General features: G+C 43.8%; 3 protein-coding genes and 1 pseudogene across 11 annotated transcripts; 2 read left to right on the top strand and 2 right to left on the bottom strand.

The window, feature by feature from the left end:
• Positions 1-88604: 88604 nt before the first annotated feature.
• DCTD (dCMP deaminase) lies at positions 88605-115999 on the top strand. Of its 2 annotated transcripts, none has more exons than XM_066236771.1 (6): positions 88605-88687; positions 90262-90376; positions 91287-91422; positions 111474-111590; positions 112924-113020; positions 114713-115999. In XM_066236771.1, the coding sequence occupies exons 2-6, from the start codon at positions 90269-90271 to the stop codon at positions 114789-114791; spliced, it is 537 nt and encodes a 178-aa protein (XP_066092868.1). In that variant the 5' UTR covers positions 88605-88687; positions 90262-90268; the 3' UTR covers positions 114792-115999. The 2 variants fall into 2 exon arrangements, with proteins under 2 accessions (XP_066092868.1, XP_066092867.1); XM_066236770.1 differs by lacking the exon at positions 88605-88687 and adding an exon at positions 88754-88882.
• An 81579-nt stretch (positions 116000-197578) lies between these two features.
• Positions 197579-819213, bottom strand: TENM3 (teneurin transmembrane protein 3). 8 transcript variants are annotated; one of them, XM_066237373.1, is made up of 31 exons: positions 819099-819213; positions 646566-646876; positions 623235-623513; positions 389005-389242; positions 367010-367248; positions 329986-330108; positions 316114-316328; positions 310329-310539; positions 309794-309895; positions 309451-309645; positions 308014-308214; positions 302064-302249; positions 279026-279052; positions 277405-277425; positions 276315-276461; positions 264393-264609; positions 262885-263004; positions 262076-262337; positions 256484-256751; positions 254615-254758; positions 249847-250096; positions 249182-249202; positions 240213-240445; positions 238941-239095; positions 237299-238173; positions 217797-217972; positions 216228-216463; positions 207611-207907; positions 203704-205315; positions 201625-201755; positions 197579-199166 (listed from the first exon to the last, which is right to left on the bottom strand). In XM_066237373.1, exons 2-31 carry the CDS (start codon positions 646795-646797, stop codon positions 198411-198413), a joined length of 8169 nt encoding a protein of 2722 aa, XP_066093470.1. In that variant the 5' UTR covers positions 646798-646876; positions 819099-819213; the 3' UTR covers positions 197579-198410. The 8 variants fall into 8 exon arrangements, with proteins under 8 accessions (XP_066093470.1, XP_066093471.1, XP_066093473.1 ...); XM_066237374.1 differs by having other exon boundaries at positions 277405-277422; XM_066237376.1 differs by lacking the exon at positions 249182-249202.
• A 30-nt stretch (positions 819214-819243) lies between these two features.
• On the top strand, positions 819244-824416 carry LOC136309256 (uncharacterized). Its single transcript, XM_066237493.1, has 2 exons — positions 819244-819872; positions 824259-824416. Exons 1-2 carry the CDS (start codon positions 819368-819370, stop codon positions 824414-824416), a joined length of 663 nt encoding a protein of 220 aa, XP_066093590.1. The 5' UTR covers positions 819244-819367.
• Positions 824417-892243: 67827 nt separating this feature from the next.
• LOC136309689 (small nucleolar RNA U3) lies at positions 892244-892380 on the bottom strand (annotated as a pseudogene).
• Between the last annotated feature and the right edge of the window lie 201193 nt (positions 892381-1093573).

Below are 1093573 nucleotides of genomic sequence, written 5' to 3'. Positions count from 1 at the left end.
AGGAAAAGGCCCAGCCGGCACCGAGGGCACAAAGGCTCCCCGGCGCCGCGCCCGGAGCCCCTGCGGACCCCAGGGCGGTCCCGGGCGGGGGCAAAGTGGGAAAAGCAGCGCGAGCGTGTCCGTGGCGCGTCCGGGCGGCGTGGCCCCCGGGCCTGTACGGGGCGCCCGGCCCCCGGGGACCTCAGCGCAGAGGCCGCGGGCCTCGCGGCGGAAAGCGAAGGCGGGCTTTCCCAAGAGCGCCGCGACACGCCTGCCCCGGTGGCCTGCGGGGGAGAAACTCTAACGTGACCCCAAAGAGCGACTGGGCCCCACCTCCCATCTCCCGTGGCTGCCGCCACCCGAGCCTCCCCGCCGGGCCCGGCCGGCCACCAGGGCCCCCCCTGCAGGGGTTTGGGACGGCTGGATGCGGACACGTACGGTATCCAGTCCCTTCCGTCCAGCCCGCGTCCAGGGAAGCCCCACGCCCCGGGAAATTCCCCACCCCGAGCCCCGCCAAGGCCAAGAAGGTGTGGGCAACACGCTGGAGCAAGCCCACGGCGGCCCGGGAGCCAGGCTCTCCTAGGCCTTGGATGCGGCTGAGGTGAAACTGGGGTCTTCTCTCGTGCCACCAACTTTGATTTATTCATCAGCTACTAAGTGCTGGTCGACGCTGCGGAGGGGCCGGGCGCTGGGCTCCGAGGAAGACAGTGTCAGGAGCCGCAGGACTGGCAGGGCTTGGACACAAAGCCTTTGCTTCCCCCATCCCCGTGGTCTGGAAGGGACCCGGCCCCCAAACTCCTCTCCAGCCAGGTCAACACATTCTCCCCACACTCCTGTTCTGAGGTCAGCCATTCCCCTCTTGGTGAATTTGCTTAATCCTGCCAGCTAATAAGTGATGACCGCCCACCTTGTGTAGGTACAGTGCTGGGCAGGGGCTTTCAGAGGGTTTGGAACATCTTCCCTCCCGAATTCACAGACCTTCCGGGAGTCAAGTGACTTGCGATTCACTACAGAGCCTGGTGGACGGAGGCAGAGTCCCCAGGGTGTCAGGGCATCGTGGTCAACCTTAAGGTGCAGGAAGGTCAGCCTGGAGAATAAGGAGGAAGGGCCAGGCTGGGAGCAGCTTCACATGGGGACTGAACCTGCCTTCTTTGGAGAGAATCCTAGAAGGGGCTGTTGCCCTTGGAGCTGTCCCAGCAGGGCAGACACTTGAAACCAGCAGAAACTCCCAGAGCTGGGAGCACCAGGAGGGGAGCACATTGAAGGAGCAGAAAGTGGGGAAGAGTTACCCAGGACCCATTAGCTAGCTTTATCTCTTTGGCCCTACACTTTTACACCTGGGAAGCTATGCTTGGCCCTCAGGAAAGAGGAAGAGAAGCATCCAATTGCGGGGCCAGGGTTCTGCCCACTGCGTTCATCAGGAGGTGGTCACACAAGGCAAGCTTCTCTAGACCCTGGTGAGATGCAACACCCCGGTAAGTAATCTTAAGGTTGGACTTCTGAATGCTGTGAAAAAAATTGAGAACTGTCTAAACCAAATCTCTCTTACTGCTGAAGGAATGTGGTGTATTGTGGACTCCTCTTAACTAGCCCACTTGCGTTGTCAAATGTACATTACAGTTTATGAGTAACACCATTAGCTACCCAGACAAACCATTCTGGTGTATTCTGTGCTTCCAGGCTTTCCCCATCCTCTAACAATTAGAAATCATGCATTCTACTAAAACATCCACATAATACTTTTTTTTTTTTTTTTTTTTTTTAAGTAACATACTTTGCTGTTGCCACAATTTACTTTGTTTCACTGGGATGAATCATAGCGCAATGCTTCCTGGTGTCATTTCCAATTTGATCAGCTTTCAGCTGAATATTTTTACCCAACTTCTGAGACCGATGAGGAGTCCAAAATAGCACACAGCAGTAAATGGCATTTATTGTTCCATAAATCTTAAGACTTCAAAAAGGGACACTAAATAGACAAACAAAACTCTGAAGCAATTAAGAGACAAACTCACGTCTTCTCTCCCTCTGGTTGGCACAGGAAACATTTGGTCACACAAAAACAGTTAAGATGACAGAAAGGAAAGCCACTGTTGTGTGAGTGTCTTTGTCTTGACCAAGTGTGAACTCTGCTGTTCTGACTTCACACAATTTATATTTGTCCCTTCTGGTAATTCCTCATGAATTACCAGACAATAGTAATTAAGACAATGAAGTTTCATTTCACTCATATGCATATCTGTAAAAATATAATGATAAAGATCCTCCCTCTTTGATAGTTGGATGCATTTAGATTTGATTTGGGCTTTAACTGATCACTGGCAAAGAAAGGTGATGCAGTCCGTTGTCCTGGCTGCCAGATGACCCCAGTCCACAGAACCATCCGTTAGCCATGGAAAGTCTGTTTCCTGGCCTCCCATCCCCCTTTCCCCTGGCCTCCCGTTTGGTCCACTAATACTCTGTGTGAATGAATTTCCATTAAACAAAGCTCCCCTGTTTGTCAATGTCCAAATCCTGGGCAGCAGGAAAATTAGGGATATCAAAAATGGGAGTGGACACTGAACATTGTTGCAAAAGTTAATTTAGTTATGTCTAGCCAAACTTAAGATATACCTATATCATTTTAATCCCATGGTTACAATCTTACCTGTGGCTGTTAAAGTGTCTCAGGGGAGCCGATGATGTTCACTGTAGCCTGTTTGATAATAATAAAATGGCAGAAACTACCGCCCATTAGTAAGGGACTGATTAAATGGGTTAAGGTACATCTGTTCTCAGCAGGCATTTTAAAAAAGCATTAGATAAACATATATGTGCTGATAAGGAAAGATGCCCAGGATATATTAAGTGAAAAACGCAAGGCACAAAATGACATTTGCTCATTTCACTGCAGGTAAGGCCAACCATTAAGGGTGCTGCATGATTCCAGGTGTCAAATGAAGAATTCAGATAGTGGAATAATGGAGTTATTATAGCGAATGAGGGCTGTCAGGGCAGTCCTATCAAAGAAGTATACATATGGAAGTGGTCATTAAAGGAAAGGGGCGGGCCCTGGCTGGGTGGCTGCTCCATTGGTTAGAACAGCATCCTGAAGAGCAGAGATTGCCAGTTCAATGCCAGGTCAGGGCACATACAGGACCAGATCTATGTTCCTGACTCTCTCTCTTCCTTACTCTCTCGCTAAAATCAAAAGAAAAGAAAAGGGATGGGATAGAGGTGAGCACAGACATGGTACCAAAGCAGACAGGCGTGGCAGGGCGGGCTTGTGGAAGGACTCGGCTGCACAGAACTCAGAAATGAATCTGTGGTGGGAAAGAGCCCGAGACTGGCTAGAGCCATCTGGTTAGGAGGCTCGCGTATGCTACTGTAGGTATGAGGTAGATAAAGGTCTGGATTAGCGATGAGGTAAGACAGGTGTGTGTGTGTGTGGGGTGGGGTGTGAAAGAATGATCTGGGAAGAATTTGCTACTGATTAGATTAAAAAGGGAGAGGTGAATAGACCAGAAGGAGGAATCTGGCATCATTCCAAGATTATAGGCGGTCAAGAGAGACTCAAAAAGCTGAAGTAAATGAGGAAGTCCAAAGGGGGATCTGATATGGGCTTTGCTTTTAGAAATTAGAGATACCCAGCAAAAAGTTAAAGGTCAGGACTCAAGCTCAAACGAAAGGTCAGGACTGCAAATATGTGATTGGATATCACCCAGCCAAAAGTCTATAGAAGGCTGAGGATTCAGGACTGAATCTTGGAAAGGAAACATCAGTGCAAGTCAAGTAGATTTAGTAACCTATCTATAATTCTATTTTTGGCCTGTACCTCTTCAGAATTTGATATAAATTAGTTTATTTCTTTGTAAAATGTGGTCTCCATTTTCAGTGATGTGTGTAAGAATTCGTTACTAGTGTGTAAACCATCTCTGAATGAATTATTGTTATAAACTTTTTAGTTAGGCTAGTGAATCAACTCAAGATGAACCGATTTTTAATATTTTAATATCCCTGTTCCTCAAAGAGATTGGGGATTATATAAACTTGGAAGTTCTATATAAAGAGGATGTTCCCTTTTCTTCTGAACCAAACTAGTGACAGTTTTGTTTTTGTTTTTATTCTTCTGCAACCAAACTGGTTAAAATAAATAACATTTTTAATTATTGTAAACAGGTAACCCTCGTCCACAAATCCTGACTTTTATTATCTAGAGCAGGGGTCCCCAAACTTTTTACACAGGGGGCCAGTTCACTGTCCCTCAGACCATGGGAGGGCTGGACTATAAAAAAAACTATTAACAAATCCCTATGCACACTGCACACATCTTATTTTAAAGTAAAAAAACAAAACGAGAACAAATACAATGTTTAAAATAAAGAACAAGTAAATTTAAATCGACAAACTGACCAGTATTTCAATGGGAACTATGAGCCTGCTTTTAGTTAATGAGATGGTCAATGTGCTCCTCTCACTGACCACCAGTGAAAGAGGTGCCCCTTCTGGAAGTGTGGCAGGGGGCCGGATAAATGGCCTCCGGGGGCCGCATGCGGCCCGCGGGCCGTAGTTTGGGGACCCCTGATCTAGAGAGTCCTTAAGAAGACAGGCATGTGAACTTGAAGAATTCCCAGTTCTGGGCCAAACCAGAAACCTCGATTACCATAACCACTTCCCCTCCAGTTAATTATTATACCGACACCTTAAGCAACAACAATGATTTCAATTTAATAATAAACAGGATAGAACAGATTTGTTTTACCTTATTCGGTGTAGGGAGGAGATCCACACTGAGCGAATTCTGCGGTTGCTCGTACGGCACTGAACATTTCGTTCTGTCTTATTAGAAAAAAGGAGGTGCAGCTCACACGACATGTTTACACGTGTGAGGCTCTCACCGGGCACCATTGTGTACTCTGTGGGATAGACCCTTAGAGTGAATATTCGTTTACATCCTTTCTTCTGTAATGAAATAATAGTTTACCATTTTTAATTTGCGTTATTTCCATTCCAGTTTATAGTCTATGGCAAACTCATCCATGCCTTTTAAAACAATTGTTACATCTCCTTTCCTATCCTCTGGATTTTCCATTAAAATGTTTACTTCTAATCATTATTTATCAGCTCTTCCCAACTTCATCCTTTCTCTTCTCCTCAGTTCTCGATACCCTGATGTTGGCTCAATATTGTGAAGTTGGCTTTACAAAACTGAGCTGATTCAAACTCTCCAAATTTTATCTGGTTTGAGGCTATTCAAATGGAATGGGAGTGTGTGTGTCAAGGGCTATGTAACAAAACCAGCCCAAAGAAGCATATTTTGTTGATAAATATATGGAAAGATACTGAATATCATTATTAACCAAGGAAATGAAAACTAAAATCACAAGATACTCATGCAAACACTACATTGGCCAAAATTTTAACCTTTAATAATATCAAGTGTCGGCAAGGATGTGGAACAATGGGAATTCTCATCAGTGACAGGTCGGAATACAAACTGCTACAGTCACAGTTTAGCCTTATTTAGGAAAATTGAGGCTATCCACATCATTTTATTTAGTGATTCCACTCCTAGGTATATCCCTGGAGAAACCCACTTGTATGTGCATCAGTTCCACAGGTAAGAATGTTTATAGCAGTATTATCTATAGTAGCTCCAAACTTAAGCATGCAAATGTTCAATGAGTGTCCTGGATAGATACATTGTAGTATAGTTACACAATTGAGCACAATATAGCAATGATAAAAGAATGACTACAGTGACACAAAACCCTGGGGTGACTCTTTACAAACATAATGTTGGGCAAAAGAGTCAAGAAACAAGAGTTTTTGCCCTGGCCGGTTGGCTCAGCGGTAGAGTGTCGGCCTAGCGTGCGGAGGACCGGGGTTCGATTCCCAGCCAGGGCACACAGGAGAGGCGCCCATTTGCCTCTCCACCCCTCCGCTGCGCTTTCCTCTCTGTCTCTCTCTTCCCCTCCCGCAGCCAAGGCTCCATTGGAGCAAAGATGGCCCGGGCACTGGGGATGGCTCTGTGGCCTCTGCCTCAGGCGCTGGAGTGGCTCTGGTCGCAACATGGCGACGCCCAGGATGGGCAGAGCGTTGCCCCCTGGTGGGCAGAGCGCCGCCCCTGGTGGGCGTGCCGGGTGGATCCCGGTCGGGCGCATGCGGGAGTCTGTCTGACTGTCTCTCCCTGTTTCCAGCTTCAGAAAAATGAAAAAAAAAAAAAGAAACAAGAGTTTTTATAGTATGCTTTCATTCATACAAAGTTCACGAAAACAGGTAAAACCAAACCATATTGGTTAGGATGCACACACACAAAGTAAAAGTATAAAGATAAACAAGGAAATAATTATCACAAAGATCAAGATGCTGTTTATTTGTAAGGAGGAAGATGATGTTGAACCTGAGGAACAGGCCATGGGGTAGAGAATCTGATAATGTTCTATTTTAATTTTTACCTGTTTGCTTTGTATTTATTTGTTTAAATATATGTGCCTATTTCATACACTTCTTTATGTTATATTTTTCTATTCTCCCTCTCTCTCTTTCTCTCTCTCACACACACACACACACACACAAATACTATAGTTTTATCTTGAAGTGTGAGGAATACCCAACACCCATCCTAATGCCTGGGAAACCTGCTTTGCTGCATAGATGAAAAACTTATATACAGTTAGCGTGTTTACTGTGTGAATGCAAGTGCCTGACTAAAGGTTATTCTCTTTAAAGTAGACCGAGTTGTCTTTTATTTATAGTCAGACTTTGCCACAAATATACAAATAAAATCTAGTTACAATAATTCTGTGAAACAAAGCATATAGTTCTGTACCAGAACTTTAAGACACCGTAGTCAATTATGCACAACAATATTTCTATACATCAAATGCTGGATCTATTTGGTTACTAAGCACTTAAAACAGCCTGAAAACTGTCCCACTGACACCCTATGGTGGTGTGTGTGTGGGGGGGGGTGGCAGGTAGGCCAATGAGGGGCCGGCTTTCCTGCACTGCACCGTGCAGACCAGCGTTTGTAGCTCTTACCCTTTAGCTCAAGTCCTTATGCGTAAAACATCTAAGTCACCTCCTCCAGGAGTTCACCTCAGCCATCAAGTCACAAAATGAAACAAACTCCTGACTCATCCATTCGACATGTGAGCGCTGATTATGAACAGGGTTCTGGAGTCTGAAAGGCGAGTAAGAGTCCTGCCAGGTTGCAGTCCTCATTCCAAGGGTTGGCACATTACCACAGATTGGGCTATTCTTGTTTTTAAATATCTGTAATTTTGTTATTGTCATATTGTTATTTTAATATTTTTAAAATAAGAAAGCTGAAACATTGACCTCTTGAGACAAACCCAAGAGAGACTCTACTTTTTTATTTTGAAAAACTATAAGAATTACAGAAAATAATTGAAAGAATAATAAAAAGGAGTACCTATGTAACTGTTTTTGATTTATCAAGGAATAGTAACATTTTGGCCCATTGTTTTTATTGTCTATAGAGATAAAAATGTTCTTACTCAACCATTTGATAAATTGCAGACATCATGACATTTAACTCCTAAATATTTCAAAATGAATATCAAACTATTCTGTAAAGACATAGTAACCAAAACAGCATGCTATTAGCACAAGAACAGCCATGTAGCTCAATGAAACAGAATAAAGAGCATGGAATTAACCCCACGCCTTATGGTCTATAAATATTTGACAAAGTAGGCAAGAGCATACAATGGGATAAAGAGAGTCTCTTCCATAAATGGTGTTTGGAAAATTGGACAGATACATAAAAAATAAAACTAGACCCCCAACTTACAATATAAGATTACAAGAATAAACTCAAAATGGATGAAATACTTAATGTAAGTCATAAAATCATAAAAATCTTAGAAGAAAATATAGGCAGTAAGATTTTAAACATTTCTTATAGCAATATTTTTTACAGTATATTTCCTTGGGCAAGGGAGACAAAGGAAATAATACACAAATGGGGCTATATCAAATTTAAAAGCTTTTGCCTAGCAAAAGAAACCATCAACAAAAGGAAAAGACAGCCCACTGAATGGGAGAACATATTTGCCACTGATAGATCTGTAAAGGGGTTAATTTCCAAAATATATAAAGAACTTCTATAATTCAACACCAGGAAGACAAACAACACAATTAAAAAATGGACAAAGCCTGCCCAGTGTTGGCGCAGTAGATAAAGCATCGACCTGGAATGCTGAGGTCGCCGGTTCGAAACCATGCACTTGTCTGGTCAAGGCACATAAGGCAGTTGAGCTTCCTGCTCCTCCCCCCTTTCTCTCTCTCTCACTCCCTCTCTACTCTAAAATGAATAAATAATATAAAAATAAATAAAAAATGGACAAAGGACCTGTATAGACCTACTTTTCCAAAAAGGACATACAGATGGCCAATAACATATGAAAAAAGGTTCAACATCAGTAATCATCAGTGATATGCAAATTAAGTCCACAATGAGATATCACCTCACACATGCCAGAATGGCGCTCATCAGTAAAACAAACAAGTGCTGGTGAGGATGTGGAGAAAAGGGAACCCTCCTGCACTGCTGGTGGAAATGCAGACTGGTGCAGCCACTGTGGAAAACAGTATGGAGTTTCCTAAAAAAATAAATAAATAAAAAATGGAGCTGCCTTTTGACCCAATGATCTCACTTCTGGGAATATATCTGAAGAAATCCGAAATACTATTTGAAGAATATACACACCCCTCTATTTATTGCAGTGTTATTTACAATAGCCGAGATCTGGAAACAGGCCAAGTGCCCATCAGTAGATGAGTGGATAAAAAAAAGCGGTGGTACATTTACACAATGGAATACTACACAGCCATAAAAAAAGAAGGAAATCTTCTCTTTTGTGACAGCATGGATGGACCTGGAGATTATTATGCTAAGTGATATAAGCCAGTCAGAAGAAGACAACCGTATGATCTCACTTCTCTGTGGGATCTAATGAACAAAATAAGCGGACAAATGAAATAGAAACAGAGGCATGAATACAGGCAACTGACTGACACTCTCAGAGGGGAGGTGGTTAGGAAGCTGGATGAAAGAAGATGAAGGGAGTTAAGCGAAAAGAATTATATATATATCTATAACACAGACACGACAACAGTGGGGTGATAGCCAGAAAGAAAGGGCTGGGGTAGGTGGAGTTGGGCAAAGGGGGACAGGGGACGGAAGGGGACTTTTCTCGGGGTGATGGGCACATGATGCAGTGTGCGGTGGATGTTTTGTTGAGTTGCACACTTGAACCCTGTATGGTTTTGTGAAATACAATAAAAAAAATAAAGTAAAATAAATAATGTTGTCGGTGAAGAAGGATTTGACCACTTATAGCTTTAAGTGGTCAATTCACACACTTTCTAGGTTACTAATACATGGGTAACGGTGGGCTTTGTTCTTGTTAAGATATGTAGGCTTCTCAATGGTCCTAAAATGACAGTTTAACATTCCCCACACAACCTGCCACCAACTCCTGTTTCATCTTAGTTTTCTGTGTGTGCAAATTCCTACACAAACTGTCTTGTGTTTTTCTTCTTATTAAACAGTATTCTGAAATCCAAAAAAGAAGATACTCTAATATGTGCCTCCTAAAAATAAGGAAGGTCTCACACATACCAACCACAGCATTATTATCAAACCAAACAAATTTAAATTGATATATATTATCTAATGTACAGTTCACGTTCCAATTTCCCCAGTTACCCTAAGACATCCTCTATAGCCATTTCTTGTTTGTTTGTTTGTTTGTTTGTCTGTTTGTTTAAAAGAGGCTATAGTCCAGGACAACATAGTGTACTTAATTATCCTATGTCTTTAGTTTCCTTTCATCTTGAACATCCCCTCTGGTTTTCAAAAAAGATTTCATGACAGTGACAGAGTCAAGCCAGCAGTCTTGCAGTATCTCCCACACTCTGGTTCTAGATGACTTCCTCAGGCTCAGGTAGATTCATATTGAAATTCTTGTCCGGAACACTCCAGGGTCGGGGTGTGTACTTCCCTCTGCGTCTCATCCGGGGAGCGGGGGCACATGATGTCAGCTCTGTCCCATCCCTGAGATGCTCGACTGATCCCTCAGTGAGAGTGACATGTGGTACCGTGCTCAAGTTACTCTGAGCCTCCATGAATATCCTTTTCCTCAACAAACCTCTCACCCCCTGGATTTGGCATTTATTAAAGATCCATGCTTACATAGATCAGTTTTTATATTGAAGTTTCAAATGGTGGGCTTTCTCCTCCATGTATCAGCCAGAACTTTTATGTGAAGTTCTTTCTCTCTTTTACCATTATTATTACTATTTTTTTAATCAATGGGGACTCATGAATTATTTTATTTTATTTTTATTTTTATTTTTTGTATTTTTCTGAAGCTGGAAACGGGGAGAGACAGACAGACTCCCGCATGCGCCCGACTGGGATCCACCCGGCACGCCCACCAGGGGCACTGCTCTGCCCACCAGGGGGCGATGCTCTGCCCCTCCGGGGTGTCGCTCTGCCGCGACCAGAGCCACTCCAGCGCCTGGGGCAGAGGCCAAGGAGCCATCCCCAGCGCCTGGGCCATCTTTGCTCCAATGGAGCCTCGGCTGCGGGAGGGGAAGAGAGAGACAGAGAGGAAGGAGGGGTTGGGGGTGGAGAAGCAAATGGGCGCTTCTCCTATGTGCCCTGGCCAGGAATCGAACCCGGGTCCCCCGCACGCCAGGCCGACGCTCTACCGCTGAGCCAACCGGCCAGGGCCATGAATTATTTTTTATTTGTAAACAAATACCATCATGTTTTATTGTGGTAAAATATACATTATCTAAAATTTACCACTTCACCTAATTTAAATGCACAGTTTTGTGGCGTTGAGTCCATTTGCACAGCTGTCAGCCGTCCCCAAGATGCAGCCCAGGATCTTTGCTGTCTTCCCCAGATGAACTCTGTACCCATTAAACACTAACCCCCTTGCTCCCCTCTCCCCTAATTCCTGGCAACTGCAGAATCTGTTGTTGTTTTTTTAATGTTCAGATTGTCTCGGATTTGGCCCCCGGGAGCTCCCTCAGTCTGTGTCCTGGGCTTTCTGACCTGTCCCCATCACTCTGGGAGCACTTCCTTGTCTCCTGGCACACGAAGACATTCCAACTCTCACGCTTTCCCGGGCCCAGAGGTGGACTCAGCCGCTTCTGCAAGGACCCATGTCCTTCAGTGGGACTTGGTATTGAGGAAGTATCTGAGGATCTACGTGGACTTGGTGCTGCTGGAGGGCAGGTGGGCTCTCCAGGGGGCACCTGTACGTGCCCATCTACTGGTCTAGTACAGCCAGGCCGTGAGCTCACACGGATTCCTTCCGTTCAAACCCAGTGTTCATTCTAGCGTTGCTTCCTTTCCATGTTTGTAAACTTCTTTCTCAAACGGAGAAATCGGCTCTCTTTATCCTTAATGTAGTTACCTCTTTATTCAATGCCCTGAATGTAACCCACCTCCCCAGAGGTGGATTTAATGGTGGGCGCACCGGGCGCTTGCCCTGGGCCCCGACTTCTGAAGGGCCTTGCAAAACCCCAACTTTATACTTTTTTCTAATGTCACCAAGTGTGGTTTCCTATGGGCAATTTTAACATTAATAGTACGTAATATTTTTTATTTATTTAAAAATATAGTTAACATGTATTTTGATTTTCCTTATCTCTCTCTCTCTCTCTCTCTTTTTTTTTTTTTTTGTATTTTTCTGAAGTTGGAAATGGGGAGGCAGTCAGCCAAACTCCTGCATGTACCCGACCGGGATCCACCCAGCACGCCCACCAGGGGGCGACGCTCTGCCCACCAGGGGGTGATGCTCTGCCCATCTGGGGCGTCGCTCTGCCACAATCAGAGCCATCCTCAGCGCCCGGGCAAAATCTGCTCCAATGGAGCCTTGGCTGCGGGAGGGGAAGAGAGAGACAGAGAGGAAGGAGAGGGGGAGGGGTGGAGAAGCAGATGGGCGCTTCTCCTGTGTGCCCTGGCCGGGAATCGAACCCGGGACTCCCGCACGCCAGGCTGACGCTCTACCACTGAGCAAACCCGCCAGGGCCTATCTCTCTCTTTTTTTTTTAAGGGGCCCAATATTTTCTTCTGCACCCGGGGCCTCAACAGACCCTACTCCGCCTCTGCCCCTCCCCGAGGCAGATGCCCTCCCAGCCCGGCAGGCTGCCCACCTCACGCCTGGCCCGCTTGCTCCCGGAAGCCTCCGGTGCCCTCCCTCGATGGGCTCCAGGCCCAGAGCTGGCCCTCGGGGCTGTGCAGAAGCCCTCTTGGCCAGCTCGAGCTCCCCACCTCGTACCAGGGTGCCCGGCCCCCTCGAGGAGAATCCTGCCAGGCTCTGGCACCCCGTTCTGAGCAGCTCCTGCATGGGGACACTTGCACCGGGCTTGTCTTATCCTCCACTTTCTTACCCATCTTGGGCTCCGATATCCTACACCAGGCTGCCCTGTTTGTGGATGTGTCCTTACCTGACCAGGGCTCGGACTCTCTGTGCTTGTTTCTGTTTTCTTTCTCTCTTTCTTTCTCTCTCTCTCTCTCTTGCGCATGCACACGAAAGAGAGAGGGAGAGAGAGAGAGTCAAGAAGCATCAACTCATAGTTGCAGCACTTCAGTTGTTCACTGATTGCTTCTCATACGTGCCTTGCCCGGGAGGCTCCAGCTGAGCCAGGCAGCCCTGGGCTTAAGCCAGCGACCCTGGCTCAAGTTGGTGAGCTCACATCAAGCCGGCAACCTCTGGGTTTTGAACCCGGGACCTTGTTAATGCTCTCTCCACTGAGCCTCCACCAGTCAGGCAGGCCAGCATTTCTTAAACTTCAGCGAACGTAAGAATTTCTTGATCACCCTGTGGGAAAGGCAGACTCCAGGTCTCACACCCGGAGGTTCTGACCGCTGAGCAGTTGACTCGCGATGTTGAATTTCTACATCCTCAACAAGAACTCCAGCTTGCTTCTGATGCAAGTGGTCTAAGTGACAATTTTAGAAATAATGTTTTCATCTGGAATTGCTAGATCAAAGGATAAGCACATTTACTACTTTGACATGAAGGGCAACACTGTCTGCTTACAAAGTTGTATCTGTTTGCCGTTCCGGCAGTAAGGCTTAGCGACGTTCCGACGTTCCGTCTCAGGCCTGTCTGTAACACGCACACCCAGTGTACTTGCACGGGCTGTGTGGTGGTGCTCAGGGGATGTTGGCTTGTTCCTCTTCCCCGGGCCTCAGTTTTCATATGTTATATACATATGTAATCAGGATCTTGGATTTGATCAGTGTTTCCAAACTTGCCAGATGGTGCACATCGCTTGGAACACCTGTGGTGGTGGTGGTGGGGGGGGGAGGAGGGCGTGGGCAGATAAATTGTGATGGATGCAGACTTGACTTGGGGTGAACACTCAACACCGTGTACAGACAACACATCGCAGAACTGTGCACCTGAAACCTGTATAATTCTATTAACCGGTGTCACCCCAGTAAATTCAATTAAAAGAGAAAATAAAAACCCAGATTTGCTGGCTCAGGTCTGTGGGACCAGACGTTCCAGAAGGGAGGGACCCGGTGTGTTGACAATGACCCTGTGCTTCTCTTGAATGAGTCCTTTTGATTGGGTTTTATAAATACTGTCCAGACGGACGCTGAGCGTTCTCTCCGGTTCTGTAACATTTTGCTTTTGCCAAACTATATACAACCTCATTAAATTACACGCCAAGGACGATGAACTTCAAAGGAAAGCGTGTGGGGTGTGCACAGAGCAGCTATGCTGGTCGAGGAGATGCCTGCGAATGGTATATTAGGAACATGTCTTTTATATCTTTGCTGAGGTTAAATATTTTAGCTAGTTTTATTTGTTTTGTTTGTTTTAAAGATACTGCCACTGCAAAGATTTAAAATATTCCTAAACTATCAAGGTGGCATGCCGACACTCCTGTGCACCTTTCCCAGTGGGAATATTGACGTGAAAAACTACTATAACATAAAAGAAAAACTTCGGGCCCAAAGGATGCTCAGACTTCAAGGAAAGCATTTGTAAGATTCTCAGCAGAAAGGAAGTAAGTCCAGGGGAAAACAATAGAAATGACAAAAGGATTGGAAGTACGGTAGATCCTATGACCACGCGCTCAGGGAATGAAGTGTAATCTGGAGAAGTTAACGGTTTGGGGGGTTTGCCGCAGAGGGAAGCAGTGATTCATATAGAGCAAGAATTAAATAGCTAAAGATTTTGCATACGGATATGATTTTTCTTTACGCGGTCTATTGATTTAGGAATCATATTTACCAACGTTCAAAGTTGAAAGTCATCAGGTTCTTGTTGGCTATTAGATCCTCGGGTCAAATAAACCTTCTGGTGTCGACATCTTTTTCAGAGTTCATTATTGAGCCCTTACCATGAGCCAGGTGGTGTTCTGATTGTTTCATTTACTTCCAATCAACGCTACGGGCGTATGTACTATCCTGACTCCTTCTTGAGGAGGTGGGGTGGAGGCACAGGTCATTTACCTTGTTGACCCACGGTCACCCAACTATTAAGTGAGATACCTGGGGCTCAAACCCAGGGAAACTGACCCTGGCGCCCGTGTTCTCGGCCATGTCACGGCAGAGTAGCGGTTCGCGTGGACAGTTATTATGAGCGGCACGCTGGCTCTTTACTTTCTGTCTTCATTCAGAATCGAGTCATTGTAATTAGTCAAGGTCTGGGTAGACCTAAGCCAGGTTTCTCACTGTAAAAAAGGAAAGAAAAAGTTACAAGTAAGCAAAGGGAAAGTCTAGTACGAACCTCGGGACTCGATTAGTGTAGGAGACCTCAGTGTGAACTTCTGTCTAGTTTAATATAGGCAAATAGATCATTACAAATATGAGTGTACCCATGAGTCTGTGTACACGCGTGTATTTCTTAGTTTGCCTTCCTAGAGGGCCTAGCCATAATGGCACCTCAGTAGCAAGGACTCTGCCCAGATTTTGGTTTCTGATACTATTTTCCAATAAGAGGAGACAGAGATCCAGGGAGAAATGGCTGATTCCGGGGCTAGAGCAGGAACATCCAAGGTGAGCTTGGAGCACCTGCTAGTGCTGGGAAGTAAAGATGTGCTCACAGAACAAAACGACGGGAGATGCCGGAGGGACACTGGAGCCCACTGCTCTGTGTGTTCTCGGGATCTGTGTTTGGCTGTGTGGCAGCCAGGAATCAGAGGAACAGACTCACTGCCGAAGTTGTTTGCATCTTCCTGTGACCCCACTTTTGTGGGTGTGTGAAAATCGTATTACAAACCCTCCAACCAATCCCAAATCCATATTCCACCCCGTTCTTTATTTAACTCTCACACGACAAACCCATGTTTCCCCGGCCCCAATTCCCCTACCCCAGTGGTTCTCAACCTGTGGGTCACGACCCTGGCGGGAGTCGAACGACCAAAACACAGGGGTCGCCTAAAGCCATCGGAAATACATATTTTAGGCGACCCCTGTGTTTTGGTCGTTCGACCCCCGCCGGGGTCGCGACCCACAGGTTGAGAACCGCTGCCCTACCCAGTGTCACTACCAGACAGCTAGGAACAGCCTCTGTGCCCCAGGGCTCACACTAGAATTATTCAGACTGGCCAGGTCCACGCTGCTGTCCCCGCTCTGCCTTGCCTTGCCCGTGGAAACAGCAGTACAGGCTGTGTGCAGTGTGTGACTTCCTCTCACTCCTGCGTCCACCTCCTGACCAAACCTGGTGCTTCCCCACCTGGCTCTGCGTGGCACGAGCCCTTCCCTCAGACACAGTAACAGAGTCTTCTTTTTGTGTGTGTGTGTATTTTTCTGAAGTGAGAAGTGGGGGTGGGGGTGGGGGGGGAATCAGACAGACAGACTCCTGCATGTGCCCAACTGGGATCCACCCGACCTGCCCACCAGGGGGCAATGCTTTGCCCATCTGGGGCATTGCTCCGCTGCAACCAGAGCCATTCTAGCGCCTAAGGCAGAGGCCATGGAGCCATCCTCAGTGCCCGGGCCAACTTTGCTCCCATGGAGCCTTGGCTTCAGGAGAGGAAGAGAGAGAGAGAGAGAGAGAGAGAGAGAGAGAGGAAGGAGAGTGGAGGGGTGGAGAAGCAGATGGGCGCCTCTCCTGTGTGCCCTGGCCGGGTATCGAACCCGGGACTCCTGCACGCCAGGCCGACGCTCTACCACTGAGCCAACTGGCCAGGGCCAGTGACTCAGTTTTAACAAGACAGTAGGCAAAAGCAGTGGAGAAATCTGGCAACACTAAGTCATCAAGGTGAACATTACTAGTGATGTCGGGCTGACAGCACACACTCCTGATATGATGTGAGAAGGCCGTTCCGCCTTTGGGCTGTGTTTCCACAACACCCGTAAGCCCAGTCTAATTATGAGAAAGACATCAGACAGGCCCAGATGGAGGGGCATTCTACAAAAACAAGCCATGAAAGTCGAGGAAAGAGTGAGAGACTGTCACAGACCAGAGCGGACTAAGGAGACAGGCGGACTACATGCTACCTGGTTGGATCCTGGAATGGGAAGTACGCTGATGTAATCCGAATAGAGTCAGGAATGTAGCGACCAGGGATGCACCAAGGTGAATTTCTTGGTTTGGCAACTGTCCCATGGTGTTCTGAGGTGTTCACATGAAGGTGAATGGGGCGGTCTAGACCACTGGGTTTGTATATATTGAAAATGATGCCTCAGGCCAATTCACTAAAAGAAAAACAGCTTTGGGAGACCCAAGAGGCCTTCTTTTTGTAAGATCGAATGTCGGGCTGGGACAGGAAGTCAGCTTGTGAAGCCTCACGTTACTGAGGCATCTTTCAAGGAGCAAAGACAGTCCTCACCTTCTGCTGCAGCCGGGTTGGGCCATGGCCAGGGCAGGAGGCCACTTTATTTTTTGTCTTGAGATGTCTTCCAGATCTATGATCCCAACTTGAGAAGAATTTGATTTAATTCAATTGATGAGTTAATTCATAACATTGGCTATTAATGTACGAATTCCAAGAAATATGTCATATAGACCCTTTTGAAATATTTACTGTATTTTGTATTTAACAATTGTATTATATAATAAAACCTTGTAGCCTGACCAGGCGGTGGCGCAGTGGATAGAGCGTCGGACTGGGATGCGGAGGATTCAGGTTCGAGACCCCGAGGTCACCAGCTTGAGCGCGGGCTTATCTGGTTTGAGCAAAGCTCACCAGCTTGGACTCAGGGTCACTGGCTCGAGCAAGGGGTTACTCAGTCTGCTGTAGCCCCACGGTCAAGGCACATATGAGAAAGCAATCAATGAACAACTAAAGTGTCGCAATGAAAAACTGATGATTGATGCTTCTCATCTCTCTCCGTCCCTGTCTGTCTGTCCCTATCTATCCCTCTCTCTGACTCTCTCTGTCTCTGTAAAACAACAACAACAACAACAAAATACCCTTGTAAATTAACATTTTTTTCATGCAAACAAGAAAAATTATAATTTTTATAAGCACACAGCTAGGCCCTGATCAGGTTAGAGCATTGTCCTGACATGCTGAGGTTGCAGGTTCCATCCCTGGTCAGAGCACATACAAGAATCAACCAATGATTGAATGAATAAGGTTGTTTTTGTTTACTTTGTTTTGTTTTTGTGAGAGAGACGGACAGGAAGGGAAAGAGATGAGAAACATCAGCTCATAGTTGCATCACTTCAGTTAACTGTTCATTGATTGCTTTCTCATATGTGCCTTGACCAGGGGACTCCAGCTGAGTTAGTGACCCCTTACTCAAGCCAGTGACCTTGGGCTCAAGACAGCGACCGTAGGATCATGTCAATGATCTCATGCTCAAACCAGAGACTCTGTGCTCAAGCCGGATGAGCCCGCACTTAAGCCAGTAACCTTGAAGGTTGGAGTCTGGGAGCTCAGCGTCCCAGGTCAACAGTTTATCTACTGCGCCACCACTGATGAGGCGGGGCATGAATAAGGGCAACAATGCAACAATGTTTCTCTCTCTCTATCTCTTTCTCTCCCTTCCTCTCTCTCTCTCTCTCTTTAAAAAAACAAATCAACAACAGCAATATTACTAATAGAACAGAGGCAAAATCTTTAAACTACTAATTCTAAATAATTTTGCTTGCTTTCTAGTTTATGTGGACTAATAATGCCTTTAAAAATCCAATATTCTTGAAGTATGTAATGCAACACATCTATGCACAATCCTTAGATAAAGTTTTTGTTTGTTTTTAAAAGTTCAGTATAATGTAGAGGAAATAAAGTTCAACCGTGTAGACAGTCAAATAGCAGATGAAACAGACGGACTCTGAACTGTCATCAAGGCCAGACAACTGACTGTTTGGCTCTTACTTTGGAACTGGCATGAAAAGCCCATCCTTCTGCCATTGTGGTTGTGACCTGCATAGCCTCATGCTTTCTCATTCTTTTATATTAACCCGTCAAACTTTATTTCATAGATAATAGAATAATGATTTATAAAGCATTCACTTAAAAATAAATACGGGTGATTGAGCACCATAAAACTAATTTGGGCTCAGTGCCCGGAGAAATTACATATGGAGATGTCCTTGACTTAAATATATTCACTAGAGCTACATAATAGCTAAACCTCTGGGCTTGTTTAACTCCATGAAGGCAGAAACAAGTATGATAAGACCAGTAGTGATTTACATTGAAGGGGAAAAAGGTCCGTAATGTAGTGATTTTACATGCAAATATACATAGGCACTATACATGTGTGCTTGCAAACACACAGAAGTCACCATCACCTGTTCACTGACGGCTTTTAAACAATCTGGCTGGTCTTTGATTGGTTTTTGAGTGAAATGGCTACAAAGTTCACTCCTATGTTTTGCTCCAGTTTCTCAATGCAAAAAAAAAAAAAGAAAGTATTTTGACAAATGATAACAAAAGGTATGTTGACAACAGGGGCTTTTCTGTTTGCAGAGAGCACTCTTGGCTCTTGCACTCTTGGCCCTTGCACTCCTGGCCTCTTGAAAAGTCCAAGGTGAAAGTTGGAAGACTCTCCCTACAATGGGGTGAAGCCATCTCTTAGCTGTGGGCCAAGCCTGGCTGTCGGTTCCATTCTGGAGTTCCTGGAGGGTGACTGCCTTTGCTGCCCTAACTTCACCGAGAGTCAGTCACTCCCCAGGCAGGAAGTCTCTGCACGTGTCCAGGGCCAGGACTGTACAGCCGCAGGTGCAAAGAGCTGCTGAAGAACTGGGAAGAACAGACCAGTCATGAGAAGGAGTGACTCGGACTCCCACCACCCCGATACATCAGGCGCTGCAGCTGCACAGCTGGACTATTGTCTCAGAAGCTGCCAGGCTTCTCCCCTCTCTATTTTCCTCTTTCCTTGTGTATAGAGATAAGAGACACACGCACAGATACGGAGACACCTGTGTGTATTCCTTTCTCTCTTTTCCTTGTTGTATTTCTTTTTATGAACATGCGTGCGGCAACTTGTCTTAGGAGCTCTAGATGAAGCCACAGGAACCCAGGGGAGATGCTTGGACTTTGGGGCTCAGAAAGATCGTGGCTGGATTCCTGACTGCACCACAGACTAGCTGGGCGACCAGGACTTATTTATCTTATACCTGGAAGTGTGTTCTTCTGACCGCCTACCTCCAAGTCCCCGTTCCCCGAACCTCGCCTCTGATAACCACAAGTCTGATCTTTTTTTTAATTTTTTATTATTAGTTTGGGTTTTTGATTTTTTGTTTTGTTTTGTTTTAGATTCTACATATGAGTGAGATCATACAATATTTGTCTTTTTCTGTTGATTTATTTCACTTAACATGATGACCCTAACAAATGGCATGATTTCTTTCTTTCTCTCTCTCTCTCTCTCTCTCTCTCTCTCTTTCTTGGCACCTTATGTGGATTTCTTTGTTTTATAAGGCTAAATATTATTCTGTGATAGAGCACAATTTCTTTATTCACTCATCTGTCGGTGGATATGTAGGTTGTTCCCACGTCTTGACTGCTGTAAATAATGCTGCAGTGAACGTGGAGGTACAGATATCTTTTTGAGATCATGATTTTTTTTTCCTTCAGATCTATTCCCAGAAGTGGAGTTGCTGGATCACATGGTAGTTCTGTGTTTAACTGTTTGAGGAATCTCCATATTGTTTCCACAGTGGCTGCCACCAAGTCGTGCTCCCACCAGCTGGGCCCCAGGGTTCCCTTTTCTCCAGATCCTCACCAACACTGGTTACCTCTTGTCTTTTTGACAGTTGCCATTCTCGCAGGCATGCGGTGATACGTCAGTGTGGTTCCGACCTCATCACATTATATCCACAGGAATCCATAGAGCTGAGGATAATAATTTGGGTACATGCACATCTCATTCATTTTCAGCCTATTTACAAACCTTGTAGAATTCATGGTCCTGCGCCCGCGATTTCAAATGGTCAGTGCCTGGGACTGCTCTTTGGAAAGTGTCAGGAGAGCAGGAGACTCAGGGTCATTTGCTATCAAATGCACTTCCAGGGAGGCTATGACTTTTGCATAAATATTAGCATTCTTGCAAAAAGGCTCGCATGGTAATGAACAGGAAATAGACACTCACTTCTGGTTCTTGGGGGGCCCCAGAGCCACCGTTTCGCTATGGCAGGCGCTCAGCAGATGGAGAGCTCAGTCTCGGACGAGGAGAGGAGGTCTGTGTGCAGAATGCGACTTTGGAGTTTTCCACCGCAGGAGATAAAGAGAAGTGTGCTGACGGATGCACCCTTAGCCGAGGGGTGCAGGGAGTGGGGAGGGCCAGCACCTTCAGTGCACACACGGACAAGGGGGAATTCACAGTGACCCCCAAATCACGCACATTTCCCAGATTGGGAAGAGTGACCCCAATCTGGCAATTGGCACATAGACAAATGAGAGATTAAGAGAGAAAGCCGTATCTTTGTTATGTTTTCTGCCTTCTTAAGGGTTTATCCAAAACTTGGTCAGCACATTCTATGAACCTTTGTGTTATTTCTACTTGACTTGCTTTAAACTTTCAAACTCTTTTGGTATCGTTCTCTAGCGTGAACAGAGAGGAGGTTTTGTAAAAAAAAAAAAAAAAAGGGTTTCTTTGGGGACCATTAAATATAGTTTTTAATCTGTTTCACCTGATTTTTATTTTAGTAACACCCAAGGGACTATTCATGTATGAATCAGCCCGAAATAATGAGGCTTGGAATAATTGTATTTTGGGGAAATAGGTCAGTTCCCAGCTACCATTAACAAGGGTAACATCTTGTAGCAATAGCTCTTTGTGAATGTTGGTTATCAAGACTATTGCAATGCTACCCACTTCATGTGTTTTTAATTTTATATGAATGTTCAAAAATGTAGAAATGTAGAGGTTTTTTGGAGGGGGGCAATTTTTAAAGAAAAATGACTTCAGGTTAAAATATGTAGGGAGTTTGGGGCCAAAATTCCATCGATAAGATTACTTCGGCTTTATTTCACTGGATTTGAGAAAGCCCACAAAGATTCTTCCTAAATTATGAATACCTGGTAATGAATATTCATGCACAAAAATCTATTTGAACACTGGCTCCTTCTGAACCCTGGATATTACCTAGGACACCGAGGGGTGTGGGGGAGGGTGTCTTAAGATGGTGCTGCCACCTGGTGGTCAAAGGGACTAACTAACATCTACCCCCAAACAATTTTTTTCTGGCCGTCCTACATCCAGTTCAGTTCAGTCCTGTTCTGTTCAATAAACATGGTATTGAGCATGCATGAGGGCCAGGCATTGTGATAATTACACAGCGACAGACCTGTCTCAGCCTACTTTTCCTTTGCTTTTTTGCTATTTACAGTTCAGTTTATTTAATGTCATGCAATTGTTTTCTAGGGAACAGACCCATTCTTTTTCACCTCCCCTACCCTCCTTTCTTTTCTCAATTCTTGTTCGGTTTCCTTAGAAATGGCTATTTCCCTTCCCTTTCTTTCTTAGGTTCCATTTTTGCACCAACAATGGCACTAATCACGACTTACAGGGAAAATGTTATGTTGTTAGACATTGTTCCAAGGAAAAGGAAATCATAATTTTCTTTTTTGTTTTTCTATGAGTGTCTAAGGGCCTCAGAAGGGCCCAGTCTCACAAAAGGCTCTTTGTGTCTTCTTATTTAATTGTGTCTGCACCACTCTACCTTCTTTTCCTGATGCACCAGCATTCAAGAAAAAGATTTACAATTCTTTTCATCCATTTTTTTTAAATTTTAGAGTAATAGTAAATGTTGTTTTTTACCAGCTTTCATCATAAGTATTGCTGTTTAATCTCATTATGGGTTAAATCTTGAGATTATTGGTAAATATAATCATCACTAATAAAACTGTGTTTAGGGAAATTTTATTTTGAATTCCAAAATGTAGCTGAGAGCTTCTGAAATGCAGTCTACTTCAAAGTGAGAATTTCCTGCACTTAAAAAACATAAATTAGCCTGACCAGGTGGTTGCGCAGTGGATACAGCGTCGGACTGGGATGTGGAGGACCCAGGTTTGAGACCTCGAGGTCACCAGCTTGGACCCAAGGTCGCTGGCTCGAGCAAGGGGTTACTCGGTCTGCTGAATGCCCACGGTCAAGGCACTTATGAGAAAGCAATCAATGAATAACTAAGGTGTCACAACGAAAAACTAATGATTGATGCTTCTCATCTCTCTCCGTTCCTGTCTGTCTGTCCCTATCTATCCTTCTCTCTGACTCTGTCTCTGTAAAAAAAAAAAACAACCCATAAATTAGGGGCTATTTTATTTATAACATAAAGAGATTTTTTTACTTCATAGATAAATTTATCATGGAATCTTTAAATAACATGACCTCTTGAATGTATTTAAATTGTGACTCAATTGTAAAACATTTAGAAATAGAAGTAGTTATAAATCCAGTGAGGATAAACAGAGATGAAGCTGGTAAGTATCAAAGAATTTGGTAAGAATTACACAATTTCAGATTTCTGTTAGTTTCACTAGGTGCACACATATCTGAAATATCCTCAATTCCAGTAAAAATACTGTGAAGACTATTTAGTATAAAAAATATGTAACCTTGAAATAAATTCCTAGAATTCCTGGTGGAATTGTTAAATCAAAGGATATTTTGATGGATATTGCCAAATTTTGATGGATATTGCCAAATTTCTCTCTACAGAACTTGTATCACTTACCTCTCTAACATTTTTTAATCCTGAAAAACATCACATTATTGGTTTATACAGTATTATTTAATAGATTTATCCACACACTTCAGGTTTCCTTTGCTGTTTGTTCCTTCCTCATCTCTGGCCCCCCAGACGGGGCCATGTTCTCTTTCAAAAGAGTATCTTTATGTGGCCTGTGGTGGAGCAGTGGATAAAGTATGAACGTGGAATGCTGAGGTCGCGAGTTCGAAACCCTGGGCGCTTTGCCCGGTCAGGGCACATATGAGAAGCAACTGCTGTGAGTTGATGCGTCCTGCTCCTCTCTCCACCTTTCTCTCTGTCTAGCCTGTCTCTAAAATCAATAAATAAAATCTTTTTAAAAAAGTTTTAAAGGAACATCCTTTAGAATTTCCCTAGTGAGTTTTTGCTGGTGGTAAATTCTCTGTTTTGTTTGTCTGAAAATGTCTTTATTTGCCTTCCTTCCTGACATAATTCTAGGCTGACAATGATTTTTTTTTTCTGTCACATTAAAAATCTCGTCCTTTGGCCTCTTGTGCTGCTGTCACTGTGTCGGGCCTCAGTCTGACGGTGACTCCTTCTTGGCAATTTGTGCTTCTCTGTCAGTTGCTTTAAATGTTTTCTCTTTGGATTAAAAAACTGATAATTGTTATTGTTTTAAGGTTTTTAAAAAACATGTTGGGCCCTGGCTGGTGGTTCAGTGGATAGAGCATCGGCCGGGCGTATGGACTTCCAGGGTTCAATTCCAGTCAAGGCACACAGAAGTGATCATCTGCTTCTCCACTCTCCCTCTCCTCCCTCTTCCCCTCTTCCCTTCCCACAGCCAGTGGCTCAATTGGTTCGAGTGTGGCCGGGGGCGCCGAGGCTAGCTCTGTTGGGGTGCATCAGCCCCAGATGCTAAAAATAACTCAGGATTTGAGTGTTGGCACCTGAAGGGGTTGCTGGGTGGATCCTGTTCAGGTGGCACGTGGGAGTCCGCTGCACTGTCTCGCCTCTCAACTAAAAACAAACAAACAAAAAACGTTGTGTTTCGTTTTAGCTTCACTTGATGTGTCTAGATGATGTGGAATTTTTTTTTCCCTCCTGCTAAGGTTTTGATGAGCTTCTTAAATTGGTGGATTTGTCTTTTTTTATCAGTTACTATAATTTCTAATATGGTCTTTCACTTATTCCTTTTATCCTCTGTTTCTAGATTCTCATTAAATGTATATATTAGACCTTCTTTTTCTATCTTCTAGGACGGGTCGGGAACCTATGGCTCGCGAGCCAGATGTGGCTCTTTTGATGGCTGCATCTGGCTCGCAGACAAATCTTTAATAAAAATAATAATAACGTTAAAAATATAAAACATTCTCATGTAAAAGGTGACTGGAATTCAGATAGCTTTGCTGCTGCTTTAGCAATTGTGAGAAACGGAAAGCCATTCACAGATGGGGAGTATGCCAAAACATTCATGCTTGATGTTGACAATGAACTTTTTGACGACTTTTCATATGAAGACAAGATAATCAAACAAATAAAAGACATGCCTCTGTTGGCAAGAACTGTTCACGATCATACCATCATGATGGCAAATCAAATTGAGGCAACACAAGTGAAGGACATAAATGCAGCACCATTCTTTTCTCTTGCTTTGGATGAGTCAATAGACGTAAGCCATTTATCCCAATTCAGCATAATTGCAAGGTACGCTGTTGGTGACACACTATGTGAGGAAAGTCTTGCTGTTTTGCCTATGAAAGAGAGAAGAGGGGAGGATTTATTCAAGTCTTTCACTGAGTTTGCTAAAGAAAAAGTCTACCAATGGATAAACTTATTTCAGTGTGTACTGATGGTGCTCCGTGCATGGTGGGGAAAAACAGAGGATTCGTATCGCTTCTTCGTGAACATGAAAAGAGACCCATCCTAAGTTTTCACTGCATCCACTTTGTGCTCAGATGTGTGGTGAGCAGCTTGGTGAGGTGATGTCGCTGGTCATTTGGGTGGTCAACTTTATTGTTGCCTGAGCTTTAAATGATCGCCAGTTTAAAACACTGCTGGATGAAGTTGGGAATAATTATCCTGGTCTGCTTCTGCAGAGCAATATGTGTTGGTTGTCAAGAGGGAAGGTGCTCAGCCATTTTGCGGCTTGTCTGAGTGAAATCCGACTTTTCTTTTCTTTTCTTTTTTTTTTTACACAGAGACAGAGAGAGAGTCAGATAGGGACAGACAGACAGGAACGGAGAGAGATGAGAAGCATCAAGCATCAGTTTTTTGTTGCGACACCTTTGTTGTCCATTGATTGCTTTCTCATATGTGCCTTGACCGTGGGCCTTCAGCAGACCAAATAACCCCCTGATCGAGCCAGCGACCTTGGGTTCAAGGTGGTGAGCTTTGCTCAAACCAGATGAGCCCACGCTCAAGCTGGCAACCTCAGGGTCTCGAACCTGGGTCCTCTGCATCCCAGTCTGATGCTCTATCCACTGCACCACCGCCTGGTCAGGCTGGACTTTTCTTGAAATGAAAAATGTCGAGCATCCTGAGTTAGCTAACACTGAGTGGCTCCTGAAGTTCTACTATCTCGTGGACATGACTGAACATGTGAACCAGCTCAATGTGAAAATGCAAGGCGTTGGAAATACAGTCTAATCCCTTCAACAAGCAGTGTTTGCATTTGAAAACAAGCTGGAACTCTTCATCACTGACATGGAAACAGGTCGTTTACTACACTTTGAAAAACTGGGAGAGTTTAAAGATGCATGCACAGCAAGTGACCCTGCTCAACATCTTGATCTCCAGCAGGTAGCGGGCTTCACATCTAATTTCCTGCAGTCATTCACAGCACGCTTTGGAGAATTTCATGAGTGCACTCATCTTTTTAAGTTCATCACCCATCCACATGAGTGTGCAGTGGACAGCACTGACCTGAGTTACATCCCAGGTGTCTCCGTCTGAGATTTTGAGCTACAAGCTATTGACCTGAAGGCCTGAGACATGTGGGTGAATAAGTTCAAGTCACTGAATGAAGATTTGGAAAGACTTACACGACAGCAAGCAGAGTTGGCGAGCAAACACAAGTGGGGGAAAATGAAAAAACTTCAACCTGTGGACCAGCTGATTGTCAAAACTTGGAACGCACTTCCTGTCACATACCACACACTGCAGCATGTGTATATTGCTGTACTGACAATGTGTGGCTCTCCGTATACATGTGAGCAGTCTTTCTCACATCTAAAGAATGTTAAGACCAACCTACAATCACATTTAACGGATGGAAGTCTCAACGCCTGCATGAAGCTTAACCTCACCATGTATCAACCAGACTACAAAGCCATCAGCAAACCCATGCAGCACCAAAAGTTGCATTAATGGTAAGAAGTACTTTATTCATCATTGGTTAGCAACAGCATAACAACGTTATTAAAAAGAATTCAGAGACTTATTGTACTTCAAAAGTGTTGGTCTTACATAAAATGCACACATTTACTTGTATAGTGTTAAACATATTGTATGGCTCTCATGGAATTACATTTTAAAATATGTGGCGTTCATGGCTCTCTCAGCCAAAAAGGTTCCCGACCCCTGTTCTAGGATGTTATTCTCTGCCTTCTGTGATGCGTCCTAGATCATTTCCTCTGGCCAACATCCACCTGGATAATTTTCTCTGTAGCTCTGTCTAGCCTGCGGTTAAAGTACATTTGAGTAATTAATTTCAGCTGTTGAGTTCTCTAATTTTTAGAAGTTCTATTTGTTTCTTCATTAAGGCAACACTTATAGTTTCTGGATCCCTGGATGTATTTTCAAGTTAACGTTTTTATGTCTTGATACAAAAAAGTCGTTGTTTCATGGCGTGCGTGGGAGAATTCCAGTCTGAGTTGTCTGTGTGGAGCGGGGACAATGTACCTGTCACTCCCGCAGACCAAGGGGTTGGTGCGCCCGCTGCTACGCACTGAGACCTGTTACCACATTCACACGGGGAACGCGTGGCCTTCCAGCCAAACCCTAGGCATAGCACGGACCCTGCCAGACACGGGGCTCCTCTGACTTTGCGGGCAGGACTCCCCACAGGCCTTGCTGAACTCTCTCAGAGCTGCATTGAAGTTCAGACTCGCCCGCCTCCTTGGCTCCCCTCGCTCCTTCACTGGGGCCCGGTGACAAGTGTGGGTCTGAGGGTGCTCCCCGCACTGCCAAGTGGGGCTAGAGGATGTTATCCCGCACTGCCAAGGAGGCACGAAAGATCCCTGGCACAAGGTGGAGGCTTCCTTGCTGAAGAGTTGACGGGTATTGATCTGAAAAATGTCCCGGTGGTGACGCAGGCTCTCAAGCCCCGTGGAGGGCGCCAGGCCCCCAACACAGCCAGGCGGATGGTTACTGCTAAATCGTGGGAATCCTCTGTGGAAGGATAAGGAGAAACCGCAGTCTGCTGACAAGCAGCTGGGGGCCCGGCCTGAGAGGCTCAGTGCTAACTGGCAAAGAGGCCCCTGCCCCGCAGCCCCCGAGCAGACAGCGGAGCACAGCAGGCGGCCCCGGTCTGCGCACTGAGCCCAGGTGGGCCTGCCTCGCTATGTCGGAGAACACCGGAACCTGGAAAGGGGCATCTGAATGAGCGCCCGGTGGGTGTTGGCCCTGCGGTGGCCCATCCTCCGCACTAACAACGGTGGCCCACCCTTCCCTAGGAAGTCAGCTCTGCTGCTCAATAGGAGGACACTGCAGAGACAGACTGCCCCCGCGGGCCTCCTCTGTCTCCCTGGGGGAGGGCTCCGCTTCCTTTCTTGGCTGCCAGGATGGTCACCGGGGTGAAATCTCAGAACAGCCCAGCTGAAGACATGGATCTAAGGGAGGAAAGAGACCAAACACCAAGAGAAGGACCCGAACCAGCCCGTGGGCTGGCAGGAACCGGGAAGTAGCCCTGGACTTGAAGTCTAAGCGATGTTTGATCAAGACTAGTGGAATGTGAGACTGGTTAAGCAATTTCTGGGGAGATAGCATGTAACATCGTGGCGGGAGCCCCAGGAGATGGGCAGACTTCTTGCGGGGGTGGCTTTTGAGGGCCCGGAGAAAGGGAGGACCACAGGGCAGCTAAGGAGCAATGCCTGATTGGTGACATACGTCGTCCCTGGGGCATACCAGGCGGGCAGACTACAGGGTCCTGCTTGATAGCTATAACCCCAAACTAAGGCAAGACTAGAGGGGCATGGGGTTAAGGGCACTCATCCCAGTAAAAAGTCCCAATCCCTGGCTCAGTTCCCAGACCTGAGCCACACTGCAGACCCAGGACCTGTGACTAAGAAGACTCTGGGAGGCAGGCCCTGCGACACCGTGTCAGGCACGAATGTATGTTCTGCAATTATTCAATATTTCCCAGTCTTTCCCCGAATGGACCGACGGCATGATTCATATACTTATTCTATTGTCCTTCTTCCACATTTTGTGACAACAACCTCTTCCGAGTCCCGATATTTACGCCTGTGCTCTCCAAGCCCCGCAGCGCGGGGCAGGGGCGGCCAGCTCTCTGAAGGCCTCGGGCACATGGAGTGTTCCCCTCGTCTTTCTTTCACACTCAGGAGAATCTGAAGTTACTTAGACTTCGCTTGAGCTTCTTGGAATACAGACTTGCTCGGTACCTAACCCATCACATGTTCAGAGTCATTTTCCTCCCCCACCCCCCAGCTCTGGCAGCAGATAAGGTACAGGGCGCGTGGCCAGCAGGTCCCCGTGGGCGATGATGTGGCCGTACCCAGTCAATCACGGAACCACTTCGCAGCGGGGTTTTCAGCGAGCTATTTCCAAGCCTGTCTGTCTTCTCCACACTGATCTGAATGATGAAGGTTAGAAACGTTCACCCCATGCTTTCTAACAACTGAAAAGTTGTGAATGTCGCCACCCCGGGAAGAGGTCTGGAATAAATGCCGAGCCCCAGAGCAGTCGGGGACCGGTCTGTGGGCAGTCCCTGCAGCTCCTCCCACTGCTGGACAGCGACCAAGGGCGGACCACCAGGGAGAACGCGAAGGAGAAACCCTAGAGCCCCTGGGAGGCTGTTAGGTTTCCAGCAAACCATTAGCTGCTTTTTCTGCAGTGTTGTCTGATTGAATAATCGATAGCAGTAAAGTGCTCTCAGCTTTCCCTTTTCAGCTGTGAAATACATCCAGTATAAAGAACGCCTAGAATACACGTGCAGTGTAAGAGAGCCATAGGACGAACGTGCGCAGAACAGCCTGAACCAAAAAGAGGACGCAGCCAGCATCCTCAGAGTCTCTTCCTCGTCCCTTCCTGTCCCCAGTAGAAACAATAACCATTTCTTTTGACTTGTCTAAGATTTATTTCTTTGCCTTTTTGTTGTTGTTGCAATTTTACCATCTATTGAAAGCACAGTTTTGCCTGTCTTTGAATTTTGTTTATGTAGAATTTCATTGTGTTATTTTGTGATCTACTTTTAAAAAATAAGTTGTGGTAAAAATACACACCATAAAATTGACCATTTTAAAGAGTACAGTTCAGTAGCAATGAGTACAGTCACAAGATGCTATCATGACCACTATCCATCCACATAACTCTTTTCTGTCTTTTTGTCCTCACTCCCTCTGGCCCCAGGTCCCTGGCGCCCAGGGACCTACTTCTGTCTCTGTGAATCTGACTACTCCAGGTGCCTGAAATAAGTGCAATCATCCAGCGTTTGTCTTTTAGTGACTGGCTTATTGCACTCAGCACAATGTCCTCCGGGCTCATTCATGTTGTAGCAGGTGTCAGCATCCATTACTTTTTAAGGCTGAATAGTAATATTTCACTGTATGGATAGACCATATCTTGTTTACCCATGGATCCATTGTTGGAAACTGGGTGGCTTCCACCCTATGGGGATTGTGAATAATGCTGCTGTGAACATGGATGTAACAAATAGCTCTTCGAGTTCCTGCTTTCAATTCTTTGGGGTATATACCTACGAGTGGAACTGCTGGGTCAGGTGGTGGTTCTAGTTTTAAGTATTTGAGGCATTGTTATACTGTTTTCCACAGCAGCTGCCTTATTTCACACTCCCTCCACCAGTGTACAAGGCTTTCAACTGTTCCACGTCCTTACCAACACTTTTTATTATTCTTTTTTAAAAAAATTTTATAGTAGCCATCCTGACGGGCATGAGTATCTCACTGTGATTTTGATATGCATTTCCCTAGTGATTAGTGATGTGGAGCACCTTTTCATGTGCTTATTGACCACTTGTACCTCTTCTTTGGAAAAGTGTCAATTTGAGTCTTTGCTCATATATAAATTGGGTTGTGATTTTGTTGTGCTGTAGGGGTTCTTTATATATTCTGTATATAACTCCTTATCAGATATGTGATTTGCAAATACTTCGCCCATTCTGTAGGCTTTTTTTTTCTGTTAATTGTGTTCTTTGAAGGACAGAATCTTTCAATTTTGATGTAGTCTAGCTTAGCCAATTTTTTTGGTCTGTTTTTGGTCTGCTTTTGATATTATACCCAAAAAATCATCGCTAAATACAATGTCAAGAAGCTTTCCCCCTGTTTTCTTTGAAGAGTTTTTTACAGTTTTAGGTCTTTGATCAATTTTGAGTTAATTTTAGTAGATGGTGTAGGGTAAGGGTCCATCTTCATAGTTCTGCATGTGAATATACAGTTTTCCCATCACTTGGATAACCAAGCTTTCTTTTTGCATTGAATCGTCATGGCACCCTTGTGAAAATCACTTGGCTATATATGTGTGGGTATAGTTTTTAGGTTTTCTGATCTGTCCTGTTAGTCTGTATATCTGTCTTTTGATAGCAGTACACTGTTTTGATTACTATAGCTTTTACTAAGATTTGAAAACATCAAGACGTGAGAGACCTCTGACTTTGCTCTTCTTTTTCATATTGTTTTGGCTATTATTTTGGGTCCCTTGAGATTCCAAGTGAATTTTAGGATGTGACCTGCTACTTTTGCTCAAACTTACGCTTGTGAGTTTCTCCCCAGGTGCTTACGGTGATAGTTCATTTGTTTTTATGGCCACGTTTATTCAGTCTTTCCCAGTGGGGTTACCAAGAACAGTGTTGCTATATATTGATACATTTTTACACGTGTCTCCTGGCACAGATGTGCAACAATTTCTCTAGGATATGTATGCCCAGGCATGGAATTAGTGTTATATGGTATATGCATTTTGGACTTTATAGTGCAGTGGTAAACTATTTTCCAAAGGGTTTAAACTTATTTATGTTCCTACTAACAGTATATAAGAAATCCCATTGTTCCACATCTTTATATATGACCAAATTTTGTTTATTAAAGTAAACAATATAGAAACAACCTAATATCCCTATCAGTGGGCAGTTGATTAAATAAATAATGATATGACCATACAGTGCGATATTTTACAACCATTAAAAAGGACAAGGATGTCCAACTACAACAATGCCAGGCATTGTTCTAAGTGTCTTATCTGAATCATCTAACTTGATCTTTACAATAGCTTGAGAGGCACATATTATTGTTCTACCCATGTTACAGGTCAAGAAACTGAGGCACAAAGATATTTAATTGACTTGCCCATTTTCACATTGCTGATGAATAAAGGAGGTAAGATTCCATCTGACTCAATTCAGGCAAACTGACTCTCTAGCTATTATTAAATGGTCCAAATTCAAATTTAAAAAGGAAATAAAAGTAATCAAGAAAACCAGAAATAGCCTGACCAGCCGGTGGCACAGTGGATAGAGTGTCAGACTGGGATGCAGAGGACACAGGTTTGAAATCCCGAGGTTGCCAGCTTGAGTACAGACTCATTCAGCACTAGCGTGGGCTCACTAGCTTGACCCCATGGTCACTAGCTTGAGTCCAAAGGTTGATGGTTTAAAGCTCAAAGGCACTGGCTTGAGCCCAAGGTCGCTGGCTTGTGCAGGGGGTCACTCGCTCTGTCGTAGCCCCCCACCATCAAGGCACATATGAGAAAGCAATCAATGAGCAACTAAGGTGCCTCAACAAAGAATTGATGCTTCTCATCTCTCTCCCTTCCTGTCTGTCTCTCTCTCTCTAAAAAAAAGTTACTAAAAGTTAAAATAATTTCAGAAATATCTTTATTTCTTATGTATAACACAGAGCCATTGAAAATTCTTTTTGTTTGCAGAGTTCTCAAAATGTAATACATTAATGCTTTTCAATCAATTCCAGCATTTAAGTAGTTTTCAGAAATTGAAAGCATCAACCCCTGTTTTCAAACATCTTTCTCTAGCAACACCTGTTTCCTCTCACCCCCACCGCCTCCTCCTCTGGGCTGGTAGCCTCCTGCCCGGCTTCATTAAGAGAGGCAATAACCCCCACGTGGGGACCACCCCAACTTCTTGTCACCTAAGGGCTGCTCTCTCTCCTTTCCACAGAGAGAACGTCTCTCCTCGTAGCAAGGGTCAGACCTCCCGCACCCTCCACGCCAGCGCCGCTTGCTTTCTATGGCCGCTCCGCGCACCACGCCCCCTTTCTGCTGCACTTCTCCTCGACTGGGCCTTCCCCGGAAGCGTCTAGTCCTGCCCCGGTAACGTGCACCTTCGCAAACAAATGAATGAGCGAACAAGCGAGCAAACACACGATCAGCGAGTTGTGCTGTGATGCACGCCTCTACTCGAAACTTCTCGAAACATACAGTACAGCCAGTCCCCGCGGTACGAAAGAGAGAGGTCCTGTGAATTTGTTCTTAAGTTGAATTTGTGTGGAAGTTGGAACAGGTTCATTTGCCTATTCAATGCGTGGGAGGGGCTAAGCACGGTTACATGCTGACCCGCCCGGGCTTGGGAGAGGAGGTGGGGACAACCTGCTCTCGTGCTTGGGTGAGGCATGTCTTTTTTTTTTTTTTTTTTTTTTTATAATTTTATTTTTTTTAATGGGGTGACATCAATAAATCAGGATACATATATTCAAAGATAACAAGTCCAGGTTATCTTGTCGTTCAATTATGTTGCATACCCACCACCCAAAGTCAGATTGTCCTCCGTCACCCTCTATCTTGTTCTCTCTGTGCCCCTCCCCCTCCCCCTTTCCCTCCCCCATTCCCCCCTCCCCCCGTAACCACCACACTCTTATCAATGTCTCTTAGTTTCACTATTATGTCCCACCTACGTATGGAATAATACAGTTCCTGTTTTTTTCTGATTTACTTATTTCGCTTCGTATCATGTTATCAAGATCCCACCATTTTGCTGTAAATGTTCCGATGTCATCATTTCTTATGGCTGAGTAGTATTCCATAGTGTATATGTGCCACATCTTCTTTATCCAGTCATCTATTGATGGGCTTTTTGGTTGTTTCCATGTCCTGGCCACTGTGAACAATGCTGCAATAAACATGGGGCTGCATGTGTCTTTACGTATCAATGTTTCCGAGTTTTGGGGATATATACCCAGTAGAGGAATTGCTGGGTCATAAGGTAGTTCTATTTTCAGTTTTTTGAGGAACCACCATACTTTCTTCCATAATGGTTGTACTACTTTACATTCCCACCAACAGTGGATGAGGGTTCCTTTTTCTCCACAGCCTCTCCAACATTTGCTATTACCTGACTTGCTAATAACAGCTAATTGAACAGGTGAGAGGTGGTATCTCATTGCCGTTTTGATTTGCATTTCTCTAATAGCTAAAGAAGATGAGCATCTTTTCATATATCTGTTGGCCATTTGTATTTCTTCCTGGGAGAAGTGTCTATTCATATCCTCTTCCCATTTTTTTATTGGATTGTTTGTTTGTTTGTTGTTGAGTTTTATGAGTTCTTTGTATATTTTGGATATTAAGCCCTTATCTGAGCTGTTGTTTGAAAATATCATTTCCCATTTAGTTGGCTTTCTGTTTATTTTGTTATCAGTTTCTCTTGCTGAGCAAAAACTTCTTAGTCTGATATAGTCCCATTCATTAATTTTTGCCTTCACTTCTCTTGCCATTGGAGTCAAATTCATAAAATGCTCTTTAAAACCCAGGTCTATGAGTTGAGTACCTATGTCTTCTTCTATGAACTTAATTGTTTCAGGTCTTATGTTTAGATCTTTGATCCATTTTGAGTTAACTTTTGTACAGGGGGAGAGACTGTAGTCCAGTTTCATTCTTTTGCATGTGGCTTTCCAGTTTTCCCAGCACCATTTATTGAAGAGGCTTTCTTTTCTCCATTGTGTGTTGTTGGCCCCTTTATCAAAAATTATTTGACTATATATATGTGGTTTTATTTCTGGACTTTCTATTCTGTTCCATTGGTCTGAGTGTCTATTTTTCTGCCAATACCATGCTGTTTTGATTGCCGTGGCCCTATAATAGAGTTTGAAGTCAGGTATTGTTATGCCCCCAGCTTCATTCTTTTTCTTTAGGATTGCTTTGGCTATTCGGGGTTTTTTATAGTTCCATATAAATCTGATGATTTTTTGCTCTATTTCTTTAAAAAATGTCATTGGAAGTTTGATGGGAATTGCATTAAATTTGTATATTGCTTTGGGTAATAGAGCCATCTTGATTATATTTATTCTTCCTAGCCAAGAACAAGGTATATTCTTCCATCTCATTATATCTTTTTCAATTTCCCTTGACAATGGTTTATAGTTTTCATTATATAAGTCCTTTACATTCTTTGTTATGTTTATTCCTAAGTATTTTATTGTTTTTGTTGCAATCGTGAAGGGGATTATTCTTTTGAGTTCCTTCTCAGTTGTTTCATTGTTGGCATATAGAAAGGCTATTGACTTCTGTATGTTAATTTTGTATCCTGCGACCTTACTGTATTGGCTTATTGTTTCTAGTAGTCTTTTTGTGGATTCTTTGGGGTTTTCGATGTATAGGATCATATCATCTGCAAAAAGTGATACCTTTACTTCTTCTTTTCCGATATGGATGCCTTTTATTTCTTTGTCTTGTCTGATTGCTGTGGCGAGAACCTCTAGTACCACATTAAATAAGAGTGGAGAGAGTGGACAACCCTGTCTTGTTCTTGATTTAAGGGGGAAAGCCTTCAGTTTAGTGCCATTTAATATGATGTTAGCTGATGGTTTATCATATATGGCCTTTATCATGTTGAGATATTTTCCTTCTATACCCATTTTGTTGAGAGTCTTAAACATAAAATTGTGTTGTATTTTATCGAAAGCCTTTTCTGCATCTATTGATAAGATCATGTGGTTTTTGTTCTTTGTTTTGTTGATATGGTGTATTACATTAACCGTTTTACGTATGTTGAACCATCCTTGAGATTCTGGGATGAATCCCACTTGATCATGATGTATTATTTTTTTAATATGTTGTTGTATTCGATTTGCTAGTATTTTGTTTAGTATTTTAGCATCTGTATTCATTAGAGATATTGGTCTGTAGTTTTCTTTTTTTGTGCCATCCTTGCCTGGTTTTGGTATGAGGGTTATGTTGGCCTCATAAAATGTGTTTGGAAGTATTGCTTCTTCTTCAATTTTTTGGAAGACTTTGAGTAGAATAGGAACCAAGTCTTCTTTGAATGTTTGATAAAATTTGCTGGTATAGCCGTCAGGGCCTGGACTTTTATTTTTGGGGAGGTTTTTAATGGTTTTTTCTATTTCTTCTCTACTGATAGGTCTGTTTAGGCTTTCTGCTTCTTCTTGACTCAGTCTAGGAAGGTTGTATTTTTCTAGGAATTTATCCATTTCTTCTAGGTTGTTGAATTTAGTGGCATAAAGTTTTTCATAGTATTCTACAATAATTCTTTGTATATCTACGGTGTCCGTGGTGATTTCTCCTCTTTCATTTTGGATTTTGTTTATATGAGTTCTTTCTCTTTTTTCCTTGGTAAGTCTTCCAAGGGTTTGTCAATTTTGTTGATCTTTTCAAAGAACCAGCTCCTTGTTCTATTAATTTTTTCTATAGTTTTTCTGTTCTCTAATTCATTTATTTCTGCTCTGATTTTTATTATCTCCTTTCTTCGGCTGGTTTTGGGTTGTCTTTGTTCTTCTTTTTCTAGTTCCTTAAGGTGAGAAGTTAAGTGGTTCACTTGGGCTTTCTCTTGTTTGTTCATATATGCCTGAAGCGATATGAACTTCCCTCTTATCACTGCTTTTCCTGCATCCCATAGATTCTGATATGTCCTATTGTCATTTTCATTAGTCTGTATATATCTTTTGATCTCTGCACTTATTTCTTCTTTGACCCATTCATTTTTTAAAAGTATGTTGTTTAGTTTCCACATTTTTGTGGGATTTTTTTCCTCTTTTTTGCAGTTGAATTCTAGTTTCAAGGCTTTATGATCAGAAAATATGCTTGGTGCAACTTCAATTTTTCTGAATTTGCTGATGTTGTTTTTGTGGCCCAACATATGGTCAATTCTTGAGAATGATCCATGTACACTGGAGAAAAATGTATACTCAGTCACTTTGGGATGAAATGTCCTGTAGATGTCTATCATATCCAGGTGCTCTAGTGTTTTGTTTAAGGCCACTATGTCTTTGTTGATTCTCTGTTTGGATGACCGATCTAGAGCCGTCAGCGGTGTATTGAGGTCTCCAAGTATGATTGTATTTTTGTCAGTTTTTGTTTTAAGATCAATAAGTAGCTGTCTTATATATTTTGGTGCTCCTTGGTTTGGTGCATATATATTAAGAATTGTTATGTCTTCTTGATTCAGTGTCCCCTTAGCCATTATGAAATGGCCATTTTTGTCTCTGAGTACTTTTCCTGTCTTGTAATCAGCATTATCCGATATGAGTATTGCTACACCTGCTTTTTTTTGGATGTTATTTGCTTGGAGTATTGTTTTCCAGCCTTTCACTTTGAATTTGTTTTTATCCTTGTTACTTAGATGAGTTTCCTGTAGGCAGCATACAGTTGGATTTTCTTTTTTAATCCATTCTGCTACTCTGTGCCTTTTTATTGGTGAGTTTAATCCGTTTACATTTAGTGTAATTATTGATACTTGTGAGTTCCCTATTGCCATTTTATATCTTGCTTTCTGTTAGTTTTGTGTCTTGTTTGATCCTTCTCTTTCGTTTTTCTATCTTTTGTTTTTATTTGGTTGTATTCCATACATCTTTCCTCTGTTGCTATCTTTTTTATCTCATGTGCTTCTGTGGTGGTTTTTTCAATGGTGGTTACCTTTGAGTAATGAAAAGGGTCCCTACCCTGTTCATTGTAGCGAACTATTTTGTGAGTACTTTTGCACTCCATCGTCCTTTGCTACTGTTAATCTCCATCTTCTCCCCCTCTTTCTTTTTGTTGTTGTCACAGTTTAAATTTGGTTTTATTGTGTTCTTCTTGGAGCTTTTACTTGTGGCTCTGTTTTTTTTTGTTCTTTGTATCTGATTGGAGAACCCCCTTTAGTAATTCCTGGAGTGGGGGTTTTCTGATGATAAATTCCCTCATCTTTTCTGTATCTGTGAATGTTTTTATTTCTCCTTCGTATTTGAAGGATAGCTTTGATGGGTATAGTATTCGTGGCTGAAAGTTCCTCTCTTTCAGGACTTTAAATATTGGGGTCCACTCTCTTCTAGCTTGTAGAGTTTCTGCTGAGAAATCTGATGATAATCTAATGGGCCTTCCTTTATATGTTGTATTCTTCTTTTCCCTGGCTGCCTTGAGAATTTTTTCTTTGCTGTTGGTTTGTGTCAATTTCATTATGATATGCCTTGGAGTAGGTTTGTTGGGGTTAAGAAAACTTGGAGTTCTGTTTACTTCTTGAACTTGAGGCTTTAGTTCTTTCCACAGGCTTGGGAAGTTCTCATCTATTATTTGTTTGAGTATGTTCTCCATTCCATTTTCTCTCTCTTCTCCCTCTGATATACCTATTATTCTTATGTTATTCTTTTTGATGGAGTCAGATAATTCTTGTAGGGCTATCTCATTTTTTTTAATTTTTGAGTCTCTTTCTTCTTCTCTCTGTTGTGCCTCAAGTTGCTTGTCTTCTATTTCACTAATCCTCTCTTCTATCTGACCTGTTCTATTAGCTAAGCTTGTTATTTCGTTTTTCAGCTCGTGAATTGAGTTTTTCATCTCTCTTTGATTTGTTTTTATAGTTTCAATTTCCTTGGACATATATTCTTTGTGTTCATTGAGTTGTTTTCTGAGCTCCCTAAATTGCGTTTCTGTGTTTTCTTGTATATCTCGGAGGATTTTTAGTATTTCTATCTTGAATTCTCTGTCATTTAGCTCCAAGGTTTCCAATATATTAAATTTTTTCTCCATAGATTTTTCCTCATCTAGCTGTGTTACCTCTCTTTCTTTTGTATCCATGATATTCGATTTTCTCTTCCTTAATGGCATCTGAGGGTGGTTTTGTTGATAGTATTAATGAGATTTAAATAAAGAATAAAAAGTTAAAAAAAATAAAAAAAATAAAAAATCGAAAAGAGTTGTTTTTTTTTTTAAAAAATTAATAATGAAATAAAGAAAAATAAAATAAAAATTAAAAAAAGGAAATTATTCCCCCCCTCCTTTTTTCCTCTCCTCTCCTCTCCCCTCTTTTTTGAGAAAATCTTGTGGTGGACTGTGAATTATAACAAACAATGCCTGTGATGGAGGGCCTGAATTGGGGAAAAGTAATAAAGGGGCAAAAAAAAAAAAAAAAAAAAAAAGAAAAAAAAAAAAGGAAAGAAAAAAGAAAAAAAAAGAGCGTATGGACCCACAAAAAGCAAATAAGGAAAAAATTTGGGTCAAGAATGAAATGATTTGCTTTTAGGTGTTGGTTGTCTAAGAGTTATGATGAGAGGAATAAGAGGAAAACGGAAAAATGGGGGGACAAATTAAAAAATTATTATTGTATTTAGTGGAACAAGAACTAGATAATATGGAGAGCCAGGGATGAGAGCACTGCTAGTGAGTTAAAAAGGTGAAGTAAAAACCCCCCAAAATGCCACAAACATAGGTTTGAGTCCTAGATAAGATAATTTGTTTGTTATTGAGGTTTGAATGAGAGGAGATGTAAAGGAGAAAGGAAGAAACTAATATAGAGGGAGAAAAGAAAGAGAGAGAAAAAAAGAGGTAACCACTAAAAGAAGAAAAAAGAAAGGAGAGAGAGAGACAGAGAGTTAAGGGTTTTGGAGTGCAACCCTCATAGAGAGAAAGGAAGAGAAGAGAAAAGATAATGGGAGATGTAACACTTATGGGTGGTGTAGTTCAAGGAGAGGAGAGAGTAAGACCGGTAGAGAGTTAATCGGCCAAATTGGAGGAGGAAAAAAAAGTATCAAGAATGAAGATAAGAGAAACAAACGAACAAATATAATAAAATGGGATAGGTTATAAAGTCTGCAGATTATTCTTGATTTTGAGAGGTTATCTTCTTGCTTTTTCTTTTCTCTCCCTCTTCCTGGTCGGTGACTCTGTACCCCGGGTTCTGCCCCTTTGGCACGCTCAGGTAGAGGTTTGCAGTTGATAAGTCTCTATGGCAATGTCATGTATTGTGCTTTAGTCTCGTTGGCAGTCGAAGCTCAATAGCATTTATAGGCTCCGACAGTGAGAGGGTCCGTGTTCCTGGAGCCTTTCTCCTAGTCTTTCCTTCCTTAATTAGTAGCCTGATAATCCAGCTATGGGGTTGCTGCTGCCTCTGCCTGGATAGTAAGAGGCTCAAAGAGCTGGCAACTCCCCACTCTATTTCCACTCAGCACAGGGCTCTGGGTAAGGCTCAGTCAGTCAGAGCTGCTAGCATAATCAGGCGGGCTTTCTGCCCACTCAAAGACCTCTGGCTCTGCCACTCTGTCCGGTAACACAAGCGGGCGCCCACTTCCGGGGCGCTTGGAGGAAACTCTAACTCACTGTCTGTGACCAGGATATCCAGCCAGCAGTCTCACGCTCTGAGTGAAACCCCCAACCGCAGGGAAAAGTTGTAGCGTTGGAATTGAGTCTCACTCCGTCCCCGTGCGCGGCTTTTGCAAGGCGCTGGGGCGGCTCGAGATTCCACTTTGGCCCACACAAAGGCCCCTGACTCTGCCCCTCTGTGCGATAACACGGGCGCGCACTGCCGAGGCACTCGGAGGAATCGCTCACTCCTTATCTGCGTGCGCAAACCAGGATATGAGGCCGGCCGCGGTTCCCTCTGAGTGAAACACCCTCCAGCTCGGAAAATCTCCACCGTTGGAATTGAGTCTCGCTCCGTCCCCGTGCGCGGCTTTTGCAAGACGCTGGGGCGGCTCGAGATTCCGCTTTGGCCCACACAAAGGCCCCTGACTCTGCCCCTCTGTGCGATAACACGGGCGCGCACTGCCGAGGCACTCGGAGGAATCGCTCACTCCTTATCTGCGTGCGCAAACCAGGATATGAGGCCGGCCGCGGTTCCCTCTGAGTGAAACACCCTCCAGCACGGAAAATCTCCACCGTTGGAATTAGTTCTCACTCCCTCCCGTGCGTGGCTTTCCCAGGAAGAAATTCTCGCCCACTAACTGCGCACCGACCAGGAGACCGGGTAAAATGGCCGCTCTGCTTTTCTTTCTTTGTTTGGGTTTGGCGCGAGTGTTAGCTTGTATTGCCCGGGTTGCCACAGGATCAGATTTTCCTCGGCTTGGATCTCTGTGCCACAGCCTGGTTCAGCCGTTTGTGCTGCGGCGGCCTGGATCTATTCACCCCCTTTGCCCGCCTCAGTTTCTATATTCACAGTTACCAGAGAAAGCCACCCTGTTTAGGTTAGTGAGGAAGGAGGAGCATTTCTTACTCCCTATTTCCTTCGGGGTTTGGTTATATATTTAGCCAATTTTTCACTCAATCATACCTTTGGGTGTATTGCGAAGCATCTGGAAGCTCCAAGTATAGGTTTTTCTGTTTCTGGTTGAAGATCTTGTTGAGTTTTGGGGGAGATTTATCGGTATCGCTTCCTACCCCGCCATTACTCTGACGTCATGAGGCATGTCTTTTATTGGCTGTATTCTGATGCCTTTGACCTCAGGGGCCTGGCTTCCTGGTTCGTAGACAGCCGTCTCCTCCCTGTCTCCTCACATGGTGGAAGGAGGTAGCGACCTTTCTGAGGTCTCTCTCTTTTTTTTTTTTTTTTTTTTTTTTTGTATTTTTCCGAAGCTGGAAAGGGGGAGAGACAGTCAGACAGACTCCCGCATGCGCCCGACCGGGATCCACCCGGCACGCCCACCAGGGGGCGATGCTCTGCCCCTCCTGCCCCTCCGGGGCGTCGCTCTGTTGCGACCAGAGCCACTCTAGCGCCTGGGGCAGAGGCCAAGGAGCCATCCCCAGCGCCGGGGCCATCTTTGCTCCAATGGAGCCTTGGCTGCGGGAGGGGAAGAGAGAGACAGAGAGGAAGGAGAGGGGGAGGGGTGGAGAAGCAGATGGGTGCTTCTCCTGTGTGCCCTGGCCGGGATTTGAACCCGGGACCCTTTGCACGCCAGGCCGATGCTCTACCACTGAGCCAACCGGCCAGGGCCTCTGAGGTCTCTTTTTAAGGACACTAATCCCATCTCCCAAAGGCCCCACCGCCTTGTACTATTACTTTGGGCATTGGATTACAACGTATGAATTTGGAGGACCTAAACATTCAGTTCCTGGCCCATGGTTAGACTGTAAATATATAAAGAACTCAAAGAATTAGGAAATAGAAGCCATGAAAACTTACAAGAAATAGAAAAAGGAGAAATAGTGAGGACAAAACAAGGTACTCTACATGAAAAGCAGAATGAAACAAAATGGTGTTTTGAATCTAGTAAAATAGATTTATGAGGACAAGAAGTATTAATTTTAAAAAGTATAAGAGGGGAAAAACCCCATCAACCAAAACACTCCCTTCGTGGGCTGAGTGTTTTTCCCTTGTGGAGTCGGGGCTGTCAGCCAGGTGACATCCCTAATTGGGGGGGGGGTAGAGGCAGCCAACAGCTGGTTGTAAGCTAGGGGCAAAAGAGCAGAGGTACTGTGCCCAAAATATCATACACATCACATAGCATTGGAAATTAATGTTGGCTAAAAATACTGTACATGACAGTGCATTATAGATTTCAGCATGCTATATAAGTGTCATTACAATTATCCAAAGTAAGGTAAGGTAAGGATGAGACAAGCATTAGTTTTGTGATCACACCTTAACAGGCTTTAGAGTATAATAGCCTGTTACTTTCTTTGTTCTAATCTTTCCTTAGTGCTCTATAGAGATAAATGACACACAGGTTCTGCCTCATGGGGCTGCCGTGTTTTAGGGAGTACTGGGTACTTGTGCCCAGATGAAGAGCAATAATGACATCCTGTGGGGGTAGCGCTCAGCCAGCTGTGGGCATCCAGGAGGGCTCTGAGGAGGAGGTGGCATCCTCCCAGACCCTGAAGGACAGGGCACACTTGAATATGTAAGGGTGAGAGAGGGCGCAGGCAGATGTAGTTTTCTTTCCTTTCACATAGCGTTTGGATGATTTTGTCAGTAGTCCACCCCTGCTTTGAGGGAGGTGGACGTAGGTCAGGCACATTTGGATTAGGAAAGAGGAGGTAAAAGTCTGGATTGGAGACCTCCTCAGGGATCTCTGGGCACTTAGGACATAAAAGAGTATCCAGGTATCCAGCTAAGTGGCTCGACTTGGCCAGGGGCACTCTTGAATTCTGAGTCTCAGATCCCTACAGCTCTGTCTTCTCTTCCGGCCCCTGGCGTGTGTCAGCAGCGATGTGAGTGCGGCCCCTGCAGCCGCTGCCCTCCTGGCACAGGGAGAGCTGGGGGTGGGCACCGATCACACAAAACCTTCCCCATAGCCAAAAGCAAGTTCACTTATTTATGAATTATTTCAAAAGGCAAGTAGAAATCTTTTGCTGGACTACATTAGACCATTTCAGGATACAGACACTGCTTTATTTAAATCACCGGAACGCTTGTATCCTTCAGTTTTCACAGTTACGGTTCTTAGCGAGCCGGATGCCCAGGTCTCCCAGGCAGTGCTCAGTGGTCAGTGCCGGGAGGGGCGCCCCTCTGGGCTCAGAGAAATTTCCGTGGGGAAGTCGGCCCTGCCGTACACGTGCCTCTACAAGAATCAGTGCTGAAAGACTGATCATAAGCTGTGTATGCATGTTAGGGATGCTTAAGTGACTTTACAAGCCAAAGTGTTTACAAATGGGTTGAGAAGTATGAAACCCATTAAAGGTCTTGGTGGCGGATGGCGCAGATCTTGTTACTCAAAGTCCTTGGACTAGCAGCTTAGCATCCCTCGTAGAAACACAAACTCAGGCCCTGACCCGGAGACCGAGGTGAATTACATGCTCGTTGAAGTTTGAGACGCTTAGACAACCTTGAGAGGGAGCCATTAATCACCCTGCCCACACCCCCAGGAAGGTTGTCTAGGAGCAGGAAAGACAAACATCACTCTTTTGTTTACTCTAATATTAGTGTTGATATCACACCGGTCAAATAATATCCTAATTATTTCCCATTAATATACATGGTCCACTAGTTCTCTCTTTTTTTTTAGCCCTCAAAAAAAAATATAGAGAAAATTTAGTATATTTAAATTCAAATGAAGTTCCAATCTGCAGTAGTCACACTAAGGAAGGCTATTAAAAAAATACTTCTGAAATACAAATGGCCAACAGATATATGAAAAGATGCTCATCTTCTTTAGCTATTAGAGAAATGCAAATCAAAACGGCAATGAGATACCACCTCACACCTGTTCGATTAGCTGTTATTAGCAAGTCAGGTAATAGCAAATGTTGGAGAGGCTGTGGAGAAAAAGGAACCCTCATCCACTGTTGGTGGGAATGTAAAGTAGTACAACCATTATGGAAGAAAGTATGGTGGTTCCTCAAAAAACTGAAAATAGAACTACCTTATGACCCAGCAATCCCTCTACTGGGTATATATCCCCAAAACTCAGAAACATTGATACGTAAAGACACATGCAGCCCCATGTTTATTGCAGCATAAGAGACATTGATAAAAGTGTGGTGGTTACGGGGGGGAGGGGGTAATGGGAGAGGGAAAGGGGGAGGGGCACAGAGAGAACAAGATAGAGGGTGACGGAGGACAATCTGACTTTGGGTGGTGGGTATGCAACATGATTGAACGACAAGATAACCTGGACTTGTTATCTTTGAATATATGTATCCTGATTTATTGATGTCACCCCATTAAAAAAATAAAATTATAAAAAACACACACACAAAAAAAAATGAATAAAGAAAAAAAGAAAGAAAAAAAAATACTTCTGGTTTTTGTGATTATTAGAAGTAAAAGACTACCCTGAAAACCCTAGCCTGCCATAGCTTATTTTTCTCCTACCAGATCTTATTCATTAAATGAATGAATGTTTGTGATTAAATATCACTCCTTTCTTTAAGATTCAAAGACAGATAATTAGTGAACTATACTGATTACAGAATTTAATATTTATAGACATCTTTCACTTTACATTTTAAGATAGTGTTAACATATGTGCATTGCGGTAATTAAAGTTCATGAACATATACTGCAAAAATGTTGCTACAACATGACCACATTGGTTATCAGGAGGCTTTGTTATGGTAAGCTTATCTTTTTTTTTTTTTTTTTTTTTTGGTGGCAGAGAGAGAGTCAGAGAGAGGGACAGATAGGGATAGACAGACCGGAAGGGAGAGAGTTGAGAAAAATTAATTCTTCATTGCGGCTCCTTAGTTGTTCATTGACTACTTTCTCATATGTGCCTTGACCGGGGGCTACAGCAGACCAAGTGACCCCTTGCTTGAGCCAGCAACCTTGGGCTCAAGCTGGTGAGCCTTGCTCAAACCAGATAAGCCCGCGCTCAAGCTGGTGACCTCGGGGTCTTGAACCTGGGTTCTCCACATCCCAGTCCGATGCTCTATCCACTGCGCCACCTCCTAGTCAGGCGGTAAGCTGTCTATTTTTAAGATTACAAAGATTCAGTGTTTTCTAGAATCTCATTCCTCTTTGGTTAAAAAAAATATTTTTGTATACTTTTCAAGTCTCTTAAAATTCAGCCTAAAAACAACCCCCACAGCCCTGGGGATGCGGCTGTCCGGGGCAATGCCTGTACGTGGTGTCGTTATGTAATGTGTTGGTGTCTGATGCAGCTCTGGAGACACATTGCCCTTCCAGGTGGAGAAATGCCCTTCCCACCCTGGTCACTGGTTATTGGTGGTTGACGTGGGTAGAGTTGTTTCTCTCTTTTTGATGTTGACTGAAGTATCACTCCTCATTTGGGTTTCAGTCTACAAATCCAGACTGGGTTTGAATCCACCCGGAAGCATTAAAAATAGTAGCCTTATTTTGTATTGAAGTTTTAGCAACAAGGACACCAACTTCTCGCTACCAGCGTTGATGCTATACCGTGTCCGTTCTCCCAAAGGAAACTCTGGCCACCTCTGCGGGTGCCACACACCGGGAACGAAGAAATCCTCCCGGGACTCTTGGAGACAACGCTGGCGTCGACATGGCTACTGGAGCCAAATGTTCTTGTGACCTCTCTGCTAGAGCAAGGGCGTGTGGTTGTAAGGAAATACAGTCCTTGATAAAGTCTGTGTCACGTTGGGCCCACGTGTCCTGCCCACTCCCTCACCTCCACTCCCCTCATCCCCCTCAGTGGTCGTTTCCCTGGTGCCGGGATATAGGATCACACTGATCACACGTGGCAGTGGGTAGAATCCTCCTACTGGTTCCCTGACTGCAGAGTAAGACTGCCTTAGTAGGAAAGGCCAAGTAGAAGCTCTTAAAACTACCCTCCTGACTGTGACAGCAAATACTCATTTCAGCGGGAGAGAGGAGGCTAGCACCACCCTCAGAGACTTAAACAACTCCAAGTTGGACCAAATAATTCAAAATGGCGGCCCTCATTAGAGCTGCAGTCATCACCGGTCTGATCCCTGCAGAATCGGGATGGGTCACTGCAGGTCATAGAGGATTAGCACGCCCTTAATAAGTACTGGCCCAGTTTTAGCTGCTGTTCTGGACGTGGCATCTTTACTGGAGTAGAGTGACCCACACTGGGTCTGCGGTATGCAGCTATCAAGCTGGAAAACAGGTTCTTCCAATGCCCCCCCGGGCGAGGGCCAGCTCCCCTTCCTGGGAACTGCAGCATGCTGTCGCGGTCTGGCCCAGAACACCCTTAGTCTCCGACCCCGGTTTATTTCTGTTCGACCTCAGGGTTTCCGGAGGCAGCAAGTATCTAATGGCGTGTCAAACCAGTTCTGTGTATTACGCTGGAACAGAAACCTAGAAAATGAGGCAAGTTTTTTAGGTAACTCTATGCTCACTCCTCTGTGGGTGCTAATCCAATGGGCCTGTCAGAGCCCAAACTGTCATTCTGACTCAGGAGAAGGTAGTGAATATATTCTAGCAGTGAGTCGGGGGACATCCTAAAACAGTGTTGTGGCTATCACAGAGGTGATGAAAATCATCTAAAGGCTTTGAAATCTGCGTAGTCATCTTGCCCTTGCACTTGATCTTGGCCAAAAGGCTGAGATGCGCCGATCACCTTCCCTTCACATTCCCCGCCGAGCTCAGTGGAGGAAGACAGGCCGCGCTATTGTCACTTTCTGCACACAGCACATTTAGTGGTGGCAATTCGATGGTATTGATATTTACGTAGTTTACTATTTCCTTCAACATTTATGCTCAAAAGGCCTTTTTTTTTTTTGGTCCACCAACAGTTCTCCATGAATAAGCAGTGGACAAATTGGCTACATTGTCATTTAATTGGTTAAATTGTTATTAACTGAACAAGGACATACGCAGTGAGGTAGTGTGGATTTTCAGAGAGAAACGGAACCAGAAGCCGCAGAGCGTGTCCTCCCCGTGGACGTTCTGAACACACGCTGGGAGCAGAGCCACGCTCTGATCCTCAGGGCTCCCGGCCAGCAGGACAGAGAGACACCTGCCAGGGAGGAGGACATGGTGGCAATTACGCTTTCACTTGGTCTGCCATCCATCTGGTGAAATGTCCACCAGAGGCCTCTGAGAGAGGCCTCTTGCCAAGAATTGTTCCGCTCTCTTTAAGCACGGGACTGGCCGTTAACTTCAGGGCTGGTTTTACGTCCCCTAATGGACATTTCTCGGCGGTTTGTGTCACTGACACCCATCACCGTCCCTGCCTCCTCTTTGACTTTTGGGGTGAAACTTGGAAAGCAAGATTTCTCTTTCAGTCCGGGACATCCCAGGTGGATGCTAGAGAAGTCACAGACTTGTTTGAAAACCATGCGGAAGTTTTGATAGCTTTGTTTCGTTAGGCCCCTAACGGACAAAGTTTAAATATAGACAAGGGTAAGTGGGTTGCTTGTCAAACAAAATCCAGTTTTCAGATATTCGTCATCTTGTGTCCTGATGACACACTTTTCTCATCCACCGCTTGCGTGAAGCCATCGTCTTCTCGGGTTCACTAGTCCCAGGGTGCTCAAATTCACATCCTGTGCGGTGTTGTGCTGAGCTGTAGTGTGTATGTTATTATTTTCTTATCGTTTCATACCATTTCCATCCACCGCTTTGAGCCACGAATCCAGTTGTGTGAAGTGGAGCTAAAATGCAGCACGTGAGCCAAGCTCAGAAGGCCTGTGTGGGTGGGTCAGCAGCGCCCGAGAGTCGTCAGGAGCCCGTCAGCCAGCAGGGGGCAGCAGGGGGCAGAGCCCGTGGACCGGATGCTGTTCCCTCCAAAATGCTCAGTGCAATTTGTGGCTTCTGTGCCACCTCTAAACCCGTCATAGTTGTGCTTCGATGGCATTTCTTGGAAAATCATAGTTTACCTTACGTTTAAAATAGAGGACATGCACACGCACAAAACTGTTTATAGCTTTTCCTCTGCAGACAGTGGCAGACTGCCTGACAGACTAGGCAGGGCCTGTGGCCTGCGGCTCCCCCCCCCCGCCCCCCCCCCCCCCCGCCAGTATGCAAGTATTTGCCTGCATTTTTTAAGTTTTTTTTCTATAGTTTTATATTTTAGATTTAATTCTTTTATTCATTCTCTGGATGTTATTTTAGCATATGAGAAGACACGAGGCTCTCCCCAATCTCCCCCACCCCAAAGTTAACTGATTTGTTATTTATTTATTTATTATTATAGGATGATTTATTGACTACCTCTTATTTTCTCCTTTATTTCCAGTGCCGTGTTTGTCACATGTGAGCACTCTCTTCGATGTCTCATGCGGTTTCAAGGTTTGTTTCGTGTCAGTCTGCACGTGGCTCCTCCCTCCCTTTCTCTTCCACTCGCTGGTCTGTCCCCCCCTCCCCCCCCCCCGTTCTGTCCCTGCATCTGCACTGTGTGACTTTACGTGATCTTAACGGGTTTCCCTATTTGGTAGTGTAAGGTCCACTTCATTTCTTCTCCATTTAAAACAATTTAATGGCAGATTTTATTCTTTCCCAAGGGCCGTGTGCATCACTTAGTGTTTTGGGTTTTGGGGGGGGGTTTGGTTTTTATTCTCAGGGCTTTGAAATAAGTGAGAAGGAGACAGTCTACAAATATGAGATATTTTTCTTCTGGTAGTCTTATTATTACTGTTAACAGACAATTTAAACAAAAATGAAAAGTATTGCCTCATTTTTGACATCTCAGGTTCTGACAGTGCTGGGAATGGGAACCCCTTCCTACTGTGACTCAAGGCTGTCCTCGTCTGGGGCGCTGGGAATAATGAGCCAGTGTGGATGCCACAGTGAGTACGTCAGGCCAGATTGTTTCTCCAGTGGACTGGAAATGCTGCTACCGCACACAGATGAAAAAACAGTTATGATTCAGACTACATTTCTGGGATGCCAAAATTGCCAATTGAAAAGCAAAAAATTTGGTCAGCCAATCAGTGTCTTTGTCTCTGTGATGCTAAGCAATCAATTTCTTACATCCTCTCCTCTCCCTGACTGAATTAAGTAACTCAGCAAGTTCAGTTTGGGCCCAGGGAGACACAATTTTAAAGTGGCACCTTATTAAACACACATGCACACACACACACACACACGCACATGTGCACGCAGAAACCTGTGGGTCTTACAAAGTATCTGCATACTCTAGAGCAGTGGTTCTCAAACTTCTTGAAGTTGGGACACACTTAAAATCCTACAAATAATTGTAGGTGCACTATATACAAATTTTTGAGAAATATGTTATAATAATTAAGTCAAATATTAAAGAAAAAAATATAAAGTCCAAGCGTGCTTTTATGGTAATTAAACAAAATAAATATGACAAAATTAAATTTATTCTGACATTAAAAACCATTTTTATGTTACATTTTTTGAGTTACGCTTTTAAGAATTCGTAAAACGAGGAGTTAAAAAGAAAAAAATGACAAAAAAGTTATCTTTTTACATATATAGATACATTCTTAGAAAGATTTAGTAAATTCGGCAGGTCCTGGTATGAATGTGTTAAGTTTTTTCATTCTTGTGTTTATGAGAAACATGAGCCTAATATGTCCTAGCGATTTCTTTCAATGTTTGGACATATATTTGAAAGGCAAACTCTCATTTCCTCATCAATACATTGAAGAATTTCTCTCTTTTTACTCTTAATTGTGTTGACTGCAGAAAACCCCCACCATATATATCATCTTAACTTTATACCAAACAAAGGATAGAAGAAACTTGCCTCTAGTCTTTCCGGGGAACATGGGGGGGGGTAGGGTAAACAATCTAGCACCACAGCTTAACAGCCTTTTGCAACCTAATCAGGCAAGTGGGGGGGGGCAGACTGTCAGCTTTATTGGTCCCCAACAGGCACATATTTCTCTGGAATACCATAGGGCACACCTGGAAATCTTCTAGGGAGCACATTTTGAGAACCACTCTTCTAGAGTGTCACAGCAAACATCTTAGAGAGCCAGATGGTTCACGAGGCGTCCTGTGATGCAGGGATCTGACATGAAGGGCCCGTTGGTGGCCTTGCATCGTTAGTAGTTAAAGATGATTTGGTTTCTGTAATCAGAATTCATAAAATGAGAACAGTGGATACTACAGTTTCTACTTGTTGTGCCAAGTCGAGTTTCTCTGTGGACTTCAAGAGATTTTTTGTTGGTGTTGTTTTATTATATTTGTAATTAGCCCCTGTGAAGAGAGGCTCTATTCGGTTCTGTACTGACTGCAGCTTTCATTACAACACATACCCATGACCCCAGGTGCCTCACGGTAAACAGTGATGGTTACTAGCCTCATTAGGAGACCAGCAGATGGCTTATGAAGTCCTCACTGGAGTTTAAATCCATGAGTGGCTTGCATTGCACAAATGTTTATCTTTAAACAGTGTAGAATATGTCAGAATGGTCTGCGTTCTGTCTTCATTAGTATTAATGCATTCTGATCCTAGCAAGAAAAATTTCTCTGATTCCACTTTGTTTGTTTGCTTGCTTGCTTGCTTGCTTACTCTACATAAAGTGATTCTCAAAAAAAAATTTTTTTCTGGCTTCTTACCTTATAGGAGAACAAAGTTGTTGTTTTTTTTTTATCAACTTCTTACTTTTATATTTTACTCATTCTACAAACATTTGCTGAGCTCCTACAGTGAGCCAGGCTAGAATAGGAGAAATGTAATGATGAATACAACATAGTAGGTACTCAGTAAATACTTGCTGAAAGAATTAAACTCAAGCTAATGGACTGTTTTATTTTATATAATGTTTTATTTTATTTTATATAATAATATATTTTATATATTATTTTATTCTCCAGCTAAATAGTACTTGAACACTATTTCTTAGATGTAGAATTATTTTATTTTTGCCTATAAACATTTCCTTTAAACTACAAAATGTTAGAAATTATAGAGAAAGTGCTTTGTGTTAAGGAGTTCTTAGTCCAACCCATAAAATTTTCAACAGTAAGGGTCACTCCTATAAAATAATAGTGAACATTTATTAAGTACTTACTATAATCAGCACTTACCTATGATAAAGCCTTTGTATTTATTCCCTTACTTAATTCTGTAATGTGTCACCAATTCACAGAGCAGTTACTATTTTCCCATTTCACGGATCAGGGTGAAACTTAAATATATTCATCAAGGTGCCCAAGTTGTCCCAGTGGCAGAGCCCAACCTCCTGCAGAGGCGGTCTGACCTCAGACCATACACCACGTTTAACCACCACCCACTCACTGCAGCAGCGTTCGCAGCTGGACACCTGTATGCCCACAGCAGCCCATTCGGACTCTGGAGTCAGACCGCCTGGTTCAGGTCTTGGCTCCGCCGTTTAAAGCAGTGTGACTTTGAGTAAGTTACTTGGCCTCACTGTTTTCCTCATTCAGAGATTGAAGGTAATTAATTATACAACCCACCTCACAGGGTTGACATGAGGATTGATGTCAACTGATGCAAAGCCGTTAAGAGAGAGTGTGGTGAACAGTATATACTATTATTCAACAATGAGCTATTATGAACGTTATTATCACCACTGTTATTAAGGACTCAGTGACTACTATTTGAGCTCCTTGTGGCTGTACAGGAATGCATGCCCAGTGCTGTGACATCTTCTGATTTTTAAAGAGAAGATGGAATTCTAGATTTTTAAAAAGATGACGTCTCTCAATTTTTAAATGTAAGCCCCCTAATGCAAATTTTCAAAATTGTTGAGTGAGATGAAGAATTTGTGTCCTTGGGCCACATTCAGCCAACCATAGCCGGTTTGCGACCTTCGGTGGAAGAACAGTGGGGAAGACCCACAGAATAAGGACCAGAGAATGCAGACAGGCGGGTGGGAGGGTCTGAGCCCCCTGTAATAGCCCAGTGTCTACGCAGGTCTTTGAGAGGCTCTGTCACTCAGCGTACAATTTCTAGGCTTAACCTGGTCTGATTGGATTGGTCCACTCCGCCATTTTTTAAGATGGTAAGCCTTATTCTTCATGGATGCTTCTTCTCTTAATCAATTTGAGTCAATTTCTTAAAACAAATAAAAAAAGAATTGAATGATTAAAAAAAGTTATAAGATTTCTATTTCCAAAAACTAGGATCCTCGAATTACCCACAGAGAAAGTGTTGCTTAGCATAAATAAACCAGAGCTATAAGTTACCTTGGAAATCGAAATGATCATATTTATTTCCACTCCTATGACAGTTATACCAGAGTGTCTGAGCTCTGTCATAATATCCTGTGGGCCACAGATAGATAGCATTTAGCCGTTTTAAAAAGATTACCTAAATTGAAAGGATTTTATCGGCCAGGTGTCGCAGCACCTGAGTCCTTCGCTGCCCGTTGTCAGCAGCCACCGAGGCCACGGCTCTGTCCCGGGCCCCTGGCGTCAGCGCTACCCTCTCCCTCATTCCCAGCGGTTCTAGCTGCTGCCCAGGGATGCACTCGGCTGGTTCAAATATCTAAGCCAGGTACCTGGTTAGAAAAACTCGGTGATGGCTAATGAGTACTCATGTTAACTTCCAGAAGAAACGCATAACAGGATTGGTAGGATGAAGTGGAGAACCCTCTGTGGTCAGAGAGGGCAAAGGAAGTAGACTGCTCTGCGCGGGTTGACCACACCTGTCCTCCGCGGTGCCCCGGGTGGGGGCGGACACGCGCACCACACAGTCGGAAAAGCCGCGCACCGGACGCGCCAGCCCCTCTTCTCTGCCGAGAAACACCGTGCTCAGCATAGTGTTTTTGTGAGAAACAACTCATTCTATCCATGCATTTAATCACTGATTTATCAAATATGTATTGATTGCCTACCATGTCCCAGGCATCATGGGTTGGGGGGGGGCACTGAGGACATACAGCATTCCCTCCCCCAATAGAATTAAGTAACTCGGCAAGTTCAGTTTGGGCCCAGGGAGACACAACTTTAAAGTAGCGACTTATTAAACACACACGCATGCGCACGCACATGCACACAAACCTGTGGGTCTTACAAAGTATCTGCATAGTCTGGCGTGTCACAGCAAACGCCCTAGAGAGCCAGACGGCTCACGAAGCGTCCTGTGATGCGAAGGACCCGTCGGTGACCCGTTCCTCGCCTTTTCCATCCGTCTAAATGTCTCCACGTTGATCTCACTGTTGTCTCTTGTTCTTGACTCTCTCTCTCTCTCTCTCTCTCTCTCCCTTTGCTTTTCTCTCCATCTCTCAGTCACTTCCCTCCTAGGATAGGGCATTTCCTTTTATCTCAGGACCTGGGGCCTCAGGCCTGGTGGGCCCCAGTCTGCTGCAGCTGCGCTTAGCAGCCCGGACCCTGCATCCTCCGGACAGGGACGGCCCTCCAAAGGGAGTTTGCTAACGGTTCTTGCTGTGTCTGGGAAACTGAGCGCCACGACTAGGTGAGCGGCCCACGTGGGAGAGGAAAGTATTTTCTCGTAGTCATTCGTCCCAGCCTGGCTCTGCTCTGGGCGTGGAGCTGGTGGGTCAGAAATACAAGCGTGTCTAGACAGCCCAAATGTCAAGCAATTACACTGTTCCAAAGGGGAAAGGCTACCCGTGCACGTCACACTCAAAGCACAATTGTGCTGACCGCGCTTGGAGGTGTGAGTGGTTATTTTAGGCTAAGCCGCTTCTTAAAATAGGAATGCTCCCTTGCCAGGAGCTGGAGGAAGACCGCGGATTCACCTCTAGGCGCAGCCCCGTGGCTTGCCAGCAAAAGGCTCTGAGCGGGCAAGGGTGGGGGAGGGAACTGACGACTTGGGTTGGAGTGAAAACAGGAATAAAAAAAGACTGTGTATTCAATTTCCACTCCCTCGAAATGCATCACCCTGTGGGGGCCATGCATAATTACTGACATCGCCATGCAGGATGTAGGACTCCAGAGAGCCCAACTCATATTGGTGAATCCTTCTTCATTTTTATTGCACTTTTCAAGTATGCCAAAAGACATTAAAAGTTCATAGAAAGAAAATAACTTGGCTTAATCGTGACTGATCTCGTACCTGAAAGTGAGTTCATGGCACCACGAGCTCACCAGCCGTCTGCGCTGGTTGGGACCATCCCATTTTCCACTGTCTGCCATCCCCGATGTCAGGGTGGGCCAGATCAACTCATGGGTTGGGGGTATCGGCTTTTACCAGGAGCAACATGGTCTTGGGGCACTAAAGCCCACTTGATTCCAGAAATACTTTGTGGAAGGAAGTGGATATTGATAAAGAAGATGTTGAATAAGCATTTATTATATCAAGCAATATTGGTTGATCTCTCCAGCTTAAATTTTAGCCCTCAAATTGTGGCTTACGTAGCGCGGACTACACCACAGCTGCACCCTTGCCAGCTCAAAGCTCCTATTGGTCTAGTCTAGCCAGCTGTGCTGACGGTTTTTTTGCTCAAAAACAGGCTGGGTGCAGACTCCTGTATATTACACATTTGGGGGGAAACAGGCTTCCTGTCCTTTAATAAATAACTCTGGTTAGTCTCCTTCCTCCCCTAACACACACACAAAATCAATAGAAAGCACAATGAGGAGGAAGCCATCCCCTGGGAAAGGTGAGAAGTAGATTTGACCAAGTTCTCCGGCATGTGACAGGGACATTGTTGCTCATCCCACATTCTGCCCACGGGGACTTGGTGTGAGACAGACCTGCATCTTAGGAAACCGTAAATCACTGAGATTCCAGAATCTATTTCTTACCTGAGCCTATCAACGCCTACACACATTAGCAGACAGACGGTCTTTTCCTAAGGCAAAAACACAACCGTAAATCAGTCAGTGTTTGTTGCGCCCCTCTGATGAGTAAGGGACCTAGTGGTAAACTTCTCCCCTGGGACACTTCGTCCTCGGGAGATGCTGATACACCAGTCGCTGTTCCCACGGGTGCCTGAGGACACCCCAAACCCTGCAGGCTGGTGACAGTCCGATTCAGGGGTGTCCGTCACCCAGCACCCACTCCTGTGGAGGAAGCGTGGGCTCTGAGGCCAGAAACTCGAACTGGCTTTTGATGTTTAACCTCATTTACTCTCATCGATCGACGATTTGAAAAAACTGCGGCTTTCTTAGTTTTGAGTGCATGTTAAGGTACATTTGGCCCTCGCTGGCAGACGGGCAGCTCTTGCAACACATCATCTGAAGTCATTTCAGATGCCTCCTTTTCAAACCAGGTTGCCGTCAAACCCTCCTGCTCCCATCACAAAGCTTCCGGAAGCACCCTCTCCTTGCTCCCTCACCCCCTAGGGCTCGGTTTCAGACCTAACGCTGACTTTGGGGTGTAGGGTAAGGGGTGGGGGTGGGCAGAGCAGAGAAGAGAAAGCCCATCATCTCTGAAGGTTTCTTGAGAACTTGTGAAATTCTTCTGTGTGTTGTACCCGACGGAGCGTTAGGTACCCTCGCTCAGAAGGCGGGGCGTCTTAGTCCTGGGCTGGCGTCCTCACCACGGAACCGTAAGCAAAGGGAAGTGAAACCTGGTTGGGGAAGGAGAGAAGGAAGGAGAGAGTGATTAATATACTCAGTTTCTCAAGTGCAAAGAAATTGCAGCAAGCTGCGAAGTTTGAGTGTGTGTGTAACTTTTTTATTTTGCCTTGATGTACGATTAGGCTCTCGCGCCCTGGAACTCCCCATTCACACACCAGCTGGAGCCGCCACACATGGCACGTTCATTTGCAAATCAGTTTTCAATCTAATCTATCTCCAGAAAAGGGCATGAAATTGTACTAAATAACAGAAAACAGCTCTCGTAAACTAGAAGATGATAATTTTTTTTTTTTTTTTGCATTTTTCTGAAGTTGGAAACAGGGAGAGACAGTCAGACAGACTCCCGCATGCGCCCGACCGGGATCCACCCGGCAAGCCCACCACGGGGCGATGCTCTGCCCACCAGGGGGTGATGCTCTGCCCATCCTGGGCGTCGCCATGTTGCGACCAGAGCCACTCTAGCGCCTGGGGCAGAGGCCACAGAGCCATCCCCAGCGCCCGGGCCATCTTTGCTCCAATGGAGCCTCGGCTGCGGGAGGGGAAGAGAGAGACAGAGAGGAAGGCGCGGCGGAGGGGTAGAGAAGCAAATGGGCGCTTCTCCTGTGTGTCCTGGCCGGGAATCGAACCCGGGTCCTCCACATGCTGGGCCGACGCTCTACCGCTGAGCCAACCGGCCAGGGCGAAGATGATAATTTTTTTTGACAGAAACTTGAGGGAAGAGGGAGAGATGAGAACTCAAAGGTGTGCTGAGTGTGCCACGTGACAGGCGCTCGCTGCGGTAACACGCATGTCATCGTTTAATTCACACAACAGCCCTGAAGGCGGACCTTAATCCCGTCTCAGGCCGGAGGGCACTGAGCGTGGAGAGTACGGGAGTTTCCCACGTTCTGCCAGCGGGTCCTGCTCGGGAAGGGTGGAGCTTGCGTGGGGACCCTGGTGTCTCCTTTGGAGTTAGTGTGTCTGCCATTCTTCTAGGCTGGCCATGGGAGATGCCACACCACAGCTCTGTCCTCAGGTCCCCAGCTCTCCGAAGTAGCGGGGACATGTATTTCCAACGGGGGTGATATTGCCCACAAAGGAAGCAGACGTTGGCTCCAGGGAAGGTGCGGGTGTCTCCCGTAAAGCGCAGATACACACACACAGGACAGGAACGGAGCTCTCCAGCACACCCGAACGGTGGAGATTCCGTGGAGGGGGCGATTAGAACAAAAGAGTCGGAAAAGGTTCCTCACCAAGGCGATAATGAGACAAAGGTTGAGAACACCGGGCAAGGGGAAGAAGAGCGGAGGCCCCAGAGACACGGGTGGTTGTTCAGAGAGTTATTGGGCCTGCCATTGCTGGCCCTGGTGGTCTGGCGTCATCACGGGGGCGACCTGGAACCCAGGACTCCTCCCGCTAGTTCTCAACCTTTCTGAGCCTGGAAGGCCACAAGAGGCATAGGCCCCAGCCGGTAACTAGAGTCTGGCCTCAACCCAGCCTTCCGCTCTCCCTCTCCATGGGAACGTCACTGGTGGGTGGGTCTCCCCCACGGGGCAGTGACAAACAGCCTTCGAGGAAAGTGAACAGCAGCTCCCTTCCTTAAGTGGCTTGGGGACACCTGAAGTGGGAACGCTCTCAAGGATGAAGATCCAAAGACCTGGCATCTTGTATCCAATTCACAGAGCCCCCCGGGTACAGCCTCCACCAGGGCCACATGCACGGCTCTCTGGTGGCTCTGCTGTCACTGGCCCCAAGGGTGAGCTCAGTGGAACGCTTTTTAGAAACTGAAACTAATCTTTCGGTCTACCTCAAGATTCCTCCAGCAAAGTGGGGTTTGGGCTTTACTCCTGTGAGCTCAGACGCCTGTGTTCTCCTTCCCACAGGGGGCTGTGAAAGTGGCTACAGTGACCGATTCTTTCGTGTGACTTCCTTGCCCTCGACAGAACGGAACTTAAGGCAAGCATCCTTTGGTTCTGCTCAGTTGTCAGTTAAAAAGTACATTGGGGCCCTTGCTGGTGGCTCAGCAGATAGGGCATCGGCCTGGCTTATAGACATCTGGGTTGATTTCTGGCCAGGGCACACAAGAGAAGCAACCATCTGCTTCTCTCCCCTTCTTTTTCCCCTTTCTCTCCTTCTTCCCCTCCCACAGCCAGTGTTCAGTTGGTTTCAGTGTGGCCCTGGGTGCTGAGGATGGCTCGGTTGGTCCAAGTGGGACAGCCTCAGGCACTAAAAATAGCTCAGTACTGGAGCATTGGCCCAAAATGGGGTTGTCAGGTGGATCCTGGTGGGGGTGCATGTGGGAGGCTGCCTCACTATCTCCCCTCCTCTCACCTGAAAAACAAAAACAAAAAACAAATTACATTGGCTCTATCCTTAGAGATAATTAAAAAAAAGTAATAGCAAAAAATGAAAACTGAAGAACCGGGTTCCAGGGTCTGCACCTTCTCTGCCTGGTGACAGGGCACAGCATCTTCTCCACTAACTTGTCTTTATCTTGAGGAAGGAAAAAGACTATTAAAGATTTTTAAATGGGAGATAAAAGGAAAAGGCTGTTAATGGTGGGAGGAAAACTATACATTTAGGTCACTCACCAACACACTTAAAAGAAAACGTCTCCAGTGACCATAAATAATTGGATTTCTAACAGGGGGCCACAACGCTTCAGATAACTCCTTCCCCCTTTACATCTGGGTTTTCAATACCTGGTGGGAGGGGGTGGGATAGAGACACTTCACTGCGGATGGAGGTGGATGACAGGGAAGGATCTGACAGCTGGCCTTATTCCGGTGCCCTGTCATTTGCCTCAGCCATGGGTCACTAACGCGCCAGGTCACCCCCGAGGTCTAGGGCGAGCCGGGGAGTTTACACAGCCACGCGGGGCGGCTTGCTGGCTGGGGGCGCACATCAAAGTGTGACAACACACTTGAGAAGAAGATTTGTTCAGGTACAGAGATCAAGATAACAGTGCCTCCCTGCCCGTGCTCGGCCACCTGGGCAGGAGGGATGCTTTCCATTCAGCGGCAGTTCTTCCCAAGCTTCTGCGAAGGGAGCGAACACTATTAAGTAGGTGTCGTGAAACATCCTTGGAAGAGAGCTCTCCCTCAGAGTGCTTGGTTTCACTAATGTCTTCCTCTGTACCAGCTCCGCATGTGAAATAGAAATCTTCCCTTTTATTATCGTACTGTATAATACAACACAAAGTTCATAATTTTAACCATTTTTCAGTGCACGGTTTGGTGGCATTAAGTATATTCGCACTGCTGTCTGTGTGACTGTCGCTGCCATCCGTCTCCAGAACGCTGTTGTCATCCTCACCTGAAACTCTGTCCCCGTTAAACACTAACTCGCCTTCTTCCCACAACCCACGACCTTCCAGCTGCTCCTAACCACTATTCTGCTGTCTGGCTCCATAAATTTGACACTAGGTATCTCGCGTAAGTGGAATGGTACAATGTTTGTCCTTTGGTGTCTGGATTCTTTCCCTTAGCAGAATGTCATTAAAGGTTTGTTCACATTGTAGCGTGCATCGGAATTCCATTCCTTTTCAGTTGTCTCTCTCTCACTAACCTTATTTGTCAGAGACCTAACTTTTTGGCTTTGTTGATTCTCTTTTGCAACTATGTTTTTTATTTCACTCATTTCTGCTTTTATGTTTATTTTATGCCTTCTACTTTGTGGTACTTATTCAGCTGGGTTTTTTGTGGGGTTTTTTTTTATTTCATAGGTTAGATGCTTATCAAATTGAGACTTTATTCTAGTATTAGTATTTGAGGGGCTATAAGTTTCTTTTCATACCACACTATCTCATATATTTTAACATATATTAGTTGATTATTGTTCTGTTCTAAATATTTTATAAGTTCCATGATGGTCTCTTCTTTGAAATTGTTTAGAGGTGTGTTTTGTATCTCCAAATGAATGAAGATTTTCTACGTTTTTGTTATTGATTTCCAATGTAATTGCCTACTGGTGGAAGAATATGTTTTTAATATCAATAGTACCAACCCACTGGGATTTATAAAGGTTTCTGTTAAGCCTAGCATGTGGTCAGTTATTCGAGTGGGTAAATATATATTTGGTAAGAATATGTGTTCAGAGAGAGAGAGTGGGGTAGAGAACTACTGCTTGTTTATTGTGCTGTTCAAAGTTTTTCACATTATTACTGATTCCACTGGAGTTTAATCTGTTGAGTTATACATTCTGGCCTCTGACTCTTATCTTTCGTATTTTCCAACTCTTGGTCTGTTTGTTCTGTAGCCTGGGCTTTTTCTTTGGACCTGTCTTCTGGATATGTAGACATCTGGGCATGTTTTATCTTCTGTTTAACTTTCCATTGGGTTTGTAGTTTCAATGATTAACTTTTATCTCTGAAAGTTCTAGAGTTCTTATGCAAAATCACTGCTTCTATCGCTTAATATTCCTACCAGCCACGTTCAGTACTCCACCTTCTCATCAGCATTTGGTGTGGTCACACTTTTATTGTTCGCTATTCTAGTGCATGTGTAGTGGTCTCTCACTGAGGTTTTCTTTTGCATTTCTCTGAACACTAATGGTATCAAGTACCTTTTCAGGTACTTTTTGGCCATTTTTATATCTTATCTTGTGAGTGTGAAACACTTTCACCTATTTTAAAATCTTATTTGACATTATTATTGGTTTGTAAGAGTTCTTTATATATTCTGTATACAATTTCTTTGTCATATATGTGTGTCAAAATATTTTCTCCCAGTCTGTAGTTGTCTTTTAATTTTTTGCTTTGATTTGAAAATACCTTTAATATTACAATAGTTATATTCATTATAGAAAGTTGAAACAATTCAGAAAAGTATAAAGGAGAAAGTAGTATTTTAAAGTATATCCTTCTAAATATCTCACTGCATATATATATGCACATATATGTATACTGAGAAATATATGTATAAAAATTTGACCAAAAAAAGGAAGTTTATTATTTGATATTTTTGTTCACTCTAGTTCTTGAAGGTTTTGTGAAGGTCAGTATATTCTATTCATAGGGAGTAATAATCATCTTAAACTAATGTAGATATTTCTCTTATTTGGTTTTTATTTTATTTATTTATGTTTTAAGGATTTCTTTTTCCTTCTTTTTTGGCCAAAGACTTTTGGAAAAAAAATTTTATTAAATTTATCGGGGCAATATTGGTTAATAAAATTATATAGGTTTCAGGTGATTCGAGAACTAGCTTTTATACTTGGTTGTTTCACGTGGAGTTTTGATGAAACCGCGAATCATTTCACCTATCAAAGGTGGCAAAATGACACTAATGGAGAGAATAAGTCAATATAGTTTAGAACTGTCTCCTCTCTTCTCTTCTCTTTGGGGACTCCCTGGACTGCGGTGGCCGCCTCGGCAGCAGCAGCCCTCCATTCTGTCGCAGTCCCTGGGCCGCGCGCGCTGACTTCGGGTGGGCGAAGGGCCGGGGCGTCTTCACGTCAGATTGACTTCACCTTGTAATTTTCTTAACTGTGCCTTTTGAAGTATAGAAAATTTTAATGTTGTGAAGTCTAATTTGTCGACTTTTCTTCTGTGTTTAGTGCATTTGTGTCTTGTCTATGAAAGCTTTGCCTACATCAAGGTTATATTTTTCCTGTGTTTTCTTCTGACAAATTTATACTTTAATTTTTACAATAAGATTCATGATTCATTTAGAGCTCATTCTCACATGTGATGTGAGGTAAGGATCAAGTTTTATTTTGTTTTCTATATATATAACTAGTTGTCGTAGCACCATTTGTTGAAAAGACTAGTCTTTCTCTTATTGAATTTACCTTGCCATCTTTGTCAAAAACTAGTTGACTATATTTACATGTGGCTCTGTTTTTGGACTCCATATCTGTAACATAGATTAAATGTCTAGCCTTATAGTAAAACCACAGTCTCAAGTAGCTATATAGTAAACCTTGTGAGCAAGTAAGGTAAGTCCTCTTTGTTTTTGTTTTTTTTTTTCAAAATAGTTTTTCCCATCTACATCTTTTCATTCTCATATGTATTTTAACATCAGTCTTTCAGATTCCACAAAAGAAGGGATTATCATTGGTATTATGTTTAATCTAAAGATCAATTTGGGGAAATTATCACCTTAACAGGATCCAATCTATGAACAAGATACATATCTCTCCATTTATTAAGGTCTCTATTTTTTCCAATAACGTTTTATAGATTTATAATATGTGTAAGATAAAGATATATTTTTTATATATCTTGTTAAACTCATCCCTCAGTCTTACATGCTTTGTGCTGTTGTAAATAATATTTTAAATTTCATTTCCACTTCTTTCTTATGTTACAGAAATATAATTGCTTTGATGTATTGACATTTCCTATAACCTTAATATAAGGTCTACCAGAAAGTTCTGTCCGTTTTTGGAATAAAACAAAATACAAATTTTTCTTGCCATCAATAAACTTTATTAAATAATATAATTGCCATTATTATTAATGATTTCTTGCCAGCGTTAGGGCAATTTGTATATCCCATTTTTGAAAAATGTTTTATTTTTTGATGCAAAAAATTGAACCAGTGCTTGTTTGATATCTTCTTAATTTTTGAATTTTTTGCCCTTCAAAAAATTTTGTAAGGACAAAAACCAGTGATAGTTGGAGGATGCTAAGTCCGGGGAATATGGTGGATGCAACAGACATGCTTCTGTAGCATTTCTTCCTTGTTGAAATTCGTAAAAATTACAGTGGTGTAAATGAACTTTATCAGTAGCCATGGGTACACTGTCGCTTCACACATAAGACTAACGTGACTCAACTTTGTTTTAGTTAATTTGCTACGTCAGTATGTATACATTAAGAGATAAAAATAGAGAGGCACACATGCGCCAAATAAACATGGGCTTACGTGTCGAAACTTGTTGTGATAAAAACGGACAGAACTTTCTGGTAGACCTTATACATTAACTACTCAGGTGCCGTAGCTTTTTAATAAATTTCTTAGAATACGATTATGTTACTTGCAAATGAAAAGTTTTAATTTCCACTTCCTATTTCGACACGTAAGCACGTTTATTTGGCGCATGTGTGCCTCTCTATTTTTATCACTTAATGTATACATACTGACGTAGCAAATTAACTAAAACAAACTTGATTCACATTAGTCTTATGTGTGAAGCGACAGTGTACCCATGGCTACTGATAAAGTTCATTTACGCCACTGTAATTTTTACGAATTTCAACAAGGAAGAAACGCTACAGAAGCACGTCTGTCGCATCCACCATATTCCCCGGATTTAGCACCCTCCGACTATTACTGGTTTTTGTTCTTACAAAATATATGTTTCTTTTTTAATTCTTGCCTTATTGCACTGGTTAGAACAGTCAAAAGAATGTTAAATAGAAATGGTAAGAAAGGACACCTGAGAGAGGGTGTCTTTTTCTTGTTCCTGACAAGGGGAAAGCCTTCAGCCTTCCACCGTGAAGTATATTAGCAGCAATGTTTTTGTAGATGTGAGGCCAAATGAACAGAAAACTCATCCCAGGAATTCAGTATGGCTGACCTAGCAGCTGATAAGAGGGCTTTACTGAACCTTCTTCTTCTTTTTTTTTTTTTTTCAGGGACAGAGAGAGAGAGAGTCAGAGAGAGGGATAGACAGGGACAGACAGACAGAAATGGAGAGAGATGAGAAACATCAATCATCAGTTTTTCGTTGCGAGACCTTAGTTGTTCATTGATTGCTTTCTCATATGTGCCTTGACCGTGGGCCTTCAGCAGACCGAGTAACCCCTTGCTTGAGCCAGTGACCTTGGGTCCAAGCTGGTGAGCTTTTGCTCAAACCAGATGAGCCTGCGCTCAAGCTGGCGACCTCGGGGTCTCGAACCTGGGTCTTCTGCATCCCAGTTCGACACTCTATCCACTGCGCCACTGCCTGGTCAGGAGAGCTTTCTTTATAGTTGTACATAGTGATGCTCAAATTAATAGAAGATGCATGACTTTTCCAATTATTCTTCGTTTATTGTGGAAGTTAGATTGAGTTTGGTCTTAAGCCGGAATATATATAAAATATGCCCAGGGAATGCGATATCATTTACCTTTATTGTCTTTATACATCTTGGTTAGAGAAAATAACTGGATGTACTGAGTGTTACACAAAGGAGAAAATTATTAAATTATTGCTTGGCAGGGTTCTTCCTTCACCCCCTTTTCTGGAGGAAAATTGTCAGCTCAGAATTTCTCTTGTGGGTCTCAGAGGCTAGTAAATTACTGAACACAGAAAATGTCGTGTTTTAAACTTATATGCATGTGAAAAATCACCTCTTAAAAAAGTCTCTAGTGTGATATAATGGACTGCGTAGGCAATGGCTGTAGGTAGATTTCACTGTATTTATAGAGATACACCGATATATGTTCTTGGACTTCTCCATATGTCTTCAAGAATTTTTCTTCTGGGGCCTATTCTCAAGGCCTTTTGTTTAGATGAAAAGAAAGATGAGTATTTGGCCTTCACTGACAGTCCTCATTATTTATGAATTTTGGCCTAAAATTTAGTCTGAAAAAGCAAAGTGTGCCTTCTCACCTGCGCACTAAGAAAGGCTCCGAGGCCTGACTGTTTCTCCATGCTGGAACTTGAGGATCCGTGCTTGCAGACTGTGGCCTCTAACAGATACACTAAGAATCTGGTTTTACTTCCAGAATGTTGACGTATGTGGCACTACACACATTTGATAGAAGTCTGCTGTCTGTGATAATGAAGTCATGATTCAAGGTGACTGTTTGTTCAGGGCACACAGGAAGAGGAGGCAAGATCCATCTCTGCTGTGTGTTTGATTTGCAGCCGTAAAGCTCTGCGGTGAAACCGTGCGATCGGCATTCATTTATGTAAAAACGTGCATCTAGCGGGAGCTAATCCCTCTCTGATGTCACCCTTTCACAGAATATTAATGTCAGGGAATAGTTACATGCGGCTTTATATTGGATTCTGACTCTCTAAGCCTTTTAGTCCATAAACAAGTAAAAAGGATTTGAGGACTGTAATGGAATTTTAGTATTCCTGGAAACGTCCTAGTAACAAGAATACATATTCAAAAGCACACACCCTGCTCATCTCTGCTCAGATATTTTAAAAAATAGTCTTTCCTGAAAATCTTAGATGATTACAAAATGCCTCTGGGCAGATGGAAGGTGCTAGTGGGAAAACAGGAGCGGCCTTCCCTTCCTATTTCTGGTAGAAAAGGGAACATTCAGACTTCTCGTCAAGGGGAGCCTGCCACGGGCCCAGAAGCCAGGACTGGGCACAGGCAGCCTCGTGCACAGAGCCCCCTGCCAGGGACACACCAAGTTAAACAAAACCGTGGAAGAACTCCTGAGGACCAGAATCAATATTTACTTAACAAAGTAGATTTATTTGGGAAAAAATTCACTTTAGCTTTGTTGTCACAGCAAGAGTGACAGTGTCTAGCTCTTGGTTCTGTGGGAGAGCAAGTCACGGAGTTGCAAATATGAGGAGGGAAGTCTTGCTGGCTGGGTGTGACTGAGGCGGGTGGAGGGTGGAGATTATCCGGAGCATGGCAGCAGGCTGGCCAGCCAGATCCTCATTCTTGTCGGGGAGTCGCTTCAGATCCTCCTGGCTTCCGAGGGGAATTTCCTTGCTCACTGATGGCTATTGGGAGCCATAGCTTCAGGTGAGGGGTTTATGTCCTTGAACTACACAAGAAGGCAGAAGAGCAGCTTCCATTCCTTTGTGATTCTAAAACTCCTCTATTGGTTAGGGTACTACATAGTACCTGCTGTAGCAAAGGACACGGAACCCTTGGTGACTCAAACAAGATCACAGTTTTTCATTGAAGTCGCAGTTCAGGGCATGTGTAATGGGCTGGCGAGTGAGTCTCCTCTCCCTGTTTGTCATTCAGGAATTCAGGCTGACAGGGGCTTTATCGTCTTAAATATACGACTTGGAAGGTCAGTACAGACCCCGTCTTAGCTGAAGGAAGGGTGGAAGGACACCTCTAAGGTTAGAGATCCTCTCAGGCAAGTGAGAGAAAATTGTACTCATTACTTCTGATCTCGTTTCGTTAGCAAGAGCTAAGTGGCTTGGGCACACTAAATCGAGAAAGGCTAAAATAAAAAGTAATCCTTAGCTTGCACAGTCTTTTGAGAGAGTCTCTACATGACATTGTAGATCTGTGTGTGGAAGGTTTCTCTAGAATTTTGACTCTGAGACTGTGTAGGGTCTGAGATGTTACCTTACTCACACACACACCTGTGCCCCCCCCCCCACTAGATCTCTGGATCAGAGGGAAAACTGTTTATTTATTCACAGAACAATCCAATTCGTAGGAGCTGTATTCTAAAATATGTAAGGGTAAAAATGTCATGCTGTCTGCAGTAATTATTCTGGTGTCAGCTTTGTGAGATCTAACTCATCCATTTCAAAGACAATTTGATGTGTTTTTTGCTATATTTACCAAGGCATGCACCCATCGAGACAATCCATTTTAGGGCGTTTTTATCACCCCCAAAGAAAGCCTCTACCTTTGCTATCCTACCCCAAGCCTGGGCACCCCCTAATCTACTTTATATACGTCTCTTAGAGACTCCCCTCTCTGGGCACCTCGTGTGAATGGGATCAAACAGCATAAGGCCTTTTTGTGCCTTTCTTCTTTAACTTAGGATAATGTTTTTAAGGTTCATCATGTAGTATGTAGCAATACGTCATTCCTTTTTATTGCCAAGTAATATTCCACTGTATGAATACATCACATCTTGTCTCTCCATTTATCCATCGATGGGGCATTTTGAATTGTTTTCATCTTTTGACTATTCTACACAATGCCGTAATGAACATACTAATACAAACTTATGGGTGGACACGTTTTTATTTCTCCTAAGAGCAAAATTATACTTGAGTGTTTTTATCATGAAAGGGTGCTGGATTTTGTTGAAAGCTTTTTTTTTTTTTTTTTTTTTTTTTTTTGCATCTACTTGATTATGTGGTATTTTTTCTTTATTCTACTGATAAGATGTATTACATTAATTGATTTTCAGATGTTAAAACAATCTTGACCTCCTGGATTAAAACTCACTTAATCATGATTTAAAACCCTTTTTTAATGTTGCTGAATTCATTTGTCAGTATTTTGTTGATGATTTTCATATCTATATTCATAAGGGATATCGGTCTGTAGTTATCTTGTGATATTTTGTCTTGATTTTAGTATTAGGGCATTTGGGGTCTTATTGAATGAATTGTACAGTTCTATTTTGGGGAAATGTTTTAAAAGACATTCACAATAATGTTCCTACAACATCAGTCAGCCCAAACTAGAATAACCAGAATGCCCATGCACAATGGCATGGATAGATAAATCGAGGTTTACTGATACGACGGAATGCCAGTCATACCAGTGATGAGAATGAACAAACTATTGTTCTCCAGAACAGCCTAATCTCACAGACGTGGCTCAGTGAAAGAAACCAAACACAAAAGGATGTAAGTCTACTTATGAGTCCATTACATGAGAATATCTATGAGTCCATGAATATAAAGTTCAAACATCGCCAAAAAAAAATCGACGGCGTTAGAAGCCAGCACAGCTGGCAACGTTGGGCAGAGGGGAGGAGTGGTGATTGGGTGGGGACGAGATAAGGGGTTCGGGGAACTGGTAATCTTTTAGTGGACCTGGTGGAAGTTACACGGGTGTGTTCACTTGGTTAACGTAGATCAAGACAAACACGATCTGTGCCTCTCCCCATATAACACACACTGTATATACTTCATGGGTGCCTCGTGTGCTATAAACCAACAAGAAAGTGTTTTTTTAAACCGGGACTGAGGAACTGAGCCGAGTTTAAGCTGCAAAATGCAAATCACTGTCACTTTCAGTGACCAAAACCTCTACTGCTTTCACTTTACAGCAATTTAATTCGAGGATATTTTTAGGAGTGAGTAAACTTCTGAAGGTTGACTCTGCATACCTAAAGCTATGACATGACAACTAGCGTCGTAGGTCTTTCCCTCAGGGGCTGACATCTACACACAGGGATAACCGAGAAACATTTCAGATGAAGTTGGTTTATTTTTATCATTCTCACTCATTTTTCTGAACTCTGGGTTACTTTTCAAATTTCCAGATTGCTGCTAGGCACATACTAGCATGAAGTGCATTAACATTCCTCAGAACAAATGTCAGAATGAACACAAAACCTGTCCTCTTACCTAGAACATATGGTTTTGACAACAACAGTGCTAATTTTTTATGTATGAGAGATGAACAGTTTGGTTTGTGCCTTTTTTATGAATTCAATCTGTTCCTGGTCCCCAGCCTGTAGCGTGCCTCGTTCTTTCTGAATGGCTCTCAAAAACGAGCTGACAATCTGTAGATCTTTCCCTTTACCGCCGAGGGTACTAATCTGTCGGAAGACAGGGGGACAGACGAGTGTTTGGCTCTGGGAATGGAAATTACAGATGGATAGAATCGCAGTGCAGTGGGCATCACTGGCTTTTTCTAGAGAGCAATTAACCCCTGTTTGAGTGGAAGGGTTCCCCACCATGTCTTGAAGGAAATAGGCAACATGGACTTTTATTTCTTCCAGAAAAACAAATATTTTGCTTTTCCAGCTTCTCTCCATTTCAGATAGATGGGTTCTTTTGCCAAAGGATGCTTGTGTGGTGTCTGAGAGTGTGTGTGCCTGTGCCATGTATCCCTTACCTTGTGGCGAGAGTATAAATGTGGCTATAAATAAAAAGTGTGTTGGGGATACTGATTTTTTTCATTAATTCGTTTTACAAAACATTTAAAAATCTAATTAATTTATTCTAAGTTTTAATATAGCAGAAGCTACATTCCATAAAGTTGCATGACAAAGTGCTGTAAATAATAACTCACTTAAGGCAAGATTTTGTATCACAGGCACAATAAAAATTGCCATGTGTCTCTTATTTTGGTAAATGCTGTCACTCGTCAAAAGTAAACACACGGAAGTAAAAATACCAACAAAGACTTATTTGTTTTATAAAATTGATCAGAATATTGACTGCATACCTCTTTTTTTGTGGGTGTTCTGAGACCTTTTAGAATAAAGGTATTGTGTACTTCTACTAGTTTTTCTTAGTCTTTAAAAAGCTGTGTGCTTCTACTCAGACATGCAAAGGACACACGGTTTATTTATATAATAGTCCAGGTGTGCAGTAACCTGGTGGGAGGGGGAAGAAGGACTTGCCAATTAAAGCTTTCTCCTTCAGTTTAAAGAACTCTCTTCCAGGTCAATGCTCAGGTGCCCAGAGTGTTTTTCTCTTTGGCTTTTTCTTCCCAGGATGGTGTTTGGGTACAGAGGGAAGCTTCAGTGACCCCAGGTCCTCAAGTTCAGCTCTGCGGGCTGTCCGCTGACCCTTTGCTGGCCTCAGTGTCAACGTCCCCACAGCCTGCTCCCTGTGCATGGCCGACGGTCACTGCTGGCTCCTGTGGTCTCTTCTCGTGGCCTGGCTCCATGCCACAGCAGTCTCACTGGAGCTCTTGCTGTCATCACTGATGGCTGTGACTTTCAGTGGCTTCCTACTGTAGCTCCTGCTTCCTCCCTCCTTTCCTTTCTCTCTCCCTCCCATCTATCTTCTCCTCTCCTCGCATTTATTGAGGATGTGCCACATGCAAGGCATCATAATAGGCACATGGGACCCATGAGTAACGCCGAGATCCCTGCCTCCTGGGAGCGTACCTTTTACAGAGGGGAGTCAGTCAATAGCCAAGAAGCAGAAGGAAGAAAACTTTGTAGTATATTCAAAGGTGATGACTGCTGTGGGGGAAAGATGGGGAAGATTAGAGCAGAGTGAATGAGATCAGGAGCGCCCAGAGGAGGAAGAGCAGGTGTGGTTGAGGGAGGGCAGGGCAGTCAGGTTCTGTGAGACCCAAACCTTTTACAAGTTGGGAAGACATCTTCCTTAAGAAGCAGATACAAAATTATGAATAAAAATGTAGGCCCCAGAGTGAGTGTTTATGTGGAATGAGAGGAGATAAAAAGAAATTGCTGTCACCTTGGAGGTGTAAGTCTCTAGCTTCTGTTGGAGCTATTTACCAGAAGCGTTTCCACAGACATGCTTCATAACTGTGAACAGTGTCCCTACTCTGCACACTGCAGCCACAGCAACCTCCAGCATGTGCAGGGGCTGTGTGAGTCACGTTTTCTGCAATTTACGCTTCAAACCTAAATCTGCCCCTGCCAGTGTCTCGCTAAGAAGGGGCGATTCGTCCAGGACTTGATGGAGGGGAGTTATTCAGGGACATAGATCTCTGGAAAAGAGTGTTCCAAGCAGAGGAAATAGCTAGAGCAAATTCTACAATGGTCCTCTGTAGTGCCACATGTCCGTTCTGTGCATGATGAGCACTTTCACAAGCACTGGAGTGGCACAGATAGAAGCTGGCTAACATCAGCCTATGATCTGTACCATCTGCTCGTCCTCTAATTCCTCCTTTGAGGAAGAAGCTCTTCGATAGGTATCGTACGCAATGGAAAGTCTCCACATTTTGTGTCCACTTCTACCAGTTCATCCTTCTGTCTTCTTTGTCCCCTTCCGAACATTTTCATTCCATGTCCTGAACAAACCATCCCAGACCAGTCCCCACTGCCCAAGGAACCGAGTCTACACTCACCTGGAACCTCTTCTGTCCGGTACGAAGGGGTTGTTAGGAAGAGCGCCCACTGCCCTGCACAGTGGGAGGATTTCTCCCTCAACAGCCTCTTTTCAGGTGCTCTGTGGAGCAGCGGCAGTCCATTTTTAGCTCCCTTTGACATACCCCGTTGACTCATGTTCGAATGAGACCCCTTTTACTCCTCAGCCAATGGGCAATAGGTGTAAGATGAGGGAGAGGTGAGGGTACATGTAGTTTTCTAGGCGTGCTTTCCAAAACATTGCAAACCGAGTGGCTTAAAATAACAGAAGCTGTGCACTGTCCAAGCAAGGGTGTATGGCCAATGTGAGAATGGAGACTGAATGAGACTAATGGGGGGGGGGGTTGCATCTGCACAAGAAGAGGACTTTTCTTATTTCATAAAGGCCAACAGAAGTTCTGGGGAGAAGTGTAAGGTGTATGGCCATCATGTTTTCCCTGTTTTATCATGGGTAGAACCAAGGTTAAGGTGATTTGATGGTTTCTCAGAGATTTTATATCTTAAATGTCCAAATCGCTTTATATCTTTAGAGTCACGGGAAACAGAAAGTAACATAACCAAGTTAAAAATCAGAAATATATTGGGAAGAAAAGATGCAATGGCAACAAAAACTTTTTTTATTATGCATGTACTAACAAAAAATACAAACACATCTCAAAACATACCTTGAAAACAGTAGAGAAAGAACCTGAGAAATTCCCCACGTGTTAGGGCTGGCAAATGCAGATCACCTTATAGTTATTATTCTTACCAATGACATACATGTGTACTTGTCCTTGATATTTCCTTAATTGATTGCTGTTTCCTATCTAATATTTATTACCTATTTTGTGGGTATATATCTACATAAAAGGGAATCAATTCTTATTGGTTTATTTTTCTGAGGACAAAAGTTTACAAGGATTTCACAAGTTTGGGTGCAATTCTTGCTCCACAATCTTGTTCTCTCTCTCTCTCTCTCTCTCTCTCTCTCTCTCTCTTATGTGTGTATAAGGTTTTAAGTTATTCAACTATGTATTTCCTACTGTGGGGATTTTGGAGATCCTAACGGTCATGCTAAGAAGATAATACTATAGATTCTATATTGTTTGTGGGCCTTTTTGTTGTCAGTTGCAGGGTAGCTTGAGTCCCATAACTGATTGCCCTTGCTTTTCTCCCAGCCAGCCGAGCTGAATTCTTTGCCACATATTCTTTGCTGCTAATATTTAAGATCCTTCTTTGACATCTCTTGCAACCAAGGCTTTCTGTTTACCCAATGTCACCAGCCTGGTAGATATTAAGATTCTTGCAATAGCCTTCTACCTAGTATTCTACACTTCGACACCTGCTCTTTGCAGTCTAACCTCTATATTGCTCTTAGATTGTTTTCCCTAGAATTCCCTTCACCTCGTGTCGTTACCTGGGCCAACATTTTAAGTGGTGCCCATTATCTCTACTAGCAACCTCAGAAGCTATCTGATTGTGTACATATTAGTAAAAGTATTGTAAGCATACACCCTTAATATATATGTATTTATTTATAAGTATGCATGTGTACTTCTGTCTATGAATATCTTTAATATCAATTAGACTTCACTTTTTAATTTCTCAGATAAAAAGAATTATAAATGGAATTTTTAGTATTTTTCTTTCGGCATCCCAAAGGATCATTTACTACAATTGATTTTGGATACTGGTATGTAGGAAGAATATTAAAAGAAAAAATCAGAGATGGAGCAGTGGAGAGCTGTCCCACCATCTGTGGTGCTGAACTACCATTGCACCCTACCACATAATTGGGTTTCCTGACCTTTGGAAAACGGAGACGCCTGTCTAACTTTCCCCATATTTATGAAACAAAAGGAAATGTTATCAACTATAATCTCAGTAGGATTCTAGTTCCTAAAATGAAATTCCAGAGAAGTAAAACAAGGATCTCCTGCCCTCCATGCTGAAGAAACAGAGTATCTCTTCCTCTTGGGAAGAAGCAGACTGATAATAAAAGAAAGGCATTTGAATAAGTCTCCATACGAACTGAATAATTTCACTTTTCTGTTGAAAGACACAGTCTAGGAAATTGTTAGAAGAAGGTTCTACCCCTCATAGTTTCACAATTGTATGGCTTCATAACCAAGAATGATTGAAAACAGGAGAATGAATTGCTATAAAAAATGGTATAGTATAAGAAGTTGTAAAGTGAGGTTCAAGAATATGAATGTTAGCAGGTACATGAATACTTCTGTGGCTGTTGGCTATTAGAAACAAGATTGTAAATTTCTGCCTTGAGGAAGATTCTGATGATCTATAAAATGTCAACTGATGTTGTTACAAATCAGTGGTTCATATGAATCTCATAAAGATTATAAAACCTGCAGCACTTGTTATATAAAGATGAAAGAGTATTTTCTCTCCAAATCTCCAGTTAGCTACAGATCAACTGAATGCAAATCAGAAAGTGAGACCTAGAGTGTTGAAAAATAGGTTTCTCGTATAAGTAAAAACGTACTGAGAACTTGAAAGAACAGAACAATATCTGTTATTAATGGCTCCACCATAATGTCGTTAAAGAATTTATAACCATTATAGCAGCGTTCTGTACCATTTAAAACATACTTTTCCTTTCCATTGCCACAAATCTCTTGTCACTTGATTGATGCTGAGGAGAAAATTGATGTTTGATTGTGGGAATCATCATGAATCTTCAGCTTTCATATTAACTACACTCTTTGAATGACCCAATGCAGTGAAACTCCTTTTGCAAGTTTTTTTTAACATAGGCTTCCATTAATAAATGTTTGTTTGCAAATGTTACATGTTGGGTCATGTGTATATAAAGACAAAAAGGCAGAATCCATCTGACACTTAGGAATTTCACAATCCAGTGAAGGACACAGATCAGAAGATAAACCAGTTTCATTATATTCTGTCACATGATGGATTTATAAACAGAACAGTGTGTCAGCACACAGCGAGGTCCTGAACCAGTCTGAGATGGTCTTCCCTGAGGAGGTGGTGCTTCTGCTCACTCTTCCAAGGACAGTAGGAGACAGCTAGGCAAGCAAATGGAAGAAAGTCACTCCAGAGAAAGCAGGCAGTGTGTGCAAAGAGGTGTGAGGCAATAAAGCAAGATTTGGAAATTAGATGCAGTTCACTATCATGGCACAATGGGCGTGACCGGGCAAAGGGCAAGATAGAAAGAGCCGTGTAGAGTCTTTTAAGAAGTTTGGACCTTTCCCGAGATAAAGGGGAGGTATTAAAGGGTACTGAGCAGTGAAGGGGCATGACATTATTTGTATGTTAAAAATCCTTCTGACAATAATATAAGGAGTAGATTCACCAATAGTCTCTATAAAAAACAATATTACAGAAATATTGAGTCATCAAGTCGTTGAAAGTGAAGACGGAGAATAGGGGAAAGATTTAAAAGGTATTTAATGTAGCATCACCATGTTATACATCTGCAACTAATATAACATTGTAATGTCAACTATAATGAAGAATACATTAAAAAAACAAAAGACATTTAGGCTACAGCTTCAATGGGATATATTGGACAACTAGGTTTGGAGCAAAGAAGAGAGAAAAGTCTAGATAACCTCACCAGTTCATGTTGGGAAAAGGATACAACTGCCGAGGAAGGGGACGCGGAAGGGGGACATATTTGAGGGACGTGGGAAAGGCAATGTGGGTTTCGGACATTAGTGTTTGGGGTGCCACAGGTCACAGAAGTAGAGATGTGCAGCAGGAAGATACATGCTATTATACATTGTGAAGATCTAGAAAGTCTTGGCTCAAAGAAGGTATGTGGAAGTCGCCAGGTAAAGTCTCCAGGGAGAGGTAATATTTCAGCAGTGCCTGGAAGAAGAGGCACCATCAAAGGAGAGTGAACTCGTGTAGACAGAGAGGTCAGAAGGAAACAAGAGAATGCGTATACCTGTCTCATGGAGGCCAGGGGAGGAGGAGTTCTCAAGAGGAGCAATAATCACAATGAATGGGAAGACTGAAGACATCTGTACCTTACTTACCTTCATGGTCATTTTTTTGACCAGTTAAAATTTCCATTTATATTCTAATTGTATTAGCTACTAGATATAAAAAATATATGTTTAAATAAATTAAAGTACACACAGTTATATTTTAGGGATATTACAGCTAACAATTATGACTGTATCAGATGACAGCTTCCCCTTGTATTTTTATGGTAGTGCCAGAGGCATTCTTTTCTACTGAACTCGAAGCAAAGCTTGGAACCACATAAAGGAAGTATTCCTGAGGTTCCCTAGTGTAAAGATAAAAGTTTATGTTATCGAAATGAACTCTAATATATGACTGGATGGATCCTTCTGAGAGATGCTTTATAATGCCATAATGTAACTACTTTGTACTCACAAGTTCAGCCATTCAGATTTTTATATTTCTCATAATGTCAGAAATTACCCTGAGGTGTCCAGAGCACAGAAATACTTTGAATAGGATGGAAACGTATTCAGAGTTCTCAATGCTGTCACATAAACATTGAACCTAAATAATTGAATAAAAAAAATACATTTGAAAGGGTTTATTTCCTGAGTTAAGGTCACAGCATTTTATAATAGCCTCAAGAAGAATGTTGAATCTAATTCTGAGATCCTGGTTTCTCAGGGCTAGATGACAAGTTAGTTGAAGCGCAAAAAATTCCTTGTTAGCAGTGGTGTCCACATGCGTGTGCATGTGTGTGTGTATGCATGTGTGTTGGTTTTGTGGGAGTCTGCCAGTGACACATCTGGAGTCCAGGTTGCTGAGAGGCGGGATGGAATATATGAGCAGTAATTGGTGCACGCTTCCCCAAAATATCTAAATTGTAGGTGACTGGTCTGCTTCCTTCTGGATTCTCAAAGGGGATGTATTCCACCTACTTAAACGAGATGCGGATTGAACAAGTCAACCAGTCTGTTCAAGACTAGTTAATTTATTAGAAATGTAGGCTTCAAGTCTGTGGAAAAGAGCTAGTAGCCATAAACCACCAACCACAAGAAATGTAAGGGTTCCTCTAGCTCATTATTTTGGGGAACTTAAAAACTACAGAAAAGTTGAAAGTGTGATACATACACCTTTCATCTAGATGACCAGGTGGTAACTTTTGACCACATTTGCTTGATCAATCTGTATGTGGGTACATGTGTGTATGTACCGTTTTCTTTGAAGCATTTGAAAATAAGTCATAGACATCATGACACATCACTCTTAAACACTCCGTACTCCTAAGAATGTGAAAATCTATGTAACCGTAGCAGCATTCACAGACTCGAGAAGCTTAACGCTGGTATAATAATATTATCTATCCTTATTCAAATTTCTCCAATTGTCCCTTTAATGTCTAGAAGCGAATCAAGAGTCACACATTGCAGTTAGTTATTATGTCTCTCTAGTCTCCTTCTATCGGGAATAACTCCCCCACCCCCGTTTCTTGTGCTGTTGTTCATGATGCTGATGTTTTAAAGAATTAGCCTAGTGTAGAATATCCCACAGTTGGGATTTGTGTAATCAGTTTCTTAAGGCTGCTGTGGCAAAGTACCATGAATGGGGGGGGGGGCTTAAAACCACAGAAATTTGTTGAGCTACAGTTCTGGAGGCTAGAAATCTAAAATCAAGTAGTTGGCAGCATCACACTCCCTCTGAAGGCTGTTGGGGAGAACATGTTCTCACCTCTTCCAGCTGCTGGTGCCTCTAGCACTCCTTGGTTTGTGGCAGCATCGTTCCAATCTGTGACTTTGTCTTTCCGTGGCCATCACCCCCTGTCTTCTTCTAAGAACGCCCTTCATTGGATTTAGGGTTTATTCTACCAGTATGACCTCATCTTAACTAATTACATCTGCACAGACCTTGTTATCAAATAAGGTTACATTCTGAGGTACTGTGGGTTAAGCCTTTAATATATGAATTGGGGGGGGCAGACACAATTGAACCCATACCAGTGTGATTGTTTCCTTATGGCTGGCACACAGTTAAGTACTCTAGGGAATTGTTCCTTTTCTTTAAGTTATAATGAGACTTTTTTGTACATACTAATAAATATCCTTCAATTACAGGATTCTTTCTGGTTACTTAGTCTTCCATTATATTTATGTGCTCTATGTCCATCCCTTTTTGATGACAACATAATGTAGAAACCAGGGCAGCATAGCACAGTGGAATGCTCCTGAGTCAAGGTACTTGACTCGTGTCTTCACCATTTACTATCTGTGTGACTCTGGGTGAGATACTTCACATCTATAATCTCAACTTTCTCATCTGTGAAATGGGTATATTTGTATTTCTCCTGAGTTTTGATAATTAATTGATATAATACATGTGAAATGCTCAGTAAATCTTAGCGATGATGATGATACTGATGGTGTTTTCAAACATTCCATTTATTTCCCATGTATGCCAATTGCATTTCTGGTTTTATAATTTTTAGAAAGTGAGGTTAACTGAAAGTGCAGTGCTTACCAGAAGAGGGAGAGCTCTGGTTGACCAACTGGCAAAATACTGGATTCAAGATTCTGGAAGTTTTAAGTAAAATAAAACTTGTGTAGTAACAACTAATATGTTGTTTCCTTTTTTTTTTTTTTTTTAAATAAGACTGTTGAACAAAAAAATAAGGCCAACCACTTCGAGAGGACATGTCATTTTATTATAATGTAGTGACACAGACTCCACAACAATCAATCTTATTATTTTTAGATCACACCTAGAATGCTTACTCTCTTCTGGAAATAAGATGTTTGGGTGAGCCTAATGGTTATGCCAATGGCTGTCAATTTATAATGAATAAAAGTACACACATCTATTAACATTCTCTTTGGCTTCAAGCCTTGATTCTAAAACTATGATCTGGCTTATGTCATACTGGTTTTCATGCTATCTCTAAACTTTTTTCCCAGATATAATCTTCTATTTAATGACTTAAGTACTAATGAATTTAATATAATATATGTTATTGTCAGAGAAAAGTCCTGGTAGATTCTTTTGTGTGTGTGTGTGTGACAGTGACAGAGTCAGAGAGAGAGAGACAGACAGGGACAGAAAGCAGGAAGGGAGAGAGATGAGAAGCATCATTTGTTGCGGCACTTTAGTTGTTCATTGCTTTCCCATATGTGCCTTGACTGGGGTCTACAGTAGAGTGAGTGACCCCCTTGCTCAAGCCAGTGACCTTGGGCTTAAGCTAGTGAGCCTTGCTCAAATCAGATGAGCCAGCGCTCAAGCTGGTGACCTCGGGGTTTCGAACCTGGGTCCTCCGCATCCCAGTCCTACACTCTATCCACTGCACCACCGCCTAGTCAGGTTCCTGGTAGATTCTTAAGTGATTATCTCAGTTGATAACATAGGCCTGAATTTAAAAGATGTAATTCAAATTATTTTGAAGCCATATGAGATTTGTTTGCTTCACCTTCTCCGTGCACGAAGCAGTTAACTTTGGTTATATTAGCAGAACCCTTCCCCACACTAAAAGTAATATTATTCCAACTTTTACAGCATTAAAACCATAGAACTAGAAGTACATAAAACAGTGGAAGGTAGAGCCTGGCCAAAAGCAACACAACAGAGATACTTAAAAATTGCTGCCTGCCCGCTGATGGTTCATGCAAAATCAGGGGTGGGGGCGGGTTCTGCTCCTCTCTCTGCCCTCCTGTGGTGGGTCTTCCGGTGGAAACACTGATGGGAAGCGTTTGTGCCTAATGGTAAAGGCTGCGTCTACCTGAGGCCAGGAGTCGGGTCGGACTCCACGGTTTCACAGTCTAGTCTAGAGTAGTGAAAACATCATTCATTGTGACAGATTGCAAAGTGACCCTACAATAGCTAAATTGAGCCCAATTACATGAACTGGAATAAGGGCACATTTCCAGATGGCAGGAGAAACCGCTGAGAAAAGAGCATGACTCTTAGAAGAGCAGCTGTCGACCACAGGACGGAGCCTGTGGGGTCCAGGCCGAGTCCTCAGCCCCTGCTGGGGCTGCCGTACCTTCTCCACAGAGTTTCAGTGCTCAGGATGGAGCCTGTGGGGTCCGGGCCGAGTCCTCACCCCCTGCTGGGGCTGCCACACCTTCTCCACAGAGGTTCAGTGCTCAGGATGGAGCCTGTGGGGTCCGGGCCGAGTCCTCACCCCCTGCTGGGGCTGCCACATCCTCTCCATGGAGCCCTCTGAGAGTCAGTGTTCAGGACGGAGCCTGTGGGGTCCAGGCCCCTGCGGGGGCTGCCACATCCTCTCCATGGAGCCCTCTGAGAGTCAGTGCTCAGGATGGAGCCTGTGGGGTCCAGGCAGAGTCCTCACCCCCTGCTGGGGCTGCCGCATCTTCTCCACGGAGCCCTCTGAGGGTCAGTGCTCAGGACGGAGCCTGTGGGGTCCAGGCCCCTGCTGGGGCTGCCGCATCCTCTCCACGGAGCCCTCTGAGAGTCAGTGCTCAGGATGGAGCCTGTGGGGTCCAGGCCCCTGCTGGGGCTGCCGCATCCTCTCCACGGAGCCCTCTGAGGGTCCAGTGCTCAGGACGGAGCCTGTGGGGTCCAGGACTCAGCCCCCTGCTGGGGCTGCCGCATCCTCTCCACGGAGCCCTCAGAGAGGTTCAGTGCTCAGGACGGAGCCTGTGGGGTCCAGGCCGAGTCCTCACCCCCTGCTGGGGCTGCCGCATCCTCTCCACGGAGCCCTCTGAGAGTCAGTGCTCAGGATGGAGCCTGTGGGGTCCAGGCCCCTGCTGGGGCTGCCGCATCTTCTCCACGGAGCCCTCTGAGGGGTCCAGTGCTCAGGATGGAGCCTGTGGGGTCCAGGCCCCTGCTGGGGCTGCCCCATCTTCTCCACGGAGCCCTCTGAGGGTTTCAGTGCTCAGGACGGAGCCTGTGGGGTCCAGGCCCCTGCGGGGGCTGCCGCATCCTCTCCACGGAGCCCTCTGAGAGTCAGTGCTCAGGACGGAGCCTGTGGGGTCCAGGCCGAGTCCTCACCCCCTGCTGGGGCTGCCGCATCCTCTCCACGGAGCCCTCTGAGGGGTCCAGTGCTCAGGATGGAGCCTGTGGGGTCCAGGCCCCTGCTGGGGCTGCCGCATCCTCTCCACGGAGCCCTCTGAGGGGTCCAGGCCCCTGCTGGGGCTGCCGCATCCTCTCCACGGAGCCCTCTGAGGGGTCCAGTGCTCAGGATGGAGCCTGTGGGGTCCAGGCCCCTGCTGGGGCTGCCGCATCTTCTCCACGGAGCCCTCTGAGAGGTTCAGTGCCCTCGTGGCAGCGTTGACTGTGAAAGCCTGTTTTGTCGGCCTCTCTGGTCTATGATTTTTATCTGTGAATTTTTCCTTTTTCTCCCTTTTTACTCAGGTCTCAATTGTTCCAGATTTCTTCTTTTCATTCTTTTCACTTATTTCTTCTATTGTCACAACTCAAGGCAGGCTTTCCTCCCCTGGTCTGCGGACTGTAGACAATGCACTGTATTTGTATATATAACCGGTAACCCACGTCAGGCCTGCACCTGGCCATTCTGTGAGTGTTCAGTTAGCACACCTGGTGCCTGATGCTTTCCAACGCGCAGCGCCTCAGCCTTGTCCCACTCCTTTAAGCAGTGGCTTTTGCTTCCAAGGTGGTTGCATTGACATAGCCAGAGAGATGGACAAGCGACTGTACTCTGTCTTTGACTTAGAAATGCCTTCCACTAATAAACCTCCTGGAGGTGCCGGAGGATCCATTTAAACCCAAACGCTTCCCCATTGGATAACACACAGTACAGAATTACACAGTTGAGTGCAATCGTTCCTGAGTGCTTTATGGGTAGAACGCAATGGCTGGAAAGGCATGTTCACTCCTAAAATCCTACCCCAGACCCAAGAGGTGGCGAGCGCAATGGCAACGCCCCCGATGTTGCCTTGCCAGGACCCCCCTCCCCCAGCTCTGAGCCCGGCCCGCAGCGCCGCGCCTCCGCGCACCGAAGACGCGTACGTTGGTCCGGCCACTAGAGAGCACTTGGAGACTAACGAACCTCCGCGTGGGGCCCGGGCCTCCGTTCGAACCCCGGTCTCCCGTGACGCAGGGGCTGCGGCTCAGTTGCTGCGACTTCTAGCTACCGGCGGCGGCTTACAAGTGGCCATCAGGGCTGATGGATGCGCTTGGTGAAGCTTAGTGACCTGTGGTAGTGATAATGAAGTATTCTGAAGCCCAGAGAACATTTTATTCTGTCACTCTGGTTCTCTGCCTCTGGCGACATCACCTAATTTGGTCTGCTTTTACCGTGTGCTTCTAAAGGCAGGCGGTGGCGCCGGGTCCCAGCTCCCTCATTGCCCCTTCTCTCTTCTGTCAGATTGAATTTCTCTCCGGGAGAAAACATTGCTTGATATTGATTCCAGCGCGCGAGATAATTTCAGGTTCTCGCTCTTGCAGTTCATCCAAAAGCCCTATTTAAAAGCTTGAAGAGGTTTTCTGAGGCTAAGAGGCCCAGTTCAAAAAGAACAGTTCTTAAATGCGTTTAAAGGACCCTGGGCTGCGACTGCTGATGTTTCATCCGCAGTTCGCACGCGGCTACGCTTTCCATTGTTGTGACAACCGAGCCGTATCACAGGGAACTGCGCCAGCAAGACCATCCAGTTTTCTAAAAAGCTATCAAGTTTTGATGTTTTCTAGCCCATTTCTTACTGTGCTCTTAAAAATGTTTAGCTTCTGCTGAGCCAAAAGCGTACCTCTAAAGGCCTGTGCGCTGAAAAACTCTTCAAGCATCTCGCTTACTGCTGCCGTGCGGGTATGTGCAGCAGGGGCACGAGGTTCTGTTTAGATGAAGCCGTAACTGGGGGGGGGGCACCCTTTAGAGGCGGGCCTTGGGAGCGGATAATTCTGACCTTCAGCTGGGCCTTGGCCCGCCGAGGCTGGGGTCTGGCTGTGGATAGAGAAGACGAATCTGTTGCCCACTTTTCTGAGCATTTCTCGAGCCCCGAGCCCTTCCACGCTGGTATAGATTTTTGCATCAGAGAGAAATCAAAGTCATCCGTCATGGCCCTGATTCCTATGCTGAGGGAGGCGTTTGTCAGGCTGGTTTGCAGGGGGGGGGGGGGTGTCTTTGAGGTTATAAGAAAGCCTAAATAATTTCTCCCTCTTTTGAACGACGCTTGACTTTCAAGTAAACAATATTTCTGCATGCGAAATGTCATGCCTGGTCTAATAATAACCTGCTTAATGTGCCACTGAAATCGCTGAAAGAATTCGCCACCATTTGTATCAAACGACGAAGTCCTTTTCTCCCACCAGGTGCCTGGCTGGTGGCGGACTCTGGTTAGAACAGTGGCAGACGGCAGGCGGCAAACAGATTGCTTCTTAATGAAATGACCCTCTCAAACGTAAACTCCCTATCTCACCTTTTGCCAACACACAGCGTTTGTGATGTGACACCAGAATAGCACGGCAATGAATAGGCTTATTAACAAAGACTTTCAGGAAACCAACTCCTCCGGGTGTCGCAGGGACTCATGAATATGAAAACACGAAGGCGTGGGAGGCGGAGATAAGGAGTTTACACGGAGGAATAGGCATTACTGTGGAGATACTGTCGCTTTCCGGCAGCCAACCTCCGTGTCTCGCTATCAGTCTCCTCGCCAGACCCAGACGCTGTCCTCTCCCGTCCTATCCTGGAGGGGTACTCCCGGCGCGCCCTTGTTTATTTCCAGGGATGCTGTCTGTGTGGGTGGAAAGATACTGGAATTCTATCAACACGGTCATGTTATCCCTGGGATTTCAACAAGGACCGAGTTAAATAGTACAAGGCAGAAAGATACACCTGGTGTGTACGTTTAGGTGGTTATTTGCCGGAGACCGCATGCTTCTCAGAGGTGATGGTTACGTGAGGGACACCCTGTCATTTGATTGTTAGTGAATGCAAGGAGGTGGCACTCACGTTTCCATGTATGGCCTGAAGCACAGCGCTCAAGACGAGTGATTTCCTGAGATGCAATCTTCTCCCTAGCCTGTGCACGACGCCGGCTTGGGCAGCTCCTTGTAATCAAGGCTGAGATGCCGATGATTCTGTATGTCCGTGCAGGCTTTTACTTTTTTGCATCTGGTACATCTTGCAAAAAAAAAAAAAAAAAAAAAAAAAAGAAGAAGGTTACAAACAGAATGGTACACTAGATAATGTAATAATAGATAAAGTAATAATGAAGGGGTCGGTTTACCTCTGTGTCCATAAACTACTTCCTGGGGGAAGGGGCAGAAAGGGATTTTTTCTTTTTATGTAGGAAGATACAACAAATCATGTCCCACTTTGGGACAGCTCTTTCACTGTTGTCTTGCATTGCTACTTAACCACTGAGTGGTTAACCGGTTGTACGGTTTTAACTTCTCTTTGGCAAATAATCAGAGAAAGCTGATTGGGCTCTCCTTAGGCCTCCTGAAGGCTTTAGTCGCGTACTTCCGGAGGCTTCCCATAGACAGCTGTCGTCTGACTCACAGACACGAAGACCGGGATGAGCGGTGCGGTGTAGAGGAAACCTCACCAGGTCCGCCGTGTGGCCGGGAGCAAGCTGAGTGATCATTCCAGGCTGCTGGTTTCTCATCTGTCAAAGAAAAGGGCTGTACTCAGCGATTGCTAAGGTCACCTCCAGCTCTGTAAATTCTTTGCTTTTAAAAACTACTCGCATCCTGAAAGAAGAAACTCTTCTTGTGTTTCCAGACAAAAATGCCCAGGCTGAATTTGGGCTTGACCTCCTACCACATCCTGACTTTCTACTCTAATGAGTCCAGGTTCATTCTTCAGTGAAATGGCTCAGCTCTGGGAGCCCTTGGTGTGATTCTAACACTGGGCAGATATTGATTTTTCTTGCAGGATAGTGGTTACTGTAACCACCAAACTATTAAATCTCTCCCGTTCTCATAAGGATGATTTCACGAGTGTCGTTCCGGTTCCTTTGATATTTAACTCAATCCAGGCTCGTCTGGAGACGGCATTACTCTCAGAGTATCTCAGGATGCTTCGTGGCTGACAGTGCTCCCCATTTCATCATCTCTGGGTGGTCTATCAAACCCGCAGACAGGCTGGTCAAAACGAGATGGTTGGACGACCCTGACGTTGTTACCGCCACGTTGTTCTCCATCACTTCCTGCATTAAAACTTAGAATTTCGTTTTTCTTTCCCTTCCCTTCCCTTCCCTTCCCTTCCCTTCCCTTCCCTTCCCTTCCCTTCCCTTCCCTTCCCTTCCCTTCCCTCTTTCAGTGAGAGAGAGACAGACAGACAAGAAAGGAGAGAGATGAGAAGCATCAATTCATACTTGTGGCACCTTAGTTGTTCATTGATTGCTTTCTCTTATGTACCTTGACCAGGGGGCTATAGTAGAGCGAGTAACCTCTTGCTCAAGCCAGCGGCCCTGGGCTCAAGCCAGCAACCTTGTGCTTCAAGCCAGTGACCTTTGGGCTCAAGCCAGTGACCATGGGGTCATGTCTATGATCCCATGCTCAAGCTCACAGCCCCATGCTCAAACTAGTGAGCCCGTGCTCAAGCAGGCAACCCTGCACTCAAGCCGGATGAGACCACACTCAAGCTGGCGACCTCAGGGTTTCAACCTGGGTCCTCAGCATCCCAGGCTGACGCTCTATGCACTGTATAAGCGCCTGGTCAGACAAAGCTTAGAATTTCTTACTCTGAACCATGTCAACAGTTATTCAACTGGGCTAGACATCCTTCCTCACTCTGTGTCTGTAGAAGACAACTTTTCACCCCGGGGCACTGATCGTTGTTGTCAGGGCAGGACCGCAGATGCTACCCTCAGTGTACAGCCACAGAGTGAGCTGCAGTACTGAAATGTTAGCTCCATTCTCGCTTTCTCATTTAAGAAGTTCGCCCACCGGTGAGCTCTCCAGTTAGCAGATGGAAGGCAGGACATGTCAATCAGGTATGATAGCCGTTAACTTCTAAGTCCAGTTTAACATGGGCTTTCATTACGGTGATTCTTGGACACCAGCCTTGTTACATCGGTTAAAATACACACTACAAAACAAGTGGGGACTTTGATGTCAGTAAAGAATTCTATAGCCAGAACCATAACACCTTGTTGATTACCTTTCAGGGAATTCCATGGTGACCCCAGAGTAGAAGGGATAATTTAATGAGATTGTTACTATTTCTGTAAAACCAGCAATCTGATAAATGCTTTCGGGAGGCACTTTTGCAGAGCCAGAGTAAGTCACGGTTCCACGCGAGGCATTATCTTCTCTTGTGCAACACTGAACGCTTACATGCTGCTCGACAAATTTAAATTTTAAAGAGTAGGAATGATTGGCACTTGGTAACTTACACAGAAATATAAAGTGGTACAAGAAAATTGCCCGTTTTTTTTTAAATTTACATTTTATATGTGTTTTTTTCTTTAAAGGAGTGATAAGACATGTAATTTCCATCAACCTCAACGAGTTATGTATGAAAGAGGCTACGAGTTCAGATTTTGTAGAGCAGGAATTGTCAACCCTTTTCACCTCGCGGCACATAGAAACTAACTACTGAAACGCAGCGGCACACTAAAAAATATATTTTTTGCCAATCTGACAATAAAAATAGGTATAACTTTGATTTATTCACGCCAGATGGCTGTTAATTCTGTTGGCTGTTGTCATTTTTTTTTAGTTGACAATTGAAGGGAAGAGCGGTCAGGGCCCTGACTAAACTAGTCAGGTATTGCCGGTTTTCGAAACCCTAGCGGCACACCGGTGGAAAATCACTGTTACAGAGAGAAAGCAAGTGGTGGGGAGAACCCGCACAGCACGGAGCAGCACCAGGCCTCCCCAGTGCCTTCCGTTCCGGTACCAGCGATGCTTCTTTTCAGGCCAAGCCTGAGATCCTAAAACCAAGGTACCGCACCTCTCGAGAACCACTTCTGCTTGTTCTTGGTTCCTGACCCACCAACCCGCAATGTCTCACCTATTAAATGCCTTTCCGGTTACATTAAACGCAAAGAGAAAAAGGAAGCAGATAGAGAGGTATAATTACAGGGTATGGATAGAGACCTGGCATAAAGCAATTATTGTCTAGTAATTCCTTTATTTAGTTAACAAGTATTCATTTATTTTTTAAAGATTTTAAAAATTCATTTGAGAGAGAGAGAGAGAGAGAGAGAAGGTGGGAGGAGCAGGAAGCATCAACTCCCACATGTGTCCTGATCAGGCAAGCCTGGGGTTTCCAATCGGCGACCTCAGCATTTGTAGGTCAGTGCTTTATCCACTGTGCCACCACAGGTCAGGCACAAGTATTTATAGATAAATAAGAGCAAAGCACCCAGCTTTATGCCTATGCCCAGTTAACATTTCCTCATTGCTCTTCATTATAATTTTTAATATGTGTAATAATAAAGCTCATTGGGGCCCTCGACTCCTAACACAAATTTTATTTAGGAATCTTGAATTTTTTTCATAGGAATGTTTTGTCATATCAATTTGTAGTATGTCTTTCATTCAACAAAAACAACTGTCCTCATTCCCTAACACAGATATAAAAATGTATTGACAGGACCATAGACTTATTTTTTTTCTTAGAATTTTCATTGACTTCTTTTCTGGTTTAGCAGATCTCCCAGTTATTCCTTTACTTACAATTAAACAGTTCTGTTTAGTTGAAATGGAAAATTATTTCCACTATTTACGCTGCATGGCAACATGAACAGTTATTCCTCTGAAAAGCGGTCAGAGCAGGACTGTGCCTTTAAGCGCAGGGGTCGGGCTATGAAAAGAAGACTTCAGTCCGGACAACCACTGGGCTAAGGACAAAGCTGATACCAAGAGGAGAGTTACCTTATAATAACACTTACTGTGCAACTGAGCCAACCATGAGGTTCATTTATTCAGCATTTATTTGAGGTGAGGGGTTGGCACGCATGCTCTGAGGGGGCAAGAACTGGTTTATTTTGTTTCTTGTTGGTATTCACAGGACCTAGTACACAAATTAATAAAAAACGATTGAATGAATGAATGTTGCTAATTTACAGATGAGGAAACAAAGACTTCAACAATGTCAGTAACTTCTGAAGGTCCCTCGGGTGGTAAGAAGAGGAATTAGAGCTCCAAGTCTGGTTAGACTCCCAGGCCTGTGCCCTTCCTCTCATGATATACTTGATACATAGGCAACTCCTTGCCTCTGTTCCTGGTTGCAAGTCCCAGCCTCTCGCGGGCGAGCAGAGGTGGTGGGAGAAGCATAGTGGTATCTTAGTAGAGCGAGTGTCCCTGAATGCCATCAAAGTCACATCTGAGGAAGCCACAGAGGACTCTTACCTGGACTTCTGTCTTTGTATTCTGCATCCCCCAATTTTTTTTGTGTGTGTATTTTTCCGAAGTGAGAAGCAGGGAGGCAGTCAGACAGACTCCCGCGTGTGCCCGACCGGGATCCACCTGGCATGCCCACCAGGGGCTGATGCTCTGCCCATCTGGGGTGTTGCTCTGTTGCGGCAGGAACCATTCTAGCACCTGAGGTGGAGGCTGTGGAGCCAACCTCAGTGCCCAGGCTAACTGCTCCAATGGAGCCTTGGCTGCAGGAGGGGAAGAGAGAGATAGAGAGGAAGGAGAGGGGGAAGGGTGGAGAAGCAGATGGGTGCTTCTCTTGTGTGCCCTGGCCGGGAATCGAACCCAGGACTTCCACACGCCAGGCCAACGCTCTACTGCTAAGCCAACCGGCCAGGGCCTGCATCCCCAATTTCAAGGTACCGAGGTCTATTCCAGGTTATACCATGGGTCTCAGGTGGATTACCTGCTAGCCTGTAAAAAGGGGAGCCACACCAACACCTGAGACAACAGTCCTTACAAGCATCTGACTGTATTCACCGCTAAGTGAAGCCTCCTCCTTGCTCTTGATCTGCCTGCAAAGGCACCGAACTGAGCCTCCCTGTGTCTGTGGTTGGGGGAGAAAGATCCTCAATTATAAACCAAAATACAAGGTATTAACAGAAGAGACTTAACACCTACAGTCACACTCAGAGTTACAAGGTGTTAACGAGCAAGATAAACCAAAAATGCATTTTTCCCCCTCCTCGGCTGCCTGGGTGTGCTTTTGGTGTAAAAGAATTGGAACTTGAAGTTGTGGGACTATGAATCAGGAGGGTTTCCTGTGCTAAGAATGATATCATCTTATAAGACGGGAGACTTTCAGTGAAATGCAGGAATATTCAGGGTAATGTGTTTGCAGCAAGCAGGACCCTGAATTTATTGCAGACGGGAGTGTGTGAGTTGACCAAAATGGAGACTGATGAGAAGTGACTAAATTATGTATGACAGTCCTTACAGAGCTGAGGGAGGAAGAAAGCTTAATGATGTTGTGGTTGAAGGACCAGCAGCAACTGGTGATGTATGGATTGGAGGTTGGTAAGAAGAGAAATGGATCTATGAAGACTCAAACATTGTAGATGACTGTGACAAAGGCCAAGCAGTGGATTTGGGAGGGGGAGGGGAAACAGGAGTTCAGCAAAGAATAAATTTCAGTGGCAACAAGACAGCCAAGTAACGTTAACTTGACATTAAAAATCATCATCTTAATCTATGTAGCTCTTTCAAGCCTGAGTCTTATCAAGGAAAAAGAAACCTATAGTTAACGATGAAATATTTCCCCCTTTGCTTTTCTGGCATCCACCAAATGCAGTACATAATTTAATTATTGAATCTACAGGCTGGACCATGGAGATGAAGAATGATATGTCTGCTGTAGTGAGAAATTACAACTAACTGTTTATTCTCATCATTCTTCCTCTGTTAGGCTAAATTAATATAGCTAACACGCTTTTGTTTGGATTAGTGGCTGAGATCTGGGATGTGCCGATCAGAACTCGTGATTATTACAGTAGCTATTATTTATGGAGCGCTGGCGGGCTCCTTGAGCGCCGTGTGCAAAACAAGACGCTGCTCTTTTGTCAGGCTCTGTGCAGGAACCCCTGTTCCCCCGGACTGGGGAGCTATATGGCTCAATAGAATAACAAAGTCCGTGAAAAGCAGATTTTGTTTCTTGGGGCATATGACTTCAGAAATATAACTGAAGTTCTTTCTTTTTGCTTGTGCCACGTTTTCCTGGTCTTTTGTAACACAATAAGCAGGATTGTATGGCTGGCAAACGTTGTCAGGAGAATACCAGGAGGGGTGTGTGCTGTCCGGTGTGTGGAGTGGTCGGGGCTGTGCTTAGCACACATCTCAGGCCGTTCCAGAGTTTGAGCAGAAACAGTAAACTGGTCAGGCAAAGCACAGATGCAAATGTCATTTCGAGGGATTTGTGCCTGGAGGCAGAACCTCCCTCACCCAGAACAAGCCCCCCCCCCCCCCAATAAAACTGTGAAGCCCACGAGGACAGAGCAACACAGCAGGCCCATTGCAGCGCCTCAAACCAGCTCTCCTCTCTCCCCGCCCCTTCAGTTTCATTGCACTGGACACTTTCATGTCTTCTTTCAGTCGCGTATTATATATATAATTATAGCGGGAGCTTTAAGTAGTTGACGGTAGGTTCAGGTGTGTGTGTAGAGGGCGGGGAAAACCTGATAGCAACAACAGAAACTATCTAACGCTGATTTAGAGATCTAAAAATATGTAACGGTTATGAAGTCAGGTCCCTGGAGCGGCCGCGAGCAGTCCCTCCCTGGACCTCCCCGGGGTCCACGAACGCGGCGGAGGCGCCGGGGCGACCCCACGGGGCCCAGCCCAGAGGCCCTGCCGCCTCCAGTGCGAAGTCGAGGGTAAAACCTATAGGGCTCCGGGGGCCGAGCGTGCTAACTGCGCGACAGGGACCAGGAAGGGCGGGCGACCCCGCCGGCTGCGCACCGGCCCAGCTCCTCCCCAGAGCGCGCGGGCGCCCCGGCCGCCGCTACCTTCCGGCCACGCGGCGGCCCCGCCTCCCATCGCGACTTCCTTTCCCCGGCGCGGCGGGGACGACCGCGGGCTTGCAGGTCGCCGAGCGGAGCAGGAGGGTGGGCCGGGCCGGCCGGGCCACGCGCCACGTGGGGAGGCCGGAGCGCGGGGCGCCGGGAGCGCTGGGGTGGGGAGCCCGCAAACTGCCCAGGAAGGGTTAAGCCTTCACGGCTACCTGCGCGGCGGGCAGCGTGGCCTCCGGGAGGCTTTCCCGCTCCGGGGGCCGAGAGAAGGTAGATGCGGGCCTCTGAGAGTGACCTTGACTTATTGCGCCCGCGGCTGCGGTGGGAACGGGTGGTTTCGCCCCGGGAGCGTAATGGAGGGGGTGGGAGGAGCTTGGGCTCCGTCCCGGCCGGTAACTAGGTGTATCTCCCCAGACTAGTGGCCCCCTCCTCTGTTTGTGCAGCTGGGTGTGGGGCACCGTGAGCGTTAAACCGGAGCCGGGGAAAGCGCCTGGTGCGGGATAAGTTATTTTCCTGTTTTTCCCTCCCCTCCTCTGTCCTCCCCTCCCTTCCCTCCTTTGTTGGGGTTGTAAGCACTTCCCTGGCACTGCAGAGATTATGGTGCCAACCCTTTAGCTGTGTAGTAAACCAGTCCAATCCCGCGTGGCTTCGTGTTAAGAGGGTTTACAAGCTTCTTAGAACTTTGGCTACTAAATCATTGTATAATTCTGGTTCCTTGGACCGACCTGTTCACTAAATTAATGTCTTAGGCTCTAGGGAAATTCTCACCTTACTTTAGCCTGGATGTTTAGGCTTTCTCCAGACTTCTCAGTGACACCTAAACAGTTCTTATGCTGACTTCCTTCCTTGTCCTTGTAAGGGCCCCTTTCCCTACACTATTTAAGTTTTCAGTCCCCTTCTGAAGTTCTCCCTGTTGTAGAAAACGCTTGTACCTTCCTGGAGGAAAGCCCACGTTACTAAAACCTTGCCTTAGTGATTAGCACCTGAGCCTTTTCATCCTCATTTGGATTCAGTACTCAGAGCTGATAACTCTGTCCCATTTGGGGTACCAAAGAGGAAAGGGAAGAGACAAACGAGCTAGTTAAGGTCAGAGTTGGGACAGTGCCAGAGGAGATTCAATTGGAGTGGATAATCGGTGTGATTTAGGGCGAGTTACATAAATTCTCCTAGTTTGTAAGGTGGGATGTTACTGTCTACCTTAGGAAGGAGGCTTGAGTGAGGTGATGTGTGTAACCTTTAACACTGTATGGGATATATCAGATGATCAATAAATGTTGTCTTCCCCCCCCCCCCCCCCCCCCGCTCTGTTCTAGAAGAGAATAGTTAAGGATGAGAACAATTTGGACAGTGGACATTTGCATTAGCTTTCTGCAACAAATTCTATAGCAAAGCAGTAAACAGATGTAACTTTTGCGAATGTGAAGCTCTATGTGCTATATTCAAGCTTCCAAAATAGTAACTTTATTTCTTAATTTTTTCTTAAGACCAGAGACTGCCTGGGGTCCAGGTTCTGTGATATCTGATTGGTAAATGTGACTGGAGTCGTCCGAGTTTGGCGATGCAGGGTCTGAACGTGACTGCATTGAACCAGAAAGCAGATTTGCCCAAATGCTTTTCTCCACCGATGTTTTGTCGTGTTCTCCTTCTAGACCCAGCATGAGTGAGGTTCCCTGCAAAAAACGCGAGGACTATTTGGAATGGCCCGAATATTTCATGGCAGTGGCCTTCTTATCAGCACAGAGAAGCAAAGATCCAAATTCCCAGGTAAGTGAGTTTTATGGAAGAACTGACCTTCACTGACGCAGAGATACTCGTAAGTAAGCTAATTAAAATACAAAAGGCAATTTACAAAGGCAGGGTATCCTGACCTGTGGTGGCGCAGTGGATAAAGCATGGACCTGGAATGCTGAGGTCATTGGTTTGAAGCCCTAGGCTTGCCTGGTCATGGCACATATGGGAGTTGATGTTTCCTGCTCCTCCCCCCTTCTCTTTCTTTCTCTCTCTCTCCTCTCTAAAATGAATAAATAAAATCTTAAGCAAAAAACAAAGGCGGAGTAAAGCTGCTGTCCTGATGCCGTATTCCTCCTTGACTACAGCTTCCTGTGACATTGTAATTGTTATGTGCTCTTACTCTGGCTTGTGGGAACTGCCACAGAAAACAAACAAGGAGACGGAACTCTTAGCATCTCCAGTGGGCCCTTTTGTCCCCCTTTCTTTTCCAAGTGAGAGGAGGGGAGATAGGCAGACTCCCTCATGCACCCAACCAGGATCCATCTGGCAACCCCCATTGAAGGCTGATGCTTTGCCCATCTGGGACCGTGCTTGCAATGGACCTATTTTTAGTGCCTGAGGTGGAGGCTCCCTGGAGCCATCCTCAGTGCCAGTGGCCAGTGCACTTGAACCAGTCTAGCCATGGCTGCGGGAGAGGAAGAGAGACAGAGTGAAAGAGAGAAGCGGGAGGGGGAGGGTGGAGAAGCAGATGGTTGCTTCTCCTGTGTGCCCTGACTGGGAATTGAACCCAGAACATCTACACACCAGGCTGATACTCTACCACTGAGCCAGCTAACTGGGGCCTGCCTCCCTTTTTGGAACTCTTCAGGCCTTTGGGTATCACCTCCCCAGGGGCAGATCAGCCACTAGAAGTCACCACACCTTTGGGTGTGTTTCCCGATAGGTTGGAGCCTGCATCGTGAATGCAGAAAACAAGATCGTGGGGATCGGGTACAATGGAATGCCAAATGGGTGCAGCGATGACCTCTTGCCTTGGAGGAGGACAGCGGAGAGGAAGCTGGACACCAAATACCCTTACGGTAGGGCGTACTCTGTTCCCCATACTGCTTCGTGCCATAGCCCTGGTCAGTGCTTAAATATGATGGTCGGTTAGAAAGTGACTCCTCTTTCCAGTCATCAACAGCTGGGGGAAAAATCCTATTGAACTACCGCAACTTCCTGTCACATCCCTTTAAGTTCCACAGAGAGCGAGTGAATGGAAGCATGGTGGCAGTCACCCAGCCTGGCCCTTAGGTCCAGTGTGGTGTTGCCTGTGGTGGCCTTGGTGCGTTTCACTGGTGACCTGCCAGGCTGTACACCACGAGGGCACTGGTGGCGGGCGTGTGTGCAGAGGGCCACCGGCCCTGGCGGAGGACCCTGCGTGGTGGCTCTGCAGGTTGTTTCTTTGCTCCTGGGAAACCGAGCCAGCTAACTGAGTACTGGCCAAGGCTTAGTTCTGATGAGAAGCGAGGCTCGTTCAGCCCCTCTCCCTTCCCAGGAGATCTGGCTGGAGCTCATCCCTGGGAAGCAGGAACCCAGCGGTGAGCTGGGCCTCGGGAGGTGGATGATGCTGTATCCTCCTTCTGTCCCGGGCTCTGCAGTCCCGGAGTGGGCCGTGGTCAGACTATAAGCCCAATGGGTGTGGCTGGACACCTCTGGCCTGGCCGTCTGTTTTTCATCTTCAAATTAGGGAAGGGAGTCTCTTAAAATGTATTGCTTCTTTGAGCCCCATGGAGAATCACTTTAGAGCAGGGGTCTCAAACTCAACTCAGCATGTGGGCCGCAGAGCAAGATCACAGCCGTTCGGCGGGCCGTACTAGGTCTACAAAAGGCAACTGTTACGCAACACTTTTTTCACTGCAGTTGAAAACAAAAAAAAAAATCAGTACAACAAGCACAATCGTACATGCAGTTTACTCAGTGTCATAAAACGACCAGAAACTGTGGTTCGCATCACAACTGCTGTTAACTAAGCTAATGTCTAGCTAGGATGCTAGAGAAATGAAAAATACAAGTAGGCCCCTAGGCTTACTTAATTTTATCCAAAATATTTTGAACTTTGTGGATTAGTCTGCGGGCCGCGAGTTTGAGACCCCTGCTTTAGAGAGTATTTGGGAGGGACAAGCCACAGGTTCACTGTGCCTTTAATTCCCTGGAGATTTTGTAAGTAAAAACAAGAGGCAAATCGGGCTGCGGGTGCTGGTTGCTGATCTTTCATAGTGTTAGGACCTGTGTTTCTGTCTGGAAACGAACAGGCTGGCTCTGGCAGAAGTCAGTCAGATTCCGGCCATCGGAAGGGAAAGAGTGTGCCTTCAGGAAACAGGGCTCCCGGCGCGATGGGCTCCCGGCGCGATGGGCCACCTTGCGCTGGGTTGACTCTTCCCTCCTGGGCTCTCCTCTGCGCTTTCTCCTGAAGAATGCCAAGTCTGTATTTAGCCTAACACATAGTTTTACTAATGTTCTTGGACCTAAATCATGTTAAATAAACCCCATGAATTTCTTTGTAAACTGTTTTGGGCAGAAAAAAAAAAAAAAAAAGGATGCCCAGAGGTGGAGAAGGAATTGAGGAATGAGGGTGGGGAGAAGGACAAAGCGTTTGGGGTTTTCAGGGGACAAAACATAGTTTAGTGATTGAGGGGGTTCTTAGTCAGATGAGCCCCTGGCAGGAGCAGGAAGAGGGGGACCCCAGTGGGGAGGATGGAGACGGCTGCTCAGCTTCCGCTTTCCGGCTGAGTGGAGCGTGTGGTCTGGAAAGGGTGCTCACGTATTTGAGGCCCTTTCTGTCCATCCTGATTCGGTTGTAAACTGTTGCTGGTAAGAAAGAAGGGAAGCAGTTAGTTATTAGTAGGTACGCGCAAAGGTAATTTTTTGCAGTACAGTCCAGGGTCCCATATAAAATTTAGAGGTGAAAGGGTCCACACGTTCAGGATCGACCCTGCAATGTGTGACTGTCACCGTCGTTACTCCACAGAAGGCAGGCAGTGACACATCGGCCCTCGTGCTGGAATCCCGTGAGGAGGAATTTCTTAGGGTGTCCGTCTGTGGCACTGAGGCTGTTTGCAAAAGTCGTCAGTGGGTGGACCAGCATAGAGGTGTCCCCATTGGTTACTGAGCGGCTCACCCAGGGGACCTGTGTGGTCTTTAGTCACTGTGAGCCCTGGGCAGGGTGGGGCAGTGGCCAAGAAGCCAGAGGCTTGGGAGCACCCTGTGCAGCAGGCCCCCGACTTTCCAGTGCTCCGGAACCTCTCAAGGAACTGGTTTTGTTTGTTCTGACACCCTGTTTTGTCCAAGTTGGAGAGAGTACCTTTCAGTGCTCCATTTCAGAAGGAATTAAAAAAACAACAAACCCACACAGGCATTGGTCCAACTTCATTGACTGTTGCCCCCCCCCCGAAGTGAAAAGTGGGGGGGGGCACAACTGACAACAGACAGACTCCTGCAGGTGTCCGACTGGGATTGGCATGCCCACTAGGGGGCAATGCTCTGCCCATCTGGGCCCTTGCTCCATTGCAATGGGAGACATTCTAGTGCCTGAGGCAGAGGCCATGGAGCCATCCTCAGTGCCCAGGCCAACTTTGCTCCAGTGGAGCCTTGGCTGAGGGAGGGGAAGAGAGAGACAGAGAGGAAGGAGAGGGGGAGGGGTGGAGAAGCAGATGGGCACTTCTCCTGTGTGCTCTGGCCGGGAATCGAACCCGGGACTTCCACATGCTGGGCCGACGCTCTACTGCTGAGCTAACCAGCCAGGACCTTCATGTATTGTTTTTTATTGAATAGTAACTGAGTTTCTGGGCACTTGCTGTCTGTCTGCATTATTTCCTACTACCTGTATGATATCTCGGTTTTCAAAGCTCTTTGCCCTCACTTATCAATTATTCATTTTCCATGTAGCTGTGTTAGAATGCGGACAGTTTTCTTTCATGAGAGTCAGCTTGTAATCTGATGTACCATAAAAGTCATAGAAGGTATTTCAGTATTTTTAAGAGGCATTTAGTGTTACTGCCATTATCACACGCACGAGGGTGGGCCTTCCGTCCGAATCATGGTGCTGGGCTGTGAGCTGTGCACTGTCTCGTCTTTCTGAGGGATTTCAGCTCGCGGAGTACCCAATGTTTAGGCAGCCTCAGATGTAAGAGAAATGTTTGGTGATGATGGACCGGAATACAAATTTTTTTTACTTCTGTTTTAAGACTTCAGACATTAATTAAAGAAAAAAAGTGCTAGTGTCTGAAATTGGGTAGGCTTAACCCTTTCTCTCCCTGCTAGTACTGGGATTGGGTAGCTTAACCCCTTCTCTCCTCACTAGTAACTGAAATTGGGTAGGCTTAACCCTTTCTCTCCTCGCTAGTACTGAGATTGGGTAGCTTAACCCCTTCTCTCCTCGCTAGTACTGAGATTGGGTAGCTTAACCCCTTCTCTTCTCGCTAGTACTGAGATTGGGTAGCTTAACCCTTTCTCTCCTCGCTAGTACTGAGATTGGGTAGCTTAACCCTTTCTCTCCTTGCTAGTAACTGAAATTGGGTAGGCTTAACCCTTTCTCTCCTTGCTAGTGACTGAGATTGGGTAGCTTAACCCTTTCTCTCCTCGCTAGTACTGAGATTGGGTAGGTTGACCCTTTCTCTCTCCGCTGACACAGTGGTGGCTGAGTTGCTCTACCAGGAGGATAGATTATGCATAAATCCCTGCAAGGCAGCTTTAGAGATGATCGGAGCTCTAGACCAATGGCTCCTAATCCTTTTGAGTATACGGGGGCCCTCTCAAAAACCCTCCGGGACCCCTACCTAAGTAAGGCTAGTTTAACTTAGCATCTTTTGAGTAGGAAACTCTGAGGACAAAAGGCTACTTGATAGCACTGAGGCTCTGCATCAGGCTGGGCTAGTTTGGGAAAAGTGTATTCTGTGCCAGACTTGATGTTCACCCAGCCAGGAGCCCTGGATCCCGTGCGGAGCCTCAGTGGGACCATGGGATTCTGGGCTTACACTGCCCAGATCTACCCATTTCTTTCTTGTCCTCCCAAATGTAAAGTCACTTCTGTAATGCCACACAGGTGGCATCTCCTAATTCTGAGCTCAGTGCTCCTTGCTGCCCCACTCTGTCTCCTCTCCTGGGGGCGCTTTCCTGAAATGCCGCCAGACCCTAGCACGGTGGACCATGGCTTCTCGCTGTGCATGCGGGAGAATGGAGGCTTAGATGACATGATTCCAGACACCAAGAGCTGGCAGAGGTGGCCCGCACCTGGCATCGGGCAGAAAGCCGTGTACGCACAGCTGGCTTTGACATTTCTCATTTCTCCAAAGGGGCCTCCAAATGAGACGTGGTAAGTTTGAGTTTACCATGGCGTGCACTACCTAATTCTCTTTATTAACTCTGTACGTCTGGAAGTCCTTCGTCTTGATTGACACTTTGTGGAAACGAGGGGGACTGATACTGTACTTGTAACATAACAGGAGAGGGGGCTTCTCGTGGCTGTGTCTCCAGAGAGGCATTCGTAACGGGTGTTTCTGTTCTTCCAGGGGCAGGATCAAAACTTTTCATGAAACAATCTGATAATAATGTAGCTTTAATACAGATAATGAGAATTCCCCCTGCCACTGAAACTGCTTTTCATCTCTTCCCTTTCCTGAAAAATCCCAAAGACAGTACGTGATGTCAGTTAAATGGCAGGAAGAAGTCAGCGTTATCACAGTGATACCTTTTCACACGAATGACAGTTAAACCGGGAAGCATCAGATTTATCTAATTTATGATTAAAAAAAAAAGAGAAAAACTTTGGAAGATTTTTATTTTTATGAGGGGTAGTTGTTAAACCCGGGATGAAGCATTCAGCTGACATTTCCAGTTCCTTTCTCTCAGTGAAATTCGTTCATGTGAAGCGCATTTAATCAAAATACCAGTTTTATAAAAGGGAGGTGAAAGACTGCCGGTAATTCAGACATCACGCTCCCCTTGGGCTTCCGTGACCAATCCTCATGCTACCATTCTCAGACAGGGGCAGTCAGGGTAGCATTAGCGTACACGTTTTCAACGGTGCTCACCACACTCGTCAGGCAGATGTGCGTTTTCACACTACGCTGTGTGCCCGTGGGGGGGGGGGGGTCTGTGGGTGGACACGCCTCTGCCTGGCCTTCCCCTCACCCAGCATCCGCCAAGCCAGGGTTGCCTTGCCTGTGGCATCACGCTTCTTCCTGGTGGAAGGCACCTGCGTCTTCACCTCCCACGGGTGGGCGGGAGCCACACTGCAGAGGCCTCGGGCAGAGGTGGAGACCTGGGGCTCTGGCAGGCATCAGTTCCTATTTCTGCAGGGGTGCTTTCTAAAGGCCATCACGCTGGGAAGGAAATTGCTAGAATTAATTAAGTCGAGAATTCGGCATGGCACCTTTAAACAGTTCTGCCAGTGTGTGGCAGTGCGCCTTTAAATTTTATACTTAAATTTCATCTTTCTCTCTCAGATTTTAGCATATTGTTAAGCATGCATAGATGTCACTTTAGTGATTACTTAGCTGTGTACCTTACCCCCTCGAACACTGACATTTTCCTGACTGCCATGCGTGTGATATATTTCCTTGGCATCCAAAAGGTTAGTCTTGAGAAACTAATTTATCAAGAAGTGAGGAGACTGATCCTTCCTAAGCTGTGACTTCCTCACAACTTGTAAGAGCTTCTTAGTAATTAAGATCAAAGTTGTTCCTTCAGCCGGTTGGCCCTGAATGCCCTCCGGTTTTGTCAGGCAGATCCGTGGATCTGATGACTTGCTGTTTCTTTTCCCGAAGAATTCCAGTTCCACTGAGAGCTTCCCGCTGGCCCTCCGCTGCCTTGCCAGCCAGGCCTGGCCTGACACTGGGGCTCGTAAGGGGTTCTGTACAGAGTAACTCGTATAATCAATGGGAAACCTTGCGGCAAGTTTACAAGAAGTAAATAAAGTAGATGATTTTTATGACTCAAGAAGCAAACTCTGGTGTCGTACGATGTTGCAGATAAACAGGGGAACACAGTGGCTTATGTGTGAGGCTCCCCTTTCCCCCCAAAACATGAGCCAGTTTGACACGAGCATATGTCCCTTTCAGGTCTTCAGAAAAGATCTTCAGAAAAGATGATTTTTTTTATTTGGTTAATTTATTTGATTTTTATCTCTGTAGTTTAATCTGGAGACTCAGGGCTCATTATTTGGGAAAGAGAAGGAGCCTCCTGTTTTCCTCTGGGCGCCTGCCAGGAGCGTACAGTAACAACGGCCTGTTCTGCAGAGCAGATGCCGGGAAGCTGAGACGCTCAGCGGTGGGATCACACCTGCCCGTGGAAAGACACGTGCTCGTCTCTGTTTTGTAAGGAGTCAGTTTACCTCGTGGAAGTAATAAGACTTAAAAAACCATTCAGGGTTACTGATTCCTAGGTTGATGATCGCAAGTGGCCGAAGTCATCGTTGTCCTCTCAAAGGAAAAGGTTTGTTGAGAAAGTTATCGCTTAAAAAAATTTCAGGGCCACTTCAACCTACTTTATTTTATTTTATTTATTTTATTTTTTACAGAGACAGAGAGAGAGTCAGAGAGGGATAGATAGGGACAGACAGACAGAAATGGAGAGAGATGAGAAGCATCAATCATCAGTTTTTTGCTGTGACACCTTAGTTCATTGATTGCTTTCTCATATGTGCCTTGACCATGGGCCTTCAGCAGACCGAGTAACCCCTTGCTCGAGCCAGTGACCTTGGGTCCAAGCTGGTGAGCTTTCCTCAAACCAGATGAGCCCGTGCTCAAGCTGGTGACCTCGGGGTCTCGAACCTGGGTCCTCTGCATCCCAGTCCGACACTCTATCCACTGCGCCACCGCTTGGTTAGGCTCACATTCAATCTATTTTAGACTGTATTAGTTTTGAGCACAGTGATTACCTGAATGCACAGGGCTCTCTCTAATGATAAATATAGCTTCTTTAATTTTTTAAGCCCTGTAGTCCTTAGACACTGTGTGTGTGTGGGGGGGGTCACTGTGCCGCATGGTGTAGGGAACCCCCAATGGCGTGGAACCTCACGGTCTTTATTCTATGGAGTAGTCTGTGGCTGTTAACACTGATTTCGACTGATCCTGTCTGAGATTGGCCTGAATTACTAGCTTTATTTTACTTTGAGGTTTTTTGTTTTTTTTTTAAGAATCTTTCTTCAGTCTGACCTGTGGTGGCGCAGTGGATAAAGCGTCAACCTGGAATGCTGAGGTCGCCGGTTCAAGACCCTGGGCTTGCCTGGTCAAGGCATATATGGGAGTTGATGCTTCCTGCTCCTCCCCCCTTCTCTCTGTCTCTCTCTCCTCTCTCTCCTCCCTCCCTCCCTCTCTCTCTCTCTCTCTCCTCTCTAAAAATGAATAAATAAAAAAATTTAAAAAATTTTAAAAAAAGGAAAAAATAGTTAAAAAAATTAAAAAAAAAAAAGAATCTTCCCTCATAAGTTTTGTTAATACTGGCATTAAATTAGAATATGTAATATTGTTTCTCCCTAAAATATGCACTAAAACTCAGCTCCTCAAGATTTTTGCAGATGTTTCTACTGATTTTCACTTCTACCTCTTAGGACTTTTGTTTTCTGTTTGGATGGGTGTATACATGTCTTTAATATGCATATCAGCTAAGAAAACAGCAGCTTAAAATAGCAATTATCAGGGTCAAGGGAGAGAGCTCTGTGCTGGCCGTTGGGACCCTGGGTCCAGGTGTGGCGTGTTTATGCCGAGGGGTCGTGGGGGTGTTCGGGTCATGACTTGACATTTATTTCTCAATATCTTTATGAAATAAGTGATCACTGAAGACTCTTCCACATCTAGAATCCTAAGGAAAAATTAAACAATATCGCTTGATTGCCTTAGACTAGGGTGCTGCTTCTCTGCCTGCAGGATTTTAAGGGAGTTCTTGGTGAAGGTTCAGAGCTAGGACAAGCCCTGGGTGGCCGTGGCACAGAGAACATATGTGTAACACGCATCTGTGCATGTGGACAAGCTCATAGAAACGGGCTTTCTTCCCTCCCTCCTCAGGGGTTCAAATCTCCAGATCCAAGACGAATGGGAACCAGACAGAGGCAGATGCTCCAGCAGGAGGGGGCTGAGGGGTCAAAATGACCCCACGGACATGGAGATTAGAGGACGCTGGATGAAAAGAGTTTGGAAGATGGCAGTGGAGAAAAAGTCCCGTTTCTAAGTTGTTGGGCAGATATGCTCACTTTGTTAAAGATGGCGCTGCCCACATGGAAGCTGTCGCCCAGGTGATATTAATGTGTGTTGGGGGTGGGCTGTGGGCAGGCAAGGTGCTTGTAGCCTGGGGCTTGGTTTTAGGACTAAGTCTTTCCCACCCTTTTTGATGTGGGTGGTGCAATCCCATCATGCCCCAGAGAAGTGACTTTGTATTAGAGACTTCCCTATTTTGTATATTGGATTAAAAGTTTGGATTTCTACACTATAAAATGGGGGCAGAATGGGAGCTTGCTCTCTTAGTTCCTGAGATTAACATTAGAGGAGAGCGCAGAGGCCACGTGGAGGAGGCCAGGAGAAGCAGCCAAGATGGCGGAGTGCTGAGTGAGAAGCCAGTTTGTGCAGAGTTTGTGCAGGGAGAAGGAAGGAGATGGGGAACAGAGGTGAATAAGTCTGGTGAGCTAGAAACCTTTGATTCTGGGAAACTCGGATAAGTCAGTAGCTTTGTGAGCACTGAATGTGAGTGGGTTTTGGAGCCCAGTGTGTGTTTTTACTTGCCCGCCGGGTGCAAGCTAGAATTAAAGATAATGGCCCACCAGCTTTTGGCTCTGTTGTTTCTTTGCCGACTGTCCGAATCCAATGCGAACCTGCATGGGTCAGGCGGCTGTGATGGTGGCCGTGGATACTGGCTTCACATAAGTACAAGAGAAGAATGTGTGACTCGAAGAGGAACACTTAGAGCTCTTTAGAGACCAGAGGCTATTCTAGCACCAGAGAGAAAGAAAGGCGTTTTGAACCCTTTTGTGAACCAGTCTCGGTGACAGTGTGTGGGAATAACCGGAGGACGGGAATAAAGGGGGAGAAATAAAGCGTTGGGCGCTGAGCAGAGAACGTCGGAGCAGGCAGGGGTTTGGACTGTGAGGTGCCCGCTCTTCTGCCCGGCAGTCGGGAGGTAGGGACCCGCCAGTGAGCGGGGGTGCACATTTATCTCTGTGCCTCTTCCAAATGATAGATGCCAGAGTGAGTTTAAAATATTGAATATGATAACTGAGCATGAATTTTTAAATTCTGCAATTAAAAGCCTTTGTTCAGAATGCCATTAATTTTGAGTTTAGGTGAAAAAAGAGAAGCAGGATTCCTCATCGTCTTTCTTCCCCCTCCCCCACAGTGAGTGCGAGTTATAACTTTTTAGGAATTGAAATATGTAAATAAATAGTCATGAGGCAGCTTGTCTGCTTTTCTGGCATGAGTCATCTGTTGGTGATGGTGGAGCTCTCGAGCCATCCTGCCTCCTTCTGGAAGACTAGAGCTGATTGGATAACGCATCGCGTTTCCCAGAGGGCACTCACCTGTCGTCAGGTTTGCTCACTCACAGGGCATCTGTTAGATGTGTCTGTGCCTGCTGTTCTGCAGGGGTGAAGACAATGTCCCCTGCCCCGGTTTTCTAGGAGTGTGTAGACTGAGAGTGGAGGAGGTAGACGTTAGTGAGACAAACAGATATTATCGGACGTTCCTTTCTGAGGAAGTGACTTGAAAACCGAGATCTGATGGATTGGGTGGGTCCGCTCGGGTAAGCGGCGGGGTAGGTGATGTTTGGGGATTGGAAGCACGGGGGAAGGGCATTCCTTGCAGAGAGGTGCTTGGGTGAAGGCCCTCAGGCAGGAAGGCACGAGGTGCACGGTGTGGAGGGAGAGAGTTTGGCTCAGCGTGGTGCATGAAGCTGGAGTGGAAGGTGAAGGTGAGGGCGACGACAAGGTGAGGAGTTTGGATTAAAAGATGATGCTGGTGGTTCACGGGGAATGGACTGTTGGAGGCAAGAGTGGAAATGGAGACCAGCTGAGGGGTGTTGGCTACAGACAGGGTCATGGGGCTTTGGAGGCATGGGCATGCTGGAGATGGGGAGGAAGGGTGGACACGGGGTATTTTGGAGACGGCATCAAGAGGGCTGGGCAACATGGGGTGGAGGAGGAGGATGGACTCTCCCAGCCAGTTTCTGCCTGTGCACCTAGGTTTGGGGGAAGATCCAAGAAGATTTGGGCCCCTGAAGTTGGGTAGCAGTGAGAGTTCCCAGAGAGGGCCTCAGGTGGTTGTGCTGGGTATAGGAGTACAGGGTGCAGTGTAGATTGGAGATGTCAGCACCTGCATGCTTGGCGTTTGGGTGACATCAGTGCTGTGGAAAAGGGGAAGGCGACTTAGGGAGAGGGTACACCTTAAGGAGAGAGGGGAGAGGTGTGAGCAGGCAGGGATGCTGGAGGGATGTTCTGGGAATGGAGGGCCATGTGGAGTTGCAGTGGGCCCCTGGCCTCGTCCCAGGGACTGGAGCACTGAGAGGTTGGGCGGAGGCGAAGAGGCCTGCAGGGGAAGATTGGGACACCGTGGAGTACCGGGCAGCATTGTAGGAAGGAGGTAGCAGTTGGCTGTGTCATAGGCTGCTGAGGGGTCAGCAGAGACTGAAACTTGTCCCTGGGGTTAGCAACCTGGACAATGTTAGCAAACACGGTTGCGGTTTCAGAGAGCAGCTCCCATGGAGTGGCAGGGTGGGAGCCAGTGGAAGGAGGTGCAGAAGGAGGTGAGACAGTGCGTATAGATATGGTTTGAGATGTGTGTCACGAGAGCAAGATCGGTAGGGCGGTGGCTAGAATGGGAGATGGGGCCAAGGGAAAGGCTCGCGTTGACCGTGTGAGGGGAGCATCGGGTGTTTGCTGGCTTGTTTTCGCAGCAGACATTTGTTTGCTGACCGGAATAAGCCAGTAGAAAGAGAGATGGATGAACGTAAAGAGGAAAACAGGCAAGGTCTTGGAGGACGTGAGTGAAGCTGGCACATTGATTAGTAATAGGACAGTAAGTGGGGGCGAGGACAGCTGGCACATGGGTGTGTGGAGTTGCAGGTGGAGACATGATCAGTTACAGCATCGCAGGGAAAGCTGAGGCAAGGTGGTCAGCTGAAAGGTGGGGGGAGGGGCGTGAGCAGGCTCAGGCACCCGGGGGAAGAAAGATTGTCGGTGCGGTGCTGTGGGGCAGGGATGCTGGAGGGATGTTCTGGGAATGTAGGGCCCTGTCAGGAGCTGGCCTCATCCGGGAATCCCGAGTGAGGTCAGTTGAGCCCCGTTCTCTGCCGGCTGGAACCGGATCACTGAGGTGCCCCCGGGGTCCCTGGGAGAGCCGGAAAGAATGAGAACGCACATCCTGACTCCTGTTCCAGTGCTCACTGCTCAGTTCCAGTCTACCCTTTAAAAGCCATTAACACAGAGGAAGCCTGAACCATTCTAGCGTAGATTTGCATTACAAAGCAGTCAAGCCGGGATTAGCGGGCTGTTTCTATTAGTGTTTCTTGAGTACATTTTAGGCATCAAAGGTGTTTCACAGGAGCAATAGGAAGGGAGCTGGGCATGGCTCACCCATGGAAGAAGTGCGGGGTTTCCACGTCCTCCTCCTTCTGACCTGATTGTGTGCCCTTAGCACATAGGGGAGCTGTGTAATTAGAGTTCTGGGGGCTTTATTATCAATAATGGAAACACCACAGTCAGAAATCTCTCTAGCCCTAAGCACTACCATTGGGGTTAAGTGGCTCCCCTGGGTGCTGGAGCTGCTGCCAGCAGCCTTAGCAAGAGGCCGGGAGGAGGGGGCAGGGGGTAGGGACCGGAGTGGGCGAGAGGGGAAAATGTCTGCTCCCCCATCGCAGTGCACGGCAGTCCTAGGCTGCCTGGTGCCAGGGGCCCGGGCGGCGGCGGGCAGGAGCGGGTAGGGAGCGCACCCTTTGGCAGTCCCCACTCTGCGCTCTGCTCTTCACAGACGCTGGTCTTCATCACAGTTCTCGTTCTCGGGGACAGGTCTTGTTCTCTCCTCCGTTTCCCAGGCCAGGAGGCTGAGGCTTCACAACACGGCAGGTCGCAGAACTAGCAGGGACACGTGGGGAAGAAACGCAGCGGGCAGCAGAGCCGCGGATGGCTCCCAGAACGTGGCGTGTTCCGGAAGGAGAGCCGGAACGGTGCCTGCCGGGTCTGCGGGCCGGGCCATCGGCAGGCAGGCGAGCGCCCTCCACCGGGGCTGCCCCGGAGGAGCCCAGAAGTCCTGGCTGCCTTGTCGGGGAGCAGCTCTTCGCCTTGCTGGGACCCCAGATCCACCAGCCTTCCTCTCGGCATCATTTTCTTCTAACAGAGCCTTCTCCTCCTCTCTGGGCCCTGGGTGGTAACGGTGCCGACTCCGGACGCTTTCCAGGTGCGAGGCTGGGTCCTCCGCCTTCTCACCGTTACCTGTTTTAGTTTCATACGCAGCCTGGCGTTGTAACATGAACGTCCCTCCACCGGAATTGCGTGCCCCTTGGTGCCAGACCAGAGTGGGCTCCTTGATCTTCTGAATAGAAGGGCCTCGCACTGCATGGGCTGTGGCAGCAGCCGCGGTGTCTGGTTCCAAGCACGTGGAGCACAGTGGTCGGGTGTGCTCAGGTTGGGCAGAAGTGCTGTCACCTGTCACCGCAGCTCAGGAAGACCTTGCCCCTGACTCCTGACTCTCCAGCTCCTCAGCCCAGGGAGGACCCGCTGGGGCCGAGACTGTTCTTTTGTAGAAAACAAGCCCTGGCCTGACTGTTGGTAACAGTGCCTTCATTTCAGAGTTCTTTCTAGTGCGCGAAGCTTTTTCTTACTGTTTTCCTCATCTGCTCTTCACTGTAACCGCAGGACGTAGGAAGGGAGGGTGTTACTATTCCTATTTGTGGTTGAGTGAGGCTGGGATGTAAGCCCTTGTGTAGGCAGATGTTTAGACACCCTTTGTTCTGAAGTACAATCCAAATACGTTTCTCTGCAGAAACAGTATTATCTGCAGATTCAGTTCTCCATCTGCCACAAAGGGTGCATCTTCCCCTCTCCCGGGGACTCCCTCCTGTGGTGCCTGTAGCCTGTGCTCCCTGCTCTGGTTGTTCCTGACCGTGGATGTCTGTCACCTCCCTGCCCCTGCAGCCGCGGCTCAGTGAGCCCTGTGCTGGGGTCGGGTGATGTCACAACCAGGTCTGATCACTACTCTTTTCTCTCCATGCTTCAGCCTAGTACAAAGGGTGCTTCTCTGGCCGGGTGTGGGCGGAGCTCTGTCTGAGAAGCCATTAGAATGAGGTAGGCGTTGGTGCATGCCAAGAAGTTGTCAGGAGGGGAGACTGTGGAGGGGGTCTCTGGGGCCAGGGGTGGGGAGCAGAGACTGAGAGGAGCCGGACATGGCTCCTGGGGTTGCCCTAGAGGCATGCTGTGTTAGTTTCTCAGGCGCTTCTCCCTGTCCCCCACCCCACCTGTGTGTCAGATCCTTTGAAAACCCTGATGATGAATCGCATTGCTACTTTACAGATAGGGACCCTTCCGGGAAGGGAGTAAGGGAAAGGAGTGATATTGTTTAGGGCCAAACTCTAGAAAGGTTTGCTTTGGGTTTTGGGGTAGCCATAATAATGAACATTTTATAACCTTTTTTGGGGGGGTGCTAGAGGTGGTGGTAGTTTGGAGGGACTTAAATTTAGAGGCTACTCTATTGTTAAATTACTGACTTGAAGGAAAGGTACTTTGGAGGTTGGCAGTGATATATGAGGCCCTGTCAGGATATCTTTTGATAATTAAGAAATAAATACTTGAAATTCCATTTTAGCTTCAGAAGCAGTGAAAGTTCCCTAAATGGATCTGAGGGGGCGAGTGCACGTGCCCCCCCCCCTTGTGTACCCGTTGGGCGTCTGTGAGGTGAGGGCAGGGGAGGGTGCCGTGCTCCAGGAGAGATGTGTCCGCGGTTAGCAACTCTGATACCTCTAGGACCCCAGAAGTGGAAACACTGAGGCCCGTATTTCAAGAGGTAATGACAAGAAGCTTTGTCATTGGAACAGAAGCGGAATATCTTATAAAAATTAAAACGAGATATTTTTGAAAATGTGCAGGTCAGCCTTGACCTTGGGTACCCCTTTATTGTCAGTTATGAATTGCAGACTGAAACTTCCCCCCTTTTTTATTTCCGAGCGCCCTGAGCAGACGCTCCTGGGCTCTCAAGTCTTGACCTCTGTCTCGCCAGGGAGCCGAACTGTCTACTCAGAGTGTGAGTGGACGCAGAGCCCGGGGCCCTCCGGGTCACCTGTGGGGGCAGAGGCTGTCTGTGCCGGCTGGAGCGTGTCGTCAGGAGGGGCACAGGAATGGGCTAAGTGGTAGCAGGTGCTCCTCATCGGGCGCTCTGACCCGACCCTCACAAAGCTGCCGCACCCCACCTTCCAGCTTGGCCTTGGCGGACTACCCCTCAGGTCTGAGGAAGTCATTTTCTTAAAGGTCTATGCCCCTAAAAATTAGGAATTTGAAACAGTCTGGAGAGTGTTTTTACCTGGAATAGAAACTTAGTTTTCCTGACTCCAGATTGTCTCAGGCCTCCGTGTTTCCCATCATGCACTGGGAGCATCTGGGAATCAGTCAGAGGGCATAGACACACTATTTCTGCTAAATTATTTGTGCAACAATTAGCATTTTTCAGATTTTTTTTAAAACCAGTTAAAGTAACCTTAACAATACTACCATCTAAAATAGATATTATATTAGTCTTATATCAAATTAGATGAAAGTCAAATTTATAAAATGTTGAATCTCTTAAATCTAAATCTAACCGTGGATGGCATATATCCTGTTAATTTGTCAAACTTGTAGAGAACCGCCTACATGAGACAGTAAGGATTAATCAAGCCCTGGTAAGAGGGAATTTGAAAAATACAGTTTTCTAATTATACAATCTCTTCTCCATGGTCCAAGGTTAATGCAGTTCTGAGTTCTGACAGTTAGTAATAGAAAAGGAAAAAAAAAAAGACCAAAGCATGTGAATTATCTTATAATTACCTGAAACAGAGGTGCTCCTTCTGGCAATGAAGAACTTTATAAGTGTTAAACTGATATTTTCAGGACTTGATTCTTTTCCTTTTAAACAGTGTTGAGAATAATTGAAGGGCTTTTACATTGTTCTTGGTGCTTATCAAATATACTGTAGTACTCCGAGAGTTCTTTTGCTTATGACTTAGCCATCGACAAGTAGTTCTAGTAAACAGTTGGAAAATATGTCTTTTGTGTGTGTGTGACAATTGAGCTGTCTTATGAATTACTTCTTAGACAATCTGTCTTTGGAGCACTGGGTCCTTGTTCCTACTGTGAATATAAAAGCTATGCTCATCCCAAGGTCATTGTAAGAACCATTCTCCTTGGTTGGTTTTTGCACTTAAAGATCTGTAACTCTTGCCGCATTTATTCCAAGGCAACACAATCAAAATGCCAGCCATAGGTAAAGATAAATTTATTCTTGAACTTCTTGCTGTCAGATCTCTCTGTGGAATGTGTGTCTTGGTGAGAAACCTTACAGAGAAGACTCAGGCCACCTCACAGAAATGCCCGAGGGGAAGACGGGACACTGGGGTTAGAAATGTAGACTTCAGGGTTTTATGACTAGGTCAGCCATCTGAGAATTTAGGAATGGATGAATTGAGGAGTAGGGCCGAGTCTTGGGACATGCCCAGCGAGGCAAGAGAAAGAGAAGGACTGTAGAAAGTATAGACTCCACAGGCTCTGATCCTGCTGGGAGGGTTTAGAGGAGAGAGCAGTAACTAACCAAGGGCCAGGGGAGCCGGTGAATCCGATTGTAGCCAGAAGAGACTTCGGGTTTAGGCCAAGATAAGGCCATCCAGTGGTGTGCCAGAAATAACTCTCCAGGGCACATGTGTGCATCTCTTCCCAATTCTGTGTCATGTTGGGAGCTTGAAATCGGCTGTGTGGAAGAATTTACACCACAGAAATGGGCAGATGCTACAAATTAGGGCCATCTAAAAAAATAGTTGGTTGTAAATGTTACTAGCATATTACAGAGGTCAATAGTTCTCCACAGAGTAGTGTTTCTGAAACTTTTTACATGGCAACTCAGCAAATACAGTTTTCCTTGTGTGTGCGTGCGTGGGTGCATTCTGATCACACCCCTTTTTGTTTTTCATTAAAAAAAAGAAAATGCTATTTATAACTGACTAAACTGATTTTATGACCTGCAATTTGAAAAGTATTATTTTAGAGACAAGGAGAGAGGCTTTATATGCATTACAATGTCAGGAGACGTGCCCTTAGCCATGGGAGAAGAGAGTCAGGTTTTGTGGTGGGGAGCCTATCTTGGAAAAGATCAACTTGTTCTAGAGACAGAGGAAGGAAACATTAGGGAAGAACTAAAAATTGGATTACTCAGTGTTTCCTAATTGCTTTTATTTAGTTAGTGGTAATGTAATGCACTTTCTGAGAGCCGGAGTTATTCCTGCGGATGGAAAGAGCGCTCAGGCTTTACACCGCTTTCAGCGGCCAGACTGGGCCTTGAACCCCTGGGGTGGCCTCCTGTTTCTGGTGGAGAATGCAGGGGGGTGGGGGGAGGGGGATGCTTGGCCTGTGGTCACAGGCCAGGTGTGTTCCCTGCCAGGTACTCTTTGTGGCCCGCAGCCAATCCGGCAGTCACCTGTCACCGAATCAGCTTAGATGCCAGTCCAGGTACAAGAGTTCCCAAACTCCAGTCTGACTGACCTACGTTAACAAATGGAGTGGACAGTCATCAGATTGTTCTGTCCGGTGTCCTCTGTGAGGATGGTCTGGGGACCTGGGGCCTGAGGAATGCCACCTGACAGATCAGTCCTGAAGAGAAACACAGGGCCATTTCGGAAGAGAACCCAAGGGTCAGAGCCACAGAGGCAGAGCAGTCGTGGACCTGGGAGGCCAGAAATGTGTGGCCTTTCAGACTTCGGGATCTGGACAGACAGTAGTGGGGAGCTACGAGGTGGGCGGGGCCAGGCCGAGGTGTCCTGTGGAGCTACGAGGTGGGCGGGGCCAGGCCGAGGTGTCCCGGGCAGCCCTGAGCTGCGGTTTCTCCCCTCCACTCATAGATGCAGGCTGCGGAAGCCCGTGCTAATCGGACAAGGTTTGGTGGGCCAAGGGTGCTCCAGGCGGACGCGGGTGTTGGTCACGTCTGACGTTCAGGAGGTGCAGGGATGAGCCAGAGAAATCAGGTGTGCACGGAGCAGTCGAGTTTGGTTGTTTGCACTGTGGGGTTGTGGATTGTGAGCCGTTCTTTGGAAGAACCTCACTGGTGCCTGACACTGAGCCTTTCCTGTTGCCCAGCGGACCTCATGTTTTCCTCCAGGCTTCACATGTTTCATCTCGTGATTTCGCAGGTAAGGGAGGGAGTCTGTTGATGGTTCTGTGTTTCATTTCTGTAAACCACCTTTCATCCAGAGATGTTGGATGCTGCCCTGGAGAGAATCCATTTTATATGGTAATTTTCTTAATGAAGCCAGACACACAGTGTTACATTTTGCCCCTGAATGCCTGGGATGAATCGGAGGAAGAGATTTTAGAGACAGTGTCCTAGGTTTCCTGACAGATTCAGAAACTCTGTACTTCTGAACATTAACACCAGCACTCTCAAAAAGTATTTATTGGATGGGAAAGGATGCTTTTGAGATTCGAATTGAAGAGTGCCTTTCGTATTTCCCCAACATCACCATCAATAATTGGAATCTGCATTTCCTCCTTTATTCGTTCAATAAATATTTAACGCCCATTATATCCGTGGCGTCACATTAGACTCAGGGGAAGTTACAAAGAACCTAGAAGACCGGTCTCTGCCCTCAAGGGGGAAATAGAAGGAATAATTACATCTAATTGTTTGTAACACAGCGCAGTGTTAATCCCAGCTTAGGAACATCTTGGTCACCAGGGGAGGAGATGGCTTTAAGGAGACTTCTGTGAGGCCAGCACCCTCATGACCACTGAGCACAGAGCCTTTCCCTCTGTTTGCCTGTCCTCGAGCCCCCTCAGTTTACAGACCAGCGCAGCGCAGGGAGCTGGCTCAGGCCCCCGGCCCGCCAGGATTGTTCTCTGATGGGCTGTGATCTCACTGAGTGCGGTTTTTTTGTTGTTATTGTTTTTTTTTTAGATTGTCTTACGATGCCAGAGACTGTTCATTTCCAGACACGACTAAGACCGCCTAAGTCGTGGTCTTCATAGACTAAAATGAGCACTCCCAACATTCCCTGGGAGGGGAGGCCCTGGGTCAGCTTTCTGCCTGCAGCACTGCAGAGTGCTGGACACGGGCGCACATTGCCAGTGGCCGTCCTGCCTGAGAGTGCAGGAGGCCTGGGAGGAAGGTGGACTGGCGTCTTGGTGCTGTCTGAGCCAGGGTAGGCGCTCGATAAAGGCTCATTGCCTGAGTGAGGACGTCATGGCCGAAATGTGTGAGAGCCAAGATATTGGGCCTCAGCATTCCTGGAGGAAGGTGTGACGTGTTAGAGGGCTGGTTGACGGGTGGGAGAGGGTGAGGGAGACCCTTGAAGGTGATGTAGTTATAATTCAGGGAGATTTGTATGATTGGACAATGGCCAGGTAGCCATTAATTCATTCAACGAACATTTATTTTAGCACTTGTGTGCATAGCGCGTGTTAAGTCACCTTGGGGATGGCAGAGGAGTCTGTAAGGTAGCGTTTCCTAAACACACCTGCATGTTGGAAGCACATAGGGGAACCTCTTACAGACTGCAAAGCCCTGGCCACGCCCCAGACCACGTCAGGCCTCAGGTGTGGGACACAGACGGGGGTGTTTTGGAAGCTGTCTGAGGATTCCAGTGTGCAGACAGTTTGTGAATCACTGCCACAGGAGAGGGTAATGCACCCAGAAAAGGAAAGTGCGATTAAGACAGCATACAGCGACCTCATGAAGCGGATGGGAGACTGCACAGTGAGCAGAGTGGGGTGAGCACACTCTTCCTGTGGATTAGGAGGAAGAACCCCCAGGCAGACAGGCTGGGAAGACGAGTGGGCTTGGACAGATGCCAGAGAGGAGAGGAGGGTGCTCCCTTCACCTCGGGGTCAGGCAGTTCTAGCAGACCTTGGATCACCGTTTCAGGATCTTAGGTAGAACGAGCCAGCCTAGCAAGAACTTGACTTCTCGTTGCCATCGGCTGGATGAAAGTTTGTCTTACGAAAGACCAGCTTTGGGTCCCCTCTGGCTCCTTCTTGTGTGTTTGTGGCTGAGAAACCTGAGGTGAAGCAGGTCCCTCGTAACATACATGCTCAGCTTCAGTTCTCAATTCTCTTGCTCTGGGAATCGGTTTCTGCCCTCTCACCAGCCACAGCGAGCATCCCTGCATGTGCACGTCAACAAATAGCCGTTTTCCGTGGGCAGTTCCATACCCAGGGTCTTGTGGAGCGGAGAGCTTGTTGCCCCACTCAGGGTAGGTGGGTGAGGATACTTGACCTTGGCCCGTCCTGGCTGCCATGGTGACCCATCATGCAGCCTGTCAGACCACATGGCCTTCGTTAGGTATTCTCAGTACTTTGGTTTTCTAATCAATTTTTGTTTCTTTGTTTTTATATATAATTTTTTTTTTTTTGTATTTTTCTGAAGCTGGAAACGGGGAGAGACAGTCAGACAGACTCCCGCATGTGCCCGACCGGGATCCACCCGGCACGCCCACCAGGGGCGATGCTCTGCCCACCAGGGGGCATGCTCTGCCCCTCCCAGGTGTCGCTCTGCCGCGACCAGAGCCACTCTAGCACCTGGGGCAGAGGCCAAGGAGCCATCCCCAGAGCCCGGGCCATCTTTGCTCCAATGGAGCCTTGGCTGCGGGAGGGGAAGAGAGAGACAGAGAGGAAGGAGGGGGTGGGGGTGGAGAAGCAAATGGGCGCTTCTCCTATGAGCCCTGGCCGGGAATCGAACCTGGGTCCCCCACATGCCAGGCCGACGCTCTACCGCTGAGCCAACCGGCCAGGGCCTGTTTGTTTGTTTGTTTGTTTTTATTGAGTCTATTATATGTCATCTCAGAGGGTGGAATGGAATGCTTCCACATTCTTAGTAAATTCTCCTGAGCCACCATCTAAGTGTTCCCTTTATCTTTTTCTTTTTTCTCTCGTCCGCACCCGCAGTGTGCCACGCCGAGCTGAACGCCATCATGAACAAAAACTCGGCAGACGTGAAGGGCTGCACTATCTACGTGGCCTTGTTCCCGTGTAATGAATGTGCTAAGCTCATCATCCAGGCAGGTAGGAGCCGGCTGGCCTGCGTGTCACGTGGGCGGCTTCACGTGGGCGGTGCTGCCTGCTCAGCGCCGCTCGCTGCCGATGTGTTTGATCTTGAATTGCTATTGTTTAGATCTAAATTAATTGCACTATCAACTTAGCAAGATGCTCCCCGTGTTTTGTTTTTGAACGGTGCCAGGTACTCTGCGACTAATTGCATCCTCTGTGATTCTTTGCATGTTTTTAATTTAGTTTGCAACTTTTTAAACTGCAAGCTGCCAAAAACCAACACAGGCTTTGCATGTAATTACTGTCAATTTACTCTTCTCTGACATATTGTGCATAGATTAAGGGTGGGGGGCAGAGAGAAATGAAGTTCCGTTAGAAACAAGGTCAGCTGGGAGTCTGTATATGAAATTTTAATTTGTATCTAATGTATGGGAGATATTTGAGGACCTGAACATATCTTTGCATACAGATGTCACGATGCCAATGGTATTATTGTACGACTTGAAGTTTTTCTTACCATAAATTGAATTGTATTCTGAATATTTCACCTTTTTCAAGTTGTCAGATCTAAGGTTCAGCCTCACTTTATCTCCATTAAACGCTCGGTGTGAGATTTAGAGACTTACCACGTTAGCCAAATGTGCGGGTTAAGGGGGCTGTTTGTCACGGGCCCGTGGACCTCTGAGCACGGTGCTCTGCCGGCGTCAGAACCCGAGTCTCCGTTGCGGAATAGCGTGGGAACTGGGCCGCTGGTGCGGGGTCCTCTGGGACCTAACCGAGGCAGCGTGTGTCCTCCCAGGCCCGTTTCCCGCTGCCCGCCCCCCCCCCCCCCAGGCTGGTTGTGAGCAGTGCCCTCCGAGCCCTGGCCCTCCAGTCAGTGCTGCCGGCTGGCCAGGAAAAGCAGACAGTCTGCTGTCCGCGGTGCTGGCCGGAGCCTTCGCTGAGCCGCTCAGGGAGGTCGCCGATCCTCTCAGATCCGGACAGCTCGCCCTGCTCCCCTGCAGGAGCCTCTGGAGTTCAAGAGTCGCTGCCTCACGGAGGAAGAGTATTTGATTGCCCGCGGTAAAGAAAATTTGTTAATCGGATCAAGGCTTGACTCCTTGACATGTTTTCACTTTGCATTTGTTAAAAATAAAATCCATGAAGACTGGAGGGCAGATTAACCCTAATCCGTTCGTCCACCGCTGTCTGCGAGAGCGGCAGCCTAGTGTCAGTCACCGGACGTTGTGTGTGAGCGCTCCCGGAGATGATGGTCCGTCCTAGGCACCGCCCGGCTCCCAGCCTCTGCCTGTCCCTGGCCGTGTCTCTGCTGGCACTAATGGGGCTTCCTGTTCTTTTGCTTGTTAAGGTATCAAAGAAGTTATATTCATGTCTGATAAATACCATGATAGCGAGGAGACCACCGCTGCGAGGCTCCTGTTTGACATGGCCGGGGTTGCCTTCAGGTAAGTGGGAAGAACTGAGGGAAGGTGGTGTGAGAGCCCGATGGAGAAGCCGGTGTGACCTGGTCTGAAGTTCCCTTCCCACCTGGAACACCTGACTTCTGTCCATGCTCGGAAGCCTCTCTCAGTGCGATGGGCTGAAAAGCAAATCTAAGGGTTATTTTAGGGGTAGATTTTTTTTTTTTTTAATTCTTATTTATTTATTTATTTATTTATTTTACAGAGAGAGAGTGAGTCAGAGAGAGGGATAGACAGGGACAGACAGACAGGAACGGAGAGAGATGAGAAGCATCAATCATTAGTTTTCCATTGCGTTTTGCAACACCTTAGTTGTTCATTGATTGCTTTCTCGTATGTGCCTTGACCACGGGCCTTCAGCAGACTGAGTAACCCCTTGTTGGACCCAGTGACCTTTGGTTCAAGCTGGTAGGCTTTTGCTCAAACCAGATGAGCTCGCACTGAAGCTGGCGACCTTGGGGTCTCGAACCTGGGTCCTCTGCATCCCAGTCTGACGCTCTATCCACTGCGCCACCGCCTGGTCAGGCTTAGGGGTAGATTTTTAAGAGCAGCGACTGAGGTATTTGAAGACAGTCTAATGATTGCACTTTAACATTAGTAGCATTCCCAGGCTTGGGCTAAATTATTCCAGTAGCGAGAAGTTTTTTAAAATTTACAAGTTTTATAATATTCACATTCAGCCTTTGTAAATTTTATAAGCGTGACAACTCTGGCATAGAAAACTTTAGGATGAAAGCAACCTTGCCAGGTTTGAAACACCGGGGATTCTTTTGACAGCAATGTGTTTAAAGTGAGATTTGAGGTCATTTAGATTTTTATGATTATCTGCTAGGCCAAGATGGGGAGGTATGTTTGATTGGCAGGTGGGCTCAAACACCTTTGCTTCAAGCTGGAAACTTCTGTGGAGACTGAAAGCTTTCAAAGCAGTTCCCTTACAGTGGTCAGTGGTGGGGTTCTTACTACGATCGACAGTGTACCTGGAGCCTGTGCATTCACCATTAGAGGTATAAGTTAGAGGCCACGGACCTGTCGTGGCGTGTGAGACCCTAAATCCAAATTACTTACATAAAAATAATTAGATGTTTCCTCTTTACTGATGTCTTTAAAAAAACCACGTTTATTCCCCAGTTTTTTCTTTTTAACTGTTACAGGAGGTACATTAGTGAATAAAAAAAAAGTCTAGGGGGTTTATTTTACTTCTATATTTTTTTAGAACATGATTTTAAAAATGAATCCTCACTAAAGCTAGTTGGGCATTTTATTTTCTCTGTGTGCAAGAGGCAGAAGAAAATTGTCGCCTTTTTGCTTTAAAGAGATTTCACACCAGGCCATAGGAATTGCCTGGAAAAGGAGATCGGCCTGGTGGGAAGAGCAGCAGTCGGGCGTCACGTCGGGCGGCTGACTCGTTAGACATGCTCTGACCCCGAGAGTTGATGCACTCAGCTGGCTGAAGAGTCTACGAGCCAGGCCGCCCAGCCTCTGCTCCGGTCTCGGCCATCCGGGGACCCTGCTTCCCAGTGTGCTGGTGCATGCTGCCTGGCTCCCACGGATACAGCCAGTCCCAGGAAGAGGCCTCCTCCCCACAGAAAATGTAATGCGAAGCCAAAGTAAACAATCTGCGTTGTAACTGCTTGCTGGATAATAATATCATTATGTATTTTGTTTCTTACTGTTTAGGAAATTCACACCCAAGTGCAGCAAGATTGTCATTGACTTTGATTCAATTAACAGCAGGCCCAGTCAGAAGCTTCACTGAGTTACGTCTCATTAAACCACTGGAAGATTGGGATTATCCTCTTCTAAGGAGCTGCTAATGCCTTTCATCTTGAAGTTACACATAACTTTTTAATAGCCACTACAGCAGAAGTAGACATCTAAAGAATATAAAGCCTCAAATCTCCCCAACTCTCTCTCCTGTCTCATGGAATCTGCACCTGTTTAAGCTACTGATGGAGAGTTTAAGATAGAGCAGTCTGTCAATGGCCTGACGTAGGGGCTGGAGTGGGGTACCTTCCCCCTTGTGTGCCGGTTTGCCGGGGGGTGGGAGTGGCTGGGAGCTCTGCCTTCCACTGTGTCATAGCTGCTCCACACGGCTCCTTGTGCTGGAAGGACAAATAAATAATTGTTGTGTTCCTAGCTGGGTGAGCCAACACACTGATTTGAACATCTGGCCCAAATGAAGCATAACATGTTGTGCCCTTGGAAAAAAAAAAAAAAGGAGCCACACAGCAATAACACTAAAGTATTTGTTTTAGAGAGCTGAAGGAAGCACCCACCCAGAAAACCTGGAGGAGGTGGCATACCCGTCCTGAACTGAGCTCTGGATACTTTCTCTGGTTCTGCTGTCCTGCTACCCACAGGGTGGTGGCATAGCGCCCTTCTGGGGGTGGGGACCCTTGGTTTTCAGGTCTTATTGTTGGGTTGTTGGTCACACGTTAACATTGGTGGTTCCCAGAGGAGCAGAGGAGACAGCTTGTCTCGTCACCCTGAGACGATGTCCCGCCGTGTGGATGGGCAGGCCACCACAGACCATTTCCAGGGCCGTTCCACAGCCGCGGGCACATCAGTTCCTCTCCTGTAAGTGAGATGTGAGGAAGTTCAGCCCGCTTCCAGGCGGCTGATCCCAGATCTGGTGACGGGACCTCTGGTCCTCCGGGCGCCGTGCCTTCCTGCAGGCACGCAAACCGCCCCTTCCCGTCACTGTGACCCGGGGGGCGTGTGGCGTACCCCTGTCTTCAATGTCTCTTAATTTTTTTATTAAGCATGCTCAGTACTTTTGCTGAGAAAATGGTTTCTTTATCCTAAAGATGATTACTGTTTTAAAGTGCTCTTGTATTTTTTGATGAGTTTTTTTATTTTTGTCTCTGAGGTTTTTTGTACTCTCTATTCTGGGGCATTTTGTAACTTGGCTCCTTATCAATATTATTAAAATTTATTAAAACCCACCCGGCTGAGGTGTGCTCATTTTTGGCTTGACTGTCCCTTTCTGTCCTTTCTGCGTGGTCCGGGGTGCACAAGGCAGGTGTTTTGTTGCGCAGAGAGCAGCTCGAGACAGGGACGCTGTGTGCTTCCCCCAGGGCTGACGGTGGCTGTGCCAGGGACCACACTGAAGGTGTCCCGAGAGGTTCTCCCGCTCCTCCCTCCTGTGTGCCTGCTCCTTGTCGCGGGTGCGCCATCCCATAGGCCCTCTGGGCCACCTGATAGGTCCCCTGCCGCCTCCCTCCCATAATGCTTCAGTCTCCTTTGCCGGCTCTCCTGCCGCTCTCTCCCTTTATTTACTCCCCAAATCTCTCTTCTCTCCTCCGTTTTCTTCTCTCTTACCTCCTGCAAACCCCCGGCCCTCTCTTTGCTCCACAACATGTAAAACAAAAACGTACGTAGAAGAAAGAGATCAATAAAGACACTTAACAGTCGAAAATACATTAGATTGCTTATGCAGCTGCAAATTCTGAGTTTTGTGAGGTGTTCGAGAGGAGGCTTGTGGGTGCTGTTATGTCCCATTCGTAAATGTGTCCAGGGGCTAATGAGCCAGCAGAGTATCTAACTTATTTCATGTTGATCCTCTCTTGTACAGTGTGTCTCTAAAGTCGTGGTGCACTTTTGACCGGTCACGGGAAAGCAACAAAAGACAATAGAAATGTGAAATCTGCACCAAATAAAAGGAAAACCCTCTCAGTTTCTGTAGGATGATGTGGCAGCATGTGCGCATGTGCAGATGATGATGTAACACCGTGTATACAGCGGAGCAGCCCACGGCCATGCCAGTCGAGATGTGGACGGTACAGAGGAAAGTTCAGTGTGTTCTGTGGCTCGCTAAATTCGAATCTGTGACCAAAGTGCAACATGAATATCGGTGCGTTTATAACGAAGCGCCACCACATCGGAATCACATTACTTGGTGGGATAAGCAGTTGAAGGAAGCCGGCAGTTTGGTGGAGAAACCCCGTTCTGGTAGGCCCTCAGTCAGTGACGAGTCTGTAGAGGCTATACGGGATAGCTACCTAAGGAGCCCTAAACAATCTGTGCGTGAGCCCACATCGAACTGCACTGAATAGGTATGAATCTGGGAGGGTTTTTCTTTTATTTGGTGCAGATTTCACATTTCTATCGTCTTTTGTTGCTTTCCTGTGACCAGTCAAAAGTGCACCATGACTTTACGGATACACTGTATTTTGTCTCATTTTTGTTAAATTGTTTTAGTGGAAAAAAAATTATTTTTTCCTTCTGGAAGGAGGTTGGCAGGAAGGGACTTCGCTGAGAAGGAAGTCTGTCTGCTGATAGTCCGTGGCTGCAGCGGTGCTCTGATTGCGGGACTGGGAGGCTCCTGCACTCAGACCGTTTGTGCAGAACTTGATTCTTGGTGGCTGGAGTGTAATTCTGGTGTCACTGTAGGAGTAGCGGAGTCTCTTTTTCAGGGAATTCTGCAGGTGTCAGGGTTCCAGTCACTAGAGGTTTGCTTTCAACTGTTGCCCTTTGGGACCTGCTGCCAGTGAACCGTGGTGACGTGCTGACAAGTTACCGATCACACCTGCGGAGGCAGGCAAAATAACCCCGGCCCAGGGCTTTAGGGGTCCGGGATCGCATTGAGAGGAAAAGGCTTATCACGTTTAGACTAAATGAGGGTGCTCAGGAATTCTGAAAAGACCTGGAAGTAGCCCGATTTTCCTGTCAGAACCGTCGGAGGGGTCTAAAACCACTACCAGAGTGTATGAATCTCCAATTAGTTCCTGAGTGCCTGCAGTGGCCCCTGTGGGTTCTCCAGTGGTCCTACTTCAGAGTTAGAGCAGATGTACTGGATTAGATAATAGCATTGTTAGAGGACGCCTGTGATATTGTGATTTGAAATACGTCTTTGTTGACACTTCTGGCACGGAGCTAAAATCCTTGAAATATCCTAAGTGAAGAAAGCAATAAAGGTGGCTCTTGTTAGGTCAGTGAGGTGTCTTTGGAATCTCACCTAAGGATAGGGACTGGTTGCCAGGATGACAAATCATGTGATTAGAGGGTTGGAACTTTCAGTCCCACTCCACCCCACTCTGGGGACAAGAGAGGGACTGGAGGATGAATCCATAGCCAGTGGCCAGCGATTTGATCTATCAGCTCTCTGTATTGAAGCCATTCCATAGAAACCCAAAGGGACGGGGTCTAGAGCAGTGTTTTTCCACCACCTGTCCACGGACAGGTCCACCAGAAATTTCCAGCTAGTCCGCAATAGAGTTAACCACCTGATGAATGAAGATTATGGACCCAGTGATCTTAGTCAAATTCACTTATGCTCAGGGTGATTTCTGCCCTTGTGGTCTCTGAAATAATTCTCCTATTTTCATCGGTCCCCAAGTGTAAAAAGGTTGAAAGCTACTGGTCTAAAGAACGTTGGGTTGGTCAACACAGAGATTCGGGAGACAATGGCAATCCTGGAGAGGGCGTGGAAGCTCTGAGCCATTCCCGGACCTTGATGTGTGCATCTCGTCCATCCGGCTGTTCCTGAGTTAAATCCGTTTATATAATAATAAATCGGTAATCTAGTAAGTAAAATCCTTCTCTCAGGTCTGTGAGCTGCTCTAGCCAGTTGGTCAGCAGTCGAGGTAACAACCTGAACTTTAAACTGGTGTCTGGGCCCTGGCCGGTTGGCTCAGTGGTAGAACATCGGCCTGGTGTGCAGAAGTCCCGGGTTTGATTCCCGGCCAGGGCACACAGGAGAAGCGCCCATCTGCTTCTCCACCCCTCCCCCTCTCCTTCCTCTCTGTCTCCCTCTTCCCCTCCTGCAGCAAGGCTCCATTGGAGCAAAGATGGCCCGGGCGCTGGGGATGGCTCCTTGGCCTCTGCCTCAGGTGCTAGAGTGGCTCTGGTCGCAACAGAGCGACGCCCCGGAGGGGCAGAGCATCACCCCCTGGTGGGCAGAGCGTTGCCCCCTGGTGGGCGAGCCGGGTGGATCCCGGTCGGGCGCATGCGGTAGTCTGACTGTCTCTCCCCGTTTCCAGCTTCAGAAAAATAAACTGGTGTCTGAATGTCTGAGAAGGGGGTCAAGAGATCTCTGACTTGGAGCTGGCTAGTTGGAAGCCTAGGTGACAACCTGTACTTCCAACTGCCCTCTGAGGTGGGGTGGAGGCAGTCTTACAGGGCTGAGCCCTTTGCCTGTGCAATCTGACGCTGTCTGTGGGTAGGTAGTGTCAGAATTGAGCTGACCTGTAGCGTTCCCAGCAGTGGCCTGAGAATTGCTTGGCGTTGTGGGGTAAAGTCACCCCCTATCCTCAACATTTAAATTGGGTCCAGGAACCCAAAATAAAGCCTGACTTTGCCAGCTTCTTTACTGCACCAACAGTCTCCACCTGCCTGTGCCACACAGACCCGACCTGCACTTTATATTTTCTGGATTGAGTAGTCTATTTTTAGTGTCCACATCTAAGTAAGGCCGGGGTGGAGGGCGGTGGGGAGCGCAGGGGCAGAAGTGAGTGTCTACAGGTGACCAGCTGTTGTTCATTTCCAAGGTCAGAGAATTTTAAAAGATTTTAATTATTTATTTATTTTATTTTTCTTCTTTTTCTAAGTGAGAGGAAGGGTGATAGACTCCTGCATGTGCCCAACCAAGATCCACCCAGCATGCCCACCAGGGGGCAATGCTCTGCCCATCTGGGGCCTTGCTCCATTGCAACCGGAGCCATTCTAGCACCTGAGGCAGAGGCCATGGAGCCATCCTCAGCACTCCGGCCAACTTTGCTCCAATAGAGCCTTGGCTGCAGGAGGGGAAGAGAGAGATAGAGAGGAAAGAGAGGGGGAGGGGTGGAGAAGCAGATGGGTGCTTCTCCTGTGTGTCCTGGCTGGGAATTGAACCTGGACTTATACATGCTGGACCGATGCTCTACCGCTGAGCTAGCCAGCCAGGGCCCATTGTAATCATTTTTAATTGCACTGTTCAGTGGCATTAGGTCCATTCACATGGCTACCGTCCATCTCCAGAACTCTGTTCATCTTATAGAACTGAGACGTGTGCCCATGAAACACTAGTTTCCCATTCCCCTCTCCCTTCACTCCCTGGTCACCCCCATTCTGCATCGGTCTCTGCGAATTTGATGACTAGATACCTCATCTAAGTGGAACCACACAGAAATTTCTCTTTGTGACTGGCTTATTGCACCTGGCATAATGTCTCTGAGGCTTATCCATATTGTGGAATTTATCCAGACTGTCAGAATCTCCTCCCCTTTGAAGGCTGAACAATATTCCCCTGTAGACCACCTTTAATCTGTGCGTCTGTTGATGGACTCTTGGATTACCTCCACCTTTGGGCTGCCAGTTTCTTTAACATCCCATGCTCCTCTACAACCAGCATCATACTCCCTACACCAGCCACCCAGACATCTCAGGGGATTTCTCACCTTAAGAAAAACCCCCACACAAAAATAGCCCTTCTAAGAGGCTGTCAAAGTGCTTCCTTTGCCCACCCACAGCTTTCGACGCATCTTTCAAAACTGAGCTGGGATCCTGCTTGATCTAAAGTCCGTCCCCACCCCCGGGGCCGTCCTCCGTTGGAGATGATCTTTTCCTTCTGAACTCCCTCGGCAGTTTCTGTCCACAATAGTCTTTTTGGCAATAAATCATACACTGTTTGATGACATCTCTTCTGTCTAGAACCATTATTGAGAGATGATGAACTCTGCCTGAGCCTGTGTGTGTCCTGAGTACCTTTGTACCCACCTGCCCGCATCCCACCCACGTGTTTGTACCATATCGCACCCAGATGTATTCAACCCACAAGTTTCATATTCTCATTTAAAACTTACAGACCTTATTGCACTTTAATTCAGTGAAGTGGCTGATCAGGAGCCAACATCCTGAATTATTTTTTTCTGTGTGGATTTCCTCATGAATGGATGGGGAAAAAAATGTTCAAATAGAATGTACAAGAAGGAAATCTTCCTATGAGCATCACGGTTAATGGGCACATTTATCTTTGATAGAGAAGGTAGATTGCTATTTAAATGTCTTACTTTAACTTCCGTGTTTCAGTTAAAGCATTCTTATAGATGGTTTTGAATTAAGAATTTGGCAATAATGCACACTCCTGGCAGGACACGCAGAGATGTTTCCGTTTAAACCCATCTGATTAGAGGGTGTCTTGACCTTTGCAGGTCTGAAATCACTGTAGAATGCTTACTGTTGCAGGGGTTCTCTATTTTAACTTTTGTTAATGGAAATTGTTACATCTTCGGTATTGTTAAATATGCCAGTCAGTCCAGGTTTGAAGTGGGCATTTTGTTAGGGAGTTGCTTTTTTTGCACGGTGTGCACGGCAGGCATGCAGCCTTTTGTATGTATTCTCCTGCCTTTCCCCAGGAGTCCCAAATAAGCAGGCATCATAATCCACGCAGCTGCAACAGGCACCTGACTCTCTGTGACTTAAACAAATATAATAGTATAGATTTTTTTCCATAAGAAGTACAGAGGTAAGCATTTGCTGAAGTAGGTTCAGCTGCTCAGTGGTGTCAGCAATGATACAGGTTTTTACCTTTATTTTCACTTGGCTATCCTTAGCATTATATCTTTAGGCTTATTCTGTCGAGTTCTAGCTGTCCTTGTTAAATGTGAGAAGAGGGTGATGGGAGGTGGGGTAGACGCGAGCCTTCTGCCCTCCTGCCTGTCCTCTTATCAGGAAGCTTCCAGCAAATATTCTTTTATGACTCATTGGCCACAGGTGGATCACACGGCCACCCTTGGCTGCAAGAGAGGCTGTCAGGGTGCTGGGCATTTAAGTTCTGTATTGGAGGCTGCACAGGAGAAGGGGGTTAGTAACAACTGTTACTATAGTTGTGCACTCTGCATAACGATGTTTTGGTCGATGACAGACTGCATATACAACAGTGGTTTATCACACAGCTTAGGTGTGGCTGTACCACGTAGGTCTGTGTGAGTGCACTCTGTGATGTTCATGCAACGACAAAGTTGCCTGCTGATGCATTTCTCAGAACGAGTCCCTGTTGTTCAGTGGCGCACGACTGTAATGATATTGGCCACAGTATGCACTTTGCTTAGGAAATCATGTAACAGTCTGATTTTGAAATTTCTACTCAGCTGCTTTTCACATCTTAGGTATTGAGTTGAAAAGATATTTGCATTAACTTTCAAAATCTTTTGTAGAAAGGCCTAGTTTCTTGGGCAGAACTATAAAAGAGAAATACAGATACACACATACACACACATATCATTTCAAGGCAAATGACATCATGGCCTTTGGCCCCTAAATACTTTGTGTGTTTCCCAAGAATAGAGATATTTTCATATATAAAACCACAGTGTTTATTGACTTCAGTAAAATTAACAATACTTTACCATTCGTATTCCAATTTTGTTGGTTGACCCAATACTTTTTTGGTAGCATTTTCAGTACAGGGCCCAGCTAGCGTCTGGTTTTACATTTAGCCATCAGGTTTCTCTGCTGTGGAACACTTCCACAGGGTCTCAGCTTCGGATAGGTCCTCCTACTGCCTTCCGCGAAGTTTCCTTGGAAGCAGCCATTTTCAGACTTTTTGGTCTCAGGGTCCCTCTATACTCTTAAAAATTATTGTGGACCCCTAAAGTACTTTTGTGTCTGTGGGTTACCACTATTGATGTTTACCTCATTAGAAATATCAACAGAACATTTAAAAATATTTTAATTCATTTAAAACAACAAATTTTCAACTGTTGTGCCACAAAAACTTTTAAAACATGCACTACCCAACTGTTTAGTCAGGGGCACTGACCTCTTTTCCCTTAGATTGTCAAATAAGAAAACAACATCAGTCAACATAACAATAGCCTCTGGTGTGAATACCCTATCTTGAACCGTAAATATATAGGTCATATACTAGAGTTGCATCTTATTGGTCACATTGCATAATAAGTTTGCATCTGATTGGTTAATTCTTGGTACCAGAAATCCTATATACAAGTATACACACCTGATTTTTAAAAAAGTATCTTTGGAGCAGAAAGGGTAGGTAATTACTATTTTCATGGTGTTTTTTCTTTCTTTCTTTCTTTTTTTTAAATCAATCAAAATTATACCTATTTTTTTTGATGGATCAACAAAATATATATTTTTTGATGTGGTGTAGAATTTTAGTAATTAGTAATTTTCGTTTGTGCCTTGAGATGAAAATGGTTGAAAAGTGCTGATTTAAAATAATAACTCCTTTATGTGCTAACATAAATAACATATTTTTATGAAAATAACTGTTTTCCAGAAAAGCAAAAAATATTTAGAGAAAGAGTAACGCTGTCTTACATTTTTTGCAACTCCTTTTAATATCTGGCTTCATAGAAAACCATTAGGTTCTCCTGTCTGTGAGTGCTTTCTATCTGTTGTGATGTTATTTTGAAGTATATGAGGATAATCCAACTACACACTGGTATTTAGTTAGAATAAAAAGGCGTGTTTTAATAGCCTTTTCAGAAAATTGTCAATATTCTCTTTTGATACCACACCACAAGTTGATGAGTTGTAGTTTCTTAAAGATCAGTTGCCACGTGAAATCTGAAACCATATTAATGACTATTTCCTGTTCTCTTACCTTCAGATCCATGGGTCTGTCTTGTACTTTGAATTGATGTTTTACTCATGCATGGTAGGATATCATTTGGAGAATAATGCTTCACTGAGATCTGTCATTCTTCCACATGTTGACACATTCCATTATACAATATCCAAATATCACTTTTGTCAACAGCACAACCGGTCTCATTAGAACATTCTTCTAAGCATTGAGAAGCTGTCAAGCTCACAGTGTCAGATAACAAGTTTTCCCAAACTCTAACTTTATCTTGGAAGCTTGAGTTGATTACCCTGGAAGTGATAGGTTTACTTTGTTCTTTTTTTTTTAAGGAAAAGATTGTCATAGACCCAGATCTGCGTAACTGTAGTGTGCCAGTCTTTCTCTCTAGTAAAAACGGGGTTCTGAAAAACGGGAAGCTGGTTCCGCTCGCGGCTGCTGCGACGGAGCATGCGCTTTTCCTGTGGCTGGAGTCCGACTTGGTGTGCAGACCAGTGCTGTCTGCAGACTTTTCCAGCTCCTCCCGGTGTGACCACGACGCAAGGGTAGAGACTTAGTTTAAGTCACCCTTTTTCTGGTCTTCGTAAGGACACTCTTAAGTGAAACTGGCCTTTTTGCTTTTTCTTCCTTCCTTCCTCCCTTTCTTCCCCGAGAGTGTGGTGGTGACGAGTACTCATGGCCTCGATTCCTTCGCCAGCGCGGTACCCACCACCGCCTTTGTCACATCAGCACAAATGTCAAGGCCGTGCCACGGGCAAACAGCACCTCGTTCGTATAATGAAAGCAGTTTCCACAGCGTGGACCCCTGAAAGAGCTTGTTTTGAGAACTGCTGCCTGGGACTAGCGGTTTTCAACCGTTTTCATCTTACGGCACACATAAACTAACTAATGCGCCTCACCAGAAAAATATATTTTTTGCCAATCTGACAAAAGAAATAGGTATACGTTTGATTCATTCTCTCCAGATGGTTATTGTATTGGCTGTTGTCATTTTTTTTTTTTGACAACATAAGGGAAAAGAGGTCAGTGCCCCTGACTACATGATCAATGTATTTATTACATGTTTTGAACATTCTTGGCCCTGGCCGGTTGGCTCAGTGGTAGAGTGTCGGCCTGGCGTGCAAGGGGTCCCGGGTTCGATTCCTGGCCAGGGCACACAGGAGAAGCGCCTATCTGCTTCTCCACCCCTCCCCCTCTCCTTCCTCTCTGTCTCTCTCTTCCCCTCCCGCAGCTGAGGCTCCATTGGAGCAAAGATGGCCCGGGCACTGGGGATGGCTCCTTGGCCTCTGCCCCAGGCGCTGGAGCGGCTCTGGTCACAACAGAGCGACGCCCCGAAGGGGCAGAGCATCGCCCTCTGGTGGGCAGAGCATCGCCCCTGGTGGGTGTGCCGGGTGGATCCCGGTTGGGCGCATGCGGGAGTCTGTCTGACTGTCTCTCCCCGTTTCCAGCTTCAGAAAAATACAAAAAAAAAGAAATAAAGAAAATTCTTGTGGCACACACCAGTTGAAAATCGCTGCCTTAGATGACAGTGTGACACTAGCATGACCAGCCCTTGAAACCACTGTCACTTTGCTCCTGTTCATGTATTTCTTGGCCTGGGCGACATTGCCTGAGGTTTGTGTTTGTTTGTTTGTTTGTTTTTGTAAGAGTTGATCATTTCCCTTTCACTTGTAATCCCGTGATAGTAGTGAGTGTGCACGCCGTGATTAACATCATTGCTCTAAGAGGAGAGGGAACAGAGGAAGGAGCTCTTGACACACAGCGAGCCCTCCTGGGGTGCTGCCCTGAACACCTGGGAGAGTCTGATCCGGTTCTTGCAAATCAGAGGACCACTGACTCTCTTCTTCTTTAATGCCTCCCGGGTTGAGATGTCAGAAGGGGACAGTGAATTGAGTCAGTTCACACAGCCTATTTCCAGAGGAGGAAAGTCCAGCCCTCATCTACCTGCAAGCCAGGAGAGCTGCCGGAAAGGAGAGCTCTGAGTTGCAATGAAAACTCTGCCCCTATCCTGCGGCCTTCTTCTTTCCTGCCTCCCTTTCACGGAGTGGGGACGGTTGTTTTTCTTGCTAATTCCAGATGAGGCCGATCGGGCCATCTTCGTGGTCGAGTCAGAGCTTTTAATCATCCGTGGCAGCCCTAGAAGGGGCGAGAAGCAACAGAGCCATCAACACTTGAAAAACACATGTCGGCACTGATTAGCGCGGCTGGTGAGAGTGAGGACTAATGAGGCCGAGGTCACAGACTTGGCCTGGCGGCCCAGGTAGCCGGGCCACCCTCCAGACCGCCGCCCGCCCGGTCAGCTGCCTCGCAGATGCTTGCTGCCTTCTGGAAGGGGGCCAGGGACGCGGGAACCAGCAGTCAGCACCCGCTCCTTTTGTTTAAGACCAAACAAAATAAAAACAGGTTCTCCGCTTTACCGCCCACTGTGATCCCTCTCTAGGAATATCAGACTTAATTGTTTAAATTTGATTTGTTGGGCATGCAGTGGTGAATTTTTTAAACACCTAATGATTTCTTAGCATTTAAAAAAATAATAATAAGCAATATTCAGTATCTATTAATGAGAGTTCAAATGGATCAGCTATTTAATTTCTTAATAAAATGAATCAGGAAAGTATTACTTAGAAGGAACTCCATACTGTGAGCGTGGTTCTGCGTGCCTTGTGACCTGGATTCTTTCCTGCTCGTAGAGGATTCAGAACTGGAGGGGAGAAGGGAGCTGATTTGCCCTAATCAGAGACGCTCGGGGCTGCGGAAGGGGTTTCTGGTTAGCCCACAAATATCACAGACTAAGGACAGACAACAAAGTGGGCGGTGTCCCCTCCTTCCCTTTTCCACTAAACACCCCAGGCACGATGCTGGCCCAGAATGGGAGAAACGGTCTAAAGAAAGAGGCCAGACAAATGCACAGGTAAGTAAACCCGGCCCTTGACAGATGAAACAGCTGCTCATATCTTTTAAAGGCGGGGGGGGGGGGGGTACAGGGAGTCGGGTTCTGCAAGGAAGCTGATGAAATTCAGAGGAAAGAGGTGCTGAGCAGCACCCTGACATAGGCCTCCGCGGCCCCCAAACGGCGGCTCCGTACCAGACAGCAGCAGCGCTGGATTGAACAGGAGCATGATGCCTGACCTGTGGGGGCGCGGTGGATAAAGTGTCGACCTCAAATGGGAAGGTCCCGGGTTCAAATCCCTGGGCTTGCCTGCTCAAGGCACGTACTAGAAGCAACTACTACTAGGAAATGGTTCCCGCTTCTCCCCTCTCTTCCTCTCTCTCTCTCCCTCTCCCAAAATAAAAAATCTAAAGAAAAAACAAAAACAAAACGGAGCGTGGTAAGGCCGAATGAAGTGTGGGGCACAGGGCATTCATCGTGGAGGAGACTGCTTCTGCCACAGAACCCTCTGGTTCAAGCTCTTGGGTTGCAGGTGGGAGGAGCAGAGGCAGAGAAGCGCATTGGGGGCAGGGCCTGAGCGCCGGCCCTGGGTTCGCAGCCCGGGAGGCGGGAGGCGGGTGTCAGGCCCCGGACCCTCCTGGAGGGGCGGGGCAGCCTGCCGCCCTGGAAAGCCGGTGTAATTGAGTCAAGGACTAGCTCTTTCGGCCGCGGGCGGTGGCGTCCGTGAACTCGGCGCTACAGACCACGGAGGAGCTTTGGCCCAGTTTGGGAGTCAGCTGCAGCCTGGGGCGCTGGCAGCCACCGCGCCTGCTGTCTGATATTTTGCCATCTTGCTTCAGTGCAATCACTCGGCTGGACTGGGATGATGTTTCAATTTAGACTCCGGCTCAGTCAAGACTCGTAAGAGCCTCATTGTTTGGGAGTGGGCGTCCTGCCTGTTAGCGCGCTCTCCTCCTGCCTGTCCTCTCTTGGACACGACCGTGACACTGCTCACCCGCCAAGTGAGTTGTTAGCGTCCCTGGGCTGCTGTTGGCAGGTTTCCACTCCCAGGAGCAGCGGCAGGTTCGCAGGGGGAGTTCCGAGGCTCTTGAAATGCAAGCCTGGCGCCTGGACGCGCGGAGCCCCGGCGATCTGGGCGAGTCTGCATCCTCCCAGTTGTGCTGGAGAATCTCGGGGGTCCCGGTCATTGGGTCTCGCGGTCTCCCTTTGTAGACAAGCAGGTGCAGGTGAAGGACTTATCCAGGCTTCCGCAGCATCAGAGGTAGAACCGGGGTGGGAACACAGGCTTTCCAACCTGTAGGCCTGGACTAAGTCACCGGGGCAAAGGGCAGGTCGGGACGCTGGGTCGGGAGGGCAGGCAGAGGACAACTTTCCCCCACGGCAGGATTTCCAGCCTTCCCTCTAATCTACCCTCTATTTTTGATGATGGGGCCTTGCCCGCCCGTTTCGTTTCTTCCCAGGTCAAGGCTGCAGCACTTGCTGTTTCTCCTTCCTGGGTGGGTAGGCTGTTCCCCCCACCCTAGCTCCTCCCATCACTGCTGTCCCCTCAAGCCTTACTCCTCAGAGAAGCCTTCCCCAGCTCCCTGCCCTCCTGTGACACCCACCCCAGCTTCTAGTAGATCACCCCATTTCTTTCCTTCTGTTGGTATGTTGTGTTTGCTTTTTGTTTTCTGCTCTCTCCCCAAGACAGAGTCTCTCTCATTCCCTGTTGACTCCCTCCTGCCTAGAACAGTGCCCAGCCGGGGGAAGGGTTCTGATAAAAAAAGGACGAAGTGGCTACTCAAATAAGGAGATGAACTTGATGTGTGGAAGTCTTGGTCAGAAAAGTTCTCTGCAATAGTCAGACTCCCTTCCCAATTTTTAGGGGCCGAGGTGAAATGTCACTGATCGCAGGGTGGTGTAAGATTCTGCCTGCCGTCCACAATGAGCCTCCTAGACAAGGTATTTGTGACCCCATCCATGGTGGCAGCTTAATGGCTGTCGGCAGGGGTCACCTGTGCAGCTCCCAGGAGCCCCATCCTAGGAGCTTCTCTGAGAACAATGCTCCTACATTTGTGCCATGAGTGGCCCTCGGAGGCTTTCTTATCTTAGAGGAAGATGGTGGTCAGGCCAGTTGACGCAGAAGTACATTGTGAAGGTCTACGGGACTCAGATCCTCTCCTGGGTTGGGACAGGTGCTTGGGGGACAGATCAGCCACAGCATTGGAGACGGAGTCAGCCCCAGAATCAGAATCAGGTATTGAGGGTGAGCTCACGGTCTCACAGGGACTGGGGCTAGTGATGATGGAAGGGAGGGGGCGTGTTGGGCAAATGAGTTTGTAAAATCTGTATTTTTTGAGTTTGCTCACTTTTACTATTAAAAGATGGCGCTGGGCAGCCACGTGTGTGCTTGCCCTCAGAGTGGAGCAGTTGATTGCAAATTGCAGATTGCATTTCTGCTGGGGAGGGGCCATTGTTTTGCTAACGTTTGCTGGAGGAGGGGTCTTTGTGGGCCCAGCCAGTTTTGCAGGGAGAGCGGACAGAATGCAGAATGCAGAGTGCTGAAGGAGAAGCCATGTTTTGCAGAGAGAGAGAAGGGGTGCAGATGGGGAACCAGAGCTGAGGGGCTTTGCGAGCTCCTCTGAGACTGGTGGGACCTTTGATTCTAGGAGGAACCGGAAAAGATTCTCCTGGTTGTGGAACTGGAGAATGCATCAGGGCTTTGGGAGCCCTGAATGAAAGGGAAGTGTTTTCCCAGCCTGTTTGTTTGCTCATTGGCTGGTGCGAGACTTTAAAAAAGGAATGGCCCACCATTTTTTGGCTCCACTGTTTTTTTTACCATCTGCCTGAATCCAATGGGAACCTGCATGTGCATGGCCACAACAGCAGTGGTCCCTGGCCATACAGGCGCCACTGGTTTTCCAAGAGACAGTGAGCAAGGGAGGGGACAACCCAGAGTGAGGTGACTGGAGGCTCAGAGGAGCGCGTGAGGCACCCCAGGAGTGGGAGATGTACGTGGGCAGCAGGGAAAGGGGCAAGGTCTGTCAGCAGGTAACAGGGCCCAGCCACCAGGGCAGGACCTGGAGGGGGGGGGCTGCCAGCATGGGGGGCTGGATCATCAGGCAGGTGACCTCACTGCTGGAATGGGGAACAGGCAGGGTCGAAATCCAGCCACCGGAGCTAGTTAGGGGCCCAGAGCTCTTCAACCACCCTAGAAAGGGACAGTCCTAAGAGAGCAGGGGGCGACCTGACAGTGTGTCCTGTGACTTCTGCTCAGGGGAGGGAAGCCAGGAGGGCTGGACTCGGGCCCCGGTCCCACAGAGGCCCAGGGAGAGCTGACTGGTCACAACTGAGAACTGTATGGAGGGAAAAAATCTGATCGTCTGATATATTAAATACAATCGCTGTTCACGTAATGAACATTCATTTTCATCGCATCCTTTTGGAATGGTGTGTCAGAAGAATGCATACCTCTCTCATGCCTTTTTTTTTTTTTTTTTTTTGGCAATTCATTTTTTTCCCCCCACAATGACACAAAAGAAAGGATTTGCAATTCAGCTGCCGCCCCGATCTCCTGGTGTGAGGCCTGTCAGAGAGAAACCTGGGCAGGAAAGCCAGAGTTCACAACGGCCTGCAAACACCCCTCCCTCCTGTCGGAGTTAAGCAAGGACATGGAAGGCCAAACATTCCTGAGACTTTCAGTAGAACATCTCATGAAAACTGGTCCAAAGTGTGACTTTAAATATGGCGGTTGCCGGGGGTCAGAGGGGAGGGATGGATGGGTAGGTAGAGAGCGAGGACTTTTAGGGCAGTGGGACTCTTTCACGTGACATTTCTCAAAAGCCAGAGAGTGCACGCAGCAAGAATGAAAGCCGTGGGCTTTAGTTCTTAAAGCCCGTACATTTATCAACATCGGACCATCAGTTGTCACAAATGTGCCACAGTCATGCAAGATGTTAATAACAGGTGAATTTGTGTATGTATGTGTATGTGCTGGGGGGACAGAACTGAGGGAATAATACGGATTTTTTCTGCCCTTAACTCTCAATTTTTCTGAAATCTAAAACCGCTCTGAAAAACATTAAAGTCTATTAATTTTTTTTTAATCTGAAGAAAAAAGTGCCGTGGGGCCACTGTCAACCATCCTAGGAGCCACTCAGAATAGCGCGACGGGGTCGGAGAGAAAGACCACATGCACTCCGTTTTCTCTGCTACTTTTTATCGCCGGAGACAACGCACTGTTGGATGGACTTGGCTCAGTGGGAAACCCCTCACGGTTCTGCTCCATGGCAACAGTCATGAGTCCTGAGTTTCCCCAGAAGGACAGGCATGCGGATGGCTGAGCCAAGGGACACAAATCACCAAAATGAGTATCAGGATCACCTGCACCCTCGACGACCTTTTGTCTGTTGGGGTCACTTTACCCCTGGGTGTGAAATAGAGAAAGACGAGACCAGCCCAACTTTCCGGGAAGTTTAAAAGAGAATCTCTGAGTCGAAGGCATTGGAAGAGGGAAGGGTAGCGCTAGCTGAAATCCAGAAGGAAGGAAGGCTGCAGCGTGGAATGAGCTACTGTGGTGAGTGGTTTTTAGGTGGAGGAAGTCGTGGAGCAAAGGTAGTTGTTCTGGGAGGCCTGAAACAGGCAAATATCAGAGACCTGTCACGGGACAGGAGCCTCGAGAAGAAAGAAGGCAAGGACAGCGCCGATCCGGAGGCAGTGAACTTGGTGCCGAGGGCAGGAAAGTGTAGGAGAAAAAAGTGTGCTCAGCCTTTTCAGGGGGAGCTGAAGGGGTTGCGGGGAGACGGGCAGATCTGAGTGCTGCTGTGAGACGCATGCCCTTCGTAAAACAGCCGCCCCCACCCATGCGCACTGGACACATCAGCGAAGTGGAAGCAACCCACGTGTCCACTGACGAATGAATGGATCAACAAAAATGTGTTATAGAGATACAGTGGCATATTATTCAGTCATGAAAAGGAAGAAAATCCTGACGTATACAACAACATGGATAAACCATGAACACATTATGCTGAGAGAGGCAGGCTAGTCACAAAAGAACAACTTCTGTGTGATGGCACGTATACAAGGTGTCTCAAGTACATAAAATGCATAGAGACAGAAAGCAGACCGGTGGTTCTCTGGACCTGGGGGTTGGGGTGGGGAAATGGGGCATCGTTTAATGCATATAGCTTCAGTTTTACCAGATGAAAAAGCTCTGGAGATTGATTGCACACCAAAGTGAATAAACTTAACACTACCGAACTGCACACTTAGAAATGGCGAAGGTGGTAAATTTTATGCCATGTGTTCTTACCACAATAAAAACAAACAAACAAACAAACAACCCCCCCCCCAGAAATCCAGATATTTTGCTCCTGAGTGGTCACTAGGGGCCACGCAGAGGGTGAATTTTCTCTTTGGTTTGGGGGAAGTTGTGAACTGCTCCACCTGACGTCACCAAGTCAGAGGCATCCAGATTCGTGGCTCTGTTCCTCCTCATGCCACTTCTTTGCCCGGGCACCTGGGACTAGCCTGGGAGCACCTTTCCTGTCCCACCAGCTCGCCTCCGACCCTGCAGGGGATGCCAGCTGTGACCACCTCCTGGGCTTTCCTCCCACGTCTTGGCCAGCAGCTGTCTGGCTCTCCCGACATAAGTATGATTGTAATATGGCCGCGCTCAGGACCCCGGCCGCCCGGGCCCCCCGTGCGCTAGAGAATCCCAGGCGGAGCGGCATCTCCATTATCACGGCGTAATTGGAGTTTTGCAGGCTTGGGAGTACTGCTAATGGAAAGCAAATGGGCTAAGAATCAAGAAATAAGCATTTGAACAGCCAGCAGCACTAAGTAAAGCCAAGAGGCTATTATGCCACTTTACGTGGCTAGAGATCATCATTTGTAGAAAGATTTGCAAAAGCTTCTGCGTCCCTAGAAACGATGCTCCCACCCCCACGCTTCCTCCCGGCCCTGCCCTCCCCGCCTGCCCGGAGCGCTAATCGCTGTCCAGGCTGGAACGGGCAGTGTGGACACCTGCCCCAGGCCCCAGCCTTCCTCCTGGGGTGGAGGGAGGGGGATTACTTTTTCTTTTTTCTCCAACAATTTCCTGCCCTCAGAGATGAATTCTGTCTCCGCTTTCCCTCTGCTACCCACATTTCAGAGACGCTCTCAGAACCCGGAGCATCTCTAGCTGCTCCTCAGACTTCCTGGGCCTTGTCACTAACCACGGCCCCCAACGCAGGCAGTGACAGGCCTGCGACAGGGCTGCGGTGGACGAGGAGCCCAGCACGGTGGCTCTTGACTCCAGGAGAGAGAAGCGGCTGCACGCAGTGACGTTTCCCGGGGTTTGCTGACCCCCAGGCTCGCGGTAAATCTCGCCCTTTCTCCTCCACGGGGCAGTGTCACAGTCATACATTTACATGAGGGGCCTTTCTCCCCTGATCACGCCACCCGCTTCCCGGTTGCTAAAAGGCAATTTAATATGCAAAGCTCCGTTAGAACAGCATTAGGTTATGACATGAGGAAATAGGACAAAAAAAAAAAAAGCTAAGCCCAAACCCTGCCCTTGAGTCGTCCTGAGAGAGTGCTGGCACTGGCCAAGGACAGAGCCGGCGTCCTGTGGCTCCGGGGCTCACACACAGGAGGGAAACTGAGGCCCGCCAGCTTCTGGCAATGGGCTGTCAGGACTCTAGTGAGTTCTCCCGTTCACGCAGGTGGAAGGGCCGGAGGAGCTCGGCCTCCTACCCGCGAGCTGGCGGCCGCGGGGACATTTCCAGACAGCCTCTGGTTGGTGGGGGAAGCACGCTAACTTTGTCAGGGAGCCTATAGGAAAGGTGCCTCTGCTCACCGGTGACTGCCTCGCTTAGACATTAAATGTCACTGCAGCCTGTTCATACGGAGGAGAGAATCTACATACATCTAGCGGTGAAAAAAAAAAAAGGTGATGAAATGAAAGTTGTGAAATGACATTTTTTTCCAGCAGGTTTGTCATCTCGCCCGCATGGAAGAAAATTGCTTTCTGTAAATCTTGGTCCAACAGAACAAAACACCTATTTCTTTCCAGTTGGGGAGACAGCCATCCTCATAGACATAATGAAGGTATTGTAAGCTGTGACTTTTACAAAGTCGGAAGGAAACCCATCTGCAATCTTGACAGATATGATCTTTCCAGGATGCACCGTGCGTTTACGGCCGCGAGAGACCTCAATTAATTTATGAGCGAGGACAGCAGGATGTGACCCCGTGTGCGCCGTCGAGGCGGAGCTGTCCCTTGTCTGAATTTACGTTCTGGTAATTTAAAAAGATTTATATTAAGCTTTTCTTTCATTTCGAGAGTAGATTAAAATTCTAATGGAAACCATTTGTATGCATTTGTTGAACTGAAGAGTATTTATGGCCGTGTTAAAAAAAATGCTGCAAAATTTTGCCGATAATAAAGTCAGTGGAGCAAGAATAAGTGTGAAAACAGGAAGGACTCAATAGAAACCATACTGTATTATACAAGCATAATGAGAGAGCGAAGCAGAGCAGAACGGGCCGGGGATTAGGCCCCTGGACCGGATAGTTTTCCTTATTTATGTAAGGTTTTTATAGTCCTTTTATGACTTACAACCAAATTTAAATTTCGAAATAGGCCAGACCGGTCCTGGCCAACCCCATGGCCATGACACCCTTCCCCGTCATTCCTGAGCTCTGACCAGTCTCCAGGGTGCAGTGGCGGGAAAGAAAACCTAAGCAGCGTCTCAGAGAAAGGATGCCGATCCCAGGGACAGATGACACATTGCGCAGGGGGAGGCCACAGCTTAGCCTGCAGGGCACAGATCTGAGCTCGGGAACGTCAGGCAGGTGGAGGCGAGATAGATCCGGCGCCTTCTGGGCGAGACCAGGGACGTCTGCTGCTTAGATCTGTGTGTGTGCCCCTGGTAACCGGGTCTGTTACCGTGGCTGCCTGACCGGTGCCTGGACCGGAACCATCAGGGGTCACCTCCACGGTGAAGGGGAGGCTCGAACCGCAGCCCTGTTGGTGGCCTCGCTAGCCACCTGAGAGCTCAGCACCAGAGTGAAGGGAGTCAGGGAAGGCTGGCTGCCACCTCTCCCCAGGGGGAGAAGCAGGAGGCAGCCAGTGCCCCTTCCCTTGTTGGAAGGGCAGAGGAATTTAGTGTTCTGTCAATGTCCGTCTCAGAGCCGAGAGCAGGAGTTTCACCGGGAGACAGGATCTCAGAAACGGCAGCTGCGATAGCATCCTGGAGCCGGGGAACCCCAAGCTTGACGGTTAACCGTGCCGAGTGAGGAGAACATGGACATTTCCTGAGAGCCGGCACTGCTCTGACCCTGGCTTGCTTGTCCCACTGCAGAAAGAACGGCAATCACGTTCTCCAAGACGGCTGCACGGATGTCATAAAATGCCGAGTTGTGCATTAGCAAATGGCACAGATGCAAAGCAGTACGACTGTCAGGAGCAGCTTGCATGGAAGAACTTAAGAAAGTACTGTCTTCTCACAAATTACACCAGTGCCAGAAATGCAAGAGTTCTGGCCTAGGTGTTTTCTGGGCAGATAACGTGCTCACACTTCCCAAAGCACAGCCCCCTTCCAGCCCCATGCATCTCATGGGCCTCAGAGACCCGTCACTTTTACTCTATTTAGTTTACGTTCTGTCTGTGAGGCCAGAAAAGGGGTCTGCCTGCTCAACTCTGTACCTCTGGCATCTAGCACAGTTCCCAGCACCGACCAGGAGCTCAATACCTACCTGTCATGCTAAACAAATACGTTCTCGACCTCACGGAGTCTGCAGAAGGAACCGGTTCTGCTGACATCTGGGTTTTAGTCCTCTAAGACAGGGGTCCCCAAACTTTTTACACAGGGGGCCAGTTCACTGTCCCTTAGCCTGTTGGAGGGCCGGACTACAAAAAAAAACTATGAACAAATCCCTATGCACACTGCACATATCTTATTTTAAAGTAAAAAAACAAAACAGGAACAAATACAATATTTAAAATAAAGAACAAGTAAATTTAAATCAACAAACTGACCAGTATTGCAATGGGAAATGAAATATGTTCCTCTCACTGACCACCAATGAAAGAGGTTCCCCTTCCGGAAGTGCGGGGGGGGGAGGCGGATAAATGGCCTCAGGGGGCCGCATGCAGCCCGCAGGCCGTAGTTTGGGGACCCCTGCTCTAAGACTTCTGACCTCCAGAACTGTACGAGTTGTTTTAAGCCACTAAATTTGTGGTCCTTTGTTACAGTAGCAGTGAGGAAATGAACTTAATATCACCTCTCTTCTCAAGTGTGTGTTCATTACCTGTCTTCCTCCACGGGCCTATGGACCCCACGGGCCTAGAGACTTTGTCCCTTGTCTTGACTGTTGTATCCTTGATGCCTAGAGCAACAAACGTCTTTGTTACACCAACAAAGACAGAGGTCATATGGGAAGAGGGACTGCTGTCTGGGCCTGGGTCCTGCAGTAGGTCCAATCATGGTGTTCTCGGGATGCCAGGTGGGCGTGGCTTCTCTCCCAGCTGATGTGGTGGGAGGTGATGGACAGATGGGCGTGGCTTCTCCCCAGCCTACGGGGGAGGTGACAAGTAGGTGGGCGTGGCTTCACCCTCAGTTTTGAAGTCAGGGGGGTGACAGGGTTGGAGACACTGGAGGGGTCTGGCGTATTTCCTCTACAAGGGAGGAAGGACTGATGATGGGTTTTACATAGAATGGAGGCAGGATCATTTTTGCTTATTGTTTTTAAACTAGATGTAACTCTTAATTTTTTCCTGTTTAATGTTAAAAAATTAGAAATATATAGAAACATGCACAAGAAAAGAAATAAAAATCACTCATAATCTTACTTCCTAGAGATAACCCCTGTTAATATTTTGACGGGTGTGTGTATATGTGTGTGCATTTCTCCCTTCAAAGTTGATATTATACTTTATAAAGTATACTTAGAAGCTGTCTTTGTCCCTTTCATGTGATTTTTTCCATGTCATTAACTATTCTTCTAAAAACATGCTATTTAATGACTACATAGTATTCTGTTATACAACCATAACTAAATTTATTTTACCAATTCCAGTTGGACAGTTCTTTTATTCCCCCAGTATTTTGTTATTATAAGTAATAATGGTAGTGCCTAGCCTATAATAGGCGTTCAGTATGTGTTGAATAAATGAATGAGTGATTCAGAGAATGTTCTCATAATAGATCTTTCTGTGTATTTCTGTTTCTTTAGGAAATATGTTCTCACAAAGTAAAAGTGTTGGGTCAAAGATTGTATTTTTAATGGCTCTCAATACCTATGGCCAAATTCCCTTTCAAAAAGGTTATAGAAATTATAACCCTGCCAGTAACATATGCATGCATAATTTTACTAGATCAATGGTGGGATTGTAATTTCTAAAGCCCTTATTTGCATTTTAAAAAGTTTCCAGGCAGGCAGTAGTGAAGGGGTCTTGTGAAGATCAGGCAAACAATGGTGAGAACCTGAACTCCAGCGTGGAGGTAAGGCCAGCATGGAGACAGATCTGAGAGCCACGAGCCACGCAGAACTTGGAATCAACAGGACTTGAATGCAAAAGGTTGAAAGAGATGTTAGAAGGAATGATCCTCGAGTTTCTTCCTTACCTAGAATGTGGGCTAGGATTCTCTGTGTTTCAGGTCGCTACTTTATCCACTACACCACCACAGGTCAGGCAAGGGCTAGGATTCTCTGTTGCAAGTGACAAGAAAAACTCCAACTTGGTATAAGCAGGGTTTTGGAGTAAGAATCAGATCAAACCAGAGTCAGAGCTAAGGCACCCGATTTCCAGGAATGTTGGTGTAAGGTATTTTTCCCCGCCGAGAAGGAAGGAAGGGGCCGGAGCCACAAAGTGTGTAAGTAATAGTGAAAGTCTTTATTGAGTACAGAGCGCATCCCACCCGGCGAGGTTCCCTGGCCCCGAGGAAAGATGGAGGCCAGGGAAGTCGCAAGTGGTGACCCGCGTGGGAGATATTTAAAGGGTCCCTAGGGTGGTGAAATCTCACTGGCTGGCAGACGGTTGCTGTTTTCCAAAGGCTTCCTGGGAAATTTCTTTTGGCGCGCTTGGTTGTGGGCGGTCCTAGGCAAAGTTCGCGGGTCTGACCTTTCCCATTATCCACCAACCTTACAGCTGGGATCTCAGCACCACTTGGGGACCCAAGGGGCAGAAAGGAACAGTGAGTTCCTTCTGAGGATTTCACCCTCAGAGTATGTTCATTTTTTGTGCCAATCAAAAGGTTTAAATTCCGTGGAGAAGGGTTAGTCTGGCCTACTTTGGATCAACTGTGTCCATCCTGTGGCCAGAGGCAGGGTGCTTCTTCATAGATAGTCCTACCAAGAAGAGAGAGGGGTCTATATGTAATGCTACCAGCAAAAGACTGTTTAAATGAATGCCAGGCATGCAGGACTCCACAGCTGACCTCTCCATGGAGGAGGGGGTGCATTTGAAGTGGAATATTTAGGATAGTGAGGTGTCCAGAGCTAACCAGACCACTGCTTCCTAAATTTACAGGCCCTACTTCCAATTCATTCTCTCCATGAACACATAGTAACATCTTCCCAAATAAAGTTTCTAAATAAAGTGCGAATATGAAGATCAAAGGCCAATCCCAAAAGGGCTTCCAAGAGACCATAGACCTTTGCTGGCGAAAGTATTAAAAATAAAGCATCAAAACCAAAGGCAGTTCACAAACTGAAAACCATTATGAGGACTGACCCGAGCCCATCGGTGCGGACAGGACTGAGAGCTGTGTCTGCTCAGGAAACCAGGTTAGCACAGAGGCTCTGAAGGCAAAAGCCGTTCTGGAAAGCCTAACGAGCTGTCTGATGTGAGGGCTTATTGGGGTGTATGAAAATTATTTTCATTTCAATAGAAAGAGAAAAATAAATAGTAGCCATAGTATCTTCCAAATATGCTACCATGAATGTGTACAGTACTTTGAAAGGAAAATTAAGAAATTTAAATTAGTAACTGGTTAAAAACCTATCATTGTTTTTGCCAACGGAGACGGAAAGTTGGCAAGGTTGAGATGCCTAAAGGTGGGGGGAGCTTTGCTTGCCCCCAGTCCACAAAGGTCACTGGGGCTCTTAGCTCCTCCACAGTGCAGGGCATTTGAAGCCCTGAATGCCCGCAGACTCTGCTTTAAGACGAGGTTTTGTTGAATAGCTATTCTGCTTTTGTGGCGTTAGCAAGTCTTTAGGTCCCGCCGTGATGTGGCAGCTGCTAGAAAGGCAACCTGGAGTATTTCTGGCGAAATAGAGGGGCTGGCAGCATTGAGGAGGGATTTCAAGTTCGAGGACAGAAAGAGAAGGAGAAAGACTGGCTTTGCTCCTAACAAGCATGTGATTTTGTTTGTTTTGTAGTCTTTTCTCTTGAGCAGACACCTCTTGCTGCCTTTCTTGGGGCAGAATTCCTCTCTTTTATCACACAGGAAGGCACAGGGACAAGGCTAGTGGGCTTTTCCAACCTCTTGTCATCCGAGCAGATCAGCATTATTTTATAGATGAGGAGACCGGGATGCGGAAATGTTTGCTATCTATCCCTGGAGCCAAGATCAGACCCAGCTCTGACCTCCAATTTCGTTGTCGTCCTCTCGCTCCCCGTGGCCTCCCGAGAAAACTGGCTTCCCCTTGTCCTCCTCGTCTGAGAAAAATGAGTTTCCCTTGTTTCCTTTGGACGGGGAAACGGTGGAAATAAAATGACTGTGTGCTCATAGGAAATTCATGCTGCTGGCTGCACTGAACTGTTCGGATAGGTCCGAGCCGTCCAACTTCCAGAAGCTTTTATAATATTTATGGCTTGTTTGCTGGTGCAAGTTAACAGTCAAGCTGGTGTCTGTGCCCTGATCATCTCAGACGCTGAACTCGCAGAAACCGAAGGGAGCTGGTGAAACGGGATCCCACCTCCCTTTTCCGCCTTAGGTCCTTGCTGGAGTAGAACACGATGTGGTAGTTGAGATTTCTGTAAGAAACCGGGGGTTACTTTTGGGATTACTTTTCTCCAGTGGTGTTTCCCGGACTAGAGTCCCCGTGTTCGAGGGATGGAGGGTGCTGTGTGCTTAGCCGCCAGGTGTGAACTGGGCCATTTGCCAGCGACAGGCAAGGCTGCTCCTTCACCCAGACCCAGAGTGTGCCCGGCAAGTCTCCCGGTGTTTCCGGTCCTGGCTCCCCTCCTGCAGTTTCTCTGGTGCAGCTGCCAGGGGCTTTCCCTTCCTTAGCCCCTGCCGCCTGCTGTCACCATAAACGCATACAAAGTGATCTTTCGAGTGTGGTTTTAAAGTAGGGATTCTTAAACTTCTTTTCTTTTTTTGCTCCAGGGACCCCTTGGCAGTCTATGGAACCCTTTTCAGAATACTACTTTTAAGTGCATAAATAGAACACATAACATTACAGTGGAAGCCAGTTATAGTGATATATAGTTGTCAAAATACTTTTTAAAAGTCATTTGTGATCAAGTAAATGCATGCTTTTTTTTTAATTGAATGAAATAACAAGACTGAGCCCAGGTTTAATAACCACCAGCACTTAGAAGTGGTGATCAGGGTCAATAATCTTTTATTTTTTTATTTTTATTTTTATTTTTTTTTCATTTTTCTGAAGCTGGAAACAGGGAGAGACAGTCAGACAGACTCCCGCATGTGCCCGACCGGGATCCACCCGGCACGCCCACCATGGGCGACGCTCTGCCCACCAGGGGGCGATGCTCTGCCCATCCTGGGCGTCGCCATGTTGCGACCAGAGCCACTCTAGCGCCTGGGGCAGAGGCCACAGAGCCATCCCCAGCGCCCGGGCCATCTTTGCTCCAATGGAGCTTTGGCTGCGGGAGGGGACGAGAGAGACAGAGAGGAAAGCGCGGCGGAGGGGTGGAGAAGCAAATGGGCGCTTCTCCTGTGTGCCCTGGCCGGGAATCGAACCCGGGTCCTCCGCACGCTAGGCCGACGCTCTACCGCTGAGCCAACCGGCCAGGACAGGGTCAATAATCTTTTGAGATATTTCCTTGCAATGGGTAATAGGATATGAAAAGATCTGTGATTTCTACTGGGAACAAACCACAGGAACTGCCACAAGTCCTGTGGTTCTGCGCCCACATCTCTAGTAAAAGGGAATGCTAACTTTCAGCTAGGGGTTCGTGAAAATAAAGATGGAATTATTTTCCTATCCAAGTTGACAGTATTCACAGACCCCTTGAATTCTGGTAAAGGGTGAAGGGGCTCAGAGTAGGCCTCCCCCAAAATATTCTGCTTTGGCGTGTGAATTATTTTGAGCTGAAGACAATGGAGACCTTCGGGGGCAAAATAAACTTTTTCCCTTCCCCCCTTTAACCACAGGGAAGAATTTAAATTAGGGGTTTTGCCCATAGTAAGAGTTATCAGAGATAAGCTTGGTGACCTTTCCATAGAACAGGGCAGACATTACTGAACATCTACTCTTCTTTTCCTGCAAATTACCTTCCTCCCTGCCGAGGGCTCCAGGCTCTTACCCTCTCCTTAGCTCAGGATGCCACATGTACCTCATTTTACCTTTCTGTCTCTGAGCCCTCAGCACACGGGGGTTCTCTGACTCCACTCAGGTGTGTGGAGGTCTAGTACGTACGAAGGAAATAATTAAATTTGGTTATTTTCTCTTGTTAATCTATGTTTATTTAATTATTAGACCAGCAGAAAGAATCTAGAAGAGTAGAGAAAATTTTCTTCCTTCCTTGCAAGAAAAAAGCACAGCTTTCTCCCCTGAGATATTTTAGAGGAAAAAAAAAAAAAACCTTATTATTGCTGTTCTTGTTTTCTTGCTTTTTAAAATTTGTTCAATTTCCTCATCAATTTTGATTTCTTTTGTTCATCCTCTCTGCCATCTCAGAATCCTTTCCTCAGTGTTTTGAACACTTTTTCTTTTTTTTTTTTTTAAAAACTTTGACCTCTCTCGGTTTTGTAAACACAACAAAAAATGTAAAGAAACACTTTGAAAATGCCCGGTAGAAGGAGTCCGGGAGGGGGAGGGGCTTGAGCAAGGCAGTCGTCTCTCTGTCGTCTCTCTGTCGTCTCTCTGTCGTCTCTCTGTCGTCTCTCTGTCACGTGGCGCCATGTTGTAGCTAGGTGTCCTCTCTCTGTCACGTGGCGCCATGTTGTAGCTAGGTGTCCTGTCGTCCGTGTCTGGGCGCCTGTCACTGATCCATCCTCCTGGCCTCTTCAGCTCTGCGCAGTTCTTTGTCATTGCAGTTGCTGGGTCTGGGGTCATCCCACCTATGGGGGGAATCTGCTGCCTCTGAAAGTGGGGTCTTCCTGCCCTCTTGTACCTTTTGTATGTGAAATCAGGCGATGGCCCCAACCAGTTTCCTATATGGCCCCTAACCGAATTTTTGAAATCCTGTGTATCTGTATGGCCAGTAGCCACGGCCACCATCACAGCCGCCTGGCTCATGCAGGTTCGCATTTGATTTGAACAGACGGTAATGAAACAACGGAGCCAAGAACTGGTGGGTCATTACATTTAATCCTAGTTCTCACCCGGCAGGCGAGAAATACACACAGTGGGAAAATACTTCCCTTTCCATTCAGGGCTCCCAAAGCCACTGACTTATCTGAGTTTCCTAGAATCAAAGGTTTCTACCTCACCAGCCTTATTCACCTCTGTCCCCATCTCCTTTGCTCTGCACAAACTGGCTTCTCCTTCAGCACTTTGCCATCTTGGTTGCTTCTCCTCTCCTCCACGTGGCCTTTTCCTGCTCTCCTCTGCATGGGCTCCTCTGCCCCATTTTATAGTGTAGAAATCAAAACCTTTAATCCAATATACAAACAAGGAAGTCTCTGATACAAAGTCACTTATCTGAGGCATAATGGGATTCCTCATGAGAGTGCATCACCCCACATCATGCAACAGTCAAGGGTGTGGGGAAATAGTCTTAAAACTAAGCCTTAGGCTATAATGACCCTTCCTGCTTATAGCCTGTCCCCCACACCCAATGCAAACTATAAGTGAGCAAACATATATATCATATTTACAAACTTATTTAACCAACAGTATCTCTTTAAAAATTTTTTTGGTTAAGAGCTCAAATTTTTCATTATAAGTTAAAATCATTTAAAAAATTTATTTTTCTGAATATTCTATATCGCCTACATAGTTTATTACAACCTTGGAGCTGTAGGTTTTATCTCATCCAGTTTACGTAACCAAAGTGACAAAGCCAGTCCTTGCCGTCACAACAATCGCCTGAATCAGACTTGCTGTTTGGCAGAAGAATTCTGAGTCTCCATGCTGATCATCTCCGTCCTGAATTTGAATCTTGACGTGGCCAGGACATGGCCTCGGGTGGGGAGATGGCCTCAGCAATGCTGAGAGGGAGTGGACGTAGGTGGAGAGATGAATGGCAGGTGGGAAGGGTGGCCATGCCTGGGCTCCCTGCGGGCCAGACTGCTCCCCCAAAGATTCCTTCTAAAACTCTCCTTGCTCTCGGGATGCCCTCGGGAGCAATGCATCCTGGGATTGTCCCTTAGTGGTGTCCTAGAGGTGTTTACATCCCAGGATGATTCAGGATGGGTGAGAGGAAGGCCTTAGTTGTTGTTGTTGTTGTTCACTGAGAAGAGACTCGTGCAAAGGGATGAGTGGGCCGGGGGTGGGGGCAACTCGACATAATTCTGTCACATTCCTGAACTGATCAGTTGTAGAAGTTGAGAACCTGGAAATGGATTCCCGTAAACCCGCCCCTATCCACTAAAGAGCCTTTGTGGGCCTTGTTTTTTTTTTGTTTTTTTTTTAATTTTTTTAATTTTTATTTTTATTTATTCATTTTAGAGAGGAGAGGGAGAGACAGAGAGAGAGAGAGAGAGGAGAGAGATAGAGAGAGAGAGAAGGGGGAGGAGCTGGAAGCATCAACTCCCATATGTGCCTTGACCAGGCAAGCCCAGGGTTTCGAACCGGCGACCTCAGCATTTCCAGGTTGACGCTTTATCCACTGCGCCACCACAGGTCAGGCTGTGGGCCTTGTTTTCATGGAAGACCCATGAAAGGAAGGAAGGGGCTCAGTTCCTTCTTGAGTCACTCTCTGTATCAACCATGATGCAAGCACTTGGCCCGTCTTCGGTCACCAGATAGTCCTTGTGTGCCAGCACGGCGCGCACCCGCCCTGTGGGGGAAACCCGGCCACTGTGTGGGCCCCGTCTGCAGAGCCGGGGAAGGGACGCGGAGCTCGGAAGAGAGGAGCGCAGCCCAGGCTGGCGGCCCGAGTGTGGACGGCGACACGGAAGCCACCTGGGCACAGGGTGTCCTCTCTGAGGCCTGAAGGGCTGGTACGAGCAAACCGGAGGGAGGGGGAGGGGCGGCGGTGAGAGTGGGAGGGGCCTGCGGGCCCAGGGACCAGCGTGGGCACAGGCTCGGCGGCTGGAGAGTGAAATTTGTGTCCACACACCGTGCCCACAATGTACCCGCACCAGTGCATCCAGACGGAGCCGAAGTCACAAGGCAGAGTTCGTCCACTGCCTGCATCACAGAGAGACTGAGGGACCGAGGCCACACACTAAAATTAGTGGCTAGTCTCAAATTACAAATCAGACATCCTATCTGGAAGGCCGGAGCCACGATCTGTCAGTCCAAAAGGTGTTATGTATCTTAGCATTTTAAAATATTTTTATTTCAAGGCATTGAATCCCTGTCGATTAAAGATGGATGAGTGCAGGTAGAATTCTCTCCAGTTCAGCGAGGGGAAGTCAGGGTCCAACTGGACAACACGATCCGTCTCAGGTTGGCTTCAGTGTGGGACGTCGGGGGGCCTGGGGTTTCTGTCTCTTGGTGGGTGACGATAGCTGCATCTCTCATCACTCCCTACTCAGGTCCCGCCTAGCGGAGTCACCAGGTGCAGCTGCCATGCGAGGAGGTGGCCCGGCCGTGGGCAGCCCTGCCACCACCGAGAGCAGGCCACCAGCCACCAGCCCACCCGCCCAGGCGGCCTCAGCCAGGCGCTTTTATTCCCGCGCTTGCTTTTCTTTTCTGGACTTGGCCCGGCAAAGCCAGTCCCGGAGTCCCAGGAGGAGAAAGCTTTCCCAAGGGGAGGTTAAGCTTTTTGGCTCTAGTTTTAAATATGACTGGCTTTCCTTTATTTATTTATTTATTTATTTTCCATTTCACAGAGATTAGTGAACATCTCACAGGTGGATTAGCTCTTGCCAAAAGGACAGGCATGCCTAGGCCTTGCAAAATGGCAGGAGAGAGATGGCCAAGTGGTCAGCCATAGCCTGAGCCACGGGTGAAGGGCATATAGACCCGGGGGTGGGGGGACACGGCAGGGGGGACACCTGGGAAGTTGTGCGCCTGGATGGAGGGAGGGTCTCCAGGGCGCGAGCAGCCGCGGTGGTGGTTGCCGTGTTGTTTTTCAAAGGCTGTCAGCTGGCGCGCCGGGTAATCCATTCGGATTTCTGGTTCGCCTTCCGCTTGACGGCGAGGCTGCGGACTGCCCACCCCCTCCTGGTGGCTGTGTTCGCACGCGTGTGGCGGGCGGAGCCACGCTGTGCCGGGACTCGGCGTTGGCACGAGGGCCTGGTGAGGAGGCATCCTTTTTGCTGGAGAGAGGCCTTTTCTTCTCCATTTGGCTTCCGAGTTGGGAGAGAGCAGGCTGCCTCCTCGGTATCAGCCCGGCTGAGGTAGGCCGCCTGCCGGGACTGAATGTGGCTGCAGCGACAGGCCTGCTGCTGGTGTGAGCCAGGGGTGGGCGAGGGACTTGCCGGCCCTGGACTAGTCGCTGCGATGTGCTTGCCAATGGCCCTTCACCCGGTGTGCTCCCCGCAGGAGAGACAGGAGGGCCCTGGGACAAGAGGTCGTGTCCAGCTCGCCTAGGCGCCCCGCTCTTCGCTGCCTCTCAAGGCTCTGACAAAGCGTCTCACAGCACAGCATGCAGGGTAGGTGCCCAATAATTCCTCGAATGGGTCACCACATGCAAACAAGTGGCATCATAGCATTGCATGCTGGCCTTGGACGTGGCGTCCCAGAAAATAAGGGTTGTGGCTTTTAACGTGCTTGGTGAGCTCCTGGCGCATTGAAATAAGAGGTTTCTGATGTTTTCAATGATGATGATGATGAATACTGCAGTACTAATCTAAAAAAATATAGTGGAAGAGAGGAGCTTGAAAAGTAAGACTTAGGTTCACTCCTAAGGGAAATTGGGATGAAAAGTGTGAAATCAGAGCAACCTGGGAAACACACTAGCCTGACACGGTAGACCCCTCAACCTAGACGGTCCTCAGAGGACACACGGGAGTGCTTTCTTGGACCCAACTTATCCCTTTATAAAAAGAAATTGAGTGGAAATACATATTTGTCTCCTAGGCTGTCATGACAAGATAGCACAGACTGGGTGGCTCAAACAACAGAAGTCACGGCCTCCCAGGTGTCGCAGGTTTGGTGTCCTCTGGGGTCTGGGAGGAAGACATTGGCCTCTGTCTCTCCTGGGACATCCGGGGATCCTGCAGGCCATCTCGGTGTTCCTTGGCTTGCGGACGCATCACCCGGACCTCCGACTTCATCTTCACATGGCGTTCTCCCCGTGTGTCTGTTTGTGTCCAAAGTCCCCTCTGTTGTAAGGACACTTGTCATGTTGGATTAGGGCCACCCTCTTCCAGGAGGCACTTATCTCAGCTTAATTCCTTCTACATGTAGTGACCCTGTTTCCAAATACAGTCGCATTCTCAGGTGATGGGGTTAGGACATCAACATATGCATTTGGAGGAGACACAACTCAACCACAACGCAACCTTTCCCTTGCACAGCTTTGGGAAAGGAAGAGTGGGAGGGACGTGTCATGGGCAACTGCCTATGAGGGTGACTTGGGAACAGAGGGCAATGGGGAGTGAGGAAGAGAGCACGGGGGGCGGGCAGCCGTGGTGGCAGGAAGGAGAGCAGAGGTCGCTGCACCAGAGAAGGGGTTCATCCGTCCGTCCATCCACCCATCCATCCACCATTCCTGAGCCTCTGCTGTTTGCCCGGCATTATACTAGGTAGGGAGCCTGAGGTCCATCTCCTCGATGAGCTTCCTATTAACTCATTTATGTGGCTATTAAAATGAACTGAAATGAAATAAAATGAAAGCAATTCACTTCCTCGGTGTGTCATTAGCCACATCGCCCGGGCGCCTGGTGAGGGCCATTTTGGACCACACAGACACAGAACACTTCCGGCATCCCAGCAAGTTCTACAGAGTGGGGCCCATCCAGAGACCCGGCCATGGGAAACCGTGGGGCGGGAGGGGCAGGCCTGGGAGAGGTCGCTGTCCACCACTCCAGTGAGGAAGAACTGTGACTGCACCGGAGATGACAGGGCCGGCAGGCGGAGGACGGGTGTTGTGGGCAGGGAACCAGCTGGCCTCAAGCTCCAGCCGCAGGAGTGAGCTGGCATGGGTCAGAGACCAGGGAGGAAGCCTGAGTGGCCGGAGAGCTGGAGGTGGGGCATGACTGACAGGCTGGGTAACGGGTCAGAGAAACCTCTGGACTTGTCCTTTGTCTCACAGCCCCACTTCCAGAAGCATTTGCTCTGTTATCATAGTTGGAGACACTCTAGAAGTGCCCCCAGATCCTCCCGTTTGGGAGACACCAGCCCAGAGCAGAGCAGGGTGCTGGGCCCTGGCTGGCCGCTTGCACCTGCTGCCCTGAGGTTTGGACACCTGCAGTCTGGGGCCCCCAGTCAGGCTGGAGGAGGTGGGGACGTCTTTTCCTCAATAATCCTTGCAAATGCCTCTAAACTGGGCTGGCTCCAAGGGCAGAAGCAGAAGTCAACACAGCCTTGTCAAGGTAGACAGATGTCTGATGAATGACAAGGCATCGTTCAGTAATAACACGGGGTACACGCGTGTCAGGACTGGAGGCAAGCTATTTTATGCACGTCCAGGTGGGAGACAGTGCCACAGACGAAACCTCGGGGACTGCCGGGTCTCAGAAGCAGGATGTGACAGCCAGTGCCGCACGGCGTTGACAGAGGGAGCCTGTGTGTGTGGCCGGGAGGAACGGGGTGACACGGGATCACCAGGGAGCACGCCGCGGGCTGTGCAGAGACCCAGCGGAGGTCAGGCATGGCGACGGGACTTCACACTGCGCTCTGCTCTCTGAATTTTAAGAGCAAACAAGTAAAACTGCCACAAATCGCAAGCAGAAAGGAGCGAAGGTTACAGAGGAGTTGAAGTTATTAAACTCGTTAAAAGAGAAGTGTAAGTTGCACAGTAGAGTCTTGCTGGCCTGTGTGTGTGTGTGTGAGCAGCTAGGACAAGGACACTGGGGGGTGGAGGGTTTGAGACGAGCTCCAGCTTTTGCTTGGGAAGCTGCTCGGGCGGAAGAACCCCGAAGCCGGCTAATGTGTCCGTCAGTAACCCCCCCTCGGGAGGTCGGAGCGTGGGGTCCCCAGGGCAGTGTCTGGCAGGAAATATTTTTGAGTCCATAGGTCCTTAGATGTTCTCTTGAGATGCTCTCCAATTTCATGACTGACACCTGGCACTGCACCACCTCTGTCACTGGGGCTGGGCAGGACACCTCTCCTGATGACAGGGGGTTGCTGTCCACACCGAGGGAGCTGCTGGCCTCTGCCCACCCGGACTCCCTGGGCAGAGCTAATATGGGGGCGCGGGCTGGGCATGCCCAGCTTAGCTTTCTCCTTCTTCCTCTCCCTGCGGAGGCCCCAGTGCCTGGCTTCCCAGCACCACCAGAGTAAAGCCAAACTTCCACCGTCCCCCCAGGGGACGCAGGCCACGCCCCCTGGCACTCGGGCCTCCTGCTGTATGAACGAGCTTGGCACGGCTGGCCGTAGGGACTTGGCAGCCGCGTTCCTTGCCCACCATCTGGAATGTTCTTTTTTCTCGAGGTAAACCCTCTGTTTACCTCGGCAGAGAACCTGCCCTCACCCCTTGCTCTCAGCAGGTCCCGCCTGCACTCCGCCCCAGGGGCCTTTCGTTCTCCTGCGAGCTCACGTCACAGGTGACATTACAGCGTGTCCTGTCCCGTAGCTTTCTCCCCTACCATGTGTCTCCCTCACGATGAGGGGGAGCCTTCCCGTGAGACGGGGACCCGGCCCCACCGCGTCGCCTGACCATTTGCAGTGCCCAGCACGTGGTCACCAACGAAGGAGGGCCGTGCGGAGGAGGGGCAGAGCGACCTGGGGAGGAGAGCAGTGGGGCTCCAGACCCTGCCCCCCACGGATAATGGTGTGCCTCCGCTTGTCACCTTCCTCTGCTTCTTCCCTTCCTTCCTCTCTGATACGGGGGACTTTCACTCTGCCTTTCCGCGAGTCTGGGGAGGCCCATAGGTTCTTTCTGAGTAGGGCCCTGCTTCCCAGGAAACACGTGTCTTCCCGGCCGTGGGGCTGGGCTGTCTGTCCCTGCCTGCTCCTGTAGCTGTCTGTCCCTGCGTGCTCCTGTAGCTGTCTGTCCCTGCGTGTTCCTGTAGCTGTCTGTCCCTGCCTGCTCCTGTAGCTGTCTGTCCCTGCCTGCTCCTGTAGCTAGCTGTCTGTCCCTGCCTGCTCCTGTAGCTGTCTGTCCCTGCCTGCTCCTGTAGCTGTCTGTCCCCTGCCTGCTCCTGTAGCTAGCTGTCTGTCCCCTGCGTGCTCCTGTAGCTGTCTGTCCCTGCGTGCTCCTGTAGCTGTCTGTCCCTGCCTGCTCCTGTAGCTAGCTGTCTGTCCCTGCGTGCTCCTGTAGCTAGCTGTCTGTCCCTGCGTGCTCCTGTAGCTGTCTGTCCCTGCGTGCTCCTGTAGCTGTCTGTCCCCTGCCTGCTCCTGTAGCTGTCTGTCCCCTGCCTGCTCCTGTAGCTGTCTGTCCCCTGCATGCTCCTGTAGCTGTCTGTCCCTGCGTGCTCCTGTAGCTGTCTGTCCCCTGCCTGCTCCTGTAGCTGTCTGTCCCCTGCCTGCTCCTGTAGCTGTCTGTCCCTGCGTGCTCCTGTAGCTGTCTGTCCCCTGCCTGCTCCTGTAGCTGTCTGTCCCTGCGTGCTCCTGTAGCTGTCTGTCCCCTGCCTGCTCCTGTAGCCAGCTGTCTGTCCCCTGCCTGCTCCTGTAGCTGTCTGTCCCTGCGTGCTCCTGTAGCTGTCTGTCCCTGCCTGCTCCTGTAGCTAGCTGTCTGTCCCCTGCCTGCTCCTGTAGCTGTCTGTCCCTGCGTGCTCCTGTAGCTGTCTGTCCCTGCGTGCTCTTGTAGCTGTCTGTCCCTGCCTGCTCCTGTAGCTGTCTGTCCCTGCCTGCTCCTGTAGCTGTCTGTCCCTGCGTGCTCCTGTAGCTGTCTGTCCCTGCCTGCTCCTGTAGCTGTCTGTCCCTGCCTGCTCCTGTAGCTGTCTGTCCCTGCATGCTCCTGTAGCTAGCTGTCTGTCCCTGCCTGCTCCTGTAGCTAGCTGTCTGTCCCCTGCCTGCTCCTGTAGCTGTCTGTCCCTGAGTGCTCCTGTAGCTGTCTGTCCCTGCCTGCTCCTGTAGCTGTCTGTCCCTGCGTGCTCCTGTAGCTGTCTGTCCCTGCCTGCTCCTGTAGCTGTCTGTCCCTGCCTGCTCCTGTAGCTGTCTGTCCCTGTGTGCTCCTGTAGCTGTCTGTCCCTGCCTGCTCCTGTAGCTGTCTGTCCCTACGTGCTCCTGTAGCTGTCTGTCCCTGCCTGCTCCTGTAGCTAGCTGTCCGTCCCTGCCTGCTCCTGTAGCTGTCTGTCCCTGCCTGCTCCTGTAGCTAGCTGTCTGTCCCCTGCCTGCTCCTGTAGCTGTCTGTCCCTGCCTGCTCCTGTAGCTGTCTGTCCCTGCCTGCTCCTGTAGCTGTCTGTCCCTGCCTGCTCCTGTAGCTGTCTGTCCCTGCGTGCTCCTGTAGCTAGCTGTCTGTCCCTGCCTGCTCCTGTAGCTAGCTGTCTGTCCCTGCCTGCTCCTGTAGCTGTCTGTCCCTGCCTGCTCCTGTAGCTGTCTGTCCCTGCCTGCTTCTGTAGCTGTCTGTCCCTGCATGCTCCTGTAGCTAGCTGTCTGTCCCTGCATGCTCCTGTAGCTAGCTGTCTGTCCCTGCCTGCTCCTGTAGCTAGCTGTCTGTCCCCTGCCTGCTCCTATAGCTAGCTGTCTGTCCCCTGCCTGCTCCTGTAGCTGTCTGTCCCTGCCTGCTCCTGTAGCTGTCTGTCCCTGCCTGCTCCTGTAGCTGTCTGTCCCCTGCCTGCTCCTGTAGCTGTCTGTCCCCTGCCTGCTCCTGTAGCTGTCTGTCCCTGCGTGCTCCTGTAGCTGTCTGTCCCCTGCCTGCTCCTGTAGCTGTCTGTCCCCTGCCTGCTCCTGTAGCTGTCTGTCCCCTGCCTGCTCCTGTAGCTGTCTGTCCCTGCCTGCTCCTGTAGCTGTCTGTCCCCTGCCTGCTCCTGTAGCTGTCTGTCCCTGCCTGCTCCTGTAGCTGTCTGTCCCTGCCTGCTCCTGTAGCTGTCTGTCCCTGCGTGCTCCTGTAGCTAGCTGTCTGTCCCTGCGTGCTCCTGTAGCTAGATGTCTGTCCCTGCCTGCTCCTGTAGCTGTCTGTCCCTGCCTGCTCCTGTAGCTGTCTGTCCCTGCGTGCTCCTGTAGCTGTCTGTCCCTGCCTGCTCCTGTAGCTAGCTGTCTGTCCCTGCCTGCTCCTGTAGCTGTCTGTCCCTGCGTGCTCCTGTAGCTGTCTGTCCCTGCGTGCTCCTGTAGCTGTCTGTCCCTGCCTGCTCCTGTAGCTAGCTGTCTGTCCCTGCCTGCTCCTGTAGCTAGCTGTCTGTCCCTGCATGCTCCTGTAGCTGTCTGTCCCTGCATGCTCCTGTAGCTAGCTGTCTGTCCCTGCCTGCTCCTGTAGCTGTCTGTCCCTGCCTGCTCCTGTAGCTGTCTGTCCCTGCCTGCTCCTGTAGCTGTCTGTCCCTGCATGCTCCTGTAGCTAGCTGTCTGTCCCTGCCTGCTCCTGTAGCTGTCTGTCCCCTGCCTGCTCCTGTAGCTGTCTGTCCCCTGCCTGCTCCTGTAGCTGTCTGTCCCCTGCCTGCTCCTGTAGCTGTCTGTCCCTGCCTGCTCCTGTAGCTGTCTGTCCCTGCCTGCTCCTGTAGCTGTCTGTCCCCTGCCTGCTCCTGTAGCTGTCTGTCCCTGCCTGCTCCTGTAGCTAGCTGTCTGTCCCTGCATGCTCCTGTAGCTGTCTGTCCCTGCATGCTCCTGTAGCTAGCTGTCTGTCCCTGCCTGCTCCTGTAGCTGTCTGTCCCTGCCTGCTCCTGTAGCTGTCTGTCCCTGCATGCTCCTGTAGCTAGCTGTCTGTCCCTGCCTGCTCCTGTAGCTGTCTGTCCCCTGCCTGCTCCTGTAGCTGTCTGTCCCTGCCTGCTCCTGTAGCTGTCTGTCCCCTGCCTGCTCCTGTAGCTGTCTGTCCCCTGCCTGCTCCTGTAGCTGTCTGTCCCTGCGTGCTCCTGTAGCTGTCTGTCCCCTGCCTGCTCCTGTAGCTGTCTGTCCCCTGCCTGCTCCTGTAGCTGTCTGTCCCCTGCCTGCTCCTGTAGCTGTCTGTCCCTGCCTGCTCCTGTAGCTGTCTGTCCCCTGCCTGCTCCTGTAGCTGTCTGTCCCTGCCTGCTCCTGTAGCTGTCTGTCCCTGCCTGCTCCTGTAGCTGTCTGTCCCTGCGTGCTCCTGTAGCTAGCTGTCTGTCCCTGCGTGCTCCTGTAGCTAGATGTCTGTCCCTGCCTGCTCCTGTAGCTGTCTGTCCCTGCCTGCTCCTGTAGCTGTCTGTCCCTGCCTGCTCCTGTAGCTGTCTGTCCCTGCCTGCTCCTGTAGCTGTCTGTCCCCTGCCTGCTCCTGTAGCTGTCTGTCCCTGCCTGCTCCTGTAGCTAGCTGTCTGTCCCTGCATGCTCCTGTAGCTGTCTGTCCCTGCATGCTCCTGTAGCTAGCTGTCTGTCCCTGCCTGCTCCTGTAGCTGTCTGTCCCTGCCTGCTCCTGTAGCTGTCTGTCCCTGCATGCTCCTGTAGCTAGCTGTCTGTCCCTGCCTGCTTCTGTAGCTGTCTGTCCCTGCCTGCTCCTGTAGCTGTCTGTCCCTGCATGCTCCTGTAGCTAGCTGTCTGTCCCTGCCTGCTTCTGTAGCTGTCTGTCCCTGCCTGCTTCTGTAGCTGTCTGTCCCCTGCCTGCTCCTGTAGCTGTCTGTCCCCTGCCTGCTCCTGTAGCTGTCTGTCCCTGCCTGCTCCTGTAGCTGTCTGTCCCTGCCTGCTCCTGTAGCTGTCTGTCCCTGCCTGCTCCTGTAGCTGTCTGTCCCTGCCTGCTCCTGTAGCTGTCTGTCCCCTGCCTGCTCCTGTAGCTGTCTGTCCCTGCCTGCTCCTGTAGCTGTCTGTCCCTGCCTGCTCCTGTAGCTGTCTGTCCCCTGCCTGCTCCTGTAGCTGTCTGTCCCTGCCTGCTCCTGTAGCTGTCTGTCCCTGCCTGCTCCTGTAGCTGTCTGTCCCCTGCCTGCTCCTGTAGCTGTCTGTCCCTGCCTACTTCTGTAGCTGTCTGTCCCCTGCCTGCTCCTGTAGCTGTCTGTCCCTGCCTGCTCCTGTAGCTGTCTGTCCCTGCCTGCTCCTGTAGCTAGCTGTCTGTCCCTGCCTGCTCCTGTAGCTGTCTGTCCCCTGCCTGCTCCTGTAGCTGTCTGTCCCTGCCTGCTCCTGTAGCTGTCTGTCCCTGCCTGCTCCTGTAGCTGTCTGTCCCTGCCTGCTCCCGCTCACGGCCAGTGTGGCGGCCAAGCTGTTTAACCGAGTGATGAGTGACGGGCAAACGAGCCAACAACGGACAGCGTGTGGCACCTTTCTTCCCATTGCTGGGGACTCTGGAGCTTCCTGTTCCTCGGGCGTCATGAGAAGGACAAAAGAGGTCACACACACTGATCACAGCCCCAGCCCTGTGGGTGCTCAGGGCGACTTTAAAGATTAGAGCCGCAGCCCATGCAGCTGGAGCAAAACCAAGGGCACTCCCCTGGCAACGCCAGATGCCCGTTGTCACCCTCGGAGGGCCAGTCACTTCAATGATAAACACAGTCGCAAACCGGTACCGTCACGTTCAGGTGTGTCTCCCTCTCTTGTCGGTGACAGCCCCCCCCCCATTATCAAGGTTCTTCTGTCTGTGAGGGTCTTCACAGCCTCTGCCCACGCGGGGGCTGCCTTTATCTCCTCGGGTACCTTCCCTTGAACCATGGAATAAAGTCTCCTTTTGAAAATACAACGCATTTGCCCAACCTTATTTTTCTGGGGCTTTTATGACTCAGAATCGACAAAGGACGCACTAATGGAAATGCAAATTTCCTACCTGTCAGAGACTGAGAACGCATTCTGAAGACAGGCTGGTGGGGCTCAAGGTACATTAGCATCTGCCTGTCGGCAAGAGAAGCTGCTTCCCCGTGAATTGTTTGATAACAATGTGTTTTCTGAAGCTGGGATCTGCAGACAGTACCGGTGGGGAGATCTCCCAGGCAGACAGGATGATTCCTTGGGAATTTCAGACTTCTGTTATCCCTGTGGTTTCGGTAACTATGCTCTCCAGCTCCAAGTAACCCGATACTGCTTCCATAAAGGCTGTGACCAGGGTCCAGGCAGGTGGGGTGTCCAGGATCTCACCTGCTGCTCTGCTGAGTAAAACTCAGCCCACCTCCCCCTGATGTCTGCTACCATCTTCCCATTACTCACCACTGCCCTTTCTCTTCATCTTTCAATATTCTTGTTATTGTTGTTGTCGTTGTTATTTAACTTAGTGTGTCAGTGAAAAACAGCAGGTGAAATGTGATCTTTGCCTGGGATGTCGGAGGAGAGCTGGCGCTGGTGGTAGGGGGTTGGGGGGGTCCCTGAGGAGCCGCGGTGGCTGCCTGTCTATTCAGTGTGCTGGGCTCTGACATAGGACCACATCTGGGCGGCTGAGACAACAGAAACATCCGTTCTCAGTTCTGGAAGTTGGAAGTGAAAAAAGTCAAGATGTCCCTAGCGTTCATTCCTTCTGAGGGGCGGGGTGGGGGTGGGGGGGGCGGAGAGTCTCCGTGCTGGGCCTCCCTCCTTGTCCTGTGTAGAGGACCATTTTCTGTGTGTGGATCGTCACATCATCTTCCCTCTATGCCGGTTGCTCTCTGTCAACATTTTTTTGTCCTATAGGGACACCAGTCACCTCTGTAAAGACACATGTTGGGCAAATGAGTTTGTAAAATTTGTGTTATTTGAGTTTGCTCACTTTTATTGTTAAAAATGGTGCTGGGCAGCACCAGGTATGTGATCTGTGAAATTGCTAATTACCTTCCTGCTTGGGAATGGCCATTGTTTTTGCTAATGAGTGCTGAAGAGAAGCCAGTTTGTGAAAGAAAGGAGAGAAAGGAGGAGAAGCAGAGAGAAGCCAAGATGGCAGGGAAAGAGAAAGCAGACAGTTTTGCAGAGTAAGAAGCCATGTTGGCAGATAGAGAACCAGAGGTGAGGGGCTTTGGGACTGGTAGGGCCTTTGCTTCTAGGAGAAACTGGAGAAGATTCTCCTGGTATGGAACCGGATAATGTGTTAGTAGTTTTGTGAGCTCTGAATGAATGAGGAGGGAAGTGTTTTGATGTGTTTTCTCTGTGTGTTTGCTTGTTGGCTGGTACGAGACTTGAATAAAGGAATAGCCCACCATTTTTTGGCTCCATGTTTCGTTACCATCTTCCCAAATCCAATGAGAACTTGCACCTGCATGGCCATGACGGTGGTTACTACTGGCCATACAACACCCATCTCCAAATAAGGTCACATGAGGTGCTGGGGGCTGGAGTTTGAACACAGGGATCAGGGGCCATAGGGGACACAGTTTTACCCAGTAACATCTGGAAATGTGCATGGGGCTCTGATGAGGTGGGTTCTCTGATGAGGCGGGTTCTCCTTCCAGGAACTAACCCCAGCCCTACCTTCTAACCCTTCTCCTACCCCTGCCCCTACCCCTAATCTGTGGCCCCCTGCTCCCTGTCATTGCAGCCTGTCATGGAAGTGACCAAAGCTTTCCAAGGACCCAATTATGGGCTTCCCAGTGGCCTGGAAGAAGTCCGAATGTTCACCAACACATTTTAATTACTTTTTAAATGCTCACTAATCACAAAAGCACTGCAGCAGAGAGCCTAACCAAAGTGACTTTCTCTGCCGAGAGCCGTCCCCACGACAGAGGCAGGCTCTTGGGGCAGGAAGCAGGGCAGGACTCGGGCATGTGAAGGGGACTGAGGGCGGGCAGTCTTCACACCCTCAGTGAGCAGTAGCACAGTTTGGATTTCTTCTCCATGTCCCAGTAGAGCCCGCATTCTACGTTGATCAGGCGTCCCTGATTCGACTTCCTGTGCAGTGGGACACTCCTGCTCTCCTGCTTATCAGCAGGGCTGGCAGCCTCGTGCAGACTCCTCTTGAGGCGGCTGTGAGGATGCTACTTATCAGTGCCAAGACCAACTGCCACCAGAGGAAAGACAGAACTGACACAGAAGTTAGTTGCAAAAATCACACAGGCAGTTTGTTACTCACAAATCCTTTCGGTGTGCCTGGGTACAGCTTAAGGGGGCCCCATTGGCGTGCTCCTCTCAGCTGTCTTTGGTCAGAGCTCAGAGCAGCGGGGAGATAGTCCACGTTCACGTTGGAGTCTGGGTGACTACTGCAGCAAGGGGCCCCTCAGCTTTAGTACCTTTTCTGGCCAACAACCTTCTAACAGGTGTCAATCTACAGGATTATCACCTCAAAACACCTTTTTGGGAGTTCCTTGCAGGGAGCCCTTTTTATGTTAATCTACTGAAATGTTACATCAAGCCGCTTTTAAAGTGTTCCTAGGGAAGCTTCTTGTTTATGTTAACTTACAGTTTTGACATCAAGCCACTTCTTATCTATGTATAACTTCACACACACACTGACTGGGTCCTGTGAGAAAGGCAGAGTCTGTTTATCACATCTACACCCACTATATTAATTCCTATCCAGACAGCATAACTTCATTTAATTTCCTTAATTAATTTTAATATTATATCTTAATTACTTTTATATATCTTCCACAATTTTTTATATTTCTCTCTATATATTTAATTACTATAACATTATATTACTACAACATTCCAGGCTTAAAGGGTGGCAGGGGTATGGGACACATCTAATGTCATATTGCAAGCGAACAGGCCGGCTGGGGCGTGCTCCTGGGACAGAGGGCGGGCCAGGGTGTCCGACCCAAGCTTCTGTGGCACCCTGAGGCTGAGTGACTCCTCAAAACTTAGAGCAATGGAGTGACCCGATGGAAATGGTGAACTGTTCCTCATTGCCTTGCCTGTGTTCTCATAAATGAGAAAGAGAGGTCACCCTCTTTTTAGTCCTGGTGTTTCCTTGGGAAGAGTGAGAGGAGATTATTATTATTATTTTTTTAATAATTTTATTTTTTTAATGGGGTGACATCAATAAATCAAGATACATATATTCAAAGATAACAAGTCCAGGTTATCTTGTCATTCAATTATGTTGCATACCCACCACCCAAAGTCAGATTGTCCTCTGTCACCTTCTATCTTGTTTTCTTTGTGCCCCTCCCCACCCCCTATCCCTCTCCCATTCCCCCCTCCCCCCCGTAACCACCACACTCTTATCAATGTCTCTTAGTTTCACTATTATGTCCCACCTACGTATGGAATAATACAGTTCCTGTTTTTTTCTGATTTACTTATTTCGCTTCGTATCATGTTATCAAGATCCCACCATTTTGCTGTAAATGTTCCGATGTCATCATTTCTTATGGCTGAGTAGTATTCCATAGTGTATATGTGCCACATCTTCTTTATCCAGTCATCTATTGATGGGCTTTTTGGTTGTTTCCATGTCCTGGCCACTGTGAACAATGCTGCAATAAACATGGGGCTGCATGTGTCTTTACGTATCAGTGTTTCTGAGTTTTGGGGATATATACCCAGTAGAGGGATTGCTGGGTCATAAGGTAGTTCTATTTTCAGTTTTTTGAGGAACCACCATACTTTCTTCCATAATGGTTGTACTACTTTACATTCCCACCAACAGTGTATGAGGGTTCCTTTTTCTCCACAGCCTCTCCAACATTTGCTATTACCTGACTTGCTAATAACAGCTAATCGAACAGGTGTGAGGTGGTATCTCATTGCCGTTTTGATTTGCATTTCTCTAATAGCTAAAGAAGATGAGCATCTTTTCATATATCTGTTGGCCATTTGTATTTCTTCCTGGGAGAAGTGTCTATTCATATCCTCTTCCCATTTTTTTATTGGATTGTTTGTTTGTTGTTGAGTTTTATGAGTTCTTTGTATATTTTGGATATTAGGCCCTTATCTGAGCTGTTGTTTGAAAATATCATTTCCCATTTAGTTGGCTTTCTGTTTATTTTGTTATCAGTTTCTCTTGCTGAGCAAAAACTTCTTAGTCTGATGTAGTCCCATTCATTAATTTTTGCCTTCACTTCTCTTGCCTGTGGAGTCAAATTCATAAAATGCTCTTTAAAACCCAGGTCCATGAGTTGAGTACCTATGTCTTCTTCTATGTACTTAATTGTTTCAGGTCTTATGTTTAGATCTTTGATCCATTTTGAGTTAATTTTTGTACAGGGGGAGAGACTGTAGTCCAGTTTCATTCTTTTGCATGTGGCTTTCCAGTTTTCCCAGCACCATTTATTGAAGAGGCTTTCTTTTCTCCATTGTGTGTTGTTGGCCCCTTTATCAAAAATTATTTGACTATATATATGTGGTTTTATTTCTGGACTTTCTATTCTGTTCCATTGGTCTGAGTGTCTATTTTTCTGCCAATACCATGCTGTTTTGATTGTCGTGGCCCTATAATAGAGTTTGAAGTCAGGTATTGTTATGCCCCCAGCTTCATTCTTTTTCTTTAGGATTGCTTTGGCTATTCGGGGTTTTTTATAGTTCCATATAAATCTGATGATTTTTTGCTCTATTTCTTTAAAAAATGTCATTGGAAGTTTGATGGGAATTGCATTAAATTTGTATATTGCTTTGGGTAATATAGCCATCTTGATTATATTTATTCTTCCTAGCCAAGAACAAGGTATATTCTTCCATCTCATTATATCTTTTTCGATTTCCCTTAACAATGGTTTATAGTTTTCATTATATAAGTCCTTTACATTCTTTGTTATGTTTATTCCTAAGTATTTTATTGTTTTTGTTGCAATCGTGAAGGGGATTATTCTTTTGAGTTCGTTCTCAGTTGTTTCATTGTTGGCATATAGAAAGGCTATTGACTTCTGTATGTTAATTTTGTATCCTGCGACCTTACTGTATTGGCTTATTGTTTCTAGTAGTCTTTTTGTGGATTCTTTGGGGTTTTCGATGTATAGGATCATATCATCTGCAAAAAGTGATACCTTTACTTCTTCTTTTCCGATATGGATGCCTTTTATTTCTTTGTCTTGTCTGATTGCTCTGGCTAGAACCTCTAGTACCGCATTAAATAAGAGTGGAGAGAGTGGACAACCCTGTCTTGTTCCTGATTTAAGGGGGAAAGCCTTCAGTTTAGTGCCATTTAATATGATGTTAGCTGATGATTTATCATATATGGCCTTTATCATGTTGAGATATTTTCCTTCTATACCCATTTTGTTGAGAGTCTTAAACATAAAATTGTGTTGTATTTTATCGAAAGCCTTTTCTGCGTCTATTGATAAGATCATGTGGTTTTTGTTCTTTGTTTTGTTGATATGGTGTATTACATTAACCGTTTTACGTATGTTGAACCATCCTTGAGATTCTGGGATGAATCCCACTTGATCATGATGTATTATTTTTTTAATATGTTGTTGTATTCGATTTGCTAGTATTTTGTTTAGTATTTTAGCATCTGTATTCATTAGAGATATTGGTCTGTAGTTTTCTTTTTTTGTGCCATCCTTGCCTGGTTTTGGTATGAGGGTTATGTTAGCCTCATAAAATGTGTTTGGAAGTATTGCTTCTTCTTCAATTTTTTGGAAGACTTTGAGTAGAATAGGAACCAAGTCTTCTTTGAATGTTTGATAAAATTCGCTGTTATAGCTGTCAGGGCCTGGACTTTTATGTTTGGGGAGGTTTTTAATGGTTTTTTCTATTTCTTCTCTACTGATAGGTCTGTTTAGGCTTTCTGCTTCTTCTTGACTCAGTCTAGGAAGGTTGTATTTTTCTAGGAATTTATCCATTTCTTCTAGGTTGTTGAATTTAGTGGCATAAAGTTTTTCATAGTATTCTACAATAATTCTTTGTATATCTACGGTGTCCGTGGTGATTTCTCCTCTTTCATTTTGGATTTTGTTTATATGAGTTCTTTCTCTTTTTTCCTTGGTAAGTCTTGCCAAGGGTTTGTCAATTTTGTTGATCTTTTCAAAGAACCAGCTCCTTGTTCTATTAATTTTTTCTATAGTTTTTCTGTTCTCTAATTCATTTATTTCTGCTCTGATTTTTATTATCTCCTTTCTTCGGCTGGTTTTGGGTTGTCTTTGTTCTTCTTTTTCTAGTTCCTTAAGGTGGGAAGTTAAGTGGTTCACTTGGGCTCTCTCTTGTTTGTTCATATATGCCTGAAGCGATATGAACTTCCCTCTTATCACTGCTTTTGCTGCATCCCATAGATTCTGATATGTCGTATTGTCATTTTCATTAGTCTGTATATATCTTTTGATCTCTGCACTTATTTCTTCTTTGACCCATTCATTTTTTAAAAGTATGTTGTTTAGTTTCCACATTTTTGTGGGATTTTTTTCCTCTTTTTTGCAGTTGAATTCTAGTTTCAAGGCTTTATGATCAGAAAATATGCTTGGTACAACTTCAATTTTTCTGAATTTGCTGATGTTGTTTTTGTGGCCCAACATATGGTCAATTCTTGAGAATGATCCATGTACACTGGAGAAAAATGTATATTCAGTCACTTTGGGATGAAATGTCCTGTAGATGTCTATCATATCCAGGTGCTCTAGTGTTTTGTTTAAGGCCACTATGTCTTTGTTGATTCTCTGTTTGGATGACCGATCTAGAGCCGTCAGCGGTGTATTGAGGTCTCCAAGTATGATTGTATTTTTGTCAGTTTTTGTTTTAAGGTCAATAAGTAGCTGTCTTATATATTTTGGTGCTCCTTGGTTTGGTGCATATATATTAAGAATTGTTATGTCTTCTTGATTCAGTGTCCCCTTAGCCATTATGAAATGGCCATTTTTGTCTCTGAGTACTTTTCCTGTCTTGTAGTCAGCATTATCCGATATGAGTATTGCTACACCTGCTTTTTTTTGGATGTTATTTGCTTGGAGTATTGTTTTCCAGCCTTTCACTTTAAATTTGTTTTTATCCTTGTTACTTAGATGAGTTTCCTGTAGGCAGCATACAGTTGGATTTTCTTTTTTAATCCATTCTACTACTCTGTGCCTTTTTATTGGTGAGTTTAATCCGTTTACATTTAGTGTAATTATTGATACTTGTGAGTTCCCTATTGCCATTTTATATCTTGCTTTCTGTTAGTTTTGTGTCTTGTTTGATCCTTCTCTTTCGTTTTTCTATCTTTTGTTTTTATTTGGTTGTATTCCATACATCTTTCCTCTGTTGCTATCTTTTTTATCTCATGTGCTTCTGTGGTGGTTTTTTCAATGGTGGTTACCTTTGAGTAATGAAGAGGGTCCCTACCCTGTTCATTGTAGTGAACTATTTTGTGAGTACTTTTGCACTCCATCATCCTTTGCTACTGTTAATCTCCATCTTCTCCCCCTCTTTCTTTTTGTTGTTGTCACAGTTTAAATTTGGTTTTATTGTGTTCTTCTTGGAGCTTTTACTTGTGGCTCTGTTTTTTTTTGTTCTTTGTATCTGATTGGAGAACCCCCTTTAGTAATTCCTGGAGTGGGGGTTTTCTGATGATAAATTCCCTCATCTTTTCTGTATCTGTGAATGTTTTTATTTCTCCTTCATATTTGAAGGATAGCTTTGATGGGTATAGTATTCGTGGCTGAAAGTTCCTCTCTTTCAGGACTTTAAATATTGGGGTCCACTCTCTTCTAGCTTGTAGAGTTTCTGCTGAGAAATCTGATGATAATCTAATGGGCCTTCCTTTATATGTTGTATTCTTCTTTTCCCTGGCTGCCTTGAGAATTTTTTCTTTGCCGTTGGTTTGTGTCAATTTCATTATGATATGCCTTGGAGTAGGTTTGTTGGGGTTAAGAAAACTCGGAGTTCTGTTTGCTTCTTGAACTTGAGGCTTTAGTTCTTTCCACAGGCTTGGGAAGTTCTCATCTATTATTTGTTTGAGTATGTTCTCCATTCCATTTTCTCTCTCTTCTCCCTCTGATATACCTATTATTCTTATGTTATTCTTTTTGATGGAGTCAGATAATTCTTGTAGGGCTATCTCATTTTTTTTAATTTTTGAGTCTCTTTCTTCTTCTCTCTGTTGTGCCTCAAGTTGCTTGTCTTCTATTTCACTAATCCTCTCTTCTATCTGACCTGTTCTATTAGCTAAGCTTGTTACTTCGTTTTTCAGCTCGTGAATTGAGTTTTTCATCTCTGTTTGATTTGTTTTTATAGTTTCAATTTCCTTGGACATATATTCTTTGTGTTCATTGAGTTGTTTTCTGAGCTCCCTAAATTGCCTTTCTGTGTTTTCTTGTATATCTTGGAGGATTTTTAGGATTTCTATCTTGAATTCTCTGTCATTTAGCTCCAAGGTTTCCAATATATTAAATTTTTTCTCCATAGATTTTTCCTCATCTAGCTGTGTTACCTCTCTTTCTTTTGTATCCATGATATTCGATTTTCTCTTCCTTAATGGCATCTGAGGGTGGTTTTGTTGATAGTATTAATGAGATTTAATAAAGAATAAAAAGTTAAAAAAAATAAAAAAATAAAAAATTGAAGTTGTTTTTTTTTAAAAAAATTAATAATGAAATACAGAAAAATAAAATAAAATAAAAATTTTAAAAAAAAGGAAATTATTCCCCCCCTCCTTTTTTCCTCTCCTCTCCTCTCCCCTCTTTCTTGAGAAAATCTTGTGATGGACTGTGAATTATAACAAACAATGCCTGTGATGGAGGCCCTGAATTGGGGAAAAGTAATAAAGGGGCAAAAAAAAAAAAGGAAAAAGAAAAAAAAAGAGCGTATGGACCCACAAAAAGCAAATAAGGAAAAAATTTGGGTCAAGAATAAAATGATTTGCTTTTAGGTGCTGGTTGTCTAAGAGTTATGATGAGAGGAATAAGAGGAAAACGGAAAAATGGGGGGACAAATTAAAAAATTACTATTGTATTTAGTGGAACAAGAATTAGATAATATGGAGAGCCAGGAATGGGAGCACTGCTAGTGAGTTAAAAAGGTGAAGTAAAAACCCCCCAAAATGCCACAAACATAGGTTTGAGTCCCAGATAAGATAATTTGTTTGTTATTGAGGTTTGAATGAGAGGAGATGTAAAGGAGAAAGGAAGAAACTAATATAGAGGGAGAAAAGAAAGAGAGAGAGAGAAAAAAAGAGGGAACCACTAAAAGAAGAAAAAAGAAAGGAGAGAGAGAGAGAGAGAGAGTTAAGGGTTTTGGAGTGCAACCCTCATAGAGAGAAAGGAAGAGAAGAGAGAAGATAATGGGAGATGTAACACTTATGGGTAGTGTAGTTCAAGGAGAGGAGAGAGTAAGACCGGTAGAGAGTTAATCGGCCAAATTGGAGGAGGAAAAAAAAGTATCAAGAATGAAGATAAGAGAAACAAACGAACAAATATAATAAAATGGGATAGGTTATAAAGTCTACAGATTATTCTTGATTTTGAGAGGTTATCTTCTTGCTTTTTCTTTTCTCTCCCTCTTCCTGGTCGGTGACTCTGTACCCCGGGTTCTGCCCCTTTGGCATGCTCAGGTAGAGGTTTGCAGTTGATAAGTCTCTATGGCAATGTTATGTATTGTGCTTTAGTCTCGTTGGCAGTTGAAGCTCATTGGCATTTATAGGCTCCGACAGTGAGAGAGTCTGTGTTCCTGGAGCCTTTCTCCTAGTCTTTCCTTCCTCAATTAGTAGCCTGATAATCCAGCTATGGGGTTGCTGCTGCCTCTGCCTGGATAGTAAGAGGCTCAAAGAGCTGGCAACTCCCCACTCTATTTCCACTCAGCACAGGGCTCTGGGTAAGGCTCAGTCAGTCAGAGCTGCTAGCATAATCAGGCGGGCTTTCCGCCCACTCAAAGACCTCTGGCTCTGCCACTCTGTCCGGTAACACAAGCGGGCACCCACTTCCGGGGCGCTTGGAGGAAACTCTCACTCACTGTCTGCGACCAGGATATCCGGCCAGCAGTCTCACGCTCTGAGTGAAACCCCCAACCGCAGGGAAAAGTTGCAGCGTTGGAATTGAGTCTCGCTCCGTCCCCGTGTGCGGCTTTTGCAAGGCGCTGGGGCGGCTCGAGATTCCGCTTTGGCCCACACAAAGGCCCCTGACTCTGCCCCTCTGTGCGATAACACGGGCGCGCACTGCCGAGGCACTTGGAGGAATCGCTCACTCCTTATCTGCGCGCGCAAACCAGGATATGAGGCCGGCCGCGGTTCCCTCTGAGTGAAACACCCTCCAGCATGGAAAATCTCCACCGTTGGAATTAGTTCTCACTCCCTCCCGTGCGTGGCTTTCCTAGGGCGCTGGGGCTGCCCAGAGACTCTGCCCTCGGCCCACAGAAAGGCCTCTGACCCTGCCTCTCCGTGGGGCAACACGGGCACCCACTCTTGGGGCCTAGGAAGAAATTCTCGCCCACTAACTGCGCACCGACCAGGAGACCGGGTAAAATGGCCGCTCCGCTTGTCTTTCTTTGTTTGGGTTTGGCGCGAGTGTTAGCTTGTATTGCCCGGGTTGCCACAGGATCAGATTTTCCTCGGCTTGGATCTCTGAGCCACAGCCTGGTTCTGCCGTTTGTGCCGTGGCGGCCTGGATCTATTCACCCCCTTTGCCCGCCTCAGTTTCTATATTCACAGTTACCAGAGAAAGCCGCCCTGTTTAGGTTAGTGAGGAAGGCGGAGCATTTCTTACTCTCTATTTCCTTCGGGGTTTGGTTATATATTTAGCCAATTTTTCACTCAATCATACCTTTGGGTGTATTGCGAAGCATCTGGAAGCTCCAAGTATAGGTTTTTCTGTTTCTGGTTGAAGATCTTGTTGAGTTTTGGTGGAGATTTATCGGTATCGCTTCCTACCCCGCCATTACTCTGACATCATCTCATTATTATTATTATTATTATCTTTAAACAACAGAAATTTACTTTCAAAACATCAAAGTCTGAAGTCACTGTGTTCACAGGGCCACGCTGCCCTGAAGCCCGTCAGGGTCCTTCCCAGCCTCTTCAGGCTTCTGGGGGTTCGCCAGCACGCCTCGCCGCTCCTGCCTGTGGATGCGTCGCCCTGTTCTCCAGCTTTACTTGGAGTTCCTCCTGTGTCTCTGTCTTCACCTGGATGTCTTCTGACAAGGACCAGGGCATTAAAAAAAGATGTCTGAGGCCAGAAGCAAGATGAGAAGGACTGCCTTTATGTTTAATGGAGGGAATGCCATGCCTTTCGATGGGCTGACTCTGCTCCAGTTTACCACAGTCACCACCGCTCCCTATAGCTGCCCTGTTAGTTTCTATCTGGTCCTAGATTTTGAGATTCTGGGGGTGGGAACGAGGGGTTGGAGAGAGGTTAATTTATACTGGGGTTGGAGAGAGGTTAATTTATACTGGGAGGACAGTGAGGGACAAGTTATGACAATGGTAGGGATCTGTGTCCTGCTCTTGCTCAAAGCCTGCAGGCAGGAGGACTGCCTAGAGGAGGGGACAGAGATCCTGGGATGCTGAGTGCCATGAACAGCTTTGGCAGCCTCTGGGGAGATCTGGTGGGTGGTGTGGTTATGGCGTGAGGACACCGGAACAGAGGAGCCATGGGCTTTGGGCTTGTCAGTGAGTCTCCACAAACCCCAAGGGGCTAAAGACCAGAAGCCTTTCCCACAGTGCCTCGAGTGCATGAGTCCCATAGGAGGCTCCTTGGTCCCAGAAAATGACCTAGATAGGAAGAATGGGTGGGAGCTTAGATAGATCTATTTATGTTTTTTTTCTTTTACCTTATAATGTCTGCTTTGTAATATAGATGTTATTATGTACAGTGTATTTATATAACGTAGAATATGCTTATTATTACATATTCCTATAGTTAGAATATAATAATGCATTATGCATCTATAGCTAAGCAGTACATTTATTTTGGGTTTATAACCGCGTCCCCACAGTGTTTTTACTGTGGGGGACTTGGAGCAAGCACAGAGTAGACGGGACGGATGCGGGTGCATTCTCAGCACAGCGTGGGGCAGCGGCTCCTTCCTGCGCACTCTGGGTCCGTGGCAGCACCCGGGCCTTCCAGCCTTCCACGTTCATGGCCATGTTAGCTGATGAGTGCTGGAGTCTCCCCTCCTGCTTGGGAAGAGGCAGAGGCAGACCCCCTTTCCTGAGCTCTCCTTCCTGGGGAGCACAATGCTGACCTCTCTGCAGGAGTCCCAGGAGTGGGGAGAGGCCGTCACTGAGTCCCCAACGGCCCAGACAGCTATGAGGGGTGCAAATGCTAAATGGCCACACAGTTCCTGGCGTGGGCGGTCTTTGGATATCCAGTGAGATCTCCAAACAAAAAGCTAGAGCTTTGGCAAAAAAAAAAAGTACGCATTTTAGTTGAGTAATTATCTCCCCTCTGCCTTGATTCTCAGGTGTGAGATCAGGAACCTTTCTTCGTCGCTCTGTGTTGAGCAGCTAGGGAAGGGCCGAAACCAGTTCGTGCACACCCTGGAAAATCCCACCAGGCTCTCACCACCGCAGAGCGTCACAAGCCTGCCCTCCTGGGCTCTCTACGGGGTGGCGTGTTATAACGGAAGCGAGTCTCTAGCTGACTGATGACAGTTGTTTGCAGGTCCCCGAGCACGCCCCCTGTATCTGCGGGCTGGACAGAACCGTGCTCACCACAGGCCCTGAGCACGCCCCCTGTATTTGCGGAGGAGTGTGCTCACCGCAGGCCCCTGAGCACGCCCCCTGTATCTGCGGAGGAGTGTGCTCACCGCAGGCCCCCCTGAGCACGCCCCCTGTATCTGCGATCTGGGCAGAACCGCGCTCACCACAGGCCCTGAGCACGCCCCCTGTATCTGCGGAGGAGTGTGCTCACCGCAGGCCCTGAGCACGCCCCCTGTATCTGCGGAGGAGTGTGCTCACCGCAGGCCCCCGAGCACGCCCCCTGTATCTGCGGAGGAGTGTGCTCACCGCAGGCCCCCGAGCACGCCCCCTGTATCTGCGGAGGAGTGTGCTCACCGCAGGCCCCCGAGCACGCCCCCTGTATCTGCGGAGGAGTGTGCTCACCGCAGGCCCTGAGCACGCCCCCTGTATCTGCGGGCTGGGCAGGACCGCGCTCACCGCAGGCCCCGAGCACGCCCCCTGTATCTGCGGGCTGGGCAGGACCCGCTCACCGCAGGCCCCGAGCACACCCCCTGTATCTGCGGGCTGGGCAGGACCGCGCTCACCGCAGGCCCCGAGCACGCCCCCTGTATCTGCGGGCTGGGCAGGACCGCGCTCACCGCAGGCCCCGAGCACGCCCCCTGTATCTGCGGGCTGGGTAGGAGCATGCTCACCGCAGGCCCCCGAGCACGCCCCCTGTATCTGCGGGCTGGGCAGGACCGCGCTCACCGCAGGCCCCCGAGCACGCCCCCTGTATCTGCGGGCTGGGTAGGAGCATGCTCACCGCAGGCCCCCCGAGCACGCCCCCTGTATCTGCGGGCTGGGCAGGACCGCGCTCACCGCAGGCCCCGAGCACGCCCCCTGTATCTGCGGGCTGGGTAGGAGCATGCTCACCGCAGGCCCCCCGAGCACACCCCCTGTATCTGCGGGCTGGGCAGGACCGCGCTCACCGCAGGCCCCGAGCACGCCCCCTGTATCTGCGGGCTGGGTAGGAGCATGCTCACCGCAGGCCCCCGAGCACGCCCCCTGTATCTGCGGGCTGGGCAGGACCGCGCTCACCGCAGGCCCCCGAGCACGCCCCCTGTATCTGCGGGCTGGGTAGGAGCATGCTCACCGCAGGCCCCCCGAGCACGCCCCCTGTATCTGCGGGCTGGGCAGGACCGCGCTCACCGCAGGCCCCGAGCACGCCCCCTGTATCTGCGGGCTGGGTAGGAGCATGCTCACCGCAGGCCCCCCGAGCACCCCCCCTGTATCTGCGGGCTGGGCAGGACCGCGCTCACCGCAGGCCCCGAGCACGCCCCCTGTATCTGCGGGCTGGGCAGGAGCACGCTCACCGCAGGCCCCCCGAGCACGCCCCCTGTATCTGCGAGCTGGGCAGGAGCACGCTCACCGCAGGCCCCCCGAGCACGCCCCCTGTATCTGCGGGCTGGGCAGGAGCACGCTCACCGCAGGCCCCCCGAGCACGCCCCCTGTATCTGCGGGCTGGGCAGGAGCACGCTCACCGCAGGCCCCGAGCACGCCCCCTGTATCTGCGGGCTGGGCAGGAGCACGCTCACCGCAGGCCCCCCGAGCACGCCCCCTGTATCTGCGGGCTGGGCAGGAGCACGCTCACCGCAGGCCCCCCGAGCACGCCCCCTGTATCTGCGGGCTGGGCAGGAGCACGCTCACCGCAGGCCCCCCGAGCACGCCCCCTGTATCTGCGGGCTGGGTAGGAGCACGCTCACCGCAGGCCCCGAGCACGCCCCCTGTATCTGCGGGCTGGGCAGGACCCGCTCACCGCAGGCCCCGAGCACGCCCCCTGTATCTGCGGGCTGGGCAGGACCGTGCTCACCGCAGGCCCCCGAGCACGCCCCCTGTATCTGCGGGCTGGGCAGGAGCACGCTCACCGCAGGCCCCGAGCACGCCCCCTGTATCTGCGGGCTGGGTAGGACCGCGCTCACCGCAGGCCCCGAGCACGCCCCCTGTATCTGCGGGCTGGGCAGGACCGCGCTCACCGCAGGCCCCGAGCACGCCCCCTGTATCTGCGGGCTGGGCAGGAGCATGCTCACCGCAGGCCCCCGAGCACGCCCCCTGTATCTGCGGGCTGGGCAGGACCGCGCTCACCGCAGGCCCCCGAGCACGCCCCCTGTATCTGCGGGCTGGGCAGGAGCATGCTCACCGCAGGCCCCCCGAGCACGCCCCCTGTATCTGCGGGCTGGGCAGGACCGTGCTCACCGCAGGCCCCGAGCACGCCCCCTGTATCTGCGGGCTGGGTAGGAGCATGCTCACCGCAGGCCCCCCGAGCACACCCCCTGTATCTGCGGGCTGGGCAGGACCGCGCTCACCGCAGGCCCCGAGCACGCCCCCTGTATCTGCGGGCTGGGCAGGAGCACGCTCACCGCAGGCCCCCCGAGCACGCCCCCTGTATCTGCGGGCGGGGCAGGAGCACGCTCACCGCAGGCCCCCCGAGCACGCCCCCTGTATCTGCGGGCTGGGCAGGAGCACGCACACCGCAGGCCCCCCGAGCACGCCCCCTGTATCTGCGGGCTGGGCAGGAGCACGCTCACCGCAGGCCCCGAGCACGCCCCCTGTATCTGCGGGCTGGGCAGGAGCACGCTCACCGCAGGCCCCCCGAGCACGCCCCCTGTATCTGCGGGCTGGGCAGGAGCACGCTCACCGCAGGCCCCCCGAGCACGCCCCCTGTATCTGCGGGCTGGGCAGGAGCACGCTCACCGCAGGCCCCCCGAGCACGCCCCCTGTATCTGCGGGCTGGGTAGGAGCACGCTCACCGCAGGCCCTGAGCACGCCCCCTGTATCTGCGGGCTGGGCAGGACCCGCTCACCGCAGGCCCCGAGCACGCCCCCTGTATCTGCGGGCTGGGCAGGACCGTGCTCACCGCAGGCCCCGAGCACGCCCCCTGTATCTGCGGGCTGGGCAGGAGCACGCTCACCGCAGGCCCCGAGCACGCCCCCTGTATCTGCGGGCTGGGTAGGAGCACGCTCACCGCAGGCCCCGAGCACGCCCCCTGTATCTGCGGGCTGGGCAGGACCGTGCTCACCGCAGGCCCCGAGCACACCCCCTGTATCTGCGGGCTGGGCAGGAGCACGCCCCCTGTATCTGCGGGCTGGGCAGGACCCGCTCACCGCAGGCCCCGAGCACGCCCCCTGTATCTGCGGGCTGGGTAGGACCGCGCTCACCGCAGGCCCCGAGCACGCCCCCTGTATCTGCGGGCTGGGCAGGACCGCGCTCACCGCAGGCCCCGAGCACGCCCCCTGTATCTGCGGGCTGGGTAGGAGCATGCTCACCGCAGGCCCCCGAGCACGCCCCCTGTATCTGCGGGCTGGGCAGGACCGCGCTCACCGCAGGCCCCCGAGCACGCCCCCTGTATCTGCGGGCTGGGTAGGAGCATGCTCACCGCAGGCCCCCCGAGCACGCCCCCTGTATCTGCGGGCTGGGCAGGACCGCGCTCACCGCAGGCCCCGAGCACGCCCCCTGTATCTGCGGGCTGGGTAGGAGCATGCTCACCGCAGGCCCCCCGAGCACACCCCCTGTATCTGCGGGCTGGGCAGGACCGCGCTCACCGCAGGCCCCGAGCACGCCCCCTGTATCTGCGGGCTGGGCAGGAGCACGCTCACCGCAGGCCCCCCGAGCACGCCCCCTGTATCTGCGGGCTGGGCAGGAGCACGCTCACCGCAGGCCCCCCGAGCACGCCCCCTGTATCTGCGGGCTGGGCAGGAGCACGCTCACCGCAGGCCCCCCGAGCACGCCCCCTTTATCTGCGGGGTGGGCAGGAGCTCGCTCACCGCAGGCCCCGAGCACGCCCCCTGTATCTGCGGGCTGGGCAGGAGCACGCTCACCGCAGGCCCCCCGAGCACGCCCCCTGTATCTGCGGGCTGGGCAGGAGCACGCTCACCGCAGGCCCCCCGAGCACGCCCCCTGTATCTGCGGGCTGGGCAGGAGCACGCTCACCGCAGGCCCCCCGAGCACGCCCCCTGTATCTGCGGGCTGGGTAGGAGCACGCTCACCGCAGGCCCCGAGCACGCCCCCTGTATCTGCGGGCTGGGCAGGACCCGCTCACCGCAGGCCCCGAGCACGCCCCCTGTATCTGCGGGCTGGGCAGGACCGTGCTCACCGCAGGCCCCGAGCACGCCCCCTGTATCTGCGGGCTGGGCAGGAGCACGCTCACCGCAGGCCCCGAGCACGCCCCCTGTATCTGCGGGCTGGGTAGGAGCACGCTCACCGCAGGCCCCGAGCACGCCCCCTGTATCTGCGGGCTGGGCAGGACCGTGCTCACCGCAGGCCCCGAGCACACCCCCTGTATCTGCGGGCTGGGCAGGAGCACGCCCCCTGTATCTGCGGGCTGGGCAGGACCCGCTCACCGCAGGCCCCGAGCACGCCCCCTGTATCTGCGGGCTGGGCAGGACTGCGCTCACTGCAGGCCCCCGAGCACGCCCCCTGTATCTGCGGGCTGGGTAGGAGCATGCTCACCGCAGGCCCCCCGAGCATGCCCCCTGTATCTGCGGGCTGGGCAGGAGCACGCTCACCGCAGGCCCCGAGCACGCCCCCTGTATCTGCGGGCTGGGCAGGACCCGCTCACCGCAGGCCCCGAGCACGCCCCCTGTATCTGCGGGCTGGGCAGGACCGCGCTCACCGCAGGCCCCGAGCACGCCCCCTGTATCTGCGGGCTGGGCAGGAGCACGCTCACCGCAGGCCCCGAGCACGCCCCCTGTATCTGTGGGCTGGGCAGGAGCACGCTCACCGCAGGCCCCCGAGCACGCCCCCTGTATCTGCAGGCTAGGCAGGACCCTGCTCACTGCCCTTTAAGAACAGTTCACTCCAAGACACACGTAAGAATACTCTGACGGTAGCATCGATAACTTCCTGGACGACTCTAGTAACACGTGCAGGTCCTGTCACCTGCTGTTTTCACGGACAAAGCTGGGGGTTGAGAACATAAGAAGTTGATGGGCTAGGGAGAGTCCTGGCAGCTGGAGCGAGCAGAGGGAGGGAGAAGGTGCTGAGAGGAGGTGGAGAGGGAGGGTGGCGTGGGGGGACCCGTGGGCCCATGGGGAGGACCTGTCATGGGTGGAGTTGTGTCCCCTATAAAAGGGTATGTCGAAGTCCTCTCTCCCAGTCCCTCAGAATGTGACTTTATATGGAAATAGGGTCATTGCCGATGTAGTCAAAGTAAGATGAGGTTTTATGGGTGGGCCCTCATCCCATGTGACTGATGTCCTGATAAAAAGGGGACATTTGACCACAGATACACATGGAGGGAGGACTCTGTAGACTGCAGGGGTCCCCAAACTTTTTACACAGGGGGCCAGTTCACTGTCCCTCAGACCATTGGAGGGCTCCCACATACAGTGCTCCTCTCACTGACCACCAATGAGAGAGTTGCCCCTTCTGGAAGTGCTGCAGGAACTGGATAAATGGCCTTAGGGGGCCAAATTGCGGCCCGCGGGCCATAGTTTGGGGATGCCTGCTGTAGAGGGACACGGGCTGTGATTAGATCTCCAGGACTCCTCATCAGCTGAGTGCAGGTCTGTACCCTTAAACAACCTCTCCCTAGTTCCCCCGGTGACCACCATTCTCTTCTCTGTTTTTACAAGTTCTGCTTTGCTCAGGTGCCACATACGAGAGATACCACGCAGTCTTTATCTTTCTCTGTTCGACTTACCGGTATCTCACTGAGCATAATGCACGCAAGGCCCACCATGTGGTTGCAAACCGCAGGCTGTCCTTTCCCGTGATTGAGTGCTATTCCACTGTAGGCACAGGCGACATCTTGATCCATTCAACCCCTTTGATTCTCATTTCCTCAGGCAAGAAGGGCATTCCTTTACTTCACCAAGAAGCGAAGTTCCTATTGTCACTTCCATTTTACCTGTTTCTGATCTTCTCCCCACTTTCTGTCCTCCTCTCCTCATTTCTCAGTCCGCACCAGGTGGGGCGGACCACCGACCCCTGGTCAGGTACAGCCTTTCACGAGAGGGTGGTGGGAGAGGAGATGGGGAAGGCCCAGGTCGTTGGTGTGACAGGTGGGCCGGTGTCCCGGCGGGAGCTGGGTGACCCGACTGGCCTTGGTAGCTCCAATGTCGTGAGTTGTGTGGATATTGATTTTAGTTAGTAACTGTCCCTTATGACGAATGGGGCTCTGGTGATGAACACGTTTTGGAAAGGAAACAAACAGTGGACAATTGACTTGTTACAGAAAATTAATTAAAACTAGATTTCCACGGGAGAGAAGAGGAGAAAGATGTCAGAGTCATTTAGAAGCATGGTGAGGGTAAGTCACAGAACAGTCGCTGGAACAGCATGTTCAAGCACCGTCTCAAAGGACGAACCACCACGCCCTTGCGGGTGATCTCCGCTCAGAGCTGACTTGGGCTTCCAGGGCTTGGCGAGACCAGAACCTCCTGGGTTTCTGAGACCCCCGCGAAAGGATCAGCCACAGCAGAGCTCCCTGCTTCCCCAGGGAGTACGGCTTCCTTCGCTTTTCCAAATTAAAAACAAGCAAACAAATAAACAAAGTAAGAGCATCACTGGCATCATCAGTCCGTGGTTACTCAGCCACCCCCTGCACTGGGACACTAACACGGACAGGCGTGGCCCACCTTCCCAATCTGTTAGAAAAGGCCTCTCTAGGAAGAGCAGAGCCGCGAAGTCACGTGAAACAAGATAAACATTTCTAATTTAGACTTGTCCTCTTAAGGTGATCCTTCTGGAGGCAGCGGGGCCCTTGATAAATTAGTTCTCCTGCTCTAATTCCAGGAGTGATCAGAAGGGAGATAGAGGAGCCCTACTGAAACAAGAAGACTTTGGGGAAACGTTTGTGTCAGGGCCAAGGTCAGCGGCCCTTCTGTGTGAGGTGCGCGCATGCGCACCTTGGCCTCCGTGGGGGCGTTCTGGCTGGCATTTGCGGGCACTGCCCTTCCTTGGAAGACATGGGGTTTCTTAGGTCACATGGCCCTGGGTTTAATTTTCATTTTACCTGCTTCCTTCCGTGACATCTGCCCTCTGGCAGCTGACTTCCTCTCTGAAATTGAGTAACTTCATTATAAAACAGGGATAGTCACAGCATCTACTTCACATCCATATAAAGCGTTCAATTCAACCCTGGCCGGATAGCTCAGTTGGTTAGAGCATCTTCCCCAAGCACAGAGGTTGCTGGTTAGATCCGGTACAGGAGCAGGCTGATGTTCCTGTCTCTCTTTTTCTCTCCCTCTCTCCTTTCCTTTCTCTCTGTAAAATCAATATAATAAACATTAAAAAAAAAAAAAGTGTTCAGAGCAATACTCACCTTGTAACAAGTGCTAAATTAAAGCGATTTCCCTTAACGCCCCAGACTGTCGGAATAGAGCTTCACCTCTGTGCTTTGGAAAGCAGGATGATGCCTTTTCTATAGTCTCTTTCTTAGGGGAAAGTTTGGAGCCTCCACTCTGCGCCAGACGCTCATTTAGGTGTTGGGGCGGAGCAGGGAACAAAGGGGTGCGGCCCTTCCATCAGAACGCATGCGCGGCAGCTGCGGAGCGGGCAGTGCTAGGCGAATGCACGCATTAACCCACTGGCTCACGCGGGGATGGTAGTAGTAACAAATCACCACAACCTGGGTGATCTAAAACAGCTGGGATTCATTGTCTCCCAGTTCTGGAGGCAGAAAGTCTGAAGTCCAGGCGCTGCGCCCTCTGCCGTCTCCAGGACAGTCAGTCCCTCGTCCGGAGCCTCAGTCCCTAGTGGCCGGCCATCCTCAGTGCGTGGGTGCATGACTCCAACCTCTGCTTCATCGTCACTTGGTGGCCTTCCCTGTGTGTCTCTGTGTCCGAGTCTCTGTCTCCCTATAAAGTAGGGGTCTCAAACTCAACTCAGCATGTGGGCCGCAGAGCAAGATCACAGCCGTTCGTCGGGCCGCACTAGGTCTACAAAAGGCAATTGTTACGCAACACTTTTCTCACTGCAGTTGAAAACAAAAAAAAAATCAGTACAACAAGCACAATCGTACATGCAGTTTACTCAGTGTCACAAAATGACCAGAAACTGTAGTTCGCATCACAACTGCTGTTAACTAAGCTAATATCTAGCTAGGATGCTAGAGAAATGAAAAATACAAGTAGGCCCCTAGGCTTACTTAATTTTATCCAAAATATTTTGAACTTCGTGGATTAGTCTGCGGGCCGCGAGTTTGAGACCCCTGCTATAAAGGATACTAGTCCTGAATGAGGGCCCACAGTATGACGTCACCTGAACTGATCACACCTGCGGGTGAGAGCCTGGCCTCCTCCAGGCACCTGATTTCTGAGCTCAGTGTTTACACCAAGCGTTTCGGACACCTTGGCAACTGCTTAATTCATGGAGCCTCAGTTTCCACCTGTGAAAGGAAATAACAGTGCCCGATACACAGCGTGCCATAACATGAACATTCCAGAACAAAGAGAAAACACGTTCCACGGAGCCCGCTGAGGGTCAGCTCTTCGTAAATGGCGGCCGGCCTGTTCCCCAGCGGCACCCGTGACTCCCCTCCGCTCTTGCCTAAGCCCTGGAAGCTGCAGAATCTATCGCAGTGGGGCTGTAGGCGGCCAGCAGCTAGCTGGTGCACTTCAGCCTAGTTTGCCGGGCCTCCAGGTTTCAGATAATGTTAGCGATGGCTTTTCTGACCTTGCCAACATCAGTGAAGCCCCCAGGTGCCCATGACTGTAAGTCGGCTGAGGCTGGAGCCTCCAGGGCGCATCTTCCTTCTTCTGCTGCTGGAGCTTGAGTCTGGCTTTGATTTCCGGCTATGGTAGGGGCGTCGCCCAGCCAGGGGTGCCTGTCTGCAGTGGAGCCCCTGGCGGGTACAGTTTGGCCCTGGTAAGCAGGTCAGCCAACCCCTTCAGCACATTGAAGCCTGATGGGATGAGTCCCACCAAGGGGTGCTTCCCTGGGCTATCCTGAGCCGGGCTTGCTTGACTCGGGCTACCTGCCTGCTGGTTCCCAGTAATGCTAATAAAGCCGAGCTGTCTTTTCCCACAGCAGGCCGCATCCGTCTTCATTGAAGCATGTGCTCCGTAATTTCATTGTGGGACTTTTCCATTAAAAAGTTTGATTAATTCCATAAATATTAAAATAAGACAGATAATTAGAATCCAGGTACTCGCGGTTACACAAAAGCAGTAACGTCTGCACTAACTTATTATTATTAATAATAAGCACTCATCGAGCACTGGTAATAAGTGCGTAGGAAAAAAAAGGCCCATAATCACTGTTATTAATATCGTCCCCCAAGACAGCCTGGAGCAGTGGCTATGGAGGGAAACTGTCCCAGCGAGGGGAGGGGAGTTGCTGGGCCATCAGGCGCTCGGGTGGGTGGCGGTGAGGGGACCCTGGCTCTGTCTGAGCCCCCACTCGCCTCCCTCTGGCGCCTGCAGACTCTCTCCCTTCTCCCCTGACCCGTCTCCTCCGCGCCCTGACTCACAGGACAGTGGCAGTGATGGGGAAAGAGGCCCTGACTTGATCCCAGGGTGGGTGGGTGGGGAGTTTGCTCACGAGCCAAAGCTATACAGTAGGTGTCTGGAGCCTCTCTATAAATCACACAGACAGGCTCAACCCACGAATCACTCAGGAGGAGGGAGGGGACGCGGAATCAATACCCAGTCAAGTAAGGGGAAACTGCGCACTTAGGCGCAAGCGCTTAATTTTGTGTTCCGTCACAGTCGTAATCGTCTCACGAGTCACTTGATGGTGGCTACCCAAAGTGACCACCTCAGAGAAGGAAAAAAACAAAACAACAGACCTGTTCTTATTTTTAATCAGAGGAACAAGACAATGATCTGGAACATTTCTTTCCTTTTCTTTTTTTTCCAAGCACAGTTTTGTTTTTTGTTTTTTTTTTTTAAAAAGCCTCTCATCAGCTACGTGAGGACGTGGCCTGACCTTCCCACGTCCCGGCTGGGCCATCCAAGTCTCAGGTGTGCCTGTTCCCCTCGCAGCCGGGCACGGACACAGCGTCCCGCACGCACAGTTCAGCTCTGGCGCAGGGCCACCCGGGGGGGAGAGGGGGACCGACTCCGTCTGTGCTGACAGCTGCTGTGCCTCTCGCTGCGCAGAAGCAGAGGCCCTGGCTGATCTGTCCCTTCTGAGAAAGAACCAGAACAGTCTAAAGGGCCTCCACACCTCTTCTGACCCGTACCGAGGGAAATGGACGTGACGGAGGACTTGAGGGGTCCCCTGGCTCCGCGAGCCCGGGCGTTCTTGCTTGAGAAACACAGATTCCAAAGACGGGAAGGGTTGGTGCCCGGGCCCTGAGAGGGAGGCCGGGTGCCTAGCCGTGTGAACGGATGTCAGGCCACTGGAGCGGACACTTAGCAACAGCGAAGGTCATGTTATATGCATTTTGCCACGATTTAGATAAAAGGTCCTGCCGGGTCACATTGAAGCCTGAGGCAAAAGAAAAAAATCTCATCTTCATTTAAAAATGTTGATATTTTGTTCATCAAGGACTTTTTTTATTAATGTGGACTTAAAATTTTTTGCATTTAAATCAGATATATCTGGATTACTGAGTTGTTTTTTGTTTTTTGCTTTTTTTGGGTAGCCCTTAAGTTTACACCCTAAATCTGTGATAGAAGGTTGGGGGGTTCTCAAAGGTAGAGCCTGGGGGTCCTGAGGCACCCTGGGCGGAGGACGGAATGGGAGGGTGCCTATGGAAACCAGGACGTTGCACAGGACACTCCCTGGGCCGCCCAGGCGTACCGAGGACGTGTCCTAACGCAGGAAGGTGCGCGTGTCTTCGACGGCTGAGCGATGACGGGGTGTGCAGGGAGCCTGTCGAAAGACGAGGGAGTTGCGCTGGTCCAAGGACATTAACGGAAGACCACATCAAGGGCGTGAGAAGTTGAGCGAGACGGGGAGCGTGTCAAGAGCACATCCATCCTTTCGGAGTACGGCTGTGTGTCCACATCTGTTGTCTGTCTAGGCGAAGAATCTTCAGGTGAAAAGGCGGGAGACGATGTGAGAAGAAGACCCTGAGCTTCCACACAGGAGAGGGGCGTGAGAAAATTCCTGGTTGCCCTGAACTTGCTCCTCCCTCCGGGGAGGCTGGAGGTGGCGTGGGACCACATCCTGAGCCCTGAGAAGAACATCTGGCTGCTGCCCATCTGGGAGGGACAATGGGGACAGAGACCAGCTCTCTCCAGTTGTAAGAAGGAGAGGGAAGGGAGACCACCATGAGTATCGCGTTGGGTCCAGTCAACTACATACTCACCACTCCTGGTCTGTGATCAGGAAGAGAGGATGGGAGGAAGGTCAGCGTGAGGTTGCCAAGGACACACAGGGTTGGAGAACCCTGCATATTTCTAGGGCTTGTAGCCTGCAGGCTGACAGGCATGTGACAGGCACCGCACACCTGAACCAGCACCGGGACTCCCTAACCTATTTTCTTTTCCACACCTGCCCCTTTCTGCATCCTGGTCGCTCAGCTTTCTTTAAGCCGCTGTCTGAAATGGCCTCATTAAATTATTTACTTCTTTGTTGACTGCTCCCTCCCCTCCCCTCCCCCATTCATTTAAATTTAAATTTAAGTGAGTGGATTAAAGGGATTTGTAATGGAGCTGTCTGGTTAGGTCTGCAGTAACGGTTTTATTTATTTATTTTTAAAAAAATTATTTTTACTTATTTATTCATTTTAGAGAAGAGAGACAGAGAGAGAGAGAGAGAGAGAGAGAGAGAGAGAGAAGGGGGAAGCAGGAAATATCATCAACTCCCATATGTGCCTTGGCCGGGCAAGCCCAGGGTTTTGAACCAGTGACCTCAGCATTCCAGGTCAATGCTTGATCCACAGTTTTAAATACTGTCACATAGGAAGCCAGATCTGGGTGCTTGGGGCTCAGAGCCCAGGGCCAGGCTGAGCTTACCCTGGTGTCACTTCTTTGCAGACGGGCGCTGAAGGACTCAGCTGGAATGACAGCCAGTGGTTCTGAAGTCATTGGCTGGGGCAGGACACAGCCATTTGCTTATTATTTTGCCACATCAGAAGATCTTTTAAGATTTAATATATCTATCTTTAAAATGGGAATAAAAGCACCTCCTTTATAAGGCCATTGTGAGGATTCAATGAGGTAAAGAAAATAAAAAGTGTAGTACAAAGCCTGACCAAATGAAATGTTGAAGGAATGGTAACTGAGCATTTCTGTAGAAGGAGATTTGAGGAGTTTCCTCGACTGCCACTAGGGGGAGCGCTGGCCCAGTGTCTGCCTCAGGGTCTTGGGGAGAAAGTGCATGGTGTGCCCCCAAAATGAATGAGTAGAAGAAAGAGAAGGTAGTGATGATGCCAGGAATAAATATAGATGCGATGCCCTGAGGACCCAGGGCATTTGCAGAACCAGCTGACAGAGACCGAGGGATTTGCGGTGCAGGCATCTCTGGGCATTGCCAGCAGCCTGCAGAGGAAGGGTCTTGGAGCCCAGCAAGGTCCCTGCCCTCCAGGCCTCGGCCACACCGTTCCTCACACCTGAGCCAGTAGGGCACTCACAGAGGACAGCAGAGCACAGCATTCTGTAATGACTCAGGCTATAGGTTTTGGCTTGAGACACATATTTCCTGTGAGGTATCTTTTGTGAGCTTCCGGCAGAAGGGAGCTCCCTGGTAGCTGGTGCCAAACTCTTAGGATCAGGGGCTGTTGCCAACACAGTGGATGCTCCGGGCACTTGCTCCCCCGCCACCCAGCAAATTTTCTGTTCTTAGTTCTGTGCTGCACAGCTGCGGCCGGGTCTGTGCAGATGCATTCCTCCTCTGCAGGTTAACTCCTGTTAGTTCAGCCCGGAGGGCCCACTGGGAGCCAGAATGGGGACTTCCTGGGTCTTGTTTGTGACCTTTTTCTGCCAGTGATGCTCCAGCAGCAGCACCTCGTCCTGTCCTGGTAGCAGCAGCAATTTGTTCCTGTGGCCAGCTTCTGTCGCCGCGGCAGGGAGCTCTGGTCCCAGTTCTGTGGGGCTCCTCCCCATCGTCCCCCTAGCACTACAGGTAGTACCTGCTTCTCCTTATCTTTTTGAACTTTGATGTCCTTCACCTTTCTTTTTTTCCTTTCAGCCCTTCCTTACCTACATGACCAATTCCCTCTGTTCGGTTCCCTCTGTTCGAATACCCACTTCCGGACTGGACCCTGCTGGGATTCTGACACTTGCAGATGGAGGCCGTGATGCCCAAGGTTGCCTGTGGGGTCAGGAGGCACTCTTGGGCGTCTAGAGGTGAGGGGCCAGGTTCAGGGGGGGCACAGAGGGCACACGGACACATTCTGTTAAATCTTGTGATTTTTGTCCAGAGATAAAGTGGCTCAAATCTATTTCCCCAAAGGATTCATGTCTGTCACATGAAGAAAAAGATGAAAGTAAGAACAAAAGAGAACAAGAGGAAGAAATGAAGATGATATACCCTTACAAAACCTTCCTTTCTTTCTCTCTTTTCAGTGAATGTAGAAAAGTAAACTGATTGGGAGATTTCCTAGTTCAGGATCAACTATAGGAGAAAGAGGTTTGAGAAAGAGAGAGAAAGAAAAAGTAATTCGGGATCACAGGGCTCTGTGGGGGAGGCATGGGCCAGGTGGGGGCCAGGTGGAGGCCAGGGAGGGGCATCTATGCAGGTGGGGGCCGGGCTGGGGGTGCGAACAGGTGGGGGGAGGGGTCCGAGCAGGTGGGGGCCGGGGCGGGGGTGTGTAGGCAGGTGGGGGCCGGGGCGGGGTCTGGGCAGAGGGCTGCAGAGAAGCTTTGGGTTCTGGGAGGCAGGAGAACGGGGACACCAGAGATGGTGGAGATCAGAATGTTGGGGAGGAAGGATCCAAGAACGCACTTTACTTTGACATTTTGATGTGGCCTTGGAACTTCTCTTTCTGGACATAATAGGTAAAAAAGGATAATTGATTTTTTTTAAGGCCAGATATAAAATGCTTTCTTCCGCTATTGTCTGTGGCCTCCCATCCAGAATTCCTCAGTGTGTGCCCTAACACATAGTGTTCCCGAGGAAGGCTGGGGTGGTGCCTGTCCGCCTTCCTGGGCTCAGCGTTGGTGCTCGGCGAGCTCTCTGACTCCACGGAGTCACTGACGGCAGTGGAGCTTTGGACTGGCACACAGGTGGCCCTCCCCTACACGGGGTTTTCTTTCTTAGTTACTGTTCAGAGACAGGTCGAACAGCAGCAGAGAGAGGAGAGTTGATAGCTTCTAGTTCTCGTTTTGGGGGGACCCTCTATCCAAGAGCGGGGAGCTCTGGGCCTTGCGGGTCCTGATAACAGTGGCAATGAGGCTGGACGGGGTTCCTCCCAGAGGACCCAGAGATGCTCCGGGTGTCGGGGAAGAGGCACACTAATTGTGGTCATTTAGGCAAATTGATTACCATTTAGGCCTAAGTGCCAACAGCACAGTAATGATTCTGCCTATCATTACATGTGTGTCAGATGAAGTTGACTGTAAGCTTTATTTGATCGCAACAATAAATTCTTTTGTCTGGCTTCTGTACCCTCAGGCTCCAGCGACATGTTGCTCACGTGGGTGGCTTGTCAGGGACGCTCAGGAAAGCCCAGGTCGGAAGAGTGACGCCCCTGGGGGCTTCCCTGCTGTTCCTCCCTTCTGCCCCTCCCCTCCATAGTCGGCTGTGACAAAGCTGTTTCTGGGCCCCTGTTATTTGGGGCTCTCCCTGTTATCAGGGAGCCTCCCCTGTTGCCCGGTGCTTTCTGACCTGAGGACAGGGAATCCATTGTTTTCTTCCCCGCAGTTCCCCTAAGTTGCTTCTCTCCAGTGCAAGGGTGTCTCAGTGCCTGGCCCTCCCTCCGGGGAGGCTGAGTTCTCACTTCCCATCAGAGGAAGACAGCCTGCCACCGAGCAGAGTACCCTGACTGACGACGGGCCCCAGAGGAAGTGTGCGGGCTCTCAGATGACTCAGATACCAGCGGCTCCTCTTTATATATGAAAATACGCCGTTAATTATGTCGGGACCTTGCACGTTCACAATACGGCCCTCTACAAAAGATACACAACCCGTAGCACAGTAGGCTCTGGAGACCAGAAGGCACGCCAGGCCCTGGCATGCTCCGCAGAGCCCGGGACGATCAGAGCGTCTCAGGGCTTCAGAGGCCGGCCCCTTTGAACGTCTCCACGGGAGGCCCGCCCCTTGCGGCCTCCACACCGTGCAGGACTCGGGCCTTTGAATCCCTGCCTCTCTGAGGGTTACCACAGGTATGGGGGGGGGGGCTGCCTCAGGCTGGGAAGGAGGGAGGAAGGATGTCCTGAGCCTTTACCCCAATAGAAAGAAGCCGCCACCGGCCCAGATAAATCAAGTGTTCCCTGGCAGGCCCAGCGGACACAGAAAGAGGCCCACATGCCCACCCTGAGAGAGGTGGCCAGGGGTCCGGGGCAAGAAGAAGGCCTTCTCCTGCTTCTCCATAAAGTGTCACCCAGCTGCCGCGTCACACTACCCGTGTGCCACGAGGGAGCCACGCCAAGGGGAGGGAGGCAGACGGACCCTGAGCAAGAGCGGTCACTGTGTGAGTGTGGTGGTGTGAAGGCCATAGGTCACAGAGCGCTCTCCACTGGGTCACTATTTATTCCGGCCAGCCGGACCACAGGCTCTGTTCATTAATTACGGAGACTGTGTGTCTAAAGTGAGTACTTCTCCACCCAGGAAAGCTCCAGACAGTAAGTGAAGCCCCACCCCTGTCCCCAGCCACATTTGCCAGCTCTGAAGCCCGGTGATTGTCACAGCACTGGGAGCTTCCCGGGGGAGCAGCAGCTCCTAACCAACCTGCCCCTCTGAGGGGACAGCCTAGCAGGTGTCTGACCCCCTCCTTTCACGAGCGTCCCGCACCCCACTGGCCAGCACCCCCTGGCCCCGGGTCCGAGCGGAGTCGGGCTGAGCCAGGGGCACAGTGCGGGGCCACCCAGCCTGCGAGCAGGTCACACGCAGTCTCTGCCTTCTCCGGCAGGACCTCGGCCTGGCAGCCCACCAGAACCTCCGCGGCGGCGCGCCCAGGGGCCTGGGTGCATGGACACCGGCTGTGTCCGGCGTTTCCTTGGGGCAATGTGGATGCCAGTTTCTAGGGCCCTATGGGGCTGCCCTTCCTGAGGGAGGAGGACACCTCCTCACTGAGGCTGAGGTGTCCTGAGGGGTCAGCTCCTGCTGCTCTGGAGTCGTGCTGGTTTGGCTTCGCGGACTCTGTGAGCAGATACTGGACGTTCTCCATCAGATTTTACGGTCATCCAATGTAAACGTTTTCAGCGAGGCAGATGGGAGTGAGCGCAGAGTGAATTCTCTGCTGGGTTGAAGACTGTCCCCCCAGATTCCTGTCGAGCAGGAAGCTCAGCATGTGGCCATGTGTGGCTGTTGGGTCTCTGCGGGTACGATCAAGTTAAGATGAGGCCACACCGGATGAGTCTAGGGGGAGCGCAGAGCGCACTCCTAGCAGCTGTGGCTGATGCGATGCTGTGAGAACACTCCAGCTCCTGAAACCCTCCTGGGCACACCCAGGAGGGAGCTTGCCCGCTGTAAGGAAGTGACTCAGCACTAACCAGGCAGCTCCCTGACCTTGTCAGCCATTGGCTGTGAAGGACATGCTGTAACACCCTATAGGCTAGACCTGTGTATATATATATAAGCTAGCTTACTTCCTGAATAAATAGGATCTGTGTCACTGAACCTGGTCCCCGGAGTTGGGTCTTTGTGTCTCCATCGTCCTCACCCCCAGTGGGCCTGGTCCACATCCTGGTGCCTCAAACAGGAACCTAACCGGCATCCAAGGGACTGGTGAGTGACCCTCTGCAATGGGAAACCTTCTCCCTCACTCTTGAGCCCCGCAGGCTCGAGCCCTGCACGCCCTATTGCAGAGTAGACGGGTTAAAGTCAGTGAAAAGGATCTTTGTACCTACTGGGAAGTCCTCTCAGGTTTCAACCCTTGGCTCCGGGACGCACCTCTTTGGGACCCTGATACTTGGGCCCAAGCTTTCCGGAGCGTCCATTTGGCCAAAGTACATGGGGGACAAACCTTCCCTCTTGGCCTCATTCTTGCCCTGCTAGCGATACATGCCTGCCTGACCAGTGCTCCTCCTGGGGACCCTCCGCCAGTGCCAAAAATATTACAGGCTGCCTCTCTCTCTGGGGAGCCCCTACCTTCCTATTCGCCCCCCTCCACCGAGGAGGAAAGTAGTTTAGCCTCCGAGTTTGACAAAATCGTGGCTGAGCACTCAGAAACGAAACCAACCGAATCGCTAACTGCGCCATCAGCTCTGCCGCTGGAAGAAGAAGTCACTATTTCCGCATTCCCTCCCGGGGCTCAGTGCCCCACCCCAGCCTCTCAGACGTGCGCTCTCTCTCTGAAATGACGCTGGAAGGACCCAGCCACGGCACAGTGGTGGGGATCACACCCTCTTCTAACACAAGGGAGAGGTTATGCTTGTGTTTTTCATCCAGTTTGGATCCCAGGAACCCCCAACCTGCTTGACAGGGTTTCTTGGGCACCTGCTAAGTGGTTCAGTCTTCACCCATCCAAAGCCACAGCCCTGGCCTCCTCCACACCAACTACGCCTGAGGGGAGGAGGTCCTCAACCCGCATGTACCTCGCAGCCCGCATGCGCGCCCCATCACCTGGGGGGATGTGGAGGCTTTGGCGGGACGGGCCCAGAGAATGGCCCCTGATGAGCAGCCAGGCCCTGGTGCTTTGTTCTTGCTTGTATGTGCTATAGTGACCGCTGACTCCCAGACACGGGCGGACCCCCACGTCTGGGCTGCTGTTCCCCACCCTGGCACAATTATGCCTGTTGAAGTTAATAGCCCACAGTTTCCAGCAGTATATTCCAGTAACTGCTCTCTTAGTCTCCCTTGTGACAGTAGTGGCCAGGAATCTCAACAGTGGAACGGCACTATATGGGGTAACCTCAGTGACCCAATGCTACTTAAGTTTACTCTGAATAATAACACCGTCCCCTCAGAGGGGTGGGTCCTCCTTCGAAATCATACTATGGGGGACGTTGCTGAAAACGGTACTACCAACCGAGGCTCAGTACTGGGCCTACAAGCCCTCCTCCCCCTAGCTACCAACAGCTGGGCCCGCCTCGCTAACCTTGACTTCCCAGGGTCACCTGTTTTGCCCATTCCTGTATGACAAACATCTAAGAACACTCCTGAGAGAAAGAATTCCCTGGAGAGACTGCCGGCTTGCATCTAGCCTGGATGCACAGACCCCTAACCTTGGGGTTTGGCATTGGAGGCTAAGAGACGGGATGCAACCATATGCAGTACGCAGCCCATGGCAAGCTATCCATTCTGTGTTTGGATGCTGGGGTCTTTGTAGGAAGGGGGCATGCATGGACCTACGTCCGTTTTTCATGATCAAAATGGGACTGTATTTAATGGTAGTTGGGGCATCTCTACAGGACAGTGGGAGGGAAATATCTCTGTACACATCAATGTATCCCATCCCCTGGGAGGACAAACATAGAAAAGCTTGCCTCCCTATTTAACCCTTCCAATCTGCTAGCATATGGTGTTATAGGTGTTATCGGTAGAACAACAGCAAGCATCAAGTCCAACTGGCCCTAGTGAAAAGAGAAGGGGGAAATGTAGGTAGAGCTCAGAGCGCACTCCTAGCAGCTGTGGCTGATGCAATGCTGTGAGAACACTCCAGCACCTGAAACCCTCCTAGGCACACCCAGGAGGGAGCTCGCCCGCTGTAAGGAAGTGACTCAGCGCTAACCAGGCAGCTCCCTGACCTTGTCAGCCATTGGCTGTGAAGGACACACTGTAACACCCTGTAGGCTGAACCTGTGTATGTATATATATAAGTTAGCTTACTTCCTGAATAAATTGGATCTGTGTAATTGAACCTGGTCCCCGGAGTTGGGTCTTTGTGTCTCCGTTGTCCTCACCTCCGGCAGGCCTTGTCCACAGATTAGGGTACAAGCAGGGAAAACAGACCCAGGGAGGACACCATGTGATAAAGGACACAGAGACAGCAATGATGCTGCCACCAGCCAGAGGACCCGAGGATTGCTGGCAGCCACCAGATGCCAGCAGAGGCTGCAGTGTCTTCCCTCAGAGCCGCAGTGAGAGGACGGCTCTCCGCACCCCGGTTGCCTGGACCTCGGACTTGCCGCTTCCGGAACTGAGCTGATACAGTGCTGTTGTCTGAGCCCTGTTCAAGGTACTTTGTTCAACAACCAGCGAACGATCACACCCTTCCACCACATCTCTTCCCTCCAGTCCAGTGCGCCATGGGCCTGAGCCACAGACCGCGTGTCCATGGGTCCCAACTCAGGTTGCCAGATTTTGCGTGCGCGCGCACACACACACGCACGCGCATGAGCGCACACACACCTCCATGCACATATACACACACAAAACAGGATACTCAGTTAAGTCTGAATTTCAGATCAACAAGACATCCATTATTTAAGTATAAGCACATCCCAAATATTGCATGGGACATATTTATATTGGCCAATTAATTATTTGTGGTTGACCTGAAATTCAGTTTTAACTGGGCATCCTGCATTTTCCCCACCACTCTGAGCCCCGCCCTCACTGCCTAGTCCCCATTTCCTGCAGGGCCTGCTCTCAGCTGCACCCGTGGATGGTCCAGGAGCCTCAGCGGCCGGCCGTGAGCCCACAGGGCTGCTTCTAAACCCATTTGTGCCCCCCGCTCTGGGCTCCCTGAGCCCTGCCAGCCGCCTGCAGTCTGAACATCATCTCTACCAGCTGGATGCAAGTCTGGCAGGATGGGAACAGACGGGAGGAGGCAGGCGGGGGACCGCCTGCGGGGGGGGGAGGGCTTTCAGTGGGGGGGGGAGCTGGCCTCCCGGTGATTCCTGCTGAGCACACTTGGCACCAGCCTCTGCTCTTTGATTTGTTCTATTTTAAACTGTCTTCAGTTTCCCTCCTGGGGAAGGGAGAAGGGGGGCCGAGGTGGGGTTTGGAGAGGATTGGGGACTCGGTTGGGAAACCAGCAGGCAGCTGCGGAGTGGTGTAGAATTCAAGGAACAGAGCTTGTTAGGCACGGGCAGGAAGAGCAGGCTTTGCAGGGAAGAAAGCTGCCACTGTGGCTGGGGCACAGGGCTCCTGATGGGGCCGGCGAGGGGACACGGAGGCGACACAGAGAGTCCCGGGCCTAGCGCCCGCCCAGCCTTTTGGAAGGAGTCTGTAGGACATGGTGACTGATTTGGTTATGGCGACAAGGTGGCGCTGAGCACCTGAGAACACAAGCCTGCATGACAAGCAGGACGGTGGGGCCATTTCCCCAAAAACAGATGCCCAGAGAAGGAGGAGGGACAGTTTGAGGCGGAGGCTCCATTCTGGCCCCGGCAGAGCTGCGAGCTGTTAAGCACACTGTGCGCAGGTGCGCAGGTGCTTGGGCTGAGAGCGCGAGGGCCCGGGCCTGTGGGAGGGGCGTGCACCTGCCTCAGGTGCGCAGGTGCGCAGGTGCTCGGGCTGAGAGCGCGAGGGCCCGGGCCTGTGGGGGGGGGGGGGCGTGCACCTGCCTCGGGGCTGGGGGAGCCCTGCCTGCGGCCGCTCAGGGCTCATCAGCGGGTGTACGCAGGCTCAGGTCTGCGGGGCTGGGGGACAGCAGAGCCACCCCCTCCTTCTGGGAGCGTGACAATCTCCATCAAGGACAGCGCTCATGAGAAGGGACTCCGATATTGGTGAGTGTGGAATGGTGGGTCTGCAGGCATCAAACTTGGGTCCAAGGACATTCAAGACAGGGCCCTGAAGGGACAGCAGGTGTGGAGGCCACACCACGGGGTGAGGGTGCCTGGTGCTAATCTGAGGTGGACCCTGCGCGGAGGGGCTGTGGGCTAGGTGGCTGGTACCTCACTTTCATTAAAACAGGGAGCAGGTTTTTTATCTTTCAAGGGTTCCAACCCCAGATGGAAGATTAAACCAAAGCGCCCCCCCCCCCAAGTAGTTTAGTTTGTCTTCTGCACATTGGTTGCACCTTTGTGTCCAGAGCCCCAGTCTGGATGGTTCCATGGAGGGGTCTCTGTGCCCCCATCCCCCCCGGTGCCTGGTCCCTGCGGATGAATTGGTGAAGACCCACAGCTAAGAGCCATTGACTGCGAACTGGGGGGTGGGACGAGGTTCTCAAATGTCCTCAGGCTCTGACCCTCTGCAGGTTCCCCTCTGGCTTCCTGGGGTGAGGTGCCCAGGGATGGAGATGGGGTGACCCCAGAACCTCCTTATCTCCGTGGAAGACAGGGCTGCAGGGAGACAGGAGGGGGCAGCGGAGAGTGGGGATTCCAGCCCAGGGTCCAAGCAGGGCCCTGAGGGAGCCCACTGGGGGGTGGCGGGTGGGGGGGGCGGTTTGAGTCTCAGGCCCCGAAAGGTTTCTAGCAGAAAGCACTATGCATGCTGTTGCCCACTTTTAGAGAAATACGTATACAATTTTTTTTTTTTTGTATTTTTCTGAAGCTGGAAACGGGGAGAGACAGACAGACTCCCGCATGCGCCCGACCGGGATCCACCCGGCACGCCCACCAGGGGCGATGCTCTGCCCCTCTGGGGCATCGCTCTGCCACGACCAGAGCCACTCTAGCGCCTGGGGCAGAGGCCAAGGAGCCATCCCCAGCGCTCGGGCCATCTTTGCTCCAATGGAGCCTCCGCTGCGGGAGGGGAAGAGAGAGACAGAGAGGAAGGAGGGGGAGGAGAAGCAAATGGGTGCTTCTCCTATGTGCCCTGGCCGGGAATCGAACCCGGGTCCCCCGCACGCAGGCCGACGCTCTACCGCTGAGCCAACCGGCCAGGGCCCGTATACAATTTTTACTTACAAACTTTAAAAAGATAATAAAAGGATAAGGTACTGCAATTTCCGTGGAAACAACAAAGTCAGCTTTCGCTCCCTTCCTAATAGGGCCAGTCCAGGGAGAGAGGAGATGAGGAGGCCGGGAGGGTCCATAAGCCCACACCCGCCAATCGGGGCAGGTGGGAGCTTCCAGTTCCTGTGGACCTGGGGCCCTCAGTCCAGTGTCTCAGCCAGTGGGCACCATTGGGACCCATGGCCTGCTGCCACTTGACTTTGAGCTGTTAATTAGCTCTTCAATAGTTTACACCATTTCTTTCTATACTAGAGATAGTCAACATTTAAAAACATTTAAAGTGTATTTTTGCAAGAAGGGTAAAATTTTGGGGGGACATCCTGGATGTTTCACAGATCAACAGCTTCTTAGGATTTCACAGTGTGATCAGACCTCAGACGTGATGGGGCTTTTTCAACCACAGGCAACCTTGGGGCCAGCGTTACCTAACCGCCTTGTGGGGGTCAAGGAGCCGGACCTGCTCACTGCTGGGGTAGGCTGGACTTGCTGTGGGGCCACCAAGCAGGTGCCAGTCCAGTGGGAGCTCTGTGCATGGGGCAGTGGCACAGCACGTGCAAAGGCCCAGAGATGTGAGGGATGGGTGTCTCGGAAAGTGGGAGGAAGTTCCCTTGGATTGCAGGCAGTGTCCAGCACGCCTTGGCCTGGAGTGGGCAGGGTGCAAACAGACTGGGATCTACAGTGTCTTGGGGCCGGGGCCCCCAAGTTGGAGCTTGGTTGTGGGTACAGCAAGGTGAGTGGCAGTGCACGGGTTTTGAAGTCGACCGCCCTTAGCCCCCGCCGCACTAGTCATGGGCCTCGACCAGCCCCTCAAAGCCTCGCAGGAAGCCCAGGTGCCATCTGGGCGGCCCTGCCGTCCTCCCCACCCCCACCCCCGACCCGGAGACTAGTGCCCATGCCCCTTCCCACCCCCTGTAACCTGGGCTTCTGGCCTGCGCGGCCCTGCCCAGGGAGGCCGGGTGCTAGTGTGCAAGGGGTCCTGCCTCTCCGAGGCCTGGCTCTGGGAGGCACGGCCACATGGTGACCGGGACTCTCTGCCAGGGCTGGACACTCAGCAAGCGCCGAACCTTGATGCTGCTCATCCACTGTCTCTCACAATAGCCCCTATGGAACCATATCCTTGATTTACAAAAAAAGGGAAACAGAGCCATGGAGTAAATCCTTCGAGTGGCAGAGCCGGAAGACCCCTGCAGTCTGGCTGTGGAGCCTGTACTTTAACCTCCGCCACCATTCTGCTCTGCAAGGCCTCCCCCTGGCTGCCTCTGACAACCTCGCAGCCCCAGCTCAGCCCCACCTCCTTCAGGAAGCCCTCCTGACTTCCTTGGAGGACTGGGATTTCTTGTTGGTTCACAGCAATGGCTGCTCTATATAGAAAGAACCTGTGAAACCCTAGAGGACCGGAGTCTTTCTGTTCTGGGACTTTCCACAGTGCCTCTCCCATGAACGGAGGCCCCAGCCACACCCCCACTTCAATCCCAGCAGCTGGGCCTTCTCTGTTTTGGTTTCACGTTGAGATCTAATCAGCAAGAAAAACCCCGCAACTGAAAACTGTGAACCGTGGGACAAGGGTTCTCAGGAAATTCCTGGGCTTTGGCCCTCTGCAGGGTCCCCTTTGGCTTCCTGTGAAGCCTGTCAGGAAAACTTTGGGTCACCCAGGGTGTCCCTGGCCATGGGCCTTCTGCTGTCTACCCCTTGAGACCATCACAGAGGGGTGTCCTGGCTGGGCAGACCCCCTCAGGGCCACCCCTGTCAGGAGGGCGCTAAAGAAAGGGGTTGTCCTCCACCAGGCTAAGGAGGTCCCCAGGCCAGCACGTGTCACCCTATTTCTACCCCTGGGCACTGTACCCCATAGGGCTAATTCTGTTCCCTCTCCAGGGGCCCTCCTAGCACAGCTTAGTTCAGTGATAACAGCGTGAAAAAGGAGTCTGGGTGATAAACTTGAAGTTAGCATGAGCTTTTCCCCCTGTTTTTTCCTCCTCTCTTCTCTGTGACACACACACACATGCGTACACACACACACACACACACACACATGCACGCACGCGCGCACACACACACACACACACACCCTTCTAGACCTGGGAGGACAGGAAGGACGGCTCAGAGGCAGAGGTTTGGGCCCATGTTGAAGATGGAGAAAATGGAGGTGCAGAGACACAGGTGGTCGCCTCCCTCGGGTCAGGCCGCGTGGGGACTAGCTAGTGGCTTTCCGGCTCCCTCGGGCTTCTCCCGGGAACTGCTGAGCTTGATTAACTGCCGCACTAATTGGCAGGGCTGCAGAAAGAGCCCCGAGTTGTGGCAAGGCTAGTCCTGTTTCCCTTTGATTTACAAGAAAGAGGCAAGTCTGTGGCCCCGTCCTAACAAGTGGCAGAGTAACTGGGGCGTAATTGGCTCCAGGAGCCAGGTCCTCAGCTCTGGAGAATCTGGTTCTCTGGGAGCTGGGCTGGAGGCATGTTAATGAAATGGGTCTCTTTGTCTGGAGGGCTGGACTCCGCTTATAGGGTAAGAACTTGTGCATCAGGGCTGGTTTCCCAGGCGGCCACCAAGCCCAGCCACTGGTGTCAGAGCCGGGAGGGGCTGGGCAGAGGCCCGGAGAGATGAGGCTACCTGGCTGAAGCCACAACTTCCTGTTGGCAGCATAGGTAAACCCAAGGGTCCTGAGATCTGGGACGGTATTCTTGGTCTTGCTGTCTTCCTGGTAGCTTTTAGGGTTTGTGTGTGCACACGTGTGAGCGTGTGAGTGTGAGTGTGTGTGTGTGCGTGTGTGAGAGAGAGAGAGAGAGAGAGATATCACATGCCTGGTCTCCCCCTTCCCAGCGCTGCAGGCCCCAGGGGCAGGAGAGGCGCTAACCCCCACTGGGGGATCGGGAAGGATGGATAGGGCCCCTCCGCGTGCAGAGACTGGGCCACCAGGAGAGGCTGGCCTGGGGCCAGGACTGCCACTGCAGAGCGGGACATCTGTCTACCCAATTCCACCATCCGGTTAGTAGGTGATTTCACTTTCTTTGTGAAGATACATTCTCCAACTTGGTCTTTATCTAGGATGGTGTTTTGGCTTTAATGTGACAACTCTGGTTTTCTTATTCCCGTGGGAGAAAAGGGGGCTGTTTATTGGGTTCCCACAAGGCTCCCCAAGTGACAGTGAGCTCCAGCCATGGATTCAGGCCACCCATTCAGGCTGCCACTGCAAAGCAGCGTCCATTGCCTTCTCTGGGTGACAGCTCGGGATCACGAGGTTGCATCCCTGATTCCCTCCTCCGGTGGCCGCTGCATGGCTGGCAGCTGGGGCAGGGGTGGGGGCATCCTGCTCAGACTTCAGCTGTCCCGAGAATCAGGGGAGTTCGCTTTTTCAGGCGGTTACTCCGGTGCTTACCCTGAGAGACGGGTGCCCTCAGAAATAAAACGCCGCTCTGAATTTAAATGATCTGTCCTTCTGGGGAATTCTTCCGGGTGACAGGACTGTTCAAACATGAAAAGTGAAAGGGAAGCAATGTGCTAGTTCAGAAATCGCTGTTTTCAGGGCTGCACAACTCCAATCGCCGGTGGACAATTCCTGGGAGAAAGGGCCTTATTTTGATCTGCCAAGCGGGAGGAACATTGTTTGACAAAGTTTCTGCTTGACATGATGGGAAATCTTATAGGGGCGGGTTTTGCAAGGCCCAGGCCTGAGGTGGCGCAGGAAGCGGAAGGAATCGTTTTATGTGTAAAATCTGCGGGCAGAGCGAAGATGGGAATGGAGAGGCCAATTGGAGCTGGCCCAGCCAGGGAGAGGGGCAGAGGGAGGTGGGAGCAGGTGGCGTCTTTGGCTTCCTGTCTGGGATGCTGGTGCTTCTGCAACGAGGCTCATCAGCAGGGGGCGCTGGAGCCCTTCCCGAAAGTGCCTGGGACCTGCAGGGGCCTGGAGGGATGCGGGAGCTGGGACCCCTGGCTCAAAGTCCTCCCTGTCCTGGACCCTCCTTGGAATTTCAGGAGGAAGGAGTGTCCTCAAGACCCTGTCCACTGTGTCACCTGATGTCAGGATGTCTTTTCAATCTAGCAGTAGCCAGACCCCTGGAGACAGAAGGGGAAGGCTAAAGGGTAGCCCTGCACTGGCGGGTGGGGCTGGGAACGGTGCTGCGCCCAGTGATACCTACCTCCCGGGCCGCCTTGCCTCCTCCACGGGGCTGCCCTGGCTCACGCTCCTCTGCACCACCGGGCGTCTCCTCCACCTTCTCCAGGGGCGCTTGTGCCCACGTGGACAGAGCCTACAGCACCAACCCGGGGCTCCCCTTTTTTTGAGCTACAGAGTAGGACCTGGAAATAATATCACAGCTGGAGGTTTAAAAATCTACTTGTTTTTATATAATCTTTTGTCAATAAGTTAAGGTTAAAAGACTCTTGTTTCCTATGATATTCTGGGCAAATACTTGTAGTTCATCTGGTCTACCAAAGGACACCTGAGCAGTTGTTGTAGCCAGGACAGGACAGCTTCCCCCAGGGTGAATCAAGAGAGAGAGAGAGAGAGAGAGAGAGAGAGAGAGAGAGAGATGGGGGAGAGGCGGGAGTCTTGTGGGAGAGTCTCCCGATAATTAACTACGGAGGGAAATTTGGGATAGGGCAGTTTCTTCCCTGGGGTGGTCGCTCGCTCTGTTCTGGGACAGGGCACCCAGGAGGAAGGGAGTCTCCACCCAGCGGTAGAGAACTGTCAGGTGAACTCCTTGGGCGTCTGCGCTCTCCTCCCACCCCATGGACGAAGTTAACTTGTGAGCTGTTTAAAGACTTCGTTGTGACCCAGCGGGCCGCTTGTAATCCTGTCAGGCCTGTGCCGCGGGTTACACTGTGCAGACACGGCCGTCGCGGGTGGAATTCGGGAAGTCTCGGCGCGCGTGTAAAGGGGGCCGTTCCCTCCCTAAATGCGCTGTGGGCCGGTGGCCAGGGCCCAGCTCACAACTCACCCTCTAAGCAGAAAGGCCGGACTGTCACTGAGCCACTGTCGGTCTTGCCCTAGAAGTCACAATTTATGCTTCTAATTTTAATTTTCCTCAGCTGAAGTCCCAGAAGGATTTATTAAATTTGCTTTGTGGAACCCATTAACTCTAAACTGAATAATGATGTTACTCTAGGCTTAGAGTCAGTTTATAGTAAATTCTCTATGCACAGGACTCTGGGAATCCTGTATTCCTCCATGACAGGCTTTTAAGTTGGTTCATAAATGAAAAGGTTTACTCAATTTACCTAAAAGTTGCTGGTAATGAACTGACGTCAGGAGACCCGTGCTTGCAGAGGTGCCGGAGAAGAAATGAGCGCTCCGGGCCGGAGAGGATATTTGTTATGCGGCGTTGATTAGAAGGCAGAAAGCCCGAACGGCCTATCATGACCTCTGTGGTACTCTGGCTTAGCTCTGTGGTGAAAATGGGTAATAATTACTTAGACAGGGAATCCTCGGGTCACGACTGTCTTGACATACGACATTTCAAGTTTACGATGCTCACTCCCATAAAAAAGACTTTAAAAAATTGAGACATGAGTGTTTCAGCTTATGCTGTTAGCGTCGTACTTTTTTTTACACTCATCTTTTGTCACATTTTTCTGTTACTACAGTACAGTGTGCAGTACATTTACGTCATTTTCCTTTTCTTGTGGTCTCGTGTTTTTATGTTCTATTATACATTATGATTTTACAACTGTGTGAGGATAGGTAAATGACTTAGGCTAAGATGTGTTTGACTTACACCAAAATTCGGGGTTACGTCACTGTCATAGGAACGGAACTGTATTGTAACCCAAGGACCCCCTGTAATTTTTATTTTGTCATTGGTTTGGTAGGATGACCAAAGCCAGGTGAGACATGTATATGGAGAAATTTGGGATAAGGCGGTTGTTATAGCCATAGAGCCCAGCACATATAGGCAAATCATTGCAGAGCAGACTGTCTCACCCAAGATGAGTGGGGCTGAGGAGCTAGAGGCACCAGCCGGCAGAGGGGGACTCAAGACACATGCCCTGTGAATAGGTCCGGGACAGCTATGCGTGTGGAAAATGCACGTTGTGTCTCTCAATGACGGCAGCTTTGGAAAGACCAAGTGTTCCAAGGAAATGAGGGTGGTCAGGAGCATCCTCAGGGCCTTCCTAGGCTGTGTGACACACCTGCTGATAGGAAACCTCTGCTCACCTTGGCTGTCGCGGTTTCTGCGAACTTGGACAACTCACTCAAACTTCTCTAAGTCCTTTCTGGCCTCAACTGCTAGAATTTGATGTATTTCACGGAGCGGGTGCTGGAATCAGCTAACCCCTCTGAAGGAAAGCAGGGAAGACCTGGTATGTGCAGAAGGGGAAGGAGCTATGGTACCCTTCAGGGCTTCCCAGGGGTGGGCTCACTCTGCTCTGCAGAAGCCCAACTGGCACCCGAGGCCGGTGGCCGTTCTTGGCCACAGGGGACCTCCTTCTCCTCTGTGAGCTGCTGCGAGCGCTGCCCACAGACAGACACGATGTGGACCAGGGCCTTCCGGGCTTCCTCTGGTGGAGTCGTCCATTTCAAAAGCATGTCAGCTGATCTGAGAGAGAGAGCTTCATCTGGGAGCAGGCCAGGATAAAAGGAGACAGGAAAGATGGCGAACAGAGAGAGCAGAGGGCCCGGTGCACCAGGGCATCGGAGGCAGAATTCTGTCCTCATCTTTGGAAGTGCTTGGGCCTGGGGTCGGTCTGCAGGGTTGATAGTCAGGTGGCGGACTCGCGTTCGGGTCTGGCACCTTCCACAGCCCTCTCGGGTCACGTGTGCCTACCGTCATTGGCTGAACACAGCTTTCACGGGACGGGGCAGCAGGGTAGTCTAGAAAATTCCATTTCCACCTACAGTGTTTTTCCTTGCGTTTGTTCAGACATTACTTTTTAAAGGGAAGCAGTGTAGAAAATAAAAGGCATTTTTCTAAATTTCCCTGGTTTGAGCGTGTTCAATTCTAATTCGAAGAGAAACGAGAACCCCCCCCCCCAACTCGGACCAGTTTGCCAAGTGGAGTGCCCTGATTCCTGCTGGATCAACATGTTATCAAGTTGAGGTTGTCACTACAAAGCAAGTGTGATGAAGCCTGCCTTTCCAGACTAACATCAAAGCCTCAGCCAGGCAGCCTGGGCTGCTGAACCAAGCACCCCTCATTGCTGGCCTCCATGTCGATTTAGACATCTCCGGGAGGCTGGGAGCCTATCAGGCCTGAACGGATTATTCTAATCAAGTGTTTTAATTAAGCATTTATTGCCTGGATCACAGGCACGAGGCCTACTCTTGAGCAGTGTTTTTTTTTTTTTTCTTTTTAATTCTTTACTGTGATAATGTTGGGCTTTGCGTGGTAGGGGGTGAAGTAGGCCACAGGAGAGTCCCCTGTGGTGCACACGCCGCTGAGATGGCAGTCTGTCCGGTGGACACAGACACAAAAAACCGAAAGATATTAGCTACTGGGTTGCAGATGATTCATTGCCCCAACAACTGTATGCCTCTGCACCCTCCACTCAGACACACAAAAGAAATACTGGCTAGCCCAAGATTTATTATTATTTTTTTTAAAAAAATATAAGCACACACACATCGGGTTGGCTTTTATTGGAATGCCTAGATGCAATCTATAGTCATCAAGTTATGGAAAATTCAGGTCACATATAAAGTTAAGAAGGCAAATGAAAAGAACAATACAAATCAGACAAAATTTACATCTCAAAATATCATGAAAGCATCTTGACCGGCTTTGCCTAAAATACTTTGAATATCAATTTTTTTTGTAAGCTAATTCTTTTCATTATACAGTCCCCCCACACCCCCAACTCTTAGAAAACAAGGTCTTTTGTTTACATATTCCCCAAGGTCACTATTTCTTGTAAAAGCATGTCCAGATCACAAGTCTTTTTAGAAAGAAATAGGCTCATTACACCTACTGACAAGACACTAATTGGGTTGATTTGACTTCATCTAAAGTAAGCACCAGGAGAGAACTGGAAATCGGTCGGTTATGGGGCCAGTGTACAGGACCGGTCCACGCCGAGAAGAGGGTAGGATTATGATTTGACTTCTGTCATGTGATACAAGCTTTTCATGGTCAGCACAGCAGGAACATTTCTGAGAACTTAGAGCCTATTTCAACCAAAAGTACTTACAGCATGCTAAAGAACAGTCCTGCAGAAATGCCACCCAACACAACTGCAAACTCCTAGGGTAACAAAATGGAACGTAAAACAGAGCCATGTTTATGTGGTTTGAAATCTCATAGTTTTCTAAATGTGGGCTTCATAATACTTGCCAAAGGATTTCCAGGATAAAAAATATTAATGCTAATCTGTGCTTTCATTCTAATAAAATATCAGCATTCATTAGAAGATTAATTACTTCGGTATGCTCTACCAAATACACAAAGACAGTAATAGCACTGAGACTGTAAATTCAGTAGCTATTTTGAAACTTTCCCAGCCAATCTGTTTAATAAACACGCCTACTGTGCAATTTAGAGTATGTGATACATACAAAGCAGTTAGAAAATTATTTTCAATACATCACTTGAACCTTTATATTTACGACATGTTCACTTGCTATATTTTATCACCATTATACATAAGAGGAAAACAGTGTGTACTATAGCTCAATGAACTGAGAAATATTTTCTAAAAATACTTTTGTGGCTGAATTTAGTGCTCATGAAAGAGACTTGCGAGAGCAGCCGAGCCGGCACGGAAGTGCAGACACGGCGGCTGGGCTGGGGACCCGCGCGCATGCGTGCGGGAGGCATGGCTGGGCTGTCAGTCACGTCCAGCTGGATGTGCCCCCCCCATGCCCCCGCTCCCCCCCAGAGCAGAGGCTGCCATTCAAACCAGTTCCCGAGGTGGTTGGGGCGTGTGGGGTTACAGGAGCTTCTGTCTCCCTTTTTTATTTTTTGTTCCTTTTGGTGACCCCAGGGTCCAAACCCAAGACTAGCAGAGTGACCCTGCCCTACTCCATCTGGCTTTCTCACCGCTGCTGGGTCTCTGCTGTCTTTCCTAGACCTTCAGACACATGTTCATGGTTACATCTACATCAGACTCTTTCCTTCTCAGTTACCCCGAGCATCTGATGTGGTGTCTCGCCTCCATCCCGAAATGGAGCAGCTTCAAGGAACCGTAAAAACCCTGTGGTTGAATTATATCAACTCCTCATTGACTGTTAGGGTCGAGAGAGGGCAGCGGGAATACCTCCTGTCTCGTTTTTGTTTTTCTTCTTTTTTTTCCCCATAGCTTCCATTACATTTCACCAGCCTTAGTTTTCTACTGTGCCTCTTAGTTGCTATTGGTGAGGACACTGGCCCGTGGAGGAGGAGAAGGAAGAGAAAAGGAGCTGTTCTCTGGTTAGCCACCCACTCAGGATTGCACTGTCCTATCCATCTAGTGATAGAAAGCTGCACATTTTTCAACCTAATACAAAAATATGAACACTTCTGGACATTATAGGCATAAGTTGTTATATCTCTACAATATAATAATTTATACTGTACAGCTATAACAGATTAACAAAAGGTGCAATCCTTTTTTAAAAAAGCACACAGTTCACATGTTTTTATCATTTTATTTTTAAGTATAAACTTTTTAAACACTTTACATAAATTAACTCCTCTGAGACTAATATTTGATGTACAGTAAATTGTAATTCATATAAAAATCCATAAACAACTTGTCTCACGTAATTTACAAAAAAGGTCAGGGTTTCCTTTGCTTCTCAGTGACAAGGATTGTATTTGCCAGTTTGGTTTTTTTTTTTACCCCCAAGGCAAGCCACGACAGCATTGTAAAATGCATAATGAAATCCCCGTGGAGCCGAAGTCACTTGTGCCAATGTCCTTTTACAAAGCAGCACAGGGAAAGTAGCTGGGTTGTCTAGAAACTGTCATTTCGCCCCACATTTAAAAATGAACAAGAGATCTAAATCACATCCTATGCACAGACTACTTCTTTGTAAGCAAAGGTCGACAATTCGGTAATATTTGGAAACACGGTAGGCATTTTTACCCTTGTTAAAGACAGTGCCTCTAAAGGAACAACAGGTGGCCCCGGGGCAAAATGTTTAGGCCTTTTTTTTTTTTTCTTTTCCTTTCTTTTATTATCTGTTCCTTTTAGTAATACCTTCAGTCCAACTGAGTGCAGTGATATGCATATGTAAACATATTCTTTAAAGCCGATCACCTTTAAGGTCATTCAGAAAAGGGGTTTTCTTTTTGTTCTGTAGATGGTTTTTTTTTTTTTTTTTTAATAGCGGGATCATTCTCGCAGAAGGCTCTTCTGTGTCGGAGAGTACCAGTCGGATTGTGCTACAGACACATCTGAGCAAAAGGGGGGCTCAGCGAGCGCCCGCCCGCCCGCCCGCCGTCCCGGTCCCCGCGGGGGCGGGGTTACCTCTTGCCAATCTCGCTCTGCCGCAGAAACTGGATATTGTTGGCGCTGTCAGCCAGCTCGGGGTACTGCTCCACCGACAGCACGTAGTAGCCGTCGTAGCCCTGCACCTTGCCGGCGCTCAGCAGCTGCCGCTTCTCGCCCTCTGTCCAGAGGCGCGCGCCCTCCTCGCCGTCGCGCACGCGCTGCTGCTCGCGCGCCCAGGCGCGCGCTAGGGCGCGCTGCCGCGCCTGCTCCAGGATGCGCGCCTTCTCCTCGTCCAGCGTCATGCCGTAGCGCACGTGCAGCGCCAGCGCGCCGAACTGCATCTCCACGTCGGCGAACCTGCGCGTCCTGCCGTTGACCACGGTGGTGGACTGCGACACCGTCACGTTGATGCCGTTCTCCAGGGCCTTGCGGCCGCTGGTCAGGCGCAGCGTGCCCAGGTCGCTCTCGGGCGTGCTGGTCTTGATGAAGTAGTGCGTGTCCTTGCCCTCGATGGTGAAGTGCAGGTTCTCCAGGTAGAAGGCGTTGTTGAGCACGGCCGCCACCTTGATGCAGTCCTCGTTGGCGATGTTGAGCACGTTGGTCTGCACGCGGCCCTGGCTGACGGCCAGCATGACGCCCTTGCCGATCAGCGACTTGACCGTGGCGAACCACAGCCACGACGGCGCGCCACCGCCCTTGCGCCGGCTCACGTGGACCTCTGCCATCTTGCCCAGGGACAGGAAGGCCTTGGCCTGCCTGGCCACTTGTTGCTGGACTCCGAAAATGGGCTGCAAAGGGAAACAGAACACAGGGCGGCTTAGGGGAACAGCTGTAGTTCGGGGCTGCCGGGAACCCCGGCTTCCTGGTGATGCTCCCACTCCTGACCAAAGTGGGGGGCAGGGATTTGGTGGAGAGTTCCAAGGCATTTTATTAAAACCTCCAGGGGTTTAGAGATGAAAAGGCTTTAAAAAACCCTGGGTGAAGGAATGCACTCAGAATGCCACCCCTCAAGCTGATCCAAATGTGTTCTGAACCTAAAAAATGAACCTAAAAAGAGGTAACTTCATCATGTGTTCGTTCAGAACTTTTTAGTTTCTAACGCGGGCAAAACATTCATGTTTTTAGCTATTGTCTTTCAGTTTAGAGCCGCCCTTGTCCTGAGTCTGTCATATTTGGGGAACCCAGCTTATCGGGTCCTTCATCCCAGCAACTTTTCACTGTGGGAGGCCGAGAAGAAAGCAACAGGATTTGAAAGGCGGTGGGGGAGCGCTCAGGGCCAGATCACGGTGACCCTCATCATGTGCTTTTAAGTGCCCCAGTGCTTTTTAGTTTAGGTAGATTCCCTACCCTCTCCTTGTGAACGCAACTGCAACTGAATATCGCCAGTAAAATCGCTCGCAGAACTGAAATATACACGAACGACTGCAAAGTGGACATCTGGAGATGAGTAGTTATTACTTTGGGAAAACATTTAGTTTTTTTTGGAGTCTTAGGACAGTGCACCATATACCCTGGCAAACGATTTAAATTGGGGGCACCTTCACATAGCCATTTCTTATACTACCAGATGTTTGTCTGGCCAGTGTTTCCCAAATGGAAACATCTGTTTCATTTGCAGCAGGGAAAGAAGCATTTGTTTCTCCGCAACTGGGGGCGGCCTCAGTGTCTTTGCTCCGTGATTCCCTGAGCTGCCCTTATGGTGCGTGTTTCTTGACTGAGAACCAGAGCTGTATTTAAAAAATTTCCCAGGAAAATGTTGGCAATTCCATTTGTACAGTAGGGCTTAAATGTTTTTAGACGTGTTGGAAAATCATACACAATTAGGACGTGTTTTTTCATATGCATCAGGAAACTTCAGGGTATCTTCCTGGTACATTATCGGTGTAGATATACTTGCAATTAGAAATTTTAAAATGGTTCCCAGACCCCTGGAAACGGATTGGTTTGGCTTTTTAAATGTAAAGATGACATCTGAAAAAGGAACTGCTTTTATGTTATGAAACATGTACCAGAAAATAGAGGTATTGACAATGTATGTATACACACACACACACACACACGCGCGCGCGCACTGTGTATATGTGTGTGTGTTTGCCATGGAAGCCTTGTCTCTTTGTATTCATTGAAATGGTAGGAAATGGCTTAAGGGGAGGGGAGGGGAATGAAATTTTCCCAAGAAACTCTGCACTCTTATTATGGTGGGGTAACCCAATTTCTTGATCTTTATTCTTGCTTTGAGCCAGAAATTCTGGTGTCTGTGTATTCCTTTCTGATCTTTGAATGGTGGGAATTAAAAGTTCCATTTTTATGCCTAACCAAGTGGCGGCACAGTGGATAGAGCATCAGACTAGGTTGCAGGGAACCCACATTCGAAACCCTGAGGTTGCCGGCTTGAGCGTGGGCTCATCTGGCTTGAGCGTGGGATCACAGACATAACCCCATGGTCGCTGGCTTGAAGCCTAAGGTCACTGGCTTGAACAAGGGGTCACTTGCTCTGCTGGAGCCCCCTAGTCAAGGCACATATGAGAAAGCAATCAATAAACAACTAAGGTGCAGCAACGAAGAATTGATGCTTTTCATCTCTCTCCCTTCTTGTCTGTCTGTCCCTATCTGTCCCTCTCTATCTCTGTCACAAAAATAAATACATAAATAAAAGTACCATTTTTCTGAAATGTCAGCTTTGACTTTGCAATTTTCCATTCATTTTTTCTTTTCTTTTTTCTCAAAACAGTTACAGGCCTCCTGATCTGTTATTTTCAGGAAAATTCCATAAACACCTAGTTGTACGGGGAGCCTAACATTTTTATTTTTGATCCTTTCCTATGAAACGCTGTTAATATTTTTAAAAAGGCGAGCTTCATGGCATTGTGGGCTGCTGATTTGTAATACAGCTGCCCTGCCCTCCTGCTTATAGTATCTTTGCCTTAGGGTCCCAGGGTCATAAAAAGGCTTTCAGGAGGATCTCTCTCGAAACTTTGCACTAAAAATATAACCTTCCTCATTTTATTACCTTTTGATAATGCCTTTCTATATTTTTATTAGCATCACTAGAAAGAGTTAAGCCTGTTTCATTGGCCCCTATTAGCTAAATGCAGAAAGTGTTGGTTTTTTTCCTCTCCAAAAGAGTAAAAAATTAAAAACTGTCTCTGGGACAATCCTCACAAGGGCCGTTTGGTTAAATATGGGTACACAGGACTGAAGTTAGCCATCTATCACCATTTTGTAGTTTTGCTTTTTGTTTCTTACCGGTATATCATCCCACTGCTGACTCCTCACGAGTTCATACGAAGGCTCTGTTAAATCAAATTTGGGAACAGGGAATCCAGGAATAGCATTGTGCAGATGGAAGCCAAATGTCACGAGCCAGCTGTTAACATCTAGGAAAAGAATGTTCCAAATGAGAGGTGTCAGAGTTTATCCTGTGCCTTCATAAATTTAAATTCCTACTTTAAAGAAAACCCCAAATTCACAACCAGAAAAAGAGCACACTGGCCTGTATCCTACAATTCAAAAATCTCCTCTCCATTTTTAGACATGCAGACAATTAACTCAATAGCAGAACTACAGCAAGGGCTACAGCAGAGGCCGAGTAACAGATACTCAGGAGGTCTGAATACAGTGCCGTGCACGCCAGGTTGCATCCTGGGTCAGGAGCGGTGACAAAGAAAGGCAACAGCAATGCACGACGGCGGGAAAGAACCACAGTTGTAGAAAGCAAAGAAATCTGTGTTGTAGTTAGTCTTGCCTACAGGTTGTGTATTGCTGTCTTTCAAAGGCGACTGCCCAAGGACAGAGTTCCACACCCCATTTTCTATGAATAAAAACCCTAAGTTGAGAGTATTAAAAGCAACGGTAGATGCTTAATCACGATGAATGCTGAAAGCTGGCAAAACTGGCAAAGCGCACCAAGTTTCTGATAACCGTCAGTTACGACTCCAAAGGCTCACTGTGCACAGGTGGAAACAAACTTCTTAGGAAGAGAACCTGGAAACCTTTAAAATGATATTTTAAAATATTGCCACGTGACTCCAAAAACCATTAAGCTCAGAAGAAGGCTTTTATTCTATTCTGGAGGTTATAATGTTACAGAACTACTCAGCGGGCTTGCAGCTTTATGAGTGCAGCTGGGTGTAGATTATTTTATATATTAAGCACATTGCTGGAAAATCTGAAATTGCATTTCACCTAATATACTTTGTGCTGTTCCATCTCTCTTTTGATGTTTTTCAGAAAACGCTGCTGCGGCATTCCCTGCAGTCCACGTTGCTAGGAGAGGGTGAATGCAGGAGCTGGGCGCCTGCCGCCTTTCCGCCAGCCCTGTCAACACCTCTTAAATAACCAGTGGTTAACTGCTTGTCAGGATGATGGAGAGCCGCTTGTCTCCGCTTCCTTCTCTGGGGCACACACTCTCACCTCTCTGCCGGGCCGGCAGGTCCTTTGTCTGGGCAGCATGTGGCTCTAAAATTGGTGGTATTCTCCCTCTTTTAAATGGTGGTAGTGGTGGTGGGGAGCAATGAACCCCAAGTTCATCATGTATAATAGAAAGTGATATCTATCTATATATCTATCTATATATATCTATCATCTATCTGTGTTTGGAGAAAATTCTCATGATTGGTGGAATTCTATCTATCTATCTATCTATCTATCTATCTATCTATCTATCTATCTATCTTGTGTTTGGAGAAAATTCTTTCTCATGATTGGTGGAATACTGGAGGCAAGGTTCCCTGCTATGGACAATGTCTGTTGAAGAGTGGAAAGCTTGGGGTGTTAAGTGTTGAAGAGCACTGCCACAGTGACGGGACTTGAATGCAGGTGTGCTCTCAGAAACCCTGAAGGAGAATGCCTGGAGGGTGTTGCTGAGCCAGGCTGTTGAGGAACGAGACTGTCAGCTGGCCCACATGGAGGAGAACTGGGAAAAGCTTCAGGAAGTCCGGAAAAGCAAGAGGCAGACGTGCAGTGAACATGGGGCAGCATTTTGAGAGCCGCACAGAGAACTGAGAAAACGGGTATCTCATTACACCTCCAGTTTGGGGGCTCCAGTGTTGGCATGTTTTTCTGCACCTTCTATGTCACCTTCCTTCAGAGACTGGATTCCATATTGTTTTAGACAATTGTGGCTTTGGGCATAGGTAGGCAGAACAGGCAGGTAGAAGCTATGTCTCAGTTTCCCTTTTTGGTTTCTCTATGGTTTCATAGAGAAATAACATTTAAGGGGTTAGGCATTCAATTTTGCATGAGGAAAGTGTAACACTAAGGCAGCTCCACTAAGCTAAGGATGAAAGTAATCAGTACTTGGAAGGGACAGAAAATTGTGCTTACCTGTGATGTAGTCTTTCACATCATGGATTTTGCTTGCAGGGTTGTTATTCCTGAACATATACAGGTTAAAGGGAGCTGGGTCCTTCCCTATTCTCCTCCAGATTTCTATGTCAGGTGTTGTCCATCGTCCTGCCAAAATGTCATAATCTCTTTCTCCAAAGTGAATTAATTTTGTGAGTGGGTCGTATAAGCCTCCATGAAATCCAATTACTAGCTGAAAGTCAATATTGGAGTCAAAATAGATTTCACCATATGCGGTGTACTGAATCTGTTTTAGCATAAGGCCATTGCTACTGAAAACAGCCAGGGGTGTCCCCGTGTTGTCCGATGCGATATAGAACTCATCCCCGCTGCTGATTTCCATGGCAAAAAGATGTCCCTGGAGATCGTAATAGAGGGAAGTAATTTCTGAACTGGAATGGTTGTAGACATGGGTAATCCTCGTGGGGTAAGTTAGGTCAGCATAAAAAAACTGCAGGTGCTGTCCAAGGCTGGTTTTGGTGGACACTCGCCTTCCCAGGCCATCGTAACGGTAGATCACTGTCCAGCCGCTGCCTTTGCTATAGACCCGAGCTAGGAGCCCCTTGGAACTGTACTCAAAGATCTCCGTGCCCCTCTGACGCAGGAAACCATCTTCGTCCATCCGGTACTGCACGTCGCCCAGCCGAGTGATCCTGTCCCGCAGGTCGTAGCGGAGCGGAGTCAGCCGCGCACTGTTGCTGGGGTTCAGTAGGTGGAGGTTTCCGTTCAGGTCATAGTTGTAACGCCACATGATCTTCTCGTTTAGGTAAACCGTCTGGAGCTGCCCGTCCACATCGTACTCATATGCGTATTTGGTAGTGTTGGCAAAGGGCCCTATTTTGATCTCTCTCTTGGTTACGCGGCCCATGTTGTCATACTGAATTGTAATCCAGTACATGAGTGACCTGAAGATCTCGTACTGAATTTCCTTGATGCGGCCATGCGCATCAAAGTGCTTCGTATACGTCATCACCGCGGTGGAAATGATCTGGTTGATGTCATAATATATCACTCCGAATTTCCCAAACTGCTCGACTTTGCCAGAAATGTCATCAAACTGATAGAGGTCAATGGGCAGTGGCGTTTCGTTGATGACCCCCTGCATGCTGGTCACTCGAAAGCTGTTGTCGTAGCTGTAGTCAAACCTTGCGTTGACCATCCCGTCCTCACTAAAGCGGAAGATCTGCCTGTCGATCAGGGGGCCGATCTGCCTGTACCTGATGGTGCAGATGAACCCGTCGCTCTGCAAGTTGACCGTCTTGAGGACGCCGGCTGTCTCGTCGTAGGTGAAGCTGACCCTTGTGCTGTCATACAGGATTTCTGAGAGCCTGGTCTGCCTTCTGTACTTGAACAAGACCCTGCGGCTTGTGCCCAAGAAGGCTGTTTGCAGAAGCAGCCCCTCCTCGTTGTAGTCCGTGATGACGGAGGCATTGCTTTCTGGGGGGTTGTAGATGTTGCGGTAGTAGCCGATGGACCGGATGGTCTGCATGGTGTGCCGCGCCACGCTGGGCATGGTGATGGCCGACAGCCGGTCCCACATGTCGTACTCGAAGATGTACTGCCTCTGGCTGTGCAGCAGAAGAACCATGGACTGCAACGAGAGAGCACACTGTTACCCCACGCTGGTGGCGGAGGGAGAGCCAAAGCCGATTTAGTGACCATGAGGACGCGGAAATGTTCCGCTCGAGACAACGGTTTTCATTTTAGCTGAGTTATTCCTGACCTTACATGTGGTTAACGATTCCCTGCCTGATTTGCCTGGATGCTTAACTGTGAGGTGTTCTGCAATGAGTGACCCAAGATTCACAACGTGCTGTGTATCAGGACTGACCCCTTCCTTTCCAGATGCTCATAGCCAAGCGGCAGGTGGTCAGTGGTGCTGGAGAAGTCGCGATGCTGGCGCAGGTAAAGCCGCTTCGAAGGCGCCATTTCAAGGAGAGAGCAGCGCATGGGAAATGCAGTGCTCTCCATAACTGGCAATCATTTACTAAGGTGGCTTCCCCCCCCTCATTTGATTGAAGAGCCACTCAAATCATGTATTAATTTAGCCTGACCTGTGGTGGTGCAGTGGATAAAGCGTCGACCTGGAAATGCTGAGGTCGCCGGTTCAAAACCCTGGGCTTGCCTGGTCAAGGCACATATGGGAGTTGATGCTTCCTGCTCCTCCCCCTTCTCTCTCTCTGTTTCTCTCTCTCTCCCTCTCTCTCTCTCCTTTCTAAAATGAATAAATAAAATAAAAATAAATATTTAAAAAAAATCATGTATTAATTTGTGGTGGATTTGGGGGAGGCGCAAAGCATTCAAAATATTATTTTATGAAGAAGAGACATTAAAATTAGCCCAAAATGGATAATGTGTACATAAAGCATCAAAGTCAGCAGACATTGCTAAATTAATCATGTGAGTGAGCACTATAAATGCCCTTAATAGAAATATATGTATCTAGATACATTGCTTTTTGTTTGCAAATTCTTGTGTAGCATCTGTACTGACAATAAAATGTACATTTTGAAAATTCCCTTTTGTGAGTACTAAATCTGTTTTGTACCTCAGGTGCTGTAAAAAGAGTTTCTAGGTTATACTTGGCTTTGGTGCTAATTATGAGGTGAATAACTATGTCAATAAAAATAAGCTTGGTTTATTTTGCAAGTCACTGCAGGAAGAGAGAAGGCATGAATTTATTGGGTCAACATGAATGGGCTGGGTAAGGGAAGCTTGATGGTCACACTGAGCACGGGCAGCTCCTGCCTCCAGCAAGCCTCTCTGGACGCTGTCAGCCCGGACGGAAAGACTGCAGGGCCAGAGGCTGCTTCGGACAGGAGCCCTCCTGGGACTTCTGCACTGCTTGTGACAGAGAAGTAAGCCCTTGTCCAAGGCTCATGCTTTTCCCCAGGATTGTCCACCACCTTCTGAAGCGGTTTGCAGAAGCCTCTCTGTGGGCATATCTAGGGGGGCTTGTGTATGCAGGCTGTGTCAGTGTCTGGAGGGTGGCCCCTATAGTGTGCATTCTCCCAAGGGGAACAGGACTACGGCTGCATTCACAGGAGTCAGCCTGTAGTTTTACAGTCATTTAAAATCACAGCTGATGGTGGGTAGCAAAGGAAGCATCCCATGGAATGTGCTCTTTGGTGGGTCATAAGTCTTAAGAAATGAATCACAGGGAGATAATCCTTTCTCTCTCCTTCCTTTTACCTTCACTCCCTCCTGGCCCCAGTCAATACCCCACACCACGCATCACATGGCTGAGCACTTGACACACGTGCAACCTGAAGTCTGTTTTGGTATTGCTCGCAGTCTCTAAGAACGGGAAAAGCCTAAGCTAGCCTGCTTGCCTTTTCCATGCGGGAGAAGGAAGAGATGCCACAGTGTACCCGAAATGTGACTTCCTAAAAATAAAGTAGGCTCTTTTGTTAGGAACGCATAATAAATAGGATCCACGTGCTTTCTATGGTTCTGTCGAATTCTGCTGGCTACCATAAGGACCTGACCATGGTCCCTGTGCCGACGTAAAGCTCCTTCCTAAACGAAAGAGCTGGCATTGAGATTATTTACACATGACTTCCACGCCCAAGGTCTAATTTGTGAACGTTGCTGACTATGACCTATCGGCTTGGCAGGTGGGCAGCGTTATTGCTTGTTTGTTTACAGCGTAAATCACTTAACAGGGTCTCAGATAGCAGGACTTAACTAAGGAGAAAATGCTTTGCTAATGCAGAAATTCATCACCGCTGTGCGGATGTGACTTACATACTGATGCTTGGAAAATAAATGGAACTCTGTCACATGTCAGTCCCCCCCCCCACCCTCTGCTACAGTGTTCTTGAAGATTGCTGAAAAAAATGCTAGTCACTGACTCCCTGTTTTCACCGTGAGCGTGCAGACATACCTTTTCCAAGTACGTGTAACTCCATGTTTTCCCATCAGCAAAGACCCGTGACACAATCCTCCCCTGTCCATCATAATCGACTTTCTCGCTGGTGGTTCCTCGCTGGATGCTGGCGATTTGACCTGTGGACGCATAGGTGACGTTGACGGCCATCAGCTTGCTGCTGGGCAGCCAGAGGGTCGGGTGTCCCGACGTGTCGCAGGCAATCCTCAGTAGAAATTTACGGTGGTCGTCATAGATCTTCTCTGTCTTTGTTGTTCGATCAAAGTCAACTGAAAGGAGATTCCTGCCATTAACCTGTTAGAACACAAACAGGAGGATTAAATAAATCATGCTAATCCACTACCAGTCCCTTATTACCCTTCAGTGGCCCCACCATTGTTTAAACACCATTTTATGGTGATTGATTCTCTTTGTCAGTAAATTAATTTAGCAACTTCTTGGGCACAAGTGCAAGGCGGTAGATTAACTGCTCTTTTAAAAGGTTTCATTAAGCAGAAGGACAGCCTGGCGTTTGTTCAAAACCTTTTCAATTAAATTTTGTAAACTTGAGCAACTGATAAGAAAAATATCAAAACATATTTGCTTTAAAGTTTGTTAAGATGCGAAGGTGGGAAACGTGACATCCCTGTCAACTGCTCAAAGCCCCTCCCGCCACGAGCACTGGAAAATAATTGCTCGGTAGATTAATCACGGCTATATTAAATAAAACAGTGGTAAGTGTGACTGTAGCCCTTTGTAGAGCAGTTAAGTATGAGTTGGAACCCACATTACCGTAAATTATTAATGAGTTGAAATAGCAGGAGGTTACAAACACGATCATTACTTTTGGCCAAATGTGGAAATGTCACAACTTTTTCTAGTGCCTTTTCCTTGGAGAACATCTGGTTAACCGGCGGGACTTCAGACCCTCTACCCACACGTCTACACGGTCTGATTCTTGTGATTTGTTTATAAATCTGGCACCATGTGGCTGCGACAGGGTCTTTGCGTGGCTCTGTGCCACATCCAGAATCTTCGACCACATTCTGGCTGTTACCGTCTGTGACCCAAGGCACATGCAAACCAGCTGCAAACCAGCCGGCGTCACTGCACTGGGGAGGGGGCCCTGGTTAAACTGTACAGTAGCCTGCAGTGTCCACGGACTGGGGACCCCCTCAGAATGAGGGCCACGCCACCACTCTCCGGTCTGCTAGAGCACCCGAGTGGCAGCGGTGGCTGGTATGTTAACTATTTGGATTGTGAAAAATGAAATGGGAGCATCTTAATTTCATATGACCGTGTCCTGGCTAGAACCTTCAAAATGGACAGTGTCAGCTGACTAGTGATATACAGACACACACCCATCTACACCTACCTGCACACACACAGACACACACACACACACACACACACACGGTGGACAAAAGTAGATCTGCAGTTGTGAGTATGCAAAACACATGGGTTTATTCTTGTATTACTATTTATCAATTATTGTATTATTTCCCATACAAACTGTAAGCCCACTTTTGGACCCTGCATATTTGTAAATATATGTGTAGGTACTTATATCATATATGTATATGTACATTAAATGTGGGATAAAACTAATCTGTGCATTCTATCATTGGCATTACACAAGCCCCATGAAAAAATATTCCTTAAAAACCTTTTCAATTAGCTGTCCAAGGGGAGTGCTGTGAAGTGTGTGTGAAGGTAAAGATAAAAGCTAATGAGGAATTCATGTCTTACAGACAAAGTGATGGGGGAGGGGGAGAAAAAGCACCCAGAGAAGAATCACAGAAAACAAGAGGGAAGCGCCCTGGATGGATGTTAGGAGAGCTTCATTTTTTCCCTTCTATTAGATCCACCTGCAGTGGAAGGAAGCACAGAACTGCTGTAGCAGAAACTGGTGTGTATTGGCGTGGGGTGTATGCGTGTGGTGTCTGCACGCACGTGGGGGGTGTATGTGTGTGCAGGTGTGACTGTGCGCGCACGTGCGGGGTGTACGTGTGTGTGTGTGTGTGTGTGTGTGGTGTGTCTGCGCATCTGTGGGCTGTACACGTGTGGGTGTGTGCACGCACATGAGGGGTGTACATGTGTGTGTGTGTGTGTGGTGTGTCTGCGCATCTGTGCATGTGTGGGGTGTACACGTGTGAGTGTGTGCACGCATGTGAGGGGTGTACATGTGTGTGTGTGTGGTGTGTCTACACATCTGCGCATGTGTGGGGTGTACACGTGTGGGTGTGTGCACGCACGTGAGGGGTGTACACGTGTGGGTGTGTGCACGCATGTGAGGGGTGTACATGTGTGTGTGTGTGGTGTGTCTACACATCTGCGCATGTGTGGGGTGTACACGTGTGGGTGTGTGCACGCACGTGAGGGGTGTACACGTGTGGGTGTGTGCATGCACGTGAGGGGTGTACATGTGCGGATGTGTCTGCGCACATGCGCGGTGTACTGTGCGCGGGGAGTCTGTGCTCATGTGCGGGCTGTACGTGTGTGCGGTGCGTCTGTGTGCATGTGCATGCTGGGAAAAGGAACCCCGGAGCCTGATGTCTGATAGGGCCTGACTTTGGGTGTTAACCCTATGAATCTGTTTTTTCCTCTTTTTCCTTCTGTAAACAAACAGACTACATCAGAGCCTTCAGGTCTGTCTTGCAGGGATTGCGATGTGATCCAGACTAACCAGCTGAAGGCCTCTGGGCTTCCCTTTTCTCCCGTGGAAGCGTGGAAGCGTCTGCATCCTGGTTGCTCCCTGCCCTCTGTGAATTCTCTGAAACTTTCATGAGCTCAGGTTTGCAGAACGCTTTGTGTACCCTGGGAACTAGCCACTCGCTAAGGCGACCACTACATATTTGAGAGTCTGAAGGAAGACTTGATTTGATTTCAAATTAACTGAAGACTCAGTTGGCAGAATGCGGCTCCTCACTTTATATTTGTGCAGCATTTGAGATGTCTTCAGAAGAGGTTTTGCACCGTTCAGCTGGTTAAATGGTTTCCTACAGCTCTTGTGTTTCTCAGATTTATGATCGAAAAGAAGGCAAAAAACCTTCTCCAAACCCCGAATGTTTCGGTTTCCCCGTTTTCCTTCCCTCGAGGATCCCAGGCTGCAAAACAGCCCTGCGAGGCTGACAGTGTCGCCCCCTGGGCTGTGCTGCCCACGGTCCTGCCCCATCTGTTCGCATTTTACTTTGTATTCATTTTAACTTGTATCTTCTCCACTCTTTACTGACTTCCTCGGCCTTCCCTTTATCTTGGCAACATTCCCTGCGGTTGGAGCACAAGAAATCTGGACTGCAGATCTGACATGATGGTTCCGGAGCAGAGGAGAGCGAAGAGACAGCCCCGGGCCCGCCCCTCGCCGCTCAGCACTGCCCGCGGGCCCTGGATGTGCGTTCTTTGCTTTGTGAGTTCTGGCCGTACGTCCTCATCAGCGCATCCAAGCGAAAATCTCCTTACTGCTGCCATTGTGTGAGCCGCCGTGCCGGACACGGCACCACATGGAAACGTGGGAGACCAAACATCTGGAGAGAAGTTTAATTTTTCTTTTATCCAGACAAATACTGTATGCGGCGCCCCGCCTTGTCTCCTCAGACCGAGGTAATGAGGTAAGCCTGAGAATGGGGCTGTGTTTCCCCTGCGTTCCCAAGCCAAGGTTTTCACCGTTCTTACTTTTCCAGACACCAGTCGCTGTGATTCAATATGTAAAATTTCAAAAGATATTAAAAAAAAAATGTTTCCCCCCCAATCCCTCCCAAACACGTCCAGTCTTTCTCCTCTGGGTTGTAAACGCAGTGCTGAAGTCAGGGGGCTCCGCACCTCGTCCCGCTGAACTACACCTTTATGGAATCAGGGCGACGCAGCAACTTTTTTTTTTTTTTTTTACAATCATAAAGCATCAGCATTGTTCCATGCCCCAGTGGCTTTTAAATAAATATTTTTAATATAAAAATATCAAGTTAAATAGTTCACCAAAGATGAAAAAAAAAAAAAAGAATTTGACATCATCATTATTACACCTCCCGTAACGTAAAAATGAATCCAAGTGTTGGGTCTGGATAAGAGAGCACCGTGGACTCCTCTGTGACGGCAGCACTTCCTTGGAGGAGGCATGGAAAAGCCCCGTTTTGATCACGTGGACTTCTCTGTGACGGACAGCACTTCCTCGGAGGAAGCATGGAAAAGTCCCGTTTGCAGAGATCACGTCCAGCACAACTGTAATTAATCACAGTGTGCTTTGACATGGGAAAGGGGGGGCAGTTATTTGTCCTGTGGAATGCTTGAAAAACTAAGGCATAAAGACGTTTAAATGTGTCTTTCTGCTTAAAGACATACAGTACAATCGGATTATATTCGCGTATCTGGAATGTTATGAAGGAAAGTGAGGAAAGGCTGGCTCATTACCCAGCACACTCGGTGACAGTATCTTGACTTCCCCGGGTCCCCGTTGGAACATCAATGGGCTGCAGACTGTTTTGTGTCTCTCCGCACGTCAGCAAGTGCTAACTGCTTTGTAGGGCCCTACTCTAGGCTCTGCCACTCAGATTCAAGTGAGAAACAGCCTGTCACACACACGTGACCAGCATAATAAGGTTTAAATATGCAATCATATTCATGTATGCCTTTAAACACACTTTGGCTTGCAAATATTGAGAATTTCTTTTTAAAAATAATTCACTAATTTTTTTTTTCCCTTATAAGCAACTGAATTCTGGGCGCATTTAGAAGATGAATTGTATTATTAGAGAGCCATACATTCAAAGGCTGGTTCCGAAATCTACCCCGGACAAAAATTAGGAATATTTACTAAACATTGTAAGTCAAAGACCAGCAACTATTATGCATGTGTCTTTTAAAAACAAGTTTAGCTATAAATAAGGAAGCTAAGGAACAGTCTAATCACCGTTCCTCTATGTTTCCCACGGCTCCTCCTGATTTCACTGGTGGTAATTTCCCTGTATCCACCACCCGTGTTCTCCTAAGTGCATTATTTTACAGAAAATGCTTTCATGTTGCTAGTGTCTTATATAACGTTTCCTTCCCTAATCCTTGCCTTTTTTTTAACACTTAAAACTACTGTATCTTGTATTCTATCTATTGTATCTATGCAACTTTGTATCTAGTGTTAGATTTGTTTAGAGAGGTCAAACGTTTGCAAGGTTGTGCTGTGCACATGGCCCCCTTCTCAGTGAGAGCTAGATACAACGAAATAAATAGCCCCTCTCATAAGCTGACTTCTCCTCACTCACTCATTGATTGAATACATGTTTGAGCGCCCACCCTGTGTCAGGCACACAGCTAAACTGAGGTCAATAACTTAAACATGAAAAGAACTTCCTGCTAGGATGTGAGAGAAGATGAGAGAGGAGACGTTCTTTGTTTGTGGAGAGGGTGGAAGGCTGATGGGGTGGCTTTACGGCTGACTCCCGGACTGTGGCGGACTCCAGGTCTTATCCTGAGACCAGGTTTTCCTACCCTCCCTTTCTCCTTAGAGTTTCTCTCTCAGAATCCACTGAGGAATGCAACGCGCAGTTGGAGCTGGCATATCCAATCTAATCTTGGAAGTAAGAAACCCTTCCTTGATGTGATGCTGGCATTGTCTCTAGGAGAACAATCACACCTATCAGCTGGAAATCTCCCTGTAGTGTAGCGCGAGGCACGGATCATTTTAAACAGCGTATTTTCCGAACCGCCTTGCTGCGGCATTGTGGCTTTGCTGTTTGGAAGGCGACTAACACCACGCCTGTGTGCGTTGGTCTCTTCCTCCCCAAAGTGGGGAGTTTCTTCATTTAGACTCAGGGAACCAGCAACGTAGGGTTGGATTTCCCCCCTTTTCCTCTGCCTAATTTCTATTTATGTCTAAAAAGGCAGTGTTACTGAAAGAAAAAGGGATATATTTAGAGTCATAGCTTGTCACAGAGAACAGCGGGCAGCAGATTCCAGGGTGTGTTTCTAGGCAGAGCATGGCCCGACTCTTCCCTCTTCTGGCATTTTCCTGACAGCCACCAGAATAGCTCCTTCCTGTCCCCCTGCTGTGTGGGCATCAATGCCTGAGGTCTGTGTAGGGCGGAGAGCCTCCCGTTAGGGTTAGGAGCCCACGATCGGGCCTTTTGTGTTTGAAGCACGCTCACATTGTCCCACGTGATTCTGTAACAGGGGTGGGAAACGGGCAGAACAGGGTCAATTTTATAAACCCACAATATAGCTCTCTCTGATCATGTCCGTATCACGAGCTCGTATCTAGATTGTATATTATTTAGACCACGATACAGATGTCATTAGATAGATAAGGAAGGTGAGGTTTCCAGATGATGTCCTTTTCCCAGAAGGTTCATTACTAGTGAAGAAGTGCAGCCCAATTCTAGAAGCTGTCGTTTTTGAATTCCAGTTCAGGACCGTGTTTCAGGGGAGCAGAACGTGGGGCACACACGTGAGCAGGGTCGTTGAGCCCTCGGATGAAGTCAGTCCTGTGACGGAGCCTGCGTGGGTGTGTACAGCACGTGTGCGTCAGGGGCGGCTAAGTGAAGATACAGCCTTGAACTGGCTCCCATTCATAGCATCCCCACGTTGGGCAAATGAGTTTGTAAAATTTGTATTTTTTGAGTTTGCTCACTTTTAGTGTTAAAAAATGGCACTGGGCAGCGCCAGGTATGTGATCTGTGAAATTGCAAATTACCTTCCTGCTTGGGAAGGGCCCTTGTTTGCTGAAGGAGAGGTTTTTCGTGTCAGAAAGTTTTGGAATAGGAGAGGAGGCAGAGAAAAAAGAAGCCATGTTTGCAGAGTGAGAGTAGAGAGAAAGTAGAGTGTTGAAGGAGAAGCCATGTTTGCAGAGTGAGAGTGGAGAGAATGCAGGGTGCTGAAGGAGAAGCCATGTTGACAGAGAAGGGGAAGGGGTGCAGATGGGGAACCAGAGCTGAGGGGCTTTGCGAGCTCCGCTGAGACTGCTGGGGCCTTTGATTCTAGGAGGAACCGGAGAAGACTCTCTTGGTTGTGGAACTGGAGGGAAGTGTTTTCCCTGTGTGTTGGCGCATTGGCTGGTGTGAGACTTGAATAAAGGAACGGCGCCCCATTCTTTGGCTCCACTGTTTCTTCACCGTCTGCCTGAATCCAATGAGAACCTGCATACGAATGGCCACGATGGGGGTGACCCTGCGCCTTACACCCCAGGAAGCAGCGTCCCGGGGAGACGCAGAGAGGGCGGAAGCAGAGCGGCATTGCCAGCAGCAGCCGAGCCCGAGGCTCAGCCAGGGCAGAGCAGCAGCAGGAGTGGACGGTGGCCACAGCCCCAGACCCCGGCAAAGTGACCTGGCACAAGTCTGAGCCTGCTGTCTTGCCCATCGCTTTGCTCTCAACCCCAGTCCTGTTCCTCCTTGTAGCGTTCTATTGCTTCTCCCCCCCCCAGCTGACCTCCCTCCAGCCTCCCCAGCTCCTGCCTGCCAGGACTCCCGGCCCAGGGGGGCTGGGACTCGGGCATCCTGGCTCACACAGCCTGGGGTATAGTTAGGATGGCAGCAGATGGCATTGGTTCCAGAAGACCCTATATTTAGAGTCCTAAACATCTGCCTTGCAATTAGAGTCAGATTATAACCCAGAAGTTGCATACAGTATGCACTTACCTTGAAGGTGTGTCAAGGTAATAATGCTGGACTGTTTATAATAACAATTTTCATGCGGAACAGAAGGACATTAATTATATACTCCCTAGATCTTGTTCTCTTGCCTTGATTTTAGGTACTTTTGTTTCACAGCAAAAAAAAAAGTACTTTTAAGGAGTAGTTATCTATAGTTATCTGATAAACTAAAATCTGTTTACTGATAGAATGAACTGGGTTCAGTTTACAGCAGCCTGAAGGTGGATTCCTGGTAACCTGTGTTTTAATACTTAATCTATGTTGTCTTAGATTACGTACTAAATAGGTGTCATAAATCACCGCTCGCTTCTGAGATATATTTGGCCCACAATGTGAAATGGAGGGAAAAAAACCCAAATAGTTAAACCAGGGAATCAGAGAACATTGTGCCAAGATCAAGTACAGTAGCATAATCAGAAGTACCATTACATTTCTCCTCAAAATAACAGAAACCCATAGCAAGGGGCAGCAGTGAGGTTCTGATGCTAACGCTCTTCTGTGTGCCCAAGCTTTGCTTTAAAAATATTGAGAATGCAAAGAAATAATCCACCTCTCATTGGCCGCCACCTCTTTCAATGTACATCTTCATGATTTGGGAAAGTGAATATTTAAGCCAATTCCTAATTACCTCCATCCCCACCTTAGGAAGCCGTCAGCCTGACCGGGTAAAGGAAAAGCATAAGATTTTACAGTTCACGTTAGTAAAATAAGAATTGACATCCAGGCCATGTGAGACTGTGCCACATGCCAATTTCCTGATTTCCCAGAGAAGAATTCTTTTTAATCACAGGTATGTTGAGAAAACCCTCTTCTCAAATAGAGCATTTATTATGGATGCTCTAGAGGCTGGTGGGTGGCAATATGTCGTGCTGTAAGGAAGGCACTACCCTGAGAGCAGCGCCCACAGAGGAGGGCAAGTAGGGATGAGCCCGCGGTCTGCCCGTGGACTGTCCACTTGGCTCAAGGGACTGGCGGCCATCGCCTGTTCTCTGACACTTACTTACCCTGAGCTTGCGGCCGAAGACGTTGACCTTCCCTTGGGCTTGCTCTTTCCGGAATCTCCATTCCACCAGATTTTGGCCGTTTTCACCAGGAAGGGTCATGTTCCTCTTGGCGACGGTGGGATTGGCAGTGCCGGCCAGAACGTGCGGCTCCGTCTGGTAGTGGGAGTCGAGGCCGCTGGCATAGATGATTCTCAGGGAGCCGTCGTAACCCACCTGGTAGCTGTTCCTTAGCTGATCTGCAGAACGAGACGCAGAGACCGTGAGCCGCAGGGAAGGACCCCACGCTCTGGCGGGTGTGGTTAGGAGGGACACGCGTTTCTAAAATGTCCACCGGACCCCGTTCGTAAGGACATAAAAAGTGTTTAATGATGTCCTCTTCGAAAGTGATAAAACAGCTCTGATTTCTGGCATTTTGTGCTGTCACGAGTTTGGCTATTAAAGGAAAACTTTAGGGGCATTTAAAGTCCTTTTCCATTTTAATAGATTTCTTTTTCTCATTTGCCTGCCGCAATAAACGAGGGCTCCACCTCCATGCAGAAGGCTGTAAACATTTTGCAAAGAGCCAAGTCTGGAGCTGGTGTGCCACCTCCAGCGTCCACAAGAGGCACCCCCTCTCCCGTCCCTGTATCTTCTGTCAGAGAACTTTTGAAAAGATTCAATATCTATACTTAGTATACCAAAAATATAAGGTAATATTCCCCCCTGAAACTAACTTTAAAAAGAGAGAGTCATCTTATATTTGGCACAAAAAACCCACTTTCATATGGTAGGCTACGTGCTTCAATTTAAAATGTTGGCACGGTATGGGACCAGCTGGGGAGTAAATGAATTCAAGCAAGGCTGATTTTAGATGATTGTGGAGATTACCTGAGAAAATTTGTAAAATACATAAATAAATAAAAATAAAATAAAATAAAGGAATCAAAGAAGTTTAAATCAGATTGAGCCATTAATCTTAGGGTCACGACCTCACAATTTCAACTGTCACTGGAAAACGGGCTTTCTCAGGGTTCCCTCCCAAAGGAGAAGGGCAGGAGGCTCCACCACAGAGATGTCAGACACGTGTGTGCCTCTCGCGTGAAGAGACTTAGAGCTCAGTTATTACAGGAATGGGTATTTGGGATCGGAATAACATTTCCAGGGACCACATCCCAGGGGCATTCTGACACCGTGTCACACCGATTCAGAAAGGGCTGTCTGCGCCTCCAGCCACGGTATTTCCACGGCAGCGACCACGACACGCTCGGGAAAACTGGAAGTTGACTCAGAAAGGGCCCGATGATGTTCGTGAAGAGCGGAGTTAAGTTGTTTTATTAAGTGGGTATGGAAAAAGGCGCCATTTCCAGGTTAACGTATGGTCGTATACAGTCTGTAACTTGACAGTATGTACGGGTAGCTCAATAAGCATTACCTGTAGACATGAGACTGTTTCATCAACATCTCTAGAGGGTTATATTGGCACCCTCCCTGTTCCGGTTCATCTTAGAAAATGGGGTTGCCACATTCTGTGTCGGGGCTAGTAAGCCCTACTTCAAAACGATCGGTTTCAGATTACGCTTTCGTGTTTACCTTGGACCATGGTGTAGAAAGAGTCAATGGAGGACAAATTGGAAGTGATGCTGACATCTTCTTCCCGGCTGGACGACTCGAGGTCCACTGTGATCGCCTTGTCCATGTCGCCGTGCAGGTTTGTGACCACGCCGGTTGGAAACGTCACATTCGTCAGACGACCTTCGCTGTCGTAGCTGAATGCAAAGGCATCGACTCCGTGTTAAAAGAAGAAGAAAGTGTAGGTTCTCCTTATAAACATAATGCACAGCAACGTTAGCTGCACAAATTTGGAAGAATATTTGTCTTTGTGCAAGAGCTCTGTGGGCCGAGGACTTCAAACATGCTTTGAAGTAATCAAAGCCTGTTTAACAGAGAGAAACCTTGCCGGTGAGAGCGAGAGTAAACAGAACGGCTCTCCACCTTGCACACTGCTCTTTGAAGTGGGACCCAAACCCTCCTGCACGTCTAATTTGCTCTTTCAAAGGGAACATGTTTGCTGATATCAAATTCCTTAGTATTCGTCTATATTTCCCGCAAAGTAGACTTAATTTGCTGTTGTGTCAGTTTTTAAAGTTTTACTAACTTCGGCTCGTATGGTAGTCCTATATGAATAGATACAGTATAGACAACTATATTACGTCTACCTACCTGTATGGTTGTATCGGCATATTTAAACATGCTCTTTTAGTATATCGAGGACATCTTTAACAAATTAATACAGTCTTTTAAAGACTTTATTTCTCAGTGACTGACATATCATATAATGGTAAATTGGGACTTAGATGTTGGTTGGGATAGAGATAATAATCTATCTCATCTGTCCTGACACTGTAGGGATGGGTGGTATTTTGAATGATTATGTTTACTGAAATGAGATGTAGTATTTACTGTCAATGATTACTTGCTTTTTTATTATACACTTACTCCTTTACCATATAGTACATGAGACTCTTATAATTTAAATGTTAAGATATATTTCAAAAAGTCTGTGCCACTAAATACGCATTATAGATACATTTAACTAAAGAACTGGCTTCTCCATTTGTGGTAGCATCAGAGAACATTTCAAAAAGAAAGAAAAAGAAAGCAAATTGCTGATGAAAAACTGGGGGTTTCCCTGGGACAACAATGTATAAGGCTGGATTACAGATTGAGACGAAAGAGCGTCATTAATAACTTGGAGACTCAAACCAAGTCCTACCTGATGTATAAGCCCAGATGCAGAAGGAGAGAAATCATCTCACTAGTGGAGAACAGACATCACCGGGGGAGGGAAACAGTGGACATCTCTAACTCGTAGGGATCAAGAAAAGTAGTTAAAGGACATTTTGTTATAAAAGGACAGAAGGCTGTTAGTAAAAAATTAGCTTTGAAACATGCAGCTAATCAGGGGTCTCAAACTCAACTCAGCATGTGGGCCGCAGAGCAAGATCACAGCCGTTCAGCGGGCAGCACTAGGTCTACAAAAGGCAACTGTTACGCAACACTTTTCTCACTGCAGTTGAAAACAAAAAAAAATCAGTACAAAATTGTTCGGTGGGACGCATGCGGCCCACGGGCCGCGAGTTTGAGACCCTAGGTGATCAAAGCAGAGAAGATTCAGGAAGGGCGATGTCACCGTGGAGAGCAGGCAGGAGGGAAGACCCAGGAAAGCGGAGCACGGATGACCGCTCAGGACCCGTGAGCGGTAGACCCCGTTACTTCTGTGGGGACCGTCTCAGTCAGGTCACGGGTCTGACTGACTTGTTCTGACAGTCTGCCGGGCTGCTTAGCCAGAGGCGGGAACGGGCACCCAGAACGGAGCGCGGAGAAGCGCAGAAGAAGAGAGAGCGCCATTAAGGGTAGTCCCTGTTTGGACCCATAAAAGGCAGAGCTGAAATAAAGAAGCACACACGCTCCTCCCTCCCCCCCACCAGCTCAAACGCCCCGAGCAGATGAAGGCTTCAACAGGAGACATCCAGCCTGGTTTATTGCTGTCATTGCTTTTTTTTTTTGAAGAAATTACTGCTCTTAAAGAAACATACCTGCATAGGTATTTATACAGCATTTCTGACAAAACCAGCCTACCGTTCAGTCTTAACCTGCACAAAACTCTCGCATCACAGTATGTTTCTCATAGTCTAATGTGAAGACTACGTTACTGTGTTTTGAAAAAAACGAAGGCCCGTTGGCACGCTCCCATGTGAAAGATAGCTTGGCACCGCTGCACTCCCCTCGCCCTGCCTTCCACAGATGGAGAAGAGAAACTGCGGCGTGGTTAGGTCACTTGGCCAGGGTTTGACCACATCTCATGATGGGGCCATGGCCGGACCTTCCACGCGCGGGACCCCAGGTCAGGAGCCCGCGTAAATCACAGGGCGTGGTTGACCCTGGACACCTCCTGCTCTCTGTAGATAATGCCACCTGCCAGCGCTCTGCTGACTTCACGCTTGCTGTTGCCACTCACCTGCCCCTTTCAACCTTTCTGCTGGTTTATGGTTCCTAGCTCCCTTCGGTGTCAAGTGGGAACGTCCCCTTTCTCTCACAGAAAGCGTTCCTGCACCCTGTGCCTCTGCTCCCTGCCGGCTCGCCACACACCCCATGCGCTGCTGGGCAGGACGCCGGGCACGTGGCACAGGCCACGGGAGGCCGAGCATTCAGACGCGAACCTATTCGCCTTGGGTTCCTGGGTAAGTAGAAGTACAGCCTGACCAGGCGGTGGCACAGGTGGACTGGGATGTGGAAGGACCCAGGTTCGAGACCCCGAGGTCACCAGCTTGAGTGCGGGCTCATCTGGCTTGAGCAAAAAAAAGCTCACCAGCTTGGACCCAAGGTCGCCGGCTCCAGCAAGGGGTTACTTGGTCTGCTGAAGGCCCATGGTCAAGGCACATATGAGAAAGCAATCAATGAACAACTAAAGGGTCACAACGAAAAACTGATGATTGATGCTTCTCATCTTTCTCCGTTCCTGTCTGTCTGTCCCTATCTATCCCTCTCTCTGACTCTCTCTCTGTTCCTGTAAAAAAAAAAAAAAAAAAAAAAGAAGTACAAGCAGCCTCTGCCAGTGGAAGGGCGTCAGGGATCCTCGTGGCCCAGCTTCGCAGTGGAGCCCTGGAAGCTCTGAACTGGCCTTCCAAGGGGCGGCTGAATGTGAGCTACGGCACCAGCGGGGCTCAAGCGCCCACAGAGGCGGCCAGGCGGCTGCGCGGCGTGAGGTTCTCCGAGCTCCGCCGGACCAGTCCCTCACCCAGGAGCTCCCTGCCAGGGTCCCGGGGCGAGGGCCCTGTGCATTCAGAGAGCACGTAGACTCGGATGGGGAAAGGAGGCGCAAGAATGAAACCCCGCCTACTGAAAACGAGTGCCCTGTGGGCCGGAGCGCACACAGAGAGGTCACCGGGCTGGAGCAGCGAGGGACGAGGGACGGGTCACCGCAAGCCCAAGCGCGGGACCCAAGCTGAGCTTTGACATACAAGTGGATTTAAGGGGCTGCAGCACGTGGCGGATTCCAGCCGGGATAACAGCAAGGTGAGGGTGTGGCAGGGCGGTGAGGTTGCCGGGCGGCCGGGCCCAGCTGAAGCGGAGGGTCCTCGTAGGGCCCTCCACACGGCAGCTGGAGGCCCTGGGCGGGTTTTATCACCGGGGACTGTGGGAGCTGAAGAACGTTGTAAAGGAAAAAGCAAGGATCTGATCAGGCTGATGTGATGGGAACAGGGAAGGGGTCCAGGGGCGAGGTGACAGGTCAAGAGGGGAGTGCCTCTCAGGCTTAACAATTTTACACACCAGGAAAAAACAAACAAACATGTCAGGGACCAACGTATAGGGTTTTAAAATAAAAAACCAGCACTGGTGACCGCCATCACTTCATAAGGAAAGGCCATGTGCACAGATCAAAGGCAGAAAGGTCCCAGCTTCAGGGTCAGAGGCAGTTCTTTCAAAGGAATAAGTAAACTTTTATGGAAAAGATCCTCTACATCGTCATTAATGTTATTTCACTGCAGCGTGGATCAGGGTAAACTTCTTCACAGATTGGCACCCACAACCAGAGACATGAAAGAGAAGGTGGGGGAGCACATTACAGTGACCAGTGGGACCCGAGTAAAGAAGAGAGCGAAGATAAGGGGTCAAGAGCAACTTTTCGGGGGCTTCTAGAAGTGCCAGGTGACCCCTTCTGTACCCGGACGAAATCAGAAGCTCTGCGCACCAGCCCGTGTCCACCTGCTCTCTGAAACACGGGGCCTGGAGGCGAACGAGGCCTCCCCAGCAAACACAGGCCTCCAGACACGTTCTCTGCCCAGGCGCGGAGATGTGGCCCGACTGCATGTGGCCCTTGGCGGTGAACGAGCCCTGCCCAGCTTTTACATTTGAGAGCAGCTTTCTTTCATTAGCTCTGTGACCTGACAACGCAGAGGGCCCCGGGGGATCTGAAAAGAACTTCCACTGCACGCTCTCCACTCCTCTCCTCCTGTGGTCAGCCGTAGCCTCCCGGCTTCAAATGCATAACAAACGTTTTCTTCACAAAGGACTCTGGCTGGAAAAGACGCACCCCCTCAGGGCTCCTAATGGCCTTCTGCTCCCGCACTGATGGGATGCCCTTATTAGATGTTTATCTATTTGCTGTCTTGAAGTTTCACTGGGCTCCCCTCCCCCACCCCCACTTGCTGTTTTAGCCTTTATGGTATATTTTAGGATCTCTTTTCAAGTTTCCTGAGCAGTGGGATTGTGGACCAATGAATGCTCCAGAGACTGGAGCTTCAGCTCTTCTCTGTTGGAAATTCTGGGTTCACCCTGACGGGAAACTCTCTCTCTCCCCCTCACAGAGACGAAGGTCCCTCCTCGTCACTGTTTTCTTCATGAGGTTGTTCAGATATTTATCTTCCCATCCCCACAGCTTTCCGAGATATAAAGCTGGTCTTTTTGCCTCTCCCCAGTCACTGACACCAGCTTAATCCCCTGACATTCCACTGTGACAATACCCCTCTGCTTAAACATCTGCAGAGGCTCCTCAGCTGAAAGAAAATTGACCGACTTAGCCTGCCACCAACACCTGTCAATAGACTATTGACGTTGCAAATTCACTCAAGTGGCAGCCATTGGCAGGTCTCAAGAACTTTCTTTAACACCCAACAACAGGATTATCTGTCTTCAGTGCTTCCCTATATAATGGCTTCTTGGATCAAATGTTATTTATTTTTTTTTAAATCACCTGTCTTTGAGAAAAATCTGTGTAAATCAGAGCAGAGCTTTGGAGAAACAAGTGAACCAGAGACAACACATACAGACAGATAATGACCCTGGAGGCGGAGGTGGGGTGGGGTAGGAAGGGAGGGGCCATGCGGTTTACCCCCCTGCTGACTGTTGGCTTCCCCGGCAGCCTGACACTGAACATGTCCGTCTGAGGGACAACCCAGATCCAAGTATTTACTCAGACATCTCAGCAGTGCCCCACCTCTCCCAGACCTTTCTTCTCTTCACCTGAGGAAGAGCAATGGAGGCCCAGCCGGAGGTGTGTGTTATCCCCGACGGGTCCCCCAGTCCTCCAGCCTGTCCCGGGAAGGGGAGACAGCAGCAGGTGTTGGTGTGGATACATGCTGGAGGCCTCAGGCTGGGATCAGTTCCTCCTGTGTCTTTCCTACCCCAGAATAAGCCTACGCCGAGAGCTGCCGATCGAGGGACGGATGCTCGCAGACTTGACCCGAGGGAGGGGCTCCCCGAGGGACTTCCCCAGCCGGTCCTTCCTGCCACTGTCCCCTTACACAGAACCATAAGCCTTCCTTCCGCCTATCGGAGTTCCTTAGGTTCACGCTTCCTTCAGTTTAACAGCCAGCAAAATCCAAAAACATCCCCTCCACCTTGCTATCAATTTGGCCACACTGGTTTTCACAGTGCCCGTGGGTCGCCAACTCTGCTCTGTCACCGTGGCGGAGCAGAGCCCACTCATGAAGCCACCACAGAAACGCGTGCATCCGTCACGCCTCGCTCCTCGCTCCTGATGATGACACACACCAATGGCAAAATCGGAACGGAACCGGAGTTCGGTGTGGCGAGCTGGTTTGGAACCCTCAGGGCAATAATGGGATGTGCAACACCAATACCAGAAGAGTTTACACTTAAGCATCCTGGGCATGAATCTGAGGTTTATGTATTTTAACCGTTATCTCATGGACGCATCCTGATTTCTCTGAATTCTGCAGCAATGTTGTCAGTAGAAAGCCCTCAAAGGTAAGGTTCTGGATAGAATATGCAAAAGGCTTCCAACACGCAGCTAAACAACCTCATGGGGTCGTCTGGTACTCAGCTGACTGCTACCTAGACGTTATCCAAGATGACAGGGGAAAATGCAAAATAAGGACGTATTATTTTATGTGATTTTCATCTCCGGTGCTAAGAGGATCTTGATGAGAAAGGGTCAGAACTGCACTGGATGGGGGAGTGTGATGAATGCCCGTTTATATTCTGTGCGGCTGCTGCATTTCTTTCTGAGGACTTGCCAGTGGGTCAAGTTCTGACCGGCTTGGCTCCACAGAACCAGAAAGGGCAGTATTCAGCAGTTTGAGCCACCACTCTCTTTTTCAAACACCCCAGATAACATGCATTCAGAACCACAGACAAGGACAGATTCTTCCTCCGTCACCTCTGATAGATAATAACAGACAGGACCTATTTTCTTCAAGATCGAATAAAAAAAAAAAAAAGAAAGAAAAGAAACCCAGTGTCTCCTCCTTCCACAGTCATTGCCACACCAGGGAGAAGTGACAAAGTGACGATGCCCAGAAAGAGACATCCACATCAGGACATTCCAGAATTAGTTCCCTTTGGGCTTTGAAGGATTCTGGGCTAGCCATCATTAAGATGAAGGGCCATGTATAAGTCACTGAAGACATTTTTGGTTTATTGAGCGAGGAAGGTGGCCATGAGCAGGGCATATCTTATTTGTTTAGATAGAAAGTCTTGGGCAGGTCTTGAAATGCAGACTTGCTAGGCAGCTGACATGGAGGGAAATGTTTGTCCCAAAGAATCTGTCAAACGACTGTGCGTGCCCTCACCCTCCCGGACCTACTCCAAGGGGCCCTGACGTGCTCCGAGGACGAACCCATCCTTCTCTTTGGCCTTCCTCGTTGGATTCTGGTCCTTGTTCTGTCGTACACACACAGAGCCCACCTGGGGCACGGCTGAGCTGTCAGTGAGAACAGGGAGGAACTAGGGAGACTTATGGTTGGTTGGCAAGGCTTAAATAAAAAAAAAAAGTAGGAAGCCTGTCTGGGAAGAGAAATCTAATTTATTATAATAATTCGCTATTACCAGCACTGGCATAACATGAAGAGTATTTGGTTTGACAGAAATGTAACATGCCTACCTATTTTAGCAAAAGGACACTTGGTAGTTTGTTAAATGATGTTACTTTTGTAATCAGCCTTGACAGGGGCCAGTGAAAAGTTGGGGAGAAACGTCAGAACCACAGGTGTTTTTAGAACAGGAAGAGGTTTTCAATGATTTAAAAAGTCTTTCATTTCACAGGTGAGGGCACAACATTCTGGAGAGGTGCTGTGACCTGCCTGAAGTCACATAGCAAGGAATAAATGACAAAATCAGGGCGGGAACCCTGGTTTTCAGTCTCCAGTGTGTCCCGGTCAGCCAATGCTGCCTCTCGGAGAAGAGCCAAATAGAGATGGGAGAGAAGGTGGTCTCTAGGGCAACTGAGGGTCAGTGGTGGGGAGCAGCGAGCTGACGGTGACAGGACTGGAGGGAAGCTGCCGTCGTGGACGCATTCGGAGTCTAAGAAGGAACAGGGCTTTGAATAAGAAAATGAATATGGACCCTGGCCGGTTGGCTCAGTGGTAGAGCATTGGCCCAGCATGTGGAAGTCCTGGGTTAGATTCCTAGCCAGGGCACACAGGAGAAGTGCCATCTTCTTCTCCATCCCTCCCTCTTGCTTTTCTTTCTCTCTCTCTCTCTCTCTCCCCACGCCCCCTTCCTGCAGCCATGGCTCAATAGGAGCAAATTGGCCCCAGGCACTGAGGATGGCTCCATGGCCTCTGCCTCAAGCACTAAGAAGAGCTCAGTTGCTGAGCAAGGGAGCAATGCCCCAGATAAGCAGAGCATCATCCCACAGTGGGCTTGCCCGGTAGCTCTGGGTTGGGGCATATGCAGGAGTTTGTCTCTGCCTCCCCACCTCTCACTGAATTTAAAAAAAAAAAAAAAAAAAAAAAAAAAAAGGAAAAAAAATGAATAGGGTGCCAAGGGTGAGGAGTAAGGGAAAACAGTTTAGGAGCAAATGGGAGTCAAGAAAGGGGGAAAATACAGAGAACCATGTAATGTACAAGAGCAAGCACAGATCTAAAGGTTTCAAAACACCAGGGGTACGGGTTCCTGGAGCAGACGGAAGGCCCTAAAGTGTCCACACAGCCACCATCTCCAGGGCTAAACTGCAGAGAATTCCTATTTGCACAGTTCCCCTCTTGTAACTAGACCTTCTGCACTCCTTTCCCTTTCCGTGTGATTCCGTTCAGCTCATGGCTCCGCCCCTTCCACCGCTCCTGCGTCCACATTTCTAGACCCCGCTTCTACCGAGTTCTCTGCGGCCGTTTAGACCGCACGCTGGACTCTATACACTGTGAACCCGCAAATCCACGCTGGGTGAGCTGAACCCGTCTTCCGTCTGCCACCCTGCTCTTGCCTGTCTGTCCCTACCCGCCCAGTCGCCTAGGACAGGACGGCCTCTTCCGCTCGTTCTCATTCATCCCTTCCCAAGTTGTTACTTCATTTCTTAACGAGGAATCGACTTCCTTGCCTTTCATTTCAGGAACCGTCCTCGGCTCAGGCCTCCGTTTCTTAACTGGATTGACTGTCTCCTCCTCCCCACCCCCCCTTAAGCCCTGTGCTTTTCGCCATTAAATCCGTCCTGGTCCTCCTATGTCAGGAGACCAACCCTGCCGCTCCCTTGGAACACCGTGTGTTAGAACCCTGTCTGCCCAGGGTGGAAGACCCAGCCCGCACGGCAGTGCGGCCCGGCGGGTCGGAACCAGGTTATGCGGCCCTATGGGTCAGAACCATGCTCTTCCTCCCCGTGCCCCCCTCAACCCCCCCCCCCCACACACACGCAGCCTGTGCCCCAAGCTGCGTGCTCTCTCCAAAACCAGCCGTGCTCTGCTGCCCACGGAAGTGCTCTCTTCTAGAACACTCCACCTCTGCTTGCCAACCTTGCTTCATACCTTTTAAGACTAAGCTTAACATTTTACCACCACCCCCAGGTTTCTCGCCTCCTACCTGCACCCCCCACCCCCAAGCCGATCTTGATGACCCTCCTCCGACCCTCACAGCACAGTTAACCACCCTGCCCCACAGTTCCCTTTCTGCTCCTTCCTTCCCCTCGGAGGACCCCCAAGCTTCCCCAGGGAGACTCGCCCTGCAGCTCCCTGCGCTGGCTGGTGCCCGGCCCCGGCACCTGGCGGATCACAGATGCCCATGGAAGGAGGCAGTGTCTGAGTGGATAAGTGGACGCCAGGAAATCAGTGGATAAATGGGAAATGCTTGATGTCCAAAGGACACAATGCGATTCCCGGCTTACCAATGCCCACGAGGCTGGACATAAATTACTACTGCGCCAGTCAGGGTGCCTTGGCCACGTCCCACAAAGACTGTCACTTTCTTTAAAGACCTCCATTATTATTATTTTTTTTTTTCAGGCAACAAAACTTCTTTTGGAAAATGTCCCTCCCTGGGGGCTGCTGTTTGCCTGGACTAGTCCCCAAGGGGGCTAACCACGCCTGTGGGTATACCTCTGTGTTAAGGAGAGTGCAGTACCCTTTAAAAATTAAGTTTAAGAAACCTCCAGAAATTTTTATTAAATGTGGAAGGCATGGAAGAACTACTCTTGCCTTGACCGTGTATGTGCAGATGTGGACATGAGATGCAGAGTACGGCTGTCTCGCTGGCCCTGGATAATGAATAATCACGGAATAACCTTGTGCCTTCGGGTCTGAAAGGTGTAAGATGTCGTCATCCTGACTTCCTGACTCTTTCTTGGTTTCTGTCGGAGCTGTCGATGCACTCCGACACTCAGTCCTCCAGACTACGACGTTTTCGTAATCTTCCTTCAGCCACTGTATCCGCCAGAACGTCATCAGTGAGCAAGAAACTTTCTTCTCATTTCAGGGAAGGCTTCTGCGTGCCTTTCTTAGAATCTGGTTCCTTCCCTTCTACAGTTGAAACAGAACAAGTGTTCCTGCTAGCTCATGCCTGACATATATAATATTCATTAAACACGTACATTAATTAACTATTCCTTTAGATAAACTACAAGTTTTATCAGCCTTCTTTTTTTTTCTCTTAAAACTGATTTTCATTATGAGGCCCGGAGATTAAAAAAGAATCTTAGATAACATTTAAAATTTTAAAATAGATTTAAAGGAAACAAAGCCTAGTTTTTAGCCAGAGTTACAACATTGTGTTTCTTCACATCATTATTTGTCAGAAGTTGTTTTTTTTTGGGGGGGGGGGAATCTTACGTCAAGAACTAGAGATTTACCAAACTTTGGGAGAAGTGAGGTCCGGGAAGTGTGTGTGAAGTGTGTGAGGGTGTGGTTAGGAGGCGTGGGAGCGGAGAGACCAGGAGGCACAGTGAGGTGAGGAAGGGGGCGATGTGAACAGCGGGGATGGTGCCCCAGTCATCTTGTCTCCTTCACAGATAGCCTCCCCCAACCCAGGGGACAGCTCAGAGAAGAACAGTCCACATTAGGTCCGTGTGCAGCCTCCAGGCCTCCGCAACCATTCCAGGGCCCTGGAGTATAGGCAAAGGACTAAGGCAGGCGTGGCCAACAGTTTTTGCCCCTGGGCCAAATTAGAAAGAAAACTTTTTTCACGGGCCGAATGAAATATTAAAATTAAAAAATGTTAAATACAAAAATGATTCATTTAAGTAATCAAAATTTTATTATGTAATTTGTTTATGAATAAATGTGAGTGAAAAAAATTTTAATATACATTATTTTAATAAAAATACAATTACATACCGTATAAATATCCAAACTGTATCGCAATCAATCGATACAATATTTAATTAATAGAATGAGCTTGAAGGGGTTATATCGCAAATAAAACAATTACAGTGGTACCTTGAGATACGAATTTAATTCGTTCTGCAACCAGGCTCATAAGTCAGTCAACTCGTATATCAAACTGCCGATAGTGGACCCGTGTGCCAATGTGCCAACTAGCGGCAGCTTCCCGAATCACGATTTGTATCTTGGAATTTCACTCGGATCTCGAACAAAAATATGGACTGAGTTGCAGCTCGTATCTTAAAAAATTCGTATGTTGGTCTGTTCATATCTCAAGGTATCACTGTATTTCGTTTTACAAACAGCCCGGACACGTTTTCAGTTATCAACTGCAGCTATTGTCTATGCTATAATGCCACTTGACCACAAAAATAACGAATTATTTGACCTTGGGTGCACACTGGCAAACTCCGCCTAAAAGTATGTGGGTTTCATATTGCTGCTAAATGTCAAACAGTTCATATCGAATACAGATGAGTACAAAAGTTGTAAATCTTTATAATGGAATTTTTTTTAAAAAATAAAGAAGTATCACGAATCCATTCAACCAATTATTGGAAGTTAACCCTAGATTAGTCACACGTGGAATTCTTTTCCGCGTATCACTATCTTTTTAAATATCTCAATTTCCAATAATCAAAGATGCTTCCACTTCTGAGTAGCTGAGATTTTAAAGTAGCGGAGAATATTAAAAATTTAATCGTGGGCCGCATAAACTCATAATGTGGGCCGGATCCGGCCCGCAGGCCATATGTTGGCTGTGCCTGGGCTAAGGAGTTAGGGGAGCCAGGTGTGAGGGCTGAAGTTGCTTTTCTTTTCTTTTTTGTATTTTTCCAAAGTTAGAAGCAGGGAGGCGGACAGACTTCCGCATGCCCCCGACCAGGATCTACCCAGGATATCCACTAGGGGATGATGCTCTGCCCATCTGGGACATTGCTCCATTGCGACCGGAGCCATTCTAGCACCTGAGGCATAGGCCATGGAGCAGAGCCGTCTTCAGTGCCCGGGCCAACTTTGCTCCAATGGAGCCTTGGTTATGGGAGGGAAAGAGAGAGACAGAGAGAAAAGAGAGGGGGAAGGGGGTAGAAGTAGGTGGGCGCTTCTTTCTGAAGCTATGTGCCCTGACCAGGACTCGAACCTGGGACCTTCACACACCTGGCTGACACTCCACTGCTGAGCCAACCAGCCAGGGTCTGAAGTTGCTTTTCTTTAGATATTACAGAAACGACCAGCCAGAGATGCTGACCATCTCTGGAAAACACCCACTGCCCATCTTTGATTCTGTGATTGTTAAGGAAGAAATAAATAGTCCCTTTTCACTGGTTGTCAATGTGCAAATTTCTTGCCCTGTTATCAAACAATCTTTTACAATGGCTGGCGCGTGTCACTCAGTCTTAGGTTGGATCACCAGATAGCGTGGAAGGGAAGTTGCTGGGATACCGAGACATGAGGCTACCCAATCACCCGTCTAACTCAGATAGCAACATCATTAGAGAAGGAGTTCAACACTTCTGGAAACGGCGTTTAGTCACTCTCGAACCATTATGGAGCAATTTCTCACACCTAGAACGTCAGCGTGCTGAACGATGCACAGAGGAAGAGTTCATGTAGTCCTGCAACTATTGATACCCTGCAAATTATACAAAGACTGTTGAAGAAATTTTGTATCTTCTTATGTACTGAGAAAATCTGATGAATCTGTTCTTATTTATTCTGGATTTTTTTTCTGAATAATCTGAATAACATACAATATTCCCTTTTCCCTTTCTGCTTCAACACCTGGACAGAACTAAATATTTCTTAAAACAGGACTGTGGCAGACAATTGGCTTAAGGCAAGTATTAATAAAAGTACTGCCTTAGCCATTCACAGACTTATACCTGAAATGTACCACCAGCCACTGTAATCAACTGCGTACACATCACCTTTCAACTGCTGTGCCTGGGAATACACATTCTGTTTAAAAATTTAAGGCCAAATTATTAAACAGTTACATGAAATAGCAAAAAATGTAAATCAAGCATAGCATTTCGCAAGATTTTAAGGGATTTGCTCTTAAGGACCCCCCCTTTTTTTTGTATTTTTCTAAAGTTGGAAACGAGGAGGCAGTCAGACAGACTCCTGCATGCGCCTGACTGGGATCCACCCGGCATGCCCACCAGGGGGTAATGCTCTGCCCATCTGGAGCGTTGCTCTGTTGCAACCAGAGCCATTCTAGCGCCTGAGGCAGAGGCCATGGAGCCATCCTCAGTGCCCGGGCCAAGTTTGCTCCAATGGAGCCTTGGCTGCAGGAGGGGAAGAGAGAGACAGAGAGGAAAGAGAGGGGGAGGGGTGGAGAAGCAGATGGGCGCCTCTCCTGTGTGCCCTGGCCGGGAATCAAACCCGGGACTCCTGCATGCCAGGCCGACGCTCTACCACTGAGCCAACTGGCCAGGGCTCTTAAGGACCCTTCTTAAAAAAAAAAAAAAAAGAAAAAAAAAGGACCCTTCTTAATATCCTAAATGTTTTCTTCCACAAAGACAGCAAGGGAAAGGAAAGGGAAAGTAACAGAGGGGACTGAGCAGCGTCTCTAGATGAGTAGGAATAAATGGGTCGTTCTGAAGGTCCGGGCAGCAAGAACAGTGACACGTGGTTTCAGTGTTTGAGGCTGGAGGGTGGGAGGTTCTGCCCTCAGTTCTGTCCTGTGGAAGATGCCTCTACACACTTCTGCTAACATCAGATGCCACCACACTAACACACACGCAACGCAGCACCAATGTCAGGCTATCTGGACACGATGCAGTGTCAGGGGGAACGGACACATCTGTCTAATCTGGAGTAACTGTCATTGAGTTTCCCAAATTATCTGCGCGTCTGTACACCGTCTGAATAGCGGAGCTCCTCCTCCCTGTGCTGTGCTCTCCCCCTCGGAGAGCCCGTCTCTGATTGTCGGTGGGAGTCATGGGCTTGCCCCGGGCCTGGAGTGAACTGATGACAAAGAAATGTCTCAGAAGCTCACTCTGAAATTGCTGAGCTTGACGGAGGGACAATAAAGCACCCAAATGAGAAGTTAGAGACCTCCCCTAAATGTATAAAAGCTGAAACTCAAATTTGACTCTAGCTCACACAAGATCCCAGGATCAGCACCACAAATATAAAAGCTCCACATATTCCAGGCCCCAGGATAGAAGAGCTGCCACCTACCGCGAGGTGCGCGCACACGTATCAGCCCGAATGCGTGGCTTTTCTCCACGCTGCCGTCTTTAACCAGACAGGAGAGCCTCTAATACGCCTACACAGTCTGTATTTCCAGGGGGCAAGCAGGCAGAGAACTGTGAAACGGCATTTACTATTAAATAATTTATTCTGTTGCCCAATTCAAGACACTGGACTTGCTTTTGTGTGTGTTCAAGTGGAAGAGCTGTGGTTTCACTTTGGGTATGAACTTTGTAAATAATAAATTTTTAGCAGATGAGGTCTTTTGGGTTTCCCTGGGATTGCTCTAGCTGAGGAATTTTAACGTGTGATAATCACTTTTAAGCGGTAATGAAGAGCAGTGTGAACCAGTCCCTAATACTAAGTGAAGGAGGAACCAGGCTCGTCCCAGTTGTCGCCACACAAGGGGCCCCGTCAGCTAGCTGAATGTCCTGTCTACTGACCAGCAAGTCAATGGAAGAGGAAGTCTTAGACAAGGAGGCTTATCCCATCAGTGATGAATAATTATGCAGTTACTGAAACCTATTCGTCAAACTCAGAGATTTCAAAGCTGAGTCATAAACCAGCTGCTACCTCCTGAGCACAATACCTACTGCATTACATCATCCGCTGCCTACTGTAGTCGCCCCGGCAAACCATCCAGCCGCATGTCCAAGCACACCGGCCGCTGCTCTAACTAGTCACAACAGGGACATAATCATTACAAGGACACACAGAGGAACTGCTGCCTAGAAGAAAATGAAATGTAGGCTCCTGGGCTTTCCAACGCGTGGTCCCTGAATAGTCACACACCTGCCCCTTTTATTGGTGACTGACGAGATTCTCAGGTTAGGAATCAGGTTTTCTCTTCCTAGAACAACCCTCTCTGATGAGAGGCACAATGATGTACTTCAACTACATTTGCACCAAAGATGTTTTCTCCTTAACACCAACATTTCAGAAGAAAGTCTTAAGAATATAAATTCATATTTTTGCTAATACTTTTAATAATAAAACCAACTGAGGAAGTCCTTATTTTATAAAGTCAAAGAGAGTAAGCAGGTAATATCAGGTGAATCTCTTTAAAGATCAACAACAGAAGTGGAGGAGTTAATGTGTTCAGCGTTAGTTAACTCCTGGTACGGAGAGTCGGAACTATTTCAGAAGGCAAACAAGTGTTTTTGTGGTACTCTTTCCATAGAACCTTGGCAAGAACCAGCTACAGGTTTTATCAGACTCTTCTCTATATAAAAAAAAATTTACCTGTCTACAACTTTGGTTTATTCCTCTTCTCCTGCATTCAACAGAGCTATTGTGAGAGTTCTATACACAATACAACATTCCAAAAGTTTTGGGAGCCAGAAAGATAATGAAATAGTTTGCATTTCATAAAACACTTTCAAATTTCATTCTGCACGGTGACATGCCGACAGTAAGTCAAGTTTGCACTCAGAAAACTAAAATCTGTGAGGCGAGTAATTGGAGCTAGTTCTCTTTTCTAATTTCTTCGGTAGGAACTATAGCGACTATCATCAGCGGGCAAATCTGTTGATTCTGTGGCTTCTTCCATCTGTTTCTAACCCTGTCAAGCTGTAATCTCAAGGCTTTTTAGGCACCAGGCTAGCTAGGAAGCTGGACACGTACAAATGGGAATTCGGGCTGAGAAGTTTAATTTCTCTTTACAAGGCATTTGTGCAGAAAGGTGAGTACAGAGCAGGTGGGTATCAGCTCTAGGGACTGGTGTCATGAAAAGGCATAGAAAACAGGTGTTTTCAATTGGGAATGGTGTTTCTTTTCACAGTCTTCTTGTGGTTTTGGTAAAAACTCTGTGACCACAGTCAAAACCCTCAAATCTCTTCTTTATGAAATTATCAGGTGCCCTTACAGTCCAAATGGGACGTGTAATGCTACAGAAGAGCTCGGAGGGAACTATTACAGGTGAAGTACGAGCCCTCGGGGAGCCTGTAAATACTGAGGGAGTCCGACAGGGATTTCGAGTCCCCATGGCCTCTGCTGGACCTCAGATCCACTCCCACGTCCCCGTGAGCACATAAGAAGCACAAAGTCTCGTCGTCAAGGTTCTGGAAGGTAGAGACAGGGGCTGAGTCCACCCATCAACTACCTCAGGCTCAGGAGAAAAATGTGCCGCTGTCAGAACAGATAGACGGCGGAGCAGCACTGCCTGATGACGTCACGCCCCTCCCTTCTTTTGTGCGCTCTGGAATGTTTCAGGAGCTGTCGCTCCGAGCAGAGGTGGCCCCTGCTCGCTCAGAGCCCCAAGTACAAGCGCGTACACAAGGAAGACAAGCGATCATCCGTCATTCTGGCGAGATGATTCTGAATTTGATTAAGTGCTCTATTTTGTTTTTCTGTCTCGTTGCCATACACAGTTTTGTGAGATGCATAAATGTTTCTTAGCTATTCTTTAGTCATTTCTGTAAAAAAAACCAAAACAACACTGCTTTTAAAAAGCAATATTTCTGTTCATTTTATTGGAAAAGCTATTCTTGAAGTGCTGGTTTGTTAAAACACGGTATTGTAAACACATATGTATAATTATGAGGTTCAGATTTGCTCAACTATTTTAAAATGCTTTTCTTGAAATAGTTGCCTATCCTGTAACTTTTCCTATAGGTAAAAACCTAATAGATATACTTTATGATGTGTCATTCATCTGTATTAGTGGAACTAGGATTGTGACTTAATTAGAAACTTCCATTCTTTAGCACAATGCTTGCTCACTATGTTCATAAGACTGGCAGGCTCGTCAGCTCAGCCTCTGCCTGAGCCTCTGTGCTGATTCCCGACCGAGCCCCAAGTTCTGGGGGACGGCTTGTCTCTAGAGAAACGGGTCTTTGTGTGCTATCAGTAAGAAAAGGCAGGACGTAAGTGAGCTGCTGTATGTGCTGTAGGAAGTTCTTGCATCAGATGTAATCCACACGATAAATTTCTGTGAGTGTCAAGTTTGGGGAACAAACAAGGACACATTCAAAAATGGCCCCCAGAGCAGCGCTGGGGCCCTAGACGGTGCCCCCAACTTATTTCTCTACGTTCCCTCTACTCTCCCCTAAAGTGAAACCCTCCCCATGACGCCATCTTTGCCTGAAGATCTTATGATCAGAGATGCCCTCCTGCCCAGTCTCATCTGATGGCCACACTTTTTCTGCACTCTTTTTTTTTTTTTTTTCCTTTTTGGCAATATAGCCTACGATCACTTTGAAAATGGGGCAAAGAAGTGCTTTCCATTAACTTCCAATTTATTCCTTTCCTATTGCGATCCTAAAATTTTAATGCAATTCAGTTGAAAGGTTTGTCCCTCTGACAAAATCATGCTGCTGGGTAACATTCATTTTCTTAAAAGGGAATATGTCAAAAAAGAAAAGTGATTCAAGCTACAGGAAGACGATGCTTTATGTGTAAGATCCACTCCGGAAAAGTGGTACGAGAAATATTTGTATACTGGGTCATTTTTTTCCTACCGACTTTTACTGTAATTTTAGAGGTGTGCTCCTACGGAAAACAGTATTGCTTTGGCATATCATTATAAAAATCACACTGAGGAACTCAGTATTTATGTCGAGGACTACTCTGCATTTGTCAACATGCCATCTCCGTAGATCTAATTTCCCCCTTGCGCTTTGTGTAGTGAACACAAGTAATCGAGATGATTTAACACATGCATTCACTCCAAGTACTTAGGCCTATACACGTACAATGGCTGCCTTTCGTTTCAAAATATGACTGTTCAAATAGCCCAATGCCTGGACCACTATCCTGCACCGTTAGTGGAATCCCCTGACTGGACGATCATGCTTTCTCATACATTTTCAGAGCGACCAGCTATTGCTGATTTGCATTTGGTGGTGAGGTTCTTTTAAGTGTAGTTTAGATTCTCCAGTAACTGATTCTAAAAAGTCAAGCTCTTCTGTTTGATAAGAAGAATAACATGTGTGGGCAAAGGACCTGAGTAGAGTAGACACATCTCCCAAGAGAGCATACAGATGACCAGCAGAGACAGGAAAAGATGCTCACCACCACTCATTATCAGGCAGATGCAAGTTAAAACTCACACCTGTCAGAATGGCTATCGTCAATAAGTCACTCATCAACGAGTGCTGGCAAGGATGTGGAGCGCGCTGCTGGTGGGATTGTAAATTGGTGCAGCCAGTATGCAAAACGCTAGAGAAGTTCCCCAAGAAAATAAAACAAGAACCACCATATGATCCAGCAATTACACTTCTGGGTATTTATCCAAAAATATGTATATATAAATATATTCAAAACACTAATTTGGAAAGGAACATGCAATCCTAGGTTCACGGCAGCATTATTTACAATAGACAGGATACGGAAGCCACCGAAGTGTCCTTCGACAGACACACGGATCAAGATGTGGCACATATATACAATGCAGTCTTACTCAGCCATAAAAAGAACAAAGTCCTGCCATTTGCAACAACAAATGGACCTAGAGGGTACCATGCTAAGTAAATAAGTCTGGCAGAGAAAGACAAATACTGTATGGTTTCACTTATATATGTGGAATCTAAAACACAAAGCAGAAACAAACTTACAGATACACAAAGCAAACTGACGGTGCCTGACTGGAAGGGGATTGGAGGGCTGAGTGAAAAACGGAAAGGGAGTAAGGAGGACTGACTGGACGTTATAAAAATAAGCACATGGCTGTAAAGTACAGCACAGCGGATAGAGTCAATAATATAATAACCATGTACGGCGTCAGATGGGAACTAGAATTCTCAGGATGACCACTTCCTAAGTGATATAAATGTCTAATTACTGTGTTGTACCAGTGAAATGAATATAATATTGCATGTCAACTTTGAGAAAATAAAAGAAAAAGAGTAATATTTAGAGCATTGATGTAATGATCAGGTAAGTTCACTGAAAAATGTTTTTAAACTTAGTGACTGGTTTCAAAATAGTTGGCCTTATCACAAGGGCAACTGTATCCCCAGAGGGTTTATGCCTGAAACGGAAGCTGCAGCCTGTTCTCGAAAGGGACGCTGCTAACACAGGAGGGCTGCGTGAAGGAGTCCGCTCCGCCTCCGGCAGAGGCAGCTGCACCACGGCGCTGACACACTCGGGCATCAGGGCTTCTCACTTTCATGGGTTCCTCCCCGGGCCCTGAGTCTCATTATGTTCATTTTTTTTTCCCCCAGAAAAAAGGAGACAGAATTACAGATGCTCTAGGCCTCCTCAAACCTGGATCCCTTTACGATTCGATTATTATCGTTTGAGCTTAGATCACAGTATTCCACCATCAGCGTGGAACTCTGAGGTACTTACTCAAAGAACGTGGTCCATCCGGTCTCATCGCTCTTGGTGGCCAGCAGGCCACTGTTGCCGTGGTAGGTAAACAGGACCAGTTCCAGTCCTTGAGCGGTCATGCTTTTCAAACAGCCGTTTGTTCCGATGGTCAACCATATCACTTGGTTATCTGGAGACACCACCCGAACCGGCATCCGATTTGGGTCCCGTCTAATTCTCAGGGTGTTGCCGTTGCTGTCCGTCACCGCGGTAATGTCATTGTCGTTGCTGTAGCTAAAGTTGTACAGGTAGTCACCAGTCACCAGACTTACGGTGTACTGGTGAGTGCCATTGATGTCAAAGATGTAGAGCTCTTGATCCGTTGGAGAGGCAACCTCGTAGAAGTTCATCGAGTTCAGTAAAGGCTTATTCTTGGACACGGCCCGAATGCGAATGTTGCCTAGGTCTGCAATATACAGGGTGCCATCCGGAGAAGCCGCGAGGGACGACGGGGCGCTAAGCTTGGCATCTTTGGCATAGCCATCGCCGCTCTGATAACAGTCGCAGTTGGCATCGTTTTTGCAGTCACACTCGGAAGGTATTCCAGCAACCAAGGAGATCTCCCCATCTGTTGTGACCTGCCTGATTCGGTTAATTTTCTTTTCGTCAGTTTCCGTAATGTACAGGACCCCGCTGTAGGATACCGCGATGGCCGTGGCAGACTCCAGGGTGGTCTGCACCGCGTGCTTCCCCACGGAGTACTCCACCCCTGGCACCTGGCAGTGCATGGGCCGGCCGGCAGCGATGCGCACTTGACGGTTCTCGGTGATCTGCAGAACGACGTTGTTATCCAGCACATAGATGGAGTTGTCCATAGGGTTAATGGCTAGGTCAGTGGGCCATTCCAGGCGCACCTTGATAAAAAAGAAACGGTCGGGTTAGTCAGTTACTGCACTGCAGTTAATGCCAGGAGAGTAAATTAGACCATTTGGGGAAATTACCCTTAATTTGATAAACTGTTTTAAAATTGTTTCTTGAATAGGTGCAGTAAAATAAACCGGAACATTTTTGAGTGAAAACAAATGCAGGGGACAGCCTTTTATTCAAAAGTGAAGCTTATTAAAAGATTTGCAAGTTCCAGCCAAATAGCTAATGAACTTCTAGTGAGTTAATAGATATCAGTGAGATATGAATACTTTGTCCCTTTGAGCAGTAATAACCACCAAATGTCACGGCTTTCTATGTTACAAATACATTCACGTTCTATTGTGTTTTCAATGAGGCCAACAGTAAAGTTCCTAATTCTAAATATAAGTTTCTTGGCATTAATCACAGTGGGTTCTTGCTACAACCCAAGGAGCTCATGCAATCAAAAGATTAGAGATTTAAGTGGTTTTGTTCTTTTTGGAATATCTGCCTGCTGCTACTTTCCTGGTATTTCATTACAAATGCTCAGCATTTCTTAGTGATAACTGTTCTGAATCTCACTGAATTAGTCAAGTGTAGAACTACAGAAGAAAATAATATCTTATTAGTTGCTGAGATACATTTAAATGGAACATCTTTGTCACAACCACTGCCACACGATATATGTGGTTTAATATGGTGCCATCACCGTCTACTGACACAGTAAATCAGGTCACTTAAGAAGAAAAACAAATACGTGAGCTTAATAGTTTACCTGGCTGATATGCATGCTCGTGTCACAGGTTAAAGGTCTGGCTGAAGTCAGATCATTAGAGCCCAGGAGAGTCGAGATGATCCCGTTTTGATCAACTTTTCTAATCATGGTTCCATCAACAAAGTAGATTAATCCATTCTTATCAATTGCCATTCCTTGATCCAAGAGAAATGTTACAAGTTTCAAAAAATGATTACTTTGATTAAACTTTTAGGCCCATCACTAAACTCACTCTTTGACCCCAGGTATAACATGGACGATAGGTAGCAGGTAGCACTGTAGGTTGCAAACATATTAGAAAAAAAATGCCAACACAGGCATTTACAATATAAATAAACGTAAAATGTAATAAAGGAATAACCCACGTTGTAAGAAGTCCCATTTTGTTTGTGATTCACATAGGAAGGGACTTGCGTATTAAATATAAAATTATAATGTTCATAGAATGTTGTCTATAAATTATAGAAATAGGTCAAATTCTGTTACACTGAACTTAAGAGTAACTAGTCTATCCCAACAAAAAGAGACCCAAGCCAAGGTTAGTGTTTTGTTGACCTTGTTTCAATGAAATTTGCTATTATGAATAATTCAGTACAATAAATACTTTTCTTTCCAGCCCTGTTCACATAATAGTTGCTGGCGATAATGAAAATAAAGAAAGAAAGCCCTCAACCAAAAAACAGTATAGGGAATGGCATAATACATGAGCAAGGAGTCAGTCCCAACTGGTTTAAAAGCTAGAAACCTTTATCACATAGAATTTTAGCCCGTTACCTTCAGAATTTCCTCACAGCAAGCACCCCCCCCCCCATGGCATAAAAACAAAAGTTTAATAGCTGCAAACGGGGTAAGGGCTAATAAGGTTGCTTAGTGACGGTTTTTAAAGAGGCCCAGGACTCATTCCTGACAAAGGAATTCCAGGACAATGAAAGAATTTGGGCACTTCCTTGACATGTAACAGGATGTGACCTGAATAACATAAAAGTAGCTGCTTTAGTCTTCGAAAAAGCTGGAGAAAAAAAAAAAAGGGTGCGACAATAAAAAAAAAATGCCAAGAACCTAATATTTACTGTAAAATCAACTCAGGATTCTAGCACTTTCACGCCCAACGTCTTTTAAAAACACTTGATGTGAAACAGCTTTTCAGAACACAGCGGAGGGTAAAAACGTGCGACTCAGCATTAAACACAATCAGGCGCTAACGGGATTTTCTCTCCCCCCCCCCTCCCCTTTTAATAAAAAGAGATCCCCTGACTGGTAAAATGTCAGTACCTTTGGGACTCATGAGTGTCGCTTCCACGGCCTTGCCTCCGTCCCCACATCTGGCTTCGTCGAACGGCAGGCACTGCTCCCCTGTCCCCGCAACCACGTCGGCATTTTTCGTCAAGTCCTTTGCCCCCGTGAGTGACTTGGGGCGATAGATCCTGCGGGTGTTCGTGTCCGAAACGTACAGATCCCCCGTGACCGGGTCGGTGGCCAGGTAGTACCGGTGAGCAGGGTTGCTGCTGTAAGAAGGGACCGCGCGTGAGCACCGCGGGAGAGCGCCCCCTAGCGCACACAGCCGACGCAACACCCACCCCACCGTGAGAACCCGCCTGTCCGTGGCAGGACGCCGCCGGAGACTGGACGGTGAACAGCGCGTCATCCGACATTGACCTGAAAGAGAGGCTTACAGGAACTGGCAGCCATCTCTATGCCCTGTGGCTGAGGGTTTAAATATTTATTAACACGGTCATCCTAAAAATAATGAAGGTGATATGCTTCTAACCTGAAACACAGAAGCATGTTCTCTCTCTCTCTCTCTCTCTCTCTCTCTCTCTTTGGTTCAATGCAAAGCCATTTAAGTGCCCTTGAGTGACAGACACAAAGTTGACTCCAGCGGTAGGGTCACTAGCAAACTCTCTGCTAAAGTCCAATATACTTTTGATTTCATTTGCCCCTCTCCACAAGGGTGTCTCGTTTTTCTCCCTACAAAACCCAGTCACACCAAACACCTGCCCCTGAAACGACGTAGCATAATCCAGCAAAGCCACCTGACGCTGTCTTAATGTCTATCCTGAGCTGTGGGGTGAAATGCGAAACTGCGGTCATTCAAGTACAGCAGGCAGGCCCAGCCGGTGGCTTCACGCAGTGCGTCCGAGTGGCGGGCCCATCAGCTTTATTTTTAAAATTTTGTGCATTAGGCTGCTCTAAAACCTTCTTATGAATATGGTGCAGTACAGATCTTTGTTCCTAAAATACAGTGCCTCAGTTTTATAACTATAAAGTAGAGAAAATATATCATATTTTGTGTCCCATTACCTGTAACAAATGAGCAAACCAACATTATGAACAAATGGACACATTATGACAGCTCCCTACAAACACTCAGCGCCACATTCTTAGAATTAATGCAGTTTTGTACCACGTGCAAATAAAGACTGCCTTCTGCAAAATTATTCTAAAAAGAGTTTATAGTGACTTGGTGCCCCCACGAAGATGTCAACAGGCAAGAATCCAACCAGATTCCACAAATCTCCTGCTGGCAACCTTGGTTTTACTGATTCTCACTCTCTCTCCCTACATACATACACACACACACACACACACACACACAAAGAGTTTTATGCTTGTTTCCATTTATTTTATGTGTGACTAAAACAGGGGTCCCCAAACTTTTTACACAGGGGGCCAGTTCACTGTCCTTCAGACTGTTGGAGGGCCAGACTATAAAAAAAAACTATGAACAAATCCCTATGCACACTGCACATATCTTATTTTAAAGTAAAAAAACAAAATGAGAATACAATATTTAAAATAAAAAACAAATAAATTTAAATCAACAAACTGACCAGTATTTCAATGGGAACTATGCTCCTCTCACTGACCACCAATGAAAGAGGTGCCCCTTCCGGAAGTGCGGCGGGGGCCGGATAAATGGCCTCAGGGGGCCGCATGTGGCCCGCGGGCCATGGTTTGGGGACCCCTGATCTAAAATATGTGGTATAAATCTAACTATATGAAAATGTTTACCCTAAATAATGGTGCAGTAATTTTCTCATTACTAGCTAGGTTCTCCCTGCTCTGCCTTTGAAGTGGTGAATACACATATTTTATCACTCCTGTCAGATTCCACTGTTGGCCCTGGCCGGGTGGTTCAGTGGACAGAGCATCCTCTCAGTATGCCGAGGTCTCAGGTTTGACCCCCTGGTCAGGGCACATACAAGAAGGGCATGACTAAATGGAACTAAGCGAACAATGAGTTAATGCCTCTCTCTCTCTCTCTCTGTCTCAGATCAATGTAAAAAAAAAAGATTCCATTATTAAAATAACAGGGCCTTCTTTTCCCCAGCGGTTCTCACTTTGTGGAGGGCACTGCGGACCACACACGAGTCTGCAGAGGCCTGCGGGGCCCCAGAGCTGTGATGCCGGTACACAGAGAAATCCTGGGAGCTTGAAGGCCTGGACACCTTCTGTGTTGAGCCCCTCTTTCCTGCCTTCAACAACTTTTAAGGACCAGAGACCGATGAGAGCAAGAGGCCTTGCGTGTGTCAACAAGTGTGGGAGGGCGAAAGCATGAAACAGGAAAGGAGGAACTCATAGACAGATGCGAGTCATCTGAAACACAGACATTTCAGAACTTCTGGGCTGCATTGCAGGATCAACTTGCCATGCTCTGTGTTATCGGATCATTCTTCTAAGTTGACGCCTGAATTTTAAATGCAGCAAGACATACTGTGCTCCTTAATGTGGTAGCTTATTACCCCACAATGAAGTGAAAAGCCACATAGCAATATAAACATTCAAAACAACTTTAAAGAGGATTTTTTCTTCCCTTCGCTGTAGAAACAGTCTGATATTGACAGACTTGTTCTTTCTGGTACCTGCAGCTGGTGGCAGAGCTGCAGCTCAATCAAGCTGCGTCTGTGCTCAAAGGCATGACATTGGAGAGATCCGCCAGCCTTCCCCAGCATCCTGACTGCTCACGAATTATGAATCATTGCATAGTTTGTTGTGAATGCCACACACACACACGCGCGCGCACACACATTTATTTTCTCATCAGTTGTATATTTATGAGCATGACTTCTAGATCAGACTGCTTGGGTTGGAATCCTCATTTCGTCACTAACTGTGTGACCTTGGCCCAGTTATCTAGTGTCAGCTCCCTTGTAGGCAAAGGTGATGGTAGTCCCTATTCCACAGGCTGCTCAGAGGGTTACGCGGACTCATACATGTGAAATCCTTAGAACAGGCCCAGCACATAATTCAGAAAGCGTTAGCTATTCTTGTATTTGTTTCTGTCCCAGCTCCTTGTACATTGCACTGCAGCTTTTGCTTTGTAATACTATTCAGTGTAGCAGTGCAATACTCACTGTTAACAGGATAAAAGATAGTTTGCCTTTGGAAAATATTTTTTTTAATTTTAATTTTTCCTTAAGTGAGAAGTGGAGAGGCAGAGAGACAGACTTCCACATGTGGCCCAACCAAGATCCACCTGGCAAGCCCCCCATGGTGCAATGCTCTGTCCATCTGGGGCCGTTGCTCTGTTGCTCAGCAACTGAGCTATTTTAGTGCCTGGGGCAGAGGCCATGGAGCCATCCTCTGTGACCAGGGCCAACTTGCTCCAACTGAGCTGTTGGCTGTGGGAGGGGAAGAGAGAGATAGAAGGGAGAAAGGGAAGGGTGGAGAAGCAGATGATGCTTCTCCTGTGTGCCCTGACTGGGAATCAAACCCAGGACTTCCACATATTGGGCCGACACTCTACCACTGAGCCAACCAGCCAGGACCTGCCTCCTAAAATCTTAATGAGGAAAAAATAATGGTGTAAACTTGGGTAGCTCAAATTAGCATCCTTAGTCCTGCTGTTAAAAGAACAGAAAGTGCTGAGACAACTCAGAGCCTTTCTAAAACGTCTACCACTTTGCTTGGTCTGATGATGCAAAGTAGTGATGATAAGGATAAATGCATAAACGCATACTTTTTTAGGATGTCTCTCATTTTGAGAAAAAAAAACACACAGTGGATTTTCAGCTGCCTGCTTGAATGGCAGTAGCACACTCTTTAGCTACGGGGACAGGAGCTTTCCTGGTGCAAAAGCCACGGACACACATCCAAGTCACCAGCTGCGCCTTTCCTGCCATGAGCTTTATTCTAGTGGGTCAGGAATAAGAGCAAGTCCAATGTGGGGCTGCTGCTTGCTCTCTCCCAGCTAGAAGCATCTCCTTCTTTGAAGACAGACATTTCTAAATCAAGCGACCAACATCAATGGTTTTAAAAATGTCTGCCAATGGAAACTCTAACTTTGCACAGCTCTGCTTGTCCAGGAGAACAAGCATAAAGGGGCACATGACCCCGGAGCAGAGAAGCAGCCCCCACAGGACTAATTCCCCTGCTGGGCGGCCACCGCACACCGCCAAAGCGCTACTTCTTGACGTCGGGCTCCCCAGAAAGAGAGAGGGATGGTTGTGAAGTCCCGAGAGGGAAACCGTGGGCTTGGACATGTCCTGCCGACAGACTGGGGGCAGAGCGGCTCTGAGCTTATCTGCGAGGGGCCTGGGACTCAGGGACACTGCCGTGCAGCACGGGGCGTGCTGACAGGGCGAGTAGTTCCCGCCCTCCACTCCCGGGAAAGCCAAAGCCTGGACAGGTCGGGTGCGCATACAGAGGGGCGCTGGGCTCCAGAGCGCTCACCGGACAGGCCGGCGTCTCTCTGACTAGCAGGGGGAGTAGCGCGACCTGCCTGGGTGGCTGACAGATTCTCATTTCAGAAAGGTTGAAAACAACATTAAGATTTTTGACTAAGAGAAGCAAAGTCAAGGACACTGAGGTCCAGCAAAGACCCTTTGCTGTCCTGCACCCTGATTCTTAACTCGTTCCGAATTGCCTAGGTCATCCCCATCAGCTAGTGACACGGTTGCATTCTATCAGCCCCAGGTCCAGTGGTAAACACCTACTAGAGATGCTCATTTATTTTGTCATGATCAACCTTTTTAGACTAGAGAAATATTAGCAAAAAACAAGCTATACAATAGACAGCTCTTTTACCTTTTTAGTTGGGAATTGTGGATAGCCTTTAGAACAGAGAACATTTGAAGAAGCATAAATTATGTTTCTATAGAGAGGTAAACGATTTTCTGCCTGCCCAAAGACTTGAGATTATTGAAAGCAGGGCTTTGAGGTGTGATAGTTCCGTGCCTGCTTGATTTTTTTTTTTTAAACATTAAGTCAATAAAAAGTGCTGAATCAAGTTTTCATAATTTGTATCTAAACTTTAATTGATTCAGATTCACAGTTCTGTGACTGCCACTTCCTTTGATCTTTTAATTGGTAATATAAAATCCACAAAGTTGATTTTTAGTCCAACATGTTTAAAATGCCCCTTGGCAAATATTAATTAATTTAAGTTCCTTTATTTTGGAATTTTTAAGAATTGGAATAGGGACGAGCAAAGATTTACTATCTACAATAACGGTGGGTTAGCAAACGAATACTGTAACCATCACAGGGAGAAATTCTAGCATCTCGAGGAGAAACTTATTTTTTAAGCATTTCAGAAGCTTCCGCTTATATGAAAAACTTAACATCTTGATTGAGTAGAATTTATAACTATCCATTAAAGTATAGCTAGGGACTTTTATTTGATATAATACCCTGGCAGCGCTTACCAACTTTGGTATGACAGAATATTCTGAATTAAAAAAAAAATAAGACTGTGTTTTTATATTTAACATTTTTATTAATTAGTTCCTCCATTAGTCCAATTAATGAGACTGTTGATAACATGTGAAACATTGTAAGAGGACCAGAAGCGTGTATTTTTATATTTCATTTCATCATTAACAACTGACTATACCATTCATTTTTATGAATATTGACACATTTTCCAAGTTCTCTTTCTTCCTATCCTATCCCTTACTCATAAGCCTTTCATGACTTATGTGCTGGCCAGGAAAGTGGAGGTCAAAGCAAGCCAGGAAGGATCCTGTCAGCTAGAAAAAAAAAAAAAAACCCAAAAAGATCTAGGTAGGCCAATGGGAAGAAGCATCTGAAAATAATTTTAATTTTTAAAGCTTAATTAAGAAGCTCCCATGAGCTCAAATATCTTGGTTTTGATTAATCAATTAAGCAAATGGAATCTCTCTTTTTGTCCAGTCATCTGATGACTTAGGCTCAAAAACCTTGGCTATTTTCTTTTTTATTTATTTTTTTTTTTTTTTTTTTTTTTTTTTACAGAGACAGAGAGAGAGAGTCAGAGAGAGGGATAGATAGGGTCAGACAGACAGGAACAAAGAGAGATGAGAAGCATCAATTATCAGTTTTTTGTTGCAACACCTTAGTTGATCATTGATTGCTTTCTCATATGTGCCTTGACCATGGGGCTACAGCAGACCGAGTAACCCCTTGCTCGAGCCAGTGACCTTGGGTCCAAGCTAGTGAGCTTCGCTCAAACCAGATGAGCCTGCGCTCAAGCTGGCGACCTTGGGGTCTCGAACCTGGATCCTCCGCATCCCAATCTGACTCTCTATCCACTGCGCCACCACCTGGTCAGGCAACCTTGGCTATTTTCTATGTCTCCCTATTCCTTGTCACCTGCCACAGAGTGTCTGTTCACTGGCTTTCTTTCTCTGGTTGATTTTCTTCGTTGACAGACAGCCATACTGTTTTAGGCTCCTAGCCTCTTCTAACCCATCATCAAGCCATCCTGAACTCTGATACCAGATTAATTTTCCTAAAAGGCTACTCTGCGAACGCCGCCATCTTGCTCAAGATGAGGAAATGATTCCCCACTGTGTCTGTTAGCCTATGAGAGAAGAGCAGCTCCTTAGAGCACTCAGGGACCTCAGCACGATGGCCCTTACCTGCCTCTCTACCTGAATCCTTTGTCATCACCAACGTGAGTCCCCTGCTCAAATTCAGGTGGGCCCAAGCCCTCTCAGAACATGCCTTGCTCCTCTCTTCCCCAGACCCCAGGACATTTACTTGCTCTTTATTCTTGCTTCCTGACCCCCACCCCCTTTCCTTTTGGTTTTTCCACTGAGGCAGACTTTTTTTTTTTTTTTTTTACCTACCTCAAATATCAACCCTTTGAGGAAGCTCTTCCTCACCACACTTCCATCTCCCAGTTAACCTCTTCCTATCCCTGCCCCTTGAATTACTTTCCGAGCATAACCTTTGGATGTGATTAAGTGCCAAAGAATGATAATGACGATGTTTATTCTGTGACGTAAATATCTTGTCCTCCCTAGGAGACTGTGTTCTGAGAGACCTCGTCCTCTACTACCATTTCTCCAAGTGCCTAGTTAGCAACCAGTTAACATTCATGTCATGGAGATGAACACCAATATCGAACCCAAAGGGTGCATTTTACATGCATGCCACATAAAGGAAATGCAGGAGCACAAATACAGCCAGATAATGTACAGAGGAGAAAGTCTAGGAGGATCATGAGAGAAGGACTCCAGTGTGTATCACTGCCAAAAGCCACGAGCTAGTGCGTAATGAGCTCATTTCATAAAGCATTGTTAATAATAATGTAGCTCTAACCACAACATAGATTTCTTTTTTTTCCCAAAAAAGAGATTAAAGTGCTAATTAACTTGTCAAGTGATTATGAAATGAATCTAGTATTTTAAATAACCAGGGAACCATCCCATAGAAACCTAGCTATTTGGACACATAACAACCAGCTATGGCACCGTGGAAGAAATACCCACTCATTGGGGTTCAAGTCTCTGCACCCCATTTTCTCAGTTCTGTATCTTGGGGAAGACAGGCAACCTTCCCGAGCCTCAGTTGCCCCTCGGGTCACCGCGAGGACTGTGGTGTGGTCCACGGTAGCGGGCGGGAAGTGTCCGGCACCGTGCCTGGCACACAGCGGGCCAGCGGGTTCAAAGGCGCTGCTCTGCCAGGTTTTCGGCGGTGCCTCCAGCCTTTTCACATCTAGTTGGTGCACACGGCTGTTTGTCTTTCCTCTTTCCTCCACAGTTACCAAAAAAAGCAAGGCCGGAAAAAATCTGATATTCTGCTGCGGTTTCTAACAGAACTCTGCCCGCTCAGTGGTCTGTTGACATTTCCTGTTAATCTCCGTCTGTGACTGAGCCATGAGCCGACAGTCCCAGATCAACAAAAGGTCTCCAGGAAACGTCCTGGGGCCACGCCCACTCACACCGCTATGCAACAGCTACATGGGTCCCGCGGAACTCCGGCTTGTATTTCCTCGTGGTCGACCTCTGCACAGATGTTTTGAGCGGCTGTGCTGACTCCTCCTCTCAGGGCTCTCCCATCAACAACTGCAAATTTTTCCATCCAATATCATTTCATTAGATTATCTGGATCGCCAAACTGGATCTAGCCGTCCACTACGACTTGCCTTTTGCTAGCTTTATTTTACAACATACGGTCTCTCTGCCCCTTGCCCGCTGTCTGGAGGGAAGCTTCTCAGTCAGAAGCACTCCTGTCCAAGCTGTGCTGGCGTCTTCTCCAGCTCCGTGGGCACAGCACACGGAACCCGAGTGGCTCCTGAGCCTCTGTGTTTGCCTCAGCTCTATCCGTCCTGGGGCTCCCAGGCCAGCCTTTTCCTCCATAGGATGTCTGTGAAAACATTACTTCTTCAAATTCAAATCTAGCAACTCTCTCCACTTAGGAAAACACCAACTGCAGCAGCGGGAAGTTGCCCGGGACGTTAATAAAACAAGCGTTAGCTTTAGGGCCCCTCTCCGGTATGAGTTCCTTCCAAGCCCAGGGAGGGCTCTGGCAGCAGGTTCACACGATCTCATGTTTTTAAAAACTTGCCAAAGGAAAATATTTTGAGATTCTTTTTTTTTTTCTTGAATAGAGTCCCCTCCATTGAAGACGCTTAGGGCCCAATAAACCAGATCTTTCCTGGCTGTGTGTCAAACTAAACTCTCCTATGCTTCAACTTTTCTTCTATGTGTTATGGCTTAGAGTGCGGGAGTCTGTAACTGAAGTTTAGACATATTTTTGTTTTTGTTATACAATGATGTCCATCATAATAAATTTTGGTCACAAATTGATTTAGTTAATCAACTTGACAATACTTTTCAGATTATATTACATAATATACTTTGCCAATTGGCATAATTATGTTAGCTTATTAAGCGGTTTAAATTCCTGAGACGTTCTGTGACACCGAGTTTCCTCTCTCATGATGAAATGTTCTTAGACAACAATGTCAGAGAATCACACAGAAATAAGCAGGACACTGGATATAGATGATAATCTTTAAGCAAGATGCTTACCTATGTCTAAAATCTTTATTTCTTGGTGGAAGCAGATAAAAAAAGGTGAAAAAAAGCACAGTTAGAAAGGGTTTCTAAAATATAACGAGTTGAATGCTGAGATTTTAATTATTTGTATGAAAAACTGCCAACGTTAGCAGAGAACAGTGGAAACAAAAGGTCAAGGCTTATCAAATAATTTACAGAATAGAATGATTTTGATAAGTACACTTAAGTGAACAAAGCAAAGACAATTTATTACTTAACTATTGCCATTATGGCTAATAATGTTGAAAAGTTGTAGAAAAATGTTTTATGCCTTGATTTCAACCACTACGAAATAAAAGTAATGTCTATATCACAAGGTAAAGACAACTAAAGAGATTTAAAAAGTATAGTTTTATCCTACTGGAGAATAGAAAAGTCACTAGAATTAGTGAGATATTTTATATGTTAGGTGACTTTATACTTGTTTATATATTTACAGCAAAATATACACATGTTGTATTTTTCCTAACTTGAACCAAGAATCTAACTTTTTTTTCCTAGGGAGAATTTAAAACATTGGGAAGCCATGTTTAAATAAATAAATAAGGACATTAGATTTAACACCTCCCCCCCCCCCCCCCGCCCCACAATGGCATGTTTTAGCCTTTGTTAAAATCTCAGATGAAGGAAAGACCTACCTTAGTTCTAAGACGCTGGTCACGTTCCCGGAGGGGAATATCCTGCGAACGTAGTTGAAATCCCCCACGTAAAGGCTGCCGTCGATCCCACAAGCCAGCGCCACCGGGGCCAGGAGTTTGTTCCCATCCGCTTGCCCATTGCAGCTCGGGCAGGAGATGCTGCGTCTCCGCCCGTTGCCCATGATGCTGCTGACGACGGGAGGCTGCTGGGAGATGAACTGGTTCTCCCCATTTCCCTTGTAGAGGATTCCTGGAGGAGACGAAACACGTTTTCTCACAGCCAGACGGGGCGAGGGGAGGAAAGCAAACGGGTTCACGACAGCGCTAAGTACAACCCAGTGCCATTTTTGGAAAAACCTGCATAACGTTCTGCTGGAAAGAACTCCTTCCAATTAATTAGCTAGTGTGAAATATCACACGACAAAACGCATCAGGTGTATACAAAAGATGCTGTCTGTTAGCATCTGAAGAATGTCTGGTGAAAGAAACAAAGGACTAACAAGAAAAGCTAAAAACCTGAATTCTCAACATCAGTGATTCTCAAACTCGGCTTACACATCGGTCCTGACTGGAGAGCTGTCACTGCCAAGAGAGTCTGATTTCACTGGTGTGGGGCACAGCCTTGGTGTTGAGAGTTTAGAAACCTCTCCAGATGATCCTATGTGCAACCACATTGGAGACCCAGGCTCTCCATAATGTTTTTTAAGGAATAACAAATTTACTTAATTGTTAAATGATGTTGAAAATACTATACATTCATCCAATTAATAATAATGTACACCATAACATGAATTTCTTTCTTATGAGTCTATTATTATTTCTTTAAATGAAAAATATTTTAAGGAAAACAAAGGAAATAATATAGCAAACCTCCAACATTCTACTATGCTATCAAAGAATATTCTTTTTGCTTATACCCTTGTCTGATATAAGAAGGCATATACCTACAGTTATTCAAAATTTCAAGTGATTTCTCCTTTACGGCATGAAAGTGTGTGCCAATAATTTTAAGGAGACAGAATGCTAACTTGCTCCTTTATGGTCTTCAATGAAAAGCTGTGTAAAAATATACCAAATAAATATTAAATATCTATTTTCATAGTTAGAAAGTAGATTTGAGTTGAGAGTCTAATTTTATGCATATGTCATTATCATATGTAGGTCAGCGGTCCATCCTGGTCTGCTGGACACTGCCTGGTCAGCTGTCCTTTTTCCACACTATTCACGACCCTTCCCGGTGTGTTATCTGTGTAAACCCCCGGCTGCTTCAAGTTCAGAGCTGTACATATTGTGTTTATTGAATGTTCTACATTTCAAGCAGTTCTCCAAGCCAACGCTTAAATATTTAGCAGCTAAACTGTTAAAAAATAATTAGTCCCATGGAAGTATAAACAGGTAACTTAAGAAAGTACTTTTTCCTCCCACTTTGGGATAATTTTACAGTGAAGGGGAGATCAAAATAATTATGTTCCCCTTACAGCTCAGCACATTTTAGCTGAGTTCTAGGATTACTTTTTTTTTTTTTAATGCTTTAATGCTCTGCTGTTTGGGTGATATAACAATCATAGCAAATTTACATAGGAAATTAGGAAAGATAAAACAGGTTTATTCCTATTTAACCAAAAAATCAGCTAAATAAGGCTAGATCATAACATCAGGTAGATGCATTTTGCCTTGAATATTCAAAGAGTACATGAATGATACTTAAGAGCCTTCTTTCTGTGATTTATGTTATTTGACAATTACGGAACTCTAATTTCCTATCAGGGCCAGTTCTGTAATTTTCATCAGAAGAATCCTACGAGCCAGCCTATGTCTGACTGCGATTGACTTATTCAGTCATTACTTTGAATGATTGGTCTTTCACGATTCTCCTCTATTTTGACAGACTAGAAAGATGAACGTTAGAATATTTATTTCCATGTTCCAGTGTGCCCGCACAAACACCTGTCACTGTCTGCGTTTCTGCCTTCCCTTCTTCCTTAATATATTTTCATAGCTCATCCACCCTGTCATGGTTACAAATCACTTTGTTTATTCAATTAGACACATGTCACTTTGAAAAGCCACTACTTGTCAAACTGTTCTTGGATAAAATTTGAAATCACATTCAGTTCACTCCACAAATAGGTTATCTCGCATTCCAAAGTAACATATATTTGATAATTTATAACATTTTTTTGGAGGACAGAAATTTTTTGGGCAGCCCAGTTTTTACGTTTGAGCTGATATTTTAATAAAAGCTAACTATGTATTATTCTGATTCTGGTAGTGTGTGTGTGTGTGTGTATGTGTATTTTTATCATATATATGCAGAATATCTATGGGTTTCTTAACCCATCGGAATACTATTCTGAGTGTTGGGTATCATAACAGCATTGAATTACAGAGGTATGAGCTTTCCTGGAGCTCTGTGCTCATAGTTTCCCTATAGTTGTATACTTGCTTGGGTGAAATCCTAGGCCTAGCTGACTATTGGCTTTACCCTATATTCTCATAATAACTAAAATGCTGGCCTTGGCTGGTTGGCTAAGCGAAAGAGCGTTCACCCAGCGTGTGGAAGTCCCAGGTTTGATTCCTGGTCAAGGGCATACAGGAGAAGCACCTATCTGTTTCTCCACCCCTCCCCCAATCCTCTCTCTTCCCCTCTTGCAGCCATGGCTCAAATAGGTGCTGAGGATGGTTCCATGGCTTTGCCCTCAGGCCCTAAAATAGCTTGGTTGCCCAGCAACAACGCAGTAACTTAGGCAGAGCATTGCCTGGTAGGTGATTGCTGGGTGGATCCTGGTCAGGGCGCATACGGGAGTCTGTCTCTGCCTCCCTACCTCTCATTTAATAAAAATAAATGACTAAAATGCGTCTAGAGAGGTTTTCCCCAGTGTTGTTTGTATAGAACTTCTGAAGGTGTGGTGCATTATGTCAGACAGGGTGAAATATAATTTAAATGATTTAATCAAGAGCAGCAACCAGTATGGTTGACACATGGCTTTATGATGAGGCCTTGTGTCACTAACACCCCACAGGAGGCTACCCCTGCTCAGACACCGTGACGATGAGGCAGAACACAGGCAGCATCCTCCTTCGTTGGGCGCCTCCTTTTTCCAAAGTGTGTGCTGCACGGGGCACTAGTTATTGGCTCTGCTCCCAAACTTCGGGTAGCAAACTGAACTACAACCTGATGCCCAAGGCACAGTTAGAAAGGGCGCAGAGCTTAGTACTCATAAAATAGGAACCGTCGGAAGGATATTTCGGGTTTCTTCCCCCTTACTACTGATTTGCTCAGTACTATTTCCTTCCGGTGGTAAGTTTCAAGCACTGGCTTGGAAACTGCTTTAGGTTTAGTATATTTGGAGGTTTAAAATGTATTCTCTCAAAATTGAATACATTTTCAAAAATAAGAATGAACATCATACCAACACTAATCTGAAAAAGTGACCCTTAATCATAGTCCAATATTTACTAAGTGCTAAATTCAACATTCTGAACTGACCAAGAACCTCTGCAAGGTCAAAGACAGATTATTTCATCAATATTTGTACATGGCTATTTGTAAAAGGACAGTGGAATTTCTAGCGTGGCAGGCTTTCAGATAGGAGTCTAGAATAAGCTACTGTAAGAGTAGGCTTTTCTAGCAAAGCACTTATAAATGATCTGAAGAGTAGCAGCATGTGGACAAAATGTAAAGATAACAACTTTTTTAGTATAAATAATATTAGTTATGAGATTAAGCTAGTCATATTTTTGTCACAAATTTATTTCTTTTAGTTTATGCTAAAATGTGTTTGTTCTTTCACCTGTATTATAAAGTATACTATAAGTTTTATTCTGGATTCTTGCGATTGTTCATTGATTTTTCCCCCTAATATTTGAAAAGTCAAATAACAGTATATATATATATCCCAATTGGTATATAACTACATATTTTTTTTCAAATACACTGTAAGTTTTCTAAGAATAACTGAAAAAACATCTAGATACTCAGAATAGACTAATGACCTAAGGATTAACATCTATTAGAAAAATATTTTGGTAAAGTAACATGGATTTTTATTTTTTCTTTACTTAAACAGAATCCCCCCATTTTGGGTGAACCTTTCGAAAGCACTTCAGATCAACTCATCGGCTTCCCACAGAATTAGACACCCCGGCTCAGTCTGTGCTGAAGACACCTTTCAGCGCAGCACCAAAGTCAGCCACTTGCATTCTAATGGGGAAACTATTTTAGTGGTGAGCATTTAAAAATTTGTTAGAAGAGTATTATGTAGTTCCCACTTAAAGCTTTTACAGACTTCAAAAGTTGACCCTTGAACATGGGTTTAAACTGCCTGGGTCCACTTATACATAGATTATTTTCTAATAAATACGTATAGTAATGTAAATGTATTTTCCCTCTCTTACGGTTTTCTTAATAAGATTTTCTTTACTTTAGTTGACTTTATTGTAAGAATACAATTATATAATACATATATAATTATATAATATACATAATTGCAGGCAACATATATGTTAATTGACTGTTTATGTTATCAGTAAGGCTTCTGGTCAACAGCCTATTAGTAATTGAGTTTTTTGGGAGTCAAAAGTTTTATACAGACTTTTCACTGTGCAGGGGATTGGTGCCCCTATCCCCCATGTTCTTCAAGGGTCAATTGTATAACCTTATTTTTTCCCACTAATTCTAATCCTATGACATACATAGAATAAAATGTTGCAATCTACAATCAACTGGAAAGTGAGCAATGTTAACTACCCGTGAACCAGATCTTACCATTCTGAACATCCAGCACATGATGCTTATCCAGTGTCCAACCACCCATGTTGGAAGCATCTAGTTCATAGCCTTGCAAAATGGCGGTCCTCTTTTCCCACAGAGTCAGGTCCAGACACGACTCGTACTCATATCCAACTGACACTGGAATCAAGACAAATCATAGTTTATCTTGTCAATGCCAGTGGAAATACAATTTGTTTTATTATTTTTGTAGAACTGATTTTTTTTCTCACAATTGTGTCCTGAGACCATATTTCTATTTATTTATAGTAGTTAATTTTTCCATATGAGAAGATTGGATCAAGTAAAAGATGTTTTTGTAAAAAAAAAAAAATAGATCTTCAAATATTATTTTTGTACTGCTTTAATAGAAAACTAGTATTTTTTTTTTTAACACACTACTCTTTGGGGGTTTACAGCACAAAATGAAGTTCCAGTTGGGCAATGGGTTAAATAATTAGATCGAGTAATTAGATCTGGTAAATCAGCCTCAAATGGTGATCAGATGATAACTAAAAATCATATTTGCTACTTGAATTATTAGAGCTATTTAGTTTCCAAGAGTATTAAGTTATGGAAAATATTTGCAATAAGTAAGATTCAATACAGCAATGAAGACAGCCATATTGTGCTATTATATTCACATTATCAGGAATGAACAATAAAATTAACAGCAAATTAATGCAAACAAATCACAAAAGAAATATCTCAGATTGAGAACGAGACATGGATTTTAAAATTTAGAGCACAGTGAAGAGAGATGTGACAATTATCTGATTGATATGTTAATTTAATATATTAACTTTAGAATACAATGTTTCTTATAGTAAAAACTCATAGAAGGCCCTGGCCGGTTGGCTCAGTGGTAGAGCATTGGCCTGGCGTGTAGGAGTCCCGGGTTCGATTCCGGCCAGGGCACACAGGAGAAATGCCCATCTGCTTCTCCACCCCTCCCCCTCTCCTTCCTCTCTGTCTCTCTCTTCCCCTCCCGCAGCCAAGGCTCCATTGGAGCAAAGTTTGTCCGGGCGCTGAGGATGGCTCTGTGGCCTCTGTCTCAGGCACTAGAACAGCTCTGGTTGCGGCAGAGCGACGCCCCAAGATGGGCAGAGCATCGCCCCTTGGTGGGCGTGCCAGGTGGATCCCGGTCAGGCGCATGCGGGAGTCGGTCTGACTGCCTCCCCGTTTCCAACTTCAGAAAAATACAAAAAAACAAAAAACAAAAAAACCTCACAGAAGGAAGCACATGCTAACCTTAGTTTCTGATGTTCTGAGCTTGAGTTTGACGCTACACTACATACGTAAATCTCAACATGTCAAACTTTGATTACACTGTCCAGTCACCCAGTGAAACAACCAATATTACTGATATTTTACGAATATCCTTTCCTTGGACTGACTGGTCCTTCTAGTAAAAAAGAGCTAAAATAATCTCTAGGCATTTAAATGTTGTCTGATACCCTGCTAAACATCACTACGAACTGAAACCACACTAGTTGTTAGATACAGAAAAACATTTAAAAAGGTAAAAAAAAAGCTAAGGAGATAAAATTTTAAAGAAAAGAAGAAAATAAAAAGAGGAAGGGCCACAATAAAAGAAAAAGTATGAAAACTATGACAACCTGAAATCTCATCCAGAACATTATTCTAAGTATAATTTCCGCCAGAAATAATGACACTTCCTCCTCTGATGGCATACATTCCTTTTTCCCATGGTCCGTCTAACCCACCAGCGTGTGACTTCCTGTGACAAGCCTTCTGCCTCTCTGTCCATCCACTGGTTTCCACGAGTTACAATTGTTTTTAGATTAGCTTTGAATCAAGACAATTTTATTTTTTTGATGCAGAATATGTTTATATGGAACTTACCAACAGCTTCAGACAGACCGTAGACCTTCTGGTTGTATGCATCTGTTTTATCCCATATGAAGGTATAGGCCAAGTTTGGTGAGGCAGGAAACCACTTTTGAAAGAGCCTCCCTACTACCGCGACCATAAGGTGGACCTTCATCAGGTTGAATGGTATTACAGACTGGGTCATGGTGATCTTGAGAACTGACTTGTAGCCGGCCGCTCTGGAGCTCAAGTACGAAAGCTTCAGATCTGTCCCTGGAATGGTGGTTTCTTCGTGGAGCACCTAGGTGTGAATAGAGAGAAAGCCCCACGCTGTGGTCATGCACAACGACGAGAGAAAAGGTACCGTATTCTCCCATGTATAAGACATACCTTTTTCCAAAAAATTTGGGGTCTCAAAACTGGGTGCGTCTTATACCTTGGTTGTAGATTTTTTTTACTTGTATTTCCTGCTTTTTTCACATGGATGAGGAGTTGTATGAATTTTATGATGCCTAAAACTTGAGTTCAATAACTTTATATAATACTTTTTTCCCTCCACATTTTGGGCCCCAAAATTAAGATGCATCTTATATGTAGGAGCATCTTATACATGGAGAAATACGGTATTTAAAAGAACCGATTAGAGCAGTGGCCGGCAAACTCATTAGTCAACAGAGCCAAATATCAACAGTACAACGACTGAAATTTCTTTTCAGAGCCAAATTTTTTTTTTTTTCAAAGTTTATTTATTTTTTTATTTATTCATTTTAGAGAGGAGAGGGAGAGACAGAGAGAGAGAGAGAGAGAGAGAGAGGAGAGACAGAGAGAGAGAAGGGGGGAGAAGCTGGAAGCATCAACTCCCATATGTGCCTTGACCAGGCAAGCCCAGGGTTTCGAACCGGTGACCTCAGCATTTCCAGGTCAACGCTTTATCCACTGCGCCACCACAGGTCAGGCCAGAGCCAAATTTTTTTTAACTTAAACTATATAGGTAGGTACATTCCTTATCGAGGTAGTGCCTGCATGTGGTATTTTGTGGAAGAGCCACACTCAAGGGACCAAAGAGCCGCATGTGGCTCGCGAGCCGCAGTTTGCCAACCAGGGGATTAGAGCAACTTGAGCCACGAGGGTCACTGTACATAACATACCCATCTGAGCTGTTGGCGTAGTCAACAGTTAGAAACAGCTCTGCTGCCAACCCCAAGTCCTCCTCCTAAAAACTCTTTGCCATTTATCCTGAGTTAGTCACACCTCAGGTGCTACCCCTCGTACAGGTGACACTGCGACTGCCCATCAGGCTTGTCACGCAGACCTGCCCGTCTAGAGCCGCAGTGGGTTCTCACTAACCCAGCTTCCACCCCATCACCCTGGAACGGGAGCAGACATTCGTAAGATGGCTGCTCAGAACAGGGATGTGGTCTCGGCCAAAGTCCGGCCCCTGCCAGCTGGCTCAACCAGGGGTCAAACCTCTGCTGTGGCCTCATCAGCTGACTGGTCACAGATTACCAAGACATGAATGATAACAAAAACGACCCAATTCATGTGGCTTACACTGTAGCAAATTCCACAGCCAGGTTGAAAGTAACATGATAATAGCGCATTTGTATCATTAAACTCTGAGCCAGGACTCACCCCTGATTTTTGATATGGAGGTAAATGAATTAATAGTTTAAAGCTGTGCAAAATTTCCCTCCATGAACAACTAATGTTATTGAATGCATAAAATGGACACTCAATATATACTTTTTGAACTGAAACCGAACTGTAAAAATTTAATATAATTACCTGTGAAAGCATTTTCTACTTGATACACTAAAAAAAAAAAATCATATTCTTAACCCTACAATTTACCCATCAATGTGAGTAGCTCAATGAATTGCCAACAAATTTATGCTGATGTATGCAAAATACATTACACCAAAACATTACTTAGGTATTTTGAAAAATATATTATATGCAGTATATATAAGTCTTCCTAAACAACTCAGATTCTCTTTACTAACGCTCCTATGAGTTTAGCTAGTAGTGATAGCTCTTCATGGGCTCACGACGCGGACGGCACAGAGCAGGGCTGTCGACATCCCAGAACCCGTCCCAGACATCACTTCTTTCTCTACTGAAAATCACAGTGTTTTCAGAGGTTTCCTCACACTGCCCTCCCATGATTTGTTATACAGACTATAAAGGATTGCTTTTTCATGTCAGAAAATAGCATAGTGACTCAGAGCTCGGAAGTGTCTTTCCCTGACTACTCACACACAGATCATGGGAATGATACATGTTTGCCATCTCCCAATTTTCACAACCCAGGTAAGAACCCTTGTTGCCTAGGGTACAGCTGTCAGTTCCAACGGAGAAGAACAGCAGGAAGGAGCACAGAAGAACAAACTAGGACTTCCCTTCTGGTGTGTGATCAGTGTCAGCACGGAGAGGTACGTGATGACGCACATGAACAGATGAAGAAGGCATGGGTCTACTTTAATAGACAGACAAACTTATTACAGTCGGGGTTTCTTTACCAAACGTATCGGCTGAGTTCAGCCACAGACTGTCTTGAGCAAAATAGTTTTTGAACATATAGAAACTTTTCAGAGCTCTATTAGACTGAGGGAGACCACTGCATTTAAGATGGACAGTAACTGCTGTTGGACTGAAGGGTATAAGGTGAACAAACGAAACAGAATCCATTCTTCTCCCATCACTGCGGTGAGGTCTCAATGTTTTTAGTTAGAAAAACAGAGTTTGTGACTCCTGCGTGGTCCTGGAAATACGAGTAACTGAAACCCGAAGCATAAACTTCATTTCCTCTTATTTTCAAAATGATTTCTCATAAATTTGATAGGTTTCTTATATGGAAGGCAATCTTACATTATTAACATACTTCCTGTGACCTTCTAGGAATTGCTTCTCTATTTCAAAATATCATGTGGTATCCTAATTTTAAGAACTGATTATTGTCTTTACCCTCGGTGACCTCCTTTCGTAGAACAAATATCTGTGACTTATTTCATGAAAACGTGTGTTCCTCCTATGTAATTTGACTTGACCATGTTCTTTTGCGTTAGTGGGTCAAGTCGATCCAGCCAGAGGGGAAAACGAAGCACTCAGCCGACTTCTGGCAGCTGCACAGCCTCTAAGTCTCATTCTGGACCCCGTTAAACATTCAGTGAGAAGCTGCTTCCTGCCAATTTTACCTTCCAAATGTCTGTCTAATTCATTCCCTCTTCTCCATTTCCACCACCGCTGTGATTGTTGGGCCCTCTCCATCTGTGCGCTGGATGCGAATGGAAACACGGTGAACGCTGGCCTGGTCACTGATCCCTCCATCTCTTGGTGTCCATTATGCATTTGGTCACTTGAGTTAGCTCTAGAGACCTGCTGCACAGACTTCCGTGGTCCCCTGGTTCCTTATTGCCTAAAGAATTCAAGGTCCCCGCTGTTCGGTGTTTGAGGGTCATTCATAATCTGGCCCCGATCTTTCCCCTTGCGGGCCCTGCATTTAATCTGTTCATCAGTGTTCATACAACAGTGTTTATTTTTACCACCACAGGGTTGCTCACACATTTCCTTCAATCTGGAATATTCTTTCCTCCCACTTCAGGCTAACTTCCTCAGTGATGCTTTCTCTGGCTTCTGTTGGAACTGGCCTCTCTTTTGAACATTTGCGTTTCTCCCATCAAACCTTTATCATATTGAGCCTAGCAGGGTGCATATCTTCCTATTCTTTTTATGCTAGCAGAGGACCTTGTACATAATAGGCTCTCAGTAAATCTGGCTAAATATCTACTGTTTATATGATGGAATGGAAAAGAAAAACACAAAAACCCTTCTTGTATTCCTGGAATTGTTGACTGTTTGAAACCTATTTCAGTGACCTGGTTGGCTAGAAATCCGCCGCCCGTACACAGACACAAGCCTCTAGGTTAAGTCTATTTTAGGAATGGCCCAGGAGTTCAGTCACTGCAAGGTGGACCCTGGGGAGGACGTAGTAAGTTGAACAGGTTACAGCAAAGGTATTAAAGCTTCAGCTCCAAGTCTGCTGGAAGTTATGCAGTAAATGAATGAAGCGTCTTTCCTGCATCCTATCTGCCTGTCAGCAATTGTCCATGTGTTGTTATCCTAGAACTTCTTGGCTCTCCCCCTCTAATCTCTCTCTGCACATCCTCACCCTATGCCTTAAGTAGAACTATGAGATGCTGATGACTCCCCAAATTTACATCTTGACTTCCTACCTCTCCCCTGGACTCCGCTCTTACACGGCCACGCCTTACCACCTCAACCCCAAGCACCTATGTCCAGGCCACCATCGGTTCTTCTGTGGACTGCTGAGATTGCCTCCTGACCGGCCTCCTTGTCTCAACCTCCAGTGGCTTCCAATTACTCAAAGACAGAAGTTCTCACCCTTGCCATGGTCTCCAGTGATTTGTGATCTGTGTACCGTGACCTTCCCTACTCCAGCCACACCTGCTGGCCACTCTGCCATTCCTCGAACAGGCAAAGCAAGCTCTTCCTTCTGAGCACTTGAACTTGCTCTTTGCTCTGCCAGGAATGCTTCTATTTTAGGGTTTATTCGTTCACTTAATAGTTTCTGCTGAATTACTACGGTATCAAAGAGAGCTTCCCAAACCACGCTTTTATAAAAGTGCCCTCCATCTGCTTTACCCTGCTTTATTTTTTTAAAAAAATAAATCTTATTCACATCCTGACATCTATTTACACGTCTGCTGATAAAGCCTGTGAGGGCAGTGGCCTCATCCGACTCACCTACTGACCCGCGCCCTCCCCACAGTGCCCGGTGCCGGACAGGACGCAAGAACTCTCTGAGGAGTGCCTGGGACAAAGGTGCTCTGAGTGGCGGTATTCTAAAGACCACGTATTTTTACTAAGCTACCTATGAATACAGTCCATTATTACTAAACCAAATGTCTGGCCTTTAAGACCTGAAACGATTTCTAATTGAAAACATACAGGAAAGAAAACAGTGCCCAGATATTTCAATAGATAAACATGAATCGTGAAAATATGGCTATTTTAAAGAAAATTCTAAGTTTTTATTTCAACTTGTAGAGACTAGGGCTCTATGAATTACAAATTACACAGCTGAAGACAGATCAGGTTTTAAAAATAATTATCTTGGAAAAATTAATGAACCCTTTCTGTCAAAAATAATCTTTTCTAACACATTTTTTTTTTTTTTTTACTTACAGTAATATTAAATGGTAAGTTATTGATTGAAATGACCATGTGCAATAGTGCTTGTACAAACTCAGTCAGGAGGTCTGGCACTGATAGGCACTAAAACTTTTTCCAATGAATGAATAAATGAGCAAAGATGTTATTGGCTATTGAGTTGAAGTGGTTTTCCCATCTGTCTACAACAAATAAATACATACAGGTATAGCCTGAAGAAAAAGTGTTTTGAATATATCTTTAAGAAACAGACAGCCTACGATAACAATACCTATTTAGTGCTCATGTGCACCCCCCCCCCCCCCATTCTGCAGTTCAGTCTACAGAACGATTTGGGAGAGCACTAGAGCTCTGCAGTCCTTTTGAAATATTCGTTTGGAAACCACACGATCTGGAAAGGGTTAATTTAAAAGCACTGTCTGCTAGAACACCTACCTGTGTCTCAGGAATAATGGGACTGTCCTCAGGGGACGATCTGAAAAAAGTGGACAGGGGTGACGACACAATGATGGGGTTTGGCCGCACAAACCCACTCAGATCACAGCTGGGGATGTCGTTCTCCTCTTTCTTCATGACGAGGGTGTCCATCACATAGAAGACGTTCCAGGGAATCCACACGGTGTGGTACTGAGTGAGGAACGGGGACCGCTCAAACACCAGGGTCAGAGACGCCCCGCCGTTTGCCACCAAGTCAAACCTGAGGAAAACAAGACATACTTAGTGACTCATCTGGGTCTCAGACCATGGCTCCCGAATTAATTTAATTCAACCTCCTTACATTAATAAAAGTGCTCTCCAAATCAAATCAACTTTGTCTCCCAACTTTTATACTAGTGTTTCAAATCTATAGGGATATTAAAGAAATTATCCAATGAACACTCACATACCCTTTACTCAGATCTATCAATTTATTAACACTTTTCTAAATTAACTTTATTGTCCACCTATCTACTCCTTTTCCAGAATCATCCGAGCTTAAGTTGTACACAGTATACAACATCACTCCTAAATAGCTCGACCAGAACCCTCAAGGACAAAGAACATTCTCCTACCAAACCACAACACAATGTGAATGTGTGACTCTGAGTTTCTGCGGCATATACTGTCACAGATTTCTGGAGTCTGAGAGTTACTGCGTTTCTATATTACAAGGGAAAACACAACACGGTGAGTGACATAAGAATGTCTAGTTCTTAAATATTGAGAATGCTTCAAACAGAGCCAGTGCATTGGGACTAACTCACATTCCATCCTGCCGGGTAATAGTATATCCATATTCTGGGTAATGGAAAAACGAGACGTTGACTCCAATAAGCGGAGTTCCATCAGCAGTTAGTACTTGGCCTCGGATGACGGATGCAAGGCTATGAGAAATGCAGAAGAGTCAGAGTGAACGTTGGTCTTCTCGGGCCAACATTGTCGTGATGTCGAGATAATTCAAGCTCAGGATAAAATAACAGCATCACACACAGCCATTCCTCACAAAAACCAGACCCGAAACACTCCCGAGACAATGTCCCTTTGAATTCAATGTAGTTCATGATCTCTCGATGCCGAGAGTTCTACCCTAGGGTTTTAATCTGTGGCGATCTGGTTTTGCAGTTATCTGAACCAAATATGTAATAGAGATGAATTTTTATAAGTATAAAACTGGCTCTTTTTTTTTTTTTTCATAAGTCATATGTCTGGTGCTTACATGAGGGTAGGTATACTTTCTAATTAATTCTGAGGTGATCCGTAAATCTGCAGGGACCACAAAGCACAAGCTTTAAGGGGGGGGCCATAAAGAACACGTGGGCAACAACTTTCAATCAGCGGCTGGGTCTTACCGCATTAGTGCCGTGAAACGCCTGCAGACCCAGGAGTTCGACCGTAAATCATCTGCTCGGCTCAGTGAGACGCGAGACACCTGCTTCCACTTACTGGTTTAGTCTCAGGTCATTACTGCGCCGTAAGGCACCGCTCACACAGCTTATGGGCTCTTACTGCCTGGCCGTTAACAGTTCCATTCCATTCATTCATAATTTACATTATTTAGTGAGCGCAGCTAAAAAAAAAAAAAAGGCACCTCGCTTTTGCCTTTTGGGGTCTTTTCATTGCTTCTCTGGATACATTTCCAACAGTGCTAACTAGTTCGGTGAAGATTTATTGACTCCTAAATGGGATGTCCTGTTATGTCACAGGCACTGAAGTTGACAAATTACGTGGACTGTGTCAAAAAAAGCTTGAAATGCAAAGTTTAGTGGAGAATTTGCCGAAAGAGAAGGAACTATGTCTAAAAAAAAAGCACTTTTGGCCCTGGCTGGTTGGCTGAGTGGACAGAGCATTGGCCCTGTGTGCAGATGTCCCAGGCTTGGTTCCCAGTCAGGGCACACAGGAGAAGCAACCAACTGCTTCTCTTCATCTCCCTCCCTTTCCCCATTCTGTCCCTCTTCCCCTCCTACAGCCAGCAGCTCAATTGGTTTAAGCGTGGCCCTGGGTGCTAAGGATAGCTCTGTTGGTCCAAGTGTATTGGCCTCAGGCACTCAAAATAGCTCAACTGATTCAAGCATTGGCCCCAGATGGGGGTTGCTGGGTGGATCCCAGTTGAGGTGCATGTGGGAGTCTGTCTCACTATCTCCTTGCCTTTCACTTAAAAAATAAATAAATAAAAATAAAAAGAAATAAAGCCCTTTCCTCATATTCACAGTCATCAGCATTCAGGTAACTATTGATATTGCTCTGAATCTATATAAGGAAAAGATGCATTAACCTCTTGTTGAAAGGACTCTGTCCAGGTATAACATGGGTGCTATCCGATCCTATAAGAAAACTGATTCGATCATAGAAGGATTTGGCAGCTTGCTGAGACGGCGACTGTAAGCTTTGGCTAATGATATCCTGAGGATCAGGCAACCCACGGCAGTAGGGCTGATTTTGGCAGGAGCTCTGTAAACAGCAGTCAGGATCCATACAGTCAATGAGCCCATCTGCGGAGAGAAATGCAAACCAGTAAGAGAGTTCCCCTTCCTAAGCCGTGATGTGGAGGACGTTTTGTGTGTTGGCCAATTTTTTTTCACATGGAACGATTTGTCCCCCATACTCCACCCGCCATCTGAGAATAACTCCTATGAGGTATATACTTTTTGGGAACAGATGAAATATAAACACAATTGTTGCAGCTGCTTTTGTATAAAGTACATGTTTAGATTGGAGATGGCTGAAAAGAATCATATGTTGATTCTGAGTAAAAAATTAAAAAATCACTAATTAGAACAGTCTATCAGTAGTGTGAAGTAAGAGGGATTACTGTTAAGTATAATTACTCAAGCCTTCTACATTTTAGAGAAAATGCACCAGGCATTAACATAGTAAGTGTGTATGGCGAATGGCGAGGCATCTCCTTAGGGTGAAGTTCTAATTTGGAAAAGGGACAGAAAATAACAGTCTGTGAAGTGAGGCCAATACCAGTCAACACACGATAGATGAGGTCTGTCAATCGCCCATCAAGAAATTGCTCTCCCAAGGAAGATAGAAATGTGTTTCAAATAAAATCAAGGCATTTATCAAGTTTAAACAGGAGCCTGAGCCCGAGGCGGATTTAACGGCGGGCACACTGGGCACACGCCCCGGGCCCCGACTTCTGAAGGGCCACGCAAAACCCCAACTTGACACTTTTTTCTAATGTAAGGGGCCCAATATTTTCTTCTATGTCCGGGGCTTCAACCAACCTTAATCTGGCTCTGCCTGAGCGCTTGGTATGCCTCCCTAAAACAGAGGTGATCATTTAAAATGGGGCAAATGTAAATAAACCATAATACTGGAAATTATGAGAAACTAGGACAAACTGTTGGTGATATAGAGTCATAGATAGAAAGACTTTGCCAGTACCTTCTGCAAGAATATCAGAAGGAAACCACATTCAACGGTCCATACGAGTTATTTTGTTTGAAACATGTAAACCAATCCATAGGTGGGTAAGTGTCAGGTTATGATGGGTTGATACGATCATTTAAGCTCATTTTTCACAGTTGATACACAAATTTTTTCATCTGCTTGCCAACTGCATTTCTCAGTATAGATGAATAAAAACACTGGTTTTTGAAGACTTGAATCGAACTTGGGGGAACTGACAAAATAGTTTTAAAATCTTCAAACCTAAGTGTCAGGGTCACGGTGAGACTCCACTATGGCAAACTCAGTTGAAAATATCTAGTTGACCTATATATTTTATTTACACAAGTGCTTTTAAATAACCCTTGTCTGTTTGTTTTTTTAAACCACACTAGCCATTTTCCTTTTTGCTCTAGGCTACTCTTACTAACAGAATATAAGCTTGTCTCTCCATTGTCTGACAGTGAGCGGAGACAAAAGTGAGCAAACTGAACTGAATCGTACTGCTCAGTCTAGAAGTAGGTCAACGACGACCCCGGTGAGGTAAGAAACAGAGGTCACGGGTCCTGGCTCAGTGTCCTTACGGTGTTTGGTCCACCTGAAGAAGAATGTAGTGAACGCTTGTGATTTCTCCCAAGGCCCATTTCCCCTTCTTTGGGCAACAGCTCTACGTTCCCATTTGGGTCTCCACCCTCCCCGACTCTCAGTCCGGTGCCTATTTCCCTTGTGTTTGGATCAGAAATGTGCGTATGACCTCACTTGTCTAACCAGGGTGAATTTCAGGAGCTAGCTGAGAATGACCCCCTCCCCCAACCCCCACCAGCTTGGAGCTACTGTTAGGTTGGAACCCCCCTGGGACCTGGGAATGGAGCCCCGCCCCCCAAAGGAGCAGAGCTCAGAGCTGAGGAGAATAAACAACATTTTGGGGGGTTTTTGCCATAAGCTGCACCTGACCTCCTGGGCTTTTCAGTTCTAGAAGCAAAGAAATTCCCTTTTTCCTACACTTGTTTGGGTTGGATTTTTCTGTCATTTGAAACCGAAAGGACTTAAGTTTATCTAGAGACAGTGACTAAAAATCTTATTATTTTACTTGTAGTTCAAAGGAAAAGGTTAATAGAGGAATACTTAAATTTATGGTGTTAGATTCTTTTCACATTAATATTTTAACTTTTTTGTTACCACAATTCCTATACACATGAAAATGTATGGAATTTCCAATAGGCAGATCTTATTACATATTGTTTCCTTATGATAGATTTTCATGCAGATGTCTGTTACAGTTCTAAACATGTGTAGTTAATTGTTTGAAACTGCACATTATTCCTTTGAAAAAATTTAAAACCATGTTTTAATAAAATCAAATGAAACTGAGCTTTGAAATTTAATATGAATTTATCAAAATATTACTTTCTTAGCCAAAGGCCATGAGGATGAAAAATGTTCAAATATTTCTCAGTATTTCTAGTGGAAGAAAGATGAAACTATACTATAGCCTTATTTTTCATGAGAATATCTTATAATAATGGAATACTGTGTGGTTTTCCTCCAACTCTTTCAAAGGAGGAGAAGCACAGTTATTAAGACAGATTTTTAAAAGTAGTAGTCTATTGAACTATTTCCCCAATATCATTACTGACTTAAAAAAAAAAACTAAAAAAATAAAACTCTATGGCTTGAGAATGCATTCGCTTGGGAGAGCAGTTTAACACATTTGATAGTCTTGCAGGTTCTTCCCTGATATTCATTCTTTAACATGAATAGAAACTACTCAGTAGAGAAAGTACTTGCAAGTACTGTATTACATTGTATCTCCATTAATCAGGTAAATTAAGGGTTAAAAGCTCCCCACTCTCCTCTTCTCCTCCAACAACACTCCCAGCATGTCTTCCCTCAGGCAATCTATGGCACAGTGGCCAAAGAGGAACGCTCCAATTTAGTCATTCATCTCTGTTAGTTTATAAAAAGCAAATGTACATCTGGCATGTAGTCTGCAGGTCATAAAACTGCATGAGATTGACACCTTCTGAACTAATCAGTTGGAAATGCATTTTTACAAGCCTCTCTGCTAACATCAATCAGAGAAAGAATATCACGTTCAACAGCCAAGATGCAGGGACACACTGTTTGTTATTTTTTTGCAGAGTTCATCAGTAACTTGCCCGAGCAAGTGACGGATGGTTATGAATCTGGCTTCCTGCAACTTGAGAAAACATTTTTCATTCCTTGTCTGTACTTACATGGCCAGGGCTACCTAGTTCCCCTAAGATGATTACCCACTTGCCCAGATGGATATTGTGGCAAAGTTATCTTCATGGACTTTTTCTTTGCAAAACCATCAAGATTCTATTTTAATCTCAAGACTATCAGGTTGGTTTAAATTTACGCTGGTGTAGAAGCCAACAGAATTAATCATTAAAAACCTCAAGAAAACCAGAAGTTCAAACACACAAATGACAACAACATCATATCAATTAGAGCCTTTCTTGTAAAGTAGATAATGTAGTTTATGTCTTCATTCAATCCTTAATAGGATTGCTTTAGTTCTCATTTTTAAACATGTTCTTGACTTTCCTTAGGCTTTCATTGAACTTTAACAGTGGTTGGCAAACTTATTTTATAAAGACAATAAATATTTTAGGCTTTATGAGCCATACAGAGCCAGTTGCAACTCTTCAACTGCTTTTATAGCCAGGAGTAAAGTAGCCCCGCTATAGATAATATGTAAATGAATGGGTGTGATGTGTTCCAATAAAACTTTATTTACAAAATGAGGTTTGAGCCCAGGGATCACACAGATAATTCTGGTCTTGCTTTCAAGTTTCTTCCCTGCTCTGTTTCCTCGTATTTTTCAAATCATTCTTGATATTCTTTTTTTTCTTTGGCAAATTTAAATAAGATACATTTGCCCAATTATTAAAACTTCTGACTCCAAGTATTTTCCTAGGTCACCCTCTATGATGGCTTTAATCTGCTTGTTAAAACTCTTACTTTTGGCCCTGAATGGTTGGCTCGTGGATAGAGTGTCGTCCTGGTAGGTCAAAGTCATGGGTTTGATCTGTGGTCAGGGCACACGCAAGAAGCCACCAAGGAGTTCACAACTAAATGGAATAACTAAGTGGAACAATGAGTTGATGCTTCTCTCTCTCTCTCAAATCAATGAAAAAATGAAAGAAGAAGCTCTTACTTTCTTCTTTCAAGTTTGTTTTTCTTTATTTTATTTCTTTCTTTTTCTGTGTGTGAGAGAGACAGACAGACATGAAAGGAGAGAAGCATCAACTCATAGTTGTAGCACTTTAGTTGTTCATTGATTGCTTCTCATATGTGCCCTGACTGGGGGGGGGAGGGCCTCCAGCTGAGCCAGTGACCCCTTGCTCAAGTCAGCTACCTTGGGCTTCAAACCAGCGACCTTTGCGCTCAAGCCAGTGGACCATGGGTCATGTCTATGATCCCATGCTCAAGCCCGCAACCCCGCGCTCAAGCAGAATGAGCACGTGTTCAGGCCGGTGACTTGGAGTTTTGTACCTGGGACCTCAGCTTCCCAGGTAGATGCTCTATCCACTATGCCACCACCTGATCAGGCTTTAATTTGTTTTTCAAAACCTTGACTTACTGACTAAATAAAAAGTCATAAATCTTTTTTCAATGAACTTATTTTTTTATTCAAACGATAATGCCCAGCCTCCACAGTATTCAGAAGACCCTCTCTCCATTCCAAGCTAGAGGGAGAGGTAGAAATTCTGATGCAGTATTTCATCTGTGGACTTCAGCACTATTAAGGGTATAGGTATATTTTTTACTACTCCTTTATGTCACTATTCTGTAACATGCTTGAAATTCATTTATTACTGAATTGGGATCATGTTCGCTTTTCTGCATCTTCTTGGTTGGTCTGTAACAGCTGTCTCAATGACTTTAGTTACTATGTCCACATCATTTCAGTGCTAATGACTCTAGGCTGGTCATTCTTCTGAACTCCATATTCACACACTGCTTCTTAGATATTTCTACTCGGATATCACACAGGCATCAAACCCCTAACACGTCTAGAACACATCCTACACAACCCTGGACCACGCCGCTTTCTCCTCTCTCTGTGCTGCCTACATCAGTGAGTGGCCACACCCTCTGACCACCCAGCTTCTCCAGGTAGACACCTGTCATCCCTGACTCCTCTCCTCCCTTCCTTTTTCTCTGCACATAACCAGTTCCCAGGTTCCTTCTTCTCTTCACCTGAAATGTCTTTTGAATCAGTCTATTTCTCTCCTTTTCACTGAAACTACCTGCCAGTCCACCGTGGTCACCTGTTGACATGATCTCAACTGTAGCTGGGTGTCCCAGGCTCTAGTCTTGTCCCAGCTAGTCATTCTCTACACGGTAGTCAGAGTGATCAAATCAAACTGGATTATTTTGTGTTTTTTTTTTTTTTTTTAGCTAGAATACATACTTCCTTAACTTGGTGCCTGGTGCCTTTTGAGTAGTTAGAACTCCTTTCAGAAACAGCTAATAAGACCTTTCAGGATCATTACTCGCCCTGCCTGGAGACCTCTAACCTGCTCTAACTCCCTTCCACAACCAGCTCAGACAATGGTCTCGTAAAGCTGAGGAATGCTCTAGTTCACTGTTGCGTCCTCAGCATCTAATACGGTTCTTGTCCCAAGTTGGCATACCATACACCTCTGAGTAAAGAAAAGAATCAATTCAGTTCCTAGGGACTGTGATATCTGAATAAGTTAGAACAACGTCTTAAAAACACACTAGCGACACCCACTCATTCTCTGTCACCTCTCCCCTACCCTTAGACATGATGCCATTCCTTGGATTCCTGTTTTGTTTTACTTCAACAGGTATTTTAAAATGTTCTTGATTGAGTGGACATTAAGTAGTCCTTACAATTATAAAAAGCATTAGAGGAGCCTGGCCTGTGGTGGCGCAGTGGATAAAGCATCAACCTGGAATACTGAGGTCGCCAGTTCAGAACCCTGGGCTTGCCTGGTCAAGGCACATATGGGAGTTGATGCTTCCTGCTCCTCCCCCTTCTGTCTCTCTCTCTCCTCTCTAAAATGAATAAATAAAATCTTTAAAAAAATTTATAAAAAAAAGCATTAGAGGAAATTATATGAAATCCCATGTGTAATCTTACAAAGGGAAAGTCCTTATTTATGAAGACTTCCAACTCAGAATTCATGAATGAAAAGAAAAATGTTATAAAAATGTACCTCCTATCAATGAACACTTCCGCATGACATGAGACACCGTAAACAAAGTTAAGACATAAGCCAAAACCTGGGGTTAAATATCCAGGATGCACTGAACAAAGAGCTAATAAGCTGAATGAGCAAAAAGTCTTAAAAATTAAAAAGGAAAAGTCAAGCAACTCTACAGAAAAAAATGAGCTAGAGAAACATACAATCAGCAAAAGAACAAATACAAATGGTCAAGAAACATACAAAAGTCATCGCTCTACCTAGTAATTAGGGAAATGCAAATTAAAACAATAAAAATGGAGTCATTTTCAGCTGTCAGACAAAATTCACATTTGTCATTTGGTTGGACAATTTTATGTACAATGATTATGCACAGACTGTGAGCAGGGGACAGAAATGCTCCCATGCTGCTGTGCGTCTGAAACCTCTTAATGAGCCAATCTCAGGGTTTTAATTTTAACCGTCAAAATTAAAGGTTAAAATACCCCTTGACCTAGGATTTTTACTTCCAAAAATCTGTCCAAAAGAAATATTTGTACATTTACACAAAGATTTGTATGCGGATCTACACACACACACACACACACACACAACACACACAGATTCACCACAGATCTGTCTTTATACTAACAGCAAAACATAAGAAACAACTGAATGATTATTAATGTATTAGTAGTAACGTTAATTATCTAGTTCAGCTGTATTTCTATTAAAAAGAATGAGATACGCCTACAGGTACTGGCATGTAGAAAACCCTCACTCTTTGGCAAAATCAGCTAGAATGGTACCTATCCCATTTAAGTTTAAAAACAAGTGTGCGTAAAAGTTCCCTGAAGGAGGAGTAGAAACACGCACACCGCCTTGTGACCTGGTCTACTCTTTGACAATGAGAATGCAGCCTCTGCGCACAGCACGGGACTCCTACTCACAACCCCTCCTCCCCCCAGCAAGCGCAGAGGCGCCCACCACGCAAATGGGTAACAAGGAGACCCGCCTCCAAAGGGCTGCTCTGCACGCCCACTCCTGCCCTCTGAGCGCCAGGGGGCGCTAACGGCTGGGGGTGTAAACAGGGCGACTTCAGTTCCAGCCTGTGGGCTCCGACTTCCCTCTCCTAAAGCTCATTTGAAAGTGCGAAAACCCCGTCCCTGTTCCTTGTAAACCACTGGAAAGGTAACCAGGTTCTTGGGTCTCCAGGAGCACAAGACGGACTTCTCTTTCATCAAATGGGGTTGACCGTGCTCCCGATTCTGTGGACAGTAAATGGCTTCTGACGAACCCGACTCTCCCTCAGAGGACGATCTTGTCAAGTCTTTCAAACTCGTAGCAACCTAGTGACACCCAGCTTCCCACCACCACCACCACCACGTCATCTCTACCAGGAGAATGTATCTTAATGCTCTGAGACTGTGCCTGCCCCTCCATGATCCAATATCTGGATGCATTTTGGGATGTGCTTCAATTCCTGGGAATTTTCTTCCTCTCTCTACCAATTTTCCCTCTCTCTTCGCCCTTCCGGTACTCTCATTTTATGGAACTTATTTTTCAGCGTGTTTTTTGGAGAGCACAAATAGTCTTATCTTCCTGTTAGACCTTTTATAAAAATATATATATATATATATATATATATATATATATATTTCAAATATTTCCTTCTTTTCACTTGGTAATCTCTAAATTTAAATCAACTCTGCCCACGAGTCATACTCATTCTGTGTACGTTACATTTTCATTCATTTTTTGCTCTTATTTGGTCCTAGGCATACTCCTACTTTTGGTTGCCATTTAAACCTTTCAGTTGTATTCTTTTCTCCCCTCTCCCCTTGTTACTGTTTCTATCTTGCTAATTTCTGCACAACCTCAATCCAGTTGTGCTTTCTTCCGTACAATCATCCACCTCCAAACACTGTTTCTAAAGCCTACTTCAGGTACATCTTCCTGACATACCCACACAGGGGGATGGTTCTGAAGAACAAAACTATCTCCTTACAAAGAAGAAGATGTGCGACTCCTGGCAGGACCTCTACCTTGGCATTCTGCCCTTCTCCCACAATGCTCAGTAGGAGGCTTTCAGCCAGTCCTGTGCCCTCAGCCATCTACTATGCAGAAGAGGGCTCGGGTGTCATGCCCCCGGTACCCACAGGGAGGCGGTCCACTGGAGGACCAGACAGGGAGGCAGGACGTCACAGGGAGCTTTGACTAGCCCTGCCCAGTGACAGGAAAGATGGGAGCATGGCACCAACTGTCAGAGATACTGTATTCTGGGGAAGTCCACTTGTTATTAAGTATGTCAAGTTTCTATCAAGATAAAATTGTCTCTGGCAAGCTGCTGGGTTTTAAGGCTTGCATAGTGGGAGCATATGGGACCACCATACAGGGAGCTATTTCAAGTCATGAAACCCCCCTACTGAATGAGGTTCTTAGTGGTTGTGAAGAAGGAGGGAAGAAGAAATACTAATCGGCCACATCTGGGCATGTACTGTTGACCATTTGCTCTGAATGCTTTCTCAGCAATGACAGGATATCCTGCAGCTCTACCCAAAGTGTCTGCGTGCCCAGAACTATCTGGTCCAGTGAGTTTCTGGCCTCCATTGTGGGACTTAAATATCTACTACCCCACTGCCTGCCTTTGTTCAGACAATCAGCTCCAACATGCTCTGTTGGACACGCGGAGCTGGGTTTGACGAGCGGACGGGAAGGCACCTTGTGGACCGCACACAGCGTGGGGGTCCTTGTCAGGGCCTTCACTGTGGGCACGAGCTGGCCCGTGGTTCTGAAAAGCTAGAGTAACCCTCTGTACACGACAGCTGTTTACGTGAGCTTAAAAAAACCAAGGTCCCAGGGCAGAGAAGTTTTGCTTTCTAACCAGGACTGTGGAGGTGTTGAGAGAGTAGCTACAGGGAGGTCCTCCGGTCTACTGTCCCTCCTATTCCTTGGAAAACATCCCCTCCGAAGACGGCTTTTCCTTATGCATTTCAGGGACGTTATGGGAGGCGGAACTCTATAGACAAAGAGGGACATCTAGTCAGTGAGATCCAGACTTTGAGGACCTGTAGGCTTAGACAGTGGGCATAGGAGAACCGAATTTGGTAAAGGAAAGTATGTTTTGTAGGGGAAGGAAGATACTGGGTTTAAGAATAAAAGATATTTAACTATTTCCCCATATGTAGTTATTCTTTCAAAAAAATATATATTTTTTTACTATATCTTATTCAGTCCTGGGAATAGTAATCAACTTTCTTTGTTTTGTTTTTTTTTAAACAAAGATTGTGTTCCACAGAGTTGTGCAGACTGGACTAATAGCTATTTATATGGTGTGTTTAATTTCTGACGAGGGCTAAAATCAACTTCTCCATCTTCTCTTCTGCTTAGTTACTTAATGCATTAAATTATATACTTCGCTCCTTTCTGGCTCATTCACCATCCTGACACCAAACTTAATTCAGACAGTGGATCTATAAATGGCACTGTTTACCAGATGTCACAGGATTGCAGGTGTTGTCCTCACTTTAAAACACTCCGGCCTGTTGTCCTGACATAAAAATAACGAGGTCCTTCACTGCTGGACTGTGCATCCCGAATGAAGGTTTGACATGAGGAACCAGTCCCTGCACCCACAGCCCTCAGCTTCCTTCAGAGAAACCCTCTGGCTCAGGTTAAAGGGCACCCAGTCTGCAATCTCAAAGGCAACACTGCAGTTGGTTCCTTCTTTGAAGATCAACACATTTCTGGTTTGGGACGGGAAGACCAATGATAAAGAGAGAGGCAGAGAACGCATGGGTCTCCCACCGCTCAGATGCGCCCCTGGAGGGGAGGCCCGGGAACAGCGGGCTTCCATATGCTAATGAGATGAAGAGAGGAGGAAGGAGTCCGATTCACAGTTGATACATTTTGAGAAAAGGGAGAAACTGCCTCAGCTGCTAACGATACTAAAGAGTTGATTAGCCCCTGAATTTCTCCTCCATGTCCCTGCAGACTGGGTGCTGCAGTCTGCTTCCCATGGAGAGTGACCGTGACCTACTCAATGCCATCCCCTGTGGGAAGACACACTCCGGAGTACCTGCTCGGGGTAGTAAGGTAGTACTAGGCAGGCAGTGCTGCGGAGGGTTGAGGGTGTTGAGGACCGCCTCCATCCATCAGGAGCAGAAAGGAATGGAGGCCTCAGCTCAGGATTTGTGGCTCAGGTTTTTGGGTCGTCCGGGTGGAAAGAAAGTTGGTTCCAGAGTGAACAGTCAGCTCGAAACTAAAGGGGAGAACTGTAGCTTCCTGTCAGGAAGATGAGATGCCAATAATGTTTGGTTTGAGAATGACTGTGGGCCCAGACTAGCATGTGTGCATGCATGTGTGTATGTATGTGTGATGTTTGAGTGTGCATGCATATGTGTGTATGTGTGACGTTTGCATGTGCATGCATGTGTGTGTGATGTTTGCATGTGCATGCATGTGTGTGTTGAGGGTAATGGGACAGGGTGAGGGTGGCTTTTGCTCCCTCTGCTTCCTAGAGAGCAGGAGTTGGGTCTATTGTATGTAGAAAGGAAAAGGCTGTTCAATTTCCTCTGACAACCTCAGAGAACTGCCACTAGTCACATGAGTACTTCGGAAAGTGAAAGACTGAAAACCGGACAGTCGCTATAGACAACAAACTGTGTGCCTGGCGATAGGCTAAATTCTTGACATACACTCCTCCCTCACTGATCCTTTCAAAACCTCTTTTATCCTATCTTACAGGGGAGGCAGCCGACATGGGGAGAGAACAGAATCTCGGGTAAGGTCGCACACGTACTCTGAGCTAGCTGGAGTGAAGATCTGACTCCAAACCTGCACTCTGCCTGGACACCCCCTGCCCGTGTGGACAGTCCCACAGAGCACGTGGAATGGTGGCCGGGCGGGGAAACGCACCGTGACCCACAGGGCGAGAGACCCCAGGGGCCCAGCTGGGACCGAAAGGCTTTCTAAACACTCAGCCCTACGGGCAGGCCACAGTGGACAGCGCTGGGCAACGCCTCCATCACCAGGGAGGTCACCCCGAATCACCGGGCTCTCGCTCTCCAGTCTCGAAACGGAAATGCAGCAGCACGGAGGATGTGCTGGGCCGGGAAGGGTCGCTTCCTTAGCCCAGGGCTGCCACTGGGTGGAGCAGCAGAGTCTTAGTCACAGGGCCTCGAGTTAAGGATGAAAAGACAATGGAAGTGCAGCTTTAAGGGGACCGTTCTCTGATGCTGGTTCATTCTGTCATCTACGCCTTTCCACAGCAGAGCTTGGAAAATGAACTCGCACCTTTTGGCTTGTTTAGTTATTAACATACGACTCTGTGTGTCTCCCAAATCACAGGGGCCCTAAATACAGTGGTGAGGACAGTCGTCACCAGGAGATTAGGAAAAGGAACGGAGAACAATGTACATTACACAGCAGCTTGTACATCTCAGGAAAAACAGGGAACAAAACCACTCAATCAGCACGCATACATTTTTCAATCAATCTAATCTATGGGGATCTGACTATATTTTTTTGGGGGGGGGACAACAGATAAGTATCCTCGCTGCACCTGAGGGACCTGTGCTCTGGTCTGCGCCCCGGTCCTCACGCCCCGCGTCCCCTACCTCCTTCGTTGTCCTTGCTGTCCGCGCAGAGCGTCTCCATGGCCACGTCGCATCCGGCGCCTCTCCATCCTGGCTGGCAAACGCAGTGCCAGCCGTTCTGGTCCAGCGTGCACCTGCCGTTGCTGTTGCACAAACCGGGACAGCCCTCTGTCCAGAAAGACAAAGAAGGGAAACACAAGGGACTTGAGGACTGCGAGTTTTCGCCCCCGAAGTAAACAGATATGGGACACTGAGTGGGAACAGGCCTTTGTCAACAGCACAAATACTGTAATTGCACATGGATAGAAACAGCAACATTATCTAAGGAATCTAATTCTTATCCAAGTGGCATCTTTGATTGGCCTGACCCTTGAGACACCACTTACCTGGGCAGGACAGAAATATATGTAACGACTCACTAAATAGCTGCAGGCCAGACAAAATTAACTTCAAAAAATTTTTTCCCCCTTTAAGCAAAGCAACAAGGTCGATTGGTTGATTGTATGGTGTAAAAAAAAAAAAAAAGCATCTCAACATGATAATTTGAGAATCCCAGGTATAGGTGTTTCATCTGTGGTAAAGATTACTGGCCACTCATGAGGACACGCCTTCTGAAAGCACCTTGTTGCTTTAAAAATCTCCCCTCTAAATTCCGAAGCATGAAAGTGGGTATGAGGCTATGAATGAGGTCGAGAAGAGAACATTAATTTTATCTGGCCCCAGAGTTGCCGTGTATTCATGTGAAATTACAGTGCGTTCCGCCGTAACCGCACAAAGTATAGGCCGGCATTTAATGACTATACTTCATGCCAAGAGTACATTCCTTGTCACAGAAGAAGCGAAGCCCAGGGGACCGTGAAGCAGCTCAGCATCTATTCTAACAGACATCAGGGTTCAGGCTGCATACGGATGGGACAGGACCAACAGGAGTTCCAACTAAATGTAAGAGCTGTGCATATCTGAGTACTTAAGACGGACAAAATGAAATACCAGAAGGACCACAAGAAAACATTGGTAGACTGAACGAAAAACACAGTAGTGACGTGCTTCAAGACAGAGAGCGGAGAGTGATAGTTTGTGACAATCTCCCTAGGGCTTTTGTGCTTGTTACCTTTATATCCTATCTTGTCTGCTTTTATGGGCAAGGAGGGAAAATTTGGGAAACAATTAAAATAATTTAATATATCCAAAATGTATACTTGTTTCAGTCTAACATGACATAAAAAAAAAAAAAAAAGAAAAAGAAAAAGAAAAGAACGATTTCTGCCACTTCCTAATGATGATGTCTGGCATGCAGCCAACATGATCCGTTCATGAGGATGACGCCCTGGTAGATTCCGGTGTTCTCATCTATGAGTCTGACACGACGCTGACAGAAACAAGGGTAGGAATGCTCTAGAATTGTGTGAGAATCATTGGTTCTAAATCACTAAATCAGATCTCTTTCGGACCGAACTAGTTAGAATTTGGTATAAAACATATAGTCATGAAAAGGACCTGCTAGAGAAGCAGGGCTTCATGATACAGCTTCCGATTAGAATGCTCCTCTTGTGTTGGGGACGAAATTGAAGGGGCCAATCTGTTAAAAGGTGTCTGTTTTAAGGCTGTTATTAAAGGAATTATTCATATATGTATTGGCTTCCCCTCCTCCACTGTAAAACCTGAAAGTCTGTCCCGAAGAGACATTCAGTCTCTTACGATCAGAGTTAACAGGCAGAAGACGGTTCTGACAGCCTCTCGTGGCCGAGTTATAATAAAATGACGCTGTGGATGCCATTGGGTCACGATGATACTAATTGTGCTGCTACTTCCTCTTCCAGACAATCACTGTCTGCATTTCTAGATTATTCCGTACATAAAAGGTGAATTTTCTTTATGGATTTTTTTTTTTTTTGATCAGAAAGGAAGACTGAATCGTCCCTCTGACACAGAGGTGGAGGTGTGAGCTGCGTGTCCACAGGAGTGATTATATGAAAGCCTGGGTATTGCCATGAATATTTCCACATTCTCATGAAAAGCACGAACAAAGAGTAGAAGGTAGGTAATCGGGGGAGAAAGGGAAAAGGGAATTTCCTTCTCTGGAAAAAATATTTCCCCTCTAGTTCTATGGTAACTGAAGACAGGAGAATCTGCTGTTTTTTGCAAGTGTTTTCTGTTTATTTTACAGAATGCATGATGTTTCGTGGGGTTTTTTTTTTTAGAAAATAGCAATATAAATTGTGATATCAAATATATTTTGAAACATTTAGAAAAAGCCAAAGAAGTTTTCGTCTGAAGATAAATGAGATTGCGCTCAACATACATACATATTAACCAAAATCTCCTTTAGATTGGCAATTTCTTACTGTGATAAGCGAGTGAGCAATTGTGATTCTTTAGAGTTTAAAGCTCATCAGCTCATCAGCTGAATTGCCAATGATAAAGATATTCTAAAATAAGAAACAAAAAACAGCAAATGTACTGTTATCTTCAGTTTTTAGGTGCGGTGAAGCCCTTTTACATGGGAATGAAATCTGTGATAACCCAAAATTATAAAAATGGGACACAGACATGGAAGTCTCAATACTTTAAACCCAATGTATTGCACATAATGTAAGCCTGATTTATAATTTACAAAAAATATGCATGGAAAACAGTCTATTTTCATACCTATTGCAATCCAATACACGGTTATATAGAGATATATATATATATATATGTAGATATGTCAACAAAGAGCAAGTATACAGTACCTTTAACTATCTTATCCAAATAGTGAGCTTGAGAAATTAAAAAGGAAAAAAAAGAACAGACAGACATTTCAGAAGTGTCACATGGGACAAGGAAATTTTCAGAATTTACATGCAAATCGAGTCGCTGCGGCTGACACAGACTCACATCACACGACAGAGCTTCTAAAAATGCAATATATTCATGTTTTAGCAAATGCAGTCACGACTCCAGGAAACACTCGGCATTTTCAAGAAACGGATGCAGGTCGACTAACACGACCTTACACAGATTGCTCAGAACGCGCCTATCAGAGAATTGATACAAGCGGAATCCCTTCTTGATCGCTAAAGAAGTTTGGAAATTCACAACTATGCAAGAGATCTACAAATAATCAGACTTTTATTTTTTTAGGGAGGGGGTGAGAAAATAATTCGGTGTGTTAAAAGTTTGCTTATAACAGAGTATATTTCATACAGGTTACATAGGGGAAGGGAAAAAGAAAAAAAAAAAGAGCCCAGGCCCTGGAGAAAGCATTTCCGGAGGTTCTGATGCTGTCTCTCTTTAACCTGGGAGGCAGGTTCACAGAAACCCGGCTCCGAGCCGCTTCTTTCCTGAGTTACTTGCATATTTACAACTTGTCAAACAATCGTGGTTAATAAAGAATAAAAAAGCAAAAAGAAAAATAATAAAATTGAGGATACTTGAGCAAATTTAATATATTATAGAAAAGGTAAGTTCTGTAGAAAGGGATTCCTCGGTAGCCTGTAATCCCAGGGCAGATGGACAGTCATGTGTCACGTGGGCAGCTCATTAGGAAGCACGGGCAGCTCTGGGGCCCTGTGTCGTTTCAGGATTCACGCGGGGAGGGAACGGGCTCCGCTTCTCGCAATGGCCTTGCAGGGAACAGTCAGGATAATGACTGAGCCTTTTCCTGTCCCTGTCCCTTTAATCTTTCATGAGGTTCCAACGGGGCTGGCTACCTCTTCCCTCCTCTCACACAGAGGCATCAATACCTCTCTCCCTTCGGTGCCAAGCGCTAACGTGTTCTTAATAAGCCTCAAGTCTTCTTGCTTTGTCAAAATTCATACATCTTTAATGATCTAAAATTGCTTTTCAGAGATGCTTATGTTGATTATTTTTCATTACCGACACATGCAAGTGGGAGCGCGGTATTTCTAGCAGAAATGATTTAAACTAGAACTTTCAGGTGAGCCGCTCGGGTCTGGCGGCTGTCGCGTGTGTAAACGAGGCCATAAACGGTCCTGACACGTCTGTACCGTGCGTATAAAAGGACTCTTCACTTTGCCACAGGATTCCATTAGAGGCTCTTGAACTGCATTTAACACTAAGCGTGTTTATAGCTAATTGACAATATACTGCAGGGGAGATCCAGGTGAAGAAGGAACGGTGTTAGGCATTACTTTGAAATTATAATGTAATAAAAATAATTCCACTTTCAAGCATTGAAATAAATATGTACTATTGAATAACACCATCCACAGAATTCCTTAATAATTCATTCTAAACATCATAAAATCTAGTAGAGCCCCTTAATAGCTCCTAAAAATTCTGATTTAGACAGGGTAGCATTTCTGAGGGAATTTTTAGTTTTGAAAAATTAATAACACTGATCGTAGTCGGAGAGCAAGCTTTTTGCTCCCACACCAGGCCCACTTCAGTTAACACAAACAATAAGGGAGGTAGTTAATACTGATGTGGATTAGGAGTGGTAAAGTAGGAGTACTGTAAATCATCGCTAACCTAGTTAATCCCGTTATTTTAGCAAACACAATCAGTTGTGCAAAAACAGTGGACTGAAAAACAACGGTAAAGGTGAGTTTGTCATTTAAGTCAACAGAACATCGAAAGTGAAGCTGAAATTAGAAAATACATTTAAACTATACGGACGGTTAAATGTACATAAGTCCATGTGACACATTAAAATATTAAAAATAATCAATGCAAGTTTTATAAAAAGGTCAAAACTGATTGTAAGGAACATATAGGTACTGAAAAAAGATACCAAGGTTTGTCATTTGCATTTTATATCACAAGAAACAATTATGAGGCTGAGAGTTAAAACTAAAATAAAAATAGGGGAAAAATAGCCACCTCAATCTTAGCCCCTATGAGTCAAATTTCGGACAATACCACAAAAGCCTGGTACTCAGCAATAAAGAAGTCAAAGGGAGTTGTCGCTATATGAGCGTCAAACAGTGATCATACATAATAATTGCAATAATAAATACATCAGTTTTTTTAAGCCACTACAGGAAATAATCAGAAAAACAAAGGCATGTTGTGAGACGCCATTAGGAACAACAATCATAAAGATACTACAGTATATTTAAAAATTAATATGCCTAACAAATACTTAAATGCACATTTAAATGCAAAAAAAAATTACTGACACTAATAGTCATTCCTATTAGATCTACAAAGAAATTTTAAGTTTGTTTTACAGGAGAAAACTCATAAAAATGAGTGCTAGACATATAAAACACAGCCTTTTAAGAAACTATTCTCTGGTACAATGTATTCACAAAGTATCTTCCCTGGAGTTCAAATTATTTATCTTTTAAGGAGATCCACGTGGAATATAGAGGGTGAGTATTCCTGTATTTCCTGTAGGATAGTGATTCTTCACCTCTTTTCCGGGTCTCGAATCTGAAAAAAGTGGAGACATGTATCGACTCCCCCCAACCCCGCCCCAGAAAACAGTGCACACATACTCCCAACACAAAATGCTGCTGATGGTTTCAGCTTCCCCATGAGCTGCACATTATGAACACCTGGCTGAGAGATAAATGATTCCCACGTACCAGCTCTGGCCCAGGTCTCTGTCTCAGGCCAGGCTCAGAATCATCCCGGAGCCACACCTGAAGGGCTCTGACCCCAGCCTTGCTCCCTGGAGCTAACAACGCTGGCTTCCTTTGTGCTGGGACTGCCCTAAGTGTTGTATATTACCCTCTTCACCACGACCTGGTGATGTAAACGCAGCTGGAGAAACAGAGAAGAGGGGAGACAGGCGGTCTGCGCATGGTCACAGGCCGTTGGCCTCCAGAGTGTGCTCTGCACCATGCTATCATAATGCTTCTTCTTAAGAGATTTAGAAACAATTTTTTTTCCCTAGAAGAAACTGGTGAACGGGTCGAGAATTACTGCACAATCGTTCCTGCCCTACATGAATCTAAGCCGCTACTTCTCTCTGCACAGTCACAGGTAGACCGCGATCTTTCAGACGGCCTACATGGCTTCCTCGGGGCGGGGCCAGGTAGGTCGCCCTTAAACGGGGTAACGCAGGTCAGCGATTTCTAAGCGCCCGGGCTTAATTGTCTCTCTTTCCAAATACATTCAAATACACAGTCATCCTGGAATATAAATGTCCAGCTCAGGCGTTGGGGGGTCCTCGGTCTACTTACTGTACAGGTAGACAAAGACTCAGCGGAATTTCAGATGTGGGAGAAAGGGGGGCCCATCAAACATATTTGTTCTTACAGGATTAACCCGCGAATCTCCAAACTCACCAAAGCAAACAACGACTACTGTATCCTTTCCACACACTCTCCTGAGGTGCTTCTTTTCTGAAAGAATTCTCTCGTTTCTCAAGGCCCCTGTTGCCCCACGCCTCCCTCTGTGGTCCGGGCAAGGTGGGCGCAGGTGGACACAACGTGGCTGTCTCTCGCCTGTACCCTTTACTGAGGGTCGTGGATTCTGAGGTCCCTTAGGAGGGACTCTGCTCAAACATATTCTCTTGTTGTGCTGTTTTTTAAACTGTGACATGTAGATTAGGGAGGAATAGCATCTTTTGGGGGGAGATTCTACTGACACCTTGTTGCCTCATCTGCACACCTCTCAAATTAAAGGGAACCTACCTCCCTCCATTTCTCTAGTTTTCTGACATACCCCCTTTCCCTGAAACACTTCTCATGGATGAAGTCTAGGAGTTTGAACACCAGGGTAAGTGCAAAAAAAAAAAAAAAAAGAAAAAAGAGTCAAGAACTAGTTGTGGTCATTTCATTTAAGAGTTTCCATGAAAGCACAACTCTTATCGTGGGACCTTATGGGCAAGTCTTCTCCATCAGAAATGAAGACTTCCGGGCCATGCTAATCACTATAATGTCACTGCCTGGCTCACAAGGGATTCTCAGTATCTGCTGAGTAAAATGATTCTATGTACTTACTACGGTGGCCCTAGTACCGTGATGGCGAACCTTTTAATAAAAACCACCCATTTTTGCAGAGCTGGTAACCTGGTCCCTCCGGCCCACTAGTGGGTGGTAATGGAGCAATCAAATGGTGCCACGATTGGCTCACCGTGAAAGCTGGACCGCCCACTAGTGGGTGGGAGGGACCAGGTTGACCAGCACTGCAAAAGTGGGCGGTTTTTATAAAAAGGTGCACCATCACGGCCCTAGTATGTCTTATGTATGTTGGCAGCTTTTGAAGAAATTCTATGACTAATACAGAGGCTGCCGTTTAAGAAAGAAGCAAATGTGATCAATTCCTCGTTTATACATCCTTCCTCTCTCCTAGGTCCATCTGCTCCTCTTCCCTCGCCAATCCATCTATCTCAATGACACATAGTACTATCAACTGTGACCGCCATTCATCGACTGTTACTATGCGCTGACAACTATGTAAGCGTTAACATGGGTTAGCTGATTCAACGTTCACCACCCTCTGGGGTAACAGGTACTATTATTATCTTCCCTGCTTCCCGGATGAAGAAGTTGAAGCACAGGAAATTAACAATTAACTTTTTCAAGGTCAAAATGATACCAAGTGACAAAGCCAAAATTCTAAGCAGGTCGTCTGAGGCCAGAGCCCATATACGTGATCAATAAGCTATACTTACAACTGAGGAGGAGGAGGAGGAGGACCTGTATAAGGGGGACTACAAGCATCATCTGTTTTTAGACTGGTCAGTAAATTTACTTGATTGAAAAAAAGACAAAAAAAAAATGTGGAAAGCCTTAATTCAACATTGACACATAAAGGAAAAGTGCAGGTAATAAAAATTAAGATCCCAATTAATTAGAAATATTAATCGGTGGACACAGCCTCATGTAGCCCTAAGATAGCTTTAGAAGCACGGTTGTGACCTGTTCTAAAAGCCTGAAAGCTCACAGGAGAGGGCTATTGGTAAGATGTTAAAACTGAGTGAGATAAAACAGGTGGAATAAAAACAAATGAGTCTGAAAAATAAAAAAACAGAAGCAGCGCAGTTGATATATAAATGTTTAAGAAATGACTGCTGAACATCATCTCAAAGAAGGCTGCTCTTTTAAGATGAGATCAAAGGAATCCATGTGTCTGCTTTGGGGTGGGACTGGAATATTTGGAGATGTATATGGGGTAGAATTAAGGCCAAGTTTGGTTTCCTTTTACTGTCAAACTAATGCTGAAAAGCAGAGAGGAAACAAAGGCAAACCAAGTTGGTCATATATCCATTAGGCAACTCACAAGGGAAAAATACCAATTGTTTGTGTATACATAGTTGCTGATGTGTACGGTTTGAACTGTCTACATTGTTTCTGCTGTCGACAGTGTACTTGATTGGAGCATATTAAATAGTAGAGTATTTTCACTGGGCTACTGAACTGACTCCTGGGGATAGCCTAGACACAGGCAAATAACACAGCATCCAGGATGCTGAAAATATTTCTCAGTTTAATTACAACAATAAAATCTTAGAGGGCCATCTTCAAAAGAGGATAATTCAATCATAGGAGTGCATAATAAAATATACACATATTCTTCACTATGGTGATTATGGAATGTCCTCGGAGTCGAGGACAAATATTTATTTAGCATTGTGTGTCTCATAATCCTTTATAACACAGACTTTTAAAAAATGGTTCACATTAGTATCTCATTAAAGCCGTAAGTAGGTGTTGTTCTCAGATTACCCATATGCCAATTCCTGTAAATTGACAGAGAAGCTGTCTGAAAATAAGTATATTAAATCTATTTATTCCAACCAGAAACTGCCTAAAGCAGCACGCAAGCTGCGTACCCATTGATTTGATATCCCTTAATTGGTACGCACCGCACTGTTTTATTAGCAATTAACTTGCCATAAAGGATTATGACACTGACATCATTCTAAATACCATAAAACAATTTACTCAGACTCCTTAAAATGTTCTTTCTCACCACAGAATTCCCACTGTAAGATTAGGATAAAACATTGCAAATATTTTATCCTATTTAGGAGAGTCAATTAATTTGAATTTTAACAACTAGTGAGACTGGTAAAGAAAAAACAGTTTGTGTGTGGGTTCCTCCAAAATTGGCAACACTTTTTTGAAAACCTGCTTCAAATACATTGTTTTCGAACGTTTGCACATTTCTTCTCTTTTGTAGTTTGGAAATTTGATGTAAACATTATCTGTACAAAAACACCACTACTTACATGCACCCAAGCAAATACCATACTTCAGTCTGGAACATTCTTTATATACCAAGACATCTCAAAACAACAGAATAATATTTCTCCTGATTTAAGTCAGCCCAGAGATGTCTGTTTTCTATAGAAAAGGTGCTTTGTGATAAGCCAAATTTTATAAAGTCAGCAGCACTGCAGGCTGTAAAAGTGCCATTATAAGCTAAAGAGCTTTGAATCAACAACTGGTGGAGGAATATTTGGTATTTCCCCTTGCTGTCACCTACATCTGCATAACGGAGGCAGCAATGGAACCCACGGGGCGGACAGCTCGCTGGGACGTGGGCACGGGCAGGGTGTCGGAAGATATGACAATTATTTGACAAGTGAGATATGAGTTGGGGGGCAGTCTTTGCACAGGGCAGGATTTACTGGAATGCACCCATAAACATGTTAGTAACTCGTGTCTCTTAGATTTTTACTCCTTGTTTTGGTTCACTGAATGACATAAGCAAAAATCACATTGTCTCAGGATTTCCTAGATTAAAAAAAAAAGGGCCCTGGCTGGTTGGCTCAGTGGTAGAGCGTCGGCCTGGCATGCAGGAGTCCCGGGTTCAATTCCCGGCCAGGGCACACAGGAGAAGCGCCCATCTGCTTCTCCACCCTTCCCCCTCCCCTTCCTCTCTGTCTCTCTCTTCCCCTTCCACAGCCAAGGCTCCATTGGACCAAAAAGTTGGCCCAGGTGCAGAGGATGGCTCCATGGCCTCTGCCTCAGGTGCTAGAATGGCTCTGGTTGCAACAGAGCAACGCCCCGGATGGGCAGAGCATCACCCCCTGGTGGGCATGCTGGGTAGATCCCGATCGGGCGCACGTGGGAGTCTGTCTGACTGCCTCCCTGTTTCCAACTTCAGAAAAAAAAAAAAAAAGGCAGGTATATTCTAGCACTCTGATTTGGGAATTAAACTATCCAGAGATTGCTCTGACTATTCATAAGTAAAAACTATAACAAATATTTTTTACACTAAGTGAATATTTGGGTCTTTGACATTTTGATACAACGAACTTGGTTGTAACGATGACTGAACTGGTGTCTATGTAGTACTACCAAGTCCAACGGCAAGAAACCATAAAAGCGATCTCCTTATTTGGTCAGTATCAATGAGTATAACTTGTTTATTTGTAAAATTTGATATTTAACAAAAAATGTATAGAATAAGGCTTATAAATATGTAAAATATACTGAGGTCTTTCTCTTGTTAATTTTCTTGGGGCTACAAGGGGAAATAATGAACAAAACTGAACAATCTTTTTAACTCATCTAAGATAAACTGTAATTGATTTTGGAAAAACCTTACATGGCCCTTTTCAAAGGTGATTTACAGAGATAGTAATTTTTCTTCATCTACGGGTGAGAGTATACACAGATGGTTAGCAGTTGTATTCTGGGTGCTAAACTTTTCTGAGCCTTTTCTCATGAGCTGACACTGGTTGTACAAGTCATCAGTCCACTTTCGGTGTTTCTGTGGTGGATGTCCCTACACAATATTCAGCCTTCTAATTTCAGCTAACAAAAACAGTGAAATCAACTTTAATTTTTGGAAGGTGCTATGTAGAGTTTTCAATAAGTGGTTTACAATTGTCTTAAATCCTTCACAGTATAAATTGATTTTTCTCAAACTCTTTTTTTGTTGTTGTAATTGTTATCTTTATTTTGGCCAACTATGGGTACTGTTATTAGCTATCATTCAAATTTTCCTGAATAAAAAAATGTGACATGTTATTAATGAGACATCACGGACATCATTATTCATGCACCCATTTCTGTGATAATTTAATCTTTTGTGACAGGGATATAAATATTCATTTCTCTTTATTACAGGGAAAAATTAAATTCCACCTATTCCACTAGACATATACATACAGAACAATTTAAAAGTAATTTAGGACTGACCAGTGGTGGCACAGGGGATAAAGTGTCCACCTGGAACACTGAGGTTACTGGTTCGAAACCCTGAGCTTGCCTGGTCAAGGCATATATGGGAGTTGATGCTTCCTGCTCCTCCCCCCGCCTCTCCTCTGTAAAGTGAATAATAATAAAAAAATTTTAAAAAGTAATTTAGGATGCAATATCGTCTGGTGCGTAAGAGTGCGGGCTAGGAATGGCTCACGTGGGGTTGAGCTCTGTCACTCACGTGGGGTTGGCCTCTGTCACTCACTAGGTGTGTATCCACAGAGTACAAGTCCTCTCTGAGCCTGAGCTCCTTCAACAGAGACTTTAATAGCTTCTACCTGATAAGGTGGTTGGGAGGATTAAATAAGATAATGTAAGCAGAGAACTTGGCTTTGTGCCCATAAATATTAGGTATTATTAATTTATCTTACTAATAAAGATAGTTAGAAAAAGAACAAACTCGTCAAGTAACCTTTACGAGACTATGAAGTAAAGAAGAGACTGGACTTTGAGCGAAGGAGCTTGGGATGGCCAAGGATTTCTTTTCCTAAGCCATGAGGTCCAATCATGCCAGGAGAAGCCCCCTTTGTTCCGCCTCCTCACCATACATTCCCTTTAATGGGAACACTCTGGAGATGGACAGGCTAGTTCCCAGAGGGGGGACTCGTCCACTTTTGTGCGAGGAGGTTTTGTCATTCATTGTCTCACATAAACCCCCTGCTGGAGCACACTTGCTACTTCCAAAGGAAGCGTGATCCAGCTTCTAGGAAGAACCCATCACATGGTGAGGGGACTGAGGACGGATTGGTAGCTACAGAGCAGTCATGGGATGTCAAGCACAGCATGGGGAACCAGTCGATACACTGTAACAGCGTGTGTGGTACCAGGTGGGTGCCGGAACTTAGTTACAGAGCACTCATGGGATGTCAAGCAGAGCATGGGGAACCAGTCGATACACTGTAACAGCTGTGTGTGGTACCAGGTGGGTACCGGAACTTAGTTACAGAGCACTCATGGGATGTCAAGCACGGCATGGGGAACCAGTCGATACACTGTAACAGCGTGTGTGGTGCCAGCTGGGTGCTGGAACTATGGGGGGGGGGAACACTCTGTAAAGTGCATGACTGTCTAACCACTATGCTGTAACCGGGAACAATTACAAAATAATACTGAATATAAATTGTAATGGAAAATAGTAAAAAAAAAAAAATAAGAACACATTACAATTTTTTTCTTGTATGGTTTGTGCTCCCTCCTTAGTAAGTTTATTTGAGCAAGGTAAATTACTAGTTTCTAAAGGTGTGTAAGCAGCTGTGCAAATATTCGCATAATCAGCTCGCAAACTCAGAAATACAGGTCACTTTCACAGTAACGCCTTGGAAACTGAGACATGCATACATACATATTTATATCCTTATATTGATTTTGCTGGAAAATTTCTGTTCTGAAGTGTACTAAGCAGAAGTGATGAGATACATACTGCTAACTTCTGTAGCTGGATGACATAAGTGTGTGTGCCAACGGTCCCCAACTGGGAGGGGCGCTCTTGGCTGGGGAAAGCGGTCCCAGTACCTAGCTTAGCAGTGACTGTGGGGGCCCTGGTGGGCTGGTCCCCACAGTCAGAGCTGCACGTCCAGGTGTCTGAGAGGTACCCATACTGGTCACTGTTCGGGGATGGTTCCTCTGAGCCAGGAAAGAGTGGGGGTAAGTGCAATCATCGCATAGTGGTTTCCCATTTGCTTTTTATGGCAAGTTACACGGCGATTTTCCCCTTGCACACGCCAATGTATTTGGAGTGGATCGCTCGCATGCATAATAATCACCACAGGGACTCGGCTTAAAAGCCAAGAGTTGGAGTGTATGTGAAAAGCGTTATTTTACACTTCATTGTTCACGTGGGGACTAATTAATGAATACCTAATGCCATTAATTCACAATTAGATCACTTATGTTTAACCACATGCTTTCTATGCATACATATATAAATATTAATTTTGGACGGAATGGTAATCATTCAGCACCGTAACAATTAAACAGCTGTAACCTGTCTCCCGCGTTAAGCGACGGGCTGCCCGCGTGCTCCACCAGCAGATGGTCTTACCCACCCATGCTTAATGTTCAAGACTTTTCTTTTTTTCTTTTTTTTTTTATAAAAGAGGTGTTGACAAATCAAGAGAAACAGGCATAGTTTTAATGCAAATCGGCCAATTTGCAATGTAGATTATCCTGAAAACTAATTTGGTATATAGTAAAAAATTAGGCTCTGTTGTTAAAGGAAGACACTGTATTAAAATGGGATGTGGTAGCTTCCCCACCAGCATAATTATTTCCTAATTTCATTCAACCAACAGAGTTTAATGGAAAAGCAGCTGGCAAAGTATTCATATTTATGGACCTCCTCTGACTGCGCCTTGAATGTATCCGAGGCACACGTCTGTTAAACCCCAGAAATAATCGCCGTGTTTCAAGGCAGCTGTGCTCCAGCGTCACTAACGAGGCGCTCCAAGAGGAGAGGGTCACGGCCCCCATCGTGAGGAGGAGCAAGAGAAGGGGACCGGCTCCATTCACCCCGTCACCTGTAACGACCTACGTTAAATATGAAAAGGGGAAGAAGCCGTGGCCTCTGTATGGAATTCACACTCGACCCAAACGTGTATTTTTGAAAAGGCAGGTGGAAAAGGTCCTGTCTGAAGATGCAAAGAGGCTATTTTCAACTTGTCATATTGAAGAAACAACAGCTATAGCGTCCCATGGAGATGGTGACTAGTGTGCCCTCCTGGGAAGGAATGACCACAGTCCTTGAAATTGTGGGCTTAACTCTTCCATCCTTTCACTGAACTGAATGGAAAGTTCCGACCTTCCCTTTGCTCCATTAGGGCAACCAGGATTTCCGCATATAATGACAAGTACTGAGAAGTTCACATTAACACTTCACTGGATGGCTGGTGCTCTCCAGTTACCAGGCCTGACCTTTAGGAAGAATATGAATTATATATATACATATATATATATATATTCCATATATATACACACATATAGGCTGGCACTAGTATACGCCCTTTCTCTTCCCGGCTCATATTCTAAAATAGCTGACAACGTATTATTTCGCACCTGGTCTCACTCCCAAATGCCTTGAACCCAAACTCCTCAATAAAAGGACCCCTGATGAGTCTGGCAAGAACTGAAAGGAGTGATTGTTTTCATCTTTAGTTCTGGTTAAATTGTGTGTCCAGTCCACTGAGCTTTAACAACTGCTATAGACTAGTCTTTGGTGGAAATTAAAGTCTTAGATGGTTTGTAAAAGATGCAAATCAACGAAATGTCCAAAGTTTAAAAAGATACTCTATAGTATATTTGTAAAGGAACACAATGGCAGTCTTTTAATAAAACAATACAAATTTGACATATAGTGTAACTGGCTTTTACCTAACTATCATGTCTCTACCTAAGTTTTTCTTTTAAATTTAAATTAGCTTAAGATGAGAAATGAGGTTTAAGGAGGCAAAAGGGAAAGACATAGGTATAATCATATTTTAAAGATGTCATGGCATATAACATTTTAATTCAGATGAACAGATTCAAAGACTTCCTTGGGATAATAATTATAGTTTATAAATTGTTTCCTTAAGAGACAGAGCACCCACATAGTAAATTATTTTTAGACACTTAGGCTAGCTAGAAAATGACTAAGTTCACATGTTTAGTAAAAAAGCTAATAAACACAAGATGGTAGAAGGGCAGGAGGCAGGTTTAACAACCCTAAAGAAATCAGGTATCTTCCCATGACACCTAAGTGATCATAAAGTAACACAAACAAGCAGCATTTCCTTAAATACTTCTCCTGTCTGATAAAAATGATAGTGACTTTTACCCTCCATTTTTTTTTCTGAACACCACTGCCTTTAAAGCCAGTGGGCCTGACAATGAGCTGAGTAGGAATAAACTTAATTTACAGTAATTATGGGGCCCCCTGTTACGCCATAGGAGGAGGCTGGAGAAAAAAATCTATGCACAGATAACCGTTACAGTATAGAATTCATTATCACATGATTCTGAAATATGGAAAGCATATTTGTTCTGAAGAATGCAAAACTCTAGTCTTCCTAGACCATGTGTCAATCATCTACATGGAAAGATAAAGTTTTTCTTTTTTAGGTAAGAGGAGGGGAGATAGTGAGGCAGACTCCCACATGTGCCCTGACCAGGATCAACCCAGCAACCATCATCTTGGCTTGATGCTCAAATCAACAGAGCTATTTTTAGTGCCTAAAGCTGATGCTCTTGGACCATCCAAGCTATCCTCAAGGCCCAGGGCCATGCTCAAATGAATTGAGCCATGTCCCTGGGAGAGGAAATGGAATAGAAGGAAGAGAAGGAGGGGGGAGGAATTGAACCCAGGGTGTTCATACTCTAGGTCAATGCTCTATCCACTGAGCGACCAGCCAGGGCATAAGATACATGTTAAACCCAGATCTATTCACCTACAAAATAACTTGCCTACATTCTAAATTGAGTTTCAGAAGTCCTAGAAAAGATGCCCCTTTTCTAAAGCATAGAACAACAAACACATTGACCATTTCCCAGAAACAACACAACTGTCGCTGAAATTTACCTTGGCAGCACAGCGTCCGATTTCAAACTCTGTCACTCAGTTTTAGGCCACTGCCTCTCCTGTAACCGATGCCAGCAGGGAAGGCTATATTTCTGTCTATACCTCCTCCCATAGTCAAGGCTCAAGGAATGATGCCAGGGAAAGAAGTCCTCCCCCAGGACAAGAGCACATTTATCAAGATGGCCCCGGGAACTCTCAGTTACTGAAGGTCACAGGGCAAATCGGGTGCAAAAGTGACAGGCCGATTGCCCAGGTTTTGTCTAATTTGAGCACGTCATTCTCACGGGGCTCGAGACACGCTGTGCTTTTTGCAGGCAGGATCATAAGACCCGGGAAGCGGAGGATTCGAGTTGCAAGGGGCTCCATCCACATCTAGGGTCGGAGAAGAGCCCACACTCTTTTAACAACTCTGCGTCTTTAGAGGATCTGGCGTGTCAAAGTTAGTAGAAATCAAAAGCGATTTGAAAACTCTGACATATCGTGTTTAAGAGTACAAGACGGAAGAAACAGAGTCACACGTCCTCAAGTTTCAAATTGAGACCACGGCCTTGACTTCGGCCAGCTGACGGCTCTTTCCCTCGCCAGACCACTGGAGCCTGAGGGAAAGGCTAATTCTGCTTCCCGTGCGGGCCTGCCCTCACTGGCCGGGCTGGCTGCCACTAAACTGGACCCGGGAGGGACTTCTTGTCCCTTTCTGCTGACCTTGGTCTATGGAGAGAAAACCCAATGAATACAAAAGAACAATGGACTCAGTGAAGAGAAAAACTACTCGAAGGATAAAGAAATTAAAACAGCAAGAGAACCAGCTAGCTACCATCTCCATAAACAATCTACCAGCCGTCACCAGCTGTTACCCAAGCACTTCCTCACAAAAGTGCAACCAACTGAAATCGTCTTAAATTGGCTCACAAAAGAGGCATTATCTTTGGGATAGTTTAGAAAAATATTGGAACCGAGCGGAGAGAGAGCACTGACCGCCTAACAGAATGGAGGCCTCCCCCATCCACAAAGGTCAGAGAGAAACTCGTTTTGCATTTTTAGAGAAGGGAACACTGCGTGACTTCATTCAAAAAATAAAAAAATTAAAAAATCCCAATTCTGCAGGGATGACAGAGGAAGCAGTACCGTACGTAAAACCACTAACTGAACACATCAGACGAAAATGAAAACAAAAAGAATACTGAGAGGCCCCGATGGCTACTGCTGCTATTGCAGAGGAAGAGAGAAACAACTCCCACCCAGCCTGGTTGCGCGGTGATACGTCCTGCCCTGCCCTCGGAGGGGGGCTGTCACTGGTTCTCTCAGGGACCGCCACCCTGTCTGTCACATCAAATTATTTAAGAGTCATTGGGGCTGCAGAGCAAGGGCATCCGATAGAGGTTTTGTAGCCACCTCTGGATTTTCACTGTCAAACAGGTCATTTTAGGAGGATTTCCCTCCACTCAGCACCGTGCCTCCTGACGACCCCCCTCCCCCTCCATGTGCAGGACAGACCCCCGAGGCACCACGTCCCCGCTGGGAGTGCGTCAGGAGGTGGAGAGGGAGAGCAGTTCCTGTATCTAGCATGCACTCCTCTTTCCCTGCTGGCTGATCCCTCTGCTTAATGACAGGACTCGGTAGGTTAGGAACCAGTCACTGTCACAGTCAACTTTTCATTCATTCCGGTCGAAATACTGCGGCAACAACCGCCACAGTGACAGTTAACACCCAGATGGTGTTTACTTTGCGCCAGATGCCGTTCTTAGGTGCTCTGCCACACGTGTGAAGTCACTGAATTCTTAACAGGTAGATACTATTTCATTCCCACTTTACAGCTAAGGGAACGGGGGCACAGGCCGCTTAAGTAATTCCCCCAAGGTCACACAGCTCCCAGTCACAGCGCCGGGCACGGAGGTGGCTCGGGTCTGTGGGCTCTGAAGTGATCTAACTTGGGGCTCTCTTTAAGAAAAGGGCACCAAATAATGAATATGAACTTAGGGACCAAAGCCAGTAACTATACAGGAGGAAGAAAAATCACAATATGGCATAACTTTTAAGCTGATAAATATCACCAATATTAGAAAAACAGCATAAACCTTTTTTTCCTATATTTTGGGGGGGCTATGCTTACTCTTTTTATAAGATAATGATTTTATAGTCTTTTTCTATGGAGAGAGTAGAAAAACAATTCAGGCTTTAATCGATGTGACTGATCTGGTTTTCATTATGGATAGTTTAGAAAAGTATCATTTGCCTTCCAAATTAGTTATCAGTTTGGCTTCCAAATTAGTCATCGGTAATATGTAAGTTTTTGGTATTACCGTCAAAGTTGGGAAGACTTTTTCATTGTATAATAAACTAATCTTAAACACTCTTTGAATTGATGACACGCCTTGTGATGTCCTCGGGTAGAACATTGTGAGTTTAGGTTATCTTTGTCAATATCCATACTTTGTGAATAAGCACAAATTCTTTCCGGCCATGTGTGTGACTCAGTGACCCCCGGGAGGCCTGACCGTGAGGCTTCACACCCTGGGGAGAGCTCAGTGTTGTAGCCTCCACAGGCGTGTGCCTCCAAAATACGTGCATGCCAATAAACTACAATATCCAGCAGAAAGAGAAAATTATGGCCAGTTTATAACTGTGTCCATCCCATAATCAAGTGTCTTTGTGGCAGGAGAAAACTTCTGCTTCCGTCAGGCATTTTACAATGTATCTGATGACAAGAACAGCTTCCTACAAATTTACTTATTTCCACACATTTCAAACACTCTCTCTTCTCAACCGGGCTCCACAGGACAAGTTCATGTCTTCACATAATCTCTGGCCTTGGGCTTCCGTGTCATTAGGTGAGTCAGCATGTGGTGTGGACATTCCCGGGTGGCTCGCAGCAACAACCAAGGACAGCAATCATTTCACACCTCATAAATACATCCAATTAAATCAACACTCAATGCACCCTCAGCTCGAATTCGCCTTACCTGAATGCTCAGCGTGCCAGTCGCTCCAGAGCCGTCCTACCCCCGTGTGGGGCGCGGCCCCCCGCATTGCACCCAGGAAAGTGTGACGGAGAGACACTTGGAGCGAAAGAGACGAAGGCCTTTCAAGTTTTATATCAACATGCGGCCATATAAACCCAAGGTCCCCGTGCAGAGCTAAGAAGGGTTTCACCAGTTTCACAGTAAAAACATCAGAAGCTAAAATGCCGGTGACCAAGGAGGCCGGGCAGGTCCGCCCTGGATCCGGGCGATGGGGGAGGTACCGTGGAACTGGAGAGCCTTGGGCCACACCTGTTTGTCGGAGCCTTGCAGAGACGGGCTGACGAATAAACAGAGGAAAACTGATTTTCACAGGGGAGGGCCCTCCACGGTAGCAGCTGAGGGGATGGGAAGCCGCACCTCGCAGGGGCGGGAGAGCGATCTGGGAGAATCAGCCCCCGGGGGCGGGGGAAGGGGGGCACCCGTAGCTGCTCAGAGATGCACACGTGGCTTTCTGCCGCGTGCTCATGCACCAATCGTTCAGAGTGCTTGCAGCTGGGAAGCTAGCAAGCAAACCTAACGCAGCTGTTTTCCCCACACCAGCCCTGCCAGGAACCCAGGCAGGTGGCACTGGAGCCCCCTTTCTTAACTAGGAAGCCACATGAACAGATGGGATGCCACCTGCTTCCCTGGGCAATCCGTGGGAGGGGCCACGTATGTGCTCCCCTACATCCACTTGGTTAAGGGAGATAAAAAGAGTGAATGAAAATGTAAAAAGATAGATTTAGAATTTCCATATTCTATATTATTATGGATATGATTACCAATTTGGGAACATTACAAAATTTACCAAAAATATTGATTTTGTAACTGAAGCATATATCAGAGTGTCTTCCTTTTTTTTGCCCCCAAATTGTCATCCATTTCTTTACTTAGCAACTCAAATGCTTTCCTTTCATCATTTTCCTGAGAAAAAGAACAACAGCCCAGAGCTTGCCCACCCTGGTGTAGCTTTGATCTTTCTTCTACCACCATACTGTTTAGTAGAAAACTCTCCAACTGTGTGTATATTTCATTTTCCATTTCTGATCTCCAAGCCTCCCAAAGCCCAGAGCAACCACGGTATGGAACAGAGGTCTGCTGAGTGCCATGCGTGTAAGTTTTGTCTGTACAAACAAAGCGTGTCTTTGTGATCATTAATGATCTGGTTTCCCAATGTACTAAAGAATTAGAATAAAAACAAATAGCTAGGTCTTTTGTAGCTTAAAGGAATTAGGATTTCCCCTAGGCCAAATTTCCATTTGAATTGCCCGAAAGTACATGAAAATCAATGTAGTTCAATAAACAACTCTTGTGTTGAAGATAATACTAGAAGAAAAACACCACAATGGACTCCACCTCTCTCTCCTCACCACAGATTTTCAACAGCGGCACCTCTCTAACCCCAACCTGGCCATACAGGGTGGGGCAAAAGTAGGCTCACCATTGTGAGTATGTGAAACCGTTTATTTTTGTGTCATTTACTATGCTATTTTCCATATAAGCAACTGTAAACCTACTTTTGCCAACCCCCCTGGTATTAAATTCTTGTTAAGTCGAATGCATTCTGAAACTAGCTTACAGTTTTGAACAGTGAAATGGAATTTCATTAGCTCTTTTAAAACAAACGGGTCGAACAGAAATTTTGTTTTTATATCTATTTAAACTTGGGCACCCCAACTGTCGCCTGGGTTGCCACTTAAGAACAAGTTAGAAACTCTAATTTATTGAGCACTATTTGCTAGGCACTTCAACAAGTCATTTACATTCTGACATTTCATTTCCTTTTCCCGACTCTATGAGATACATAATAATCATATGTGAGGAAACACAGGCAGATAAGTTAAATGTTACCAAGGACATGCACTATGTAAATGGTTCGGCACAGATTCAAACACTGAGAGTTCTTAAACAATAGAATATTCTGCTTCAAAACTTTTATGATAGGTATTATTACAGCCATTTTACACTTAGAAAAGAACCAACCGAGGTTAAGCACAAGTTATAGTGAATAAATCACAGGACTAATTTGAAAACATCTTTTTTTTTTTTTTTAATTTCAAAGCCCATGCCCTTCTCCCCATTATGTTACACTGACTTTCACAAGAAGCAGGATTTAAACATCACAGAGGCGATGATCAATAATTGCTTCACGGATAAAGAAACAAAAAATTTACCAAATGAAAAGTAACGGAGGCATGCAAATGCTGCAGGGAAAATAAAAAGTTGAAGGAAACTGAGAACAACCAAGGAACTTCATGCTTAAATCTAGTCATTTCCCAAATAAAGCAGGAATTGTCAATAAATTCTGAATCAAGAGGCCTCTAGGGGGTCCTTCAGACAGGGACACTACTCAAGAGAATTAAGGGATGGGAAGAATTTAAAAACACTCCCTGTCCTAAAAACACTCCACAAACTGACAAAACAAATAAACAGAACTCCCAACGTCTCACATCTAAATAATGATGATATTACTAAAGCTTATTGGAGGACACACAACGATTTCTTTGGGATCTTGATCCGGGGATTTAAATGTTTCCCAACCTAAGTTTCTTCATTATATCTAACCAACATTTAAAACAATTATGCCCATTTTCTCCATTTCTGTCTGTGGGAAAATGGAAAATGCCCATCAGCCCCCGGAAGACCATTCTCACGTCCCTCTACAGAGACGTGAGCATCTTTACCTGCCTAGCAACCCTCTCCAACAGATGGGTAACAGTCATCCATGGGTTTTCACCTCCGCCCCTCCACCCCTGCGGCTCCAAGCTCACCTCCAATGCTCCCAGAAACAAAGGGGTGTCTGTGGGGGCCACTTTCTTCAGGAACTGCTAGAAAGAATAGTTCTTGGGAAAGCTACAGGTTAGTAATCCTCGAAAAAAAAATCCACTGAGGTTTTAATCATTGCCCAGGATATTCAGTGAGCATCTCATTACAGGTTACAGATTCTGCCAGCAAACACCTGTTCCACGGAGGCTAGCCTGACACTGCTCTGCCCACTCTATGGCCAAGCAATTCCAGCCACAGGCCAACCGCTCTTTTCTGAAGCAAGGGGAAAAAAAAAGAGAGAGAGCTCAATCGTGTTGCTTTTATACAAGTATAGATTCTGGTTCTAGTTCAATACAGTAATAGTGAACTTACGGAGTTCAGCAGAGACAAGGATCACCCAGCTCACATAGTTGATCCTGATCCACCTAAACTCTCATCATACAGAACCATTTAAGCTTTTTAAGTATTGACACAGCCAGATGATATTCCAATTGCATCAACTCTTATTTATAAACCACTTGATTACAGTTAATATTTTTTAAACTTGCTTCTGGAGCCTGTAAATATTCCTACATCTTTCCAATTCATGAAAAATAAAGGTAGGAACGTGCACATGATGCTTAACCACTTTATGGAGCAGTCACATACAAAAGACGACATTAATTGCTTGTTGAGCAAGGATAACAGTGCTAATATGATATTATTACACTATGTCGGTAATACTAGTAATACTGGCTGGTGCTTATTTGATGTGCTTTCATGAGGTGAATGCCTCTTCATTTCTGAAAGTGTCTAACCATCAGAAATGCTTTTCGGGGAGGAAGGAAGAAGTGTTTATTTTAATTGTACTATTGCCAGAAGTAGTGTGTCATTGTCCATCTGTAGACATCACTAGGCCAAGTCCAACCCAGGAAAGAGGAACTTGGGACGTCGAACCTGAGGGTGAATGCACCTCACTTCCTGAACACATGATTCATAACGAGACGAAAACATGAACACCAATAAAAACACCAGGACGGAATCGTTTCAGGGAGATAGTGTGTTCAGACAGATACTCTAAATTCATGACCCCTTTCGCCATCCAAATGCCTACGGTTTAATGAAAGCACCAAGTTATGAGGACAGTAAGAGGACTAGTGAGGAATATTCACTGCTTTCTGTTGGGAACTCCTGTTTGTTTCTAACTGTATAGCTTCTCCTTCCTCTCCCTCTCAATTAACCTCCCTGTTTGTATTCAGTGAGATGGTGCAGAATATGGAAAAAGAAAAAGGATTCTTGCTGATTTATGACTATTCCTTCGTAAAGTGGCAGCTCCTTCTAGCCAGATGTTGGAGTGTTGAGACTGAGAGGGAACGTACAATACAATCACGACCCGGAATGAGGAAACAAGCTGCCGTTTTCCGGGCTGTTTAATCAGCCCCTCACAAAGGCCACTTTTAAAACTGCCCCTTAGGCGTCCTTGTGGACTGATGCACAGGTAGTAAGTAGATGGGGAAAACCAATGGGACCTTAGTATGCCAAAATCCAGAGCAACAGTTCTGATAGGATAAAATAGTGAACAATGACCAAAAGGTGTCTCTGCATCTTTTAAAAGGTTCACTTCTGGCATTTATTTTTAGACAAAGCAGGTGCTTTATTTCTGCATTGTTATTTAAACAGACTGCAAAAGTAACAAATAAAACGAAACACCAGAGATGGAATGGTTAGCGACCACCCAGCAAGATGTGTTGAAAGCTAATGAAAATGCCCTTTGTGCCCAGGCAACGCAACTGAAAAGTTGTTCAAGAACAGCTTCGCCGTGAGACACTGTAATACCGCCAAGGTCAGTGAGAACAACTGCTGACCGGTAACTATTACTTGGCAAGTTAAATCTGCCTATTAACTTTATAGAACACTTCCTGGTTTTCAAAGCTAGATAACCCTTGTGTTTGCAGTACTTCCTAGGATACATAGTCAAATATGTAACGTTGTCTCCCCATCACCCCAGCTAGAATCAATTCACTTCTGACGGGATTATGGAGGTGGGTCATAAAGCATGAGGGAGTATGACCAGGGCCTTTGTTTCCCACGCTCCTATGGTATGTGGGCATTTTGGGATCTGGGCATGGGGCTGTTTGCTATTGCACTGTCCTCTGTAGGTCCGCAGAGAGATACACAAACTGTGGTTGTCAGCTTTTCTCTGCCTTAGGTAGTTCCCATGAACTGCAGGGGGCCGCTGACCCACCAAGCCTCTCTGAGAGAGTAGAGGAGGGGAAAGCCGTACAAAATCCTGGGGATGGGCACCCCCACGTGCTGTGAATGTGCGCATTTGCCGCTGACCTCATTAGAACCATACGTTTCCCGGGTTTAGGCAATCAGCTCACATTCAACAGCAAGCCCCCAAGGATGTTTCACAGGTAAGAAAGAGTTACACAACAAGCCTGATCTTCCGAAGGCTGCGGGGCTGGCCTTTGGCTGGCCTCTGGAAAGTTGTCTGTCTCTTACACGGATAAGGTTCATTTGCCCACCTGAAGCCCTGAACACCTGCTTCTCTTCGGAGAGTCTGGAATTTTGGTGGTTTGGTCGTGGCTGACAGAAGCTACCCCTTTGAGCAGCACCAATTAAAAAACAAACACAAAACATCTTATATTCTGAATCCTCAAGGGACTTCCCTGGGCAGAAATGCGGCACAGGTGTTGATGCATGTCACTGCTGGAGAAAGGCACACTGCGTGTGACCTCTCCTGGGGGGTCAGGAAGAACACAGGAAGCCTGTGCATGGACTTCTCCCGACACTTCCTGATGGCTTTTGTCCCTTTCTGGTAACTATAGCCACGAGCAGAACCACCTTGTGTCCTGTGAGCCCGTCTAGTGGGTCACCAACATGTGAGGGTTATGGTAGACTCCCTGAAGCAAGTGTCAGGGACATCAGTAAGGTCAGAAAGAACATGATCACATTTTATAAAGGTATTTTATAAAATTGTGACAATTTACACAATGCATGTGATTTCAATATTCCCATGAAAAAATTCCTGGCTAACCAATTTCTATAAGCAAAAGAAAAGTAGAGTATGTAATACTTATAGATGCATTAGCAGAAGAAAACTTTTAAGATGCCAAGACCCTGCCCCCACCACCAAGCTTTACCAAATTTTATCCTACAGACATAAAACCATGTGGAGAAGTGCTATACCTCAAATCATGACATTTATGCAGAACTGTGCCTGTTATAATTCATTTAGTATACTTTCACCAATGTGAGGTAGAAATTTATTACCACTGACCCTTGAACAACGCATGGCTTGGGGTACCGATCCTGCACAATTGGAAATCTGCATATAGGTCTTGACTCCCTAAAAAACCTCAGCTGTCCCTCAGTTTCTATGGAGGTTTGGTTCCAGAACCCTCCACAGACACCAAACTCGTCAGATGCTCAAGTCCTCTTATAAAATGGTGCAGATCAATGCATAGATTTAGCCCTCTGCATCCACGGACTCCCAGCTGTGAATCGAACACAGTGTAGGTATTTATTGAAAAAAAAAATCTATATATCAGTTACCTGCACAGCTCAAACCCATGTTGTTCCAGGGTCAACTGGACTTATTTTTATTTTAAATTAAATGTTTTAATTTCAGTGACTCAAATGGTAAAAGAAAAAAAAAAAAGAGCACTGACTACCTTGAAGATGTGGTCGTAGGTATACTGACAAGTGCAAAGATGTATGATTCTGGAATCTACAGGAGCCAAAAAGGCCTTATTTTTAGACTTTAAAAACAATAATTTTGTTTTTCATGCAATGGCAATATGGAACACCAAAAAGTAATACTCAACGAATGCTTATTTACAAGAAAGAAATGAAATCATTGTGACGTGCGTCGATTTTTGTGGCCATTACAAAAAACGAATAAAAAAATTCTTCAACTTCGTATTCATGACAGTTGTTCTAAAAAGAACTGCCATTGTAAAATAAGAATCTTACTTTAAAAACAATTCCTGTTTAATAAAGAGAAGGAAAAATGAACTAGAAATGACCTCTTCTTTTTTTTTGTAATATTTAAAAAAATTATTAAATGACATTGGTCAATAAAATTATAAAGCTTTCCAGTGTACAATTCCATAACACATCATTCTGTATATCGCATTGTGTGTTCCCCTCCCAAAATCAATCTTCTGTCACCATAGAGATATTTGAGTTCCCTCCCCCTTTATTCTCTCCCCCTCCCCCACACCCCTAACCCCCTCGCTGCTGTCCGTGTCTATGCGTGTGCATGTCTGTCTGGTCTGTTGCTTTCCACAGTAGAAAAGCAGCGAGCAGCGAGCAGCGAGCCCTTTCCTGGCACCCGGCGGGCCCCGCGCTGGCCTACCGATGGTGCAGTGCTCTCCGTTCCAGCCCTGGCTGCACTCGCACTTCCCGTCCTTGCAGGTCCCGTGCTCCGCGCAGCGAGGGTGGCAGGCTCTCTGATTGCAGGCCGGGCCGGTCCAGCCTTCTTCGCAGCGACACGTCCCCCCCATGCAAACCCCGTGGGAGCCGCAGTCCACGGAGCAGATCTCTAGATGGGAAAAGAGAAAGCGGGGAGGGGAGGAGAGCAGTAGGGGTGAGAGGGCGCAGTAACAAGTCGTGCTACATCTGACGCTCAACTCTGCGAAGGTGGAAACCACAGTCGCTGGAAATAAATCGCTAGCATTTACAAACTAAATTTTAGCATCGGCTACTAAGAATGTAAATGGTAGAAGTTCACTTCTTTCGTTGTTCATCATTCAATTTTATATGCTGCCATAATTGTGCATAAAATACACATAACAATTTTGTTATAAATACTCTCCTATATTACATATATATGTACACATATGCACATGCACACAGGCTAACAAGACAGAGGAAAATATGCACGCACACACACGTACCAAACTACCTCAAGAACACATGCAAACGTCTGTTACTAAGTCAAATTAATATTGTTAATGAACTATTTCAGTGTTTAAGCAGGTATCTAACAGCAGTTGTTGGGTTTCACCCCTATAGCAAGAATTGAAAGGTGTTATTTATAATCCTACAGTTCAAAAAATTTAAAATATTCAGAAAGGCTCATTAAAAAGAACCTAGTGTAGTCTGTACATCAGCTTGCTTCTGAATCACAAGCATGCTGGTTAAGTAGAAGAATTGTGTCTTTTCTAGTCAGTAAATCTGTATTGTTCACAGATACAACTGCTTAGCAAAACCATAGTGGAAAACCAGGTTAATCACCTAACTACGAAATGTGTCATTTGAAAAACAAGGTTTTTGATGACTAGAATCACTGAAAGGAGCACTGGTGACCAAAGCACTTCAAGAACTACAGCAGGAGGCTAGGTCTTGACATAGAATTAAGGTGTCAGAGGTAATTTTTTTTCTTAAAAAACTTTCTTTTATTAGATCCAACTGAGGGAACATCAGAGAGAGACAACTTGGAAGGGTATTTTATTTTTTACTCTCTACATATAATGTTCAATAAAATTATCACTTTAGTTTTGGTTTTCTTACAATAAAAATGCTAAGCACTGAAACCCTGAACTCATTTTTTTTTTACACAAATCTTTTTTTTTTAATTTTTTATTTATTCATTTTAGAGAGGAGAGGGAGAGACCGAGAGAGAGAGAGAGAGAGAGAGAGAGGAGAGAGAGAGAGAGAGAGAAGGGGGGAGGAGCTGGAAGCATCAACTCCCATATGTGCCTTGACCAGGCAAACCCAGGGTTTCGAACCAGCGACCTCAGTACTTCCAGGTCGACGCTTTATCCCACTGCGCCACCACAGGTCAGGCCCCTGAACTCATTTTAAGCAAACAGAAAATGGACTACTGCCTTATTTTTAAACTTAAAAAATAAAAAAGAACTTTATGTAGTCACATGTTCCTTTTTTTCCCATTTGTTGCCCAAAGAACATTTCTCAGACACCCTCATTCTGTCTCAAAGTGCTGCAGGACTTGAAACATCGTCAAGGCACTATGAGAGTTGTAACGTTTCTTATAAACAACAGCCAGGACTGTTAACTGGAGGAGTGGGACATGTGTTTTCATGCCCCATGTTCTATCTCGTTCGAATTAAATTTTTGATTAAGAGATCTAAGATGGTTTGATTAACTTCAGAGGATCAGAACGTCCGCCAAGCTCCAGAAGAGAGGTTTCTTTCTGAGGTTCCCTTTCTATTCAATCTAATCAATTTTCCATTAGGGTGAAGGTGTTTATCAGCGTTTAGCACACTAGCTTTGAGCAAGGTGCGTCGATCTTTGTAATGAACTTATTAATTAGAGTTAATTTAATTGAAGTGGAATTGAAGGGCTAATTAATGGGCCAACGGCTGATAAAGATAGAGAAAAGTTCTGTTGCTTTCAAACCCATAAACTTTCTGAGGGGAATAATTCATTTCTTTTCTTGTAGCAGCTTAACCAAATGTTTCTTTGGGTGTAAAATCTACTCTCTGATTGAATTCAGACATCTGAAGGTCATTTCCATGACGACAGAGGAGGCAGCTAAAAATGTGTTTTTGCTTTAGGATTCAGTTAGAAATTCAGAATTAGACTGTGAGTAAGTTTTTTGTTTTTTTTTTCGTTTTTTTTTTTTTTTTTACAGAGACAGAGAGAGAGTCAGAGATAGGGATAGATAGGGACAGACAGACAGGAATGAAGAATGATGAGAAGCATCAATCATTAGTTGTTCGTTGTGACACCTTAGTTGTTCATTGAGTGCTTTCTCATATGTGCCTTCACCAGGGGGCTACAGCAGAGCAAGTAATCCCTTGCTCGAGCCAGCGACCTTGGGTCCAAGCTGGTGAGCTTTGCTCGAACCAGATGAGCCCGTGCTCAAGCTGGCAAGCTCGGGGTCTCGAACCTGGGTCCTTGGTATCCCAGTCCGACACTTTATCCGCTGCACCACCACCTGGTCAGGCTGCGAGTAAGCTTTAAGTCACAAATGTGAGTTAGCAATGCTTCTGTAAACTTTAAATGAGAACTGGACAACACGGACATAAAGGAGAGGCACAGGATGTGTTATGTGCATAGTTGAGATCTTTGCTCATAATTGTAAGTTTCCTGCCTTTTTATTGGCAGCCAAAAGCCAAGTTTACTCAGCACTCATTTTCCTCATAAGCAGAGTACTATACTCGTTATTCAGCTCTCTATACTGAGACTTTCAAACATGATCAGCTTCTGCTTTGTGCAGAGGATGTAAAGACAGAACAGGGGGCCGTCATTTTGCGTTCAAGTAAAATTCAATTTTCCAAGAGCAGACTAATTACAGCAGCATAAAACAGTAGTCCAAATATTCAAAATAATGATCTGCAATTGTGGCAGCCAATTTAATATTTTGATTAACACATATATATTTTTCCTAGTCATAGCAATATCCTTTGATGCATAAGACAGAATTACCTTCTGAGTTATTTGGTATAAATTACAAACTATCCTTTTTATAAAGTAATTCAGGCAATGTTAAGTGACTTTATATGCAACCAAAAGGGACTGGTTTGCTATTCCCTCCAAACTTGTTATTATTGTGGGGAAACAAATTAGAATGATAATATACTGTTCACAAAAATTAGGGGATATTTCAAAATGAATATAAAACGATAAAATATAGAAGCATTTGATGCTTTTTATTAAACAAGAACATCAGGAAAGCAAATGACAAGTCAAAGAAAGTTGTTTGATTATGGAAATGAGATGCAAAACCAACTTTTATTTCATTGGTGAAAGTGCACTGTACAAAAGGCTGAAAGTACTGGAATGTCTGCACGTTCCCCGACCCCCTCGTTTCTGTGAGCAGTTAGAACAAGTATGACTTTATAACTAGGATTTTTATGACGATTTCACGGATAGAGGCATACAGGACTTGGACCGAGAACTTGACTATAGAAGGGATCATAGCTATATAAACTGTAAGTGACTGTCTTGGTGGGATGCGGTTTTCTTTTTTTGGTATAAAAGCTAGAAATGTAAATAAAAACTCAACAGAAATAACTAAAGGCTTACTTTGATTCTTGTAATTACAAAATATACTTAAGGGCAGAGGACCAAACCAGCTAGTGTGTTATTTGAAATAATGCCAGGCACCCCCGCTGGATGCACGCTGGCCCGAGATGATTTCCTAAAACACCTGCCTCCGTGCGACCTGCAAGGCTTCCGGTAGCCCAAGCCCCACCCACGTGTTCTCTCTTAGTCACCCCGTGTGGTCCGTGCTCTGGTGGTCAAATCCTTCTAACCCAACTTTCTCTCTTCTTCCAGTGTCTCCCCTCCTCCTCCACTTTTCCTTTCCTTCCTTCTCATTCTTCCTCTTCTTCCTTCTTTGTATTATTTACTTTTGCTCGGAGAGTCTGGACGTGCAAGCAGAGCTCGTCACCACTGTTCCTCGCCCATCCCCGGCGTGACACCCTCCCTGCCCCACGAGCCACGCCCCTCTCCGACTCCCCTGCTTTGTTCAGAGACGGCCACCTTAACGTCAGCCTCCCTTGTTTCAGACTTCCTGCTCTTCTCACCGGGATCTATGTTCTGTTTTCTTAGCCCGTCCTGTCTACGTTTCCTTTAAAATGTCCCCCAGATGCACCCTGGTCATTTACTATCTCCAGACTCCTCCACGCTCTCCCTGCCTCACTCTTCGGGGCAAGCTCCCCGACGTGTCCTTCCGCCGTCTGTCTCCTGGGGCACCCCCTGACACGTATGTGCGATCCACACGACGGTCTGAAAGTGCCATTCTCGTCCTACAGGTCGGTGCACACCTGCCCTGTGAGTAAATTCACTATCCAAACCGTCATGTCTAAACCGCATCCCCCATCTCTGGGCCCACCCCAATTTTTACCTGCAAATACACCGTGTCTTCACTGTCTCGTGTCTACAGATAGTCTCACGACTTGACCTTCGCTAACAGCAGTGGCGGTGCTGCTGGTGGCTATATTTAGACTCGGTTACCAGTTAAGCACCGCACTAAGTACTTTATATGCAGGAACTCAAGTCCTTTGCGCAGCATCTCTGTGAAGAACATCTTAGGGTGAGAGCCGTTTCACAGGAGGTCCGGTAAGCGGACACACACAGGCACTCGCCTCAGGCCGCAAAGCTAAGCAGCAGAGGCTGGACAGAGACCCAGCCATCTGATGTCAGACTCCGTGCTCTCAAGTGGGTTCTAGTATTTTCCCCGAGTCAACCAGTGTTCCTCTGCACCCCACACTAACTACGATCTTTAAAATAAAAGGCAAGGGGTGTTAATAAAAGTTTCCTTGAGAACTTTCAACACGCACCAAGGCGGGATCATGCCTCTGGATGGTGACGGAATTTAGTGTGTTGTTCCCGGGCGAAACTCCATGAAATACTAAACTGGAATGTACTGGCTTCTAAGGGTTTCACCTGTTCATCTTATCTCCCCAGCAATGCAGTAACTTTCTGGGCTGTAACAGCATCTTTTCACACCGTGTGACTTGTGAGCAGGCCAGGAACCTACCTCATGGGTGGCAACCAGAATTTACAAAAATAGCATAGACTTGTAATAAAGTATCAGTGTCTACCACTTTGGAAAGCTTCTGTTTCAGGTATGTGAGCACACACATGATTATGTACACTCAGTCACAAGTAAAAATGTATTAAAGCTGTATTCTAGAAGGCCCATCACAATGCCATGCACATCGCTGGTGCTCAATAACAACCTGACTGATTGAATGAAATCACTACCTGCCATTTCTATTATAATCACATTATAAGCACACTCATTTTGCTGTGCTTCACAGATGCCACATTTCTTAACAAACTGAAGGCAAGGTCTTCCACCAGCAGAAAAGATTACAACTCGATTTAGGGCATTACTCTCTTTACCGCAAGGGTCTGGCACTGAGCCTGCAGTATCTCTGAGACATGCTTGCATCATAATTAAAACACTGCGTGTTGAACCATCATACACAACGTAAAACCTATATGTGTTTAGTCTTTACTATGATCACAGTTAGCCTGATCTTGTCAAATAATTTTTAATGGAGGCTTCTCTGTTATGAGACAGTGTGCTCACGTCCCCAAGCTACACACACACACACAGTCCTGGAGAGTCAAGCAGAAAACAGAGTGCTTCACAGAAATGAAAGATTCCTCTTTACAATAATATCGAAGAAGAAACTTTTACGACAAATTGGCTAAGCCTGTTCCTTTCCTTTTTATGAGACAACAAATTTCATTACCTGTAATAATTATTTCTATAAACAATCACTTTAATGAAATCTATGTTAAATTTAGTAAGTGTGCTTTAAAAATTACAATCTCTTCATCTTTAGCTAGACAATACTAAGCACTGCATTGATGAACCTCACCATTAGAGCAGTCTGGGCCAGTCCAGTTAGGGTCACAGGTACAGGAGCCACTTTCTTGAAGATACGTCCCATGACCAGAGCACTGGTCTGGGCACATGGTCTTCAGTATTTCACAATTGCTACCGCCCCATCCTGGATTGCAGTGACATTCCCCATGGATACACACACCATGATTAGAACAGCCAGGGTCTAGACAGTCAGCTAGTACAAAGAGAAGAGAACAATTTTATGATTAAGTCCAGAAGATATCAGCATAGTCCAGGAAGAATAAAGAATTCAATACCAACCTGATTTAGATAAATATTTTGGATACTCAAATGTATACCTACCGTTTTCAAGGCCTTGTTTCTGAAAATGCAAAGCATCAGGCACTAAATTATTAGAATTCACGCCTTTTGGATAACCAAGATGCTCATGAAGATCTGTAATTTTCATGAATCACACACCTAGGCTCCCGAGATTTCAGACCATTGCTCTCTGTTCTGCCTAATCAGGGAGTAACAAGTATTGGCTTCTCTATAACAAAACTGAATCAGCTGATCTAACCCACGACCACGGAGTGTCGACAGCTGTGGGGACCCTCAAACTGAGAAATAAATGAGTTGCATTCTCTCTATCTTTCTTAATTCACTTTAATGTGCTTTAGATGGCGAGATTTAATTTAGCAATTTGACTCAATAAAACTTTACACTTGCAGGGTCAATGGCCTGAAAATTTAATTCCAGGGACTTAATTATATTACTCTGTGTGTGCAGATCAATAAAATCAATTTGATTGAAGAACAGAAATGGTGTTTTTTCTGCTTCTGGAAAAAAACAATTCAACGGCACTCCACAGTGTAGTATGCAGACTGTCATCATTATGTAGAATGTGGAAACAAACCCATGCTGTACTTTTCTCACTAATTCTGTCCAATAGTCTGTCTTTCTAGAGATGCCAAAATGCCCGATTTAAAAGCTGATAAAGAGGAGAGTAAGAGATGCAAGATATTAAAAGAACAGGGAGCAAATTCAAAAATATTTTATACTTGTGATTGTTCAACAATGCATGCTAATAAAAAAAAGTAGTACATAAAAAGAAAGAGCTGATAGCAATATGAAAACCCACTTAAAAAACTCATAAAACAGTTTACTGTTGGTTTCGAGACACAAATGTCTGCTTACTTTCTCTGAGTAAAAAAAAAAAAAAAAGAAAGAAAGAAAGAAAGAAAAGAATTATTCACACTCTTGAGAAAGAGCAAAGGGGTCCTGGGTGTTTGTTCTCCCTCTCAGTTCACATGCTAATGAAACAAGGCATCCCTAAGTACGGAAATCAAAATGACTTTCATAAGAAGGGCGAACACAGAGGCCCGTCTGCCACGCGGAAGATTACGCAGTTAATCTGTTTTCTTCTTCCGCGCAGATAACAACAGGCTTCTGTCAATATGGTCATGTTTACCTTCTTCACAGTTTTCTCCTTTGTACCCGGAGTTGCAAGCACAAGAGCCCATGATGCAAATCCCACGACCCCCGCACTGCGGGTCGATGCACTGCGTGGTGGGCACGTCACACTCCGTGCCCTTCCAGCCGCTGAAGCACAGGCAGCGGCCCTTGGAGTACTGCCCGTTGCCGCTGCACAACACGGGACAGGCCGCTGTGAAATGAAACACGACACCGGGTCAGCGGCCGCCAGCTCGGCCGGGACGCAGCCCTTTCTCCCCCGCCCTGGCGGAGTCCCGAGTCGCTCCGGTTGCTAGGGCTGATGGACCGTGGCTTTGGGAAGGGCAGCTCCCCGCGCATACCTCTTGAACAATCCGGGCCCAGAAAGCCTGGGAAACAATGGCAAGTTCCAGAAACACACTCTCCGTTTCCATGGCAGTTTCGGGGGCACTCCACCACGGACTCTGCAGGGAAAGAGAAAGGAGGGACGCGTGTCGTGGAGCCTGCCTCTCTCCCGGGGGACCCGGGGGAACTTGGATCGCTTGAGCTGCGTGTTGAAGGAAGGGGTGGCTGGCGTGCGCCATCACCAGACCGGGTCTGCGACACCAGATTATTCCAACAGCAGAGCGAGGTGCTGTCCTCCCACGGGCACCTGTCATCAGGTGCCTTCTCGATGCCCTGTGCTCCTTCAAGCTGCTTCCCAAGAACGTTTTCCTCGGGGAAGCGTGCTGTCACATCGTCATCCACGAGCAAGGAAAAGCACTCCTCGTCTTCCACCTCGGGGCTTGACCGCCCCTGGAACCCCTCAGCCTTGGGGGAAGCCCATCCCTTCCCCACCCCACCGTGCTCGGGCTCTAGCCTGGCAGAGGCCGCCCCCTGCCCTGGCACCCTTCTTACCAATGACGATGGTGTTGAATGACACGTGCTCCGCGTTCTTCCCGTCGTTGTAGAAAGCCAGATGCCAGATGCCGGAGTCCAGGTACTGGATGAAGCCGGCCTCGTGCAGGCTGACGGACCGCGCCTGCCGCCCGGCTCTCTCGGGCTCCAGGAGGGTCCGCTGCTCTCTGGCGATCAGCCTGCTGCCGTCTAGGAGCTCCACGAAGTCGTACTGGGGGGGGGGGGGGGGGGGAGACAGACACACATAAACGCGTCAGTGGCCGGAAACACGACGGCCATAGCCACGTCCCTCTCTTTTCTCCAAACTCTTCTCCTTTGCTCTAATAAGTACACCACCAGAAAGAAGTTCTGGTTGACAGGTCTGGGCTTAGCATTTACAGGGACGAGGAAAACGACCTACCGGACACGTTTAAACCTTCACAGGTGGTGTCTTTCCTAACGGGGCCACATGGTTTCCACATTTATTTAATTCTGCTGACTAATGAACAGCTTGATGAGTGTTGGCAGTCTGGGCGTACAAACCTAAATCGGTAACATTTGAACCCAGCGGCCTTCTTTTCCTTAGACTACTGGAGAATCTCTTAAGGTGCTCTAGGTAAATGTAGTAACTACGCCTCTGGAATGCTCACTCTGCACCGGGATTATTTATGATCCCCCAGGCACCCTTTCTGGGAAGGCATGCACGTGGACACCTCACGGGGGATGGAAACAGACCTAAAGGGCTTCCACAGGTCTGCATAGCTGGTAAGTGGCGGAGCTGGGACTTGAACTCAAGGGCACTTCGCTCAACGCTCAGACTGTGCTATCCCTAGCAGTGTATCTGCTCTGCGTGACCCGACATAACCAAGCACCACAGAGAAGCCCTGGGGTTTTTACGTAGTTACAATTAGATTAAAAACACATAACAAGATGCATTTTTTCGATCAGAAGTAAAAAAAAAAAAAAAAGAGCTTCTAAAGAGACAGTAGTCATGTAAGCATGTCCAATTATTATGTCAATCATCATTAAATTTAAGTTTTGCTTTAGTAAGATAAATCATGAACATTGTTGAGTAGCTAGAATGTAACGGGAGGATTTAAAGATTATTAAAAATATGGAATGAGACTGGTAATAGTGGGGGTAAAATTTTGTAACCATATCACGCAGTACATTGGGAAGACATTGCAAAGACTTTCCAATAGAGCTTTAATAAACTTGCTAGATACATTTCTTAAAAGTAGAGCGATTCAGTTTCTGTAGACTTTTACCTAGTTTCATTTTATTCCTGAGGCCGTGAGCCCCTGGTGTAAGTTTACTACAGTACTACATATATTAATCGTTAACGTTACAGGACTATGCATGTGAACTATCAATATTCTACTTTCTGAAATCCTCCTTAAATGGAATTTCATCAGAGTTCTATTTTTTAAAAAGGTTATATTAATCCCTTTTCATACAATCGAACTGGAGTAAAATGAGTAGCTGGGGTTCTGAAATTCACGGTGAAATATAGTGCCACGACCATGATCACAGACCCCCCCCCCCCCCGCTATTATTGAACAGAATTCAGAGTATCCGATTCAGTGTCTGACTTGTAAAAAAGCTACCACTCAATTAGCATTCAATCTGAATTTATATCTTAACAAGGATGAAAATAATGACCAGTGTGGCTGACCTGCACAAATTTCACTGGAAATGTATTCCAAAATTATCAGAGGAAGATTAATTCAGCGCCTTTGAAAGATGATTTTTATCACAAGCCATTCATTTCCTCATCACATTGAAATATTTGTGTGAGCATGGAGGAGACAGAAAAAGAGTTTCTTCTCATGGCCCCACTGCATATAAACACTTCTGTCTTCTAACACTAAACACAATAAATGAAAAACTGAAAGGGAGGCCCCTGGACAGGTGGCTTAGGTGGCTGAAGCATCATCCCAATATGCCAAGGTTATGGGTTCGATCCTTGGTTAGGGCATGTACAAGAATAAGTGGAACAAATCTCTCTCCTCTCTCTAAAAATCAATAAACTAAAAAAAAGAAAATTGAAAGGGAGAAAAATGTGAGTTTTAACTGGTCTTTCAAACCTTACTCATAATTCAATATCACAGGCAACACCATTGACATCACACCGTGAACAATAACATAAGGCTGGAGCAGTGGGTGTGGTGGTGGTGGTGGTGGTGGGGGTAGTTGACAGTCGTTGAGCCTCCACCCAGTTCTAGGCTCTTTTGCAGGGGCATTTCACACATGACTTCAGGCGAGTTATTTGACTCCCTAAAGATAAATTCCCTACTCAATGCTACAGTTATCTTGATATAAAGTAAAAACATTACATGTGGTAGAAATATTTAATAACCTTTGTTCTTAGGTGTATAGTACACTTATGGGTAAATTTCATTGATGCGAGGTTTGCTTTGTAGCATCTATTCAGAACATGGAGACATGGATTTTTTATGCAGATGAGTCTGAAGACCTTGGGCTATTTTCAGGACAAAATTCAGTTTTCCCACTTTGGGGAGCCATAAGGAAGGCAGGACTTCTACCTGACAAAGGTATGCTGGTGGGTTATCTCCGAACAGGCTGTTCATGGCTTAACTCAACTCAGCTATTCAAATGAAGAGAAGTCAGAATCTATGAAAACTTAACTGTGTTCTTTTTCTTTTTTTTTTTTTTTGGTGACAGAGAGAGAGAGACCAAGATACAGACAGATAGGGACAGACGGACAGGAAGGAGAGAGATGAGAAGCATCAATTTTTCGTTGCAGCTCCTTACTTGTTCATTGATTGCTTTCTCATATGTGCCTTGACCGGGGGGCTACAACAGACCGAGTGACCCCTTGCTCAAGCCAGCGATCTTGGGCTTCAACCCAGTGACCTTCGGGCTCAAGGCAGCACCCATGGGGTCATGTCTATGATCCCACGCTCAAGTCAGCAACCCCATGCTCAAGCCGGATGAGCCCATGCTCAAGCCAAGCTGGGGACCTTGGAGTTTTGAACCTGGGTCCTCTGTGTCCCAGTCCAGTGCTCCATCTACTGTACCACTGCCTGGTCAGGCCTAACTGTTCTTAAATCAACTTTTCTTTTTGGTGGTGGCACAGTCCACTGTAAGTCACTGGGACATAGAGCTGGGAGAGATTTTACAGACCACTCTATCTAATTCTCTCACTAAGGCACAGAGAGGCTGAGTGATTTGTTCAAGGTCACAGGCCAAAAAGTGGGTAGAAGTGTGTGCTTAGAACCCAGCTTTCCAATTCCCATCCTAAAATAGCCTGCATGTAACCGCGCCTAAATGAAACGGTGCAGTAGTCCCTAGCAGGGTGGTAAGTCACCTCCTCCTTGGGCTTCTAACCATCCAGGAGAGTGAGCTGAACACTGAGGGGGGGGGGGGAGAGGCACTGACTCCTTGGCGACAAACGAATGGTTTTATAAAGGGTCACAAGTACTTTCAAAACTCAAGTCACTATTCTGAATGGCTGGCCAATGTTAATTATTTCAGGCTGGTTTTTTGTAACGTTCCCCAGATACAGAGAAATGTCCCATCTGGGCTGCTTGACAGCATATTTCATGATTTTTTTTTTGTGTGTGTGTGTGACAGAGATAGAGTCAGAGAGAGGGACAGATAGGGACAGACAGACAGGAAGGGAGAGAGATGAGAACCATCAGTTCTTCATTGCGGCACCTTAGTTGTTCATTGATTGCTTTCTCATATGTGCCTTGACTGGGGGGCTATAGCAGACTGAGTGACCTTGGGCGCAAGCTGGTGAGCTTTGCTCAATCCAGATGAGCCCACGCTCAAGCTGGCAACCTTGGGGTCTCGAACCTGGGTCTTCTGCATCTCATTCCGATGCTCTATCCACTGCACCACCGCCTGGTCAGGCAGCATATTTCATGATTAAACACTGAATTCAGAAACAGTTGTTTGCTCTGCTGATCTTGAATAAATCAAGGAACAGAACTCTAATAACTCTGCAGCTTAAGAAAATGTGTAACTTACTTAAACATATATATTGTGGTAGAAAAGAACAATGGACATCATGTATATTGTGTTTAAATACCAGAAGAATTATCAGAAAACCTGAAATTGCACCTTTTATTTCTCTAATTTTATATGGCATATATAACTAGCAAAAAGCCAACCCTAAATCTTTGAATACACCTATGAAGTGCACAACACATTAAAATTTTATTTTCTGGAACTAGTTTTGAATTTATTTTATAGTTACGCTCTCACTGCTGTGCTGTTAGTTTACAGGTATGTATCTTGATTTATATAAAAATAACTTAATTATGTATGTGGTTCCCATGAATAATTTTTTTTCTATTTCACTGGAATATTACTATAAATTCAATCTATCTGTTACACAATTGAAATTATAGAGGCCTACTTCCATTTAAGAAAATCTGGTTATTATATCCTTGTTAGTGTCAACTATTAACATAAAGTAGAATCATATGTAATTATTTAACACTAGTACACAATAAAAAGTATTTGATGTTTAAGGATTAAAGATATTTACTTTAATAATCTCTATTTGAGAAATGTTAGATTAGAAAAAGTAATACACCTAAGCATAATATTAAAAAAATATACAACTATAAAATTTACATATGTGTATGACATTTTCCCTGATCTACAATGACATTAGGAAAAGCATGTTCAAATTTTCTTGCTCATTTAAAAAAATATATAATTTTTATTAGTATAGGATAAATTTTTCTTTATAATTTCCTATATTAAATTTGTTATAGCATAAGCATTTTGCACAAAATTACCTAATATAAAGCATATATGAAAATCTTCCAGTCTTTATTTTATAAATCAAATTAAAGTCACCATGTAATTCCATGGGTAACAAAACTGGTTTATCATGTATAACTTTAAGTTCATTCAATTGTCAATTTAAATTAACTATCTATTACATTTTTGGAATTTCTGTCTTTACTAACATATAATGGGTTGATCTTGGGGGAAAATCTGAGCTCTAATTTTATGGGAGGTAATTTAAATAATTTCTCTTAGCCATAATGGGACCTCCTTTAATCCACAATTTCCAATATATACACTGAGACCCAATATTAGGTCCTGTGGAATCATTGTCCCTTTCTCTGTGACTGTTATGGTGAAGCGATCTTCATGCAAGCCAACTGACTCTAAAGTTCTTTGAGTTTATGATACAAGAACGTGTAAATGGTTTTGAGTACCACACTACTGTGATCATCCTTGGTTATCCATAAAGCTTTTTGCCTCTTTCTTTCATTGTTCATTATTTGTAGATGAGAAATCATGGCTTGAGTTGATGACGTTCACATCATCATATTGATGTTTATGTCCCAATAATTTCTTTACTCAGAGCAAATCTGGCATAAAGTAAAAAATAAATAATACATTTTCAACGGAATGAATACGTGTTTGAGATGAAAATGTTATGCACCTATTACATGAAAGGAGTAAGATCATCTGAAATCACCATAGAACCTTTATAAAACACTTGAAAAATCCATAGTGTTTTACTGGGTGCTCAGATGATGTTCAGTAATCATTTAAGTTACTCACAAATTTTAGTACATTTTAATCAATCAATAATGGCTGAAGCAAGCTGAAGGGAAAAAAATGCTGTTCTTCTAACTAATTCAAAAACTTTAAGATAAGTGTAACCCTACATTCAAAATTCTTCTCACTGTAAAAAAAAAAGATCAATACAAAAGTAGTCAAACAGTTAAACAGCTGAACTTATAAAACAGAATAACTTTAAAAATGCAAACTAGCCAGTTTTCATTTTATTGACAACAAAGCCTATTTTTACCTGAGTATGGGAAGGTGGTAAGCCTTTTCGGCCATATACTCCAATCAATGCATCCTTCTGAAGAGAGATATTGAATTTAAGAAATTGTGGCTGATCAATAAAGAGCTGTGATCTCCAGAAGACCCCCGGAGGAACCTCTTGAATTGCTCTTCGGCCAATATCAAGTTCTCCAGAGTCTATGGTGTTATTTTCTTGTGTAAATCCACCTAATTTCCCTGAATGGAAGAGATGCATATGAGAACAAAACGTTACAACAAAATAAAACAAAACAAAAACCAAAACAGCCTTGCTTTCAAAGAGTTTCTTTGTGCTAGATGTTCCGACATTTCCTCCTCCTCTGATAAATGAAATACTCTCATATAATTTCCACTATAAAAGCTTTTTTTTTTTGGTTAATTATTAGTTCAACGAACATATTCTTTAAGATATTTATGTCAAAAATCCTTTGACTTCCCCAAAGTATGCCTATTACTGAAACTGTTTTCACACCTACAGTTTTTTCTTGATGACTTAAAACATAATTATCTTGCAAATTATATGTCTTGTTATTTTGGGGGAGAGATTAAGTCTGGTAGTGATCAGTCATTCTAAACATACTGAAGTATAAATTAAGGCGGAATGGGATTATAGGGATTTTCAAATCAATCCTTAAACAAGCAACAGAAGCAATCAATGGCACTGATTCAAGTACTGTAGTTCCCTCTCAACTATTTATTAGAATGGATGAACAACCAGATGCTGGAAGGGAAATGGACAAGGGGTGGTGGGTGGACCAGAGGGGAGGCAGGGTGAGTTTAAACTCTGAGGAAAGTTTAGTTGTGAGGCTGCGACAACTTTTCCTCTTTCTTTTGACCCTCACCTCAAATTCACCTGCAGCCTCAGCAGGCAGACTTGAATTATCCCTGTCAATGACCTTCAACCTGTAGGGACAAAGAGTGTCTCTGTGACCCTGCAGAGACCATCTCCAAGGCCTGGTTTTAGGAAACAAATCCAAGAGTCCTGTTTTGTTTTGTTTTTGGTATGACGTTCCCCCCTTTCGTCTTTGCTAAGGGTCTTTCTCGGTTATTCTGAGGGGGCTGGGGACCAAGGAGGCTTTGTAATTTATCTTAAATGGAAATAAAGCCACATCATCTCTCATTCGGAAAGGGTCCACGAATGCTCAGGGACAGAATGAAACTGGGCAAATTATCCTCTATTGCAGCGGTTCTCAACCTGTGGGTCGCGACCCCGGCAATGGCTTTAGGCGACCCCTGTGTTTTGGTCATTCGACCCCCGCCGGGGTCGCAACCCACAGGTTGAGAACTGCTGCTCTATTGAGTCAGTCTTTTCAAAGTCACAAAACTGACTTACTATTAAGCTGGTCTTTTTGTAAAACATCAACCTGATTATTTATTTCAGATATTATCTTTTACAATATCTCTTGCATAACAGCCTTTCGAGAAATTATTAATTCAAAATTTGGAGGACTTTATTTCATGTATCAGAGAGTTGTGAACGATTCTAATTTATTGACACCAGAGAGCCTCCTGACTGCTTATGAGGAGTCATGACTTCACCACTGAGTGCCTTTCTCAGTGTCTATGGGGATGCAAAACGGTAGGTGATGGGAGGAAATACACTCCGAAGAGGAGAACCTTAGAGGTGGTCTACTGTGGCTCCCACGGCTTCTGCCACTGAGCAACTCGTTACCTGGTTGGGAAGACAACACCTACTAGGTGATAAATTAAATGAAAGTCTAGAGTGACATGTGAAAAAGGGCCAGAGGCAGGTGACAGCACTGTAGGCTGGACGTTGAGAGATTTCACAGCTGAGTTCAGTTCTGAAGTAAACACTGAAAGATGCGTAGGACAAGGGTTCTGAGTCGGGTGAACACCACGCTGTCAGGATGCCCCTCCGAGCACAGACCCCTCTGGCTAGAAAAGAAATTAAGAAAACTGGTTTTGGAGTCGGAAAAACTTGGGTTTGAATCCTTGCTGTCTCACTAACTAGCTGTGGCTCCTGAAGGAAGACACTAAATCTCCTCAGTAGAGTGGGGACACGAATGATGCAATCACAGGACTATTGTGAGGAACAGATTATACAAGGCACTTGGCTCTCAGATTCTGAATGAGGGGAAGATGTTAATGGGCTTGTCATGGGAGGAATGGGGAATAAGGTTGGAAAGGGAGAGTGACGTCACTTTGTGGAGGGCCTTGAATGCCGTGTTAAAGAATTTGGTCTGTATACTTCATGTTAGTGACTTTTTTGTATTTTCTATTTTACCAAAGAGTGTTATTTTACCCTCTTTCCTGAAGATGCATGTATTAGTAAATATATCTTACTATGCATACAATGTATGGCGTGTTTTAAAAAGATATACTTAGGCCCTGGCCAGTTAGCTCAGCTGTAGAGCATCGGCCAAGCCTGTGGACGTCCTGGGTTCAATTCTCAGTCAGGGCACACAGGAGAATCAAGCATCTGACTCTCCACTTCTTCCCCTCCCCCTTCTTCCTCTCCCTCTCCCCCTCCTGCAGCTATGGCTCGAATGGTTTGAACAATACGGCTCGGGTGCTGAGGATGGCTCCATGGCCTCGCCTCAGGAGCTAAAATAGCTCCGTTGCCCGAGCAACAGAGCAGTGCCCCCAGATGCACAGAGCACCCACCACCACCCTCCATAGGGGTATGCCTGGTGGATCCTGGTCAGGGCACATGTGGGAGTCTGTCTGTTTGCCTCCCTGCCTCTCACTTAATTTATAAAGAAAAAGAAAAGAAAAAAGAATATACTTAAAGTAGACTTAATACGAGTAAAATGTATTTCAATGCTAGAAAGGCACTTGTTTCTGTAGTGTGTGTGTGTGTGTGTGTGTGTGTGTGGAGAGAGAGAGAGAGAGAGAGAGAGAGAGAGAGAGAGATCAGGAGAAGCAGAATTCGAGATTACTCAGGAGCGTGCCTGGCGATCACAGGCGAGCACGGTGGATATCCAGTGTACGGCCGTTAGGGTCCTGACTCCCAACAAACCCACACAGATAGATGACTGTGAAGTTTGGGGGAGAGCACATCCCTAGTCAGTGCTGGCGTGGTTCTCTGCCCGGACTACTGTATCCTGTACCATCTGTTGCAAAGGAGAGCCACGGAGAAATGGAGACTCGCTCGCGGGTGTGATCAGGCTAGAGGGGAAGTGACTGAAAGTGTAGCCGTGTGGGAAGCCGGGACGTGGAGGGAGGAGCTCGGGCGCAGCTGTAGATAATGCGGGCAGAGGCAGGAGGGGGCTGTCCGAGAAAGTTTAATAAAATCCATTATTTACAGCCTCACTTCCTCTCCTTTCTCCTGGATGTCCCTAACCATGGCAGTTCACAACTCTCTGGCTATCAGGTCTATTTATCTTGAACTAATTTAGTAATAAAAAATGCTCTAGGGAATCAAAGTAAAAATTGGGTTATAGTAATGATAATTTTTCATGTATCAACTCAAAGGTTATAAATAATGCATCATTCATTAAAATTTTAAACATTTCTTTTACAAAAGTTATACATATTCATTTTAGCACAATTAGAACATATAATTAAATAAAAAGATAAAGAATATAGACTATCGCTTCTTGTCTAACCAGACATCTTTTTTAGTCACAGGGAGTTGGAAATACCTGAGGCTAGTTTCTACTTTCCATTTCATGCGCGCCTGCCCTGACATTTGCCATAAGTTAGCGTTTATTGGAAAGATTGAGGGGGAGGGGAGAGAAATGAAACTAACCTTTCCTGGGAACCTACAATATACCACAGGGTTTCACCTATACTATCTATTTTAAATTTCAAAAAACTATGAGGTTGATCTTAGTTTGAAATGAAGAAATTAAGACACAGAGAAGTAAATTATGGCCAAAGTGAGGGATATAGAGTCAAGGGTCAAGTCAAGACCTGCATAATTCCCAAACCATGTTTTATATCATCATAATTATAATCTTTGCTTTTTATTAAAACAAAAATATTATTGTAAATTACTCAGTTTTAAATTTGTCTATTTCATATAAAATCACACATATTAACCCACGGAACCATACCAGAAAAATCTGCTTAACTCATTTTTAGAACATAAAATTAAACTTATTTTTATTGGGAGGAAATGACCAGTTCTTGTGAAATAAAAATGACCCTGGATACTAGAACATCATATTCTTCGTGCAATAATTTTTAAGAGGTTCCTAGCAAGTGTTGTCTTTTGGTTGACTCCTGCATAAAACTATTTTAAAAATACTGCATAGACTCAGTATCCTTTTTCCCAGTAAGATCACTGCTTTCTCTCTGCTTCAACCCGCTGAACTGGATCAGTCGACGTTCTGGCTCCCGCCTCCAGTTGGAATGTCAGGGGACTTGAGCCCTCAGATCAGGCACTGCTACTTTCCCAGCCACGGCCCCTCTCTCAGGCGGCCAAGTCAAGTGTGGTCATTCCTGTTAGCATTTTTAAGTGCTCTCTATTGATTGTAAACACACCTGGAAGCCAGCGAGCCGTGGACACAGCCTGAGCAACTTGTAAATACTTGCACAGCCTTTTCCTCTGAAGCTCATCAGCCCTCTAAGATAAAAGCCTGGACACAGCCATCTTTCATCACGCCCTGAATTCCAGAAAACTTGGGCTTCAGAGGAAATAAAAGGAGGGCTGGTGCCAACACGCTCTGTCCTCCCTCACAGAGATCACGCCGTCCTCCAGCCCGAGTTTGAACCTGGGTATGATCATAGGCAACACCAAGGCTGTCTGTAGGTTTCACCAGGAGAGAAAGGAGGAATGATGGAGGAAAAAAATAGACAGGGCCACCGAGTGCCCTGTCGTTATTCTAAACTCAAAGCTTAGAGGCTGGGAATCAAACCAATTAAAGCCCTCACAGCAAGAGTGAGATATAGCACGTCTTCAAACACAATAGAGCATCATCTTGAAGATTTTTTTTTTCAACGTGTCCTGTTGAGTCCGAATGTGGGAGCCACCAGCAGCCTTTCCGCCTACTAACTGTGATTTTTCTTTCATTAGTAAGCATGTGGCAGAACAGTCTTAATGTCTTAAAAGACCGTTGTCAGAGTGTGCAAACATGGAGAGACCACATACACAAAGCTATTGTTATTCCTCTCTTTGTTTATGCGATGCCCTGTTTATGCGAAAACACATCTCTAAAGTGGCACTTTTCAGACCACGCTTTAAAAAAAGCGCTTTGTTTTCTGAGATATTTTATAGATGATAGTTTACCTAATGCTAGATGTCACAAGGACAAAACAGTATTTAAAATCATCCTGGCAATTAGAAGGTTTGGTGACTGAACATTATCTTGTGACAACAGAAAACAATGGAGAATTAAAGAAAATACTAAATATATCTGCCCTAATATACCCTGAATTTGCTGCCTGCGTGACATGAGTAAATAATCCTAGCATGATTACAATAGGAAGGCAGAGAAGAAATCCAACTACAAAAGTCTGACTCAACGGTTGAAGGGGCTAAAGGACAGTATCATCCTAAGTCCCACGGAGGCACTAATAATTATGATGGCAGAGAGCAAGTTGAGACGTGTATAGGCAATCAACAAATAGTTCACCCTGCAATCCCGTGACCTAGTCTCGGATGCGTACCTTGACTTTGATGCTTTATCCAATGCGCCACCACAGGTCAGGCATACCTTAACTTTGAGATCTCTGAGAGAGCATGCATCTTTTGATGAACCATCCCACCCGTAACTCAACATGGTGGACACAGAGTGTTACATCACAAGCTAAGGGAAATAGAACATAACTATCTTGCAAACATAGTTTAATAGACAAAACCAATATGGCACCTAATTAAGAAACTTATCCACGGCAGCGACGCAAGGAATCCCTAAACGATACTGAGTGAAGCTCAATGCGCCTGCAGTCCTGCTAGGCCATGGCTTCAATTCCCGGGCAATCTTGAACTTGCTAACTCTGATACACTGCAATTGTCTAGTGTTTGAGAAAACTGATACATAATGAACAATAATGAAAATTTAAAAGCAATTTGAATGACTTTCTTTACATACATAGTATTAATCATACACATATGTGTATATACACACTCATATATATGTAGTTGTTCAATTTGTACTCATACCAAGGAGTTTGGAGAAGTCATTTGCCGAAGTTACACTAACTAAAATTTATAGCCTTTAATTTTGTCTTATATTGTTCCAAATTATCCTATGCTAAATATTGGCATTTGACTTATTGCTCTTTTCCAATAGGGCCAGGGTTGAAATGCCCTGCTGTGGTACTCTCTACTGTTCCCTATTGTGCATTTTCTAATTATGTGTAATTGCTGGCTTGATTTCTGTCTTGCCTAGAAATTCAGACACTCTGGGAACAAAAGTGACTCTCTGTTTTCACTGCTATATCCTCAGAACCTTGCTCTGGACATGGCACCTAATATGTGCTCAATAAATGAATGTAGAGTGAATGAGTCTCTTGTCTTTGAAGCAAGATTAAGGATAAGATTACTTTCATAAAATCCAAATAAATAAAATATAAGTAACTAATGATAAGAATTTCTAGGATTGCTTCAGAAGATATTATTGATGCTGATTTAAGGATCTTTTTTTAAAATTTTATTAATTTTTTTTACAGAGACAGAGAGAGAGTCAGAGAGAGGGATAGACAGGAACAGAGAGAGATGAGAAGCATCAATCATTAGTTTTTCATTGTGACACCTTAGTTGTTCATTGATTGCTTTCTCATATGTGCCTTGATCGTGGGCCTTCAGCAGACTGAGTAACCCCTTGCTCGAGCCAGTGACCTTGGGTCCAAGCTGGTGAGCTTTTTGCTCAAAACACGTGAGCCCGCGTTCAAGCTGGCGACCTCAGGGTCTTGAACCTCAGTCCTTGGCATCCCAGTCTAACACTCTATCCAGTGTGCCACTGCCAGGTCAGGCTTAAGGATCTTCTTAAGAGTTTGCTGCAAAAATACAAGCCTATAATCTTGAACGGCAGAAAAAAAAGAGTGAAATAATAATTACTGGCATGATCAAATACTCATTATGTTCCAATCACTGCTTTAAGCCTACATGCGTTCTCTGACTTAAATCTCACTACTGCCTATGAAGAAACAGGAGGTTAGAGAATGTAATTTGCTTAAAGCCATCTAGTGAGTGGCAGAGCCTCAGTTCTTAAATATAGACTATCCTGTATCAACATTTGCTTTGTGTATACTTTATAGAAGGCTCTGTGTTGGATCCTTAATATACTTTATATCACTTGGCCATACTATTTTCGCTTACTCATTCAGTAAATACTTGTCGAGCACCAATTACATGTCAATAACTATGCTAAAAGCTTAGGACAGAGCGGTGGGAAAATAGTAATCTTTGCCTTATTCTCTAGCAAAGAAGGCTATGAATAGTCACCAGCATTGTCTAAACATTTATTATGTACTATAATCACTGTATTTAAAATGAATTCTTAAGACTCCTTTAATTAATAAGAAAACAGGCGCAGAGAAGCTATGTAACTTGTCCCAGTAACCATGGCATTAAAGATCAGAACAAGGACATCAAACCAGATAGTTTGGTTCAAGAGCCTCTTCTCCATCTCTCTGCTATATTGTCTCCGTATGATCGCACGGGGCGGTGAACAGTCACATTGCGGAGAGCTTTGTAAGTCCCTGAAAGGCATCTGGTCTGAATCTAGGTCACTGAAGGGTGTCGAGCAGGGTAGTAATATTTCAAATTTGTGTTTGAAGAATAGATAGGTGAGACTAGAGACACACATCCCAGGTAGAAGGTGGCTTCTGTAATCCAGGTGACAGACAATGGGATCCAAGAGATACTATGAAGTTAGAATTGACAGGTCGTGGTGACTGAACGTGGGAGGAGAAAGAGTAGGAAGAGTCCGGCCTGATGCCTGAGCTTTTGGCCTTGGTCACTGGGTAAATGACAATGCCATCTGCTGATACAGAAAGCCCGAAAAGGGAGGCAAATGTGGATAGAAAGATGATACGCCAATTGTGTTTTCCAAAGATGGCCATGACTTCTTCCATCTCTCATGCCTTTACGACACGTGGCCCTGTCACTACCCCAGTCAAGAGAGGAAGTTTACTTTTCCTTCTCATAAAGCTGGGCTGATCTTACTGACTTTTCTGCCAAACAGGATGTGATGGCTGTGACACCTTGGAATGTCCAATATCTCAGAAACCTTGCCTCTTTGAATGCTCCCTCTTGGGACACTCTTCTCAGAATCACCTGCTGTGCTCCGAGAAGCACAAGCCATGGCGAAGAGTACGTGTAGATGCCCCCGTGGACAGCCACCTTTGAGCTCCGGCCAACAGGCAGCATCAACTGCCAGCCGTGGGGATGACATCTTAGACCTCCAGCTCAGCGGAGCTTTCAGATAGACCCAGCTGGCATCTTAAAGCAATGGCACAAGAGACCCAAGCAAAAAACAGAAGAATTGCCTAGTCAACCCACAGAACCATGAGAGATGATAACAAATTGTTCTTCTAAGCCACTGAGTTTCAGCGTGGCTTGTTGTGCAGTAACAGAAAACCAGAGGAGTGGATGGGTTCAGTTTGAGACACCGAGATGCTTGGAAGACAGCCAGGTGGACCTGTTTCAAAGCTACTTGGATAGATTTCACGTAGTTGATGTCTGGAGTTTGAGGAGACCGCTCGGGGCTGCACTTATTGATTTGGGAGCACACAGAACACACACACACACACACACCCTGCAACCAAAGCCAGAGGAGTGAATGAGAGAACCGGGCGTGATTACCTTTTGAAAAGAGCCTAGTCCTGAGAAACAGCGACATTTAGAGATCGGGTAGAGGAAGAAGAGTCAACTGAACAAACTGAAATGTCACTCCCCAAAAAGCCAGGAGGACAGTGAAGACACAGATGGTATCACAGAAGCTAAGGGAAAAGCACGTGTCAACGAGGAGGGATAGATGAACTAACTGTTCAGTGATCTGAAGATAGAAGTGATCATCGACGCTAGGGACACAGCGATCGGTAACCGGAAGACATCAGTGGCGGGCGTGGTGGCGGCGGCGGAGGAGGCGCCCGGCCGGAAGAGGAGGACGTGGGAGGTAAGGAAAGGGGAAGCGTGACTGTGCGTCCTGGGCTCGAGAAGGCTGGCTGTCAGGGGGGAAGAGAGACTGGTGGGGCTGGAACAGGAGGCAGACGCACGGATTCCCTGACGTGCTTTTCAAAGACATCGAGGGACCCCAGACTGCTGAGACGTTGACAGGCAGAGTCCGCAGAGTGTGGAGGTTTTGAGGGGACAGGACGGGATCCAGAGTACTCAGCAAAGACGAGCCTTGAATGTGGTGAGAAAAGGGTGAAAGAAGAAATCCAGATACACACGGGAATGGAGATCTGTTAAAGAGAACCCCCTCTGAAGGTTTCTGTTTGTTGTTGCTGTTGATGTCGAATGGACTGCAAGGTCTCAGCTGAGGAAGCTGGAGGAGTGGAGTTCTGAGGACAGGAGGCATGTGGTGGACAGTCAGACAGACTGGGCAGAGCCAGGACGATGGGTCAGGCACCACCAGGACGATGGGTCAGGCACCACCAGGGCGGGTGCCTAGCAATGGGCAGAGCTGGAAAAACAAGGACCTTGGCCCCCAGGGTGACCGTCCCCCTCTTAGTGGGTCATGTGGTGTAGACCCTCTGATTTCCTATCGCTGGTCACGGGATTCGGACCCTCTCCTGACCTTTCCACCCTTGGCATATTGCCAGTCCTGTGGTTTCAGACCCCCTTAGAGGAAGAACAAACAAGGGGCTGGAGAATGGCCATAAAGCGTTAACCCCTATGGATAACATCTGCGCCTCAGCTGTGTTTCAGCCCCAGGTTCAGAACAGCAGCAAAACCAGACTAAGGGAAGCCACGGCTGACCTCAGGACCTACTGCCCTGACCTTGACCCCGTCGTGACACTGACCTTCCAGTGAAGACCATGACCCTAATGGAACACACCTGGAGAGCTGATGATATTCTGCTGAGATCCTCCTCTGGGACCTTCCCCTACAATTCCGTCCCCCCAGAACCCCTCAGGACTGAGGTCCCGTGTGCTCCTCCTTCCCGGAGCACGCCAGCGCCTTCCTCCTCCTCCTGCCCGCCCTCTTCTCACCCGGGAGCAGTCCCCTTGCCCCTCTCTTTCTCCTAAGCTCTAAGGGACACCATGAGACGTGCCACCAGGGGCACAGTGGGCAGCGGCCGCTTGTCCCGGGCTCACCCCTCGAACCTGTCTCCCGGGCCCTCTTTTCTCTTCCTGCACAGCCAATAAATTCTTTTTTTTTTTTTTTTTGCTTGCTGTATTTTGTCTCAAATGCATTCTTTCTCACGAGAAGGCAAGAGCTGAGGTCTCATCATTCCCCCTGTAACAGGAACATTCAAAATAATTGTTGAGAACCGTGGAAGACTTTGCAAGGGAAATACAGCAGGGCTGCCAGGCTGTGGAAGTTGGTGAGTCGAGAGACAAGTATTCTTATTCCCTCCGTCCCTGCGAGGAAACGGAGGCTCAGAGAGGTTAAGTAACTTGCTCAAGGTTACAGAGTAAACAAACGGAGGAGCTACGACTGGAACAGAGGCCTGTGTGGTTCTTTCCAGTCCATTAGGCTAGATGGGTTCCTGGGTCCAGGGGAATCATCGTAGTTTCTGGACAGAGACTGGTGCTTGAGCTCAAACTCCATTCTCACCTCTTTATTCATGTTGTCCGCATTCCTCAGTGCTGCCCGAGAGAGACCCCCCAAGCTTCTGACATCTCACCTCTACAGTCGGTCGTCAAAGGGGGTCTCGGGACTAATCAGGGAGAGGACCACGGAATAGGACAGACATTTATCTTTTAAATACTAAGTACCCTTTAGAAGCCTCAGTTCAGTGTTCGCTGAAACGCAAGCAGGGAGTTCCCTGGACCCTCAGAACCACGACTGTCCCTTAGAAACACAGGTATACAGTCAGCATGCGACTGGGCGGCGTGACAAGCGTGCTGCATGCGGAAGCTGGGAAGGAACATGCTCGCTGTGCTCCGCACACTGAGTTCTCCCAGGGAGCCCGGTACAGAACGCTATGGCCTTCTTCAGGGTGTCTCCTAGAATTTCTAAAGAGACGATGTGATCAGCTTCTCCGGAAGTTCATCAGGCTGCAGCTGCGGGTGACGGACCCTGCAGGTCTGTCCCGGGGGCTGAGAGCGGTGCGTCCGAGCTGCCCTCGTTCTGGCAAACAGGGCCTCCTCCTGCCCCTGCAGCCGGGTCTACCCGTATCCAGGAGACACACACTAAGAATCTCTACTTCGAAAACAGAAATAAGAGTTCCTTTCATTCCTTTCAGTTTAGGATTTTTTTTTTTTTTTTTGGCTATTCCAGAAATAATGAAAAAGGAATATGTGACCATTATCTGGATAAGGTCTGAGCTCAGAGAAATTCCTACAAGTCCCCTACTCTGGACGGCAGGTGGGGGAATCTGTTCCCTGGTGTCCTGAGTCGTCCCGGGGCATCTGCTCTCCACCCCTGATGCGGGAGGCCAGGCAGGGGCACTGGACTCCCAGGTACACGCAGCTGCTCTGCAGCTGCACGCCAGCTGTGCAGTCACTCTGTGGTCACGTGGGCAGCTGCCGTCCTCCTGGAGAAGGGGAGCTCCATAATGCGTGCGTGCGTGTGTGTGTGTGTGTGTGTGAGTGAGAGAGAGAGAGAGAGAGAGAGAGAGAGGCAGTGAAGCACAGTTCTTTGTAAATTTTGAAGTCATCTCACTGAGTTCCAGCTAGCACTTGCAGGGATGGGAAAGACCATACAACAGATTAGAAAATCCAGGCTACGTTTCCCCAGCTGTGACATGTGCTACTTCAGGAAACACTTCAGATGTCTGCGTGAAAGCACGTGTGAGTTTCGACATAACTCACACATTGCTTACAGCGGTCGTGGTGGTGAATAGTTTAAAAGTTTATCAGCTCCATAAAGATTTCTGAAGCCATATTTATATGGTGTTCTTCCAAACATCTGGGGCCGGGAGTACTCTACACAGTCTACCCTTGGTTGTCCTGACATTTTTCTTGCAGCTCTGAACTACTAAGCTTGACCAAGGGGCACAAAGGCCATAGGTGAAGAAGCCAGGATTTGAATACAGGTGCCTGTGAACCGAGGAATGCCGGTCCCAGCAGAAGTAGTCCCTGGAAATGACCAGGACCCTGCACCGAGGGGGGAAGTATCTCAACCCACACCTCCCTCAGTCATGCTTTCCAAGTACTGTGAAAACTTCAGTTTAATCCCAATAAATCAGGAAGTTTTAACATTAATAAAACATTTGCAATACATAGTCTCTTCACTATACTGTCTTTGGTCAATAAAAACATTCCCTGCATGTGTAGTTAATCGGTGGTTAATAAGTGCTCATGGACCATTTTCACAGGCACCATCCACTTTAAGGGACAGGCTAAATTTCAATCTGTATAAACCAAAAACACTGTTCATTTCTGTGTAGTTACTTGATCTGGTCATATATGTATTATCACTGTATAAAAATTGTTTAAGGTAATGATATTTCATTTAACCGTAATTTTCCACCTATCGTTGTAATTAGAAAATATTTTTTCACTCTCCGTTAACCCACAGTGCAGTGACTGCCATTACTTTTGGGGTGTGGTGACATATCAGTCACCAGCTTATAATTTTGGGGGACCATGTAGAACTTGGTATCAAAAGGCCCCTTACAAGGGTGGGGTACTTATGATTACTATAAAAAATCTTATAAAGCTTCTCTGCCTCCCTAAAAAGGACGTGTCAGAAAGTATGATGGTTAAAGTAAAACAGAAGAGTGGAAAACAAAGAACAAAATTATAGTACAAGCCTTAGTCATGGTCAGTGGGTCCATGATGTAACACAGCAGCATATATATAAATATAAGTAAGTATATTGCATGTAGATATAGACTAACTTCTGTCTAATCTTGCAAGGGAACTGGCCACACGAGGATGAACGTCACTGATGCCAAAGCAGAACACAAACACAGCAGAGAGAGAGAGGAAGGGGTGAAGGGGAAGGAATGCGAGGGAAACGCTTGAAGGCAAACGATATATTTATCGTGGGGCCAAAGAAAGCTGTCTGGAGCTGGCTGCTTCAGATATAAAGTATCAGGACATGTTGCAAAAGTCAGAGGGTGCCGGATGCCAACACTCGTATCCGTGCACAGAAACGTACATACAAACAGTCGACGGGAATACACAATCTAACTACACACACACACACACACACACGAATACATTTTCCTGGGTGTTCCTGTTGGACATGAAGTACAGCGTTCCAGGTGTTTACGGTGGAAAGATGCAATACCACCGCTCAATGGCCATTTTCAATTCGGAGTCAATTGATTTGAAAGTCCGTCAGTTCAAAGTGCACACTTTTGAAGGTTTAGAGAAAAAGCACGCAGAGAAAAGGTCAAGAAATTATAATCCTCTAATGGGTTTTGTATTTAAAAGCTTTTATAACCAAATTAATACAGTATTTCAATTCCTCCTAGTAGCTGAGTGAAGAAAGTTTCACACGCCTCAGGTAATATAAGAGATGATGCTCTGAATTACAGTCTATGTACAGACTAAACACCCAAACACATACACGCGCGTGTGCACACACCCCCCCGCCCACACATTTGTGTATGCGCGCACACACACACTCACAGGCAGGAAAGGCAGAGAGACCTACCTAGCCATCAGTCAGAAGGCAGAAAGCAGTATTATTCCTATAACAAAAATGTAAATGTCCCAGTTTTACAACTAAGTGAATAAAAACTACTCATTAAAATCTGACATCGATAATTTCAAAACCTTTTCTCTCTCCTTCATAAAACTGGCTGTAATAAGGGTCAAGATAAGTTTACGGAAAGAGCGATTCAAAGAAACGCACAGGACGCGCACTCCTTTCCCTTACCGTTGTCGCCGGAAGGCAATGACACGGTGTTTGTCGGCATGGTGTCAGAATTCACTTTTCCATTTTCAAATGTGTCGTTCTCAGTCTGCTGCAGCTGCCAGTTGAGGCCGAACAGATGCATCGCTGGGGGTGAAGAACACAAGTCACTTAAGGGGCTGCTGCTTTTTTAAAATTTTTATTAATTTTAATGGGGTGACATCCATAAATCAGGGTACATATATTCAAAGAAAACATGTTCAGGTTATCTTGTCATTCAATTATGTTGCATACCCATCACCCAAAGTCAGATTGTCCTCTTTCATCGTCTATCTAGTTTTCTTTGTGCCCCTCCTCCTACCCCTCTTCCTTCTTCCCTCCCCCCCCCCCCCCGTTACCACCACATTCTTGTCCGTGTCTCTTGGTCTCATTTTTATGCTGCTTTTATCCGCAGAGCAGAAATTGTCAACATGCTCATAATAAGTCACATGTAAAGTCAGAACGTCCCTGTTCGGAAATGCCCCGGATAACTGCACAGTAAACACCGGAACACCAGTGCAGCTGAGGCGGCACTGCAGTGAGGACCTGATGCTACTCGGAAATGCCCCGGATAACTGCACAGTAAACACCGGAACACCAGTGCAGCTGAGGCGGCACTGCAGTGAGGACCTGATGCTACTCGGAAATGCCCCGGATAACTGCACAGTAAACACCGGAACACCAGTGCAGCTGAGGCGGCACTGCAGTGAGGACCTGATGCTACTCGGAAATGCCCCGGATAACTGCACAGTAAACACCGGAACACCAGTGCAGCTGAGGCGGCACTGCAGTGAGGACCTGATGCTACTCGGAAATGTCCAGGATAACTGCACAGTAAACACCAGAACACCAGTGCAGCTGAGACGGCACTGCAGTGAGGACCTGATGCTACTCGGAAATGCCCAGGATAACTGCACAGTAAACACCGGAACACCAGTGCAGCTGAGGCGGCACTGCAGTGAGGACCTGATGCTACTCGGAAATGCCCCGGATAACTGCACAGTAAACACCGGAACACCAGTGCAGCTGAGGCGGCACTGCAGTGCGGACCTGATGCTACTCGGAAATGCCCAGGATAACTGCACAGTAAACACCGGAACACCAGTGCAGCTGAGACGGCACTGCAGTGAGGACCTGATGCTACTCTGGTCACTGCTACCCGGACACTCCCAGGAATGAACGGTCGCCCGCTCTGCCCTGCCCCAGGTCCACTCTTCACCATCCCTGAACGACGTGGCGGGGTGCTCTCCAGCAGCACCTGCCAAAGGTGCTTGACCACAGGCCACAGAGTGTGTCATACTTTGTGGCAACAGCTATAGGTTTGATACAGACGGGATGCTGCTCATTGGGTTGAGGCGAGAACTAAAATGGGTCCTGCGGATGGATTTGTAGGCACATGAAATGACAGAACGGATCGAGATGCACAGTATAATAGTGGACTATTCTAAATTTAAGAAGAATTAATTTAGCATTTATAATATAATTCAGCAATGACACATCAAGCAACATGGATATGTATCAGGGAATTTCATATAGAATTTCTTGATATGGGTATAATAATCTTACAAATTTATAAAAATTTATTTACTAATTTTCTTTAAAATATTTAGAAAAGGTAACTAGAAGACTACATAGTTATAAACTGACAAATCTAATATAATTAAAAAAATTTTTTAAGTGAGAGGAGGGGAGATAGAGAGTTAGAGTCCCCCGCATGTGCCCCAACAAGGATCCACCACGCAACCCCTGTCTGGGGCCAATTCCTGAATCAACGGAGCTATCCTCAGTGCCTGAGGCCATGCTTGGACCAACTGAGCCACTGGCTGCAAGAGGAGAAGAGAGAGAGAGAGAGAGAGAGAAAGACAGAGAGAGAGAGTGCCTGAGGCCATGCTTGGACCAACTGAGCCACTGGCTGCAAGAGGAGAAGAGAGAGAGAAAGAAAGAGAGAGAGAAGGGGGAAGGGGAGGGGAAGAGAAGCAGATGGTAGCTTCTCCTGTGTGCCCTGACTGGGGATCAAATCTGGGGTGTCTGCTTGCCAGGCTGGTGCTCTATCCCCTGAGCAAACCGGCCAGGGCCATTAAAATTTTTGGATATTATTTTTCTCAATTTATTAAGAATATTCAGAATAATAATCACTGTTATATTAACTATTAAGATGTACTAAACATTTGTGTTCCAAAGGTGAACTTTAGGAATTAATTCTTAAGGAAGGCTAAACAGGGAAATGCATTGATGGTCCTTTTACCATCTCATAAAAGAATATTTTTTTCATTAATTGACATTATTTATTCAGTATACATATTGTAATTTAGCACATGACAAAAGACAAATGTGTTTAAAAAGCAATGTTGGAGGTAGTGTGATAACTACCAGTGTCAAAAAGCCCTTATTGAGATGACGTCAGAGTAATGGCGGAGTAGGAAGCGATACCGATAAATCTCCCCCAAAACTCAACAAGATCTTCAACCAGAAACAGAAAAACCTATACTTGGAGCCTCCAGATGCTTCACAATACACCCGAAGGTAGGGTCGAGTGAAAAATTGGCTAAATTTATAACCAAATCCTGAAGGAAATAGGGAGTAAGAAATGCTCCGCCTTCCTCACTAACCTAAACAGGGCGGCTTTCTCTGGTAACTGTGAATATAGAAACTGAGGCGGGCAAAGGGGGTGAATACATCCAGGCCGCGCACAAAAGGCCGAACCAGGCTGTGGCACGGAGATCCTAGCGGAGGAAAAACTGTTCCTGTGGCAAGCCGGGCAATACAAGCTAACACTCGCGCCAAACCCAAACAAAGAAAGACAAGCGGGGCAGCCATTTTACCCGTTCTCCTGGTTGGTGCGCAGTTAGTGGGCGAGAGATCTCTTCCTAAGCCCCAGAAGTGGGTGTCCGTGTTGCCCCACAGAGAGGCAGGGTCAGAGGCCTTTCTGTGGGCCGAAAGCAGAATCTCTGGGCAGCCCCAGTGCCCTGGGAAAGCCGCGCACGGGAGGGAGCGAGAACTAATTCCAACGGTGGAAATTTTCCGTGCTGGTGAGGGTTTCACTCAGGGAAACGCGGCTGGCCTCATATCCTGGTATGCGCGCGCAGATAGGTAGTGAGCGATTCCTCCGAGTGCCTCGGCAGGGCGCGCCCGTGTTATCGCACAGAGGGGCAGAGTCAGGGGCCTTTGTGTGGGCAAAAGCGGAATCTCGGGCCGCCCCAGCGCCTTGCAAAAGCCGCGCACGGGGACAGAGCGAGAGCGAATTCCAGCGCTGCAAATTTCCATGCAGTTGGGGGTTTCACTCAGAGCGTGAGACTACTGGCCGGATATCCTGGTCTGCACGCGCAGATAGTGAATGAGAGTTTCCTCCAAGCACCCCGGAAGTGGGTGCCCACCTGTGTTACCGGACAGAGTGGCAGAGCCAGAGGTCTTTGAGTGGGCGGAAAGCCCGCCTGATTATGCTAGCAGCTCTGACTGACTGAGCCTTACCCAGAGCCCTGTGCTGAGTGGAAATAGAGTGGGGAGTTGCCAGCTCTTTGAACCTCTTACTATCCAGGCAGAGGCAGCAACAACCCCATAGCTGGATTATCAGGCTACTAATTGAGGAAGGAAAGACTAGGAGAAAGGCTCCAGGAACACAGACTCTCTCACTGTTGGAGCCTATGAAAGCTAATGAGCCTTGACTCCCAACGAGACTAAAGCACAATACATGACATTGCCATAGAGACTTATCAACTGCAAACCTCTACCTGAGCGTGCCAAAGGGGCAGAACCTGGGGTACAGAGTCACCGACCAGGAAGAGGGAGAGAAAAGAAAAAACAAGAAGATAACCTCTCAAAATCAAGAATAATCTGCAGACTTTATAACCTATCACATTTTATTATATTTGTTCGTTTCTCTTATCTTCATTCTTGATACTTTTTTACCTCCTCCAATTTGGCCGATTAACTCTCTGCCGGTCTTACTCTCTCCTCTCCTTGAACTACACTACCCATAAGTGTTACATCTCCCATTATCTTTTTTCTCCTCTTCCTTTCTCTCTATGAGGGTTGCACTCCAAAACCCTTAACTCTCTCTCTCTCCTTTCTTTTTTCTTCTTTTACTAGTTCCCTCTTTTTTTCTCTCTCTCTCTTTCTTTTCTCCCTCTATATTAGTTTCTTCCTTTCTCCTTTACATCTCCTCTCATTCAAACCTCAATAACAAACAAATTATCTTATCTGGGACTCAAACTTCTGCTTGTGGCATTTTGGGTTTTTTTTACTTCACCTTTTTAACTCACTAGCAGTGCTCCCATCCCTGGCTCTCTATTTTATCTAGTTCTTGTTCCACTAAATACAATAGTATTTTTTTTAATTTGTCCCCCCATTTTTCTGTTCTCTTATTCCTCTCATCATAACTCTTAGACAACACCAACACCTAAAAGCAAATCATTTTATTCTTGACCCAAATTTTTTCCTTATTTGCTTTTTGTGGGTCCATACCGCCCCCCCCCTTTTTTTTTCCTTTTTTTTTTTTTGCCCCTTTATTACTTTTCCCCAATTCAGGACCTCCATCACAGGCATTGTTTGTTATAATTCACAGTTCACCACAAGATTTTCTCAAGAAAAAGGGGAGAGGAGAGGAAAAAAGGAGGGGGGGGAAATTTCCTTTTTTTAAAAATTATTATTTTATTTTTCTTTATTTCATTATTAATTTTTTTTTTAAAAAAACAACTTTTTGATTTTTTATTTTTTTTAACTTTTTATTCTTTATTAAATCTCATTAATACTATCAACAAAACCACCCTCAGATGCCATTAAGGAAGAGAAAATCGAATATCATGGATACAAAAGAAAGAGAGGTAACACAGCTAGATGAGGAAAAATCTATGGAGAAAAAATTTAATATATTGGAAACCTTGGAGCTAAATGACAGAGAATTCAAGATAGAAATCCTAAAAATCCTCCGAGATATACAAGAAAACACAGAAAGGCAATTTAGGGAGCTCAGAAAACAACTCAATGAACACAAAGAATATATGTCCAAAGAAATTGAAACTATAAAAACAAATCAAACAGAGATGAAAAACTCAATTCACGAGCTGAAAAATGAAGTAACAAGCTTAGCTAATAGAACAGGTCAGATAGAAGAGAGGATTAGTGAAATAGAAGACAAGCAACTTGAGGCACAACAGAGAGAAGAAGAAAGAGACTCAAAAATTAAAAAAAATGAGATAGCCCTACAAGAATTATCTGACTCCATCAAAAAGAATAACATAAGAATAATAGGTATATCAGAGGGAGAAGAGAGAGAAAATGGAATGGAGAACATAAACAAATAATAGATGAGAACTTCCCAAGCCTGTGGAAAGAACTAAAGCCTCAAATTCAAGAAGCAAACAGAACACCGAGTTTTCTTAACCCCAACAAACCTACTCCAAGGCATATCATAATGAAATTGACACAAACCAACAGCAAAGAAAAAATTCTCAAGGCAGCCAGGGAAAAGAAGAATACAACATATAAAGGAAGGCCCATTAGATTATCATCAGATTTCCAGCAGAAACTCTACAAGCTAGAAGAGAGTGGACCCCAATATTTAAAGTCCTGAAAGAAACTTTCAGCCACGAATACTATACCCATCAAAGCTATCCTTCAAATATGAAGGAGAAATAAAAACATTCACAGATACAGAAAAGATGAGGGAATTTATCATCAGAAAACCCCCACTCCAGGAATTACTAAAGGGGGTTCTCCAATCAGATACAAAGAACAAAAAAAAAAAACAGAGCCACAAGTAAAAGCTCCAAGAAGAACACAATAAAACCAAATTTAAACTGTGACAACAACAAAAAGAAAGAAGGGGAGAAGATGGAGATTAACAGTAGCAAAGGACGATGGAGTGCAAAAGTACTCACAAAATAGTTCGCTACAATGAACAGGGTAGGGACCCTTTTCATTACTCAAAGGTAACCACCATTGAAAAAACCACCACAGAAGCACATGAGATAAAAAAGATAGCAACAGAGGAAAGATGTATGGAATACAACCAAATAAAAACAAAAGATAGAAAAACGAAAGAGAAGGATCAAACAAGACACAAAACTAACAGAAAGCAAGATATAAAATGGCAATAGGGAACTCACAAGTATCAATAATTACACTAAATGTAAACGGATTAAACTCACCAATAAAAAGGCGCAGAGTAGCAGAATGGATTAAAAAAGAAAATCCAACTATATGCTGCCTACAGGAAACTCATCTAAGTAACAAGGATAAAAACAAATTCAAAGTGAAAGGCTGGAAAACAATACTCCAAGCAAATAACATCCAAAAAAAAGCAGGTGTAGCAATACTCATATCGGATAATGCTGACTACAAGACAGGAAAAGTACTCAGAGATAAAAATGGCCATTTCATAATGGCTAAGGGGACACTGAATCAAGAAGACATAACAATTCTTAATATATATGCACCAGACCAAGGAGCACCAAAACATATAAGACAGCTACTTATTGACCTTAAAACAAAAACTGACAAAAATACAATCATACTTGGAGACCTCAATACACCGCTGACGGCTCTAGATCGGTCATCCAAACAGAGAATCAACAAAGACATAGTGGCCTTAAACAAAACACTAGAGCACCTGGATATGATAGACATCTACAGGACATTTCATCCCAAAGTGACTGAGTATACATTTTTCTCCAGTGTACATGGATCATTCTCAAGAATTGACCATATGTTGGGCCACAAAAACAACATCAGCAAATTCAGAAAAATTGAAGTTGTACCAAGCATATTTTCTGATCATAAAGCCTTGAAACTAGAATTCAACTGCAAAAAAGAGGAAAAAAATCCCACAAAAATGTGGAAACTAAACAACATACTTTTAAAAAATGAATGGGTCAAAGAAGAAATAAGTGCAGAGATCAAAAGATTTATACAGACTAATGAAAATGACAATACGACATATCAGAATCTATGGGATGCAGCAAAAGCAGTGATAAGAGGGAAGTTCATATCGCTTCAGGCATATATGAACAAACAAGAGAGAGCCCAAGTGAACCACTTAACTTCACACCTTAAGGAACTAGAAAAAGAAGAACAAAGACAACCCAAAAGCAGCCGAAGAAAGGAGATAATAAAAATCAGAGCAGAAATAAATGAATTAGAGAACAGAAAAACTATAGAAAAAATTAATAGAACAAGGAGCTGGTTCTTTGAAAAGATCAATAAAATTGACAAACCCTTGGCAAGACTTACCAAGGAAAAAAGAGAAAGAACTCATATAAACAAAATCCAAAATGAAAGAGGAGAAATCACCACAGACACCGTAGATATACAAAGAATTATTGTAGAATACTATGAAAAACTTTATGCCACTAAATTCAACAACCTAGAAGAAATGGATAAATTCCTAGAACAATACAACCTTCCTAGACTGAGTCAAGAAGAAGCAGAAAGCCTAAACAGACCTATCAGTAGAGAAGAAATAGAAAAAACCATTAAAAACCTCCCCAAAAATAAAAGTCCAGGCCCTGACGGCTATACCAGCGAATTTTATCAAACATTCAAAGAAGACTTGGTTCCTATTCTACTCAAAGTCTTCCAAAAAATTGAAGAAGAAGCAATACTTCCAAACACATTTTATGAGGCCAACATAACCCTCATACCAAAACCAGGCAAGGATGGCACAAAAAAAGAAAACTACAGACCAATATCTCTAATGAATACAGATGCTAAAATACTAAACAAAATACTGGCAAACCGAATACAACAACATATTAAAAAAATAATACATCATGATCAAGTGGGATTCATCCCAGAATCTCAAGGATGGTTCAACATACGTAAAACGGTTAACGTAATACACCATATCAACAAAACAAAGAACAAAAACCACATGATCTTATCAATAGACGCAGAAAAGGCTTTCGATAAAATACAACACAATTTTATGTTTAAGACTCTCAACAAAATGGGTATAGAAGGAAAATATCTCAACATGATAAAGGCCATGTATGATAAACCATCAGCTAACATCATATTAAATGGCACTAAACTGAAGGCTTTCCCCCTTAAATCAGGAACAAGACAGGGTTGTCCACTCTCTCCACTCTTATTTAATGTGGTACTAGAGGTTCTCGCCACAGCAATCAGACAAGACAAAGAAATAAAAGGCATCCATATCGGAAAAGAAGAAGTAAAGGTATCACTTTTTGCAGATGATATGATCCTATACATCGAAAACCCCAAAGAATCCACAAAAAGACTACTAGAAACAATAAGCCAATACAGTAAGGTCGCAGGATACAAAATTAACATTCAGAAGTCAATAGCCTTTCTATATGCCAACAATGAAACAACTGAGAAGGAACTCAAAAGAATAATCCCCTTCACGATTGCAACAAAAAAAATAAAATACTTAGGAATAAACATAACAAAGAATGTAAAGGACTTATATAATGAAAACTATAAACCATTGTTAAGGGAAATTGAAAAAGATATAATGAGATGGAAGAATATACCTTGTTCTTGGCTAGGAAGAATAAATATAATCAAGATGGCTATATTACCCAAAGCAATATACAAATTCAATGCAATTCCCATCAAACTTCCAATGACGTTTTTTAAAGAAATAGAGCAAAAAATCATCAGATTTATATGGAACTATAAAAAACCCCGAATAGCCAAAGCAATCCTAAAGAAAAAGAATGAAGCTGGGGGCATTACAATACCTGACTTCAAACTCTATTATAGGGCCACGACAATCAAAACAGCATGGTATTGGCAGAAAAATAGACACTCAGACCAATGGAACAGAATAGAAAATCCAGAAATAAAACCACATATATATAGTCAAATAATTTTTGATAAAGGGGCCAACAACACACAATGGAGAAAAGAAAGCCTCTTCAATAAATGGTGCTGGGAAAACTGGAAAGCCACATGCAAAAGAATGAAACTGGACTACAGTTTGTCCCCCTGTACTAAAATTAACTCAAAATGGATCAAAGATCTAAACATAAGACCTGAAACAATTAAGTACATAGAAGAAGACATAGGTACTCAACTCATGGACCTGGGTTTTAAAGAGCATTTTATGAATTTGACTCCAATGGCACGAGAAGTGAAGGCAAAAATTAATGAATGGGACTACATCAGACTAAGAAGTTTTTGCTCAGCAAGAGAAACTGATAACAAAATAAACAGAAAGCCAACTAAATGGGAAATGATATTTTCAAACAACAGCTCAGATAAGGGCCTAATATCCAAAATATACAAAGAACTCATAAAACTCAACAACAAACAAACAAACAATCCCATAAAAAAATGGGAAGAGGATATGAACAGACACTTCTCCCAGGAAGAAATACAAATGGCCAACAGATATATGAAAAGATGCTCATCTTCTTTAGCTATTAGAGAAATGCAAATCAAAACAGCAATGAGATACCACCTCACACCTGTTCGATTAGCTATTATTAGCAAGACAGGTAATAGCAAATGTTGGAGAGGCTGTGGAGAAAAAGGAACCCTCATACACTGTTGGTGGGAATGTAAAGTAGTACAACCATTATGGAAGAAAGTATGGTGGTTCCTCAAAAAACTGAAAATAGAACTACCTTGTGACCCAGCAATCCCTCTACTGGGTATATACCCCAAAAACTCAGAAACATTGATACGTAAAGACACATGCAGCCCCATGTTTATTGCAGCATTGTTCACAGTGGCCAGGACATGGAAACAACCAAAAAGCCCGTCAATAGATGACTGGATAAAGAAGATGTGGCACATATACACTATGGAATACTACTCAGCCATAAGAAATGATGACATCGGAACATTTACAGCAAAATGGTGGGATCTAGATAACATGATACGAAGCAAAATAAGTAAATCAGAAAAAACCAGGAACTGCATTATTCCATACGTAGGTGGGACATAAAAGTGAAACTAAGAGACATTGATAAGAGTGTGGTGGTTACGGGGGGGAGGGGGGAATGGGAGAGGGAAAGGGGGAGGGGGAGGGGCACAAAGAAAACAAGATAGAAGGTGACAGAGGACAATCTGACTTTGGGTGACGGGTATGCATCATAATTGAACGACAAGATACCCTGGTCTTGTTATCTTTGAATATATGTATCCTGATTTATTGATGTCACCCCATTAAAAAAATAAAATTATTTAAAAAAAAAAAAAGCCCTTATTAAAAAAGCAAATACATGTAGTAACACAATTACTGTACGTTGACACAGTGTGAAATTTTTAGCTCTGCCCTCAGTCTAGGATTTAACCCTAGACAAATGATGTAACATTGTTCAACATTAGGTTTACTTAAAAACTGAGGCTGGTTAAATCTACCTTATTTAATTCATATGAACTTACTAGGAAGTATATATGGTGGCTAGCTGGACAGTTCTTAGTACATAGATATTTCATTTACTTATTCTTTACTCTAGATTACTGAATTATTTCAAGTAAACAGACCAGTGGTAACTCTCAAAACATTGTCCCTCTTGCTTGAATTACAGTCTCCCAGTAACTACTCTAAAATTCTTAATTTTTAAGGGTTAAGGTATAGGTTATATCAATAGAATTCTTGAATTTACAAATCATCAAAGTGTAAAGACGTCATACGTCATTTTTGCATTAAATTATGTAGTGTTTGAGTGGCAAAATGTCAAGAGCTATCTAAACATTTACCACTGCATACATTTTTCAAGCTTCAGATACTTCATCAATTTTTGAATAAAATAGTGGGAGCTCCTTGTGCATAAAGGTTTGAGAGACATACTTTGACAAAACAACGATAAATATTTCAACAGGGTCAAAGTTCCTATTGTGTGCTTTTAGGTAACATTAAAAATTCTCCTTAGAGATTTGCTCATTTTATTGGTTTTAATAGACTTTGAAGAGGAGAGATGACCCAGAGGCTCATACACCTATGTCAAGTTTTAAAAAGTAACGCTGTTTGTGTTTGTAAAGCTCTTTCTTTTTTTGCCAGGTAGGCAACATCATATTATATATATATATTTTTTTATTATGGAAAAGCTCAATAAAATGAATATCAGTTCTACTTTTAAAATACTGTATAATGAGAACCATACCCACTAAATATTATACCTTGTTTAACAATGCACCGAACAGAGAACCCATTAATATTATACCTTGTTTAACAATGCACTGAACAGAGACTAACATATTGTTTGCTCTTAGAATATTCAGTATATTGAAAAGATTGCTGTCTGGTATTTAGTGAACCTTCTTGATACTCATGATGCATAATTTAAGATATTTATAAAAATACAGGGTATGAGTGAGATTCATTCCAAAGTTAGTGAGGGAGAGAAAGAAAGGTGGAGGGAGGAGAGAGAGACAGAGAGGGATAGACAGCAAACTCATACAAGTCAAAATGCTATAGAAATTATGAAGCACTGGTGACTACAATGACATACGATATCCTGGTGGACAAGCAAAGAGAAAATTAGTGAACTACAACACATCTGTGAAGAGAAGGATGAGACAATTCTAGAGTGGCCCAAACATGGAAGCACAGGTGAAGCCACAGGTAGGCACATGTGCATGCTGTCCATGATGCCTCAGTGGATCCCTGGCTGAAGCATGGCTGACCCAAGAGTGTGGGAGCACCAGAGAGGGTGGGAGGACCGAAGAGTGTGGGAGGACCTGAGAGTGTGGGAGGACCGAGAGTGTGGGAAGACCCAAGAGTGCGGGAAGACAGGAGAGTGTGGGAGGACCGGAGAGTGTAAGAGGACCGGAAAGTGTGGGAGGACCGAGAGTATGGGAAGACCCGAGAGTGTGGGAAGACAGGAGAGTGTGGGAAGACCGGAGAGTGTGGGAAGACCGGAGAGTGTGGGAGGACCCGAGAGTGTGGGAAGACAGGAGAGTGTGGGAAGACCGGAGAGTGTGGGAGGATCCGAGAGTGTGGGAAGAATGGAGAGTGTGGGAAGACTGGAGAGTGTGGGAAGACCAGAGAGTGTGGGAAGACCCGAGAGAGTGGGAAGAATGGAGAGTGTGGGAGGACCCAGGAGTGTGGGAGGACCAGAGAGTGTGGGAAGAATGGAGAGTGTGGGAAGAATGGAGAGTGTGGGAAGACCAGAGAGTGTGGGAAGACCCGAGAGAGTGGGAAGAACGGAGAGTGTGGGAGGACCCAGGAGTGTGGGAGGACCAGAGTGTGGGAAGAATGGAGAGTGTGGGAAGAATGGAGAGTGTGGGAAGACCAGAGAGTGTGGGAAGACCCGAGAGAGTGGGAAGAACGGAGAGTATGGGAAGAAAGGAGAGTGTGGGAAGAATGGAGAATGTGGGAAGAGTGGAAAGTGTGGGAAGAATGGAAAGTGTGGGAAGAATGGAAAGTGTGGGAAGAATGGAGAGTGTGGGAAGAATGGAGAGTGTGGGAGGACCCGAGAGTGTAGGAAGAATAGAGAGGGTGGGAAGAATGGAGAGTGTGGGAAGAATGGAGAATGTGGGAGGACCCGAGAGTGTGGGAAGAACGAAGAGTGTGGGAAGAATGGAGAGTGTGGGAGGACCCGAGAATGTGGGAAGAATGGAGAGTGTGGGAAGAATGGAGAGTGTGGGAAGACCCGAGAGTGTGGGAAGAATGGAGAGTGTGGGAAGAACGGAGAGCGTGGGAGGACCCGAGAGTGTGGGAAGACCCAAAAGTGTGGGAAGAACGGAGAGTGTGGGAAGAACGGAGAGCGTGGGAGGACCCGAGAGTGTGGGAAGACCCAAAAGTGTGGGAAGAACGGAGAGTGTGGAAAGAACGGAGAGTGTGGGAGGACACGAGAGTGTGGGAAGACCCAACAGTGTGGGAAGAATGGAGAGTGTGGGAAGAATGGAGAGTGTGGGAGGACCGAGAGTGTGGAAACAATGGAGAGTGTGGGAAGAACGGAGAGTGTGGGAGGACCGAGAGTGTGGGAAGAATGGAGAGTGTGGGAAGAACAAAGAGTGTGGGAAGAATGGAGAGTGGGGGAGGACCCAAGAGTGTGGGAAGAATGGAGAGTGTGGGAAGAATGGAGAGTGTGGGAAGAATGGAGAGTGTGGGAAGAATGGAGAGTGTGGGAGGACCCGAGAGTGTGGGAAGAATGGAGAGTGTGGGAAGAATGGAGAGTGTGGGAAGAATGGAGAATGTGGGAAGAATGGAGAGTGTGGGAAGAATGGAGAGTGTGGGAGGACCCGAGAGTGTGGGAAGAATGGAGAGTGTGGGAAGAATGGAGAGTGTGGGAAGAACGGAGAGTGTGGGAAGAACGGAGAGTGTGGGAAGAATGGAGAGAGTGGGAAGAATGGAGAGTGTGGGAAGAATGGAGAATGTGGGAAGAATGGAGAGTGTGGGAAGAATGGAGAGTGTGGGAGGACCCGAGAGTGTGGGAAGAACGGAGAGTGTGGGAAGAATGGAAAGTGTGGGAGGACCCGAGAGTGTGGGAAGAACGGAGAGTGTGGGAAGAATGGAGAGTGTGGGAAGAACAGAGAGTGTGGGAGGACCCGAGAGTGTGAGAAGACCCAACAGTGTGGGAAGAATGGAGAGTGTGGGAAGAATGGAGAGTGTGGGCGGACCGAGAGTGTGGGAAGAATGGAGAGTGTGGGAAGAACGGAGAGTGGAGAGTGTGGGAGGACCCGAGAGTGTGGGAAGAATGGAGAGTGTGGGAAGAACGAAGAGTGTGGGAGGACCTGAGAGTGTGGGAAGAATGGAGAGTGTGGAAAGACCCGAGAGTGTGGGAAGAATGGAGAGTGTGGGAGGACCCAAGAGTGTGGGAAGAATGGAGAGTGTGGGAAGAACAGAGAGTGTGGGAAGAACAGAGAGTGTGGGAAGAATAGAGAGTGTGGCAGGACCCGAGAGTGTGGGAAGAATGGAGAGTGTGGAAAGAATGGAGAATGTGGGAAGAATGGAGAGTGTGGGAAGAATGGAGAGTGTGGGAAGAATGGAGAGTGTGGGAGGACCCGAGAGTGTGAAAAGAATGGAGAGTGTGGGAGGACCTGAGAGTGTGGAAAGACAAAAGAGTGTGGGAGGACCCGAGAGTGTGGGAAGAAAGGAGAGTGTGGGAAGAATGGAGAGTGTGGGAAGAACGGAGAGTGTGGGAAGAATGGAGAGAGTGGGAAGAATGGAGAGTGTGGGAAGAACGGAGAGTGTGGGAAGAATGGAGAGAGTGGGAAGAATGGAGAGTGTGGGAAGAATGGAGAATGTGGGAAGAATGGAGAGTGTGGGAAGAATGGAGAGTGTGGGAGGACCCGAGAGTGTGGGAAGAACGGAGAGTGTGGGAAGAGGAAAGTGTGGGAGGACCCGAGAGTGTGGGAAGAACGGAGAGTGTGGGAAGAATGGAGAGTGTGGGAAGAACAGAGAGTGTGGGAGGACCCGAGAGTGTGAGAAGACCCAACAGTGTGGGAAGAATGGAGAGTGTGGGAAGAATGGAGAGTGTGGGCGGACCGAGAGTGTGGGAAGAATGGAGAGTGTGGGAAGAATGGAGAGTGGAGAGTGTGGGAGGACCCGAGAGTGTGGGAAGAATGGAGAGTGTGGGAGGACCCAAGAGTGTGGGAAGAATGGAGAGTGTGGGAAGAACAGAGAGTGTGGGAAGAACAGAGAGTGTGGGAAGAATAGAGAGTGTGGCAGGACCCGAGAGTGTGGGAAGAATGGAGAGTGTGGAAAGAATGGAGAATGTGGGAAGAATGGAGAGTGTGGGAAGAATGGAGAGTGTGGGAAGAATGGAGAGTGTGGGAGGACCCGAGAGTGTGAAAAGAATGGAGAGTGTGGGAGGACCTGAGAGTGTGGAAAGACAAAAAAGAGTGTGGGAGGACCCGAGAGTGTGGGAAGAAAGGAGAGTGTGGGAAGAATGGAGAGTGTGGGAAGAATGGAGAGTGTGGGAGGACCCAAGAGTGTGGGAAGAATGGAGAGTGTGGGAAGAATGGAGAGTGTGGGAGGACCCGGAAGTGTGGGAGGACCCAAGAGTGTGGGAAGAATGGAGATTGTGGGAGGACCCGAGAGTGTGGGAGGACCTGAGAGTGTGGGAAGAACGGAGAGTGTGGGAGGACCTGAGAGTGTGGGAAGAATGGAGAGTGTGGAAAGACCCGAGAGTGTGGGAAGAATGGAGAGTGTGGGAGGACCCAAGAGTGTGGGAAGAATGGAGAGTGTGGGAAGAACAGAGAGTGTGGGAAGAACAGAGAGTGTGGGAAGAATAGAGAGTGTGGCAGGACCCGAGAGTGTGGGAAGAATGGAGAGTGTGGAAAGAATGGAGAATGTGGGAAGAATGGAGAGTGTGGGAAGAATGGAGAGTGTGGGAGGACCCGAGAGTGTGAAAAGAATGGAGAGTGTGGGAGGACCTGAGAGTGTGGAAAGACAAAAGAGTGTGGGAGGACCCGAGAGTGTGGGAAGAAAGGAGAGTGTGGGAAGAATGGAGAGTGTGGGAAGAATGGAGAGTGTGGGAGGACCCAAGAGTGTGGGAAGAATGGAGAGTGTGGGAAGAATGGAGAGTGTGGGAGGACCCGGAAGTGTGGGAGGACCCAAGAGTGTGGGAAGAATGGAGATTGTGGGAGGACCCGAGAGTGTGGGAGGACCTGAGAGTGTGGGAAGAACGGAGAGTGTGGGAGGACCCCAATGTGTGGGAAGACCCCAGAGTGTGGGAAGAATGGAGAGTGTGGGAAGAAAGGAGAGTGTGGGAAGAAGGGAGAGTGTGGGAGGACCTGAGAGTGTGGGAAGAATGGAGAGTGTGGGAAGAATGGAGAATGTGGGAAGAATGGAGAATGTGGGAAGAATGGAGAGTGTGGGAAGAGTGGTGAGTGTGGGAAAAATGGAGAGTGTGGGAAGAATGGAGAGTGTGGGAGGACCCGAGAGTGTGGGAAGAATGGAGTGTATGGGAAGAATGGAGAGTGTGTGAAGAATGGAGAGTGTGGGAAGAATGGAGAGTGTGGGAGGACCTGAGAGTGTGGGAATAATGGAGAGAGTGGGAAGAATGGATAGTGTGGGAGGACCCGGGAGTGTGGGAGGACATAAGAGTGTGGGAAGAATGGAGAGTGTGGGAGGACCCGAGAGTGTGGGAGGACCTGAGAGTGTGGGAAGACCCGAGAGTGTGGGAAGAATGGAGAGTGTGGGAGGACCGAGAGTGTGGGAGGATCTGAGAGTGTGGGAAGAACGGAGAGTGTGGGAGGACCCCAGAGTGTGGGAAGACCGCAGAGTGTGGGAAGACTGTAGAGTGTGGGAGGACCCCAGAGTGTAGGAAGACTGGAGAGTGTGGGAAGAGCGTCAAGAAACAGTTGGAAGTCATGTTCAAAATATTATCTCAATCTATGAGCGGGCCATTCTGGCAGGAGCTCAGCCCACTGAAGAGAGGTGACATGCAACTGGAGATAGTTAAACTAGGAAGAGTCAAGAAAAATTGAATTTGGAGAGAATTTTGAGGCTTATGCAACCACGGAACCCATCCAAGAAGTCAACACTGAAGACACTGGTGTTAATCTAGGGCAGGCGTTCCCAAACTACGGCCCATGGGCCACGTGCGATCCCTGAGGCCATTTATCCGTCCCTTGCTGCACTTCCAGAAGGGGCACCTCTTTCACTGGTGGTCAGTGAGAAGAGCACTGTATGTGGCAGCCCTCCAATGGTCTGAGGAACAGTGAACTGGCCTCCTGTGTAAAAAGTTTGGGGATCCCTGATCTAGGGTCAGGAACACCAGAAACGGAAAATCCAAATCTTAGAAATGTGGCCCAAGATTGGGAGAAAGCAAGATGACAAGACAAGATCCAACCAGTGGCAGTTGAGACCCTGCACAGGAGCCAGGGAGGGCTGTTAATTAAACGTAACGTGTATTAAACAATCCTTGCAAAGTGTAAAAGATGCAGTTTGACAAAATAAATTCTCCATTTAAAGAGGTAAAGTTTCAAAAGCACCAGTTAGACATTCTTGACGTCTTCCAGACAAAACTTCCAAATTGCCAGATACGTTCAAAGACCACTGTCCCTGTGTGCCTTTGCCGGAACAGGGAACAGAGGCTGGGAGATGAAAGAGAGGCTGTTACATGCCGCCCCAATCAGCACTCTGCCGGCTGCATCTGGAGACTGAAACAACAGAAGACAAAGAAAGCCACAATGACACGGGAAAACCCAGAAAGCAGGGGCTGGGAGCTCTGGGCTCTTCTGCGCCCCTCACCCCCTGGGCAGACGGCTTAGGTGGCGGGGTCCAGGCTGGCGGCGACCCAGGCGTTCTCTAAGCCACACGCAGCCTTCTCTGCGCAGGCATCAAAACACTGACAGAATGTTTTTTAAAAATGAAACAGTCACTGAACGCTAGCTCTGTGTCAAGGATTGGGCTAATATGTCACCTGCGTTATCTTATTTAATCTTTACAAAGACTCCACTGAACAGTGACTATTACTTTTTTTTTTCATTTTGAATCTCAGAAAACTGAGGTTTAAGGTTCTAAGCAAGTGAGCAGCGAACCTTGACCTTGAACCCAGACCTGGTAACAAGGTCATACATACCATGACACTCCTCTCTGTTCTACCGCAGGGCTTCGGAGTGTGGAAATCCACAAGAGAGAAAGGGCAATATGACTGTTGTGAGGGCCACCGGCTACGGACACTGCTTCTGCACCAGATCTGGGAAACTGAGGCACAGGCAGGTTGGGGCTGGCGTGTGGGCAAAGATGCTAACTGGCAACATTGTGTGTTACGTGCACCATTCTTCCATACGAGAACTTTCCCACGATACTTAGCCTGTCCTAAAAGAAATTTTTACAGTAACATGATGACGATGATGACGACGCAGGTTATTTTGGTTAACTCCAAGTCTTAAAAACAACAATTTAAAAACTGCATAAATTGCATAAGTAAACGTTATACTTGGGTATTTTAAAATTATAGAAATAGTATTCATGTATATTTCATCTTTAAAACTTTTGTTTATGATACCACATCTTGTAGTTTTATATTGTTATTCCCACATATTTCTAGGTGATTTTAATGGGAGGGGGGAGGATGCTGGATTCACATCCAAAACGTTATCCAATGAAGAGTGGACTCTGTGGATGCTAGCAACAATGTTATTGTCTACTTAGTGGGTTTCCTCATATTTAAAAATAACAATGTTACCTTCCAATAATGCAGTGACAAGGATCACTGTCCCTGCAGAGAGAGGATGAAACAAAGGCAGAGACAGAGTGAGTTCCCAGTGTCTTTTAAAAAGTTACCGTATAAGAGGACTCCTAACCCTATTTCAAGATTACTTGACCTACACTGTGCTGTTTTTCCTACTTATCTGAATTGTATTGAACTAAAATTGAGTATCCACATTAAAATTTTTTTTCTATTTTTATTTATATGTTTATTTTTAATTTTTATCTAACATAGAGGGGTGATATTAATAAAATTATAGAGGTTTCAGGTGTACAGTTCTATAACACATCACCTGTATATCATATTGTGTGCCCACCACCCCAAGTCAAGCTTCCCTTCCGTCACCATGAATCTCTCCTTGACCCTTCCTTACCTCCCCACCCCCTTCCCCTCCTGTCATCCCCACACTGCTGTCTGTGTCTATGACATTTTTAAAATTTGTTTCATCCCTTCACCTTTTTCACCCAGCCCCCCAACTAAAAAAAATTTAACACAAATTGTTAATTTATCTCTCTTTTGGCAATAGCAAATATAATCAGAAGTTGTCCATTTGCTAAAACTGGCTTCGAAATATGAGATAGATACTAACAATACATGGGTGGTGTTTTGCAAGATTATTTGTAAGTTGCTTGTTTCGAACTGAAATGTATTTTCTCTATATTAAAACATCGTTGGTAAATGGTGGTTAAGTCCCTAGTTGATCTACAAGAGTATGTCTATATATCCAGTAGAAATATGTACACACCAACACCTAAAGGCAAAGAATAACAATGTTTACAGAAGCACTATCTGTAACAGCCCCGAACTGGAAACAGCCCTGATGTAGAGTGGATACACAAATCATGGTACAATCATCCAATGGACTTCTATACAGCAATGCAAAGGAATGAACAACTGCCAGAAGCAACAGTATGAATAGATTTCACAAACATAATACTGAACAAGAGAACCCACTCACAAAAAAACATGGATACTGTGTATAAAGTTTAAGAGCAGGTGATACCACCTGGTAGGAACAAAAGCCACCAGAGTGACTGATTAGCCACAGGGAGGAGGGAGCAGTTAATGACGGGAAGGGCTTCTATAGTGCTCAGCGCTATTCCAGTTTTCTATCTGGGAAGTGGTCCCATCGGTTGTGCTCAGTTATGAGCTGTATATATTTTCTTCTTCTTTTCCAAGTGAGAGGAAGAGAGATAGTAAGACACACTCACACATGTGCCCTGACCAGGATCCACCCAGCAACCCCCATCTAGGGCTGATGCTCTGCCCATCTAGGGCCAAGCCATGCTTGCAACTGAGCTATTTTTAGCACCTGAGGCAGAGGCTCCAGGGAGCCATTCTCAGCACCTGGGGCTAATGTGCTTGAACCAACTGAGCCATGGCTGTGCACACATGAGAGAGAGAGAGAGAGAGAGAGAGAGAGAGAGAGAGAGAGAGAGAGAGAGAGAAGGGGGAAGAGAGGGGAGGAGAGGGGGAGAGGAAGAGAAGCAGGTGGTGGCTCCTTCTGTGTACCCTGACTGGAAATCAAACCCAGGATATTCACACACCAGGCTGATGCTCTACCACTTGAGCCAACAAGCCAGGGCTGTATAGTTTTCTAAATGTATATTACACAATAACATTAAAAATTTTGTTTAAAAGTAGTCCATCTAACACAGAGTACAGCTGGAGTGTGTGTTTTTCCCTTTCCTAAACCCTTTTTGCCTTTCTCAGCAAGGCTCCCAGGCGTTCCTTCCCGTGAGGCTGCAGGCGAGGCGGTTATGACAGCCCATGTCACAACCCCCGAGATAACTAGGATGGACACAGGTGCAGAGTAAGGACACAGCACAGAGGGGCAAATGCTGCCATTAGGTAGGAGGAAAAGGGAAGGAGGAGGAAAGGCTTCCTTCGGTGCAATTCTCAGGCGTGAAAAAGAAAGCAGTATGAGCAGACAAGTTCATGGGCTGGGTTCATGGCTGCCCGTCCATGGCTTTCTCAGACGGAGCCTACAGTAAGTGTATAAACATTGTGACTGTGTCGGTGAGGATGTGGAGAAGGGCACTGATGATGAGACGGCACAATGGTGCAACTGCTGTGGAAAACAAGATGGCAGCTCCTACGGAGTTAACACTAGCCCTACCCTATGACCCCAAATCCCACTTCTGGGTACAGACTCAAAAGAACTGAAAGCAGGGTCTCAAAGAGCTGTTTGCACACCCGTGTTCATAGCAGCACTGCTCACAAGAGTCAAGATATAGGTGCACCCTAAATGACCCCTGATGGAAGAATGGATTAAACATCGCGGTATATACAGACAATGGAGTGTCACATTAGTACCCCCTCTTCTAAGGGGGACACTCTCCAACACCTCCAGTGGATGCCTGAGACCTCGGATGGTATTGAACCCTATATATATAAAATACTATGTTTTTCCTATACATCCATCCATAACCTATGATAAAGTTTAATTGATAAATGAGGCACAGTGAGAGATTAGTATCAATAACCAATAATAAAAGAGAACAATTATAACAATACACTGCAATAAAAGTTATGTGCGTGTGGTTTCTCTCGCTCCTCCTCAAAATATCTTATTATACTGTACTCGCCCTTCTTCACAATTTCCTGGATGGATTATGCGTTATTACCATAGATCTTAGTAACCAGAGGATATGATTTTGTTGTTTTTTTTCCTTATGAAGTCGAGAACTATCACCTTTTCAATGAAAGGAAGTCCTTTATGGCTTTTCTCTGGCACATCCGAATGAATGGCCCAAAGTGGCCCTTGCACTTTGGGGCTGGTATTAGGTAAAACGAGGGTGACGGGAGCACACACATACTGAGAGAGTGGATCCGATCACGGAGACGGCTGCTCCGTGACTAACGGGCGGGGAGCGTCCACAGTGTGGAGACAAGCGACGAAGGGAGGAGCCACGTCCCGGGCGGAGCCAAGCAGGACGCACGACGTTTCATCATGCTATGCAGAACAACGCACAACTGAAAACTTAGGAATTGCTTATTTCTGGAATTTTCCATTTAGTATTTGCGGACCGTGGATGGCCTTGGGTGACTGAAACCTCAGACAGTGAAACTGTGGATAAGTGGGGGCACTGAGGAATCCTTCCCCTTTCCTCAGGGCAGGAGACCATCCGTTTCCAGATAATTCCCCGTCAGAACTCTTTTAAGGTAGTTGTCACATCTGCCATCTCCCATCCCCCAAATTAATAAGCGTGCTTTTTATACTATCACCCATTTCAATGAAAAAAGTATTATAACGATATCAACTGTAGGAGTGACTGACACGGAGGGACGCTAAGCCATCATCACCGTTGCAACCTCTGTTGCTAATAGCCAAATACTCGACCCTGGGGGACATCTTCTTCGGTGGCTTGTGATATCTTAAGAGTTGTAACCAATGACAATGTGTTTAAAATGAACCCATTTCCTACATAACTCAAAAGCATTCATTCTATAACCTCTTAATCTTTTTTTTTTTTCCTTCAGGCTTTCCCAGTACATGTTAAAGAAAACATCTTATTGATTGAAATAATATTGAGACAGTATGCTAGCGACGACCTATCAGTACACTGCTGTGGAGAGAAGGCGGGAAGGCCGTGCAGGTGGGAGTGGTTACAGCACGCCCCTCCCCCTGCTCCGGGCTGATGGGGAAGCAAGGCGCTCACAGTACCAGAGGGAGGTCACTCCGCCCGGGGCAGAAAGGGCACGCCATTGTTTCGAACCAATATATGTTGGTTTGATACTTTAAAAAGCCAGCATGTGGAACACTTGAAATAAAAAATGTGTAATTTAAGTAGATTATAGAGCACCACGGAGCAAAGTCAGTGCCATTTTTAGCTCCATGCGGAGAGAAAAGGTGCCAAAGTTTCATCTTGTCTCTGGGGACCATGCCATTGAAGTCATTATCACAGCTACTATTATTTCCACCGGCATGCCCGTGTTCTCGGGTACTGCCAAATGCAGGTGGGAACGAGGGTGGTGACAGCTGGGGATGAGGTCCAGGCACCTGCCAGAGCCTTGGGGCAAATTACAGGGGCCAGTGGGAGGCGAACCCAGAAGCAAGGACCCTGGCCAATGGAGAGCCGAGTGTAGCTCTTGCCACCGGAACCCTCGGGAGTGTACCCGCAGGCTTTGGCAACTTAGGGTTCAGTTCTTAACATGACTGCCATTATGTGCTACATGCTGTTAAATATTACAAGATCAAGCATTCCCACAAAGACAAAAACATATACATATGAGCTAATACGAGAACCAGAATCTGGTAAGAAAAACTGACTTAAAAAATGCCATCCTGAAAATGCCTGCCGTTCTGTTTTGGTCAGCCTTCCAAAACCTTGGACGTTCACATAATTAATTTTAGGTCTAAGATTTCCCTTTCTCGTGATTCACCTCCTGTCCACTGTGGTCCATTTTCCCCGGGATAATCCTTCTGAGAAAGACTTACTACGCACATGTTGTCAGAAGTTGCAAGAAAAGAAAATCTGCCATCTGATGTTTTATAGCGAAGAGCACAGTTTTTTCAGAGATCGTCAGGGCAGCTTGTGGAGCCTGTGGTTTATGTCCGTCGAGTCCTGGGTCCCAGGCTCCATTCTGGGTCTCCCTCGGTGTGGAACCTTGGCCAGGGGCTGGGCCTTTCCCGGCTTAGGTCTCTCGTTTATCAATACATAAAAATCTGCAGAGTCTGCGGAAGATGCCTCTAAGGCCTCTTCCAGATTTATATCCTACGGTATGGCAATCTATTTTAAAATACAAATATTTAGGCTAAAGCATTCAGCACAGGGAAAAAACACCTGGCATCAATAAGATACCAACCTATCGGAACACCAGTGTTCCTGTGTTTTTATCTTAATATGAAATGCAATTACATGAAGTCAAACTATCATTGTATGTCCACAATACCTCAGGTAGCTTGGGTTTTAAAAGCAAAATGTCCCTTTTTTTTTTGTTTTACTTCCATGAATAGATAAATATACATAATGCACATGTGCAATGATTCGATTGTACAAAGATATGTAAAAATACTTTGAATATAGGGCAATGATTAGCTCTGAGACACGCTTCCAGAATGCAGCCAACTTTTCAATGTAAAATAAAAGCACCACAGGTAAAGACTGCAGATCGTAGCGTGGACCCCTACTGGTCTAAACTGTCATTAGAAATACATAGTTTTCCATAAATTAGCTTTTGTTTTGGATTTCCTGCCGTGTTCACACACATGTTGACAGAATGTGTTATGCAACATCTTGGCATTCTAATCCATTATTATTGGTTATTAACTTGAAGACTAACATAATATCAACAGTCCCAATCTTGCTGACCCAAATATGGGTTATTTTAAAACAATATACTATCTTTTTAAAGCTTTCGTACTCATATGTACTCTAAGTATCATTAAGCAAAAGGGAATAGCCCTGACCAGATAGCTTGGTTGGCCAGCGTTCTGATGCGCAAAGGTAGCTGGTTTGATCCTCAGTCAGGGCACATACAGGAGCAGACTGATATTCCTGTCTCTCTCGTTCTCTCTAAAATTAACACATAAATATTTTTAAAAAGGGAATTATCTCAAATAGAAGGTATTTTTGATATTCAAAGGAACTAATACCTGATGTAGCAAGTTCCTCTAAGTATTATGAGATAACATTACAACCCTAAGTCGTCTTGTGAGCCAATGTTTTTTGGGGGAGTGGGTGTAGGGGGAAGGAGGTAGAAAACGGTTGCTAACACTTTCTACTTCTATGCTGTGCATTTCCCCTTTTCTATCCTTTTTGGCATCTTGTAATTCATAGGGACGTAGAATCACAATGACGATCAACATGTCTTGATGAGACTGAATACTGATTTAGCTCCGTAGGTTTATTTGAGCCAGAATATTTGACTTATATTCTTTTATCAATAATAATATTCAAAGGTATACTTTAAAATTGAATTGCGTGTTTTCTTCCTTGACTATGTGGATTCAGTGTAACATGTTTAAGGGTTGCTGCTTAGGAAACAGCAGCTCCAGCTGCCTACCGCCAACGGCCAATGCTTCCGCTTCACAGACGCGGACGCTCATCACACTGTCGTCTGTCTCCAAGGGAGGGAAGTTGGGAGTTCTCAAACAGACTGTTTGCATCATGTTTTTGTTAGTTTTCTCGTTACCAAGTTCTGTTCCCGGAATGAGGGAAGCATTCCTTCTCTGCTCAGATGGGAAGAACAAAGTGCTCCCCCTCCTGATTAGCTACCCAGAGGGGCCAATCATGATCAATACACTACAGCACCTTTATGGTAACAGTTGTCAACGTTAAAGAATACGGCAAGAGAGCGCATTTTAAAAAATATTCTGAATATAAAATGGAGTAATTTATACGATTTATAGACTATACTCTGCTTGCCCAAACACTGAGTTTGCTGTTACAGTGAAATGTATGTAACAGAGGATTCATTAGTGACTGTTTTTAGCAGCTTTGCCATTGAAATTCCTTGGATCTACTCATTATTCAAAGGCTTGCTATCCTGACTCAGTTTTCACCTGGATTCCTTTCCTCCTCACAGCTTTAAGATCCAAATCATACTTTTATGTAACAAATGTGTATGTAAATGTCTATGTATGTTAATGACCTACTTAAGCATAAATTTTTTTTTTTTGCCTTTTTTTGCCTTTGCATAAAAGTAGACTAGACCTGAAGACTAGGATTCTTTGAAAATTTAAGACACTTTAACCACCATTATAAAAAAAACCCACCTCTCAGGGATATGGAGATGATTAAGAGGAAGGTTGTTATATTAAGATATAGCAAAATCCAGAAAAACATCCCCTTTATATCAGTCCACTCCTCCTCCAAAAGGTTCCATTCGAGAAAGAGAACATGACGTGTGACTGGGCGTGTTCTGGACGTGTGACTGGGCGTGCATTTGTCTGGTCGTCAAGTGGCAGCTTTAAACGAAGTCAGTGACCTTTCAGGAATCGAGACCCAGCTCATTCACGTGGTTTGCTGTTCACCATTCACTCATCAGCACAGACTTGGTCTGTGTCCACCTTATCGGGTTCTGTTTCACAAGGGAAGCAGTGTGAGGTGGCGTGTGTGTCCCCAGCTCTGTTCCTAGTTGGGGATGGTAATGGCTAGACCACCCCAGTCTCCCTGGACCATCTCAACTCCCCGGGGCAGGGGAGGAAGAGACCTTAGGAGCCCGGTGGTCTGCGTCCCCCCCATTCACCTGGGCTCCCACGGACAAGGGTTTTCCTTAGTAACAAGTTTATCTTCATCATTCATGGATACCTATGGGACATTGGTGGAGACTTATTTCAGAGCAAAATAGAAAGGAAGGTGTGGTCTCTGGTTCCCAGGAGACTTGCTCACACTGTCAACCTGCTTCTGTGCTTGGTGGTTTCCGTCCCCTTTTCTAAAAATAAACGGCCACCTTTCCCACTTGAAACACGCATCGCTTCTCGGGGTGCGATTCTTTTCGAAGGTCACAAAGAAGAATTTCTTTGAAGAAGTAAAAAGCCCCTAAAAATATCTTTACTCTAAAAATAGAAAATGATGGTGAAATGTGTGACTATTTGAAGTGACTGAATAATATGGCTAGTTTTTATGTACAGATTCTATGTAATTCACATAGGCTCACTAACGACACCAGGCAGTTAGCATGGTAACACTAATAATGTAGCTCATGAAAGGATGAACAATTTAGAGTGAAATTAAAAGACCCAATGGCAGAGATTATAGCATTTTCAGTCCCCTCCGCAGTGATTTCTATACTTTTTAAATGTAATCACCACTTTTATGATATAATTGTGAACACTCTATGCTGTTATTATACTATACATATATATATATGTAATTTACTTTTTCCTCGAGATAACCAACTTAAAATATTTAAATACATTTATTTTAAAAGCGAATTTTATAGCATTACGTTAAAGGAAAAAAATAACTATCTTCTGTTTTAATATAGAGGGCAACAATAAGAGTAAATGGAATAAATTATAAACAATAGCATTTAAATCTGCATAGAAACTACCAGCAAAATTGTTCTTTATCTGTGAAAGAAGTGTTAAGGGCAACTGAGACCTTCTTCATGACATAATTACATACAACAGAATAAGAATTCAAAAGGAAATACATTTCTCCTTTTCTCATTCAATCTTATTTATTCTCTTGCCTGTGGACCACCTGTAAATTCTTTAAGCTTATGAGGAACAGTGCTCTATGGTAGAATGGGGAGAAGTTCTAGAATCAACATAAAGACACCCGGATGCCGGACCCTGTTCTAACACTTCTTGGCTTGACCACCAACCAAGTACTCGCTCTCTGGGCCTGAGATTTTTCTTTCTAAAACCCACGGGTAATAATATTTGATTCACTAGGTTGTTATAAGGAATAATAGTCGCTAAAATCAAATTGAATGCTAACATTCTATCAAGCATATTAATAATTTTGTTAAATACACCCAAGAGCTGGATGCATTACGATTGTTTCCATTAATGAAGAGACTCCGCTTTCCGGAGGTTAAGCACCCTGCTCAGGATGACATCGGTGGTCAGGGACAGAGGAGGAAGGCAAACGTACACCTTACTGCTTTGAGGGCCTGTACTTAAGAACAGGATTCGGACCATAGACTGCAGTGTAACATGAAAATTTAACCCATTTCCCGTGTATGATTGGGAGATCATTGTAGGAAAGACTGTGTCTTATGTCAGTGAATTCGGTGTTAGGAAGGCATTTCAGTAATGGCTAAGAAATGGCTATGAAATTGACTGCGATATTGGAGATGATGAAAAGGAAATGCCCACGAAAAACAAAGGAAAACCCGTAAGATGCAGAAGTCCTCTTACCATTCTTTTTGTCTCGGAACAAAAGGCCCCATAGTCTGGCTCTGAGGCCGTCATCTAGGTAGCCTTGGCTAGCCTCCTGTCATCCTGGGAAACGCGGGCTCACGTGTGGCAGGCTTTCGTCTCCTACAAGGCACAGGTGACCTACCGAGAGTGACTGAGGGGAAAAGAGCTGACCAGTGGGGGAGGGGACGGAAAGGTTCAGTCTGTGGCTGGCGGATCAGGAAGAAAAGACGGCCCCAGAGTCAGCCTACGGCGTGCCCGGGTCACTGATGCAGAAAGCCGCCGGGAGACGAGAGGGGTTCCCTCCCCGGAAACCTGGGGAAGCCACCCGTAATGAACTCTAACAGCTACAGAAAAGACTGGAAGCTCTTATCTTTATAAACACTGAATGTTATTTTCCGACACTATCTTACCACACTGTCCAGAAATGGGCCTAGCCGGCAAATGAACTGTTCTCTGGTTCCCTGGTTCATGTGTGCTTGAAATGCACAATGGATGAGTCATAAGGCAACGTTCTTCCTACTCTGAGGCCAAACCCAGGCAGGCAGTCGGACATGCTGTCCTCTCTGCTTGTCAAACGTAGAGTGAAATAAGCATTTAAAAAATTTCTTCAAAATAGATTGATAGAGTATGGTAAATGTTTGGGGAAAACCTAGAAATATCATTTCTTTGAACAGTTTTAAAACTATTTTCTGGGTGTACTTTATAAATAAAATTCTTAAAGTATGTTGTATGTTATATACTGCTCATAAACATTAGGGGATATTCCAAAGTGAATATGAAGTGGTAAAAAAAAAAGCGTTAATTCTTTTTTATTAAATAAGAACAGCAGAAAAGCAAACAACGAGTCAAAGAAAGTTGTTTGATTATGCAAATGAGATGCAAAGCCAACTTTTATTTCATTGGGGAAAATGCGCTCTACAAGAGGCTGACAGTCCTGGAGCGTCGGCACGGTCCCTGGTCCCCTCATTTTTGTGAGCCGGGTATGACATTAAGGGGAAGGCACATGCAGGAGCAGACGACAAACTCCTGGTAGTTTTCAATCTAGTTCGCCCAAATCTCCAAAGTAACATTTCTTACCACTTCTAGATGTTCACTTCAAAAAGGGTCGTAGCTGGACTAACTCAACAAAGAAAACCAATGACTATCATAACTTTTTTCCTCAGACGCATCTAGATTTTGTTTTTATTCTATCACAGCACATTGGTTTTCATATACTGAGAATTGATTTTTCAGGCCGTATTTAGGATTATATAGTAACACTTAAAATTTGCCCTTATTACAGCATTTGTCGAAACACACAATCCTAGTTTTACTGTCCTGGTTCCCACAGGGAAGCCTTTCTCACATTCTCAAAGTCACTAAGTTCTGTCTTCTATGCACTCTCCTAGCCTTCCAGAGTTCTCCTTTATAAATAGTTATTATGATTGCAGATAAGTGCTCACTATTTCTATTCTCTCAAATATGATCCCCAAGAGGGCAAGGACTGTGTGATCTGAGTATTATCGCAGTGTCTCAATAACTAAATGTTGTCACTCATTAAACACATTTTGAATCAATGGTGGATGGGTGGAGGAACGGTCACTTCCTTTTCTGCTGTTACATTTCTAAATCACTAAAGCAGAAACCGTGGAATCTCATTTTCAAGGAAGGACAAGGTGTGCAGACATTCTAAGTCTGGAGGCATTCTAAGATTACACAGGAACAATAAGCAAAATAAAAGAGTGTATGCATTTGAGTTTTACTTTATCTCATATTCTAGGATAAGACCTTTGTTTGAATGCAGATTCAGTGGAACTGAAAGGTTTTATGCTGAATTCACTCCCACAATTCCTGGCAATTCTTCAGTTTGCTTTTTTAACCTTGTCTATGCCAGTTACCTTTTCCTTCATGCCTCTTTATGTAGATAATTCTCTCAAACCCGCAGCGCTCAGTACCACTCATGTAAAAGCAAATGACATACGCAACACCACTTAAATATTTATGCAATGTAACACCGAAATGGTAAGTATTGTATTATGCTTTCCACTTGTCATTAGTCAGGAAATGTGGCTACATTCTGCAAAAACGATGGCCTAAAACAGAGAAAACCGCCCCGTACTCCCCATGTGAGACAGTCACGTCTGGTGCAACCTGAAGTCGCCTGATGTTAAAGGCATTTCTTATTGCGACTGTCCTCAAACGCTTTTCAAGTCAGGGAGACCCTTAGATGTGAATGCTAAATCAGCCTGTTTCTGTATAGAATTTCTCATACATTATTTATTTAGCTGACCTCATATTGCACTAACAGTACAATCAATTATTTGGGGGCAAGAGGAGAGAGGAGCACACGCCCAACATTTGTATCATCTCTTGCATTAGGGAGTGATTTCTTTTGTTATTGAGGTAATAAACAAATAGTAGGACAAACCCACAGCCACACATTCTTGTGTTGTCCTAATAAAAACCAACAAAAGTTTACAATGTAAAAAAAAATAGTGTGCAATATATATATATATATATATATATATATATATATATATATATATATATATATGGCTTTTTCCTACTTTAGTTTCAATTCAGAAGTCACTGATACGATTATCCAGAGGCTGGCTAGAGAATGAACTGAATTTTGAACGACCTCACAATCTTCCCTAGGTTTCTGTATGATGCGCCAGACAGAGAAAACTCATCTTCTCTGCAAATGAATAGAGCTCACGTTGAAAGTTATAGGACAGAGTGCAAACATGGTAAGACAGCCAAAACTTCTGTGGGTGCTTGAGGGAAGTGTGCATGTTTATATACATATAAATATACATGCACAATTTCATCCATACAAAGTGCCTCTTTAATAGAAAAAAACACCACCACCCAGAATGGGTTTTAGATTGTCTCCTTTGTGAACGGGCAGAATCAGAGCACTGCCGTGGTATATGCTTTATCACATCCCCATCTCCCTCCTCTCCTAGATGTAAATTGTTTTATTCGGAGTCTTCATTCACCATCGAATCAGGTTCAAGTATGTCTTTAATTTCATGTATCCGAGGATAAAATAAAAAACTGATTTAAAATTTTTAGTTTACAATTTACAATCCTCTAAAATATAGGCAGCAGATACGTTTCTACCGTGTGATGCAATCACATTAGTATTAAAATGCTACCGTTCCATCTCAGACAAAATGCATTCTCTGAATGTAATGCAACTAGGAGTTAAGGGAAGAAGCTGCCCTGAGAAATGGTATGTAATTCATTGCTCAGTTGTGTTCTCTAACCTAATAAAACAGCACTTTTACTACACAGACATGTCCAAAAAGGAAGAAGAATGTCACAACACATTTTACTTGGCCATATATATTTAAATGGCTGATTTTTCACCAAGCAGAAAGGGCTGGCGTGTTTTTCTTTCTGACCGAGTTGCATATATATAGCTAGTACCGTAATCAATTTCAAGGTACACCGAGAGGTAAAAATGTTCATAAAATGCAAATAGGCAAGGAAGTAGGACAGATAATTGCTACCAAATCATAACAGCAATGAACCCGGACCCGACAGGTTACGTTTTGCAAGATCTTGGGAACGCTCATGTTGTTAAACAGCCTTTCTTAGCAGATGTATGACAACATCTATTTTAGAAGTCAGCTGGCAGCAGCTGTTCAAAGGAAATAAATAACTACGTCGGTATTTTTTCAATGAAACAGAATATTGGAAATGCAAGTATTTCTTTGGTTAGTAGCATATGTCAAGAGTTCATAAGAAAAACAGTGCTGAGTTAGTTCATGTCATTGAGAAAGGAGTGAACGTACCAGTCCCTTCAAAGTTCAGACTGTGTGTGTGTGTGTGTGTGTGTGTGTGTGTGTGTGGCCTCTGGCAGGTGTAGAGGGAACTGGGAAATGACAGTGGAAGAATACAGGGCTTCTGTTTTGCAGGTGATGGAAATGTTCTAAAATTGATTGTAACATTGTGAATTATGAAACACCATTGAATTGTACACTTTAAGTGGGTGAACTGGAAGCATGAGAATTACATCCCAAGAAAGGCATTATAAAAATTGTCAAGCGCCCTGGCCGGTTGGCTCACCGGTAGAGCGTCGGCCTAGCGTGCGGAGGACCCGGGTTCGATTCCCGGCCAGGGCACACAGGAGAAGCGCCCATTTGCTTCTCCACCCCTCCGCCGCGCTTTCCTCTCTGTCTCTCTCTTCCCCTCCCGCAGCCAAGGTTCCATTGGAGCAAAGATGGCCCGGGCGCTGGGGATGGCTCTGTGGCCTCTGCCTCAGGTGCTAGAGTGGCTCTGGTCACAACATGGCGACGCCCAGGATGGGCAGAGCATCGCCCCCTGGTGGGCAGAGCATGCCGGGTGGATCCCGGTCGGGCGCATGCGGGAGTCTGTCTGACTGTCTCTCCCTGTTTCCAGCTTCAGAAAAATGAAAAAAAAAATTGTCAAGTGAATTACTGGTTGGGATAAATTAAGCCAAAAATTGAGAAAATAAGCTAGCATGTTATGATTTGATAAGGTATTGGTTTTCTCTGGTTTTCCTTAAATTTAAAGATCACATGGAAAATACTTCTGGCGCTCCTCCACGTGGGAAATTATCTGAAGTTTCAGGCTCCGCCCGGCAGTATCTGGACTAGTCCTATTTGAAAGTCTGACTTGACTTTGTTGCAGTTCTGAACTTGTATTAACCTAATAACTCAAACACTTATTGGGAATCTGTACTTAATGTTTCTTTCTTTCTTTCTTTTTTTTTTTTTTTTTTTTTTTTTTTTTTTTCCAAAGATAGAAGCAGAGGAGGCAGTCTAACAGACTCCTGCATGTGCCCGACCGGGATCTACCCAGCATGCCCACTAGGGGGCGATGCTCTGCCCCTTTGGGGCATTGCTCCACTGCAATAGGAACCATTCTAGCACCTGAGGCGGAGGCCATGGAGCCGTCCTCAGTGCCCGGGCCAGCTTTGCTCCCATGGAGTCTTGGCTGCTGGAGGGGAAGAGAGAGATAGAGAGAAAGGAGAGGGGGAGGGGTGGAGAAGCAGATGGGCGCTTCTCCTGTGTGTCCAGGCCAGGAATTGAACCTGGGACTTCCACATGCTGGGCCAATGCTCTACCACTGAGCCAACCGGCCAGGGCCTGTACTTAATGTTTCAATAATGCTCATGCTTTACGATAAGAGTTCTGGGCATTTTTTTCTATGTGTACAATCTCAGTTCCAGTGCTCTCCCAGCCTTTGTGAATAAAGAACCCTAATCTGGACTCTTCCTCACTCCAGAACCCTCAGCAGAAGGAGCAGCTAAAGATATGAGCAGGCTGTCTCTTTTTAATCCATTCTTTGGAAAACCACTGCTGTCTACTGTCCATCTTTACAATCTTCTAATCGTTAGGACAGATCAAAGGAGAAGAAGGAATGAGTTGGAGCCCTGAAAAAGTAGGGACAGGAATTGTTTTTGATAGGTCTGTAGCACTAACTGTTTTCAACAAACTTAACATATGTCTTTAGAAGTGAGTCTGTTTTCACTGTGTACAGACACACCAACTTAAAGATTACTGCATTAGAGAAGGATTTTAACTGGGAGCTCAGCAGTCGAAAGGAAACCATTCTATGACTTGATTGAAAAGGGGCTTGTCTTAGGTGCAAGTGTGGACATTTGAGTTTTAAGAATTGGGAGATGATATCTCATGGAGCATCTGTCCTACCATGTGTCAGCTAGAGTTCCTCATTTCTGCTCATTCCTCCATCCCAACAGGGCCTTGTGCTCTCCCACTCAGAGGAGTTTCCTAACAGGCTGTCTATATTTGTCCCACCCATCTCCCACTAACCCTTTGACATTAAATCTACTGAACTGAACTCCTCTTCACCTCTTAAAAATCACCTGCTGAGCCCTGGCTGGTTGGCTGAGTGGTAGAGCATCAGCTCGGTGTGTGGATATCCTGGGTTCGATCCTGGTCAGGGCACAGAGAAGAAGCAACCATTTGCTTCTCCACCTTCCCCCCCCCCCACCTTCCCCTTTTCTGCAGCTATGGCTTGATTGGTTTAAGTGCATCGGTCCTGGATGCTGAGGCTGGCTCCCTGGAGCCTCCACCTCAGGTGCTAAAGATAGCTTGGTTGTGAGCATGGCTCCAGATGGGCAGAGCATCAGCCCCAGATGGGGGCTGCCAGGTGGATCCCAGCTAGAGCATATGCAGGAGTCTGTCTCAGTATCTCTCCTACTCTCACTTGGGAAAGAAAAACTAAATAAATAAGAACCACTTGCTAGATCAAGTCTTTCCTCAACACCTTCAGCCTGAGATAGGTCATTTTCTTTGGCTTTCTATTTTTTGCTCATCTGGACAATGCTGCCATGAAAGCACACACGGTCAGGAGTCCACTGTGTTCATGTCTTCATCACTCGGCTGTGAGTATCTAGAATGGGGAACTCGTCTGAACCTCCTACCTGCACTAGAGTGTCCAGAAAAATGTTGACTGAACAATGGTTATTAAAAACCACAGACATCCCAGAAGAAAATTTAATTGAATTTTAAAAAATAATACCAACAGGCAATAAGGACTTTATAGGTAGAACATAATATCAGAAGTTATAAAGGAAAATCGATAAATGCGATTAATTAAAAAATTCTGCATACTATATGGCATAAAATCATGAACCAAGTTAATAATAAATTGGAAAACTGCAAAACACATATGATCAATGATTCATATCCTTAATACACATTTACAAGTCACAAACAAAAGACTATCCCCAACAGAAAAATAGAGAATACCAGATTATTCACACAAGCAAAAAGAAATATAAATGGTCAATAAATATATGATAGATATTTAGCACTACCAGTAATAATGAAAACAATAATAAAATGTTTTAGCATAAGAGACTGGCAAGGGTTAAACATACTGATACAAGTAGCATCAGTAATTGTGTAAACTGGAAGTAACTGTCCATGGTTCACAAAATTTAAAATACACCTATCTTTTAGTACTGTGAATTTCTTTTTTATTTATTTATTTATTTATTTATTTTAGCTGAGACTAAATAAATAACTAAAGGCAGACTCCCACATGAGTTCTGACCAGAACCTACCTGGCAACCCCATCTGGGGTCAATGCTTGACTAACGAGCTATTTTTAGCACTGACGGAGCTATTCTATTCTCAGCGCCTGGAGTCATGCTTAAACCAATCAAGCCCCTGGCTGTGGGAGAGGAAGAGAGAGAGAAGGAGAAGGGGGAAGGGGGAAGGGGGGAGAAGCAGATAGTGCTTCTCCTGTGTGTTCTGACCAGGGATCGAAGCTGAGATGTCCATATGCCAGGCTGATGCTCTATCCACTGAACCACCGGTCAGGGCTGCAAATTTCTTTCGAAGAACTTTTTCTGGTAAAAAGATTGATCAACAGAACCCACATGCTCACACTGACACACATTCCAAGGAAATGAACAACGTTCCTGGAGAGAAGGGCTCTATTCTTTTTTTTTTTTTTGTATTTTTTGTATTTTTCTGAAGCTGGAAACGGGGAGGCAGTCAGACTCCCGCATGCGCCCGACCGGGATCCACCCGGCATGCCCACCAGGGGGCGATGCTCTGCCCATCTGGGGCATTGCTCTGTTGTGACCAGAGGCATTCTAGCACCTGAGGCAGAGGCCATGAGAGGCCATGGAGCCATCCTCAGTGCCTGGGCCAACCCTGCTCCAATGGAGCCTTGGCTGTGGGAGGAGAAGAGAGAGACACAGAGGAAGGAGAGGGGGAGGGGTGGAGAAGCAGATGGGTGCTTCTCCTGTGTGCCCTGGCCGGGAATCGAACCCGGGACTCCTGCACGCCAGGCCGACGCTCTACCACTGAGCCAACTGGCCAGGGCTATTATTCTTTTTTTTGAGGGTCAAAGTGGTATCTTCAGTCTGAAAAGGCTTATGATGCTAACTGATGAACAAAATAAATTCTTTCCGTGATTTAAGCAAAAAGAAATCACTGCGTTCCTGTGTTAGTCATTTAAGCATAGAAAGTTCAGTAAAAATTCTAAGTCTATCTGAGCTTAACTAAAGCAACAAAAAGTATAAAAACTCTTTGATGATAAAAGTAATTTTTGCCCCGTAACCCTTGGATAATATCACTTTAATTTCTAGCATGGTAACTAGATCATAAGAAATGTTTAACAAATATCTGTACATGAGTCGATCAATTATATGATTTGTATGTTTTCATGCGGGGAATGATAAATTAAAGGGAAAAGTTTTTGAGACTAGTACTAAAGAGGAAAAGGATGAAGCTAACTACTAAACAGTAAAAACGGGCAATTTGAAGAACGGAGAAAGATTTGAGCTTTTACTTAGAACTCTAATACTCAATTATATTCACTAAAGGATCCTTGAAGAGAGTACACAGCTCACAAATAGCAATGATCTAACCTTACATTAAAATGCTATTTTTTTTCCCTGCTAGTCACATAATGCAAATAAAATTAAATGGTGTCAGGGTGGATACTCAAAATACATAACAACAGGTATGACCCAGGCACTTACAATCAAAAAGGAAGTCTGAAAACACGTCAACAACACAGACACTGAATTCTAGCCCTGCACAGTATTTCTCTGGCACATACTTGAGTTAAAAACCTCCCTACGAAAACATAAGCTTAATTTATTCCATCCCATTTATGACCAATGTACCTCAGGACCCTTTAAATTCTTCAGCAGCACAATGCTGCCAACTAGCAGAGACCCTGCCATCGCTGGATATTTTCTAGCTGAATATTAGAACTCCGCCTCTGAATACTGATTTGCATTGCTGTGATTGTCCTCGGGGACCCTGATTGAGTGTTATGGCATAGCATAGCACTATTTCATCCGTGTGTGATGTCGGCCAAATGACAACCCTTTTTGATACTAGGTTTGAACTTTTTTTTTTTTTTTTTTTTACAAGGAGAGAGGTAACTTCCATTGAACACGGACAAAAGAGGTGTCATCTGGCTTTCATCCCCGATGGACAGTGGCTCTACGAGGTGCTGTGTGGAGCACCGGGATGAGGCTAATGAGGCTGTTCCCCGGGTCAGTGGGAAAGAGCGCCCGAGTCCTGAGTGATGTCGGCCACGGTCAAAGAACCGGAAGGCACAGGCCCTGACTCAATGATCTCTAAAGTGCCTCGCGCTCTAAAACCCTAGTCTCCTCTTAAATGTGGCTCAAAATGGTTATTTCAGTTTCCAAAGTACGTCATTTATAACTAAGGAGTGCTGTAGCTACTGCGAGAGGCTGGTCCGCTGCACAGGCATCGTACTGTCTATATGCAGCTCTGTGATACTCTTACTCAGTTACAGAAGTCCATGGCGCATCACAAATTGCTCTGTAAACTTGAGAATGCATCAGTGACTGTTGTTCATGTTGGACAAGCCACACATCATTAGCATTTCGATGTAGTAGGTCTTTCCCTACACATCAAAGGCAGTCAAAGTCTGATGTGGTCATTTCTGATATTAAAAAAAGCAATTTCCAATGGCTGAAGTGCTCAGATATGTTATGAAACAGTTATCAAAAAAACATTTATTATGTTTGTGAGCACGTTCCATCATTTGGGCACTATGAAGTGAAAACCACTATCAATGCTATATTGAAAGAGGTGAAAAATTCCTGTAGATGAACAAGTAGAGAATCCTTTCAGTGTCTTATGGACGCACAGCTCTCAGGAGAGTATCCGAGGGCAGACAGTGGTCCCAAGGGATGCGATTTACATGTAGATACCAGAGGGAGCCGAAGACACGGTCATATCACAAGGAGCAGAGCTCCCTACCGACGGGGCATTGCCGGACGTTTCTGCATAGTGTTCATTCCTGCAGTTGCATGAATTATTTTTTATACAAGCAATGACACAAAGTTACCCACGTTTTTCACAAGGGGTAAGTCAACCATAGCTGTACATGACGTTTGTTTCCAAGCATGTAACTCGTTCTTTAGGCAAATGCAGCTTTTCTACTTCTCTAAATTGGTTCAAAGTTCCTTAAACTACCCTGTGATTGAAAGGTATTATTATTACCAACCCTTCCCCCCCAACCCCCCCCCAGAAGCTCAGAACAGACTTCTTGACCAAATAAATAGATAAAACCAACAAAACAACAAGACGATGCCCCGTCGTACAGACAAAATAACTCTAAACGCCGTTCTTACCTATGAAATAGGACAGCAGCACTGCCAGGAGCACGGAGACCCCTACAGCGCACAGGGCAGTGCACTTCCAGCTACAGTACTTGGACGACTTCTTGAATTTAAAAGCGCTTCTCGATAGGGTGTTTCTGGGTAGCGGCCGAGTAGGTGGCGAGTAGACCGAGCCAGAAGCCATTGTGTATCCCGGGGTTGCCGTGCTGAACAGTGGCGTCGTCCCTGTTCCTGTTTTGAATAGGAAATGCCTGTGGAACAGGAGAATATCATTACACAATATCAAGATCCAGATCAAGATCCAAATACGCTAACATGTGAAGACAGGGGCAGCTGGGCATTAGCTCTCCTCTCCGTCTTCTCATCATTTACTCCAGATAATTTTTTTAAAGACCTAGAAATTAAGAAAATATTTTAACAACAACAACAACAACAAAAAAGAACAGCCCCCAACTCATAAACATGAGTCTGATGTAAGGAGACTGATCTGTAACGTAGACAGCACGATTCCTGCACAGCAGGTGCTTACTGTCCTGTGTCAAGTAGGTATCTTGAGAGCCTTGCCAGTTATTCTGATCATACCATTCCCTGCACAGAACCACTGTGGGACTTCCCTTGATGCGCTGCCTTAAGAACATCTCCACATTTCCCTCAGCACCTCCGCTCATCCTATTTCTTGATCGCTACGTGTATATTTACCGCTATATGGGAATGTGCACTCATATAAACACAAGTTTGAATGGCCACGCGGCTGCTCTGCAGACTAGCTTGCCCTCCGGATGCCCGCGGAGACACCCGAATCCCGGCCCGCTCTCCCACTACCGAGGATGACCCAGCTTGGCCACGGCAGCTGGTCAGTACCCGAGGGAGGCGGACCAGTTTCATTTTTAGCTCACGTCAAACAAATCCGTTTGGGGATGAGGAGGGGGAGAGAAAGGAAGAAATCACAGGACGCTTTCTAAACCGAACCTGAGCAGGTCTTAGATCAAATGCAGAAAGCTTCACCCCTGAGCCATCCACAAGGGGTGAGCTACCCCTTGAAAGGTGCGTGCTCCCTTCCCTGGAAAACGGTCAAGCAGAAATGGAACGATCAGACGACAGGGGTGCTGCAGAAGAATTCTTTGGAAAAGAGGACTAATTTTAAGATTCCTATGAATCGAAGTTCCCATGTTTTTTTAGCGTTTACATCTCATACTATGTTGGTGATTCATAATGTACTTAGTTTGTGCCTGAACAGAGATCCTTATGTTCCCTAATAGCATGTTCAATACAGTCAGCAACCTGTGCTCTTTCCGTCTGTCACATTCAGGAGGTGATAGGAGTCCTGGGACAGTACAGTCTTCACTCAGATCATTTTAGAAGGTACTCAGCTGAATCTTTCACATTCTAATACTCAAGGACTTACTGAAATGAGCATTAGAAAACAGATTGACTATATCAACCAAATTAAGGGGCTAAAAGGACAGAACTTGGAAGTTAGACTTCTGAGGTTCAAATCCTGCTTTATTCTTACTAGGTATGTGTCCTTGGGCAAGTTACCTAACCTCTCTCTGTGTTTGGTTTCTTCATCTGTAAAATGAGGGCAGCAATACTGTCTACCTGTCAGGGGTTGTTCTGAGGCTTACCTAAATGAGTTAACATTTACTGTAAGGTGCTTGGAATACATGAGGGACAACGTAAGTGTTTGATAAATTAAAGAGGAATCAGACTCACTATTTTATGAATATTATTGCTTAGAAAAGGCTAAGCAGGCATTTCAGTTACAAAGAGTTTACTTCCAAAACAAATTACTAAGTGAATAATAGTATAGCTGGTGGGGAGACATTACAGAACTCAGGAAAGCTTGTCTAACAAAGGTGTCAGGGAAAGAATTCAGGATCAGCACTCGGAAGACCTGGGCTTAAGGTCTTGGTCTACATTTCCTAGTTAAGTGATTCTAGGAAGACTCAAGGTAGATGTTTTCCCCCATCCGTAAAATGGAGCTAATAACTTATGTCAGCACGGCTTATAAGAAGCAGAATTGTCTTTACGGCTTCAGGAGTGGAACAGAAATGGCAGAGTGTGCCACCAGAGCTGAAGAGGCCACATGGATAGGAATGCAGGCGACCTCGGTCGCAACATGGAGATGGATGATGAAGGAACACAGGACATGGGAGCTCAGGGGCCTCCTGGAGAAGACTCAAGCACCAGATACTCCCTGCTGGGCTCCCAGCAGTACGATGGGAGGGGGAGACCCAGATTGTTGGCATCAATGGTCTAGGAATGAGCGCTTCAAATAAAACATACACAGGAATTTAAAAAAAAAGTTAGCATACCAAGTGGATGGATAAGAACACTACAGCCACTGCACGAATCTACTGTCTGTCCTCTCCCATTAGAATGGAAACTCTGTGACTTGTTCTTCTCCCGAAGGATTTTCAGGACTCAGAAAGTTCCTGGAATACAGCAGTTGCTCAATAAATATTGTAAAGGAGATAAAATGGCGACCATTGTGCCGATGCAGAAAGTCAGTCCCCGGGAAGTTAAGTACCTTGGACTAGGACCCACAACTAACAACAAGCAAATAAAATAATAAAATAAAAATAGATAAATAAAGGTTGGTGATTATAGGGAGCAAAATGAAAAGCATTCCCGGAAACTGTGTTATTGCTTTATTCAAAGAGGTTTGGGGTCATTTTTTTTGCGGGAAATTAGATTTGAACCTGAGCTGATGGGATGCTACATTGTCTCAGCCTTGACCCTAAAACATGACCTACTGTGTGTCAGATAATGAGCCTGGCACCTGCTAAGCTCACACTAGACATCTGTTTCAATTTCCAAAGTGTGTGCTATCAACCCATGATGTCTCTCTGCTTTGATGTGTCCTGGCAAAGCATTCTGTCAAGAACCAGGCTTAAATCACTATGAAGTTATTTTTCTTGGAGTAAAATGCAACTTTGACGTATTGTTGAGAACAAAGATGGAATATCTAAAATTACACTATTCATCAACATTAGTGGAACTGAAGACCACTTTATCTGAAAAGAGTTTCTAACTTGTTTAATAAATAAAAGTACTTGTGTTGTTGCAAGAAAAATTTCTTGGCCACTGATCTTAAATCTCAGAAGTACACTCCCTCTTCCTCTGTCTAAATGACCTTTCATATCAGGGGTCATTGAATCAGGGCCTTGGAGTTTTACATATATAATAAATACAGAAAGATTATAAAACACAGAAAGATAAGCCAAATTACTCATGTATTGTCTCATAAAATCACTGGTCTTCAATATTTTCAGATGGATTTCTGGTATGTGAATATAGAAAGAATTTGTAAAGATTGTCTAACCTGATGTATTTTGAAACCAGTTCTAAACCAATGGTGTCATTCATGTGAGAATAATTCCTTTAGGTAAAATTAGCCCTCAAAATAGAGGCGTTAAAATACACATGTGAGGAAGACCTCTTAGAGATAAACTAGAACAGGTGAAGAGGTCTGTGTCCACACATTTCTTAGAGAAGAGAACACTTACTCCCATATTTGGTGGGAACCATGTTATTTCTTAGGTTCAGACAGGATGTCCTCTTTCCAAAGTCAACAATGTTATGTTCTTTCTTTCCACTGCAATCCAGAGGATACGTAACAGGGTGACGAATGTAAGTCTTTAAGCCCAGGATTTCTTTTTAATTGTCTCAAGGTCCATCTCAACACTCAACTTACATCTAGAACTCCCCAAATATTCAATGAATGAACAGATCAGTGAGCACTGTAATTCGGCTATGTGAAAATGGTACAATGAGTTCATGAGAAAACCAGTTGGTCACCTAATTCTCTGTAAGGTACCTGTCTGTCATTACTGCCTGTCCCCATGTTGTGACTCTTTGTCATATCCCTCCAGCCTTGGGTATATGCTTCTCACATATGAAAAATTCTGAAAAAGAAAATCACTATCAAAACCATATGGTTTTGACCTGGCATCCACATGAGGTGGGTAGAATAAAGACAGAAATTTTCTGCCCTTCTCAGACCGTATTTGGAACGAAAAACGTGAATCTTGGAAGAATATTCCCCATTGTACCCGGCAATAAAGCAGCTGTGGCAGCAGGCGGCTTCCTTTGACCGCGCGTGCGTGCTCGGGAGCAGGCTGATTGCGTTCTGATGTTCCTAATGACGCCCGGCGTGACGCCTGCCTCCCGGTCCCAGCTCTCCACGCCACCGTTTCCGCGCCGGTGATGAACTAGAGAGGCACACTCGAAGGCAGACTATCAGACGCTGAGATGAGGAAAATCAATTTCAAAGCCCTGAGGACAGGCAGGTGCAGGAGGTCACTGAACACGAACAGTTGCTTTGCGGCTTTGGAAGCTTGAGGGGGACCCCTCTTTAACAACAACCAGACGGGGCTGTGGAACTGCGCGGCCTCATTAATTGCGATGCCCCGCTGCAACGGAAACATAAATGGGAAGGCTGGCTCCATGTTAAGCACAATTAATAGTTGCTTGTTTCTCTTCTGAAGTTGAAAGGTCTGATTTTTTTTTGGATCAGCCTTCAGGCGAACCTCTTCATTTCAGCTCTCACCTTCTGTTATACTTCTAACCGATACTCTGATGTCTCTTACCATGGGGCATGTCACACATTTAAAATGAGGAGGAACAAAGACAGAAGCTTGTGGTCCTTGTTCTTGTTGTCCCCACTCCCGCCTCGGAGTCACTGTTATTAACTCTATCCCTGACCACGGACACCGGGGTGATTTTCACCACCTGCTGTCCAGGATCCAACCTGCCAGAGAATCCTGAGGTATTTCCTTTATAGCTTTTCTTTCCTTTTTTTCTTCATCTTTTTTCCCCCCTTTTTGGCTGGGAAAGTTCTTCTGAGTTCTTCTACCTCAACTTCCTCTTATTAATCTATGTAGCAGAGGCAGAGAATAGGCACAAGTAACATTTTCTTTCTTTTTTGTGTGTGACAGAGACAGAGAGAGACAGAAAGAGGGACAGATAGGAAGGGAGAGAGATGAGAAGCATCAATTCTTTGTTGCGGCACCTTAGTTGTTCATTGATTGCTTTCTCATATGTGCCTTGACCGGGGGGCTACAGCAGAGCCAGTGACCCCTTGATCAAACCAGTGACCTTGGGCTCAAGCTGGTGAACCTTGCTCAAACCAGATGAGCCCGCGCTCAAACTGGTGACCTCAGGGTTTTGAACCTGGGTCATCTGTGTCCCAGTCCAACATTCCATCCACTGCGCCACTGCCTGGTCAGGTACAAATAACATTTCATTTCAAATTTTCCTCTCCCCTCAAATGAAATGTCACATTTTATATATGGGATGTGCCCAGGACACTGAATGACTTCTCCACGTCTGGCATAATATCTATCCACTCGTATGGGGCCCCTGACATCATTTCTTGCAATCTGTTTAGTTTTTCTCACTTTCTCTCTCTCAGCAGATAGGCTTTGTTCCTTAGTAACTCTTCACTTCTGATCGGCTTTGTCTCTCAAATAGCTACAAAACTTACTACCATAAAATATTTAGTAAAAAAGTAATCAGATTTTTTTATTTTGGCAGTAAATTTAAATGTGCCTTCCCCATATGGAAGCATGTTTATAACATCAACGTATCAACGCTCATTTCAAAAGTTACAAAATTAAATATATTCCAATAAACAATTACGTGGTAAGCTTAAAAGAGTCACCAGGAAACAGACGGTTGAAGAGTAGTCTTGTCATCTTTTGTTCAGGAGGTTAATATAAATATAACTGTGGTCTTCCTCTAATATTAGGAACATGGTTTAATAAATTGGAAATACTACGGAGCACGATGAAAAGCATCCCCAGAAAAAGTGCTGCCGCAGGATTCAAGGTGGTCTGAGCCACTTCTCCCGCAGGACACTGGGACAGAAAATAAGAGGCGAAAGGAAAGCACGTGACACGGAATGACATCTCCATTAGGGTTAAAGCTCCTCACCGGCTCTCTGCAGAGAAAAGAGGTGTGTTTCTTCAACATGTCACACGGCGTTGAAAACCTCCTTCAGGATGCACACAGCAAACGGTTAGAATAAAAAGGGTGTAACAGTTATCGTGTTTGGTTCCTGCCCCTAAGGCATATTTGTTACCTTTGTTAGTGGCAATATAGACCCCTGGAAAGGTATTTCTCTTCTAAGTGACCTGTTCCATCTCCGAGGGGAAAGGCTCCCCTGCACTGGAAGTATTGATGCTTCCTCCCTCCCTCCTATAGTCTTGGTTGAACAGAGAGAGTAATTTACATCAACCTGCATGTAAAATGTTTCAATAAAAATCTCTGGATGTCCTGCCTTCTATGTGTGTTTCTAGGCAAGTCAATAAAAAAAAAAATTATCTAGCGTATAGATTGCTCACTTCAATTAGATGCTCTGGTTTCAAAGACAGTGTGTCAAGGGGAAGAAAGACTAGCTGTATTCAGTCAAACCTACAGGCTCTTCGGAATCCAAAGTTCTTCCTTAAGAGCTACAAAGAAAAAAAAATTGTAAGGTCTGGGTTCCTTTTCCTTCAGGCAAAATATAACTTCCTGGATTTAAGCGGCTTATTAAAGGTCTCACAAGATTTCCTCAACATCAAACGACTCTCCCAAAATGACACTTTCAGATCTAAAGCAAATGAATCTTACTCTGGTGGATTAAATTCACCAGGAAATAGATGAAGGCTAAATGTAACTACCGAGTTCAGAATAGCTCCAGTCACCTGATAATGCCAAAACAATAGACGCGTTGCCTAGAATTCAGTTCAAGCCCAAAATCCTTTTTTAGAATTGTCAAAAGACACACACAAAAATTAATTATTGTGTGTTATCTTCCTTCAATATTGCCCATTGCCGCTCATTCAATGACTTGGTCTGTAACTGAGAGTACATTTATGAAATACTATGAGAGTTAAAACAGTCCAAAATATTTGTCAGTATATATTTGGAAAAAAAAAAGAGGTATATCTGAATGATGATACTAACTATTGTCCGCGCATTTTGACATGTGTCCTACGTGAACGCCGTCTTTAGAATTTTCACTTCCAAGTCTGAATATCAAATTCCACAGCCAGTTGGATTATCTGCTAAATGTATATTTAACAACGTGTTTTGTAAATTAATTAAACAGCTGAAAAAGCAGTTTATCGAAACGATGTGCTTTAGATAAGGATGCAAGCAAATACAACATTTCTGGCAGCTGAGGAACAGAAAACTAAAACCCAGTGGCCGCTGAGGTTGCTGGGCCAGGGTCCACACCTGGAGAACCACTGAGATCAAGTGCTGGCCTATTCCTTTCTTAGCTTTCTTTTAGACTCCCAGACTCGCCCTGAGATTGTATAACAAATCAGAAAATCAATTCAAAAGAACCTGCTTCGAAAGTCTTGCTGGCAGCTCACCTGGAGTAGTCAAGTGAGAGCAAATGAAAATTTCTACAACACAGAAGCGCAGGCCATCAGACCTCAGAATCAAACGGCTTAAACATTTTTCATTGTTTTATGCCCCCTCACTCTTAATTTTTACTTCCATATCCCATGTATTGTTCCGCCTTTTGAACTCCACCCTTCTGCTAAGAAATCAGTTTCCTCACTCTTTCTAATCCTATCGCTACTTTTAAATAGCCGCCACAGAGCTTTTCAAGCGGTGCGCCGCAAGAATGTTTAAAACATGCAGTACCTGACTATTGAGTCAGGGGCCCCGAGCTCTTTCCCCTTAGACTGTGAAATAAAAAAGTGACAACAGCCAACACAACAACCTCCATAGGGTATGAATGAATCAAAATGACAGCTATTTCTTTTGTCAGATCAGCAAAAACTGACTATGTTTTGGGTGTGCTATTTCAGAACTTAGTTTATGTGTTCCATGAGATGAAAAAGGTTGAACATCACCGACATCCTATATTTATTGGCCTTCAACTCTAAAAGAGACACCAATACTTGCTTTCTTTTGGTTCTTCTTTGTTTCCTGTATTTGGGTCTATATTTCCACATTGCTTACAAAAACATCTGAAAGCATACTATCTTATTCTACAAGTCCCCTCTTTAGGGGGACCTCTTTTGTTCCTCTTTGAACTTAATCCGTGGCTGTGAGCCACGTGGCAGTCTAGCTGGTAGTGCACCTTGGATAGTTACAACTTCCCCAAAGGTTTCATGACTTTCTTCATGCAGATCACGCTATTTCTCTTTCCTTATCCTACTGGGCTGGAGTAGCTTTTATATACTGCTCACAAAAATTAGGGGATATTTCAAAATGAATCTGAAGTGATAAAAAAGGAAGCATTTGATTTTTTTATTAAACAAGAACATCAGAAAAGCAAACAACAAGTCAAAGAAAGTTGTTTGATTATGCAAATGATATGCAAAACCAACTTTTATTTCATTGGTGAAAATGCACTCTACAAAAGGCTGAAAGTACTGGAGTATCTGCAAGGACCCTGATCCCCTAATTGTTGTGAGCAGGTATGTTCTTATTTCCTCTCAAAACTTTGCTTCAGTTTACTGCCTGTATTAAAATCTATACAATAAACAGCTACCTCTACTCACATCTGTTACCTATTAGCAGAGACTTTTGGAAAACTCAATTCTAAATACTTTAAAAGCACGCATGCACACACACACACACAAACACACACACAATGTCCTTACCCTTTTACACATCTGCTATTTTGAGGGAAAGGAAAAGAAAGTATTTTTCTGTGTAACGTCCCTTTCCCTTAACTACCCTCCTTCTTTAAGCTGTGGAGAACGGAGTAGTGATGATGGAGGTGACATTCCCTGCCCTGCCAATGCACCACTGTGCCTGACAAGCAGGCAGAGAGGTGGCGGCTTCTGATCTACCCAACAACATAAGGAAAGAAAATCCTCTTATCGAGGTTTAGAGGGGAAAGAAATCCAGTATAATTGAAAAAAAAAATCCCACATTGAATCCTTATTACTATAGGAAACGAGAAAGTTTTTTCTTTGTCCTTCAGATATTCTTTTTTTTTTTTTTAATTCAGTGAGAGGAGGGAGGCAGAGAGACTCCCACATGTACCCTGACCAGGATTCACTCTGCCCATCTGGGGTGTTGCTCCATTGCTCAGCAACCAAGCTCTTCTTAGCACCTGAGGCAAGGCCATGGAGCCATCCTGAGCACCCGGGACCTACTTGCTCCAATTGAGCCATGGCTACAGGAGGGAAAGAGAGAGAGAGAGAAAGAGAGAGATTGAGAGAGGAGAGGGAGGGGGAGGGGTGGAAAAGCAGATGGGCACTGCTTCTGTGTGCCTGGACTGGGAATTGAACCCAGGATATCTACATACTGAACAGATGCCCTACCACTGAGCCAACTGGCCAGAGCCTAGATATTCTTTTAAAACATGCTTTCATGGTGGGCACAGATGTGTTCAAATCTAACGAGCAGAGTGAAAGCACTACAAGGGCCCATCGATAATTAAGTTCTTTACTGATCGTTGTGGCGGCAGTGATGGACAAGAGCTGTAACTAAGAATAAAAGTTAGCAAATGGACTCTAAAAATGAAAAAGGCCTGTCTCAAAAACTGCTAATGTGGTAAAACAGTTAAGAAACAACACAATTTCCCTGAACTTCAGTATTTTTCTCCTTGCACATTCCAATAATTTAATCTATGCTATTTTTTATTTAGGACTAGTCTAGAAAAGGTATGTGAGCACAGGTGTGTGCACGTGTATACGTTTTCTGAGAACTGGTGGGGGCTTGTTCAGATGGGTGAATTATTTTGCTTCTAATATGAAGGAATAAATTTATTAGAATGAATTTGACTGAAGATGTCGTATAGAAAGTAATAAACTATGCATCCCTGAATTGTAAAAAAGAAAATATTTTGGACTCCTACTAATAAAAATGACTATTCTTGTGTTACTTTTAAAGTAAATATGGTATGCACTTAAGAAAGATGTTTTAAGTAGAAAATGAAAACATCCCCCAATTGAGTAATCAACATTAGGATGTAGATTATATATTTTGATGGGAAAACAAAAGAACAAACATGTAATGATCCCAGCTGTGTCACAGTGAGTTAGGGAGCCTGATAAACTGCTTCTCCATGCTGCTAGCACGTTGCGATCGCAAATCTATTACACTTTTGAATTGATGTGCTATTATCTTTGGACAACTTTCACGCTAGGAGGTGATCCCAGCGAGAAAAAGGTCTTAAATGAAAAGCTTATAAACATGACACATTGCACTGCGGTTACCTGAATTAATAGGAGCTATTAGTGATTGAACAAACCGTGGCTTGAGACAAAAAATGTTTCTACTATTTTACCAAGACACCTGTAATATACATGGATGAACAATTATACGTTTTAGCAATTGCCTCAGTATCAATTTGTAATTACATTAAATGTACAGACACATTCATGGGAAGTATAGCAGTATGTGTTAATTGAGCGCTGAAAACTGGGAGGCAGGATTCTAGAGACTAAGAAGGTGATTTGTGGGAAATATATTTTTGTGAATTCTTTACAACCTTTCACATTTACACTTCAGTCTTAAGTGAGAGACAATGTCAGCCTAAGCACAGCGGTACAAGATATACAGGGCTACAAAAGACAGCAAAATCCTTTATTATGACTTATGTTACCTTGGAGGTGTCTAGAATCAAGCACCAAATCATGTTACAGAGTTTGTTTAGGAGCATTAACTGAAGAACAACTGAACAATAATTCTGAAAATAGCAGAATTATTTTTTTACTGTTATCAAGAGGGCTACAGTAGCGTACTAGTCTTCGCTTCCCATTTTAGTAGCGTAGCCGTGGCATCAATGCACGAGTCTGTAGTGGATATATTCCTACACGTGGTAAATATCAATGACACCAATGGATACTAGTTATTGCATATTAAATATATCATAATTGAAATGGAAATGAAAAAGAATATCCCTAAAATTTCTATGTGCTATTTGAACAAGATTTAATCTATTTAATTATTAATTTGTTTAATTATCGGTGGCCACGACCTATGCTTAAAATGGTTCAGTGAAGTTCGTTCTGTAACTTTAAGATGGAACTGTGATCTAGATAAAGAGAAGAATTTTGGGTATAGATGGATATTTATGGAGAACAGAAGTTCAGGCTGTAAGAGACGCTGAAGCTATCCCAGTCAATCAGATGAGGGATCGTGAATGAAAGTACTTAACAAATTAAAACAGGAAACAACCAGTCCACAGAGCGGATAGTGGTTTGAAGAAAGTGTATTACGCACCTATTTACTGTATGCAAATAAACTCGTAACCAATTTAAACTTTGCAAAGTCCTCACCGTATGTGGTGTGTGTGTGTGTGTGTGTGTGTGTGTACAATGTACTTGTTAAAGATGAGGAATCTGAGTCTTACTATGTCAGAGTTGATACAGGGACAAAGCTAGGTCTGCTTTCTCTAAAATTCATATTCTTAACCAGTTACATAACTTAGTAGTAGTTTCTATATGAGGAATGCACCTCATCTCATGTGTGGGACACACTTCTGTTAGTATTTACTGCTTCTCTGAAACATAAGAAAGACAGTAAGCTTTCCTGACGTGCAGCACGCTGGTGAATGCGGAGCCCGCACTCAGTGCCTGGCTACAGAGTCACCCACGGCGAGGTGTGTCCTGAGGGTCTCCAGGCAGAGGGGCTAACAGGGGTGCTCTCACCATTATTATTATTATTATTATTATTATTTCATTCAGTGAGAGGAGAGGAGGTAGAGACAGACTTCCATACACGCCTCAACTGGGATCTACCTAGCAAGCCCATTAGGGGGCAATGCTCTGCGCATCTGAGGAATTGCTCAATTGTTCAACAACCAAGCTCTTCTTAGAGCCTGAAGTGGAGGTCATGGAGCCATCCTTAGCACCTGGAGCCTACTTGCTCCAACTGAGCCATGGCTGCAGGAGGGAGAGAGGGAGAGAGGGAGAGAGAGAAGTGAGAAGGGGGAAGGGTGGAGAAGTAGATGGGTGCTTCTCCTATGTGCCCTGACTGGGAATTGAGCCCAGGATATCCACACGCCAGGCCAACACTCTATCACTGAGCCAACTGGCCAGGGCCTGACCTCATCTTTTAGATTTTGCAGCTTATGTGTGATTAAGCACAAGCGTTTTCACCATACTTAGGGACAAGTTTTCCAGTGATCTTGAAAATCTTTTTTATCCACATAAATGTTAGCCAGTTAGCTCATGGCTGAGTACCCAAAAGGGTTATAAACCTTAAAGATGAGTTAAATATATAAAAAGGCGACATCCCACATTTGCTGACCTTTACTGTGATGACAAGTGTCTGTAAGTAGTAGGCTACTAAGAATATATTTTTAAAGAAATTATTATCATTAATCTTCTCCTTCCCTTCAAGGTAAAGGCAGTATTCAAGGGTGAGAGAGAAAGTACTGCTTCTCTAAAAACTCTTAATATAGACAGAATATTTCTGAAACTGACATTTGGAAACAGTCCCATCAATATATGACTTTGCTGCCAAGAAAAATGATTATCATCTATAACAGTGTTCCCTTTTCTGAACTGCTCAAAAACGTGGTATTTTAGTAGGTTTTGTTCTTGTTTATTTGAAAACAGGAAAATACAGCAACGGCTTACAATTAGTTTGCCAGAGCATCAGAGAAATTAGCCAGTTCAACAGATACTGTATAATCTCAGAAATGTGCGGCATCCAAAAATGTCACTTACAGAACCAGAGAGTTCTAAATCTTAATGGGTCTTAAAAAAGATAAAAAAAGATTAGATGATCTCTAAAGATTATTTCAATTGAAGTCTGTTTTGGAATAGAGTCCATCTACCTCAAACGCCATCGCAACTTCCCCAGGTCCTCGAAGGCAAACTTGAATTTTTCATAGCAGTACACTCTAGGACCCCTCCCTCCCTTCCTCCCTCCCTCCCTCCCTCCCTCCCTCCCTCCCTCCCTCCCTCCCTCCTTTCTTTCACTTTATTCATTTTAGGAGAGAGAGAGAGAGCAAGAAAGAAGGGAGGAGGAGCAGGAAGCATCAATTCCCATATGTGCCTTGATCAGGCACACCCAGGGTTTCAAACTGGTGACCTCAGCGTTCCAGGTCGACACTTGATCCTCTGCACCAGCACAAGTCAGGCAAGACTTTCATAAATATCCATTAAAGGAGAAGATGCGCTCAGGCTTTGTGTTATGACATACCACGACCTCAGATAATTTCCTGTCACCTTTTTCTAAAACAAATCCTGTCTTTGGAAAATTTACCACATATTTTATCTCCTCTAGGCTGTCACCCCAATTAAGTTGATATTAAATGATTAGTCCCACAATACAAAAAACACCTAACACCACAGCTGAAAAGGCTATTATTGTTCACAAAAATTAGTCAGCATGCAAGTTCTTGGTAGTTGTCATCTACCTTTATAAATACTAAATTAATTTTCACACTTTCACATGTGTAGCATGAGAAAGGAATAAAGGACAGAAACTGAATTGCCGGGGATTCTACCTATGACATGTCAATAAATCTTTATAAAATCTTTGTGAAGTATTAGCAAGCCCATTTTATGGAAAGAAGAAAAGATGAAAATGTATGAGTATCTTCCCAAAGTGACACAGTGAACAGGATGATGAGATTTTAACCCAGATCGGTCTGTCCCCAAACTGATGATCTTCCTAGTACTCCACGACCAGAAGAAAGCAGTATTACATGAGCGCTGGATCTCATTGGAACAAGATGGCTTCCGGTAGTGTTTTAAGTGGTTCCTAACATGAGGTGCGATGCTAAGAAATCGTAGAGGGTCAGAGCAGGATCAGAGGGGTTATCAAATAGAATTTATTAAGCTCAGTTGGTTAATTGCACGTCCAGGAATTTAATCTTACGGGCTAAGAAGAAAGGGTTCTGAGAATGGTGTGGAAAACAGGCTTGAAATTCAAGGAGAAAGAAATAAAATAGGCAGAAGTATGTCAAGGCAAAATAAAAAAAAAAACACATGAAAAGATAAGCAGTTATCTTTGACAAAGTACATATTCATTGGTGATGAAACCTGAGGATGAAATTTTAGAGGAAAAAAACAAACCACTGTGTTAAAACTGGACAAAGATGAGTTCTAGGGGAAGAGAAAATCGTGTTGTAATAATGATGTTCGGTAGAGATAAAACATACGCACCAAGGGAAGAGGACTAAAACATTTTCACAGAGAATATTAGTAAAGAGTAAAAGAATTAAAATAAAAAAACCCTCACAGAACAGTTGCTGACGAAGAGAAGTGTCAGAAATTAATAGATCATACTCAGGAAAAGATTATGATTAAATAGCTCTGACTGAAGTTCTCAGGAACTGCACAGATGACTGTCGACTTCGATCATATTCAGAGAAGCGACTAGGAATGTGTTAGAAGTAATTAAAAATTCATTTCCCTTGGTACTATGGAAATGAAGGTTATTGTATGCGAATATTTTACACAGATATTGGATTATCCAAAACCAAACATTATCAGAGTATACGGTATTTGCGGTCTCTTTTAAAAAAATCATTTTAGGCCTATAAGCAAATGATGAAAGCGTACTTTCGTGGTATCTTAATTGCTATTAAAAACAAACTGTTTCACTTAAACAAAATAACACCCGTACTGTACTGTACAGCTTTGAATACCGCACCTGACGGGTCAAACTGCTACTGACTGATGTGGAGACAAAGCGCCTATCACGGATTCACTCCAAACATTTACTACTTCCGCTAATTAAATGTTTCAAGGGTATGAATAGTTGCCTTTCATTATAATTTGAAGATTTTTTTTCCCCCTCAAGAATGAAAGGAGCAGACTTGGGGTTCTTTCCTACAAAAATTCACTTACTTTTTGCTGAGCGACAGGAATAGTGAAAAACAAAAACACAAAAAACAGGACGTTTTATTCTGGTAAGACGACAGTTTACATTGGGCCCGCCTGACACACAAAGGAGAATTACATAAATTATATAAATATTCCAGGGACTTTCCTTGTCTGTTAGGAAGAAGAGGGCCACTGGATGATCAAGGATATTTATTCGACTGTTAACCAATTAGGTTACTTGATTCTATACAATGGTTGTTATGATGATGATGATGATGATTTGGTCACATTTTAAAAAATTTATGGAGTATCTATCATGTGCCAGATGGTTTACTCACATTATTTAATTTAATACTCGCCACACTGGTTTGAGCAGGCATTGTGACTGCATTGAAATTGACCTCGGATTTCAATGATTTGCATGCAGATGACTACACAGAGGTTTAAATGACGGATCGAGGATTAAAAAGCAGATCTAACTGCGTAGCACACGTGCTTCTCATGATGCTCCTCTGTTTGTATTCCTTGTAGATCTACTAAGATCTACCCAGGAAAATATACAGCCATATTGACTCCTGGGAAGGACTCATTTTAATTATTGGCATGGTGCCTGCTCAACACCCAAGGTGAGGTGGTGGCGTTACAATTGGTTAATAACCTGACACTTAATAATCACGCCTCTGCAGTCATTCTCCTCAATAGCCATCTTTGAAATCTTGACCGCACAGTTTGTAGAATTAATTCTCTAGTTCCGTGGATGGTTTTGGGACCCAAATTGCAATGTTGCGGGAGGACGTGGATGTCCATTCTTTGAACAGGTTTGGGACCCAATTTTATCTCTGTTTTGCATTTTTGTGAATACACCATTTACCTTTAAGTTTAACATTTTCCATTTAAAAAATGAAATTCAGTACGATGAATTCGATATAGGCTCCCTCTTGTTCTCTTAATGGTGTGAAAAGAACAGAGAGGCAGATGTCGTATGCACTACTTCAGGAGTTTCCTGGTTTGGCAGTCCGCAGAGACTTTTCTGTGAAGGGGATGACCAAGGGTTGAATATTTGCTAGGAGTTGGCAATAGACACTAGGAAAGTTCACACTGGGAGTGCCGCGCGCATCCAGCTAATGGCTGCTCCGCCACGGCCCCTCTCCTCTCTGTCTTGTCCCCTTAGATATAGGATAGCACGGGCTTCACAGCAACTTTAGCCTTGGGACTAGATCAGTGGTCCCCAACCCCTGGGCCACAGACCGGTACCGGTCTGTGGGCCATTTGGTACCTGTCCGCAGAGAAAGAATAAATAACTTACATTATTTCCGTTATATTTATATTTAAGTCTGAACTATGTTTTATTTTTTTAAAATGACCAGATTCCCTCTGTTACATCCGTCTAAGACTCACTCTTGACGCTTGTCTCGGTCACGTGATACATTTATCCGTCCCACCCTAAAGGCCAAGTCCGTGAAAATGTTTTCTGACATTAAACCGGTCCGTGGCCCAAAAAAGGTTGGGGACCACTGGACTAGATGACGGCACGTCCCTCCTGGCCCAGAATGCCTGTGGCTCCAGGAGAACAGCTCCCGCTTCAGCCTCAGTTGTCCTGGTTCGATGACAGATTGTAATGGGCACCACAGCGCACAGTCACTGAATTAGGACTACAACAGCTTCTTCCTCTCACCGACTCCAAGTTTTAAGCCACAAACTGAAATGAGCCTTAAGTATGCACACTTCCTAGCAAATCACGACACACCTGGGCGCAGTCCCTCATCCCCTGTCTTCCCTGCACTCTCGCCGGTGCGCACACGTGTCCCGGAAAGTCCTCTCAGGAAATACCGTAAATCCTGAAAGAGGAACTATTTCATCAGACTGGGATCCAATGAATTTTTACTATTTTTTAGCATGTAATTTTAGATGAGTTTACAGAGGTTTTGTTTGTTTCTTTTTAACAAAGGGACATGGTGAGATTCTCCAAGACGAATTCAGAACTTCTACGCCTAAGCCCAGGTCCACCTGTGAAGGTTGTGTTCAGTAAACCGAGTTTCTTCATTGTCGCACCCCCTTTCCATCTCTGTGACACGCTCTTTCCCTCCAGGGACGCTGGGGCCTCCTCAAACTTGAACAAAAGGCTATGGCATCAATCGGTAAACTTAAATCAGTGGGTTACCGTCCTAGGGATATTTTACTTCACACCTTCAGTCATGGAGACTCGCGCTACTTAGGACCTCGCTACAGGTAGCTGGTGAGCAGCAGCTGGTGGAGGTGCAGTTTTGCAGTCGGGAAAGCGTTCCCTGGAGACTACGCGGCCACAACGTGCAGGCTGCTGCCTCGACTTCCGACTGGCTTCCATCTGACGCTCCTACGATTGTCTCGTCTCTCCCGAGAACCATTTACACTTGGTCCTAGCCAAAGGCTGGGGAGTGATCCTCTAGAACCATATTTTAGAGTAACGATTAAAGTGGGGGACGGGGAGGAAATAATCAGTTTAGTAAATTATACTCCTGGTTAGGTATTTTATTATTATTATTATATATTATTATTTTAAGATGTAGCCATGGATTTCACATTAAAGCAGTTCAGGACATCTCGATATTTCAATTAAACACTCAATAATAAAAAGGTAATTTAGTATGCAATTTCATACATTAATAATTAGCAAAGCATTACCGAACGGCAAGGTAAAAGGCTATAGGAACATAACTAATGAACTATCAATGCCAAAGTAGACTTCACAATAAAACAAGGCTTTAATAAATGTTTTATTAAATGGCTGCAAACGAACCGTTTTGTTAACATCTAACAGGGGAGCTACCAGGCTACTGAGTTCACATGCCGAAACGAGGGCCTCGCAGGCCAGGAGCTGACAACAGCCAGAGGCCCGGGCTTCTCCAGGGGGTCACTGGACTCACCCCTAAGTGCTGCGCCACCTGGGCCCAGTCTCCGTTTCCCTCCGCTGCCCTTGAGTCTGGACGCTGCTATCACTGCGCACGGAGGCAGCGGAAGTGTGAGAGGAGGAGGAGGGACAGGCTCACAGATGGCCCGACAGTAGGTTACGGGAAGTCTAAGAGATAGTGAGCTCAACGAAGAGGAGTTTTAAGAAAAATTCTCAGCGAAGTGTTGGGTATTGTTTCTACACACTGATCGTTCTTGATAAGTAATGATGAGATAAATAAGGATCTGCAAATGCTTGTTTCGATTGTACTGTGACCCTAGGAGACTTGAAACTCACCGGAGGTTAGTGACAGAGCAGAGCGACTCTGTTTTCGGAGCAGAAATGCACAGTATACGTTAATATATATTTTTATTTTTTTATTTTTCTGAAGCTGGAAATGGGGAGGCAGTCAGACAGACTCCCGCATGCGCCCGACCGGGATCCACCCGGCACGCCCACCAGGGGGTGATGCTCTGCCCATCTGGGGCGTCGCTCTGTTGCGACCAGAGCCACTTTAGTGCCTGAGGCAGAGGCCATGGAGCCATCCCCAGCGCCCGGGCCACCTTTGCTCCAATGGAGCCTCAGCTGCGGGAGGGGAAGAGAGAGACAGAGAGGAAGGAGAGGGGGAGGGGTGGAGAAGCAGATGGGCGCTTCTCCTGTGTGCCCTGGCCGGGAATCGAACCCGGGACTTCTGCACGCCAGGCCGACGTTCTACCACTGAGCCAACCGGCCAGGGCCGTATACGTTAATATTTATTGTGTCCAACAGCAGTAGCACATGTTAAATTCGTTAGAGAGAGTAAATAAACATTTTTAACGAAGCAAGAGACTGCTGGTGAAAAGACTGCTTTTTTAATATATCAAAATAAAAGCCACTTTCAAACAGACAGGATAAGGTAGGAAGTCATCGATGTCTTCTCTATCAATTTACGTAAAGCGAAAGTTCAACACATTTCTAAGATCCTCCTGGATCATGCCACGCCCATTCGTAACCAACTTCTGTCAAATATATGCTGATAGGAGAAAAGGGGAGGAGACAAAGGCAGAAAAATAATAAGAGAGATTCTTAGCTGCACAGAATTTCATACTTTGCAGCTTTCACCTTTGCAAGGGCCGTTTCAGGAAAGTGAGAACCAGTTAAAGGAGAGCATGCAGGCGGCGTCAGCAGCACAGCCACTGGAGCTGTGCCGATACTAAGAGGATCAGCACGGCCCCGCACAAGGAGGACACACGGACTCCTGAAACGCTCCACGTTGTTTTCCAAATGAGTACGTAAAAACAGAAATAATTGCCAAAGATGAAATTACACAGTAGATTAAAACATCGTTCAAGGCAGACCCAAGTCTAGATAAAGTCGTGCATCTACCAGAAACTGAGCCTGAGAATCGTACTCAACAGGAAACCTTAACTAAAAAAGGAAAAATCAATGATAAATAAGACCGTTTCCTCCTTCCGAGGGTTCCAACCCAGGGAGACGATTAGAGAAACCTCAGTGGAACTGTGTCAGTGCAGCGTGAGATTTTTCATGTCGCTGCTGAGGGGGTGGCCAGTCCGAGCCGGCGAGTTCGAATGCCATGTCTTCCTGTTAGCCATACAATATGACGTGAACATTGAACACGAGAAAAATAAAACCATGCTACAAATGAACACTTCTTAGCATGATATATACAATGTTCAAGTTTATTATTCATACCTATAGAATTTGAGATAATATCACTTGATAGATTTTCTACCAATGCCAACTCGTAAAGCTATAGAATGTCATTCCATTGAGGGTCCAGTATCATTGCTACTTTGAAATGGAATTTCAAGTGGTACTGCTTTGCTATTAGCCTGAGAGTGATGTCCGAATACAGAGGAATCAGCTACACTGACACAGACAGCTACAATGGGGTTGTACTCTACACAACTACGTTCCTTCCTGACTTTTCACCAACCAAAATTCATTAGCACAGTACGAGCAGGGGTGGGATTCAAATAATTTAACCACTGGTTCTTTACCCTAATGACCGTTTTAAATATAAAAAAAGATATTCCAAAGGGTAGTTTACTATATGTTTTATGCATTGAATACTTAAATAAGAATAAAAGAGGTACACAAAACTAGATTATGTTATAAGAAAGAGTTTTAAAATAGTAATGAAAAAATATTAAGCAATACTGGACAAAAAAAATAAAATTCTTATTTAAGATATTTCCATATTGCTTCTTGATTGGCGTCCTCACTTGCAATTTTTTTTCACCTATGGACGGAATGAACATGACTACAGGTGCTTAGAATATGCTGTTGCACAGATGAAGGTTAAAAGAGAGTAAGGAATGTAAATTTGTGATTTCCACATGGGGCAGCTGCCCAGGCACCCACCTTAGAGAGAACCCTGATGACAATGCCATTTTAACAACCATTTTGCTGAACTCAACAAAAATTAGATATCAGTTCTGCCAAACCAGCATGAGCTGGCTGAATCCCACCACTGAATATGAGGAATAACAAGAACATATCTTTCCCCAAATTATTCCAAACCTCGCCACTATAAGACATGGCTTCAGGGAACAGCAACTCCTGTTGACACTGAGAGTTTTTGAGGCTTTTGTGCTATACAGAACATTCCTATAATTAAACATACTTCTGATGACTTAACTTGACATATTTCATAAATACGTGTCAAAACAATTATTGTCAACTACAATGCAATTATCCATATTCAATTTGATGACTCAACTGTAAAATTACTTTTTTCCTAATAAAATTTCTCCAAATGACAACAGTGAATCAGCGTTGATGAGTTGTTCAGTGTGTGCTAATTAATTACACCGGCTAAATTTAGCTCTGCACTAACAACCTTGGCGGGGGGGTCTGTACACATGACTCCACCTGAAGTGAAGAAATTTGTGGTTTGCCTACTTATCCTGTACTTCTAATTCCGCCCAGAAGCGTGCTCAATAATACATACTGAACAACAAAACTCAACTACTCTTGGCCATCCCTACAGATAAAAGACAAGGGTACTTGACAACCTGTGTTCTTAGGTCAAGAGCAAAAGAATAGGTAGCAAGATTTTTATTGTCGACAACTAATTATAAAGGCCTCCTGCCAACTCATCCTCAGGGCAAAATTGGTTTAGATCATGCATTTAATGGCAAAACAAACAAACAAAACAACAAAACAAACCTAAAAAAACCCTTGGCAATTCATATACTGTGAGACCATGTCTGCATCCAGAACCTGATTTAAATGCTGACATCAGCAGGGGTCAGGGGTACACTCTACAGAGCAGGGATTTTCAGAGACCATTCTACCAGGACGTCCAGAGTTCTCTATTTGTGACTTATATGTGGTGATGATTCTTTCCCTCTGCGTCTAACAGAAACAGAGTAGAAATAAACACTAACGGGAATTTTAGGGGGAATTTGCTACAAAGCTGCCGATAAGAAAGCAATAGGGTAGCAATGAGGTGCACACTCCTCCTGGCTTGTGTACCACGTGACTTAAGGGAGACATGGCTCTTAAGGCTCTGTCCAATGACAGAAGGTGAATCTTTCTGTATCTGGAGGGAGATATTTAATATTGAAGTGGGATCAGCTCAAAACAGCTCTGATGGATGTGTACTTTTGTATGAACAGGTTGGCCCACAGGCCAACTAGAAGCCCTCGTTTAAGAAGTTCACGGGACACCAGTATGTGTACACAGAGCACACGCTGGCAAAGCCCGCGGGAGAGAAGCCTGAGACAAGATATCCCGTAGACACGGGGTTGGGGAGGCACTGTATGGTCATAGACACAAGCGGCAGGGAAACTTCCCTAATGGAACTACGACTGGAGGAGAATAGTTGGGAGAAGGAGGATGGAGCGGGGAGGACTGTGGAGGGCAGGTCCCACCCCCTCGGACTGCAGAAAACTAAATATCACCCGACCTGTGCTAAACTATCACACTTGGGAGTCCACCATGAATTTATAACGTAATGGGCACCATCCAGGCTGGGAAAGCAGGGATGTCTAGCCCCAAGTAGATGCTCAATGTGTTCACTGAGCTGTGGGACTGAGAATCCCAGTTTCCATCTCTATCCTTATCTAAACACGGGAGACCATTTGAACACAAGAAGAAAGACGGTAGTAAGGGAAAGTTCATTGGCCCAACAATCTAAAAAAAAAAAATTACCCATCACCTGGAACTGTTTGTAGAAAAGACAACACAGAGCACAGCAGCTCGGTCAGCTCCTCTTAGTAAGAAGAGGGCTGGGCGTGTTGACCCAAGAGCTCAGGGACTGACGCAGAACGCGCATGCTCCGCGCGGCCCCAGCGCCCCAGCGACCCTACGGCCCCGCCCGGAGGAGTTACCTGCTCTCCAGTGGTACATTACTGCCAAGGACCCAGCTGTCCTGCAGCTGGACGGACTCGGGTGTGGTTTGCAGCTCGGCGGGCAAGGCAGCCGGCGGGGCCGGACTCTGGTTCCTCCTGCTCGTCAGGGAGTTTCTGTTGAGAGAGGTGATGGACGGGTGGTGCTGGGCGGAGTGCTGCTTGTGGGGCGGCGGCAGCGGCTGCAGGGCGGACTGGCCTTGGCTGTTCGCAGGTTGCTCTGAAAACGGAAAGAAAACACATTATATATATACAATACATATATGTATCTGTGCATGTGCACACCCAGACCTACCCACACGACCAATTTCTGGAGGAGCCAGGGCACACAAATTAGCATTAAAAACTTCCTAGAAATCCATAACCTAATGAATTTGCATATTATTCTATTAAGCGGGTGTTCGGTGACATTCTCTAAGAGCAAGTTTACCCTTGATACACAAAGTTCTAATTAATATACAACAGATGGTAAAACTGCTTTTGGTTTTAATTTGCTTCAGTTTTTTTTTTCATCTGGTTTTATTAACACCTACAGAAAACAGCATCTGACAGCTCCCCTAATGTGCCTTTAGATTTCAGCTTTTCTTCTTTTTTTTTTAACAAACCAACCCTGAAATTAAATGGGTAATTTCAGTAGAACACAAAGGTTTTCAAAATGCATATAATCCCTATAATTATTTAATGGAGTTCTTTTTTAAGCTTTATTTAACTGCAATAAATTATTACAAGCTAGCTGCTCGTCGACTACTCGAGCTTAGTGCGTTCCAAATCCGGCAGCGCTGCTCTGCGCTCCACTAAGAGATGCTAAGTATTCTTCGGCAGAAGGTCACTCTGTGAAGCAGATGTTGTTTCATGGATATTTAACAAACTGAATCACATCTGATTACAACGTCAGAAGACTCATAGACTTAATGACCATTACATCCATTAGAACACACACAGAACAGAGTTTCCAATTTCACAGTATGCAGTATAACTACATTTTGGAATAAGTCATAGGTGACCAGAGTGACTCATGCCTGCTGCTACGTCAGGGGTACAAAAGTTTTGTTCTAAACCAGAATCATAAAGGATTCAGTGACTTTATAACATAAACACAATGCTTGACTGTAGCCAGGAAAGAATTCCTTAAAGCTAAGAAGTCGTAAGTTTAAGTTTGCAAATCCTTAGATGAGACCTACGTTTCAATCTCATTGCCCAACTTTGGAAATGCTAGAATTTGCAAATACTACCTTCCAGCAAACAGACAGATGACCCTTTCCTTCGTTTACTGTTAAATTTATTATGGTTCCACAAGCAAAAGATGTCAATTTTTTACTAAATGCAGTTCAAAGGGCAATATAATTTTAAAGTGATGCATTAAATCATGCTATTAATATAAATACACATACTAAACGAAAATAGGAAACATAGGGACTATTATCTTTCATCTACAATATGAACTCAAGCAGTGATTAAGCCAAATAATATAGTCTGACATTGCCAGAAATGAATACATAATATATAATAGTTTGAATATATATTATCAAACCTCTTTACAGGTATAACAATTAAGATAACTCTTCCCGTAGCATATAATACCGGTAATTACTGTATGTTTCTAGTGGTCTCTAATAATCTTATCATATCATTTAACTACTAATAATTTCTTCCTCTTGAAATGAGGGACAGAGATATGACCTAAATATATGAAAAAAAGAAGCTGCTTCCTTCCCAGTCTCTATTTTTGAAGATCCCCATACTAGAAAATAGAGAAATCTTCCTCAGTCCACTGCTTTGGTACTCATGAAAAATTACACGTCTAAATGTCAGTTACATTGAATTAGCCTTTGAGGGAATGGCAGGGTGAAAATAGCATGCAGTTTTAATGGTGTTAGAGAAAAATAAAACTAACAGTTTAAAATTTATAGAAGAGTTATTGTTCAGGTACATGCAGTAATTAATTTCCTTTGCCTTCCCGAGCACCAACGCATAGGATTTGAATCTCTACGGATGTCTTTAAGGAACATTTCTAGAAGCTGATTATTGGATGGTATAAGCTATAAATACCAGGGCCTAGACTACGTTGGTGTCAATGGAATGGAGACAGAGAAATATCTCAAAGGGAAGAGTACTAAGGTTGTGCCTAAAAAGAAGAGGGTTGGGCCAGCTGACTCTATGTTTTTAAGCACGGTCCTATGAGAGTGGTATAACATAATATATAATTTAGTCTATATGTCATATAGACTATATGATAATTTAGTCTATATAATATAGAATATATAACTTATTCTATATAGCATATAGAATATATAACTGATTCCATGTAATTTATATAATTTTATAGTCTATTCTATATATTGTATAGAGTATACTATAGACTAACTTATTCTATATAATTTATTTTATAATTTTATATAATCTATTCTACATATTGTATAGACTATATAATTATTCTATATAATTTACTCAGTATAATTCTATACATATTCTATATATATGATACACAGAATAAACTAGACTTTAAACTATGTAGAGGAAAGAGCAGTGTAGTAGAAGTCACAATACAACATTTGATTTCTAACTCTGTCGGGCATCATGACATGGAGCCTCAGTTTTCTCATCTGAAATATGGAAGTAATACTGCCCCATCTAGCTATTAGCAAGCTAAAGATTCAATGACGGGCACTCATTCATTCATTTGGATATTTGTCCATGCACTTAGCCCACAGACACTTATCAAGCCTTTCTTTATGTTTTAAGGATATACTATCAATAACAAGTGAAAGCACTGTGTAAAATGGTAAGCATTATGGATGTTAAAGATCATTACTGAAAATTAAATGATCTTAAGAGAAATTATCATCACCTATTTTGATATGTTTAACTTAAGATTCATAATCTTAAAGCAAGTAAAAATATAAACAGTGGGGACAAAGCTTCCATTTAAGGTTCCAAAAATAATGAATGCTGCTGTGGCTTTCTTTAGATTCACTCATTAATTCAGCAAGTATTTATTGAGAAGGTACAATGCACAAGGCATTGTGCAAAGATCCATGCTCTCTCCAGTGGCCTGTCCAGGTGATTTTATCACAAAGTGTTCTATCTTCTAGGACCTCATAGGATTTCACTACATGATCTGGACACCTACCAATAAAACAAATCCAAAAGAGAAAAGCTAGGGTCAATCTAAAATGTGATGGAACAGAGTAAGTGCACAGCATGAGTAGATGAGTTGAGTGGCCAGAAATTTAAGTTCTGCAGCAAGTCACAAACAGAAGCAAAGCCCACGGATTCTGCTGGAGGTCAATGCTAGATCTAGAGACTCACTTACAGGACGTAAAAGTTGGAATATGTGTTTATCTATGCCAACTTATTCAAGATAGAGGAAGCTCATGAAGGATAACAAGATAAAATTAAATTAAAAATAGCCAAAAAATGATAAATAGAAAACAAAGTGGAAAGATAAAGCTAGATATGAGGTTAGTGGACAAAATGCCTGCTGTATTATATATTTTTAAAGTAGGATACAAAAAATATGGTTCTAAATTATCTAGGTGCAAAAAAGAAAAAAAGAAAAAGAAAAACATGACCAGTTACATAATGTGCAGTGTTTCAAGATCAAAAAGTTTGCTTAGAAAAGTATAACTATTACTGGTACTGAGAATAGAGAGAAAATTCTCTTTTAAGTCTTCATAGGAAGAACAATGAAATATCCATGCAAAGTTTTATGACCAAGGTTCAAAACTGACGGTGAGACACAGAAAGCAGGGTCTAGACTTGGAGACCAGCCCTTAGAATCTAACGCAGGTGGGAAGATTCACACTGGACCCACCAAAATGTCAACTGTAGCCTTTGCTTTCATTAATCCATTGATACAGGCTTTGCATTGACGTGAGAAAAAATTTTAGACGTAATGACTCTGAGTTCTAGATGGAGCAAGGAGATCTCACAGAATCACCAGTTTTAGTGTCCCTGAACGTAGCTCTCAACATGTCATTTTACTCCTAAAAAACTCCCAATGGTTTCCTAGCACCTATAAAGAACACAGCGAACTCTAAAGGAGAATGTTACACTTGCTCAAAGACAGCCCCAGAATCGTTTTGCAAAGATTTCCCCAGGAACCCTCTTCACATGTCTCTGTTTTAGCTGAGCCCACTGTTCCCACTAATCCCCTCACCCACCCGCCTTGGCTGAGGTGCTGCTAACCAGAAAGACATCTCCCATCATCTTTCCATACCCAAATCCTATGCATTTGAAGCTCCAAGGAAGATGACGCCCCTTCTGTTCACTTCAGGAAGAAGTCAGCTATTTCCTCCTGCGGGTTCTTTTTCTCATGGCTCTCTTCCCTTTCCCCATCTGTACAACAACTAATCTTAGAGATCTCAGGTCCTGTTAGATTCTTCATGGGCCAGGCTCACATCTAATTCACCTTTGAGCCCCCTACGGGATCGCACAAGAATAGAGACTCAATAAATGTTTGTTGAATGAAAGACAAGTTGTGAGGAAGTCAATGGGGAGAGGTTGAAGTGGTAAAACTTGGAATCTTTCTATACTGCCTTTAATTGTAAGGTAATTGCGAACACATCTTATTCCCCCAACTAGACTCTTAGATCCTGAAAGGCGGAGATTCTAACTCAGTTTTCTTTGGATTTTTCAGTACTGTCACTAAACCTTGTACTTTAAAGACAGCTAGAAATATACTGAATGATTGGTGACATGGAGGCAATAACAGTACTTTGCAGTGGGGGTGTCACCTTATCTAGGCAAGGTAGCATGTCATCCACTCCAGCCAGTGGTTTTCAGGATTATTTCTTTGGAAACGTGACAGATGTTATAATACTTAAAATTTACTTTTAAAAATGTGCAAATAATGGAAGGATTATATAAAATATATAGTGTTTTAAATATAATTATATAAGATAGGAAATTTAAAAATATATATATAATATAAATTATCAGCTACTAAATAAAGTTATGTTTCCCTTATACTTTAAAGCTTATAATTAGAAATGCTCCAAATTCAACATTTTAGAAAATGTATACATTTTTTATTTGAAAATATTCTTCCCTTCCTTTTCGTAAAAATTAAAAATGTTGGCACCATACTTATTAGAAAGTATGTGTCACAGCCAATCAGGGCCTCATCACTTCTCTCCTAGCTTCTTTCTTTCTGCAAGTTCTTGCTGCTCAGGTAACTTTCATGACAGCCCAACAGTTACTCGTTTTTATTTGTTAAATTGCACAAACGTTATAGCAGATGATTTTAAAAACTCACATAATCTTACTAATAAGTATCAGATAGAAAAGATATTGGTTATTTTGCTCAGCCCTTTACCACTCAAGAGTGTCACTAAAGACTGTCCTATCAAACTTGGTAGCTTGGGGTACTCACTTGGGCCATGACACACACTGAGTAAGCTGTGTTGACTATCAGACCATCAAAGTGCTCTTAAATAATGAGGTAGATTCCAGTTTAAGCAACATATAAAACCCCAATTCCTAGCAAATGCAGGATATATTAACTGACATAGCAGGGGGAAGAAAAAAAAAACTTTTGATACTTTTCCTAACAATTCTGTTATGAATCAGGGAAGTGAATTATTTATTATTCATTATCACAGAAATTAAAAACACACAACTGAGACCATTATCACAGGAAGTGAGAACACACAACCAAGATGATTATTACAGGAAATGAGAACACACAATTAAGACCATTATCACAGAATTTAAGAACACACAATATGTCTGAATAGAAAATGTTTTTCCTTAAACAGGTAAGAAAACAATAGAGACATAGAGACAAATGACAATAAATATGGGACATGTAATTTTCATGGGATATTTATTTTTTGCGGAATATTTTCTTAAATAAGTTATCTATCTTCCCGAGCTTCATTTATTCCATAGTGCCTATTTAAAGGAGGTAAGAGATACAGTGCTTGACACATGGTAAGTGCTAAATGATACCTAAGTCATGGTGGGGAAGGAACAACTCCCTTCAGGGAAGAACATCAGGAGGTAAAAACAAAGTCACCAAAGAGCCTGCTCAGCAACTAAGACCATTATCACAGGAAGTGAGAACACACAACTAAGACCATTATCACAGGAAGTGAACACCCACAACCAAGACCATTATCACGGGAAGTGAATACCGACAACCAAGACCATTATCACTGGAAGTGAACACACACAGCCAAGAACATTATCACGGGAAGTGAACACACACAATCAAGACCATTATCACAGGAAGTGAACACCCACAACCAAGACCATTATCACTGCAAGTGAGAACACACAACCAAGACCATTATCACAGGAAGTGAACACACACAACCAAGACCATTATCACTGGAAGTGAGAACACACAACCAAGACCATTATCACAGGAAGTGAACACACACAACCAAGACCATTATCACAGGAAGTGAACACCCACAACCAAGACCATTATCACGGGAAGTGAACACACACAACCAAGACCATTATCACGGGAAGTGAACACACACAACCAAGACCATTATCACTGGAAGTGAACACCCACAACCAAGACCATTATCACTGGAAGTGAACACACACAATCAAGACCATTATCACAGGAAGTGAACACCCACAACCAAGACCATTATCACGGGAAGTGAACACACACAATCAAGACTATTATCACAGGAAGTGAACACCCACAACCAAGGCCATTATCACTGGAAGTGAGAACACACAACCAAGACCATTATCACAGGAAGTGAACACTCACAACCAAGGCCATTATCACTGGAAGTGAGAACACACAACCAAGACCATTATCACAGGAAGTGAACACTCACAACCAAGACCATTATCACGGGAAGTGAACACACACAATCAAGACCATTATCACGGGAAGTGAACACACACAACCAAGACCATTATCACGGGAAGTGAACTCACACAATCAAGACCATTATCACAGGAAGTGAACACACACAACCAAGACCATTATCACAGGAAGTGAACACACACAGCCAAGACCATTATCACAGGAATTAAAAACATACAACTAAAACCATAATCACAGGAAGTGAGAACACACAACTAAGACGATTATTACAGGAAATGAGAACACACAATTAAGACCATTATTACAGGATTTAAGAACACACAATATGTCTGAAGAGAAAATGTTTTTCCTTTAACAGGTAAGAAAACAAGAATCAGAAGTGTCACGGGAATATAAAATAAACCGAATCCTTGCCAATTCCCACACAAGAGGGAATTTGATCTCACAGTCCGCAGGCTGGTTTGTCTCTTTTTCCCATCTGGTATGACCGCAGAATCATGTCAAGAAATTAAAAAAAAAAAGGGGGGAGAGAAAAGAACACCTGGTGTTTGAACATATATGGGCATATTTTCTGGTCTGAATTTTTTAAATTAAAAAGCACTGCTGGCAACTCCCAGACTGCTAGGTGCAATCCAGCGCCGGCTTGTGCGGATTTACAGCCTTGGGCTGTGGTCTTTGGGGAGCAGAGTGGAAATGGACTTTCAACAGGAAGGCTGGGAGAGAAAATAATGCCTGCTGGGAGATCAAAATATCTTTTTGTGAGCGTCGCTCTGCGTCTGTGCGCGTGTGCCTCTGTTCACGCGGGGGTCGGAGGGGTGAGTGTGAGATGAGAAGGGAGGAGGAGAAGGGGGCTGGCACTGGCTTTGAGCTACTGCAACTCTGTCCCACCCACTGCCTTCACTCTGCTGTCCCGGGTCTCAGCTGTGCGCCAGCTGCCTGTGTCCCCAGGGAAGAACTACTCTAATTTGGAAGGGAGAGAGAAGCTAGGGTCTGGTACCTATGCTACTTTAAAATAACTGGTTGTAGTTTGAGTCAAGTCTGCTAACAAGAAAATGGGGGGTGGGGGATGGAGAAAGGGAGTTGGAGGGAGGGCAGGAGGGGGAGACGACAGGGGAGGTAAGGAGAGTAACAAAAAAGGACAACAAATGTTTACAACTTGAGTGAATTGAGAAGCATATTCATCTGCCTATTGCTGGTGTACTCTTGATACTAATAGCAGCATGTTGGATAAATGAATAATGCACTTCCAGAAGTAGACAGCCATTTAGAAAGAGCCAAGTTCCTATACTGGTGATTAGCAAAAAGGGATGGTGGGTTAAAGCCTTTGTCTCTGTATCATAAAATGGATTCATTCTCACTTCACTTCATGGCTATATCTTTACCTCGCATGAAATTTAAGTTTCCTTTTTTTAAAAAAAACTCATCCTTGGCCCGGGCGCTGGGGATGGCTCTGTGGCCTCTGCCCCAGGCGCTAGAGTGGCTCTGGTCGCAACATGGCGACGCCCAGGATGGGCAGAGCATCGCCCCCTGGTGGGCAGAGCTTCGCCCCTGGTGGGCATGCCGGGTGGATCCCGGTCGGGCGCATGCGGGAGTCTGTCTGACTGTCTCTCCCTATTTCCAGCTTCAGAAAAATGAAAAGAAAAAAAAAAAAAAACTCATCCTTTTCTTAAAATAGGCCACCAAAACAAAACATAAAACTCTTTGTATTATGTATCTTATTACCGAATTAGTTTTGTGAACCCTGAGAAAGAAGACACCTATTAAGAAGAGTTCTCATGTGCATGAGGACAGACCAATCAGGGATCAGGGGTGGTGACTTCTGTCCATAAAAGCCAGTCCATTCTCGCTCTGGAAATATACTTTCCCTTTCCACCAAAGCCTGAAGACTGCGTTTCCCTGGATGAGCTGGAACACTAGTCAGGTCTCACAGGGGCGGAGTGGAGCAGACCGGTGGAGGCCAGAGCAGCCGGGCACACAGTGGGGAAGACCATAGCAGAGTGGAACAGACCAGCAAAGCGCACGTCACACCAGCGAGGGGCAGAGCAGACTGGGGAGCAGCGGAGGGACCTGGCTCTGGGGCCACCTCACAGCTGTGCTGAATCATAATTGAGCTGTTCTGCACTGAATAAAGTTTCCTCCTTCACCAGAACCCAAATTGGGGGTTCCTGTTGGCACTGAGTTGGCACCAATGACAGTTTGACGGTTTTAACTTGAGTGACCAGAGCTTGTAGTGGGTGTTCTCAGTGTACCAAGCCATAGTTAGCTTTCGGTTCAGAAAATCCCAACCTAAATTTTGGATTTAGCTTAATCTTTTATTCCATTATCAACTAACTCAGTGGCCTAGCCGAGGAAGTGGCTTCCCCTTGATTTTCTAATGGCAAATGGAGGTGACACCACCTCCTTCCTCTGGTTACCTCTTAGGATCTCTCTGGAGGGATGTATTTTAAATTCAAAAAACTTTATAACACTGAAAATAGTAAATTACATGTAAAAACGTCTCCTCTTTGCCCAGAAATGATCATATGTACTGCAGACATTTACTTGTCATTACTTCCCAATGAAGGGAAAAATTAAGTCACAAGCATTTTCCTTACAAATGGAGAGAATCTAAGGTAAGGAATTATGTGATTTAATAAGGCTGCAACTCAGTAGAGTTCCGATTTGAGCCAAAAATGTAGATCTTCAGGTTGCTTTCTTCTCTTTTCCTCCCAGATACCGTATCAATAAGCTAAACACCGGAAATGGTACAGGGGAAACAGGAAAGAAAGACCTCACCTCGCTCAGAAAACGACTTTCACATCAACTTACTCCTCTGGTTCATTATTTTATCTAGTGATTCTCAAACAAGCCAAGTGTTTGTGAATAGTCTATTTACATACCTCTGCAGGTCTCTGGTTAAAAGTTTCCGACACAAATTATCAGTCACAGACATTTCAGATAGTTGTATGCAAATCAAATACAAAAATTTTAATGTGCTTTAAAAACCATATAATCTTGTATAAGTACACAATATTATTCTTATAACCATCATCAGATGATTGTAAGGCTATTTGTACAAAGACATTTGGTATGAAAACCCTTAGCGATAAAATAAGATGTATCTAAAAGGAAGACTCACACTGACCAAAGGATGTTATTTAAGTGAGCACAGACGAACTGAGTTACTGTACTTACTGAGTCGGTGAGGATTGGTTTTAGTATCTTTAGGGTCCTTGTTTGAAATGAAGATTAGAAGAAATCATCAAAAGTATGTATCTTTAAATCTTCACGTTCGTTTTTTGAGAGTCCACTGTACTTCCTATTTCAAACACTGTGGCAATCTAGATTATCTGTCTACTCATTGCTGTAAAATATCCAGAATTTCTGGATAAAATATAATAAGTACCTTTAAAATAATTTCACTGAGTATATCTATTGAGCGTCACCCTGAGAGATCCTGAAATGTAACCAGAGGAAGGAGGTGGTGTCACCGCCATTTGCCATTAGAAAATCAAGGGGAAGCCACTTCCTCTACTAGTTGTTAGTTGATAACAGAACAAAAGATTAAGCTAAGTCCAAACTTCAGGTGGAGATTTTCAAAACCATAAGCTAACTACGGTTTGGTCCTTGTATACCGAGAACACCCACTACAAGCTCTGGTCACTCGAGTTAAAACCGTTACGCAAGTGTTACTGGCACCATCTCAGGGCCAACAGGAACCCCCAATTTGGGTTCTGGTGAAGAAGGAAACTTTATTCAGTGCAAAACAGCTCAATTACGCTATAGCACAGCTCTGTGTCTAGGCACTGAGGATACAGCAGTGAACAGCCAACACTCCCAGGTCAACAGTACTGAGCCTCCACTTTAGATTAATACAACCGAATTGGGGAGAAAGGATTGGCCACAAACAGGTGGGAAAGAAGAAATGTTGAGAGCACAGGGGCTGACACTGGAGTTCTCCTGAGGAGATCTACCAGCCTCTAACTATTTTAATGGACAGGATGAAATTAGAGATAATGCCTCAATTCTAACTGGTACCCCTACATAAATTCTGGCCTCTTCAAGTACTATTACCCTCCGTTTAAGAGCAGACTTAAAAACTCTTCTAGTTGCAAATGGAACCATTAGGAATCTTGCTGCGTTACCTTAAGCTCTGGATGGGGAACAAAACAACTGAACATTTTAATGACTGGCCTGGGCTTCCCAGGGAAGTATGAGGTTGGAACTGATACTAATCAATGGAGTTCTGGAACTGCAAGCCAAGAAATTAATATAGAAAGTGGCCCTGGGTCAGCAATGCTCCTTCCGGGGCACCTGGCAGAAGCAGACATAAAACTTCCTTAAAAGATCTGCGCAGGAACCAAGTCACAGAGGGTTTCCAGAGTCTGTAAAACTCTGCTTTCACGGACTCTCCAATCTAAAATTACAGAGCTGGAGAGGACCCAATCCACACTGCGCCAAAAGTGACAGACAAAATAAACAGCAGGAGTTTTTCTCGCTTCCCCAAACTTCAGAAAATATAACCATCAGATAAAACTTTATGTTTAGACTAATAAAGGACTTAAAGAGTTAAAAAATATATAAAAATAAGACATTAAGGAAAAGAGAAAGCAATTAAAAAAGAGTAAAAAATGTGTACAAATATGAAAAATGCAGCCACTGGAATCAGACACTCATTGAGTGGTTTAAACAGTACAGCAGAGCCGACTGTAGACAGGAAACTGGGAAACAGAACTAGGAAACTCACTCAGGTGGCATCAGAGAGATCAAGCATGCTTATATATGTAATAGAGAGGATCAACGACAAAAGGTATAGAACAAGAAAGCTCAATATAGAGGCAGTAAGAGCTCCAGAAACATCTTGCTTCAAGGATCCTAATACTATGTTATGGATGTGAGATTATATAGAACATGAACTCATCTCTTTCTCATTTTATGTGAACTACCTCTGCTATTCTTTCTTTGTTATTGGATAACAGTTTTGTCTTGGTTCCTTTGCTTCTTTTATTTTAAAAGGGGATGGCTCTTGAATGGCAGTAGTTCTCCTGGAGGATAGCCTGGGTTCCATGGCTGCTAGGAAGTGTACAGTTAACCTAAAATGTCAAGCACCCTACTCTGTTTCAGCGGGTGGAGATCAATGAAAATGGCTATCTTTACTTGCTAAAATAGTTCGTCTTTTTTTTTTTTCCCCCTGAAGCTGGAAATGGGGAGAGACAGTCAGACAGACTCCCGCATGCGCCCGACCGGGATCCACCCGGCACGCCCACCAGGGGCGACGCTCTGCCCACCAGGGGGCGATGCTCTGCCCCTCCGGGGCGTCGCTCTGTCGTGACCAGAGCCACTCTAGCACCTAGGGCAGAGGCCAAGGAGCCATCCCCAGCGCCCGGGCCATCTTTGCTCCAATGGAGCCTTGGCTGCAGGAGGGGAAGAGAGAGACAGAGAGGAAGGAGAGGGAGGGGGTGGAGAACCAAATGGGCGCTTCTCCTGTGTGCCCTGGCCGGGAATCGAACCCGGGTCCCCCGCATGCCAGGCCGACGCTCTACCGCTGAGCCAACCGGCCAGGGCCAAAATAGTTCATCTTTTAATGTGCTTAACACAATGTCACAACCATTTCATCCTGTATTAAAATTCTTAGTTTCACACAATTATTTCTTACAGAAACATATGTAAAAGTTACTTATTATACATGCATAAGAACAATAAAAATGCCTTTATAATGTTTCAGTGTAAGTTTTAGGATAGTCTTCCACCCATTTAGAATATTTTACCTGAGAGAGTCAACAAGAAAAGGAAGGGGCTGTCCCAGTCTGCACAATGAAAAGTTGCTGACATAGAGTCAATAAACACTCTTCTCTCCTCTCATCGCCTAACGAGCACTTGATTTCTGTGCGATTACGTTTTATGGACCTCAAATGGAATATATGGTATGACGTAAATGAAGCACATATTTGAATACGGATAAGGACAGACTAAAATACACCTAAAAGCCAAGAAAAGCAAATAGAATACTACAAATCATGCAGAATTCGCAAACTTTTCAGATCACGTATGCTTTATCACAAAGTAACTGTCTGGCACTGAAGAAAAAAGTACTAGAAAAGGAAACAAGAGAGACAGGGTTGAGCACTTGCCATTACTAACCAAACGTATAAAGCAATTAACATCATAGCCTTAGTTTTACTATGTAAAAAAAAATGGTCATGGGGGAAAGTACCAGGGCAGTTAGTCAGTAAATTCTAAAGTTCTTTAGCTTTAAAATTCTCTTGAGTCTCTCCAGGCAGTGGTGCAGTGGATAGAGCGTCTGACTGGGACATGGAGGACCCAGGTTCGAAACCCCGAGGTCACCAGCTTGAGCACGGGCTGATCTGGTTTGAGCAAGGCTTACCAGCTTGAGCCCAAGATCGCTGGCTTGAACAAGGGGTCACTCACTCTGCTGTAGCCCCCTGGTCAAGGCATATATGAGAAAGCAATCAATGAACAACTAAGGTGCCGCAATGAAGAATTGATACTTCTCATCTCTCTCCCTTCCTGTCTGTCTATCCACATCTGTCTCTGTCTCTGTCACACACACAAAAAAAAATTCTTGATTTTACATAATACATACTATTTCCTTCAAACATATTCTCTTGTGTGATAAATATTAAAAATTAATGTAATTTTAAAAAATCTAATATCTTAATTTATACATATAAAATATTTAAGGGCAAAGAGTAAATCATTACTACAAATATAAATAATGACAAAAATACCCCATGTTAACTCATCTCCTACCATATTATCTTCTGTTAACAATATTAGAAATAAACCACTCTGTATTACCTTTTATTATAACCTATAACATCTTAAGGTACATATAATAAAAATAACTTTATATCAAATTTAAATTTACTTCAGATTTTAATATAAAAATTGCTTGGGAAATCAAGTATACAAAAAGTAAGGATGCAACTCTCAAACGTAAATTAAAGCTGACCTGTTTTTTAAGTGTTCTGATGACAACGATAATACATTTTTCAAATGTCAGTCAATCAGTTTTGGGAAAAAGAAATTGCATCGACTTTATTTTAACCTTTTCTAAATTTTATTTTTTAAATATTTCAGCAATAGGAAAAATAATTCATCCAAGAACACCCAGAAAATACAAACCATACTGATCTTCTTCCCCTCAAACTGATGTGTACCCCAGCATGCTATGCGACATCACATCTGTTACCTGCAGTTTATGAAGTCCACGTTGTCGGTAAATGCCTCACATTAAAATATAGGCCCTGGCCGGTTGGTTCAGTGATAGAGCGTCGGCCTGGCCTGCAGGAGTCCCGGGTTCAATTCCCGGCCAGGGCACACAGGAGAAGCACCCATCTGCTTCTCCACCCCTCCCCTTCTCCTTCCTCTCTGTCTCTCTCTTCCCCTCCCGCAGCCAAGTCTCCATTGGAGCAAAGTTGGCCCTGGGCGCTGAGGATGGCTCTGTGGCCTCTGCCTCAGGCGCTAGGATGGCTCTGGATGCAACAGAGCAACGCCCCAGATGGGCAGAGCATCGCCCCCTGGTGGGCATGCCGGGTGGATCCTGGTCGGGCGCATGCAGGAGTCTGTTTGACTGCCTCCCGTTTCCAGCTTTGGAAAAATGCAAAAAAATAAAAAATAAAAAAATATATAATCACACTTTAGGTCACCTGTGGCCCCCAGACAGAGCAGTGTGTTGTCACAAACACGAAATATTATGTGGATGCAACAGATTTCCATGGACCCTGCGCGTCCTTCGCATCCTTGCCTCGTGCTGCGTGGGCAGCGTGGAAACCATGTAAGGACGCTTTCTGATTAAAATGGAAAGAGAGGCATTCCTGCATACTTGGCTGAATTCCCTTCTCTGTCGTTCATAATTTGGGGGTAATTTCCTGTGCATGGATAACCCTAACAGCCTATTCCAAATGTGTATCTTTCTGCTGCTTTAATGACTGAGCACCAGCAGAAAGCGGGACAGGACAGGGGAAAGGATCCGAAGTGTGGGGGGCGTTATGCCGAGGGAGAAGAAATCATGTCTGCGAAGGCGCTCTGGAACCTGCAAAGTGTGAGGTGCTGTTCCTGTCTGGGAGAGTAACGATGCGTGTTTGCTGAGGCTTTCGCTGTGCTTTCTAAAACAGCACGGCTTGTGGGGGCTGCAACGTGCCACAGTGCGCTCACTGCCCCTGGAAACCTGCCTCTCTAAACAGAGGCTTAAGCAGAAGCCAGTGACTAAGATGCTCTTTCACAGGTCTTCTGATCTTTCATTTTATGGCTCTCCAAATATTGTAGCGCCAGTTTATTAAATGTTTCTGTAAAATTGGTAAATGAGGCCCTGGCCGGTTGGCTCAGCAGTAGAATGTCGGCCTGGCGTGTTGAAGTCCCAGGTTCAATTCCCGGCCAGGGCACACAGGAGAAGTGCCCATCTGCTTCTCCACCCTTTCCCCCTCTCCTTCTTCTCTCTCTCTTCCCCTCCCGTAGCCAAGGCTCCATTGGAGCAGAGTTGGCCCTGGGTGCTGAGGATGGTTCTATGGCCTTTGCCTCAGGCTCTAGAATGGCTGTGGCTGCAACGGAGCAAAGCCCCAGATGGGCAGAGCATTGCCCCCTCGTGGGGATGCCGGGTGGATGCCAGTAAGGCGAGCGCGGGAGTCTGTCTGTCTGCTGCCCCCCCTCTCACTTAGGAAAAATACAAAAAAATAAAATAAATTAAATTAAAAGGAGTAAATGAGCACTAGGTTTACAGTGGTCTAGAAGATGAAAGGTGACCCGGTGAATTACAGACTAGGTGACGTAGGCAACAGAAATTCTGTTCTCCCAGTTCCTGCAGCCAGAAGTCCCAGGTCAAGGTCCCAGGGAGTCGGTGACCGGTGAGTGCTCTTGATCTGACGAGTGGACTGGTGCCTTCTCCCTGTGTCCTCACATGGAGGTGAGAGAGCAAGCTCTCTGGTGTCTTTTCTTTTTTCTAAGAAAAATAATTCTGTCAAACAAGACCTTACCATTATGATCTCTTTTAATCTTAATCTTAATTATGTCTTTAGAGGTTCTATCTCTATATATCCAGATATAGTCGAGGTGGGGGGTGTGAGAGCTTCAACCAATGAATTTTGGGGGAAACATTCAGTTCCTAACACCCCAGTTAAAGCTCCCTTTCTGAAATTTATTATTTTTTTGTGTATTTTTTTTTTCTGAAGTTGGAAACAGGAAGGCAGTCAGACTCCCACATGCGCCCGACCAGGCTCCACCGGGCATGCCCACCAGGGGACAATGCTATGCCCATCTTGAGGCATCGCTCTGCCACAATCAGAGCCATTCTAGCGCCCGAGGCAGAGGCCATAGAGCCATCTTCAGTGCCCGGGCCAACTTTGCTCCAATGGAGCCTTGGCTGCGGGAGGGGAAGAGAGAGACAGAGAGGAAGGAGAGGGGGAGGGGTGGAGGAGCAGATGGGCGCGTCTCCTATGTGGCCTGGCTGGGAATCGAACCAGGGACTCCTGCATGCCAGGCCGATGCTCTACCACTGAGCCAACCGGCCAGGGCCCCTTTCTGAAATTTAATAACTGTCTAACTTTGAGCGAATCAATTTGATATTCTAAATTCTCCAATTTCTCATCTGTAAAATGAGGATAATAATTACTCTGATACATGTGTATTGTGAGGATTAAAGGAAATAACGTATATTCAAGTATTTTACTATATGACTACTTTAATGTAAGGACTTATTTTCCAGACTTCTCCCAATTTATTCACATAAAGCTTTAATATTTTTGACCACATATATTTTTTGGTCAAAGATGTTTATATGTCAATATGCCCATAAGATAATTTCTTTCTATGGGAGGTCTTTAAAAATATTATTTTTTTAAATTTCTGAATGTATAAAGGCAAATATACACCTAATTAATTTTCAGAACCCTCTCAATATCATTTAGAGTGTTTACGCAGGCTAATGCATCATGGGTATAAAGTTGGAAAGAATGTACCCCATTATAGAAATAATTTCCTATTTCTGTAGAGCGCCTGGTTCAAACGTTGAACTCACATGTTTAAAGCACTGAATTGGTATTCTGTGCATTTAATGGAACACACTAGAAAATGAGGCTCCCACCGAAACACGTGAAAATGTAAAGATGAATGAAACAACTTTATGTTTTATGGCATTTACTTTGAAAATCTGATTAAGATAGATGTCTTTAGCTCATAATTCTTCAATGTCACGTTGTCATAGTTCCCATCAGCAAGATGTTTTAAAGGCTTTCGATTAATATTGCATGCCGGAACTGAAATTACATCCTTTGTCGTTTAGTTCTTAATGGTGCAAGTGATATCTATCAAGTAGTGTTTTATGAAGCGTGTGTGATTTTTATTGCAGGCTGTTTTCACAAATCTTTTGCAGGTTTCAGAGAGACCGTTTAGGGATTACAATAAATATGCCTTTCTCTTGAAAATCATAACGATCCTTAAAATTAAGGTGAAACATATTATTAGAATTTACTGATCAATAAAAAAAAATCTTCTACTGGAATTGGTTGCATACTTATTTGCACAGTCTTGAATACACTTGCTTATACCCAAATGTTTTGGTAAATCACCTCAGTATAACAGAATCAGAATATGTGCCAAATACACACAGCTCACAAAGTCACCCTCAGGTGGCAGGCACGGTCCCTGCCCAGTAAGAAAAATACGCTGTATTGAATGCTGACTGGCTGACTGGGTTTGTGCTGTAAAAGTATGTTTTTTGTTTTTTTTTTTAAATCTCAGATGATCAATTATTCTTTTTTTTCCAATTTTTTATTTATTCATTTTAGAGAGGTGGGGGAGGGAGAGAGAGAAAAAAAGAGAGAGAGAAAGATGGAGGAGCAAGAAGCATCAACCTCCATATGTGCCTTGACCAGGCTAGCCCGGGGTTTTGAACTGGCGACCTCAGAATTCCAGGTCGACGCTTTATCCACTGCGCCACCACTGATCAGACAAGTATGTATGTTTTATTTTAAAAAATCCAAAAACTAATTTATTTTTAAGAGGAAGCTACTGTCCTGACATGAAGCTCAAACTTTCTGAAACTCACACACACCAAATATAAAGTTATTTTCACTTACTAAGACCTAGAGTCATAATATAAACTTATTTATACATAAATTAGGAGGATACAAATTAAAAAAAAAAAAGGACAATTCTTACAACTGATTTTTTTTTCTTAGCTTTGAACCTAAGCCAACAAAATTAGGTCCTGATTCTACCGTTTAACATATTTTATTCTCGCAGACTTGAGTCCCTTTATCTATACAATTCAGGGGTAGATTATGATTTCTATGGGCCTTTTTCCAGGTTAAAGGAAAAAATCCACAATTCTATAGTATTTTAAATATGTGTGTGTATACATACGCACACAGGTTAAAGCATTGGTTGCAAATTTTAAGTCTCAAGTGCTGTGATACTTTATCATGTTGCTTTTACAAAATACAGATCTACCTGAGATAAAAAAAAAATTGATAAAAAAAATAAAGAACAATAGCATCAGCGGCTTATCCTGGGATGTGTCTCCCTTGGGCCATACCTCCATAGCTGATGGAAGGTAAAGCCGGCTACCTCTCTCCCGAGTTAGCTGTAATCTTTCCGGAGCTCACAGACAAGTGGCTTTTGCCAACTATATGTCTATTAGAAGCAGAATAAAAATATTAACATTAAGATCGACATTCTTATCCAGCGTTGCCCGGCACATTCATCTTGTTTGGATAATTGCACATTTAAAATTAGAGCCTACTTATCTGGTTCTACACACTAGGGAATAATGCACAAGGAGAAGGTCTTTCAAATTCTAATTCCCCTTGGCAGCTTGCTGCTACTCTCATTAACTCCATAAGGAAGAGCCTGCCTCCCCTTCAGTGTTTACTTGAGTTTTTTTTCTGCTGCATGTGGTTCACTGAAGAAATGGCAACAGTTCACTTTAAAAACATTCTCTCCATTAGCTAGAATCGATTTTTTAAAGCATTCCAACACGTCCATATCCAGCCTCTCACAATTCCTTTAACCCCTGATACTCAAGAGTACTGTGCTTAAAAGATAATGCTCTTCTCTTAAGAAAGAAAGAAAGAAAGAAAGAAAGAAAGAAAGAAAGAAAGAAAGAAAAACTACTGTATACATTTATCCTTTATTTATATTTGTTTTTGCTAGCTATAATTAAACAATTTACCCAGGAACTGCAGAAAAGAGTTACTAAAAACCTAAAAAAAAATTGCTGAAAATCCAAGCTCAATATAACTTCACAGATCCAAAATGCAAAGGGGGGGGGGTGCCCAAGGGCGATAGGAACCCACAGAGAAAATTCACACTTATTCAAGCTTATTAAACTCTCAATGCTCAGTGCTCAATATCCATTATTTTATTTAATCTCACAGCCACTGAAGGTGTCAGTATTTATTCCTATGTCACACCTGGGGAAAAACAATGCAGAGACACTGAGAACTCAGGGAAATGGTCACAGGATAGGACTCCAAAGCTTTCCATACTAATTTGTACAGGAATAGTTATATTTTTGTTGTTTTTGATTCAGGCATGTTGTCAAGGAGAAAATGAAGAGAAAATGTTAGCTTTAAGACAGTACAGTAGAAACTCAACCTGAAATGGAAGAAGCGCTTGCTTTATTTTGAGGCTGGGGTCAGAGGCCCCCTAGGAAAGGCCAGAGTGGGGGCGGCGACCCAGCAGCCGCTGCGGAAGCCTTCTCTCAGTACAGGGAGGCTGGGCTCCACTTCAGACGGGAACCCAGATGAAAAATCATTTGGATGCTATTTTCTGGTATTATGAAGAGTTTAACATCATTTAGGACGCATGCGAGCAGTGTTTCGTCTCATTTTTTAAAGTTTTCCGAGGCTAGCCCATCTCTTTCTCACGCGGAGAAACAAAAAGGCATCAGGTTTAAAAAAAAAATCTCTAAAATTAGTAATTAAAATAATACAAGATATTTAGATAATATTTCTTTCCTTCTTGTCCTTAGAATTCATATTGGGGTTGGGAGGTTATTTTACAAAACCCACTATACAGGTTCATGTAAACATACAATACTTTCCCTAACATTCTGAAGGGATTAGCAGAGTTATCAAATCAAACACTCCTCCAAGCACAGTCCCGAAGGCCCACCGCTGATTAGCACCACAATACAGACAAATATTTGAGACAGCATTATTAAAAGTTAATGGCCTTCTGGTTTATAAAGTACCGTTAACTCTTGAACTTCTTACTTTGATCATAGCCCTGCCATGATTACATTTTGTGAGGGCCTCAAGAGAGGTTAAATTCATATACGAATTATATTCGAAACACAATAACATCTGTTTCTCTTTCTAATGTCTCACATGTTACTTATTTATGTGAAAACACAGGGTACTTTTAATTTTTTAATGTTATAAAAAACAGTATTTGAAAAGAATTAAAGTAAAATTCGTATTAACATGTTTAGTGATTGTCTTTTTGCATGACGACGGAACGAGAGGCAACACCCTTTGGATACATAATTTGACTTAAAAAAAAATCACCAAAATCAAATTACAAAGACAGACGCAATTAAATGATGACTCAAGCCAAGGGAAGATTTTCTAACAAAGGATACTAATTACCTTTCAAACAAAGAAGGTCCTGAAACCCAACTTGTCCATGACACATTCCCGCACACACGAAATTGAAAAGTGACATCAGAAACACTCTTTGGAGTCAAAAATATGTCACCCAGAATTAGCTGTCAGAGCCGAATCATCAGGTTGCGCAGTAAACATTTGGCCCCGGTCTGAGCTACAGCAGGTAAGATCCTCAGAGAAGCAGTGATCTCTGCCAGGCCCTGGTTCATGCCTGTTACTCACAAAGCCCAGCATGACGAAAACACTTTCTGATTTTTTCAAAGCAGGTCAGAAACATGGCAGATTTATGACGGGGCTGATCTAATGGAGCCGTCAAAAAGGGGAAGTTCCACTCACAATGACACGGTCACATCATGATCTAATTCTAATTCTCATCCTAATTGAAAAAAGAAAAAATCTTTGTGAAGCACCCTACAAACGTTGCTGCTAAAAGAGACTCACAATAAAAGAGAAAGGGAGAGATTAAAAAAAAAAAAAGTAGAGCTTGGAGGGATCTTTCCTTCAAAGAATTGCCGCTGAGGTCCGAGATCACGCAGCACGGAGAGACAGTGAACCGGCATGCGGCAGCTTCCTTGAAACGTCTCGTTCCCCTTCCCTTCGGCACGTGCAAGAGTCAGAACAAGACAAAAGACGGCAGAAGAGCCCAACTTTCAAAATAGCATTGCACCACGTTATTAATAGTATCACACGAAGAGCAATGACAGCTCTCAAAAGAGTACTTTTGTCTCTACTTACTTTAATTAAACTCCCTAGGCTTTAAAGTGAATTTGAACCTTTTTTTTTTTTTTCGTAACAGAAGAAACATCAAGACTGATTAAGATTTGGTATCTGTCCTCTTATGGACCTCAGCATAGTTATAGCCTATTTAAAGCAATATACACATCAGCAGCAAAAAACAAACCTCAATACCATGCAGTTTTCTCAGAAGAACCAAGAATGCCTCTGCCTTCTCACTCATCAGTTAGCTCCCAGCATGTCCCTGCCTTTGCAGCAGGAACTGACTCATTCCATTTGAAATGAGAATTACAACAAATTATATTTCTATGAAAGTTTCAATTAATGCTATACCGGAGTATCATAACAACCTTACTTTGAAAGAAAGTAATGTGATTTTAAAAGAACAGTGTCCAAGTATGATCCCTGAAAATTAATCGAGATAGCACATCTATATTGGGGGAAAAAAGAGAAGTTTTCAAATCCGGGGCTACCCATTTTCAGCAAAGGTAATGTCATTATTCTCATTCTAACACATCTCAAAGGAAAACATTTTTCTTGACTTCTCTATGTGCACCGTTAAGCTGCCCAAATGAAGTTCATCCTCCTGTTTACACACTCACCCCCATCCAAGTCCTTTTTCTTGTACTTTCAACTTTTCCAACGAAAGCACCATTTTCTAATCAAAACTTGGGCAACATTTTTTTTACTTTTTTTTTTCTGAAGCTGGAAACGGGGAGAGACAGACAGACTCCCGCATGCGCCCGACCGGGATCCACCCGGCACGCCCACCAGGGGCGATGCTCTGCCCACCAGGGGGCGATGCTCTGCCCCTCCGGGGCGTCGCTCTGCCACGACCGGAGCCACTCTAGCGCCTGGGGTAGAGGCCAAGGAGCCATCCCCAGCGCCCGGGCCATCTTTGCTCCAATGGAGCCTTGGCTGCAGGAGGGGAAGAGAGAGACAGAGAGGAAGGAGGGGATGGGGTGGAGAAGCAAATGGGAGCTTCTCCTATGTGCCCTGGCCGGGAATCGAACCCGGGTCCCCCGCACGCCAGGCCAACACTCTACCGCTGAGCCAACCGGCCAGGGCCTGGGCAACATTTTTGATTCTTACTTTTTATATTTAATCCTCAAGTTTGTTGTGAACTTATTCAATATGATTCCTCGGTTGTGTACCCTACCCTGGATTTCCACTGCACCACCCTGTCTCGATCCTCACCATCCCTTCCTCTCTACATCTCCTACATTAAATAAAAACCTTGTCTGTGGACTAGAAAGAGCTCCTGAAAAACAAAACAAAACAAAACAAAATGCTGATATCTTGGCCTTCTGATGCTCTCCACTCTAAGCTACCCAGCACACAACGGGCAACTTCGGGTTCATAAATGTCTTCTCCTTCTTGAATATCAGTGGTTTGCTGCTGCCAAGGCAGAAGTCCAAGTTTTATTGACCCTCTAAGGAGATTCGGAAGGAAAAGACACGATTATTGGCCTAAAGGAGCACCTGCTCTTTCTGGTGCTAGGGCTTTACACCTAAAGCACTAGACACAGATCCCAGGCAAGTGCAAAAACAAAACAAAACAAAACAAAAAAACCCAAATCAAACCTTATAAGGAAAGTGAGTAAGGGAACATTTGCTTTGTGCTGGGGTTGATCAGAAGGCTTAAAGTATAGGCTAGCCTTTGGCTAAACTTTGAAGGGAGAGGCAAAAATTTTACAAGTCAAATAGCAATCATAAGGAACCCTGTTGACGTGAATAGTGACATTGGGTCGGAAAGCAAGTTGGGAGAGTCCCGAATAGACCAAGTAGGGCCATCGATGACTTTCAACTTCAGGTACGAGAATCTGTCCTCACATTGGCAGGCCTTGTGGGTTCTTTAGGTGGGATGTTATAAGAAGAGAAGTCGGAGGAAGATCAAGCTGGGTGCTCTTTCTGGGTACATGGATCTTGGGGCAGCAATTTGGCTTTGAAGTCATGGCCATCTTTTTAAGTGTGTGAGCTGAGTAGACTCATTTATACTTCATTCATTCATTCCACTGATATTTATTGAGGACCTGCCATGGCATGAGGGATATATTAGTTTAAAGAATAATAAATTAGGTTTTAGCTAGGTCGATAATTGGTTTAGAAATGTTTACACATTAGGAGATTTTGGTAAGATATCTTATAGGTTGCTGAATATTTGGTGAATTGTAAAGATAGTTGAAAATGGGAAAAAAGAAGTGGTATTATTTATGTGCATGCTAACCACAGCTATTGATGTTAAAAAATATAGTCTCAAAAGTATTTTCTTCCAGATTCATTAAATTTTCTATGTTGCTAATACAGTGGATCCACTTGGTTATTAATGACTCCATTGCTATTTCTGCAATCAACCATTAAAATTAAAAAACCTATATTGAATGGTTAGAAATTCCCTTTAGATAGTCATTCCTTCATTATAGCGATACAATAGAAGGGAGATTGTCATTTAAACCCTCAGTATCTTTATTTGTTTTTTCTTTTTAAATCGTAGTGAGAGAGGAAGAGAGAGAGAGAGAGAGACAGGAACACTGATTTGCTCCTGTATGTGTCCTGACTGGGGATCGAACTGGCAACCTCTGTGATTTGGGTTGATACTCTAACCAACTGAGCTATCCAGGCAGGGCAAAGTGTCAGTATCTTTAGAAATACCTCCTAGGCTGATATCCTATTCAATTCCAAAAAGTAAGATACAATTATCTCGTTCATTGATTCATTCATTGCTTCATTCACCCGATACTGAACTCCTACAGTATTTCAGGAGCTCACCAGGTACTGGTAATTCAATAATGAGTTAAATACTTTTCCTGCCCCGTTGGAGTTCCACCATGTCTGACTCCAAAGCTCTTTTTCTATTGTACCCTATTGCTCTCCCACTCTTGGGTTTACAAACATCCAAAGAGTCAACCATGACCTGGTAAAGCATCGAAGAGATGAAATATGCTTAGCTCTGAACGGTTCCCACAAGGCTCTTCCAATAACACCTGTTGTCTTGAGGAATGCGTAGGTCAGGAAGGAAGCTTTCAGGAGAACTGGGAGAGGCAGGGGCATTCAGGTGAGGTGAATCGCAATGGAGCAGAGTTCAGAGAGGCTGGAGCAGAAAGGGTGTGGGCGGGTAAGGGTGTGGGCGGATGTCGGGACAGGGCAGGAGAAAGGCCAATGAGACAGGAAATGAAGTGGAAACGATAGGGAGGAAAGATTTCGATGCACCTGCATGTGTGTGGACTACAGAATACACAATAGAGCAGACATTATTATATAGAAATACAGTATTATTGTATAGAAACAGGGAGCTGCTGGATGGTTTTAAGCAAATGAATTTGGACAAGGTCACAGATGCATTTCATGAAGATTCCTCTGGCAGTAGCATGGAGGATGGATGGATGGATGGATGGATGGATGGATGGATGAATAGATGGATGAATAGATGGATGGATCAGTGTGTGTGTATGTGTGTGTGTGTGTTGTGTTGGGGTGAATGGTGAGTGAAGGAAGTTAGTAGCTGTCTGCAGTATTGTAATGAGCACAAAATCGAAAGCCCTGGCAATGGGGATAAAGACGTATGTATAGTCAGATTCAAGAGATAATTAAGAGGCAGAATAAATTGATTACCTTTAGAAACAGATTAAATGAAGGGTAGAGTAAAAGAGAAGGGACGTGCGCAGAATCTTCAAAATATTTTTCAGAAATGTCTTTGATGTTTTAAAATTCATTAAAAATCATGAGATCTCATCAGATTAACCATCTTTGGCTCTAACCACTCTAATCATTATGGAAATCTATACAGGATTGATTTAAATTTCTATTAAAATGTGGTTATTGAAAAATTTATTTTTTTTTATCTCACCAGTGCATTGTAGTGTTTGTATTGCCTTTTAAAGCATAAAGTCTATCTTTACTGGTAACACTGCACAGCACTGAGAACTTAATACATATGTCTCTGTAAAGCAAAGTCTTTTATTTTTTATTCTACATCCAAGGAGCTTTTTCATACAAGCTCCTCCTATTAAAAACAGATGAAGAAGTAGAAGGAAAAAGAAACATTCTGCAAGAAAGAAATTTGGTACTGATGGGGAACTGACTTCTTAAAACTATGCTTATGATGTGGCAGAGGAGAGAACACGAAAGTTAACCCCAAAGTCCCCTGAATAAATATCGTGTAGATTTTCTTAACACTGTCTGAAACATAAGCCTCAGTGCACTCCTATTTAAAGTTGAATTCTTGTTTGTTCATTTCTTGCTTTCGGTTTTATATCCCATGTAAAGGAAATCATTGGGTTCTTGACTTTTCCGCCAGGCTTATTTCACTTAGCATGATGTTCTCAAGATCCATCCATGTTGTCACAAATGACAGCATCACATCATTTTGTTTTATTTTGTTCATTAAACTCCACATATAAGCGAGATCATACAGTATTTGTCTTTCTCTGACTGGCTTATTTCACTCAGCATAACAATCTCCTGCTCTATTCCATGCTGTCGCAAAAGTTAAAAGAGTTCCTTCTTTTTTATAGCTGAGTAGTATTCCATTGAATAAGTGAACCACAGCCCTTTTATCCACTTATCTAGTTATAGACACTTGGGCTGTTTCCAGATCTTAGTTATTGTAAATAACACTGCAATAAACGTGGGCACGCATGTATTCTCTCAAATCAGTGTTTCGGGTTTCCTCGGAAATATTCCAAAGGTGGGATCGCTGGGTCAAAAGGCAGTTCCATTTTTAAATTTTTGAGGAAGTTTCCACAGTGGCTGTACAGTCTGCATTTCTACCAGCAGGTTAAAATTTAATAAAAATTTAAAGATGAATCCTGCTCGTGGTGATAGCCATCACACCCTGAAAACGAGAGTCACTGAGCACAGCCTAGTGGCTCCCAGAGGATGCTCAGCTCTCAGACATTATGGATACAAAAGAAAGGAAAGCACAGAACTGTCTTTTTTTCAACATAGAACCTTACTCTTTAACTGATTACTATTCATGTTTAGAGATGGGAATTTTGGGATAGAAATTCCACGTATTTCTTCCTTTAGTACAGTGCTCTTTCTAAAAAAGGACTTATCTTTCAAAAATAAATATCTTTAACTTATTTCGATTTCCCAAAATAGAGAAACAAGATACCCAAGCAGTGCTTTGCAGAATATTTGAAATGAAAACATATATGTACACTTTCATACACACTTATGCAAATTAAGAAAATTTTGAAGATGGAGATAAGCTGCAAATTAAAACATTATAAATACATAACTAGGTTTTAGCATTTCTTTTCCAGAAGGGAGTAGGACATAGACTTTTGAAAGCTCATGTCTCTTTTTAAACCAGACATCTGCAAACTACAAGTTCACTACTACCTGTTTTTTGTAAATAAAGTTTCAAATGAACGATCCGCACCCATTTGTTTGTTTGGTGACTTCTGCACTCCCGTAGATCTGCGTGACTGCCAACTGTGTGCCCTCTCCCCAGCCAAAGCCTAAAATATTTACCTCCCGGCCCTTTAAGAGAAAGTTTGCCAACCAGGTCTTTTAATTACTGAAAAATTTGAGGGAATTGTAGATTCACATGCAGTTGTAAGAAATAATAATAGAAAGGCCTATGTAGCCCTTACTCAGTTCCCCCAAAGGCAACACCTTGTAAAAGACCAACACCAGGATGTTAACACCGATATAATCCACTACTTTTTTCCCCCCAGATTTCCCCAGTTTTACTTGCATTCCTGGTGCGCGTGTTTTTCTCGTATACAATTTTACTACCCAGCTGTGCTGATCAGTTTTCAACATAAGCTTTTCATTGCTTCCTCAACGATGCCTTCTTCTTATCCTTTGTTGAGAAGGTAAAAATCATATAAAACCAAAAATGGTCAAGTACACGTTAGCTTTAAGTTGAGCAGAAGTTAGGGAGATCACCTGAGCAGAAACAGCCAGATGTGAGGCCTGGCTATAGAAACATTTTTTAAAAAGGGGTCATATGCTGTATGTCAGTGGGCCGACTACACTGTTCTCCCATCTGAAAGTGCGTTGTGAAGGCCTGGCGGGAGGGAGGGTTCCAGAGCAGGAGCAGGGAAGGGGGGCATGTGTCACCAAGTGCAGGTGTGTTACCAGCTGATCTGTCACCTAAAATTAAAGCTCTAACTACAAGTACCATTCGAAATTATTATCAGAAAGGCAAAAAAGACTATCTTTCACTAGGTGCTCAATTTGAGTTAAAATAGGTAAGGAATAGCACCTAATAATGGCTCAATAAAATGTTTTTACATTTTAGATAGTTCTTTATATAGTGGTTCAGGAGAATTCATTTGCTTAAAGATGTTTTCTTCATTTCTAAAGCGAGAATTTAATAAAGCAGACACTTTAAACCAAACACAGTTTAGGAGAGACGGCAACAAATAATTGCCTAAAGAAATGCACATCAAATCAAAACAGTCCCTAAGTAAATGTTTCTTCTAGTGTCCTTTCTGGAATAAAGTGGAGAATAAATGAATGAATAAATAAACAATAAATAATAAAGCTCTGGTAAACTGTAATTCTGATCGGAGTAGAAATCTACATGTTATGGGAATCAAGTTGACATGACTAGACATTTTAAAAGACTGAAAAAAGGCATTTAAAAGAATATTAATTTCTACTCTCCCATAACCAACCTGATTTGCCAAGTTTGTTGTAATAACACGTTATTGGACTTCGGGTAAATTGTGAGAAATCATTTTGAATCACAAATGGAGAAAGGAGTATGCTGAAGAACTAAGTCTTTTAAAAGAATTAAAATGCTTTTCTATGCTTGAAATGAAATAGGAGATACTTTGAATTAAAAGTCTTCAAGAAGAATTCATTTTAGTTGTTGCTATTTTATTATAGTTAATCTACTTATTTTTATTCCTGGACAACAAAATATATGTTTTCAGTCTAAAAAAATAAGTAGTAATAAATAATGAGGAATGTGCAAAGAATTTCTGCTTAAGTAAAATAATTTCAACAATGTGTGAAATATGAGTCTTCATATTTTCCCTTATTAATAAATAAAACATTGTAACATGGGACCATCTTGACATAAACTATAAATAAACTTTCTTTTAAATATTAAATCACACACAAAATTCAATTCTGATCTTACATCTGATTTTCTAGTACTCCCCTCAAATCCTTGGGAAAACCTTAGAAGTTGTGATGGATACATTGCCTTGAAGTCATAAATACTTGCACTATTCATTCCCTGTGGGAAACTAGGCTAAAGCACAAATACACCAGGTTTTCAATATTTCTTTACTTTTATTAGTATCAGTGTTTCTTTTGTAATTAGTTGTTTCTGTTGGCATCACAGAGAATTTCGTCATTGTTTTACTGTGATAGTCTCATAAAATAGGACTGAGAACAAAAGTGCCAAACAAGATTAAAAGCAACTTCTACAAGTAGAAAGACTGGGATCGAGAGACTCGATTCCCATGTCCAAATGTTCACTTCGATGTTTACTCAGAGGAACATACTTAAAAACTTGTTAAGACATTCTGTAGATACTTCTTCAAAATTAATATTTTAAATTGACTTCCTACACTTATGTTGTCACGATCAGAAATAAGTTTAGTTCATTTGAGGACACACACACTGGTGGCTATGTCCCCCAAAGTCTCATTATTCAGGTGTCACATTACTCAAATCTCAACGAGACTGAAATATAAAAACTAAGCAGTATTTTCATTGTATGTTCAACATGAAACTTCCGAGTCTCAGTTTTCTGATGTAGAAAATATAAATTAACAGCAACTATCTCAGGAGGTCCAAGGAGAATGAAATCCAATGAAATAATATCTAGTACAATTTGTAACTGATAGCAGATGATCAATAAATGATAGTTGTTGTTTTTTTTTAAATTACTGTCTGACCTAAGTGGAAATGCAAAGCCATGCACTAGCGCAGAGCTGAACTGAACAAAGCCCTCATTCTTTCCCATGCGTGACCTGCTTCTCACCCTGGGTCTGTGACCACAGCAGGTATTATTAATATATATGGTGCTCTTGGCCCACCAAAAGGTCCGAAATAATTCTCAAAACCCTGCCTCAGGTAGCTACCAACAATAGATTTGAATTATGATGTTCTTTTAAGCCTCTTTATCAAACCTACGAGCAACTTATTTCTTCTGTCTTTTAAAGCCATTCCAAGAAGTTTCTTTAACCTGCATACTTCTAGAATATTTTTTTCCTACCTAGCTCTAAATAGAAGCAACTGAGATATCAGTTTGGTAAAATTGAGGAAGAATCTTAGGTCACTGAAAATAGGCACATCCAGTTGCAAATAAGTAGTTTTCTCTACACTGTGTCATTACAGTCAACTCCATTGTTGGAATTACTCAAGGGTATTGTGATTCTGAAGGTACTGCTAATTGAAGGAAGACCTGTGTGGGGAGATTACCACAATGGGTGCTATAATAAGAGGTTCAATTGTACTGCTCTGTTGGGCATTTAAATATATGTTCCTTCAGATTGGCAGCTGCTCGTGCGTGGCTGAAAAGACAGATATGAAAGATAAGCAACCGTCTTTACCTCAGTCTTCTCATTTTAAGATGCATCTTTGGTTTGCGGTAGTTTACAATACATGCCATTGCTCGCAGAATGGCCACTCGCTCCGGAGTCTGTCCCGAGTCCCTGTTTTAATATGAGTCATATCGTTCCTAATTGCTGTGTGCCGGAATGGTCTTCGGTGTTAGTTTCATAGCAATTTATAATTATGTCGCACTGTTTGAAATTTTGCAGCCTTGTATATTGATTATATACACTGGGAAAAAATACGCCTTCGCCTTCTTACAATGCTCATACCGGTAGTAATCAGAATTCTCAGTTTACTGGGATTTTTTCTATCCTCTACATTTTAAAAGAGAAGGAAAGGCAAAAAAAAATGTATAGCATCATGAATTATAAATATTAAAAAGAGCACGACCAGGTCCTGTCCTGTGAGAATATTCACCATCACAGCCTGTGTCCTTGCGCCTCTAAGCCAGTAGTAAGCACAATAGTTGTTATTGATTGTGGAACACAGGCACTGTCCTATACATGTATTTGTCTGTGCTATTTGTATAAAATAGTACAGATTTTGTCATCTTGCACTGAGTTAAGAATCACCATCACCCCCATGAATCTTGCCATTTCTGATTATTGTATTCCTGGTTTATCTGTCAGTTCTTGCTCTATGGTACATGGTGTTCTCGCAATGTGACTCAGGATGAGTCACATTGCCCCTACTTATAGAACCCAAGCTATCATTTTGTTCATTGACCCTTCTCAAATTTCTGAGTCATTTAGAAATACCACTGGTGTAGGATTGAATCCTAGATCTCCCACTTTCTGGCTGACTGATCTACGACAAAGTTAATAACCTTTCTGGGTCTTAATTTCTTACATTTGCAGACAGACATTACAGTGATTTAATGCATAACAAGTGAACAAGTGCTCAGAACTCAATATGTGGAATTATTCTCTTTCTTTCTAAATCACTTATAAATCTGCTTCTCCTTTCCTGCGTGTTCTCTAATATGGTTTGTGGATATTCCATCCCAACCAATATTATTTAAATTAGAGATGCTTAAGCCATCTTCAACTTGTCCTAGTCCATAAGCCTTGACCCACCAAATGGGATCACGAGGCTAGGCCAGTCAATTCTGCCCTAAGAAACATCTGAATCTCACTGCTCCTCCATCTCCCTACTGCCATGGGCCTAGTCCAGGCATCCATCATCTTTTGATGAATGGCAATTAACTAATTCATCCTCATGCCCAAGACCAGCACTACCCAAAGAAATATACTTTCAGCTATATGGATAATTTAACTTTTTCTAGTAGTCAAATTAGAGAAAGCAAAAACAAGTTAATTTGAATGACACAGTTGGTTACTACCTACACTTTCTCTACCTAGTAGAATTCAACTTACTCTTCAAGGCCAAGTTCCATTCTTCCCTCTCCAGAGAAGACTTCCCGAGAGACACAAAGGCCCTAGGTTCCAATCGTCTCCTGACTTCCTAATGAGCAATTATCACATTTTTTTGGGTCCTTAATCACAAAATCACACCGACTGGCGCCACCGAGGCGCGGCCATACCGGCTGCCTCAGCCCTTCCGCGGGCCCGCCCTTATGCTCATTCATACTTCTGTCTTGTGGACTTCCTGTCACATCCCCTCCAGTAGCTGGTCTAAGCCTTCTCTACTCTTCCAATCTAATCACTCATGCATCAAGCCCAGGAAATGACTGTGGCGGCTGACTTTTCTAAGATGTGAGTTCTCTCATTTTCCTTCCTGTTGATCCCAGAATCTCACTATCTATGCTCATACATTGTTATGATCTGTATTTTTGTTGTGGTGTAATCTGAATAAAAAGCACATGTCTTAAGTGTTGAGTTTGATGAGTCTGGCAAGTGTGTATCTAACTACCACCCAAAACAAGACAGTCAACATGACCTTCACCAAGAAAGTTCCCTACGCCCCTTTCCAGATAATTCTCTCCGTCCTTCTCACTCCAGGCAAACACGCCCTGAGGTCTGTCATCAAACATGAATTTCATGCATGGCACTGGGTTTTATATATTCATGTAACTGGTACCAGATACTACGTACTCTTTCATGTCCGCCCTCTTTTGCTGACCACAGTGTTTCTGAGATGCACTTACAGTGCTGTGACTAGCAGTGATTTGCTCTTTCTCGTTGCTTAGTAGTATTCCATTGTATGAATATACCATAATCAACATCTGAGCTGTTTCTGATTTTAGGTTATTATAAATGAGGTTGCTATCAGCAGTTTTGTACAGCCTTTTCTGTAAATGTGTTTTCCTGTCTTTTTTTTGTAAATTCCTAAGGGTGCAATGCCTGGATCATAGATGTTTAACGTCATGAACATCTGTCCAGCGGTTAGTTCTCCAAGGCGTCTGATCCACACTAAACCCGCACCAGCAGTGACGAAAGGGAGGAGAGCTCCAGTCACTCCGCATCCTTTCTGAAGTTTGATGCTGTCTGCCTCTTTGGTTCATTGAGGGTAATATTACTCAGACATGCTTGGTCTCCTTGAGCCATAACAGTTCCAAAGGGAGGGCTGCCCTGCTCTTTTTCTTCTTTTATTCTTGATCTAAGCTTCTCCGGGACCTGTGCCTTAGTGATTCCCGCTCTTCTGCGGCTCTACTGTTCCTCTTCCCTGGCTCCTTGCTAGCTAATGGGGCCGAGCCTTAAACACGCTGTGGGGGTCTCACCCGTGGGGTTTCACGCCCAATCCGTGGAATTGGGTGTAAGTCGCTTCTGGACTAATCCGGGTGGGAACCGCAGTGGCTTGTACGAGCCTGACGCCGGCGGGGGTGGCGGGCGGTGCTCCGCTTGGCATGCCGTTGGGAGAGAGCTGACAGGTCCTGCTGGTGAACTGGATACGTGTGACTCCCACGACCACACCTCTTTCCAAAGCTCTGCTGCTGACTTTCAGAACTTAACAGGACGATATGGAATGTCTACCTTTTCCTCTTAAAACCAACTCCTCAACTTTCCTAAGCTGTTGTGATTCAATTCATGCTCTCAAAGAAGTATTCTGAAATGCTTACTAGGTATCTGCCAGAAACCTTTTTAGGCATTTGGGATACTTCTGGGAACAAAACAGAGGAAATCACTGTCTTTTTGAGGCTTATATATTTGGAGGGAAGACAGTAAATAATAAATAGAATTATGAAGTAAATCATGGGATAACTTAGTAGGCAGTATGTGCTTTAGATAAAAAAGAGTGTGGAGGGGAGGGCCATGACCGGAACCAGGGACATCAGGGTAAGTGACTCTGAGCAGAGACTGAATGAGGAACCGGGGAGAATCACACAGGAGGAAACTGGTGTAAGGGTGTTTCAGGCGAGGGACCGGGACAGAACCGATACCCAGGCCCAGGCAGGGTCACACGTGGTGTATTCTGGGCACAGGAAGGCAGTCAGCATGCCTAGGGTGGCACAACCATGGGGGTGGGGGCTTCAGAGGTGCCAGGGGCCACTATAAGCCACTATAAAGGACACCTTCTATTCTAAGTGAAATGGGAGTTAGGAGTTCTGAGGGGATAAACCATATAATCTGACTCATATATATATTTTTTAATTTTATTTATTCATTTTTAGAGAGGAGACAGAGAGGGAGAGAGAAACAGAGAGAGAGAAGGGGGAGGAGCTAGAAGCATCAACTCCCATATGTGCCTTGACCAGGCAAGCCCAGGGTTTTGAACCAGCGACCTCAGCATTTCCAGGTTGACGCTTTATCCACTGCGCCACCACAGGTCAGGCCTAATCTGACTCATATTTTAAAAGAACCTCTCTGGCCGTGGTGTTGCGAGGAGACGGGGAGGGGGTGACGAGGGTGAAGGGAGAAAGAGTCAGTGGGAAGCTTCTGCTCTCCTGGGGGGAGATCGTGGCGCAGGGCAGCGCCTTCGCAGCAGAGGCGATAAGAGATTCGTCGGATTCTGAACACATTTTGGCAAGAGTGCTAACTAAGCTACTCAAAATTGTCCTGTACAACTCATTCCATCGGACAAAAAAGGTAAACAAGTTTTTAAGTCTTCAACTATGTCACGATATCTACTAATAAATATCATCTGGAAAGTAGGGAAATACTGTAAAAAAGAACTGAGTCCAGGTAATCAGTGTATTATGCATCTGCTATAAAGAGAGTTCAAATAAATTTGTATATTTACTACTATTTGAGAAAATAACTTTCGATCTAAGTTTAATTGTGCAGATATGAGCGCACATTCCAGGAGATGATATCTTTGTACATTCGTACTAATATTCGGAAGTCTAACTTCAAGGGAGAGCTCCCGTTTTGCAAGTGCAAGGGCTCTCGAGCTCCCTACATACTTGCCAGTTGGCACAGTACATTATGCTCTGGGAGAAAGAAACAATAAACAACACCAGCATGACAATTCAGTATTGTGATCTATTTGGAAGTAGATAAAATTTGAGTTTCCCATTCAGTCATTTATACAGTGCTTCCCAACGAAGGGCCACAGTTCAATGCCTTGGTTTTCTGTTGTTCATTCCGAGCCACGTGTTAAGACTGCCAGGTTAAGACTGTCGGAACCCTACCAAATCATGTCACGAACAGAAAATCTGCTCCCTTTTCTCAATTTGTTTTCTATGGACACCAAATATCATATTGACATTGAAATCCTCAACTCAGCCATCTAAGTGACAAGAGCAAACATCCAGTAAGGCCCAGGAGAAGAAGCCTGGGGTAGCTTAGCACCCATCCAAGCACGACACAGCTGGTAGCAGAGATTAATCTCAGAGGCATACTGAAATCAGACACCTTCGGTGACCTTTTCGAGAACACTTCAGAAGCAAAATAATCAAATAAGGAATGCTTTCAAAAACAATGGTGTACAAAGTACATGCAGTCCTTTGATCGGAGCAGTGGAACTAGGTAACTGAATCCTCTACAAGCTACTGAAATATGCAATAATTAAGGAGCCCTTCACATTTACGTTAACAGCTGGTCTTAAATTGAAAAAGAAGATCGCAATTCAATCCTACATGCTAATAATTATTTAACAGATGTGAAAATCCCACTCCCCTCTCTCCCTTCCTTCTTAAAGAATGCCAAGAAGAATTTTCTTCAGAGCAGGATACTCTAGACGTCTAATCCATTTATGTATGCAAGCAGGAAATGTGCTCTCCAAGTGTTTTATTTAATAGAGTAATCTGTATGCTTAAAAAGGGCACTATAAAATTAGACACTGTGATTTAAGAAGGAAAGTTTGAACACATATTGGTAACTGGCATGAGGATATTGATTTCAAAGAGGCATGATCATTTAAAATTATTTCTTGAGATATTTGGCTTAATATTTTTTTTTAAAAAAAAACTCTGTTGTTGAATAACCAATATAGCTGCAACACTACACTCTTAAAAGAGCTGGTCCTGAATGATAATTATAAGAAATTCAACGACAGAAAATTTTGATATTTGTGATAACTGGATGTAGGTATGATTAAAAGTCACATATAATTGAGTTTGTAGCTTCAGACTTAGTAGCCAATACACTTATCAGAAAATAATTAGTTGATTTATTGCTTTCTCTGCTTTTTTTGTTTTGTTTTATTACCTTAGAGGTTAAAAAAAATGTCTCAGCAGTCGGAAAAATAAGCAAAGGCTGGTAGTAATCAAGATTAAAATTTCACCAGGACTATCTCTTACAATTTAGTCCCATTATAGTAGGATGTGTACATTACAAACTTTACAATATAGTATTCTTACTAATAAGACATTAGCATTATTTTACTAATGATATGTTAAGATATATGTGACTAATGAACGTGTTTAACAAAGCCTTACGGCTTCGTTCTAGTGATGGCCTAATGATAGAGGACTACTAATGAAAACGGAAACTTTGCGCTCACCGTGGGTAAAAACACAACCCAAACGGGAAACGTTTGAAATAGAGGAGGAGATAGAAGATCGCAGAGATTCATCGGAGACATTTCTCCTGTAATGTGGGAGTACACTGTCCAAAAGCAACAGACAGAAAAGCCAAGAGAAGGAAGAAACTTCGAGATGTAAAAGTGACCCTGGCATGGAAATATCTGACATTTCCACGAAGCTCAAAAGAAGAGAGAAGCAGATGTTCTCTCCCTGCAGGACCTGCGCCGCATCACCTCCCAGATGGAGGGAAGGAACAGCTGCTCTCCTTCGAGGATCCCCCATCTGCCACCGAAGCAGCACGGGGGGGGGGGGCAGGGCCGCTGGACCAGGGCAGTCACTCCCTCGCCAAACAGTTCGAGACTGCGCGCTCGTTCCCGTTGGAGAGATGGTCACTGAAAAGGAAGACGTGGACTCGTCTGGTGGGGAAGTTAAAGGGAAACGCTCAGTGGAACCAGGAGAAGGAGCTCTGGAACGCTGACTGGGGCTAAAACGAGGACACACAGCTTCAGGGAGTAGCTGAGCCCGAGCCACCTGCTCCAGACAAGGTTGGGAAATCGCGTGCTGGGAGCCTCTAGGACAGAGGGGAACTGAGATCTTCCCATTCTCGGCTCTTGGGATGATACGCTCCAACCGACGTTCTGGGAGAAGCCCTAGAGTGAGGAACGTGTGGGAGCGGAAGGGACGGGAGCAAGAGAGGGTGTGGCTGCAGGGGACACACGAAGCCGAGGAAGGAGACACCACAGGGAGTGGAAGGATAGGCACGAGCAATTTCCACGGAAACATCCCTCTGAGCACGTGACTTTGGAATGCTTTTGAAATCAATAAGGGCTTCCAGGAACACTGAGTGTCTCCCCAGCTGCGACCCAGCCCACACCTCAGCCAGGGAAGCCACGTGTCCATTTGCCTCCTGCTATGTGTCTCCCTTGTCCAAGATCGAGCATTATTGTCATTCGTGTGAATGACCTCATTTCTCCACCAGTTAAGATGCAGACAATTATAACAGCCCTAGCTACATTGCAGTATTGTAGTAAGGATTCATTGGTATGAAACTAATGGAAGTGCTTAATTTTTCAATTAAAAAGGCTATTATTTTTTAAATATTATGGACTTAAATAAAATACAAAGTGAAAATCCTCCCTTCCCTCTCTAATTCTAAATTCTCAAGTTTTTCCAGAGTAATAATTTGAATTTTTTTTTTTTTTTTTTTGTATTTTTCCGAAGCTGGAAATGGGGAGAGACAGATTCCCGCATGCGCCCGACCGGCACGCCCACCAGGGGGCTACACTCTGCCCACCAGAGGGCAATGCTCTGCCCCTCTGGAGCGTCGCTCTGCTGTGACCAGAGCCACTCTAGCGCCTGGGGCAGAGGCCAAGGAGCCATCCCCAGCGCCCGGGCCATCTTTGCTCCAATGGAGCCTTGGCTGTGGGAGGGGAAGAGAGAGACAGAGAGGAAGGAGGGGGGGTGGAGAAGCAGATGGGCGCTTCTCCTATGTGCCCTGGCCGGGAATCGAACCCGGGTCCCCCGCACGCCAGGCCGATGCTCTACCGCTGAGCTAACCGGCCAGGGCCTAATTTGAAATATTTTGAATGTTGTGCCTGACCAGTGGTGGCACAGTGGATAAAGCGTCAATCCAGAACGCTGAGGTCGCTGGCTCTGAGTGCAGGCTCATCGGCACCGGGTCACTGGCCGGAGCAGGGAATTGTCCATGTGATCCTGAAGCTCGCCAGCTTGAGCCCAAGGGTGGCTGGGATGAAAAACCCAAGGACTCTGGCTTGAGCATGGGGACACTGATATGACCCCAGTCTAGGCAAGTACAAGAAGCTCGAAGTACAACTAACGTGAAAGCAACTATGAGTTGATGCTTCTCACGCTCTCCCACCTCTCTCCCTTACCGTATCGCTCTCACTCAAAAAACAAACAACAGAAAAGAGAAATATTAATGCTGTTTCCCTACTATCTCCACCCCTGCCTCTCCCCCTTGTATCTTCCTCCACATTCTGAGACCACACCGCACCTTAGGAAAAAGCTGTTCAAGTAGAAGCAGAGGATAAATTAATGAATTCTGGACATAATCCAGCCTATAGCATCCTGCTCCCGGCCCCCCAAAATTCATATCCTTCTCACATGCAGAATACATTCATGACATCCTGACAGCCTCAGATACCTTAACTTCCCCAGCATCACCCCTAAAGCCTACAGTTCAAAGTTTTATCTCAATGTCACCCAAGTCAGGTAGGGGTGAGACACGCAGCGGGATACATCCTGAGACAGAATTCCGGCCTTGAATCTGTGAATCCAGATAAGCCGCGTACTTTCAAAATATAGATAGTGACGGACAGGCACGGGGTGGAATGCGCATTCTGAAAAGGAGACAGGAGAGAAGAAAGGGGTGGTGGGCCCCGAGCAGGTCCAGAACCTGGCGAGACCGATGCCACTAGAGTTGAAGGCTCAGGGGCTGTCCTCTCCGCTTGGTGCTCTGTTGGGTGGGGGTTGCACTCCCTGCTCTGGGAGGCTGTGCCTCTGATGCTTCACCCGTGGCCATCTGGCCCGTTGAAACCTAGGTTGTGGCCCTGAGAACGTCTGAATTGCTTCCAGGGTCCCTCTTCCCTCTTCTTGAAGGGCAGCCCTAGCTCTGCATCTCTGTCCTGCAGAATCCAACGTCCGCCGGCCTTCCTCGACTTCCGTTCCAGTGAGTTCCGTCTGTAGGGATCGCGCTGGTTAGAAACCCACCTGTGTGTCTGGCCTTGGTGACAGACACAGCTGACTAAAGACACGAGGTTGCACCCACGATTCCTTTACTACATGGATGACCAGCCGCAGCCTTAGTATTCTCTTCAGAACTAGCATTCTCACTCTTTGCAACATGGACGAGATAAGCCTTTTTCCAAATCTCCAAGTTTGAGTTGCTTTTTGCTTTGTGTGTGATTTTATTAACCAATGTCGCCACCATAAATTAAATAAAAATTAAAAAAAATAAACGTGATAAACTTTAGTATATCAACACTCCGAGGCTATGGAGAAGCGATCTCTAAAACCCAACCTTCTCTGACTGGTTCACTGTGTCTCTGCCTGTGCGCCTTTCCCCTGTAATGCTGTGTCCACCTGGTGTGGTGGACATGTCTCTCCCCAGCCTCTTCCCCGGGGCAGGACACCTTCATTGACGAAGGGCCCCTACCCCCCACCCAGCCCACCAAGCCTTGTTTTCCACGTGGTCCCATCAGAGCCTCCACTACCTCAGTGGTGCTGGCACGAAACAGATGTGACCCCTGTCAGTTTCCCTCCTTCTGCTCCTGGGAAGGAAGTCCTTTGTTCAAGAGCAGGGCAGGCATGACCACCCACTGACAGTGGGAACCAGTGGGGGATGAACCCGGGGAGAACGTCTGCTGGCTTCCGGAGGAAGTCACCGCTGGCGCTGGCCTCCGGGGATGGGGAGGAGCCGGGTTTGGAAATATTAAATGGTTGAATCACCTTCCAAGGGAATCCATTCTCTACTTAACGTTAAAGGAGAAATTTCAGCAAAACAAAAAACAAAACAAAACCCAAAACCCAAAAACCTGTGAAATGTGTATGATGAGGCCACCTGTTCTTCCTCTTTTTCAGCACCTGAGCTTTTCATTTTTAACAAACAGAAGTATGTGCGAAGGTGTATGTTTACATCAAAATACTTCTGGATTTTAAGTTTAAACGGTGAGGTCCCCGCACTGAGTGTTTTTCAGGATTAAGCTCTCCCGGCCAGCGGGCATTGTATTACATTGTATTACATTGTACTGCGTTATAATAGGGGATAATTACTCCTGCTCAATGGTGGGAGGACTCCCAGTTCTCCGGTTCCTAAATTGAATTTCAATAAAAGCATGGGCTTTAAACGAATTCAGAATGAACTAAAGCTTAAAGTGACCAGTGGAGTGAGAACGCTTTATGAATAGAACAGGGCGAAGCTTGGGCGTGAAGGAAATCAATAGAAAACTCTGAAAAGTCGACTGCAGGGCACTTGCCGAAGGTGGTTTTTCTCCTCAATCCCGGCTAGCCTGTTGCCCTTTTCCGGCTCTGCTGTTAGAAAGCAATCCCAGAAAGGCAGGTAAAACCATGCTCAGGAGAACAAAACTTTGAATTTTAAAGAGAACAAAGGGTCTTTTGATTAGTGGTTACTTCTTTATTGTAATTAAACAAAAGTAGCGTGATTTGAGTAAGGGCCAAAGAACAAGAAACTTCTCATTTCTATGGCAACTAGGGAAATTGCTCCTTTCAGAGGTTTTAGGAAACTCTTTGCATTATGCCACTTTTGACAATTTTAATTTCACTAATTCCATCCTGCACAGTCTATTATTTTCACCAGTAATTCACACATACCTACATGCACACACACACACACACACACACACAAACTGCTTTTAAGACATACGTTAATATAAGAACCACAAAAATCCTTCCCCTGGATTGGCACAAGGACAGTTGATTTTCAAAAAATAACAACAACAAAAAAAACAAAAACCAACAAAAACCAAAAACCTCTAAGATACAAAAGGAAAAACAAGAGAAAGAAATGAAAGGAAGAGAACAAAACAGAAAATGCAGAGTGATGTTAGATAAAGGAGAATCTAATGTGATTGGAGCCCCAGTGGTCACGGCCGAGCCCGGAGGGTCACAGTGCCCAGGGACGGGCTTCTAGCCTCTCCGATGACGCCGTACACAGTACACAACCACCAGGCTGGGCGGCGTGGACCCTGGATTATGCGTGCACGTTATAATTTGGGACATGATACTTTTCTGTAGCAAGACTATCGAATTCACCCTCTTTAGAATGATAACTCTCAAATTAGAAAAACACTTTAGTCAGGTCACTAAAGACTCTGGAAGAAGCACAGACACGGATTGATTTGTGATGTCAAGTTAGAACAGGGGTCTGAGGGCTGACGGTCCGGAATGAATGTTTACGTCAAGACAAATACTCCAAGGCGTGCCACTTTGTATCGCAGGACAATAAGATTAAAACTGTTATCTTTTGTGTTTGTTTTGTTGCACGGGCGACATTCCTATCAAGAGTCTTGACTGAAGAACGAAACGGCTTTTGATGCACCCCCCTCCACGTCCTCTTACTCCACGGCTGCGGGGCATCTTTTAGAGTCCACGTCATCCGGCTTTGCCACCGTCATCCCCCTCACCCAGAGTGTCCGCTGGCGGGGGGGTCAGCAGCACATCAGGCGCGGGTGAGGGGCAGGAGGCCACACAAGTGCAACTTCCGTGAGGTACCCACACCCTGTCCACCTTCGGTCACTGAAACACGACAAGGTCTTGGCTTCAGCCCTCCTGCGCCCGGCCCTCCCCGGGTGGAGCCTCCCCTCCCACCGGCAAACACGGCCCCTGTCCAGCATACACCCGGACAGACCTGCTCTGTGGGCTCAGAGAGCCCGAGGCGCAGTCCACCAGGAGGGTGCCCTGGCTTTCTGACGCGCTCTCACCGCGGGCATGCGGGCGCGTCCACGTCCGGATGGTGCAGGGCCCCTCCCGGGCTCTCCTCTTCTTCCCCCCGCCCCCGCCAGGAGGGTACACTGCCGGAAAGTGACCCGGAAATCCAGCTCGCCTCTGATGCCCTGTACGCCCTTCCTGATGACACCTGGGGAAACCGGGCTGTGGCTCCGGTGCGGAGCACAGCAAGGCAGAAGGGAGAAGCCTGCCGAGCCTAGTCTACCAGCGCGCTCTCTCTACTTCTCTGAAGAAAACGGGACCTGTCCCTTCAAACCAGAGGCAGCCCAGGAAGGCAGCTCAGCAGTGGGCCGGTGACTCCAGAGAAAATTCTCAGGTGTCAATCACTACACGTGGAGCCGACACGGAGGGAAACGTGCTTCTGATGCCCACGAAGCCTTCTGATGCCCGGGCGTAGTTGAAGAACACCATCCATTCAGAAGTGACCGTGATTCTCAGCGGGGGCAGTGACCATGTGGCAGCTGGAGGGTGGTGGGGAGCAGAGTGGGTGCAGGGGTGCGTACGCACCTGCCTGCCCTGGGGTGTGACTGGCCTCTGTAGGGTGAGGAGAGAGAGACTCCACCTTCCCTCACTCTGTGCCCTGTGGCCTGAGTGTCACTGGATGGAGAACATATGCAGGTTAAACCGATCAGGGCACAAATTCATCGATCAGGAAACTATGAACACATGGATTAACACGGTCTTGCTCAGGGTTCTTGGCACACAATGGCTCATTTGGTAGCTTACAGAAGACGTTAATGCTTTATTAAAAGAAACATGTGTTTGAAAATATTAAGAGCTGAGCCCTAACTTATTTAACAAACTCTGAAAAATAAACATAAATGCATAAATTCAAATATATTATACTTTCCTCATAAACAGTAACATAAACAGAGCTATGTTGAGTGGAAATGAGAAAGGTCATTGCATTTTACATTTGATGTGAGATATTAACATTTTGTTTCAGTGTTCACCTCCCTAAAAAGTACCCACAAAAAAACCAGATATAGAACTTAAAAATCCCATAAAAATAATAAATGCCTGGTAACCATATTTAGCAACTCGTTCTTAGCACACAATAAATGTCTGCTAAAATGTGGCTGCAGGAACAAGTGGAATCACTGGTCCGATTAGTGCATTTGTGCTCCCTACTCCCCTGCCTTCCTGGCCCAGCGTCTAGAGTCTCTGGTGAAGTGAAGGAACACAATGTCGGAGCAATTTTACCTACTCAGCAGGAGGCAGGACGTTAAAATAGTTTGCTATGTCTATCAGTTATGCCTTTTTCTGTCTATTCTTTATACAATAAATAACATGGGGGTGCTATGGTCAACCATTTATCCAGTAGGAGAGGGTCACCCTCATTTCAATGTTTGCCTTGCAATCTAACATGCAAGCTTATAACTGTCCCCAAATTAATTCAACCAAAGTGAGCTGCAGGGCAGTAGGAAGGGGCAGGAGACTTCTCTAAACAGAGGGCCTTAAACGTCAATACTCGCCATAAAGGAAGCCCTTTTCAGTGATATGTTGTCTTTCTCTAAACATAAACCTTTTAGTAATTATTCAGAAAAGAAAATGTACTTTTTTAAATAGGGCAGCTCATTCTTATGAATTCTAATGACCAGATGATTTCACTAATTACCTTGTTCCATTCGATTTGTTACACTTTGCATAGTGGAGTTTGTAAGGCAGTAAACTATGCCTGAATGGTCTGTTTACTCCACAGCAAGTTACAAGGAAAACTCTTTTTTCCTTGAAGGACCTGTCTCTTTGAAATGCACAAAGTGGCAGAAAGCCAAGGGAGGCTGGTGCTTAAGTAACCAGCACTGAGCAGCGCCCGGGCACAGTTCAATCTCAGCCAACCGGAGGAAATGTTATTGGAGCCTTTGTTCTCTAAAATTGCTGCTTTCATGCCCACTGCGTCCAACAACTGGAATCCTTGGTCTACTAGGAACCGGGGCCTTCTAGCCTGATTTCTGCACTGCTGAGAAAAGGGCGGAGAGGTGGGGTCAAACTTCTGCTGTTCTTAATGGGCTCAGGACAGTGAGACTCAAGTCAGTGGTGCATATGGACAGAGCAAGGGACTAACCAGAAATTTCGTACTGCTGTTAACTTTCCGCATCAAGCCCTGGGCTCTGGAAAGTTATTCTTTCCCCAAAACTTACAAGTGTCTGTAAAACCAAAAAAGAAAATAATAATAATAATAATAATAATAATAATTTGGGAGAGTACTGAGGTAATGAATTATTTTTAAATTTGATTTTCAAAAATATATTTAAATATTTATATTATACTTTATAAGTCATAAAAGCAAGATAACTACATTATTGAATTTTGAAAGGTAACAGTTTAAAGTTCATGTAATGCATTTAATTTAATATCTGCATTTGTTTGTTAGAGGTATTCAATTTCCTTGACATGTTCTTTACTTGTATGGCGTTTTAGCTTATGTTAATATTTTATTAATTAGAATATTCATTTTTTGTTCATTTATTGAGCACCTGATATGACTCAGGCACAAAACTTCATTTATAATGTCCCAGTTTGGGTGACGGAGGACAATCTGACTTTGGGCGAGGGGTGTGCAACATAATTTGATGACAAAATAACCTAGACATGTTTTCTTTGAATATATGTACCCTGATTTATTAATGTCATCCCATTACCATTAATAAAAATTTATTTAAAAAAAAAAATGTCCCAGTTTTAAATGCATTTTAAGCCTTAAATCTATGTTTAAATTCTAAACCATACAGGAAATTCTTTTCCCTTAAAAATAATGAAAATAATAATTTAAAAAACCCCGCATCCATTGTTACTAGCAGGTGACTAATTTTTTTCTAATTTCTAATTATACTAACATAATGTCTACCACATAAGCATGATGTTTTAAATACAAATTAAACAGCATTACAGTTAATGGAGATCAAGAGCCAAATGGTTTTTATTGATTAGAAAAACAACTTTATGATAGGTTGTCAGTGGTTACAAGACACTGTTAAATTCATACCTGATATCAAAAAAGAACTGTATCGAACAATCCAGAATAACCTGGAATCGCTTGCTTCACTGAGCCATACACTAATTCTAACAGAATGGTGTGCTAAGTTAATTATGCCCTTATTTTGCATTACCATACCTACTCAGCATGGCCCTGAATGTGAGCTAAGTAACCACATCCACTGCTGTTTTTGGAAGACCAGGGGTATTATGACATTGTACGCTTGAGACATAAAAAATAAAGAGACCACAATAGTTCTGCCTTCCTTTTCTCTTTTCCTTAACCTTTTCTGCTGTTCACTGCTCTGGCTTGAGAAAGGGTGAAGAAGAAGAAGAACGGAAATCTCTCTCTCTCTCTCTCTCTCTCTCTCTCTCTCTCTCTCTCACACACACACACACACACACACACACACACACACACACATGGAAGCTTAAAAGGAGAAGGGGAGAAGTGGAAACAGAATGAGAGCTGGAGCAAAGCAACTCAGACTGGTTCCTTGTCTCCCAACTAATCAGAGTACGGGAAAATGGGCTTTGTTTCAGAATTCTTTGGATTATTTTTTGCTCCACAGAGTGTAGGTAGATTTCTGCTTTTTTTTTTTTTTTTTTTGCATTTTTCTAAAGCTGGAAACAGGGAGAGACAGTCAGACAGACTCCCGCATGCGCCCGACCAGGATCCACCCGGCACGCCCACCAGGGGCGACGCTCTGCCCACCAGGGGGCGATGCTCTGCCCATCCTGGGCGTCGCCATGTTGCAACCAGAGCCACTCTAGCGCCTGAGGCAGAGGCCACAGAGCCATCCCCAGCGCCCGGGCCATCTTTGCTCCAATGGAGTCTTGGCTGTGGGAGGGGAAGAGAGAGACAGAGAGGAAGGCGTGGCGGAGGGGTGGAGAAGCAAATGGGCGCTTCTCCTGTGTGCCCTGGCCGGGAATCGAACCCGGGTCCTCCGCACGCTAGGCCAACGCTCTACCGCTGAGCCAACCGGCCAGGGCAGATTTCTGCATTTTAACTGCCACTTCATAATCCTACGACTAGGAGCAAGTTATTTAAACTCCACGCCACAGATCCGTCGTCTGTTAAACAGGGTTAATGATCCCCGCTCCTAAGGGCTAACAACTTTAAACTGAATCACTCACACGCACCCACTGCCTGGCATACTGGCTTGCTCGTAGGAGGCACCCATAAATCATTATCTATCTATCTATAACTATATAAGTCGTATGTATATATATATAACAAGTCTTACTTTCTCAAATTAATGTTTTTCAAGTAACCCTTATTTGAAAGAGTAAAGAAACATTGAAATTAATCATCATTTTGAAAGTGTTTAAATGTTAAATTAAGGATTAAGGTGTCCTTCTTAATTAGCCTTCTAATTATGGAGGTTTCTGATTTTGTACTTTCCTGCATATAATTTTTTTACCTGCACATTTCCGAGGAGCTCAAACAGCACCTGAACGGTCAGGAAGAACTGCACAGAGAGATAGGTGCTTTCAGCTTCCATTATGGGAGTCGAGTTATTTGGGGCAGAGTTTTCGTTGGTCTTTGGAGATAATTTTGCCCCTTAGTTTGGCATAGCTTTTTAAATTTGAGTAGGTAGAAGTCACTTTTGTTAAAGAATCACTTATGACCTTCCCAGAATCTTTTGGACCTCACATTTTCTTTTCATTACATGTCCATGGGACTACATCTTTGGATGTTTTCATGTCTCTAGTATGTTACACTTCCGGCAGGTTAGGCCACCTGGTGACAGTCATTTTGTGGAAGGAATCACTCGTCATTTCAAACCTTTTGATGGGGAGATGGGTTACAGTCGTCCTTAGAGAAGAACACACAGGTGTGTCAGGTGTACAGAGGACACCTTTACCTGAAAGCAGAGAAGCCCACATTATATCTCGGAGGAGATATAATTGGTCTTGTCTCTGTCACTAAGGAAAAAAAAAGGTAGAAACATATTATTTGTCTAAAATATGAATTACAAGATTCAATTAATTATTCAACCACATTATAAAATTTTGTGTTAAGTAAATGGTCAGATGTGATGAGGACAGTAATTACTTATTGGCAAAACTTGGGCTACTTAATTAAACTGAGTATATTTTTTTCATATGTTAGAAGAACAAGAAAAATCGTCTTGGCTTCGAAACCAAGGAATAAAAACACAAAAGAAAAAAAATTAATCAAACCAGAGATTAGAAAGTGATTTTTTCCTAAATTAGCCAATCATCAGAAAAACCTTTGTTACATATAAAATGTTGCTCTGCTCTTCCAGATCATGTGAAGAAAAATGTATAGCTTTGAACCTAAGGGATATTTACTCTCCTGGGGTGGTTTATTTGTCAGGGACCACAGAGGTACACGCATCAGTGCACAGGACTAGCCACATGTGAAGTGACACAGAAGGTGTTCATGAGGAAAACTGAGACCCTTCCGAAGCATGTCACTGAACGTCGGGTCTCAGTGGCTGTGTGGTGAGGAGAAGGCACTCATGTCTTCATTCAGTAAAGAGGAAAAACGGAATTAATGGGTCCTGAGCTTGGAGGAAATTTGGCACCCAAAGTAAAAGGGTTTAAACATCAGAGTCTTTGAAATAAGTTAAATCACAAAGCAGGCGACCTCTCACTCTTCTTTTTCTTTGAGGGTTGAGATCCGAACCCAACTCGTTAAGATGCTATAATCTGAAAAAGTGCTAGAAAAGTCCATAGCAAGAATGCCTTTCACTTCCAAAGGACAGAGATGAGCTCTTTAGTAAAAATCTCCCTAGCAACATGCAACTGAGCAAAGGAATGAGAAACTGTTGAAAACAAACGACCATCATTAAAAGGATCAAAATCATGCCCTTATGTTTATCCACAGTAAATGATTTCAATTTTCTAAATGATTTGTTAAGAATATAAAGGTGAATTTGGACGCATTTCTTATAACAGGGCTGCCCTTTCTGTGACCGCTTTTGTTTTTTATTGATTGAATGTCCTGCATGTCCCAGAACCCAGGGTTGGCTTTAGCCCCATTGAAACTCCGTCATTTTTTGAAGGGCTACACAGAACTTCCTCTATAGCTGATCCCTAAATTCAGTCAACAGTCAACTTTGGAAACAAAAGACATTGTATATAATTTAAAAATATCCTTTAAAAATGTCTGGAGTGCGTTCATTAGTAAGACTCAGATCAAAATAGTTTACTGTACTTGGTCTTAAATCTTCAAATCTAACCTAACATATTTCATTCTATAGTTCAATCTACACTTTCTTTTTCCCATCTTTGGCCAAAACTAGGACCAGATGGTACCCATCCATTATATCTTCAAAATAATTAATACATCGTTAGCTTTCTCTCCTATTACATAATTCAGTTCTTGTTGTTGTTTTTATTGTTTGTTTGTTTTGTTTTTCACAAGAGTCTCACTTTCTCTCTAATTAACTTGGTGGATCTCAGAACACTCTTGAAGTTTCAGAAAGGTGCAGCACAACTGAATTCTGATGCTGGCTCAGCCAATACAACACAAAATAGTTGAAACATCACCCAGCTAGACTGCGACAGCCTTGAAAGTGGTAACCAAATTTTGTTCATGTTTGCAGTATCGGAAACACAGCAGGCACTCACAATAAGAGGTTAACTAATGGGGTTAGCAATCACTGGAACTCAAAACATGACCCAGTCCTGGAAAGCAGATCCAGACGATGTGTTGTGATTGTTCTTGTTCTCAAGTGATAGTGGAAGAGAGAGAAAAAAAATGCTCACGTGGAATGAAAGCGGATGAAAGCCCTGTCACTCCCAACTGTCACATGTCGTTTCATGGTAAAACACGCAACCTTAGACTACTTCGGCATGATTATCAAATTTTACTAGTCTGCATAATGAACAGGGAGTGACATCAGTCAGGTTAGGGTAGTAATTATTCTTTGAGTGAGTCTCATTAAATTATATTTGCATTATTAATGTTATCCTTATATTAGGAATATTATTACTCCTCCGCTTTTGTACACTGTATATTCAATGCACTTTATCAGCCCCGTTTCTCATTGTCAGAGTTTGAAAAGTTACTTCTTTAGGCAAATACACCTAGCTGAGCCCGTGTCTGTACAGTGGACACAGCTGTCCTGCAACCTGTGCTCCCGTATGTTTATAAAAGCGGTTATGAGCATGAACAGAATATTGTCCGAGTCAGAAAGGTCAGGAGTGCTCAGTTTAAAAAAGAAGAAGGGGTAGCCTTACCATCTTTGTCTCATTGAAGGGGGACAGAGGTAAAATTACATATACAAATTTTTCTTTAACAGAAACTGCTTAAACCAATTCCCAGCTGGCTTACTCCCTGAAACACCGTTGAGCCTCTGCAGCAGAAGTGAGCGAACATCTGTCTTTCCCATCCCAGCACCTCAGGACACGTTTTCATTCAACAAACACTCAGGATCTATACTAGGTTAATCCCTGTGTTAGGTATTGGGGTTACAAGAATAGACACCTGTTATTTTAACCTCAAACAGTTCACATCATGAGAGAGCAGATTTATAGGAACAGAAGATCCTCTATATAACCCCAGAGCGAGAGGTATTAACAGCCTGTCTCCAATAAGGAAAACCCAGGAAATCTGAAGTAAACATTTTAAGCAAGCTTCAGAGGCTAACAATTACAGCCGGAATACGGTTTCATGGAGTAAATACAAGAACAAGTCTACCAGCTGTTGAAATTATTAACATCTGCAAAAGACATTACTACCTGAGAGAAAAGACACAGACTTACTTAGAACAGGAAAGAGAACTGGTACTAGGAATTATTTTAGAAACTATGACCCCAGTGTTTAGTTTTAGTAAATAGAGAGAAGCTATATTTTAACCATATATGATATTATCCTGTGGACTAGCCCTTAGCAAATAGGACGTTAAGTACAGCCATTGTTCATGTTTTTGTGAATCAAAATACAGTCACATTCCCAAGTTCAGTTATTAAATTATCAACTCATTTGCATACAAACATACACACAACCATACAAGCTATTCCATGAATTGCTACTTTCTGTTCTGAATCTCGTAGTAACAGTTTATGTTGACTTTTTTAACCTAAAATTTCTGAAAAATTTTTATAGTCATTGTGGATAATTTTTAAAGTTACTCTTTGTAAAATAACAGGTATTGGGTTTGAGTAGAATTTTTATAAGACCTTTACTTATCTCTGTATACCAGTAAGGATCCAATACATGACTGTAATCCCAAAAGAAGGACTTCCGCTTTGATTTCTACATATAAGGAAATTGCAAACTCTCAAAGAAACCAAAATTTCCCATTTTCTTTGCCTAGATAAATTTCTCTATAGTCGAACCGAATTAAAAGGAGGGGAAAAGAGCACATTTATAATTAGACCATTCAGAGCCTTCTTCCAGAACCCTCCTTCTAACTGTCCCCAAGGCCCCGAGGTTTTTAGCCATACCTGACAGATTAGAGGAATCCCATGTTTCTTTATACTAACTGAAAGACCAATTCTTCTGAAGAAGAATGCACCATATTTTAAAAAGAAAGTACTTGTGAAAGGATCGCAAAGGTGAAGAAAATTAAGCAAAGGGAACACTTCAAAAGCAGCAGGCTCATCACGAAAGTGCTGAGCCCAGAAGCGTGACTCCAACAATGGGGGCCGGCGCTGAGCCTCGCCGAGGCTGACAGGCCGAACGCTGGCCTCCGGATCCTCTCCGAGAGCTCGGCTCACACATAGTCCTAATCCGAACGACGCTGGAGGCTAAGCACTTCAAGAGTTGGGAAATCCCACAAGCTGAGCTGGAAAAGTCAAACTACGCACCCCTCCTTATCCACCATAGGGATCTGATGCTGTTACCGACTTCACTGGAGGCCGGCCACGACTCCGCCCCCCCCCCATCTTTGGCTGCGAAGGAGCTAAAAGAAAATAGATGTTTTGTGTGTTTTTAAAACACGGGTTTCCAAATCATGACCTTGCCTTTGACCAGAATTAATTCTTTCAAGTGAACGTTTTTGGTCTGTGTACCTACGCTGACATTTTACTTGACGGTAACTGCCACCTAGGCACACACACACACACACACACACCACAATAATACCTAGTTCTGGAAGAATGACAATGTTCTGCAGTGTCACGGGAAACACTGGACTCACATGGGAGGCCGAGTTTCTAAACTTCTATCTCACCTTACCCACTCCCCTGCTTATCTAGGTCAGCTATTGCCGGGTTGCCAAGGAGAGGGGGGGGGGAATTACATCACCCCTGTTGTTTTATTTTGTAAAAGCAAATGACAGGTGGTTTAGAAAGGATCATAAAGTAAACCTGAAAATAAGAGTCTAGTTGCCATGGGGGGCAGCGGGACGCGGGAGGGGAGGCAGACGCATCGGAGCAGAGTCAGGACCCTTGGAAGGGTTCCAGGGCGGGCTGAGGACCCACGGTAGGCAGTCGATGGCGGCTGCTGTGAGAGGGAAGATTCCAAGGCCGCCTAGAAAAGACCGCCATGACCCATCCCGGTATCCGCCACGAGCACCAGGGGTGGGAGCGATCACCTACATGCCGCACACCTGCCTACTCTGGAGCTGGACGTCCCTATCAGGTGACAACCCAAGAGGGCCGCCAGGAACATGCCCACCGCCTCGGGCCGCGGAAGTGCCCTTTCCCCAGCAGGAGGCAGAGGCCCAAAGGTCCGCACACCCCTTGCTCCTGTGTCAGAGTCGTGAGAGCCTGTGTTCTAAACACAGCCTTTCTCCTTGTTCCTAAGACTCCCGTGTTAACTCCAAACATGGTGAATCTGAAGACATGCCCTCTGTCTGAAACAAGAGGAAACTCCGGGATTGGACTGGAGGGATTCTGAAGGGGAGTCACGCGGCTCTCTCTTCTATTTTAATCAGTTATGAGAAGCATTTTTTTTTCTTTTTGGAGGGAGATGCTAATGCAGCTACTAGAAAGCATAGAAAGCATTTATTTCTCCTCTGTGCTATAACAGTTGTAATTACAGAACATCCTTAGAATGTTTTATACAGACATCAAGTAACACATTTAAAATAAAATTTTGTGGGTTTTTTTTTTTTTTTTTTTGCATGGTGTGAAATACAGAAAATTTAGTCAAACTATGAACAAGCTGTCATCTTCTTGCAATGGGCTGGAACTCCAACGGGAACATCCCAATCCACATGGAGAGGGGCCCGTAGCGGACTCAGCAGTGGCATCTAATGGCCTGGATGAAACCAGCACTTAGCAACCACCTCTGGTTGTCATGGAGACTGGATAATGGAGAAGGGGAAAGTGTATGTTCAATAACTGATGGACCAGAAAAAAAAAAAAAGATGATATAGAAGGAAGTAGGGAAAGAAACCAAAAAGCTAAAATATGGGTTAGGCTATTCTACGAAGGAAAGAGCGCAGGGCGCAGGTTCACTAATTTATTTTGAAGGAGCGTTATTGATTAACATTTAATAAAAATGAATTCACATTCATGGTAAACTATAAATAATTTATCAAAGAGTTAAGAAGCACAATGAAAAAACGTTCAGAAATATGGTTCAGAAATAAATCTATTAAAACATTGTACTCCACTTTCAATAACCAGAAAACCCAAGAAAGGCTAAAATTAAGAGCCCTCAGCATGCTTTGAACAGAGAGAGGAGGTACCAATCCTCCACTTTCCCACAGTTCTCTGCTCCACGAGGCAAACAGGCAGATGTTAGCAGGTACAGGTCAAGGTCCCTGCTTGCTCATGAGAATTAATCACATGGGGAAGATCAAGAAATGAAAGAGGAGATATTTACTTTATAAAAGTATGCATATTCAGTACTGGGAAAACTAAGAAGTAGGATTCAGTCAGCAGGGGTCATACAGATTAGGTATTAGAAATATAAACATGTTGCAAATCTGCAGTTAAGGTCTTCTAAGTCCTATGTGTGTGGCTTCCCATATGCACCCCTTTGAAATGACCTAGCTAGCAGAAGAGGCATGGAGAGAACCACTTCAAAAGCAGGTATTTCTTGGTCATTCTTTAGACTGTCCCTGTGTAACTCATCCATCGCCTGAATAAGCGGTGGACAAATTATTAATAAATCTCCGGTAGGCTTCCCTATATTTTTGTCCATTTTCAGACTCTATGTCAGTTGCCTGGACAGTGTTGGTTTTCAGAGAAAAAAGAAAAGCTTATGTTAATAAACTTAAGCAAAACACAACAAAGAGTTGACTGGCACCCACTGTGTTCCTGGCACGGTGAGCGGCGCCCCCTGTGAAGTAGTGAGCAAAGCTGAGAAGGCCCCTGTTATCAGGAGCTTTCAGGTTTCTAGGAAGAAAAACAAATAAAAAGAAAACAAATAACAAATTAATTTAACTGCTATAAAAAGAAACCAACAGAACAAAGAAACGGAGCAAAAATGGTGGGCCCACTCAGATAGGGCGGTGGGGGAAGGTCTCTCTGTGGGGCTGCCGTTCCCCTGAGCTCTCAACAAAGAGAAAAAGAAGTGTCCTACCAAGGGGGGGGTCTTCCAGGAAGAGAAAAGTAACTGTGCGGAAGTGCTGGGGAGGGAGAACTACAATTTAAAAACCAAAGGAGGTCAGAAGGCAGGTGTCGGTGCCCAGGAGAACGAAGACTGGAAAGGCAGGCAAGGACCAGGTTGTGCACAGCTGTGTCGGCGGTGGGAAGCTGGGAGCAAACTAAGGAGTGGCTCTTGATAGAAAAGATGTTCCACCTGCTAGAAACCAAGCCAGGAGGCCATTTTCGTGGTCTGGGCAGGAGATGGTGATGACTGGCTCAGACCTGGGTGGCTGTCGTGGGGCTGAAGGCGCCCAGGTAGAGCTGGGGCATATTATGAAGATGCTAGCAAGTTTCCTGATATCACGTATCCAAAAAAATTCATATAGGAACAAATTCTTACAAACCAAAGAAAGGTATTTCGATGCAAATCAGAGGCACATCAGATAAAGGAACTGGTTTTTTGTTGGTGGTGGTGCATTAACATTTTCTTTCTTAATTTTATTTTCATCGTGGGGTAGAATCGCAGCTCTGTGACTGGATAAAAACCGGATGGCATCTCAGAAGCCATCTTGGCTAAACGCCACCCATTGTTTACACAGAGCAACAACTTTCCATTACGCAATTACGCTTTATTTTCTCACAGATGTAGAGTAAAAAAAAAAAAAAAGCAAAATCCCTGAGGGGAACTGGGCCCAAAGAGGTCTGGCGCGCATGTTATTTGGTCTCTTGTACAGATGACTCTGAGGTGCTGGGCGGAGCTCCTGAGCTATCCCGACTCGTGGTCAGGTAAGGAAGTTGATGCCAAGAGGCGTTTAGAGATTTGCTGACATCTACCCAGCTGAGAACTAATCACACATTCAGTGCACGCAATCTCGTCTAACCTCCGGCTCCGATTCTCATCCATATAAGGCTCACTTCAAATTTGGTATCTACAGCCTTGACATCCCCCTTGAGTGACTCAGGTGTCCGTCTAACTGCTCATTTGATATCTCCAGTTGGATGCTGCAAAATGCTTCATACTCAATATGTTTAAAACAATACTACTCATGACCCTGACCCCCAAACTTTGTCATCTGATATACTTCACAGCAGAAAATGGCATCACTGTCTGTTCCATCGAGCAAACCATAAATGTAGGTGTCACTTTGGAGATCCCCGTTCGCCTTATTCCTATTTCAGTCTATATTGACACTTTCCATAAATATCTTCTAAAATCCACCTACAGGCCCTGGCCGGTTGGCTCAGTGGTAGAGTGTTGGCCCAGTATGTAGAAGTCCTGGGTTTGATTCCCAGTCATGGCACACAGGAGAAGCATTCATCTGCTTCTCCACCCTTTCCCCTCTTCTTCCTCTCTATTTCTCTCTTCCCCTCCCACAGCCAAGGCTCCACTGGAGCAAAGTTGGCCCAGGCGCTGAGAACAGCTCCATGGCCTCTGCCTCAAGCGCTAGAATGGCTCCGGCTGCAACAGAGCAACACCCCAGATGGGCAGAGCATCGCCCCCTGGTGGGCACACCAGGTGGATCCCAGTCGGCACATGCGGGAGTCTGTCTCTGCCTTCCTTCCTCTCACTGAATTAAAAAAAATAAAAATAAATAAAATAAAAGCCACCTACTTATTTTCACCTCCACTCCCACCTCTTTGCAGTTTCCAACTGGTTCTCCTCTATTATAGTCAAAATAATACTGTAATTCAAAACACGCATCTGGTCACATTCTTTCAAACCCCAGCACTCTTTTTTGCTTTTGACTGAAGATCCAAATCCTTATACACAGCTCACCATGTATTAGGTTTCCTCTGCACCAATTCCTCAGAGGAGTCTTAACTTCCTCTGACCGCCTTTACATAATGCTTTGCTCCTGACCTGTCATTTCCTCCTCCTCCTGCATCCCTGACTGTCCCACACAGCCTTCAAATCTCAGCGCAGGTAACAGTTCCTGGAGTGAGCCTTACTGCAATGGTAACTTTACACATATTGGTGTGATATTTCATTGATGTGTCTTGTTAGATTATAAATGCCTTAAGATTATGGGGCCCTTGTCTGGATTGGCTTAGTTCTGTATTCTCCGCGCTTAGCAAAACACCTTGTGCTTCTGGGCACTCCAGAAATACTTGTAAGTAAAAGTCTTTCTTGTAACACTTGTAAGTAAAACGCCTCCTGTGTAGACCTTGGGAAAAATTGCTAATTTGCCAAATAAGAGATATAACCTACCTGCCTGACACGTGAGTTTTAAAAAATACACTTGAAAAGTTTATACAGGACCAATTACTTTCAATATTTTCACATCCAAATGTCAGGCAATACTAGCATTTTAACTCCTATTCAGGAAGAACGGTAGAAAATAAAGCAAATGGAAACTGCTCAAGCAGCTGCACGTGCTGAAGACCAGGGCAGCCGCTGGGAAGACTCAGAAACGACGCACCAATGACGCACAACCTACAACAGCGGTCGGTCGGCAGCAAGACGAGTCCGCGTGCATATACGGACGCTCAGAGCACACCCCTGGGCCCCGGGAAAAGCCAGAAGACATTGCAGCATACAACATGAACTGAGACAGGTAGCGAAACAGATCCACGCACAACCAATGCTAAATCCACACGCAGTCACTAGTCGCTGTTACCTAATTAAACACAGATGGAAGATTCAGAATTACGAGAGGCCAGGTGATGACGCAGGGGCAGGATCACAGAAGAGTTGTGACTAAAGGCAGACAAGCACTCTCACGCTGAGGAGAAAGGAAGGGTTCTGCACGGTGGTGGGCGGAAAGAGTTCGCAGGTGCAGAGGTCTGGACACAGGAGCAAGCAAGGTGTCTGAGGAGGGGATGGTAAATAACCAGCTTGGTGACTGCAGTGGAGAGTCTGGCTGAGGGAGCGACGAGAGCGGAAAGCTAACGTAGCTGGCGGTGCACGCGGCTGGTAAAGGCTTCAGAGTGCACAATGACAGGATCACCCAAGACAACAGAGAGACCGTACCCGGAACAGAAGGAGGCCAGGGGGATTTATAATGGTGAGAACTTATATCCCGCAGTTACAGATCTGGGCTCACGGTGAACTGTGTGAGACAGGGCAGCCCTTCTGAGAACCGACTTAAGAGACCAGCACCGACACTCCAATTTACGGGAGGGCGTCACAGGGGGTAGGCAGACTGGAGGGAGAGAGGGAGAGACTGGGAAGGAAGGTCCTGAAGGGAAACTAGGAATTCTCAGAGTGAAGAAACGGCAGCCGTGTGGCGGAGCTCTGGGGCACTCTGTCCGCACCGCCCTGCCTGCGCATCCTTACCACTTTCCCACCGCAACACAGAACGCGCTGTCTCGGTGCCTTCCTGGTCCCAAGCTTATCTACATCCTGCCAACGATCAGGCTTCGAGTGAGCAATCACTGCGCACACACAAAGTAAACAAGCAGAGAAAGAAAGAGAAAACTAAGATTCCCTGCTGGGCAGGGACAGGGTTAAGAGAATCCACCTAACAGACAAGCAAAACACCTAATGACCGAGTCAAACCTCAATTTCCAGAGACCAGGAAAAGGCAAGAGCTGAAACTGTCACGCATATGGAATCATCAGCCACCATTCCACGGAGATTTTCCCAAGGGCGAGCCCACGGGCCCCATGCTCAGGAATGGAGCCTGAGATGACACAAAATGTGTCTGAGTGATGAGGGTTCTGAGTCATCAGAGTGGGGAAGACGGCGGGGACCTCACTGCAGATGAGCACCAGTCACTTATGCTCATACGATCAGCAAGTTGGGAGGTTTTGTTTCCCTCCTTGGCAAAAGGAAATGAAAAAAAAAAAAAAAGAAGAGAAAATGCACAGTCTCTGGGAGCCAGGGTTTGATCCTCTGACCCACTTGGGACTGTCACCAGTCACCACGAGACCTCACAGGATTTCGACCTGAAGTTCCACAGACGCTAAAAAGCGTGGCGTGTGTATTGGCAGCTTTTCTGCGCAGACGGCCCAGCCGACACGTTAGCTGTAACATTCCCATTCAAGAGCCGTGCAGCCCGACTGGTAGAACACAGCGCAGGGTAGAAGAAAGAAGCGAGGAGCTATTTGGATGTTAATTTTGTAAGAATGGCTTATAAACCTCAACCAACATTTCCCTGGACAGTGCCACTTGACACTGGCTGCCCTGACATCATTCCAAGTGACAAGCTCCATCCAGCCAGAAGAAAAGCATGTGGCAAAGAGAACATAAAAGCCACAGTAACAATAATAACAGAAACAATGGTCCACGGTGCAAATCGTATGTCCACAAAATCACGCCGTATTTGTGTGCGGCAGTTACTTCTCTACATATCAGACAGAATTCTTTGTTGCTGGGAAGTCCACATGCTCTTTAGAAAAACTGGCAACAAATACTTGTATATGGGTTCTTGGGGAGCAGTCACTGTACCACGTTTCACATATTTTAACACATTTTATCTCACTTCATTCTCACGCTAGTTCTGAGAGGTAGGTACAATTACTATCAACATATTATAATCTAAAACAATTAATTCATTATGGATCAAATGCCATGACAAAAAATCCTTTATGAAGAAGACATAAAGATTTATAACCATATATGTTTTGCCTCCATAGCTAAAGAAATATATGCTAACACCAAATAAACCACCACCAACCACCAAAGAACAGTCACCTGAGAGACTGTTGAAATAACACGAGACTCTCTCTTCCGCCCAGATCTTGGCTTGCCTTACGAGGTATTTTGTCTGCTGTTGAGTCCCCTAGCACAATACACTAATCATAACAGTTCTTTTAAAAAATGTATAAACACCAGTAGGAATTTCAGGCCAAATATTAATAATTACCCAGATACGTCCTGGAGGATGGTTAGTAGATAAGAAGCACCTAGTCCCACTGAGAATTTATTTTCCATAGGAAAAGTGAAAGCTTTTCTGTCTGAAATTCTCTCCCTGTGACGTCATGACGAATCATCTCCCCAACCAAACTCCAAGTTCTTTGATGCTTTTTGCTTATCTTTGAGTCCGCTGCATGCACCTGGGTCAGTAACTATGTACTGAATAAATGGCCGAGGCAGCCAGTCCTATGAACTCTTGTATCACTCAAGGCACTTAACATAATGTTACACACACACGCTGAAGACTGGGGAAATACCTATTGGCTCATAGGTTACCAGACATAGCAATGAAAAGACAACGTTTTATATGAAAAAAATAAACAAAACAAAACAAAAAAACTAGTACTTCAGGAGTCAAGTATTCTTTCCAAATGAATAGGAAGGCTTTTCCCAGGCTACCTGGAGAAATATCTAAGAGACGTAAATCTGAAGAACTGACTGCGGGCCCCTATTCATGAGAACATAAGGGTCATTTCTGAATAATTAAAAGCGGTGTTACGATTAGTACTAAAAACACATCCACGGGGGGACGGATCGTGTACACATCATGAAAAGGCAAGGTTCTGGCCACACAAGAGCTTACCTGCTACACACAACACCACGGACGAAATTCTCTGCGGTGCCCACTTAGGCAAGGCACGCTAACACACTGTCCCGGCCCCTGGATCACAATCACGAGATCAATTGTGCTCTCAGAAAATAATGCCTCAACGTCGGCTCCTTACAGATGCATTTCTTATCCCCGTCAAGATTTACTTCCTGTATGACACGGTCCACACCAGGACCTTACACTCTCTTAGGAGGTTTGTGAGTGAACGCACCCTATTTTTTATTGAGTGTACAAGGTCTATTAAGAATAAATATCTCTATCCAATCTTTCATTTTTAAAGAAAATGACAATTATAGGAGGAGAAACATTTAATACAACGAGTCTGATCTGAGAGAAAGAAGGTCGTAAACTGCTCAGTCTGTGGGTGTGTTATTAACTCTTCCTGGCCACACGGGTGACATTGCAAGCACTGTCCTAAAAGAGATAATTTACTAAATGGCACCCTCATGGCCAGAAAGAGTTAATGTGGTAATCAAAAACGAGCAATTTACTTCTCATCAACTAATCAAGCTCAGGGAAATTTTTATTAACATGCTTCTGATCCTGTTCAACGGAAGTTTTAATTGAAAAACTGAAAGCCATGGAGCTGAAAATACGGGAAGGTGGATATTGAGAGCCGTTAATCCGAGAAAAGCACGGCACGTCCCGCCAAAGACGGACGATAACAACATCACGATTACGGACATGCCGTACACCAACACCAATGCCGCCACTATCCCCAAATACCTAGGGTGCGCCGGTCACGATTCCAGATGTCGTCTCTGTCTCACGGAATCTCAAAAACGGGGAGGCTCTCTTCCCAGCAGTGGAGGCGAAGAGAGGGGACCAGCAGCAGCCGCGCCTACGAGCCAGGTCTGTTGGGTACCGCGGGCCACGGTGTTTCATCACGTCCTAGACTGCTTCCAGAACACAGAGACAGCACTTCCAGCCTACCAGCTGTCCGAATGACCAAGAATATGTTGGAAGTTTAATGAACCAAATGTCCATTCCAGAAAATTGATTACTTTTAGTGCTCACTTAATGCTTATATTTTTCCTGGGTTTTGGAGGAGAGCATGACCACAGCGGACCTGAGACGGTTGCCCTCGGAGAGGCCTGTGCAGACGCTGGCCCCCCGCTGGACTCTGGGAACTGAGATCCTGGGAGAGCTCCCGGCCTTCCCAGGCAGGCAGGAGCGGCTCACAGAGCCTAGCCTGTTTCAGGACTGGTGCGGTGTATGTGGAGTACCCGCTGTCAGGCCCTCCACAGCTACCTGGCCTGTAAACACCCTGGGCACGGAGTCTCTCGTGAGCGTCCCTCGGGCCACCCTTTACATGGCCTGCCCTCCTCATCACTGCAGGAACTATGGTGTGTCTGGGGTGACTCCACTAGCAGAGGACCCGCGGTCGCTCATGTTCAGTTCCCTCTGGGCTTCACCCCACGTGCTTTCTCCTTTGCTGACTTTGCTCCAGATCCGTTCACGGTAAGAAATCTCAAGTATGGCCCTGGCTGGTAGGCTCAACGGTAGAGCATCGGCCCGGCGTGTGGAAGTCCCTGGTTCGATTCCCAGCCAGGGCACACAGAAGAAGCTTCTCCACCCCTCCCCCTCTCCTTCCTCTCTGTCTCTCTCTTCTCCTCCCACAGCCGAGGCTCCATTGGAGCAAAGTTGGCCTGGGTGCTGAGGATGGGTCCATGGCCTCCGCCTCAGGTGCTAGAATGGCTCTGGTTGCAACAGAACAACACCCCAGATGGGCAGAGCATATCGCCCCCTGGTGGGCATACAGGTAGACCCCAGTTGGGCGCATATGGGAGTCTGTCTCTCTGCCTCCCCTGGTTTCTCACTTCAGAAAAATACAAAGAAAAAAAAAATCCAAAAAAACAATTCAGGTGTGATTACCTCTATACACCAGACCCTGTGAGTCCACCTAGGTCACCATCCAACCTGGGCTGGTCTCCTGGACCCCCACCAGGGTCTGTTTTTACTTTATGGTCACTGTGAACGTAGACTAATGACCCGTTCCTTGTATAAAGCCTTCAGAAAGTATAGAGCCAAGATCTGTAGCATGCCCAGAGCCACTGGGTCAGTCTTTATGATTTGTAAATTTTAACATTTTTATTTCATTTTATGGCCCATTTATGTTTCAATTATTGTCTTTTATTTTCTTTTGGACCTGTTTTAACACCTAAAAGTAATTTTGCTTCTTTATAGTAATAAAATAATAGCTAACGTCGTGTTGAATGGCTCAGACGCCTGGAACACGGGCAAACAGTCCTCCCTTGCGGAACTCCCTCCCGGGGCTTCCCTGCAGCAAGGTCTCCTGGTTTCGCCCCACCTGTCTCCCCCACGGGGCATGTCGTTGCTTCTCCAGCCACTCTCAGAGCTTGGTTCCAAGATCGCCGGTTTCCTTCTGCTCCATCCATACCCTCTCTGCAGGTGTTCTCATCTAGGCCCGATTGTCAGACAATTCTCCCCCAAGCTTCAAACTGAAAATCCATCTGACATTTCTTTTGGATTTTTAACACACCTCTTAAACTTGGTATGACCAAATCAACCAAAACTTATTGATTGTATACAACCACCAAGGTACAGAAGCAACGGAGGTATCCATCGACAGACGGATATATAAAGAAGGGGTGCATATGTACAACAGAACAGTACTTGGCCATCACACAGAATGAAGTCTAACCACATATGACAACACGGGCCGACCTAGAAGGTATTAGGCTAAGTGAAATAAGTCAGACAGAGTAAGGGAAATATTATGTTATTTCATTTATATATGGAATCTAAAGAATAAAACAAACAAACCAACATGATAGAAACAAACTCTTAGATACAGATAACAAATGGATCCTGGCCAGATTAAAGGGGGTTGGAGGGGACAGACAAAGGAGGTGAGAGGGATTAAGAAGCATACATGGCCAGTTATAAAAGCTGTCACTGGGATGCCAAGTACAGCACAGGGAATATGGTGAATAATATGTAATAATTACGTATGGGGTCCGATGGCTGGTAGTAGACTTATTGGGGTGATCATTTCAGAAGGTATATAACTGCCTATCCTAAAGTATATAATTGTTCAATAACTATGTTGAACATCTCAAGCTAATATTGTATACCAACTGTAACTGAAAAATAAATTTAAAAATTAAGACAAAACTTCATCATTTCCAACTGTCCCATCTCTGTAACATCTTGTACTTCCTATTCATCTAGGTCTAGGAAATGGCACCAAGACCCACTTATTTCTGACTCTTTTTCCTCATCCTCCCCAGGGAATCCATAAAGAAGTCTTGCCAATTATCCCTCCAGAACCGATACACTTCTGCCGTCTAATTTCCAGACCAGCAGTTCTCAACAGTGGGCAGTTCTGCTCGCCAGGAGACATCTGACAATGTCTGGAGACATTTTTGGCTGTCATGACTAAGAAGGTGCTCCTGGCCTATAGGAGGTCGAGGTCAGAGATGCTGCTAAACACCCCGCAATGGACGGGGCGGCCCCACGATAAGCCCCTGAGCGGCCCGATGTGTCAGGGATGCTAAGATTGTGGAACCCTGCTTGAGACCAGGCACCACAGAGCATGGCACGTTTTAACTGCCTCTGCTCTGAGTTTACACATTCTGGGTCTATTTTACAATACCAAACTAGCGCCAGTCCTGTCTGGAACAACACAGAGTAGAAGTGGAATTGACATTATAAACAGGGAAAGGAAAGTTCAACTGAAATGGATAGTGTTTCCAAAAGCAATACATGGGACAGGTGTGTTCATATATATATATATATATATATATATATATATATATATATATATATGGTCTACCGGAAAGTTCTGTCCATTTCTATCACAAGTTTCGACACGTAAGCACATGTTTATTTGGCTCATGTGTGCCTCTCTATTTTTTATCACTTAATGTATACATACTGATGTAGCAAATTAACTAAAACAAAACTGATTCACATTAGTCTTATGTGTGAAGCCATAGTGTACCCATGGCTACTGATAAAGTTCATTTACGCCACCGTAATTTTTACGAATTTCAACAAGGAAGAAATGCTACAGAAGCATGTCTGTCGCATCCACCATATTCCCAGAACTTAGCACCCTCCAACTATCACTTGTTTTTGTCCTTACAAAATTTTTTGAAGGGCAAAAAATTCAAAAATGAAGAAGATATCAAACAAGCACTGGTTCAATTTTTCGCATCAAAAGATAAAACATTTTTCAAAAACGGGATATTCAAATTGCCCTCACGCTGGCAAGAAGTCATTAATAATAATGGCAATTATATTATTTAATAAAGTTTATTGACGGTAAGAAAAATTTGTATTTTGTTTTATTCCAAAAACAGAACTTTCTGGTAGACCATATATATATATATTCTGTTGAAAAAGTGTGACATGTATAAAATTTAGAGATAGTTTCAATGACAGAAAGAAAATATGAGCCTGCTAGCCTAGTTCCTTTGGGTAGTATGATTTTCTTTACCACATGGACAAAAAAAAAAAAAAGAGGAGAAGAAGAAAAACAAAAAAGTCACTAAATCTGACATGATACATTTGCAAACACGTTGAGATGCAAACCACATCTGTAATGTAACTTTAACACAGAGGAAATGTCTCGCTGACCAGTCTGAAATTCCTAGTAATCTTAAAAAAGTAAGTTTTCTTTGCTCATCGGCCTCGGGATATCTTGCTCACATATATAACCAAATAAACACCCAGAAACCTACTGGGACATGGGGCAGGTCACGAGCACCTGGATCTTGTGCACTTGCCGCACTGCAGGGCAGTTGTTGGCTTACGTTCCTCTCCGACTGGGCTCTAAGCCAGGGGTGTGAGGCCAGTGGTTCATTTCAATTTACCCATAAGTTTGTGCTGAACAAATATTTGTTAATGAATAAATGAATGAATGAATGAACAAATGAAGAGATGAGCAGTAAAAAGGCTGCTCACTGGTAACGCAGGGGAGGGTTCTAGGCAGCCTTCAGCTCTATCCAGGCTCCTACAACAAATCCAATGGAGTGGGAAGAATTTACATGACTCCAGCAGAGAGGGAGGGTGACATGGGACCTAGAACTTGTCCTGGCTCCCAGCTCTAGATAAGCATCACAAGTTAGTGGAACACAGCAGAGAGAAGAGGCTCCCTCTTTTCAAAAATGATTGTCTCTAGTATGTCTTCCCAAGCTCCTAAGGGATCAGAAATTTAAATATTGAGTGACAATAGAAAAACAGCTATGTTGGGCAATCTTTATATATAGGGAAGTGTAACACCATTTATCCCTAAAACACAAAATCAGCCACAAAGATCATCATGTTAAGACCAGGTAGGCCCTGGCTGGTTGGCTCAGTGGTAGAGCATCAGCCTGGCGTGTGGATGTCCTAGGTTGGATTCCCGGCCAGGACACACAAGAGAAGCAACCATCTGCTTCTCCTCCCTTCCCTCTCCTCTCTTTCTCCCTCTTCCCCTCGCGTAGTCATGGCTCAATTGATTCAAGCATGTTGGCCCTGGGTGCTGAGGACGGCTCCACGGAGCCTCCACCTCAGGTATAAAAATAGCTCAGTTGCAAGAAAGGGCCCCAGATGGGCAAAGCATCAGCCCTAGACAGGGGTCGCTGGGTGGATCCCAGTCAGGGAGCATGAGGGAGTCTGTTTCTCTCTCCTCTTCTCACTTAAATAAGAATAATAAAAAAAGATGAAGTAATATTTAATTTTTGGTTTATTTTAGGGTTCTACTCTAGAACACCAACCTTCCTAGTGTTCATTTCCTCCCTCTCAACTCTTTCCAAGTTTCTTTATGGCACTGACCCCAAGATGTCATGTGCATCGCTCCTCCCACGTGAAAATGCCGGAAACTACGAGCTGCCCTGAAATCACTTCCCAATGACAGGACTAGAAATTGGCACGCGTCAGGTGCTGAGGCGAGTTTCCGTTGCAATCACAGCAGTCACCAAACCCTGTCACTGAAGCTAAAGACCGATGAGGTTAAACAGAGCACAGTGCATGCTAAGGACTAGGTACAGAGTAATTATGAGCATGGAACTACTGTCACCGAAGCAGAAGCCTTCAAGGTAAGCTGAAGTCACAGCCTGAGTCAGGGGTCGGGAGCCTATGGCTTGCGAGCCAGATGTGGCTCTTTTGAAGGCTGCATCTGGCTCGCAGACACATCTTTAATAAGAATAATAATAATGTTAAAAATATAAAACATTCTCAGGTATTACAATCCATTCATTTCCTACCGCTCATGTTCGTGGTTGCGGGTGACTGGAGCCAATCACAGCTGTCCTCCAGGACACCAAATTTTTATTGGATAATACTGAACATACATGGGTCGTTGTATGGCTCTCATGGAATTACATTTTAAAATATGTGGTATTTATGGCTCTCTCAGCCAAAAAGTTTCCCGACCCCTGGTCTGAGTGATGTGCGTTGCTACACAATTGGCTTGTTTTAGAACTAAACCCTCACTTCCCACAATAAACCAGTGTGGTAATAAAAAAAAAAAAACATTTTGGTGTGAATAAATGGGACCCTGATTTGTCCTTACCTTCCAGGGTAAGGCTTATGTTGATAAACAGTCTTTTTTCCCCCAAATATGTAAGTAGATCAGAGAAAACGTCTATTTCTTTTTTCAGACTTTTATGGTTTCATTCAAAGATACGTTAATTCTATAACTTCCTTTATTGAAACAGTTTTTGGAGCAGACGCTGAAAAACCCTTGTGGGAAACAGACACTGTGATATTAGATGGTGACTAGAAGTTTTTAAATCTTGCTAAGTTTTGAAGAATTGTTTTAAACATAAGAACAGAGGAATATTAGGATTTGAAGGGATCTTGAAATATCCTTGGCCTAACTCCTTATGATATAGATAAACAAAACCTAAGGTTAAATTACTTACCCAAACTCACACTACTACTATATAGTTCCTTTGTGGGTAACATCATGTATTATAGCATCAATTACTCATTTAATGAGATCTTGAATGGGATAAAGTGCTACAATGTACACAGTGGGTTATTTTTTAAATATCAACAGGTAACAGTTATCATTAATCCATATAATTAAACACCATTTTTGCTTTGGTAACATAATCACATGCCTTCTCCTCATGTGAAGTCAAATAATTCTTCCAAATCACTTTTGATCATCTGTAAGTATGCATGACACCATGGTGACAACTGTGTCACTATTTACTCCTCTACCTGGCAACAAGGCAAGTTTCTGTTTTTAAACGTCAATTAAAAAATACATCCCAATTTCAGAAAGTTAACTACTTTGGACTCCCTAAATTGAAATATCTGCTTTCAAACTTCATACTGCAGACACACATCCTATCTCTAAAGAAAAACAATATAATTATCCAAATTTCACTTGTCAGAATGTGTTATACACACTAGCAGATTTCACCTAGGATGAGGAGTTCAGAACAAGTCAAAGAACTGAGGAAGGAGACAAAAGGGCTCATCTCAAGAAGATAAAAGACGAGTAGCTACTTCAACATCACACATAACATAGCAGTGACAATAAGTCAGGACAATCATTAAGTGGGCTCACAGCCCAACAACGGTGAATCAAAATGCAGTTTAGTAAGTCCGCACAGGAAGTGCAACTCCCTGTGCATTATATAAATAAAGATGTGCTGCCATGTTGAAATTGCTCCAGAGTAAAAGAGAAATGAGCAGCTATTGTGGTTTGGTGGTAAACTAGTTCAATTCATCCATCCATCCATCCATCCATCCACCCACTCACTCATTCAAATGTGCTGATAGTCATTTTAGACCTGTAACCCTTTTGCAGGATGGTGAGAAGGACACACTGAATGATAAGCATGAGGGTGGAGGAGCCTGGCACAGTGAGTCTGTGGGTAAGAGAAACTCCTCACTAGGACTAAGGCAAGTCAGGTGTTAGCGGGAGGGGTGGACATATCCAGTTCCCGACTACTTGACAGCAGCGTCTCATTCATGTTCCGATAGATATTCTCTGCTTCAGGAGAAACTGATTTTGTGAAAAGTCTCAGGTACCAAGGAAAGAAAGCGGAAGGTAACGGAAAGGGGTGGGCCTTTGAAGTCCAACAGGATAAGCATTCTAAGTTTTGGCAGCCCTTGTTGTATGACTTTGGGCTAATCACCTAAGGAGCTTCTCTAGCCTCGATATTCTAACCTGTGAAACTGCTTATAACGCATACCCAAGAGGATGGCTGTAACCATTAACTTTATGTCTGGGACCAGCAGCTACTATGCTTTCTGTTTTTAATCTTAAAATTACATCTTTAACATGCTAGGGGAGTATGAGTAAGCTTTGTAAAGTAACCCTGTGGTCGATTCTTTTCCTAAATTTTATGACCAACCTATTTGTTCCTTACGGAGGTCAAAGGCACAGTCAAGCTGGGAAAGCAGAGCTAGGATCAATCACTGATCACTGGATCTCGGTCGGGAAGGAGGAATTGTTTTTTTATATTGTTTACATCCAATTTGATTGATTTCCTCTTGTTTTAAAAAGCTACGGCTCTAAGTCTGGATTTATAATTACTGGCTTGGTGTTAAAAAGAGATTCCTCAGTATGCAGTTATTGCACGAATGAACTGAAAGGTATTCCGGTTCTCGATGATAACATCTTGAAGCATTCGGCAAAATAATAAGTAACAATAAATTGCATAATTTGACTTTTGCTTTCCTGTTGTGAGCGTGTTCTTCCTCTTGTCCAAATAAACCTCAGTGACTATTACCTCTTAACCAACTGGAACTGTAAATGTAAAAACAATGATGACTCCGTGCAAGTTACAGGAAAACGATGGATAACAGTAGGATGACAGGAAATGAAAGGGACAGCAGGAAGTTAGAATTCTAGCTTTTCCAGCTCCTTCTCATTTTTATGGCAAATTCTTCCGTCTAAACGGGTTATCTCCCCTTGTAGTATTTTATGATACAAACGAGGAAAGTAAACACCCTATTTACATGATATTATAAGAGAAAGTAAAAAAGTAAAATGTCTCGTTTCTATTCCCTCCAATTATCCAATTTGTCTCTCACTACAAGAATTTTTAAATAAGAAAGTAAGGAGCGTTGACTCAAATATGACCCCTTTCAAGTTAGGTGTGATACAGACATAGAAAGCTTCAACCAAAACGTAAGCCAATCATAAAAGACATCAGAAGACAGACTGTTACTAACACAACCATTTTCAGAGTGTCCAATACTTTCTCTTGGGGCATAAACTTTGCCATGATTCTTTTTTTTTTTTTTTTTTTTTTGTATTTTTCTGAAGCTGGAAATGGGGAGAGACAGTCAGACAGACTCCCGCATGCACCTGACCAGGATCCACCCGGCAGGCCCATAAGGGGGCGATGCTCTGCCCCTCCGGGGCGTCACTCTGCCGCTACCAGAGCCACTCTAGCTTCTGGGACAGAGGCCAAGGAGCCATCCCCAGCGCCCGGGCCATCTTTGCTCCAGTGGAGCCTTGGCTGCGGGAGGGGAAGAGAGAGACAGAGAGAAAGGAGGGGGGGTGGAGAAGCAAATGGGTGCTTCTCCTATGTGCCCTGGCCAGGAATCGAACCCGGGTTCCCTGCACGCCAGGCTGACGCTCTACCGCTGAGCCAATCAACCAGGGCCTGCCATGATTCTTTAATACTTCAATCAAGAAACGACAGATTGATTGTGTTATGGTAAATTTAAGTTGGCATGGCGAAGCACAGCGATTATTTTCTCCTCTTAGTCCGGACTCCTTTACGACTCGAATCAGGAATGGGAAGTCGTCCTGCCGCTCTACTGTGCATAAAGAAGCCTCCTCACCTGGCCCAGGTGGCATTTGGTTAAAAGAACCGAAGACAAAGCAGAAGCAATGACTTGGTTGATGGGGCAGAAGCAGGAAGGGGGAGGAACAGCGAGCCCAGGAGCACCAGGCTCGAAGGGAGAGCACTGGTCCTCTGATCTACGTGTTAGTGTCCTCTGAATTGAGACCGGAAATCTCAATGAAGTCTTATTCAACATGCACCTAAAGATGGGATAATAGGCTCAATGAATAAATAATAAAGAATTATTTAAACTTCATTTTCCCTCCTTATGTATAAAATATTCCTAGCCACTAGTGCTTGATAGCTAATCTGAGAACTTCTAATGAGTCTCTTTTCTGAGTAATTTTTCTAGAAAGTAAATTAAGACTATCTTCTCTTTGATCTAAATCACTTTGTATGAAAAGTTCTTTTGTGAACATGGAAGGGTAATCCTGACTCTAATGAATCAGAGAAAAATGAGAAACAGATTAAATGTACTTGGATCATAACTTCCGTGGGTTAGATTTATTATCCAGTTTAGAAAAAAAAAACCGTGCTAAAATTAAAAAAAAAAAAATTACACAGGGGCTGCAATAGTTAGAATACTCCCTTAAAAAGGCATTAAAAGGAACAGCTAATCCTTTAAAAATAAGTGAGTACATTTACATATTTTTGTATTCTTCATTAATTTCTAAAGAAGTGACTATTATGCTCTTAATTATAAGAGTATTTTATGTTAGCGGACCCCCATTTGCTACCCAACCTGTAGGACTTGGCACTGACATCTCTCTCTCTGCTGGAGACTGTAGCCTTCTGCAGCCAACCTGTGGTGACAGTTATCTCTTAATTAAAACTCTCCATGCAAATATAGCGGCATTAAAAAGTGCCGTTGCGAAAGCGCACACAACACACGACCATTTATAACTGAACCATCCTTTTTCATCTACTGTTTTAACACTGACAACTACGGGAGCCGGTGGGAAACTTGCCCTGAGTAAATATCTGCATAGCCAGTTAGTTCTTTCTGCATAAATTAAAGCCTCAGACAGTAGAGATCTTTCTACGGCCAGTGTCACCGCTCTGACGTGAGTCGTGTGGCCCTGCAAGAAGAGATAACGCTTTGAGATAATGTGAAACATTCTACAGAGTATAGGCTCTACTGCCTCCCATAACTGAGGATGAGCCCATGTCACCTTAAACTGTGAAATGTGTTTTCTAAGTTTGAGATCTCAAGGGCTAACGAACTGTCATGACCTATCTGATGCAAATCGGAACTAAAAAACGAAAGCCCCCTTGAACGGGTTTCTGTTCAGTTAATATTTATGTTCAGGAGAACTACATCACTTGGACATATATTTGAACTTAGAGATTTCCTATTATTCCCACGGAAGCTAAGTGCAAAAAAAAAAATTCTATAAAGCTGCAACAGCATGGGAAATCACCTGGTTATCAATTACCATTAGATAAAATAATTAGAACTATGGCCCAAGAGAGAAGGAAAGAGCTGATGTATGAATTTCATGGTACTATAATTATTTTTCTTTTAAGCCATTTTGTTATAAAAATAATAAACCACATACTCTCTACAAGACACAAGCCTATAGTAACTTGTCCCAAACTGATTCATAAAGAAGGAAATTCAATTCTGGGCAAAAAGTTTGTGCTTATTTTGAAATGCCACCATCTGTTGTGCAATAAAAAGCAGGAGGGAAGTGTCACACGGGTGCATACATTTAGCAGGAATAATTAATGCATAACTTTTATGTGTTTGCTTTTTGGAAAAGTTTGTAGGTGAAACAAGCTACCCTCAGCAAAATTCAGAAATATTCCAACTTAGTAATATATATTCTGAAATCAAAACAATAGGAAATGTTTCACCTTGACAATAAAACACCCTCACTACACATGTAAGGTGTTGTGTGTACCCCAGAGGGTTTTATCTGCGGGCAGTGGACACACTCCTGCCGGTGCCAGACTGGACTTCCTACCAGGAAGCATTGTTTCCAGGTGGTCTGTAGCTGGAATAGTGAAATATCATTGATTTTCATATATTGGTTTTGTGTCTTTCCTCCAGCTAAATTCTTATTAGCTCTAGAAAGTTTTTTTGAAAAAGATTTAAGATTTTCTGCTACATAAGGTCAGTCTGCAAGTAAAGTTGTAGTTCTTCCGCTCCTAGCTGAATTGCTGCAATTTCTTCTTCCAAACCGCCTTTTAACAGAATTCTCTCTAAAGCAGTGATTTAATCAATTCTATACACACCTAGTAATTGTCAGCATTAGCACACAAAGTTGACTATAGTCAGCACCCTTGCCCACTGATACTTCTTGAATATAATGTAGAAATAAAAAAGTTTACAATAAACATTTACAATAAATATTGCCATTAGTGGCAATATTCCAGAAATATTGTTTTAATTTTTTTTCCCAAAGAAAATATTCATAAAACTGTGACACTTCACGCCCTGTTATCTTTCTGCATTTAACACTTCCTATACTGTAATACGGCAAGTCCCCTTTTAATTTTCCTTGTGACACTTTTTCTGGACAGGCGCAGTGGTACAGTCCAGACGACACAGATTCTGGAGACAAATGGATTTGGAGTCAGAAAGACAAAAGATTGGGTGTCAGCTCCATCCCTTCACAAACGCAGTATCTCAGGCAAACATTTTAAGCTCTCCTGGGGTTTCTTCCTCTTGCCCTAAAAATGTTTCTTGATATACTAGAACAAGAGGCAGAGGGAAAGAAAAATGGTACTTTAAAAATAACGCAGGAAAAGTACATAAAAAAATATTAACTGTGGTTATTTCTGTGTGGTGGAATGGGAGTTTTGTTTTTTTCTTGTTTTCAAATTCTCCTCCAATGAAAATATATGTGAGCCACACATATAATTTTAACTTTTTAGTATTCACATTTTAAAAATAAGTAAAAAGGAACAGGTAAAATTAATTTTGATAAAATAGGTAATTTAGTCTAATTTATCAAAAAAATCATTTCGGTGTGGAATCAATATACTATAAAAATGATTGATCTATCTTACTCTTTAGGGCACTAGAACGTGAAAATCCAGTGTTTATGTCACACCAAGAGCTCATCCCATTTCAGCCTAGCTCATTCCATGTGCTCCATCGTGAGATACCGGCCTGTGGACCTCACAAGAGAGTTCGATGCACGATTGCCAAGGAAGTCCGGCAAGTTCCAAACCTTTACTGCGTCGCAGTTTTCTCATAAAACCTGTACTGAGGAGAGAAGACTTCCTGTGTAATGTCCGGTACATAGCGGGAACTAAATAAATACAAGGGACTATTCGTTTGTTCTTCTGAATCGCTTTGCAATACACATGGCGTCTCTGATTTTATTCTCTGTGTTAACTCTATTTAGTTTTTTATTGCCGAGTAATAACTGGCCATTTCATCTTCGCTGCAGAAAACAACACATCACTTATCTCCCAGTTTCTGTGGAGCAGGGTGGTCCAGGCATGGGGAACTGGGGTCTCTACTCAGGATCTCACCAGGTTGAAGCCACGGGGTCCGCCAACCTGGGGTTCTGACGTGGAGCTCAGGGTCCCTTCCACGCTCATCTAAGCTGTCGCCAGAATTCAGTCCCTTGCAGCTACAGGACAGGAGCCCGCAGGCCCGGGAGGTCCCCTCTCTGGCGGACAGTTCAAAGCTGCCTGCTTTTTCTCTGCAGGCTTCCCGGACAGCGCCTGCTGCATTTCTGAATTAGGTGCAGCCCACCCAAGAGACTCTCCCCTTGGATGAACGACCAATTTACTGATTAGGGACCATAATTCCATCTGCAAAATCCCTTCGCTTGATAACCTAAGACCATCCATCCCGTTGGCAGACCCCCCTCTCGCACTCGTGGGGAGGGAGGAGCTGACACCAAACGGGAGCACTGCGGATTGAGGCTCCGCCGGCTCGCTCGCCCTCTAGCGAGCTGCCCCGTGTTCTCCGATCATCTCCGCCTGCCCAGCGGATCTCATTCCAACAGGACTTCCACACACTTCCACTGCTAATGGGCACCAGAAACACAGTCCGCGCTCTCTGTCCACCCTCCTTTCTGGACCTACGTCTGTGTGTATGAACTGGAGACTTCCAAGGATTCAGGAACGAAAACGACAAGAAATGGGAGAGAAAGAGGACCCAGGAAAAGGGAGGTTCGGGGCGTTTCCACCGAGCAGAGGCATGCACGGGGCAGCCCGCAGAGGCAGGTGTCTGGTCTGGGCACGCAGGGAGCCCCTGCATTAATATCCACGCAGGTGAACATGTAGTTAGTTGCTCTCAGGAGTTATATACACTTACATTCGTCCTGCGTGCATTTGCAAGATTCCAAATATTCAGGGTTGTGGGGCAGCTGTGTTAGGCTTGCTGGCGGGTTGACCGGCTGCAAGCCCGTGGCCTGATGAGTGTGAGCACGTGGCCGAGTGTGCTCAGCCTGTATAAGGCCGTGGGGGCTTCCCCTGGGCATCGATTCTCCCAGATCGCTCTCCCACCACCGTGAGGTGCGGTTTTCCCTGCTTCCTTGCCCTGACCACGAATAGCAGATTTTCCTTTGTTTATTAGCTCTTTCCCTTTTGTTGTTTGTTTGCTGCCTGTCTTCGTGAGCCTCCAGTAAAAGGGGATGGCCCAATGTTTTGCGGCTCCGCAGTTGCTCTACTGCTCGGCCGGAATCCCATGTGGACCTGCTTGGCCTCGGCCACCGGCGTTACAAGGGTGTGACAGATGTTCGTAGCATATACATAAACTTTGAAAGGACTGAGGTCAGTGTTAATTTCCGGTAAAACAGAGTGTGAAGATTGGCCTGTGAACCTCTTCCCCTAGCTCTGCATTACACTTACTCTCAGTGTAGCACAGAGCCATGTACTCTTCTTCTTCTTCTTTGGTTAAACTGTAACAAACTACAGAAAAGAGGAAAAAGGCTCCATTGGAACTCAATGTTGCTGTGAAGCACTGAGGTTTCCAACAATTTCCAACAACTCTGGAAGCCTTTCCCCTACGTTTAAATTGTGGTTGGAGAGAGAGAAAAAAAATATGGTTTGGGCGGCCTCCAGAAGTTTGTCCAAATTATATTTTTTATACTTTTCTTGGCTGGGTTTGGACATATCTTTGCTTCTGGCTGCGTGTTCAAGTGATGAAAGAAGTTCTTTTAAATATGTATTTTTTTTAATTCCCTCCTCTCTTTTCTTTTAAAAACCTAAGAATCCTTTTACCTGCCTCATATTTTGAAATCCAGTAGGAATTCTGTGTCTTGAAAATCTTTCTCTGATATAAAATGTACTCACTCTTCTAACTCCGTGAGGACGGACTCAGAACAAACTTAGGGAAAACGTGAACCAGGCACATCCAGGTTTCTCCCTGGGATACACATCCACCATACATAGGATTTGTCATCGGCTTACATACCACAGACTCTATGGAGTAATGTCCCAAGAGCCCTGCTAAACTTTTCCATCACTAATACATAATAGGGAAGACGCAGCTACCTCTGCAGGAGTTCAGGATGATTTTGAAAAATGAACCCTAGTGAAAGGTCTCTGGGGTGACCCAGGATGTAGACCAGGGGTCCCCAAACTTTTTACACAGGGGGCCAGTTCACTGTCCCTCAGACCGTTGGAGGGCTGGAGTATAAAAAAAACTATGAACAAATCCCTATGCACACTGCACATATCTTATTTTTAAGTAAAAAAACAAAATGGGAACATATACAATATTTAAAATAAAGAACAAGTAAATTTAAATCAACAAACCGACCGGTATTTCAATGGGAACTATGCTCCTCTCACTGACCAGCAATGAAAGAGGTGCCCCTTCCGGAAGTGTGGCAGGGGCCAGATAAATGGCCTCAGGGGGCCGCATGTGGCCCGCGGGCCGTAGTTTGGGGACCCCTGATGTAGACAGAGGAGTAGGAAAGCACCCTGGAGCTTGCTTGTTTTAAGCAAACCTATCTGTAGTCTTTGGGTAAATCGGATCATGATCGGCATAATACCACCGCCCTTGAATTTATTAATTAACTTATTATTTCTTTAGTTGTTCAATCTGTTTGTATATTTCCACAGTCGTTAACTTATTGAGAAACAATCATAATCCTAGAAGATGGGAGTGTACAGTTATTTCCAGCCCCATTTGACGATGACATCGACTGGTTCATGAGGGGGTACAGGGTAGTGGTCCCTGACTCTGAATCAAAGGTCGCTTCCTGCAAAAACCACGCGACTTCACCATGCCTCCCTGCCCACCAGATCGGGGCTGGGGGGGAGGGGGACGTTTAGCCAACATTCTGTCCAGGATTGCAGCTGACCAAAGGGACATTTAAGTTTGTGGTGAACAGACAGTCATGCTGGACTTCTGCATCAACGCATTTTTCTCCATGAGTCAACAACGAACGTTCTGCTCCAGCTGTGTGTGAAATCATCAGCATTTTTTGTTTGAAACGTGAAGAGTTTATATAGTATGTCCTAGTTAAACAGTTTAACCAGTATTAGAGTAGACATTTACTGTGACACAGACAAGATCCCAAACTTAGAGAACTGTAAATAACTTGACAGTAGTAATTTACCGTTCCGACTTGATATCTGATTCTAAATCATCCAAAGCCTGTATTAAAATATGTATTTCAGAAAGCCTACTCAATCACCATTAAACTTCACTCCTGTGCTTAACAAACCTTACATTCATTAAGTCTCTACAAACCAATTTACTAAGGAATTATATAATAGTTAATAAAATACACACACATATTCAATTTATATGAACTTAACGAGATTCTTTTTTCATCTTAATCTATTGCCCTTCCTATTATATGATTCTTGCTATTAGTTTCTAGGTTGCCCATTTCTAAGCTAAATAATTCAATGATTATAAAATTGTTGTTTTCTACCTATTGGTCATTCTCATCTATTTCCTCTAAAACTCTCTGAATTCCCCTTTCAAGAAAATTCAACACTTATTCAGCCCTTAACATGTATCCTTGGCAAACAAACCAGTCTGTTTCAAGAATTACACTTAAATCTTTCCTCTCCTAGTTATCATCCATATAATATAATTAACATACCATACCATAACCTAACATGACATATAACATAAAATAAATCCTTTTAAGACCAAACTCTCTGAATGAGAAGTCTAACTTTGCCTCCTCTTCTTTGCCTCCCATTCATTCTTTTCCCCTACTACAACCTACTTCCCCAGAACACTCCATGGAAACTGCTCTCAGGAACCCCCAGAGATGTCTTTGGTTACAAATCGTCCTATGATTCTTCATGTTATTTGGTATCCTCAGCACTTGCTTCTCCTATTCGTTCCCTCCTCGAAGGGCTCTCCTCTCTTACTCTCAGCATTCCTGACTGATCCCAGGGCTTACTACTCTTTCCCATTTTCTTTTGCTGCCTCCTCTTCCTGTCAGCTGGAACATTTTTAAATGTTGGTATTTTATACAGCCATAGTCCGGGAAACTCTTCTTGCTCCCCAAATTGGTCCTTAGAAAACATCCCACAGCTGGCACTAACATCTGCGTACGTATGACTTCCAAACCTCTTCGTGTCTAAGTTTCTTTTACGCTCCAGACGACTGTTTTCCAAAGAACAGGTTGTGACCGTGTAGTAGTTCATGACTTTAGTGGCTTATAGCCACCTTTAAAAGTGACACAAAATGGATGGGACAGACAGAAACGATCAGAGTATCATGCAAAGACCGGTGTACTGTTTTGTGGGATTGTATGTTTGTATAGGGTCAGATGCAAAACACATCAGATACTGTGCGTCATGCTCATGAAAGATTCAAAACCACTGCGAAGGAGAAGGATTTATCGCTGCATGCTGGGTATTTATCATGGATGTCTTCTGGTCGCCTAAACTCTACAAGTTCCAAACCAAATTCATTCTTTGTCCTGCAAAGCCCCTTCTCCTACTTGATCACTTCTCAAGGTTAATACCCTCCAGCCAGAAATCTGTCGGTAATCACCAGCCCTGTGTCCTTATTCCTCAATCCTGCCACCATCAAAACCTGTAGTTCCGACTCCTGCACGCCTCCCTACCGTCCTCTCTATCCTCACGTTCCCTGCTTCCATTTAGGCCTACACATCTTGTTCTAAAACACAGGAATTCTAACCGGAAATTTAGGTGTGAGGTATAGCAAGAATGACAGAGCAGCAATGGATTATAATTGGAAGGACAGTTTGTTCATCATGGTTCCCAAGAGGCTGGGGGCGGGGGGAGGCTGCCACACCCCGCAGGGCCACGTGGGAAGCACCAGGGTCAGCCAGCAGGCAGAGGGACCTGGGGACCCCGGGAGAGAGTCTCCGGAAAGGAATGAAGGAGGTGGGTAAGTGGGCTTAGGGTTGTCCGGTGTCCATGATCTCTGCAGGCTCTGGGGCACGGGGCTGCCCTCCATTCTCAGGTGTTTGGCCTGAGGTGATTGCAGGCCCTTGGATAATAGCCTCGAGTGTGAGAGCCTGCTGAAAAAGGCCCTGGGGGTCAGGGTTCTGAACTGGGTGGTTTGCATCTGACGAACAGGAGCCTGGGCCGTACTGATATACCTCTAGGAACTGGCCAACCCTGGGAGGGGCAGGACCTCTCAGGGAAGCAAGAATACGGAAGATAAGAGACACAGCTGATTGACATTTGCCACCATCACCTGTGTTACTGCAATGCTGACCTCCCTATTACCACACTGACTTACTACAAACTATCTTCAAAGGCCAGAGCCAGTCACAGGTATGTGTATAAACCTTACTTGATCCCTGGCCCCTGTACCTAAGGAATGAAATCCAAAGTCTTTTTCCCAATCCAAGATCCTTTAATCTAGTCCCTAAATTCTTTTCTAGCCTCTTCTCCCATTTTGCCCTAACACACACACACACACACACACACACACACACACACACAAACACACACAAAACCCCCCCCCACAAAAACAGTAAAAAGAAAAAGTAAATTCTATAATTCTATCACGAACGTATCAGACTGTTTTCAATATCCTATGTATGTTCCCTTCTCCATCTTTCTTAAGTGTAAATTTAATTTTTCCTTATGTTTAATAAAGACATACCTACAATTTTGTGTTTCAGTTAGTTATTCACAGTCCTAATATAGTTTGTGTTGTTTAACCTTATTTTTTAATTTATTTAGTATGTGTTGTGTTATAATGGATATAACATTATATTAGTTTCAGGTGTACAATGTAATGCCTCAGAACTTGCAAACTGAGCACACAGTAAGTCCAGTTAACATCCATTCTCTCACGTAGTTGTAATTATTTTTCCCTCGGGATGAGAACTCTCCAGGTCTACTCTTCTAGCTACTTTCAAATATTTAGTAAAGCTTTATTCACTATAGTCACCACGAATTATTTACCTTTTAATAGCAGGAAAACTTTGCAGCCAGTGGGTCTACCATACTTGACTGAATTGCTCAGTTAGATAACGTAGAGACTGTTTTTGTAATCCTATCCTCATCTGTCACTTCTTCTTTAGCTTGGATTACTCATAAATAATGCTAAATGTTAAGCCAGGGCCAAATGGAATAGCTATAAGTAGAGCTTTCGATGCAAAACACTTTCTAAAAGGATATCACCTTCTGTTCCATCAGAAATTCATTCACTAGGCACGGACACATCCTACGTGCTGAAACCGTGCTAGCTCAGACGCATGGGGCTAGCTACTTACTATGACGGGATTCCTCTGTGAGCCACAAGAAGTAGTGCATTTCCACAGTTAGTCCAACAATGTCCAGCTCTCGTCAAGGGCGGGGTTATTTCACTTTACAGATTTGGAACAGACACTCGCAGACATGAAATCACGTGCTCAACTAAACAGAGTCAGGTCATGGGCGAGGTGACAACTCTCTTGAGGCCACCCCCCAATATGCTCATATTTTCCGAGTTTTATTTTTCTTTTTATAAGGTAATAACCGTGTATGTGCTCTTTCCCATATGCAAGGAAATAACCTGATTTTTTTTTTAGAAGTCTCAAAAATAACGAAGGCTACTACGACCTCATCGGACATTCAAATATCCTCTGGCGCTCCAGATGGTGATACCTGATCACTTCCGTTTGTGTTAGCGAGTAACGTGCGCTGGCTGGAACAGAGAAACTCCGAATCTCTGTGGGATAATGTAGCAAAGGTTTTCCTTTCTCATTCTAATATCAGCCTGAGGTTGGTGTTGAGTGGGGTGGCCGTCCCCGTGATGCCCCTAGAGACCTGGGCCCCTTCCATCCTGTGACTATTCTCTTCCCTTCCTCTCTGAGGTCTTGTGCTTTTAGAGAGTCAATACAAAAATGGACCTCAGGCAAGTCAAACTCTTGCTCCGGAACATCACCTCTGCCCACGCTCCATGTAGGGAACCAGCCACATGTCCAGACACAATGGGGTAGAGGAATGCTGGGAAATGTAGTCTTGCCCAGGAGGACCTCGCCCCTCAAGGTCTCTTGCTGTCAGCACAGCCCTGGGCGACAGTCCGGATTAAGGGCTACGTTTTCGGCCTACCCAGCGAGAACGCGCAGGGCCAGTGTGGGCCCACGGAAACTGTCTCTCCTCACCAGGATCTGAGGCGGCTCACAAGAAGACAGACTAGGTAAGGGAACGTCAAACTCAGAAGTTGTTGCAAAAGAGAATCATTATCACGAAGAAGACGGTGCCGTAGGGAAAGGTGATGAGCTGAAACGAGCATGGAAGGCTCTCGGCAATTACTCAAGATTGACCTATAACTCAGCCCTTTTAAGAGCAAACAGAAAATCGTCGTGACTTTTCAGACTCACATTAACCATGAGTTAAATATGATTAAATGCTAAATTGATGCTACACACAGTATATGCCAGAGGATTCAAGAGCAGAGGATTATCAAGGAGAACTAGAATAATCAGAAAATTAACCAAATCCTTGAGGCTGATCCTTAAAGGATAATGAGCATTTCAGAATTGAAGGTTAGAGTGTGATAGGTGTTTTCGGCAAGAGAGACATGACATAATCATATTGGGCAAGGGTCGAGCGGAAGCAAAAGGGGTCATCTTCAGAGTAAAGGAAGTAAGTTTGGAGAGGGAGAGTGGCAATAGATCAAGCAAGGCTTGGACCAAGGGAAATATTTAGTATCGACAAAAAAGAAAAAAAGGCACTTTGGTAATGTTCTCATCAAGACAGTGATTGATAAAGTGATATTTAAGGTAGATTAATATGACCTCTTTGAGGAAAAAACACACAAAAATAAACATACTAGATGGATTGGAGTATGGTGGTGGCAATAAGCTAGAAATTAAAAGATGGCCAGGAGTGATAATTTGAGGAAAGTTTTATAGGATTAGGAAAAAACACCAGTAAGATCTTAACCGGCACATTTGTATTTTTGTGTCAGATACTTTTCTGTCTGCTGGTTCTGAAATGATCTTAGATCTGATGTACAATCTATGTTTCTTTATCTCCCTAAGTTAGTAGGCATTTTATTTCCCATTCCCTCATTAAGTTAAATTTTATTCTTTGTTTTTTAGATATGGCATTTCTTCCAGAGAGTTTACTCAATTCTCTGACAACAGTTCCTAAAATGAATTATACATGCGGAAAAAAAAAATTGCATGTAGTATTTTTCTCAAGGTATCTTAGAAAACAGGAATAATTATTTACAAGTGTGGTTTGCACATTATTATAACAGGAGCATCTCACAAATGTACAAGATCGTGAAGAACGATCAGTGCTCATCAGATAATTATATTCAGTTACTCTTGCTAAAGAAGGCAAAGCAGCTTACAACAGGCCTTGGACCTCACACAAGAACCTGTAACCAGAGATGACAAACTAAAAAGGTAGAACCATCAGCACAGAGTAAAACACCTGTGAGAAGTCCGTGACTGTTCCCTGATCCTTGTGTCTGGCCCACTGTCAGCAAAAGGCAATTTCCAGAAAATTCAGTGAGAGATGACATTTGTCCTGAGCTGCAGGGTGGGGAGCTCCATGCTTCACTAAAACAGAAAGAATCCCTGCTAGATTGGCACTGTCGTTTTCATCCATGTGCACCAGAGTGAATATGGTAAATAACTGATAATTCTGTCCAATTTAGTCACATCACAATTTACATGTGCAGCAGAAGCCAACATTAGGGAATTAACAATAAATAATTATTGACTCTTACTTCACACTGCCACACTTTTACAAGCAAAAGAAAATTTACTAGACGTTGATGTCTCATTATAGCTGGCATGTAATTTATTTCTCTGTTGGAGTGGAGTTTATCAACTGTTTCTGTCCATGCAGAGAAAATGTTCCCACCTAAGAAACCAATACAAAAACACAGGTAGGAAGCTGGAAAGCTTAATTGAAAGTCTAAGTTGGGTTGTCAGTTTGATGCAAAGAAAAGAAAAAAAAAGAATGTTGTTTTACCATTTCTTATTCACCTGCACAAAATCTGACACTTACTTGTATACCGATAGGCAAACAGTACATCAATATCAAGGATATCAGAACAGACTAATATACAATGTGTTAGGTGAAAAGGATCACATTATATTATTTATGATTCAGCTGGGTGATATCTGAAAGTAAACTATACTGATTAGCTATAAAAACAAAGAATTCATGAACTTCAAATAATAACAATGATCATTTTTACCAAATAGTTGTTCAGTAGTTGTAGACAGCAGGTCCGAGTTCAGGTTGCTCAGCTTAATCTAGGAATATCATATTATTGGTGCCAACCCACCAAATTTCATTTATACCACCAAACACACAATGGAGCCAACCCTTGGAGGAAACATTATTTTAATGAAAGATGCATACTACTTTGAAAATCACAAATGAAAGAAGTCATCCTGGCCTGACCTGTGGTGGCTCAGTGGATAAAGCGTCGACCTGGAAATGCTGAGGTCGCCGGTTCGAAACCCTGGGCTTGCCTGGTCAAGGCACATATGGGAGTTGATGCTTCCAGCTCCTCCCCCTTCTCTCTCTCTGTCTCTCCTCTCTCTCTCTCTCTGTCTCTCCCTCTCCTCTCTAAAATGAATAAATAAAAAAAAAAATTTAAAAAAAAAAAATTAAAAAAAAAAAAATTAAAAAAAAAAAAAAAAAAGAAGTCATCCCTTGGGAATATCTGGAACCAAAGTCCATGGAACACACTCTACAAAATATTCCTAACTAAGAAAACACAAGCTAGCGTTCTTCGAAGTCCAGCAACAACGATGACGGACTACTGCACATTTACTGTGAGCCACTGTCGCGATCACGCGAGTTCTCACCCTCACCATCACTCAGTGAGGTAAGCGGTATTGATCCTCATTTTACACAGAGCAAACTGAGGCTTCGTGAGGTTCAACAACTGCTTCAGAGCATCCAGGGATGTCGCGACAGAACCAGGATTCCAACACGAAACTCTGGTCTGGAGCCTGCGGTATTAACCACTCGGTGGACAGGCTCCGTCTGCACCAGGACCCATGAGCGCCCAAGTCTGTAAGACCAAACTGGGATTGGAGACACAAATCACACTCACTACTTAAGTATGTGAAGTCCCCCGTGGACAACATGTAAAAGTTAACACGAAGACATCACTGTTAAAGCATTCTGCTTCCGAGAGATACTTCCCACATTTCTATTTGCCATAATCTGTGATAGGGAAAGACAATACCGATGGAGATGACATTTAAAGAAGTGGGTTTCGAAGCACTCTTATTTCAAAAGTGTCAACTTCCCAGCTGCTTAATTAAATGTTTTGCAGCGTCTCCTTCCCAAAATCGAAAGCTTATAATAAAACCTGTGCTTCTAAAACTTCACCCATCTGAAGTAACCATACTGGTAATACACTGTGTTCTCCTGTCTACGGAGAAAAATTCTTTTTTCACATCATGCTTTAACAGCTCTCTGGGCAAGACTGAATTAAGAAAACCCAATGCTGACACACCGATTTACAGAAAAAATCTGATTAAATAGCCTATGAAAGAATGACCCCTAAAAAAAAAAATGAAACCAAAGAGTTGATTCCATCTAAAATATTTAAGTCCCAGAAACTGATTTTTGAAAACATATGACAACAAGTTTCTAGAATACAAAAGAGGCACAAGGGCACAAGAACTTGGATGAGAAAAAATAAAACAGAAGATAGCAAAGCCAACCGGTTCTCCGAGATCTCGAGACTCAATGTCACATACACTAACTTCAATTTTTAGACAGAATGACAGAAAAAAGACAAAAGAAAAAATTCACAGTCTTTATATTCTGAATAAGTCAGTCTTTATTAATCTAATTTTAGTGTGCTTTTTTCTTTTTTTTTTTTTTTCTTAGAGATAACCTAAAAACTTAACACAGATGGAGATTAGCTTTTCAATTTCAGATGTTGATGCCACGGCGTCTCTTAGGACCGTGACCTACTTCGGAGCTCTACTTTCTGCAACATGCCACCTGACTTCAAAGGACGTTTCACGGATCGTGAGTATGACAGATAAAGATGTCCCCTAGTATTTGCCTCTGAAGATTAAACACAGATAACCTAACAGCCCATATTCACTACTAGCAGAATAATAACCGCCAGCCACCAGGAAGGCAGGAAGAACCACAGAACTGATTACTGTCGAGCAGGTGAGGAAACTGAGCCCGGTGACTGGGAGCTCGTCCTTGGATGGTCTGGTACCAGCTCCGAGCGCACTGCCTCCATCCCCCTTAAACTGGGACCCTTCTTTGACGTTAATCTTTGATGTACAAAGCTATTAGTTCATGGAAGAAAACCTACTTTGTAAATTCACTTGGAGGACATGTACTTATGTTATGTTTCAACCAGAATTTAAAATGTTTGAGGCCAGGCAGTCAGCTTTCGATTATTCTTCATTTTAGCACAGTGTGTAAGGCAGAGATGTATACATACACACACATATGTAGAGACACACATAAAATAAATAAAAATATAGAAATACAGAAACATAAAAATAAAAAAATGACAGAGATGTATAAATACACACACACACACACACGCACCAGACACACCTTGTTAAATACTAAGGAAGGCAGACAGAAACAGCCTAACACTTTTAAAGCACCCACCGTGTGCCAGGCCATTGCTTAAAACTCTTGACTCTTAAAAACGTCTTGGTTCCACTAATTAATATTTAATTAACTCCGTTATTTAGATGTTATCGCACGCATTTTGCAGATGGGGAAAATCTAGCTCAAGATGAAGACGCGATTAAACCTCAGGTTTTCTGATTCCCAAACATGCATTCCTCCGACCGTATCATATTATCTCTAAATACTGAAAACATTTCAAAGGTAGCAGGCGTCTGTAAACAAAAACAGAACAACCGAGGGGCCCTAAACGCTTATCAACCTCAATTCAGGGCCAGTCACGCTGGAGCGGAGCTCACGCTCACTGTGAGACAACGTCCCGCTAATGCTCCACCGGGCTTTCTCCTTGACTCTGTCTTCCGAGGTCCTAGGGGTGAATCTCTGTCCCTCCCAGACCAGCGCTACTGCATTTACCTCCAGTGGCAGTCATCACAGGTCCCCCTCCATTTATAAAATTCTGGGGGTTTTACTATGCGAGGCACCGTCGTTTGCGTTCATGTCATAGTCAGTGCCTGCTTCTCCTGAGAGAAACGTAATGCTTTCGTTTTCACAGGAAGAAACCTGAGCCCTGTCTCCTTCCACCTCGCTCTGCCAGGCGTGTTTCAGGGCACGCGGGTGACAAGGCCAACAAAGGAATGATTTATGTAGAGCCAGCGATAATGTCACAGGGAAACGGAAGTGAGATTTGGTGTAGAAAAATGAGAGCAGAAGACGTTATAAGAAGAGCAGCAATAAAGAGATTAAAAAAAAAGCTAACGTAATGATGTAGACATTTAAATAAGTGTTTTCCTTTCAAAGTGAGCTCTTTGGAATGCTATCGGGCAGCCTGGAGATTTATATCACACAATTTTATGTCTGAGCTGGATTTTCATCTTTGCAGAATGGGTTTTATCTTTTTCGAAATAAACACACAGTACCGGAGTAAAGAAAATGCTAGAGACTGTCGATGCTCGTACTGTGTTAACACTGCTTAACTGGTGCTCGGAGGCTGGTACGTAAGAACAAGACTTTAAACATGTGGCCTGTAAGCTCACTGTATAAGTTATTCCACGGGAGGAGTTTCAAAATATGTTGGTCAATACTGAAGACACTGATAAAAGTTTATGGCTCCCCTGACATCAACAAATAAGTGGCATGATGTTATATATCATATAAAAACAAAACAAAACTGAAAACAAGTTTCATCAATCCCACCTATGAACAAGAGCAGCAAGATCACCGTGCTGATTTGGAAAAGAATCCGTGAGAGCGTGACACCCAGTTATCTGCTGTCCGGTGAGCAGGCTCGGGACATTCCAGGCCGTGCGGACAGAAAACCGGGCAAGCCTGGTTCCCTGAAACACAAGCTGGGGCACAATGGCTCCCTGGCGGGCCTGGGCTGCAGCGGCCAGGCGGGCCAGCCCACAGCCAGGAGCGGTGAAGGTGCTTTCTGCATTTGGATAGTTAAAAGTCAAGCCAAAAACGCAAACAGTCCTTTGAATACAAGTTTAAAATGTTACATGTATTCAGAATAAACATTCTTAATAGCACCTAAGCCTCTTCATTCACTCCCGCACAGGAATTAATTCACTTGCAAGTGGGGCGACTATACTGTCACTAAGGACATCCAAGGATCAGCCATTCTCAGGGGATGGCATCGCCAACCAAAACATATCTTGTCACAGTTACTACATTAAGCGATTTATTTACTCTAGCATTTAGAGAGGATCTGACTCTGTATCCTTTACTTTGGGGGGGAAAAAAAATCCCAACCAAATCTGTAGCGGGCAGTTTGTACAAAAGCCAGCAATTTCATCAAGAGCCTTTTCTTTATTTAATAAATATTTATGTAGTCTGATTTCTCATGGCCTATTTGATAAAAATGTATTTATCTTCTCTCACACTGCAGAACTTTTAAAATAACAGTGAAGGTATTAATCACAGAGGCAGAGAAAATGGAAGCAGATACCCACAGTGGGTGAGTGGATTGCAGCAAACAGCTGCACAAGAATCAACCTGAGATGTGGAGAGGCTGAGAATGATGGGGGTGTGGTCCCAGGGGGACAAGGAAGAGGACCAGGAGGGGACCAGGAAGGGGGCCAGGAGGGGACCAGGAAGGGGACTGGGGAGGGGAAGTGGGGATCATAAGATACTCCCAATAATTGCAAGCACTTCCTGCAGGCCAGGTGCTGTTTCCTGCACTGAGTCAAGTAGGGTAAGCAAAACATGAAACTTCTGCCTTCATGGAGCTTAGAGACGCTCTAGCCGGGAGAGGCAGTCAGGTGAAAAAATACACAGCTAAATTATATAACACGGTGGGTGACAGGAAGCTCTACAGTGAAAAGTAAACCAGGGAAGCAAAAGAGGAAGTAAGCAAGTAATAAGGCTTCAGGCCTGACCAGGCGGTGGCACAGTGGATAGAGCATCAGCCTAGGACACTGAGGATCCAGGTTCGAAACCCCAAGGTCTCCGGGTTGAGCATGGGGTCACCTGGTTTGAGCAAGGCTCACCAGCTTGGACCCAAGGTCGCTGGCTTGAGCAAGGGGTCACTGGCTCTGTGGTAGCCCCCCTGGTCAAGGCACATATGAGAAAGCAATCACTGAACACCTAAGGTGCCCCAACGAAGAACTGATGCTTCTCACCTCTCTCCCTTCCTGTCTTTCTGTCCCTATTTGTCCCTCTCTCTGTTTCTGTCACAAAATAATAATAATAATAATAATAATAATAATAATATGGCAGGACGGCGGAGCTGGAGAAGACATCACAGAGAGGGTATCTGCACAAAGGCGTGCACGAAGCCAGACAGCGAGTCCTGAGGTAAGAGGAGCGCAGCAGGTTGAATTCCTTGTTCACCATTATTCTTTCCCTGGCTTGCCTCAGCACATTCCCCTGGTGTGTTGATTTTGGGTCTGGCTGGGTGACTTGCTTTGACCTATGGAATAGGGGCTCAGGGGAAGTGTGTCACATCCAAGTCGATGCTTTAAATGCACTCCCGAAGCTTGGCTCTGCCTGCCCATTCCGTTTTTTGTCCTCCATCGCAAACCATGACCCAACACACATCAGCCGGATCTTAATAAATGGAGATGGGCGGGGCTGAGCCCAGCCAATCCCGGGAGAGCCTCGCCAACCCAGACCTTCAAGAAATATACACATCCATGCGATTCTGGGATTGTTAGTTGGGGCAGATGTAACAACAGGCAATGCCAAGGGCCTGGGGCAGGAGTATGCCTAACCTCTGTAAGACAGCTACACGCTTGAAGAGGAAAATGGGAGCAGCAGGGCCTGACCCGGAATCCACTGAGGCCATGAGAAAAAGTTACTTCCGTCCTTGTCACCCCGGAGGAGCTAAAGACTGGGAGGTCCCAGGTAAGGCAAATGCCAGAGGGAAGGCTTGGAACGGAACTCTGGGAAACAGGCTGCATGGAAAGAACCCCCACGGCCGTTCTCCACAGCTCCACCCTAAGTCGGCAGCTGCAGGCCCATTCTCCGCACAAGGAGCACGGGGCCACGTCGTGGAGGCAGAGGGCAAATGGAGTTAAAACGCAGATGGACTGCAGCTCTAAAGACTTGATGGGTCTCTGCACAGCAACACGGACAGCCCGGTTGCTCCGACGAGAGAGCAGAAGATTCTTTTAAGGAGAAATACACCAGCTTTAGTTAAAAGAGGTTCACATGGACATATGCAAAAATGGGGGTAGGAGAAGGTGACTCCCACCCCATCATAAAACAGACAAGCCCCCCAGTTCCACCCTCCAACCCCGCTGCCCCAGTCCGTTTGCACTGCTGTGTCAAACACGCCGCAGACTGGGCGGCTTGAACAACAGAAACTGGTTTCTCAGTCCTGGGAGATGGAAATCCAAGGTCGAGGTGCTGGCGGTCCGTGTTTGCTGGGAGTGCACTTCTGGGCCGGTGCTCCCCCACGGAGAAGAGCAGAGCGAGATCCCACTGCTCCTCTCATTATAAGGGCACTAACCCCACCCGGGAGGCCCCAGCCACAAGGCCAAATCTAATCCTAATTCCCTCCGAGACGCCCCACCTCCAAATATCAGCAGATTGGGGGTTAAGATGTCAACAAATGAGTTTTGAGGGGACACAAATATTTAGTCCATAACACTATGTCCACAGAGCTTCCAATGAGCCTTTAGTATAAAACACGTATAAATAACCAAGGGTCAGCTTTAAAACTCCTAGTGTGAACAGAAGAGACTAACATAGACGAACAATGTAGGGAACAGAAGAATTAAAATGAACCAGCAAAATTTTAACCCTTTGAGTAGTGAGTTTTTTTCATGCTCGCTGACCTCTGGGAGTGAGGTTTTTTTTTCTTTTTCAAAAAATAAAATTAGTTCCAGTTATAGTTTTATTAACTTAAAATCATGTTTGTTTGATAATCAATTTATGGAAACAAGAAGAACATACATTTGCCTTTTTTTTAATGTTGCCTTGCACATTTTTAAAATAAGTTGATCGTACTCTGGATGGTCAGGAGGCACGAGGATGTACACGAATGTTCGTACTACTCACAGGGTTATTAAACATTCAGAGAGGTAAGAAGAAACTATGCCCAAATATAAAAAATCAGCATGTTCATGGTAAGTCATAAAAAACAACAAAACAACAAAAGAGCCCCTTGGAAATCAAAGCAATTATGTCAAAATAAAAGAAATGTCAATAGAAGAATAGAAGGAAAGCTGAGAAATTTCTGAGACAGTAGAACAATGACAACAACAACAACAAAACCTGACAGAGAGAAAATGTGAAGAAGAAGAAAACTTCAGCAAGAACAAAGGGGGTTCAGCAGCCAGCGTACAGGAGGTCTAAGAAGAAAAAACTGTGAAAAGGAAAGTAGGACACGATCAAATTCCCTAAGTCGAAATTCTACCATAACAGAGAACATGAGTCTCCACCGAAAGGAAACAAGAAATAACCAGCATAACGAACAAAGCACACAGGTACACAAACTGGCACACAGAAGTACACCCACACCCACACACCAGGGCCAATCATCACGAAATGTCGTAACTCCCAGAACAAAGTGACCATCCTGGAAGCTTGCACGGGATACAGGGCGGGGTGTAAGTTGCATGCGACCAGAGATGGGTACCAGGGGCAGGGGAAGTATCGGCAGCCATAGCCAAGAGAGGAGCAGAAGGCATGGAGCAGTGCCTGCGCAATCCTGACGGCGTGTGATTGTCAACGGAGAAGTCTGTACAAACAGCAGACAACACGAAGGCAGAGGACAGGACATGGTCAGGTACCCAGGCGCTGAGCACATCAGCTTCCCTGTCCAGAGTCATGTGACCTTAAGAATAGGAGGAAACACCAAAGAGCCACCCAGCAGAATAGTCAGCCTAGAGTCCATGCTTCTGAAGTTAACAGTATCTGTATTTAATGACTAAATTCAAAATAGTCATATAACTACTTAGGAAGAATAGACAAAAGGGTAAGTAGACAAACTGTAAGCAAGATGCACCTTAATGTCATAAGATGGCAATAGATAATATTTTAAATTGACAAATTAAGAAATAGTGGAATATCACCTGGTAACCTGGATTTAACCATCAAATAAATAGCTAAAAGTAGGAAAGAAGAGCTGTTTCTGGCTGTGGAAATGGGGTGAGGTGGTGGATTGCCATTCCTCATGATGGGTCTGTATTACTGAATTGTTTAACTCTGTACCTAAATTATTTTAATTAAACTTAATTTATAAAAGAACAAATACTCTAAAATATGACCCAATTCACTCTTCACTAAAGCCCCACTAATAATATCACCTAGTAGATATTTATAAAATCTGGGCAAATCACCCTGTTAATGTACTAAACTGCCATGTAATAATTGCGAAGGTTAATTATATGTGATATAGTGTTCAACAAATATCGTTTAAATTTAGATATAACTTTAATTTTTTTTTTTTTTTTTTTTTTAATATCTGAAGCTGGAAACGGGGAGAGACAGTCAGACAGACTCCCGCATGCGCCCGACCGGGATCCACCCGGCACGCCCACCAGGGGGCGACGCTCCGCCCCTCCGGGGCATCGCTCTGCCGCGACCAGAGCCACTCCAGTGCCTGGGGCAGAGGCCAAGGAGCCATCCCCAGTGCCCGGGCCATCTTCGCTCCAATGGAGCCCCGGCTGCGGGAGGGGAAGAGAGAGACAGAGAGGAAGGAGGGGAGGAGGTGGAGAAGCAAATGGGCACCTCTCCTATGTGCCCTGGCCGGGAATCGAACCCGGGTCCCCCACACGCCAGGCCGACGCTCCACCGCTGAGCCAACCGGCCAGGGCCAACTTTAATTTTTTAACATCAATAGTTTTCAGACTAAATTTTTCTCTTGATTTTTTTTTCAATTCCTATTTATTGATCAGTATGGCTGTGCTAGGTAATTTGCTAAACATGCGAGGTCCCACTTTTGAGCTAAAGAAATCTTTGGGTCTTACTATCCACGCAAGACAAATATTTGCTTGGCATAACTTTTTGGAGGCGATAAGAATGGGTCAAATCATCTGATGCCAGAACTGAATGTCTTTCTCTTCACTTTTTACTCATAAAAAGAGTACATGCTGCTTATTCTAAAAACCTTAGAAAAATCAAAGAAAGCAAGAGGAAAATAAATAAAATCTCCCCACTTCTGCACCCAGAAATATATGTGATTATCACTCAGGACGCACTCATTCAGACTTCTCCTGTTCAAACATACGCAGGACATGCATTAAATAGAACCATGCTATGTGTGCTCATTTATAAGCTATTTGTCTATTTAATACATAACTAAATCATAAATTCTTTCAATAATCATTAGAGATCCTATAGCTTTAAATCACTTTCAGACATTATGTGATATTAAATTTTGTACTTTGTAAAGACCAATCCCTCGTTGTTGGCCATTTGGGTTTTTTGGAATTACAAACAGAGCTGCTACCTGCTCTTGTTACATACACAAACACAAACACAGACATGCAAACATTTCCCCAAATTACTTAGCTAGAATTGCAAATAGAATTCTAAACAATTTTTAATTCTTTACTTACAATTTCATCCTAAACTAAATGATCTAGACTTAAAAAAATTTTAAACACATACTGCTAAATTGTGTTCCTTAAACTGTCTGCCAGGAAACACTCTCACCAAAATTGTATGAGAGTGACATTTGTAAGCTTTTAAAGTATTTGCCAATGTGAGAAACAAAATATATCTCACCACTGCTTTACTTAAATTTCATTGATCATTAATAATGCTAAGCATTTTTTCATGGTTCTTAGTTACACATGTCACCTTTGATAAATTTCCCATTTTTCTTTTTTCATTGATTTGTAAGTGCTCTTTATATATTGAGAATATCAACCCTCTGTCATATTTGTAAATATATTTAGCTCATTTATTTGCATTTTTCTAAAGCTTTTTGTTTTCACCCTTAGTCACTGCATGAAGAGCTTATGATGAAAATTTAATGCTTTCTTCTCAGTACACAAAGCTATTTGGAATACTGTGAAGTTAAACCACTGACTTGTGCCTTTGATTATCAACTAGTGAAACCTATGACTAAGGTTGCCATATTAACTTAGGTCTACTGATGTATCTATTTAAGATAGCAGGAAGAAAGATTGGTCAATCACAACAATTCCTCTACTATTTGATTTTCTTTTCTTTTTCCTAGTCAATAAACCTACTTGGCACAAGATCTTCAGCCATAAACTGTAATTCTGGGACCAGAAAAGGAAAACAAGTATGTTAACTCCAAAACTAGCTTTAGGAGTAAAATAAAAAATAATTGCTAGGACTGGCATAAAGAATTATTTAAGGTTGTACTAGCTTACTCCTTGGCCTTCAGATAGAAAAAAAGAGAAGGATTCAGTTAGGGGTCAGAAGAAGAGATGGTTATGGGAAAGGATATGATGTGTGCCAAATTTACAATATAAATAAGATGAAAGTAAGCTATAATCATGTAAAAATCTCCTTGACTTTTAATACAATAGGCGATATACATTTTAAAGATGGTCTCTGGAATATGATACCTTCTTAGTATGCACAATAATTCCATAATTCATTGATATACTCCAGATATTCACTAGGGATCATTTTATTATATCTCAGCTACTTGAATATTCACTTCCTGGATCTAAGCTTCTTGTAGCAGCTGCAGACACAGACCAGAACTCCTTCTGACACTCAGGAACAATATTTTGATGGTTATGTAAACCAGAAGTCATATTAAGTGTCTTCTTTAAAAAAAACAACAAAAAGTGTTTTACTCTTTTTGGATTCTGGCCCTCTTGCTATTTTAAGAGGTACATTCTGGAAAAAGCTTTTCTAAGTTCCCTTTAAAAAAATACATAAATACTTTATGATGACATTTGTTACCCAAGGTCTATGTATCCAACATTATTATAGTCTGTAAAAGTTTAAAAGAAGAAAATAGTATATCTTGGGAGAGGGGTTGTAGGGGTTTTAGTGGTTGGGAATCTGGCCTATCGTTGGGTTTATACAATTTTCAAGTAGTCGGTAAACACTATTAAACTATATATCCTGTTATCAATTGTCTATTTCCTTTAGTTCCTCGGCGCTGTGAGCAATGAGGTCTAGAACCGGCTAATAGCAGAGGTGCAAGGAGTGGTCTTGATGCATTTGCACTGCAAGCCCGCTTTTGACTGGGACTTCATTATTTGCAATGACGCAGGGGCAAGAAATGAGGATTCTGGGAGAAGAATATGACGAGAGGAATTTACCCAGAGGGAGTGGGAGGGGGGGAAGGTTTCCTTTTCTTAGTATTTCTTTGTGTTTCCACTGAGAGTCCAATCCGTGAGCCACAAAGTGTGGTAGGCAGCTTTTCATGGAAAGATTTTGGAGTAAGACAGACCAGGGTTCGAATACCAGCCAGTCTCCCTATCTGTCCTGGGATGCTGGGGAAATCGTGTAACTGCTGTGAGACCCACCTGTGCCCTCTGACAAGTGGGACCCACCCCTCACAGTTACCCAGAGGGTAACTGTGAAAATGAATGTCGAAGGGTATTTTTCAACAGAGGCGTTCATTTATGTTCGTCTTTGTTACCCTACACAGTAAGACTGAATTCTTCACCCTCCAACGATCAGGGGTAGTCTTTAGATCATCCTGGCTGGAACAACCTCAAGCTTCCAGAAACTTCTTCATGAGATGAATGGTTTCACTACCAAGTCAAGTCCTGTCCCAGTCCTGCCACTGCTGATGCACAGTGCATGACCAGACAGTGCAAAGTAAACACTCTACCCGTCCATGTCAAGCTTCTACAAGAATTATACTACAATACAAAGCACCCACAAGCTCCAGTAAGGACCCAACAGCGCTTAAGGCAAAACTGCTGAGTTCTTTTAGGAAACTGGCCTAGGGCAAAGTTTACCCAGATGACTGCTCTATAATCCATTGGGTGCTTCACACTGAAATCTAGATTTTTTAAATGTTATTTAATAAAGACCTGAGAAAATAATTTTCATAGAATTTCAGGGTGAGCAGGAAGCCACTGGTAATTGACACATTAGCAAGATTGTGCCCGTTTGATGCCATCTCAGTGAAACATAAATTAAGAGTGATCAGAAAGGACCATGACCCTGTTATGAGCATGCAGAACAGTGTACATACGTACTCCACAATGCACAAAAACTGCTCAAGAAATGATGATAAAGGAGGAGTTTTCCTAACAGTCCTTAATTTCTGAGTTAAACTCAATGAGTGTCAAGGATCAGCATCAACATTCAAAGCCCGTGCCGTCCTGGTGCTGCGCTGGGTATTCCAGAATGTGACCACGCGAGCCAGCCCCTGACTCCTTAGAAGTCAATGTCCTACATATATTGTGGTCTACAAACTCTGGATTAGGAACCTCAACTTTTATGACTGTAATATGTCATGTACTGACAGTGAGTACACACACACACACACACACACACACACACACACAGCCCTGCATTTAATTTTGAATAGAAAAAGCATTTTATTATTGATGCCTAAATCAGCTTCAAACCATTCTTTATTTTTCATGATCTTGAGTTTTCATTGCTCAACTATTGATATATGTGTACACATACACATACACATACACACACACACACTACTGATAGTATCTTTATAAGATTCCTTTTCTGAAAGAGTTATACAGGCTGGGGCAAAAGTAGGTTTGCAGTTGTAAGTGCATGAAACACAGTTTATTCTTGTAATACTGTGTAATTTTCCACACAAATAACTCTAAATCTACTTTTGCCATCACCTGTATATGAAGGACTCTGAAATCCCTTCCACAGCTATCCACATCTATGTTTAAATGTCTATCCCTGATTGCTTTCTATGAAGAAGAGTACAACTTGACTGCTAAGGACTGATACAGCTGGTAAGTGTGCCTAATTGTATCATATCATTAAATTCCTGCCTGGTTTTTAAAGTTTGTTTGTCCACAGAGAGTCCTCTAATATTAAAAACGTAATTCCAGAGTTCTGTGGCTGTTTGAACTGATTAAGAAAATTGCCACTTGTATAAACATACAATTTCACATCTTAAACCACTAAACTGTTATGTGAGACTCCATTTTTTTTAAATCTAGTTTTAGAAAGGTATTAAAACATACTCAAATCCGAAGAATTTTCACTTTTTTACTATCCCATCAAAAGTAAACTTCTAGAAATTTGGTTGAGAATATTTTGAAATAGCTATAAAGACACCACTCCCAGTAGACTTCAGTGTAAAATACAACTGCTTCTCGAAAACTCAGAGTTCAAAAACACCTCATTAATTCTTTAATGTTACCAAGTCAACATTTTTTTTTCTCTTATGTTGTTGTATTCTACAACATACCTCATTAGACAATCAGGAAAACATTCAGGATGGGTTTTGATCCAACTCTCAGAATTGGCCATCACCTACTAATGAGTCTAGCTACTTGTTTGTAATAATAAAAATCTCTTCTAGTTGGCCCAGGAACCGAGCAGGGGAGCCTCCCACCTCTGGCAGGGACCTGTCCTATCTGAGAGCTTGGATGGGAGGCCATCAAGTATCCCCAGCAGGCGCTGTCCTGTGAAAATAAGTAGTTGTGCTCGCCTGTTTATGAGTTTTAGCTGTATTAGACAGATTTTTCATGAAGCTACAATAGAGAAAGAAAACAAGTAAATAAAAGCAAGTAGCTATGCACGCACCAAAATTCACAGATCTCTCATCGGAACAATCTCTGTTTTCTTACAAAGCACCAAATCACTTGAGCTCAACAGACAACAAACACTAACCCAAGAAATATGGATCAACTGATTAAAGGCTCATTTTCGACCAGAAAAATAAGGTTCCCGTTTCTAGGTATCTAAAGGCATTTTTTTTCCCCTCTGAGAAAAATGGACTCCTTCTGTGGCTTGAATACATTCCTGTATGTCATTTGTGTTCAAAGGAGGAAAGGAAAAGCAAGCAAAATAGTATTCCTAGTCCCTAAATAAATTAGCTCTGTTTAAAAGGGCAAGACGAATTCACTACTTTTATGGTGGCTTCCATTAAGCTGGGACTGTAATATTAGACCACTTCAAAATCTCAGCAGAATATGAGTAAAGCAAGAACAGTGTGGCCCCTTTAACAAAAAGGGGGGGGGGGCTTTGGACATACACACAAACTTTAGTTCCATCGTACAATAAGAAAATGCTGAATAAATTAACTCTTTCAAAGAGCCATTATACCTTTGTTCCTCATTACAGATCTCATTACAGACTGTCTTTATAATGCTCACCTGACAATATCATATAAAATGCTTAGCTTCTAAGGTCAGTCTAAATAAGAGAACAATTCTACTATTTATAGCAAAGGATGAACTTTTCTCATTTAGATGTTTAAGCAGCTAACCCCTGAGTTTAATGTAATTAGGAAAGGGATATTCAATTTACAGTATCCACAAGTAATGATAATTAAATTGATCCAAAAAAAGCTGTTGGTAAGCATAAGATACCTTTGTAATTACATCCCGTTTTCGAAATGACTTTAGTACTGTGAACTTGAAGCATTCCAGCAAATGAAGGCCAATACACATAAAACGAAAACTACAGTAGCTTAAAAGCTGGGCTGTTTAACATAATGAGCCACACCACCAGAGGGAAATCTCAAACCCATTCTATAACTCACCACAACAGCCTGTGCTCTGGCCTCTCTTCTCACAAACATCCATGAAAAATATGCAAGACCGTCTTCATTTTCCACCCAGTTCTTCATTCACAATCATTTTCCTTCCCTCGTCCTCACTTTCAAAGGAAACCGAAGAACCAGCTCTCCTTAGTTCTTCTCTATTATGGACATGGCTGGTCGCAAGCTTCAGTGTTGTGTTTGTTTGGAAGGACAGACCAGAGCTCTGAATATGAAACCATTCCCCCCCACCCCCTCCGAGAGCCCTGAAGATTAGCTAGGTCAGCATTCCACCAGGACCAAGGTGAAAAATAAACAAATCACCCCATTCCCAGCAGCTGCAGCGATCAGTCTCTGGAAAATTATTCAGGCATCATGAGGGAGACAGTATTAAACGCTGCCACTTGCAGCTTCACGGCTCTCTGAATATGCACATCAGAAAAGAGACTAGCACTTAAGGGGTACCATCCGAGAGCCTGCCCATCTGAGCATCTTCCATTAAGTTTTTGTCTTCGAGGAGGAAGGCGGGAACCTCAGGCTGACAGGCAAAAGGCTTGTCATACTTCATTAACATCACGGCTTCGCTCAGGTTTCCGTCAATGAGCCCGGCAAGAGGACCAGGAGAAAGCGCTGAGCACACAACTTCTCTAAAGATGCTGCTGTGAGAAACTTGGTACCACTTGGTCCTACTGCCCTAGCGGCTCAAGTGCTTCTCTGCTAAGGAACTTCCTAGGAGAAAGGTGATCTGATCAACATCCCCTCGCTGGTGCATAAACCAGTCATTTCTCTATCACATTCCAAAAGGACAGGCAAGAGAAATAATTAAAACGCTGCCCAGATAGAAAAATTCAAAAGTTCTTAGTACTTTTAAAGTATGCCTTTGAGTAAAACACAATTATGACGTATTAAGGGGAAAATGACCGGTCTTTAAAAAAAAAAAAAAGACAGGAATTATTAAGAACAGAATTCAATATCGTGCCATTTCTCGACAAATAAAATTATTTGAAGGAGACGTCAAGAAATGTCAATTCTACGTCATCTCAACTAAATGACCAGTGAGTGTAACATAAAATAAATTCTGTAACAAAACCATGTAGCACTACCCATCTGTCTCCAAAAGAGAGTGCTGTGTACTGGTGTCTTCATTTGCCTCCCCCATTTTCTTGCTTAAGGTAACAAAGAACCAGGCATCTGGTTAAGTATTTCCTCATTGTTTTCAACGACAGAAAGAAGGAAATTAGAAGGTGGACCAGTAATAGACTCATCTGCAAATCAGCAGAGGAGTCCAACTACATAGTTATAAAAAGGCAGCATTTGGAGAGGAATATCATAAAGACCGACATTAGTTTTGATAAATGTGTCTACCTATTTATACTGTGTGGCAAACAGGACACTGAAGATGAGTCGTCATACATTTCAAACATCAGTATCATTTGTTAATTCTAGCAAACAATCTTGGTTAGTAAACCAATCACCGAATTTCATTTTCCTAATTGTCATTATGTGGGTTTCATTTTAAACACTTAAGTTTAAATATGGTATCGATTATTTGAAGTGCATGAAATCAAGACTTAGCATTAATGTATACAATGATCACAAAATGAAGGTAGAATCGGACTGACTGAACAGAAATCAATAATGGTATTTAATGACTTCACGGGGAAATAAATGACCCTCGCACCCATAATGGATTCATGTCCGTTATGAGCAACACAACATCACAGAATGCTGACACAGTCCCACTCAGAGACGTATCACTTTTCCTAGGAGTGCCTTACAGCCTTATCAAAGGAAATTGTGTTTTAATGCTATTTCGGATGTCATTTTTGAGAGGATTTTCACAATCCCATTTCCTAAAGCATAAAGCATGCTCCGAATTGTTACAAGGGGCTTTTGTCATTGGCACATGTTCTAGGTCATCCTCTGAAAGCCTTCCAACAAAATGAAATCCTCCATCTATAAAAAGGACAACAACCTAGAATATAATTCAAACAACTAGCTGTAGCTTGCTTCATTTGAATACATCTTCCCCTCTAGTTATTCCAGAATTCCCCCCCCCCCCCCGCCAGATAAGGAAATCGGCCTACACTACAAATATATGCCTTGTGGCTGAGCCACAACATAAACCACATGTGTGTCACATACACTTATACACTGGGTGGTGATCAAAGCACACACAGAAAGAAGCCCTCACCAATAACTTGATATACAGTATTAATTTGTAGAGTCCTTAAATTTTCTAGGAAGTTCATACAAGAATAATTTTTTTTCTTTTTTCCTAATAACTGATTGCTCTGACTGCTCATAAGGAGGAAGAAGATCCTGTCTTCTTCCTACAACATGGCCACCATAGGAAAACACAGCCCACTCCTCTCCACTCTGTAAGATGCTAAAGTGCCTTCCTTGTCTTACAGTATCACTTGCAGATGCTCTGGCTTTTATCTGTTTAAACAAAAGGAAGACCCAACATGCAAAAAAAAAAAAAAAAGATTTAATAAATACTGTATGCTGTATTTTCATTTTTAATTTCGATTGAGTATTTGAAACCAATACCAATGGGAATAACAATGATACTTTGAGGCTGTAACTCTGGTTACCATTATTTTCTCCAGCATAATTTAAAATTCATCTCTGACGGATTGAGCAGTCATCAAGCGCAACTTCCAGGAACCTCTCTGAAGATTTGGCACAGATAAGAAGTTCAGAATAGAAACAAATGCACAGCGATGCACAGTTATTTCTAAAAATAGCAGGGTTTCAGGCATTCAGTGGCTTAGGGTTCTCACAGATTGAAACTGAAAAATTCTTAAGATAGAACCAGGAAACTGTAGCTAAAGATTCCTGACTGACATGAATATTACTTCCTTTATCCCAAAGGATATAATAACTTCTCAAGGAAATGTAGCATCATAATTAGTTATAATTGACTTTGCCTTTTAATTTTTAAGGCAATCCATAAATTATGGATTGTTGTGTCAACTGGAAGACAGTTTTTGACACCAGACCGTATAGCTCATTATTGCAATCAAAACCAGGTTTCTTATCAGAGAGGATAACTTCACAGTCTGCTAGATTTAAAAGTCGTTTCAAGGAAATGCTAGTGTTCTATTACTAAAACCACATTGCACTGTTTGAACATGTGCTGTCATAATTCTAATGTCACTTCAAACTCTACCGCATGGTAGTATTAGGACTTAACTGGAGAATTATTAGACAGGCAAGCTTTATAAGGAGATATCCTACCCCACTGTCCCTTGTTTTGAGGACCACACTATCTGGGCTACTTCCTTCCTGCTCCGTACTCGGCCCCCAATCCATCTTCTTTCTTCAGCTCCTTCCACCTGCTGGGTGGATGCAGTCCGCTGACAGTCCTCTGGAATTAATGGGGATGCCAGCGTGGACCTATTCTCAGTCACTCAGCAGGCGCACTCTACCTGGAACATTGGGAATCAGTGAAGCAACTGAAAGGGAAGGATTTATTTCTCTCTTTCCAATTACCGTTCTGCCTCCAGACCCCTTCCCTCTCACTTGACACCAATGTCCACGGCGGCACCTGCTGACAGTGTAATGCAACACCATGGCGGCGTGCCCCACGTCAGGAGTGGATTGTGTCAGTGTCCCACATTGAAATCTATGGCACACAACTGAAGCTACTAAGAACCACTCCCCCGAGACTTTGTATAACCAACTGAATATCATTCACCTTTTAAAGAAAAAATGGGGGGGGGAGTAACAATTTTCACTGACATGTTTCACAAATTTCTGTGGAATCTTTGAACAATTTGAAAATACAACCTACTCTTTTAATACTTAATAAAACATACTGCCCTGGCCGGTTGGCTCAGCGGTAGAGCGTCGGCCTGGCGTGCAGGGGACCCGGGTTTGATTCCCGGCCAGGGCACATAGGAGAAGCGCCCATTTGCTTCTCCACCCCCCCCTCCCCTCTCTGTCTCTCTCTTCCCCTCCCGCAGCCAAGGCTCCATTGGAGCAAAAGATGGCCCGGGCGCTGGAGATGGCTCCTTGGCCTCTGCCCCAGGCGCTAGAATGGCTCTGGTCACGGCAGAGCATCGCCCCAGAGGGGCAGAGCATCGCCCCAGGTGGGCAGAGCGTAGCCCCTGGTGGGCGTGCCGGGTGGATCCCGGTCGGGCACATGCGGGAGTCTGTCTGACTGTCTCTCCTCGTTTCCAGCTTCAGAAAAATACAAAAAAAAAAATAAATAAATAAAATTAAAAAATAAAATAAAACATACTGATGGAAATATAAATATGAATACTCTACATACCAGAAATTGAATAGCACATGATATGAATTAATTTTTAAAAATCAGAGCTTGAGATTGGAATAGAGGCATGCATCATGATAAAATATAATCAAAATCACACAGAAGACTATCAGGTCATCAAAATCTTTATGGCTAGTATGTCTGATTATAAGTTGTTAACTTTTCATATATGTGGTGTACAGTTTTCCTTTCTATACATTTCCCTGTAAGTTTGTAATGTAATAAAATTAAGCAGATGGAGTGTTGTTTAACAATATCCAATACGTACATGTAGTGAAATCCGTCCATTCATCTGACAAACATCCTCTGTGTCACAAACTGAACTATGAAAATAACTACCAGCCCTGGCCACCTGGCTGAGCGGTAGAGCATCGGCCTGGTGTGTGGAAGTCCCGGGTTCGAGTCCCAGTCAGGGGCACACAGGAGAAGCGCCCATCTGCTTCTCCACCCCTCTTCCCTCCCCCTCCCCTCTTCCCCTCTTGCAGCCATGGCTCGAATGAACAAGTTGTACCCAGGCACTGAGGATGGCTCCATGGCCTTGCCTCAGGCACTAAAATAGCTCAGTTGCTGAGCAATGGAGCAGCAGCCCCAGATGGACAGAACATCAGTTCCAGATGGGTGTCTCCGGGTGGATCCTAGTCGGGGCTCATGCGAGAATCTGTCTCTTTGCCTCCCTGCCTCTCACTTGATAAAAAAATAAAAAGAAAATAACTAACCCCCAAAATTTACATAAAAATATCGGTCCTTTCATCATTTTTGAGGGTGGTTTTACTTCAAAGTTTCTTTTGTTAATTCAGAAAAGTACTGACCATACTGCATTCAAAGAAAACCATCACTACAAATCTTTCTTTGAAAACCAGTGTTCAAAAATCAAGAGCCGGCTTAACAGCCTCTCAACGTGGTCAGCAACGTGAATTTCTTGTGGATTCCCTAGAGTGTTCTGAAGTAGCAGATGCAAAGGGCTCTATAATACATCAGCATACATGTGGAATTTCTTCTCCCATCCCCCAAATTGTTCCTGGATCTCTCAGGTGCCCTCTATTGGAAAGTCAAGAGGAAAGATGAGAAAAACCCAATTAGGCAAAACACTGGGACTCTGGAACTGTAGTGGGTGGAAAAGGTTCACAGCCCAGCATCGAGTCTGAGTGCGAGTGCTCCCAGGCCCACAGCCGGCAAGCTCACGCCACGTGTGACGTCCAAGGTGGCCAGCAGAGTCCCCGAGTTCTCCCGTTTTGTACGAAATGTGCCTAGGAACAGGCTCAGACACACCACCATCCGCAACACCACTTTAAATGTACTATTTTTGCACAGTTCTTTCATAATAACTAAAAGAAATAGTGGAGATACTGAACCTCACACAACCCGTCCCATTTACCTTTTTACGAAGACAGAAAGTGTAACCTTCCAGAGCACACCATCTTGTCCCCTGTAATCTGCCATCTTTGCACACCAACTACAACATGACTTATACTGTCTGCTGAGCTCCTGGCTCACAAGGCCCAGTACAGGCGGGTACTGGGGACGCAGGTACCCAGTCCGTCCCTCCTCAACGCAAAGCAGGACAGCATTTCAAAGATAATGCGAACCCCCCCCAAAGGACGACAGATGCAGAAATCAGTCTCAGAGCAACCTAAGGAACGCCGACTGATAGCAGATCGCTGTCATGGGGATCTAATCAAGTGAAAATGAATCTGTATCTTCCTTGTTCATAAATATTCACGTATTCATGAAATACTTGAACATTTACAGTTCTTTGAAACACCAAATATTTTCGATAACAATATAATAATTATAAAGATACTGTCTCCCAGATGTGAACAATCTGTAATACTTCTTTGTTGGTCCGGTGGTCAGAAATTTCTCCTGAAATAGAGTGAGAATTCAAGGTTTCAACTTGTATTAATTAGATGGTGGCTTTTGGCCGCTCATCATCAGTTATCGGTCTGTTGTATAAAAATGAAAAATGAAAGTGGGTGGATACTTTACCAATTTCTAAATGGGAGAGAGGTCCGTGGTGAGTGGCCTCCATACAGCAGTGTGAGGACCAAACCATCAAAGAATGTTATGCTCTGACACAGGTGCTTGGGTGAACGAACATCTTACCTTCCCCCTCTCTTAGATACTATCCACTGACAAAAATGGTATTCTAGAGAAAAAGCATTGTGTTCAATATTATATAGTTAGCAGTGGCAAAAAATACATTTGGAACCTTTGCCAAGCAAGCACTATAGAGTTGCTGTTTGGGACGTGGATCAACAGATAAGGACAAAACCAGGGGGCAGAGCTACACAGACTCTCTACAATGACCGCCTCCAGTAAGGGTGTCTGCAGACTTCCTACAGAAACGAACTTGTTAAGATGGTGAATGAATTTAAATGGCTTGTACTTTAGAAATATCTATGGGGTGTGTTACACTGAAAATCAGTGTTTTCAAAATAACAGGGACCGCAGAGAGCACCTAGTTTAACCCCCTCATTTCACAGACAATAAAAATAAAACAAGCTTAGCCCGAGGCACACAGCTACTTAGTAGCGAAGTTAAGCTGAAAGCCTTCCCAGTATATTTTACACAGATTTCAAGTTAATGTTCGGGATACATGGCTACAATTAAGTTCAATGGCAGCCCACAGCTGGATAGTTCAACATCTTAACCCTAGGTCCAACGTCCTCCATGATCTGGTCCAAAACTTCCTCTCTGCCAAGTTCAAACCAAACTGAACTACTTCACCAGATCCCTGAGCCTAATGGTGGGTGCTGTATCTCAGTTTCGGAATGCTCTCTCCTTTTTCTAGGTGTCTACATCATTCACATCTTTCAAACACGTCTCCACTTACCACTAACGTCCATCTTTCTTGATATTCCCAGCTAAGCCTTATACTCAAACAGAATTTGGCCTTCCCTTCTCTTCTACGATCTATCATTTTCTACTTGGTGTTATAAGACATGCATGTGTTGAGCTTCCCTGTTACACTGTAACTTCTATAAAGGCAACATCCACTCCAACTCTCCCCTTCAGTCTGAGGGATCTTTCAAAAACGTGTATCAGACCGCATCCCTGGTTTAAACCCAAGCGCCCTCACCAAAGCCTACATAGTTTATCTGTGCCCTACTCCCACCCACCTGCAGACCCCCCTCTGCCTTGCTCACTATTCTGCAGCCAAACTGGCCTCGCTCACGATGTCTGTACCAAGCCCTGTGCTCGTGCCAGGCTTGTCCATATGCTACTTCCTCCTGCCACCCTTCCCAGATCTCTGCTTGGCGGGCCCATGCTCATCTTTCAGGCCCAGTGTCACATGCACACAGATGCATTCCCCGGCCACCTATCTGTTGCATCATTTGTTCAGTTCTTTGATTGCCGCGTGTCCCTCCATTACCATTGTTTATTCTACTATAATTGCTTCTTTATTGTCTGGTCACAGAACTGGAATGCGAGTTCCATTACGGCAGGAACGTACCCCGTGTGGTCCAATGACAAATTACCAATAACTAGCAAAGCACTCAGAGACCGGGCTGAATTAATGAATTCTCCTCACCACCTCTCACCACTCCTGGCATTGTATTTCACAGGTAGCAGGGCTGAAAATAAATAGTGGCACAAGACAGGAGGAAAGGAAGAGAGAGAAAGGAAATCACTCGAGCTTCCTACCTTCCATTACAGTGCATTTTCTAGTATGCATTGTTCCTTTTCCATGACATATTTCATGACTAAACACACTCACCAAATTACACTCTTTTATGAGATTTTTATAAAAACAACAACATAAAATAAAAATTTAACTCCGACGTCAGAAAAAAGAAGGGAGGGGAAGGAGGGAGGGAGGGAACAGACAACTGTTATCTTCATTACAAAAGGATTTGGGGTAATTTGTAAGTGGTAAGCAATGGGCACGCGAAATTACGTTAGCCCGTTCCACATGAGGAGAAAACCATCGATCATTCTAACAGCGTGGTGTTCTCACTCACACTTAACTCAATGAAGGCTGGGTTTTCTTTCTATTAAAGTCTAAATACGTTATGCATGCCCACTATGTGACCTGGCATGTTCCCCCCACCACCACCACACACACCCTGAATGCTTAATTTACTACTAAAATAACAAAAGGTTATTTCACAGGTCATAAAGAGACACGGTGTGGGTTGAAATTTCTATGGTACACCACCTTCAGTTATAGGCATCTTGATCTTACAAAATAATTCTGAAAACCTAACACTGGAAATCATGTAAACACGAAAAATGGGCGAATAAATTACATGAATTTTGCAAGCATACTTGTTCCCTTTGTTTATTCGAGCACATTATAAAATGTAGTATCTTTCGTAAGGTCTGCTCTTACGAAATAAAAACTGTGGCTCCAAAAGTTCCTTACCAACTCGGGAGTCTCCCATGACCTTAAAGATGAAGCAAAAAGTGTCAGGAATTCCAAACATATTCCGTCCATAAAGGCCTGTCTGCTTTCTGGAGCCTTAAAACCGCTTTCCAAAAAGTAATACATTCATTTAAAATAAAGAATTGAAAATGACCGTTTAACTGTTGAGTGACATTTAAGCAGTTAGAGTCACTGAAAGAGAAAGTGAAGAGAACCATCCTTTCGGGGTGTTGTGGGGTGCTGTCAGCTGGTCCCTTCCAATCCTCACCTGCACTCCCCTCCCCCAAGGCACCGCCTGGAGACTGGCTTCCGGCCCCAGCCTGCTTCCAGAACTTCTCAGTTAGTATTACTTTCTTCTTCCACCTACACAGAACTACAGTAAACACGGCGTACCTTTTTCTACCTTCTGGGTCCCTCAGTGACAGTGAAAACCTTCCTCTTGAAACCCTTTCTCCTAGCAGTCTAGACCACTGGACGGCTGGGGCTGCCCATTCTCCTGGGACTTCTTTCCCTTTGTTTCTTTTGTGTGTGTGTGTGTGACAGAGACAGGGAGAGACAGAGAGAGGGACAGATAGGGGCGGGCAGACAGGAAGGGAGAGAGATGAGAAGCATCAATTCTTCGTTGCGGTTCCTTAGTTCTTCATTGATTGCTTTCTCATATGTGCCTTGACCAGGGGGCTAAAAGCAGAGCGAGTGACCCCTTGCTCAAGCCAGCGACCTTGGGCTCCAGCTGGCAAGCCTTGCTCAAACCAGATGAGCTCATGCTCAAGCCAGTGACCCCAGGGCTTCAAACCTGGTCCTCCATATCCTAGTCTGAGGCTCTATCTACTGCGCCACCGCCTGGTCAGGCCCCGTTGTTCCTTAACAGCCAATTTCTCGCTTCCCCTCGGAGAGATTTCTTCCTTTATTTGTTCTCTTGGTTTGATGTCTCATATAACTTCCTACATACGACATAAGTATAAGCATAATACACAACTGACCCCCAGACTTGGCCATACTCTCTTGCATTAAATCTAGTATCTCCATTTGCAGACAGAATACATTTGTTTAGACAACTTGCCAACTCCTAAAATTGAGGCTACAATGAGTCACTCCATCCTCCTCAGTGACACTATCTGAAAAAGCACTCCCCCGCATCACGGCAATGAGACGCATCACTAATGCACCCTGCCTTTGCTCTCGGTGGTGTTTTATAGACCTCTCTTTCGGTCGGGACCACCACTACTCCAACGACCTCGGGCCTGGACTCCTCCTTTGTCTACTGAGGCCCGGCCTCCCAAAGCACACTCTTTCCACCATGACCCCCATGAAGTCATAAACCCCATTTTCTTTGTACTTGTCAACATCTTCTCCCCCATCACTTTCCGTATTCCATATGTGTGCTCCAGATGTTCGCCGTCACCTGGAAGCAATTCATCATCGCTGCTCTCCTGTCTCTGCCGTTGCGGTCTTATCCAAAACGCACTCGCTTCCTAATCATCTGCCCAGATCGGTCCCTCCTCTCCCTCTGTGGCCTCCGTTCGCACTCAGGAACGCTGTGGGTCATTCCAACTTCCACCTACTAGACTCTAGAATTCCTGTTATATGTTGCCCAACCATTTATAGGCTTTGTGTGAACTAATGATACATTCTATCACTAGCATTTAATTAAAACTTATGGAACACCTTACTACATCCATCTAGTAGAACAGAGAAAAGTGTTTGAATAAATCCCTTGAGTCTCATTTACGTCTCCTTTTAGAACTGTCTCGAGCCTTTGCTTTGCACGGTGCCTATATGAACTCGTGAGAGCAGAGAAGAATCTTTTTCACATTTTATGAAACATGCCTGTCCAGCCAGCATGCTTGGCATAATTGGGCACTGATTAAACTGCATGGGTTCACTGAATTTTTTTTCCAGTGGTATAGTTAGTGGGTATACTGATAGTCCAAATAATAAAACCAGAATCTAATGTGCATGATTTTGCAGTAAGAAAATAAAATTGCATATTATTTGTCTTCAAAAACTGCTGTTTTTAAACTGTGCAACCTGCACACGTGATCGTTAAATATCGTTAATTCTATCTATGGTCCTTCAAAGTAAAAAGATAAAAACATAAATACACTGAATAACAATCATCAGCACCACATACAACGGAGAGGTGCCTCACACGTCGTCAGGGGTTTTCAGCACAGGAATTCTGGCATCCGGTGAGCGGAACACAGAGTGCTATCATGACACTGGGTGGCAAGAACCGCAAGGCTGGCTCTCTGCGGCCGCTTCTTCTCCTCCGCCTCGTATCTCACACGCCGCCGAGTCTTCCGGTTCGAGAAACCAGGAGCAGGAACTAGGAAGCTCATCTCCACGGTGAACTTCTTTTCACACTGCTAACTTTCAGAACCCAGTGACGATACCGGCCGAGATGTCACGCCCGATACGTCCCAGAGGACGCCGGCGAGAGGCGGGGGGCGCGCCTGCGCACGGCACACGCGGTTTCTGTTCTGTTCTGTTCTCCCCGGAACGGCTCGTCTCCTTGGGTTAGTGAACCCACACCATCTGGAGACTGCAGGGAAACAGACTTGTCAGGAAACCATTCCGGGAATTCCAGTTCTCCCGAGGACGAGGAGGTGTGCACCGAGGGCCACCAGCGGGAAGGTTAGCCCTCGGGACTGACGCCGGCCCGGAGCTCCACCGGACCACCCGACGCCGGCCCGCAGCTCCACCGGACCACCTGACGCCCTTGGCTGAGAAGGGTGGACCGGCCGGCTGGCTCTCCTGGAATACAAGGGAAGCAGATGCGAGCTCTTCTATCCTCACATCTTTTTTTTTTTTCCCCCAGTGGCTTTTGTGATCCTGGACCCTACCTAAAAGCTTTATTACCAAGATTTTTGTAGATTTCCTTTGGTCAGCCTGATTCTTTCTGAGAGGAGCTGCCATGGTCCGAGACCGCGTTAACTGTTTTAGGTCACATGCATCAAGAGACCGTAGCCGCGAACCAAAAATCGTGCTCCCCGTTCCTGGAAGGCAGGTGTCGCAGGGAAGCAGCCCTCTTCTCGCCAGTTAATCTAGTTCCTGGCTCCCCCATAATTAAAGTAATTCTTAAGCGTGTAATGCCACAGGGTAAAACATGGTTCTTTCGTTCTTAAATGTTTTTCCAAAGTCTATTACTTCAAAGATTTAAAAAGCCTTCCCTGGCTGTTCAGAAACCCTCCGCGGCTTTCCATCTGCATCTGGATAAAATCACCTCTCAGCTCGGCTCTCAAGGGCCTCCTGGAGTGACCTTGCTCTCCGTCCAGCCTCACGTCTGCCATGCTCTCTCATGCCCCGTGCCCGAGCCACGTGTGCTCTCCGCGCCCTTCGCCATGCCCTCTCCAGACTCCAGCCTGGCACGTGGCATTTCTGCTGGGCAACCAACACCACACATGCGTCCCCACCCCTGCCTAAATTCTCTTCATCACTTAGGTCTTAGCTTAAATAGGACTTCAGGCCCTGGTAAGTTGGTTCATTGGATTGAGCATCGGCCTGGCGTGTGGATGTCCTGGGTTTGACCCCCAGTCAGGACACACCCCCAGGAGAAGCCACCATCTGCTTCTCTCCTCCTCCCTCTCCCCCTCTTCCCTCTCCTGCAGCCAGTGGTTCAGTGGTTCTGAGCATCAGCCTCAGGCACTGACAATAGCTTGGCTGATTCGAGCATCGGACCCAGATGGGGGTTGCCGGGTAGATCCTGGTCGGGGTGCCAGCAGGAGTCTATCTCCCCTCCTTTCACTAAGAGAAGAAATGTGATTTCCTCTAGCAAGTCTCCATGCCCACTTTCTGTATAACGCTGTCATTGACACATGTCTCTAAGTTTTTTTGTTTCTTGACCATCTTTAGTGCACTGAGGTAAGACCTTGAGTGAAGAGATTCTGTCTTCCTAGGCCATCCATCCTCCCCAGTGGCTCACATGGTACCGAACACCAGAAGCTACTCAATAATTACTCAATACCCTCAAACAGTGTTAGATATACTTTCAGAAAACCGAAAAGGTAAGTCACATCAAAGAATGTTTCTCCTTTCGGCCTCTTTCTTCACTGTTTACCTCTGGAGCCCATTGTCGAATACTGAAAACCTCAGTGAGATTCTAGCAAAACAGTTATTTATGGTTAAGATGATTAAACTCATCGATTGCTTGGTCAGGACTGATTGCTTGAAATGGGTGTGAATGCGTATATTACTAAATGTGTAGACTGTCTTCATTTACACAATATATACTTATGTTGGGGTATATAACTTGTGAAATCATCTGAAATGTTCATTTTCATAAAGTTGTCATTAGGCAAAGGGTCCTCTATTATATTACTCTCATTTTTTAAATTAACCAATTAATGCCACTGAGGATACAAATGAAGCATTAAGAAATACCTCATACAAGTCTCATAGCACCAGTTTTCGTGATGCATTTATAATTAATGAAAAAAATGTGATATATACTTATGTTGCTTCTAAAATATATTGATGTGTTGAGAAAGCCATTTGCATATCCATTACCAGAAAAAATGCTGGTTTGCACACTGTACCAAATTTTGTCTCAGTCTGAAAGGAACATAATTAGACCTTTATAGCACATGTAAAATAAAATGCATCCTTGAAAGCATCTGAATTATATAGAAAACTGTGAAAAATCAGAGTATTTAAGATAAAGGCTTTACTTATCTTTCTAAGTTAAAATGAAACACTAAATTTCTAATATGGCTTAAAACATGGGATATACGTGCCAGTTAGTCAATACACGTGAAGTGATAACTGCCTTATCATCAACTGTACTGAATGAAAAGTTACCCTTGTCTTTAATTTTAAAATAAATAATTCAAAGATAATATGAACTTGAGTAGCTTTTGACATCATTAATGGTAAACCACAAATTACTTATAACTCTAATAAGGAGCAATGCAAAAAATTTTAAGGTATTTTAAAATAGCTGCCAAATTTAAAAATAGTACATGAAAAATATTAATTTATCATCATTGTTTCCTTTAAAAATAAGTATTTCCAAATATTGATTCTATTTTATTTAGGTTGAAATATTAGGTTTAAAATCACTTTTTTTATCTTTCAGTTATAGCTGACATACAATATTATATTAGTTTCAGGTGTAAACCCCAGTGACCAGACATTATATAACTTACTAAGTGATCATCCCAGTAAATCTTGTACCCATCTGACACCAGACATAGTTATTAGACTATTATTGACTATATTCTGTATGCTGTACTTCATACCCCCTAATTTTCAGGGCTTATAGAATGATTTTTTTATTTCAGTGAGAGGAGGGGAGGCAGAAAGACTCCCATATGCACCTAGACAAGGATCTACCCAGCAAGCCCACTAGGGGGCAATGGTCTGCCCACTGGGGGCTGTTGCTCCATTGCTCAGCAACCGAGCAATTTTTTTTTTAACACATGAGGTGGATGCCAGGTAGCCATCCTCAGCGACCAGGGCCAACTTGCTTCAATTTAGCCATGGATGCAGGAGGGAGGGAGGGAGGGGAGAGAGAGGGAGGGAGGGAGGGGGAGGGGGAGGGGGGAGAGAGAGAGAGAAAAGCGAGAGGGGGAAGGGTGGAGAAGCAGGTGGTCGCTTCTCTTGTGTGCCCTGACCAGGAATCGAACCCAGGACTTCCACAAGCAGGGCTGATGCTTTACCACTAAGCAAACTGGCCAGGGCCTATACAATTTTAACAAACATTTCAAACAGTTAAAATGAATCCTATTCAAAGCGGAATTTATAGCAAGTAAATTTTAAAACTTTACTTCATATTCACTATGAATGAACAATAAACATGTAGAAAGATATAGGTAAAATGGAACCACTACTTTCTCAGCTGTGAAAGGGAAAGCAAGTAAACAAAGTCTTTGAACTGCTATGGAAACGGCTCACCCCATCATCAGTAAGAGACACAGGAGGGCACAGATTCCGGCAGCACAACTGCCTCTGTGACCAGAAGTCAGTCACTTAACTCCCTTGGACCTCAGCTTCCAGTCCAATGGGTGATGAAAATAGAACCTGTTTTATAGGGCTGATATAAGGAGTAAATACATTTGCCTATTCAGAGCACTTAGCAATGCCTGGCACATAATACATTTCTTGTTCTCATCACTTATACATCACTATATGTCAGGCCCTGTGCTAAATGCTAGGGATAGATTGCCAGCAATACAAGGGTGGTCCCTACAATCATGAAGCTCTTCCTAGGCATACTGATGGAAACACTGACAATCTCCTGATGCGGCTATGTGTTCTAGACGGGATGTTACTGACCAGGGCACGCGACACACTGATCCTTCTGTTACTGGCAGAGTTCCTTCTCTAATTCCTAAAAACAATGGTCAGATAACCTCCCTGAGAATTAAGGTCTCAATGGCCCTACTAGCAAAGAAACTAAGTTGCTTGAGCACTGAGGCTTGTCACCTTTATATTTTTGGGTATAAATAGCATCAAGTAGGAGGTCTGCAACTGCCCTTCTATGGCGTCAAGTGCTTTGTTCAATAAAGACCTTGGAAAACTATACTATAACACACACTCTCTCTACCCCCAGTTTACAACCACTATTTCTTCCTATTATCTACAGTTTATACTGCACAGACACATTAGAAAGGGCTGCGCGGCGAAAAGCCCGCTAGTACTCCACTTCAAAGTGGCATCGCTAGACAAAGCAAGTACACAGCTGTGCATTTGGGGGAACACATAGATAACATGCATTCATGAGTCCTGTTGTAGAGCTGGAATACAAAACTGCGGTGATGTACTCACTTATAAAGAAATTATGTGAGGAACAAACAAGTACCTTCTATTTGTATGCATTCCTAATTTGTATAGCATTCTTAGTTTGAGTGAAAACATACAGAAAGCAAAAATAAATCCAAAAATGCTGACCTCAGAGATGAATCTGAAACTGTAATATAACTCATACATTGAAGACCTGCAATTGTATCAGCGTCCTTGGATCCTTTGTATTTCAATATAAAATCTTTTAGGTACATCACATAATATGTTACAAAGAAGGCATCCTATGGGAGAAGCCCATCACAATAAATCACATTCCTGGGTAATGTCTACTTGTGGTTTCTGAGAGGAGCTGACATAAATGTACACTTCTCAGATAATGCGTCTCTCTCCCAGGTGATGTCGTGTCCACCACAATGACCGGCACGTAGAGATTTTCACAGGGTACCAACGGAAATCACACTAAAACTGCGAAACACCTTATTTCTCTTATTCTAATATAAAATGCAATGAAGCTTCTGCTTTGCGATGCCAAAAATTAATCACAATATTTCGGTGATATTTGCAGAATCTGACTTACTGTGATTTTTTTATTTTATTTTATCATATCACCGTTAGGGATAACATCAGATTATATTTTGTCCATGTTATTGGGGGAAAAAAATAAAAACAATCTGCATTGTGTTCATAAGAGTATGTAATAATATCTACAATATGGATTTAAGCATGTTAATAGCTGAGTTCCTGTTATCATTATTTTCTTCAAAAGGAGATATGAACTCAAAAGCACTGTTGTAACAAAAAAAGTAGTATATATTTGTAGTGAAATGATAATTATCCTCCCAAACTTATTTTTCAATGAGTGCTTCTAGTTCAGTATGTTCAAATAAAAACTATACTATTTTTGATGTTATAGATATATTCTATAAATATATTCCTGCTAGTTCAAGTGTAATATTTAACAAAATCCAGTTTATAATTGGTGGCTTTTGCTTTTAGGTTAATAGAAAAATACTAAACTATAAATTTAATTCGCATTACATTTTAAAATTGTCTCATTAAGATACAGTAAGTGCAGGTACTGGAATGTGGTGCGCTCTGCAGGAAGGATTCGCTTCCTCACATGGGTACTTCCCTCTCCTTAACCGCGGGGGCGGGAGGCGGGTGGGAAATGAACAGCGAAACAAGTATTGCCTCTTAACTTTTGATAGAAAGTAAAAAGTCACTGAATTATTTTGGGAAGTAAGTTGTAATGGCATTTTAAATAGAAAGAAACTAGCATTTAAAAAATACACGGCCCTGGCTGGTTGGCTCAGCGGTGAAGCATCGGCCTGGCGTGCGGGGGACCCAGGTTCGATTCCCGGCCAGGGCACATAGGGGAGGCGCCCATTTGCTTCTCCACCCCCCCCCCCCTCTCTGTCTCTCTCTCCTCCCCTCCCGCAGCCAAGGCTCCGTTGGAGTGGGGATTGCCTGGGCGCTGGGGATGGCTCCTTGGCCGCTGCCCCAGGCGCTGGAGTGGCTCTGGTCAGGGCAGAGCGGAGCCCCGGAGGGGTGGAGCATCGCCCCCTGGTGGGAAGAGCGTGGCCCCTGGTGGGCATGCCGGGTGGATCCCGGTCGGGTGCATGCGGGAGTCTGTCTGGCTGTCTCTCCCCGTTTCCAGCTTCAGAAAAAAATAAAAAATAAAAAAATTAAAAAATTAAAAATACACAACATACATTATACCTGGTGGTATAATGAAACTTTACTACAAAAATTTGTTAACCACCACAAAAAACAAACCCGAAGAATAGTTAGTTATAAGAACTTCAGAAAAGTCAAAGTAAATGAAGAGAAAGTTTTAAGTGTCTTTTTTTATGATTAAAAACACATAAGATAAAGAAAAGCTACTTAAATTTTAAGTTTATATCAGGATTATTTTTTGTGTCTGTTTATTGTTGCCATTAAAATTTTGATTCAGAAAATCTTAGCCTCCCTCTGAAAATATTTTTTCAGTCTACTTTAAAATTACATTTAAATCTTGATTTAGAAAATATATTAGCCTCTCTTTTAATTCTTTTTAGTTTGTATTATAAATATTCAATGATTCACTTTGACAAAATGAAATTTCTTAACTCAAGGCCTCAGGAAACAGATTAATTCTTAAAGGTGATTATACTAAAAAAAAATACACTACTCTCTTAAAGAACTAGCATATAATAGAAAAAACATAAAGTACTGTGTCTTTCAAAACCAACAAAATGACTCAGTACACTACTCAATTCTCCTTTCTCTGAAATAATTACCTAAAAACGGCAGTTGTGATTTGACATATTAAAACCATAGGTTAGTCATTGATCAAAAATTATTGCATCTGAAAATCCACCACACAAATCCCAAATTACAATAAGAAGCCTAACAACATTTCACAAACTATTTGTTTCATTTTTCAAAAAGAAAAAAAAAAAATGACACAATTGCCCACTAAATAGGTCACCAGGGTTTTCAAAGAGACAAATTCCTAATACAATTAAAATCCCAATTTTAACTTTTCATTATTACACAGTCTTTTGAATGAAAAAATAAAATTCTAATGCAGGTTTGTAACTATATTAGTTATTTAATGCCTGCACGTAAGCTCAAAAACTGTATTTTAAAAATGCTTCTTTCACACTTTGGCAAAAAAAAAAAAATTGTAATTTTGAAAACTGCTATTAGGAAACTGAACTGCTTTATTTCTAAGATAATTAGCAAATAATTAACTGGCCAACGGCTTCCTTATTACTTCCCTTGTGAAAAGCTTTACCTTGAGATCCTGGGAGAGAGAGTGACATTCAGGATGTTTTGTCAAATTCCTATACAAACTCTGAATTTCACCTAAGATTTTATTTGTCAAATTAAATTTTATTGGGTTTTCTATGTTTTTCGTACCAATTTCACGAAATGATGCTTAGCATGAAGTCAACCTTCAACACGGCTTGGAGAGAATAAAACTATTATGACGTCTTGAAAATCAGTTAACAAATTCTACAGTAATACAGAGCATAGTTTCTCAAAACAGGATAACCATTGATACAACTTCTCAAAATATATGGAAGTAGGGATATCCCATAGTTATCAATCATACCCCCCAAAAAAGAGTGTGATAAAAAAAAATCACCACTTCTTGCTTTTATCTCATCTCATTATATATGTTTTCTAAACATGCAGGCAAAACTTCAGGAGAAAAGAATCTTTATAATTCTATCCAGTTATCTGTCTTTAAAAAATTAGCATCAAAAAGCGGTTTCTCAGGTATTGGAAATCTAAAGTCTTTATAGTGGTATTTCCATCAGAAGAAAGTGCTACCCCGTTTAGAGATCAACGATGTTCATTTCTAATTTTGAAGCGATGTAGAATTCTCCACAGAGTAAAAAAACGACAGAAAGCAATTTATCAGTAGACAAAGTAAACCCACTTCTAGAAAGCATGGACTCCTGTGCTTATTTATAAAGAATGAGCATACTGTAAAAATAATATTTTTCAACACTATGTATGAGGATTATTACCTCAATTTTAAAGAAATGCCTCCCTCAATACTTTCTTCCAACATTCAAATCCCAGCTTAATAAAAACAAATGGCATTCCTCATTTCTTCAAAATTGCACATTCAATATCAGAAGCTTTGCTTTTTTAACAAGACTCGAACACTTTCACGTTTAGTAATTAAGTATTCATAAGCTTGAGTTTAGGCAGTAGTGTTTTGGGGAAGGATAGACCAACTATGATGAATATATTTATAGCTTGGAAACTAATGAACCTAAATACATAAAAATAAAAAAAAACAAGAAGGTAAGATAAAATGATATAACTGTATAGGCTAACTAATCCCTAAATGTGGTCCCTGGTATTTCATCGCCGGCCTAAATAAGTATAAGTGTGTGTAGTACAATTGGAGATTTTTAGCATTTCTATCGCTCAGTAATTCTATCTGCTTCTGAATTCAAAAGTAGTAATATTCAAAATTTTCCATGCATTTTCATGTCTAACAAGAAACAAAACTGAACAATCAGTATATTAAGTGAATGAGAAATCTGGACAAGTATTGGGCTTCAAATTATTTTATTTACTGAACTTTTAACTTTCTAACTCAATTTCCAATAAAATTGGAAAACATTTTATGACAAATATATCCTTCAAGTAAACTATGCTAGCAAATACAATATGCCAAATAAGAATCTATCCAAAACAACGTAGTCAACAGCCATCGACCATAAAGGCTTTCAATTCCTAAAGTAAACCCCAACATTAATAAAGCAAAGAGAGTATTTTAAATCATGTATTTCTGGAAATGACACATGATTAAGTAACATTTGTCTAGGATCATAATTAACTTAATACTATTTTAAAAGAGTTTAATGTACAATCTATAAAAATATATGGATAAATTTTACTCAGGTTTGTGTATTTCATTTCCAACTGAAAGCAGATATCTAGATTAGTTTTTCAGGGCTGATAATCTAGGACAATGGTACAAAAGCTTTAAAAAAAATGCTACAAATATGTTTATTAACATCAATTTTTTTACTGCCCTCTAGTGGCAAAGAGTACAGTCACTGTTTGAAAAGGAAAGTGTGTGATTTGGAAGGCATAGGATAAGGGCTATAAAAAGATCTTGAAAAACAGAACAGTAAAATTTTATACCATATGTCCAACTGTTTTTCAGGAGATTGATTAAAAAAACAAAAACTCTCTATATATAAGTTCTAAGTTTATTTGATTAAAAAAATTAAAGGGACTACAAGAGAGGCGTGAATAGCAGCACAACGGGCCTCATCAGCTGCTAACGAAAGCCAGTGTTTACATGGCCCCCAAACAGCTAGTTAAAAAAGGAAAATCCAGCGAATTCTGTCTACCTGACATAAGAGAATATCTTACTAGTTCTTCAATTTTACTGGACTGGTTACTTTTAGGCCATCAAGGCAAGCTTATAAAAGTTGTTTTTCATGTTCTCTAAAATTCTAAATTCTAAACAAATGAAAGTGTATAGGTATTTAAATTCCACAGAACCAAGTAAACTAAATTTATATTCAGGTCTGTTCACAAAAGACATTTTATAAAGTAAATTTTTTGGAAACAGTTATCACTGTGTATAAAATTTACAGTATATATGATTTCAAACTAAATTAACTTTTGTTCTGCGTTTTTCCAACTCGGCATTCTCCAAGCATTTCCCAGAGCATCTGCATGGTTTTATTATTTTAATACTCATTTTTCCATAATCAGAAATAATCACTTAAGGACATAAAATACTTGATTTATGATTATTAAAAATAGGTGTTAAAAACAAAGAAATAAATTGTGATCTTTTGTATCCCAGATATAAAATTTATTAACTAGCTTTGCTGTATAAAAAAAGTGTAATCTTATAAATGTACGTTCTTTATTCCCATAACGCATCTTTGAGGAAAATCACAGAAAGCAACAGAGAAATGACCCAAAAAGCAGGGGTGGGAGTGGGGCTGTAAACCTTGACAGAAGCTTCTAGAAGAGGGACCAAGAGGCAGGTACGAAATACCCCATGTAGCCCTTCTTTTTCCAGGTTCTAATGTTTAGGAACTCCCTGACCAGAGGCAATAAACTGTGGGCTCAGCTATTTTATTTTTTTTTCACACGGTGCCTGCACAGCATGGTGACCCGATCGTCTTCCTCAGGAGCTTAACAAATGTGGAAGGCTGGTCGTGGCAAAGATGAAAGGGAAGTCGTCTTCGCGCTGCCTTTGGGGCCAGACTCGTACAACCATCACCTAGGACGGTCCGCGGCCCTGTCCGCACACAGGCTGCACATCCTGCACAGTGATGTCGCCATCAGGTTCAACAGGGGACAGTGCTTAAAAGTTTTGATCAAATGGAAAATTTGAGTGAAAAAGAACATTTTAGAAGCACTGTCTTTAACAATTGCACCCATTCATACAGCAGATGAAGACACTACTAACATTTTGTTAAAGAGTATCAAATAAGGCACAATCCTCCAAAATAATATTTGAAGGAGAAAGATCTCAAAGAAAGACTCTGTCTCATCCCCATTTTGCCATCGACGGCCGCCATCCTTTGATACAAAGGATGTCGGAAGAGGTGAACGTGAGACTCATTCTAATTGAGTTCAGATATATGTTCAGGAATGGAACAGGGCTGTTTACCAACAACAGATTATTTCCTGATTGCAAATTTCCTAAAACGTTTGACAGAATTAAGAAAGTAAGACAAACAGCCAATAACACTAGCTTATTTACAATCAGTCTTTGAGGGTGAAAAAGAAAGCACATTAGCTATCAGCTGTCAGTGAAATCCAGGCAGCAAAGAGAGACTAACGAAGGAAGTGAGACTAAGGTGAGCAGCTGAAAGAGCAAAGACACGTAACGACAAGTCTGAGCTCTCTCCACACACCTTTCGGCAAACTAATTTAGTTTCAACCCTAACTTCACTTTCTGAGATGCGGTATTTGTGAAATGTAAAATGAATTTAAGAGTAAGAAAGAAAAGACAGCACCAACTATCAGGTGCATGATTTTACTGACCCAAGATTGTGCATTTCATAATCAGAAACAGTAAAAATAAAAAATAAAAAATGGAACTATATATAACAAATTTTGCTAATACATGTCCCCTAATTAAACACAGGAACTCACACATGTGAGCTAGGAAGCAGTGTGGTTTTAGAAAGAGTGTCTATCAGAAGCAGCTTAAACTTTAAGAAGCGGACATTTGTAACCTTTCTGAAGATTCAGTGACGTGTCAGAGCCAATGTCAGTAATGACCTACTGCGAGACACAGGAGAGCTGGCAGGCTTCAGCTCTGCTGTCTGGCCACCTTCTGGTAGCATTTAGAACGTCTGATCTTCAAGACCCTGTCCTCCACCCTGTGCAGTGCCGATCAGCTTCCCTGTCAGACCCAAAAGCTCCCTTCCGCAGTGGGGACAGAGGGACTTCGGAAGAGCAGGAGTGAATCCAGAACATCAGATGGGCACCACAGAAATTTAAGGAATAAAATATACGTAGAGGTAGACACACGTGCGCACACACACGTGTGTGTGTGTGTGTGTGTGTGTGTGTGTGTGGTTTATAAATTTTCAAAGAATACAATGAGCTGCTGAGATTTTACACTCTTAATACAATGCCTCACTTGAAACATCTCCATTTATCTAACTCGTAAAAAAATTCACACAAAGAACATATCTCCTTCTGGCATGAAGGAAATCAGCAGGTTTCCTCACCAGATTTTTCCCCTCCCCAAGACCAAATAACCCCAAAGCCATATACAGGAACCCCGGCACGTGGTGTCTTTGTGCTTACTGACAGGACACTGAAGAGAGAAATAAAGCTGTGTGCCTAATGGGGGGCGGGGATAAAGGTTTGGTCAAGACTAAGCTGACTTTAGATAACAGCGTTCGTGTGCAACCCCTACTGACAATCTTTGAGGAGTGTCCGCTATGAGACGAGACTTCACTTCATCAAGGGTAGGTCACTTTGGGATGAGTCGAGGAAAACCAGCAGGGACTTATTTGAAATGGTCAATGCCATTTTTTTTAGAAGGCAAAGAAGTTACACTCAGGGCTTCGTCACAAAATCTATGGTTCCAAGTAACTTACTCCAAGCAGCACCACCAAACATGAGATGTCTGGAAAGGTCCCAGGGAGACAGAAGCACAGTGTGCCAATGTTGAATAGGACCGTTCCGGCAATCCTTGAATTCTCTTTTTGAACTCCCTTGAGAGATACTGAATTCTCACTTATCCAGTAGAGATGGCAACGGGCACATCTGAGTGACTGTTTAACAGAGACAGAGACAGACCACTGGAGAGTCCAGAAATGGGGACCGTCTGGTGAATCAGTCAGGGAAGGGGGAAGTCCCCGAGGGTGAGCCTGCTTCCACTTGTGACTTACACAAGTTACATTTATGAACAGAACAAAGAAATACGTCTATGTATGCAGAGACGCTAGGGCTTTCAATGAGAGACGCTACTCGAGTATCAATCTTCTAAGAACTGGAAAATACATCCTCAATATCCTCTGGTACTATAACACGCCAGCCTAATGCCAAACATATAAAAACATAGCCCCTGTTGGAAATACGATTTGTTCTATAAAACATCCATCAGGTAATTTTATGGAAAATTTAAAAATTCATAAAACCAGAACAAACAAAGCCAGTTTTAGATAAATAATATAAACAGTAGATAAACCCCACTGATGTATTTCTTAAAGGACAGAATTATTTAAATACTGTATCTCCCCATGTATAAGACACACCTTTTTTTCAAAAAATTTGGGGTCTAAAAACTGGGTGCGCCTTCTACAGTGGTTGTAGATTTTTTTTCTTGCATTTTACATTTTTCACACTTGTTTTTGCGTTCCTTGTAGATAAATAAAATGAGTTCATAACTTTATGTATTAATAATACATTAAAAAAATTTTCAGGCCCCCAATTACAGTGTGTCTTATACATGGGAGCATCTCATACATGGGGAATATGGTAACTAACTTTCCAATAAAACGGTAACAGTGAGCATAGGCATCTAACAGTCTGTTGTCCCTCCTCTTCCTCTCCTAGTCACAAAGGAAACGACTAGAGGCTATAAACCAGAGCAGGCCTAGCGCTAAAGGGGCCCCAGCACATGGCAGAAACAGCGTGAGAATTTCAGCTGGATCTACAATCCACTGACCTCCTAGAAGGAAACTTCTTTCAATGAATTTGACTGCCCGTCCTGAGTCACCTCTGCGAAGTCAGGGGGCTTAGACAGGGGCGCCCCTGATGAAACAGGCTGTGAAGAGGCGATGAGTAGGTGCAGGCGTAGGAGAAATGAGATGTGACTTATACCCCATCTGCCCATGCAGACCAACAGTACTAGGAAGCAGGTCCAATGGAATGGTCACAGGTAAAGCTACGGGCACAGGTCAACCATGAAAGTTCAGTGAGATAGAGGGGATGCAGTAAGAACATCAGAAAAGGTAGTATTTATTATATTAAAAATATCTTAAACTGGGTAAAAACGACCTATTAAGGTTGCAACTTAGAATGCAACTATATAGTAGGCATGAACTCTATGTATCAAATAATGCCAAATGGTAAGAAATTCATTAAAAAAATAAACTGAAACAGAACAATAGCGGAAAACTTTACAATTTTAACGGGTCTTTCAAGTATATGAAGAAGCCAACAGGCTTGAGAAGAACGTTGAGGCTTTCAATGAATGATTTTTCAATCAGGGACAGTCCTACCTGTCTGAGAATGTTTGAGGTTGGGGGGGTGAAGAGAGGGGAGGGGTGTTTGGGTTGCCATTACGTTTGTTTAGTGTCTAAGAACAAGAGTCGGGAACACTAGGTATCCTAAAACACACGGGGCAGTTCATCAAAAAGAGGAATTGCTCCACCCACAATGCTCAATAGTGCCCCATCTGAGTTATACTCAGTCGTCTGATACTGAATAAATCTGAATTTGGCTTAATAGATGCAGAACAAATGCTGATACCTACAAATAAAAAATATGCTTTTAAAGAGGTGTACAAAATATATCCTCACAAAATCCTTCATAAAAATGTATCATATATTAGACAAGGGGTCCTCAAGTTGTGGTTTCTGTAATCCCTCCGGGGGAAAGAAAACCTCTCTAAGCCTGAATAGTTGCAAAGGAGTCAATTTCAGGCCTTGATATTGATTTGCCTGCAGAAGAGACTTGCCTGTCTTACCTTCACTCTAACAAAGGGGGGAGAGACACTGTCCAGAAACTGAACACGAGGCAACACCCCAACATAAACACTCTAGGGCAGCAATGCAAAGAACAATAAATAAACACTTCCCCAATCAAACCAGACATTACAAAACCAACTTATTTCATTGAGATGCATTTCAAATAGGTTTTTTTTGGGGGGAGGGGGAGGTCAATAATTTTTTTTCTATGAAAACGTGTATATTTGTTTTTGTATCTGATTTTTAATAATTACATAGAAAACTCGAGAAACAAATTTTGCTTCTATCTCTTAAAACCTTGGGGCCATAGAAAAAATTTTAAATTAATATTTTAATTTATATTGATATGTCTGTTACAGAAGAGTACAATAGGCTGAACAATAAAGGACCTTTTCTACAGTCAAGGTAAATTGCACTAAAATAAAATACTCTATGGAAAGTAGAAAGATAATACAAGTTTCAAGGAGAACATGAAATAATGTAAAATACCCTATTATCAGAGAGTTTAATTTATTTATAAATAAATATGGTGAGCATAAAATTCCTAGGACACTGATTATTAATTATTCAATAATAATTTTACATAGATTACACAGATGTTAAAAATAATGAGGTGACAGCTTTATTTAAAAATATCAACATTTGCCATACATTGAAAATGAATCTTTTGCAACAATTTTTAGTTGTGATGAAAAACATCAGATTTTCCCTAAAAAAAAAAAATATGAGGGGAGATTTAGTTCATCAAAATTCTTTCAGTGAGAATGTAAGCAAAACGTTTGAAGACCACTGTAAAAAATGCAAAAAAAATCTCAAATCCTTAAAAAACTAACATTCAAGTCATATTAACTGATTTCAGTGAGTTAAACCTAGAAAAATAAATCTGCAGTCACAACGGTATACAAATTAATGATTTAAAAAAAGAATACCCATGTATGGAGTGGGTACAATGCAGTATTCAGCAGCACATTCGGAGCCAATATTATGTTCAATGAAAACAAGCAAAGGAGAACTAATTAGATTAGTACAGCAATTACTAATTAGAAATAGAGAAAAAAGAAAATGATAATAAATTAAGGACATAATGTTTGAAAAAAAAATGTGTCCTACAGAGACCTATCGCTAATCTAATCCAGAAAAGAATAGAAAACAGAAATACAGTAACTTCAGGATAAGAAAAAGGCAGTTACATTTAGGCAGAATAATATAAAAAGTTGAAGGTACTAGAAAGAATGGAAAATTAGGTTATAACCTCTCCTTTAATTTACTCACAAAGCAAAAATCTCTTGAAATTTCTGAAATTAAGAAGTCCACTCAAGAAATCCAACCCCCCTCCCACACACACACACTTGCATGTCTTTAGTATTAAAATGAACCACTCTTTTAACTTTTAGAGGAAGTTTAATTGGAAATAGTGATAGGGAGAGTCCAGAGAAATGTATTTCATTAAAATGAAAATGAAATGTGACTATCTTCATCATGGCTGCTTATAATAATGATTTAATGAGGCTTTAAAATAAAAATGAACTTCTGAGTATATTTTTAAGAAAATGAGCAAACAAGATAGGATGTACTGTGATTTCATAAGGAATGATCTATTCATCTATGATGACCTTAATTACATTTTAACTAATTAGAAAGTACTTATTTTTAGCAGTTATCTGATTTAAGAAAATAGACATATAAATAAAACAACTTTTATATATTTGAAAAAATCATCATCTAGCTATAATATATAGTGGCATATTTATTCTTCTAACAGTGGAAGGGAACTTTGAAACACTCTGAGATCATCTGAATGCTCCTGCACTGTCCCCTCTGCAGTGAAGTTCTTTTTATATGGAGGATAATTAAGCATGTGGTAGGTTATCTTTCCTTTCCTCACCCTGGCTGTCCAGCACTGGGTCATTTCACTGCTCATTAAAATTTCCTCAAGAAATGGTCAGAGAAACAAATGCATATAAAATTTAAGGCAAGGATAATTTTATTCTTATTGATAGATATGGTAAATTCTGTCACTGGAGGATTTGTGTACATAAAAATAATACTGCTTCTTTGTTTAAATCACTTAAAATATTGGTCCAAAGCCAATTTCCTTAAAACTTCTGTAACCGTCTTCCTGAAATGGAAAAGGTTCAGTGCTGAGCGACTCAGTGTATTGCAATTTCCCCAGGGAAACATGAGGAGTTTGGCTGCCAGCCTTTTCTCTAATGACTTGCCATCTTCCAAAAGGCTCTGAACTGACCCATTCCAGCAATCAGGGGTTTTGAGAACCTCCTGAGTAGGGAGACAAACACACTAGGGCAAAGCTCTCAGGGCAAACTCCAGCGTGGTGTTTGCAGAAGCCCCTAACACGGGAGCCCTTACCAACGGCCAGCATTACCCAAGGAGCCTTTCTAGTTCCTATGACGCTTGTTTCCCATCCTAGCTGCCACTGAAGCTTGCGTTCCCTTCTTCACTTTGCAATTCTATACTTTGTACCCCATGGTCTAGGAAGTAGTGGTTGGAGTCTGGTATCTAACCAAAGGAGCTGTGTTTCCGGCGTTGAGAACTGAGGAAAGGAATGTCACGGTACTATCATTCTTCCGTCATGCGGTGGGTTAGAAGGGTGTGGCGACTTCCCTGGAAAACTAAGGGACTATGAGGATACACTGTTTGAGCCCCAAGCAAACATTTAAAATACAGATTTACAGAAATTAGAGATTGCCTTTATTCATTAGCTTTTAATAGTGCTTGATCATCAAATTTACAACACGGCATTGACATATTCTTCTCATTATTTAATAAACAATCACTTAGGAGGTCAGTACAGCCAGAGAAATGACATTAGAGTTACAAAAGTAGTTCTTATCGTATATAAAATAAACGTCCATGCTTTTTAATAATGACCTTACCCAGGGGACAAGTCAGTACTCATGGTCCCTGGAGATTCTCTCTCCAACTTCTACAATTCTATCACTTATTTCTAAAAATGGCCCAGTCTCAGCCAGGTATTTTATTAATTAAAAAATTCAAATGTATAGGAACTCTTCCAAATGTCCCGGGATATTAGACACAACAGAAGAAAAGACATGTTTAAAAATCACTCCTTTATATTTATGTTACAGAGCAGGATTTTTACATAGATTACACAGACTGGAGAGCCACTTTATTTTCTCTACAGCAGATGACATGATTTGAACAAAAGCTGGTAGACCAGAGACCACTGGCGAAGAATTCAGAGTGGCTTCTAGTTCCCTTTCTGCCAATACCCACCCATGTCCGCAGTTTAATTTCTTAAACTCACTGGGTGTTTGGTGACTGCCTTGTGATCTTAGTTAAGTCCTTCCATGAGAATTATGTAATACTTTTGAACTTTCACCATGAAATATAAATTAGGTGAATTGAGAATGTGGCAATTAATGCTTTACTTGTATTTTATTACTGCAAAATTATGAAACTGGGGCCTATGGCAGCAGAGCTTAATACTGAACAGACATGTGAAAATTCAGCTTGTTTTTTTTATTCTGGTCTTAAGAATTCATTTGTGTCGAAACTCAGATGCTGATCAATGATATTCAAGAATAAAAATTACTCATTAGGAACAGGGTTTCCAATGGAGATTTACATAAATAAACATATACGTTAAAAAATCAGTTGCTTGAGCCTGACCTGTGGTGGCACAGTGGATAAAGTGTCGACCTGGAAATGCTGAGGTCGCCAGTTCGAAACCCTGGGCTTGCCTAGTCAAGGCACATATGGGAGCTGATGCTTCCAGCTCCTCCCCTGTCTCGGTCTCTCTCTCTCTGTCTCTCTCTCTCTCTCTCCCCCTCTCTCTCTCCTCTCTAAAATGAATAAATAAAATTTAAAAAAAATTAATTAAAAAAAAATCAGTTGCTAACCCTTTCAGTTACATATAAAAAAAACTAAGATCATATCCTCATCATTGATTTACTGATCTTTGTTTTAAATCACTTATTTTTGACATCTGTATTGAGATTAGTTTTTTTAACCTCAAACTAATTGGGCAATAGTTTAAAACATAAATAAATAGTGACTATTATTACTGAAAGCAGGGAGATAAAATGTTAATAGGCTAAAGCACAGGAGCGCAAGCACACACACGCACACACAAGCACACACACGCACACATGCACACACAGAGGGTCTTTTTGTTTGTTTTCAATTAACTTAAAGCTCCTGGGAAATAATTCAAGAACTCGTGGGCACAAAGCCTATAGAGTGCTATAGGGAGGGGGGCTATTACAATTAATATGTCAGCTGGGTTATTTATTCCTAAACAAATCAACATAACTGAAAAAGTAGTTCTTTAAAAAAAGGGGGGGGGGTTATTTTCACCGTCAGGGCATGTTGGTGTGGACAAAGAACAGAGTTCTTATCAGTCATAACGTACATTTGCAAAGAGGGATGTTACATCTCAGTGTAAATAAAAGTACAGTGGAAGAATTTCAGAGCTGAAAAAAAAATCTCTGAGATCTTCTATCCCAAACCATCCTTTGTAAAGGTCTTTTCGGTCATTATTCAGGATCTCGGTATCCAACTCAAGCTTGCCCTGTTGCGGCAGAGCACAGATTAGTAGCTACAGCTCTGACATCACGTCCTTACACAACACGGCCCCAAGGACAGCCGAAATCTGACCGCTGTCCGATGCCCTGGGGTCCCAACTCTGTCAGACAAGTTCACAAGGTCACTTTTCCTTTTAAAAGAAGTGTGAGGAACCAAGTATCTAATGAAATAAATGGCATATTTTATGCCCTGTATTTGTTGCTTCTGAGCTTAAAACATGGTTAAACTGGCAAATGTTTCCTTCTTATAAATTTAATGACTATTAATACCATTAGGAATTTAAGTATCATAGTTCAGATTACCACCCCCTTCCTCTTCTTCCTGTGCAACCTGAAGAATCTGAAATCAGACGTGGGTCCCCCTGTGTTCCTTAGAGAGCCTGTACTTCAAGTCTACTGTGAGTGAAAACGACCTTGACTCCCACAGCAGAGGGTACAAAACTGAGGGCGGGGCTCCCGATCCGAGTTCACCCAGACCAGTCCTTTTTGAAACATTCTGCATAGGAAAATATCCTCTAGTCAGCTTTAAATAAATCCCTTTGTATAGTAATAAAACATTTATTTTAGAGATCTGTCAAAAATTTGTTTAAAACTCATATTATTTAATTAAAATCAATTCTAATTGTAAATGACACACGCACAAGAGAGGAAGAAAAGCATCTGTAATTTAAAATATATCCCAAGCCAGTTCCTGGATCAACACTGTCCCCCCAGAGCGGTGGGGGCTGAGATGTGCCCTTTCTCCAGGCAGTAAAAACGCCCCACCAGGGGGAGAGGAAGATGACCATCCAAGAACCTAAGTGCACCGTCTCTCACGTTGGAATGAGACATCTCATTTATCAACACCGCACAGGGTCTGACTGGTAGAATGTCCCTGACCCTGAACTCCTTCCTCTTCTCCACTCTCCGCGCCCCCCAGAAAGCAGCCCACGCTGACCGTCTACCAGACTGGGTATTTACAGGGTGCACGCTCCCACAGAGAGGTTAAACTAGACTGCGTGTTCGCGCATTTCCCAGTTGGACTGTTCGGACCCGGCAGGGCTGACCCGAAGCAGAACCGGCAGCCCAGTCCAGTGTGTGCACTGGGGCAGTTCCCTCGTCTGCGGCCTCCTGGGTTCTGCTCTCCGGAAAGGGCCCTTTCCCGCATCTAATTAGCCAATGGAGGCTCTCAGCACAGGTCTCATCCATCACTCCCTGGGAACAGCGCTTTAGGATTCGGCGGATCGTTTATTGTCTTGAAAGATGATGACAAACCTCTTGAAATTCCTGACCTAGAAACCCAGTCATTCTTACAGAGGACTAGAGTTCATGTGTTTATTAAAGTACAGCTGGCGTTCAGAAACTAGTTTCTAGTTTCTAATGGATATTTCGGTTTTGCGACTTAAACTGAAAGCCGAGGGTAATTGTGTGAATCGATTACCAACAAGATTTGTTGATGATCGTAAAATTTATTTCTCATACCACTTACTTTTTTCATTAAAAAAAAGAGTTTGTACATTTAGCACTTACAGGGAAACTGAAAGATAACAGGCCAGACCCAGAAGAAGTTTAACGGAACCACTGAAGACAACACTGTGGCATTCATAACCTGTGGTCTGGCAGGCTCCATAGTTTTTTGTTTCATCTCGTTTTTCAAACTCTAAAAATAAAAACACGGATTAAAAACTAAATTTTCATTTTCCCTATGACTGAACAGCGAACACTCAAAACTCTAGAGCTCTCTCACTGGGATTTCCCATCATGTGAGACTCGGAAGAAAAGAATCATACTTCGGTTTGGCAGATAAAATGTCTTTCAAAGAACAGAAGTTACAAGCACTCAATTCTAACTTATCTGAACTCCATAAGGAATAGGAAAAAAAAGAAAGACAGCAAGGAAAACCATTTTTAGGCTACTACTTTCTTTTCCTCTGTAGAGGGTTGCGTAGTCCCTCTCTGAAATTCACCGCCACCCAGAGCCTCAGGCTCTAACCTTGTTTGGAAATTGGGCCTTTGCAGATATAACTATCTGCACTGAGTTAAGATGAGGTCAGAATGGGTTAAGGTGGACCCTAAATCCAACGACTGGCGTCCATATAAGATGATAAAATGACAAGATGAGGAAAAGACACACAGAGACAGGGAAGACGGTCACGCGGAGACAAAGGCAGAGAGTTGTGCCGCGATGCGGGTACAAGCCGAGGAATACACGCCTGGCCCACCGCAACCTGGAAGAGGCGAAGGGCTTTTTCCTCCAGACTTCAGAGGGACCACGTCCCTGCTGACGCCTTGACTTTGGACTTGGAGCCTCCGAAATTGTGGGAAGACACATTTCTGCTGTTTTAAGCCACCTAGGCAGCAGTCATTTGTTGTGCAGCCTCAGGGAACTAACTCCACAGGAGCAAGCGCCTGCGAAACCAGCCCCCCAAGGGTGGCGCCTTTCCTGGGCCAGTACCGGGCTTTGCTTTGTTAAGATTCCATCTATTCTTTGTTGATTTTCACTAAAATTTGAACTAACAGCCTAATATTGACACTCAAAATGGTACTGCATGCTGGTTTTCAACCTTCGATAATGATTTGTCTATGTTTAATATAGAAATAAGACCTGGGTCTACCTTTGGCCCCTAATACTGTATAAGAAAAAGAATAAAATATTCTTAATGAAAATTTAAAAATAAAAAGAAACATTTTATTTCTACAAGGAACTGGTTAGTTTTATTTAAGCATTTAAAGCACTATAGTATGATAAGAATTATTTACTTTCTTCCTACACTGTACACTTAATAGTGAACTTATATCTTATATTATTAGTAAAGCACTGATGTCACACACATAGTAGGTACTCAATAAGTCTTTACAAAATTAACTATTCTAGCAGTGTCCTATTGTTCCAAATAGCTGGAGAGATGATTTCTAAATACCTAGAATTTTGGCAAAAACATTTATTGGCCCCAAAAATCATTTTAGTGTTTTACTTTAGTACCATATTTTTTGTTCCATAAGACTCACTTTTTTCCCCCCAAAAGTAGAGGGGAAAATGCCCGTGCATATTATGGAGCGAAAAATACGGTATTTTATTAAATATTTTCACACACCATTTGGTTTAGAATATTTTTTTTCTTATTTTCCTCCTTAAAACCCTAGGTGTGTCTTATGCTCAGGTGTGTCTTATGGGGCCATAAACACGGTAATTTGTATGAAACCACTGCAAAAATTATTTTACTATCAATGCTCTAGCTCTTTCCTTTAAGAAAGACTTAACTATAACAAAATAACTTGAATTGTTTATGTAGATATTTTACTCAATTCTCTTAAGAGTTACTAACCAATGCATGTCCATCCCTCCTGTAACCTCCTTCCCCCCAAAAAACAAACTTAATGAGATTATCACAGAAATTGTCTCTAAAATATGCCAAAGGACATTCAAAGACTAAAACCTAGTAAATTCAGGGAAAGAGCATGAACAGAACAAATGCAGGCAGGTCATACTGAGCACTCGGTGGAGGAGGAACATGTCCCAAAAGCTTCTAACTCAACGAACAGAAACTACAACCATATATAACCTTGCGTATATATAAGCAACGGCCTCGAATGGTTAGGAGGTGGTGCGGTTTCACGGCAAAACCGCGTCCCATACAGGCTACGATGCTTTCTCACACTCCGCCTGCGGGCACACATTTCTCTGAAGTCCCCTTTCTGTAAGGTAGTACGAAAGCCTTACCAGGTTTTGTTGCATAATTTTAGAACTTTGAAAGCCCTGAACCAATACCTTACAGAACTATGTATTACAGCCTTGTTCAGCAGAGGCCTGCTTCCGATTTTAATACTTTCAATTCATTCTGACATTAAGTGACTGGTAAAATTGTCTTTAAAAAGTTTTAAGTCCCGAAAGTTCCAGTTTTAGCTGGACTACTTTGAAGCACAGATGAATATTTCACGTTCGAGAGGAACTCATGGTTTCATTAGTACAGGATTTCAAGCTTTGGTCCCTTCGACTGGGAGCAAGACATCTGTAAATCTAAGAGTTAATGCTTCATTGTAAGTATAAATGTGTGGCAATTTCTTGGTCTATTTAATAGTATTTATTCCTTAATATTTTACTAATCATAGTTAAGAGTCTTTGTTACACTTAATGAATAACACTTTTTTTTTTCCAGGAAAAAAAAAAACTGTAACAAAATAGCTACACAAATAAAAGACACCTGGACTAAAGTACTCTACCAATTGCATTAGTCTACTAAAATAAAGCATTATATTGACAACAGATGCAATGGCTAAATTTCCACTGAGTAAAATGCAGACAATATAGTGGGTTCTCTAGCATTTTTGCAATGGTTTCAAACAATTCTCCTTGTGTGGCATTGCATTTCGAGGTGCTTCCACAGAATCAGACAGAATAACATGTTGAATTGTTTTACTACTGCTTTTAAAATTGCAAAAATGGTACACTAGCTAAATTCAGAAAACTATTGCTTTCACTGGAGAACTAGAAAACCCTTAAACATTTCATTGCACTGTTTGTTTCAACTATGACAAAAATATCCAGTACATTTTTAGTGATCCCTTTCCAACAAAATTAATTGTAACTGTATGCCTGTAACTTTTCAGGAACTTAGACTAAAAGAGAGACTTGCAGGTTGGGTAGGCAGAGAGTTTGCCCGTTCAGACAAAGGCGTCTGGAGCACCGGAGCCCTGGGAAAGGAGGCTGCTGAGAAGCAAAACACGCCAACAAACACAGCACAGCACAGAAAACAGTCTCTGACCTCGGTTCGCCCTCCAAAAAATGTAACAGGATCAAAAAGCTAACCAGTTCCGTGTGGATGTGAACAAGCCGATCAAGAGCGCAGAGGAGGCTGTCATGGTATGCACGGTAGTCTGCAGTCATCTGCCGGTCAGAAGAAAGGACTGCAAGAGCTGACCAGCAGGAAAGAAGATGCCGTAGCAACAGAAACGACCTGCACGATGACATCTCAGCGTGTCACTGGCAAAACACCACCCGACAGGGAGTCAGCGGCAGTTTTTAGTCTCGGGTCTGTCGCTAGTAGCTGTGTAAACTAAATAACAACAACAAAAAAGTCACTTCATTTTTTTTGGATCTTGGGTGTCCTCCTCCAACAAGTATTCACTGAACCTCGGAGGCAGGCAGAGTTCGAAGCTCTGAGGATCGTGCACAGAAGCTCCCGTTTTGGGGAAACTTACGCTGAGAAACTGTAAAATTTAAGAAATTCAGAAAGAAGTCATGAGTCGAAAATAATACTAGGAAAAGCCCACTGTTGGTGTCTCTACTTTTCCCATCCCCCTTGAATAATTCACGCACCAGAGAGATCTTCCTCCAAGGACCTCCTGAGTTCCTGTGTTCCAAGCCAAGTTCCCAGGGGACCCCAAACAAACATCGCAACCCTTTCATCCGAGACTCAAGGTCCTCCGTGTCCTGACTTCAACTAACTTTTTTCGCCGCTGCCTTCCAAAAGTCCCTTTTGTGAAACTCATGTTCCACGTCGGTTATTTGATATTCTCTCAAATATACTTCTCACACACCAATTATTAAAACATTGCTCACATGCCTCCCCCAGCAAGGAGAGACTTATCTCGGTCACTCGTCCATACTCCTACCCCTTCTTTTATCTGGCTCAAAACTTCCTTGATTCGATTTTCTGAGCAGGAGAGAGATAAAGATCAATCTGATCCCCAAGAAAGAAAATTTGCCTTTTTGGATTGAAGAGGAAAGTTGAAGACAGGGAAGCTAGTGAGGAGGACAATAGAAAATATATATACTGATTATACTTATAATAGGCAGATCTGAAAACGTCTGGTTTAAAGAATCAGCATTTAATGATTCTGATTGAGTATATATACACAAATGGAAAGAAGTTAGTTTAGATGGCTCAAAATTATGTGATTATAAATAGGGTGCGCAAAAGCATTCCATATCATAGAATTATACACTTGAAACCTACATAATTTTGTCAACCAATCTCACCCCAATAAATTCAATTTCAAAAATAAAGAAGAAAAAGAGCATTCCAGGTGACAAAAGTAATTTTGTGAGTAAATTTACTGTTTTAACTGAGTAGTACAAACGTTCATGTACGTCCTCGTGCCTCCTGACCATCCAGAGTATGATCGATTTATTTTAAAAATGTGTAAGGCAACATTTAAAAAAAGGCAAATGTATGTTCTTCTTGTTTCCTTAAATTGGTTATCAAACAAACATTATTTTAAGTTAATAAAACTGTAACTAGAACTAATTTCATTTTTTGGGAAAAAAACCCTCACTCCCAGGGCTCAGCAAGCATGAAAAAAAACCTCATTACTCAAAGGGTTAAATTTATAAAATGATTTCCCTGAAGAAATTAGTAAATTCCAGCCTTGGCCAGTTGGCTCAGTGGTAGAGCATCGGCCTGGCATGTTGATGTCCCAGGCTGTGGTCAGGGCACACAGGAGAAGAATCCATCCGCTTCTCCACCCCATCCATCTCACTTCTCTTGCTCTCTTCCCCTCCTGCAGCCATGGCTCTTTTGGAGCCAGTTGGCCATAGGTGCTAAGGATGGTTCCATGGCCTCCGCCTCAGGTGCTAAGAAGAGCTCAGTTGCTGAGCAATGGAGCTTTGCCCCAAATGGGCAGAGCACCGCACCCTAGTGGGCATGCAGGGTGGATCCTGGTTAGGGTGTCTGTGGAAGTCTATCTCTGCCTCCTCTTCTCTCACTGGATTAAAAAAACACAAATCAGTAAGTTTCTAAATTATGCTATAGTTAAATATTATATATTGAGTTTAATATTATAGACAAAGATTAAAAAAAACTTCCCTAGAGTAATTATGATTATGTAAAACTTAAACTCATTGATTACTGGGTTAAAAAATATCACCTTAAAAAGAACTGGTGTTCAAACCCTGGACTTGCTCGGTCAAGGCACATATGAGAGTTGATGCTTCTGCTCCTCCCCGCCTTTCCCTCTCTCTCTCTCCCCACTTTCTCTAAAATGAATAAATAAAATCTTAAAAAAAAAAGTGTTCAACACTAATTAACAATTTCATGGAAATATATAAAATGTCTGTCATATTTAAGGGAAGTGGGGGGTTGTGAGATAAATAGCATGCATAGAATATTATAAATGGTCATTTTAGATCTCTCGGTTGAAGAGAAATAAAAATGCTATCTTATTTGAAAGAGCAAAGTGCCACTCCGCCCCTGTCATCTTTCTCCTTCTCCCTCCTCCCTCCCTTCACAGACAACCACTGATGTGGACTTGCTGTGTACCCGCCCCAGGCTCAGAACTTCAGTATTTCAGTGTGTACTTCCGCTTACCATCTAAATGTTTTAGCCGACAGTAAGAGCAGGCTGGTGTATCTTGTGGCAATGTGAATTGGGCTCTCACACACTGACATTTCATTGGATTATGATTAATACTTAAAAAAAATGTATAACAGAAGAATTCTCCTAAATAGAAAAGTCTAAAATATATATATATATAAAACTTTTTATATATATATAAAACTTTCTTCTTGGTGAACTTAAGCAATAGAGAAATAACTCGATATCCTGTCTCCAGTATGCCACATCCAATTGTAAGGTCCTCCCCTCCCAGGGTCAGGATAGCAACTTCCTGTTTTACCGGAGTTTACAACTAGTTACCACTGTTTCCAAGTGTTTCCCTGTCCACACTGCAGAGATGAATGAAAACTTCTAGCGGTCTCTTTCCAATGAGGCATCTCATGAGAGTTTAAAACAGTGGTAGTCAACCTGGTCCCTACCGCCCACTAGTGGGCGTTCCAGCTTTCATGGAGGGTGGTAGTGGAGCAACCAAAGTATAAATAAAAAGAGAGATTTAACTATAGTAAGTTGTTTTATAAATATTTATTCTGCCAAACTTAGCGAAAATCTGACATAAAGTACTTGGTAAGTAATTATTATTATATGCTTTTACTTGCTGTAACTCTGCTTTATAAATTTTATAAAGTAAAGTTACTTCCCTACTTTATAAATCACCATTACTGTGGAACCGGTAGGCGGTTAGAAAATTTTACTACTAACAGGGATACAAAAGTGGGCGGTAGGTATGAAAAGGTTGACTCCCCCTGGTTTAAAAGACAACTGAAGCATTTAGAGGTAAATAGCTTGTTACTGCTAATTGATTTATCCCTGGAAATAGGGGCTAAAGAAAAATTTTATGAAACACATACAGGGAGATTTTTTTTTAGATGAGAAGATGCTAGCAACTTTCTCCATAAATACACTTTTAAAATCATTAGTACTTCATTCTATCCATGTTTTGCCTCATTTAAGGTAGAAAGGTATTGTAAGTTTATAATGTTCATGCTTAGCTCCTGAGAAACTGAGGCACTGCTGAAATAAATAAATATTATTAATAAGCACTTTAACAAACCAGGACTGATATCTGAGCATGGAAGTAAACAATTTGTTTCACTTTATGAAAAGCCTGGCACCTTGAATCCATATTTCTAACCAGAAGCATAAACATAAAGATCAAGCTTAGCTTTCTATAGGAAATGCTATATGCATGAAATTTAAATATACTTGAAAGAAATCAAACATATTATCATACACTCACAGATCTTAGCAGTTTAAAAAAGGCTAAGAATCATTTGTAACAAACAACTGCCCATTGAAAACAACTTTAAAGTTTTAGCTTCTAAATGTCTAAATCTCATTGTTTTGCCCATTGAGGATACTGTCTGGGTTCAGTCCTTAAGCTTGATTTGTGAGAGAGGCTGTGTTATAATACAAGTTTAAAAAAAGAAGACTAGAATTCACCCAGGTGTATGTCACTGGCTTCAGAGTGGCCACCGCAAGCGGTCCTTGCCTCTTACAGGTGATGCAATCATTTCTCAGTTATATCATGGAAATTTCTCCTTTGAAAAGGCCTCCCAGAACACATTTAACTGTGGTCAATACGCTTTTTCTGTCTCAGTCTAATTCACCGAAATAGCCAAACATTGGTTAGGCAAGTCAGTGAGGGAAGGTAAACAATTAAACTAGCTAAATTGGTCTTTGATCAAGATGAGGTATGCCTATGTAACAAGAGCTATTTTTATCTGTGTCTTGCAAATAAACGTCTTCAAAAGAAAGGTTTCAAAAAAAGTTCTAGTTAAGGTATAAGACGAACATGGGAATAGTAATAATCGATTCACGATGAGGACCATCACCTTCATTGTCATGATCTCTATTACATCCAAATGTAGCGGGTAAACACAGTCCACAGCAGTGCAACCATTTCCCCGGAAGCTGGCGGGCAATGGACCCCCTTCCTCCTTCGCCAGGGATGGGGCTTTCCCTGCTCACTCCTTAGGAAAATGGAATTAACCCAGAGCCCCAACTTCTTGAACCAATGACACCTTCGTTGGCAAACATGCACAGAAGCAGCAGGATATGTACATAAAAATAAGGATAGCCCAATAGCACAAAAATGTAAAAATGTATTATATATTATTGTGAAGGCTTATTTTATTACCATTTTTAGCTTGATTTTTTTTTCAAGAATTTTGAATCAGCTGAAGATATGCTATCGAACCTCTACAAGAGTCGGTACAGGTTTTTTTGTTTGTTTTGTTTTTGTATTTTTCTGAACTGAGAAGCAGGGAGGCAGAGAGACTACCACATATGCCTGACCGGGATCCACTCTGCAAGCCCACCAAGGGGTGATGCTCTGCGCATCTGAGGCATTACTCTATTGCAACCAGAGCCATTGTAGCACCTGAGATGGAGGCCATGGAGCCATCCTCAGTGCCTGGGCCAACTTTGCTCCAATGGAGCCTTGGCTGTAGGAGGGGATGAGAGAGATACAGAGAAAGGAGAAGGGGAGGGGTGAAGAAGCAGATGGGCGCTTCTCCTGTGTGCTCTGACTGGGAATCGAACCTAGGACATTCACACCTCAGGTCAACACTGTACCACTGAGCCAACTGGCCAGGGCAAGTCGCTATAGTTTTAAGTCAAAGATCTGGTTTGCTTTCCTCCTCCTATGGCTGCAACTGGAAGTCAAGCAACTTGTTCAAGGTCACACCACCATATACTGGTTTAGATGCTAATCTACTTAACTTCCTAAGCATAAGTTCTTAGCAGACCAAAATGATAAAAAAATTAAAAACAAAAATGACCACCAATACAGCAGCCTTGAGCAAAAAGGAGTAAACATAATTTATCATTTTGCCAGGTTCAATAAATACCATTTTGCTGTATTAATAGCCTTTAATAGTGTAGGCATTAGCCATCAATTAAATAAACCATTAAGTAGGGAATAGACGTGTCAATAAAGGCATAATCCGCTAATTTTCTAATCAATGATGCTAATCATTGCTGGATATTAATCAGGGAATGGACATTACCCATGTCCTAGACAATGCTTTCTAATCACGGTTCACTAAAAAAATTTTTTTTAAAAATCTAAAGATTAAAAAGAAAAGCAGAATATTCTAAATACATATTTCCTCAGTAACTGACATTGATAAATTATTTACCCCCAACAGATATAGAAATATTTGTAACACTGAATGGTTACAATATTTATGAAAGGTTGTATACCAGAATAGCTCTACAGCAAAGAGCATTTACATGAGAAGCAAAACTCGGGTTCAAGTTAAAACAAAACCTACTTGACAGTTAAACCAGAGGCAGCATTCAGTCATGACGGGTAGAAATTTCTGATCAGGACCAACAACGCAGGCCGCTTGAGCGATGGAATAGCCAGCCATATGCACAATACTGAATCTCCTTAAACCTCCATTTCCTCATCTCTAAAATAGCATCCAAGAACATTTATTTCAAAACCACCTGCTCTATATTAGGTGCTTTAACATATCATAATCATTATTTTTAATGCACAAAGGAGACCGGAGGTCATGGGCTCTGGGGCCCAGTTAATTCTTAACGGAGGAACGTGGCGCTCTCCCGCCCCGCCCCCCGCCCCCGCCGTCCCCAGTGAAGACAGGAGTAGGTGTTCGCGCTGCGCTTTTACCTCGGACCGGCAACTGCTTTAACTCTCCTATGCCTCAGTTTCCCCATCTTTACCATGGAGACCGGAAGAGTATTTAACTCCACGAGTTGTTCTGAATCCGAAGGGAACTAGTACCTACAAAAAGGTTTTAGCACCGAGACAAGCACTCAGCACCCAATAAATGTTCGCTGTAATTAGCCCTGCTTCTCCACCTACACAATGTGTCATCCGGATTAAGTGATCTAGGAGAGTCTTTGCAGTTCTGAAAATCTCTTAAGTCTCTTCACTTTCATAGGAAAAGTCAGTAAAATTGGTTTTCAAATTTTTGTGTGTTTTTTTTTAAGGTCAGTGAAGATGAAGCAAGAGGACAGAAATGTGGAGGGGTATTTGTTTGTTTTTATTGTTTTGGTCTCAACATCCTCACTGTCCATCTTTTGGGAACCAGAACATTGACGATGCACTAGTCCTTGCTACAAATTATTATATTAAAGACGTATCTTCCCTATTTCCGTCACCCCAGAGAGAGTCTCATAAGACATGACGTGTTTACCAGTTTAAGAAAATGAGAATCACAAAGATCAATGTGTTTCAATTTCCAATGTATCAGTGTAGGCAGTTGTGGCATACTTTTTCCTACTCAAATTTAATGTAATGATTCCTTGGCTCCTTTTAAAAGCCTTTCATTGTGGAAACGAACATTTTGCTTCATCTACACACCTACGGCCTAATTGGAACTCAGCTATCCAAAAACCTCACTGGACAAGAAATACAAAGAAATAGAGGTATTAGGTCAAAAAGCCTTCTGAGAGATCAAAACTAATCAAGTGAATACAATTAGCTTGGAGAGTGGTCCTTGCGAGAGAGAACCTTTCTGTCCCTACCAAAACCACAACGGTAACAGTAAGAGCACCTGAGCTGTTTGATGACAGCTAATAATAAGAGGTGAAAGAGGACAGCACAAGAAAGGAAAGTGCCTGACCAGGCGGTGGCGCAGTGGATAGAGCGTTGGACTGGGATGTGGAGGACCCAGGTTCGAGACCCCGAGATTGCTGGCTTGAGCAAGGTTCACCAGCTTGAGTGAGGGGTCGCTGGCTTGAGCGTGGGACCATACATGTGACCCTATGGTTGCTGGCTTGAGCCCAAGGTCGCTGGCTTGAGCCAGGGGTCACTCCCACTGCTGTAGCCTCCCAGGTCAAGGCACACATGAGAAAGCAATCAATGAACAACTAAGGAGCTGCAACGAAGAATCGATGCTTCTCATCTCTCTACCTTCCTGTCCCTCTCTCTGACTCTCTGTAAAAAGGAAAGTGAAAACCTTACCTTCACAAGTGTACCTATACTTGAACTGCATGGTATTCAAAAGGCTTACAAGAAAGACGTGATATTTGGAATAGGTCTGGAATCACACAGTGCTACCTTCAGATCGCTGTTCCACCGTTTGACAGTTGTGTGACCTTGAATTTACTTAACCTAAGTAGTATAACAATTTTTCCATCAGTAAAATGGAGAAACCCCATCTGAAAGGCATGTTGTGAGAACAAAATAAAATATGTATAAGAGATTTTGCCTAGTTGTGGGCTCAAAATAATGATAGGTAATAAATAGGAATACTAAGTATAGGTCCTCAGATTGGGGATATTTAGCCCTCAACAGCTCCTGAGTAAATTATCATATGGTAACCCAGGACAAGATAACTGATGTTTATAACGATGACCTTCTATTATCAAGAAGTTAAATGACATTTCATACGCTCAGTCAGTAAGCATTCAGCAAACAGCTATGGAAGCGCTCTTGTTTTCTCAGCACTGTGGTTGGTGCTGGTGCCCGAAGCTGGGTAAGACACAGCGGTGACCTGCTAGAACTTGTCCCCCTCGTCGGGAAGGGGGGACTGTAAGCAAACAAGTCCAGTGGAACCTCGTGGAAGTGCTGTAACAGAAACGGGCACCAGGTGCTCTGGAAGCATCAAAGGGGCAGGCAGCCTGCCTGGGGCCACCCGTGAGGGCTTGCGATGCCAGGCAAGCAGGCTCTTGAAGGGTGGGTGAGAGGGTGAGAGGGTAAGAACAGGTATGAGGAGCACTCGCCAGGGACAATGGCGAAGCATGGGGGTGTGGGTGGACAGGTATAAGCCGAAAAGAGAAGTGGGCCAGAGGTGGGATTGTGAAGGTTCCAGTTAAACCCACTAAGGAGTTTGGACTTGACCCAAGGAACACTACGAAGATTGCATGCAGGGAAGTACCAGGCTCAGAACTATGATTCAGAAGGATACCTGCGGTGACAGAGTGGGGCCAGACAGACAGACAGACGGCAGGGAGGCCAGGTTAGGAGGCTGAGGACACAGTCAAGGGAGGAGACAAAAAAGCCTCAACTCAGGCCCTGGAGGTGGGAGCAGAGAATAGGAAAGAGAGGAGGCAAGGTGAATTCATTTTAAACACATTTCAGTCACGGTGTTAATTTCTTTTAAATAAATATTTCTTAAAGGAATACATCCTTGGCAATCCAGAAAACTCAACTCTCCTGATGGGACAATTTTTGGTGACTCTGAATTCCTTCGATGGCAGCGTAACATAAATTCGCGGCACGGTGATGGGGTGATATCTGATAAAGTTTAAAATAATATTTTAGGTATTTGGATAATGGGCCAATCCTTTTCTTGCTTATGACAAGATTGGTACTTAGTTCTGATTAATTGTCATAAAAAAGGATTCAGTAAAAAAAGATTAAGTATACACTAAACCCCCAATCAGTTGTGTCTGACAGCTTTGCCTAGGAAAACAAAAATCTTGTATGCGGCACTTCATTGATTTCACTGGAGTTTTCAGAATGGTTAGATCGTGTCCTATGTTTAATAAACCTCTTCCTATTGTTAAACAATACTTGTTCAAATATTTAAGCAAAAATTCCATTTTAATGGAGTTGATATAAAATACATCACAAGGAAAATATTGGACATAAAGTTAAGAAATACAAACTGCACAGATCTTTTTGGGGACAATGATGCCTCTAAAACAGCAGTCACAGAACTACCAAAAGTTGAACCACCTTCAAGTAAACATACTTAGGCCCTTGTTAAACATTATTCCCGCTGCTAAAATGGAGGTTGGCAAGCCTCCTCTCTTAATAGCTTAGAAACAATTTGAAAAACAGCAGAATGGTAGCTTCTTTGCAAAGAGACTAATCACCATCATCATCATCATTAAAAGATTCTTAAAAGCAAATACAGACCGGGCAGCCAACCTGACCCCCTTAATTTTTAATGAATGAAGGAATATCGTCTGAAATACCCTTAGGAGGGAAAACCGACTATCATTTAAAAAAAGAAGCTAATTTTAATGTTCACCTTCATGCCGATGATCTACTAGCGCAGGGAGTAATATTTGAGAACAGAAAGAGAGACATATGATCAGGTGGCGTATGAGAATCTGTTGGTGCTAAAACAAGCAGAGGTGGCTGTCATCCAATAGCCCAGTGGCTTCCCCACCTCCACCAAAGCCATTTCACTGGTGATGGGCTCCGAAGGTTGATAATGCGTTTAACCACTTTCCTTGCCTCTGACTTACCTGACCGCGCAAATCCAAATGGCTTTGTTTAACTACCCTGGCCTTTTTGTGTGTCCCCGGACAAAGATAATTAAGGAGGAGTAGTGCCCCCTACTATCACAGGAATTGAAAGACAGATAAACTTGAAGAGCACAGCCAGGGTGTCCACTTCACTAATGCACAACTTTTAAGCAGGAGAGATAATGAAATAATGGATAAGTAATTATAAGAGATTAACAATGTTCAATGTGTTGTTACGCTGTGATTCTGTTTTATTTAAAAGAAAAAAAAACATTTTAAAAGAGTTCCAGAGTACATTTTACAGGTCCCCAGCCAGCGGGTCCTCTCTCTGCCTGCTGGAACTGATTTAACACTGAAAAAAAAAAAAAAGGTGCTTTGCAGAAACTTAACAGGAAAAGAGTTTGTTGAAACTTCCACACATCATTTTAATTTTTAAAAATTTTAGGTTGCTATATATTAATAGGAAAAACTGATGTGTTTTTCCTATATCATTTCTTTTTTTTTTAATATTTTTTATTTATTGATTTTTTTAGAGAGAGAGGAGTGAGAGAGAGAGACAGAGAGAGAGAGAAGGGGGAGGAGCAGGAAGCATCAACTCCCATATGTGCCTTGACCAGGCAAGCCGAAGGTTTCGAACCGGCGACCTCAGTGTTCCAGGTCGACGCTTTATCCCATTGCGCCACCACAGGTCAGGCTTTCCTACATCATTTCTATATCACTCTGGTATGCTCTGGAATCCATTCTGCCTTCTAAATGAATAAAACAATATGTTTACCTGCAACAGTTATTTAATTTTAAGAAAGGAAAATAATAATACTTAGGAAAGAAACTTTTTCTTTTAACTACTATAGAGCATGGTTTCTGGTTTCCCAAGTCTAATGATTTAGATGTGAAGTGCCCTCAAATATCTGTGTGTACTTTTCAATTTTTATTCTTCATTGGTGATATGAATTTACCAGCAGCAACATCTATTGCACAAATCGTTTCTGGGATACCAGAGAGGAAGTTGTTTTCACCCTATCATTAAAATTAAGAGCTGATATCTCAAACTTAAACACGTAGAATTTGTAACATAACAGGTTCATAACTAAAATCAAAACATAAATACCCAGTTTTAAAACAACTGGTTTCTTCAGGATTAAAATTTATACCATTTCAAATCTCTAAAAATAATCAAATAAGTTCCACATATCCAATTGTGATTTTCTATAGAAAATACAAATTTGGACATGTCAGAAAAAAACAAAAACAATACATATCTAATCACTAAATTGAGACTTCAATTTGGGTCAAAAGGTCTTAGACACAAATATTACATTAACTTTTCATTTTAGACAAGACTACGATATGAGTCAGGCAAACTTCACTCACTTTATATTACCTCTTATTAGGGAAGTCTGTGATGGCTAACACCCTGATACAGCTGATAAACCAACATAATGACTTTATAATGTAAAGTACCTTTCAGAATATTTTTTGCTTAAAAATATTCAACGTTTGAGGATATAGAATCACTTCATGGATCACTATAACCAAAATAGCAGTTAGGATTGATAACTTAATAGCTATAATTCTATGCTTGTAGATTTGTCCAGATCAATGTAACATAACTACCTGGCGAATAATCCCATCCTAACCCTTTGGGCACACTCTTGCTCCTCCCTCCTATCCCTCTCACGTTTGTTCTATTCTCTCCATTTCTTTCTCTCCACAGGGAAGTCCCACAACTTGTATTTGTGACTGCTGTTGGACAAGCCAAGAACCAGGTCACTGGAAAGCTAGCTCACTAAAACATCTAAGAGTTGGGATTGAGGTTTCTAGTCGTAACTACTTAAAAGTTCTGGTCTAACACAGGAAAGTACGTATTACTTAATGATCAACACACACACACAGCAAACCAGTACTATCTCTCATTTACTTATTAACTCTCTCACTTCAATAAATATATTGTTCTGTTTCCTTAATGGTACCAAATTCATAACATCCAAACATGGATGTTAAGAAAGACTTAAGAAAGACTATCTTATTTTTCAAGTGTTCAGTGCTAAAGCACTCATAAACAGAGTAAGAGAATAATCACTGCCATGCTCCAGTTTAAACTACACATTCATGTATATATATAATATACGTATATGCATACATATACACATATTTGCACAAACAGTGAGAAAGCCATCACAAAGTGGGATTATGCCATATTAGTGTAAAATTGATGTTTTGTAAAATGAGAAAAGTTAATAAAAAATGACTCAGTTAAAGATTTCAGATAAATGCACTGTCCTTCATTTAGCATTTACTGGACTGTTAGAAAGGTGGTTTGTTAAAAATCTTTATTCTCCATTGTTTAAAGTCTGGCAAACAAAATAAATTATAAACATAAAGAGACTGATGTTCCACAGCCCAATCTCTTAATTGCTGATCAGAGCTGAAAATAGACCTTATTTTTCCTCCACTAATTGAATGAGTCTTGTTAAACCTTTTGAAATGCACTTTAGAAAATGCAAGAATACAGCTTAGAACAGGTTCTTTAATTTGGGTCATTTTCTGTTACTTGCAGTAGTGACGGGTGCTTAGCAACGCTGTTCGGGTGGCCCTTTTAAGGAAATGAATACCTGCAATACAGCATTTTAATCTATTTTCTGGCATTAATTATCAAGATCACTGTGTTTAGACAGTGCCTCCTTTGGCACGTCCCTACATTATGAAAGAAAGGAGTCCCGTGATAAATTGAATGTATTATCTCAGACGACAGAAGACCCCATGCAACCCCTCCATGTAAAATAATAATAATAATAATGTAAGGACATTAACAACTAACAGTACATAGAAGCCACAGAAAGCGCTGGTTTAGAGAAGGAGCTTACACTGAAAAATCAGTGTGCAGACATCCATGAGGGTCCATGTTGTCACTTTTCTTTTGCTAAATCTTTGTGGAGAATTAAATTCCATTATGCCACACACCAGGCTACTGAGAGCTAAAAAGTATGCAGCGATGCAGCCAAAATGCAGTATTTACTTGGTAGTTAAAGGTTTGCTGAAATTTTAAATATTGATTTATGGAAGAGGACTTCCCATGTGAGAAACGTTCACAGGAATATTATTGAAATCGTGACCAAGTTATTTACTTCATGTTTTTTAATGTGCTCTCATGATTCATTATCGGGAAGACAAGGAAACCAGGTAGTCTTAAAGAAATCAAACTGCCACGTTTGACTCTAGAAAGAGGTCCATTCCTATTTTATTAATAATCAGTACAACAGGTTTAAGAAACTAGCAATTCAAAATACCTATAATTCTGAGATTTTTTTTCTGATATCAATTATCATTGTTCAAAGTACAACTCTTCTAACTTTTTCCCCAGGATCACACGACTCATTTTAGATCTCACGTCCTGAAGGAAGATGACACTCTTACACATCACCATTCTTTTCTATCTGCACAGTTAATAAGAGATCAAGTGACTCCCTCTTTGTCTAGAATGCATCCTAATTTTCATTTTCAAGGGCCCTTTTTAAAAAAAAAAAAAAAAAAAGCTTTTAAAACTTAGCCCCCATAGACAAGAAAGGAATCAGGTTAACCACCTGCAATCATATTTGTTAATTTCAGTCTACCAGTTCATGTATAATCAGCAGCTCTTTAAATGAAACCCACTTTGTACTTGATTTCAAATTTGCTATCAAATTGTGTAAATCACAGTCTACTATGGGATAACACCAAAATTTCTCAAGTTTTGTGTTTTTTGTTTTAACCTCTTAAGACAGATGGACTGCTTGGGGTTGGAAGGTTTTTGAACGCTGGAGTTGCATTTTAACGCCTGGGAATCCGCTGGGGGTGGGGGTGGTGAGGCAAACCACAAAATGTGTGGCACAGACCATATATGCGGCACTAAAATATTCTGGAGGGGCTTAGTAAATTAGCTGTCTCTAAAATGCTTCCTCTGGATAGTTTCAATCCTTTCTTAAGGACTACTTTAACAATTAGCACACAGAGGTCTCTGGATGGCTCTCTGCAACATTTAAGACCAGAGAACAAAAGGTTTATTTTAAAAAATGAAAACCTTGGCTTGTACTACTCCAGACGTGAATCTGCTTTCAATTACCGAAAGTATTTCCACTTCAGTGGAAGGGGTTCAAATCTTCAACGACACCATCTTACAGCACTGATTTTGATTAGAGGAGGCTTTCAGAAGACAGAATGACTTTGTGACTGGGACCCATATATTCTGTGCATATCATGTATGAGATATTCCAGAAAGGCAGAGACGCCAGCACAGGCAGGGAGGACCGGGCTTCTCATCCCCAGAGCCGGCACTGACCTTTGTTTGATGTTATCAAACCACGCGCATAAATGCTAAGAAACGATTCTTACTTTCTAGTCGGTGCACAAGTTCTTCCGCAGGAGGAACGTGCACCGATGGCCACCGGTAAAGTTAGATTTCTTTTACAGACTCTGCCCAATAAAACCCCTCTCTTGACCAAAATCACACACTGAGTATTTTGCAGGAGAAAATCTGCTGGTTTAATTAGCAACATGATCTTGTACCTTTTTTTCTCCCCCATTAAGCAATTAGTATGATGGATTTTAGTTAATGGGGCGAAAGGGCCGATTAATTTCAGCTCAATGCAGATTTTTAAACATCGCAGACACAAAGTATCTCAAATCACCCCTGCTAAGATCTTGCTCCTACCGAATCCAACAAGCCCCATCACCCAAGTCACCGAACGCAGGAAAGAAGACCTCTCCCTCCCGGATTCGGGCTGCAGACTACTTATAAAACAATCCACCTGATTAAAAAATACCGGGAACAAAAGACTCCATTCCGCCGCGACTACCTGCACCACTCGGAGCGCCGGAGAAAGTTCAGCCCTCGCCGCTCCTCCTTCCTTAAATCTGGCCCCTCAGGGGTTAAAAAGCCACCTCATTTCAGATGCTAATGTGGCCTCGCCACCGAGTCCACCCGCGCGCGGAGCCTCCTCCCCCGCCGACAGCACCCGGAGCCGCGCGGGGCAGCCGCCGCCGCCGTCCCCGGCCACGCGCGAGCCGCCCGGCGGGAGCGGCGCGGGGCCGCCGTCCGTGCGCCCAGGCCGCGGGGCCCGCCGCCGCCGCCGCCGCCGCTCACCCACCTGGCCGCGGCGCGCCCTCGCTGTGGCTGTGCGGAGCCGAGCCCGGCGCTGCCAAGTTGCCCGGGTCTGGAGCGTCTCGTGTTACAGCGCCGGGCTCGGGGCTCCGGCTGCGGGCGGCAGCCAGACATGATAGGCTGAGGCTCGTCTGTTTACAGCCGGCCGCCGAGGGGGCGGCGGCGGCGCTTAACCCCTTCGCGCCCGGCCCGGCCGCTGCCTGCGGCCCCTCCTGCCACACTCACGCTCGCCACACGCTCGCGCACACGCACACACGCTCACACACACTCACGCACGCGCCGGCATCAGAGCGGCCGTGCCCCACGCGAGGAGTGGGGACTGCAGCGGCAGCTGGGTGCGGGCTTGCTGGCACGACCGTGCGGGGAGGCCCGGCACGCGCGCGCACGCACACACACACACACACACACACACGCACACGCAGCCTAGAAAGCACCCCTGTTCTCCGCCGGGCTCCGCCAGGTCGCTGCGGGGTTGGCGTGATTTCTCCGCGAGCGCGACAAAAGAGCCTCTCCCCCAGCACGTGGAGGAAGCCAACCCCGCTCTGCCACCATTCCCGCGTCGCCCGGCTGAGATGTGGACTCAATCCACGGGCGCGTGGTGGCCGTACCCGGGTCTCGGCCCAACTAAGTCCGCCCGCTCGCGGGACGCGCTGCAGGGAAAAGGCGGGGGTCCCCGAGGCGGGCGCGGGGCGGCTGGCCGGGCCCGGAGTCCCGCCTGGCGGGGGTCGCTGGTGCACGCCGCGGGGACCCGCTCGCCGGCTCGCCGCTCGGCCTGGGCTGCGAGGCGGGGGCTGCTCGGCGTCCCCCTCGTTCTCGCTGCGGCGTCGGACCCTCATCCACGCGAATGAGAGAGCCGAGCCGGGCCCGCGCCCCGGGAGGGAGGAAGGTTCCTGGGGCTGGCGGCATGGGGCCAGGTGGTCCGTCCGAGCTGGACAGCCCTGATCTGCAACAGCTAATGTGGTGCTCTAACTAGCTTGACTTTTAAGTAGAAGATACTTCAATATAGCGGCACCGAAATTTTTATATAAATTGTCTTTTTGTTCACTCCAGATTCACTTTTGTCATTATTTTTGTATTGCCTCCAGTCCAGCGTCCCTCCTTCAATTTCTTTTTTCTAGAACATTCCACCCGCTTCAGCTTCCTCCATTAAACTGAAAATTGAATGAATGTTCGTGAATTTTTAGGTTCACCGAATTTTCTTTTAGTTCCTCCAAACCCCTCAAGTATTTTTATACATAAGAAGAAATCAAGAAAGACGGTGTAGTACCAATATCAATCAATGTATCTTTATAGTATTAGCTGTCATTCCACATTTTAAATATCTAAAGGTGGACTTAAACCAAAAAATTAATGTATCCAAGAATTAATTCTCCCTTTATCAATAAGATCAAATGAGGACTATATCTTTCCTCATTCCCATGATTAACAATAATGTCCTCTTTCCTCTTTAGCATACTACCTTCACCTTGACGATTGGCACTTTTTGCATCTAATGCTGCATTAATGTGAATACAGCTCATCTATCTCTTGGAGGATACTTCTCAATTTTCATCACCATCTAACACATCCATCATCATGCATGGAAATGTCTGATGTTACTCAGAGTTTAAACAAAGTCTCTACATCTTAGTGGTTGTTTTTTTTTGTTTGTTTGTTTTTTTGTTTTTTGGTTGGTTGGTTGTATTTTTTTTTTTTGCAGTAACAATGGCTCTTTGAAAATCGTGACTTACAGACACATGCTATTATAACATGATTACCATAATGTCTATTCTCCCCTGAATGATCAATACATTTCCCCTTTAATTATAACTTATTATAGAAATTATTTAAACATTTCTTTGACACAGTCTAAAGTTATTTTGGAGTTTTGTAATTCTCTTTAACAAAATTGGGTCAAAAAACAGAACAATAGATATTTTGTGGGGCACTGAAAGACTTCCAAGTTCTTAAGCAAAAACCTTCCTAAGTAAAACAGTTTGAAAGGATTATTTCAGGGACCATTGTAATGTGTGTGACCCTTGGTGGGGGCACGGGGGTTGCCTGAAGTAATTGCACATGAACACTGTATAACTATTCATGCCAGACTATGAGAAGGTGTGGTTCTTAGAAGAAATAAATAGGAAGAATACTGCTTGATTAGTGTTTGCCGGGACCCGGGAGCTTGTCTATGCTTCAGATATGTGCCCCCTGGATTTTTTATGAAACAAGAACATCTTCATTTGGACTAGAACATTAGAAGACAGGAAGATGAACATTCTAAAATGGAAGAATGAAGGGCTTTAAAATCTTAAATCACTCTTTGGGTCAAGGTGAATCTCAAGAACAATGGTATTTGGCATGCTCATGCCCCCAGGTAAATGCTGTGTAAATTGGTCACCGATTGACAGCATTTATTAAAATTCCAATTTAAAATGCTAATTAAGACATGCTCATCTATAAATATCAGATACAGGTTAGGTACATTTTTACATTGGATGATACTGGAATATTCTACATGTTATATAGAGTTCTTTTCTGAATACAAAACTAATTATTTTCAAATTGGATAAAACATCCCTTGAGAATAATCAGAGGCTTCCTTTGAACACAGCTGAAAAGCGGCGGCCGCAGCCCATGGGGAAAAAGGAGGGGAGACCTGGTTTTAAACCGTTTCTATCGCTGAATAGGAAAGGGTGGCTCCCACGTATCTCTATCCTTCCAAGAAGAGACTCCAGGTTTTCTGGCAGACCCATCCGTGCACTAAACCATGCCATCTTTTAAATATAGGAGTCCACTAAAGAGTTCTATAGAGACATATAATAAGGCTCGCTTTAAACTTCTATTTTTGTCTACAGTAGTTCGCCATATTGATGATGTCAGGAATAATTAGCTTTATGGACGCTGCCTTCTATAACTTAAGCATTTCCTGTCGGTCGAAGGTCTGCAGAATTCTTCACAGTTCCCCGAGCAGACACTAGCAAATATGTTGAATTATGCAGCTATTTTATGTTGTGAATAAATAACCACGTGGAATCATACCTGTGCTATTAAACGAATTTCACTTATAAATGAATTCAGTTCTTTGGGCATAAAATCCTAATGACTGCACACCACAAGGCATATTTTTAAAAATGCATGAACCAAACCAAATCAAAGCGAATTGTATTTAAAAAAAAAAAGTTCACGAATGAGCTGTTACTTCAAACTGGCACCGACTTAGCTTTCGTATTAAGAGCTCTTCTGAATTCTCTCGGCCTAGATTAAAACCTTGAAGAAAAAATCAAGAGTTTAACCGAAAGTAGGATGATTACCTTTCCTGCTGATGATTAAGCACCAAATCCATAGTCAGAGATGTTAATAAAAATCAAAATCAAACACTTTTAAACTATATTAAACATGATATTAACATTGAGCACTTCATATGACTGTCACTATATGGAGCATTGGACACATGTCATTTTTATTATTTCTCTAAGGCCCTATGAAAAAGTAATATTATTCTCCCATTTTACAGATGAAGACATTGGAACTTAAAGTGGTTAATAAAATGTATACATAGTTATAGTTGCCAGGGCCCAAACTCAGCTCCAGGTCCCGAACCTGCAGCTAAATCCATTTCCCTAACTACTTAGGGTCGACTCAGTAGTTTAAACTGAAATTAGTAGTACAGTTCACATCCTAAATCAAGTACATCAGGAGAAACCATACCAACACTTGAAAATATGATATTCTATTTTTTAAACTGATGATTTGGGAGGGGAAAAAAGGCACAGCACCTGATTTGTCCTGTGTTTTGAAGTTCCCTTACAAATTAAGGTAACAAGTAATACATGAATTAGTCTTCTCTGCAATCCTATAGGGAAGTAGTTATTAAACCATGCCTGCACACCTAATTTAGGGATTAATTTAGGTCCATATATATATATATATATATATTCATGTCACTCTACAATTTTGTTCATCTAAATAGATTTTGTTTAAAATGATACATTTATTTTTAAACGTTTTCTGTTTCAAATAACAAATATGTCAAAGAAACTATTTATGTCATCAAAGTGACAGAGCACTGACATTAGCACAAAATAATTGTACAATTAGTTTAGTTACGTGCTGTAAATAATATTTTAGATTTTTTCTTTTATTTCGCAGTTATTTTGTCAGTAACATGAAAGTCTCCCAACAGTTATGTGGACTCTGTTATAAGCTGACATAAAACTGTATTTAAAATAATATTTCTCAGTCCTTTTTCCAATAAAGTTCAATTATCATTTACACTGGAACAGAAGTTATGGTTTGAAAAAATAAAAGGCTTGTAATAAAGGCCAATTCATAATTTTTCACAGATGTCGACAGTAATTCTAAAAGACTAGTATAATATCTAGGTAATTCTTTGATTTAACCTACAGAAAAATCCACCCACAATAGCCACTATTCACAGCTCTCTGAAATGACCCATATTCCAAATCGTTTCTAAAAGGTAAGCTCTTTTTATTTTTAAGGGTGTTAAATTATTTCACCAAAAACACAAATGCTTTCTGAGATCTGATACATGATGAAGACCTAAGCCACTTCCTTTAGAGCTCCAACCATGTTTGTTATGTGTCAAAAGAACTGGTTCTTATTTTTGTCCTAATTCGGGTGACCTTGGGCAGGAGCATGCTGGGTCCTCCACAGCCTGGGCAAGCAGGGAGGAGGAGGAAGCAGGATCTGTAATGTGTGATGAGGTCTGCACTCCTTGCAGGGGTGCAATCAAGCAATGCCCTGCATCCAAAAGGCTTAGTGAGCTTCAGCCCTATGCTGGAGAGTATCCAAGAGGCAGTAAAGGGGTGAGTGGGAGAGATCATTCCTCCCTAGTGGAAAGAACAGGGCAGGGGCAAGAGGGCAGAGCTTCAGGAGAAATCCAGATGGCTAGCAAGAATTAGCTGGAGGCAGGCATGCCAGGAACTGGGTACATAGTATGATCTGAGGACCCAAGTCAAGCCACTAAGCGTCCAAGAGCATGCCAAAGGGACGCATACAGTAGAGCAGCACATTGAAGCCTGGTTCTACGAGTAGACCTCCATGATGGGGGGCGGGGCACCAGAGGGGCTAAAACAGAGCAAGCAGCTCACCTCTCCCCCCCCCCCGCACCCAGCTCACCCCCCCCCCGCACCCGGCATGTGGAATGCAAGTTCTGCAAGCAGCTCACCGCCCCCCCCCCGCACCCAGCAGGTGGAATGCAAGTTCTGCAAGCAGCTCACCCCCCCCCCCGCACCCAGCAGGTGGAATGCAAGTTCTGCAAGCAGCTCACCCCCCCTCCCCGCACCCGGCAGGTGGAATGCAAGTTCTGCAAGCAGCTCACCCCCCCCCACACCCAGCAGGTGGAATGCAGGTTCTGCAAGCAGCTCACCCCCCACACACACCCAGCAGGTGGAATGCAGGTTCTGCAAGCAGCTCACCCCCCCCCCCTGCACCCGGCAGGTGGAATGCAAGTTCTGCAAGCAGCTCACCCCCCACACACACCCAGCAGGTGGAATGCAAGTTCTGCAAGCAGCTCACCCCCCCCCGCACCCAGCAGGTGGAATGCAAGTTCTGCAAGCAGCTCACCCCCCCCCCCGCACCCAGCAGGTGGAATGCAGGTTCTGCAAGCAGCTCACCCCCCCCCCGCACCCAGCAGGTGGAATGCAGGTTCTGCAAGCAGCTCACCCCCCACACACACCCAGCAGGTGGAATGCAGGTTCTGCAAGCAGTTCACCCCCCCCCTGCACCCAGCAGGTGGAATGCAGGTTCTGCAAGCAGCTCACCCCCCACACACACCCAGCAGGTGGAATGCAGGTTCTGCAAGCAGCTCACCCCCCACCCACACCCAGCAGGTGGAATGCAAGTTCTGCAAGCAGCTCACCCCCCCACCCCCCCGCACCCGGCAGGTGGAATGCAAGTTCTGCAAGCAGCTCACCCCCCACACACACCCAGCAGGTGGAATGCAGGTTCTGCAAGCAGCTCACCCCCCCCACACCCAGCAGGTGGAATGCAAGTTCTGCAAGCAGCTCACCCCCCCCCCCGCACCCAGCAGGTGGAATGCAAGTTCTGCAAGCAGCAAGACTAATTCCCAGACCCATGGGGGGGGAGTGTTTGTTCATGCTTGGCAACTTATTGGGGTTCAACTTATTCTTAGGCTTTGAAAACAAGAAATACATTTGGGGATGCCTTTGGATGGATTCCTTGACAGTCCATGTTTAATGTGATAAATAAAAAATGACTGAACTTTGTGAACTACAAAGCCATGTCTTCAACTCAAACTATTTGCTTCCAACGATCATTCCATTCACGAACACCCAAAGTACTTTTTAGTGTTAATTCTCAAAAAACATGTTTTCAGTTAAATGTCAAAAATCTAGGCATTATATGTTTAAAATTAAATATATTACAAGAAATGCTTTGTGGATTTTGTGGGGTTTTTTTTTAGACACTGAGAATTAGTTATCCACTGGCGGCCAGAGGGGAAGAGCTGTGACCTGGCGGGCGGGGAGTCTAGAGCCACAATAGCACCGGGAGACTGAGTGATCCGGCTCTAGATTTAGAAGTCCAGGCTCCGGAACGGAAGAGAGCTCTGTGAGAAGACAAAGAGAAAGCAGATAGAACGAAGTGCACGTTTCTTTGGGTATCAACCTTGAAACGCGCCAGTGAGGAGTTTAGAGACGGAAAGAGGGGTTTTGCTCTGTAACGGGCCTTGACCAGCCCGTGCCATAACAGTGATATTTTGGACAGTAAATGAGTGGGTATTATGAGAGCGGACAGAATGAGAGGAAGGAAGAAACCGAGAAAGCAAAGGGCCATGCCTGAATCCTGACGAGGCTTACATACAGGTGTCGCCAAGAGGAATTTCAGGCCCTGAGGGAGACAAAGGCGGGGCCCTGGAAATGGCCCAGAAGCAGCAGTTCAGCCCAACAAGAAGCCCCAGACAAGCGCTTTCAAAAACTGGAGCAGGGAATGAATGAGGTGAGTGATGGTCAACAAAGCCTCATGTCACAGACCTGATACTTAGAAAAGAGTGCTTACGATGATTGAAGTGAAGTTCTTAAAATTGGCAGGAAGAAGCAATTTGTGAGCTAGAGGAGAATAATTTCCAGCTGGGAGATGGGGTGAGTGTCATGCTCCACGGGGGTGGGAAAGCAAGGGGATGGATGGCAGGGAAATGGACACAGCTGCTGTGCAATCCAGTTGGGTTTTTTGGGGGTTTTTTTGCCTTCAAAATTTTTAGGGATGGGCCCTGGCCGGTTGGCTCAGTAGTAGAGCATTGGCCTGGCGTGCAGAAGTCCTGGGTTCGATTCCCGGCCAGGGCACACAGGAGAAGCGCCCATCTGCTTCTCCACTCCTCCCCCTCTCCTTCCTCTCTGTCTCTCTCTTCCCCTCCCGCAGCCGAGACTCCATTGGAGCAAAGATGTCCCGGGCGCTGGAGATGGCTCCTTGGCCTCTGGCCCAGGCGCTAGAGTGGCTCTGGTCGCAACAGAGCGACGCCCCGGAGGGGCAGAGCATCGACCTCTGGTGGGCAGAGCATCGCCCCTGGTGGGCGTGCCGGGTGGATCCTGGTCGGGCGCATGCGGGAGTCTGTCTGACTGTCTCTCCCTGTTTCCAGCTTCAGAAAAATACAAAAAAATATATATATATTTAGGGATGAATTCAACTCATTTATTGAATGCTTATTATGTGCCTGAAACACCTCAGGTACTTTCTCACGTGAAATACCTTCCTAAAACCTCACTGGGCAAGACTCATTTAAAACTAGCATAGGGTACTGTATTTCCATTACTTAAAATACTCTGCAGGGAAAAATACACTGGTTCTTTCAGGCAAATTTCTACCGGGGGTCTGTCTCGGTTTGTGAAGCGCCAAGAGTGCTTAGGGTCTTCCTAGAGGCGACATCGGCGGCTTCATGGGAAATCACGCGGGTACACATTCCACGCTATGCAAGAAGAATGGAGTTCTTTAAAAAATCAGGGGTGGAGGAGAGGTTAAAAAAACAGGCAGAGACAGAGGCTGTCGGGTAAAGAAAGCGTCGGCTGAGCTGTATCAGCTTCTGAGTGATAGCAAGCTTCGGGGACTGTCACTTCCTCTTAGAAAAACTGCTGCAAAGGGAACGAGGTCTTCCCCAAGATCTAGAATAATTGAAAGGCAAAGCAAGGGCATCTGCTTAATTGATGCTAAGCAAGGTGACTATCACTCCTGAGGCCATGACAGACAAAAGATCCTGACCACTGGGGCCCGGTGTCCAGGCGCAGGCTTCGACACCAGGCTATGCACGGGCCTCAGAGCCTACCGCCCCCTACGGCCACTGGATTTCGAAATGAAAATCACGGAGAAAATCTGTAGAGCTGTATGTTATTTTTAGCCAAAGGCCTTTTTGCAAGATCCTCCACAAAAGGGTTTGTACAATGTGATCATTCAAATGAGTTTTAAAGATTAAGGCAGGACAAGTTGGAGTATTTTAGAATTAATTTCATAATATTACTCATCAGATCAATATATCACGGTGTCACTTTAACTACAGAGTCGAAGATGGCTTTAGTTCAGATGACACAAGCAGCCAGGATGATTGCAAAGGTTCTCACAGTGCAGCTCAAGTCTACACGGAATAACTGCACCTTTTTTGGTTGTACTCTAGAATAGATGCCGGGTAAATTTATCTTCGGGGAGTTGCTGGCAGGGTTTCAGAAGGATGGTTAGAATGAGGAATTTCCTAACTCAGAAAAAGCAGTTGGATTAGGTTGTGATTAACAGCAATTTGTGATTAGTGAGAAAGGTCCTAAATTATACAGCTAAGTATTTATTCCATAAAAAAAAAAAAAAAAGCTTATTCTACAGCTTGGTAATTATTTCCAGCAATTTTAATAAAAAAACATGTCATGTCATAATCAGTGTCAGGGAAATTCATGGCTGTAATTCAGATAAGCCTTAGATGCCTTGAACCGGCACCAGGGAAACCGGCGAAAAAAGGAGCTTCCTGCAAAATGAGAGGAACCTGAAGGGACAGACCGACTTCGGTCGCGGGCACGTGGAAGCCCCCGAGGAGCCAGCCCAGCCCGCCCTCCAGGGCACTCTCCGCTTCTCTGCAGACTCCCTGGGAATCAGGAAGTCTGGGGTCTGGACTGGGTTCTGCTGACGGGCCGTGCGGCCTGGCCAGCTACCTCTGGGCCTGGACTCCACCCTCAGTCAACAAGAAACCCTTCAGGTCTTCTGAATTCTGTCACTACCGGGTAGGCATTTCTTCCAGTTTCTTTAATGTCTTAGAATAATAGTTTTCAGTAACTGGATATTTAAATTCACTCATTTTCTTTTCTTTTTTTTTTCTTTTTCTTTTTGTGTGTGTGTGACAGAGACAGAGAGAGGGGCAGATAGGGACAGAGAGACAAGAAGGGAGAGAGATGAGAAGCATCAATTCTTCGGTGCGGCAACTTAGTTGTTCATTGATTGCTTCCTTATACGTGCCTTGACTGGGGATCTACAGCAGACCAAGTAACCCTTTACTCAAGCCAGTGACCTTGGGCTTCAAGCCGGCGACCTTTGGGCTCAAGCCAGTAAATGTGGGGTCATGCCTATGATCCCACGCTCAAGCCAGCAACGCCGTGCTCAAGTTGATGAGCTCACGCTCAAGCCGGTTGAACCCACACTCAAGCCAACGACCTCGGGGTTTCAAACCTAGGTCCTCTGTGTCCCAGTCTGATGCTCTATCTGCTGCGCCACCGCTTGGTCAGGCTTCACTCATTTTCTTAATGCTTTTTTTTTCAACCTTGGTTTCCCACGGCCCAGCTTGCTCTGGTGCCTGAGCACCCACTATCAAATACCAGTCTACTGATGACACGTTCAAGGGCCCACTGAGTCATTTTCAAGTGTTGACTGATTGATGCAGATGTGATTTTTAAAACTGCCATTTTCATCTGTATTCTATTCCATATATTGACATACCATGTGCTAAGATGCACAGGGGATTTCAATGCACAGGAGAGGTGGGAGGTGCTTCTCTTCCTAAGGAGAGTCCTGGGGTGTTTTAACAGCCAGGAGGAGTAACGGTGTATGTGAGCTCTATTGGAACATGCTTGGTACCAGAGTGTTGGTGGCAATCCTGGGTGTTCATCTTCCTGGATGAGTGTTTCCTAACTTGCCATATCTCCCTTCTAATACTCTATGGGCAACTTTAAGGAAGGAGTTGGACCAACACAGGGCGCTTGGCAAATGCGGTCAGAGCAGACCACCGGCTTCCCGCCTGGACAGATCAGGCATCACCAAATGTCAGGACCTAACGGAACGAAGAGCTCATTCATTGTCCTCTTGTTGGGCAGCTGGTGAGTATGACCTCAGACACAGCCAGCTCCCCTGTTATTAGTGATCCTAGATATTGTCAACATGACCCTCGCCCCCTCACTCCCTTTGGCAGAGGGCAGGGAGGTCTTCGGATCTGCCTGCAGGCACGTGGTAAAGCGGAAAAGCCTCTGTGGATAGAAACTCAGAAGCCCTGAGACCTTCCCAGTCAAACCCAAACCTGCCCAGCCCCCGCCCCCCTCCGGTTACTGTGAAACGTAATTAGTATCATTGTCATGAACAGGAGGAGAAAAGGAAATCTACATTTCCTGAGCCTCAAATTAAAGCGTTTATCATTTTTCACTTCTCTTCATTTCTGAAGGATCAAGAAGACTTTCCAAAGAGTAACATACGAATCCGTATTTGACTTTCCTCCAATTAGGAAGAAATAAACCAACGATAGTTCTTTCCCTATGTCTGTACTGAGGACGAATTTGCTGTCTCTCTGGTCCCGTGAGAGAGTAACAACGAAAGATCATCTTCCTCAGCCGAGACAGCAACTACAGATGCCTAAAAAGGGAACATTTGAAAAGTCTTAGGTTCATTCTTCCGCCTTTTTCCCTATCCTATTTCAAATCAATTTCTTATTTTCTCACATTCCTCGGGGCTAGCAGCTGTTCCTTCCCGGCCTTTATCTGCTGGAGGAAGAGGGGCAGGCAAGCAGTTGCCTGTTCAGCTGCTGCCAGCCCGGTGCCCATGCTGGAGACAGAGCGTCTAATCTCCATATTACAAGCAGCTTCCAGTGGCCCCCCATCTTAAAAACAAAAAACAAAAAACATCTTAGCACTTGGATCCACAGGCTGGGGTCCCCTTTCTTTTCAATGAGAATCAAACCTTTTCCTTTTTGGAGGAAAGACTCTTGTTCCAAAAAGGGAAACCATAACAACAACCGACTCACAAGTCAAGTCACAGAAGAAGAAAAAACACATAATTCACCTGCGGTGTGAACACTGACGCCGAAGAAGCCACGTAACAAACACGGTGTTTGCAGACCATCTGCGGCAATGCAACTGAACAGCTTTCTGCGCTGGTCGGGCAGGGAGAATGGACTCCCCCGAGCAAAACCATAACTTCCATTAAACCGTGGAACCGGCCAAAGCCACCAGCAAAGACCATGAAAAGCCTTCCCCTCACCTCTCAGAACAGAGAGCTACTTAAATGGAAATGGCATCTTGATGTGTTTGACTTTGCAGCAGACTCTGACTGGTATCTAGCCAGATTTATGTTTTTATAGACTTCAAAGACGCCAGCAAAAGGACAACTTGCGTCCCAGCAATTCCCATGGCCATACCCACATCTTTCCTGCACGCGCTGTTTTATCGATCCCAGCAGAAGGGACGCGCACAGACCGGAAGTGGCGGTTGTGGCGGCTCTGCGCCTCCCCCCAGCGGCCCTGCCCAGCGAGGATGCGGGCACTCACTCTCAGTAAGGACCGCTGAGTCCTCTCCTTTGACTTTCCTTCCTGATGCGTGTCTAACTCTCTCTCTTTTTTTTCTCTTGCAATGTATAGCAAGATTAACATTGTCATCCGCTCTCACCTGTGGGAAATAGCTTTAAAAGCTTAAGGAAAACAGAAAAAAGAGCAACTTTAAAAATTAAATATACTGATAGACTATGCTTCTATTTTAATTCTCTGAAGCATAATCATAAAGTCCTATGTACTGTCCAAGCTACACATTTCCTGAAACCAGACCCCTCTTCGGACTTGCCCTCGAAGTTATCACACTATTCTCCAGTCCTCTCTTTTCCCTGCCTTCACCGTGGTCGGTCAGAAGTAGCTGGGATATTTTCATTTTCACAAGTACCTCCTTTAAAATACTTAATTTGTTTCCCAATTATAGTTGACATACTATGTTATATTAGTTTCAGGTGTACAACATGCTGGTGAGACGTTTTTATACCTTAGGAAGTGATCACCCCAACTGGCCCAGTATCCACCCGACACCACACAGTTATTGCAATATTACAATATTTCCTGGGCTGTACGTACTTTACATCCTTGTGACTATTTTTGTGACTGGTAGTTTGTACTTCTTAATCCCTTTAGCACTTCTATGTTCACAAGTACCTCTTGCATCACGTTTTCTTTTATTTCCTCTGAAACGACCTGCTTCTATATCTCCTTACATTCCTCCGGCAGGTTAGCAGCCTTCTACAGGGTCTCTGCAGCTCCGTTCCTCCAGCAGGTTAGCAGCCTTCTACAGGGTCTCTGCAGCCCCGCTCCATGCCACGTTCCAGTCGGATCGTCCTGAGGACTTAATGCAAATTCTGCACCTGTGCTCAAATCCTCATTGGCTCTCTACTGACTACAGAGTAAACCCAATGTTCAACCTACTATCATCGAGGAGCGCATCCTAGTCTTAGCTTGCCCTTGACAATATGATTTTTCTTAAATGTGACCCTACCCTTTTTCTGCAGCTTTGTGCATCACACTGTTTTCACTGCCTAGGGGCACTTCATCTCTCCCTCCCTCCTTTCTTTCTCTTTCCTTCCTTCCCTCCTTTCCTCCCTTCCTTTCTTTCTCTTTCCCTTCCCTCCCTCCCTCCCTCTTCCCTTCCCTTCCCTTCCCTTCCCTTCCCTTCCCTTCTGACTTCCATAATCATTGCCAACTCCCAAGACCTAATTCACAAATTATGTTCTTCCATGGTTTCAATTTCCAGCCAGACTGATATCCAATCACTTAATGTCTTCGATAGGCTGTCCGACAGTTAACTTAAACGCAACTTGTTCAAACTAAAAGCAACCATCTTCCACAAACCTACATTTCTTCCTGCATCCCCTGTGTCAGCGAACAAAACCTCTACCCATCCACACGCTCAGGAATGACACCTGACGCCATTTCTGAGCCTGTTCTCTTGCATCAGCTCTGTCTTCCTCATTGCCCACATCATACTACCCTGCAGGCGCTCTCCGGATTGACTGTTTTCCATCACTACAGTCGCTATCTTCCTTAGTACCGTCATCCTCACTTGGAGGCGACAGGACACCTGCCTCTAATTCTCATCTTCCTCCCACACGTTCTTGATACTGCATTCAGAAGTTCTTTAAAAAAGACAAATATAATCATATCAATTTCCTTACTGAAAGGTTTTCCATGGCTCCCTGTTGCCTTGGAAAATAAGAGCCAAACTCCCTAGGAAGGCTGACACAATCCTGGGAGACCCCGCCCCTCACTGAAGATTTGACTTCTGCTGCGGTTTCTGGCCCTTGGCATCGGATGTCCCTTCTCTCTGGAGTACATGCTTTCTTGGCTGATCCCCCTTTTCCCTTCATGCCTCAGATCGACTGTCTCCTCTTTTTGTCCTGACCTCCTCCCTGTCTCCTCATGGATCGATGCCACATCATTATTGCACGTATACACTACATACGAAAATATAACAGTCAGCACCTACTCTAGCGTATGGGTTATCTTAGAGATACTTCATGTTATTAAACAAGATTGGTTTCATATTAGTGGAATGGATAAATGAATAAAAATGTAATTTATTTAGCCTGACTAAAACACAACACTAAGACTGACATCTTAGAGAAAAATTTTAAAATGCACATATCAGATTGTGTGCACAGCTGGGTGGATGTTGAACAAAAGAGCGAACATAAAACACATGTTGAAGTCAAGCCTGTCTTAAGTTCCCTCTTGCTCAAACTGTTCATGCAGAAGTTTTATCTGTCCTTTCGTATTTAATGTCATTTTCTTCTCCAGCCTTCCCCGACCAATTAGTTGACATTAATCTCTTCCTTTCTGTGTTCCCCTGGTTCTTCATCTTTGATTATATTACAATATAATTCCCAGTGCTTGCTGTGGCTGTTTCATGGGCACTTCTAATGCAACATGTCCAAAGTCAAATGTAGCACCTGTCACCCTCACCCCTAAAGCAACTGCTCCTCCTTCTTGCCCTCCGTATTTCAGTTCATGGAGCTCTTCACCTGGCTGACTAAGGCAGAAATTTCAACTCTCTTTCCTTCAGCTCCAGCATAAAGCCATATCCGCATCCTGTCACCTCCACTCTTTAGACAGGTCTTGAATCTCACCCCCTTTTCTATTCAGGGAACCACCGTCCAGATTTTGGTAACGGCATGCTAAATATCATCTCCCTCCTTTTCAGCGGACCTTATCAGTACCCCCTTTCCACTGCTACCACAGTTATCCCTCCAGAACACACACCTGCTCGTGGGACTGCTTTGTCTTCCACAAAGCCAGGTTCACCCTCAGCGGGACACGTTGGCACCCCTACGTTTGAGCCGGGACTTCCTTCCTCATTCGCACCTGCTGTCTCTCCTCAACCTGCCCCAGTCTCTCTCTTCGTAACATATGCCTCCCACCGCTGTTCTCGCGCTCAGCCTCTTGGTGGAGACAGCCCGTTACCGTTCTCCTACTCGTTAAGTAGCAAACCAAATAAATGGAACGTCTCCTCTCCCTGCTCCCTGTTGCTGCCCTCGTCCTGCACCTTGATTATGGCGGGGCAGCAGGGCCGGATGAAAGGCGGAGACCAGAGCGTCCTGAGTCGGACAGACCAGAGTTGAAACTCTGCCTCTTCCACTTACTAGCTGTGTGATCTTGGAGAAGTGAATGCTTTCAAGCCTCTGGTAAGTGTGCCAAGTAGGGATTCTACAATACCTATGGCACTGGATCGTTGTGGAAAGGAAATGGGGTGAAGTGTCATACGGGACTATCACAGTGCCGCAAGGGGGGAGAACCTCCAAATTCACTTCTGAGTCCCCGCTGGGCCCCACAGGACTTCGGAGGTGCAGGCGCTGAGTAGAGGTGGGTTTGCCCGAATGAATGGGCGGCAATTTCTGAATCCCCCTGGTTCATACCACTGTCACTATTGGAGGATCATTTGAGTCTAGACTTAGACATTTTACAAATATCAGAACAAATCATTTGCATTTGATGTGATTAATTTATTAATAGTTAATAAATTGTTAATAATTAAAACTACTACAGTAGTTTTTTACTCCTTGGCACTAATAGCAACATTTAATTCAATTAATCATATTAGGCAGTAAGTGATTAAAAACTAATACTGGATCTAAAGAATTTAAAATATAGGTGTGACCTAAGTAAAAAAACAAATACTTAAGCATTTCTACTTTTATCACACTCATTTGTATCACACAGAGGAAATTTCTTATGTAATTTATACATGTGCGTGTAAATAAATTTCATAATCAAATGTAGTACAATTTAAAAGTTATAAAAATAAAACAATTTTGATGGACACAAATAAAATTTAAAGTCAGTTTTTATACACAGTGGTGGAAAATGATTTGCCTTTGGGTGACGGGCACACACCACCAACAATAATTCACATGCTATAACCATGTTTACCTGAAACCTATGTGTTCTTATTGACCCATGTCACTCCATTAATTTACAAAAAAAAAAAAGTTCAAAGTAGAAGAAAATTAGTTTTTTTAATATCTGACCAAATAATGCTTAACAGCCTTATGATATTGTGGAATTAGAGAAGGATTTCAGGACAGAGTTAATTAACATCATTATTGAGCCCAAATTAGTTGTGTGTGAACTGTCAAATCGTCTTTAAGTCTGAAAAGTTATTCTCCTGCTTTTGAAATATTGACAGTCATAAAATTTCCAAATGCCTTTCATCAAAGAAACTAATGGAGTTGGTTAGGGTCTTTGGAAAAAGGTTGTCTTGTGATCTGTTGGGTCGAAGACAGAATATATTTCCTAGCCATGGAAGACACTGACCCCCGCTCCCTGTATCACGCATATTTGCACACAGATAAAACAGTATTTATAGATGATGCCTCCTGAGACAGGAAAGCTCTGTATCAACACAACTTACTAAGAATTAGTTACCATCAGAGATGGGAAAAATACCAATACAGATATTTTCCATTTTATTTTGTTTGATATTATTTACTTCTTCTTAGAGAATTTAAAATACGGTGTTAGGAAAACCTAGTAAAATAAACTATTTTTAATTGCATCATACATTTAAAAAATATCTTGTATTATTCTGATGCACACTCCTTTATGATAAAACACGTGGGCTGCGCAGTGACCCCAAACTTTCAAAAAAAGACAGCGTCTCTGGATTCCCTGCTGGGCTGCAGGCGTGACGCCTGTGACTCTGGCCCCAGCTGAGTGGTGGCATCAGGAGCTGACCCAAAGAGAGCCAGCCATTGGCGGCCCCAGCACCCCTCACGTGGTCTGCCATGGCCGCTCTATTTACCCTGGGTGGAGACTGGACTCCAGGGACCATATCCTGTCTTTGGGAAGCAGGATGTGGAGATAAAATGGGAGAACATCAGTCATCGGGGGTGAGAGAAGCAGAGAACAGGTGACCTGACCAGGTGACTATAACTAGGTAGCTGTGGCCATCTCTCAACGCTCGCTCCACTTCCTTGAAACCTCTCTGCACAGTTGCTGATGTGCCCGTGATTGACAGCCGTGTCTTCCAGGCGTACCGAAATGGGCTTCTGTTTTTTTTTGTTTGTTTTTTTTGCATTTTTCTGAAGCTAGAAACAGGGAGAGACAGTCAGACAGACTCCCGCATGCGCCCGACCGGGATCCACCCGGCATGCCCACCAGGGGCGACGCTCTGTCCACCAGGGGGCGATGCTCTGCCCATCCTGGGCGTCGCCATGTTGCGACCAGAGCCACTCTAGCGCCTGGGGCAGAGGCCACAGAGCCATCCCCAGCGCCCGGGCCATCTTTGCTCCAATGGAGCCCTGGCTGCGGGAGGGGAAGAGAGAGACAGAGAGGAAGGCGCGGCGGAGGGGTGGAGAAGCAAATGGGCGCTTCTATGTGCCCTGGTCGGGAATCGAACCCGGGTCCTCCGCACGCTAGGCCGACGCTCTACCGCTGAGCCAACCGGCCAGGGCCTGTTTTACTCTTTCTTTGCCAAGTGTCTTGATAATAATCCTCTATCTCCTAGGTACCCCGAGTTCCTCCACAGGTTCCGTTCCAAGAGCACCCGGTGAAGTGGGGGCTTTCTCCACACCTTTGGTGAGTTACTATTTACTCACAGAAACCCAGTATAGAAGAAATGTCTCTTTAAGAATGTGTCGTATTTATAGCAAATACATTAGCATGCATTTTTTTAATTGCCAAAATGTTTTCAATAATCATCTGTCAATCACATTTTCCTTTGTGGGAATAGAAAGGTCAGCAAGTTGGCGCAAAAAAAAAAAAAAAGTGACAGCTCTGGATAGGGTTTTGGTAGGTGGGATAAAAAGTCACTTCTCATGTACACAGCTGCGTGTAATGAATGCAACATGTTTGAGGCCTATTCTTGGATCAGTTCCCCTACATTTTAAACTCAACTTTTCTTGGCAAGATTTCTGGGGCCATACTGTATATGTGTCTGAATTCCTTTAGCCAAAACCTCTTAATATGAAAATTCAGCAGTATTGCATTCTGTGTAGATGTCATGACTCAAAACCCAGTCTGTTTTATGTACCATATGACTCGGGACTGACCTCTGTATTACTATGAGCTTATTTTTAGCACAAAGTGATATTTATCTATGTCATATTCTATAGCCATAGATAAAGATGGGCACATATATTATCCTGTGGACTTAGGGTTCACAAGGAATATATATGGAGGGAAAGCATTTCTAAGTGAATTAACAGAAAGTGCATATATCCCAAACCACAGCTCGACTTTTACCTTAATGAGTAACAATCTGTAGCAGTAAAGAGAGCCAAGAAGATCCATTCTGGGCAATCCTGCTTCCCCTCTCTCCCAAAGGAAAAGTTCCTGTCAAAATGTGACCGCCCCTCCCCAATGCAGACAAAAGCCCCCTCTTCTCTGTGTAAAGTATTTCTTCTGTATACTGGAAATAAAGCCGTATTTTAAAAAATAAACTTTCAGCAAGACTGCAAGTATGCTTTCAATCATTAATATACTTGAAGGTCCAAGTATAAAAACAAAAGTAACATCACACACTTCATTTAATGGGTATAAGTAAAATGTTGAATATTTTCCCAAGTGAAAAAAAAATAGCCACAATGTTTTAAGTTAAAATTTATGAATCTGAAAAGTACTATTGATTGGAGCTCCAGAAGTCACTCAGCACAAAAAGAATTTGAATATCAAGTCCAAACATTAACCCCCCAAATTTTGAAAATAAGATAAAATCATGAACAGATGCCTCAGCATGGAAGAAACAGAAATACAAATGTGCAAAGATGAAAAGGCAAATATTTTGGAAACATGATAAAAAATTTAGTATTTCTCAACAGATAATGAACATGGAGGTATTATATCTTTTATCTGAAAGACTGAGAATTATTGTTTGAATTCCGTAGTTAATAATTTTATTTTAAATTATACATGTCAAAGTGTTAAGTCCAGGTTCAGGAGCATCTAAATTTTTAAAATGCTTATATCAGATAATGGGATAATAATATGGTTTTATACAATATTAGTTAAGGAAAATGATCTGGGCCCTAAAGGTATTAAGACATTGAAATAAGGGCTATTTTGAAATGCCATTACTTTACCACAAAATAAAGAAATTAATACTAACTAAATAAGAACAATAACTAAATGAATCCCTATGGGGTTTTAACTTCTGATTACAGTATGGTTCTAATGACCCAGAGTCATTTGACGATACATTCAAAACGATTAAAACATCATCCATGCATGTTTTTCTTTGTATTTCTGCAAAGACTGCTCAAGTGTCAACGATGGGACGACAGCCCTCAGTCATTATCTTTGGGAGCTGTCTCAACTGTCTTTGGGTTGTTTCTTTGATTTTATAATTTTTTCTAGGGTAGACTATCTGTTCTCTGTTAGTTGTTCAAAGTCAAAGATTCAAAGCTAGATCGAAGGCTGTGTCCTCAGTGGCTCTCCAACAGGGCACACTGGCTCCAGAACCCATGCAACCAATTACTTTCTCAAGCAAAACCCCAGTACTTGTCACTGTAGAACGCTGCAAAATATCCACGAGAACCGCATTCATGGGCCATGTGTCAATGTTGGCACTGCTTAAAGTCAAAAGAGACATTGACTATGCAACCAAATTATATTTGGAGTATTTTGGAAAGCAATGTGTACGTAATAAGCCACTGCAGAAATTCTTCTATGTACAATTTCCACTTTGAGTGTTTTGATTCCAACGCAGTTGAGTTCATTCGCAGAAGAAGGCAATATATTTTGATAGGAAGAAGGGAAGCACGAGGGTTCGGAGATTAACCAGGGATCAATCTGATCCCGATGAGCCATCCTCGTGGGCACATTGAAACATCTGTGTTTCATCAGAAACTCCAGAAAGTGCACTGCATACCACAGCGGAAAATTTCCTCCATCCCCCTCTCCCTTTTTAGTGGAATGTTTTTTACCAAGATTTGTTTTATATGTTTGACAGAAAATAAATTACTAAAATATAGGACATTATCTGAAGATTTGTGATCCTTACAGTGAAGGTTAATATGAATTAGACAAGATCAGCATTTAGGATACATAATAAATACAAATGCTTCCCACAGTTGTCTTAAGCAAGCAGAATAATTTGGGTTGTGTGACCTTTTCCTTTTTTTGAGAAATAAAAACAACAAACATCTTCCTTGATTGCTCCAGAGACTATAATTGAGTTCAACATAATCCACCCCCCAAAAAAAATTATATAAAATGTTATTTATTTTCTGAAGCCATTATTTAAACAGCACAACAGCTAGTATGGAGTGAAAAAATCGTTAATGAGTCATGTGGTTATTTCCTTGAACGAATTCTTCATTAATGAAAGCCAAATAATGTAAGAAATGGATAGTTTCCAAAACATCTGAAATTAAGGGTACATGTGCAGGCACTAAATTTGGATGAGACATTGCAGAAAACCTTCCTTATCTACACTAGGCCATATAGTCACAGAGAATAGTCAGTCTTTATATAATAATTCTATATCCATTTGGGGTATACCTAGTGGGGTGCAGTACAATTTTAAGAGACAATGTCAGCAAAAATTTAATTAGCTTACGAAATGGTACTTTTCTCTATGTGACTACCCCCCCCTTTAAATTCCTCTGAACTTCAATTATTTAAAATAATAAAAAATCAGTAACTGGGGGAAGGAAGATGGTGAAACCCTCTCTTGCCCCTGGCAAACACACTTTTCAATAAAATTATCTTTAAAAAAGAGGTCAGTTTAGTCTATTTTAGGCAGATCATCTGATCTGTCCATGCCTTATTTCTTTTAAGGGTGGTAACACGGCAAACTGTGGGCGAAGTACTCAGAAGAAACACGTGCTTTGAACCTTCTTACAATCAACTGTTTGGTCAGGCACAGTTTAAAAATTAGGCCTGAACCGTAGATAACAGCCATTAAACTGTCAAAATGGGGGACAAAAGTATAAAAATAGGAAAATCAACAAGGAAAACAATTTCCTTCAATATTTCCTTTCTTCGGGGGAGTGGCGGGGAGAGCGAGTCGAGCTGGAATCCTCAGCTCCGCGGAGGACGGGAGTGGGTATCGCCATCGAAGACTGACTTACCTTTTCGGACAAGTTGATAAGAAACATTCCACTTACATTTGTTTTTCTCACTTTTCCAAAAAGAGTTCCTGGTTGAACTGCCACATATAATGTGTTTAAAATTTTTTTTTTTTTAGTTCGCTTTTACTATTTAATTGTAGACACTCATCATAGTGCACCCAAAGAAAATACAGGACTCACGGACACGTCAATCACGAGAATTGGAATGCAATGACCATTCTTAGCTTCCTCACCTCCAGGTTTTCTTTTCTTTTTTCCCTCTACGTGTCTTATTTTCACACTCACTCACTTTTACAAATGAAAACTCCCTTTTCAAAAATGTACTAGTAGGTCACTGATAATCCTGCCTTAATTTTTTTTTTTCTTGAGAGGTAGAACATACTAAGAGAAAATGACAGAATCGTTGACTTTCTTTTTTTTTATTTTTATTAATTACAGTCTTGTAAAATAATGACTGCAGTTAATGGTAATATTCACTTAATACTCACTAAACTAACATGAAAGCTAAGCAAACAGCTGGATCTATTTCCTCATGCTTTAGAGTATATTAAAAGCCATTTTAAAATCTTAAACTATGGCTTGTTAGCAACTGCCAAAAAGATTCTCTCAAAATTAAACATACTATTATGGTTGATAATAAACAGGTGTTTCTTATTTCTTGTTTTAAAAATGAACTGGCCATCTTGGAGTTTGGGGCATTAACATATGAAGCTTTGCATATATTTTAGAAAACAAGAGCATTTTGTAATGTTATTGTTCTCTCATTTATTGCTGATTCCTACATTTCAGTTTACTACTTCACTGGGCTCTGTTGACTCCACTGTTAAAGTTTATGGAGTGAGCACAACTTTTCAGAACACTCCATTCTTAATACAGGACACTGCCAAACAGCCTGGAAGAATAATGCGGCCATATTGACTACAGCTGTGAAAACTTTTATACGACGAATTTCATCTATTCAGAGCTGTTATGGACTAAACTTGAACGTCTGCAAATACATGCCGATCTGGCATGTTTAAAGAAACAGTTTTAAAGACTTGAAGGAGTCACTAATATTTTCTATTCTGCTTCTCCTCCCCGCCTCTCTTTCTAAAATCCTACAGAGAAAAGATTTTATGCAACTCCAGCAAGAACTCTGAAAATACAATGACAGTGATGAAAAAATTGTAAATTTCACACACACACAATGTCACAGCAGAAAAGAGATGTAGATAACTTTTGGAAGACACAAAACAGATGAGCAAGTGACTGTCACTCCCCAGCGAGGCAGAGTAGTAAGAAGTTCGAATCCAAGGGCTGGCCACCCAAAAGGAAAACCTATCAGGGGCAAGCTCTAACACCTCAGAAAGGCCCGGGAAACAGACACCGGATGACCTGAGAAGTTGGGTGGGTGGGAAATTGATTTTTAAAGTAATCTTATTGATCACACCTTACAAACGATCTACCAATTACTTTGAAGTTAATAAAGGAGAGCTTGGAGATAGAGTCAAATGGTTGAGGCAGTATCATTTCAGGTCAGGAACAAAGATGATGGAACAAGGCTGTTTGTCTCTTCCCAGCTCTGTCACTGCCACAGATTCAACTTTCTGTGACGCAGCTGCGTCCTCTGTAAAATGGGAGTGACAATAATCCCCACTTTACAGAGCTGCTCCAAGTATTAAAGTATTAAACGAGTTCATATACGTGACATGCTTTGAATAGTACAGGGCAATTATTTGTGCTTATTTTTAATAAAGCTGTGAGAATTGTACTACGAAGAGAAAAATTAAAACAAGACAACAACAACAAAAAAACACCTTTTTGGGGTCCACATTACATTGAGCACATCTTTCTTCCCCAAGAAGGCCGATCCTAACATGCAGTGAAACTGACTGGCAAAGGAGACTCTCATTTCGAGTCTGCCCCCAGAAGGGACGGCTTCCAGGGCCCCACCAAATCCAGAGAGAGTTCTTAAATTGGTTTCTTGGGACCTTTCCTGCTCAGTGATGCCCTAATTTACACTTCATAATTTGCAGCCTGCACGTGAGGTATTCTTCAACAGTCTGAACTGGAAAGAAATTCTTATCATAATTAATTTTTAAGGCAGCAGGGACTTGGTTATGAAGTTACCCGATGTCAACAACCGAAGAAGCAACGTTCACAGGACAACAGGTCAAAAGAACGCATTTACGTCTTCCGTGCCGCCAGGGAATGAACGTGTTCGGTTTCAGAATATGTCATTTTCGAGGGACTGCAGCTCATTGCTTGCTTGGCTGTACTAGCTTCTAACCGTACAGCTTATACTCTTCTATAAGAAAGTTTTTTGTTTTTTCTTAAAGGATAGCTAACTATCGGCCGTGGCCTGTTGGCTCACTGGTAGAGCATCGGCCTGGCATGCAGGAGTCCCAGGTTTGATTCCCGGCCAGGGCACACAGGAGAAGCACCCTTCTGCTTCTCCACCCCTCCCCCTCTCCTTCCTCTCTGTTTCTCTCTTCCCCTCCCGCAGCCAAGGCTCCATTGGAGCAAAGTTGGCCCGAGCACTGAGGATGGCTCTGTGGCCTCTGCCTTAGGTGCTAGAATGGCTCTGGTTGCAACAGAGCGACGCCCCAGATGGGCAGAGCATTGCCCCCTGGTGGGCATGCCAGGTGGATCCCGGTCGGGTGCATGCAGGAGTCTTTCTGACTGCCTCCCCGTTTCCAACTTCAGAAAAATACACACACACACACACACACACACACACACACAGGATAGCTAGCTATCCATTGATAAATAAGCTCTTTGATTGCACTGTAACAATTTGCATGGCTTCAGAAGTGTTTTATGATAGAGAAAGACATTGGCATTTTAATTGTTTTTTCTGTTTGTTTGTTTTTGTTTTTTTCTCAGACAAAAAGAAAGACGGGAGCTTGGAGATCAGAGGATATTTTACCAGAAGCATTTAAGAAGTTATAGCTTAAAACAGTCTCTTCCTAACCACAGTGGGATTCATTTCCCGGGGCAATTGTCTAGCAGAACTGACATTAAATCTGACCTTCAGCCGCTGGTAACCCAGGAGGATACACGGGAGCAGGAACCCAGCACTGCTGACAGGCCAGTGCGGCCCTGAGGTCACCGGCAAGAAGACTCGGGTTAGCTGCTTCAGACCCAGCTAAGTTGCAAATCAAAAACTGAACATTCCCTGGCTGGTTAGAAAGAGCTTTGATTGTTTCTTCTTCCTTTTTCATGGCTCATTTCATTTTATTTTCTTTTGTTTTAAAGAATCTTAATGAGCATAAAAATAGAACTGATTCATGTGAATGTATGAGCAGAAATCTGACTTTTCTTTGATTCTGACCCACCCTCCCTTTCTTGCCCGCCCTCACAGCCCGGAGCAGAAAGACAGTGATGACCAGAGGCTAAACATTCGCTAACAAAGGTCCTCTCTTCTGGATGCTTTCGGAGCCACTGAGAGAGAATGGGGCGACAAACAGGAACTAAGATTCTACAACTCTTATTTATTTGAACTTCAAAATTCTGTATAAAGCATGAAATGAGGGGGAAAACACTGATCTAGAGGAAAGAGAGTATAATTGTTCCAATTGATTCTTGGCTCAGCCACAAGCTTAGGTAAGTGACACTATATAATCATTAATCCCTATGCAGTCACTGACTTTGGTGGTAATATCTCCTCAACTTTTTTTTTTCAGTGGGGAGTGAGGAGAGCATAAAATAATAAAGGATGAGGATAATGAAGGTGCAGATGAAGACGGGTAGGAATGATGGAGAGAGATACAATGGCTCACAGAAATTTGGATTTTAACTAGTCTAACTGTGAAACTTGTATTCAGAAATGTCACTTCCCTGGTGACACTACATGCATTTCAAAATTATATTCTGAAAGCTGTTGCACAAGCTGTCTATTGATGAAACTTCTCAAATCTCTGCAATAACAAGATTTACTTCTCTGGCACTCAACTCCCCTTCCCCCCGCCTTTATGTCAATCCCTGGCCATCAGGACAAGGTACAAGCAAAGCAAGTGGCTTCCAAAATGGAATGGAGTAACGCATAGGACATAAGAAAACTCACCTCTCCACACTGAGCTGTGTCATCAGAATGGGTCAAAAAAAAAGAAAAAAAAAAACACAACTTCAAACTGTTGGTTTATTATTGGTTTGCTGTTACGGTTCTAACCCAGCATGTCTCTGTAACAGCCATGACCTTGGACAAACCTATAGTTTGGTACATAGCTATTTATCCATCACCATATGAATGTTAATGGGGTACAATCATAGCCACAGATTCTGCCCCCACAGCAGCCATAGTTAAAGTTTTCCTTTAATTGCTCTGAGCCTACTCTGTTTCAAAGGATTTATCTCGGTAAGTCATACCATGAAATAATTATACCTCCGCCCCACTTTTTAATTTTATAAAGATTCTAGAAACATCTAGACAGAACTCGTTATTTTATAGAAGAGTCCTGGAGGCCATGACTCTCAAATTAGTGGCCACATGTGGCAATAATAAATCTTCAGTATAGTGTGTGTTGGAGAGAGAGAGAGAGAGAGAGAGAGAGAGAGAGAGAGAAAAGCCAGAGGAGAGGAGAGGAGAGGAAAGTGGAAGGGAGGGGAGGGGAGTGGTGGGGAGAGGAGGAGGAGGAGGAAGAAAAGAGGGAGGGGTGGTAGAGGGAGGGGGGAAAGAGAGAGAGAGGTGTGTGTGAATGAATTATTCTGAATGGAAAATTAGGGTCTATCATGTAGTAATCTAAGTGACAGTGCCTGAACCAAATCAACTGTAGTTGAATATTCATTTATTTCTTGGCCACAAATAGACTGAATTAAAGCAACATTTATTCATTTTAGGATTGCAAAATACCTGCTTTCAAAGCACTAAATTCATTTTTGTGAGAATTAGAAATCTGTTCAAAATAGGAGGGTGTGTAGCAAGTTGGGAAGCATTATAACAATCAGACAGGCTTGCTCAAATCCCATTTCTACAGCCTTGTCAGTGGACAGAACTGGACACAGTTCTTAACCTTTCATAACCTCAGTCTTCTCTTCTGCGAAATGAGTATAACAACAGTACTTATTTCACAGGGTTCATGTAAAAGTTCAGCAAAATCATGAGTACCACACACTCGGAGCAGAGCTGCACAGTGTGCTCAGGAAGTGTTTATTTGCAAGGATGATTACAATTAATCATAAAAATTTTAAATAAAAAGCTCATGGATTGGGAGGATTGTATTGTTAAAATGTTCTTACTACCTACAGCAATATACAGATTCAATGCAATCCCTATTAAAATACCAGTGGCCTTCTTCTCAGGACTAGAATAATTAATTCTAAAATTTACATGGAACTGCAGAAGAGCTCATACAGTCTAAGAAACCCTCAGAAAAAAACAGAGTGGGAGGTATCACATATCACACTCCCTGATTTCAAACTATACTACAAAGCCACAGTAATCAAAACTGGCATAAAAACTGATAGATGAATCAATGGAATAAAATAGAGAGCCCAGAAATAAATTCCCCCTTATATGGTCAATTAATCCATGACAAAAGAGGTAAGGATATGCAACAGGGTAGAGACAGTCTCTTCAGTAAGTGATGTTGAGCAAAGTAAGCAGGTACATTAAGAGAATGGAATGGAACTACCTTCTTACACCACGTACAAAAATAAATTCAGAATGGCTTAGAGAATTCAATGTAAGGCCCGAAACCATACACATTCTAGGGGAAAGCCTAGGCAGTAAATTCTTTAACATTGGACTTAGCAATATCTTTTTGAACATGTCTCCTCAGACCAATCCTCCCTGAAGAAAAATATAATGTCCAATATTTTGAGGTCTTACTATTCATTAATAAACAGGATCATAATAGTAAAAAAAAAAAATGTTTCCTTTGACAAGGGCAACAAAACCAAAAATAAACAAATGGGACTACATCAAACTGAAAACCTTCTGCACAGCGAAGGAAACCATCAACAGAACAAAAAGACAACCTCTTGAACAAGAGAAGATCGTCACAAATGACACATCTGATAAGGGGTTAATATCCAAAATGTATAAGGAACTTATACAGCTAAACACCAAACAAACAATACAATGAACAAATGGGCAGAGGATCTGAATAAACACTTCTCCAGAGAGGACCACAGATGGTCAACAGACCCATAAAGAGATGCTGAGCATCACTAATCATGAGGAAAAGTACAAATCAAATCACACTGAAATACCACCTCACACCTGTCAGAATGGCTATCATCAAAATATATAGTCCTGGTGAGGATGTGGAGAACAGGGAACCCCTGTGCACTGCTGTGGGACTGTAAACGAGTGCAGTCACTACAGAAAACAGTATGGAGATTACTCAAAAACGTAAAAATAGAGCCGCTATACGACAGTAACACTAGGAGTGTGTGTCTGAAGGAAATGAAAACACTAATATGAAAAAGATATATAGGCACCTTTATGTTCACTGCAACATTATTTACAATAGCCAAGATAGTGAAGCCACCTAAATGTTCATCGACACATGAATGGGTAAAGAAGTTGTGGTACATATATACAATGGAATATCACTCGCCCAGAAAAACGACTAAAAGCTTGCCATTTGTGACAACATGGATGGACCTTGAGGATATTATGTTAAGTGAAATAACTCAAAGTTAAATAACACCAGGTTTCACTTACCTGTGGAATCTTAAAAAAAACAAAAGCTGAGCAAAACAAAGCAGAAATAGACCCATAAATACAGTCAGCAAGCTGATGGTATAAGGAACTTATACAGCTAAACACCAAACAAACAATATAATTAACAAATGGGCAGAGGATCTGAATAAACACTTCTCCAAAGGGAGGCAGAGTGGGGCACACGTGACAAAGAAGAAAAACTGAACAAGTGCGGCCCACAAAAGTGCCATTAGCCTAAATCCTGGGACTTCTTGGGTCACGTAAAAGAATTTTTAAAAATTTCTTTTCATATTCAGAAGATCCTTGTAACTCAGAATTGTCAACATGGGTTTAAAGACCAGTTTTCCAAAAACAACTTTTAAAAAGCATCTTGTCTTTATAACCAAGCTCCTTGGGTCTTCCATGCACACCACCAGGACAGACGTGAGACAGATGTGAGACAGACGTGAGGGGCTGGGAGTGAGGAGACGCTGCCTCTCCCAGGACAGGTCAGATGTCTCTCGGGACTTGTCTCAGATTCCCAACTTCTTGATTTTTAAGTCCTTAGTTCCTGTATCCTTGGCGGGGGGCAGGGGGTTGTCATCAACTCAAGAACTAGCTTACAGAATTCTATCACTAAGCCCACCCATCATTCAACTTTGATAACTTCTTCTGCGTCCCTGAACCCTGGAAACCCTCTTTCCAAATAAGCAAAGAACATCAGGAATTCTCTGGTTAAGCAGATGATATGTACCGAAGAACCAGTCAAATGCAGCTGTTTTCTACCACTCTGACTTGTTATCCTGACTTGTTATTTGGAAATAAAAATGAAACTGAACTGCAAATCCCCACCTCGCCTTCCGGGCAGGCAGCGTGGCTGTGTGCAGCCACCCCGATGTGCTGTGCATCTGGGGTAGAAACGGGTTCCTACATTTTTGGCTTGCTTCTGTTCACCAATATTTTCATAAACATCTGTTCCCAAGGCAAATCTGAGAGCATGTTTTTGTTTTTATGCAAGCACCTGCACAGATAAATGTTTCAGAATATAATTCATTTTTATTATAATGTACGCCCAAATCATAGATGTTTTTTTCACAATTAGGAACATATTTTAAAAAAAGAGCATGTATATACATGAACCTTCAGGCAAAAGTTCGACTTCTGAAACAGACGTACATCTGCATTTTGGAGAGATGAACAGATATCAAACACTTAGTTAAAACGTGAAGAATGTCCTCAGTCATCTCATTTCCAAAGAGCTATGTTAAAAACATAAACAAGTATCAAGGTGATCGACACTTCCTGGCTTTTCCTTAGACTCTGCCTTGAGCATGGGTTTTAACACTGCACTATGCTTATGTGAACACACAACTATCCTTTAGGAAAAAAAACAACAACAACTGTTTTTGTCCTTATAACTATTTTTTCTCTTTGCTTCTTGATCCTTGAAGACACCAATGTGACATATTTTTCCCTTCAAAGTGATTTTTAGGCCTCTATTAGATAGTAAGTCATTTCTGGCATTGATTGTTTTTAATAACAGGAGACTATATTTTATGAATGTTTTTTTTCTCATCCCACACATTGATGTTACAAGCTACAAAATAAAAACAAATAAATAAATAAAATTAAACAAATGCAGGCAAAATATGTAATTCATAATAGTAAAGGGTTGGATAAATTTTTTGCATTGGTGGTCACAGTTTTTATATTTGATTACAGAAAAACTAATAAACATTAAAATGTTACATAAGATCAATGAGAAACAAAGTCAAATATTTATTCCCCATTATTGTCCATTCTGCACACTCTAGGGTGGGGCAAGAGTTGGCTTATTGTCGTAAGGATACAAAACACAGAGTTTATTCTCATTTATTAATAATTGTTGGCCTGGCCAGTGGCTCAGTGGATAGAGTATTGGCCGGCATATGGACATCCATGGTTTGATTCCTGGTCAGGGCACACAGAAAAAGTGACCATCTGCTTCTCCCCCTCCCCTCTCCACTTTCTCTTCCTCTTCTCCTCCCATAGCCAGTGGCTCAAATGGTTAGAGCATGGCCCTGGGGCACTCAGGATAGCTCTGTGGAAGCACTACAGCCTCGGGTGCTAAAAATAACTTGGTAGTTGAGCATCAACCCAAGGTGGGGTTGCCAGGTGTCCCATCCAAGTACTAACCAGGCCGACCCTGCTTAGCTTCCGAGATCAGACGAGATCGGTGTATTCAGGGTGGTATGGCCGTAGACAACCAGGTGGATTCCAGTCAGGGCTCATGCAAGAGTCTACCTCACTATCTCCCCTCCTCTCACATAATAATAATAATAATAATAATAATAAAAATAATAATATTTTCCATATGAACTGTAGACCAACGTTTGCACCACCCTGTATATTATAATTAAGGGTTTTGTCATTCATTTTAACAATATGCTGAGTGACAAAATTTTTATCAAAACATAATATTGATGTAGACGGTAATGCAGACAACGTATTACTGTAAGATTAAAATATGCTAGATTGTAGGTTTAGGTGTTCCTTGATCAATACAATCATTCTCATGTTAGTAAGGAAGAGCACTTATTAGAGCATGCTTTGCATAACAGTATAGACAGATTTATTATTTTACAACCAATTCTACTAGAAATAATTTTGTTACAGTTACTTTGAGACATTTCTTGTGACCTTAGGAATAGTACCGACTTGGTCACATGTATATATTCAATGATCTGATTTAAAACATGAGTTATTAACCTCGAGTGAACTCAGGAGTAAAATCTCATAAATACCTTGAAAAATGTAGTGAATCAGAAGAAATGTTAAACTGAAATAAAAACAATCACGAGACGGCCAGATCATGAAAAATGGCTTGATTCGGAGAACTTTTAAAGGTTAAGGCTGTATTACAGGTTTGTTGTTTTTTTGGGTTTTTTTTTTTAAAAGTAAGCAATATGAGGGGAAAAACACAAGAAAGGAAAAAGATTAATATGCTCATTGCCTACTTTTTGTTTTATTATGCTCATTTCTTTCTTTTTTTTTTTTTTTCTAAGAGGTTACCACTTTTGCAGCTGGTCAGAAATATCACATTCCTCGATGTCTCAAAAGGTTTTATATGACTAAGCTTAACCATACGTTAACTTGAATAACATGTTAAGCAGCTGTTGAAAATAAAAATGCATTATGGATCTTTGCATAGAGACAGCAAAGGGAGGAGAGCGACTTCTCTTGGGGTGGGAATCAAGACTGTTTCACTTCGCCTATCATTTCCTATAATATTCAAATTTTCACAAATATTATACTAACTAACCACAGGTATTCTGAAACATTCAGGCTCCAGGTGCTTTTTAGTTGAAGCAACTTCTTGGTACTTTTACAAGTACGTATAGTTAAAAGTTTTATTTTTAATTAATTCGGCATATGGTATGATGGGGAGTTGGGGTTGGATTTATTATAAGGCCCCTCAGGACGATATGCACACCAAAACCTCCTTTAAAAAGACTATAAGGAGCTTAATGTAAGTGTACTCACTATATAATGTGAAAAAAGCATATCATATATGATTGGAAAATCCATGTCTAAATTATATCAATTTTACCTTGAAATAATTTTAACAATTTCAATAGGCAATTTATTTTACCTTTATGCATTTTATGTTTTGCTCTTACGTGACACATTGGCAACTTAGTACACTTAAAACTCTTGTACAGGACTGTTGATTCACCATCATATACAAAAGCAGATAAACCATACTTTTATGCTAACGAACCTTACTTTACATCAGTTTAACATTTTTATACGCTTTTTTTGGTTGTTGTTGTTGTTCCCATCTTTGTCTGTTTTACTTCTCAGACCAAGTGAATAAATGAATACCTGAAAGTTGATTGCTATCAAAAAAGAAATGTTCAAACCTGGCTGCCAGTCAAAGGATTCATGTATAACATAATAGATGTATATTAGTTCTTTACAATTTCAGCACAAAATAATTTCAGAGTACTAACTTCGGTCATAACATGATACACTTCTTACAGGCATGAAAGTCAAAATGAACTCCCTTCCTCCTGCCAAAAAGTCTATAGCGCATTTCCGACATTTGAAATGCTGCATTCTCTTTTGGAATCCAAGCAACCGTGCCAGATGATGAGACAACACGCATTCCAACGGGCCACACGGCTTGAAGATGGCTGTGGTCAGAAAGCACAGAGGAGAAGCAAGAAAAAGCTGACTTTTCTTCTCTCTCCTGTTAAAGAGCCATCTGAAAAACCACAGCCTTACGGAAAAAAAAAGAAAGAAAAGAAAAGACTGAATGGCCATTAAAATATTTTGAAATAGTGTGCTGATTAGTGGAGTGTCACCAATTAGTGTTCAGGGCAGGAAATTCATCCACTACTCTAGACAGTGACAAAGGTTGAAACTGGTGAAGCGGCACAAATAAAATCACCAAAAAGCTGAAAATGATTTTAATCTTTCAGTCACACTAATATAAGATAAAAAATATTAAATGCAAAGCTGATATTTTGTATCTTCTTCTTCTCCACGTGAATTTGGTCTCTATATTTATCGTGTGTGTGTGTGTGTGTGTGTGTGTGTGTGTGTGTGTGTATGTTCTGAACAATATAAGAATATATTTCACACATTTCTTAAACTGGTATGGTAGTTTTGGGAAATGTAGTTGCATGCCTTTTAAAGATAAAGCTCATGTTTCTTTTCTCATGCACACCCATCATGAAATAACTAGCTTACTAAACACTCATTTTTATGTAAACATAGTATTTTTTCCATACTGGTTATAAAAATGGTAGATTTCTCTAAAATCTCCTTGTATAATAAATTAATCTCAGTGTCTGCTTCGAATTAGATTTCAAGTACTTTGCAAAATTACAACATACACAATTAGGGATACATTTTTACAGAGCTACAGGGAACAAGGAGCTTGGGTTGTTAGCTAAGTAAATCCTGGTTTGGTCTGGTATGATGTCAAATAGTCCAACACCACTCACAGGCACAACAGTTGTTCAGCTTTCTTAGCAAAAATTAAAATGTTAAGTTAGTTTCCACTTCATGAAGGAAGAAATCAGATTTATTCCTAAGGGTAAATTTTTTCAGGAACTGAACTCAGGAAGGAATACGTTAAGCACTGTGTATATAAGATAATGAAGAAACTCTCCAGTTATGCTCACATGACTTCCGTGATCGGCTTCTTATGCTGTATTCCAAACTTAGCACACTTTGGTGCTGATAGAGGAAATGACACGCTCACTGACATTATTACCTGTTTGACTTAAGGCATTTATGACCAGGCGTCCTTACAGGAGTGAGTCCCCAACTTGGAAGTGCCTTGAATCTGCACCCCTTGCCATGTTTAGTAAATAAGAGATTATTTATCCCCTTCCATTAGGAGCTTGAATGAAATACCTTGAATGGCAGTTTAGCTGGGAATAGAAATCACTTATTTTCTCTCTGCACTTTGAAAAAGGTGAAAGAATTAAGCAAAGGAAAAAAAAGCTATAGACACAGACAACAGTGTGGGACTGCAGGAGGGAGAGGGGGTGGGGAGGGGTGGGAGAGGGTGGGGGGGGTGGGGGGAGACTAGACTCGGGTGGTGGGCGGACTTGCAGGACACAGATGACGTGTTACAGAGCTGTGCACCTGAAACCTGCATAGTTATATTAACCAATTTTGCCTCCCAAAATCCAGTAAGTAATTTAAATCCTCTTTTTTTTTGTATTAATGCTCATGAGAAGACTTCTGTTTAAGAGTTGTTGCTTTGGAGATAGTTTTTCTCTGAAGTTATATTAGTCATTTTTTCTAATCCTTAGTATGCTAAATTTACTTACCAAAGGTGTCTTTCTTTTCTGCTCTGCACATGGCACATACATTCAGTCCAGGGATTCATGTTTGTCCTTCTGTTCCAGGGAAACCTTCACAGTAACCCCTGTGATTGCCTCTTCTCCTCTGTTTCATTCATTCTCTTTGTGGTGTTCCTATAACTTGTATTTTGTAGCTTGTCGTTTGATCCACCATGTTTGTTCTCTCGTACTCTGTCAATCTTTCTCTGGGCTGCTCTTTTCTGGTTGGATTCTTTAATACTGCCTTTCTGCTCACTAATTTTTCCCAACTATGTTGAATTTAGAGTTTATCTCATCTCTTCAAGTTATTTTATTTTATTTTTTTATTTTAAGGACCATATTTCTTCGGAATTCTTAATGGTGCTTTTTCATACACTCCGCTCCTGAGTCATTCCTATTTTGGTCCATTGTTTCTTACTCTTTATAGAGACTACTTGTTCCCTTATCACTCTGAGCACGATAACCATATTTACGTAACACTATTTTATTTCATCCGCAGTAAACTCATCTCCCAAACATTCATTTCCCTGGTTTTCTTAGCGTGAGTTTTACTTCTCTGTTCTGGAATTTTGTTTTGCATTTATGCATACTCAGTTGGAATAGTCTCTGTCTTGCTCCCACTCTCTCTCTCTCTTTTATTCATCTCGCCCTGTTCCGTGGTGTTCTGGTTGCCTTTTCCCCCATCCGTCCCCCTGCACCGCTGTCCAGAGCCAGATCAATACCCTGGAGTTCCTGAATGGTCACAGAACTGGAGATATTGCCCATCCAGACTCCATGTCGAGGCGCATGCGGGCCCAGGTCCTGGCTGGCACGCTCATCATCTCTCCCTGGCCAGCCCCGGTGTGCCGCTGTCTCCGGAGCAGCGTACAGACCTTTCCCTCCCAGCTCCCTGTCCCTGCCTTCCGGCTGCCACTCAGTCCCTGGGGCGGAGCGCAGAGCCGCCCGGCTCAGGCCCAGCCTTGGTGACGCCCTTCCGGCCTCCTTGCCGCCCCGCAGGACTCGAGCGATCCCGCGGCTCTGACTGCTTTCCTACCTGACTTCAGGAGGCCCGCGCGTTTGCTTCCCTGACTGCTGTGTTTCTGCTGTTTTTCTCAGCCAGGGAGATACAGATTCTTGTTTCGGTAACAGATATGTCTTTGTTTTTGTTCTTTGTTCTATTTCAGCGCTCAGTGTGGCCGTTTGGAAGCGAGGAGGCAGTAAGGAGTGAGTATGGGGTGGGTCCAGTCCAAGCAGGAACTCTGGGGTATTGATCTGGCTCTGGACAGGGGTGCAGGGGGACGGATGGGGGAAGGCGAACAGAACACCGCGGAACAGGGCGAGATGAATACAGGAGAGAGAGAGAGGGAGAGACACAGAGACTGCATGAAGATCTTGTGATCTTCACAAGAAATCTTTGTTGTCCTTTAAACTACAGCGTCAACCTAACAGCCTGATGTACACAAGGGGCAATGTCACCTCCTGGTTCTGAATTAAGGAGCAGGAACAACTCTACGCCCCTCCCCTCCTCCATCAGCTAGACCAAGGGCCCCAGAGTTCTTGCTTAAGAATCAGTGGAAACACTAATTTCCAATGCACTTCCTCAGGCCCTGTCCCGCTCACCGCATGGGGACGTGTGAGCGGGGAGCCCAGGAGCCGGCTTTTTAACTTCACTTAAGCTGTTTCTTCGGCAAACGGAAGTTTTGAGAATCAGTGCGTATGCAGCCACCTCCTAACCGTGAGATCCTGTTTCTGAGAACCTGCCAAGTGCTCTCTCATTGATGCCAAGAGGGACAGTGAGGATATTTCACTCAAAAACCAACGATCAACTACTCTTTTGACTTTACACAGGGAAGTAAACACTCCTCATCACAAACCTTCCATGAGCTACCATCTTATAAGCAAGACAGCATGCTAAAATAGTTCTTGTTAGCGGCTATCCAGAAATGACTTTACGCGTGATAATCACGGCGCGCACTTGGTGACGGACACGCCGTTGTGAAGGTGGGGAACGCTGGTGGCCGTGAGAGACAGGCTGAAGACCACGGCTCTCGACCACTGGTGAGGGACTGGGGAAGGGGGAGTCCACGCATGATGCACCATGACCGATGGGACCCATGGCCGGTTAACACCGCGCTGTAACTCCCCTGGTTCACCAGCGCTGCACACAGCGAAGCCACGACAAGGGAAGAAACGGGAATCTGATACTAAAGAGTCATGACGCACGCTGGTCCTGTGCATTTTTTTTTTTTTTTTTGTATTTTTCTGAAGCTGGAAACGGGAAGAGACAGTCAGACAGACTCCCGCATGCGCCCGACCGGGATCCACCCGGCACGCCCACCAGGGGGCGATGCTCTGTCGCGACCAGAGCCACTTTAGTGCCTGGGGCAGAGGCCAAGGAACCATCCCCAGCGCCGGGGCCATCTTTGCTCCAATGGAGCCTTGGCTGCAGGAGGGGAAGAGAGAGACAGAGAGGAAGGAGAGGGGGAGGGGTGGAGAAGCAGATGGACGCTTCTCCTGTGTGCCCTGGCCGGGAATCGAACCCGGGACTTCTGCACACCAGGCCAATGCTCTACCACTGAGCCAACCGACCAGGGCCTGGTCCTGTGCACATTAATGCACATAAAGGAGAACGCCTTTTAAGGAAAAAGAAAAAGAGAGAAAATCTTCAAACCAGACTTGAGTTCAAACAGAGCGAGTGAAGAGAAGGAAGTCTGCGCCTCCCCCTAATGACGCAGCAGGGCATGTCAAGAAGCAGCGAAGGTGACACCCCGGCATTCCCAGCACCTGAGAAAACGGGCCATTGTCGCCCAGGGGCCGGTCATGTGCGGTCCTCATGTTTAAGACACTTTCTCCTCTTTGTCCTTGCTGCTGCTCCCCCCTTCCCCCTTCTTCATCTTCCCGTGACACCCACGCTTCCGGCTTCCGAGTGGAAAGCAAGTCCCGTTAACGATAGCGAGGTGGTGTAACCGGAAAGTCACAAAATTATCTTACATGAGATTAAAAACAAAGAAAACAAAACAAACAAAAAGCGTCCTTAAAGAAAAAAATCAGTGTGGCCACATGCTAGCTGAGAGCTCACCGTTAGCAAGGTCCAGCAACCGGAACTGGAGAGTCAGAGGCAAAGAAAGCCCACTCCTGCCACTCAAGGTTCCCTTGCCCCACCCCCACCCCCTGTCACAGCTGTCATGGTGGTTACTGACGTGTCAACAACCAAAGAAAAGGTCCAATTTTCTTTGCTTTCTTTCTTTTTTTTTTTTTTATTTTTTTTTATTTATTTTTATTTTTTTTTTTTAGCTCATAGTATTATCCTCAGGATGGAGTTAAGTATAGAAAATAAACAAGTCCACCTCCCTTAATGCTTGTCTGATAAGTTGCCCACATAAGAGGATGGCCGGGCAGTGGCCGCAGAAGGGACCGAGCGCGCCCAGGCCGAGGTGCCGGTGGGACACGGAGGAGTTAGTCACCGGAGCTCTGAGCAGCCAGTCCCTGCACTGGATCTGCGCCCAACGGGGAAAAAAGGGGTTGCAGCCAAAGCTCCTGGGGCTATTTCTGCTGAAACGAGACCAGGAGGCCTCTGTTTTGGCTGCTGTGATAAAAGAAAAAATCTGCTCCTTGCAACTTGGACTAGAATAGGAACTGTATTTTCTCACAGAGCTGTGTTAGGACAGGAGTATTACACTTTTTTCTGGGACCCTCACTGTCTCCCGAGAGATGGTCCTAGAGGCACGATGGAAGCCCAGGCGGGCAAAGCCAGCCTGGTGGCTGGGAGAAAGACCCCAAATGTCCTGATGAGACAATCTGGCATGGGCCCTGCCTGGGCAGAAAGGGTCTCTGGGAAGGCCCCCTGCCACGGTGAAGGTGGATGTGGCCAGGAGACACATCTATTTGCTCTGCCTCCTCACTTTGTCTTGCCCTCATTTGGCACGTCAACCTCATCTGTCAGCATGCCACCGCGTAGAGGAAGCAGGTTGTAGTTATTGGAAACTTCTTCCTGCGTGTTCTTCTGCATTCTTGGCTGGCCTCAGTTATCTGGAACCCACCTCTTTGGGTTGTCTTTGCACAGCCAAGCCTGAGGTTTCACGTCCTTCCATAATGCCCACGCTGCTAAGTCACCAGGCCACAGGCCACTGAGGGGCACACAGGTCACCTCCGGTGCTAGCTGTTTGGGCACTTTCTCATGAGTCACCCGGGCCTGGAGACATGGGTGTTCTCGAGGAAGGACGTTTCCTGAATGAACGGATAAATTTCTATTTCATCCATATGGAACCCATTAAATTGGAATGAGAAAAATAAAAAGAGTGTCTTATAAAAGATGACTCTTTATTTTAAACTTCTCAGCTGAGCAAGTTCCGTTTGGTTTTTAAAGAAGAGCCAGTGTTCTGCGATGCTAACTGGGCACAGCTAGTGGCCTTCTTGTTAATTCCCGGCCATCCCGCCTCCACAATGTGCTCCCGCCAAGAATTCCTTCATTTTGCTCCTCTTCCAGGATGGGGCCCGTCTAGACCCGGGAAGATAAATATTTGCACGTGGCCCTAAGGTTTTCTCTAGAAGAACACCATCTTTCCAGTCAATAAGCTTTTAGAATTTTACCCTCAGTTCCCAGGAATATGGTATCTATTTCTGCCCGATTTTATTTATGTTTTATTGTCACAGAAGGAAAGATATTTGGATAAAAGGGCCTCTGGGAAGAACAGTTGATGAGTGGGTGTCTTTGTGTGTGTGTGTGTGTGCATGTGTGTGTGTGTGCGTGTGTGTGCATGTGTGTGTGTGTGCGTGTGTGTGTGCGTGTGTGTGCATGTGTGTGCGTGTGTGTGTGTGCATGTGTGTGTGCGTGTGTGTGTGTGTACGTGTGTGTGTGTGTGTGTGTGTGTGGAATTTGGAAGAAAAAAGTTCAAATACGATGAAGTTAATCTTTACGTCTCTCCCTGCAATGATTTACTAAGAACAGGACCTGAAAAGGAAAACTCCCCAGTCAATATCCTATCTCCTAATGCACACAGGGTGGGAGGTCATGGCCCTGTTGCCTTTTCCCATGGTGAGTTTATGATTATACTTTTAGACGGCTGTGACTAGCACAGTCAGGATTAGAGATGCATTAATCTCCGAAGGGGAAAAAAAAATGACACTTGAACTCTTGTTCAGGTTTATATAAGTGGGCAGGAGTTTGCTAGAAACACTTGAGGAAATCTCAAGGTTATTCATGTCAATTACATGTATGTCATTTCTGAAGCGCATTTTTAATGCATTGGTATCACCACTGTGGTACTTGCTAATGCTTCCTGACAAAATAGAGGAAAGACCTGGGAACGCAGGGTGAGTATGTTTAAGACGGCATGAGACAGCAAAGGTATTACAGAGAGCCAGGTGGTTTGCTAGCCGTCTATTGGGAGGTCTTTTTATTTTTTTTTAATGATGCAATATATTTTGAACAAATGTCAATTTCATTATTGAAACATTTAAAATTCAGAGTCATTCTTCATAGCTTTAATATCTCCAGTCCCCAAGTCTTCCTTCTTATTGAAGGTCAGTCTGTAACAGAATCCATTTATCCATTCACTCAAGGAATGCTTGAGGTCCAGCTCCCAACACCGATCGATGTCATTCAGGTTACCATGTCATAAAAAGTAACAAACAATGTGACGTTTTCTCCCTCGTTGGAATGACATTATTTAAAATATCTGAACTACTTCCTAGTAGCTTGTTCTTCATAGAGGTTTCAAGGATCACACATCCCTATAATACATTATTTTGACATATTTTGATAAATTTAGTTGCTGTGAGATGAAGCAGCCAACCCTGGGAGTCTCTATCCACCTTTAAACGAATACCTCTTGGTTGTATTAAAATTCAACCTAGCAGGGAAAGCACGGACCTAGAAGTAAAAAAATTAGTTTTCTAAATTGATAACTAAATATTTATTCCTTCTATTATTGAATTTTTTTTAAAGACGGTTCACTTTAAGATTTTTAAATTTATTTATTCATTTTAGAGAGGGGAGAGAGAGTGAGTGAAAGAGAGAGAAGGGAGTTGGAGCAGGAAGCATCAACTCCCATATGTGCCTTGGCCAGGCAAGCCTGGGGTTTTGAACCGGTGACCTCAGTGTTCCAGGTCGGTGTTTTATCCACTGTGCCACCACAGGTCAGGCCTATTATTGAATTTCTTTAATGTAAAATTGGCTTTTATGTTAGAACTCTGTCCACCAGGACTGGATTGAGATATTCATGGAATGAGTAGAAAGCAATTAAACTGATTTTCAGGTGCTAGACATCAAAAATCAATGCTCTAACTTTGTGGTCATACCATAGATGGAAAGCTCCCCAAATCACCTGCTCGTCATTCTGATCAGTACAAACAGAATGAACGCATTCTGGGTGCACAGGTTATCATTCTCCTGTTTCCTGCCAGACATCTGTTTTGTTTTTTTTTTAGTTTTTTTTTATTGTCTTCTCTTGTCCTAAAAACCTGAAGATGGCAAACCTACCTGTCCTGAGCAGGACAGGAATTAAATGACTGAAATGTAATTCATCAAATGTTTCAGTCTATTTTTCTCAGTGGACATATAGGCAAAAATTAAAATGTGATTATGCAAATTTACTTGTTAACATGAAAACACTGTCTTTGGCATGTTGATCTCCGTTGGCTCTCGAGGAAGTGACAGTGAGTTCAATGTTCAAGTAACAACAACAAGCATCCTTTAGATGCACCACGTTATCCTAAGAGTAAGAGGGTCCTTATTAATCACCCAGAAATTCTTACAGATGAAGAAACCGAGGAAGTTTAATCATGCCCCAGGGCAGCTTTGGCTACCAGTGTCTGCCTAGTTTCTTAAAGAGGGGGACTGCTTCGTACCTCTCCGGGATCTCCTGAAGTGTCTAGCACAGTTCCATGCACTCAACAGTCATATTCCTGTGACACACCCAACAGCCAGATAAACTCTCATTCCTTCGCAAGGTGAGGAGAGAGCTTTGTGTTGAGGATGATTCCCTTTCACTCAAGTTATGCAGCATCAACCATGACAACCACAGAAGCACACAGCACAGCTGAATGCGGCAGGGAGGGCGAGCAGGGAATATTCCACGGAGGAGGCTAGGAGCTGAGTTCACCTGACAGGACGAGAGCCCAGGTGGAAATCACCGGGGAACGGAGGTCGAAGGAGCCTGCTGGTGGGAAGTAGTGAGTAACTACCCCAGTGACCTTTTTTTCAGGTCTGGGTGACCAGTCTGATTTCTCACATGCTGACCAAAAAGCCAGGTCAGAAGAGACTCCAGGCAGTGCCTCGTTCCAATCGGCTTCCTGAGCAGCGACTACAGGAAGAGGACTGCCCGCCATGGGCGGTAGCGGCACTGCCTGGTGGTGAGTGGACTCAAGGAGAGTGCAGCGATCACACGTCTCCGCCCTGGTCCCGGCCTTGGCCCTGGCCTCTCTCACGGTGCCCACGTTACATTTCCCAGGCTCCTCGGACCCTTGGACGAGGAGCTATAGATTCTAATCACCAGTAAGCTCACAGGAAGGAGACTCCCTTGGGGTCACCCGGTGTGAACACGATAGAATAGAACACATTAACGAATCAGCATGCTCTCCTGACACAGGGCGTGGAGGAAGTGTGCGCCGTCCGTCAGCAGAGCCCCGACATTTGTCATCAGCCCAGCCACACCGCCTGCACCTCCCCGTGTCACCGCGGGGAAGCGGTGAGGCCGTCCGGCACGTCCCGTGCCCAGCGCGCTGATGAGGCGTCCCCGTCAGCTTCGTCTGTACGCGGTCCGTCAGGAGACCGGCTCCGTGATGGTCTCTGCAAACTCTGGCAAGCTTCATTGATGGCTTCGCCGTCTGCGTTACTTTCTGTCTGCATTTGCTGTGCTTCTTTTAAAAACTCAAAAAAAATTTTTTAAAGTGATGAATTACTTCAGTTTGCAGATGTAGTTTTTTTCACGTTCCAAAATAATATTTCTGACCTTGGGCAAGATTTAGATCGAATCCTCGCTGTTAACCATTCATGGATCTTTCACATTTAGGTTACATGCTGAAAAACTGCTAAGAACTTTATATTTAATAGTCCTCGTGGTATGTTACTGCACTGAATAACGGTTTTACTTATTTTACTGGAAGGGAAAGGGAAGTAAAATTTCAGGAATTTTTTTTTTTATCAGACAGTGTGGATAGTGATGGAAAGAAATAAATTTATAAATTCTAATGCACAATGGTTAAGTCCAAATTTTTATTACTAATTCAGAGAATACGAGGAACCTGCTCTTACATGATATCCTGTTTTTCAAGGGTAGCCTATTGCTCCTTGGGGGTAAGAGTATGCCAATCTTAGCAAAGAAGCCCCTACAGACTCCACACTCCGGATGAAAGCCAGCCTTCTCTGAACAATTGAGAACACTTAAACATAATTTAGTCTGATATTCCTACTCCATTCCACTATCCCAGTCATCAGATAGTAAGGCCCTGTCTGCCTAGAAGTCTTCAGGACGAATCATACGTGGGGTGGACATGATCCTTGCATGCGCCCAGCCAGTCACGGCACCATGCATCAGGCCCGTGGCGAGTCACCAGCAACAGTGGTCAGAGGTCCTCGAAAGCAGATGCACAATCTCTTATTTATTGCAGACCTTTTGATCGTTCCAGCTGTACCATCACTAGATTTCACAATAATTCCTTATGCTCTATTTGCTTGATCCATGAAAAGTACAGTCGTTATGCCTTTGTGAAAACGTCTAACCGGAGAAATCTTATTCTTGACCAATCAACCTTAGGACTTACTGTATTATAGTACATTTCAATGGACTGAACTTGCCAAACTGCGTCTAAATGATGCGAATACTGAACAGCTTGGCTTCAGAAAGGCTTGGGGTGGCACTTATGTCATATCTTGTGGACAAAATATATACGTGAGCAAAGCAAGAATCTAAAATTCTTAAAAATAATGTTTGAAATAATTGAACTTATAGAAATCTAAGACACAAATGGGCTTTGGGACATAAAAACACTTCCACCATGGTTATATGTTTACTTTTACTCTCAAATCTGTCAGAAGTAGCTCTGGCTGGCTGGCTCAGTGGTAAAGCTCAGTGGTAAAGCATTGGCCTGGTGTGTGGAAGTCCTGGGTTCAATTCCTGGTCAGGGCACACAGGAGAAGTACCATCTGCTTCTCCATCCTTCCCCCTCTCCTTCCTCTCTACCTTTCTCTTCCCCTCCCACAGCCAAGGCTCCATTGGAGCAAAGTTGGACCTGGCGCTGAGGACGGCTCCATGGCCTCCGCCTCAGGTGCTAGAATGGCCCCGGTTGCAAGGAAGCAACATCCCAGATGGGCAGAGCATTGCCCCCTGGTGGACATGCCAGGTGGGTCCCGGTAGGGTGCATGCGGGAGTCTGTCTACCTCCCTGCTTCTCACTTCAGGAAAAAAAATCTGTCAGAAGTGACAAAAAAAATCCTTTCATTGAAGAAAAAGTTATGTTTTAAATAAATGTATTTTAGGGCTTGTCTTTCAAATATAATTGGGCTTACACATTTGTGAATTGTCTCATGAAATACTCACTTGGCCCAGCAAAACGTATTGAGTAACTTCTCTCCTACCTCTTCCCGCACCATAATTGTGGGATAAGAAACTCTTAGGCAAGTGTAGCAAACAGGAAGCTTTACCCACAAAAAAATTTCGTTGGAAACCAAACCCACTCCATCATCCACCCAAAACAGGGGTGACACATATTAAATTTCTTTTAAGTTCACTGGAAAATTTTCCTTTTGTCCACTTTGACTGGTTTTGGGCCATGGCGGTGCAAGTTCGTTTTTCTGGTGGGTGGTGTCTATGTTGGCCCAGGAAACAGACTACCATATTAAGGTCAGTGCAAAAGCCTGGCACTCTGAAGAGCGATGCTGGTGTGTTTCTACTGTATGTTAGTACATGAGGCTTGGAGGCATCTGGGATGACTATACAGAAAACAACAACAACAACAGCTGTACACGGAGGGAGTGTACATTTCTGCAAAGCTGGTTATTTTACCCATTAAGTTAGAAACAATGTAAATAATGGTCTTTCCCCTACAGTTTTGAATGAAAATTTCAAGAATAGCAAAGGAAAGAACTGGTTCTCTTGACATCACAACAGAGGGCGTGGAGGGAGCGGCTGCGGAATGCAGAGGCGGACACATGTCCGTCACCGGAACTGAGGCCAGTGGTCGGACTGCCATTCGTGCACTGGAGGAGATGCTAACAGGCGTGTGAGAGTCAGTGTTCTGCAGGGTCACACGGTGCTGGCGTCTCTACCTTTTCCGACCTCTGACCATTTGTCTTTGTTAATCAGTGTCTATAAACTCTGGTTGCCTGACCTATGGCGGTGCAGTGGATAAAGCGTCAACCTGGAAATGCTGAGGTCGCCGGTTTGAAACCCTGGGATTACCTGGTCAAGGCACATATGGGAGTTGATGCTTCCTGCTCCTCCCCCTTCTCTCTCTCTGTCTCTCTTCTCTCTTTCTCTCCTTTCTAAAATGAATAAATAAAATAAAAAAAACAAAAATTAAAAAAAAAATTCTTAAACTCTAGTGAGCACAGGTAAGAAGAGTTATAGGGAGGTGGGTTGGTAAATAAATAAAGTGGTAACAAAGTGGAAATGGTAATAATGGGCCATTTCATACCATTCCCTTTCTATTAACTTCCATATCCATTCCTTAGGTTTTTATCCATATTTGGAGTTATGATGGATAACAGAATACAGAAAAAAATAAGTGCAAATTTAACCTCAAAATAGCAGACAAGTATAACCCCAACTCTACTATGCTCGGTCATTAAAGGAAATTTGTAGGTCTGTGGCAATTTATAACAGATAATTGCAAGATAAATTTACTTTATAAAATATGTGACTAAGTGTCTCACTTGCTATTCTTACTCATCTGTGGCCCTGAAAAAAGAAAACTGAGAATCATTTTGATAAAACAGATGTTGAATGGTCTCAGTGGAAAATGATTGAAGGCTTACACCATGTAATTATTATAAAATACCACACATCTGGTACAAAGTTTGGCCTCATCTCAAAAGTCATTTAGGACAAAATGAGCAAGGAGACTTCTGGTCTGATGAAAGTCTGAGCTTGTAGTTTATAGAACGATTTCAACTTTAAGTTCTCTCTGTATGAAATATAGTTTATGGCATGACAGAACGGTAAGCTTCTCCAAACCACCAAACAAATAATTAGGATATTAAAACTGAACAACTGCGAGCTATTATTTCAAAGAAAATATAGTGATGTAAAATTGTACAAAGCAATCTGGTTCCATGGGAGAAATAATGAAAGGCTGTAGAACATTTATAAATGACCTTTTCATTCATGAAAAGCTAAGGTCTCAAAGGAACTCTGGAATAACTTGCATATGAGTTTATCACTAATCCATCATCGAGGAAAAAACTCCAGGCTGAGAGAGGACCCTGCTAATGTATTCTGAGTCCACTGGAGCAGAAGCAGGAGTGTTCTGGCTGTAATACTCTCTCCATCGCTACAGCCATCTGCCCGTCATGGGTCACATCCACTACATACCATCCGCAGACAGTGGCTCTGAATTTCTATTTATCAAAAGTCAGATCTCGAAGCTGGTAATGCTTTGCTTTCTTTCTTTCTACCCTCAAAGTGCAATGTGACTCCTAAATTAACCTGATAAATAAAAATTACAGACTATTACTGTGTAATCCCTTCTAAGTAAACATCTCTCGGAGGAAGTAGAGATTTTACAGGGGAGAAGAAGAAAAACTTTCCGTCATGAAATAACACTAGTGAGAATGAATCAGAAAAACATGTGGAGCTCCCTTAATTAGAAAAACAGAGCTTAAAAAATATGTTTGTAAAATTTTTGAGACGCATTTCAAATACACAATTTTGTTATTTATTATACTTTGTTAGACTGCTAAATTGTTACGAGTTTATCCATCTTCTGAATTTTATTTTTCTTATCTACAAAGATGTTATATCTTAAAAATAACTTTAATGTTATACGTAATACACTAACTTTACAGTATCAACAGTACTTGGAAATAAATGAAATGTGCCTTATTTAGCTGACATATAGTGCTTTATCGATATACAAACAAAGATGTCATGTAATGAGATGATTAAGAAAAAAATGAGCTTTGTGTCTTAAAGGTTATCCATTTTAGGTTACAGTAATTGATCCCAGTCACTTCAAATGTTTAAAACATTCCAAACCCTCAGCCAAATGTTGAAGAAATAGCTCTGCCAGAAATTCAGTAGAGAAAATTTTAGAAGGCTGTTTGAATCCAAAGAAAAAGAAAAATATATATTATTGCTGAAAGTCGTACGTGTGTTCTGCTTCCCAGTGAAAACCATAGCCAAATAAGCTTTCATTAAATTGGAACAAGATGACAAATACTAACGCTGAAAACGCATACAGTAAATTGAAACATTAAACATTACATAAGGTCTCTCATGTACAACAAAAAAAATTTGAGACAGAAAATAAAAGAAAATATTTTCAATATCTTAACAGCTGTCTCCTCTTTACCTCAAGACACACACGTAAAATAGGGTATGACCTTGGACACCACACTTCAGTTTCTAAAACAGCGAAGAAAGGCTACAGGTTAATTCATCAATTTCACTCCCAAGATGCTACAAGTGCAGGGATATTTACACACACAGCCTACCTGGGGACCCTCTCACCATAATCAAGGGAGGGGAGGCCCTGGCCTGTTGGCTCAGCAGTAGAGCTTTGGCCCGGAGTGTGGAAGTCCCGGGTTTGATTCCTGGACAGGGCACACAGGAGAAGCACCCACCTGCTTCTCCACCGTTCCCTCTCCCCTTTCTCTCTATCTCTCTCTTTCCCTCCTGCAGCCAAGGCTCCACTGGAACAAAGTTGGCTGGGTGCTGAGGATGGCTCCATGGCCTCCACCTCAGGCGCTAGAATGTCTCTCATTGCAATGGAGCAACGGCCCAGATGGGCAGAGCATCGCCCCCTGGTGGGCATGCCGGGTGGATCTCGGTCGGGCGCATGCCGGAGTCTGTCTCTCTGCCTCCCTGCTTCTCATTTCAGAAACACACACACACACACACACACACACACACACACACACACACACGGAGGTGACAGACTGTCAACAAGTCCCTGGCCATAAACTTGCCCTTCACAACAAGAACACGCACATGAGGCTGCAAACCGGCAGGCCAGCACTGCTCTGACGGTACAGCGGTTTGGGGAACACTGTCCATCTCCCACGGAGGTGACAACAAAAACCAAACAAGCAGTGCATTTGTACAGCTCAAATGGGCCGTGGCTTAATACAGAGATTGCAGGGGGAAAACTTTTGTCCTAGTCTACAGGTGCAAGCAGATTTGCAAAATTTTCTTCTGACCAGGTCGTTGAAATATCATTAATCGCTGATGAAAAAAATTTTTTTTCATGTAAATGTATACATTTGTGAACAAACTGTCCCCGTATGGAGCACAGTGCTGACTGTCACAGCACCCGGCAAAGGAGCCAGTGCTCGCGGCTTCTGCCCACTAGCCTTCATCCAGGAAACGCTGAGCCCGTAGAGACTTCAGTTAACAGGTTCTATGAAGAAACGCATCTTGGCTATTTTAAAGATGAAAAAAAACCCCACCAGCTTAAGTAGTCTAAATCAGTATCTGCCCTCATTCCCACTCAAAATACTTTTACCAAAAACTTTTACTCATATTTAAGCGAGGTGAGAATGGGGCATCTGAGGTCCCCTAGTTCCTCGAGGTACCACTTAGCTACCTGAGGTGGCACGCAGTGATTTGTCAGCGTGCCAGTCGGCGCACCTGAAGGCTGAAGCAGTCTTCCTGAAGTGCACAGGATAACTCACTTGCCGGACAGGGCCCGAATTCTCCGTCATAAAACCAAGTCCAAAGCCCTGGCCAGTTGGCTCAGTGGTAGAGCGACGGCCTGGTGTGCAGAAGTCCCAGGTTCGATTCCCGGCCAGGGCACACAGGAGAAGCGCCCATTTGCTTCTCCACCCCTCCCCCTCTCCTTCCTCTCTCTCTCTCTCTCTCTCTTCCCCTCCCACAGCGAGGCTCCACTGGAGCAAAGATGGCTCCTTGGCCTCTGCCCCAGGCGCTAGAGTGGCTCTGGTCGCAACAGAGCGACGCTCCGGAGGGGCAGAGCATCGCCCCCTGGTGGGCAGAGCGTCACCCCCTGGTGGGCAAAGCGTTGCCCTCTGGTGGGCGTGCCGGGTGGATCCCGTTTGGGCGCATGCGGGAGTCTGTCTGACTGTCTCTCCCCGTTTCCAGCTTCAGAAAAATACAAAAAAAAATTAAAAAAAATAAAACCAAGTCCAGGACTGGGCACAGTGTGAACGTCAGAAGGCGATCAATACATGCTCACTAGATTGTGCTGAGTGAACTGAACGGAACGGAACGGAAGAGCTGGCAGCTATGCGTTTGGGCTCCCGAATGAGAGCCCCAGTCTTCGGACCTCCTCTGTGTCGGATCCGAGGTGCTACCGGGTTGGGGGAGGAGCTGGCCACATGCTTCCTGACGCCAATGCGGTGACTGCCTTTCCCTGCGGAGCCCCAGTCACAGGCATACCTGCTCCCATCAGCTGTTTGCCGAACAAAAATTAAAAGTATACCATTTTACCTTTCCTCTAACTTTCCGCGGCTTTCATAACCACATTTCAAGTCTTCACCAATCAAGGACGCAGACAGATTTTCTTCCACGCCTCTGCGCACGCGTTTCCTAGGCACTCAGCACAGTGAGTTAGAAAGACATCACCATGAGGCCTCCTCACGCTTTTCTGATGATCCCCTCACAGTCTGTCAAGTGTAAGTCGGCCGGGACACACTGACGATACAGTGAGTCAACAACCACGGGATTCTACGCCGTGCAGCCGAGTTAACAGCACCGTTGAGAGAAGAATCTAGGAGGAAAGTGGGGGTGATTGTTCGGTGACCCCCATGACCCAGGAGAGGAGGAGGGGTGTGTGTGTGTGTGTGTGTGTGTGTGTGTGTGTGCGCGCGCGCGCGTGCGTCCCGGTCCATGCATTCCTCTTCTTCGCAGAACCACAGGCACACGAGCCACAGCCCAAGGCCTGGCCAGAACCTGGAACCGGCATCGCCCTCAGTGAAGAGGATCTCAGTGTGAGTTTGTTTACTATGTAAGGGATTCAGTGACATGTGCCCTCACGCTCGGCCCACCTGTATCTCCATAAACCCGGAGAAGCAGAGCCCAGAGATGGGGCTGTGGGTCTCGGGGTACAGCCGTCCCCCCCCCCGACAGCCCCAGCGGCAGATTCTGCAGACCTAACGCATCGGAGACAGGGGTGGGCTCAGCGCACACACCCCTCCAGGGACCTGGCACACTCCCTGGAGTTTCAGGACCCTGATTCAGGAGAGGATGTTCACAGGCATGCCTGTGTTTGAGCTCCAGCTCTGCTACTGGCTTCCCTCGTACCCTGGGCAAGCGCCGGATTCATTTATCTATCAAGTGGAGACATGCCGTCCATCACAGGGTTAATGTGGATGCTTCGTGTGGTCTCCGGCCCGTAGTCAGTGCTCGATGGAGCTGCCAGCTCCTGGACGCGGCATTCATTGCCTTATTCTGCCTGCTCTTCATTACCTCTCGTTTGATATTTTTTATGTCAAAACTGTTATTACTGTTCTCTTATTTTTACTACTATGGTTACTGTTGGTAATATCTTATTGTGCCTGCTCACAGTTTCTTTCATGTTCTGCTCACAGTTTCATGTTCTGCTCACAGTTTCTTTCTTGGGTGGAGTTCGGGTCTCAGGGGTCTCATCTCTCGTCTAAATCCATCTAACACTTCCATTCTTCATTCATAACACATAACGACCTGTACAGTTGTATTTGACTAAAGAGGTGATTTCAGGAGTCCTTTATTATCAATATCATGGCTTTTCATGTGTATATTGACTGGGTTTGTTGATTTTTATAAAATCCAACCTACACCAGGTTGGATTCAAAAGAAATCATAGATGCAAAATCTGTTTCACTAAAATATTCCAAACAAAAGGTTTTTTTTACAGGAAACCCTTTGTCCGTCTAAAATAATCTGCACAATAATTCTATTTATTTAGCTATTTTTGTTTGCTTACCTTGGGCCAAGAAGTGTCATTTAAGAATCACAACTAACCTGTGAAGTAGAAATTGTTAGCCCCATTTTAGGGATAAAGAACCTGAGGTACAGAGGATTTGAATCACCAGGTGAGAGTCTCCTAGCTGTTCAGTGGTGGAGACAATTCAAACCAGGGCTGTCTGATTTCTAAGACCAGAGGGTAGTTCCCACCTGTCCACGTCCCCCATGGAGGCTGAAACAATGGACTGCACCGACCTGATATTTACTGTGGTATTCCTATACATACCTAGGTTAAAGTTTCATTTGTAAATTAGGCACAATAAGATATTACCAACAGTAACCATAGTAGTAAAAATAAGAGAACAGTAATAACAGAATACTGCAATAAGAGTTATGTGAAAATGATCTCTCTCTCTCTCTCTGATAACTGCTGGCTGCTGAGTGACTCGTGCGCGGAGACAAAGGGGTGACGGTTCACATCACGGAGGAGGAAGGGGATGGAGAGAGATTTCACCACGTTACTCACAACGGTGAGCAATTTGAAGCTCACACACCTTTCCGCATGATTTGAAGATCATGCGGAAAATGATCATTTGGGGCATGTCAGACATTCCAGACAAATGTAAAAAAATATATAATTCTGCACAGACAGAGAGAGAGTGAATGGCCTCCTGCTTCTTGCCAAACTTTAATTTTTATGTTTTATAAATAGAACATTTTTATTCTTTAAAAGTATATGTTTTTATCCTTCACACGAGGCTTCATCACAACAGTAAACATCTCCTTGGACCCCCACAGTCTGCAGAGGTGTGGGTGAGCTGGCGGGAAGTCAGGGATACATCCAGGTGATGAAAGGAATAGAAGGAATGACTTATGAAAAAAAAATGAGAAAAATCCAAGTGTGCTTAGACTGAGGAAGGAAATGAAAAATGACATAACTGTTTATGGAGCACAACAGAACGATAATGATTTAAAATAGCATAATCTATGGAAAGAATGGACTGGTTTGAAGGAGAGAAAACAGCGGGCAAAGTATTCCCCTTCCCTCACCACCTTGACCACCTTGAACAACTTCTGGATTTTAGTATCTGCGGAAAATGATCATTTGGGGCATGTCAGACATTCCAGACAAATGTAAAAAAATATATAATTCTGCACAGACAGAGAGAGAGTGAATGGCCTCCTGCTTCTTGCCAAACTTTAATTTTTATGTTTTATAAATAGAACATTTTTATTCTTTAAAAGTATATGTTTTTATCCATCACGCCCCTTGGGTTGCTTTGCTAAACGGCATTTTTAACCTGTAAAGTTTTCATCTCCCTTCTAATGGGCTTGGTATGGAAGCAACACCCAAAACGCATGAGGCAATCAGCACCTAAATGAAATATTTTAAGCATAAAATCTCAGGCTAGAAGTGGTTGGGATATTCTTAGTCTAATTTAGATTTATTAGACAGTGTACTGATTTAGTACTTTCATTCTGTATTTTAGCCATAAGGGCAAAGTTTTACATAAAGTGATATATATATTTTTAAAGTTTTATTGATTTTAATTTATTGTGTTTATATAGATTCAAGAGTCCCACCCAATAGATCTCCCCCCTACCCCGTGTTCCCCTCGACACCCCTCTTGCCTCCTCCCCCCAACACCTTCCCCCCTTCCCTCCAGGATTTGCTGTCCTCTCTATAACGCTGTGTTATGTATATATAATCTCATAAAGTGCTATTTTTAAAATTCTCTATTAACACTCTCCCAAAGACTTTTGAAGCTTTAAATTTTTAATTTTTTATGTTGCTGGTAACAAACATTGGTTATGCTGAGGTGCTGGAAGTTTCTAGGCAAATCTGCTAATGGGTTAATTTTATGACAGAGCCAGGCTGTATAGAAGGCCCAATGTTATTCCTAAAATGCTTAGTATATATCCATTTGTTTCAGAAGTGTCATATCAGGGACAAATCAATGCGTTAAGCATTGTCTGATAATATTGTTGAGGGATTAATCTCGCAGACCAGATCATCAGCACGATTATCTTTGGCATTCTGTGTGCACACAGTTCCATTTTAAGCATGAAGAGCCTTCTAATGCCAAAGTATGAGAGCCTATATATTGAATGATCTGCCACTATTCAATATTTAATCCTGCGATTGAAGCCACTAAAGGGATAGAGCAAAGTAACAAGATGAATGAATCATGACCTCAAACTTGCAAAAGACAACCCAAACGATTTATCTTTCTGGCCTGGATGGCACTTTTTAGCCAATATTCCTATCACTTCCCCTCAGTCTGGGAATTATAGATTGATCAATGCCACGTTAGCAAATACTTGAAATGAGAGCTGGGAAATTTAGGCAACCCATTCTTTACTCTTTAAGACTATTCTGGTTCAGTTTAGTTTATCTATAGTCTAAAATCAAGAACTCATAATTAAAGATCAATTTGACACTCTGGGCTTATTTTCATGCAGCCGCAGAAATAACAAGGTAAAATAACCCAGGGTCTATGAAAAATGAAATATATAAGTGATCAAAACACAAAACTTAGACCTTCATGTCTCAGGGCTTACACGGACCTTCTTTGAAACTGTATGGCTCTCAAATGCAGTAAAACCACACTTCAGTTATTAAGAGGATGAATTCCACCCCAATTCATTGGTTAATTGCTTAACGCCACATCACTTCAGCACGTGAGCTTAGGTTTTCCACAAGCTAAGTGGGGTCAACTTGATGTACATGTGGTCGATGCTAATTCCTGTCACTCTTTGCTTCCGTATGCACGGACGTTTCATTTGTGCAAGCTTCATTTTGTTTTTATATTTAGGTTGGGGAAAGAGGTAGGTCAATATGCCCTTCCTTCCCACTAATAAAATCTCCTACTAACAGAAACTATTCTCAGATTTCTTCTCCAGATGCAAACATAAAGGAGGCAGAAAGAGAAACCAGTAGGTTGTTTCCCAAGAAGCTCCAGGCCAACCCCAGCTCACCTTAGATGCACCTGGGACCTTCCTAAGAAAACAACACTGTAGGTTTTGAAAGAGCCCAAGGGTGGTGTTGGTTTTATTCTATTAGTAAATATTGTTTTGAATCACCATGTGCTACCTACCAATTCTTCTTCGCTGAGATGACAACTATAAAATGGTAATGACTCTCTTTCCTAGAGTGTGGTTTCTGGTCAGTGACTAAGAACTCTCAATGACTCATGTGTCATAATAGCAAGCTGGCCACATTTCAGTTGGTATCTATTATATCCAATAGTTCTGAGATACGGAAGGAAACTGTTAATGCATACTAGAGATATCATTACCATGATGAACATGCCAGCAATCCTCTTTGATAAAGTGTCATTGACTTCCTGCCAACTCTCATGGATTGGTGACATTTTGTTAACCAGTCTACTAAAAAAAAAAAATCTGTAACAGGATATTAGATGGTATTTAAAAATAATATCAAAGCAAGAGATCAATTTAAGGGAATTTTGTAGCTTAAAAAATAATAACTACAAAGTCTATTAACGATGTTTATCAATGTCTACTCTGGGTAATTTAATTATTGTGTTTATTATGAAATGCTAAGATTAAAAAAACTATCTTTTGGCAGTAAATAGATGTTAAATAAATGACACTCATGAAAGGACCATTTCTATACTATGATTATACAATGTTTGCATACATTGTTTAATTTTTAAGTTCTCTAGTTTCCTAAATGTTATTTTTCTCCGACTTTACTACTACATATGTCTGAAGACGCACATATTTATGACCTGTGAATAGAGACGGGACCATTCACAGCATTTTTGCTTTTTGTTTTCAAAATAGTATTAGCTCATCACATTTTTATTTAAGTAACAAAAATCTCTTAGATGACATCTAATATTGAACTAAACACTCTTTTTTCCTAATGACTTGTCAACAAGTGCAAGAAAAATAAGTAGGAACGAGATTCAGATGTAAAGACCTAAGTAAACTAATGTGTCACTTAAAAAGACGGGCTTTGTCAGTTGTTTTTAATGGCATGCCGCGTAGAGATGGTGATGGAAACGGCTCTCATTAAGCAGCAGCGCTTCAGTGGTATCTTTTATCCCACTCAGACGGACTGCCATTCATTCTTCTCTCCTCCTGCTTTCTCATTAGATCGTTAACCTCAGCCTACACAGACGCTGACGGAGCTCGCCTGGTCCTTAACAAAAACCTAGTCCCTGTCCTCGGTTAGTTCCTCTGCTTTCAGCGTGGCACCCCAAAGAGCTCTTCTCATTCACAATTAAGCTGCAACTTGAACACTGCCAGGAGGGCTGCTTCTGGTCTCTCGTTGCTTCCTCACGTCCACCCTGCATTGGGAAGACCCGCTGCCTCAAAAAATTAATTTCTCTTTTCATTTCTGTGACATCGTACTCTCTGTAGTTTCTACTTCTCCACTGCCTCCCCCACCTTGCTCCTTTTTTATTTCCACTCCTGTCCAAAATAGTTGGTGGCTTTGCCCCCTGTCTTCTTCCTTCCACACTCCCCCCCTCCCAGCCAGAGCCATCATTCATGGCGCCATAGTGTCACCTGTCACCCTGTTTGGATTTCCAGTCCTCATCATTGCTCTCCTGAGCACCAGCTCTGCTTTTCCAAAAAGGCTGGTTACGGTTCGGAAGCTGGACGTACCAGGACGCCAAACACGTATTTCAAGGTACATGTAATTAAGTCCATTAAAGTTACAATAGGGCGTGAGCTTACCATTTGTTTCTCCTGCAGGAATGGCTGTGGGTCGGGTGGTAAAGTGAAGGATAGCGCATGAATCAACATGACCGTTTCACAGTCAAAGCAAGGCGGTCGATTCTGGTTTTCCCCTCTCCTCAGTGATACGGGACGTGTTCATGGCTCTTATTAATTACCTCAACCCTGCATGGTAGAGCAGGTGGCTATAACGACACAGACGTAACTGCCTCGAAGAAGAATTACCCTTAACTGTTTAAATCCCATCGCCCTGACACCAGAAATGTGATTTTTTTTAAAAAAAGAAACTTGAGATAAAAGAACATAATAGACAAAATAGCCATCCAGTTTGGTATATCAGTAACTTGAGAACACTTAGAGTTGAATTACAAGTAAAGTTAACGAAAAGCGGGAAGAACTCCAGTCAGATCCTAGTCTCCGGAGCATCCCTTATAAAATTAAGGAATGAAACATTTGAGCAGTTTGTTCAGCTTATGCCTCAAATTGCATTAAATTAAATATTATACCCTGTTCCCCCAACTGTACTTCACAAGTCAGTTTTTTATTTCTTTTACCATTTTGTAGAAAAAGAAACCGATTCTAAAAAAGGATAAAATCAAAAACACAGGAGAAATTGCTGTTGATGTTAGTCCATAAACATTGATTAAGTGCCAACTGTATGCAGGGCAACTATTTCTCCCACGTGGACAGTCTCCTCCCCCCTGCCATCCCTGTCATTTATGGAGAAACAGTGTGTACAGTCCATCGGAGCTGACCTTTGAATAAAAGATGCTGACAGCTGAACAATCATTAAATGCCATTAAATTTATTGAATCTGCTCAGTTACTGAAAAAGAACGCCGCATTTTCCTTGATTAGTCTGGGGGGTGGGGCAGGAGGGCCACCCGTCACCCCCAGCCCCTCTCAGTGGCTGAGGAGGGAGGCAGGCCTCCTAGGAGCAGAGCCCGGGGTCCTACCCGACAGCATCTAGTCAGGGCCCACTAACCAGTTGATGAAGAAAAAATACATGGAGTGAGTCCTGCAGGAGTTTTTAGGACATCTGGGTTCGATTTCAACCTGTGAGATTTATTAGATACGCAACTTGAGACGAGTTAATGAACTTCTAAGACCCCAGCTTCCTAATCTGTGTAAAGAGACTCCTCCTCCTCCTTAGTCACGGGCCTGGTCATAAGCCTCACAGGAGGGTCAAATAATATATACGAAGATATGCTATAAACTGAAGAACAGCTCATGCCCATGTTGCTGGTCAAAACCCTGGGCTTGCCCAGTCAAGGCACATGTGACAATCAATGAACAACTAAAAGGTGAAGCAACTATGAATTGATAATTCTCACTAGCCTCCTTCCTCTCTGTAAGATCAATAAATAAAATCTAAAAAGAAAACCACACAAAAAAAAAAACCAAAAACAAAAACCCTGAAGAACAGCTGATGAAGGCAGATATTATTTTTATCATTAGTCTAACGTAAGAGCCTCTAAAAGAAATGTAATTTTTCATGCTAAAGTAAGTTTCGTAAAATTTTAAATCATTAAATAATTATATGCAATTAGGAAAGGGTCGAGAAAGATGGAAAAAGAAAAATTAAGGCATATAATTAATAGCTATTCTCTTGATTTTTATTAAATGAACAAACGCATATCCTATGCAGGATACTGTTCTGGGCCATACAGGAATTAGCAGGCCAATGATGCATTCTGGTCCAGTTCTAGACAAAAGTTAACATTTTTAATGTGCCAAGTAGAATACATATGTCATCAGACACAGTGCAGCCCGAAGCAATATGCACTTTGGCGAGGACCAATACAAGTCCTGTGGTGAGAAGTCACTTTTGAGATAGTTTCAAAGCATGGCCAAGATGTTGAAGGGGTGGAGGCGTGGGGACAGCAGTGTGCTCCAGCCTGAATGAAGGGGAGGCACAGGGGTGGGAACGTGGACGTGGGCCAATGTCCCTGGAGCACACAGACAATTCCAGAACACCTCAAAACGTGCTGCAGACGCACTGGACTTACTAAGTGTCTCGTAGATCAGCAACCTCAAAACTGAAGTGCAGTCCCATGTCACAGAACTGATCATTTCCTACTGCTTCCCACACAGGAAAGCCAATGAGAGCTCTCAGTGGACTGGCCCCAACATCATCACCATCATCACCATCATCAACATCATTACTATCATCACCATCATCATCATCATCACTATTATCACCATCACTATCATCATCATCATCATCATCATCACCATCACCATCATCACATCATCATCATTACTATCATCACCATCATCATCATCATCACTATTATCATCATCAACATTATCATCACCATCCTCATCATCATCCTCATCATCAACCAAGTCCACAAGAATGCGCTTCTGCTAAGTTCATCATCTTTATCATCTCCTGTAACTCAACAGCATCGCACAGATGAAGCTCAGAGAAAACGTGGCAGTTAATAAATTATTAAGCTGCTTTCCTTTAAAACATCAGGAATGGGCAGTACAAAGACTTGCCCTGGTCTGTCAAATGCAAGCGAATCTGTACATTTCAAAAAGAAGTATCTGTGCTGAGGAACAGCTGGTCCAGCAGATCCCAAAGCCCACCTGAGAGTCCCTTCCTACAGACTGTCACTCTCGAAGAGTTTAATGCTAACACAGTCAGTGAAACATAAGACTAGGTAGAGGGGGGTGACTCAGAGGCACCCTCAAAGGATTGATCTGTTGCTTCGTAAAATGACCTTTTGTGGGTCAACTGAAATTCAGCTTTGAAACTACAACACAGTGCCTGTGCAGATTTAATTGATATTGGTGACTTGTTTAGACCAGGATGCATGGCTGAACAAGATTTCTGTTTTGTAGTATTCCTGTTCCATAGTTAAATTTCAGATCTTTGCCTGTGCCTCTGGCCACTGCATTAAATTACTACTTCTTAAAATTATAACATGTAATTTTTCCCCCTGACAGGTAAAAGGACCTCAAAATTACTTCAGCTCCACTGTGAAGTATAATTTCTATGGCCTGGGAATAGTTCTTTAACCTCCTTATTCCATCGACCAAGCCCAAATAGGCTCACTTGGCAGAAATGGCTACACCCGAGTCCTGGCTTTGATATGCTGTTTGAACGTGCAGATTCTGAGCAGAGCTTGGAGGGCAGGTGGGAAGGGCAGCTGGTTGGGGGGATCAGATTAGTTGAAACACAAAACTAGTACTTTCATCTACGCCTCCATCCTTTCCAGACACCAGCAACCATACTCACAGCAAAGACGAAAAGTTGGAGAACATCCCAGTTTTGTTTAAATGGGGAAGGAAATTTGACATGTTAATGATGTGGGATGTATTGAGAACATCCTTCCTTCTTCTTTTATGACTTCGGACATTGCTATGGGAACGTCACAATATAATTTATGTTTGAGATGTCCGTTATAAAAGGGACCAGATTTAAGAATGCTGACTGGTGCTGGCTGCACAAAGGGAAGGCTCACGGCAGCTTCTACCTCAGGCGTCGCCGCCATCTGTCGCGGTGCTGGTTATCTGTCTGCTCTTGTTGCAGGGTCAACCGCTGTTGGCCATAGATTTCATCACCCTTTCAGAATGGTTCTCGGGTTGGCGATACAGATAAATGTTCCCGAGAAATTGGGGTGACTGGAGAGTTTCCCGTTCAATTTCACTTATGATCTAAACTTGAGATTCAGGAGCATGATAAAGACAACAAAGGAACAGCACATTTCCAGATGTTTTATGAAGTTAATTTTCATCTGTTCCCAGAAAAGAAAAAAAATTATACCTAAAACAATAAGCGTGTTGCTAAGTTAGTGGGGTGGGTGCAGGCCCCATGACGTGGGAAAGTCAGGCAGCGTGTTTTACACTTCAGGGGGGTCAACGAGGACTAAGGTGACCTCCCGCCCAGGACTTTGCTGGCGTCAGCCTCTGTCGTTGACTTATTAAGTGTGGTGAATACGCAAATGTACTTTGGAAGATTGTTTTGAGGATTAAATGAGACAACATACGAAAAGATTTAACATAGCTCTGTGCATTGACCTTGTTCAATACATGTGTATCACTTTATTATTGTTATCCTCATCATCAGAAAATTGTTGTGTGGTAAAATATAGTAGAATAGCATTCAGGAAGCCTGGTTTGGCCTTGGTGGAGGACTGAGGGGAAGATGGTTGGATGAGGGAGAGCAGGTAGGAAGCGGTTCCTAGATTCCAGAGAAGCAGTGATGGATCTCGGAGTGGGGGGCGGGGCAACCTCGATGGAGGGAAAAGACAGCCACGGAGACAAAAAATACACCCAAGATATCCAGATGGTTAAAAACACCACAATTCCCAAGAATTAGCACGCTCCTCGTGATCTGTGAAAGCCCGTTCTCCTCTGGGGCAGTGGTCCCCAACCTTTTTTGGGCCATGGACTGGTTAAATGTCAGAAAATATTTTCACGGACCGGCCTTTAGGGTGGGACTGGATAAATGTATCACGTGACCGAGACAAGCGTCAAGAGTGAGTCTTAGACGGATGTAACAGAGAGAATCTGGTCATTTCTTAAAAATAAAACATTGTTCAGACTTAAATATAAATAAAATGAAAATAATGTAAGTTATTTATTCTTTCTCTGCAGACCGGTACCAAATGGCCCACGGACCTGGACCAGTCCGCGGCCCGGAGGTTGGGAACCACTGCTTTGGGGCAACACTTTACATAGTTGTTTAACCTCACAGAGGACAAAATTCAAATCAAAACTGCATTATTATTTTTGTTTCCAATTATTATCCCTTAGGACTTAGCGTTCTATTTTATGTCACTCTTTCTCCTCTTTCTCTGCAAAACACAAAGACTTCCAACAATATTACAAGGTACAATCTCCCTCCCTTTTGTGTTACCAGTAATGTAGACTTTCTTGCTAGATTTCTCTTTTGTGAGAACCTCTTCTTGGGATACGTTGTTGTTGACTATTGACAATTACTAGGGTTCCAAATCATACTGTGCTATGTTTACTAAGGTTTTTAAGCCAAAGGCACAAAGATACTTTTGTGAGTTCTGATTGATTGCATGATTGATTTTTTCCAAACAGTTACTCACTGTTCTCTGTTTGCCTCCTCCTCCTCCACTCTAATTCAATAAACAGCGAGAGTTTGCCACTTAGGGCATAATCCATTTATTCTAAATACATTTATGATGTTCTTCCCAGGGTGTTTATTTTTAAGGTAAATATTACTTGTCTTAAGTATAGGATCAAAGGTCATACAATATTTAAACTGGTTTAAATAATCAGTTTAGTGACTTTAAAAGAATGCCATTGAAAAATTTGGTAATATGAACGATAATGATTTATCCTTTCAAGAGGAAAAAAAGGCTGTATCTTATTAATTTAAAAACATACACCTGTCATCTACTAAGAGCTTCAAGAAAGCTTCCATTAACAGCAGCTTCTTGTTGAAATAATTCATCATTGAGTCCAAGAAAAGGATAAACAGATTCACTCACAAAAATTTCAAATTTTTTACATTTTATGATACTTATGACTCATTTTATTTTTTCTGTATTTAAAAATGACCTTCCACAAAAGCCACTATCAAATATCATGCCAAGCAGTGTACTAGATTTTTGTTGTTGTTGTTGTTAAACAGAGTTATACTAACTTCTTGTTTTTTAAAAGACGCACAGGAAAACTCCCATTCACCAGAATTACCTTATGAGATTCTCTGCTTGCACAGTGGCCCATTCTCCACATTCTCTGGGTTCAATGTTCACATGAATTCTGAATTTAACATTGAAAAGCAGAAGGATTTTTCTTTCCAGGAAGCCTGGTGATGTTGCTTCTGCTTACAAGGGGCCAACCAAACAGTCTCCTTTGTGTCACCGTGAGTCCCGTGCCGCCGAGTTTGCTCCGTGTATCCTGATGTTCTTCCTCCAGGGTTGTCCATCTGTCTCTTAAATTCCTTTTGACTGAGGCTCGGATGCTAACTTTCTCAATAGAAAATCCATAAAACTGTTTTATAGGAGATGGGACTTAATTCAGCTTTGAGACTAAATACTAGTCCTTAAGCACTTGTACCCAAGGAAGGCACCAGGGTGTGGGGGTGTGTGTGTGTGGAATGTAGGCAGGAGAGAATAAAAGGGAAGAGAAAAAAAGAAGAGTTATGAACAGAGCCTGAAGAGGGAAGAGTAATTAGAGGAGGGAGCAAGCAGGAAGCCGCGGAGACAAGGGAAGGCTGGAAAGGGAGGGCTCAAGTTGCAGGAAGACGAGAAGTTATATTTTTGGAGAGCGGGGACTGTCCACTCTCTCCTCATCTATTATGTTGCTGGCGCTCCGGCAAGGAAAACACAAATATTTCAATACCAGTGGTGTTTTTAAAAGCCGATGGAAAGGAGCTAAGACGACACATTGCTCCTACTTATTTTCCAGCTTGTTCAAGGGCTACGAACGTACCAGTTGTTTGCGGGGTAAGAAATGTAACAGATGCCTGTCTCCGTTCACACTCCTTGTGTGTACACTCCCACAACAATAAAATTCTGCAACACCTCCCTGCCTGCACTCTGCGGTCCTCAGCGGTACAAAACGAAGAACAGTTTATCAACTTCCAAGAAAAAAAAAAATTCAACAGCACATGACGTTTTTAAAAGAAAACTTTGCCAGTTTTTCTGAGTATAAACACATTAGCTGCCTTCCCCTTATAATTTGGCTCTGAATAAAATGTCACATGTGAGGAGTATATGTTTCCTCATCTGATAAAATCTACTTCACGGGGTGAGTGTGAAAGATGACTGAGCCATTTTCCAAGGCCCTTCTCAGACGCTTTTCCCTACGTACATCCATCTTCAGCGAGACTCGGAGGCCGGACGTCCCGGGCCCCGTGAGGATGGCGGAGGGAACACGCCACCACGATGCCTCCAGAGGACTGGAGCGCTGCAAGTGACCTTCAGACCCCCCCCCCCCCACCGCCATGCGCGGGAACGCAGGCCTGCGGCGGGCAGCACCATCAAGAACGGAATTTTATAGCCAAATGCTTAGGATAGAACTGCGGCTTGTCACACTGACCAAGTCTCCCTCCTTGACCAAATTTAGGCAGGCGCTTCAAACCTCCCCACCACCCCCGCACCTCGCCAACCCGGGCGACGTCCATTTAGAGGGACTCTCTCCCTCTCTGTATCTGACGAATGCCCTCGCCTCCACCTTTGATTTATAAGCCCGGGGCCTGCTCTCAGCCTGGAATCCTGTTCAGTCAGCCCAACAAGAATCTCCCTACCCTGAATGTTTCCTCCTAGTAATTTTCCATGTACTGACCCCCCCCCCCACCTTCTCCTTGCTTATAAGTTCCTACTTGTTTTTATTTTATTCGGAGTTGAACCCAAGGACCACACTGAGATCATCTGACCTCAATAGCAACAGGCCTGAATAAAGTCATCCTTACCATTTTAACAAGTTTGGGAATAATGTCTCCTTTAACTGCATTAATCATAATGTGGTCCCAAGACCACGGGTTCCAGATAAGAATCGGAAATGGTAAAGGACACAGCAAGGGTGACAAAGGACACAGCAAGGGTGACAAGCACAGTGGAAGGGCGCGGCCTGAAACCCGGGGGGCCGAGACTCCACGGGGTCCGGCACCAGGGAGCTTGCGGAGGGCCAGGTCACGCGTCAGAAGTGTGATCAAGGCAACGGGCCTGTGCGGAGAGGTGTGTAAAGGTCGGAGGAACTGGGGGCTTATAACTTCACCCTCTGCCTGCCTGTGGATGCCGGGTGTTGATGTGGTGGAAGAACTGCAACAGCAGCCTGGGTCGCAGGAGTCGAGACCCTGAGGGGCAGGCTGAGCACCAAGGAGCCGACATCTGAGAACAGAGCAGCAGGGGTTAGCTCCCTGATGACGCCTTTGGAAAATAAACAGGCCCCCAAATAAGAAAAAGCCTCTCTAAATACTCCTAAGTCCTTCACCCCCAACACAAACAAGGACGGGTTCAGAACGACACTGCTCAGCTGAGCTACTCCTGAATGCAAAGTATGCAACAAAACGACCTGGGTCTGTTCTGAACACATCCACAACACGTGACAAAGTATCAGACAATCCAGTCAGTTCACTTCACCCGCCGGCTCGCTTAATGCAATTAAAAAGGAGATGGATTAGAACTGCACAGCTTCTTGGAGGACTGGCTCCCCTTTTTTCTTCTTATAAACGAGGAAGTCTAAGCAAGGAAGAAGCAATTCACATTTCACTCTCTTATCTCCTCCCGTGTCAAATGATCTTATCTTTGGCAGGAAAATTCTTTGCCTCTCCTAAGTGGCTGTAACGAGTCGAGTCCGTCTTATTTAACAAACGATCCTTCCAGCTGCCTCTTGAACAAACTCCACCAGAGCGCTTTCCTGGGAGGTTTCTCTGCTACTATCATTACTCCCAAAGCAAAAGGCGTCCTCTGCTTCTAATCTCGCGGCGTCAAAGATACCCACGCGCGCCTTCACAGGCGCCAAACAATGACCACCGCCACCGAGCCAGCGCGCGCCTCTTGCCTTCGGATAAACGCTACCCAACATTTCCTCCAGAAAAGGCCACTCCCGAGCCTTGGGTGGAGTTTTTCCATCACGACTTCAACCTTCCATCCTACAAACAAGTCAACGGGGCTTATTCTTCCTTCAAGTCATTACTTTTCCTTGAATGGTTATGGATCGTTTTTCCTCCCAGGACCTCCCTCCCTGGCTCTACCGCTCCGTCTTCTGTCTTCATCGCCCAGTCTCTCAACCTCACACATTGACAGAGATGTCACCGGAGTGGCCAGGGAGCTAGGAATCCACACGAGGGATCAATTTATCTTGGGCAAGGGAATTGACTAATAGGTTTTGTTTTTGGGTTTTTTTTTTCTGTCTCTAATTTCTGTGATTTCCCTTTGTCAGGGGGATTCCCGGACCAATTCTTTCCTAGCTGTCAGACAGCACCTGCTGTCACTCCCGGCCTCCGCCATGGGCTTGCCAGCTGTCAGATCTCGTCCCTGGTCAGACGCACCCCTCCTTCCGGAGGCCACGTCACAGGGAGATGCGTGGGCAGCCCCGGCCCTTAGCTGAGCGCGGAGGCAGGGGTGGTGGCTGCCCGCCCTGCTCTGAGGCCAGAGAGGAGACCAGAGAGGTCAGGAAGGCAGAGCAGGAGGCGGCAGACACTTTCAAGAGGATTTTCCTAAATTCATCTGGGACGTCGGCCAGAGCCGGGGTTAACCTCAGTTGCGTCACTGGTAAACGAATCACCCTTCCGCTGAAATGGGAAAGCAAGATGTGGCACAGTTACATTTCGGGAAGTTGGTGAGTTTTGTGAGCCGCATCCATTCTCACAGTCAGAAGACCTTTTAAATAATACATCTGAGTTTCTTTCCCTCTGTGAGTTTATCGTTCCGACGGAGTGCAAGGCGTTGGTCCTGATATTGTCAAAACTGGTCAATATCATCAGCGGCACCTGTGTGTGCCCTGCACAAGCATAATTTACACATAACAGAACACATATGCAATTATAAAACATCGTTTATGCATTAAACCCAAATGCACACCCATGTACTGTATATGCTTACTCGGTATAACAGGAGGCCACATGGGCACGGTGCCAGTGCACGGAGTTTCTGGTCTAACGCAATTTGTCCGGTTCCTTCCTTCCTTCCCCTCTGCCTCCAGATGCACCCCACCTGGCCCCTGGGGGCGCTGCTGCACGAGCTCTCTCTGTGAGGCAGCGGACACGCGTGGAGTACGGGCCGTATGTCACACAGGCTGGACATACTTTCTATGGGTCACCTCACTCTGTTCCACAGCCTTCTGCAGCAGGTACTCTACTCACCCCACCTAGCACGAGGAAACGGAGACACCGACAGGTGGGATTGGAACACAGGACTGGGCAGTGTGGCTCCAGAGCTGAACCGATCCCTCTCCTCTCCTGCTACCGGGGTCTTACAGCTCTCTGTCCTTCGGTTCTCCTTCCTCTTGGGGTATACATAATTTATTATTTTAAATCATAGCCCTGACATGTCATTCTCTTCCTCAGGTTCCTAATCACTGAAATATATATATATATATATATATATATATATATATATATATATATATATATATATATATATATACAGTGTGTCCGTAAAGTCCTGGTGCACTTTTGATTGGTCACAGGAAAGCAACAAAAGACGATAGAAATGTGAAATCTGCACCAAATAAAAGGAAAGCTCTCCCAGTTTCATACCTATTCAGTGCAGTTCGATGTGGGCTCATGCACAGATTGTTTAGGGCTCCTTAGGTAGCTATCCCGTATAGCCTCTACAGACTCGTCACTGACTGATGGCCTACCAGAATGGGGTTTCTCCACCAAACTGCCGGTTTCCTTCAACTGCTTATCCCATCGAGTAATGTGATTCCTATGTGGTGGCGCTTCGTTATAAACGCACCAATATTCACGTTGTACTTTGGTCACAGATTCTAATTTAGCGAGCCACGGAACACACTGAACTTTCCTCTGTACCGTCCACATCTCGACTGGCATGGCCGTGGGCTGCTCCACTGTATACATGGTGTTACATCATCATCTGCACATGCGTACATGCTGCCACATCATCCTACAGAAACTGGGAGGGTTTTCCTTTTATTTGGTGCAGATTTCACATTTCTATTGTCTTTTGTTGCTTTCCTGTGACCAGTCAAAAGTGCACCATGACTTTACAGACACAATGTACATACATTGTACATACATACATATACATATATATATACACAATAATATATATATATATGTATATGTATGTATAAATATATGTATATATACAAAGGTTGCAGATGGGCATGAACAGCCCTGTTGAGTCGTTCTTTAACCAGGCTTTGCAATTTTCTGCCTACACTCTATGGGTAATACATACTCAGGGGACTTGAACTATTCATTCCATCCAAAAAATACCCCACTTTGCCCCATTTTTACTCTCTTCCCTTTTCCCGCATTGCTCTTTAGCCTCTGCACACATGCTGGCTCCTACCTTGAGTTTTCAAAGGAAAGTAAAATGGATGCTCTATCTCCCTGCTTAGAATACCCAGCATTGCGTGGGTGACGGGCAAAGTGTGCTGGGCACCCAGCTACCTGTTGGATCTTGGGGAGAGCGGTGGGCTAGACTGCGGAGCTGGGTTCTGAAATCAGACTGGCCCAGGTTCGATTCCAGACCTTGGAAACGTCAGCTCGGGGATCTTAGGGAAGTTGGATCATGTCTCTGTCTGTTCAAAACACTTTTGAGGTTTCCCATGGCACTATAAGACTTCTGGATTCCAATATCATTTTCTTTTAAATTCAAACTCCTTTAAAATCTAAACTTTACAAAGCCCAGCATTCCTCTCCAACCTTACTTCGTAAGTCATGCCAATCTTCCTGTCCATGAAAGTACCGTCAACAGCCCACTCTCAGCATCCCAAACGCCCCAGGCGGCTCCGCTCTCCTCAGCCCTCACAGAGCTGCTCCTCTACCTGTGACGTCTCCCGCTATGTCGTCTGACCTGTTCATTCTGGTCCCCCAAGTCTCAGCTTTAAACTTGTCACTTTTTCAGAGAAGACTTCCTTGACCCTCTGACCCCAGACATCTCTCTCTTCTCCCTGGAGCCCGCCCTTGCGGAAACCAGTCCCTGTCCTTGTATATATGGTGCAGTGGTGTATCTGTGGTTTACTTGTGTCAGCTCTGTGTGCCACATGAGCCTTGTCAGGACAGGGACTTACCTCTCTGACTCATCAACATGTCTCCTGTGCCCTGTGTAAGAGCACTTGGAGATGCTCAAGACGAAGAGGTAAGTCTCCCTGTACCTCAGTGCCCCACTATTTCAGAGAAGCTGAGCACCGAGTCTGCAAAGAGTATGTAGCCCGTAACTGTTAGTTACTCTCACATCCACTTCTGAACCTCAACTCTCCCATCCTTCTCCCCATCCCTTCCCCCCCAGGGAGCTGATTTCTCCCTGTGTCCTCCATACTACTGAGCACAGTGTTTTGTGTCTCGTGGGCACCCATCAATGTTGGCTGTAACTGAATTAAGCCATGTCATCTGAAGTCACACACACACACACACACACACGTGCGTGCACGTGATTTGTCATATATATATATATATATATATATATATATGCATTTTATTACAAACAAGCAGACAGTTAAAATATTGGAATTAAAAATAAATAGGGTTAATATTCAAACTCAAAATTTAATTGTTGAATAATAGTTACTTGTTGAACAAAGAGGTAGAGAATTTTCGCCAAGTAGGTCAGGTGTGGAATTCCTGAACAGAACCACAATTGTTTTCATTTTACCGCGTGGGTTATTAGCACAGCTGCCTGGGAAACAGAGGAGTCAAGAGACTAAAAATGTGTTAGAGGTGGGGCGACCATTGAACTTAGTGACCGGATCAAAACATTTTTCAGAGTGAAAGGAGGCAGTATTGCTTATACTGGGACAACAGACATGAACCTGGACTGTCCCAGAGCTGGTAACAAGTACCTGGATTTGTGAAATGTTCTATTCTAACCATTCGGCACCAATAAAAACAAAGGCTTTATTTCCCCCCATCCCATTGATCTATTTGCATAGAGCATTTTCAACTGTCACTATCTTCATTTACTTTTGATAATATCATATTAGGATAGCATTCAGCATAGTATCTGATTCACTTCAGATGAAGTTCACAGAAAGAAAAAAAAAGGAACTTGACCAAAAAAATACCTAGAACACAGGGAAGGAGCGGTCAGCGGTCCAGCCCTCAGGCGTCCAGCACCGAGTCTGGTTCAGCTTCCTGTCCCACAGTGCTGCTGTCCTCGCGCTCTGGAATGCCCACCGGGACTGTGTTTGTCATCTACCCTGACAACTCTTGGCTTATGTCTGAATTTGTATTTTCAAGTCATCTAGGTTCATTACATTCACTGCATTTTAAATGATATTTAAAATTGAGGTAAATAATTTAAAGAGAAAATATCAAGGGCATGAAATGAGTATCTTTAAATATAGTGCAATCAGGTAGATAGTTCTGCAATGTTTGGGGACATTAATGTGGTGACACTGAGTAACTGCTTGCTGACAATCAGTCAGAAGATGGAGCAGAGGTCTTATAAGAAAATGACTCCCAAGAGACAAAATATTGAAAATTCAATTATACTCTGTTTATTATAGGCTTACGCTAGCAACTCTGGTCCTAATAAAGACCTTGATAATAAACAAATTAATGGGAACACAGGGGAGTACTTTTGGAGATATTTTTTCTCCTTGTAGTATTCTACAATATTGATTTCTAAAGAGCTCCAAATGACAGTGTAAAGCTGGAAGAGAATTTTACATAAATTATGTGTATAAGAACATATGATATATTAACGTACTCAAGACTATGAAAATAATTTGAATATATAATGACAACGTGCAATCAATTTAATGTTTAGAATTTTAAGTTATGCAAGTATTCAAATCATTTAAGTATGAAAATCTAGTGAATGCAAATGAGAAGAAGCCATAATAAGGGATGCACCAATGGTCTGCATTCTAATTAAAACAGTATGTCATGGAAGTCAATGAATTCACTCTCCCTTATCCAAATGTGCTTTAAAAAAAACAATCCACAAGCCCTGGCCACACAGCTCAGTTGGTTAGAGCATCATTCTGAAGCACAGTAGTTGCTGGTTCAATCCCCGATCAGGGCACATACAGGAACAGATTTATGTTCCTGTCTCTCTCTGTCTCTACCTTCCTCTCTCTCTAAAATCAATCAAAAAGGAAAAAAAAGAACACAAGATAAGATTCTTTATAAAGTATTTTTACAAGTCAGAGTATACAAATGTCTACTTTCCTACAAGAAGATCAAGGTATTTGTCTGCATGTAGCTAAGATTTTCTATTTATGCCTCAAACCATTTTCTAACATTATACTCAATTCAATGGATACTCCATCCATCCATCCATCCATCCATCCATTCATTCAGTTGTTGAAAAAATTTAACTGGGCACATACTTTGCTACACAATCCACGGAATAGATTTAGAAGTCTAGTTCCTCTTCCCTAGACATTCATGAACTAGCAAAGAAAATAAGACCGACACATAGATAACTTGAGAATGATGTAAATGCTAACTGTCCGGAAGAGTGAGGGCGCCTCCACACTACGGGAATGTAGAGGCCAGTCAGCTCTGTTACCCTTTGGGTTCTAGGGAGGGCTAAAAGGAAGGGACGTTTCGGTGGAGCCCAGAGAGATGGGCAGAATTTTGATACATGAGTAGTGGGGAGGGGACTGCAGACTGTCAGCCTGGTGCCATCAGGGCACAGAGGCAAGAGAGCACCTGGTCCATTCCCGGGATGACACACAACAGAGAAGAGCCCGTTCTAACGTCTTCGTGAGAAATTGCAAGGAAGAGAAAGATAAGATTATTTGGCATTTAAACAACAGGAAAACTAAGCTGAGAGAATCTCTGTTTCCCTAGACTGGTTCAGTTCTGCCCTGCCACCTCTGGTGAACAGACATTTTATGAAACCAAACATTAACAGAGTTGGAGGAAAGGAATAAAGATTTCTGGATGTAAGGAAAGAACTCAAGAAGGACAGAGATTTGAATTAAGTAATATATACATTACCTGGTTCCCAGGGACTAAGAATCCCTTTGATGTTTTTGTTTGTTTGTTTGTTTTTTGTGACAGAGGGACAGAGAGGGACAGACAGACAGGAAGGGAGAGAGATAAGAAGCATCAATTCTTTATTGCGGCACCTTAGTTGTTCATCCATTGCTTTCTCATACATGCCTTGATGGGGGGGGGGCTACAGCAGACTGAGTGACGAGTGACCTCTTGCTAAAGCCAGCAACCTTGTGCTCAAGGCAGTGACCCTGGACTTCAAGCTAGTGACCTTGGACTCAAGCCAGCAGCCACAAGGTCATATCTATGATCCCATGCTCAAGCCAGCAACCCCACGCTCAAGCTGGTGAGCCTGCGCTCAAGCCGACAACCTCAGGGTTTCGAACCTGGGTCCTCCGCATCCCAGTCCAATGTTCTATCCACTGCGCCACTCCCTGGTCAGGCTAAGGATCCCTTTGAAATGGATAGTTGGAATCTGATGAAAACTTAAGGCAGTGGAGAGATTTCAAGTAGGGGATGTAGAGGCTGGTCAGCTCTGTTACCCTTTGGGTTCTAGGGAGGGCTAAAAGGAAGAGACATTTCAGTGGAGCCTGGAGAGAAAGTAAGACAAAGTAATACTCTTGAAATTTGGAAGTTTTTTGGAAATGTTAAGTGGGAAATAAGAAATAGCAAATTGAACTCCATTTGGGCCAATCATTTTAATTTGAAAATACATAATGCCAGTTGTGTGAGTTCATCATGTTAAAATATTTTTATAGAAGATTATGTTTGACAAAGGTATACAATTTTTCATTGTGAAAGAGAAAAAATATGTTTAGTTCACAGCTCATATTGGCAGCTTTCCATGGCAGAAGGATTTGAAGTAGGAAGAGGAATAGAAAAGATGTCAAAGAAGCATCAGCCATCCCACTAAGAAAAAGCAGAATTCCAAAATCAAATATAACTCAGATTCAGTCTGTGAAACAAAAAAAAAGATTTGGTGACTCGGTGAAAGGGCTAACCGTTAGAGGAAAAAATGGACATCTGAACAATCGATGCATTGCCCAAAATAATGAGAAATTAATTCAGGAATACTAAAAAGAGATAAACATCTGACTAAAGTTCAGCTCTGAAATACACAAGTGATTCTAGCCTCGACTAGAATGATTTCTAAAATACTACGCTGTACACCCGGTAGGTCTTGTTTCTCAGCTTTGTAGCCCCTGAAGAATCAGAAATAGTGCCTGGGCTGTGTTTGACGAATGAATAAATAAAACACAAAGTAAACCTGGGTAATGATCTTTTTGCTAAGTGGGGGCATCTGAGATGAACTTCAAAAATGTCATAATAACTGGACGGAGAGAACTGAAGTGAAAAGCTCAGGAGACTTCCTCTCAATGGGGAAGTCACCCTGGCCGGTTGGCTCAGTGGTAGAGTGCTGGCCTGGCATGCAGGGGTCCTGGGTTCGATTCCTGGCCAGGGCACACAGGAGAAGCGCCCATCTGCTTCTCCCCCTCTCCCCCTCTCCTTCCTCTCTGTCTCTTCCCCTCCCACAGCTGAGGCTCCATTGGAGAAAAGTTGGCCCAGGCGCTGAGGATGAGGATGGCTCCATGGCCTCTGCCTCAGGTGCTGGAATGGCTCTGGTTGCAACAGAGTAATGCCCCAAATGGGCAGAGCATTGCCCCCTGGTGGGCGTGCCGGGTGGATCCCCGTCGGGCGCATGCGGGAGTCTGTCTGACTGTCTCCCCATTTCCAACTTCAGAAAAATACACACACAAAAAATGGGGAAATCATGGTACCCAGAGCTCTCCAGCATGATTCCGGTGAGCTAGCTGGATGCAACACCCACTGGGTCTTGCTTATATAATAAATATATAACTGATGAACTTATTCAGGAAGACAAGGCTCAAACAAAAGCTGCAGAAGGCTTGCTGGTTGGCCCCTCTCCATAACCCAGCAGGGGCTTCTCTGTCTCAGTGTTGCAGAAGCAAAGAAAAATAAAACCTCATCTCCAGGAAGCCGCAGAAGCTACTGAAAGTGAAAGATCTTATCTACCTCTGTAGGGGGTGGTGGTCAAAGATGTGACAGTTTATAACACTGCTAAGACAATAAGAGTAGAAAGTAATGTACTGATTTAATCGGCAATGAAGTTAGTGATTATGGGGTTTGGTTCATATTAATGTGCCTTCCAAATGGCTTACTTGCTCCTTCAAGAGAGGACAGATCACCACTATTTATTATATAAGCACAAAATGTGAGGACCTTGTATTATAAGTCCTTTGATAACATTTAGAAATATTCTTATAACGTGAGCTGTGTTAAAATGCATCACACATGCTGACGATTTTTTGCATGTCTCTTGTATACTTGACCACTTTTTTTTTTAAAGCATTATCTGTTTTATTGATCAAGTATCTATTTACAAACAAAATACTCTTGGAAAGATATATTTTCCAAGTGAACTATGAAAGAAATAGAAACAATTAAAGTACACTTAAAGCATAATAAAACAATTTGAATTTATTAATGATGAAAACTGGCTCTATCGAGTATTCTGTAGAAATTTGTAAAGATGTCACTGTCATACTTAATATAGAAAATATGCAAAGTTTTGTTAAAAGAAACAGACTACTGGTTTATGTTTTTCATAACATAATGAATCTGTTGACAGTACGTATATTGCTGTTATTTATAAACTCATAGTGACAAGAAAATGTCACCAATTACTGGCTACAATGACAGAACACAATTTATTCCTAATGATTTATACCCGTTAGGGGAAACAAAAAGTAGGCTACTAAAAGACAGCCACCATTCTATTCCCCAACAGGCATTTTCTAACGGAAAGTATATTTACAAAAGATCCCAAGTTATTTCTGTTAATGAGAGTGTGTATAATTTACCTAGAGAACACCTGAAACTACAAACTAATATATTTTTAAAACAGATATAACTGAAGTATGTGTCTGGAGCAGGCTTTCAACAACTCTCATACTACACTCCCTTTTAAACCTCGCTCTGTTTAGAGCTTCATTGACTTTTAGTGTGGGAAATAAGATTTGAAAAGGTGCTAACCTGGACCTTCAAATAGATACTTACTGTTCATCCTGACTTATTAAGAAATGCAGGATGAAAGAAACATGTATCCAAACACCTCAGTTACAATGAAATTTAGAGTGATGACAGGAAAAAGCAGGAGACGGTATGATAATTAGGTGCAGGATAGTACACTGGACATTACAATACAATTTTACTAGATTAGTGAGATCAGAGGACAGGAGAAGAGAGAAAAAATCGGATCTAGTGCTCTATACTAAGAGATAATGTCTGAAAAATCAGATTTTTATGGAAAATTCTAAAGAAATCTGACCTTGAAATTACAAAGAAATTTATAAGGAAGGAAAAGGAAGGGAAAAGTCACCAGTGATAAAGTTTTTCAATGGTTACAGTACAATCATAGTAAGACTTAGATCGGCGTTCAATAAAAGGGCCATAAAAGGGGACAGACACCTGCTTTTTAACACTGTTGATACACACCATATGCCCTAAAAATAACTTAGAGCAGAAGTATGGTGTTACTGTGTGTGTGTGTGTGTGTGTGTGTGTGTGTGTGTGTGTGTGTGTGTGTGTGTTCTGGTCCCCAGAAACCAAGGAGACCTGATGAACTGTGCAAAAGCTCAGTGAATAAAGACGATGATTACGTCTAGGCAGTAGAATCAATTTATCAAGAAATGAATATCGGGCCTAATTAGTCTTGAGACAAGAAGGTTAACAGTCTTGTTTCTCAAGTGTAAGAAGGATTATGACATAAAGTAGTGGGCCAAAAGTTTTCCACTTCACACCAAGAACCTAGGATAACCATCAGGAAACGCCCCTAATTAAACACAGATACAGGTCAATTCATCAAAGCCTTGCTATCTAGCTCAGTGCTGTCTCCCCAGGCTTCCACACAGAGAACAGAACGGATGTCTCACAAGGTCTCCGTCAGGCTTGCGACGACGATATTCAATTATCTGCCAGGTCCTTTAGCAACATAAAGCAGAATTGATTTACAGAGATCGTTTCCCCAGGAAACAAGCTGATAATCACATGAACATTCTTGCAGTGAAATAATAACCTGAACCAGATTGTGTTTGGGGAGCCTGTAGTAGCTCAAGAAAGACAGAGATAATAACACAGTAAGCACATGGGGAAACCCAGGGCAGGAGTGATTCACGCGTGGAAATCAGTGTGACTGTCGTTAAAACAGAGCAGCGTGTTCCCAACCAAATCCTCCTCTTTGAAAAGTGCACGGGAGAGGAAGAGAAAATGGTATCGATTACTTTCTGCTTGTTAAAACTGGCTTAATTATCTTTTTAAGAAAAGATTTATGGAAGTATTTAGGTAATGTCAGTTATTTTTGTACTCATCTGTTAAACATTTAGGACCTCCTTGGCAGGTGTAGTAAGACACTCAACAAACAAGTCTTTCCAGAGTATCATCAGTACGAAGGAAATTTTCTAAACTGATAGAATAAAATACCATAGAATTCATAATCTTGATGTAGATAAAACTCTTAGCACTGAAACAAATTTATTTTAGCAATCTGTGATAACTGAGCTATATGAATGGGATATTGGCCAAAACAAAAGATAACCGTGGTAGGTAAAAGTGGATGTCGTCCAAAGGTCAGAGCTCCATTCTTTGCAATGCTGATCAGAGACAAGCACAGAGCGAAGGACGCCTGGGGGGGGGGGTGCTTGATTGACACAGCGATGAATCTAATGTTTCTTGCTACTTTAGGTGGTTCATTCGAGTTTTATACTTCATAGCTTCACATCGCTGGACCTATCCTAAAGCAATATGACTCTCCTCCCTTGAGGGCTCCTCAGCAGAAAACTGCGCAATACTAGCTTTGTAAAGTTCAACAAAGATAAAATAATGCATATTAAAAATTACTTACAAGAAGGTACAATTTGAAAAAAACTCAGACCCAAAGATACCAAGTGAATCACCCAAGACAATGAGCTAATGTCAGAACCAGACAAAAAAAACCCTAGATCTCAACTTCTAATCAGTGTCCTTACCATTAATTACACCTATGAAGCGCTTTTTCAAAATATGATAGGATTACCTCTTAAAACAAGAAGCATGAAACAAGTTAATTATCCAGAAGCTCATAGTGACATGGAAGACATTTGAATTCACAAGACACTTTCCTTCTCATTGAAAAGTAAGTGATCTGAGGGTATCTATGCCCTACTATTGTCCAGACACCAATAGATTCCACATAAGAAAAAGCAATATTTTATAGTGGGTCTTGGAATGAGACTATGGCTTTAAATCTTGGCTTGGCCACTTAGTGTCTGTGTGACCCTAGTGACATATTTAGATTCTCTAAGCCTTAGTTTTTGTTCCTTAGTAAAATGAGTTATATATTATTAACCCCAGAGGTCGGTATATTCAGTATAATTGGTGCTCAATAAATATCCAAATATCTACTCTCTGCCTTTATCAATTTCTACTCTACCACTTAAATACTCTATAATGATTTCTCAAAATAACAATAACAATGTTTACATTTAAAATACTTAGCAATTATCATTGGAAAGGTCATCATTACAAAATGACTGTTTTCAAATACTTCTATATTGTCCAGCTTCCCACTTTTTATGGGAAGTCAAAGCATCTTGGAACGAACACAAACCATTCTATAAGAGAATGATGTCTTAATAGCAGAACTGGAATTGGTTGGAGTGGGAAGAATTTTGTGGGTGAACATTTCCAATTAAAACAGAACAAGAAACATACCTCATAGAATAAGAAACGGAGTTCTCACCTTGCTGACTTTTCTTCAGGAAAAGAAATCTCATCTGGCGGCTGTCAATCAACTAAGGATGAGATACAAAGTCGGTACAAACTACTTGAAATTTGAGGGAGTAACTGGGCTCATGGGTGCACACGAGCAATATTCTTATCCCTTGAAGTACAAACTTTCACCCCCAAAGGGATTTCTTTTCATCAATTTTTCTCCCTTTAGAGCTCAACCTTTGAGTCGACAGGTAAAGGTAGGACACCATTTCAAAGAAACACTGCAGCCTACGGTCCCCTTCTGACCCCCTGGGCTCATCTCTTCATGTTCTCAGATAAAATAGTAAGTGCACTCAGTGTGTGACTGATGAACCCAGGAGGTGAACATCTAGACCCTCAAAGATGCAAATGCTACAGTGAGCGCTGCTGGGATTGAAGTCCTTTGTCATTACCGTATCGAAGGGCTCTGTGCCTTGTTCAAGCTGACTGTGGAACACGAGCATCTGAATTTAAAATCTCAATCATCAGGATTGAGACCCACAGGCAGAAGGGAAACACGGCTTCCTATTGATAATTCTGCAGCCTTGTTCTCTGCACCATGCTGACCCAGATCCCGGTGTTCTCCGGCAGCTCCCGCGGCAAGTGTATTGGTCGCTAACCCCTCATTCCGGCCGTGGTGAAGAGGAATACAGTCAGGAGAACAGGAAATCTATGTCATGCAGCGATAGCTTTAAGCTTTGGCAGGAAGCCACTGAAAAGAACGGGAACAAAAGAGTCTCCAACTCTGCTCTTCCATCCCTGAGGCCCCCCCGCCCGCCGCGAGCACGGTCATTTGAGGGTGCCGAGGACGGGGGAACTCACCCGAGTGGCACGGCGCGGGATTCTTGCCACATACCCACATACCGAATGACGTCAGGATGTCTCGTTCTAAGGGAGAAATCAGCCTGACCTAGATCTACTGTAATCACTGTCCACATTATCCTCTGATAAGATCATTACCTAGTCCTTTAGAACCACATTTATTTTTAGTTTTCGATAACGTCTGTTATATACTGTTTTACAATGTACTTCACAAACTGCCACGTGACATCCTCTGCACCACGGCTTTAAGCAGTTGTGCGGATGACTGTCTATTTTAAGGATCTTTCTACGGCCTTTCCTTGTTCTCTACCACAGCGACATTTTTCCAGGTTCTGCCCTCAGAAGCACGGAATCGTCTCTGGCTCCCGACTCTTACCCTCTCAAACGGCAAGGCCCTGCCCACCCCCACGGAGTCGTCTCTGGCTCCCGACTCTTACCCTCTCACAGGACAAGGCCCTGCCCACCCCCATGGAGTCGTCTCTGGCTCCCGACTCTTACCCTCTCACAGGACAAGGCCCTGCCCACCCCCACGGAGTCGTCTTTGGCTCCCGACTCTTACCCTCTCAAACGGCAAGGCCCTGCCCACCCCCATGGAGTCGTCTCTGGCTGCCGACTCTTACCCTCTCACAGGACAAGGCCCTGCCCACCCCCATGGAGTCGTCTCTGGCTCCCAACTCTTACCCTCTCAAACGGCAAGGCCCTGCCCACCCCCATGGAGTCGTCTCTGGCTCCCGACTCTTACCCTCTCACAGGACAAGGCCCTGCCCACCCCCACGGAGTCGTCTTTGGCTCCCGACTCTTACCCTCTCACACGGCAAGGCCCTGCCCACCCCTACGGAGTCGTCTTTGGCTCCCGACTCTTACCCTCTCACAGGACAAGGCCCTGCCCACCCCCATGGAGTCATCTCTGGCTCCCAACTCTTACCCTCTCACAGGACAAGGCCCTGCCCACCCCTACGGAGTCGTCTTTGGCTCCCGACTCTTACCCTCTCACAGGACAAGGCCCTGCCCACCCCCATGGAGTCATCTCTGGCTCCCAACTCTTACCCTCTCACAGGACAAGGCCCTGCCCACCCCCATGGAGTCGTCTTTGGCTCCTGACTCTTACCCTCTCACACGGCAAGGCCCTGCCCACCCCCACGGAGTCGTCTCTGGCTCCTGACTCTTATCCTCTCACAGGACAAGGCCCTGCCCACCCCCATGGAGTCATCTCTGGCTCCTGACTCTTACCCTCTCACACGGCAAGGCCCTGCCCACCCCCACGGAGTCATCTTTGGCTCCTGACTCTTACCCTCTCACACGGCAAGGCCCTGCCCACCCTGCTCTGGCTTCCGTCCTCTGTGTGCACAATCACACCTGCCCCGTTCACAGGAGACGTGAGCTCACCCATCCCCAGTTCTCCCTGATACAGTCCATCTGTCACGTCTCAGCTCTGCTCCAGGGCACGGACTGGACAGACGCCCTCCAGAGACAATCTTAGACCATGCTGCATGACATGTACGGTTCTTCACAGGTGGATTCCATCTAGTATCAGCTTCAACAACCCCTGCCGCCCAAGAGGCCTCTCCCAGGTTGGGCATTCCCCCTTGGAATGCCACCAACAATTCCCCTGGCTGGTCCCAAGCAGTTCCGCAAGTTCCCAACGGTAAGCACACAGCGCTCTTCCTGACACCTAAACGTATTGTACCACGCTCAGAGTCCTGCTGAAATTCTGCAACTTCTGCAAAACCTCTCTTCTCTGAGTCTTTATTACTGTCCTGGATTCACTTTGCCATTTCCGATGTATTTCAACCAGCTGCTTTGTTTTCTGATGTCTCTACTTCAAGTCCCGGACCTCCATGTCCGCAAGCCTAGCAGCAAAAGGTGCATTTTATTCCCTTAAAATATCTCTCAAAATACTCAATATGAAGATGTTCACGAAATATGTGCATAATACACTCTAACTTTCTGCAGGATTAATGCTTTCTTTTTTAATGAAGTAACAGATCTCAACAATGGCTTCTGACATGATATATAACTTCCATAAGCCCAGTTAAGTCTGTCGTCTCATTAGTATAAATACATATTTCGCAGTGCAAATGGTAACATCATTCACTGCTAGTAGCTAATTGTGTATTCCTGAACATGCTTATTTTCTAGTTAGCATTCTAGATCGCTCAGAAACAGCCAAACCTAAATTTAGTATATAAAAACTAATACTTGTATAAGATAATTTACAAATCTTACCCCACTTCTTTACAAAGATTTAACAGCACAAATTTTCATTGTTATCTCATTGCTGAAATCTAAGTAAGTTAGTATATATTTATTAGACATTATGAAGGAATCCCTAATTAAATTAAATGGCATCTACAAATGTGAATTGTGTGAAGAAAATGAATTAAAATTCCTAAACCTCACACTACATTAAAAAAATTTCAGAGAGATTAAATGTAACACAGAGGAAAATAATATAAAAGTCAGCCACTATAACTAATTATCTGCTTTTGGGGTAAAGTCAACATTTTGAAGCATAAAAAAGCCACATGTACATAATACAGTTGACTATATTATAAAGTTTCTAAAATATTTTTTTTATTAAAAATATCTTAAAATCAAACTGAGGGAAATAGTTACAAAAGATTAAGAAAAAGAATCTTTTAAAAGAGACAAAGTGTAATTAGATTTCTTACATAAAAGCACTTGTAATTCAATAAGGAAAAAGTGTATGTCTATATGCATGCTTTTGTGTATTTTCTGAATCTTTTCAACAGGCTGTGGACTGAAGGAAAGAAACGTACTCTCACTGATATTATCACCTGCTTGAAGTCTTTAGCTGATTTAATAAGGAGATAGAAACTGTGAAAATGAATTTGCCTCTCTGAGTGGAAGTGAATACAGATGTTCCTGGTATCTAGCATCTCTAACAAGGAGTGCACAGCTGTCTAAGCCGGGTGGTGTCCTGCTGACTCGAGGACTGCACGTTTGGGCTATGCCCTAGTCCTTCCGTGTGCCTGTTGCATGACTATTCACCACTACTGTGGGACTCATGTGCACGTCTATGAGCAGAAGGCCTGTCTTTTTTTTTTTTTTTGTATTTTTCTGAAGCTGGAAATGGGGAGAAACAGTCAGACAGACCGGGATCCACCCGGCAGGCCCACCAGGGGCGACGCTCTGCCCCTCCAGGGCGTCGCTCTGCCGCGACCAGAGCCACTCTAGCGCCTGGGGCAGAAGCCAAGGAGCCATCCCCAGCGCCCGGGCCATCTTTGCTCCAATGGAGCCTTGGCTGCGGGAGGGGAAGAGACAGACAGAGAGGAAGGAGGGAGGGGGGTGGAGAAGCAAATGGGCGCTTCTCCTATGTGCCCTGGCCGGGAATCGAACCCGGGACTCCTGCACGCCAGGCCGACGCTCTACGGCTGAGCCAACCAGCCAGGGCCAGAAGGCCTGTCTTTAAGGAGATGTTTACACATAGCAGGTCCTCCTGAAACCAAACCTGTCTCACTACGGTCACATGTAGATAGTGGGGGAAAAGTAGAGTCGGTGTCCTGGTGTCCCTGAATTCCAGCTCTCCCTTCAGCACCCTTACGTCCTGAAGCCCCATTTATTCACACACCCCAGTAGGATAATGCACGAATTGGCACGAACTGGCAATTCACAAAAGAAGAAATATAGACAGTACATACACCTATATGAGAATGTATTCAACCTACTACTCAAATGACTATACATTGTAACAACAGTGACATACCACATTTCATCCATCAACATGCCAAAATTTTAAAGCATGACAACATTCATTGTCAATGGCTTCTGGAAAAAAAAGAATCTTTATAATACTGCTGGTGGCAGTGCAAATTGATACAAGTTTTTTTGCAGAGCATTTTGACAGAGTGTATCAAAAACATATATATTTTTTTGGCTCTGATAGTCCACTTTCAAGAATTTATCCTAATGTAATAATAGAATTATTAGCAAAGATTTAACCTCTACCATAGTTATTATAACACAATGTATAATAGCAAAACAACAATTTATAATAGTGGAACAACCTAGATGTCCAAAAGTAATGAATATGTTAAACAAATTATGATAAATCATAGCATGAAAAAGTACTATGTAGTAGAATAACATGGGGAAACAGGTCAAAATGTAATTTGTGAACTTAGTTTTAAAATACATCAAGATTAAAAGTGTAAATACCAAAATAGAGACTATTATTATCCATTTACTTCTCTGTATTGTCCAACAGAGTAATAAGGCTGAGTAATTAAAAGAGATAAATTAATGAGATGAATTTGACATTCAAAAATGTGTTTAATCTAAAGTTTCATTTTTATCATTCTGTTGTTAGCTCTCATTTTACTTGGGTTATTGAGGTAGTACGTTGCAAATAATGATTGAATACCTAAAGGGTTCTAATGATTATCTGAAGCTGTAAACTCTTTAAGTAGGTTCATTTAGACAATTTGGTTCACCTATACGCCCACTGTGTACCCTACAATCTATACAATGGTGTTCTAGTCACAGTAAATGAGACACAGTCCATTATAAGGGTTTATTTCATACTTGTTTTCTGCAGCAACTGACATTTCATTCAAGTATTTTAAAATCCCATAAGAATCTCTATCTGCTGTATGTCAAAATTTTAAGATCTATCTCTGTGAACTTTAATACTCCTACAGAAATCATTTGGAAGGAGAATTTTACTTTCAATTGATATAGTTTGATATTAACCAATTCAAGACAAACCAATTATTCAGTTCACTCTGAATAATTCTTTCACAAAGACACAATTTTACAAATTTTAATATGCAAACAACTATTGCTCTGGCTTTTCATAGCCTATTTTTATTTCTCATAGACATACCACTGGTGCAAAATTTTTATTTAAAAAATTTTGGTCCGCTTTTGTGTACTGTTTTAAGAAAAACTTAATGTTTGGTAATGCCTCAAGAATGTCTGTTGAAAATCCAATCTGCTTATATAATTTTATGTTGTAGGCATGCATCTTATTTTTAAGCAAAAAAAAAAAAAATGCAGTTAATATGGTTAGTGCAAAACCCTGGCAGTTACGAAGGTGGGAACACTTATTTTCTAGCTATTAATTTACTCTTTACATATTTACACATTTATTTATTATAATCTATCTATCTATAGCTAGATCACACACACACAGTAATACCTGTGTATTTGGAGTAGCCAGCCTCCAGAGTCAATAACCACCTGTTTTCCATTAGACTCCATATGTGCCTTATTCTGTTTGCTTTATAGAGCTGTTTTAAATAAAGTATCAGTTTTGAATAATTTCCCTCAAACATTCTGCTGACACCATGACATGGACTCTCAGTGCCATCAAATATCATCCATCCGTACTACATGACTTCACATTTCCTGTGGTTATAATCCGTATTGATAGACACGTACCTTTTTTCAAGTAGACCTTTTCTACGGCAAACACGAAACTAATTACGCACACAAGACTTGCAAGATAAAAAAAAAAAATCTTAAGAGATAAAAAAGTTTTGAGGAAATCAGTTACATAAACTTATATTCCAAGGATCGCTCATGCTCTGGATCCCCCCAGGGAGCCAGACTCTACTAATTTTCTCCTCAGGTCCCTTTCCTTTCACCTTCTCACTGTTGCATTGCTCCTTGCTTTCCCTCATAGAGATGCTGGAATGTCCTCAGATAGAGAGGCATCCTTGTCTCCGTCGACCCCTGGAGTTACCAGCCTTGCACGCTGAGGAAGCTACACTCGCTGGTGCCACAGTTTAGGTTTCTGTTCATCTCCCTGCCCTTCGCCGTCTGACCCTCACAGCCACTGCCCAGAAAGAAATTCTCTCTGTGCAGTCCACAGGACGCTGCTGGCACTTAACCTGTGAGACCTGTGGACTCCGCGGGTCACACCCTGTCTCTTGTCTTCTGTGAAGGAATGCCGCCTGGTTTGCTTCCTCGTCTCTATGGGGGGTGCCTCTCTGCTTCCTCCACTGGCGCTTCTTCTGCAGCCTACGTTAAATATTCATGCGCTCAGGGTTTTATTTGCAGTTTTCTCCTTTTCTCATCCTATTTGCTTTTGGGGAGAGGTTGAATTCTGCCCCACAGTTTTAACTGCAGTCACATCAATCATTAAACACAGGGGTGGGGAAAAGTAAGTTTACAGTTGTGAGTACACAAAAGACAGAGTTTATTCTTGTATCATTTATTAATTACTCTGTTATTTTCCTTCCAAACAACTGTATGTATTTTTAAACAGCACATATATGATTGCTTAAGAACTTTGATGTCTCACAAACACCTCAGATACAACCTATCCATGTCTGAATTACTAGCTTTACCACAAACAATAGACTCTAACCTCCAACGTAGACAGGCGACGCATTCTCTCACCCAGTCTTACATATTCAAGGGTCCTTTAAAATGTCTTCTTCCTCCCTAACCCCAACGCCATGAATTAATCACCAAATCTTCATTCTATCTGTCTGAACCAGTCTTCTTTCCTCCTTGGTTCTTGGTTCAAACTTTCGTATTTTTTTCACTTTGATTCCTGTCGTATTACCTAACTGGTAAATCTGCTTTCAAGTGCACCCTCCAAGTCCATTAGATTTTCATTCAGCAACAACTTCGGTTTTAGGGCCAGCCACCGGCCAAGGCGAGCACAGCCGATGGTGACTAGGGCCCCCGCCTCATGGAGCTCACACTGTGGGAAAGCCCCCCATGGGCTACACAGCTTCTGTGTGCTCTGTAAAATGCAAATACGACCATCACTCTCCTGGGCATGAAAACCCTTCAGAGCCGCCCCATTTCCTAGAGGAAAACAGGCAAACTCCCGAGTGTGGCCATGACGGCCCTTTGGGATGTGGCCTGGGGCTCTCAGTACTCAGCCCCGCTCCCTGCTCCGGCCACCAGACGGCTTGTGGCTCCTGGATCAGTCCTCGGGGATTTCACATTCTCTCCCTCGCTGCTTTGTCTACATCTTGAATTTCTACACGTCCTGTAAGCCTGAGTTCCGATGCCGCCCCCTCCCCCTGTGAGAAACATTCTTTCCTGTCTGTTGGCAACCGCGTGCTCTGAGCTGACTCTGCAGATGGGAGCAGCACCCCTCTCCACCTTAAAACACGGTCACAAGGGCTCCACGCCTCTTTGCCCAGCCAGCCCACAAATCGATAGAAGCCAGGGAATACGGCTCACTCATTTCTTGTTTTTACAGTATCTGTTACAATACCCAGCACTTACTATCCATGGAATGAAGACGTAGTTAATATACCAAAAGAGAAATCAATTCAAAAAGTCTCAGCTAAACTTTATATTCAGTTTCAGGTTCTGTGTGACTTGAAATAATATTTAAAGCCAACGTAATATCCATAAGACACATTTAATTGCCCTTTTCTCAAATTTATATGCATTTGTATCCATTTTAATAGGCATTTAAAATGTTCTTACATTGGTCCTGGCTGAGTGGGTCAGTGGGTAAAGCATCGACCTGGCACACCAGAGGTCGTAGGTTTGACCTCTAGTCAAGGCAACGAGAAGCAATCACTAAGGTCACAACTAAATGAACAAACTAAGTGAAACAACAAGCTGATACTTCCCCTCCCCCTCTCTCTCACTCTCTTACTCTCCCAAAAATCAATAAAATTTTTTAAAAAGCTTTTATATTTAGTTCATGTACAATCTATTATGAAAAACTGTCCAACTCAACTGATAATATAGCAAAGTTTCAATGCAAAGAAACCACTATTCACACTACTCAGTAAATATGTGTAAGAGTTTCACATTTAAACCTGTATGTGTATATAGTATTAATAAACAGAATTATGATTACTTGTGAAGAATAGTCTCTAACTAACACCAAGAGATCAGTTAGTTGCTCTTCAAACACTTGAATACCCTTGGAATGGCAAATAAACTAAGGTTCTATAGCTCTAACACTTATTTTTTCTATTTAAATGATAATGACATCAATAAATCTGATTCAGCATTTGCTGCTGTTCAATTCATTAATTAAAATGATTTTACTGCTACCACTGTAATTTTTCAAGGATATCAAAAACACATTCAAAAATCAAAACAACATACATCATCAGTTTTGATGTATGTGTATAGCATACTTTATTTTGGTTTCAACTCTATAATTAAAAAATATTTAGAATTTAAACAGAGATGGTATATATTCTATCTACTTCACACAGAGATACTTAGAATATGAGCTGAGTTTCATAGAAATGTCAATAGCCTTGCAAACAGCTGCAAACGGCCAAGAGGTTCTAAAAATCCTCTTAGATTGGAAGATATAAATGTTTATAAATACTTCCATGATAACAACAGTGGTAGTGGACTAGTCTTCTTAACTCAGGTTTCATAATACTAAATTTAAAAAACTCATTTAATTCATAACTTGCTGTGTGCTCAAGCAACTTGTAACATATCCATGAAATGAATATGTTTCATCCTTACATGAAATACAAAAGTTTTTGCTAAAAGAGTGACAAGTCACCATTTAAACTATAAATGTATCCAGATCAAGGCCACACAATTATTTTTATATTTTAGAAACTATTAGACCATATTTTGCAAAGCAGCACTTTAATTCAGAGCTTGATTTAGTAACCACGTAACACATTACTTTGGCTATTTTTTTTTATATCCAGAGCACCTAAAACATCAAATATAATTTACCACAGCAGAACATGCCAGAATTGACCATTACATGCCAGGAGAGGGCCCATAATGTAATTTATATCCAAGTTACAGTTTAGCATGTGTGATAGAATCTCATAAAATTAGAGTAACACTGAAACACCACTTATTTCTTGTGCGCGAAGGAACTCCGTTTTAATTCTTACAATCAATTTCCAAAAGGAGGCTGAAAGGTTCTTGGATGAAGTTTGAAGGGGTGGAATTAGGCTAGTAAGGCAAAAATAATACACTTCTCTTCAAATTATCTTCAGAAAACTCAAATACGGTCCCTTGGGTGAACAGAGCCAGGAGAGAAATGGCAGCCACGTCCTCGGCGCAAGCATCCGCCAGGATGTGACGTGACAGGGCGCCCCAACGCCGCCAAGCGGTTTCTCCCAAACGAGCCTAGAATTTCATTGGTAATAGAACAGCTGCAGGTGCTTCATTTCCTCTCTCCCGCCGGAACCCAGCGGCTCAGAAAAAGAAGAAATCGCGCTGCCCCCTCTTTCTGAGAACCTGCTTGGCCGGACACCGTACCTTGGTTTGCCAACCGGCCACAGCTCTGTGCTGAGACCGACGCACAGGTCACCACTACACCGGTGTGTGAGATGGGTTTAAGGAGTATACCTTTTCTTCCTTTTAAAGTATAATAACTCAATTTTTAGACTTTATCCATACAGAAAGTCTACTTATTAAAACACCATTTCAAAGGAGACGGAGTTGGGCGCCATGGAACGCGTCAGTGGGCAAAGCAAGTACCTGTTCTACCTAAAAATAGTGCGCGTTCATGTTCGACGCTCTGTTAGCCGACTAGCCCTGCATACTCCAGTACCACGCTCCATCAGAGAGGCCTCAGGGAGGTCCTATCACGGGGACACAGCTGGGAGCCCAGGTGAGAAGCAGGCTTCCAGGAAGGAGACATTTCATTGTGTGAACTGGTGAGCATCAGTTAAAACTGCCTTTTAATTGACCGGCTGTCTAAGTCACATGCCTTCGAGGGAAAGGCTACTCCTGAAGTTTCCCTTGGCCAGCTGGGGAAGGAGCCTGCTCAAGTCTTTGAAGTCGACAGCCATCAGACTAATTATCAGCACCATTCAATGTCCACTTATTTAATTACAGTGAATGGAACAGGATGTGGAGTTTGGAGAAAAATAAAAAAATCAATACATGGTGGTAGAAATTCCCGAGTCGGCACATTATCGTTGCCGTTAATGGAGGAGAGCAGTATTCCTCCCTCGTCTTTCCAAATGGAAAAACACTGCTGGACGCAGATAGAGGGGGGTCTGGAAGAGGAAGGATGGGGGGAAAGGGACATTCACCGTGTGTCAAAGCTATGTTGCGTCGGCCTGGCGTGCAGAAGTCCCGGGTTCGATTCCAGCCAGGGCACACAGGAGAGGCGCCCATCTGCTTCTCCACCCCTCCCCCCCTCCTTCCTCTCTGTCTCTCTCTTCCCCTCCCGCAGCCGAGGCTCCATTGGAGCAAAAGATGGCCCGGGCGCTGGGGATGGCTCCTTGGCCTCTGCCCCAGGTGCTAGAGTGGCTCTGGTCACGACAGAGCAACGCCCCAGATGGGCAGAGCATCGCCCCCTGGTGGGCGTGCTGGGTGGATCCCAGTCGGGCCATTGCAGGAGTCTGTCTGACTGCCTCCGTTTCCAGCTTCAGAAAAATACAACAACAACAAAAATAAATAAAATAAAATAAAATAAAAATGTTATATGTTAAAAAAAAAAACTGTCGGTCTTTGATATGGTTTATCTAACTTAGTCCTCATAAACATGCATGAAGGAGATATAAAAAGAATCTTCCAGCTTTTATAAATAATAGCACACACTTAATTTGGAATTTAGTAGGTGCTGGGCCCTGTTCTAGGCACACTGCATACCTGATCTCAATGACTCGTCACAACAACCTGTAAGGATTGTATACTGTGTACTGTTTTCTCTGTTTTGCTCCTGTGGGAACGGCCGAGTGGGAAGGTTAAATGACTTGCCCAAGGTCATGCTGCTGGGAGGTGGGGAGCCAATTCAAACCCAGGTGGTCTGCCTACTACGACACGTTCTCAACTATTGTCGACAGAGGTTTTCGAGGTCCTGAATCACGACGGGGTACCAGACGAGTGCTATGTCTTCCTGGTCTGTCTAACCTCAAGCTCATGGCTTCCCAAGGGCTGTCAGAGGCTGTGGAGACGGGGAGGAGGAAGAAGATCAGGACCTGCAGTGGAGGGTACCCTCGTTGGAACTGGCAGTACAGCTAGGCAGCGATGAACAAGTTGGGAACTTGAACTCGGGGTGATTCAGAAACAGTCTCAGGGGTTGTATAAAAAGACTTCAACCCTGACTGGTGTGGTCCACACCCAGGCATCTTTCATGATACTAACGGCCAGGTGACAAAGGACAGGAATATATGCTTGGATTCTTTTGGGAAAAGATACACAAACTAACACATTGAAAGCTTAAACACTGATGTTTGTGGGGGGAAGTTTTTCGTTCCTGACATTTATGTAGATAATTGGAATCCAGATCAGATTGCTTGCAGAGCTGGATCGTGGGAAATCAGGTGCTTTTAGCAACACACCAGAGAAGGAAAGGTGGCGAAAACATTGCAGAGCATCCTGGGAATTTCACCTTTGACTGGGCACTCCCTCAGCGTTATTCTGTAACCTCTCAACGGCTTACTAGCCCAGCTGCTACCCGGTGGTCACAAACCCCCGATCCTCCAGACTTTGCCCTGGCGCATGGCAGCTGACCTAGGACGATGAGGCAAAGACAACCAGAGCAATCGTTATGTGTCCAGAAAAAAACAGCTTCAAATCCTTAATGAGGAACAAAATTAATATTTGGCATTCCATGAGAAACTCAATATACTCTAAAAAAAAATGCTATTTCCCTCAAAATGCTTTATAACTTCAAATCTCCACAGTTGGCAAAGAAGTGAGCTTTGCAAAATAATACATTTTTATCACTTGTTTTGAATCTGTGCTAACACGGAGACGTGTGACATGGTCCGAATGTCCTCTCCCTCTCGTGGGGATGCTCAGACCATCAAAATTTCATTAGCCTCACAGCGGTTCTAGCGCCTTCTTAACTTGAACTGTTGGCCTCTTTATCAATAAATAAATGGAATCTAATCCCTTTTAGTTACTAAACTCTTCTTTGAAGTTATAACTAGAAGATCAGGCACTCGGCTTGCATAATTTTACCAACGTTGAATAACATTTTTTTTTTCTGGGGGAAAAAAAGCCTTATTCACAGTTATTTCAAATGATGAAAACAGTCAACGAAAACTCCGGTGCTAAAGACGATGAAACAAGTCAGTGTCTCGTTTCTAAATGAGTTTCGTTTTGGTGGGATGTTGTACACGCGGCCTTTTTGTTTCGACTGCTAGCGACATAATAGAACTTTCAAGGACACCACGGAAGCTCATACAAAAATGAATAACATTAAACAATGACAATAACTGGAAGTCAAAGGAAAATATAACTGGAAAGTGAATAGTCTTTCAAAGCTAGTGCAATTAAAATACCTAAGAAGGATATAAGTGAATTATTTATAGTAATTTTATGTTAGAAGTATTTGACTAAAAGAAGTAGGGATACTAAAAGATGTAATAGTTTTGAGGATACTGAATATAAAATTTTAGAAGACCATGTGTATGATGACAACTTTTAGTTTTTACCATAACCCAGCTTAGAAAGAAAGAGTATAGTTCTTTATATCAGAAAAAAAATTCTAAATATTCTAATTACACAATTCAAAATTATAAGCTATGCTAACTATCTCAGAAAATTATGCTTCCCCAGATCTTAATGAAATCTTGTTCCATGTGACTTTTCACTGAAAACTCAGAACAAATAAATTAATCTGAAATGTTCCGGTGGACATACATATCAGATCTGTGGAATAACCAGTATTCAGGAAAGGGTCAGAGCTATTTGATTTTCTCTTTTGTTTTCTTCCTTAAGCTGATCTGGTTGGGAGTTCTTAGACCATCAAAATGTTTAAAAAAACAACCAAGCCAAACCTTGGGAAAAACGTAAACACAAGTTTAAAGTCATCACTTGCCCAACTCAACAAACATTGCTTTTGACACTTTATACTCTTAACTTAGCTGACCTGTTTACTCTCAACAAATGCTGCCAAATGTTCTGAATTTCAAGGCATGGACCTTGACTCTCTGCCTGTCTCTCCTTGTCGTGTTTCATGGCAACCTGAAGAAATGAAAGTGGGCAACTTCCGTTGCCTCTCATGGCTCCAAGAGCAAGTTCCCGGGGAAACAAATTCCTTTAGTTAATAATAATCCATGCAAACAGGGAGGGCCTGGGCTGTGAGTAACTCACAACTCTTTCCTCCACATTTCCCAGTCATTTGAATATTACATATGGTTAAATAAAGGTTGCCCAGTTTGTAGTTTTATATTTTCAGCAAAGAAAAAAAAAATATGGCATGTGTTTGGGAATTCACTGTGAGATAGTTTTAGCAGCTATATAATTTTTTAAAAATGATAAAGTTAATGTATATTTTACCAACACAGACACCCCAACAAGGCACACTTGTTAATAGAGAGAGAAAGAGAAGCTACAGAGGTTGTGGGGAGGAAGAGGCAAGTTGACCCAATGTGCAAACATATTTCATCGACATGGATATGGCTGGTCTGTGAGGCAGATAATCAGCACTGAATGCATTCTACTCTTTTTTTTTTTTCTACAACCATCATAAATTTTATTGCATAGTTTAGGAAAATCAAATGCCAAATACTACATTTGAATCTAATCATTGTATCTACGATTGCTCAAGGACATGTGAACATGCAGATGGACAGGACGGACAATTTACGCCCAATCTTACGTGTTCACGGTTAGAGACTTCTGAATCCACGGTGGAAACGGATAGAAACACAGGTTGGACTGAGGTGAATGGATTAGCTCAGGGCCATGCCGGCAGTCTGAGTCTGAAAGGCTCATTCTGCCGGGAAGCACTGTGCTTGTTTTCTCTTCTGGGTTGGAATAAAGCCAGCCTCCACCCAAAACTGACACTTCCAAAATGAACACCTCGAGTGCCCATGTATTAACTGATTTTGACTTCAGTTTAATGCACTGGAGTATTCTGTATAAAACAGTGTTTACGCTGGTTTAAATTAGACCTAATTTTCATGACAAGAATGGAGACAGTAGTAAACAGTGTGAAGCACCTCGTACCGCTTCATACTCTGACTTAGCCGAAACGGAAGGCTACCTAGACCTGCTCTCCTGTGCCAAAGGGAAGCTGGCGACTCTGCTCAGTAAATAATAAAAACAAAATATCACTGGCCAAACAACGGTCTTTCTTTTCAAATCTCGTGCAGTTCTTTCCGTTTCATTTCCTCTTTGCTTTCCGAAGCATCACGCACACAAAGTGGCAATAGCTACATTGAAACTGCAAGTATGCTATTAATACTAAATGCTGAAGGAGTAACGTCTTTCTGTTGACCAGTGCATTGGTGCTGATGCTCCAATTCTTCCTAGAAGCAGCACAGACTAAAAATTGCGTTTTCTTTAAAATCTATTATTGCATATAAATGAACTGTTTTCATTATCCTGCATTGGACCATAAGAAAAAATAAATCCCAATAAATGTATAAAGACATTTTTTCTTACAACATGTACAGCTGCTATTTGGTATATCCTAAAATCCAATTTTGTGTGTGGATTTAATTGCATAGTAATCCAGTCCCCAAAGCACATCAAAGGCCACGCTCCCCCTCTCTTCACCAAGATTTCAATTGCTCTCATCAACTAGTAAGTTTAAAGCATGATCAAATTTGTTCTTCAATCACTTGAGCCCAGTTAATAAACTATTCTGTGTGCTCACTCATCCATTCTAAGATTCTGCAACTTCTTTGAGATATCTTCAAGAGGAATCTACAAAGACATCTTTGATTGCAAGCTGGCCCTGGGGTAAACTTTATCACCACGTACTTTGAGGCTCCACAGAGGATAATAGGTGACATGGCCCAAGATAAGTCCAAGTTAATCTTTTTTTTTTCTTTTCTGTAAACGATTAAACTTTTTCAAAACTATAGCTAACACATCATAGACCGCTTGCATAATTGAACAATCTCATTTTGAATATTGGTTTTCTTTTTTCCAGGAAAAAAAAAAACACTATTCAAGGTCATTTCTTGACTTCTACTGTATTAAACAAAAAGAAAGGAAGAAGAAGGAAAGACAAGGAAGGGCAGGAGGAAAGAAGAGAGAAAGAAACACAAGCCCCAATTGTCCACCAGAGCAGAAGCACCGAACGCCGCCATTATAAAGAGGAAAAACGAGACTCACCATTCTCACTGTCCGACTTGTTCTCGTGCTCCGTGTCTGTCAGGGTCAGGGCTGAGTTGGACCGGCTTGACAAGCAGGAGCTGCGGCCTGACTTGACCCCCCTGCCCCAAAGTCTCATGGCATGCTCTGGGGACATCACTGCTTCGTTCTCAGTATCAGCATCTGACCCTGCACTGAGAGAGTAACCTCTGTGGGGCAGCCCCATTTCCGCACAAAATGCCAGTCCTCTTCGCGTTGCTGGTTCACAAACTCCTAACTGCCTTAGGGTAAAATTCTGCCCTAATTAGGGGGGAAAAAAAGACAACAACCAGTGAGTATATGTTTAGCGTTAGCTTTAGAACTTTTTATTTTTTAAAGACACTCTCCATAAATACACACACACAATCAAGCATTGAGGCTTTTGAGCTCTCAGCACCAGGAGTTCATGTTAGCATCGCAGAGTGTATGGTTGTGTGGGACGATTATGGGGCGTGGGGCGGGCTTCTGTCCTGACTCTCCACACAACCCTGTTTGGAGCTCCTTTGTCAACCTTCTAACCCATATGCACCCCCAGCAAGGTGGGCCAGTGAGCCACACAGTCCGGGAGAACTCAGCCCCCAGAAAGGGTTAGTTATCAGTGGTAGAATTTAGTGTAGCAGACTCATGAAGCGATAGAAATTGTCAGAATTCTTTCCTGTGTTAGGTATCAGTGGTAGAATTCAGTGTAGCAGACTCATGAAGTGATAGAAATTGTCAGAATTATTTCCTGTGTCCTTACTCTAGTCTTACACGATAGGGTTCCCCCACTCCCCAGATGTCACCACTTTGGAAGAGAAAAGATTTCCCTCAAGAAAGGTAACCAAAGAAGTGTGGTCAGTCTTGATTCTATCTTCCACCTTCACAACCAATATAAATGTATATCGTGCATGTGTGTGTGTATGTGTGCATGCATATACTAAATTTTGGAGTATAATGTCTTGAAAATTTGCAGACATCTGACTTCCTAGTCCTTTGGCTTTAATAAACACCTGGAAACGTCTCTATTGATTAGAGTAAACCAATTCTTGGAAATGAAGTACACTCGAAAAAAAAAAAAAAAAAGACTAGGAGCATTCAGTACTTAAAAGTTAATGATAAAATCAAGTCCCTGCAAAATAAATGGCTGTGAACCCTGCAGGCCTTTACTAATAAATTGAGCATAATAAAACTCATGACAATGTGATAAGTTAAAGCAAAAGTGTTTAGATTAGGCGACACTTTGAAATGACTTGCTGTTATTAATGACGTCTCCAATTCTGTATTTACTTTTGAAAATTTTGGCTACATTTATGACGCTATGGATGGGAAGACAGAGAAATGGTTGCTGGTAGGAGGCACGAAGATGAGGCTCTCCTGTTTCTTCTGGTGGCATGGGAGAGCTGGAGCTGTGAGCGCCCTCCAGAATCAAGCACGTGTAAAGAGTACTAGTCTATCAAAGCTGGCGTGCATGCTGCCCATCATACAAATCTTCGAAGAGTATTAAGCATTTATAGTTACTCGTAGATTTCATCTTCTTCTATTTCTTGAAACTATGAATAATTTAAAGTTAATTGGCTGGTGTGAGAAATACCACAGGTTATACTGAGGTTGGCAAAAGTAGGTTTATAGTTGTAGCACAAATAAATAATACAATAATAAGTAGAAAAACAAAAACAAGAATAAATCCCATGCTTTGTGTACTCAACAACTATAAACTTACTTTTGCTCACCCCTGGATATGAAAGTATAATATATTATTCGTGATACAATAATACCATGTCAGATCTTCCAGAAAATGAGTCAAATAGAGTGCACACTATGGTAACTATTTGGTTGTAAAGACATTAGCACCCTCCCAGCCTCTGCACATTTTAACTCCTGCGGTTAATCGCTTTATTGCTGTGGTCCTATCAGAACTTGGAATCTGTCCCCTGTTGGCCAGACCTCCCAATGGATTCTGACAATGGCACTCGTAAATAATGAAAATCTATTGCTATAATTAGCTACAGATAAAACTGTGCTTATCAGAGAGGTGTGAATAAGTATCTGAACCAAAAAGTATCTAAAAAAATTAAAAAGGAAGTAATTAAAAAAGAAAAAAAAGAGGAGAAAAACGGAGGACAAGAGCCCACTAACAGTGAGCCAATGGGCAAGCTCGCTGAGGTAAGACCCCGCCCCCTCAGTGTTTTTGAAAGAGTCAGCGTGGATTGTACTTATATAAGCAAATCCAGCAAAGGGCAACATCCTGGACAATTAATGGAACAGAGAAGGTGAAAGACAATAAAAACTCCTTTTCTCATCTCGGAAATGGAAACTTGAAACATTTCCACCTTACTGACTTTTCCCACTGTTGCCAACTTGACGCAAAAATCTATGAGGTGAAGGAAAGCGGAACGCGAGGGTCTTCATATTGGCTCTCCAGGTATGCAAACACAATTCACTTCGCAAATAAATATCTAAGCGATGATCCCTCTGAATCCTGTGTGGATCTGAAAGTCTGAGCCTGGGAAATCAATGCCTCGTGCTGACTCAGAACTCTTCAGGGCTGCTTCTGAGACGCAAGCTCGCAAGCACGCTGTTAGATTTCCCTGCTGAATTCAAGTTTGCGTTTGTTTCCGCTGGGACCCTACGCTGAATCTGACCTCCGACAGACCTAAGTGAAGCCACTGACTAGCTCCGTGCACGTCCTTTTATCAGCTTTTTTTTTTTTCATCGTTCAGGGCTATCATGATGTGGTTTAAGAGATGTTTATTAAACAAAGGTTAACCAAGAAGTAGGTTAAGAATAAACACCTGGATAAGTGAAAGTAATAATCATAGAGAAATACACAATTTGAGGCTGGGGAGAGAATGATTTTCAAACAATTGGAGCGTGGCCACACCACCACCACATTGAAAAGTCTCTCTATCCCAGACCTGCCTCAGTGCTTCAAATTCTGTGGTCTTTCGTCCTTTTTGGTAAGAGAGTCTTGCTTGTAGGATCCCTTGTTTTCATGGAGATCGGGCCGGTAGACTAGGATGATTGCCCACAGCCCAGCGACTCCTGTGGAAAACACAGGTGGCTTTGGCCAACAGTGGGGAGCTGAGCAGGGACAGCCGATGGAGGCATCATGGCGGCGGGAGGCTCTGGGTGAGGCCGTTGAGCGGGTGCGGGAAGGCACAATCAAGTGGAGGAAAGGGCAGAAAGGGCAGAGGGATGTGTCTGGGCCCAGGCGCAACACCTGACCATCCTGCCTGAAGTCAGCTTTGGCTTCAAACAACAAAGAGGGAGGAATACATTTAACTTATTTTCCACAGTTTCTTCAGAGTCTGTTCTTTGCCACGGTTCTAACACCATTATCTTAATTTCTTCCTTTGTCCCTTAGAGTCTTATTATTATTATTGTTATTATTATTAGTAGTAGTATTTTTCTGAAGCTGGAAACGGGGAGAGACAGTCAGACAGACTCCCGCATGCGCCGGACCGGGATCCACCCGGCATGCCCACCTGGGGCGACACTCTGTCCACCAGGGGGCAATGCTCTGCTCCTCCGGGGCATCACTCTGCCGTGACCAGAGCCACTCTAGCGCCTGGGGCAGAGGCCAAGGAGCCATCCCCAGCGCCCGGGCCATCTTTGCTCCAATGGAGCCTTGGCTGCAGGAGGGGAAGAGAGAGACAGAGAGGAAGGAGGGGGGGGGGTGGAGAAGCAAATGGGCGCTTCTCCTATGTGCCCTGGCGGGGAATTGAACCCTGGTCCCCCGCACACCAGGCCGACGCTCTACCGCTGAGCCAACTGGCCAGGGCCTATTATTGTTATTATTGATTTTAGAGAGACAGGAAGGGAGAGAGGACAGAAACATCGATCTGTTCCTGTATGTGATCTGACCAGGGATCAAACCCACAACCTTTGCTTACTGGGAAAATAACCAAATGAACTATCGGGCCAGGGCTTGAAAAATTACTTCTTCTTCATTTTTCTTTTTAATTTCAGAGAAAGGAAGGCAGAGAGAAAGAGAGAGAGAGAAAAGCATTCATTTGTTGTCCCACCTAGTTGTGCACTCACTGATTGCTTCCGTATGTGCCCTGACCAAGGGATGGAACCCCCAACCTTGGTGACTCAGGACAACACTAAACCGACTGAGCTCATCGGCCAGGGCCTACCCTGTAGAGTCTTTATATAAAGTCTGTTTGGCTGAGATGGGTGAAATAAGTACCTTTCTCCTGCATGCCGAGTTTTGGTAACCTTGATCAGCAGGGTCAACAACAGTTTCCCATTATAATTTGAAACAATACCAAAACAATACATTTGCAGCAAGAATAAAGTGTACCTGAGGATAAAATTCATTGCAATTAAAAGGCCAGGTTAGCTTGGATGATATTAGACATTTTTGTTTCATGACATTCAAACATTTGAAAATATATCATATAAAAGAAAAACTGAATTAACACAACCTAAGGAAGGTGACGTCATTAAAAAAAAAATGACCTAGGGTGTGAGACAAAGTGGAAGAGACCGTGTAAGAACCAATCCTTCAAGTGAACTTGGCACATGGCACTGCCACTCCTTCGCTTGGAGAGGGGTTGGGAAAATGGGTTAGCTAGTTGGCCTTTTTCTCATCTAGTGTCTCTGACGTGGTCCGAGCAGGGAGGGATGTTTCAAAGCTGCGACGCAGAGGGATGCTCACCAATAGGCGAGGCATCTACTCTCTTGGTTTGAGGTCAAAAGAACAGGACTTTGCGTGAAGGGCTGGTTTCAGAGCCACACAGGGAGACCGCAGCACGGGGCAGGGTGGCCCACTCCACAGGCTCCTGGTCTTCTCTTCTGTAGTGTCTGGAGTCTGCTCTTCTCGCTCTTTCTTGCTTGTTTGTTCCTTTTTTTGGTTATTTTTTGAAAACAGCTTTACTGAAGGATGACTCACAAAGCATATAATACACTCATTCGAAATGTACAGTTCAGCCCAGGCCAGTTGGCTCAGCGGTAGAGTGTTGGCCCAGCATGTGGAAGTCCTGGGTTCAGTTCCCGGCCAGGACACACACAGGAGAAGTGCCCATTTGCTTCTCCACCCTTCCCCCTCTCCTTTCTCTCTGTCTCTCTCTTCCCCTCCTGCAGCCAAGGCTCCATTGGAGCAAAGTCGGCCCAGGTGCTGAGGACGGCTCCATAGCCTCCGCCTCAGGCACTAGAATGGCTCCAGTTGCAGTGGAGCAATACCCACATGGGCAGAGCATCACCCTCTAGTGGAAATGCCGGGTGGATTCTTGTTGGGAGCATGTGGGAGTCTGTCTGTCTGCCTACCCCTGCTTCTCACTTTGGAAAAATACAAAAAAAAAAAAAGGGTGAAAGTTCAATGCATTTTAATATATTCTTTGTAGTGTGCAACTAACACCACTATCAATTTTAGATCATTTTTATCATGCCCCTCCTCTCAAAAACAAAAAACCCACCTTGTACCAACTATCAGCCATCTCCCATTTCCCCTCTAATTCTCCCTCTCTCCCCGGCTCTAGGCAAACACTAATTTACTTTGTTTCTCTTTAGATTTACCTATTCTGGACACTTCAAATAAAAAAGATCCTACACGTGTGGACTTCTGTGACAGGTGTCTTTTACTTGGCACGGTGTTTTCAAGGGTTAGCCATGGGGTAGCGTGTATCAACACTTCACTCTTTTTATGGCTGAGTAACATTCCACTGTATGGAGAGACCACAATGTACCCATTCATCCGTTACTGGGCATTTGAGTTGGTACCACTTTTGGGCTATTGTAAACAATGCTGTACACATTTTTATGTAGACGTATACTTTTACTGCTCTGTAGTATACACCCGTGACAGGCATTGCTGGGCCAGATAGTAGGTCTGTATTTAATCTTCTGAGGAAGTGCCAGACTGTGTCCACAGTGACTCTACCATTTTGCATTCCCACCAACAGCGTATGAGGGCTCTAATTTCTGCCTATCCTCATAGGCACTTGTCATTATGGTTTTTGTCGATTCTCCTCTGTGCCACACCGCAACTCTGCGATGAGGAGTTGGGAAGCAGGGAATTGGTATCTGCAATCAGGGGGACGAACCAGAAATCGCTGTCCTCTTACAAGCAGCTGACTCCGTGGGCCTGCCTGCTCTGAGGATCCATCCCTCTCTCCTCTCATTATTTCCTCGCCTTCTGCTATGCTGCCTTAGTACTTGAAGATATTTCTCTATTAAAATTAAAAATACTTTCTAGATAAAAAAAAGCCTACTTTGTTTTGAGATGATATCCTGTAGAAATAAAATCACCTGATCTTATTTTTTTTAAATCACCTGATCTTCAATATACATCTACAAATAATGTTCACTATGGCGTCACTGCAAAAGTTAAATTAACCACCTGAAAGGGGGTGGCCGAACAGGCTATAAATCCCACGCAGGAGACACTAGGTGGCAAGCATTCAGAGTGAGGTTGGACCTGTACCTCTGGTTCTGGAGGGAAGCCCATTATATATATGTTTTAAGTTCAAATGCAAGTGGCAGAGTATGATCCAATTGGAAAATAAGGAAGAGAGCCAACAAATTATATAAGTGCTTATGATTCTGAGCACGGATAAAAGTGCGAAGAAGCCCAGGGAACTGCTAGGATGGATCACTCAGGAGGAGTTGAGAGCAAAGGAACTGAACTTTTTATTTTACAGCTCTGAATTTTTACTTTTCATGATAATTTTACTAATTTAAAAACATCACAAAGAAAAATTAAAGCCTGTTTTCTTTTTAAAAATAAATTTCCTTGACTTGCTCTTAATAGCCTCTCTTCAATGATCAGAAGTAATTAATCTATCAGCTTCTCTTCAAGATGCAGGGCTTTAAAAATCCTTCTTCTTTTATTGTAAGGACATGGAGTTGTGTAAGAAATATGGGAGCAATGAATGTTTTCCTCTCTTTCAAGTCTTGAATTATCACTTCAGCTCTTCCTTTTCCCATCACCATATATGGAGTTTTAAAAGAGACTGTATTTACTATACAGTAACAAAAATTTACTATATTGTAACCACCCTAAAAACTAAGTATGGGAAATGGGTATTAGTGAAGTATTAGTGGAAATTGAATACCCAAAAAGAATCTAGAATTGTTTGCAGGTATGTTCCTTGGTGACTGTGAGCTTGGGGGGAAGCATCTGCTCTCAATGCCGAGTCACATCCCTCCTGGAAGGCAGTGTGACCCCAAACGCTAAGTCGGGTAAACACTTGCTACTTGATGCTGACGGAATTATTGTGGCCACCGCCTTATCTGGAGTTCCCTCTTCTGCTGTGTTTGCAAAACGATAAGATCATCATATAGTAATAGAAATGTATGTAACTTTTCTCCCTTTGAGAAGTGATGCATATTTTATGGGACACTCCAAACGCTTTAACCTTCTTAAGTTAAATTTGTCAACTGTTTGAACAGAACACCCAGCCTTGAATGTGCCATAGCAATTTCAATGAGGGTGTAAATCTTTACTTATAAGGCTGCACACAAAACTACATTTTTAAAATTACTCTACCCAGCAAAGCTATCATTTAGAATCGAAGGACATAAAACGAGTTTCCTAGACAAGAAAAAGCAAAAGGAGTTTATCACCACCAAACCAGTATTACATGAAATGATAAAGGGAAGAAGGAGAAGAAAAGGAAGAAAAGGAAGAAGAAGAAGAAGAAGAAGAAGAAGAAGAAGAAGAAGAAGGAGGAGGAGGAGGAGGAGGAGGAGGAGGAGGAGGAGGAGGAGGAGGAGGAGGAGGAGGGGGAGGGGGAGGGGGAGGGGGAGGGGGAGGGGGAAAAGGAGGAGGAGGGGGAGGGGGAAAAGGAGGAGAAGAAGGAAGAAGAAGAAGAAGGAAGAAGAAGGAAGAAGAAGGAAGAAGAAGGAAGAAGAAGGAAGAAGAAGGAAGAAGAAGGAAGAAGAAGGAAGAAGAAGGAAGAAGAAGGAAGAAGAAGGAAGAAGAAGGAAGAAGAAGGAAGAAGAAGGAAGAAGAAGGAAGATTATTATTAAAGCGATTAAGCCCTGGCTGGTTAGCTCAGCGGTAGAGTATTGGCTCAGCATATGGAAGTCCCGGGTTCGATTCCTGGCCAGGACACACAGGAGAAGCACTCATCTGCTTCTCCACCCTTCCCCCTCTCCTTCCTCTCTGTCTCTCTCTTCCCCTCCCTCAGCCCAGGCTCCATTGGAGCAAAGTCAGCGCGGGACCTGAGGATGGCTCCATGACCTCCACCTCAGGCACTAGAATGGCTCCCACTGCAGTGGAGCAACGCCCCAAAGAGACCCAACATAGCCCCCTGGTGAGCATGCTGGGTAGATCCCAGTCGGGCGCATGCGGGAGTGTCTGTCTGCCTTCTCCCTCCCCTCCCACCCCGCTTTTCACTTCAAAAAAATACAAAAAAAACCCCCAAAAAACAAAACAAAAAAATATTTTAAAATATGAACAGTAAAATGGCAATAAATATATATCTATCAACAATTGACTCTAAAAAGCTAAATAAATGAACAAGCAGAAGAGAAATACTCTTAGATATCTGTATCTAAGAACATTTCGAGGGCTGCCAGATGGGAGGGGGCTGAGGATGGGGAAGAAGATGAAGGGATTGAGAAGGACAGGTGGGTAGTTACAGAACAGTCACCGGGATGTAAAGTACAGCAGAGGGAGTACAGTCAATAATATCTAATCACTATGTCTGGTGTCAGATGGGAATGAGATTTATCAGGATGCTCTCTTGGTAAGTTATATAATGTCTAATCACTGGGGTGTACACCTGAACCTAATATAATATTGTATGTCAACTCTAATTAAAAAAATAAAAAAATGATTTAAATAAAACTTAAATTAAGTCTCACTAAATATCTTAACCTGCCCTCCCCAATTTGATGTAAACTGCAAATATCCTCAACTGCTTGCTCAATTTACCTATTCATAGGATATTAACATCCATATGTTAACACCTGTAGAAAATCTCAGATTCCCAGAGGACAGGACAAAGGACCCCTGTACACCCCTCATACACTGTAGCCGACCTAGAATCAGCAGGCACGGCGAACTACCTATAATATGGTTTCTTACACAACACAGTGTAGCGGAGGCTGTCGCCGGCTGCCTCCTCAGCGTCCATCCTGAGCTCAGCTGTGGCGGGTACTCCGTCTGGGGTCAGGGGAAATGTAAGGCTGAGGCTCTGAGAGGAACCTGACCAGGAGTGTGAGAAGGGGAAAACCTCAAGTACGTTTGCAAGCAGGCAAAGCAGGATCAGAATGAACGGCCCCAGAGAACATGCCTTTTCTTCGCGAGAAGATTTTGTGAAGCCTCCTGGGGGAGGGCAAACATATGGATAGCGGTTTGGATGGCTCAGAGGAGAGAAATTAGGTCGTGAGTCCGCTCACCGCTAAGGAAAGCATCTTCAGAAATACGTGTCAGGAAAGATTTATCCACCCAACCGCAAAATCATGCGTTTCTGATACTGGCAAGCGTTTGTAATTAGACAAACAACTTTCAAGTTGGTCTTGATCAAATGCATTCTGGAAATGAACTGGCTTCTTATTTTTACCTAGTAATTATACTGCTTTGGAAGGATCCGAGACCCAGTGATGATCATATGCCTATAACATATCTGCTGGTATCTGACAGTGTAACTGCAGTAGGTATTGGTATAAACATGTTTGTGGTTTGGCAGGAAGCAGCAGGTCTCTAATAATTGCGACTGAAGCTGGCATACAGTGATTTCACAATGCGGACCCCAAACTGGGGCCAGGATACAAGTTTAGCAGAATGCCGGGGGCTCAAGACATCAGACCAATAAAGGCAGAGGCAGGGGGAGAGGATTACCCCCACTGAGTCAGAGGAGGGCTCTAAGCTGTATCTATCTACTCACACCTTCTGGCAGGTAATCTACAAAGGCAGAAAGAAGCACTTGCCTACTTAACAGCCAACATTAGTTAACAATCGGTTAGGCAGGGGAGCTAAAAGACAGAGCGAGGAGGAAAACATTAACAGGAAACAATGATAAACCGGAGCTATTTAACTTGTGTCTTCAAGAACAGAAGTTTAAGGTTGGGTAAACATGACCATCTAAATCCTTTAATCCTGCCGCTGACATTTATAGTGACTGAGACGGATTAATCATTTTGATCTCTAAATGAATCATTTTAAGTAGTTAATATTTAAAAGTCATAAACTTTGGAGCCGCAGCAATTAACCCAGCAAACCTGATGAAGGCGTCAGGTTTCTGCCTCTCTTCACACCACCCAGTTCTCACCCAGGCAAGGTTTTCTCAGCACCCGCCAGCGTGGATTTCAGAAAACATGCAAGAAGGGGTCTAGATTCCTTTCGTTTTTGTAGGATGACAGAGGTGAGGGGGAACACTGGGGAAATAAAAAGTTTGCGGTATAACTGGAAATTCATAGCAGCATTAGGAGCTGAATGGTAAGACCATATGGTCATATTTCTTTTGAAGTCTAGGATCAGTTCCCATTATTCACTATAATGGCATCCAAGACTAAACTAAATCACAGTCTTTAAAATTAAAAGCATTTTGCTCCTGGTTCTCAAATCTTCCTCTTTCACAATTTCTAACATGCCTGAATGTTTCATATCCTTTCAATAATGCAAACACACACACACACACACACACACACACACACAAATAAATAAATAAAACAAAAATAGGAAGAGTAAGAAAAAAATAATGTAATTCCATTTCACTTCTCAAGCAAAAGAAAATGGTACAGAAAGACACATAATTTATATCTTAACACAGCCACTAATACTATTTTTACATCTGTCCAATGCTATTGGTGCCATTCCAAAATGATAGGTACTACCTTCTGGTTTTACATTAAACAAATATTAATTTAATTCTTTTGACCTATCTGGAACATATAGAAAGATTTTTAAAGTATCATTGTAGTAATAATCTTGCAATAAAACTACAAAAAAAAAGTACTCTATATCTAAAACCTAAAACTGGGCTTTTTTTCCTATTTGGAAATGGATGAAAATATATGAAAGGCACGGTCCTGTGTCTTTGCTCTCAACCCTTCCTTCTCTCCCTAAGCACAATCCTGGACAGGCTGCAGACGCTATTATCTTAATGGGCAAAATGTCTTTATTCAGCAAACAGTATAGCGCAGTGGCAGCAGTGAGTGTTTTCAAGAGGACTGTGTTTATCGCTTGGTGGGGACCATGTGACTGCCCCAGCCCCAAGTGAAATCTCGCCCTGGCTGAAGTCGGATGAAGTTGAGAACACCCACCCCTTGCCCCAAACTTTCCATATTTAACTCTACCTGTTTGATATGCTTACTCTCCCCCCACAAAGTATTACTGCTTAGGTAAATTTAGTATGTAGTGTAATACACGAACCTTAAGGGATACCTCAGTGAGTTTTAACAAATGTATCCACCAGGAACCCAAACGAAACGTAGCCCATCTAACACACCCCCTGCATTCAATCCCCACCCACACAGGCAACCAGGATCCTGATTTCCTTTACTAGAGATTCACTTTTTTCTGTTCTTGAACTTTGCACAAACGCAGTCAAACAGTACATATTTTGTATCCTTTTGCTTGTTTGGACTGTTCCTTCTCTGTTGTGGCAGGCTGCCTAGTCCCTTCCTTGGTGTGGCCAGGGTGTATTCGATGTCATGAATGCATGTACTTCCATTTGTTACACCTGTTCCCTGGGTGACTGCAGTCTGGGCCAATACTTAGGACATGGATTGTTGGGTCAAGCTGGGTGCATGAGATGTTACTTTTGACTTAATATAAGAAATTGCCAGTTTCTAAAGAAAATGTGCCTTTTTAAAAAATTTTACATGTCCAACAGCAATGTAAGAGAGTTCAGTTATTCCATGTCATCATCGATATCTGGTGCTTTGATTCTTTTCAATTTTAGTTATTCCAGTCAGTATTAGTATCTCATTGTGGGGGATGTTCAGTCCCCTAACGGCTAATAACGTTGAGCACTTTCTCATGTGTGTATTAACCATTTGTGTCTTTTCTGTGTAGTTCCACTCCAGATTTTTGCCCATTTTAAAACAGCACTTTTTATCTTTTTGTTGTTGATTTATAAGAGCTCTTTATATATTCTGGATACAAATGCTTTGCATTATGTATATGTGTATACATGTTCTCTCAGACTGTGTCTTGCCTCTTTATTTTCTTAAGGATATCTTCTCAGCAGTAGAAATTTTCATTTTGATGAAGTCCAATTCCTCAATCTTTTTCTTTTAAAATGTAATATAAATTTATTCCTTGTTATCACTTCTCTAAACTATCCATGCCTACTCCAAGGTTGCAAGCATATTCAAGAAAATATTTAGTTTTTTACTGTGGATTTTGGAATGGTTTGGTTGTTTTGTAGCAATCAGGAAGGTGAGATAGTAGAAAGTGATTGGATTTGACTCTGGTTATTTCTGGTTCTGGAACTCATCAGCTTTTGGTTGAGTGAGTCTTTCGAACAAATTTCAGTCTCTGTTTTCCTCATCTGTAATATGGACTTAGAGGATCTGCAAGGCCTTCCAAGCACACACGTCTGTGCAGAGGCAGGAAGAAGGCAGCGCAAGGAACAGGACACAAAGCTGAGAACAACAGAATGGCATTGCAAGTCCAGGGAGGAGGACCTGGAAGAGAACCGGTCCTGGGTCGAAGCATGAGTAGCACTTCCTTTAGCACCAGGAACTCTGGGTTTACCTTTCGTTCCTAAGCTGAGTCATAAACCCTTTGCCATCTCCTGCCTTTACCCCCATGGCTGGGGTTCACTCTGAATTGAAAACTAAACTGAAGACAATGTGGACATTAGCAAGCTGTATCTCTCTTTGTGTGTGTGTGACAGAGAGAGACAGAGAGAGGGACAGACAGACAGGAAGGAGAGAGATGAGAAGCATCAATTCTTCGTTGTGTTACCCTAGTTGTTCATTGATTGCTTTCTCATATGTGCCTTAACCTGGGAGGCTACAGAAGAGCGAGTGACCCCTTGCTCAAGCCAGCAACCTTGGGCTCAAGCTGGTGAGCTCTGCTCAAACCAGATGAGCCCGCGCTCAAGCCAGCGACCTCGGAGTTTTGAACCTGGGTCCTCCGCATCCCAGTCTGAAGCTCTATCCACTGTGCCACCTCCTGGTCAGGCTCTGACTCTCTTAAAGGTGCTTTTCCTCCCCACTCACAGAGTGTAGACTGAACCTCTGCAGCTCTAACACAGGAATTACTTTTGGCCTTTGACGTTTGGTGATTTAAAATTGGCTGGTAGGGGACTAGGTGGCCAGGTGGTAAAGGTGATAGACTATTAAAATTGGATGCTTTCCCCTCACAGCCCAACTCTACAAATACAACCTGCTAATATTCTGCCTTATATCCCCTCCCTCCCTCCCTTCTTCTTTCTTTCTGTATTTCTATGAATAGATTTTGTTCATTTCACATGCTTTCATAAGCATTATTGACTGAAGTTTTGAGTAAATCAATGCATAAGTTGCTCTTTTTTTTGGCTTCTTCCTAAGCTAAAACCTCACAATTGTACAGAAAGTCCTCACTTTAGGAACACATTGTGTTTAGAAGTTGATCCAGATCCGTATTTCTCCATGAAAGCAACATGTAGGGCGCCCGGATAGAACAGGTAAGTCTATGAAGTTACCTGTCTCTGAAGAACGGATTAACAGCACGCTAGAGCAGGACTCCAGCCTCTGAGGCTGTCTTTTTGGAAAAAATAAAAATAAGTGTTCAGAATTCCAACCCGGAAAACCCCGTCACCCCAGTAGGCTCTTCCATTCATCTTCTGCTTCCCAAGCCTGGGGGGGTGGAGGTAGGGGTGGGGACTTCATAAGCAAACTACTGGTGGCCCGGGTACAGGATGCTCAGTGGGAGGAGCCAGGGGCAGGACAGGCGTTGGATGGGCGCCTACCTTTCTTAGACATACAGGAACACAGATCACCTTCCCATACATTCACTGGCCACATGCATTTGCTCTTCTGTGAGTCTCTATGCAGGCCACCTTCCCCTTGAATTGTTTGTCCTTCTGTTCTCAATTTGTAGAAGTTACTCTAGTATTCACATGCAAATATGTACCATGTATCTGTCACGTGGATTGTAAACATATTCTCAATATAATAATTTTGTTTACGGGATGTTTATTCACAGATAAAAGGTTTTACATATTTACAAAAATCCTTTGAAGCCTTTTCTCCAGGACTGGCTGTTCCTGTTGGAATGGTGCCCCCTCTCCCCCCCCAGGGCGTCCTGACTGCCCCCCCTCCCCCGCCAGGCTGTGCAGATGCCCTCCCCCTCCCCAGCCTGCCTCTGTTAGAAAAGCTGGAAAGCAAACAGAGTCAACGTTCCCTCTTCTCCTGCTGCTAAGCGTAGCCAAGTAGAACAGTTCTAGAAAAAAAGCAGAGAGAGAGATGTCGGAAGATGCCGCTGGGGAGGAAAAGGACACTGTCTGCTGCAGACGGCTTCTCACCTTCCCTGATCCTCTCTCTCAACAGGGCATAGAAAATGCAGCAAACATCTGGGGGTCCCCAGACAGGCCACCTGCTGAGGATACCAGAGCAAGAAAACACGGAAGGAACCTAGGTCCCTGGCAGCTGCTACCTCCGGACGCCCCGCTTGATGAGACAATAATTGAGGGAGGTGTTGAAGCCACCGTTTTGGGGGCTTTCTGCGGCTCCTGGATCCAGTCCTTCTGGCTTTCTTCGGCCTCTCAGGCCAACTTCTAGAGTGCTTATGCTTTATTCTTTACGTTTGCCTTTAATCCATCTTAATTTATTTTTGAATATGCTGAGAGATATGGGTCCAATTTTATATTCTTCCAGATGGATAACCAGTTGTGCCAGCACCATTTATCAAATCCCACTAAACAGAAAAACTTACCTTTTTTTTTGTTTTATGCTAAATTTCTCTATATACTGAAACCCAATTCTGAAATTTTAGTTTATTCCATTGATCAATTTATCTTTATTTATGCCAGTATCATATAGATGTAATTATAGTGGGTTCATTTTATATATATATGGTAAGGCCATTTTATCCCCAGTATTTATCTTTTGAATATATTTTGGGGGCCATTTTACCCTCAGTATTTATCTGTTTTGGCTATTTTCAGACATTTATTCTTTCACATAAAGATCACTTTCTTCAATTAAAAATTAGCTTTGACTTCTATGCACTATTTTTGGACAATTGATATTCTTATAATATCATTCTCTCGATCTAAAAACTATCTTTATATTTACCAAATCTTGTTTTACAACTTCCAATAATATTTTATAGCTCCCTTCATTATAGGTTCCTTACCACTCTTACAAAATTTGTTACAAAGAATTTTATAGTGTGTGTTACCATTATGAGATACTGTGTTGGCTTACAAATTTAGCCAATTACTGCTTAGTAATTACTTAAAAATAATATGGAATGTGCATAAGATATTATTCTAAGCAGTTGACAGATAATAACTCATTTCATTGTCAACAAACTACAGATTGAAAACTAAAGCACAATCCACATAGAAGAAAACTGAAGCACAGAGAAATTAAGTAATTTGTCCAAGCATATTACTTGGCCAAGAATATGTCACTTGCCACTTAGCTAATGAGTGGCAGATCTAGGACCCAAACATAGATCATCTCTTAATTATTATGCTACACTACCTGTGATGTCTACATACTTGTCATGTATTCATGCAAACACCAATTTGTTTAATTTTTTATTTCTAGAGATACATGGTTTTTGTATGTATACAATGAGTAATATATTTAACAAAAGTGTTAAATTAACTTTTCCCAAATAACATAAATTACTTAGTATTTTTCTCTTACTAAGATTGCTAAAATGTCTAAAACAATTCTAAATAGTAATTGTGAGAGTAGATGAACCTTTATGTTCCTGATTTTAATTGAAATGGTCCTAGGATCTCACCAATGAGAATGCTGTCTAATGCTTTCAATTGGTCATCCTATGTATAACTAACATATTTGTTTTTTCTTTTCGTTTTACTTAATGAGTTTTCTTTTAATAAGGAATGGTTTCTAAGTTTCATCCCACACCTTTTCATCATCTATTGATAAGATCATATTTTTCTACTTTGATTTATTAACCTAATTAATTTAACACATTTTCTAACATTGAAAATAAAACCTTGCATTATCACCAAGGATTAGTAGCCACTTAGTTACTAATTTCGTCTAGCCTGTTGTTCTTTTCACACATTGCTAGATCCCTGTATGCAAATAGTTATTTAGGATTTATACACATGTACTGAGAAGCCATTTTCTTCTGTATATAGCTTCTTTTTTTTGTACTATTTTAATCAAGTATTCTAATTAAGGCTATGTCAAATTCATAAAGTACATTTTAATGCTTTCCATTTGTGTGTGTGTGTGTGAGTGTGTGTGTGGGCAGTGAATAGCTTTTTGAACATGGGACTTAGTTGTGCTTAAGATTATGTAAAATTCTCCTAGGAACATAGGAATCTCTTTTCCTTTTCAACTGTGCCCCTTTTAATGACCTTTCTAATCTCTTCTGAGATAACTGATTTTGACAAGTTTTCTCCACATTTTGAAATAATTTGGGGTTAATCACATTTTGCTAAGAAAAGAAAATAAATTCCTCTACAGTTTTAAATTCTGTTGTTAGAACAGTTCTTTTTAGTTGTTACACTGTTTCCAGTGTCTCTGGCTATTTTTCTTGTCATTATTCTTCAATAGCAATCATGAGGCGCTTTCCATTTTCTTAGTCTTTTAAAAGAATCAGCTTTTGTGTTTGCTTTGATTTTAGTTTTATCTTGACTATCTACCTCTTCCCACTTCCTTCAGTTTGCTTTTCTGATACTTTCCTCATTTCTTAAGATTTACAGCAAATTCCTTTTTTTTACTGGTCCTCAGTCTTTAAATATACTATTTTTTGTTGTTGTTGGTCCTCAGTCTTTAAATATATTATTTAACAATATATTTTCCCTCTGATTATGACTTTAACTGACTCCCATAGATATTGGAAGCTGATTTGTATTTCACTGCTTTCTCCCACTCTTGTTGTGACCCAGAAGTATCATACTCCGTGTGGGAAAAGGGGTTTTGTTTGTTTATCTTTTTGTTATTTATTTCTAATTTTACTAAATTAATATGAACAAATATTTTGACTTACACAGTTCTGCTTTTCTGATTTTTTTAAATGTTTCCTTTTGGTGACTAAATGCATATTTTGTTTCTGCTGTAAATATTGCATAGAAATATGAAAAATTGTGTTGCTTCTATCTGTATTTATATTTTGGCTGAATTTTTATTAATTGTATATAATTCCTGTCTTATATTTGTCTTTGAGATCTGTCTGATTTGGAAGGAGGCAGACCAAAGTATCCCACAATAAATGTATTTGAACATCATTTTAAAATAGTTTTGCTTTATAAATTTAGCCTTATATTCTTTACTGTATGTAATTTAAGAGTGTCCATCCTCTGTTTTTAATTATTTACTCAATAGTCCTCTTTATCTTGTTTTAGTTTTCAATTGTAAATTCGACCTTTCCTAATATTAAAACTGCCATTCCTGCTTTCTTTAGTTTGCATTTACTTGATATATCCTTCTCTATCTCATTCTTTTTTTTTTAAGTTTTCAAAAATTATTTTCTTTTTTCTTTTTGTTTTTCCTTCTTTGATTTTCAAATTGAATTTATTGGGGTGACATTGGTTAATACAATTTTGCAACAGCACGGATGGATCTGGAGATTATTATGCTAAGTGAAATAAGCCAGTCAGAGAAAGACAAGTACCATATAATTTCACTCATATGTGGAATCTAATGAACAAAATAAGCTAACAAAATAGAAACAGACTCACAGACACAGAGAGCAGATTGACAGCTGCCAGAGGGGAGGGGCTAGGGGGCTGGGTGGAAAAGGTGAAGAGATTAAGCAAAGAAACACAGGCTTGGACACAGACAGCAGTGTGGTACTGCCAGAGGGAGAGCCGGGGAGGACAGAGAGGAGGGTGAGGGCGGATCAGCGGTGACGGAAGGAGCCCTGACTTGGGGTGCTGAGCACACAACACAGTGCACAGATGATGTGATACAGACTTTGACTCCTGAAATCATCTCGTTCTTCTCAACCATTTTAAAGTCTGTTTCTTATAAATACCAATAACTTTTACAAACCAACTGAAGTTTTTGTTTTCCAAAACTCACTGCCTTTACATGTCATGTCATGTGTCACAGAGGCCAATTTCTTCCATCTTGTTTTACGGTTATCATGATTCTGCTTGCTGCCTCTTCTTCCTTGGAGCTGTTTGGGCTGAACGGCTCGAACTGTGATCCACACCTCCCTTTCCACTGCTCATCAGGTAGGTGTATGGTGCTGTCTCATTCCGCTGGTTGCCTCTCTTTCCCTGCCGTTCACATACAAGTACCCGTGGCTCATGTGCATACGAGCGAGCGCAGGACAGCGAGCCTTTCGCCACTACTGCTCTCTGCCGTGCCCCTCCCCCTTCTCCCTCTGCAGACTTGGTTTGGGAACACCCTCCCTACCACGGTCCTCCAACGGCTGCATTTTGCAGATTTCGTTGTAGCCTGTTTGTTTGTTTTTGGTTTCCCTGGTAGTGTTTCTTACATATTTCTATTTGCTCTTGTCGTTATCATTTGGGAGTTCACAGCATCCACGATGGGGCAAAAGTAGGCTTACAGTTGCTTGTAAGGAACCTAATACAATGATAAATAGATCATTATACAAGAAGCAACTCTGTGCTGCCTGCACTCACAGCTGTAGACCTGCTCTTGCCCAACCCTGCACACCCCGCGGAGGCGGAGGCTCGACACTGCCCCCTGGCCTCTTCACGCCAGCCCGCGGAGATGCTGCTCCCCTCGGCGTTTCATCCTGAGGGCTTCCGCCTACGGAGCGCGGTGGCAGGGCAGTCTCCAAAACTTCGCACGCTCTGAAATCTCTTGCATCTGCTCTGAGAGGTGGACCGCTGTCTTCTCCATATATAGTGTCCCCGAGTTGTAGTTCCTTTTCTCACAGCAGATGTCCGCCCATCCTCTTCTAGCTTCCGTTGTTGCAGATGAGAAATTCACTAGTCTTATTGGTGTTTCTTTGGTGAGTAGTAACAAGAGAAGTCACTTCTTTTCCTCTTTCTAGAATCTTGTAAAATATTTTTATCCATGAAGTTAAAGATTTTTTTCTAGGATGTGCTTTGAGCTGTGTGTGTCTGTGTGTGTCTGTGTGTGTGTGTGTGTGTGTGTGTGTGTGTGTGTATCTGTGTACTTTCTTCTTAATCTTACCTGGAACTTCATTTTCTGTTTTGAGTCACTTCTTCTACTTGCTCTTTGAAACAATTCATTGGAATTTCATCATTGATCACCCTCTCTTGTTCAACTAATTCAACTCATGTATTATATTTCTTTAGTTTGTAGATTAGCTTTAAGCCCGAGCATTTATTGTTGGTTTTGTTGCTGTTGCCTCCCCCCCACCCCTTTTTGGTATGTAAGTTTCTGTAAGTACTCATATATATTTTTTTATTTTGTTTCAAGGTTTTGTCTCTCACCTCCGTTTCTCATTTTCCCGAGATGATCCTGACCTGTTTGTTTTGAGTCCTATCTCCTTCCTGTATGTCTGTGCCCTGAAGCTGGCTGGTGCTTTCCTGGGTGCCTTAAGAAACGCAGGAAGTCCTGTAGACTCTAAGGATAAGCCTTCCTCCTCCCGACTGTCCTTAGCTGGCACTGTCGCGACACCAGGGAGGAGAAAAGCCACCTGTTTAGGTTCCCCAACCCCGATTACTAACTGGTAAATATTTTGGGTTAAGATTGGCCCAGAGGGGTTCTTTTCAGGCTTATTGTTCTGTGGAGCCAACATGCTCTTATTTCCAGACACCATCTCGTTTCAAAATTCACCCTCACGGCCAACATTCCTTCTTGGAGTTGATAAACGTTCTCATTTGGTCAAAAACACTACGGGCAATGTAATTGTGCAGAGAGGAAAAAAAGAAAAATGGTCTTTTATTTTATGATTTCTCTAAAACTGTGGGGTGATCTTATGCAGCTGTTTCATAAGAAATGTGTCTCAGACCTGACAGGATAAATTCTCTTCAAGGATGAATCAAAGAAAATAGTGCCCAAGAATGCAAAACAGGTCACTGTCACCCTAACCCCGTCACACCTGCAGAGAGCTCCACAGCTGCTAGAAGAGAAACTATTTCCATCCCCAGTAAACCACATGAAGAGATTTAAAGAGAAAGAGATCTGCGTGAGATCCTGTCAAATTACGCATGACTATGAAAATGAGATCACCCCAACTTTGTAGGATCTAAAGATAACAGGGACTGAACAGGCGTCTGCCAGTCAGGAGGGCCATTAAAAATGATTAAAATTAAGTTTGATAACAGGACATGCAATTGGTCAATAAAAATTAAAACATCCTATCTTCGGATTTGAATTCCTGAGATGGCATGAACGGGGTGGGGGTGTCTCTGCTCGTCCCTTCCTGCTGCGGAAGCTTCGTTTTCCCATGTCACTCAAAGAGGGAGCGGACTTAGGGCTGACTGGTTGCTTTCAAACCACAGGACCAGCTAAATTAGCATGCGTCTTTGGAGTTGTTTCAAAGTTCTCTGGCTACAATGAACATTTTTAATCTCTCGTTTTTATTATGGGTATGATGTCAGGAACTGTGGCAGGAAGCACATTTTGTCAATTAAATAATTAATCCCACAGCATAAAAGTCAGGGAGGAAAAATTGACATTTGTCAGGTTCAAAGAAAATGAAAGCCTGGGAGAATCTGTCACTGTGCTTGCTCGAGAAAAACATAATCTGATGGCAGCCTTTCCCTCTGCTGTTCTGGCCACAGACACCCCACACCGAGCCACAGGGAAGGAAAAGTATGGCACTTCCCCCGCCCTCATCCTCACCGACTGTCACCAAAACGCTGTCAACTGCATGTCCTAAGCACGCCCCACGCCCCTCACTTCTCTCTATCAGCACGGTCCGAATGGGCTAAACTTGATGCCGATAAACCAACGGGCAAGTACTAGACTGAATTATTGTACCTGTGTTCTACTCTGGTAACTGCACAGAGGTCAGAAGCCTGAGAGCCAGAGACAGGGGGCCTGGGTTCAAGTCCCGGCTCTGCCATGGGACTTCGGGCCTCTCCAAGCCTGGAACGTCTCAGCCTGTGACAGCAGGATGCTATAGGTGACTGGGAGGTTAAATGACAGTGCACACACTTAGCCCACTGACAAGTGCAGTGAGGAGACAGTGCATGTTAGCTATAAGTAGCAGGGCATCCCATGGATGTGTTTAAACGTTCTGCTGTATGAACAGGTTGCCTGAACTGTGCCCTCTGACCTTGGCTTTGAAACCTCTTCTAGCGACCCCACCCCGTTGCTCCTGACAAGCAACATCTATCCCCACCACGTGCCTTGCTCGCTGTCCTCCTGCCTCTCTCCCTCTCCCGTCCTGGGCTTGGAAGGCGCTGAGGAGGGGTGCTGTTTGGTCCCCTAAGAACTTAAGTTCCGGTGTCTCCACAGATGGTACTGCCATGACATCCACAACTGGCTCGGCACCGGAGTGACGCTGCCTAGGAGGTGACAATTTCAGCTCGCTATTTTTAGCCTGTTGAAGCATCCTTCACTCTGGCAGACTGAAAGCTTGCTTGGGTGGAGAGGTCTCTTCCCAGTCCACCAGACCTCACCTGCTTGTTCGTTTAACAGTATTCCACAATGTGTGTGTGTGTGTGTGTGTGTGTGTGTGTGTGTGTTTTGCCAATTGAGCACTAAATACTGTTTTTTTGTTACAAAAAGCAAGACTGTTTACACTGGGTTCAGACTGCATGTGTGTACTCTGATAATCTACATTGGCTGTGTAGACAATATAAAAGTAAAATATGGATTCAGAATTATAGTACATTATACAATGAACTAAAAAGTCCATTAAACAAGATCTCAGATATGGATTAAAAATCTTAAACTGTTTTGCCCCCTTTCCTAAAGTTTGATATCTGTAATTAAGGCATGCTTTAGGGGAGAAAAAAAATTCACCCGTTAGCAAATCAAATGCGCCTGCTTTGATGTGAGCCAGTTTGGGTGAGCGAACGCTACTTCAATCTGGTTAGGAAGACTCTTCCCACGATGCAGGGAGGGAAAGAAGAACCATGGAAAATTCTCAAACTTTTGAATGATTTATTGCATTATTACTTTTTCTTAAATCTGTGTCTGCCCAATAGCAAACTGTTAGTCACACTGTCTATAAGGTGATTGGAAAAGGAAGAATATATTCTTTATTTTTGAAGTTTAAATTACTTTTGTTCATTCCCTGATTAAATTAGCTAAGGAATGCTAAGTTCTATGTAAATTGGCTGTGCAGTATCAGTCTGAGAGGATTTTATTTTATTTTTGAGAGAGGAAGGGAGTGGGGGAGTGGGAGAGAGGGAGAGAGGGGGAGAGAGAGGAAGAGAGAGAGAGAGAGAGAGAGAGAGAGAGAGAGAGAAGCATCAACTCATTGTTTCACTTAGTTGTGCCATCCATTGCTTCTCATATGTGCCCTGACCCGGGTTCCAACCAGCAACCTCTGTGCTCCAAGGTGATGCTCTATCCACTGCACCAGCGGCCAGGGTAAGATTTTATTTTTATTAGTAGTAATCTTACCCACAACTCAAGACTGTATTAGAAGAAACAAAATATAACTGCATAGACCCTAATTTAAATTAAGCTACTGTCTCAAAGCGTGGAAATAAGGTTTGGGATAATGAAGTAAAGTTACAGAAGTCACTGATGAAATATGAAGGCAGAGAACAGAGTGTTAAACTGTTCACCAAATATATGTAACTGACCAAACTGTAATGGATTATATTATGGGAAACATGGATGCGTTAAGATAAAACCTTAATGTCCCAGACTGCCTGGGAGAGAGAAAGTGGGACCCCTCCCAGCAGGCTCCTGTGTAAACACACAGACACCCACAGCTGGGCAGGGCGGGACACGGAGATGCTCTAAGAGGAATTCTTCCTTTCTAACGGGGGAGAAGCCAGGTTCCTCCGTGATAGCTTCTGTTCTCTTTGCACCGGCTCGAACTACGGAAACATGTTTGTGAGCACCCTCACGAGACTGTAAGAAAGCCTGAGGCCTGGTTTCAAGTTCACGCACAAACACTGGGGCCAGGTGCAGAGTCACGGACCGCCCATACAAACTGTGGCGTTGTGGTCCCTGTGTCCGGGCATCACTGTGCCCCCAGGTGATTTTCTACCTCTAGTCTGTAAGAGTGAGTATCGACCGTCTCAAAATTTGACTCTAGGACATCCACCTAAGAAGATAATCATGTCACCTTTCGAGATGCAGGGTGGGGGGGCGGACAGTGAGAGCTCAAAGTCAGCCTTCTGTGCACCAGCCTGGCTTTCCGGGAACAGGGCGACCTACCTTGTCTGGCGTACTCATCCGCCTCCCGGTGCACCAGGTCCTTGACTCGGTTTCCGTACAGCAGCCGGGAGGAGTCGTGGTCGAAAGCCTTCAGGGTCTCGCTGGAGCTGTAGGACTTCTGCGTGGGCACCCTACAGTCGTCGGTGTCGGCCGAGGAGTTGGTGTGCCGCCGCTCCTTCTCCCGTCTGCTCTTGGTCAGCGAGCAGTACGGCCTCCGCTCCTTCACCTCCATGCCTCATGCCGTCTGGGGGCGCATGGGTCCGGGCGGGCGCGGGGGCGGGCGGCTCAGGGGGCGGCTCTCACGCGCTTCTCTGCCAAGAGAGAAAAGGTGGGCGTGACGTCAGCAGAACATTCACCCCCAAACTGACCACACCTTCCGCAGCCCGGAGCAGGGTGGCCAGGACCAGCATCGCTAGCTTGAGGAACTGGCTTTCAGCAAGAACAGACGGGCCGCGCCACCCGCGTCAATTACCCTGGATTACTACACATTGAGGCGCAGTGTCTGTTAATGAGTTATTATGGGAGCCTGTGTAAGCTATCATACCTGGTTCTCATATTCACACACACACACACACACACACACGCCAACGAACTTCTGCTCCAGAGCAAACTGGACTCCAGAAGTCAGCTTAAACTTGGCCTCGATACATTGCCGAAAGTTTCCACAGTGGAAAAGGTTTCTCTTATAGCATTTCCTTCCTTCATAAATACATTCGCTTTCTTTTTCTTATAAAAACATATACATACTATTTTCATTTCTTTTTCAAAAAAGCAGGAACAAATTGGGAGCAGAAACTCTTGTCAAATGCACTGAACATTTTATTATTTTTTATATGGCGTTCATGTCTCAAGGACCAACATGTCCTGAATTGTGGAAAAAGCTGATCCTTCTCTCCTAATCTCCTTAAAAATGCATTTTCCTCTCTAGGAAATGCATTCAATCAGCCTTATCTCCATAGTTAGGGCAGTTTGAATGGCTAATTTGATGGGGGTAATTTCTTGCAAAGGCCAGTAGCCGGGAGTTGGAGGGAGCAGGGCGCTGTGCTTCTCTGTGGAGCAAACACTCCTTTTCCCAATTTGCTGAACCGACAGGGGCAGGGGTGGGGAGACTTGGGGCCCAGGAGAGGGGCCCTGGCCGAGCTGGTGGCATTTTCTGCGGCCCTCCTTTGTCTTTACTCTTCCTCATTTTGTCTTTCCTTTTCATCTGAAGCTCCCTGGAGGCACCGCTGCTTTCCTAAGGTCACTTTTTCCCTGAGCGACTCCGTAACCTTTTTGAAACAAATGATTGCTGGTGGCCTCGGGTCTTCTCTCCAGCTCCGCATCCTCAGGGCTGTGACTTCCACTTAGATCTTTTATTCCCCGCGGTGGAGTCCTTTCTCCCCAAAAGCCCCCTCTCCCTCCTCTTCATCCCGGGCAGTGGTCATACCTGTCACCTGCTCTTACACCGTGCTTTCAGGGTGGGGTCATGCAGTGGCCTCTCCCCCGCAGGCTCAGCTGACCCCTACGCTGTCTGTCACGAGTCTCGACTGTCTGTCTCTGAGCAACATTACAAGGTCTACATCTTTCATGTCCAAGTGTTTGCCCTCCGTCCAGCTATAAGAAGAATGGCCCAACTCTCTGAGCTGGAATGGTCACAGCGGTCCTGAGCCTCTGCCTTGGAAATGGTAGACTGCTCCTCCTGCTAGGTCTTCAACCAAACTAGCCCCTTTCCTGTTCACACTGCCCGGAATGGGTGACCTCACGCGGGCAGTCACTCTGCTATTCAATTGAACTGTGCTGTCAGGAGCAGTTCTTAATATTTTAGCTTGGTTGCTGAGATGTATCTTGACTTCTCTACCTTTTTCTTCTATTCCATAAATATAATTTAAAAAAATAATACCCAGTGACCCCTTCTGGCCTATTACTCGCATTCTTCTCTTTCTAAATTCTTCTAAGAGCTCTGAATAGAAATTAGATTTCTAGATATTGGGATTCTAGCTTTCCTTTCAGTTTAAGATATTAATTAATTTTAAGGTATGGTGACAAGACAATATTTATACAATAGGATTAAAACAAGAACGTACCAATTCACCATTTTTATTCTAGCAAACAAGTTGCTTTAGACAAATATTTACTGAATGACAATTACATGCTAGGGTTTCTTCTATTGCTGAGGACACACATTGAATAAAGCAAGGTCCCTGTGCCCATGGAGTGTACATTTAGTGGGACTAGCAAGTACTTTCTAACAGAACGAGTAAATATGTCTGAGTGCAATGAAAATCTTGTTCCAAAGTGGCCCTCATCCCATTGGCTGAAAGTCCACACAGACCCTCATACTAAATGATCGTCAGAAAGCTCTTGAGTGACTAGAAAAATATTATAACTCAAGCATTTTTAGGATCAGAGCTTTGGGATTTGAGATCATTATAAAAGTTCCATTTTTTTTTTGTCTCAAGTTGACACCTATTTTAAAAGAAGTGTTTCTATATATACACTTATGTGTGCATTTTTTAAACTTTAAAAATTAACTGATCAAAGCAAGAGAAAATTGTGTTTTTATTTATTTATTTTTTTTGCTGCTGCAGTTTCACTTGAATTAGTTAGAACAGGCACTGACTGGGAAATTCTAGTCTGTGGGCCAAACCTGATCCGTTACCTGTTTCTGTAAATAAAGTTTTATGAACACAGCACATGCATTTCTCTATGCATTGTCCTTGTTGTGTCCATCTACAAAGACAGAATCGGGTGGTTGTAACAGAGACGACAGAAAATTGAATTGTGCCTCCCAAAATTATGTGTTGAAGTCTTAACCCCTAGTATCTGTATATGTAACTTTATCTGGAAATATGGTCTTTGAAGTTATAATCAAGTTAAGCTGAGGTCATACTGGATTAGGGTGAGTCCTAAACCCAATGACTGGTATGATTATAAGAGACAGAAGAGGGAGATTCGGACACAGAGACACACAGACAGATGGGGATGTGGGCAGCGTGAGGCCCGAGGCAGAGACTGGTGGATGCAGCTACAAGCCAAGGAAGGCCAAGGGTTGCCAACCACCATCGGAAGCCGAGAGACTCACGGAATAGATTCTTCCCTAGCACTTCAGAGAGAGCGTGCCCTGCCAACACCTTGATTTCATCCTTCTAGCCTTCAGGACTGAAAGAATCAGTTTTGGTTGTTTAAAAAACCAAGTGTGTGGTCATTTGTGACCTGAGCCATAGGAAGCTAAAACAGGGACCTGAGTAGCCCGCCAAATCTAAATCATATATTCTCTGGGTCTTTATAGAAAAATGTGCCAATGTCTCTGTTAGGTAGACTATGCATATCTTCTTCTGTCTTTATTTGTCCCTTTGGATCTATGAATTTTAAGAGTATTCTGTTTTTCATATAGTTCATGATGCCGTTTTACAATCTTTCCCATTAGATAACCAATAAGTTCTTTAACAAAGTAATATGAACATATATCATCACTAGTAAAGATGCATCCTCGTGGTGATATTATAAAGATTTACAAATCAATAACAATATGTTAAAAACTAGTGATGAAAAGATAATGTTAGGTACTCTCGAGCTTTATAGAACATCGCTAGCGCCAAATATCTGAGTTTTCTTTATTTGTGAAGCAATTCTAAAGTGCCATGATAAATTAAGATACAGTGTTCAAAATAAACCATCAAAGGCGAAGACATTTTGATCATAGGATTTCAAACACTATACAAGTCCTTTGCATCTGTCTTTCCATTTTTGTACATCATTCAAACTCTTCAAGGATTTAATCTGCACTGTAATATGTCTGCAACCAGTGATTTCCCTCTGATAGAAGTCAATGAGTTCAATACGACTTCAAAGGGCAGTTCTCTGCGTTCTCTCCCGCACTCGAGGCTGAAGATGGAAGTTTAAAAATGCAGCTGCTTAACTAGCACTGAATTGTTGGAGCCCTTAGACGGACACTGCATAGCCCTACATCAAAAAGAGGGTCATGGAGGCTAGTTAGCATAAAGCACTCAATGCATAGAACCTTAGCTTCATTCATGGGCAGGGCTTTTGAAAAATAAGGAAAGTATTAGGAAGAGAGTTGACCAAATACTTTTTTTGAGAGAGGGGGTGGGGGGAGGGAGACAGGAACACTGAGCTGTTCCTGTATGTGCCCTGACTGGGGAATTGAACTGGCAACCTCTGTGCTCTGGGACGATGCTCTAAGTAACTGAGCTATCTGGCCAGGACTTAATTTTTTCTTTTTTTATAGAGACAGAGAGAGGACGGGAGGTGGGAGGAGAGGGAAAGCATTCATTTGTTGTTCCACTCAATCGTGCACTTATTGGTTGCTTCCTGTGTGTGCCCTGAACAGGGATTGAATCCACAACCTTGTCATTTCAGGACGATGCTCTTAACTGACTGAGCTAACTGGCCAGGGCCAACCAAACACTTTTGCTTGAACTGGCTACAAGAATATGACAATATCAAACTGACTTGGTTAGTTTTTATTAGCTCCTTGAAAAACAACTCAGTAAAAACCATAACACTTTTTAAGAAAACACAGCTGGTCATAAAGCAAATTCCATTATATGGCTATTTGTCTTTTCTTAAACTCCTGCAATGTATTTGATTGACTAAAGGGGTGGCCAGGTGGCCCCTGATTTGGGGACACTAGACTTCGGGTGATCACATTCTCTATTTGAGCTATATATATTATTTAAACATGCTTTGAAACTTGGCTAAAGAACGACATTATTACATTGTTTCATAACATGATCCTAATTCCAAAGAAACATTTTAAAATTGCACTGGAGGAAGTAATCTGATTTTACTTGGACTCTCTCTGTCTTTAAACCTTTGATTTAAATTTATCAGGCCTATGATAAACATGCCTAAAATCATCTGTACTTTAAAAATTCCATGAGCTTATGTGTTTATCTAGCAACTGAAATAAAAACAAGCATCCAAACCTAAAGGATTAAATAATCTTTTGGTTGCTATCATTCATGCCTCTCTTTTTTTAATTTTTTTTTTGTAAGAATTACACATTTCTTGTTGTTATTCTGAAAAACTTCTGCATACACTGTCCTCCTAACTTCATTATAGTTTGGAAGAGACCTCACAAAAGAATAATCAGACTTTAGAGGAACGCTAATTTACTCCCAATACAACTCACAATTGTAAACCTACATTTGCTCCACCCTGTATTTTAAAAATCTAAATTTTTTATACACAATACTAAAACAATTTTGCCTTTTGGCCCTGGCCGGTTGGCTCAGCGGTAGAGCGTCGGCCTAGCGTGCGGAGGACCCGGGTTCGATTCCCGGCCAGGGCACACAGGAGAAGCGCCCATTTGCTTCTCCACCCCTCCGCCGCGCTTTCCTCTCTGTCTCTCTCTTCCCCTCCCGCAGCCAAGGCTCCATTGGAGCAGAGATGGCCCGGGCGCTGGGGATGGCTCTGTGGCCTCTGCCTCAGGCGCTAGAGTGGCTCTGGTCGCAATATGGCGACGCCCAGGATGGGCAGAGCATCGCCCCCTGGTGGGCAGAGCGTCGCCCCTGGTGGGCGTGCCGGGTGGATCCCGGTCGGGCGCATGCGGGAGTCTGTCTGACTGTCTCTCCCCGTTTCCAGCTTCAGAAAAATGAAAAAATGAAAAAAAAATAAAAATAAAAATAAAACAATTTTGCCTTTTGTTATGCAAAATTCATGTTTTCCTTAATAAGTTAGTATTTATGATTTATTACCAATTATGCTAATCAGACAGTAAATACAACTTTGTACATCATAAGAATTTCAAAGTGTTTTCTTTCTTAAATAGTGAGCTTGACCATAAGAGAAAATCAATTGCTATTGTTCATTTTAGGAAAAATTTTGTTTTCTGAGGCAAATGTACAAATCAAAGTGTTGAAATAATTAAGCACAAAAATAAAAATCATATTATGGTGGTGCTGTTTTTTGGGGTTTTTTTGGAATGCTAAACTCAAGCATATGTAAATTTTGAGCTTATATTTTCCTTTCAAGGTTTTATCTATTGATTTTTTGTTTTTTAGAGAGGAGAGAGAGAGAAAGGAGGGGGGGAGCAGGAAGCAACAACTCATAGGAGTTGCTTCCTGTATGTGCCTTGACCGGGCAAGCCCGGGGTTTCTAAGCAGAGACCTCAGTGTTTTAGACCTCAGTGTTTATATCCACTATGCCACTACAGGTCAGGCCGAGCTTACATGTTTCAAACAGAAGAATGGAAGTAAATTTAGCTGTTGTGTTTAAGGCACAAAGTGAGGACATAAAACTGAAAAGAAACATAGGGGAAGAGAGTCTAATATGAGTAACAACAGTGGTGATTGTTGAGAAAATACAGGTAAAGAGAAAAATAAACATAGTAAATACTGAGTCGTTGATAAGGATAAAGTAAGGGGGGTTGTTTTCCTTAAACATGACAGGAAGTAAGAGATCATTTAACAGTGATGCCAATAAAGAAAGAGGTCAACTTCTGTTTCCAGACAAGATGGCAAAACAAAAAATTGGATGTACCCTCCTGTCTGAATAGTAACAACAACAAAATGCATGACACACACTTTCAAGACATTTACATGAACTACTGAAGGATAGTGAACCTTAAGAAATGGGAAGCTCACAAGATAAGCCCCTGATGATGACCCTTGGTCACTTCCTTGAGAGAATTTCCAGGCTATAGCACAGGGAGAAGGACCGTGCAAAGAGCCCAGCAGAGTTCCTAAGCCAGAGAGACCACACGGGAAGTCTGGTAGACCAGATGATCAGGATTTGCAGGGCCAAGTGTTGGAGAAAAGAAAGCTGTGTGGAGAACGAGCTGTGGAAGTCTGCGGAGGGTCCTTCTTGTGGACTCAGCACAATAATGATCAGCACATGTGTGTGAGGAGATGGCTGGAGGCCAGAGAGAGGATGATTTGAAAAGATCACAGTGGAGTTTCTCAACCGCAGCATTACTGACAGTTTAGATGAAACAATTCCTTTTTGCTGGGGGCTCTCCTCTAGTAGGATGCTTAGCGGCGTTCCTCACCTCTACCTACGAGAATCTGACAGCGCCCCAAGTCATCTCAATGAAAACTTTCCAGCCATTACCACCTGGACTCCGAAGGCAAAACTGACCCGTAAAAACAAAAACTGACCCATAAAGGACCACGGAATGACAGGGAGCAGTACATCCAGAGCTCACACAGGCCAAGAATACCGTATCTTCCCATGAGCCAGGCTAGGGAAAAAAAAAATCTCATAATGTATTAGGCAATGAACTCAGAAAGGTCTTATCTTGGTCGTGGGGAATAATTAGCACTAGAATAACCATGGTTCTGGTCCGATCTAAAAGTCTTAAACGCAAGACCAGAAAGGGGCAAACTGTTTCCAAGCAGTTTAACTGTCCCAGACAAAGCTCAAGAATAGAACAGGAATACCAAAGTAGCCAGCGCTCAACATGGTAAAACTCACAATGCTGGTCACTCCATCAAAGATTAATGGGAAAGCCAAGAGGCAGGAAAACCATGAGGAAAAATCAGTCACTTGGAACTGATACCGGTGTTCGCGTGAATAGACAAGGATACGAAAACAGTTATAAATATACTCTGTATGTTCATATAATTAAAGGAAGACACTGGAGACATAAAAAGAAGACCCAAATCAAACTTTTAGAGATGGAACTACCACGTTGGAGGTAAAAAATGCACAGAGTGGGGTGACTGGCAGATTAGGAATTGCAACTAGAAGAAAAGCTTAAAGAATTAAAGATACAGTCACAGAAACTACACAAAATGAAGCACTGAGAAAGAATAAATAAGTAAATGAGATGTAGGACTCCCTCAAGAAGACAATATAGATATAATTCCAGGCCCTGAAGGGAAAACACAGAGAAAAGTGAACATAAAAAAAGTTTGAAAAAAATAATAACTGAAAAACTCTCAAATTGGACAAAACACTACAAACCCACAGATGCCAGAATGTCACTAAACCCCCAGAATGTCACTAAACCCCCAGAATGTCACTAAACCCCAAGCACAGAAACAAATAAAAAAAAAACAAATAAAATTACACAGAGGCATTTGATTCTAAAGTTTTAAAACCAACCATTAAAATATCTGAAAAGCAGAGGCAGGAAAAAGGCATATTATATAGAGTTTCTCACTGGGAACAATGCAGGCAAGACCACAGTAGAGAAACATCTTTGAAGTACTGAAAAAATAAAAGATCACCCTAGAGCCCTGGTTGGCAAACTGCGGCTTGCGAGCCACATGTGGCTCTTTGGCCCCTTGAGTGTGGCTCTTCCACAAAATAGCACGTACGGGCGCTACCTCGATGAGGAATGTACCTACCTATATAGTTTAAGTTTAAAAAATTTGGCTCTCAAAAGAAATTTCAGTCGTTGTACTGTTGATATTTGGCTCTGTTGACTATTGAGTTTGCCGACCACTACCCCAGACATCTATACCCAGCGAAATTATCTCTCAAAATGAAGGCACAATAACTACCTTTTCAGACATAGTGAATTGACCATCAGTTCTGTCACTACTAGAGATGTGATGCAAACCATAAAGGGTTTCCTCTAGGCAGGAGGAAAATGACACGGGACAGCAATACAGACCTACATGAAGGAACGAACAGCCCTGGACGTGGTAGCTACATACTGAAATGTGTAAGATATTGTTCTCATTATATAAATCTCTTTAAAAGATAGATGACCATTTAAAGAAAATCATTGTTAGGCCACCATAACATATGTGTGGCATATGTATTTTGTAACATATGTGTGACTAAAATGAATTGCAACAGTAGCTTAAAGGAAGGAAGTGGAGAAATAGAAGTATACGCTATTGTAAGGTTTTTAGACTCTGTGTGAAGTGGTATAATACCACCTCAAGGTAGACTGTGTCACACTAAAGGTATCGTACTTTAAACACTAAAGCAACCACTAAAATAAAGCAAAAAGCACTAGTCAGCCAACAACAAAAGAAATAATGGGATCATAAGAAAATGGGAAGGATAAAAACTATTCAATCAATCCAGGGATGGTAGGAAAAGAGGAACAAAGAACATACAGGGCCAACTGAGTATAAGTATCAAGATGATAGACTTAAACCTAGCTGGGCCAATAATCATTTTAAATGGAGAAGGTTTGAATGCTCAGTTAATTCAGAGAGTTTCAGATTGAATAATATATATAATATATATAATTATATAAATATATAATATATAAATATATTGTATAATAATATCTATATATAATGATATATATCTAATATATATATATTTCTATATGTTGCTTCCAAGAAACATAGTTAAATATAAAGAGACACAGTATGTTAAAAGAAGACCCAACCTCAATGGCCAGTGCTAACAGGGTTGGGGCAGAGGGAGCAAGGGGCGATGAGGCCAGGAAGCCCTTGAGGGCCAGAGGCAGAGCTGCACAGGGCCGGCCAGCAGTTTCTTCATGTTCCAGCATAGCGGGTGACTACTGGACAGGCTGGAACGGGACACTGGCAGGACCAGTCGCATTTCCAATTGGGCAGGCACTCTCTGGCTGAAGTGTGGAGGGCAGGGAGGAAGTAGGTCTGGAGCTGAAGCAGGAGAACTTATAGGCAGGTTTTTGGTTTTTCTGTTTGTTTTTTGCAGATGTCTAGGCAAGAGAAAGGTATCTTGTACTAGGGAGCCTGCAATGCGCTGGAGAGTTGGAGAAGTGGATGGATAGGTGGGCGGGGAGCTGGGAAGTGTGATCAGCAGGACTGTGATGGGCAGAGAGTCGTGGGAGGAGAACGGAGCATGACCACCAGGGGGCGGGCTTGAGCATGCGGGTGAGATGGGCACAGAGGGCCAGCTACTGAGACAGGGAGCTGGAGGCTAGTCCTCAACTGTGTCTAAGGCACACTCCCAATTCGCGCTTTGCTTTCATTTGAAACATGTATCAAGCGGCAATATTCTTTGTGAAAACTAGAAAATACAAATAAGTGCCCCCAAACTATTAAAAAGATTGCATACAACATTTTTCAGATTTTTTTTCTATGTATATGTGTGTAAATATATGTGTCATATATAGGTATATATTTAATATGGATGATCTTGAAACCCATTTTTACTTAACATATTGTGAACATTTTCATGTAAGTATAGATATTTATGTCTTTAATGAATAATAAATAGGAAGCTTATTGTTTTAAAATGCAAAATTTTCCTCCATTCTTTATTATGGATAGCAAATAGGCAAACTTTGATCATGAAACAAATAGCGGCATATACTAAAATAGCTACCGAACAAGTGAATGCTGGAAATTTTTTAATTGGAAAATATATAGAACAGTGCCTCGGGCTAAAAGAAAAGTGGCTTAAATCTGATCAAATCATTAAAAATTCTTTCAAAATTATATGTAGAAGGAAAAGAAATGGGAAGAAATCAAAAAAGAAAAATAAATACGGATAATGAGGCTAATTTACCCAGTAGTGTAAGGGGAGAATATATTCTATTATTATTATTTTTTTAATTTATTCATTTTTAGAGAGAAGAGAGAGAGGGAGAAAGAGAGAGACAGAGAGGGAGAGAAAGGAGAGAGAGACAGAGAGAGAGAAGGGGGGAGGAGCTGGAAGCATCAACTCCCATATGTGCCTTGACCAGGTAAGCCCAGGGTTTCAAACCGGCGACCTCAGCATTTCCAGGTCGACGCTTTATCCACTGCGCCACCACAGGTCAGGCTATATTCTATTATTTTAAATAATAAGTAAAGCCATTCATTTGTACAGTTTGATATTAAAAGTAAAGTTGTGTCTCCTGATAAAATTTATGAGCAATAGTAATATATATAATAGTAACATATATTAATACAGAAGTTCATAGTTAAAATGGTATAAATAGCTTAAGGAGAAAGCCATAACCTCCCTATTCAGAACAGATGCCTAAGGTACCCTAGAATCTAATACAGCTGAGCCAAACGCCGCATTCTTACCTTGCAGACCTATAACGTGTAAATAATATCTCTCAGTTTGTCTGCCTGCCTGAATCAACCAATAGCCGTCATATTTATTCAAGCACTTTTATGATGAATTAAAGCAGAGCGCCGAATGCAGAGGCCACCATTTTATTCACCTATGACTTGCACGAGCCAGGACTCTGAACATTTTGTCAAAAATACTACTTGGGTTAAAAGGGGAAAAAAAATCAATGAAACAGTTATGTGTCATGTAGACAACACTGTGTTGACCCACATCGCCTTCACTCTCTACTAGGTAAGGAACAACCATGGACAACTTGGATATCGTTTCATGTACTCTTCTGATGGAAAGGCATCACACAGTGCCCTGCTTCTTGCATGAGGAAATGTGAGTAACTAATACAAATTTTCAAGTCACATGACCAGAGCGGCCGAGCAGGGACCCACCTTCTCAGGCGGTGCCTTTCCATTTCTCTGCAAAAATGTCAGGCTGTCATCCTGACAAAAGGCCTATGGAGCATCAGCTCCAAATTCAGACCTTTAGTCATACGAGAGAAATATAGAGACGCGAGCCTTCTAGGTGGCTCAGAAACAGCCACCACTTGCTCTGTCACAGAAGCGACTCAGGGATGACCGGCTGTCAGTTGGGAATGCTGAGTGCAATGGTAGGAGCTTCTTAAATGAAGAGCTAATATTATTTCCCTACGTGCTGGGCAGAGTCCTCTCTTTTAGAGTGGACATAAGAGCCCCTCAATGAATTATTAATTTCAATCTTGATTATTTATGGAGTGCTTAAGTTATGCCAGGTGCTTTGCATATATGACCTCACTTAACCCTCCCAGCCACCTTGCTGGGTAAGAATTATAAGCCCCATTTTCACCCGAGAGAACTACGGCCCGGAGAGATTCATTGACTTCTCCAAGGACACCATCTGCAAGTCGCTGAGCAGAATTCGAACATATTTCAGTTTAATTCCAAATCTGCACTCTTAACCACTCGACTCTACTTCTAAACTTTAGAACAAAAAGCAGATTAAGGCAAAAAAAAAAAAAAAAAAAAGAGAGAAATTAAAAGAGAAAGAAATGACAGCAAAGCGTTTGACCGTGTTGGGATGTCAACAGGTCCAGTATTTTTTTTTTTTTTTTTTTGCTTTACACTGAGTGTATTGGGCGACACTGGTTAACAGAAGCACACAGGTTTCAGGTGCTTGCTCTGTAACACACCATCGGTGCACGGTACTGTGTGTTCACCCCCCCATCAAGTCTCCCTCCATCACCAGTTATCTTCCCTCCACCCTTCTGCACACCCACCCTCAGCAGGCACCACATTTCAACAACTCCAGTACTAACCAACTCAAGAAACGGTGTCATATTAAAATTATCATGTCTTTGAGTGTCCAGAGATCACAGCACTGGGGAGACAAATGTGAAAGGCAAGTGAAACTGAACTGAGCAGGAGAGGTGGGAAATTCAAGGCCAAGTTCAAAAGATAAAATATATGTACTGGAAACATTTTTAAGCTTCTTTGGGGAAAAGACAATTAAGAACAAAATACTTGGCTGGCCTGATAAAGCTTTGACCTGTAAACACTGGGTTTGCTCCTTCAAAACCCAGGGCTTGCTTGCCCAGTCAGGATACCTAGAACAAGCAACCAATGAACGGCTAGAGTGAGGCAATGACTTCTCGTTCTGCCCCCCCCCCCCCCCCCGCTCTCTATGTACAAGCAATAAATAAAATCAATAAATAAAAGAGAAAGGGGTTCGGAGCGCTTCACCACGGGTTCCTACACTTGATTCCCATGCTGTGTGCCTTAGTTACCAAAGGAGAGTGGCTCACCGCCATCACCGCCATCTTGATTCTACCGATAGTTTTGTATGCCCCGTATTTCTCGGAATAAAAGCTTCTCTCTTACACTGTTATGTTGGTTTCCAAGCAGTTCAGAGGGAGCAGACCGCAATCCTGGGGTTGAGGAACTAATTACACCTAATCTCAGTGATTGGTTCAGGAATGGACATGTGACCCAATTCAGGCTAAATGGTCAGCTCCCAGACATGGGACTAACCTACTGGGAATGTGCCCACCTGAAACCCTCGAAAGTGGAGTTACTAATCAGGGGAAAGGAAGACAAGGAGCCTGTTTCCATTTTTGTCAATGTGTGGGGAAAAGCCCGCTTGCCATTGAAGTGACATCAAAGAAAACTGACCGAAAGAGAGAGAGAGAAATAGGATTTTGAACCAATAAGTTCTTATCTTGATTTTTTAACTAAAAAAAAAAGTATTATTCGACTCCAACTCAGGAAGAAATACAGAACAGGTCTTTGATCAGAGAGATTCTATGTCTAAAGTCAAGTGCCACAAATTACAAGTTATATAACTTATGACCTTGGACAGGTTATTAAATTCCCTGGGATTTGGTTTCCTGTACTCCATTCTCTAAAATGCATAAGACAATATCCACTTTATAAAGATATGTTGCTGATTAAATGAAACACGGTCTTAAAAGCACAGTCATTGGCACACAATATACCACGTCTTGATAAGGATCCCTTATGCTAATTAAATTAGAAAACACTGTCCAGTGTCCAAGAATAATGTCTGTGTCGTCCGGCTTATCTGAGGAAGCTGGCATGGGAGAAACGAGTAAAAGCTGTCCCTGGAGGGCTGAGAACAGGGATTATACATCTGCAGGGAAACTGGGATTTTGCTAAAGTGTTTGAATGGAATTTGGGTTTCAAATTTTTATGCGCTTATTCAGAAATACTATGTCATGAAATGAGGAAAAAAAAACAAAACATAGTTCCCATACCGATAACATCAAGATGAGTTCATCAATTTTGTTATCCAAATATTTACGTCTTGGTAGTAGAAGGCGGTAGGCAAACACAGGAAGGACTTTCAAGAGGGGCAATGAAACTGATTAAGAGTCTCCAGCTCGAAAGAACTATGTGAGGTTTATTTTAGTAACAACTAGACGGAGATCTGATAACTACCGGCAAGTATTTGGAGAGTAAGGGATAACTGCGGCCATTCATGCCTCTGAAACCCGCAGGCAGAATTACTAGAATAAACACATCCTCTGCAGACTGCCCACCAGATAGTTTTCCTCTCAGCCTGAAAAAGCCCCAAACCCACCAAAGGCACCTTCATCGCAGACCCCTGGGGAGCAGAACATTCTGGATCCGTGCTGCAGGTGAGGGTCCGGCTCCACAGGCATCTCCCTGTGGAGTGACGAGGGAGATGGGGGCCCAGACACTCTGAACCCCTACTTCCTCTTTGAAGGACGGTGCTCTGGGGAGGATGGTTCAATTCCTGAGTGGCTCCAGGATTTCAAAACACCTTTGTGTTCAGTCCTACAGTTCAATTTGCCCAAAGAACTCTGCAGACCCTCTGGGCTCGCCGTGCAGACAGCGGGAGCAGGGTGAGGTCTGGACCGGTCCCTAAGGGCGTGGGGAAAAGGCCCAACATTTTCACAGCTCGTCTGGCAAGCAGTCTGTGCGCTTGCTCTAGAGGATTCAGTTCTCTTTCATATTTTTCTTCTTTGGTGTTTACTGTTTGCTTTTAAACAAATTTTCCTGCAACGCTATCAGGATACATAAGCATGCTTGACTTGGCACGGCCTCACCTAGGAATATGCCGTTCTGACCTCTCCCGTTGAGCCGCACACCTGAATGTGCATGTGTGTGCGACCCAGCCAGACGTCGTGACTTTCCGCCAGGTCTGCGGGGAGGCGAGCAGAAATGGGAGAAGTATATCCAATTAGTCAGCTGTTCTGGATCTCCTGAATGTTTCATATCATGAAGACAAATACGTGCCTGATTTACAATGTTCATAAAAAATAATGTTATGAGTCGGGTAACGCATGGCCCGGACTAGGCCGGCCTTGTTGGGGTACCCGGAGGAAGGGGCTGTGTTTGCTGGAAGGAGAACCCTCTCACTCATTGGCCCAGAGACCCGCACGTCCGTGGCCCAATCACAAACATGTCTTTTCCGTGCTGTTACTGTGGTCACTGTAAGGTCAGGCACGGGGCTAGAATGGACCCGCGCAGTGGATAAAAGCGTGGCCTTCTCAGGTGTTGGCTGAAGCAGGACTCCTGTGGCGTGCCTCCTGACCACGGAAGGGCAGTGCAGGCGACAGGGGCTGGACAGGCATGGGGAGAAAGTCAGTTTCCTTGGTTTCCCATGAACTGCTGGCCACGCCAAGAGGCTCCAGCCACCGTGTTTCATATACTGATGATGTTGTATCCTCAACAGTTCTCAAGAGCCACGCTTTCCAGGTGAGCTAGTAAATTGCAGCGACTCAATAAATATTAAACCACACAACAGTTTGGAGTAAGTCGATTTGGTCCGTGTTTCTTGAAGGAACGGCATTACTGAGATGCAGTAGTCACTTTGAGAACATGCGATCTAATTTTGGCTATGGTGGCTTTGCTTTAAAAGTCATTTAATGTGCTATTTATCTCATTAAAAAGTAGTTAGGGTATCAGTTTAGTTCTAGTTCTAATCCACATTCCGAGAGGATTTAAAACATACTTGGAGCACCCGGGAAAGGACTCGAACGTACAAAACCACCATCCTCGGGTGAGCGCTACTCTGCTTCTCCATCACCTTCCCAACTGGGCGTCGCGCCTGCACTCTGAGGCTGGGGACCTCAGAAGAGTGGTATTTTAATACTGTTAAAATACTGTTAAAATACTTTTTATTTTAAAAATACCACAAGAGTGGTATTTTAATACTATTAAAATACTGTTAAAATACTTCCTGCAACCAGGAAGAGTGGTATTTTAATACTCATTTAATTTTTGGTCCCTCTCCTTTGAACTACCAGTAGGGGGCCAATTAGCACTGATTACAATAATTATTTCGCATAATGGACACCTGTCACCTATGAACCTGAGACTACTAGCCTAATTTCATGTGAGTCACCCAACAGCAATGACTCCGAGTTGTAATTAGCCCACACTGCACCGCCTCCCCCCCCCCCCGCCCCCTTTCACAATCACTACTCCCCCCTGGGTATATACATACGTAATGGTGACACCACCGTGCAGGGAAGAGATCATGAACACAACGCTTTCCATGATTATTTCTGGAAAATAGCTGCCTTTCAGTGGGTTCTTTCTGCAGCGTGTAGCCGTCAACATGTAATGTGGAATATATTTTAATTGCTGTGATGTAAATGAGACTTTGGGGTCATGTTAGAGAGTGTTAACTGAAAGACACAGCTAGGACTTCAGCATGCCTGCAGGCCTTTTAAATTGTTATGGAAAATTGCAGCATTCAATTGAGTAGTTTCAACACGGAGGTCCCCTAAGGGCTTATTACAGTTTGGCAACACGATGCCAATTTCAACTAATGGACATAATGCTTTCTTGCTCTCATACTTTATCTACGGACCCTGTCTAGGACGCACAACTTGAAAACCACCCCACGCCACGCCACGCCAGGCAGATGAAGAGCCACCACGTGATCGAGGCATGTGACCATCACGCTATCGGCAGAAGTCCTCAGGAACTGCAAGGCCTTCCGCCTTCCCTCTGACGGGTCCAGAAAAGCACACGTATCAAAATAGCGGTCCGCTAGCAACAATCAGATGTGCACGGAAAATGCTCAAGTTATTATAATTAGGTTTCCCACTAAAGCGTTTTATTATAAAAATTCTCCACGAGATATGCATCCAGAGAATTCAAGAAAGATTCAAGTAGTAAATATCTACAAGGTTATCTTCTGACAATAAGGTAGTACTTATTAAGAGTATCGTCATTTCTCAACACTGTGATGCATGTTCTGACACTACTTTGGCTGTGAAGACCTGGTCCCTTAATGACTGGACACGGAGCAAAGATCTCCAGTGCGTACAGAGCTCTCTGTCCACCGGACACCGAGCAAGGATCTCCAGTGCGCGCAGAGCTCACTGTCCACCGGACACGGAGCAAGGATCTCCAGTGCGCGCAGGGCTCTCTGTCCACCGGACACGGAGCAAGGATCTCCAGTGCGCGCAGGGCTCTCTGTCCACCGGACACGGAGCAAGGGTCTCCAGTGCGCGCAGGGCTCTCTGTCCACCGGACACGGAGCAAGGATCTCCAGTGCGCGCAGGGCTCTCTGTCCACCGGACACGGAGCAAGGGTCTCCAGTGCGCGCAGGGCTCTCTGTCCACCGGACACGGAGCAAGGGTCTCCAGTGCGCGCAGGGCTCACTGTCCACCGGACACCGAGCAAGGATCTCCAGTGCGCACAGGGCTCACTGTCCACCCGAGCAGAGCTCTCTGTCCACCGGACACGGAGCAAGGATCCCCAGTGCGTGCAGGGCTCTCTGTCCACTGGACACCGAGCAAGGATCCCCAGTGCACGCAGGGCTCTCTGTCCAGTGGACACCGAGCAAGGATCTCCAGTGCACGCAGAGCTCTCTGTCCACCGGACACGGAGCAAGGATCCCCAGTGTACACAGGGCTCTCTGTCCACCGCACACCAAACAAGGATCCCCAGTGTACACAGGGCTCTCTGTCCAGTGGACACCGAGCAAGGATCTCCAGTGTACATAGGGCTCTGTCCTATCAGGTGCAGACGAGGGGGGCCGTCTTTCTTCTCCTTGGGGATGAGAAGTAGAAGTCTATGAAACTTCTGGTGCCGAAGGGGATAACGAGTCAGATTCCCTGCTGCCCGACACAGCTAGACCCTCTGCTGGTGCCACATCTGAGCAGACAGGGCAGAATTCTCCAGAGAGAAGGCAAGAGCGGAGCCCAAAGTAGTTGTTCCTGGTTCTGCCTTAGCCGTTTCCTGCCACACCCCTCATGGCTCGGGTCACAGGCACCTTGGTCAGATCTGTGGCACCCAGGAGCTAGTCACAGTGTTATGGGAACACCTTTCACTCCTCCTGTTCCTAAACGGCAGAAGATCGAGGATGGCAACCACTTGTTTGGAAGCCTCCAGCCAAAGGCACAAAACAGGCTCCTGAGAAGTGAGCCCCACTCTTCAAACTGGCGTTGGCTACCTCTCCCAGGCCGCACACAGAGGACCTGGTCTGAACAGTTAATACTCCTGTGAGTGCTCCCCTTCCATCTGAGACGAAGGCAGAGAAGAGTGGCTTTGCGAAGCCAAGGGTGTATGTAACCAGGGGACAGAACTAAGGCACCAACCAAAGTGTCTACGAACTCTAGTGGTAAAGGAGCATAAACTGTAGCCAAGATGTCTGTAAACGGGAATGCCCTCAAAATACAGATCTGAGTCTAATAAACCTCTGCCACTTCCCTGGGGATGGCTCCTTGAAAGAACGTGTTATCAGTCTGATCACACCTCATTTTCCAGCCCGGCAAATTCTCCGCCACACTGTTCATGGCACCTTGTGAAGCAGGAAATGTTTTAGTGGCGTAAAAGACTCGAAACAACACTGAAAACTCATCCGCAATATAACATGATTATTTCTACAGTAAATCGATGCCTTACGGAGCCAATAAAAGAACAAGAGCAGTTTCGGTTAATCACGCTCCATACTGGCTGGCCCTTCAGGACATGATATCTATAAACAACCTGTTGCTTTTTTCGGCTGAGCTGTTTATGGCCCTGACCATTTTCCTCGTCTCTATTTTCAAGGTAGCACACTCAGATGGCTCAGTAGAAACGTAATCATGCCTGGAGCTGGCCCCACCACGGGATGCTCAGGGCTACCCCAGCCTACCCTGTTCACAGCCAGAGCAGCTCAGCGTTTTGGATGCTATACACCTCATCAAGCTTTGTCTTCTTGGAGCAGAAAACAAACAAACAAACCAACCAACCAACAAAGGAAAACCTTGGCAAACTGAACTGAATTTGGCGGCAGCGCTACGCATGGGCAGCATTAAGACAACGTGCAGGGTCTGAACGCAGTTGCAGGTTGGTGAGAGGGCTATGACAGCCCCACAGGTCCTCTGGGCTGTGTCCGGGCACACCGGTCTCGAGCGGTGTCACTCCACTTGCAGATCGGACACTGTTTTGGTCACAGCAATTGAGCAGCTGGAGGCACACGGGTTGTAAATGAAGTTTTCTGGTGCCATGGCTTTCTGTTCATCCACCCCACACTTTCAAAATTCATAGTCACCCACCCGAAAATCCGCTCTGATGTGAAGGGTCTTTGTGCCTTGCACAGAATAATCAATAATGTTTCCTGGTTTAGGTGAATGTTGATGTCCAAAAACAAACAAACAAACAAACAAAAAAACCCCAAATGAGACAATAGAGTTGATTTTAATAGAAAAATAAATTATCTTAAAAAGGGAAGGGATAAATAGTATTATCCCAGGGGCATCTCTTGCTGGCCACTCCTAGATTAGTTCATTGGGTTTCATGGCTTTTTTTTTTTTTTTTTCCTTTTCCACTATTCCCTAGAGAGTCTTCATACTGTATTTCAAATTTCCTTCTTGAATAATAGGAAATGATGATCTAGCAAGGAAGTTATCAAACAAAAATCACATTATAAAATTCACCTGACTCTTATTATGGTAAAACTTATATCTGGAAAAAAAAATGGTGGTGTAGAATATTCTCATTATAATCATGCAATGTAGAAACAGGAGAGGGAACCTTCAAATTAAAAATTAAATCGCTAAACATTACAATGTAGAGCTAACCTGAGAATTCTACAGTCCTGGGATGCCAGAATGTTGCCAAATAGAGACTAAACAAGTTGGAAGTACACAGCTACCATCTATTGAGCATGTCCTAAATGCTGACTTTTCATTCAGTATCTCATTTAATTTCCACAACAAACCTATGAGGCGGCTTCTTTTATTAACTTTCTTTTACAAGTGAGGAAACCCGTACTCAGGGAAATTAAGTAACTAACTCAAGGTCACGCAACTGCTAAGTAGCATAGCTAGAGCTCAAATGCAGATCCGCGTGACATCAAATCTGTGCGCTGGACCACGACACAACATCAACCATTAGGACAAGTGCATGCAGTCACATTAGGGAAAACAGAGTGGTGGATCATATCAATTCTCTTGTTTTTACTGCGAAAGCTTTTAAGGCAAAGACGATCATCTGCATAAGTATTGGAAATATCACTCTTATGTCATAATATTGTTCAGTGGGGTTTTGGTAAAACCCTGACATTTGACAGTGCCTCGCAGAGCAGTCAATCCACGGTGTATCCCAGCACGGTCACCAATGTGTGAAATCACAGAGTTGAAAAGTGCTTGAATATTAGAGATAATACAAATAACTTCGGCTATTCATTGTCACACTCAGTAGTGAGAAAAAACGCATATCCTCGTTTCAGCCAGGCATGTCTGAATGCAGGGCAGAGTTGTGAGAGCAGCAGGCCCCCCGGATGCGGTCGGGGTACGTGCCGAAGCCCGAGAAGGCCACGATTCACATAACTAATCACCCATAAAGCCCATTACAAACAAACACGAGGAAAAACTCATAAAGCATAGAGGAGTGATGAAATTTCCACGTCAATGACTGATAAAGTGAGATACATCAAAAGTCAACTGAGCTGGAAAACTGACACCGTGAAGAGGCGCTGAGACGGGTACGCGGGCGGGCTCCTCCATTAGTCAAAGTGATGACTCTCAGCCACTCTCCATACAGGGAGATTTCGGGTCCTCAGACCTGGAAGCTCCGTTCTTAATGACAGAAGTCTGTCCTTTCACACAGAAATGAGAAAGGACGTTTCCAGAGAGGCACTCCCAAGAAGAGATGGCGGTCGGACGAACCGCTCTGGGTGCCGCCGACCTCACGTAAGCCACGGCTGGCCTTCTGTTGCAGACTTAGCCGGAAGACGCATTTATCCCACGCTCTTGACATATTGTTTTCAGATCCAGTTTCTTGGCTTCCAAGTTTTCTATCCTTTACCATTACTTTGGGTCAGCCATAATTAATGATGCTTCTATTTATTATTATTATTATTATTATTATTTTAAGGAAAAGGCATTCAGTTTTGTTAAGGGAAGAATATTGCAGGAAATAAAAAAGCTAGTTGTCACAGATTACCAAGTACCCTACACCACGTTTCTTTTAAAAGGCTCACAGCGAAGCAGAGCCACTTCCGAACGGTGGCAAATGCAAGATGTCTCAGTGCTGAATACATCGATGATGACAGGGGACAAGGACCCCACAGAGAACGACCCACAGTAAAGAGCCGACTTCACAGGAACATTCCTGACATGCCCTTCCCCTTCCGCAGGCATCGATCTAGACCGAAAAGGCCAACTCTCCTTCTACGAAGGAAAGAGATCCCGATCCCAAGTACTCTCTCTCTCTCTCTCTCTCTCTCTCTCTCTCCCTCCCTCCCTCCCTCTCTCTCAAAGAGAGATGGATGGGGCAGGGCATTAACACGCTAAAGGCAGAAGGCGGGAGTCTGTAAGAGAATTCTAATGAAGAACCCCTTTTATTTTCTTCTTTAGAAAGATTGTCTTCTTTGCTAAGTTTATTTTTTTTGGAAAAATAATCATTGCCCCCCCCCCCCCCGGAATAGAAATTAAAATATGCAGACTGTGTAAGGTATTTGGCTAGTAGGGTTGATTAAACAACTTCCGGGCCTTTCAAAGAAAATGTGTTTTTCAAGTGGGTTTTTTTTTTTAAGGCCAGCCTTCCTTCTCTGTATAGTGTAGGCCAAAGGGCACAGGCACATCACGGAGGAAGCAGCGCAGTGACACGGAGCAGAGCCGCATTGTCCCCATGGGCCGTCTGTCCCGAGGGTAGGGTCCCAACCACACTCCCTCCCAGCGCGGCAGTGCGGCCCGGTGGGCGCTGCAAAGGCAAACCGCATTGCTAGGGCTGTATCCGCTCAATGTCCTCTTCCCAGTGTGCCCAATCTGTCACTTCAAAAGAAGCATCATCAAGAAAAAACAAACAAACAAACAACAACTATGTCATCTGCAGAAAAGCCCGTGGTGTGCTCTATTGTCGAGAGTCACCAGGGGCCCCTCTCCTCTGACACTTCCAGGAGTGGGAGTTTTCAAGATGCTCTTAAATGTACATTTATTTTTCATTTAATTGAGTATTCAGGAGTTAAAAATAATTAACAGAAAAAAATCTGAAATCGACAGTCATATTTTCCTTGCTAACCTCAATTAACTCCAGCCTCTCTTCTAAACCTCATCACGCCACCTGTCAAAACTAAGTGGGGGTGGAGTGGGCATGTCAACAACCGAAAGGGGGGACACAAAAGCTAGTGACAGAAGGGAAAAATATATCATTTTTATAGATAATCTTTTCTTTTTATTTATTTGGTTTTTTTGGTGACAGAGAGAGTCAGAGAGAGGGACAGATAGGAACAGACAGGAAGGAAGGGAGAGAGATGAGAGCATCAATTCTTCTTTGCAGCACCTTAGTTGTTTATTGATTGCTTTCTCATAGGTGCCTTAACCAGGGGACTACAGCAGAGTGACCCCTTGCTCAAGCCAGCGACCTTGGGCTCAAGCTGGTGAGCTTTGCTCCAACCAGATGAGCCCGCGCTCAAGTTGGTGAGCTCGGGGTTTCGAACCTGGGTCCTCTGTGTCCCAGTCTGACGCTCTATCCACTGCGCCACAGCCTAGTCAGGCTTTATAGATATTTTTTAAAACATACAGACCACTTCATATCAGACAAAGCCCAGATAAATACAATGTTTGGTGGCAATATTAAGGAAAGGAAGGAAGAAATTTGGGGAGGTCCATAGAAAGATGATGGAATGGTGTAAGCCTTAGTTTTTACATGATGGACTTCTCCAGATTGAAAAGGTCCTGCAAGAGTGAAGGGATTTTATGAAAGCCAAAAGAAATATGGGAAACAGTGAAGGGAAACAGGTATGTGCCTTATTAATCTTCCTTCCTTCTGGGCTTTAATACGCACAAGATGCAGCCCTCTCCATTTTCCTTTCAAATGTATATTTGATTTTTCTTTATAAGGGATAGCTTTCTAATTCAAAAGCAACAGAGGACTAATAAATAAAAGGAAGGCTTTTTTCCCTTTTTTCCATAAAAACATAGCGAGCCTGGAAATGCCAGGCAAGGCGAGATCAAAGGTCAATCCGGCACAAACTGAAGTCAATTATTTTGGAAGCCATCAAACAAATTGACTTGTTTGTGAAATGGAGAACCTGTCATCATCATGTTTCTATCTTTCTAAATAATGTCACTGTGCGGCAGAAGTGTAGGGGGGCGCGCTGATCGCAGGGACGCGTCGGCGCTCCAGCTGTCACGCCTGCCGAGGGACGCGCAGGAGGGCGTGCGTGGCCCATGCGCCAAACCAGCGAGAGCACCGCACAGCCGAGCGAGCGCACCGGGAAGATGCCCTGTTGGTAGGGGGCACGCGTGGCACCTCCGTGACAAGCTATACAAGTCCTAGCATGACCTCGGCAGCTCCTAGCACATACATGTTCAGACCCGAGAAAATTCATCTCCGCTCCATTGGCGTTCCTCCTCACCTCCCATTTCTAAGACAGAAGGGAGGCATAATCCATCACGACCGGGTCGATATTCAGGTTCTCAAGGTGTGTGTAGCTGTATTGTCAGGTCTGCGGCCTGGGAAGAAGTACCCAACCTCTCAGCGTCATGGGGGATCAGCAAATCGTACAATTCGAAAACGAGAAAAGATCAAGTCAAAGTAATTTCTCTCCTCTTTTCCACCATAAGGACCTAGAAGAAGTTTCTTGGCACTTTCAGCCAAGGGCCCCCTCTCTCCCCTTTCTCCCTTTTTTCTTCCCTTTTGTTCAGAAAGGAAAGACACGATTTCGGTCAACAATGGCCTAATTGAGTACAGCGTGTCTTCTACTGGGTCCACATCAAGATGGGCAAGAGTCACCCTGCTAGTGGTGTGGTGGAGGGCGCACCCTAATACCACACCGGAGCCCGGCTTCTCCAGCCCTCCCTGCCGCCCCACCCACTATCCTTTGCATCCCCGGTCATCAGTCATTTTTCAGTCACGTGACCACAGCAGGTAACTTAATTTACTTGTCTCTTCTCTAAAATGGGGGATAATAACATCTTGCCTTTCTGGAAGCAAAGGGTTGGTTTAAATAATCCCGAGGTTCCTGCTAACTCTAAGATCTGTAATTTAGAGATTTCTCAAAGACAGAGAGGGTTCGTTCCTAACTTCTATGACCTTGATACACAGTAAAATGTCAACCTTCCTGTGTAACGCGAGCAAAGATAAACAGCCTCATGTCAGTTTTCCCTTTAAATTTTTTTTCATTGTTGCCTTATCTCAATACTTCAAAATAAATTACTCACAAACCTGTAATCTTTAATTAGAGAGATGCAGGCTTCCTTTCCCTTTCCCTTGCTTGTTCTTTATCGATTGAACGAAGTCGTGAGAGGTCAATAAGCATTACGTTAGCAGCTCAAAAAGGGGGTCACTAAAGAAGACCCCGAATTTCAAATCTAGTTTTACAGAGAGATGTACAAATGCCTTTGCTGGCATGTTTTTCACTTTCCAACAAATGAAAGTTAATAACTACGAGAAACTGATCCAATTAAAATTTTGCCACTGATTAGTGCATAACCCCGGGTTTGGAATGCCCCGTTACTCTTTCAGTCCTAAGTGGGTCCAGCCCGTGGGTTCCAACCACACCTGTCTTGCTTCCTTCCTTGACCTCCAAACGTCCTCTCTGCCACCGGCCTGTCCGATGTGCTCAGCTCATTGGTGCCTCACTTTTCCATCTTCACTAGGATATTTCTTCCTTCCAATTCTTTGATTCCCACATGTGCTTTTCCAACCTGGCTATTAAATTCCCAGATGCACTTTCCTTCAATCTGAGGTCCTTTTGTACAGAGTGTTTTACTGACAGTTGCGTCTCAGTGTACAATCGACTTCCTAATGAAAGAGTAAGAGCTAACATGTGAAAACGCACATCATCATTTAAAGCAGTGGTTCTCAACCTTTCTAATGCTGTGACCCCGCAATCCAGTTCCTCATGTTGTGGTGACCCCCAACCAAAAAATAATTTTGGTGGCTACTTCATAACTGTAATTTTGCTACAGTTATGATTCGGAATATAAATACCTGATATGCATTATGTATTTTCCGATAGCTTTAGGTGACCCTGCCGGGGTCGCGACCCACAGGTTGAGAACCGCTGATTTAAAGGAAAGAAATGCCTAACAGAAAATCACATGATTTGGCAAAATGTGTTCCACTTCAGGGGGAGGGTATACAAGCTCACGGCAGTTCCGATATTTGCATTTGAAGTCAGACTCCACTGGACAGCCCCTCTCCCCGGGATGGCTTGGAGTCTCTCCCAGGACGTCGCAGACCCTCTCAGGAGGTTCTCCCTTAGTCCTGCAGTGGTCCATATAGCAACTATTTGTCAAGGGCCTACGGTGTGCCAGGTCCTGTGCTGGATTCTGGGGTAGAGTGGTGGCCAACAGAGAAGGCCTGCCCTCACGAAGCTTTTAGGTCAGTGGGGGAAATAGACAAGCAAAGAAATCGCTACACATTGTGATAGGTGCTTTGAAAACAGCACGTTACTAGACTAGAGAATGATGGAGGGAGCATGCGTGGTGGAGGGGGTGATTTTCTGATGGGGGTGGTGTTGCATCTGAGACGGATGGGGTGCAATGTACTGTGTACAGAGGCTGAGAGGAGGCGCTCTGTGTGATCAAAGGGCCTGGGGAAGGCGTTGGCCCAGTGTGGGCATGGCAGTGGATCCTGGGGCAGTGAGGAGGCCGGAGAAAGTCCTTTCTAGGAGGAACTGAGTCACCCCCACTGCTATTGAGGCCTAGCCGGGGACTGTGTCACTGAAGTTATGCTGGAAACTTGGACAGCCACAAGGAACTGGCCAGGTGTCTCGGAAGCCTCGCTGCCCTGAGGCCTGCATTCTGTAGTTCCCCTGGATCACACAGTGAACCCCGACAATGAGGCAGCCTGACCCGACCTGGGCCTGCATCCTGAGGGAGCACATGTGCCACAAACAGGGAGCTCGGACACCACGAGGAGCTGCTGTCGGGGTGCGGTCACCGTATGGTCTTGGGAATGAATTCACAGAGCTATATCCTGAAACAAAGCTGCTTGGTAGGGCTGGGATAAGGATCAGGGATAATTAGTCTTTCTTTTTAATCTAGGGGCAATAAAGAAGAGATCAAAATCCATAGGACAGGGAACCACTATTATTATCTTGCATTGTGGAAAAGAAGTAGAGGAATAAAATGATCCATTCCTTTGGAAACAGCACAGTTACTTCAAAGATCAAAGCAATTCAGAAAAAGAATTGATCTGTAACATCTATACTACCTAAATAATTGCAGAAATTCTTTATTTCGGTATTGGGACATGCCGTATGAAATTGCCAATAATCTGCTGTTATTGATCTATGGAAATGACAATGTCACTTGGTTTGACAAAAAAGCTGTGCAAACAATCCAACAGCTGTCCTCTGATGAGCGCGACTTGGTTTTTTCACTTCTGACCCCACTTCAGTTCTCTGAATTTGAGTTCTCTACCAGGACAGAGGGCAGGAAGGACCGGAGCGTGTGCTGACTGCCACGCCACAGCACGCGTGGTGCTGGGCGGCCTCCAGACGGCATCTTATGTATGCCTCCTAATGAGGCGCACAACATTCGTGGCATTTTACAGCCGAGGAGACGGAGATTCGAGGGGATGAGCTCTACCACAGCCTGTAAAATGAGAGGGACAGCGGTCCCTCCCTCCTCACTCAGGGAAGTCCCTGATTTCTTCTGGCTCCTTGACTTTCTTTCCCTGCCAAATAAAAGAGAGTTCTTATTTCCCAGGGAGCTATTCTATCAAAATCAAAACTAAACAAAGAATTATAGCGCAGAAAATTAAGAGCAAATTAGCACAAGCAATTTGTTTCTAAAAAAAAAAAATGAAAAATTTGGTTTTAATCCCATAATAGTTTTCATAGGTGCTTTCGGTTAAGGGTAAATAAGACAGCCTCGTCAAAGGCAGCAAATGAAATAAGGAGGCCGATGTCTCGGGCACACCGCAGTGCCGCGGACTAGCTGAGCTAAAGCGATGGTGTAGACGGTTTGAGTCCATGCAAACTGAACCCTGGTGTCTGTTCACCTGACCAACTCCACTTCTTACAGACAATTAGCATCAGCAGGCACTCCTCTCGGCAGATGAAAGATGGCTCTAATCGTGAACATCTCTGGTTCAGAAATTCCTTGTATGAGATACAGCTTGCAGATCAACCAAAAATAATCCACTGGCTTCCAAGCACCAGTGGGAGGAAAAAAAAATCCCTTAATTTTGAACGCATGATTATCAAGAAAAATCAGCTTGGATCAGATGATCGTCTAAAAGAGCTTCTATATATTATTGAACAGTAGGAAATATTGGCAGGAAAAATAAAAATACACTATAATCTCAATAATTTCCTACTAATTAGAAAAGTTATTGTAGGCGGGCATGAACCTAAGTATGGAGAGAAGTGTCATCCGGTTTTATTTTCCCCCAGCTGGTCAGTTCTCCTACTTCAATTTTCAGGCTCTGACGGCTAAAATATCCACAGGAAACAGTGACGCCCTCCCCTGTGAATGCCTCGGCCAGATGTTGTGCTTATTTCTTGCACGAAGCCAAACATAGAGTTAGAGACTTCCATAGCATATGAAATGAGAAGTAATCGGATGAAAGGTTTAATCACAATTTTTACTGCTTCCCGTTGCGCTATTTGTCTTGCTTTGGTGGGTCAGATCGGCTTTCTGAAGGCTCGCTGTATTAATAGGGCCATCTTCCTACCAGAGCTATGATCTCCAAGTCTCAGGGCCATGGGAGGCACGTACATACCCCACTTGTATCCATTTCTGTTCCTGGGTGGATGCAACACCATGTCTTCTATCATCAATAATACGCATCACTTTTTTCCGTTCCAGGAAATCTAATTAATTTAAATATTACAGGAATGTATGCAAAGTCAGTAGCATTCACAGAAAGTAATTCTCTTAATCCATCAACTCAAAATAGAGTGGGAAATGCCAATTCTTTCTCAATAATATCACATTTTAGCCCCTGCCCCATCCCAGCTGAACATGTTAACAATATGGGACCATTAGATGCATTTTTAACCCCCCCCCACCAAAGTATGAACAAGTATACCAAACTATAGCAAAAATAACCGTCGTGTCAAGAGAGGACTTTAACAAAGCAATCGGTAATAGACATATCAATTAGCCTTATCTACTTTCTTATTTTCAGGAATTCTGAGGCATATGTTAAATAAAACAAGAGCAGCCGACACATTTTTAGGTTGTGTCTCTACATGGAAGTCCAACGTCTGACGGGAAATGCTCAGAACACTTGGCAGTCTGGGTGAACGCAGGGCAGCGGTCAGTGACGGAGCAGCTTTTGGGGTGGATTTCAGAATCTTCCCTTAATTTGGACCTTGCTGAAATGTACGACTTCGCTTCCAGCTCGCAGGCAACGGGGCACAAAATGGCCCCTCCCATCTCTTCCCCGAGAGGGGCGCAGCGAGACCTCGCGCGTGGACTTCCAGAGCCAGAGCGGCCTCACATCCAGCCCTCCTCTCCTAGGTCAGCTTCTGCCCCGTGTCACCTCAGGGCTGGAAGGCAGCTGCTCCTGTCTTTCCAGTTTAAGAAACAAAACCCACAGCGAATGCTGAATGTCTCAGGACAGCCACTCTGGCTGCTGTTGGGGTGGGTCTAGAAATCTTATAATTTTGCCACAAAGAATCCTTAGACCTTCTCCGCTTCCAGAGTAGAAGGCAGGACTGAAGTTCCGCCGTACGAGTAGAAACCCTCTTCCTAGGTGAGGACATCGTGTCGTCGGTGCTGCCCACTGTCCAAGGCAGAGGGGTGGGGCTTCGACGGAGGGGGTCCACAGTGCCCACTGCAGTTCTCCCAAGTCCCTGGTGGAGGAGAGCCTTCTGCTGGCCCGGGGCAGTGCTGGCCTCCCTGCAGAGTGCAGTGCCCACTGCAGTTCTCCCAAGTCCCTGGTGGAAGAGAGCCTTCTGCTGGCCCGGGGCAGTGCTGGCCTCCCAAACTCCCACAGTGCCCACTGCAGTTCTCCCAAGTCCCTGGTGGAGGAGAGCCTTCTGCTGGCCGGGGCAGTGCTGGCCTCCCAAACTCCCACAGTGCCCACTGCAGTTCTCCCAAGTCCCTGGTGGAAGAGAGCCTTCTGCTGGCCCGGGCAGTGCTGGCCTCCCAAACTCCCACAGTGCCCACTGCAGTTCTCCCAAGTCCCTGGTGGAGGAGAGCCTTCTGCTGGCCCGGGCAGTGCTGGCCTCCCAAACTCCCACAGTGCCCACTGCAGTTCTCCCAAGTCCCTGGTGGAGAGCCTTCTGCTGGCCCGGGCAGTGCTGGCCTCCCAAACTCCCACAGTGCCCACTGCAGTTCTCCCAAGTCCCTGGTGGAGGAGAGCCTTCTGCTGGCCCGGGGCAGTGCTGGCCTCCCAAACTCCCACAGTGCCCACTGCAGTTCTCCCAAGTCCCTGGTGGAGGAGAGCCTTCTGCTGGCCCGGGGCAGTGCTGGCCTCCCAAACTCCCACAGTGCCCACTGCAGTTCTCCCAAGTCCCTGGTGGAGGAGAGCCTTCTGCTGGCCGGGGCAGTGCTGGCCTCCCTGCAGAGTGCAGTGCCCACTGCAGTTCTCCCAAGTCCCTGGTGGAAGAGAGCCTTCTGCTGGCCCGGGCAGTGCTGGCCTCCCAAACTCCCACAGTGCCCACTGCAGTTCTCCCAAGTCCCTGGTGGAGGAGAGCCTTCTGCTGGCCCGGGCAGTGCTGGCCTCCCAAACTCCCACAGTGCCCACTGCAGTTCTCCCAAGTCCCTGGTGGAGGAGAGCCTTCTGCTGGCCCGGGGCAGTGCTGGCCTCCCAAACTCCCACAGTGCCCACTGCAGTTCTCCCAAGTCCCTGGTGGAGGAGAGCCTTCTGCTGGCCCGGGGCAGTGCTGGCCTCCCAAACTCCCACAGTGCCCACTGCAGTTCTCCCAAGTCCCTGGTGGAGGAGAGCCTTCTGCTGGCCGGGGCAGTGCTGGCCTCCCTGCAGAGTGCAGTGCCCACTGCAGTTCTCCCAAGTCCCTGGTGGAAGAGAGCCTTCTGCTGGCCCGGGCAGTGCTGGCCTCCCAAACTCCCACAGTGCCCACTGCAGTTCTCCCAAGTCCCTGGTGGAAGAGAGCCTTCTGCTGGCCCGGGCAGTGCTGGCCTCCCAAACTCCCACAGTGCCCACTGCAGTTCTCCCAAGTCCCTGGTGGAGGAGAGCCTTCTGCTGGCCCGGGCAGTGCTGGCCTCCCAAACTCCCACAGTGCCCACTGCAGTTCTCCCAAGTCCCTGGTGGAGAGCCTTCTGCTGGCCCGGGCAGTGCTGGCCTCCCAAACTCCCACAGTGCCCACTGCAGTTCTCCCAAGTCCCTGGTGGAGGAGAGCCTTCTGCTGGCCCGGGGCAGTGCTGGCCTCCCAAACTCCCACAGTGCCCACTGCAGTTCTCCCAAGTCCCTGGTGGAGGAGAGCCTTCTGCTGGCCCGGGGCAGTGCTGGCCTCCCTGCAGAAGGCGGGGAGCCTGCCTCCCAAACTCCCACCCAGTCTACCAGTCGTGGAGGCATCTGGGTTAGCAGGCTCCTCTTTTAAAATGCTAATGCTCCTGGGAGGGTTAAGCCTCATTCATACCTCAGTGTGAATTCGTTTAATTAGATAATCAGATCTAATTAATTGAGGGCTCAGGGAAAGAGAGTTTTGATTGAGGTGGGCCGAAGGGAGGAGAAGAATTTGGAAGGGACTCATAATTGGGGGTGTGTGCGGCAGGAGAACAGTGGTTTACAGGGTGTTGGGTCCAGGAAGGGAGGTGCAGGTGGGCAAGGCAACCTTTGTCTCTGGTTCCGCTTTGCCCGGGGTCCGTGGGCACTGGAATCCCACCGCAAATCACCGCCATGCTTGGGAAAGGCTACCAGCCTCGTCTTTCCCCAGCTCGGACTCATTGGGTCTGGCTCAGCACATCTCAAGACAGAAGGACAAGGTAGGAGAAAGAGAAAAAGGAAGAGAGAGGTGTCCCTCCACCCTCTTTCCCCCAGGGGGGTCCCGGACTGTGGTCTCCAGATCTCCTTGGAGGGAGGATACATTCCGCCCACCTAGGTCCTCCATGATGGGCCACCCCTTCCCAACACTGGTCATGGGCAGTATGTACACTGGTTAGCTGACCAGTTCTCATCCCAACCGTGAACTGGACGTGCTGTACGAACCTAAGAAAATTGCCGAAGTGCAACGAACCCAGATGCCTGACTGCCCAGGGCCGTCTCCCACCTCCGGGTCGCTGGACACGCTCGGCTCTGGGTTCGGAACACTGTCTCATCTCTCCACTTTGAGCCTCAGACCCCCGCTGCAATGGCCCCTGTATGGGGACCTGGGAGCTCCGGCCGAGGACCCCAGGGTTCCAGCGTGTCCCCTGAGCCTGGTCACAGCAGTCTCCCACAGGGTGTTTCTTCGTCGGTATCCTCACGCCCATCGTAAAATCTCTAAGGACAGAGAGCAAATCACCTGCGCTTTCTGTCCCCCAAGCCTAGCACTCAGCAAGTGCTCGACGCCTATTTCCAAACAGAGGGAAGGAGAGAAAAGATCACAGCACAAGCATTGGCCCACAGGTCCAAGCAGATCTGGGATCTCAAAGAAACTGTGACAAACACGTGAATGCATTGGTGACCGAGCAGACACAGCCCTCTAACAATATGGATAGTTGCCACGGAACACTCCCATTTTGTAACAGTGAGAAAATGTAACAAAGTATATTTTAGGAATACATTTCCACTACGTGGCTGGACCCTGAGGGACCGGCGTCTGACTCTGTGGGCCATGTAATTCTCTGACCAAGCTGTGCATTTTCACTGCTCAAAGAGAGTCTGACATGGGAAAAAATCTTCCCGAATGTGCGTAGGGTGGGAGCTACGGACAAGGCCCCACAGGCGCCCTCCGCCCCGGGCCCCTGGAAGCAGCTCTGTTTCTGGTTTTATACGAGCTTCATTGCAGGTATCGAGACACCCACCTCTAATAGTCTACGTCCTTACAAAAAAAAAAAATCTAACAAGCCTCATATTTTTCTCATTAAAAGACATATAACAGTGCCAAATTGTTCTTCATTGTAGTCTGCTCCATAAACAACAGAAGGCACTCAGACGGCAAAACAGCTTTCTCATGGGCTGAAAAAAGAAAAACACAAGTGGAGAAGATGTTTTATGGGCCCTCATCTGAGACGTCCAAGTCTTAGGAAGATTGCTGAGAAAACCGTCCGAGGGAGGAAGAAGATGAACGTAACCCACAGGCTATAATGAGAGTCCCCCCCACCTCTTCTGAGCCCCGTGCATTCAAACAGCTGAGTTTGGGACCGGCGCTCCTGCAGAGAACATTCCGGGTGCACAGGGCCTCTCTGGGCTGCCTCGCCGGGGGTGACATCCCAGTGTCCTGCGCTCTGCGGGCCCGGTGCTGGCCTTGTGCTCCGCCATCCCGTGCTCGAGAAGACACATGGCAAAGGTGCCCTCCGAAGCTGGCTTTCAGCGCGGTTCTGCGTGACCCGAGCGTGTTGTAGATAGCCTCTCTGCGGTGGCTTCCCCGCCTATGACAAGGAGGTGGGGGTGATAACATTACTAAATCCCACCGTGGGCCGAGGTGACAGGTGCAGGATTCCAGCACTGGTGTGACACAGCAGATACTCTAACAACTCAAGTCCTCCCTCACTTCCAAGTCTTGTCCCTTACCGCCTCCCAGCGTGTAAGCTCTGCGCTGTTCTGCCTTTGCTCTTTCACACTGACTTGATATCCCCACATGAGTAGGCTCTGTCACCTTTGTCAGGAGACCCTGTGAAATGACCTGGAGTCAGGGACACGCATGCTCACGGTCACCTGTGGGCAGGCAGCCTGGCAGAGAGGGAGCCGGCAGACGGGACAGCCCTCAGACGGCCCGTGATCGAGAATCCACCTTTCTGTTACTTACTGGTCAGCCTGAGGCTCTGGGCAGTGAAACTCTCCATTAAAAGGCTTTTTTAAAATTTTATTTTGGACTTAAAATTAGATAATAAAATTCTAAGTTTAGTTTGGTTTGATGACCATGTCACTTCTTGTAGTGGTTCTGGGAAGTCTAGAGACATGTTAGTGACAGAGTTGTCCCAAGGATGTAGAATATTTAAGCAATTGCCTAAAGTCTGAGGATTCAGAACTCGGAACCAGGTTTCTGAAGCTTTCCTGGAAAGCAGCAGTAGGGACGAAATAGGTAATGCACCCGCATTCATTCATTCATTCATTCATTCCCTCATTCAACATGCAAACTTACCCTACACCAGTCCTTGTGACCAGTCAGTTAAAATACAGAGTGAGTAGCTACAATAAGGAAAGACACCCGCCCTCCAGTTTAAGGATCCCAGAGACAAGAGTCCGTGAGGCCGAGTGGCCATCGGAGAGCTGAGCCGGGGACCCGGGAAACAGTGTAAGCCAGACTGGATCTCCCATACCAGGAGGCCACGCGGTGGGAAGCCCAGCAAAGCCCAGGAAGCATTCCCCAAGGAGACATCAATCAGCCACAATAACCAGAGAAACAAACTCGCTCAAGAAGACTAGAATTTCCCCCATTTCAGGAAAAGTCAGGAGAGAAAAGAAGGATTTTATAAATTTCACTCCCTGTGAATTGGTATTAAAGGCCTTAGAAAACAGTTAGTGGCTTTGGTCTAGCCTTGGTCCATCTCTGAAGTCATCAGTTTTTTGCAGAATGAAGGTTGGGCTCCTTTGGTGGCTCAGGGACACACCCCTTCACAATAAATTCCCTGCTTCTGCCCAGGCTGGCTGCATGCGTCACTCGCCTTGACCTACTCAAATCTTTCCATCTCTGAAACAACTCTGTGGCTACCCCAACTCCTCTGGCTTAAAATGATCAGGTCTCTCTAAAACCTCTTAGTGCACTTACATTCTAGGAATTATACTGATCTGGCCTGAGCTGCGTGCAGTAGCGTAGTGGATAAAGCATCAACCTGGAATGCTAAGGTTGCTGGTTCGAGACCCTGGGCTTACCTGGTCAAGGCACATACGAGAAGCAAGTTGATTCTTCCTGTTCCTCCTCTCCCTTTCTCTCTCTCTCTCTCTCTCTAAAATTAATAAATAAAAAATCATAAAAAAAAGAAATTAAACTGATCTGTCCTCTCACATGTAGCTCATAGCTTCTTAAAAGCCATAAACCTGGTCATACACTGTCACTTCATGGGCCTCAGAATACTAGGCACATAGCAGAGCATCAGTAAATATATGTGGACTCTAAATGCTGGTAATTTATGTCTATGAAAAAAACTTAGTAAAACACATACTGAGAAAACAAAATTAGGGGTAAATGGATACAGAGGTTAATCCTCACACCGAATTCAATCATGAACGGACATGTTCACCAAACTTTCTGAAGATGGACAAACAAGTATCCGTCTAAGCACAAGAAATTTTCTTCTAGTTAAAAATCAAATGTTATCTGTGCTTCACCCAAAGTCTGCATTTAAACCACAAAGAAGAGCTAGGACAATATGTAAGAGACGGGAATTAGGAAGGTAAGACTCACCCTTCACAGTAATATGGAAAATAACAGTGTATCTCTTCAGAACCTTTCAATTTATATATATATATTTATACACGCACTATACCAACAGCTGACAAACAAAAGACCTGAGATTTAAGTGAGGAAAAGACTTCATCCTATTTCCTGAGTGGCTCCTTCATTAAAAATGATTTTTCACATTCCAGTCTGCAAAGGTCACTTGGTTGGACCAGATCGGGGCCTCGTCCACTGCCGCTCCACATAGCCTCTCCTGAGGGCGTGGGGATAGAGACGTGATCACCACAGAACACTGATTTCCCCTGGCCCTAGTTCTGTCTGACAGAAAAGGGTTCTAACTATTTAATTAGAAGGCTTTTTGTTGTTGTCGTTGCTTATTTAGAAAGTGTTCCCTATACAAACAAATGGCCCTCAGTTTTTGGAAACTATCTTTAGTAACTGGAAGCTAATAGCCATAACAATGAAGCCTACATGCTGGACCCAGAGAATGGGGAGGTAACTTATTGAAATGGACTAACGCTGATCCCAAGCATTCTATGAGACCATTTGATCTGTTCGCCCGTGAACACTGTCTTAGGGAACCTCTTCTATTCATCTTCTTACGGGGACTCGAGAGAGAGAAGGATGCATCGTTTAAAATAGTCTTTGCACTAAAAAAAAAAAAGTGTAATTCTAAATTTAGAAGAGAATCTGGAACACAGAGGAGTATGTTTTATTGAAATGCTTCTTCTGATTATTATTGGTAGAGATACACGATTCAGGACCAAAGCAAGTAATAGCTTTTCAGGAGATGAGGCAATGCATAAATATTTTAGCTCTTTATTCCATAAGTAAGATTATTTTTGATATTATAGGTTAATTTTTTATGAAATGTATTAAAATAGAAAATAATGATATAATATGCAGTAAATAGTATTAAAATGTAGTTTTTTTTCAAGTCTTAATAACATTAAAAGGAATTCTGATATTAAATTTCAATTTTATATTAGCCACCACACAGTTCTTTAGATTTTCATGGAAATTTAAATATGCCATTGATATTATTAAAATTTTTTGAGAGAGCAATATCAATATTTTTCAGTTTGGAAAAAAAAATCCAAAAGAATTCTTAAAGAACTTCTAAAAAAATACTACCTAAAGCAGTAAAGTTAAAATCCCATGGTAAACTTCAAAATAATCCAAACTTAACATAATAACTGCTTCTCAATAAAGGCTATCTCCATAAATTTCAGATAAGCGAGTACAAAAGGGGACCGAATACACCAGTTTTTATCTGAAATTGCTAGAAAGGCAAAATGTTACATGACTCTTATTTTACAAAATTTCATCTGAAAATTACAGTTAATAACTAGGTGGAGAATACTTTCTGTGAGGCCTAAAATCTTCTTCAACCTGTTATTAGAAAGATCAGATCATTTTCATAAAAGGTGCAAGCCCCCCGAAGCCCCGAGGTTCCTTGGTGTCGCGCGGGGGAACCGGCTTCCCAGACCATCACCTGCCGAAACAGCAAATCCTCTCCCACCCGCGTCTTTGTTCATTTACTCTGCATTTCCAAAAACCCATGCTAAATATTAACGTGTGCCTCTTTGACCCAGATTTCCAAAAACGGTATCAAACAGAGGAAAGGATTCTTCACGGGGTCCCCGCCACCCAAATTCCCAAAGATGGCTTTAAGAAAAGATTCCTTTGATGTTTAATAGAATCAGACATTTGGACTAACACAGCCCCGTCTCCCTCTTCTACTGCCGCCGCCACTGCTCACAATTATAAGCTTTCGCTGCCTTGAATAATTCACAGTCTCATCTGTTCTGCTCAGTGTAAAGACAATGTTGAGAGGACAAGGTCACTTTTTCCCTCCTTCCCAACTACTGACTTTTCCGACCCGACACCAGTCTGATTGCGTGATCCACCTAGTGCTTGACAGGCTTCCCCTGACAGCTTCCGAACAGCCAGCCATTCGTCTGTTTAGCTTAGGGTACGAAAAGTAATCAGGGTGCAACAGAGTGTCAGATTTCTTCCACCGCGGCAAACGCAGGTTCAGCGTTTTCCCCTCTGTTTTACCGCAAGCCCCTGAAAACACCACGGCCCTTGTGCATCCCGTTTTACTGTAACGCGGACGTATAGCCATCCACAGAGATAATACATTACCGGGCTGCCTGAACAAGAACCGTGTTTTACATGGAACACAGTTTTTAAAACTCAAAATTGTAACACGCTGTTTATAAGAGATTAACACCTGTGAATGTGCCCCTCTGGGGTCATCTGGAAAATCCTGCAAACGTGGAGTCAAGCAACCTGTAATCTTGGAGGAGAAGGGAACAGGCAAGCTGGCAGTGCTCAGATTTCCTCCCTTCGTTTCCCTCTGAAAGCGACACCAGGCAGAGCGGAGACACAAGTGTATGGAACCCTGAAATACAACTCGAACCTTACGTGTTTAATTATGTCTCTTTAATTTAACTCTCTTATGTCGTATAAATGCAGACTTTGTAAAGAGAAAACATTTTAAAGTTCTTTGAAGGTAAAAGCCGTATAATAAACACTGACTTTGGGCAGAAACTCGAGACGACAAAGTCAGGTTGGGGTAACGCACGCGTCTCGTTTCAAGACCGCGGTTCCGCCGACTCTGAAAAGATCTGTGCGCCGAGAACTCTCGGGGTTAATACTTACTTCTTCTACGTCTTAACACCAGTTCGTCAGTGGTCCTTTTCATTGCGAAAGTTTTCCAATGTACTCAAACATAGAAAAAACACGACAATGAACCACATGTACTCATTACCTACACTCAAAAATTATCTTCCCAATTCTTTTTTTTTTTTTTTTCCCCTCACGGACTTACAAGCAAATATTTATCCTGGAGAGTCGACTGAGAATAAAGGATGATGTGATATTGACCTTCCACATCTCACTTAATCCAAAAAAGTATGTTCATACAGCCCAACCACCTTTACTGTTTCTTTAAAGCCATCTGACTGGAGACCATACAGGATAGCTAAAACAGGTCATTCATAACCTGTAACAGTGACAAGTGATTGCAACAAAGCAAGGTGCATGTGATTTGGGGACAAAGCCCCCATCTTCAATTCAATTCAATATGAGGAAAAGTGCAGATCAAATGAATGTGCTTTACTTACATTATTTACAGTTTTTCCAAGGATGGATTTGTGACATTATTATACAATTAAAAATAAACTTTTTTTAAAAAAATAAAGGATGTTTGCCATTGCTATATAATTCTTTAAAATTCAATAAATACCCAAACCTATCAAAATAGAAAACCGGGAGCTCTCTTGCATATCCAAACAGAAGGCAGGGTTTCATTGTTACAAACTGTCAGCGGATTGTCAGCGTGAAGGCAATTCTATTTTATTCTTTGTTTAAAATAATAGTTTATGAAATATATTACTGAGGAAAGCCTATACTAGGAGACATTTGACTATGGATTTTTTTTTTTACCGTTTCTTTTATAGTTTTATGACAAAAATTTCAAGTGCCAGACAAAGAAAGGAACATGGGTACTTCACACCTACTTTCACTTCCTGATGACAGATAAGCACTTTCAATTGTCATATTTACATGTTATTAACACACTGAAACTACTCTTGAAAAAAACAATGCCAAGCTCAGGGTAGAAGGATAATGAAAATTTTATCTTTGCTTTTTAACATAGCACATGAAGACAAAGAACACACTAATATAATAGAGAAGTCAGAGACCTCAACATAAAAACAGGAATCCTGACTATTCTCCTTGAGATAACTTAGCAGTGACCCTGAAGAACCCCTACCGCCTAAACAGTTAGGGATTGGACATACCCAGATGGAGGGGGCTGAATTGTCAGACCACGTGAGTTCTTGTCCATGTCTATTGGTTATTTGAATTATAAAGTGTTCTATACATGTGACTTTAAAGCCATAAATTTCTTGTTGATTTTGGGGGGAGGGTAATAATTAACATACTCCCTGGAAGAATTAAATTTTAAAATGACAGTGCATTATTATAACATCTTGGAAATTTGGTACATGAGAGTTATAACTAAGTGTGTTGGTTTCCGTTTCCGTTTCTGTGTAGGAAACTATTACAGGTGAAAGAAGAATCTAGTAGTATCGCTTTCTTTTCAGTGTAGGACTATGTTCACTCTAATACTGAAAGAGTTTATAACGGGCAAAGACTTTGGGGGGAAAAACAACGGAGGTATTATATTTTTGTTCGTGTCCAATCTATGGGAATATCTTTGAATATAGCTGTTATTAAAGTGACAATTACTTAGACATATGGTTACAAAAATGCATGCTATTATAGTATTAAATATTTCTAAATGGCAGGAAACCCTACCAAAACTGTCGCAGTTAATTATTAAAGATAGGATAACCATATGTGCCTCCTTGCCTGGGATGGTTCCTATTTTTTAAAAAATGACAGTTTCATAACTTAAAGATATGAGAGATAAGAAAAACTAAATCTCTTGCTCAATGAGCTTTTTACCTTATTAAAAAAGAGCAGGAAGAGGCCCTGGCTGGTTGGCTCAGCAGTAGAGCGTCGGCCTGGCGTGCGGGGGACCTGGGTTCGATTCCTGACCAGGGCACACAGGATAAGTGCCCATCTGCTTCTCCAGCCCTCCCCCTCCTTCCTCTCTGTCTCTCTCTTCTCCTCCCGCAGCCAAGGCTCCATTGGAGCAAAGACGGCCCGGGCGCTGGGGATGGCTCCTTGGCCTCTGCCCCAGGCGCTAGAGTGGCTCTGGTCGCGGCAGAGCGACGCCCTGGAGGGGCAGAGCATCGCCCCCTGGTGGGCAGAGCATCGCCCCTGGTGGGCGTGCCGGGTGGATCCTGGTCGGGCGCATGCGGGAGTCTGTCTGACTGTCTCTCCCTGTTTCCAGCTTCAGAAAAAAAAAAAAAAAAAAAAAAAAAGAACAGGAAGAATACGCGAGAAATTATACAATCAGACGAACAGCTGACAATCACTGGGCAGGACTGCCCACCACTTTCTCCCAAACCATGGACCATATTTACCCATTTATAAAACACACCTTTTTGTCCAAAAATTTGGGGTCTAAAAACTGGGTGTGTTTTATACAAGTAGATTCTTTTTTACCTGCATTTCCCACTCTTTTGCACAAATAAGGAATTGCATGAATTTTTTGATGAATAAAACTTGAGTTCAATAACTTTATGTTATTGAAAATAACATTTTTTTTATATTTTGGGCCCCAAAATTAAGGGGTGTCTTACACATGGGAGCGTCTTATAAGTTCAGACACAGAAGTGGTATCTGAGGATGCAAGACGGCTGGCTGCCAAGGAGGTGGATGCTACACTCACCTCCTCCCACCACCAAACCAGATTTAGTGCTAAATTATAGAGCAATCCACCCGAATAGCCGTCTGAAGGGCAGCTGAACAGCAGTGTTAAATCCTGGCTTTGTAGAAGAAGCTACGCTGAGACAGGTAAACAAGGCGGAGACGTGGAGAGGGCTGGCCCCGCACCCAGGTGCTGGGCTGAGAAGCCAGAGGGATATCTCAGCCGCACAAACACCCCCTGAGAAGAATGGAAGTCTCAAAAGCCCCAAACCAGAGCACCTGGTCTGGGAGGAGAAGCCTACATAGCTCCCTGCAGTGGAAATCGGTGGGACTCTGTCTGCAGAAAGATGAGGGAGTCTGCTAGAGTCCCAGGGCCTCTCCTACAGGACCAACACAAAGAGCTCGCTCTTGGACACTTACCCCGGCCGCTGGTACCAGAAAGGTGACTCAGGGCACATAGAGAAGATCTGGTTGATGTGGCTCCAGAGAGAGAGAACTGGAGAGTTGGCTACTGAGGTCCCGGTCCTGAGTCAACATCCCCACACCACCCTCGGGCGCCATCTTCCAGGGATGGGCACTTCTATTCTTACCTCACCAGCTAGGAAAATTCACCAACCCAGCCCTCCAAATACTGGTGACACTGCCCTGCTCAGCTGGAGTCTGGCAGGAAGGACTGTTGGCTGAGCCCAATAGGGACCTGAGGTATGCTTTTCTTTGCTGAAGAAACTATAGGCACACTTTCAGTCACTGAACTATGTGGCTTCGGATGGGGCCAATCTTTCCCTCCTTCTGCAGGTTTGGGAGACATCACCCCCAAAAGAAGGCTTCCTTGTCAGGGTCTCTGCCTGAATGGCTGAAGAGCTAAGAGGAGACAGGCAGCTTGCTCCCCTTCCATGGGCCCATACCACCTCCAAGGGAGGACTATCTCAATGTGCATTCCCAAAGGCCACTGGACCATTCCTGTGAAGCTCAGTTCTGAAGGGAGAGGAGGAGACACTTCTCAGAGCTGGGACCTTAGGTGCAACTCCCTCGGGGCATCTAGTCAGGGTCTTTGAAGGCATGACTGCAGAATTAGGGGGAGGCATGCAGCTTGCTCCTCTCCTGCAGGCCAGCACCACCCCCAATGGAACGCTGCCTTGATCTGTTTTTATATGTCCCCTTGTCTGCATTCTGCTGGGCTCAGTTCCACAGAGGTAAGGTAGTTCCACTCAGAGCTGGGACATTCAGAGTACATATACCCCATAGGCTCCAGTTTGGGGCTCAAGCAGGCACAACTATAGAGCTAAGGGGAGGAGTGCAACTTGACCCCCTCCTGCAGCCCAGCTGATGCCACCCCCAACAGAAGACTTTCTTGATTTGTTTGCCCAAGTCCAGGTGCTCCCATCCTGTGGAACTTGCTCCTGCTGCAGGGGCAGCTGGCTGCACCCAACCTGAATCTGTGGTGCACTCATGGGGAGCGAGAGTTGAAGACTCTAGTAGAGGCTGAGTGGTGTGGCTTTAGAATAAGGTCTATATTCTCCCCATTCAGTGTCTGACCACGCTGTCCCCAAGTAGGGACCCGCTTGCCCCGTCCTCCTGACCAGTTGCCCAGCCCTACTGAGTTTGAGTCCTGTGGAATGGTCAGAAGTCCATGGCCAGCTTGGTTCTACAGCCTTTCTGCATGAGACTGGAGGAAGTCTAGTCAACCTTGGGGTGGGGGCAGAGTAGCTCACAGGTGGATGCCAACCTCAGGGAGCCCAGTTTGTAACTTCAGGAAGCCAATTCTGGTTCACAGCCTGGCTCCTCCCACAGACACCGAGGCCCAGTAGACTCAGCTGCAAACTATGAATAGCATGGAAGCTCCAGATGGATAACCCAAGGCTGGTTACACACATCTGATATCGACCTGCAACAAAGCCCTGGCCAAGGGGACCCAAAACCAACACAACCAGTGGTGAGCTTCAAACAACACGAGAGCTCAACCCAACTAGCTACACCAATGGCACAATCAAAGGGGAACTCTAGCAGACACTAGATCCTGTTGGGACCAACTCTGCTTTGAGGGGCAGCCCCTGAACAGTGACTCATACATGGTGAACAAGGTATATCCTCACAGTCAGCCAACCTGAGAGTTAACTCTACCCACCAATGGGTAACAGCATTTGAGTCTCTACTACAATGAGAGGGCACATAACCTACACAAGAATTATTTCTGGAGTACCTAGTTCAAGTGATCTAGAAGATTGAGCCAATGAGACCGACAAGGCACTTATATCAGAAAGCCCTCATAACAAGCTTGGGAGTCACATAGATATACCTAATACACATAGACAAACACAGAAAGGCAGACACAATGGGAAGTAAAGAAATATACTCCAAAGGAAAAAAAATGAGAAATACTCCCCCTAAAGAATTAAATAAAATGGAAGCAGCCAAAATACCAGACACAGAGTTTAAAACAAAGGTTATAAGGATGCTCAAGTACCTTAGTGGAAGAATGAATGATCTCAGTGAGAACTTAAACAAAGATATATAGTAAGCATTAAAAAGGACACAGGAACAATAAAAAAGCACCATTCAGAAATGAAGGCTATAATATCAAAAATGAAGAATTCACCAAAAGGTATCAATAGCAAGTTATATGAAGCAGAGGATCAAATCAGCGATTTAGAGAATAAGGTAACAGTAAACACCCAAGCAAAGAATCAAAAAGAAAAGGGACCTTTGGGATAACATCAAGTGTAACAATATCCACATCATAGGGATACTAGAAAAGGAAAGGGATAGAGAACCTGTTTGCAGAAATGACGGCTGAAAACTTCCGTAACCTGGTGAAGGAAAAAGGCACACAAGTCCTGGAACACAGAAAGTCTCAGTCAAGAAGAACCCAAAAAGTCCCACACCAAAACACATTGTAATTAAAATAGCAAAGGTTAAAGAGAGACTCTTAAAAGCAGCAAAAGAAAAGCTGATATTTACCTACTGGGGAGCTCCCAAAAGGCTGTCTGTTGATTTCTAAACAGAAGCACTTCAGGCCATGATGGATTGTCATGAAGTATTCAAAGTAATGCAAAGTAAGGAACTACAACTAAGACTACTCTATCCAGCAAGGCTATCATTGAAAATTGAAGGCAAAATAAAGAGCTTCCCAGACCAAAAAAATAAATAAAATAAAAAAGCTAAAGGAGTTTATTACCATAAAACCAGTACTGCAAAACATGTTAAAGGACCTGCTTTAAGAAAAAAAAAGGGGAAAAAATAGAGAGAAATATAGATAGAAAGAATAAAATGGCAATAAATAAGTAAATATCAATATAACCTTAAATGAAAATCGATTACTGTATTTTTTGCTCCATAAGACGCACCTGATCATGACACACCTAGGGTTTTAAAGAGGAAAATAAGAAAAGATATACTCTGAATCAAATAAGAAAACATATATTCTGAATCAAATGGTATGTTAAAATTTAATAAAGTACCATATTTTTTGCTCCATAAGATGCACAGGCTTTTCCCCCTCTACTTTTTTTTGGGGGGGAAAGTGTGTCTTATGGATTAAAAAATACGGTAAATGTTCTAATAAAAAAATAGGGTAGATGAACAGTCAAAAAAATCTTGACTCATATATTATATCATATATGCTGTCTATAAGAGACCTACCTCAGCACAAAAGATACACAGACAAAACATGAAAGGATGTATAAAAATACTCCATGTAAATGGAAATATTTATATTAGACAAAGTAGACTTCAAAACAAAGGCCATAAAAAGAGACAAAGAAGGTCAATACATAATACTAAAGGGATTGACCTAACAAGAAGTTATAACTCATATAAACAAGTATGCACCTAACATAGGAGCACCTAAATATATAAAGCAAGTCTTGGTAGACATTAAGGGAGAGAGAAACAACAATATAATCATAGTAGAAGATTTTAACACCCCATTAACATTAATTAAATTCCAGACAAAAAAAATCAACAAGGCAACATTGACCTTAAATGATATGCTGGATCAGTTAGGTTTCATTGATATTTATGGATCATTTCATCCCAAAATAGCAGAATAAACATTCTTCTCAAATGTATATGGAACATTCTCAGAGATAGACTACATATTAGATCACATAATGTCTTAATAAATTCAAGAAGATGAAAATCATATCAAGCATATTTTTTTTACCAAAACAGTATAAAACTAGAAATCAACTACAATAGAAAAACTGAAAAACATTCAAATGTGTGAAAGCTAAATAACATGTTATTAAACAATGAATGGGTTAACAATAAGATCAAGGTAGAAATCAAAAGTTACCTGGAAGCAAAAATGAACAAAAACAACTCAAAATCTATGGCACACAGAACAAGCAACTTTGAAAGGGAAGTTTATAGCATTGCAGGCCTACCTCAAGCAGAAAGTAAAACCTCAAATAAACAATCTAAGCCTACACCTAAAAGAACTAGAAAAAGAACAACAAAAAACACCCAGGGTAAGTCAAAGGAAATAATAAAGTTTAAAGTGGAAATAAATGACCTAGAGACTAAAAAAACAATACAGAAGATCAATGAAACCAAAATCTAGTTTTTTGAAAGGATCAACAAGATGATGAACCTTTATAAAACACATCAAGTAAAAAAAAAGATAGAGAACCAAATAAATAAAATCATAAGTGACGGAGAAGAAGTGACAGCTGACACCACAGAAATACAAAGGAATGTATGAAAATACTATGAATAACTATATGCCAACAAATTGGACAAACTCAGCAAAACAGATAAATTACTAGAAACATACAATCTTCCAAAACTAAATCAGGAAGAATCAGAAAACCTGAATAGACTGATTACAACTAGTGAAATTGAAGCAGTAATCAAAGAACTCCCAGCAAACAAAAATCCTAGACCAGATGGCTTCACAGGCAATTTTACCAAACATTGAAAGACCATCTGACACCTATCCTTCTCAAACTATTCCAAAAAATTCAAGAGGAGGGAAGACTTCCAAGCTCTTTTCTAAGAGGCCAGAATTATCCTAAGTCCAAAGCCAGATAAAGACATTACAAAGAAAAAAAAATCATAGGCCAATATCCCTGTTGAACACAGATGCTAAAATCCTCAACAAACTATTAGCAAACTGGATCCAGCAATACATTAAAGGATCATACACCATGATCACGTGGGATTTATTATGAAGATGTAAGGTTGATGCAATATTTTCAAAATCAATTAACACGATTCATCACATAAATAAAATGAAGAATAAAAATTACATGATTATATCAATAAATGCAGAAAATAATAACTCAATAAAAATCCAGCACCTGTTTATATTAAAAACTCTCAGCAAAGTGGGAGTGGAAGGAACATAACTCAATATGATGATAAAGGCCATCTATGACAAACCCAGAGACAACATCATACTCAAGGAGCACAAACTAGAAGTACTTCCGTTAAGATGAGGAACAAGACAAGGAGGTCCCCTTTCACCACTCTTATGCCACAGCAACCAATATATATATAAAATAAATCAAAGGCATCCAAATTGGAAAAGTGGAAGTAAAACTGTCATTATTCACAGATGACACGATATTGGTCACAGAAAACACTGAAGACTCCTCGGTCTAATAAATAAATTCAGAAAAGTAGCAGAATACATAATTAATATTCAGAAATCAGTGGTATTTTTATATACCAATAATGAACTATCAGAAACAGAAATTAGAAAAAGCAATCCCACTTACTATTGCAACAAAAAATACATATAAGTTACCTAGGAATAAATTTAACCAAGAAGGTAAAAGACCTGTACTCAGAAAATTATAAGATACTGAAAAAAGAAATTGAGGCAGATAAAAATAAATGGAAGCAAAGACCATGCTCATGAATTGAAAGAATTAACATCATCAAAATGTCCATACCACCCAAAGAAATCTACAGATTCAACACTATTCCTATTAAAATATCAAGGGAATATTTCACAGATTTAGCACAAATATTCCAAAAATGTATCCAGAACCACAAAAGAACCTGAATAGCCTCAGCAATCTTGTGGAAGAATAACAAAGCTGGAGGTATTACATTACCTGATAGCAACTATACCATAAGACCATGGTAATCAAAACAGCTTGGAACTGGCATAAGAACAGGCATATAAGAAATGGAACAGAACAGAGAGCCCGAAAATAAGCCCACGCCTTAATGGTCAATTAATATTTGACAAAGAAGGTAAGAGCATGCAATGGAGTAAAGACAGTCTCTTTAATAAATGGCGTTGGGAAAACTGGACAGGTGCATGTAAAAAAAAATTAAACTAGACCACCTACTCACACCATACACAAGAATAAACTCAAAATGGATAAAAGACTTAAATGTTAAGTCACAAAATCATAAAAATCCTAAAAGTAAACATAGGCAATAAGATCTCAGACATCTCGCCTGACCTGTGGTGGCGCAGTGGATAAAGCGTCGACCTGGAAATGCTGAGGTTGCCGGTTCGAAACCCTGGGCTTGCCTGGTCAAGGCACATATGGGAGTTGATGCTTCCAGCTCCTCCTCACCTTCTCTCTCTCTCTCTCTCCTCTCTCTCCCTCTCTGTCTCTCTCTCTCCCTTTCTCTCTCCTCTCTAAAATGAATAAATAAAATTAAAAAATAAATAAATAAAAAATAAAAAAAATAAAAAATAAAAAGATCTCAGACATCTCTCCTAGCAATACTTTTGCTGATAATTCTCCTTGGGCAAGGGAAACAAAGGGGAAAAACAAGTGGAACTGTATCAAACTAAAAAGATTTGCACAGTAAGAGAACAAACCATCAACACAATTAAAAGGGAACCCATTGAATGGGAGAGCGTATTTGCCAATGATACATCTGAGAAGTGGTTAATTTCCAAAATATGTAAAGAACTTACGCAACTCAACACCAAGAAGAAAAATAACCCAATTAAAAAATGGGAAAAGGACCTGAATAGACACTTCTCCAAAGTGGGTATACTAATGGCCAATAGACAGATGAAAAAATGCTCAATGTCACTAATCATGTCACCAGAGAGATGCAAATTAAAAACAAGGTGAGGTATCACCACACACCTGTTAGAATGGCTATCATCAATAAATTTATAAATAACACATGCTATGGAGAATGTGGAGTAAAGGGAACCCTTGTTGGGGGGAATGCAGACTGGTGCAGCCACTGTGGAAAATAATATGGAGTTTCCTCAGAAAGTTAAAAATGGAACTCCCTTATGACCTAGCAATTCCACTTCTGGGAATTTATCTGAAGAAACCAGAAACACTAATTCATAAGAATATATGCACCTCTATGTTTATTGCAGCGTTATTTACAATAACCAAGTGCCCATCAATAAAAAAGCTGTAATGCACTTACACAACACAATTCTAGTTGGCTGTAAAAAAAAGAAGGAAATCTTTGCAATAGCATACTGGACCTAGAGATTATTACACTAAGTCTGGGGTCAGGAACCTTTTCGGCTGAGAGAGCCATGAACGCCACATATTTTAAAATGTAATTCCGTGAGAGCCATACAATGACCCGTGTACGTTAGGCATTATCCAATAAAAATTTGGAGGTGTCCCGGAGGACAGCTGTGATTGGCTCTAGCCACCAGCAACCATGAACGTGAGCAGTAGGAAATGAACGGATTATAAATACATGAGAATGTTTTATATTTTTAACATTATTATTTTTTTAATTAAAGATTTGTCTGCGAGCCAGATGCAGCCATCAAAAGAGCCACATCTGGCTCATGAGCCATAGGTTCCCAACCCCTGCACTACGTGAAAAAAAGCAAGTCAGAAAAAGAGAAATGTCATATGATCTCACTTCTGTGTGGAATCTAATGAACAAAATAAACTGACAAATAGAACAGAAACAGAGGCATGGACACATGGAGCAGATAGACAGCTGTCAGAGGGGAGGGCCTTGGGGGACATATGAAAGGTGAAGAGATTAAGCCAAAAAACTATATATAAAACACATAGACACAGACCACAGTGTGGTGACAGCCAGAGAAGGGAGGATGGGGGAGATAGAATTGGGTAAAAAGGGGGAAATGGGGACAAAAAGGGACTTTGCTTGGAGCAATGGGTGCACAATGCAGTGGGTGGACAATGTTTTATTGAGTTGTACGCTTGAAACCTGTATGGTTTTGCAAGCCAATATCACCCCAACAAATTCAATGAAAATAAACGACTGAATGAATGCATGCATCATTGAATGAATGAATGAAGAGGTATCTGGTCTAGTGGTTTGTAAACACTGCTCCTTGGGGCTTCCTGGGTGGGGGGGGAGGGTCTCCTGGAGGCTCCGCACAGGGCTACGAGGCAGGGCCTTCACTCCCATTTAAGACCGCCCCTCTGCTCCTGTGTTTACATCAAGTTTCCAAAGGTTCTGTGGCTGAACGAGCTTGAAGGTCCCCTTTCACAGATGATGCCCAGGGAAGTCAGGTTACAAGTCCGCCTGGCCTGCCAGGCCGGGGCACAGCTGGAGCCCCTACAGAGGTGCCTGGACAGGGCCCATGCGCGTCCCACGCTGACTCCTGGCCGCTGAAACAAGGCCTCTGAGGCACACGGAGCAAGTGAGAAAACACATTTCTATTCAGGCAGTGAGTCACGTTCATGCTTGGTAGGAATAGCTGTCCCCCCAAAATAGAAATTATCTATATTTAAATTTTCGTTTAAAAAAATATCCATTCTACTCAAGAGAAAAGCTGTCGGTGTTTCTCTTTTCTTCTTTATTCAGGACTGGAAGTACTTTGGGACAACGCTACAATTTCTAATGGATGTGATGGACCTCGCCCCCAACGTCTAAACACACAGAAATGCTGAATGAAATAGAAGTTTTGCATTAAGTTCAATATATTTAAAGACACATTTTTAACTTTAATTTACATTAAGTTTAATATATGCATATATAATTTTACATTAAGTCAACCCTGAAAACAAAACCGGAACACCTCCAGCACTAGACACACAAGTCACACAGAGAGAAACTCAGCGTTCAGGTGAGGAGCAGGCAGGGCAGCCACCCCGCCTCAGAAAATCCTGACTAAATGTCCTCAAGTCCCTGCTTAACAGAAGGGGTTTTGATCCTGCACTGGGGTGCGAGAACCGGGGAAGCTGGCTCCACTCTTTACATGATCCCAAGGGGTGTAATGAACTGTCCCATCTCTGGGAAGGTGACTAGGAAACTTTCTGCCCAGGTCCTATGGTCTGGGCAGAGAGATGCTCAGGCCACAGGTGGAACAAAAGAGTCTCTTAGAAAGAGAAGAGCCTAAAGTCTGGGCAATGTGTGGGTGCCGAGGCTTGATTTTTATAATCTGGCGAACCCTTTACTGAGGCATCATTCAGCATTATCATTTATTGGGGCTCATCAAAGCCCAGGCACCTGTCAACCCCAACAGACAGCGCTTACTCTGATTCCCATTTTACCAAAGAGAAAACAGAAGCTCAGAGAGGTTAAGCGGCACGGGTCACCCAGTTGGGATGAGTTTGTGATGGGCGGTGGGGTCCTCCTCGGTTCTGGTCCGTGTGGAGAAACAGAGATGGCGAGAGAATGGACAAGAACGAGGCCGGGGGAAGGAGAACCACAGTCACAGGGTTGCAGCTGGAGCTGGGTGTGGGGGTGGAGGGTCCCCCCGCGACCGGCATGTCATCTACCTAAGCTGTCAGCTTTACTGGAAGTAATTCTGCACTACTGTTTAAATAGATGGCTTTCTCTAAAAACCTCCTCAGGTGCCTAGAATTTAAATTTGCCTGCTGAGTAGCATTTTAATTCACAAAGCTGGACCACTTGGTAAAATAAACTAAAAAGAAAATTGTGATTTTACTGGCAAACAGACTGGTTTTGCCTTCAGTCGTTGGATAGTTCACAGAACTGGGACCCTATCCTATTCTGTCATCCCTTCACAAAACCACACTGTCCTGCTCAGATAACTCACTTGTCCCCAGGAGATGTCTAGCCAAACAGCTCAGCCAAAAGGGTCTGGACTGTTACGAGTCAAGAGGAGCTATAAAAATAAACAATAATAGCAACATTCCTTTTCCTGAAAACCCACAGCCCAAAATGTAATATACAATTTTTCTTTTTAACTGTTGTCATATTAAAGAGTGCTTTGCAAACACCCAATTTCTCTGCGACAGATGGGAAAGAAAACAATAAAAAAATTTAAAATACAACAACAACAAAAAAAACCCTCTACCTCTAAGAACGTACTTGCCTACCATAAGGTTTCCCTGAAATGAGATTATTTTCACCCCCAGGAAAATCTGTGAATTTGGTTAACAATGCTGTCTAATCTTGCTCTGAATATTCAATATAAACGGATTCCACTAAATTCCTCACATTCTGACCACGCTGCAGACTTTCTAAATCTATGACACTGCTCACAAAAATTAGGGGATATTTTATAGCTTCAGATGCATTTTGAAGTATCCCCTAATTTTTGTGAGCAGTGTATTATTGTCTGGGTTAGGCTTTCTCTTTAAACATTCCCCAGCAACAGGATCTGACCTCATAGAAAAGCTATGTTTTGATATTTTCCATTTATTTTCGAGTCAGGACATTCTGTTCAAACAGAGACATAAAAGGCAACCGCCAAGTATGTCTTTTATAAATGTTCCTTGTTCCTTCCATATTGCTCTTCATCATAATGAAAATGACATTACCACACTCCTCCTTTTTAACAAGGCGGTGCCGTGAGCAACACAAAATTTAGTTCATTTCTTTCAGGAGACTTGAGGCATAGTGGAGAGAGATCAAAATTTGCCATGTGGAAAGGTCTATAGACACATAGAGGCTAAACACACTCAGTAAGTCACTTTACAAGAGTGAAAAATAAACATAAGATTAGAAAATGAAAAAAATCACATAACCTAAAAAAGATTAAGCCAATGATTTTTTCACGGAAACATTTTCTGTAGGCCAATAACATAGCAAAGTGCTGTACATGGCTTTAACTAATTGGACAGCAGAATTCACTTTCAATGGGGAAACACCTAGACAATTTTATTTGAAAATTTGTTCAGAATAGTAATACCGACCCTTGGGATTTAAACAAGTCCTTTTCAGGGAGGGTAGCATTCAAGTCAGAAGACTGGGGAAACCTTATGCCCCATTCAACACACTTACCACAAATGTTTATCTCGGAGTGAGCTAGCAAGGCGAATGCCCCCAAGAGTGCTCTACCCTTTTAGAAGCTAAAACATGATGTCATTTATGGTTACCTGATAACTTGGTTAGTTTACTGGAATTCTACTCTTTTCACATAATAAAAGGTCAGTGAGACACGTCTGGTTTTGACCATAGAAAGCAAACCGCCCTCAAGCCTTGTGCTTAATGGGGAAATGACGCGCATGGAGCGTCCACGCAGCGTCCACGCAGCGACATGGCCTGTGTGTCCCAGGATCACACGGAACACCTCTCTCTAGGGTCTGTGCTACCTGTTGCCTCCGCCTGCAAGGCCCCCCTCCCTGCCCAGCGGGAGGCTTCTCGTTATTCTGGGCTCAGGATACATTCACCTCCTCAGCCCTCTGTGTTACTCTAACACATGACACCTTTTTAAAAACAGCTCTGACTAACCCCCAACACTGTCTTGCCCTCTTATTTGTTTACATCTTACAAGGACCTTCCATCCGCTCTATTCACAGGGCTGAGAATGGTGCTTCCTACTCTGTAGATGTGCAGCCAAAACCTGTGAATGAGTGCATATGTCACGCTGAAGAAGTCCAGTAAGGTCTCCACAAAGCTTGGAGTGTAAGGGGGTGCAATTCCCACGTAGGTGCTGGGAACAAAATGCGTAAGACGCAGTCCCTGCCCATGGAGAGCTCCTAGGCTGGACGAGACATGCCCAACACGCACCCGGGTCACCTCCTGCACGGGCACCTCTCAGCCGTCCCTGCTCAACTGGGAGGCTATTCAAGGACAATCCTCATACCAGGTTCTAGGCAGGTGGCACACAGGAAGGAACTCTCCACCATTACATAAGATGACAATAAAAACCACCCAGCTCATCAGCAATCAAACAAACAAAAAAAACTTCTAAACTAAATTAGGAAGTGAACTTGCCTCGAAGGAACCGCTGAGCTAAAGGCAGCCTGATCCTAAACTAAATTAAAAGACCACTTGACTTCAACATGGACAGCCCTTTAATCTCGATGTCCCGCCAATGGTAGGTACCCTCAAAGTGACCACTGTCTGGCAAGTTTCAGAACCCAAGTACAATGTCAAAAAATTTTGCCTTTCATTTTATAGCATTTCTACGTGTCCAAACTTACATTTAAAAACTTTTTCAGAAGGTCCCATGCACAGGATGGTGCAGTCAAGCAGGACTGCTTTAGGTGGCAGGAAGGTAGGAGAGAGAAAAGGAGTGACCTGGTCAGCCTCACTTCCCCAGCGTGTCCTCTTTCTTTCTCAGAACAGTTCCTCTTCTCTCCACCTGCTGCTGCATAACCATCACTGAAAGTAGCAAGCCTATCGAGACTGTCCCCTTGTCAAGGAGCGTATCACCTCTTAGTGCTTAGGGATCAGCAAGAGCAAGGATTCTTATAGCCTCAGGTTGGCCTTTTCCTGCTTTCTGAGGAGGTCTTGGGTGCAAGTTATGCCTCTCTGCCCCTGCCCTTATCAGATGCATTCTCTATGCCATTAAATAAGAATACATCGAAGACTACCTTTTAAAAAACCAAGTCTAGCCTGACCTGTGGTGGTGCAGTGGATAAAGCGTCGACCTGGAATGCAGAGGTCCCTGGTTCGAACTCCTGTACTTGGCTGGCCAATGCACATACGGGAAGTAACTACTGCAAGTAGATGCTTTCTGCTTCTCCTCTCTCTCTCTCTCTCTCTCTCTCCAAAAGTCAATTAAATAAAATCTAAAATAAACAAACAAAAAACCCAAGTCTAATTTCTGTGAATTATACACCCATCAAGTCATAACATTTTCTGAGCCCAGATTTACCCAGAAATTTCCTCTCATGCTACTCACAGTATTACATGAGCATTTTCTACTTCCTCTGGAGCCAGTTTCTGTGTTCCTCCTCACCTTTAGTGTGTCCTTCTCTCTAAGGCTGGCTTCCAGCAAGACTGTCCCCCACAGCCTGCACGTTCCCTGCAAGCCGGGGCTAACGCCCTCACTGGCTCTAACAGGTCCACCTTTGGAGGAGAGGACACCTGGGTGTATACTTGAGAAGATGCTATTCTCATGTAAAGCCTTAGTAGGAAAAAACAACCTCCCCCGAAAGATCACTATTTTTATGCTTTCATCTTTAGAATAGAAGTCGCCTTAATTAAATTGAAACCAAAATGTTTTTGTAAAGCTCAAATTTCTGAATTGGCATTCCTTCACATTTCTAGATTTACAAAGCCCCCTTTGTGAGTGGGAAACAGGGTATTCAGCACGTTAAATTGCTTGTGTTGAATGCGGCTGTCTCCCCAAGTCTGAATAGGGTCCGCTGGGCTGTTGGAGTGCTTCTGTCCGGATTTTCCTCTAATTGTTTTGCACCTGCCTTCTAACAGAATGTACACATTTCCCCCCTTACCATCAACATGTGCTATTGAAATGCGGTACAATCAATAACACCTTCCTGGAAGATGTTTAAGAGAATAAAGATATCTAGTTTAAAATAAACAAAGCAGGGACTTGTACCCATAGCAGAGCATGTTATTGATTCACTCGCAAGAGGAAAGAAGAGAGAGAAAGCGCTGGCGAGATTTCTGAGGCGAGTTAGTTCCCTTGCCTGCCTTATCCAGCTTTCAACAATCAGCCGGGCAGGGTTCAGAAATGGGAAATGCCTGTTTTCCAGAAACCATCTCAAGTCTACAAATGTGAAGTCTGGAGCCAGACTATGTGGGTGCAACCCCCCTGCTCCGCCTTCTATGAACTGTGGAACCCGGGCGCGGGACAGCTCCCTCAGCCACACTCCCCTCAGGGGCAGGACAGCTCTCCTGCCAGGCTGCGAGGCTGCGGGGCTGTGGTGGGTTGGGTGACAGGGCACAGTGCCTAGCGCTGGCCTGTGCTCGGGCAGTGTCCCCTGCCTGTCACCGTCACCTCTGTCAGGAGACAGTGAACCGCACATTCTCTTCCATCTCCATCATGGGTACGGCCGCCTGTATGTCTCACCTGATCACTGCCTTCCTCCGTCCTCCCAACTCACAATTAATCAACGTGTACACATTTAAACCAGACCTTCCAGGCCCTGGGCGCTGGCAGCTGTGTGACCTCGGTGCTGGCCACCCTCCCGCAGCTGACCTGACCGGGGAGTCTCACTCCTGGCACTTAGAGAAGCAGAAACCCTTTCATAGCGCGTGTCCCCTGCACACTCCCTTTTCTCTTCTGGGGAGTCTAAACCCTCCCAGGGCAGGAACCACATCTGTCTTGTTCACAGTCACAGACTCAGGAGCTCAGTCAATACTCAACACAGAGAGGAACGCAGGTTCCCTGTGAGGGACAGTGGCTGTTCAAGTCGCTCTCATGGAGTTGTTGTCCTTACAGACTACAGAGTTTGAACAGCTTGCCTGGGTGGACGAGCACTGGTCTCTGACAGACACGATTCTGGGGTTTATGGATTTGTTCTAGTCTGGCTTCTGTCCTTGTCTCAGAGGGTCATCTGTGGGCTTCCGAGGGCTGGCCTCTCATTCATCTGCCCTGGTCTCATTTTGTTTGGTCCTCTACCTGTGAGTCCGGTTCAGCTCCATCATTGCCGTGTCTAAGCCTGCGGTAAATCAGCTCGGCAGAGCTGCTCAGCGGGCGGCACGTGTCGGCAAATGCATTATTAGTTTACAGACGGGGGACATAATTTTAGACTGCCGGGTCGTTTCTTTTGTTGCTTTCTTGATTCTTGGCTGAATTACACTGTTGAGTCTCAAGATTAATGACCTATAGATAAATGAGTTGTTATTGTTGGGAGAGAATGGGAACTAACTATTTTAGTCTACCCTACTCTTTGCAAAACTAAGTCTAGTCAATGAATAATAAGCCTACACCTTGACTGGATTTATGGGTAAGTGGGTAGACCAAAATTTTGGGGTTATGCCCACAGTACAGTAATTCATCCAACATTTTTATATCATTGTTGATAGGACTCTGGAAAGACAAAGTACATCCAAATCAGCTTAACCTGATCTAATGGCCATGAAGACACAGCGAGGGCAGAGCCACCTTCCCGCTCACATACCCTGAGTGAATTTACCTGGTTAATCCCTACCGCATCTGTTCCTACAGAAAAAAAAAAAATTAAAAATAAAGAAAAATACCATCTGAGAGCAGAGATTAGACTTTTAGACCCTCCTGAGCGATAATCCTTACTCCGACATTGACTTTCTTTGCGGGGCTTGGCAAATCAGTTTTCTCCTCCATAATACAGGGATAATAACGCTTTAGTCAAATGGATGCTGTGAGAATTAATTACTGTTATATAATTTTTTGAAGATGGGAAGTCCTGAAAAAAATATTGCTACTGCTTATAGGATTGAGGTCCAAAGACAAAAAACATCACACATAGCGAAGGAATCAAAAAGCCTCGAAATCCCCACTGTTTCCCTCCCTCACTGTGTCCTCCTTCTTAACTCCGGTGAAAAGTAGGCAAAAACAATTTTTCAAGGACATGTCCCCTTCTTCTGTGACAGGAATTGCAACGCCCCCCCTGAACCCACCTGTGCTGGGTGTGCCCCAGTGCATGCTGGGAGGACAGCAAGGCCGTTCATGTACATGGGAACTGCAAGGGATAGGAAAAGGGAGAGCTTGGGTTTCCCTTGCAATTCTTTTGACCCTGAACCAGGGGTCTTTCTGAATCAATGGAGGCCCTCAAGACTACATTTCAGGAACAGGTCTGTTCTGTAGCACTTAGGAAGGGGGTGGTTAAACTTTGAGCTGTCAGGAGAGAAGAAAGCGTCCCACTGTAAGGTGATAACTAACTGCTTACAAAGACGAAGCCCTGTTTTAAGAAAACGAGATCAGTTATTATAAACACGATGGACCCACAGGACGCTGGCTGTCTTAGCCTGAGGAATTTCTATATTCTGATCTATCGTCTTTAAAAGGCCAGAGACAAGAGAACACAGACCCTGCAGGGATGAAGGAAGGTAAGGGCTTGATTTTGTCCCCAAACCAAAATAAAGCAACAATGAAAAATACTACTCATTATCTTTGCTGGTGTTAAGTTTATTCTTTTATAGAGATATCAATCGACCCAGGATTCACTACACAGGTCAAGAGTAGAAATAACCCAGTTTTCAGAGAGGTTTCATAGTACTGTCATAATGACTGCAGTTTTGAAGTGGCCTCTAAGAATACACAGAATTAAAAATATTCTGACTATGACATCTCTTTAGGGAGTCCAGATTATAAGCAGAACAGAATCTAACTGACAGAGCATTTCCCGGAAGTGGGATTAAGATTGTGAAGCTTGAGCTCCTATAGATGTCCTTCCATCCTGGTGTCCCAAGTCATTCATTCATCCATTTATTCATTCCTCCATCCATCCGTCCATTCATCCATCCATCCATCCATTCAAATTTAACACAGTGGGGGTGCTTTGCTTTTGATAAAGGATTAAAAAGTCTTCAGGAGTCCCTCTGATTGCACGTGGCAAGGATCAATCCTTGTTAGTTTTAAACCGTAGATGGGGAGGGAGAGAAAGGAAATAGGAGACAGTGCCATGCATGGCCTGTCTGATTTGCATATAAAATTTCCCAGTGAAACCCTCTACATTTATTTGGCTGCGTCATTTCCGTATCCCAAGTGCCACGAGATGATCAGGTGCGGCACCTACATGCTGGAGAACACAGTTCTTCCTTTCCTGTCTTCATGCACCGGGAAGCAGTGTTCGTGCTGCCCTCTGACCCTCTCTTACTTGGATGCACGGGTTCCAGAGCACGTGGTTCGCTTGGGATCCAGGCAGGTTTCATTCAGAACAGGATAGAGTGATGAGAGCAACCTGTGGATCCTCACAATCAATTGCGGGGTTCCTCCAATGGGCCTGTCCTCTGGCCGTGGAGAGCTAGCTCACCCCGATCTGGACGCATCCACCCTGATCTGGAAGCGCGCGGGCAGAAAGGAGTGCCACGCGGCGGGAGGTGACCGCACACCCCGTGTGGTACGTAATTACGCACGCAGGATGAGGGTCGGAGGCCAACGCTGGCTCAGGCGCTTGACCACTGGAGGAGTGGGAACACCACCCCACCCCAGCTGTCATGGGGAGGCTGCCCCCACCCAGCCAGATCTGCCCCTGCTGTAACCTTCTGGAAAGCAAATCTTTGTATGAAGTCTTCAGAGATAAAACTATACTCTTATTTTCCACTCTTTCTAATTAAAAAAAAAATCATTCTTTAAAAGTAAATTTGTTATTTGAAAACCTGAAAGTTTAAAGTTCAGTCCTATAAATAAATAGTAGGAACTGAAGGGGGAGAAAAGACACCTAGGTACCAACACTGGGTTACCCCATTCAATAGATGGAGTTGCTGCAAGTCCCCTGACTTGGGTGTGACAGAGACCGTCTCCATCAAAACGCTGGGACAGCCATAGCCTCCCAAAGCTCGTAATTCTCTGAAGGGTGTTATTTATTTTAATGCTGAAGTTCTGGAAGGTTTTGTTTAAAAAAATACTGAGATGTTTACAAATACAACTTACCAGCTTACAGTGTTGAATGTTCAGGTCAGCGCCTAGAACTTTAGCGCATACTCAATACATATTTACTGAATAACTAAGTCACTATTTTATGAGTACAGGAATTAAGCTCTAGCTCACAAGTCATTTACTATTTCCTGGCACCAGGATAACCATCATCATCCCCTCACCTATAATTTTAGAGTTATCAATATTGTATTTCAGTTCCACAATTTGATTCACTTTCCTATGTTTTAGATAATATGGAAGAATAACGCACCCATCTGTCAGTGAAAGCTATCCTTACTCAAAGAGTGAACTGTGGATAAGAAAAAAATCTTTAATTGAAAAGAATAATTAGTTTTAGCAGACCATTTCAAAATAAGGGATGAACTGCCAAAGACAAACAACTAAAAAAAAGTATTTCTTCTTTTTTCTTTTTTGCATTTTTCCAAAGTTGGAAACGGGAAGGCAGTCAGACAGACTCCTGCATGCGCTGACCGGGATCCACCCAGCATGCCCACCAGGGGGAGATGCTCTGCCCATCTGGGGCGTCGCTCTGTTGCATCCAGAGCCATTCTAGTGCCTGAGGCAGAGGCCACAGAGCCATCCTCAGCACTCGGGCCATCTTTGCTCCAATGGAGCCTTGGCTGCAGGAGGGGAAGAGAGAGACAGAGAGGAAGGAGAGGGGGAGGGGTGGAGAAGCAGATGGGCGCTTCTCCTGTGTGCCCTGGCCGGGAATCGAACCCGGGACTCCTGCATGCCAAGCCGACGCTCTACCACTGAGCCAACCGGCCAGGGCAAAAAAAGTATTTCTTAAAAGCTGGTATTATAGATCATCTCCCCTACTGATAATAGCATTTCTATAATATCTAAACACTACTTAGTAGGCAATAAATTCAATATACCGTGTTATCAAGTTGGCTACATGGAGCTGTGTTTTAACACCACATATCTGCTCTTTTTCATATGGCCAGTCACCATAGAAAAAAAAAGGAACTCTTAAAAAACTTGCTTAACATATTCATAAAATAACCCTTAAAATTTGCACATGGTTCTCTCTGAAGTGTTCCATAAGTTGTGCGCAGAAAGCGAACATCAGAGTCAGAGCCGGTCCCCTCCCTCCTGTAACCAGGGGCCCCGGAATCCAAACCCACACACCGCTCAGGCAACAACCCCACACCCGTGCTGGGCTTGATGCCCCTGAAACACTTCTTCCGGCTTGGGGTGGGGGCTGAAATGTGAAACATGCAACCGGCTTCACAGACAAAGTGTCGGCCTTATCTAATCACTAAAACATTTACAAGCTATTCCTTCTTCTCCAAAACAAATTCAAAGCCAACCAAACACAAAGCAGGACACTGCAGAAACAGGCTTGTCAACAGAAACGCGAGGTAGGCCGGTGCTTCGGAGCTGAGCTTCTGGGGCCTTTCCCACACAGCCAAAGCTTTGTCCTCTGACTGCTGTTGACCTAACAAATGCTGGCCGAGAAGAGGCAAGGGGGTGGGTTTCTTTTTTAGATCTACCTCTCCAGAACCCGGACATCAGTTGAAAATGTCGTCCCACGGTCTTTTACAGAAGACAAAATAAAAAGATGTTGTACAATGGTTGTAAAACTGGAAAACTTGCTTTTTACGTGGTGGGACTGAAATCCTTCACACATAACACAAGTAACAAGCTGAAACAGAAAGTAATGGAAATATCTTATTCTGACTTCTTACATAACAGGACTTTTTCCTTTAAATTGCAAATTAGCCCTTGGCCAGTTTTCTTTTTCTTTCTGCTGTATTTCTACAGGGGAAAGTGGCTATCTGCACTTTCTAAGGACTTGGAAGTATGTGGTCACTGGGTACCTCAATGAAAAACGCAGTGAGCATTTGCACTGGCACTGTTCTTTTCTGCACAGTGGTGAGCTACAGAAATTGAATCGGCTTTCCCCATGAGTATTCCTTTCGGATATACGCCATTAATTGTCTAATGAAGGCATTATAGATCACCTAAAATAAATCATATGAAGTACCTGGGGAGGGTTAGCAAACAATGTACGGTATGTACCGTGAAATTCAGCAGTGAGCTCAAAAGCCAGAATAACACATGTTCCATTTCATTTAGATGTTAAAAAAAAAATGCACACGCATATTTGTAAATGCACAGGAAGGACTGGAAGCATATACTTCACACTCTATACATTATTCTATATACTTTATAACTTTATTTATAGACTGTACTTTATAGAGTATATGTATAGACTATACAATGTGTACATTTATTCTTCATACATTTATGCTATATACTCCCGAATCCTGCAACTATTTTACAATCACATATAGTAATATGTTGCTCATGTAGTAAAAACAATAAAAGTCAGTGACAAAATTTATTGGTGGGAGGAGGAATCAAGTACAACATAAATGGCAAGGTCTTCTTCCTTTCCCATTAGAGGCAGCACTGTGCAAAGTTTGGGGGCCAGATGAACAGTTTGAATCTCAAGTCTATCATTTCATAGTTTTGCAACCTTATACAATCACTTATTTTGTTTGGATCTGAATTTCTCACCAGTAGAATGATGGTAGAAATACCTGTCCCCACAGCTACAATTGAACAAGGCCGTATAGGACCTGCAGTGCTGTTCCTGTGGGTCTTCTGGTTGGGGTCCCTCTCTGTCACCAATTACAACTCAACCCAGGTTTCTGCAAGTGAGATGAAGCCATAGCAATGCGCCCTGGGCAGTGCATTGTCCTCTTGACAGCCACACTTCTGTCACCTCAAATACTGCATTCTCCAGATTCACTCTTGTTAGTTTGCTTTTCCCAACAGACTAGTCGTTTGAAGACATTACTGGCCCAGCCCTTGCCAGTCACTGTCCACACTGTCCTGGAAGCTTTGCAGGACAGTGACAGATTCATAGGCTGCCCTACATCTTGCACTGTTGTATGACTTGCAGATGCATGTGTTACGCATTACATTTGAATGCAGATATTACCTACCATTAAGCAGAGGCTGCAAGGGCTCAACATTGCCTGGGAACTTGTCAGAAATGCAAATTCTTGAGCCCAAGTCCAGATCCACTAAATCAGAGTCTGAGCTGGGACCCAGCAGATTTAACCAGCCCTGCAAGTGACTGTGTCACTTGCTGAAGTGTCTGAAGTGTGAGAACTGCCGCCACATGGAACAGCCCCATGGTAGATACAAACTGCACGTAACCCTGAATATATCAGAAACGTTTTGGACACCATTTCTTCTCTTAGAGAGTTCTGCATGAAGCCGAGAGAAGAAAATGGCACTCAGGGGTATGGTGGGTAATATATATATATATATATATATATTACACACACACACATGTATTTATTTTTAAAGCAGTGCTTGAAGGAAGAAAAGAGGAAGCTAAAAATAATAATCTAACAGAATTTGGCCAACAACGATTTCCATTTAATTTGATTTAATTTGGCTTTCCATAGGACTATATTACAAATGGAAATGCTCCAACCACATCTAAAACCTTGTCCTCTGTGGAAACAAGAATACCCAAATTCCTAAGAATTTTTAAATGAACACCTGAAATTAAATCTATACTTGCAATGCTATGGTCTTTCTCTAGAGAAGCGAATCAAAGACCAAAGGCCACTTTACAAGAGAATGGCAGGAACGCAAAATTGCAGGGAATTGCGTTACCAATTCTGCAACATGGCGTTGCAATTCCTGGTCAATATATTAACATTTTGAGAGGTGAAGGATCTTAAGGAACATCTTAAGGAACAGATGAATGCATTTCTAGTTTACAGTTTTATCTACAGGCTATAGCAGTAAATGTACAGTCCAAAACTGCTAATATAGACAGTTTGCCATGGGGCCATCAGCTTTAGTATTTAATTGAGTGCTTTGGTCAGTTCCAAAGAAAGTCTTTAAATTATAAATTGTAGGCCCTGGCCGGTTGACTCAGTGGTAGAGCGTCGGCCTGGCATGCAGAAGTCCCGGGTTCGATTCCCGGCCAGGGCACACAGGAGAAGTGCCCATCTGCTTCTCCACCCCTCCCCCTCTCCTTCCTCTCTGTCTCTCTTTTCCCCTCCCGCAGCGAGGCTCCATTGGAGCAAAGATGGCCCTGGCACTGGGGATGGCTCCTTGGCCTCTGCCCTAGGTGCTAGAGTGGCTCTGGTCGCAGCAGAGTGACGCCCTGGAGGGGCAGAGCATTGCCCCCTGGTGGGCAGAGCGTCGCCCCCTGGTGGGCGTGCCGGGTGGATCCCGGTCGGGTGCATGCGGGAGTCTGTCTGACTCTCTCTCCCCGTTTCCAGCTTCAGAAAAATACAAAAAAAAAAAAAAAAGTAAATTATAAATTGTTCCTGAGTGGCCACTCATATCTTATGTGTGGAAATAGTTTCACCCTTACAGGCTGAAATAGAACCCACAATAGATTCTAATTTGAGGCATTCTTCTTTCTAGCTATGGCCAAAGGGGAAAAAGACAACTATCTCATGCATTTTATTTTTACAACTTTGGGGTTCAAATGATTTAGAATAATCAGGATAAACTCAACAAACCCTGGCAGGTAAGGAGCATTGGTCTCCCACCACCTGCGGGATGACAGGAACCTACAAGTATATCCAAGTGACAGGGCACAGTGGACAGGCCTTGTGGCCATGTCCCAGACTGCTCAGTATGTCTTTAACAGGCATTTCAGGAACGCCGAAACTCCTGTTCTTTGAAGGAATAAGTTAAGCACTAGAATGGTGTATAGGAGTTCTCCCTCACCTGTGGGGGTCATACTCTAAACCAGGCGTCCCCAAACTATGGCCCGCAGGCTGCATGTGGCCCCCTGAGGCCATTTATCCGGCCCCCGCCGCACTTCCGGAAGGGGCACCTCTTTCACTGGTGATCAGTGAGAGGAGCACTGTATGTGGCGGCCCTCCAATGGTCTGAGGGACAGTGAACTGGCCCCCTGTGTAAAAAGTTTGGGGACCCCTGCAGTCTAAACTCTTAGAGTGCACTTGAAAACACAGACAGGACTAAACCCACATAAACAATTTTTTCCCTACACAGGCATACGCTTTCCAGCTTCTCTTCGCACAGCTGAACTACCAGCGTCACGACTCTGGCACTTTGGGGCCATTATTGAACTGAGCAGTGGTAATGTGACTGCTGGTCCAGTCACCTGGAGAGCTACCAAGTGGCTAGTGGGCGGGGCATCTAAGCACAGAGATGCTGGACAGAAGGCTGAGTCACATCCGAGTGCGGAGAGGGGTGGGGGCTGTGAGATTTCATCACGTTGCTCAGCATGGCAAGTGACTTAAAACTTAGGGATTACTTGTTTCTGGAATTTTCCACTTAATATATTTTTGGATTGCGGTTGACCATGGGTAACTGAAATTGCGGAAAGTGAAACCGGCAGAGATGGGGAGGGCCAGTATTCTGTACAGAGAACAGGTAAGAAGGAACACACGGAGGATTTAAGGGAACATAACAGCCAAGACACGGTGCAGCTCAGGTTAAATATACCAGACACTTTCAGAATGCAAACTTCCAGTCTCATCATTTAGGAAGAAAAATGACAACAATGAAAAACCCAGATCTTGGAACTGGCAAGACAGAACGAGTGTGATCAGTCTAAGTCACTGGTCCCATGGCCTCTCCTCCGAGCACAGAGCCCTGTAACGCCCGGGGAGCAAATCTCTCTGGCGGCTGCTGCTGGCCACAGGCCACTGCCTCTCACTGCTGTCCGTGGGAGGACTTGCTCCCTTCTGGGCAGTGCCAGCAGCCCCCACACTAATTCCTGCATCAGACCCAGACCTGCTGACTGGCACGCACTTGCTCAAGAGGTTTGCCTATGTACTGCTCACAAAAATTAAGGGATATTTCTAAATGAATACGACACGGTTAAAAAAAGAAGCATTTGATATTTTTTATTAAACATCAGAAAAGCAAACGACAAGTCAAAGAAAGTTGTTTGATTATGCAAATGAGATGCATAACCAACTTTTATTTCACTGGTGAAAATGCACTCTACAAAAGTACTGGAGTCTCTGCATGCCCCCTCATCTCCTCATTTTTGTGAGCGGTGTGAATGCAGGCAATTCTAGAGTCTCAAACTCTATTGAAAAGTACAAAAAAAAACAAAAAACAAAAGTAAACTCCTCAGAAAGTTTTGATTTAATTTCTTTTCCAATACAATGTTCACCTAAGTAAATAGGAAAGTGAGGCAGGCCCTTCCAGCAGGTTGGTTCTAGGTTAATTACCTTCGAAGAATACGCTCTCTTCTTCCATTGTTGATCAACTGTCTTCCTAAACAGTTAAACGATCTCTTGGATTAAATGTGTGAAGATGTTTGTGTGTGCTGTGTGTGATCTGGAGGTACGTTATGATGCTGGGGTTATGGAGCTCGCAGATTCAAACTGTCTAAGGAGATTTGCCCCATGAGAGAAACCTAGATCTGCCTGACATGCAGAAGCGGGAGAGCCACCAGGAGCCCAGAGGGCGCTCATCCCTGCCAAGTGACACAAGAATTAAGCTGTAACATTTAAACTATCGACAACTCCTGAAGTTTAGGGGAAAAACTAGTTCCCTGGTTCTGCATTCCCACTTGGGATGGCTTTCAATTTTCAGAAAGAATTCAGTCACATTAGTTTTAAAGTTTGCCAAGCGCCATTTCAATAAAAATGTTCTCTTTTGGAAAAATATTACCCTTTGCTATAACCTGTATTTTTTTTTTTAATGCCACTTACTGGGGTTTGTGACATCTACAATCTCAATTTAGAGGCAAATGTCAGGACATCTTCAATCCCTCTTTTAAGTATTAACTTTGTTTAAACAAAATAGATTAGATAATGGTGATTAATCTTAAGCGTTTGCCTCAATTTGAGAAGATAATATCATTACCTTGCAGAGAGCCCGAAGGTTGTGGGGAAAAGAGGAGGGAGGACAACTTAAGAAAATAAATACTATAAAGAGAACTCAAGCCTTTTATTATCAAAGAAAATGTTTGTCTAAGATACGGAATTATGCCTGCAATATAAAGTGCTCTACTTAGCCTGAAGCCTGAGAAGCACAGAATAATCTCATCAACTTCCTGCATAATTCTTACTGGGAATCACCACTGACCAGAGGCAATGCTTCACGGGACGTCCGCAGGCCAGCCGAAAACTTAAAGTAAAACTTCTGACACAAAAGAGATCAAAGGCTTCATTTGTTTAAAAAACAAACAAACAAACAAGAAAACACTTTATTGTTGCTAAGGTCATGTGGTGTCTGGAAGCAGAATTGATGAGTATAGCCAAGGCTTCGGGTGCAGAGGATCTGGGTCCAAACCCTCTCTCTCCGTGACCTTGGGCGGACATCTCACCGACAAGAATCTGGGCTTTTCAAAACTGCCAAACTAGCTGCTGTTCTCCAACGACAGGTGATGTGATTATACAAGACACACAGGAAAGCTCCTGGCACTGAGCAGACACAAAGAAAGTGCCATTTTGCTTCCTTTCATTAGCCAGGTGGCATTTTATGTATACCATGTCTCAACCCAAGTACTGAGCCTACAGGTACCCCAGAGCCCTTTGACAGTAATTATGTCAGTTTAAATATGCAGGTGAGTTTTATGAGTGGAATAAATCTCTACCTAACAGCGATCATGAGAAATAATGGTCGACAGCACTCGGAAGGTCTATGAAGAAAATGATCAGTGGGAAAAAATATCTTATTTAAAAATCGTTTGCCCAATAAAGAGAAAGTCAGCAGTTATGTTTGTTGCGTTCCTTATTTTACTATTCATGTATTTTAAGTATGCTGATTTGCCAACTGCACACTAAATCACGTCCTTCTTTAATTTTTTTTTTCTTCCAAATCTCCATGAAAGCAATTTGTACTTCCCCAGCAGTACACGTCTGATGGAGAGATTTTAGAGGTCTTAAAAGCTTTGCACTTCATATTTGTTTGACTTATCAGAAGCATAATAAGAGAAAGTTGTGTCTATACTTAAATCATTAAGCAGGATTGATGAGTCTGGGGATGTGACATTATCAGCAACCACATATTTTCATTCAAATGCAGATATTCAAAGGAATGGAATGAAAGGAATAAAATAAGTCACCATAGTTGATGGATCTCATTCACAGTGACCAGGAAGTTTTATGTTCTATACAAGTTTTAACTGTTGAGTTTGAGGGAGTATCTTTACCTGCCAGTTATAAACCACGTCAGCATAGATGGTAAACATAAACAGATTTCTCCCATTAAAGACAGGAAAACTTATGCCTTCGGGAAAGAATGGAAGTCTAGTGATTACTGAACAATCAGCCCTCTCATTTTACGTCTTGCATTCGGAGCTGTAAAAAGGTGACTCTAATTAGACTGGAAAAGCAGGCCCACCAAGTATGGGAAAGCAGAGAGTGGTTTTATTTTATCCCCACACTCTCCCATTTGAACAGGGAGTGAGAACCTCCTAGGGTGACTTTCTCAGTAGAAGGGCTCTTTGGCCCCTGAATGGATATCCTTGAAGAAGAATCACCTGGAAATCCAGACCCCCCAAATGCAAATGCAGCCAAATGCACAGATGACTTCTGATAAACACGTCTTTGTGACTATGGATATTAAGAAGAAACTGGCCTGACTTGTGGTGGTGCAGTGAATAAAGCGCCAACCTAGAACACTGAGAGGTCACTGGTTCAAATCCCTGGGCTTGTCTGGTCAAGGCACATATGGGAGTTGATGCTTCCTGCTCCTCCCCCCTTCTCTTTCTCTCTCTCTTCTCTAAAATGAATGAAGTCTTTAAAAAAATTAAGAAAAAAAAGTTTCTTAAAAAAAAAGGAAGAAAAAGAAGAAACTTCTGATGAGATGAAGAAAGTCCCCATTACCTGAGCAAATCTTTTGGACGTTTAGATATTTGAGATAATCAAATGTAACAGATTCTTCCGCCCATCTGAAAACACTGCACCATTCCAGTGTCTACTGGTATCAAGTGGGAGTCCATGTAGGAAACGTTATCAATTAATCGTTCCGTGTTTAATATCCTGGGGACTAATAAATAAGTAGAATACCTGAGAATTTCTACTTATTTGAATTTTTTTTTTGTCAATAGAAATATATACTCCTTATTTTAAAAGATAAAATCTTCAATAATCTGTAAAATTCAGCCCACAGAACTAATTGCCTTATGGGCTATAGGTAGTTACTAACTGCCAGTCACTCGCATACTAGAATTTCTCATCTGTCCAAACCTGAGTCAAAATTCATTAGCAATTTCCCTATCAACAGACAATCTATTAAAGTGGAAAGTATAGGATTTGAGAAAGGAATACCTGGGTTCAGAATGTGACTCTATCCTCCAAGAATTACGTCCCTGTAGACAAGCTATACGATTTTTCTGTTTCTCTTTTGCTTCGGTTTCCTCACCTGTTACAATAAGGCCAGGAGGCTCCGGTAAAAAGGACTACAACGGTGCTAAGTGCGTAGTAATTCGTAAATCAATTATTTTTAAAAGTTAGCTGTACATGGTCATAAACAAGGGTTCACCAATGCTCACAATATTCGCAGCTCCTCTCTGTAGGATTCATCTGGCCCTCCCTGGGGTCCTTACTGGCGGACACCACCCATTGACCATGGGACTGTGAGCAAAGGCGATGCAGTCTATGTCCAAACAAAAGCTTCCAGAGCCACCGTGGGGTCCACCATTCCTCCTTTCCTCTGTCATGAGGGCATGGCTTCTCCATCTGGTATGAAGACAACATGGGACAGAACTGGAGTCCCCCCGAGTACCTCGCATAGTGTGAGTGATAAAACCAAACCTCTGTTGTTGTAAGTCACAAGATTTTGTTGTCTACTCTATCACACACAACGTAACTCTGCAGCAGCTCACGAGTTAATGCGACGACTCCCTTGCTGGGCGCGAGGCAGCGTGGTGCCTTGATTAAAGCACCAGCTTTGGAATCAGAACACCTAACTCAGGGTCCATCTGGGGGTGTGACCTGGGCCACCAGAGAGCCTCACCCTTCCACTCCCCAAACAGGGAGAAGCGGGGAAGAGCACGTATTCTACAGTTCCTAGCAGCACAGCGATGGGTAAGTGTAGTTACATGCCTTGATTTCTGCATCTGCAAAATGGAGGTAATAATACCTATGTCACAGGATTGTTGTGGAAATGAGAGGCAGCACGGGTCAAGTTTTCAGAGGACCAGCTGGCACACGGAGAACACACAGCACATGTTATTGTATTTCTGCGTTGTTGTTGTTATTACATTACAATGCCTTTTTCATAAACGTGGGGGCTTACCGGTGTTTGTGAAAGTCTTTTGTTAGTTATGCAGTGCTATCTGAGTGGGAATGGCTGTAAGTAGCCTTTTTATCATCTCATTTGCAATCTTTAGTAGTTATGAGGAAGTCTACCAGAACAGGGATTTTCACCTGTTATGTTCACTATTGTATACCAGTGCCTCAATTACTGCCTGGCACAGGGCAGGCTGGAAAATATTTGTTGAATTGATGAAGGAAAATCATGGTCTCCTTTGTAATCCATTTGATGCTGATGCCTTTTTTTTCTTTTATTTTTTTTTTTTATTTTTTTACAGAGACAGAGCAAGTCAGAGAGAGGGATAGATAGGGACAGACAGGAACGCAGAGAGATGAGAAGCATCAATCATCAGTTTTTCGCTGTGGCACTCAGTTGTTCATTGATTGCTTTCTCATATGTGCCTTGACCGGGGGCTACAGCAGACCCAGTGACCCCTTGCTCAAGCCAGCGACCTTGGGTCTTAGCTGGTGAGCTTTGCTCAAACCAGATGAGCCCGTGCTCAAGCTGGCAACCTTGGGATCTCTACCTGGGTCCTCCACATCCCAGTCCGACGCTCTATTCACTGTGCCACCGCCTGGTCAGGCAATGCTGATGCCATTTTTAAATCATATTCATACATACTGAGTCTCAGCCAGTTCCATAAATCAAGCTTTATATACGCAAGCTTATTTCAGGTACTAGGGATATTTAACTATCTACTTAAATTATCCAACTGATTAGATCTGTTAAATAGAAATACCACATGTCATCACTTCTCAGCAGAGATCAGAATAATTGGTGCTACACATTAGAAGAATCACCTTAAATTAAAGAATCTACTGTAATAATGTCTTTGATCAATGTACAATAGAGTACATGTCAACGTTTTTATACTCTGAATTATGAAACTTGTCTAATAATTTCAATTTTTTTCTTTGACATTAAGGCTTAGACTATTGAAATTTTCCTCATTTTCTTTTTAAAGGAATGACAGTATATTATACAAGCAAATTTTAACTAAAATATAATGAATAAAATAATATAATTTGTTTCATATGTGCTTGGTTAAAAGCCTAAAGGCAATTATAAATAATGCATTTCAGATCAACTTTCAAACCCACACTTAATGGCCAAATTATCAGAAAATCCCTTGTAACTTAAAACAATATTTTCTGCTATCGCTGAACAGCAATGGTGTTATTGTACTTAGTGGCCAAACTTTAGAGAATCTTGGGAGAATTTCCTCGGGTGGCTTGTATAGTACATTTGCTACAGTTTGAGAGGTTATTTTTTGACTTCCCACCACTGTTAACAATTTTTTCTCAAAATATTTTTTTTAGATTATTAAACATAATTCTGATCTTATGCATACCACAGAATTATAAAATCCTATGATTAGGTGTGTTTCTTAGCAGTCACCTAGATCCATCCTTGCACTAATTGCTGCTGCATCATTAATTTTTTTTAAATTATTGTTTATTCTTTTTTTTTTTTTTACACGGACAGAGAGAGAGAGAGTCAGAGAGAGGGATCAATAGGGACAGACAGACAGGACCGGAGAGAGATGAGAAGCATCCATCATCAGTTTTTCATTGCCACACCTTAGTTGTTCATTGATTGCTTTCTCATATGTGCCTTGACCATGGGGCTACAGCAGACCGAGTAACCCCTTGCTCAAGCTAGCGACCTTGGGTCCAAGCTGGTGAGCTCTGCTCAAAACAGATGAGCCCGCACTCAAGCTGGTGACCTCGGGGTCTCGAACCTGGGTCCTCCGCATCCCAGTCCGATGCTCTATCCACTGCGCCACCGCCTGGTCAGGCTATTGGTCATTCTTTTGTTAAACATTCCCTAAGCATCCAGCTACCAGATCCTGAGCTGGAGTGATAACACACACACACACACACACACACACACACACACAACATAGTCACTGGCCATAAACATCTTTTGTTTAGACTTGTGTGACAACACTTTGTTACCAGACACTAACAACCTGGCGAAGCTGCTGTTTATTTCTGCACGAGGCTCCTGGTTCAAGTTCTTTCTAAGCAATGTGAGCTCAGCCATAGGATGACTCCCAACCAATGGCCCGAGGGCTCCTCTATGGAGCGCCGCCCAACATCCCTTCCCCCAGTTCTTCCAGTGAATGCTCAGACATTTTTCATGTCTCTCTTCCCCAATGTCTTCTCCTTTGAAGGTGACTATCACCTCCAGTTCCATTTGTTCCTTCCAGCACCACTTTTAAAAAGTCTCACCATTTCGTGTTCACTTTCACATGTCTAGTCCTCCCACAGGGCTGCAGGCCACCTCGTCACACAGAGAATGACGCTCGACTCCCCCCTCCCGCAGGGCTGCAGGCCACCTCGTCACACAGAGAGTGACGCTCGACGCCCCCCCTCCCGCAGGGCTGCAGGCCACCTCGTCACACAGAGAGTGACGCTCAACGCCCCCCCTCCCGCAGGGCTGCAGGCCACCTCGTCACACAGAGAGTGACGCTCGACGCCCCCCCCCCCCGCAGGGCTGCAGGCCACCTCGTCACACAGAGAGTGACGCTCGACGCCCCCCCCCCCCAGGGCTGCAGGCCACCTCATCACACAGAGAGTGACGCTCAACGCCTCTCCTCCCGCAGTGCTGCAGCCCACCTCGTCACACAGAGAGTGACACTCGACGCCCCCCCTTCCCAACATCCTCTCTACTCACAGCCCCTTGCCCGCCATTTCCTGGCAGGTACTTTCTGTTCTTCAAAAACACCATTTCTTTTCAACCTGTGAGTCTTTCCATGCGTCCATCTCTGCATCTTCCTAGGGCCCCTCATGTGGTGGTCCCCCCCCCTCAGTCTTCAGTGTACAAGTCAGCCCCTCGCAGAGACACCCTGCACGAACCTCGCTAACTAAATGAACTGCTCCTCTGGCCCCATCACTCTCTGATGTCTCTGCTCTGTTTTCAATCTATCACTTACCATTATCCACACCTACCCTGTTTACTGGCTTACTTATTCATTGCACTTTCTTCCCGAGGAAGTAAATTCATCCTGGCACCGCCAGAGCCTAGAACAGTGCACAGGACACTGAAGTAAGAAAGGGCAGGGACCTGCCCCTGTTCTCGGCCCCATACAGAGCCATGCCGTTTTCTTCTTTTTATTAGAATAGTCAAGAATGCACAAGCTTCTCTGGCAGTCAAACCACATTGGGTTATTCCAACTGCCGAAGGCCCTAGAACTGGGTCTGTGACACTGAACTTCGGAGGGAGGACAGCGATCGTTGGGCTCTGCCCACTGTTCTAGCTCTACTCCGATTCCCCTGTCCAAAGCTGTTCTCTTTACCCACTTCCTGTCAACAACAACTTTGCCAACCACACCACAGAGGTCCCGGAAAACAAACACATCTCCAGCGCCTGTACTCTCTCACGAGTGAGGCACGGGCGGGGTCCACTTCCGCAGACTTAGCTCACCCATATCTGAAACGATATTCTGGGCGGATTAAGTGACCACAGCACGAGTCTGATCATCAGCACTGTGTGTTTTTCTCTCTTTTCTTCCCTCCTCCTTCTTGTCCTCCTCTTATCCGAATACGATTTCGTTCTCTGCCTCTGCTTTGGGGTTGCCGGCAGTTGGGGTCAACCCTGCTGGTGACCCCGGAGTTCAGGGATGCTCTGGCACCTCGATTACTGGGCATTGTGTCAACGGGACAACGTCAAGGAGCCTCCGTTTAGGGCCACAGGTGGAACGAGAAAACCCGTTGAATCTACGGGTGCTGTCACGTTTGTTCAGCGTGAGAGACGAGGCGGCTCTGATGAGAACTGTGTCCTGTGTAAAACCAGGGAGTAGTACACACAGGGAAAGGAATTCCCGGTAACTACAGTAAAAGGTTATACTGGCACTGAGTAGAAATTAGGAATTGCTTTCCTCAAATCTTTGGATTTAGGAACTATCACAAATATATAAAATCAATAAGGGAAGTTATTATATACATACTATTGGTGTTCCTGATTAGTGATGGTAAAGTCAAAACACCAACTCAGAGTCCTCAAGCAATTCAGGGTTGACATGGCAACAGCAGCCTCTGGACCGCTCTCCCACGTGGGGCTAGCCCCGGAGGAGGTCAGTGCTCTGCCCCGTGGCTGCACCCACATCAGCATCCTGGGACACCTGTCTCTAACAAACTCTAGCAGCAACCGCAGTTGTCACCTTAATCTAAAGAGCCTGGAAAGTGTCTGGATGGCCACAGGTCAGAAAGACCACCACTGCTGAGCAGAGAAATAAAACTGGGCCACCACACAGCCTTCATTGAGAAGACACGGCGGAATTTAAAGGAAAGAAATGCATGCTGGAGAAGCAACAGAAAAATCAAAACAATTTACAGCCTCAGTGGAAAGGTGTGACTTCCACCTGGGACCACCTGAAAAGCCATATGTGCCACAAATGAACATCAACAAAGAAATGAAGATCAGATCAGTGCGTGTGTGCACTCGCTCTCACACCTTTCCGAATGAAGCTGGAAGGTGCTTCACCACAGGAGACCCGCCGAGTGGACAGGCCAGCCGTGGGATTCAGCCGGTTTGCACCGGTTTGACAGAACCGATACCTAAGTTTTTGTTGAGTTTGGTGAACTGGTTGTTAAAATGGCACTTGGAATCAGGGTTCTCTCTAAGGTGAACACCTGGGTAGCCACCCAATCTGGAAATCACAAATTGACATTCCTTACTCTCTTTTAACATTCATCTGCCCAACAGCACATTCTAAGCTCCCGTAGTCATGTTCATTCCGTCCATAGGTGAAAAAAATTACAAGTGAGGACACCAATCAAGAAGCAATATGGAAATATTTTAAATAACAGTTTTATTGCTTTCTTTCAGGTATTATTTCATATTTTTCATTAATATTTTAAAACTTTCTTATAATCTATTTTTGTGTACCTCTTTTATTGTTCTTTTTTTTTTTTTTTTTTTCTGAAGCTGGAAACGGGGAGAGACAGTCAGACTCCCGCATGCGCCCGACCGGGATCCACCCAGCACGCCCACCAGGGGCGACGCTCTGCCCACCGGGGGCGATGCTCTGCCCCTCTGGGGCGATGCTCTGCCGTGACCAGAGCCATTCTAGCGCCTGGGGCAGAGGCCAAGGAGCCATCCTCAGCGCCCGGGCCATCTTTGCTCCAATGGAGCCTTGGCTGCGGGAGGGGAAGAGACAGAGAGGAAGGAGGGGGGGTGGAGAAGCAAATGGGCACTTCTCCTGTGTGCCCTGGCCGGGAATCCAACCCGGGTCCCCCGCACGCCAGGCCGACACTCTACCGCTGAGCCAACCGGCCAGGGCCCTATTATTGTTCTTATTTAAGTATTAAATGCATTAAATAATAAACTACGATTTGGTATATCTTTTTTTTATACTTAAAATGGTCAGTAGGGCAGAGAGCCAGTTGTTAAATTATTTGAATCTCACCACTGCTCGAAATAATTTTTTTAGGAACAAAGGCCACAGACTAAGTAAACGCAGCCAATGACCCATTTCTGGGTGAAAGAGAATAAATTCGGTATGTCACACACTGTCAATATCCCCATAGCAATTGATTTAGGCTCATTAAACAAACAATAGCATTTGTCTTTTTTTTTTTTTAACTGTTCTGAAGTCTATGGGTTACTTTCCAAACACTCAAAAATATTATGTTATTTGGGGGCATTAAAGGCATTTATTAATTATTGAAGGTCGACATTAAATTAGAAAGAGATTCCGGAATTTTAATTTTGTGAAGAAATGCAAGGCACTTGTGAATTTAATTAGAACATAAAGAACATTGGACGTAGTTAACAAAGTGCCATATGATTTTGTTTGCAAGAAAAGACTCTTCATGTGAGAGGTAAAGTGACATTTGCGACCTCTCAGCACACTGTGAAGTAGTTCAGGGTGTCCTAAGCTGCTCATTCACTGTTAGGCTGCACCAGAATTTGTCTTCCCTACATGTGTGACGTACCAAGGGGGAACACACACATCCATGACAGGTGCAGTGGCGTTTTGGGGACACTGAGGAAGAGGCTTGTGAAGGGAGGGTTCCAGAGCCTATATCTTCCTCTGTTCCTCTGCCTGGTCCCCTCCTCCCCATCAGTCCAGGAGTCAGGCCACTTGCCAAAGCTTACACATTTTACAGTCACAGAAAGGAAAGCACAGATCACCCCAGCTGCTCTGGAGGCCGTGTAAATAAAGGCACCTGAACGTGAGGAGCAGGGCCTCGCACGCTGCCCCAGCTCCAATCAAAGCCGCACGATGAGTAGCGGTGAGCGGCTCCCACACGTACAGCCCATTCAAACAACTCCTCTAGTCAAGAGAATACAGTTTTAAAAAGTTAAGTCAGCGCCAAGAAAACCATTCAGATTATCTTACTTGATTGTCTTGACCAGCACAATGCTCCGGTATTTCTGGCTGTATATTGTAACAGAAAGGATGAACAATTGCATTCTTAAAAGGCTCTTTTGAGTCTGCGCATAGAGAGGACACTCAGCCGTGAGTGGCTTGCCTTTCTTTGAATTCCTTATCTAAGTTCTGGAACCTCAGTAATAAAAAAAAAGAAAAGCTGTGTTTGAAGAGTCAACCGGCATAGATTTTAAAATGCTTTGCTGGTGTGAATATCGACTTTACATCTTACATAAGGAACCTTGACTTGCTGAATTAGTGAGCAGTATTTCTGATGGGCACTCCACTTGAAATGTCACGAACAACGCCTTTCCTTGTCTTTCACGCCCCAACGCTGCCCAACTTTCCCCTACATGGATCACCTCTCAGTCCCCTTCTCAGACTGGTCTCACCCTGCCAGCATTACAGCCTCCCAAGACTCCACCCTCTCCTCTCCTCCTCTCCTCCTCTCCTCCTCTCCTCCAATGTCGGACCCTCTCATCCATGCCGGCAATTCTCACCTCTTCACATGTGACTCAGCAATACATCCTGAGTTCATCCTTGGGTCAGGATTCTTCTCCAACCTCCAGACCGATCTTAAGGTCTATGTGATATCCATCATTGGACATTTCAAAGACATTTCAAGCTCACCTACGTACAGTTGAATGGACGGTAGCCTCCCACCACGCAGTCTGTGTGGAGTGTTCCCTATCTCAGGGAATAACACCACCAGTCAGTTATGCAAGCCAGAAATCTTGGGGTTATCGTGGTTACCACCCCCTCTTACTTGTCACATCCAAATACATCAATTCTCATCCATTTTAGCGCCTAAATATCTCTTCTTCCATCAGCCACTTTTCTTCATCTCAGATCACGACTACCTAAACACGTCACCATCGTTTCTCCCCTCGACAACGGGGCAGGCGGAGGCAGGGTGGGATTCCGAGGACACGGTCAGCAGGAGAACCAAGAATGTTTTAAGAAGGCAAAAAACTGACGGACAGGGTGTGCGGCCAACAGTGGAAAACAGGCTAGACTGGAACTGAAAAGAGGCCACTGGGTTTAGGAATGAGGAGACTCTGGTGACCTGTGAGAGTCATTTCCGGAGAGGTGTGCTGGTGGGGGTGAGAGGGCAGTGGGACGAGGCGTGAGGGGCAAATGCAGCGGTCAGACAAAAACTCTGCTTTCAGGCTACTGCTGGGAAGGGAACGTGACCGTTGTTTCAGGAGGAGGAAGGGTTGAAGGTATGTTTTGCTTTCTTTTCTTTTTTTGTATTTTTCCATAGTTAGAAGTGGGGAGGCAGTCAGACAGACTCCCGCATGCACCTGACCGGGATCCACCCAGCATGCCCACCAGGGGGCGATGCTATGCCCATCCGGGGCGTGGCTCTGTTGCAACCAGAGCCATTTTAGCACCTGAGGCGGAGGTCATGGAGCCATCCTCAGCACCCAGGCCAACTTTGCTCCAATGGAGCCTTGGCTGCAGGAGGGGAAGAGTGAGACAGAGAGGAAGGAGAGGGGGAGGGGTGGAGAGGCAGATGAGAGCTTCTCCTGTGTGTCCAGACTGGGAATCAAACCTTGGACTTCCACACACCAGCCGATGCTCTACCACTGACCCAAGCAGCCAGGGCCTGAAGGTATGTTTTTCAAAGGACAGTTGGGACTTGTGTATTCTATAACCTAACTGGAAAAAGGAAGCTATTGAAGATCTGAGAGTTGGGAAAAGAATGAATAGAGTAAGGATCCAGAGAAAACAGAAGAAGAATGGGTGACGAGAGACCTTTTTTGCGTATGTGTGTGTGTGAGAAGAAAATAAACCAATGGAGTCTCTGCGTAAAGACCTCTCCTATCTTAGTGAATTATCAGAAATGGAAAAGAAAGCTGTCATAAGACATCCAAGCATTTGGATGATTACTTGACCCAACAAATATCTATTGAGTGCCCACTATGAGCTGAGCACTGGGCAGCAGACCAGAGAGAGACCATCACTCTTCTCAGGAGAAGTCCAACTGCCCAGGGGATGAGGTTTCAGTGCACACATGGATTCCATCACCACGAAGGGGCAAGTTAAGGGAACGTCTTCACCCAGATGCCCAAAGCCTCAGGCAGAGAACCCGAGGGGACAAGCGCGAGGTTGGGAGGTGATGACAGAGAGCGGGTGTAAAGCCAGTAGGCACGGCCACTATCACAGCAACCCGGCCCATGCAGGTTCGCGTTGGATTCGGACAGTCGGTAAAGAAACAACGGAGCCAAGAACTGATGGGCCATCACCTTTAATCCTAGCTTGCACCCAGCGGGTAAGTAAAAACACACACTGGGTTCCAAAACCCACTCATTCAGTGCTCACAAAGCTACTGACTTATCCGAGTTTCCTAGAATCAAAGGTTTCTAGCTCACCAGACTTATTCACCTCTGTTCCCCATCTCCTTCCTTCTCCCTGCACAAACTGGCTTCTCACTCAACACTCCGCCATCTTGGCTGCTTCCCCTGGCCTCCTCCACGTGGCCTTTCTCTGTTCTCTGCTCTCTAATACTAATCTCAGGAACCAAGAGAGCAAGCTCCCGTTCTGCCCCCATTTTATAGTGTAGATTCAAAACCTTTAATCTAATATACAAAATAGGGAAGTCTCTAATACAAAATCACTTATCTGGGGCATGATGGGATTGTACCATCCACAATCAAAAAGGGTGAGAAAGGCTTAATCCCAAAACCAAACCCCAGGCTACAATGATCCTGCCTGCCCACAGCCCGCAGAGACACACATTAATATCACCTGGGCGACCGCTTCCACGTGGGCAGCGCCATCTTTAACAAAGTGAGCATAATACATTTTATCTGCCCAACAGCGGGCTTCCAAGGAGGAGGTACTGAAGGAAGCCAGTGGACTAAGTATCAAGGAGGCAGTGACAGTAGTCTCTGAGGCCAAAAGCAAGGGTACATCAACCGGTCGGCTCTCAAAGCCATGAGCTGTGGCATCCATACAGCACATAGGCAAACAGGTAGGCTCCGGAGTTCTCGCGCTCTCTGGGAGGTATTCATTGTACCTCCACTCAAGGATCTGTGACTGCGGAGGGAAACCCGTGTCACTGCCGCCCTGGGTGCCACCAAGGAAGAAGCCCAGCTTGGCCCCGCCCTTCCTGCTCACGCAGGCCGGCCCCGCAGGCAGGGAGGGGCGCTCGGGTCTGAGTCTGATGCAAACCGCCCACCTGTCCAGGGTTCGCGTATGAGAGCTTCAAGAAGGGCGGAGGCACTTTCCCTCTGAGATCAGTATGCTGATGACACCCGGGCCACCCTTCCCCTTTTATCTCTAATCCTGACACTTCAATTTCACAATTTATTCAGGATGGGAGCCGGCCAAAGGGGACTGGGATCAAAGTGAGTCAGAACCCGGATTAATCCCGATAAGACAGAGGTTATGATGATAGTGGGGGAAAATATTTCAAGAACGTGGCATGCAGACGACTGCGTCTCTCAGATGAACACAGCCTTCCCCAACCTGCCTGGTGACTCCTGCCATCGCAGTTGATCTCAGCTGACGCCCACGACATGACAGGCCTGACATAAGCAGGCCTATTTATAGGGCCAGACGTGGAGTCCATGACAGACTGTATCTGAAGTGACTCTCGCTCTGGAAGGTCTTGGTAGCAGTGGCTGACCAGGGTCTTGTTAAAAAATGAGTTTAAAGCATGGGTCAAACCGCACCCCAACACACACACACACACACACACACAGGAGTCTCTTCACCAAAGTCATCAGCAAAACAAGAAATACAAATACTGCTTTCCTTTACTTTAATCTCTTACTTTACAATTGTTACTAGGCTACTGTATTTTTTCCCAACCATTTTAATTAATGTTGCTTTGTGAAATTTCTTTTGCATCTATTTCTCGGAGAAGTTTAATTTTAGAAAGCCAAAAATGGCCCTGGCAGGTTGGCTCAGTGGCAGAGCATTGGCCTGGCCTGTGGAAGTCCTGGGGTTCGATTCCCAGTCAGGGCACACAGCAGAAGCAACCATCTGCTTCTCCACCCGTCCCCTCCCCCTTCTCTCTCTCTTTTTTTCTCTCTGTCTTCCTCTCCTGCAGCCATGACTCAATCAGTTCAAGCACACTGGCCCTGGGCACTGAGGATGGCTTCCTGGAGCCTCTGTCTCATGCAGTAAATATAGCTTGGTTCCAAGCATGGCCCCAGATGGGCAGAGCATTGGTCCCAGACAGGGGTTGCCGGGTGGATCCCGGTCAGGGCACATGCAGGAGTCTGTCTATCTCCACTCCTCTCACTTGGAAACAAGAAAAGCCAAATCTGTGTCCAGTAATCAGAAATTAATTACCTTATTTTTAAAGTTTGAAAATATAGCAAACTATGCATCAATATCTGTTTTTCTTTAAAATCAGAATGTGTCATGAATATTTTCTTCCATTAAAGCCTTCCCATGACTATTTGGGATAGAATATCACTGTGAGCAACAAGATCAGCCATTCTTTTCTTTCCTCCTTGTTTTGTCTGAAGTTTCAGCAACACTATTTGCTTCCTCCAATGTCTCTGACTCATTTTGGTTTTAAATCTTTTCAATCTGATTTTCAACTAGATTTCATTCAAGGAGAAACTCCACAAAGTAAATCATATCTTTTTTTTCCTGCAAGATAAATGTAACTTTTAAGAAAGCCACTTACTCATATGACACAAATATCAAAGTTTTTGCAGCATACTCAATGTTAGATTGTAGCATTGTCATAAACTTTTGCAAAGTTTTAGGCAATACCAAAATATCATTTACTAATAATGGGAAGAATTCAACAAATCGAGCACCGTAAGGAGCAGCTGTTGTAACACTATACAGGACTATAATCAAGATTTTGAAAAACTCCACACATGTTGGAGTATTCCCAGATGATTTTTTTTTTTTTTTTTTTTTTTTTACAGAAAGAACACTTATCTAGAAGAAAGAGCTGTTCAGAAATGATGATCTCAGCCCTTTATCTCTGTCTCTCTTTTCTCTTGGTTGTATCTGGCATAAAATGACTCAGATGTTACTATGAGTCACAAGAGTAGGTAAGTGAATAAAAAAGAGGGGGAGAAAAAATACTTATGTTTGCATTAAAAAAATCTTTTCATAATTATTTTATTTAGAAATTAAGTGTAATGGGGTGACAGTGATCAATAAGAGTACATAGGTTTCTGGTGAACATCTCTATAGCATTTGAACTGTTGATTACTCTGTGTGTCCATCACCCAAAGTCAAATCACTTTTGGTCTCTATTTGTCCCTCTTTACTCCCCTCCATGCACCCTTTGCCTCTGGGAACCCCTCTTCGCTTCTCTCTATGTCCACGAGTCTCAGTTTTATATCCCATGTATGTGTGAAAGCATATAGTTCTTAGTTTTTCTGATTTACTCATTTCACTTAGTATAATGTTCTCAAGGTCCATCCATGTTGTAGTAAATGGAAATATATCATCATTTCTTATGGCTGAGAAGTATTCCATAGTATATATGTACCACATTTTTTTAATCCAATCCTCTATTGAGGGACACTATGGTTGTTTCCCTGTCTTGGCCACTGTGAATAATGCTGCAATGAACACGGGGCTGCATGTGTCTTTATGTACCATTGTTTTTCAATATTTTGGGTAGAGATACCCAGTAAAGGGATTGCTGGGTCATATGATAATTTTATTCTTAATTTTCTGAGGAACCTTCATACTTTCTTCCACAATGGCTGTTCCAGTTTGCATTTCCACCTCCAGTGAATGACGGTTTCTTTCCTCCACAGCCTCTCTAACACTTGTTATTACCTGTCTTGTTGATATAGCCAATCTAACAGCTGTGAGTTGGTATCTCACTGTAGTTTTGATTGGTATTTCTCTAATAGCTAGCGCAAATGAGCGTCTTTTCATGTACCTGTTGGCCATTTGTATGTCTTCTTGAGAGAAGTGTCTGCTCAGGTAAGTTTTGAGAATTTTTAAATACTGCCATCACCATTGTCTAAAACTATAATAGTTTAAAGTTACAAATGAAAAGGTGATTCGGTCCTCACGTCTAAGTCTCTATTATGCACTGACAATTATGGAAACATTCAGTCGCTGGTTTTTCATCTAATCCGTAGTGATGGAGGGCTCTGTCTGCCGGTCACTGTCCTGGGTCCTATGGGATTCAACCGAGGACAGAAAGCTCCTGCCCTCATGAAGTGCACATGCCAGTGGGAGACTCAGAGCATCAGGAACAGAACACATGCAAGAATCTCAGAGCAATAAGAAATCAAGCCAGGGAAGAGGCAGGGGCTGGGAGCATGGGGCGGGACTCTGAGGACTGCGCTGGAGCTGAGACCTGAAGGATGAGGAGCCATCCACGGAGCTGAGACCTGAAGGATGAGGAGCCATCCACGGAGCTGAGACCTGAAGGATAAGGAGCCATCCACGGAGCTGAGACCTGAAGGATGAGGAGCCATCCACGGAGCTGAGACCTGAAGGATGAGGAGCCATCCACGGAGCTGAGACCTGAAGGATGAGGAGCCATCCACGGAGCTGAGACCTGAAGGATGAGGAGCCATCCACGGAGCTGAGACCTGAAGGATGAGGAGCCATCCACGGAGCTGAGACCTGAAGGATGAGGAACCATCCACGGAGCTGAGACCTGAAGGATGAGGAGCCACCCACGGAGCTGAGACCTGAAGGATGAGGAGCCATCCACGGAGCTGAGACCTGAAGGATGAGGAGCCACCCACGGAGCTGAGACCTGAAGGATGAGGAGCCATCCACGGAGCTGAGACCTGAAGGATGAGGAGCCATCCACGGAGCTGAGACCTGAAGGATGAGGAGCCATCCACGGAGCTGAGACCTGAAGGATGAGGAGCCATCCACGGAGCTGAGACCTGAAGGATGAGGAGCCATCCACGGAGCTGAGACCTGAAGGATGAGGAGCCATCCACGGAGCTGAGACCTGAAGGATGAGGAGCCATCCACGGAGCTGAGACCTGAAGGATGAGGAGCCATCCACGGAGCTGAGACCTGAAGGATGAGGAGCCATCCACGGAGCTGAGACCTGAAGGATGAGGAGCCATCCACGGAGCTGAGACCTGAAGGATGAGGAGCCATCCACGGAGCTGAGACCTGAAGAATAAGGAGCCATCCACAGGAACTGGGCGAGAACACTCTGGGCAGAGGGGAGAGTGATGACAAGGTCTTGAGGAAGATGTCGGCTTGACTTGCTGTAGTTCTTAAACTCCCCCCTCTGGTCCTCAGTTGTGAGAAAGCTTTCGGGGAGTCATTCTGCTCTAGAATCCTGTGTGGCTGGGGGGACTCTGGGGATCACCTGGTCCCAGACTCTCATTCTCAGGGTAAAGCAGCTAAGAAACAAAGAAGGGGAGAGCCCTTCTTGTGCATAATTTGGGAACTTGTGACGGTTCCTTCATGGCCACATTCATCCATTCGTTCGCTTATTCATTTCCCCGACTTATTTAAAAGTGACACCATTCACCAAGCCACCTATACCGTCTTACTGTATGGAAAACAGCAACAAAAACCCATGTATTCCAATAGTAATAACTAGTCTTTCCAGGTATGACTTCCATTTCTCGGGCTGAAAGCCACAGGCCAGACTTTGAAGATTTCCCGGATTCCTTCGGCAGTCGTCTACGGGTCCGCAGTCTCTTATCTGGATCCTAACACGAGGAAAGCTCTGAGAACAGAAGGAAGAAAACTCCCTGAGGGCACAGCCTGTACTACCTCCTACTCTTCAGCTCCCTAACTCTGTGTACTCCCGAGTTTTACAGGAGACATGTTAACATGTATCACCGTCAAACATGGCCCTAGATTTCATTAATTATCTTATGTAATAAGCAATACCTCCATCATGTTCCTTCTTTAATATCCAGAAATCATGAATTCTGAATAAGTTTTTTTGTTTTTTGTTTTTTTTGTATTTTTATGAAGCTGGAAATGGGGAGAGACAGTCAGACAGACTCCCGCATGCGCCGGACCGGGATCCACCCGGCACGCTCACCAGGGAGCGACGCTCTGCCCACCAGGGGGCGATGCTCTGCCCCTCTGGGGCGTCGCTCTGTTGCGACCAGAGCCACTCTAGCACCTGAGGCAGAGGCCAAGGAGCCATCCCCAGCGCCCAGGCCATCTTTGCTCCAATGGAGCCTCGGCTGCGGGAGGGGAAGAAAGAGACAGAGAGGAAGGAAAGGGGGAGGGGTGGAGAAGCAGATGGGCGCTTCTCCTGTGTGCCCTGGCCGGGAATCGAACCCGGGACCTCTGCACGCCAGGCCGACACTCTACCACTGAGCCAACCGGCCAGGGCCCTGAATAAGTTTTGGCTAAAGGATTCTACAAGAACCCACGGGGCTTCTTTGTGAGTCCGGAACACAGAGCAAGGACAGTGGGCACGGCCACCACTTTCTTGCTGACAATTAAAATGACACTGCTTCGTGCCTCGATGCCTGTGGTTGCCTGTTACAATCTGAACCTCTTCCGGATGCCAGTGTTCGGCTTCATCAAAAGGGTTTCTTACTTCATACCGAAATAGCCTCGTCAAAACATCTTCACCTGTAAATGGTTTGACGCAAAAATTTGACACGCACATTTCACATAAAATTTCTTAATGGCTACAACGGGAAAGGAAAGTTTGTAGGGTCCATTACAAAAATCCCATGAAAGAGAAAAATCCCTATGAATAAACACATGATGAAAGGAAATCAGGCATTTCGCATAGCTGAAGCAAGTGTTTATGAGAATTAATGTCCATATCATAAATAGGCAGATGGTCTATTTAACGAAACATGTTCTAGTTTGTCATTTCTTATCAACCGCACTGACTCAGGAGTACTGACAGTAACTGGAGGAAGATTTGCAGACAACTGTCCATCAGGAGGCATTCCTTAACCATGTTATTCCAGAGATGCTAATTTCAGAATCATGACGTGGTAGTCACTGTTAGAGCATGAAGGTTTAGATCAGGGGTAGTCAACCTTTTTATACCTACCGCCCACTTTTGTATCTCTGTTAGTAGTAAAATTTTCTGACCACCCATCGGTTCCACAGTAATGGTGATTTATAAAGTAGGGAAGTAACTTTACTTTATAAAATTTATAAAGCAGAGTTACAGCAAGTTAAAGCATATAATCATAATTACTTACCAAGGACTTTATGTTGGATTTTCACTAAATTTGGCAGAATAAATCTTTATAAAACAACTTATTATAGTTAAATCTATCTTTTTATTAATACTTTGGTTGCTCCGCTACTGCCCACCATGAAAGCTGGAACGCCCACTAGTGGGCGGTAGGGACCAGGTTGACTACCACTGGTTTAGATAATTATATGTCACTTGTTTGATATCTTTACACAATGGCTGCAAAATCTCAGTAAACTTTTCTTGTTCGTGGAGAAAACAGTAGATGACATTGAAGTTTATGGGTGGTGAAAGGATTGAGTTAAGAGCGATTCTGTGATTGTTTCTTTCCTTCGCTGTATTGGCAAAGAGTCTCTCCCTAAGATTTACTAATACAATGAGCCAAGGTAAATGCTCAGTCCTTCCGTAAATGCTCAGTCCTTCCTTCCTTCCTTCCTTCCTTCCTTCCTTCCTTCCTTCCTTCCTTCCTTCCTTCCTTCTTTCCTTCCTTCCCTCCTTCCCTCCTGTGAGACTCCTGTATGCGCCCCAACTGCGATATACCTGGCAACCCCCATCTGGGGCCTAAGCTCACAACTGAGCTATTTTTAACACCTGAGGCAGAGGCTCCAGGAAGCCGTCCTCAGTGCCTAGGGCCAATGTGCTCAAATCAATCGAGTCATAGCCTCAGGAGGGGGAGAGAGGCAGAGAAAGAGAGAAGAAGCAGGGGGAAGAGAAGAGAAGCAGATGGTCACTTGTCCTGTGTGCCCTGCCCGGGAATCGAATCCAGGACTTCCACATGCCAGGTCAACGCTCTACCACTGAGCCAACCATGAGGGCCTGTAGATGCCCATTTCATCATGTCAGATGCCTATCTTCTCTCCGCCCCTGGGATCAAGTTCCCCTAGAAGCAAGCTTCACAGGGTAGACAGCCTTTTCCCCGGCTGTGTTCCCCGCTCCATCCTTGGTGACCGGAGCAGTGCTTGCACGGAGCAGGTGCTCAGCGATTCCTTCTTGGAAGGTCAGCAGTGAGTCAGCTCTCGCCACCTTTCCCTGGCCTCACGGCAGAGGTGCTGACCGTCTGTCTCCCTTTCCTACAGCATCCTTCTCGCCACCCCTTTCCTTCTTCACCCACAGGCTTCACCACACCCCGTCAGCCACTAAGTCTTCCTTGAGACCCCACAGCAGGTGAACTTCCTGCGTTCCCATGTCCTGCTGTATTCTTTACCTGCCCTTCTGAAATGGTCATGGCATTTGTCAGGTTTCTGCAGTCCAGTACCTGGTTTCCCCACACCACTGGCAGCTCACTGAGGGCAGGGGCAGCACAGATAGCACTCCACTAACAGGTGCTGAACGAACGGAAGCATGGCTGCGTCCTGGTTCCCCTCCCGGCGCCGGGGTGTGGTTAGCTCCCTGGGACCAGTGTCCAGTGCATGCGCGCCCGGGTCTAGCCCTGTCACCCCTGTGATCAAGCGCACCCTCTGGTACTGTCACCCCGGTCCCTGGGGCACACCGAGGCCAGTCTTTCACTCTCCAGAAACTGCCGAATCTCAGCCCTCGGAATCGGTGCACGAGTTGCCAGACACCCTCTCTCCTCAGCAACACCGGCCTGTGCACGTCTGTCCAGGTCTTCCTGAAGCAACGCCGGTAGGAAGGCGGGCTTCTGCTGCCAGGCCCGTAGACAGAACAAGCCCACCCATGTATACCCGAGGTCCTGGACATCACAGCCGTGGAGATCTCTTTTAACAGATGAACATTTTCCCCTAAGAATGCCCCTGCGCCTTCCATCAGTCTGGCCACGCCCCCAGGGCATTCCAGCGCTGAATGAGCCCAGGTGCTTAGCGAACACACAAGTGCAGTACTCGCCCCCGGGGATGTCCAGAAAGGAGAGCCACCGGCACCCAGGGGAAGGGATGGCGGGGCCGTGGGTCCCGAGGGGCCCCTGGGAACAGGCTCGGGGTCAGCAGGGGTTGTCTCCGCCCTCCGCACCAGCGCCCTGAACCTCCACCCGCTCACGCGCCCTCTGTGCTCAGCACGTCCCTCCCTGCCCGCTCTCCGTGCCTCCTTTAGCACCCAGCCTGACCCGACCTCCGTCAGTCTTCCTGCAAGGTGGTGCCTCTCCTCGGTTCCCACAGCACGGCAGGGCCCGTCGGTCGGTCCACTGAGGAGACCCTACTATCTGTTCGCATCATCCCTCTGTGCCTGACTCCCCCGTGCCTTCCTGCCTTTCTGCCTTCCTGAGAATACCGACTGGGTCCAGCCTGTACTTCTAACTCCCCGCACTGAACATGGCAGTGAACACACAGTAGGCTTGTTGCTGGGGAGAAGGAATGAACACTCTCCCTGAGCTGAGAGTCACTGGTGTCAGCGAGGCGTGGGGCAGGGGGCAGGGGGCAGGGGGCTCCGAGCGGGAGGACACGCCTTTGTGGACAGGAAGCCTAGTCTCCCCTGGAGGACAGGGTTCGGGAGAAAGACCGACTCGGGATGCCCCAGGTTAGTGAGACAGAGAGAGCTGTAAAGAGAGAGGCTGGCTTTTGTCAGAAACCCTAAACCAGGTCTGCGCCCCCGGCTAGGAGGCCCCTTAGGAATCAACCACCCACGTCGCAGCGCCCGCCCGTGTCAAAGGGAAACGGTGATAACAGCAAAACCAGAGGCCCGGAAGGCCAGGAGGGCTGACAGGTGTGCACCGGGTGCCACGACGGAGATGAAAGGACTCGGAGTCGGAGCCAGCGCCCCCGCTGACAGCCCTTACAGCCGGGAGATAAGAGAGGCTCTGCCGAAACAGGTGCCCCTGCCCTGGAAGGCGACACCCCTCTCAGTGTGACCCTGTTCCCGCAGTGGGAGATCCTGGGGCCACCGTGTCACCTGGGATCCTGGCCTGTGGTGCAAGACTGCCCACAGCCCTCTGGGCGGGTCGCGGAGAGAACAGCGCTAGCGTATCCGTGGGGGACCAATAGGGACGGCACCTGAGCGCGTGCCCACCCTGTGGCCATCGAACACACGGAATGCACGCTGGAGCAAGAATCCAAAGCCTTGCGAATTTTCAACAGCTTCCAGGATGCTCTCTTTCTGGAGAAGCATAAAATTGCCCGCGGTGACTCGACTGCCAAGAACGTGTTAGATACAGGCGGTTCACGGCGCACGAACAGGTTGCGTTTCAGAAGTTTGGTTCTGAGGCCGTCCTGGGAGAGTGTGGAATGCCCCTTTCCCACGGAACCGGTGGCAGACGTGGAGGTCAGTTTCCCGAGTCAAATGGACCCACGATGCACACGTCAAGTGATGTCACTGGCAGGCATGGGACCAGCCGCTGCAGAACACGGCTGCCGTGGGAATGTGCGTGCGGGGTTATGTCCAGAATGCACACCTTCTCTCCCAGTGAAAACTGGGTAGGGGGCGGGGAGGCATAAGGGAATTCCGCTTGTGAGGCTTGCCTAGCAGCAGAGGGAGGGATGCCTCGGGTCACCGGTAGCAGTTTCGGGGTGCTGGGGCCTTCGGCGGGTGAGGCGGGAGAACCATGATGGTGGCGTGCTGAGGTACCTCTCCCACTGGAGCACCCTCTTCTGCGTACTTCGGAGACTGCGCTGTCTACGTGTGCCCTTGATGGCTGCTAACAGTTTGCTGTGTGCACATAATAGGTACATGTTGGGCAGATAAAATATATTACGCTCACTTTGTTAAAGATGGCGCTGCCCACATGGAAGCCTGTCACCCAGGTAATTGCTTGGGATGGGCGTGATTATATTAATGTGTGTTGGGGGTGGGCTGTGGGCAGGCAGGATCTTTGTAGCCTGGGGCTTGGTTTTAGGGCTAAGCCTTTCCCACCCTTTTTGATGTGGGGTGGTGCAATCTCATCATGCCTCAGATAAGTGACTTTGTATTAGAGACTTCCCCATTTTGTATATTGGATGAAAGGTTTTGATTTCTGCACTATAAAGTGGGGCAAACTGGGAGCTTGCTCTCTCTTGGTTCCTGAGATTAGCATTAGAGGAGAGAGCAGAGAGAAGAGCAGAGAAAGGCCACGTGGAGGAGGCCAGGAGAAGCAGCCAACATGGTGGAGTGCTGAGGGAGAAACCAGTTTGTGCAGTTTGTGTAGGGAGAAGGAAGGAGATGGGGAACAAAGGTGAATAAGGCTGATGAGCTAGAAACCTTTGATTCTAGGAAACTTGGATAAGTCAGTGGTTTTGGGAGCCCTGAATGGAAAGAGAAGTGTTTTCCCACTATGTATTTCTTGCCCACTGCGTGCAAGCTAGGATTAAAGCTAATGGCCCACCAGTTAGTTCTTGACTCCATTGTTTCATTACCAGCTGTCCGAATCCAATGGGAACCTGCATGGGCCAAGAGGCTGTGATGGTGGCCATGGCTATTGGATTTATAGTACATAGTAGGTGTTTCGTTCAGGTGCCGCAAATCTGATTGGAGATGGCGGTGGCCGGTGCTGGTGTATTTACCTCCTCCGCCCTTTCATCCTTGACTTTCTCCGCCTGCCTTGAAGGACAGGATTTCTCCAATGGCAACCTTGGGGCCAGGTAAGAAACAAGAGCAGGTTCTGGCTAAAAGCAGCATTTGAGGTTCTCTTGGTCAAGGTGGACCGGAAGGTTACTAGCTAATCCCCTGAACAGACACTGGTGTGTAAGCTACCAGCAATTAATTTCTCTAACACCTCAAAGCATCTACAGTGAGAACAAAACTCTGAGCTCCCCGGTCCTACGGGGAAGGAGAACCTTGAAGTCTCCTGAGGAACCAGTGGGAAGTTTAGGTAAGGATCTTAAATGCAGATCGCAGACATACAGACAATATGGAAACCAGGCACGACCCTGGCCAGTTTCATCGCTAAGGTGCTCTCCAGCTCCATCTTTCCCCTGCAGACTCATCTGCCCCGAAGCTTTTAGAGGCAGCAGGGAGAGGGTGTGGATCACTCAGCGGTTCCAGTTCTCCGGGAGTGTGCTGGTGCCCCAGCCCCGGGCGGCTGAGGCTTGGAATGCTGGCGATTGACAGCTCAGCAGCTGCTCCCGGAGCCCAGCCCTGGTGGGAGAGCAACCTTCAGTGCACGTTACTGCTATTCTAGGAGAAGTGCCACTCCTCAGACAGCTGACAGGTCCTCGTGGAGTGAGAGCCCGGAACATTCCTGCTCCGGCCATCACCCTTTGGCCAGAACCTCCTTTTCCTGCTCGCGGGGCGCGCTCTCCTCTTTTCAACATCGTGAGTTGCTGCCCACGAAACCCGAGCCACCGATCACAGAAGTGCAGGCTTGACTGTGCTCAAGTGAGAGCTCGCCACCAAGTCCAGCTGACCCATGTTTAATAATAGACAAAATGACGAATGCCAGAAAAGGTCGTGCGCCCAAAGCTAACAGCCACTTGCTTTCTATTCCCCCTCCGTCCCCTGCCTAAGGTCACCTCAGTTGATAGTCAAAGCTCATCTGATCCAACGCCAGCTTCCAAAGCCAACATCCTCTGGTTCAGAAAGAACTACAGGAGAATAGGTCAGGCCCCGTCCTTGGGCAACAGTCCTGGGAATCGCGTACTCCCTAAGGGCAAGCAACATGGAGAACAGAGAAAGAGGGTGGAGCTTGGGAAATTAAAATCGGGAAAACACGCCTGGTCTGCTGGGAAGAAGGAAGGATAATGAGAAAGCAGAGAGGATTCAGGGGCACTTCTGACTCTACAGCACAAGGAGTACCTGGTAGCCATCTCTCTCCTTCCTCCACTGAAGAAGAGCCTGGGGCCTGGGAGGCTCCCAGGTCTGGTCTAGGACATCTCAGGACTCCACCCTCTTCTATGCCTCTTCATTTGCTATGGTCATGGGAGAGCAGGAGATAGAAGGGGGAATGTATGGTTTAAGAAACCATGTTTCATAGAGCTGCTGTTTTCCCGACGCAAAGTTTAAAGTTAAAATAATACAGCATACATAAAATTAAGCTACAAACACACTTCTCTCTCTGATAGGGAGATTCAGGTGGACACCCTCACTGGTGGAGGAGGGTATGGATGGAAACGGGAGAGTTGGGAGTGGAAGGAAGCATGACCAGCTTTCTCTCCTCCATGCCAGCTGGGTTTTGGCAGTCACCATCTGCCTGGGTCCCCACCGAATGGCAGCCAGCACCTAGAAAAGAGCTCGCCACAGAGTGGGTATTCCAATCAATACCTTCCCAATCGAGAAGTCCAGGAGGCTTCAGAATGAAGTTCTGTGAAGCATTAGAGGAATGTGATCAGCTCCCTATCCTTGGCTCCCTTGTGGCATATCTACTAGAGGTAGCAGACCAAGACTCAGAAGAATGACTATGGAGCTATCAGCTAGAACACTTTGCCACACGGGGGGAGGAGCTTGGTGGAGATCTGTGCAGGGCCTTTGCACTCATTCCACGGGGCTCTGCTTGGTGCTAGAGCCGTGCCCCCAACAGCATTTACTCAGGGACCAGGTACACTGTGTGCTTTATCCCAGTTTCTGAGAATTTTTTTAGTAGCTCCTAGGAGGCAGGGGATATATAGTTTCTCTCTCTGCTTATATCTAACTAATGTTCAGTAAGTCTCTGGCTATTTAAAAGAAGGAAACAATGCATATTTATTCACACATGCTTTGAGATCTGTGGATAAAAATGCTATTGCTATATTACTACGAATCACAATGAATGCACATACTTTAAATATAATTATCAATTACCAGCGACCACCTGTTGAGATAACTAACCACAGTGCCTCTAAGCTCCATCCTTCCAAATTTTTGAACTGGAAACATTCTTGCATTATATGCACTATAGTCAAGCAATTCATTAAGGGAATTCTTTGTAACTTTCATTATGACATGTATCAGCACGAGGAATGGAAATCCAGCTACATGAATGACTAAGATGTCCCAAGACCTATAGCGAGGGTCTGATCTCTTTACCAAGTCATCTTTCCAAACACTTTTAAGATGCACTTAGTGGTATTGATATAGTCTAAGGTGATATTGTTGCATTTTAAAAACAAAATTTTGCCCTCTCAGCAAATCAAATATTAAATAGTTAAGATGCATACCAAGGAAGATGCATTTTTTAAAATACAAAGCCCCCTGTGCAAATCAGTTCATAAACCATGCATAAATAGGAGGTATTATGTTACTCTTTCACCATTCGGGACGGTAGATTGCAGCTAAAGCCATAAGACTCTGCTTATAGATAGGCAATTATTATAGGGCTTTTATTCTCCAAAGCTATTAACATTTTTATAGCATAAGCAAAGTTATTACAAACAACCTCTAAAATGTAAAGAATGATTTTCCTGGAACTCCTCCCAAATCCTCGCCTCACCCTAAGGCACTCTATTTATTTACTGAAAAGAAAAGAGGAAAAAGAAAAAAGGAAAGAAAAAGGGTAAGTAGGTTAAAGCTGAAATAAAAATGCCGCTGGTATTAAGACAAGACTCAACGAGACTCCGCTGAGCTGTTCTCCAGAGTGCTTTCTGAAGTGTAAGAAACAGAATAGAAAGCAAACACGCTTGGGTGTGTAAGTTGTCATCAACACTATTGGACGCTTATTTACACAACCTGATCCATGTTGCCGCATGTCTGCAGGCCAGTAGGCACTCAGGGTGGTCAATGGGAGCCACTACCGGAGTAGAGCCTGCCAGTGACCTCTGAGATCCACCCCCTTACTGGGCGCTTCTGCAGCAAAACTAGAAGCTTCTAGACCACAAAGGGAAAGAAACCAGAGCCTTCAGCTACCATCTACAGTCTTGTTTTCCTTGTTTAGTCCTTTCACTTCTTTAACCCAGCCATCTGTCTGTTTTCTGTATCTAGGAGCCTGTTTTTGTTTTGTTTGTTAGCTTATTTTGTTCATTAGGTTCCACATATAAGTGAAGTCATCTGGTACTTGTCTTTCTCTGACTGGCTTTTTTCACTGAGCACAATGTTCTCCAGGTCCAACCATGCTGTCATAAAAGGTAAGATTTCCTTCTTGTTCACAGCTGACTAGTATTCCACTGTGTAAATGTACCAGCTTTATTATAATAGTTTTTAAATCAACTTGTCTATTTTTTTAATCAGCTTGCTCCTGTGCCTCCATAGCTTGATTGTTCGCACTAAAAACAATAACCACCACCACAAACAAACACACACAAAACCCCGTGATCGTAAGAGCACATTCTGCTGTGCATTCTCAGTGAAGATCCTTGATGCTGTGTGTGGTCACAGAGTGCAGGGACACCTTGTGAGGACAGAAGTTATCTACTGACGACGCACATTAGCAGTGACAGGGCCGGCCCCCTTCCCAGACAACTAGCCCCCTTGTGACGGGCGCTTGAGCTGTTTCCAGATCTTGGCTGTAAGAAATAACGCTGTGATGAGAAAACAGCTCCTCCACACAGACAACAGGAGGGTGACGACCAGACGGAAAGGAGGGTGGAGGCGGGAGAAGAGGGTCAAGGGGGTAAATGGTGATGGAAGGAGACCTGACCCCATGTGGGGAACACACAGTAACAGGACACGGATGGAACTGTCCACTGGAAACCTATACAATTTCATCGCCCAATGCCACCCTAATAAATTCAATAGGAACTTTTTTACAAAGTCTACAAGGCATTTCATCGTCCAGACTCAGACAGAGGTAGACATCTGACCCTAATGCTGGGCGTGAAAGACAAACTTCTGGGATCTGCTCCTGGGCCTCCACAGCTGGACTCTTCGCTCTAAAAACAATAGCAAGAACAACAACAAACAACCCCCCCCCCCCCCAGCAGAAGAACACATTCTGCTGTGCATTCTCAGTGAAGTGCCTTGATACTGTGTGGTCACAAAGCGAAGGGACACCTAGGGAGGACATAAGTTATCTACTGACGCCTGACCTGTGGTGGCACCGTGGATAAAGCGCCGACCAGGAAATGCTGAGGTTGCGGGTTCAAAACCCTGGGCTTGCCTGGTCAGGGCACCTACAGGTGTTGATGCTTCCTGCTCCTCCCCCCTTCTCTCTCTCTCTCTCTTTCTCTCTAAAATGAATAAATAAAATCTAAAAAAAAAAAGTTATCTACTTACGACACCCATCAGCAGTGACAGGGCGGGCCTCCCTCCCAGGCTCGTCCGGAAACCACCGGGCCTGGCACGCAGTCACAGAGGCACCGGGACACGAGTCGGTAGGCTGAGACGTGCTGGGAAGTGTCTATTCTGAAAGCCCCGGCTATCCGGTCTCCGCCCCGCCACCTCTTGAGTTCTGCCTCCCAGAGCTGCAGTGGGTCCGCAGTTACACCCAGTCCCTCTTCACTTTGTTCCCGAGGAAGCTCCGATGCGGTGCAGAGGGGCACAGGGACCCGCGCCCAGCGAGGAGGCGGCTCTGTGCTGCTCCGGCCCTTCCCACGGGGCACGGGGCACGCGGGCACCGAGACCCTGCCCTGAACGCGCTTTCCTGCAGAGACACTCTCCGGAGCCCCAGCCTCGGGCTGGCCTGGCGGAACAGGGAAAAGGAGACTGAGCCTCCGCAGAGAAATCTTCTGTTGGGAAAGGAGTGGCTGGAATGCGTGACTATACCTTTCTTTAGCCTGAAGCCGTGTACAGAGGAGCGTTTTAAAAGGACAACAACGTGGAAAGGAGAGAACAAAAGAAATCTGCACACGGGCGCAAAGGAAACACCAGGCTGGAGCCAGGCTTCCGAGCAGCTGGGTTCTGACAGACCTCGGCTGCTCGGCGGCAGAAAGCGGAGGGACCGCCGGCCCCAGCCTTCGGCAAAGATCATGGAGCTCTGTGTGTGTGTGTGGCCAGTGATGGCCACGCTGCCACGCCACGGACAGTGGACACTGGCCAGTAACCAAGGTGGTCGCTGTACCAGGGCAGGGCTTGAGGCCTTCAGCGCCCAGGTATCAGGACCGTGGAGTTGCAGGGACCCCGTGGCCATGTGACTCTGAGCGGGCGCCCAGGGAACCAGGACGAGACAGACCTACACTCATAACCCCGGGAAAGCGCGACCCCCGAGGCGATGGGGAACCCAGGGAAGGGCACTGCCCCAGGGCGCAGGGCAGGAATCGACCTCACCACAGGCAAGGGAGGGTTAAAGGAAAAATCATTACCCCCCTATTCCATGGGAGGAAACATCGACACTCATGCCCTCTTAGGCAACAATGGAGTTTACAAGTGCAGAGAAAGAGAGAGAGGGAGAGACTGAGGGAAGACAGGACGCAGCCCGCGGCAGCAGGAGCTACAGAGGACGGGCGGGTTCTAACAGAACCCTCCACACTGCCCCGAGGTAACTGCGGGAAGTCCCAGGAACTCCTGCAGGGCGGCCTCATGACCAAGACCATCCCGTCCCGGTCCTTGCTGTCCCTCCTCCAGCGTGGAACCCAGGGGGCAGCTGGCTCTGCCCACGGGAAGCCTTGAGACCCACCCCTCCACCCTCTACACCCCGGTGGGGCTTGCTGACCTTCCGGATTCCCAGCTACATTTTCGATCATATGGTTTCCCCACAGTTCCTCTTTGTGGATGGGACATCTTTTCTTCAGGGGCCCCCACGGATCTCCCCCTGGGAGTCAGGTCATGTTCATCTCCACTTGACTACCTCACTCATCATGCATTTCTCTGTGGTTTCACCCTAGGGGCTGCTAACCATTCCAGACCCCACAAATCCAGTTCCCAGTGCACCACACGAGTTATGTTCGAAGAGCTCAGGCCCGGTCCTGGGGAAGATTCCAGCTCTCAGTGAAGCCCGGCTCTTTGCCTGTGGTCCTCTGCCAACGCTGTGACCACTCCATGGAGAAAGCACCCTGCCAGGTCCTCAAACCCCCACCCCCCACCCTCCAGCATCCTGAGACGAGGCTCCATCTCTCCTGCCTGGCACGGTCATCCTCTGTGATGAACCCCCATAAGATGCCTTCTCCGGGGCCCTTTCAAAACGTCAAATGCTACTCTAGTCTCCTAAGACCAGAAACAATAATAATCACTGTCCCATGCTCAGTATGCAAAACGGTTCCCCAGGCATTGAGCCACAGGACTTCCAGCCTTTCATTTAATCCACAGAATGAGCCTACAAATGGTGGTGTTTTCAGCCCCACAGTAAAGAGAGTCAGGGCAGAGAGGGCACACAGCCTGAGGAAGGCTTCACACCCAGTAAGGACGTCTGGCTCCGAAGCTAACGGGCGTCAGTTCTGTGCTGCGTGGCCTTCCTGAAGGAATGAGCGAGCCCCGGCGGGGTGTGGGTCACCCTGAGCTGTGCACACGGCTCCCCGCGTCCCCTCCCGTCCCACCTGCGGCCAGCAAGGAGTTGGTTCCCCGGCCCCATTCCACAACATAAACACTTAACTGTGTATTTAAACAACTTCACAATTTAAAAATACAATGCAAATACCGATGGATACTGTTTGCACCATTTCAAGCAGAGGAATCTTCCTCGGGCGGACCGCCTTTAGGAGTCTTCCAGGGTACAAGGGACGTACCACCATCATGCAATTCAGGCCAGGAGAATAACCTCCTCCCGTTTGTGAATCCCAGCCAGAAATAAAGGGTCTGGATCCTCTCCCCGGTAAAACCAGCAGCCAGCTGTGCCGCTTCCATACGTTGTTTGATTTTGCTACTTTTGTTCTTATTCCAGAGGAGACTCCGCAACAGAAAAGACCCCATAGCTGCCTGGGGGGCCTGGCCTGCCTATCCGACACAAACACGGCGAGTCAGAAGCGGTTGCCCCATATTTCAATGAAAAAGTTAAAGAAACTTCTCCAGACACTTAACATCTTCTAGAAAGCAGCTTGATCTTACGAGTTGTTAATATATATTGCACAGTACATAAAATAAGTCATGCGATAGCTATTTTTCTTTTTCAGAAAAAGAAAAATCTCTCAAGTTTCAGATTTGAAAAGAAGATAATCTTGGAATGAGGGGACAGCCATCTTGCTTCCACTGCCTCCAGTCAAACACAATCACAACAGATCTCTTTAATAGGATTGAAACGGTCCTTTGGACACTCATCTGCTTCTATTAGCACACTGGGGCCAGTCCCTCGCTGCCAAGTGGGCTCCGCAGGCACGAATAACTGACCAGCCCATTCAATTTCTTCTTTTTCCCATTCTATCTACATTTGTGGCAGTGCTCTATGATTATACTCACACACCCACACATGCCCCAACACCTGCCATGCCATAGAAACACCTACTGCAAAGGGCACTTAGGAAGATTTATTCATCTCATTTAACCTCTCTGAGCCTCAGTGTTGTTTTTTTTTACTCACAGAACAGAGGTAATACTTGGCTGACTTCTGTGGACAAAACAGGGCTGCACACTAAACCCGATGAGCTCTGGGGAGGTCTGCCTGGTGGCCTCACGAACTCAGAGACCTACGGTCACCACAGAAGATGGTCTGAAGTGAAAACTTCCCTCTCCAGAAGGGAGTCAGGGTGGGTAGTCATGTCCTAGGCTGGTACCTTCCATGACAGAGGCCAATCTCCGTCTTAACTGAGCCTGTCTGCGGTCTTTCTGCCTCTAAGATAACATCCACCTGGAACATCAGAGAAATCTTCCTCAGAGCACAGCCTCCCCCCAGAACCCTTGGGCAGGGACTCCATGGTGGCCATCCTGTCCCCCACACACCACCTCTGTGTGCTGTCCGTGTTCATGGGTACCAATCCCAGACCCGCCAGGGAAAGGAGGTGTGCGCCCATCCCCCTCACTCTGCATCCGGTCTCAGAGTTTTCCGCACTTTGCTCTCTCCCTCCCCCTAATCCACCGCCAGTGCATTTCAGGCCCCCTCCCGGCGCCTCCCCCTGCGATAGATGGGAACTCAGAAAATAAGCCGCAGAACTGCCCTTCTTGGAGCAACGTCTTAATCCACTGCTTCCCGGCCACTGTGTCAGTTTGGCTTAAATAAACTTACAAAAATTCTCTACGGGTTTGGGCATTTCTTACCTTAATATTTTGCAAAGGGGCTTTTCATTTTTAGGAACAAATGAGGACATGTCAGGTGTGTCAAAGCATATCGTAAACTGTAGGGTGTAGGCATATATTAAAACATGCATTTACTACTATTACTATTACTACTACTACTATTACTACTACTACTACTATTACTACTACTACTATTACTACTACTACTGTTACTACTACTATTACTACTACTACTACTACTACTACTACTACTACTATTATTATTAGATTGATGTCACTGCTGTTTTGTGTACCAGCATAGGCCAAGCAGGAAAGTTTCACTATGAGGATTCCATAATTTAAATATCTATACCAGCCTGGCCTGTGGTGGTGCAGTGGATAAACCTTTGGCCTGGAATGCCAAGGTTGCCGGTTCGAAACCCTGGGCTTCCCTGGTCAAGGCACATACAACAAGCAAGCAATGAACAACTAACATGAAACAACTATGAGTTGATACTTCCCATTCCATGCTCCCCTTTCTCTCCTGTCTCTGTAAAACCAATAAATAAAGTATATAAAAAAATATCTATACCATTTTGTTATATTTTAAGTCTCATACTAATTTTATACATAACATTTTCTTGTGCTATATTTCTCTTTCCCAAATCAATTTTTTTTTTTTGACAGAGACAGAGAAAGAGAGAGAGAGTCAGAGAGAGGGACAGATAGGGACAGACGGGCAGGAAGGAAGAGAGATGAGAAGCATTAATTCTGTGTTGCAGCTCCTTAGTTGTTCAGTGATTGCTCTCTCCTATGAGCCTTGAGCAGAGCGAATGACCCCTTGCTCAAGCCAGCAACCTTGGGCTCAAGCCAGCAACCTCTGAGCTCCAGCCAGAGACCCCACGCTCAAGCTGGCGCCCTTGAGGTTTTGAACCTGGGTCCTCTACATCCCAATTGGACGCTCTATTCACTGTGCCACCTCCTGGTCAGGCCAAAATCGATTTTGAGGAGAATAGATGTGATTCACTGTGGCAGGTGAAATAGGAGTGAAACTATAATATATCCTGGCAGAAAAAGGGATATTAATAGCGATTAACTTGTTTCTAGCAAAACAGGGAGGACGTTACACTCTCTCCGTCTCATTTTTCCCTACCGTGCTCTCTCGTGAGTGAGCATCTTCCCCTTTCTCTTTCTTTCTGTGTCTCTTTTCTATTTCTTGTCCAGGTGCTGAATGCAGGAAGGCACTGCTCGGACAGTCAAATGCCCTTCCTCTTGCTGCAGACTCAGCTGTTTTAGATCAACCAGAGGGGTGAGGGCCAGAAGACAGATGAACGCTTGACCCTCTCTCTCCAAAGGATAGTATAGTCCATAAATTCTCCCAGGGGCAAAGCTTTACTGTCACTGTTGGCTAGAACAGGAGCAGGCCCTTTAATGGTGACTCTGGGCAAATTCAAATTCATGCTTTCATTTCAGGAAATTTCTCCAGAGCAGACTTAACATCATGGAAGACTCTCCTCTCACCCCATTGTAAATTAAAATGTACTAAGAAGAGAGTCAAGAGCTAAGAGACAGAAAAATGGGCAGAAACAGAGAGAAGTTCTTAATAAACGGAAATAGCGTAACCTGCCCCTGACAATGGGAGCTCAGCACGGCTTGTGATTTCCCTTCCCCTTGGAGGAAACAGACCCACTTTGCCATGATGAAACACTACCCAAGGTGCAATACCGGTTTCCTTCACTCATCCTTCCGAGAACACTTCTGTGTTCACGACGTGCATAAACACATCTCTCCCGAGACTCCCAATTTATATGACTGGGAAAAAGAGAAAAAACACAAACCAACGAGCGAAACCCACAGGCACGCACATGCACAGACACAACCGCCGACCAGTTCCCGGCTGGTTTGAAACGTGGGGAGGAAGGGCTGAGAGAGGGCTGTGGACAGCGGACGTGCAGATCATTTTGTGCATTTCAATGAGTTTTAAAGACCTCCATGCTTCGCTGACGATTGTTAAAAACATACTGAATTGGTTATGACAACCTGTGGGTTAGTTTACACCACAGTCTAAAAATTGGGAAACGCAGTTTAGAAATTTGATCAATATTCATGCCATCTCACATCATAATTCAATTGGCAAAAGTGCAGTAGAAAACTCCCCCGGCAATCCTGAGGAACAACTTACATTCTGGTGATTTAACATATGTAAACCTCGGGCTGGGAATCTCTGACTGGGGTGGGTGTAGGGTGTGTGGGGGTGTGTGGGGTGGAGAAGCCTTGAACTTGAACAAGGGCTTCCAGGTGATTTTATAGAGGTGTTAACCGGGATATAAAAGAGATGAGCACATTAAAATGAATATGCCAAAGCAAAAACTCAAGATGCCTTTTTTTTTTAACTCTCCATGAGAACTCTCCCCAAAAAGCATAAAGAACTGTCAAAATAGGATCTTGCTTAAAATGCAAAAGGTATTTTCAAAGCGAGGATGACATTTGCATACAATATGTGCTGAGACGGCTGCTGGCTGGAAACGTCTTCCTCGGAGATTGAGTCGATATGACATCAAATGCCAAGAGGGGGAAAAAAACATTTAAAATTTTAGATGAAAAAAAAAAAACATTTCTTGATTTCCTTTTTCTAATTAATTTAAACATGCAGATATTAGCCGATGTCTAATTTTTAAACTTATATACAACATCTTGGCTTCTGAAAACGAACAGAGCTGTGTATTGAAAGGCGCTGAACGCGTATTAGTTAATTCTAGATCACATTGGAAAGACAGACACTAATGTCGTCTCAAGTGTCAGGCTGCCAGCGTTGCTCATCATGATTTCTGCTCCGGTATTTTGGTTCTAAAACGTTCTCCCATGTGGCCCACCCCCAGCTTCTGGGCTGTGGCCACCTTCTATCAGGTCCCAGAATAGCTCTTCATTTTGGGGGTGGGGGGGGGACAGCAAAGCAGAGCTAAGGCCACTTTTCCAAGGTTCAATTTCAGTCAAGTTTCTGGTCTTTAAAAAATAAATGTCATGGCAAACCCCTAAAATGATCAAATATTCTAATATTCTTCACCTGATCCTGTGAGCTTCAAGTGTCTAAAGCGGTGTGTGTGTGGGGGGGGGGGGGGCTTTAAAGAGAAAACTGCTTGTTTACCATGTGTAACAAAGGCGCAGTGTCCTCCCACACCCGTGCCCCCCCGTACCCCCCCCCCCGTTATTTTGATAAAAATCTGTGCAAATGAAATCAAGAACTGTTTAAAAATGTTAACATGTTTGTGCGGCAGTGTAAGTGGATTTGAGGTAAGGGACTGAAGCACAGACAGAACAATCGTGCCTTTCATCAAGAAGTCTAAGTGACCTGACATACATAAATCTTCATTATTTCTGATGAAGGGGAGGGGGCAGAACAAAACCCCGCCCCGGGACCTGCCACTGGACCGGCCGCAGCACTCGGCACCCCTGGGGTTCTGACACCCGTCCCCCCCTGCCCCCCCTCCCCCGTGGGTAACACCCACTGCCGTCTTTCTAACCTGTAAAGAGAGGTCTTTTGTAGTTTCTCCTGCTAGAATGAAAAACTTTGTCTGAATAACATGTACATAATGATCTTTTCCAAAGAAGAAAAGTATGGTTTCTATGATGGCCTACCAGTAGCTGTACGTTACTGTTTTATACCAGACGTGATTCACTACCAGTTACTAAAGGAAAATTCAAAGAGGGAAAAATTATGATCTTGGTAAACACACACAAAAAAATGTGCACTATACTGTCTGCCAGCTCCTAGGAAATTATACAAATACCACATAACATAATCATTAAAACGGCCATTTTCACCGAACCTGCTGGCTTGCAAGTACATGTTCCTACCTGCAAGGGACCTCTGGCTAGCTGGGGGCGAGGATCTCTCTGGTGAAGTCTGCTATCCATCGGTGGTGTCACCAGCTCCAGCAGGGTCCGCCCACTCTGGGACACTGCTTGGAATGGTAGCTTGCTACCTGATCCCAGAAGAGATGGCAGGAGGAAGAGAAGTGAGGGTACAGAAGATCCAGGGCCCCAGACTCCTCGACACTGGGCAGCTGAGACCAGTCAGTGCTCCCCTTGACCAAGTGGACTTTTATAGCTGCCAGAACAGGAGACATTGTTAAGGGCCAAGGACTTGTATCCAGAGTCCTTGTTGTCAGTTAATATGGCCAGACTTGGACTTGAACTGTGCAGATGTTTTTGAGTTAATAGAAAAAATCATCACATAGAGAGGCGTAGTAAATATTTCATATAAGTACAAGAGATCTTGACAAATAATACAAAATAGATTTTCCAAATCAGAGATTCCTTCCTTTCTTCCTTCCTTCTTTCTTTCTTTCCTTTCTTTCTCCTTCCTTCCTTCCTTCCTTCCTTCCTTCCTTCCTTCCTTCCTTCCTTCCCTCCCTCCCTCCTTCCTTCCCTTCTATTCTTCCTTCCTTCCCTCCTTCTTCCTTCCCTCCCTCTCTCCCTACTCCCCCCTCCCTCCCTTCCTTCCTTCCTTTCTCTCTCCCTCCCTACTTCTCCCTCCCTCCCTCCTTCCCTCTCTTTCCTTCCTTTGCAGTGAGCAGATTTCACCATTAGACTTTCAGCAAAACTTGATAAATGTCAATTTGCATGAGTTTGCAATGTAAACTGAGACAATTATTTTAAACTATCACTTGGATATTTTAAAATTGGATTTTAAAGAAACACAATCACATATGTTTCCTTAGATTGGATTTTAACTGCCAAAATTGAAAGCTTTCAGATTTTAACTCATATTATGTGGTTTTGAACAAATGTGTTTGTTGACAATATTCAAACTAATAGAATCTTCTCCATTTTCAGTTACTGAGTTCCTATGCAAAATATACTATAGTTTCAAAAAATACGATGCCAAATACTACATACATGTGAACAGATTGAAGTTTAACATAATCTTTGGCCACATTCTTATTAATGCCAATACACTTTCACACTAATCAAGGCATTGGTTCCATCAAATTGTCATGGTTTGTTTCCATCTTATGCATTATGTTTGCAAATATATCCCCTCAGTGTATTTAACATTAGAAGTAGGGAAAGGTTAAGCCAATTCTCATTCATTAATTAGGTTGTGTAATATGAAATAGCCAATATTTGACCATTTTTCTACCTACCAAAATGGCAATTTTATATGGCTTAGTTTAATTTGGTAGAGTGTCATATATGAAGCGGTAAAGGCTTTGAGGTCACTGCACAACTTTCATCTATTTTTTTAATTCTTGCTAAGCCTTTCCTCCCTCCTTTATAAAACAGGGACAAGGGTACCCACTCATCTGGGTCCTCTGGCAGTTTCAACGAGATAATGTATGAATTTGCACAATGACTCACACTCAGTAAACTGTCATAAATGATTGCAAAAACTGGAAGTCTATCTAACACATTCAATCATAAGTACAGTTAAAATAGCTTTCAGAGACGATGGGTTTCGTCAAAACACCACACACATTCTTTCTGTCCCATGCTTGAGATTGTAGCGGTGACGTGGATGACATGAGACCCTCGGCTGTCTGCTCTCACCATCACGTGGAGCTAGTACAGGGCGGTGGGGAAAGCTCAGACTTTGGAGTTCAGATATACCTGCAGAGGGGACCCTGCTCTGCTGCTTATAATCTATGGGACTTTGGGCAACTAATTGGATCATCTGTAAAACAGGTCTTAGAATACCTCTTGTCATATAGAAAATCACCAAATACGTACATGTGACCCGTTTCTTACATTTTCATTACCGTTATCACAGTGTTTGTCTTCCCTGAGTCCTTGATCTGTGACTGAAACCAAGGAAACAGTTTTACCTCCACTGATGTGCCTTCCATATTTAATGACAATCTTTATTGTTCTTAGGCATGACACCTTTCTATTTATGAGACTTTAGTACCTGTAATGATATTGTTTAATTTTTTTCCTGCCTCAAAGATATCAAGAATAATTTAAAAGGGAATCCCAAATATTATCACAAAATAGTAGCAGTCAAAATATTGTGCATCGGTGAAACTGCACAAAAATCAGGCCAGATGGTCTGGATCCAAGTCTCAGCTCTGCACTATCCTGGCTCAGTACCGTGGCTTCAGATCCCCCGGCTACAGAATGGATGTAATAATGTCACTCATCTCATAGGAGAGCTAGGAGGTGTAACAGTTAATACCTGTGAAGTGTTTAAAGCAAGTGCCTGACACACAATAAGCACTCAGTGCATGTTAGTTATTCTTGTCAAATCTACTCGTTAGGCAAGACTTCCTCAGACAGTTTCTTCTCAGAATCCTCAGACAGGAGGACACCTAGGCCAAAATCTTTGCTGAGGACATGCTACTCACCTAGTCACAACACGGGAAAAATTATGTATCGAAACTATGGCAAAATTTAAAAATGTACTTATACATTGACTAGAGCATTTACACAAGAAATGTTTTGAACCACACCCATTGTCATTCTGTAAACACTTTGGGCTTACAAAGATGGCTCCTTAATGGGATGCAAGCCTGCCTTTGTTCCAGAAAAGACCTAAGTCCTTTACAAGATTTTGAGCACGTCAACATGGTCTGAACACCATGGCTAAGTGAAATGAACAGGAATCGTCATTCTGCTCCACAACACCTACTGCATACCGCCCCATGCTAGGAAGTCAGTGATAATGAACAAAGACACGGTTCTACTCTCAGAAAGCTTCTAGTACATACGGTCTAAACACATGTTCCTATCAATGCATAATCCCTTGTATCGAAGGTATGAGACCTGCATCTACATAATCTTAATTTTTCCTATTCAGGTGGGGCTGATGAAGGAGATGGGGTAGACAAACTGACAGGGGAGTGATAGGCACCAGACAGGAAACAGTGCTGGGGTGACTGCATGCTCTGCAGGAAGGGCCACGGGTCCCAAAGGCTGGCGCATCAGACCAAGAGCCTGCTGACCTGATGTAAGTGCAAGTCCAAAATCATTCGGGAGGAGAATGAGCTGGATTTAGGCCACACCCCTTGCAGGCCCCTGTGCATTCCCCCGGTGACCTTCAGGTACCTTTTACGCATGCGCAGTAATTTGAACCCAAAAGGAAACCACCAGGACACCTGGAGTCAGGAACATTTCAGGAACATTTCCATCTCCTCTGAGGACAGAGTCTGACCCTAGCCGAGAACCACACCGTGTGAGGCTTGTGTGCAGGCTTATTACTTCTGGTTGGTAAACACAAGGACAGATACACGGCGGAATCTCCATTGTTTCACCATGCTTACATGCAGATCGTTTAGGGGCCTTTGCTGGAGAAATCAACCAGGAGAAACGCAATGGAAGAAGCAGGGATATTTTTGGCAGAGGGTAAGAAATTCTGCGTGGACTCTGAGATTGCGGCAGGGGGAGGGAGAAGAAGCATCCTTTCTGCAGCTCTAGCTTTCTTCCCTCACCCACAGCGAGGTGTTCATGTCTCCTTCATGTTTTATTCCTTCCCACAGCGAGCTTTACTAGGGGATTCCTGGAGACGACAGAGCCCAAATCTGACACAGGCGTCTACAGATCAGTGGAAGTTGAGACTGCAATTCGCAAGACAAGATAAATTGTGTCCTTTGCAGTCCAAGAATTACATTGTTGACATGTCTGAGGTCTGAATAAAAAGACCTGTTGGTGACAACAATCTTCCGCAGGCGCTCAAGAGAAAGCCTGTTGCCACTCTTGTGCCTTTAGACTCTATGAATTTCCGTGACCTGGGAGTCTACAGATAACTAGGTTTCAATGTTCCATTCCATGACTGCTATAATTATAAAAAGAATATAGAAAGATCTTTTTGGTACAATTTGGCTCTAGAAAGCTGGGCAGCTCTTCTTGTTTTTTTCTTATTTATATATATATTTTTAAATCACGTAGTTGAAAGCCGGTACCCTTTTAAATCAAATCACAACGCAATATGGTGGTGGCCGCACCAGAATACCTCTCTCTAACCTCAACTGTGTGCTTTTTAAAAACTGGACGGGTGAAGTGGCCATTTAGCTAGTGAAGGCAGAGCTCACCCCAATTCAGCCTTAACTGCTTCATTGTGGAGTCCTCAGATTTTCTTTTTTTCATTAATAAAGATTGAGTCAGTCACTTGCACAGCACTTTTCCTTTAATGACATTTGTTCTCAAGAGTTGACCAGACTAACTGCTTGTCCTTGTCCCTTATTAAAGCTCTTGAAAATACCATTTACCACCCTGCGCTCCGGCGACAGGGCTGGCTCTTGGCAGTTCATTTGCACTCTAGTTCAGAGCCATCTCTCCCAAAGTTTCTGATGTGTTCTCTTGCTGCAGTTTTGTGCCCATCATCATGATAAAGGTTTATGATCTCGCAGACACCTTCCTACTCTCAAGCTGGAATTTCATTTGTGTGCCGCAATTTAGTTAAAGGGTGACATAACAGAAAATTAATGTATATGCTTCGATTGCAAGAATGTGGGTAAAGTAGGAAAGTCAACAGTGCTTTCTTACATCCTGACAACATGAGAAACGCCAGTCTACAATAACTCTACAGATGAATCCAATTCTAAGACTGCCCTTTAGTCATTAGCATTAGTATGTTAACAGTATGACTGCTGGCCCTGCCAGGGTAACTTAGTTGGTTAGCATCATCCCGCCATGTTGAGGTTGCTGGTTCAATCCCCGGTCAGGGCACGTACAAGAATCAACCAATGAGGGCATGAATAAATGAAACAACAAATCAATGTTACTCTTTCTCTCCTTCTGTCTCTTTTGCTTCCTCTGTCTCTAAAAATCAATTTAAAAAAATCAATATAATTGTTTTCAAATTTTAAGGAGTCTGTTTATATCATTTTTGCTAAACCTTATAAAACTTTAGAGAACGACCAGACTTCATAAGTGGTGGTTTTATTATTTTTTAATAAAAAAATTAATAGATATATGCTTCTGAAATGAAGGTTAATTATAAACATTCATTAACAGAACTAAATATGCAGTTTTGATCAAGAAGAAAATGTAACTTAATCTTTATATCTTAAGTAGCAGTATTCAACTTTTCAGATTTTTGAAGGATATAGCTCAACTACAGTTCAGATGTCAGGTCAACAAAATGTACTGCCTATGTTACAGTTAAATTTATTTCAGTTTCCTGCAGATCACAAAGTAAGTGCATATTTAAGAAACACTAGCGGGCAAGAAACTAGACTTATATATATCTCTTATTTCAAACAAGTGATGTATTGTGCTTCCCTAATATACTTAAATTTTCATGTACAATAGATTCAAACCCTCATTACCTAAAATACCTGCATTTCTTCCTTTCATTTGGGAAAAGCTACATTTCTTATCTCTAGACAATAGCCAAAAAATATAGACTAATTTTTAAATTCTATTACTGTAGTGGGGTTTGTTTGTTGCTTAGAATTTCTGGCATGTAAATAGAGCTTAGGAAGCAGTGTTTCTATTACTGAGATGACATTAAATATGCCTTCATATGGATTGTACTGTATCGTTTAGTAACTCTTCATAATGAGACCTTCACAAGCAGCTCTCAAAAGGCAATAAATCATGATTGTATTGAATTGAATCGAGATAATAATTAAGCACATTCAGAACAACCATGTTTGTTATGAATAATGGAAAGCCTGTCTCCATTTCTCTATACCTTTTGGGGGTATAATAGCTTTATCCTAAGGATGAAAATAGTTCTAAGCAAATCTTTAACAATATAATTAGGAAAAAGGATGCCTAAAGTGCTATGGGGTGTATTAGTGGGTGGCGTGGTGATTCACATAATTTTTTTCCTCGTATTCTTTTTATCCCATGTTTTATCACTTATATATATAACATTGAAACTGACTCATAGGTTATATGATAGTCTGAAATATGGTGCAACTATAAGACAGAAAGCACTCCGCTTTATTCAATTACTTAATAAGTTCTCAGAAGTTCTTTGGAAGCTTAAACAGAATATCCACTTAGAATAGGACTGCCAATTACAGAGGAGATCTGTTTTTCCTGAAGTAGGAAACAGTCATGCAACTAAACTTACAGGCAAATGCTTTTAACTGCAAATCAATGTGCAAATTCTCTGACAGAGATGCTCGTTTGTTTAAACCAGTAACATCAAGCAAAAAAAAAAAAACCCCCAAAAAAACCCTGAGAACATACACACACTCACACACACACACACACACACACACACACACACACAACTGCCCAACGGACTGGGCGTGGATGTTCACAATGTGGTCTCCACTGCAGACTTCATTTCTTTATTCTTCGGGTAAAGAGAAACAAAAATCGCCTCCCTATTGTCCGCATTGCCTTCGGGCTCTTCAGCATTTTCAGAGCCCAGACAAGGATAAAGAACATCTATTTGTGACTGGTGATCTTTTGCACCACTTGTTCTATCTTTGGGAAGTCAAAATTGATTTTCTTCCACTTGTCACACTAAAATCTCAGCTCTGTCCTTTCTGCCACACTCTCAAAGAGTTCAGTGGGATGGGGATCAAAGGATTAGGATGCCGCAGCTGTAAGGGGGGGGGGGGGGCGCAGGCGGCCCGAGAAGGCTCTGCGTGCCGTTCTGAGCGTTTTATGTAAGCAATCTATTTCAGCTTCAGAGGAAGCCCTGGTGGAGTGGGTGAGCAACATGTAAAGTGCTCACTTGACATAAGTTTTTTTTTTTTTTCCTTTTTCAGAGTTGAGATAAAGAGAGCCTCCCACGGCTGACCTCCTCTTCTTAGAGCTCTGAGTGTTTCCGTGGAGGTGGCCAGCGGGCGCCTGCAGGGCCTCCCGGGCGTTCGCAGCTGTTGGTGCAGTGCTGGCTGAACGCTCCTCCAACGTGTTTGTCCGAGGCCCTGCCTGATGCTCGGGTGTCTGATTCCTATCTCAATGCGGAGGCCACGTGCTGGGCGAGTCGGGACTTTCCACTGCAAAGGAGCGCATCCCTGCAGGCTCCCAGGGCGCCAGGCGCAACTCTGTATCGATCCGGGATCCTGGTTTCGCCTGAAAATAGGCAAACCTCTCACACCGGTTTGTGGTTTGTGAAAGAGATAAGGGGCTCCTGTGCATTCCCAGTCTCCCTTTCCTTTTCTGTCGTCTCATAATGAGAACAACAAAACATATTTATTCATAGCAGTTAAGAGAAGCGGATGGGGCTGGGTGGTTAACAGTACATTTTCATGTCATAAATGTATAACGATAGCTAGTTGCTGTATTTTGTAGAAGCTAGGCTCCACGTTCTGTGCTTTAGATAAAATAAACAATTTAATCCTAGCAACGGAGCCCTCAGTAATTATTCTATCTCCCTTTTACCAATGAATAAACTGAGGCCCGGCCACGATGAGAGAATTTGTGTAGAGTCACATGGAAAGTAAAGGGTCAATTTTCAAAGAATTAAAAACCACAAGAACAACTAAACTTATTTAAAATAAAAGAATTTTGGAAAGGGAGGTCACTCACATAGCACGTCATTGGTAGATGTCACTTCTGCCTCTTTATGATAAAATCGATGTTTACAGCATCAGAAAAAATAATTTTAGCACACTTTCTTGATGTAAGGATTCTGGATCTTTTAAAAAATGAATAAGCTGAATTATTATTAGATAATGATTTTTTCATAGGTAGATTATTTCTAAATAATCTACCAAGTCTTAAATGGTTAACATTGGAGGTTTATTTTCATCTATACATCAAATTTCTTTTCAGATTCAGTGTCAGAAGAGAGACTATATTTTAGACATAGTTCTGTATATAATTAAGAATTTTCAAATAGAAAAGGAAGCCACTGCATAAATATAAGACATATTGCAGTTATTAATATTTAATTATGGCATAATTAATCATAGAAGCTCATATGAATCTAATTTATTAGTGTTCTTCCTAAAAACGCCATTTTGATTTGCACCAGAAAAAAAAAAAAAGACAAGAGGTATAAAAAACAATACATGCACAGTAAATATTTATACTCCTTGGAAACCAGAGCCACATGTTCTGCTCATGAGCTCAAAGAGTTTTCTGAACGTTATCTTTACTCTTAAGAAGGGTTCTGGTTTTTGTCCTTGTTCCAGAAAAAAGAAATCAAGTTCAAGAGGAGCGATGCCACTGAGCCTCGCGTCCGTTTTTGATGACATCTGGTCTGAGGGTGGGATTACAAGTCCAGGAGAGATACTGAGGGACAGTGACAGTGGCTGGGCCCAGGCTGATGGAGGGTTGCCCGGTCTGCTTCACCCCACATCACCCCCGTCACTGGAGGCCACTCAGAGAAGAAGGAGATGGCTTCAAGACAACAAGTCGCGACATTGCTGCGGTCACGTACAGCTAAACCAATGAGCAATTACAATCAGACGAGACACCACACCCGAGGCAAAAGTCAGTCCTTCTCTACCTGGAAAGGTCATCCTTTCTGCCAGGAACCACGTTCTCTGGAGGGGAGGCATCTAGACCGAGGGCAGAGCAGGGATGAGCCCAGAAGCAGGAAGAACACAGGTGCAGGGATGGTGTGGGGAGGACCTGCCTGGGAAAGGGAGGACTGCAGGCTGGCGATCAGTGGGAAACAGGCCTAGAAACACTGGCCCCCTTTCCCACCAGGGGACAGGAAGCTTTCAGAGGTATTGGAGCTTGGTGAACTAAGACTTTTGAGAAGATCAGCATGATAATGACACATACAATAAAACAGAGGGAGAAAACAGGGACGGCAAGACTTAAAATATTGTGTACAGACCCGTGATATCATAAAAATTAGATGAACCTCACGCAGTACATGTAATTATAAAATAAACAAAAAATTGTAGTACTGCATAGGATAATAGATATACAGTAATTAAAATGATCAAATAAAACAGTTAGAAGACTGGGGTACTAGACAGGAAGGAAGAAGGAAGAACAATCATCAGGTTTCCAGGCTTTGAGATGAGAATTCCGGGGACACAAGTGAATAAAATGGGTTAGGTGGGAAGAGAAATACAATTTGAAGGAGTTTTCTTCTTCTTCCACTTTGATGTAAAGAATTAGCCATAACTGCTTGGAATCTAAAGGAAGTTCATTTTTAAGCATCTCACCCCACTGAACAGGAGACTTGGTTGAGGGTGGAAATCAGATCTGGAGTTGCAGATGCAACAGTCAACATGAAAGGTGGTCACTATGGCGCGAACAGGTGGGCTTGCACAGGTGGGGGGAGCAGGAAGAGAGAAGGTTGAGGAGGGCAGGTGCAGCGTGCAGAGTATGGGCGACACCAACAGTTTGGGGTGGGGGGGCAAGAACACTGAAGGACATAGTATTTCTGACGGAGGATGGAGAAGGGGTGACGTTGGGTGTTGGGGGGACGAGAGCCGTTGACCCTCCTCATGTTCCATGTGTCTCCAGGGCAGCCAGGACATGGAGGGGTCTCAGATGGTGACATGCATGAGGTCATTCTGCCCGGCCTGCTCTCCAGGTGACTTCACTCACCCAGGTCTCAGCAGCTGGGCGGCAGAGGTCTGGTCTGGGATCTCACATTCTTTTGCATACTGGGCGCTCCTCAGTACACCCTGGGGGCTGACCTGTTTCCGTGTTCACGTTCTCCAGATCCCTTCCACAGCTCAGTGCCCTCACTCGTGCCCGTGTGAGGGCCGGAGTGGGTCCTGCACGCTCGTGCCCAGGCAACACTCTCCTCAGGTGACTCACCGAGTCTGAAGAAGTCATGCAAATCAGCCACAGCCCCAGGGAACATTTCTCTCAAGTCCCTTAGCCAGGGATACCATGCAAGGTAGTAACAAAGGAAAGCTCTCAGGGTGTGGTGTCCATCAGCGTTAAGTGACAGGTAGAGATTTAGGATAACAAACACTAAGGCCCTGAAAGAGTAGTCTGGGCATTGTTGGGGTGTAGTCTTGACAGAATGGCGAAGACGAGAACTCTACTGTTGATGGATGTGAACAACATATGCTGGGGGAGACCATGGGCATGGGGGGCACACCTGCAGTGCGTAGCTTTGAATGGAGGCAAGGGGATGGAGCTGGAGTCCAGTGAGGTCAAAATGATGCTCATTTTTAAAAGGAGGAAGCTGAGCCCACTAAAGGCTGAAGGGGAAAATTCCAAACTGGGTAGACAGTGGATGTACTTTGCCAACTAAACAAAGGTTGCAGGAGGAGCAGGAAAAGGCCAGATCAGATGAGCCTGAGGATCTGCAGTGAGTACCGAGGGTCTGCAGCGAGTACCGAGGGTCTGCAGCGGGTACCGAGGATCTGCAGCGGGTACCGAGGGTCTGCAGCGAGTACCGAGGGTCTGCAGCGAGTACCGAGGGTCTGCAGCGGGTACCGAGGGTCTGCAGCGGGTACCGAGGATCTGCAGTGGGTACCGGGGATCTGCAGCGGGTACCGAGGGTCTGCAGCGAGTACCGAGGGTCTGCAGCGAGTACCGAGGGTCTGCAGCGAGTACCGAGGGTCTGCAGCAGGTACCGAGGGTCTGCAGCAGGTACCGGGGATCTGCAGCTGGTACCGAGGGTCTGCAGCGGGTACCGAGGGTCTGCAGTGAGTACCGAGGATCTGCAGTGGGTACCGGGGATCTGCAGCGAGTACCGGGGGTCTGCAGCGAGTACCGAGGGTCTGCAGTGAGTACCGAGGATCTGCAGCGAGTACCGAGGGTCTGCAGCAAGTACCGGGGATCTGCAGCGAGTACCGAGGGTCTGCAGCGGGTACCGAGGGTCTGCAGCGGGTACCGAGGATCTGCAGCTGGTACCGAGGGTCTGCAGCGGGTACCGAGGATCTGCAGTGAGTACCGAGGGTCTGCAGTGAGTACCGAGGGTCTGCAGCGAGTACCGAGGGTCTGCAGCGAGTACCGAGGGTCTGCAGTGAGTACCGAGGATCTGCAGTGAGTACCGAGGGTCTGCAGCGAGTACTGAGGATCTGCAGTGAGTACCGAGGGTCTGCATGTTTAGTAAAGCAGCTCGGTCATGTGCCATCAGACGGTTCCAAGACTGCACTCCGAAAACAACTCCCTTCTAGCCAGAGCCAACACGCTACAGTCCTGTGGCCAAATCCGGCCAGCTGCCTGCTTTTGTACGGCCCTTTGAGCTCGGAATGGTTTTCACAGTCAGATGTTGCAATACTAGTTGTATGCCAGGGACCGCTATCCTTGAATTCCAATTACGCAAAATGTTAACCCCTCCAAAAAGAATCCCTTCTCATTAGTAGGTCTGTACTCCAAATAGTGTACTCTCTTATTATTATATTTTGAATTTTATTAAAGAAGTATTTGTAGAAATGTGTTTTCTCTCTCTTCTTTTTTTCTTTTCCAAGTGAGAGGAGGGGAGAGATAGAGACAGACTTCCACATGCACCTGACCAGGATCCACCTGACAACCCATCTGGGGCCAATGCACTGCCCATCTGGAGCCATGCTCTAGATCAGCTACTTTTAGCGACTGAGGCAGAGGCCATCTGCAGTGCCCAGGGCCAATGCGCTTGAATCAATGGAGCCATGGCTGCAGGACAGGAAGAGAGAGAGAGAGAGACGGGGAGGGGGAGGGGGAGGGGGGGAGAAGCAGATGGTTGCTTCTCCTGTGTGTTCTGATCGGGAATCGAACTCTGGACATCCACACGCTGGGCCAACACTCTACCACTGAGCCAACCAGCCAGGGCCGTTTTCTTTTTTGTTGAGTACCTACAGACTCTCCTTAATATGGACTCCTGATCCACAAAGCCTAAAATATTTATTATTTGACCCTTCACTGAAAGTTTGCTCTTACCATAGGGCCTTGGTGAGAAGTATGCTATACTCCTGAGACCAGAGAGCCACAGGCAGCTGAGGAGAACATGAGCTGCGGGCAGACTTGCAGAAACTGCCGTTAGGCACCTACGGACGTGGCATCTGACTTCTTACTGATGGGGATCCTGCAAGATGACTCAATGCCTTTTATTTTGAAAAGGCAAGTTCCCTTTCTTCTCGCAAATATTTAACATCATAAAGCATTTATAAAGTACAAGTCTGTTGCTAGAGAAAGGCACGCTAGACATTAACTCCGCGCTTAGCAGCTTGCATTATTTAAAATATGCCTACAGTGCACAGGGCGAGGCCAACATTCTGTCGCCTCGCTTACATTTTCAAAGCTCGCGACACCGACAGCAATGGTGGGGGGAGACGCACTCATGTCCCACAACAGGCTCGTTCCAGTCCCAGTCGTGGCAGCAGCAGCATCTTCACATAGATCAGCAGGTCGAAACAGCGTAAGAGCAACACCTGAACCGCCCCGGAGGGATGCTGAGCACCCTGTGACGCCTCTTACGGAGAAAGGAGGTGCCAGCGAGAAAAAGCTTTGGGGAGAACACGACACAGCACCCAAGATGACGTTGTACAAAGACGTGGATAATCAACTCCTCCTTTGTAGAAAGCCAGCAGAGTTACAGGGACCCTACGGACAGGACAGGTAAACTACTTCTGAGGCTCTTTTCCTAATCTTTAACCCATTGGGGAAATTTGCAGACATCCCACATATGCTGACACAGTGGTTTCTAGAAAGCCTAAAGGAAACGTAGAGGAACGTATAAATTATAGCTGATGTGTCTGGTGCTTTTCTCCCCCCCCCCCCCCGAACATCTGTATTATAAATTGAAGCTGCCGTATTAAGTAATTGACACAGCGTAGTGGGTATGCTGTTTTCCAACCTCGCGGAGGGTCTGCGACCTACACAATGTGTACGTGACTCATAGGGCAGCTCCGGTTTGCAATATAAACGTCCAGCAAAGCACCGGGAGCAGCAAGGGTCGCTTCAGGGACAGCCCTAGCACTCTGCAGCTCTCTCTGCCTGGGCGGGGGCGCGGGACGCTCACCTTGAGCTGAGCGCGGAAAGGTTGGGAGTCGTGTTGATAGGGAGCCCTTAAGTTAAAAGTGAACTGAACAGCTTCATCTGTAAGTATAAAAGGCTCCCAGCTTAGCTATAAAAGATGACATACGAAGCAAACCTCGAGCTGCCTGAACAAGTGTTTCACATTTTCCAGCAGCTCGAACTCGGGGCCACAATGAGAGGACTCCACCCCCGGAAGGTAATCGCTCTTATCGTTGCCAGGTCAGAGATCCCGATTCCGCGCAACACCCTCCGACTAAAGAACAGCAAGTCCGCTCAGGTCAGGAGGTCCGCCGTGGAGCCCCCTCAGAAGCGCAGCGGAATAGTCCTACAATAACAAGCAAACACGTGGCTTTCTTAATTTGCCCGGCTGGATTCCTGTCATAAGTACTTAACGACGGTAGACTCTGAGCGCGCAGCAGACATCAACAAGACCGTTTGCCAGATGATTTAGCAAACAAATTTCTGAGTCTCCCACTTAGGTGGAGTGCATAACCTAAGAAAACATGAAGGGCCTTAGCAATGATAATAACAGAGAGGAGTTTTACAAGTTAAAAAAACAGAGAGATGGGGAATGTGAGGAGTCTGCAGAGCTGAGCCAGACACGCCAGACACGTTCTCCATCTAGAAGGACGCTCCCCAAAGAATCTCCAGTAAGTCCTGCTCATTTTTTTTTCCCCTCCATGAGCAAATAACCCCAAATTGACTTCTTGGGAAGGGAGAAAGGAGCAGAGAATCTGGAATTGACTTCTAAGGAAGGAAATTACTAAAATTTTGAGCACTAGTGGCTGACATTCAGCAACAACTACTTGCTGAATGAATGAACCGAGTCGATGACCCGTGTGGGAAATCGACCCGTCGTAAAGCAACGCTGGCAGAATTCTCAAAAATAATAGGGGTTAGGAACAGGCGAAGGCATTCATAAAGGAATCGCTCTCTAGTGTCAGGAATTCGAGCCTTGAACAGAGGGAGAGGGAGGCGTTTTCCTGAATTCACGAGTAAGCAGCCTCCTGGCTGTTTTCTAACAAGACTGGGTGGTAATCGAGTCTTGCGTGAGAAGCACGGTGGCGGGAGCACTCACGGTATTAACAGTCCGAGCAACCGGAGACTAGGAGGAAAGCAATCAACACCCAACACTCACAGGGGAGACGGGCTGGCTCGCCCCGTCTCTGCAGACAGGGGCGCTCGGAGCTCAGGAGGCCTGTTCCGGAGAGGTAGGCTCATTACCCACCACTGGAGGTTCCCAGTTCACTGACACTCTGATTTCTCAGGTAACATTTTTGCATGGGAATGTGGACATTTTAAATGGGAAAATTCCAAACTTTTTTTTTTTAATTAAATCCCGTGTTAGTTTAGCCGATTTCTATTTTCCATTTTACGAGTTTCTTCTTTCCGTGAAACGTCGCAATTCATGTGTTGCTTTGAGGTCATTTGGCTAACCTCGGAGAAGAACGCAGTGTCCAGTGGCTGCCAAGAGGCAGGCCACATGGCGCAGGAGAAGCATGGCTTCCCAGCGGTGGCAGCTCGCCTAACTGTTCAGTACTCCACCTGACTCACGCGAACTCCGAGCTGGGCTGCCAGGGGCTTCCGGCGAGTGGAGTGGAGGGGGCGTCCCAGGCGCCCCCCGGAGACCTCCCAGAGCGTCCAGGACAGAAGTTGACACCGGGGGAACCACAGCAGTCTGGTGTGGGAAGAAGCGTTTGCAGATAGATCAATACGCCAATCAGTAAAACTACTCATGGCGCCTACGCCGTGATAACGACATGCCGAGGGTGATAACGACATGCCGAGGGCACAATGATAGAGCGAAGCTGCTGGATGAGTTAGGCTGCCAGATGCAGCCTGGTGATCTGGGGAGGCTCAGGGGAGCGCCCGGGAGGAGAAAAGCTGGGTGTAAACCCATCACAGGGACGCTCCAGTGCACCCGGGGGACCCGAAGGAAATACACTGACGGCTCATCCAGAGCAGGGTGCCCAGGCTCTGGGACCAGCGGCACGGGGACAGGGGCCTGGCAGATGCACCCAGGAGATGCGGAGCTGAAGAACACCAGCCATCCGGAGGCTCAAACTCCTCTAGGCGATAACACACGTCGCGGAGACAAGAGGATTCCACCACTTAGCTTACGCGCACTGCGTTAAGAGGTGGGCAGTGCGCCAGGGAAGGAACAGCTGTGACGCGCATGCTCTTGGGAAGAGGGCGTGAGCCAGAAAGGAGATTTGAATTTGTTCTCTAAGCCATGGCTCCGTGGCTAACGTGTGCTCTCACAGTCACCGCTCAAACAGCAAGGAAATTATCCAATGAGCATTAGAGAATTCTTGGTAAACTGTATTTGATTGTAGATGGGGTTATTTTAAATTCAGAAATGCTGAAGGGAATGAATGAGCGTGTGGCTCTCATGGGACTTCTGAATCAGCTGACCCCCAGCTGCTGAAACTGAGGTCACAAACTTGCAGGGACGTAGGAGACAACAGACACAATTTCCATGAAAACCTTCTGTGAAAAAAACTTTTTTTTACAGAAAGCCCTTACCTGATCATTGAATCCAATATATATATAATATATATTTGTATAAAGAATAAAGCTGTAATTTTAATTAAACAGAGAGAGTTGTTTCTTTCTGCTTCTTTTTTAAGTCCTTTCAATTTGCATTTAATTATTATTTTCCATGAGAGTGAATTTAACACTTGAATTCTGTATAAGCATTGTAGGAAAAATGGTTTTCAGGAATCTGCACGTCATTGAATGCATCTCATTAAAATAATGGCTGGGAACACAAGTGGGTGAACAGAAAGACGGTTATGTGTTGATTGTGTTGAGCCATTGAGTAGAACAGGCTGTCACACAATGAATGAGGTGACCTGAGTTGAAAAAAACGGTGGAGTGAAGACACACATGATAGCACAGTGTCCAGTACAGTTCTGTGAGGAAGCCCAAATGGGGTCACATTTATTTTAAGTGTGTTTTCAACATAAACTCATTTTGAATTACTTACTCTTTTGACGGAAGGAAGGAAGAAAGGAAGAAAGAGGAGGGAGAGGGGAGGAAGGAGGGTGGGAAGGAGAGGGGGGAGGGGGTAAAGAGGGGAGGAAGGGAGGAAGGGAGGAAGGGAGGAAGGAGAGAGGGAAGACCCCATTATGAATTAGCTTGGAGTGAATGTTTTCACAGGTTTTCAACTTGTTGTACCATACACACTTAAAATAATGCTCTTAAACCTTCTGAAAATACTTTCATTCTTATCTGAGCCTAAAGATAACACCCCTTCAGTCAGCATTATGAGAACACCATGTGAAATCTGTATCTGACTGAACCCACTGTCACTCACACTGTCTCCAGCTGTGTCTGCAGTCCTCACATTTCTGTAATCGTAATGAGGCTCAAAGCCTCATCAATGTCTTTGACTCTTTTTTTTCCCTACTGTCCACACAGCCAACTAATTACAGAGTCTAATGATTTTGCTCCTTCAATCGCGGCACCCTCTAGCCATTACCACCAGCACGACGATGCTTCTTTCGTGTTTAACCTTGCTAGCAAGAGCTTCTGAACCACCTCCCTCCTTTGAATCCACTTTGCATCTTGGATAAAATTCATTTTCTTGAAACATTGCATTTGTGTGTGTGTCATTCCCCATGCTCGAAAACTTTTCATGACCCCGGAGGGGTCTTCTGGGCTTCCACCATGTTCAGGAGGGAGGCCCAAGGCCATCTGCTTGGGCAGATGTCCTTACGTAGGGACTATGAGGCTGTGCCCACGACGAGAGATCACCTGCCAGAGACATTCCACTGGAGCAAGAACAGCAGCAAATTCCACCGAAGGAGCCACCAGAGGCCTCACTCTCAGGCTAGGGAGGGAAGGAGCAGCAAAGCTGGGCCATGCGAGCTCAGAAGAGCAGCCTTCGCTCCGAGCCAAGTCTGTTGGCATCAACGCCTGGCACCAGAGCCAGGAGCTCAAGTCTCCCAACTGCCTTTGTCATTTACTGAAGACCTTAAGGCAGCTCTCAGGCCCCAGAAACCACGAGGCAGTCTTCGTTCTCAGTTCTTCGGGAAACTTCGTCCACCACTTTGTGAGGTGGGTCTCTTCTCTCCAGCACTCTGAGTGGTAACCGTGCTTAGACAAACCTACCCGCTGCCTTGAGATGGGGGGGGGGAGGGAAGGCAGATATAATGATGTGAGGGGCCAGGGCAGAAGGGACATTATATGGGGACCCATTTTAATAATAATGCCGCTGCCACCCAAGGCTTAGGGAAGTCATGCCAACTTCCAGCCACCTCTCCTTCCGACCCTCTGGCGCCTCCCTCCCCCTGCCCGGGCCCTACGTGCCAGTCTCTCTGGGTCTGCCCTGCACCTTCTGCCCGCCTGCCTGGCTGTGGGCTGCGCTGGTCCATCGGCGTTCTCTGTGTCACCCCCAGCCCGTGCCCACGCCACACAGAGTCCAGGCCGCAAGTGAGAAGGCAGCGTGTACACGCAGATTCCAAGAGCTATAGCTCAGACATCTTGGTTGTGCACGCAAGTTCCCCAGGAACTTCCAACACCTTGAATAAGTTGCTAGTTCCTTCTTTGCTGCCTCCAGCACCCAAGGTTCGGTCAAGCGGAGCGAAATGTCTCCTGCTCGCAGATCCCGCTGGTCCCGGCGCTGGGGGAGGTCTGGGTCTGGTTTCACACTCAGCACGGAGACTAGCACAGACAAGGGTTTCAGCTGATGGATGAATAAACGAGTTTCCCACAAACCAAGTGTTCCTGTTTACATACTGGAACGAGTGGGCCTATTTGTCTTCTAGGATTGCAAAAGAGCTTTGGCGACTGTGTAGACAGAGCATTCCAGGCTGTTATTTCTACCCAACAGTCTTTAAAGGCACAGTTCTTATCCTATTTCCTAAAAGACTGTGAGCACTTCTGCAGAATCTTAGTGCCCACATGAATAAGACAGTGTGCCTAAGGCTGACGCACCTGACTCCACGTTTTGTGGTTCCTACGCAGCAGAGGCGCCGCAGTGAATGCATTACACTAAGAGCCCCGGATGAACCAGCTGGGATCGGGGTTTCGGAGCCAGGAGATGTCCCCTAGGGGCCTGCTCTCCTGTCCACACTGCCTGACCCTCCCATGGAATGACGCGGACCATCCTGGGCTGCGTCTGGCAAGGGCGCTGCCCCTCACTCTGGGGTCTTCCTGGGCTCTCGCTTTATCCCCACCTCACTGCCTTCGGTGCTGACCCAGGTGCTGGGGGGGGGCCCTGTCGGGGAGGGGGGGTAGGGCCCTGCCCGCCATCCTCCTCCTCTGAATACGCTTCCGCGGTTGACCTCAGCCCTGCTTGTCCCTTGAACACAGTCCTGGGTGATCTCCCTTCCTCTCCCAGATCCTGTGCTGTCCGAAGGCATCAGTCATGCCTCGGTCTCAGGAACGTCAATCTGAATTGAAAATGTGTCAGTTTTACTAACATACGCACGGAGATAGCTTAATTCAGCTCCATTGTTATCGGCTGTTTGTTTTCCCTTAGAAAATGGAGATGCTTTTTACTGCAAACAAACAAAGTTGTAATGAGCATAGATTTAAGATTTTTCTTGAGAGACACACATAATGTCTCCAAAAAAGGGAGCCTGGGAGACCCTTTCTCGTGTGCTGTTTGGGTGTTTTAAGACGTCGAAGTCTCTTCTTAAACTGTAGAAGAAAGTCGGGTCTCTATAGTCCTTCCCTTGACTGGTTCTGTCCGTGTGGACAGCTGGTTACGCAACAGTAACCACCACTGTATGGAATTCAGGATGCTGGAAGGAACGGGGGTCATCTTTAATGGGTCTCTGTCAGTCTGTCCATAGCGTCCTAATCTTCCATGCCAGGAGTAAATTCTCTCTAATTTGTGTTCTCCCTTACAGAATTAAACACAGAGTACAAAAAAAGAGCACCCTTCCGTAGAGGATAGCTTGGCCAAGAACACCGCGCTCCATCTTTATGATGAAATACGCGTTTCCCATTAAAAAGCAAATCTGTCATTTTAAAAGGCTGAATTGGATGTACTTTAAAAATAATTGCAGTTGGTTAAAATGAGAGCATTGGAAAAAAAAAACTCAATAAGAATGTTCTCTTGGTCTGCAGTATTTTCATTTTCCTAAAGTATTTTCTTTTACTTAAAGCCCTTTCTTCTCAGTGTTTGATTCTGAATTAGTGGAATAAGTTTAAAAATGAATTGGCCTCAATACTACTGTTTCTAATACTTAAAGTTACTATTGTTGTGCTATTATTTCTAGCAGAGACATTGGCCCGTTTGAACTGATACCTTTTCTATAATTATACAAGAAATGTTGATATTGTCTACATTATTCTATTCAATATGCATCCTTTCTAGACTTTTATAAATCTTCCTTCGAAACCTTTAATATATTTTTCCTATAAACTAAATGACTAACTATATCTTGATAATACATAAGCAAAGGATGCCCTAAAATATACAATTATATTCTATAAAAGCCATCAACATGTGTGTGTGCATGTATATATATATGTATATATATACATATACACATATACATATACATATACATATATAAAATCACACATAGCCAATGATTTGAGGGTTAGTCCTGGACTTCCACATCTATAGCAAATGTGGAGGCTGAGCTATTATGTATTTTTTTCCAATAAAAAAATCCACTTTCCCACCAATTTTCAACTCATTTAAAACTCTGTCTATGCACGATTAATTTTCCACACTAACCACCAATGATGTTTGCGTCTAAGATGTCGAATCATGAAATGCGCAACACTTCTTCCTATACTGTCCCCATCAACCACTATTGACTGCATGGGCACTTCCTGGGTTTATGGCCCTGTTTCTACAGGCTAGCTCTCTCCATTGTGTCAGAACACTCCATAAATGACACTTCTGTTTTCGCCCAGGTCCCACTAACACACACTTTTCTATAGTTTGCAAAATGAGATAAAAGGCCTCCCCCCCACCCACGCGTTACATGTCAAGAACTTTTTCTGGTGACGATTTGACCTTGGTACCGTGTAGGGTTCCAGCACCACTGTTCCCTTCTGTCTAGCGCCTGCCCCATTTCCATCTGTGCCTTTACAATGTGTCTGACCATGGTTTTATAGAACTCTCTCACTGACATTTCTATCACTACTCCATGTGTGTATGTACGTATGTATGTATTTATTTAAAGTGAGAGGAGGGGAGATACTGAGACAGATTCCCACCGGTGCCCTGAATGGGATCCACCTGGCAACCCTTTCTGGGGCCAATGCTCTGCCCATCTGGGGCCATGCTTGCAACTGAGCTATATTTAGCACCTGAGGCATCCTCAGAGCCCAGAGCCAATGTGCTCAAATCAATCCAGCGATGGCTATGGGAGAAAAAGAGAGAGAGAGAGAGAGAGAGAACAGAGAAGGGGAGGGGAGGGAGAAGCAGATGGTCATCTCTCCTGTGTGCCTGGACCGGGAATCGATGCTCTATCACTTAACCAACTGGTCAGGGGCATCTCTCCTGTGTGCCCGGACATCCACACATCGGATCGATGCTCTATCACTTAACCAACTGGTCAGGGGCATTACTATTCCTTTTCTTTCCCTGTCTCTGTCCTTTCATCACTGGGTCATCAGTTGCTGTGCAGCCTGGGCCCAAGCCAGCAGTGGAGACCCCACATCCGATGCCACTGCCCAACCAGTCTGCCTGTGTGGCTCCATCCAGTCCTGCTGTCGGTGACTGCTTGCTGGCCTCATGCTAACTGTCCATCATTCGTGGCCACAAACCCCTTTCACTTTAAGCTATTTGTCCTTTCTCCTCTTACCCAAGTGGCAATCTGTCAGCGACATTCCTTCACAATTCACACCAGTACCTAAAAGGGTCAGTTGGGTCTTCAAGGCAACCAGTGACTCCCTATTGGACTCTCTGTCATAGAAGAATGACTTACCTCACTGTCTTAAGTTCACAAATGGCCTCAGTGTGCCCTACCCTCAACCAGTATGCCCCTTCCCTCAGGAAAAGTAATCTGATTGCCTGATGAAAGTAATACACACTAAGGCGTGAATGACTGGTCAGTGAAGTCACCCTACAGAAACTCCTCTGTGAGAGATTATGAATGCAAATGAGTCTCTCATCCGTCCACTGTATTGTGGGATAGGGTAAGCACCTGGTGGTCAACAGTCTATCCTGGGCCTTCCCTCCGATGTCTTCTCTCTTTGCCAAACAGGAGGACTGGCTCAACATGGCAGCTCCGCATTTCTGAGAAGCGGGGCATCCCTCCTGCAAGGCCACTCCGGGTGATTTACAGCAGGTGGCCGCTCTAACTTGGATCGATTAAATAAGTAAACCAAAGTTATTGTTACTGCTTCAACCATTCATATGCAGAAGTTGCCCGCTCTTACCGCAGTACCCATGGACTGCCCCTCGTCCTTTGTTCTGTAGTGCTGAGCTGCAACTCAAAGGCGGGATAATTATCTACCATGTATTTTAAAGTCATTAAAGCAGTGGTTTGGAAACCTTCCTTTACCCTCTGAATAATGCCCTCTGAGGGTACAATGGACTATTCCGGTGTTAAAAGCAGAACTGCTCTTGTAGAATTGGGAGTGCAGCCCCCAGAAACAGAGACTCTCTGTGGCCGGGGAGCCTGTCAGGGTGCCTTCGTTTCTAACCCACTGCCATAGAAGATTCTAAGAGCGTTAACCGCAGGCCTTGACTTCAGATGCGAGCAATGCACTTGGGTAATCAAGCCAACAAACGTTACACACCGAACGCTTACATTTTTCAGGGTGACTCTTAAGTCTTGCAGAAAACATAAACGATAAAGGGGTTTGCCACTGGTATAGAAAATAGATTAAGAAATAAAAGAGTGGTAGGCAGAATCAGGAAACTGCAGAAACCAGGAGTTCAAACAGTCACACTGTCACATGTCGGCACCCATTGCAATAGGAGTGGTGAGGATGAAAAGAAGTGAGTGAAGGTAGAGAAGGTAGGACAGGACTTGTGGAGGAGTCAGGTGTTGAGTTTCTTGCCCGGTGCACAGTAACCAGCACTGATATGTATCATCTCATTGGCAGAGAAATGCAAATACGAAGTCCCAAGGCGAGTACCGTGCTGGGTTTGAAATGGAGAAATCCGTACAGGATTTTGGTTTAGGTGCAACGTGAGATATACACTGTCTTAAACACTTCCCGGCATGTTCCTTTGACATGTGTAGAAAATGATACAAAGAAGAAAAAGAGAAACGTGTCTCCCAGGATCGGAATCTTCCTCATAAAGCAACGGTACAGGCAGGCGGCCCACGTTGGCCGGAACCGCCCCGCCTTTCGGGAGCCTGGGTTTAGTCACCAATCAGAAGGATCACTCAACAATTCTGCTCAGAAACAACGCGGACAAAAAAGCAGCTCGGATCAAGGGTACCGTTTGATTTGCCTGCACTAATAAGTGCCATAAATTATTTACGGAACTTCAAAGTCTTGGAACTGGTGAAGTACACCAGGGCAAAAGTAGAATTTGTTTGTTTATTATCAATTATTTACGCAGTATGTTTTACAACGTCAGATGTGTAGAAAAGGCATAATACTGAGGAATGGCGTACAATAAAAAAAGTATATTATATTACTTCCATGAAAGCTTAACGTGGGCCATTCAGTTGTGCATGCCACGTGATGCAGTATTTATAAATGTTTCAGTAACAATCGCAAGAATACTAGACTCCAGAAAGCATTCTGAAATATAGATCTATTTGTAAGCCACGCACACGCAAGCCCTTGTCTAATGATAACAAGGGGATTTCAAATCTGTAATAAAATGGTGGCTTCCCAACGAAACAGGCTTCTTGCTCAATGAAATGAAACGTGTGCAGTTCAGGGCTGCACTCCGTAGGTGAGTCAAATCTGCATCTACCCAAACAGGTCAGCTAAAAAAAAAAATAAACATGTCAATCTTTCTAATCAGGCTGGCACTTCAAACCTAATGCAATAATTATAGAGGAAAACGTTGTTCTGATTAAGAGCTACACCCCCGGGGACGACAAAATGTTCGGCAGGATGCTATCCGGTCAAATGTGGTAAACTTCACACTTGCAACCAATGCCGTTTGCAATAGATTGAATGGAACAGGTCTACAAAAGGATCAATAAATGTAAAGACTGGAAAGAATTAGAGAGGCTCGCAGACTTGTACCTATTGTCTGGGGGAATTAGATGTCAGTTTGAGTATTATAACTCTGACAAAGATTTCCGAGCTTTAATTTGTGAGAACATATAATGGGCAAAGAGGAGGCTGGGACACCGAGTCCGTCTGAATACATTATTTAACAAACACGTTAGCGAACATCACGCACTTTCTTAGACTCCTGACACATTCTCCCCGCTCACTTTTCAGAACCTAGTTTATTAATGGAACACGCTTCTTTCAAACAGTCTTTGACTTCGTTTCTTAAATTCGATCCTGTGATGGTATCCTCAGAGCCAAGTCATGCACTCATGGGAACACAATGGGCTCCTCAATGTCGTGATGGCAGAAGCGCTGGAAAGCCTCTTGCTCAAGCTCAGCAAACAAACAAAACATGACAATGATGGCAGGGTCAGGGCAGCGCCTGCCGGGTCAGTCCCTGTGCCCAAATAAAACAAGACTGCACAGGAATTCTCATCTAGTCTTTCTTTTCCTCAGGACAGAGAAAGTTTAGGAATGCTTTGTGGCCAGCCGGCAAAAAAAAAAAAAAAAAAAAAAAAAAAAAAAAAAGGATCCAGTGCCTTCTTTATTTATTTACTTATTTTTTTTTTAACCTAAATCCACAGACTTAACTGTGCTTAGCTCACAAAGCAGTTGTTCAGCCCTTATACACACACCAGATGCAATTTAGATAGGTTGCATCCCCCTCGCTTATCTTGGGAAAGGAGAAAACATTCCATTAATCAAAAACTAATGCATAAACCCCCTTGGGGATAAATGGAAACCACGATGCAAATTGAAAATTAGTGTTTTCTGTAAAACATGAAAGAATTATATGTCAGAAAACCAGCCAAAGTACTCAAATCCTAACCGACGTGTGGCAGGCCCAGAACGACTTGGGTCCCCACTGAGTCCCTCTGGGGGCTAGTTGGGGACGGAGGGTGCAGATCCTCCCGCGGTAACTCACCCTGCCAGCCGCTCTACCCTGCACGAACCCAATGGCCCACCCACCCCCACCAGCCAATCAACAAACAAATATTCAAAGAACAGCCAAAGAACAACACATTGGAAGGAGTGGCACAGACCCAAAGATGGCCCTTGTCTTAAAAGAGTTGACAATCTAATAAAATATTTTTCAGGTACTGTAAAACAGGGTTGGAAAACTTTTTTTGCAAAGAGCCACCAAGGCGTGTTAGGCTCTGCGGGCCACATGGGCTCTGTCATGAGTCTTCAATGTTGCCACAGCAACATAAAAGCGTGACACAAACAAATACAGGTGACCGCATCCCAGTCAAACTACTTATGGACACGGCAATTTGAATATCATATCATTCCAGCATGTCATGAAATATGATTATTCTGATCATTTCTTTGCATCTGCTTAAAAATGTAGAAAAACATTTTTTAGCACACAGGCCATACGAACCAGTGGGTGGGCTGGATTTGACCTGTGGGCCACAGATTGCTGAACCTCTTAGGAACAATCTTAAAATTCAAACTATAATCAATCAGAGATGCAAACATAGAGTAGTCACAATCACTAGTCTAAGACGCACTTACAATCACTTTGAAGACACCACCATTATCCTGGTGACAACATTGAAACGAAACCCTAAGACAAAAAAGGGTCTGACTCCTTGACGTGTCGCAGAGACCCTGGCGTGTGGTTAGAGTGTTCAGGGCAACCCTCAGACAGGAGACTGGAAATCCATACAGATGTCTCCTGAGATACTGACACACGTACAGTAAGCACAGTGTCCACGTAAACTAGCGTGCATCGTTTCCAATGAGTAGGTGCTGGGTGCTAACCATCCAAAAAGGATGGACAAACACTTATTTCAATAATTCCAGGGAAGCAAAGAATGAATACACAAGTAAGTGGAACAACAAAGGAATACTTCCCTCTCTCTTTCCTTCTCTCTTCCTCTCTCTGTCTGAAAAATCAATTAATGAATAAAAAAATTGTTTTTAAATAATTCTGAATAAGGCCAACTGCACTAAGTTTAACACCTGAGACACAACTTGCCAGACAAGGAGGGTTTCCAGTGGGATGAACAATCTGTCATGACATTTTTGTGTGGAGGACAGCATCTGAGAATGTCTTGTAATCACAGCGTGCGCCCGAGGGAGAGGGCGGAGGGACGTTCCGGGCAGAGGGGAGAGATTGAGAAGCGGTAAGGAGTAGGGAGCGCAGTTCGTCGGGGCCAACGGGTACCTCCAGGGATGGGATTGTAGACTAGAAACAAGGACGGATCCACATTGAGGAGGGCTCTGAACAGGACCACAAGAAATTTGGGCTCAGTTTGTATGCAAATGAATGCCAAGAATTTAGAGCTCTTATTACACAAATGAAGTTTCAGTAAAGCTGCAATCTTCTTCGTAACCCAAGTTCAATAATACTCTCATCACAAAATGGAAATTTTCACAGAGTGAGGTGTAGTTTTCCAAAGATCCTTCTGCCACTGCCCTGAGTAAAAACCAACATGACCTTATCAGGCAGGGCTTAGGTTTCAGGTCCAGCAGGTCAGCTGTGCATTTTAAAACCGGGCCCCCGCACAGAGCAGGTACTTAACAATAGGTCCATAATTTTGCATTCACTTTTGTATTTATGCCAATGTCAGGCAAATGAAATAAAGTATAATTTTTTTCTTCAATCTAATAAGACAACTGGGAGCCTCCGACACATCTCCCCTCCCATTTTCAACATATTACTTGCATGAGCCAAACATGAATTATATCAGGGTTATTTCATTGATAGATTGCCCTTAATTTTTTTCAATGAAAAATTTTATTAAGACAGGCCACAAACAAACATACACACCACACACACACACACACACACACGTTAGACCTTAGAAACAATCCTGACATTTAAATTTGGCACCTGCATATAAATTCAGTTCTCAAATACCCACTCTTCTGTAATTGTCATCAGAGTATAGTAATTTGACATGGATTCCTGGCTTCAGTCACCCTGTGCCGCTTGTTACAGCACTGTGTTCTATTATGAGCCATATGAAATGAGGTGCTCAGAGGACCTCCCATTGTAACCCCACTGAATGAGAGGCCAGACACGCCCCCTGTGCCCAGGAGCTCGGGCAAGCTGTCAAGAGGTCTGGTCACATCAAGAACAGCGAATATTCATTCAGATATTTGTGTACTGATTTTTGACACCATTTTCCATAGTTATCTGAGTCACTGATATGCTCAGAGCTGTACTAAAAAATTCTGAAGAATGTCTGCACTGTCACAAGTAATTAATTTAGGAAGGATTTGTTGAGCTAGAATAGTTAGGGAAAAACAATTAAGAACCAAAATAAAGAAATAGGTTTCTTTTTTCTTTAAATGAGCAACTACACTCGATTTTTATTAAGTGTATATGCACACAATGATACAGCTATAGAAAGTAAAAAGTGCGACACAGACCTCAAAATAGAGTATTTGTTCATTTCCCCAGATCATTTGTCATTTTTAGTGATTTCTGTGAAAGGAAACCACAGAACATTTTCTAAGGCTAATTTAAGCCCTTAACAAAACACAAAGGAAAAGAGAAAACATTGTAAAACTCAAAAGGTTTATTTGCGAAGATGCAGACGCCTGCCTTACCCGCTCATACATTTGGTTGCAATCAGGGGAGATCATTCTGGGCAGAGAGGACCTCAGTGGCACTCAGTGCCCTGCAGGACCCCTCTGTGGGCCAGCCTACGTGTGGGCTCCATGAGCGCGCTGAGGTGGGCTGGAGCACGTGCGCGTGCACAATACACACGTTACACACATGCCGTCAGATTTAGAAGCATGACTAACCGTGCGTCTTCACGAACTGCAGTCCACACGCATCTGAAGGTATTCCAGAGCGCCACATGTGCCAACTTTGGAGATGCGCGGGGGCAAACTGAAACCAGACCCGTGCCTAGAAAATCCTCCGCAGTGAGCCTGGGAGGAGCCTCAGCTTTGGTGCCCGCCCCAAGGTAAGACTTTTCATCCCAAGGTCACATGCTACGCTGTCTCCAGGGCTGGTTGTCTATGGGGTCTTTCCCTTCAACTTCTGACTTTCTCAGGTCCAATCCTACGAAAGCATACATCCTCGTGTGTCCGTGCGGCACTATCGCAGGGTCCTCCCACTCGTTACCGAGTCTACACATTACCGATTTTTTTTTTTTTTTTTGTATGAGACAAAAGTGTAAAGCATTGATGTGCTGGTGACATCTGAGCAATCCTGTTTACTTAATCCGGAAAAATCTCACTGAGCTAGAGTTAGTCTACCCACACTGGGAGAAAGAGGGCCACAGAAAATCACACACCAGAGTCACCTGTCAGGCTCTGTCATGGAAAAGCAAGATGAACAACACTGACACCTCACAGAAAACTTTGGGTGGATGTAAACACCTACAACAGAACTGGATTCTGTATTACTATTTTGATGTCTTATATTAAAAAAATACTCAATTTACTTTCACTCAAAGCCTTACAGCTTTTACTTAAGTACGCTCTACTGTATAATAGTTAATATAATCCTCTCTTAATCATACTGTACAGTTTTTCAAAAGATGCTTACAAGCAATTAAGTTAAAGTTTCACACTGACGTGACACACAGACATGTGACCAGCACAGGGGACATAAGTCAATCAGCAGATGCTCATCGCACCTCCAGAGCGCCGAGCAGGGCCTGGGCTTTGGAGGTGACCGCGGCCCTGCCCCAGGGGACTCTCATTATCAGAAGACTCATGTTGTACCAGATCCTACCTCCCTCTTTGCACTGAGAGTTTTGACACCCTGACCATTTGATATTGTCAAGTCATTAGACTTCATTTCTTGTCACTTTTACTTTTATTCACTCATTTAATTATATGCAAAAACACAGCCATTCACAAAGGCATAAGTCAACCTAAATCAAAATAGCGACCTCTAACCATTCTTTGCAATATGTAAGTGAGACACATGTAGAGTAGGTTAGACATCCCTAGGGATGTATATGCCCGGGGCATTGAGTGTCCTGGGAGTTACTCAGACACTTCTGGGTGTTTAAGTTCATGTTAAAAGATGACTTGAATATTAATAAGAATCTCTATACATCCTGAGACTTTAAAAGAGGCATTTAGATATGGAAACAGTTTTGTTTCCATATGTAGATGATTAACATGGCTAAGATAATGCATTTATTGGCAAATTCTGAGTTAGAATGAAATTTTCCTGTCAAAAAGTACTCATTTGATGTATCCAACTTTTACAATACCCATAACAAATAACGTGAGGCAGAAGTATAAAATATTTATGCACATCTATATTATGCATAATATATCAGTTTTTTTTCAACTGCCAAAAAATTCTTGCCGGTCCACAAAAGAGGTAATATCGGGGTGGGCAACTCTTTCTCGTGGACTGGCAAAAAGAATCTGGAAATCGAAAAAACACTGATATACAACATAATGCATAACTTTATATTTGGTTGTATCTCATTGACCTACCCTAACTGTTTGAGACTTTCACACTGTATGTTGAAAGAAGCATTCAGAGTTAAGCATGTAAGTATTGCATTACAGTACAAAAAAGTCTTGGAAACACAAGCTTAATTTTCGGTGCTGTCTCACATAGATTGTTAACATGCCACAAGCCGTAGACACTTAAAAATACTGTTTAATTTTCTTTAATCCATTTCGTTTTATGGATCTAAAATGGCCATCAGACAATAATACAGCCGTTTCCATAAGGAATAAATTGTTACTGCTTGACAAAAAACTCTTTTTATGTGAGGAGAGGGAAATATAAAAATGTCTTTTTCATATAATTATATTAAAAAATGTGTTAGTGTGCTCTCTGATATTACAGCTGTTGGAACGTTGTTTTAAGCTACTGACTTAAGAGCTTGCTTTTCCTTCCTCATTTTTTCCTAATTAATTTCTGTTCAACCAAAGAATTCTTCCCTTTCATGGCTTCTGCTATCACAGGAGTGCTTTTATAAAAGGGGCAAGTCCATTTCTGAGCCCTTACTCTTCACAAAAGGGTCAGGACGGGTGAAGAGATTTCTAAAGAGGGTACTGTCCCATGGAGGTGTTATGCTTCCTTGAAGAGAGTTGACAAATAATTATTATCCTCTACAAACATTAAAATCTTCTGCTACTCGGAGAGGGACAGTGTTCCTAGACAGAGCAATATAACTCCCCCCCCCACCAGATATTAACTAACGTGGTCCTATGGGGAAGCTTCTGCTTTCGAAATTTTTGCTCCATGAGTTCTGATAACAGTCTTGTCTGATGTATATGATTGTTTGTTGAAGTGTTTAGAAAAAAACTAGAATAAATTTAGAATCTTGTTTTCTCTTCAAAAGATTTCTGTTCTCGTATTGTCTCCTAATTACTCGATATTTGGTTTACCCCTTAAATCGGCAGAATACATGAATTTTCCTTACGTACTTTGCAAAGTTTACAGACCATTATTTTTCATCTCTTTTTTCTTCTGATGCTCTGAAGAAATGCTTTTCTTTTTAAAGACTACAGGAGGAAAGTCTGTTTCATTAAATAATATAGTTAAACAACTGCTCTTTTTATGTTGTAGTTGCTTCACTATTTAAAAAAAAAAAAAAAAAGGCAGGCACAGAACTCAACTAATTACATTTATTAAAGATCCGAGGAAGCGGTGCAGTTGCTGCCAATGCCTCCCACAGCCACCCTCACACCAACTGCCGGGGTATTAGAGAATCTGGAGACAGGAGCTGCCTCCCAGAAATCACTCAGCGGGGCAGAATCCCACGTAAGTACATATACGAGTTGTGAGCTACATTAGTGTATTTCCTGCCCATGCTGTTTGAGCTCAGATAAACAGATTAAAAAAACAACCACAGCCCATCCCACTGACATGAACTGGCACTCAGTTACTGTAATGATCAGTATTGATCAAGAAGCCAATAAATTGGCTGTTTGGGGATCTACTCATTCTGTGCATGTAGATGTAGGTTAGCTTTACCTCCCAGTAAATAATATGTAATAAATATAACAAGTTGTAGTGAAGTAAGTCATCTGCTATAAAAGACAGGCTAATTACCTTCTTTTTATTTTAGAGAGAGAGGAGAGAGAGAGAGAGAGAGAAAGAAGGTGGGGGGAGGAGCAGGAAGCCTCAACTTCTCATCTGTGCCTTGACTGGGCAAGTCTGCAGTTTAGAATGGTTGACCACAGCGTTCCAGGTCGGAACTTTATCCACTGCGCCACCACAGGTCAGGTGCAAATAACTGTCTATTATTAAAAACATAAGCCCATTTTTCCTCAGGATAAACTCAATGGGACTGACCAATAAATGTTTGAAGTTATTGTTGAGCCCAAAGATCGCTGGCTTGAGCCCAAGGTCACTGTCTTGAGCAAGAGGCCACTTGGTCTGCCATAGCCCCCCTGGTCAAGGCACATATGAGAAAGCAATCAATGAACAACTAAGGTGCAGCAACGAAGAATTGATGCTTTTCATCTCTCCCCCTTCCTGTCTGTCTGTCCCTATCTGTCCTTCTCTATGTCTCTCTCTCTGTCTGTCACAAAAAAAATGATTATATATCAATTTCATCCAAATATTATCTCTTGGACTCATAAACCAGCAAACTTTCCTTGCCTTTTCACAAATTCTGACAAAAGTTAGCATGAGTGTTTCATTTCCTAGGGACTGTGTACACACAAACACACACGCACATACAAGCATGAGTATACAAGCATGCAGAAAATTGATTATCATGATTCTTGAAGTCAAAAACAGTATTTAACAAAGAGAGTTTTTCTTTTCCTTCAACTAATTGCATCATTTTACCATTTGGCGTCCATATATGAGGGAACCCTAACTATGCACTTACAATTATAGTAGTTCATGCCAGAACTCATTATTGAACAATCTTACAATGAGCAGAAAAATCTAATGTATGGTAATGTACTTCTCTTCATAGAAAAGCAGATTTGGGAGGCATTTCATTTTCAAAATAGGCTGGACATATGATATAGGCATGCTTTGTATTTTTTTTTATACAACTGGTATTTCATTTGGAGTTACTAGAAGCGCATTACAAAGTATTCGGACTATAACAAGAGGTCAAGTTTCACTCGGTGAACCGATTCAATTGGAGAAGTAGGAATTTCCACAAAGGGAAGGAAATTGCCTTCAAGTCACTTGGCATCATTTTGTCTCAGCTTCCTGCTCTGAGTGCGGGACCAAATGCACACAGTGCTCTGAGCTGCTAGGTGCTACTTTGAAGAGCATGGGGTTGAAGGGCTGTTACAAGGAGTAATGATGGAATTATAACTGACGAGCTCTCTCTCTACCTGGTGAGACTACTCAGAAAAAGACTAACAAGATAGCAGTGGCTCAAAGGCCTTTGTTATCTGGGTTAGAATGAAAATTGTTGTTGTTTTTTTTTTCTCTTTTGGAGTTTCTTTTCTCGAATGCTATGACCTCAAATTCAGAAAAGTCAGGGATTCAGTGTGACTCACGCTGCCTTTGATCAGCTTTCCAATATAGCCCAAATAACAGATCACGGTAAAAATATGTAAAACAGTTTCTGTTCAAACAGAGGTAAGCGTTTGAATGGAACGCTCTGTTTATGTTAAGGTGCCATCAACTTCAAACTTTGTTCAAGTGCTGATCAGAAGCAGAAGATGGCACTCAAGTTAATGGAACTGAGAAAATAGGTCCCACTGCTTGGATGACTAGACAGACTTTGAAAAGGAGTAAATTAAATGATTTAAAAAGGGAAGGAAGATACCCCAAACCATATTTGTGATCCTTTCTTTGACAGCTTCTGCCCTCCTTCCGAAAATCTGAATAAAACAGATATTTTCATACAACTATAACAATCATTTCAGATCAAGGAGAAAAAAAAAAAGACCATGTTTTCATTCATCAAGACATACAATTTCTCCTCGGTGACAATTAGCCAGGTAGTTCAAACTATAGATTTCCCCCGAAGTAAGACAGAGAAGACTGGGTTATATAGAAGAAACAACAGAAATAGGCTGGCTCTGTTTATTTTGAAAAGTTACGTTTGAATTTTAGAACACACTTTAATTTTTTCAGACACTAAAAACTTGCATTTGCTGTAAGAAATCCTCTCCTAAAAAAAAAAACAAACCCAAAAACTCAACCACATATCCCTTTATAGTTGTATTTTCAGCATTATCTAATCTATTTTTATTAAGTGTCATATCTCTGATGCACTGGTCATCTTTAGAGAATGTGGGAGCTTTCCTATGATTTTTTCTTGCTTCTACATCAAACTGTCAACTCTCAAAGGAGAGAAACATCACCTATAACTCCCAGAGTCCCAGCAGAGAGATTTGCATACTCAATAAAAGGATCTGATTAACTTCTATCCCAGAAATTTCAGTCTTAGAAACCTAGAGATCTACTGGGAATGAACTTGTAATAACCTTCTCTAGTACAACCCGATTTAAAAAAATCTTTGTTGTACAAAAATATTCTGCCTGTCTAACCTAAAGGACTCTTGCTGTAATTTCAAACCATAATTTATCACATTAAACTTTCTGAAGTTGAGGAATCAAAATGCTGGTCAGCATTTCAGCAACTTTATAAAATATTTATTTTGGAATAATATAATAGGCCTACCTCTTCTATATCAAGATGAAAACTTACAACTATTTTTTTTATATAAATGTAGCAAATTACATTTTAGGTTTTAATATAGAATATATTTTCAACTTGAGTAAACTTAGGTATTGGAGGATACTTATATACTTGTTCTTTATTTTCCACTAAATATCAAGTAAACTAGAACACTTGACTGAAAAAAAAAAGACAACAAATACATAAAAGAAATGCATGTTGTAGTAATACAGTCTCAACTAGACAAGGTTTGCTGCTTTTGCAGAATTAACTCCTACAATATTGGCATGCTTCCTCTTGGGACAGGTCTGGAAATACACACAGGGTTCAGGACATGGCAAAAGTAAAAATGCCATAAAAAAAAAAGGACATGCATTATCTGGTGTCTCAGTACAGTAAACTCTAGCTGAAATAACTGGAAAAGAAGGAAAAGAAATTATCCTTCTCTGATCTACTCCTTATCATTCTTGAGTTCATGGGAGTAGAAATTATTTCTGCCAAAGTAGTCCTTGATTCCGCTGCTGCATGTTAATGAATTATGATCAAGGTCCTTTCCTCAGGCAAGAAATGCAGACGAGGCCCTCTCCCTCCATTCTTTTTGAGAACGAGAGCATTGAGTCCTTTAGCTAACTGGTTAAAAAACAATGAGACATCTTCTTGGTGGGTGCTGTGGTGATTCAGGTAGCTTTTCATATTTCCCAGGAAATTCTGGTTTCCTGTAAAATACAGTTCTAATCTTAGAAAACCCTATTTTATTCTGCATTTTCTTTATACTTTCTCAGTTGTTAATACTATATGTTAACTGTTCAACTCTCATCTGATCTTCTCATCCAATTTGATAGATAATCCTCCTAATTGGAATAAAGATTGTCTTATAAACATGTTTTATTCATTTTTGTCTTATTTTTCTATATATTACAAAAAATTAACCAACTGATTTAATTCAAAATCCACTGTTTCCTGGCATTTCCTACAGTGATGAACATTTCTCTTCTAGGCTTTTAAAGTGAAGATGTTTTGGAGCAAACAATAAGTCACACATCACGAGATAAGTTGCTTTGAGTTGGGTTTAAGTTAAACATGTGGGTTGAGTCTAGAATCTAACTGCATCACTGATTTCTTTTTTACTTGAAGCTAGTCATTTAACACCTCAAAATATTAATAATGATACTCACACAGATAAAAAGTCTTGAAAAAAGATTTCTATAGATTATAATAAATAAAATCACAGAATATAGAGGCTGTCTTTGCAATGAATCCTGGTTTGCAGGGGAGTAAGAATTGCTGCTATAAAGTCGCCTGGCCAGTTAGCTCAGTCAGTTAGATGCTCACCCCAAAACACCAAGGTTGCGGGTTCCAACCCCGGTCAGGGCACATATGCAAAGCAATCAATGAATGCACAACTAAGTGGAACAAAAAATTAATGCTTTCTCTCTCTCTCTCATTCTTGCTCTGTTTCTCTCTCTGTCTCTCTGAAATCAATCAATACATTTTTAAAAATTGCTATCAAGTCAATTAAAGTAACTAAATGTACTAATCTCTTGTTAGATACTCCCCAGTTGGCTGAAACCAAACAGCTAGTTTGTCATGAAAGTGTGATTCTACTATGTATTTTAGCCCAGTGACTCACAATATGTGTAGTTTTAAGCAACAGGTATTCCATTCTGGATCACACTTATTTAAATACCTTTTGAGTTCAATCTCTTTTTTCTGATTAGAAAAATTTAATTAAAAAGGAAGATATCTGCGAGGGTGAAAAGGGTTTGTCCTGGGTCTTCCTTAGCTAATCATTAATAGATTAGTGATATGCTGGGTTTAAATTATATTGCATGTTTCCAATATTGGACTTTAAAAATCAGTGATTTAAAATAAGCAGCCTGGTGTCGTATTATTGGCTCTTTTTTCACACATACGCTCTTATCTGATCCTCCCAACAATCCCAGCAGGGAGGCATTTTACAGAGGTGGAGACTGGCTCATAGGAGGTGCCTGCCCAGAATGCAGGGCTTAGAAGGCGGGGGCTCTAACTTCAGAATCATGCTCTTGGACATCACTGCCTTGGTATGCAAACTCACGCTGGTATCATCTGGAAAAACCAGATCACCAAGAAGCAGAGAAGCAATAAACAATCCTGTGTAGAAAGACACTGTGCCTGCCCCTGAACCTTTCCAAGTACTTCCCACAGCATTTCCTGTTAGGGCAATCTGATTTTAGTGACCACTTGTTTTTCCACTCATTATCCTCATCCAACCTGTTTGGAACGTGTACACTGACACCAGGAAAGCCAGACCCTCCCACTGCCTTCACTTTATCACCTCACATTTATGCTCTCCTTCATAAAGGATCACATTTGATATATAAAAGTTCAAGCTTAGCAATAAGTGACCAGAAGATATTAGATATAAGTGACCAGAGATATTAACATTTTAATAGAGAGTACTACTTCATTCACTCAAAAAATAGGAATAGGATTCTACTGGGATAATTTCGGCATCACAGAATATGAGAAGTGATTCTTGAAGGAAAGGGTTACCCTTCAAATGATACTATATCCAAAACACCTGCCCTTTGTTAGAGCCATGCCTGAAAGATCCCTCCCCTTGCATTGCGGACCTAGGCGGGCACAACTACTTAAATGCTTCGCATAATTTTTCCATCACCAATAACTCCTGAAAGGGAGAAACTGAATTTTATAAATGTACATTCGGATTTCCTAAATCAGTCAGATAGCTGTTGACATCTGTGGATATAAGCATATGAGGACTGATTTATGTTTTAAAGCCAAAGGATATGCTACCTGTTACATCCATAAATTTTTTTTACAACCAAATTAGAACAAACAAGCAAGCGAAAGATCAGCCAAAATCATAAAGGGACATTTACAACTGTTTTATTGTTAATGAAATAGCATTGGTGATTACAGATTGTATAATATTTTCACACTTGCCAACCTGATATCAAAATAAAGCAACACTGAACATAAACAACAAATACAACATAATCTGACACAGTGAGACACGGTTGCCTTAAATTTACAAAGCCGATGTACTCATAAGTGAAGTAACCCTTTTAACTCAGCTGACCTATTGGCTCTGCTGAAAATCAGTTCACATTTTTATTTTTCTTTCCATAAGTACACACCTACCGCAGGGCAAGCTGTTGGAATTTTTATATTATATTATAAAATTTCCTTCCAGAATATTACATTCTGCTACTTTACATTTTTCTTAACAGGTTTGATTCACTTTCTGAAAAGGTGGTCAAATACTGACCACATTAGACGTTCAGTTTTGATCTCCTCACTAATACTGGTTTTGTTAAAAAGCTGAGCTTTGAGCCTCCCACAGAGAAAAAAGAGGAGAAGAACTAAAGACCCCCACAGGAGGCCCCGTCTTTCAGCAGCAGATTTGGGGAACATTCTCATTCATACCTCGTCACAGTCAAACGCCTTTTAAGGGTGTTAGTTTAGCGAGCCAGCCCAGGGCTTTAGTTTTCCATTCTTCCTTATTGTTAGGTTCAAGGTTCAAGGGGAATGGTGAAGACAGAAATGAAACAGTCCTGACAGGGGATGGATACAGAAAACTTGATTGCAATTCCTCAGAAAGTTGTTTCATTCTTTGAAAATCTTAATTGTCTGATGCTTTATTTGGTTGCTGGGTTCAGACTGGGTTTTTATGTTGTTACAAAGCCGGCTCATTCACGCATTCATGTAGATAAGAAAAATGAGGTTTATCTCTACTAAAATTATTTCAAGAAATTCATCAAGATGTTTTCTGAGGCCAGATGATAGCGAGGAAGTTAAAAAAAAAAGTAAAGTAAAATAAAATAAAAATTAATAAATTGATGTGATTTGGTAAGGAGAGGAACAATAAGACTTTACCAAATTGCAAGCAATCTAAATTGTGCTATTTAACAAATGTAGTCCCTATTAAAAGTTCCCCTGGAAAAAGTGACTTATCCAGAAGCACAATAAGCAATAATTTGAATGTTACATGCATACTCCTAAAATTAGAAAGTCCTGGACCTTTAGCCACAGAGAATAACTTTCTGAAACTTATTCAGCTTAAAGAAATGTAAAAAATGCTCTTTACTGTGGCATCTGAAGGTGCTATCTAGGAAGATTGAGAAGATGTGAAAGTAGGATTTCTAAAGATAACTGTAGTGTAGCACCAGATAAACATTGTATCCCCTGGGCTTGGGGAAAAACAGAGACAAGAAATAGACACATGGGTGAGATGATCGCCCTCCATAAGCATGCAACTAAATATGTAAATATGTAACTGAGTATCAAAATTTTCAAATTCTGGTCATTTAGTAAAAGCCAAAAAAAAAAAGCATTAAAACGTTACAGATGAAAATAAATGTTTCAAAGCAGCATTTTTCCTAATTCAAAGATCACATTCTTACATTCTTTTAAGAAGAAAATCCTTTTATACACACACACACACACACACACACACACACTTACCCTAAAAGCAGGTTCTATTTAAATTTGTAGTGTGCCTGTAACTGCAACTATTAAGGACTTCAGTCCCACAAATACTTAAGTAAATACTTGAAACAAACTATAATTTAGTGAAGTGGATTCCTGCCCATGATACAAACCCGATACTATCTAACCTTCTGGGGGAAGAACACAAAAGTGGATTTGAATGTGCCGCCGAAAATCTGATAAAGAAGAGTGTCTCCGGACAGAGTCAGAAGTATATTCAAAACTCACATAAAAGTCTCACATTAAAGAGGCATCTTGTTCCATAACATTAAATGTGACTTATAGTAGTTTTTAAATTAACAATATTTAGAAGACAAAGATCACACATTAAAGAAGAAATCTTTCTATTTCACACATACCTACACTCCAAACTGCCTTTTGAACCTGCAAGTTGAATCAGAGGATTAGGTAAATGTACTTACTCTGTGAGAAGGACGTGGTGGTTTCGGAGCAGAGATCAATTGAAATTTTACAGTACGTTTTATTGTTCGGTTATAGCAATTGTCATAATATGGTTCATGGTACCGAAATGTTTACTAGTAGACATTGATTTTTAAGTTCCTGTTATGTCATATGTGGCTATAAAGTGTGGTGTTTATTTTGAGACTGGGATACAGCATTTGAATAAAAAAAATGCCTCTGCAGTACTTTCCTTGTTTTCATTCCAGCTATGGGAGAGAGAGGGATATTTTAAAATTCACTCCATGAAAACGGAACAAAACAAAACAAAGCCAAACCCAGACCATGCACCGCTGACCCATTCTGGCTCGGGTTCATCCTGGCCCTACATTCCAAGGGAGTTGAAGTGAACGGGCATTGTGTACATAGGCACTTCGAAATAAAGGCAGTTCTCCTGTTTAATCCAGAGCCTGGGGTGCTTTCAGAGCAGGCTGGGGACAATCCTGGACACCTGGCTTTTGAAAGACCACCAAGAGAATAAGTAAAAGGGGTCCTTAAAAGCATTTTGAAACCAAATCTAACTCAAATACAAGCTTTAGCTATGGTGTCACTCAGCAATTTTTTTTAAAGTTTATTTTACTTATTTAATACAAATAGTCTCACCTTGCAGACACTGAACTAACTGTTCCTCCATCAGGGAATACTTAAGAATTCAAATCATATAGAGAACTTGAGTGAAAACAAAATGATATTACTTATTGCTTAAAATACATGCGCTGGCACACTTCTGTCATTCCAGTAGTGACTTTGCTTTTAAATATTTGGAATCTAAAAGATAGACGTATGTATACATGAAGTATTATAACCACATCACCTGCCTAAGAAGCTGTACACAGAAATTAACTAGAAAAAAAATTTAGAATGCCCAGTTGGTCTGCAGATAAAATACACAGTAATAATTGTTTAAGAAAAGTTAAACATTTGTGGATGTCTCACAAATACCATAGGGAAATGGTTAAGAATTTTTTTCCCCAAGACAGAAGTGATGAGTTCAACTGTTAATTTTTAAAAACCATATAATGAAAATACTATTCCATAACTATCAAAATTACCAGCATTAAATTTAGAAAGGTAACAAATATACTATGAGTCATCATAAGGCCTAAATAAAAGATTTCCTGAACAGGAAAGATGTGAGTTTTATGTAGAGCTGGTATGCATGTTTGTGGGTCCATATTTCTTTAATTGCATTAAATTTTCCTTGGGGGATGGCCACTGTCACTTTGCTTGAATCACCACAAAAGCCACAGAAAAGATCAGCAGTGTTCTGAAGGCAATGATCTTTCACTTGCCTCTCTGGAGCTGGTTGTAAAATTTATAAGGAAACTTCTGTCCCCAGCTGACATAATTTTTTAGGGAGGCCATAGAAATTGACACCATCTATCTACAAGAATAAAAGTGGGCAATTCAATTATCAGCCTCCACATATCTTATAGACATCGGGGGTTATTAAAAGGCACGGAGGTTGAAGTTAGGGATGTGTGTTTGACCACCTGTTTATCAAATAGGTGACACGTCCTGTATATGGTGCTCTGCTTTGGAGGATGGAGCATGATTACAAAATACCTCTCCTGCCCGTGGGGTACTTACAGTTGGTCTGTCAGGAAGATACACACTTCTCGCATCCATGAAACACTTCAAATGTGTTTAAAAAGGTGCCACCTCTCCTCAGAGCAAAACATTCATACCAAAATATATACCATATTGTAGAGAAGTCTATGTCTTTTGTCCATAAATTAAATCCTACAACTTCTTTATTGGCTCATATGAACCTCAAAACTTTTAACAGGAAGCATCAACTTAAGTAGTTTTGAGAGTAGAGCCAAAAAAAAACCACATGCCAAATATTTTATAATTTTATTAGTTTTTTTCTATTTTTCCAGGAGAGAGGAGATAGAGACAGACTCCCTCATGTGCCCTGACCAGGATCCACCTGGCAACCCCTATCTGGGGCCATGCTTACAACTGAGCTATTTTTAGTGCCTGAGGTGGAGGCTCTACAGAGCCATCCTCAGCAACCGGGGCAAGTATGCTTGAACCAATCGAGCCATGGCTGCAGATGGTGAAAACAGAAAGAGAGAGAGAGAGAGAGAGAGAGAGAGAGAGAGAGAGAAAGTGAGAAGGGAGGGGTAGAGAGGCAGATGGCACTACTCCTGCATGCCCTGACTGGGAATCAAACCCAGGACTGTCACATGCTGGGGCAATGCTCTTGAGTCAACTGGCCAAGGCATTTTATAACTTTAAATAAGAAAATTCCTTTTTTATTTCAGTCATGATTCAAAGATCATTTTATAATCACCTAATTTGCGAATTTGCAGGGTAGTTTCATAGCAGAGATTCTCCCAAACGCAGGGACTCCGGAGTTTTGGGGAGGGGGCAGGGCCTGGAGACCACGCTCTTTGGGGCTCTGTGTGCAGCGCTGGGTGGGAGCTCAGAGACAGCTGGGTGGAAGGACTTGAAAGATTATTGTTCAGGTGAAAAGCTGAGAAAATAAAAGTGTTTGAGACTCCTTCATCTAGCTCAATGTTGGGTGATGCTACATGCAGATTTGAAAGAATTAAACGTATCATTGGGTCTCAGTATCTTAATCTGATGGTGGGAAGGAACCAGCTCCTACAAGCCGGAGGGAAACAGTGAGCCTTTCCTCGTGGTGGCCCCTGACGGCAAACACCAGCCACGCGGATGCACACAGGCTAGAGGCCCCTGCCCTCGGCCTGACCCGACGGGGTTCTCAGAGGCCTTGTTGCACACGAAGCTGAGTCTCTCTCACAGGTCACCTTCTCCTGCAGGACCTTTGAACTAACCATCTCTAAAATCTAACATCTCTCCTGTAGCATCTCATAAGGCCTGAATAAAATAATCTCAAATTAAAAAAAAAAGTATATGTAAAGCGTTCAGCCAACTACAAAACATTATTTAAATGTCAATTATTATTTTAACAATTAATTACAACAGTTTGCTGTAGAACTTGTGATTCTAAAAGAAGATTCACTTTCAACCTAAAGAATAGTCTATGTATTTATTCGCTTACATCATATTAAGAACAAGTACCACTCGTAGAGTGTTAACCATTGCCAGGCATGACTCCAATGTCCTTATACGTATGAAGTCTTTAAGCCTCACTACAAAGCCATGAGGCAAGTACCATTTTCTCCACTTAGAAGAAGATGACACAGGACCACTGAGACCACGTGATCTGCCCAGAGTCACCCAGGCAGCCAGTGGCGGAGCTGTCCTTCAAACATGGGTCGTTTCACTTTGGAGTCCACACTCTTAACCACTAGGCGACACAACCTCTTAAATGTGTCATTCCTATAACCCTTCACTGTCTTCACATCAGCTGTTCCATGCCTCCTGGAAACCAGGCCCCAGGCCGGGCTAAGCATTGTGGCGTGTGTGTCCGGAGGTGCTGGAGCACACACTCACCCTGTCTGCTCCTTTCATAAGGCCTAATTACTCAGCAACGGCATACACTGTTCAAGGTACAGTTCATTTGGATGAAATGGGCCGTTCCCTGTGCCACACAAAACGGTTGAGGCTATGGTACAGCGGCTTCTTTCACTGCTGGACAGGCAGTCATCGTTTTCCCTGTGCAGGAAGCCCAGAGCCCCCCAGGCCCTGTGCGGGTGTGCCAGGGGCACCCACGGGCACGCACGGGCGTAAGGCACGCGGAGGCACATTGGCCTTCTTTGGAACACGATGGACCGACTTTTCCAACTCGGGAGCTCTGCGGACCAGCGGCACTGGCGCGTGCCACACTGTCCTCACGAAGCCCGGCAGGGCTCAGCCTGACAGTCCCTGTCAGTGGGCGTATCGTCGCAGCCTCCTCCGTCCTTCGCCCAGGAGGAAGACTGACACTCAAGTAGCTCGAAGCTTTCGGGTGCAGTCCGTGTCTCTTCAGCAGGGGCAGCAGTAGGAGGCGGGGCTTCCTTCAAGTGATTTTCAGATGTTTTAAATAGGCCACACCCCTGGGGGGCCTCACTATTCTGGGGGTGCTTCTGTGCACGTGCTCTGGGGGCTTTGTCTGGATTTAGAATCATGCAGTGAAGAAAGAACCACATTAAAATAGGAAACAACGGGATGAAATATGAGGGTGTGCTCACAAACATAAATACATTTTGTGGTTTGTAAATACACATACGGGGTCAGCAGCAGTAGGTTTGCAGTTCTGAGTATGCAAAACAGCTTACTCTTGTATTATCAACTATTCTATCATATTCCATACAAAGTGTAAACCTACTTTTGCCCACCCCTGTCTATAATGAACATATATTATTAGTCAACCACATGTATTTATATATAATGGCACATACTTATCTAGTATATGTTTATATTATTATTAATTTATATATTAAAATTAGGAAGAACACATATTTCTGTATGTTCACTAGATATGTAATTCTATCGCTCAGTATTAGTCAGTTAATTAACATATTTAAATGAGGCAGACCAGAAACCTGAGTTAATAAAAGTAAGACAGAAACATGCAAAAAGGTATGAGCATGGGTCACTCAATGAAGCAGCAGGGCTTTGCCAGCTGCTGGTGGCATTTTTTTTTTTTTCATTTTTCTGAAGCTGGAAACAGGGAGGCAGTCAGACAGACTCCCACATGCGCCAGACCAGGATCCACCCGGCACGCCCACCAGGGGGGATGCTCTGCCCATGGGGGGGGTCGCTCTTTTGCGACTAGAGCCAGTCTAGCGCCTGGGGAAGAGGCCACAAAGCCATCCCCAGCGCCCGGGCCATCTTTGCTCCAATGGAGCCTTGGCTGCGGGAGGGGAAGAGAGAGACAGAGAGGAAGGAGAGGGGGAGGGGTGGAGAAGCAGATGGGCACTTCTCCTGTGTGCCCTGGCCAGGAATCAAACCCAGGACCTCCGCACGCCAGGCCGACGCTCTACCACTGAGCCAACCGGCCAGGGCCAGCTGGTGGCATTCTTAAAGAAAAATACCAGTGTCGGTTTTGCAGAGTCATTAATAAAATTAATTTCCAACATGGTGGAAAAAATAATACGTACAAGGTCATGTTCTTTGTCTTAAAGTGCTTTTTCTGAGAGTTGTCATGTGCCTGGTTCTTCCTGAACCAATTCAAACCTCATACCTGGCAAACTAAGAGAATAGATTGCAAGTTCATTAAATTGTTTGCTGTCTTTGAAGAGTTCCTTTTCCTACTTCAGACAGTGTGTAACAAATTAAATATCCAGTTGAAATAATGAAAATGTCAATACTCATAATAAAACTTTTCAAAAAAATTTGAAAATGAGTGGGATAAAAATGTTTTCCTTTTTTCCCCCCCTCTCTCCCTTTAGACATTCTTTCAATTAGAAAGGAGACCAAACTTAAATTATAGCTACCAATTAATTTTTCTGCTCTGGAAAGTAAAATAAGCATCTTTCATTAAATTGGATATTAAAGCTCATTGGTTATACAAGGAACCTCTAAATTAATGGACTAGAGTTCTCTCCAGTTTCAATTATTTTCTCTACTTCTTAATATCAGTTTCAACTCACTCCCTCTCCCTAGTGGGGTTCAATCTGACTCCTACTGCCCTTAGTATTTGAGTGATGCTTTCCCACTATGGTGGGTCACTCAGGTAATCTCAGTTTGAGGGCTACAACCTGCTTGTTTAAGTGTGTGTGTGTGTGTGTGAATTAGTAGCTAAGGAGGCTTTCTTTAGATAAAATCAGAAGGAAAAAATAACATGAAAAGAATGCCAGCTACAAAGTGAAAGTAGGCAGCTGTCCACAGCGTTCGCTTTGTAGCCACATACGCTCACAGGGGTGTGTGTTTCAAGAACCAAGAGAATAACAAGGAATCATTCCTGATGTTACACTGTATATAAATTCAATTTCTAATAGATGATCTATAAGTGTGCTTTTATTTCCACGAACCTAATAATTTAGGAAATGATTCATCCTGTTAGAGACAGCACCTCCAGGATCAAAGTTGACTTAATTAATGAATAAGGAGAAATTCCCTGAGACACCATAATTTTGTCATCAAGATAAACTTGATCCATAGACCACAGTCTTTGAGTAAATTAATCTGAATTTCTGGGAAAAAACAAACAACTTTTTAGCTGTCAATTTGCAGAAAGCCTACTTTTCACATGATGCCTTATGATTTCAAAGAAGTAACTGTAACATTATATAGCCATTTTTACCTATTTCGTACCACCAAAGAAGCAATCCAAAGTCACCATTGGTAAGATGGAACATTATCAAAACCCTCAACAGTATTCCAGAACCTACATGAAGAGGAATGTTCTGCATAGTGGGCCACACATCAGTTACCCTCCTGCAGGTGTTCTGCATAGCGGGCCACACATCAGTTACCCTCCTGCAGGTGTTCTGCATAGCGGGCCACACATCAGTTACCCTCCTGCAGGTGTTCTGCATAGTGGGCCGCACATCAGTTACCCTCCTGCAGGTGTTCTGCATAGCCACACATCAGTTACCCTCCTGCAGGTGTTCTGGATAGCGGACCACACATCAGTTACCCTCCTGCAGGTGTTCTGCATAGCGGGCCACACATCAGTTACCCTCCTGCAGGTGTTCTGCATAGCGGGCCACACATCAGTTACCCTCCTGCAGGTGTTCTGCATAGCGGGCCACACATCAGTTACCCTCCTGCAGGTGTTCTGCATAGCGGGCCACACATCAGTTACCCTCCTGCAGGTGTTCTGCATAGCGGGCCACACATCAGTTACCCTCCTGCAGGTGTTCTGCATAGCGGGCCACACATCAGTTACCCTCCTGCAGGTGTTCTGCATAGCGGGCCGCACATCAGTTACCCTCCTGCAGGTGTTCTGCATAGCGGGCCGCACATCAGTTACCCTCCTGCAGGTGTTCTGCATAGCGGGCCACACATCAGTTACCCTCCTGCAGGTGTTCTGCATAGCGGGCCACACATCAGTTACCCTCCTGCAGGTGTTCTGCATAGCGGGCCACACATCAGTTACCCTCCTGCAGGTGTTCTGCATAGTGGACCACACATCAGTTACCCTCCTGCAGGTGTTCTGCATAGTGGGCCACACATCAGTTACCCTCCTGCAGGCACCCAGGGGGGTCACCTCTTTCCGCTGTCGGATTCTGCTGTCGGATTCGTGGGATGAGCTGTATTTGACTTTCCCAGGTTCCCCATGCTCCACATCCCATTTTCCTCTCTGTATCCTGAGTCCACAGGCCCAAGACTCCCATTTCCTCCTGATCCAGTATAACGGCTCTCATGCGAACTTGATTCTTCAGAGCCTTTCGATCTGATCTGTCAATTTCCTATTTTGAACCTTCTGGTCACACAGGCCAACATCCGTGCCCACTTGGCCTTGACGCTTTTCCCCATTGCAGAGACACGACTTCCAGCCCCGGGTCCGTTCCCTGTGTCTCTTTAATGCTCCCTCATGGAGGGTGACACTCAAACTCTAGTCCTTTGGCCATCTCCCTTCAACCTCTCTGCAGATACACATCTGTCCCCCGGGTGTCACCAGGAACTACGTCTAGATGCACATATAATTCTGGTGTCTTTTCCCCAAACTCTTGTCGTGAATCTGGAAATCCTCCCTGAGTTTTTACTCTGATGTCCCATGGCCACGTCCAGTGCAGGAGGGCAGAAGCCAGGTCTGTGGTGACACGTCAGAGTCCCAGGTGTCTCGGCGCTGAATCCCTCCGTGCACAGCACACAGAAACTGCTGTGGGCTAAACGGATATTTTAAAAACTGCTCGCCACTCTGCACTCCCACTGAACAGAAGAACTATGCGAGTCGGAAAAGAAACAGAAGTCACTTTCCAATAAAACCTTTACTCTCGTGGCCCAGGACAAAGGGCTTCTTCCTTTTTGGTTCATATTCATGTGGTCACAAAGACAAGTCAACTGTTGACACTTATTCACCTTGGCATGAGGGATAAAAGTTGTCAATTCACTCCACATCAGGCATACCACGTTCACCACAGCGCAGAAAGGATTCTTCAGGGTCTGGCAGGGTTTGGCAATATTGTCCCCATAATGCCATGGTTTACTCTGAGCCTGACCTCTACTTACATATTTTAACACAAGATTTCTACCACCCTACGTATTTCTGGAGGGAAGGCAGTATCCACGTTTCTATTTATCACTGTTCCCAACATTGGCCCGTGCACATAGTAGGACTCAATCAGTAATTTACTGAACTTATAAATAAACATTCTCAAATTTCTTAAATTTACCTAGTAACTTTATCATCATCCCTTCTCAGTTTTTTGAGTGCCTTCATTTCCAGGACACAAAGTAAACAATAAAAATATTTATATTCCCCAATATAAATTAGTGAACTGATCTTGGATTTATTAAACAGTGTCCTGTGTAATTGGTTCCACACACAGGCAACCAATGACATCAAATTTCTATGAGGTTGACTACCAAATTAAGAATGGGTGGTAACTCTGCTCAGCCCAAAGCAACCACCCAACCTCATCTTTTATTAAATATCTCTCATTTGGCACCTAATTATATAGCATGTTGTATTGCTAACTTTAATTGGTATGTCTCGGGCCACTTTGAAAGCTCTCTAGCGATTGAGCATTTCTCTCTTAGGGTTTGTCCATCCCCCACTCAGTTCTGTACTGTGTTCCTATTAGGTCTGCAGGAGACACTTTTTAAATGAAAACCCAGCATTACTGCCAGACCAACACATGTTATAGAAATTCATCATAAATATCAATTCAAATTTGTAAAGACCAATATGATAGTCAATGTAGGAAGTGTATGTCACAACAGACATTTCACAAAGACCAAAACACTTATAAATGGTATACTATAAAAACCAATTTAGATGTCTCAGATAATATTTTTAATTATGTCAGTTCATGAATATTTTATTTCAAATCACTTCTTTCCCCTTGCCAAGTTGGAAACGATCATAAGACCTCTTTTTGAAATCAAAATAGACCCTTTACTAATAAAGTAGGATGAAGAAGAAAAACTATTATCAAAGAAATATAAATTTTAAATATTTTGTATACATTTGTGGTAAACCTAATTTCTGCTTATAAAATGAGTTTGTGAGCTATGAAAATTTCTTTAAACTATTTAATAGCCTTGTGATACCAACTTGATCACTTTCACTCAGACTGTGCTACTTACAATACACACTATTTACTGAACTGTTCATTCTTTTTTATGTAAATGCTTTAAAGACAATCAGACAAATATTGAGAAACGTGATCTTTGATGTGGAAAACATACTCAGTATGGAACTCTCTTGTGAATTACAACCAATCTACCTGGGTTGTAAATTTTAAATCCAAAATTATAATAAATTTGCAGAAAATAAAAAAAAGCTGCTAAATATAATTCTAAAAATAGAAAGGAGACAGAACTTGGATCACACAGGAAAAAATAAAAACAATTCTTATTAAAGAAAGGGATTGAAAGAAGTAGGAAAACACCGAAAGTAAACATCACTGGCCCCAATTTAGACTTGGACTCTGACTGGCCAGTCAAAAAGGAGTAGGCAACTCAGACAGACGTTACATTTTTAAATTTATTAAACTTACAAAATTAAAAAGTATGTGTAGAGTTACTTCTATAGTATATTTTTGTATCCTGTTGGAAGTAGGCAATATTTATACATAGAATTTTTAAACTAATCAGAATGCAGTGAGATTAATGTAATTTTTAAATTTATTAATAAAATTTTCTTAATTGGTGTGTGTTGATCCTGATGACCATTCTACTAGAGCTTTTAACGAATAACATTAAATTTTGTGATGCAAAATTAGACGTAATTCAGTCTAAAAAGTAAGAAACTTTAAAAGTCCCATTAGATTACTTAAATTTAATAAGAAAAAAACTCGCCTTAAAATATTTTATGTACTAGCTCAACATGACACGTACATCACTGAAATTTTACTTTGCCACTTAACATTTTCTGTAATTTCTGTAATGAAATTAGCTAATGTGATTTTATTATTGCTATTTCTGTTATAAATCTCAGTTTTTTTTTTAACTTGGAAAAAGATCAAAATGCTTGCAGATTTCAGATTGCTATTAGATGTAATAATTATACACTAAACTAATTACCACTAAAACCAAAACCTGACTTACAACTAATTAAATTTTATTACATCAACACAGAGCACAGACTTTCAATTTAACACAGGGCACAACTATAAACACAAGAGTCTATCAGACTGTATATTTATTTCAAGTAAAACGTCTAGGTCAGATTTATAAAGTTTGAACTTGGCAGGGTTTGTAGACTAATTTGTCAGCTTCACAAATCTACTAATTTGCCAACTTCTAAGGAAAGGGAAAGGAGCTACTTGCAAAAATGAACACACCAGAGCATGCCAAATGATTCACAATAGCTAAGTGCCTATTACATAAAGATTACTATTTTATATATATATAAAAATGACACTGAAAGAAAAAATCACTTATTTTCAATTCAGACCTGCGTTTTATTTGTGACCACTTATTCTGAGATAACTGGCATACAGCATTGCTGAGTCCTGGCTTCTCTGGGTACAATAAAAATAAAAACATGCATGTTCTCTTAGAGGAATCCTAGAAGCATAAAATGCAGAACCCTTAGCTGAAGGGATCATACTCATTTGTTTAAGTAACCAATGCAGATTAAATTGCAACATCAATTGCAATCTAGTACTGTCTCAAAGCCTTAGATACAAACTCTCCGTTTAGTTTTTATAAAACTATGTTTCCATTTATCATTCGCAACAATTGGAAAGTATAAGAGATTCACTTTATAAACTTTAATTTTATAAAAAAAAATGTTTACTTACTACCAGATGGTAAGATTAAATTACATAAACACTGTCAGCAAGTTGAATCCTCAGATGTATTCATTCCCACCACAGAAGCTTCAAAACCTGTCCATAATTTTGTTACTGATGTTTGAGAACAGCTGTAGCTGACATAGCTACATGTTATATATGTCAGCTTTAAAGGATTAAATATTCTTAACCCCCAACAGAGAGGTCTTTTGCTGTTACCAAATGTTAGTGTAAATTACACTGGAAGTTATTATTCTACCAGAGCTGTCCTTCACAGTACATAGTTGGTAAACAAAATGATCAAGAATCATCTCTTTTTCATTATTACTGGAAATTCTGTTTGGGGCAAAAGAAAGATTGTAAGTGCACAGGATTTTCTGATAATAAATATAAGTTAATTCTTCTCCAAAAGCCTGTCACATATTCCTACCTTAATATTTTAGATGGTAGTAAATTATATATATTTTCTTTGCAGAAGAATTCAATCTGCCTCACAAGACATTTCTTTCTCTGGATGCAGATTTTTGCTTAAATGTTGAGGAGAATTCTGAGGTCTCTTCCATTACAGTTCAAAATTATCTTCACAATAAATGTTCAAAATTGATGTTAGAATCGGCAGAATTTTCTTAAATGCTACACTGTGAATTTTGGACTCAGCTAATGTCAGAGAACAGAATTAGCCTTCCTAACTAGCTAAACTGCAGGCTTCAAAATCATTAGATTTATGAATTAAACTAACCTAATTATTGTTAAAGAAGTATTGATTAATGGCAGTCAAATATACAGCTCTTTGGAGATATGATATTCATCAACACACACACACACATGCACACATACACAATTTTCCCCCCATACCATTCTCATTTTTAAACTCTAATTGCTATTGACTATGTGAATAAGTTTTAAATTAGTAAATATACATATAATGTTCTGAAAAATTGGACAAACATAAAAAATTATTATATACAGTGTATTCTTTTTTGAGAACATATAATGAAAAATGGCCCACATAAATGAAAAGATAAAATGGGCTAAAATTCATGTTGCATTAAAGTTACATTTTGAACTTTTACATAGAGCACAGAGACTTCATAAAGATGACTTGTTCTTTGGGGGAGGGGTTGTTTTTGTTGGTTTGTCTGTTTTTTGATTAATTACAACTACAACAGAGACATTAACAGACTGTGAAAGAGAACTATTAAGATGATGTGGTTAATTTCATGTGAGGCTTCTGAGTCTAGCCTCTTTAATTTATAATTAAGTATAACTCACCCAGCACTTGAGAGATATAACAGACTAGAAGGAAATTCAAGCTTGTTCTTTATATTAAATAATATTAAGATAATATCCAAATTTAATGCAGTTACTGATACTCTTTATCATGAAATAAGTATAGTTCTCCAATGAAAGTAGTCATTTCTTTGAAAGCTATAGGGAAGCACAGGAATTCTTCTTCCTCCGTGTGTCATTCCCATTACTTATTATATACTTCCTGAATCTAATTATACACTGAGATTGTGAAATAGCATAATCAATGTACTGAGGCAAGATATTTAACTGAGAAACGAAGTTAAGCTATTATTTAATACAAGGGAAACTATTTCTTCCAACCTGCCATTATTAATTCAAGTTTCTACTAATTATGTGAAATGTATCATTTAAAGCATAATTGGAGAAAACAAGCTTTTTGTGTTTGTTTTTTTCCCTTTAAAAAGGCATCCTTTCTGATAAATGTCTCCATTTTGTACTACCAGATGTCTTTCTGTATCCTCTCACGCGTTCTGATTTTATTTTTATAAGTGTGAGAACAGTGAAAATGCCAGCCATTGTAGTCAGTCAGCTTGAGCTCCAGCATAGCGAGGTGTTATCTTGGTGGATTTTACATAAATACTGAACTTGAAGTACACTCCGCTTCTTGGGATCCACAGCTCACCCTAGAGCAGGCCCAAACCCATCTTTGATTAGTTGCGTTTTATAGGTAACTCACTATAATGATCCCACTTTAAATCCAACCCAGCCTATCAGCCACAAAACCAACTTAGCTAAAGTTCCAAATACAGCGTGCTTTTTCTCTTTACCTTTGTGATGCTCTAAGTCTCCAAGACGCTAACATTTAGCAATTATATATAATAAATAATTACGCACGAGTAAACTTCTGGACTTTCTAAAACGGCAGCAGGGATTCGGTCAGGAATAAACTTCAAAGTTCCTCATCAAACTATTCATCAACACGCTACTTGCATACTGTGGGCATTTTTGCAAAATGTTTTGTGGTTCGGGGTGTGCGGCCACACGATTCCTCCGGCAGCTTCAAAGTGATGGCAAAAGCTCCAATCGATGACGCCGCGGAAAAGGGCATCTCAGAGTTCATTTGTGCTGAACGGCTGTGAGCCTGCGGGGTCATCTTCCTTCGATCCCACGGCTGAAGCAGGGGCAGCAAGGTCCCCTTCCCTCTTCCCTCATGACGTGCTCAGCGCCGAAGCCCCTACGAGCACCTGCAGAAGAAGGTGCCGCGAAGCCAGCCGCCTTTTCCACTTCCCGAGGAAAGTTGCAACCACGCCTGAAGAAACTGCGCTTTAAAACCTGCAATTTTACTGTACCTGTGGGAGAATAGCCTTCCGGAGCCACTGCACTAAAACGGGTGATCTTCACTAACGAGACAGTGGGTCAATGAACACGCATACAGGTGGGAAACCGCTCGGACACCTGCCGGGGCCCCTAAGAAAGGGGGGGGGGAGTCAGTTACTCCCTGTGTGGGGCGGTTGTCTGTCCACGTGGCCACACGCTCCAGCAGCGGGGCAAACACTTAGGGCACTATGTAGTCATGGTGCACATACTTCCTAAATTAAATTCCATTAATATATTAAATATAAAAATAGAAATATGTCTGTTAAGTATGAAAGTTACTTCCTGAAAGCCTCAGAGATCCTGATGGAAAGTTGGTTTTCGAAGTCGTCTGAGGAAATCACCTGCCGACTCCGCCCCTCCCTCCCGGCTGAAGACCGACCCCGGTGTCCCAAGGCCTCCGTTGACCATGTGACTCAAGACAGCTCACTAGAAGGGGAGGAATGAGAGGGGATAGGTAAGAAAAACTGGGTGGTGTATCCAACCCAGAGGCAGCCACAAATCAAAAGTCAGTTTACAAAGGAGGATCAAGCTTAAACTCCAAGTCTTTGCAAAGTGACTAGGGGACATTTGGTCAAATGAAAGGAAATGATGAAGTAATGTTTCAGGCATCAGAAACTTCCTAAATATAATGCACAATCTTAGCCCTAATGGAGCTTATGACATAGGAATGCAAACCCCCAAACAATGAAATGGGTCTTGACTGTGTATAACTGTTCCTCTGCATACCACCAACCCCTAAGAAAAATGAGGTCCTCCAGGAGTTTCCCTGGAGGCGAGGGGACCTCAGAGAGGATGAGATTTAAACCAGTGGGTTTTCAGCCCTGACTGTGTCAGAGAGACGCCCGGGAGTCTTTTTAAAGTTAGTCTGACCAGGTCTTAACTCCACAGATTCTTTTTTTTTTTTTTTTCATTTTTCTGAAGCTGGAAACGGGAGGCAGTCAGACAGACTCCCGCATGCACCCAACCAGGATCCACCCGGCATGCCCACCAGGGGGCGATGTTCTGCCCATCTGGGGTGTCGCTCTGTTGCATCCAGAGCCATTCTAGCGCCTGAGGCAGAGGCCACAGAGCCATCCTCAGTGCCCTGGCCAACTTTGCTCCAATAGAGCCTCGGCTGTGGGAGGGGAAGAGAGAGACAAAGAGGAAGGAGAGGGGGAGGGGTGGAGAAGCAGATAGGCGCCTCTCCTGTGTGCCCTGGCCGGGAATCGAACCCGGGACTCCTGCACGCCAGGCCGACGCTCTACCGCTGAGCCAACCAGCCAGGGCTAACTCCAGAGATTCTGAGTTCATTATTCTGGGGTAAAACTCAGGCATTAGTGTTTTGTGAGAACTCCCCAGGTGATCTTAGGTGTAGCTATGGTTGGAAAATACTGAACAAAGGGTAGATGGGAATATCCCATTTCCCAGAAGGAGAATAAAATAGAATAGTAGGTGATAGAATGATACAGCCTCCACCTTCAAGGTGGTTGAAATCTTGTGCTCTGAAAGGCATGCAGAGACTCCAGGACCAGTGGTCTGAAGTCTAGTTTCAGATCCTGGGTCTTTCATTCATTTGTTCATCCAACCAATCGGTACTGATGGAGAAGCGTGTGTGAAGTGATGTGCTACACTAGTGATAAAACAAAGGGAGGCAAAACCAGCAAGACCCCAGCTTTCTGGGCTTCACAGTAAGCGGAAAAGACAGGACAAGGGGCTTTGCAGCATGTCTTGATGCAGACAAGGGTTGACCTGACCCTTTTTGCAGACTTAAGAGACCATGCTGGCTATGAGGTAGACAAGGAGCTGGAGAGGTACAGACGGAAAGTCAGCAGAGCGAGGAGTAAGCCATTGTGGGGTCCCGTCCGGATGCCTGGCAAGCGAGGCAGTGGTGGCGTTACTGATGTATATGGCTTTAAGAGGTATTTAAAAAGTACAGTAAAGAACTGGACACTGGCCCTGGCCGGTTGGCTCAGTGGTAGAGCATCAGCCTGGCGTGTGGAAGTCCCAGGGTCGATTCCCAGCCAGGGCACACAGGAGAAGCGCCCATCTGCCTCTCCACCTTTCCCTTCTCCTTCCTCTCTCTCTTTCTCTTCCCCTTCAGCAGTTGAGGCTCCATGGGAGCAAAGCTGGCCCAGGCGCTGAGGACGGCTCCTTGGACTCCACCTCAGGTGCTAGAATGGCTCCGGTTGCAGTGGAGTAATGGCCTAGATGGGCCAAGCATTGCCCCCTTGCATGCAGGAGTCCCTCTGTCTGTTGTCCCCCACTTCTCACTTCAGAAAAATACAAAAAACAAAACAAAACAAAAACTGGACACGGTGAGGAACTGGGTATAGGCGTTTAGGAAAAGATCAAAGATCACAAGTTCAGATTACATGTTAGTTTCAGGAACATTGAGATATCTAAGAGCTCACGTCAAACAGTCCTGTGTACCTGTGATGGGCACCGGGCTCTGTGGCTCGGGACATCCTGGTTTAGACTAGTTACGGGCCATTCTGCCCTGTAGTGACCACTCTCGCTCTCAAATCGCCCGTTCAGGTAAGTTACAGCACCTGCACAGGAGGGGAGCCAGCCACTCTGAGCTCAGGGGCAGTGACACGAGCAGGTCGGGGTAGGAGAAATAGTGTCCAGGGCTGTCTGGAAGCAGGACTGAAGACAAGATGCACAGGTGGCAGGAGGTAGAAGACTGGCTCAGTCCTGGGGGCGAGGACTGACCGGAGCCCAGATAAAGACGCGACAGAGAGGAGGACGGCACGGCGGGTGCAGAATCACGTGATACAGACCAGGTCGGGCCACCAACAGAGCCGAGTGGTGGAACTGGGCTGGCGTGAAGATGGCTCCTCCACCACCCCTGGGGTGGCTGAAGAGGACAGTGCCCATACGGAAGGGGCAGCTCTGCTCCCCAGGCCCGGGAGAGGCCATCAACAGAGTTGTCGCCCTGGCCAGTTGGCTCAGCAGTAGAGTGTCGGCCTGGCGTGCGGGGGACCAGGGTTCGATTCCCGGCCAGGGTACATAGGAGAGGCGCCCATTTGCTTCTCCACCCCCCCTTCCTCTCTGTCTCTCTCTTCCCCTCCCGCAGCCAAGGCTCCATTGGAGCAAAGATGGCCCGGGCGCTGGGGATGGCTCCTTGGCCTCTGCCCCAGGCGCTAGAGTGGCTCTGGTCGTGGCAAAGCGACGCCCCTGAGGGGCAGAGCATCGCCCCCTGGTGGGCAGAGCGTCGCCCCTGGTGGGCGTGCCGGGTGGATCCCGGTCGGTGCATGCGGGAGTCTGTCTGACTGTCTCTCCCCGTTTCCAGCTTCAGAAAAATACAAAAAAAAAAAAATCTGCTAAAAAAAAAAAAAAGAGCTGTCATGGAAATGACGAGGCCGAGGTGAAACCCACCGCCCTGCGCGACCATTCTGCAGGTCCATTCCGCACATCCTCCCTCCACGTCCTCCCTGCACGTCTATCCTACACGTTCATCCCGCATGTCTACCCCGCACGTCTATCCCGCACGTCCATCCCACATGTCCTCCCTGCAGGTCCTTCCTGCACATCCATCCCACACGTCCTCTCGGCATGTCCATCCCGCACGTCAATCCCGTGCATCCTCCCTGCATGTCCGCTCTGAACATCCTCCCTGCACGTCCACTCTGCACACTTGCCCTGAACGTCCAGCCTGCACGCCCGCCCTGCATGTCTGCCCTGTGCACCGTCCTCTTCCTTGAGGCCCCCTGGCGCACACCATGTGTGTTGCACACATTCCAGGTAAACCCCAGCTCCGCATAGTTAGCACTTCCAATTACTGCATGTTTCTGCGGGGCTTCCAAAGCACACATCTTTATTTTTTGCATCTCCTTTTCACAGAGCCTAAACCAATGTTGGACTCAAAACAGATGCTTAATAAATAACTTAATGAGGACGTTAGCGCTGAAAAAGAACACAAGGGGCTACCTTACATTGGAGCCAAGTTACATTTCCCAGACAAATGGTTAAAATTTGCTTTTCAGCAAAACGTTAAGAAATTCTGTGTGCCAGCTAATATGCTAGTGGGTATGTTTTGTAGCATATACTTTTTTTTAAAGAAACAAATAAGATACACACAAATGCAAAGTAACTTTGTTCATGAAATAGAAATATATATATATTTCTTACTATATTCAAGTGTGTTTTGTAATTATGTATTTCTGTTTACTATATCAATACATTTTACTTTATTTTTAACAACATAACATACATTTGCCTATTTCTTGAGGACAATTAGCATCTGTAAGACAAATGCCCAGATGAATATATGACCACCACCACTGACTTAACTTTTGACATAGCTCCACCATTTGAAGTCCCTGTGCTGCGGGTCAGAGAAGTGGTATTTTTCCCTGCGCTTAAAAAAACATGAACTAAGTACATTTTAAATGTACAGTTGACCCTTGAACTTCCTGGGTTTGAACTGCTCAGGTCCACTTACAGTGTGGGGCAAAGATAAGTTTACAGTTGTTCATATGGAAAATAATATAATAGTAAATAAATAATAATACAGGAATGAATGCTGTTTCATGTGCTCACAGTTAAACCTACTTTTGCCCCACCCAGTATACATGGGTTCCCCCCCTTTATATATGTATAAATATATACGCACAAACATACACACACACAGTTGGCCCGCCATAGCTATGGGTTTACATCCATGGATTCATCTGGCCATGCACTGAAAACAGTATTCAATCCGGCAAAATCAAAATCAATATTGGAAACCTGTGGACATGGAGGGCTGACTGCGTGCACTGATTTACACAATTTTAAATAACGGGCTTGAGCATCTGCAGATTTTAGCATCTGTGGGGGTTCCTGGGACCAGTCCTCCTCGGACACTGACAAATGAGTGTCATTAAGCGTCTACAGAGTCACAAGTTATAGGCAGATTTTCAACTGTGCAGGGTTGTCAACCATACATTATATATTTGGGCACAAAATGTCCGTGGAAAAATTTCCTGGAATCTTAAATTCTGTGAATTAAGTAGTATATATGTAGGTCACTACAACCATAATGTAGGGAAAAAAAGTGAGCTTTTATGTTCATTTCTTAAAAATACGAACCAGCATACACTTAAAATTCTGACCTTGTCAAGACACTACCCCCCCCCCTTGGTATAATACTCCAGTTATCTGACATCATTAGGGATTGCATCTTCAAGTACATTTAAAAGATAAATTTCATTCCTCTTAAAGTGTCAAAAATCTTTCCACCGTTTTCAGATAAATATTTGTCAAACGTGTCACCCAGCTTGCCTTCTTTTTTCTTTCGGTGACTCTGGACCGTCACTCTGCGCGCTCACTGGTCCGTTGGTGCTAGGTTCTGCTCCCGGGAAGACATCGTGTCACCTTTCCAGCTATCCGCCGGCCGTACTTGAGTGGCGCATCTCAGTCTTCCTTCCCTTGAACTTACAACTTCTAATTCCTAACCCCGCAGGTCAGAGAATCACGGTTGTTAAGAATTCTTCATTAATTGAAAGGAAAATTCTAGGTGACAGCCCCAGTACAGAGGAGCTCTGTGACAGCTTTTTAGTTCTTCCTAATTTAGAGGTTAATGTTGCCAAAGTATGACTGCTGGAGAGCGGGTGCCGCTCATCAATACACAAGCAGACGCACCCACACCATATACCCCGATATGCACGCAGACATACCCACACCATTACACCATGATATGCACAAAGGCACCCACACGCATTACACCCCGATATGCACAGAGGCACCCACACCCATTACACCCCAATACGCACAGAGTCACCCATACCATTACACCCGATAAGCACAGAGGTACCCACACCATTACACCCTGATATGCATAGAGGCACCCGCACCATTATACCCCAATATGCACAGAAGCACACATTACACGGATACGCACAGAGGCACCCACACCCAGTATGCCCCGATACACACAGAGGCACCCACACCATTACACCCCAAGATGCATAGAGACACCTGCACCATTACACCCGATACGCACAGAGGCACCCACACCCATTACACCCTGATACACACAGAGGCACCCACACCCATTACACCCTGATATGCACAGAGGCACCCACACCATTACACCCCAAGACGCATAGAGGCACCTGCACCATTACACCCGATACGCACAGACGCGCCCACACCCAGTACACACACAGCTCACCACGCGCCCACACCTGGTACACGCACGGCTCACCACTAGCCCACACTCGGTACACGCAGGGCTCACCACGCACCCACACCTGGTACACGCACGGCTCACCACGCGCCCACACCCGGTACACGCACGGAGCACCACACGCCCACACCCGGTACACGCACGGAGCACCACGCGCCCACACCCAGTACACACACGGAGCACCACGCGCCCACACCCGGTACACGCACGGAGCACCACGCGCCCACACCCGGTACACACATGGCTCACCACGCGCCCACACCCGGTACACGCATGGCTCACCACGCGCCCACACCCGGTACACGCACGGAGCACCACGCGCCCACACCCGGTACACGCACGGCTCACCACGCGCCCACACCCGGTACACGCACGGCTCACCACGCACCCACACCCGGTACACGCATGGAGCACCACGCGCCCACACCCGGTACACGCATGGCTCACCACGCGCCCACACCCGGTACACGCATGGCTCACCACGCGCCCACACCCGGTACACGCATGGCTCACCACGCGCCCACACCCGGTACACGCATGGAGCACCACGCGCCCACACCCGGTACACGCATGGCTCACCACGCGCCCACACCCGGTACACGCATGGCTCACCACGCGCCCACACCCGGTACACGCATGGCTCACCACACGCCCGGTGCGACGTCAGTTCTCTCCGCGCCTTATCTCATTTCATCCCCACAATCAGTCCACAAGTGGGTACGTCATCATCTCAATTTTATGAAAGTTCACGAAGTGGCATATTAGAACTTGAATTTTGGTCTCCAAATCTCACTCCAAAACTCTCAGAAAGCCATCCCCATGAGCATGACGTTCACGCTGAGGGGTCAAGGACTACCTCAGTGACTGCAGCCATCCCACCGTGGGATCAATGAGCAGGGCACAGAGCCAGGTGCTTGAGGACAGCAGTGTCCCCAGCAGTGTTTCCAGATGAAGAAACGAAGCTCAGAGACACACAGGGGATGAAGGACAGAAGCGGGATTTAAGCAGACCTCTCCAGTTCCAGAGCCTAACACGGTCACCACGGAGCAATAAAAACGTATGTGCCACACGTTCCTTTTACTCAGTGCATGTAATGGACATGACCTCATAACCAATACGCCAGTTTAGCTTTGTAGATTCCTTTCTTACAGAATTTAGTATCTGGATTCAGATAACATTCAAATGCTAGCGAAATATGTATATTGGCTCTAGTTTGCTGTGGGAGCCCCCCCACCCACCCAATTATAGCTGTATTAAGGGTTTCAAGAGCCTGGGCTCTTCAGGTCCTGCTGGGATGAGCAGGGCAGGAGAGAGGGGCAGCTGCGTGAGCTGCTCCTGCCGCTTAACCCCTTCCTGCAGGGGCGTGGCTGCTGCTCCCGGAAGGCTGGCTGGCAGCCGGGGTTTCTGTTTTAAAGCAAGAAAACTTGTAATGCGAACTGAAAACATTTTCTTCTCTAAAATGGGTAGAAGAGAATGATATTTAAGATAATCCACAGTCTGGACCCAAGTTCTCTCTCCAAGCTTACGGTAGATCTATCCCCGGGGGATCCCCTGCTCTGTTCCCCTGCTCACCCTCCCTCCCCCCCCACACACACACCTCTGGTCCCAAACATATAAGGCACATCTCTGCGTGTATCTGCAGCACTGCTTGCAAACTGGTGGCCCAACAGCAGAGCCCAGCCTGCAGACGTGGTGTTTGTGTGTGTGTGTTTGTGTGTGTGCGCTAATAAGCCAACATTTAAAAATCTAGGAACGTCACAAAATTCTTATTCTGGCATTTCTTGAAAACCCTCCCAATCTGGCACCACTGCCGGCCTCCCGTGGGAAGCATGGGTCTCAAGCCGAGAGACGGTGCCCTCTTTCGGAGGAAGTGTGTGCCCTGCAGTCCTGTCCTCCTCACCCTGCATCTCTGACTCTGAGACGATGTCAACACCATTCACCATCAAACCTGCCTCGCTGTCTTTCTGGCAGTAAAGACACGATTCTCTGGACCAGTGTGTCCCTTTCAAAAGTGGAGAAATGAAAGACAAAGAGAACGTCAGAGTTTAAGAAATACAAGAGAACAGGTATCAATGTAGAAGTGAAGTTTTGGTTTGCAAAGAAGCTGGTCGAGTCCATACATTTCTGTTACCTGCTGGCATTGCTGTTACCTGTTCATGAACCACTGGGGTTTGCTGGTGCTGACCCCCTCCTCTGTTCCCCTCTTCCAGAGCCCTCTTACCTCTCCACATCAACTCCTGTCCTCTTCCAGGGGTCTGCACCCCATGGCCGTATCTTCTGTTCTCCTCTAAATGCTGAGAAATCTTGGTTGGTACTACGTGTTTAACGTGAATCACATGCAGTCTTCGTGTAACAGAATCATACTTTCAGACCTCGAGTGGTCCTAGGTGGCGACCTCCATCTAATGGTCACAAAGCCTTTGTGGAAAGGCGCTGTTCTCTCGCGAGGACACCTGACACTGATGCGGAGTGAGGGACGGTCTCATTCCCGCATCAGTGAGCTCGCTGACGGGCCCCTTAGGGCCAGGCGCTGTGCTAGAAGCTAAGGCTGTCTTGAGAGAAAGCCTCTGCCGTGGCTGGGGGGGTGTGGGCAAGTGTGCAGCCAACATTGTGCCAAGCTAGTCTGCAGGGACGGAGGCAAGTGATCAACTTGAGTGCTTCCCAGGTCACTGGCTTCCAATGCGCCAGCTCCCTGGGCGTCCATGGCTGTGCATGTGTGAAGTGGAGAAGGAAGTGTACTGTAAGGCGTATGTTCTGATGGCCTCAGCTACCCATTCTTTTGAACATTTGTGAACCCCAGGGGACCTTTGCTGTTTGTTAGTGGGTACTGCCTCCAGTCCTTTTCAATGTCCCATCGAGTTTCAAGGCACTGCTAAGGTCTGTAGAGAGGCTGCATGCTCGGAGCCTCAGTTTTGTACTTCCTTCAGGTCTCTGCTGTTCCAAAGGTCGCAGGGGTCCCCAAACTTTTATCACAGGGGGCCAGTTCACTGTCCCACAGATCGTTGGAGGGCCACCACATACAGTGCTCCTCTCACTGACCACCAATGAAAGAGGTGCCCCTTCCAGAAGTGCAGCGGGGGCTGGATAAATGGCCTCAGGGGGCCGCATGCGGCCCACGGGGCCGTAGTTTGGGGACGCCTGGTAGAGACTAGTAGAGTACAGTTTAGCCAAGGCGGTAGTTTTTCCACGACCTCTCCCGCTTCCTTAATAACCTTAATTACTGTCAGTTATCTTTTATATCCTGCCTCAACTGGATGTGAAACTTCCTAAGGGTCTAAGATTATATCTTATTTCTTATACTCTTCCCCAGGACACAGAACACTGACAGAACACATGGGGTTTGACTTAAATGGTTTGGAAGAGGGAAAATATCAGCGTAAATAAGGCACACATTAAAATAAGGGAACACATTCAAATCAGGGCAAAGCTTTGCTACATTGATACATCCTCCTAATTTTTATAGGTTCATTGGCAATGGTCCATTAATCAGTTCTAATATGTTACATATAAAGGGAGGAAATTTTCAAGTTTTTACTAGTAAATAGTACATTTTTTCCTCCTGAAATATTCTCCAAAGTTTCCGTGAAACAAAACCCTTTTTTTTCCTTCATATTTTGGCCTTAGATTTTGATCAGCTTTTCCCATAATCAATATGCTCACAAGAAAAGTACCAGAAAGATTATGTACCACATATAAGTCTCCACAAGAAGCTTAATTCACCCCACCCTTCATCCTGCCTCCCTTATATTCCTAAGAATTTCCATAAGGCAACAAATATTCTCTCTAGAATTTCAAATAAGAAAAAAACAAAAAACATTTTGTTCACAAACAACATCTTTGTAGGTAGTGAACACAATAATCTTCTACGCATTTCTAACCTCAGAAATTTCCTTTACTCATTCCTAGACATATCCAGCCTACCTGCACACAGGCATGGAAACACTTCTGATATTACAAAAGAAAGAAATAACAAAGAAAGTAGACAGGTTGTCATTAAAAGTTGACATATTTAACATTCCCAATTTTGTTGTGTAAATAACATTAATGCAAGCAAATGTGTTGAATTTTCCTCAAAGAGAACTCTAATTTCTACCGGGTGAAATCACTGTACCATTTGTCAAGTACCCCTGTGACACCGAGCATTCTCCAGCTTGGTCCATCGAGAGAAATGCAAGGGATGAGTGAAGTTCTTTCTACAATGTCATATTTTAGTGGGTGTTCAGGAAGTGGAAGGAGGTATCAGATTCTGTTTAGAGTTTAAAGGATGACCATCAGTTTAGAAAAATGTCCCACAGAAATGTGGAGCCAGCTGATTCAGTGGAGCTTAACTCCATGATCATGTATTTGTTCTGGAGAAATTCCTGACTTTGCAGTGATGTCCGCTGCCCAGTGTCAGTGAGGCCACAGCCAGCCGTGCTTCATTCTCTGCAGTCCTTCCCAGAAACCACTCGCAGAGGATCTGCACTGTCCCCAGACCTGGACCCAGCGCAGCTCTGCTCTCCTCTAACCTTCCTCTATCCGTAGTTTATACAAAGTGAGGGGCACAGAATACATGTATTTGCAACTACATTTGCAAAAAAAAAAAAAAAAAAAAAATCCTCAAACAGCTGTGGGCACAGCAAAGATTAGAATCTGAGAGTGGCTTAGAATGATGAAGAAAGGGATTGGAAGGGTTCAGCTACAGAGCCGATGAGCAGAGAGAGAAAGCCTGCTCTTCAAAACCTTTAATCGGTATGACTTTCAGACACAAAATTAAAACGCATATAAGTCTCAAAATTAAAAACAGTCAACATGAGCACTAATATGTTTCAACCAGATCGTTATTTTAAAGTGTATTAAACCTTGTGTCTTATTAGTAATAAAGTGGAGATATCTCCATAAAATATTTTGTTCTTATTTAAATTCTTCTGCCAAAAATCTTGTCATTAAAACTTGATTACATCTAGCTAGTTTGTAGGTACTATTGTTTATGTTTTGACATATTTTGACCAATTATAAAAGCCTGACATCCTTTAGGAGGCTTGAGTATTCAATTGTCATATTAACGTGATTATAAATATAATCTTTTAAAATAGTTTCCTTATTATATATATTTTCAATTTAATTTTTAAGAATAAAAAATGGTTTTATTTAAATTTCTAAGAAATTTAAATCTTGTGAGTATTCTTAAAACAAAAGTATTTTGCTCAAGACTGACCTTTGTGGCACAGTATATCTTTCACAATAGATATATATGTATATATAAAACCATAAGAGGATAGGAGTTCATGACCGGAATATGAATATTAGAAAGAGCCATCTTTTATAATTTATAGTATGCTTTAATGTATAAGTATAGAAAATCCTGAATTATTAAAATTGTAAAAAAAGTTCAATTCTTCAATTTAAAATTTTTATAATAAACTTTGCTACTACTCTTGTTGAACTTGAAGAAACTAGTATCCTTGGAAGTAAGAACCCATTTAATAAGGCAACTGATTGCTTATAATAAATTATGATTTTTATGTGTCATGGGCAACTGTATTTTAGAATTAAAATAATCATAATTAATTAATAGTTGGTATTTTTAATATGATAAATTGTGTTCTATTTGACCTTCACTAAACGAAAACTAATAGAAATATAAATATAATTTATTGTGCAGTCTGACCACTGAATTTTTAATAATTTCTTTTAACAGAAAATAAAGAGTATTTTGACACACTTTTATCAAGCTCTAAATGTTTTACAAGAAACTGTTCATTCTAAATGGAGATATAATTACACAACAGAAGAGCCTATCTTTTTCTTTGTAATCTGTGACCAAAGCATGCTATAATATCCTATTTTACACACATGTTCAGAGAAAATTAACTAACCTTCAAAGTATGTGATGGTTTCATTTTCATATGCTGTTATTTCTTTCTCAAGTGCTTTCAATATTACTAACAGGGTAAAGGCTTACAAAGAACTTCAAACAGGCTCCGGACCAATCAGACACAGGCAAGCCATGTCAATGATACCATACCCAGCAATAATCAATTCTCTGGTCATGTGGTATCAGTGGAGAGGCACCCTTCGAAACTTTTCTGGCTTCACTATCCTGCATCGAGTTACTGGATTTTAGGACTTGAATCTATTAATGCCTAAAATATATTTTGGACTGAAATTCTACATAAATATTAGATTCAGTTAAAAAACCAATTAACTTTTTAAAAAGAAATGAAAAGATAGCTGAGCCAGTCAAGTGCCACTTGGTAAAACTATTGTGCAACAGATCCTGGGATCACAAATTTAGGGGAGAACATAGAAGCCTCATCAAAGACTGGCAGCATACCCACAAAACTTCCTGTTTCCAATGGGATATCCTTTCCAAAGCAATGAAGACTTAAAAACTGTGTAAAACTCCGCCACCAAAATTAGCCAGTTATACCAGTGATTCTTAAACCTCCAAGAACCAGAAACTCACCCAGAAAAACCTTGTGATACTTCTGAGTAAAAAAAAATGCATAATGCACAATAATAATTTACATCTATTCCTAAATCCAATGAATAGGGTCCAGACTTAAAAGTAAATGATAAAAATTATCCTAGAAAATATCATTTAAAAAAAAATAAAAAGGTAAAAACAAAACAATAAAAATAAATCAGTCCCTAAGAAGCATACATTAATAACCTTTTCCAAGGCTGAGAACTACTAATACTTTGCTTTCTTCAACACGGAAGCTTTGCAACTGAAATTACAGGTTTTTCAAAAAGCTCAGGTGGTAATTACACAACCAATTCATATACCTTATATCACATTTAAATGATCCATTAATGATTTGTTGTAAGTAATTTACATTACTTTCTGCTGATGGATAGATAAATAGGAAATTCACTAAACTTGAATGTCAGAATTCCGATCTGAAGTGCAATAAGGATTTTAAAAGCCCCTTTCAGCAGATGATGTGAGAATTCACTGAGGGCATCTCATGAAACCAGCCCTCTTCTAACATCCTCTCCTTTGTCGAAGACAGCACACACGTGCAGAGCTGAAATGTGTTACTGGAGGTGCAGATTTCATAGAAAGCTTGAAGAAAAAGAGACCAGACTTTTGTCATGGCTATCTTGACTTAGGGTTGACCTAACTGGCTAATAACATACTTAAATGAAATGCAAGATTATACGAACTGTATTGAGATTACTTTAAACTAGAATATCAATAAATAATGTCCCTTAAAATGTAACTTTTGTATTACAAATGCATTACTGCTGTTTGACTTAAGTAGAATAATATAAATACACCACTCATCTTTCATTTCTGTAATAAATAGCTTTTTGGATAGCTCTATGGATACTAATATGTAATTTAATTATTTTTATTCTTTCTAGATTTATCTAATCATCTTCATTCCTTTAAGTTTTCTTTAAAAACATAAATTGATGTTAGTGTATGTTTTGATTCAAATATATTTAAATCCCTTAATTATGGACTAAAGAGTATATTATCCATACAAACAAAAACCTGAAGTTCTTGTTAGTGGAAAGATATAAGAGATAAAACTGAGTACAAAGAATTCAAATGATTAAGGTTTATTCACACACATCATCAGTAAAACAATATTTAAATTTGAAAAGATATAAAACGAAACTTTCTGTTTTGAGACTTCATTTTTAGCTGCAATGTATTGGGTTTCAGATCCTTCTATGCAGAACATGAAAATAAGTTTAATTTTAAAATTATATCCTGTGCAATGATTCATTTCCCTTTCAAGTTATCACACTATACATATACTATACCACGTGTAATACAGATCGAACCAATACAGAAAATTATAACACAATCAAAATGGCACAGAAAACATTGAAGAAGTATTTTACCTTCAGTGAAGTATTGAGTCAAAGTCCATGCCACACGTTTAACTTTTAAAATTAGTAACAAAGGAAAAAAAAAAAACATCTTACTGGTAAATCAACTTAACATGTCAACATTATTTATAAATTTTGTTGCAATGCCAGCGTCTTGTCAATCATTCAGAAATTGATTGTGCTAGGACAAAAGTGACCACTAAGGAAGAATTTTGTTCATTTAATTTTTCCGTCACAGGAAACGCTGCACATGGTAGTCTAGTCACATTGCCAAGGAGAAGCTACGGGGAAGGAGGGGAAGGGAGGATTCCATTCTGGCTTGACAGGGACCGTTTTCTAACAAGTGATAACTTTGTTTTTTAACTGGAATTTATTTTAAATGCTAATATGCTAGCACCTTCATAGAAGTAAAACAGATTAAAAACTAACTCCCGAGTAGAAATATCAACTTAGAGATATATATCAGAGCTAGAATCCATCTGTTCTGTCCTAATTTAAAGAAAAACAACCTGGTAGAAGTTTTCTTCAACCTTCACCCCTTTCTGAACCCAAATCCATCAACAGCTTGGTAAGGCAGCAAATATATTCTCCTTTTCCTTGAGGGTCTGATTATTTTCAAAAGCTTTCTAACTTTTTTTGGGGGGGGGCATTTCTTAAAGTATTAGAGAACATGCAGAGGACTAATATTTCAGCCATTTTAATGGCACCAAATTATTCTACTACTTTGATGCTATTCTCCAATTCAGCAACATCACTGTAAGAAAGAGTGCCCTGTTTTGTGACAATGAAGAGACCAAGTATGCTTGCTATTACTCTACCTTTTATTCCCTTATGATATTATACTGAGTTACTTTTCCATATTTATTCCAATTACTAGATTAATTATTTGCAGTATTTTTGCCTATTTTTTATTACACAGAATGCAAGTGAAAAAGCTTATATTTACAAGTATTCATTTAATTTTTGCTTATAAATATAGAAAAATGTAGTAACTCTGTTCAAGATGCTTTTTTTTTTCTTTTCTTTTTTCTTCAAAGGAACAAAAGTCACAGGTTTGTTCTTCAAGAACTATAGCTCTGACAGCTTTCTTTAGCTGGGAGTTATTATAAATTCTGAGAGAAATAAAATTTACAGCTGTCTTCTCCTGGTTTTCATAATTATTTTAAATGACAAGGCCTGCACCAGCTTTTTTTTTTTTTTTAAGAGCTATTTAAAAGAATCATCCCTTGCCAATTTTTTCCACCTACATGTTGACAAATGCCCAATTCTTTGATAAAAGCGTTAGCACTGATGTCACACTTTTAAAAAGGACTTGGTGAACAGAATAAACACGAAGCAGACCTTTCTATAGGTCCACTGTAATAATTACCAAAAGAAACATATCCGAATCCGAACGTATTTGCATGTGCTTCATGCAAATCCATGATAAAATGCTTCATGCATTTTCCCTTGTAAATGACATTGAAGTGATTCCAGTCCTGTGCCGACCTCTCTCCGCACAACATACCGCTCAGTGTGGAGTCCAAGAACAGTAGCTCTCCTAACAGCCCACTCCAGCACACAAGCCACATGCTGGACACAGTGGGGTACTGGACTGGGGTGCTCTTGAGGAAGGAAGGCCCCTGCCTTTGGAAATGTCTCCGTTATCAAAGGGAAGCCTCACTTCCTCGCACCGATAGGGTGCCCACTGTTCTGATCATAAAATATTAGTTGAGCTTAACTCCAGATGAAATAATCCATCCCAATAAAGGAATAGCTTTTCTTCCCCCCCTGGGGAAAGCAGGAACCACAAATTCACATCATCCTTCTATTCAGAAGTGCTTGAGAATTTGACTGAAGGAAGGTAGTCATTGCCCAGCTGTGACTTCTGTCTAAAATCTGAAGAGGAATTACCACCGGAATTCTGGCAAATGTAACTAATAATTGAAGAAATGACAAAACGACTAAAATCTCTTGATTATGAGCCTTATCTCCCAAGATAAGTAACCTTGCAAGGCATTTCCCACTGATCTTTTAAAACAATTGGAGTGTATTTTCAAGTCTCTTTATTAAATTTATGAATATAAAACGATAAGTTACAAGGTGTTCAGTCCCATATACAAATAAAATATAAATAGAGAGGTTACTCCATCTTCTTTTCTCCATACATAGGAAGAGCCACACACAACATTTGGAATTTCTCTGATGGATTTTTTAGAAACTGATAATATTAATATTCGCATGCAGGGATCTAAAACCCATATAGGTAAAAGTGAAAAAAAAATTAGGAGTTAATTTCCTTCTGTACTTACACAATTAACTCAAACGACGAAGTTTGCCCCCTTCTAGACTGCTTTTCCCACAAAACACTGCTACACACAGAAAATGTTCAAAGGACCATCACTCTTTGTAAAAGACAACTCATGTTTTTCTTCTTCCTCTTCTCCACTCCTTTATCTATCTCTTTTTCATTCCAAAGCAGAGACCCTATGAAAACATAGCTGATTACCATGAAATAACAAGACTCCGTCCCTCGAAAACGCATCATCGCCGCTTTTCCCCAAACTCTCTAATAGAAGTGAAAAGTATTCTTTTACAATATCTGAAAAACACTTCATCAACAAACAGCATCCCACAGTACCTTTCACATAACTGAATATAAAAATACAAGTTTGACTACCTCGAGGGATTCTCAAAACATTTCATTTCCAATGGGATTCTCAAAACATTTCATTTCCAATGGGTATAATAATCTTTTATTTCTTTTTTTTTTTTTTACATGCTCCAGAGTAAGCCAGATGATGATCAATATGGGGAAAATGATTTTTTAAAACCACCACATCTCCATAAGGGACCATCTACCCCTTCACTTACAGAAAAGAATGGAAGCACAGTTTGGGAAAATGACATTGTCCTCCACATTGCTCCTGGACCCATCAGACCCGGCTACAACCTCACTGCAGTCTCCTCGGCGAACACTGCCACCTACCACGATCTCGCGTGGAGAGTCAGTTCTGCCCCAGCCAGCCTAGTTCTTCTAAGAGTGCACGACTGTCATGTAGGGCAGTAAGTTTCCTTATTATTATTATCTGACATATCAAATCATATGGTTTCAATCATTTACTCATATTACTTAGGTGTGTTCTTATGATACTTAATTTGCACAGTGACTTATTTAAAGGAGAGAGAGAGGCAGATTTGAGTAGACTACTATCTTTTACAAGAATTCTATATAGACATTCTGGCTACCCAGTCACCTGAGTTATTGAATCAAAACCATTTAAAAAATTATCAGGATTCTTTCAAACGAATATTCCCTTTTGTTGTTTTTGGTGTATGACCCATCGATATATGCCCCCTGCTTCTGTTTGGTAGTTTATATTCTCCAGGCTGCCTAAATTAAGGCTTTGAAAATGGCATTTTAATTTGCATTATTTTAGCATTTAACAGTGTTTTAAATGGATGCATTTAACTGAAAAAACACTAAGTCCATGTAAATAATTTATCATTACAAAGAAGACAATTGAAATATAATGAACATATACCCTGGCAAGTTTTGTTTTGCCTGGAAGTAAGGAGCAGTGTCACTGTAGGAACTTCCTGTGCCTTATAAAGCAGTCACATCTTTATTAAAAACCCTATATACTTTAGGTATATTAGGGTACTGCCTCTACTAATCTTAAATTCTACATTTTACATATTTTATTTTACTGAGACTACAAGCCTGTGTCACAGGAAGCAACGCAGCAGCATGGACCGAAGGCAAAGGAACTTTCAACGCGCATGGTCCTTCAGAAGACAGTAACAAGCTGATGAAGGTGAGGCCCGCTAGACACAACTAAGACACACACGCAAATACCACAGTAGGGTTGAGAACAGTCACCATCTGTCCAGATGTCCAAAGCAGATAAAGCATCACCTCCACATGCAACACCTTTCATTAGCAGGATTATACCTCCCTCCTTGCATGCAAAGATGTAGAGCTATATAAGTCGAAGAAATCCTTGAAAAACTCAACTAGACCACTGATATAAACAAAAAAGGGGGGAAAACCCCTAGATAATATATGTTTATTATTTATGACTCAAAGGACCATAAAACCCTTTGAAGAGCAAGAAAATGTACCTTGAGATATATAGTATTTTTTTTGGGGGGGGGGGAAAGGCTATTTTATTTGAAAGCAGATTAATGACTTGATTCCTCGTGCTTTGTATAATTCTTAGAGGAAGCCCAAATTAAGTCCCCCCCAAAGGATGTTTTAATTATGAGGAGAAATATTTTGAAACTCTTATAAGCCATCACACTTGTTCAGAAACAAATGACTTCTCAAGATGTAGAAGTATTACAATCAATCACCAACCAGTTAATTCTACATAATAAGGCAGGTTTGGACCCAGGCTGATCCATGGTGGAATGCTGTATCTAAAATTGATTACAACAGCACTTCAAATAAATGCAGCCCTCCAAACCACTTCTGTGCTCAGAAACATTAATCTCAGTTAGAAAGAGAGCTTCATAATGGTAATGCTTGGTATAAAAAAGTATGAAATAAATCAGTTTTTATAAGACATGACAATTAATCTGTTTTGAGACTAAAAAGATTTTTTTTTTTTTTTTTGGCACAAAATTTCCTAACAGCTGATGTTTCCAAAATCAGGGTTTAACTATGTCCTACCGGCAGCTTTTATGAAATAATTGTAAAGACTGAGCTGTTAAAAGTTTGACCAGCACTGCATTAGTGTGCTAGCCTTCCAGTCTACTTCTTTATTCTGAAAGCACATTAAATTCTTCTCTGAAACTATCATTCCACTTTATACGACAAAAATGAACCCTAACTGAAAATTCAAAGGGATGCATAAATTGGTTGTGGGTCAGGGTAAAAGTTGGATGGCAAAAGTATGTTCTGAAAGTCGAACTGGACATTTGACTATCACATGAGACACTGGGCAGAAAAACAACATGCATCTGAACATGTTTAACAGGTTTCCAGAACACTCTTCAACACAAGGGCAGGCAGGCGGGCAAGCCGCTAACGCTGCAGAGGAGACTGGTGCACGTGAAGGGTAGTTAGGACCTTGATGGCATCCCTCAGCCACTCAGAAGTCAACATTTTAGAGGGTGAAATCAAGCTGAATAGAAAGGAGGTAATGCAATTATTAAAACAATCAGTATTAATTAACTAGTGAAGTTGTCCTTTCTGGAGCTTTTATATCAGATTATGACCGTCTTCTGGACTTATTTCCAGCTCCATTGTAAGTACAATAAACTTCAGCATTTTCAAACATACTTTCAAAACTATTGCAAAAACTTCATTTTTTTTTTTTTTTTGGACCTCAAGCTCAAAGTCGATCAAGTATTTCCTTGCTAACCCTACACTTTTGCCTGGTTTCTCACTTCCCTGACTGTCTACAAAGAGAACAATTATTCTTGGCTCGCAGAAGCAAAGCTAAGAAAGATGAGCTTGAACTTCATAACTGGATTGTTACTGTTTAACTAGGTTTTCTTTTTGAGCCAGGTTAACTTTATACACTCTATTTAGGTGTATTCTTTTATTCAAAGATAAGCATCCTGATCGTCCTTTGTCTTCACCCTAATAAGGCAGTTTTCCTTTTCTAACCAGAGATTTATGACACGCCTACAAGATCATAGTAAGAAAAGCCTCGGTAATTTACCTGAAACATTTCTTTCTAGAAAATAAACACAGTCGTGCAAAATGATTCAATATGGAAATATAACTAGTCACAATTGTACTATGAACTTATCTGCTCTATTTTAAATAATCAAGCAGTCCTCATTAGGCTCTGTATTTTCTGTTGTATGGGTTGCTAACATCAATGCTACTGACACAAGATATTAACATATTTTCTAAATTTGTAAGCACTGGCACAGTTATTAGTATGTAAATACATTTTTTCATATAAATGGTGTAGTATATGTAAAATACATTTGTTTTATTTAAAGGAACTACTTTTTCATATAATATTCTTTTTAAAATTATCTAAAATAAAGTATGCTTTCTACTAGGAAAAAGTAGCACCTTTGAGTCTTAGAAATATTAAAATTCATGTTAAGAAAAGAAAAAGCAAGATTGTTAAGGAAAATGCAAGAAGAGACATACAATCCTGAAACACACAATAGAGTAACTAAACTCATTATAAACCTCTATCTTTCAAGAATTTAGGAATAATTTGTGAATGCCATGACATTTGAAAGTGGGATTAGCAAGTCTTATTACTGAAGTAACCTCTCACTCTTAGAGCAAGAATTAAATATTTGCTCTGCATTTAGAATCACAAATCAGAAGTTTCAAGGCTCTTAGAAGAATTTCATATATTAAGAAATACAAGCTAGAAGTTTTAGATAATTAAAAATGTATTAAGAAACACACAAAGCAAGATTATTGGTGCATTTGTAAAATCTTTTGTTTCAACTGAAATATTAAAATCCAATTAAAATCCATAATGAATTTTAATTATACAGTTACTGAATTCTAAGCACTGTTCCCAATATGCTAGATAGACGACAAATACTTCCCTAGGTAAGCAATTGGGAGGCAGGGTGTGTGTGTGGGGGGGGGGGGGATGTGCTTCATATTTTAAAACCAATTCACTAAAGGAATCAAATCACCAAGTTCTGTTTAGTTGCATTAACACAGTTTGGTGTCCCCTTCCTAGCTCTCCAAAGGTGCCAGTCCTGTCCTTTTCTTTTTCTTTTTACTTTCTTTAGTTTTGCCTTCTGACAACAGAGGGAAAGGTAATGCCTGCACATATTTCTAATTTCCAGTGAAAAGACCACCCAGTGGATTCTGCCAGTCTACAGATGTTTGACAAATACGTTGTCAGAAGATAAGGAGTCGAGCACTACCAAGGGCCCTGCTCTGGTGCAGCCCAGCTGGCTGGGGCCCTGTACAAAGTGGGTGGACAGCTCGCCCTCGCCTCCTTCCATCGCCTTTACCCGAAAGTACGGTACCTCGAAACTTTTCTCTAGCTTTCAATGAGAATGACTTCAGAAAACAAATGCCCTGGCTGTGTTAACACACTAGAATTACTTGTTACTGTTTATCAGCAATGAGAATTAGCAGCAGGTTACCACTCCAGCTACCTGAAGATGAGGTAGAAAGAACAGAATCCAAACCGCAGAAATAAGGTGTTCAGCAGAGATCAGACCTAACCCACTTCAATCTAAGATGTTCGAAGCTCCTTCTCATAGGCTGTAAAGCACGATACAGACTTCGACTGAGTTGCAGACTTTATACATCTGTGGGTTTTTAAGAGACCAGATCCGGATATCTGTCTGTGTCCGGCCCCAAACCAGAGTTTCCAGATCAAGTTGCAGCCGAGATCCACCAGTCTGCACGCACGCCACCCCAAGCCCTCGCTCCCCGCCCTTCACTCCTTCCCAACTTGGCGCCCTGGTACTCGGAGAAGCCTCGCTTCCACTTCCTGGGAAAGCGGTGACATTCCGGGGCTCCCCGCTCGCCCGCTGGACGCCCCGCAGGATCTTGTCCGACACCTCCTCGGAGGACCCGGCGCCCCGCCACAACACGGGGTTCCCCCCCGGATCTGAGAAAGCGCGGCTGGGCTCCCTGCCCCCGCTGAGCGCCCAGCCTCTGCGCTGCCCTTCTGCGGGACCCGGCTCCGGTAAGAAGCCGGTGCTGCCCGGCTCCCTGGGCGCAGGCCCCGGCGAAGTTCCCACCTGAGCCGACAGCCCGAGGTGTCAGATGCGCGGGAGGGGCGGGGACGCGGAGGCTGGGGAGCCGGAGGCCAGGCGCGGGGAGGCTGCGCTCCGCGGAATGCTCCTGGGCCACCGGGCTGGCCAACTTGTGCCGCCGCCCGGAGCAGCTCGGGGCCGAGGGAAGGCGCCGCCGTCCCCGCCCGCCGCCGCCCGCTGCCGCCCGCCGGCCCTCCCGCTCCCCGCGCCGCGGCCCGGGCACTAGGACCCCAGAAAGGAAGCAGGACGCGCCGGCGGCGGCGCCGCACTTACCGCGCTGGCTCGCCCGCGCCGCCGGCTCGCGACCCGGCCGCAGCCGCTGCGTCCACGGAGCCGCGCGCACACGCAGCACTTGGCCAAATTCAAAGGAGCCGGGCGAGGAGGAGGAGGAGGGGGCCCCGCGGAGGGAGCGGAGTGGGGGAGACGGGGGGGGGTGAGGGGAGGGGAGAGAACAGCAAGTGTTACAACTTCCTTCCGTGCCCACCGCCCGGCAGCGGCGGGCGAGGGACGCGGGAGGGGAGGGCAGCGCGCGCGGAGCGCCAATGAGTTCACTTTCTTTTTCTCCCCCGCGCTCTCCCCCTCTCCCTTCCCGCCGGCCCCTCCAGCCTCCTGCTCGGCTGCGAGGCCGGGCCAGAGTTCTCGGTTCTGGGCCCGGGATCGGGATCGGGATCGGGATCGGGACCAGGACCGGGATCGGGATCGGGAGGATGGAGGCGGAGAGCGAGGAGGCGGAGGGGAAAGGTGGCGAGGCGAGCGGGGCGCCGTGCCGGGGAGCAGCATCCAGTACCCTAACCGTGTGGCGGGGGACGCGCCAGGCCGAGCGTGCTGGAGCCCAGGCGCGTACACGTGTCCGCGTGTGTGAGTGTGGGAGCGAGGCGAGGAGGGGCGAGGAGAGGAGAGGCGAGGAGAGGAGAGGCGAGGAGAGGAGCCTACCAAGCGCTTCCCCCCGTGCGGATCGCGGGAGAGCCCAATCCCAGGGCGAGCGGGACCGGCTGCGATCATTTATAATCCTTGACTCCTTCGCTCCGCCACTTGTCAAGATGACAGGTACTTTATTTCTTCTTCTTTTCTTTCTTTCTTTTTTTTTTTTTAATTAAAAAAAGAGATTCCCCGTTTACTGCCTTTTTCTGTCAAATGGGATTTGCCGGACTGAACCACGTTCACCGCCCCTCTCTCTCCTCCCTCCCGCCCTCCTCCGGGCCGCGTCGGTTCGGGAAAGCACGGAGGCTCCCTTGCTGTGACCAATCAGTGCATATACTACTCTGGCCGCGATTTAGGGGTCATCCATGAATAACACTTCACGCTGATGAATGGCTCTTGCCAGCTTTCGGCTCTGTTGAGGGGTCTGCCTGCCGCTGATTGCAAACACTAATGAAAACTTGCAGCACCGTTTGAAATTCACACGCACCAACAAAGTGCGCGGGTACGTGCGTGGGGGTCTGTCCTTTTCATCTCCGGTGGCAAGGAGGAGGCGCAGGGGGAGGGGCGGGTAACTGCTTCGGACCTAAGTGGGAACACTTGTCCGTGCAATCAAACCTCTCACCTTCTTAGAAAACTACTTTTCTTGATCTTCCAGAGGGTGGGCATTTCAGGTCGGCTGAGTCACCCGAGGAGGTGGGAGGGCAACCCACTGCCGCGAAGACGGATTCCGGGGCAGAAGGGTGTCGTTACGGATTCCCACCCCCGGTAGGCGGCCCGTCCTTTACACAGCCTGTGAAAGTGACCTGCGCCTTCCTTTCCAGAGTGTCCTCTCCTTCAGACTGAAAAACTCAAATGACCTTCGGACGGGAGAGGGGAATGTAAATACTCTTCCTTACAATCCCCAGCTCGGCAATGTCGTAGAACAAGTGTCCGCGCTCGGATTTAAACACAGGTCCTCAAACCCGTTGCGCACCTGCCGTGGATGGAATCTGGAGCCCACTAAAAGCTCCAAACCCTCCTCTCCCCCTGCCCCCCCAGCCCCTTTGCCCCCCCCCCCAATCATTGGCAGCTGAATATCATCCTTGCCTTGGCTTTGCTGGGGGAGGAAATAAAAGTTGACTGCTGTCCACCAAACACAAGACTCACTTTCTACTCACTCAGGCTCCCCTGAAAACCAGGCTGCCGGCCCCCTGGCCCCTGCGCCCTGGTGTGAGGAATGTCCACCTGCGTAGCTAGAAGTTCCGGCTGCTCCGGAATTTTGGAACACCCTACCCGCCACCTTTCCCCACTGCCCTCGGGCGCCTCCACCCCAGGAACCTGCAGGCACCGTTCTGCTCCAGGACTGGGCGGCGGCCTGGCTGCGGCTGGCGTGCTGGGGGGTGGGCCAGCTTGGGTGGCTCCTGTCGGGGCGCCCCAGCCGACCCCCGAGGGTAGCTGAGAATCAGTGTCCGGGGTGCACTTGCCCTTGGAAGTGTGGCAGGGGTGCTAGCGCTCTCTGAACCCTCTTCTTCCATCTCCCACCCTCAACTTCAGAGCAGGGGGTCCCACCACCGAGCAGCACAACAGGCACCTGTGATTCCCGTTAGAAGAAAATACACTTGCATTTGTAACTACATGCAACTAGGCGCTGGAACAAGAATAAAGCCTCTTCTCCTCGGAAAGCCTGAGCCTTTGTGATAAAAGTTTCTTTAAAGTCTGGGGCAGAATCCCTGAGCTCGGACGAGTGTGCCCAGTCCCACAATCAGAGTTCCCAAAGTTGCTGACGTGACCCAGCACACTGCGACCTGCTACCTAGGCAAAAGCACCCCCCCACCCCCCACCCCCACCCTGGCCCAGCTCTGGAGACGCCAGGGCCTCTGGACACCACAGACAACAACTTTGCAGGAAAAAGTTAGAGGGACTCTGGGGTGGACCGGTTTCCTTCCTGCCTGGTGTATTTCACACTTGGGGTGGGGGAAAAAAAAGGGGGACACACATAATTATTCCTCTCTCATTTTAGCCATTCTCATCTTCTTAAGAAAACTTGTCTCTTATGAAGGTATGCCCCACGTTACAGAACAATCACACAAACTACTTACAATTAGCATCCCCGACACCATCACAAAGAAAACAACGTGAGAGGTGTTTCTTAAATCACGTTTGTGGCCCGGTTCCCACAAAAACATCTGAAGATGTTTAAAACTTTTCTGTGTCCAAGTAACATTCCTCCCTCGCTCTTCTGTGCCTATCTAGGAAAACACACAAAAAAAGAAAAAGAAATAAATAAATACTGTACTCATACTCAAGAGGCCACATGAAATAAGGAAATTGCTGGTGGAACAGGTGGGAACTGGGCGGAGGCGTGCGGCGTGTTCCTTCTTTTCAGCTCCGTTTTTCAAGAACCCTCATTATAGCTAACGCTGGTGATATGCGTAGGAAACAATGGGACTCATGAAATTTAGAAATGGTAATAAATCTTGCAGCCTGCCTGTAGCCCCGCTCGCTGTTACATGATATTCAAAGTTTTTCGGGATGTGATGCTGAACACTCGCTAATTGGATGCAATTTGGACATACTGGAAAACTCATTAATACGGCCCGGTACACTCCGTGCCAAGCGCGCTAGTGGACAAAGCGCGGAGCTGTCCTCCGCACCGACTGCCCGCGCGTGAGAGGCGCAGCCCGCAGGGCAATCCAAACAGTTTCTGTGTGAAGTTTGGGGCTTTGCGGTCCGCTCCCCGCAACCCCTTACCCGGACTCCCAACCCCGCCCCCGCCCCCGGCTTAACAAAGACGTCCCATCCTTTGAGGCCCTTGGGAAAAGCTGATGTTATTCGGTGCCAAACTAGAGCACAGGCTCTCTCTCCAAACGCGTCCCTGGAAAGCAGAGAGGCAGCTTGCTACGTGGCCATCGGGGTTTCTGCCTCGCTGAGCTGTTGGCACGGGAGGGCAGGGATGATGGGTAGCTCACGCCGTGCCCCTCCACGGCAATAAAAATTCGAGCGGGAGAAGAAACGCAAGACTCGCTGTGTCCCAAACCTCGGGGAGTTCACTGCAAACCCTGCGCGGCGCTGCTGGTGCCCTTGCCTTGACTAACGCAGCCCGTCGTGAACGGGATAAGGGGACCGAGCTAGCGGCATCGCCCTCCCGGGGGGCACCCCTTTGTCACATTGATACACAGTTCTCCAATAAGAAAAAAAGAAGGTTGCCCAGCTTCCCTGCAGCACCTGCCCCACTGCTGGCAATGCAGGCTCTGGGCCTCTGAAAAGTGCGTGGGAGGAAGGAGAGTGGGCGGGGCCACCGATCCACGGGCTAGGAGGGACCTGAGTGTGAGCCAGCGGGGAGGCTGTGGGTGAGGGAGGCACCGGCTCTTGTCCTGCTGCTGGGCCAGCGCCAACCACAGCCTCCGCTACCACTCCACTTCAGTGTCGCTCCCCTCCTGAAGGTGATGCTTGTCCCTCTAATAGAGCATCACATGCCCCTTCCTTGGACACTGTTGTTTTGGGGGGCTGTCACTTTAGCTTTCCAGTCCCGAGCTGAAGGGGGGGGGCTGTCCCCTCCTCCCCGCTGTGGGGCGTGGGGAAGCCCATGGGTGGCCACTTCCTCCTCTGACTGAGGCCCTGGGGCTTACAGGCCTGAAAGAACCTAGCCCGGGGTCAGGCAGGTAGGAGGCCCTATAGGAGGCTCTTGGACATCGCTGGATCAAAGGTGTTCTTGAGGCTTGTGACAACCTCTCTAGCAAACAGGAAAGAGTGGCCTGACATCAAAAGCTGCAAGTTCTCTACTCAAGGGGCTGTGGGTGCTGGGAGGAAGGGAGAGATGAGTGGCGCCACGCCAAAGCTGCCGCACCCAGGCCTGCCGGCTCACCTTTTGAAAAGCTCAGGAAAGCCAGTAATCTATGTTCAAAAAAGAGGGTATGTCTCAACTGAGAGCAAGTGGTGGGCTGCTAAAATGCAGGCTGAAGGCTGGTGGGCACTGAGGACAACCCCAGCTCTAGGCACGCGGAGTGCAGCAGCGGTCAAACATGTCCCTTTGCATGTGGCCAGCGGTTGATTGCAACAGTTCTGCAGCGCTAGGACTTACTCTTCGCACACGAGTCTCTCAAGGAGCTCTCCAGTTACCCTCAGGTATTTGGGGTGCTTCTCCCCCTTGCAAAATTAAGTAACCTATTTCCCTTGGTGGTTAGATTGATGGAAACGGTAGAACAATTACTCTAAGTTTATTACTGACAAAGTCACACAATGAAATGTCTGTCTGTAGTGGGAAATATGTTTTCATTACTTCAATTCAAATGGGAGAGGCCTCTCAATGCACAGGCGTTTCGGAACCACGCAGTGAACATGAACAGGCGATGAGAGGAACCAGGCTCTGAATAGGGCCACATCTTTCCAGCACATTGCTCTGTGTCCCCACTCTGTAAACTGGCCTGCATGTGGCTCTGGCCCGGGGGGGGGGGGAATGCAGTCGTGGACCACAGCCCCGCTGCTGACTTGGTTTTGCTCAAACCTCATAAAAGATGCGCTTCTCCCCTACAGGTTCTGGATACCACGGCATCTTCCCACAGGCGGCGTTTCCGGTTCCGGTTTCACACCATGTACACGTTTCAAACCTGGCCCATGATCCCACACTAAAGGATGCAACCTTCACAACAGTTATCGTGGAGCGCCCTTTAAAAATCTCATATTTCCTGTAAACAATTTTTTAGTAAGCAGTATATATACACTGTATGGAAGGCATACAGAACGTATTCAGGGTGTAAGGACCTTGTGCATTTAAGGTAGGCACTAGCTCAGACAATGTGTATCATAAATTAGTGACGTGGCACAAGTTTCTTAATAATACCATGTTCATTGGATATTTCCAGATCCAGTCTGTAAGTTAACTAGCACAGGGGGTTAAAAAATAATCCCCATTAAGTGACATAGTTCAGGATCAGACCCAGGAACATGTCCTCTCTTCCCAGAGGTCGGTACTCTATTGTCTCATCCAGTCGTCTGGGAAGTACTCTTAGTCCCCGAAACACTTCCTTATTACGGCACCTCTAATGATATCGCTCTCCCTCAGAAGGGCTTCCTCTGTGTTTTCTGCTCGGAGAACACTATGGCACTGCTTGCTTGTCTGTTTGGTATCGGCCTCTCCCAACAGCCTGGAGCTCCGGGCTGGAGCTTACCACTCACTGCTCAGCCTGCTCCCTCCCAAACAGGGGTCTAGCACAGAGCCCTGTGTCCTAGAAGATGCCTCACAATGCTTGCTGAAGGAATGACTGAGCCATGAGTAAAACGTCTTCACTGAATCCAGCCATTCTGTGTTTAAAGAAAGGATATGTCTGCCACACATCAAGTTGACTTTGGGAATACGTTTGTTAAATACTGTTTCCGACTTTTCTGCCCATTAGACTTGTTGTTGTTTTAGTGGCACATACTTTTAAAATTCTAGTCATGATACCAAGCCACATCAATTCACCTCTGAACTTGGTTGGCTTTTCTCAGAAACATAATTTGAAGCAAAGACAAAATAATGGGAAAAGGCAAAGGCATCCAATTTTGTTTTTCTCTTTTTCAGGCAAATGTAGCACTTACTGAAAAAAAAAATGGAACAATTTGTAGTAAGCACCTATTAAATGCAGATACTCATGCATTTTCTGTTAAATATGACATTGCTGTGAAACCCTCATTGTTTTCCCAATTTCCTTGGATTTTTAGTGGTAAGGCGTGTAGAGCCTAAGATGATGGCTTTTCATTCCTTGAAGATCATGGTTTGGCTGGTACTGGGGGAACGCTCTCTGTTTGCTCCTGTCTGCTCAGGAGGACTGTTTCTAATTGATCTGGCATGGAATTTAGTTGGAGATGTGTATGTTGCAACCAAAGCACAGAGACTGTATGCTTTGTAAAGTGATAACCATATGGGCCTTATTTGAAACATGTGAGAATTTTCGACATTAACCTGGGTTAAATTGAGCTATAAATTCAATTCAAATGTATACGTCCTGACAAATTCATCATCACTTTTGGAGAGATTCAATCCACGCTCCCCTCGGATTAATAGAGATGATGGCCGCTTATCACACATGCGAGGGGTTCGTTATGACAAAGTCCGGTGGTGGTGTACTTTGCGCGGTTTGAACGCAAATTGCCCATATTAAGCAGACGTTTTCTACTGTTACCACTTTCAGTAGAATGAAAATGTTTAAAAAATGATCTCTGGGTAAAGTAAAGGATACAAAGTCAAATCTATTTCCTCCTACACTATTTTCAAGTGCACTTCGCTACCATCATAAAGATTTAATTAAGCAAGCTCAGCAATGCTAAAAAGCCAAGCAGCTGGAAGTTACTACCTATGGAACCATCTTCAAAGACTTAGAATAGTGTATTTACTATTATTCTTTATTGAGGGATCAGAGCCATCACTGAAGGTTAAAAATACAACAGCAGTCCAGAGCTCCTTCCCCTTATTTCTGAATGTCCAATTTAGAGTTTACACTTTGTTACAGATAATGGTACGAAGTTATGGATGTTGACGGTCCTTCCCTTGCAAGCTTGAAATTGCCTTGAAAAAGATACAGTTTCTTTAATTAAAAAAGCTGCACAGAACTAATCCCTCTAGCTGGAAAAAAAGAAAAGTTTTAAGCAATCTCTTTCTGCTCCGAGAGAGAAAGGCAGACAATACCATAACAGATCAGAAACATAAGCTATAGTGTGCAGCCAGGAGCCCAGCAGGGAACTGAATGCTGCTCCCACTGTGTCATTTTTAATCCCGATCCCGGTTTTCCCCGCCTGACCTCATGCTGAGATGAAGTTATCACAGAAGACAGCTTTACTCTCACCAATGAATCCAACCCGGGTCTGTATTATCCTCAGCAGATCAAAACACCGCTTTCATCAAATAGCATTATCTGCATAAAAGGCATGCAATTGCCTGATAATTTCACCCAAACTATGCTATTCATTTAAAGGACAAGGAGAGAAATGTAATTCATTCCTTGTGGGGGAGGGGGTGGCAGAGAAGAGCAGAGCTTGGGGAGAGGGCAGAGACTGGAAAAGCTAATGTACCCCCTTCACTCATGGGAACGTTTCTGGTTTTAACACAAAATCCCAAGGTGGGGTCTGTTTAGAAGCCCCACTATGCCTGTGCTTGCAGATTAATTGTTGAAGCAATATGGTGCAGTTTGAGCGACCAGAGTGTAAGTGGTGTAGAAAACTGGCAGTAAGAAATTACAAAGCTTGCTGATGTCATTAGCCATGCTTCCCTGAACCCCAATAAAAACATCATATCCAGTAAAATTGGAGAAGCATAAGAATTTGCTGAACAATTGGATGAAGTTTAACACAACGCTGTATGGGATGGGGGGGTGTTTTTACTGGAAGATCTTTTTATGCATTATAAAAAGTTTGAATCCATAGATTGAGAAGACAAAGACTATTCTAAAATTTGAGGTTATTACTTCAAAGAATATTTCAGAAATTTTAGGAGTCAAGACTAGCTTTTTTTTTTTTTTTTTTTTGAGTTAGAAAAAGACTTTAGCCACCTTCAGGTTTTTTCCCAATTTTATGTTTAAACTGTGCTCTCTTTTGCATTGTAGATTGTATAACATGTTATAATGGACTTCTCCTTAATGGATCCAAACACTTTATTGAATGACATCGTTGTTTTGCTCAAGGTATCATGATAGGTTAGAGCAATCAGACAAAACCATTTGTGTCAAGGAAATGGAGCCCCTGAGCACTAAAACTCCCATGTGGGTGGCGGTGACCTATTAGGTATACATTAATATCCTTAGACGGTGTCTTTCTCCCCATAATTTTAATGATTGAGCTTAAAAATGTAAATGATCTATCTACTCAGCCCTTTTAGAATTCACTCTGTGAACTGACCCCACACAAAATCCAGCTTAATCACTGCCCTCCCATCACCCAGATGACATCAACACACAGAAATGTGCAGGACAAACAACCAGAGCTTCTGGAAAAGAAGGACATTACAGTGCTTCAGACGTGAGGCCAGGAATAGTCCTGGGAATCCGTGAGACAGGTGAGAGGGCGAGAATTTTCCCCCTGAAAGGATGTCACAGGTTCCACAAACATGAATCATGGCAGGAGGACAGGTCATCACTGGCATTTTAATCATTTGTTTGCATTTCCCAAGTATTTCAGTGCAACTAATAAATAGGTAATTTTCCCCCATGCCAGCTTCCAGAAACCACAGCTCAATACTGAAGTACTCAGAGGCGAAAAGCCTGTAGAGTTATCTGGTCAGCTCAAATGTAAGATTCGAATCCGTATTTCCAAAATATAGCTTCACGACATACATAATTATATTAAATTTAATGTGACTGAGCATTAAACGATGGCACTTCCTTGAGTTTAATGACAGTACTATTTTTCATGTCAAACTTGATTACAGGAACCAACTCTCAGAGTGAACTTTTGAAAATCCCAAATCATTAACAGATCATTTAGGGTTACGGACTCATGAAACTGAACAAGACATGCGAGGGGAGAGGGGAGTTGCACATTTTGCCACAAGTGTTTGTGTGACTAATTTTCAAAGTAGTGACCTTGCTGCCCAAAAATGCCCAAAGAGAAAAGTTCTTTACGTCATCAGTACAAACTTTTCCTCTCGTCGTGCGCGCTTAGGCCGTGATTCACGCTCAGACGCTATTTTCTCCAAAGAGCAAAGATTGCCACGGACCGTTGTACTTATGTGCAGTGGAGCTGGTGAGACAAACAGCTTCCTTAAGACGTTAGAACATTTCAACCCAACACAGGATAGTGGTATGTAATTCTTCTTTATGTTCCCTCTACGCCTGTGTTGGACTCAGAACCGATTTCTCTGCGAGACTGAAGAGGGCTCATCCGTAAGCCCAGATTTCAGAAGTAAATCAGCCCACAGTCACGTGGGTTTGTGTCTGGAGGTCTAAGCCATCACCTGCATGGGACGTGGAATTGTTTTAGAAATAGCACCCAACACAGTCCTTCTCTCAGAGCAAAAGCTTCCCAGATGGGGCGGGGAAAGGTCTTTCTGAGCACATTTCAGATAGGTCTTCTCCACCGGAACTCGGCGCACTTTGCTCACACGAAGGGAAGGCCACAGAGCCCGGTTTGCTGAGCACACTGGGCACATTTCAGATACGTCTTCTCCACCGGAACTCGGGCACACTTGGCTCACACGACGGGAAGGCCGCAGAGCCCGGTTTGCTGGGCAGCGTGATCCACTCCCAGAGGGCAGAGCTGTAGGTTCAGGCCATGAAACGACTGACGGACTCAGAGCGGAATAAAGCAAGTTATGACAAGTCGCGTGACCTTAATTTTTAGTCTCTCTGGGTTTCGGGACCAGTGTAAGCAGCCAAGCATTTCTCCAGCAGATGAGGGGGCGGGGAGGGAGAGGCGGAGTCTGGGTGGAGGGCAGAGTTAGGGTCCGGATTTCTCGTTCTGTTTCCTGACCTTTCTTTCCTAGCCCAAATCCAGAACCTTTCACCCACAGAAATCTATGAAAGACCAGGACGCACCTTCTCTCTTTTATCCTTGGCTAAGATATCCAGGAGGGGAAAAAGTAGGCCGTGAGAAGATTTTGAGCGGAGCGTCTCTAAAGGGAGGAAATGGACAGAGAGGGAGACTGAGCCCAGGGAGGGGAAGGGAGAATGAGCTGAAACTAAAGAGAAACCACGAGCACCCTGGAGGAAGAGAGAGCGCCCGTGCCACGCCCAGCACCGAGTCCTGGGTGGTGCTCCTGGCGCAGAGGTCTGTGTCAGACACCGGCCTCCCTGTCCACAGTGACCAAGGAGGGCTGGGACCTCGCCTCAAGTGTTTATGGTGTTCCTGAGAAACTCGACTTAAATAAGGCCGTGCAACCAGTAACTTTCAAACTGATATGATACATCAACCTTGACTATATTTTGAAGAAGATGCTGACAGTGAAGAAGTTCTATAATTAAACTTTGAAGATTATCTCGATGATACCCAGGCTGACCTGACCAAAAAAAGAAAAGATGTGGTCATCTTAGACCAATGCTTTTCTAATGGTGACCTTTAGACCTCTTGCATCAGAGTGGTCTGGGGGCTCTTCACAAAATGCGCTTTCCTGGGCCTCCCTCAGCACTAGGGAACCGGAATGTCCAAGGAACCAATACATGGGCATTTTTAACAAGCCGCCCGGAGCCTTCCTGTGCACAGGGAGGTTTGAGGAGTACTGCCCTAGGCTAAATATTTTGCATCAAGTAAACCAATCCTTCAGTGTTTCTCATTAGCCTATCAAAAGGAAGCTATTTCAAACAAACCTAGTTGAATTATTTTCAAAAGTGACATAGTCCCATTTAAGAAAGAAATTGAAATTCCAATAGTGAAGAGCTGTGAATATCTGTCTGAAGAAATTCCAGCTGAAAATTCAGGGACACTGCAAAATCAGATCGAAGTACTCTCTCTAAAAGCAGTAACACCAATGTTATCAATTGAGATGGCATTTCTACGGGTCTTAGTAGTTGGATTACTGGATGCAACATTTTGCTGAGTTCAATAGTCTATGTATAATTCTAAAATTATATTGACTTTGAATGAATCTTGAAATATAGTATGTATTAATTCTATGTATGATCTGAAATTAAAGAATTCATTGAGTGAGATGGAACAGAAACTAACTCTACATGTTACAGCTTTTGACAGAGATCAAGATTCACTATATCTCCCAAATGAAGATCTTTTCTGGAAAGTTAGGTGTCTACAGGTCAGCATCCCACACTATTTCTAGGATGGTTTTCAGAAGTATCTCTCAGGCCAAAAGCCCTTTTAGATTTTTAACGTAGACAGTTATCTCTGTCCTTCCATCATGGCTTCCTTCTTTTGCAATTCCTTGTTGCTCTTATTATACGAAAGGGTAAGGGTGCAATCCTGAGTTCCCTTACATGACACACCTAAGGTTCTTATTATGAATACTGGGAAAACCATTCAAAGAATTTTTTTCATTTACATTGTCTCAACGACCACATCACCACTAGAACACCTGGTCCTCATTCTCCTCTCTCCCTTCCTTCTGACTCATTTTGCATGTGCTCTCCCAGACGATGAGCTCAGCCTGTCACGGTCATTATCCCATATAATCTCACAACAAAATAAAAAATAGTTACTGTTTCCGCCATTTAAAGATGAGTAAATTAAGAACTAAGTCATGTGTCCAATGGAAGAGCAAGTGGAGGAGCTAGGATTAAAAACGCTGACTCCAGAAGCCAAACACTTAACAATGACACATAGTTTCTCTTTACTGGAAACGGGGAATAGAACCGGTTCTGATCATAAGTTAGTTTATATTTCGTAAACACATCTAAAATGATGTACGCATGGAAATACAAATTCAAGTTTAATGAAAGAGAAATGCCTCTTAAACACACACACACACACACACACACACACACCCCTAACGAGAATTTGACAAACAAGACATCTTTTTTTTTGTTGCTTGAGTCTGCTTTTGGGAAAAGTTAGTTATCTTACAATGTGAAAAAATTGAACAGGACAAAACTTTCAATCCTATTCCATATATCACCATTATTCATCATTCTTTATGTAGCCCCAAATATAACACACCTTACAAGTCCTTTATCTACTTCATTAAACAAAACTACTGGGCCATCAGCACATATATTAAAGTGATGGTTTAAGGCTAAACTTGAAGATTTCTTCAGGATGATGGCTCTCTGTTCAATAAATGCAGGCTAGAGTTCAATCACTGTTTTAAGGACTGGATATACTTTTGGGATGATAAATATTTGTGATTCTGATAAAAGAAATTACCAGGAAAGGCTATACCTGTTCCAGTAACCTCTAGATTCTAGAAATTGGCAATCCTCTTTAACGAACCAGAGAAGTCATACCAAGCAAATTATAAGCGTGCTGCTACCTGAAATTACAAATCATTGAAAAACTGTCCACGAGAGCACCTTAGGGAGTCAACATGGATAATAATGGTTTATGTGTGATTGCAAAAACAATAATGAACCTGTCCAGTCCATTGTTCTCAATTGCATTAGATCACAGTGGAAGGAAAAATACACATCCTTACTGACCCCTTGTGCATTCTGTTATGTTTCACTCTCGTGACTTCGGAATGCTTTCCTTCTCCGTGTAATCTTGCCGAGACAGATGAACCCTAAGCGTGTGACCCAGCAGCCTTCCTAAAAGCAGAATTTAACAGCAATAACTGAGGCTGGAGTGAAAAATTAATCCATTATCTTGCTTCTTTATGAATATATAATGATGGGAGAATTTCTCTGGAAAGGATGTAGTGGGAAAAAAATGGAATCATATTCATAAGTTGGAAGAGATGTTAACTATAGCCTGATCTCACTTTATTAACTTAGGTTATCTTTATAACTGATGCATATTAGTACTAATCACCATATTTTGTTGTGATCTGTAAAGGCCTATAAATTACTCTATGATTGATTGTACTAGGTACATTGATTTTGCATGTATGGACGCGCCCTAGGCTCAGGGGTAAACTGTAGAAAACAGTTCCTTTGTCTGCCCCTCTCTCCTCTAACCCCACCTTTAGATTTTCTACCTATGTCAACACAGTTCATGTACTAGAGAGCTATCGGAAAATTTTGTTTACGAGGACAATCTGGTCAAAAATCCACTGATGCACCAAAGGTCACTATCATCACTAACAAACTAAACAGTTTGTCAAATAACAATTTCATTTCCTCCGGGGGTTAAATCTACCACACAGGAAATAACAGGAAGTCCTCTGAATGTCTGCTTATGCCATTAGATGTTGTTAGAGTCAAATGAAATTATTTAAAATTTAAGGGTTATAGAGAACTTATTATCCACATCTTTTCTTTATATAGCCAATTATTGTTCTTTCAGTTGACCCCAGGTAGTAAAAACCAAATTAAAAAACAGGTATTCTACTCTTAGGTCCTAGCATGGCTACTCAGTTGGTTAGTGTCCTGATATACCAAGGTTCAATCCCCGGTCAGGACACATACAAGAACCAGCCAATGAATGCACATGAAAGTGGAACAATATCTCTCTCTCTTCTCTCTTTCCTCCTTCCACTCTCCTGAGTATCAATCAGTTATAAAAAGAAATGTGATGTGTATTGATTTTGATCCATTTAATCTGACTAGTGTTAATTTGCTATGGCCTAACTTTGTTGATATCAAATTATGGTAAGAATACCACGAAAGGGAAATTTTTATGATTAGCTAGGAAAACTGCTTTGCAGTTTAGTATTTTAATTCAGTTAAGCCCTTATCTGGAAATGCCAACACTTATTTAATTTTTATAACTAAATTGTCTCCAACTAGAAAATTCTAGATAGCAATGAAATTGTACATTATTTATAAATAAATTAAAAAAAATTTAAAGTATTTTAGTCATAGGCTTAATCATTTGTTTGAAGTCATGCTACACTCAGTTTTATCTTAATTTTAAATCTTTATTTAATACCATCTGCACAGATCTAGTGGTGAAAAGAAAGAGAGAGATAAAAAGAGAAAGGAAGGAAGGAAGGAAGGAAGGAGGGAGGGAGGGAGGGAGGGAGGGAGGGAGGGAGGGAGGGAAGGAAGGAAGGAAGGAAGGAAGGAAGGAAGGAAGGAAGGAAGGAAAGAAGGAAAGAAGGAAAGAAGGAAAGAAGGAAAGAAGGAAAGAAGGAAGGCAGGAAGAAGAGAATAGGTATACAGGATTGATTGGTCCTCTCTTGTGCTGTTGTATTAAGTTGAGCCATCCATGTTCATTCAATGAATACACTTTTTAGTTATTGAAAATGTGCAAGCTGAGTTTAGTGTCTTCAGCAAGGGAAACAGACATCTCAGAAAGTGGCCTCACAGTGGATCATATAAAGCCTTCCTTTATTACACTATTATGCAAACATGTGGTATGACATTTTGGTGACAATTAACACTGCGTGACTGAGTATTAATCAGTTATAAAAAGAAATGTGATGTGTAAGTGTGTGATTTTGATCCATTTAATCTGACTAGTGTTAATTTGCTATGGCCTAACTTTGTTGATATCAAATTATGGTGAGAATACTACGAAAGGGAAATTTTTATGATTAGCTAGGAAAACTGCTTTGCAGTTTAGTATTTTAATTCAGTTAAACCCTTATCTGGAAATGCCAACACTTATTTAATTTTTATAACTAAATTGTCTCCGACTAGAAAATTCTAGATAGCAATTAAATTGTACATTATTTTCTGTAATTATGATTTCTCAGAATGCCTCTTCTCTCTTTTTCTCCCTCTCAAGTGTCTTTAAGAGAGAAGGTTTTTTTTGCCTCAATTTAGAAAAATAATATTATACAATATTTTGTAAGCTATTCTGATTATGGCCTTATTTCTTTGTGATATTATGAGTAGATTAGAAACTTTACAATAGAATCAATACTAGCTATCAATATAGATTTGTATATGTGGAGATATATATGTCTCGATTCACATCTATATTTTCTAGTATAGTTTTATAATTTGCCTTTGTTTTACAAACTAATACAATCTCATGGATGCTTTCAAAATAGTAAAATTAAGAGTCTACCTTCTAGCCATGGCCAGTTGGCTCAGTGGCTAGAGCATTGGCCTGGCATATGAACTTCCTGGTTTGATTCCTGGTCAGGGCACATAAGAGAAGCAACCATCTGCTTCTCTCCCTCTCCCCCTCCCCCTCGTCTCCTTCTTCCACTCTCGCAGCCAGTGGCTTGATTGGTTTGAGCATAGCCCCGGGTGCCAAGGATAGCTTGGTTGGTCCAAACATGTCAGCCTCAGGTGCTAAAAATAACTAAGTTGATTTGAGCATCGGCTCCAGAAGGGGTTGCTGGGTGGATCCTGGTCAGGGCGCATGCAGGAGTCTGCCTCTCTATCTCCCCTCTTCTTACTTAAAAAAAATAAAAAAGACTCTATCTTCTTTTTCTTAATTTACTATTTTCCTAATCAAAAACTTTCAACCTGGTTTCATTATATATCTCAGTTGTTAAAACTTACTTAAAAATGCAAAGTGTAATACTAACCTTTATGTGGGATTCATTCTTGGCTTACCCTTTCTGAGTCACCTACTCTTTTACACCTAAAACTCTTTAATTTCTGGGTTTTTTCATGGTTGGTGATGTATCATTCTCTTTCAAACAAAGTGGCTCTACCAACGTGTTTGATAATTTCAGTTACTCTATTTTGTAACTTTTTGATCATATACAATATTGGACTCTTTAAATTTTTGATTTCTCTTTATTTAGGATGCAAGCATTCTGAAGAGTGGATTCTGGTCAACATTTCACGGAGCATATTTGTGGTACTCTTTAATACTTAGAGCCATGCTTTTCTCTTCTTTGTATTTCAGATATTAGTAAATTTCCACAACTGTATCTATTCTAAGCTAAACACACTGAGGTGTCAGCTCAGGTTACTTATGCTTAACCCAATTTATCCACTGCTTAGTGCTTTTATTTTTTTTTCTACTTGCCTTGGCAACTTTTATTACTTTTTTTACATGGTATTTACTATGTGAATTCAAAATGACTTGAAAGGTATATACTCTGAGGAATGCTAGCTGTCTGCCACCTGAGAACGTACCCTTATTCTCGCTTCTTTCCACGGGCTTTGTTGCCATAGATCTTTCTAGGTAACCTTAAATTAAAGCATTTTCCTCCCTCATGACCTGCAGTAATTTTTTTGGAATGTGAATAATTGTGATGACAGAATTAATTTGAGTATGAAAATATGGGGGAAAAGTCATTACATTTAACTGAAATTAACTGTTCATTTTGTGAAACTGGATATTTAGAGCAAACCAAATTTAAAATGTCAAATCAAAGCTAATTTCTTGAGTTGATTTTTGAAGTTTTTCAGGAGTATAATATAGTGTGAGGGATAAATAGAAAAGTCACAATTATTATTTGTTGATAATTTGTAAAAGAATAAAATATTCAATTCAAGATATATACATACAGGGGTGGACAAAAGTAGGTTTACAGTTGTTTGTATGGAAACTAATATAATTATTAATAAATAATACAAGAATAAACTGTTTTGTGCTTATAACTGTAAAACTACCTTTGCCCACTCCTGTATATCTTTATTTAAAGTACATATATATCTTTATTTAAGGTATATAAACATATATACCTTATATATAAACTTTAAATGAAAATTCCAAAATTCTAAATAGATTTTTAACTATTTTTAAAGATTTTATTTATTCATTTTAGAGAGAAGAAAGGGGGAGAGAGAGAGAGAGAGAGAGAGAGAGAGAGAGCAGGAAGCATCAATTCCTGTGAGTGCCTTGACCAGGCAAGCCCAGGGTTTTAAACTGGTGATGTCAGCATTCCAGGTTGATGCTTTATCCACTGTGCCACCACAGGTCAGGCCTAAATAAATTTTTAAAAAGAAAAATACACCAGATTCAAATTTTATTAATAGTTTTTTTTTTTAATAAAATGTACTCAATGGCTCTTTGTATCAAAATGAAACACTAAGTAAAACATTTAATTAGTGATTCTATTTGGTAATGTGGACCGATGAACTATATTATAAAACATTACTATAATATGAAACAAACCTATAATTCTTCATACTACATATCATTGGTTTCAGGTCACCAGAATATATATCAACAAACTCTATGCTTAAAGCGACTTAAACTTTCCAAAAACAAATAAATTTTTTTTACCTAAAGCAAATATTCATTTAATAACTCATAGTTGATTTATTTATTATATGTATCCTACCTAATTTCGATCCAATTTTCTTAATGTTCAAATTTAGCAAAAGAAAATTGATGAAGACAAAAAAGAGTACTGCAAACTTTTCCAAGCTAATATCCATTTCTGTACATCCTAGTGTACATGCTACACAGACTCCATAACATTTAAAACAAAGTTTCAAAAGCAGTGCTTGCTCCATGCCTTTGTTTTCGGAAAAAGAGTCTTTCAGTAAACTTTGTCCTGCTTCCAGAGAACAGAGCTCCTTTTAAAAGTGTAGAAAATAGTTTCAGCATGATAATTTTCCTTTATGTTTTATTTAAAATGTTAATGGACTAAATCCACAATTCACATAATTTCCTTTGAAACACTCTTGCTCAGAATAATGCATCGTAAGAACAGTGATATACAGTCAAGTTCCCTTAAAGAACATACATCAGTTCAGTTCCTTTTGAAGCATATTGCAAATGCCCTCTAACAGGGCATGGCAACATTACATAAATCATCTTATATGAAAAATTAACATGACATCAAGTATTTATAAATATTAATGTGTATGTTAATATAACCAAAGCTGTAACAAACAATCATAACCTTGCCAAGTTTCCTAGGACAGGCGCTGCTGATAATGATATCCATTATCTCTGGAGGAACGCACAATTATGCAAGTTATACACAGGATGCTATGTTTTTTAGCTGCTTTCAAATTTATCCATTAAATGTATACTTTCTATCTAATATTAACCCTTTACATGTACATTCTTAAGAGACCTACAGGCAGTTTGTGTGGGTATATATTTTTATATCATTTTTATTTAATCACTTACATCGAAAGTTCCCAATATTTCATACAACCTTATGCACGATTGGAGTATGCGGTATCCTACAAATAAATTCACTTATAGGTAGTGTTAGATCAGATCCTATGGGACCCACAGGTCATAGGCATGGCCAGTTAGGCAAAATTTTGTTTGGGGTTCTTTTCCAGATTCAGCACTATCAGCAGGTAGAGTTAATTTAGTCAACAGACATTAAAATGACGTGATTTCAGATGAGAGGGGGAAAGGGCCGCCATTTTGTATATGTGCATGTGGTGCAGGTTTAGTTCAGTCTGGTTTATAATCCAATGGGTTTTCATGGTCAAAGCAAACTTGAGGACCTACTTTTGAATTGAAGATGATTGATTTTGCTTCCTGAAAGTAAGAAGCCTGCTCAACCCACTTGTCCAAATCTGCCCCCACGCTAGTATGTTCTTCATTTTCAAGTCCCAACTTCTGTTCCCAGTTCAACTCCTCAGTGTTTGAAGCAGACTCTGCTTCTGAGGTGTGGGATCCGGTGACAACTCTGTCACTCATGGTGGGGACAGGTTTGTCTATGGGTGTGTGTGGACAGTGTGAACCGTGTTTCCATTTCAAATAGTTGTGTCCTTCTCCTGGATCTATGGTTGAGTTGGGGGCATTTTGACTCTGGATAAGAATGCTAATTCAACTTATTTTACTCTCTAAATTACTACATATAGAATGAGGGACAGGACAGAAGAGAGAAATTAGGAATATTTTGTTACAAGCTATGTGCACTACTAGTGAAATGTTATATTGTTATTTGAAAGTGTACTTAAATTAGTATTAAATGTATTTTGCAAAGTCAGAGCAACTACTAAAAAAAGTAAAAGTATCAGTAATCTGCCAAGTAAAGAGAAAATTATCATATAAAATGCTCAGCTAAAAACTACAAAAGGCTGAAATTGTAGGGAAGACCAAAGTAGAAACAAAGAACAAGAGCAACAAATGAAAAACAGTAACAAATATGTTATACGTATATTAATCCAACTAATTCAATGATCATCTTAGCCATCAATTCATGCTGTACTAAGATCAATGAAATGAATGAGATTGTCATATAAACCAAAAAATGGGACCCGACCTTATCTTGTTTTCAGTAAATCTACTTTAAATATAAAGATACATATGGGTTAAAAGTAGATAAATAAGGAATATATAGCATGTTAATGTGATTCAAAAGAAAGCGGGAATAGCTGTATTGCTTTTAAACACAGATTTCTGAGCAGGGAAAGTTATCCAGGATAAAGGGGGATGTTACCTAATAATAAAGGTGTCAGTACTTCCAAAACAGGCCACAATGGTTTCCTGGTAAATTCTAGCAAACATTTAAGGAAGGAGTTATACTAACTTTCAATTACCTTTTCCAGAAGATAATTCATGGAAGAAATAATTGATAAGCTGGCCTTCAATAAAATTAAAAACTTCTGCTTTGTGAGAAATATCAAGAGAATGAGCAGTCAAGCTATAGACTTGCAGAAAATATTTGTGAAAGACAAATATAATAAAAGTCCGTTATCCAAAATATACAAAGAACTCTGGAAATTCAACAATAAGAAAACAAACAACTTGAGTAAAAATAGGCAAAAACTTGAATGGACACATCACCAAAGAAGACATACAAATGGCAAATAAGCATATGAAAAGATGTTCCGCATCATATACTACTAAGGAGTTGCAAATTAAAATGAGATACACACCTATCAGAACTTTCAAAGTTTAGAACACTGCCAACACCAAGTGCTGATGAGGATATGGAGCAACAGGAAGTCTCACTCATTGCTGGTGAGAATGCAAAATGGTCCAGCCACTTTGAAAAACAGCTTAGCAGTTTCTTGTAAAACTAAACATACTCTTTACCATATGAAACAGGATATCTAATGTAATTCTATTGCGTTATCAAAGTCTGTCAATTGTGTTCTGAGCCTAGACTCTGTTCTCTTTCTCATTCCCCTGCTTGGTAAAGCCTACTTTTCTCAGAGTCCAAGGTCAAGGTACCCCTATAGCACTTAGTCAGTATCTCAACTATTAAACTTGTTACTGAGACTAGTACTTAGAGGATAACCAAAGAGTGATTATTAAATGAATAATTGAACTATAATTGTTTTATGTATTTAACTTTATACTGGTAGATTTCAAGTGCAGGGACTCCAAAGTCTAAATTTTTTTTTTCAGTACCCAGGAAAGCATGTCAAAAAACAGTCATCCAATGATTACTTCTTTTTTATTTTTTTTGTATTTTTCTGAGGTTGGAAACAGGGAGGCTGTCAGACAGACTCCCGCATGTGCCTGACCGGGATCCACCCAGCACGCCCACCAGGGGGCGATGCTCTGCCCATCTGAGGCGTCTCTCTGTTGCAACCAGAGCCATTCTAGCGCCTGAGGCAGAGGCCACAGAGCCATCCTCAGCACCCAGGCTAACTTTGCTCCAATGGAGCCTTGGCTGCAGGAGGGGAAGAGAGAGACAGAGAGGAAGGAGAGGGGGAGGGGTGGAGAAGCAGATGGGTGCTTCTCCTGTGTGCCCTGGCCGGGAATCGAACCTGGGACTCCTGCACGCCAGGCCGACACTCCACCACTGAGCCAACCAGCCAAGGCCCAATGATTACTTCTTGAATGATCATAATATAAATATGGAAGAAACTAGTAACAATAACCACCTTTGAGAATGGGTGGCTCGTAGATTTTGTTCATGTATTAACTATTTAAAAGTAAAAAGTATATATGCATACACACTAAGCATATTTTCATTCATATGCATTGTATGTATTTAATATAAACATCTATTATACATAAATATAATATTTTTCACAAACCTAGTTATCTATAAAAGGAGGATTTAGCCCAGTAAGTGCCTATCTAGTTCTGAATCTACTAAATACGTGCTCATATAAATTTCACTTAATAAGAAATGTATATTTACACATTAATTATATATTATATATGTTTACATGCATATACAGAAATATATTTCTTTTCAAGGAAAACCTATGTGATATATGCGTACATTATAGAAAAAAATCTTTTGTGCCAATTCATTAGACTTTTTCCTTCCCCAGTCTCAAATTTATACCTTTATATATGGAGTATAATATTATGGCAATTTAGACTGTGAGCAAGAAAGAATAAAGAAAGGAAAAAGACAAGAAGGAAGAGGAATGTTATTAAGTGATTTAAATAGATGTAAAAAGTTCTCAGGCTAATTTCTGCACATTTCACTCATAGAAACATTTAAAATTCTCAGCAATTGCTTTGTATATAATTCTAACAAACTTGATTATATGCCTTTGAAATGTGTAACGGTTTAGATATAGAAAATCAGAAAAACACTAACCAATAAGACCAACTAACTTAAAAGTAGACAGAGGGAAAGACAAGATGGTGATGGAATAGGCGAACATACCAACTTCCACCTTCTAGAACCAAAGTGGATTAAAATCTAATTTTAAGAATCATCATTTGAAAAACACAACTTTGGACTAAACTAAGAGGAACCAAGGGACACTGAAGAAGGCACACTGAGACTGGTAGGAAAAGGGGAAACGCGGAGAGGGCTGCCCAGCTCCCTGGAGCAAACGGCAGCCACGAGAGACACGCATGGTGGAAAGTGAATTTGGCAGAAAGGGGAGGGACTTGAGTCCCAGGGACAAAGCCCCAGAGCCTAGAAGAGGCGTATGGACAGTATTTAGCTGGAAACAAGACAGGATACTATTTGTGAGAAAGAGACTGATTTTTCAGACCCAGGATTCTTCTTTTTTTTTTTTTTTTTTGTATTTTTCTGAAGCTAGAAATGGGGAGAGACAGTCAGACAGACTCCTGCATGCGCCCGACTGGGATCCACCTGGCATGCCCACCAGGGGGCGATGCTCTGCCCACCAGGGGGCGATGCTCTGCCCTTCTGGGGCATCGCTCTATTGCCACCAGAGCCACTCCAGCACCTGGGGCAGAGGCTGAGGAGCCATCCCCAGTGCCTGGGCCATCTTTGCTCCAATGGAGCCTCAGCTGCAGGAGGGGAAGAGAGAGACAGAGAGGAAGGAGAGGGGGAGGGGTGGAGAAGCAGATGGACGCTTCTCCTGTGTGCCCTGGCCGGGAATCGAACCCGGGACCTCTGCACACCAGGCCGACGCTCTACCACTGAGCCAACTGGCCAGAGCCAGCCAGGATTCTTCTTAAAAGGACTGCACAGAAAACCTCTCTCACAGCCACTCATCTGGGGCTCCAGGGGACAGGAAGAGAGGAGAGGACCAAAGTAGCAGGAAGAGAGTGCAATCTAGGAGGCACAGAGAAAAACATTTTGAGAGACAGCCACCGTAACCCCTGCAGCGAGTCATTCCCCAAATCTGAAGTGAATATTTCCCCTGGAAACAGCAATACCAGCAAAGGGCAGAAGGACACCAGCCAAACAAGCTCTCCCGCGGCACTCAGAGCAGAGTCACTTAGAAGGAGGGAGCTTTCGGGACTACAGTAGTGAGTCTTAGGGTCTGAGCTGCAGCACCCCACCCACACGGCTGAGGGCTCGCCAGAGGGCAGGGGTGAAGGGACGCAGAAGCTGGCTGGCCATCACTGAGGCCCAGGTGTGAGCTCAGTCTTGCCCAGCTGGGGAGGAGGGGATGTGCAAAAGTGGACAAGCCCATCTGCGGGCCGCCTGCAATCCAGCCTGTGAGGGAAGGGCAGGAGCCCTGGAAGGGGCAGAGACCCACCCTTGAGCAAGGGCGCAGGAGCACAGCCTTGCCTTGCCCATGGTACTGAGCCTTGTGGCCTGACTTGGAAGCCAGTTGGTACTTGGCTCAGTACCGAAGCCAGACCCACAGTACTGAGCCTTCTCTCACAGGGGTGGAGCCAAAAGCCCAGAACAGGCGGAGTCCTGCTACTGAGCGTGGGCAGGCAGTCACACCCTGCCTGTGGAGCCAAGGCTTGCAGCCATGCAATGAGCGGGCTCCTCCTGCAGGGGCGGGGCAAAAGCCCAGAATCAGGCGGAGACCTGCAGCTGAGCAAAGGTGCTCACCCCTGCCCTCAGGACCGAGCATAATGCCACCCATGGGGGCAGGGTGAAGGCCAAGGCCACCAAGGCTTGTACACCCGAGCATGTGATCACAGCCCCTCCCGTGAAGGAGAGGTGGAAATAACAGCAACAGCCCCAGTGGGGAGGCACCAGCAACGCCCATACCCAAACACCTTAGGCAGCAATAGCAGAGGGGGTGGCAGGCCTGCAGACAGACCACACCTAGGGAACACAAAGGCCACACCCAGTGGACTCCAGTGGCCAAAACCTTCTTTTACACAGACAAAATGAGAAGGCAGAGAAATGCAACACAAATGTATCAAGAGAAATCCCCGGAAAAGGACTGTATGAGTAGATATAATCAAATTACCAGATGCAGAGTTTAAAATAACGATTGTTAGGATGCTCAAAAATATAAGAACAACAATAGATGGTCATTATGAACACCTAAATAAAGAGATAGCAAATATAAAAAAGGACATTGAGCCTGGCCTGTGGTGGTGCAGTGGATAAAGTGTCGAACTGGAAACACTGAGGTCACCGGTTCAAAACCCTGGGCTTGCCTGGTCAAGGCACATATGGGATTTGATGCTTCCTGCTTCTCTTTTCTGTCTGTCTGTATGTCTGTCTCTCTCTCCTCTCTAAAATGAATAAATAAAAAATATTAAAAAGGACATTGAAATAATAAAAAAGAATCAGTCAGAAATGACAAATACAATATAATATAATATAATATAATATAATATAATACAATACAAATATAAGAAATGAAGAACACAATGGAAGGAATTAAAAGCAGGATGGATGAAGCTGAAAACTGAATCAGCGAGTTAGAGGACAAGATAAATGAAGGCACAGAATCAGAGCAGAAAAAAGAAAAGAGACTCAAAAAGTCTGAGGAAACTCTAAGAGAGCTCTGTGACAACATGAAGAGAAATAACATCCTGAAGATGGGGTTCCTGAAGAATAAGAGAAAGAACAAGGGATAGAGACATTGTTCAAACATATCATAGCTGAAAAATTCCCTCAATTAAGGCAGGAAAATGACTCACAAGTTCAAGAAGCACAGAGAACTCCATTAAAGAGAAACCCAAAGAAATTTACACCAAGACACATCATAATTAAAATACCAAAACTAAGTGATAAAGAGAAAATATTAAAAGCTGCTAGAGAAAAAAAGACTATCACCTACAAAGGAGCCCCCATAAGGATGACTTCTGATTTCTCAACAGAAACACTTGAGGCCAGAAGGTAATGGCAAAAAATTTTCAAAGTAATGCAGAACAAGAGCCTACAACCAAGACTACTTTATCCAGTAAGGCTATCATTTAAAATTGAAGGAGAAATAAAAAGCTTTCCAGACAAAAAAAACCCTCAAGGAATTCACTACAACCAAACCAATGCTGCAAGAAATGCTAAGGGGCCTGTTGTAAACAGATCAAAGGAGAAAAAGAATATAGCAAAAAAGGAATACAGTTTTTAAGAACAAAATGGCAATAAACGACTACATATCAATAATAACCTTAAATGTGAATGGATTAAATGATCCGATCAAAAGACATAGGGTAGCGGTGTGGATAAGAAAACAGGACCCATACATATGCTGTCTACAAGAGACACACCTTAAAACAAAAGATGCACATAGACTGAAGGTAAAAGGATGGAAAAAATATTTCACGCAAATGGAAATAAAAAAAAAGCTGGAGTAGCAATCCTTATATCAGACAAAATGGACTGTAAAACAAAGGCTATAGTAAGAGATAAAGAAGGTCATTACATAATGATAAAGGGAGCAATCCAACAGGAAGATATAACTGTTATAAATATCTACGCACCTAATATAGGAACACCTAAATATATAAAGCAGACTTTGATGGAATTAAAGGGCAAGATCAAGAGCAATACTATAATAGTAGGGGATTTCAATACCCCACTAACATTACTAGATAGATCCTCAAGAAAGAAAATTAACAAAGAAACAGTAGACTTAAAAAACATACTAGATCAACTCGATTTAATAGATATCTTCAGAACCTTTCACCCTAAAGCAGCAGAATATACATTCTTTTCAAATGCTCATGGTACATTCTCTAGGATACACCAATATTAGGGCACAAAAGCGGTCTCAACAACTTTAAGAAGATTGAAATCATATCGAGCACTTTCTCTGATCACAATGGCATGAAATTAGAAATCAACCACAACAGAAAAACTGAAAAATACTTAAACACTTGGAAACTAAATAGCATGTTATTAAATAACGAATGGGTTAACAATGAGATAAAAAAAGAAATAAAAAAATTCCTAGAGGCCCTGGCCAGTTGGCTCAGTGGTAGAGCATCGGCCTGGCGTGCGGGGGACCCGGGTTCGATTCCCGGCCAGGGCACACAGGAGAAGCACCCATTTGCTTCTCCACCCCCCTTCGTCTCTGTCTCTCTCTTCCCCTCCTGCAGCCAAGGCTCCATTGGAGCAAAGATGGCCCGGGCGCTGGGGATGGCTCCTTGGCCTCTGCCCCAGGCGCTAGAGTGGCTCTGGTCGCGGCAGAGCGACGCCCCGGAGGGGCAGAGCATCGCCCCCTGATGGGCAGAACGTCACCCCTGGTGGGCATGCCGGGTGGATCCCGGTCGGGCACATGCGGGAGTCTGTCTGACTGTCTCTCCCCGTTTCCAGCTTCAGAAAAATACAAAAAAAAAAAAAAATTCCTAGAAACGAAAGATAACGAGCATACATCAACTAAAAATTTATGGGTCACAGAAAAGCAGTCCTGAGAGGGAAATTCATAGCATTACAGGCATATCTTAAGAAGCTAGAAAAAGATCAAATAAACAACTTAACCCTGCATCTAAAGGAACTAGAAAAAGAACAGCAAGTAAAACCCAGAGGTAGTAGAAGGATGCAAATAATAAAAATCAGAGCAGAAATAAATGACATAGAGGCTAAAGAAACAATACAGGATCAATGAAACCAGGAGCTGGTTCTTTGAAAAGGTAAACAAGATTGACGAACCTTTAACCAGACTGACCAAGAAAAAAAAGAGAGAGGACTCAGATAAATAAAATTAGAAATGAGGCCCTGGCCGGTTGGCTCAGTGGTAGAGCGTTGGCCTAGCGTGCGGAGGACCCGGGTTCGATTCCTGGCCAGGGCACACAGGAGAAGCGCCCATTTGCTTCCCCACCCCTCCGCCGCGCTTTCCTCTCTGTCTCTCTCTTCCCCTCCAGCAGCCGAGGCTCTATTGGAGCAAAGATGGCCTGGGCACTGGGGATGGCTCTGTGGCCTCTGCCTCAGGTGCTAGAGTGGCTCTGGTCGCAGCATGGCGACGCCCAGGATGGGCAGAGCATCGCCCCCTGGTGGGCAGAGCGTCGCCCCATGGTGGGCGTGCCGGGTGGATCCCGGTCGGGCGCATGCGGGAGTCTGTCTGACTGTCTCTCCCTGTTTCCAGCTTCAGAAAAATGAAAAAAAAAATTACAAAAATAAAAATAAATAAAAATAAAATAAAATTAGAAATGAGAGGGGAGAAATAACAACTGACACAACAGAAATACAAAATATTGTAAGAAAATACTATGAAGAACTGAATGCCAAAAAACTAGACAACCTAGATGAAATGGACAAATTCCTTGAAACATATAATCTTCCAAAAATTTATCTGGAAGAATCAGAAAACCTAAACAGACCAATTATAACAAATGAGATTGAAGCAGTTATCAAAAAACTCCCCAAAAAGAAAAGTCCTGAGCCTGATGGCTTCAAAAGTGAATTCTACCAAATATTCAAAAAAGAACTAACTCCTATCCTTCTCAAACTATTTCAAAAAATTCAAGAGGAAGGAAGACTTCCAAGATCCTTTTATGAGGCAAGTGTAATTCTGATTCCAAAACAAGGCAAAGACAACACAAAGAAAGTAAATTATAGGCCAATATCCCTGATGAATTTAGATGCTAAAATACTCAACAAAATATTAGCAAACCGGATCCAGCAATATATAAAAAAAATCATACACCATGATCAAATGGGATTTATTCTTGGGAGGCAAGGCTGGTACAATATTTGCAAATCAATCAATGTGATTCATCATATAAACAAAAGGAAGGAGAAAAACCACATGATAATTTCAATAGATGCAGAAAAAGCATTTGATAAAATCTAGCACCCATTCATGATCAAAACTCTCAGCAAAGTGGCAATACAGGAAACATACCTCAACATGATGAAGGCCATCTATGACAAACCCATAGCCAACATCGTACTCAATGGGCAAAAATTAAAAGCAGTCCCCTTAAGATCAGGAATAAGGCAGGGGTGTCCCCCTTTCACTGCTCTTATTCAACATAGTTCTGGAAATCCTAGCCACTGCGATCAGACAAGAAAAAAAAAAAAGGCATCCAAATTGGAAAAGAAGAAGTAAAACTATCATTATTTGCAGATGGTATGATATTGTATATAGAAAACCCTAAAGTCTCAGTCAAGACACTACTGGACCTGATAAATGAATTCAGCAAGGTGGCAGGATATAAAATTAATACTCAGAAATCAGAGGCATTTTTATACACTAACAATGAACTGTCAGAAAGAGAAATTTTTAAGGAAGCAATCCCCTTCACCATTGCAACCAAAAAAATAAAGTACCTAGGAATAAATTTAACCAGGGAGATTAAAGACTTGTACTTGGAAATTATAAAACATTGATAAAAGAAATCAGGGAAGATACAAACAAATGGAAGCATATACCGTGCTCATGGTTAGGAAGAATAAACATAATTAAAATGTCTATATTACCCAAAGCAATTTATAAATTCAATGCAATACCGATTAAAATACCAATGACTTACTTCAAAGATATAGAACATATATTCCAAAAATTTATATGGAACCAAAAAAGAACACGAATAGCCTCAGCAATCTTGAAAAGGAAGAATAAAGTGGGAGGTATCACACTTCCGGATATTAAGTTATACTTTAAAGCCATTGTACTCAAAACAGCCTGATACTGGCATAAGAACAGGCATATAGATCAATGGAACAGAACTGAGAACCCAGAAATAAACTCACACTTTTATGGACAACTGATATTTGACAAAGGCGGTAAGAGCATACATTGGAGTAAAGACAGCCTCTTCAACAAATGGTGTTGGGAAAATTGGACAGCTACCTGCAAAAAAATGAAACTAGACCATAACTTACACCATTCACAAAAATAAACTCAAAATGGATAAAAGACTTATCCATAAGTCGTAAAACCATAAGCATCTTAGAAGAAAACATAGGCAGTAATCTCTCTGACATCTCTTGCAGCAATATATTTGCTGATTTATCTCCACGGGCAAGTGAAATAAAAGACAGGATAAATAAATGGGAGTATATCAAACTAAAAAGCTTTTGCACAGCTAAAGACAATAAGAACAGAATAAAAAGACAAACTGCACAATGGGAGAATATATTTGACAGTACGTCTGATAAGGGTTTAATAACCAAAATTTATAAAGAACTTGTAAAACTCAATACCAGGAAGACAAACAATCCAATCCAAAAATGGCAAAAAGAAATGAATAGACACTTCTCCAAAGAGGACATACAGATGGCCAATAGGCATGTGAAAAAATGCTTAACATCACTAGTCATTAGAGAAATGCAAATTAAAACCACAATGAGATATCATCTTACACCAGTCAGAATGGCACTCATCAACAAAACAACACAGAATAAGTGCTGGCAAGGATGTGGAGAAAAGGGATCCCTCCTGCACTGCTGGTGGGAATGCAGACTGGTGCAGCCACTGTAGAAAACAGTATGGAGATTCCTCAAAAATTTAAAAATTGAACTGCCTTTTGACCCAGCTATACCACTTTTAGGAATATACCCCCAAAACACCATAGCACTGTTTGAAAAGAAGAAATGCACCCCCATGTTTATGGCAGCATTGTTCACAATAGCAAAGATCTGGAAATAGCCCAAGTGTCCGTCAGTGGACAATTGGATTAAAAAGCTTTGATACATATATACTATGGAATACTACTCAGCCATAAGCAATGATGACATCGGATCATTTACAACAACATGGATAGACCTTGATAATATTATACTGAGTGAAATAAGTAAATCAGAAAAAACTAAGAACTATATGAGTCCATACATAGGTGGGACATAAAAATGAGACTCAGAGACACGGTCAAGAGTGTGGGGGTTACAGGGTGGGGGGGAGGAGAGGGAGGGGGTTGGGAGAGGGGAGGGGCACAAAGCAAACCAGTTAGAAGGTGATGGAACACAATTGGACTTTGGGTGATGGGAATGCAGCATAAGCAAATGTCAAAATAACCTAGAGATGTTTTCTCTGAACATATGTACCCTGATTTATCAATGTCACCCCATTAAAATTAATTTTAAAAAGTAGACTTAGGTACTCAAACAAGCTGGGTTGTCTGACTTCAGTTAATAAAGGGGTAATAGCTGCACATTCTTCAGTATCATCCAATAAAGTAATTGAGCAATATTAATGCTTTTGGTCCTGCCCCATTAGGAAAAGGTTAAAAAGTATGTGGCTATCCAAGATACAAGATAAACATGAGGCACACTCACGTTTGACTTTATTTCGAATACTTATTTGGTGTTTGACATGTTTTAGACTAACTTTGTGAAGAAGGTGAGCTTATATTTTAAGAAAAAACAGATATAATAAGATATTAATTAGCTCCTTGCAAGTAATCTAACATTTTCAGTTATATATTAAAAAATACGTTGGTGTATATTTATTATTCAGATAAGTCCAGTCACCTCTCAATTATCTCTGGAAATAGAGAGTAAGGACAGAATGAACAGATGAAATCTATTCCTAGTCCCAAAACACAACTTTCAATCTCCTTTCTATGAGTTCTTTACAAGACATCAAAGCTTCCTTCCCCCATCTTTGCAGACTCATTTCAATTGTGGAATGACCTTAAAAAAAAAAAAAAAGAAAAAGAACCCAAGAGAGAAAAGGAAGCAAAGCACATAGGATGATATTCAATCTTCTCCTAAAATTAAGATAACAAATGAAATCTTTAACAAGATCAAAGAAAACAAACTGTGATTATTTTTCAAATATTATCTGTGGAAACATGGGTCACTTCCAAATAAAAAGAGTCAATTGGCCTTTATTAAACCGCAGCAACTAGTTTGCAAACCATTTAATCATTTTAAAAGCCAGCTCCTTATATGGTAAGCATAAATGTCCCTTAACCTTCAGAATAGCCGTTAGATATTAAAATGTGAATGATATCATTATACATTTTATAATCTGTAGATGAGGTCAAGTAAATATTTAATAACAGTGTTAAATACAGAATTAACAAAGTCTTACAAACATGTCATCCAGACTGCCAGCATCAGAACAGGCTTCCTTAACTAGCAATAATAATAATTGATCTTTTTTTACTAAATATGAACAGCATTTACCCAATGAGGAATCGATATGGAATTAAAACACCGAGGTCTTAACAGCTAATACTGAAGAATATCACTCAGTGGAGATTCTGGGATGGTGATTAGCATAAATGCAAAAATGAAAAGAGCATGTAAACAAATGTGCTCAAATTTGCATACAGTTTTCATAGTTGGTATTTATTGAACACTGAGAAAGATGGGAACCAGATCTTGAAAACTGCTTTTTACCCCATAGAAAAGCTGCATTAAATAAAGAGTAAAATAAAATCCTTTCAGACACATGGAGAAGTACGCTGTAATTTAACACCTATTGTGATGTGGGAAGTCAGTAGCCATTGATTACCTTCTTTGTGAAGGCCCAATGAAATCCTATAAACTAGCATTAACTTTAATGCCACAAAGGGTCAAAATATTTTAAGACACTGTTACTGCTGCTTTTCTTTTTCTTTTATTCATCTGGAGACTCTTGTCAGATGAGAACTCTGCCCCCAAATCTGTGTTCCGCAGAAGAAGGTGAGGGGAAGGACGAGGAGCCAGTCTGTAAATGTGGCTCTGAGAAACCCCTCCCAAAACCAGGACAAGGCAGCTCCTCTGGGGAGGGGATTCAAACTCTATAGGTGATCATCTCAATAGGAAGGCAAAGAAGAAAGAAGAAAAATGTAGACATTTCATGGCTATAAAAATAAAAGAAATAAAATGAAATATGCTATTATATGTCATGGGTAGAACTTTTCGAGCTTTCCAAACAAAACTTTCAGACCTGAGAACAGGGGTCATTTGTGGCACAATCATAAGTCTATCTGCTCTGGGAGATAGGCTGAATTAAAAGTTAGTTCTATTTACAACAGACAGTGAACTGGTCCTTCCCTTATATTCCACCATTCTTAGGCCATCTGCTACAGCACAGAGAACTTAGATCTCCTGGCCTGTCATGAGTTATCCCAAAACATCGTCCATTGGGGTAGGTTCTAAACTCCTGCTACAAGATCAGCACTGTCCTTTATACCAAAGCAGATACAGCTAGCACAAGAAAAGGAAACTACAGGCCAATGTCCCTGATGACTATAGATACAAAAAGCTTCAACAAAATTCTAGCAAACTGAATTCAACAGTGCATTGAAAAGATCATACACAACGAGGCACACCTGGCATGCCAGGATGGTTCAACAGACACAAACTGCTTACATCACATCAATATAATAAAAAATTAAAATTATACGATCACATTCATAGATGCAACAAAAACATTTGAGAAAATTCAATATCCATTCATGTTAAAAAAAATAATCTCAACAATGTGAGTATAGCAGGACTATGGCACCTCAATATGGTAAAGGCCACATACGACAAGCCCACAGTTAACATCCTACTCAATGATGAAAGGCTGAAAGCTTTTCCTCTAAGATCAGGAACTAAACAAGTGTACTCACACTTACCAGTCCTATTCAACTTGGTGTAGAAAATTGGAGCCGGAGAAATCAGCCAACAAAAAAATAAAATAAATTAATTAAAAGGCATTAAGATTGGAAAGAAAGAAGTAAAGCTGTCTCTATTAGAAGATAATATGATTTTGTATATAGAAAACCCTAAACACTACATTAAACAAACAGAATTTTAGGATTAATAAACCAATTTAATTAAGTTGCAGGATAAAATATCAACATACAAAAATCAATTGAGTCCTGGATGGTTGGGATAGAGCATCAGCCAGCATGCAGAAGTCCTGATTTCGATCCTTGGTCAGGGCACACATGAGAAGTGACCATCTGCTTCTTTTCCCTCCCTCTCCCACTTCTTTCTCTCTTCCCCTTTTACAACCAGTGGCTAGATTGGTTCAAGTGTCAGCCCCGGGTGCTGAGGATAGCTCATTTGATTCAAGCATCAGCCCGAGATGGAGGTTGCCAGGGGGATCTCAGTTGGGTTGCATGTGGGAGTCTATCTCCCCACCTCATTGAAAAAAAAATTATTTGCATTTCTATATACTAATACCAAACTATCTGAAAAAGAGGAAAAAATCCCAATACCAATAGCATCAATAACAATAAAATACTTAGGATTAAATTTAACAAAGGAGGCAAACTCTATACACCGAAAACTAGAACACTGATAAAAGAAATTGAAAAGAAAATATGGGAAGATATTCTATATTCATGAATTGGATGAATTAGTATTATTAAAATATTTGTACTATCTAAAGCCATCTATAGATGGAATGCAAGCCTTACCCAAAATTGCAAATGCCAGTTTTTTCACGGAAATAAAAAGAATCCTAAAATATGTGTGGAACTACGTACATACTTACACACACACAACCCAACCCTGCATAGCTAAAGCAATCTGGAGAAAGATGAACAAAACTGGAGGCATCGCACTTCCTGATTTCAAACTAACTACAAAGGGATAGTACTCAAAAGAGTACGGCACTAGCGTGAAGCAGAAACAGACCAACGGAACAGGATCGAGAGCCCAGAAATAACTATATATGGTCAGTCAATATTTAACCAAGTAGAAAAGAAGTCTCTTTAATAAACAGAGTTGTGGGACTGGAAATCCACACGCAAAATAATGAAACTTCATTCACAAGAATTTACTAAAACTGGATTAAAACTTAAATTTAAGACCTGAAACTGCAAAACTCCCAGTAGAAGACACAGGAAAAAGCTTCTTGACATTGGTATTAGCAAAAATATTTGACCTACGGCAACAAAAGTATAAGCAACAAAGGCAAAAATAAAAAAGTGAGGCTACATCAAACTAAAAGCTCTGCACGGCTACAGAAACAATCAAGAAATGAAAAGGCAACCTGCAAGTGGAGGGAAGTTATTGCAGATCATATATGTGCTAAGAGGTTAATATTCAAAATATATGCATAAGGAACTTATACAAGTCAATAGTAAAAGAAAAACGATAATCTAATTTAAAAAGTGGGCAAAGGACTTTAATAATCCGGAAGAAAATATACAGCTTGCCAACAGGTACATCAGAAGGTGCTTAACACCAGTAATCAGGCAGGAAATGCAAATCAAGACCACATGGAGATACTTTCTCATACATGTTAGAATGGTTATTATAAAAGAAAGGGAGGGAGGGACAGAGGAAGGAAGGAAGGAAGGAAGGGAGGGAGAGAGGGAGGGAGGAAGGAAAGAAGGAAGGGGAAAGGAAAGGAGGGAGGAAGAGAGGGAAGGAGGAAAGAAAAGAAAGAAAGAAAGGAAGAAAGAAAGAAAGAAAGGGAGAAAGAAAAGAAAGAAAGAAAAAGAGAAAGAAAGAGAGAGAGAAAGAAAGAACGAGAAAGGAAGAAAGAGCGAGCTGGTAATGAAGTGGTGGAGAGGAAACCCTTGGGCGCTATGCGTGGGAATGTTGTACAGCCTCAAAACATTAACAACAGAACCACCACACAATCCAGAAATTCAAATTTCAGCTATTTATCTGAAGGAAACTAAAACACTAATGCAAAAACCTATCTGTAAGCCCTTGTTCATTGCATTATTTGCAATAGCCACAATATAAAACAATCTACCTGTCTGTTGATGGATGAATAAGCAAAGAAAATGTGGCATATATTGACAATGGAATATAACTCAGCCATGATAAAAGAAGAAAATCTTCCCATTTGCAAAAACATGGACAGACCTCGAGGTCACTACGTTAAGGTAAATTTATCAGACAGAGAAAGACAAATCTGTATGAACTCACACATTTATGGAATCTGAGGAAAAACTGAACTCATAGAAACAGAGAATTGATTGGTGGTTGCCAGGGGTGGGGCGGGAGCAATACATGACAGTGATCTAAAGACACACACTTCTAGTTGTAAGTTTGGGCATGTAATGTATAGCATGGTGACCATAAATAACAACACTACCTAGTGCAGTGGTTCTCAGCCTGTGGGTCAAGTATACACTGACCTAGTGTATACTTGAAAGTTGCTAAGAGAGTTGATCTTAAAAGTTGTCAACATGCACAGAAGATAACTATGTGAGGTGATGGGTATATCAACTAACCTTATTGTGGCAATTGTTCTGCAATGTATAATATGCTAAATCATCATGCTGTACAGCATAAATGCCATACAATTACACGAGGATATGTCAGTTATTGAATATATCTCAATAAAGCTGAGGGAACGCCCTCAAATGACATTTTCCATGACGAGAAGAAAATAAATCCATTTTCACTGCCTCCTTGAAATAGGGAAACGGGATGTAGGAGTGTGTAGCAGAACTCCAAAGGTGTGTCAGACAATAGGCCCTCCATCATCTGTTCACAGAAGCACAGACATTTGAGGGTCAGCGTTTGTTTCAGAGTGTATTATCTTCCTATTACATATGCGTTCATAAACACTTTCTTTCTGTTCTTGAATGCACACATCCCTATTCAGTTGAGTCAATGCCTTTTGAAAAGGTGTTCTGCATTTGGCTTTCAGGAATCTGGCCATTGTAGACAAAAAGGCACCAGAGGAGTTGCTGTGATTTATCGTGTCTATGATCCACGGATTAAATGGCCTCGGTGAGTGAGGCCATTATGGTTTATTGCTTCTGGGAGCCGAGGACCGCAGGCTATGTGAGAGAGGCTGGCTTGAGTGTCGGAACAATCAAAGTCCCCAAAATGCTGATTCACCTGTCAGACTAAATTGGCTCTGAAAGGATGCTAATTAAAACAAAAAAGAAACTTGTCAATATATATTTAGATTCCTTTTATCCCAAATATTTTTCTGGAAATTGAAATAATTTTTTACATGAAACTATAAGGGAAGAAAGTTGGACATAACTATTTACCTTCTATTATGGGTTGATATATTTTGAGGCAGAGTACAAAATCATGGGAATGCGTACAAAAAAAATACATGGAAGCTTTCGATATGCTAACAGCATCACTTTTGCTCCTTAGCTGGTTATGGTAAGTTTTCCCAAAATCACAGTCTAGAAGTTATTTATTCCAAAGAGGGTATATTGGTCTCGGATTCACTCTTGTTTGGATCCCCTCTTTGGTCTGCAGATCCGTCCCCATGTCCTCAGGCAAGCTGAAGGCAAAATTATACCTAATTGCTGGGGATCTTTCCACTATGGTCACATCCTGAAAGAATCCCACTGGTTCGAAAGCACATCACGTGTTACGCTAACATCACATATGGGAAGATTTTTCTCATTACCATCAATCTGCTTGCCAAAATAAAAAAAAAAAAATCCCACACTTTAATTCTGGATTAGGCTTTTATGATCCTGAAAAGAGTTGTTTAGTTCAAATACTTGTGTTCTTGAAAATGAATCAACACACTCTTTCTCTAAAGGGCCAAATAGTAAATATGTTTGGCTTTGTGGGCCATAGGGTCTCTAGTGCAATTATGTAAAGTCTACCCTCGTAGCATGAGAGCTGTGATAATAGGTGACATAAATAAGCTGTCTTCTAACAAAATTTTATTAATGGCCAATGCAATTTGAATTTTATATAAATTCTAGCCCTGGCCGGTTGGCTCAGTGGTAGAGCGTTGGCCTGGAGTGCAGAAGTCCCGGGTTGGATTCCCGGCCAGGGCACACAGGAGAAGCGTCCATCTGCTTCTCTACCCCTCCCCTTCTCCTTCCTCTCTGTCTCTCTCTTCCTCTCCCGCAGCCAAGGCTCCATTGGAGCAAAGATGGCCCGGTCATTGGGGATGGCTCCGTGGCCTCTGCCTCAGGCACTAGAATGGCTCTGGTTGCAACAGAACCATGCCCCGGATGGGCAGAGCATCGCCCCCTGGTGGTCATGCCGGGTGGATCCCGGTCGGGCACATGCGGGAGTCTGTCTGACTGCCTCCCCGTTTCCAGCTTCAGAAAAAATACAAAAAACAAAAAAACGAAACAAAACAAAAATTCTACATGTCACAAAATATTCTTCCCCCTCCACCATTTAAAAACGTAAAATCTATTCTCATCTCATGGGCCTGACAAAAACCAAACAAACAAACAAACAAAGAAACCAAGTGGCAGGCGGGATTTGTTCCCCAGGCTGTGGCTTCCCAAACTCCATTCTTGAAGATGAGATGACAATGATTTCTAGCCTTGTCCACTCATGTTCTTCGTTTTAAGGGAAAGGGTTATTAATTTGAATTCAATTTCTTTGCAAATAATCAACATATTTCCTCTGGCACTTTTTGTAGGAAGGTCTGAAGGACAAGGGGGAAAGTGAGAATCAGACCTCAATATGCGTCCCCACTTCAGTCACGCAGCCAAGGCGGTGAAGAGGTGCGGAGACGTCCCGGTCTGGGCTGCATTGCGGCAGACGCACCGGGGAAGCAATGGCGTACGCTTCCTCACCTTGCTTCATGCGAAAACACATCGATTTTCTTACCAGTTCTTTGTTCCAACATCTTAATTAATGTGGTTGCTTTCATACTGTGAGAGATTAAGGGTAGTATTTTTCTTACTGTCATGGTGAGAATGAGTCAGTATCTGACACTATTTGTTGATTTTGCCCATATCTCACCGATTCCACATACATAAATTATCGCATAATCACAGTCTCTGCATAAACCTGCTATAAAATAATTCCTTATCAAAATGTTGGTGTACACCTTCAAAGTTTCACTGTCTAAATAAGTATTTTGCGGAACTGAGTATGGTGGCTATGTGAATTAACCTGAGATTCTAGAGCAAGTATAATTGGCATGCTAATGATGTAGAAATATTAGGAAACATGGTATTACTTTAGGTATAAGAAACTGACTTAATATGATCGTTGATATGCCTTTGTTGAGGATAAATTTTCTCATTATCACGCTAATATAACAACAAAATAAGAATACTCCTTAGTTAAAACAATTAATAATGAAGTCTCTAAGTGGCTTAATAAAGGGAAGAGAAGCAGAAAAGCTCAGAGATCAACTTTTCAGTCCTGTGAGTAGTTACTAGTGCAGGCCTCCTGTGTTTTCTCTTTAACCCGTTTTATCCAGAAGCTGTCCAACATATTTGAAACAATTTGCTTCCATGACCTCTGTGTGACTGCCCTCATCAGCCCACATGCTCCTGGCAGGGCGAGAATGGGTCTTCCTCATTTCAGACGCCCAGGACTGAGCAACATGCCTACAGGGGCACATACGCCTCATGCACTTTTGTAGAATAAGTGACCGGCATTACCTTACGAACAAACTTGTTTGGATTAATTGCAAGAAACCCATCTCATCTTTCCCTTTCCCTATTTCACCTTTAAAAAAAAAATAGAGGACACAATGAGCCCGATTCAGTTGTCTTGGTCTAAGAGCTTCCATGAAGCAAAGCAAACAAACAAACAAAAAACCCATTCTATTTGAAGTTCTTTTACTGAGTCCTTATCATCAAAACTTTGCAATGCAGACAGATGCTTTACAGATCCAAATGAGAATTGCCACAGCCTTAGATAGCCAAACAGCAGCTAACAACTTTGCTGTTGTGAGCCTGTGGGTAAGAGTCAGGCGTGCCTGGCTGAGGGCTTGGGGTGGGGGGCAGGGGAGGCTGTGGCCCGGGACCCATCGGGCTGGCCACTGGCCAATGCTGCAAGCCAGGCTATCAGCTAGCAGGTCTAATGGAGATTTAAGCCGTTTCAGGGGTAAACACAGGGCATAGAACCTTGTATTTGTCTCCCTGGCACTACACACGAGGGGTTTCTTTCAATGGTGATAAAGTACACATCATGTCAAAACAAATTTAAAGTGACTTTAAGAACCTTGATGTATGCTCCTTGAAGATGCTAAGCATTTTATTACATTGCACTTACCTGTCAAAAAAATGGGTTAAGTAATCATTCCAATATTCTCAGGGCTGTTGAAACTATTTGGAAATAAACCCTCCCGTTCTACAGTGGCTCTGACCGAGCCTGGCTCTTGAAGTTAAGCATCTTAAGGAAAAAACTCTAAGCCTACTCGGTAAATCAAGAAACTTCCTATCAGATTTTCTGCAGCTCACTCAGAAAATGTCATTAACAGGATGAAAGGAAAATCTTTGAAAGTGCCTGCCCTCTCGAAAAGGCCATGACTCGGGTGACCTCCTGGCTGGATTTACCCTTCGCCGGAACCACCTCCTCTGTTCCTCCAGAGGAGGCAGGTCAGTATTTTGAGTTAAATAAGGAAAGGTCCGTGGAGTAGAGTATATTTCAGACAACCACGGAGCAGATGAAGTGGCCCGAGTTGGAGGTGAGTTCTGAAGGGAGGTCGGAATCTCCGCTCTCTGCCAGCAAATCTCAGCTTCGTCTTTGCCGCTGAATCGTAGGAGGCTGTCCGCTTGAACCTCTTCTCCCCTGCTCCCCCTTTCATCTTGGGGGCTTATCCCTCCCTCGGTGCCCCGTGAGCTGGATTATGGTTTGGGTTTATTCTGCACACAGTATGCCGGTTCTGGTGGTTTCCAGCAGTTAATACTAATGCTGCTGGATTTTTTACATTTGCACGTATTATGTGGCAAGCTTCAGAGGTGCTCAAATTTGGATGTGCTAATTTGCTATTCTTATTAAAGAATCCTGAGAACTCTAAAAGGCCCACTTTAGATCTTGGCTTGTGGATTGGCTTCACCACGCTGGACTCCAAATCTGAGCAAGCCTCTCCCCTGAGTCAAATGAAAGCTCAGCTCCAGGAAATCGGTGTTAGATAACCATGGTGGCTTTTCCAAAGGCAAAAACCTGACTGCTGATGTAAGGTGAACGTTACCTTTGGGGAGTATTCTGCAAATGGTGGGTATGTAGTAAAGAGTGCTCCACTGGGCTGGAAGAGGTTTGGTCTTTGGCCTGTAGGTAATCTTTGTTTTCCTGAGGGTCTTGTGCTAGCCAGCTAGTGTCGTGATTTAGGGTGGAAGCTTTGAGTCAAGAGACCTAGACATGGAGATCAACCAACCATGTGTGGAATCAATCAATCAATCAATCAATCAATTACATCTAACCTGACCAGGAGGTGGCACAGTGGATAGAGCATCTGACTTGGGATGTGGAGGACTCAGGTTCGAAAGCCCAAGGTTGCCAGTTTGAACACAGGCTCATAAGCTTGAGCACGGGGTCGCTGGCTTGAGTGTTGTATCATAGATGTGACCCCATGGTCGCTGGCTTGAGTGTTGTATCATAGATGTGACCCCATGGTCTCTGGCTTGAGTCCAAGGGTGCTGGCTTGAGCAAGGGGTCACTCAGTCTGCTGTAGCCCCCCCAGTCAAGGCACATATGAGAACATAAACAATGAACAACTAAGGAGCTGCAACGAAGGATTGATGCTTCTCATCTCTCTCCCTCTCTGTTTGTCCCTCTATCTGACTCTCTCTCTGTCTCTTGTCAAAAAAAAAAAAAAATCAATTATATCTACACAATGGAGCCCCCCAAAAAACTTGTAATACTAAGACAAGGATGTCCTTCCCTAGCTGAAAATAGTCCCTGTGTATTGTTACACATCAACACTGGGAAGCTAAGTGTTCTGACTCCACAGGGTGAGGACCGTGGAAACTCTGTGCTCGGTACTTCCCAGACTCTGCCCTGCGTACTTCTTTTCTCGGCTGATTTTAATCTGTATTCTTTCCCTGTAATAAACTATAGCTATGAGTATAACAGCTTTCAGCAAGTTCTGCGATTTTATAGTTCTAGTGAATTATCGAAACTGACGGTGGTTTTCGGGAACCCCGCTGAACACGGAACTGGTGACAGAAGTGAGGGTGGTCTGGTGTAGACTGTTTTCCCTGAACCTCATAACTGGCCAGAACACGCTGCAGAGTGACCCGATTCAAATTCCAGTTCCAGAGCCCCCTGGGTGACTACTTCGAATGCAATTTCCCCAGGCCATTCGATCCCACTAAATCAGAACGGGGCAGGGTGGAGGGAGGCTGCCGTGTTGACACGTTGTCCAGGTGGCACTTATGTTATCCGAAGGTAGCTTCAGAGAAGGAGGACCCAGTCTTTGCAGAAATTCACCTGATCTGCTACCAAAAATATGACAGAGAACCCTACGAAGAGGTAACCTCAGCATCTTTCCCTGGTCAGTTTTCCGAGTGATGTGAGTGCTTGGGAAATAAGCCAAAGTGTAAAAAAAGAGCCAAAAGCGATGACTTTGCATGATCTGTTAGGAAGGGTCCCGTGAATTTCTTTCTCTCTCGATTGTCTGTCTTTTCATAGAAAATGGTGATGGTCACTTTCCAGGTTCAAGGAAAGCGGGGACCTAAGAAGTGTGGTGGTGGGATTCGCCGAAGGACAGCCAAAGGACCTGGACCCTGCTGAAAGGGGCCATGTGGTACGATTAGCGCCCGGCCTCACTCGGCTTTCTGGTGTTCCAGTCTGAAGGCGTGTTTTCCCAGGAACAAAGTAGCTCAGGAAAGAATCTGGGTTCACTCCAGGGCTGTGCTGGTGCTGGGTCACGTATGCTTGGGAGCTGACCGTATCTCTTCCCAATCTCATGTAGAGTGGCGTCACATGGTACGTTGACACCCATCAAAGCGGGAGTATTTACACCATAGAAATTGGCAAACTATACAATCACCCCCCCACCCCCTCTGCCCGGCTTTAAATATTTACCAGCATTTCTTTGGTGTAAGTTCAAGATGGTGCCAAAGGAGGCACTGGCATTTTGTCATCCCTTTACCTGCCTTGAACAAGAGCTCTGATTTACTTCCAAAGCCCTGGATCTGACTGGGGAAGAATGCAGAACGCAGTATCTGCAAACAGGAAGGACACCTGATACAATAAAGGTCGCTTGCAAATCTATGTCAGTCTGTGAAAGACAGGGCTCATCTTAATTTTATGAGTGACATTACCAAAAACTTGAAAGGGGCCATTTGGATATCAGGTATTATTTGTCACTCAGTATTCTTATAACCACTATGATAATGGTACGGCAATAATGGTTTAAAAAGAGACGGAAGAGTCGGGCTTTGATTTCAAAAGGGGAATTTTTCTATAGTTGATTGAAGAAGATTGCTTTCCTTTGGCTTTGCTGTCAGCAGAGAGAAAGGGAAGAGTGTAGGGATGTGATAAGTGAGGGGTAGCTTTGGGGAGCAGTTCTCCGAGAACTGGGTTTGTCTACTAAGGAGCGTGTCAGTGAGCCATAAGTCGTATGTTCACTGATTCTATTCTGTTTTATCTTTCATTTTCATTTCAAACTTCAAGAAATTTCATCATTGTGGCAATTAAATTCAAAGCTAAGGCTGTCAGGTAAATGTAACATGTTTTCTTTGTACTTAATTAATATTTACAGGTGAAATAAAAGGAAACAATTGATTTCTGCTTTTATTCTGATCAGATTTTAGGGTTTAAAATATTTATCCAAAGCCTCGGGCAACGTTAAAAGTGTGCCTTAGTAGCATTTGCAGTTTACTCTCGTAGAATGAACTCCTATGACATAGTTTCATGACCACGCACTTTTGAGATGGTGAGCCTACTTCTTACAAAGTGGTGTACAGGTTCATATATGTTTTTCTAGAAATGTTGTACATATCAGTTGAGTGTAATTGCATGTTAGCTTCTTGTCTCTCAGGAAACATTTTTTTTTTTTTATAAAGAAGTCCACTTCTAGATTTGTAAAAAAAAAAAAAGACATTCATTTAAGAAATTTCTTATTTTTAACTGAAAGAACAAAAATGGCCGCACAATCTCATAAGGCTAATCCACTTTAAGGCTGGCTCCTTTAACTGCCACGCCTCACGCCTCACAGGGTGTTCCGGTGGGAAAACTAAGGCAGCGGAGAGTGAGAGGGTGGGGACGCTTCCTGAGCACCCCCAGCCTGCCCGGTGCTCTCCTAACACGTGCTGGGCTTTATATCATTTAATCCCCCCAGTAAACCCAGGAGATAAGCACAGTCCCGACTGCAGGTTACAGATAAGGAGGCCGCAGCTGACGGAGGCTGAGAAACTAGTTAAGGTCAGAGGCTGAGAGGCAGAGGCCGGGCCAGCCGGGACACTCTGCCACCCCAGGCTGACCTCACACTCCTCCTGTTTGGTCTCCCACTCCGGACAGCACCGCGTGAGGGAAGACCCCAGGATTTACCTCCACGCAGGTGATTCCGAAACAATTTCAGCAGAATGTGAGGACTTCTTAGGAAAGGGCTCTTCTGCATCACTGGATAAAATCAGGTTAGAATCCTAAGAGGAGCATTTTGAGTGTCAGCCATCATGTTAGAGGGGGCATCCCATGTCCTGAAATCCCAAACTCTGTCTCCCAATCACAGTTATTAATTGATTGATGGATGGATCAATTGCAGATGGATCGTCTCCTCTAGCAGATCAGTTGCATCATTCGTCTGGCGTTCCCAATCTCGTGAGGACACATGGATGGATAAATTGCAGTACAGGGTAGTCTGACGGCCGAGATCATGACTGGTGTGGCCACTCCAGGGTGCCACAGACCCGTGATTTTCAACCGGTGCTCTGGGGCAGGCACAAAAAACGGCACATTGCATGACCTCTTTCCCCTTAGGTTGTCAAATAAAAAAAATGACAACAGCCAACACAACAATGGCTGTCCGGTGTAAATGAATTAAAATAACACCTTTCTTTTTGTCAGATGGGCAGAATTTTAATAACTAGGTCATGTGTGCCACGAGATGAAAAAGGTTGAAAATCGCAGCCATACGCTATGGCTCTTTTACTTTTTCAATCAACAGCTGGAGCCTCCCACACTCTTACTAGTGAGAGGGTCGCAGTCACCACCTGCAGCCCGCTCCCAGTGTGCCCTGAGAAGTCTGGGCGCCTCCCCAGGCCTCAGCTGTGCTGGCCTGAGTTGCGGTCACTTTCGTTCAGAGTCCCCTCTGCAGTGTCAGAGGCCTGAGTGTACGCTGAGATAGCGACGGGGGATGGACCCTGACAGCCGCAGCCTGGGCTCCGTGAGAGTGACCCCCCCCCAAAGCTTAGGCCCCAGGGTTGAGCTCTGCTTTCCCATTTGGCTGCAGTTATAGGGGGAGACCTGTGAACTGAACCCCAACGGCTGGATTCCAACCACCACGGTCTTAACTATGTTGATATCTGCTTCCCCAAAGGTAGGTCTGGAGCTGAGCCCAGGGCAGGTGTGTGGGGGGTGAGCCATTATGGAAAAGGGCTGGGGGCTCCGGCTTCACTCCAGAAGCAGCGGGTGTGGCCAGGGAAGATGCCGAGAACATGAGGAAATGGATGTTCTGATGGCTCCAGTTAACATGAAAAGGTCTTGTCCAGGTTGTGTGCACGGGGAAGAAACAAGAGCTGTCTTACGAGCCTCCGTTTCCGAGAATGTGGAAGCATCTCACTCAGCTCTGCACTCATGAACTCAGACTGGACATCATCGTGGGTGGTCACAGTGGCTGATTCTGGGGGGACGGGGTCAGAAAGGAGAACTGAAGCCCAGCTGTGTGTTAGAGTTTTCCTAGCTACCAGAAACAGAGCTGTGTTTAATTCATCTCCCACTGACCCGGGGTTTACTCCATGGAAACATGAAGAGGTAAGACAGAGACTCACAGCCTGCCAGTCAACCCCTGCGGAAAGTCTCACAGGACGAGCGTCAGGAGTGCGCTGCACTCCTCTGATAGTCGGGTAACCAGCCGCTCCGGCGTTCTCTGGCACTGCCCATCCTGCTCCCGTGCATCCTGTCTTCGCTGTCCTCTATTTTATTTATTTATTTTTGACAGAGACAGAGAGAGGGACAGATGGGGACAGAGAGACAGAAAGGGAGAGAGATGAGAAGCATCAATTCTTCATTGTGGCACATCAGTTGTTCACTGATTACTTTCTCATCTGTGCCTTCACTGAGGGGTGGGGGGGGGGTGAGCTACAGCAGAGCGAGTCACCCCTTGCTCAAGCCAGCAACCTTGGGCTCAAGCCATTGACCAAAAGGTCATGTCTATGATCTCACACTCAAGCCAGTGACCTTGTGCTCAAGGTGGTGAGCTTCTGCTCAAGCCAGTGACCTCGGGGATTCGAACCTGGGTCCTCCGTGTCCCAGTCCGATGCTCTGTCAACTGTGCAACTGCTTGGTCAGGCACTGCTCTCCTCTTTAATCAGAGCTACATTTTACTCCAGGGTTCCACTGTCTTTTCCTTCCTTCTCTCTTTAAATTCCCTATCTATTCTCTAGCCCAGGGGTCACCACACTTCTCCTCTTAAAGAATAATATGATCTATTTTAAGCTCTGCGGGCTGAGAACGTCTCTGTTGTAATTATTCAAGCCTGCCACTGTACCACCCAGGCCCAGGGACAACATGTCAACAGATGGACGTGGCTGTGTCCCAGTACAACTGTATTTACGAGTGCTGAAATGCGAACTTCATGGAAGTTTAAGACAGCACAGAATGTTACCCTTCATTTATATATTTAATGACTTAAAAATGTGAAAATTACTCTTAGCTCAGGCTATATAGAGATAGATCGTATGGCTGCATATAGGTCCAGACCCTTCTCTAATTCATATTCACATTTTCCTTCAGAAAGGATACATATTGATTTAACCATTGCTCATGTTTAGGGTCTTCAGGCTAGGAAGTTGAATTACTTGAGGTGGGATTCCACATTCTAGTACTTACTGGCTGTTGAATACATTAAAGCAAATTATTCAAGTTTTCTGGCCTTCGTTTTTTTTTAAGTGTAAAATGAAGATAGAGTTAATACCTAATTCTGTGGGTTGGTGCCAGATCAAAGAAGACACAGTGGTGTTAAAGTGCCTAGCTCAGGACTTGGCACATGGTGAACACTCAGTGTTCGCTGTGACGGCGGTAATGACCTTCAGAGCTCTCCAACAGGGCCAATCTGTGTTGGTAGGACCAGGACAGAAGGGGTCTTAGTCTACCCTGTTCACTGCTATAATATGTGGTAGTAGCAACTTATTAGGATATGTTGAATGAACCTATAGATCAGGGGTAGTCATCCTTTTTATACCTACCGCCCACTTTTGTATCTCTGTTGGTAGTAAAATTTTCTAACCATCCACCAGTTCCACAGTAATGGTGATTTATAAAGTAGGGAAGTAACTTTACTTTATAAAATTTATAAAGCAGAGTTACAGCAAGTTAAAGCATATAATAATAATTACTTACCAAGTACTTTATGTCAGATTTTCACTAAGTTTGGCAGAATAAATCTTTTTTTTTTTTTTTTTTTCTTTCTGAAGCTGGAAACAGGGAGAGACAGTCAGACAGACTCCCGCATGCGCCCGACCGGGATCCACCCGGCACGCCCACCAGGGGCGATGCTCTGCCCACCAGGGGGCGATGCTCTGCCCATCCTGGGCATCACCATGTTGGGACCAGAGCCACTCTAGCGTCTGAGGCAGAGGCCACAGAGCCATCCCCAGCGCCCGGGCCATCTTTGCTCCAATGGAGCCTTGGCTGCGGGAGGGGAAGAGAGAGACAGAGAGGAAAGCGCGGTGGAGGGGTGGAGAAGCAAATGGGCGCTTCTCCTGTGTGCCCTGGCCGGGAATCCAACCCGGGTCCTCCGCATGCTAGGCCGACGCTCTACCGCTGAGCCAACCGGCCAGGGCCAGAATAAATCTTTATAAAACAACTTACTATAGTTAAATCTCTCTTTTTATTTATACTTTGGTTGCTCCGCTACTGCCCACCATGAAAGCTGGAACGCCCACTAGTGGGCGGTAGGGACCAGGTTGACTACCACTGCTATAGATCCTTAGTCCTAGCAACTGTGTGTAGGGTAGCAGAGACCCATGCAACAAAGCATAAAATGACCTAGACATAAGGAATTCTGGGTTACTGCTCTCCTAGAAGGGGTCTGTGGACAGAGCAAATATGAAAACCACCATGTTCTGGTCTGTGATCATGACTAATGTTCATTCATCATCTAATATAATAAGGAAGAAAGAGGAAACAATTCAGAAGACGGAGCCTAGGGGGCACAGAAGAGGTAGAGTTGTTGACAGTGAGATAAAGAGGTTGCTCTTGGAAGAGGAGACAGAACAGTAAAACAGAAAGCTGCTCTGAGGGCTTTTTAGCTTTAAAGTATTTTCTCTGTGAAGTAAAACAGAGACACAGAAAAGATACAAATCAAGTGAGTGCATAGCTCAATAAAATTATTCTATGGTGAATGCCACTCAGCTTTACCATATAATAAATAGCGTCTGCCAGCCTCCTAGAAGACCTTCCATGTAACCTGTTCAAGTCACAATGTCCCTGTCCCCGCTGCCGGAAGTAGCCATCATCCTGACTCTTATACATAGTAATCTCTTCCCTGAATTTTTCCTTTTATAGTTTTATTGCCCTAATGCGCATTCCTAGACATTGTAGCTTAGTTTTACCCATTACAAAATTTGATATGTCTTTTAAGTGTTTTAATCTATAGGTTTCCCTTAAATCCTTTCCATTTGCTTACATTCTGTTAAAGAGCTGGGGCTGTTTAACCTGTGGTTTCCCACAGGCTGCATTTGCTGATTTGCTGCTCTCAGTGCAGTTCAACATGCTCCTCCGTGTTTTGAATTTCCTGCAAACTGGCAGCTGAGTCCAGAGACTGGATCAGACCCAGGTTCGATCCCTTTGGCAAGATGAAAGGTGTCTTTATATACTTTAGTGTTCCTTCTAGTTTAGTCATCATTTCCATAATGGCTTTTGGCAAGACTGTATGAGGCACACAATGTCTGATGCTCTCATTTTTTGTGTGTGTGTGATCTTAGCAACCATTGATACTAAATGCCTATTATATATTCTCATTCATGAAAGCTGCAAAAATTCTGGTTTTATAGATCCTTATTTCTATCTTAATTCAAACTCCACAAACTTCTACTTAATGTCTCTATTACATCAGAATCACTTCCTTCTGTCATAGATGCCTTTCTATTATACTGTTTTCCTCTTTTTTTTTAACAGCTTGACTTTTAATTCTTAAAGACATAGGCAATAGTAGAATTAGACAATCCAGCAGTTAGTTACACATTGTTTCGAATCTCATCTCATACACATATACACACACACACACACACACACAGAAGTCTCAAAAAAGGAACATAAATATCATCACCAATAGGATTATTGAAAATGTAAGCTTTTTGGATATGTTCTCCCCTTACTTCTCATAGCAATGTTCTGTCTGTGTTGTCAGAGTATATAACAGTACCCAAAATACTCTCTGCCTTCCAGCCCTCACGTCCTGTTACCTTGACCAGGTTGATATATATTCAAAGCTCAGCACCAGGCCTTCAGTTAATGGCTCTCTAGGCATAAGCACAGTTTCTCCACCAGTTTCTTCAAGAAGGGCTCATGAGAACAATGTTCCTTGCGTTCTTGCATGTTGCTAACAGTTTAAGTTTGCTTGGCTCAGACTTTCTTTTGTTGAATATTTTAAATATGGTACTCTGTTTCCCTCTGGCATTAAAGTATGGCTATTGGAAAGTCTGGTGGTAATCTAATTTTCTTTTCCTTGTAAAATCATGAGTTTTCTTTTAATTTTTATTTATTTATTTTTGCTAAGATGCTCCAAGGATTTTTTTTCTATATACTTAGAGCCCAGTTATTTTTACCAAACTATGTCTTGATGTTGGTCATTCTGGACTCCCAGGAATGCAGTGTATACTTCAGCATGTGGTTTTAAATCACCATTTCACTACTACAGTATTTCAGGGAAGTTTCCTTGAATTCTTATTTTGAGTATTTATTCTCTTTTCTTGTTTGGGTTTTCTTCTCCAGAAACTCCTACTAACCATTTGTTGGATTTCCTTTTCTTTCCTTCCGTGTCTTTCGAATCCTTTTTGTCTTACCTCTTTATTTTTGATGTTTAAGAATTCCTCTCTCCTACACCGCCGGTTGCGTTGGTAAGGCTCGGTGCTCCTGGTTTCGTCTTCGTTCTCACAATGGTATTTGCCTTCCTTCCGAATGCTTTCCTGAAGTCTGCCAGCCCCTTCATGAGGTTTCATGATTCGGATTCGTGCTGCACTCTCATGATGTTCTGCATCATTTCCTTCGTGTCTTCTCGCTGGTTGTGAAGTTGTAGTTACTGTTTGTTCTTTCTGGAGGACTCGCCCTCCTGGCGGGCTTCCACCGTCTGCTGGGATGCCAGGCCGCTCCTTGGTTTCTTCTTTTTCTCGTCATCACGGTTTACGCGATTTGACCTCGAGACGTTTCTGTGGTTCATTTCTATGTGAAATGAGTTTCCTTGAACTTCAATAATGACGTTGGATTGGGGCACTTTTTTCTAATTTCACAGAGCACCCTGTTCTGTGGCCTATCTGTCGTGCTCACAGCATGGTGGCTGTTTTCTGACATCTCTTGGCCTTCGTGCCCTCCGGTCTCTGGTCGGGACTTTCTCTGACCCTCAGCTCTATTGTTCGCATCCCGCTCACTGTTGATTCCTCTCCTTCTATTGGGTGGGGGGGCGAGGACGGGGAGGAGCCGGGTGCCAGCCCCCACTTCTGTGAGTTCTAGGACAAACTAAATTTTACAACTGCATTGATATGAAGACGAATCTATTAAACCATTTTCTTTGACCTAAAAGTGTATTCTTTTTCTCTGATTTTAATAGGAATTTAAATTTAAATAGGCCTTGGGTCCCTATTAGGACAGTGGGCCCATTCTTGTGAGCACCTTGGGCCCGGGACCGGGGTGTGTGTGTGTGTGTGTGTGTGTGTGTGTGTGTGTGGTGGCTGTCCTGGAAGAGCGCCCAGGCGGCCTTTTTGAGCATGGTTGGTGGCTGGATGGCCCCCATCCCTCCCTGGCTTGCCACGTCCCTTGCACTCCCTCGTACTGGGCTGCACAAACCCTGCCGGTTCCAGCTGCCCGCAACTCCGGTCCACCTGCTTCCAGGTGAATACAGGCCAGCTCTGCTCACTTTCTGTGGGTCTCCAACCACAGCCCGCTCTGCGCTCCGCAGGGTCGCTCCCAGGCTCCGCCCGGGGCCTAGTGCTTGAGGGAGACGGACCACCCAGCTTTGTGGTGGGCGTTCTCTGGAAGTTTTTGGTTTAGGATAAAAACGTTATTTTAGAAGGAGGGCAAAGGCCTTAGAAGATAAAAACCTAAGAATACAGTTCAAATAAATTCTTATTATTTGTCTACACAAGACAGAAAGAATGGCTAATACTAAAATAAGGAACGATTTTGTGGAAGACAATTAATAGCTCTGCTATAGATCCATCTTGGGATGGCCCAGGCTTCATTTCCACCCCTGAATACGGAACAGGGGCTGGATAACATTGGAGTCCTTGTAGGGAAGGTTGTTAGTAAAATCAGCTAATAAGAAGGGAAATTTCATTCTTTGAATACATACACACGCTAAATGTAGATACAAATATATGTGTGTGTGTGTGCGTGTGTGTGTATGTGTATCGCATATATATACTAAATATATACACTGAAAATATACATACTGAAAAAAGATATATTTTCCTTGTCTGCCCAAGATGAGTCACCGGAGTCCTGCCAAGGGTATGGTATGACCTGCTAAGTTTTGCACGGCTTTCTCAGGTTTTAGGACTGTTCTTCCAAGAATTTATGATCTCTTTAGCCTTCTTCATGCCTAGCTCTAGCCTTGTTTTTATTTTTTTCTTTCCTTTCCTTTTCTTTTCTTCTTTTCTTTTCCTTCTTTCTCTCTCATTCTTTTTTTTTTTAATTTTTTTTTTTTTTAAGAAAACATAACCAGGATCTTTATTCAGTTGAAAAGGCTCCTAATTGATTTTAAAAGATACATTTTGTCTCTGGTCACTAATTGACTGATGGAACAGCTGTTGGTCTGAGAAAAACCAGGCTGAAAAGCAGTTCTCACTATGGGGTGGCCTGCTGCTAAACATTGTTGCTTTTGCTATCTGTTGCAAAAGCACACCCCTGCATATTCCTAGAGACCCGGGCAGGGAGTGTTATTTGAAAGTGTTTCTTCACTGTCTTTAAAATAAAGTGACCTTGAGCAGTCATTAGGTGAAGGCATGTTAACGGTAAATATTATTAAAGAAGTTAAAGTTTGTTACCATTGAAAAGTCCTAAGAGTTTAAAAGCATAGGCCTGATCATCAAGTAAATAATTCTTCAGAGAATGAACATTTTAAAGTCTAATGTGCTTTTAGTTCATTAATAATAAACATGAGGGGTTTTTTTTGCAGATAATAGGACAGCAAATCCCAGAGGGAAGGGGGAGAGAGTTAGAGGGGGGGAACAAAGGGGGTGTAAATAGCGACATGGGGGTGGGGGTGAGGGTGTTACATTCAGTGAGACACTTGAATCCATGTTAACACAATAAATTAAAATAAAAAAATGATTTTTTTTGTTTTAGTACAGAATCAGATGGACTGAGCCAATATTTTACAAATATGATAATATATTAAAAGTATTAAATTTTACTATGAAGTAATAAACTGCCTTTTTCTCCAAATATACTGCTCACAAAAATTAGGAGATATTGCAAAATGAATAGGAAGCGATACAATATCCCCTAGTTTTTGTGAGCGGTATAGTTATACCAAATACTATAGAGTATTGATTTATATTTGGTAGCATTGGCAAAAAATTCTAAATAATTAGTGTGACTCTAGATAAATAGATAGATGCCATACTGGTATATGAAAATAAAACCTCACGCAGAGTACTAGCAAGCTGAAGGATACAAGTGTAAATCAAGCAAATATTATTTGTATTTTAGACACCATGGGATAAACCAGAACCAGGGTCCTAGCATCCTGAAGTCACCATGTGATTATGTATATTTTTAGCAGCTGCAGGGGTAAGAAGCAGAAAAATTTTGTCCTCTGCAATATAAGAGAGAGAGAGTCAGATTGTTTTTAAAAAGTTAATAAAGCCTCAATAGGCATTATTACCCCTTGCAAATTATTGTGACTAGCAGGGGGTGTAGGTCAATATTAGTGTATTATTTGACTGTTGACATTCAGTTCCTTTTGAGTTCCTGTGGTTTTAGCTACAGAGATTCATGTGAGGCTGATCCTGGCTAATCCATGAAAGTTACTTTTTCTCTTACCTTTTTTCTGCTACCTAGGTGAAGTGGGACTGGATCGGGAATCGGGACACCTGATATCTGGTCATGACCAAGTTATCTAATGTCTCTGAGCCTAAGCCTGTTTGCTAAAGTATTTTTTTCTTTCTCTCTTTCTATATTAGGATTGGTGGCTTTATTTATTTTTAAGTCAGTAACTACTGTCATTCAAATGCTTTCTTGTAGAGAAGTCCAATGTACTACTATATACTGAACACATTGAAATGGACTTTTTCTGAGTTCCCCAAACACGTCCATGTCCCTTTCTTTACCTTCCTGCCTCTTGGTAGCCCTTGGGGTACTGGAAGAAACCCCTCTAAAGACCATCAGGCCAGATGATTTATATACTCTTTTCCAACTATAAGACACCATCTTAACCTAAATTCTTATGATCCAGAAAACCCTCTGGTTACTTTCATACCTGTTACAAAGGATACATGTAAGGTTTACAGTATTTAATATCAACCCATTATAGGAAGATTCACTATATATTTTTGCCTGGAGTCACGGGAGTCAAATTATTTTTAGGAAGGTATGTATCTGTAACTCCGGGGGAGAGGAAGGTGATAGTAAGACCCCACGAAGCGGTCCAGACCCTGACAGTGGTCCGCCATTCAGTCCCATCCCATGAGCAGTTACGGAGCACCCACTGCGCAGAGTCCATTGTGCAAAACTCAGAAGGCTCCCAAGGGTCACAAAGAGGAATGGCGGACTCTTTTCTCGATTTATTTCTGAAGGATCCCCTGTCAGAGATTTCAACTTTTTAATACATTTTAAGTATAAAACGTGTAAGGCACCTAGGGAAAAATGGGCTTGAGGCACATAGAATAAATAAATAAAAAATAATAAATGTCATTGGATAGGTCTTGTGGCTTTGTTTGGGAAATGTGTACCCAGGGTCAAGTGAAACCATCCCTGACTGGAGAGCTGTTTTGTTCTCTTGTTTATTAACGTCGAGCCATCTATACTAATGGATTTAGCAAGAAAGGAAGTAAGGTGGGGGTCGGGAAGGGAGAGTCACTGAATCTCAGACTTCTGTCTTTCATTAATATTAATGCTATCTTCAACCAGTGCGTATCAGCCCAACACAGTCTGAAAGCTTAATAAAAAAAAAAAAAAAAAATAGTTCCGATGCACGCTTATCATATATTCATTGACATTAGGCACCAAATGAACTCATACTATATCATGTACCTTAGTTTTTATCCAATTAAGAGGAATTTCCATTCCGTCCAAGATGGTCACAGTCATGACGTTGTGTATTCCCTCAAAGGTATATATTATTTTAATTTTTAAACAGTTTTACCATTTATTGAACCATAATAATGCTGAATGAAAAACAGTCTCAGCTTACAGGAACTGACTTATTTTATAAGTAAGCATAAAATAAGCATTTCTTTTTAATTAATCCATTTTCATTTGGACTCTGAGTTTAATCACAGGAGCATAGCCCTGTAGCCCCGGAACACTGGATGCCTTCGGACATGAGGAGATTCAGAATGTGATCAGCTGAGAGGGTTTGTGACCAGACCCACGACGGGCCAGCAATTCTGTTCAGAATTACTTTATGAAAAACAAGTTAAAGAAAAAAAAATGTGTTATATTTCTTCGTGGGACCCAATTACACTTTGGTAGAACTCAACATATTTCTTTACAATGATAGAATAATAATCTTAGAAATGAAGGAGCAAGGCCCACACGGGTCATGTGACTTTGTTTAAGAACATTCAGGGAGTTCTTGGCAAAGTTGGAACCTTCCAAGGCCTCTCCCTCCCCATGCAGTCTTCTTCGTATGCAGAAGAGTTTTTAAAGAATTTCCTCAGAGCTATCATCTGTGATTTAGAGACCCATTTTTATCTCTGTGACAGCTCCAACCAAAAACAAAACAGAAAGGGATGAGAAGGCTTTTGCGACCCTAACCTAATTCTACTTCAGTGTACTGGCACATTTTACCTCTCCTCTCCCTTACTCAAAAGCAGTCTCAAACATCATTGATGCTAGAATAAAGCAAACCACTAAGAGAACACACCTCCCATAAAAAGCCCAGGAAATGAATTTGAAAATGAAAGAAAACGAATGAATATCTATGTCACACTCTCTCCCCATTCCTCCTCCTCAGCCGCAGCCTGCCCGCTTTGGCCCCGTTTCTTCAGACGATATTAAAGGGCTGCGCCCACGGCAGGTAGACGTGTGTGTTAGGAAGGCACACGGAAGGGAGCCCATTTTTCTTCTCCATTTTTCTTTCTTTCTACGTAATTTTAAGAGCTGTGTAGAACGTGCGGCTGTGAATTCCCGGGAAATGGCATCTTCCCTGGCTCCCTGCAGAGTGGGAGCTGTGAGGATGGCTGTGCCAATCTGTGCGGAGGCAGGAGGGGGGTGCCCTGTCCGGGTCTGGCACCGTCTGGCGTGGGGCTCTGTGGGAGGCCTGCTCCAGGGTCTAGCCAGGCGCTGAGAGGCAAATGACAATTCCTGCTCTCGGGCCCATTTTAATAGTCTAATATTTACATCTCCGTGTTTCCCGAGAAATAAACAAAGCTCCTCCACTTTTAATGCTCGCCTGTTTCAAAGGAAGAACAACAATTAATGTCCCACCATCGCTCTGAACTCTCACAAGCTGCCCTGTACATTCCACGTTTAAGCTGGACAAATTCCTTCAAGTTAAAGAGGAAAGTTTGCTAAATAGGACAGAGGTGAGACATTCACACTTTTTTTTCCCCCCAGTTAGGAGATACAAACGAGCAAAGCGTAACAAGAGAAATGGTTTTTAATACTGAGGAGATAAATGCAGTATATAACATACAAAATAGAGGCTCCCTCTGAATTAGTATTTACACGTTTGGTAAGCTCAAATAATCGATGTTTTTCATTATTTTAGTAAAATTAAAGAATGGGCACTCAGCTATCTTTAAAATTTTATTATTGCTCCCTCTCATTGCGGCAAGCCAGATCCTTTTGGTGTGATAAATTCCTACACGCGTGTTGCACGGATACGGAACGACTGTGCAATATTTTTCTTTTAAATGTGAACTGAAGAGAAAAAAATGTTAGTAGAGAGTAACGTTATTAGAATTTACTAATGAGAAATCTGACATGCTCTTTCTTATTGCTTTAATACCTCCTACATGAACATGTTTTTCTACGTTATGGGCATTAATTGCCCATTGCGCACGGGGCGGGAGGGGTGAGGTGGTGGCGGCGTTTTTTCGCAATTCCGCGTGATTTATGAGCCCGCCACCGGTGACTTGGTGTGGGAGAACTTTGGCTTTGGTGGACTCGTCGGGGGATGGGTGTGTGAAAAGTCCAGGAAGCCCAATTAGAGAAAGGCACTGGGAAAAAATTAAAAAAAAAAAAAATCTGCCTGCTGAGAGGCAGGCATTTTTGCTGAATGACAAATGTCTGGAGTTCTCAGATTTACCAAAAAAAAAAAAAAAAAAAAATTAAAAGGCACGCTCAGCCCTGGCCTCTTTTGTCTTGTAGGTAACGGTAACCTAAGCTGTGGAAAAAGAGACCGGTGGGAAGGAAAGCTCCGGGGTCGCAGGAGCCGGGCGACTCTCTCCCTCTCCGCGCCCTCCCCCTTCATGGAAGGCAAACGGTGTTCAGATGACAGAGTTGGGAAAATGGTCTCAGGAGATAAATCCTCCGGCCGTTACAGGGCCTCGGTCTTCTGGACGTTTCCGTGCATTCTGTCACACGGGGTAGGAGGAGGCTGGTGGGGTGTCTGTGACAATTTCCTGAGCGTCCAGAAGGCTTTTTATCTCCCACTCCGTTTTAATTGAGGAATGGATGTTGCCACCTTGCCAGATAAGTTGGACATCTGTGATTTGCACGGGAACGAGTGTGCATGGTGGACTGACATACATTGTATTAGTGTACCACACTTTTCGGAGATCGTGGCCAAGAGGAGAGAGTCCGCCCCAGCTTTCCTGTGAGAAAGTCAGTACGTTCGTCATGGGGTATCATGATTCTAGATACTTGTCCTCCATCGTGACATCGCTTCATTAGCGTGGTCAACTTCCATGGCATTAGCTGAATTTCAGGTGAGAAAACAACCACCAGGTTTAATAAGGAGAAATACAGAAAATTTTCAGCTTCCATTATCCTAAAGGAGGTATAATATTTTAGCCTGTTAATGGGAGTAAAAAAACAAACAAACAAAAAAAAAAACAAAAAGAAAAAACCATCACGAGCCATAAATCTGTGCGGGAATGCTACTGATTTCGACAGGCGTCTTCTTGACAAGAGCCAAATGAACGCTATCTCTAAAAATCTAATCTGAAGGCAAAGCAGGTTTGTTAGTGTGATTATTAAAACAATTGCCACCTTCTGGTGTAAAGTGATGTCAACAGCGAACAATCAAGTGATGCCCTTTGCTTTGGTACAGTCAAGCACTCAAAGCTACCGTGAAATAGGATTGGACGGGACCTTTCATTTCATATGAGAATTAATTCTCTAAATGCAGTGGAGAGGAGGCAGCTTACTTTTTTCCCCCCAGCAAGCAGCCAGAAGCGAGTCTGCGGGAGACCGTATTTTTTTCTTATTCATCTCTTTGCATGTGCATGTGTATGTTACTGAGTATTACGGCAATTAATTTATTTTTTCACATATAGTTCCATCAGGAAACAAAGAAAAAAAAAAAGGCCAGAATTTTCCCAAAGGCTTTCTGACTTAAAAAAAAAAGTACCATTCTGCTGCTAAATTGTTTGTGAAGGATTGAATTAAAGGTGGCAGCTCCTCACTGCCCACCGGGTTCCCCGCTGCTTTGGCACTCCCTGGGAGGGAGCAGGCCTCCACTCTGGGGTGCTGCGAGTAGCCCCCCCCCCCCAGAAAAGCCATCCACATGTGATTTGTGCCAAACCTCAGTTAGGAGGTGTTTCTACTCCTCTCAACAAAGTCAAGTTTGTAGCCGGACCAGGAAGAAATGCCACACCCCCATTCAATTATTGAATACCCCTACCCTGGGGGCAAAAAGTATTTTGAAAACAACCATTCTACAGCCTAGTACCTTGGATCGAAGAACTTACTAACCTTACATGAACCCGAAGTGGAAGAACCAGTGTGAATCACGTACATGTCTGTCTTCTGCATCTCAAAAAGTTACCTTTCGTGCCCAAGCTTTTAATAATGTCTTTCGTTTTTTAAAATTCCACACATTTATCGCTTCTCGAGCTTCTACAGTTGATGAAGTAAATACAAGACTAAAAAAAAATAATAATCAAAGATGAGGGGATCAATAACACATTGCTTCTCCGTCAGATTATTTCTCCCACGTACAAAATTTCCTGCTTGATTTTTCAATTATTCAAAATGTCAGAATGATAGATATAAGAGAGTAACCAACTAACTAGGGAAATCTCGGCCTAATAATATTCACCATGAAGATTCAGAAGGATGCTTCATGATGGATTAAACCTTCCCCTGCTCCGGCTCGTTAGGGTTCTCCCAGTGTGATCCGATCCAAACCTATTACTTAATATATATCTAACAGTAAAATTGCATAAATGTTCACTAGTACAATAGAAGCTAAATGAGCAGTTTCGGATAATTTAATTAAGTTGTAGGTCTTCTAATATAATTGTATAAGTATGTGAACTTTTAACTTGTGTTAACTCAATTTCCTTATGCTTTCATTTACCATTTGTTGGGGACATTACAGTGATTAGCCCAAGTCCTTCCAGCTCCTAATGTTCTCCATAAATTTTTATTTAAATTGACTGTCACTTTCTCACTATAATAAAGTAGATATTTGACATCTCGAAAAAAGAGAACGGGTCTAGTATATTACGTTGTCAAGAAGTGGAACTTTTCTTTCTCTGTCACACAAAATCCACATAAAACTCTCCTTAAGAAAGGCCATAAAGATTAGTCAGAAGGAAGCAGGTCAAGTATGACATGTATATAGACACGATTTTACTTCGGAATTTAAAAAAATAATAATATAGGCTCCTATGTACCCTTGCCATTGAAAACACACATGATAACCTGTTCCCATCTAACTGTGCATTTGGTGGTTCTCACTGTCTAGCTGTTGAGTCTATCAGCATTCAGATACCCAGGGTAGAAGACAGAAAACCAACTCTTACTGTACTTCAGTTAAGGTCAAAGGCAAGAGTTGGTCGAATGGGCTAAGCCGAGATGTAACCCCCCATGCTGTCTCAGCTCAGGTAACTAACAGGGCAAATTATGCCATTGTGCTCTGCAACTTTTCAAGAAATATATTTCTTTTAAACCCAGCTCTTTAAAAAGTAACATTATCTTATCACTAATATATATTGACTGAAAACTCTCTATAATTTCAACAAAATGACTCAGCCAATAAGTTTTCATTATTGCCCATTACTGTCCTTGAAGTTATCTAGACAGTCTAAAAATGAAGGCCCCAGTTCAGTCTGGAGGGATGTAAACACCTCAGGAATGGTGAAGGATACGGTTTCCAGGTTCCATGCTGGACTTTCCACCCTGGATGGATGGAAAGAGCCCCTGAAGGCAGTGGGAGTGACTTAAAAGTGTCAGGAAGGCTGTTGAGACAATTATGTGCAAGGAATGTCAGTCCCTCTGGCTAATAGTAAATGAGTGCTTTTACAGTTGGTTGTCACTAGGTGTGGCCTTTTAAAGCACTTTTTGTTCTCAAGTGTAACCTTCCACTGTAGACTCTCCCGGGCACTCATTCAAGATGAATATTACTTTAAGATATAGGAAAATTAACTATAAAGTTTATTGGGCACTTCCTATATGGTAAGCAACTTATAAGCATGTTTATTTATTTATTTATTCAGAGAATGACTCTAAAGTTAGCAACTATTAGGACGCCTGTTTTATAAGTGGGATTCCTGAGGCACAGTGAAACTAATTAAATTACCAAAGGCGGCAAGCAAGGCAGTCCAATTTGGGAGCCAAGGTTCTTAGCCAGTACATTAGATCGGCCTTGTAACAGCTGTTTCACCTATTGGACAGCATGACAGGGACGTCCTCATGCATATTTATGATAATTGATGAATATTCATATTTATAAACATTGGATGTTATATTTGAAGATAAATGTTAGTGCTCAGTGCATGATCACAAAATGCCCCCCCAAAACCCCCAAAATGAACGAGATGATGTAGATACTCCAAAGGAAGAAAATAAAAATGTTACTAATTTCCCTACCTAGAGGTGACTTCTTTTAGGATTTTACTTTATATTTTTCAAGTTCATTTTAATACCCGTTCCAAAAATAAGAATTTAAATTAGCCTGAGCATGTTCTTTATAATGTTTGACTGAATAATTTATCACGAACACCTTCCCATGTCTTGAAATGTATTTCTATAACATCTTTTAAAATGCGAACTGGGATGTTTTGGTTTTGGGAGAAGTCCAGGCGCCCCACAGGACCGCACCCCGTCGCCCCTGGAATCTCACGTGTGGCCCCCTCTGGAAGTGTCCTTAGTTCCAGAGTATTAAAGTGGGGGTCATGCAGAGAGGAGAGGCAGTGTGGGGGTCACAAGGGCACATTCCGTGTGTGCACACGCAGAGGCTCACTGCTCAGCATCTGTCCTTTCTTCTCAGAACTTCTGCAGTGTTAGGGACAAGCAAATCTTTTATATGCAATGGTTTTATAAGTGAGTACTCCCGGAAAAAAGGATTTAAAAACAATAGGCTACCACTGGAGTTGTGTGGAGCCTGGAGAACAGGGGTAAAGCATTCCTGACCTTGAATAGGGCGCCTTGGTCACTGCAGTTTCCGTTGCCTTCCTCCCTGACTCTGCCTGAGGGCATAGGGTCCAAGTGACATCTTTACGGAGCCCTCCCTGGTCAGATGCAATCAGGTTGAGTGAAAGCTCTCAGAGATCGGAACAAGATTCTCCGACATGGGCAGCATACCTGGGCTGGATAGACAACTGAGGAAAGGTCACTTTACGCTACTGCCGGACAACCATTTCAGCATCTCATTTAAAACCGCAGAGCCCAGGTGGTTTCTGAATTATGTATTAAACCGAGCTTCCGAATACAGCTTCGGCTGAGCATCTCAGCGCGATGTCTCTGAAGTAGCAGTGTGCACCGAGCATAGCTCCCGTTCTCTCAGTTGCCGGCCTGGTTGTCATTTCTTTTTTTTTTTTTTTAAATTTTAATTTTAATTTTTATTTATTCATTTTAGAGAGGAGAGAGAGAGGGAGAGAGAGAGAGACAGAGAGGGAGAGAGGGGAGAGAGAGGAGAGAGAGACAGGGAGAGAGAAGGGGGGAGGAGCTGGAAGCATCAACTCCCATATGTGCCTTGACCAGGCAAGCCCAGGGTTTCGAACCGGCGACCTCAGCGTTCCAGGTCGACGCTTTATCCACTGTGCCACCACAGGTCAAGCCTGGTTGTCATTTCTTTCTTTTTTTTTAAAAAAATATTTTATTTATTGATTTTTTTAGAGAGAGAGGAGTGAGAGAGAGAGACAGAGAGAGAGAGAAGGGGGAGGAGCAGGAAGCATCAACTCCCATATGTGCCTTGACCAGGCAAGCCCAAGGTTTCGAACCGGCGACCTCAGTGTTCCAGGTCGACGCTTTATCCCACTGCGCCACCACAGGTCAGGCCTGGTTGTCATTTCTTATCTCGTTTCACACCGACTTGGTGTCCTGCCACTCAGTACTGACCGACCTGGCATCCGGCGCCCAGTACTGAGCCTGCAGGATGAAACCACCTTCCGTCCCTCGCTCTTCATTCTGTCTTGGGCCATGCGAGCTGCCAAGATCTCCAGTTTTCTCCAAGGCACCCGAATTCTCTCTGCAGTTCTGAAAGCACAAAGTGGTGCTCACTGTCCAGAGGGGAAGCCTACACGCTGCGCCACCCTGCCCCCAGGACGGAGGCCTCGGGTGCGCGCTCGCTAAGCCTCCCCTGAAGGACAGGGTGGTGCTCACTGTCCAGAGGGGAAGCCTACGCGCAGCGCCACCCTGCCCCCAGGACGGAGGCCTCGGGTGCGCGCTCACTAAGCCTCCCCTGAAGGACAGGGTGGTGCTCACTGTCCAGAGGGGAAGCCTACGCGCAGCGCCACCCTGCCCCCAGGACGGAGGCCTCGGGTGCGCGCTCACTAAGCCTCCCCTGAAGGACAGGGTGGTGCTCACTGTCCAGAGGGGAAGCCTACGCGCAGCGCCACCCTGCCCCCAGGACGGAGGCCTCGGGTGCGCGCTCACTAAGCCTCCCCTGAAGAACAGGGTGGTGCTCACTGTCCAGAGGGGAAGCCTACGCTCAGCGCCACCCTGCCTCCAGGACGGAGGCCTCGGGTGCGCGCTCACTAAGCCTCCCCTGAAGGACAGGGTGGTGCTCACTGCAGTCTTCAGAGTTCTCAACATTGGGTCCAGAATACTCCCTGAGGTTGTCGCTGCTGGTGCCAGGAGTAGATCTTGGCACCAGCATCTCTCTCTACACTTCACCCACTCTCTGGTACCATGTCCCATTCCCGGCCACGTCCACCGTTTCTTCTATTCGTTTCTACAACACATAACTACAAACTGCCTCCTAAATCCTGGCTAAACCTATTTCTCTCTCTCCACCTGCACTGCCACTCACCGCCTCGCTCAGGCCACACTCCCCGCGCACCTGCATACCTGAGACAGCCCAGCGGCGTGTCCCCTCACACTGACACCTTCCTCCTCCACTCAGTTGTCCAGGATAATCGCAGGGATCTCTTTTTAAAAAACATACATGAGGTCACGTTGAAATCTTTATGGGACCCATGATCAGGATAGCCATACCTGCTGTTTTCCAGAAACTGTACTGGGTTTTGCTGGTAACAATGAACAAGACCTTGTTTCGTCTCAAGAGGGTTGTTTTAGAGATTAAATTATCAAGTCGAATTGCCTGTGAGGCTTTACCTCCCTGGCCTCTGTCCACCGCTCAACTGGATCTTGCTGAGTGAGAGCTACATCGCCCTTACAAGTCCTCAGATGGGCCATGCTCCCTTCCACCCAGGGTTCATGCTGTTCCCTCCTTCAGGAATGTTTTTCAGTTCCTCTCAGGAATGTTTTCTTTCTCTTCTAATTTCTATTCATTCTTCCAATCCCACTAGGAAACAAGGTCTGCGGAGGCAGGAACTTTGGTCTGTTTAGGTCAGGACTGTGTTACAGGTGCTGAGAATTGTATCAGGCACGGGACAGGCACCACATAAATGTTGGCTGAGTAGCTAAGGCTCAAGCATTACTTCCTCAGGGAAAACTTCCCTGCCCTTGCTTCTCCCTTCTCCCCCAGACTTTGACTTCGTTAGCAGCAGTTAGAAAGCCTGCCCTTCCTCCAGCGTGTGTTCATATAACCATTATTCCACTGGACTCGGATGCCGACGGACACAAGGGCCCTTCCCATGCTGCTTATCCTCTGTGTGCACAACACCCCGCACTGATACAAGAACACACATTGAATGAACAAACGAACAAATGTTATGAGGACAGCACCCTGTTCGACACTGTAGCAATTCTGAGAATAATTAGATATTGTCTCATTTGCTAGAAGCTTATAATTTAGCCGAGGGAGAGATAAGACAAAAATATACAAGTAGGTGGCAGTACAAGATGATGATTCACTCAGGACCCTAGCAATTACATTGATCAGCCTTAACTCATCATAGCAGCATTATGTGACTCTCACACGATGATTGTGACGGTCCCAGGAGGTGTTTGGATAACACATACTTGCAGAGGTTGAAAGGTGAAAACCACTGCTGTGTACTGGTGTGTCAAGGAAAGAAGTGAAGAAGTAAAGCTTGAATTCAGTTTTGAAGAACCCATTCCTGGCCTGACCTGTGTTGGCGCAGTGGATAAAGCATCGACCTGGAACACTGAGGTCGCCGGTTCAAAACCCTGGGCTTGCCTGGTCAAGGCACATATGGGAATTGATGCTTCCTGCTCCTCCCCCCCTTCTCTCTCTCTCTCTCTCTCTCTCTCTCTCTCTCTCTCTCTCCTTTCACTCTAAAAATGAATAAATAAAATCTAAAAGAAAATTAAAAAGAGTAATTTTAAAAAATAAAATAAAAATTCATTTCCTAACAATCATTCATTAGGTAACCAAGATATGACAAGACCAAGCCCTTGCCCAGGTAGATTAGGGCTGGGCAAACTATGGCCCTATTAGTATAATAATAAAGATCAGGGGAATGTAGTCCCACCCAGCTATTTACATCTTGTTTGTGGCTGTTCTTCCACTGTAATTGTAAAACTGAATAATTGCCAACAGAGATCAAATGGGAAATACTTACTATTTAGCCCAGGGGTTGGGAACCTATGGCTTGCGAGCCAGATGTGGCTCTTTTAATGGCTGCATCTGGCTCGGAGACAAATCTTTAATAAAAAAAAATAATAACGTTAAAAATATAAAACATTCTCATGTATTACAATCCATTCATTTCCTACCACTTATGTTCATGGTTGCAGGTGGCTGGAGCCAATCACAGCTGTCCTCCAGGACAACACCAAATTTTTATCGGGTAATGTGTAATATATACAGGTCATTGTGAGGTCAGGAAGTAAACTTCCCTTCTTTTAACCAAGTAGTCAGCTAGCTAATTGCAGAAACCCCTTTGATGAAGAAGATGGCTAAAAGAAAAAAAGATGAGGAGTATCATACTTTTCAGCAGGAATGGACAGAGGAATTCACCTTTGTGGAGAGAGCAGGTTCTGCAGTGTGTCTAATATGCAATGATAAAATTGCATGGATGAAACGGTCAAATATAAAGCAGCACTTTGACACACGCCATACTACATTTGCATCGAAATGTCCAGCGGGGGACAGCAGGAAGAAAGTATGTCAAGAGCTACTGTGCAGAGTGCAAGCTAGTCAGCAGCAACTCCATGTTTGGACCCAACAATGTGACTGGAATTTGGCTAGCTTTGCTGTGCTTTAGTAATTGTGAGAAACAGAAAGCCATTCACAGGTGGGGAGTATGCCAAAACATTCATGCTTGATGTTGCCAGTGAACTTTTTGATAACTTTTCGGATAAAGACAAGATAATCAGATGAATAGAAGACATGCCTCTGTTGGCAAGAACTGTTCACGATCGTACCATCATGATGGCAAATCAAATTGAGGCAACACAAGTGAAGGACATAAATGCAGCACCATGCTTTTCTCTCTCTTTGGATGAGTCAACAGACATAAGCCATTTATCCCAGTTCAGCATGATTGCAAGGTATGCTGTTGGTGACACACTACATGAGGAAAGTCTTTCTGTTTTGCCTATGAAAGAGACAACAAGAGGGGAGGATTTATTCAAGTCTTTCACTGAGTTTGCTAAAGAAAAAAATCTACCGATGGATAAACTTATTTTCAGTGTGTACTGATGGTGCTCTATGCATGGTGGGGAAAAACAGAGGATTTGAAGTGCTTTTTCATGAACATGAAAAGAGACCCATCCTAAGTTTTCACTGCATCCTACATCAGGAGGCGCTTTGTGCTCAGATGTGTGGCGAGCAGCTTGGTGAGGTGATGTCGCTGGTCATTCAGGTGGTCAACTTTATTGTTGTCCAAGCTTTAAATGATCGCCAATTTAAAATACTGCTGGATGAAGTTGGGAATAATTATCCTGGTGTGCTTCTGCACAGCAATGTGCATTGGTTGTCAACAGAGAAGGTACTCAACCATTTCGCGGCTTGTCTGAGCGAAATCCGGACTTTTCTTTTTCTTTTTCTTTTTGTTTGTTTGTATTTTTCTGAAGCTGGAAACGGGGTGAGACAGTCAGACAGACTCCCGCATGCGCCCGACCGGGATCCACACGGCACGCCCACCAGGGGCGATGCTCTGCCCACCAGGGGGCGATGCTCTGCCCCTCCGGGGCGTCGCTCTGCCGTGACCAGAGCCACTCTAGCGTCTGGGGCAGAGGCCAAGAAGCCATCCCCAGTGCCCGGGCCATCTTTGCTCCAATGGAGCCTTGGCTGCGGGAGGGGAAGAGAGAGACAGAGAGGAAGGAGGGGGGGGTGGAGAAGCAAACGGGCACTTCTCCTATGTGCCCTGGCTGGGAATCGAACCTGGGTCCCCTGCACGCCAGGCTGACGCTCTACCGCTGAGCCAACCGGCCAGGGCCCGGACTTTTCTTGATATGAAAAACATCGAGCATCCTGAGTTAGCTAACTCTGAGTGGCTCCTGAAGTTCTACTATCTCGTGGACATGACTGAACATCTGAACCAGCTCAATGTGAAAATGTAAGGCTTTGGAAATACAGTCTTATCCCTTCAACAAGCAGTGTTTGCATTTGAAAACAAGCTGGAACTCTTTATCACCGACATTGAAACAGGTCATTTACTACACTTTGAAAAACTGGGAGTGTTTAAAGATGCATGCACAGCAATTAACCTTGCTCAACATCTTGATCTCCAGCAGCTAGCGGGCTTCACATCTAGTCTCCTGCAGCCATTCAAAGCATGCTTTGGAGAATTTCATGTGCGCACTCATCACCCATCCACACAAATATGCAGTGGACAGCGCTGACCTGAGTTACATCCCCGGTGTCTCCGTCAGAGATTTTGAGCTACAAGCCTGAGACATGTGGGTGAATAAGTCCAAGTCACTGAATGAAGATTTGGAAAGACTTGCATGACAGCAAGCAGAGTTGACAAGCAAACACAAGTGGGGAGAAATGAAAAAAACTTCAACCCGTGGACTAGGTGATTGTCAAAACTTGGAACGCGCTTCCCGTCACATACCACACACTGCAGCGTGTGAGTATTGCTGTACTGACAATGTTTGGCTCTACGTATGCATGTGAGCAGTCTTTCTCACATCTAAAGAATGTTAAGACCAACCTATGATCACGTTTAACGAATGGAAGTCTCAACGCCTGCATGAAGCTTAACCTCACCACGTATCAACCAGACTACAAAGCCATCAGCAAAACCATGCAGCGCCAGAAGTTGCATTAATGGTAACTTTATTCATCATTGGTTAGCAACAGCATAACAACGTTATTAAAAAAGAATTCAGAAATCTCCAAACTGTTTTCCACAGTGGCTGAAAATCGAACTGCCTTTTGACCCAGCTATCCCACTTTTAGGAATATACCCCAAGGACACCATAGAACAGCTCGAAAAGGAGAAATGTACCCGCATGTTTGTGGCAGCATTGTTCACAATAGCGAAGATCTGGAAACAGCCCAAGTGTCCATCAGAGGATGAATGGATTAAAAAGCTTTGGTATATATATACTATGGAATACTACTCAGCCATAAGAAATGATGACATAGGATCTTTTACAACAACATGGATGGGCCTTGATAACATTATACTGAGTGAAAGAAGTAAATCAGAAAAAACTAAGAACTATATGTTTCCACACATAGGTGGGACATAAAGATGAGACTCAGAGACATGAACAACAGTGTTGGGGTTACAGGGTGGGGGGAGGAGAGGGAAGGGGTTGGGGGAGGGGAGGGGCACAAAGATCATGGCTTTTCAGCATTGGCCATATTCCCCCCTTAATCTATAGACAGACAGCAAATATTTACGTATGGTGTTCCCACTATAAAGACTGCTGTCTTAGGGACAAATGCTGACAAACTATTTCAGCAGTTCCTCCTTCTTCAAAGTCTTATATGTAAACATAGAGCTCCATGTTTCATAGGACATACTCAAGCTCACTCCATGCTCCCTGGTGCTTTAGCACAAGGGAATGACCCCCCCCCCCTTTTTTTATTTATTTTATTATTTTTATTTTTTTTTTGTATTTTTTCTTTTATTTATTTATTTTTTGTATATTTCTGAGGATGGGGATGGGGAGGCAAGCAGACAGACTCCTGCATGCGCCTGACTGGGATCCACCTGGCATGCCTACCGGGGGGGGAATGCTCAGCCCATCTGGGATGTTGCTCTGTTACAACCGGAGTCATTCTAGCAACTGGGGCGGAGGCCATGGGGCCATCCTTAGTGCCCAGAGTGGATTTGCTCTGGTGGAGCCTTGGCTGTGGGTGGGAGGAGAGGGACCAGGAGGGGGGAGAGGGGGAGGGGTGGAGAGGTAGATGGGCGCTTCTCCTGTGTGCTCTGGCCGGGAATCGAACCCGGGAATCCTGCACACCAGGCCAATGACTCCGACGGGTCTACCATATCATGCTTTTAACTTAAAAAAAAAAAAAATTTACATTTCTTTTGAAAGCTGATGAACAGGAGACACCAAATCTACCTTCTTTTTAGATCTAGCTAATAACACTGTTCTGTCTTTTTTCCAAATAGCTCCAGATATATGGAAAAGATTTATATAGGCGGATGGGGATCCTCAAACCCCTCAGCGAGATCTTCTGAGAATGGCTTTTAAGATACCTAGAGGCAGAAAAAGCCCAATAGAGATCAGGGGGAACTACCAGCTTTTAGGATACACCCTTAAAGGCTCCAGCACCCCAAAGGGGTCTCATAGGATGCCATCTGGGTCCTGCTTCAATAGTGGAAAGGAAGGTCATTGAGCTAAAGCCTGCCAGGCTTACACACCTCTACTGTGAAGAAACAGGGACACTGGAAGGTAGGCTTCCCCCTCGCTCCTCTAAGGGAGGGTTCAGTCTCTTCCAGGCCTGCTCCAGCCACCTATGACCTAACCTTGCCCAGAATGCTGGGGTTTGCCACTGAAGGCTGAAGGTGCCCAGGGCCGTCGACCCCATCTACGACACTGTGGATGAGCCTAGGGTATTTCTTCCAAGAAGCAGGTAAACTGATCTCATTTGCACAAGGGCCACTTAACTATGTTTTGCCTGAATAGTCAGGTTCTTTATTCTTCCCTCAAAGATCTCTGTTGTGGGTGTTGATAGTCCTATTTTCTGCTGCTTTGCTTAATATATAGTGATTCCTTTATTCCTCCTACCTCAATGCCCCACTCATATTTCAGGCTGGGACCTACTCTTAATTTAGAGCTCTCTTTCCTCCTTTTGCCAACTTGTATTATGAATTTACCTTTGCCACCCAGCTTAGTGTATCCCAAGGTTCTCTTTACCAGGCCACAGTCACAGAGCTCCAGGGAAAAGCAACCTGGTCTCAACTCTCCAGGCAGAGGAGAACAGAAGCTCCATATCCACGCATGCTGCAAATGGCTTTTTCCAGTCTACCTGAATCATTACCAGCTAGAAGCAGCGGTCATTGGGACTTGGACATGAGCTGCAAAGTATAGAATGGTGACAACAATTCCAGTGCCATACGGACTTTTCCTGTGGGGAACTTTCCTGGACTCCTGCTCCCTGTGACAGCTCCTAACAGACTGAACTGTGGTTGGGTTGCATTTTTCAGGGATTTGGCATGGTGAGGGGGCCAACTTGGACTTGGGGAACATGTTAAGGACACTACTCATTTATGGATTCTAGCTGTAGTGGCCAAGAGTTTGCTTAAAGGCTTTTAATCACTAAAAAAAATAGAGGACTAGATGAAGAAGACGGGACACATATACACCATGGTATATTATTCAGCTAGGAGAAATGGTGACATTGGATCACTTATAGCGGAATGGTGGAGTCTTGGTAGCATTGTGCGGAGTGAAATAAGCGAATCAGAAAAAAACAGGAACTGCAGGATTCCATACATTAGTGGGACATAAAAGCGAGACTGAGAGGCATGAACAGGAGTGTGGTGGCTAAGGGGGATGGGGGGAGGGAAGGAGGGAGAGGGGGAGGGGAGGGGGAGGGGTACAGAGAGAACTGGATGGAGGGTGGCAGAGGACGATCTCTCTTTGGGTGATGGGTATGCAACATAACTAAACGACAAGATAACCTGGAAATGTTTTCTTTGAATGTATGTACCCTGATTTATTGATGTCACCCCATTAAAAAAAAACAAAAAACAAACAAACAAAAAGAAAAACAAAAAAAACAAAACAAAACAACAAAAAAAGAATGTTAAGACCAACCTATGATCACGTTTAACGAATGGAAGTCTCAACGCCTGCATGAAGCTTAACCTCACCACGTATCAACCAGACTACAAAACCATCAGCAAAACCATGCAGCGCCAGAAGTTGCATTAATGGTAACTTTATTCATCATTGGTTAGCAACAGCATAACAACGTTATTAAAAAAGAATTCAGAAATCTCCAAACTGTTTTCCACAGTGGCTGAAAATCGAACTGCCTTTTGACCCAGCTATCCCACTTTTAGGAATATACCCCAAGGACACCATAGAACGGCTCGAAAAGGAGAAATGTACCCGCATGTTTGTGGCAGCATTGTTCACAATAGCGAAGATCTGGAAACAGCCCAAGTGTCCGTCAGAGGACGAGTGGATTAAAAAGCTTTGGTACATATATACTATGGAATACTACTCAGCCATAAGAAATGATGACATCGGATCATTTACAATAACATGGATGGACCTTGACAACATTATACGGAATGAAATAAGTAAATCAGAAAAAAAACTAAGATGAATCCATACATAGATGGGACATAAAAATGAGACTCAGAGACATGAACAAGAATGTGATGGCAACAGGGGCGGGGGGTTGGGGGAGGGGGGATGGGGTGAAGAAGGAGAGAGGGGTTAGGGGAGGGGAGGGGCACAAAGAAAACCAGATAGAAGGTGACAGAAGACAATTTAACTTTGGGGGAGGGGTATACAGCACAATCAAATGTCAAAATAATCTAGAGATAGTTTCTCTCAATATATGTACCCTGATTTATCAATGTCACTGCATTAAATTTAATAAAAAAAAATAAAACCACAAAAAAAAAAGAATTCAGAGACTTATTGTACTTTAAAAGTGTTGGTCTTACATAAAATGCACACATTTACTTGTATTTAGTGTTAAACATATTGTATGGCTCTCACAGAGTTACATTTTAAAATATGTGGCGTTCATGGCTCTGTCAGCCAAAGAGGTTCCCGACCCCTGATTTAGCCCTTTGCAGAAAAGGTTTGCTGACTGGTAAGTGACCCCTCAGGGCTGAGTGGGGGAGACAGCTGTCACACACCAGGTTATGCATGAGATGTCAGGGGCTTCGTGGAGGGATCATTGAAGAGGAGTGCTCGATGAGTCAGGAAAGGGCGCCCGGAAGTGGGAGCGATGTCTGCAAGGATGAGAGGATCAGCAGGAGTTTGATTATAAAGACATAAGATGGAAAGAGTGGATACACCAAGAAATAAGGCGACAATGCAAGGATGGCCATACCTACGTTGGGGGGAAATACACAGAAGGCCCAGTTGGGACCACAGGTTCCCATCGGGATGTCAGGGTGAAAGCTGCCTTCAATGACGCTAGAGGAACTAAACAGAGAGTCCCGAGTGAAGGGCTGAGACGTACAAGGTTCACCAGAAAGGCAGGCGGCCGATTTGGGAGGTGCTTGTCCGGGGCCGTGATGTGAAAAGACGGAGTTGGTTTTCCGACTCTGAGTCTGAAGACACGGAAGGGGAGGCCTGGAGACCAAGGAGGCAGGGAGGGAAGAGGACAGAAGAGACTGGAGGTCTGAGAGCAAAGGTAGCCTGGGGAGGGCTTCCTCTCCGTCCACGGGTATTTCAATGTTAAAAAAAATTAGCTGACCCATATTATTGAAAGGGCATTTTACATAAAAAATCTGGATTTTGACGGTTTTTTAGAAAATCAGGGTGCCTGCCACCACTGGGACTGTGTTCTTGAATGTCAGCAATGGGTGGGGGCTGAGCCGCCTGTGCAGCATTGGCCAGAGCAGGCCCCGTTTCACCAGGTGACATAACCTCCCTGGGCCTGGGGACTTGGGGCCTATTATGCCCTAAACTGGACGTGAGTTTGAAATGTCTTTAATTAGAATGGAGCCAACCCCTATTTACCTTGCTTTTCCTGTCCTGAACTCTTATTCAACTGACTGCTTTTTATGAAGCTTTTGCACGATTGGCCTCCTTTATTTTTAAACACTGAGGACGTGTGTGAGTGTGTGAGTGTGTGTGTGTGTGTGTGTGTGTTAGACCTTTAATTGGATTACAGATCTTGTAGGTGAACATCTGCCTTGAGGTTTAAGGCCTCTGATTTACTTCCGTTGTAGAATACCTTGCTCTTCTATTCCTCATCGATTTCCCACAGACCGTGTCTCACCTGCAGACCTCACACTCTGCCCCCTCCCCCTTTGTCTAATATCGTAGGTTCCGTCTCTTCCTTCTGGCTGAAGGAACCACCGCGACAGCTTCTGTTTATACTTTTCAGTTGCATTTTATTTTTAATTCTTCCTCAAACAAAAACTGTTTCTCCCAAGAAAGTTTTTAAGAGGGTATATAGCTTGTGTTTCAGCCCTTAGAGGGATTCTTTAAATTCCTGCATATGACGTTTTTCTCCCTTTGCCCAGCTGTTAAAAATAGGCTAAAATTCATTTCAATAGAACTCTTGATGCTAAGTGGTTCCCAGGAAAGGAAATGCTACAAATGGCAGTTGATCTGTTTGCAGACCTGCTGAGCTGGGTGCCTCCCTTTTATCCCCCTTGGGACAATGAACTCACTGTTGAAACACTGGTCCATTAGCAGGGAGCAGGCTCCACGAGGGATTCTGCTGAGCCAGCATTGTGGACGCCGGTCCAGGTGGAAAGCCTGGTTGTGATCTGGTTACATGTGTTTTATGTTTGGAGAAACATGATTTGGCCCTTGAAAAGCAGTTGAGGTCAGAATTCTGTGTCAAAAGCAGGCTGTCGCAGAGCTGCGACCCTGCCAGAAATGTGATAACTAATTTTTAGTATTCTCTAAAAATGATGCGTATTTTAGCATTTCTGCACTATTGTTGAGTAGCAAATGTTTAGGGCAAGATCTTATCCTGATGGGAAAAGGCTAGCCACCGACCTGACTTGGTGACCTTCCCTTACCCCCACGCTGTCTGCAGAGTGAGGGGGTTTGAACACACGATGCTAAGTGCTCTGTGCCAACTCTGGGGGCTCAGAGATGGATGGCGGTGCGGGCCTGTCCATGAGGAATCTCGGCTTTCACGGTGGCTGAGCCAAACGGCACGGACCAAGAAGCTGCTGAAAGCCCCAATTTCTCCCGAGGGTCAGGACCGAGATGGGGCAGCGCTGAGCGGTTATGCAGAAAGCCCGTGTGACGGAGTAAAAACAGTGTGGGCTTCAGTTTCCGACAGACCGAGTTCCGTGTTCATGTTCTCCAACCTCGTGCTTGCTTACTCAGTTCCTCTGCCTTTGGCTTCCTCTTCTGCAGAAGAGGGTAATAGCTATTACATGAGTCAGCTTGGGCTGTGAGAACAAAATGCCATGGAACAGGATGTGTGTGCGTGTGTGTGGGGGTGCATATCAGCATGTTTCTATCTCTGTATAAAGAGACGCACAGACAGACAGATCCACAGTGGACTTCATAGTCGAAAAGCACCCCGAAGACAGTTAGTTAAGGGGTAAGAATACCTTCATAGAAGGAAGAGCATCAAGACAAGACAACTGGGTAGCCAGCAGTGTCTTCAGGCTGTGTATGGTTACCAGACGCTAACAGCGTTATCTATCATTTTTTGCTGAAATGAGCTAGTAATTAATAAGAATTTTTTTTTTTTTCAATATGTTGACACTGGCAGAACCATTAGTATTCTTTTGGTTCTAAATAATTTTTTTTTAATCTTGAATGTGATTTTAGGTTTCCATAGTTATGAAACTGCATTTTAAAAGCCTGGAAGTATCATATAATGATTAGTCAAAAAGGAGACAAGATTTAGAAGAAATATCAAGGGTATTCATTGTTGACATTGGGAACGATGGGAATGAACTGAAAGAAGGTTCAGTTCTGAGTATGCAATTAATATGTATGATTAGGCAGGATCCAGGAGGTATCCGAGCAGGGATTAGAATAATTACAGTTGTTTATATCTGAAGATGTCTTAGTCTTTCCCGGTATAACTCAGAAATACCGATCTTCAGTGTAGATTTATTAGTTCCAAGCAATGTTTCAGCCACTAGGTAAAATGAGAAGTTATTTTGAAAAGTAAAGCAGCCATCTATGTGATTATGTCAATATTCTTAGACTAGAATGAATTTATATTTGTACAGGGTTTTTTTTTTTTTCTCTTGGGAGAAAGGGATGCGTGCTTTGCCCAACTGAGGTGTCAGCAGCGGGCTCTGAAAGTGGATCGTAGGTTTCAGGGTTCACCGTGAAGGAGGAAGCTGGAGCTCCGGCTGGGATAAAAGCAAGAGGTCTGAGGTTCAAGTCCGTGGAGGAAGCAGAGGACAAACCGCTTCAACAAAAGCAATGGATAGAGAACTGTCTGGAAGGACCAGGGCAAGTCACAGGGGAGTGAACAGAGGTGAGGGAAAGGTCCCCTTACTGCAGTGGGAGTCTATGGTGACATATCTGTCCCTGAGTCTGTGATGAGTCACTGTTTCAGATAGTACATTCCACGACTGCTGGGATCGAGAGAAATGGTCGGCATTTCTCAGAAAGTTACTGAACACCAACCACGTGGTATCAACCTGGATTCCTCTCCATCTTTGGATCTTAGATTTTGGTACGATGGACTCATCTTTCACTGCTTTTTTTTGTTTTGTTTTGTTTTTTTGTATTTTTCTGAAGCTGGAAACGGGGAGGCAGTCAGACAGACTCCTGCATGTGCCCAACTGGGATCCATCCGGCATGCCCACCAGGGAGCGATGCTCTGCCCATCCGAGGCGTCGCTCTGTTGCGACCAGAGCCACTCTAGCGCCTGAGGCAGAGGCCATTCAGCCATCCTCAGTGCCTAGGCCACCTTTGCTCCGATGGAGCCTTGGCTGCGGGAGGGGAAGAGAGAGACAGAGAAGAAGGAGAGGGGGAGGGGTGGAGAAGCAGATGGGCACTTCTCCTGTGTGCCCTGGCTGGGAATTGAACCCGGGACTCCTGCACGCCAGGCCGACGCTCTACCACTGAGCCAACCGGCCAGGGCCATCTTTCACTGCTGTATGTAGTTTTCTCATTCGTATTTTTATTCTGCGTAGGTGTGTCAGTTCAATACTATTTGTAACAAACTATAGAAATGACCCCTGAAAGTATAGTCTTAATACTCTCTATTTGTAAGGCATTATCTCAGAGTGTGGAGCTATGCAAAAACCAAACAAGATGCTTTGCGTATGTCTCTAGCAGGTCGGGCCAAGGGGGGGGGGTGGATGTGAGCATAACGAATGACAGCGTATTTTCTCTGCCATCCACGACCGCGGTTCCCTGCAGGTCAGTCACACAGAGATCCTCACATTTCCACGACCTCTACCCCATGTCATGAGAGACGTCATGTCTCCGTACCTCCTCGCGGTCTGAAGCCTCTGCCTAGAAACATTTTCAGCTTCCTTCTTGCCTTAACATGTATCTGACCCACAGCATACCTATCAAACCAAAGGGTCTGTACCCTCGGTTAAGTCTGAAAAGGGATGGACAAATAAACAAATGTGGGGTGCATCTTCAAGTCGAGGGCCCCAAAAGAAAGCGTCGGTGATATATGGCAGAAGGGATTTTTGGAAATGTGGTTCTAATCATGTCCTTTCTTTCTGCCAGTCTCCTCCAATTAGAGTGAGCAAGACCAAGGTCCCCAGAGAGGGGACTGAAACTAGCTGAATTCACCTCAGGATGCTGTGATAGAAAACAGTGTCATACAGCATCAAGACACTGTACAGTGGGATGCTGGCATTTTAATGCGACAAATGAAATTGGAGTATTCAGCTTCCTGTGCAACAAATGATATTTTTGCTGCCTCATTATTTTATCTTCCTTTTCAAAGTTACCTCTGAATTCTTCAATTGTGTTTTTCACTTTGCTATGACTGGGTCTGTTGCTGACACAGAACTAGATACTTGGCTTCAATACCTTTTGTCTGCTCATGAAGCTATTCTTCCTCTTGCATTCTATATTTAATTTATGTTGTGATACTTTTATTTTCTACCATATTCTTCTAATTGTTAAATCCATTTTTCCATGGGGGAGGCTTATTTAAAATCTAACACATTAATTTGTATCAATTTAGAACTTTATTTCAGAATACTGAAATATGAATAAAGATGTTCATTCTTCTTCTTCTTCTTCTTATTATTATTATTTAGCTAAGGGAATAGAGACACAGAGAGAGAGAGAAGGACAGACAGACAGGAAGGAAAAAAGATGAGAAGCATCAATTCTTTGTTGCAGCACCTTAGTTGTTCATTATTGCTTTCTCATATGTGCCTTGACCAGGGGGCTACAGCAGACCAAGTGACCCCTTGCTCAAGCCAGCAACCTTGGGTTCAAGCTTGTGACCTTGGGCTTCAAGCCAGCGACCATGGGGTTATGTCTATGACCCCACGCTCAAGCCAGCAACCCTGCACTCAAGCCATATGAGCTCGTATTTAAGCCGGTGACCTCAGGGCTTCGAACCTGGGTCCTCTGAGTCCCAGATTTACTCTCTATCCACTGCACCACTGCCTAGTCAGGCTAAAATGTTCATTATGATTGCTTTTACCCATAGAAACGCATAGCAGCAAGTTTTAATCTAAATTATTAATGAATTTATTCATCTTTAACTACCAAAGTTCAAATTTATAGATTATTACTCAAATATTTTGAGAAGTCAAAAATGTTTTGCACTGCAGCACCAGAAATGTGTGTTTATTTACATCTTTGTGTACATGTGTGGGTCAAAGGGAGCGATCACCAAAATATGGTACAGATACTTAGAAAAACAAGGGGAATAAGGTTCATAAGCTGATTCAAAAGTTAATTCAATGTTCTTTTGAGATTATAACACTGGAAACTGTTTTCATCAGGCAGGGAAAATAATATATTTCTTGATTTAGTCTTCATTTATCAGTTGCATTCAGACAGTCTAATTGCGCTAATGAAAACTTTCTTGAATTCTCATCCTAGGGAACAAAAACCATTCATTGCTTAGGAGAAGCAATCTGGGTTTAAAAATGAAAGTTCGGATTCATAATGACACTCCACAGGGAGGTAGCATTCGATGTTTAACTTTAAAGACAGAGATTCTCCATTCGCCCTCTTCTTGAGGTGAGAAGCTTTTCCCGAGGTCCACTGCCAGCCTCACACCCATCATTCCTACGCGGTGGCCCCGACAGGGCCTTTCGGTGAAACCAGTGGGGATGTGCCCGCCCGGCTCCCGCTCCAGGCCAGGCCCTGTGGACAGGGGCTCTGTGCCCCCGGGGAGTTTGCAGGAACTGACAGGGTTGGAAAGAGGTAGGTGCACGTCACCACTCGGCCACCGAGCCAGAGGGCCAGGGGCTCTCCGAGCCTGCACTTCCCGGGACAGCTGAGCGGACCTCACTGCCGGTCTCCCAGTGAGGTCCCGGAATGACACGCCGCCTCGCAGGACACCTGCCTAGGAGAGGGGCCCTGGAAGTGGCCCGCTCCCTGAGCTGGCCGATCGCACAGTCCACTGTGACAATATAAACAGTGATAGCTAAAACCACGGCCGTGTAACTGAAGAGAAGGAAAAAAAAAATTATGACCCTGCAAAGCAGCCCTAGATAGAGAAATCAGACTGTCAGTTAACGGAAGCACAAACTTTTAAAACATAATTAAAACACGCTTAAAAGTAAGTAGATTAAAATCATCTTATCCTGCAGAGACCAGAAACGGTTGGTCCCTAAGCAGAGGGGGGGAGGTCTCTCAACACATCCGAAGGGCCTTGGAGAAATCACCAATGCTCCAGCCACTGAGCGCTGGCTCCATCTCAGGGGGCCCAGCGGGGCTTCTCCAGGTAATGCAGAGCTCTGGAAAGGAACTCCCAGGATTTCATGTAGACGGAACGTTCTCTTTTAATTATTGCTTTGGGTCGTATCTTCCAAAGCTTTTGGTCAGGCACATTCTAAGTCGATGGCTTTTTCTTTTGGCTTCAGCCTCACAGTAAACCCACGGAATGATGCCGCTGTCGCCCCCCCCCCCCAGATGCGCTGAACTCCGCCTGGGGGTTTGGGGCAGGGCAGGGGGGCTCGTTCACGGCCACGAAGAAGCTGCGGGGGGGGGGGGGCTGACGCAGCCTGGGCTCACGAAGCCCTTTCATGAGCACCCCATTCATGTAGGAGGAGTCTCCCCTCCAGATGTCGTCTCTAGCTTGTGCAGGTCTATTTCAGCGTCACTCAGCGGCGGACAGATAAGGTCATATCTCTGCGAGTTCCCAGACGGAATGCTGCCTGACGCTCATCACTGAAATCTTACTCGCCTCCCGTCAGGTCAGAAGGGCTGCACGTGTGAAGACAGGATGAGGGCAGAAAAAGGAGGAGAGAGAAAGGCTCTGGGCTGGAGATAAGGAACCCCCAGGACAGAGATGCCCGAGGCAGATCTCTGCGCAGCCTCGGATGGGGCACGGAGATGTGCCCGGGCCACTGGAGGATGCGGCTGGCTCTTCTCCTGTGTCCTTTGTATCCGAGCTTACATTTTTACTATAATCCTTATGTAAACATGTGCCAAACAAAAACCAAACAAATAAAACTTAAAAGAGCCCTAAGTAAGGAGTCAAAACTTTCTCATTCTTTATCCTTAAATTTTTCTCCTAATGGTCTTGGCTAAAGATACAAATCTTGGCTGTGGTGGAACCCAGGCCAGAAACCAAATCCCCTTCTTGTTATTGTTGCTGTTACTACTATTAAACTTGTTACTGCTTACTGTTTTCTTTGCTGTCTGCTAAGAATTTTATTTACATAAAATCGTTTGAGTTGACTTGAATGGGCGTTTCTCCAAAGAGATACAAATGGCCAACAAAGCCGACAGAAGATGCTCATCGTAGTTATTAGGGAAGTGAAAATGAGAACCACAATGACAAATGATGCACTCACCAGAATGACTATGATACAAAACTCGGGGAAAGGAAACATGTATTGACACAGATGTGGAGAAATCGGAACCCGTGCGCTGCTGGTGGGCGTATAAGATGGTGTGAGTCTCTGAGGGAAACTGGCCGCTGCTCAAACAAGTTGACCACAGCTTTACCGCACGACCCAGCAATTCCACTCCTAATTACATACCCCCAAACTGAAAACAAATACTCCAACAGGTACCTGTACCTGAATCGCATAGCAGTATTATTCCCAGTAGCTCAAAGGTAGGATAACCTGAATGTTCATGAACAGATGAATGGATAAAACAAAATGTGGCTCACACATTCCATAGATTATTTGTTAGCCATTGAAGGAATGAAATGTGGATGCATGCTACTGCAGGCAAGAACTTCCAAAACACTGTGTTCGGTGACAGAAAGGAGACACAAAGGTCACCTCATGTGGATTCTATGTGTATGAACAGTCCATGCTAGGACAGGTTAGGGATTGCCGCGGAGGGTCTGGGACGGGGAATGACTGCTCAGTGGGCACCACGTTCTCTTCTGAGGCGATGGAAGTGTTTTGGAGCCAGATAGCAGTGGTGGCTACGCAGCCATGTAAATGTCTTAAATGACACTGAATTGTTCCTTTAAATGGCTGCTTTTACATACATGTGAATTTTGTCTCAATTAAAAGTATTTGAAATTATTAAATCCTCATGATAAACCTATGATGCGGGCACTATTTTTCCCATTTCTCAGATTTTATTCAAGTGTTCTTCCCATTGAGATACACATTCACTCTTTTAGCAGAGGATATATGGCCTTGTACTCAGGATGGGACCTTATAAGTGATGGAGTATAAGCACATTAAGCACATACCTTTAGAGAAAGGTGTAAGATGACCAATACATTCACTGATGCTCACTGCCCATTGGCCATAAAATTCCTAATTCTAACATATGACTCAAGTGCTGGAATCACAGTCTGCGCCCACAGTGCTAAAGAACAGTCTTCCTCTCTGTAGCGAAATGAGGAAGTTAAGAGAAATGGTTTGGTGACAACGTGGGAAACAAGGCTAAGGTGTGTCCTGCTTGGTCCTCGTTGAGCCACAGAGTCTTCCCGGCAGTGTTTATTGGCAGAGGGCCGGTGAATGCCTGTGAGGAAGGGCGAATCCCAGGGAAGGAAGTCAGAGGGAGATTTCTGAACAAGTACGTCCGTACGAGGAGCTCGGCCCCAGTGTGGCTTTCCCTCACCTTCCCTTACTTGCAAACACGCATCTCAGAAAAGACACACAGCATGAAGAGCCCTTTTCTGTGTTTCTGCAGGGAATGTTACATAAATAACATGCAGAGAAAGTCCTGAGTGGTTTGTAGGTGTTTTGTAGAAGGTATATTGCAGGGAGTTAGCGCCAAGCAGACCAACAGAGCACTAGTTTCTTTTCTAAACACTGCTGTTCTGTGCCTGGGTTATGCCCAGTGGCAGGCCCACGTTGCTGAGTGTGGTCAGCGGTCACAGCCTTTCTGTTCGTCTGCCCCTCGGCCAGAGCTACCTGGCCACCGGGCCACCATCCCTAAGCATTGCTTTCCAGATGTGCCTCTCTCTGTGATTACTCAGTGAGGTCGACTGTCCCAGTCTAGCTTTGAGCTGTACCCACTAGTTTTTACTCATTTCCCAAGTCTGAAGCCAAATGGGATCTTCTCTAGTTTTCCTTTGAAAAACAATACTACTAACAAGGTGTATTATATGCCTGGCCCAATGCTAAACACTTTACACATATTATTTCATTTAAACTTCATAGTGCCTAAGAAGCCAGGTATTGTGCAAGTTAAGACACCGGAGCTGGAGAGAATAAATATACAAGCATATTTAACTGGTGAAGGTCAGAACCAGCATTTGAATCCAGACTGTCTGGTGTCCCAGCCTGGCTGTCGGCACTGGTCTTGATCTCGCCTTTGACTTTCCTGTGTCCGTGGCTTCTGCACCTGCACCCCGTTCCTCATGCCGAGTCCAGGAATGGCTTCCTTCACTGGCTTCTGCTTCTATCTCGCTCACCTTGACCTTGGGGGCAGGAAGGGGCTTTTGTTCATTGGACTTACTTAGGAGAGCAAATGTTTTCTGTCTGTTGCTTGGCTTTATTTCATTGTTCTAACCATTACACTAATTCAACAACAGTAGTAAGGTGGGAAGGGACCATGCTGAACACTTGTATCCCTGACCTTGTCTAGAACAATACCTTGTTGACAATAGGTGTTCAATAATTATTTGTTAAAAATTCTTATAGATTCCCTGCCAGAAAATATTTCATTAAATACAGAGTTTTTGTTAAAAGCTCTTTATAAAAATGCATTTTATCTCTTCGATCTTTTACCAAATGTAATTTTTTTTTATACTTTCTGAGGGAATTAAATAGATAGGGTAAAGCTTAGTAAAATATTCCTAATTTTAACATAGGAACTAAAGTGCTTAAAATATGAAATGCTAAAACTTATTTTTATCCAGGTGCTTACTTGAACCAACACTGACACTAAAGGGAAAAGAAATTACTCTTTGTAAATCTGTTACTTGAAACCCCTTATTCTCATGAGTTTCCTGATCGGTCCAGATAGAGAAATTAATTTACAGAAGTAGTCAGCACAACTGCTAAAAAAATGCAAGCATAAACCGCTATGCACTTTTTCCTTTGTGTGACTTCTGCATATTTCAATATCCAGTTCATTACCTTTAAGGTGTTCAAATCCACCAGCTGGAAGACCACCTATAAGATGATAGGGCAGCACTAAAAATAAACTGTTATTGAAAAGAAATGAATCAGCACCTTCTTAGCTGAACTGTTTTCTCATGTGACTCACACCCCTTAACTCACTTTTTCTTTGTGATTGTTCATTTATCATATCAAAACTTTCTCTGGACATCTGCTTCTCTGAGTACCAAAGCACGGGCTTGTTGAAAACAGTCAGTAGAAAAGCAACTCTCTGCCCCAGATGTATAAGAGCAAGAAGAATTTCACAGCACCAGTTGCTACTAAAGAATCTTTCTTCATTTCTTAAGACACAAAGGAAGCCGTGTACTTTTCAAGGTCAGTGTCGTCTGTCTACCAATGCGATGTCACTTACACAGTTACACAGAGCTTGTCATACGGAACTTCAAAGAGCCCTTGTGTTCCGTTTGGGCCAGAGGATGCTCTGGATGGAGCTCATCTCAGAATCGCTGGGAGTCTACAGTCTCTATGCCAAACCATTCATCTCAGAATGTGTCTAAACACCCGCCTTGAGACAGGCTGCAACTTCCCCTTGTCTGTGACAGACAGATAGCTAGGGAAGCGCTGTCATTTAACCCCGGTGCTTTCTCTGTAGTTGCGGAAAGACGGGATTTTTATATTGCCTTGTCATAAAAGGACTACAAAATCCAGCCACCTGGTCCAACTTTACATGTGAAAGTAAGACTGTGCGTAGATATTTCAGCCATCATGCGAAAAATAAACAAGACACTCTTTAAATCAATGTCATCTCTGAGAAATCAGCATGGATGTGTATTGACTGATTTGATAGCTCAGATAGAAAGTACATGTAAATCTGTCTGCTCTGATTTGACATAGGTGCTTTGGGCTGCATCCGCAGCCCGTAGACACAAATACCAAATTGTGAAGGAGTCTCATTTACAATAGCTGGGTGTGTCCTTCTCATGGGTGCTCAGGTTAGATTAAGGACTTGATTGTGTGCTATGTATTTTGCAAAATGCCTTGAAAAAAGTTAGCCTGAAATTCAGGCGTCCGTTTAGGATATGTAATCAAATACCTGCTGATAGTCCCAGTGAAGTGGCTTGATTAGGCAACTCTAGAAATGTGTACCCAGGAATATGTACAGTTTTTACAAATAGGCTAAAAGAATTCAAAGCTCTAAGAATGAAACGGTTATTTTGTTTTTTTTTTTTTTTTTAAAAAAAAACTTTATTCTATTATGGTAAGAACATTTCGTATGAGATCTAATTTCCTAAGAAATTTTTAAGGGTAGCACACAGGATTGTCGACTATAGGTCTAATCAAATATTTCATGTTTAATTTTATTATTTACTTTAAAAGTACACATGGATGTGAGTGAGAGCTGACAGCTGCCACTGCTTTTTTGTGCAATCCTTTGCCAATTACTGGATAAATGCAAATGTGGATACCGAGGGGAGCATTTCACAAAGTCCTTGGAGGAGGGCGCAATCGCATCAGACTCTCCTCATGTACTGCGCGAGGACCTGTTGGCACCCAGCTGAGGGGAATCAAAGCTGAGCTGTGAGTGAAGATCTGGAAACAGCCCAAGTGTCTGTCAGTGGACGAGTGGATTAAAAAGCTTTGGTACATATATACTATGGAATACTACTCAGCCATAAGAAATGATGACATCGGATCATTTACAACAACATGGATGGACCTTGATAACATTATACTGAGTGAAATAAGTAAATCAGAAAAAACTAAGAACTATATGATTCCATACATAGATGGGACATAAAAATGAGACTCAGAGACATGGACAAGAGTGTGATGGTTATGGGGTGGGGGGGGGGGGAGGAGAGGGCGGGGGTTGGGGGAGGGGAAGGGCACACATAAAACTAGATAGAAGGTGACGGAAGACAATTTGACTTTGGGTGATGGGTATGCAACATGATCAAATGTCAAAATAACCTGGAGATGTTTTGTCTGAACATATGTACCCTGATTGATCAATGTCACCCCATTAAAATTAATAAAAAAAACTGAGCTGTGAAATTCACACAAAAACCAAAGTGACAGTCCAGAAAAAGAAATTAGAAGTCTTTTACGTAATTTTGCAATTAAAAAAATTAAAAAAGACTGAAGAGAGAAGTGCACCGAGATGGATGAAGACAGGACCGCCTGGCCTGAGGCTGCGTGTCCGCCCAGGTCCCCACATGGGCGGGAAGGACCGCCTTCTGTCCGGGCCACCCACCGTCTACTGTTGGGAGCCAGCTACCCCAGCAGAAGCCACCTGAAAGCTGGACAGGAGCTACTGGTGGGCGAGGTAAGTCAAAGGACAAAACTCAGCTCCAATGCCATCTCAAATGGTGTCCCTGCTTCTTCCCTGATAGAGTTCTGGTCAGCAACTCTGAGCAAGCCCATGGCGGGCAACCATAGAAAATGACAATTTTATTGACACATCTAAGCGAAACCTGATTTGGTGAGTTTCCCCGGACAGACAGAAATTTGAACTACCTCTTCAGTTTTCAGAGGCTGCTGGCATGTTGAGATATGTAATATTTGTATCACTCTCAATTAGTGAGCTAAAGGAGAGACCTCCATTCATATCACAAGTGCCGCATGGCTAAGCTAATGCATCTACCTGCCCAGGCAATCTATGCTTCTTTCTAATTCAATTTATTGGGGTAAGCTTGGCTACATGTATGCTCCTTAATGTGTAGGTATATATGGCCTACACTAGTTCGGGTCGCTGCTTGGACACTTTCATTTCCTCACAAGTGAGCACCAGAAACATTCATCTGCTTTATGTCAGCAATTACATCATTGTCCCTCTTAGCTTTATATTATCTTAAGAATCATCTTCATTTTGTGTATGCTTGTGTGTATGTGTTTGTGTCGAGTTGAACTTTTAAACTTGGGGTTTGCTATAAAAAATGTGTTTAGGTGATGGTTCTTTGGTAACCCATAGACTATCCATTCCTAAGGAAATACCATAGTACTTGTACTGGGAAGATTTCCCCCCAAACCAATGGATGCATTGGTATGCAGCACCTTACGCTTATAGTTGAGCTTCCCTCCCAGTAGTGTACCAAAATATCTGTCCCCATTTTCTGTAAAATTACCTTGATGTTTGCCTTAGAAATGTTATTGAAATAAAAAAAAACACAACATCAGCAAAACAAAGTGTGATTCCTTTAGTGCATTTTTGGTACAACTGGTTCATGTTTTGACATTGATTTCCTTTGGGTAATAGGGTTCTTTCCAAATACTGTAACAATCCAAATCTTTACGATAAGGGCAAGGCAACGCTTAAGGAAGTCGATATGATAATAAGTATATTAATGCTTATCGTCTGTGAAAATCAAGGGGATCGTACACTGAACAGAGACAGCTTAGTCTTGTATCTGTAGCATGAAGACTGCATTTCGCTGCTTATGGAATGGGCCCAGTTCTCCGTTCTCATCCTTTGCCCTGGCTGCTGGTGTTTCATGCACACTCAGTGTCACTGTCCCTTAGTGCCCTTTCCACCTTAATCCCGCCCCAGACCCTCAGGGTCTCATTCTGGATGCTACTCTGATCTCTGCACTCAGCCAACTCCAGCTCCCCAGGAAAAAGAATGGGAGACCTATGATTTCTCCTTCAAAATGTTTGTTTCTCCTCCTTCAAAAATAGGGGGGGGGAAACGATTTCAAACTTCTATCATCTCCCTTTATTATCGTCCAGAGCACTGTAACAATAATTTTACTTCTACAGAGATGAAAATGTTGCCCTTCGTAAATGGAAAGGGAATTTTTAACAATCGCAGATTAGGAACTTTAAATAGTTTCTTAAGGAACAGAAAACTAAAAATCAGTGTGTAAACAATTATTTCTTGGAAGTGTAGATATAATTGAAGAGTTGAATCACAGATGTGAAGATAGGAGACGTAGGGTTTATTTACTATTTTTATTATAGCTCTTTCTTCTTTATAAAAAGGCTTCAAGAACACATTTGCTAGTGACCAATTTACCTTGATATTCCAGGTAAAGGGGCTTTGTTTTCTCTATCTGAGGTCGATCTTATGGTATCCCTGGCAAGAGTCTAAGAACTAAAACTGAATGCTATTACATATACCATATACTGAGTAAGTTTTAAAGTGAGTAAACTAAAGTAGGGTCAATATAGAACCTAAAATCTTATTAGCTTTTGCCCCCTTTTCTAAGCTTTGCTTCCATAAAATGTGTTTTTCATGGCACCAAAAATTGTACACAGCTTCCTGTTGAAAACAAAGCATAACTCTTCATTTTCATGCAATTAATTGGTAGCCATGCAAGTATTTATAACTTTAGATCTATCTCTATTTTGGAGATAATGAAGATATTTTGGTAGAATTGTGTTCTTTTGAACAAAACAAAAAGCAAACACATACAGCCATCCTATTCCATGATTCAAAGGACCGGTGGAGGTCACTTTTGAGAGGTGTTACTTTCCCACTAAATTAAGAATCGGCAAAGCCAGAAGGCCTTGTAACCCTCAGTTCTTTGACTTTATTACGCGCGCAATCCAATCCTGAGCTGTCACTATGATGGCACTTTTCAATATTTAACACAGTAAGGGACATACATGTCTTTTTTTTTTTTTTTTTTGTATTTTTCCGAAGCTGGAAACGGGGAGAGACAGTCAGACAGACTCCCGCATGCGCCCGACCGGGATCCACCCGGCATGCCCACCAGGGGGCGATGCCCTGCCCCTCTGGGGCATTGCTCTGTTGCGACCAGAGCCACTCTAGTGCCTGGGGCAGAGGCCAAGGAGCCATCCCGAGCGCCCAGGCCATCTCTGCTGCAATGAAGCCTCACTGCGGAAGGGGAAGAGAGAGACAGAAAGGAAGGAGAAGGGGAAGGGTGGAGAAGCAGATGGGCGCTTCTCCTGTGTGCCCTGGCCAGGAATCGAACCCGGGACCCCTTGCACGCCAGGCCGACACTCTACCACTGAGCCAACAGGCCAGGGCCGACATACATGTCTTTAAAAATGTATTTTTAAAAATGACTGATCTGTACTACTATCCCTTCAAAGTTGAGGCCTTTATCTAGGATACAAAGGTGCTCAACTTCTATTTTTTGGCAGAAATCCTCCAAGGGGATTTCCAGCTCGTCTTAGGCTCCCGATGTTGCACTTTGTCCCTAACCGTCTGGTCACCTAACGAGGTCAGTCAGTCGGTGCATGGGTAAGGCGAGAACCACGTGACCAGCCGGAGGTCAAATGAGAAATGTGGGCCCAGGGAAGAAGCAACTCTTCATTTTCTTTCTTTTTACAGCTCCTCTTAATTTCTCCATCCCTCCTCCCCCCCCCCCCGAAATTTCTCTACTCTAACCTTCAAGTGTTTGATTCCTCCAGCGTCCAGCCACAGCCTCTGAAGTTCATGCTTTATTCCCCTCCAGGACCCATTCCTCCTCTAAACACTTATCATCCAATGCATTGTGTAAAGAGAATTCCCAGCAGTCGATTTTAAAATGAAAGGTAAAGTGTTGACCCTCCGAGTGTTTTCGGGGGCCGGTATCAGTGCCTGGAATTGCCTCCTGTTGACGGGGCGGCGATCGCTGAGGGCGTCCGAGATCTCTCTATTCTGAGCGGTCTTCTGACATCAGCCACATCTGACTGTTCTTTCAGATCAAACGGAGCAGGAAGACAAAGTAAGCTGGGCAGATTCTTTCGTGCCGCCCTTTGTTGTTAAAAGGGGGGAGGAATCCCACTAGGACCCCTAACTCGCTTTCAGATATGGCCAAACTTTTGTTAAGAATTTCTCTTCTTCCTTCCCAGCCCTCCCTTCCTCGCCTCCCCTCGCTCCCAGGTCCCTGATTGAGTTGAATAATCGTCTCTTGGCTCCTCTCAGGTTTGTTCTGTGCTGCTAAGAATTAGTGGTGGGTGACACCGAGGCAGGCCACAGGGAAACGAAACCAGAGGATACTGGCTGTTTTTAGAGGCCGTGCAGTGCAGCTACCTGAATGTAGCTCAGAAAAGAGTCGCCTCCCTTCCTTAAAAACAATTCTTGCAGACTCTCCGGTCTCCTTCCATGGAGCACGTCTGGTGGAGTGTGTTTGAAAGGTCGCATCTATAATGCAAACTGGGAAATGCTGCAGTTTGATCTCAGAGGTGGGCAGGTGAGAAGGATCACGGCCCCAGCCAGCCTGTTTTACCAGGAGCTAACTGTTGTCCATCAGTGACCCGAAGAAGGATGGGGCCAAGTCCCTGCCACTGAAAAAAAAAGCAGGGAAAATAACAGTGTGGTTGGTATGCTATAAAAAAATGTTATTTCTTGTTGAACACAGGAAGTCGTTTTCCATCAAATTGGGATGCGACATAATATAAAGTGTCACCAACATTGTTAAAAAACAAACAAATTGGAATCGAGCTGCAAACAGTGAGTCTTAGATCTCTCAGTCAGTTTCACACATTAAGATGGTCAAACACGCAGAGCTTATAAATTCTCCTGTTGGAGAGGTTTTTGGAGAATTTCACGAGACTCAGTGGGATCTTGGTGGGGATACTGACATTTACCACTGAGTTCTTTAATGATAGCTAAACAAGAGAACACCACTCCTAATTTACTCAAGTGGAATTCAATACCGTAACAAGGCGACTGCAGAACACTGCTCTTTTATGAAAACCAATTTTCCTGCTATAATTTTTAACTCTTTTATTTACCAGTGACTTTAATTTGCCTCCTGTAGCCTGTACTCATATTCTGTGCATGCGTGTTCTTCTATAATGATTCTATTTTTCTTTCTCCAACACTTTCTGCTATCATTAATGATCCATCGTCTAGATACACTTACATATTTTAAGTTTTAACTCAACAACCACATGGGTTTATCGCTCCCGCTCATGCACCCCCTAAAACCATGTCCTTGTGATTATCGGAGGTGTCGAAAAGGTCATCACTTTTCAAGCCTACAGGACATCCCCACGTCATACCCTTTCTCTAGTCGCCAAAGACAGCGAATCAAGATCAGGCAGTTAGCTCTGTTGACTGTGGGAGGAAGGGAGCTTGGAGCATGTTACCTGCCGGCCCCCCTGGGAAAGCCCCAGGTCTCCACTGGGTAGTGACAGTTCATTCTACTAGACCGCCTTTTAGAATGCTGACGGGTGTGGAGAGAGAGAGAGAGTCACCATTGTTCTTCTCTGGGGGACTTCAAATGTGAATTTGACATTCATGGTGCCCTCAAGGGAGGTGAGATAAATGAGGCCGACAGTGAGACATACCACAAGAGGAAGCAAGAGGGGACATGGGAATTCAAGGAGGTATTAGCATCCTTCCCTCTGGAGGGGCAGAGTGGGTAGGTTGGTAACAGACTTGGAGGGCATTGGGCATGTTGGCTGCCCTCGTCCTGGAAGGCTCTTCCCCAACTCTGTCCTAGTGAGTGGCATCTTCCCAAGGAGTTGCCCATGATTTCCCTTCTGAGCTTCTCCTGCTACTTTCTGTCTTAGGATCCTATGAATATCCCTCCTAACAACACATCGCTTGTTGTAAATATGTAATTCAATTCTTTGTGTTATACTAATGGTTGCTGAAGAATTTAAACTCCACTGGTGGCCTGGACTCCCTTGGTCGCCTCTTCCCTGCGCTCAGCATATTGGCTAATGTGTAGTAGACACATAAGCATTTGCTGGAAAAGAGCCTGAATCAGACGGACTGAATTCCATGGAGATGGATGGACGTTGGGGCAGGGGGAGAGAGGGAGAGGCTGCTCACGGCAGACTCAGGGGCAAGGGTGCCTTCCACAGAGTAAAAAGAATGGTTCGCTTAGCTGATGCATGTGAAAAATGAAAAGGAATAATAGAAAACCTTGAAAAGGTAAACTGGGATAAAAACGCAGACCTGTCAACTTTGCACTTTGCTCTTTAGGTACCTGATAGTTTTTTGAGCAGGAGGCTAGTATCACTGCCTCGAGATCATCTTATGTCATCAACCTTACAGACTTTGAGGGAAGAACATGTCTTGGCTTTAACTGTCTCTCATGTCAAGGCTATGATCTTTTGACCAGACCCATGGTCCTTAGAGAGAGTTGGTTGGAGCTGTCAGGGCTTTGGATTTCAATTGAAATGAGTTCGAATGACCTGCTGAGTCCTACAGTGTGAAGGTTCACAGCAGGCCAGGTCCTGCATCTCAGATCAATTCAAGCCAACAGATTAAATGCCTCTGGGGTGTGCTCAGCCCTGTGGTGAAACACAGAATAAATCAAAAGCCGGCTTCCCCTGCCTGAAAGAGATGGAGAGATGGAATTGCTCCACCTGACCTCCCCACGGGAAGGTGTGCAAAGGGATCGGGCAAAGCTCAGGTACGCAGGACCTCGTCCTAAAGAGTATTCTCTACGAAGCCACCTGGCTTCTCTGGGACCCAGGAAATACTTCTGTCCCATTGTGGACCCTGCGGTGGTGTGTCCGTCGTGTCCAGACAAACCCAGAGAGGCGGCACGAAAGGACCCTGCAGGAGGAGTCAGCTGCCCAGGGCTCGATCTGTCGCTCAGAGACCATGTCTCCTTGGGTAAGTCATTTTAATAGTCAGAATGTTTCATCGTTTTAAAAATTGTGCATTTGTGAATATATCAGCTATTCATCCTGCATCCACTAAGTGCCCAGCCGCGTGCTGAACGAGCCCTACCCTTGTGGAGCTCACATGGGAAACAAACGAGACACGGACGGAAGGTGTTGTCCAACTGTAAAACCTGGACGAGATGACTCATCGGGGTCGGCAGGGCACCTGCGAAGCCGCCCGCCGCAGCCCGGGGTGCTCTGTTCCGCCGGTCGGAGAAAACACTGCTAAAATGCCATCTTGACATCATGTCTTTGAGACTTCAAATGTCATGCAATATATAAACAGAAAAGTTCAGCAGACGTTCAGGACACTTGATAAAAACTGATTCGTGTTGTAAAGTCCTGATGCACCCAGTGTCTGATCACCGTGCACACCGATATGTATTTGGGAAAATGAGTTCATGTCCCATCCTTAGTTTACAGAAGCACATTGTTCCCAGTGGACTCCCGGTAATCAGAGCCGGTCCCTCTGTCCCCATTCCCGTCTGCCATGAGCATGCGGAGACTCCTGGCGCAGAGGAGGGAACCCGCAGGGGAGGGCTGAGCAGGGTGGGGACACGCGGTGACCCGGGTGAGGAGCGAGCTGTGGGGAGGGGAGGAGCCACAGAACTGCAGCTCTGAGGGGGAGACCCGGACGAGAGCACTGAGGGCAAAGCAGCACGTTGGCAGCTACGGAAACCGGGAGAAGAAGGGAAGCCTCACTGCCCATAAACAGGCGGCAATGGGTGGCGCCATCAACGATGCCGCTGGTCCTTGAGAAGTGGTAGCTCTTACGTTAGCGTTGACGCTGGCCACCATGGTCAGGAAGCCCGTCCTCGGCCTGGGGACTGGGACCTCAGCCGGCCACCTCCCCAGCCCAGCAGTCTCCTTCTTTTCTCTTCTCTGTGTGACAGTGGGTTCTTGCTCAAGATGACGTGAGAGGAACCGAGCTGGGTTCTGGGCGGGCGTGAACAGCGGAGGGGCCTGCTCTTCCCAGTGGGTGTGTGGTGACCAGGCCACTCCATGGAGACTGTCGCTGTTTCAGGGCTGCAGTTAGCAACTTGGGGCAGAACGTAAACCTCAGCCGGGGGTTCCCACCCTCGGCGGCGTTGGAATTCGGGTGGGGTCACTCTCTGCTGTAGGGGGCTGTCCCACGCACCGTAGGGTGGTTAGCAGCATTCCTGGTCTCCGCACACCGCTGGGTGCCATTGTGCCCCCTTCTCTAAGTTGTGACAAGCAACAATGTCTCCCGATATCGTCAAATGTCCCCTCAAGGGCAAAATGGTGCCAGCTGAAAACGCCAGCCTAAGCAAATAGATGAGAACCACACTTCAGGGTCCCCCTCAGGGCTTTATCTCCGACAAGACTTTCCGATGAGCTAACTAAATTATTCCAGTGATCTTACGTAGTCAAGTACCTGTATGTAAACTTATAAAATCTCCAACTATCCTTGCGTTATACAGGGGACCTTCACTGTGACTACGAACGGTACGTTATTGGTCCAGGCAGGACTCCGTGTATTCCTCAGGAGTAGGCGCTTAGGAGATACTGGTGAAGTGAATAAAGGATGCTATTTAAGAACAGGAAATATCTTTCACTTGCTTTTCACTCTGGTCCAATGAGTCTGCAAAACTACCTCTTTCCACCACGTTAAACAGCACACGCAGAGCGGACGTGAACTAAGACCACAACAGAAGGTGGTGGGTTGCTTTACGGCTGTCTACCAGTCACAGATCTCTCCAGGGGCTGCAAGGGGGTCTTGGGAGCCCATTCGAATATTCGGCGAAAAATGCTGTCAACAAGACAGTTTTCCATGAGAAATCCTGCACTAATCTCCTTCCTCCTCTTAATCTCCGGGACATGTCACATGGACCTCTGCTGTATCACGAATCACTTTATTCGATGCGTTTTGCTCATGACCAATTTCCTTTCACAGACCGAGAGCTCTTTGCTGGTTTGGGCACACGTCTGATTCATTTCTGTACCCCTTCCAAGGACCTAGCACAATGTCACACAAAAATAAATACATATTTTAGGAGGTGCCCCTGTCTTGAAGGACTTGGTTTCTCCTCTAAGCCAATTTTCTCAAATTGCATGCCAGACAAATCCAGCACTTTCCAATGTCTGAGTTTTAACATTTTTAGTCTGAAAGGACCGACAGCAAGTTCTTTATTGTTTCCTGATCTATACACGATACTCCCCGAGAGATATTTATGTATAATCGCAGACCTCACACACGTATTAAAGAACAATGAACACCATTTAAACTAAGACACAGCCATCTATTACTGACACTCAGTTCCTTCTTAGATTTTTCCTTCTTTTTTCCTCTCTTTTTCTCTTAAGTTGTAATCAGATCTCTCATTGAGTGCCACTTCACCTTGATTTTAAATCTGGCATTTAATAGAATTATGATCTTAAAAATCCATCAAGAGCTGAAAGAGAGCTGACAGAAGCGGGAGGCAGGAGACGGTGGGGCTCAGCACGCCGAACGCCCCGGCTGAACCTGACGGCTGGTGTCTGAAGGGGGCGTGGTGGAGGACAAGGGTGGTGATTCCAAGGGACACAAGTGCCCCATCCTAAAGAGAAGGAGAGCTGACGGGCCTTCCCCACCCATCTCCCAGGACAGAGGAAAGGGACCCATCGCGCTGTCCACACACTGAACTAAGTTACAGTAGGTCTCGTGGTCCACACCTGACTCCAAAGAGGGAGTCCTGATCCTGGGTGCTCTCTGCTGCCAGGCCCTTTTGGATCAACCTGCTCTAAGGTCACGCTCACACCAAAGACCTTCCGTCCATGGAGTGAGTGCGGCGACGGTAAGTGGCCGAGCAGACAGAAGGGCCGCTGGTGGCTCTCTAGCCGGGCAGAGAGGTCGGAACACGGAAGCCGGTGCACAGATAACCAGAGCCTGTGGCAGATCTTCTCCTCTAGCAGCACAGAGAGAGACGGGCCGAGGCTGGCTCCCCCATTGCCACGCGGGTCGGAAGGGCGTGAGAACCCGCAGCTGGAGACAGCACGGCACCGTGGCGCGTCCGTGACCACTCAGGTGTGTGTATACAGCCCCCCTCATTGGGCACCCCAGAGGAGGGCTTGAACCTTGTGCAGGAAAACAACCTGCCATTCCTGGTGATCACCCCATGGGCAACGAGGTTCTACTCTTAAGTGTTCAAGAATAATGGAAACTCTATTTTTTAAATAAAAGTGTTGCAACACGCAGGCAGCGTTTTCAAAGGCCTCACCTGCTTTCCTCCCAGACAGGTAGGCTGCCCAGCTGCTGGAGAGGTGAGGTCGGCCCTCGCGCAGTGTTTTCAATAACAATGGTCGGAGAGGGTTTTTTATTTTTATTTCTGGCACTTGAATGCTCTATGTGTAAAAAAGAAAAAAGTTTCCTTTACAGAGGTATAAAAATAATCTTTTACCAGGAACATGCTATTCAGTTGAAGTCACTGTTGTGGAGTTTTATTTTGTTTGCAAGTTGAAGCTGTCTTTTTTGACCCTCGGCTCTTCTAAAAATTTGCTTCAGTGAAACAGTGTGTCCCTAGGAGCCTCATCAAAACGTTACAAGTCAACAAGGAGGTTGATTATCTGGTGACATCTATATATTTGAATAAAGCAAACACCATGAAATCTATGAACGAAGGAAATAATCATTCTCAGAGAAATGAGCAAAGAGAAAAAAAAGAAACAGAAGTAGGTAGAAATCTATGAACTCAATATTTTACCTAGATATGCACCTATTCTTGCAATACTAATTAAAAATATGTTTTTACTAGGTAAGAATCACTTTTTGGAAATCAATTTTTGTCAGAGTTTAGCATCCATTCTCATTTCAGCTCTGGAGTATTTAAATTGGTACAATAAGGAATTTTTCTAAAACAGAGGCAGGGGATCTATGAATTGTCACTCTTAGCTTATACCATTCAAGCTGAGGAAATTAATTCTTGTATGCACAGCCGTCGGTGGATTATCAGAGGATGACAGAGAAGTCGGTTCAGGTAAGATCCGGAGGGCAGTCACCATCTCATACAGATGGTTCCGTGGACGGGGCCGGTGCCGGTGCCGGCTGCACTGATTACCGGGCTTACTCGGTCTGACGTTCCGTATATGGTGAGACTCACAAAGCAAGAAATAAACTAGCTATGGAAAACTATACCCCATAAATAACTTTGTAATGGGAAAGGATGCCCATGAACCGGTCTGAAAGCACTTCCCTTCTAACCGGGCTCAGTCTGGGGACACACACACAGCAGAAGGGTAGGGGAGGGGGGGCAGGAGGGCAGGGTTGACCTCCAAGGCAATCAAGCTCAGGGAGACATGTGTGGCCGCCTCCGCACAAGGTGGAGAACAGCAGTCTCGGTGATTAGCATCTGTCTCTGATCACTTAGAACGGACGCTGCCTCGTATATTCCTTTCCCGGGAAAATGGTTCATTGATCCATCCATTCCCGCACGGTTGTGGGACTCGCGCTCTGTCCCGGGCCAGGGCGGGGGACAGAGCGCACCCCGAACAAACATCCCTGCCGTGTTAGTGCAGGAGTCCTCTGACGCCCATCCTGGAAGCCAAGCTTCTCTGCTCTCCCGTCTAACCCTCCTCTTCATCGGGCTTATTTACTTCCTGCCCTCGGCCGCAAAGCAGAGCTTCCTTTGCAGAACCTGACAGCCACCATGGCTTCGAAAAGAACGCTGGCACCTGCCTAATATTTTCTGCAGGTAAAACTTTCAACATTCATTGCGCCTCCCTAAATCTTCTCCCTGCAGGGCGATCCGCAAGGGGAAGGGGGGCTCGCTTGAATTGCAGCTGCCCTACTGAAAAAACAGAAATTCTTGGCACTGCTTGTCCCCATTCTTTCTTCTAAGTCTCAAGTTTAGGATTCCATCCCTTCTCTGTCAATAAAATATAATGAAATCTGAGAATGCTGGAAATATCCCTACCCCATTCCTGAACCCATGGATCTTGGGAAAGGAAGTTCAAAATAGAAACTGGTAAAGAACATGGAGCTATCGTGAAACAATTACCCCAATAACAATAATAGGCACAATTTATTGAGTATCCATATATGGTATTCAGGGACCTTAGTATAGTAATCAAATTTGTGTTCATAAAACGATAGTAGAGGTGGATTATTATTCCCGTTTTACAGATTAAGAAACCGAGGAAGCGCAGAAATGGCCAAGGTCTCCAAGTGAAGGACGGGACGGAATAAAGCATGTAAACCTACGTCATCGTTCAGAACTGAGGCCCATGCGTTCTCCACAGCATCACATTGCAAGCGTCCAACACCGTCTGGGCTTATTTATTTATCCTTTTTGTACCATTTGGAAAGCTGAAGGCAAAGAGGCATCACCTACCAGAAAGAAAAGTCTGTCCATTTGATCTGTGAGGAAATACTTTCTTCCGGTTCCTGAGTTAACACCCGGAAGACTTGTTCTTCTTCCTGTCGCCAGCCACCTTGCATTGCCTGTCTTCTAATTGTTCTCTGTGGATGGCGTTTTAAAGGATGTTTCCTTAATGGTTACCAGTGAGTTGGGCCACATGCTGTGAAGTGAGTGGTCTGGTCTCCCATGGAGGCCAGTGGGAAATTTTAGAGGGACAGCCCTTTATTCTATGTATGTTCCCAGCCTTGGCCCTTTAACAGAACAGAGGACACTCACCATCCCCCAGGGCTCGAACTTCGGTGGCAGAGCACGCTGGGACAAGAATCAGCCTCTGGGGACACAGGATGTATCCCGGCACAGTCATGCCCTTCTGTGGGGTTCTGCAGGAACGCTGCTTCCCATCTGTGCAAAGCTGGCTGTTTTGGGGACCCAGGGCCCAGGGCCGGGCCATGCGCCCATGTAGAAAGCTATTTGTCATATCATTTTACAGTTTGGTCCCTATCTAGGTCCAAGAATAATTACAATGCGGTTTTGTTAAGGGCCTTGAAATAGCTACAGACGTTCACTCTGTCAGGGCAACGCTTTATATCTGATCTCAGATTAAACTGAAATAATAAACCGCACAAGGTGTTTTTCACATGTTTTAAAGTGAGTTTGCCAACGACCTTTCTGCATCAAAATGGTTTTTTCTGCCATTTCTTCACTGCCCCTGGGACGGGTCCAACAAATCCATTTTGCTCACTCTCTTGACTTCCTAACATAAATGGCTGTTCAGTTTTAATTCACAGTTGGAAAAAAAAAAAAAAAGAGAGCCATGACCTAACAAAAGGAAAATTTCTTTAGCAAGAAAATCTGATCATGCCCTTTAGATTTTTTTTTTTTTTAAATTGAGACAAATTGTCACCTTGGCCATATGACAAGACAGGAACATCATACTTAGGAACCCACCCTTAGAAAACTAGATGCAGACATGAAGAGGCCAAGCACCCTGTCAGCCTGCAAACTCCCTTGGGTACCGGCTTCCCCAAACTCTGAAACGGGACCGGCAGCTCAGAGAGCCACATTCTGCTTCTCAATGTCTCAGGCCACAGAGGAGGCAGGAAGCCGCACCACTGCTCAGAGAGAACCCTGCCTACTCAGGAGGAAGGGATTGAGGAGCAGAGCGAGCAGTCACCACAGCCTCTCACGAATGTAAGACCCTCCCTTCTCCCTGGTACTGAGTGCTGTGTCTGCAGAGTGCCAGACTCTCCGGGTGGGGAGTAAACACTGTCGTCAGCCCTCCCGACATTTGTGCCCCAGATCACAGACACAGAAGCGACTGGCGGTCACCAGAGTGGCTGACGATGGCTCCCGGCATTGTTCATTTATGCTTTTTCTTTTATCTTGCCAATTCTTCGATTATCTGCCAAGTAATGACAGATAACCAGCCTCCCGTTTCCCAGGGGAGGTGGCTGGGAGGAGCTGTTCAGTGGGAGTAGTTTGTGGGTCCGTTGCCTTTGCCTTTTTCTTTTGGTCAAGATTGATCCAGGAGAGGAATAAAAAGAAAATAAGAAAAATTTTACATAAATCAATGTTTTCAATTCTGAGTTCAATTTTATAAGAGCCCGGAGAAGGGCGGATCTTACTGACTAAAAAGAATAGCCTTGGCTTACCTGCGGATCTCGCTTCTATAGGATGATCCTTCTTCTACTTCTGAGATGGACCAATGGACCACACAATGTTCTGCAGGTGTTTTCTGCTTCCTCACAACTCCTCTAAGCAATAGCAGGAGGCTGTGCCCCGGAAACTGGGATGTTGGGTTCTCGACGCCATTTATTTGCAGAATCTTATTTTGTAAGTTTTCAAATTTAGGAAATGTTTCTGAGTATTTATTAGGCTTAGTTAAAACATCTGGGTCACTGGCGTTAGTAGAAAGTACATTTCTAAACACATGGGAAGATACCAGCTCAAGCATATGCCCTAAAATCACAGTCACTGTGTCCAGTCTAAGTTAGAACAGGCAAATTCTAGAAACTGTCCTAGAGCAAGCAGCGATTTTCAGCCTTTTTTCACCTCATGGCTCACATAAAGTAATTACTAAAATTCTACAGCATATCACAAATTACATTTTTTGCCCATCTGACTAAAATAGTAGGTATAATGTTGATTACTTCACACCAGACAGTGATTGTTGTGTTGGCTGTTGTCAATTTTTCTTGACACACAAATGAAAAGTGGTCAGTGCCCCTGACTAAATACTTAAGGCACTGCATGTTTTAAAAAGTCACAGTGCACTGGTTGAAAACTGCTGCCCTAGATAATCGACTTTGGAGAGAGTTCTTTTAGAGCTGTTTTGTTTTTGTCTGTGTATTCTTAGAAAATGTGTAGTTGTTTTGCTTGATTTAGGAAAAAGTTTGGGGTATGTGGATGGTAACTTTTGTTTCTTCATCAAGATACATGCTTATTATGCGCGTGTCAGAAGTCAGCATCTTACTCCAGAGCTGCAACCGTCTCGAGTGAAAGGTTAGCGTTCAATGTGGACCTCAGAGGAGCACTAAAACATGCAGGTTTATGTATTAGCTATTAAAGACTAATGGTTATTGTAGGGGACCTCCCGGTGTGGGAAGAGTGCTTTTCACGAATTGACAAGAGAAAGGTCTGAAGAGGGGGGACTTGAGAGACAAGGAAGGTTGTCATGTTTTACTACAGTGGCATTCACAGATGGAGCTTTTTCTAGGGTGAAACGCTGGCGCTCAGCAGCGGGCTCAGAGACCCGAGGATTGCTTCTGCACTGAGGACGGACAGAGTCATATTTTAAGGGAGAAAACACACAGGTGATTTCATTTTGGCTTAGAGTGCCTGAGATTAGGTGCGTGGTTCCCATTAGTAATACGGGGAGCTATACACCGAATTCCCAGAACACTTCAGTGATAATTCATCCTAAAAATGTAATTTGCTTGAAGTCTATTTTAAAACTATACAGATAAGTTCTTCACAGTGTGTATGTGCCCCCCCCCTTTTTTTGGTGATTCACATGTAAATGAAAAGAAAAAAGCCAGGGGCAGGATTTGAGAAAAATATTAGCAAAGCAGCTTAAGATAAATTACTTCTTATCTAGGCTAGATCTACTGCACAGAAATTTTCAGTGGCTTTGTCTCCATAGACCAGGGGTAGTCAACCTTTTTATACCTACCGCCCACTTTTGTATCTCTGTTAGTAGTAAAATTTTCTAACCGCCCACCGGTTGCATAGTAATGGCGATTTATAAAGTAGGGAAGTAACTTTACTTTATAAAATTTATAAAGCAGTTACAGCAAGTTAAAGCATATAATAAAAATTACTTACCAAGTACTTTATGTTCGATTTTTGCTAAATTTGGCAGGATAAATCTTTATAAAACAACTTACTATAGTTAAATCTATCTTTTTATTTATACTTTGGTTGCTTTGCTACCACCCACCATGGAAGCTGGAACGCCCACTAGTGGGCGGTAGGGACCAGGTTGATTACCACTGCTGTAGACCATGTACTAAATATAATGCTAAAATTCTTAGAGAGGATCTGCAAAGGACAGTTACCGAGGAGGTACACGATGGTAAATAATAAATCTATTTTACACGAACTGTTTTATCTTAAGGGAGGAACCACCCCATTACCTAAATTGAGCAAGAGAGATATCCTGCCTTTGGAGATGGCACACAACACAGCCATTCATTCCAGAGCTTTCTTTTAGTTTTGATTAATTGCTCACTGAGTATGTATGAATGTATGACTACGCACACAAGAACTTTTATTAAAGGACTCTTGTATCACTTTTCTCTGAGACACCCTTTGGGGAAAAGGAAAAGATCAGCATCTGAGAGGGATACAAAGAAAACAACAGTGGCTGCCGTTCCTCTATGTAACAAATAAACCATAATTTTAGTCTTAAAAAAAGAAAAGTCCTCCTGTCTTATCTTTGCCCTTCTGTAATCGGAAGAGCCTAAAACTCTTCTGCAAATACTGAATTTGTGCCAGCGTCAATGCGGGGGGGAAAAAGTAAAAGACTTCTTGTTTTGGATATAAAGTTAAATGAAATCTAGTAACCCGAATATAAAATTATATCAGCAACAAAACCACAGCTGTTGCCATAGTCTCTTAAGAGATAAGCACTTAACCTCTAATCTCCTGTCATGATTTTCTTTTACCTTAAGAAGAACAATACCTTGACTTTGAACAAAGAGCATTAAAAAGATATATATGCACAGGTAACTCTATTTTTCTGATGTCAAAATGTAATCCTTCTTATGCCCTTGTATTTTGTAATTTGAAAAACCTTTTTGCCCTGAGAAATTTTTTACTAAATTTTATATTAAAAAAAAAACACCCCATCAATCAGGAGAAAGCAAAGAAGATGCAAAGCACTCAAAGAACTTCAACCAAGAATCAGACTTCTGAGTGGCTGACTAGGAAACTGGACCTGCTAGGCATACTGCGGGACACCATCCTGACAGGGACACACCAGCTCTCCTGCTGGTCACTCTTTTAGAGTTTCCTAGTAGAAGACACTGTTCATTTCATGGAAACCCCTCAGAATATGGTTTCCAATGAATCCATTCACAAGGTTCAAAAGCTTTCAGTGACTAGACCACGGTGACCATTGGGGAAACGCACTCAGCTTTATCAAGGAGAGAGAAAAAAATAATAAGTTCTAGTTCTCTAAGGTTGCCATGTAAGGTCTGCCCAGAAGGACTGAGACCGCCTCAGGATGAGGGAGCTCTGAACAAATCGCTTCCCAAGTGGGGTAATGCTCACGCGCATGCGCACCGCAGTCTGTCGCGTTTGGTCTGCTCTGTCCTGGAGGGAAACTCTCTCGAGTTAAAAAGCAGAGATTCTATATTTTAAAATGTCCTCATTTATCTAATTTTCCAGAACAACAACAACAACAAAATCCCCAAATGAAGAAATGCCATTGCTTTCATACTATCAAAAATAACATGAAAATTGCAATAATTTTGCTTTTTAAAAATTATTTACCTGTAGCTAATTCATGGAGGTTAACAGCATAGGTAATAGGTCACGAAGTACACTGCAACTTAGGGAACAGTGTTTAAGTGTGTCAAGATGAACATGGTGTATATTTTAAGACAGCGTTTTGTCTCATTTGGTAGATCTGGACACATCTTAGTGCCCAGGACTTACCTTCTCTTCTTTAAACCGTGCTTTAGTTCTCTTGCTTGCCCAGAAATTCTAAGTCACTTTATTGTGGAAGAGCAGGAACTCTAGAATAAAATAAATGCAATATATAAACTGGAAGAAAACTCAATTCAATGTTTTATATCAACGATGTCAGTTCTGAAACTCTTAAAATTAAGAAATGCATCATAACAAAGGGATTACTGATTTCTAACAATAATTATCAAAAATATTAGTCATAAAAGGTATGCTAAGCTAAACTTTATTTCATGTGTACACGTAATCTTTTTTTTTTTCTAGTAGTAAAAGCAAGAAATTTATGTGGCTTATTTATCTTTACAAGGAGAAAACAGTGTATGAATTTACCTGGAACCTGCCACCTCTCTCTCTTGTTTAAAGACCTTCTCATCCATGTTCCTGTTGCTAATTCTGATGACACATTATGATAATAGAATAATGGTAGGAGATATTTTATGTCACACTGTACTTCCAGAGACCGGGATTATGTTTGCATACCACTGTGTCAATTGACAAATATTTGTTTTTGGTTCTCTTGAAGGAAAAATGCATGAGTTCCTTGTTTCTGCATTTTCACTTCGTTGTTTTAAACAGCAACAACGTCTAAAACAAAACCATTTCTTGAGTTTCTCCTTTTAGCATTCTTAGTCCTTGGAGTAATTTCCAGGTATTGAACAATGAATCCAATTCTCTACGTCCCATTTATTCCCTTCTTCCCACCCTACAGTAAGAAACAAACAAATAAGAAAACAAAACAAAGGGAGAAAGAAAATAAAAAATGAAAGACAAACAAAAATACATGGCAGCTGTAAGGCAGACAAAGATAAATCCGACTACTGTTAGGTTTTGAACTTGATGACCAAGAGATAATTGCTATAAGTCTCAAAAAAAGAGAAGCAAAGAGAAATAACTTGTTTTTCAGAAAGCTGGTATGGTTGTTTTTTAAGACATACTAAGGGGCCAGATCAATGTCTGGTTAATACATGAAGGTGGAAATGTTGAGTTCTATGGTTGGGAGTCATGAAACGAATGCCACTCTTCAGGAGTGGGCAGAAACTGATCTACACTTGAGGAAATATCTACAGGGAGGGTGTTGAGGCAAGAAGAAGAGCTAGGAGGGCTGGGGGAAGGGGAAGGGAGTCAGGGACAAGATGTCACACTGATGGCTGTGAGAACCTGGTTCAACAAGAAGTAACTGGTCAGCGGTGTTAAATCCTACATGTAGTTTTGAGAAGAAGAGAACCGTCCTAAATTGTAGGAATTGATTTTGGAAAACTCTTGTGATTTCTGAGGCAGATATTTTGGTTAGAGAGAGCACGACAGCCAGCAAACAGGAGGAGGGAGGCTGAATTGTGTGACGGAAAAAAAAAGTGTGACTGAGTTGAAGGAAATGTTTCCTTGGTAGTAATTTCACTTGGTTGCTCAATGATGAATCATCCTGAGCATGTCAATAGAATGGCAGTCAAGTTCAATGACAAGAGAAAGGCCGCAGATGATAGAGAACGTGAGGTCAGGGGTCTCAGTGGTTGTGTGTGCACGAGAGTAGACAAGACCCAGAGAAGGTAGGTAGGAAGGAGGAGAGATGTCACTTTATTTGAGGCAGGAAGAAGGCCATTCATTAAGATGGACATTGAAAGAATGGAAGACCTGAGAAATTGGGAACTGTGAAGTAGAACTGGAGAGGCCGTCTGGGCAATATGACTGGTTTTGAACAGATGAATGGACACACTAGGTCAAGTGGGATTCTAGTGAGACTGAATAGGATCGGTTTATCCTTGACCTAGAGGGAGATGTTCATGGTCTTCCCCAGAAACTCTGCATGAGCTGTCGGCTGGGAAAATACAAGTGCAGCTGACCCAAGGTAGGGGCTCTGCCTGGCACACACTGGAAAGTCAAGAAGGCGTGCAAGACATGGAAAACTGTAGAGGAAAGGGTGACTTCAGAGACAGGGCTGGATGGTTCGAACCACTGGGTAAGTCCTTTCTTCTCTCCCCTCCCTCCTTCCCTTCCACTATATCTTTGATAGATATTTACTGAGTGTTTTTTGTCTCCTGGGCCTTGTGCTAGGCATCAGACAGGGCAGGTAAGCGGCCCTTAGATTACAAATTTGTGGATGGGAGGAGGTTACTTTCCAGTACTTTTTTATCCACAACCATGTCAGCAACATCATCTATCCCACATTCTCTCTACACAGATATATACAATAATCTGCAGAGATTATACACATACATATATGAAACAAACACACACACATATATATAGGGTGTGTGCATAGGATATAACTCATGTTATATATTTTTATACATAATATACATGTGTACATACCTACCTCTCTCTCTCCCACACACACACATACACACACCTACAATGGCATCATTCCTGTGCGTCATCTGTCATGTTAATCACCTGATCTTTGTACACAGTGGACACCTGACATAGGCTACCATATGTATGTCTTAAGTGTTCTCATTGTGAAACCTTCCTACTCTGCAGACTGTTGCTACGCATCTAAGAATGCTGCTTGGCCATGGCGCTGTTGTTGCAAAGCAAACAGCCGCCACAGATGAATCTGAACCAAGGGCTCTTTCTGCAAACAACCCCGGGTAGAGGAGAGTGATGAGGCTTCCTGACTTTGGGAATGTTTCCTGGAGCAGAGAAAAGTCATTCAACCCTGGAGTGTGGTAATCTATGCCCACGGATCAGAATTCCATTATGGAGGAAAAAACACACATAAAATCATTTTTTAAACCAAGCAAAAAGGCCCCAAATATCACAGGGAGCTCGTGTGCGAGCAGCCAGGCACTGGAGAGAGGGGTACGAGGACAGTGCTGGTGCTCCAAGGTGCAGGGACACCCAGTCCTCCCACACCCGGGTTCTGAGCAGGTGTGCCAGGGTTCCCAGAAAGCTGAGTTTCAGTTTCCTCTTCTGAAACATATATTCTCGTTCCTTGCAGATACTCAAGAAGCTTGTAGCTCCGTACTGGTCTTGAACTCAAGTCTGTGAGGGTCTTTCCACACGCCATTGTTGATGTGCGAGCCCTCCCGGAGCTCACGGGTGACACGCGCACTGAGCTGCCAGGCTGGGCTCTGTCTCCAGCTCTGCCTTGTGTCTGAGCCTGCAGCTTTTGGGCTATTATTCTGGGGGCTACTTGTCCAACTCACGTTTGTAGGAATGCCATGTGTTGGTTCTGAAACCAAACTGCTTGTGATTGACCCCCACCCCCCAGCTTTGTAACAGTTGGGCCCGTACAACCTTGAGCAAGACAGTCTCTATACCTTAATTCCTTCACCGTTAAAAGGGGATGAGATAAAATTGTTCTGTGGGTTTGTTTTGAAGATAAAATGAGTAACTATTTGTAAAGCACTTGAGGACTAGCTAATGTTTTAAAATACTTTTTAATTCTAAAATACTGTTATTATTTATATTTCTAAAATAGAAATAAAACGGTTTTGTCCTAGTCCGCTGAAATCATCGGTTTTAAGACTAGGAACAGACTCTGGACTGGTAATAGGAAATATTACAATAGATGGTTTATTGGACCCAAAGTAAAACTAGTCATGTTCTTCTAAGACCAACTAACTTCTCGCTTAGGCTGGACCACGCTGAAACAAACAGAACAGGATGGAGCAACTGTGTTGAAAACACTCACGCAAAATCAGGTCCAAGTACAGGAAAGTACAATGACAATCTTTTGACATTAGGTTTCATCGTTTAGGGTGATTAAAATTCTCGGAACTCCTCAGTGTCTTTATGTAATGAAACTGTCCCCTACTCCCCACCAGCTTTCAATTTTATCTTGAAACAAAGCACAGCGAGAAAAACAAGAAGATGCAGATTCTCTCCTTGTAAATTGATTAACTTAACACCATAGGAAAACATGTAGGCAAACAAACTTAAAAATGCTGAAAGAAAAGAGACAAATAACCTCATTCAGAGAAAGTTGCTGCCTTGCTCTTCAGGTTCTTAATTTTCTGCTCACTCCTGCAGAAAATGATTAAACGCTCTTCTGCTGATAACAGACAATTACCTACCATGAAAATACAATCAGTATAGAAGTTCGGTAATCTATCCAGAGAAGAATCCAAAACTGTACTTACAATACACTTGACGATGAAATTTGGGGATGAAGATTGTTTGAATGATTTACAATTCAACAGAGTGAGAGTCGATAGATGTAGAACCCTATTATTCTTATTTTTCTAGCCTATTATTAGAGATAAATATGAGAAAGACTGTTTATGAAAAGACATAACGTGTAAGAGGAGGAGACATTTTTAGGAGATTAGAGCAGTTGTTAACACAATATGAAGGAAGTTTGCCACAATATAGTGAAATCTGTTGACTGTCACAAAGCAAATTGAGTTTGTTATTAAAAAATCTCAGTAAAATAAACAACTAGTTCGATAAAGTTATAGCTAAGAAATATTTACGTAATTTTTTTCTATTCATCAAAACTTTTTAAAATTTATTTTAGAGAGAGAGAGAAAGAGAGAGAGAGAGACGGGAAGGGAAAGAAAGAGGGAGGAGAGAGATGAGAAGCATTAACCCCTAGTTGCTTCACTTAGTTGTTCATTGATTGCTTCTCATATGTCTCTTGACCAGGGGTGGGTGGGTGGTTCAAGCCAAGCTAGTTACAACTTGTTCAAGCCAGCAACTTTGGGCTTCAAGTCAGTGACCTTTGGGCTCAAGCCAGCAACCTTAGGATCATATCAATGATCCCACGCTCAAGCCAGGACCCAGTGTTCAAGCTGGTGAGCCCACGCTTAAGCCAACAAGTCCTGACTCAATCTAATGACCTTGAGGTTTTGAACCTGGTACCTCAGCACCCTGGGTTGATGATTTATCCACTATACACCACCAAGCTTTAATTAGTAAAATTAATAGCTATTTTTTGGCCTTGTCATTTTAATATTAGAAACACATGAAGGAAGCAAGAGTGGTGTCTCCTATACAAAGCACTTTTAGAATATGTTCAAGAAGTCTTTGCATGCTGGGAAGTGCAGACTAGCTCATTGAAATGCCAGGCTCCCCTATACGTATTCATTTGTTCAGCAAGTATGATTGTGTACACATTATGGTCAGGCACTGTTTTAGGTTTGGGGACATGGAGACGAGCCAAGGTAGACCCAGCACAGCCTCTGTCCCCATTTTTCTGAGAGAGATATTAATGGGATGATCACACAGACAGGGCTGTATACATACCATGATGGTAAGTGCTGTAAGACAATGGTCCCCAACCTTTTTTGGGCCACGGACCGGTTTAATGTCAGAAAATATTTTCACGGACTGGCCTTTAGGGTGGGACGGATAAATGTATCACGTGACCGAGACAAGCGTCAAGAGTGAGTCTTAGATGGATGTAACAGAGGGAATCTGGTCATTTTTAAAAAATAAAACATCGTTCAGACTTAAATATAAATAAAATGGAAATAATGTAAGTTATTTATTCTTTCTCTGTGGACCGGTACCAAATGGCCCACAGACCGGTACTGGTCCGTGGCCCGGGGGTTGGGGACCACTGCTGTAAGACCACATAGCAGGCAGGCCTGAGACACCCAAAGAATGCTCTTGGAGGAAGTTGTGAAGAGTCATCTGGGCCCGGGACCCCACAGTGAGAAAAGGGGGTGAAGGCCTCCTGACAGAGGGGAGCTTGAACAAAGGCCCTGGGACGGCTGGGAAAACGATGCGTTTGAGGAACTGAGAGAAGGGCAGTGTGGGTCTCAGAGGGGCGGGCGTGGGCTCAGATGATGCACCGGAAGCCGGGGTGCTGAGAAGGGTCCAGCGGGCAGTGCATGGTGGGCCACGTTAAGAGTTTTTCATTTTTATCCTGAGACCAGTGGAAAGTCTGGAAGGGCTTTAGCCGGAGACACCAGGGTCATCTTTACGCTTTGAGAGCTCTACAACTTCAGCTTGAAGACTTACTAGGAACCTTGCGGCAGCCATAGCAGAAGGAAGGGAAACAGACACGGGAGATGCCCATGAGAATAAACAAGGAAAGGATTCGGGTGAATTCAGGACGCAAGATTAACAACACTAGTCAACAAGCAGCGTCATGAGCGTGTTAGACGAACATTTCCAGAACTCTGTTGATTCTATTGGTGGTGGGTTCCAGAATGAATGTTCTCATAAACTTTCAAGTTTCAGAAATGAACGTCTGCTGCCTGTTCAGAAGATAAATCCTGGTATTAAAATGATGAGCAAGACCAAAAATAATGCTATTGATTTTGTTGATTAAAATAACATGACTTACATATTTCCCCGTCACAACTTCATTGAGCTGGTTTGTTATCTTGTTGATATTTTTTTATAACAAGCTTGCTCTGCTAATTTGGGTTATGTGACTATGCTTTCAATTTCACATAAAGAAGCAGCAATGAAATTTAAACAGGACTAAACATGTAAAAATAATTTAAAGAACAAATCAAACTTTGAGGTTTTTTTTTTTCCCCTGATAGAAACAAATCTTCAGGTTTGACGATATCTGAGACTTTGAAAAATCTCATTGTGGAATATCTCATGACACTACAAAATGTCCTTGGAAGGTGTTTTCTGGAAAATGTTGATGTTAAAATTTAAACTGTGTGCAGAACATATTAACTAACCCCCCCAACCTGAATATTTATCCCCATAAAGAATGTGAGCAGTTGTATATTTTGAAATATCCCAACTAAGTCTTAATTCTCTGCTACTCATCTTTGAAACTTCTGTAGTTTATGGGAATATTAAAATGTTAAACATCTAATTCCAATATATTTTCTTTTTAGGACTCTTTTTTATATAAATATAGGATAATATGAAAATTTTAAAATGTTCCAGATGCATCTCATGGTTTTGGTAACAGAAACATTTCATTTTATCAATCAGTTACATCAAGATTTAGCTACTTTAAATCATTTCTGAAAGAAGGTTAGAGTATAAGTAAATGCTAAAGATATGAACAAACAACCATTGAGATCTACCCCACTTGTATAAAAGATAGCAAATATATATTATATATTCTCGTAATTTACATAAATTGCTTGTGTTTTACTGTTCTCCCTTCCGTCCCTACTATTAAACTTTTGATGAATCGACCTATTTAGTAGACATAAAAATTCTCACTTTCTTGTCAGCAAAACAAATACAAAAATTCAACAATGTCTCCTCCTTTATTTACTTATTTTTGTAAAGAAGTGTTGCTATTTCTGAAGGTAAATATTTCTCTTAGAATACTAATTCTGTCTTTTCTTTCAAACAATAGTAAATTTCTGGAATGCTTCTTTCTCCTCAAATCTATAGCTTATACTCAATAAATTTTTGCTATTAACACATTTAAAAAATGAAATGTATGATTATAAGTGGACTGCTACAATGTTCTTACAGTGCAATTAATAGCCTGACAACACAATAGCAGTATAGAATGGCCCTCCCTGTAGAAAGTGACTTTATTGTCGACTCATGTAGCTTCATGAACTTCCTGAAGCCTGGAAGGCTTCTAAATTATTTTATTATTAATATATCATATCCACGAGAGCTTGTCAATCCGGGGATTAGATGAAAGTTGAGGCTGGTGCAGAGGATATCTCAGAGTGCTACAAGTTATAATAAATGAAAAAGTCGTCTCTTTGATATTAAAAATAAGCCTCTTTGGTGGAATATTGTCCAGAAAATCCTCCTCTGTCCTGAAATGTTTAAAACAAACACACAAACAAGTGAACAAGCCCTTTCCTGGGGTTTGAGCGAGAACCCACTGAGACAATTTTCTGTGCTCAGTGGGCCAAAGATGGGTCGCCCACGCTTATACTCGCCGGTGCCATATAACAGGCACGGTCGGTCAGAAATTCCTCCCTGTGACATAATCTATGTTCAACATTTGTCTGACAGGCAGGGGAGTTCTTTATCTTTTTTGACAAAAAATCCAAATGTGTCTATATCCAGGAGGGGAGCAAAATCAATCATAATTCCAGCGAGACAAACTGGAAGCTGATGGTCTCCGGACAGTATTTCCCCTGACACATAATCTCAGGTTCGAGATTTAACAATTATGTAAGATTTTAAACAGAAATAGCAGCAGCAGCCACAGCAATCTCAAATCCCAAGTTTTTAAAATAACAAAGCCTTAGTCGTCAGTGTCTTGAATGCCTTCACGATGTGTGGAGTGGGTCGCTGTTAATCTGTAAATTGAAACTAGGGGCCAGTTTACAAGAGCAGCGTTTCCTTACTTAAATGAAGGGAGTCCAGAGGAACTGCCACGCCCGGCCGGTGCCCTGCCCAAGCTCCAAACCCACGGGAGCAGATGCACCCCTCGCGCACCCTGACCCGGATTACTGTTGAAACCACGATGACTATTCTTAATTTACAGAACAAGCAATTAGGCCTGCCCCTGACAGCACCGTGAAAAACGCATCTGTGTAGGGCAAGGGCTTTATGTTTGAAAAAAATTAGCTGGAAGAACTCTTTGTTTATTTGTTTGTTTAGTTGGTGGGTTTGTTTTTTTTTTTCCTCCTCTCAGCCACTATCCACTTTGGGCTGGAAATGTTATTACATTTTTTAAATTGCTTTAAGTGAGGATTCTTATTACTGTTATACATGTTTAAAGTATGTTTAAAATTATTTTCTGATTCATATGTTGAGCTCAAATTTGGCATGTCATGATGATGTTTGAGGTTTAAGAAATAGCTAGAATGTAGTACAAATTTTTTTCTTTTCTGGAATGCTTTGTGAACAAACTAGACTTTGTAATGAACTGGGAAACCATGGAAGGGTTCATATTCATATTTATGTTTATTCATATTCATTAATATGTGGATTACTTAGCCTAAACATATCTTGAGACCATGTTTATTTTTCTATAGAATCAAGGTTTTAGCAACACAGTGTGGCCTTTTCTTTTTTCTTTCTTTTGGAACTTTTGTTTTTCTAGGTAAGAGGACATATATTCTTCTTAATAAGTACACATCTAAGGGAGACAGTGAGAGGTGGACTACTCTAACACTTCGTTATTACATTTTCCCATTTAAATGTATTCATTCACCAAACAGTCATTGTTCACTGATCATCTGCCAGTAATAGGGACACAATGGTTAACCAGGCAAGCTCCAATCTTGCCCTGGTCAGGCAAGGGTAAGAAGGATAAAAGGCCTTCAGACCAATGAAGAAATACATTATAATTAAAATTTTTATTTTTTTTTTTCAGGGAAAAGATCGCTGTTCTGTGGAAGGAAATAGCAGAGGGTCTGTTCTAATCTTGGGTGCACATTCAAGTTTTCCTGTGGAAGTGTGAGTGAGATGTCACTAAACACGGTGCTTAGATGAGATGGGAGAGCAAAGAGGAAGGTCATGTGGAAAGGCCACGGTCAGGAGTTGCTGGGATGGTCAGACGGCTGGACTGACTGTCAGGAGGGACAGCACCCAGGTGAGGCTGGAGTCTGGGGACAACTGACCTCATAGAGCCTCAGACCCACGCCAAATTTATTTGTGTGTGTAGGCTCTGGCTGGTTGGCTCAGTGGTAGAACTTTGGCCTGTTATGTGGAAGTCCAGGGTTCCATTCCCAATCAGGGCAACAGGTGAAGTGACCATCTGCTTCTCCACCCCTCCCCGTTCTCTCTCTCTCTCGCTTCCCCTCCCAAAGTCATGACTAAACTGGTTTGAGCGCATTGGCCCTGGTTGCTGAGGATGACTCCGTGGAGCCTCCGCCTCAGATGCTAAAAATAGCTCAGTTGTGAACATGACCCCAGATGGGCAGAGCATCAGCCCCAGAGGAGGGCTGCCAGGTGGATCCCAATGAGGGTGCATGTGGGAGTCTATCTCCTCTCACTTGGAAAAGGAGAAAAAAAGATATATATGTGTGTGTTTTTCTGGGAGTGATGAAAAACCACTGGGAGACATTGAAGTTGGGAAATGACATGAGTCGAATGCTTGAGTGATTACTTTTAAAACCCAGCTAAACATATTTCAGGTATTTCCCAAGTCTCAGGAGACACCAGTTTCCGGCAGGGGGCGCTCTGTACGCTTCTGTCAGGAGGAAGGAGGAGCCAGGCAGGTTGTGGGCTCCGCGCAGACAGGAACCGCTAGCTTGGTTGGCTCCTTTCGGCCTCTGAGTCTTATTTAACAAAGTAGAAAAACCCAACCAGATCTTTTTCCCTACTCCCCTATTTCCAAGAGAAACAAGGTCAAGTTGACAAGTCTCGGTGTTGGTGTGGAGGTGAAATGTCTAGCTCATTCCATTTTTAAGTCTTGCTTTGATTTTATTCTTTCCTCAGAGGACGAGTGGGACACTCCCGTGAAACGCGTGTGGGGACCGGTCTCGGTGCCGAACCGAGGGTGTTGGCAACAAGATTTCGTGAAGACATCATACAGTTCAGTGAAGGGGAAATGTCCACGTGGTGGACGGTAGCTGGGCCGCACCTTCTCATCTCGTCCCACCACTTAGGACATGAGAGGTAGGGGACAAGAGCGAGCTTCTGCCAGCGGCGCCGGGACCGAAGAACCGGCCCGTGTGGCGCTGGCAGGACGGGGCTGACGTGACGCAGAGGACTCGCTGTTTCTTTTTTTTTTTTTTTGTATTTTTTCTGAAGCTGGAAACGGGGAGAGACAGTCAGACTCCCGCATGCGCCCGACTGGGATCCACCCGGCACGCCCACCAGGGGGCGATGCTCTGCCCACCAGGGGGCGATGCTCTGTCCCTCCGGGGCGTCGCTCTGCTGTGACCAGAGCCACTCTAGCGCCTGGGGCAGAGGCCAAGGAGCCATTCCCAGTGCCCGGGCCATCTCTGCTCCAATGGAGCCTCGGCTGCGGGAGGGGAAGAGAGAGACAGAGAGGAAGGGGGGGGGGTGTGGAGAATCAAATGGGCACTTTTCCTATGTGCCCTGGCCGGGAATCGAACCTGGGTCCCCCCGCACGCCAGGCCGACGCTCTACCGCTGAACCAACCGGCCAGGGCCACTCGCTGTTTCTGAGTACAGTTCCACACGAACCTGAAGAGCGGGAGGCGGACCTCCCGGCAGGCGACGGGGTCGCCACCAGTTGGGCCGCAGGGTGCTGGGCAGCCAGATAAACAGATGTCCATGGAAGAGATCTCATGGGGAGGAGAGAGTGAGAAGTGCCACGGGAAATGCCACCATTGTCATCACCAGGGAACCAGCTCCGGCAACAGGACAACTAAATCCCTGTTCAGCAGTTTGATGAGCTCGTTTCACGTAGCCCTCGCTGAGGTTTGACTCTGGTAGGGTTTGCTTTTGGTAATCCTGGGAGGTCACAGATGTTTGTACCGTGGTCTGGGCACCACCCCTGTGATCATTACAGTCAAAACAGAAATATAATCCTCACAAAAGTACTGGAGAATTAAATAGATAACACACAATGTCTGGCATAAGGTGACCGCTCAGCTAACATTAGCCATCATTATATCTCAAAACCTGTGGCAAAATGTGATTTCTCTGGGTTTTTTTTTATTGTTGTTTATACATCTACGCAATAGAAAGCAACAAACTGTTAAGTCGATCTTATTTGTAAAGCACACAGAGTCTTGAAGGGAATACTTATCCTTGTATTCTGAAACATACAACAGGAGATTTCATCTAAGCTAGAGAATATTATGATCCTCATTATATAAAGGTCAGACTGAAATAGAGAACTAAAGTAACTTGTCAGAGAATGTCAGAGTTTGAGATTAGGACACCGGCTTCCCTGGCTCCTATGAATACGGCTAGGCAAAGGCTCTCTGAAGCTAAACATCCCCACCCATTCAAACCACTTCAAACATTCCAAGTGATTACCACTCAGCCAGTTCTTTATTTCTATTCTCATTCAGCTCATGTCTCTGAATTAAGCAAGTAGTTAAGGAAAACAATTCTACAAGTTTGTGTGACTGTGGCTAACCAGGGTGGACGACTGTGGAGGACGGAAGGGTTCTCGCATACATTTTTGCACGATGACCACGAGAAGGTGATTTAACCTTATGCCATGTACAGCAATTAATATCGAAAACCAAAAGAGTCATTTGCTGCTAGAATAGATATAAACAGTAATTTCTCTGGGCACATGAACCAAATAACAACCCATTCAGAATGAGATGTTCCCTACTTCCGACTGTTCCCAACATCATCTCCAGCTCTAGACAAGTATACTGTGTATTTTCCGGTCTCACCACAAATGCCTTGTGGTTTGCTGTATCACTTGATGTAACATTGTAAGCGCCTCACTTGGCTCGGCAGCTTTCAGACCTCTGTTCTCTTTTCCTCCACAGACACGCAGGTAAATCACACCGTGCGCCATTAGTTTGTGAAAGAGGAAGAGAAAATCATCTGAGTTCATCTCTCTGAAATCGTCCAGGGGGGTTTATAAAAAGATTCAGTTGAAGTGCTGCCCAAATGATAACTTACAGGATTCTCACGGCTCTCATGTGGTCTTTACGCAAAGCTGGTGATGACTCGAAGAGAAATTCTTTCAAAAGCCTGTGTCATTATTTTACCCTATGTACTATGTTTCTTAGGTTCTCCTCTAAATGAGTTATGTGCACGTGTCTGGATTTTATAATGCTGACACAACTGGGCTTACTAATAGAGAGCTCAGAGTGAAGAAACGATGCTTGGCAATTAGAAACCGAACGGGCTCATTATTGCCGACCAAGTACAAACAGTATATCTCTTCTTCCATAATATTCTTCATTGCTACAGAGAACTCAACCCAGGAAAAGTCCATTTTATTACCTATCTCAGCAAGATAATTTTCGCCAGTCATATGTTTGTAACCCACTAAACATCTTGCTTCTCACCCACCTGTGTTTTGGCGGGACAGATCTGATCCTAGTGATAGCCACAGCTGGAGAGTCAGGGGCTCGGATGAGGAGGGGGGCAGTGGTCTCTGGGGACAGAGCAAGGGAGCAGGACTGGGGGACAGGGGACACTGGGGACAGAACGGGGGCAGCAGGACAGGCCACGTGGGAAACTGGCTCAAGACCGCTTCCAAACCTGCTCTGTGGCCTACATCTAAAATCTCCAGATGGCCTAAATTTGCATATCATCTTGTCTATGTTGGGGATATGTATTAATTATAAGGCAAACAATGAGGGAAAATTTGGAGGATTGTATGACTTTTGGTAAATGAATTCCTGACAAATCCAGAAAAATAAAATGAAATGGCCCAACTTGCCAATGTTGTATTACATTTTAAGTTGTTTTGAATTGTAGGTAAACTCGTACATTGACGTTACTAATGATTACTAGTTTATTTTTTTTTTAAGCAATCTCAATGCTGGAAAAACAATCTAATATGACTACTAAAAACAAGTTTCAAGATAATTAGAAAAAGAAGGAAAGTATCGACTTTTCACATGCTCATGGACTATGTTAACTGGCAAAAAAAAAAAAAAAGTTTCGGTGTACCATGTTCTTATTTAATGATAGTGTGGGTAGACTTTGTACCTAATCACATGGCTCTAGTTGCCCATGGAGAACGTCAGAGTCCTGAGCAGGGCCGGTGGGCCCTAAAACACCCCCTAGTTCCACCTCATGCTGTGACTGCTCCACTCTCCCGAGTCCCAGCACAACTGAGGGTGTTCCCCTGGGCCACACAAACCAGGCTCAGTGCCCTGCCTGAGGGACATCCCTGGGAAGCAGTACAAAGCAGTTATGAGACCTGCCTTGACAGAGATAGATGATCGTAGGTTAAATTCTAAACAGAAAAAACTTGCCATGCTAACAAAGAAGTGAAAGCAAATCATTCTGTTCCTATGAGAGAATACAGAATTAACTATTTTATGTAAATAGGGCAGAAAGTTCTAAGACTTCTGGGGATCAGAGAACCACAAGTGCCTCGATGATAGCACCCAAAACTTGAGAAATTCGAGGGTACAAGGACAAGAACAGAGAAAAATGGATATGTTTTGCTTTGTGTAGCACAATCTTGAACCGTACTTTACCCCAGTCACCTGTAGAAACTGGGCTGAAGAATAAATGTCTCTAAAACAGGAAATAAAAACACAGCTCACGTTCATTTGAGTCCTAAGAGAGAGATCTTTAAGCACTCAGGAATTTTAAGTGGCTGAAAATATCAGGTTCCAAAAATAATCAATAAAAAAACTAACTGATTTATCCAACTGCTCATTGACTCAAGCCCAAGACTATTCAAGATTTTCAAAGAACAAGTTCTCTGTGTTTAAGATGCTGAAGGAGTCATCTAAAGTACTAGAAAGTAGGATTAAAATGGTATCTTAAACTTAGAAACTTATGAATTAAAAGTGTAAGAACAATGAAATTAGCACTGGGGATTTTGAACACCTGCACAAGACAAGTCTGTGTTTGACGATAGCTGCCATTTTATGAAATCCAGTAGGAAGTCCAAGTGGAGGAAAACAAAGATGTTCAGGATGCTATTTTTAAGTGTGACTTTTCCTTTTCCCCTGCTATTAACATTCTAACAAGAGGGAAGGGGATTTTCAGGCAATAGGACCACCTGGCTGCCATTATGCAGAACACAGTCCTCCGTCATGTTGACAGCGCAGAGCCCTCTGCAGGAGGGTGGGGCCCCCGGGGCTGGTCCCAGAGGAAGCCTCCCTCACCAACCAGCCCTCAGACAGCTGCTGGCATAGGCGAACCCGGTCAAGATGGTCCCAATACTAGTGCTAGCGACAAAGGAGAAAGCAAGAGAAGAGTGGACTGGGATTCCTTTCAAATCCCTTTCTCTTTAAAACGGGGTACGTCTCGGCCCTGGCCGGTTGGCTCAGCGGTGGAGCGTCGGCCTGGCGTGCAGGGGACCCGGGTTCGATTCCCGGCCAGGGCACATAGGAGAGGCGCCCGTTTGCTTCTCCACCCCCCCCTCCTTCCTCTCTGTCTCTCTCTTCCCCTCCCGCAGCTAAGGCTCCATTGGAGCAAAGATGGCCCGGGCGCTGGGGATGGCTCCTTGGCCTCTGCCCCAGGCGCTGGGGTGGCTCTGGTTGCCGCAGAGCGAAGCCCCGGAGGGGCAGAGCATCGCCCCCTGGTGGGCAGAGCGTCGCCCCTAGTGGGCATGCCGGGTGGATCCCAGTCGGGCGCATGTGGGAGTCTGTCTGACTGTCTCTCCCCGTTTCCAGCTTCAGAAAGATACAAAAAAATAAAAATAAATAAAAAATTAAAAAAATAAAAATAAATAAATAAAACGGGGTACGTCTCCTGTCCCTTCACTGAGTATCTCCCGTGCCAGTTTGATCATTTGTAGGTACACCTCCTCTAACACTGGACTCTGCTTTTGGCGCAAATGCCGCCGGGATTGTCTTGTTCGGCTTGGTGAGCGCCATCGATAATTACACATGGCGTTGATCTGCATGTCGGGTGGAGAGGCAGGCCCCGTGGAGAGGGTCTTCAGCCCCAGGGCCTGCTCCTGGAGGCCAGGCTCAGAGCCTTGCGCAGAGATTGCCGGCACCGTGCCTCCCCAGGGTGGGCTGCCTCCAGAGCTTGGAGAGACCAGACGCTGCCCTGGTGCTCCCCCCGGAGGGCAGCCACCCGCTCATTCCCTTCCTCCTCTCGGGATCGGCCTGCGGGCGCCTTCCAACGTGACGATTAACTAATGCACTGGGTCTAATTTGCTCTCAGGTGCTGCAGAGGGAGGGACCCGGTGGCAGCTCTAGGTCCTTTCTTCCCCTGCCAGCATCCTTTCTCCCCCACCTAAACCTCACATTTCATAATAAATTTCTGGGAAATAAATGAGTGTCCTTCCATTTTCTGAGTTCCATTTTCCGAGCTAGCTTAGACAGACTGAAGCTGCCTCCCTCCACGGCGCTGCCTCCACGGCTGTGGTGAGAGGGTGGAGCCGTTGAGTCCCGGCTTTCGGGAAAGGGCTCCATGTACGACCAGTACTGTCCCCAGAGGTCGAACATGGAGGCCACGTCTTCACCCACGTCGCTGTATTTAATACAGCAGGAGGTTCATGGTAGGTAGGTGTCAGTGGATTAGCTCACAGTTTTACTAATTTTAGGGTAACCGCGTTTTTTCAAAAATTATATATAGAAGGAACACTCACAGAGAAAGGTCAGGTCTTTCATTTCAACAAAAGTACAATTCCCGAGAAAATCTGACTTCTGCTGGTCAAGTTCAAAGTGCTCAGCTAATTGTATCCCTGTCACGCTTAGATGCTGATTCAACACAAATATCCCTCAGCCCCGTTCGGCTGGCCATCACCAGAAGGACAGGCGAGAAGTGTTGGTGCAGCAGTGGGGGGAGGGGAGCTGGGCGCGGCCACCGTGGGAAACAGCACGGTGGCTGCTCCAAACGTTAACAACAGAGCTGCTGTGCGATCCAGGTGTTTCACCTCTGGGTTTTTATCTGAAGAAAACAAAACTAACTTGAAAAGCAGACAGAAGATCATGAAGGAGGTTTAAGTCTGACAAGGCAACCCCGAACTACAGTTTGGAGCAGCACAGAGAACAGACTGGAAAGGACCAACCCTGAATGTGGGGGGTCCAGTTAGGCCCCCAGAGTGGTGAACACGGCCGGATGCAGGGGAGCGCGGCCCGGGGCTGGCTGCGGTGGGACCCAAGGAGAAGGACACGGATTTCAGAAACCCATGAGGAAAAGTCCAATGGTGCTGACATGGGAAGTGATGGAGGGGGGATTCAGAAATGACTCCCAATGCCCAGGCTGTGCAATGCTGAGTACGGTGGTGTCTGTCACCAAGGTGGGGAACACAGAGGGACATCAGGGTCTGAAGGGGAAGAGCAGGAGCTCAGTGGCCAGCTCCAGGGAGAGCGCAGGGACGTGTTCAAGTGCGCAGCTGGGTCCTCACAGCTGGACTTCCAAGGAGAGGTCGGGCTGGAGCTAAGCCTTTGAGTCCTCCGCATACCTGCAGTCACGGCAGCCATTAACACGGGAGGGTGCATGTCTAATAGGAATGCTGGGTGAATAGCGAAGGATAATGCTGCACAGCAGCCGGCTAGAAAAGGTGGGCAGAGGAACGGGAGGACACCCGAACAGGGTCGCACAGAAGCCCAGGGATGGCGAGCTGGAGGCCGGTAACCCCCTGCTGATGGCACAGAGGGCACCGAGGGCGCACGTCAGATGACCTCTGAGCGTGGTGGCCAGGTTTAACGACCTCTGCGATAAAGACCCAACTTCTTGGCAGGAGATACAGGAAGTTGCTCAATGAACTAAAAAGGTTTTGATGCTGTTTTCAACATTCTAATCATTTACACTAAAAATACAGTAGGGATTGTAAACAGGCATGAATTTCATAAAGCATTATATAAGACTGTATTATATGAAACATAGTCTTATTTATTCTACTTTAGGTATCAGAAAAATAAGAGAAAAAATATTTCAATACAGAATTGAATACTGCCTTTCCTTAGGAAAACAGTCTCTACCAATACATTTTTTTCTTTGAAAAGTCAGATAATAATTATTTTAATCTACAATACTTTTTATAACACATTAGTTGATAATGGCTTATTTTCAAACTAGAAATTCCTATATATGTTGAAATACATGTAATTTTGTATTTACTATTTATAAATATATATTCTTCAACCATATTCTGAAACTTGCTGCAAAGCACATTTCTATTTTCAACTGGTTAATTTTTAATATGTTTGCATATACTTGTGTGTATGTGTTTATATGTATGCAGAAGGACTATTAAATATAATATGAATACTTTCTTTTATAGAATAAAATAAAATTTATTGATTCTAAATTAAAGAGAAGAACAAGGTAATACTTCATTATACTTTTATAAAGAACTATATTTTATCAAGACCAGAATATTTTTAACATAAGCCTACCACAACATTGGTCTAATCTAATCTAATCTAAGCTAAGATAATCTGATCTCATATTCCTCATATCTCTTTACTTACAAAAGTGCATGTTCTTTTCCACTGGCATTAAAATAATGAGAATAAGAAAATAGGTTAAGTCTTTGAAGGTCTGACTTCTCTTTTCAGTATTCATGAATGAATTTACTAAAGAAAATCATATATTATCTTTAAAATGTTTATTGACACAGCCAATATATGCATTGAAAAATACTTTTCAAACTTAATGACCTATCAGGTTAAAAACAGTTTCAAAAGAACTGCACCTAGCAATAAAAGGATGTAAGATTGTAAATATAATTGCCGCTTCATAAAAAGTAGGAGCAGTTGGCATAGGTAATGAATGATAAACAGTAGTGGGATATAATTGCCCTTGTCAACCTCAAATACACAACGACTAAACAAGAAAACAAAGTCAATATGTCAATTATGTACAATATGTAACAGTAATGTGTCTATGCCCCCTCAAGAACAAAAAAATCAGAATTGTTGGAAAATCTGGAATCTTGTCCAAATTTTACTTATTTAATATTCTTATGAGCTATTTTGTCAAATGGATTAATATGCACTTATATTTAGTCAGTGTTAAGCTGGTGACCCGTGAGTATACATATGAGGTTCAAACCTTGATATCGAGGGACACTGGAAGGGAGCTCGGGCTCCATGCTGAGATCGCTATTCTGAAGCACAGGACAACGTTGGTAGCCCTCCTGCTCACACAGATTTACATCATATATAGGGTTCTCCTCTAAGAACCCTGATAAGGTGGACATAAAATATAATTGTAATTAGAGAGATGCTGAAATACCAGAAAGTAAATGCGGGTACTTAGTCATGAAGAATGCCTGCTGATTCCTGGGTAGTGTTGGTACTTAACTTACCTGCATGCTGTGTGCTTACTATTTGTATTTCTGGAAAGAAACATTATTCAAATCACTGGTGGACATCCAATTAAAAAAAAAACACCAATACATCTCCCTTGAAGAGTATGTCAATTGATCCAGCGACAACGTTTATATTTTTTAAAAAATGAAGTCTTTTGACATTGGTGTGAGACTAAAATTAATGGCCAACGACCTAAGAATGGGAAAGTCAAGAATCAAGGCCATCATGAGCTTTGGTAATAAGGCTGCGTGTTAGGAGATGACAATAAAGCCAAACTGTTGGTCGCTTTAGGGAAAAAAAAAGCACGCAAGAGCAGCGACGTGCAGGCAGCTCCTCAGGAAGGACGGGGGCTTATTACCTACAGGTAGAAAGGGCCAAAAGCCCTAATTCATGGACCATTACTGCTAGGCAGTGAAGAGTCTTCACCCAAAGGGAGGATTCCTCTTCTATCTCCAGCGATCGCCCGAACCTCTGATCTTGATCAGCTCACACTTGGCCCACGCCTAACTTCCTGCAGCCAGCATGAGTGAAATACCGGTCACCGAGCAAGAGTAAACGAGCTTTCTCTCTCTCAGTGACAAACTCGTGTGTACATTGAAAGACTTCGTTTCCTCAGAGAGTGAACATCAATGGTGCTGAAGTTGCTTTCTGAGGCATTTATATAATTTTTCTAATGGAAAAGGGATGTGATTAACTTCTCTCCTCAACGATTCGCAAACCGAGACAGGCAAAACGACAAGTTCAGCTGGAATTTGGGGAAACATTAATGGCATTTAAAGCCTTTTCAAAAAGTTTCCTTTATTGGCATGTGAAGTTTATGGTACTATAAACTTAAGTCAGATTCCAGGGCTGAACGGTCTATGGAATCTACAAAGTGGCTCTCACTGAGCCATTCAGCTTGATCTACCTGGGTTCTTTTTTTTCTTCCTTCATTTCAGAAATACTCCAGGTCTTGCAGCCAGAATAAAATCCACCTAAATAGTCTGAGGAAAAGTCTGTTTTCTGTCTTTATACGCTGCTTATCTCCCTGGATTGTCAGCGAGTGTAAACATATCCGCTAACTTTCCTTTAAGCCACTCAGTGCACATTAGGGACACACAACCGAAATCTCCCAAGTGCCTAAGCTGTTCCCCAGGCACTGGCGTGATGACTGTTTTCAGAAGAGGCAAGGAGCAGAAGGAGTGGTTGACGGAGCTTTAATTCACCAAGTGGTACTTTGTTGGTCTGAAAGCCTCCTGATAGCTCTTAAAAGAAACAACCCTCACAAAGGAAGTTTGGGTTTTCTATCTGGTTTGCTGAGCTCCTGCCCAGTGAGTTGGGGTAATATATTACATGCAGGCTCTGGGTGAATGGAGCTGAGAAGAATTCAGCCACATTCGGTGCCTATGCCTAGAGAGCAAGAAACAGAGACCATTTCTTCGTTATGCCAAGACAAATGACATTTCCAAAGACCACCCACGCTCGCTAATTTACGCGATTTTGTTTCATCTATGTGCAGCCAATTTAACAGTTTTAGAAAAAAATACATATTTAAAAAACACCAAGACCCATTAAGCAGGGGGGAAAATTTTATATTTGAACTACCTAATGTCAAGCGGATTGACCACAACTAGCTTCTCTTACAGGATGAAAGTGAGACGTTTTCGATAGGGGTTTAAATACAAATACCCTGGTGGGTGGTGGCGGTGAGGGCAGTTCTGAAGCATGAGAACAAATGCGATTTTCGGGTTTGTTGTCTTGTAAGAAGTATTAAAAAAAAAAAAGGAATAAAGAAAGACAGGAAGAAAACAGGATTCCTGTGCTTGGTCACTCCTCGGGCCACTTTGATTTTCGCTTCAAAGCATTCCTGACAGTGCTCTGGTTTTCAACTTTCATGTTCAAAATGATTATTTTAGGCTTTCTTTACTACACAGTCAGGCACCCTTCGACTTACTCTCCCCAATCACGTCAAGAGACTGGTCTTTGGATTTACTACATAGCCTTAACAGACTCTAATTTATCACTGACTTTTCGTTAGGCTTTTCCCCTACCAAATTAATAACTTCCCTACCCCCCCCACCCCCCACCCCGAATCAACTTTAGACTCTTATTTTCATATGAAGGAAGAAATATTTTAGGCTTTTAAAATAAATCGGTTCTTACGTATTTTTTTTTTCTAATGCCACATTTGTGCCCGTTTAAACATCTGAAGGGCAGTCTATGACCAAGCACTCACTAACGCCTGGACCTTGTGGGCTCCGGATAAATAACCCATTGAATCAAACGTAGCTGCCAGCACTGCCCCCTCCAGGAAAGAGCCAACACTTGACGATGTGCAGGAGACATGCGGGTATTGGATCTGGCCACATAAAGGAGAATGCTCCCCCAAAGGTGATTTCAGCCCAGGAGAACCATTTCCTTTCTAAGCCCCAGTTCTCAATTCTTCGAGCGAAATGATTTTTGGCCAGCAAAGGGATGTGTGATCAAGGAAGTCCCGGAGGTATAATTTTAGCTTTTGCAGAATTTTCCGTTGCTTATTTTCGTCACTGGGCTATTCCATCATCTCAGAGATTGGTCCCCCAACACTGACCGGCGATGTGATTGGGTGCAGAAAGGGCTGAGTTGGCTTACATTTCACTAAACAGCTACGCAGCCTGTGTGAAAACAGTCTTTGGAACTGCAATAATCCATCTAATTGACCGTAGTGAAAGAGAAAAAAATAAAATAAAATCAGTCGTTGTGGGGGAGACAAGCCAAACTTAAAACCAAAACCAAGTTTTCATCCAGTTAAAATCTCCAAAGTCTCTACAGATGATCATTTCCATCAAATGGATTAAAATAAGTGTAGATTAAAAGTTTTGCAGGTTTGGTAAAATTGGAGTTCCTTATTATTTTATACTTAACATAAAGGTTAAACTCATTAAATACTTAATAAGCCTAAAGTTTCTAGGAGTTAATGAACTGCTGCTCTTTTCCATAATGAGTTTATATTAAAATTGGAGGACGCAGTTTGGGGTTGAAAATGAATTCCTCATTCTTTCCTGCCCCGAATCAAACATCACTCTATGGGCATTTCCGTAAAAACAACAGATCTTTATTAGACTATGTTGTCACCTAGACACAGGGATGGGTTGTGTTTTGAAGAAGAATATTGCCTATTTTCCTATTGAGGAATACTGCAGGAATTGTCCTCATCCCGCTTCTGATGTTTTGCATGACATGTGGTAGCATGTGCTGTGTCATCACCTTCACATGCTAACAATACAACTCATATTATTTCAGGAATATTATGGTCCTGATCTATTCCCTGGAAGCATTGTATCCTCATAGCTTCACAAGTTTTGCATATACGTGACATTCTTATCTCCACAATGTCACAAACAGTCAATGGCGATGCAGGCTCTGCTCCAACCTCCAAGGAGCAGAAAATGCGAATGAGTCAGAGCTGGTGACAGCGTCGGCCAGTCTCAGACCTCCGCCTGTCCTGGTTCCTCTGTACCACCTAAGTGGTGATGTTCCGGGATGACTTGTCATGATCCCAAGCACCTGTCTTGTCTTTTAAGTCCTGACATTTTTTCTTCATCCTTATCTTGTCTTTTTTAGTGGAAGGGAAATAAGGAACATAAAATGAAGTCAAACATATCTCAAAAACAACTGTAGCCTGACCAGGCGGTGGCACAGTGGATAGAGCATCAGACTGGGATGCGGAGGACCCAGGTTCGAGACCCTGAGGTTGCCAGCTTGAGCACGGGCTCATCTGGCTTGAGCAAAAAGCTCACCAGCTTGGACCCAAGGTTGCTGGCTTGAGTAAGGGGTTACTCAGTCTGCTGTAGCCCCACGGTCAAGGCACGTATGAGAAATCAATCAATGAACAACTAAGGTGTCACAATGAAAAACTGATGATTGATGCTTCTCATCTCTCTCTGTTCCTGTCTGTCTGTCCCTATCTATCCCTCTCTCTGACTCTCACTCTGTCTCTGTAATAAAAACAAAACAAAACAAAAACAAAAACAAAACAACTCTAGGTACGTTGGGTGGAGCTTTGCTGTAGCAACTTTGCCACAGCATTTTTGCTGCAAATGTTTGTGCTGCATAACTAATTGGCTGTAAGGCAAGTCTGCATAAAAAAGATAAAATTACTGGTTGATAGTTTTCATTTCTTTATTTTTGAGTCAATTTGGTTTCATTTCTCCACTGATGAGGTTGATGGAGAAAATAGTTAAATAGTAGTGGTCTTAAAATAGTCAGCATTTCTTCCAGGCGACAGTGGTTTTTGCCCCAAGAGTTAGTTGGTTTCTTATTTTGAAACACATGGCATTGGGAGGAGAAAGAAGGGCTTCTTTGAGGGCACAGAGGTGAACCCACATTTCTCACAGAACAAAGACAAGTGCTTAGGTACAATCCACAAAACAAAATCATTTATTTGTGCTGCACTGGCGTGAATCTACACTCATCCTAAATGTATTCAAAGATTTTGTATCCCACAATAAAATCTTTTAAATTCTGAATCATTGTAATGTCCCTTTTTTATTTATTTTTTTGGTGATTTTATCTATTTTTCTTTTTATGGGAAAATTATCTTAGTGTCAATTAATTATGTGGGGAAAATGTTTGTGGCAAAAAAAAGCTTGCAGCAAAGATGCTATGGCAAAAATTTCGGTTATCTCTGATAGCGGAAGGATGAGAAACAAGATTGTTCGTACCAGAAAAACCTACCAATTGTTACAAGGGTTCAAAATCTGGGATTAAAGGGAAGGACTCAGGAAGTCAAAACCATGTCCATAGGCACTGGAATAGCAACTAATATTTATCCACAAGCCAAAGCTCTGTTAACTGCTTTTGTAAAATAATATATCTAATTCTTTCAGAATTGGACAACCTCCCCCAAAACCCCAAAAACAAACAAACAAAAATAAGATCTCCTCTTATGACCATCTTACATTTGAAAAAACTGCAGTTCAGTGGGGTTCCATAACTTTCCCAAAATCACAGAATTAATAATTGTTTGGGGTTGAGATCTAACCAGGTCAATCCAATAAAAAGCCTACACTCTAAGTAGTATGCTATGCTGCCCAGTACAGTCCTGGCACTACATCAATCAGGCGTCCCTGATTCGACTTCCCCGTGCAGTGGGACACTCCTGCTTCTCAGTAGGGCTGGCAGCCTCTTCGAGACTACTCTTGAGGCGGCTATGAGGATGCTACTGATAAGTGCCGACACTAACTGCCACCGGAGGAAAAGCACGAGACCCACACACACAGAGTTAGTAGCAATACTCACACAGGCAATTTATTATTCACAAATCCTTTCGGCGTGCCTGGGTACAGCTTAAGGGGGGCCCCCGTTGGTGTGCTCCTCTCGGCTGTCTTTGGTCAGAGCTCAGAGCGGCGGAGAGACAGTCCATGTTCACGTTGGAGTCTGGGCGACTACTGCAGCAGGGGGCCCCTCAGCTTTAGTTCCTTTTCTGGCCAAGGCCTTCTAACAGGTGTCAAAGGATCATCACCTCAAACTACCTTTTTGGGAGTTCCTCGCAGGGAACTCCATTTTATGTTAATCTACTGAAATGTTTACATCAAACGACATTTTAAGATGTTCTTATTTACGTTAACTTACAAAGTTATGATGCCAAGCCTCTTCTTATCTATGTATAACTTCACACACACACTCACTGGGCCCTGCTCGAAAGTCAGAGTCTGTTTATCACATCTGCACCCGCTATATTAATTCCTATCCAAGTGGCATAACTTTACTTAATTTTATTAATTATTTTTAATATTACTTTAATTACTTTTATATACCTTCCATATTTTTTGTTTTTTACATTTCTATATATTTTATTACTATAACATTATATTACTGCCACATGCGCTGTTTCAAGATAGCTCCAGAGGGCGCAGGGCATTTTCACAATAAAGCAAGCAAACGTACAGCTATTAGAAGGAGGGCAGGAAGTCCTAACAAGAGTGGGTTAATGACGGTTGAGTGACTGGTGAGTTCTGTGCTATTCCACATGGGAGAATTGGTCTCAACATCTGGGTTGAGATGTATTGGCAGGTCTGGCTTTCCAGAGCCTTGGCAATTGGGAAATTACTGAATAGGAAACCAGACAGCGAATCACACATCATAACGAGGAGATAAGTTATCCGGTTCGGCTATGTGGGTGCTGTTTGGTCTTTATGTCCAGCCAGGGTCTAGGGGGTAACAACCTCTCTCTCTTAGGGAATCTTGGGGTCAGGGACGCATTTAGGTGCAGGAGAGAACAAAGCCCAATGGCTCAGCCCTGAGTTTCCTACTAGCATTCTGTCACTGTACTGAGGACCAATCCCCGCGCGAGGATGCGCGTCTAAGCACGACCTGCAGGAGAGATCCCTCTTAGGTTAGCAGAGTCATCACCGGGAGAGCACAGATCACGTCCAGTTAACACACAAGGCAGTAGGCAATTATCAGGCAATAGAATCTTTTGCATGATTTTAGAAAGGGCTGTAAATTTTTGAAATGACAATAATTCTCATCAGATGTTCATGAGAAAAGAAAACCCATTATATATTCTACAGTTCTTCAGTGAGGTAAAGAATTCTTATGGCAAACAGCAATACCGCTTAAAACACTGCTGTAGAAACCAGTTGTCTATTATTTTGGCTATTAGTTCCTGTACCTACGAGATTCTATGAGGTGTCACCCTGAGGAGATTGTGAAATCTTTCATAACTTTTCAATTAAAAGACAGAGTTTCTATAGAAAGAAATCTAATTGATAATCATGGTTCTAAACCTTATTCTTGAAGCAATAAAAGTGGTTTGTCTTTAATCTTTATTTGTGTACTCGGAATAACCTTAGTCTCTTTTGGTTAGTCTTAAAAATAAATTTCTATGGAGCAGGCGAGTACTACTGTCTCTGTTTACAGATATATAAACTCAAGAACACAGAGCTCATGACTTATGTTGTGATACCTGATACATGTCCATTACAGCTTATTCTGAAAGTCCCAGGAAGGGAACCTGCTGGCTGCCAGTTATCTCAGTGAGATGCTCTGTCACTGACTTGGCCTCCATACTATCGGCCAACACACATCAACCCTATTTCTCTCCTGCCTGGGGATTTGAGAGGGTCTTTCATGAAATGAAATAGATCTTCAACAGAGCACCCTACAGCTAGGCACCTGTGTTCCCCTTAAGAGACTACGAGGCCAAGAATAATCTCAGGATAGTTAACATCACCCTTCCTCTTGACAGGACTTCAGGATCATGAAGCAAGTACCCATACGCTCATACCCACCCCTTTCAGGTGGTCCGTGTTTTCCTCGCTTCTAAGCCATCACGTTTGCATAGTAGCCTCCCCCTCACGGAGGACTGAACTGGAAAACAGCCCATCAAATTTAAGTGGCCACTATCACCTTGGCTCCACTTGACACCAACAAAGCACAGTTATTTATGTATCAACAGGAGACCTGAGGCAATTTGTAATGTTCAAAGTGAAATAAATGAAAGCAGCAACTTGAAAATCACAGGAAGGCTGATGTACACGGTGTGACTTATCGCTAACATTACCTTCAGGATCTCCCCAAAATCTATATCTAACCTATGCTGTATTTTTTACTTCATGATCATAATGGCTACTATTCCATCAAATAATGATTTCCTTGCATCAGAACTTGCTGGTTTCAAAGGAGACTTACAGCAATATCAGCTACCCACCTGTCGTATGGTACTCCACCATAATCCAGTCCTTGGAAGGGCCAGTCCAAACCAGCACTTGCTCAGGTCTCCCCTCTCAGTCACATGACCATACACCTGTTTCTCAGGGCACACACCAAATGGCCATTCTTGATCCCATATCCAATGTATCATCAGGCTGCTGACTCCTGTTCATTCTTCTCCAACATACGTCCCAGCCTCAACACGTAGGTGTCACTGCACTAACCTTGATCGAAATCATGGTTGGCTCTCAGTTTGTCCATTCCACTCCCTTCTACCTGTGCCTCTATAACCCACTCTCCATTCAGCAGATAGAATGATGGGCGGCGGAACAAATTAAGTCAGCACCTCTCCTGGAAAACCGCCTCCATGGCTTCAGTCACCTTACCCCACGCAGTCCCCTGCACTTACCCCTTCCCGTCTCTGCTTCAGCTAACCTGCGTTCCTTTTGTTTCTTAAGAACAAAGAGGGTTTCTCACCTGCTTCTTGGAATCTGTGCTTGCTGTTTTCCGCTGATAAGCACCCCCCACCACCAGGTCTTATAATGTTTCTCTCTCTCTCCATCGTTCAGTCTCAGCTCACACCCATCTTTTCCGGAAGGTTTTTCCATAACTCTGCCAGCTCAAGTGGATTCATTCCTTCTCCTGCTACTCTCCCTGTCACCATCAGTCACCTCGCCCTTTTATTATCTGTATAACTCCGGCCACTCACAGTCCCTTTATTTGCTTCTATGCTTGTCTTTCTTCCCACAGTAGACGATATATTTGAAGGCAAGCATGTTGTGCTTTTCCTAAAGTGTCCCTGAGCCTTGTAGGTGCTCAGTGGTGGTCAATGCCATCACAACACTTTTCTCTCAGCACCTGGCTATGATCAGCTCCTCTGGGTTATTGAATTTGCCTGAGGAAGAAGGGAGTTCGTATTTTAGTTCTCTAGGGAGTAAAGGAAAGCCTAAGGAGGTGCCACTGTGGGGCCACATGCTGTCTTAGTCTACAGAGACATCTGGGACCTGAAAGAAGAAAGAACAGCTTTCTCCTACAAATCCCACAATTTTGAAATATGGGCCACATCGTTGTTAATGATGAAGGACCTGGTTTTCATCCCTGAAATAGATGACTAGTTCACCATCTCGACAGTAAACATAATTATGGCATCTGCCTCATAGGATTGTAAGTGGATATAAATGTGGAACACAGAGACTCATCTATAGCTAGTGATCAATTGGAAAAAAAAAGAATCCTGCCTGACCAGGTGATGACGCAGTGGATAGAGCATCAGACTGGGACACAGAGGACCCAGGTTCAAAACCACAAGGTCACCGACTTGAGTGTGGGTTCATCTGGCTTGCGCATGGGCTTACCAGCTTGAGCGTGGGGTCACTGGCTTGAGCATGGGATCAAAGATATGACCTGATGGTTACTGGCTTGAGCCCAAAGGTTGCTGGTTTAAAGCTCAAGGTCGCTGGCTTGAGCCCAACGTTGTTGGCTTGAACAAGGGGTCACTCACTCTGCTGTAGGTCCCCGGTCAGGGCACATATGACAAAACAATCAATGAACAACTAAGATGCTGCAATGAAGAACTGATACTTCTCATCTCTCTCCCTTCCTGTCTGTCTGTCCCTACCTGTCCCTCTCTCTGTCTCTGTCACACACACATACACACACACACAGAATTCCTACTATAAGTCCTTTCCTTCCCCCAAACACAGTCTATTGTTTATAGAATTCAATTCTACTTCAGATTAATTAAACTTAGGATCACCATTTAAAATAGTTTCTATGGGAAATTAAATACCAAAACAATCAACTCCCATATGAACGTCTTTTGGAATACAACCTGGTTGCAACGTGGAGAATTACTTGTAATGAGGAATATTTGTGTTGACATTTTGTTACCAAGCTGCTTCCAGGTACAGCTCGTGTCTTCACAGTGCTCCTTTCTCCAGCACTCATCCCATTGTTACTCAACAACTGGCTTAGAGTGTGCATGTTTACACTACAAATGGGACAAAAGAAGACATGGGATTCATTCTATTTTTCCTAGAAACAAGAAACTAAATATAAACAAGGGTAATTCAATACCAATGACTAGTAATCGTTCTGCTCTATAAATACAACTGAGACAAAAGACACACAGAAGAACTTGCTACATTCAAATCCTGTCTGAAAGGCTCATGTGATGGGTTGCTAAGGACTATTACATTCTAATTTCTCTTTCTTCCTCTGCTTTTTGTTGCTAAACATTCTTGCCTATGAAAGCAGCCTTTTTTTTTTTCTTTTTTCTTTTTTTTCATTTTTTTTTTTTTTTTCGTTTTTCTGAAGCTGGAAACAGGGAGAGACAGTCAGACAGACTCCCGCATGCGCCCGACCGGGATCCACCTGGCACGCCCACCAGGGGCGACGCTCTGCCCACCAGGGGGCGATGCTCTGCCCATCCTGGGCGTCGCCATGTTGCGACCAGAGCCACTCTAGCGCCTGAGGCAGAGGCCACAGAGCCATCCCCAGCGCCCGGGCCATCTTTGCTCCAATGGAGCCTCGGCTGCGGGAGGGGAGGAGAGAGACAGAGAGGAAAGCGCGGCGGAGGGGTGGAGAAGCAAATGGGCGCTTCTCCTGTGTGCCCTGGCCGGAATCGAACCCGGGTCCTCCGCACGCTAGGCCAACGCTCTACCGCTGAGCCAACCGGCCAGGGCCGAAAGCAGCCTTAATCTTGGAGACAAACAGTCAAACAGGATCAAGTCTGCAACCGAGCCTTTTGCTTCTTTTAAATTCTTTAATTTCTTAATTATTTCTCTTAGCTATGTGACATTGTTTCATTTATAGATCTTATCAATATTGGCTGCTCAAGAAAACAAGTCAAGCCATAGATGGAGTACAAACGGAGATAACCAAAGAGCAAAGCAAAAGCAAAAGAAGGGAAGCAGGTGTTTCAGGAAGGTATTCGACGGCTCCGTAATACTACCCGGACAGGATGTCATTTTACCGAGAGACAGGTGTGCAAGGAAGCAGATTGCTTTATGTGGAGATTAAAATATATAAACCACATGGCATTTAACATCATTACATGTTTTAACATTATTTTGTATTGTCTTTTCATCCTATGCACTGGAAAAATTTGATTTTTACTCTCTTTATTCCTCTCTCCACCGCCTAGCTTACACTCTTTACAAGAAAATTTATTGAAAGAAACTAACCTGAACTACCCTGATAATTATGTGATTGCTTAATGGAAAATAATGCACTTAGTTTAAACAAATCCTGTAATATTTATAATCTTACAGTTGTAAGATTACATGCTTTACAATGTTTATTTCATGGTGAGAGCATACATATATCAAAAAATTAAAAAAAAACTAATCTAAAAACAGAAAATGATTGCATGGACACAATAAATGCCTTTCATGATGTAAAGACATGAGTAAAAACTGAATGTATTTATCAAATGGAGAAAAAAAGCAAACCCACTCATAATATGTCCTCGCTAAGTTCTCTAAATTTCATCTGGAAACTTCGCTGACCTTCTAAATGACTTGTATAAAAATGTTCTGTTCTTAGAGAGGCAAAATTTTTACTTGAATGTTTTGTTCATTGCATATATGTAATTATTTCTGTAATAACCTTTTATAGGCATTCACTGTTAGAAAATTTTACAAGTAAGAGAAACAATAATAATTAACCATGCAATTATTTTAATAGATTAGCTTTCAATGTCTTTAAAGTTTGAGAGATGAGAGATGATACATCTAGGACATAAAAGAGTTTCTTATTTTATTTGCCTCCTGGCTGCAATGCAGAACACTGGGACCGACTCCTGGTAATGCTTATGCCGCTTCGAGGAGTCACAAATGACTGTGTTTTTGAAATCAGGTCATTAGTTTATCTAATTTATTATGTCTATACAGAAATGCCTTGCCCCAGTAGAAATAGCAAAGCTGTCCTTTCATATTTAACTCCTAATGAATTAGTGAGATTTGGAGGTGTGCGCTATTATTACTCTAACAGCGGTATAGCTTCTGTATTCGATAAGATGTATCATTCAGTATTTTGAAGAAAGATACTCTTTCAGTGGCTAAGTTCACCTACCACAAAGGGTACTGACCCCTTAACAGCAACATAATGAGTAAAGTTAGCATCTGTACTTCCGAAATAAAAACGTAACACCAACGTGCCTATTAACAAAATGAGAAAAAAAAAAAACTAATTAAAGCAAATTAGCCTAATGTGCCCATGCTGGATAAGACAGATTACTTCTAAAAATCCGAGAAGATAATGGTACCCATATGGGATATGTTTTTGGCATTTTTCATATAAATTGGACAGTTTTAGAGGATAAATATGGTACAAAAGTCCTTACAGGCAATTATGTCTTCACAATGCTGGTGGCTTACATCATAAAAGTATAATTTTAATTGCTATTAATTGCATTAAGTCTACTCTTATTGAATACTTAATGCCATCTCTGACAGTAGTACTAATTTATATACTTTAATGAAGCTTCATGGTAGAAGTTTGGAATTATAGAGCTACTTAAACTATGTCTGAAGTAGTACATTTTACCTGGCAGGACGTTTGAGACAGAAAGGCATTCCATGGGGCAGTTTTTCTTTAAAAGCAGGTTTGCATTTTTCTTGCAATTGTTGTGAATAAGTGATGTTGCTAGTGATGTGTGTGTTTTCTTCTTTCTGTAAGATAAATTTTGTAAAATGCTCCTAGTAATGTTTACTGCACATTTAAACAGCTGCTGGTTCTTCAGTGTGTCACGTATTTAAACATACCTGATTAAAAAAAAAAACCACCACAATTATTAGCTTCCAGGATTTAGTTGTCTATGATGTCTTTCAGAAAAAAAGGAGCTAATTTATAACAGGGACAAGATAAAGAGACACGGAGTAAGTAATAAACATCATCAAAGGCAGAGAAGAGTTTGAATAAACCAACACGATAAAGAGCTCTATCAACATTGCATCTATCCGTTGGCGCTCACAGGAAGGCAACGAAGCACCACTCTGTTTCCGGAGGTCTCTGCTGTGAGTGTGATTTGCATTATTAAATTACGAGAAATTCATTCATCTCAATCAGTGCTAGTTCCAATATTTGTGAATTAGTAACATGCCTGGTTGCCCTAATCAGGGAACGCATCCATTATTGCCTTTTCAATTTGTCTTCAGTTTCGTTTACGGAAAACACGCTGCTTGAAATGGTAAAGGCACCATCCGTGAGATAAATCGAGTGCGAGAGAAATCTCTGCTCTCAGCTACTCAGACGTCTGGTAAGTTCCGGCCTGTTATTTCTGCTCAGAGAAGCATGCTTCATAAAGTGAACAGGCACCAATGTCGGGCAGAATATGCCGCGGACTTGTATATACCCTGATTTTATTCCCCCTATAATGAACGTGCTGAACGCACGCTGTCTGGTCATAATGAAACTAGATCTCCTTTTGAGAATTTTTTTTTAAAGGTTTAGCAAAATCAGTTTCAGTCGGTTGCCTTTTGGTAAAATATCTGCTCAATTTCCCCAGGGAGGTATGAGGAAAAAGGCAAGGACCGTGAGAGCAAGGCTGAGGATTTTGGAAGTCTCCGGAAGTTTTCATTTCTTTAGATTCGGTTTCTACCGCCTAGGAATACAGAGTCTGTGCTGAGATCGCTGGGAACAGACATCTGTCTTCACACTACAGCATCACCAGCGGCGACAGAAGTCCTTCCGGGCTGCACTGCGTGTCTCCCACCCCCAGCCTAACCTTGAAGGCCATTTGAGATGCCAGTATGTTTATTCACTCTTTCATGCTGAGAATGTCAACCCATTAGTGCTCCTTGATGTAATGCTCTTCATGAGACTGACACCAGTCCGTGAGGAATTAGACTGAGACCACCAACCCATTTCGCATGGGCCAACGAGCAGTCACTGGACGGTGACAACTTTTGATCACAACCTGCATTTGGGTTCAAACCAATTACTTAACAGCGACAGGTTCCATACCACCCGATTAAGCCTGTGTGTCATTCAGAGACCCAGATTAATTAAAACAACAACTCAGCAGAAACCTTTTACATAACTTATTTCCACTCCTCTGCCCACCGCGATCACCGAAATGGAAAAGACAGGGCAGCGCGTCAGTACCAAAGCCGAGCACGGAGCCGGGCGCGGAGCCGGGCGCTCTGGGCCGCTCCTGCACGCTGGGGGAGACCGAGCTCCCGGACGGACGCACCTTCTCGTTCGTTATTAAACACAAAGCGGCGGGAGGAGTTTTTCTCCTTATGCAAATAATAATAATAATAATAATAATAATAATAAATGTATATATATACATATATATGTTACTACACTTAAATTGTACATACTTTTGTCTTAAAAAATTATTTCCTAATTAGGAAAGCAATTCATGGTCAATGCTGCATTTTTAGGAAATACAGAAAGTACCCTCCAAACCATTTATAATCCCACCAAAGAGATAACAAATTATTGTTAGCAACTCACGAAACACCCTCCTGGTTTCTGTTATCCGCGTGCACTTCTCCTGCGCGAAAGGCCCACTTTCTATGGCTCTGCCCTGCTGGCTGGGGTCCCTCAGTGACGATTTTGTGAACTTGCTCCCTGTCCATAATGTCCTCCAACAAGGTGGGGTTTTTCTTTTTTCTTTTCCCTCCTTTCAAATTGTTTGACTTTCCAAGGCAAAAGAGGCAAGGCGTGCTGTGGCTCGATATTAATGTTTATTATTATTATTATTATTATTATTTGAATGTTCAGGTTTCTTTAGACGTAAACTTCAGGGAGTAGGCTTGGGTGGGCTTGCTAGTAGGCTAGCAGCGGTAATCTATGGATAAAGGTCTCCTGCATGCCGCCAGGCGCTACACAACATTGATCCAAAGGGAAAAGGCAGTTAACTGGAATTGTAGACACAATTCTCCCATGCTTTAGAGTGACCCCACATTACTCCTATAGAATCAAGTATCTGGCCTTGAGGACAGCAACTTTTTCAGGTTCAAAGTCATGTAGTCCTGGTTTCTGTGCATCTGTGTTGGCTGCAGTGGGGTATTCATCTGTTAGATCTGAGGGAGGGCACTGGCTTGGTAGTCTCGGGGTTACAACAACTAACTTCTGCTAGGGAAGCCCAGGAGGAAGCGCAAATTCTGGACCTGTACGTGTGGTTGTATGCAGGTGGGTCTGCTCACAGGCCCGCTGAACTGGCCCGCTTGAGAAGAATAGACGTTTCTAGTGATGTCTGTGTCGTCTTATTTGTTTTTGGCTGTTTATAATGTATGATTAGGCTGAAGAAAGCTTAAATCGCATACTTGAAAAGTATCTTTAATGGAAATACATACCTTTATAGAGAAAATATGTGGAAGCTTCAAAGAAGCCGCCCTTGTGTGGCTGTCTAGCACTATCCGCCGCATACTAAATAAGGTATTTACTTGTGTAATATGCAGAGGAGAGCCCTGACTAGATTCAGAAAATATGGAGAATTTGGCAACAGAGCATTTTTATATGGACAATAAAGCAGGCTATTCCCATATATGACTCCACATATGACGTTTCAGCAAGTGTATTACTATATCTAAAACTAATAACACACTTCTTGTAAAAATATTTATTTATGTATCACACTATGTATAATTAAGGCTGACTTGCCTTTTCAGTTATTCCAATCACTATTTTGTTGTCTTTTCGATGCAAGTATCACAAGCTAGGTCTTGGTGGGACAGATGTATTCACTCAGAGCATTCCAGCAGTTAATATCAATAGTTGCATGTAAGTACATAGGTAATTGCTAATGATCAGAACAGCTATCATAAACGGATTCATGTTGTGACAGTCCTTTCATTTTTTTTTTTTGTACATGGACAGCCAATTTGACTTAACATTAGTCTTTTTACATCAACAACCCTATAAAACTTAGGAAAAAATTAAATGAAAGGAACTTGATTAAGCTGAGTTGTTGTGATTCCAAGATCCAAGGATATTGCTTGTATCTCTGAATCAGCCTTTTAAAAACTGTTAGGTCAAGTCACTTTACAGATTTGCTAAAGAACATTTCGACAGGCTTTTCAGCGTCTCGTAAGCCGCTGTTCATCCGATCCGCACTCGCTAAGAGGTATGGAGCCGCACTACCGCCCTCTTCGTCCCCCGATGGGGAGAGAGACACCCTCTCGCCCAAGAGCGGAGGCCAGCTCTCCTCCAGACCATCTCTATGACAATACCGTACCCGCCTCCTCCCATCCCTCTTTGTACCTCAGGCCCCACAGCTGCCCCCTCCTGTGGGTGTCTGCACTGTCGCCTTTCCCTGGAAATTGTACTTCTTTGTTCAGTGCCCACCCCGTGAACCCAGGCTCTGATCTGCTTGGGGGCCGGACATCCCCTAGTCAAGTCAGCACAGAGACTAGAACACCACTGGCTCCAGGAAATGGTGAGTCAATGGATCACCCAATGAGTGGGACCTGAGGACTCAAGGTAAGGACCTTGTGCAGCAGCGTTTAGAGCCTCAAAAAAGAGAGTAAGGAAAAAACCGTTCTAATCACTAAACAGGGTTCCACGAGGCAGGAAACACCCTCAAATTACAAAACTTGATGCACTCGGTCCCGGGATACTGACGGGTAGGGTGGGGGGTGGGGGGGTCTCTGCTACTTCAATTCGATACTAATAAACTTATTCCAGCATCCTCTGAGGGCACTGTAATGCGAGACTAGATGCCCTTTTGAGTGTCTGATAAACAACTATTCCAATGGCAAATAAGAGTAGAGTTGTGTGACCTTGGGCAAATTACTTAACATATTTGTATTTCAGTTCCTTCCTTCCTAAACCAGGAGTAATTATGATACCACTTAAGAAGGAGATTGTGAGATTGCAGTGGACCATTTCATGCACAACGTCTAGAGTCGTGCCTGGTCCGCGGTTGGCATTCAGTTACCTCAGATAAAAACAGGATTATTATACCATCCTCATCCTCCATCTCCCATCATTGTCTTCCACAAGAGACGTGGTGCCGTTGGAGGTGACAGTGCTGCTCCTGGCTTTGGCTCTCACGGACTGGCTTTGGCAGAATGCACAGGCAAAGCAGAGGACATAAGAGGAACTGTTGCTGAATAAAAGCCTGTGTTTGCAAAGATGTACGCAGCCCTCTGTTCAATGCAGCATTACTCACAGAGGCCAAGACACAGAATCAACCAAGCGTCCCTCGTCCAAGGGCGGGATAAAGAAGATGTAGTGCATATATACAATGAAATACTACTCAGCCATGAGGAATGATGACATATTGCCATTTATGACAACACGGATGGACCTTGAGAACATTATACTAAGGGAAATAAGTCAGAAAAAAGCTAAGAACCCTATGATTTCTGTCATATGCGGCATATAAAACTAAAACTCATAGACACAGACAATAGTTTGGTGGTCACCAGAGGGAAGAGGGGTGGGAGGTGATATGAAAGGGTAAAGGGGGCCAAATGCATGGTGACAGAAGATGATTTGACTTTGGGTGGTGGGCACACAATGTAATATACAGATCACGTATCATAGAAATGTACTGTTGAAACCTATACAATCTTATCAACCAATATCACCCTAACAGATTTAATAAAAAAAAAAAGTCATAAAACTGCTATGTTGAAAAAGAAAAGCCCCAAATGGGTGACTAACCACAGCTTAGTAGAGAATTAAGGTAAGTTACAGGAAAGGGGTTGCTAGGAGAGAGGATCGCAAATGGAAGGCTCTAAGATGTGACACTATATTCTGTGGCAAGAACTAGGCTATTGATAATGACAGCCCAGCGTGAAATAAGACACAGGCAAAATAAAACAAAGCGAAAGGAATTAGAGATCATCGGGAAGCCGGAGAGTAAGAGAGATGTCAGTGAATGGAGGAGGGGATGGAATGGGGGGGAGGCGGCGGAGGGACCTGGGGCCCAGGGACCAGAAGAAAGAGAGAGAGCCTATTTCTTCTGGAAATTGGGCTGGGAATTTTAATTTCTTTTTACTCTAATTTTTTAAAAAAAATCCATTTCCTTGTTTCACCCTCTACCCCTTAATTACGAACCTCCCACATCTCCATTTCTCGGCTGCCTCTGAGTTCCTCAACATCCTTCCCTCCGATGTCACGCCGTGTCCCCCCCACGTCTGTTTACTGATGCTTTGTCCCAAGAGCTCCTCCTTCTGTCCGTGTGTCCTTTGCTCAAACGTTGTCACTCATCCAGAGAAAATAAAATAAAAAAGATTCCTTTTGCTCAGCACTGTGAAGCCAAAGAAAACTAGAAATGTGTATTTCAGCTGTGACATTTCCCTTATGCTGTGGTCTGACAGAAATTTAGAAAAATAACTAAACCAAAAGGCGATTCCGCCGAACTGTGCATTCTAAACGGCAAGCCGAAGGACGGTGCGGCGCGGGTATTTAGAGGGAGGGGTGTCGAGCTATTCGGGCTTCAATTGTACCTTGTGGTCAAGTGGGTCAAACGAATCACGGCCAAGGCTGTGTAAAAGGATTGTCGACCGGAGACACTGGGAAGCACAATTTCTTTGAATTTGTATCAAACTGAGAAACAGATTGTTTAGCCCTACAGTCGGGTGTCGTGGAGGAGGAGGAGGAGGACAGCCTTTCATCCGGCTCGCTCTCGGGGCTCCTTTGGTTTTCCTCTCATCGAATTCCTTTACACATTCGCAAGGGATCCTTTGTTCGCCAGTCTTGATGGCCGGGGCCTGGGGCGGCAGAAAGAGCAGGACACGTGGGGTCAGGCGGCCTAGATTCAAATCCCCTCTTCGCCGCTTCCTAACTCTGTCACCTCGGCCAGGGGACAGATGGTGCCACGGCTGGAAGAGAAGATTTAAGTCGAGGGCAAAGTGGGAGACACTAGAAAGGGGGACAGGTCGAGTCCCAAATTGGATGAGTTTTGTTTTGGGGTGGCTTTGAAATTCTGTTGTGACTCCAGAGAAGATAGGTTATAAGCAGAGACGTGGATACAAGGGTCATGGGCAATATGAATGTTGTGGGAGAAAAGGAAACACACCTATCCTCTAATCATTACCATTACTACCGTACTGTTCATCTTTGGCCAAATTCCTGTATAGCCTTTATTTAATTTTTCCCACTAAACGCTAAGTAATAAACACCTTCCTGTGTATCCACAGATGTGCATCTATGCTATCATTTATTAGTTGCATATGATTTGCTATGTTCCCTATTAATCTTGTGGATGTCTTGAAGCTTTATGTATGATTCCCCAGAAAACATACAGAGAGACCAGAAGTAGCAGGAGAAATGAGAGCGGGCTGGTGAAGGAGGGTGGGAAGGAGGCACGTTTGGGGCAGGACGGAGAACAGACGCCGACAGTTGGCGTGAGGAAAGCTTGGTGAACACTGAAGAGGCGTCATCGAGACTGAAAGCAAGGACATCTCTCTCTGGATTTGGACACGAGGATGTTATTAATGGTCTTCAAAAGACCGCTGAGGTTGAGGTTCAGGTGAACAACAAATGAGCTCCTGAAAACAGTCTGGCAGTCACAGATCAGCGATGGAACACTTGGAAGACACCAGACAAGCTGGAGAAATGAGCCCAGATGAAACAAAATGTTGGGAAAGGCGGGGTGGAGTGGGGCCCAAACACCAAAAAGAAAAGTTGGCCTCTGAAGGCAGTGGGGACATTTTGTCGCTTCTTGAGAAAAAGGAAGAAGTGAGCTGGAACAAACATTTTTGAAGGGCAGAAGACAAAGGATGTGGGAAACCAGCTGCTTTTATCTTGTGGGTGCAATTGGGAGGGGACAGAACAGGCCGCAGAGAGGAGGTGAGTGAGGAACCGCTTTGAAAATTGTTTTAGGTCATCAACAGAAATTGAAATCGATGGTCATCTGGCCAATCAGAGTTCTGATGAGACGAGATGAACTCGCAGCCTAACGAATCAGTGCATTTTGACTTTGGCTGGTAAGGTCCTGTCAAGAGCCAGAATTCCTGGTTCAATCCTAGGGCGAGTCATGCAGGTAATTAGAGTTAGGTGAGAAAGATAGAAGGGGACCTTAACTAGAGGAGTGATGGGAAAAGTATTGAACTACAGGCTGCACTGCTTTCAAAACAACCATTACATCACACTCAAAAGTTGTAAAATGGATCAATGATGAAGTATTATTCACGCTGTAAAAGGATTCTTTATGTTATGCGAAAACCCACCCCTGGTTTCTTTCCCTTGCTCATTGTTTATTTAAAATACCATTTGCCTGACAAAAACTCAATTTGCAAGCATTCTTCTGGGACACACCTGTTATCTGAAATGAGGTTTACTCCCATTGTTCAGTTTATGCAGAAATTAAACAGTAAAGGCGGGTGCAAAGATTGAGGACTGAGATCCTTAGTTTCTTGCAGCTCTGTAGATGGGGTGTTTGGTGAGCCCTTTACACTGTGATCCATTCCCCTCATTCATAAAACCAAGAGAATAATCTCGGTTTATTGCGGAGATGAGGATTATTTTACCGTGGGATGATTAAAGACCTGATATCAGGAAAGCAGCCTTGCTTCTTGCAGGTGAAAACGACGTGTCCTGAGATTTCTATAATAGTTCCTTGTTTTCCCTCCATGGGAACTTTAGCTGATTTACTTCAATAAAGGCTTGGGGTGTTCCCAGGAGGGCGTGTGATGTTCTGGGAGCGCAGATTTTAAAATGGATTTGATTTCTTTTTTTTATGAATATTACCACGCAATTATAAATTATTTTGTATAATGGAAATTTTAAAGCTTCCCATTCGCAGCGGTCATTATTGACCAGTGCAAACAATGTATAGTGACCTTTTTCTTTTTTTATTTTCACCAGCATAATTCAATTTTTCTGTTGTTCTGTTTATAAGGCTTCTCCCAAATCATCTCTCTAGTAAGTTGTTTTTACATTCATCTAGCAAGGAAAAAAGTTAGAGTCTAAGTCATTTCTTTCTTTTAAAGCCAGGCTCACATGACCTCTTTGTAGACAGAAAGCAAACCATAAAGAGCCGTAGGCTAATTTACTGGATATTACTTTGCTTTAGAACATGCTACTCTGCCCCTTTTGGCTTTCGGTTCATGGACAAATAATATACAGGTTATAATCCTTTGCAATAGGTTGTTGTTTTACACGTATGGAATGAAACGAAACACGCACACATAAGGTGAGTAAACAACACCGAATACCTGATGCCGAGCAAGCTAGACAACCCTTGAGAATTTCAGGAAAGGAAGAAGAAACCACTTTGTCTTTCTTCATGCAAATTTCTACAAATTCATGAAACAGAAAAGAATACCATGTCTGCCCTCTTTGATTGCACAGAACTACGAAAGGCATCCATTTTCTACGAGGTGGCTTTCGTGGTTCAAGGGACAGGCAGACGAGATCCACGCTCCGGTCCTCTCAGTGCGTGCATGCGTTTACTTCTGCTTGTATTAAACACACTGTGTGAGCAAGGGAATGAACGGGCGGGCGGGAGGAGAGAACGGGGGCCCCAGGGCTGCCAGGAGGGAAGAGGGGCTCTAAGTGCTCTGGGATCAGAGGGAAATGCAGAGAAGGAAGAGGATTAAAGGAAACTCCAGAGAGCTTTAGGAGACCCACAGAGAAAAGGGACAGAGCTGTGGGTGTGTGGAGGGGGGAGGCAGGGAGAGTAGCAACGGGCATTATTCTGTCACCCAGATGGCGGAATCACACTTAACGTACATGTAAGCATTTATACTCATAAAAACGAGGATAATTAGAGTGAAAAAATTATTTCTCTTTTCAAGAAGTGGAGGTCAAGGGGGCATCTCATCCCGCGTCTCAAAAACACTTCATTGGTTTTCTGACGGTACAGATACAGAGCACACAGATCTGTGTTTTTTGAGAAGAGTTCATTATATTAAAACGGAATTCATCTGTGCTCTTTATTTCTATAGAACATTTGTTTTTTTGCAAGTAGGCATGAAGAATAAACACTATTATAGCTGAAAAAAAATCAATCCCAGTAAAAAAAAAAATAAGACTTGTAAATGGAAATAGAATATTACATAGGAAATAGAGTTAAAAAGTAACAGAAAATGGTTTAAAAATGGAATCCTCTAACATTACAACCTCTTCTTATATTCACAACTACTTAATAAGTATGTTCAAAAGGTACAATAAACTCTGACCTACATAGGGAGCCAGAATTTTAGCAACTCCAGAGGTTCTAAGCAAACAGATGAAATATTAATAAAAACAATCACACAATTCTGTTGCTGAGATAGATGAAGGCTGTGAATATAAAACCACTAGAGATACATAAATTATACAGGGGTGCGCGAAAGTAGGTATACAACTGTCATACAAATAGATAATGTAATAATCAATAAATAACACAAGAACAAACTCTGTGTTTCACATACTCACAACTGTAAGCCTACATTTGCCCACCCCTGTATACAGACAGAGCTTTGAATTTCAGCCATCCTGGCGAAGGTATGATTGTCTTGTCAGATAAAAGCGATCTTCAAAGCGTATCCTGTAAAACCTCAAATTCTACATGTACTTGTTCAGTTTGTTGGTATCCCTTCCCTCAGGGCGCAAGTTCCTTTCATCTTAGGGTTCCCTCTTTCCTACAACACACTGTCCATGGTAAGGGGCAGAGAACATGAGAAGGAATTTTTAAGAAATGTAATACCTATTCCGCCGCTTCTGTTGACATGGGAGCGTTCCTGGGCACGGGTTCTAAGGCACCCTGGCTGAGAGTCATCGATTCCTGTGTGCATGTCTTCCTAGTCTTCTATTCTTTATTAAACAGCATTGTGTCAAAGTGGTCTGACATGCTGAGAGGTAAGATACCAACATTTGTACCAATTGACAAAGTGACCTCTTCCAGAGCAGAAAAAAAAGACTCCTCCCTCATCCACTAGTTTCTCTGTATTGCCTCAACCCTCAACATCCCAAATCTACCTAGGTAGCCAAGATAACATGAAAATCAAAGCAGTTTGCTTTGGCAAATCAGAGAATCTAAGTGTATATCTTACAACATCTTTTCTTTGAGCACTGGAAAGAGATTGCCGAAGGAAAATCTGGCCGTACGTGCATATTTTTTCAATGAAAGAAATGGTTCCCCAGAACTTTTCAATAAGAGGAAGCATGTGACCTCCTTTCTGTGAGACCCACAATACAGTAAACAATTGAATCCATATTCAGCCAGATGCTCCCAGTGTGTAAATTACTCCCTGGGTAAGTGTTAGGCACTCTTGGAGGCCCGTTAACTCTTTCAGGCTTCGAGTATGCAATTTAGTAAATTACGGCTGCCTGGACGGAATGGTGCTCGAGGGACCGAAAAAGATTAATGTAGCTCTAGAAGTGCCCAAGTTACTCTCAGGGAGAGGGTCTGCCGGAAGGGAAGAAGCTGTGTCTAATCATTCTTTGTAAAAGGAGGGATTCTGTAAAATTCTTTAAAATAAAGTTACCTTCATTTTTCAATATTGCATCTTCACTCCCAATAGTATACATATGAAGAACATGACTTTTTTTTTTTCCTATTGGAGATGAGGTTTATTTTTGGAAAGGTTTTTGACTGACGCCTTTCTTTGCAAACAAACAAACAAGTCACAGTAGCTATTAGTTTTAGTTCCACACAGTCTTTTTGTCATGGGGCAGAGTCGTTTGTATTCTGTTTAATTGCTTCTCTGAAATTCCCGCCTCGGAAGTCATCCTGTACTGCTTTTCCTGTTACTTGGGTCTTTGCTTCATATTGTTTTCTCCTCTACGGCCACTGATATTTATTATGGACCCCAGCTTGGCTTCCACCTGGTATCTACATCCACAGGGCTTGACTCATCTCTCCCACAAAGTTCAAGGTCTTACGTGGCTATGATCTGCTCTGCTCCTCCGTGCAACCACCCACTCCGTTATACCATCTCAAGTTTGATTCAAGGCTGTGCACCATCTTACATGGGGCGACGCACAACCAGTTCAGAACACAATGATACACCTCATGAGTCAACTCATCACATCTCATCTTCTCTGGGCACAGGGCATCTGTCTAGGGTAGTTACCGCCTTGGTAATAATACTAAACCTTTCCTTTTTTCATAAAGCCAGCTGGTCAAAGACTTGCTACCTTTCCTCACTAATTTTTTTTTTGTCTATCCTTGTGAGAATCTCCTGTGAATTCCCCCCCCCCCCCATTCTCTATTGTCACTGTGGATTCTTTTTATTGACCCTGTTTTTATGCCTGAGAATTAATTCTTATTTTGCTTATTCATTTTCCGAAAAACCTACCAAAGTCCGACCTCTACCTAAGTGAATATGATTTAACACTTCCTGTTTCCTGTCTACCTTGATGAAAAACTTGTTTCTCTGCATGTAATTATATATAAGAAAACTTACATAAAATTAATATAATCTATCTCTGATCTTTGTCTATAATACCTCTATGCTTTGGTGTCAATAGATTTGAATATTCATGTTGACTTATATTATGTAAATTTTCAAGGAACAGAGATTATACCTGCTCCATTTTAATAATGGTTATTCATTAGATAGGTCCTCAAGTCCCTCTGCTGAGCCGAATACCATCTGAGGTACCCAAAAGAAAACAGGATAATCAAAATGTGCATAGAGTATCAGAAGCATTAATTAGTTCACCTAATGAAGAAATTGGTATTAAATTGTACATTCAGACTTTGAGGAAGACAGCACGGCACATCAGCTATAGTAATAAAAGAATATTTTATGATGGGTGAAATCCAGACAGGCACAGTAAAGGGGAGGGGTCATTAAAGGTGACAGGAACAGTGTGAGGAGGGGAGGCACAGGAGTGAAATTAGTATGGCATATTCCAGGGTATTGAAGTCACAGGTCAACTCTTGGACAATAGCATTATGAGATACACTCAATTTTCATCTTGTTTTCCCATGTTTCTTGAAATACCATCCTAACGCTTAGTTCAGTAGCTTTCTCTCGAGTGTATGTAATTTATTAGAGAAAAAAATAATTTTGAAAGACTAAGCATCATTAGTCAGCGGAAGCCTAAGGGCAGCACGGGTCCCTGAGTCTGTGTCTAGCCTCGCGCTCTCCTTGTCTCAAGCTGCAGGGACAGAGGTTTTACTATCTCTCTGAGATTTTCACTTTATATATACTTTACTTTTTTGCTCTCTATGAAATTATTTTACTTCAGCCATATATATATATATTTTTTTCTATGTTAGAAAGCCAATAAGAATTAATCAATCAATAATTGCAATGATGGGGGAAAAAACTCATAAAAGTGAAACCATAACAGGACTTGAACTTAATAACTTTGAAAAACAAGAGGGAGGCTTTATCCATGGGAATTTACAGATATTACTGGGCCACCCGACGGCTTCCATATTTCTTCATTACTCCAACACAAACGTAAGAAATAGAGGGCAAAAAACACCTATATAAGGGCTATAAATTTCGAGCTGAATTCCCAGTCCATACCATGGTAGGCATCCAAGGACTTTAAAAAAATAAAATAAAATCAGGCTTAATTTAGTGTATACATTTCTCCTTCAACAAGAAAACGTGAATTTGTTAAGTTTACAGATACAAATATTTGCACTAGTTCTTTCATAAATAACTATCAAATACTTTTTCTTTTTTTACCTGATAAAGTACTCTACAGTGTTTCAAGTCTCCCTGCTTCCAAATATTAAATTTTGTAACCCCTCATTCATTGTGTCACTTCTCAAAGATTTTTTTATGGAATTTATTGGGGTGACATTGGCTTTCAAAACCACACAGGTTCCAAGAGTACAACTCAAGCAAACACCGTCTGCCCACTGCACGGGGCACCCCGGCGAAGATTCTTTCCATCTGCTCCCCTAGCCCCGCCCACCTCTACCTCCGCCCCTCCCCATTTCCCTCTGGCTAGCTCAGGTCTTCTTATAGCCTGTCATTTTGTTATTTTATTTTTTGAGACAGAGACAGAGAGAGGAACAGACAGACAGGAAGGGAGAGAAATGAGAACATCGATTTGTTGTGGCACCTTAGTTGTTCATTGATTGCTTTCTCATATGTGCTTGACTAGGGGGGTACAGCAGACTGAATGACCCCTTGCTCAAGCCAGCGACCTTGGGCTCAAGCGGGTGAGCCTTGTTCAAACTAGTTGAGCCTGCGCTCAAGCCGGCGACCTTGGAGTTTCAAACCTGGGTCCTCCACGTCCTAGTCCGATGCTCTATCCACTGCGCCACCGCCTGGTCAAGCTTCTTATATCCTTTTTAACAACAAAGGGAACCACAATCTACAGTTCCCTCCTCTGTTTCTGGGCCTTTATGTCACACTTTCCAATGATTCAGATAAAGTGCCCTTTTGCTGTTTAATTCCCATCTGGACCCTCCCTATATGGCTTTAGAATTCTTTCTTCCCTTTTGAGAGAAAATCAGTCAGGAAATTTCTCTTCCCTCTTTAAGAAAACCTGTCAAAGTCAGTCCTTCAGGTTTGTACGATCTCTAGCCCATCTACATCCAGGTTCCACCAGTAACCAGGGGCAAGCACTCGGGCGGGTCGCTACATTTCCCTTCAGGTAGAAAGCGATCCAAGTAGCTGAGGCCACAGCCGCCTCCTCGCCCTGCCCCTTCATGATCCTGGTGTCCGGGGCTCCGTGTCCTCTTCCAGCTACATTACCATGACCCATTCCATCCTCTGCCCTGTCTGAGACGGTCCTCCCAGCCTCCCTCTCCTGGCATCCTTGCTCACAGACCTCGTGAGAGCCACTCTGTCCTCTTCGCTTGACTGCAGCTTTACTTGGCAGGAATTCATCTCTTCACAATCCTCTGAAAGGCTCTCCCTCAAGTCACTGTTTTTGACTTCCTGTCGTTTGAGATACGGACTGTCCTTCGTCCCAATCCCCTTGAGCCCAGGGCTTGTGGGCATCACCCCCTCCATATTTTCCCTGGTGACTAGTGTCAGCACGAACTTTAAACAGAGGTTCACGGTCATGCCCCTCCCCATAGGGAGGGGCCGGAGGAAAAGGATCAGCTTCCGGTGAGGTGGGGGGCGGGGAGCAAAATCCTTCCACGGTTTCTCTGGAGCTAAGGTACTCCCCCCCCCCCCCAAGAAAGAGACTCCGCTCAGCCTGGCCTTTCCACGGCCGGCCCGGCCACCTGGGTTCTCTCCTGTTGTCCTCGCAGTCACTTCACGACTTACCCTCTCAAAACCTCATTCCCTGTGAACGTAACTTTTCAAAACAGTCTCTCCATTTTTCCAAATGTTCAATTCCCCTAAGTAATTAGTTGATGCTAGTGATAAGGAAAGCATCGTATCCCCCGTGCTGCTGTAACCAGAAACAGATATCTGATAGCACTGATTTACTGAGCTCCGTCTGACCAGCCAAAGAACAGAGCCAAGTAAGAGTGCACTGACAGTCCTGTTTGTCACACTGATCATCATGCTTCAATATGACTAGTTTAGTGATCACAGTCATGTATTTGGCAAAAAATAAGAAAAGGAAATAATCAATCTGTGCTTTCACCTCCGGCCAAGGTTCTCTTACAGTTAAAATGCCTGCCTCTGCTGGTTCATGTACATCAGGGGTTAATATCTGAGCGAGAAGAATAAACTTAAGTGGAAGCTACATGAATCCCCCCCCCCCACACACACACACGTCTCCTCACTCCCACCACGCTGAAGCTTGCGTGCTGATTCCCGCTCAAGGCCAACAGCACAACCTGACTGTGGGACTGTGTGGGCATCTGTGACATAGAACAAAACCCTCGTTTATCAGTTACTTGCTAGCTAAGTTCCTGTAACCACCAAAGAGGCAGGCTCCGACCGTCAGGTATGCCCGCTCCAGGAGGCATGCTGCTCTTCGATCAGTTCTCTGACAACGCTGGGCTGGCTTGCACACAGGCCCCCTGAGTCAAGAACTCTCAACCCCCTCCATTTGGTTCTTTGTTCTGGTTTTTGTTTATTCCCCCTCCTTCTCCCTTCTTATACCCCCCCCCCCCCCCGCTCACACCAAAAGAGTAACTTGGGTTTTGTGGGTTTTTGAGGACAGGTGTCCCCCATCTTCTCAGGCTGCCGGCTCTTGAACAAACCTCTTTCCTTTGCACCGGGCACCTGTCCCAAATTACTGTCTGCGCATGTCGGCGGGCAGCCAGTGAGCCGCGTTCAGTAACGGTATGATGGAAATGGGTCGAGCTTTGAATGCAGAGAACTTTAGGTTCAAATCCTACATCCGCTACTTAGGAATGGTATGACTTTTAGCCAGTTTACTTAATTAACAGGCAATGACATAGAGTTTGCTTTGTGCCAGAACTCCTGAAAAAAAAAACCTTAAAATAATTCATTTGAGTTTTTAGAGGTTAAATTGGACTGATCTTTACAATGATCCTATGACATAGGTACCATAACCATTTAACAGTTGAGGAAACTGAGAAACAGAGATGCCGTACCTTGTACAACATGACGGAGCTAGTAAGTGACTTAGGCTAGGGTGTGTTTTGACGTACAGTTAAATTCGGGTTACATCACTGTTGTAGGAATAGAACTGTGTCGTAACCCAAAGATCCCTTGTCTAAGAAAATCTTTGACCCCCCTCCCCCCTCACCACAATTTATTGACACTGATAGCTGGACATGTATCTGAGGCTCACACAAAGTTGTGTGTTTTTTTTGTTTTTTTTTTTTGTATTTTTTTCTGAAGCTGGAAACAGGGAGAGACAGTCAGATAGACTCCCGCATGCGCCCGACCGGGATCCGCCCAGCACGCCCACCAGGGGGCGATGCTCTGCCCCTCTGGGGAGTCACTCTGTCGTGACCAGAGCCACTCTAGCGCCTGGGGCAGAGGCCAAGGAGCCATCCCCAGTGCCCGGGCCATCTTTGCTCCAATGGAGCCTGGGCTGCGGGAGGGGAAGAGAGAGACAGAGAGGAAGGAGAGGGGGAGGGGTGGAGAAGCAGATGGGCACTTCTCCTGTGTGCCCTGGCCGGGAATCAAACCCGGGACTTCTGCACACCAGGCCGACGCTCTACCACTGAGCCAACCGGCCAGGGTGGAAAGTTGTGGTTTTTTAATTGATTTTAAATTGTCCCACACATGGCGCGGTGCAAACCCAGAGCTGCTCTTTTCGTCAGAGGCGCGCTGGCCGACTGTGGCGGGAGCAGCCCCCAGCGGCAGACCGGTGGATGCGCACAGATTCCCACGGTGGGGGAGATGAAGGCGCGACGATGGGCCGCGGCGACTCTGAGTAAGCCGGTCCCTGAAACAACTTTAAAATCTGGACTTGAAAAGATCTATCGTACGATCACATAAAGGAGCTGGTTATGAATCACGGATGGTGGAAAGATTCTCAAGGAGAGTTCTAAACGCTGCTTGATGTTAAACAGATGCACTATCTTTCAGACTGAACCACAGGAAGTAAAAGGCTTTAAGATGATAGACAAAGGAGTATTTTCTTTCTCTTTTATCTTGATAGTTGGGATAATGGTTCTATCAAAAAATTCTAACTTCAGCGAAGATAAAAAAAAAAAAAACTTTAGGTAGTTTAAAAAACTTAATTATACTGTAGCCTTTTGATAGCAGTCACCTAATTTGCCAGGGAAATGGACAGTGGAGCCCCATTAACCATAATTTGGTTTCACATATATTACAAATTTCACATATACAAATTATTTATTTACACGTTTTACTGCTCATCTTTATTTAAGTGACTAGTGGTAATTCAGTTTTATGAATCAATAAAAGTCAGAATTTATGCTTAGAAGAACACAGTTTAGCTTTTATAATAAGCAAGTATTTGAGAGGAAGGTGTTATCTGAAAGCAATCAATTATGGCTCCGAGATTTGTTTTCTGAATTATTCTAAGTGGAACAAATGAGGAGCTGCCTTTGAAACTCATTTCATAATTAAAACCAGGCATAAAGAAACTCAATTCTATTTATTTCTCTAAACCTTGTTTACTTTAATCTTGCTAATAAATAAAGAACACAACTTAATTTATCTTTAATTTAAATCAGGTAACACATTAACAAATTAAATACTGAATTTCTTAATTGTCTCTTGTCAGGTGGTATTCAAACTTGCAAAATGTTTAACCACCTGGGTGAGATTTCTGCAAAGTGACAAATAGACCTTTCAGTTGAATATAATTACGAAAATAATAGCACCTTATCTGATTTACTACTTACCAACTTATGTATTTTAACACCATAGAATTCAGTGTCTTTATTGTGAAACATTGGTTGATTATATTTAGAAAATGTTTCTTATTTTATATCTTTGGGTGTCTTGAACTCATCCACATTCATTTGCATTGTAACATCTTGTCTTATGTTACAGAGACAAGTCCCGTATTACAGTTAATGCTCACGGTAAGTATTGAATGTAAAGAGGTCATGGGTCACACATATGGTGGCAAAAGGTTGAGGCAGACTGATGAAACATACACCACCACATTTTAGGGATCGTATATATCAACGTTCCGATTTTAAAAAAGAATGTCCAGAAACTCAGAGACTTTAAATACCTTAATTCATGTATTGTGATAGAAAAAGGGGTTAAAGTAGAATTTCCAATGAGCTAACTTTGAGATCTTTGAAAAATTCAAAATAGTTGCTAGAATTGCTATAAAACATGTATGACAAATAGGTTTTCGTAATCACGGTCAAGTTTCCAAGAGGTCAATAAGCATCAATTTTAGTCAACCTTTATCATATGTGTAGCAGTAAAACAATATACTAGATTTTCTGGATCCTGTTAGTTTTCATTCTTTGTTTTAAGTGAAAAGACATTTATAAAGCTAACATTAAGATGTAAAAAGAAATATGTATGTGTCCATATGGGTGTGCATATATAGGACCATGTCTGTATATGGGCATGCAGTAATTCCAGTTTTTTTTTTTTTTAATTGCAGTAAGGATACTTAAGAGGACACCTATTATCCTAACAAATTTTTGACTGCTCAATACAGTATTGTTAATGATAGGCACAATATTACAGATCTCTAGAACATAATTATTTTATTTATTTATTTATTTTTGTGAGAGAGAGAGAGTGAGAGAGAGAGAAGAATCAATTCATAGTTGTAGCACTTTAGTTGTTCATTGATTATTTTTCTCAGATGTGCCTTGACCGGGGGGCTCCAAATGAGCCACTGACCCCTTGCTCAAGCCAGCGACCTTGGACTTCAAGCCACTGACCTTTGGGCTGAAGCCAGTGTTCGTGGGATCATATCAATGATCCCATGCTCAAACCAGGGACCCTGTGCTCAAGCTGGTGACTGTGGGGTTTCAAATCAGGACTGCAGTATCCCAGGTTGATGCTCTATCTACTGTGCCACCACCAGTCAGGCTAGAACATAATCATTTTATCTATAGGAAATTTTATGCCCAATGAATTAAAAAAAACAACAAAGAACTCTAAAGTAGTAATGGTGATTACCTGCTGGGCCATTTCTATTTTCATCAAAAAAAAAAATGTATTCAGTTTTTTAGTTTTTTTTTTTTTTTTGTTAATAACATCTATAGAAGTTTTCATCAATGAGTTTTTGTTTTATGAGCCAAGACAAAAATACTTATAGTAAACCAAAGAAGATAGAAAAGAGAGAGGTTCTGTTTTTCCATCTTGCCATTGGTAGAGGAGCCGTGATGGGTTAAGAGCTTCCTAACAAGAAGTCTCTCCCATATCTCATGTTGAAAAGACAACCCTCATCTAGCAAAAGTCAGGCACATAAAAGCTCCAAATATCAGTTCTAAATTCCGATGTTCTATCCTAAGGTTCCCCCAGGTCTGGGTGGACAGAACTATTGGGGAGGCTAAGCCTAGAATTTGCCAGGTAGGAAGGGTGGTCTAGGTTCTGGGCAACTATTTTTCACCCACAGATGCTGAAGGAAGCTTTAGTCCATGAGAGAACACCACAAAGTATGACAACAAGAAGACTCAGTCCAGGAAGACAGATATCTCAGGGGGAGTGAGGTGGTTGGCACCCTCCCTCCATCCTTGCGGATTGAGAGACAGAGGAACCAAAGTGGCTGTCTGGTACCCAGACTACCAGGACCTGAAGGAAATCTGGCCGCATGGAGCCAGGCTCTAACCACGGACTAGAGTTTGGGAGCAGAATGTCAGTCCTTGAGCAGCGGCTGGTGAGGCTCAGGCACAGTCCCGTCTGTGGAGAGGATGCGTTTGCACCTCCCAGAAAGCCAAAAGCCCCCTGTGTCCAGTGAGACATGGGTCAAGTCTTGCACTGAGCAGCCCACACTGGTTAAATCTTGTTACCCCTAGTCCAGAAGTGAGGTTGGAGGCAGAACTGAGCAACTCCCGTCTTATCAGCAGCTCTGAGTAGGAAGAATCTTACTCATCTTCTATGCTGAGCAGCAGTTAAAAATCTCTTGGGTTTGGGTTTGTACTGTGTCACATGGAAATATTTGAGATTTTACACTGTCCCTCAGTCCTCTGGGGAGAAACTAGGAGCGTAGGGCAAGTGTCCAGCCGGCGAGGAAGTGGCCACATGCAGACACTGTCCACCCGTGGAAAGACAGCATTGACAGGCAAACGATTCTGTTTATCGACTAGGGATGCTTGATGGGGGGAAAGAAATTTTAAATAGGTTTCAAGCTGGTTTTAGGAATTGGACATTCTCTAAAACTCAGAGTAGTAACTACCATTTATCGGGTCATTTATTGAGAGTACCCTCTGTTCTCTAGGCAGTGATCTAGGTAAGTTATGTAGATAACTTACAGATCCTGCAGTGATCTTAGAAAGTAACTGTTAGAACATCAATTTTATAGGAGAAGAAACTGGGTCTGGTCACATGGCAAACAGGCATCTGGCCGGACACAGATTTCAACCCAGTTGTCCCTGTTTCCAAAGCTCGTGCCATCTGTTCTGCGGCTTTTAGTATCTCAATGAGACTGCAAGTGTGAGAGAGATAGAGGGAGAGAAAGGGAGAAAGAGAGAGAGAGAGAGAGAGAGGGATGGAGGGAGGGAATAATGGAGGGATGGAGGAAGGGAAGGAGAGGAGAGGGGAGAAGGGAGAGAGATTCAGTCTCCACGGGGACTTCTGCAGGGGCCAGAGAAGTGGTCCCCTGTTCCTCAGTCACTCTGACGGGTGGCACAGGTGGGTCACAGCACAGCTTCCATTAGTCAAGTAAAAATAATGTTTTGCTACTTCGCCTCTTGTGGCCCAGTAGAGTCAGGAGACAATTTACTAGCTATTGTGGAAAGGGCCCTGCACACTGAAAAGATGGACTTGTTTTTATTCTCTCGGAGAATAGACTTGTGTCAGTCCACAATGGTTTCAAACTACATTTGAAACAAACATTTATTTCATTCTCTGAGCCTTTACTAATTCTCTGCCAGAACCTTCCATTTGCCCTGGGGCCTTCTGGGAGATAAGCTTATTTCAGTGCACTTTTCTTCTCTTGGATTGGCTTTATTTGGAGAAGACAGAAAACGCCACGTAAAATCTTGAATGGATTTTTTTCAGCCTTCCGCCTGCTTGACTTTTCTATAAAGTGAGAAGCAGGCTCAACAGGAGCTGTGGCCTTCTGAGATAATCTAATAGAGGAAAATCTGTGGAGGGCTCTGAGAACACCTTCCTAATATTAAGCAAAGAGAAAGACTCCACCATATGGTTCTTTATACAGAATATCTTGAAGACACACGCAGGACTGAAACATGATTCTTTTTTTTTCACCCCCACCGTCCAAAATGGAATGACTCAGAGATCGCTCTGATATACATTGAAGACATCTCCTTGTGTAACTCACTCTCTTTGGCGTGGCACCGAGTCTCCACCCTTCTCAAGCCTGTGGCCCAGGGCACCTCATGGGGTCTGGGGCTTCATTTGGTGGCAAAAATAATGACAGCCCTCATTATCTTTGTGAAAAAGGGCACAGCTGCTGGCTTATAGTCCAACTGAGATACAGGCATTTTAATGAATGGATAAAGAGAGATAGATTCAAAAAGTCACCATTTTGTAACCCCCAATGGAATAGTGGATCTAGCCAAGGATCACTCAAGGACACTAGACTTTTGGTGGGAGGGCAGGGATATTTATAAGGGATGGGTCAGGATAACTTCTAACCCACTGGTCAAACTGAGCAGCCCTCCAGTGGGAGGCCTGACGGGAGGTGATGGAAAATAATTAGCACAACCTGTGTCCAGTCTCTTGCCTTTTTACAAAATCCTGAACCTCACAATGACTAAATGGCATTAAAAAGGGAAGGGGGTTATTATAGAATACAAAAGACATGAGAGGGAAAAATAAATGTATCCTGTGATTCTTGTCTGCCTCCTGGCTTACAGTGCCAAAAGATACACTTGAGACATTCAGAGAACTTTCAACGCGGACAGAATGTTAGCTGATATTAGGTACTTGTTTTGTGGAAGGTGTGATAACGGCATGGAGGTATCAGAACAAGCAAAGTAATAATTGTCCTTATCTGCACTATTGGAAATATTTGTAGATGAAATGGTTTGCATGAATGTACTTCAGCGCCAAACACAGAATACATGAATAACGTGGCGGGAATGAGTGAAAGAAGATTGGTGAAATACATTCTCTACTTTTGTATGTACTTGAGAATGCCCATTATAAAAGTTAAAACATTTGGGGCTTTTATTATCTTGTTCAAAGTCCCCACGCCTCTAAGAAGTTCTGTGATCTCTTATCCCTGGAAGGAAGCAGGACAATACAGGTTCAGTGCTGAGAATGGGACTCACTGTGGTTGCTTTATTTTTCTCTTTAGCAAAAAGTAACTTTTCATTTTCTTCCAACTGCAAGCACTGATTATGACCTGTTTCCCTCGGTCAATGAATTTCTTCTCCGCATTTTGTAATTGAGTTTTTACTGCAGCCAACAACATATCGGGAAACATTTCAAATATTTAACAGAAAACCTAAGACTTTTGTTTGAGAATTTTATTTTTCACTTTTACGTTCTGACTGTAACTCTCCTAAGAAGCACTCTTCATATATTTCATTGACTTCAGATTGTTCAGAAATAAGCCTGCGGGTGACTTGTACAGGTACCATAAGGAACTTTATTCATGAAGGGGGTCTTGCTTTCCAAATAGAAGTTCCTCAAACTCAATAAATTAATGTAATTCTTATGCTACGTTCTCTTTCCCTGTTAAGTTTCATGTTTGTTTTTCTCAATTATTTGTCCCTGGATCTATGTTTACTCTCTCACCTGTGACAAATGCATGTCCTCTAGCTGAGTTCCTGCTGGTACTAGTCATATGTTGAAAATATTCAGCAGCGTGTACGGTATACAGAGAACATCATATAGAGGAGAAGAGAATAACTCCATCGGCGTATTCACACTTGGAGATCGGGATGACTGTATTTTCTTAACTACATGAAGAAGCGTAGAGTGTTGTGGGGAGATGAGAGGAAGAACAGAGTTGAGGAGGGATGGTTGGGTAGGGAGAAAGCAATGCTGCTGTACTACGGAGACACATGAATGATGAAAGAAAAGAACACAGCAAGACTTTTCTTCAAACAGAATGTGTATGAAAAAGCTCATTCAAGCCAGAGTCATCTGACACACACAAACAAAAGAACCTGCCACTGGACCGATATAGTAGCTTACTGCAGATTGAAGTTCTGGAAGCTTTGTAAAATTATCCCTCATCTTTCTGACACCCTAAGTCCTTATCTCACTTTGTTGGTAGATCGACCATTTCCTGAGAGGCCGGGTGCAATTGGAGCAAATGCCTTTGTGGCCACCACCTAAGGCAAGAGATGTTTCTGTTTTCTACAACCATTGGGTCAAAGGCCCTAATCCGTCTATATTTTTTTCCAAGCTACATATCATGCCCTTTAATCTTTGGAGGCCTTTTAGGAGAGACCTCGTAAAATCAAAAGGTCATTGCTTTAATCTGAATCCATTCAATGGAAAATTTCAGAAGAGGTCAGCTTTTCTTGGATGTAGTGTCTTTTTGTCTTTTTTTTACATTGAGTATAAAACACCCCATAAAACATAACAGAAGAGAGAGTTGGGCACTTAGGCTTGACCCATATCTTTTAGGGGTCATCTTCCTAGTGTTAACTATCCAAAATTAATTACTCATAACACACAGGACTCTTTATACATTTCTTATGAATACCTAAAGTGATCATTTTCCTTTGCACCTACTTATACAACAAGCATCCATTAAGTTTTAATTATCCGCTCTCACCAAGCCTTTCATCTTTGGGCTCTAGCCATTGCTATGGGGCCTTTGAAGATGGAGACTTGGATTTAATATATACAGTTCACGGAAGGACTTACTTTGGGCCATATCGGTTCAGAGCCTGTTGATTAAAGCTATGAGGCCAACACACTCCTCACAGACACAAAAATTCCAATTCTCTCTTCATTCAAATAAGTATATTTTCTTAGGGAATCAGGGCCACATTTGGCCTGCAGTGTCTATATCCCTTCTACAATGGAAACTTGATGATGAGATCAAAGTTTAAAAAGAGCTTTCTTTGTTCTGGGCAAATTCAGCTTTGAAATTGAACAAAAATTTTGCTATGTGTAGGCACCGGCTCTAAAAAATTATACAGCAGACTAGAAGAGAGAGAGAGAGTATGAGAAAGAGAGAAGAGGAAAGTTGAGAAAACAAAAACTATGCCATTAGAATTTTTGCATTCAACTAGTCATTGGCTTATCTAAATATATGACTTGTCTTACTGGAATATAGCATGGTTTTGAGTTTTATTTGTTTCTAGCTACTGAAAAATTGGGACCCCATCTGTTTAAGGCAGCTCCAGTACAAGTGGGGTGGCCCACCCTAATTCTTTCTCTTGCTACAGTGGTAATATGCTGTATTTTCTAAGAAATCGGTTATACAATGTATTCAAAGAAACTAGCTCCCAATCCATGTCAAAGCATTCTATACAATAAGCTTCACTGTCTGGAAAGTCTTGAGATATATTAAAAATCAAGGGTTGGAATGAAAGAGTAGGAGTGCTCTTGTATGAGAGGCCTTACCATTTCAATGTCCAGAAAACCTCTGCTAATCACTCAACAGATAGATGTAGATTCATTTTTCAAGGTGCCATTGATTTAGTTCTATTTCATTTCCTTTAGTCTACATGTTGATAAGGAAATTGGGTAGTTGAGTACTGGCATTTGGATGGTGAGGTATGAAAACCTGGCAAGGACAAAGTGCCTCCTATTTTAGGCATCACTCAAGTGTCTTACATACAGTTGGCTGTGAATGTGAGCTATAGTTTGGAGGCAGAGAGCAAGCAGCTAATTGTGTGTGTGTGTGTGTGTGTGTGTGTGTGTGTGTGTGTTCTAAAAGGCAATCATCACACCATTTAACAGGCTGGTTTGTTTTATCATATGTAAGATAATGGGCTCTTATGCTATCCAGCTGGACACTGTTTGGCAGAGATACAACACACTTTATCTAAACCAAAGTCCTTTCTAGTCCATTCAGCTAGAAAGCAAACTTCCCTGCATGCTGCCCACTACAAGTGACAGACACAAGACCCAAACTGCTGCCACCAACAGGGTGACACCCATTGCGCTTGGTGTTGTGGCACAGATGAGACAGATGCCTCGTCACCGTACACACAGCAGAGGGATTAGATCTGCTTACCCATATCACAAAGACTTTTCTTCACTATTTGCCATTAATAAAATTCTGGAATTTGAATTTTGGCTGACATTTTCAAATTTCATTTATATGATAAAAATGATTTGGATGCCTTAACATTAGAGTGGGAGAGTCAATTAGAATAACTTAAACTACAGTATGAGTATTTTACATGCCTTGCTTATGTCTAATTTGTGTTAGTCACATATACATAGAGATTGATATATGACCTCAATATAGTTTAACCTGCCTCAAAATTGTCCTTTTTCTAATAATACAGTTATTATAAAAATCACAATTTAACCATGTCACTAGACATCAGTGTTGCCTTTCTTTATTTCTTCTTTCTCTTTTCTCTCCTTTTCCCTCCCATTCAACCTGTTATGGGTTTTAATTTAATAGTTGCACTTACGCTGAATAAGAATTTTGGCCCCGCCTGACCTGTGGTGGCGCAGTGGATAAAAGCGTCGACCTGGAATACTGAGGTCGCCGGTTCAAAACCCTGGGCTTGCCCGGTCAAGGCACATATGGGAGTTGAAGCTTCCTGCTCCTCCCCCCTTCTCTCTCTCTCTCTCTCTCTCTCTCTCTCTCTTTCTTTCTCTCTCTCTCTCCTCTAAAATGAATAAATAAATAAAAATAATTAAAAAAAAAGAATTTGGCCCCAAATTTAAATTTTATCTTTTCAAGACCAATATTAATAAGTGAGCATTATATAAGCAGACAGTGAAACTGAGCAGTCCACTGAGGGTGGAGCAAGCAGAATTTGTATTCTTTCCAAGGAAGTTTCTAGAAATAATAATGACTTGAACCTTTAGAAATATCCCAAACAACAGATCTTACAGAAAATCCTATAGAGACAATACACTTCTACTTCTCAGATATCGAAAAACATTTAAAAATACATGTATTTTTAAATCAAGTTTAGTACGTTGAAATCAGGGTCCTTCCTTCACCCTAATACTTGAGGGTAATAAGCCAAAGTCAGTTGAAACGACAGGATAAAATGCAGCCTGTGACACAGTGGAGAGCAGCTGCAGTGTCCCACTGACGTCTGGCTCACACACACGGTGCCTTCCCGCTGCCCCTCTGGGCGGCCAGGGCCGGCACAGAAGTGGGCACACAAGTTCATAGCAAGAATCGGGCAGCTGTAAGCACTGTGGTGCCCATGATTTTAAGGTCGTATATGCCCATAGATCATGGCGGACAAAATGTATTCCTTCCTAATTTGGGTCTCACTGTTTCTCAGTAGCTTCATCATATCCTCTCTGAGCAGGTCCCTGGCACCCCTGGGCTAATTCAGACCACCAAAGCCATCCATCCAGGAGGGCAGTGCTACCATTAGCCATCTGCAGTGGCTGTCACAGAGTTGTGTGGTCAGCAGGTGGTATTCTGTATGACCAGGACTGCTGCAGAGATCATGCAAAAATAATCTTCTGGGAGACATAAAAAATAGGAAAAACCACATGCGATGAATTCAAAACTAAAAAAGTACATGTTGGAGTAAGCTTAACAGCCCAGTTATTACACTTCTGTCTTAAAAGGTATCTCCAGTCATTTTGTGAGCAGTTGATGATTTGAAACCTAGACTGTCTGTTGCAATGATCGTGTGCACAGCGTTACGTAGATGTTGAGAGATTTTACCATTGCTCCACCGGAGAACATCAACCCTCTTTATTTAAAGGCCAGTGTACCCCCGGGCAAATTGAGTTTCCATGCTCAGTTGACTCAGAGCCTATTTCAAGCAAAGGCTGTCAACTATGTCAAAATGTATACTGATTTTGTGATATACATAGATTTCCAAAGAATGAAGTAAGATCACCAGTCCCAACTCATTTGTGACTTGACTTAGATTTAAAGTTGCCCTCAAGAAATAACTAGCTGGGATATAAGGGTCCTGAAACATTTTACATGGAGATAGTTTTCTCATCTTTTAGCCTCTTACTGCAAGTCACTAAAATTATCTTTAAAAATTGGAAAAAAAATATGTCCTATTATTGAGAGAATTCATTACATTAGTAGGAGGCAAAACAGCCTACTTACAATCAACAGTACCATTTTGAGTAAATTGTTCTTTTTGACATTTTCTAAAAGAATAGCTCTCCCCACATTAATGCTAAATAGATAGAAATAGTATGAAATACAAGAATATACACAAATTGCATTTTAATTTCTATTTTTCTTTAAAAAGATGTCAAAGATAAATCTAAATGTGGCTTAACTATACACTTTGCTTCAAATGTTTAGGAAATGATGCCTAACACAGAGAAAAATAAATCCATTAATTTTCCATTTGCATAACTTGCCCTTGAACTTTACTTGACATTTCTCATTTGCTTTTGCAATATGAAGTCCAAGACTTCAGTTTAAAGGATGTAAAAGTTTTATTTTAATTTTTGCATGTTTAGAGGAAAGGCATTTTTTTTTTTTTTTGTATTTTTTTGAAGCTAGAAACGGGGAGAGACAGTCAGACTCCCGCATTCGCCCGACCTACCGGGATCCACCCGGCACGCCCACCAGGGGCGACGCTCTGCCCACCAGGGGGCGATGCTCTGCCCCTCCGGGGCATCGCTCTGCCGCTACCAGAGCCACTCTAGCGCCTGAGGCAGAGGCCAAGGAGCCATCCCCAGTGCCCGGGCCATCTTTGCTCCAATGGAGCCTTGGCTGCGGGAGGGGAACAGAGAGACAGAGAGGAAGGGGTGGAGAAGCAAATGGGCGCTTCTCCTATGTGCCCTGGCCGGAAATCGAACCTGGGTCCTCCGCACGCCAGGCCGACGCTCTACCGCTGAGCCAACCGGACAGGGCCAGAAAGGCTTTTTTTTTTTAATGTCTACTTTATATGGACAATTTAAGTGTCAATTTAAGTTGTATATCATTCAAATCTATTACCTATCCAACCTGTGTATATTTCTACTTCTGAAAGTTTTAAAAATTATATTTGGACCATTGTACATGAGAATACACTGCCAACAATATAGAATTTGTAATCTGAAAAATAAAATTTTTTTTCAACTTTTTGTTGTTATGTAAATGCTTCATCCCCATGTGTAAAGAAAGAGAAACAGTGAAAAAGTACAGTTTAGAATGCTGATATAGAGATGATGTACTAACAAAGCTGGATAGCTTTTGTTGCTTTAATGGAACCCTGGGTTTATTAGATTCACTCACTGAATTTAAATATACACATATCACTTTATTCCTGTCTCTCTCCCTTCTAGAGCCCTCCCTAACTCTTTGCTTCCCTTCTTTTATTGTTGTAACAGGGATTTATCTTCGATGCTGGAGCCACAGGGTTATCCAAACAGAGGCTGCCCACACCTTCCGGGACCAGCCATCCAGTGAGAGGGATGGACAGTCAACAGATACAGACTCTTGTAGCTACAGAATGTGATAAGTCCCTGGACAAACTTCCTGGTGCCAGCACTGACTACACTCGGACATCCAGTTTAGATGGAGATTTGAAGAAAGCCTTCTTTGACGAAGTGACATTGAGTTTGGTGTATTACTGCCATATAACAACAATAATAACTTTTGAGGACATAATAGGTATAGGATTCTAAGCTCAGTTCTGAAGTTAAAATTGACAACAATAACCAGAGTGAAAAACCCAAACCAAAAACAACCCCCGTGCACACAAAACCAAAGAGAACCACCCAAAGCTCTGATGCATATACCCTCACGGGTATCTGCGGTTCACGTGGATTTTATAATTTTATTAATGAACTAATGGATTACTTCTCTAAGCAAAGTTTTCCAAAGTACCTTCAAATGCATTCTCTCAATCCTTTCTTCACCCTGTTTACTGAGTTGGTAATTCTTTTGTTCAACAGATATTATTTTCTGCTCTGTGTCATTCCATGATGTGACACTGAAGGAGAGTCTGTCACTGGCTTCCATAATGTTCATGGAGAACACACAAATGGGATGTGTAGACTGTCTGGAGAAACTAACTTGGAGCACACGAGAGGGCCATGCATTCCTGCCTTGAGGTCGGGGAGACTTCCAGGGAGGCATCTGCCGGCACACCCACTCTGCAAGAGCCGGGGCTGACGCCCGTGCATATCAGAGGACTTGCCCACATCAAACATCTCTAGAATCTTACAAAATTATTTAAAAATAATATCTGAGGCAGAAGAAAACCAAGTAATATTTACTCAAACTATCACTGTATTATTGATATAGTTCATCGTATTTTAAATTAGAATAATATTTACATTTTAATTTATATAGTTTTACAAACTATCAGGTAGCCAAAAAAAAAAAAAATGGCTAACCCTTATTGTTTCATGACAGAGTCCTAAAAAATAAAAAACAAATTAAAAGACTGGCAAAATTGTCATTTAAGTTATCTTTGGATTTTTCTGCTCTCTAACTGTCTCTGCAGTGGTACTTAATCATCCCTACAGCTACCCATGTTGGGAAAAATAAAATCAGAACAGGAAGGATCATAGAACCACATTCAGGAATGAAGGAAGACAATTTTCATTTAAAAATCTTATTATTTTTTTGATAGAGAGAGAGAGTCAGAGAGAGGGACAGATAGGGACAGACAGACAGGAAGGGAGAGAGATGAGAAGCATCAAGTCTTCGTTGTGGCCCCTTAGTTGTTCATTGATTGATTTCTCATATGTGCCTTGACTGGGGGGTTACAACAGAGTGAATGACCCCTTGCTAAGCCAGCAACCTTGGGTTTAAGCCAGCAACCATGGGGTCATGTCTATGATCCCACACTCAAGCCAGCAACCCCTCGCTCAAGCTGGTCAGCCTTCGCTCAAACTGGATGAGCCTGCGCTCAAGCCAGTGACCTTGACGTTTCGAACCTGTGTCCTCTGCATCCCAGTTGGATGCTCTATCCCAGGGGTCGGGAACCTTTTTGGCTGAGAGAGCCATGAACGCCACATATTTTAAAATGTAATTCCATGAGAGCCATTCAATGACCTGTGTACATTATGCATTATCCAATAAAAATTTGGTGCTGTCCCGAGGGACAGCTGTGATTGGCTCCAGCCACCCGCAACCATGAACATGAGCGGTAGGAAATGAATGGATTGTAATACATGAGAATGTTTTATATTTTTACTGTTATTACTTTTTTTATTAAAGATTTATCTGCGAGCCAGATGCAGCCATCAAAAGAGCCATAACTGGCTCGCGAGCCACAGTTTTCGGACCCCTGCTCTATCCACTGCACCACTGCCTGGTCAAGCTACAAATCTTATTTTAAGTATAGTCTCTAAGTACACCTTACTTCCTCTAACAGCATGAGAGAAAGCCTCAAATGTACAAAGGACTTCATATGTGGAGATATATGTTTCAACAGAGATCGTTAATCTCTTCTAAGGGACTTTATAATATAGAAAAAGTTATCAGGAGATAATTAGGATAAAAACGGCATTACCACCCCAGGAAAAAAGCCCATTTTACAGGAAATTGAGAAATCCAGCACAATCTGATCTTGAGTGAGAATCTCTGTGTTGGGATTGGCTTTTTTGCCATGTGTTTCAACAGGAATGATTAGTGCACTGTGCCATGAGGCTGACTTTGTCGATCATTCTCATCAAAACCCACGTTTTTAAGTAACAGTACACCACTGGACCCTAATTCAGTGGTTTTCCAGAGACCAGGTTTTACTGTCGGATGCTAATAAACTAGTGTCAGCATAGGAGGATGATTTAGATGTGCTTGGTTTGTGAGGGTGCCCCGGGTGGTTCATCTCCATTGTAAACGACAGTAGTTCACAGCAGTGATAAATGTTTCCCTTCCGCTGATACGCTGGCACATTCAAATTATGTTGCATTACTATTCCGTCTCTTTAAACAAGAAGGAAATTAAGCTTCAAGTTTAATTAAACATTATTTCAAAAATTGGGTTTTGGTATAGAAAATTCACCCTGTGATTCTTTCGAGTTCTTTCCTTGAGATAATAGAGTGCACGTTTCACTGGGATTTGACCTTAATTAATCCTGTACTTTGTGATCCACCCTCCCCCCCTTGCTGAAATAGTCTTATCAAAAGGAATGCAAGCTATGGGCTAAGATAACAATCGGCCATTAACTTCTGCGTGTGATGCTGGCTGTGGTCCATGGGCACGGAATTCAGAACCCATTGTATACAGTCATGTCTAGGGCTTCAGTGCTCTATGGCCGAGAGACAAAGTAAACTATGCAGAACAGCATCTTCACACTGTCTACATGGATCTGCACTATAGCAATGGTCTGAAACATTCAAAATGCAGCATATGCATTAGCAACCAGTCCCACTATGTCAGATTGGGCAGGAGGTAGGCCCTGCCGGCAATGCCAACCGAAGTTAATAAGCAAAAATAAATAAATAAATAAATAACTAAATAAATAACTAAATAGAATTCATTCCCAAATACCATTATTTTAATAAGAATAACTGACACATTTATGCTATCGGTTCATATTTAGAAGAAACTGACATTTCTTTCTGCTGTTTTAGATATCATCCCAGAGCAAAAGCTCTCCTTGTTGACATAACTTGACTGCCTTGTGAGAAACACTAAGAAAATAGTTTGAATTAATAATTATTTGTGGCCCGTTGACCTGAAATGTATGTAGTCCAGATAAGTATAACACGCCTGCAGGACTATTTGTAATTCACATGCCTGCAGCATCTGAAGTCTATTATGTAGTGGAGTTTCCATGGGGGCGGGGGCAGGACGGTCAGCACCTCCTCGACAAGTTTCATCTTTGGGAATCCGGAGAATACCAAGTGATGACTTCTTTGCATCTGTGCAACCGACCCAAGAAAGCCTGTAACTTCCTGGCATACAACGACAATCTTCCATCTCCTAGTACCCTTTTCAGATTCAAGATACTTTTCTGACCTTTTCACTCACCTAGCAGTTACTGAATACCTACTATGTGCTAGGTTACTCTTCTAGATACTTGGAACACAAGCCATAACCTGAATAATAAAAAACAACACAGGCCCTCATGAGCATACATTGCAAAGGTGTGGCTGCCCCAGGAGAGGGGGGCATACAACGTTTGTCACAGGTGTTCATTGGAAATTGAAGACACCTATGAGAGTATGATGATATGAACTGCCCTTATATTTTAGTTATTAAGTGATACTGCTGCTTGATATATAACGCCACCTTGAGGGGTTCCTTTCTAGTCTCCATGGGAATTATTTTAGCCGGCATGACTGCAACAGCCACCTGACCCGGTACTACCTAACACTTGCCTGACTCAAACACTTTTTGAAAATCAGTTTAATTAAGGAGTTCACTATTCAGTGTTGACTGTATACAAAATAACTCTGAGTTAACCTTCTCAAAACACCCTTTTTATCACAGCAGCCCTTAGGTAAGTGGCTCCCTACTGCCTACAGGTCAACTCATCTGCTAACTCTAGTGGTCAAGCCCTTACATCCTCTGCACCTGCGTGGCCCTTCCAGACTCCGTGCTTCCACCCCCCGAACATCACGTTCTGTTCAGACCCCACCCTCCTTCATTTCACCAGCCCCTCCCTCCATGTCTAGTCCCGCTGCTATTCATTCTAACACAGAGGCCCTCTTGGGCTGACCTGAGGACCTCAGGTCTTCGGACGGGCTACCTTCTGTCTGGGGCAGTCTTCCAGATATTTTCCTGCCTCATTCTCTCCTTGGCCTAAATTTCGCTTGTATAGAGAGGGGCCTAGGTGTAAGGCTTCTATCCATTCAACTAGCTACAACCACTGTGATAAGTAAGGGCAACAAAGTAAGCAAGGAGTGAAACTAGACATATTTGTAAAAAACCCTAAATTCTGTCCTTAGATCCTGCAATGCATAATCAGTGGGAATCTCCTTATCTGGAAGTATGACTAATAAGAATTCCTTTAAATCTTGTACTTATTAATATCTTAGGATATAAAAAACTATGGTTTTATGTTTAGCCTACTCAAAACTTATGAGATAAATTTCTCAGTTTAAGGTTAGGTAGATTTAAAAAAAGTCTCATCCAATGTTTATCTGCAATGTTTAAGCAAAAAATATCAACCTAAGAAAGAGAGCCATACATACATGGTCAATTGATTTTTGACAAAGGTGCCAACATAATTCATGGAGAAAAAATACTGTTTTCAATAGGGTGCTGGAAGGACTGTATATATCCACATGGAAAAATTTTATCTAGACCCTAGCCGTGAACTACACACAAAAATTAGTTCAAATGGATTATATAAATAAACATAAAAATGCAATTTATTAAACTTTGAAAAGGAAACAAAAATTTTTATGACTTTGGGATAGATAAATGTTTTCTAGGATGCAAAAGGAAGAAAGTATAAAATAAAAGAAATTAGACTTTATCAAAATTAACATTCATCAAAATTAATTATTAAGAAAATGAAAAGTCAAGCCAATGACTAAGGACTAGTAACTAAAATGTATAACAAATACTTTCAATTCACTAATAAAAGACAGACAATAAAAAAGGACAAAAAAAGTGATAATTAAAAATAAAGATATACAAATAGTCAACAAACAAATGGAAAAAAGTATCATTAGTCATCAGAGAAAGCAAATTAAAGCCATGAGGAGATATCATTGGACAGTTATTAGAGTGGGTAAATTTTAAAAGACTAACCATGGCATGTATTGACAAGGATGTAGAACTAGAGTTCTTACAGATTGCTCGTGGGAGTATAACATGGTACAACCACTTCAAATAACAGTTCTCTCATCTCTTGTGAAATTAACATATGCTTACCATATGACTGAATAATTCCACCTTTTGGTATTTACTCAAGAAAAACGGAAGCATATGCCCTTACAAAGACTTGTACACAAATGACCGTAGCAACTCTATTCATCATAATTTAAATTAGGAATAACTAATATATCCATCAACAAGTAAAAAGGTAAACAAATTGTGTTTTATGTATTCAGTAGGATAAAACTCAATAATAGAAATAAATGACCGACAGATGCAACTACATGGACATAAAAGGGCATACACAGTTATCAGTCCATTTAAATGATATTCTAGAAAATAATAATCTATTGTGACAAGAGGTAGATCAGTGGTTGCTTGGGAAGACAGTGAGGTAGGTTTGACCGGGAAGTGTCTCAAGAAAACTTCTGGGGGTGATGAATATATTCTCTATCTTGATTGTGGTCATGGTTACATAGTGTATAAATCTGTCAAAACTCAATGAAGTATAGACTTAAATGAATGAATTTTATTGTATTTAGATTATACCTCAATTAAGTTGAATAAGCAGTTTTTTTAAAAAAATGCAAACCTGACTTTATATTGCCATTCATGGTTGATCAACTTCCTTTACATACACTATTTCCTGCCTCAGGCATGTAGAGCTCAGAATGAATTGTTTTTGTTTGTTTGTATTTTTGCTCTATCCATTGACTTGGGAGGACAACCTGGCTGATAAGATAAGATGGTGGTGTGAAAGATGTGTAAGCATTTGTACATGCCTGGACATTCATGCTTATACATGTATATAAGGGAGTGTGGGTAGAACATATCTCTTCTCTGTATTCAAGTGCTTAAGTATGGATCATTGCAAAGGTGATTACCAACATCTTCACCACCATCAATATCACCACCACCACCACCATCATCAATATCACCACCACCATCATCAACATCACCATCATCAACATCACCACCTCCATCATCATCACCACCACCAGCACCATCATCATCACCATCACCACCACCACCACCATCATCAATATCAACATAACCACCATCATCATTATCAACATCACAACTATCACCACCATCATCAACATCACCATCACCACCACCACCATCAACACCATCACCATCAATACCACCATCATCAACAGCATCACTCTCATCATTATCATCAACATCACCATCACCACCATCATCATCACCATCACCATTACCATCACCATCATCAACAGCACCACTATCATCATTATCATCAACATCACCATCACCACCACCATCATCAACATCACCACCACCACCATCACCACCACCACCACCACCACCACCACCAACACCACAACCACCACCATGATCTAAACCACACTTTAGGATAAGAGCATCCACCTCATGGGGTTATATTAAGGATAAAATCTGATAGCATATGCAATGTGCTCAGAGCAGTGCCTAGCAATTAGTAAGTACACAATGACTGGTGGCTCTCATCACTGATCCAATGTCACCTACTATACGTCAGCATTTGCTTATGTAAAATAAAGATAAAAACAAAATCTACCTTCTGGGGTCATTGTGTGAGTAAAAGGAGTTATTGATGTAAAATCATTAGCATGAGAAGCCCCCCTCCGAGGCCACGGCCAGTATGACAGGTGGACATCTACAACTGTAGGTCAGGACCAACAGGCGTTCTCAGGCAGTAGGGACCCGAGCGTGCTTTCGAGGTTCCTCCCGCAGCTGAGCCATCTAAGTTAGGGCAATAAGAGACCTGCTCTGGGTGCCCTGCCTGGTGCACGCTTCATTCACTCCCCCGCTCGGACCCTTCTCTGGGAAAACGAGGAAGACTTGCCCGCACACTTATTGTTGTGATATGAAATGTCCTCACACTTTTGTTGTCTGGGGTAGAAGTACCCCAAAGTGAAAACCACCTAAGGCGAGCGTGAGTCATCATCCCTTTTCACTTCTTTGTGGATGGCCTGGCTCCCCGCCTGATGAAATGTCTTCCTTCTTCCCTTCCTGACACTGATGTTTATCATTTTACCCCATGTTGGTTTCTCCTTCTCTGTCTGTGAAGAACCCACCCTCTGGAACATGAGAACATAATTTAATCGCTGCTGCTCCGAGTTTTCCTCACTTCCTGTGCTCTGAGGTAATTCAATTACCAGCGTCGCACGGCGGGGAAGACTTCCTCAGTCTATTCATTCACAGGCGAGAGAGAAGAAACAGAATTTCCAAGTCCAGCTAGCATGGAGCGTGGCCATGCAACAGCTTCTCGATAAGGCTCTTATTCATTATGCAAACAAAGAAAGTGCAACCTCTATGATTTGGAAGACGAGGGAAAGAGCCCTAATTTAGAAACGCATGGTAATTGAGCTGCAACAGAAAGGCAGCACAAATAGCTTTAAACAATGTAAAAGTATTTCCACAGATCATGTCCCTAATTACTTTTATGAGTTTAAAAGCTTGCTTTACTCATGATAGGCATTATGACAGGATGAAATAAACCACAGTTCCTTATAAAGTCTAATTCTGTGACTATAATACCATGTAATATACCACTGTAATATTGGAGGCTTTCCAGTATTTCTTAAAAACAAAACAAAACAAAACAAAAAACCCCTATCCTTCTAGACAAGCATTAAGTCTTAAAAAACCTTACAAACTATAAAGACCATTTCTCACCCGTTGAACACTTTCACGAGAGGTTCACAGCCTTCTATTACCTTTCTCTGAACTACTGAAACCGCGAATAGGCATTTCCTCTTGTAAGAGATTTTCTCGCCCTGATGTCCTATCTCGCTTATTTTCTATTGTATAGGACTGTAATTAACTTAAGAAAGTGCATAAAAGTGGGACGATGAATATGTACTTTTTATTACCACAGTGCACTAAAAGCACTAAGATGGGAACAGTTAACAGACACCCGGCTTCAGGGTGCAGGTGTCCGTCCGCGTGCTCAGCAAAGCGGAGCGGCACGGGTACCGAGGGCCAGTCAGAAGGGCTGTCGGCTGCCACAGTGCTGGAGTGTGGGTTCCCACTCTGGACGCTGTCATTCCTCCTTTATTTTGATGGCTGAAAGAACTGCAAGTCCTAATGCCAGCTGACAACTACACGGGACTCGCCCGCAAAGTGTCACCCTCTGTCAACATGTCACACACAAAAACTGATACGTTGCCTAGTCTAAGCGCGTACGCTCATCCTAAGGCTCCTGTGGCTAGCACGTCTGATTATTCTCTATCAGCTATTGCTTCTTTTCTCTTTGCAACTCTCATACTGAGACAGGATCAGGGTTAACCAAATACCATGATCTAAAGGCAAGTTTTTGTCCAGTGAACTTGGAACAGGAAAACACTACAGGTGGGCTATAAGGAAGCTATTTAAGAATAAAAGCTATTGAGTGCAAATGATATGTTTAAGCATTCAGTGCAGGAACTAATATAGAAATCTGGGAAAGTAATGTTATTCCAATTAGGATATCCAAAGCTGACCTGTGGCTCTATCTTCTTATGTAATCTCTTACGATGGGATGGAGAAATTTTCCGATGCTAGAGAAAATGACTTTGCTGTCTGTTAGTAACTGAGCATAAATACAATGTTTTCTCAATGACCCCAATAACATTTTACTTTATTTCTTGAAGAGGCTTTTGTTGGATGGTTCTACTATGTTTTGGTCACTGTCCATGGTGTTGGGTCAACAGTAGAAACCCAGACCAAGTGTCCATATGGAGCTGACATTCAACTGCGTGCAGACGATTGCGGACAGATGCATTACTAAGTGTATAATTATTATGGTGCTATGGCCCACAGAGCGCAGCAAGAGAGAGAAACACAGAGGGAGTACCAGACATGGGGAGGGAGGATGCTATTTTCTGCTGCAGGGGTCGGGAACCTATGGCTTGTGAGCCAGATGTGGCTCTTTTGATGGCTGCATCTGGCTCGCAGACAAATCTTTAATAAAAAAAAATAACGTTCAAAATATAAAACATTCTCATGTATTACGATCCATTCGTTTCCTACCGCTCATGTTCATGGTTGTGGGTGGCTGGAGCCAATCACAGCTGTCCTCTGGGACAACACCAAATTTTTATTGGATAATATGTAATATACACGGGTCGTTGTATGGCTCTCATGGAATTACATTTTAAAATATGTGGCATTCATGGCTCTCTCAGCCAAAAAGGTTCCTGACCCCTGTTCTACAGGATAGGCAAATGGCAAGACCTTGAGACCAGAGAGGCCTTGGCACGTCCACAGAACCCCACGTGGGTGGTGAGCTTGAGAAGTGGGAGAGAAGGGGCCCTGAAGAGTCTGAGCTCACAGAGATTGTGGGTGAGGTCCAGCCCACCGTGGGGACTGCAGTAAGTCTTTCACTCTGAATGAGTTAGCGCAGTGGTCGGCAAACTCATTAGTCAACAGAGCCAAATATCAACAGTACAACGATTGAGATTTCTTTTGAAAGCCAAATTTCTTAAACTTAAACTATATAAGTAGGTACATTCCTTATTGAGGTGGCACCCACACGTGGTATTCTGTGGAAGAGCCACACTCAAGGGGCCAAAGAGCCACATGTGGCTTGTGAGCCGCGGTTTGCCGACCAATGATAGCCAGTTGCTAGAAGAAATAGGTGGAGCAAGACAGGCTTTGGCTTTTATGTGAAAAGGGATACTCTGGCCTTTAGATGGTGGCATAGGGTCCAAGTTACAGCTGTCACCATAAGCAGGTGGAGACCTATGTTGATCTGGATCAGCGTGGTAGATGTGCAGGTGAGAAACAAGGTCTGATCTTAAAGAAAATAATGGGATTTGCTGGTGGATTAGGAACAGGCTAAGTGACAAAGAGAGAAGACAAGAATGACCCTCAGATTTTGGTTTTATTCATAAGCCCAATCTCTACCAGCAGCTTTTTATTTTATTTTTTTTGATCCCTTGTCTTCCACCTTAAAGGCAAGCATGAATAAAAGCCTATAAAACCTCAACCTCTTGCAGTTGTTCTATTAGGAAGATGATGGACAGAGTACATCTACCGCCTAGAAATAAATCCAGTTTGTACTTAATTCATTTGAGGAATTGTTCATGAGCAGTTACCCTTGTATACATTCTGCATGTAATGCTGACAAGTTCAATTTCTGCCTGGGTTAATGGCCACATAAATGTCTTTTACACAAGTTCAGGTTGCTTGAAGGCAGGAATGATTTCTCGTCCCCCCCCCCCCCACCACCATGTTTTGCAATGCTAGACAGGTTTTTTTTTTCAAAGTTGCTGTTTAAGGTCTAGCCTCCCCTTAGTACTGGCAAGTAAATCTAATTAACATTAATGAGAGTTCTGTACACATATCGACTGGATAATAGACCTTTTAGGATGGTGCCTCCCCTCGTGCATGGACACTCCCCCACTGCAGACTGGCTGATTGTTCTGTTAGGCAGTGGTAGCAACCCGTGCAGGAGAGCACTCCCTGGGTGGAAATGAAACGGAACACTCTTTGTTCATGCCCACCTTCCCTGGCCTTGGGGCCGGGTGGGGCGGGTGGGGTGTTTACCGCAGTCACAGGAGAATCTGCTTCTCTTGAGACAACAGCTTTCATAAAGACAATTTTCCCAGTCTATTCAGAGACATGTGTATACCTATGGTTGTTTACCAAAATGGACAATGTCCATTAGATAGAATTCCAGTTTTCACTGTAAGCACATCGATCGAGAATCGAGAGGGACGTCATTGAGGCCTGGATGACTTCTTAGGGTTTGCCCTTAAGTTAACAGAGGGGTGAGCTCTATTACAAATCTGCGAAGTAACTATAGGAATTATGGAGGCCTTACTGTGGGCCCGAGAAACAAAGAATATACCTACACCAGCTGATGAATATGCCTAAGCAATTCTTTATTCTTAAGGTTACAGGAAATTATTTTATAGGAGTAAAATAAAATACAAAAGAAATGGAATTTATTTTATTCCTGTTTATCCTATTATACTGTCCTGCTTATGATTAATAGAAGAATTGTTGTCTCTATTTTTTTTTCTCCTGTGAATCAAATTTGGCAAATTAAGAGCATCAAATTTTCTTTACAAGTGAAGTGTATTTTGGAACACTCATAGAAGTTGAAGTGAATTACTATATGGTTGAAGGCAGATTTGTGAGACTAGTTATATATTTTTTCAAACTTCCTTTACCAAAGAACACTGTGCCCCTCTAAGCTGTTAGGTATTACGAGAGTGAGTGTTCACCTGATCAGGCTGCCCTCCACCCCAACTGTGGGAAGTGTACATTTATTAAGAATTTCTTTCTAAAACTTGAAAGTTTGTGAGACTCACTGTAAAAGAGTGATATACTAGAAATATTGAAATCTTCAGGTCTGTCTGAATCTAAACTTTGTATCTTTTGGTGGCGTTGGTTAACCCATCAGGTAAGAAGCTTGGCCCATCTGACCATGAGGCAGTTCTACCCGTCATCCTAACACATTCGTTTTACAGTTCTGATATTGCCACTGAGACTGCGCTAATTCAAACTCAAATGTCAACATGCTAGTGTGAAAGGATGCTTTTTATTTTCCTCCTGACAAGTTTAGGAGCAAAGACTTCCCTATCAAAATGGTTGTGATGTGTCTAAGACCTCATTACTTTTTATTTATTTTAAAAAAATATTTTATTAATTTTAATGGGGTGACATCAATAAATCAGGGTACATGTGTTCAAAGAAAACATGTCCAGGTTATCTTGTCAATCAATTATGTTGCATACCCATCACCCAAAGTCAGATTGTCCTCTGTCACCTTCTATCTAGTTTTCTTTGTGCCCCTCCCCCTTCTCCTCTTCCTCCCCCCCTCCCCCCATAACCACCATATTCTTATCAATGTCTCTTAGTCTCACTTTTATGTCCCACCTATATATGGAATAATGCAGTTCCTGGTTTTTTCTGATTTACTTATTTCACTTCGTATAATGTTATCAAGATCCCACCATTTTGCTGTAAATGATCCGATGTCATCATTTCTTATGGCTGATTAGTATTCCATAGTGTATATGTGCCACATCTTCTTTATCCAGTCATCTATTGAAGGGCTTTTTGGTTGTTTCCATGTCTTGGCCACTGTGAACAATGCTGCAATGAACATGGGACTGCATGTGTCTTTGTGTATCAATGTTTCTGAGTTTTGGGGGTATATACCCAGTAGAGGGATTGCTGGGTCATAAGGTAGTTCTATTTTCAGTTTTTTGAGGAACCACCATACTGTCTTCCATAATGGTTGTACTACTTTACATTCCCACCAACAGTGAATGAGGGTTCCTTTTTCTCCATAGCCTCTCCAATATTTGCTATTACCTGTCTTGTTAATAATAGCTAATCTAACAGGTGTGAGGTAGTATCTCACTGCAGTTTTGATTTGCATTTCTCTAATAACTAATGAAGATAAGCATCTTTTCATATATCTGTTGGCCATTTGTATTTCTTCCTGGGAGAAGTGTCTGTTCATGTCCTTTTCTCATTTTTTTTATTGGATTGTTTGTTTGTCTGTTGTTGAGTTTTCTGAGTTCTTTGTATATTTTGGATATTAGGCCCTTATCTGAGCTGTTGTTTGAAAATATCATTTCCCATTTAGTTGGCTGTCTGTTTATTTTGTTGTCAGTTTCTCTTGCTGAGCAAAAACTTCTCAGTCTGATGTAGATCATTACTTTTTATTGCTCTTGCTGTAACTTTATAAAGAACATTTTGAAAGTGCACAGTGAAATGTTTAATAGGTAAAGGAGAAAATGATCACATCACTCAGCGTTTCCATTGCTTTTTAGAAATTCAAGCGTCTGTAATGTTATGAACGAATTAACAGAACAGCCAATGGGAATACTGCCCACAGACTGCAGAAGTACTTATGGTCGTGTAGGTCTCTGAACCAAAAGCACCATGGACAATATCTAGTGTGTGGACTGTAAAAACTAGCCATTAAAACAATAAAAGTTTGAGTTTTTAAGGCAATAAAAATTTTAAATAAAAGATGTATGTTTTTTAAAGGTGGAGCGAACTCCATCGTTAAGTGTGTGGTTACTGTGTCTAGGCATCAATTTATTAATTTCTGAAAGTATGTACAAACACACTGCCTCACGTGATTCTTATCATGTACATGTACTTACATTAATTGTCTCTGTGCCTGACTCACACTAGACACCTACTAAAGAACTCTTAGAAGAATAAATAGTCATCTTGCGTGTCAGTTACTGTCACGCTGACATCAGGGATGAGGAAACTGAAGCTCAGAGCATCCTGGTCACTTTTTTCCAATCGCAAGACAGAAAGTGATTTATGCAGGATTTGAACTCAGAGTTTCTCATGCCAACCACAGTGCTATTATACTTAGTATGTAATAAAAGAATTATGAGTTAGAGTCTAATATCTTCTCTGACATAAATTAACACATGGATATAGTTAGACGCATAAACTCTGGGCTGGATTTTGTCTGAGATTTCTTCTGACCCGAAGATCCTATTCTATATCCACTGTTTCCTCTGTCTTCTCAGAATAAATCATAAGTGTACATAATCAAATTTCTTTATAAAGCATTATTCATTTAGTATGGAGCTCCACTCATTCCTTTTTTTCCTTCCTGCATTTGTGTATTTAAATTTTTTTTTTTACCTCCCAGCTGTGTACAAATCAGTATAACAGGGGTTTGAGGGGAATGCAGATACACGGGCAGTCTTTGGTCTTGCTTTTCATCCAGAAGCTGAGTTAAGAATACACACTCATAATGACTGTAACAGGAAACCGAATGTGAGAGTTAATGAGAAACGTTTGGACAGATAGCTTCAGTAATTCAGAGGATTGCGGAAGAGTTTCAGGTGGCCAGGATGGCGTCTTTGAAGCCAGGTCTTAGGAAATGAGTACATTTCAATACACAGATAAGTGGGGAATGTTCTGTCATATTGCCCAAAGGAAAAAGAAAAACAACAGCCACTTTTTGTCATAGGTTTATACAGGTAGTTTTATGCAAATTTGATATAAATAAAATTTGATATAGTCTTTTTGAGGGAACTATAGCAGTAGCTGATAAAGATTAAAATGCATATATCTTTTGGCTTAGCGATTTATTTCTTGGAATATACAGAGTGGGAAAAATTAGGTTTCCTGTTGTTCATATAGAAAATATGATAATTAATAAATAATAATATAACAATAGACTCTGTGTTTCATGTACTCACAATTGTCAATCTACTTGTGCCCCACCCTGTATTCTAGAGGTATACTCACACGTGTATATGAGGGTGTTTACTGCATTATCATTCACAGTGGTGAAAAAGAAAGGTGAGCTAATTTGCCCTGATTAAGTGACAGTCAAATAAATTGAATTATTATAAATAATGAATATATAAAACATGGGATTATCTTTAACATAAATAGGAAATAAAGCCAAGTTATAGATCAGTAGGGAGCCATTTCTATATATATTATAAAATAAAAAGCTATCACACAGGCAAAGCAACAACAAACTATGCAAATATAATCTAGATTGTGTGGGTGTATATACACACGTATGTGCAAATATGTGAATGGGTACATAGGTGTCAACTACACTGATCGCATTGATTGCCTCTGGGGAAATGTCAATCACTTCTACTGTGACTGTACTGGGCTTCTTTTCTTTTACAAATATTACTTATGTATTTTCCAGTTGATTAAAGAAACAGAACAGAAAAGAACAAGCCAGTCTCTGTCAACAGGAGATTGTTTTGTTTTATCAACCTGCTGGATAGCATCTTGTCCTTGTCCCTACTCCTCTCACCACGAGTTCTTAGTTACCTGATGGTGGACCTTCTACAGAAAAACCCTCAGTCAGGCACTCTGAACTCACCTTGAGGATCGCAGAACCCGACTATGGGTAGATGATTCAGCTAACTCTGATGTAAGTATAATTTGATGTCTCCAATACCTTAAACACCTGTCCAAATCACTAAGTTGCCTATCTTTCACCATTCAAGCGAATCATTCAACTTCCCTTTCTCACAATTATTTCCTTCCTAAACCGGAAGTGACTTGGTAATTTCCCTTTGATTCCATCAACTTTGGGTTGTTATCAGCGCAGGAAAAAAAAATGTGAAAGCTCCCTTATCAATATCATATATCCAATCAATAGTGCGTCTTCCCCGAGATGCAAACATGTCTCAGTCATCCGACAGGTAAACAGATGGTTTAAGTAGAGAGTTCAACGAGCTGGTTTGCAACAGGCTTTTGTTTTGGATGCAGAGAAAGTGCAGAAGCCACCGTGTGTGTCGGCATTGGAAGGGAACGGCAGCAATGACCTGCCTTGCGACTCAGCTTCTGTATGCAAAGTCTTAGGAGGGTGAACTTTGGTCATTAAGCCAAGTGGCGATTAATGTGACAGTCATGGAGAGCCACGGGGCAGCAAAGACACAGGGCAGCACAGAACAGGGAGTTGGGCATTGTCCCCAGTTCAGAGGAACATAACGGCTCTGCTATGTCATTCACCATCGGCCTGCTTAGTCATAGGGCAGACCCGAAAAACAAGTGTCTATCCCACGGATTCCTCGAGAAAAATGGGGCGTGTCTGCTGGACAGGTCTGGACAAGGTTATTAGTGAGCATGAGACAGGGATTGGGATGCTTAGAATTTGAGGGGCATTTTACGGAAAAGAGGTCGAGGTTCTGTATGATGAGACAGAAGAAAGAGCTACGATTTATGTCCTCGTAATTGTTGTTATCCCATCCATAGCCACAGGCTGTGGGTGCTGGAGAAACTTGTTAATAAATAATTGAATAACGGGGGTGATGGTACTCGCAGAGTGTCAGCTGATGAGGCTGAGATGAAGTCGGACGGCAGCTGAATATCAATTATACAGACTCTGCGTTCATGTTCAGTTTCTACAGCCCCCGAAACACTAGTTTTCAACCTTGAACTCCAGACTCTGGCGGCCAAGAGTTATTGCCAGGAATTCCCAGAATTTGTTGATGCACCAGAACGGTAGATAAAATAGAATTAATTAATAATAGCTTGCATACACCACTATTTTTCCAATCTATGTTGAGTTTTTCACTGAAGAGAAAATTCATCTATGACAATTAATGAATTCATAGGAAATATTTGTCCCTAAGGGTTTTTATAACCAATTAATGTTAGAAGAATAATCTTTGGAGTCAGAGACAATTTTGACCACATTTTGAAACCCTTCAGGCCCTGGCCGGTTGGCTCAGCGGTAGAGCGTCGGCCTAGCGTGCGGAGGACCCGGGTTCGATTCCCGGCCAGGGCACATAGGAGAAGCGCCCATTTGCTTCTCCACCCCTCCGCTGCGCTTTCCTCTCTGTCTCTCTCTTCCCCTCCCGCAGCCAAGGCTCCATTGGAGCAAAGATGGCCCGGGCGCTGGGCATGGCTCTGTGGCCTCTGCCTCAGGCGCTAGAGTGGCTCTGGTCGCAATATGGCGACGCCCAGGATGGGCAGAGCATCGCCCCCTGGGGGGCAGAGCACCGCCCCTGGTGGGCGTGCCGGGTGGATCCCGGTCGGGCGCATGCGGGAGTCTGTCTGACTGTCTCTCCCTGTTTCCAGCTTCAGAAAAATGAAAAAAAAAAAAAAAAAAAGAAACCCTTCAAACAAACCCAATTTCCTTGTCTTGTCTTTGCTTGCGATCTGATTGGCTACAGGCTGGAAATAATTGACAAGCAGGAATAATCCAGACAAATCTCTCTTTTTGAAAATACCCTCACTCTATTTAGGAATAACTGACAAAATTATAATCTATTTAAAATATATAGCATAACGATTTTATATATACATTGTAAAATGATTCTCACAATCAGATTAATTAACACATTTGTCACCTCACTTAGCTACATTGTGTGTGTGTAAATGCTTAAAATCTGAGTATAAAATAGAGTATTATTAACTGTAGTCACTCACCATGCTGTACATTAGATCCTTAGAACTTATAACTGAAAGTTTGAACAGGAGAAGTCTTCTAAAATGGTCCCAAGGCAAGATGAACACATTGCCTACCTCTAGGAATCATTCAGAACCTTGACATTAATATTTAAATACACAGGATTTTACAATTTATTCAAGAGTCAAAGACCACACCACTTTTGCTATGGAGAAGAGAGAGCACACCAAAACCCTTACTTTGACCTACATGTATTTGTTACATCAAACAAAAATTTACACAAAAGATATTTCACTCCACAAATATTTGAATAACAATTCTAACATATTATCTATATGACTCTTTGAAGATGCCAAGATTGTCTTCACAACTTCTAGGACACAAACATCAATATCAAATTTATTAACTTATTTTCAAAGGTATGAACTTAATGATTTTTTTAAATCCTGATTAGATTTTTAAAGTGCCTGGAACTAATTACAATATAAACAACTATTATCCTAAATATACTCACAATATATATTTTATTTTGTATCAGATTGAGTACATGAACTTGACTATCAGGCTTAAAAGTAATTTTTCCCTATTCTATTTCAAGAAACAAAATAATCTATAGACTTAATCACCAAATATTTTTCTAAGTCTTTTATCTCGTAGGATAGTGCTATTATTTTTAATTTTCTTATCCAATTGCAATAAATTACAACATGAATTCTGTGTAGAGAACGAGGAGAAAATTCACTCTATACTTTCATGTTTGGCTGATACACAAGCATGTAGCTCTACTGGTGGGTAAAATATTGACATCTTCGGTCTTAATATTAAGTAGCCACAGTTGTACACTCTCCCTCAGGACCCCAGAATTCCATACAGTCTAGAAATTCAGGGATGCTCTATGTCCTCGGAAGGCCTGAAGTCCCTTGTGTATGCTACAGACTGCTAAATATCATCACTGACTATGTGAATCCTATTTAGCAACTTCTTCAAGCAGATAGGAATTTTGGGAAAAAGCTAACCAAAAATTTAAAAGCCAAATCACAATAACATAGAGTTTACAATGAAGAATAGGAAATCCCAACATAAAATAAAAATAAAAATAACCATAATCTGACACCACAATTCTCTGGGGAGTATCAAACACAGATTGGCCCTAGACACTAAAATGTGACCGTCCACTTAAGGAGAAGTCTTCTTTGTGGCCCATGTCCTCACAGAGGGAGGGGAAGGGCCAAGATCACTGTCTACAGAAGGCCATTGGACCGCGCTTTGTGAAATACAGTCTAGAAAAAAATCCGTCCATTCTCCCGGGAAGAGGCCGGGAAGTCTGCTGTCTTTCTGGTGTCCTGGTGGAAAAGTCTTCTGTGAGAAATTTTAATGTTGAGCCCCTTTCAAGTACAGGCATGGGGGTCAGATGTAAAATATTTCCTTAGGGTATGGAAATTGCAATTCTAGTCCAGGAGACACGAACTGGAAAATGCCCCTCCGACCTATGAAGCCACTGCGGCCCTCGGCGAAACCAAGACAAAAACCAGATCTCTAGAATGGCTTCCACAGCCCAGGCAGAGAGAGGCCCTTGATAACCCCACAACAACAGGAAGACTATGCATGATTAAGTGGAATCGTGCACAATGAAGGGCAGTGATTAGATGAAAGGAAAAGGAGAATCTGCATCTCGAGTAATTCAGATAATTGAAGGCTAAAAAAGAAACTAGAACATAGTTTTAGTTAAAATAACTAAGGCCAGAAAACAAATAACAGAAAGAACACACCGATCTACAAGAATAATGGGTGGATCTAAACCACCAAGTCAAACCTTTAAAAGTGAAACTTATAGTACTGGAAATAAAAAGTGGATGAGGTTGATAGCGGATCAGGTAACAGGCAGTAAGGACTATAATTTAGAAGACACGTTTAAGGAAATCACCCAGAGTGCAACACACGGAAGTAAAAAAGGGATAGAAGATGAAACAGAACTTATATACAGAAAAACTTTCAACAAAAGTTCTGGAAAGAGAGGGTTGACAATGGGGAAGAGGTAATATTTGAGTGGTAATGGTTACAGAATTCTAGACTTTAAAGATACGAATTCTTAGATTATAGAAGTTAACTCGGATATAAGGATATGTATACTGTATATACAGGCAGTAATATATATATATGCCTGGTGGGGGTGTAAATGTTTCAAACTCCTTGGAGAGGGCATTTGCAAGGCTCAAATCACCAATTCTACCTCCCATTCCCAATTTGGGAGTCTTTTGACTGTTGGGCAATGGTAACTCCATCCTGCTAGTTACTCAGGCCAATACCCATGTCAGTATACTTGATTTCCCTCTTTCTCACCCCTGGTAACCAGTCCGTGTGGAAATTCAGATGGGTCTATCTTCAAAATATACCCAGAGTCTGACCACTTCCCGACACCAACACAGCTACCTTCTCTGTTTCGAGGCCCTGTCCAATCTTGCCTGGTTACAGAAAGGCCCTTCTCACAGATGTCTCTAATTCTACATTATTTTCAACACAGGCAGCCCACGTGAAATTTAAACATGAGCTATACCCTGTCACTGCTCTGCTCAAAGCCCTCCAGGGCTCCCTAGTCCAGGCACACTCAGTGCACAGCCCTGTGAGGACCGATCAGACAGCCCTCTCTCTGGTCTCTTCAGACACTCACTCTGCTCAGATGGTGCAGACTGGCCTTGGGGGCTGGCTGCCACAGGGCCTTTGCACTCTTCCTTTGGTAGCCACGCGGTTCCCTCCCTCGCCTCCTTCCGATCTTTGCACGAAGATCACCCTTTTCAATGAGGGTGCCCTCCGTGACTCTGCAGCCCTGTCCCGTTGTTCTGCCATGGTAGTCCCAAGTCCCTGTACCCTGCTTTATTTTCTATGCCACCTACTGTTTTCTAAAATACTACGTATCCAATTTATTTATAATCTGTCTCTGTCAGAACATATGTTGTACTAGACAGGACTTTTTTGTACAGAGAGCAGTACTCAACATATAGTCAACGCTCCATAGATAACTTGTTGAATTAATTATAGAGAAACTAAAATATCTGCATACCTTACAACCCAGTTTAGAGGACATCTGTGTTTTCCCTTCTGTTTGCGATCTTTCATTAGTAAAGCTAATTTAAATTTCATAAGTTAAATAATATTAATGTTCAGATTGTGGGTAAAAAGAGAACTGGTAATTTTTTTTCTTTCTTTTTCCTTTTTCTTTTTTTTTTTTTCTTTTACTGTGACTACATGGAATACAACAACTCCACAGTACAAAAAAAAACAAAACAACTTGTGTATTCAGGGACAGTATATTTTAACTGAATGCATTACTTTTCTTTCTTTATTTTTAAGTGAGAAGAGGGCAGAGAGAGAGACAGACTCTCGCTTGTGTCCCAACTGGGATCCACCCGGCGACCCCCGTCTGGGGCCGATGCTCTGCCCATCTGGGGCCATGCTCACAACTGGGCCATTTTCAGTGCCTGAGGCAGAGGCTCCTTGAAGCCATCCTCAGAGCCCAGGTTGATGTGCTCAAACCAATTGAACCACGGCTGCTGGAAGGGAAGAGAGAAAGAAAGACAGAGGGAGAGAGAGGAGGGAGAAGGGGAGGTTGGAGAAGCAGATGGTCTCCTCTCCTATGTACCCTGACCGGGAATCGAACCCAGGACATCTACATGCCGGGCTGACGCTCTACCACTGAGCCGACTAGCCAGGGCTGTGAGTGTATTTCACACTTGTTGTGATCATTATTTTTTATTGATGGCTTCCTTTCAAACAGTGCAACAAAAATCTCTAAGAAATCTAAGCCAGAACATGAAAAACATCAGCATAAAACGTGCCACTGTTTAAATTGCTACGGTGATCTGTGTTTCTCCAGTTCGTCAGCGGCTTGCCACTGTGCATTGAAAGTTTTTATTATTGAGGGTGGGGCCAAAGGAAGAGATACGTAGAATATAATTTAAAGCATTAAGATGAAATACCGGTCATTGAAGAACACTAGCTTTAATAAATTCATAAAGGAAAAGGAAAGTCCCTAAAATAATTCCCTGCGGAGGAAGCCGCCGGTCGCTCTGTGGCTTCAGGTCTAGTTCAGACGGGCTCCGCGCTCGCCCTGGACCCAGCCATGTGCCATGGCCCCTCTCTCCCCTTATATTTCTCACCCAAGCTGAGGAGGCCGGGGCTCTTAAACATGAAGGAAAGAAAATGAGAAGTAAACTAACCATGTGAGAACCATAAAACAACTTGGCTTTTATATAGAGTATATGTTTCCACCCTGACCACTTCCACTCTCCTTGGCGGAGAGGCACGCCTGACCGCTCCGAAATATCGAAACATGAACCACGGTCCCAGCTCTTTCTCTGGGGTTCTGATTTACACCTTCCCGGTCTGTTCCCCATAACAGACATCAGTTCAAATCCTCCAGGAGGGTTTCTAGGCATCTGCTTGCTTCTCGGTGACCAGACGAGTTCCGTGTCTCCCTCCAGGGAACACGCAAGTGGCTGAGCCCAGAAATGAGCGAGTCGGACCCCTGTCTGGGGACCCCTAGTGTCCCTCCTGCGCATCTCAGTACCATAAAACACCACAGGGTGCATAAAACAACGACAATAGGAAGAGAGTTTTTCTTTCATGAGCAAAGAACAGACTTTTAAAAAATACCTTTAAGTGTGGTAACACATCATTCCTTATAATTATTATCTTTATCAGCATTTACTCCGCACATTCTCTTTTCCTAATGAACACCCAGAAAATAGAGTTGTCTGAATAGCATATTCCAAAACCGCAGGCAAAGGCAAACGGAATTCTGTAGTTCAGTGCTGGCATACAATTTCAGGGGAAAAAAACCAAAGAAGGACAATGTAACCATTTATGTTTTATGCTGCAGTAGGGCTTTGAGCCTTTTCACAGAATTGATAGATTATTCTTCCTATTAAAAGAGCCTTTTACTCTGGGTGGCAGAGCTGGTGCTCAGGGTTGAAATATGGCTGGAACGTTTTATGCTGCCACAGTGGCAATTTACCGCTGAATAAAATTACAAACTGTGCGCCCGATTCTCCAGCGCACGAATGAGTCTCACCGAGCCTGCGTGGGCATGCGAGAGGACACGTTTGTTTGCTATTTCTAAGCCGACCTGCTGAGAATCCAGGAGTCGTGAAGATGTCGATCAGCTGGCACGTGACGTAGAGTATGACGCGCGACAGGCCAGCGGTCATGGGTTCCACTCTGTGGCCCTGTCACTTTAGTAATGAATGAGAGAAAGTGCCCAGAGGGTGACTGTGACCGTCTATTGCATACGTATAAGTGCTTGATGTCCACAGGTTCTAACCTCCTCAACTATTCTGCAAAATAGGGATTATCCTCACGTTTTAAGATGAGGAAGTTAAAAGAAGGTACAAAGATTCATCCATTTTCCCCTGGCTGATAAGAGATGGGGTTAGAATTAGAACCCCAGTTTTTTTTTCCGGTTCCAAAGGTTATGGTTTTCTGGAGCAGCATAATGTGCTTGAAATCGCGTTAATTTCCCACATCTCCGTGTCCCCCTCGATCTAGGGAGAGCATCAGGAAACAGGGTACCTAAGGATGCTTCCAGCTATAAATTGATAGGAAGGGCAAGTGTAGCTTGTGCAGCAGCTGAACCAACAACTACACTGAAGCTAGGCTGGCTCCACGTCAGGGCTCCTGTGAATCTCTTACTGCTACAACTAGAGCCAAGCAGGGTAGGAACGAACGTTAACAAGGGCTCGGACCGGGTGGTTCGTGGCCCGGGTCTTATCCTCGGTGGTTTTCCAGTGTCGGAAGGGCCGGCCGAGCCTTGGATGGACCATGGAGAAGACAACTGAAAGGCAGTCCTCCGAGCCCACTTGCGAACCGCAGGTAACCGGGGTCCTGCTCTCTGGGTGGGCATGGCGCGGCTGGGCGGGCACCGGGGCATCTCTACATTTCTGCTTTTAGAGAAGGGTGACTGGGCCCATCAAAGAGCCAGGTCTCCCCGACACTTATCAGAGCTCACCCTCCTTTCCCTCCACACTTGTTTCAATGCCTTAATAGCTCGAGTTATAACCAAGGGCCCAGGAATGCTCTCTGCTCATGGAGCAGGGCCAGGGCAGGAAGGAAGCCACCCCAGAACCCAGGAAACCCGCTCGGAAGGAAGGCATTGGCAAGACGGCCTCCCCACAGGAATGACCACTTTTGTCCTATGTTTCTTTTTCTTCTTTCAATCAGTGCCCACGTCCAACCCACATATCCCATTCGACACTTGTCTAACACATCTGTGGAATTGTTCCACTCTGGGCTCCCCCCGTCCCTGCCCCGCTCTAAGCCACCCCCCACCCCAATGTCCCGCCGCTGGTCTTCCTGTCCTCAGAACGACTGTTCTGTAGGAAGCAAAGCAACGCTTTCAAATACAAATCGGGTCCTGCCACTCTGCTCGCTGCTCAGAGACCATGACTGGCTGCCCAGTGCACTTGGATTAGAAAGTAAACCCTTTCTCTTGGCTCCGAGGCCCTTGCTGGTGTGGGCGGCCCACCCCGCCAAGCTCCTCAGGACACTGGCTCCCCGCAGCACAAGCATCCTGTTCTGCGTGGAGTGCTGGTCTCCTCCCGCACCCACCTCGCCCAGGCTGGTCCTTCCGCTCAGACTCTCTGGTGCCTGCTTGCCCCGTGGCTGCCTCCTCATCCTACATCTCTCCTGTTACACGGCCCCTCTTGAGAAAGGTACCTCCTCCCATCTTCTACGCATGGAACCATCTCCCCCTGTGACCTCTTGATGACTACAAACTGCTTGCTTTCTCCACAGCACTCACCGTACATTGTTTTACTATTGATGAGCCTGGGAGGGGCGGGGCATTTTCATTCTGCATCACCTTTGTCCCTGGAGCCTGGCACGGGCCACAGGAACTATACTGGCCTGTCATCCTCTCTTTCCACTGGGGTCACCTTCCACCGTCTTTGGAGCTTAACTTAAAAATCACTTCCTCAGGGACTGTTCTTCTGAACCAGTCAGATTGCCCCATTTTTATGTTTCCAAAGTCCACGGAACAATCTCTGCTAGAACGCTTATCAATGCTCACTGTCGTGACCGCCTGCACTTGGCTGCCCTGTGAGTTGCTGTGGTAGTGACAATCACCGCCTTGTTCACTCTCAGATCACTGGCACCAAGGGAGTGCATGGCACACAGTAAGAAATCAGAAAATTATGAACAGAAAGAAATGGTCATAGACAAAGTGTGGGGGCTAGAAGAGATCAAGAGTTCATCATTTTTACAAAGTAATTGACTGAGTTACTATTGAATTAATTTAAATATTACTTGTGACAGACACTTGCTTACCTGGCTTCTTAGTCATGTAAGATGCAGCTCTCCGCACCGAGCAGCATTCACTTAGTCACACAATAACTATCCACTTATTCCTACTTCCTGAGTCCTAGCTGTGTGTCAGGCTCAGGTTCCATGCTGAGGATAGCAACAGGGATACGAAGTCGTAGGAAAGAAGAGACTTATGTATGAATATTCATGCTAAGGGGCAAATAAAGCATAATTGGTGTATGCATGATATGCATCAGCATATTTAGAACCCACAGGTAGGGAGTCCATTGGAAAGGGATTGTCCTGGCAGTGGTGTTTGTCTCAGCCTTGAAGGATGGGGAAGCTCCTTCCGGGGCCAGGTGTAGGAAGAGCACATCCAGGGAAACGTAGAGGTGCCAGTGCCCAGGAGGGAAACAGAGCTGAGGAGGGAGGAGCGGCTGGATGTGGGAGGTTCTGCAGAACACAGGAGACAAGGGAGGAAGAGCCGGTGGTGGTCCCGTATGCAGGAGAGCCCTGCACACTAGCTGAGCCCTCCCTGGGGCTGCACTCATTAGAGGCAGGAAGCTTTGAGCAGGTGTGAGTTTGATTGCTGGCCTGATGGTGGGTGCTTTAGGAGACAGACACAGGAGCGGAGCCCCGAAGCTGGGCAGGGAGAGAGACTGGATTGTTTGAGAGGCTTAATATTTAGGCATGATGCTCTTAAGAACATGCTCTAGTAAGAAGCAACCAAATGGTAAAGAAAGAAAGGATAAGCAAAATTCTTCAAAGGAAGGACTGGCCAACTATGGTAGCTCATACCTTTTGGGACAGAACTCAGAGCTGGTCAGAGCTCTAAAATAAACACAATATTAGCCCTGGCCAGTTGGCTCATTGGTAAAGCGTCAGTGCGGCATGTGGAAGTCCTGGGTTTGATTCCCAGCCAGGGCACACAGGAGAAGTGTCCATCTGCTTCTCCACCCTTCTCCCTCTCCTTTCTATCTCTCTCTTCTCCTCCTGCAGCCAAGGCTCCAGGTGCTGAGGATGGGTATATGGCCTCCGCCTCAGGTGCCCAAATGGCTCTGGTTGCAGCGGAGCAACGCCCCAGATGGGCAGAGCATTGCCCCCTGGTGGGCTTGCCAGGTGGTTCAGGTCAGGTGCATGCGGGAGTCTATCCCTCTGCCTCCCTGCTTCTCACTTCAGCAAAATACAAATAAATAAGTAAACACAATATTAATACTTAACATTTATATGATAGCACAGTTCCATGTGCATTCATGAATGACTACATTTAACTCATGCTACCTTTCAAGGCAGGTGCTATCGTTATCCCTACATTTACTGGTAGGAAAGTTAAGACACAAAAAGGGTTAGTGCTTGCCCAATCACACAGCTTTCTAATTAAACATCTGTTAGTGAGAAAGTGTGGTATAAAATCTTGTGGTTTTTTTCCTTATCTACCATGTAGAGAAGTCATAATATTTCTTCTACTGGTTTCTTATTTATAAAACGACACAAATAATCTACAAATTTCTTTTCTGGGAATACCATTGCACTTAGAAAACAATTTAAATTCTTGTAGTCCCATAGAGATAGAGGTGTTGTTATTAATGAAATTGTCTTTTGATATATACTCCATTTTTGCGTATCTTGCAAATTCCCAGTAAAATAAATAGGAAATGAAATGTCAATAAAATGACTGGGTTTCTTAGTACACTGAATAAAACGTTCAGGTGCAATTCGGAAGTTTTCCCCAAAGGTGAGGGAAGTCGGAAGTTCTCTCACAGATTTCTCAGAAAGAAAGCAGATCCAACAAAGCCTCTGCTGGTTATTCAAAACTCAGAATTTAAGGCAATATAATGATTTAAGCTAACATTACATCAATCTAAAACAAATGGATTTTTAACATTTTAAAAACCAACCATTTGTTTCGGAGGTTTACTTTTCTTTAAAGTAAAATAAATGTTAATTTAAAATGTAAAATATTGTCCCTTGTCTTCTGATACTTGGACATTAAGAACTTAATAATTTTTGAAAACAAAATTCCTGTTAATCTCATGCTTCATACTATTAGAGATCATTTTTCTTCCATACCTCTATAGTAAAGGTAATAATAAGAAGAATAATAACAATAAAGGAAAGGTAAGGAAGGATTTACCATAAACATTTTCTAATAAATTATTTTGAAATTCCAAGTTATGCTAAAAATTATTTTTTTTTTGAAACCTTGGTCCACCTTTTACTTACTCTGTTTTATAGTAGAAAAACCATTTACTTCCCCATTCAACTGCCATCCATAACAATAATTTAAAACCAGCTAATAAACATTATGGTTTGTTGGAACTGCTACCGATTAAATCTTAAGTGTCTAATACATACAAATATAAACAGAATGTAATTAGAGCTATTTAAAGAACCCATTTTTAACTTAGATTAACCCTACTTTCCATTTGCCGAGGATAAACACTCATAAATGAAACCCATTGCTAAGCAAGAAGCAATTACTTCAGTTTAAAATATTAATATGCACCGCCTTTTAGAAAGCCCTGGAAAATCATTTATGTACTACACTGTACAGACTCAAGTCGAACCCAGAAGGAAGAATGGGACAGCATTCTGTACCCTAATCGAGAAGCAATCCACTGAGCTACGGTGTGTCCTTCCCTTTATGAGCCGCATTAAAACCTTTGCTTCAATTAGCATAGATTTACAACAGAATATTCCTATGTGTGTCAAGTGTGTCTGAAAACCATGCATACCCGCACTCAGAAAGAAAGGGGAATTTTACTGTTGAAAAATCAACTTAATCAATCTGTTCTGAGGAATAACTGAGACACATTTATAATGTAAACTAAGAGCTGATTTGAGCACACTGAACACAGACTAGAAGAGAAGAAAAAGGACACAGCCCACACATCTTAATTGCACATTTCTTGCCTAAAAATATTCAAAAAATATATGGAGCCTGATTAAATGTAACTAGTTTATCAATTCCACAGTATTTCTGTGACACCCATGGGCTGACTAAAAGCTTGGTTTGGGCTAGAATGATTTTCAGTGTGGTTCAATGCATGCATTTTTCGTTGCTGCTATAAGTTAACCACAGGTCAAGTCCAGTTATAATGAGCACCATTATGATAAAATGCTTCCTGGTCCTCAAAGTCCTCAGAATAGGACTTTGTTGATATCATCACAGGGACACCACTAATGGAAGAACCTCGACCTATTAACCCTTGGGTGCTTGAAATGGCCCATCTTTGAAATCTTTGGTTAAGTCTCTGAATATAAATTGGTGCTGGGTAGAGACATGGGCATTGTCAATATCAGAAGACAACAACCATAGAATGGACCTCCCCGTTAACAGCTCATATCAGCCAATGGTCACGAGTGTAACTGCAGTGCTATTTTAAATTGGGACCCCATTTACTCATTACAATCAAATTTCAATACAGAAGGATCCCGTAGAATGATGGGCAGTCATATTTCCCTGGCTTGAACTGCAAATGAAATTTGTGATTTTAGAACGTTATCCCTTGATTCAATTTACAGTGTTAATGATTAATTATGTTTATCCTGGATTATGGAAAGCCACATTTTTTTTTAAAGGTATGGAAGAGCAACAGCTTCAAGGGCTGTGATTAAAAAAAAAAAAGAATCTCAGTAGAGTGATTTTATGGTTGGCCTTAGGCAAAATTTCCAAGGAAGGGACACTTGTCTTTGATGCCAGTCCCAACTCTGTTCAATGATCTATTCAGCCGCGGTACACAGACACTCCACTGGGCCTGTAGGTTCCTGGGTGTAACCGGCCCCCACCATACGAGTCCCTTTTATCTCACTTTGCTCAGGCCCCTGTCCTCGACAGAACTCACGCTGACCCCCTCTCTTCCTTACACTTGGAATCACTATTTTCTCTGTCCATTTTACCTCTTCTTCCCGATGCCATCTCATTTAAAAAATAAATCCTTATGAATTTAATAACAAGAACCAATGAGTCATGTTTCATCCATAGTCCCTGCTTTCATTTACAGAAGCTTTCTCAGTAAATGGATAAATGCCTAACCCAAAGCACTGTTTCTAAGGGTAGAAGTTTCAGGTTGGTCTAGAGGAGACACTGAAGTATGAAGTCCTTTCAAAACATGCTAGAGGGGTAGGTGCACAGTCTATGAAACATCGAGGGCCAGTCACGTGTCTTTCATCTTTGAGGAAAAGAACCAGGTGATGTGACCTTGGCTTATAGCTACTTCATGCCAAAATGAAGCTTTAAAAAAAATTTCGGCCCTGGCCGGTTGGCTCAGCGGTAGAGCGTCGGCCTAGCGTGCGGAGGACCCAGGTTCGATTCCCGGCCAGGGCACACAGGAGAAGCACCCATTTGCTTCTCCACCCCTCTGCCGCGCCTTCCTCTCTGTCTCTCTCTTCCCCTCCTGCAGCCAAGGCTCCATTGGAGCAAAGATGGCCTGGGCGCTGGGGATGGCTCTGTGGCCTCTGCCTCAGGTGCTAGAGTGGCTCTGGTCGCAACATGGCGACGCCCAGGATGGGCAGAGCATCGCCCCCTGGTGGGCAGAGCGTCGCCCCTGGTGGGCGTGCTGGGTGGATCCCGGTCGGGCGCATGCGGGAGTCTGTCTGACTATCTCTCCCTGTTTCCAGCTTCAGAAAATGCAAAAAAAAAAAAAAAATTTTTTTCAATAAAAATTCAAAATAGTGAAACAAACACATAATCTTTCCCACTTCCCTATAACACAAAAGGTTGAATTGTTCAGGTTTTTCATTGTTCAATCTATTGAGTTGAGTATCGTGAAAACTATGAAAAGAGAAAAGCTCATGTCTACCTCTGTAGACATGCATCCTGGCCTCCATTTCCAATGTCATCACCCCAACACTGAAGGAGGTAGCCCTGCTAAATATAATGTGGGCCAGGATGCTAACTAAGATTAATTTAAAACAGACACACTCATTTTAGCACCCCAAGGAGCAACTAAGTTGTGTTCCATAACTTCCTAATATTTTATAACTCATCAACTAAACAGCCTAAATTAGTTGACTTCATTGTTTGGTAAATGCTCGATAGCCTATAGATTTAATACATTGTTAATTATCCTATTCTCCTTAAAACAGTATTTTCGTTTTTATAACCAAGAATATTTAGAGGCTAATTAGAAATCCGGTAATGTGAATTGTAAATTATGTGTAATTACAATAAAACTACTGAAGAATAACACCCATTACTTATAAATTGTAACACTGTGATAAATTAAAGCAATTACAGGTAAACCAATAATGTTCTTTAATTAAGTAGTTATGAATGAGAATTTGTGCTTTGCATTTACAATAACCTATAAGATCGGGGACTGCATTTATAGCTTGTGCAGAAATCGATTGCCCTGTGCTATGATACTCTGCTAAGAATAACTTCCAAGTTCATTACTGTCATTGTGCCATTATCATGTAAAAACACCCAGGATTGTTAAATGTAAAGTGTGCTGACAACCAATCAACCGTGCTTCTTAATATAATTATAATTATGTCACTATCTCTCCTTATGCTTTTATGAATCTGAGGAAAAGTTCATATTTCCACAAGTCTTCAATATTAGTTGCAGAGGAATAGAAGATGCTTTGTCACAAGTTTATTGAAAATACTATTGTATTTGACATTAATAAGACTATTCATCCTCATAATTATCTTACTGCAGTCTGCCATTTCTAAGATTATAACAATAGTTTTCATATTGCCATATTTGTTTATTATGTGATATATTGTTACAATGGTGAGGTAATTCTTTGACACGCCCAGGTTGCAATCAGTGTCACAGAATGAGTAAGGAGAGACCCACGGACCATTTTCTGCCCTTAGTCAAGTCATGTATTTGTGTGTGTATGTGCGTGTGTGTGCGTGTGTATGCGTGTGTGTGTGTGTGAACAGGTCTGTGGAGTAGAAAGAGAACTAACATAAGCTTATGAAAAGGGGACGAGTTAGAAGCTTCAAATGATGAGAACTGCCTGACTTGAAGTTAAAATATCTTGAAGCTTATTGCAAAGATGAAATTTAAAGGATGCATACCAAACAAGATTCTAACTTATCCAGGCATATATATGTTATTAATTTTTTTTGAGGCATTAAGAGTTTTTTAGAAGTTAAGGAATGGTTAGACTACCACAAGAGCATTCCAAAGATAGCATTTTGTATACCCTGGAATAATTCTACACAACCAGAGAAAGTCCTGTACAAAGTGGCAACTGCCCATATCACTGATGATGTTTGGTCAGAGATTTTACCCCACTTGCAAGCCCAACTCAAAGCAGAATAAGCAGCATAAGAATGATCATGTTTACATTGGTTTCCCTTGTCCTCCCAAGAAGGTAATGCAGAAAGTCTCAGGCAGACTCTGCACATACTTGGGCTGGAAAACACCGAATTTGGGGAATCCATTGTTTTTCTAGCAAGCAGTAAGCAAACCCGCTCTTTGTCCCAGAGGCAGACATAACATCATCCCTCAAGGTTGCTTTCTGTGAACGTGACCCTGAGAAACGGCCTCCGCAAAGAGCAGCCAGGGCTTTGCCTTCTTGACAGCGTCAGAGAAACGTGTAGGAGCCCAAAGGGCCCGTGGAGAACCGTCCTTTCCAAGTATCAGTATAAACACTTGCAGGAGTTTGGTGCCCAACTAGGTAGAAAGACAGCCCTTGTTCACTGGTTTCAAGCTGAGAACTCTGTCCCGAGGACCATGGATACTTCCATAGGTTTACTTAAATATTATGCACAATGCCAGGGGGAACTCTGGAAGAGAGCGACCTTCCGGTAAACCTCTTCCCCTTTTTGCTCTTCACGGGATCTGCTTTCAGTAGGTTTGTTTCTCTAGAATGAGCCACTCGTGTCACTTCATTTCCTGGTGTCACTTATTTTTCTCCTTCACTTCACTTGCAAGGGTCCCACTCTTCCTGAAGCAGTCGTTTGATCTGTCCCCTCGCATCCTGACTTACTTGGTATACTCAGTTGTAGAGGCTAAGAATGGGGCTGGGTAGACCATCTTATACTTGTTTCTTAAAGAGGAAGCCAGAATGTATTTTTATCTTTAAGTCCAAAGCCAATCTCCAGCTTTCCATGAACATTGCAGAGTGACCCGCCGAAACACTGAGGTGACGGGGCCATGTATCGATGTTCCCACAGGTTTTATCTGTAATGTGCAGACTCTCAAGTCATTTGTCATCGGTGGCCGCCCCTTTCCTAATCCTTTCCCCTCTTCCGTGAAAACTGTGTTGTCCTTCTGAAATGCATACCCATCTCTTTCCTTAGAACTAATTTTCTGTGCCCCACGATGGGTGATTCCCTGTGCCAAACCTCCTGTCGTGAAACCTCACTGACTGAGCAGGACGAGGAAGAGCAGGGACAGAAGACAGCTTTCTTGTTCCCTCTCCAGTCACCTTCCCTCCTATTTCCCACAAGTTGTATTTCGAGGTCTTGGGGTGAACTCTCAAGGAATCTCATACCTTTTATACTTACTTTCAGGTTAAAAAGTAAATAGTCCCTTAGGTGTGGCTTTAAAAAGTCTAACTGAGTGTATATTCAAAACTTCAGATATATCGAATTTATGCTTCCTAACACACTCCCACAAGGCTGTTTGGAATCAGCAAACCGACGGTGCAAAGGAGGGTTTCCACCCCCCTCTCTCCCTCCCTGTCTCTCCCCCGGCTCCCCGCTGTCTCTCTCTTACCCGGATGGTCCTGTGGATGGGTATGCAGGTCCCCCCTGACCAGACCAGCCGTCAGCCTTTCTGTCTCTGCTGGAGAAAGTCAGAAACCCGCCGCTGCGCTCCTCCACCACCGGGAGACACATACTGCATGGTTTGAGTGGCTGTCTTTAAGTGTCCCTCAACTGAACCGAGTCACGGGAAACACTCCCTCTCTGGGTTGTTTGGTACCACAGCTCATCAATTTCCCAAAGAAATTCTTATCTTCTCTCAGCTTATTAATCTCAATTTCTATAAAAAAAACATTTTAAAATTAAATGTTTCCAGGTGACATCGGTTAATAAAACTATATAGATATCAGGGAGTTCAATTCCACAATATACCTGTGATTGCACTGCATGTTCACCACCCCAAGTCAGGCCTCCCTCCATCACCATCTCCCCCACCCCGCCCTCCCTCCAGCCCCTAGACACAGATGCAACTTTGCTTTCACACCTTCGAGGTGCCAGGGTACCTACGGCCGTGGTTTCGGGTGTGTGTGTGTGTGTGTGTGTTTGTGTGTGTGTATGCGCGCAGGCGCGCCCTGTGGGGGGTGACGCTTCATCTAAAACTTCAATCTGAGCAAAGAAACACATTTATTATCCTATTAAAATTCTTTTTTTTTTTGGTAGTTATTTACTTAAGAATCATTATTTCATACTACATTGTAAGTATTTGAGAAAGTATGGACCACTTCTCATCCTTGTTTTATTGATTAATGGTTGGGGTTGTCAGTTCGTACGCCTCAGGACAGAGGGTGCCAGGAAGCTAGGAAGGGACGCAGCGTGTGAGTAGGAGGTAGTGAGCCCTACCGAGGACTCTGCTTTTTAAAGAGAAGCCAGGGATCCAGGGTTTTATGGGCCTGACTGATTTATTAACTGAAAGCATATAGACACATTAAAGTCATAGCTGCACAAAGCCAAAATAATCATTACATTTAATTTAATATGAAAAAATAGCTGTTATTGGAAATAAGAAAAATAATAGTTGAATACTTTAAAACTTCTCGTGGTTAAGCATTGATTTGAATAATTGGAATCTACTGGAATTTCTTTTGTAGCTGAAAAAAACGCACGCCTTGTGGACTACCATAATGAAGGGGTTAATTTATTATTTTCCTGCTACTTAAGTTAGAAAAAAAATTAAAAGTATAGTTACCTTCTGTTTCAAGAAAGTCAGCTTCTAAGTAAACAGTGTCTGAATAGTTTGGATTGTTGCAACTGTTCTCCAAAAGCTGAGAAAAAGCTATTAAATATTTATCATCTTATATTGTGTTATTTACTGTTATGATGAATACTCAAATTTCATTAATGTTATTCAGAAAGCTATGAAAAAATTATAATTCATGAATGAAAAATTAAATCTAGCAAGCTGATTATTTGAAGAAAAAAAAAAACTTAATCTACAAATAAAATCCATTGTTCCGTGGAAACCATGGAACCTTTAAACAGAAGGTACTGATGAAAGCAAGAGCCAGGTAAGTGTCCGAAAGAGACATTTAATATTTTCAGGAGAGCAAACTGAAGGTCAGGCAGAGGTGTGAGGAGAGGTGCTGGACGCTGAGCGAGGGGAGGTGCTGAGAGCTCTCCCCTTCCTCTGGGCTGGGGAGGCGCAGACAGGGCTCCGGAGGCAGGACCCCCCCCTCCGCCCCCAGCTGGCAGGGAAGCTTTCATCTCCTGCCTGAGCCTCTCCTCCCTCCCTGACCTGAAGCATCTCATCTCCAGGGTACAGATGAGAAAAAGAGCAGGTATATTTCCTTGAATACCTACAATTAGAAAGTTTCTGGATTTCATTAAAAGTAAAACAAAAAAGAAGTGATGCTCTTTTTTTAAATTTTTATTTATTTATTCATTTTGAGAGGAGAGAGTGAGTGAGAGAGAGAGAGAGAGAGAGAGAGAAAGGGGGGAGAAGCAGGAAGCTTCAACTCCCATATGTGCCTCAGACCAGGCAAGTGCAGGGTATTGAACTGGCGACCTCAGCATTCCAGGTCGATGCTTTATCCACTGCGCCACCACAGGTCAGGCTAGTGATGCTCTTTAAAATGAATATATGTGATGTGCTACAGATAACTGATGCGGCGTGGGTGGGCTGTTTTCATCGACTCCCCCCGTTTCCTGCTCTGTTTTCCCAGATGCCTTCACGTACATGAGATCATATGCTGCTTGCTCTTTCCTCTCTGCGATATAACGTAGCCACACAGACGCAGCGGTCTTTGCTTTGTCCGCTGATGTTTATCAAGCACCCAGAAGAATGCCTGGCACAGAGTAGGGCCTCAGTAAATATTTGCAGAATGTTCCGTAAAGAATATGTCAGAAACAGGAACTGCAGTGTTTGCAGATATTATAGGAGACCCGAGAAAGGATTTTTTTTTGTAGAATCAGGGAAGGTGAAAAAATAGTGGAACTTGTTAAGTACTGTATTTTTTTCTGAGACCTCTCAAATTACTAAGAAATAATCCACACAACAAATCTCTGAGACCTGTTGCTTGTTTTCTTCAATAGCTCTTAAACATCCCTCTTATTTCCTATTTGTACCACATCTCTTTTTTTCCTGGATATTTCAAAAGCATCCTTGTCTTTTCACCTCCGGTCCTGATATCAGAAAAGTCATCTCCAGCAAACCTAGAGTCTTGAACCAACCCATGTGTTACTTTTCTGTGTTAGATCTGGTGGTTTTATACGGTCCCTGCTTTCACAGAACTTATAATTTAATTTTGGATTCTGGAGATAAACAAGTCATGACCCAAGCATCTACAGAATTAGAGTTGTGGTTTGGTGTTAGAGAGTTTGCCACGTGTGTATAACTAGGGGAACTAATCTAGCCGGGAATCTCAAAGAGGAATCTCTCTCCGAGGAAGCCATGTGTAAGATAAGATTTGAGAGAGAGAGTCAGGCATTTTGGGGGGGGGGGCAGTGGAGAGGTCTGTCAGAGGGCACAGAGGATGCTAGAGCCCTGAGGTGGGAGGGACAGAGCATCAGGGGTTATCGCTGGAGTGACAGGTGGAAACCAGGTGATGTATCATTATGGGGGTCCTGCTACAGATTTCGTACATTATTCCAACACCAAGGAGAAACAACTGAAGGGTTTTAATTAGTGAAGAAACTTAACCTAACTTGAGAAATCACACTGGCTGCAATGGAGTTTTCTTCACGCCTCCATGGCTCTCTATGGCCTGCTCAGTATATAGACCTTAGTAATCTCTTAGCCTGTAATGTTAACACTGTAAACCTGAGGGCTTGTTTTCAATCCGCCTCTCCCCGGGATGTCTGCCGGACTCGCTCTGGCTCCCAAACCAGCAGCCTGCCCTTCACAACCTTTCTCCCATGTTTTCTCTCCTCTCCTCTCCTCTCCTCACTCTTCCCCTCCTCTCCTTCCCTTCTTTTGTTTCCTACAGACTGCCTATTCTACCTATATATATATTTTAAAAATAGAATAGGTTCCACACATATTTTTAGGCCCAGATCAATTATCACCTCACCTTTCTATGTATTGGAATCACAGCATGGCATAGTGATTTTGTTTATATCTGAGCGCCATTAAAATATCTTGTCCCTCAGGGTGATGCCTGACTCCGTTTGGAAACTTGACAGGGAATTCACCATAGTAAGCACAAAGAGCAACTGCTTCATGAAAAGTTGTAAGGTAAATTAACTAATATATTCTCCCAGAAGCCAAGGGAAAAGTGCTGGAAACATTCTGAAGCTTACTGTGAACCTCAAAACAAACAGAGGCTTTTTCTTTTGAAATCTAAGTTGGGAAATGAAGTAGAATAAGTCTGATGCTGTTCATATGGGCAGCATTCCGACCTCACTGTCTTCGAACTCTCCCAGGCTCACCACAGAATATTTTCGTCTGGCCTCCTAACAATATGAAACAGCTGGTTCTCCCGACAGCCTACAGTGGTCCTCAACCAATGCCAATTGTTCTGTGTTTCCACGGAAAGACCGTGAGCCTTGGAGGACACAGCCCTGGGCCGCAACTTTTATTCTGCGACTATAACCAGGTTCTAAAACCCGGAGGGCTGGTCCTCTCTGGAAATGGACAGGTTACACGGCTACAGTGAAAAATACTGAGCACAGGCATATAAAGCACCTGTCCCAATACTCGATATATCATATAAACGGGGCTCAGTCATCCTCACTTCACTCATGGTCCGTCTGTCCTCGGTCTCCTGGTTGAGCTGAAAATGTGTCTCACTTTCTTTGCAAAACTCCGGCATGTGTGGTATTTGTAGCACGCACCCTGGTTTCTTCAGGATAGAGCTCCGTGAGTTAGCTCCTCCCATCTTTTTCTCTTAGCTTTGTAGTCTCTCCTCTGTACTTACTCCTCTGCTCTGCCCTCTGACAAGTTCAGGTCTCCTTATCCCCAAACGTCGGCATTTTTGTAGCTATTTCTGCATTCCCTCCTTCCTTCCAAAGCAATGAAAAGTAACGTATGTGGACAATGCTAGGTGCTGGGACCTTGGGAATAAATGTAACAGTTTTCAATTTTGCACCTCAGTAGGGGAGACAAGATGTCCACCCAAGTCATTATTCAGAAAATGTGACGAAAGAATGCAGTGGCAACCCCTGAAGGTTTCTGGAAGCACTGAGTGAGGAGTCAGTGAGTCGGTTCTGCCCGAGGACGAGGGAGGGTCTACCCAGGAGGAGGTAACTGCAGTCCAGTCATGAGGCTGTTTGTTGGGAGACGTCAGAAGAAGAGAGTGAGTTTTGAAGAACCGGTACTAGCAAAGGTAAGAAGTCTAAAGTGAGGGTCGGTTAGAGAAGCACAGAAAGCTGATTTCAGCACACGATGTTAGGTTGGGTACCGCCACCGTGAGAAGAGTCTTGAAATCTGCAGGGACTGGCGACCATCGCAAACCTAAGCAGAGCAGTGACAGCACTAAATGTGCATTTTAGAAAGATTACTTTTCGGTAGAAAGGATGGTTGAAAGAGGAAAGCGTAGAAAAAGGAAGCCCTGCCCCGTTGAGAGGTGATTGCAATAGACCAGGATGATCAGATGCTATTGGGCTTTCGCTACCACCGTACTCTTGACCTGCTCCATTGAATAGCAGCCATCACGGCCTAGGAGCACAGGCAGTGGTCCCTTCTTAGCCTTCGACTTCCTTTGTTTACACGGGGTTCGCCGTTCAGCACCCTGTTCCCGTCACCTCTCCGTCCTGTCCTGGCGCCCGCGTGCCATCATAAGGCTCAGGAGTTCTTGAAGCTCTGTTACCCACCGTGGCCGTGCCTGCTTCTTGCTGCTCGTGCTCCGAGGACGTGAACGCTCCCTCTGGTCTATTTTCTCGTTCTGCCTGTGCTGTCCTGCACCTATCCCTGCCCGCCTCCCTGTGCTCAAGTACCCTTTCCAAGGAGAGCAAGATCAGTTCTACGCGTGTGGTGCCGGCCCTGTGGCTGCTGCTCAGCTTCCTGCAGACATTCCCGAGGGCCTGCGGGTGCTTCTCCAGGGAGGCCCCGCCCACCATTGCCTTCACCGAGCAGTTCTCCTTCACACGCACGCGTGCCTGTGCTGCCTCTCACCCGGCACCTTTATTCTTACCTGGCAGGTCGAGCTTCAAAATCACGTACCTCTTATTTTGGTCATCTCTCTCTCTCTCTCTCTCTCTCTCTCTCTCTCTCTCTCTTACTGTCATCAGTGTTAAAGTCTCACACTGCTCTTCCGGAGCAGTAGTTCCTCAATATCCTACTTCCTTCCATCCCCACTGCTGCTCTAGTTCAGGCATTTAGCACCTTGATTGTTGTAATCCACTCGGTTCAGAACTTCTTCTTCCCATACCATTGTGCAGTGTATAAAATTAATATTTCAAAAGTACCATTATTATTATTTTATTTTTTTTTGGAAATGGATTTTTAAAAGGAGAAAGAGAAAAAAAGAGAGAGAGACATCAATGTGTTGTTCTCCTTATTTACGCATTCGATTCTTGATTCTTTTTTTTTTTTTTTTCATTTTTCTGAAGCTGGAAACAGGGAGAGACAGTCAGACAGACTCCCGCATGCGCCCGACCGGGATCCACCCGGCACGCCCACCAGGGGCGATGCTCTGCCCACCAGGGGGCGATGCTCTGCCCATCCTGGGCGTCGCCATGTTGCGATCAGAGCCACTCTAGCGCCTGGGGCAGAGGCCACAGAGCCATCCCCAGCGCCCGGGCCTCGATTCTTGATTCTTGTATTGTGTCCTGACCTGGGATCAAACCGGCAACCCTGGTCTAGCAGAATGATGCTCTAACTCACTGAACTAACCAGCCAGGGCCAAAAGTACCATTCTCATCTCACTGTTTCCCTGATCGAAATATGGAGCAGCTTTGCCTTCTAAACGATATGTAAACTCCTTACCCTGACAGTCTCCAAGCCCCTGCAGTCTGAGCTGCCCCTGGACCTCTTACCCTGTAGCCGCCCGGACCACTCCCTGTCTCCTGAATAGGCCTGGAGCGCTGTCCCTTCTATAGCTTTGCTCATGTTATCTTTCCTTTAAAAAAATTACTAGTATTTGTCAGAAACCTTAGCCCTCTTCAGGGTGTCTTCTCCTCATGAACGCCATCTGTGACCGCCCTCGTGGAAAAGCCTATTCGCCCCCATCACTAGGTGCCCGGGCTGCGTATTCCAGTGGCTCACGTGACGTTTACTGCACAGCGTCTCACGTTAGAGAGATGTGTATGCGCACAGGATCCCTCGTCCAGATCCCCCGTTAGGAAAGTATTTGTCAGGCCGCACAATGCAAACTCCCGCTAAAGTGGGAGGCCTTCAGGCCGGCATCCTATCACAGAAACGCGCCGTCTGAGCCGCTCTCTCCCTGACCGTCCCTCTTTGTGTGCGTCCCTGGGAGCTCTGACGGGGACTCGAGCTGATGCCTTTGGTGCTCAAAGTCACCATTGCAGAAGTCGTCGCTTTCCAAAAGACAGCTTTTGTGACAAGGTGACCCTGGTGCTTGGCCTTGGCCCACCCCCCTCTCTGTTCTCATTATAGTACTAAACTGTTTCATTTGGCAGGAAGTACCTCTGGTGTGTGATCCTGAAATATAGTCGAGGTACAAAGGCTCGGTGTCCTTTTTGGGTTTCAGCAAAATGCTTTATTCGCGGTCGACCATATATATACGCGGGCCAAATGACTGCTCACGCTTTATCTAGTTTAATTGATTTCTATACTACTGGTATCGGTCTGTTGTTTGTGCATTTTAATATACGCGATGATTGCACCATGAGCAAGCCGTTCCTGCCCATTTCAATGGCTCATTACATGCCGTCGCATGGTCCGTCCTGGTTTATACCAAGACAGCTGCGTCTAATAGGTTCCTGTAACTCATCCCTGTTCATTTTCATAAGGATAGTAGACTCAGCAAATATGTGTCATGTGGATTTTTGTGTGCCAGCCTCTGAACATCACACAAACCTCCCAGCACCAGAGATAACTGCCCTGAATCAGCTGTTCCCAAGTTTACTTTTTTAACCGTCGCTCAAATTGGATATCTCTGAGCTCCCCTCAGCGTCCAGTCCCGGGCTGCCAGCTGCTCCAGATGTGAGGAGATTTTATAGCCTCAAACACATTTCCTCTGTCATCATTTTCATCAACAGCATCTCTCTCTCTTTCTTCTCTCTCAGAGAACCTGGTAAACAAGGGAAGCGCAAAGCTGGGCTTTATTGTCACTCCAAAGAGGTCAGTCCGTGGGGGGAAAAGTCCCCTGCGTGTCTGTCTTTGCATCTCCTTCTCTGTGGTTCTTCAAAGGCTTATCAACCACCACCCCGTTCCATTTGTGAGAGAGGTCCAATTTCCCAAGTGACCTTTCCTTTGGGATTCATTGAACATTCGGCTGCAGGTGATGGAAAGAGATGCAAATAAAAACGGAGGGTGGTCTCAGTTCTCCTCGCGTCCTGTCGACTCTGCTCATCAATTCTCGCCGCTTTTTCTCATCTGGAAAATGGGCAATGATTTTGAGGCGGTGAGAGATGGAAACGTAATTACGAAGGATCTTTGAAGACTGAGTGCCCACGAGTTCGCATACCTTTTGCTCCTCAACAGAGAGTTAGGGAACGCTCCGCAGAGTTGGCCAAGATGTAACTAAAACTCCAAGTACCGCCTGACCTGTGGTGGCGCAGTGGATAAAGTGTCAACCTGGAAACACTGAGGTTGCCGGTTCAAAACCCTGGACTTGCCTGGTCAAGGCACATATGGGAGTTGGTGCTCTCTGCTCCTCCCCCTTCTCTCTCTCTCTCTCTCTCTCTCTCTCTCTCTCTCTCTCCCCTCTCTATAATGAATAAATAAAATCTTAAAAAAAATAAAATAAAACTCCAAGCACCACGGCACTGTATGTGGTCACAACCAACCAGGAACACCTCGGGGGCCTTTAAAAGGCTGCTGCGTGCTGACTGGGAAACACCTGTCTGCTACCCATGTCATGCGGCTTTGTGTGGCTTATAAGGAAATACTTCCCCGAAGTCACAGTAAGGGTAAAAAGTCAGGGAGAGAGCCCTATGCAGTGTGTTACATAGCATACGCAGAAAAAGACTGTGTGATCACAAATGCTGGTATATGTAAAATGCTCTGAACCAAAATTATGAAACCAACCACATGACTGCTTTGGAGCAGCGTGAGGACAGGTGGGCATCCCCTCTGTGTGTTACACACTTCGACCCCTGTTCATGGTTTAGTTTCTTTATAAACTAGCAGCGAGGGGTATGTGAATAGTATAATAATGGGACTTTTAAAACGGTTTTTAATATATGTTTGGTAAAAAACCCCGAATACCTATTATCTAAAACTAAATATAAGAAATGTTTATATTTCTTATGTAATTCTGTGGGTATATGGAAATAAAAGATTGTTTTATCTTAGTAAGAATATCAGAATTTAGTGGTAGACCTGCAATAGGACGATTTTCTGCCTGGAGAAGTGTGGCTGTGAGCAGGTTAATACTGTAAACCATAATGCGGGGGAGTAGTCACGCCAAAGCTTTTATTGAGCATCTACATATTTTTTTCTCTTTCCCTAAAATGCCTCATCTTCAGGCACAAGAAGAGTAGAAGGCATCCCCTTCTTCACTGCATTATGCTATTTGTTAAAATCTGAAAATTTACTGGGTGATGTATGAACAAATACAGCATCGCATGGGAACATTTGTCCCACTGTGCTAGAAAGGGCACGCAAAGCTGGAATCATTGGAGCCAAGCTGCAGCGCTCTGGGGCCTGAACGAGCCGCCCCCCCAAAGTCTACCCCTGGGGTTACCTGATTGGATGGCGGGACATAGGGAATTTCGATAACTTGCCCACGGTGAACTGGAGAGACTGGGTAGGGACTATGTCTTGGATTGTCCCATTTGGGTACAGTGCTTTGTCCACAATACCCTGTGTTCTGTGTCAAGTTCAATCATGAGCAGGTATTTGAGCTATATCACTAAAGAAAGCGAGTGTCACCCTTAATAAGCTATTATAAGAAATATATATATATATATATATATATATATATATATATATATATATATATTTATATATATATATAAATATATATATATATATATACATATATATATATATATATGTATATATATATATACAGTGTGTCCGTAAAGTCATGGTGCACTTTTGACCAGGCACAGGAAAGCAACAAAAGATGATAGAAATATGAAATCTGCATCACATAAAAGGAAAACTCTCCCAGTTTCATACCTATTCAGTGCAGTTCGATGTGGGCTCACACACAGATTTTTTAGGGCTCCTTAGGTAGCTATCCCGTATAGCCTCTACAGACTCGTCACTGACTGATGGCCTACCAGAACGGGGTTTCTCCACCAAACTGCTGGTTTCCTTCAACTGCTTATCCCACCGAGTAATGTGATTTCTATGTAGTGGCGCTTTGTTATAAATGCGCCGATATTCACGTTGCACTTTGGTCACGGATTCGAATTTAGCGAGCCACAGAACACACTGAACTTTCCTCTGTACCATCCACATCTCAACTGGCATGGCCGTGGGCTGCTCCGCTGTATACATGGTGTTACGTCATCATCTGCGCATGCGCACATGCTGCCACATCATCCTACAGAAACTGGGAGGGTTTTCCTTTGATTTGGTGCAGATTTCACATTTCTATCATCTTTTGTTGCTTTCCTGTGACTAGTCAAAAGTGCACCATGACTTTACAGACACACTGTATATATTGTGATAAGCCACACAACTGATTTACCATATTTTTTGCTCCATGAGATGCACCTGATCATAAGACACACCTAGGGTTTTAAGGAGGAAAATAAGAAAAAAAATATTCTGAACCAAATGGTGTGGTAAAATATTTAATAAAATACCATATTTTTTGTTCTGTAAGATGCACGAGCATTTCCCCCTCCACTTTCGGGGGAAAAAAGTGTGTCTTATGGAGTGAAAAATATGATAGTCCCTTGAATGACCATATATGGTATTATGTCACAAATAAGAAAACCTGGAGATTAAATAATTCACACAAAGGAAGAATTTCTAGAGAGGAGAAAGGGAATTTAAACTCATATCTGACTCACCCCATGATTTATTGTCTCAGTAATATGAACATAGACAAGTGGGAATGAACGAGGATGTAGAGAAAATAACCACTTGTTATGTAGGAGAAATAAATTCTTTTAGTTACTTGTAGTAAGGTAGTAAGAAGTGAATTCAAAAAGGAAAAGCAGAAATCAAATAAAAAAAATCAATGAAATAAAAATTTCACCCATACTACATAAAGCTAGCCTGTAAATATTATGTTTGAATATTCTAATGCTGCTAACCAAACTGTGGGAATATTAATAAAACCTCTACACTTTGCTTGCATGTATTTTCCTACAGATCAAATCCATAATCTGCTTTGAGGTTAATAGCTTTGTCTTCGAGGTGTTTTTAGTTTGCTCACCTTTTAAGGACCATATGCATAACTGTGATAACCTAATTTATCACCTACACCGTGCAACCCTCTCTTTTACTCGAAACTGAAAATTAAAGTCTTTGCAAATCTCGTAACATACACATTAAAAATATCATGTGCAGGGTGAGAAAACAGGTTTGTGTAACAGCAGGTTTAATCGTGTTTACGCTATTTGGCATCTCTTCTTGAAAACCAGGCTCTGAAATTTCCCGTTTGTGCTTCTCAATTCAGAATAGTCTAAAACGTCAGTTTTATTATTCCTTATATTAGGGGCCTCAAAATTAAAAACATTCATCAGAAAACAACTGTCTTCAAAATATAGTGTCCAATATGGAATGTAAATATTAAATTTAAATATTTTAAAATTAAATTATAATTTAATTTATAATTGGCAGAACACGGAGCATTGAGGTGACATGGGTGGACAGATCTATCCACAGGCGGGAATATATGCCCTAATATCCCTTTAAAAGCCACAAACCAAGAACTTTCATCTTTTGGTCTGAGGATGGGAAGGTCACTGAAAGCTGGGGAGAAACCATCATGCTGGAAATTTCAAATCAGCTCTTAATCATTGAGAATAACCTTCAAAACCATGGGCACGTTGAGTCTTCAACGCTGCCTCCCTGACACCAAAAAATGTAAATCAACTGATTTTCTTTTACAGCATAAAACCTGTGAAATTAGCATAAAATCAAAGAAAGGAAAGACTAAGGCAAACAGTCAACTGCACCCCCAGGTAGGAAATATAAACATACAAAGAACTTTTTATAAATAGAACTTGTCTGGCTTCATACCCTCATCCTAAAACGCAGTTAAAATCAAGAACCCGAAAATCGCCTGACCAGGCAGTGGCACAGTGGATAGATAGAGTGTCAGACTGGGATGGGGAGGACCCAGGTTTGAGACCCCGAGGTCGCTGGCTTGAGCCCAAGGTCGCTGGCTTAAAACCCAAGGTCGTTGGCTTGAGCAAGGAGTCACTTGTTCTGCTGCAGCCCCAGTTAAGGCAAAGATGAGAAAGCAATCAATGAGCAACTAAGGAAACTAAGGAGCCACAATGAAGAATTAATGCTTCTCATCTCTCCCCTTCCTGTCTGTCCCTGTCTGTCCCTCTCTCTGTCACACACACACACACACACACACACACACACACACACACACAACCAACCAAACAAACAAAAGAAAACAAAAAACCCGAAAATCCACGTTCTCTTAATGAGATGGTCACAAACACTCTGGGCAGGAATTTAATTTCATATAAATTATAAAATTTTTTAATGCCAGTATCGGTGTGTAATTAAGAAAAAAAATGTCTTTAAATGTGTAGAGGGTCTCATGCTTTTCAGGGCGCTGCATGGGATTCATTCACTCATCTGAACCTTGCCACGCTGGGGCATGCCCCTCTGCAGGCTGGGGCACGCCCCTCTGCAGGCTGGGGCACGCCCCTCTGCAGGCTGGGGCACGCCCCTCTGCAGGCTGGCGCAGCGGGAATCCCCCCCCCCCCCCCCCCCCCCCCCCCCCCCCGTGAGCATCAGGCTGGTCTGCTCCAACTCCCCCTTGTTCTGTGAGTCCTCCCCCGACCGCCCGGGGGCAGTGACTCCTCTTCCCCAGGATGCTCTGGGCTTGGCTACCTCCCTTGGTGATGGAACTGTGGTGGTGAGCTCTCCCTCCTCTCAACCCCTCAGCCCTCGCTCAGAGCACCCGGCACAGAACCTTGGCCAGGATTTACCATCAGAAAGTCCGCGGGCTGAACTGGTCCACAGACAGGCCCTGTATGGTGTCTAGGGCTTGACGGCGTCTGGCGAACGTTGAAATGGTGGGGACATTTCATTCTAGAAAGCTGCATTTCTAGTTTCTTTGGAGGAAGTGGAAGGTCTGGCAAGCCTGGATCCACATTCCTTCATGGCGACTCCTGGCTAGAGCCACGGGGCGGCTCTGGGGTGGTGGCAGGTGCCCCACGGGGGCCGCTCTCCCTGCGCCCTGCCGCAGCCCTGCTGTGGAGCCTCCCCACGACGCCACCACCGCCTTCCTGCGGCACAGGAAGAGCAACCTGGGTCCAGACCTGCCAGTCGACAAGAGCAAGGGGGAAGCCGCTGGAAGGTTTCCGCCCTGTCGCCTCATTCTCAGTGCTGACCCGCCGTGAAAGGCACTGGTGCTGAAGTGTGACACTGAGTGGCCCATCGCCCGGTGCGGCCCCAGCATGCCATCTGCTTCCTCGCTTATTCCCTGCAGAGCCTGCGCGTCTGTCTGGGGCCTTATCTCAAAAAAGGAGAAATAATCCTTCGTGGTATTCTTTTGAGGATTAAGTAAGGAAAATAAACAATAAATACTTCACGCGTCACGCACAACCTAGTGAGTATGTAGTAAGCGATAAATATTCTTACCATCTTTCCCCTGTTTAAAGGTAAGGGCTTCCTTTGAACCAGGCGCTCACACAAGACTTCCCCAGAAGCGCAGGTGCGATGCGCCCCGCTGGCGGGGACTCAGAACTGATACCGGGAGGCCTTCCTTTAGCGTGGATTTCGTAAACGACTCCATCGTGTCTGTGCTCGTCTAGATATTTGGTATTTACACTGCAAACAAAGCAGACCAGTTCCCTGCTCTGATGGAGCTTGCCTACCCAGAGAAGAGACAGTAACTACCAAACCATAAATGTACTCTATTACGCCAGGAACAACATGTCTTTATAAAAAGCAAGGCGAGTCACAGGGAGCATGAAACCAGTGGGAAATACACTGTTTTATATCCGGGGGACCGAAGAGGCGGCAGGCAAGCAGAGACAGGAATGAAGCGGGTGAGAGACACAGCCACAGCGACCCTTGAGAGGAGAGCTGCTGCCAACAGGGGCGGAGTCCCCGAAGGGGAGCATGCTGGGTGTGAGGTGACCAGGGACAAGCAGGCCAGGTGGTGGGAGTTGAAGAGCTGGGGACTTGTCCATGTGCCGCGTCATAGGCCCTGTGTGAATCACTGAGGTTCTAAGTGGTGGTCAGAACACCCCGGAATGTTTAAGGGCAGCATTTACCAAGTCTGCTTTGTCCTAATAGGCTGCAGTGTGGGTCCCAGGCTGTGGGGGAGCTGGTGACCAGGCAGGGGGTGTTCCGAGTGAGGGATGACGGTGCTGTCAGTGGAGGGCGTGAGAGGGTCAGATTATTAGAGCAGCAGGCTGGGCGGGTGGGTGCGGGGCACCTATGATGACTTGTAGGTTTTGACCTAAGAAAGTAGCCGGCGAGTGGCAGGATTTATTGGGATGTAGAGCTCTGGACAGGGGTCCAGCATTTGGAGTGAGGGTAGGAGTGGATGTCACACGTGTTGCGTTTTAGATGCTCCAAGAGCCTACCATCCATGAGGAGAGGTTGAAGAGACAGTTATGCATAAGTCTGGAGTTCAAGGGAGGGATTGGAACCGGAGATATAAATTTGGAAATCATTATCTTATATGATGGCACTGAAAGCCATGGAACTGGTTAAAATCATTAAGAACCTGAGGGCAGAATGAAATAGATGAGGCATGAAGCTTGAGCCCTGGCTCATTCAAACACTTAGTGGTCAGGGTTCAGCCAAGGGTCCATCCAGCAGAGGAGATGAGAACGAGTAGCCAGTGCAGTGGGAGATGCCCAGACATGTGGCCATCGGCTGGGCCACACACTGTGTTCCTGTCCCGATTAGTGAGGAAGGCAGCTTCCTCTCCAAGGTCATGTAGTTCCAGACCAACGTGTTTTCAGCAGGAAAGGACCTTAGCAGGAGTATTTTGCACTCCACAGAAGCTGAGTCTGAGACATGGGCGGCTGATCACCCAAAGCGGCAACTGGTTTTAGTTGAGTAGGAATTAGGCTTTCAGTCGGAGCGGTGACAGACGGGGCCCAAGGCAGGTACCCATAACGAAGTTGGAATTGTTATCCTTTCTCCTTTCTCTGGGTAGGAGAAGGAGGGGCCAGGAACTGTTGCTGGCTTCTGACATTGACCTCTTTTTCTGAGAAATGCTCCTTCCCAATGATCAACCATCACAAACTTTTATAAAGCCTTTTCAGTATGTGTAATACAATTCTAGGCATGTTCTTCCCTCCAAAATTTTTACCCTAAACACCTGTGGAAGAGCTGGACATTCTAGATATTTTCACGTATAAATAAATTCAGAATTTAGATTTTTAAAGAAAAATAGCAGAACTTAAGTAGTCCTTCAAGCAATATAAATGTTTCCTTATGAGAGTACAGTGAATAGGACTGTTCGTATCCAATTAATGTTTATCGAGTGAATCAATGCCTTTACTTGTTCTCAGAAAGATACCACAAATGGAATCAAGTGACCAAACAGTGAAAGGACACAAAGACTTTCCCAAGAATTTCAAAGTAAGTTGTTACATTCATACAGGTGGTGCCAACATTGATACCTATTGTAAAATGGAATGTTCTAAAACATTGTAGAATAAATGACTACTTTCAGTTCATCTTCACTCAATCACACCACATCATGTGAAGACCCCTCTGTCCCCCTTGAGCACATATGTCAAATGTCTCGATCTTTAGCAGGGGTGTCGGGCTTGGGAGCCAATGACACTGAGACAAACTAAGTATGACTCCATTGGGGCATCACTTTTTACTATTTTAACATGTTTTATCATATATATACACTTTTGGGTGGCCATTGTTGTTCTTTACATTAAAGTGCATTCAATTTTTAGTTATGATACACAGAGAACCATTCCGTCACATGTTGGAGAATGACTTTAAGTATGAGGCTGTGGAGAGAAAGGAATACTCATTCACTGTCAGTGGGAATGTAAATTAGTACAACCACTATGGAAGAAAGTATGGTGTTCCTTAAAAAAATAAGAATAGAACTACCATATGACCCAGCAATTCCTCTACTGGGAATATACCCACAAAACTCGAAAAACTTAGTACGTGAAGACACAAGTACCCCCCCCCATGTTCATTGCAGCATTATTCACAGTGGCCAAGACATGGAAACAACCAAAGTGCCCTTCAATATAGGATTGGATAAAGAAGATGTGGTGCATATATACACTGGAATACTACTCAGTCATAAGAAACGATGACATAGTATCATATACGACAACATGGATGGACCTTGATAACATTATACTGAGTGAAATAAGTAAATCAGAAAAAGCTAAGAACTTTATGATTCCATATATACATAGGACACAAAATTGAGACTGATGGACATAAATGCAGTGGTTATCAGGGGGAGGGAGAAAAAGGAAGAGGAAAAAAGTGGTGGAGGGGGAGGGACATAAAGAGAGACAAATATAAGGTGACAAAAGATGACCTGACTTTAGGTCAGGGGTCCCCAAACTTTTTACACAGGGGGCCAGTTCACTGTCCCTCAGACCATTGGAGGGCCAGACTATAAAGAAAACTATGAACAAATCCCTATGCACACTGCACATATCTTATTTTAAAGTAAAAAAAAAAAAAAAAAAACAGAACGGGAACAAATACAATATTTTAAATAAAGAACAAGTAAATTTAAATCAACAAACTGACCAGTATTTCAATGGGAACTATGCTCCTCTCATTGACCACCAATGAAAGAGGTGCCCCTTCCGGAAGTGCGGTGGGGGCCAGATAAATGGCCTCAGGGGGCCGCATGCGGCCCGCGGGCCGTAGTTTGGGGACCCCTGCTTTAGGTGATGGGTACACAACGTAATTGACTGTCCAAATGATGTGAAGATATCTGCCTAAAAGCTATGTACTCTACTGACCAATGTCATCCTGTTAAATTTAATCATCTAAATAAAAATTAAAGAAAAAAAATATGTGGCTATAAAAATCTGTTAGTCTCTGAACATCAAGCTGGTCTGAACTGTCAAAATGAAGGAAGAAGTGAAACATCTGGGACTTTAAAAAACGGCACCATATCCAAATTAAACGTGTGTGCATGTGTACACACACATGCACTCTCTCTCACACACACGCACAGTTACCTCTTTATCTAGAACAGATGGACTTACAGATTTCTATGCCAAGCCATACGTTTCTGTCTGGCATCATATAACTCAAATATGATTAAAACTATGCAGCCCCATGGTGTGTTTCTTTGTTACAGATTATCTAAATCATATGAGTGAGAGCGCATACATATTAGTATTAGTGAACGAATCGTACGTGTGAGCAGGAGCAAAAAAAAAAGGGGGGGGCTAGAACAATCCTTTACTACTTGTTTACAGGGAGAGAAGGGTGCAAAAACTTAGTGGAAGTCCCCCAAATTCACTTTATAATAATAATTGTGTGACTCTGATATAACCAGTATTTTGGGTGGTATTTTATATTTTAATTCATGGCTTTGCATTAAATTAAATGAGATCCCAAAGTGGGAAAACACTGTGGTAGAATTCTGTGACTTTAAATATAGTGGGCAGCTGGGGAGAGAGTGCATGCGTGTGCGCTGATGTGAGGGGCGTGCAAGGAGCTGTCAGCTGTGACCATTGCTGGTAAGCATCTGCAAATCCTATAGAGCACATACCATGGGAGCCAGACCATAAAGCATGGAGACTCTCACCACGTAGTGGGCGAGTTCCATGGGATATCTCTACAATAATTCTTGTAGACAGGATGGAGGTTTATCTAAAGAACTGTTCTGACTGACACTGATTCCCTTTCCTTTCATTTGGGAGATCAAATATTGAATTTAGCTTCAAAAGTGGACCACATTCTGGGTGGCCCCAGATAAAGACTGAAGAGTGTTTTTTTTTTTTATTTCTTTTCTTTTCTCTTCTTTTTTTTACCCCCTTGGAAACAAAGGAATCTTAACATTTGTTCCCAGATTCTTATATGGACAGCAGATGTGGTCACTCAGTGAGTAATCTCACCAGGTCATTTCAACTGTGGAATTCCATCCCACCCCATAATTTTGATGCATCATTACAGATTCATAGATTTTTGGCACAGAAGGAGAATATGTATGTGACCCATACAAGTTTCTTGGTTATAGAAGGGCTGTGATTTTGGTGGGTAGGTGGGGGGGGGGAGCTTTGTGCCAAATTCTTCCTGTCTCTTGGCATGAGTGTAAAGGTGTGTGGAGAGTGAGCATCCCCAGTCTTTTTTTTTTGTGTGCTTCAAAACTGGGGTCCTGTGGAAACTGAGCACGCGGAGGAGATTTGTTCCCAGCTCTCTGGCAGAACTCCGTCCTACCACACACTGGGCAACACTCTCATCCTGAGTTACCTGTCTGCCATGTTTAAATATTATTAGAGGCAAACGTAATCTATCCTTTGAATGGTGTCCACAGGGTTACGCTCTACTCAGCGGAATATAAACTATTCTGATGGCACTGTACAGTTATATAGGCTAACTAAAAATGTGGGCAAATATGTCATTGGAATTGGAAATTTATTCGAATTGGTTTTTAACATTCAACTGAGCAAAAATACTATATAGAAAATGTCTTAATTATCAGACTGTAGAATGCTCCACCCTGGCATTGCTTTGGGGATATCTGATACCTTCACTTTTTACCCTTCTTTCTCCTTTCTTTCAACTTGTCATCATCTATAGAGGGTTTGCCGGTGACTTTTTCAAATTAGTGAAAATGACTTTGCATTGTGCTCTACGACACAGGAGAGTGTGGCCTCTAAGAAGGAAACCGTCTGAAAGAAATTGAAAGGCGAAGGCCTCCTTGCCTTGGAGAATCGGCCGGAGGCGAGCGCGTGCGCATGCGTGTGCCGGTACACGAGCCTTCTGGCAGAAATAGATACACGCTCAGCCAGGGGATTTGCCGCAGGGAGCGAGGAGAGCAGCTAGCCACATCCAGATGTTATATTTCTGTTCCCAATGACACTACTGGTGGCTCTAGTTCTTCGGGGACAGAAAGGGAGCACGCTGCTCCCGGGCTGCAGTCACAGAGGAGAAGCACCGCACTTCACACAAGTGCCGTCCACGGAGCAAAAGCCCAATTAATGCTCGTGGAATTGAATTTATTGAATTGCTTTGAAAGGAGAAGAGGGCTCCAGAGACTTGGAGACTTCAAGAGTCTATTGCAAGAGGGTCAGTTTCGCGTCGAGACTGAAAGTTTAAATCTGTGGATTTGTCTGTTGGGAACTGGAGCTATCGTATCTGGAATGGGAAACAAATATCAAAGATACACATCGGAAGGGCTGAGCATTTGGTGCGGCCGATGGTTCGTGTACACACGATATGTGAAAGAATGTATTCACTTCTCATTGTGACACTATTGTCACACATCTTGAGCCACCATTTATTTACTTTTTTTTTATTTCTAGGAATTTTTAAGATGGAAAACAGGTAAAGCGATAGAAAAAAAGGCATATGATTCAATTGGTGAATTAAGATTCGTATTGGAAAAAAATTTATCCACTAAATGTAAAGTTTAAATTTGAATTAATCTAAAAAGCCAAAATATATTTTAGGCATGGGCCATAGAGGGTTCTTTAAAATGTTCTCACAAATGAATGAAGATTGAAGACCTTCCTCAAGAGCTTAAACTTAAGGTTTGAAGATGAACTCATATTTGGGTTCTGATAACTTTTGGAATGGAAGTTGTTATTTTTATGAAGTTATGTATGTGGAAACGTCTCTGCTAAATTAATTACAGTGGTAAATACTACAGCCAATGGAAAGTGCGAAATTGGAAAATTTGTTCTAAATTTAAGAAATGTCCCTATGGTTCTTAAATACTTTTTTTTTGGTATTTGTAAGCAAGAAAGTCCATAAAATAGAGTTATTTTACTTAAGGACACAAAGATTATGTTTCTCAATATTTAAATTTTTATTTCTCATATAAACCACCCAGACTTCATCTTCCAATAAACCTAGTAACTTTATTTTATAAAATCAAGTTATTGTGAGATAAAGAAGGACAGTATCAAAAGTAAATTACAAAAACAGTATAAGTTTTTAAAATCATTTTCAGGAACAAAAAACGTTAGCTGAATAACTTGTATTATTTTTATATCTCATCGTTGAAAATAATCAATATAAATATTTAAATATGTAGAAAGCCAAAAATTGCTGTCAAAATGAATGTTACTACATGGCTTTTTTTTTTCTTTGTAAATTGTCCCTGGAGAAGATATTCCTTTTCAATTAATAAATAAAACTTAAATAACATTAAAGATCATCTGATAATTTAGTGAGTGCTTCTTTTTGGTTGAATGTCGTCCTTTCCTTTGAGTCAGGAAACAGCAAGGTCAAAGAATTGCAGTATCTTCAAAACACAACTTGTATTGAAAAAATGTGAATGAAATATATTTAGTGGGGGTTGTTTTGCAATATTATTATAAGCTGAAAGTTTGGACTCCAGGAACTGCATACATAATGACGGAGGGAAAAGAAACAGGGATTATTACCACAAACTATCTCCCCAAAAGAAATTTAGGAAGGGATCTGGTCTGATATCGTGTGGGTTATATGGAAACATCCTAATTAAGATAGAAGATTTCCTGGGAGTTTAATGAATTGAAAGAGTTTGAGTTTGCTCATTAGAACATATAAACAATATAGAGAGTTCAGTGGGACTAGAAAATATTTTACGGATGATGAGAACTTGCATGAGCAAAGATGACAGAGATTTAGATCCTACACCCTGCTTTCTTTCATGCCAATAAAACAAAGTTTAACCAATGGAAAAAAATAAACCATCAACAGACTTTAAATATAAATATAGCAGACATGAGCAATAATGTAGGGGAGAAAAACCAGTGAAAAACCTCGTTTGAAACACGGTAATTGGGTAGCTATTGCATTATCCATTGAGCAAACCGCCACAGGGGGCGTGCATGTATGTGTCCATGTGTGCATGCGAGTATTTAACCATACTCTAGCACTGCTTTTCCAAAGATTATATTTATAAACAGGTGATGAGGTAGCACGAAACTTTTTACTGTGAAAATGGATTCTTTTCCATTTTCTTCTCTCAGTGAATTCGAATTGCATGCAGTGAATGAAACTGTTTTAGCGGATCCTATCAGCCTAGAGCAGACAAAGGAGGAACTGAGATGGTCCCTAAGTCGTTGACTGCAGCTGTGAGAGGAGTAGGATTGGTGGTGAGTCACAGGACTGCCGGGTTGCTGCTCTACTACAATGGCAGTTTTGACGAGTATTTTAACAGGAAGAGAGTACATAAGGGCAGAGCAAGTTTTTAAGCCCATGTTGGATGGGAGCACAACCATACACTTATTAAATAAGGTAAAACAATGACAGAAGAGGAGAGAGAGAAGAATGAATACTTTCCATAAGCAGGATAATGCTGAAAGCATTAGAAGATGCCAACGGCAATCCAGTTATTGGTTTGTTTTTTTTTTTACAAGCATGTATCAGTATTTTGGCCAGCACAGACGTGTTCCTGGCCCAACAGTGTTTCAAACACTTGAAATTGAGGGAAGATAAAGCTCAGTGTTCCCAGTGACTTCCAACAGTCCCAGATTTAGATGCAGATGATGCTTTTTGAATCCAAGTCCTTGATCAAAGTTAAGAATTTTGTTCTTGAAGCACAAGCAAAGCTGTGAGAAAAAGAAGGTGCTTCTAAATTTTAACTTAGAAACAGTATCAGGAATGCCACGTTTAAAAATGGAGGTTGTCTGCCTTTGGTTAATATAAAATTAGTGCACGAGAGACTTGCAGGAGGATATAGTTGCTTGTAAAAGTGTTCCCGGGTACACTTAGCCAAGGAGAATGAGGAAGGTGATCCTTTGCCTAATAATACATTTCATGCTCTCGAGTATGTCTTCTTTTCTGTGTCAAAACTGAAAAAAAATAAGCTACAGATAAAAAAGAAAAAAAAATGGCACAACTATGAGAAGATGCCAGAAAGCACCATTCCACTTAAACGTTTCATTTGTGCCAAAATAATTCGTTTGAAATGCTGAATTCTGGACCTTGAAATTCTAGGCTGCAGATTTGGGGAGAGAACTAGTACAAAATAGTCAGCCAGCTTTGGACTTGGCTACTGGAAAGAAAGAAGGATGCAAGGGCCTAAAGTAAAACCCTATAGAGGAATCGGGACTTTTCAGGAAGGGAATGTGGTGGTGGGGGGGGGGAGGTAGGGGTGAAAAGAGAGAGCTTTTTTTTTCAGGGCTGTGAAGAATAAGAAAAGCCCTCCAAGGTGGGTAAGAGGAATTTGCATTTCTCCAAGATTACTTCCTGGAGGAGTGTCTCCCCAGTGTGGAGATGGACCTTGTGGGTTTCCTTATTCTGCTGTTTAACAGTTGGAACTCATCCTGTAACAGGTCTCTGACTCCTCAAATTACTACCAGCAGGCAGGGCCTTTTGGGATTAATCAAAACCCAGCTGCTTAGAGAATAAATCCACTATTCAGGCCGAGGCCAGAGAAGGGCCTGGTGAACCTCCATCTGTGTAGAGACAGAACCCCTTCAGAAAACCAACCCCAGCTGCCATGGCAACAAAGAAGACGGAGCTGGAAACCATACGCCTCAGCCGGCCACTCTCAGGAAACACACCCCAGCGCCCAATAAAATTGTCCACATTTAAAGAGACAGCCCCAGCATCTCTGCCCCCTGGTAAGCAGCTCGACTCTTCATGTGTGTGCACTTAGCATGGTCCGGAATGTTCACACTTAATATTTTCCCATCCGCCTTTGAGGTGCAGCTGGGAAAGGCCTTGGGGCTGCCATTTTCCAAGTTGAAAGGCAGATGCTAAGTTCTGATTATCAGGAATATCAGGGTGTTTCTGAGAACATTGTTCTCCACTTCAGTAAAACTTCGGTGGCTTGTGTGATATCTCAGAAACACAAATTTTAATTTTCAAAGGGATCGTAATGAGCTTATTCAACCCTTTCATTTCCTAGGCAATGAAATGGAGGTCTACAGGGATTAAGTGATTTGCCTCAGATCATTTTTATAAAAATTGAAAAATAAGTCTTGAATTAATTCTCTAGAATTTTAGATTGGGTGAAAAGAGAGAGAGAGAGAGAGAGAGAGAGAGAGAGAGACCATTTGTTTATTCATTTCCTAACAAATCACTCACTGCATCTCCCCAAGTTCAAAGCTCGCTCTCTTCCAATGCTCAACATTCCTTTGATCCAGAAATTGACTTAAGTGCAGAGAAGCCTCCTGACATTATACTCTTCAAATATAGTATTTACCTTTGAAACACCATAGGAATACTAGTAGAAAAAGCGACTTGTAAGGGGAAAGCCAAGGTATGAGCTTATGAAAAAAACAACTACCTTTAAACAAAGAAGGGCATGGGTGTGGAACAGCCTTTTGTGAACAGGGACAGGATTAAGTAAAATAAATGGAAGCTCAACTGGGCAGAGAGAGGAGGAGAGGGAAGGAGTGTGAGAGGGAGGGAGAGACAGAGAGAAGGCATGCATAAGAATAGTCAGAGAACATGGTACTGATGGGAACAAATATTGGGGGGCTGAGAAGGTGAACCAGAAGCAGTAGAGGGTGTTTAGACTTTGCTATGTGACTGCCGAGTCAAATCTATAAACTATAAACGGAATAGCTAAGAATACATTCATGAATTGAGATTCGGAATTGAGTTCCATTCAGAGGGAGATGTATTATTTTGCTATGGAATGACCTAAGCCTTTTTCATATTTAAATTTGTAAAAGATGCTAATTTCATTTCTGCCCTCACTAAAAAAAGACACAAAGTAGCCAACTGACATAATACTTGTAAAAGGTAACCACATTATTTCCACTGACAGGGAATGAAATCTAACGCAGTTAATATGTATTTATTAATTTAACAGTTTATGTTAATGTGTTAAACCTAACCTCCCGCTTATTAGGATGAAATGAATGCGAGATGAGAAATTACATTACAGGTCAAGCAGAAGCTAGCCCCACACACTATTCTTGCTGAATAAATAAATAACTACTTGTGGATTGATTTTTCTAAAGGAGACATCAATTGAAACAAGTGATTAAAGTTGACAATGGAGTTGTACAAATGACCCTAATTAATGAATTTTCTAATCTTTCCCATGTTTATGGACATTAGCCCCTATTCCCACCCGGTGTGCATAAATATGCATGTGTTACAACTCGAGGCACCCATAAGTGTGTGGGACGGTTCTCAGACACCCACTGCGTGTCTGTCTGCTGACACACCATTCTATCTTAAGCTGGGAAGGTGCTCACCTGCCTTGTCTTTGTTTGTTTTTGACTGCCATTGATTTGGTGACTATCGATGCGGCAAAGCCTCTACCTAACCGGATCCCAGATAAAACCAACCATTTTCAGAACATCAAATCTTCCTTTGCAGCTTCGGATTAAGGAGCCTAAACCTTAAAAATGAAGTCCCGCTTCCAAACACCCCTTCTCTTTGCCAATACGATAAACTGACGGCCACTTTGCTCACCCTCCCTGACAGGAATAAGATACTGTCACTCTTCAAATAAGTTCTTACTTACTGGTTACCTTCTGATGGGTTTATCGGCTGCCAGCTAATAATGGATAACTGTTTTGGTGAAGTCGGTCGTGCCAGGCCTGTCAATGAGTCCATCCCTGTGTGCAGTCTGAGAGAGGCAGGCAGGTCTCCAGGGCATGAACCTTTGACTGCATTAGGACTATCCTGGTGCTTTGGCCTGTCTCCTCAGCCCCATAGATTTAGAGTAGGAAATGCTCGCAGTGTCTCAATGCTGACCGGCCCACAGAAGAGCTTAAAGAACGACGTTTACGACATCATTAGGAACTTTGAAATTGGTAATAACACTGGTGCCGTAGGCCCAATTAACTAAGATCAGCTCATTAGCCAAAATATTTAGGACTTCAACGTTGGTGGCGTTTTCATCATAGGTTTTCAGGTTAAATACTGTCCTTTTTCTTATCTGCTGTGTCCCAATACTTTTAACTTCTCAAAAACGTAAACAGAATTAATGGGCCTGTTTGTTTCTTCCCATGTATAAAACGGAACACATCGTGTTTGATGCTTGTTTATTGGTATTTTTATGAGCAATAAAAATGCTGTGCTCTGGGTACAGTACTCTATCACGTATTTTAAAACTGGGTGGGAAAATTATAAACTATTTCAAAGGGTCTGGAGGAAATCAGGAGGGTTATGTATTGTGTGGGGCTGCCTTGTGTTGCAAAAACCTTTGAACCCACAGCTATGCTTTCTTGTTCGGTTTAAACATTCACCAAGCCGAACACGAGTCAAATGGAGAAACAGGCCCAAACACCCACAGCAGCCTTTTTCTTTTGCGCTCCCAAGAACACTTCATTTGGATTAGTAGTTTCATAAAATCACAAAGATAAACGTCAATGAATTTTATGTTCTGAAGACAAAACTATAGCGGCAAAAACCTGTCCATTCTTTCATACCTAATTTGGAACCTATGATATACTGATGGATCATAACAGGAATGGAGAAGTAATAACACCTATCTTCATAGTTTTCCAAATGTGACCTAAATGTCTCTAATTCATTAGCTGAACGATTGTAGGATAGTGTTCAGTTACTCTGTCCATGTGTGTAATTTTTGTAGTCAGAAAAACACACATTGTGTGCAGAGTATGGTTTAATGAGTGGGGCCACTGTTCTATATGTTTGCTCAGTTACATGAGAATGAGAATGTAGATATTCTTATATTTACCGATTTTTTTTTTTGTCATTTCAAAATCATTTTTATTCAGCCTTTTTCATTTAAACACACTTCAATGTATTTATAATAAATGAGAGTACATATAAGCCTTCCAGACTATCTCTGGGAATACGGAATTATATTAATAACACTCTTAATGTCATTTATTTGACATGGGATCTGATTATGCCATTAAAGACCCAGTTCCTCTGATACTCGCACAGGGATTAGAAATAACTGAATTGGGGAAACATCCCAGAAACCAGGAACAGCTATTTTAAAATTCAATGGTAGGATTCACACATTGAAAATGGTACAATTCGCAGTTCCTCCTCTTTAGGAATGTTAAATCTTAAGAGGAAGTTTGTATATTCATGATAAATTAGAAAACAAATCGGAAGCAATCTATAAAACGTATAGAGAGCTTCAGCTTGTATGTATCATTGTCGACGACTCACTGCAGGCTGGTGTTAGTCCAGGCAGACTGCGTGGAGGGGGCGCGTCCCGTGGGTGTTCATGATGCTTAGGGTTGTTAGTAGAGAGAGGGAACGGAAGAAGAGAGGCAAAGGAGCCTGGGAGCCTGTCAGGGAGCAGAACTGGTTGTGAGTGTGGAAATGAGTCAAAGTCTCTAGGCTGGATGTTGGGATATTGGAAACGTACCTGGAGTCAGTTCCTATGAGCCCTTGCCACTGTTTGGAGGGTCTGAAATGTGTTCTGTGTGCCAAAGGGGGCCGAGGTAGCTTGCTGACGGAGAAAACACGTGGTAAACACAGTGACTCACCTGGAGAACCTGCAGGAAGTGACCTGGTGGCACTCAGAATGCAGATCGGCAACTGCTCCACGTGAGGCGGTGATGGTCCACACTGGGGTAGCTGCAGCCCCACGCGGGAAAGAATCAACACTGATGGGCGTGGCGTGACCCATCGCAGCCAAGGCGACTCCCAGCGGGCACTCGGGAGACGGGGCAATGTGAGAGCCATGAGCAGCAATGGGCACTCAGGAGACGGGGCAATGTGAGAGCCATGAGCAGCAGTGGGCACTCAGGAGACGGGGCAATGTGAGAGCCATGAGCAGCAGTGGGCACTCAGGAGACGGGGCAATGTGAGAGCCATGAGCAGCAGTGGAAAGTCAGGCGAGGTATTCAGTTTTGAAAATCACATATGCTCAAACTTGGCTTCATAAACCTGACCACCGGGCTGGACATGTCGGAGAACAACTGAAAATAGACCAGGAGGAGGGCTTTGAGTAGAAATGGCTGGTTTACCAGGGAGCACACGGGCGGCCACTGAGCCGGCTTTGAGTAGAAATGGCTGGTTTAACAGGGAGCACACAGGCGGCCACTGAGCCGGCAGGACCACCCGGGCGATCTATCAGAGGGCCTGGAGGAAAGCCCGGAGAGAGAGACTGGAAACTGGGGATTCTGTTAGAGAACTGCCCGCAAGAGGAGCAAAGAGGGAAGTAAGGAGAAGTGGAGATGATTAAAAGACCAAAGGAAAGCCAGACAAGCGCTTCCCTAGAAGGAGAGGGTCACGGTGCCAAATGCAACGAGGTGGACGGTGTTGACCACAGGCCCAGGCCATCCGGACAAAGGGCTTCTCGTCTGTTTTACTGGGTTCTACAAACTCAGAGCAGGGGACGGCTTGGGGCAGGGGTCCCTTAGCACACGTGTTCCTTTCTGAAGATGGCGAGGATTCGATTTACACTTGAGATGCATTTTCCTCCTTAGGGTTTGAGCAACCAGCTCGCTCTCTTTCTTATACCGGAATTGAGCGGCTCAGCTGAACTAATTTTAAGTTTTTTGAGCTTATGAACAGCTGCAACTTTGTATTTAAATTTCATCTGCTCTCTGTCCTACTTAATGTTCCAGTTACAATCCATCTTACTTTCAAGTCTGACAATTTCATAAGGGTGTTGACCACCCACCGAGAGTACGCCTTCAGAAGGGAAAGCCCTTTAAGGGCTGTGTTGAGTGAAGCAAAAACGCTTAGAATGGAGTCAATACTATTAGCACTGCACCAGGATGAGAGCGCAGTGATTCAGAAGAATTAGTTTCATTCTCTTTACTGATGCTTCGGGAGAGCCATAGCATCCCGGGAAACAATAGACCCGAGGGCATTGTGACGGTCATTGACAGGTTATGCCCTATATTCAAGCATTTTCCACTATAGGATTTCAGTGGAAGGGCAGTTCATCACATACAACTGAAAACTGCACCAACTTTTAAGACACTGAAGATTTTTTTTAGATAAATGGCTCAGGTTCCTTTAACTAAGAACAATGGGCAGGACTACATTTTATTTGGTTTATAACAAAGATTTCGGATAAGAATTGACTGTATCCTAACAATAGAATGGGACATCAGTTAGTCTCTAACACATTAGAATAAATGGCTTGAGTTTAATCATCTTAAATACACAGACAAAAAAAACCAAAAATCCACCATAATGACTATTGACATTTACAAACCTCTCAATATCAACATAAGTCTTGTGTTTAAGAGACCAAGATCGCAACTGATTTTTTTTCCCTTCTTCCTACTGAACAGCTTTGTATTTAAGTAGCCTTTTTTTTCTTTGAAAATCTGATTCCTATCCACAAATATTTCTAAATCAGGAGAGTGCTCCTTTAAATTAAGTCTGCCCCTGAAGTGACCCACATCTGGCCATCGGGTAACCTGTATCAGGTAGAACCACATGTTCACAATCAACCCCAGCATGCACCCTTTAGGCTGATAACGAAAATGTGACAATTCTGATAATTAAACCAGCTAAAGCAAGTGGCTGGAATCTTGCATTAATTCAAAACAGCTTAAGGTGAAACTCAGCACGCTATCCAATTACGGCAGAGACAGGGGTATATACACTCTCAACCATGTTGGCATGGCTTTCTTCAGAGACACTAAACCTGATGTCTGACAAAATCTGTCCTTTAAACAAATAAAGGGCTAGGTCGCAGGTGGAGTGTAGCCTGTGCAAGTGTGAGCCCCTCTGATGGTTTCTCTAGATCAGCAAGGCCGAGTACGTCACAGGGCAATGTCTTCCAATCGATGTAACATTTATGGAGAAATTATCTTTTCCTGTATCCTTCATTAAGAGCTAGGGGAGTTCAGATTTTTTTGTTTGTTTGTTTGTTTATATGGAAAATCCCAGTTAATTAAAATAAGGAAAGAGAAAAAATAAAAGCAAATGACTCTACTTTCATACTGGGGTATAATTTTAACATTTATATGTATCGATTCCATTAGCAGTGAAGGAACTTAAAAATTTCATCACTCTTCCAAAATGCAGTCAGAAAATATTAAAATGGGAAGCACAGCTCCCAAGATGATAGTAGCTTTATGTATCCTTGGTCTTCAAAGGCGAGTGATGATCAAGAGGAACATCACTAATTTTAGGATAAATTTCTAATTATTACCTATCCATTTAAATGGTTCATGCCTGTTCATAGAGTCACTACCACCCACCCAACTGAATAACACTGATTGTATGACAACAAATACCCCAAATGCATACCGTGTAAAAACAGTGAATTTTAATTGTTTTGAATGTGTACGTTTCTTGGGCTCTTTATCTAAAAATGTCTACACACCTGGGCTCTGTCTGAGGGTGAGGTTAGAAAATAACAAAGTCAAGTTTGAGCCTTATCTGGAGAGTTGTGTAGGATTATTGTGTGACTTTGAAACTTGCCTTTTTCTCACATGTACCTGTGTAGGATATTATATCAAAGGCATGGGAATAACTAAAAATCAGATCTCTAAGATCCTCCAATCAACGGACGATGCTTGATAGTTTAAAAGTGAAAGAGTAATCTGAATTCGAGATTTTTTTTGGACCCCAGAGTCACCTCGTCGAGGTTGTTCCCGAATTTGAAACTGCATCTGATCTTCAAAAAGCCGCGAGGTGTACAACCATCGAGTGCACCCTGGAGCCGGAGAAGCTGATCAGAGAGTGTGCAGAACAGAGACGCTGTTCTTGGGCACTCAGCCCTGGAGTCGGCGTTCTGCAGGGAATCACACTGGGGGGGGGGGGGGGGAGGAAATGCGTTTGGAAATACTTTCAGCATTGGCAGGCCTGATTGAAGAAGTCGTAATTCATGGAAACAGCCCTTCCGGCGAGGACTGAGTGGCAGAAAACAAGGACGAAGAAGAGAAGTAAAATAAAGAAAGGAACCCGCGGGAGCAACCTGCAGCCATCAACATGAATGGGTATTCTAAGGAGCTCCAGAGCGCACACTGGCGGCTGCCGGACTGCCGGACGGGAGGGGAGTTGGGGGGCTGGGTGAAGAATAGGAAAAGATTAAGAGGTACAAATCGGTAGTTACAGAATAGTCACGGGGATGTAAAGTGCAATATAGTCAATAATATTGTAATGACTATGGATGGTGTCAGGTGGGTACCAGATTTATCAGGGTGATCACTTTGTAAATTACATAATTGTATAATTCCTGGGATATACACCTGAAAGTAATATAATATTGTGCATCAACTGTAACTGAAAAAATTTAAAAATATTAAAAAAAAATCTCCTAATAAAGAGATATTGGAAATATTCATGAGACACATAATGTATTTTGTTGGTTTTATCATATACTTATGGTGACAATCTAGTAAACCATTTTTTATATTAATCCATCCTGTATATTTTAAGTTCTTTTTCTGACTGTAAATGTCCTATTTTATTTTAAAAATCACTGATGTACACCTTAAAGTTACACAAAGCTATGTATCAATTATATTTCAATAAAGCTGAAAAAAAAATCACATAGATACACATAAAAATAGCTATTTAAATTTTGTAAACCCGATCAACAACTGCAGCTTAGAGTTTGGTACCCAGAATGGTCAGTCTAGGTTCCCAGGGTGCATAGCGATTGAGTCTGTTGGACTGGCATCTAAGGTCAAAAAAAAAAAAAAAAAAAAAAGTGAGTAGGAAAAGGAACTCTTGAAAGTGTCTGGATAAAAACTCATGGTATACAACAGGAAAGGAGCTCAAGTATTTGCTGAGTTCTAATGTGCCAAATTTCTTCAAGTTAGCTCTTTTCTCAAGATTCCAGATTTTATTTTTGTTGGCTCAATGGGAAATTTTTCTCATGGTAAAGGACATTTAAGCAGGTGTCAGGCACTAAGAATAGTGTCAAATATTAATTACCCAATTTAGAAATATCACTGAATTAACATGGAGTTAAACTGAATTAAAACTGATCATTAACCAAAAGTTTATTAGTAAGGTGTAATATCAAAATTAAACCGGTAACAATGTAAGATTTTAAACCAGGTGTTTTTTTTTTTTATTACTTTAAGGTTTTAATTTGAATATGAAATGAAGGCATGTGAAATCAGAAAAAAATACCTGAGATTTTCTTTAACTATGCTAAGGAATGGCTGAATATCAAATACATGTTCATAGTGCTCTTGATTTTAGCATATATATCAATCAGATAGATAGATTACCTACATTAAGTAGTGACACTGTAAAGAATCCAAAAATATCCAAGGAGTTCAATGATTTAACTGCATTTAATTAATGCATTTTCTTATACTGGATTAATATGTCTTTCGTAAGTTTGCTTCAAAATTCAAATATATTTATATTTAATTCAACATCTAGCTACATCCAAAGTTATTAGATAAACATCAGGATGGAAAAGTTTTGGAAGAAAATGCTGTAGGAGATTTCTCCAGCCGGTTGCTCTGGGTGTTGAAGTGTTCACATGAACGAACGTTCGGTTCACAGAGACGTGAGAGGAGAACTCTTTCAAATCCTTACTTAGAACAACAACAATCTTATTTTTATTAACTTTAGTCTTCAAATATTTTATTTCTAAGGAGGGCCCAGTGAAAATATAGATCATATTAGTATGTTAGCATGTTATATGAGTACTGTATACCTAATAAGAAAAATATTTTATAAGCAATGTTTACTTTTCAAATTAGGATCCAATGAGCATTTTATAGTGGCAACTTATGACGTTGTTATTTGATATCATTCTTGCTCCTTCTTCATTCTTTTGAAACAATTCAAACAAATGGAGGCATAGCTACAGGACTATTTTCTTTTTCATGCCCATGTTGCTTAAATTCTAGTCAATGGCTTAAAAATCTTGAGCCTCTATGGTTCTTGTACTTTGTGGAATTTCTTCTCAGACTTGGGAATGAGAAGTTTCCGAGGCCCAAGGCCAGTGGACATCTTCAGGCAGCAGACTCACGTCAAGGGTTAGAAGAAACAGAACTTGCCATGCTTATAAATGATATAGCATGGAAATATTTGATAATTGTATTGATGAAAGAGCAGTACTAAGAAGATGCCACATAAAACACCTAGATACCAAGACCTAGAAAGTTTGGATTTTTTAAAAAAACAAACGAAATAGGAATTATATATCTTTTCCCCATAAAAGGCTATAGGGAGACCTGCTTGCAATGAAACTCCAAGTCTGTGATATCATAATATAAGAAGAAATAGGAAACTACCAGTTGATACTTCTACGTCCCTCCCCCTTTTTCACCTAGCCCCCCAAACACCCTCCCCTTCTGCAACCGTCGGTTGGCGCTCTGTGTCTAAATCTAAGGGGTCATGGACAGAAAGTGTGGCACCGGGTACGCAGTCAGCAACAGTGTGATCACTGTAGAGCAGTGGTCCCCAACCTTTTTTGGGCCATGGAGCAGTTTAATGTCAGAAAATAGTTTCACAGACCGGCCTTTAGGGTGGGACAGATAAATGTATCACGTGACCGAGACAAGCATCAAGAGTGAGTCTTAGACGGATGTAACAGAGGGAATCTGGTCATTTTTTAATTTTTTTTTTAATTATAAAACATCATTCAGACTTAAATATAAATAAAACGGAAATAATGTAAGTTATTTATTCTTTCTCTGCAGACCGGTACCAAATAGCCCACGGACTGGTACCGGTCCGCGGCCCGGGGGCTGCGGACCCCTGCTGTAGATGGTCCCAGGTGGGCACAGGAAATATAGGGCGGGGGCATCCTGTAAATTATAGGATGGTCTAACCACCACATTGTATATCAGAAACCAATATAAAATAATATGGAATGTACACTGTCATTGAAAAATAAAAATAAGTACAAAAAAGAAACAAAACAAGAAAGGTGCACTTGCTCTTCCTTCCTGGTTCCTGGCAAAGAACTCCCCCCAAACCTTGTGATTTCCTGAGAGAAGAGCATCCTCTGTGACTCATAAAACCATTTCAACCTTATCTAAATTTATGTTAATGAGACACCTGGGCAATCAGATTGCCAGAGGAACTGACCTTGTGGTTAGAAGAATCCAGACTTTCAGACCCAACCCTTGACCTCTGGGGACAGGAGAGAGGCTAGGGTTTAAGTTAATCACCAACAGCCAATCATGCCCATGTAATGGGTCCTCCATAAAAACTCTAAAGAACGGGGTTCAGAACACTGTCAGGTCAGTGAATGCAACCATGTGCTGGGAGGGTGGCAGACCTCAACCCCACAGGGACAGATGCTCCTGCTCTTGGGACCCGTCAGGATTGCACCCAATAGACCTCTTCATCTGGCTGTTTGTTCGTATCCTTTGTAATAACCTTTACAACAAACCAGTGATACTAAGTAAAGTAATGATAAATAAGGTTCTCTGAGCCATTTGAGCAAATTATTGAATCTGAAGAGAAGGTCATAAGAAACCCTCATAGGCAGCCTAGGTAGCCAAGTCAGAAGCTGTGGGTACCCTGGACACCCGGATTTGCAATTGAACATCTAAAGTGAGAGGCAGTCTTGTGGGACTGAACTCTTAACCTGTACAATCCCTATTAACTCTGGGCGGTGAGTGTCAATTGAATTAAATTGTAGGGCACCCTCTTGGTGTCTCCAGAGAACGAAGAAACTGTTTGGCGTCCCAGGTATTGTGATAAACAGTGTTTTCCTTTCAAGTCAAATGATAATAGATAAGGAAATAATACCTAAGTAAAATATGGATGTAAACAAAGTCATTGAGACAATGATATGCATTGTGGGGGTGCTTAAGAGATTAGCAGATGCCATGTTACTCTGTTGTTAGTTAGTGTAGCTTCATTATACCTGTACATAAGACGGGAGACCTTGATCTAACTGGGCTAGACAAGTAACTCCTCAGTGATCTGGGAAGCAGAGTTCCATCTGATGTCTAATTGATAGATAAACCTAGCAGTGTGTCATAAAAAAAAATAATTAACTCTTCTAGAATTCAGTGGAAATAATGAGAATAGTTCCACAGGATTTTGTCTGCAAACACAACTATTTAATGTGTTTATCAAAATGTATGATTTCCCCTGAGGGACCAGCATGCTTCCTCCTGTTCCTCAGTGAGAGCCTTCTAATTGAGCATGCCTGCATCTGTTTCCTCTGGCGACCAGAAAGCTCACACAGAACATGATGCGCGGTAACTAGACTCTTCTCCTGATTGGCAGACTTATGCTCTCCTTGTCCCTGGTCCTCATCTTCTCTATTTATAGTTTATTATCACCCTACAGGTTTTTTATTTTTAAATTAGATATTGTCTCAAAATCTTTGTGGAAAGAGGCAGGCTGCATAATATAACAATGTAAAAATAATTTGATCAGTGGCATTGAATCCAATATTATGAGTGTGTCCATTAAGTTTGAAGATTGCACCTCACACAGGTGATTTGAATGAGTTGACAAAGCTCCCATCAATCCAACTACACACATACACACACACACACACACACACACACACACTCTACCCTTGGAAAGCTCACAGTTTGGTCAGAGAAATGTTAGATGAACTAGATCTGACATTAAACAAAAATGACACTTGCTTATGAATACAAAATATAACACAAACAAGTCATTATTACCTTATGAATAGGGACACAATCCCCAGAACCACGTACAGATATTTCAAAAAGACCCAAGATCCTAATTTAAAATTATGATAATAATGCACAAGGCAGATTCTTGTTAATTTGACTTTGGTGGTTATTTTGAAATCATATCATACCCTGTTTCTCTGCGTCTCTTAATCATACTTCTGAGAGCTCTTTCAATCTGATGTTTTAAGTCATTACCTCTCTGCTTATGACTCTAAGCCACATCTGCCATTTTTAACTTGGACCCACCTATTTGGCCAATTTGGAAGAAAAGTGTTGAACCCAGGTGAACAAATTGTTCAATTGTCACTAAAATCCTTTGCAACAGCGGAAGTCTATATAATATGGAAAGAGAAAATTTTAGACTTAGAGAATAACTTAGAAATAATTGGCTGTGATCCTCTAATTTTAGAAATTGAGTCTTCAATGCTAAGTGTTCAAGGCGATATAAGTCAGGATCCTAATCCAGTTCTTTCCTTCTCACTTTTGTTTTCCCAGCTTGACTATGACTTACTTGAGAATGGGCACCCCAGTGTACGAATCGTCCAGCACCGATTGATTCCAACAACACAGACTGTAAACAGGCCCCCGTGTGAGGGCGGCTCTCTGTCCTGAAACACTTACACCGAAGTCCAACACGGGGACAGCAAAGCCTGACCTTTCCCACGTCTCATTCAGCGTTCCGTCCTGCCAGCGCCCAGGAGTGCACAACGTGATGAGGAACAAGCATCGTGAATTCATTCCCAGTCCCACATAGAGGAATCATTAATCCATTTGCTTGTCATTTTTTTTTAATTTTTTTAAATTTTATTTATTCATTAGAGAGAGAGAGAGAGAGAGAGAGAGAGAGAGAGAAGGGGGAGGAGCAGGAAGCATCAACTCCCCATATGTGCCTTGACCAAGCAAGCCCAGGGTTTTGAACCAGCAACCTCAGCGTTTCCAGGTTGACGCTTTATCCACTATGCCACCACAGGTCAGGCTTGCTTGTCATTTTGATTCTGTGCCTCCCTTAAACTCTTGTTATTAGGATTGATGCCCTCTACAAAGGGTTTTCCTCCTCGCACAGTCAGAGCCTGTTGAATCAGGGTGCTGCAGTCCAGCTCTGCGGGCCAACGGGGGTCTGTGGACGTCCTTGAAAACATATGTTCTTTCAACTAGCACCTTGCACTGCCAGCGTTAACTCAGAATATTACACGGAAGTATATTCACCCGGCAAGTTTTGACTCTCTGACCTGTGTGCCTATTCTCCCCTCAATCAAAATTGTAGGAGCCTGGCCTGTGGTGGCGCAGTGGATAAAGCGCCGACCTGGAACACTGAGGTCACCGGTTCGAAACCCTGAGCTTGCCTGGTCAAGGCACATATGGGAGTTGATGCTTCCTGTTTCCCTCCCCCCCCTTCTCTCCCTTTCTCTTTTTCTACTCTCCTTTCTAAAATGAATAAATAAATATCTAAAAAATATATAATTTTTAAAAAGTGTAGGAAATCACAGAAGTTACATGAATGTGAAGAATAATTTAACAGATAATAATTCTAATTGGGGAGAATGTCATCCAGAGTCTCAAACTAGAAATTAGGTCAATGTTATGGTCTAGATTCCCAGAAAGAAGATGAATATATTCATCATTTATCTTCTATGTTATAGTTTCTGCAGTTACTTCATTTGGCTGACGAACTGCAGAAAACCCAGGGAGTCTAAGGGTTAACATCTGATTGTATGTGTTTGGCGCTCTCTGGGCCATAGTTCTACAAGTCTCCAGGAAACACACTCCATCCCAGTTATGATTGATTGACTAGCCACAGTTTTAATATATACTATAACATTAACAAAAATCAGGCAAAATAAGCAAAGAGGGTCAATATTTAAAATCTACTGGATATATTTCAGGACCCAGAATAATGCTTCATACATAATATGTGGTCAATAAATATTATATCTCTCTGGCTTCAAATTTCACTTGTCCTTGGTATAATATATATATATTTATTTAGGTCTTCTAGGCTGATATATTTAAATTTATTCTCTTTAAAGGACCCTTTTCCTTAATTATTTTCCTGTTAATTACTTCCACTCACATCCCTTCTTCTTGGTGCCAGACTCAGAACACTAGTGAGAAGTAACCTAAGTGTTCAAATCATTACACTTGCCTCCTTACGTGGTTTCTAAAATCCCAGGTCCCCAAATAGTATCCAAAATGGTGCTCACCCTTTTACACACATGACAGGGAATAAATCCTCCTGGGAATGTAGAGGAGAAGTAGCAACAAGCGATCCCTAAGTAGGGAGTGAAGGGAGGAAGAATTTCTCCTTGAATTTTTGCTTTGAGTATAAGGCTATTTTGTCATATACAATCTCAACAAGTTATGCTCATTACATACTCAAATGAACTGGGATAAAGTAATCAAATGATAAGATAAAGTAAACAAAACATGACTCATGTTTCAGGGATGGCAAAATTTATCTGACCATGGCCTTTCCTAGACACAGGTTGGCGGAAGCTGGAAGTTTCCCATTTGAGGAGTTGTGCTTGGTGCTTTATAGATTTTACTAATTTTGTCAAAAGATGAAAGACTTGTCAATGGCCAGGCAAACTGAAACGTTTTTGTGAGTTTAGATAAATCTTTACTAAAGTGAGGGTACATACATTTTTTTTTTCCTAATCTGCTTTCAAAGTCTCGGAAATGGATCTTACTAAAATTTTTATTCAGCTTCTACTAAGTACCAGGTACAGTTCTAGTTGCTGACAATTTTTCTGATACTCTATGACCCTGTACTGCTTGTTTTTCTTCCATTAGCTTACTAAAAATTGGGAAACAAACTTGAATACAATCAGTGGTCACTGTTTATTTTTAAAGACACACTAATCGTTATTGATAAAATTACAGTCACATTTTAATTCCCCAAAGTCTTTTGCTATTATCAAAAATTGTTTTCAGAAACACTTCTCAATACTTTCCTAGTATGTGAAATTGTAAGTGATTTCCAATCATGTTGATCTACCATATATTTCTAAGGAGCCAGGAACTGCATTTTTTTTTTTTTTTTTTGGAAACAGTTAAGACTGGAATCACCTATGTAGGTTATCATTGTCTATCAAACTTGCTAACTTCCTTAGTTGGAAAGGAGAGAGGAGTCGAAGGTGCCTTTGGCTGGTATAGGTCAGGAATCAACATGAGGCAGCGTTTAACAACGTTTCAATTATGAGGTGAATGAATAATATTATGAAATCTCATGAAAATTAGAATAAATTATTTCAGAGAACAGGAAGGGCAATGCAAATGAAAATCCCATAATATTTATCCCATCCCCATTGACTGTGCAAGAGTAGAATTTTGAAAAATTAACTTAGACACCCTAAAAAAGTTCATCTTTGTTATTTTTAAAATCCAATCCGCACATGTGAAAAAGACCCTAGTTCTTCCCTGAATTTCAGTCGTTTGTGCATGAAGGCATGTTTGCAGGGGCCGATATCTGACAGATCGCTCTGGAAGGTGCAATCAGCTAAGCACCACAGGCCTGTCTACCAATTTCATAAGAGGGAACAAGATGAAGAGTCCTCTGCTTAATACACATCTGAGGTCTCTCCACAGTGATTGACAATGCCAAACGAGTTAGATGAGTATAGGATATTTTAAAGAGAAAGCAAAATTAATCTCAGTGATTAATGTATTGCTTCCTGTACCCGGATATTTAAAAATTACGTCTTCCCAAATTTAAACGGTGCTTCAGCTATGAATGCATTCGCAGGAGGATAGGTTAGGAGCGGTGTCAGTGACTTGGAGCCTGGGTCTCTGAGTTGGCAGGGGTCCCCTTCACTGCTGTTCTAGCAGCCCTCCAGCCCAGCGACCTTCTCATTGACCGTATGTATCGCGGGGAGAAATGGGAATCCACATTCCTCAAAACCTGCTCAGAGGGTCACTGAACACACTTTCAATGTGGTTGGAGGTAATCTCTTTCACTGAACATTTCTCAAGAGAATTTTATTTTATTTTTATTTTTTTTGCCTGTGATACACAAAGACAGTTCATTGTACAAATTATAGAGAGTACTGTCCTTCAGAAGTTAGGTCACTGGGCAGTCTGTGATGGCCTCAGCAGTCTGGCCCACAGATTTCTGCACATGTCACCGTTAGGCTGTCACAGTCTTGTTCTCCAGGAGTAGAGGGATGAGCCACAGGGTATCATGGAGCTGCCCAGGACAGGAGTCCCCTGTTCACCCAAGACTAAGGGAAGAGCTGACTCTTATCTGTGAAAAGGGAGAACACCTTCCACCAGGCGACAGACACTGCAGCCTGCAGAGGATGGAGGCAGCACTGAAGGGGACAGACCCTCAGACGGAGAGCGCTCAGGGAGATACACAGAGACATCCCTTTTTAAGAAGTAAATAGGGAAGTGAACGGATTATAAAATATTAGAAGAAATAAAGCTCTCACCAGGTGATATTTGAGGGCCACTCTCAGCATTTACAAATCTAAAAATAAAAAAGCATGTACAAATAATAATAAGGGTCTTAATTAAATAAAATGGCACCCCAGAGCAGAAGGCAGTGCTACACGAGAAAATGATCGGCGGAAAAGGCCAGTGCAGAGAGATGCAAACTTCGATCAGACCAGACTATCCTCCATGTACTACTAAGGAGTTTCTTCCTTTCCTCAGTTTAGTTTTCTTCATCTCCTCTCCTCCCCTTCTTCCTCTCCCTCCCCTCTCGTCTTCTTTTCTCCTTCTTTCTATTTTTCTATCCACCTAGGGCCTAGAATAGATCAACTCAGGAAATGATATCCCTTATCTAAGGATGCAGTATCAGATAGGCTCGTTTCAATTCAGTAGTGCCATCATTGGTGCCAGGGACATGGAAAACGTTCAGCAGGAAAGACGAAACTGCTCTCAGGCTCGCCCCAGCCTCCACTCTCCTTCCTCTCCATAAGTATCAAACCCTGACCTCTGCCTGGGCCATGGTACACCCACCTAGATGACAACATTTTCTAGCCTTTCTGTCGTAGACTTGGCCATTGCTATGTAAGCCATGGCAAGTATGGTACTTCCCTGGTCCTCAAAGCCTCCTGGAAGGAAGGGCTGATAGCTTAATCAGTCCCTTCCACTGGCTGTGGGCCCAGAAGAGGGATGTGATGACTGGAGCTCCAGCTGCTCCACTGGACCTAATCCAGTACCACAGGGGCAGAGGGGGTAAGGGTTAGAGAAAGCCCTAAGGACATCCCTGAGGCTTGCTTTAACTGAGAAATTAAATCCACTCATGTTCAAGTCACATTTTTTGGGGGGGCAGTATCTGTCTTGTGGATGAACATAAATAGTAATCAATAAAGTAGGTAAAACCAAATATAAAAAACTAAACAGCCCTGGCTGGATGGCTCAATGGTAGAGTGTCAGCCTGGCATGTAGATGTCCTGGGTTCGAATCCAGGACACACAGGAGAAGCACCCATCTGCTTCTCCACCCTTCCCCCTCTCCTTTCTATTTCTCTCTTCCCATCCCACAGCCAAGGCTCCATGGGAGCAAAGTTGGCCTGGGTGCTGAGGATGGCTCCGTGGCCTATGCCTCAGGTGCTAAAAAAAAAAAGACTCCTGTTGCAATGGAGCAATGCCCCAGATGGGCAGAGCATAGCCCCCTGGTGGGCATGCTGGGTGGATCCCAGTCAGGCACATGTGGGAGTCTGTCATTCTGCCTCACTACTTCTCACTTCAGAAAAATACAAAAAACAAAACAAATAAACAACCTGACAAGTCAGTGGCACAGTGGATAGAGCATCGAACTGGGATGCAGAGGACCCAGGTTTGAAACCCTGAGGTCGCTGACTGAAGCGTAGACTTATCTGGTTTAAGCAAGGCTCACCAGCTTGAGCCTAAGGTCACTGGCTTGAGTAAGGGGCCACTCGCTCTGCTATAGCCCCTGGTCAAGGCACATATGAGAAAGCAATCAATGAACAACGAAGGTGCCACAATGAAGAAATGATGCTTCTCATCTCTGTCCCTTCCTGCCTGTCTTCTGTCCCTATCTGTCCCTCTCTCTGTCTTTGTCACAAAAATACACAAACATACACAAAACAAAACAAAAAGCTAAACAGAGTACTAATAAACACAGAGTTTCAGTGCTTCTGGTTTCTATTCAGTTAGCACAAAACCAAATAATCACAATTAAGCAGAAAATTTTCTGTTCTAATGGGTTCATTTTATGTTTTTACTATTTTTATATTTTATATTTATATTTGATAGGTTGCTTAGACTTACTAAAAAATAACACATTTAAACTTGTTACTATTCAATAGTATTTCCATTACAAAATTAATATTATGCATGGCTTCCATTCCCTAACTCAAATCCCACTTCAGCCATGAAGTCTTAGAGGGAGAGAAAGAAGTTTTGCTCCTCTAAATGCCCACCAGCACGTAAGCGTACCACTATTTTGGTGTGCATATTTGTATTTGTTTAACCAGATTACAACCCTGTGGAAGACAAGCTCTTTGTTTTCCACACTTTACAGGCAAGTGGTTTATACGCAATAGGTTAAATGTGCTTATTGATACTTACAGTTATTTATATATCTTATGCAAAATTCATTTTCCATTAAATTTTAGAGAGAGTGGTATTAATATTAATACTGTAATTATTTCTTTGCCTTTTTTTTTACTAGTTTTATTGACAGTTCCAATTATTTCTAAAGGAAGAACTATAAAGGTCTGAAATATATGACCTTGTAAATCAAGAAGAATCAAATCTATGAATATCTGAAATCCCAAAACTTTGAAATGCTATTAATAAAGACATCAAAATTCTGTTGAAGATACTTTGCATATCTAATGTTCTTAACAAAACATGCATTTCAAGCAGAAGTTGTAAGGGTTTTAAATCACAGACTTCCACAGCATTTCCTTCCGGCAGCTGATGAAAATTGGATAATATACAATCACAACACTTTTTCTACACATTTTAAATTGATTGAAAAATAGAAACAGATTTAACGTTAAAAAAAACACACACACCACATTTGCAACTGTTATAGAAAAAAAGGTCTGATCTGATTTAGTAGATATTAGGTATAGAAACTTCGAACTGACAGCATTCTTTGGGATGTTTTAAAACAGAGGAATGTATTATAGCACCCAAGCTGCTACTCTCTCAAAATAAGTATCTCTGAATAACAGTTTGAATCTTCTGTAAGGACTACCATAAAAGAAATTCTTACATTTAATAGAAGGCATTCTCCCTATTTCACTGTAGGTACAAGTCTGACATTAAATAGGTTATGAATAGTTTCAATATAAAAGCATAAAAACAATAAACTGTAGAACAGGAGATATGCAGAAAGACAATATATTTATCTAAGTTCTAAAAGGTCAACATTTAATATTCTCTTCAATATGATATATAACCTAGTGATTGGAAAATAACTACCAGTAGGTGGCTATTCAGGTTGTCAGTGAGCATTAACTAGGTGTATATTTAAAGAATATAAATAATGAACAAGAGGATCTATGTCAGTGATGGGCAATCTTTTGAGCTTGGTGTGTCAAAATTCGCCAAAAAACCAAGCATAACTCAGGTGGTGTGTCACTTCGAGAAAAAAACATAATTTCGTGATAAGGTTTTTAGTTTTTTAAAAATAATAAGTGACCATGTAAAGCAAAACTAACAATATATTATAGTATCTTAATGTATGTAGAATTAAGATGTATTATAAAAATATCATAAAATCTAGGGTAAAAATGCAATTATAGTGTTACAAGTTTTTAAATATGTGAAATGCGATGGGAAAACTGATAAATAAAGATTGCATATTGAAACCATTACATTATGTACAATTAAAGAGCCTGAATGAAGAAATTAAAATAGATAATAGAAAAAAATTGATTATCCCCAAAACAAAACAGGAAAAGAGGAAATAGAAACATCAGATTAAATTCAAGGTAAAGGAAGAAAGACAATACTAAAAATATTAAGAAACAAACAAGCAAAAAAGAAAATTAATAACTCCAAAACTTGGTACTTTTTCCTAAGCAAACTGGTCAGAAAAAAACACTGCAAACACAAATTACTAATATCAGGAATGACAGAGGGAATATGACACAGTTTACATACATTTAAAGGATAATAAAGGAATATTATGCATATTTGTAGTATTATGCTTGAAAGTTAGAAGAAATTAATATATTGAAAAACTTTATTAAAATTAACTGAAAAAAATTTTAAGTAACTCTAGAACTTTTAAAGAATTAAATGTGTAAATGAAAACCTCTCCAGTGATTCCACTTCTGGGACTATATCTGAAGAAACCCAAAACACTAATTTGAAAGAATACATGCACGCCTGTGTTGACTGCAGTGTTGTCTACAACAGCCAAGATTTAGAAGCAGCCCAAGTGCCCGTCAGTAGAGGACAGGATAAAAGATCCGCGCAACATTTACACAGCGGAATACTACTCTGCTATTAAAAAAAAAAAAAAAAAGAAGGAAATCTTTCTCTTTGCGATCAGATGGATGGATGGACCTGGAGATTATTATGCTAAGTGAAATATGCCAGTCAGAGAAAGACAAATATCATATACTTTCGCTTACATGTGGAACATAATGAACAAAATAAATGAACAAGCAAAATAGAAACAGACTCGTAACAGCTGTCAGGTGTGAGTTAGGAGTCTGGATGAAAAAGGTGAAGGGATTAAGTAAAAAACAACAACTCACAGACACAGACAATAGTATGATGATTACAAGAGGGGAGGGGTAGGGAAGGTAGAAGAGGGTAAAGGGAGATAAATGTTGACGGCAAGAGAATTGACCCGGGTGGTGAACACACACTACAATACACAGACGATGAATGATGAAATTATTCACTGGAAATCTATATGATTTTATTAGCCAAGTTTTCCCCCTATAAACCCAAATTTTGAATGTATATATGTCTGTATGTCTGTATGTATACATACATACATACAGACATACATACATACACAAGCTATTTAAGAAAAGACAGGAGGAAATTCTTAAATACTGTCCACCTCATTTAATGAGGTCAGCAGGACCCTGATAATAAAAACTGACAAAAAATATTTCAAGAGAAGGAAAATAGAGACCAGAGACAAGAGAGAGAAGATAGAGATGTTACTAACAAAATGTTATCAAGTCAAATCCAGGACTACATAAAATGGCCACACATACAACCAAACGGGGTTTCTCCCAGGGAAGCTAGATAACTCTGGCACTTACGAGGTCAATCAACCAAATTAGCAAAAGAGGAAAAAGGACCGCATAATCATTTTGACAAAATCCAGCACCTAGTCATTATAAAAAGCAGTTAAAAAAATAGGAATAGACAAAACTCCTTTAGTCTGAAAAGAATTGTACAACAGCCTACAGTTAACATCACACTTGACGATAAAATATTGAACACTTCGCTCCTGAGATTAGGAGCGAGGCAAAGATGTCTCTTCTCCCCACTTATGCTCAACAATATTCAGGCCACCCAAGTTAGTACAGAAAGGAAGAGAGAGATAAAAGGCATAAAGATGGGAAAAGGTGAAGTGATAGTCCTAGTGTCTATATAATATGGCTATTTATATAAAAAATCTAAAGAACCAATGGGAAAAAATTACTAGAATAAATAAATTGGAATAAATGCAAGCATGATATCAGGTCAATGTGTAAAAAATCAATTGTATTTCTACTTACTGGCAGCAAACAATGAGATGGGCAATGAAAAGAATTAAATTCAGTTTAAAACAGCATAAAAAATGAAATATTTAAGAATAAGCCTAAATGATGTGTGAAAGATCTACAAAAAAAATGCATGAGATATGAAAATATTTCTAAATAAAAGTCACCTTGACAGTCTCACAATGTCTATGTTTAGGGACTGGAAGATGCAAAATTTTAAAAATAGTCACCCCTCTTTAAATTGAACTACAGACTCTGAGTAATCTCAATCGAAATCCTAGCTGTATTAAAAACAAAAACAAAAACAACCGCCTGACCTAGAACACTGAGGTCGCCGGTTCTGAACCCTGGGCTTGCCTGGTCAAGGCACATATGGGAGTTGATGCTTCCTGCTCCTCCCCCCACTTCTCTCTCTCTCCTCTCTAAAATAAATAAATAAAATCTTTAAAAATACAGTATAGACTAATTGATTCTGATATATATATATAAATATATGTAACGTGAAGGATCTAAAACAGCTGAAACAAACAACAATCATGAACTAGGAGAACACAAACGGCGGACTAGCAGGACCTTTTTCAGACTACGGCGATCCAGACAGTGTGGTCCTGGAACAGGGAGACTCACACAGATCAACGAAATAAAATAAAGTTGTTTTTTTCATTTAAATTTATTGTGTTAACATGGATTCAAGTGTCCCACTAAAATAAACAGTTTTGAAATTAGGCATATATGATTAATTGGTTTTCATTAAAGTGTCAATGTTATTCAATTTAGAAAGGAATTCCTTTTCAATAATTTCTGTTCAAATAATTGTTTAAAATGTAAAAAAATATGTATCTTAACTCCTACCTCAAAGCACCCAGAAAAATTAATTCAAGATCGTCATAGATCAAAATAAAAACCAAGCTAATAAAGATTTTAAAACCTGTTTGCAAATACTTTTTAGAGAAGACACATAAGCAATCTCCATAAAAGAAAAAAAAAAAACTGACCAATGAAACATCTTCAAAATAAAAGCCTATTATCAAAAGACACTAGTTACACAAATAGGTAAGCCACAGACTGAGTAAAAATATTTATAATGTATTAAATTTAACAAAAGTCTTACATCCAAAATATATCTTAAAAACTCCCACAAATCAGGCAAACTAATAAGATACCTCACAAAAAGGAGATATATAAGTTTATGGAACTACGCTCGCATCATTAATCATAAGGGAAATGCAAATTATAGCCACATGAGATCATGAAAAAAGCTAAAACCCAGAAAACTAAGAACATCAAATGTTGCAGGAAATTTGGGACAAATCAAATTCTTATCCACACACCTGTCCTCTGACCCAGAATTCCCCCTCCTCGGTATTATCCCAGGGTATTATCCCGAGAGAAATTAATACATATGGCCATGGGAGAATTGTGCCAAAATGCTTGTAACAGTTTTATTTGTAACACTTGGAAACAACCCAAATGGCCAATAGAAAAATAACTTAAAATACTGTTGCCTATTAATTAAATGAAATATTGCATACTTCTCACCAGTTAAAAGTCTATATGAACTATTTTACTCAAAAACAGAGATGAGACTCAAAAACCTTATACTGAACGAAAGATCAAGCCAGAAGCAGAAAAGTACACATTATATGATTACACTTAAATGAAGTTCAATGACAGGTGTCTCTCATCTCCATGATAGAAATCAGAACAGTGATTGTCTTTGGCTAGGAGCAGCGGCTACAGATGACCTTCTCTTCATCACGGAAAGAACTTACTGTTTTCCACACTCACGTATGTTAATTACTGAATGAGTTGTATTCCAAGTAGCTATTTCTGTAATCACCAGAAGTTTAAAAAGTTGGAATATATATCATCATGTATCTTTTAATACCAATTTTAATCTTGCAACTTATTAAATAACATATATTCTTTAAGAAACATAGAAACCCACTGATTAGACTTAAATACAATTTGATTAAGAAATATACTTTAACTGTTTTTCTTATATCAGAACTTCGTATAAAGATGGTTAAATACACATTCAATCACATGTCAAAGTGATGTAGGCATATAGAGGACTGTGGATCTCTCTGAACAAGTGTATCCTAACATTTAGGAGTGAAATGAAGAACCTTATCTGGGTAGCAGATGAGTAACCCATAACAGACAACATTAGATAAACTATTATGCTGTGGTTTGTAGAACAGTAATGACACAAAATGTAAAAAGATGGTTAGGATGACAGAAATTACTTTTAAGAAAGGTACCAGTTGCCCCAAAGTGAAAATAAAGTAAGAAGGAAAGTCATAATATTGAATAGCAACATAAAAGAATTTGGACAACAATATTTTTTTTGTGGAAATGTAGGATAAATAGACACTTGAGTATTTCTCTCCAGAATCTCAATCAATAAGATACTTTCTGAATCATTAAAGGGAACATTGAAGTGTTAGGATTTAATTGCTACATCTTGGGAAGATGCCTAAAAATTAATAGAGATTAGGAGGCTCTAGTAAGACCTTCTCTAGAACAGATAACAGGAAAGGCTGTTATCTCTCGAAATAAATAAACATGATCCCATTTCTTATTTATTATCCTAAATAAAATAAAGCCTTTAACAAATGGGTTGTTAAGCCTCCAGCTGATGTAAGTGGACCCCTATCTATTTTCTTGGTACCGTTGAGAAACCGTGCAAAATCTTCATCCTATGTTAATTACCAATTTAATCAGTTGATGCTAAAAGAACTCTTTTGCTCTAATTATAAAAGACAGTTGCTGTAAACAGTTGACGCGATGAATACGTTTTCTGATTGTGGGCAGGCTATAATTTATTGGCCACAAATAGGAGGAAGAAACCTGAGTAGAGTGCCTAATCAGCAGTGCCCCTCCATTAAAACAGGTGATATTTGCTGGGTTTAAGAAAAGCAATACGACTCCAATTAGCCATCGAATCGTCTGGCAAAACAGCTGTTACATAAATACAACATCACTTGGTGTTTACGCTCACTTTTTAATTTTTGTCTTTCTTGTTAAGTCATTTACAAGAACAGTCCCTCCATTCACATAAAATTTATAAAAAAGAGAGACTAATGTTCAGTGTTAGAAGTCATGACGACAAGGAACTGCAGTGGGGGTGGGCAGAGGAAGGTGAGATGGATGTGTGTTAGAAAGGGCACAGGGTCTGTGGTCATCTCCTGAACGCTGTTCCTGAACCAGGTCCCGATCACACACGCATGCTCACTCGGTGAAAATTCAGCCAACTGTGCACTTACAGCTAGCATACCTTTCTGACTGTTATTCTGCAATAAAATTTATACAAAATTTAATGTCGTTCCAGACATATGTAGGACCACCTCAGCATTGTGTCGAGATTGGAAGACCTTGTGCTAACGTCTTTAAGAAATAACAATTGTGTTGTAAATTTTTCTCATCAATTCCCTCTGATCTCCAGACAATATACCAGGATATGTAAAAATTCTACGAAATAGGGCTTTCAACAAAATGGAGGTATAAACATTGGGTTTTTAAAATTTCAATCAGATTTAAAAATGCACATGGTACTTACCAAAAAGGTGAGTTCTTCCTCAATTCTGTGGCGGTCGGCTCAGTAGAGTTGCCAAGTGAAGATACTGGTTGTGGGACAAGCCTGAAGGAACAGCACAAAGAGGAACATTGCTATACGATAGGATATTTATTTTATTATAACTGTGTACATTCACTACACTGTAATGTATTTATCTGTGTAACCCTAACTCGTTCACTTATTCATGCAACAGACAATTGCTAAGCATCTGCACGCACCAGGCTGTCGGTGGTAGACGAGCTCTATAGCTGTATAATGCATACCGATTTCCTCAAGGAACTTAGGTAAATAGAGCAGTGTAACACACACACAAAGCTGGTGAATATCAGAGGATCAAATGTTACAGGAATGAGGAGGTGGGAGAGGCGACCTACAGCAGGGAGTCTGGGCAGAGTGTCCTCTGGTGGATTTGGGACTGAGTCTGAGACCGAAGGGAGGGATTTCACAATTTCTTCAAGACGATGGGCAGGAGCTGGAACCTGAACAGGGGAGGGTCCGGGCCAATGGGACGAAACAACCAAGGTAGAGAATTTGACCATAACGGGAAAAAGAGCGGGGAGCTGAATGCATTTCAGTTTCATTCAAGAACATTTTGGGAGGATTTGAACGCAGGTGAAAGTTTGGAGCTAGAGGCTGAGTCACCTGCAGTGTCCCACGCAGACCCAGGGATGGGAAAGTGAAAAAGACATGGACTAGGGCCCCGCGGAGCTCCCATTTATCAGTAAAACCAGCACGGGGGCTGGGGGAGGGGATATCGCGAGAGAGGGAGCAGAGGCGCCCCCCCCCCCGGGGGGAGGGAAGTCTGTAGCAGAGAAACCAACCTGGTCTAAGGGACGGTGATGAAAAAAATGCAAGTCTCTGAGAAGTGATTATTAAAGCAATGAATTCCGATGAGATCGCCAGGGGCAGTGTAGAATATGAAGAGACAGGAGTATCGACCGACTCCCTTACATTTAGGGAAGAGCAAGAAGCAAGCAAGAAAGCAGGGCGAAATTAGGAGGCCCCCAGGAGCCTGGCCAATCCAGTTTCAAGTCTCCTATTATGGTGACACCGCTGGGCATGCTGGCAAGTGGGATGTGGACTCCTGTTACATTTGTTTACAGTTCCTAATGTGATGAAAAGTTTGGAACTTTCCTATTGTTGTGGAACACACAGGTCCGTGGCTTATAGTCTACAAAGTAAATAGCTGATACTTGTGTCTTCAAACCTGGTTCTCAAATTTCCCACTGAGAGCCTGGGGTGGTGCCATGGGGAAAGGTGAGAGACAGGTGGGGACAAGCTATGCCCAAAGTCAAGTTTAGGAGCTCATCAGTCACTTGTGATTCTAGTGACTGCAGCTATAGAAGAATGGTCTGCACACGGACTAGGGATTTGCTCTCTGGAATCAACCCTGTAGGTCTGGCAGAGCCGCACGTGTAGCTGGAAGCTGGAGAATCGCTGTCTCCTTGCCACATGCTGACTGGAAATGGTTGTGGGGAAAACCTGTTGGTTTCACTTCATTTAGAAGGGCCTGTGGGTCCATCAACTTAGAATTCCGAGCTGAAACAACTTAAATCTATTCCTGCGTGAGAATGTATGGGCCGAGTTCTATAGTGGTATTGATAAAATTGATCTTATTGGTTCTGTAGACTTTTGCAATTCGGCCCAGGAATTTAGTCACATCATCTAATATGGTTTCCGTGAGAATATATATTCCATGTTTTCCCATTCATTTATCCATCAAGAATAGTCACTGCACATCTGCTGCATGCCTGGTGCTGCATTAGATAGATACTGTTTATCTGACAGCCAGCCAGCGAGTGCGGTAGGTAGCCTAAGTAAACTTCTCAGTGACCAAGTTGCAGAGACACTTTCAAGTACAATTACTATTCTAGCTGAAAATGGTCTATTTTTTCCCTAACACTGACTGACCTTCTGCTATGTAAGAACAACCACAGAGAGAGTATGGGTCACAAAGAAGGAAGAGCACTCATGTGAAGGGGGCATTTGATTCGTGTTGGGCTCTGGTAGATGTCCTGCTCTTCACCCCCAGAGCAACCCTGTGAGAGCAGCAGGCGTCTCCCGGCCTCAACGCCCCATCTACTTGACCCCGAGGAACACGCTTTCTCTCCCAGACCACGTGGCCTCTAGATAGGCACTCCTGCGTGCAGCTCTGCACCTAACAGGTGGTTCCCTGGAGTATCACCCGGGGTGACCTTTGTTGGTCTCGTTTTTTCATATAACTGCTTCTATTATGTCTAAAGGGTATCACTAGGTCTTTAAAATTATTGTCCAGCATAGTTACATAGTTGGAGATGGTGTTGATCAACCCTGTTCAGAGGAGGTTTTTGTATTGATACTTGTTATAACTTCTGGGATATACACACATATACCCATTTTATATAATATTAATGATGATTGCCATTAAACTTGTCAACGTGTTATTGGTATTGACTCAACACCATAATAAAACCTCATCAGGTAAGAGGCCTGGCGGTAGTGAGATAAATGTAATTACTTTTGATTGTAATTGTTTAACCTTGACATAGTGATAATCTATCCTTCACTGCATCTGAATATAGATATAATTTTAGAGAATATACTAATTATTTATTAAGTAGTCATAGCACCTAATATCACTGGTGGATCATATCTCTCTTTCCTGAAAGGCAGTCCTCTCTACCAGAGGGGTTTTGAACACTATGCAATGATTCAGGACATGATCTTCCTGCGGTTCATTGGTTAGAATAAATGATTTAAATATCATCCTTAAGGTTACCAATTGTAGGTAGGTAGTTGAAGTGGTTTCTCATACTTTTAAAATTATAGGACTTTATTAAGTAACATTATATGCCAACAAAGCAACCCAAGACAGCAGCTATAGGATTAATAACTTTATAGTGGGGAAGGTGGGTTGATTGTTCAGTCCGTCCTACTTATGAATTGGATACACACAGAGCTGATCACCATACATTAATCAGGAGAGTGTAAGAAACTTCTAGATTGACTGTGACAGGGGTGATTTAGCTATAGTTTATAGCTAACAGCTTCTATTTCTTGAAAATCACAGAAGATAGAAATAGCATGTTAATTTATGGAGAGTAATCACTTAAAGGTTCTACTGAGTTTAGCCATGCAATCAAGATTATGGTTCCCAAATATCAAATGAATTAAAATAATCATTTACTATTAACTCTACTCTTGCAAACACTATTTTCAACTTGCAGTAATTTGATTCTTTTCACAAATATTTAGAAAATAACTAAGAACTAGGGATTTAAAGAAAATGAATATCATATATAACAGAGCAGCAATTCATATTCTGTGCAGGTTTATAAACACTGGTAACCAAACTGATTATTTAAAATGGCCTTAAACTAACAAATATCTGTATGTAGATACATATTTTAAATTCTGGGGGTTCTTTTTCCCAAACAAGTCTCTTTAAATATCCATTTGGAAGGATTCTGATAGGAATTATAATACAAACGGAAGAGGAGTAAAGTGACCAGATCTCTAATGCTCTACCAAACTAGGGGATGTGTAATATCTGAAGATCAGAGGGAAAGAGTCTGTGGTGAAGATATGGTGGAAGAAATGGTTATTTCTGTCACTGCTAAAAAGCTTAGAGAGTCACTGCCAAGTTTATCAAGAAGAAAACATGCTTTAGCCAGGCTTCTACCCCTCTTTGTTACCATCCTCTGTGTAAGCATATAGATAACGTTCCTGTCACTGTTTCCAAGGTCAAACACAAGAGCATCCTGGGCCAACTGGACCAGTGTGTGTGTGTGTGTGTGTGTGTGTGTGTGTGTGTGTATTGTATTTTTCTGAAGCTGGAAACGGGGAGAGACAGTCAGACAGACTCCCGCATGCGCCCGACCGGGATCCACCCGGCACGCCCACCAGGGGCGAAGCTCTGCCCACCAGGGGGCGATGCTCTGCCCCTCCGGGGCGTTGCTCTGCCGCAACCAGAGCCACTCTAGCGCCTGGGGCAGAGGCCAAGGAGCCATCCCCAGCGCCTGGGCCATCTTTGCTCCAATGGAGCCTTGGCTGCGGGAGGGGAAGAGAGAGACAGAGAGGAAGGAGGGGGGGGTGGAGAAGCAAATGGGTGCTTCTCCTGTGTGCCCTGGCCAGGAATCGAACCCCGGTCCCCCGCACGCCAGGCCGATGCTCTACCGCTGAGCCAACCGGCCAGGGCGGACCAGTATATTTTTTTAAACAGAAAACCTAGTGTCTAAACCCCACTCTGAATAATGCATTTGACGTTTGTCTATCCCCCTTGTCTCTCTCAGGGCCACTCAACAGCAACAACCAAAAAGAGGAAGAAAAAGGAAAGAAAATATTACCAATAGTATTACACTAACAGTTTGTTCTTAACTTCCATGGAAATATAATCTAAACTATAAAGATTTATCAGTAGAATAACAAGATCTGACAACAACTAGCTCAAGAATTGGGCTCCCAGTTGATATCTACACAACAGAATGCTAGTCAACATTCTGAACATCCTATCCCATGGCTTGGGTGAAATTTATGAAATCATTTTCCCATCTGGAAACTCCATGTAAGGGTGAAAGATGGGTGTAACATAACTCTGGTAGTAGTTGAATAATGTAATAATTTTAACAGGACAAAAAATAATGATTTCTCATTAGAACACATTTTTTTTTTTTTTAAGTGAGAGGAGGGGAAAGAATGAGACAACTCCTGCATGTGCCCCAGTTGGGATTCACCCAGCAATCCCCTTTTTGGGCTGATACTCATCTATGGAGCTATTTTTACCACCTGAGGCTGACACTCAAATCAACTGAGCTATCCTTAGCACCCAGGGCCACACTTGAATCAATTGAGCCATGGGCTGTGGGAGGGGAAGAAGGAGAGCTGAGAGATTGGGGGAGAAGCAGATGGTCACTTCTCCTGTGTGCCCTGACCAGGAATCAAACATGGGATAGCCATAGGCTAGGCCAATGCTCTATCCACTGAGCCACTGGCCAGGTACAGAACATACTTCAAATTACTTTGGACAGAAGGCTTGACATGTTTAGAAAAATAGATGTCATCAGAGCCTTAATTGAGTCATTTAAGCAACTCACTATACAGCAAATAGAGACTATAAATGGTAGATAGGACCAACTGATTTGCCATTGACCATTCAAAGTCTTGACAACAGGAGAATTCCTCTGGAAAACACTGACTTAAATGGATAAGAACAATTTAACTGTAGATAGCTCCAGTTACGGCATCTCCGAACACTGAGATTCCTCATCTGAAAAATTAGGGCTTTAGCATCTCAGTTTTCAAAACTATGAGAGCAGTTTACTCATCACCTTGAACTGTCCTTGATATATCCTCATTCTACTAGATCTCCCCTAATTTTATCTGACTGCTTTGACCACTGACTGCATCGCTGCTCTCATTGTTCCCTGCACTAATTCCCCAGTTTGAGGCCCCATCACAGGGGGGGCCTGTGATGTACTGACAATAATATGTTTTGTTTTTTGTTCTGTTTTTGAAAGTCAGACAGATCACTGTAGCTTACTGAGATAAAAATTTCTCTCTGTCATTCTCTGTTTTTCTTTTTCTTTTCTTTCTCTCATTGGTAGCCTGGGGTTTTCAACTTATGGTCATTAGCACCCAAGAAAACAAGGTTGAAAATGTAATCTGTATCTAAGAACAGCCTCAGACTCTTTCACCTCATTATCGGTGAGGTGACGCTGGGACCCTACAGCTCAATACATGCCTTATGGATCTCAGTGCAACTTCAAAGTTCAGCCCGATGGACAGAAAACTCATCTTTGATTTTGTAGTTGAATAATATGCCATTTCATCGTGGTTAATGGACACTCCTTAGTATCTGCTGAGTTGCTAGAAGGTATTATTCATAAACTAATATTTGCATGTTACCAAAATTAACTGAGTACTCTAAATCAGTGCTCCAAAAAGACATCTGATTGCAACTCAATGCTACGGAGCCTTGCGGCTGCTGCTCATGTACATGTGAAAATTGTTAGAATTCCTGAAGTTGGGGAAGGGCTGTTTTGAATTGGAGTTGGTTGAAGAAAATATATATGAATTAACATATTTTAACATTATTGTTAGAATTTGTATTTGTTCATCATTTGGTTTTGTGGTATAACTGCTGTATTGATACTATGCTGTTTTTTATTTTGTTCCTCCCCAGGTATTTCTTTTTATTATAGGGTCTTTTATTTCTTTTCTTTTTTACTTCTTGTCCAAGTGAGAGGAAGGGAGATGGAGAGACAGACTTCCATATGTACCTAGACTGTGATCCACCTGGCAACTCACAGTCTGGGGCTGATGCTCTGCCCATCTGGGGCCATGCTCGCAACAGAGCTATTTTGAGTGCCTGAGACAGAGGTTCCTTGGAGCCATCCTTATTACCTGGGGCCGATGCACTTGAACCAATTGAGCCATGGCTGTGGGAGGGAGAGAGGGAGAGAATGAGAAAGAGAAAGAGAGAGTGAGAGAGAATAGGGGGAGGGGAGGGTGGAGAAGTAGATGGTTGTTTCTCTTCTGTGTCCTGATTGGGATTCGAATCCAGGACATCCACAGGCCAGGCTGATGCTCTACCACTGAGCCATCTGGCCAGCGCTTAGGGTGTTTCATTTCTTCATGGAAAGTAGAAACAGATTTGTGTATATAAATCCCTAAATGATCTACAGTCACAAGTTTGAGAAACACTGCCATTAAAGGGTTGAAGAATATCAGCACAGGAATAGTTTTATGAGCAGGGACCCCAAAAAATAATTCTTGTCTGTAGCCAGGTACTTCCAGTTGCCTGAATACGGGAGAAAGGCTTACCCCCTGTCTGAACCCCTAGGGGACAGATGTCAAGGGCAAGCACTCACTTGCCAGACTTGCCCAGGGTCAGCCTTGTTTGTATATTGCAGAGATCCTGAATATCAGGTTTCAATTTGGCCTTCTTATCCAGGGATCATGATAACTATTAGTTTTTTTGCCCATAATTTGTTTTTGCCAAACATTACTAGAAATTCATTTTCTACTCAGAATGTAAATTACATTTCCTATTTGTCCTCAAACCAATGTAGCATTTCTTTATGCTTTTTATGCATGATATTTACTGTGTCTTTGACATTTTTATATAGTACTCACTATTAATAAATCTTCATGAAAGTAACAGAGTCATTGTGATTTGTTAAAAATGCATTGCTCAGAGTTCTTTGAAGAAGTATGAATGTTCAGCTGAAAAAAACAAATAGTCAAAGGAACAGATACTATCATAGAAGCAATCTAATTCAGCTTTGCATTTGTGAAAATTAATATATTTAGCTGAACTGTTGATTTTTTTCCTGGCCTCTATTCTCATTAGCTTCTTAAAGGATGAAACTAGGGATAAAAAGGCATTTTTTAAAAAGGCACATAGGCAAGAATATATATATATAAATCAGCCCACAAATGCCATTGTATAGTATTCCATTAAAAGTATTGAAACTTACCAACATTTTTCATGACGTATTTCTGAAACACGTTATTCATATGAACATTCTTCCTGATGTCTGAACTTTCTTTTGTGTGTTCCTATATTTATCCACACTAATAACTTCAATGGAAGCTTAGGTATTTTTTTTTACTTCTTAAGGGATATGTTATTTTATGAAGAAAATAAGGAACTTAAGTTCCTTTTTACATTTTATATATTTTATTTCTCTGGAAACAGAGATCTATTGCTTGACACAGGATATGGTAGTTCAGCCATCAAAATAATCAGGTAACAATAAAAAGGAATTCTTTTATTTTTATATACAGTTGACCCTTACACAACATGGCTTGGAGCTACGTGGGTTCAGTTATACGCAAATTCTTTTCAATAAATACCTGTACTGTTTTCAACAGGTTGGGAAGCGGCAGAAGCGAAGGTCAGCCATTTGCACTGATCCACATCATGTTATAGAAGAGACCTGAGCATCCACAGATTCGGTACCTATGAGGTTTCTGGAACCAATCCTGCATGGATACTGAGGGACAACTAATTCTGGGTGGAGCCAAAAATTTTACGCGGATTTTTTACTGGGGGAATCAGTGCCCCTAACCCTTTCATTGTCCAGGGGTCAATGGTATAATATAAATATAATGAAGCAACAATTAAAAACACACGTCTTTTTTATTCCATCTTTTTTTTTTTTTTTTTTTTTTTTTGTATTTTTCCGAAGCTGGAAATGGGGAGAGACAGTCAGACAGACTCCCGCATGTGCCCGACCGGGATCCCCCCGGCACGCCCACCAGGGGCGACGCTCTGCCCACCAGGGGGCGATGCTCTGCCCCTCCAGGGCGTCGCTCTGTCGCGACCAGAGCCACTCTAGCGCCTGGGGCAGAGGCCAAGGAGCCATCCCCAGCGCCCGGGCCATCTCTGCTCCAATGGAGCCTCCGCTGCGGGAGGGGAAGAGAGAGACAGAGAGGAAGGAGAGGGGGAGGGGTGGGGAAGCAGATGGGCGCCTCTCCTGTGTGCCCTGGCCGGGAATCGAACCCGGGACTTCTGCACGCCAGGCAACGCTCTACCACTGAGCCAACTGGTCAGGGCCTTTATTCCATTTTAATTGAGCAAGTATTAGAGAGTGATCTGCTCTAGTGCCTGGCACATCCTAAGACCTGAAAAGCTGTTTTGCTTTGTCCTCTTTTGACTGGCTTCTCATTGTGGTTGGACTACAAGAGGGGTGGGTGTATGTTTGCGTCTGTGTGCGTGTATTATGCAGGGAAGGCATTTCTATTTAACTATGATAAAGTTTAAAAGAAGCTTGTATTTGAATTCCAGTGAGAAAAAAAATATGAATATTGTTAAAAAGAGATGAAAAAGAGAAATTTAAAATATGCTTCACTGCACCTCATAAAAATATAGTAGAGTAGAGCATAATGGTCAGTTTATGATATTTTATGATTCTAAGTTCCCTTAAATCCAGTTCTTCCTAGTCTAATATTTGTAGAAGAGAGGGATAGAGTTTGAAAGGGAGTTTGTGTAATCGAAAGACATTGCCCTGCTCCTTTGAAAGCTGAGTTAAATACCCATTTTCTCTCTAAGGAACCTTCATAAAGGTCTCTGCTTTTAAACACCTTATCAAATCATGTCACTTTCTATGAAAAACGTCTAACATTAACGCAAAATGTAATAGTTTTCACCCAAAATGAAGATAAATCAATAGTGATGTGATGAGCAGCCGTAGAGGAGTGGGTCACAGATTCAATTTGTGGGCATATTTTTCATAGAGGCTCAAAGCAAAGTATACGGAAATCACACTGGCAAAATTCTACAAATTAGTCTTCCTGGCGATGCAATTCCACCATACTAGTCAAATGTTAGCAGAGAAATTAATAGAATAAATAATCTCACAAGAAAGTTACTACTTTCTTTATCTGACAGGGACAGTATGTCAAAGGAAAGAGAGAGGGGAAAGAATAAAAGAAAATGAATCATGGTACAAATCCATATGTAAGCTACCCTCATAAAAATGTAGTGTTAAATACTATCAGTGATTTCATCATGTAAGTATATTATAAAGACATTTGGACAGAACATAGACTTCGGCATTGTTAGGGGCACAGAAATAAAAAAAGAAACATCTGAATAAGTAAGTTATGACTGAAGCATTCAGCAAGTTGCAGCCCTGCTTGGAATACTGTCCACATAATGAATATTTCAGGTGCATCTTGACATCCTTATATTTTTTCAAAGGAAAGCAGACAAGGTGCATGTTACATCGGTTAAACACTTCTGATTGGTGTACATGTGGAAAGCCCGCTTCAAGATCGAAAAGGGGAGTGTTCCTCAAAAGCCACAGTTATGAAATATTTGTTCCATTTTCTTTCATAGAAAGAGTGAGTTGATTCTGTGACATACATCTCTACCAATAATACCAATGAAATTACACGCTTTCTGTGAAATGATTATTCTTAGAAGGTGAACCAGGTCTTGTTTGCTGTAGGTGATCAGGGCAGAACAATGCAAGCATTGTTTACAATGTTCTTAGGAGAGATAATAATGTACTTTCGAGCATTATAGCTCATTATAGGGGGATGTAAGGTTTGCTATAGATTTCTTTAAAAAGGTGATGCTGGATGAATCATTTTTTCTGGGATTATTTACCTTCTTTATTTTTAATTTTAAAATTGCACTTTTTTTTTGTCAACATCGACCTCTCTTGGTAAGAAACTTTGTATATAAAATGCTGTAGCTATCCCTTCGAGTATACTTTTTATTAAGCAAGGCAAAGACTTCGTGTGTCTCCAAATATTGCTCAAATCTCCAAAGCCAGCTGAATAAATAAACATTATGTGATCTGCAGCCCCAAAGTCTGCAAATGACTCCATATGATGTATAAAAGAAAAAAAATACCAACTATAATTTCTTCTAAGTATTTCTTGGAGCCAATGATCAGCAGTTTTGTTTAAGTTCTGGGATCCCCGAGCCTTCATAAAAATAACTTTGAAATATTATATTATGTGTGAAAATTTTATACACATGCCCGTTTGTAATCAGCAGGCAGGCCCCTCTGCCCTCCTGCAACCCGATAATCAACCGTAGTGCCTACTCAGACATGGAGGGACAGACAAGAGTCGGAACGCCAAAGCACATAATCTCTGGGCCGTTTAGAGCCATGTGCTTTTCTGAAATCCTCTCTTACTGCAAATCTCCTGGTGGTGTTTTCTCTGGAATTGTCTGTTTCTCATTATCAAAGTATAAAGAAATTTGATCTAGTCATGTAACACTTGGCGAAGGAGTGTTAAAAAAAATGCATTCCGAGTGTTCAGCTTATCTTTTCTTTCCAAAGCAGTCACTACTGTCTGACTTTTCTCCTCTGGAGAAGTCAATGGGAAGGGGGAAGAAAAAAAAAGAAAGAAAATCAAAGTAAATGAAGCAATGGCCCCACGGCTAAGTCAGTCACAAGCATCAACTTTTAAAGCACGAGGTGTAGGTAACAGGCGCTAGGGCGACAATGACACGGAGGATTGCGGCTCTGGAAAGTCCCCTTTCACTGAGTGAGGACCATGCCAGGCACCAAACCAAGTTTGCTGAAATAAGATCACATCGTGAGGTTTGCAATGCTTTTAACTGTAATTGTCCGATCCCTCCTGGCCTCAGGAAGTCAGCTCACGGACTCCCAGAGACGATCTATTCTACGGCATAGTTTATCCTTTAATGTGGTCCAGATCTCAGGGGCGCCGCGTCATCCTTCCTCGAGGGTGAGGGAAGGTGGGAGGAAAGAAAGTCTGGGTGGGAAATTGTAATTATAAGCAAGAGGGAAGTCTTCTTCCAACAGCTGTTTTGTTTTTTTCCTGCTCATGGAAGTCAAATAAGTTATTTAGTAATGACAAAAAGAATCTTTAGACAACTCCAGATGCGCATCTTACCAATTAAGATAGAATGCTTATGGCCCTGGCCAGTTGGCTCAGTGGTAGAGTGTCGGCCTGGTGTGCAGGAGTCCCGGGTTCGATTCCTGGCCAGGGCACACAGGAGAAGCGCCCATCTGCTTCTCCACCCCTCCCTCTCTCCTTCCTCTCTGTTTCTCTCTTCCCCTCCCGCAGCCAAGGCTCCATTGGAGCAAAGTTGGCCCTGGGCGCTGAGGATGGCTCTGTGGCCTCTGCCTCAGACGCTAGAATGGCTCTGGTTGCAACAGAGTGACGCCCCAGATGGGCAGAGCATCGCCCCCTGGTGGGCGTGCCAGGTGGATCCCAGTCAGGCTCATGCGGGAGTCTGTCTGACTGCCTCCCCTTTTCCAACTTCAGAAAAATACCAAAAAAAAAAAAAAAAAAAAAAAAAAGATAGAACTCTTCTTTGGCAATTCGTGCTTTAAAAAGATGTTAAAATATGTGGCAAAGACATGCTGGCATAATTGGCTGTCAAAGTATACTAGAAATACTGAGTATTCTTAAAATAGCATGAAATGCCCTGGCTGGATAGCTCAGTTGGTTAGAGCATCGGCACAAAGAGAAGAGGTTGCGGGTTCGATCCCCGGTCAGGGCACATACAGGAATGGGTTGATGTTCTTGTCTTTCTGTCTGTCTCTCTCGCTCTCTTCCCCCTTATTCTCTGGCTGAAATCAATACATAAAGTTTTAAAAAAAATTCTTAAAGGAATAAAAAATAAAATAAAATAGCAGGAAATGCAATTGACCACCGAAAAGAAAATCACTACTTCACTATTTCAAATGCGTTCACTCTAGAAAGTTTGCTGAGAACCGTACTTAACTCCTAATGAGGACAGCCACAGCAATACAGACTTCCTTAGCAAAACATCCACTTGTTCTCCTCACACTCTTTTGTTTTTTTCTTGCCAGTTTTTAGTCAGAGTGTCACTACTAATCAAGAAAAAATGGAAAAGAGGTGGAATAATTTCTCTAGAAAGGAAATATTCACTTCAGTTATATAAAAGACACTTCTTGATAAAAGCCAGCTCTTCATCCAAGGGTTCCTATGGCCTGAGCACCAATGAAGGCAATTTTCAACATATTTGTAAAATTATTTCACTCTGAAAACCCAGGAACAACCAAATCAAAATGCTTCTCAACCCCGGCTCGCCCACAGCAGATGCTTCCGGATTCATCTCCCTCCGGCCTTCCTGCTCACCCAGCTGTCAGACTCATCTTCCCAAATACCTTTCCACCATGTCTCTCCTTTGCTCAGAACCCTTCCTTAGCTGCTCAGTACCAAGAGTCCAACGTCCACATTCCTTGGCCGGGCATTAAGCCCCTCTACAATCTGGTTCCAATTTTCTCTTCTTGCCTCATTTGCCACTATTCCTTTCTAATGTAGCGGCACATGTGAGTTCTCCGCTCTGGTCTACTCAATTAAATGCCTTTGAAAAGAAGATAGGCTTTCTTCTTTTCCTGTGATTTTCTCAAGCTGCTCTCGCCTGGGGGGTGTTCCCTACCTCCGTTCCTTGGCTTTACTCAGACACATCCCTAGCGCTGCATTGGATCCCAGCGCTGCATTGGATCCCAGCGCTGCATTGGATCCCAGCGTGCACTGTAGGTATGATTACCTGTCCTCCACGTCTGTCCTTGCTCTGAGTAAAATGGAAGCTCCCGCACACGAGAGCTGGCTTGTATCTCATAGCTCTTTGTCTCTCCTATGACTCTTAGCACAGCATCTTGCCTGGTACTGGGGCACTGGATAAGCAGCTACTGATGGATAGACTGATTGTCACTATGTTACAGAAAGTATTAGCCCAGCGCTGGCTGGTCTCACCATTGTCATTTAGAAAGAGTCAGTTTATAACCAAAACCCAAGACTCCCCACCACCACCACCACCACCACCACCAAGTTGCTTTCTAACCTCCCCAAAGTTAGAGTAAGGCAGAAAGAAAGAAAGGCACATAAACCTTCCAAAGTATTTGAGCTGACTTCATGAAAAATCTATCTAAATTTTACGATGTACTAAAATGTATGCCAAAATTAAATAATTTTAACAATAAAAAGTTAAGATACTTCAGATATTGAAAAGTTGCTGAATGCACCGTGTAGTCAGTATCACGGGGCCCAGTTTGGCTCTGGATATGATGGGCTGGCTCGAGGACAGAATCCCGGCTACCCCTGCCCATCTGGGCTCATGGCTTCCACTTCTGTCCTCTGGCCACCGTCCTTCTCTCAGCAGAGCCAGATCAATGAAAATCAGGTCACGCCACTCCTCGGCTGCAACCCCGCCACCGGCTTCTCCATCACACCGGAATAAAACCCAGTCCCTTCCCGTGACTTACGAGACCTGTCGCTCAACCTCACCCGCGGCCCCTCTCCTCGGCCCCGCTCCGCCAGCCACCGTGGCCTTCGTTATGCTTTTTTGTGGTCTTCCTATTTCCTGTCTCCTGACCCACACACTCTGCCCTTGACCTTCCCCTGGCGGATTCCTCACAATCATTTCCCAACATTTATCTTCAAGCAGGCCCTTGTCACCACCAATCTAACTCCAGTGGCTCCCAGAGAAGTTTCTATCACATCACTCTATAAAAACAAAGCAAACCAAAATGCACAAACTCCTCTACTTGTACAGGGAAGTCATCGTTTTTAGTTGGTTGTTAACTTGCCTACGTCTATCTCTTTCCACTAGACAGAAACACCACTGAGCCAGCGACCTTGTCTGTTTTGATCACTATTATTGTATCCACGGAATTGCTTGATACAAAGCATGTGGTCAGTATTTGTCAAGTAAATAAATTTGGCTTAAATTACATGGCTGGTAAGTGACAGAGCCATCGCCGACACCCAAGTTTGCGCATCTCCCTGATCAGTACGGCACGGTCCCCGACTCTGCCCAGGGCTGACTCTGCTACAGACGATGTCACTGCCCATGTTGTTGAATGCCACCTTGCTCTGGCATGCATGGGGCAGAAAAGCCTTAGACCCAAGATACAGATATCGGAGAAAGACAGCATGCCTGTCTGCCCAACCGCAGCAGCCTGCCCCCGACAACCTGGCACAGCCGGGACCCAGGCCTCCTCCCACACAGGAAGAGTTATCACAGAAGGGCCAGCAGGAGGGGCAATGGTATCTGATGGGTGGGATTGCTTATACATTGGCTAGAAACTTGAAATTCAGCATTCAGCCCCGGTGTAGAAGTCACGGAGAATGGACAGAATGGGTAGCACGGACAACATCTATGTGAAGTGCACTACAGAAGTCACATCAACACATGTGCTTACTAATTCACTGTTGAAGGGAGTAGGCAAAGGCGACAGGGAAGTCCCCAAACAGCTTGACTGTGAAGAGCTAGGACACTGGCACAGGGGAGGGGGCTCAGCGGATGAAGCCAGGGATGACCCTTGGCCTTGTTTCAGATTTATGGATCTCGGCATATCATTGGTGCTCATAAAAGATTTGTCCTAAGTCCTCATTTCCCTCAAGAAATGCATGTTTCCTTCTTCCTTCCTCCTCCCTTCCTTTCCTCCTTCCACCTCTCTTCCTCTCTTTTTCTTTCTCTGTAGCAGTTGATAGATAACTATTGATACAGTAAGCAGTCCATAAATGCTAGTCACATAAAGATCCCCAAAGCAAAACTTAGCTAGATGCTATGTCTTCAATACTACTTATGTTCCAAGGAGCTTTGCCTAGCATGAAAAACAATGACCCTGAGGTCAAATGGATCTTCCTCCTACACTTCTTCACTCTTGGGTCTCAGGCAACTGTGATCCACTTTCCCCATGTGAAACCAGAGGCTAAGAATGCCTGTAGGGTTCTTGTGACCATTATTCAAAATGTACTTGGCATATTTAGCAGGATGCTTGATCCATAACTGATGCTTTACAAACGATCAATTGTTAACATTATTCACTTTCCATTTCACCTGATTTGAGTTGGATTTTTGAGGATTTGATGTAAGTTTAGAGATGTGCATGTTAATCTTACACTTGAACTACTAATTTTGCCTTGAGTTTACTGGGAAAATATGTAAGTGTCTAACTATATCTAATATTTTGAAAATTAAACTATGGGTTGTTTTTTTTTACAGAGACAGAGAGAGAGTCAGAGAGAGGGATAGATAGGGACAGACAGACAGGAACAGAGAGAGATGAGAAGCATCAATCACTAGTTTTTCGTTGTGACACCTTAGTTGTTCATTGATTGCTTTCTCATATGTGCCTTGATCATGGGCCTTCAGCAGACCGAGTAACCCCTTGCTCGAGCCAGAGACCTTGGGTCCAAGCTGGTGAGCTTTGCTCAAACCAGATGAGCCCGCGCTCAAGCTGGCAACCTCAGGGTCTCGAACCTGGGTCCTCTGCATCCCAGTCTGACGCTCTATCCACTGAGCCACCGCCTGGTCAGGCAAAATTAAACTATATTTTAAGGTGTAATGTTACTACTACCAAACTGTACTGAAAACACAAGAAAAGCTACAGTGTAAAATAACAAGTGAACCATTAAATTTTTCTTTAATCTACTTCCATCGGCCAAATTTTGCAAATATTATCTTTTTCTCCAAAAAGAATAATGCATCAATATTTCTCACAAAACAAAACTGAATTCAGCATTAATATGTTTATTTTCTGTTGTATTCCTCTACATTACTTTGTCTATTCCAACCAAAGTGTATACACAAAAATTATTTTAGTTCCCTGGTAAAGAAGAAAAAGGCAGCCTTTAAAAAAATTAAAACAACAAACAAACAAAAAAACCCACAAATAAATAAAACATTCTGTCCTGCCTGTATTAAAATCAAATCTCCATTCTTACTGAAGTATAATCTACCTCAGATATTGGTAATTTGAGAAGCAGTCTTTTGGGGACAAAGTTGTACATATATGAGTTCATCATTACCTCGTACTGAAATCACCCATCCTGTGATCTTTAAAAAATGGAGACTAACTTAAGAATTAGAGAAATATTATATAATAATACCCCAGGGATTGATCTATTGGGTGCCACTGACCTAAAATTACTTGAAATGTTAAATATGTTGGAAAAAAAAATAATGCAACACCACCATTTCAGACAAAGGCATGAAATTATGCTTCCTGTTACAGAGATTGTTTTTAAGATGTAAATGCCTATCATGTCATGATTCTGCAACGATTTATTTGCCATTGAACAGCATAGTAAAGTCAAACATTAGCATTTATTGCCAATTGGAAAGAGACAAAAAAAAAAAATGGGAAGCTCTGTGCCCTAGGGAAGAATTCTGTAGTTTGGCATATTTGCTGGTTCTTAAATGAAACTGCTTTTCTGAATGAGCTTGTCTATGAGTATGTGGTAGCCCAATGTTCTTCCCACTAATTCGGATAGCTCGCAGCCATGGAGTCACTGAGTGGTTCCGTTCGTGAACAGGAGATGATGCCTGACAAAGCCGCGGTGCTCTTCGGAGGAAGTTAGCTAGGAAGGGCTGTACTGTCCCAGAGGGGTTGGGATAAAACTTCCATCCGGGCTACATAGTGTAGGCATTGATTTGAAATAGATTGTGACTGATGATCAGTCATTGACGGTTTCCATAATCACTATGCCGTCAGTTATTTATCAAGGTAATGAATGCTATTCGTATCCCTGATGTCACATTCGCCCTGTACTGCGGGACTGTAGAACAGGCCGTGATTTGTAAAAAGCCCTCATTAAGAACCGACTGGTTGCGTTATATATTCCCAACCATAAAGGAATCTGTAAAGTGGGATGGCTAACAGTGAAGAAAACATTTGAAAAATCCTGCTAGGTTTGCAAAGAAATTCTTTTGACAGAACCTTCTATAGCACTAAAGGAAGAGATCTCACGCTTACAGCATTTTAATTAAATCTCCCCGATCAAGATTGCTTAGTGTAGTGTGCCAATATGCTTTGGAAAGAGATATGACGGCACGCTGGGCAAAGCACTCTGCCGGAGAAGCCCCTCTTGACCCTGGACCCCTGTCTCAGTCTAGTCCGTTCCCTTTCAGACTGCCCAGAGTTCTCCGCAACCACGATTTCAGCCTGTGTACAGTCGACAGGCACCTGCACACCCTGCAATGACTCCTGTTAGACACGAAACTGATGAACAATATTCCCATCCTTAGTCAGAAAAAAAAAAAAAAAGCTAATGACATTAAACACGAAATGTCATAAGTATCTCTTCACCAAAAGCGAAAGTGAGCTGAGAAAGTCAACGAGAGTGATATAATTAGCAAAATTAACAACCGTGTTCTGAGATTGTCATTATCAAATGAATTACCATTAGACTGCAAGTGTTCTAGAATTCCTTACAGTTTCACAGAGCATGATTGACTTAAATCCATACGACCCAGGATAGTTTTAAGCATTTCACAAATAATTGCAGTTTGGTATCTTAAAAATTTAACTTAGCTAAAATAAAGCAAAGCACTTCGATTGGAATAAGAGCATGGTGTATATTAGATATTTGTTTTAAATCCTCTATTTACTCTATTTCTTGGAGTTGGGTTCCTAAAAGATCATACACACACCATGTGTCCAGGAGGGCTGTATTAAAAGAGGAAGCAAATAATAAAGTCACTTGACATTGAGTACATACACTTCATTTCTTTTAAATACTAGAAAAAAAATTACGGTTGTTTTCTACAAACTTTTATTTGTTTTTAAGATACTCCTATCTTCAGTAGTCTAAAATAATTACTATGGCACTATCTCAATTCTTCCTGTATTTGCATACTGCCTGGCTTAGGATCCTGGATTCATTACTTTAATAAATCACTAATTTTTATTCAGGTAAAGTATATCTAACATAAAATTTACTATGCTGTTTATGTTTAAGTTTATAACTTAGTGACATTAAGTATATTTACAGTGTTCTGCAACCGACACCACTATTCTCATCTTTATTATTTTTAAAATTTTAAAAAATATATTGACTTAAGAGAGAGAGAACAAGAGAGAGACAAAAAGAAACATGGATCTGTTCCTGTCTGTGCCCTGACCGGGGATCGAACCGGCAACCTCTGCGCATGGAATGATGCCCTAAGCAATCGAGCTATCTGGCCAGGACTCGACTTCATTATTTTTAAGCTGTTACTTTTCTTCAGTTTGGCTCCCATAAAACAAGGATAATGAATGCAGTGCCAACTTTATATTGTTTTTATGAGAGATGAATGAGATGGTGTAATGTGTGTAAAGCTTGCTTGGTACCGAACCTACAAAGTGCTGAAATATATACTCCATACTTAAGGTGTTTTCTTTTAATGATGACATAAACTCTTTTAAGAGCAAACCTAATCATTGGAACGTCACACTATAATAACATATTTATTTGATAGAAAATGCTATGTGTTAAAAATGCTTCCAGAAATATCTCATTAGAACCTTACCATAAAGCCCTGTGTAACACACAAGAAAACCAGGTTTGTTTTCAGCTGCTACACAGAAGGAAAGACCCTGCACAGGCTGAAATCCTCTCCCCACGGTCCCGGTCCCGGTCCCGGTCCCGGTCCCGGTCCCTGAGTGGGGGAGCTAGGAACCGAACCCAGCCTTTAGCACGCAGGAGACAATGCCATGATAAACACTTGTTGAATAAGTGAATGCATCAAGACTACTTGGGGTTTCTGACCTCCAGTCCTCCTTTTCTTGACCACACAACATGGACACACTACTTGCTTTATTTATCTGTAGTCTTTATTCAACGCTCCGGTTTGCCAGAACCCTCTCCTGTAAAAACCTGGGGGCTGGCTCTGGCCGGTTGGCTCAGCGGTAGAGCGTCGGCCTGGCGTGCGGGGGACCCGGGTTCGATTCCCGGCCAGGGCACATAGGAGAAGCGCCCATTTGCTTCTCCACCCCCCCCCCTTCCTCTCTGTCTCTCTCTTCCCCTCCCGCAGCCAAGGCTCCATTGGAGCAAAGATGGCCCAGGCGCTGGGGATGGCTCCTTGGCCTCTGCCCCAGCGCTAGAGTGGCTCTGGTCACTGCAGAGCGACGCCCCGGAGGGAGAGCATCGCCCCCTGGTGGGCAGAGCGCCGCCCCCTGGTGGGCGTGCCGGGTGGATCCCGGTCGGGCGCATGCGGGAATCTGTCTGTCTCTCCCCGTTTCCAGCTTCAGAAAAATACAAAAAACAAACAAAAAAACCTGGGGGCTAACAGTGGACTTTTGCTTCTTTCCATCCCTTAGGGTTGGCTTTTTCTTTTTGTTTGATTGGACAGGTACCCTCTGGGTAATTAAAGCTGGGGTTCTGGGTGCGATTGTCCACTCCACAGGTGGGGGAACGGCCTGAGCTTTCACTGTAGCTCTGGTTCAGGCTTTCATCACATGTGTAGAAGGAGTCTGTCAAGGGACACGCAGCCTTGTAGACTTCAGAAGCCCCCCAGTAGATGCTATGTTTCATGTACTTACAGGCCTCTGAGCAAGGTTAAGGTCTTGTTTAGTTAGGTAAATATTTCATTATGGATCTGTTGTTCTTTTTGAAAATTATTGTTTGTCCTTGAGTGACGTGTGTGTGTTACTTAATTCTTACTTGTTGGAATGCCAAGAAAAATGAGAGAGCCTGTCTCTCCCACGGAGTGGAAGAGAGATGGGTAAAGGGAAAGGAGTTGAAATGACAACGCCCTTTCTAAATTGTTCTTGGAGCTCTGAAACCCTCCCTGTTCTCTTAAAGAGGTCATCCATCCCAGCCTCCCAAGGCCCATCTCCAGACTGCACTACTTGGACCTTGGGGCATGGATCCCACAGTTCATGTGTTCTGTGGCTTGTACTGTGGAGCATAAACCCTAATGTGAGCTTGACCTTGTGGACAGAAGGCGCGCTTGCACTACAAGGAGTTAGACTGTCATATGGGGGCGATTTCTCCAAGGAAGTACTCTCTGAGAGGAGAGAGGCCCTCAGACAGGACCCAGGCCAGGAACTGAGGGTGCCTTTGTGGTGGGGATGGCTGGCGCTTGGGTCTCACTTAGGTTACTCTGAGGGGTCCGATATCATCTCAGTGGCCCCCGGTCATTTGCATTAGATCCTAGGCCTGAAAATGCAGCCCTACTCTCATTGGTGGTTCTAGTTCTGGTTCTTTCCGACTGCCTTCTCCAGTGGCAGCTCCCCGGGCCAGCTGAGATAAAACTGCCTCATTTCTGGTGGCCAAGTCATCTGGAAATGAAATAATTTTGGATGTGTGGAGTGAAGTGAGGGAGGAAATTGAAAAGAAGAATATACTTCAAAATGATTTTAGAAGAAAGGTAACTCGGGCTATGTCATAACAACAATCAAATTTTATTATAGTAATAGAGATCTTACTAAGAAAAATAGTTTACCTGTTATATTTTAAGATTTTGTTATTAAAACTTAAGATAGAGACCATATAATGCATATCACAAAAGCAGCAATAACTCATTTATTTAAAAACATTTAAAGACTATATAGTCATGCACATGTTTTAAGCACAGTAACACGGTTTGCCGATGTGTAAGCATTATAATATTTTTTAAAATCTCAGAAAATAACAAATATTACTAGATTGTAGAAAGAGAAATTTTTATTCAACTTTGAAAATGAGTTTTGAGAAATATAAGCTTTCTATGTAGCTTTTTTCAAACAAATGCCATTTGAAAATATTTTAAATGTCATTTGAAAAAAGTAAATACCACAATTTATTTCCAGACACATTTGATACCAAAATGTATCGAGTTTCTATTAAAAATATCTATGATGATGTATTCTGTGCTATTACAATGTTATCCTTTGTTAATCAAGTCCCATGGACTAGAAAGTAGAGCTGAAGCTGTGGGAAGAGAGCTGCAACTTTTAAACAAGGAAAGGGTTAATGAGAAACAAGAAAAAAATGAATCAGGACCAATAGGAGAATGGAAAGAAGTAAAAAATAAAAATAAAAAGAGATCATTGAGGAGGAAAGGATAAACTGGGAAGATGCAGGAATGAGAAGGGGAGGGAGAGAATGAGAGAGATGTAGGGAGGGAGGGGTGTAGGGAGGGAGGGATGTGGGAGGGATGGGTGTAGGGAGGGAGGGAGGAAGGAGAGAAGACACAAAAGAAGAAAGGGGAATAAAACTTCAGAGTGTATATTTCAGGCATGAAACGATAAGAGAGAGAGAGAGAGAGGTGGGGAGAAGGTACTGTAATCCCCAAATACAGACAGGCCAAAAGTAGCAGCTCTGCTCTGCCCACCCACCTTCCCCTTGAAGAGGGGGAACATGTATTTCAGTGTTCCTTGCAAGTCATGGCAAAACTACAGAGATTATCTTCGTGTCTGTCAACAGATCTTAATGAGTGCTTCAGAATTTTCAAAGATAATTCGGAAGAATTCCAACAATGTCTGTGTAATGTCACACAAAGGGACCTGGGGAAACTCAACATACATCAGCTTGAAGGATGACACCATATTCCATTAGCTTGCTTTTTGCTTTGACTTTTTAAGTGGCTTTTAAAAACATTTTTGAATTTTTAAACACATTAAAGAAACACTATAATGCTTTTTAGTGTATGAGTATGTAAAGTACACTTTCCCCCCCCGAAACATAATTGAAATCTAATTAATCATTTTCTTTCTCTAGATAATTTTTTTTTTTTAAAGACAACTATTGCGACAACAATAGAAAAATGACTTTGCTCATCACCTCTGGAAATGTTTCAGTTGGGGCAACAGTATAATTTTGTGAAAGCTTGTTCACATTTTTGCTAGTGACGTCCGTGCAATTTACAACAGAAGTCAATAGTCTAACTGAGAAGCCTGTGAACTTTCCCATCTTTCTCAGGACAGGAATTGTTTCTTTACCTTTCACAACAAGACATTAATTTATTAACTATTTAATTATGTGGATTTCTTTCCATTCATGAATCAGGGGAATGATGTACAACACTCAAATAGTAGGCATTTTTTTCTCATGACTGTCTTAGTGTTTATTTAATTACCTACACGAGCCCCCCTCCCCTACTTTCCTGGAGCTAAAATGTGAATGCTTGGTCACTTTGCTAATGAGTGAACTGTAAATTCTAGTGCCAAACGGTTATATTCTGCCTATCCATCTGGAGCTCACAAAAACAACTGGGTGTGTGGGTTGCTCTATCTGTTCAGCTGACTCAAAAAGGAATCTGCAGTCCTGCTCCTAGAATGTGTCGCCTGTTCTCCCTCCCAGCATTCCTACATCAGAGTGGGTCACGCCAGGGGCCAGCGCTCCCTGCTCCTGTGTCAGCCCAGGTCCTCAAAACCAGGTTTTGCATTTAAAAACTGGCCCTTGAGATTCTAATCACTAATTCATCAGGTCACTGTTTTCCATTGCAAATATATTCTTACCTCCCTCAAGTTTTTCCTCCTTAAAAAGATTGATTCTTTTAGATTTTGGGTACTTCCAATATTTATTATATCCTATTATCACCACAAATCCTGGTACTAAACGAATCTAAGCTTTGATGTTTGTTTTGCTGGGAATACCAGCCGACTAGTGGGGTTCACTTGAGGAGTGCGAGCTTTTCAGTAAGGCACCAGGTTGGCGCAGGCAGTTAGAACATTGTTCCGGTTAAATAGTAACTGAGTTAGACATCCAGTGCACACTGCTCTCCCTGTTGCACTGATGAGCAGTTCATGAAAATATTCATATATTTAGTGTAAAATCCCACTTATGCTTGTTTCGCTTATGGGATTTTAAAATTTTTGACTGATTCCACTCCTGGCTTCATCACCAACAATCTTAGACCAAACTTTGCCTGGTGTCTGTTTTCTTATTTCTAAAACAAGAGTCACGAGAGGACTATATATCTTCTAGCTTAAAAGTTCTGACCGTAGGAGCCCTGCCCAAGCCCTGGGCATTGGTATGTGGACCCAGGGTCTCCTAGGAAGACAGGATGGACATCGACAACTTTTATTCTTCCTTAATTCACTTCAGTTTTAAGACGAGATTCGAAAACCCATGGTTTCTAAAAATAGGAATGTATTGATAGTCTGTTGGCGACAGAGGAGATAAATTGCAGTTTCAAAGCATTCATATAGTCACCCTGCTTTATGCACCCAATTAACAACAATGCTTGAAAAGTGACTAAGACAACCCAGTCCTGTTTCAAATAACACTTATTTTATCAATGAGAGCGGACATTGTGAAATTTGGTCTTCTAAGTCATTAAAAGGAAAAGTTTCCAATTGCACGTACCCTGGAATAGAACTTTTCGGAGGAAACATTTCAGTCCGAGGAAGCATTCCTTCCAATTTGTTCATGAATTCTTTTAAAAGAAAAATCCTATATTAGGCTCTAATTTGATTTCTTATTCTTCACTTATAATTGTATATCTTTTTTTACTATGGTAAGAACACGTGGCATCAGCCCTGCGTTCTTGACGAAGTTTCCAGTGCTTGGCACAGCATCGTGAAGTAGAGGCCCCACGTGAACAGCGGGACCCTGGAACTCACTCATTGTAACTGAAACTTCAAGACAATTGGTTAGAAACTCTTCATTTCCCCTGCGCCAGACCTTGGCGTGGCCATTTCTCTCTTTGATTCTATGAATTTGACTATTTTAGACACATATGTCAGTGGGATCCTGTAGTACTTGTTTTCCTGTCACTACCTTGACTATCACTAATTTACATAATTCCTCAAGGATCACTCATGTTATCACATAGTGCACAATTTCTGGTTCCAAATTTTTAAGCTTAGGAAGTTCATAGTCCTAGTTAATATTATTTATATGTATGTGTGTATATATATTTATATATTTATATATGTGTATATATATTTATATGTGTGTATATATATTTATATATTTGTATATATGTATATATTATATATATTATATATATTTATATATATACACACATACATATAAATTAATATATATACATGTGTATATATATTATATATAAAATACATATACATCCATAAAGTGCATATTTCAATATAGCTATTAAAATACATATATTGTTCATATATTATATATTGTATAATCAGTATATCTACAAATATACATACATTATATTTATATACATATCTCCTATGTAGTATTAACATACATGCCTTAATAAACACCAAGTATTATTTTACTCAATATGTGGAGGGGGAAAAGAAGTAAATGTAAAGATTTTGGTTACTAAATGTACCTAGCTCTTTCTCTCTTTCTTCTTTTATTTATTTATTTCTTTTTTTAAAAAAACAAAAACGAGTCAAATAAACCCAGGAGCAGGGTAGGGTTAGGGACAGGCTGAAGAGAAACCAATGCAAATGACATGTGCTCAATAAAGTCATCCGTTAACGATTCACGTGATTGTGGCACAATGTCTATTTTTGCTCAGAAGGAGATATTGAACCTCAATAGCTAGGCGGGTTTGCTCTTTTCTTCTCTAAGTTTAACCAGTAAGAGTTATCTTAATGCCAAAGGTTTAGGTATGTAAAGCTGTGAAATTACTAATTCACTTGTGCTCTCTGTCATAATGCCTTCCATATGGCTAGGATTTTTATATCTAAAATAGACCCATATGGAAATTCTGTAGTCACGAATTTTCTCCTGATGTCCCAGGGACGCCCCCAGCGGCGGTGTTCTGAGGGCAGCATGGCCTCACAGCCGGACAGCAAGGACACGATACACCCCACTGTTGCTGTACCTTGGACGCAGGGCTGAGAGGATCAAGGGCAGCACCTGTTTATGCTGCAGTGAACAAAACTTATTTTTGGTTTTAGTGATCACTTTGCTTAAGACAGCAACTATTTCTTAAGGGATTAGTTACAGAGACTACAATGAACCCGTTCTATGTTTCAGTGCATGTGTACACTGCAATGTTTGCTAACATGTGGTCCATGCACCACAAACATCGGAGTCGTGGCCGCCCTGACACTGACCATGGGCTCCCAGCCTGGGATTGGAGCAGAGACGCTGTGTGGAGTTCTTCTTCATCATGTCTCCGCACCCAGAGCTGATTCTAACACCCAGCGCTCAGTCAGCAGACACTTGTTCAGGGAATACCATAGTGAATACTAAAGAATAAGAATCATTACTCCACACCAAAGGGAAAAACAAGAGCGAATGCCAGCCCAGGCAAAGTGGTCCTGCCATTAGTAATCTGGGGGGGAAAAAAAGGAGCAAACTAATTCAAAGGAAATTTCTACTAAATCTTTAAGATGAGCCAATGGGAAAATAAAATGTATTTTACAAAATTCTGCCCTGGAGACAGTCTCACAAAGACAAAAAGCAGTCTATTAAAAATTAAGCTAGGATAGCATTTAAAATTTAAAAATATTTCAGTTATGTTTATTTTTTATTAGCTATAGATGAGCTCCAAGGGACCCAGAAATTTTGGACAATAATTTTAACATTATAAAATTATTCATAGAAACCAGATAGTCAGGGAGCCAGTAAGAACAGCAGGAAAGAGAAATTGAAATATAGAAAAAAAAAGTGGGAAATGACTTTAAATGTTATATATGAACAGCTGAATGGAGAAAGAGAGCACATGTGTGAGATAGTTTATTAGGATATTTCTGCCAGGACAGAAAACCTGAGTATAAATGGGAAGGACCCCAGCTCCTGAAAGTTTGTTAGCAATAAAGTAAAGGAAGACTCACACAGAACCAGAGCCCTGAGCCACAAAGTAACCCTTCCCTGAGGGAAGCAGAATTGCCCTCTGCCAGTTCAATCAGGGAGCAGGACGAAATCTGGAGTAATGGTTAATGTATCTTTGTAGTAAACTCAGGAAATGGTTTCTCTTTAGAGTGGGACCAATTCACTTTCTTGCTGACACGCGTCCTGGTTTTAGGGACAGAGCATTACCAATTTATGAATCAGGGCAGGCCTTACTAATCAGTAGGTCCTAAGACCAAAGCAGATGCAGATTCTATAACCGTATTCACCCGTGCACTTTGAGAGAGCAGAGTGGCAAGTATGCTACCTAAGAAGGTTGCTCAAACATTTAATTTTATGTTGAAACATTGTATGCATATTTACATATGTGTCTATAACAGACCTATGATATTTCTTTCCCCAACCACTTACATTTTAGTCTAAAAAAAATACAGGGATTTAGCTAGTAGATTTCACATTTCCAACATTTAAAGAATGCATTATAGTAATCAGTAAATGTAGGAAATTAGGTATATGTATTCTGTGGATTTCCTTGTTAATTTGGATTAAATTATCTCATTCTGAACATCACATAATTCAAATGATAGATACCGCTCACAAAAATTAGGGGATATTTAAAAATAAATACGAAGCAATAAAAAAAGCATTTGATTTTTTTTTTATTAAGCAAGAACGTCAGAAAAGCAAATGACAAATCAAAGAAAGTTGTCTTATTATGCAATGAGTTGCAAAACCAACTTTTATTTCATTGGGGGAAATGCGCTCTACAAAAGGCTGACAGTACTGGAGCATCTGCATGTCCCGGATCCCCTCGTTTATGTGAGCCGTGTATTTTATTCCTATGTAGCCTCAATACAGCCGTTCAACTATACCTGTTAAGATAATTAAAAATTCTGCTTATCAAAAAATAGTCCCACGTTGTGAAAACAGTAGGATACATTTCTTAGAAAATAACTTCCAAAACTAAGTCAATGCACTAGTATACTTTAATTGACTTACTCTTAATCATTCCAATTTATAAGCAACTTAGAAGACGTATCGATCCCGAATACTTAAATATCACATTGAATGAATAACAAATGATATAAAATATGCAAAATAATAGCACATTAGCCTAAATAACACTAATAAATTGCAAAGCGTAGCATGAAATTGAAAATCACTAATGGAACCCTGCGCAGTTCGTTCACAGGCAACAAGCAGAGACTCATCCATAATTGAAGACTACAGCTGTTAGCAGCAGGCTAAGGGGGGACGATTTATACGAGTCTTATGGCTTTGGATTGATCTGGGAAGTGGTTCCTGAGGAGATCCCACTTTCCTCGAAGAGCATCTTGGGAAATTTTCATGATTTTCCATCTTGACTTGAAACTCATACACTTAAGATAATCCATATTCTTTATACCAAGTGTTTTTTTTTATGTATATAATTTGAAAAGATAGAATAAATTTGAAGAACTTCTATGAAATCACTAGTAACAATGGTCATCTGATCGAGGCTATTTCTCTTCCCCTATGGCAGGGGTCCCCAAACTACGGCCCGTGGGCCGCATGCGGCCCCCTGAGGTCATTTATCCAGCCCCTGCCACACTTCCGGAAGGGGCACCTCTTTCATTGGTGGTCAGTGAGAGGGGCATAGTTCCCATTGAAATACTGGTCAGTTTGTTGATTTAAATTTACTTGTTCTTTATTTTAAATATTGTATTTGTTTCCGTTTTATTTTTTTACTTTAAAATAAGATATGTGCAGTGTGCATAAGGATTTGTTCATAGTTTTTTCTTTATAGTCCGGCCCTCCAATGGTCTGAGGGACAGTGAACTGGTCCCCTGTGTAAAAAGTTTGGGGACCCCTGCCCTATGGCATATTTCTATTTGGTCTTTAAGTTCTATATGCTATATAATCTTTTTTTTTTGTATTTTTCTGAAGCTGGAAATGGGGAGAGACAGACTCCCGCATGCACCCGACCGGGATCCATCCGGCACACCCACCAGGGGTGACGCTCTGCCCACCAGGGGGCGAAACTCTGCCCCTCTGGGGCGTCGCTCTGCCGCGACCAGAGCCACTCTAGCGCCTGGGGCAGAGGCCAAGGAGCCATCCCCAGCGCCCGGGCCATCTTTGCTCCAATGGAGCCTTGGCTGCGGGAGGGGAAGAGAGAGACAGAGAGGAAGGAGGGGGGGTGGAGAAGCAGATGGGTGCTTCTCCTATGTGCCCTGGCCGGGAATCGAACCCGGGTCCCCCGCCCGCCAGGCTGACACTCTACCGCTGAGCCAATCGGCCAGGGCCTATATAATCTTTTAAAGAACGATTTCCCACATTCTGCAGATGGCACCTAGTGTGGTAAATGCTAAAAATAGACCTAAAAGATCAGGCTCAACTTCTAAGTAGTACACTGGAGCCTCAGCCTTGACAAGATTCAACATCACACAGAAGTTAGTGTAAGGGAGAGGCTAACCCGGACGCCTTTCAAGGGAAGTGAGTTATTGAACATATTGGAAGGAACTTGTAGGACTATGTTTCGACTGTAAGTTGGTCCCCAGACATCGAGACTGATGATAACATTTTTAAGTAAAGCTCTAGTGTTTTCTACTTCCATTTTTACCTTAATATCACCTCTAAATTTAATTGGTATTTCAAAAGAGAACACAATTTGAATGTGAACATTTAGTATCTAAAGGTGAGTGTAAGGATGAGAGTTTGAAGGTGATATGAAGTTGTCAAAAGTCATAAAGCTGCTACTAATTTCAAGATAAAAATAAATTGCGTTACCGAAGGAAAAGCTTAGCTATTACAACAGGGAATATAATAACGAGTTCACCTAATATAGTCCCTAAAAGTGAAGAGAAGATTTTAGTTAAAGGAACTTGGAGAAGATGGAATCCGTTTGTAACAGGACGCCCTGGGGAAGCAGAGTAAGTAAAAATAGAGTTTTGTCCTTCACTCATGTCTATCCTCAGTGGTTCATTTATGAGCTTCTTTTTGAATTATGATTCTGTAGGCTCATTTATAAATTAGGAAAGATGCAAGTGGTATTTCACGTCCATTCATCATATTGTCTATATGATACATTAGTGTCAATAACGTCAGCACAATTTCAATGTTAACATTTCCTAAACAATAAAAGAGAAATTTAAGCATCCTTGATACTGAGCTATACATCTCACCTTAGAGATGCTTGGACTTGGTCTATCATAAAACAATTGTGAGTATGCTCTGGTGACCTCTGAATATCTAAAGCTAATTGACCCAGCTGTGGAATGCTCAGTCAGACAACACCTGCTTCTTGCATATGATTTACTACTGAACATTCAATAGTAAATGAATTAGCCAGAAGGGGGTTGCAGAGAAATACTTATGTTGTGGTACAAATATTGTGTTTTAAGATTGTTATAAAACTCACATTTATGGGGAATTGATTAGTTATATGTTTAAGTCATACTGAGCAAAAGTATATTATAAAAATAAAACAAGAATAAATTAAATAGACTGATATAGAATTAGATGATTAAAATAAGATAAGAGCCTGACCAGGTGGTGGCACAGTGGATAGAGCATTGAACTAGGATGCTGAGGACCCATGTTCAAAACCCTGAGGTTGCCAGCTTGAGTGCAGTCTCACCACGTTGAGCATGGGATCATAGACATAACCCCGTACTCACTGGCTTGAAGCCCAATGTTGTTGGCTTGAAGCCCAAGGTCACCAGCATGTATGAGAAAGCAATCAATGAACAACTAAAGTGCCGCAACTATGAGTTGATGCTTCTTATCTCTCTCCCTTCCTGTCTAGCTGTCTGTCTCTGTCTCTTTCTCTCTCACTAAAAAAAAGATAAAAAGCTTAAAATAAAACAAAAATGAACAAATAACAGTATAATATTGACACTGGTGAAGTAGGTTTATTTCCCCCCTTGATTTTTATAAAAAATAAAAGAAAAATAATGTTTAGAATTCTCATCTTTTTTCTCTGGAAGATCACAGATGATCCTACAGAGCCTTTTATCTGTTATATGATTTTTTTAAATTTTAAATTATTATATTTGACTAGGCTTTTCATTTATTTAGCAACAGATTTTTATAAATGTTACTTATAAGCAGAACATATTCTTTTAATGTTGCTTGTAATCAACAGTTTCCAACTTAGAACAAGCTTTATAAATAGAAATTAGTAAACATATTTGGAAGTGAAAGGGAAAGAAAAATCCATATATATCACTAAATTTCTATTTAATGCATGGAAAATCAAAGTTATTTTATCTATATCCTTTCTGAGTTCATTTGGATCTTCAAATAATAAGCTAAGATAGACTACTGCTAACATTGAAGGGACCTTATTTTTATAGATCTCGATTTTTGAATTTCTTCCAGACAGAGTGGCACATAGACTTAACTAATGCATTGATAGAATTTTTTGGCTCTCTAAGGAAGGAATTCTCCCCAAGTCAGCTTTATGATTTATTTCCTTTATATACAAAATAAATAAAAGAGAAAATGTCAGGATTATATTATTATTACTTTATGTGACATTTAATAACTCTATTTCAAATGAGGCAGCATTAAGAATATTTAAAAATCCAAAATATAAAATAATGGCAACACCAGAAAAATACTATAAAGAATAGAAAGCATGTAAGTGCTAGAAAAATAAATACAGGAACTAATTTCTATATTTCTTAAGCTTAATCACGTGATGATCAAACTTTATGACATACGGGAATATATTCACTATTTATTTAAAATAGAGATCACAGGCATCACTAAACAGACTCTTGTTCAGCAAGTATGAGGAGGGGCTTAGAAGTAATGCATTATAATCAGCTCCCCATGATCCTCTAAGCTAACATATTTGGACACACTTTAAAACATAATTTTTAAATGTGAATACTTATACATTCAAAGACGAAGTATTACAAATTGCTGTCTTCTGACTTTTAACTTGTTTTAAGATGTACAATATTCTTGATAACTAGTGGGAAAAAGAAGAGCCTCTTTATATAATACATAAAGTGTTAAATTATATGAGGTAATTAGAGAAACAAAGATACTCAGTTGAAATACGTAGACTTCAGCCCTTAGATAAACATATCTATGTGCCATAAAGAGAATCACTTCCAATGATAGTCTTAGAGGTTCTCCAAATTTAGAATAGAAACCAACTTAACTAAAATTTCCAATAAACTAAAAATTATTGACCTTGTCTAAAACAACGTGGATTCTTGAAAGTTTTTTAAAACTCAAAAATAGCAAACAAAAGAATAAACCTATTTCTCAATTGTAGTAATTCCAGAAAATTCTCAGGCTAGAGATTGAGTGAAGGTAAGAACCAAAAGAGTAGGCAAAGCTTTAACGCACGAGCTCGTATCTAGATTGAGATTTTGATATTTGTGCCCTCATAGCCTCTGGAAGCAGAGGGTTCAAAATTAAGGCCCATCTGCCCTGCCCGGTTAGCTCAGTGGTAGAGCGTCGGCCTGGCGTGCGGGAGTCCCGGATTTGATTCCCGGCCAGGGCACACAGGAGAAGCGCCCATCTGCTTCTCCACCCCACCCCCCTCTTCTTCCTCTCTCTCTCTTCCCCTCCCGCAGTCGAGGCCCCATTGGAGCAAAGTTTGCCTGGGCGTTGAGGATGGCTCTGTGGCCTCTGCCTCAGGCGCTAGAATGGCTCTGATTGTAACAGAGCGATGCCCCAGATGGGCAGAGCATCGCCCCCTGGTGGGCATGCCGGGTGGATCCCGGTAGGGAGCATGCGGGAGTCTGTCTGACTGCCTCCCCGCTTCCAACTTAAAAAAAATACAAAGAAAAAAAAATTAAAGCCCATCTGAAATGAAGAATCTAGAGAGGAAATTCCTCCCATCCATGAACTTGCACCTGAAGCTCTAAAGATCTTTAACAGGAAGAGAAATGAAAAATAATGCCCTGCCCAGGAGGCTGCAAGAAACATTGGGTGTAGGATAACTTGGAATTAAGTAGGAGTAGGGTTGGAAATCTATCTTGATAATTCATAATTATAAGTCTACATATCTTCAAAATAAAAATAAACAATTAGAATTAACAAGAGATTTCAATGAGATTGCCAGAAAGTGAATTATATAAACTCATTTGCATTTTATACTCCAGTAAACAGAACATAAATTTAAAATATGCCATTGGCAACAGCATCAAAAACTTAAGTTCTTAAGAAAATGTATAAAATATATGTACAAAACTGTGATAAAAAACGATAAAACTTTATTGAAAGATATTACAAATGTCTTAAATCAGTTCTTTTTTTCAACATCTAGTCTGTGGGCCAGTGCCTGTCCACCAGAAGTTTTATGCCAGTTCACACAAAGATTATAGACCTAATTATCTTAGTCAAATTCAGTTATGCTCAGGGTGATTTCGACCTTAGTGGTCCCTGAAATAATTCTCCTATTTTCACCAGTCCCCAAGTATAAGAAGGTTGAAAACCATTGTCTTAAATAAATGTATAAATAGACCACGTTCATGGATTAGTAAAATTAGTTTCTTAGAGAGGTCAATATATATATATATATATTTTCAAATTGAACTATGGATTTAGTTTAAACTCCTCTCTCCAAAGAATCTTTTAAAAAATTGTTCAACTTGACAAATTCTAAAATGTAGAGAGCTATCTTAAAAATAAAAAATAATAAGGCAGGCAGAGAAAACTGAACCTTCCTGTATGGTTGGTTGGATTGTAAGTTGCTGCAGCCACTATGGAAAACAGTATGAAGCTTCCTCAAAAAATTAAAATCAGAGCTGCTACACAGCCCAGAAGCAATTCCACCTCTGGGTACTTAAGCAAAAACAAAACAAAACAAAACAAAACACTAATTTGAAAAGACACACGCATCCCCATGTCCATTGCAGTATTACTCACAATAGCCAAGAAATGGAAGCAACGTAGGTGCTATTGATAGATGAGGGGATAAAAAAGTGGTCCGTATATACAAAGAAATATTACTGGGCCATAAAAAAGAATACAATCTTGCCATTTGTGACAACACGGATGGACCTAGAAGGCATTATGCTAAGTGAAATAAGTCAGACAGAGAAAGGCAAGTACCATGATTTCACTTATATGTGGAACCTAAAACACACACACACACACACACACACACAAACCAAATTAGTAAACAAAATAAAACAGAAATAGAGCCATTGATATAGAGTATAAGCTGATGACTGCCAAGGGACACAGGGTGGAGTGATACAAAGAAAAGAAGGAAAGGTATACAATTGCTTTGCAAAATCCCAAGAATAGCCAAGACACCATGCAAAAGAACAGGGTGGAGTCAGTGGCTGTGCCAGACATCCTGAAGCTAGCGTTACTAAGGCACTGTGAGATTGGCACAAGCTGGCCAAGGAAACACAGTAATACCCAAGACACAGAGCTGTGTGTAGATGAACAACCAACAAATGCTAAGGCGGCACTGAGTATCAAAGAAGGAGGGATGGAGTGTTCAATAAATGACACTATAAATTGTCCACATGGAAAAAGAAGCTGGATTAATTCCTCATATATAGAATGCATAATTCAATTCCAGAGTGATGAAAGACCTATAATTGTTTTAAAATTTTAAATGTCTGAGGTACAATAATATATCAGGGCCTTAAACTGGTGGTAGGAGTTTAAAGTGGTCTACGTGTGTAAAATTATAAATGGCTATTATATCACTTTAAATATAGGCAAGTATGGCCTGACCAGGTAGTGGCACAGTGCATGCAGTATCGGACTGGGACACAGAGGACCCAGGTTCAAATCCCTGAGGTCACCAGGTTGAACGCGGCTTGTCTGGCTTGAGCGTGGGCTCACCAGCTTGAGTGCAGCGTTGCTGGCTTGAGCATCGATCGTAGACATGACCCCATGGATGCTGGCTTGAGGCCAAAGGTTGCTGGCTTGAAGCCCAAGGCTGGCCTGAGCAAGGAGTTACTCGCTCTGCTGTAATCCCCCCCCCCGCCCCCGTCAAGGCACATATGAGAAAGCAATCAATGAACAACTAAGGTGCCACAATGAAGAATTGATGCTTCTCATCTGTCTCCCTTCTTGCCTGTCTGTTTTTATCTGTTCCTCTGTCTCTCTTTCTGTCACACACACACACACACACACAAAATATATATAGCCAAGTATGTTTTGAAATATAGACAAGTCATCTAACAAAACATGAATATTGTGATTAGAATTAGAATTAGTATCACCCAGAGAATTTTTAAAGGGGAGGTAGGGCACATGTGTATAAAAACAGAGTTCAACAAAGATGGCTACACTGGTTTGGGAAAAGATTCTCGGAGAGAAAAGACAGAAGAGAATTAAGTTGTCCTCAAGGGGCCCACAGTCCAGATAACACTCATGAGACCCAAATGGCTGTTTTTATCATCACTGCCATCCCATGTCCTCCCTACTGTCCAAAGCTGTATAGAAAATGGAGATAGTCAAATAGTCTCAAAGGTAAAAAAAACCCGAGGATTTTGAATCACCTAGAATATGTCATAACCTTACACAGAACCTTTTTTGAAGAAATAAAAAAAAATGTATCCATTGTTTTGAATTGTTAATCAGACCATTAACCAAGTGTAATTACGGGCTTCTGAATAAGATAACCTGTAATATTTATATCAATTATACACACACACTTTTAATTATTTTAATTATGTACTTTAATGGCCTTACTACTGATAACTAGAAAACAACAGGGTTTAGTAATCATGAAAAGCCTCATAACATTCTTCATTAAAAAACTGGAGTTTTAGATCATGAAATCTGTCAGATTTCTACTAAATATACAATACAGTTTATTGAATTAAAGAAAACATTTTAAAACTCATACTAAGCAACGTGGAACTGATTACATTGGTAACAAACTTTGCCTATCACTTACAGAAAGGCATCTTTCTTTGATCACTTGCGCCTTATTATTCATATAATTACTGTAATCGTGGTGACACTAATGACTACTGAAGTCTAAATGTGTGAAATTAATTCACTAACAAGTGTAAATATGTGTCCATGAAAGGACAGCATAAAACATGGAAAATGAAACTTTGGTATTCTGTTACAAATGAGAAATTAGTACCAGGATTATAATATCAATAGGGTATATGCACAATCAGTGACTACGACCAAAGCATAACCGTAGATAAATTTAGTTATAATTAACCCATTTGGGAATGAATATTCAGAGTACACAGAACTCTTCTTCAATGGATTAAATTGGAAAATCTAGTTCATTTTAATGTGTCCAAAATAAGTTAATTCATAAAGGTGACCCAATGGTTGACGCATTTTAGAATTTGAGGATGACCTGGCTATGACAAGCCACCCCACTGCTCACCAATGTTTTTAAAACTGTGATTGTATTAGTTTGCTGGTTGTTCCTATTCCTCTCCACAATTTCATGTCCGTCCTTCCTGAAGTAGAATACTGGTCACACAAGGACACTACTTTGTGTGTGTGTGTGTTAAAAAGCTTTCTTTCTTCTATTATTTTTAAATTGAATGTTATTGGGGTGACACTGGTTAACAGAATTATACAGGTTTCAGGTGCCTAATTCTATAACACATCTGTAGACTGTATTGTGTGTTCATCCCCTCCCCCTCCCACCCACAGTCCCAAATCAATTCTCTGTCCATCACCATTAATCCTCCCTATACCTCTCCTCCTCCCTCCCACCCCCCCCCCAGCAATCTATGTGGATTTCTGTTTAGCTATCAGGTTTCTAGTTTAATGGAACCTCTTGGAATTGAAAAATGGCACTTTAAATTTAAAAGGAATAAGAAATCCTTTTATTTAGAGCTCTTACTTAAAAAATAAAATCTGTTTCTATACCAATTGCCCCTTCCTCAGTTCTGTCCCCAACCGGCTAGCTAAGGGATGTTGTGTGGTCTTCATCTCTGATTAAAGAATAACCCCCTGCCCGACTCTCCGGTCTACCTTACACAGCGGCCAGAGCAAGAAAAGCAGACACGATCACTTACAGGATGGCTAAGAGGCCAACTCTTCCCCTGCCCACCCCATGCCAAGGCTGAGGGCAGGAACTTGAGTTTGTCCTGGGGAGGTGGGATCCCACGTGCAGGTGCATGCCAGCTGGAGGCAGCTCGTAAGCCAGTTGGCGCCTACGAGTCCAGATACACACTTGCTGCGATTCCAAGCCTGCCTGAGTCCCAACTCCCTTGCGTGGCAGCGCCCTGGAACACCGGTGATTAGGCCCATATTTAAGAGGTTTTGTGACTGACAGGACAGGAAAACAATGCATTTGAAATAGCAGGCACGACTCCTCTTGCAGAGTTAGCCAAACAAGTTGAGCATCTCTCTTTAGTCCAAAACAAACAAACATGACATGGGAATATGTTATTGAAAATGCCATATGTCTGAGTTGGAGACGAAAAGGTTTGATTCAATAAGAATCTGCCCAGCAACCACCACGAGCAAGGGAATGGGCACAGGCTGTGACCAGTGACATCCCCTTCCAGCCTTCATTTCATTTGTTTTAGCAAATTTGCTTTTCCTTAGAAGTTGAGTGTTCATTCTTGCGCACACTCGAATCTAAACTGCACGTCAGGGGGACCATACGAGCAGTCTATTCCATAGACATCCAAAGCAGACTCTTACCAAAGATCCCATACTCTAACATTCTCCAAATTGGAGTTGCCTTAATACTTAGATACATTTTTTTAAACCAAGATTTAGTAAATTCTCCACCAGGTGCCAGGTGCTGTGTTAGGAATCGGTTAGAACAAGACACAGGGGGACACCGCTTTGCTCTTGAAAAGCAAACAGCTTACAGAGAAAAAGAGATACACAGCCAAATCTTTCCAAGCTAGTTGAATACACGGGTCAGCGCAGGTTGTTAAGGACTTGAAGGAGAGTAAGGAAACGTTTCGGAAGAGTAAGTAGATAGGCGGAGGAGACCGGCAGGGAGAGCGAAGTGGAACGGTGGACGTGTGGAA

Source organism: Saccopteryx bilineata, chromosome 6 (genome assembly GCF_036850765.1).
Source record: "Saccopteryx bilineata isolate mSacBil1 chromosome 6, mSacBil1_pri_phased_curated, whole genome shotgun sequence".
Classification (NCBI taxonomy): domain Eukaryota; kingdom Metazoa; phylum Chordata; class Mammalia; order Chiroptera; family Emballonuridae; genus Saccopteryx; species Saccopteryx bilineata.
This window is presented reverse-complemented; position numbering and strand designations above follow the sequence as displayed.

Bases quoted from the DNA above. Each gene is read 5' to 3' on its own strand.
- DCTD (XM_066236771.1), top strand. From the start codon at position 90,269: ATGAGTGAGGTTCCCTGCAAAAAACGCGAGGACTATTTGGAATGGCCC. The intron at 111,591-112,923 runs GTAGGAGCCGGC...TTGCTTGTTAAG, and splicing joins TAAGCTCATCATCCAGGCAG to GTATCAAAGAAGTTATATTC. The intron at 113,021-114,712 runs GTAAGTGGGAAG...CTTACTGTTTAG, and splicing joins ATGGCCGGGGTTGCCTTCAG to GAAATTCACACCCAAGTGCA.
- TENM3 (XM_066237373.1), bottom strand. From the start codon at position 646,797: ATGGAGGTGAAGGAGCGGAGGCCGTACTGCTCGCTGACCAAGAGCAGA. The intron at 302,250-308,013 runs GTGAGGTTCATC...TTTCCCATCTAG, and splicing joins TGGCCCAGACTGCTCTAATG to AGATCTGCTCCGTGGACTGC. The intron at 201,756-203,703 runs GTAAGCACAATT...TTCTTTTCCTAG, and splicing joins TGTGAAAGACTACATCACAG to ATGTTAACAGCTGGCTCGTG.
- LOC136309256 (XM_066237493.1), top strand. From the start codon at position 819,368: ATGAGTTCACTTTCTTTTTCTCCCCCGCGCTCTCCCCCTCTCCCTTCC. The intron at 819,873-824,258 runs GTACTTTATTTC...TCTCCCCTACAG, and splicing joins GCCACTTGTCAAGATGACAG to GTTCTGGATACCACGGCATC.